Genomic DNA, 1,152,754 nt, shown 5'->3' on the forward strand with positions numbered 1-1,152,754 from the left:
AGTATACTACTATCTCTTTATCAACCAGTGTACAGTGCGGTAGTTCACGGCTGTGGCTACCTCTGTGTCGGCAGTCGGCAGGCAGTCCGTCCATCCATAATTGTATTATAATATATACCACCTAACCGTGGTTTTTTTTTCATTCTTTATACCGTCATAGTCAGTCATACTAGTTGTTACGAGTATACTACTATCTCTTTATCAACCAGTGTACAGTGCGGTAGTTCACGGCTGTGGCTACCTCTGTGTCGGAACTCGGCAGGCAGTCCGTCCATCCATAATTGTATTACAATATATACCACCTAACCGTGGTTTTTTTTTCATTCTTTATACCGTCATAGTCAGTCATACTAGTTGTTACGAGTATACTACTATCTCTTTATCAACCAGTGTACAGTGCGGTAGTTCACGGCTGTGGCTACCTCTGTGTCGGAACTCGGCAGGCAGTCCGTCCATCCATAATTGTATTACAATATATACCACCTAACCGTGGTTTTTTTTTCATTCTTTATACCGTCATAGTCAGTCATACTAGTTGTTACGAGTATACTACTATCTCTTTATCAACCAGTGTACAGTGCGGTAGTTCACGGCTGTGGCTACCTCTGTGTCGGAACTCGGCAGGCAGTCCGTCCATCCATAATTGTATTATTATAATATATACCACCTAACCGTGGTTTTTTTTTTCATTCTTTATACCGTCATAGTGTCATACTAGTTGTTACGAGTATACTACTATCTCTTTATCAACCAGTGTACAGTGCGGTAGTTCACGGCTGTGGCTACCTCTGTGTCGGCACTCGGCAGGCAGTCCGTCCATCCATAATTGTATTACAATATATACCACCTAACCGTGGTTTTTTTATACCACCTAACCGTGGCAGTCCGTCCATAATTGTATACTAGTATCCAATCCATCCATCTCCATTGTTTACCTGAGGTGCCTTTTAGTTCTGCCTATAAAATATGGAGAACAAAAAAGTTGAGGTTCCAAAATTAGGGAAAGATCAAGATCCACTTCCACCTCGTGCTGAAGCTGCTGCCACTAGTCATGGCCGAGACGATGAAATGCCAGCAACGTCGTCTGCCAAGGCCGATGCCCAATGTCATAGTACAGAGCATGTCAAATCCAAAACACCAAATATCAGAAAAAAAAGGACTCCAAAACCTAAAATAAAATTGTCGGAGGAGAAGCGTAAACTTGCCAATATGCCATTTACCACACGGAGTGGCAAGGAACGGCTGAGGCCCTGGCCTATGTTCATGGCTAGTGGTTCAGCTTCACATGAGGATGGAAGCACTCAGCCTCTCGCTAGAAAACTGAAAAGACTCAAGCTGGCAAAAGCACCGCAAAGAACTGTGCGTTCTTTGAAATCCCAAATCCACAAGGAGAGTCCAATTGTGTCGTTTGCGATGCCTGACCTTCCCAACACTGGACGTGAAGAGCATGCGCCTTCCACTATTTGCATGCCCCCTGCAAGTGCTGGAAGGAGCACCCGCAGTCCAGTTCCTGATAGTCAGATTGAAGATGTCAGTGTTGAAGTACACCAGGATGAGGAGGATATGGGTGTTGCTGGCGCTGGGGAGGAAATTGACCAGAAGGATTCTGATGGTGAGGTGGTTTGTTTAAGTCAGGCACCCGGGGAGACACCTGTTGTCCGTGGGAGGAATATGGCCGTTGACATGCCAGGTGAAAATACCAAAAAAATCAGCTCTTCGGTGTGGAGGTATTTCACCAGAAATGCGGACAACAGGTGTCAAGCCGTGTGTTCCCTTTGTCAAGCTGTAATAAGTAGGGGTAAGGACGTTAACCACCTCGGAACATCCTCCCTTATACGTCACCTGCAGCGCATTCATAATAAGTCAGTGACAAGTTCAAAAACTTTGGGTGACAGCGGAAGCAGTCCACTGACCAGTAAATCCCTTCCTCTTGTAACCAAGCTCACGCAAACCACCCCACCAACTCCCTCAGTGTCAATTTCCTCCTTCCCCAGGAATGCCAATAGTCCTGCAGGCCATGTCACTGGCAAGTCTGACGAGTCCTCTCCTGCCTGGGATTCCTCCGATGCATCCTTGCGTGTAACGCCTACTGCTGCTGGCGCTGCTGTTGTTGCCGCTGGGAGTCGATGGTCATCCCAGAGGGGAAGTCGTAAGCCCACTTGTACTACTTCCAGTAAGCAATTGACTGTTCAACAGTCCTTTGCGAGGAAGATGAAATATCACAGCAGTCATCCTACTGCAAAGGGGATAACTGAGTCCTTGACAACTATGTTGGTGTTAGACGTGCGTCCGGTATCCGCCGTTAGTTCACAGGGAACTAGACAATTTATTGAGGCAGTGTGCCCCCGTTACCAAATACCATCTAGGTTCCACTTCTCTAGGCAGGCGATACCGAGAATGTACACGGACGTCAGAAAAAGACTCACCAGTGTCCTAAAAAATGCAGTTGTACCCAATGTCCACTTAACCACGGACATGTGGACAAGTGGAGCAGGGCAGGGTCAGGACTATATGACTGTGACAGCCCACTGGGTAGATGTATGGACTCCCGCCGCAAGAACAGCAGCGGCGGCACCAGTAGCAGCATCTCGCAAACGCCAACTCTTTCCTAGGCAGGCTACGCTTTGTATCACCGCTTTCCAGAATACGCACACAGCTGAAAACCTCTTACGGCAACTGAGGAAGATCATCGCGGAATGGCTTACCCCAATTGGACTCTCCTGTGGATTTGTGGCATCGGACAACGCCAGCAATATTGTGTGTGCATTAAATATGGGCAAATTCCAGCACGTCCCATGTTTTGCACATACCTTGAATTTGGTGGTGCAGAATTTTTTAAAAAACGACAGGGGTGTGCAAGAGATGCTGTCGGTGGCCAGAAGAATTGCGGGACACTTTCGGCGTACAGGCACCACGTACAGAAGACTGGAGCACCACCAAAAACTACTGAACCTGCCCTGCCATCATCTGAAGCAAGAAGTGGTAACGAGGTGGAATTCAACCCTCTATATGCTTCAGAGGTTGGAGGAGCAGCAAAAGGCCATTCAAGCCTATACAATTGAGCACGATATAGGAGATGGAATGCACCTGTCTCAAGTGCAGTGGAGAATGATTTCAACGTTGTGCAAGGTTCTGATGCCCTTTGAACTTGCCACACGTGAAGTCAGTTCAGACACTGCCAGCCTGAGTCAGGTCATTCCCCTCATCAGGCTTTTGCAGAAGAAGCTGGAGGCATTGAAGAAGGAGCTAACACGGAGCGATTCCGCTAGGCATGTGGGACTTGTGGATGCAGCCCTTAATTCGCTTAACAAGGATTCACGGGTGGTCAATCTGTTGAAATCAGAGCACTACATTTTGGCCACCGTGCTCGATCCTAGATTTAAAGCCTACCTTGGATCTCTCTTTCCGGCAGACACAGGTCTGCTGGGGTTGAAAGACCTGCTGGTGACAAAATTGTCAAGTCAAGCGGAACGCGACCTGTCAACATCTCCTCCTTCACATTCTCCCGCAACTGGGGGTGCGAGGAAAAGGCTCAGAATTCCGAGCCCACCCGCTGGCGGTGATGCAGGGCAGTCTGGAGCGACTGCTGATGCTGACATCTGGTCCGGACTGAAGGACCTGACAACGATTACGGACATGTCGTCTACTGTCACTGCATATGATTCTCTCAACATTGATAGAATGGTGGAGGATTATATGAGTGACCGCATCCAAGTAGGCACGTCACACAGTCCGTACTTATACTGGCAGGAAAAAGAGGCAATTTGGAGGCCCTTGCACAAACTGGCTTTATTCTACCTAAGTTGCCCTCCCACAAGTGTGTACTCCGAAAGAGTGTTTAGTGCCGCCGCTCACCTTGTCAGCAATCGGCGTACGAGGTTACATCCAGAAAATGTGGAGAAGATGATGTTCATTAAAATGAATTATAATCAATTCCTCCGCGGAGACATTGACCAGCAGCAATTGCCTCCACAAAGTACACAGGGAGCTGAGATGGTGGATTCCAGTGGGGACGAATTGATAATCTGTGAGGAGGGGGATGTACACGGTGATATATCGGAGGGTGAAGATGAGGTGGACATCTTGCCTCTGTAGAGCCAGTTTGTGCAAGGAGAGATTAATTGCTTCTTTTTTTGGGGGGGTCCAAACCAACCCGTCATATCAGTCACAGTCGTGTGGCAGACCCTGTCACTGAAATGATGGGTTGGTTAAAGTGTGCATGTCCTGTTTTGTTTATACAACATAAGGGTGGGTGGGAGGGCCCAAGGATAATTCCATCTTGCACCTCTTTTTTCTTTTCTTTTTCTTTGCATCATGTGCTGATTGGGGAGGGTTTTTTGGAAGGGACATCCTGCGTGACACTGCAGTGCCACTCCTAGATGGGCCCGGTGTTTGTGTCGGCCACTAGGGTCGCTAATCTTACTCACACAGCTACCTCATTGCGCCTCTTTTTTTCTTTGCGTCATGTGCTGTTTGGGGAGGGTTTTTTGGAAGGGACATCCTGCGTGACACTGCAGTGCCACTCCTAGATGTGCCCGGTGTTTGTGTCGGCCACTAGGGTCGCTAATCTTACTCACACAGTCAGCTACCTCATTGCGCCTCTTTTTTTCTTTGCGTCATGTGCTGTTTGGGGAGGGTTTTTTGGAAGGGCCATCCTGCGTGACACTGCAGTGCCACTCCTAGATGGGCCCGGTGTTTGTGTCGGCCACTAGGGTCGCTAATCTTACTCACACAGCTACCTCATTGCGCCTCTTTTTTTCTTTGCGTCATGTGCTGTTTGGGGAGGGTTTTTTGGAAGGGACATCCTGCGTGACACTGCAGTGCCACTCCTAGATGGGCCCGGTGTTTGTGCCGGCCACTAGGGTCGCTTATCTTACTCACACAGCGACCTCGGTGCAAATTTTAGGACTAAAAATAATATTGTGAGGTGTGAGGTATTCAGAATAGACTGAAAATGAGTGTAAATTATGGTTTTTGAGGTTAATAATACTTTGGGATCAAAATGACCCCCAAATTCTATGATTTAAGCTGTTTTTTAGTGTTTTTGGAAAAAAACACCCGAATCCAAAACACACCCGAATCCGACAAAAATAATTCGGTGAGGTTTTGCCAAAACGCGTTCGAACCCAAAACACGGCCGCGGAACCGAACCCAAAACCAAAACACAAAACCCGAAAAATTTCAGGCGCTCATCTCTAGTATAAATACACTGTGCCTGAGCAAGGAAGGCGTCAGTGCTTTGGTTGTCAAACCTAGTTCCTGTTTGTCTCTCTCCTGTGATTGTCTTCCAGGTTCCAGCTCCTGTCTCAAGACTTCCACCATAGAGACCCGCACCAGCATTCCACCTGCGGTGTAGCCTGACTCTCCAATCCATTGTGGATTCATCTGTTTCCAGCTACAACATTACCTGCTTCCAGCTCAGCTTCCAGCAGAGTACAGCTTCCCTTAAAGGGCCGGTGTCCTTTCTACACTTTACCACTCTCCACCGGTATTATTATTTCTCCGCTCTCAAGTTCTACATTTCAGTTCATATTTCATCGCTCCCAAGTTCATTTATTATTTAACTGGTTCCAGCCAGTATCCACTCCGTGCTAACAACAGTCTGGTTCCAGCCAGTATCCACAGCAGCTGTTTTATCTTCAGCAACCCAGCTTTTCCTGGAACACCAGCTGGCACAATCCTGGGTTATCTCCATTGCTACAGTCGGGCCTGGTAAGGACTTTCCATCTAGAAGATCATAAGAACTATCTCACACTACCAGTGCCCTGTGGCTCCTGCCATCCTGTAGTACCCAGGAACTGTATTTATTCTTTGCTGACTTTTACGTTTTCTTTTACTGCTGCTGTGTTGCGGAGTTGTCATAATAAACATCATTGACTTTTATCCAAGTTGTCGTGGTCACGCCTTCGGGCAGTTATTATTCATGTTACTTACATGTCCAGGGGTCTGATACAACCTCCCAGGTTCCGGTACATCTCAGCCCCTACAACTGAGGCTGCCTCCCGTCAGCTCAGGCCCTCAGTTGTGACAGTACACACGCTACGTACTCTGTACGCTATTTGCGTACAGAGTCCCGTACCTTGTACGGACTTAGCGTACAAACGCCGCGCTGGGGGTACAAAGTACACACAGCGCGCACACACTCTTGATATACTTTAAACCTTATTAGTAATGCAATGCAATGATATTATTACACTCTAAACCTTATGCAGCAAAGCACTGCAATGATGTTACACCTTAAACCTTATGCAGCGCTGACGGTACAAAGTACCCGCAGCGCGTACACAACTTATCAATACACTCTTAAACCTTATACAGTTAGGTAATGTAATACGCTTTAAACTCTACCAGGGAAAAGAGGACACAACACAGATTTGTAGTTAAAACACTGGGCTCCGACACCTCAGCGTATATATCTGGAAGGGGATAACAATACAATTTATACACTACAATACAACAGAGTCAATGGCTACAGTCAATGTACATACGTGAGAATATTCGCTTGCGCAACCTGGTCCAGTCCTCCGCTAATCAGGTAGATAGCGTTAAGAGTCTTCTGTGACCAAGCCTGCTGCAGGCTCTCTTTATTCACTTCATCCAAAACATAACACAATGGATACTGTAATCTCTTTGTCCATTGGACACAGGGATGGTCATTTACAGTACAGGAGAGGTGGGCGATGTCTTTCTTAACTGCTCTTGTGGGTGGTCTCCTCTGGATTCCCCCCGCATACATAATATACAGTAAATACAGTTTATATCTATATTCTATTTCTGCACATAACTATCAGCAGGAACATGCGATCTTCCGCAGACCAACACCGGAATGTTTCCCTTAAAATACCCTACAGCTGGATACCAAACATCACCTTATAACCTTAGTCTGTCCCCTCTTATCCTGCAAAGGTGAATCCCTTTGTTCTGCAACCATTTAAACAGCTATAACTTTCTGATGTGGTGTAAGGAGACTATGGGGTATATTTACTAAGGTCCCGATTTTGACCGAGATGCCGTTTTTTCTTCAAAGTGTCATCTCGGTCATTTACTAAACTCAAATCACGGCAGTGATGAGGGCATTCGTATTTTTTTGGAAGTAGTTGTAAAAAAATACGAATGAATACACCATCGGTCAAAATACGACTGCAAATTAGTAGAACTCGGTCATTTACTAAAAAGTGCAAATCTCAAAAGAGGAAAACACTGCCGTGAAAAATTACAAATCGCAAAAAAGTGCTAAAAAAAAGCAGGCCTGCTTTTTTGAGCCGTGATTGTATAGGCATGCACGGATCCATGAGATCCGTGCATGTCTATCAGTGGGAAGGGGTGGGAAAGTGGTTATTTTCCAAAAAAAAAATGCGTGGGGTCCCCCCTCCTAAGCATAACCAGCCTCGGGCTCTTTGAGCCGATCCTGGTTGCAGAAATATGGGGAAAAAATTGACAGGGGTTCCCCCATATTTAAGCAACCAGCATCGGGCTCTGCGCCTGGTCCTGGTTCCAAAAATACGGGGGACAAAAAGAGTAGGGGTCCCCCGTATTTTTAAAACCAGCACCGGGCTCCACTAGCTGGACAGATAATGCCACAGCCGGGGGTCACTTTTATATAGTGCCCTGCGGCTGTGGCATCAAATATCCAACTAGTCACCCCTGGCCGGGGTACCCTGGGGGAGTGGGGACCCCTTCAATCAAGGGGTCCCCCCCCCAGCCACCCAAGGGCCAGGGGTGAAGCCCGAGGCTGTCCCCCCCCATCCAATGGGCTGCGGATGGGGGGCTGATAGCCTTTTGTGAAAATGAAAAGATATTGTTTTTAGTAGCAGTACTACAAGGCCCAGCAAGCCTCCCCCGCATGCTGGTACTTGGAGAACCACAAGTACCAGCATGCGGCGGAAAAACGGGCCCGCTGGTACCTGTAGTACTATTACTAAAAAAATACCCCAAAAAAGACAAGACACACACACCTTGAAAGTAAAGATTTATTACATACATCCACACAAACATACATACATACTTACCTATGGCCCCACGCAGGTCGGTCCTCTTGTCCAGTAGAATCCAAGGGGTACCTGTTGAATAAATTATACTCACCAGCTCCAGGGTCCCAGGCTCCTCGGGGAATCCATTTGTAATCCACGTACTTGATTAAAATTAAAAAAACGGACACCCGAGCCACGAACTGAAAGGGGACCCATGTTTTCACATGGGACCCCTTTCCCCGAATGCCAGAAACCCACTCTGACTTATGTCTAAGTGGGTTTCTTCAGCCAATCAGGGAGCGCCACGTTGTAGCACTCTCCTGATCGGCTGTGTGCTCCTGTACTGACTGACAGGCAGCACGCGACAGTGTTACAATGTAGCGCCTATGCGCTCCATTGTAACCAATGGTGGGAACTTTCTGCTCAGCGGTGAGGTCACTTTCGGTCAACCGCAGGGCAGAAAGTTCCCACCATTGGTTACAATGGAGCGCATAGGCGCTACATTGTAACACTGCCGTGTGCCGCCTGTCAGTCAGTACAGGAGCACACAGCCGATCAGGAGAGTGCTACAACGTGGCGCTCCCTGATTGGCTGAAAAAAACCCACTTAGACATAAGTCAGAGTGGGTTTCTGGCATTCGGGGAAAGGGGTCCCATGTGAAAACATGGGTCCCCTTTCAGTTCGTGGCTCGGGTGTCCGTTTTTTTATTTTAATCAAGTACGTGGATTACAAATGGATTCCCCGAGGAGCCTGGGACCCTGGAGCTGGTGAGTATAATTTATTCAACAGGTACCCCTTGGATTCTACTGGACAAGAGGACCGACCTGCGTGGGGCCATAGGTAAGTATGTATGTATGTTTGTGTGGATGTATGTAATAAATCTTTACTTTCAAGGTGTGTGTGTCTTGTCTTTTTTGGGGTATTTTTTTAGTAATAGTACTACAGGTACCAGCGGGCCCGTTTTTCCGCCGCTTGCTGGTACTTGTGGTTCTCCAAGTACCAGCATGCGGGGGAGGCTTGCTGGGACTTGTAGTACTGCTACTAAAAACAATATCTTTACATTTTCAACAAAGGCTATCAGCCCCCCATCCGCAGCCCATTGGATGGGGGGGGACAGCCTCGGGCTTCACCCCTGGCCCTTGGGCGGCTGGGGGGGGGACCCCTTGATTGAAGGGGTCCCCACTCCCCCAGGGTACCCCGGCCAGGGGTGACTAGTTGGATATTTGATGCCACGGCCGCAGGGCACTATATAAAAGTGACCCCCGGCTGTGGCATTATCTGTCCAGCTAGTGGAGCCCGGTGCTGGTTTTAAAAATACGGGGGACCCCTACTCTTTTTGTCCCCCGTATTTTTGGAACCAGGACCAGGCGCAGAGCCCGATGCTGGTTGCTTAAATATGGGGGAACCCCTGTCATTTTTCCCCCCATATTTCTGCAACCAGGATCGGCTCAAAGAGCCCGAGGCTGGTTATGCTTAGGAGGGGGGACCCCACGCAATTTTTTTTTGTGATTTTACAGTGTTTAATAAAAATAAAAAAATGAACCCCAGCACGGATCACACAGATCCGGCCGAGATTCATTTTTAAAAAGTCGGCAGTGTTTTGCTAATCACTGCCGTAAAAAAAAAAAAAAAAAACACGAATGACATCGACATCGGAACAAAAGAAAAAGCCGAATACGACAGCTTAGTAAATTAGTCGTAATCAATTCAAAAAGTTGCAGTTTTACACTTTCGATGTCATTCGTGATTGAACTTTGACCTTTTTCCGAAAATTACGAATGTTAGTAAATATACCCCTATGTGTACATTGTGCACTATTTGGATTAAATATGTAATGTGTTTTGATAGCTCTCCATGCGTTCACAAACTCCGCAGTAAATACCCATACCACGCGCAGGACCGCGGGAGCGACCATATGCAAATTGCGAGTATGTGCACGCACGGGAGAACAAGTACACGCGCAGAGGCCATCTGTGTGTGGTTTGTACGTGATGTGTGTACTGCAATATTTTTCGACTTTGACTGAACGGATTGCAGTTTTGAAGTTTGCTGAAATTAATTTAAGCGCATATATCAAACTACAGTACACCGCCACTGTCTACATTAGCATCTTTTCTATGGCCTTTCTGACCACATCATTTAGAAAGGACTTCTTTATAAAGTGCAAGCTGAGACTGGACTACATGTTGGATGGTGGGTGTCTACATACAAACGTATGGAAGGCTAGCATCAAGCCATATATATATATATATATATATATATATATATATATATTTATATTACCAATATGATGATGGATAAATGTTGGAGTGCGCGGAAATCACTTGATCAGTAAAGCATTTGTTTCCAATAACATGGGAAGCATCTTATCAGCGTTCATACTGAAGTAGATTTTAAAAAGTCAGCAACATTTGGTCTTTGCACATACAATCTAATATAATCTGAATACATATGGAAAAAAGCTGCTTTACAGACTGCAACGAAGGGGTATATTCAATTGGGGTCAGATCCATTCCGACATGCATTTGTCAGAATGGATCCGACAACCCCTATTCAAATCTCATCTCAATTCGACTTTTAAAAAGCCGTGGGGAGACCAGCGAGGACAGCCGCGGGCAGACGGAGAGAGCAGCGCCGCTGCAGGAGGATGTCACACAGCCGCCCGACCTCACAGCAGTGTCCACCCGGCTCCAGCAAGCGTGACCTCACTTGCTGGAGCCGGGTGGACGCTGGCGTGAGCGGCGCGGCTGTGAGACATCCTACTGCAGCGTGTGCTGTAGCGCTTATCTCCCGTCTGCCCGCGGCTCTCCTCCTCTGGGTCCCACATCTCAGTCCGACATTTTTTTATGTCGGACTGAGATGGTCGGAAACTGGGCCAAATTCGACAGGATTTGGCCCCGTTTCACTCAAAAGTATGTGAATCGGCAGCTATACTGCCGATTCACATACTATTCGACAAGTCGAATTCCACGACTTGTCGAATAAAAACTGCTGGGACTGAATAGGTTGAATCACGATTCGACATTAAAAAGTTGAAAACTGCCATCTTTTCAACAGACGGCAGTTTTCGACCCTAATTGAATATACCCCTAAGAATTTATACAAATGTAAACCAGTAATGGCATCAGAGTCAAGCCTTGAGAGTCTCCACATGTATCATCTAGGTCAGTGGGAGAGGATCCAGGACATAATTAGGCAAATGGTCAAAGCAGTGTCCTAGGGATCTGTACCCACATGTATCATAGCAGGGACCTCAAAGACGGTGACATCATCAATACTACACGTGTCTTTGTACACTATTGCTGCATTGACACCAAACATCCCATCTCGGCGCACCAGATCCCATGCAACTCAACTTGTGCTGTCTTTTTTGTCTGTATATGCATCTTAATCACAATGTGTTGCGTCAAAACCGCTTCACGAGACTGCACTGATTAATTTGGCTGAGTCTGAATCTGTATATGAAGTTCAGTAGCACACAGCTATACAAGTGTTGCAAATCCACAGAATTAGTCCAGTTTCGTGAAGAGTTTTTGTCGTATCCGATTGTAACTAAGATGCACATTCCAGCAAAAAAGACGCTATAGTACTTGGCGCGGCTAACTCTCGCCACAGGGCGCATTGAGGCTAGGTGTGTGAGGTCATCACTGTATTTCTTTTATAAAAGACATTATATTGATTTAGCGAAATATCAGATACAGTAATTTCTAAGACAGCAACCTTAATGTCAGAACTCATGATTAGGACATCAGCCTATAGTACAGAATAATATAGATTTTACCGGTTTCTAGTGGCTTCAAAATCATGGTGATAATAATAATAATAATAATAATAATAAAAAAAAATATATATATCCCTGTAATTGTTAGAACAGAAGATACAGTAGCTTTAATAAATACTAAGAAAGTATATGCGGACTATAGTTTAATGGTCCGTTTTACATTTTCCAATATTACAATTGTAATATGAGAGAAATATACTGTATGTGCAATTTTTTTTTTTATAACCTAGCCTACATCACATTTATTGATTCTATACATAGGTGCCCGTAAAACATTTTATCTAATAGCAATATTATTAATTACAAATGTATTGCTTTGCAAATATATTTGGCAGTTAGGGTGCCACGAACGTACTCGAGGAAATTACTATGAACCACTGATCTACGAGGTGGCGTTAGATAGAGACTGATGCAACACAATGGATACTGTAATCTCTTTGTCCATTGGACACAGGGATGGTCATTTACAGTACAGGAGAGGTCATAGGCCTGTTTGAATAAGTGGGCGATGTCTTTCTTAACTGCTCTTGTGGGTGGTCTCCTCTGGATTCCCCCCGCATACATAATATACAGTAAATACAGTTTATATCTATATTCTATTTCTGCACATAACTATCAGCAGGAACATGCGATCTTCTGCAGACCAACACCGGAATGTTTCCCATAAAATACCCTACAGCTGGATACCAAACATCACCATATAACCTTAGACTGTCCCCTCTTATCCTGCAAAGGTGAATCCCTTTGTTCTGCAACCATTTAAATAGCTATAACTTTCTGATGTGGTGTAAGGAGACTATGTGTACATTGTGCACTATTTGGATTAAATATGTAATGTGTTTTGATAGCTCTCCATGCGTTCACAAACTCCGCCGTAAATACCAATACCACGCGCAGGACCGCGGGAGTGACCATATGCAAATTGCGAGTATGTGCACGCACGGGAGAACAAGTACACGCGCAGAGGCCATCTGTGTGTGGTTTGTACGTGATGTGTGTACTGCAATATTTTTCGACTTTGACAGTCCACCCTTTGGCAGTCAACAATAACTACATAAATTAGAAGGTGATATCACACGGCGCTACCATTCAGAAAATGCATATAAATATAAATATACAACCATTCACATAGATATAATCATATCTTTAGGCCTCCAAGGTCTGAAATTCAGAAGGAGAGCAAATAATGGTGTAGTACAATAAACAGAGTAAGAAATAATGAGTTTTATTGGTTGCACTCACAATTGAGCAAAAGATTATTTGCATATCATCCTCATATGGCATGTATCTTCAATCTTTAGATCGTCCTCTTTAGAACTGAAACTTTAAACGAATAATATAGTGCAATACTGTTTTTTATAAAACCACGTATTTAATATCAAAATTCACTCACATAGATAAAAACAGTTCAGACATATCACCAATATGGGGCACCAAACGATCCAAGTCGACACTAGATGTATAAGGTCACGTGAAAGTCCCTCTAAGGTTCTGGACACCATAGAAAGAAAGTCCCACTGGATACCGCTGGTGCTGCCACTGGATAAGTCCAAAGAAAAGTCCCTGCTGCTTTAACGCGTTTTCGGACACCAATGTCCTTCCTCAGAAGCATGAGGGACATCCTGTAGTTGTCTCTATTTATACCCGGTCTCATTTTCCAAATTAGCGCCTCCTGACGCTGGTTCAACTAAGGTCTGTAAAATCTGGATTTCTTTGCCCAATTTATACAGATCTTTCTTTCTTTCTTTAAGAATGAGATCGATCAGGCGATGCGAGCATTGATCCAGTATCAGATCCCATTCTTTCAGAAAATCTTTATTTGGTTGAAAAGAAGGTATTTTGGCTACTTTCAACCCTTTTGGAATTAAATTATCAGCCTGATACCTTTCAAGTGTGCTAACCTCCCACCACATATAGGCGATGGAACGCAAACAGGAAGAAGTTGAATGCGTATGGAACGCATAGACGTCACTTCCGGTGACGCACTTCCGGTCATGGCGGTGATGCCGGTAGAAGTGTCAGGAGGCGCTAATTTTGAAAATGAGACAGGGTATAAATAGAGACAACTACAGGATGTCCCTCATGCTTCTGAGGAAGGACATTGGTGTCCGAAAACGCGTTAAAGCAGCAGGGACTTTTCTTTGGACTTATCCAGTGGCAGCACCAGCGGTATCCAGTGGGACTTTCTTTCTATGGTGTCCAGAACCTTAGAGGGACTTTCACGTGACCTTATACATCTAGTGTCGACTTGGATCGTTTGGTGCCCCATATTGGTGATATGTCTGAACTGTTTTTATCTATGTGAGTGCATTTTGATATTAAATACGTGGTTTTATAAAAAACAGTATTGCACTATATTATTCGTTTAAAGTTTCAGTTCTAAAGAGGACGATCTAAAGATTGAAGATACATGCCATATGAGGATGATATGCAAATAATCTTTTGCTCAATTGTGAGTGGGACCAATAAAACTCATTATTTCTTACTCTGTTTATTGTACTACACCATTATTTGCTCTCCTTCTGAATTTCAGACCTTGGAGGCCTAAAGATATGATTATATCTATGTGAATGGTTGTATATTTATATTTATATGCATTTTCTGAATGGTAGCGCCGTGTGATATCACCTTCTAATTTATGTATGTATTTTGAGCTCTTTGGTGAAGGCTCCGTATTGATATCACTGGCAGTCACTGTTTTATTGTAAGCGCAAGCTGAGATCACCTGTTTCTATACAGTCAACAATAACTGCCACTATCTAATCACTAAACAGAAAAATATCAATACAATATCTACAGACGATTGGATGATCGGGGGAGAGTGGTAGGTAGGAAATGTATGACCTAGTGGGATAGTGAAAAGCATGTATGTATGAATCCATGTCTGAGGGGCATGTATCATCGTGCCGAATATGTTCTAGATAAGCTTTGAGGTATTGCAAAGTATACATTAAATCCTTCTTATCCCGTATTAAGGGTCTGTAAGTGGGCCAACAAACACTACCGAGCTCTTTTCGGCTTCTTGTTCCAACAAATGGGGTGCACATTTAGTTGATGATACATGGAGGGGGAACATAAGTGAGTGCTAGTATATGTGGATATCACCTGTCGACTATGTGTGTCATTAACTGAAGGTTGTAGAGATGAAGATAAGACACATATCAAATACATTCACATAACATTTTCATAAACATTCTTGGGTATGGTCGATGTCTTTTCCGGATCGGTGCATCTTTGCTCGAGTGATGTGTTGTTCTTGGAATTCTACAAATCCGTCCTCGCCATCAGAACCCATTCCAGATCCTTTCTCGACCTCTCTGGGACCCTCACCGAAACGGACTGTTCTGGTCAACATCAGGGTTAACAGGAAAATCCGGAATGCAGTCTCTTGGGGTAAGTCCATCTTGTTAAGGGGAGAGAAAGGAAACAAGAAGGGGGAGGAAAAGGGAAGGTGAGAAGGAGGGTAGTGGGAGAAACTAATAAAAAAGAAAAACTGGTACGACAACCGCCTCTTGGTCTTGTTGTTCTCCGCGCTCAGGTGCCGTGACAACAGTCCTGCCTCTCAACCTTCCCGGAACAGACACTCCAGTGATACGATGTTCTCTCCGAGTCAGCGACCTTTCTGTAAAGAACATAAATCTTGTATTTCAATGTGTTTAACTGTTGTATGAAGTAAACCATCTTTGGAAAGTGAAAATAAGAATTTACTTACCGATAATTCTATTTCTCGTAGTCCGTAGTGGATGCTGGGGACTCCGTAAGGACCATGGGGAATAGCGGCTCCACAGGAGACTGGGCACAAAAGTAAAGCTTTAGAACTACCTGGTGTGCACTGGCTCCTCCCCCCATGACCCTCCTCCAAGCCTCAGTTAGGATACTGTGCCCGGACGAGCGTACACAATAAGGAAGGATTTTAAATCCCGGGTAAGACTCATACCAGCCACACCAATCACACCGTATAACTTGTGATCTAAACCCATTTAACAGCATGATAACAGAGGAGCCTCTACAAAAGATGGCTCACTACAGCAATAACCCGATTTTTGGTAACAATAACTATGTACCAGTATTGCAGACAATCCGCACTTGGGATGGGCGCCCAGCATCCACTACGGACTACAAGAAATAGAATTATCGGTAAGTAAATTCTTATTTTCTCTGACGTCCTAGTGGATGCTGGGGACTCCGTAAGGACCATGGGGATTATACCAAAGCTCCCAAACGGGCGGGAGAGTGCGGATGACTCTGCAGCACCAAATGAGAGAACTCCAGGTCCTCCTCAGCCAGGGTATCAAATTTGTAGAATTTTTACAAACGTATTTGCTCCTGACCAAGTAGCTGCTCGGCAAAGTTGTAAAGCCGAGACCCCTCGGGCAGCCGCCCAAGATGAGCCCACCTTCCTTGTGGAGTGGGCATTTACAGATTTTTGGCTGTGGCAGGCCTGCCACAGAATGTGCAAGCTGAATTGTACTACAAATACAACGAGCAATAGGCTTGTTGGGTGCATACAGGATAAACAGCGAGTCAGATTTTCTGACTCCAGCCGTCCTGGAAACATATATTTTCAGGGCCCTGACAACGTCTAGCAACTTGGAGTCCTCCAAGTCCCTAGTAGCCGCAGGCACCACCATAGGTTGGTTCAGGTGAAACGCTGAAACCACCTTAGGGAGAAACTGGGGACGAGTCCTCAATTCTGCCCTGTCCGAATGGAAAATCAGATAAGGGCTTTTACAGGATAAAGCCGCCAATTCTGACGCGCGCCTGGCCCAGGCCAGGGCCAACAGCATGACCACTTTCCATGTGAGATATTTTAACTCCACAGATTTAAGTGGTTCAACCCAATGTGACTTTTGGAACCCAAAAAACTACATTGAGATCCCAAGGTGCCACTGGAGGCACAAAAGGAGGCTGTATATGCAGTACCCCTTTTACAAACGTCTGAACTTCAGGGACTGAAGCTAGTTCCTTTTGGAAGAAAATTGACAGGGCCGAAATTTGAACCTTAATGGACCCCAATTTCAGGCCCATAGACACTCCTGTTTGCAGGAAATGTAGTAATCGACCCAGTTGAATTTCCTCCGTCGGGCCTTACTGGACTTGCACCACGCAACATATTTTCGCCAAATGCGGTGATAATGTTTTGCGGTTACATCCTTCCTGGCTTTGATCAGGATAGGGATGACTTCATCCGGAATGCCTTTTTCCTTCAGGATCCGGCGTTCAACCGCCATGCCGTCAAACGCAGCCGCGGTAAGTCTTGGAACAGACAGGGTCCTTGCTGGAGCAGGTCCCTTCTTAGAGGTAGAGGCCACGGATCTTCCGTGAGCATCTCTTGAAGTTCCGGTTACCAAGTCCTTCTTGGCCAATCCGGAGCCACTAATATAGTGCTTACTCCTCTCCAACTTATAATTCTCAGTACCTTGGGTATGAGAGGCAGAGGAGGGAACACATACACTGACTGGTACACCCATGGTGTTACCAGAGCGTCTACAGCTATTGCCTGAGGGTCCCTTGACCTGGCGCAATACCTGTTGAGTTTTTCCCAACGGTTTATAATCATGTGGAAGACTTCTGGGTGAAGTCCCCACTCTCCCGGGTGGAGGTCGTATCTGCTGAGGAAGTCTGCTTCCCAGTTGTCCACTCCCGGAATGAATACTGCTGACAGTGCTATCACATGATTTTCCACCCAGCGAAGAATCCTTGCAGCTTCTGCCATTGCCCTCCTGCTTCTTGTGCCACCCTGTCTGTTTACGTGGGTGCCTGCCGTGATGTTGTCCGACTGGATCAACCCCGGCTGACCTTGAAGCAGAGGTCTTGCTAAGCTTAGAGCATTGTAAATGGCCCTTAGCTTCAGGATATTTATGTGAAGTGATGTCTCCAGGCTTGACCATAAGCCCTGGAAATTCCTTCCCTGTGTGACTGCCCCCCAGCCTCGCAGGCTGGCATCCGTGGTCACCAGGACCCAGTCCTGAATGCCGAATCTGCGGCCCTCTAGAAGATGAGCACTCTGCAACCACCACAGGAGAGACACCCTTGTCCTTGGTGACAGGGTTATCCGCTGATGCATCTGAAGATGCGACCCGGACCATTTGTCCAGCAGGTCCCACTGGAAAGTTCTTGCGTGGAATCTGCCGAATGGGATTGCTTCGTAGGAAGCCACCATTTTTCCCAGAACCCTTTCATTGATGCACTGAGACTTGGCTCGGTTATAGGAGGTTCCCGACTAGCTCGGATAACTCCCTGACTTTCTCCTCCGGGAGAAACACCTTTTTCTGGACTGTGTCCAGGATCATCCCCTAGGAACAGAAGACGAGTCGTCGGAATCAGCTGCGATTTTGGAATATTGAGAATCCAATCGTGCTGCCGCAACACTACCTGAGATAGTGCTACACCGACCTCCAACTGTTCCCTGGATCTTACCCTTATCAGGGAATCGTCCAAGTAAGGGATAACTAAAATTCCCTTCCTTCGAAGGAGTATCATCATTTCGGCCATTACCTTGGTAAAGACCCGGGGTGCCGTGGACCATCCATACGGCAGCGTCTGAACTGATAGTGACAGTTCTGTACCACAAACCTGAGGTACCCTTGGTGAGAAAGGTAAATTGGGACATGAAGGTAAGCATCCTTGATGTCCCGAGACATCATGTAGTCCCCTTCTTCCAGGTTCGCAATCACTGCTCTGAGTGACTCAATCTTGAATTTGAACCTCCGTATGTAAGTGTTCAAGATTTTAGATTTAGAATCGGTCTCACCGAGCCGTCCGGCTTTGGTACCACAACAGTGTGGAATAATACCCCGTTCCCTGTTGCAGGAGGGGTACCTTGATTATCACCTGCTGGGAATACAGCTTGTGAATGGCTTCCAAAACTGCCTCCCTGTCAGAGGGAGACATCGGTAAAGCCGACTTTAGGAAACGGCGAGGGGGAGACGTCTCGAATTCCAATTTGTACCCCTGAGATATCCCTTGAAGGATCCAGGGGTCTACTTGCGAGTGAGCCCACTGCGCGCTGAAATTCATTGAGACGGGCCCCCACCGTGCCTGATTCTGCTTGTAAAGCCCCAGCGTCATATTGAGGGCTTGGCAGAGGCGGGAGAGGGCTTCTGTTCCTGGGAACTGGCTGATTTCTGCAGCCTTTTTCCTCTCCCTCTGTCACAGGGCAGAAATGAGGAACCTTTTGCCCGTTTGCCCACGAAAAGACTGCGCCTGATAATACGGCGTCTTCTTATGTTGAGAGGCGACCTGGGGTACAAACGTGGATTTCCCAGCTGTTGTCGTGGCCACCAGGTCTGAAAGACCGACCCCAAATAACTCCTCCCTTTAATAAGGCAATACCTCCAATTGCCGTTTTGAATCCGCATCACCTGACCACTGTCGTGTCCATAACCCTCTACTGGCAGAAATTAACAACGCACTTAGACTTGATGCCAGTCGGCAAATATTCCGCTGTGCATCACGCATATATAGAAATGCATCTTTTAAATGCTCTATAGGCAATAATATACTGTCCCTATCTAGGGTATCAATATTTTCAGTCAGGGAATCCGACCACACCAACCCAGCACTGCACATCCAGGCTGAGGCGATTGCTGGTCGCAGTATAACACCAGTGTGTGTGTAAATACATTTTAGGATACCCTCCTGCTTTCTATCAGCAGGATCCTTAAGGGCGGCCATCTCAGGAGAGGGTAGAGCCCTTGTTCTTACAAGCGTGTGAGCGCTTTATCCACCCTAGGGGATGTTTCCCAACGCACCCTAACCTCTGGCGGGAAAGGATATAATGCCAATAACATTTTAGAAATTATCAGTTGTTATCGGGGGAAACCCACGCATCATCACACACCTCATTTAATTTCTCAGATTCAAGAAAACTACAGGTAGTTTTTCCTCACCGAACATAATACCCCTTTTTGGTGGTACTCGTATTATCAGAAATGTGTAAAACATTTTTCATTGCCTCAATCATGTAACGTGTGGCCCTACTGGAAGTCACATTTGTCTCTTCACCGTCGACACTGGAGTCAGTATCCGTGTCGGCGTCTATATCTGCCATCTGAGGTAACGGGCGCTTTAGAGCCCCTGACGGCCTATGAGACGTCTGGACAGGCACAAGCTGAGTAGCCGGCTGTCTCATGTCAACCACTGTCTTTTATACAGAGCTGACACTGTCACGTAATTCCTTCCAACAGTTCATCCACTCAGGTGTCGACCCCCTAGGGGGTGACATCACTATTACAGGCAATCTGCTCCGTCTCCACATCATTTTTCTCCTCATACATGTCGACACAAACGTACCGACACACAGCACACACACAGGGAATGCTCTGATAGAGGACAGGACCCCACTAGCCCTTTGGGGAGACAGAGGGAGAGTTTGCCAGCACACACCAGAGCGCTATATATATACAGGGATAACCTTATATAAGTGTTTTTCCCCTTATAGCTGCTGTATCTTTAATACTGCGCCTAATTAGTGCCCCCCTCTCTTTTTTAACCCTTTCTGTAGTGTAGTGACTGCAGGGGAGAGCCAGGGAGCTTCCCTCCAACGGAGCTGTGAGGGAAAATGGCGCCAGTGTGCTGAGGAGATAGGCTCCGCCCCCTTCTCGGCGGCCTTATCTCCCGTTTTTCTGTGAATTCTGGCAGGGGTTAAATTCATCCATATAGCCCAGGAGCTATATGTGATGCATTTTTTGCCATCCAAGGTGTTTTTATTGCGTCTCAGGGCGCCCCCCCCCCCCCCAGCGCCCTGCACCCTCAGTGACCGGAGTGTGAAGTGTGCTGAGAGCAATGGCGCACAGCTGCAGTGCTGTGCGCTACCTTGTTGAAGACAGGACGTCTTCTGCCGCCGATTTTCCGGACCTTTTCTGTCTTCTGGCTCTGTAAGGGGGCCGGCGGCGCGGCTCTGGGACCTATCCATGGCTGGGCCTGTGATCGGTCCCTCTGGAGCTAATGTCCAGTAGCCTAAGAAGCCCAATCCACTCTGCACGCAGGTGAGTTCGCTTCTTCTCCCCTTAGTCCCTCGATGCAGTGAGCCTGATGCCAGCAGGTCTCACTGAACATAAAAAAACTAAAACTAAACTTTTCACTAAGCAGCTCAGGAGAGCCACCTAGTCTGCACCCTTCTCGTTCGGGCACAAAAATCTAACTGAGGCTTGGAGGAGGGTCATGGGGGGAGGAGCCAGTGCACACCAGGTAGTTCTAAAGCTTTACTTTTGTGCCCAGTCTCCTGCGGAGCCGCTATTCCCCATGGTCCTTACGGAGTCCCCAGCATCCACTAGGACGTCAGAGAAAAGAGAGGGGAAATAATAAAAAGAAAATTTGTCAGATTTGCGTTCACCATCAGGCTGTCACACCATCATGTATATCGGTATCTATGCACAGTTTATCTTCACCAGTATTGCCATTCTCCACCCTTTGTGCATGACCAGGCACACTGATACTGGTGTCCTTATGCTAGTGAGATATACTGGATTTAGGCAGAGCTCTGGCAGACCGCATGTGGCGTCTGAACTGTAATCCTGTCGGTGAACGTAAGAAATGAAGAGGAAACTTTGAAGACAAATCACAGGGTTTAGTAACAGGTAAGTTTGTAAAGGCAAAGAAGATTTTACAAAGTTTGACATCTGGATTGGGCACTACGGAGAATGATTCCCTAATCGGTCTGTTCCCCTAAAAAAAAATTCTGTGTGTGTTATATCTCTACTGGGACTATCCCAGCCATCAATCCAGTGTCTTGTCCATTCTAAGTTCATAGGGAACCCGGTATCCTTGAGATAATTTCCTCTACCTGTGATGGACATGCATCTAAAACAGTGGAATGCAATATTAGTCTTCGTGGGTATCTAACATATTTTGTGCTTCCTGGGTGGGAGCACTCTATATGTATACCATCTCTAACAAAACTCCTGTTAAGTTACTTAGAGGTCACTTCTGCTAGAGAGAGATGCAGAAGTTTAGAGGCCTCCTCCTAACCCCAGTAAGTTCTGTCAAAAGGGTAAAGTTGCATTTATTCTGTTCTTCCCATTAACCGAATTTGTGTTTTATATATGTGGCTTGTTATTCCTTAATATATGTCCCTTGATCCCGTCTATGTGTTTAATAACGTGGCTTGTTTACTCTGTCTAGGGGTCTATATTGGCTATGTGCTGTACTACTCGTACAATTTCTAGCAAAATGTCCTTTATTTTTACAAATGTAACATATTCTCGGTCTTTTGTTACTACTAGGGTTTTGGGGATTGGGCTGATGAGACTTTGGTGTAAGAGCCTGCATACTTTCAATCCTCAGCCTCTCCTCATGTAGTTTCCTACGCCTAGCAATATTCTTATCAGGGCCGGCTCCAGGCCTACTAGCACCCTGAGCGAGAAAATTTAAAAGTGCCCCCCCCCCTCCCCCATGCGCGCGCCGAAGGCGCGCGCTCCTGAAAAAGTGGGTGTGGCCTCCTGAAAAAGTGGGCGTGGTCTCGCCCCCCAGCAGTGCCAGCTACACATGACATGCCCTCCGGCAGTGCCAGCTACACGTGACATGACTCCCAGCAGTGCCAGCTACACATGATAGTGTTCACTTTTTAGGGCAGGTTGCTGATCACAGGGAGGGCACATTTTTAAGTTAGGTGGGCAAAATGATGTACATATTGTAATGCTTGTTGTACCCATTTCCACACGCTAAAGCATGGACAGTGCGCGCCGAAGGCGCGCAGCAAAAATTTAGGGGAGTTACTTCGTGGGGAAGGTGCGTAGCCACATTATAGTGGCAATTCACATTACACCACACAGTAGTGCAGCTAATACACATTGCACCAGGTAGAACCTCCTATAAGAGCACGTTAGACACATTGCGCCAGGTAGAGCACTGAGACACACTGCCCAGCCACAGACGCCTAGCGGGAACACTACATGATATGCCCCCCAGCAGTGCCAGCTACACATGACATGCCCCCCAGCAGTGGCAGCTACACGTGACATGCCCCCCATCAGTGCCAGCTACATAAATGGCCACACAGTTCCAGATGGATAAATGCCCCCACAGCGCAGATATGCCCCCACAGTGCCAGATACATTAATGCCCTCACAGTGCAAGATATGCCCCCACAGTGCAAGAAATGCCCCCACAGTGCAAGAAATGCCCCCACAGTGCCAGATACATAAATGCCCCCACGGTGCCAGATACATAATTGCCCCCACGGTGCCAGATACATAAATGCCCCCACGGTGCCAGATACATAAATGCCCCCACGGTGCCAGATACATAAATGCCCCCACGGTGCCAGATACATAAATGCCCCCACGGTGCCAGATACATAAATGCCCCCACAGTGCCTGATACATAAATGCCCCCACAGAGCCAGATATGCCCCCACAGAGCCAGATAAATGCCCCCACAGTGCCAGATAAATGCCCCCACAGTGCCAGATAAATGCCCCCACAGTGCCAGATAAATGCCCCCACAGTGCCAGATATGCCCCCACAGTGCCAGATATGCCCCCACAGTGCCAGAAATGCCCCCACAGTGCCAGATATGCCCCCCACAGTGCCAGATATGCCACCCACAGTGCCAGAAATGCCCCCCACAGTGCCAGATATGCCACCCACAGTGCCAGATATGCCACCCACAGTGCCAGATATGCCCCCACAGAACCAGATATGCCCCCACAGTGCCAGGTATGCCCCCACAGTGCCAGATATGCCCCCACAGTGCCAGAAATGCCCCCCACAGTGCCAGATATGCCACCCACAGAGCCAGATATGCCCCCACAGTGCCAGATATGCCCGCACAGTGCCAGAAATGCCCCCCACAGTGCCAGATATGCCACCCACAGTGCCAGATATGCCACCCACAGTGCCAGATATGCCACCCACAGTGCCAGATATGCCCCCACAGAGCCAGATATGCCCCCACAGTGCCAGAAATGCCCCCCACAGTGCCAGATATGCCACCCACAGAGCCAGATATGCCCCCACAGTGCCAGATATGCCCGCACAGTGCCAGAAATGCCCCCCACAGTGCCAGATATGCCACCCACAGTGCCAGATATGCCCCCACAGAGCCAGATATGCAATGCCCCCCACAGTGCCAGAAATGCCCCCCCCATAGCCAGAAATGCCCCCACAGTGCGGATCCCCCCAATACCTGCGGCGCTGCTGGGGAGGAGTACTGCTGCTGTCCGCCTGTCCGAGTGTGCTGGCGAGCGGGCGGGAGTGCTGGCGGGCGGGCGGGCGGCGAGTCAGAGTGAGCCTGGGTCCGGGTGGCCACTTGTGTGCACTATGGCGCCGGCGTCTGACGTCAGACACCGGCGCCGCGCAGCGCGCATAGCGCACAGTGCACACGGGCCAATGCTGCACACACAGGGCCGGCTCCAGCATCGAATATGGCGGCGCCAGCGCGCGGCGCCCATTAAGGGTGGCGCCCTGTGCGGCCGCTCTATTCGAACATGCCTAGAGCCGGCCCTGATTCTTATGGTGTTCAATTGCGCACTCTCTAAGGCAAGCTACTGTGACCCCTCTCCAACCAGGCAAAGAGGTTTGTACTCTGTCCCTCACTGTCTTATCGAGTCCGTCCATCAGCACAGAGACAGCCACCTCTCTGTAATTTTCATTTTCATCGTTCCCTGCATCCGATACCCCTATGTATCTATCCATTATGTGCAGGGCCCGATGGAAATATTCAGATGCCATTTCATTTTCCCTCTGCTTTATGGAGAAAATTTTCTCCACTTAGCAGTTGTGGGGAAATACAACTCTAGTTGTCTGTTAATTTGCTCTAAGTTCTCCTGATTGAGTTTGTCAGTCATACGACTATACGACTCTAATCTACAATCAGTGATGAATTATTTTTTTTGGGTGTCAATATTAGGGGGTAGGCACGCTTTTAAAAATATCCGCCAGTGTTTGTTTGTTGGTTCATACGCATTACCCAGATCTCTGAGTTTCCTGCAAGGTGACTGCTTGGAGGAGAGCTGCGATTTGGCTGAATCCTTCATCTTCCTGTGACCTAAAACCTTGGAGAGACTTCAAAACAGGATACATTTTGCAAAAATTAGGGTTAATACATTGCTCTTTCATATTACTATCATTTACGGACGTATCATTGACTGTAGCCTTCTGTTCCCCTTCGACCTGTGTCGACAATGGTGTGTTTGTGTTCTCATTCCCGCTAGGTTTGGAACCGGCTGCATATGTTAATTTCACTTGCATATCGCCCTCTTGCTGCCATAAATTTAAACAATCTATGTCTAATACTTTGTTTTCTGGATTTTATTAGACATATCCTACTCTTTACATTGTGTAGTACCTCTGGATCAAAACTACCTATCCCAGGAAATGATGCTTTATCCCCCACAGTCATTCGTGTCCATTCATCACAAAAGGTCTCAGTGTGGGGACCATACTTCCCCGACATTACCAACCGAGCTGACCCCCTGGGTCTCAATTCTGCTGTCTGAACCCTGACTGAGGAACGTCCCTGTGTTGTGCACTTGGCTCCCATTGTGGTCCCTTTTAACACGGGAAAACTTCCTAAAATGCTCCAAACACAGTAGTCTAACGGTGGAAGTCCTCAAAGTTCTTCCACTAACTTCTTCTGCTCCGAGTACCACGGATCCGCCCTATTTAGCAGACACGTGTAGCCAATGCAGGCCCTACTTCGGCCTATATCCCCTGGGCCTTTAGGAGTAACTTACCGTACCCAGTGAATATCTGCCTAAAAGACAATTTTTACACAAATCACGCTTGCATGTGCTCTACACAACGCGTATGATGACGAGATTTACGCACAAATATGCAAAACTTCGTATCACGTTGCGCCACGTATTGCTCACACAACCGTGCGGTCCAATCGTACCGCTTATAGACACTTGCTATCTATAAGTTGTAGGATCACTGGAATCTTCACACTGTGCTCCAAAACAGCCGGAGTGTAATACCAAGAAAACAACACCTTTAAAAGCTTTATCATACTCCGTTGCACGTGTTCACCTAGACCGTGCTCACCAAGTTCACCGAGTTTCATCGAGTTCACCAAGCGGGGTTCAATACATTCACACCTTTTTCAGCCCACACTAACACTCTATAGTTTTCTGATCAGAAAAATATCCTTTCCTGTTAACTGATAGGTTTCCCCAGAGGTAATACAGTAGAAAAGGTTTTATTTAAACTAAATTTTGGAAACCGAGCAATTTGTGCTATTGTAGCGTGGCTATTGTTCCGCCCCTAAACTAAACAATGCTATTGTGTAATTTGTACTTAGCGGTCGTACCCTTACGCACGTTGCGTAAACACGCGACCATGCGTATGCTTTTACGTTGCGTACGCAGTCCCGTACTTTGTCCGAGACACGTGTACAAAAACCGTACGTCCGCAATAGTACAAATCCCACACTTCTATAAATGTAAGCGATATTACCTATAATCGCTCACTTAACACAACACAGTGTCTTTCTGTATAAACCTTTTTAACTAGGCCAGACTGTGTTTGTGTTTTACGTTTACTTCCTTAATATTTATTTTATATATTTTTTAAGTAAATAGCAACAAATTTCTCCATCTTTTAGACAGGTCTAAATGAATCTAGTAATAATCAATAATTCAAATGGTATAATTCAGATTGGATAGCTATCTTGCAGAACATACACTGATATAAATATACACATAATTATAATAATATTATATATAATATATATCACTTGACTCTCATAGAACCCCCACACAGTACACACCTACTGAAATTAATGCATTTCCTTTAAAGTCTCTAATTTGCATATCAATGCTGTGTGCTTTTTGACTGCCTGTTCAAGAGGGTTGTTCACTGCTAAGAAAAAGCAGTTACACAGGTTAATTTGCATTTCAATGGCTATCTTATAGTAAGCAGAGTTAGCTAAATCTTAGAGGTAAAAGAAAAAAAACTTTGTTTATATCTGTGTGTCGTTCTTACATCAAGTATTCATCTCTCTATTAACTTTCATTAAGCCCCATCTGAAACTATTTGTGATTGACTATGGCATGGGTTAAATAAATGCATTGGTAACTCATAAATGGTGATTGATTGTGACCAGGGAGAGCTGATTATTCTTGAGCAGACAGAAAATCAGCCATTTAGAAAAAATGACCTTCCCAAAATGGCCGCTGCTCCTCCCCCTTCCACATCCATGAGGGTTACACAAAATGGTGGACAGGCCATGTGGTTTGTCCAAAATGGAGGACAGACCATGCGGCTTCCTTTGTCACAAAGAAATCACACACCATGCAAGCACCTGAAGTTATTTTAGGCCTGAGTTAAAAAATAAAACTATATCAAAGCTATGCAAACTTTTAAATATACTTTTAAACCTACTTAAACAGATAAACAATCCAATCTGAATCAAACACAATATGACCTATTTGAACCTTGTTTTGCAACAATAAAAATAATTTTTTTAGCATCTTAAATATTATGAGAAACGCCTTGTCCCTTAAAATTTCATATCAGCGTCTTACTGATACCACAACAATACATTAACGTGGATGTTTTTTCATCAGCTTCTCAATGCGTCCATTGGAGCCGGTCAATTACAGCCGCGTTTGTAATGTACAGTGCATCACTAAGAACGTGATATCCCGTGAGAGCCCCCAATTGATAATTTTGATATTATCTTAAACCATAAAGCTATACCTTTAAACACACTTTTACCATGGAGCCGCTGCGGCCGCTAGACTTAGTACACACGCTACGTACTCTGTACGCTATTTGCGTACAGAGTCCCGTACCTTGTACGGACTTAGCGTACAAACGCCGCGCTGGGGGTACAAAGTACACACAGCGCGCACACACTCTTGATATACTTTAAACCTTATTAGTAATGCAATGCAATGATATTATTACACTCTAAAGGGGGGTACTCACGGGAGAGATGTGTGCTGAGCGATCTTAACACAGACCGCTCAGCACACATCTCTCTCCCCGCTCAGCACAGCGCGATGTGCTGAGCGAGGGGGAAAGCCAACGGGGAGCCGCTCACTTAACACAACGGTGAAGTGAACGACCCGCTAGATTGAGCCTGCATGCAGGCTCAATCTAGCACCGGCGATAGCGATGCGCGGGGCCGCGCATCGCTATCGCTGGGGGGCATACACACGGCAGATCCGTGCTTAAAATCTAAGCAATCTAGCAAGATTGCTTAGATTTTAAGCACGGATCTCTCCGTGTGTACCCCCCTTAAACCTTATGCAGCAAAGCACTGCAATGATGTTACACCTTAAACCTTATGCAGCGCTGACGGTACAAAGTACCCGCAGCGCGTACACAACTTATCAATACACTCTTAAACCTTATACAGTTAGGTAATGTAATACGCTTTAAACCCTAGCAGGGAAAAGAGGACACAACACAGATTTGTAGTTAAAACACTGGGCTCCGACACCTCAGCATATATATCTGGAAGGGGATAACAATACAATTTATACACTACAATACAACAGAGTAAATGGCTACAGTCAATGTACATACGTGAGAATATTCGCTTGCGCAACCTGGTCCAGTCCTCCGCTAATCAGGTAGATAGCGTTAAGAGTCTTCTGTGACCAAGCCTGCTGCAGGCTCTCTTTATTCACTTCATCCAAAACATAACACAATGGATACTGTAATCTCTTTGTCCATTGGACACAGGGATGGTCATTTACAGTACAGGAGAGGTGGGCGATGTCTTTCTTAACTGCTCTTGTGGGTGGTCTCCTCTGGATTCCCCCCGCATACATAATATACAGTAAATACAGTTTATATCTATATTCTATTTCTGCACATAACTATCAGCAGGAACATGCGATCTTCCGCAGACCAACACCGGAATGTTTCCCTTAAAATACCCTACAGCTGGATACCAAACATCACCTTATAACTTTAGTCTGTCCCCTCTTATCCTGCAGAGGTGAATCCCTTTGTTCTGCAACCATTTAAACAGCTATAACCAGGGGCGGATTGGGAACAAAAAGTGGCCCTGGAAAAATTTGTACTAGTGGCCCCACATGGGCAGCACCAGAGGTGTAAGGTCTAGCCATGGGCCATGGCAGCAGCACCCTCCCCCCAAGACTTTCCAGATAGTGGGCATGTCCAGCATCAAGGGGGAAGTTAAAAAGAAATAAAATTAAATATTATGAGCACATTATATGATACATCTTCAGAATTTAGGAAACTATATAATTCTTTAGAAAGATATTTTCTTGCTTATTACACCAACCGTATCCCAATCACTATTCACTCAATCTTATATGTCAGCCAAGCAGGCAGACAGAGCATACACTAGATCATCTGCAATCACAGGCTAAGTGGCAAAGTAATATTCATTATGTCTATAAAAAGGACCACATGTCCTCAAACAAAACAGGCCCCACGGGTGCGTCGGCCCACCGGGAATCTTCCCTGTAAATCCTATGGCCAGTCCGCCTCTGGCTATAACTTTCTGATGTGGTGCAAGGAGACTATGTGTACATTGTGCACTATTTGGATTAAATATGTAATGTGTTTTGATAGCTCTCCATGTGTTCACAAACTCCGCCGTAAATACCCATACCACGCGCAGGACCGCGGGAGCGACCATATGCAAATTGCGAGTATGTGCACGCACGGGAGAACAAGTACACGCGCAGAGGCCATCTGTGTGTGGTTTGTACGTGATGTGTGTACTGCAATATTTTTCGACTTTGACAGAATGGATTGCACTTTTGAAGTTTGCTGAAATTAATTTAAGCGCATATATCAAACTACAGTACACCGCCACTGTCTACATTAGCATCTTTTCTATGGCCTTTCTGACCACATCATTTAGAAAGGACTTCTTTATAAAGTGCAAGCTGAGACTGGACTACATGTTGGATGGTGGGTGTCTACATACAAACGTATGGAAGGCTAGCATCAAGCCATATACATATATATATATATATATATATATATATATATATATATTTATATTACCAATATGATGATGGATAAATGTTGGAGTGCGCGGAAATCACTTGATCAGTAAAGGATTTGTTTCCAATAACATGGGAAGCATCTTATCAGCGTTCATACTGAAGTAGATTTTAAAAAGTCAGCAACATTTGGTCTTTGCACATACAATCTAATATAATCTGAATACATATGGAAAAAAGCTGCTTTATAGACTGCAACTAAGGGGTATATTCAATTGGGGTCGGATCCATTCCGACATGCATTTGTCAGAATGGATCCGACAACCCCTATTCAAATCTCATCTCAATTCGACTTTTAAAAAGTCGAATTGAGATGAGGGACCCAGAGGAGGAGGGGGGGTGAAGCAGTGGGGAGACCAGCGGGGACAGCCACGGGCAGACGGAGAGAGCAGCGCCACTACAGTAGCGCTGCAGGAGGATGTCACACAGCCGCCCGACCTCACAGCAGTGTCCACCCGGCTCCAGCAAGCGTGACCTCACTTGCTGGAGCCGGGTGGACGCTGGCGTGAGCGGCGCGGCTGTGAGACATCCTACTGCAGCGTGCGGCTGTAGCGCTGATCTCCCCTGTCTGCCCGCGGCTCTCCCCCTCTCCTCCTCTGGGTCCCACATCTCAGTCCGACATTTTTTTATGTCGGACTGAGATGGTTGGAAACGGGGCCAAATTCGACAGGATTTGGCCCCGTTTCACTCAAAAGTATGTGAATCGGCAGCTATACTGCCGATTCACATACTATTCGACAAGTCGAATTCCACGACTTGTCGAATAAAAACTGCTGGGACTGAATAGGTTGAATCACGATTCGACATTAAAAAGTCGAAAACTGCCGTCTTTTCAACAGACGGCAGTTTTCGACCCTAATTGAATATACCCCTAAGAATTTATAAAAATGTAAACCAGTAATGGCATCAGAGTCAAGCCTTGAGAGTCTCCACATGTATCATCTAGGTCAGTGGGAGAGGATCCAGGACATAATTAGGCAAATGGTCAAAGCAGTGTCCTAGGGATCTGTACCCACATGTATCATAGCAGGGACCTCAAAGACGGTGACATCATCAATACTACACGTGTCCTTGTACACTATTGCTGCATTGACACCAAACATCCCATCTCGGCGCACCAGATCCCATGCAACTCAACTTGTGCTGTCTTTTTTGTCTGTATATGCATCTTAATCACAATGTGTTGCGTCAAAACCGCTTCACGAGACTGCACTGATTAATTTGGCTGAGTCTGAATCTGTATATGAAGTTCAGTAGCACACAGCTATACAAGTGTTGCAAATCCACAGAATTAGTCCAGTTTGGTGAAGAGTTTTTGTCGTATCCGATTGTAACTAAGATGCACATTCCAGCAAAAAAGACGCTATAGTACTTGGCGCGGCTAACTCTCGCCACAGGGCGCATTGAGGCTAGGTGTGTGAGGTCACCACTGTATTTATTTTATAAGACATTATATTGATTTAGCGAAATATCAGATACAGTAATTTCTAAGACAGCAACCTTAATGTCAGAACTCATGATTAGGACATCAGCCTATAGTACAGAATAAATAAGAATTTACTTACCGATAATTGTATTTCTCATAGTCCGTAGTGGATGCTGGGAACTCCGTAAGGACCATGGGGAATAGCGGCTCCGCAGGAGACTGGGCACAAAAGTAAAAGCTTTTAGGTCACCTGGTGTGCACTGGCTCCTCCCCCCATGACCCTCCTCCAAGCCTCAGTTAGGATACTGTGCCCGGACGAGCGTACATAGGCCCTCATTCCGAGTTGATCGGTCGCAAGGCGAATTTAGCAGAGTTACACACGCTAAGCCGCCGCCTACTGGGAGTGAATCTTAGCTTCTTAAAATTGCGACCGATGTATTCGCAATATTGCGATTACTAACTACTTAGCAGTTTCAGAGTAGCTCCAGACTTACTCTGCCTGTGCGATCAGTTCAGTGCTTGTCGTTCCTGGTTGACGTCACAAACACACCCAGCGTTCGCCCAGGCACTCCCACCGTTTCCCCGGCCACTCCTGCGTTTTTTCCGGAAACGGTAGCGTTTTCAGCCACACGCCCCTGAAACGCCGTGTTTCCGCCCAGTAACACCCATTTCCTGTCAATCACATTACGATCGCCGGAGCGAAGAAAAAGCCGTGAGTAAAATTACTTTCATCATAGTAAAGTTACTTGGCGCAGTCGCAGTGCGAACATTGCGCATGCGTACTAAGCGGATTTTCACTGCGATGCGATGAAAAATACCGAGCGAACAACTCGGAATGAGGGCCATAATAAGGAAGGATCTTGAATCCCGGGTAAGACTCATACCAGCCACACCAATCACACCGTACAACTTGTGATCTGAACCCAGTTAACAGTATGATAAACGTAGGAGCCTCTGAAAAGATGGCTCACAACAATAAACAACCCGATTTTTGTAACAATAACTATATACAAGTATTGCAGACAATCCGCACTTGGGATGGGCGCCCAGCATCCACTACGGACTATGAGAAATAGAATTACCGGTGAGTAAATTCTTATTTTCTCTGACGTCCTAGTGGATGCTGGGAACTCCGTAAGGACCATGGGGATTATACCAAAGCTCCCAAACGGGCGGGAGAGTGCGGATGACTCTGCAGCACCGATTTAGAGAACTCCAGGTCCTCCTCAGCCAGGGTATCGAATTTGTAAAATTTAGCAAACGTGTTTGCCCCTGACCAAGTAGCTGCTCGGCAAAGTTGTAAAGCCGAGACCCCTCGGGCAGCCGCCCAAGATGAGCCCACTTTCCTTGTGGAATGGGCTTTTACAGATTTTGGCTGTGGCAGGCCTGCCACAGAATGTGCAAGCTGAATTGTACTACAAATCCAACGAGCAATCGTCTGCTTAGAAGCAGGAGCACCCAGCTTGTTGGGTGCATACAGGATAAACAGCGAGTCAGATTTTCTGACTCCAGCCGTCCTGGAAACATATATTTTCAGGGCCCTGACTACGTCCAGCAACTTGGAGTCCTCCAAGTCCATAGTAGCCGCAGGTACCACAATAGGCTGGTTCATGTGAAACGCTGAAACCACCTTAGGGAGAAATTGAGGGCGAGTCCTCAGTTCTGCCCTGTCTGAATGAAAAATTAGGTAAGGGCTTTTATATGATAAAGCCGCCAATTCAGAGACACGCCTGGCTGAAGCCAGGGCTAACAGCATGACCACTTTCCATGTGAGATATTTCAATTCCACAGTGGTGAGTGGTTCAAACCAATGTGATTTTAGGAGACTCAACCCTACATTGAGATCCCAAGGTGCCACTGGAGGCACAAAAGGAGGCTGTATATGCAGTACCCCTTTGACAAACGTCTGAACTTCAGGCACTGAAGCCAGTTCTTTTTGGAAGAAGATTGACAGGGCCGAAATTTGAACCTTAATGGACCCTAATTTTAGGCCCATAGATAGTCCTGTTTGCAGGAAATGCAGGAAACGACCCAGTTGAAATTCCTCTGTAGGGGCCTTCTTGGCCTCACACCACGCAACATATTTCCGCCAAATGCGGTGATAATGTTTTGCGGTTACATCCTTTCTGGCCTTGACCAGGGTAGGGATGACTTCATCTGGAATGCCTTTTTCCTTCAGGATCCGGCGTTCAACCTCCATGCCGTCAAACGCAGCCGCGGTAAGTCTTGGAACAGACAAGGTCCCTGCTGGAGCAGGTCCTTTCTGAGAGGTAGAGGCCACGGGTCCTCCGTGAGCATCTCTTGAAGTTCCGGGTACCAAGTCCTTCTTGGCCAATCCGGAGCCACGAGTATAGTTCTTACTCCTCTCCTTCTTATGATTCTCAGTACTTTGGGTATGAGAGGCAGAGGAGGGAACACATACACTGACTGGTACACCCACGGTGTTACCAGAGCGTCCACCGCTATTGCCTGAGGGTCCCTTGACCTGGCGCAATATCTGTCTAGTTTCTTGTTGAGACGAGACGCCATCATGTCCACCTTTGGTTTTTCCCAACGGTTTACAATCACGTGGAAGACTTCTGGGTGAAGTCCCCACTCCCCCGGGTGGAGGTCGTGTCTGCTGAGGAAGTCTGCTTCCCAGTTGTCCACTCCCGGAATGAACACCGCTGACAGTGCTGTCACATGATTTTCCGCCCAGCGAAGAATTCTTGCAGCTTCTGCCATTGCCCTCCTGCTTCTTGTGCCGCCCTGTCTGTTTACGTGGGCGACTGCCGTGATGTTGTCCGATTGGATCAAAACCGACTGACCCTGAAGCAGAGGCCTTGCTTGACTTAGGGCATTGAAATTGCCCTTAGTTCCAGGATATTTATGTGAAGAGACGTTTCCATGCTTGACCACAAGCCCTGGAGGTTTCTTCCCTGTGTGACTGCTCCCCAGCCTCTCAGGCTGGCATCCGTGGTCACCAGAATCCAGTCCTGAATGCCGAATCTGCGGCCCTCTAGAAGATGAGCACTCTGCAACCACCACAGGAGAGACACCCTTGTCCTTTGAGATAGGGTTATCCGCTGATGCATCTGAAGATGCGATCCGGACCATTTGTCCAGCAGATCCCACTGAAACGTTCTTGCATGGAATCTTCCGAATGGAATCGCTTCGTAAGAAGCCACCATCTTTCCCAGGACCCTTGTGCATTGATGCACTGACACTTGTCCTGGTTTCAGGAGGTTCCTGACTAGCTCGGATAACTCCCTGGCCTTCTCCTCCGGGAGAAACACCTTTTTCTGGACTGTGTCCAGAATCATCCCTAGGAACAGCAGACGTGTTGTTGGAATCAGCTGCGATTTTGGAATATTTAGAATCCACCCGTGCTGACGTAGCACCACCTGAGATAGTGCTACTCCGACCTCTAACTGTTCCCTGGACCTTGCCCTTATCAGGAGATCGTCCAAGTAAGGGATAATGAAGATGCCTTTTCTTCGAAGAAGAATCATCATTTCGGCCATTACCTTGGTAAAGACCCGTGGTGCCGTGGACAACCCAAACGGCAGCGTCTGAAACTGATAATGACAGTTCTGTACCACAAACCTGAGGTACCCTTGGTGAGAAGGGTAGATTGGGACATGGAGATAAGCATCTTTGATGTCCAGAGACACCATATAGTCCCCTTCTTCCAGGTTCGCTATCACTGCTCTGAGTGATTCCATCTTGAATTTGAACCTTTTTATGTAAGTGTTCAATGATTTCAGATTTAAAATCGGTCTCACCGAGCCGTCCGGCTTCGGTACCACAAACAGCGTGGAATAATACCCCTTTCCCTGTTGTAGGAGGGGTACCTTGATTATCACCTGCTGGGAATACAGCTTGTGAATAGCTTCCAATACTGCCTCCCTGTCGGAGGGAGACGTTGGTAGAGCAGACTTCAGGAACCGGCGAGGGGGAGACGTCTCGAATTCCAGTTTGTACCCCTGTGATACTACCTGCAGGATCCAGGGGTCCACTTGCGAGTGAGCCCACTGCGCGTTGAAATTTTTGAGACGGTCCCCCACCGTGCCTGAGTCCGCTTGTAAAGCCCCAGCGTCATGCTGAAGACTTGGCAGAAGCGGGGGAGGGCTTCTGATCCTGGGAAGAGGCTGCTTGCTGCAGTCTTTTTCCCCTTCCTCTGCCCCCGGGGCAGAAATGAGTGGCCTTTTGCCCGCTTGCCCTTATGGGGACGAAAGGACTGAGTTTGAAAAGACGGTGTCTTTTTCTGCTGAGAGGTGACCTGGGGTAAAAAGGTGGATTTCCCAGCCGTCGCCGTGGCCACCAGGTCTGATAGACCGACCCCAAATAACTCCTCCCCTTTATACGGCAAAACTTCCATATGCCGTTTTGAATCCGCATCACCTGACCACTGTCGTGTCCATAAACTTCTTCTGGCAGAAATGGACAACGCACTTACTCTTGATGCCAGGGTGCAAATATCCCTCTGTGCATCTCGCATATATAGTAATGCATCCTTTAAATGCTCTATAGTCAATAATATACTGTCCCTATCCAGGGTATCAATATTTTCAGTCAGGGAATCCGACCAAGCCACTCCAGCACTGCACATCCAGGCTGAGGCGATTGCTGGTCGTAGTATAACACCAGTATGTGTGTATATACCTTTTAGGATATTTTCCAGCTTTCTATCAGCTGGTTCCTTGAGGGCGGCCGTATCAGGAAACGGTAACGCCACTTGTTTTGATAAGCGTGTGAGCGCCTTATCTACCCTAGGGGGTGTTTCCCAACGCGCCCTAACCTCTGGCGGGAAAGGGTATAATGCCAATAATTTATTAGAAATCAGCAGTTTTTTATCGGGGGAAACCCACGCTTTGTCACACACCTCATTTAATTCATCTGATTCAGGAAAAACTATGGGTAGTTTTTTCACACCCCACATAATACCCTTTTTTGTGGTACTTGTAGTATCAGAAATGTTCAAAGCCTCCTTCATTGCCGTGATCATGTAACGTGTGGCCCTACTGGACATTACGTTTGTCTCGTCACCGTCGACACTGGAGTTAGTATCCGTGTCTGTCGACCATCTGAGGTAACGGGCGCTTTAGAGCCCCTGACGGTGTTTGAGACGCCTGGACAGGCACTAACTGATTTGCCGGCTGTCTCATGTCGTCAACAGTTTTTTGCAAAGTGCTGACACTGTCACGTAATTCCTTCCATACGACCATCCAGTCAGGTGTCGACTCCCTAGGGGGTGACATCACTATTACAGGCAATTGCTCCGCCTCCACATCATTTTCCTCCTCATACATGTCGACACAATCGTACCGACACACAGCACACACACAGGGAATGCTCTGATAGAGGACAGGACCCCACGAGCCCTTTGGGGAGACAGAGGGAGAGTTTGCCAGCACACACCAGAGCGCTATATATATGCAGGGATAACCTTATATAAGTGTTTCTCCCTTCTATAGCTGCTGTATATGTATTTTCTGCCAATTAGTGCCCCCCCTCTCTTGTTTTACCCTGATTCTGTAGCAGGACTGCAGGGGAGAGTCAGGGAGCCTTCCTTCCAGCGGAACTGTGAGGGAAAATGGCGCTTGTGTGCTGAGGAGATAGGCTCCGCCCCCTTCACGGCGGCCTTTTCTCCCGCTTTTTTTAGGAAAACTGGCAGGGGTGAAATGCATCCATATAGCCCAGGAGCTATATGTGATGTATTTCTTTAGCCATATAAGGTTTAAACATGTTTTATTGCGTCTCAGGGCGCTCCCCCCCAGCGCCCTGCACCCTCAGTGACCGGAGTGTGAAGTGTGCTGAGAGCAATGGCGCACAGCTGCAGTGCTGTGCGCTACCTTATTGAAGACAGGAACGTCTTCTGCCGCCGATTTTTCCGGACCTCTTCGCTCTTCTGGCTCTGTAAGGGGGCCGGCGGCGCGGCTCCGGGACCCATCCAGGCTGAACCTGTGATCGTCCCTCTGGAGCTAATGTCCAGTAGCCAAGAAGCCCAATCCACTCTGCAGTCAGGTGAGTTCGCTTCTTCTCCCCTTAGTCCCACGATGCAGTGAGCCTGTTGCCAGCAGGTCTCACTGAAAATAAAAAACCTATTTAAAACTTTTACTCTAAGCAGCTCTGGAGAGCTACCTAGCATGCACCCTTCTCGGCCGGGCACAAAAATCTAACTGAGGCTTGGAGGAGGGTCATGGGGGGAGGAGCCAGTGCACACCAGGTGACCTAAAAGCTTTTACTTTTGTGCCCAGTCTCCTGCGGAGCCGCTATTCCCCATGGTCCTTACGGAGTTCCCAGCATCCACTAGGACGTCAGAGAAATATAGATTTTACCTGTTTCTAGTGGCTTCAAAATCATGGTGATAATAATAATAATAATAATAAAAAATATATATCCCTGTAATTGTTAGAACAGAAGATACAGTAGCTTTAATAAATACTAAGAAAGTATATGCGGACTATAGTTTAATGGTCCGTTTTACATTTTCCAATATTACAATTGTAATATGAGAGAAATATACTGTATGTGCAATTTTTTTTTTATAACCTAGCCTACATCACATTTATTGATTCTATACATAGGTGCCCGTAAACCATTTTATCTAATAGCAATATTATTAATTACAAATGTATTGCTTTGCAAATATATTTGGCAGTTAGGGTGCCACGAACGTACTCGAGGAAATTACTATGAACCACTGATCTACGAGGTGGCGTTAGATAGAGACTGATGCAAACTGCAATCTCCCTGATGAGCAGAGGTGACACTACATGTACTTCTATATCTGAGATCTGAAGTGTGTTTTAGTATACCGTATTCCAGAATGTAGGTATAATGTTTTGTAAATACTGCTCTATTTGGGAATGAACATTTTTCCACGATTTTGGATAATGTAAGCAGTAAAGAGATAGGTCTGAAGCCTGAAATTATGCTTATGTTACTGTTTTGTTGACAGTGAAGACGCTAGCTGTTTTCCATACCTTGTTCTTGCCTACTATATAACCATCTGATCCAGTATTCTTCCTCCAACCGTTATCCTCTCTCCCCATACCCCTTCTGATTCCGCCTTCCCTATTAGAATGTAAGCTATTGTGAGCAGGGCCCTCCGCCTACTGTAACTCAGGCAATACGTATACACTGTTACTATGCCTGTTACTATGCCTCCACCTGTAAATATGAGAGTTTTTGTACTTTTTTTTTTTACGTCTATCTTTTGCTATTCACAATGCTGGGAAAATTTGTGACACCTTTTAAATAAATAAATAATAAGAATATCTTGGAAATTGTACAAATTGACAAAACAGAGTTCAGTTAGGAAGCAGTTGGCCTAGCAATGAACAAGGCAAAAAAAGGAGGCATACAGTACATGTATGGGCCTTTTAGATGTAACAGATTATGATGTGCTGGATACTCTCAAATGTCACCATTACAACAATTCCATGCCCATAAGCATTCTGGGAACTTTTGTTTAAATAAATCAATTAAGTCAACTAATATTAAGAAAAAAAGAATTTGGCATGTTAATATGGTGCAAGATGCCAATACTAAAAGAGGATTTCAACAGTCAAACATGCCTATGAAAAATGATATAACCACCGGTTCAGTAACTATATTTTATGGAATCCTAATAAATAAATAAGTAAATAAACTGTGGAGCGATATGGGCCCATTTTATGTAAACAAATGGACTTTAATTAAACATTTTCATAAATGAGGAATAACAACTAGTACACACTGAGAAAGAATGATACAACTTTTATTTTCCACGGATCTTATAGAATTTTGCTACATAGTTTATGTATATTTTTACGTGATTACATCCCCCCCCCCTTTTCATGAAGGTCGACATTGTAGAATTGATATGTTTGGTAGTGTACCTGTAAGATTTTAAAAAGTTTAGCGTTTTTTTTTTCTTTTTGGAATGTACAGTGTATGAGGTAAAATTAAGGTTACCTTAAAAATTGTTTTTTGTTTTTTAAAATTTTTTTAAATTACCTTTTCACTGCAGAAATCTGCATCAAGACTCAGTGGCAAATACGCTATTAAATGACATTTACTATCAAAAATAGGAATTCATCTTGAATTTTGCTATGAAAAAACAGGTCACTTACGGATTATCTCCGGCGTGACGCTAACTTTAAACATTCAACCGTGTGGAAATTTCTGGGCAAATACACACAAACTCATTTATACTGGGCGAACATGGCACATACAGAAGGCTCTAGAAAAAAATATATTCATATCATATCATAGAATTTTTCTGTCAGAACATATTAACTGATACATAAAAAGACAAAGAATAATAAAGTAAAAAAAAAAAAAGTAAACACGTCACAATTCAAAAGGACAGAGCATTGTTACCACTAAGACGACCTAAGTTTAAACATCTGCTGTAACAAAAAACAAAAAGAAAATCTACAAATACATTATTTGACACAAACAATTACAATACATGCCCATTACTACTGTAGAAAGATTTCTTGAAAAGACCTTCATAGCACTACACAACCGCTTTGTTAAACTGATAGAAGTGCTTTTTGTAATTAAAATGCTAATCCCAAAAAAAATAGAACATTAGTGATTGACTACGTTTTGACAAATGTATTAAATAAAATGAAAGAAAACTATGAAAATGTGTGCAGGAACATAGTAAGCACAAGAAGATTCTGTTTTCCTAAAATAGAGAATACGTTTTGTGTAAGCTGGCAGTTCATTGCTCCCTGCATAGACGCATTCAATGCCATACTCAATCTGGTCGTTCAAGAACTGACATACGTGAGCTCACAGAACAGGCGAGAACTGCAAAGTGCTTCAATGCAACACTGACTACATGCAATTTGGTACAGATCCTGGACAAACATCACATTAAACATTAATTTTTATCTCCAGGAAATAAAGCAGCTTAAAAAAAAAGATTTCTGGTGCAAAGTACAACATTTTGCCTTTAGATTTTGGTGACAGATATAACAAAAAATACAATACAAAAAAGTAAAAGAAACCAGAAAGACAAGGCAAAAGGTTATGCTAAATGATTAGCAGTGATAAGTAGAGCAGGACAGCCATCAAGGCAGAACGACTGTTAGACTAGTGGTAACCAGTCTATTTATATATTATTTAGAGGAAAGTGCTGAGACATACCTGAATTTCTAAAGAATAATCTGAAGTGTTAACCCTCAAACCCCCCCAAGGAGACCATAAGACTATGTGCCATAGGGAGCCCAGGCGCAGAAGTGATGTGGAACGTTTTTGAAATTAAAGAAAAAAAACAAACAAGTTTAGTCGGGTCTTTCTGCTTCCCTTTATTGGCTGGTGAATCTGTATTTTCCTTGGAGGCATGCAATATCTCCTTGCAGCCTGTAGGTGTCGCCTGTCATGCCACAAGAGAACATAGGGTTTGTTACATAAAACACAATTGTAAACATTTCTGAAAACTGGTCTGCAGGGAAAACCAGCTGTACCCCTAGCAACCAGATGTTTGCATTTATTTTGTAAACTAAATAAATGGCAGTTAGCATCGAATTGGCTGGTGAAATTCACCCTTTTGCCCTCTCTGCACCAGTTACCGTAAATGTTATCAATGATTAAATAGGACCAATGAACTAAGTGGACAGGGACTTGAAAAAAATAATTATATATATATATATATATATATATATATAATTATTATTATTAGCTAGATACAGCTAAATCCTGTTAATGGCCTGGAAGGTAGATCAGCAATGCTTTAGTTTTGAACCACCCTTTGCTCTATGGCAGAACTCTACACCACCAGTGAGAATGCCAACCTACAGCGGGGAAGTCAGATGGGAGAGGCAGAGCGCTGTCCACCAGAGTTTTATTATAGGCTCCCTAGCTACCTGGTGATCTCCTTAGTGAAATCCAACAGTCCAAAAACAAGCTCCCTGTTCTCCTTGGTGGCAGGTCATCTTCCAACAATACCAAAGAAATTACATTTATCCCAAACTTTTCACTAATGCCTCTCCCTGTTATAGGAGTACCTAATTCACTCAGCAGAAAGTCCCTACAACACTTTTGTTCAAAAAAGGTGCCTCTTCCTCTTGCTGGCACCTCAAACTAAAAAGCAAGTAAACATAAACCTGCTTAATATTAAAAAGGACAACTCCTATATCACATCTGCAAGGCATATACATATCTATATATCTCTCTACTGAAGGTTTTTATTAGGTAAATTCAACCAGTTGTGCCATCCTTTATATCTATAATAAATCTTTCAAAAATTAAAAGCTTTTTTTCCTATTTTTTCTCTCACAATTTATTGAGGAGTCTGATATACTATTCTATAAATTCCAGTTTAATTTACTGCCTGAGTTGAACCTCCAAAGACGAATGACCGTATTCAGATTAGTTATTACCCTGCTACCCCAGGAAGGGCTGCAGCAGGGTAGAATTAAGACACAGTGGAGGTAGAAGTATAACGAAAAGATCAACTTTCCTAACACCCCCTTTCAATATTTTATTATTTTGCAGCACTTAAGGTCACCCTTAGATATATCTCCACCTGTGTATCACCCTTGCACAAATTCAATCATTTAATCGCGGAACAATGGAGGAGCGTTGGATGTGTGCAAGCATCCCACACCAGACAGCATTAGAAAGAGTCGAGGTCTGTCTAGCTTGTGCCTTCATTATTTAGGACCATATAATGGTACAAGCATTGTGGGTGACAGAGGAGACAACACATCGTACTACTGTTGTCTTGATGTTGTACTAGATGCCACCACATTCTTTAAAAGCAAGACAATTTGGGAACCGAAAAAAAGTTATTCTTCTGTATAAGATGTAAAGTAAAAAAATAAAGTATGGGGTTTAGGGTAAAGCTACATGATTTTCTTTCACTTTATGACAAAGTATTGGATAATGAAGGCAATTAGGATGGAGAAGGTAGCGAAGAGCACAAGGATGACAGCAGCGCACTGCTCGTCACTGAGCGTCCGTGTTGTCCTTGTGGGTTCAGTAATGTCTTTGCTGGTGTTGGTCTGTGACTCAATCCTATGTGAGATGAAGAGGACTGTGGCACTGTAAGGACCCGTTAAGTCTTGAGGTCCGGCAGCATCTTGGCACTGGCGAATGGCACATACACGGAATCGATATTCACAGTTTAAATGGAGGGCAGAGCATCGGTGCAAAGTATTGGGTCCCTTGTATGCCTAGAATGGGAGAAGGTAAAACCATTACTGTCTAAATCACAATTCATTTAGTCTTTAAAGTAATAAAAACAAGTTAGGACATATTTTGCTCACTCATTAAAGATTTAGGTGTAAACATTACCATAACATTTTCTCATGCATAAATATGTATTAAAATGGGCAATTATTAAGCTGAATAATTGTTGCAGACTTCGTTTTGTCAATGTCTATGATATGTGTGACTAGTTACAAGGACCCTTTTTATTACCAGTCATCATTTACTTATCGTCTACATATATAGAAAGATCAGCAGCCAAAAAATCATTGGAATGGTCACAGCAGATGGAGAGGAATGTGTTCATCTGTGTACTGTGATTATAGAACTGAGAAGTGCAAAAATGAGAGAAAGATATCAACTTCCTACCAGCTGCACTGTTTCCCTATCCACATAAAGAAATATCATTGTTCTTATTAGTTACACCATGAATACTTTATTGATAAACCTTGTAAAATCTAAGAAGAAATTCAATACCCATATGTGATATGTATTAATTTATTATTATCACATACAATGTATTATATATATGTACCCCTGAGGTATGGGGTCATGCAAAGTGAAGTATAAAAGTTGATAGAAATAGAATAACGTGTAGAAAACAAATAAATTATTTGGTGTAAAACTAAAAATGTGATTTCAAAGAAAATGTTTGTGCGCTGTCTTTATTCTGTATAATAATTTATGCCTGTGATGTTTTAGAATTACTGTTCTGCTTTTGAGTAGCAACTAGATCAGTGGTGGCCAACGTGTGGCTCTTGAGCCACATGCGGCTCTTTCTTTATTCAAATGTGGCTCCTAACACTCAAAGTCACGTGACCACAAGAGATCTGTAAACCGCTGCACTCCAGCCAGAAATGCAGCAGCACTATGTAGACTGAGAACTGAGGGAGCCAAATACACATGGGGGAGCTGGCTGGAGTGACACAGGCGGGTGCTGGCTGGAGTGACACAGGCGGGTGCTGGCTGGAGTGACACAGGCGGGTGCTGGCTGGAGTGACACAGGCGGGTGCTGGCTGGAGTGACACATGGGGGAAGTGAAGTGTATTATGTGAATCTGGCTTTTCAATATATTTTATGCGGATCTGGCTTTTTCAATTATTTGATGTAGAATTGGCTTTTTCATTGTATTTTATGTTGGATCTGGCTTTTTCAATGTATTTTATACCAGGGGCGTGGCCTAGCAGGCACAAGGTCACACCCCATTTTTGAAAGTGCGCTTCGGTTCGAAGTTGGCTCTTTGATGTACCTAACAAAATTTCTTGGCTCTTTGTCTCTGACTGGTTGGCCACCCCTGAACTAGATTGTTTCTAGCAGTGGTATCTAGTGGTGGCAACAAATGTAACAATGTTATAGCTGATATTTATGGATTCCTATTTGAGTTTCAGTAGTTAGAAACGTTACATTTGTTGCTTTCCTGTAGTACGATGGAGATGTTTCTAACAACATTGCAATATTCTGTATGTTCCTGGCATCTTTGTGTAGGATAATTAAATATATAACGGATTTCAAAGTACTGGAAAATTTCAGCTATTAATTCAGTTATTGAATATGCTGGATAATAACAGCTTTATTTAAAAGTTATAAACAATGCCTGGAACTGTGCAAACATATATGCCTCTTTTCCTTATATATAAAGCAGAATAAATTCCTGCTGTATTAATTCGTCCTCCTGTACCCAGTGACTTCTACTGCGTGTTCCTATATAAAACCCATGCTCATATAATGTTAGGTAACATGGGTGTGTATTCATTATTCAAGTACCTCTTTCTGATTTATTGTTCACATTAAGACTTTAATATTTGTTCACCAGTGTTTTATTCATAAATAGCTATATTGCTAGCAGGTCCATACGGCACCTCAATTTCCTAGATACAAAGTAGCTTTATACAATCCCTGTTCTACAAGAGGACTTCTAATTATAGGTTATATGGTTATGTAGGAATCATGACATTGCACGTGGAGATTTAGGGGGTCATTCTGAGTTGATCGCTCGCTAGCAGTTTTTAGCAGTCGTGCAATCGCTAAGCCGCTGCCCTCTGGGAGTGTATTTTAGCTTAGCAGAAGTGCGAACGAAAGGATCGCAGAGCGGCTACAAAAAAAATTGTACAGTTTTAGAGTAGCTCCAGACCTACTCAGCGCTTGCGATCACTTTCAGACCATTCAGTTCCGTATTTGACGTCACAAACACGCCCTGCGTTCGGCCAGCCACGCTTGCGTTTTTCCTGGCACGCCTGCGTTTTTTCGAGCACTCCCTGAAAACGGTCAGTTGACACCCAGAAACGCCCCCATCATGTCAATCACTGTGCGGCTGCCAATGCAACTGAAAAGCTTCGTTAGACCTTGTGTAAAGATACTTCGGACGTTGTGAAAACACGCTGCGTGTGCGAATTGCGCCGCATGTGTAGAAGTGCCGGATTTTTACTTAATCGCAGCGCACATTTTCAGCTAGCGATCAACTTGGAATGACCCCCTTAAACTCCTAGTTAGTACATCTATGTTGTCAGCGTTGATCTCACTTGTTACATTATTATCATCACATTAATACATTGTTATAACTGAGAGCACAGGATTAAACATTTCTAATTGTAACAGTTCAGACAGCGCACAGTGAGGCCTATGCGCATTTCACTTCTATTAAGCTTCGTCATATAATTAGAAGTCCTCTTGTAGAACAGTGATTGTATAAAGCTACTTTGTATCTATCCATTTATAGGTGAAACATTGACAAATTTGGGTGCATAGTTCTCTGACCAAATGAGAAGAATGAGGTACCATATGGACCTGCTAGCAATATAGCTATTTATGAATAAAACACTGGTGAACAAATATTAAAGTCTTAATGTAAACAATAAATCAGAAAGAGGTACTTGAATACACACCCATGTCACCTAACATTATATGAGCATGGGTTTTATATATATATATATATATATATATATATCTGTCAATAAAACATATAGAGGGGGCGCTCCATAGTGCATAAACTTTTTTTATTTTAAAAACAAACACGAAGGTGCTTAAAACAAATGTAGCTATTACACTCGTACCGGAAGGCAACCAGGGTGGGCTGGTTACCACATGATTCCACAGAAAATCACCAAACAGAACTGGAACAAAGATTGGACCAAATCGTGAAGGAATCCTCCACCCGCCGGCGGCGATTTCCCCTGAGGCTTACGGGCAGGATTACACACGTCCGTGACCACTCGCTCAGTCTAGATACCACACCCACCATTCAGCAGTTCATTCATGTAGAATAGACTGGGTGTCGGCTGTGGATGCTCCCAGCTCTGTTACTTACTATGCAGCTGGACAGACGTGTATTCATTTAAGGATTGATGCAAGTTTGAGGAGGATTGATAAATACTGATCCTAGCGTCACAGACTCCAGCCTTCTGACGAAGTCGATGACAAAACGCGTTAAGGCGGAGTCGAGTGACGTATCGAAATCCCTGCAGTTGACTGAGCGAGTGGTCACGGACGTGTGTAATCCTGCCCGTAAACCTCAGGGGAAATCGCCGCCGGCGGGTGGAGGATTCCTTCACGATTTGGTGCAATCTTTGTTCCAGTTCTGTTTGGTGATTTTCTGTGGAATCATGTGGTAACCAGCCCACCATGGTTGCCTTCCGGTACGAGTGTAATAGCTACATTTGTTTTAAGCACCTTCGTGTTTGTTTTTAAAATAAAAAAAGTTTATGCACTATGGAGCGCTCCCTCTATATGTTTTATTGACAGATATCTATCTTCGTGGGAGTTCGGATTGATTAAGGGGAGCAGCGATCCTGAATTATCCAAGGAGGATCTAGTGCTTTGAACACTTATATAGTGACTTGTGATTCCACTTACATATCCATATATAAAAATCTTGTGTTCCATGCTAAATAACCAGCGCTGTATCTATAGATATATATTGGGACTATATATATATATATATATATATATATATATATATATATATATATATATCTTTTCTAGGAAAGGTTGTTGAGAAAGTGGTTGAAACTCAACTGGAATCGCATCTCTAAACCCATGATATTTATGATTTAGTTCAGTCAGGATTCAGGAGAAGTCACAGCACTGAAACTGTTTAATCATCTTCTGATGGCAAGAGACAGAAGTGATTGTTCATCCTTAATCCTTCTGGATGTCTCTGCAGCATTTGATACAATGAACCATGGGATTCTAATAGTGCTTTTGAAAAATTTCTGTTGGCTGGATGGCAGCAGTCCTTAGCTGGTTTAAATGGTTTCTCACCGGCAAGTCACAAAGTGTCTTCAGGAGCACAGTATACTCATCATCACCAGTGCCACTGCAACGCTGTGCTCCACAGGGTTCTATCCCATTTCCTAAGCTATCTGCAATGTACATGCTACTACTGAGTGAAATAATCGCATGTCAGTGTAATTCAGCCAGCGCTGGTATACCTATTTGTTTTTTCATGGCCTGGTCTACCACTGATATGCAGAGAATACTAATCTGTACCTGTCATTTGCTCCAGGTACAGAGAACCCAATTCCAATCTTAAACGGCTGTCTAGAAGAGCTGCAGGAGTGGATAAGTGGCAGTTGGTAGTGACTTAAGGTCCATACACACTTAACGATAAAATGAGCGACGTCGCTCATTTTCCCCCTCCTTGAGCGACGTCGCTCATTTTATCGGCAAGTGTGTATGCCGCCAGCGACGACCGATGCGCGGCCCCGCGGGTCGGCAACGATCGTCGCTGTCGGTAGGGCATGCATGAAGGATGTGGACTGTCGTCCACGACCTTCATGCAGGGCTGGTGGGGGCGTGACGTCACTGAGCGATATGAGCGGTCATATCGCTCAGTGCGTACAGGCGGCCGCCGACGGCCCGGCCCGGGGAAACGTTAGACGATGTCGCACACAGAGCGACCGTCTAATGTGTATGGGCCTTTACTCCTTAGAAAACAAAGGTTTTTTTATGATAGGAGCTCTGCATTAAAGCATTAAGACTGCAACACAGCCAACCAACTGGACTGCCTCTTGAGGGTTTGGAGTTGCAATACACTGAACATGTGCAGAATCTTGGTGTTGTCCTGGATTGCAGCTTGACACTTAAATAGTAAGTGTCAGCCATGATCAAATCCTTATTCTTTAATGGGAAGGATATAGCCAGAATCAAGGACTTCATTCCCTCAGAAAATCTGCCTACACTCATACATACATTTGCATCATACAAACTTGGACTACCGCAATGCCCTCTACCCCAGCAGAATCATGCTGCCACGCCACAGCATAATTTAACATCAACTATATCCTGCTGGGGGTTGCAGCATTGTTGCTCTATTTGGGAATATGAAGATCAACAAAAGTAAACAGTTATATGGTGGAAAGGTGCAAAGGAATGCATAGGAGAGACAGTTTGGCAGGACTGATTACAGGGGCGAGGAAAGGGAGAACAATACCTTGCATGGGCACCATAGGCTATTAATCTGGTTCTGGTCAAGTGTAACTTGGATTCAATTCTATCACACTGAATCTATTAGTGTGGGCAATAAGGGACACAGATTTTTATGTGGTCAGCTCGTACTGGAGGCCGAGTACATAGACTACTAGAGACTGGGAGCTTTATTGTTTGGGCTCTTTCTTTAGACTTTTATCAGCTACAAAGAGCAATAACACGAACTAATGTCAGTAAATACCATCACAGATATCCACTGACTACAGTTCTGCCACATTTATTCCTTGTCTCGAAGTTCTGAATAAGTACGTTAGCCATTTAAAACTTTCTTGTATGTTAAGTACCTATTTATTAAGATTCATTTGCAGGAAGTCATACATTTTAATTTAATACACTGTTGTTTGCTTTATTACATTAATATGGTCAGCAGTGTGATATTTATAAAACTTTAATACAATAAACAAAAAAGAAGACCCCCAAAAATCTATTATCTGCTTTCCAAGACTATCAGTCTTAGATTGGAAAAGTCTGATTATGTATTAAATCTAATTACAACCTACAAAAGAAAAAACATCTTTGCAAGCAAACACAAAGCAGAAACATTTCGGTAAGATATAACATCATGAGCGTGATCTTTAATAAAAGTCTAATTAATACATCAATATCAATTTCAAGAAAGGAAGTCAATGCTTGCGTCTTAATTATGTTAGTTACGTTTTTTTTCCCTTTCCAAATTGAATGAGGTTTACCTTTTGAACACTGATGTTACTCGATATTCATGCACAGGACATTACACGGTGCAACTAACATATATAACAATTTTGTTGTTGTGCATGCCTCTATTTTTTAACTCCTCAGTTTCTCCTTTAAATATAGTAACTTTTATGCATGTATTGGAGGGTTACGGTCGTTAGGTCGACACAAATTAGGTAGACACTCATTAGGTCGGCCACTGAAGATCGACATTGCCGTTAGGTCGACATGTAATAGGTCGACAGGTCAAAATGTCGACATGAGTTTTTAAAAAAAATTACAAATTTTTGGATTTTTTCATACTTAACGATCCACGTGGACTACGATTGGAACGGTAATCTGTGTCAAGCGAAGCATGGCGAGCGAAGCGAGCCATGCGAGGGGACACGGTGCACTAATTTGGGTTCCCCCTCACTTTACAGAGAAAACTACATGAAAAACAGACAAAAACCTCATGTCAACCTTTTGACCTGTCGACCTTTCGCCCATGTCGACCTAATGGCAATGTCGACCTTCAGTGGTTGACCTAATGAGGGTCGACCCAACGACCCATACCCATATTGGATAGTCACTGTTCTTAGCTATCTTCATACAGATCATTATCTCCTTTACAAAATCTCTCTGGACAGTAAACAAGTAAGGCTGCCTCAGTATCATCAGTCCCAGCATGTTATGTGCTGGCAGAGGGGAGAGAAGGAGTGGGAGGATGTCACAGTTCAAAACACAAAACACGTTGTGTAACTGACAAGACATAATTAGTCTGAAACATAGAAAGAGGATTACAGTTCTGTCATGTACTAGCAGAGGAAAGGTCAGAATGCCAAAATGAAAACAGTTTAGACAGGTCCTCCAAAGCCTCTCTGCTCTCTACATCATATGGCATGCGACTCTTGTTGCATGGTAATCACATAGACTATGGAAAACATAAATTAGTAATAGCAGTGAGAAGAAATATCCAAAGAAAGAGGGTAATCACCAAGCTGCTTCTTATAACTTGGCAATGATTTACATTAAAATAAAAAGCCAAAAAACAAAACAAAACATTCATCAGGAGAGGAGGAGGAACGTGCAGATAGGAACACAGTAAGAGGTAGAAGGTACAGTGGATGGGGCATTACGGAGCAGGGAGCTAGAGAGGGATATAGGGGTGAGCAGTAAATAATTATAAATCTATTGGCACAACTAACTGTTGGCACAAGTAATACCCCTTTTACACTCGCATGAAAATCCCGGGATATTGCACGTGAACGCGCATCATCCCGGGATTTCTGTCAGTGTAAAAGGGTACAGGGACAATTTCCCGGGTCGAGCATCCCGGGATTTCATCCCAGGTCTAAAGCAGGGTTGGTCCCGGGACCGTCCCGGGAAGCTGGGTAGTGTGAAAGGGTCCGTCCCGGGATTCACTATCCCGGGACTGTTAAAAGGACTCGGATTGGGGCTTTCTTGGGCTCAGAAAAGCTGATGTCATCTTTTCTGAGCCCAAGGCCATTTCTAATGACATACTTATGCATTTGCAGGGATATCCCGGGATCAGTGTAAATGGGGCTGTCCCGGGTCGATCCCAGGTCTTAGTGCAGTGTGAAAGGGGCCAGTCCCGGGAATGCATCCCGGGAAGCATCCCGGGAGTGACCCGGGAGTGCGAGTGTAAAAGGGGTATAAGTTGTGCCAAACAACTATTGGCTCAACTTATTTGTGTTGTGTATAAGCACTTGAAATAAATCATTTACACACACATTCACAGACACAGAAGCGCACACACGAGTAACGTAGTTTGCTATGCATTGCTGAAGTAGTGATACAATTGTGCCCGTGTTCATAGCACATGGTTACATTAGTGGTAAAATGAAGCTAGCTTAATGGAATGTAACAGCACATGGTATAATACTGTGCTGTGATCTTGTTAGACTGTATGAAGAGTAAAGTTGTCTGAGTAAACTAGGGACTAAAAATGGTGAACATGCTGGTCCTGCAGTCTGAGACACTCTATATGCACATGCTGGCACAAACATACACATGATTACAGTATGCAAGCGGCTGATGTTGTAAGTCTGCACATGTGACAACTGACTGCTCAGAGATGCAGTACAGATACAGACACAGGGCCAGTGATTTCCGGTGGGCATACCTGGGAGATAACAGGAGGGTGACTAAGCAGATGCGGGTATGTCGCTGAAAGCAGTTGCCTCCAAGGACACAGAAGGCCATACTCAGATGCAGAAACTGTGTCTGCCATAAGGTTGGTGCAAGTTTTGGTGGTGCTTCTAATGACGCCCTGAGACGGAAAAGTTACTAGTGGGTGTATCGGTATTGAGAACGCAGCACTGGCATACGATGCAGAATGTGTAAATAAAATAAGATTTTACTCACCGGTAAATCTATTTCTCGTAGTCCGTAGTGGATGCTGGGGACTCCGTAAGGACCATGGGGAATAGACGGGCTCCGCAGGAGACTGGGCACTCTAAAGAAAGATTTAGTACTATCTGGTGTGCACTGGCTCCTCCCTCTATGCCCCTCCTCCAGACCTCAGTTAAGGAAACTGTGGCCGGAAGAGCAGACAAAATAAGGAAAGGATTTTGGAATCCCGGGTAAGACTCATACCAGCCACACCAATCACACCGTATAACTTGTGATACACTTATCCAGTCAACAGTATGAACAACAACAGGGCATCAACAATGGATGCCAACATAACATAACCCATTATTAAGCAATAACTATATACACGTATTGCAGAAAATCCGCACTAGAGACGGGCGCCCAGCATCCACTACGGACTACGAGAAATAGATTTACCGGTGAGTAAAATCTTATTTTCTCTAACGTCCTAGTGGATGCTGGGGACTCCGTAAGGACCATGGGGATTATACCAAAGCTCCCAAACGGGCGGGAGAGTGCGGATGACTCTGCAGCACCGAATGGGCAAACACCAGGTCCTCCTCAGCCAGGGTATCAAACTTGTAGAACTTTGCAAATGTGTTTGAACCCGACCAAGTAGCCGCTCGGCAAAGCTGTAAAGCCGAGACCCCTCGGGCATCCGCCCAAGAAGAGCCCACCTTCCTTGTGGAATGGGTTTTCACAGATTTTGGATGCGGCAATCCAGCCGCAGAATGAGCCTGCTGAATCGTTACAGATCCAGCGGGCAACGGTTTGCTTTGAAGCAGGAGCACCCAACTTGTTGGGGGCATACAGGATAAACAGCGAGTCAGTTTTCCTGACTCCAGCCGTTCTGGCTACATAAATCTTCAAAGCCCTGACTACATCTAGTAACCTGGAATCCTCCAAGTCACGAGTAGCCGCAGCCACTACAATAGGTTGGTTCAAATGAAAAGATGACACCACCTTTGGCAGAAATTGGGGACGAGTCCGCAATTCTGCCCCGTCCATATGAAAAACCAGATAGGGGCTTTTACATGACAAAGCCACCAATTCTGACAAACGCCTAGCCGAAGCTAATGCCAATAGCATGACCACCTTCCACGTGAGATACTTTAGCTCCACGGTCTTAAGTGGTTCAAACCAGTGGGATTTTAGGAAACCCAACACCACGTTGAGATCCCAAGATGCCACTGGTGGCACAAAAGGGGGCTGAATATGCAGCACTCCCTTAACAAACGTCTGAACTTCAGGAAGAGACGCCAGTTCCTTTTGAAAGAAAATGAATAGGGCCGAAATCTGGACCTTTATGGATCCCAACTTCAAGCCCATAGTCACTCCAGACTGTAGAAAGTGCAGAAATCTGCCCAGTTGGAATTCCTCTGTAGGGGCCTTCCTGGCCTCACACCAAGCAACATATTTTCGCCATATGCGGTGATAATGCTTTGCTGTCACGTCCTTCCTAGCCTTTATCAGCGTAGGAATAACTTCCTCCGGAATGCCTTTTTCTGCTAGGATCCGGCGTTCAACCGCCATGCCGTCAAACGCAGCCGTGGTAAGTCTTGGAACAGGCAGGGCCCCTGTTGCAACAGGTCCTGTCTGAGAGGCAGAGGCCATGGGTCCTCTGTGAGCATTTCTTGCAGTTCCGGGTACCAAGGCCTTCTTGGCCAATCCGGAACAATGAGTATTGTTCTCACTCCTCTTCTTCTTACGATTCTCAGCACCTTGGGTATGAGAGGAAGAGGAGGAAACACATAGGCCGACTGGAACACCCACGGTGTTACCAGGGTGTCCACAGCTATCGCCTGAGGGTCTCTTGACCTGGCGCAATACCGTTGTAGCTTTTTGTTGAGATGGGACGCCATCATGTCTACCTGTGGCAGTTCCCATCGATTTGTAATCTGAATGAAGACTTCGTGATGAAGTCCCCACTCTCCCGGGTGAAGGTCGTGCCTGCTGAGGAAGTCTGCTTCCCAGTTGTCCACCCGCGGAATGAACACTGCTGACAGTGCTTGCACGTGATTCTCCGCCCACCGAATAATCCTGGTGGCTTCCACCATCGCGACTCTGCTTCTTGTGCCGCCCTGGCGGTTTACATGAGCCACCGCTGTAATGTTGCCTGACTGAATCAACACCGGTTGGTTGCGAAGCAGGGGGTCCGCTTGACTCAGGGCGTTGAATATGGCCCTTAGTTCCAGGATATTTATGTGCAGACAAGCCTCCTGACTTGACCACAACCCTTGGAAGTTTCTTCCCTGAGTGACTGCCCCCCACCCTCGGAGGCTCGCATCCGTGGTGACCAGGACCCAGTCCTGTATGCCGAACCTGCGGCCCTCGAGAAGGTGAGCACTCTGTAGCCACCACAGAAGAGACACCCTGGCCCTGGGGGACAGGGTGATCAGCCGATGCATCTGAAGATGCGATCCGGACCATTTGTCCAACAGATCCCATTGAAAGATCCCCGCATGGAACCTTCGTACGATGCCACCATCTTTCCCAGGACACGCGTGCAGTGATGCACCGACACCTGTTTCGGTTTTAAGAGGTCTCTGACTAGAGTCACAAGCTCTTGAGCCTTCTCCGTCGGGAGAAACACCTTCTTCTGGTCTGTGTCCAGAATCATGCCCAGAAAGGGCAGACGCGTCGTAGGAATCAGCTGCGACTTTGGGATATTCAGAATCCAGCCATGCTGTTGCAACACTTCCTGAGAGTGCGCTACGCTGATCTGCAACTGCTCCCTGGACCTCGCCTTTATGAGGAGATTGTCCAAGTATGGGATAACTGTGACTCCTTGCTTTCTCAGGATCACCATCATTTCTGCCATTACCTTGGTAAATATTCTCGGTGCCGTGGAGAGCCGAAACGGCGTCTGGAATTGGTAATGACAGTCCTGTACCACAAACCTGAGGTACTTATGATGAGGCGGATAAATGGGGACATGCAAGTAAGCATCCTTGATGTCCAGAGACACCATAAAATCCCCTTCCTCCAGGCTTGCAATGACCGCTCTGAGCGATTCCATTTTGAACTTGAATCTTTTCAGATAAATGTTCAGGGACTTTAAATTTAATATAGGTCTGACCGAACCGTCCGGTTTCGGTACCACAAACATTGTGGAATAGTATCCCTTTCTCTGTTGAAGAAGGGGAACCTTTACCACCACCTGCTGGAGAAATAGCTTGTGAATTGCCGCTACCACTACTTCCCTTTCTATGGGGGAAGCAGGCAGGGCCAATTTTAGGTAACGTTGAGGGGCATCACCTCGAATTCCAGCTTGTATCCCTGAGACACAATCTGTATAGCCCAGGAATCCACCTGTGAGCGAACCCACTGCTGGCTGAAATGTCGGAGATGCGCCCCCACCGCTCCTGGCTCCACCCGTGGAGCCCCAGCGTCATGCGGTGGATTTAGTGGAAGCCGGGGAGGACTTCTGTTCCTGGGAACTAGCTGTAAGGTGCAACTTTTTTCCTCTACCCCTGCCTCTAGCAAGAAAGGAAGCACCTCTGACCTTCTTGCTTCTTTGTGCGCGAAAGGACTGCATTTGGTAATACGGTGCTTTCTTAGGTTGTGAGGGAATATATGGCAAAAAGTTTGACTTCCCAGCAGCAGCTGTGGAAACCAGGTCCGAGAGACCGTCCCCAAACAATTCCTCACCCTTGTAAGGTAACACCTCCATGTGTTTTTTGGAGTCGGCATCACCTGTCCACTGCCGAGTCCACAGGACCCTCCTGGCAGAAATTGACATTGCATTAATTCTAGAGCCCAGTAGGCAAATGTCCCTCTGGGCATCCCTCATATATAGGACAGTGCCTTTTATATGCCCCAGGGTCAGCATAATGGTATCCCTGTCCAAGGTATCCATTTCCTCAGACAGATTATCTGTCCACGCTGCTACAGCACTACACATCCACGCCGACGCAATTGCCGGCCTCAGTAGAGTCCCTGAATGTGTATAAACAGATTTCAGGATACTTTCCTGCTTTCTATCTGCAGGATCCTTTAGGGTGGCCGTATCCTGCGACGGCAGGGCAACCTTCTTAGATAAGCGAGTGAGAGCTTTATCTACCCTAGGGGAGGATTCCCAGCGCACCCTGTCCTCTGGCGGGAAAGGGTATGCCATAAGTAACCTTTTGGAAATCAGGACTTTCTTATCTGGGGAATCCCACGCTCTTTCACATAACTCATTTAACTCATGTGAAGGGGGAAAAGTCACCTCTTGCTTTTTCTCCCCATACATATAAACCCTCTTGTCAGGGACAGGGTTTACCTCTGATATGTGTAAAACATCCTTCATCGCTATAATCATGTAACGTATAGCTTTTGTCATTTTCGGTTGCAATTTTGCATCATCGTCGTCGACACTGGAGTCAGAATCCGTGTCGACATCTGTGTCAACCATTTTGGATAGTGGGCGCTTTTGAGACCCTGAGGGCCTCTGCGCTGTAGGATCAGGCATGGGTTGAGACCCTGACTGGCCCGAGGTATCATCTTTATCCAACCTTTTATGTAAGGAGTTTACATTATCATTTAACACCTTCCACATATCCTCCAGTCAGGTGTCGGCACCGTCGGCGGCGACACGTCAGTCAACTGCACTTGCTCTGCCTCCACATAGCCCTCTTCGTCAAACATGTCGACACACGCGTACCGACACACCACACACACAGGGGAAGCTCTAAATGAGGACAGGACCCCCACAAGGCCTTTTGGAGAGACAGAGAGAGAGTATGCAAGCACACACCCCAGCGCTATATAACCCAGGGATTACACAGTAGCTGCTGTATTATGATTAATGCGCCTAAATTTATGTGCCCCCCCTCTCTTTTTTACCCTTCTACCGTGATTCTGCAGGGGAGAGCCTGGGGAGCTACCTCTCAGCGGAGCTGTGGAAGGAAAATGGCGCTGGTGAGTGCTGAGAAAGAAGGCCCCGCCCCCTCAGCGGCGGGCTTCTGTCCCGTGATTTTTTGTAAAATAATGGCGGGGGCTCATACATATAACAGTGTCCCTTTGTCTATATGCAGCTTTTGCCAGGAGGTATCAATTGCTGCCCAGGGCGCCCCCCCCTGTGCCCTGCACCCTACAGTGACCGGAGTGTGTGGGTTAGTGTGGGCGCAATGGCGCACAGCTGCAGTGCTGTGCGCTACCTCATGTGAAGACAAGAGTCTTCTGCCGCCGATTTCAATGTCTTCTCCGCTTCTGCCGGCTTCTGTCTTCTGGCTCTGCGAGGGGGACGGCGGCGCGGCTCCGGGAATGGACGACAAGGTCAGGTCCTGTGTTCGATCCCTCTGGAGCTAATGGTGTCCAGTAGCCTAAGAAGCGCAACCTAGCCGCAGTTAGTAGGTTTGCTTCTCTCCCCTCAGTCCCACGTAGCAGAGAGTCTGTTGCCAGCAGAAGCTCTCTGAAAATAAAAAAACCTAACTAAAATACTTTCTTATTAGCAAGCTCAGAAGAGCTCACTAAAAGCACCCAGCTCTGTCCGGGCACAGATTCTAACTGAGGTCTGGAGGAGGGGCATAGAGGGAGGAGCCAGTGCACACCAGATAGTAATAAATCTTTCTTTAGAGTGCCCAGTCTCCTGCGGAGCCCGTCTATTTCCCATGGTCCTTACGGAGTCCCCAGCATCCACTAGGACGTTAGAGAAAATGGGTTATTTATGCTTTTAAATAATTTGGCAAAGTGGCCACATGGTCACCGTGGTTAGTCTACCATGATGCATCTCTTCCTCTTTCCCTGGGTCTATGACAATAGGCTCCTTTCACTCTATTTGCAGTTTTAACTGTTCTCTTATGTGGGACAGAGTTCTCTCAGATTTTTGTACATCTGACCCATTTGTTTTGAAGTGGTTTTATATCCGCTGAATGGTGCACATTAGTTCTTTTTGTTGTAGTTCAACATCACTAAAATGCTTGTATTGTGTCCCCCATTTTTCACCTTGCCCTACCACTCTTTTTCTCCTTTTACCCCTCCCTTCGTATCTCAAAAATTCTCAAATAAAAAGATATAAAAAAATAAAAAAAAATTAATAATAATAATTTGGCAAAGGTAAAAATCTTTATTTTATTAATTTACAGGTGGTCATGACAGACTGGGCTATTGCTATCAATAAAGTTGCAGAATATGTCTAATCAAACCATACCTGTTTAAAATCGGAATCTTTTCCAACCATCATCTGTAGAATGTAGATTACTGGATCGCCCTTCATCGGAGGCAAAGATTCCCAGGTGACTTCACAGGTGTGTTCATTTATCCGGTCTATTCGTGGAGCTTGGAAGAGAACAGGTGCGAAAGACACAACTTTTAGGTTTAAGATTACAAAAAAACATTGTTTTTTACTTTGCCATTATAAGAGAATGATGTTTTTGTTCTACAGTCACCAAAGTGCCATGTGGCCGGCATTATTGAGCGCATGCTCCAGGGAAGCACAATGCAGGAAGGGGAACTTTGGTCCTCCCCCTGCACAATTGAGCTGATCTCTGTATGAGCAGAGATCAACTGCAGCAGACAGGACTGATAAGCAGCCCCCCCCACTCTGCATTGGAAAGGGAGGAGAGGACCCTTCAATGAGTGGGGAGAGGGGAGGGGACAGCACGGACGGTGTTATGGTTAGCATTACTGCCTAACAGCACTGGGGTCATGGGTTCAATTCCCACCATGGCCCTAATTGTGTGGAGTTTGTATATTCTCCCCGTACTTGCATGGGTTTCCTCCGGGTACTCCGGATTCCTCCCACAATCCAAAAAATACTGGTAGGTTAATTGGCATCGAACAAAATGAACCTTAGAGTGAATATGTGTGCATGCACATGTAGATTGTAAGCTCCATTGGGGCAGAGACTGACGTGAATGGTCTCTGTAAAGCGCTGCAGAATATGTGTGCACTATATAAATAGCTGGTAATAATAAAAATAAATATTTCAATTATCCTGGAAAGGAGGGGAGGGGGGGGGCGAGGGGAGTAAAATAATAATGATAATAATAATACCTGGTGTGCACTGGCTCCTCCCCCTATGGCCCTCCTCCAAGCCTCAGTTAGGAACTGTGCCCGGAAGAGCTGACACAATAAGGAAGGATTTTTGAATCCCGGGTAAGACTCATACCAGCCACACCAATCACACCATATAACACGTGATAGGAACCCCGGTTAACAGTATGATAACAAATGGAGCCTCTGAAGAGATGGCTCACAACAAAACCCGATTTTTGTAACAATAACTATGTACAGGTATTGCAGACAATCCGCACTTGGGACGGGCGCCCAGCATCCACTACGGACTACGAGAAATAGAATTACCGGTGAGTAAATTCTTGTTTTCTCTGACGTCCTAGTGGATGCTGGGGACTCCATAAGGACCATGGGGATTATACCAAAGCTCCCAAACGGGCGAGAGAGTGCGGATGACTCTGCAGCACCGAATGAGAGAACTCCAGGTCCTCCTCAGCCAGGGTATCAATTTTGTAAAATTTTGCAAACGTGTTTGCCCCTGACCAAGTAGCTGCTCGGCAAAGTTGTAAAGCCGAGACCCCTCGGGCAGCCGCCCAAGATGAGCCCCCTTCCGTGTGGAATTGGCTTTTACAGATTTAGGCTGTGGTAAGCCTACCGCAGAATGCGCCAGCTGAATAGTGCTACAAATCCAGCGCGCAATAGACTGCTTAGAAGCAGGAGCACCCAGCTTGGTGGGTGCATACAGGATAAACAGCGAGTCAGTCTTTCTGACTCCAGCCGTCCCGGAAATATATATTTTTAGGGCCCTGACTACATCCAGCAACCTGGAATCCTCCAAGTCCCTAGTAGCCGCAGGCACCACAATAGGTTGGGTCAAGTGAAAAGCTGAGACCACCTTTGGGAGAAACTGAGGACGAGTCCTCAATTCTGCCCTATCCATATGGAAAATCAGATAAGGGCTTTTACAAGACAAAGCCGCCAATTCTGAAACCCGCCTGGCCGACGCCAGGGCCAACAGCATGACCACTTTTCACGTGAGATACTTTAAATACACAGTCTTAAGTGGTTCGAACCAATGTGATTTCAGGAATGCCAAAACCACATTGAGATCCCAAGGTGCCACTGGGGGCACAAAAGGAGGCTGAATATGCAGTACTCCTTTGACAAAAGTCTGAACTTCAGGCAGTGAAGCCAGTTGTTTTTGGAAGAAAATCGACAGAGCCGAAATCTGGACCTTTATGGACCCCAATATGAGGCCCAACGTCACCCCTGCTTTTATCAGGGTAGGGATGACTTCCTCCGGAATACCCTTTTCCTTCAGGATCCGGTGTTCAACCGCCATGCCGTCAAACGCAGCCGCGGTAAGTCTTGGAACAGACAGGGTCCCTGCTGCAGCAGGTCTTGTCTGAGCGGCAGAGGCCAAGGGTCCTCTGTAAGCATCTCTTGAAGTTCCGGGTACCAAGCTCTTCTTGGCCAATCCGGAACCACGAGTATGGTTCTCACTCCTCGCCTTCTTATTATTCTCAGTACCTTGGGTATGAGAGGTAGAGGAGGAAACACATAAACTGACTGGTACACCCATGGTGTCACTAGAGCGTCCACCGCTATCGCCTGAGGGTCTCTTGACCGGGCGCAATATCTTTTCAACTTTTTGTTGAGGCGGGACGCCATCATGTCTACCTGTGGCTTTTTCCCACCGGTTGACCAGCATTTGGAAAACTTCTGGATGAAGTCCCCATTCTCCCGGGTGGAGGTCGTACCTGCTGAGGAAGTCTGCTTCCCAGTTGTCCACTCCCGGAATGAACACTGCCGTCAGTGCTAACACATGATTCTCTGCCCATCTGAGAATCCTTGTGGCTTCTGCCATCGCCATCCTGCTTCTCGTGCCGCCCTGTCTGTTTACATGGGCGACCGCCGTGATGTTGTCTGACTGGATCAGTACCGGCTGGTTTTGAAGCAGGGGTCTTGCCTGGCTTAGGGCATAGTAAATGGCCCTTAGCTCCAGGATATTTATGTGAAGAGAAATCTCCTGATTTGACCACAGTCCTTGGAAATTTCTTCCCTTTGTGACTGCCCCCCAGCCCCGAAGGCTGGCATCCGTGGTCACCAGGACCCAGTCCTGTATTCCGAATCTGCGGCCCTCTAGTAGATGAGCCCTCTGCAGCCACCACAGCAGCGACACCCTGGTACTGGCCGATAGGGTTATCCGCTGTTGCATCTGGAGATGGGACCCGGACCATTTGTCCAACAGGTCCCACTGGAACGTCCTCGCGTGGAACCTTCCGAATGGAATTGCTTCGTATGAAGCTACCATTTTTCCCAGGACTCGTGTGCATTGATGTACCGACACTTTTCCTGGTTTTAGGATGTCTCTGCCCAGAGATGACAATTCCTCGGCTTTTTCCAGTGGAAGAAACACTCTTTTCTGGTCTGTGTCCAGAATCATTCCCAGGAACAGAAGACGTGTCGTCGGGACCAGCTGTGACTTTGGAATATTGAGAATCCAGCCGTGCTGTTGTAGCACTTCCTGAGAAAGTGCCACCCCCACTATCAACTGTTCTTTGGACCTCGTCTTTATCAGGAGATCGTCCAAGTACGGGATAATTAAAACTCCCTTCTTGCGAAGGAGTATCATCATTTCGGCCATTACCTTGGTAAAGACCCTCGGTGCCGTGGATAACCCAAACGGCAGCGTCTGGAACTGATAGTGACAGTCCTGTACCACAAATCTGAGGTACTCCTGGTGCGGAGGGTAAATGGGGACATGCAGGTACGCATCCTTGATGTCCAGGGATACCATGTAATCTCCCTCCTCCAGGCTCGCAATAACCGCCCTGAGCGATTCCATCTTGAACTTGAACCTTTTGATATAAGTGTTCAAGGCTTTTAAATTTAAGATGGGTCTAACCGAACCGTCCGGTTTCGGTACCACAAACATTGTGGAGTAGTAACCCTTTCCTTGCTGAAGGAGGGGTACCTTGACAATCACTTTCTGTGAATACAGTTTTTGAATAGCCACCAACACTGCCTCCCTGGCAGAGGGAGTTGCCGGCAAGGCAGATTTTAGGAAACGGCGGGGGGGAGACGTCTCGAATTCCAGCCTGTACCCCTGAGATACTACTTGAAGGACCCAGGGATCCACTTGTGAGAGAGCCCACTGTGTGCTGAAAAACCTGAGACGTGCCCCCACCGTTCCCGATTCCGCCTGAGCAGCCCCAGCGTCATGCTGTGGACTTACCGGACGCAGGGGAGGACTTCTGCTCCTGGGAACTAGCTGTGTGTTGCAGCTTTTTCCCCCTTCCTCTGTCCCTCGGCAGAAAGGATGAGCCTCTAGCCCGCTTATTTTTCTGGGGCCGAAAGGACTGTACCTGATAATACGGTGCTTTCTTTTGTTGTGGGGTAGCCAGTGGCAAAAAAGTCGATTTCCCAGCAGTAGCTGTGGAAACGAGGTCTGAAAGACCGTCCCCAAAAAGTTCCACCCCTTTATAGGGTAAAACTTCCATGTGCCGCTTGGAGTCGGCATCACCTGACCATTGCCTAGTCCATAACCCCCGTCTGGCGGCAATGGACATAGCGCTTATTTTTGATGCCAGCCGGCAAATATCCCTCTGTGCATCACGCATGTATAAGACCGCGTCTTTTATATGGTCAATCGTCAGCAAAATATTGTCCCTATCCATGGTATCAATGTTTTCCGACAGGGAGTCTGACCACGCAGCTGCGGCACTGCACATCCAAGCTGACGCAATAGCGGGTCTCAATATAATGCCAGTGTGTGTGTATATAGCTTTTAAGGTACTTTCCTGCTTTCTATCAGCAGGTTCTTTTAGGGCGGCCGTATCCGGAGACGGTAGTGCCACCTTCTTAAGCGTGTCAGCGCTTTATCTACCCTAGGGGGTGTTTCCCAGCGTGACCTATCCTCTGGCGGGAAAGGGTACGCAGCCATTAACCGTTTAGAAATGATCAATTTCTTATCTGGGGAAGTCCACGCTTCCTCACACACCTCATTTAATTCGTCAGATGCAGGAAAAACTACTGGTAGTTTTTTCTCACCAAACATATTACCCTTTTTTGTGGTACCTGGGGTATCATCAGAAATGTGTAATACATTTTTCATAGCCTCAATCATATAACGGGTGGATCCATTGGAGGGTACACTCGTCTCATCATCGTCGATACTGGAGTCGGTGTCCGTGTCGACATCTGTATCTGTCACCTGAGGTAGCGGGCGTTTTATAGCCCCTGATGACATTTGAGACGCTTGGACAGGCACAAGCTGAGTAGCCGGCTGTCCTATGTCGTCAAACCTTTTATGTAAGGAGCTGACACTGTCACGTAATTCCTTCCATAAGTCCATCCACACTGGTGTCGACCCCGCAGGGGGTGACATCACAATCACAGGCATTTGCTCCGCCTCCACATCATTATCCTCATCATACATGTCGACACAGCAGTACCGACACACAGCAGCCACACAGGGAATGCTCTTACAGAGGACAGGACCCCACAAAGCCCTTTGGGGAGACAGAGGGACAGTATGCCAGCACACACCAGGGCGTTATATAATACAGGGATATCACTATACAGAGTGTTTTCCCTTATAGCTGCCTATAATATGTATATACTGCGCCTAAATTGTGCCCCCCCTCTCTTTTTTACCCTTTCTGTAGTGCAGGACTGCAGGGGAGAGCCAGGGAGCTTCCTTCCAGCGGAACTGTGAAGGAAAAATGGCGCCAGTGTGCTGAGGGAGATGGCTCCGCCCCTTTTTCGGCGGGCTTTCTCTCGCTATTTTATCGTTTCTGGCAGGGGTTAATATACACCTATATAGCCTCTGGGACTATATATGGTGTTTGTTTTGCCAGCCAAGGTGTTAATATTGCTGCTCAGGGCGCCCCCCCCCCAGCGCCCTGCACCCATCAGTGACCGCAGTGTGTGGTGTGCATGAGGAGCAATGGCGCACAGCTGCAGTGCTGTGCGCTACCTTGGAGAAGACAGAAGTCTTCAGCCGCCGATTTTCCGGACCACCTTCTTGTTTTTGGCTCTGTAAGGGGGACAACGGCGCGGCTCCGGGAACGGACGACGAGGTCGGGTCCTGTGTTCGATCCCTCTGGAGCTAATGGTGTCCAGTAGCCTAAGAAGCCCAAGCTACCACCACTTAGGTAGGTTCGCTTCTTCTCCCCTTAGTCCCTTGTTGCAGTGAGCCTGTTGCCAGCAGGTCTCACTGAAAATAAAAAAACCTAAACTATACTTTCTGTCTAGGAGCTCAGGAGAGCCCCTAGTGTGCATCCAGCTCAGCCGGGCACAGAAATCTAACTGAGGCTTGGAGGAGGGTCATAGGGGGAGGAGCCAGTGCACACCAGATAGTCCTAAATCTTTCTATAGAGTGCCCAGTCTCCTGCGGAGCCGTCTATTCCCCATGGTCCTTACGGAGTCCCCAGCATCCACTAGGACGTCAGAGAAAAATGTGCTTTTAACAGTGTGGGTGGTGGGAGTTTAGAAGGCAAGTTTGTTTGTTTTTTTACTACTAGGGGACTGGGGATGGGGGGGACGGGACGGGGACTATTATTAAAATTTAAGACCACTGAGGGGTTTACTGCCAATGCGGTTGGGAAGTTATTTTATGATGGGGGCCTACTGTATTTTTGTAATAAAAATATTGTAATATTTTATTTTAAATATTTTTTCATTTAAAAAAAAAAAAAAAAACAATTTCTGGGCCTTTTTTAAGGGGAGAAATATTATCATGTTTGGGAACCACTGAGCTAGACACTAGTGGGCGGCCACATGCGGAAACATTTGCATACACCAGTGCTTCCAACCACATTTTCCACCATGTCAATTAAGATTAGGGGTTTGTAGTCATCTGATTTTAAGGTTTTATGTTATGGACATAACTGCTCAATACTTCATAATCCAGAAAATAGGATTTTAATTACCTACCGGTAAATCCTTTTTTCGTAGTCCGTCGGGGATACTTGGAATCCATTTAGTTCCATGGGGTATAGACGGGTCCACTTGGAGCCATGGGCACTATTAGAAGTTTGATAACGTGTGCTGGCTCCTCCTTCTATGCTCCTCCTACCAGACTCAGTCTAGGAAACTGTGCCCTACGAGACTGACATACTTTGAGAGAAGGATATAGAGAAGGAAAGTGGTGAGATTTCGAACCAGCACAACCAGAACAAGAGGAAAGCCATGCTAACCCAACTTGAAAACCAGAACAGCAACAGCTGAACCGAAAAACAGTAGTTAAACAAGTAACCGTGCAGGAAGAACGAAGCACCGGGCGGGCGCCCAGTTTCCCCTACGGACTATGAGAAAAGGATTTACCGGTAGGTAATTGAAATCCTATTTTCTCTTACATCCTAGAGGATACTGGGAATCCATTTAGTACCATGGTACTAACAAAGCTCCCAAACAAGGTGGGAGAGTGCTGAGGTTCCTGCAGAACTGACCGACCAAACTGAAGGTCCTCAGAGGCCAAGGTATCGAACTTGTAAAACTTGGCAAACGTGCTCGAACCCGACCAAGTAGCTGCTTGGCAGAGCTGTAATGCAGAGAAACCCCGGGCAGCTGCCCAAGAGGAACCCTCCGACCTAGTAGAGTGGGCCTGTACAGATTTTGGAATCGGCAAGCCTGCTGTGGAATAAGCATGCTGGATAGTGAGCCAGATCAAGCGAGCAATTGACTGCTTTGAAGCAGGACACTCAATATTGTCGGCATCATACAGAACGAACAGCGAGTCCGATTTCCTGTAACGAGTTCACTTTACACATAACTTCAAAGCCCTTACAACGTCCAAGGACTTTGAAGTAGCAGAGGTGTCAGTAACAACAGCGACCACAATTGGCTGGTTGATGTGAAACGCCGACACCACCTTAGAAAGGAATTGCTGACGAGTCCTGAGTTCAGCCCTGTCCTCATGGAAAATCAAGTAGGGGCTCTCGCGAGACAACGCCCCAAGCTCCGACACGCGCCTTGCCGAAGCCAAGGCCAACAGCGTGACAGTCTTCCACGTAAGATACTTTACGTCTACTTCCTGTAACGGTTCAAAGTCAAACCAGTCCGATTAGAGGAATGTCAGAACCAAATTGATATCCCAAGGTGCCGTGGGAGGCACAAAGGGAGGTTGGATGTGAAGAACACCTTTCAAGAACGTCTGGACCTCAGGGAGAGAAGCAGCTGTCTGTTTCTGAAAGAAAACAGACAAGGCCAAAATCTGAACTTTTATGGAGCCTAGGCGTAGGCCCACGTCAACTCCCGATTGCAGAAAAAGCAGGAAACGTCCCAGATGAAATTCCACAGCGGAATAATGTCTGCTCTCACACCAAGAGACATATTTTTTCTAGATATGATGGTAATGCTTTAACGTTACCCCCTTCCTGGCTTGAAACATAGGGGGTCATTCTGATCCGATCGCACGCTGCAGTTTATCGCAGCGGTGCAATCAGGTCAGAACTGCGCATGCGCCGAATGCCGTCGGTCCGCTACGAACACCTCTGCCTGATTGACAGGCAGAGGCGGTCGCTGGGCAGGGGGGGGCGGAACGGCGGTATTTGGCCGCCTTATCGTGGGCGCGGTCTGGCCAACGCAGGCGTGGCTGGACCAAATGGGGGGCGGGCCGCAGCGGCTGTGTGACGTCTCACACAGCCGCTGCGGGCCGTGGAGCGATGAGTAGCTCCCGGCCAGCACGCTAAAGCTGCGCTGTTCGGGAGCTACTCTTAAAGCGCAAAGGCATCGCCGCTGACATGTGGGGCGGACTAGCCCTGTGCTGGGCGTCCCCCCGCGTGTCAGTGTGAATGATTGTAGAGCTACGATCATCTCGGAATGACCCCCATAGTCGGGATGACCATGTCAGGAATCCCTCTCCTGGCTAGAATCAGCCATTCAACTTCCATGCCGTCAAACGTAGCTGTGGTAACTCTTGATAGACAAACGGGCCCAGTTGCAGAAGATCCTCTCGAAGAGGCAAAGGCCACGGATCTTTGATTAGCATCTCGAGAAGATCCACATACCAGGCCCTTCGCGGCCAGTCCGGAGCAATGAGAATTGCTTGAACTCTTTCCTTTTTATTCTTTTGAGAATATTTGGGATCAGAGGAAGGGGAGGAAACAAGTACACCAGCTGGTATACCCACGGAGTTGTCAGGGCATCGACCGCTATAGCTTGTGGGTCCCTCAACCTGGAACAATACCGCTTGAGCTTCATGTTACGTCGAGAGGCCATCATGTCGATTTGTGGATAACCCCAACCAACGTGTTAGCCACTGGTACACCTCCGGGTGGAGGCCCCATTCCCCCGGGTGCAGGTCATGTCTGCTGAGGAAATCTGCTTCCCAGTTGTCTACTCCCGGAATATAAATCGCCGACAATGCCACGGCGTGTTTTTCCGCCCAGAGGAGAATCCTTGATACCTCTGACACTGTGGCTCTGCTTTTTGTTCCACCCTGTCTGTTTATGTAAGTCACCACTGTCACATTGTCCGACTGGCCTGATTCTGAAGAAGAGATGATGCCTGCAGAAGGGCATTGTAGATAGCCCTGGGTTCCAGGATGTTTATTGTAAGAACGCTTTCCTGACTTGACCATCTTCCTTGAAACTGCACCCCCTGGGTGGCTGCACCCCAACCTCTGAGGCTTGCGTCTGTGGTCAGAAGAATCCAATTGTGAATCCCGAACCTTCAACCTTCCACTAGGTGAGAAGTTTATAGCCACCACAGGAGGGAGATCCTGGCTTTTGGCGACAGACGAATCCTCTGATGCATGTGAAGATGCGATCCGGACCATTTGTCCAACAGATCCAGCTGGAAGGTCCTCGCATGAAACCTTCCGTACTGAATTGCTTCGTAGGAAGCCACCATTTTCCAAAGAAGGTGGACGTACAGATGTACTGAGATTCGGGTCGGCTTCAAGACAGCCTGAACCATTGACTGGTTCACCATTGCCTTTTCCAAAGGGAAGGAACACTCTCTGAGACTCTGTGTCCAGTATCATTCCTGGGAAATGTAGCTTCTGCATTGGTTCTAGGTGAGATTTTGGTAGGTTCAGGATCCACCCATGATCCAGGAGTAATCCGGTCATTAGGCCAATGTTATCCATCTCTTATCAGAAGATCATTCAGGTAAGGAATTACGTTCACTCCCTGTCTGCGGAGTAGCATCATTATCTCTTCCATCACTTTGGTGAACACCCTCGGTGCCATGGAGAGACCAAATGGCAGGGCCTGGAATTGGTAGTGACAGTCCTGCAGTGCAAACCATAGATTAGCCTGACGAGGCAGTCAGATCGGAATGTGAAGGTACGCATCCTTGACATCCACAGACGCTAGGAATTCCCTCTCTTCCAGACCTGAGATCACCGCTCTCAGAGACTCCATCTTGAACTTGAACTCGTAAGTATGGGTTCAATGACTTGAGATTCAGACTCGATCTTACCGAACCCTCCGGTTTCGGAACTACAAACAAGCTGGAATAGTATCCCTTGTTTTGTAGATGATGCGGAACTGGAACAATGACCTGGGTCTGCAACAGTTTTTGAATGGCTTTTTGTAAAGTTGTTCTTGCTTCCTGTGAAAGTGGTAAGCCTGATTTAAAGAATCTGTGAGGTGGGAGATCCTGGAACTCCAGTCTGTAGCCCTGGGATATAAGGTCTATGACCCAGGGATACTGGCAAGATCTTGTCCAGATGTGACTGAAGAATTTTAGCCGGGCTCCCACCTGCCTGTCTCCCAGGCATTACGGTCCACCGTCATGCGGAAAGGTTTTGAGGAGGCAGAGCCTGAGCTCTGTTCCTGTGAACCAGCAGTTGCTGCTTTGCGTGGTTTACCTCTAGCCCCTCTGGCCGCGGTAGAAGAACCTCTGGCCTTGCCCCTAATCTTGGCAGTCCGAAAAGACTGTGAATTGGGCCCTGAGTAGGCCTTCCTAGCTGGGGGAGCTGCAGAAGGTAGATATGTGGATTTACCCGCAGTAGCTCGCGAAATCCACTTGTTGAGTTTGTCGCTAAATAAGGCCTCACCTGTGAAAAGCAGGCCTTCCACACCATTCTTGGAGTTTGCGTCAGCAGTCCACTGACGTAGCCGTAATCCCCTGCGTGCCGACACTGCCATAGCTGTAGTGCGTGCATTAAGCAAACCTATCTCTTTACTGGCTTCCACCATAAAGTTTGCAGAGTCTTGTATGTGTTGCAGGAGTAAAACAATTTCCTCTTGAGGCAAGGTGTCTAACCCCTCAATAAAATTACCAGACCATTTAGCAATGGCTCGAGTAATCCACCCACATGCTATAGTGGGTCTCTGAGCCACCCCTGCAGCTGTATACAAAGATTTGAGTGTAGTCTCAATCTTACGATCAGCTGTATCCTTCAGGGTGGCTGCACCAGGAACAGGTAACATTATTTTACGTGAGAGCCTGGAGACTGGTGAACCAGCACATGGCGCCCTTATCGCTAAAGCCAAGCTTAGCCGAGTCGCAGACTAAGTACCTAGATTAGGGACTTAGTACACTAGTATATAGCTCCCCCCTGCAATGACCCCCTGGTACCGCTGAGGTAATCTGGAGGCTCTCCGGAGGAGTTGCGCGTCCCTGTAGTCAGCGTCTGTGTAGCTACTGTAGGGTAAAATGGCGCCTGTGAGCTGCTGGATCCGCTCATAGTGAAGCCCCGCCCCTTCAATGGCGCGCAGTCTTCCCGCTCTTCTTTATACTGGCTTTATGTGTCTGAGTGCATAAAATGGAGTAAGACCCCTTTTAAGCCTGTATTGCCAGTCTGGGTACTGTGTACACACAGTGTACTAAGTCTGGAGACTCAGTCCACCCCGTGTAGAAGCCGTGTGTCTCCGTACCCTCATGCCGCCATAATGTCCGGCGACCCGCTAACCGGGACGCCGGCTTAGTACTCACCACTCTTCTTTCTTCTGGCTCTTTTAGGGGTGGCAGCGTGCTGCGGGAATGTACGCTCGCCATGGTGGGGCTTGTGAATAGTTCCCTCAGGAGCTAGCATCCTGTCAGCGGGGAACAGGACCATTAACCCTTAGTGGGGTTAGGCCGTTTCCCCCCCCCTAAGTTCCATGAAACATGCAAGCTGGTGCCATCCAGTCCTGCCTGAAAATAAACTTTGAAAATAAATGAAGAAAACTCTTCCGGAGCTTCCAGGGATGTGAAGGGCTTCTTCGGGCACATTTTCTAAACTGAGTCTGGTAGGAGGGGCATAGAGGGAGGAGCCAGCACACATTATCAAAATTCTATAGTGGCCATGGCTCCAAGTGGACCCGTCTATACCCCATGGTACTAAATGGATTCCCAGTATCCCCTAGGACGTAAGAGAAATTTATCTTAATGTAGATCGTAATGTATACAAATGGAAAACCTCATAAAATAGTATAAGCAATGTGTTGTAAAATAATATTCCCAAAATGTTTTTTTTCCCCTGCCATTTATTCTGGTATTACCACCAACAAAGAAACGTTTGCAAGTCAGGATTTATTGCACAAATTCCTATTCCCCAAATGCAGGGGAAATAAAACTGATCTGCTTACAACAGGGGGAAGCAATACTTCAGTGCTTGCAAATTTAGGTTATTTTGCAGAACATACAAATTTGCATTTTCACAAATCTAAAGTTCATTAGAAATGTGGTAGAATTTTTCTGCAGTAATTAACGGCAAACTTACCTTTCAGGGCAGAAGGAAGTGATCTGGGAGTTGTAAAAACATATTCTGGAGAAAAAGGTCCCTCTCCGGCTTCATTACATGCCTGAATGCGGAATTTATAAGACGTGGACTCGTTCAGTCTTTGCACTTTGTATGTATGACATGGTCCTCTGTATACGGATATAAACCTGAAAGAGACACAAACACCCATTTTTGCACATGATTGGTAAGGAATGGTAAATCAGACACAAAATCTGAATTTATAAAATATAAATATATTGCTTATTCAGTACTGAATGGTGTATGTATGTATGTATGTATGTATGTATGTATGTATGTACTGTGGTCCTCATTCCGAGTTGTTCGCTCGTTCTTTTCCTTCGCATCGGTGCGATTTTCCGCTAACTGCGCATGCGCAATGTTCGCACTGCGGCAAGTAAATTTGCTAAGAAGTTTGGTATTTTACTCACGGCATTACAAGGTTTTTTCTTCGTTCTGGTGATCGTAGTGTGATTGACAGGAAGTGGGTGTTTCTGGGCGGAAACTGGCCGTTTTATGGGAGTGTGTGAAAAAACGCTGCCGTTTCTGGTAAAAACGCAGGAGTGGCTGGAGAAACGGGGGAGTGTCTGGGCGAACGCTGGGTGTGTTTGTGACGTCAAACCAGGAACGACAAGCACTGAACTGATCGCACTGGAAGAGTAAGTCTGGAGCTACTCAGAAACTGCACAGAGAAGTCTTTTCGCAATATTGCGAATACTTCGTTCGCAATTCTGCTAAGCTAAAATTCACTCCCAGAGGGCGGCGGCTTAGCGTGTGCACTGCTGCGAAAAGCGGCTAGCGAGCGAACAACTCGGAATGAGGGCCTGTATGTGGTAATAATCACTGACAGGATTCGGGGACAGTACCTGTGCATCGTATAGCGCTGGCTGTGGAGAAGTGAGGCTGTTCATGTGTCTAGCACAGAGGTTCCCAAACTGTGTGCCGTGGCTCCCTGTGGTGCCTCGGGACACTTGCTGGGGTGCCCTGGGTTGGTGGTGCAGGACCAATTCAAATTATTCATGGTTAATATAATTGGCAAAACCAGTGCTGGTGGCTGCCAGTCATAAAATATGTAGCCATACAGAAGCAAATCTTGTCCCTCACCACACCTTGACCCTAAGGATGACATATAGATGTGTCCACTTGCATCTTTGCTTTTTTCCTCAATTTGGCACAGCATGCAAAATACGGCTGTTTTTCACGAGTAGCGAGTGGATGAATTTTACAATTTTTGTTTGCCATAACAGAATATGTATAAAGTAACATATTAAAGAAGCAAATTAAGTAAAATCACAAGGCATGGCTAAATCTCTGAGTCTATGGCATGCATTTCTGTGCCATACATGGCGGGATACAGCAAAGATGTATGTGGACACATCTGTATAAACGCGATCTACTCAATGTAATATTTCTTTCTAAGTTTCTCAATAAGAAATTTTTGGCCTAGGGGTGCTGTGAAAAAAATTCTGATATTCTAGGGCACCGTGATTCAAAAAAGTTTGGAAACCACTGGTCTAGCAGAGCTGTAAGGGGAAGGGGGCTGGGCCTCTCTGCAGCTCCATACTACGCAACTGTTAGACAAATGCCTTAAAACAGGATTTTAATACCTACCGGTAAATCCTTTTCTCCTAGTCCGTAGAGGATGCTGGGGTCCACTTCATGACCATGGGGTATAAACGGTTCCGCAGGAGACATGGGCACTCTAAGACTTTTCAAAGGGTGTGAACTGGCTCCTCCCTCTATACCCCTCCTCCAGACTTCAGTTATAGGAACTGTGCCCAGGGAAACGGACATTTAGAGGAAAGGATTTACTGTAATACTAATGGTGAGAATCATACCAGCTCCCACCTCAACCATGCCACACAACATGGCATTCAACAGAATTCACGCCAACAGGCATGAACCATTACAGCAACATGCTGAAAACTAATATAACACAACTTGTGTAATTCTAATAAACAAAACTGCAGGTAAAATACGCACTGGGTCGGGCGCCCAGCATCCTCTACGGACTAGGAGAAAAGGATTTACCGGTAGGTATTAAAATCCTGTTTTCTCATACGTCCTAGAGGATGCTGGGGTCCACCTCATGACCATGGGGTTTATACCAAAGCTTCAGTACGGGCAGGAGAGTGCGGATGACCCTGCAGCACCAATTGACCAAACTTGAGGTCCTCATCGGCCAAAGTGTCAAACTTATAAAATTTAGCAAATGTGTTTGACCCTGACCAAGTAGCTGCTCGGCAAAGTTGTAATGCCGAGACCCCCCGGGCAGCCACCCAGGATGAGCCCAACTTCCTAGTAGAATGGGCCTTCACCCTCGTCGGTAACGGCAATCCAGCCGTAGAATGAGCGTGCTAAATCGTACCTCTGATCCAGCGCGCAATAGTCTGCTTGGAAGCAGGACACCCAATCTTGTTGGGAGAATACAGGACAAACAGAGCCTCTGTTTTCCGTATCCGAGCTGTTCTAGCGACATAAATCTTCAAAGCCCTAACCACATCTAGAGACTTTGACTCAGTGAATGTGTCAGTAGCCACTGGCAACACAATAGGTTGGTTTATGTGGAAAGACGAAACCACCTTTGGAAGAAAATGTTAGCGAGTTCTCAACTCCGCCCTATCTTCATGGAAGATCAGGTAAGGACTCGTGAGACAAGGCCCCCAACTCAGACACCCGCCATGCGGATGCCAAGGCCAAAAGCATCACCACTTTCCAAGTGAGAAACTTCAACTCTATTTCCTGTAGAGGTTCAAACCAATCCGATTGAAGGAAATGCAACACCACATTAAGGTCCCATGGTGCCACTGGAGGCACAAATGGAGGCTGGATGTGCAGAACCCCTTTCACGAAGGTCTGAACTTCAGGAAGAGAGGCCAATTGTTTTTGGAAGAAAACCGATAAGGCCTAAATCTGGACCTTGATTGACCCCAATCTAAGGCCCACATCCACACCAGCCTGCAGAAAATGGAGACAACGTCCCAACTCAGACTATTCCATAGGAGCCTTCTTGGATTCACACCAAGACACATATTTTCTCCAAATACGGTGGTAATGTTTAGACGTTACTCCTTTCTTGGCCTGAATAAGAGTGGGAATGACTTCCTTGGGAATACCCTTTCGGGCTAGGATCCAGCGCTCAACAGTCATGCCGTCAAACGTAGCCGCAGTAAGTCTTGATACATGCACGGCCCCTGCTGTAGCAGGTCCTCTCGAGGAGGAAGAGGCCGAGGATCTTCTACGAGCAACTCCTGAAGATCTGGGTACCAAGCCCTCCTTGGCCAGTCTGGGGCAATGAATATTGCTCAAACTCTTGTTCTTCTTATTATCTTGAGAACTTTTGGGATCAGCGGAAGTGGAGGGAAGACATACACCGACCGGAATACCCACTGGGCCACCAGTGCATCCACTGCTATTGCTTGAGGGTCTCTCGACCTGGAACAATATCTCTGAAGACTCTTGTTGAGACGAGATGCCATCATGTCTACTTGAGGAACTCCCCAGAGACTTGTCACCTCTGTGAAGACTTCTTGGTGGAGGCCCCACTCTCCTGGATGGAGATCGTGTCTGCTGAGGAAGTCTGCTTCCCAGTTGTCCACTCCCGGAATGAAAATCGCCGACAGAGCTCTTAATGTCTTTCTGCCCAGAGGAGAATCCTTGACACCTCTGCTATTGCTGCTCTGCTTTTCATTCCGCCTTGCCTGTTTATGTACGCGGCTGCTGTTACATTGTCCGACTGGATCTGCACGGGATGATCTTGAAGAAGATGTACCGCTTGTAAAAGGCCGTTGTAAACGGCTCTCAATTCCAGCATGTTTATGTGAAGGCAGGCTTCCTGACTTGACCATTTTCCTTGGAAGCTATCCCCCTGAGTGACAGCTCCCCAGCCTCGGAGACTTGCATCCGTGGTTACCAGGACCCAGTCCTGAATCCCGAACCTGCGTCCCTCCAGTAGGTGAGAACTGTGTAGCCACTAAAGGAGCGAAATTCTGGCTTTGGATGACAGGATTATCTTCCGGTGCATGTGTAGGTGGGATCCGGACCACTTGTCCAACAGGTCCCACTCGAATACTCTGGCATGGAATCTGCCAAAATGCATGGCCTCGTAGGCCGCCACCATTTTTCCCAACAACCGAGTGCACTGATGGATCGACACACATGTTGGTTTCAGTATCTGTTTGACCATTCTCTGGATTTCCAGAGCCTTTTCCACTGAAAGAAATACTCTCTGAACTTCTGTGTCCAGTATCATCCCGAGAAAAGACAATCTTGTCGTCGGTTCCAACTGTGATTTTGGAAAATGTATGATCCAACCGTGTTGTTGGAGTATGGACAGGGAGAGTGTGATGTTCTGCAGCAACTGCTCCCTGGATCTCGCATTTATCAGGAGATCGTCCAGATAAGGAATTATATTGATTCCTCTTTGACGAAGGAGGACCATCATCTCCGCCATCACCTTGGTGAATACCCTCGGCGCCGTAGAGAGACCGAAAGGCAACGTCTGGAATTGGTAATGGCAATCCTGAACCGCGAACCTCAGATAAGCCTGGTGAGGAGGATAAATTGGAACCTGCAGGTAAGCATCCTTTATGTCTACTGACACCATGAAGTCCCTCTCTTCCAGACTGGAAATCACTGCTCTCAGTGATTCCATTTTGAACTTGAACCTTTTCAAGTAGAGATTAAGATTTTTTAGGTTTAAAATCGGTCTGACCGAGCCGTCTGGCTTCGGAACTACAAAGAGGCTTGAATAAAACCCCTCTCCTTGTAGTGACAAGGGTACCAGGACCAGGTACCAGAACTATGACCTGACATAATTTTTGAATTGCCGTTGTTACTGCCTCTCTTTCTGGAAGAGAAGCTGGCATGGTCGATTTAAAAAATAGGCATGGGGGGACGTCTTGAAACTCCAGCTTGTACCCCTGGGATACTATCTGTAAAACCCATGGGTCCAGGCCAGATTTAATCCAACCTTGACTGAACAGTTTCAGACATGCCCCCACCCGAGCGGCCTCCCGCAAGGGAGCCCCAGCGTCATGCTGTAGATTTGGCAGAAGTAGGGGTTGACTTCTGTTCCTGGGATCCTGGAGGCGCTGTGGACTTCTTTCCTTTTCCCCTTCCTCTACCTGCAAAGAAGGGGGAACCTTTGGCCTTTTTGTATTTGTTGGGCCGAAAGGACTGCATGTAAGCTTGATGTGTCTTTTTTGCCGGTGCAGGAGCATAAGCCAAAAATGTCGACTTACCTGCGATAGCCGCCGAGACTAACGCATCCAGCCCAACACCAAATAAGGCCTCACCTTTATATGGGAGAGCCTCCATATTCTTTTTGGAATCTGCATCCGCGTTCCACTGGTGAATCCACAACGCTCGCCGAGCTGATACTGCCATGGTAGCGGGTGTTAAACCCAAAAGTCCAATATCCTTCATCGCTTCTAGCATGTATGCGGCTACGTTTTTTATATTACCTAACTTTAGGAGTATCTCATCTTTATCAATCGTGTCAATTTCTGATGACAAGTTGTCTGACCATTTTTCAATCGCACGACTCACCCATGCGCAAGCAATCGTGGGCCTGAGCAGTGTACCATTGGCAACGTAAATGGATTTTAATGTAGTTTCCATTTTACGGTCTGCTGGCTCCTTTAGCGAAGTTGTCCCAGGTGCAGGGAGAATCACCTTCTTTGTCAATCTAGACAGTGCGCTGTCTAACACCGAGGGTGACTCCCATTTTTTTCTGTCCTCTAAAGGAAAAGGATAAGCCATCTGAATCCTTTTGGGAATACGAAATTTATTTTTCGGATTCACCCACACCCCTTCAAAAAGAGTATTTAGCTCGTGGGAAGGAGGGAAAGTAACCTTAGATTTCTTTTCTTTATAGAAATAGGCCTTCTCCTAAGGTACAGGAGGGGCTTCTGTAACTTCCAAAACTTCCCTTATAGCCACAATCATATATTGTATATTTTTCGACAATTTATGTTCTATTTCCCTGGAGTCACTATTGTCGACACAGGAATCAGAGTCCGTGTCGGTATCAGTATTTACAATATTTGCAAACGGTCTCTTATGTGACCCAGAGGGGTCACCTGCGGATGGGAGAACAGAACCCTGAAAAATCACATCTTCCACAGATTTTCTCCAGCTTTCTGCATGAGATTCAGACTTATCTAATCTCCTATTGATATGATGCACACTATCATGTATTTCTTTCACCGATGCAGGCTCTTGGTGTGCCGGCAGCGCCCCCACATTACAACTCTGTGTCCCTAAAATGGCTTCCTCAGGGGAAGAACTCCCTGCCTCAGACATGTGACACTCGTGCACAACTGTTAGGGTCTCCTGCTCTGTGCTGCCACGTTGTCATGGCAACCGGGAGACAAGTGCTAGCGGAGTAACCTGAGCGTAGCTGATACTCCGGTTTGGGTCTTTTGCTGTGCAGTGGTTACAGGCTCTGTGCACGGCAGGGGATCCGGTGCTGGTTTTTGTGCTCACAGTCTGTGAGGTCTGAGTGGGGCGTGGACAGCACCTGCTATATAAACCCTCTTCTCAGGTTAGGCAGATGCTGCTGAATCTTTGTTGGTTAGTCAGTTCCTGAAAGCTAGCTAGTATTGTGTAAACTTTGTATTTGTTTGTTGCTTACTGCAAATAGGCCTTGGGATTTGGTATTACACTCTGCCAATCCAGACCTAGCAGTAAGACTGGAGTCAGTCGTTTAACCTGCTGGGGTTCTTTTGCTACTCTGTGAACCTAGCAAGTTTGCGGCTGTATTCTCAGACTTGCCTGCCAAAATCCTTTCTCACTGTGCAAGGTGTTCAGGTGTCAGTTTAGTGGCAGTAAGCTGAACCAGTGCACTGCAAGTGAGGACTAGGATTGTGGAGACTCTCCTTGTGTCTATTATTCCATCTCTGACCAAGGAGTTCACTGCCACACCCGTTGGTAACCCTTTAGGGTTTTGCTGTTGCCCTTAGCAACAGCATTTCGGGTTCTCTACGTATTAAATCACAACATCTCGCTTCTTTCCATCTGAGCATTCCTAATACTAGGGAGACACCCAGTTTCTTAGCCTTTGGGCTTCTCTGTTCACTTTGTGTTTATTTTGTTACCCTATCACCTTCTGTGTATGTAATGTCATATTCCCCAGTCTGTCTGTGAGTTCATTTGTTTTGCATCCCTCACCGTTCAGACACCAGTACATTCCTGCTGGCACTGGTGTGCATAACATATTCAGCAGCCTAATACTCCTGTTGAAATTTTGTGGGAATATGGAGCATACCCCTCAAAATACTTTGCAACAGGTGGTCGATCAGGTGCAGGTCCTGACTCGACAATTTAATGATTTGTCCATTAAAATGCACACCTCGCAGGCCGCTGGCGGAGCTCCCGCAGCAGCAGTACCTTCAGGGGTTAAGGAGCCGAAAGTAAATCTCCCGGATCGTTTTTCTGGAGATCGCTCGCAGTTCTTTTGTTTCAAGGAGAGCTGCAAGCTATATTTCCAGCTTAGGCCTCAGTCTTCTGGGTCGGAGATTCAGCGGGTAGGCATAGTGATTTCCTTGCTACAAGGAGACCCACAGGTCTGGGCATATGGGTTGCAGCCTGACCGTCGCTTAAAAGTGTTGATGCTTTTTTTACGGCACTGGGCATGTTGTATGATGACCCTGACAAGACGGCCTCAGCCGAGGCTCAGATTTCGATCCTTAAGCAAGGGCGAAGGCCAGTTGAGGTTTATTGTACGGAGTTTCGGAGGTTGGCCCATGATACCCAGTGGAATGACCCAGCCCTGAGACACCAGTACCGAAGAGGTCTTTCTAACCAGTTAAAAGACCAACTGGTACAATATCCCCTGCCTGATAGCTTGGATCAGCTCATGCAGTTATCCATTCGGGTGGATAGACGGCTGAGAGAGCGCAGGCTTGAAAGGGAGACCGAGGTTTCCTTCTTTCCCAAGGGAACCTCAGACTCTGAGGAATTTTCCGAGGAGCCTATGCAGATTGGGGCTACCCGCCTCTCCTCGCATGAGAAGATGCGGAGGAGACAGCAGGGGTTATGTTTGTACTGTGGGCATAAAGGTCATGTGGTAGTATCATGCCCAGAAAAGCCGGAAAACTTCAGGGCCTGAGGGTGATGGGAAATATCCTGTCAGGCCAGAAGTCAGAATTTCCCAAGAAGACTTTTATCATTCCGGTGACCTTGAAGATCCTCGGTCAAACTGTCAAGACTGAGGCCTTTGTGGACAATGGGGCCGACGGGGTTTTTATGGACCGCCAATTCGCCCTGAAACACTCTGTTCCCTTAGTACCCTTGGCATCGGAAATTGAGATTTGTGGGTTAAACGGGGAACCATTATCCCAGGGTAAAATTACCTCTTGCACTAGCCAGATTTCTTTGTTTATTGGAGCCACACACTCTGAAAAATTGTCCTTTTATGTGACTGTCTGTACTTTTGCCCCATTGGTGTTGGGGTTACCCTGGTTAAGGGCCCACAATCCTCAATTTGACTGGGTCTCTGGGGAGATTCTTAGTTGGGGTACTGATTGTTTCAGGAGTTGCTTGAGCCTTCCAGTCAGGCTTTCGCAGCTAAGTTTGCCAGGATTGCCAGGATGTTATGCAGATTTTGCGGACGTGTTCTCCAAAAGAGTTGCAGAGGTACTACCTCCTCATCGCCCCTATGACTGTGCCATTGATTTGTTGCCGAATGCTAAGCTTCCCAAGAGCAGGTTGTACTCCCTGTCACGTCCTGAGACTCAGGCTATGGCAGAGTACATTCAGGAGAACTTGGCTAAGGGATTTATCAGACCTTCACAGTCTCCAGTTGGGTCGGGGTTCTTCTTCGTGGGTAAAAAGGACGGTTCGTTGCGACCCTGCATCGACTTCAGGGAATTGAACCGTATCACGATTAAAAACTCATACCCACTGCCTCTCATTTCGGTCTTGTTTGACCAGCTTCGTACTGCCACCATTTTTTCTAAGATTGACCTACGCGGTGCGTACAATCTAATCCGAATAAGAGAGGGGGATGAATGGAAGACTGCTTTTAATACCCACTCAGGGCATTATGAATATTTGGTGATGCCTTTTGTGCTCTGTAATGCCCCGGCAGTCTTTCAGGACTTCATGAACGATGTGCTCAGGGAATATTTGGATAGATTCTTAGTTGTATACTTAGATGACATCCTAATCTTCTCCCATTCCCTGGAGGAACATCGGAAGCATGTACGCTTAGTCCTCCAGAAACTCAGAGACCACCGGCTTGGGGCGAAGCTGGAGAAGTGCGAATTTGAAGTTCAGCAAATCGCATTTCTAGGATATATTATCTCCCCAGAAGGTTTCCAAATGGAGGGTTCCAAGGTACAGGCAGTCCTGGAATGGGTGCAGCCCACTAGTTTGAAGGCGCTTCAGCGTTTCCTGGGCTTTGCGAATTTTTATAGACGTTTTATCGCTGGATTTTCGTCTATAGTGGCGCCCTTGGTGGCACTCACTAAGAAAGGGGCGGATGTTGCTCACTGGTCTTGTGAGGCCAAAGTGGCTTTTGCCCGTCTCAAAAGGGCATTTGTCTCAGCCAAGGTGCTGCGACACCCAGATCCAGAGCGTCCTTTTGTGGCGGAGGTGGATGCCTCTGAGATGGGTATTGGGGCAGTGCTCTCTCAGATGGGGGTGTCTGATAATCGCCTTCATCCCTGTGCTTACTTTTCCCGTAAATTTTCGCCTGCCGAGATGAATTATGACGTGGGTAACCGGGAATTGTTGGCTATTAAGGATGCACTCGAGGAGTGGAGACACTGGCTTGAGGGGGCTAAGTTTGTGGTCTCAATTCTCACCGACCATAAGAATTTGGCATATTTAGAGTCAGCGAAGCGCCTCAATGCCAGGCAGGCACGATGGCCTTTGTTTTTTGCTCGCTTTAATTTTTTGATAACATATCGCCCTGGGTCAAAAAACATCAAGGCTGATGCGCTCTCGCAGAGTTTTGCTCCAATCCAGGAGACCACCGAGGAGCCATTGCCCATTGTGTCCCCATCATGTATTAAAGTGGGCATTACCCAGGACCTCTTGTCATTAGTCCTTAGAGCACAGGAGCAGGCTCCTCCAGACCTTCCGGTAGGTCTTTTGTTTGTGCTTCCTAGGTTAAGACAGCGAGTGTTCCTGGAATTCCATGCCAAGAAGTCGGCAGGTCACCCGGGTATTGCTAGAACTCGAGAGTTGCTATCTAGGGCGGTGTGGTGGCCCTCGGTGGCTAGGGATGTGGATCAGTGGGTTCGGGCATGTGACATCTGTGCCCGAAATAAGACTCCTAGAGGGGTTCCTGTTGGCCCATTACATCCACTCTCTATTCCATCTAAGCCATGGACCCACATTTCAATGGATTTTGTGGTGGACTTGCCCAAATCCTCGGGGATGACAGCCATCTGGGTTGTCGTTGACAGGTTTTCGAAGATGGCGCACTTCGTTCCATTGGTTGGGCTGCCATCGGCCAGACGCCTGTCTGAATTATTTATGCTGCATGTTGTGCGCCTCCACGGGTTGCCACTTGATGTGGTCTCTGACCGCGGATCCCAGTTTGTGGCCAAATTCTGGAGGGCATTTTGTTCCGATCTCCAGATTTCTGTCAGCTTGTCGTCAGGCTACCATCCGCAGTCTAATGGGCAGACTGAAGGGTGAACCAGTCCTTGGAGCAGTTCCTCAGGTGTTATGTCTCCAAGTGTCAGACTGACTGGGTTGCTCATCTGTCCATGGCGGAGTTTGCCTATAACAACGCGGCTCACTCTGCTACAGGGATCTCTCCCTTCCTTTGTGTGTATGGGCATCATCCTAAGGCCAATTCTTTTGACCCCCTGGACTCCACGCCTGGTGGTTCCTCTGTGGTTTCGGTCCTTAGAGGTATTTGGAGGAAAGTGAAGAAAGCCCTTGTGTCTGTGTCATTAGTGACCAAAAGGGTTTTTGATAAGCGGAAAAGACCCTGCAGCTTCAAATTAGGAGACTTCGTCTGGTTGTCTACCAAGAATTTGAAGTTGAGACAGCCATCTCATAAGTTAGGCCCCCGGTTCATCGGTCCTTATAAGATCACTAGGGTTATCAATCCGGTGGCATTTCAGTTAGATCTACCCCGTTCTTTGGGTATCAATAAAACATTTCATTGTTCCCTTTTAAAACGGGCGATTAGTAATCCTTCTTCCAGTGGAAGACCTTCCCCTCTTCTGATACGTGGCCAGAGGGAGTTTGTGGTTGAAAGGGTTCTTGACTCCAAGATGGTTCGGGGTCGGCTGTCATTTTTGGTGCACTGGAAGGGGTATGGCCCGGAGGAGCGGTCGTGGGTGCGCAGTTGTGATCTTCATGCCCCCAGACTGTTACGCTCTTTCTTCTCGCAGTTCCCCGATAAACCCGGTGGTAGGGGTTCTTTGACCCCTCGTCAGAGGGGGGGGTACTGTTAGGGTCTCCTGCTCTGTGCTGCCACGTCGTCATGGCAACCGGGAGACAAGTGCTAGCGGAGTAACCTGAGCGTAGCTGATACTCCGGTTTGGGTCTTTTGCTGTGCAGTGGTTACAGGCTCTGTGCACGGCAGGGGATCCGGTGCTGGTTTTTGTGCTCACAGTCTGTGAGGTCTGAGTGGGGCGTGGACAGCACCTGCTATATAAACCCTCTTCTCAGGTTAGGCAGATGCTGCTGAATCTTTGTTGGTTAGTCAGTTCCTGAAAGCTAGCTAGTATTGTGTAAACTTTGTATTTGTTTGTTGCTTACTGCAAATAGGCCTTGGGATTTGGTATTACACTCTGCCAATCCAGACCTAGCAGTAAGACTGGAGTCAGTCGTTTAACCTGCTGGGGTTCTTTTGCTACTCTGTGAACCTAGCAAGTTTGCGGCTGTATTCTCAGACTTGCCTGCCAAAATCCTTTCTCACTGTGCAAGGTGTTCAGGTGTCAGTTTAGTGGCAGTAAGCTGAACCAGTGCACTGCAAGTGAGGACTAGGATTGTGGAGACTCTCCTTGTGTCTATTATTCCATCTCTGACCAAGGAGTTCACTGCCGCACCCGTTGGTAACCCTTTAGGGTTTTGCTGTTGCCCTTAGCAACAGCATTTCGGGTTCTCTACGTATTAAATCACAACATCTCGCTTCTTTCCATCTGAGCATTCCTAATACTAGGGAGACACCCAGTTTCTTAGCCTTTGGGCTTCTCTGTTCACTTTGTGTTTATTTTGTTACCCTATCACCTTCTGTGTATGTAATGTCATATTCCCCAGTCTGTCTGTGAGTTCATTTGTTTTGCATCCCTCTCCGTTCAGACACCAGTACATTCCTGCTGGCACTGGTGTGCATAACAACAACACACACCACAGACACACTGGGACTTATAGGGGACAGAACCACAGTAAAATCTGTCAGAAGGACACAGTTAGGAGCAGCCAGTTCACAACCCCAGCGCCAGTACACAATGTCTGTGAACACAAAATGCCCACTGACACAAGCGCTTTTTATAATGTAAATACACCCTGTAAAGCACCAAATTCACTGTGCCCCCCCTTGTTTTGCACCCTGACACTTGTATTCAGTAGTGGAGGAGGACCAGCATTGTCTCTGCAGCCCGAGGATAGAGAGAAAATGGCGCTGAGCAGTGTGCTGGCTGACTGAGGAGGAAGCTCCGCCCCCGCAATGGCGCGTTTCTCCTCAGAGATTTTTCACATAATATTTATACTGGCGGGGGTAGGGCTGTGCCCTTTTAGCCAGTTTATAAGGTTTTATGCTGCCCAGGGCGTCCCCGCGCCCTGCAGTGCCTGTGTATGTGGGCAGCAATGGCGCGCTGCGCTCCCGCAAGCCGTGCGACACCTTTAGCCGTCACTGTCTTGATTGAAGATCCATCTTCTAACACTCACCTGTCTTCTGACTTCTGGCTCTGTGAGGGGGGTGACGGCGTGCTGTGGGAGTGAGCATCTAGACACGGCTAGCATTCAGTACCCTTCAGGAGCTAATGGTGTCCTGTCAGCCAGAAGCAGAGCCAGGAAACTCTTTAGGAAGTTGGTTCCTACTTCTGCCCCCTCAGTCCCACGAAGCAGGGAGACTGTTGCCAGCAGTTCTCCCTGAAAATAAAAAAACCTAACATAAGTCTTTTCAGAGAAACTCAGTAGAGCTCCCCTGGATCCAGTCTGCCTGGGCACATTTCTAAAACTGAAGTCTGGAGGAGGGGCATAGAGGGAGGAGCCAGTTCACACCCTTTGAAAAGTCTTAAAGTGCCCATGGCTCCTGCGGAACCGTCTATACCCCATGGTCATGAAGTGGACCCCAGCATCCTCTAGGACGTATGAGAAATTATGACAATAATAATAGATTATTGTCATTGTTTCCTATTTACCAAAAGGATTGCTCCGTGCATAGTATAGAACATACAATCCAATTTCATAATACGTAGTGATCCAGGAGGATTGTAATAGACAAGTTCACAACTTACATAATTACAATCTGTAGATTACATGTCACAGCAGATGGAATTGATTTGGAGGTGAAGTGGGTGGCAATAGCAAGTGTATGAACTACAATCTAATTATATTGTTATCATATTGTAAGCTCCACTGGGGCAGGGACTGATGTGAATGGCCGAATAATCTCTGTAAAAGCGCTGCAGAATGTGTGTACATTATATAAATAACAGGTAATAATAATAATCTTTGTGATTCTACAATATAGTGTAATGGTGTACAGATAAACAAATGCTATACCTGTACATCATTTATAAACAACTAAGTATCTAAACCAACACACAATGCAATAATTTGCATATGTTTATCACAATGATACTACTAACACTTACATATTTAACAACATTTATGAAATTACGCTTCACACCATGCAGCCTCAAGGTTGCTTTTCCAATTCTTAATACATATTCTAATATACTCCCAATGTGCTGCCCACCAAAGTAGACCTCTCCACAGCTGTCTGGTGAGATCAGAAAGGGGGTGTGACCGGTATGCAGAATGGAGGCACTTGATTAAATACCTGATGTATTTATCCAAATGTCTGCTGCTGCCTCAGAAACTTTTGTGGGCAGCACCATATTTTGTTCAGTTTATGGATGCAAACAATGATTTCATATATCCAGAAGTAAACCACATCTTAACCTCTTGCCTGACGTGGTCGCTTCAGATCAGACCACACCTGGTTGGGCTTTCCATGACATGGACGCATCTGATGCAACCAGTCAGAAACGCCCGCTGTGCGGCTGCTGGCTGAGAATTCTTCTAGCAGCTGCCACTCTCAGAGGGACCTCCAGTCTCCCCTGCTTCCTAGTTCCCTACCCCAGTGCCTGCCGGGCCCAGCAGCACCCCCCACTGTGTAGCCCTCTTACCTTGCTTGTGTACGACCCACGGTTGCAGAGAGAAGCTGACATTTGTTTATAATATATATATATATATATATATATATATATATATGTATACTGTATATAAAATTTATTTTTTTATTAAATGAAAATGTTTTAGATATGTTTTAAATAGATGTTGTTAACATTCGATAATTAAAAAAAAATGTAATTTCTGAGTGGTTTTTGGAAAATAATATTAGTACATGGTTAAAACATATTCTCAATCTTACTGAGCCAGTAAAATTGAACACGAGATCTAGAAATTGCAATGATCTTCTGTAGGTATGAGTGTGGTAGATTTTACTTCTTACCTTTCGCTCTTGTCCTCCATCTGAAGCTGATACTGAATGGAGTCTGTAGAAATAGCTCTGGGCGCACCATCTCCCCACTTCAGCTTAAGGCTCTGGTGACCGTACACAGCACATTCCAGACGGGGTGGTTCTGGGGGAAGGGGTTTGGTTTTCAGTTTTACAGAATGGTTGAAGGGACCAGCTCCCAGACTGTTAAGGGCTTGAACCCGTATTCTAGCAATAAACAAATGAACACACGTGTCAACAGAAGATTGTCAATCATTAAAATAAAGCCAACATTGGAAAAGGTTGTTGTAGCAAACCCTCAGTGGCGGTGTTTTGTGCTTTAACACCCAGACCATTTTGCAATACAATTAAGAGTTTAGCAAAGCTAGTGTTATATATTTTCTTCAGGATAAATAGATTTTTTCTTTTGGCAACATACAGAAACAGTCAGAATACAGAAAGAAAGAAAAAAAAGAAAAGAAACATCACTGCATAGTTGCTGCCTGTGTTTACTGTCATGTACTAAGCGTCTGATTCACTACAACTCTGACGGCGGGGATGGGGACTGCACATGCGCATGGCCGTTCTGCACATATACATGACCTGCAGTGCCCTCTAAGCCGCAGCAAGATTGACAGAGGGAGGAGAATGGGTGGCGCTTGGCTGCGTTTCCTTAAAACGGGGGGGGGGGGGGGGGGGGAGGGGGGGGGGCAAGGGGGGCTGGAATTTTGCACCTCTTTTTTTGGAGTGCTGAAGCCGGGATCTGCGTGTTCCTGCAAAGATTTAGGAGGAGACCCGTTTGCCATTCTGAGCAAGCTTGGATATACTGTTCTCAGATGGGCAATGACTGCGACCATTGCGACCAATGGTTTGCAATGGTGGGCTAGGTGCTGCGTCTTCGGATGGAGCACTCAGATCTGCAATGCCGACAGAAGGCGTTTGTTTTTATTCAAACTCCTTCTGTGGCATTAACATATTTGTGCATCACTGAGGCGTCCAAAGACCCAGCAGCAGTGCAAATAGTGTCCACCTGTATAACAGGTTCTAAGTGCAGCCCTGACATGTTATCAGATACTTCTCTCCTTTGGATAGGGAATATCCAAGGTCTGACACAATTATTGTCAGGAACGTTATAATAAAGGTGCAACATTTCCCCACTGACCGCCATTAGACTTCCCAGGAGAAGGACACTGCACCTACAGAGAGACAATATTTTGGCCCTCACATTTCATTCTTTGGCCACAAATAACTATTGGGACCATGTAAAAAAGCTTAGACCATAGGATTGCGTTATGTGACATTTACCTGTATGTAGTGTCTGGCTGTAAGTGTTCTATAATGTAGCTCACTGCCTTTCCCACCACGATGGTCTGCTTGTCTCCATAGTCTATACTGTAGCCAGTAATCTCTGAGCCATGGTCACATGGTTTCTCCCACTGTATAGCTAGGCAGGTGGAAGGAGAGTAATGTGGGCTGTCTACTTCATCTTCCTTCATTGCCCAGAGGTTTGTCACTGCTGCCGGTGCAGAAGCAGGAGTCAGACACGCCACAACGTCACTAAATAGGCCTGAACCGGCAACATTCACAGCCTGCAAGCAGTGGAATAGAGTACAAACAATATAAAACACACAATTAAGAGAAAAAAGGATCTCTTTGGGTGAAAGCATAAGAAAGAACCCATTGGTAAAACGTGGGGACTTACCTGAACCCTGCAGTAGTAGACAATGGCTGGCGAAAGGCCTTTCATTTCATAGGTAAAACCCGGTCCACAGTAGCAGATTTGCATACAGCCCTCCATGCCGCCCCACTCCACCCTGTATTCCGTTATCTCTGCACCGTTGTTGTTTGGAGCCTGTACGGTAAATAAAACAGAGAGCAATGACAAAAAAGAAACTAATAATAATAATAATAATAATAATAATGTAATTGTATAGAGTACTGAAAAGGCTATATAAGGCAACAAACTATACATACAGTACCCTACAAAATTATTTATATGTGAAATACTTTACTATTGCGTTCTTACATTGGCTGGTTAGCTCTTACAGGACAGTAGGAAAGCTTTATTTGTTCACCAATTCACTTGAGTCATGACATGATGGGGATTGTAAAACTCCATGCTCATCCAAGACAGTATTGCAGATGCCATGATTTGATGCACTGGATCAGCAGCTAAGCGTCCCTAAAGCTGAGCCTACACGCTATAATTATCTGGCCGATCCACCTGATATTGGCAGATCAACCAGATAATTGAGTGTATGTGGGCGACCGATCTGGCATGTTGGATCATCCAGCATGTCCATCTAGTGCGATAATTTCTTCGCTAAAATTCCGGTAGTACATGCAATGCCGCAGCCGCCCGACTGACAGTTCCCTATTCCTTCGCATGGGAATAACAGAAAAAGGTCTCCTCCCCAGTGGAGGAGCGCTGATATCAAGCACAATACACTGTGAGAGATCTGACGGTGTATGGCCACAATATCTGCAGGATGCCAGATAAAATGTCTGTCAGCAGGGCCAGATTAAGGTCTGTGGGGGCCCCTGGGCAACAAACTTGTGGGGCCTCCTATCAATAAAATTATCAAAGTGAAGGAATGCTACGGTAAGACCTCACTGGTATCAGTAATAAATAAGCCAATGATATATTAACAGCAGAGTAAATTCCATGCTTCCAAATAAGAAATGTAAAGTGTTTTATCTGAATAAACATTTTATTTGGAGAGACCATATGGTAAATACGTTTATGTTATCCTCTATATTTAAAATAGCTACTGTATATTAATGCCAGATTTATCATGCAGTGGCTCTCATCCAGAACTGAATTATGGATAAAACCCATTTACATCTTCCATATCACTTTCTCATACAAGTGATAGTAAGGAGAAAATGATGTAAGACAGTCAGATATGGGGTGTACAAAGGTGTTGATACTTTAACCTGTATTTCTAACAGAAAGGGTTTACAGTAGAGGCTATAGAGGCAGAGCTACGCAAAACTCACATTATAAATTTGTGCAGTGTGCATTGCCTGGTCCAGGCAGCACTGCACCAACGCTCTGTCAATGGCTGCAACACAGGAAAGGTGCAGTCCGGGTAACCCGACCAAGCAAAGCTGCCACCTGGCGCCGCTGATGTCGGAACTCACTGAGAAAAATGGCGCCTTGGCATCTTACTTAGTAATTACTCAGTCAGCTCCTTCAGCAGCATCGCAACAGCCGCGGGCAGTTCTGGAACAGTGTCTCGCAGGATTTTGCTTCAGTATACCGCGAGACTGACTGTGTAGGGAGAAGCTCCTCAGCGACCACTGTTAAGGAACAGCTGAGTCGCCCAAGAGGTGGGGAGACCGGAGACACAGCTAAATGCTGTGCTCCGGTTTTAATAGCAGTGCCACTGGATTTAATAGCAGTGCCAGGGGCGACCACCCCTGTTGTTCTTCCTATAATCCGTCCCTGCCTGTTGATCTGACATGCATTGTATCTGTACGTGTATGTCCAGCTTAAGTGATGGAGTAACTATTCCTAGGCAGCTAATGGAGTACAGAGGGGGAAGACCCTGGACTTTTATAAATACATTTGAAAGAGCTCAAGTTCCTATTACAGCACTTATAAAGGAATTAGACTATGAAGCAGTGTGTACCCTTCTTTTTAGGTCTGTGCGGGTATCACCAGTGATGATTAATGCCCTGATTCTTCCTATATGGTTTAAAACTGAAGGTTTTCAGAAACAGGTGGCACTATCTCGGTACTTATAAACATTTAGGGGTGTATTCAATACCTGTCGGGTCCTTTCCCGACACGTGAGTATTCAATGGGGCGGACAAATCCGACTGTCGGATCAGACCGCTCCCGACAACTGTCAGTGAGCTGCTGAGCACCGGTCCGTGCTGCTGCTGCCACTGCCAATACTCATCCGTCCCTGCTCCTCGCCTCACATGCTCGTCGTCCCCGGCTCCTCCGGCTGCACCTCCGGCCTTCTCACACGCTGCTTCCCCGGCCGCCTCACGCGTCTCATCTCCCCGGTTCCGACAATGTCAATCCGACTTTAAAAAAAAGATATCCGACTTGTCGGAAAAAAATAGCCAGTGCTGAATATGTCGGAACCCCTTCCGACCTAAACCTGTCGGAAGCTGCCGTCTTTCCAACAAGCCGGCAGCTTCCGAAACTTATTGAATACACCCCTATATATAACATATTACCAGAAATGAAGAACTGAATTAAGTAAAATAATAACTCCCAGTATCTTTTTTCACTGAAAAATCAGACTGTTGCGGCATATTAATAAGTACTATGGGGATACTTGTCGTTTAAATGCAATTAGTTTTACTGGTGGATACAAACACAAACATGAAAATATAGTATGTGAAATTAATAGCAGCTGTAAAGTAAACTACATGGGGCAGAATTAAGCGCAAGGTCCTGTCAGCCTTGTGGGACATGCTTCTGGCACTCACTTCAGGACACTACAGTAATGCTAACATTGCTTATTTTTGTTTGTCACATAAGCAATGTGTTAGCATGTTATAACATTCCACAAGGCTCCTATGGGACTTTGTGCTTAGTTGAATCTCCCTGCATGTGACTTATTTTGTTATCTCACACGGAGTACAAAAAGAATATTCTCAAGCTAGTAAGTGAAAACTTCTGATGCAATGTATTGTATTCCCACGAGTAAAAAAGCCAATTGAGGAAGCTGGTTTCACATTCTAAAAATGCTGCTCAACAAAAAGACCCGATCAGTAAAAACAAAACCGAACAAACCAGTGCAAGCAACAGGGCTTAGAGCTGAAAAGCTCATTTTAGCTACTACTAGAAATAGCTGGAAAAGGACAGCAGAGCTCATGGTTGTACACTTGTGCAAAACATAAAAAAAAAAAAAAAATTCATCCAAATAAGACTAGGAGGCAGATGTACTAAGGCTTGGAAGTGGAGAGAGATAAGTTACCAGACAATCAGCTCCTTACTGCCAAGTTACAGGCTGTGTTTGAAAAATAGCAGTTAGGAGCTGATTGGCTGGTACTTACCTCTCTCCATTTTATCACTTTTCAAGGCTTAGTACATCTCCCCCTAAAGGAGATGTCGGATGGGCACTTTACAATGTTGTGAGTTTAATACCAGGATAATGCATCTTTGTAAGACAACCACATGTTCAGTCAGTTTTACCATGAAAGAACACTAGAAACAGTGTACCTCTGTCATGCAGGTGGTGGATTTCCCACAAGTCATGTTGTGAGGCATGTGCCTAGGGGGACAACTCACTGGGGGTGGCATACAGGACCCCCTTCATCGATCTCCACAGTGCACCAATTCACCTGCTGCTATTTAGACACAGGATCCCCCATGATGCATCAGGGGAGTCTTTGGAGAGGGCACAAGTGCAGTCCAGAGCCCAGACGAGGAAGTAGCTGAAGAGGTGGAGTGTCACTAGAAGCCTCATGTAGGGAGAGCAGATTTAGCAGCCAATAATAATGTGCAGACGGGTTGGCCTGACCCCTTAATCTGCCCCTGGGTTATGCCCATTGTTTTTACAAAGTATACGTCCCTAAATATGGACAGTTGTTACACAGTTTCATGAGAGTTTTTATAGCCAAATATGGACTCAACAATTCTGATACAGTACAATAAAGCCAGCACACACTTTGTCAGGACTGTAGTGTCTCATCTTACCTCCCAGTGTATTAGGGCACATGTTGCAGATCTGCATGTTATCTGAGGGGGTCTGCACTGATCGGGTGCTCCTGGTGCCGTTGTGATTTCACACTTTTCAGAAAATGGTCCAAACTAAAATATAAAAACAAACTTTTTTATTTATTATTTATTAACAGTTTCTTATATAGCGCAGCATATTCCGTTGCGCTTTACAATTAGAGTAATAGTAATAGAACAAAACTGGGGAACAACAGTAATAGAACAAAACTGGGTAAAAAACAGACATAGAGGTAGGAAGGCCCTGCTCGCAAGCTTTCAATCTATAGGGAAATAGGCATTGATACACAGGATAGGTGCTACCTATTGCATAATGGTCCACCAGATTGCTAGGTTCTTAATGGTTTGTATGATATGATCACCCTGCAATGTTGACCAAGTATCAGGAGGGTGTGAGAGCAAAGAAAGTCAAGATATGTGATGTTATGTGGACTGTACAGAGAGGATGTAATTAGATAAGGAAGCATTGAAGGTTATGTGGGTGGGTCTGGAATTTGATAGGCTTGTCTGAAGAGGTGAGTTTTCAGGGAACGTTTATAGGTTTGGAGACTAGAGGTGAGTCTTACTGTGCGTGGGAGTGCATTCCACAGAGTGGGTGAAGCCCAGATAAAGTCTTGTAATTTTGAGTGTGAACAAGTAATGCGTGTGGATGAGAGACGCAGGTCTTGTGCAGAGCGGAGAGGTCGGGTAGGGAGATATTTTGAGATGAGTGAAGAGATGTATGTTGGTGCAGTTTGGTTAATGGCCTTGTATGAAAGTAAAAGTATTTTATATTTAATACGGTAGAATACCGGTAACCAATGGAGGGACTGACAGAACGGATCTGCAGACGAACGTCTAGCGAGGAAGATTAGCCTCGCAGCTGTATTCAAAATGGATTGTAGTGGTGAGAACCTATGTTTGGGAAGACCGGTCAGGAGACTATTACAATAATCATTATGGGATATAATGAGAGCATGGATTAGAGTTTTTGCTGTGTCTTGTGTAAGATATGGTCGTATTTTGGATATGTTCCTTAGATGAATGTAACATGGTCTTGAAACAGATTGAATGTGTGGAACAAAGGACAGTTCAGGGTCAAGAATGACACCTAGGCAGGGAGCTTGTGGGGTAGGGATGATTGCTGAGTTATCAACAGTGATAGAGATATCAGGTTGGTAACTACTATTGGCTGGAGGAAATATAATTAATTCTGTTTTGGAAATATTAAGTTTGAGGTCGCGAGATGTCATCCAAGATGAAATGGCAGAAAGGCATTCAGTGACACGGCCCAATACAGATGGTGACAAATCTGGGGAGGATAGGTAGATTTGGGTATCATCCGCATAGAGATGGTACTGAAATCCCAAAGAGCTGATTAGTTTACCAAGAGATGAGGTATAGATAGAAAAAAGCAGAGGACCTAAGACTGAGCCTTGCGGTACTCCAACTGAGAGAGGTAGCGAAGAGGAGGTGGAATCAGAGAAACGAACACTGAAGGAGCGATTAGATAGGTAGGATGCGAACCAAGAAAGTGCTGTGTCTTGAATACCTAGGGATTGTAGTGTTTGTATGAGAAGAGAGTGGTCAACAGTGTCAAAAGCAGCAGAGAGATCAAGGAGAATAAGTAGTGAGTAATGGCCTTTAGATTTAGCAGTGACCAAATCATTCACTACCTTAGTCAGTACTGTCTCTGTGGAGTGTTGGGCACAAAATCCTGACTGAAGTGGGTCCAGTAGGCTGTGTGAGTTAAGAAAGTGTGTGAGGTTAGAGTAGGCAAGTCTCTCAAGTAGCTTGGAGGGGCATGGGAGCTGAGAGATGGGACAGTAGTTTGAGTAAAAGTTAGGGTCAGAGTTTTGTTTTTCAGAATGGGAGTAATCACTGCTCTACTTGTACAGAGAAGAAAAGATATCAGTAGACAGAGAGAGATTACAGATTTTAGTTAAGGTTGGGATGAGCACAACAGAGAGAGCTTTACTAATTTGTGAGGGTATAGAGTCAAAGGGAGAGGTAGTAGAGTAGGCAGATGAAAAGAGTGCAGATACGTCATCTTAATTTGTAGGATCAAATGAAGAGAAGGTATTAGAGGGTTCAGGCAGGGAATTGAGCAGGTCACTGGCTGTGGAAGAACATGCCATTTAATTTCGGATCTTATCAATCTTGTCCTTGAAATAGGAAGCAAGATATTGCGCACTGACAGTGGCTGGTGGGTTGGGTGAGGGAGGAACAAGAAGTGATTTAAATGTATTAAAAAGTCGCTTGGGGTTATAGGCTTGAGCAGAGATGAGAGATTGGAAATATGTTTGGCCGTGTCCAGAGCATCACAATAAGAGTGGTACATGGTCGTATATGTGAGAAAGTCACTTGATGTACGAGATTTACACCACTGGCGTTCTACTTTACGTGACAGTTTTTGTAGATGTCTTGTGTATTTAGAGTGCCGTGGGTTGCTGGAGCCACTTCCACAAGTGCTGTTTCTAGAGTTTGGTTAAGGTGTGATACAGCAGTCTCTGGAGAGGTGAATGTAGAAATTGGTGAGAGCAGTGAGGTAGATAGTTGTTGAAAATTAATAGCGTTAATATTTCTGTGGGTTAGAGGCGGCTTGGTAGACTTCAGGGACATTGAGTTTGAAGTAATGGAGGAGAGCATGCAGGTGATAAGGCTGTGATCTGAGAGTGGGAAAGGAGTTAGTAAGTTCAGAAACAGAGGATAGTCTGGTGAATACAAGATCAAGGCAGTGACTCTCCTGATGAGTAGGGGAGTCAGTCCAATGGGAGAGGCCAAGAGAAGAGATTAGAGAGAGTAGTTTGGAGGCATGGGGAGATTGTGTACTGTCAATAGAGATATTGAAATCGCCCATATTGATGGTGGAGATGTCAGAGGATAAAAACTGAGGGAGCCAAGCAGAAAAATCTTCCAGAAACTTTTGGGTTGCCCAGGTGGGCGATAGATAGCTGCAACACGCAGAGAGAAAGGGGTGAAAATCCTAATAGAATGTACTTCAAATGATGTAAATGCGAGTGAGGGAACAGGTGGTAAAACAATGTGTGTGTAAGAATTGGACAGTAATATTCCAACCCCACCTCCTTTACTGTTACCAGGCCTGGGGGTGTGTGTGAAATGGAGGCCACCATGTGACAGTCTGATTGCGTGAGCCATGTTTCTGTTATAGCAAGTTGAGTTTTTTTGCAATGAAAAGGTCATGAATAGATGTTAATTTGTTGCAAACAGAGCGTGCATTCCAAAAAGCACATTTTAGTGACTTGGAGGGAGATGGGAGACATGTGATGTTGATAAGGTTTGTTGGATTTATATTCCATTGTGAATCAGCTGAATATGAGCGTGGTATGTGGATGGGACCTGGATTTGGGGATATGTCACCAGCTAGTAGAAGCAGAAGAAGAGAGAGATAGGTATAGTTGGGGGAGGTGTGTGATAGTTTCTTATGGTGACAGGTTGAGGATGTTATAGTTAGTGTACATAGGGGGTAATTCCAAGTTGATCGCAGCAGGAAATTTTTTAGCAGTTGGGCAAAACCATGTGCACTGCAGGGGGGGCAGATATAACATGTGCAGAGAGAGATAGATTTGGGTGTGGTGAGTTAAATCTGCAATCTAAATTGCAGTGTAAAAGTAAAGCAGCCAGTATTTACCCTGCACAGAAACAAAATAACCCACCCAAATTTAACTCTCTCTGCAAATGTTATATCTGCCTCCCCTGCAGTGCACATGGTTTTGGCCAACTGCTAAAAAATTTCCTGCTGCGATCAACTTGGAATTACCCCCATAGATAGGTTAAAAGTTCATGAGTGTTAGTAAGAGGGGAGTGGATTAATGAGGCTGCAATGTGTACAGAGCGATGAATAACAGGAATAGTGAAGGATGTTGCCATTTTAGAGAGGATACCATGAAGTGCTATTATGAAAAACTGTTTGTGGAACATGGCGTTTTTAAAAATAAAAGTATAGATAGGTAAGTGCTTAAGGAAAATGCAAGTTAAAATGGTAAAATTAGCTGGTTTCCAGTGTTTGTTCAACTGTTGGTTTAACTGTTCTTTTAAAAATTTCCTAACTTTGTAATTTCCAAACTTCGTATATTTCCTAACTCAGACAACTGCCCCATAACTGAATGTAAACATATACTAGGTCTAATTAACAAAGGCCACAGCTAAAGCCAATTGGACAGCTAATCAAAGGACTTAAATGACCCTGTGTTAAGTAAACACCAGTCCATGTATGCTAATAAACTACACTCCAATGAACATCTTCTGAAGAGATATCAGCTACAAGAAAGTACTAATATTATACATATGCATTTACATACGCTGCTAAATTATACATTAGTGTGAATTCAGATTAAGAGTTGTAGTTTGCAGGGTTCATCAATCAGAATTCACATACATTTAAAACTCTTTATAAGTAAATGTAAGCGCTTAAAGCTAAAGAAAACAAAGACGTACAAACTGACAAATGAAGACATATTTTACTACATTGCAAACTAAGCAGATGATTCGCTGAAAAGTAAAGTAGATAAAATCATACGTGCACCAGTCTCCTTAAGGGTTTGTACATATAGGATTTAAACCAGGAGTTTAAAACAAAGCCTAGAAATTGCAGGATTGGATCCTGCAATGTACATACACTTACAGTTTTGAAATACAGGACTCAAAAAATAGAACGCATTTCTAATCTGTATAGATTTTATTGTTGTTTAAGAAAATGTCTCCTAATCAAGTTGATATATCCAATTAAGGTGTGTACCTAGAAACCGTAGGCAATTTGTAGTATGCTTTAAAGGCATCTGTAAACCTCTGCCCCTCCAGAGATGAAGTCATACAGCCAATCTGAAACCATGCACCATACGCAGCTGGACATCAGCCCCGTCCCCACAGAACACCCGCCCACACAACCACCTCAAAAGAGAAAAGGGCCTTGTTTATTTTATTTTTTTGTAACTAGGACAAAGCTTCTTTTCTCTTGTTGGGATGTACCAGATTACTGTCAGAACTCACGGATGGATATAATGGATGCTAACCCGTACTTCGAGATTGACTGAGACCTAGAGCAAAGGTGCAGAGTCTAAGGTGCCGATGGTGTTCACTGGGGAACCCCGCAAGCAGGTTTGGGTTTTGCTGAATGCAACACGCAAGTCGCAGCCCTCTGTCTGGGTTCCCTAGAATGGGGCTGGTATGGACTGGCATTCACACAGATTATTTGCTGTGAGGCGTATGGATGCAGGGAAGACAGACTGGGTCGGAGCTGGGTGGGAGGTGAGGAACAGAAACAGAAGGCAGACATTAGGATGGCAGGAACAAGGAACAGAACACGGGGAAAACAGGAACGGATCACAGGGAAGACAGGAACCAGGAACAGAACCCACGGGTACAGCACTGGTAAGCACAAGGCTAAAAACACTGGAGTAAGGTAAAGGAGCCTATACTCTGGAACTGGTCACACAGGGTAATTTTTCTAGTCTTCTCCATTTTATTCCTGCCTTGTAAATATGTACTGACTTGAATGTTATTTTATATTTTGTTTCATATACGCAATGTGTGACTATAGTATATTATTTTAAGTTACATATAAAATGTAATACACTTTGTTGTGGAGATCTGATGTAGAACCTAACAAATTAACCTTGATCTCAAGTACAGTACAGTGCATCCGGAAAGGATTCACAGCGCTTCACTTTTTCCACATTTTGTTATGTTACAGCCTTATTCTAAAATGGAATATATTAATTTTTTCCCTCAAAATTCTACACACAATACCCCATAATGACAACGTGAAAAACGTTTTTGTTTTTTTAGATTTTTGCTAATTTATTAAAAATAAAAAACGAAGAAATCACATGTACAGAAGTATACACAGCCTTTGCTCAATACTTTGTTGACGCACCTTTGGCAGCAATTACAGCCTCAAGTCTTTTTGAATATGATGCCACAAGCTTGGCACACCTATGTTTGGGCAGTTTCACCCATTCCTCTTTGCAGCACCTCTCAAGCTCCATCAGGTTGGATGGGAAGCGTCGGTGCACAGCCATTTTCAGATCTCTCCACAAATGTTCAATCGGATTCAAGTCTGGGCTCTGGGTGGGCCACTAAAGGACATTCACAGAGTTGTCCTGGAGCCACACCTTTGATATCTTAGCTGTGTGCATAGGGTCGTTGTCCTGCTGAAAGATGAACCGTCGCCCCAGTCTGAGGTCAAGAGCGCTATGGAGCAAGTTTTCATCCAGGATGTCTCTGTACATTGCTGCATTCATCTTTCCCTCTATCCTGACTAGTCTCCCAGTTCCCACCGCTGAAAAACATCACCACAGCATGATGCTGCCACCACCATGCTTCACTGTAGGGATGGTATTGGCCTGGTGATGAGAGGTGCCTGTTTTCCTCCAAACATGACGACTGGCATTCACGCCAAAGAGTTTAATTTTTGTTTCATCAGACCAGAGAATTTTGTTTCTCATGGTCTGAAAGTCCTTCAGGTGCATTTTGGCAAACTCCAAGTGGGCTGCCATGTGCTTTTTACTAAGGAGTGGCTTCCGTCTGGCCACTCTACCATACAGAGGCCTGACTGGTGGATTGCTGCAGAGATGGTTGTCCTTCTGGAAGATTTTCCTCTCTCCACAGAGGAATGCTGTAGCTCTGACAGAGTGACCATCGGGTTCTTGGTCACCTCCATGACTAGGGCCCTTCTCCCCGAGTCGCTCAGTTTAGGCGGCCAGCCAGCTCTAGGAAGAGTCCTGGTGGTTTCCGAACTTCTTCCATTTACGGATGATGGAGGTCTCTGTGCTCAATGGGACCTTCAAAGCAGCAGATATTTTTCTGTACCCTTCCCCAGATTTGTGCATCGAGACAATCCTGTGTCGGAGGTCTACAGACAATTCCTTTGACTTGATGCTTCAGTGACGTGCGGTGCAGTCTTTGGCTGGGGAGGCACATATATATCTCCATCTGCCCCCTCTCTCACTTGAGATGCGTGTGCAGGACAGAGTGTAGGCGCCGCTCAGGGCCGCTGCAAGGGTGTTCGGCGCCCTCCTGCAAACTATAAAATTGCGCCCTCCCTCCCTTTACTCATAAAGGGAGAGCGTGCATCACAAAATAGGGGTGTGGTCTCACAAGGAAGGACACAATAGCACCTGAGAACAGTACCTCCAATTCAAATTACGCCACACTGTAGCGCAATCTTAGTCACATTACACTGTATGTAGTCCCCATGATTCATATTACACAACATAGTAGTTTCCCTTATACTTATGTCCAGCATTGCCTGGGTTTATTTTATTTTTTTAAGCTATTATCCCCTGCACTGCCTGAGGATATTTTTTCTTCTCTCTTTTTCCTCCTCTCTCTCAGCTCCCCTTTTCCCCATCTATTTCCCTCCCCTCTTTCCCTTTCTTACTCCCACTACTTTGAAAGTCACAGGGAGGGTGAGGGCAGGGACGCTGAGGGGGAGATACGGGGAGCGTGAGGGCAGGGACGCTGAGGGGGAGATACGGGGAGCGTGAGGGCAGGGATGCTGATGGGGAGGGTGAGGGTAGGGATGCTGAGGGGGAGATACAGGGAGGGTGAGGGCAGGGACGCTGAGGGGGAGATACAGGGAGGGCGAGGGGCAGGAATGCTGAGGCGGAGGGTGAGGGTAGGGACGCTGAGCGGGAGATACAGGGAGGGTGAGGGCAGGAATGCTGACGGGGAGGGTGAGGGCAGGGATGCTGAGGGGGAGATACAGGGTGGGTGAGGGCAGGGACGCTGAGGGAGAGATACAGGGATGGTGAGGTCTGGAAAGCTGACGGGGAGGGTGAGGGCAGGGACACTGACGGGGAGCTAGAGGGCAAGTGAGGGTAGGGATGCTGAAAAGGAGTTACAGGGAGGGCGTGGCCATGGACGCTCATGGGGTGTTATAGGGAGAGTGAGTGCATGGACGCTGACTGGGTGTTAGAGGAAGGGTGAGGGTAGGGACGCTGACAGGGAGTTAGAGGGATCATGAGGGGCGAGTTACAGGGAGGGTAAGGGCAGTAGTACTGAAGAGGGAGTTATAGGGAGGGTGAGGACAGGGGCCTAAAAAATAGGATTTTAATACTTACCGGTAAATCCTTTTCTTAGTCCTTAGAGGATGCTGGGGACACTTCATAGACCATGGGGTATAGACGGGATCCGCAGGAGACATGGGCACTCTCTAAGACTTTTACTGGGTGTGAACTGGCTCCTCCCTCTATGCCCCTCCTCCAGACCTCAGTTATAGGAACTGTTCCCAGGGAGACGGACATTTCGAGGAAAAGGATTTTTATTATTTTTAAAACTAAGGGTGAGATACATACCAGCTCACACCATAAACAAGCCGTACAACATGGCATTTGTAAGTAAACCCAGTCAACGGCATAAACAAAAAACCAGCAACAGGCCGATTATAACCAAACACAACCAAAATCTACAACCACTACTGCAGAAAGAGTCCGCACAGGGACGGGCGCCCAGCATCCTCTACGGACTAAGAGAAAAGGATTTACCGGTAGGTATTAAAATCCTGTTTTCTTCTACGTCCTAGAGGATGCTGGGGACACTTCATAGACCATGGGGATTACACCAAAGCTTCAGATCGGGCGGGAGAGTGCGGATGACTTTGCAGCACCGATTGACCAAACAAGAGGTCCTCATCAGCCAGTGTAACAAACTTGTAGAACTTTGCAAAAGTGTTTGAACCCGACCAAGTAGCCGCACGGCAAAGCTGTAACGCCGAGACCCCACGGGCAGCCGCCCAAGATGAGCCCACCTTCCTGGTAGAATGGGCCTTAACAGATTTCGGTAACTGCAATCGAGCCGTAGAATGAGCCTGTTGAATCGTATTACAGATCCAATGCGCAATAGTCTGCTTGGAAGCAGGCGTCCCAATCTTATTGGGAGCATATAGGACAAACAGAGCCTCCGTTTTCCTAATCTGAGCCGTTCTGGCTACATAGATTTTCAAAGCCCTGACCACATCCAGAGACTTTGAGTCCACGAGGGCGCCAGTAGCCACTGGTACCACAATAGGTTGGTTCATGTGAAAAGCTGAGACCACCTTTGGCAGAAACTGCTGCCGAGTTCTCAACTCCGCTCTATCTTCATGGAAGATTAAATAGGGGCTCTTGTGAGACAAGGCCGCCAACTCAGATACTCCAAAGAAAAAAGCGCCCGTACCTTTAAATCCTGGGGAATTCCCTAATGCTGCATATATTGGAAAGAAGGGGAAATTTCCAACCCCTCAATACAAGATACAAACAACAAGACAATTACCAATAAGTGCGCAAAAGGGATGGATGTATTAATATAGATTGTAGATTTATTACTTCGATTAATAACCATAAAACATATCCTTAGAATAACCACATTTTGTTTAGCATTTAATGAAACAATCAATTAAAATATACATCTACCAATGTCCATAACAATACCTCATTTCAAGAGGCTTGAATAATAATCAGAGATTATGTCATGCTCCTATATAGTAGCTTGATGATACTTTATATTAAAATGTCAAATATTTATTGTTTCAAACTGCAGAAACTAAATTGATATTTGATACAATTTCCAGGCTGGCCAGCCTATTTGATAATTAAAAACTGTTGCGCTCACTCTATTTCCAGAAATGTATAGATATCCAGCAGCCAGTGAAAATATATGGTCATAAATTGACCGATTAAAGTACCTGTTATGTTCAAAGGTGAATTAATAGCTGTGCCGCAGAACTGTGGGGCCCATAGAAATATCTCTTGCCGTGAGACTAGATGGTCCTGTACAGAGGACCAAGAGTACAAGATTAGAACCCTTGCATAATCTGAGGGCACCAGAAGTTTGAAAAGCCGCCGTCTAGATGCAGATGCTGCCGGACGCTGTGCCACTCTGAGCCGCCGTTTGTCTGGGCACCAGGAGCTCATATGCCGTCGTCCGGATACAAGCGCTGCCGGAAGCTGTGCCGCTGTGAGCCGCCGTGTGTTGCACTGTCTGGGCTTCCCAGGCAGTGCAGCTGGTGAATCCGTTGTGGGCTCAGATAGTGCACAGGTGTCTATTTCAGGCTGCTGGCAGCTAGGGTAGCCTTAAAGGAAGTCGTCCAATGATAATAGGTAGATGCTCTATAATGGAAGGTCACTCAAATAGACGTATCTAAGGCGTTTCTCGACCTTGGCACTGGTCGTTTCATCAGAGAAGAGTAAGATAAAAACTCAGATACTCGCCAAGGCCAACAACATGACCACTTTCCAAGTGAGGAATTTTAATTCAACCTTCCGTAAAGGTTCAAACCAAGTAGATTGCAGGAATCGTAACACCACGTTGAGATCCCACGGTGCCACCGGAGGCACAAAAGGAGGCTGGATATGGAGCACCCCCTTCACGAAAGTCTGGACCTCAGGGAGGGAAGCCAATTCCTTTTGAAAAGAATATTGATAAGGCCGAAATTTGTACCTTAATGGAGCCTAGCTTAAGGCCCGCATCCACACCAGCTTGTAGAAAATGGAGAAAACGCCCCAGCTGAAACTCCTCCGTAGGGGCCTTCTTGGATTTACACCAAGACACATATTTTCTCCAAATACGGTGGTAATGCTTCGCTGTTACGTCTTTTCTAGCCTGAAGTAAAGTGGGGATAACTTCACTGGGGATCCCCTTTCGGGCTAGAATACGGCGTTCAACCGCCATGCCGTCAAACGCAGCCGCGGTAAGTCCTGGAACACGCACGGACCTTGCTGCAACAGGTCCTCTCGCAGAGGAAGAGGCCACGGATCTCCTATGATCAACTCCTGAAGATCCGGATACCAGGGTCTCTTAGGCCAGTCTGGGACAATGAGTGTTGCCGGAACTCTTGTACTTCTTACGATCCTTATCACCTTCGGTATGAGTGGAAGCGGCGGGAACACGTAGACAGACAGAAACACCCACGTTGCCACCAGGGCGTCCACCGCTATTGCTTGAGGGTCCCTTGACCTGAACCAATACCTCCGAAGCTTCTTGTTGAGGCGAGACGCCATCATGTCTACATGAGGAATTCCCCAGTGACTTGTCACTTCTGCGAAGACCTCTTGATGAAGACCCCACTCCCCTGGATGGAGATCGTGTCTGCTGAGGAAGTCTGCTTCCCAGTTGTCCACTCCTGGAATAAAGACCGCCGCCAGGGCGCTTACATGTCTTTCCGCCCAGCGGAGAACTTTTGTGGCCTCTGCCATCGTCGCTCTGCTCTTTGTTCCGCCCTGACGGTTTATGTACGCCACTGCTGTTATGTTGTCCGACTGAATCAAGACCGGCAGATCTTGAAGAAGATTTTCCGCTTGTCGAAGGCCGTTGTAAATGGCCCTCAACTCCAGAATGTTTATGTGCAGACAAGCCTCCTGACTTGACCATTTTCCCTGGAAATTTTCCCCTTGTGTGACTGCTCCCCATCCCCGGAGACTTGCATCCGTGGTTACCAGGACCCAATTCTGGATCCCGAACCTGCGTCCCTCTAGAAGGTGAGGACTGTGCAGCCACCACAGGAGAGAGATTCTGGTCCTGGAAGATAGGACTATTTTCCAGTGCATGAGTAGGTGAGACCCGGACCACTTGTCCAGCAGGTCCCACTGAAACACCCTGGCATGAAACCTGCCAAACGGAATGGCCTCGTAAGCCGCCACCATCTTTCCCAGCAACCACGTGCACTGATGAATCAACACTCTCGCCGGTTTCAGAATCCCTTTTACCATGTTCTGGATTTCCAGAGTTTTCTCCACCGGTAGAAAAACTCTCTGTAACTCCGTGTCCAGAACCATGCCCAGGAACGACAGCCGCGTTGTCGGAACCAACTGTGATTTTTGCAAATTTAGGAGCCAACCATGTTGCTGTAGAATCTTCAGGGAGAGCGCGATGTGCTCTAGTAAATTCTCCCTTGATCTCGCCTTTATCAGGAGATCATCCAAGTACGGGATAATTGTGACTCCTTGCTTGCGCAAGAGGACCATCATTTCCGCCATCACTTTTGTGAAGATCCTTGGAGCTGTGGAAAGCCAAAACGGCAACGTCTGAAATTGGTAATGACAATCCTGAACCGCAAACCTCAGGTACGCCTGATGCGGAGGGTAAATGGGGACGTGTAAGTACGCGTCCTTTTTGTCTACTGATACCATAAATCTCCTCCCTCCAGACTGGATATCACTGCCCGAAGAGATTCCATTTTTAATTTGAATCTCTTCAGATAGAAATTGAGAGACTTCAGAATCGGTCTGACCGAGCCATCTGGCTTCGGTACCATGAACAGGCTTGAATAAAAGCCTTTTCCTTGTTGTGACGGTGGTACTATGACAATGACCTGATGTAGACACAGCTTTTGTATGGCCGCGCATACCACTTCCCTTTCCGGGAGAGAAGCTGGCAAGGCTGACTTGAAACTCCAGCCTGTAACCTTGGGTTACAATGTCTAAAACCCAAGGATCCAGGCCCGAGCGAACCCAGACCTGACAGAAGAGCTTGAGACGTGACCCCACTGGACTGGACTCCTGTAGAGGAGCCCCAGCGTCATGCGGAGGGTTTTGCAGTAGCCGTGGAGAGCTTCTGCTCCTGGGAACCTGCCACCGCAGGTGATCTTTTTCCCCTTCCCCTACCTCTAGTAGCAAGGAAGGAGCCCCCTCGCCCTCTTTTGTACTTATTGGGCCGACAGGACTGCATCTGATAGTGAGGCATTTTCTTCTGCTGTGCAGGGACATAAGGTAGAAATGATGACTTACCCGCAGTAGCCGTAGATACCAGGTCCGCGAGGCCGTCACCACAAGACACCACCTTTATACGGCAGAGTCTCCATATTTTTCTTCGAATCAGCATCAGTATTCCATTGTCGAATCCACAATGCCCTCCTAGCCGAGACTGACATGGCATTGGCCTTTGATCCCAAAATGCCAATATCCCTTGCAGCGTCTTTCAGATACCCTGCACCGTCCCTTATGTAACTTAAAGTTACGAGAATGCTATCCCTGTCCAGGGTATCAATTTCAGAGGATAAATTATCTGCCCATTTTTCAATAGCGCTACTCACCCATGCCGACGCCACGGTAGGTCTGAGCAGCGTACACGTAGCGACATAGATCGATTTCAATGTGCTTTCCTGTCGACGATCCACAGGATCCTTCAGGGCTGCCGTGTCCGGACTCGGAAGAGCCACCTTTTTGGACAGTCGGGATAAGGCTTTGCCCACAGAGGGGGTTGATTCCCACACTTTCCGGTCCCCCGAGGGAAAAGGATATGTCATCAGAATTCTCTTGGGAATCAAAAACTTTTTGTCAGGATTTTCCCAAGCCTTTTCAAAAAGAGTATTCAGTTCATGAGAGGGAGGGAACGTTACCTCAGGTTTCTTACCCTTATACATGCAGACCCTCGTATCAGGAACCTCAGGGTCCTCCGTAATATTCAACACGTCCTTTATCGCCACAATCATGTACTGAATATTTTTAGCCAGCTTAGGAGTCAATCTGGTATCATTATAGTCGACACAGGAATCAGAATCCGTGTCGGTATCTGTGCCCACTAACTCGGCAAATGAACGTTTCTGTGACCCCAAAGGGGTTTGTGACAATGCATCCTCCATGGACCTTCTCCATTCTCTGTGCTGTGACTCAGATTTATCAAATCTCTTATTTAACAAAGCCACATTAGCATTCAAAACACTCAACATATTCATCCAATCAGGAGTCAGCGGTGCCGACGGGGTCACACCCACAGCCTGTACTGTCTCCACTCCTACTTCCTCCTGGGAAGAGCATTCAGCCTCAGACATGCCAACACCCGTGCACCGACACCACCAAACACACTGGGCTATATGGAACAGACCCACACTAAGCCTGTCAGGGAGACAAAAAGGGAGTTTGCCAGCACCCACCCCAGCGCCAACTATGTTCTGAAGTGTGCAATACACAGCCCCAGAGATGTCAGCGCTTTTCTTATAAGAAATACAATAATAAGCACCAAATAAACTGTGCCCCCCGTTTTTCCAGTTACTTGTGACAGTGGAGAGGAAGGCTCAGCGTCTGCAGCTCTGTGAAGAGAAAAATGGCGCTGGTTAGTGCTGTGAGGGCTAAGCCATGCCCCCTCAATGGTGTGCTTCAGTCCCTCTTCCTGTAAAAATATATTTATACTGGCGGGGGTATAATATGTGCCCAGGCACCCATATGTCTTTTGCCAGTGCCAATCTGAGGTTTCCTGCTGCCCAGGGCTGCCCCCCCTGCACCCAACAGTGCCGCTGTGTATGAGCCAGGCGCGCAGCGCGACCGTCGCGCGGTACCTCAGTCAGCGTCTGCCGTCTCTGAAGTCTTCTTCACTTCTGTACTCACCCGGCTTCTTTCTTCTGGCTCTGCAGGGGGGGTAGACGGCGCGGCTCCGGGAACGAGCATCTAGCACGGCTAGCGATCAGACCCTCTGGAGCTAATGGTGTCCAGTAGCCTAAAAAGCAGATCCTTTGAACTCATTAGAAGTAGGTCTGCTTCTCTCCCCTCAGTCCCACGATGCAGGGAGCCTGTTGCCAGCAGTGCTCCCTGAAAATCAAAAACCTAACTAAGTCTTTCTCAGAGAAACTCAGGAGAGCTCCTCTGTTAGTGTCCAGTCTCTCTGGGCACAGAAATCTAACTGAGGTCTGGTGGAGGGGCATAGAGGAGCCAGTTCACACCCAGTAAAAGTCTTAGAGAGTGCCCATGTCTCCTGCGGATCCCGTCTATACCCCATGGTCTATGAAGTGTCCCCAGCATCCTCTAGGACGTAGGAGAAAATAGATTAGAATAAACAAATGCTCTAAATCCCCCCAACCGTCACTTACCAGATATGTGCAGTGCCTCCTCACTTCTTCAGGTCGAGGCAGCAGTCTGTCACACGTGGGTCTCTATCAGTGATTGTGCGGGACAGGACTCGGAGCTGATAGTGTGGTTTCCGCTCACCACCGTGCCTGCGCGTCTCCTTCCAGATCAGTCCTGTGTCCCGCCACTCAACTCAAATGGGCGTCGAGCTGTCACCATCTTGGGGGGACATGGTGATATACACACAGGGGCCTGAAAGGGACATAGTGACACATACTGGGCCCTGGGACGGTACAAGAGGAGACACACACTTTACCTTGGAGGTTTAAGGGGGAGACATGGCATACACACCCTTCAGCTTGGAGGGGGGGACATGGCATACACACACTTCAGCTTGGAGGGGGGGGGGGACATGGCATACACACACTACAGCTAGGAAGGGGAGGGGGGACATGACACACACTTTAGCTAGGAGGGGGTACATGGCACACACTTTAGCAAGGAGGGGGGACACGGCACACACTTTAGCTAGGAGGAGGAGGGGGGACACGGCACACACTTTAGCTAGGAGGGGGGGACATGGCATATACACACTTCAGCTTGGAGGGGGGGACATGACATACACACACTTAAGCTAGGAAGGGGCATGACACACACTTTAGCTAGGAGGGGGGGACATGGCACACACTTTAGCAAGGAGGGGGAGGGGGGACACGGCACACACTTAATACCCCTTTTCCACTAGCTTTTTAAACATGGGTAAATGCGCAGAGGCGCGCATTTACCCGTGTTTTTCCCTAGTGGAAAAGGGTCCCCCTGCAAATTCCCGGATCAAGTGATCCAGTAAGCTGTCTAGTGTGAACGGGAGCCGTGTCGAGGTGACATGGCTCCCGTTCACAGTGTATGTGAGGGCGGCGCTGGGAGATCATGTGATCTCCCAGTGCCGCCCCTGCCGCGTCACTAGCAGCATCACCAACCCGGCGACATGGCTGCACCCGTGATACACAGTGGAAAAGGGGTATTAGCTAGGAGGGGGGGGGGACACGGCACACACTTTAGCAAGGAGGGGGAGGGTGGACACGGCACACACTTTAGCTAGGAGGGGGGGGGACATGGCACACACTTTAGCTAGGAGGGGGAGGGGGGGGACACGGCACACACTTTAGCTAGGAGGGGGAGGGGGGGACATGGCACACACTTTAGTTAGGGGGGGGGGACACGGCACACACATTAGTTAGTAGGGGGTGGGGGGACACAGTAGACAGATCTGCCGTTCCACTCTTCCCCCTCCTCCCTGTACCGCTGCTAGTGCACTCCTGTCTTCCGCTCTCCCCACTCCTCCATGTACCGTTGCTGCTGTACTGTGTCTTCCGGCTCTGCCTGTGTGTGACAGGCGCCGGACTGGCAGCGGCAGCAAGGACAGTGCTGCACTAGTCGGCACCGTGAGTAAGGAGGCAGGGAGGGGGGAGCCGCTCTTAATCAAATCAGCGCCGCATCCTGGGCATCTCGGCGCCGCCGCAGCTGGAGCAGTACCTGACTGGTCCCACCGCTTCTCCCGGCCGCGTCTATGTGTTTGGACCAGCGGATTCAGCATTGGATCCGCTGTCCAATCACTGGTGCCTCGCTAGCAGGGGCGTGCTTTCCCTGCCAGCGAGGCACTTGTATAAGTGTCGCATTCCACTCTTTTTGTAATGGGCTTTTACAGCCCAGCGCATGGCCCCGCCCCCCGCTTTGTCCCCGTTCCCACTGGCTACGGGAGGCACTACTTACTAGTGCCTCCCAAACTTATTACATGGACTACAATAATTATAATAATATAAAGTGGATACATATGACACAGAATATGTGTCTTATGTATCTGCTTTGTTTTATTTTAATCATTGACAGGGGAGGCACTGCCTCCCCTGACTGCACATCCCTGTGATGCTTGCTATGTGCTCAGACATGCACTGTCAAGTGTGGGACCTTATATAGACAGGTGTGTGCCTTCCCAAATCACGTCCAATCAACTGAATTTACCACAGGTTGACTTCAATTAAGCTGTAGGAACATCTCAAGTATGATCAGTGGAAACAGGATGCACCTGGGCTCAATTTTGAGCTTCATGGCAAAGGCTGTGAATACTTATGTACACGTGATTTCTTAGTTTTTTATTTTTAATAAATTTGCAAAAATCACAAAAAAAATTACGTTGTCATTATGGAGTATTGTGCGTAGAATTTTGAGGGAAAAAATAAATGTATTCTATTTTGGAATAAGGCTGTAACATAACAAAATGTGGAAAAAGTGAAGCGCTGTAAATACTTTCCAGATGCACTGTATTTATCTATACTAATTTTACTTATTTATTAATAACTTGAGTTTTTTTTAAGTATTTATTTTATTACAAAGAACTAATTTAGCATTAGACTGATGTTTAGTGATGCTTCCTTGGTTATTTACAAAGTAGTGCTAGCAATGAACTAGAAGAGTTGTACTGATCTAATGGGTATATTTAGTCATTTTGTGCCCTGCAGATTACTGACAAATAAAGTGACATAACCTCTTCAAGCCTACCTGCATTAGATAGTGCGTAGCCATGACAGACACAAACATATGTACACACACACACACACACACACACACACACACACACACACACAATATAATGGAGCTTGCCAATGCACAGTGCAATTTATATAGGACACTTTGATATGCTTTGAGGCTAAATTAAATTGTTGTCATTTAACACTCAAGGGGTTTATTTGCTAAATGACACTTTAACAAATCCTCATTGTTTTGCAGCTATGCTACAGCATTAAAGGTGACATAATAGAAGGAAATATAAGCTTTAAATACCATATCAAAAACACTGAAGATCAGAAGTTTTTGAAAGCGATGTTTACTATATAAACCCTGAAGCATACTTGCCTACCTGACCCTCTCCATGAGGGAGAAAATGCTCTGTTCCTGGACTTTCCTGGTAATGTATGATTGCCATCACCAGTGGTGAAACACCTTTCTTATCAATTAACTAGCTCACCACAGGTGATGGCAATCATACATTACCAGGAAAGTCCAGGAACAGAGCATTTTCTCCATCATGGAGAGGGTCAGGTAGGCGAGTATGCCCTGAAGTCTCTCACTAGAAAATCAGGGCACATAAAGGCAAAGCATTACAGATGCTCAGTAAAAGTAAAAAAAACAACTTAAAAATAGGTGTTGACGTATTTTGCACTAATTTTTCTACATCAGTTCTCATGATGATGTAAAGGAGAGATAGCACCAACGCTGGCAGACACTGACTTACCCCAGTTTTGTTAGCTGCACGTATCCGGAAGCTGTACACCTTCCCTGGGAGAAGGCCGCACACAATGTGCTCTAATTCACTTCCTTGGTATACATCTCTCTGTTCACCTTCACAAGTAGTCATCTCCAGGTTATAGCAGGTGACTGAAGACCCCCCATCTGCCAGAGGGGGCGCTGTGAGTAACATATAAAATGCATAAGCGCATGTTGGGAGGAAACTACACGCCAATTTGTCTTTTAGATACTAGCGGCTTTAGAAAACTTCATCCTTTTCCCAGCTCATTTAGCAGTCATCTCTAGACAACAAATCAAGCTAATAGAAACCTACAGTTGTGTCCTCATACATCTAGCCTCAATACGCCGCGCAACGCGAGATGCCTGGTGCGAGTGAGATACCAGGTCCAGTGCAACCTGGCATGTTAGTCACAATGCCTGTGGCTGCTACACTGTAGCACTTCACATACCTATTCAGAGACTCAGTCATACAGATATGTAAGTGTCGCATATCAGTTTAATCAGTACAGTAACCTGGTGCGCCATAGCTGGCGACAGCAGTCTCATGGGGCATGGCGCACCAAGAGTAGTTGTTTGTTGCACGACTGCGGCAATGATGTATGAGGACACAGCTGTATACCTATTCATGGACTTTGAGATTCACAGATGTGTCTATAGATACCAAGCCTCAATACACCAAGCAGAACGAGACACCCAATGTGAGTGAGCCGCGCCGAGCAGTGTAGCGCAGCAGCTTTTTCTTTAAAATTGTGTCTTACTCGCACAACCAAAGATGCAGCAAAACTCCACTTAGTCTGTACGGAGGTGACACACAACGCAACTTGTCATGTAAAAAAGCCGCAGCAGCTGCATCGTAGCGCTTCGTATACAGATGCACTTCATACACAGATGTACAAATGTCACCTATCCAATCAATCTGCAGTTTTGCTGCATTTGAGTCATGCAAGACTTGGTGCATGAGAAGGGCTATTTTGCACTACTGCGACACATCTGTAGCCACACCATGGGAATTTTTCATAAAATATGCATACTGTGCCATACTAATAATGAGTACTTAGAATACTATTAATGAAGTAAGACGCAAAATTCAGGAAAAAGTACGTAATCTGAGTAAAAAAGCAAAAGACATTATGTGATGTGGATCTAGTTGCCATTGTGCAAACATTACCCCATCGTAATTGCACTTCTCTTGCCCGCGGTCTTCCTTGGAGTCTCGGTGGCTGGCAAGGGCCAGGGAATACAGCTGGGGTCTGCACCACCAGAGTGTCTGAAGACTGGAGAGTGAGAAAAGCAGAACACAGAAGATGACAAATGGAGATCTCCAACTACAGTACTTTGTACACTGGAACTAAAGGTGGCCACACACACACACACACACACACACACACACACACACACACACACACACACACACACACACACACACACACACACACACACACACACACACACACACACACACACACACACACACACAATGTGGTACAAATTAAACCCTAACCACACAGATCAGAGTAAGGATAGGCTGGAGTATCAGGGCAGCACACTTTTAGAAAAATGTAATAACCAATGCAAGCAATATGTGTCATTTCTGTGTTTGGTGGGAAATGTTGCAACACTAAACATCGCAGGCAATTCCAAAAGAAGCACTAGAGGTCTCCTTTAAACTAACCATTGTTCTCAGGCATAACATAGATGCCAAGGAAATTTAATAGATGTATGCAAATCCTTTACATGTTGCTGTTCATGTTTGACAGCTGCTAAGAGCAAATATGAACTAGTTTGCACTTCGCTTTTCCATTTCCTTATTAAATAAAGCTAGCAGACTGTGTAGCTCTGCATCTAGCTACATTACCAGACAGTGATTTTCACAGTTTAATAATCCAAATCAGAACATACACAATCCATGGGACCCCTACACACCAAATCAAGGATTGGACCCCTTAACATGATAATTCTGCAAGCAACCATACACCCCTTAACACCCCAGTGTCCACTATGGCATGCACTGTATGCCCCTAATAATCCTTGACTGCCTCAAGTTATGAATGTACCCTACAGAAATGTATACCAAGCTAAGCATTATGCTGGTGTCATATAAACTGATAAAATAAAATTAACTGTTAAGCATACCAGGAAAACATATCCAGGCTCTAAACCCTTCTCAAACTCGGTCCACATGGAACCCTAACAGTGCTTTACAGATCATCAAGCCGGAGCACAGGTGTGTTAACACAATAGATCTACAGGTGGCAGTAATTATTACTGTGGATACCATGAAAACACGCACTGTTAAGCTGGGTACACACTGGCTGACATATCGGCATTTCACAGACATATCGCATTGGCCCTGCAGCACAGCTGATGGGTGATATATCTGCAGATATATCGGCGCATCGTGCCACGTGTACAGCCGGTCGTACTGGGTGCCAATTTCATAGCTGGCAAGGCAAATTCAAATGCCTGCCCAGCTGCATGACAGTGACTGACAAATCGAGCGGCCTATCGGTGTGTACACTTACCTTGATTGGCCACTCGATTGGCAAGAAGGTGGGTCCACAGACATATCTATCAGGTGTGTACCCAGCCTTAGGGTTCCATGAGGGCTGAGTTACAGATTACAGTCCAATTAATTAAGAATGTATCAAATTCCCCTCTCTACAGCCTTCCTGAGGTATACTAAAACTTACTAAGTGCAGATGATGGGATTTGCAGTAGAGCCCAACTTATAGAAGAGAGACCAAAGAGTGTCCCATTGTACACATTTCTGCAGTCACAGAAGGAACATTTGGAAGTAAAGCAGATATTTCAGTGAAACTGTGAAAGCAGTGGATCTTTTAATACAACAAACCCCATACGGTAAATTGATGAACTTAGGAATCATTACCGGGCTCTGTCCGCTTTCATTGACACAGTAAACATGAAACCGGTAGGCGCAGCCTGGGTTCAGGTGGTCACACAGATGCTCCCGTGCTGTACCGCTGTACACAATGTCCCACTTGCTTTCTGTAAAGATTACATTGGTGTTTGTTATGAACCATTGTTCTGCGGATAGCTATGATGCTTTCCTAGAATGACTCAATTTGTCAATAACATAACAAAACATCAAAGCTTCCTGGAATCTATTTAATAAACTGAAAAGTGTAACGATAGACTAACTGAAAGGAAACCTCACATAATATGTACTGTACACATTAATTAACACAGGCAATCTAACAATGTGGTTAAAGTGTGGAATTTGAATTGATCATATGCAGTGAATAGCTTCAGACGAGCAGACAACAAATTACAATGATATGAGGTACAGAGATAGGTCATATACAACAAGCAGTACATAAAAGCACGGACGCCATACAAAGATAAAGTAAGGCACAAGAGTAAACCTAAATAATGATACCATACAAAGTACAAAAGGGGGAAAATAATAAGAATTTACTTACCGATAATTCTATTTCTCATAGTCCGTAGTGGATGCTGGGGACTCTGAAAGGACCATGGGGAATAGCGGCTCCGCAGGAGACTGGGCACAAAGTAAAAGCTTTAGGACTAGCTGGTGTGCACTGGCTCCTCCCCCTATGACCCTCCTCCAAGCCTCAGTTAGGATACTGTGCCCGGACGAGCGTACACAATAAGGAAGGATTTTGAATCCCGGGTAAGACTCATACCAGCCACACCAATCACACCGTACAACTTGTGATCTGAACCCAGTTAACAGCATGATAACAGAAGGAGCCTCTGAAAAGATGGCTCACAACAACAATAACCCGATTTTTGTAACAATAACTATGTACAAGTAATGCAGACAATCCGCACTTGGGATGGGCGCCCAGCATCCACTACGGACTATGAGAAATAGAATTATCGGTAAGTAAATTCTTATTTTCTCTAACGTCCTAGTGGATGCTGGGGACTCCGAAAGGACCATGGGGATTATACCAAAGCTCCCAAACGGGCGGGAGAGTGCGGATGACTCTGCAGCACCGAATGAGAGAACTCCAGGTCCTCCTCAGCCAGGGTATCAAATTTGTAGAATTTAGCAAACGTGTTTGCCCCTGACCAAGTAGCTGCTCGGCAAAGTTGTAAAGCCGAGACCCCTCGGGCAGCCGCCCAAGATGAGCCCACTTTCCGTGTGGAATGGGCTTTTATAGATTTTGGCTGTGGCAGGCCTGCCACAGAATGTGCAAGCTGAATTGTACTACAAATCCAACGAGCAATCGTCTGCTTAGAAGCAGGAGCACCCAGCTTGTTGGGTGCATACAGGATAAACAGCGAGTCAGATTTTCTGACTCCAGCCGTCCTGGAAACATATATTTTCAGGGCCCTGACTACGTCCAGCAACTTGGAATCCTCCAAGTCCCTAGTAGCCGCAGGCACCACGATAGGTTGGTTTAAGTGAAATGCTGAAACCACCTTAGGGAGAAATTGAGGACGAGTCCTCAATTCTGCCCTGTCCGTATGAAAAATTAGGTAAGGGCTTTTATAGGATAAAGCCGCCAATTCTGATACACGCCTGGCTGAAGCCAGGGCTAACAGCATTACCACTTTCCAAGTGAGATACTTCAAGTCCACAGTGGTGAGTGGTTCAAACCAATGTGATTTTAGGAATCCCAACACTACATTGAGATCCCAAGGTGCCACTGGAGGCACAAAAGGAGGCTGTATATGCAGTACTCCCTTGACAAACGTCTGAACTTCAGGTACAGAAGCTAGTTCTTTTTGGAAGAATATCGACAGGGCCGAAATTTGAACCTTAATGGACCCTAATTTGAGGCCCATAGACAGTCCTGTTTGCAGGAAATGCAGGAATCGACCCAGTTGAAATTCCTCCGTAGGGGCCTTCCTGGCCTCGCACCACGCAACATATTTACGCCAAATACGGTGATAATGTTGTACGGTTACATCCTTCCTGGCTTTGATCAGGGTAGGGATGACTTCATCCGGAATGCCTTTTTCCTTCAGGATCCGGCGTTCAACCGCCATGCCGTCAAACGCAGCCGCGGTAAGTCTTGGAACAGACATGGTCCCTGCTGGAGCAGGTCCTGTCTTAGAGGTAGAGGCCACGGGTCTTCCGTGAGCATCTCTTGAATTTCCGGGTACCAAGTCCTTCTTGGCCAATCCGGAGCCACGAGTATAGTCTTTACTCCTCTCCTTCTTATGATTCTCAGTACTTTTGGTATGAGAGGAAGAGGAGGGAACACATACACTGACCGGTACACCCACGGTGTTACCAGAGCGTCCACAGCTATTGCCTGAGGGTCCCTTGACCTGGAACAATATCTGTCCAGTTTTTTGTTGAGGCGAGACGCCATCATGTCCACCTTTGGTTTTTCCCAACGGTTTACAATCATGTGGAAGACTTCCGGGTGAAGTCCCCACTCCCCCGGGTGAAGATCGTGTCTGCTGAGGAAGTCTGCTTCCCAGTTGTCCACTCCCGGAATGAACACTGCTGACAGTGCTATCACATGATTTTCCGCCCAGCGAAGAATCCTTGCCACTTCCGTCATTGCCCTCCTGCTTCTTGTGCCGCCCTGTCTGTTTACGTGGGCGACTGCCGTGATGTTGTCCGACTGGATCAATACTGGCTGACCCTGAAGCAGAGGCCTTGCCTGACTTAGGGCATTGTAAATGGCCCTTAGTACCAGGATATTTATGTGAAGTGACGTTTCCATGCTTGACCACAAGCCCTGGAAATTTTTTCCCTGTGTGACTGCTCCCCAGCCTCTCAGGCTGGCATCCGTGGTCACCAGGACCCAATCCTGAATGCCGAATCTGCGGCCCTCTAGGAGATGAGCACTCTGTAACCACCACAGGAGAGACACCCTTGTCCTTGGAGACAGGGTTATCCGCTGATGCATTTGAAGATGCGATCCGGACCATTTGTCTAGCAGATCCAACTGAAAAGTTCTTGCGTGGAATCTGCCGAATGGAATCGCTTCGTAAGAAGCCACCATCTTTCCCAGGACCCTTGTGCACTGATGCACTGACACCTGGCCTGGTCTTAGGAGTTTCCTGACTAGGTCGGATAACTCCCTGGCTTTCTCTTCCGGGAGAAACACCTTTTTCTGTACTGTGTCCAGAATCATCCCTAGGAACAGCAGACGTGTCGTCGGAATCAGCTGCGATTTTGGAATATTTAGAATCCATCCGTGCTGTCGTAGTACTATTTGCGATAGTGCTACTCCGACCTCTAACTGTTCTCTGGACCGTGCCCTTATCAGGAGATCGTCCAAGTAAGGGATAATTAAGACGCCTTTTCTTCGAAGAAGAATCATCATTTCGGCCATTACCTTGGTAAAGACCCGGGGTGCCGTGGACAATCCAAACGGCAGCGTCTGAAACTGATAGTGACAGTTCTGTACCACAAACCTGAGGTACCCTTGGTGAGAAGGGCAAATTGGGACATGGAGGTAAGCATCCTTGATGTCCAGAGACACCATATAGTCCCCTTCTTCCAGGTTCGCTATCACTGCTCTGAGTGACTCCATCTTGAACTTGAACCTTTTTATGTAAGTGTTCAAGGTTTTCAGATTTAAAATTGGTCTCACCGAGCCGTCCGGCTTCGGTACCACAAACAGCGTGGAGTAATACCCCTTTCCCTGTTGTAGGAGGGGTACCTTGATTATCACTTGCTGGGAATACAGCTTGTGAATGGCTTCCAATACCGCCTCCCTGTCGGGGGTAGACGTTGGTAAAGCAGACTTCAAGAACCGGCGAGGGGGAGACGTCTCGAATTCCAATTTGTACCCCTGAGATACTACCTGCAGGATCCAGGGGTCCACTTGCGAGTGAGCCCACTGTGCGCTGAAATTCTTAAGACGGGCCCCCACCGTGCCTGAGTCCGCTTGTAAGGCCCCAGCGTCATGCTGAGGACTTGGCAGAAGCGAGGGGAGGGCTTCTGGTCGTGGGAAGAAGCTGTCTGTTGTAGTCTTTTTCCCCTTCCTCTGCCCCGGGGCAGATATGAGTGGCCTTTTGCCCGCTTGCCCTTATGGGGACGAAAGGACTGAGCCTAAAAAGGCGGTATCTTTTTCTGCTGCGAGGTGACTTGGGGTAAAAAGGTGGATTTCCCAGCCGTTGCCGTGGCCACCAGGTCCGATAGACCGCCCCCAAATAACTCCTCCCCTTTATACGGCAATACTTCCATATGCCGTTTGGAATCCGCATCCCCTGACCACTGTCGCGTCCATAATCCTCTTCTGGCAGAAATGGACATCGCACTTACTCTTGATGCCAGAGTGCAAATGTCTCTCTGTGCATCTCGCATATATAGGAATGCATCCTTTAAATGCTCTATAGTCAATAATATATTGTCCCTGTCCAGGGTATCAATATTTTCAGTCAGGGAATCCGACCAAGCCACCCCAGCACTGCACATCTAGGCTGAGGCGATTGCTGGTCGCAGTATAACACCAGTATGTGTGTATATACTTTTAAGGATATTTTCCAGCCTCCTATCTGCTGGCTCCTTAAGGGCGGCCGTTTCTGGAGACGGTAACGCCACTTGTTTTGATAAGCGTGTGAGCGCCTTATCCACCCTAGGGGGTGTTTCCCAACGAGCCCTAACCTCTGGTGGGAAGGGATATAGTGCCAATAATTTTTTAGAAATTAGCAGTTTTCTGTCGGGGGTAACCCACGCTTCATCACACACTTCATTCAATTCATCTGATTCAGGAAAAACTACGGGTAGTTTTTTCACACCCCACATAATACCCCTTTTTGTGGTACTTGCAGTATCAGAGATGTGCAAAACCTCCTTCATTGCCGTGATCATGTAACGTGTGGCCCTACTGGAAAATACGTTTGTTTCTTCACCGTCGACACTGGAGTCAGTGTCTGTGTCCGTGTCGACCCACTGAGGTAACGGGCGTTTAATAGCCCCCGACGGTGTTTGAGACGCCTGGACAGGCACTAACTGAGCTGCCGGCTGTCTCATGTCGTCAACAGTTTTCTGTAACGTGCCGACACTGTCACGTAATTCCTTAATTACGGCCATCCATTCAGGTGTCGACTCCCTAGGGGGTGACATCACCATTATAGGCAATTGCTCCGCCTCCACATCATTTTCCTCCTCATACATGTCGACACACACGTACCGACACCCAGCACACACACAGGGAATGCTCTGATAGAGGACAGGACCCACTTAGCCCTTTGGGGAGACAGAGGGAGAGTTTGCCAGCACACACCAGAGCGCTATATATGTATAGGGACAACCTTACAATAAGTGTCTATCCCTTATAGCTGCTTATATCTGTTATTTTGCCAAATAAGTGCCCCCCTCTCTTTTTTACCCTGTTTCTGTAGTTGCAGGATGCAGGGGAGATTCTGGGAGCCTTCCTACCAGCGGAGCTGTGTGGGAAAAATGGCGCTGTGTGCTGAGGAGATAGGCCCCGCCCCCTTCACGGCGGGCTCTTCTCCCGCTTTTTTCTGGAAAACTGGCAGGGGTTAAATACATCCATATAGCCCAGGAGCTATATGTGATGTATTTTTCGCCAACTAAGGTAAATTCATTGCTTCCCAGGACGACCCCCCCCAGCGTCCTGCACCCTCAGTGACCGGAGTGTTTAGTGTGCTGAGAGCAATGGCGCACAGCTGCAGTGCTGTGCGCTACCTTATGAAGACAGGAAAGTCTTCTGCCGCCGATTTATGGACCTCTTCTTGCTTCAGCATCTGTAAGGGGGCCGGCGGCGCGGCTCCGGGACCCATCCATGGCTGGGCCTGTGATCGTCCCTCTGGAGTTAATGTCCAGTAGCCTAAGAAACCCAATCCACTCTGCACGCAGGTGAGTTTGTTTCTCTCCCCTAAGTCCCTCGATGCAGTGAGCCTGTTGCCAGCAGGTCTCACTGAAAATAAAAAACCTATTTAAACTTTTACTCTAAGCAGCTCAGGAGAGCCACCTAGATTGCACCCTTCTCGTTCGGGCACAAAATCTAACTGAGGCTTGGAGGAGGGTCATAGGGGGAGGAGCCAGTGCACACCAGCTAGTCCTAAAGCTTTTACTTTGTGCCCAGTCTCCTGCGGAGCCGCTATTCCCCATGGTCCTTTCGGAGTCCCCAGCATCCACTAGGACGTTAGAGAAATTTTAATATTAATAAATGATTATGTTGTTATATTAATTAGATAATCTACATATACATACACACACAGATGAAGCAGTTATAGCATGGACTAGCAATGGAGTACTGAGGAGCAGCTACAGGTGATAATCCTGATTAACACAGCTTTATCTTAGTCTATGTATGAATATATACACTTAAAGGGGGGTACACACGGAGAGATCCGTGTTTAAAATCTAAGCAATCTGACTAGACTGCTTAGATTTTAAGCACGGATCTGTCATGTGTATGCCCCCCAGCGATAGTGGTGCTAGATTGAGCCTCTAGCGGGTCGTTCACTTCAGCGCTGTGTGAAGTGAGCGCCCCCCTCACTCAGAACACATCTCACATCTGTGCTGAGCGGGGGAAAGATGCGTGCTGAGCGGTCTGTGTTAAGATCACTCTGCACACATCTCTCCCGTCAGTACTGGCCTTTACAGTACCAACTCCCAAAATCTGATTAGGACTTGATCCACCTTACCCTGCACAAAAATGTGAAGACATAACTTATTTTGTAATGGTGTTTATACTGTCGGTACAGTGCGCCTTGTGTATATTATTGTGACTTTAAAAACAACAGTAAGGTGTTAATATTTCTAATGCAGACTGCTCACAGCATGTACTCTATGTGTAACGCTGCGACACACAGGAAATTGCATGTTATACTGTTGGAGTGTATAATGTGCATTCTAACGTGTGTATCATCACTATTTGCCAGTGATGTGTAATGGGCTTTTAAGAGTTACCACTGAGAAATAAGCAGAAGATCCTGCTCCTTTCCTGCAGATGCAAATACCTGCGGAAATCATCTGACCTGCAGGTAAGAGCTACTGTATAGTACCACTGTAATCTGTCCCTACATTATCTGTCCTGTGTTCAACACAACGCACAAGTCAATGCTTTGTCTGCTGCCTTGTAGTCCTGACCTAAGTTATCAGAATGTATTAGCTATATAAAAGGTACTGTGTGATTTAAGGGTATATCACATTAAACGTTAGTGGTCCAACAAACCACTATAATGAAACTGCCATGTACAAAATAAATACTACCAAATCTAAACTCCATGCTATTAATATTTCTAAAGCTGATTTTAAAAAATTACAGACTAAATTGAAATATGTGAGAAGGGAGTCTATATCCTATCTTGGTATGCAAGTCCTGGCTAAAATCAAGACATATCTGACACTAATCTATTACCTTTAAATCTCCACATTTACCAAATAATACATGGATAAATTACAAGGTCTGTTGGCTGGACTGATTAGCAATTTTAAAATGATGCTAATCCCTAGACTAATCCATACATAGCACCTAACAAATGTAGGGACAAAGGAGGTCATTCCGAGTTGAACGCTCGCTAGCAACTTTATGCTGTGCTGCGATCAGATAGTCGCCGCCTATGGGGGAGTGTATTTTCAGTTTGCAAGTGTGCAAACGCTTTTGCAGCAGATGGCACAAAAAAGTTTGTTGCAGTTTCTGAGTAGCTCTGGACCTACTCAGCCGCTGCAATCACTTAAGTCTCTTTGGTCCCGGAATTGACGTCAGATACCCGCCCTGCAAACCTTGCGATCGGCTGTGCGAATGGATTCTTCGTTAAATCCATCGCCCAGCACTGATCCTCTTTGCACCCGTACGAAGCGCCTGCACATTGCGGTGCATATGCAAGCGCAGTTTTGCCGAGTTTTAACCTGATCGCAGCGCTGCAAAAAGTTGCTAGAGAGCGATCAACTTGGAATGACCCCCAAAATTCACATAATAACATCCACTAGCATTTGGACACAGAAAACCCCCAAATGGTAATAGGATAGGTATCTTTAAATCTGATTAATAGAATGTAATCTATTTCTGCTGTGTTTGAAGTAGTCTCAGTATAATTGTGTGTTTTCCCTTCCTCTATACCGTTTAATTTCCCCCCTTCCGATCCATACTGTTCTGTAAACTTCATTTCTCAATACAAACTGCCAGGTATTAATGTTAAACAAAACAAAAACAAAGTAAGCATCAAAGAAGAACCAGTCATAGTCACATACTAAGAAGTGCTGCAATAGCCTCATAGCTAATCTGACGTAAAAGACAAACAAATGGGGAGAGATTTGGCCCTTACAACTGCATTCAGTCCTTGATGCTAATACAAACACGAATGCTCCAAATCAAACCGCAAAAGATTCTGCTTGTATATTCCAATGGAGAACTTCCTAACGATCAAATAATGGAACTGTCATTAGCATCACATATTTCACATTTCATGTGTTACGGATATGGAAGCAGTAAGGCTGGACTTACTATTGGTGAGTAAATCATGATCAAGTAAAAGCGATAATAGGGTTTTAATACCTACCGGTAAATCCTTTTCTCTTAGTCCATAGAGGATGCTGGGGTCACTTCAAGAACCATGGGGTATAGACGGGATCCGAAGGAGACATGGGCACTTTAAGACTTTCAAATGGTGTGACCTGGCTCTATGCCCCTCCTCCAGACTCCAGTTTAAGGAACTATGCCCAGGGAGACGGACATTTCGAGGAAAATAAGATTTTACTCACCTGTAAATCTATTTCTCGTAGTCCGTAGTGGATGCTGGGAACTCCGAAAGGACCATGGGGAATAGCGGCTCCGCAGGAGTCTGGGCACAACTAAAAGAAAGCTTTTAGACTACTTGGTGTGCACTGGCTCCTCCCACTATGACCCTCCTCCAAGCCTCAGTTAGGATACTGTGCCTGGAAGAGCTGACACAATAAGGAAGGATTTTGAATCCCGGGTAAGACTCATACCAGCCACACCAATCACACGTGATACCATATCCAGTTAACAGTATGAAACAAAACTGAGCCTCTCAACAGATGGCTCATAACAATAATCCGTTATTAAACAATAACTATGTACAATTATTGCAGACAATCCGCACTAGGGACGGGTGCCCAGCATCCACTACGGACTACGAGAAATAGATTTACCGGTGAGTAAAATCTTATTTTCTCTAACGTCCTAGTGGATGCTGGGAACTCCGAAAGGACCATGGGGATTATACCAAAGCTCCCAAACGGGCGGGAGAGTGCGGATGACTCTGCAGCACCGAATGAGAGAACTCAAGGTCCTCCTCAGCCAGGGTATCAAATTTGTAGAATTTTGCAAACGTGTTTGCCCCTGACCAAGTAGCAGCTCGGCAAAGTTGTAAAGCCGAGACCCCTCGGGCAGCCGCCCAAGATGAGCCCACCTTCCTTGTAGAATGGGCTTTAACTGATTTAGGACGCGCAGTCCAACCGCAGAATGCGCCAGCTGAATTGTGCTACAAATCCAGCGAGCAATAGTCTGCTTAGAAGCAGGAGCACCCAGTTTGTTGGATGCATACAGGATAAATAGCGAGTCAGTTTTCCTGACTCCAGCCGTCCTGGAAACATAAATTTTCAAGGCCCTGACTACGTCCAGCAACTTGGAATCCTCCACGTTACTAGTAGCCGCAGGCACTACAATAGGTTGGTTCAAGTGAAAAGCTAATACCACCTTAGGGAGAAACTGGGGACGAGTCCTCAATTCTGCCCTATCCATATGGAAAATCAGATAAGGGCTTTTGCATGACAAAGCCGCCATTTCTGAAACACGCCTGGCCGAAGCCAAGGCCAATAACATGACCACTTTCCACGTGAGATATTTAAGATCCACGGTCTTCAGTGGTTCAAACCAATGTGATTTTAGGAAATTCAACACCACGTTGAGATCCCAGGGTGCCACTGGAGGCACAAAAGGGGGCTGAATATGCAGCACTCATTTTACAAATGTCTGAACTTCAGGTAGTGAAGCTAGTTCATTTTGGAAGAAAATCGACAGAGCCGATATCTGCACCTTAATGGAGCCTAATTTTAGGCCCATAGACACTCCTGTCTGTAGGAAGTGCAGAAATCGACCCAGCTGAAATTCCTCTGTTGGGGCCTTATTGGCCTCACACCAAGCAACATATTTCCGCCATATGCGGTGATAATGTTTTACAGTTACATCTTTCCTGGCTTTAATCAGCGTAGGAATGACATCCTCCGGAATGCCTTTCTCCTTTAGGATCCGGTGTTCAACCGCCATGCCGTCAAACGCAGCCGCGGTAAGTCTTGGAACAGACAGGGCCCCTGCTGCAGCAGGTCCTGTCTGAGCGGCAGAGGCCATGGGTCCTCTGAGATCATCTCTTGAAGTTCCGGGTACCACGCTCTTCTTGGCCAATCCGGAACCACGAGAATTGTCCTTACTCCTCGTTTTCTTTTTATTCTCAGTACCTTTGGTATGAGAGGCAGAGGAGGGAACACATAAACCGACTGGTACACCTACGGTGTCACTAGAGCGTCCACCGCTATCGCCTGAGGGTCCCTTGACCTGGCGCAATATCTCTCTAGTTTTTTGTTTAGGCGGGACGCCATCATGTCCACCTGTGGCCGTTCCCAACGATTTACAATCAGTGTGAAGACTTCTGGATGAAGTCCCCACTCTCCCGGGTGGAGATCGTGTCTGCTGAGGAAGTCTGCTTCCCAGTTGTCCACTCCCGGAATGAACACTGCTGACAGTGCTAACACGTGATTTTCCGCCCATCGGAGAATCCTTGTGGCTTCTGCCATCGCCGTCCTGCTTCTTGTGCCGCCCTGTCGGTTTACATGGGCGACTGCCGTGATGTTGTCTGATTGGATCAGTACCGGCTGGTTTTGAAGCAGGGATTTTGCCTGACTTAGGGCATTGTAAATGGCCCTCAGTTCAAGAATATTTATGTGTAGGGAAGTCTCCTGACTCGACCATAGTCCTTGGAAGTTTCTTCCCTGTGTGACTGCCCCCCAGCCTCGAAGGCTGGCATCCGTGGTCACCAGGACCCAGTCCTGTATGCCGAATCTGCGGCCCTCTAGAAGATGAGCACTCTGCAGCCACCACAGTAGAGACACCCTGGTTCTTGGAGACAGGGTTATTAGCCGATGCATCTGAAGATGCGACCCGGACCATTGGTCCAACAGGTCCCACTGAAAGATTCTGGCATGGAACCTGCCGAAAGGAATTGCTTCGTAAGAAGCCACCATCTTTCCCAGGACTCGCGTGCAGTGATGCACCGACACCTGTTTTGGTTTCAGGAGGTTTCTGACTAGAGACGACAGCACCATGGCTTTTCCTCTGGGAGAAACACTTTTTTCTGGACTGTGTCCAGAATCATTCCCAGGAACAGTAGACGTGTCGTCGGAACCAGCTGTGACTTTGGAATATTTAGAATCCAACCGTGCTGGTGTAGCACCTCCTGAGATAGTGCTACTCCTACCAACAACTGCTCCTTGGATCTCGCCTTTATTAGGAGATCGTCCAAGTATGGGATAATTAAAAACTCCCTTTTTTCGAAGGAGTATCATCATTTCCGCCATTACCTTGGTAAACACCCTCGGTGCCGTGGACAGACCAAACGGCAGCGCCTGGAATTGGTAATGGCAATTCTGTACCGCAAATCTGAGGTACTCCTGGTGAGGATGGTAAATGGGGACATGCAGGTAAGCATCCTTGATGTCCAGGGATACCATGTAATCCCCCTCGTCTAGACTTGCAATAACCGCCCTGAGCGATTCCATCTTGAACTTGAATTTTTTTATGTATGTGTTCAAGGATTTCAAATTTAAAATGGGTCTCACCGAACTGTCCGGTTTCGGTACCACAAACAGTGTGGAATAGTAACCCCGTCCTTGTTGAAGTAGGGGCACCTTGACTATCACGCGCTGGGAATACAGCTTGTGAATTGCCTCTAGCACAGCCTCCCTGTCCGAGGGAGTTGCTGGCAAGGCTGATTTGAGGAAACGGCGGGGGGGAGACGCCTCGAATTCCAGCTTGTACCCCTGAGATACTACTTGAAAGATCCAGGGATCCACCTGTGAGCGAGCCCACTGATCGCTGAAATTTTTGAGGCGGCCCCCCACCGTACCTGGCTCCGCCTGTGGAGCCCCACCGTCATGCGGCGGACTTGGAAGAAGCGGGGGAGGACTTTTGCTCCTGGGAACTAGCTGTTTGTTGCAGCCTTTTTCCCCTACCTCTGCCTCTGGACAGAAAAGACCCGCCTTTTTCTCGCCTGTTATTCTGGGTCCGAAAGGACTGAACCTGATAAAACGGCGCTTTTTTAGGCTGTGAGGGAACATGGGGTAAAAATGCTGACTTCCCAGCTGTCGCTGTGGAAACGAGGTCCGAGAGACCATCCCCGAATAACTCCTCACCCTTATAAGGCAAAACTTCCATGTGCCTTTTGGAATCTGCATCCCCTGTCCACTGCCGGGTCCATAAGCCTCTCCTAGCAGAAATGGACAATGCACTTATTTTAGATGCCAGCCGGCAGATCTCCCTCTGTGCATCTCTCATGTATAAGACTGAGTCTTTTATATGCTCTATGGTTAGCAGAATAGTGTCCCTGTCTAGGGTGTCAATATTTTCTGACAGGGAATCTGACCACGCAGCGGCAGCACTGCACATCCATGCTGACGCAATAGCTGGTCTAAGTATAATGCCTGTGTGTGTATATATAGACTTCAGGATTGCCTCCTGTTTTCTATCCGCAGGCTCCTTCAGGGCGGCCGTATCCGGAGACGGAAGTGCCACCTTTTTAGACAAACGTGTGAGCGCTTTATCCACCCTAGGAGGTGTTTCCCAACGTGCCCTATCCTCTGGCGGGAAAGGGAACGCCATTAGTAATTTTTTTGAGATTATCAATCTTTTATCAGGGAAAGCCCACGCTTCTTCACACACTTCATTTAATTCTTCAGATGGGGGAAAAACTACGGGTAGTTTTTTCTCCCCAAACATAATACCCTTTTTTGTGGTACCTGGGTTTAAATCTGAAATGTGTAACACCTCTTTCATTGCCTCAATCATGCAGCGAATGGCCTTAGTGGACATTAGATTAGACTCATCGTCGTCGACACTGGTATCAGTATCGGTGTCGACATCTGGGTCTGCCATCTGAGGTAGCGGGCGTTTTAGAGCCCCTGATGGCCTTTGAGACACCTGGGCAGGCACAAGCTGAGAAGCCGGCTGTCCCGCATTTGGCATGTCGTCAAATTTTTTGTGTAAGGAGTCGACACTTGCACGTAATTCCTTCCATAAAACCATCCACTCAGGTGTCTGCCCCGCAGGGGGTGACATCACTTCTACAGGCATCTGCTCCGCCTCCACATAATTTTCCTCCTCAAACATGTCGACACAGCCGTACCGACACACCGCACACACACCGGGAATGCTCTAAACAGAGGACAGGACCCCACAGAAGCCCTTTGGGGAGACAGAGAGAGAGTATGCCAGCACACACCAGAGCGCTATATACTGCAGGGACTAACTGAATTATGTCCCCTATAGCTGCTATAATATTTACTGTGCCTAAATTTAGTGCCCCCCTCTCTTTTTTACCCTTTTTCTGTAGTGTAGACTGCAGGGGAGAGCCAGGGAGCTTCCTTCCAGCGGAACTGTGAGGGAAAAATGGCGCCAGTGTGCTGAGGGGGATAGCTCCGCACCTTTTTCGCGGACTATTCTCCCGCTTTTTTAAGGATTCTGGCAGGGGTAATTATCACATATATAGCCTCTGGGGCTATATATTGTGATTGTTTTGCCAGCCAAGGTGTTTTTATTGCTGCTCAGGGCGCCCCCCCCAGCGCCCTGCACCCTCAGTGACCGGAGTGTGAAGTGTGTATGAGAAGCAATGGCGCACAGCTGCAGTGCTGTGCGCTACCTTGGAGAAGACAGAAGTCTTCATGCCGCCGATTTTCTGGACTTCTTCTTGCTTCTGGCTCTGTAAGGGGGACGGCGGCGCGGCTCCGGGACCGAACACCAAGGCCAGTTCCATGCGGTCGGTCCCTCTGGAGCTAATGGTGTCCAGTAGCCTAAGAAGCCCAAGCTAGCTGCAAGCAGGTAGGTTCGCTTCTTCTCCCCTTAGTCCCTCGTTGCAGTGAGCCTGTTGCCAGCAGGTCTCACTGTAAAATAAAAAACCTAAAATATACTTTCTTCTAAGAGCTCAGGAGAGCCCCTAGTGTGCATCCAGCTCGGCCGGGCACAAAAATCTAACTGAGGCTTGGAGGAGGGTCATAGTGGGAGGAGCCAGTGCACACCAGGTAGTCTAAAAGCTTTCTTTTAGTTGTGCCCAGACTCCTGCGGAGCCGCTATTCCCCTTGGTCCTTTCGGAGTTCCCAGCATCCACTAGGACGTTAGAGAAAGGATTTATTGTTAAACCACGGTGAGCATCTTACCAGCTCACACCTCAAGCATGCCGCAGAACGTAGCCTTCAACAGAACCCAAGTCAAAGGCATGAAGAATGTGCAGCAATATGCTGACAAAAATCGTAACACAACCTGTGTGTAACCATAACCAATAACTGCAGATACAGTACGCACTGGGACGGACGCCCAGCATCCTCTACGGACTAAGAGAAAAGGATTTACCAGTAGGTATTAAAATCCTATTTTCTCATACATCCTAGAGGATGCTGGGGTGCTTCAAGAACCATGGGGTATATACCAAAGCTCTAGAACGGGCGGGAGAGTGCGGATGACTCTGCAGCACCGATTGACCAACTTAAGCTCCTCATCGGCCAAGGTGTCAAACTTGTAGAACTTTGCAAAATGTGTTTGACCCCGATCAAGTAGCTGCACGGCAAGTTGCTATGCCGAGACACCCCCCCCCCCCCCCCCGGACAGCCGTCCAGGATGAGCCCATCTATTTAGTAAACAGGGCTATCACGATATCGGTAACGGCAAACCAGCCGTGGAATGAGCGTGCTGAATGGTGTTCCGGATCCAGCATGCCATGATCTGCTTGGAAGCAGGACACCCAACCTTGTTGGGAGCATACAGGACCAACAGATCCTCTGTTTTCCAAATCTGAGCCGTTCTGGCGACATAAATCTTCAACGCTCTGACCACATCCAGAGATTTTTACTGAGCGAAGGCGTCAGTAGCCACAGGCACCACAATAGGTTGGTCTATGTGGACAGAGGAAACCACCTTCGGTAGAAATTGCTGACATGTCCTCAATTCAGCTCTATCTTCCAGGAAGATCAACTAAGGGCTCTTGAGAGACAAGACCGCTAACTCAGACATCTGCCGTGCAGATGCCAAGGCCAATAGGCTGACCACTTTCCAAGTGAAGAATTTCAACTCCACCTTCTGTAAAGGTTCAAACCAATGTGACTGAAGGAACTGCAACACCACATGACGATACCAAGGTGCCAACGAAGGCACAAATGAAAGTTGGACACGGCTTTCACGCAACTGAACTTCCGGAAGGGAAGCTAATAGTTTCAGAAAGAAAATTTCCAATGCTGAAAACTGGACCATAATGGAGTCCAACTGCAGTCTGCATTTGCCCCAGCCTGTAGGAAACGGAGAAAACGCCTAACTGAAAGATCTCCGTTGAAACTGTCTTGGATTTACACTAAGACCTATATTTTCTCCAAAAACGGTGGTAATGTCTAGACGTTACTCCTTTCCTGGCCTGAACAAGAGTGGGAATGACTTCCTTGGGAATACCCTTTCGGGGTAGGATTCGGCGCTGAACAGTCATGCCGTCAAATGTAGCCGCGGCAAGTCTAGGTACATGCCCGGTACCTACCGTAGTAGGTCCTTGCGAAGAGGAAAAAGGTCCAGGATCATTTAATAAGCAACTCCTGAATATCTGAGCACCAAGCCCTCCTTGGCCAGTCTGGGGTAGTGAAAATTGCCCGAACCCTTGTTCTTCCCATTATCCCGAGAACTTTTGAGATCAGTGGAAGTGGAGGGAATACACTGACTGGAATACTCACTGGGTTACCAGAGCATCTACTGCTACTGCCTGAGGGTCTCTTGACCTGGAACAAGTTTTCTGAAGTTTCTCGTTGAGACGAGAAGTCCTCCAGTCCACTGGTGGAACTCCCCAAAGACTTGTCACCTCTGCGAAGACTTCTTGGTGGAGGTCCCACTCTCCCGGATGGAGATGTCTGCTGAGGAACCATGCTTCCCCAGTTGTCCACCGAAATGAAAATTGCCGACAGATCCTTTACAGATTTTTCTGCCCAGAGGAGGATCTTCGTCACCTCAGCCATTTCCGCTCTGCTATTTTCTGTTACCTTATCCAACTGGATCTGCACGGGGTGATCTTGAAGAAGATGTACCGCCTGCTGAAGGCCGTCGTAAATGGCTCTCAATTCCAGCATATTCATGTGAAGGCAGGCTTCGCGACTTTTAGCATTTTTCTTGGAAGCTTTTACCTTGAATGACAGCTCCCCAGCATCAGAGACTTGCATCCGTGGATCCCAGGACCCAGTCCTGACCCCGAACCTACGTCCCTCTAGTAAGTGCGAGGTGTGGAGCCACCACAGGAGCGAAACCCTGGCTTTTGACAACATGGATTATCCCGTGTATGTGTAGGTGGGAACCGGACCCCTCGTACCACAGGAGCCACGAGAACACCTTGGCAAGGAACCTGCTAACTGAACGGCCTTGCAAGCCGCAACCATCTTTTCTAATGTATTGATGGATTGACACTCCAGCTGGTCTTGGAATTCGTATGACCAGACTCTGGATCTCCAGATCCTGTTCCACTGGAAGAAAATAAGAATTTACTCACCGGTAATTCTATTTCTCGTAGTCCGTAGTGGATGCTGGGAACTCCGTAAGGACCATGGGGAATAGACGGGCTCCGCAGGAGACTGGGCACTCTAAGAAAGAATTAGGACTACTGGTGTGCACTGGCTCCTCCCTCTATGCCCCTCCTCCAGACCTCAGTTAGGGAAACTGTGCCTGGAAGAGCTGACACAACAAGGAAAGGATTTGGAATCCCGGGTAAGACTCATACCAGCCATACCAATCACACCGTACAACTCGTGATACTATACCCAGTTAACAGTATGAATAACAACTGAGCCTCACTAACAGATGGCTCATAACAATAACCCTTTAGTTAGGCAATAACTATATACAAGTATTGCAGACAATCCGCACTTGGGATGGGCACCCAGCATCCACTACGGACTACGAGAAATAGAATTACCGGTGAGTAAATTCTTATTTTCTCTGACGTCCTAGTGGATGCTGGGGACTCCGTAAGGACCATGGGGATTATACCAAAGCTCCCAAACGGGCGGGAGAGTGCGGATGACTCTGCAGCACCGAATGAGCAAACTCAAGGTCCTCCTCAGCCAGGGTATCAAACTTGTAGAATTTTGCAAACGTGTTTGATCCCGACCAGGTAGCAGCTCGGCAAAGTTGTAAAGCCGAGACCCCTCGGGCAGCCGCCCAAGAAGAGCCCACCTTCCTCGTGGAATGGGCTTTTACTGATTTGGGATGCGGCAGTCCAGCTGCAGAATGTGCAAGTTGAATCGTGGAGCAGATCCAGCGAGCAATAGTCTGCTTAGAAGCAGGAGCACCCAGCTTGTTGGGTGCATGCAGGATAAACAGCGAGTCAGTCTTTCTGACTCTAGCCATCCTGGAAACATAGATTTTCAGGGCCCGGACTACGTCCAGCAACTTGGAGGCCTCCAAGTCCCGAGTAGCCGCAGGCACCACAATAGGTTGGTTCAAATGAAACGCTGATATACCACCTTAGGGAGGAATTGGGGACGCGTCCTCAATTCTGCTCTGTCCATATGGAAGATCAGATAGGGGCTTTTACAGGACAAAGCCGCCAATTCTGACACCCGCCTAGCCGAAGCCAAGGCCAAAAGCATGACCACTTTCCACGTGAGATATTTTAATTCCACGGTCTGAAGTGGCTCAAACCAATGTGATTTTAGGAAATCCAACACAACGTTGAGATCACAAGGTGCCACTGGGGGCACAAAAGGGGGCTGAATATGCAGCACTCCCTTAACAAACGTCTGAACTTCAGGCAGTGAAGCCAGTTCTTTTTGAAAGAAAATAGACAGGGCCGAAATCTGGACTTTAATGGAACCCAATTTTAGGCCCATAGTCACTCCTGACTGTAGGAAGTGCAGAAATCGACCCAGCTGAAATTCTTCTGTGGGGGCCTTCATAGCCTCACACCAAGCAACATATTTTCGCCATATGCGGTGATAATGCTTTGCTGTCACATCTTTCCTAGCTTTGATCAGCGTAGGAATGACTTCAACCGGAATGCCCTTTTCCATCAGGATCCGGCGTTCAACCGCCATGCCGTCAAACGCAGCCGCGGTAAGTCTTGGAACAGACAGGGCCCCTGCTGTAGCAGATCCTGTCTGAGAGGCAGAGGCCAAGGGTCCTCTGAGATCATTTCTTGTAGTTCCGGGTACCAAGTCCTTCTTGGCCATTCCGGAACGATGAGTATAGTTCTTACTCCTCTCTTTCTGATTATCCTCAGCACCTTTGGTATGAGAGGAAGATGAGGGAACACATAAACCGACTGGTACACCCACGGTGTCACTAGAGCGTCCACAGCTATTGCCTGAGGGTCCCTTGACCTGGCGCAATATCTTTTTAGCTTTTTGTTTAGGCGGGACGCCATCATGTCCACCTGTGGCCTTTCCCAACGGTTTACAATCAGTTGGAAGACTTCTGGATGAAGTCCCCACTCTCCCGGGTGGAGGTCGTGCCTGCTGAGGAAGTCTGCTTCCCAGTTGTCCACTCCCGGAATGAACACTGCTGACAGTGCTATCACGTGATTTTCCGCCCATCGGAGAATCCTTGTGGCTTCTGCCATCGCCATCCTGCTTCTTGTGCCGCCCTGTCGGTTTACCTGGGCGACCGCCGTGATGTTGTCTGACTGAATCAGCACCGGCTGGTTTTGAAGCAGGGGTCTTGCCTGACTTAGGGCATTGTAAATGGCCCTTAGTTCCAGAATATTTATGTGTAGGGAAGCCTCCTGACTCGACCATTGTCCTTGGAAGTTTCTTCCCTAAGTGACTGCCCCCCAACCTCGGAGGCTTGCATCCGTGGTCACCAGGACCCAGTCCTGTATGCCGAATCTGCGGCCTTCTAGAAGATGAGCACTCTGCAGCCACCACAGCAGAGACACCCTGGCCCTCGGGGACAGAGTGATCAGCCGATGCATCTGAAGATGCGATCCGGACCACTTGTCCAACAGATCCCACTGAAAGATCCTTGCATGGAACCTGCCGAATGGAATTGCCTCGTAAGAAGCTACCATCTTTCCCAGGACTCGCGTGCAGTGATGCACCGACACCTGTTTTGGTTTCAGGAGGTCTCTGACCAGAGATGACAACTCCTTGGCCTTCTCCTCCGGGAGAAACACCTTCTTCTGTTCTGTGTCCAGAATCATACCCAGGAACAGCAGACGCGTCGTAGGAACCAGCTGCGACTTTGGAATATTCAGAATCCAGCCGTGCTGTTGCAACACTTCCTGAGATAGTGATACTCCGACCAACAACTGCTCCCTGGACCTCGCCTTTATAAGGAGATCGTCCAAGTATGGGATAATTATAACTCCCTTCTTTCGAAGGAGTATCATCATTTCGGCCATTACCTTGGTAAATACCCTCGGTGCCGTGGACAGACCAAACGGCAACGTCTGGAATTGGTAATGGCAGTCTTGTACCACAAAACGGAGGTACCACTGGTGAGGTGGGTAAATGGGGACATGCAGGTAAGCATCCTTGATGTCCAGTGATACCATGTAATCCCCTTCTTCCAGGCTTGCAATAACCGCCCTGAGCGATTCCATTTTGAACTTGAACCTCCTTATATAAGTGTTCAAGGATTTCAAATTTAGAATGGGTCTCACCGAACCGTCTGGTTTCGGTACCACAAACATTGTGGAATAGTAACCCCGTCCCTGTTGAAGGAGGGGAACTTTTATTATCACCTGCTGGAGGTACAGCTTGTGAATTGCCGCCAGCACTACCTCCCTGTCCGGGGGAGTAGCTGGCAAGGCTGATTTGAGGTAACGGCGAGGGGGAGACGTCTCGAATTCCAGCATGTATCCCTAAGATACCACTTGTAGAACCCAGGGATCCACCTGTGAGCGAACCCACCGGTCGCTGAAGTTCCGGAGACGGGCCCCCACCGCACCTGGCTCCACCAGTGGAGCCCCAGCGTCATGCGGTGGATTTAGTGGAAGCAGGGGAGGATTTTTGTTCTTGGGAACTGGCTGTATGGTGCAGCTTTTTCCCTCTACCCCTGCCTCTGGGCAGAAAGGACGCGCCTTTAACACGCTTGCCTTTCTGGGGCCGAAAGGACTGTACCTGATAATACAGTGTTTTCTTAGGCTGTGAGGGAACCTGAGGTAAAAATGTCGACTTCCCAGCTGTCGCTGTGGAAACGAGGTCCGAGAGACCATCCCCAAACAATTCCTCACCCTTGTTAGGCAAAACCTCCATGTGCCTTTTAGAATCCGCATCACCTGTCCACTGCCGAGTCCATAATACTCTCCTGGCAGAAATGGACATTGCATTTATTCTAGATGCCAGCCGGCAAATATCCCTCTGTGCATCTCTCATATATAAGACTACGTCTTTAATATGCTCTATGGTTAGCAATATAGTGTCCCTGTCAAGGGAATCAATGTTATCAGACAGGGAATCAGACCACGCTGCTGCAGCACTGCACATCCATGCTGAAGCAATAGCAGGTCTCAGTATAGTACCTGAGTGTGTATATACAGACTTCAGGATAGCCTCCTGCTTTCTATCCGCAGGCTCCTTTAAGGCAGCCGTATCCTGAGACGGTAGTGCCACCTTTTTTTGACAAGCGTGTGAGCGCTTTATCCACCCTCGGGGATGTCTCCCAACGTACCCTGTCCTCTGGCGGGAAAGGGTACGCCATTAGTAACTTTTTAGAAATCACTAGTTTTTTATCAGGGGAAGCCCACGCTTCTTCACACACTTCATTTAACTCATCTGATGAGGGAAAAACCACTGGTTGCTTTTTCTCCCCAAACATAATACCCTTTTTAGTGGTACCTGGGTTAATGTCAGAAATGTGCAACACATTTTTCATTGCCGTAATCATGCAACGGATGGCCCTAGTGGAATGTACATTAGTCTTGTCCTCGTCGACACTGGAGTCAGACTCCGTGTCGACATCTGTGTCTGCCATCTGAGGTAGCGGGCGTTTTTGAGCCCCTGATGGCCTTTGAGACGCCTGGGCAGGCACTGGCTGAGAAGCCGGCTGTCCCACAGCTGTTATGTCATTGAACCTTTTATGTAAGGAGTTGACACTGTCGGTTAATACCTTCCACATATTCATCCACTCTGGTGTCGACCCCGCAGGGGGTGACATCACATTTATCGGCACCTGCTCCGCCTCCACATAAGCCTCCTCATCAAACATGTCGACACAGCCGTACCGACACACCACACACACACAGGGAATGCTCTGACTGAGGACAGGACCCCACAAAGTCCTTTGGGGAGACAGAGAGAGAGTACGCCAGCACACACCACAGCGCTATATAAACAGGGATTTACACTACACAAAGTGATTTTCCCTATAGCAGCTATACAATACAGTTTTGCGCCTAAATTTAGTGCCCCCCCTCTCTTTTTTACCCTTTGAGCCTGGAAACTGCAGGGGAGAGCCTGGGGAGCTGTCTTCCAGCGGAGCTGTGAAGAGGAAATGGCGCCAGTGTGCTGAGGGAGATAGCCCCGCCCCTTTTTCGGTGGGCTTCTCCCGCTCTTTTATTAATATTATGGCAGGGGATTTTTACACATATATAGTTTATTAGACTATATTATGTGTTGTTTTGCCAATTTAAGGTACTCTAATTGCAGCCCAGGGCGCCCCCCCCCCCCAGCGCCCTGCACCCATCAGTGACCGGAGTATGTGGTGTGCATAGGGAGCAATGGCGCACAGCTGCAGTGCTGTGCGCTACCTTAATGAAGACCGGAGTCTTCAGCCGCCGATTTCCAGGACGTTCTTCTTGCTTCTGGCTCTGCAAGGGGGACGGCGGCGCGGCTCCGGGACCGGACGACCGAGGCTGGGCCTGTGTTCGATCCCTCTGGAGCTAATGGTGTCCAGTAGCCTAGAAGCCCAAGCTAGCTGCAAGCAGGTAAGTTCGCTTCTCTCCCCTAAGTCCCTCGTAGCAGTGAGTCTGTTGCCAGCAGATCTCACTGAAAATAAAAAACCTAATAAATACTTTCTTTACTAGAAGCTCAGGAGAGCCCCTAGTGTGCAACCAGCTCGAGCCGGGGCATAGAGGGAGGAGCCAGTGCACACCAGTAGTCCTAATTCTTTCTTAGAGTGCCCAGTCTCCTGCAGAGCCCGTCTATTCCCCATGGTCCTTACGAAGTTCCCAGCATCCTCTAGGACGTCAGAGAAAATACTCTCTGTAGTATCTAGTATTATTCCCATACCGACAACCGCGTCGGTGGGCCATCAGTGATTCTGATAAGTTCAGGAGCCAACCCTGTTGTTGAAGAACTGTCAGGGAGAGTGCAGCGTTTTGCACCAACTGGTTTCTTGATCTCGCCGTTATCAGGAGATCGTCCCCGTACGGGATAAACGTGGCTCCATACTAGAGAAGGAGAGCCATCATTACTGCCATCACCCTGGTGAAACTGGTAATGACCATCCTGAATAGCAAACCTCAGGTAAACTAATGCGGAGGAAAATGTAATTAGACCTTCTTTATTCTTCTTTAGATTGGATTTGAATTTTTTTTAAATAGAAATTAAATTATGTCAGATTTTGGATTGGTCTGACCTAGCCGTCTGGCTACGGGAGCACGAAGAGGCTTTGAATTACAGTCTTCTCCCTATTGTGACAGGGGACACCAGGACCATGACTCGATCCTGACACAACTCTTGTGTTGCGTCGCATACTCCCTCCCCGTCCGGAGGAGAATCGGTAATAATGAAAAATTTATGAGGGAAAACGCCTGGAAACTCCAGTATGCACCCTTGGGACACTATTAGTAAACCCCACGGGTCCAAGTCCGTTCCAGGACCGACTGAAAAGTTTTAGACGTGACCTCAGCGGTGTGGGCTCCCGCAAGAGAGTCCCAGCGTCATGCGGTGGATCTGGCAGAAAACAGAGGATGATTTCTGCCCCTGTGACCTTGAAGAGGCTGCTGACCTCTTCCCTTTTCTCCTTCCTCTATCTGCAAAGAAAGAAGGGGAATCTATATCTATCGGGCTGACATGACTGCATCTGATAATTATGCGTCATCATACGTTGTGAGGGAACATAGGCCCAGAAGGTAGACCTACCCACGGCATCTGCCGAGATCAAATTAACTAGGTCGTCACCGAACCGGGCTTCACCTTCATCTGGAAGAGACTCCATATCTTCTCGGAGTCAACCTCAGCATTCCATTGGTGAATACACAACTCCCTCCTTATCCAAGTGCCTCGTTGACAAGGGAAACCTGCCCCCGTCAGCGAGGCAGATGCGATTGGACAGCGGATCCAGTGCTGGATCCGCTCGTCCAATCACCCGAAGAGGCAGCAGGACCCGGCGCTACTGTGGAGCTGTCACCACAGTTAAAGTAGCGCAGTGGGGTGAAGAGGCAGCGGGACCTGAAGTCGAAGCCAGGGCCGGCCGCGTAGACAGCAGACCGAGGACGGCGCTGCTGTGGACCGACATCGCCGCAGCCGCCCGCTGTGCCTGGATGCCGCTGGGTGTCCTCCTGCTCCCAGCCCTCCCGCGATGCTAGGGAACTGGGAGAGACAGTGGCGGATTGCCCCCCCCCCCCCCCCCCCCCCCTCCTGTCGTCTGGGAAATGTGCCCTCAACGGTGTGACCTCCTGCTCCCAGCCCTCCCGCGATGCCAGGGAACTGGTGGAGGCAGTGGTGGATTGCCCTCCCCCCCTGTCGTCTGGGAAGGGTCCCGCTGTGCCACCAGTGCATGAAATCCAGCCCGCTGCTGCACTACTGGAGCAGGTAAGCAACACACAGTGATTTCAAAGTGCTGCATGCCTCTCAACTATATATATATATATATATATATATATATATATAGACAAGATGTAGAATGCGGCACTCAGGAAAAGAATAAGTCGTGGATACGAATTTTGTCCACGACTTATTCTTTTCCTGAGTGCCGCATTCTACATCTTGTCTACATTTACCTTTATGAGGGCACCGGGAGCAGTCATTAATCAGAACAGGAGTGCCGGTCTCAAAATTATATATATATATATATACATACATACATACATACATACATACATACAGTGGTCGAAGTGGGGCGGTATGGTATACCGCCACTTCTTCCACTGACCCGGAAATTAAAGTGCAGCAGGAGGCGAGGGAAGTGGCCATCCTGCTGCACATGGTGCTCCCCTCCCTGCTCGCTGGCCGGCGGCTGTGTAGAGCGCTGTACTAGCTCACAGCCACCCGCCGCTCACCACCACCCGCTGCTCACCGCCACCAGCCGCCCACCGCCGCCACCCGCAACAAATGGCAGTCAAAGGGACCTCACCGCCGCTGCCCATTGGTGCCTCCGCCGACCACAGTCAGGTAATGTTCCCCTGCTGTCACCCTCTCTCTCTGTCGTTACTGTCCCTGTCCCTATTGTCACTCTCTCTCCCTGCTGTCACTGTCGTCAGTCTCTCTCTCCCTGCTGTCACTGTCGTCACTCTCTCTCTCCCTGTCGTCACTCTCTCCCTCTATCGTCACTCTCTCTCCCTGTCCCTGCTGTCACTCTGGCTGTCACAATTTCAGCTCATTCAATGTGCTACAATGTGAATTTCGGCTCATTCAGTGTGCTACATGGTGAATTTCGTCTCATTCAGTGTGCTACAATGTGAGTTTCGGCTCATTCAGTGTGCTGTAATGTGAATTTCGGCTCATTCAGTGTGCTACAATGTGAATTTCGGCTCATTCAGTGTGCTACAATGTGAATTTCGGCTCATTCAGTGTGCTACAATGTGAATTTCGGCTCATTCAGTGTGCTACAATGTGAATTTCGGCTCATTCAGTGTGCTACAATGTGAATTTCGGCTCATTCAGTGTGCTACAATGTGAATTTCGGCTCATTCAGTGTGCTGTAATGTGAATGTCGGCTCATTCAGTGTGCTGTAATGTGAATGTCGGCTCATTTAGTGTGCTACAATGTGAATTTCGGCTCATTCAGTGTGCTACAATGTGAATTTCAGCTCATTTAGTGTGATACAATGTGAATTTAGGCTCATTTAGTGTGCTACAATGTGAATTTCGGCTCATTTAGTGTGCTACAATGTGAATTTCGGCTCATTCAGTGTGCTACAATGTGAATTTCGGCTCATTCAGTGTGCTACAATGTGAATTTCAGCTCATTCAGTGTGCTACAAGGTGAATTTTGGCTCATTCAGTGTGCTACATGGTGAATTTCGTCTCATTCAGTGTGCTACAATGTGAGTTTCGGCTCATTCAGTGTGCTGTAATGTGAATTTCGGCTCATTCAGTGTGCTACAATGTGAATTTCGGCTCATTCAGTGTGCTACAATGTGAATTTCGGCTCATTCGGTGTGCTACAATGTGAATTTCGGCTCATTCATTGTGCTACAATGTGAATTTCGGCTCATTCATTGTGCTGTAATGTGAATGTCGGCTCATTCAGTGTGCTGTAATGTGAATGTCGGCTCATTTAGTGTGCTACAATGTGAATTTCGGCTCATTCAGTGTGCTACAATGTGAATTTCGGCTCATTCAGTGTGCTACAATGTGAATTTCAGCTCATTCAGTGTGCTACAAGGTGAATTTTGGCTCATTCAGTGTGCTACATGGTGAATTTCGTCTCATTCAGTGTGCTACAATGTGAGTTTCGGCTCATTCAGTGTGCTGTAATGTGAATTTCGGCTCATTCAGTGTGCTGTAATGTGAATTTCGGCTCATTCAGTGTGCTACAATGTGAATTTCGGCTCATTCAGTGTGCTACAATGTGAATTTCGGCTCATTCAGTGTGCTACAATGTGAATTTCGGCTCATTCAGTGTGCTACAATGTGAATTTCGGCTCATTCATTGTGCTACAATGTGAATTTCGGCTCATTCAGTGTGCTGTAATGTGAATGTCGGCTCATTCAGTGTGCTACAATGTGAATTTCTGCTCATTCAGTGTGCTACAATGTGAATTTCAGCTAATTTAGTGTGATACAATGTGAATTTCGGCTCATTTAGTGTGCTACAATGTGAATTTCGGCTCATTCAGTGTGCTACAATGTGAATTTCGGCTCATTCATTGTGCTACAATGTGAATTTCGGCTCATTCAGTGTGCTACAATGTGAATTTCAGCTCATTCATTGTGCTACAATGTGAATTTCGGCTCATTCATTGTGCTACAATGTGAATTTCGGCTCATTCAGTGTGCTGTAATGTGAATTTCGGCTCATTCAGTGTGCTACAATGTGAATTTCGGCTCATTCAGTGTGCTACAATGTGAGTTTCGGCTCATTCAGTGTGTGCTACAATGTGAGTTTCAGCTCATTCAGTGTGCTACAATGTGAGTTTTGGCTCATTCAGTGTGCTACAATGTGAGTTTTGGCTCATTCAGTGTGCTACAATGTGAGTTTCGGCTCATTCAGTGTGCTACAATGTGAGTTTCGGCTAATTTAGTGTGCTATAATGTAAATTTCGGCTCGTACCATGTGCTATAATGTGAATTTCAAATCGTACCGTGTGCTATAAAGTGAAAGGGACACGCCCCCTTTTCGGTGACCACGTCCCCTTTCCTGGAGCACGTGCGTGCCTTCGGCGTGCATAATTGCGTCCTTGTCTTTTCCATACCCCCACTTCGAAATTTCCACTTCGACCACTATATATATATATATATATATATATATATATATATATATATATATATATATATATATATATATATTCTCAGTGCCTCCCCAGCCAGTGACCTCACCGCACGCCACTGCCAAGAAGCAGAGCCTTTAAACTCCCTAGAAGTAGGTCTGACTTCTCTCCCCTAAGTCCCACGATGCAGGGAGACCGTTGCCAGCAGCCTCTCTGAAAATAAAAAACCTAACAAAGTCTTTTCCGAGAAACTCAGTAGAGCTCCTCAGTTGTGCATCCAGTCTGCCTGGGCACAGATCTAAACTGGAGTCTGGAGGAGGGACATAGAGGGAGGAGCCAGGTCACACCATTTGAAAGTCTTAAAGTGCCCATGTCTCCTGCGGATCCCGTCTATACCCCATGGTTCTTGAAGTGACCCTAGCATCCTCTAGGACGTATGAGAAAATGGATTTAGGCCCAAATGTATTAAGCCTTAACAAGATATAAAGTTGAGACGCATAAGCTCCTAACTGCCATGTGACCGAGGGGGAGATTTATTAAGCCTGGTGAAGTGATAAAGTTGAAGGTGATAAAACACCAGCCAATCAGCTCCTAACTTCCATGTTACAGACTGGGTTTGAAAAATGGCAGTTAAGGAAACCGACTTGCTGGTGCGTTACCACCTTCCACTTTATCACTTCTCAAGGCTTAATAAATCTGCCCGTGTTTAAAAAATGACAGTTAGGAGCTGGTTGGCTGGTGATTTATCACTCTTTATACATCTGAACTTTATCTCTTGTTTAGGCTTGATACATTTAGTCCTAAATTTATAACATTTTAAGATTTAGGAGATGTATCAAACCTTCAAGATAATTTCTGAGGAGTCCTCCAAATTCCTAGAAGAGTATGTGATCCTCCAGTATCCCTGCCCACTCCCAGGAGAAATGGATGGGATATGGAGCATAAAGTTGCAAAATGCAAGTCTATGAGCAGGGGGCGGGGTGAACATGATGCAATTCTATGAAAATGACATAATTTGGCCCCTCCCTACTTCAAAGGCATAGTCATGTGATTTGCGACATTCCTAAGTGAGTGGAGTCTAATGACATGAATGCCCCTCCCCGCCCCAAAAGCGACCAGCTGCATCGTCCCTTCAGGCACTCTCGGGAGGGAAGATGCACCCTGCCCTTATGGAATTGCCCCAGTGCCCTGTTACCTCAGAGTGCTGGTAGCACCCCACCCAGCTGACCTCCCGGTTAGATTTCTATGTTCCCTCCCACTATGTCACCTCTTTCTGGCTGCCGCCCTGCCCCTCACTTACCCCAGTTCTGCCAGGCTTCTCCCCCACTAACACCACTGTGTTTACAGCTTTCATCTTAAAGTCTCTGCCTCAGAGTCCAGACCCCTCCACCCTGGGTAGCAGCTGCCGCTGTATTTGCCTCCATGAGCCATCCGAAGCCCGAGACCAGCAGGGGCAACGTGGGTCTCCCTCTGTATACAGCTGCTGGGTATGTGTGTGTGTGTGTATGGAGCTGTGGCACCTGGTGGAGGAGATATGTACAGTGGCCTGCGTCCTGCCCTTCCTTCCCTGCAGTGTTACATGTCATCTGTGCCCGCTAGAGTGAACACTTTTGCGGTGTGAGAGACATTGATGAGGCATGTGGGGTGGTTAATTAGCAAAAGAGTTTAAACAGCACATTTAATATTATGCTATACTTTAGTGTCCCCTTTTGATAATATACCCCAACATGTGCACCCCCTCCTTCTCCCCTTGACCTTCTCTGGGAACAGTTATATATGTAGCCTGACTAATAGACTATAGTGTCTGTGTACCGGTTGTATAGAAAGATGAATTTCTCCAGTTTTACTCGAACATGCCTCACTAAGTCGCAACATCAGTTATCAGCCCTTGTAGTTTGCTTGTAAACGCTGTGGTGGAACTATAAGTTCCAGGATGTCCCACCAGCGTCTAGCTGTAAAGGCTTGCTGCAACTTTAAGTTTCACAACAAGGAAAGTCACAGACAGCTGCCTCAGTAATAAAACAAGTTTTATGGTAAGAACTTACTTTTGTTAAAACTCTTTCTGCGAGGTACACTGGGCTCCACAAGGAATGGACAATGGGGTGTAGAGTAGGATCTTGATCCGAGACACCAACAGGCTCAAAGCTTTGACTGTTCCCAGAATGCATATCGCCGCCTCCTATATCACCCCGCCTCCCTGCACAGGATCTCAGTTTTTAGTTAACCAGTCCAATGCAGTAGCAGGAAAAGAGACGACAACGGTTAGTAGCCACAACACCGCATTCTCACGACAGGAGACGTGTCAGCGGCTAATGCCATACCAACCCAAAGAAGCTAAGTGCGTCAGGGTGGGTGCCTTGTGGAGCCCAGTGTACCTCGCAGAAAGTTTTAACAAAGGTAAGTTCTTGCCATAAAACTCGTTTTCTGCTGCGGGGTACACTGGGCTCCACAAGGAATGGAAAATGGGGATGTCCTAAAGCAGTTCCTTATGGGAGGGGACGCACTGTAGCGGGCACAAGAACCCGGCGTCCAAAGGAAGCATCCTGGGAAGCGGCGGTATCGAAGGCATAGAACCTTATGAATGTGTTCACAGAGGACCACGTAGCCGCCTTGCACAATTGTTCAAGGGTCGCACCACGTTGGGCCGCCCAAGAAGGTCCAACAGACCGAGTAGAATGGGCCTTAATGTGATCGGGAGCAGAGAGACCAGCCTTCACATAAGCATGTGCAATCACCATTCTAATCCATCTGGCCAGAGTTTGCTTGTGAGCAGGCCAGCCCCGTTTGTGAAACCCAAACACAACAAAAAGAGAATCAGATTTCCTAATAGGAGCAGTTCTCTTCACATAGATACGGAGAGCCCGTACCACCTCCAAAGACCGCTCTTTGGGAGACAGATCAGGAGAAACAAGTGCCGGAACTACAATCTCCTGATTAAGGTGGAACGAAGAAACCACCTTAGGTAGATAGCCGGGACGAGTCCTAAGAACCGCCCGGTCACGGTGAAAATATCAGATATGGGGAATTACAGGACAAGGCACCCAAATCCGACACTCTTCTAGCTGAAGCAATAGCCAGCAGGAACACCACCTTAAGGGAAAGCCACTTAAGGTCAGCTGAACCAAGAGGTTCAAACGGAGACTCTTGTAACGCCTCCAAAACCACCGACAAGTCCCAAGAAGCCACAGGCGGGACATAGGGAGGTTGGATACGCAACACGACCTGAGTAAAGGTATGCACATCAGGTAAGGTCGCAATTTTTCTCTGAAACCACACCGACAAGGCAGATATTTGAACCTTGAGGGAGGCCAGACGCAGGCCTAAGTCCAGGCCCTGCTGAAGAAACGCCAACAACTTGGCTATACTAAACTTGGAAGCGTCATAATCGTTAGATGCGCACCAAACAAAGTAAGAATGCCAGACCCTATAGTAAATCCGAGCCGAAGCCGGTTTCCAGGCCCGCAACATAGTTTGAATGACCGCCTCAGAAAACCCTTTAGCCCTTAAGACGGAAGCTTCAAGAGCCACGCCGTCAAAGACAGCCGGGCTAGGTCCTGGTAGACACAGGGGCCCTGAACGAGGAGGTCTGGGCGTTGTGGAAGTAGAATTGGACGCTCTGACGATAGGCCTTGCAGGTCTGAGAACCAGTGCCGTTCTGGGCCACGCTGGAGCTATGAGAAGCAGAATTCCTTTTTCTTGCTTGAACTTCCAAATTACCCTGGGCAGGAGTGATACCGGAGGGAACACGTACGGCAGCCGAAACCTCCACGGTACCGCCAGCGCATCCACGAATGCTGCTTGAGGATCCCTTGTCCTTGCTCCGAAGACCGGAACCTTGTGATTGTGTCGAGACGCCATCAGATCTACGTCTGGAAGGTTCCACCTTTCCACTAGGAGTTGAAACACTTCTGGATGGAGGCCCCACTCGCCGGCATGCACGTCCTGACGACTGAGAAAGTCTGCTTCCCAATTCAGGACACCCGGAATGAATATTGCAGATATGGCCGGTAGATGGCATTCTGGCCACTGTAGAATCCGTGAGATTTCCTTCATTGCTAGGCGGCTTTGAGTGCCGCCTTGATGATTTATGTAAGCCACTGTGGTGGCGTTGTCCGACTGTACTTGAACAGGACGGTTCTGAAGTAAATGCTGGGCTAGGTTCAAGGCATTGAAGACCGCCCGCAACTCCAGAATATTGATCGAGAGGAGGGACTCCTCCTTGGTCCACCGCCCCTGAAGGGAGTGTTGCTCCAGCACCGCACCCCAACCTCTTACACTGGCATCTCTTGTCAACAGGACCCAGTCGGATATACAGAACGGACGGACCCTGCACAGTTGTTGGTCTCGGAGCCACCAGAGCAGCGACAGACGGACCTCCAGAGTCAATGAGATCATTTGAGACCTGATCCAGTGAGGCAGGCCGTCCCATTTGGCTAGAATCAGCCTCTGGAGAGGGCGAGAGTGAAATTGAGCGTACTCCACCATGTCGAATGCTGACACCATGAGGCCCAGCACCTGCATCGCCGAATGGATCGACACTTGCAGACGAGATAGGAAGCAACAAATCCTGTCCTGCAGTGTCAGGACTTTCTCCTGAGACAGGAACAACCGCTGGTTGTGAGTGTCCAATAGTGCTCCCAGATGCACCATGCTCTGAGCAGGGATCAGGGATGACTTCTTCCAGTTGATGAGCCACCCATGGGCTTGCAGAAACCGAACCGTCACAACTAGATGACGCAGGAGAAGTTCTGGGGAATTTGCCAGGATTAACAAGTCGTCTAAATACGGCAGTATCCTGACCCCTTGACGGCGGAGTACCACCGTCATCACCGCCATGACTTTTGTAAAGACTCGCGGAGCCATTGTTAAACCAAAAGGTAACGCCCAAAACTGATAATGGCAGTTGCCAATCGCAAATCTCAGGTATTGCTGATGAGACACTGCTATAGGAATATGCAGGTCAGCATCCTGTATATCCAGGGAGACCATGAAGTCCCCAGGTTCCAAGGCCAGAACTATAGAGCGAAGTGTTTCCATCTGGAACTTGGAAACCTTCACAAACCTGTTCAATGCCTTGAGGTTGAGAATGGGCCGGGAGGACCCACTCGGTTTCGGGACTAGAAACAGCGGAGAATAGTAGCCCCGGCCCCTCTGCGCAAGAGGCACCTGTACTACGACTCCTGTATCCAGGAGGGTCTGTACCACCGAATGTAGAGTGTTTGCCTTTGTCTTGTCCAACGGGACATCTGTCTGGCAAAATCGATGAGGGGGTCGGTTTTTTAAGGCTATGGCGTAACCTCGAGTGATGACTTCCTGTACCCAGGCATCTGAAGTGGTCTTCAACCATTCCTGGGTATACCCTAGAAGCCGGCCCCCCACCCTGGGATCCCGGTCATGCGGCAGGCTTATCTGTTTTGGAAGCTGGCTGACGGGACACCCAAGCTCTTTTGGGCTTAGGCTTACCAGGTTTGGAAGTGCGGGCCTGCCTGTTGTACGCCTGGCCTTTTGCTTTACCTGAAGGACGAAATGGGCGAAAGGAAGTACCTTTAGCCTTCGACACAGAAGGAGCAGTACTTGGCAGACAGGCAGTTTTGGCAGTAGCCAAGTCAGCCACAATCTTATTTAAATCCTCCCCAAACAGAATATCTCCCTTAAAAGGGAGTACCTCCAGGGTTTTTCTAGAGTCCAGATCCACAGACCAGGATCTCAGCCACAATATCCGGCGAGCCAGGACTGATGTAGTAGAGGCCTTGGCTGCCATGATACCGGCATCAGAAGCCGCCTCTTTAATATAACGAGAAGCTGTGACAATATAAGACAAGCATTGTCTAGCATGGTCAGAGGAGATTTCAGCATCTAACTCCAAGGCCCATGCTTCAATGGCCTCTGCAGCCCAAGTAGCTGCAATAGTGGGCCTTTGTGCAGCACCCGTGAGGGTGTAAATCGCTTTCAGACAACCCTCCACACGTTTAAGGCTCTTTTAGAGACGTGACAGTGGTGACCGGTAGAGCTGAGGAAACCACCATCCTAGCCACATGTGAGTCCACTGGAGGAGGCGTTTCCCAACTCTTAGCTCCGGCGCGAGGGGATAGCGAGCCAGCATCTTCTTTTGAGGCACAAACTTCGTACCCGGGTTTTCCCAGGGTTCCTGACGTATATCAATTAGGTGGTCAGAGTGAGGTAAAACTTGTTTAATCACCTTCTGACACTTGAACCTATCTGGTTTCTTAGGAGGAACGGATGGCTCGGGATCATCCGTAATCTGTAAAATTAACTTAATAGCCTCCAAAAGATCAGGAACATCCACATGTGAACCACCCTCCCCATCAGCCGTATCTGAGTCAGAACCTGTGGGGTCAGTGTAAGTGCCGTCTTCATCCGACGAGGTGTCAGTGACAGCAGTGGATTGTGAGGAGACAAGCGCTCGCTTAGAGGACCCCTTGGACGTAGGCGAGTGACGGTCAGACTTTTTAGTAGTCAGGGACTGGTTCAACTTCTTTATTTGAGCAGATAATCGTCTGCCCATGGCGGGTTAGCTGCAGGGACCACAAACGGTTGCACCGGCATTGGGGGTCCCATAGGGGGTGTTAGTTTATGAACTAGCGTATGCAGAAGCGTGTAAAAAGCGGCCCACGGCGGGTCATTATTTGCCCCCATTGCCACCGTCCCACTGGGGGGCAAGGAGCCCCCAGAACCAGAGCCCAAAGCTGCTATATTCTCCTCATAGGTATCTGCAGCTTCAGCAACACCGGCAGTGTGTTCAGCCCCAGAACCGTTACCCTCAGAAGCAGACATGATATAACTTGCAGTATCAGGTAACACAGTACAATTTGTCAGCAGCACAATACCTCTAGCCCAAACCCCTGCGCAGTGTAGTCAGCACCAGCAGAGATAAAGGAGAGATATGGTGACTAAATCACAGAGAAAAATACGTAATACAGTATATCTTTGTGAAAATCCTATATTAGATAAAACCTGACGCAACAAGCCCCCTCAGGTTATAGAATATAGGGATAGCAGGTTGAGTGACAGACACGAAATGGACACCACTCAGATATCAAATGCACACACAAATAGTCACAGTCTGTACAATGCAGAGGTTATTACTAACAATAATACTGCACTGGACTAGCTTACACAGCTATATAACAATAGATATAACAGTGCACAGTGAGAACTGGATGTATATCACAGGGTAATTGTACTAGGAAACCCTGACTAAGTGCACTCTTTCTTAACTAACACTGACTAAAAAAGGCAGGTAGAATACTTAAGTGTCTTGTGAAGTCACAGCACTGACAACCAGGCGGCTTTACATAGGAGGATTTGCCCAAGCATTCCCAGGAACAGTGAGCTGAGGGATAATGGCGCCGCAGACACTGCCAGGGAGTGAGGGAGAGACAGATATGCAGCTCCAGGGCGGGAACATTTGCAGAAAATGGCGCCCTGGGGCTGTGGGAGGGGCTTCAGGTCCAAGCTCAATCCCCCTGCTGGCAAAACCACTGGGTACTGCGGGCTCTGATAAAACGGTTTATAGAGAAAACCTGACCTGTCCCATACCCTGGTGATCTAGTAGGATCGCCTGTATCGCCACAATGTCCACCGCCAGCGCGCGCGGCCCGCCTCCCACTGACTGCGCCGGATCGCAATAAAGACTGGGTCCCGTAAGCGGGACCCACTTACCACCTCCTGAAGCGCGGCTACACGATCCCGGAGAGCCCTCGTCGTGTGTGCCTGACAAGAAGAAAACCGGAGCCTCCTGCTGTAGTTACCCGGCAAACAGGGCTCGGGAGTGTACAGCGTCGCTGGGGAGAGCTGGAGCTGCAGCAGTGAATGTCCACTGACATGTAACACTGCTGCTGCCCTTGAAGTCTTCACTTTTTTCCTCAGAAAAAAAGCTCTTCTTAGAGCTGCCCGGAGCAGCCCCTCTGTTAAGTGCCTGCTACTGCAGCACCAACTACAAAACTGAGATCCTGTGCAGGGAGGTGGGGTGATATAGGAGGCGGCCCTGTGCATTCTGGGAACAGTCAAAGCTTTGAGCCTGTTGGTGCCTCGGATCAAGATCCTACTCTACACCCCATTGTCCATTCCATGTGGAGCCCAGTGTACCCCGCAGCAGAAAGTAATGTGGCTCAATGTCAGGATTAACACACTAACATGAAATGTTTACTATAATGGTTGATGCTAAGATGTTAACCGTATTATTCATTTAGAGCAGTGAACATAACATGGAAAAATAAATGATAAAATTGTTATGAGATAAATACCATTGCGTCCTTCTGATATTTCAACAACGTATTTAGTAATTGTTGCTCCTCCGTTATCTTTTGGTGCATCTGAACAAAAAGAAGTACAGACATGGATCTCATGTGACATACAAATACAACATCATAGAACTGCACGGGATGCGTTCAATATGCCGGCTGTCTGGATCCCGGCAGCCGAAAAACAGACGCCGGCATCCCGACACCAGTTGGAGTCCTGACAACGGAATTCCGAAAGGGGCAGGAGATCGACGGCGGCATCCCGACCATTACACCAGCTGGCGGGCTAGGTTATGTTTAGGGATGGGAAGAGGGTGTTAGATTTAGATGTCACCCAGGGGTGTTACGGTTAGGCTGCAGGGAGGGAGGGTTAGCCACCCCTAGGAGAGGTTAGGGTGAGGTTGCGGGGGAGGTAGAGTTAGGTCTAGGCACCTTCGGGGGGTGAATAGGTTCAGGCACTAAAGGGGGAGGTTAGGTTTTGGCTATGGGACCAAAGGGTTAGGGGAGAGGGGGAAGTACCCTCTACTCAACCCTGTCGGGATTTTGAACATCTGGATCCTAGTGTCGGTATTATGAACACCGGATCCCGGAAGCCGGTCATACATACTGATTCCAACTGCACCTCCTATTCCTTCTGCCAGTGAGGTCATGTCTCTAATTACCAAACTTCCTTTCCATATAGTAGCTGAACTACACATATTTACTAATAGTTTTATTCATCCCACCGTCCCTTCTCTTTATTTTCAGTGCTTTCAGACATTCCATGCTCTACATACAATCACTGCAAAAGGTGGGGTTCCAACTGAATTCTCGCACATGAATATGGGAACATTTGCAAAGCATATAATATCAGAAACAAGGGAAGGTCCTGAAGCTAGATTTTGACCGTTTACTACTGAAAATAGGATTTTGGTACTTACCAGGTAAATCCTTTTCTTTGAATCCATAGGGGGCACTGGAGTACTCTTGGGATATGGACGGGCGGAGCCGAACAAAGGCACTGAATATTCAAATTTAGGACCCTCCCACCCCTCCATATCCCCGAGTACCTCAGTGTACTGTCTCAGTGTTTTTTACTGAGCGAACAGGAACGATATAGAGAGGTTGACAATGGAGAATACCTATAACATAACGGACAACAACAATGTTGACCCATAACCTTACTGTCAACTAAACAGTTGACACCATAACCGATAGAACTTTATAATTTGAACCAATCGGTGAAAATGTGTTACCATAAGCTCCTCTGAGCTTAATATCAATCAAGTAAAACTTGTTACCCTAAGCTCCCTTGAGCTTAAAACAACCCAGGTAAAACTGCTCTGGGTGGGCGTCCAGTGCCCCCTATGGATTCAAAGAAAAGGATTTACCTGGTAAGTACCAAAATCCTATTTTCTTTATCATCCACTAGGGGTCACTGGAGTACTCTTGGGACGTACCAAAGCTTCCCTCGTGGGCGGGAGAGCTGTTTGATACTTGTAACAGTAGGCAGCCCAAAGCTAGATGCTGATGGCGCCACCATTTATAACGTGTAAACGTGCACAAACATGGTGCACATGAAGGCTATATAGCCGCGTTTTAGACACTCCACGACCCACTGGGTCTGACATTCCCACAGACCTGTGGGATGAGCTATTACTGACGCAGGCGATTGTAACTTAGCCTTAAAGTAAACCTGACTTGTAGTCATTATTATTACCCAACTGGATAATGTCTGCTAAGAAACTGGCTAACCCCAGTTGGCAGTATCATAGAGAACAAACAACGTATTCATATCACGTACTGTTGACGTTCGGGACATATATAAACGCGTAATGCGTGTACCACATTCAGAATTCTAGAATGTGCTGTCCACACAGGAAACCCCTATTGGTATATTGATGTGAAGAATACGAAAGCGTGATTCGTCCGAAGATCTGCTTTGTCATGAGAAAACTCAAATACGGTGGCTTGGAATACAAGGCACCCAAATATGAAAACAAAACCCTTGCCGAAGCCAAGGCTATAAGAAAATTGTTTTCCAAAGTGAGAAACTTAATTCCCATTTGTTGAAAGGGTTCAAAATATGAAAACTGTAAGAAATCTGAACCCAACTTCAAGTCGCCTGGCGCTGTAGGTGGGATAAATAGAGTGTGAACTTTGATGACACCTTGTAGAAAGATGTGTACAGACGCCAATAGAGGCAAACGTCTTTGACAATAAGTTTATCACACAGATACCTGCACTCTTCGTGCAGATCAACGCAGTTTTCCATCCCACCCCGTTTAACAGAATACGGGTTACTTGAAGGATGAAGTTGGAAACTTCCGAGGTTTACCACCTATGTAAGCACACGAAATTTTGTAAAAATGAGCTGCCTTAAACGGCTTACTATTTCGTAACATGGTTAGTATAACCGATACTGTAATGCTCAATTTCTTAAGAGGGCGTTTGCACCCTCACCCCGTCAACCGCAGCTGCGGTACATAGATAATAGGTACATAGGTAACTATGGGTAAACTAACGTTCCCTGATGTAACAGGTTGGACGTATTATGAGCGGGCCAAGATCGTGTGCAAGTATTCCTTGAAAATTCGAGAAGCAAACTTCTCCGAAACCCATGAGCTACCACCAGTATGACTGTGACAAACTGTCTTATGAGCCGTTTTGACAACGGAGAGAGCAGCGGAAACTGGTGGAGCCAGATACACGATGCTGAATGACCACATGAATGTGAGCGACTCCACCGCCACTGCCCTTGTGATCTGTTTTGTACACATACTGAGCTTTTGTAATTGTGGCGAGATGCCATCATGTATACTTGAGGGTAACCCCCTTCTGTGGACTCACATATGAAACACCTCTGGATTTAATGTCCAGTTTTCAGGATCCAAATCCTGACGGGTGAGATCCTCTGTCTAACAGATGTCCACTCACGTAATGTGACATTTTCACATAATGGTGTTCTAAGCCATTGAGGATTTGAGTCACATGCCGCATTACCATGCGGCTTCTTGGTTCTCACTGGTTGTTGTGTATGCAACTGCCGTTGCCTTGTTTGACTGCTTAAGGCCAGCGTGAGACAGGCATCAAACATTTACCTGAAACTCATGGTTGTTCCTCTCCACAGAAATCTTTAGTAAAAGGCAAAAGATTTATTCGTTCTGAAGAGAAACCAGAGTATATACCTGGTCAGACTGAAAGCGAATCATGTATTGCATTGTAAAATGCACAGAGTTCTAGGACCTTTATCGACAGCAATCTGTCGTGTTTTAGAACCTTTGTTGCTGATTTTAACTACAAATCCTGACCCTCTGCGACTGTCGTCCAGAGTATATGCACCCTTTTCCCTCTGTGGGAAACGCGAGTGAAGGGTGGCGAACTAAATTGAAAACACATCTTTATTCTTAATAGGTGAATACACCAATGTACCGCTAGTGTGCGTGTTTTGCACTAATTACTAGACGTACATTTGTTATTGCTGGTGTAGTAGGTAAAAGTCTTTGATTTATAATCTTACCTAGGAATTGACATCGTTTAGACGGAATTAGATGCGATTGTTTTCGAACTTGATCTGCTACCGCAGTATACCTTAGTAGCGCAAGTTAGAGGAACTTTGTTGAGACAGAGTTCTTATGAGCAGATCATCTAAGGTAGAGAAACTCTGTTGAGACAGAGTTCTTATGTGAGATGAGCTATCATCCCCAACATAACTTTGGTAAATACCCGAGGCGATAAGCAACGGTAGACCCGAAATGGATAATGGTTGTGGCGATTTGCAAACGCTAGAACCCGTGAAGATCAAACCGGAATGGGTAAATACGCATTGTGAAGATCAAGTGCCATTATGCCACTTTGTGCTCCAATAAACAAATACTAACCGCAGAAAATTCATTTTCCCACTGCAGTAAGTGACCTGCTGATTGAGATTGCGACAGAGCCGTCTGGTTTTGCTCAAACAGAGGGAATATGTAACCCTGACTCTGTTGGTATACTACTGCTTGGATTATAAAGACAGCTGAAACCCAGCAGAGACTAAATGGCAACCTGCCAAACCGGTCGACAGAGCCAGTATTGTCCTTTAATCTGTAAATAGCTGAGACATCCATGAATTGAAGTCTGGAAACCCCTCAAAGTAACATGTAAAGACGCGCTTCCACAATTGGAAAAGAGGTCATCAAACCACTGGCTTGCTGACTGTAGCGTCCTGACGTTACAAGGCGTGACTGTTTTGTACACCCGCCTTTGAAAAACGGAAGTCTAAAGGGATTAAACGCCGGTACCAGTATTCCGTTTTGATACTGGATGCGGTAATGGCTGAATATCAAATTTAGGACCAACCAAGCTCTGTCCTAGTCGTGCTGAACTAGCTACGATGAAAAACAGGCGTTAGTAGAGGCTTTACAGATATACTCTGCAGCTTCTTTTAACAGTGATCTCATAGTTTCCATACCTAGAGACTAATGACCCAAATGTATCCTGGGTCTTTAAAATGTTTAACACAGACGCATTTGCCAATGGCGGATCGCGTTATTTTGAAACGATTAAATAGTGGTCAAAGTCCACTAATATTTTCTAAAAAACAAATGGAGGCCTTGACTCACTGGTTTTTAGCAATGTATGTTGCCCAAAACCCCCGCACTATATAAGTGCTGGTGTAATGCACCCTTCTCACTCGAAGTTTCTGCATCAACCCTGGTACCCAAAGGAACTTGGCCCTTTGAAAAGACTATCTTTAGTTATAGCAGGCGGAGTACTTCCGAGACTCCGATGTTACCGCTGTTTTAATTTGAATTGCCAATGCTTAACATAGGACCGTTAAAAATTATTTTTAGTCTGCGCTAGAGCCTTACTAGCTATGCAGACTGACACCACAATAGGCAACAGACAGACACTTGCACTACTTGTTGAAGTTCTTTTGTGTCATATATATATTTTTGTTGCTGAAAAGCATATTAAGGCCAGCCGTAGCCAGGCTATGAAACACATGGTTATTTCTCTCTACGGACATCTTTAGCAACAGGCGAAAGATTTATTAGATCTGAAGAGAAACCAGAGTATTCTTTATGTGAAAAGCAGTTCACATGTGCAATCCGAACTACATTCCCACTAACACCCCCTCTGCCTCTGGTGGCTTAGAGATGTAGGGCAGGAATGTTCTAGAATTATAAACTGGAAGAAACTGTAATGATTAAAAATGGCCCCCATGCCATGCATACACTGAAAAGCACAGGACCTGCTGCAGTGTTAATATATATAGACATAATAGCCTATTATACAGGTAATATAGGCTTAATAGCCTATTAAAGTGTGATAATCACATTCCAGTTAATAGAACACTTATGACATCAAATGGCAGCCTACAGAAACAGGAAGCATGCCATCCATACAATTAGAAACATATTTTAGGACATGCTCTGTGAAAACTATGTCTTATTAACCCATGCAGCCTTGGTGCTGTTGCTATGGGTATTTACTCCCCCTTACCCCCGGTAGTCTCCCCTATGTTACCTGCAGCGGGAACGGGTGCAGGGAGAGCAGGGGAGCGCTGTGTATAGCGCCGGGGAGCCGTCCGGAAGAGCGGGCGGCGCCATGTATCATCAGCGTGCGGTGTCAGCGCTGGAAGAGCGGCCGGCGTCTGTGAGTGACGTGCGGCCGCTCTGTGCATGTTAGAAAGCGGGTACTTACTGTGGCTCGGGCGGCGCCTGTCCTACCTCGGTGCCGGGTAATCAGCGCTGGGAGAGCGGCCGGCGTCTCTGAGTGACGTGCGGCCGCTCTGAGCTTCCAGCGTAGTTAAGCGGGGCATATCAGCGGCGGCTTCAGCGGCGGCAAACCCCCACACAGCAGGGCGGCAGCGTGAGCTGACCGCCCTGACACCCCACCATTAGGACATGTGCCGCACCTCCTGTACGCTCCGTCCAGCTTGTGACGGGGCTTTCATCCTGGCTGTGACGGGGCTTTCTGTAAGCTCCGTCCAGTGTCAGACTGACTTCCATAGCGGCTGGGCATAGTGCGTATGAGCTCCCCCTGCTGTGCAGCCGGACGGAGCTCCGTATGCGCAGGAGGCATTAACCCCTACATAGCGGGGCGGCAGCCTGCGCTGACCGCCCCGTTTCCCCCAGCCTACCTTTCTGATCATGGCTGACGACTGCCTGTAGTCTTGGCTGTGGCGGGGCTTTTTATGTGTAAGCTCCGTCCAGCTCCAGTCAGCTTCCAGTAATCTATGGCTGCGACGGCTTCTTTGTGCAAGCCCGTCCAGCTTTTCCTGGCTGCTCTTTGTAGAAGCAGTGGGCTGTCTGTGGCTGTGAGGGTGCTCTTCGTGAGGACCGACACGCCATGCTGTCTGTGGCTGTGAGGGTGCTCTTTGTGAGGACCGACACGCCATGCGCTGCCCGTGCAGCGGCACTATCCCGGACCCATGTTTTTCCAGAAACTGGGAAGGGATGTGCTAAGTGTAAAAATAAAAATTAAAAATAAAAATTAAAAATAAAAATCCAAGTGTGGCTATACCACAAGCCGATGTTCGTGCTGTGAGCACCGAAAAAACACTGAGACAGTACACTGAGGTACTCGGGGATATGGAGGGGTGGGAGGGTCCTAAATTTGAATATTCAGTGCCTTTGTTCGGCTCCGCCCGTCCATATCCCAAGAGTACTCCAGTGACCCCTAGTGGATGATAAAGAAACATTAGGCAGTTCCTGAGAGAACTGTAGTGAGGAGACAGGAACGTGTGCAGGGTTTATAGGGGCCTACGATCAGGCTGTAAAATCACTACAGGGAAAAAGTCACTATAAAGCAGCACTGTTCTATCAATGCAGAAGACGCAATATGAATATCACTGGCCGTTGCCATGTTATCCCTATGTACATAGCACCATTACCTGCACAGCAATGGAGGCTGCTTTCTTCTATTCAACAGACAAACATGGAACACTCACCCCAAACTATTCGGATGCTTTGCGCGTGGACCTTTCCTTTAACAGTAGGCTTTGACGGTGGACCTGGCTTATCTGGACAGGTCAAAAACTCCACAACCTCACTTGGACTGCTCTTTCCTTCTGAGTTATAAGCGATAACCTAAAATCATAGTACGAGATGGGAAACAGTAAGCTGTGACTGTGGTATGTGTATTATAGCTGACATTTAATATTTAGCACGTGTCCTGTAGCGTAAAACTGCTTAGGATGGTCTCTAGAACATGGGCCCTCATTCCGAGTTGTTCGCTCGTTGCCGAATTTTGCTATATTGCGATTAGTCACTTACTGTGCATGCGCAATGTTCGCAGAGCGCATGCGCTTAGTTATTTTACTCAAAAGTTAGGTATTTTACTCACGGCATTACGAGGATTTTTCTTCGTTCTGGTGATCGGAGTGTGATTGACAGGAAGTGGGTGTTTCTGGGCAGAAACTGGCCGTTTTATGGGTGTGTGTGAAAAAACGCTGCCGTTTCTGGGAAAAACGCGGGAGTGGCTGGAGAAACGGGGGAGTGCCTGGGCGAACGCTGGGTGTGTTTGTGACGTCAAACCAGGAACGAAACTGACTGAACTGATCGCAGTGGCAGAGTAAGTGTCGAGCTACTCAGAAACTGCTAAGAAATTTCTATTCGCAATTTTGCGAATCTTTCGTTCGCAATTCTGCTATGCTAAGATACACTCCCAGAGGGCGGTGGCTTAGCGTGTGCAATGCTGCTAAAAGCAGCTAGCGAGCGAACAACTCGGAATGAGGGCCCTTAAGAGGACTATGCCTACAAAGGCATCCAATATCTCCTCATCTGATGTCAGTCCAATGGTCCAGGTTTTACGTTTACCCATATTTCGCCACCGGTGACTTAATTAGCACCTCAGTCAATTTGATGTAACCATCTGTCCTGAGCCATGGATATATCTAAAACCTGGACCGTTGGAATACTGCCAACGGGCATGATAGGGGGCGGGAGAGAGGGGCGGAGATTTGAATCTTGCCCTATATGTTTTTTTTAGACTTCTTAAAATGCCTCTAAAGCACTAGAGAAATAAAGAAACCTTCCTGAGTTTGGAGCACAGTTACTTGGCTGTGGGAGGGAGGGATGGACTTACCCTGAACCTATATTTTGTGCTGCGCCTCAGGTTTCTCACTGTGAATGTGAGGTCATCTCCATTATATTTTGGCTTAAACCCATAGCCCTGTGAACATAAAACAACATTATTATGGATGGTGTAAATGTCTATTCATAACTAAAAGAAGCCAAATAGTCATTCTGCTGAATTTACAATACAAATTAAACAGACCGTAATGAGTCTTCCTAGCCTTTCCAAATGAATTCTGTTGTATTTAAACCAGCAGAATTGTGGACGGCTGTCCCCAAATTATATTATTATTATTATATTTGATGTATAAGGTGCCACAAGAGTTTTGCAGCGCTGTACATTCATTATGGAAAATAGCAAGTGCATTACCATTTACTACTGTAGATTACTACTAGCAGATGTTCATGTATACGCTACCTCTGCCCAAACCGGTCTTAAAAAGAACATACGTTACTGGCCGATATTAACATGTTACATTTGGCCATCAACATCTGATTTACTAATTAGCTCCACAGTGATTTGTTGCAAGGCAGAAGGTAATTAGCTCTGAACTCTGAATTAAATTGTTTTTGGGTGCGTGTAAGTAATGGGTGCCTGACCCATAGCTATGTGTTGTAAGTGCCCAGTGGTCCTTCTCCATCCATGATGTCACATAAAATGTCTAGCAGAAAATGTAACGTGATTGGTGGGGCCTATTTTACATGTACGCAGAGACTTACAGATGGTGTCAGTGACATGTCATAGATCCCGAGATACACTGAGTATGTTTAATGTTACAATGTAGCAGAGGACACAAATCAACACATTACAGGATACATGTCAGAGCATGAAAGAAATAATACATAATCTAATAATACTTAAAAATGTAACTGGTTGATATTCAGTTTGTTTATTTACTCTAGTCCATCAGCTTCTAGAATTTTGTGATATTTCATTTCATTCCTTCTACCCTGGCTGCAACCCAACCCTAGTACATATACCCCACTATTCTAAGTGGTTAACAAGTTATCTTATACTTCACATAAGTGACCTTTCTTTATAGAGATGCATCTTCTGGACAAAGGTAAAACTTTTTTAGTTTATTTCATCAGTTTACAACACTATGAGGTCTATTCATGAAGCAGTGAAAAGAGCAGAGAAGTGAGCCAGTGGAGAAGTTGTCCATGGCAACCAATCAGCACTGAAGTAACATTTATAATTTGCATACTATACAGTTGTACGGAGCAGCTGATTGTTTGCCATGGGCAACTTCTCTACAGGCTCACTTCTCCTCTCTTATCACTGCTTCATGAAAAGACCCTTGTGTTCCAAAACCTTTCTTACAGTCTAGTATTCTTTGATTAATGACACAAGTGGAAGACTTTTACACAAGTCGTGTCCACTGTATTTTTCTGACCTATATGATTTAAAACTCCAGGAAAATGTCTGTGATTGCAAAACAGACGGAATAGATGTAAAAGATGGTGAAGGGTTCCTGAGGTTCTGGATGGAGAGAGAGGGTGGGTTCCATCCATTAGGCCAATTACGGGTCTTCAGAATTTCAGCCCGAGATTAGGCTAATCAGTGCTTGTACTTGTAGATGCCAATAAAGGCGTGTCAGGGCTTTACTCAGGGTTTCACTACTTGGGGGAATAGGTGGCAGGCTTGTTCAGAGAAACTGTAATGTTTGTGGTGGGGGCATTAGGTCTTCCACTTAGAGAGGGAACCATTCTGTTTAGTTATTACCCAGGACTAGGATTTATTTAATGTTTTGTGTTTTTGTACTGCACAATAAACTGAGCTACAGCTAGACTGCACGGAAACCCTGGACTGGTCTGCTGTTTTCTGACTGCTGTGTGTTTGGAAGTGACCATCTACATTAGGAGAGGGTCCCCTACCTTGATCTCCTCAAAATACACAGACACACACACACACACACACACACACACACACACACACACACAAATATACATACATATACACACGAGGGGCATGCAATAAGTTTCCAGATGCAAAGAAGAGTATTTAACTGTATTCACAACTACTGTAAGTGAACATTAGATTTTTTCAAAGTGTTTGCCAGAGGAGTCTATGCAAAGCAGCATGCGCTCAAACCACTTGGTGAAGCAGTCGCAGCAGGTACTGTATGTCTTTCACATACTGGATGAAGGTCTCCACTTCAAGTTTCAGTGACTCAAAATGAATCCCAAGCATCACATGTATGATTTGTGCGGACACAAAGAAATTACAGGGTGCCAGAACTGGACTGTACAGCAGATGACCAAGCTTCTGGATGCGTTAACGAGCCAGAAAATTCACCACTTTCCTGGATTTGTGAGCAGGTGCATTGTCGTTATGTAAAAGGGCACCACAAGCGCGAGATCTTGGACAGTGCCTAGAAATGGCTTCCAGCACTTGTGGAAGGCACTGGGTTGATGTCGGAACGTCTGTGGCAGCACACCTCCAACTGCGATCCACTAGGCCACTGTTTAGTCTTGGGGTCAAAACTGTAGATCCAGTATTCATTACCAGTGATGATCTCTCAGACAGAGGGGGGTCATTCAGACCTGATCGCACGCTAGATTTTTTTTGCTGCGCTGCGATCAGGTCAAAACTGAGCTTGCACCGCAATGCGCAGGAGCGTCGTACGGGTGCATAGCGGATCGTTGCTGTGTGATGGATTTAACGAAGAATCCATTCGCACAGCCGATTGCAAGGAGATTGACAGGAAGAAGGCATTTGTGGGTGTCAACTGACCGTTTTCTGGGAGTGTTTGGAAAAACGCAGGCGTGTCCAAGTGTTTGCAGGGCGGGTGTCTGATGTCAATTCCGGGCCCGGACAGGCTGAAGTGATCGCAGCGGCTGAGTAAGTTCTGAGCAACTCAGAAACTGCACAAAACCTTTTTGTAGTGCTCGGCTGCAGATGCGATCGCACACTTGCAAAGCAAAAAAACACTCCCTTATAGGCGGCGACTAACTGATCACAGCGCTGCAAAAATTAGCCAGCGAGCGATCAGGTCTGAGTGACCCCCAGAGTTTGAGCAACCACCATAAACTCTGGCCTGCATATTGCAGTACCAAATCACCTGAGCCTCTTTCTGCTATCGAGTCAGCTGATGGGGCATCCAGCATGCAGAATCCTTACTCAGGCCAAGCTTTTCGTGAACTATCAAGGAGATGGATCCTGCTGATATGTCTATCTCCTTCCCTAACTGGGCCACGGTCACTCTAGCGTCCACCTCAACTATAGCCTGCAAAGCAACAACGTTGTCCTCAGTGTCCGCAGACACAAGTTGGCTGCAGTGCTCCTCGTCTTCCAGGGACCATCTCCAGCGCTCAAATTCTGGACAGTGCTACCTCTCCAAAAGCAGCTAGCAGACTGTAAAAACCCTCCTGCTGTCACAGACCACTCTTGTAGCCGTAGAAGATCATGGTTCTCCAGTGGTTTCTGTTGAACTCCATAATGAGTTTGTGAAGGTAATGAACATGCTGACTTCTTCGGTGTGCAGTGCTGCTTATATAAGGTTCTGTGCCTTCACAAATCATACCAAACAAGTGATAATGATCATTATTTTCATATGTAGGTTGAAAGACCGTAATTAACTGAAACAGAAACAGCTTTGTAGGAGGCTTAAAAGTCAGTGAGGAACAGCCAAACTCTGCTACAAAGGTAGGGTTGTGAAAGAACGTTTCATGTCACAGGTCATACACCATGGCAAGACTGATCACTGCAACAAGACACAAGGTAGTTAAACTGCATTAGCAAGGTCTCCCCCAGGCAAAGATTTCAAAGCACACTGGGGTTTGATGTGTTGTCCCAGCTCTTTTGAAGAAGCACAAAAAAACGTGCAATGTTAAGGGCCGAAGGCACAGTGGTCATCCAAGGAAACTTATTGCATCAGATGAAAGATACAAGCTCATTGCCTAGGTGTCATCCTCTATCTTTTTTTTGTTAAATATTACATTTTTATTGAAAGTTTATAAAGCATACAATGGGGAGGGAAGGGAAAGGTACAGACATAGAAAAAGGAAGGTGGGGACCAGGTGTGTTATCAATACACAGTTGTACAGCCATATACATACAGATTAAAATACTGCAGTTACCGAGGTTCGTCATCCTCTATTCTTAACTGTCCTTTGTTCCCCACATTTAATCTGTCTCTAAATCTTGCTACAGGCATCTAAAAATACATATCCAAAAAATGACCATACCTTACACAAGACACTGTAAAAACTCTAATCCATGCTCTCATTATCTCCCACATTGATTTTTGCAATAGTCTTCTTACTGGTCTTACCAAAAAGAGTCTTTCACCACTACAATCCATTCTGAATGCAGCTGTGAGGCTAATCTTCCTCACTAGACATTTATCGTCTGCCAGTCTGTAAGTCCCTCCATTAATTACCTGTATTCTACTGTATTAAATATAAAATACTTTTACATACATACATGGCCATTAACCAAACTACACCAACATACATGACTTCGCTGATCTCAAAATAACTCCCAACCCGACCTCTTTGCTCTTCACAAGAACTACGTCTCCCATCCACACTCATTATTCACTCCCACTGACTTTCTTCGGGCTGCAACTACTCTGTGGAATGCCCTTCTATGCACAATAAGATTCTCCTCTAGTCTCTAAACCAGGGGTGGAGAACCTCCGGCCGCGGGCTGTATAAGGCCCGCAAAGCCGTTTGTTCCGGCCCACCTGCTTGTGTCAGTGAGACACGCCACCACTCAGTCCAGCGGCGGCGTGTCTCAGCTGTCAGGGCAGGGAGGAGAGAGCAGCTACTATGTACGGCGGCAGGTAAGATCTCAAACCAGACGCTGGTTCGTGAGCCAATCAGAGCTCACGGACCGGCAGCCAATCAGGAGCCGCCGCTGCCGGTCCGTGAGCTCTGATTGGCTCACGAACCGGCGGCTGGTTTGAGGTCCTACACACCGCCACCGCCGCCCGACATAGCCGCGCTCTCCGCCCTGTCCTGACCCCCGAGATACGCTGTTGGATGGAGCAGGAGCAGCACAGTATGTGTGTGTGTGGGGGGGCACTGTGGGGGCATTTGTGGATCTGACACTGTGGGGGGATTTGTATACCTGGCACTGTGGGGGCATTTGTATACCTGACACTGTGGGGGCATTTGTATACCTGACACTGTGGGGGCATTTGTATACCTGACACTGTGGGGGCATTTGTATACCTGACACTGTGGGGACATTTGTATACCAGGCACTGTGGGGGCATTTGTATACCTGACACTGTGGGGGCATTTGTATACCTGGCACTGTGGGTGCATTTGTATACCTGGCACTGTGGGGGCATTTGTATACCTGACACTGTGGGAACATTTGTGGATCTGGCACTGTGGGGGCATTTGTATACCTGACACTGTGGGGACATTTGTATACCTGGCACTGTGGGGACATTTGTATACCTGGCACTGTGGGGGCATTTGTATACTTGGCACTGTGGGGGCATTTGTATACTTGGCACTGTGGGGGCATTTGTATACCTGACACTGTGGGGGCATTTGTATACCTGGCACTGTGGGGGCATTTGTGCATCTGGCACTGTGGGGGCATTTGTATACCTGGCACTGTGGGGGCATTTGTATACCTGCCACTGCGGGGGCAATTGTGGATCTGGCACTGTGGGGGCAATTGTGGATCTGGCACTGTGGAGGAATTTGTGTATCTGGCACTGCACTATTGGGGGCATATGTGTATCATGTCCTATTTTAATTGGCCACACCCTTTTTTGGGGGGCTCGCGCGCACTCAGTACCTCTAAGGGGCAGACCTACTGGGGGGCAGGGTAAGTTTTAAGTTGAGAATTTTTGTATGGCCCCCGAAGGATTTTTTAAATATCCAAATGGCCCTTGGTAGAAAAAAGGTTCCCCACCCCTGCTCTAAACCTTCAAGCGTTCCCTGAAAACTCACGTCTTCAAAGCAGGCTTATCAATTCCAAAAACCGCCCACATACTCTTCAGATACTTTCCTATCCAGTTACTTCCCCACTGTAGAGTCCACTGATATACTCAAGTATTTTCTAGTTCTTCACTTTCCCGTCCTCCTGACCCAAGGCCAACATTGATGTGTGACCATCTCATACAACCCACCAAGAAACTTTGCAATCCGGTAGACCTTTTTGAAATAGATAACACCTATCCTTGTGTATCAATGCCTACTTCCCTATAGATCAGAGGTTCCCAAACTGTGTGCCGTGGCTCCCTGGTGTGCCTCGGAACACTTGCAGGGGTGCCCTGGGTTGGTGGTCCAGGACCAATTCAAATTATTCATGGTCAATATAATAGGCAAAACTAATGCTGGTGGCTGCCAGTCATAAAATATGGGGCCAAACAGAAGCAAATCTTGTCCCTCACCACACAACTGACCCTAAGGATGACATATAAACGCGATCTACTTAATGTAATATTTCTTTCTAAATTTCTCAATAAGAAATTTTTGGCCTAGGGGTGCCGTGAAAAAAATTCTGATATTCTAGGGCGCCGTGATTCAAAAAAGTTTGGAAACCACTGCTATAGATTGTAAACTTGCAAGCAAAGCCTTCCTACCTCTATGACTGTATGTAATTACCCAGTCTTGTTCTTTCACTGTTGTTTCAAATTGTAAAGCGCAGTGGAAGTTGCTGCACTATATTTATTTATTTATAAATAAATAAATAAATACACATTATGCTTACTTCCCTTCGAAACCAGAACATGACCAGCAGTGCCATCAGCTCAGAACAGGCAGAAACTAGTGGGACCTAGGTAGACCCGTCTACTGTTTGGAAAAGTCTGGCCAGAAGTGGTCTTCATGCAAGAATTGTGGACAAAATGCTATATCTTCGACGTGGAAACAAGGCCAAGCGACTCAAAGTAAATTTCAAGTTTGGGTCTGCAGTTCAGCAGGATTAATGGTATCCTCAATGCAGAGAAATAATGGCAGGTACTTATCCAAACTGCAGTACCATCAGGGAGGCATCTGATTGGCTCCAAATTTATTCTGCAGAGGAACAATGACTCCAAACATACAGCCAAAGTCATTAAGAACTATCTTCAGCGTAAAGAAGAACAAGAAGTCCTAGTAGTGATGATATAGACCCAACAGAGCCCTGATCTCAACATGATCGAGTCTGGGATTACATGAAGAGACAGAAGGATTTGAGAAGATCTGTGGTTAGATCTCCAAGATGCTTGGAACAACCTCCCTGCAGAGTTCCTTCAAAAACTGTGTGCAAGTGTACCTAGAAGAATTGATGCAGTTTTGAAGGCAGAAGGTGGTCACACCAAATATTGATTTGATTTAGATTTATCTCCTGTTCATTCACTTGGCATTTTGTTAATTGATAAAATTAAACTATTAACCCTATTTTTGAAAGCATTCTTACTTTGCAGCATTTTATTTCTACACATTTTTTCCTAAACATTTGCACAGTGCTGTACAGTGCCTTGCTTAAGTATACACCCCCCTTGGCTTTTTACCTATTTTGTTACATTACAACCTGTAATTTTAATTTTTTTTTAATCTGAATTTTATGTGATGGATATGCACAAAAGTCTAAGTTGGTGAAGTTAAAGGAGAAAATTTAATATAAATTTAAAATTGTCATGTGCATATGTATTCACCCCCTTTGCTATGAAGCCCCTCAAAAGTTCTGGTTCAACCAATTACCTTCAGAAGTCACATAATTAGTGAAATGAAGTCCACCTGTGTGCAATCTAAGTGTCACATGATCGGTCAGTATAAACACACCTTTTCTGAAAGGCCCCAGAGGCTGCAACACCACTAAGCAAGAGGAATCACACCATGAAGTCCAAGAAGCTCTCCAAACAAGTCAGGGGCAAAGTTGTTGAGAAGCACAAGTCAGGGTTGGGTTATAAAAAAATATCCAAATCTTTGATGATTCCCCAGAGCACCATCAAATCCATAATCTTCAAATGGAAAGAACATGGTACCACAATAAACCTGCCAAGAGAAGACCGGTCACCAAAACTCACAGACCGGGCAAGGAGGGCATTAATCAGAGAGGCAGCACAGAGACCAAAGGTAACCCTGAAGGAGCTGCAGAGTTCCACAGCAGAGACTAGTGTATCTGCGCATGTAGAAATGAGAAGAACCAGCGCTGTTGTTTGTCCAATAACTTAAACTAAGATAAAATTTATATATAAGGAATAAAATGTCTATTAGAAATACTGAAAAAAGACGGATACGTTAAAAAGTTTACAAAATTTAATAGACTTAAAACATATATGAAAATGCTCCAAATATCACAGTCTCACTAGTTGTATCACCACTATCAGTAATAATGTGTTGGAATAGGACAAAAACGTTCTGGTAAGCAAACTCTCAATCAGTTAATTCAAGCAGGATGTTACCCAGTCAGGGTAGTTTGTTGGTAGTCCCTTGGCAGATATGCTGTATTGCCGTACAACAGGGTTTCCACATCTAGGTCCAGTGGGTGTCCATAAACTGAAAATGGAGTGTAGTAAAATCAGTCCCAAATGAGGAGTATGTCCATATTAAATCCAATTGGTGGCGACCGGAGACAGTGATGAGAGGCTTGACGCGTTTCTCCGGGCAGAACAGCACCCAGTTTCTTCAGAAGCATTACTTATCCGTCTTTTTTCAGTACTTCTAATAGACGTTTTATTCCTTTTATATAAATTTTATCTTAGTTTAAGTTATTGGACAAACAACAGCGCTGGTTCTTCTCATTTCTTTTGTATTTTTACTAACCAGGGTTTGACACCCCTTTACCAGTCGCTATAGGCAGCGCAGTGGTTATTTCCTTCTTTGTATCTGCGCATGTGACCACGATAAGCCATACACTCCATAGAGTTGGGCTTTATGCAAGAGTGGCCAGAAAAAAGCCATTACTTTGGGGTATATTCAATAAGAGTCGGATCCATTCTGACATGCAGTTGTCGGAATGGATCCGATAACCCCTATTCAATGGATGGCCAAATCCGCCTGTCGGATTTGGCCGTACACAGGGGCCAGGCACCTCTCTCCCTGCAGCGCCTCCCCCCGCCACCACAGACATGTTCCCCCGCAGCCAGCTCCTCCTGCCGGCCGCCGATCTCAGCTCCCCCACCACTGCTCGTATCCTCACCTCAATCCGACTTGTTTTCAAGTTGGATTGAGTTTGTCGGAAAGGGGGCCAAAATCTGTCGGATTTGGCCCCATTTCCGACAGAAGCACGGGGATCGGCGGCTATTCCGCCGACCCATGTGTTTTCCGACAAGTCGGGAATTCCTGACTTGTCGGAAAAAATCAGCCCCTATTGAATAGGTCGGAACCCCTTTCAACCTATTTCTGTCGGAAGCTGCCGTCTTTCCGACAAGAAGACAGCTTGCGACAGTTGTTGAATACACCCCTATGTGTTAAAAATAAGAAGGCACATTTTGAGTTTGCCAAAAGACATGTGGACGACTCCCCAAATGTATGGAGGAAGGTGCTCTGGTCAGATGAGACTAAAATTTAACTTTTCGGTCACCAAGGAAAACGCTCTGTCTGGCGCAAACCCAACACATCTCATCACCCCAAGAACACCATCCCCACAGTGAAACATGGTGGTGGCAGCATCATGCTGTGGGGATGTTTTTCAGCAGCAGGGACTGGGAAACTGTTTCGAGTCGAGGGAAAGATGGATGGTGCTAAATATTCTTGAGCAAAACCTGTTTCAGACTGCCTGTGATTTGAGACTGGGATGGCTGTTCACCTTCCAGCAGGACAATGACCCGAAGCATACTGCTAAAGCAACACTCGAGTGGTTTAAGGGGAAACATTTAAATGTGTTGGAATGGCCTAGTCAAAGCCCAGATCTCAATCCAATTGATAATCTGTGGTCAGACTTGAAGATTGCTGTTCACAAGTGGAAACCATCCAACATGAAGGAGCTGGTGCAGTTTTGCCTTGAGGAATGGGCAAAACGCCCACTGGCAAGATGTGGCAAACTCATAGAGACTTATCCAAAGCGACTTGCAGCTGTAATTGCCGCAAAAGATGGCTCTACAAAGTACTGACTTTAGGGGGGTGAATAGTTATGCACGCTGAAGTTTTCTGTTATTTTGTCCTATTTGTTGTTTGCTTCACAATTATAAAAAAAAACATCTTCAAAGTTGTAGCCATGTTCTGTGAATGAAATGATGCAAACCTTCAAACTATCCATTTTAATTCCAGGTTGTTAGGAAAGAAAACATGAGAAATGCAAAGGAGGTGAATACTTTAGCAAGGCACTGTATATCTATTTATTTATATATAACTATCTCTCTCTCATATATATATATATATATATATATATATATACACACACACACACACACACACACACACACACAGTGTCTACCACAGGATGTTGCATTATACTGACAAGGGCACGCAGGTGACTGTGATTCTTAAGGTGGAGTGCCAAACTAAAAACCGGATATATATACACACACATATACATTTTCTATATAATTATTTATACACACCCAATAGAAGGCTTTGAATATAACAATTGCAGAAATCAAATTTTCGAGGGAAAAAACCATTCTAGACGCTGCAGCTGTTTGGAAAGGTACTGGCCACATTACTAACTTTTGCATTTCCTAAGAATATCCACACTGTACTGTAATGTGCACTGGTATCGGCAAAATGATGGGAAGGATAAAGTAATCGATTACCGAGTATGTTAAATCAGTCTGTTTACAGCACATACCGAGGTTTCGTCTTCCATTTCCAAAATATAAGAAATCCCTTCATCGGACGGTGTACCTGAGGGTTTAGTCCACTGCACCGATAACCAACTAATTCCCGCTTTAATAAGTGTTGGACTTGCTGGAACAGTCGGAGCGCTGCCTGAGGTGTAAAACAGGACTTCTTCACTAAAACCACTGACAGAACACAACACAGAAAAGATCAGCCGTGCCTGTTGGTTTCCAAACATATGGTATCATGAGATGCAGGAGATACAAAATTATTTTTAGAAATGAAAACTTCTTACCTCATACCCATGTCATTTTTTGCAGCAAGTCTGAATGTGTACCCCATCGCTGGTGACAACTTGGTTACCCTAAACTGTTTCTGAAGCCCATAGTAACACTGGCAAAACTCATCACTTCCTTTTCCCTGAAGAAAATGGGAAAAATCTGTGTTATGAAAAGAGAACATCAGAAAAATAAGAATTTACTTACCGATAATTCTATTTCTCATAGTCCGTAGTGGATGCTGGGGACTCCGTAAGGACCATGGGGAATAGCGGCTCCGCAGGAGACTGGGCACATCTAAAGAAAGCTTTAGGACTAACTGGTGTGCACTGGCTCCTCCCCCTATGACCCTCCTCCAAGCCTCAGTTAGGATACTGTGCCCGGACGAGCGTACACAATAAGGAAGGATTTTGAATCCCGGGTAAGACTCATACCAGCCACACCAATCACACTGTACAACTTGTGATCTGAACCCAGTTAACAGTATGATAACAGAGGAGCCTCTGAAAAGATGGCTCCCAACAATAATAACCCGATTTTTGTAACAATAACTATGTACAAGAATTGCAGACAATCCGCACTTGGGATGGGCGCCCAGCATCCACTACGGACTATGAGAAATAGAATTATCGGTAAGTAAATTCTTATTTTCTCTAACGTCCTAAGTGGATGCTGGGGACTCCGTAAGGACCATGGGGATTATACCAAAGCTCCCAAACGGGCGGGAGAGTGCGGATGACTCTGCAGCACCGAATGAGAGAACTCCAGGTCCTCCTCAGCCAGGGTATAAAATTTGTAGAATTTAGCAAACGTGTTTGCCCCTGACCAAGTAGCAGCTCGGCAAAGTTGTAAAGCCGAGACCCCTCGGGCAGCCGCCCAAGATGAGCCCACTTTCCTTGTGGAACGGGCTTTTACAGATTTTAGCTGTGGCAGGCCTGCCACAGAATGTGCAAGCTGAATTGTACTACAAATCCAACGAGCAATAGTCTGCTTAGAAGCAGGAGCACCCAGCATGTTGGGTGCATACAGGATAAACAGCGAGTCAGATTTCCTGACTCCAGCCGTCCTGGAAACATATTTTCAGGGCCCTGACAACATCCAGCAACTTGGATTCCTCCAAGTCCCTAGTAGCCGCAGGCACCACAATAGGTTGGTTCAGGTGAAAACGCTGGAACCACCTTAGGGAGAAACTGAGGACGAGTCCTCAATTCCGCCCTGTCCGAATGGAAAATCAGTTAAGGGCTTTTACAGGATAAAGCCGCCAATTCTGACACGCGCCTGGCCCAGGCCAGGGCCAACAGCATGACCACTTTCCATGTGAGATATTTTAACTCCACAGATTTAAGTGGTTCAAACCAATGTGACTTTTGGAACCCAAACTACATTGAGATCCCAAATTGCCACTGGAGGCACAACAGGAGGCTGTGTATGCAGTACCCCTTTTACAAACGTCTAAACTTCAGGGACTGAAGCTAGTTCTTTTTTGGAAGAAAATTGACAGGGCCGAAATCTGAACCTTAATGGACCCCAATTTCAGGCCCATAGACTCTCCTGTTTGCAGGAATGTAGGAATCGACCCAGTTGAATTTCCTCCGTCGGGCCTTACTGGCCTCGCACTACGCAACATATTTTCGCCAATTGCGGTGATAATGTTTTTGCGGTTACATCCTTCCTGGCTTTTGATCAGGATAGGGATGACTTCATCCGGAATGCCTTTTTTTTTTTTTTCCCTTCAGGATCCGGTGTTCAACCGCCATGCCGTCAAACGCAGCCGCGGTAAGTCTTGGAACAGACAGGGTCCTTGCTGGAGCAGGTCCCTTCTTAGAGGTAGAGGCCACGGATCCTCCGTGAGCCTCTCTTGAAGTTCCGGTTACCAAGTCCTTCTTGGCCAATCCGGAGCCACGAATATAGTGCTTTCTCCTCTCCATCTTATCAATCTCAGTACCTTGAGTATAAGAGGCAGAGGAGGGAACACATACACTGACTGGTACACCCACGGTGTTACCAGAGCGTCTACAACTATTGCCTGAGGGTCTCTTGACCTGGCGCAATACCTGTCGAGTTTTTTAATCATGTGGACGACTTCTGGGTGAAGTCCCCACTCTCCCGGGTGGAGGTCGTGCTGAGGAAGTCTGCTTCCCAGTTGTCCACTCCCGGAATGAATACTGTTGACAGTGCTATCACATGATTTTCCGCCCAGCGAAGAATCCTTGCAGCTTCTGCCATTGCCCTCCTGCTTCTTGTGCCACCCTGTCTGTTTACGTGGGTGACTGCCATGATGTTGTCCGACTGGATCAACACCGGCTGACCTTGAAGCAGAGGTCTCGCTAAGCTTAGAGCATTGTAAATGGCCCTTAGCTTCAGGATATTTATGTGAAGTGATGTATCCAGGCTTGACCCTAAGCCCTGGATATTCCTTCCCTGTGTGACTGCTCCCCAGCCTCGCAGGCTGGCATCCGTGGTCATCAGGACCCAGTCCTGAATGCCGAATCTGCGGCCCTCTAGAAGATGAGCACTCTGCAACCACCACAGGATGGATACCCTTGTCCTTGGTGACAGGGTTATCCGCTGATGCATCTGAAAATGCGACCCGGACCATTTGTCCAGTAGGTTCCACTGGAAAGTTCTTGCGTGGAATCTAACGAATGGGATTGCTTCGTAGGAAGCCACCATTTTTACCCAGAACCCTTGTGCATTGATGCACTGAGACTTGGTTCGGTTTTAGGAGGTTCCTGATTAGCTCGGATAACTCCCTGGCTTTCTCTTCCGGGAGAAACACCTTTTTTCTGGACTGTGTCCAGGATCATCCCTAGGAAACAGAAGACAAGTCGTCGGAACCAGCTGCGATTTTGGAATATTGAGAATCCAATCGTGCTGCCGCAACACTACCTGAGATAGTGCTACACCGACCTCCAACTGTTCCCTGGATCTTACCCTTATCAGGGAATCGTCCAAGTAAGGGATAACTAAAATTCCCTTCCTTCGAAGGGATATCATTTCGGCCATTACCTTGGTAAAGACCCGGGGTGCCGTGGACCATCCCTACGGCAGCGTCTGAACTGATAGTGACAGTTCTGTACCATAACCTGAGGTACCCTTGGTGAGAAGGGTAAATTTTGACATGAAGGTAAGCATCCTTGATGTCCCGAGACATCATGTAGTCCCCTTCTTCCAGGTTCGCAATCACTGCTCTGAGTGACTCAATCTTGAATTTGAACCTCTGTATGTAAGTGTTCAAAGATTTTAGATTTTAGATTTAGAATCGGTCTCACCGAGCCGTCTGGCTTCGGTACCACAATAGTGTGGAATAATACCCCGTTCCCTGTTGCAGGAGGGGTACCTTGATTATCACCTGCTGGGAATACAGCTTGTGAATGGCTTCCAAAACTGCCTCCCTGTCAGAAGGAGACGTCGGTAAAGCCGACTTTTGGAAACGGCGAGGGGGAGACGTCTCGAATTCCAATATGTACCCCTGAGATATTACCTGAAGGATCCAGGGGTCTACTTGCGAGTGAGCCCACTGCGCACTGAAATTCATTGAGAACGGGCCCCCACCGTGCCTGAGCTTGTAAAGCCCTAGCGTCATACTGAGGGCTTGGCAGAGGCGGGAAAGGGTTTCTGTTCCTGGGAACTGGCTGATCTCTGCAGCCTTTTTCCTCTCCCTCTGTCACGAGCAGAAAAGAGGAACCTTTTGTCCGCTTGCCAACAAAGGACTGCGCCTGATAATACGGCGTCTTATTTTGAGAGGCGACCTGGGGTACAAACGTGGATTTCCCAGCTGTTGCTGTGGCCACCAGGTATAAAAGACCGACCCCAAATGTCCCCTTTCAAAGGCAATACTTCCAAATGCCGTTTGGAATCCGCATCACCTGACCATTTTACTGGTAGAATTGGACAACGCACTTATACTTGATGCCAGTCGGCAATTATTCCGCTGTGCATCATGCATATATAGAAATGCATCTTTTAAATGCTCTATAGGCAATAATATACTATCCTAATATTTCCAGTCAGGGAATCCGACCATGCCCACCCAGCACTGCACCTCCAGGCTGAGGCGATAGCTGGTCGCAGTATAACACCAGTATGTGTGTAAATACCTTTTTGGATACCCTCCTGCTTTCTATCAGCAGGATCCTTAAGGGCGGCCATCTCATGAGAGGGTAGAGCCCTTGTTCTTACAAGCGTGTGAGCGCCTTATCCCCCCTAGGGGGTGTTTCCCAACGCACCCTAACCTCTGGCGGGAAAGGGTATGCAGCCAATACTTTTTAAGAAATTATCAATTGTTATCGGGGGGAAACCCACGCATCATCACACACCTCATTTTATTTCTCAGATTCAAGAAAACTACAGGTAGTTTTTCCCTCACCGAACATAATACCCCTTTTTGGTGGTACTCGTATTATCAGAAATGTATAAAAACATTTGCCATTGTCTCAATCACGTAACGTGTGGCCCTACTGGAAATCACGGTTGTCTCTTCACCGTCGACACAGGAGTCAGTATCCGTGTCGGCGTCTGTATCTGCCATCTGAGGTAACGGCCGCTTTAGAGCCCCTGACGGCCTATGAGACGTCTGGACAGGCACAAGCTGAGTAGCCGGCTGTCTCATGTCAACCACTGTTTTTTTATATAGAGCTGACACTGTCACGTAATTTTTAACAGTACATCCACTCAGGTGTCGACCCCCTAGGGGGTGACATCACTGTTACAGACACTCTGCTCCGTCTCCACATCATTTTTCTCCTCATACATGTCGACACAAACGTACCGACACACAGCACACACACAGGGAATGCTCTGATAGAGGACAGGACCCCACTAGCCCTTTGGGGAGACAGAGGGAGAGTATGCCAGCACACACCAGAGCGCTATATATATACAGGGATAACCTTATATAAGTGTTTTTCCCCTTATAGCTGCTGTATGTTTTAATACTGCGCCTAAATAGTGCCCCCCTCTCTTTTTTAACCCTTTCTGTAGTGCAGGGAAGAGCCAGGGAGCTTCCCTCCAACTGAGCTGTGAGGGAAAATGGCGCCAGTGTGCTGAGGAGATAGGCTCCGCCCCCTTTTCGGCGGCCTTATCTCCCGGTTTTTTGTATATTCTGGCAGGGGTTAAATGCATCCATATAGCCCAGGAGCTATATGTGATGCATTTTTTGCCATGTAAGGTATTTCTGTCATGTTTTATTGCGTCTCAGGGCGCCCCCCCCAGCGCCCTGCACCCTCAGTGACCGGAGTATGAAGTATGCGGAGAGCAATGGCGCACAGCTGCAGTGCTGTGCGCTACCTTATTGAAGACAGGAACGTCTTCTGCCGCCGATTTTTCCGGACCTCTTCGCTCTTCTGGCTCTGTAAGGGGGCCGGCGGCGCGGCTCCGGGACCCATCCAGGCTGGACCTGTGATCGTCCCTCTGGAGCTAATGTCCAGTAGCCAAGAAGCCCAATCCACTCTGCACGCAGGTGAGTTCGCTTCTTCTCCCCTTAGTCCCTTGATGCAGTGAGCCTGTTGCCAGCAGGTCTCACTGAAAATAACAAACCTAAACTAAAACTTTCACTAAGAAGCTCAGGAGAGCCCCTAGTGTGCACCCTTCTCGTCGGGCACAGAAATCTAACTGGGGCTTGGAGGAGGGTCATATGGGGAGGAGCCAGTGCACACCAGGTAGTCCTAAAGCTTTCTTTAGATGTGCCCAGTCTCCTGCGGAGCCGCTATTCCCCATGGTCCTTACGGAGTCCCCAGCATCCACTTAGGACGTTAGAGAAATATGAAGTAACTTCCTGTTGAAGGGACAGAGACGACATCTCCACATTACACATTAAAGTATTCCGTGGATAGTATGACATAGATGTAAAAAGTAACTCTGTTGACTTGAAAGACAGGAAATGGACTAATAATGGAAGGTAGCCTATACAATGGAAATATTAGCAACAACTGCTTTACTCAGAGGGTAGTAGATAGTGCAACAGCTATCCAGTCAAGGTGGTAGGAATAAGCCCATCATAAGCAGAAAATCTAATGATCAAACAGGGCTTGAAGTTTTAGGAATAAATAATGGACAGACTAGGAGGTAATTCAGATCTGATCCCTGGGCTGCGGTTTTTGCTGTCCTGCGTTCAGATACTTGCCGCCTACAGGGGGAGTGTATTTTCGCTGTGCAAGTGTGCGCTCCTATGTGTTAGCAGAGCTGCTAATAATCAGTTTGTGCTGTCTCTGCACAGCCCAGGACTTACTCTTCCAGTACGATTGAATCCTGCTGATCGGGGCCGGAGCGGACGTCAGACACCCTCCCTCAAAACACTCCCTGTAAATGGTCAGTTGCTACCCACAAACGGCCTCTTCCTGTCAATCACCTTGCGTACGCCCGTGCAAATGCATCCTTCGCACCATCCCGTCGCTGACCGGCGATGCTCATTGTAGCTGTCCGACGCGCGTGCGCATTGCGGATCAGATGCATGCGCTGTTAGGACCTGATGGCCCGCTGTGCAAAAACGCACAGCAGCGATTAAATCTGAATGACCTCCTAGGTGGCCTGTGTGCTTCTTACCACCAAACTGTAAGGTTATACACAGTGATACACAAACTATTTTTTGCGGTGTTTTGTTTAATGAAAAAGACTCGTACACTTACATATTATTAATACTTAAGCCAGTATGCATTGAGCTGCGGTCATTTACCACAGCTAATTGGTTTGCCGGGGCTATCCAATTAGCCCCAATAAGATAGAGCTTATCCCAGATACTGCCATTTATTGGGGATTATGCTGTGTGCCTCACGCTCGCAAAGCATAATCCACGATATGTGCCCCTTAGACCCGCGATAAATGCTGTGAAAATACATAGGTCTGTTGCTTTTCGCGGGACATATGTATTTTCACATGACCTAATTGGATAGGTGTTTTTCGCACGTGGCAGAGGCACTATAGCGGGTAATTCGATACCCCCTTAATGTGAGCACAACTAGCTGCAATAACTTTTATACAAGTTTTCTTTATTTTAGATCTAAGGATTTGCTTATTTTACTGCAGTTCATCCAATTTCTAGAAATTTACGCAACGTTGAAGATGCATTAATCACCACTTGCTAAGGCACTTTGGAAGTCCTTGCAAGTTACATCTGGACAAACAACCCTCAATTGTTTGACAGTTCTGGGTCTTGTTTGAAGATTCTTTCCCCATTTTCCCTTCCTGACACATATCTAGATCCTCTGAGTTTTAAGCAGCATTGAAACACTAGATTTATGGTCTTCAACAGAGTCTGCAAAATCTTGGTCATTAATATTTGCTTTCTAACTATCCCCAACATTTAAAAACAAAAACTTTCTCTTTTGACAATTAATTTCCTGAATGTAAATGGAATAAACCACTTGAATATTACATAGTAACATAGTATCTAAGGATGAAAAAAGACAATTGTCCATCGAGTTCAACCTATTTGTGGTCTCCTATGCACGATTATTTTGTAGAAAATTTTGACTGAAGTTGATGACTGCCGTTACGTTTTACCCCTCTTTTTCATAATAACCATAGTGCGTGACTATGCCCCGTAACCCTGGATATCCTTATCCATTAGGAATTTATCTAACCCATTCTCAGGTGTTGACTGAGTCTGCCATTACAACTCCCTCAGGCAGGGAATTCCAAACACGTATCGTCCTTACCGTAAAAAAGCCTTTACGCCGTATTGTGCGGAATCTCCTCTCCTCTAACCTGAGCGAGTGTCCACGAGTTCTCTGTGTTGATCTAACCAAAAACAGGTCCTGCGCAAGATCTGTATAATGTCCCCTTATATATTTGTAAATGTTGATCATGTCCCCTATTAATCTCCTCTTTTCCAGTGTAACTATGCCTAGTCTTGCAAGCCTTTCCTCGTATTCCAGCGTCTCCATACCCTTAATTAGTTTGGTCGCCCGCCTTTGAACCTTTTCTAGCTCCAGGATATCCTTTTTGTAGTAAGGTGCCCAGAATTGTACACAGTATTCAAGGTGTGGCCTCACAAGTGATTTATATAACGGGAGTATAATACTCTCGTCCCTAGCATCAATTCCACGTTTTATGCATGCTAATATCTTATTAGCCTTCTTTGCTGCAGTCCTACTTTGGGTACTACTGCTTAGTTTTCTATCTATGAGGACACCTAAGCCCTTTTCCAGTACAGAATCCCCTAATTTTACCCCATTTAGTAGGTAGGTGTTATTTTTGTTATTTTTGAATTACCTTACACTTGTCTGTACTGAAGCGCATTCTCCATTTCGCTGCCCAAGCTTCTAATTTAACTAAGTCGTTCTGAAGCGACTCAGCATCCCCCTCCGCATTTATAACTTTACACAATTTGGTATTATCTGCAAAAATTGACACCATGCTCTCTAGACCTTCTGTTAGGTCGTTAATGAAAATATTGAACAATAGCGGTCCTAATACTGAGCCTTGCGGCACACCACTTAGCACTTCAGTCCAAGTTGAAAAAGATCCATTAACCACAACGTGCTGCTCCCTATTATTTAACCAATTTTTGACCCAAGTGCATATTGTGCTTCCTAGCCCTGATTCTTGTAGCTTGTAGATAAGTCTCATGTGTGGTACAGTGTCGAATGCTTTGGCAAAATCTAAAAAGATTACATCCACCTCTTTACCCTGATCTAGATTTGCGCTTACTGTTTCATAAAAGCCAAGTAAATTGGTTTGACAGGATCTGTCCTTCATAAACCCATGTTGATTCCTTTTAATGACCTTATTGACTTCAAGGAACTTTTGAATACTATCTCTTAGAATACCTTCCAATACTTTCCCCACTATAGATGTAAGACTAACTGGTCTATAATTACCTAGTTCAGCTTTATTTCCCTTTTTGAATATAGGCACTACTTCCGCTATACGCCAGTCTTTGGGAACAATACCTGATATTACTGAATCCTTAAAGATCAAAAATAGTGGTTTTGCAAGTTCAGAGTGAAGCTCCATTAGAACCCTTGGGTGAATACCATCGGGACCTGGTGACTTATTAATCTTTAAATGTTTTAATCGGTCACAGACTACTTCCTCGCATAAATAAGTACCTATCAGTGGGATATTCTCATTATTGAGATTATGTGTTAGTCCCTGAATTGGGTCCTCTCTAGTAAATACTGTTGAAAAAAAACTAATTTAGTGTGTCCGCTATGTCATTATCATTTTTGCTAAAGACTCCCAACTTGTCTTTTAAAGGGCCTATACTCTCCTTCTTTAATCTCTTGCTATTAATGTATTTAAAGAATTTTTTGGGATTCGCTTTGCTTTCCTTTGCTACTAGTTTTTCAGTGTCTACTTTAGCCGCTCTTATTTCCTTTTTGCATATTTTGTTACATTCCTTATAGTGCTGAAATGACTCTGCTTCCCCGTCAGATTTGTATTTTTTAAATGCTCTCCTTTTCTTGCCCATAAGTTCCTTTATCTTTTTGAATAGGTATTAATATGACTGAGGTATACCTAGCACATTTATCCCTCGCAAAAAGGCTAGGAAACTTGTGTGTGTGTGTGTGTGGGGGCGGGCGGTTGAATTTAAATGATCGCGTAAAAATTTTCAAGTGGGAAAAAAAAAAAACATGTGACTTTACCGCGATGGGGTTATCGGGCAATTCAATTGTGACCTGTTTATTTCATGTGAAAACTGAACTATTTTCGTGCTAAAAGCACAGGATCCAGAATAAGTTTCTGGATCCATTAGTTTTCACGAATGCATCCACAAAAACGAGTCAGTTTTCAGGGATTTTTTTTGTCTGCTGCTGAGCAGGTGAAAAAAAATCCAAGATGCTGCCGGCAACTGGGGCTAATTGAATAAGCCCCCAGGGATCAATTACTATTTGAATTCCCCCATGGTCTGATAAATGCAAGTCACCACAGTGTCCCTTTTTTATGCACCCAGAAACTAATACTTAATAGCACAGATTGAGCTAAAATTGTGATTCATGACATTTCATTCATAATCAGCAATAAGGGTGCAGACAACCAGTAAAAGATTTACCGCTATGCGACCAAAGCGTATGCTTAGGGCCTGGTGGGTCCCAGGAGGCTTGCCGACAGGGCTCATGCAAACCCTAACACTAACTAAGGAACACAAGTAAGCGGGGGTCACTTGTTCGCACTGTGTGGGCATACTGTCTTACTTACCGCCCCTGGCCTCTATACTATGCTGACTGTCCACAAACTTTATACTGTGCTCACTGATGCCCCCCCCCCCACACCTACACACACGTGACTCTAAACTGTGCTCAGTGACTGCCCACCTCCATAATGGGTTGCGTAAGGGACGGTGGCATAAACTGACTGTGTGTGTGGTGGAGGAGGGGGGTGGGATTTGGCATACACTGACTGACTTGGGTGTGTGTGGGGGGGATTTGGCAAACACTGGGGGGCGTTGTTTAAGGAAGGGGCCCCCAAATTGGTGTCTTTCTAAGGGCCCCATGATGTCTAAATCCGTCTCTGCACGCAACAGTATAAGTGCAGAGGGCTAACCTTATTACACCCAACACAAAATTATCCATTTTACATAACTCCTAAGGGGTGAATTCAATAACTGTCGGAAGCTGTCGTCTTGTCGGAAAGACGGCAGCTTCCGACAGTAATAGGTAGGAAGGGGTCCGCGTGCTTCTGTCAGAAATGTGGCCAAATCCGACAGGTTTTGGCCCCCTTTCTGACAAACTCAATCCGACTTGAAAACAAGTCAGATTGAGATGAGGAGACAAGCGGTGCTGCGGGCGACTGGGGGAGCCTCTCTCCCTGTGCCTCCCCCCGCCGCCGCAGACATGTCCCCTCTGCTGCCAGTTCCTCCGTCGGCCGCCGATCTCTGCTCCCCCCACCGCCGTCCCGCTCACGTCCGCCGCCGTTAATCCCACCGCCGCCCGCCGCCATCTGCACCCCTGGCCACTGCTGTCAGCGCATCCGCAGCGGCTGACAGCAGCGGCAGCACAGGACCCTGTGTACGGCCAAATCCGACAGTCGGATTTGGCCGTCCATTGAATAGGGGTTGTCGGGTCCATTCCGATAACTGCATGTCGGAATGGATCCGACTCTTATTGAATATACCCCTAAGTAGGTATCACTTACAACGTGCGTGATCAGTTTTTACTAATCTTTAGTAAGTGGACAACTAATTATTTTACCGACTTCATAATCCAGATCCCTCTGACCACCAAGTAATCTTGTTTACATTTATCATTCAGTATCAACATGGCGTTTAACTTACTTCATCCCACTCCAGGAGATAACTGTGTATCTTTGAACCATTATCACATGACACCTGCAATTAAAAATAGAATCGAATATTAAACAGGTAATTTAAAATTGTACTAACATTAAACACGGAAGTAAATAATTGTAATAATCCTGCAAAATGGCTAGAGGGGACAGTAAACTAAGTATATAACTTTCAGAGGTATTACTATTTACTGAAAACAAAGTCAGAGGATTTTTTTTGGGTCCTGATTACAAGCGGGCTGGTATCAATAGCAAACCTACTTTCCAAAGAATTTCAGGGATATTATTAAGATGTCCATGTTTACAAAAGATAATGTACATAATACATACATTTCTACAAGAAAATTCTATTGTTTTATAAAGTAGTAGCTATAAAATAAAGGCTCTGATACCAGGGGGAAGATTCAGTTAGGCGCGGGGGTTTTTCCCAATGCTGTCTGTGCTCTCTGATTCAGTTAGCATCAGGAACCCTGCACGCTAATCTCCAGAGGCAGGATTCTCTCTGGCAGCCTCAGGAGCTGCAAGGAAAAGTCTGTGTTATATAAACCCCTCTGCATTTAATGTGCAGGGAAACCCACTGGATTACGCATTTAACATCGAATCAGTGTATTCACTCGCGCATTCAGAGGTTTTACCGCACAGTGGAAAGGTTAAATAATTGAATAGCGCCAGGGATGAATTCTGAAGCTTTTCCCCATGAGGCACACCCTGGCACCTTATTGAATCTCTCTTCCTCACAACCCCTCCACCCTGAATGCAAATATTGATTTAAAAAAACGATAAAATAATAAAAGAAATATAAGAAACTGCTACCACACAGAAATTACATAATACACACGACTGCACAGCCTCTTCTCCTAAAATCACTGTGAGGAGTGCTTCAACGTATGGTGATAAGGATATAGCCAAGGGCTGTATAGAGACAGTGAAGGGTTAATATATGACTTTTGGCCTCTGTGATCCAAATAGTAGACAAAAAAACCAAAAAAAAAACACCCATATTAAAATAAATAAATAAATAGCCTAATGATACATATTCCTAATCCATAATAATAGTGGGAGGACCATCTAGTTTTTGCCTATTATTTTCCCAATTTTAGAAATAGACATATTTAACCAGTTTGGGCCCTTTTGCTCTCCCACCAAAACTAATCTTCACAAACATGTCACCAGAGCTATATTCCTACACCTTAGGTCCCCACATTCAATATTGGTTTACCCACATAATGCAACAGGAAAAGGCACATGGCTCTATTACTGAAAAATGTCTCTACTACATGCCGTAGTGCCAAAATGTAACTTCCCTTCCATCTGTCCTCCTTTACTCCTTCCCCACATCAAATACATTTTTTGCAAGATTTATTGTTGCAACAATAATAATGCATTATGCAATTGTATTTTATTAATATTTTGTATTTAAAAAACAAAAACAAACAAACACTAGTTACGTTTCAAGAAATAAAAAAAGCATTGTGACCTATAGTTAACATTTTAATTGTTTGCGGTTTTGATTTTGAAATTACCCGTAAAAGAATTATTCCCAAAAATTAATCAAATACAGTAAAATGTTAAATGATAGCGAAGGAGTGTTGAGTGCAGGATAACTGTTACATTTAGGCACAAACTTGGAACAACAACATGGTTGAAAATTAAATATGGCATGTGATTTATGCGGAGATGTATCAAACCTTGGAGAGCGATAAAGTGGAGACATAAAGTACCACCCAATCGGCTCCTAACCATGTTACAGGCTGTGCTTGAAAAATGATAGTTACTATTTGATTAGTTGGTACTTTATCTCTCCCCAAGATATGACACATCCCCCCCCCCCCCCCACACTGCTCCTAACTATCTAGAATCATATACAGCAGTTGAGCATTGAAAGGCCTCTAAGTGTGTGATATAAAATCTGACTCAGGACCCCACCCAATCCCACCTTTTCCATTCAGCTAAGACTGGTCAAGCACACCAGGCAGCCTAAGAGAAACTTACAACAAGCAGCTTACATTCAGGTGCATTACTTTGTAGGACTGGCATACCCCTTTAAACACCAGGATCAGTTTGTTTAAACACAGGACGAGGGTGATGAACTATACCGAATAGAATAACAGAGCCAGCTTGATTCTCATGCACACAGCAATAGTCGTCCATCGGAGTATAATACAGCATAGCGTGCTATTGTTAACACCGATAACAACCGCTGTTATAATTTACAGACAAGAACATAGCACTTCCACCTAATTGCATAAAAACAAAAACAATGCAAGCAGACTGTTTGAACATGTTGCCTGGCGTCCCGCATCCGTTACAGAGTAGGTGTGAAAAGAAAGAACTGAATTATCTGCATCTAGCCAGGGGTGCCTTGATAGGCATCACAGAGTGCAGGGAGAGAAAGGAAAAACGAGTCATTATTCACTATCATATGTACGTGCTCAGAGGAAATGGTAGAGAAGCGTTTCCTAGGGTCCAAATAACAAAACAAAACACAAAAACAAAAAAGAACAGGTGGCCAATAAAGGGGAGTTCCACTGCACTGATTACTGCAAATCTGCCATTAGTACAATTCACTTGTTTGACATCAACTTTCTCATTTATTTACGGTGCGTTTAATCTGTAATAATGCAGCAGGCTACATCATGCACCAGTCACCGGCTGCGGTAACTACATCCGCTTCATGATAAAGCAGCTAAGTCGATAACAGCCAAACAAGCATAACAAAAAACACATGAAATTAAAGTAATTTGCTTCAGAACTCATAGCTGCAGAAATATGGGTGAGCGCATCCTGGGCTCTGACCTCCGATGGGAAGACAGACAGGTAAATAAAAAATGGATTAGAGAGGCCTTATTTTTTTTAACTTTAAACCAGATTATGCGGTGGCATTTGTGGCTGTAAGTGAAAATGAAAAACCTGGGAAAAATCGTGAATTTGGCACAAAAAGATATTAAAACAAAAGATGGGGAAGCAGAAATGTACACTAAGTAAGGTGAAGCAGGATTCGGAAACTAATTAGAATCTATCATACAGAAGACAAGTGGAATGCAGGAGAAACAAGGGGGATTTTTTAATTAACGCTACATAAGCAGGGGGAACAGAGCCAAGTTTCCTTGGCACCAAAAATAAAACTGGCGGGCCCGGGGTATAGGGGACAGGGAAGCAAGACCTGCTAGGTTCTTAAAAGTAACCCTTTTGGTGCCTGCTTAGCTCCCAGCCAGCCTAGACCCAGCATAGCGTCTCCTGTGCCCCTACTGGACGACTAAGAAAAACCCTGCAGTGTCCAATGAGATTGTTAGGATAAACACACAATTCCGCTTAGCGTTTACATAGATACACCCAAGGAAATAATTTCAAAACTCACCTTCCATTGGAGGGAAAGTGAATTTTTGGTTCGGTTTGTTATCCGCGGAGCGTTGGGTGTTTCAGGTTCACAGCTCAGTGTGGTAAAGCTTACAGCCATTGAGGGGTCTCCTTTAACACAGTTTAATTCTGCTTGCACTCTACAGAGGAAAATAAATAAGCAAATAAACACAAAAAGGGGAATTCAGAAGATACTGCAACACTCACAGGAATTAGTCATCAACAATAATCAAAGGACATTAGCTACCCGTAGAACAGGTGTTATTCAGATGGTCTGTAGCCACATGTGCTGCGGAACACCTAGGGTATATAATATATATGCAGATATGCACATGCTGAGCTTTGCCACGATGCGTACACACGTGCGAATGCATTGCAGCAGAGACTACCTGCGATTGGGTGCGTATAGTCACACCTGCGATCGCACAATGCATTAGCTATAGATCGCGGGTGCAAATATTTTACAGTTCATTCTAGCACCCTGCACCTTTCACAACCTGTGTAGTTACTCTTTTCTGCCTGGGGTGTTGCTCTCCGCTTTGGTGCTTCTTGCACACTCTGATCTGTATCTCAGCACTGACTAGGTAGAGTATGCTAGACGCATCACAGCAGAGAGCAACATCCCAGGAAGGAGAGAGGAACTGCATGGATTGTGAAAGGTGCAGGGTGCTAGAATGAACGCTATGGACCTTATTCAGCTTCGGCTGCACTCCTGCGGACACAAGAGACTGCGATACCATGTGACCTGAATAAGGCTCTATATCCGCACATGACCATTCACAGGCACTCTATTCGCGGCAAACCAGTCGTACCTGTGAATAATCACAGGTGCAATAATGATGGGCACATCTGTCTAAATATATATATATATATATATATATATATATATATATATATATGTGTGTGTATATCTTAGCAATTGCATTTCAAAAGACTTCCATTGGATGAGAATTCTTTGACACTGCTCCATATCTAGTCACGGATACGGTGCATTTATAATAGTAATGTAAAGGATTTTTTTTTTGGAGCTGCATCATGTGTTAGCAAACCGAGCAATACTGGAGAGTATTAATAGGCTAAGTGAATGTGAGCACAGAGCTATGTACCGGGAGTAGGTGGAATTAGTCACAAACTGTGGGATGATTGTTATGTGTGTAAATAGGAATGAGCACGGTACTATTTGCAGCATGTGTGGGGTCACAATTGTTACTAAGAGATCTATTATGACATAGGATGGTATTTGAGACAATGCTGGTAGCTTCAATAAAAGACACCTTTTTGTGCAGAAGATGAAAGAAAAGTTCTCAAATTGTTTCTCAAAACACAAGTTGCCCACATATAGTATGCTGGTCTAATGATACCCAGCACAATGACAATCTTATCCTATATGATTAGCTATAGAAGCAGACCAAATACAGCAATGACTTCTGTGATGTCAGTGCAGGCAGCAAACCAACATGGTCTGATTCTCGGTCCAGCATATGAACTGAATCAATGAGAGAGAGCCATGCACACCTGTGGCTAAATTAATCACTGAACACCACAAATTTACTGAACTACATCATTTACAAATGTTATATATGAATGACCACAATTTGTGCAAAAAAAAAAAGACAGTTTGGTAATAAGAATCAACGACATAAAGAAATCTTTTAATGACCCCCTAGGAATGGTAAGCAATTAGCCAATCATTTCCAGGACAACAGAATCACATTTCACATTTACATGGCAGCCCCATGGGACACGGGGAATACCCCATACATTCTCTGCACCTTGTTATAACATTAAGTCATTTTCAGAACTTCCCTATTTTATGTGGGACCCAGATCAAGCAGATGACTTCTTTAAATACTGTCTGAACAATCAAATATGACATCTGCCTACTCCTAAGTGCCCTAAAATCTAAGACCAGCTGTTTCCTTACCATATTCAAGCTCCTGCATACGAACAGTGCTCTTTGTACATATTTGCAGATGCCAGCTTTAAATTAATGACAAAACAGTATACAGAAATGATAAGATACTAGTCATTAAGTCCCATAATTAAAGAACATAATACTGATGGTTATGGCTGTATATCAAACGAATATTCTGGGTTGCACAGTGTCTTGCAGTGAGCACACAGTTCTGTTGGTGTACACTAGTGCCATCTACAGTGTGCTAGTCAAATCGCAAGTAGCTGCAAGAAGGAAGAGCAGCTAAAAAAACACCTTAAGACTAAACTAATCTGCAGGGCTGACGATACCATTACGTGAAAGCAACCGCCTAGGGGCCAACATTAGGAGTTATTTAAAGTACTGACAGAGTGCCATAATGCCACTCACCCAGAGACCTTAATGCCCCTACGGAACCATACCACTGAGGACTCACATGAAGCAGAAGCAACTTACATGTAAAGTTTCCCTCAACTGCTCATTCACATTGGTATTAAACTCGTGGTGTAGTGCTTTTCTATCATGTCGCTCCATAGACTAAGAAACAGGGGAACCGCCTGGACACCTCACATGAGAAATTAAGGAGCAGTGGGGGACACATCTCTAAAGTATACCAAGTCATCCAACTACAGCATTTGTTCTGGCTGCATATCCAAATCTCTCTTACAAGGAATCTGTAATGTGACTGCATAACACAATGTTCTGTTTAAATACTCATGGCTGTTTGACCTAAACTGCTTTGATATGAAAACATTTGGACCGATTCCCTTCTCTGCGACCCTCTGAGAGATTTTGGCTTTTATTTTGCTAATAATAATCATCTGTATATATTACTAGGAGTGTAAGGCTTTGTGTAATCAGTACCCCTGTATACATCATTATTTCCTGGATGTGTGTACGCAAGTGTTTCTATACTTAGTATAGGAGCCATAGCGCAGCTGCTTACAATTTGAGGAGTTGAGTGGTCTGTGATTTCTGCTTTACACATCAATAACATCATCATCATTCAGTATTAGCATTTTAGAAAACTTGTGCTAGAAATCATAGACTGCATGTTCTCCGACATCTTCTTGACCACTGATTTGGAAAGCACTGGCGAACATTACTATGCTTAACGCTTAATAGTCTGAACATAAGTTGCACTTGTATGCATGCAACGGATTTTAAAATGCTCCCTTACACATCTGAATGAAAGGCCCAACACAACTTTACTATTGATCAAATAAACAGATTCCACAGTCGGATCTAACATGGCAGAGATCTGTCAAACCTTGGAGAGGGATGAAGTGGAGAAGTTGCCCGCAGCAATCAATCAACTGCTAACGGTCATTATTCTAGCAGTCTTAGGGGGAGATTAAATGTTTGAAAAGTCAGTTGGGAATCTGTTTTTTCCTATCTAATAGACAGGAAAAAACAGACACCCAACTGACTTTTCAAACTTTTGAATCTCCCCCTTAGAGCAGGATTCAATACTTTTCACCCCTTTCCACACCTGTTCTGTTTCTGCCCTCAGGGGCGTGGTATCATTATTTCAGCTCGCTACCCCCGGAGTAGGGAGGCACCCAACCCTTTACACAGCTAAACCTGATTACTATGGGCGCAATATGCGCAATAACGGAGATCATTTTAGAAAGGAAATTGGGCGTGATATATCATTTGAATCCCACCCTTAGGGGGAGATTCAAATGTTTGAAAAGTCAGTTGGGAGTCTGTTTTTTCCTATCTAACAGTCAGGAAAAAAATAAGACACCCAACTGACTTTTCACACATTTGAATCTCCCCCTTAGAATCTGATTGGTTACTTTGGACAACTTCTCCGTTTTATCTCTCTCCAAGATTTGATACATTTCCCCCTATAGAGTGAGATGCGGAGACACGTCACTGACCTGGCATGATAATCTGTAGCAGGTCTCAAATCATCCACAGTGACACTGGTCTTCTCTCCGCTAGAAGGAAAAGACGTGACAATTAGTGTTTCAGTCACTTGTATACAAAGCTCTTACATATCGTTATTGTGGCAGCTACAGTATAAGCAAACGGATACACTTCACATGTAATAAGTTGAAAATAATACAATAAGGATAAACAATACATTTAATTAATAGAGACCAATCTGTAATGATATCGGCAAGCATTTTAAACAAACATTACAAGCTACCGGTATAACAATTGTAGAAACAGAGCAGAAAGGAGCTGGGGGCCACAATTAAGGCTCAGGTGGTCACCTGTTTCCCATCATGGTATTATGGTCGCATTGGGGCAGCTAGGGTAAATGACATAATAGGCACTGGCACAGGTTTAAGGAATACAGTGCATGGGCTTATAAACAGTTATTGAACCAAATGTTAACAGATTACAAGGAAATATTATGAAATCCAAATGCGTGATAAACAGCAGACACTGTCCCAGCACATTGCAGCACCCTCAATCTAGAGGCACAATATTGATGACTTGGGATGCTCGCTTTTACATTTGCAGAGCACATTTTTATGGATGGTGTTATTAGAAATTAAAGAATTATTAGTGAAAATATGATCCAGTAAAGGCTGTGCCATAGCTCCCTCTACTGTTCAAGGCACGTGTTACACCACAGAGATCATGCACAATGTGATCATTGCTACGAGAAAGCTTTATTAACATTAGTATTATTATCATTAGGAACATTTATTTGTATAGCAACAGCACTCTGTATGACATCACAACTGAAATAGAATTACGGTGGGGATTTATATAGCTATTTATTTTCCACTTAGAAGTGAAAACAATGTAAGAGGTGATAACTAGTTAAGGCAACTCATAGTGTCCAGACTTATGGTTTCAAAATCCTGATTTTCCGGTGTTTAGCCATTATGGGAAAGGGGCATCTGACTGTTAGGACCCACCAATGAATGTTATAGTAATGGACTCTAAGTAACAATAATCAGGGCTGTCTTAACAGCAGTGTAGGCCCCTGGGCACAGCAATGCACTGGGCCCCCTACCCATCCTCCAGCAGTAGGGGTGGGGAGTGCTATCATCGTCAGCTTTGATGTCCCGCGGGCGGTAGGGGGTGTTCTATCTTCCGCTCAGCATGTAGGACCTGGAGCAGTAATTTCTGGTAATTAATCCTTTACTGCACAGATGGGGCTAAACTGTAGAGGGGGCATTGGGCTGAATGAAGAAGCCCTGGTATATGACTTCTAGGCTGATAGGGGGTGTTTAATACGTAGGGAAGGAGTGGATAGTGGAGTGAGCTTAATATTCATCATTTACCGGTGGGAGGGCAGATTGCTTGACTGCAGATATCTCAAGTTCCTGAAAATATATTTCTTAGATTTGAACGGGATAAAAAACTAGAGAGTCCCACCTTTCAGGAGGTTCTGGGGAATTGGGGATCAGAGTTCAGGAGCCAGAGCAATCCACCATTGAAAATATAAAACTGCATACCAGGCATGTGGGGACCACTGCTTTGAGGTCGGATATTTCTGGTTCCCCAGGGCCGATTTTCAAAAATCTGGTACCCCTGGAAAGAGGGGACTCTCAGCTATCAGTTTAGGGCCCTTATACTCCTGGGGCCCTTGGGCAAGAGCCCATTGAGCCCATACGAAAAGATGGCCCTGACAATAATGAACATTATCTCAGCTCTCAGAGAATTAGGGAGGTCGCCTTTGGGGAACAAATACTTAATGTTTTCAATTTCACGTGAGTTGCTTGAGTAAACGAAACCCAAGACACCTTGGCTCAGATACAGTAAAGGTCATGTAAATAACAAAAATTAAAAATAAAAATAACCTCCCACGTAACATTATAGTGTGAACCCTTAATACCAAACTCAATTTCTAAATATGTTCCATGTTTTAAAGATTAATTCCACTTTATTTAATATTAAATAGTACTTGGCTATATAATGTGAGACTCAGACTGCACTAAAGCCACTGGCTGGTCAGGGCAAAGGCCCAATTTCAGGGACAGCTGCATTCTTTCCATGTCTACATGGGTTCCAAAGGCCATCCAGCGACCCATACCAGACAGCTGTAGTAATGCCCACCCTCTTCTGCAGTGTCACTGGTGGACTGAAAGTCTTAGCAGCTAGAGGGTGCTTCGGCAAGTATTAGCTATTTAGTATTAAAGTCCAAATTCTAACTCCTCTCTTATCAGCTATCAAACTGTACACGTGTAAGGCTAAAAAAAAAAAACCTATATACACTATATATAACAAAGTGAATAACGATGTAATATGGTGTGCTTTTGGGGTAAAGGAGTAAACACCCCCTGCTGTTCTGAAGATGGGCAAGGCGTAAAGGGACATAAGTTTAATATTTGCCCTGAATGCAATTATATCTGAAAATTGCTGAAGAACCAAGTATAACTGACTGTACTAATAACAAAATAAAATAAAGTGATCGTAAGAATGACTTGCTCAGAACAGTGTGCACAAACCTATAAGCAACCTTGAATTTCCCATCCTTCCCACTGCTTGATAACAATATTTCATAGGTGTAAAGTTCCGGGGTGCTTCTCCCGTCACTGTCCTCACTGATCAGGCTGGAAGGTGGCGACCAGGTGAGTATCACCGATCTTGCTTGAATGTCTGATACCTGCAATGACACATACACAGTATATGTTCAACATTAGCAGGCTTGATAACACTGCTAAATCCCTAAAAACTGAGACCTCTATTTACTCATGTAGAACTGCACTAAAACATACGCACTTTATCCATACGGTTATAAACACCAATCTGCTCACAAAATCCCTTTGCTAATTTAAAGGTTAATGTATCAAGTGGTGAAAGCAACCAATCAGCCTCTACCTATAATGTTATAGAGTGCACGTGATAAATGCTTCCTGAAAGATGATTGGTTGGTATTGACAACTTCTCCCCTGGTCCACTTCACTGTTTGATACATCAACATCTTACTGTCTCCTTCACATAAAATCCACTGGCAGTATGGAATGTTATAATAGGATTTTGGTACCTACCGGTAAATCCTTTTCTTGTAGTCCGTAGAGGATGCTGGGGTCCACATTAGTACCATGGGGTATAGACGGGTCCACCAGGAGTCATTGGCACTTTAAGAGTTTGGGAGTGTGGGCTGGCTCCTCCCTCTATGCCCCTTCTACCAGACTCAGTCTAGAAACTGTGCCTGAGGAGACAACATACTTCGAGAGAAGGATTATACACAGATAGTGGTGAGATTCATACCAGCTCACACATACAAGGCACGCCAAGCCAACGTAGCTTGAACATTCAGCAACTGCTGAAACAGTACTTACCAAGTAACAATGCAGTACTCAACTAAAATGAAGCAGTAATGAACCAAATAACATTTGCAAGAAAACGAAGCGCTGGGCGGGCGCCCAGCATCCTCTACGGACTACGAGAAAAGGATTTACCGGTAGGTACCAAAATCCTATTTTTTCTCACGTCCTAGAGGATGCTGGGGTCCACATTAGTACCATGGGGATGTACCAAAGCTCCCAGAACGGGAGGGAGAGCGCGGAGGCTCCTGCAGAACCGACTGACTGAACTTCAGATCATCAGAGGCCAAAGTATCGAACTTGTAAAACTTTGCAAACGTGTTTGACCCAGACCAAGTTGCAGCTCGGCAAAGTTGGACTGCCGAGACACCCCGGGCAGCCGCCCAGGAAGACCCGAAGACCCCACCTTACGAGTGGGCCTTAACAGATTTTGGACACGGCAGTCCCGCCGTAGAATAAGCATGCTGGATAGTGAACCTGATCCAGTGAAAGATCGTCTGCTTAGAAGCAGGACACCCAATTTTCTTGGGATCATATAGGACAAACAGAGAGTCCGACTTTCTGTGTCGAGAAGTTCTCTTCACATATATCTTCAGAGCCCTTACGACATCCAAGGACTTTGATGTAATTGAGGAGTCAGTAGCGACTGGCACCACAAGAGGTTGGTTGATATGAAATACCGACACAACCTTCGGAAGAAACTGCTGACGTGTCCGGAGCTCAGCTCTATCTTCGTGGAAGATCAAGTATGGGCTTTTACAGGATAAAGCCCCCAGCTCGGACACACGTCTAGCAGAAACTAAGGCCAACAACGTGACCGCCTTCCATGTAAGAAATTTGACCTCTACCTCCTGTAGAGGTTCAAACCAATCCGACTGGAGGAACTGCAACACCACGTTAAGGTCCCAAGGCGCCGTATGCAGTACAAAGGGGGAGGTTGGATATGCAGAACTCCCTTCAAAAAGGTCTGAACCTCAGGGAGGGCAGCCAATTGTTTCTGAAAGAAAATGGATAAGGCCGAAATCTGGACCTTCACAGATTCCAACCTCAGTCCCATATCCACTTCTGCTTGCAGGAAGAGGAGGAAACGTCCCAGTTGAAACTCCACCGTAGGAAATTTCTTGCACTCACACCAAGAGACATATTTCTTCCAAATACGAGGGTAGGAATAACCTTCTTCGGAATGCCTTTCCGAGCAAGAATCAGGCGCTCAACTTCCATGCCATCAAACGTAGCCGCGGTAAGTCTTGATAGGCGAACGGCCTCTGCTGCAGCAGGTCCTCCCGAAGAGGAAGAGGCCTCGGCTCTTCTTGCAGTAGATTCATAAGGTCAGCGTACCAAGCACTTCTTGGCCAGTCTGGGACAATGAGGATCGCTTGAACCCCTGTTCTCCTTATGAGCTTTAGGATTCTTGGGATGAGTGGGAGTGGTGGAAACACGTACACTGACTGGAACACCCACGGAGACACCAGGGCGTCCACTGCCACAGCCTGTGGGTCCCTCAACGTGGAAAAATAACGCCGAAGCTTCTTGTTGAGACGAGAGGCCATCATGTCTCAAAGATCTGTTATTTCCTTGAACACCTCCGGATGGAGTCCCCACTCTCCTGGATGGAGATCGTGTCTGCTGAGGAAGTCTGCTTCCCAGTTGTATACTCCCGGAATGAAGATGGTTGATAGCGCTAACGCGTTCTTTTTCGGTCCAGAGTAGTATTCTTGTCACCTCTGACATTGCCGCTCTGCTCTTCGTTCCGCCTTGTCGGTTTATGTAAGCCACTGTTGCTACGTTGTCCGACTGCACTTGAATGGCCCGATTTCTCAGAAGAGGGACCGCCTGAAGAAGACCGTTGTAGACGGCTCTTAGTTCCAGGATGTTGATGGGCAGGCCGGCTTCCAGGCTTGACCACCGTCCTTGGAAGGTTACTCCTTGAGTGACTGCTCCCCAGCCCCGAAGGCTCGCAGCCGTGGTTAGAAGGACCCAGTCCTGATCCCGAACCTGCGTCCCTACAGAAGGTGAGGCAATTGGAGCCACCAGAGGAGTGAAATCCTGGCCTTTGGCGACAGACAAATTCTCTGGTGCATGTGGAGGTGAGATCCCGACCACTTGTCCAGGAGATTCAGTTGGAAGGTCTGAGCGCGGAACCTCCCGTACTGGAGAGCCTCGTAAGAGGCCACCATCTTTCCCAATAGGCGAATTCATTGATGAACCGACACCCGGGGTGGCTTCAGGACATCCCGGACCATAGTGTGTATCACCAACGCCTTTTCCTGCGGAAGAAACACCCTCTGCACTTCCGTATCCAGGATCATTCCCAGAAATGACAACCTCTGGGTTGGTTCCAAATGTGACTTTGGAAGGTTCAGAACCCAACCGTGACTCTGGAGCAGTCGCGTTGTGAGAACAATGGACTGCAGCAACTTCTCCTTGGACGATGCCTTTATCAGCAGATCGTCCAGATATGGAATGATGTTCACACCCTGCTTGCGGAGGAGAATCATCATTTCCGCCATCACCTTGGTAAACACCCTCGGTGCAGTGGAGAGGCCAAATGGCAGGGCCTGGAACTGAAAATGACAGTCCAGCAATGCGAAGCGGAGGTAAGCCTGATGCGGCAGCCAGATCGGAATGTGGAGGTACGCATCCTTGATATCCAGTGATACCAGAAATTCCACTTCTTCCAGACCTGATACCACCGCCCTGAGAGACTTCATCTTGAACTTGAACTCCTTTAGAAAGGGATTCAATGATTTTAGGTTCAGAATGGGCCTGACCGAACCATCCGGTTTTGGTACTACGAAAAGGTTTGAATAGTAGCCTTTGTTCAGCATGTGAGGTGGTACTGGCACAATGACCTGTGCCTCCACCAGCTTTTGGACAGCGTCTTGTAGTACAGTGCTGTCCTCCAACAGAGTTGGTAAGCCTGACTTGAAAAAGCGATGGGGAGACTTTGAAATCCCAGCCTGTATCCTTGAGACACAATATCTACCACCCAGGGATCCAGGCCAGACAATACCAAGACATGACTGAAGTGTCTGAGCCTCGCTCCCACTGGCCCCACCACCGGGGCATGCGGTCCACCGTCATGCAGAGGACTTTGGCGTACCCGAAGCAGGCTTGTGTTCCTGGGAACCTGCAGTGGCAGGTTTCTTGGACTTAACCCGACCTCCCCTAAAGAAGGTATTGGACGTTCTGGCCTTTCTAGGCTTGTTGGGCCGAAAGGACTGCGTTGCAGATGAAGAGAAAGATTTATTCGGAGCAGGTGCTGCTGACGGAAGAAAGGGAGACTTACCCGCTGTAGCGGTGGATATCCACACGTCTAGAGCTTCCCCAAAGAGAGCCTGACCTGTATAGGGTAGGGACTCCACACGTCTGGATTCCACGTCGGCCGACCAATGGTGCAGCCACAGTCCCCGACGAGCTGAAAAAGACATGGAAGAAATTCCCGCAGCCATGGAACCCAGGTCTTTCATGGATTCTACCATAAAACCTGCAGAATCATGTATGTTGCGTCAATACAATGCAACGTCATCCCTATACATCGTATCCAAATCCTCAAGTAAGGTAGCCGACCACTTTACTATTGCCTTTGCAATCCATGCAGTAGCAATAGTGGGACGTAATATGGCCCCTGACACGCTGTGTACATTGATTTAAGCGTGTTATCAATTTTCCTATCAACCGGCTCCTTTAAGGCGGTAGATCCTGTAACAGGTAAAACCACCTTCTTTGAGAGTCTGGACACAGAGGCGTCAACAATTGGTGGGTTTTCCCATTTTTTCTTATCCTCCTCAGGGAAAGGAAATGCCACCTGGACCCTTTTAGGGACCTGGAATTTTTTCTCTGGGTTTTCCCATGCTTTTTCAAAAATAGCATTCAATTCCTTTGACGCAGGGAAGGTTAGCGAGGCTTTTTTATTTTCAGTGAAAAAAAGCCTCTTCAACCTGCTCAGGTGTGATATCATTAACATTTCACACGTTCCCGATAGCCTCTATCAACAATTGCACCCCCTTTGCAAGAGATGCGGACCCCCACAACACATCCCCATTCCAATCTGTAGTTTCGTTTTGTGTGACATGCACAAGTGCACGTTTGTGGGGGTATATAGCGAGGCGTCCTGAGGTACCAGAAACAGGCCATACTGCCATAGAGCTCTGTAATACCTGGGTTGCAGATTCAGTATTTGCAATCCTGTCAGAAATCTGAGAAATCCAAGATTTGATAGAGGAAAACCACTCTCGTTCCCTTGCTGGTATCTGTGCTAAACCAGTGCTATCCTGATTACATGGAATGGGATCATCCTGGGAGGATAAATCCTCTGCAGCATATGACACAGTGTCCCTGGACATAGCTAAAGGAGACCACCAAACACTCCACACACACACACACACACACACACACACACACACACACACACACACACACACACACACGTGGGGGCAAACAGAGTTTCCCCCCCAAGAATGGCAAGAGAGACACAGAGATCGGAGCCAACCCACACCACAGTGCTTTCAGTAAAGGGAGACCCCTTATCAGCGCAGACTGTGTCCCTTAATAGGCAGGGACGTGAAGTCAGGGGAGGCAGTGCCATCCCTGTCTTTAATGATTAAAATAAGATTTTAAACCTACCGGTAAATCTTTTTCTCGTAGTCCGTAGAGGATGCTGGGGACTCCGTAAGGACCATGGGGATGAATCTGTAGATGTGACCCGGACCACTTGTCCAGTAGGTCCCATTGGAAGGTCCTCGCATGGAACCTGCCAAAAGGAATGGCCTCGTATGATGCCACCATCTTTCCCAGGACTCGAGTGCAGTGATGTACTGACACCTGTTTTGGCTTCAATAGGTCCCTGACCAGGGTCATGAGTTCCTGAGCCTTTTCTATCGGAAGATACACCCTTTTCTGGTCTGTATCCAGAATCATGCCCAAGAAGGTCAGACGAGTCGTAGGATTCAGCTGCGACTTCGAGATATTGAGAATCCAGCCGTGTTGCTGTAACACTTTCAGTGAAAGTGACACGCTGCTCAGCAACTGATCTCTTGATCTCGCTTTTATGAGGAGATCGTCCAAGTACGGGATAATTGTGACACCCTGCTTGCGCAGAAGCACCATCATTTCCGCCATTACCTTGGTGAAAATCTTCGGGGCCGTGGAAAGCCCAAACGGCAACGTCTGAAATTGGTAATGACAATCCTGTACCGCAAATCTCAGGTACGCCTGATAAGGTGGATATATGGGAACATGAAGGTATGCATCCTTTATGTCCAGGGATACCATAAAATCCCCCCCTTCCAGGCTGGCGATGACCGCTCTGAGCGATTCCATCTTGAACCTTTTCAAGTATAGGTTCAGGGATTTTAAATTTAAAATGGGTCTGACCGAACCGTCCGGTTTCGGGACTACAGACAGGGTTGAGTAATATCCCCTCCCTTGTTGAAGTAGGGGAACCTTGACCACCACCTGTTGAAGATACAATTTGTGGATTGCATTTAACACTAACTCCCTTTCTGGGGGAGAAGCCGGCAGGGCCGATTTGAAAAAGCGGCGAGGAGGCAACTCTTCGAATTCCAGCTTGTAACCCTGAGAAACAACTTCAATTGCCCAGGGATCCACCTGTGAGTGAACCCAGATGTGGCTGAAAAGTCGAAGACGTGCCCCCACTGGGGCGGAATCCCGTAGCGGAGCCTCAGGGTCATGCGGTGGATTTTGTAGAGGCTGGGGAGGACTTCTGTTCCTGGGAACTAGCTGTGTTGTGCAGCTTCTTTCCTCTGCCCTTACCTCTGCCAAGAAAGGACGCACCTCGTACTTTCTTGTTTCTCTGTGACCGAAAAGACTGCATTTGATAATGTGGCGCTTTCTTAGGCTGTGTGGGAATATAAGGCAAAAAATTGGATTTACCAGCTGTAGCCGTGGAGATCAGGTCCGAGAGACCTTCTCCAAACAATCCCTCACCCTTGTAAGGTAAAACCTCCATATGCCTTTTTGAGTCGGCATCACCTGTCCATTGCCGGGTCCATAGGACTCGTCTAGCAGAAATCGACATAGCGTTGACTCTAGAACCCAGCAAAGCAATGTCTCTTTGAGCATCTCTCATATATAAGACAGCATCTTTTATATGTCCTAGGGTCAATTAGATGGTATCCTTATCCAGGGTCTCAATCTCCGCTGATAAGGTATCTGTCCACGCTGCTACCGCGCTACAACCCCAAGCCGACGCAAAAGCCGGTCTGAGTGAAGTACCAGAATGTGTGTAAATGGACTTCAAAATAACCTCCTGCTTGCGATCCGCAGGATCCCTGAGGGTAGCCGTATCTTGGAATGGCAGCGCTACCTTTTTGGATAAGCGTGTCAACGCTTTGTCCACCCTAGGGGAGGATTCCCACTGTATCCTGTCCTTTGCCGGGACAGGATACGCCGTAAGAATCCTTTTGGGAATCTGCAGTTTTTTGTCTGGAGATTCCCACGCTTTTTCACATAATTCGTTCAACTCATGTGAGGAGGGAAAAGTTACCTCAGGTTTCTTCCTCTTATACATGTGTACCCTCGTGTCGGGGACAGGGGGTTCCTCTGTGATATGCAAAACATCTTTTATTGCAATAATCATATATCGAATACATTTTGGCTGTAACTTTGCATCATCGTAGTCGACACTGGAGTCAGAATCCGTGTCGGTATCAGTGTCTACTATTTGGGATAGTGGGCGCTTTTGAGACCCCGAAGGTCCCTGCGACATAGGGACAGACATGGGTTGACTCCCTGGCAGTTCCCTAGCCTCCGCTTTGTCTAATCTTTTGTGCAATAAATTCACATTAGCACTTAAAACATTCCACATATCCATCCAGTCAGGTGTCGGCGTTGTCGACGGAGACACCACATTCATTTGCTCCACCTCCTCCCTAGGAGAGCCTTCTACCTCAGACATGTCGACACACGCGTACCGACACACCACACGCACAGGGAATCCTCTTATCTGAAGACAGTTCCCCCACAAGGCCCTTTGGAGAGACAGAGAGAGAGTATGCCAGCACACACCCAGCGCTAATGACCCAGGAAAAAACACACAATATGTTCACCCAGATAGCGCTGTAATCTGTATATTGCGCCAATTATGTGCCCCCCCCCCTTTCTTTAAAACGCTCTTTCACCGTGGATAAGCAGGGGAGAGTCCGGGGAGCTTCCTCTCAGCGCTGTGCTGTGGAGAAAATGGCGCTGGTGAGTAATGAGGAAGAAGCCCCGCCCCCTCGGCGGCGGGCTTCTGTCCCGCTCAAACATCGAAAAAACCTGGCTGGGGCTCTTTATATATACAGTGCCCAGCCGTATATATACACATTTGCCAGATAAAATAAGATTTTACTCACCGATAAATCTATTTCTCGTAGTCCGTAGTGGATGCTGGGGACTCCGTCAGGACCATGGGGAATAGCGGCTCCGCAGGAGACAGGGCACAAAAAGTAAAAGCTTTTGGACCTAGGTGGTGTGCACTGGCTCCTCCCCCTATGACCCTCCTCCAAGCCTCAGTTAGGATACTGTGCCCGGACGAGCGTACACAATAAGGAAGGATTTTGAATCCCGGGTAAGACTCATACCAGCCACACCAATCACACCGTACAACTTGTGATCTGAACCCAGTTAACAGTATGATAACAGAGGAGCCTCTGAAAAGATGGCTCACTACAACAAAAACCCGATTTTGTTAACAATAACTATGTACAAGTATTTCAGACAATCCGCACTTGGGATGGGCGCCCAGCATCCACTACGGACTACGAGAAATAGATTTATCGGTGAGTAAAATCTTATTTTCTCTAACGTCCTAAGTGGATGCTGGGGACTCCGTCAGGACCATGGGGATTATACCAAAGCTCCCAAACGGGCGGGAGAGTGCGGATGACTCTGCAGCACCGAATGAGAGAACTCCAGGTCCTCCTCAGCCAGGGTATCAAATTTGTAGAATTTAGCAAACGTGTTTGCCCCTGACCAAGTAGCTGCTCGGCAAAGTTGTAAAGCCGAGACCCCTCGGGCAGCCGCCCAAGATGAGCCCACTTTCCTTGTGGAATGGGCTTTTACAGATTTTGGCTGTGGCAGGCCTGCCACAGAATGTGCAAGCTGAATTGTACTACAAATCCAACGCGCAATAGTCTGCTTAGAAGCAGGAGCACCCAGCTTGTTGGGTGCATACAGGATAAACAGCGAGTCAGATTTCCTGACTCCAGCCGTCCTGGAAACATATATTTTCAGGGCCCTGACTACGTCCAGCAACTTGGAGTCCTCCAAGTCCCTAGTAGCCGCAGGCACCACAATAGGTTGGTTTAGGTGAAACGCTGAAACCACCTTAGGAAGAAATTGAGGACGAGTCCTCAATTCCGCCCTATCCGAATGAAATATCAGGTAAGGGCTTTTATAGGATAAAGCCGCCAATTCAGATACTCGCCTGGCAGAAGCCAGGGCCAACAACATTACCACTTTCCATGTGAGATATTTTAATTCCACCGTGGCAAGTGGCTCAAACCAATGTGATTTTAGGAATCCCAAAACTACATTGAGATCCCAAGGTGCCACTGGGGGCACAAAGGGAGGCTGTATATGCAGTACCCCTTTTACAAAAGTCTGAACTTCAGGAAATAAAGCCAATTCTCTCTGAAAGAAAATCGACAAGGCCGAAATTTGAACCTTAATGGACCCTAACTTTAGGCCCATGGACAGTCCTGTTTGCAGGAAATGTAGGAAACGACCTAGTTGAAATTCCTCTGTCGGGGCCTTCTTGGTCTCGCACCACGCAACATATTTTCGCCAAATACGGTGATAATGCTGTGCGGTTACATCCTTCCTAGCTTTAATCAGGGTAGGAATAACTTCATCTGGAATGCCTTTTTCCTTCAGAATCCGGCGTTCAACCGCCATGCCGTCAAACGCAGCCGCGGTAAGTCTTGGAACAGACAGGGACCCTGCTGAAGCAGGTCCCTTCTTAGCGGCAGAGGCCACGGGTCCTCTGTGAGCATCTCTTGAAGTTCCGGGTACCAAGTCCTTCTTGGCCAATCCGGAGCCACTAGTATAGTTCTTACTCCTCTCCGTCTTATAATTCTCAGTACCTTGGGTAAGAGAGGCAGAGGAGGGAACACATACACCGACTGGAACACCCAAGGTGTTACCAGAGCATCCACAGCTATTGCCTGCGGGTCTCTTGACCTGGCGCAATACCTGTCTAGTTTTTTGTTGAGGCGTGACGCCATCATGTCCACCTTTGGTTTTTCCCAACGGTTCACAATCATGAGGAAGACTTCCGGATGAAGTCCCCACTCTCCCGGGTGTAGGTCGTGTCTGCTGAGGAAGTCTGCTTCCCAGTTGTCCACTCCCGGAATGAACACTGCTGACAGTGCTATCACATGATTTTCCGCCCATTGCAGAATCCTTGCAGCTTCTGTCATTGCCCTCCTGCTTCTTGTGCCGCCCTGCCTGTTTATGTGGGTGACTGCTGTGATGTTGTCCGACTGGATCAACACCGGCTGACCCTGAAGCAGAGGCTTTGCTAGGCTTAGAGCATTGTAAATTGCCCTTAGTTCCAGTATATTTATGTGAAGTGAAGTCTCCAGGCTTGACCACACTCCCTGGAAGTTTCTTCCTTGTGTGACTGCTCCCCAGCCTCTCAGGCTGGCATCCGTGGTCACCAGGATCCAGTCCTGAATGCCGAATCTGCGGCCCTCTAGGAGATGAGCACTTTGCAGCCACCACAGAAGAGATACCCTTGTCCTTGGACACAGGGTTATTTTCTGATGCATCTGAAGATGCGATCCGGACCATTTGTCCAGCAGATCCCACTGAAAAATTCTTGCGTGGAATCTGCCGAATGGAATCGCTTCGTAAGAAGCCACCATTTTTCCCAGGACCCTTGTGCATTGATGCACTGACACCTTTCCTGGTTTTAGGAGGTTCCTGACTAGCTCGGATAACTCCCTGGCTTTCTCCTCCGGTAGAAACACCTTTTTCTGGACTGTGTCCAGAATCATCCCTAGGAACAGCAGACGTGTCGTCGGAATCCGCTGCGATTTTGGAATATTTAAAATCCACCCGTGCTGTTGTAGTACTTCTTGAGATAGTGCTACTCCGACTTCTAACTGTTCTCTGGACCTTGCCCTTATTAGGAGATCGTCCAAGTAAGGGATAATTAATACGCCTTTTCTTCGAAGAAGAATCATCATTTCGGCCATTACCTTAGTAAAGACCCGGGGTGCCGTGGACAATCCAAACGGCAGCGTCTGAAACTGATAATGACAGTTCTGTATTACGAACCTGAGATACCCTTGGTGAGAAGGGCAAATCGGGACATGGAGATAGGCATCCTTGATGTCCAGAGACACCATATAGTCCCCTTCTTCCAGGTTCGCTATCACTGCTCTGAGTGATTCCATCTTGAATTTGAACCTTTTGATATAAGTGTTCAAAGATTTTAGATTTAAAATCGGTCTCACCGAACCGTCTGGTTTCGGTACCACAAACAGTGTGGAGTAATATCCCTTCCCTTGTTGTAGGAGGGGTACTTTTATTATCACCTGTTGGGAGTACAGCTTGTGAATGGCTCCCAATACCGCCTCCCTGTCGGAGGGAGCTATTGGTAAAGCAGACTTCAGGAACCGGCGAGGGGGAGACGTCTCGAATTCCAATTTGTACCCCTGAGATACTACTTGCAGGATCCAGGGGTTCACTTGCGAGTGAGCCCACTGCGCGCTGAAATTTCTGAGACGACCTCCCACCGTACCTGAGTCTGCTTGTAAGGACCCAGCGTCATGCTGAGGACTTGGCAGAAGCGGAAGAGGGCTTCTGTTCTTGGGAAGAAGCTGTCTGCTGCAGTCTTTTTCCCCTTCCTCTACCCCGGGGCAGATATGACTGTCCTTTTGTCCGCTTGCCTTTATGGGAACGAAAGGACTGATGCTGAAAAGACGGTGTCTTTTTCTGTTGAGAGGTGACTTGAGGTAAAAATGTGGATTTCCCAGCCGTTGCCGTGGTTACCAGGTCTGATAGACCGACCCCAAATAACTCCTCCCCTTTATACGGCAATACCTCCATGTGCCGTTTTGAATCCGCATCACCTGACCACTGTCGCGTCCATAACCCCCTTCTGGCAGAAATGGACAGCGCACTTACTCTTGATGCCAGAGTGCAAATATCTCTCTGTGCATCTCGCATATATAAAAATGCATCTTTTAATTGCTCAATAGTCAATAAAATACTGTCCCTATCCAGGGTATCAATATTCTCAGTCAGGGAGTCCGACCACGCCACCCCAGCACTGCACATCCAGGCTGAGGCGATTGCTGGTCGCAGTATAACACCAGTATGTGTGTATATACTTTTAAGGATATTTTCCAGCCTCCTATCTGCTGGCTCCTTAAGGGCGGCCGTTTCTGGAGACGGTAACGCCACTTGTTTTGATAAGCGTGTGAGCGCCTTATCTACCCTAGGGGGTGTTTCCCAACGCGCCCTAACCTCTGGTGGGAAGGGATATAGTGCCAATAATTTTTTAGAAATTAGCAGTTTTTTGTCGGGGGTAACCCACGCTTCATCACACACTTCATTCAATTCATCTGATTCAGGAAAAACTACGGGTAGTTTTTTCACAGCCCACATAATACCCCTTTTCGTGGTACTTGCAGTATCAGAGATGTGCAAAACCTACTTCATTGCCGTGATCATGTAACGTGTGGCCCTACTGGAAAATACGTTTGTTTCTTCACCGTCGACACTGGAGTCAGTGTCTGTGTCTGGGTCCGTGTCGACCCACTGAGGTAACGGGCGTTTTATAGCCCCTGACGGTGTTTGAGACACCTGGACAGGCACTAACTGAGCTGCCGGCTGTCTCATGTCGTCAACAGTTTTCTGTAACGTGCCGACACTGTCACGTAATTCCTTAATTACGGCCATCCATTCAGGTGTCGACTCCCTAGGGGGTGACATCACCATTATAGGCAATTGCTCCGCCTCCACATCATTTTCCTCCTCATACATGTCGACACACACGTACCGACACCCAGCACACACACAGGGAATGCTCTGATAGAGGACAGGACCCCACTTAGCCCCTTGGGGAGACAGAGGGAGAGTTTGCCAGCACACACCAGAGCGCTATATATGTATAGGGACAACCTTACAATAAGTGTCTATCCCTTGTCAAAGTCAGAAAAATATCTCTATGCACACTACCATATTTGCACCTCACACAGGTCCGTGCTGCGCATGCGTACGCTCTCCCGTACGTGCGCATACTCACAGTCGCGGGCACCCGCAGGCGCACGGTATGCGTATTTACGGTAGAGTTTATGTGATCGTAGCGTGCGACTCAATCGTTACATATTTTCACTATATAATGTATTTTGTAGATCATGGTCCCTTTGATAGATTCTGAAAGTTTGGTTAATATAGAATGTTCGTGAACAGAGAAATCCCTCTTTGTTTGATACGAAGGGTCAGACAGGAGTAATACAGTGGTGTTTAGTACCCATCGGAAGAGTATTTAATTAGCAATATTCCGGTGTTGGTTTGAAGCGGATTAATCGCTCGTGCGAATAGTTATGGACATAAGAAGTTTATGAACATTTACTGTATTTGCACTTACTTATCCATGCGGCGGGAAACCCAGTTTCCCTCCCACCTGAGCTGTTGGAAATAGTCACGGCCCACCTGTATGAATCAACCTATGACCTTTTGTTATAATGCGAGGAGGAATTCCTGTGTCCAATGAACAATGAGATTGTAGGGACCATTGAATTGTATTGTGTGTGGGGCATAAATAGACAAGCCGATCACATCCAGCTCTCACTCTTCAACGGTTATCATTGCTGAAAATCGGGAGCTGGATGTCCAGAGGCGCATGCGATCGTTTCCTTTGTGCGTAAGTTTTTCTCCGCAACTATATTGATCTTCTTGTTATTGTGGGCCAATTTCTCTCTCTCTCTCTCTTCTCCTCTTTCTCTCTTATTTTCCCTTAAATAGTAATTGTATTGTATTTCCTGTGTAGTTATCTGGTTAGGTAGTCTATGTTATATTGTAGTGTATGATTTGTATTTGTATTAATTCTTTTGCAAGTATATCATTCATAATATATATATTAGGCGTTGGACCCTAAGCCCAGGTATCTGTGTATTTCTTATAGTGTTAAGTATTCTCAGAGCGTCGGTGACGCTAGAACAGCTTTAAAGGTAATAAGGTTATACTGTGTTGCATTTACACTCTATCATTACACTAAGGTTTTATTGCACAATACACTGTTTATGGTTTAGATACAAAGGTTTAACATTGTGAGCGTCAAGCGCCGCTGGTGATCTCCTCGTGGTCCCGAGCGTCCGCTACGCTATAGCGAATCATTAAGTTAGTCAGCAGCCAATAGCGTGCCTGCCTGTGATCTCTTGGCCGTGAGCGAACGTGACGCTTGAGCGTCTCGACTACGGCTAAGCGATTGTTACGCAACGTGCGTACCCTTACGGTACTTCATACGTAGATAGCGTAGAGTGTTCTTAGACCTCATAAAGGGTATTATATAAGATAAATATTTAGCTTTATCACCCTTATAGCTGCTTATATCTGTTATTTTGCCAAATAAGTGCCCCCCTCTCTTTTTTACCCTGTTTCTGTAGTGCAGGATGCAGGGGAGATTCTGGGAGCCTTCCTACCAGCGGAGCTGTGTGGGAAAAATGGCGCTGTGTGCTAAGGAGATAGGCCCCGCCCCCTTCACCTTCTCCCGCTTTTTTCTGGAAAACTGGCAGGGGTTAAATACATCCATATAGCCCAGGAGCTATATGTGATGTATTTTTTGCCAAATAAGGTAAATTCATTGCTTCCCAGGGCGCCCCCCCCCAGCGCCCTGCACCCTCAGTGACCGAAGTGTGAAGTGTGCCGAGAGCAATGGCGCACAGCTGCAGTGCTGTGCGCTACCTTATGAAGACAGGAAAGTCTTCTGCCGCCGATTTATGGACCTCTTCTTGCTTCAGCATCTGTAAGGGGGCCGGCGGCGCGGCTCCGGGACCCATCCATGGCTGGGCCTGTGATCGTCCCTCTGGAGCTAATGTCCAGTAGCCAAGAAGCCCAATCCACTCTGCACGCAGGTGAGTTCGCTTCTTCTCCCCTTAGTCCCACGCTGCAGTGAGCCTGTTGCCAGCAGGACTCACTGAAAATAAAAAAACCTAAGTATACTTTTACTTCTAAGCAGCTCAGGAGAGCCACCTAGATTGCACCCTTCTCGGCCGGGCACAAAGATCTAACTGAGGCTTGGAGGAGGGTCATAGGGGGAGGAGCCAGTGCACACCACCTAGGTCCAAAAGCTTTTACTTTTTGTGCCCTGTCTCCTGCGGAGCCGCTATTCCCCATGGTCCTGACGGAGTCCCCAGCATCCACTTAGGACGTTAGAGAAAGAGGTTTTATTGCTGTCCAGGGCACCCCTCCTGCGCCCTGCACCCTTACAGTGACTGCCGTTTGTGTGTGCTATGTGGGAGCAATGGCGCACAGCTTTACTGCTGTGCGTTACCTCAGTGAAGATCTGAAGTCTTCTGCCGCCTTTGAAGTCTTCTTTCTTCTCATACTCACCCGGCTTCTATCTTCCGGCTCTGCGAGGAGGACGGCGGCGCGGCTCTGGTACGGACGGCGAGGGTGAGACCTGCGTACCGATCCCTCTGGAGCTAATGGTGTCCAGTAGCCTAAGAAACAGAGCCTAACATTAAAGCAGGTCTGTTTCTCTCCCCTCAGTCCCTCGATGCAGGGAGTCTGTTGCCAGCAGGCTCCCTGAAAATAAAAAACCTAACAAATATACTTTCTTTCAGGAAACTCAGGAGAGCTCCCTGTAATGCACCCAGTCTCCTCTGGGCACAGTAGTAAACTGATGTCTGGAGGAGGGGCATAGAGGGAGGAGCCAGTGCACACTCATACTTAAAGTTCTTTCTTAAAGTGCCCATGTCTCCTGCGGAGCCCGTCTATCCCCATGGTCCTTACGGAGTCCCCAGCATCCTCTAGGACGTAAGAGAAAATAATATAAAGAAAATACTTACGACACATATTCTGTGTCATAAGTCATTTCTTTATATTATCCTAACCATTTCAGTAATTACAAGTAGTTTGGGAGGCACTGATAGGAGTGCCTCCCGTGTACAATAGGGACAGGTTAAAGCGGGGAGCGGGGCAACGCGCGGGGCTGAAAAAGCCTATTAAAAACTGAGCGGAAAGCGGCACTTTTGCAAGTGCCTCGTTGACAGGGGAAACCCGCCCCTGTCAGCGAGGCAGATGTGATTGGACAGTGGATCCAGGCTGATCACTGTGTGCCGCCATCATTCGTAGGATAAATACAGAGGAGGATGCCGAGTCTCTTCAGAACGACTTAGTTAAATTAGAAGCATGGGCAGCCAAATGGAGAATGCGCTTCAACACAGACAAGTGTAAGGTAATGCACTGTGGTAACAAGAACAAAAATTACACCTACCTACTAAATGGGGTAAAATTAGGGGATTCTGTACTGGAAAAGGACTTGGGTGTCCTCATAGATAGCAAGCTAAGCAGTAGTACCCAAAGTAGGACTGCAGCAAAGAAGGCTAATAAGATATTAGCATGCATAAAACGGGGTATTGATGCTAGGGACGAGAGTATTATACTCCCGTTATATAAATCACTAGTGAGGCCACACCTTGAATACTGTGTACAATTCTGGGCACCGTACTACAAAAAGGATATCCTGGAGCTTGAAAAGGTACATAGGAGGGCGACCAAACTAATTAAGGGCATGGAGACGATGGAATACAAGGAAAGGCTTGAAAGACTAGGCATGTTTACATTGGAAAAGCGGAGACTAAGAGGGGATATGATCAACATCTACAAATATATAAGGGGACAATACACAGAGCTTGCGCGGGACCTGTTTTTGGTTAGATCAACACAGAGGACTCGTGGACACTCGCTCAGGTTAGAGGAGAGGAGATTCCGCACAATACGGCGTAAAGGCTTTTTCACGGTAAGGACAATACGTGTTTGGAATTCCCTGCCCGAGGGAGTTGTAATGGCGGAATCTGTCAACACCTTTAAGAATGGGTTAGATAAATTCCTAATGGATAAGGATATCCAGGGGTATGGTGCATAGTCATGCATTATAGTTACTATAAATAGGGATAAAATGCAACGGCTGACAGCAGCATCAGTCAGAAATTTTAGTCAAATCATCATGCATAGGAGACCACAAATAGGTTGAACTCGATGGACAATTGTATTTTTTCAACCTCAGATACTATGTTACTATGTTACTCCTCATAGCGATCGCAAGTTGTGCAGGAGCACTCACCCCCTGCACGCGCTGCACATCACTACGCGGCTGGCAGAAAGCACAGGACCCAGAGGAGAGGAGATAAAACGGTGATGCTGCCGCACACCATTTGAGAGAGTTCTGAGGTGCCGCTGAAGGAGATGGACTGCGTTACTGGAGTCCCGCCGATGGCTGCTGTGTAAAGCTGTGACTCAGAGACTCTGAGTCTGAGTCTCCGGGACTGATGGAGGCGGAACTATGTGCCAGACTGCGGCCTCTATGTGGTGCCCACAATTGGACAGAGGTGGGTCTGTGGTGCGGCTCCCTTATGTTAGATAGGCCGGGAGGTGGATTCGGACTCACAGTCACTGTGAGAGGAAAGCCAGGGGCTAGTGAAGATCTTTCCTCAGACTAATTGCCATTGAAAGCAATTAAATCTGCTAAAAGGGCAGGCAGTGGGCAGCTTGGACAGTCCCTCTGAGGGGAGCGAATGTGTGAAGGGAGGTGGTTTGTCCTCTGAAAGCCTCCCGGTCATGGAGAGTTGAGGGGGCCCCAGAGATGTTAGTGTACCGGGCCTCAATAATTCTGTTGGCGGCTGTCACTGTCGTCACTCTCTCTCTCACCCTGCTGTCACTGTCACTCTCTCTCTCTCTCCCTGCTGTCACTGTCGTCACTCTCTCTCCCTGTCGTCACTCTCTCCGTCGTTACTCTCTCTCCCTGTCGTCACTCTCTCCCTGTCGTCACTCTCTCTCTCCTGCTCTCCCTGTTGTTACTCTCTCTCCCTGTCGTCACTGTCATTACTCTCTCCCTGTCGTCACTCTCTCTCTCCCTGTCGTCACTCTCTCTCTCCCTGTCGTCACTCTCTCTCTCCCTGCTGTCACAATTTCAGCTCATTCAGTGTGCTACAATGTGAATTTCGGCTCATTCAGTGTGCTACAATGTGAATTTCGGCTCATTCAGTGTGCCATAATGCGAATTTCAGCTCGTACCGTGTGCTATAATGTGAAAGGGGCACCAGTACTAGATAGTATAAGGGGGTCTACTACACTGGACACGCCCCCTTTTGGGTGACCACGCTCCCTTTTCTGGGGCGCGCGCATAATTGCAGCCTTAACCTTTGCATGCCCCCACTTCAAAATTTCCACCTCGACCACTGTGTGTGTGTATATATATATATATATATATATATTATATATATATACATACATATATAGATCAAGTGGAAGGACTGCGGCACTCAAATTTAAAGATGAAAAAAAAGGCTGATTTATTGGAACAAAGCCATCATTAAAATGCCGTGTGATGGCTTTGTTCCAATAAATCAGCCTTTTTTTTCATCTTTAAATTTGAGTGCCGCAGTCCTTCCACTTGTTCTATTACATTCCTACTGAAGGCACCGCATCAGATTGATCACAGCTACGAGTGACGGTTCTTTTTTGCACATTATATATATAGATCTATATCTATCTCAGTGCCTCCCCAGCCAATGACCTCACCGCACGTCACTGTTAATAGGAGACACAGTCGTTTTACAGCCTCCCCTCCATTCTTCAACCCCCTGGTACCGTGTTGGAGTTGCTGTGGAGGGACCTGTTCTTTCATCCAGCACTATGCAGGCAGGAAAATGGCGCTGGAACGCTGCTGGGTCCGCTCTGAGAAGCTCCACCCCCTTAATGGCGCTGTCTTCCTGCTCTTCATAGATTATACTGGAGGAGAAATGTGCTGGCTGAGATCCGCGAACCCCGACAGACTTGCTGACCAGTGTGGGGGTAAGCGCTGACCCAGGGTGCCCCTCACAGTGCCGCACCATGTGCCTCTGGACCTTCACAGGAGCACAGTTAATACTACGCTCCCTCCCCGTTGCCGCCATCTTCACACCGGTCCTTCGCTTGCTAGGGGGGTCGGTGTCTCACTCCCCACTCTACAGCTCTGTAAGGGGTTGGCGGCATGCTGCTGGGGCGAGCGGTCCCCTGTGGCGGAGAACGATCCGACCCCTCTGAAGCTCAGTGTCCAGTCAGTGGAGTCAGTGGCTCAGACCCCGCAGGGCGGACACTCCTCCCCCCCTTAGTCCCTCGCTGCAGGCAGGCTGTTGCCAACAGCATCCTGTAAAAAACTCTAAACTAACTTTAACTAGAAAAGCTCAGTGGAGCTCCCCTAGCTGTGACTGGCACCTCCGGGCACATTTTCTAAACTGAGTCTGGTAGGAGGAGCATAGAGAGAGGAGCCAGCCCACACTCTCAAACCCTTAAAGTGCCAATGGCTCCTGGTGGACCCGTCTATACCCCATGGTACTAATGTGGACCCCAGCATCCTCTAGGACATAAAAGAAAATAATGTAGATACATTTTATTTCAAGGATAAAACAAGTAAAAAAGAAAAAACACTCCCCTGGCATAGGGGGAGATTTATCAAATCTTGGCAAGAGAGAAAGCACAAGCCAATGAGCTTCTGTTAGTTTACAGGCTGTGCTAGAAAACTACAGAAGCTAATTAGTTGGTGGCAAAATTACAATGTTTCAGAATAATTCTGTTAAAAATAAGATTTTACTTACCGATAAATCTATTTCTCATAGTCCGTAGTGGATGCTGGGGACTCCGTCAGGACCATGGGGAATAGCGGCTCCGCAGGAGACAGGGCACAAAAGCAAGCTTTTAGGATCACATGGTGTGTACTGGCTCCTCCCCCTATGACCCTCCTCCAAGCCTCAGTTAGGTACTGTGCCCGGACGAGCGTACACAATAAGGAAGGATCTTGAATCCCGGGTAAGACTCATACCAGCCACACCAATCACACCGTACAACTTGTGATTTGAACCCAGTTAACAGTATGATAACAATGAAGTAGCCTCTAAAAAAGATGGCTCACAACAATAATAACCCGATTTTTGTAACAATAACTATGTACAAGTAATGCAGACAATCCGCACTTGGGATGGGCGCCCAGCATCCACTACGGACTATGAGAAATAGATTTATCGGTAAGTAAAATCTTATTTTCTCTAACGTCCTAGTGGATGCTGGGGACTCCGTCAGGACCATGGGGATTATACCAAAGCTCCCAAACGGGCGGGAGAGTGCGGATGACTCTGCAGCACCGAATGAGAGAACTCCAGGTCCTCCTCAGCCAGGGTATAAAATTTGTAGAATTTTGCAAACGTGTTTGCCCCTGACCAAGTAGCTGCTCGGCAAAGTTGTAAAGCCGAGACCCCTCGGGCAGCCGCCCAAGATGAGCCCACCTTCCTTGTGGAATGGGCATTTACAGATTTTGGCTGTGGCAGGCCTGCCACAGAATGTGCAAGCTGAATTGTACTACAAATCCAACGAGCAATAGTCTGCTTAGAAGCAGGAGCACCCAGCTTTTTGGGTGCCTACAATATAAACAGCAAGTCAGACTTTCTGACTCCAGCCGTCCTGGAATTATATATATATATATATATATATATATATTTTCAGGGCCCTGACAACGTCTAGCAACTTGGAGTCCTCCAAGTCCCTAGTAGCCGCAGGCACCACAATAGGTTGTTTCAGGTGAAACGCTGACACCACCTTAGGAAGAAACTGGGGACGAGTCCGCAGTTCTGCCCTGTCCGAATGGAAAATCAAATATGGGCTTTTGTAAGACAAAGCCGCCAATTTTGACAATCGCCTGGCCGAGGCCAGGGCCAACAGCATGGTCACTTTCCATGTGAGATATTTCAAATCCACAGATTTGAGTGGTTCAAACCAATATGATTTGAGGAATCCCAACACTACGTTGAGATCCCACGGTGCCACTGGAGGCACACAAGGGCTGTATATGCAATACTCCCTTGACAAACGTCTGGACTTCAGGAACTGAAGCCAATTCTTTCTGGAAGAAAATCTATAGGGCCGAAACTTGAACCTTAATGGACCCCAATTTGAGGCTCATAGACACTCCTGTTTGCAGGAAGTGCAGAAATCGACCTAGTTGAAATTTTTTCGTGGGGCCTTCCTGGCCTCACCCACGCAACATATTTTTACCACATGTGGTGATAACGTTGTGCGGTCACCTCCTTCCTGGCTTTGACCAGGGTAGGTATGACCTCTTCCGGAATGCCTTTTCCCTTAGGATCCGGCGTTCAAACCGCCATGCCGTCAAACGCAGTCGCGGTAAGTCTTGGAACAGACAAGGTCCCTGCTGGAGCAGGTCCTTTCTTAAAGGCCGATGCCACGGTTCCTCTTGGAACAGACATGGTACTTGCTGAAAGCAAATCCCTTCTTAGCTCCCGAGGCCATTAGTCCTCTGTGAGCATCTCTTGAAGTTCCGGTCACCAAGTCCCTCTTGGCCAATCCGGAGCCACGAGTATAGTTCTTACTCCTCTATGTCTTATAATTCTCAATACCTTGGTTATGAGAAGCAGAGGAGGGAACACATACACCGACTGTTACACCCACGGTGTTACCAGGACGTCCACAGCTATCGCCTGAAGGTCTCGTGACCTGGCGCAATACCTGTCCCATTTTTTGTTCGGGCGGGACGCCATCATGTCCACCTTTGGTCTTTCCCAACGGTTCACAATCATGCGGAAAACTTCCCGATGAAGTTCCCACTCTCCCGGGTGGAGGTCGTGCCTGCTGAGGAAGTCTGCTTCCCAGTCGTCCACTCCCGGAATGAACACTGCTGACAGTGCTATCACATGATTTTCCGCCTAGCGAAAAATCCTTGCAGTTTTGCCACTGCCCTCCTGCTTCTTGTGCCGCCCTTTCTGTTTACGTGGGCGACTGCCGTGATGTTATCCCACTGGATCAATACCGGCTGACCTTGAAGCAGAGGTCTTGCTAAGCTTAGAGCATTATAAATTTGCTCTTAGCTCCAGTATATTTATGTGGAGAGAATTCTCCAGACTTGATCACACTCCTTGTGTGACTGCTCCCCAGCCTCTCAGGCTGACCTCCGTGGTCACCAGCATCCAATCCTGAATGCCGAATCTGCGGCCCTCTAGAAGATGAGCACTCTGTAATCACCACAGGAGAGACACCCTTGTCCTTGGATATAGGGTTATCCGCTGATGCATCTGAAGATGCGATCCGGACCATTTGTCCAGCAGATCCCACTGAAGAGTTCTTGCGTGAAATCTGCCGAATGGAAGCGCTTCGTAATAAGCCACCATTTTTACCAGGACTCTTGTGCAATGATGCACTGACACTTTTCCTGGTTTTAGGAGGATCCCGATTAGCTCGGATAACTCCCTGGCTTTCTCCTCTGGGAGAAACACCTTTTCCTGGACTGTGTCCAGAATCATCCCTAGGACCAGCAGACGTGTCGTCGGAACAACTGCGGTTTTGGAATATTTAAAATCCACCCGTGCTGTCGTAGAACTACTTGAGATAGTGCTACTCCGACCTCCAACTGTTCTCTGGACCTTGTTCTTATCAGGAGGTCGTCCATTTTCTTTGAAGACGAATCCTCCTTTCGGTCATTACCTTGGTAAGGACCCGGGGTGCCTTGGACAATCCAACGGCATCGTCTTGAAACTGATAGTGACAGTTCTGTACCACGAACCTGAGGTACCCTTGGTGAGAAAAGGCAAATTTTGGGACATGGAGGTAAGCATCCCTGATGTCCCGGGACACCATATAGTCCCCTTGTTCTTTGCTATCACTGCTCTGAGTGACTCCATCTGGATTTGAACCCTTGCAAGTGTTCAAATTTTTCAGATTTAGAATAGGTCTCACCTAGCCTTCAGTACCACCATATAGTGTGGAGTAATACCCCTTTCCTTGTTGTCGGAGGGGTAATTTTATTATCACCTGCTGGGAATACAGCTTGTGAATTGTTTTCAATACTGCCTCCCTGTCGGAGGGAGACATTGGTACAGCAGACTACAGGAACCTGCGAGGGGGGAAACCTCTCGACATTCCAATCTGTACCCCTTGGATACTACTTGTAGGATCCAGGGGTCCTGTACGGTCCCAGCGTCATGCTGAGAACTTGGTAGAAGCGGTGGAGGGCTTCTGTTCCTGGGAATGGGCTGCCTGCTGCAGTCTTCTTCCCTTTCCTCTATCCCTGGGCAGATATGACTCTTATAGGGACGAAAGGACTGAGGCTGAAAAGACGGTGTCTTTTTCTGCAGAGATGTGACTTAGGGTAAAAAACGGTGGATTTTCCAGCAGTTGCCCTGGCCACCAGGTCCCATGGACCGACCCCAAATAACTCCTCCCCTTTATACGGCAATACATCTTTGTGCCGTTTGGAATCTGCATCACCTGACCACTGTCGTGTCCATAAACATCTTCTTGCAGATATGGACATCGCATTTACTCTTGATGCCAGAGTGCAAATATCCCTCTGCGCATCTCGCATATATAGAAATGCATCCTTTAAATGCTCTATAGTCAATAAAATACTGTCCCTGTCAAAGGTATCAATATTTTTAGTCAGGGAATCCGACCAAGCCACCTCAGCTCTGCACATCCAGGCTGAGGCGATCGCTGGTCGCAGTATAACACCAGCATGTGTGTGTATACTTTTTAGGATATTTTTCAGCCTCCTATCAGCTGGCTCCTTAAGTACGGCCCTATCCGTAGATGGTACCGCCACTTGTTCTGATAAGCGTGTGAGCGCCTTATCCACCCTGAGGGGTGTTTCCCACCGCGCCTTAACTTCTGGCGGGAAAGGGTATACCGCCAATAATTTTCTATCGGGGGAAACCCACGCATCATCACACACTTCATTTAATTTATCTGATTCAGGAAAAACTACAGGTAGTTTTTTCACCTCACACATAATACCCTTTTTTGTGGTACTTGGAGTATCAGAAATATGTAACACCTCCTTCATTGCCCTTAACGTGTGGCCCTAAAAGAAAATAAGTTTGTTTCTTCACCGTCGACACTGAAATCAGTGTCCGTGTCTGGGTCTGTGTCGACCGACTGAGGTAAATGGGCATTTTACAGCCCCTGACGGTGTTTGAGACGCCTGGACAGATACTAATTTGTTCGCCGGCCCTCTCATGTCGTCAACCGGCTTGCAGCGTGTTGACATTGTCACGTAATTTCCATAAATAAGCCATCCATTCCGGTGTCGACTCCCTAGAGAGTGACATCACCATTACAGGCAATTTGCTCCGCCTCCTCACCAATATTTTCCTCATACATGTCGACACACACGTACCGACATATAGCACACACATAGGGAATGCTCTGATAGAGGACAGGACCCACTAGCCCTTTGGGGAGACAGAGGGAGAGTTTGCCAGCACACACCAAAACGCTATAATTATCCAGGGACAACCTTTATATAAGTGTTCCTTTTATAGCATTTTAATATATATACATATCGCCAAATCAGTGCCCCCCCTCTCTGTTTTAACCCTGTTTCTGTAGTGCAGTGCAGGGGAGATCATGGGAGCCTTCCCACCAGCCTTTCTGTGAGGGAAAATGGCGCTGTGTGCTGAGGAGAATAGGCCCCGCCCCCTTTTCGGCGGGCTTCTTCTCCGGAATTTTAGATATCTGGCAGGGGTTAAATACATCCATATAGCCTCAAGGGCTATATGTGATGTATTTTTCGCCATACAGGTATTATACATTGCTGTCCAGGGCGCCCCCCCCAGCGCCCTGCACCCTCCGTGACCGCTGTGTGAAGTGTGCTGACAACAATGGCGCACAGCTGCAGTGCTGTGCGCTACCTGATGAAGACTGAGAGTCTTCTGCCGCCTGGTTCCGGACCTCTTCATCTTCAGCATCTGCAAGGGGGGTCGGCGGCGCGGCTCCGGGACGAACCCCAGGGCGAGCCCTGTGTTCCGACTCCCTCTGGAGCTATGTCCAGTAGCCTAAGAATACAATCCATCCTGCACGCAGGTGAGTTGAAAATCTCTCCCCTAAGTCCCTCGATGCAGTGAGCCTGTTGCCAGCAGGACTCACTGAAAATAAAGAACCTAAAAACTTTTTCTAAGCAACTCTTTAAGAGAGCCACCTAGATTGCACCCTTCTCGGCCGGGCACAAAAACCTAACTGAGGCTTGGAGGAGGGTCATAGGGGGAGGAGCCAGTACACACCATGTGATCCTAAAAGCTTGCTTTTGTGCCCTGTCTCCTGCGGAGCCGCTATTCCCCATGGTCCTGACGGAGTCCCCAGCATCCACTAGGACGTTAGAGAAAATAAATAAGAATTATTAGGCATGTTGGTAAATGGGCAACATCAGTGATTAGGTCATCATAAAATTGCACAAGCAGGACACAATGACTATGGGTCATTAGGTCGACAGTCATTATGTCGACAGGGTCACTAGGTCGACATGGTCATTAGGTCCACATGTACTAGGTTGACATGGAAAAAGGTTGACATGAGTTTTTTTACTTTTTTTGGTGTTGTTTTCTTCGTAAAGTGACGGGGAACCCAAATTAGTGCACCGTGTCCCCTCGCGAACTACGGGCAAGGTGTCTTGCTCCGCTAGCACTGCGCTCGGCACAGGTTACTATCCCCAATCATAGTCCACGTGGATGGTAAAGTATGAAAAAGAAAAAAAATATATTTTTAAAAAACAAAAACTCATGTCTACCTTTTTCCATGTCGACCTTGCACATGTCGACCTAATGACCATGTCGACCAGTAGTGGTCGACCTAATGACTGTCGACCTAAGTCTTGTCAACCTAATGACCGTAAGCCCACGATGACATAGGAAGTTATCCAGCTACTGTACTTGGCTATTGGAGCAAACCCAATATGGCCTCACACAGTGAATGTGTAGTCCTCAGCATACCTGTATTAATTAAAGCAATATCCGACAGCTGCACATAAATTACAAATACCTCCAGTATTCCAGATTCAAAAATTTATGTCTCAAAACATCCTAACGTTCAGTAAATCTGCAGTGAAAACAGAAACTTATATATAAAATCAGTATCTATCTATACTCACACCTTTGCCATATTACAGTGTCAGTGATCCCAAACTCAGTCTTCAAGGCACCCATAGTCCACCTTTCAAGGCACCCAAAGACCATCTCTCACGTCGACCTGGTACATGTCGACCTAGACACTGTCGACTTAAGTGTGGTCGACCTTGCATATCACACCCAGCATGAATACCCTTAAAATCTGGACTGAGTTTCAGAACCACTGTATTATGTAGTACGTAGTGGTCACTGGGATGCTGTTTGTTATATTAACGAAGTAGACGGCAACCAAATTCTCTCCCCTTGCAAACGGATCTCGTCCCAGACTCTCTGATTTTTGTACGGTTTGAAGGGTTCAAACCAATATTTGCGTGTCCGGAACTACAGTAAGAGCGGCATATGGCCACATTTACTTGCTGCCGTGAGTAATTCGCAAGCAATTGAATCAACTCCCCATTATTGTTAGCGGTATTTAAGTAACGTTTGTGGTACTGTGCTTTTTTGACCCTGTACCTCTCCAATCACTACATCTAATATAATTTTACCCTGATGGTATTACACTATATGCTTATTACTTTTTTCTCACATATCCACCAAATATTGGAATTTGTTTGGTCACTTATGGATTAATTTCATGCATTAGAATAATTATACTTATTCACCATTGGGGGGCAGTCTTCTCCAACACTTTACCTGTAGCAGTGAGAGTACGCTTTGAAGACGTGCTGCCACCTCTATTGCTTTAGGGGTGTGTCACGCTCAGATAATTAGTGAAAATATTTCCTTTTCACAATCATATTTGTTTTTAATATTGTATAACGTTAAGCACTGAATCACACCATGCCTTTTGTAAATATTATTAGGTTTTCTTTTCTCTTTTTCTCCCTCTTACCCAGAAGTCTCAGCATGGATTTCCTGGGAAGAGTATTTGTACGAGAGATTTAAAGAAAATCCCGAATGGGTAACAAGGTGGAAGGGAACACCTCAACCTGGCAATATGTGGTGTGTAAGCACCCACCATTCATCTCACTGTTGCATGGGTGAACCTGGTCCAGGCTGATTTACGAGCAAGATAAGTAAATAACTTGGAAAGGGACTGGTCTACCCCCTGCTAACATGTGTGAAGTATATAAAGTGTATAAATGCTCCATGTAAAGTGTATGTACTAGATCTACATTCAAGTGGCTGTTGAGTGTAACAGCTCTTTCAAGAATGAAGGATGCTTAATAAACATTACTATTCCCAAAGGTTCTGTGCTATGCCTGCAAGAGGACTATACCTGCTGTAACCAAACATGACAGCTAACACTCTCATCCATCCTCATCCACGAATCAAAACTCTGCTCGCTATCCAGCAGTAAGGCTTAGCAGGATTCAGCAAAGAGGTGCTGCTGCAGCTGCATAAACCTCCCAAAGGAAGAGGTTCTAGGTGCTGGGGCAAACTCAGAGGTCATGCACATGGTAACCCAATGTCCTCGTAGGTGGCTTCCTATTGGTGTTACCATTTCTTTTGCCTACTGTATTAATGTAGATGCACGTCTATATGTATGTCATCGTTCATAATCAATGCATAAGTCTGGAACCAGCAGCCTTCCTCTGCATCACCACAATGATAATGTATAATAAGATGAACTTGTTGGACCTGTGTATTGTTTTGAAGCCTCAGTAACTATAGAAAAGCTCAGAATGAAGCGGAGGATGTCATCAGCTCTGTTCCTTATGAGTCAGAGTCACTTACAACCAAAGGAACTATGACAGCTAATAAAACTAAACCTTGAAATAAATGCTGGAGGCTATTATGCTTTTTTCAGTATATATTTTATGTATGCTATGAGATTGCCATTATATATTGGTATAAGTATTGTATATGTCATTGTGGGCATGAGTCAAAGATGGACACAAACCCAATTTTCACGCAGCAGAGAAACGTATCGGCCAAGTAAGCATGCGTCCAAGTCACACTGTGCGTTTGCTGCCATGGTCATGTGACGGCGCTCCTAGGGGGGCATTCAAATGTTTGAAAAGTCAGTTGGGTGTTTGTTTTTTCCTATCTAATAGGAAAAAAAAACGACCCCCAACCGACTTTTTAAACATTTGAATTTCCCCCTTAGAATTTATTTGGAAAGTGATTGACAGTCAGGGACCATTTGGGGACGGTTACAGGGAGTGGCGGCGAAATGCAGACCTATCGCAAACATTTTGGGGACGGTGTCTCAGCCAGGGACTGGGAACCCATAAGCAACTGCATTGGCTCCAGCATTTTACTTCCTACGCAACAATAAAGTCCCTTGGAAACCCGATAATCACCTGATCTGCGACCAACGCTGCATCTTTGTGCACAGGCCGCTGGGTCTCGCAAGCTGCGGCTTAGCCCCTCAATACAAATCCAGGCAGCTGCAGGATTTGTTTATTTTCAAACAGTTCCTGCGTACACATACACAGCTGCGGCAGCATTAGCATATATTACTGAATCAGGCCCTGCATACAGTATTTTGCATTAGTATTCAGATGCCAGAACCAAAGCTCTCATTTACTGAGTACCAAATCTTTCGGAAATTGTAGTCTCTGTTACTCAGAAAATGTGGCAAGTACTTTAAATATTCCCCACTGGAGGAAAAATGTTACGTTATTATGCCTCATTTAGCAATTTTCACTAGTGTAATCTTAGATTCACTACTAAATGTAAACAGAAAATACTGTCAATTGGTACTATTCTGTGGCCAAGCCTTTTCCCTATAAAGCCATGCCTCTATATTTTGGCACACACCTTCTGTGCGCACTGTTCCTGTTTTGAATATGGGGAGGAGAGGGGGCACCAAAATGTCTAGTCACAGCTCTGAGTGTAAGTATACGCATGTGTACATGTGACAGAAGTAATGCCATATATTGAGTATAGATCAAGCGACACAAGAACAATAACGCAACCTACAACTGTGAGCATATAAGTAAGGGTGCCTTTGTGTGCATCATTTTCTTTTTTAACCTATTTAGTAGAAGAGTTATAACATCGAATACACAGTGGCAAGCCTATGGGATATTCAATTAGAGTTTGTTTTTTTTACAATTTATTCTTTAAGGTTATTCAAATAGCTCCCGTTTTTATGCAATTGAATATCCCACCTTAGTGTCTATATGGGCACTCTTCCTCCTGCAGGAGAGTTCAGCCTACAACACACAGCAGTTACGTTTGGTTGAACACCACCGCACTGGACTCCTGACATGTTTGTCTTGTAGATTTGTACTAAATGGCTTTCATAACCTGAACTACTGTATAAGCCTATTTTTATATATCACTTTCCTATTGCCAGTGTTATTGTATCAGAGAGAGCTTCTTAGATAAAGGGATTTTGCTAGACCTCAGGCTCTCAGAGAAACCAGTGCAGATGTCATGGATTACAATAGTTCCCTTTCATCTCTGCAAAAAATGAGAAACAAGCAATTTGCCCTTCTCCCGTAATGAAGTGACATCTAGATCTTTCATCTGTGTGTCACAGCTTGCAGACTAATCATCAGAACTCTATATTATATAATAAGCAGCCTAAAGGAATGTATGGGCAGCATTCTTATGAACGTTAGTACAAACCACAAGATGGCTGCCATTGCTGTCTGTGAGGAATTGGCTGCTCTTAAAAGTGGACTGGTTAACAATAACTAACATTTTCTGTATTAATTCCAAGCAACCTGCAAATCATGCAAGCAATTTGTTCCACAAATACATAAGCCTTATTTAATTTCTAATGGCATTTTTCCTCTTTGCCAGTGGCTGTCTATGCAAATGACAGGAAGAAGTGAATGTGAACTTTTATTTTATAAAGGTGGGTCCTTTCACAACAGCGCCATACCAGGGCCTTACAGCGCCGTGTGCCAGCCATGCCCCCTGAACCCATTACATCATGACCTCATGCTGAGGAGGCAGGGCTGCCAGCTACTGGGAAGAACAGCAATGCTCAAAGCATTCTCAGGATGCGCTGGATATGACTGTACTGCTGCAGTGTGCATGTCTGAAATGACTAAAGGACGCTCCGTGAGGCACTACAGCAGCAATATAGGGACTGTGGAACTGCCCCTAGAGCCATGCATGATGGCACTGCCTGCACACTCCCTAGTTACAGCCCTGTTCACAAACATATTTGACATACCGACCTGATGGTAAATATTATCCTATAAAGAGTAGACTTCCCATCAGTAATCCCAATAAGGGAGACACAAACACATTGCAAGAACAACATGACACACTTCAAGTTAGGTATAGTGGCAAGCCAATCACATTCCTGTAATATGGTTATATGTTGAGATGACAGTCGTCACGGAATCAGTATGAAATACCTACAATCAAAATCCCAATGGTCAAAATCCCGACAACAATTGACCGACGGTCAAAATCCCAGGAAGGTCAAAATCCCGACAAGATCAAAATACCAACATTTAAAATATTGACAAGGTCAAAATATCGACATTTAAAATGTCGACAGGTCAAATAGTCGACAAGAATTTTTCATTGTTTTTTGTTGTGTTCCCGCGTCCCCTCGCATGGCTCGCCATGCTTCGGGCACACTATTATATTCATGCTTCGGGCACACTATTATATTCCCCCTCCATGTCCACTGGGAGGTAAAGTATGAACAAGTCGGTTTCAATGAAACAATCATGAAAACTCATGTTGACTTTTGACCTGTCGACATTTTAAATGTCGGTATTATGACCTTGACGGTAGTTTAAATGTCGGTATTTTGACCATGTCGGGATGTTGACCTTGTCGGTCAATGGTTGTCGGTATTTTGCCCATCGAGATTTTGATTGTAGGTAAATTGACCGCATCCTGTAGTCACTGTGCATATATATATATATATGTACTTACCACCGGCATGGAAATGTTGGAGAGTTGAGCTTCCAATGCTTTTGTTTCTTCATCCTTTTCTAAATTAAAAATACAGTTAGTTGTCAATGTTTAAGGGTGAAACAGATGACATTTAGTCATACCAAGGCTGCAATCATATGTATATTTAAAAAACAAACTGAACAATACATTTGATACCTCAACTATACTGTCACTTAATAAAACTGTTCAGAAGGTGAAAATGTATATTTTTTTACTATAGATACAGGCGGACCCAACTATTAAAGTTACCCCAATACTGATGCTAAATTATTTAAGAATTCCAATTTAATGTAGCTTTATACATTCAGTTGTAGTGGAATCCATACGTGAAATCCATTTAAATGCATACGTGAAATGAATGAATGCAGGAACTATATCTCCCTTTATAAAGCATTACGGCATAATTACAGTGCATCATGTCTACAATGCTCTACAACAAATAAATAGCATTTCACATATGCTAAAGCTTTAAGTTCTAATATTATAACATAGGTACCAGTGTCAAGACCACTGAAGGAATCCAAAAATAGGGCAAACAATACAGAGCCATGGAAATAATTGACTGCGGCTCTAAAATGCACATTACAGATAAACCCATTTATTAATTTAGTTATTAACAGTTTCTTATACAGCGCAGCAAATTCTGTTGCGCTTTACAACTGGAAACAATGAGAAGACAAAACTGGGTAATAACAAACAGTCAGAGGCAGGAGGGCCCTACTCGCAAGCTTACAATCTATGGGCAAATAGGCATTGATACACAAGGATAGGTGCTATCTATTGCATAGTTGTCCACTAGATTGCAAAGGTTCTTGGTGGGCTGCATGATATCACATCACAGCAGTGATGAACCATGGTCAGGAGGAAGAGAGAGTGAAGAATGAAAATATGTAGGGAATATGTGTGGACTGTACTGTGGGGATATAATTGGATAGAGCTATGAAGGTAATTGTGAGTAGTTCTGGAATTTGATAAGCTTGTCTGAATAGGTGAGTTTTCAGGGAACGCTTGAAGGTTTGAAGACTAGAGGAGTCTTAATGTACGTGGTAGGGCATTCCACAGAGCGGGTGCAGCCCGAAGAAAGTCCTGTAATCGTGCATGGGAGCAAGTAATGAATGTGGATGAGAGACGTAGATCTTGTGAAGAGCGAAGGGGCCGGGTTGGGAGATATTTTGAGATAAGTGAAGAGATGTATATTGATGTATGTTGGTGTAGTATGGTAAATGGCCTTGTGTGTAAGTAACAGTATTTTATTTTGAATACGGTAGAATACAGGTAACCAATGGAGGGACTGACATATTGGGTTTGCAGGCGAGAGGAAAAATAGTAATTTAATTACCTACCGGTAAATCCTTTTCTCGTAGTGCATAGAGGATACTGGGAATCCATTTAGTTCCATGGGGTATAAACGGGTACACTAGGAGCTTTGGGCACTTTAAGAATTTGATAGTGTGCACTGGCTCCTCACTCTATGCCCCTCCTATCAGATTCAGCCTAGGAAACTGTGCCCGAGGAGACGGACATACTTTGAGAAAAGTATAGATAATAAAACTGGTGAGATTACGAACCAGCACACCCAGAACAATAGGAAAGACATGCTAACCAAACTTGAAACATGAACAGCAACGGCTGAACAAACCAGAATACTTAACCAAGTAACAATGCAGGAAAAACGAAGCACTTGGCGGGCGCCCAATGGGGGTAATTCCAAGTTGATCGCAGCAGGAAATTTTTTAGCAATTGGGCAAAACCATGTGCACTGCAGGGGGGGCAGATATAACATTTGCAGAGAGAGTTAGATTTGGGTCTGGTGTGTTCAATCTGCAATCTAATTTGCAGTGTAAAAATAAAGCAGCCAGTATTGACCCTGCACAGAAATAAAATAACCCACCCAAATCTAACTCTCTCTGCAAATGTTATATCTGCCACACCTGCAGTGCACATGGTTTTGCCCAATTGCTAACTTTCTTGCTGCTGCGATCAACTCAGAATTACCCCCAATATCCTCTACGGACTACGAGAAAAGGATTTACCGGTAGGTAATTAAAATCCTATTTTCTCTTACATCCTAGAGGATACTGGGAATCCATTTAGTACCATGGGGAAATATTAAAGCTCCCAAACCGGGTGGGAGAGTGCTGAGGTTCCTGCAGAACTGATTGACCAAACTGAAGGTCCTCAGAGGCCAAAGTATCGAACTTGTAGTACTTTGCAAACGTGTTCAAACCTGACCAAGTAGCTGCTAGGCAGAGCTGTAAAGCTGAGACACCCCGGGCAGCCGCCCAAGACGAACCCACCAACCGAGTAGAGTGGGCCTGTACAGATTTTGGAACCGGCAATCCTGCTGTGGAACAAGCATGCTGGATCATGAGCTTGAGCCAGCATGCAATAGTCTGCAATGACCTCCATGCAGCCAAATCTAAGGGCCACTACTCTCTGCTTATTCTTCTTGACCTCTCTGCTGCTTGTGACACTGTGGACCACCCTCTCCTTCTGCAAATCCTTCACTCTCTTGGTCAACACGATACTGCCCTCTCCTGGCTGTCCTCCTACCTCCCTGATCGTTCCTTCTCTGTCTCCTCTCATGATGCTACCTCGCCCCCACTTCCACTAACTGTTGGTGTCCCCCAAGGTTCTGTTCTTGGTCCTCTCCTTTTCTTTTTCTACACGTCCTCTTTAGGTGAACTCATTAGTTCTTTTAACTTCCAGTATCACCTCTATGCTGATGACACTCAAATCTACCTCTCCTTCCCTGATCTCTCCACGGCTCTCCTCACTCGTACCTCTAACTGTCTTTCTGCTATCCCTTCCTGGATGTCCCAGCGCTTTCTTAAACTCAACATGTCGAAGACTGAGCTGATTATCTTCCCACCCTCCCGCACAACCTCACCTCCCACAATCTCATTATCCATTGATGGCACGACTATCTCCTCTAGCCTCTTGGTGTAATCCTTGACTCCTCCCTCTCCTTCAAACCACACATTCAGCACCTCTCACAAACCTGTCATTTTCATCTCAAAAACATTTCCAGGATCACACCTTTTCTCACCCAGGATGCCACTAAGATCATTATTCACTCACTGATTATTTCCAGACTGGACTACTGTAATCTCCTCCTAACTGGCCTCCCTGACAATTACCTCTCTCCACTCCAATCTATCCTCAATGTTGCTGCCGGCTCATCTTCCTCACCAAACGCACTACGTCCACCTCCCCTCTCCTACAAGCCCTTCACTGGCTTCCCTTCCCTTTCAGAATCCAATTCAAACTTCTCACACTCACTTACAAAGCACTCACCCACTCCTCTCCCATTTACATCTCTGACCTTATCTCCCTTTACTCTCCCACCCGTCCTCTTCACTCTGCTAATGCACGCCGACTCTCCTGTCTTTTGATTACTTCCTCCCACTCCTATCTCCAAGATTTTTCACGTGCTGCTCCCTTCCTCTGGAATTCTTTACCTCTCCCCCTCAGACTCTCCACCTCTCTACAAAACTTCAAACGGGCTCTTAAGACCCATTTCTTTACCAAACCCAGCCAAATCTCATCCTAACCCTCTGTTTCACGCTCTCTATGTACACCATCTGTGTCACCCCTGTCTGTCTACCCCTCCCCTTAGAATGTAAGCTCTCACGAGTAGGACCCTCTTGTGCTTATACTTTTCTTACTTTAATAATCCTCATGTGCTTCCCTCATGTGCTTATACTTTTCTTACTTTAATAATCCTCAACTGCCCAAATCACGCAGTTTTTTGGCCACCTGGAACTTATCTCTGTCATTTACTGGTGTAGTTATGCTTAGTTACCATGTACTTGTCTTATATTGTCTTCAACTGTAAGTCACTGTTTTCCTGTTTTGATTATGTGCATATGTACTCTGTAATTGGGCGCTGCAAAACCCTTGTGGCGCCATATAAAGGATAATAATAAAAAATAATAATAACAGACTGCATTGAAGCAGGACACTCAATTTTATTGGAATCATAGAGAACGAACAGCGAGTCTCTTTACATACACCTTCAAAGCCATCACAACATCCAAAGACTTTGAAGTAGCAGAGACGTCCATCACAGCTGAACCACAATAGGCTGGTTGATGTGAAAAGCGGACACCACCTTAGGAAGAAATTGCTGGAGAGTTCTGAGTTCAGCTCTGTCTTTATGGAAAATTAAGTAGGGACTCTTGTGAGACAACGCCCCTAGTTCCGACAAACGTCTCGCTGAGGCCAAGGCCAATTGTTTGACGGTCTTACGCCTAAGGTACTTTACGTCAACCTCCTGTAACAGTTCAAACTAGTCCAACTGGAGGAACTGCAGCACCAAATTGACACATCTGGACCTCAGGGAGAGAAGTCAATTGTTTCTGAAAGATAATAGACAAAGCCGAAATCTGAACTTTAATGGAACCTAGGCGTAGGCCCACATCCACTACCCACTGCAGAAAAAGCAGGAGACGTCCCAGATGAAATTCCACCACAGAATATTGTCTGTTCTTACACCAAGAAACATACTTCTTCCATGTACGGTGGTAATGTTTAGACGTTACCCCTTTCCTGGCTTGGATCATAGTCGGGATGACCTTGTCAGGAATACCTCTCCTAGCTAGGATCAGGCTAAGTCTTGACAGACGAACGGGCCCTGTTGCAGAAGATCTTCGCAAAGAGGTAGAGGCGACGGATCTTCGAGGAGCATCTCCAGAAGATCCGCGTACCAGGCCCTTCTTGGCCAGTCCGGAGCAATGAGTATTGCTTAAACCTTTTTCCTTATTATTCTTTTTAGTATTCTTGGGATTCGAGGAAGTGGAGGAAACACATACACCATCTGATAGACCAACGGAGTTGTCAGAGCATCTACAGCCACTGCTTGTGGGTCTCTCGACCTGGAACAATACCGCCTGGGCTTCTTGTTAAGACGAGAGGCCATTATTTCGATTTGTGGGTATCCCCACCGACGTGTCAAGCACCTGAACACTTCCAGGTGAAGGCTCCACTCCCCCGGGTGCAGGTCGTGTTTGCTGAAGAAGTCTGCTTCCCAGTTGTCTACTCCCGCAATGAAGACCACCGACAACGCTACGGCGTGTTTTTCCGCCCAGAGGAGAATTTTTGACACCTCTGACATTGCTGCTCTGCTTTTCTTTCCGCCCTGTCGGTTTATGTACGTTACCGCCATTACATTGTCCGACTGGACTTGAATGACCTGATTACGAAGTAGGGATGCAGAATGGCGTTGCAGATAGCCCCGAGTTCCAGGATGTTTACTGGAAGGACGACTTCCTGACTTGACCATTTTCCTTGAAACTGCACCCCACTGGGTGACTGCTCCCCAACCTCTGAGGCTTGCATCCGTGGTTAGCAGAATCCATTTCTGAATCCCGAACCTCCGATCCTCGACGAGGTGAGAAGCCTGTAGCCACCACAGAAGGGAGATCCTGGCTCTTGGCGACAGACGGATCCTCTGGTGATGTGATCCGGACGATTTGTCCAATAGATCTAGCTGGAAGGGCCTCGCATGAAACCTTCCGTACTGAAGTGCCTCGTAAGATGCCACAATTTTTCCCAGAAGGTGAATGCACAGATGCACCGAGGTCTGGGTTGGCTTCAGGACAGCCCGAACCATCGACTGGATTTCCATAGCCTTCTCCACAGGAAGGAACACTCTCTGAGATTCCGTGTCCAGTATCATTCCCAGAAAGGAAGGTCTCTGCGTCAGTTCCAGGTGAGATTTTGGTAAGTTCAGAATCCACCCGTGATCCAGGAGTAGTGTGATTGAGAGGCGAATACTGTCCATCAACCACTCTCTGGACGGTGTCTTTATCAAAAGATCGTCCAGGTATGGAATTATGTTCACTCCCTGTTTGCGGAGTAGAAACATCCTCTCTGCCATCACCTTGGTGAACACTCTCGGTGCCGTGGAGAGACCAAATTCCAGGGCCAGGAACTGGTAGTGACAGTCCTGCAGTGCAAACCGTAGATAAGCCTGATGAGGTGGCCAGATTGGAATGTGAAGGTACGCTTCCTTGATATCCAGAGACACTAGGAATTCCGCCTCCTTCAGAACCTTAGATCACCGCTCTCAGAGACTCCATCTTGAATTTGAACATTCGTATGTACGGGTTCAACGACTTGAGGTTCAAGATCGAATCGTCCGGTTTCGGTACTACAAACAGGTTGGAATAATGGGGGTCATTCTGAGTTGATCGCAGCCAGCAACTTTATGCTGCTGCTGCTATCAACTAATCCCCGCCTATGGGGAAGTGTATTTTAGCATAGCAGGGCTGCGATCGCTTGTGCAGCCCTGCTATGCTTAAAATTTTTCCTGCAAAACAAGACCTGCCCTGCAGCTACTTACCCTGTGCGACGGATCCAGCGACGAAGGTCCAGGTCCTGACGTCAGACATCCGCCATCCAAACGCCTGGACACGCCTGCGTTCTTCTTACCACTCCCCGAAAACGGCCTCCAACAGTGAGAATCCGCCCTGGACCGCCTCTCCACTGTCAATCTTCTTTCCATCCAGTGCTGTGTCTTTTCTTCACACTAGGCGCTCCGTTGCCTGGCGACGTCTGTCGCCGGGCAATGACACGCGTGCGCAATGCGCACTTCTGACCCGTTCGCACCGCAGCGAACAACCGCTGCATGCGAACGGGTCAGAATGACCCCCAATATCCCTTATTTTGCAGGTGAGGTGAAACTGGAACAATGACCTGAGTCTGTACCAGTTTTTGAATGGCGTCCTGTAAGGTTATACTTGCTTCCTGTGAAACTGGTAAGGCTAATTTGAAGAATCTGTGAGGTGGGCGCTCCTGTAACTCCAGTCTGTAGCCCTGGGAAATAAGATCTATAACCCAGGGATCCTGGCATGATGTTGTCCAGATGTGACTGAAAAATTTTAGTTGGGCTCCCACCTGCCGGTCTTCCAGGCATCTCGGTCCACCGTCATGCTGAAGGCTTTGAGGAAGCAGAACTCTAGCTCTGTTCCTGTGAACCTGCAGTTGCTGGTTTTCGTGGTTTAACTCTAGCGCCTCTGGTGGCTGTAGAAGAACCTCTGGTTTTGTCCTTGAACTTGGCAGTCCGAAAGGACTGTAGATTAGGTCCTGAGTAAGCCTTCCTGGCTGGGGGAGCTGCAGAAGGAAGATACGTGGACTTACCTGCAGTAGCTTTGGAGATCCATTTGTCTAGTTCATCTCCAAATAAGGCCTCTCCTTTGAAGGGTAAGCCTTCCATGCCTTCTCTGGAGTCCACGTCGGCAGCCAACTGGCGTAGCCGTAAGCCTCTGCGTGCTGACACTGCCATAGCAGTGGTGCGTGCATTAAGTAAGCCTATTTCCTTTACGGCTTCCACCATAAAATTTGTAGTCCTGTATATGTTGCAGGAGTAAAATAATCTCCCCCTTATGCAAGTTACCTAACCCCTCATTTAGGTTACTCGACCATTTTGCGATGGTCTTAGTAATCCACCCACATGCTATAGTGGGTGTCTGTGCCACCCCGGCAGCTGTATACAAAGATTTGAGTGTATTCTCAATTCTACAATTAGCTGTGTCTTTTAGGGAGGCTGCACCAGGGACAGACAGTACAATTTTCCGTGACAGCCTGGATAATGATGCATCCACTATCGGTGGATCTTCCCATTTATGTCTATCCTCAGGAGGAAAGGGAAAAGATGATATCAACCTTTTAGGGATTTGAAATTTTCTATCAGGATTAACCTACGGTTCTTCAAACAGGGTATTTAGTTCCTTTGACACAGGAAAAGTGGCTGAGGATTTCTTTTTTACATTAAAATACGATTCCTCAGTCTCCCCTATTAACTTATAAGGGATATGCAAAACCTCTAGAATATCTTCTATGAGAGCCTCTATTCCCTGTGACAGAGTAGCCTCCCCCACCTCTGAGTCCACCTCCCCCATCTCCATGGAATTCTTTTATCAAGTGATAAAAAGGATCAGGCGCTAGTAGGTGTTGTATTTCTAATGCTGCTGCTACAAATTTGGGGTAATCACACCCAAAATTACATACAAATACAAAAAACACAAGTAGCAGCGCTATCGGATTAATTAAACTGAAATAAGAAGGATTGAGTGAAATAAAATTAATCACAATTTAATTAGGCATAATAATTAAACACATTAAAAAACATATAAATTGGTCACTATTCAATGAACTTATGGTCAAATAGCTGCCTCTCTAGTGTAGTCCCTTCCTATTTGAATTGAACTGGTGGAGAAATGGGTGACTAAAAAATGGAGGTGGACCAAAGATAAAGTCCCACATGAATCGTTACCACATATATCCGCTGGAGGTGTAGTCCCTTGAGAATGTTTCTTTGATGTACTCAAACCCAAGCAAGGTTGTTAGGGGTCCTCACTGCAACGCGGTATCCTCCTATTATGGAGAAGATTGGTGGTACTCCAGAGTTGTTTGTTCACCTCAATTCCTCTACAGGATTTAGAGTCCAGTCCTGGTCCGGACACACAAGGCAGCAAAGATTCCAATAGACAGTGACCAGGCAAGCCACCTGACGCGTTTCGCTGCAGGCACTGCAGCCTCCTCCATGTCTGACCCGTCATCATCAGAGTCAGACTGCAGGATATGGGCCAAAGCACGCTTTTGCGGACAAATGGCAGGGGACGTAAACGCTGGTTTGGGTACTGAGTCTCGGTTCATAAACTCAGTCATCGATTGTCTTAAGTATTGCGTCTCTTTCTCATTGCGGGACAATTTAGTGGAAATATTGGAAATCATTCCCCTAATGGAGTCCAGCCAAGCTGGTTCTGCACCGCTAGACTGGGAGGGTGTACTGCATTGAGTACACTGTAGTGAACCCCCTGGAGAAGAGGAACACTGTGCATTACAAGAAACACACTTTGTGACAGTGACAGCACACACACACACACACACACACACACACACACACACACACACACACACACACAGGAACAGGTTAAAAGCACAATTAACCCACAAAGAGCCCTTCAAGAGAGACACAGAGATATCCTGGAGCCAGCACACAGCGCCCTTACTGCTAATGTCAAGCTTAGCCGGGTCACAGACTAAGTACCCAGATTGTGGACTTAGTACACTAGTAAGCGCTTTCCCCCTGCTATGAACCCTTGGTACCGCTGAGGTAATCTGGAGTCTCTCCGGAGGAGCTGTGCGTCCCTGTCAGTCACCGTCTGTGTCCACTGCAGAGGGAAAATGGCGCTGGATTCGCTCATAGTGAAACGCCGCCCCATCAATTGAGCGCGGTCTTCCCACTTTTTTATACTGGCTGAGGTCATTTTTATGCTTGAAATGGAATCAGTTGCCTTTTAAGTCTGTAATGCCAGTCTGGGTACTGTGTAGACTCGTTGTGTACTTAGACTCCGTTCGCTCCCTCAGAAGCGGTGCGTCCGCACTGTGGGGGTCGTTCCGAGTTGTTCGCTCGCAAGCTGCTTTTAGTAGCTTTGCACACGCTAAGCCGCCGCCTACTGGGAGTGAATCTTAGCATAGTGAAATTGCGAACGAAAGGTTCTCAAAATTGCGATTACACACCTCTTAGCAGTTTCTCAGTAGCTTCAAACTTACTCGGCATCTGCGATCAGTTCAGTGCTTGTCGTTCCTGGTTTGACGTCACAAACACACCCAGCGTTCGCCCAGACACTCCTCCGTTTCTTCAGCCACTCCCGCGTTTTTCCCAGAAACGGTAGCGTTTTTTCGCACACACCCATAAAACGGCCTGTTTCCGCCCAGAAACACCCACTTCCTGTCAATCACATTATGATCACCAGAACGAAGAAAAAACCGTGAGTAAAATTCCTAACTGCATAGCAAATTTACTTGGCGTAGTCGCACTGCGGACATTGCGCATGCGCATTCGCGACTAATCGCTCCGTTGCGGAAAAAAAATAATGAGCGAACAACTCGGAATGACCCCCAGTGTCCCGAGACTCCGCCGCCCCTGTAGAAGCCGTGCGTCTCTGTACCCTCATGCCGCCATAATGGCCGACGACCCGCTAAACAGGATGCCGGCTTAGTACTCACCACTCTTCTTTCTTATGGTTCTTTTAGAGGTGGCGGCGTGCTGCGGGAATGTACGCTTGCCGTGGTGGGGCGTGCGTATAGTTCCCTCAGGAGCTAGTGTTCTGTCAGCGGGGAACGGGACCACTAACCCTTCAAGAGGTTGGGCCATTCCCCCCCACCAGGGCTGGACTGGGACTAAAAATAGGCCCTGGCATTTTTGAAGCACACAGGCCCACCTCTGTGACTCCTCCCCTTACTATCCCTGACTCCTCCCACTTATTAGTCTATGCTCTTACAAATATAATTAATATTCTAACAACATACAAGCGTACATCATTCTCTATTAAAATACACACAACCAGTGGTTGAAGTGGAAATTTTTAAGTGGGGGTATGGAAATGTGAAGTTTGTAATTAAGCACGCGCCAAAGGTGCGCGCGCGCTCCGGAAAAGGGGGCATGGCCACCCAAAAGGGGCATGGCCTTCAGTGTAGTTTACCACACCATACACCCCTTATACGCATTATGCACCACAATAGTAGGACCCCTTATACTATCTAGTACTGGTGCCTCTTTCACATTATACCACACAGTATTAGCCAAAATTCACATTATAGCACCCGGTATGAGCCGAAATTTACATTATAGCACCCGGTATGAGCCGAAATTTACATTATATGCCCCCAATAGTGCAGTGCCAGATCAACAGTTGCCCCCACAGTGCCAGGTATACAAATGCCCCCACAGTGCCAGGTATACAAATGCCCCCACAGTGCCAGGTATACAAATGCCCCCACAGTGCCAGGTATACAAATGCCCCACAGTGCCAGGTATACAAATGCCCCCTACAGTGCCAGATCCACAAATGAACCCACAGTGCCAGATCCACAAATGCCCCCACAGTGCCAGATCCACAAATGCCCCCACAGTGCCAGATCCACAAATGCCCCCACAGTGCCAGGTTTACAAATGCCCCCACAGTGCCAGATCCACAATTGCCCCCACAGTGTCAGGTAATACCTGACACTGTGGGGGCAATTGTGGATCTGACACTGTGGGGGCAATTGTATACCTGACAGGTATACAAATGCCCCCACAGTGCCATGTAAACAATTGCCCCCACAGTGCCAGGTATACAAATGCCCCCACAGTGCCAGATCCACAAATGCCCTCACAGTGCCAGATGCACAAATGCCCCCACAGTGCCAGGTATACAAATGCCCCCACAGTGCCAGATCCGCAATTGCCCCCACAGTGTCAGATCCACAATTGCCCCCACAGTGTCAGGTAATACCTGACACTGTGCGGGCAATTGTGGATCTGACACTGTGGGGGCAATTGTATACCTGAAAGGGATACAAATGCCCCCACAGTGCCAGGTAAACAATTGCCCCCACAGTGCCAGGTATACAAATGCCCCACAGTGCCAGCCAATTGCCCCCACAGTGCCAGGTATACAATTGCCCCCACAGCAGCCAGTGCTGCAGCTGCTTACCGCTGCTGCACTGCTGCTGCTGCTCCTCCTCCGGGCTCCGGCTGTGAGGGACGGGTGAGTCAGGAGAGGAGAGCGCCCGCCAGCGCGGCGGCGTATAGCGGACTTCGTTCAAACCAGCCGCCGGTTCGTGAGCCAATCAGAGCTCGTGGACCGGTGGCTTCTGATTGGCTGCCGGTCCGCGAGCTCTGATTGGCTCACGAACCGGCGGCTGGTTTGAAGTCCGCTATACGCCGCCGCACCAGACACAGCCGCGCTGGCGGGCGCTCTCCTGACAGCTGAGACACGCTGCCGCCAGACTGAGCGGCAGCGTGCCTCAGTGAGCGCTGGACCGGCCCACGTGGCCATCGGCCCTTCTGGCATTTGCCAGAAGTGCCAGATGGCCAGTCCGGCCCTGCCCCCCACCCTAAGTCCCACGAAGCAGGCAGGCTGGTGCCATCCAGTCATGCCTGAAAATAACAAACAGAGAAAATAAATGCAGAAAACTCTTCAGGAGCTTCCATAAGCGTGACTGGCTCCTCCGGGCACATTTTCTAAACTGAGTCTGGTAGGAGGGGCATAGAGGGAGGAGCCAGTGCACACTATCAAATTCTTAAAGTGCCCAAGGCTCCTAGTGGACCCGTCTATACCCATGGTACTAAATGGATTCCCAGTATCCTCTAGGACGTAAGAGAAAATAGCCTTGCAACTGCATTCATAAAGGATTGTAATGGTGTGAGTCTTTTCTTGATAAGACCAGTAAGAAGACTATTGCAATAATCAATGCGGGAGATATGAGAGCATTGATTAGCGTTTTAGCAGTGTCTTGTGTAAGCTATGATCGGATTTTGGATATGTTTTTTAGATGCATTTAACATGATTTTGAGACAGATTGAATGTGGGGAGCAAAGGACAGTTCTGCGTCAAGTATGATACCTAGGCAGCGAGGTTGTGGTGTAGGGTTGAGTGTAGAGTTCTCAACAGTGATAGAAATATCAGAGTGGTAACTGCTATTGGCCGGTGGAAATATGATTAACTATGTTTTAGAAATATTACGTTTGAGGTGGCAAGATGACATCCAAGAAGAAACGGCACAGAGGCATTCAGTGACCCGACCCAATACAGATAGAGACAAATCAGGGGAGGATAGGTAGATTTGAGTATCATCTGTGTACAGATGACACTGAAATCCAAAAGAGCCGATTAGTTTCCCAAGAGATGAGGTATAGATTGAGAAAAGCAGAGGACACAAGACTGAGCCCTGCGGTACTCCAACTGAAAGAGGTAGCAAAGAGGAGGTGGATTCAGAGAAACAGACACTGAAAGAGCGATTAGATAGGTAGAATAGGAACCAAGAGAGGGTCGTGTCATGAAGACCTAGTGATTGCAGTGTTTGTATGAGAAGAGAGTGGTCAACAGTGTGAAAAGTAGCAGAGAGATCTAGAAGAATGAGAAGGGAGTAATGGCCTTGAGACTTTGCAGTGACCAGATCATTCACTACTTTAGTCAGTGCTGTCTCTGGAGTGTTGGGAGCAAAAGCCTACCTTGCGACTCTGCTTCTACATGGGGCGAAATCTTCCCTTTCTGTTTATTCTTGGACTGCCCCGTATTTAGAGCCAGACTATTCTGTCCTTTGATTATTCCATTAGATTCGTTGACTGGAGATGAGCTTTTCTTGGGTGAGAAAGGGGGACTGTTCAGCTTGTCCTTCTGAGCACCATGACGGTCTTTTAACTTTTTCTGCAGGCGTTCATGTATTTTACTGGACCTTTCATCTCTGAGACCAGACCTCCCATGTGTAGAAAGTGCATCTAAAATATAAGCAGAAGAAAGACATCGGCTAAACCACTGAATAAACCATTCTTCATGCTAAAGGTATACATTGTATAATATACGTAAAACTAGGAACAACTGTAAACTGTAACAATCTCCGTTCTGTACATTATGCGGGCTATACGTCAGTGCCACAATTACCCATTCGATCCGCAGATTGAAAGCACAAATCGGCAGGCATCGAAATTCCACAGAACCCTCATTTGCCAATCTCGATAATTTTTTGTTCGGAATCAGCAAATCAGAGAAATCCAACATGTTGGGTTTCCCTTAACCCCCGACACAGGCGTCAGGGGATCAGGGAAATGCGGCAATCAGTTGCAGATGTATAGGCCCATTTACACTAGTAAATCATATAGGCAGATTAATTTATTACATGGCGCAGCATACTCCATACACAAAACATAAGACTTTAACAAGTCACAAAACTTCCTGCCACGTAATATAGCACTTATACTGTATACTTCTGCTTTTTAAAATTTTTATCTTTATAATGCACATTGCAGCTATTCCTGTCTATACCACAACATGGATTCATTCCCAACACTTCAAAATAGAGGAGAAAATACAAGACAGCACACAATTATCAGTAAGTGTAGTCTCGCTGCTAAAAGCGTTATTATTATTACATTTTACTTATAAGGCGCCACAAGTGTTTTGCAGCGCCGTACAAAGGCCAGTACAGGGAGACAAAACTTATCATTACAGTAAATAAATAACAAAACAGAGCACAGATAAGAAAAATAGAGTACTTTTCGAGTTTGTCAGGTTATAAGCGAGGCCACCATTTGGACACCTTGTCTATTATTAGGAATCGCATACCCATGTTTTCTGTGGATTCAAGTGTTGCAAATAAAAGTTCATCCCCCATGTGTGATAGACATCATTTAATATTCAATATGTTTATGATCACCATAAAACTATCAATACATTGAATGGACTGTGTGCCAAGTCCCATTTGTTCATGGAGAAAACAGTCTTGAAATTGATTTCCCTTAAAATATCAGCATGAAAACTGAAAAAAAGGTCTTACACATGTAAGTAGTATAAAGGTGTTAAAGACATTCTCTCTTATCTCCGCTTTGGGTCATTATATGTGTGTTATGCACCAACTCATGGTTACTTCAACAGTAATGCTGTTAGGACATCTAATAGGACCCCGGGCAACCTGTCATCACAGCTCCCGCTTAACGGGCAGACTGACGCAGTTTGGCAGGGGGCTAGTTGGATATCCTCAGTGCAAGACTGCAGATAATACACCTTTCACACCACCGCTCCAACCCGGGTTATTGTTGGGTTAACACGGGTCGCGGTTCTGTGTCCCTGAAAATAACCCGGGTCCAGTGACCTGGGAATCCAACCCAGGTAGCTACCCGGATTAGTCCAGGAAAGACCCGGGTTACTGGGCAGTGTGAATTGGAAATCCGGGTTATCCAACCTGGGTCCTGTTCAAACCCTATGGAGAGAAGGCTCACTAGAGTTTGGAGATTACAGTATGTCATCTCCAAGCTCCGGCAGAGGAGAACCCCCGACAATAACTCGGGTCCAGCCTATGTGACGGGTTTCAACTCACTGGAACACAACTTGAATCCTGTGTCCAGTGACTCGGGCCGGACCTAGGATTGCGGTGTGAAAGGGGTACAAGCAAGCTTTGAGGTATGTCAGTTTAGTTAACTATAATCCCCAAATCCCCCACTGAATTGCAGCTTTAGCTGAAAATATCCTTTAATATAAGTTAATAAGGACGTGGTTAGTTAAAATTCTGCCAACTTAAGCTAGAATTATTCTTCGCTTAGCAGGTTCTATGCAGCAATGAAATTTCATTGTGGCAACACCGTTTCAACAAAGTACAAAAGTTAAATGAAAATATGTCTGGCTGTCAGTTTATGCTGTAATAATAAATAGTGAAAAATAGAGGACGTTAGAGGGCCATATATCAGCGTTGTGATTCCCCGGCGCTAATCCATCAACTCGCACTTTGATGATGGGGGGGGGGGGGGGGTATTCATCTGGGAATCAAAGGAATTCAACATGTTACAATTCCCTTACTCGCCGATCCTGACCAAGTTGGATTTCTCTGATCCCCCGAGCCAGCTGTGGGCAGAACGGGGAATTGCAGCAATCAGTTCCAGATGTATGGACCCAATTTTCACTGATTTCGGAAACTAATATGAACCATGTAATATGCAGTTCCCAAAAAAACAGGCAAGGTATTATTTTAGAATATGCCTATTTTCCTCCAGGCTGGAAAACAATTCAGAAATTATCTTATCAGTTTCATAACAAATGTTAGGAGTTCTTTCAATTCATCAAGCCTGTATTTTTCGTCAGGTGTGCTTGACATATATATTTATGTATAACTTCTTTGGCCACTGAATTTCGCAGTCATGAATTTCACTTTTATATGTATCCACCGCTTTCCATAGATTTCCTAGTTGACAAATATTATTTTAAAAACTTTACAATTCTCAGGTCACAGGGCAACCCCCTCCATTCTGTGCTATGTGGCCAGTGGTTTGCGTAATGGAACCAACATGTTGTTGCCTCATCTGTAATCTAGCTCTGGATCTCTGTGCCCACACACATCAGCCTCAGAAAACAAATATGACCATAAAGAAAAGCAATCTCAAGTAAGTAAGGCATCTATATGGGCTACAGTACTTACCCAGATCTCCATATACCTGTGAAGGGTGATACTGCGGGGTGTACTGAGAGGCCATGTCTCCTGCTGCACTGAGAGGAGAGTAAATGTGACGAGGAGGAGGAGGCATCATAGCAGGAAGGGGTATAAAACCTGGCAGTGGCGGAGGTGGCCGGTGTATGACAGCATGACCACTTGTGTGGAACTCTGGGGGCTGTGGAACCACTACAACCCTCCTCACACCATTGTCTTCAATCACCTGGAAAGAAGAGAAAGAAGGAAAATGTAGTAAAGCCCAGACCAGACCTTTCACCAGTTGCTAAATGTACAGTTACTGTACAGACAATGGGGGAGATGCATCAAAGTACAAACCAATCAGTTCCTGTCATTTTTCAAGCACAGCCTGTAAAATAGCAGTTACATGCTGATTAGTTGGTACTATCTCTCTTCAAGGTTTGACACACCTTGCCCCATTATAACCAATGGAGAGACAGTTTGTCCATTGTAATACTGTAGGTCAACTGAAAACCCTCTTATCTATGCCACCATTCTTTGTATTTTAGTAAAAGTAACTGCAAGGAGGGGAGTGAATGAGAAATTTGCTGTATATTCTAAATATGAACAGGTAATTTCAGTATTAAGTAGCACATTCCAACTCTTTCCTCCATATCTGCTTCCTCTCGTCTGCTTATTGCAGCTGTTCACCAGAGGAGTGACCTAAGGAGAGTGGAGGTGTAGCAAGTGTAATGAGATTAAAATTTACCCAGCAGCACTCTCTCACCTCCATGAGCTAAAATCTCTTTGCACCTCTGGGGTCAGCTCTCCTCAGTTACATATTTGAGCAGATCTGCACAGTATATAATAACTAAATACATCAAATACACGGAGACAACTCCAGCCCTCTGGGAACCTAACACTGCATATTTCCCATGTTTCCTGAATGAGTCGCAACTGAAATAATAACAATCACCTCTGGATCTTTTCAAATGCATCAGTCAGCAATGAATATACCTGTACCCCTGCAAAGAGAGATGGAAAACATGCACCGTTATGATGCCCTGAGGACTGGATTTAGTAAACATAGGTTATTTTTATCAGAGGCTCCCAAACTCGGTCCTCAAGGCTCCTTAACGGTTCAGATTTCAAGTATTACCATGCTTAAGCACAGGTGACTTAATCAGTACCTCAGTCAATTTGAAATAGTCACCTGTGTTCCAATAAGGATATTCTTAATACCTGGACTGTTAGGGTGCCTTGAGGACTGAGTTTGCGGAACAGTGATAGATAGATATATATAAAATTAGCCCATATACACTGCACGTGATTACTAACTTTTTGTGTGGCCAGCTAGAATATTACATTCTAAGTCCTTTAATGATAAATATATTTTATTATGTAAAATTTACCAAACTAAAATCTAAAAATAATGCCATCTGTACATATCCAAATGCAAATCCACAAATTATTATTCTTGCTCATTTCAAAGAAAAATGTTTGTATATAAGGAAATTACCATAAAAAACATTACAAAAACAAGTTATACTCTGGCTTGTTTATTAGCTTGTCTTTCATTACATTTTGCATTTGTGAAGACTGCTATATTGTGTGTCCGTGATGTACTTGCTCACATTTTACTGACCCACCCTTTACAAAACTGACATGTGTATAATAGTATGATATACCCTGTGGAATAGATCCACATGACCCTCTGGGGTGCACTGCGTAGGTTGCTGCTGGTAAGGTGTGCACCCAGTGGAGGTATAGCATACAGTGGGAACGGAAGTACAAGGTAAAAAAAAAAAAAAAAGAATGAAACCAGTGAACAACAAAGGTAAGTAATACATAACATTCAGTAACTCAGGGAGAGCTTGGTAACACTCCCTCAACATATCTGCAGGTTCGCCATTATGTTATGATCCTTACACACAGTGAAATTTCCCTCCCGGCTACAGATGTCCCAGAATCCCTGAAAGGCTTTGTTTGCAGTAATACGTTTCGGATATAATTATATACATATTTAATATACTGTACGCTGACCGGGATTCTCTTTGGTCCTGGATGTCAAGTGCTTGGCAAAATGGCATCCCCTACATGAGGAGTTCTACTATGCCAGAACCACCAGGGAGTCAGGGTGGAGATCCCCGTTGCAGGGTAGGTGAGACTTACAGTATGGGGGTTAAGGGTCAGAGATGGCAGATGGGGAAGTCCAGATGGGAGGATTTTGCTGTGAATTACCGCGAAAGTGCAATATGCTCTGTGATGTCACTGGGCCCTAGTAACATATTCTCCCCTTTATTCCTATGAGGAACATAGCCAGAATCAAGCACTTAATTCCCTCAGATGATCTGCCAAAAGTCATACATGCTTTTGTATCATCTTGATTAGACTACTGTCATGCCCTCTACCTTGGTCTCCCAGCAAAAGAATTGCACCGGTTACAGCTGGTACAAAAAACAGCCACCAGGCTGTTAACCAACCAGCCCGGTTCTAGCCACATAACACCCATCCTCTACTCCCTTCACTGGTTGCCTGCAAGATGGCGAATCATCTTCAAGATTGGCTTACTGAGTTTCAAAGCACTACATGACCAGGGCCCAAGGTACCTGAAGCAGCTTCTGATCCCATACTGCCCCACTCGATTACTGCGATCTATAGATGAAGGACTTTTAGCAGTACCTAGAATCTCCTGTAATTCATCTGGGGGTCGAGCTTTTATGCATGCGGCTCCGACTCTATGGAACTCACTTCCCCGCACAGTGCGAGAGGCCCCAACTATAGAATCCTTCAAAAGTAGACTCAAGACTTTCCTGTTTACGCAAGCATTTCCATGATGTCCCTTTAGTATCTAAATGCTTCTGTAATTTATGAAAATCTGTTCTGTACTTCATTGTTTCTGTACTATATTATGCTATGTATCTGTTAAGCACCTTGGGCGGTATTCAATTGTTTGAAAAGACAGTTGGGTGTCTGTTTTTTTCCTATCTAATAGACAGGAAAAAACAGACACCCAACTGACTTTTCAAACAATTGAATATCCCCCCTTGAGTCCTATTGGAGAAAGAGCGCTATATAAATAAACTATTAATTATTATTCCTCTCCAAGGTGTCAAAGTCAGAAAAATATCACTATGCACACTGCCATATTTGCACCTCATGCGAGCTCCCGCTGCGCGTGCAAGAGCTCTCCCGTGCGTGCGCATACTCGCCTTCGCGGGCACCCGCAGGCGCACGATATGCGGATTTACGGTAGAGTTTGTATGCGTCTAGCGGGCGATTCAATCGATATATATTTTAACCATATAATGTATTTTGTAGATCATGGTCCCTTTGATAGATTCTGAAAGTTTAGTTAATGTAGCATGTTCATGGACAGAGGGATCCCTCTTTGTCTGATACAAGGGGTCAGACAAGGATTATACAGTGGTGTTTAGTATCCATCGGAAGAGTATTTAATTAGCAATATTCCGGTGTTGGTTTGGAGCAGATTAATCGCTCGTGCGAATAGTTATGGACATAAGAAGTTTATGTCCATTTACTATTATTTGCACTTACTTATCCATGCGGCGGGAAACCTAGTTTCCCACCCACCTGAGCAGTTGGTAGTAGACACAGCCCACCTGTATGAATCAACCTATGACCTTTTGTTTTAGTGCGAAGACGAATTCCTGTGTCCAATGAACAATGAGATTGTAGGGACCATTGAATTGTATTGTGTGTGGGGCATAAATAGACAAGCCGATCACATCCAGCTCTCACTCTTCAACGGTTCTCATTGCTGATAATCGGGAGCTGGATGTCCAGAGGCGCATGCGATCGTTCCCCTTTGTGCGTAAGTTTTTCTCCGCAATCATATTGTCTTTCTTGTTATGCTGAGCCATATATCTCTCTCTCTTCTCTCTCTCTCTCTCTCGTTTCTCTTATATAGTTATTGTACTGATATTGTATTTCATGTGTAGTTATCTGGTTAGGTAGTCTATGTTATATTGGTAGTGTATGACTTGTATTGTATTATTCTTTTGAACGTTCATTCATTTCCTTAAAAGGCGTTAGACCCTTAGACCAGTATTGTGTGTTCATTATATTGCAGTGGATAATAGGAGCGTCTCTATCGCTCAAACAGCTTTAGTGTAAACCCGCTTACTAAGTGTTGCATTCTCATCTTATCACTACACCAGGGTTTACTGCATAATACACTGTTTTATGGTATAGTTATAAAGGTTTAACATTGTGAGCGTCTGCGCCGCTGGTGATCTCCTCGTGGTCCCGAGCGTCCGCTACGCTATAGCGAATAATTACGTTAGTCGGCAGCCAATAGCGGGCCTGCCTGTGATCTCTTGGCCGTGAGCGAACGTAACGCTTGAGCGTCTCGACTACGGCTAAGCGATTGTTACGCAACGTGCGTACCCTTACGGTATTCCATACGTTAATAGCGTACAGTGTTCTTAGACCTCTTAAAGGGTTTTAAGTAAGATAAATATTTAGCTTTATCAATTGGCGGCTCGTCCGTCCTTCACATATCTGCACTAGGTAATTTCAGCAGACATTATCCATCAGCAAAGGGCGGGAGGTCATATTCCTCGTAGTGCTGTCTGGATAAGCGTCTGCTTCGCTTAGTAAAGGGTGCTGAAGGAATCCGGAACCGGAGGTAAGAACAACACGCTAGTGTCTTTTAAAACTGTTTATTTCTGTCTTGCGTACGCACGCACATATCTGCATTTCTTTTCATTCGTGTATTTTCATATATCACTCTTCTGTTTGCCATTCTATAATTGATAAACGTGCTAAGAGAGATTTGCCGCTATTTCATAGTTAAAGTATAAAAGTAATACATTAAGAGATAAATTGCAAAGCACACACGCAGCTCTGCCTAAAGATACAAGGAGAGATTGGTGTGGTGTTCGGTAGATGATCGAGGATCATCTACATTGATAAACGTGTACATTGTGTTACGGTGGATATTTGCTTTGTGTACACGTGTCTCTAACAAAGGGTGAGACTCGCGTACGCAACTCAAAGGCCGACGCACGCAGCGTATATTACGCAACGGAGCGTCCGGGTACGCCCACGTAACTCAAATCACACGCTAGTGTTATTGTAACAGGCGAAAAGGTGGCAACGCGATAAATAGCGCAAATCTATTTTAGTGTCCGAAACTTAGATTAACAGATCCTTCTCCAAATTTACAACACATCTGGTCTAAAGGAAAGAAAATTTCTGCGCAGAAATAGAAATAAAAGTGTACATGTGGTGAGTGAGTGTTTGCATATATAAGTTTATACAATTTTTGAGGTTTGAACCACAGGAAGTTGAGTTCTCGCAGGGTACATACATGTAAGTGACGTGCATGGTGGCAAGGGAGGCATCCTTTGTTAAACATAAAAATCTGAGCATTAGAGTACAGCAGACCAGGAGGTCTATTGTAGCACAGACCAGGAGGTCCGGAATTGACCAGGAGGTCCAGATACAGCAGACTAGGAAGTCCGCTATAAATAGAGAAAAGAGCACAACCCAGGGGGTTGGTGCAGAACCCATATAGGCCAATAAAGCTCATGCTGAAGGAATTCGCAGCCGCAATTTTCGATTCCACTGGTCGCTCCGCACATAAGATTAGTTGCTTATGTGCTGAACGATTGTACCGCACGTAATTGTGTGCATTAGTAAATCTGACCAGTACCATTTGTGTACGAAACGGGTCACAAACACTATTTGTACATTCTGACGTGATTTGTGTAATTTTTTATTTTCTGAAGGGAAGTTCGCTGGTCACTCAGGAATTATCCAACAACCAACAGTTACTGGAAAGGGTCAATGCTCTGCGGAACACACTCACATGTTCCAGTAAACGAAGGTTCATAGGGGCCCTGGGTCGAGTACGCCAGCACTAGGGCAGTGTGTAGGTCGTATTGGTCGGCGTGGGCGAGTGAGTGGGGTACTCGGTAAACCGCCACCGTCAGCCTATCGTGAACATTTTGGTTTTTGTAAGGGTTCGCTGAAGACCCTGATTGAAGGTCAGAGGTGGTGAAAGCAACACCTGCAAGTTATGGGGGCCAATTGTTCAGGTAGGGGGCGATCAACCTCGGTTCGGGTTGATTCAGTAAACCGACCAATCGGGTCGGCAAGGTACGTAATGTGTGAAAAATACGGTTCACACACAGAGGTTTTATGTGATGAATGGGAGAGAATGACTGTGCATGACTTGGAGAAGTTCCCAAGAGTAGGCAGCTTTAGCCCAGAAGTGTTACAAAATCTAAGGAGGAGGATATGTCTCATTAAATCAACAAAGAGACGAATCAAACATTATGATTATTTGCAGTTATGGCAACAGGAGGGTGAAATACAGAGAGGATTGGCTCAGGCGGCGGTATCTAATCCTATCAAGAAACTGATAGCCACGGCCCCGCCGCCACCATACATATCAGGAGAGAAATTGGTTGCGGAGAATGACGCATTAGGGTGTAACAAACAAACACTTAGCAACTGTGTAAATGTTAATAAGTTAACCAATGCAAGTATTAACCCGTGCAAGTTGTACCCTGTTTTGAACTTTCCCCAGGAGTGTGATCAAGAGGACGAATCGGCAACAATATCGGCACTCTCTCTAGCAGCCACCATATCAGAAACAACAGTAGGCACGGCCCAACCCTTAAGATTAGTAACAAAGCCCCCTAGCGGAGGGACAGGTGAGGTCGTATCAACGGGTAAGTACGGCACCATACACTATGCTGAAACCATTTCACCACAGGCTGTAGAATCTACACAGAATGATGTTATTAAACTTGCTCCCGTGAGGGTAATAGCAGTTCCAAATGGGAAAACGGACACTACAGGAGTCACTCCTATCAGGAACATTGCCATGTACAGCCCGTTTTCCCGAATGGAATTAAGAACCATAGTGTCTGAATTCCCTGATCCTAGAAAAGATCTAGTTGCTAGCCAGAAATACATCAGAGACCTAGGGAACACTTTAGAGCCCAATAACAAAGACTGGCAGGTATTGCTGAGGGCTTGTTTACCCTCCAATGTCGACTCGGCTCAATTTTTAGCTGACTGTGGATTGGATCAGGATGTACCTCTTACAGATGTGTACAACAAAGACAATGTAAAAAGGATAAGTTTACAGTTAAAGGAGTATTTTCCAGCTGTAGTTAAATGGAACAAGATTTTCTCCATTAAACAAAAAGAGTCAGAAACTGCTGCAGAATATTTTCACAGGGCATTGCTAGATATGGCAAAATACACAGGCATAGAGGACATTAAAACAAACATAAACCATCGAGAAGTAGCAGTATCTGTACTAATGGATGGTTTAAAAGAGGCATTAAAGACCAGGGTACAGACCACGCAACCATGTTGGCGAGGTCTGTCGGTGGCTACTTTGAGAGAGGCAGCTGTGGATCACGATCGGAATATCACCAGACACAGGGAATTACAAGGTGATAAGTTAATGGCCGTAAGTATACAGGCCCTGACCACAAGGCAGCCTTTGTATAGATCACCAAACCCTGTGGGTAAGTCAAATGTGGTAACCTGTTATTTCTGTCATAGAGAGGGACACTTTGCACGAGACTGTAAATCGAGAAACATACAAAAGCCTTATCAACCCCCTAGACAACGACACGACACACGACATTGGGAGCAGGGTCCGCAGAAACGGAGTTATGAGCCACATGCAGGGGAAACAAAAAGATACCCCCCGAACAGAGACTGGCAAGCCTCTGGTAGTTCCCATTTAACCCCTTCACAAGTAGTTGCTGCCAGCGGGATTCAGGGAGGTCACCATACCCAATAGGGGTGTGGCCATACCTGTAATCTGCAGCCAGTAAAATTGATTGCAAGTCTTGGTAGTGAACCCGAAATTGCAATTAATGTAGCTGGTAAATCATTAAACTTTCTTGTAGATACGGGGGCGGCCAAATCAGTGATAAATTCGACAGTGGGCATGAGAACCACTGGTAAGACAATTCCAGCCATGGGAGTAACGGGAGTAGTCCAGCATTACCCTGTTAGCAAACCAGCCGAGATTACAATAGGGCCTTTACATACCAAGCATTCCTTTTTGCTGGCTGCATCGGCACCAACTAATCTCCTGGGAAGAGACTTATTGTGTAAAATGGGGTGCGTCATTTATTGTACTCCTGAAGGTGTATTCTTGGACATACCTGAGAATCACGCTCAGGAAGTGCGAGACATGTTAGACTCCCCATCAAAATTAATGTCACATACCATTATGACAAATAGGACTCCATCCCAAGTAGAAGAAATGACATCCCAGATACCAGAGTCACTGTGGACTAAAGACGGACAAGACACTGGATTGATGGCAAACGTAGCTCCAGTAGTTGTGCAAGTAAAAAATGGTAGGATAGCTCCAAAAATCCCACAGTACCCTCTGAAGCCAGAGGTGGAGTTAGGAGTGTATCCCGTAATAGAGCGCTTGCTACAACAGGGCATTCTGGTAAGAACGTCCAGCACTGCCAATAGTCCCATCTTCCCTGTGAAAAAGAGTGGGGGGAGGGGTTACCGGCTAGTGCAGGATCTAAGGGGGATTAACAAAATAGTTGAGAGTCAGTTCCCCGTAGTGCCAAATCCAGCTGTCATCCTTATGCAAATCCCTCCCACTGCGAAATTTTTCACTGTTATTGACCTCTGCTCCGCTTTCTTTTCGGTACCTCTGCACCCTGACAGCCAATATTTGTTTGCATTTACATACAGAGGAGTCCAATACACATGGACTCGATTACCACAAGGTTTCATAGACAGTCCAAGTATATTTTCCCAGGCTTTGCATGATTGTTTACAGTCTTTCCAACCAGAGAGTGGATCAGTATTAATACAGTACGTGGATGATCTACTACTGTGTTCTGATTCAGTGGAAGCATCCCTGAAGGATACGAAACAGCTCCTGTTTCATCTTTCAGACACAGGACACAAGGTTTCCAAAGACAAGTTACAATTATGCCAAACTAAAGTAAAATACTTGGGACACTGTCTAACACAAGGACTGAGACACCTGACCGCTGATAGAATTCAAGCAATTAGAGACATGACTCTGCCACAAACCCAGCAACAGATCAGAACATTTTTAGGAATGTGTGGGTATTGCCGTAACTGGATCCCAGGATTTTCCATTCTAGCATTACCTTTGCAGGAGATGGTTTCCTCAAACAAGCCTGATCGGATTTCGCACACAGACGAGTCCGAGATGGCATTTGAGATACTTAAACAGTGCCTAACGCAGGCGCCAGCATTAGGTATGCCAGACTATGGGAAACCCTTTGAGCTGTACGGAACAGAAAGTGCTGGTTGCGCGGCAGGCGTCCTAACCCAGAAGCACGGTGGACCAGCAGGCCAGTAGCATACTACAGCGCTCAGCTAGATACGGTAGCGCGATCCCTCCCCACATGCTTGCGAAGCGTTGCTGCGATAGCATTGCTAGTAACGAAAAGCGAAGATGTAGTGCTAGGTCACAACCTCACAATTCATACACCACATGCAGTGTCAGCCTTGCTAAATTCTGCCCAAACCAGGCACGTCTCATCAGCGCGGTTTACAAGATGGGAATTGGCACTAATGGCCCCCGTAAACATCACCATAAGGAGATGCAGTGCATTAAATCCTGCAACATATCTCCCAGGTGTGCCTGGACAGGCACAAAGGGTGGAGGATGAGAGTGGTGGGGAAGGAGAATTTAATACAAAGGAGGACACACATGATTGTATGGAATATTTGACCCAAAATTTCACGGCAAGGCCTGACATCAGTGACAACCCACTAGAAGATGTAGACTTTACTTTCTACACCGACGGTAGTTGTCACAGACAGTCAGACTCGGGAGACTTGTGTACTGGATACGCAGTCGTAGATGACCAAGGCACCATAGAAGCAGAACCGCTAGGCCCACCTCACTCAGCCCAGGTTGCTGAACTGGTCGCCCTAACCAGAGCATGTGAATTGGCTAAGGGCAAATCAGCCAATATCTACACCGACTCTAGATACGCATTCGGGGTAGTCCATGATTTCGGAGCCCTATGGCGCCTCAGAAATTTCATGACAGCAGCTGGTACACCGGTAGCGCATGCAGCTCACATAAAAAGGCTTCTAACAGCGATACAGGAACCCGACAGAGTGGCTGTTATCAAGTGTAAAGCACACACATATAGCCAAGACCCAGTATCACTTGGTAACAGCCGAGCAGATGAAGCTGCTAAGTTAGCAGCTGGTACCCCCAGACAGACAGACACCACACAACTGATGGTATTTAATACCATCAACACACAGAAGCTGTGTGAAATGCAAAATTTGTGTTCCACACAGGAAAAGGCAGTCTGGAAGGCAAAAGGATATGGCCAGGAGTCCTCAGGACTCTGGACGGATGGACAAGGTAAACCAGTGGCCCCCCAGAGCATATCTTCCATGTTTAGCGGAGGCAGCACACGGGCTGACTCATCTGGGCAAGGAAGGAATGTGTAAGTTGGTAAGAGCATATTGGTGCGCCCCAGGATTTTCATCTCATGCAGGTAAGAGAGCAATGTCATGCCTTACCTGTTTGAGAAAGAATATCGGAAAGGCAATACCAACAGAACCATCTCATATCCCACCTACAGGCGGCCCTTTTCAGGTAATACAGATTGACTTTATCCAATTACCCCCTTGTCGGAATTTGAAATATGTACTTGTTTGTATAGATGTGTTCTCAAATTGGGTCGAAGCATTTCCTGCGGCCACAAATACCGCTATGTTTACTGCTAAGAAAATTGTGCAGGAATTTGTGTGTAGATACGGTATCCCTAGAATAATTGAGAGTGATAGGGGTACCCATTTTACAGGTGATGTCTTTCAAGGAATGTGTAAGTTGATGGGAATTGATAGTAAACTGCACACTCCGTACCGCCCCCAGGCGAGTGCGAAAGTAGAAAGAGTGAACAGCACTATTAAAAATAAATTGAGCAAAGTTATGGCAGAAACAGGATTGACATGGCTAGAAGCTTTACCCATTGTACTATACAGCATCAGAACCACTCCCAGGTCCCCTCTTAATCTGTCTCCCTTTGAAATCTTGTTTGGTCGACAACCGCATGTTATGATTAACCCTCAGGATGATTTGAAGTGTAACAATGAAGTGACTGTAAAGTACCTGATTAACATGAGTAAACAGCTAAGGAATCAAAATGATAATTTGAAGTTGGTGATTCCTGATTTACCAGATAGTAATTGTCATGACATTGAACCTGGGGATTATGTAATGATACGGAATTTTCTACGCTCAGGTTGCCTTATTGACAGATGGGAAGGACCATACCAAGTCTTATTGACTAGCACTACAGCATTGAAGGTTGCCGAGAGAGAGACTTGGGTTCATTCGTCCCATTGTAAGAAGGTTGCTGATCCAGAGAGGTCCCGTGATAAGGAACAGACGGTAGAGGAAGTTGTATCACTGGAGTGTCTGTTCCAGGAGGACTGAGGCGGCACCTGAGCATTGAGAATCACAAGATCAAAAGCAGTTGTCGATTCCCTGTTTCCCTTTTATTGTTTTTCTCCACTTCCCATCCCCTCTCCCTCAAATAATTTTCCCCCCCTTCTCATTCGTCTTCGTTTCCTCCTAAGATGGACTTGCCTCAAGAGACTGTGATCCGGATTTTCCTGTTGACCATGATGTTGACCAGAGCAGTCTGTTCCGGCGAGAGTACCATGGAGGTCGAGAGAGGTTCTGGAATGGGTTCTGATGACAGAGATGGAGGCGTAGTTTTCCGAGAACAACATAATCAACAAGCAAAGGCGAGTATCAGAAAACGATCCGATAGCATAGACCATAGAAGGAATTGTGAAGGATTGTTAGCTGAAGAAAACTGTATCTGTAGGCTCTGTGACAATGTAGTTGAGGATGGGTGCATCAAGAAATGCCAATCCAGTTTTAATATCCACATGGACCGGCATCCCTTGAGTGACTATCACTCCTTAGTGGGTAGTGTGTTAAATCAAACAGATTGTTGGGTATGCTCTCAAGTACCTCAAGGTCATAGCAAATCAGGACTAGTACCATTTCCTTTAACGATAGGGGAGGTACTTGAGCTAAGTGGTGGGAGGCCGGTGGACAGGAGGTTTAATATCTCCAGTCCTCCTAGCTTGAAGCTCCACCAATATCATGTGGATAGATCCCTAATATGTTTTAACATTTCCAATCCCCGAAAGCCGGGAAATTGGGAAGTGTCATGGAGTAACCAAACCATGGCCTTTTCATATAGAGCAGATAGAATGCCGACAGATACAGAGCTTATACGCCACATAGCCAGTAGAGGAAAATCTTTCCGATATAGGTATACCCTAGGAAGTAGGATTACGAGAGTTGGAGAGGTATCACCAGGATACTGTGCACATATCGTACAAGCTGATACGTGTACTAGACAGATGGGAGAATTAGGGTTAGGAGATTTCACATGGAAGATGTGTAATATGGTTATGTCCTACTCCGTCCCATATGTTCTCCCCGATGATGCATATTTCATATGCGGGAGGAAGGCGTATAAGTGGCTTGCCCCAAACTCTGAAGGATTGTGTTATATTGGAAAAGTACTGCCTGAAGTAATGACTGTATCACATGCCAAAATGAAAGATATACACCGTGTTGCCCAAGCTCCTTATACTCACACCCACTACGAGCACGTAGTTAAACGGCACCTGAAAGAAAGAACAGAGCATCCGGCCTCTGACATGATCCATGAATCCACCGGGATTCAGTTTCTACTTGCGTTAGACATCACTCGCACCGCCAGAGGAGTGTTGAATTATAAATACATATCTGCGCTCGCAAATTTGTTAGACAATATCACAGAAATGTATGATGACACGTTTAGGTATACTGGAAGAGAACTTCAAGCTTATAAAACAGAACTGGTTCAGCATAGAATGATTCTCAATTATCTCACGGCAGTGACAGGTGGATATTGTGTCACACTGGCAACGCAGTACGGCGTGAAATGCTGCACATATATAACGAATAGTACCGAGGACCCGGTCGAGGTCATAGACCAAAAGATGGACGATATTCTCCAATTAAAGTGGGAATTTCGCAGGAGACACAATCTCACCTTTGCTGCTGTGGGTAATGAGCTGACTGGTTGGGTGTCATGGTTGAACCCGCGAAATTGGTTCTCTGGTTTAGGAGAATGGGCTCAAGGAGTCATAATGGATGTAGGGAAGTTTCTCCTATGTATCTTAGGTGTTGTCATAACGATTGGCTTGATATTTAGATGCGGTCAGGCTTTAATGAAGTGCAAACGAAGTACTAGGGTGATGAGTTTAAGGAGTGAGGAAATTGTAATTCCAATGGATTTGATTTATGACCCAACGGTAGAGACAATGATGTGATGAAAATGCGATTATACGGTCCGTTTCTTTCACCTGTTTTTCCGTTTTCTCCAAGGTAAAAAGACCCACTTGGACGAGGAATTTGACGAGCCTGTATACAGACAACTGATGGATTAAAGAAGAAGTTTTGACAACCTTATACACAGATATTTGATGAACTATGCCATAGACCCCCAGTTTCCCTAGAAATTTTAAAATTACGCTAGCCCAACACTTTTGTAAGTCTATGGACATTGACAAAGCTTTTGCCCACACCTATTGGCAAAAGCCCAAAGAAGACTGCATTCAACAGACACCGAACAAGACTTCAACCGACAAATGTTCATTAACCTGACATAGAATACCACTGCATTTACCATAATTGTGTCTTATCTTCATCCCTACAACCTTCAGGTAAAGCACACACATAGGCGATAGGGAATACCGGCACAGATATCAGCATTCACATATTCCCCCATTCATGTATCATCAACTAAAATGTGCTCCCCCATTTTGTTGCAACCAAAAGCCGAAGAGAGCTCGGTAAAGTTTGACAGCCCATCCACAGACCCGTACCACGGGATAAGAAGGAATTCAAATGTATACTTCGCAATACCTCGAAGCTTGATTTAAAACACGTACGGCACGATGATACATGACCCCCCAAACATGGATTCATACACACATGCTTCTGCTATCTCACTAGGTCATACCCTTTTCCTACCTTCTCCTCTCCTCCCCTACCCAATCATGGAAATGTATTTACACTTGACATATATTTTTCTCGTTTTGAAATGTTTTAGGAAGTGGCAGTTATTGTTGACTGCCAAAGGGTGGACTGTCAAAGTCAGAAAAATATCACTATGCACACTGCCATATTTGCACCTCATGCGAGCTCCCGCTGCGCGTGCAAGAGCTCTCCCGTCCGTGCGCATACTCGCCTTCGCGGGCACCCGCAGGCGCACGATATGCGGATTTACGGTAGAGTTTGTATGCGTCTAGCGGGCGATTCAATCGATATATATTTTAACCATATAATGTATTTTGTAGATCATGGTCCCTTTGATAGATTCTGAAAGTTTAGTTAATGTAGCATGTTCATGGACAGAGGGATCCCTCTTTGTCTGATACAAGGGGTCAGACAAGGATTATACAGTGGTGTTTAGTATCCATCGGAAGAGTATTTAATTAGCAATATTCCGGTGTTGGTTTGGAGCAGATTAATCGCTCGTGCGAATAGTTATGGACATAAGAAGTTTATGTCCATTTACTATTATTTGCACTTACTTATCCATGCGGCGGGAAACCTAGTTTCCCACCCACCTGAGCAGTTGGAAGTAGACACAGCCCACCTGTATGAATCAACCTATGACCTTTTGTTTTAGTGCGAAGACGAATTCCTGTGTCCAATGAACAATGAGATTGTAGGGACCATTGAATTGTATTGTGTGTGGGGCATAAATAGACAAGCCGATCACATCCAGCTCTCACTCTTCAACGGTTCTCATTGCTGATAATCGGGAGCTGGATGTCCAGAGGCGCATGCGATCGTTCCCCTTTGTGCGTAAGTTTTTCTCCGCAATCATATTGTCTTTCTTGTTATTCTGAGCCATATATCTCTCTCTCTTCTCTCTCTCTCTCTCTCGTTTCTCTTATATAGTTATTGTACTGATATTGTATTTCATGTGTAGTTATCTGGTTAGGTAGTCTATGTTATATTGGTAGTGTATGACTTGTATTGTATTATTCTTTTGAACGTTCATTCATTTCCTTAAAAGGCGTTAGACCCTTAGACCAGTATTGTGTGTTCATTATATTGCAGTGGGTAATAGGAGCGTCTCTATCGCTCAAACAGCTTTAGTGTAAACCCGCTTACTAAGTGTTGCATTCTCATCTTATCACTACACCAGGGTTTACTGCATAATACACTGTTTTATGGTATAGTTATAAAGGTTTAACATTGTGAGCGTCTGCGCCGCTGGTGATCTCCTCGTGGTCCCGAGCGTCCGCTACGCTATAGCGAATCATTACGTTAGTCGGCAGCCAATAGCGGGCCTGCCTGTGATCTCTTGGCCGTGAGCGAGCGTAACGCTTGAGCGTCTCGACTACGGCTAAGCGATTGTTACGCAACGTGCGTACCCTTACGGTATTCCATACGTTAATAGCGTACAGTGTTCTTAGACCTCTTAAAGGGTTTTAAGTAAGATAAATATTTAGCTTTATCAATGGCTATATGGTGAGAGAATCGGGTTCCAGTCAGAATGTTGACAGGTTCTAAATGTCAACCGGGACTTTATGTCGACATGTAAACTTTTCAACATATTCATAATTTAGACATTTAACATGTCTGCAACAGAATGTTTATTTTGCTTATTTTAGCCTAACCCTAAACATAAAAAAAATAAGATTTTACTTACCGATAAATCTATTTCTCGTAGTCCGTAGTGGATGCTGGGGACTCCGTCAGGACCATGGGGATTAGCGGCTCCGCAGGAGACAGGGCACAAAACTAAAGCTTTAGGATTAGGTGGTGTGTACTGGCTCCTCCCCCTATGACCCTCCTCCAAGCCTCAGTTAGGATACTGTGCCCGGACGAGCGTACACAATAAGGAAGGATATTGAATCCCGGGTAAGACTCATACCAGCCACACCAATCACACCGTATAACTTGTGATCTAAACCCAGTTAACAGTATGACAAACGTAGGAGCCTCTGAACAGACGGCTCACAACAATAACAACCCGATTTTTTTTTATCAATAACTATGTACAAGTATTGCAGACAATCCGCACTTGGGATGGGCGCCCAGCATCCACTACGGACTACGAGAAATAGATTTATCGGTAAGTAAAATCTTATTTTCTCTGACGTCCTAAGTGGATGCTGGGGACTCCGTCAGGACCATGGGGATTATACCAAAGCTCCCAAACGGGCGGGAGAGTGCGGATGACTCTGCAGCACCGAGTGAGAGAACTCCAGGTCCTCCTCAGCCAGGGTGTGCCCCTGACCAAGTAGCAGCTCGGCAAAGTTGTAAAGCCGAGACCCCTCGGGCAGTCGCCCAAGATGAGCCCACCTTCCTTGTGGAATGGGCATTTATATATTTTGGCTGTGGCAGTCCTGCCACAGAATGTGCAAGCTGAATTGTACTACACATTCAACTAGCAATCGTCTGCTTAGAAGCAAGAGCACCCAGTTTTTTGGGTGCATACAGGATAACAGCAAGTCAGTTTTCCTGACTCCAGCCGTCCTGGAAATCTATATTTTCAGGGCCCTGACAACATCTAGCAACTTGGAGTCCTCCAACTCTCTAGTAGCCGCAGGTACCACAATAAGCTGGTTCAGATGAAACGCTGACACCACCTTAGGGAGAAACTGGGGACGAGTCCGCAGCTCTGCCCTGTCCGAATGGACAATCAGATATGGGCTTTTGTGAGACAAAGCCGCCAATTCTGACACTCGCCTGGCCGAGGCCAGGGCCAACATCATGGTCACTTTCCATGTGAGATATTTCAAATCCACAGATTTGAGCGGTTTAAACCAACGTGATTTGAGGAATCCCAGGACTACGTTGAGATCCCACAGTGCCACTGGAGGCACAAAAGGGGGTTGTATATGCAGTACTCCCTTGTCAAATTTCTGGACTTCAGGAACTGAAGCCAATTCTTTCTGGAAGAAAATCGACAGGGCCGAAATTTGAACCTTAATGGACCCCAATTTGAGGCCCATAGACACTCCTGTTTTCAGGAAATGCAGGAATCGACCGAGTTGAAATTTCTTCGTGGGGCCTTCTGGCCTCACACCACGCAACATATTTTCGCCACATGTGGTGATAATGTTGTGCGGTCACCTCCTTCCTGGCTTTGACCAGGGTAGGAATGACCTCTTCCGGAATGCCTTTTTTTTTTTTCCTTAGGATCCGGCGTTCAACCGCCAAACGCACCCGCGGTAAGTCTTGGAACAGACATGGTACTTGCTGAAGCAAGTCCATTCTTATCGGCAGAGGCCCTGAGTCCTCTGTGAGCATCTCATGAAGTTCCGGGTACCAAGTCCTTCTTGGCCCATCTGGAGCCACGAGTATAGTTCTTACTCCTCTACGTCTTATAATTCTCAGTACCTTTGGTATGAGAAGCAGAGGAGGGAACACATACACCGACTGGTACACCCATGGTGTTACCAGAACGTCCACAGCTATTTCCTGAGGGTCTCTTGACCTGGCGCAATACCTGTCCAGTTTTTTGTTCAGGCGGGACGCCATCATGTCCACCTTTGGTCTTTCCCAACGGTGCACAATCATGTGGAAACAACTTCTCGATGAAGTCCCCACTCTCCCGGGTGGAGGTCGTGCTGAGGAAGTCTGCTTCCCAGTTGTCCACTCCCGGAATGAAAACTGCTGACAGTGCTATCACATGATTTTCCGCCCAGCGAAGAATCCTTGCAGTTTCTGCCATTGTCCTCCTGCTTCTTGTGCCGCCCTGTCTGTTTACGTGGGCGACTGCCGTGATGTTGTCCCACTGGATCAATACCGGCTGACCTTGAAGCAGAGGTCTTGCTAAGCTTAGAGCATTGTAAATTGCTCTTAGCTCCAGTATATTTATGCGGAGAGAAGTCCCCAGACTTGATCACACTCCCTGGAAATTTTTTCCCTGTGTGACTGCTCCCCAGCCTTTCAAGCTGGAATCCGTGGTCACCAGGACCCAGTCCTGAATGCATAACTGTGGCACTTTAGTAGATGAGCACTCTGCAGCCACCACAGAAGAGACACCCTTGTCCTTGGAGACAGGGTTATCCGCTGATGCATCTGAAGATGCGATCCGGACCATTTGTCCAGCAGATCCCACTGAAAAGTTCTTGCGTGAAATCTGCCGAATGGAATCGCTTCGTAAGAAGCCACCATTTTTCCCAGGACCCTTGTGCAATGATGCACTGACACTTTTCCTGGTTTTTGGAGGTTCCTGACTAGCTCGGATAACTCCCTGGCTTTCTCCTCCGGGAGAAACACCTTTTTCTGGACTGTGTCCAGAATCATCCCTAGGGACAGCAGACGTGTCGTCGGAGACAGCTGCGATTTTGGAATATTTAGAATCCACCCGTGCTGTCGTAGAACTACTTGAGATAGTGCTACTCCGACCTCCAACTGTTCTCTGGACCTTGCCCTTATCAGGAGATCGTCCAAGTAAGGGATAATTAAGACGCCTTTTCTTTGAAGAAGAATCATCATTTCGGCCATTACCTTGGTAAAGACCCGGGGTGCCGTGGACAATCCAAACGGCAGCGTCTGAAACTGATAGTGACAGTTTTGTACCACGAACCTGAGGTACCCTTTGTGAGAAGGGCAAATTTGGACATGGAGGTAAGCATCCTTGATGTCCAGGGACACCATATAGTCCCCTTCTTCCTGGTTCGCTATCACTGCTCTGAGTGACTCCATTTAGAATAGGTCTCACCGAGCCGTCTGGCTTCAGTACCACAATATAGTGTGGAATAATACCCCTTTACTTGTTGTAGGAGGGGTACTTTGATTATCACCTGCTGGGAATACAGCTTGTGAATTGTTTCCAATACTGCCTCCCTGTCGGAGGTAGACGTTGGTAAAGCAAACTTCAGGAACCTGCGAGGGGGAGACGTCTCGAATTTCCAATCTGTACCCCTGGGATACTACTTGTAGGATCCAGGGGTCCACTTGCGAGTGAGCCCACTGCGTGCTGAAACTCTTGAGACGACCCCCCACCGCACCTGTTTGTACGGCCCCAGCGTCATGCTGAGGACTTGGCAGAAGCGGTGGAAGGCTTCTGTTCCTGGGAATGGGCTGCCTGCTGCAGTCTTCTTCCCTTACCTCTATCCCTGAGCAGATATTATGGTCCCCATAGACTATAAATAAATAAATAAATAAAGGACTGAGGCTGAAAAGACTGTCTTTTTCTGCTGAGATGTGACTTGGGGTAAAAAAGGTGGATTTTCTAGCTGTTGCCGTGGCCACCAGGTCCGATGGACCGACCCCAAATAACTCCTCCCCTTTATACGGCAATACTTCCATGTGCCGTTTGGAATCTGCATCACCTGACCACTGTCGTGTCCAGAAACATCGTCTGGCAGATATGGACATCGCACTTACTCTTGATGCCAGAGTTTCGCATATATAGAAATGCATCTTTTAAATGCTCTATAGTCAATAAAATACTGTCCCTGTCAAGGGTATCAATATTTCCAGTCAGGGAATCCGACCAAGCCACCCCAGCGCTGCCCATCCAGGCTGAGGCGATCGCTGGTCGCAGTATAACACCAGTATGTGTGTATATACTTTTTAGGATATTTTCCAACCTCCTATCAGTTGGCTCCTTGAGGGCGTCCGTATCTGGAGACGGTAACGCCACTTGTTTTTATAAGCGTGTGAGCGCCTTATCCACCCTAAGGTGTGTTTCCCAACGCGCCATAACTTCTGGCGGGAAAAGGTATACCGCCAATAATTTTCTATCGGGGGAAACCCACGCATCATCACACACTTCATTTAATTTATCTGATTCAGGAAAAACCACATGTAGTTTTTTCACACTCCACATAATACCCTTTTTTGTGGTACTTGTAGTATCAGAAATATGTAACATCTCCTTCATTGCCCTTAACAAGTAACGTGTGGCCCTAAAGGAAAATACGTTTGTTTCTTCACCGTCGACACTGGAGTCAGTGTCCGTGTCTGTGTCTGTGTCGACCGACTGAGGTAAAAGGACGTTTTAACGCCCCTGACGGTGTTTTAGACGCCTGGACAGGTACTAATTGGTTTGCCGGCCGTCTCATGTCGTCAACCGACCTTGCAGCGTGTTGACATTATCACGTAATTCCTTAAATAAGCCATCCATTCCGGTGTCGACTCCCTAGAGAGTGACATCACCATTACAGGCAATTGCTCCGCCTCCTCACCAACATCGTCCTCATACATGTCGACACACAAGTACCGACACACAGCACACACACAGGGAATGCTCTGATAGAGGACAGGACCCCACTAGCCCTTTGGGGAGACAGAGGGAGAGTTTGCCAGCACACACCAAAAACGCTATATTATACAGGGACAACCTTTATATAAGTGTTTTTCCCTTATAGCATTTTAATATATATATACATATCGCCAAATAAGTGCCCCCCCTCTCTGTTTTAACCCTGTTTCTGTAGTGCAGTGCAGGGGAGAGCCTGGGAGCCTTCCCACCAGCCTTTCTGTGAGGGAAAATGGCGCTGTGTGCTGAGGAGAATAGGCCCCGCCCCCTTTTCGGCGGGCTTCTTCTCACGTTTTTCTGAGACCTGGCAGGGGTTAAATACATCCATATAGCCTCCAGGGGCTATATGTGATGTATTTTTAGCCAGAATAAGGTATTATACATTGCTGCCCAGGGCGCCCCCAGCAACGCCCTGCACCCTCCGTGACCGTTGGTGTGAAGTGTGTGACAACAATGGCGCACAGCTGCAGTGCTGTGCGCTACCTTCATGAAGACTGAAAAGCCTTCTGCCGCCGGTTTCTGGACCTTCAATCTTCAGCATCTGCAAGGGGGGTCGGCGGTGCGGCTCTGGGACGAACCCCAGGGTGAGACCTGTGTTCCGACTCCCTCTGGAGCTAATGGTGTCCAGTAGCCTAAGAAGCCAATCCATCCTGCACGCAGGTGAGTTGAACTTCTCTCCCCTAAGTCCCTCGATGCAGTGAGCCTGTTGCCAGCAGGACTCACTGAAAATAAGAAACCTAAAAACTTTTTCTAAGCAGCTCCTTAAGAGAGCCACCTAGATTGCACCCTGCTCGGACGGGCACAAAAACCTAACTGAGGCTTGGAGGAGGGTCATAGGGGGAGGAGCCAGTACACACCACCTAATCCTAAAGCTTTAGTTTTGTGCCCTGTCTCCTGCGGAGCCGCTAATCCCCATGGTCCTGACGGAGTCCCCAGCATCCACTTAGGACGTCAGAGAAACATATTAACCATGACGGCAGTTATGAATGTCGACCAAAAGGCCATGTTGATATTTAGGGGTATATTTATTAAATTGCGGGTTCATAGAAGTGGAGATGTTGCCGATAGCATCCAATGAGATTCTATTTATTTCTCTAACACCTTCTAGTAGATAATAGCTAGATTCTGGTTGCTATGGGCAACATCGCCAAGTCTATAAACCAGCATTTTAGTAAATACACTCCCTAGACTGTCAACATTCAGAACCTGTCGACTATGGTGTCAACATTCTGACAGCCGACTTTCCATACCAAAATAAACGGCCTAAACTATGGATGACAAGTGTTTTGTGGAGAAAAACAAGAAATGAATCACGGCATTGACCTAAAATAATATCATCTAAGTTCATCTGACTATGGAATGGAATATAAACTGGATTCTGCAGTGGGGCAGGGCTTGACGGACACGGTGTGAGTGTAAAGCGCTGCGTAATATGTAATTGCTAGACTGATCATATAACAACATATCTTTGTGTGACTGTAATGTGTAGCTTATGACTACATGAAGGCATACTTGCCAACATTTCAGAATGGAAATTGGAGATACAGAATAAACTCCATCCCTGATCCATCCATATCACAACAATTTCAGACAACGCTTTTGGGGTCTGCACTAGGAAAGTCAAGGTCGCTGGACAGTATGTTATTGAGATTCAGTGGAATATTACCAGAAAAACATTCTCTACATATTGAAATAACTTTTCTATAGATCTGTCTTTAAAAAAGTACGCTAAGTGTAGGATAATGTGCACATACAGTACAGAAATGTTACCCAAGCATACATCAGCGGTCTGGTGGATTACTAATAGGAACTGCTCTTTATTGGCATGGTGACTCTTATACTGGCGTACAGTATCATCCACGCTGTAATTAAAGATTAACTAACAGCCTTTCTAGTAGAGAGCAAAGGTTGGAGGTACAGGACGGCAGCCAGAATGGAGTGGAAATTACCATACATCATTATTCTCTGTTTCAGCACATATGTCAGAGGAATGACTCAAAACAGAATGTGACCTAATTTAATACAAGATGTAGAACGTCAGTGTGCATAATGGTGGTAGGATTTATTTTATTTGTAGCAATCGTTCTAGTGAAATTTACATTTTCCCCTCCAACCCCACAGGAACCGGTAGTTTAGAAAAGCCGCTGCTTTGTCTCACTGATGTTCATCTGGCAATACAAGGAACATTTACGCTTGGAGCTGGATTTTTCCCACTGGTTTAATAAAATAGGTGGACAACATTATTAAATTGTAATTTTAAAAATAAGGATTCATAACCAGCCAATAAAGTCTTTGATATGCGGCAATTCCTTCATATATATCTCACTTTTTCTCAATCGTTGCTACACTTACAGCACAAAACGGAGTTAGGTCGGAATATGTATGTATGGGTGTAGTATGGCTGACCGGCGGTCTTCTGACTGCCGGTCAGCTTACCGACGCCGGTATCCCGGCAGCATACCGACGCCGGGATCCCGGCAGGGAGGGGCGAGTGCAGCAAGCCCCTTGCGGGCTCGCTGCGCTCGCCACGCTGCGGGCTCGGTGGCGACCTGCGGTCGCCACGGGTTCTTTTCCCACTCTATGGGTGTCGTGGACACCCACGAGTGGAAATAGTCCCTGTTGGTCGGCATGCCGACCATCGGGATACTGAGCCGGCGGGATGGTGGAGGAGGTCATGTGACTGTCGGTCAGAAGACCGCCAGTCACATGAATACCACCCGTATGTATGTATCTTTTTCTTAAAACAGGTCTGTATATTTATGGCACAGGAGTTTCTGGTTTTCACGGTTGTAAATACAAAGGAGTGTTAAAAATTTGGTAAATCTATACTGTAGAGCTGTAAATTTGAGACGTCTTTATGTAAGTAAATATTAATCCATGGTTCTTGGTGTTACCTGAGGAGCACCCGTAGCAGATACGGTAAAAAGTGACAGGACCATTTTGTAGATTATTAAATTCTACACACTGGAGGTGCAATCCAAAGTTTGATCAGATTGTTCATTTGGGCGTTATCATTCACGCAACGCAAGCCACGCATCGGTAATGATGCCATTATGTCAACCCCCTATTCATCCCCTTAGGTGAGATTTATTAAAATTCTAATTACGTAGTTTTCTAATTCCCAACGGCAGAAAACCTATGTTACATTTCATCTTCCTAACATATCGGGAAGTAAGAGAATTAGTGATGAGTGAGTGAGTGAGGGCTTTCGCATTTTTGTTGTTTGTTAAATTCTAAACACCGGAGGTGCAATCCAAATTTTTATCCAATTGTCCATTTGGGCATTACCTTTCCGGCAACGCAAGCCACGCATTAGTATTGATGTCATTATGTCGACCCCCTTTTCACCACCTTAGGGGAGATTATTTAAAATTCTAATTACGTAGTTTTCCTATTTCCCACCTGCAGAATACCTATGTTACATTTCATCTTCCTAACATATCGGGAAGGAAGAGAATTAGTGATGAGTCAGTAAGTGAGTGAGTGAGGGCTTTCGCATTTATATATTGCCTGAAAGAGTCCTAGGGGAAATGTAATAGTCTGCGACTTGCAGGCATCAGCATGTATCCAGCGAGTCTGCTTAATGTTTTATCGTGGCAATCATCTAAAACGCAAAAACAACATGGTTTTGCCTTTTAAATGATTGCCACTTTAAGAATTGGACAGACTTGTCAGATTCTCACCGATACTTGTAGATCGCAGGCTATTACATTTCCCCCACATGTCTGATTTGCCCTCTTTACAGGCAGCTAGTAGTCTCCAACTCAGAATCTGCTTTCAGTGTCTTGCTCTGGATGTGGGTGCACACTGTAAATGCTAAAAAAAGAAGAAGAAAAAACCAAGCAAACAAAAAAAACAACCTATCACTACAGCCTTGTAAACAAAAGAATTGCTTCCCACTTATTATCAATGTAAAACACTACTTAAGTGATCTATGCATATACAATTGTGTAGCCAGCATTGCCAAAGAATGGTAGAAAAAAAAAAAAATAATGACAGAATTGGAGGAACAGACCATCAAGTTACTCAGATCCATAGCAGAGGCAAGTAAATCTGCATCAGAAGACACAGAAACTGGTCTCGGCACTCCCAAAAAAACTTGGCTGACAATCCCCCATTTAAAGGGACGCTGCCCAGTGCTTTCCCCTCCCGACCCCAACTAAGCAGTACTGCGTGCAACAAAGCAGAACGTGTCCTGCGCTCAGGGTTGTACTGGCCCAATAGGATCCCAACCCCTCCTCTAATATCCGGTTCCAGGCTGTGTACTCACATTATACACCGTTACTCTATTAGAGGTTCAGTTATCTGGCAGAGCAGGAACATAGATGAACATGGCTGCTTTGTTTGTTTCTATAGAAACTAGACCAACATCCACCCTCCGGCCAATCAAATTTAGTGGTTGCGTTAGCCTATTTATATGGTAGTAAGATGTGGTATCCATGTTTTCAGCAAGATGCATCCTCTGTAAAGGTTGGCCAAGTTTCTTAAGCATGGGCCCCTACTGCTGCATTTCCCCGGTGGACCCTTCATACTCCAATCTGACACTGCCCGCACCTGCGCAGTTGTCTCGGTATCGGTCTGCGTGCGACTGTGTAGCTGGCTTCCTGCAGTCATTTGCACTTCAGGTGGGTTTTTTGTTTTAAAACAAAAAGTTTTGAAGATTTTGTAAAACTGGCACAGCCCAAGTTACATACCTGCTGAGCATATCCTGGAGGCACGTAGATTGGGGGAACTGAACCATTTGGGGACATCATAGGGACCTGGGCAGGACCTGCAAAGAGAATTACAGATATGGTTTTACTTACATACAGTGGGCAGATCACATAATATATCTGACAAAGCTCTTGGCCGATTACAGGATGATGTAACCAACATGCATGATGCTGTATATAACTTTGCAGCAATACAATTACAATATATAAACTGTAACACAAGATTCTAAGCTAAGGAGGAGATTTATCAAACCTTGGACAGAAATAAGTGGAAAAGTCGCCCAATAAAACCAATCAGCTTCTGACTATCATTTTACAGGCTGTGCTAGATAAATGACAGAAGCTGACTGGGTGCTGCAAGTAAATTCTACACTTTGGCCCTCATTCCGAGTTGTTCGCACGCTAGCTGCTTTTAGCAGCAGTGCAAACGCTAAGCCGCCGCCCTCTGGGAGTGTATCTTAGCTTAGCAGAAGTGTGAACGAAAGGTTCTCAGTGCTGCTACAAAAAAAATCTGTGCAGTTTCAGAGTAGCTTGAGACCTACTCCTAGCTTGCGATCACTTCAGACTGTTTCGTTACTGTTTTGACGTCACAAACACGTCCTGCGTTCGGCCAGCCACGCCTCCGTTTCCCCAGCCACTCCTGCGTTTTTTCTTACACTCCCCGAAAACGGTCTGTTACCACCCAGAAACACCCACTTCCTGTCAATCACTCTGCGGTCAGCAGTGCGACTGAAAAGCGTCGCAAGACCCTGTGTAAAACTGCAATGGCTTTTGTGAAAGAATGACGCGCGTGCGCACTGCATACCAAACGCATGCGCAGAAGTGCCGATTTTTAGCCTGATCGCTGCGCTGCGAACAATGGCAGCTAGCGATCAACTCTGAATGACCCCCTTTGTCTCTCTCCAACACTTGATAAATCTCCCCCTAAGTGTCCTAACGCAGAATGGCTAGGACAGGCATGTCCAAACTGCGGCCCTCCAGCTGTTGTGAAACTACATATCCCAGCATGCCCTGACACCGTTTTGCTGTCAGAGAATGCTAAAGCTGTGTCACGGCATGCTGGGATGTGTAGTTTCTCAACAGCTGGAGGGCCGCAGTTTGGACATGCCTGGGCTAGAACAATCAGAAACAGAAGGAGGAAAATAAGGTACCAGGCATGATGACTTATTTACAGGAAGAGCAGCAGACAAGTGGAAGAGGCTCCCAGCAGACACTGTGGGCACCACTAGTACTACAAAATAACCTAAGACACCTTGCACATATATAAAGGTACTGAATTTAAAAAAAATAACTAACAACATTAATACTATGAGATAGGGAGACTAAAAATAAATGCAAACAAAATTATATTATCAAATACTGTAGGGAGACTAATCCGATTAACATCTGTTTTCTTATATTACTTGCACAGATTTAATAGGTACATAGATAAAATCCTGGATTGTCTACTAGTAACACATTAATATAAATGCATACAACAAAACGCATTCCCATATGGGCTAAACCGCTATATCAATCTAGAATCAAATGTGGGTTCTACATGACATATTTTCAACAGCAACCTGCTTGAGGATGAAGGCACTAAAAGGGTTACACAGGACCTGTCATAATGATGGCATAACAGCAGCCTTGCAGTGCCCAGGGGTGAGACCTGACATTTAGCTGAATTTGTTAACTCCATACTGCAGACCAGATGAAAACAATGTCATTTTTTTCTATTTAAATGCACATCAGTAAAGGGCTGAGTGATTCAGCATCGGATGAGTGAGTCAGAAGATTCAGTATAAAAATAAGCAGCACTCAGCAGCACATCCTGTACCAATAATGGCTCCTGATCACTGACTAACAGCTGGTGTCTGCTGCATTGTCATAGCACACCGGCAGAATGTGCAATATCTCCTTACCCACAGGTGCAGGTTCCTAGACAATATTAAGCTCACAGTCAAAAATAAATAAATAACAATAATAAAACAATACATAAAAATGACACATAACATACAAGACAGTACTGCATATATTCCTGCTAACATATGGTGCATGTAGATGTGTAGTGTTTTCCTAAATCAATCCCACACACGTGGTGGTTGCATATGTATTTGTCTATACATAGTCTGCAGTCCTTACCACTCATGTCTGTAGCTGTAAACAAGTGTGGCACATAAACAGGTCCAGGATATGCAGGACACACACGTTAGCAAGCAATTCTGGGTAAAGGAAAGCGAGCCTGTATACCACATGACCAGGTCACATGACATTCTGTAATAAGGGTGAGTCGTAGTACTGTGTACACAGGAACACACATGCAAATCAGTGTCTGCATTCATACTATGTAGCCTGCGCACATACTATACTATATATTTATTAAATATGCATACTAATAAAATCTGACTTAACACTATGTTACAGAACACGACACAACTAAACAGTTATAGCAATATAATGTTACATACTAGCATTCTCTGTAATTCCACTGTAATCATTACAGAAAGGATGTATCAATGTGACCAGACTGAATCAAATGAAAACTGCACTAGCTCATACATAATGTTACTAAAGGGCTCCAACAGTTCTTCTCACAGTTACGTCAAAATCCAGAAGGAGGGGGTCAGAGGTGTGACTGAGAGGACTAGTAACAAGCCATAATCAAGATACTGCAGCATCTGATTGGTCCTCCTGCTCACACCTCCTTGCCATTTAAAAGTTGTTTTTTCTTTAGACTGTGAAACTAAAAACAACAAAACGACATACTTAATAAATCCATGGTCCGTCCCGGGATTCGGAATACGTTTCAAAACCGGGTTAGACCCGAGACAGACGCTTTTCCTACCGCAGCACCAATCCAATTTATTCCTGGATCAGTGCCGTTCACACTGCACAACTGGTGCAGTACCGCTGCTTGGAGAAGATGTAATAATCCTTGCGCCGGAATGCGTCTTCCGTGTGCTGTAAACGGGTCCTTCCTGTGTAACTAAAAACCCTACTAGGTACCTAAATCCGAGTGAAGCTATTTCCCCTAATAAAAATCCTGGGTTGTTGAGCCACTGATGCCATTTATTGATGTCACTAACCCTTGATTCAGTATAGCTCTGGTACCAGGACAGCTACTCTCTCTTCGCATTCTAGATCTCCTTCCAATAGAAAGGAGAAGGATTCAGCAGGCTAATACCATCCCTAGAACTGGCTGGCATTAGTACCCGTAGTCAAGCTTTGAAAACTTTCATTTTCGGATGTTGATGAATTTACGTTCCCATATTCCCACAGTTTGCCACATAGGGACAGTGCTATCAGTGATATCTTCTGCTTTGCAGCAATGGTGAAAGTTTGTTACTTAAAATATAGGAATAGTAATGTTTCCGCACGTATAACACCCACTCACATTGATGAATAGGCTTATAAATAAATAAATCTTATTTATTGCCAGTTATTTATGTAGTGCATACATATTCTGCAGCGCTTACCAGGGAATATTTGGCCATTCACATCAGTCCCTGCCCCAGTGGAGCTTACAATCTATATTCCCCACCCACATCCACAGGTTTATTTTTGTCAGAATCCAATTAACCTACCAGTATATTTTTGGATTATGGGAGGAGACCCACACAAGCATGGGCAGAATATATAAACTCCACACAGTTAGGGAATCAAGCTCATGTCCTCAGTGCTGTGAAGCAGTAATGCCAACCATTACCCCAACCATGCTGTCCTTAGTTATAAAAACAGTCTCAATATGGTCAGTTATCACACCCTGGTCCTCAGCAAACTAGAGTGTGATCGAGTCATGATGTCATAAAATTATAACTACAGGTTAAGTCTCCCTTATCCAAAATGCTTGGGACCAGAGGTATTTTGGATATGGGATTTTTCCGTATTTTGGAATAATTGCATACCATAATGAGATATCATGGCGATGGGACCCAAGTCTAAGCACAGAATGCATTTATGTTTCATATACACCTTACACACACACAGCCTGAAGGTCATTTTAGCCAATATTTTTTATAACTTTGTGCATTAAACAAAGTGTGTGTACATTCACACAATTCATTTATGTTTCATATGCACCTTATAGACACAGCCTGAAGGTCATTTAATACAATATTTTTAATAACTTTGTGTATTAAACAAAGTTTGCGTACATTGAGCCATCAAAAAACAAAGGTTTTACTATCTCACTCTCACTCAAAAAAGTCCGTATTTCGGAATATTCCGTATTTCGGAATATTTGGATATGGGATACTCAACCTGTAGTTGTTTTACCATATGATGAGAATGGTCTTATATTAAAGAGCAGCCCTGGCATACAACGCACACCCAACTTAAAAAAAAAAAAAGGTTTTGCCCAGCCAAAGTATATTACCCAGAGCTCCATTATTCACTGTGCACTGTGTCTACTGGCAGCAGTTGTGCCAGAGCTCCTATCCGGGCAACTATGCTGCTATTTTTCCCCACAGAGCTATCTTCGGATCCCTCTCCAGTAGCTTATGCTTACACATGCATGGCTATCATAGTAGGCAAGTCACGTCAGAGACCGGATACACTATCAATTTATTATTTACTCTTCGCCGACACCAGCTCGTATTGGAACCATTGTTCTGGCAAGGAGCATTTAAACATCCTCGAAAATGAATTCCTTATTCCCACATATTGTGGGAATAACTTCAGGGACTCCAACGAGAGACTTAATAAATACAACCCTCAGTCATTCAGCACTTCCTGTAAGATGGCAAAGATTTTGGCTCCCCCTCTGCTTCTAATCAGACACATTGTCCACCAACCACTAATGGGCCCTACACACATACAGATCCACCACCGAGCTGCCCGACGGCGGATACGTCCGACGGGCAACCCGGCGGCGGGGGGAGTGAAGTTTCTTCACTCCCCCCGTCACCCAGCTGCATAGCACTGCACGCTAATATGGACAATCTCGTCCATATTGGCCTGCATGCATAAGCGACGGGGCACCAATGATTAACGAGCGCGGGGCCGCGCATCGTTAGTCGTTGGTGCCCACACACAGAACGATATGAACGAGTTCTCATTCATTTATGAACGAGAACGTTCATATTGTTCTGTTTTATCTGCCAGTGTGTAGGGCCCATAACACTTCTCCTGGGGAAAAAAAATAAACGTTTCTAGGTGCACTCTAACTACTGTAATAGGAACTCTCACATGTATTGTCATGGTGCCCAGAGAACTGTTGCCAGCTGCTTTCTAAGTCTGATTGGCTGACATGGGCAACACCACCACTTGTCTGTTTTGGAAGCTGTAGTAAATCTATCCCCTAGTCCCCAATCTGCAAGGAGAGGTACTGGAGGCTTAACAAGGAGAGGCCACTGATGACTGTGTAGTTATAAGGGCCCTCCTAAAGCAATACGTCATCACTCCTGAGTCCCACAGGTAAACTTCCAGGACTTGCCTAAGCGCCCTAACAGCACCAACGAGCAGTTTAACACAGAGCTGAAGTAGCATTTGTTAAAGTGGAGGCATCTGGTGCTACCCTCTGGGATGCAATGATCAACCTGATTTGCCAAGAGCAGTTCTACTGCAGCTGCACCCCAGAGGTAAAAGGAGTGGGTGCTAGACCAGAAGCAAATCTCCTCAAAGGTGGCGTCCCAGCTAGCCGACAAATATGTGTAAATATGACCACAACAGTAAAAGCGCCTGACCAGCAGCCAACCCCAACTGACTGTACAAACAAGGGTACACCTCTCTTCTGCTCATCGCTGCCTTAAGAAAACATCCTCCAACACAGGTGCTTTTGATTAGCAATGACACTGTCCTGTCCCTGCAAGTAATCAGAGGCTGCCGGAGCCCAGACTGGTCAAGAAGTTCAATGGCTGTGGGAAAATCACACATCTAAGAATGAAATGTCTGGAGCACCCTAGACTCTTGCAACCAAAAAACAAGTGCTAGAGCCCAGATTGCTTCCTTACATAACCCGTGGATGTAAGCACAAGGATGGATTCTCCTCCAGGCTGTACAATGGAGTGTGGTGACAAGCATGTGGACTCTGTGGAGAGAGTCACCTGCATGTGCAAGAGACCACCACAAAATATTTGGTGGCACCTGCAACCGGTCCAAGTGCGGCGCGTGCAGGGAGAAGGCCTAAGAGACTCTGTGGTCTCAATCACCAAAGTAAGCCCTCATATTGATCCTGCTATAATTTTGAAGAATTACACTGCCAAATTCACAGTGGCAGAGAGAGTGGGAGCGAGTGGTACCCATAGCAAGGGTCTACCTGGACTGGGCAACTGGTCAAGAGTTGCAAAATGTTGCAATCATGTATGGTCTCTCAACTGGGAATGATCTTAGGGGTGGATTTGATACTGCCTTGTCCAAAGCCATCTACTGGAACTAAGTTGCCCGACTTCAGTCTACATATCCTCACCAGTACAGCTAAATCCCACAAACATGTACTGACCTTAGACACTGTAGGGCCCTACAAATGAGTTGTCCCTTACTTTGGTTCTTTAATGACACTGCTTGCAGATTGGATTAGGAATGGTCTTCCTAAATCGGCGTACTGGACACCCAGTCATAAGCTGGCATTCCAGGCACTGAAGGAGGCCAATAGTACCAATTCCAATGCTGATGGCGCAAATTCATGACCAGGACAGGTGGTAACACTGCCCCAACTGGGAGAAGTACCGAGGGTTCAGGTGGGCTGGAGCACCCAATGGCCTATTTGAGCAGCATACTGCTAAGGTGGCAGGTAAGGTAACAATTAGAATGGAGTGGTTGGCAATTGTGTGTGTACTGTACCAACTTCTGCCCTGTTTGTGGAGCTGACACTCCAAAGTGGTATGTGGCTGCAACATACTGTGGGGATGGAACTGCCAAACTGTTATGGTGGAGCCTTGGACTTCAAGCTTACTATTCGTACACTGTTTACCAACAAAGAAAGTCCCATGGTAATATGGATGAACTGTCTCAGCTGGAGCCAAAACCACCCAGATAGCTACAATAATCTCCAAATGACCATGGGACAAGGAGCAGAATCGTTGTGTCACGGCCCACGTGGTCAAGATTATGGCCACAGCATTGATGACGTTAATCCCTTGTGCTGCAGTGCAATTTTGATATGAACTATTGTCACTAGGCACCATGTATTGTAAATGTATATTTAATAATGTGTTTTTACTCTTTGTTCAAGCGTGCGCTGCAGCACCAAACTAATTCGGCAACTGTAACGCTAGGTGTGTTAAACCCGGTACACTGTGACTGGGGAATGTAAATGTATTAGCCAAGGGCAAGGCGCATTACTGTAGCTGGAAGCGCTTAGTCCTAGGCTGCAGGATAAGGCTGCTGGGACACAGCACAGGCAAGTTCCAGAGCTGGGACTAGAATATTTAAGATGTGAAGGAATGTGTGTATGTTTTAAAGTATAAACTGATGCTTTAAGTTAATGTGCATCTCTGCATCCAGGACTGTTGGACAGCATTGGCAAAGCCCAGCAGATTGCTGATGAAAATGTTTTAATGTACTCTAACATAATACTTTTAACCCTGTACGCAGTATGTTTAAATGTACAGACTGTGCACTTTTATCACTTGTTTTGTATTTTACTTTATATTTCTTGTGACATGTTACTTATCTTAGCCCTAGAAAAAGGAAAAGGGGGAGAATTTAATTACGGACAAAAGGTGCGAATTGCCGTTGTTGCAGCATTTAAACACCATCAATGGCACCACATCTGCCACCCTTCGCTCGGCCAAATCCCAAATTCACAGAAAACCACTTGCAACCCTATGGGGGTGAAAGAAGTTTTGGTGCGACAGTGGGCTGCTGTAAAGTGGGACTACTGCCGCAATGATTTATCCAGGCGAAATCATCCACACTTAATTTTATTCCCCTTATGTAAACTGATCCAACCTTTCTTAACAGTCATGCACGTCAGGAGGTATGTATTGCGTTTTCTAAGAGGATGTTAAGAAAAGAGACCGTTAGGTGCTAAATCAGACTGTATTTAAGGCAAATTGGTTTTGCTCATAGTTATATCAAAGGAGCAATGCAACTGACCAGTTCATGTGTAAAAATAGGATTTTAATTACCTACCGGTAAATCCTTTTCTCATAGTCTGAGAGGATACTGGGGTTTCACTTAGTACCATGGGGTATAGACGGGTTCACTAGGAGCCATGGGCACTTTAAGAATTTGATAGTGTGTTCTGGCTCTTCCCTCTATGCCCTTCCTACCAGACTCAGTCTAGGAAACTGTGCCCGAGGAGACGGACATATTTTGAGTGAAAGATATAAAGGATAGTGGTGAGATTTCGAACCAGCACACAAAAACCAGAGGAAAGCTATGCTAACTCAACTTTAAACAGGAACAGCAACAGCTGAACCAACAATACTTAACCAAGTAACAGTGCAGGAAGAACGACGCACCAGGCAGGCGCCCAGTATCCTCTACGCACTACGAAAAAATAATTTACCGGTAGGTAATTAAAATCCTATTTTCTCTTACGTCCTAGAGGATACTGGGGTTCCATTTAGTACCATAGAGATGTACCAAAGCTCCCAAACCGGGTGGGAGAGTGCTGAGGTTCCTGCAGAACTGATTGACCAAACTGAAAGTCCTCAGAGGCCAAAGTATCAAACTTGTAGAACTTAGCAAACGTGTTCGAACCAAACCAAGTAGCCGCTCGGCAGAGCTGTAAAGCCGAGACACCCCGGGCAGCCGCCCAGGAAGAACCCACCGGCCTAGTGGAGTGGGCCTGTACCGATTTTGGAACTGGCAAACCTGCCGTGGAATAAGCATGCTGGATAGTGAGCCTGATCCAGAGTGCAATGGACTGCTTTGAAGCAGGACTCCCAATTTTATTGGGATCATAAAGACCAGCGAGTCTGATTTTCTATGATGAGCTGTTTGCTTTACATACACATTCAAAGCCCTCACAACATCCAAAGACTTTGAAGTAGGAGAGGTGTCGGTGACAACCGGAACCACAATAGGTTGGTTGATGTGAAACGCAGACACCACTTTAGAAAGAAATTGCTGACAAGTTCTGAGTTCAGCTCTGTCCTCACGGAAAATTAAATAGGGGCTTTTGGGAGACAAAGCCCCCAGCTACGACACGTCCTGGTTGAAGCCAAGGCCAACAGTGTGACGGTCTTCCACGTAAGATATTTTACATCCACCTCCTGTAACGATTCAAACCAGTCCAATTGGAAGAACTGCAGCACCAAATTAAGATCCCAAGGTGCCGTGGGAGGCACAAAGGGAGGTTGGATGTGCAGAACACCTTTCAAGAACGTCTAGACCTCAGGAAGAGAAGCCAATTGTTTCTGAAAGAAAATGGATAAGGCCAAAATCTTGACTTTTATGAAGCCCAGACGTAGGCCCACATCCACACCTGCCTGCAGGAAAAGCAGGAAACGTCCCAGATGAAAATCTGCCGCAGAAAAAATTCTGATCTCACACGTATTTCTTTCAAATACGGTGGTAATGTTTAGACGTTACCACCTTCCTGGCTTGGATCATAGTGGGATAACCTTGTTAGGGATCCCTCTTCTGGCTAGAATCAGCCATTGAACTTCCATGTCGTCAAACGTAGCCGCGGTAAGTCCTGATAGACGAACGGGCCATGTTGCAGAAGATCCTTGCGAAGAGGTAGAGGCAACGGATCTTCGAGGAGCATCTCCAGAAGATCCTTCTTGGCCAGTCCGGAGCAATTCTTGGGATCAGGGGAAGTGGAGGAAACACGTACACCATCTGATAGACCCATGGAGTCGTCAGAGCGTCTACCGCCACTGCCTGTGGGTCTTTCGACCTGGAACAATACCACTTGAGCTTCTTGTTGAGACGAGAGGCCATCATGTCAATTTGTGGATATCCCCATCAACGTGTCAAGCACCTGAACACTTCCGGGTGAAGGCATCACTCCCCCGGGTGCAGGTCATGTCTGCTGAGGAAGTCTGCTTCCCAGATGTCCATACCCGGAATGAAGACCGCTGACAACGCCACAGCGTTTCTTTCTGCCCAGAGGAGAATTCTTGACACCTCTGACATTGCTGCTCTGCTTTTCATTCCGCCCTGTCGGTTTATGTACGTCACTGCCTTCACATTGTCCGACTGGACCTGAATGGCCCGATCGTGAAGAAGATATGAGGCCTGCAGAAGGGCGTTGAATATGGCCCTGAGTTCCAGAATGTTGATTGGAAAGATGACTTCCTGACTTGACCATCTTCCTTGAAACTGCACCCCCTGGATGACTGCTCCCCAACCTCTGAGGCTTGCGTCCGTGGTTAAGAGAATCTAGTTCTGAATGCCGAACCTCCGACCCTCGACGAGGTGAGAAGTCTGTAGCCACCACAGAAGGTGGATCCTGGCCTTTGATGACAGACGGATCCTCTGGTGGTATATGAAGGTGCGATCCATACCATTTGTCCAACATATCGAGCTGGAAGGGTCTTGCGTGAAACCTTCCATATTGAAGTGCCTCGTAAGATGCCACCATTTTTCCCAGAAGGCGTATGCATAGATGCACCGATATCCGGGTTGGCTTCAGGACATCCTGAACCATCGACTGGATTACCGATGCCTTTTCCAACGGAAGGAACACCTTCTGCGACTCCATATCCAGTATCATTCCCAGGAATGGAAGCCTCCGTGTTGGCTCTAGGTGAGATTTCGGAAGGTTCAGAATCCACCCGTGATCCTGGAGAAAGTTTGGTTGAGAGACCAATGCTGTCCAGCAGCCTCTGCCTGGACGACGCCTTTATCAGAAGATCGTCCAGGTACGGAATTATGTTCACTTCCTGTTTGCGGAGGAGGAATATCATCTCTGCCATCATCTTGGTGAACACCCTCGGTGCCGTGGAGAGACCAAATGGTAGGTCCTGGAACTGGTAGTGACAGTCTTGCAGTGCAAACCGTAGATAAGCCTGATGATGCGGCCAGATCAGAATGTGAAGGTACGCATCATTGATATTCAGAGACACTAGGAATTCCCCTTCCTCCAGACCCGAGATCACCACTCTCTGAGACTCCATCTTGAACTTGAACACTCTTAAGAACGGGTTCAAGGACTTGAGGTTCAGAATCGGCCATACCGAACCATCCGTTTTCGGTACTACAAACAAGTTGGAATAGTACACCTTGTTTTGCAGATGAGGTGGAACTGGAACAATGACGCAAGTCTGTATCAGTTTTTGGATGGCATGCTATAAAGTTACACTTGCCTCTTGTGAAACTGGTAAGCCTGATTTGAAGAATCTGTGAGGTGGGAGCTCTTGGAACTCCAGTCTGTAGACCTGGAAAAATAAGAATTTACTTACCGATAATTCTATTTCTCGGAGTCCGTAGTGGATGCTGGGGTTCCTGAAAGGACCATGGGGAATAGCAGCTCCGCAGGAGACAGGGCACAAAAGTAAAGCTTTTACAGGTCAGGTGGTGTGTACTGGCTCCTCCCCCTATGACCCTCCTCCAGACTCCAGTTAGGTACTGTGCCCGGACGAGCGTACACAATAAGGGAGGATTTTGAATCCCGGGTAAGACTCATACCAGCCACACCAATCACACCGTACAACTTGTGATCTAAACCCAGTTAACAGTATGATAACAGAGGAGCCTCTGAAAGATGGCTTCCTAAACAATAACCCGAATTAGTTAACAATAACTATGTACAAGTATTGCAGATAATCCGCACTTGGGATGGGCGCCCAGCATCCACTACGGACTCCGAGAAATAGAATTATCGGTAAGTAAATTCTTATTTTCTCTATCGTCCTAAGTGGATGCTGGGGTTCCTGAAAGGACCATGGGGATTATACCAAAGCTCCCAAACGGGCGGGAGAGTGCGGATGACTCTGCAGCACCGAATGAGAGAACTCCAGGTCCTCCTTTGCCAGGGTATCAAATTTGTAAAAATTTACAAACGTGTTCTCCCCTGACCACGTAGCTGCTCGGCAGAGTTGTAATGCCGAGACCCCTCGGGCAGCCGCCCAAGATGAGCCCACCTTCCTTGCGGAATGGGCCTTAACAGATTTAGGCTGTGGCAGGCCTGCCACAGAATGTACAAGTTGAATTTTGTTACAAAACCAACGAGCAATCGACTGCTTAGAAGCAGGTGCACCCAACTTGTTGGGTGCATACAGTATAAACAGCGAGTCAGATTTTCTGACTCCAGCCGTCCTTTAAATGTATATTTTTAAGGCTCTGACAACGTCCAACAACTTGGAGTCCTTCAAGTCGTCTGTAGCCGCAGGCACTACAATAGGCTGGTTCAGGTGAAACGCTGATACCACCGTAGGGAGAAAATGCGGACGCGTCCGCAGCTCTGCCCTATGTCGAATGGAAAATTAAATAAGGGCTTTTATAAGACAAAGCCGCCAGTTCAGATACTCTCCCGGCCGAAGCCAGGGCCAGTAACATAGTCACTTTCCATGGGAGATATTTCAAATCCACATTCTTTAGTGGTTCAAACCAATTGGATTTGAGGAAATCTAAAACTACATTTAGATCCCACGGTGCCACCTTAGGCACCACAGGAGGCTGTATATGCAGTACTCCTTTGATAAAAATCTGGACCTCAGGGACTGAGGCCAATTCTTTGTGGAAGAATATTGATAGGGCCGAAATTTGAACCTTAATAGATCCCAATTTGAGACCCATAGACAATCCTGATTGCAGGAAATGTAGGAAAACGACCCAGTTGAAATTCCTCCATCGGAGCACTCCGCTGCTCGCACCACGCAACATATTTTCGCCAAATACGGCGATAATGCTTCGCGGTGACTTCCTTCCTTGCCTTTATCAAGGTAGGAATGACTTCTTCTGGAATGCCTTTTCCTTTTAGGATCTGGCATTCAACGCCATGCCGTCAAACGCAGCCGCGGTAAGTCTTGAAAAAGACAAGGACCCTGCTGAAGCAGGTCCCTTCTCAGAAGTAGAGGCCACGGATCGTCCGTGACCATCTCTTGAAGTTCCGGGTACCAAGTCCTTCTTGGCCAATCCGGAGCCACTAGTCTTACTCCTCTTTGCCGTATAATCCTCAATACCTTTGGTATGAGAGGCAGAGGAGGAAACACATATACCGACTGGTACACCCAAGGTGTTACCAGCGCGTCCACAGCTATTGCCTGCGGATCTCTTGACCTGGCGCAATACCTGTCCAGTGTTTTGTTGAGGCGAGACGCCATCATGTCCACCATTGGTTTTACCCAACGGTTTAATAGCATGTGGAAAACTTCTGGATGAAGTCCCCACTCTCCCGGGTGAAGGTCGTGTCTGCTGAGGAAGTCTGCTTCCCAGTTGTCCACGCCCGGGATGAATACTGCTGACAGTGCTATCACGTGATTCTCCGCCCAGCGAAGGATCCTGGCAGCTTCTGCCATTGCCCTCCTGCTTCTTGTGCCGCCCTGTCTGTTTACATGGGCGACTGCCGTGATGTTGTCCGACTGGATCAACACCGGTCTTCCTTGAAGCAGAGGTTCCGCCTGGCTTAGAGCATTGTAGATTGCTCTTAGTTCCAGAATGCTTATGTGAAGAGACTTTTTCAGGCTCGACCACACTCCCTGGAAATTTCTTCCCTGTGTGACTGCTCCCCAGCCTCTCAGGCTGGCATCCGTGGTCACCAGGATCCAATCCTGTATGCCGAATCTGCGGCCCTCCAATAGATGAGCCTCCTGCAACCACCACAGAAGGGATACCCTTGTCCTCGGCGACAGGTTTATCCGCAGGTGCATCTGAAGATGCGACCCTGACCATTTGTCCAACAGATCCCTTTGCATGGAATCTGCCGAAAGGGATTGCTTCGTAAGAAGCTACCATTTTTTCCCAGGACTCTTGTGCATTGATGTACAGACACCTTTCCTGGTTTTAGGAGGTTCCTGACCAGGTCAGATAACTCCTTGGCTTTTTCTTCGGGAAGAAAAACCTTTTTCTGAACTGTGTCCAGAATCATCCCCAGGAACAGCAGACGAGTTGTCGGCATTAATTGGGATTTTGGAATATTCAGAATCCATCCGTGCTGCTTTAGCACCTCTTGAGATAGTGCTAAACCCATCTCTAGCTGTTCTCTGGACCTTGCCCTTATTAGGAGATCGTCCAAGTATGGGATAATTAATACGCCTTTTCTTCGAAGAAGAAATATTATCTCGGCCATTACCTTTGTAAAGACCCGAGGTGCCGTGGACAAACCAAACGGCAGCGTCTGAAACTGATAGTGACAGTTTTGTACAACGAACCTGAGGTACCCCTGGTGTGAGGGGTAATTGGAACGTGGAGATACGCATCCTTGATGTCCAAGGATACCATAAAGTCCCCTTCTTCCAGGTTCGCTATCACTGCTCTGAGTGACTCCATCTTGAACTTGAACTTCTTTATGTATAGGTTCAAGGACTTCAGATTTAGAATAGGCCTTACCGAGCCATCCGGCTTCGGTACCACAAATAGAGTGGAATAATACCCCTTCCCTTGTTGTAGAAGAGGTACCTTGACTATCACCTGCTGAGAATACAGCTTGTGAATGGCTTCCAAAACCGTCTCCCTTTCTGAGGGGGACGTTGGTAAAGCAGACTTCAGGAAACGGCGAGGTGGCTCTGTCTCTAATTTCAACCTGTACCCCTGAGATATTATCTGCAGGATCCAGGGATTTACCTGCGAGTGAGCCCACTGCGCGCTGTAATTTTTGAGACGACCGCCTACCGCCCCCGAGTCCGCTTGCGAAGCCCCAGCGTCATGCTGAGGCTTTTGTAGAAGCCGGGGAGGGCTTCTGTTCCTGGGAAGGAGCTGCCTGTTGCTGTCTCTTCCCTCGTCCTCTGCCTCGTGGCAGATATGAATAGCCCTTTGCTCTCTTATTTTTAAAGGAACGAAAGGGCTGCGGTTGAAAGGTCGGTGCCTTTTTCTGTTGGGGAGTGACTTGAGGTAGAAAGGTGGATTTCCCGGCCGTAGCCGTGGCCACCAAATCCGATAGACCGACCTCAAATAACTCCTCTACGCATCGCCTGTCCACTGTCGTGTCCATAAAGCTCTTCTGGCCGAAATGGACATAGCACTTACCCGTGATGCCAGTGTGCAGATATCTCTCTGTGCATCACGCATATAAAGAAATGCATCCTTTATTTGTTCTAACGACAGTAAAATATTGTCCCTGTCCAGGGTATCAATATTTTCGATCAGGGACTCTGACCAAACTACCCCAGCACTGCACATCCAGGCAGTCGCAATAGCTGGTCGTAGTATAACACCTGCATGTGTGTATATACCTTTTTGGATATTTTCCATCCTCCTATCTGATGGATCTTTAAGTGCGGCCGTCTCAGGAGAGGGTAACGCCACTTGTTTTGATAAGCGTGTTAGCGCTTTGTCCACCCTAGGAGGTGTTTCCCAGCGCTCCCTAACCTCTGGCGGGAAAGGGTATAAAGCCAATAACTTCTTTGAAATTAGCAGTTTTTTATCGGGGCACCCCACGCTTCATCACACACGTCATTTAATTCTTCTGATTCGGTAAAAACTACTGGTAGTTTTTTCACACCCCACATAATACCCTGTTTAGTGGTACCTGTAGTATCAGCTAAATGTAACATCTCCTTTATTGCCAAAATCATATAACGTGTGGCCCTACTGGAAAATACGGTTGATTCGTCACCTTCACCACCGGAATCAGTGCCTGTGTCTGGGTCTGTGTCGACCGACTGAGGCAAGGGACGTTTTACAGCCCCTGACGGTGTTTGAGGCGCCTGGACAGACACTAATTGAGTGTCCGGCCGCCTCATGTCGGCAAACGACTGCTTAAGCGAGTTGACGCTATCCCGTAATTCCACAAATAAAGGCATCCATTCTGGTGTCGACCCCCTAGGAGGTGACATCCTCATATTTTGCCAGCAGGAATCACTGTAAAATAAAAAACCTAAGCTAAACTCTCTAAGCAGCTCTTTATGAGAGCCACCTAGAATTGCACCCTTCTCGGCCGGGCACAAAAATCTAACTGGAGTCTGGAGGAGGGTCATAGGGGGAGGAGCCAGTACACACCACCTGACCTGTAAAAGCTTTACTTTTGTGCCCTGTCTCCTGCGGAGCCGCTATTCCCCATGGTCCTTTCAGGAACCCCAGCATCCACTTAGGACGATAGAGAAATAAGATATATGACCCAGGGATCCAGGCATGAACCTGACCAGATGTGACTGAAGAATTTTAGTCGGGCTCCCACCTGACCGCCTTCCAGGCATAGCAGTCCACAGTCATGCTGACAGCTTTGAGGAAGCAGAGCCTGCGCTCTGTTCCTGAGCACCTGCAGGTGCTGGTTTGCGTGGTTTACCTTTTGCGCCTCTGGAGACTGTAGAAGCACCTCTGGATATGCCCTTAAACTTGGCCATCCGAAAGGACTGTAAATTTGAAACTGAATAAGCTTTCCTGGCTGGGGGAGCTGCGGAAGGAAGATACATAGACTTAACAGCAGTAGCTTTGGATATCCATTTGTCTAGTTCATCTCCAAACAAGCCTCTCCTGTGAATGGTAGGCCTTCCACGCCTTTCCTGTAGTCCACATCAGTAGTTCAAAAGCCCCTGCGTGCTGACACTGCCACAGAGGTTGTGCGTGCATTACGCAAGCCTCTCTCTTTTATGACTTCCACCATAAAGTTTGCAGAGTTCTGTATATGCTGCAGAAGTAAAACAACATCCCCCCTAGACAAGGAATCTAACCCCTCAATTAGGTTACCTGACCATTTAGCAATGGCTTTTGTGATCCACGGACATGCAATAGTGGGTCTTTGGGCCACCCCAGCAGCTGTGTACAATGATTTGAGTGTAGTTTCAATTTTACGATCAGCCGTGTCTTTTAGAGAGGCTGCACCAGGGACAGGCAATACAATTTTTCGTGCCAGAATAGAGAATGATGCGTCCACTATCGGTGGATTTTCCCAATTTTTTTGTATCCTCCAGAGGAAAAGGAAAAGATGAGAGCAACTTTTTAGGGATTTGAAATTTCTTATCAGGATTAACTCACGGTTCTTCAAACAGGGTATTCAATTCCTTTGACACAGGAAAAGTGACTGAGGACTTCTTTTTTACATTAAAATAAGATTCCTCTGACACCTTATCAGGAATTTGCAGAACATCTCTGATAGCCTCTATAAGAGCCTCTATTCCCTGTGACAGAGAAGCATCCCCCCCTCCAAATCCACATCACCCTCCTCCATGTCTGACACGTCAGCGTCAGAGTCAGACTGCAGGATATGGGCCAGGGATCATTTTTGCGGACAAATGGGGGGGGGGGGGGGGGGGCGATTGAGACGCTGGTTTGGGGACTGAGTCTCTATTCATAAACTCATCCACAGTCTGTCTTAAGTATTGCGTCTCTTTCTCATTTCAGGATAATATCGTAGAAATATTGGAGATCATTCCTTTAATGGAATTAACCCACTCCAGTTTAGCCCCGCTATTCTCGGAAGGTGCACTGCCCTGAGTACCGAGTAGTGAGCCCCCTGGTGAAGAGGAACACTCCGCTGTACATGAAACACACTCTTTGCCTGATATAATTTAAATGTGACAGCACACACACACACACACACACACACAGGAAAAGGGTAAGCACAATTAACCCACAAAGAGCCCTTCAGGGAGACAAAGAGTTATTTGGAGCCAGCCCCCACCGCGCCCTTATCGCTAATGCCAAGCTTAGCCAGGTCGCAGACTAAGTACCCTGATAGGGGACTTAGTACACTAATAATCGCTCCACCCCTGCTATGACCCCCTGGTACCGCTGAGGTAAACTGGAGTCACTCCGGAGGAGCTGCGCGTCCCTGTCAGTCAGCATCTGTGTCCACTGCAGAGGGAAAATGGCGCTGGTGAGCTGCTGGATCCTCTTGTGGTGAAGGCCCCGCCCCTTCAATGGCGCGTGGTCTTCCCGCTTTTTATACTGGCTGAGGTAATCTGGTGCTTAAAATGGAACGAAAACAGTTTTAAGGCTGTTTTTGCCAGTGTGGGTACTGTGTACAGTGTACTGAGACGCAGCTGTCTACTGTGTCAGGAGACGCATTCCGCCCCGTTAGAAGCCGTGCGTCTCCATACCCTCATACCAGCATAATGGCCTGCGCCACGCTAACCGGGACGCCGGCTTAGTACTCACCGCTCTTCATTCTTCTGGCTCTGTTAGGGGTGGCGGCATGCTGCGGGAATGTATGCTCGCCGTAGTGGGGCTTGCAAATAGTTCCTTCAGGAGCTCAGTGTCCTGTCAGTGGGAAACGGGAGCATTAATCCTTCAAGAGGTTGGGCCGTTCCTCCACCCTAAGTCCTACGAAGCAGGCAGGCTGGTGCCATCCAGCCCTGCCTGAAAATAACAAGCATATAAAATAAATGCAGAAAACTCTTCAGGAGCTTCCACAAGCGTGACCGGCTCCTCCGGGCACATTTTCTAAACTGAGTCTGGTAGGAGGGGCATAGAGGGAGCAGCCAGCCCACACTATCAAATTCTTAAAGTGCCCATGACTCCTAGTGGACCCGTCTACACCCCATGGTACTAAATGGAACCCAAGTATCCTCTAGGATGTAAGAGAAATAAAGTGTATGGATCTGGTAAGAAATACCGGCAGACGGGGATGATCAGTATAGTGACAGCAGCATCAAGTCTGCTCGTCACGCTTCAGGCACAAGTTCTATTGGACGGGCGTCAGGATTTCGGACGCCGGTATAATGTCGGCTGTCAGGATTCCAGCGTCAGTATCCTGAATGGCGCCATTTCAACTGCATCCGACCCGTATTTATATTTTGAGATAGTGTATCCTGTGAACACCAGGAATGGTTGTACTTTGGTGACATCTGAATGCTGTGATTGTACCAAGCACCTTTAAAATTTTGTTTTTAGACACCTGCATCTTCTTGTATTCTATGGCTACCGGAGTAAACGCCAAACACTACTCTGGTCTCTGGCTGTTCTAGATTGACCCGGGTCGCTAAGCCATAACCCTTTGCCAGCTAGTGATGGTCCAGTGGGAATTAGCCAACCACTTTTCAATCAGTGTCAAAAATCTGTGATGTCCTGGCGGACAGAGGTCATTCAGTCACACACAAACACAACACAGACACTTGCACTCTATGATTAATATAGAGAGTGAGTTCGAGTCAGCACACAGTGCTGCGGAACACACTCGGATGTAATAACAGAATGCTTCATTATAGTTTTAGAATTATTGGTGGTTATAAATTTCCAATCATGGAATATAAACTAGTCAGTATGGATAAAGTTCCTGTGCCAGTCTTCAGACAGTATATTTATGTCTGCAGCCCTATGGGCCTTCATACGAAAATCTGGGATGAAATCGGGGCAACCTGATAAGCCACTGCTGGCATTACCATGCAGCTGCAACACTACTACGCCGCCAACTGAATCAACCCCCTTAGGGTCAATTCAACTAGGGGTGAATTGTACACTGTGCCCGCAATGTGATGCCATGGGGCTGTAACGCCAGCAACCACACCCTAAATAGCGCCACTTTTGCCCTTAAACTGTGCAAGTTATTTGCCAGCCTCAAAGGGGTGAGGATTAAATTATGTGATTTAAGGCTTACTATCAGTGCTACATTTTATGTGTGCACTACATCAGCCAGCATCATACCTAAATGTTTTGCCCCATTACAGTGGATATAAAGGCAATTTTAGTTCTCTGCTTGATCCATGGGGTTACAGCTGTGGAAATACACCTGGTGGGAGGATTGACTCAGCACCATAATGTACTGAGGATCCCAGGGACTGACCTTGTTTGATGCTCATTCTAGTAAAACGTGAATCATCCCATTTTATTCACTTTCCAAACCATTTAGAAATAAAGATAAAGCCCTGTTTACTATACACCCATTCATCCTGCGCGAGAAGCGTTCTCCTCTCACCCGGCCGCTATATTTAGTCAGCGCAGACCGTGTTCCCTGCGGATGTGCGGGTCGTGAATAGCTCTATACTTAGCATCAGGCTCCTGTGTAAACAGCAATGAGTCATCTGCTGTACGTCGGCCCTATAGGGAGACAGCATCGGAGGAGCACCCGCCCACAGTGACAGCACCGCTGACGCAGACAGCCCGCCCGGCCGCCACTGCACACATATCGCTGCTGACGCAGACACACGGCACATCAGCGCTTGCAGAGTGCAGACAGAACGCAGTGGATGAATGCAATTACAGTGCTACTCCCCATACTCACAGATGTATAACACAAGTCATTCTCACTAGCCCAGGGGAAGGTGGCTTTATTACTAGGTCATATATTCCTCATATTTCACCTGTATTAGATACATATTACATACACATCTGACCATTCACGACTCTGCTTCCCCCTATAAATCACATTCATGAAAAAGGATTACTGTATATTACTATGAATAAAGGTGGCAGATGATTAGTTTGTGGTACGGTTACATAGGACCCATGCTTTGTTCCAGGCATGAAATCCATGAATATTAGATGAAAATTAAATAACAGTTGAGTCATGAGTTGTTACCCATTACTGAGGAGGATTGCATAATGTAACCAGTTCTCTTTATTGCACTCCCTTAAATCTCACTCCAGTAACTCAGTCACAAAATAAACATTTTTAGTCATCTTTCATATGTAATACTTTCAAAAACAAATAATTATTCTTCCCCAAGTTGTAGCCTACAAGTGCAGCCCTCACTAGGGTGGAGTGACGTCACAGCAATCCCCCAGGGGTGGCCTCCAGGTACATAGGCAGGCAATGAGAATGCTGTAAGATCACAATAGCAATATTATTATCTCCGGGGTAAATACACAGATATCAGGGTTCACGTGTTTCCTCCTGTTCGGTTTTCCTGTTTGATAATCAAATGTTTCTTCTAAGCTATGTATATTTACATTGTGCACATGTGAAACTAAATGTAAACAGATGTAAAAACCATTTGTTTAATTGACAAAACCGATTAAACATATTTTACTACATAATCACTTTTACAAGTGCATCACTAACATGTATTTGCTCATATTCACCCACAACCATTTCATGAATAACATCTACAACTACTGTTACACATACAGTAGTTTTTCAGGTACATCACTGGCAGACTATGCAAAAGTTCTGGGAGGCTTAAAATCATACTTGCCTACCTGACCCTCTCCATGAGGGAGAAAATGCTCTGCTCCTGGATATTCCTGGTAATGTACGATTGCCATCACCTGTGGTGAGCTAGTTAATTGATAAGAAAATAAGATTTTAAACCTACCGGTAAATCTATTTCTCCTAGTCCGTAGAGGATGCTGGGACTCCGTAAGGACCATAGGGTATAGACGGGCTCCGCAGGAGATAGGGCACCTAAAAAGAACTTTGACTATGGGTGTGCACTTGCTCCTCCCTCTATGCCCCTCCTCCAGACCTCAGTTAGAGAACTGTGCCCAGAGGAAATGGACAATACAAGGCAGGATTTAGCAATCCAAGGGCAAGATTCATACCAGCCCACACCAATCATACCATGTAACCTGGAACATACATAACCAGTTAACAGTATGAACAAACTACAGTAACGGTCCAAGACCGATGTCAACTGTAACATAATCCTTATGTAAGCAACAACTATATACAAGTCTTGCAGAGTTTCCGCACTGGGACGGGCGCCCAGCATCCTCTACGGACTAGGAGAAATAGATTTACCGGTAGGTTTAAAATCTTATTTTCTCTTACGTCCTAGAGGATGCTGGGGACTCCGTAAGGACCATGGGGTTTATACCAAAGCATCCAATCGGGCGGGAGAGTGCCTATGACTCTGCAGCACCGACTGAGCAAACGCTAGGTCCTCATCAGCCAGGGTATAAAACTTGTAGAATTTAGCAAAAGTGTTTGACCCCGACTAAGTCGCCGCTCGGCAAAGTTGTAAAGCCGAGACGCCTCGGGCAGCCGCCCAAGAAGAGCCCACCTTCCTAGTGGAATGGGCCTTAACCGAATTTGGTACCGGCAATCCAGCCGTAGAGTGAGCCTGCAGAATCGTATTACAGATTCAGCGAGCAATAGTCTGCTTCGAAGCAGGAGCGCCAATCTTATTGGCCGCATACAGGATAAACAAAGCCTCTGTTTTCCTAATTCTAGCCGTCCTGGCTACATACATTTTTAAGGCCCTGACTACGTCCAGGGATCTGGAATCCTCCAGGTCACTTGTAGCCACAGGCACCACAATAGGTTGATTCATATGGAACGAAGAAACCACTTTAGGCAAAAATTGCGGACGTGTCCTCAATTCAGCTCGATCCACATGAAAAATCAAGTAGGGGCTCTTGGGTGACAAAGCCGCCAATTCTGACACTCACCTTGCTGATGCTAAGGCCAACAACATCACCACCTTCCAGGTTAGAAATTTCAACTCAACCTTGTTAAGCGGTTCTACCAGTGTGATTTTAGGAATTGCAACACTACGTTCAGGTCCCATGGTGCCACTGGAGGCACAAAAGGGGGCTGGATGTGCAGCACTCCCTTTACAAATGTCTGGACTTCTGGAAGAGAAGCCAATTCCTTTTGAAAGAAAATCGAGAGGGCCGAAATCTGTACCTTAACAGAGCCTAATTTCAGGCCATTATCCACTCCTGTCTGTAGGAAGTGGAGAAGACGACCCAGATGAAAATCTTCTGTAGGTGCATTCTTGGTCTCACACCAAGACACATACTTTCGCCAGATACGGTGATAATGTTTTATCGTCACCTCCTTCCTAGCCTTTATTAACGTAGGGATGACCTCTTCCGGAATCCCCTTTTTCGCTAGGATTCGGCGTTCAACCGCCATGCCGTCAAACGTAACAGCGGTAAGTCTTGAAATACACAGGGCCCCTGCTGCAACAGGTCTTCCCTCAGAGGAAGAGGCCAGGGATCTCCTGTGAGTATCTCTTGTAGATCCGAGTACCAGGCCCTTCGAGGCCAGTCTGAGACAACGAGTATCGTTCGTACTCTTCTTCGTCTTATGATCCTCAACACTTTTGTGATGAGAGGAAGAGGAGGAAACACGTAGACCGATTTGAACACCCACGGTGTTACCAGAGCGTCCACTGCTATTGCCTGAGGGTCCCGAGACCTGGCGCAGTACCTCTGAAGTTTTTTGTTGAGGCGTGACGCCATCATGTCTATTTGAGGAGTTCCCCAAAGACGTGTTACGTCTGCAAAGACTTCTTGATGAAGTCCCCACTCTCCTGGATGGAGATCGTGTCTGCTGAGGAAGTCTGCTTCCCAGTTGTCCACTCCCGGAATGAAGACAGCTGACAGAGCGCTTACATGATTTTCCGCCCAGCGAAGGATCCTTGTGGCTTCCGCCATCGCGACTCTGCTTTTTGTCCCGCCTTGGCAGTTCACATGAGCCACTGCTGTGACATTGTCTGATTGAATCAGAACCGGTAGGTTTCGAAGAAAACTCTCCGCTTGTCGAAGGCCGTTGTAAATGGCCCTGAGTTCCAACACATTGATGTGTAGACAGGACTCCTGGTCTAACCAAAGACCCTGAAAATGTTTTCCCTGTGTGACCGCTCCCCATCCTCGGAGGCTCGCGTCCGTGGTGACCAGGATCCAATCCTGAATTCCGAACCTGAGACCCTCCAGGAGGTGAGCACTTTGCAACCACCACAGGAGGGACACTCTGGTCCCAGGGGACAGAGTTATTTTCCGATGTAAGTGCAGATGGGACCCGGACCACTTGTCCAGAAGGTCCCATTGAAAAGTCCTTGCATGGAACCTGCCGAAGGGAATGGCCTCGTAGGCCGCCACCATTTTCCCCAGAACTCGAGTGCATTGGTGAACTGACACCTTTTTCGGTTTTAGCAGGTCTCTGACCATGTTCTGTATGTCTTGGGCTTTCTCTATTGGGAGGAAGACCTTCATTTGTTCCGTATCCAGTATTATACCTAGGAACGGTAGTCGAGTTGTCGGAATCAACTGTGACTTCGGTAGATTTAGAATCCAACCGTGTTGCTGGAGCACTCTCAACGAGAGCGCCACACTGTTCAGCAATTTCTCCCTTGATCTCGCTTTTATCAGGAGATCGTCCAAGTATGGGATAATTGTGACTCCATGCTTGCGCAGGACCACCATCATTTCCGCCATTATCTTGGTGAAAATCCTCGGGGCCGTGGAGAGTCCAAACGTCAACGTCTGAAATTGGTAATGACAATCCTGTACAGCGAATCTCAGGTATTCCTGATGGGGGGCATATATGGGGACATGAAGGTACGCATCCTTTATGTCCAGAGACACCATAAACTCCCCCTTCTCCATGTTGGCTATTATCGCTCTGAGAGATTCCATTTTGAATTTGAATCTTCTTATGTACAGGTTTAGGGATTTCAGATTCAAAATAGGTCTGACCGAACCGTCCGGTTTCGGGACCACAAATAGGGTTGAATAGTAACCTCTTCCCTGCTGGTGCAGGGGAACCTTGATTATCACTTGCTGTATACACAGCGTTTGAATTGCAGCTAACACTACATCCCTTTCCGATGTGGAAGCTGGTAGGGCCGATTTGAAAAATCGGCGCGGGGGGCACCTCCTCGAATTCCAATTTGTAACCCTGGGAAACTATTTCCAACACCCAGGGATTCAGGTCCGAACTGACCCAGGCCTGACTGAAAAGTCGAAGACGTGCCCCCACCGGTGCGGACTCCCTCAGGGGAGCCCCAGCGTCATGCTGTGGGTTTTGGAGCAGCCGGGGAGGACTTTGGTTCCTGGGCACCTGCCGAAGCAGGTGCTCTCTTGCCTCTGCCCTTACCTCTGGCGAGTAAAGAGGATCCCCGACCTCTTTTGGACTTGTGCGACCGAAAGGACTGCATCTGATAGGGTGTTACTTTCTTTTGCTGTTGGGGAATATATGGAAAAAAATTGATTTACCTGCTGTGGCTGTGGAAACCAGGTCCGTCAGCCCATCCCCAAACAATACATCACCCTTATAGGGTAGTACTTCCATATGTTTCTTGGAATCCGCATCACCCGTCCATTGGCGAGTCCATAAGGATCTTCTCGCTGAGACAGACATGGCATTGGCCCTAGAATCTAGCAATCCAATGTCCCTTTGAGCATCCCTCATAAATAAGACTACTTCTTTAATATGGGCTAGAGTTAGGAATATAGTATCCTTATCCATATTATCAAATTGACCTGTCAGCTCATCTGTACAAGCTGCAATTGCGCTACACACCCATGCCGACGCAATTGTCGGTCTTAGCACAGCACCCGTATGAGAATAAATACACTTTAAGGTAGTTTCTTGCCTGCGATCTGCAGGGTCCTTAAGGGCTGCTGTGTCAGGCGACGGTAGCGCCACTTTCTTGGACAAGCGCGTCAGGGCTTTGTCCACAGTGGGGGGTGATTCCCAAATCTCCCTGTCCTGCTTAGGGAAAGGGTATGCCATAAAAATTATTTTGGGGATCTGCGGTCTCTTATCCGGAGTCTCCCAAGCTTTTCCAAAGAATTCATTTAATTCATGAGATGTGGGAAAGTAAATAATCTGTTTCTTTTCCTTAAACATGTGTACCCTTGTGTCGGGGACAGAGGGTTCATCCACAATATGCAACACATCCCTTATTGCCACAATCATACACTGAATGGTTTTAGTCACCCTAGGGTGCAATTTTACTTCGTCATAGTCGACACTAGAATCAGAATCTGTGTCGGTAGTAGTGTCTTGTGTTAAGGGACGCTTTTGAGACCCCAACGGGCCCTGTGAGTCGGTCCAATCTGAGGATTGACCCCCTGATGTCCCCCCTAAATCAGCCTTATCAAGCCTTTTATGTAAAGATGCCACACTTGCATTCAACACATGCCACATGTCCATCCAATCTGGAGTCGGCACAACCGACGGGGACACACCACTCATTTGCTCCACCTCCTCCTTGGAGAAGCCTTCCGCCTCAGACATGTCGACAGACACGTACCGACACCCCACACACACAGGGATTAACCTATAAGGGGACAAAACCCCAACCAGTCCTAAGGAGAGACAGAGAAAGAGTATGCCAGCACACAGCAGCGCTTAAAAACACTGGAAAAAATATGTCCAGATAGCGCTTTTTTATATATATAATATGCCAATTCCCACTCACTGCGTCGCTAATGTGCCCCCCTCCTCTCTCTTCCAGCCTGTGAGTTCAGCAGGGGAGAGACCAGGGAGCCAGCGTTTTTCATACAGCTTCTGTGGAGAAAATGGCGCTGGTTAGTGCTGAGGATCAAGCCCCGCCCACCCGACGGCGGGCTTCGGTCCCAGTTATTTTTACATAAAATGGCGGGGGATCATAGATTTACTGCCTCCGCAGTCTAATCCAACTGTATTTGTGCCAAAATGTGAGGTTTATTGCCCCCCCCCTGCGCCCTGCACCCTTCAGTGCTGCTCTGTGTGTGTGTGACTGGGAGCAATGAAGATCTGATTTCTTCTGCCGCCTAAGATGTCTTCTGCCTTCTCTATCCAGCTTCTATCTTCGGCATCTGTGAGGAGGACGGCGGCGCGGCTCCGGGACGAACCCCAGGTGAGACCTGTGTTCCGACTCCCTCTGGAGCTAATAGTGTCCAGTAGCCTTAGAAGCAGTGCCCAACTTGACAAGCCAGCTCTGCTTCTCTCTCCTCGGTCCCACGATGCAGGGAGCCTGTTGCCAACAGGACTCCCTGAAAATAAAAAACCTAACAAAATTATTTTTCCACAGAAAACTCTGGAGAGCTCTCTGCAGTGCACCCATTCTCCTCTTGGCACAAGATCTAACCGAGGTCTGGAGGAGGGGCATAGAGGGAGGAGCCAGTGCACACCCATAGTCAAAGTTCTTTTTAGGTGCCCTATCTCCTGCGGAGCCCGTCTATACCCCATGGTCTTTACGGAGTCCCCAGCATCCTCTATTATTATTATTATTATTATTATTATTATTACATTTTATTTATAAGGCGCCACATGTGTTTCGCAGCGCCGTACATCCTCTAGGACGTAAGAGAAAGGTGTTTCACCACAGGTGATGGCAATCATACATTACCAGGAAAGTCCAGGAACAGAGCATTTTCTCCCTCATGGAGAGGGTCAGGTAGGCAAGTATGCTTAAAATGAACATAAAGTTACATACCCTCCAACATGACCCATTCCGTTAAAATACTCTGTTCCTGGACTTCCTTGCCAGTGGCAGTTACAGAGGTGGGGCTGCAGCACAGTCCAAAATTCAAATAGGGGAGTCACACCAACTGCCAGTGAGTCCCAGCCAGCGACGACGTTTGTCAGTGTTTGAGGCAGCAGTTGGTGTGGCTCCCCTATTTGAATTTTGGATTGTGCTGCAGCCCCACCTCTGTAACTGCCACTGGCAAGTAAGTCCAGGAACAGAGCATTTTGTACCCAATGGAATGGGTCATGTTGGAGGGTATGAAGTTCTACAGAATAAGGGGGCAGATGTATTAACCTGCAGAAGGCATAAGGAAGTGATAAACCAGTGATATGTGCAAGGTGATAAAGGCACCAGCCAGAGCCGGCCCTAACCAATATGATGCCCTAGGCAAGATTTTGGCTGGTGCCCCCTAGCACCGCCGCTAGTTCTGCAGGAGATGCCTCGCATGAGTCAGCTGGCAGCTCTGCTAATGTCGGGCACCTTTTGTTTATGAAAATGCATATTATTTGCATTACTATATGGCTAGGATGCACAAGCAGCTTCTGCTGATTAAAATGATATGCAGCATGCCTGTGCGACTGCAGCTGTATCTGCATACAAAATGCAATATTACAGTGATTTCCAGGAAAACACGCAACGTAGCATTTCGTATGCAGATACAGCTGCAGTCACACACAGAATATAGGCATGCCGCATATCATTTTAATCAGCAGGAGCTGCTGGTGCCCCTAAGCATACCAAATGCCCTAGGCATTTGCCTAGTTTGCCTATGTCTAAGGCCGGCTCTGGCACCAGCCAATCAGTTCCAATATGGAAATTAACAGTTAGGATCTGATTGGCTGGTGCCTTTATCACCTTGCACATATCCCTGGTTTATCACTTCCTTATGCCTTCTCCAGGTTAATACATCTGCCCCAAACACTCATGTGAGCCATACTTGCCTACCTGACCCTCTCCATGAGGGAGAAAATGGTCTGCTCCTGGACTTTCCTGGTAATGTATGATTGCCATCACCTGTGGTGAGCTAGTTAATTGATAAGAAAGGTGTTTCACCACAGGTGATGGCAATCATACATTACCAGGAAAGTCCAGGAACAGAGCATTTTCTCCCTCATGGAGAGGGTCAGGTAGGCAAGTATGATGTGAGCGGTTCATGATTTCCCACTATCACATGGTGTCTAACATGTTTTCTGGGCCCCAAGGCAGATGTAACATGTAGTAAACATAACCATCAGAATCTATTATATAATGAGCTACAATGTCTTTCCCTGACATACTCTGTAGACCTGAATGGCACTTCAGGTACCCCTGCTGGCAGCTCCTTTCAACTGCTACTAATGAGAAAAAAAGTTGGAACGATTATAGAAGTTGCAATGCACCCAGGGCCGGTGCAAGGTTTCTTGGCACCCTAGGCAAAACTTCAGCTTACTGCTCCCAACAACCACCACCACCGATACCCACTTACCAGCCCTTCAGATGAAATTATGATTTATAAGGGCCTAATTAAGACCTGATTGCAGCAGCAAAATATTTCTCTAATTGGCAAAACCATGTGCACTGCAGGTGGGGCAGATGTAACGTGCAGAGAAAGTTATATTTGAGTTGATTATTTTGTTCCTGTGCAGGGTAAATACTGGCTGCTTTATTTTTACACTGCAATTTAGATTTCCATACCTCCCAACAGTCCCAATTTTCGTGGGATAGTCCCTTTTTTTGGGATTATCCCGCTGTCCCACCCGCGGGCCGAAGTGTCCCATGGCAGGGGAGGGGGTAGTTTGGAGGCTTCCTATCACTCGCTGCTCTGCTGTAGAGCAGCGGTGAATAGACGCTGTGCGCATGCGCACACAGCGTCTATTCAGGAGAGAGAGGAAACGGGGGCATGCCAGCAGCTCACTGAGTGCTAGCCATGCCCCCACAGTGACAGAGATTGGAGGCAGGGCTCACGATAGCGGCAATATCGTGAAGCCATGACCCCTTATTCTGGCGGGCATGGCTTTGCCGTGTAGGAATCCCTCTTCAAAGTTAGGAGGTATACATTTCAGTTTGAACACACCCTACCCAACTCTCTCTGCGCATGTTATATCAGCCCCACCTGCACTGCATATGGTTTTGCCCATTACAGAAAAATGTTGCTGCTGTGATCAGGTCTGAATTAGGCCCTGAGTTCCACAGCCACCACTTGCATGAAGTACAAGTATGTTTATTTCAGAAACATCCTTAATTTTGTGATAGGCAGACTCAATGCCCCCCCCCCCCCCCCCCCCCCCCGGCGCCCTAGGGAACTGCCTAATGGTACAGCTGGCCCTGGATGCACCAACCACTCCTTCTGTAACGCCCTACCCAGACACTCACCCAATTGCCTTGGTAGTCAATCTTTGGCTTCAACCTACTGAGAAAGACCCAAACTGGGCCGCTGTATGGACATACAGCACCAAACAGCTGTGGTCAGCAGGCGCTGCACTATGCCCTTAACCAGTAACCTGTACACTTACGCGTTGCCATGACCACCATCTGGGTGGCAACCTGGCAGAGATCAAGCATAAGGTGTGGTGTGAGAGACAGATGGAGAAGAGAAAGACATATAGAAGGCAAAACGTGAAGGGATAGTAATGGGGAAAAAGCAGTGGAAATTTTGAAGTGGGGGTATGGAAAAGTGAAGGTTGTAATTATGCACACGTCTTCGCACTCCAGAAAAGGGGGCATGGCTACTCAAAAGGGGCAGTGTCTTTCAGTGTAGTTTACCACATCATATACTCCTTATACACCCCAATAGTAGGACCATTTATACTATCTAGTACTGGTGCACCTTTCACATTATACCACACAGTATGAGCCGAAAATTCACATCATAGCACACGGTTTAAGCCGAAATTCATGTGATAGCACACGGAATGAGCACAAATCCGCATTATGCCACACAGAATGAGACAAAATTCAGGGAGAGTGACAGCAGGAACACAGGGACAGGGAGAGTGACAGCAGGAACACAGGGACAGGGAGAGTGACAGAGGGACAGGGAAAGTGACAGCAGGGACACAGGGACAGTGACAGAGGGACAGGGAAAGTGACAGCAGGGACAGGGAGCGTGACAGAAGGACAGGGAAACTGACAGCAGGGACCTAGGGACAGGGAGAGTGACAGAGAAAGGGACAGCAGGGGCATACAGTAGGGACTAGGGAGAGAGAAAGGCAGCAGGGTAAGATAACCTATTTAGCAGTGCGGTGCTGAAGATGCTGTAGTATGCAGTGCATGAGGAGGCTGTGGTCGGTGCAGGGCAGAGGAGGCTAAGGGTGGCGGCAGTGCAGCGGAGGAGGAGGAGGCAGAGGGCGGCGGCAGTGCAACGGAGGAGGAGGCTGTAGTAGGCGGCCTTTGGTGTGGCACTGGCTCCTATGGCGCTACTATTTCAAATCTGCCGTGGACCGGCAGCCAATCAGGAGCAGCCGCACCTGATTGGCTGCCGGTCCACAGTAGATTTGAAATAGTAGCGCCACGGTCAGTTCGATGCGACGGCGGGGGTCAGTGCTCATACCATACCGTTGCATACCGGCCCACTTCAAGCACTGGGAAAAAGGAAGACAATAAAAGCTGCTTCAGACATGGTGTGGCTCTTTATGTATTTATATTGTGATTATGTAGCTAAAGGGATTCCTAAACCACACCGCACAGATAACTGTTCTCACATGATGCCAGCAATTACTTTCAGCCAAGTATCGGTGTCCGGCTTTTACCTCTGCACTATAAAACTATTATATATATATATATATATATACACACATACATACATACATACATACATACATACATACAGCGACGGACTGGGGCCTCAATTCAGCCCTAGCATTTGTGAACGCACGCGTCACGGGGGGCGCGCCGCACGACGCATGCCATGAGTCATGGGGGCGTGTACTTGTGGCACGCACCCATTACCATGGCAAAGGTTGCTGGGGGGGGGGGCGGGATGCGCCGCGAGTCTAGGGGCGTGGAGTCGCGGCACGCCCCCATTTCCATGGAGAACAAGAGAGCCGGAGGCTGCGCTACGCACGGCCATCCCGGCTCTCTGAGCGACAGATTCGGTCCACCTGCCCTTCTGGCATGTGTCAGATGGCCAGTCCGGCCATGTATGTGTGTGTGTATATATATATATATATACGCTGCTCAAAAAAATAAAGGGAACACTAAAATAACACATCCTAGATCTGAATGAATGAAATATTCTTATTAAATACTTTGTTCTTTACATAGTTGAATGTTCCGACAACAAAATCACACAAAAATGATCAATGGAAATCAAAATAAGAATTTACTTACCGATAATTCTATTTCTCGGAGTCCGTAGTGGATGCTGGGGTTCCTGAAAGGACCATGGGGAATAGCGGCTCCGCAGGAGACAGGGCACAAAAAAGTAAAGCTTTTACCAGATCAGGTGGTGTGCACTGGCTCCTCCCCCTATGACCCTCCTCCAGACTCCAGTTAGGTACTGTGCCCGGACGAGCGTACACAATAAGGGAGGCAATTTGAATCCCGGGTAAGACTCATACCAGCCACACCAATCACACCGTACAACTTGTGATCTAAACCCAGTTAACAGTATGATAACAGAAAGAGCCTCTTAAAGATGGCTCCTTAACAATATAACCCGAATTTGTTAACAATAACTATGTACAGTATTGCAGATAATCCGCACTTGGGATGGGCGCCCAGCATCCACTACGGACTCCGAGAAATAGAATTATCGGTAAGTAAATTCTTATTTTCTCTATCGTCCTAAGTGGATGCTGGGGTTCCTGAAAGGACCATGGGGATTATACCAAAGCTCCCAAACGGGCGGGAGAGTGCGGATGACTCTGCAGCACCGAATGAGAGAATTCCAAGTCCTCTTTTGCCAGGGTATCAAATTTGTAGAATTTTACAAACGTGTTTTCCCCCGACCACGTAGCTGCTCGACAGAATTGTAATGCCGAGACCCCTCGGGCAGCCGCCCAAGATGAGCCCACCTTCCTTGTGGAATGGGCCTTAACAGATTTAGGCTGTGGCAGGCCTGCCACAGAATGAGCAAGTTGAATTGTGTTACAAATCCAACGAGCAATCGTCTGCTTAGAAGCAGGGGCACCCAACTTGTTGGGTGCATATAGTATCAACAGCGAGTCAGATTTTCTGACTTCAGCCGTCCTTGAAATGTATATTTTTAAGGCTCTGACAACGTCCAACAACTTGGAGTCCTCCAAGTCGCCAGTGGCCGCAGGCACCACAATAGGTTGGTTCAGGTGAAACGCTGATACCACCTTAGGGAGAAAATGCGGACGAGTCCTCAGTTCTGCCCTATCCGAATGGAAGATTAGATAAGGGCTTTTATAAGATAAAGCCGCCAATTCAGATACTCTCCTGGCGGAAGCCAGGGCCAGTAACATAGTCACTTTCCATGTGAGATATTTAAAATCCACCTTTTTCAATGGTTCAAACCAATGGGATTTGAGGAAATCTAAAACTACATTTAGATCCCACGGTGCCACCGGAGGCACCACAGGAGGCTGTATATGCAGTACTCCTTTAACAAAAGTCTGTACCTCAGGAACTGAGGCCAATTCTTTTTGGAAGAATATTGACAGGGCCGAAATTTGAACCTTAATAGATCTCAATTTGAGACCCATAGACAATCCTGATTGTAGGAAATGTAGGAAACGACCCAGTTGAAATTCCTCCGTCGGAACACTCCGATCCTCGCACCACGCGACATATTTTCGCCAAATGCGGTGATAATGTTTCGCGGTGACTTCCTTCCTTGCCTTAATCAAGGTAGGAATGACTTCTTCTGGAATGCCTTTCCCTTTTAGGATCTGGCGTTCAACCGCCATGCCGTCAAACGCAGCCGCGGTAAGTCTTGAAAGAGACAGGGACCCTGTTGTAGCAGGTCCCTTCTCAGAAGTAGAGGGCACGGGTCGTCCGTGACCAACTCTTGAAGTTCCGGGTACCAAGTCCTTCTTGGCCAATCCGGAGCCACTAGTATTGTTCTTACTCCTCCTCACCGTATAATCTTCAATACCTTTGGTATGAGAGGCAGAGGAGGAAACACATATACTGATTTGTACACCCAAGGTGTTACCAGTGCGTCCACAGCTATTGCCTGTGGATCTCTTGACCTGGCGCAATACTTGTCCAGTTTCTTGTTGAGGCGAGACGCCATCATGTCTACCATTGGTCTTTCCCAACAGTTTATTAGCATGTGGAAGACTTCTGGATGAAGACCCCCCTCTCCCGGGTGAATATCGTGTCTGCTGAGGAAGTCTGCTTCCCAGTTGTCCACGCCCGGGAAGAACACTGCTGACAGTGCTATTACGTGATTCTCCGCCCAGCGAAGAATCTTGGCAGCTTCTGCCATTGCACTCCTGCTTCTTGTGCCGCCCTGTCTGTTTACATGGGCGACCGCCGTGATGTTGTCCGACTGAATCAACACCGGTTTTCCTTGCAGGAGTGGTTCCGCCTGGCTTAGAGCATTTTAGATTGCTCTTAGTACCAGAATGTTTATGTGAAGAGACTTTTCCAGGTTCGTCCATACCCCCTGGAAGTTTCTTCCTTGTGTGACTGCTCCCCAACCTCTCAGGCTGGCGTCCGTGGTCACCAGGATCAAATCCTGTATGCCGAATCTGCGGCCCTCCAATAGATGAGCCTTTTGCAACCACCACAGAAGATATACCCTTGTCCTTGGCGACAGGGTTATTCGCAGGTGCATCTGAGGATGCGACCCTGACCATTTGTCCAACAGATCCCTTTGGAAAATTCTTGCATGGAATCTGCCGAATGGAATTGCTTCGTAAAAAGCCACCATTTTTCCCAGGACTCTTGTGCATTGATGTACAGACACCTTTCCTGGTTTTAGGAGGTTCCTGACAGGTCGGATAACTCCTTGGCTTTTTCCTCGGGAAGAAAAACCTTTTTCTGAACCGTGTCCAGAATCATCCCTAGGAACAGCAGACGTATCGTCGGAAAACAGCTGCGATTCTTGGAATATTTAGAATCCAGTCGTGCCGTCGAAGAACTACTTTAGATAGTGCTCTTCCGACCTCCAACTGTTCTCTGGAACTTGCCCTTTTTAGGTCGTGCAAGTAAGGGATAATTTAGATGCCTTTTTTCTTTTCGGCCATTACCTTGGTAAAAAGGCCCGGGGTGCCGTGGATAATTCAAACGGCATCGTCTGAAACTGATATTGACAGTTCTGTACCACGAACCAGAGGTACCCTTGATGAGAAGGACAAAATTTGGACATGGAGGTAATCCTTGATGTCCAGGGACACCATATAGTCCCCTTTTTTCCGGTTCGCTATCACTGCTCTGAGTGACTTTATCTCGATTTGAACCTTTTATGTAAGTGTTCAAAACATTTTAGATTTAGACTATGTGTCACCAAGCCGTCTGGCTTCAGTACCACAATATAGTGTGGAAAAATAATACCCTTTTCCTTGTCGTAGGAGGGGTACTTTGATTATCACCTGCTGGATATACAGCTTGTGAATTGTTTCCAATGCTGCCTCCCTGTCGGAGGGAGCCGTTGGTAAAGCAGACTTCAGGAACCTGCGAGGAGAAGATGTCTCGACTCTCCAATCTTTACCCCTGGGATAATACTCGTACGATCTAGGGGTCAACTTGCGAGTGATCCCACTGCGCCCTGAGACTCTTGAGACTACCCCCCCACCTTGAGTCCGCTTGCACGGCCCCAGCGTCATGCTGAGGACTTGGCAGACGCGGTGGAGGGCTTCTTTTCCTGGGAAAGGGCTGCCTGCTGCAGTCTACTTCCCTTACCTCTATGTCTGGGCAGATATGACTGGCCTTTTGCCTGCATGCCCTCATGGGAAAGGAAAGATTGAGGCTGAAAAGACGGTGTCTTTTTTAGCTGAGATGTAACTTGGGGTAAAAAAGGTTGGATTTCCCAGCTGTTGCTGTGGTCCCCAGGTCCGATGGACCGACCCCCAAATAACTCCTTCCCTTTATACAGCAATACTTCCATCTGCCGTATGGGATCTGTATCACCTGACCACTGTCGTGTCCCTGACATCTTCTGGGAGATATGGACAACGCACTTATCTTGATGCCAGAGAGCAAATATCCCTCTGTGCATCTCACATACATATATATAGAATGCATCCTATTAAATGCTCTACATGAATAAAATATTTTCAGTCAGGGAATCCGACCAAGCCAACCCAGCACTGCATCTCCAGGCTGATGGCGATCGCTGGTCGCAGTATAACCACCGTATGTGTGTATATACTTTTTAGGATATTTTTCCAGCTTCCTATCAGCTGGCTCCTTGAGGGCGGCCGTATCTGGAGACGGTAACGCCACTTGATAAGCGTGTGAGCGCCTTATCACCCTAAGGGGTGTTTCCCAACGTACCCTAATTTCTGGCGGGAAAGGGTATAACGCCAATATTTGCTATCGGGGTAACCCTACGCATCATCACACACTTCATTTTATTTTATCTGATTCAGGAAAAACTACAGGTAGTTTTTTCCACTCCCACATAATACCCTTTCTTGTGGTACTTGTAGTATCAGAAACACGTAACACCTCCTTCATTGCCCTTAACGTGTGGCCCTAATGAGAAATACGTTTGTTTATTCACCGTCGACACTGTATTCAGTGTCCGTGTCTGTGTCTGTGTCGACCGACTGAGGTAAATGGGCGTTTTTAAAACCCCTGACGGTGTTTCTGAGACGCCTGGACCGGTCCTAATAGATTGTCGGCCGTCTCATGTCGTCAACCGACCTTGCAGCGTGTTGACATTCTCACGTAATTCTCTAAATAAGCCATCCATTCCGGTGTCGACTCCCTAGAGAGTGACATCACCATTACAGGCAATTTCTCCGCCTCCTCACCAACATCGTCCTCATACATGTCGACACACACGTACCGACACACAGCACACACACCGGGAATGCTCTGACAGAGGACAGGACCCACTAGCCCTTTGGGGAGACAGAGGGAGAGTCTGCCAGCACACACCAAAAACGCTATAATTATATAGGGACAACCTTATATAAGTGTTTCTCCCTTATAGCATCTTTTATATATATACAATATCGCCAAAATCAGTGCCCCCCCTCTCTGTTTTAACCCTGTTTCTGTAGTGCAGTGCAGGGGAGAGCCTGGGAGCCTTCTCTCCAGCTTTTCTGTGAGAGAAAATGGCGCTGTGTGCTGAGGAGATAGGCCCCGCCCCTTTTACGGCGGGCTCGTCTCCCGCTATTTTTGAAGTTAGGCAGGGGTTAAATATCTCCATATAGCCTCTGTGGGCTATATGTGAGGTATTTTTTGCCTCTAATAAGGTTTTTATTTGCCTCTCAGAGCGCCCCCCCCAGTGCTCTGCACCCTCAGTGACTGTTGTGTGAAGTGTGCTGAGAGGAAAATGGCGCACAGCTGCAGTGCTGTGCGCTACCTTTATGAAGACTCAGGAGTCTTCAGCCGCCGATTTTGGACCTCTTCTCTCTTCAGCGTCTGCAAGGGGGCCGGCGGCGCGGCTCCGGTGACCATCCAGGCTGTACCTGTGATCGTCCCTCTGGAGCTAGTGTCCAGTAGCCAAGCAGCAAATCCACTCTGCACGCAGGTGAGTTCACTACTTCTCCCCTAAGTCCCTCGTTGCAGTGATCCTGTTGCCAGCAGGACTCACTGTAAAGTAAAAAACCTAAGCTAAACTTTCTCTAAGCAGCTCTTTAGGAGAGCCACCTAGATTGCACCCTTCTCGTTCGGGCACAAAATCTAACTGGAGTCTGGAGGAGGGTCATAGGGGGAGGAGCCAGTGCACACCACCTGATCTGGTAAAAGCTTTACTTTTTTGTGCCCTGTCTCCTGCGGAGCCGCTATTCCCCATGGTCCTTTCAGGAACCCCAGCATCCACTTAGGACGATAGAGAAATGTATTAACCCATGGAGGTCTGGATTTGGAGTCACACTCAAAATTAAAGTGGAAAAACACACTACAGGCTGATCCAACTTTGATGTAATGTCCTTAAAACAAGTCAAAATGAGGCTCAGTAGTGTGTGTGGCCTCCACGTGCCTGTATGACCTCCCTACAACGCCTGGGCATGCTCCTGATGAGGTGGCGGATGGTCTCCTGAGGGATCTCCTCCCAGACCTGGACTAAAGCATCCGCCAACTCCTGGACAGTCTGTGGTTGGTGGATGGAGCGAGACATGATGTCCCAGATGTGCTCAATTGGATTCAGGTCTGGGGAACGGGCGGGCCAGTCCATAGCATCAATGCTTTCGTCTTGCAGGAACTGCTGACACACTCAAGCCACATGAGGTCTAGCATTGTCTTGCATTAGGAGGAAGCCAGGACCAACCACACCAGCATATGGTCTCACAAGGGGTCTGAGGATCTCATCTCTGTACCTAATGGCAGTCAGGCTACCTCTGGCGAGCACATGGAGGGCTGTGCGGCCCCCCCAAAGAAATGCCACCCCACACCATTACTGACCCACTGCCAAACCGGTCATGCTGGAGGATGTTGCAGGCAGCAGAACGTTCTCCTTGGTGTCTCCAGACTCTGTCACGTGTCACATGTGCTCAGTGAGAATCTGCTTTCATCTGTGAAGAGCACAGGGCGCCAGTGGCGAATTTGCCAATCTTGGTGTTCTCTGGCAAATGCCAAACGTCCTGCACGGTGTTGGGCTGTAAGCACAACCCCCACCTGTGGACGTCGGGCCCTCATACCACCCTCATGGAGTCTGTTTCTGATCGTTTGAGTAGACACATGCACATTTGTGGCTTGCTGGAGGTCATTTTGCAGGGCTCTGGCAGTGCTACTCCTGTTCCTCCTTGCACAAAGGCGGAGGTAGCGGTCCTGCTGCTGGGTTGTTGCCCTCCTACGGCCTCCTCCACGTCTCCTGATGTACTGGCCTGTCTCCTGGTAGCGCCTCCATGCTCTGGACACTACGCTGACAGACACAGCAAACCTTCTTGCCACAGCTCGCATTGATGTGCCATCCTGGATGAGCTGCACTACCTGAGCCACTTGTGTGGGTTGTAGGGAGGTCATACAGGCACGTGGAGGCCACACACACTACTGAGCCTCATTTTGACTTGTTTTAAGGACATTACATCAAAGTTGGATCAGCCTGTAGTGTGTTTTTCCACTTTAATTTTGAGTGTGACTCCAAATCCAGACCTCCATGGGTTAATAAAATAAGAATTTACTTACCGATAATTCTATTTCTCGTAGTCCGTAGTGGATGCTGGGGACTCCGTAAGGACCATGGGGAATAGCGGCTCCGCAGGAGACTGGGCACAAAAGTAAAGCTTTAGAACTACCTGGTGTGCACTGGCTCCTCCCCCTATGACCCTCCTCCAAGCCTCAGTTAGGATACCGTGCCCGGACGAGCGTACACAATAAGGAAGGATTTTGAATCCCGGGTAAGACTCATACCAGCCACACCAATCACACCATATAACTTGTGATCTAAACCCAGTTAACAGCATGATAACAGAGGAGCCTCTAGAAAAGATGGCTCACTACAGCAATAACCCGATTTTTTTTTTTGTGGTAACAATAACTATGTACCAGTATTGCAGACAATCCGCACTTGGGATGGGCGCCCAGCATCCACTACGGACTACGAGAAATAGAATTATCGGTAAGTAAATTCTTATTTTCTCTAACGTCCTAAGTGGATGCTGGGGACTCCGTAAGGACCATGGGGATTATACCAAAGCTCCCAAACGGGCGGGAGAGTGCGGATGACTCTGCAGCACCAAATGAGAGAACTCCAGGTCCTCCTCAGCCAGGGTATCAAATTTGTAGAATTTTACAAACGTATTTGCTCCTGACCAAGTAGCTGCTCGGCAAAGTTGTAAAGCCGAGACCCCTCGGGCAGCTGCCCAAGATGAGCCCACCTTCCTTGTGGAATGGGCTTTGTCAAAGTCAAAAATATTACATAGAGAGAACATACAAACTGCACACATTTAAGTCGCTATACTTGCAAATATGCGCAGCGAGCACAGCAATATATAGTAACACACGCATTTGCTCGGACATGGCACGGAGATGCATTCGGCGCTTGTTTCATACAGTACATGGTTATAATAATGTCGGGCACCAGACATCATGGAGATTTAGAATTGGCTGATGAATTGATGTCATGAATGTGTATTATTTGAACAGAACCAGATGCGCCCGTCATGTTTGGTATTGAAGCAAGCAGAATGATGTGTGGGTTAGTTTGATGCTTGCTGTGAAGTTGTGGGACATTGCAGCGGATAGATATGATTATATGCATAAAAGCTAAGATCACTTAGTTAGAACAATGAATGATCAAGCCAACCATTTACTAAGTTTTCAGGGCTGAACCTGATCAGCATATACAAAGAGAATAGTGACTCAATCATAAAGGAGAGAGAGAGACCCCTCCCCCAGGAACAGACACACAGGAGAATAGTTCCTGTCGGGGGGGGGGGGGTCGGGGTCAGTTGTGGGGGCCTCTGAGGACAGATATACTGTAACTCACTCACACAGCTACCTTACACACAGCAAGCATGGCTGGATCATCACCAGGCTCCTTACGAAAGGCTAAGTATCATAATCCCAATATCTCATGGCTGATTGGCATAGATTAGTTAGTTTGGAGATACAAATGGCTTAAGGTTAACGAGGTTTGGGCAGTTGTGTGATTGTTGGGTGTTTCTGTTGATACTCTGTGAAGTCTGTGATGAATTGGAACAGTAGACAATCTGTAGCATAGTATTTGTGGTATTTGTTTGCCTATGGTGATTTAAAATAGATTGTGCTGGTTTGTTATAATATAGCTTGTTAATCATGAATAAGACCATGCAGTACTTTTGAATATGTGCTTGTAGCAATGGCAGGCTGATACTTGTGGGTACCTGGTGGTCTGGTCTTGTGATAGCTCATATGCTCTGGTTATTGAGATACTGTGTTTGCTTGAAATTGTGAAAGGTGATTTAGATGGTTTGGAATTGTAAAATCAGAACATATGCATTGTTTTGAGGCTTGGACATTTTGGAATAAAATGGAGTCTTGTGTCTTCTGCTATGTGATTGTGGTGTAGCAGAGAGTGCCATGTGTTTGGACCTGCAAATCTAAAATGGCTGCTGCCGGGTGTTTTCCCCTCCCCCTTTCAACCATGTCTTGCAGTCTTTGGAATCATGGGAGTTTTCTCAAAATGGAGTCTAGCTTCCATCCCATGCGGTATTCAGCATTGACTAACTGCGCAGCAATTGTCTCTCACATGTGTAGTTTTATCTGCAACCATATTGTTCTTACTGTTATTGTGAGCCATTTCTCTCTCTCTCTCTTCTCCTCTTTCTCACTTATTTTCCCTTAAAACGTAATTGTATTGTATTGTATTTCCTGTGTAGTTATCTGGTTAGGTAGTCTATGTTATATTGTAGTGTATGACTTGTATTGTATTAATTCTTTTGCAAGTATAACATTCATAATATATATATAAGGCGTTAGACCCTAAGCACGATATCTGTGTATTTCTTATAGTGTTAAGTATTCTCAGAGCGTCGGTGACGCTCGAACAGCATTCGAGTTAATAAGGTTATACTGTGTTGCATTTACACTCTATCACTACACTAAGGTTTTACTGCATAATATACTGTTTATGGTTTAGATATAAAGGTTTAACATTGTGAGCGTCAGCGCCGCTGGTGATCTCCTCGTGGTCCCGAGCGTCCGCTACGCTATAGCGAATCATTACGAAAGACGGCAGCCAATAGCGTGCCTGCCTGTGATCTCTTGGCCGTGAGCGAACGTGACGCTTGAGCGTCTCGACTACGGCTAAGCGATTGCTACGCAACGAGCGTACCCTTACGGTACTCCATACGTGAATAGCGTACAGTGTTCTTAGACCTCATAAAGGGTTTTATATAAGATAAATATTTAGCTTTATCAATTGGCGGCTCGCCCGTCCTTCACATATCTGCACTAGGTAATTTCAGCAGACATTATCCAGCAGCAAAGGGCGGGAGGTCATATTCCTCGTAGTGCTGTTTGGATAAGCGTCTGCTCCGCTTAGTAAAGGGTGCTGAAGGAATCCGGGACCGGAGGTAAGAACAAAACGATAGTGTCTTTTTAAAACTGTTTATTTCTGTCTTGCGTACACACGCACGCATATCTGCATTTCTTTTCATTCGTGTATTTTCATATATCACTCTCCTGTTTGCCATTGTATAATTGATAAACGTACTAAGAGAGATTTGCCGCTATTTCATAGTTAAAGAGTAAAGGTAATACAGTTAAGGTATAGAAATACACACAGCTCTACCTAAAGGTAAAAGGAGAGATTGGTGTGGTGTGCGGTAGATGATCGAGGATCATCTACATTGATAAACGTGTTAGTTGTGTTACGGTGGACATTGGTTTTGTGTACACGTGTCTCTAACAAAGGGCTGAGACTCGCGTACGCAAAGGCCGACGCACGCAGCGTAAATTACGCAACGGAGCGTCTGGGTACGCCCACGTAACTCAAGTCACACGATAGTGTTGATTTTTAAGTAACGCAACGGGCGATAAATAGCGCAACAAGCGATAAATAGCGCAAACAGGCGATAAGTAGCGCAAATCTATTTTAAATTCGAAATTTAAATTAACAGATCCTTCTCCTAATTTGTAACACATCTGGTCTAAAGAGAAATTTCTGCGCAGAAATAGAAATAGAAACAAAAGTGTATATGTGGTGAGTGAGTGTTTGTTTTTACAATTTTGAGGATTGAACCAAAAGAAATCATCGAGTTCTCGTGAAGGTACATACGTGTAAGTGACATGCACGGTGGCTAGGGAGGCATCCTTGGTTAAACAAAAAAATTTGAGCATTAGAGTATAGCAGACCAGGAGGTCATACTGTAGCAGACCAGGAGGTCATAACAGACCAGGAGGTCTAGGTACAGCAGACAAGGAAGTCCGCTATAGAGTCCACAGGCACAACACCAAAAAAAGGGTTGGTGCAACACCCATATAGGCCATACAAGCTCTTGCTGAAGGAATTCGCAGCCGCAATTTTCGATTCCGCTGGTCGCTCCGTACATAAGATTAGTTGCTTATGTGCTGAACGATTGTACCGCACGTAATTGTGTGCATTAGTAAACCTGACCGGTACTATTTGTGTACGAAGGTCATAAACGCTATTTGTACATTCTAACGTGATTTGTGTAATTTTTTATTTTTTCAAAAAGGGAAGTTCGCTGGTCACTCAGGAACTATCTGACAACCACACCTTTACTGGAAAGGGTTAATGCTCTGCGGATCACACTCACATGTTCCAGTAAACAAAGGTTAATAGGGGCCCTGGGTCGAGTACGCCAGCACTATATCAGTGTGATCAGGTCGTATTGGTCGGCGTGGGCGAGTGAGTGAGGTGCTCGGTAAACTTCACCGCCAACCTATCGTGAATATCTTGGTTTTTTGTAAGGGTCCGTAACACCTGCAAATTATGGGGGCCAGTTGTTCAGGAAGGGGGCGATCAACCTCGGTTCGGGTTGATTCTATAAACCGACCAGTCGGGTCGGCAAGGTACGTAATGTGTGAAAAATACGGAAGGCACACAGAAATTTTATGTGATGAATGGGAAAGAATGACAATGCATGACGGGGAGAAATTCCCAAGAATAGGTAGCTTCAGCCCAGAAGTGTTAATGAATTTAAGGAGAAGGATAGGTCTTATTAAACCAGCAAAGAGACGAATCAAACATTATGATTATTTGCAGTTATGGCAACAGGAAAGTGAATTGCAAAGAGATTTAATTGACTTATCTGACTCTTATCTTGAGAGGAGAGACTGTTATGAGCCACGGCTGTGGCTCATTCCTGTTTTGCATTTTTGTTATGTATTTTGTTATACTTCTGTTTATGTTCCCCGTGGGTGTCATGGGGTGCTCGGAGCTCACCCTTAAGGAGGGGATACTGTTATGAACCACAGGTAGTGGTTCATTTCTATTTTATGTTTATTTAGTTGTCTTGCATGCCAGGATTTCCCATTGCTCTGTTTTAGATTACTCTTGTCTGCTGCCGCTGGTGAGTCTGTGCAATTGCAGCTTGTTCCCATGTGTTCAGCCTCATCTGGCTGCTAATTGCATCTTGTCAGCTTGGAGTCCTGCAATAGGCCAGCTGCACTGGATTATTAATTAGGCCTCTCTGTTATATGCTGGCTGATTGCAGTTCGCAGATGCTGGTGATATTTCTGGGTTTTCAGTCTGCTTGAGTTCTGAGCTTGGTTCCTGCTAGTTCCTGAGCTTCCTGAATGCTGAATCTGTTTGCTGAAAGTGTTTCCAGTCCTGCTGTATCCGGTCGTTCCTGTTCTCAGTTGTCCTGTACTCGGAAGTCGTCATCTGTTCCTGGAGTCCTGACTGAGCACCTTTGAACATCCAGTGGTGTTCGTGAGTCACGGCGTAGCCGTGTGTTGCGGCTTGGGCCGCTTAATTATTTATCTTTTATTATTTGTGTTCCGGAGCTTTTGCGGAGGATTCCGCTCCCACAGATCCACTCTGGTATCCAGCGGTGCTGGGTAGGAGTACGGACTAGTGGATTTTGGTTGTCCTTTTCCCTGGCGGGTTACCGCACATACCTCAGGTTTAGTCAGTTAGCTTGTAGCCCCTGGCCTGGTTGTTTAGTCAGAGGGCCCCTTGTTATCACCCTGTCTCGGATTTCCCTTTGTCTCCCATTAAGACCTGAGGGGGCATCGGAGTTGGGCAGACATAATCCGCCCTTCAAACGCGGCTGCCATGGGCTCAAGCAACCATAGTCTCGCAGGGGATTTCTGACCACACGGGCGAGACAACGGAGTTAGGGCGCCAGGGGCTATTCCCTTTCCATTCCCCTTTCCCAGCATTACGTCCTGGTGCTCTGGACTCGCTTCATAACATCTCCCTTGTTCTGAGCACCAGGAACCTAACATTATCACCAGCCATACCACAAAAAAGAAATAAAACTTTTTTTTCTTTTTTGGCCCAGTCCAGTGTCTAGTCTAGAATCCAGTCCGGGGTTTTGAATCCAGTCCGGTGTTTTGAATCCAGTCCGGTGTTTTGAATCCAGTCCGGTGTTTTGAATCCAGTCCGGTGTTTTGAATCCAGTCCGGTGTTTTGAATCCAGTCCGGTGTTTTGAATCCAGTCCGGTGTTTAAAAAAAAAAAAAAAAAGTCTTGTTTTGTTTAGCAAAATTTAGTCTTGCCTTGTCTTGCCTTGCCTTGCCTTGTCTTGCCTTGCCTTGCCTTGCCTTGTCTTGTCTCGTCTAGTTTTAAATCCTCCTATGTCTACTATGCAAGCCCTGCAGGCATCTCTCGCAGCTCTGAACTCTGTATTCAGTGCTTTGAGACCAGAGCGACTAGAAGTTTTGCAGCAATCCCTAAAGCAACTGCAAAACCTTCTGACTAAAATCTTGCTCATTTTGCCAGAAGTCGTTGAGAGTACATCTATCTCTAAAGAGACTCTTGCTCACAGTATGGTGACAAGAGAATCCTCTGGTCTAATTGAAGAGAAAAGGTTTAAAAGTTTTCTGCGGCCCAGGCTCTCAGAAGAGGAGCGTCTGCGTCGCAGAAACTTAAACTTATGCCTATACTGTGGGGGTTTAGGCCATTATCTGCAGACCTGTGAGTTGCGCAAGCCAAAGTGTGGTGACGAGTCTTGCCCTCTGGCCAAGTTGAGTCATGATACAAGACCTACTCCTGTCTCTACTGTGGCAGAGGCACTTGTCACACAACCCACACAAAAAAGCTCTCTGTCCTATAATTGGGGTCCTTGGGCAAGGGAGCCCCATTATAGATTCAGGAATCAAAAGAGAATGTTTCTCTCCTCTCTTGAGGTTCCTGTGGAAGCGGAGTTGCAAGTCCCTGGAGTGGTGCCTGATGCCCAGGTTCCTGGAGTGGTGCCTGATGCCCAGGTTCCTGGAGTGGTGCCTGATGCCCAGGGTCCTGGAGCGGTGCCCGTAGCCCAGGGTCCTGGAGCGGTGCCCGTAGCCCAGGGTCCTGGAGCGGTGCCCGTAGCCCAGGGTCCTGGAGCGGTGCCCGTAGCCCAGGGTCCTGGAGCGGTGCCCGTAGCCCAGGGTCCTGGAGCGGTGCCCGTAGCCCAGGGTCCTGGAGCGGTGCCCGATGCCCAGGGTCCTGGAGCGGTGCCCGATGCCCAGAGTGCTGGAGCGGTGCCCAAAGTGCTGGAGCGGTACCCGATGCCCAAAGTGCTGGAGCGGTACCCGATGCCCAGAGTGCTGGAGCGGTACCCGATGCCCAGAGTGCTGGAGCGGTACCCGATGCCCAGAGTGCTGGAGCGGTACCCGATGCCCAGAGTGCTGGAGCGGTACCCGATGCCCAGAGTGCTGGAGCGGTACCCGATGCCCAGAGTGCTGGAGCGGTACCCGATGCCCAGAGTGCTGGAGCGGTACCCGATGCCCAGAGTGCTGGAGCGGTACCCGATGCCCAGAGTGCTGGAGCGGTACCTGATGCCCTAGCTTATAGAGGGACATCAAATATTATAGTTCAGGTGTCCATATCGGAAGGGGTCTCAGAAGCTGTTACCCCAGGTAGGGACTTGAAAAGCGCAACCCTAGAAAGGGTCTCTAAAACCATAGTTCTTGAGGGGAACTCGAGAAGCAAAACCCCAGAAGGGATCTTTGAAGTAATATCCCCAAGTGGGGTCTCGAGAGACGCAGCCCAAAAGAAGGGTCTAGAAGTCGCTTCCCCAGGAAAGAACTTAAGAAGCATAGCATTAGTGGAGGATCTGAACGTTATTGCTTCAGCAAAAGTCCCGGAAGTCATAGTCCCGGGAGAACTTTCGATAATTATCGACTCAGAGAGGGAGGCCGATGGCCCGATCCCAGTCAGGGAGGCCAACGGCCCGGTCCCAGTAAAAGAATCCGAGGTGCTGGCCCCAGCGGGGTTCTCGGAGGCCACTGCCCCAACGGGGTTCTCGGAGGCCACTGCCCCAGCAGGGTTCCCGGACGCCACTGTCCCAGCGGGGTTCTCGGAGGCCACTGTCCCAGCGGGGTTCTCGGAGGCCACTGTCCCAGCGGGGTTCTCGGAGGCCACTGTCCCAGCGGGGTTCTCGGAGGCCACTGTCCCAGCGGGGTTCTCGGAGGCCACTGTCCCAGCGGGGTTCTCGGAGGCCACTGTCCCAGCGGGGTTCCCGGAGGCCACTGCCCCAGCGGGGTTCCCGGAGGCCACTGCCCCAGCGGGGTCCCCGGAAGTCACTGCCCCGGGTGGGGTTCAGAAAGTCACTGCCCCGGGTGGGGTTCAGAAAGTCACTGCCCCGGGTGGGGTTCAGAAAGTCTCAGCCCCGGGTGGGGTTCAGAGAGTCTCAGCCTCGAGTAAGGTCAATAGTGACCAGGTCCTAGCAAAGCACTCCAGTCAGTCAGATGAGAAGGAAACAGATCCTGACTCTGATATCTCAACATCCATAACCTTTGATGGGGACTTCGCCCAATTTCTGGCGCTTTTCAAACACTATTACACTATTATGTTGTCTAGACCATTTCTGGGCATCACTTCAGAAAACCTTGGGCTCTATCTGATTTATTCTTTTAGAGGAGAGCCTTCTGAGTGGGCAACCAGCCTAATGAAAGCTGAAGATCCCATTCTTCAGGATCCCCTAGCATTCTGTGATGCAATTGTTAAAAGATACGGTTCCAAAGAAATTGGTTCAGGTTCCTCTAAGTCACCCGTCTTGTCTGCTGAGAGTCCACCAAATACTGTAAACTCTGCACAAGAGTCCCAGCCCGATGTTTTGACTGCAGGATGTGCTTTTTTGACTTCTTCTTCTTCTAATAATAGTACTTTACCAGAAAGTTCAGCTCCCAAGGGTAAGAAACCTGTCTCTGATTTGAACGCAGCCTTGCTGGGTGGTACCATCAGTTCAGACAATGTTTGGGGAATTACCTTGGTCAGACCTAAAGAGCTTTGTAAAAAGAAGAAGAAAAAGAAATAATTTTTTGACTCTTGCCTTGATTTAAAAAAAAAAAAAAAAAAAAAAAGAGATTTTTTTTCTCTCCTTGTCTTGTGTCCTGTGGCCACCGTTAGGGGGAGGGCACTGTTACAAGTTGTTGCTACAGCTTGTTTTTGTTTTCTTGTCTGTTAGACCAGTGTGTCAGGTTTTTTTTTTTTTGTATCCCTTGTTCTGGATAGTCTGAATTTTGGGGTCTTTTGACCCCTCCTCAAGGGGGGGGTAATGTTATGAGCCACGGCTGTGGCTCATTCCTGTTTTGCATTTTTGTTATGTATTTTGTTATACTTCTGTTTATGTTCCCCGTGGGTGTCATGGGGTGCTCGGAGCTCACCCTTAAGGAGGGGATACTGTTATGAACCACAGGTAGTGGTTCATTTCTATTTTATGTTTATTTAGTTGTCTTGCATGCCAGGATTTCCCATTGCTCTGTTTTAGATTACTCTTGTCTGCTGCCGCTGGTGAGTCTGTGCAATTGCAGCTTGTTCCCATGTGTTCAGCCTCATCTGGCTGCTAATTGCATCTTGTCAGCTTGGAGTCCTGCAATAGGCCAGCTGCACTGGATTATTAATTAGGCCTCTCTGTTATATGCTGGCTGATTGCAGTTCGCAGATGCTGGTGATATTTCTGGGTTTTCAGTCTGCTTGAGTTCTGAGCTTGGTTCCTGCTAGCTCCTGAGCTTCCTGAATGCTGAATCTGTTTGCTGAAAGTGTTTCCAGTCCTGCTGTATCCGGTCGTTCCTGTTCTCAGTTGTCCTGTACTCGGAAGTCGTCATCTGTTCCTGGAGTCCTGACTGAGCACCTTTGAACATCCAGTGGTGTTCGTGAATCACGGCGTAGCCGTGTGTTGCGGCTTGGGCCGCTTAATTATTTATCTTTTATTATTTGTGTTCCGGATCTTTTGCGGAGGATTCCGCTCCCACAGATCCACTCTGGTATCCAGCGGTGCTGGGTAGGAGTACGGACTAGTGGATTTTGGTTGTCCTTTTCCCTGGCGGGTTACCGCACATACCTCAGGTTTAGTCAGTTAGCTTGTAGCCCCTGGCCTGGTTGTTTAGTCAGAGGGCCCCTTGTTATCACCCTGTCTCGGATTTCCCTTTGTCTCCCATTAAGACCTGAGGGGGCATCGGAGTTGGGCAGACATAATCCGCCCTTCAAACGCGGCTGCCATGGGCTCAAGCAACCATAGTCTCGCAGGGGATTTCTGACCACACGGGCGAGACAACGGAGTTAGGGCGCCAGGGGCTATTCCCTTTCCATTCCCCTTTCCCAGCATTACGTCCTGGTGCTCTGGACTCGCTTCATAACATCTCCCTTGTTCTGAGCACCAGGAACCTAACAGAGACATGGCAATGGAGTGGATTATGGTTGCGGAGAAAAGCACAAGGTTGAACAATAAAAACGCTCTTAGCAACTGTAGTATAGATGATAAGAATAAGTGTAATAAATGTAACAATGATAATTGTAATACTGTTAAATGTACAACTATTAACCTATGCAAGTTGCACCCCATGTCAAACTTCCCTCAGGAATACAAACAAGAAAGTGAGCCCAGAACAATGTCGGCACCTCTTCCAGAAGCCATCCTACAAGACATCCAGGTGGACGCGACCAAATCGGTAAAGGCAATAATCAAACCCCCTAACGGAGGGTCAGGTGAGGTCGTGTCCACAGGTACGTACAATGTTTTCTATCACGCACAAACAGATGTACCCCATATTGTAAGATCAACACAAAATGATGTAGTTGAGTTTGATACGGTCAGGGTGATCACAGTCCCCAATGGGAAGACTGACGATCAGGGAATCATTCCCGTCAAGGACAGTGCAATGCGCTGTCTCTGGTCCCGGACCGAATTGAGATCAATTATGTCTGAATTTCCTGATCCTAGGAAAAATCTAGTAGCATGTCAAAGGTTTGTTAAAGAACTAGGAAACTCCACAGAACTCACCAACAAAGAGTGTCGAGCAGTGCTGAGGACATGTTTGCCCTCCAGTGTTGACCCTGAAAAGTTCATTGCTGATTGTAAATTAGACACGGAGGCACCTTGTACGGAGGAACGCAATCAGGAATGTATTAAGCAGATCAACCAACAGTTAGAAGTATATTTCCCAGCCATTGTCGAGTGGAACAAAATCTTCTCCATAAGACAAAACGAAGGGGAAAGTATTTCTGATTATTTCAATCGAGCACTGCAAATGATGGCTAGAAACACTGGGATCACGGATATCAAGACAAATGCGCAACATAAAGGAATAGCGGTTAAGGTATTAATGAATGGTTTAAAGGATGAATTAAGCACAAGGGTACAGACCACCAACCCAGACTGGAGAGATATCTCGGTGGCCGCATTAAGAGAGGCCGTCATTAATCATGATCAGAATATCACCAGATACAGAGAGTCACTGAGTGACAAGTTGATGACAACAAGTATACAGGCCCTAACCACAAGACCACTCCAACAAAAGCCCCACACCATTGCGAAAAATTCAAATATGGAAGTTTGTTATAATTGCCTGAAGGAAGGCCATTATGCAAGAGATTGCAGGTCTAGAAGCACACACAAGGTATATACACCCCCTAGACAACAACATAACCATGATATCCAATGAAGCAGGGAAGTACAGGGAAAGCGGTTGATGGCACTGAACATCCAAGCGGTTGAGGAGGCATCAAGTCGACCGGAACCCCAGGCCCCTAGCACATGGAGAAAGCCAAGGATTTGTTATCATTGTAGAAGAGAAGGGCATTATGCCAGCAACTGTAATAACCCACATAAAGTCAGACCCCCTAGACCAAGAAATGAGCAAAATTATAACACACACAATTATAATCAGGGATCTTATAGGAAAAATTTTGGGCCACACCCATAATATGTAGTCAAGAAAGGTGATCACTAGGACGGATGGTAAGCCTGAGGTAACAGTTAATAAATTGGAAGGTCATTCACTGAAGACACAGGAATGATCAGGTGAAACGTTGTAAATGTATTTGTGAAAAATGTTCTTTTCTTTTTCTCTCTCCCCACCTCTGACGATTATTGGTAGGATTCAAACATTGCATATATACTTGGTCTTTGCAGAAGTCTACCAAACCCCAGCATGACCTATCCGCACCAATGTATTCTGGCCAGATACAGAGGGTATGGAGGTGCTGGTGGGAGGGACTGCGCAAGGAAACCATTGGACATGTAGATATGACAGCCTGATGATCTGACAATGTTTTAAAATGTTTGAAAAATGTTTTTTTTCCTGTTATTGTTTAATGTTGTGTTATGTTATATATACATATATGAATTGTTCTCTCTCTCTTTTGTTTTTTTTGTTCTCTCGCTACTCACTCATGTTTTCATGTTTTAAAGATGGTATGTCACACATCAGTTAGACAAATGGTAATGCCAGATTTTTGCTCCTTACAGAAAGATCGCTGGTTGGGAAGGAATATTGTATCACCAGAATGTTCGTTTGGAAGACTGAGAGACAACACCTTTGAGATGACAGCAGAACAAGAAGAACAACAAGACTAGAGAACTAATTATCGTAACAAGTTTCTCTCCCCCTCAAACTGTTTTCCTGTACCCCCATTACAAATTTCTCCTTTTATCCTCCTGTAAGATGGACTCGCCTCAAGAGACTGTGATATGGATTTTCCTGTTGACCATGACGTTGACCCGAGCAGTCTGTTTCGGTGAGAGTACCAGTGAGGTCGAGAAAGAAGTTTTGACACCAGAAAGGTTCCAATGACTAAGACGGAGGTGTAAATTTCCAATAGCAACACAATCACCAAGCAAAGGCGAGTGCCGGAAACGATCTAGCAGCCATGTTATTTGTAAACATTTTTCTTTTAAGGATTGTTAGCTGAAGAAAACTGTATCTGTAGGCTCTGTGACCATGTAGTTGAGGATGGGTGCATTAAGAAATGCCAATCCAGTTTTAATATCCACATGGACCGGCATCCCTTGAGTGACTATCACTCTTTAGTGGGTAGCGTGTTAAATCAAACAGATTGTTGGGTATGCTCTCAAGTACCTCAAGGTCATAGCAAATCAGGACTAGTACCATTTCCTTTAACGATAGGGGAGGTACTTGAGCTAAAGGGTGGGAGATCGGTGGACAGGAGGTTTAATATCTCCAGCCCTCTTAGTTTGAAGCTCCACCAATACCATGTGGATAGGTCCCTATTATGTTTTAACATCTCCAATCCCCGAAAGCCGGGAAATTGGGAAGTGTCATGGAGTAACCAAACCATGACCTTTTCATATAGAGCAGATAGAATGCCAACAGATACAGAGCTTATACGCCACATAGCCGGTAAGGAAAAATCTTTCCGATATAGGTATACCCTAGGAAATAGGATCACGAGAGTTGGAGAGGTATCTCTAGGATACAGTGCACAGATCGTACAAACTGATAGGTGTACTAAACAGATGGGAGAATTAGGGTTAGGAGAGTTCACATGGAAGATGTGTAATATGGTAATGTCCTACTCCGTCCCATATGTACTCCCCGATGATGCATATTTCATATGCGGGAGGAAGGCGTATAAAGTGGCTTGCCCCAAACTCTGAAGGATTGTGTTATATTGGAAAAGTACTACCTGAGGTAATGAGTCTAAGGAGTGAGGAAATTGTAATTCCAATAGATTTGATTTATGACCCAACTGTAGAAACAATGATGTGATGAAAATGCGATTATACGGTCCGTTTCTTTCACCTGTTTTTCCGTTTCCTCCAAGGTAAAAAGACCCACTTGGACGAGGAATTTGATGAGCCGATATACAGACAACAGATGGATTAAAGAAGAAGTTTTGACAACCTGATACACAGATTTTTGATGAACTTTGCCATAGATCCCCAGTTTCCCTAGAAATTTTAAAATTACGCTAGCCCAACACTTTTGTAAATCTATGGACATTGACAAAGCTTTTGCTCGCACCTTATGGGCAAAAGCACAAAGAAGACTGCATTCAACAGACACCGAACAAGACTTCAACCGACAAATGTTCATTTACCTGACATAGAATACCACTGCATTTACCGTAATTATGTCTTTTCTTCATCTCTACAACCTTCAGGTAATTACACACATAGTATAGGGAATACAGGCACAGATATCAGCAATCACATATTCCCCCATTCATGTATCATCAACTAAAATGTGCTCCCCATTTTGTTACAACCAAAATCCGAAAAGAGCTCGGTAAAGTTTGACAGCCCATCCACAGACCCGTACCACGGGATAAGAAGGAATTCAAATGTATACTTCGCAATACCTCGAAGCTTGATGTACAACACGTACGGCACAATGATACATGACCCCCCAAACATGGATTCATACACACATGCTTCTGCTATCTCACTAGGTCATACCCTCTTCACACCTTCTCTTCTCTCCTCCCTTACCCAATCATAGAAATGTATTTACATATGACATATATTTTTCTCTTTTTGAAATGTTTTAGGAAGTGGCAGTTATTGGTGACTGCCAAAGGGTGGACTGTCAAAGTCAAAAATATTACATAGAGAGAACATACAAACTGCACACATTTAAGTCGCTATACTTGCAAATATGCGCAGCGAGCACAGCAATATATAGTAACACACGCATTTGCTCGGACATGGCACGGAGATGGATTCGGCGCTTGTTTCATACAGTACATGGTTATAATAATGTCGGGCACCAGACATCATGGAGATTTAGAATTGGCTGATGAATTGATGTCATGAATGTGTATTATTTGAACAGAACCAGATGCGCCCGTCATGTTTGGTATTGAAGCAAGCAGAATGATGTGTGGGTTAGTTTGATGCTTGTTGTGAAGTTGTGGGACATTGCAGCGGATAGATATGATTATATGCATAAAAGCTAAGATCACTTAGTTAGAACAATGAATGATCAAGCCAACCATTTACTAAGTTTTCAGGGCTGAACCTGATCAGCATATACAAAGAGAATAGTGACTCAATCATAAAGGAGAGAGAGAGACCCCTCCCCCAGGAACAGACACACAGGAGAATAGTTCCTGTCGGGGGGGGGGTCGGGGTCAGTTGTGGGGGCCTCTGAGGACAGATATACTGTAACTCACTCACACAGCTACCTTACACACAGCAAGCATGGCTGGATCATCACCAGGCTCCTTACGAAAGGCTAAGTATCATAATCCCAATATCTCATGGCTGATTGGCATAGATTAGTTAGTTTGGAGATACAAATGGCTTAAGGTTAACGAGGTTTGGGCAGTTGTGTGATTGTTGGGTGTTTCTGTTGATACTCTGTGAAGTCTGTGATGAATTGGAACAGTAGACAATCTGTAGCATAGTATTTGTGGTATTTGTTTGCCTATGGTGATTTAAAATAGATTGTGCTGGTTTGTTATAATATAGCTTGTTAATCATGAATAAGACCATGCAGTACTTTTGAATATGTGCTTGTAGCAATGGCAGGCTGATACTTGTGGGTACCTGGTGGTCTGGTCTTGTGATAGCTCATATGCTCTGGTTATTGAGATACTGTGTTTGCTTGAAATTGTGAAAGGTGATTTAGATGGTTTGGAATTGTAAAATCAGAACATATGCATTGTTTTGAGGCTTGGGCATTTTGGAATAAAATGGAGTCTTGTGTCTTCTGCTATGTGATTGTGGTGTAGCAGAGAGTGCCATGTGTTTGGACCTGCAAATCTAAAATGGCTGCTGCCGGGTGTTTTCCCCTCCCCCTTTCAACCATGTGTTGCAGTCTTTGGAATCATGGGAGTTTTCTCAAAATGGAGTCTAGCTTCCATCCCATGCGGTATTCAGCATTGACTAACTGCACAGCGATTGTCTCTCACATGTGTAGTTTTATCTGCAACCATATTGTTCTTACTGTTATTGTGAGCCATTTCTCTCTCTCTCTCTTCTCCTCTTTCTCACTTATTTTCCCTTAAAACGTAATTGTATTGTATTGTATTTCCTGTGTAGTTATCTGGTTAGGTAGTCTATGTTATATTGTAGTGTATGACTTGTATTGTATTAATTCTTTTGCAAGTATAACATTCATAATATATATATAAGGCGTTAGACCCTAAGCACGATATCTGTGTATTTCTTATAGTGTTAAGTATTCTCAGAGCGTCGGTGACGCTCGAACAGCATTCGAGTTAATAAGGTTATACTGTGTTGCATTTACACTCTATCACTACACTAAGGTTTTACTGCATAATATACTGTTTATGGTTTAGATATAAAGGTTTAACATTGTGAGCGTCAGCGCCGCTGGTGATCTCCTCGTGGTCCCGAGCGTCCGCTACGCTATAGCGAATCATTACGAAAGACGGCAGCCAATAGCGTGCCTGCCTGTGATCTCTTGGCCGTGAGCGAACGTGACGCTTGAGCGTCTCGACTACGGCTAAGCGATTGCTACGCAACGAGCGTACCCTTACGGTACTCCATACGTGAATAGCGTACAGTGTTCTTAGACCTCATAAAGGGTTTTATATAAGATAAATATTTAGCTTTATCAGCTTTTACAGATTTTGGCTGTGGCAGGCCTGCCACAGAATGTGCAAGCTGAATTGTACTACAAATCCAACGAGCAATAGTCTGCTTAGAAGCAGGAGCACCCAGCTTGTTGGGTGCATACAGAATAAACAACGAGTCAGATTTTCTGACTCCAGCCGTCCTGGAAACCTATATTTCCAGGGCTTCTGACAACGTCTAGCTACTTGGAGTCCTCCAAGTCCCTAGTAGCCGCAGGCACCACAATAGGTTGATTCAGGTGAAACGCTGAAAACCACCTTAGGGAGAAACTGAGGACAAGTCCTCAATTCCGCCCTGTCCGAATGGAAAATCAGATGAGGGCTTTTACAGGATAAAGCCGCCAATTCTGACACGCACCTGGCCCAGGCCAGGGCCAACAGCATGACCACTTTCCATGTGAGATATTTTAACTCCACATATTTAAGTGGTTCAAACCAATGTGACTTTTGGAACCCAAAAACTACATTTAGATCCCAAGGTGCCACTGGAGGCACAAAAGGAGGCTGTGTATACAGTACCCCTTTCACAAACGTCTGAACTTCAGGGACTGAAGCTAGTTCTTTTTGGAAGAAAATTGACAGGGCCGAAATTTGAACCTTAATGGACCCCCATTTCAGGCCCATAGACACTCCTGTTTGCAGGAAATGTAGGAATCGACCTAGTTGAAAATTCCTCCGTCGGGGCCTTACTGGCCTCGCACCACGCAACATATTTTCGCCAAATGCGGTGATAATGTTTTGCGGTTATATCTTTCCTGGCTTTGATCAGGATAGGAATGACTTCATTCGGAATGCCTTTCTCCTTCAGGATCCGGCGTTCAACCGCCATGCCGTCAAACGCAGCCGCGTTAAGTCTTGGAACAGACAGGGTCCTTGCTGGAGCAGGTCCCTTCTTAGAGGTAGAGGCCCCGGATCCTCCGTGAGCATCTCTTGAAGTTCCGGTTACCAAGTCCTTCTTGGCCAATCCGGAGCCACGAATATAGTGCTTACTCCTCTCCATCTTATAATTCTCAGTACCTTGGGTATGAGAGGCAGAGGGGGGAACACATACACTGACTGGTACACCCACTGTGTTACCAGAGCGTCTACAGCTATTGCCTGAGGGTCCCTTGACATGGCGCAATACTTGTCGAGTTTTATAAACATGTGGAAGACTTCTGGGTGAAGTCCCCACTCTCCCGGGTGGAGGTCGTGTCTGCTGAGGAAGTCTGCTTCCCAGTTGTCCACTCCCGGAATGAATACTGCTGACAGTGCTATCACATGATTTTCCGCCCAGCGAAGAATCCTTGCAGCTTCCGCCATTGCCCTCCTGCTTCTTATGTCACCCTGTCTGTTTACGTGGGTGACTGCCGTGATGTTGTCCGAATGGATCAACTCCGGGTGACCTTGAAGCAGAGGTCTTGCTGAGCTTAGAGCATTGTAAATGGCCCTTAGCTTCAGGATATTTATGTGAAGTGATGTCTCCAGGCTTGACCATAAGCTCTGGAAATTCCTTCCCTGTGTGACTGCTCCCCAGCCTCGCAGGCTGGCATCCGTGGTCACCAGGACCCAGTCCTGAAAGTGCGGCCCTCTAGAAGATGAGCACTCTGCAACCACCACAGGAGAGACACCCTTGTGCTTGGTGACAGGGTTATCCGCTGATGCATCTGAAGATGCGACCCGGACCATTTGTCCAGCAGGTCCCACTGGAAAGTTCTTGCGTGGAATCTGCCGAATGGGATTGCTTCGTAGGAAGCCACCATTTTTCCCAGAACCATTTCATTGATGTACTGAGACTTGGCTCGGTTATAGGAGATTCCCGACTAGCTCGGATAACTCCCTGACTTTCTCCTCCGGGAGAAACACCTTTTTCTGGACTGTGTCCAGGATCATCCCTAAGAACAGAAGACGAGTCGTCGGAATCAGCTGCGATTTTTGAATATTGAGAATCCAATCGTGCTGTCGCAACACTACCTGAGATAGTGCTACACCGACCTCCAACTGTTCCCTGGATCTTACCCTTATCAGGGAATCGTCCAAGTAAGGGATAACTAAAATTCCCTTCCTTCGAAGGAGTATCATCATTTCGGCCATTACCTTGGTAAAGACCCGGGGTGCCGTGGACCATCCATACGGCAGCGTCTGAAACTGATAGTGATAGTTCTGTACCATAAACCTGAGGTACCCTTGGTGAGAAGGGTAAATTGGGACATGAAGGTAAGCATCCTTGATGTCCCGAGACATCATGTAGTCCCCTTCTTCCAGGTTCGCAATCACTGCTCTGAGTGACTCAATCTTGAATTTGAACCTCCGTATGTAAGTGTTCAAGATTTTAGATTTAGAATCGGTCTCACCGAGCCGTCCGGCTTCGGTACCACAACAGTGTGGAATAATACCCCGTTCCCTGTAGCAGGAGGGGTACCTTGATTATCACCTGCTGGGAATACAGCTTGTGAATGGCTTCCAAAACTGCCTCCCTGTCAGAAGGAGACATCGTTAAAGCCGACTTTAGGAAACGGCGAGGGGGAGACGTCTCGAATTCCAATTTGTACCCCTGAGATATCACCTGAAGGATCCAGGGGTCTACTTGCGAGTGAGCCCACTGCGCGCTGAAATTCATTGAGACGGGCCCCCACCCTGCCTGATTCTGCTTGTAAAGCCCCAGCGTCATACTGAGGGCTTGGCAGAGGCGGGAGAGGGTTTCTGTTCCTGGGAACTGGCTGATTTCTGCAGCCTTTTTCCTCTCCCTCTGTCACGGGGCAGAAATGAGGAACCTTTTGCCCGCTTGCCTACGAAAAGACTGCGCCTGATAATACGGCGTCTTCTTATGTTGAGAGGCGACCTGGGGTACAAACGTGGATTTCCCAGCTGTTGCCGTGGCCACCAGGTCTGAAAGACCGACCCCAAATAACTCCTCCCCTTAATAAGGCAATACTTCCAAATGCCGTTTGGAATCCGCATCACCTGACCACTGTCGTGTCCATAACCCTCTACTGGCAGAAATGGACAACGCACTTAGACTTGATGTCAGTCGGCAAATATTCCGCTGTGCATCACGCATATATAGAAATGCATCTTTTAAATGCTCTATAGGCAATAATATACTGTCCCTATCTAGGGTATCAATATTTTCAGTCAGGGAATCCGACCACGCCAACCCAGCACTGCACATCCAGGCTGAGGCGATTGCTGGTCGCAGTATAACACCAGTATGTGTGTAAATACATTTTAGGATACCCTCCTGCTTTCTATCAGCAGGATCCTTAAGGGCGGCCATCTCAGGAGAGGGTAGAGCCCTTGTTCTTACAAGCGTGTGAGCGCTTTATCCACCCTAGGGGGTGTTTCCCAACGCACCCTAACCTCTGGCGGGAAAGGATATAATGCTAATAACATTTTAGAAATTATCAGTTGTTATCGGGGGAAACCCACGCATCATCACACACCTCATTTAATTTCTCAGATTCAGGAAAACTACAGGTAGTTTTTCCTCACCGAACATAATACCCCTTTTTGGTGGTACTCGTATTATCAGAAATGTGTAAAACATTTTTCATTGCCTCAAACATGTAACGTGTGGCCCTACTGGAAGTCACATTTGTCTCTTCACCGTCGACACTGGAGTCAGTATCCGTGTCGGCGTCTATATCTGCCATCTGAGGTAACGGGCGCTTTAGAGCCCCTGACGGCCTATGAGACGTCTGGACAGGCACAAACTGAGTAGCCGGCTGTCTCATGTCAACCACTGTCTTTTATACAGAGCTGACACTGTTACGTAATTCCTTCCAAGAGTTCATCCACTCAGGTGTCGACCCCCTAGGGGGTGACATCACTATTACAGGCAATCTGCTCCGTCTCCACATCATTTTTCTCCTCATACATGTCGACACAAACGTACCGACACACAGCACACACACAGGGAATGCTCTGATAGAGGACAGGACCCCACTAGCCCTTTGGGGAGACAGAGGGAGAGTTTGCCAGCACACACCAGAGCGCTATATATATACAGGGATAACCTTATATAAGTGTTTTTCCCCTTATAGCTGCTGTATTTTTAATACTGCGCGTAATTAGTGCCCCCCTCTCTTTTTTAACCCTTTCTGTAGTGTAGTGACTGCAGGGGAGAGCCAGGGAGCTTCCCTCCAACGGAGCTGTGAGGGAAAATGGCGCCAGTGTGCTGAGGAGATAGGCTCCGCCCCCTTCTCGGCGGCCTTATCTCCCGTTTTTCTGTGTATTCTGGCAGGGGTTAAATTCATCCATATAGCCCAGGAGCTATATGTGATGCATTTTTTTTTTTTTTTTTTTTTTGCCATCCAAGGTGTTTTTATTGCGTCTCAGGGCGCCCCCCCCTTTTTTAACCCTTTCTGTAGTGTAGTGACTGCAGGGGAGAGCCAGGGAGCTTCCCTCCAACGGAGCTGTGAGGGAAAATGGCGCCAGTGTGCTGAGGAGATAGGCTCCGCCCCCTTCTCGGCGGCCTTATCTCCCGTTTTTCTGTGTATTCTGGCAGGGGTTAAATTCATCCATATAGCCCAGGAGCTATATGTGATGCATTTTTTTTTTTTTTTTTTTTTTTGCCATCCAAGGTGTTTTTATTGCGTCTCAGGGCGCCCCCCCCTTTTTTAACCCTTTCTGTAGTGTAGTGACTGCAGGGGAGAGCCAGGGAGCTTCCCTCCAACGGAGCTGTGAGGGAAAATGGCGCCAGTGTGCTGAGGAGATAGGCTCCGCCCCCTTCTCGGCGGCCTTATCTCCCGTTTTTCTGTGTATTCTGGCAGGGGTTAAATTCATCCATATAGCCCAGGAGCTATATGTGATGCATTTTTTTTTTTTTTTTTTTTTTGCCATCCAAGGTGTTTTTATTGCGTCTCAGGGCGCCCCCCCCCCCCCCCCCCAGCGCCCTGCACCCTCAGTGACCGGAGTGTGAAGTGTGCTGAGAGCAGTGGCGCACAGCTGCAGTGCTGTGCGCTACCTTGTTGAAGACAGGACGTCTTCTGCCGCCGATTTTCCGGACCTCTTCTGTCTTCTGGCTCTGTAAGGGGGCCGGCGGCGCGGCTCTGGGACCTATCCATGGCTGGGCCTGTGATCGGTCCCTCTGGAGCTAATGTCCAGTAGCCTAAGAAGCCCAATCCACTCTGCACGCAGGTGAGTTCGCTTCTTCTCCCCTTAGTCCCTCAATGCAGTGAGCCTGTTGCCAGCAGGTCTCACTGAACATAAAAAACCTAAAACTAAACTTTTCACTAAGCAGCTCAGGAGAGCCACCTAGTGTGCACCCTTCTCGTTCGGGCACAAAAATCTAACTGAGGCTTGGAGGAGGGTCATAGGGGGAGGAGCCAGTGCACACCAGGTAGTTCTAAAGCTTTACTTTTGTGCCCAGTCTCCTGCGGAGCCGCTATTCCCCATGGTCCTTACGGAGTCCCCAGCATCCACCTAGGACGTTAGAGAAATTTGATTTCCATTGATCATTTTTGTGTGATTTTGTTGTCAGCACATTCAACTATGTAAAGAACAGAGTATTTAATAAGAATAGTTCATTCATTCAGATCTAGGATGTGTAACTTTAGTGTTCCCTTTATTTTTTTGAGCAGTGTGTGTATATATATATATATATATATATATATATAACCTGGGTTATCTTTAGGATTATTGCTCTCCTGTGCCAGTATATCTCTACATGACTGCTTTATCAGGTCAGGTACCTAGATTCAGTTTACAATCTGCTGTACAGTGGGACCCTTACTGTAAAAGGTATAACGGGTGGAGGGGTTAGAGAGAAAGAGAAACCGATGGTTACCAGGGAGAAAGAGACAATGAAAGGGTGGGTGACAGAGGAAAGGGGAATGGTAAAAAATAACATACATCTAAAGACATTAGTACTGGCTTGTGAAGATTATACACTTGGTAAAAAAAAAAAAAAAACATAGCAAGAAATAAATAACCTGTCTTTTATTATAAGCTTTGACAAGTTACAACTATTGATGACTGTTGCTATCTATTGCTTATAGATGAGGCTGATCATCAGGAGGGGTTACATACTATTTACTGGCGGGAGGGATGCTGGCGGTCAAGCTCCCGACAACGGCATCCGGCACCGCCAGAATGCTGGGAGCGGGGCAAGCGCTAAGAGGACACCCATGAGTGAGAATAGCCCCAGTGCGCTGGAATTCCGTCTGTCGGCATTGTTGGCTGTTGGGATTCCGGCGTCAGTATCCCGACAGCCGGCAAACTGATTGCATCCCATCAGGAGCTTGTTTTCACATGTACCAATTTCCCACTCCTTTCCTTTTTTTTTTTTTTTTTTTTTGGTTCTAAAGGACACACGCTGAGATTCATGCATGTGATCTCGTTGATTTGGTCTGAGTGGATGGATTACTTCCATAATTACAGGTGTCGTAATCGTGACAATATGACTGCGGCCAGACCAATAGTGCTCATTTCCAACCACTTTCACCAATATCCACAAAAGATGGATTTCTATAGGATCATTACAGCACCCTTGTAGCACAAATGCAGCCTATCGCAGTGAGGGCCCAGAGACATCATTTATGAAATAGTGAAATACCAAACAAATCTGGCACCATTGACGGCGGTATCCGGTCTTTAGGTCGACAACACTTAGGTCAACTCTCATTAGGTCGTCCACTATTGGTCGACGTGCATTATGTCGACATAATCAGTATGTCGACATGGTCACTAGGTCGACACATGAAAAGGTCGGCATGCGTTTTTCACTTTCTTTTTTTTTTACTTTTTCACATTTTACGATCCACGTGGACTACGATTGAGAATAGTAACCTTGCCTGAAGCATCGCGAGCCATGCGTGGGGACATGGTGCACTAATTGGGGTTCCCGGTCACTTTACGAAGAAAACAACACCATTTAAAAACCCCACCAAAAACACATGTCCACCTAATGACCTTGTCGACCTATTTCAGGTGTCGACCAATAGTGGTCCACCTAGTTATTGTCGACCCAACGATCCACACCCATTGACGCCATGTGTACTGCCATCGGGCTCTTACATACAGTACTTGTTTTGTCCACTCCTAAAAAGTCAAAATGAGACGATGTAGTGCTGCTTTCCATTTATACGGCGACACTAGATGTTAACGGAATGACTAAGAAAAAATTAAAAAAAGCGCTGCTTAAAAATGAGCGCATTAAACCTGCTTATCACTCCACTTGTGTAATTACTGCAGAACACGGCTGTCAAACCTTGACCCTGCAGCTGTTGGGAGGATTAAAAGTAAACATACAGCAGAACATAAAATGCACAAAAGCCTTTTACAGGGAAATAGAATGAAATATGTAACACATTTCATACCCAAATATAAAAAGCTAAAGTTAGCATTGGGAAGAATATTGTTGATTAGACAGATGTCAAGGTGGTTTAACAAATGCATGACTATATATTCCCTTCTCCTTTTTAATAGAGAGAGAGAGAGAGGGAGAGAAAAACAATGAAGACATATCCAAGCTCTGCTGAACAGCTGCTGCATCAATAGAATATATTTCTAAACAAAAATTGAAAGTGTTGGAACAGCTACGAAAGAAAAAAAAGAAGCTGGATTGAGGCTTTGGCGCAGTCGGCCACCTAAAAAAGAAGGGTCAGTCAAGAGCATAGTGACATCATTCACAACTGAGAAATAGTATAGTCCCTATCATTACAGTTCCATAAAAATTTTTTTTTACAAATGTACCATGGAGCAAAATAAATATATATATATATATATATATATATATATATATATATATAATATATATATTACACACACATATATATATATATATAATTCACCAAAGCAGCCAGCACTCCCTTTGCTTACGTCACATCTGCTCCAGGTGCCCTCCCTAGGAAAATTTTTCCAATTGCAGGCAGGAGAACAGGCGGCACCCCGGAGACTTGTTCAAACAGCTTTCTTTATTGAAATGACATCCAGCAATTGTTTCGGGCCTCATGCACTTAAGATATCGATGCTTTGCACTGATTACTAATATGATGCTTTTTGTATATGATCTTGTGTTTGTTTTTTGTTACCTAGGTAACCTAATCGTTCTTTGACACATCCCGCCTTGCGGGCGCCTTCCGATGACGTCACCCGCTACAAGGAAGTAACTACACAGTCTGTGTTAGCGGCGGCCAGCGTAGCGTGGTGATCGGAGGGCAGATGCAAAGGTGAGGTGAGTTAAACTTGATTATTGTTTGGGGGAAGGTCTTGTGAGGGTATATATTGTTTGTCATTTCTGTATTGTACATCCCTGACGACGGGCTGAGGCCCGAAACAATTGTTGGATGTCATTTCAATAAAGAAAGCTGTTTGAACAAGTCTCCGGAGTGCCGCCTGTTCTCCTACCTATATATATATATATATATATATATATATATATATATAGTAAAAGTGATGCAATTAGCGCTACAGCCTATCAAACAGGAAATGTGCCCACACTATATACAAGGTATAAAGTATAAAATACAGAATAATGGATGCCTATACACAGTGGCTATCCTATGAAAAGCACTCCAAACAGTTATATAGTGGCAGCAACCAGATCTTAGAAGTGCTCAATTTCCAATAAACACAGTAGTAAAAATGTTCATCAATAGTAGATCAATTGCGCCTTCAGTGCTTCATAAATAACAGTGACTGATTCATACAATCCTATAGTGACAATCGGATGTGCGTACCGGATGGGGGATTAGAGATGGCCTGTAGAAGTATCTTTGAGGATTCTTCCTTGGTGACCTCGTCCTCCCAGTGACATTCAGACGTCGTAAAATGATTTTTATAAAAAATGGATATTAGATGTATAAATAAAGGTGCACTTCACAATGATAAAGTGACTTTGTGCTTTCGTGCAGAAAAAAAGGGGATACGCACTAGACTTAGTGCTAAAGTGCTCTATGCAGTATTATAAAGTGCAAATGGTAGTGCAAAGAGCAAAGGGTTTTTATAAGTGCCACCTGCTGCAATTTTACCATCTAACAAGGTGAAAAATCAGCACTTCCCTTGAACCCAGGCAGGGCAATAAGATATTACTCACTTTTTTATAACATAGATACTGTTGTGGTCCCTATAGACTTCCCTCGCAATAGGAGCCCTTAAAACCTAAAAAATTTACAAGCGCCGCTCACAGGTTCTAATAACGTTGTTAGAACCTGTGAGCGGTGCTTGTAAATTTTTTGAGTCTATAGGGACTATACAGTATCTACGTTATAAAAAAGTGAGTAATATCTTATTGCCCTGCCTGGGTTCAAGGGAAGTGCAGATTTTTCACCTTGTTAGATGGTAAAATTGCACATTACCACCAGGTGGCACTTATAAAAACCCTTTGCTCTTTGCACTACCATTTGCACTTTATAATACTGCATAGAGCACTTTAGCACTAAGTCTAGTGCGTATTCCCTTTTTTTCTGCACGAAAGCACAAAGTCACTTTATCATTGTGAAGTGCACCTTTATTTATACATCTAATATCCATTTTTTATGAAAATCATTTTACGAAGTCTGAATGTCACTGGGAGGATGAGGTCACCAAGGAAGAATCCTCAAAGATACTTCTACAGGCCATCTCTAATCCCCCATCCGGTGCGCACATCCGATTGTCACTATAGGATTGTATGAATCAGTCACTGTTATTTATGAAGCACTGAAGGCGCAATTGATCTACTATTGATGAACATATATATATATATATATATATATATATATGTTCATACAAGAAATAGCAATAAGAAAATAAAATCAAGGGCATCACATGGGTGCCCGGATTGGAGTAGGACATGCCATCAGACTTGTTCAGATTCCAAAACCAATACTGTCTATAAAGATAAACAATTCAGAGAGCGCATGGATGCATAGAAAAGAATACAAATTTAATAGAGAATAGATCAATTAAAGTGCAATGTTACTATATATTAAAAACATATATCATAAAAACCGCACTAGTGGAGAACTCTGAAATAATGGTAGGAAATACTGTACTTATATAATTCCAGATCAATCCGATCAGGGAAGAAGTCCTCAATTGAAATAGTGAAACAAAGTTCAATGTCCCACCAATCAGGTGATAATGCTTATATGAAACAATAGAACCGTAGCAGGTCCACTTTATTCCTCTTAAACGGAGATGGTAAAGTTCCTTAGTTTGAACATGCAGAATGGAAGTAGTGCTTCCCACAGCCTGTGGTTTAGGCAGCAGCCCCCCACCGCTATCCGACAAAGATGGTATCTCAACGGAGCAGATGTAATGCCCTGCCGCTTCCAGAGCTCCTGGGCAATGCGGCTGTGTAGATGAGGCAGTCAGAAGCGGAGAAAGTCCCGATGGAGAAGGGAGGAGGGGGGGGGGGAACCTTGAACCACGGCCAGGTGCTGGGTGCTCCGTGTGTAGAAACCAGCGCTACGGCTGTCTGCTGAAGTTGTCAGGGCTCCAACAAGTGCGGTTAAAGTCCCTCAACCTTAACGCGTTTCTCTGACATAGGGCAAGTCGGTTTCATCAGAAGGTAAATTACAAGCTCAAATGTTGTACTATTTAAAGTGATTGGTAACCAATCAACATTCTCCACATCATAATTGTAATTAAGATAATAAGATTTAAACCTACCGGTAAATCTATTTCTCCTAGTCGGTAGAGGATGCTGGGGACTCCGTAAGGACCATGGGGTATAGACGGGCTCCGCAGGAGATAGGGCACTTAAAAAGAACTTTGACTATGGGTGTGCACTGGCTCCTCCCTCTATGCCCCTCCTCCAGACCTCAGTTAGAGAACTGTGCCCAGAGGAGATGGACAATACAAGGCAGGATTTAGCAATCCAAGGGCAAGATTCATACCAGCCCACACCAATCATACCATGTAACCTGGAACATACATAACCAGTTAACAGTATGAACAAACGACAGTAACGGTCCAAGACCGATGTCAACTGTAACATAACCCTTATGTAAGCAACAACTATATACAAGTCTTGCAGAGTTTCCGCACTGGGACGGGCGCCCAGCATCCTCTACGGACTAGGAGAAATAGATTTACCGGTAGGTTTAAAATCTTATTTTCTGTTACATCCTAGAGGATGCTGGGGACTCCGTAAGGACCATGGGGTTTATACCAAAGCATCCAATCGGGCGGGAGAGTGCGGATGACTCTGCAGCACCGACTGAGCAAACGCTAGGTCCTCATCAGCCAGGGTATCAAACTTGTAGAATTTAGCAAAAGTGTTTGACCCCGACCACGTCGCCGCTCGGCAAAGTTGTCAAGCCGAGACGCCTCGGGCAACCGCCCAAGAAGAGCCCACCTTCCTAGTGGAATGAGCCTTAACCGAATTTGGTACCGGCAATCCAGCCGTAGAGTGAGCCTGCTGAATCGTATTACAGATCCAGCGAGCAATAGTCTGCTTTGAAGCAGGAGCGCCAATCTTATTGGTCGCATACAGGACAAACAGAGCCTCTGTTTTCCTCATTTTAGCCGTCCTGGCTACATAAATTTTTAAGGCCCTGACTACGTCCAGGGATCTGGAATCCTCCAGGTCACTTGTAGCCACAGGCACCACAATAGGTTGATTCATATGGAACGACGAAACCACTCTAGGCAAAACTTGCGGACGTGTCCTCAATTCAGCTTGATCCATATGAAAAATCAAGTAGGGGCTCTTGTGTGATAGAGCCGCCAATTCTGACACTCGCCTTGCTGATGCTAAGGCCAACAACATTACCACCTTCCAGGTAAGAAATTTCAATTCAACCTTGTTAAGCGGTTCAAACCAGTGTGATTTTAGGAACTGCAACACCACGTTCAGGTCCCATGGTGCCACTGGAGGCACAAAAGGGGGCTGGAGGTGCAGCACTCCCTTTACAAACGTCTGGACTTCAGGAAGAGAAGCCAATTCCTTCTGAAAGAAAATCGAGAGGGCCGAAATCTGTACCTTAACCGAGCCTAATTTCAGGCCCATATCCACTCCTGTCTTTAGGAAGTGGAGAAGACGACCCAAATGAAAATCTTCCGTAGGTGCATTCTTGGTCTCACACCAAGACACATACTTTCGCCAGATACGGTGATAATGTTTTATCGTCACCTCCTTCCTAGCCTTTATTAAAGTAGGGATGACCTCCTTCCTTCCGGAATCCCCTTTTTTGCTAGGATTCGGCGTTCAACCGCCATGCCATCAAACGTAACCGCGGTAAGTCTTGAAATACACAGGGACCCTGCTGCAACAGGTCTTCCCTCAGAGGAAGAGGCCAGGGGTCTCCTGTGAGCATCTCTTGTAGATCCGAGTACCAAGCCCTTCGAGGCCAGTCTGGGACAACGAGTATCGTCTGTACTCTTCTTCGTCTTATGATCCTCAACACTTTCGTGATGAGAAGAAGAGGAGGGAACACGTAGACCGAGTCGAACACCCACGGTGTTACCAGTGCGTCTACTGCTACTGCCTGAGGGTCCCGAGACCTGGCGCAATACTTCTGAAGTTTTTTGTTGAGGCGTGACGCCATCATGTCTATTTGAGGAGTTCCCCAAAGACGTGTTACTTCTGCAAAGACTTCTTGATGAAGTCCCCACTCTCCTGGATGGAGATCGTGTCTGCTGAGGAAGTCTGCTTCCCAGTTGTCCACTCCCGGAATGAAGACAACCGACAGAGCGCTTACATGATTTTCCACCCAGCGAAGGATCCTTGTGGCTTCCGCCATTGCTACTCTGCTTCTTGTCCCGCCTTGGCGGTTCACATGAGCCACTGCTGTGACATTGTCTGATTGAATCAGAACCGGAAGGTATCGAAGAAAACTCTCCGCTTGTCGAAGGCTGTTGTAAATGGCCCTGAGTTCCAACACACTGATGTGTAGACAGGACTCCTGGTCTGACCAAAGACCCTGAAAAGTCTTTCCCTGTGTGACCGCTCCCCATCCTCGGAGGCTCGCGTCCGTGGTAACCAGGATCCAGTCCTGAATCCCGAACCGGTGACCCTCCAGCAGGTGAGCACTCTGCAACCACCACAGGAGGGACACTCTGGTTCCTGGGGACAGAGTTATTTTCCGATGTAAATGCAGATGGGACCCGGACCACTTGTCCAGAAGGTCCCATTGAAAAGTCCTTGCATGGAACCTTCCGAAGGGAATGGCCTCGTAGGCCGCCACCATTTTCCCCAGAACTCGAGTGCATTGGTGAACTGACACCCTTTTCGGTTTTAGCAGGTCTCTGACCAAGTTCTGGATGTCTTGGGCTTTTTCTATTGGGAGGAAAACCTTCATTTGTTCCGTATCCAGTATCATACCTAGGAACGGTAGACGAGTTGTCGGAATCAACTGTGACTTCGGTAGATTTAGAATCCAACCGTGTTGCTGGAGCACTCTCAGAGAGAGCGCCACACTGCTCAGTAATTTCTCTCTTGATCTCGCTTTTATCAGGAGATCGTCCAAGTATGGGATAATTGTGACTCCATGCTTGCGCAGGACCACCATCATTTCCGCCATTATCTTGGTGAAAATCCTCGGGGCCGTGGAAAGTCCAAACGGCAACGTCTGAAATTGGTAATGACAATCCTGTACAGCGAATCTCAGGTATTCCTGATGGGGGGCATATATGGGGACATGAAGGTACGCATCCTTTATGTCCAGAGACACCATAAACTCCCCCTCCTCCATGTTGGCTATTATCGCTCTGAGTGATTCCATTTTGAATTTAAATCTTTTTATATACAGGTTTAGGGATTTCAGATTCAAAATCGGTCTGACCGAACCGTCCGGTTTCGGGACCACAAATAGGGTTGAGTAGTAACCTCTTCCCTGCTGGTGCAGGGGAACCTTGATTATCACTTGCTGTATACACAGCGTTTGAATTGCAGCTAACACTACATCCCTTTCCGATGTGGAAGCTGGTAGGGCTGACTTGAAAAATCTGCGCGGGGGCACCTCCTCGAATTCCAGTTTGTAACCCTGTGAAACTATTTCCAACACCCTGGGATTCAGGTCCGATCTGACCCAGGCCTGACTGAAAAGTCGAAGACGTGCCCCAACCGGTGCGGACTCCCTCAGGGGAGCCCCAGCGTCATGCTGTGGGTTTTGGAGCAGCCGGGGAGGACTTTTGTTCCTGGGCACCTGCCGAAGCAGGTGCTCTCTTGCCTCTGCCCTTACCTCTGGCGAGGAAAGAGGATCCCCGACCTCTTTTGGACTTGTGCGACCGAAAGGACTGCATCTGATAAGGTGTTGCTTTCTTTTGCTGTTGGGAAATATATGGTAAAAAATGTGATTTACCTGCTGTAGCTGTGGAAACCAGGTCCGTCAGCCCATCCCCAAACAATACATCACCCTTATAGGGTAGTACTTCCATATGTTTTTTTTTAATCCGCATCACCCGTCCATTGGCGAGTCCATAAGGATCTTCTCGCGGAGATAGACATGGCATTGGCCCTAGAAGCTAGCAATCCAATGTCCCTTTAAGCATCCCTCATAAACAAGACTGCGTCTTTTATATGTGCTAGAGCTAGGAATATAGTATCCTTATCCATAGTATCAAATTGATCTGTCAGCTCATCTGTCCAAGCTGCAATTGCGCTACACACCCATGCCGACGCAATTATCGGTCTTAGCACAGCACCCGTATGAGAATAAATACCCTTTAAGGTAGTTTCTTGCCTGCGATCTGCAGGGTCCTTAAGGGCCGCTGTGTCAGGAGACGGTAGCGCCACTTTCTTGGACAAGCGCGTCAGGGCCTTTGGCCACAGTGGGGGGGTAATTCCCAAATCTCCCTGTCCTGCTTAGGGAAAGGGTATGCCATAAAAATTCTTTTGGGGATCTGCTGTCTTTTATCCGGAGTCTCCCAAGCTTTTCCAAAGAACTCATTTAATTCATGAGATGTGGGAAAATTAATAATCTGTTTCTTTTCCTTAAACATGTGTACCCTTGTGTCGGGGACCGAGGGTTCATCCACAATATGCAACACATCCCTTATTGCCACAATCATACACTGAATAGTTTTAGTCACCCTAGGGTGCAATTTCACTTCGTCATAGTCGACACTGGAATCAGAATCCGTGTCGGTAGTAGTGTCTTGTGTTAAGGGACGCTTTTGAGACCCCGACGGGCCCTGTGAGTCGGTCCAATCTGAGGATTGACCGCCTGATGTCCCCCCTAAACCAGCCTTATCAAGCCTTTTATGTAAAGATGTCACACTTGCATGCAACGTATGCTACATGTCCATCAAATCTGGAGTCGGCACAACCGACAGGGACACACCACTCATTTGCTCCACCTCCTCCTTGGAGAAGCCTTCCGCCTCAGACATGTCGACACACATGTACCGACACCCCACACACACAGGGAGTTACCTATAAGGGGACAAAACCCCAACCAGGCCCTTAGGAGAGACAGAGAGATAGAGTATGCCAGTACACACCCAGCGCTTAAAAACACTGGAATATATGACCAGATAGCGCTGTTATATGTTTATAATTGTAATCTCCACTCACTGCGTCGCCAAAGTGCCCCCCTCCTCCTTTTTCCAACCTGTAAAGCTCAGCAGGGGAGAGAACAGGGAGCCAGCGTTTTCTCATGCAGCCTCTGTGGAGAAAATGGCGCTGGTTAGTGCTGAGGATCAAGCCCCGCCCATCCGACGGCGGGCTTCGGTCCCATCATCATATACTAATAAAATGGCGGGGGTCCGCGGATTTACTGTCCCACAGCCTAATCCATCGTATTTATAGCCAAATTGAGGTTTATTGCTGCCCAGGGCGCCCCCCCCCCCCCTGCGCCCTGCACCCTTCAGTGCCTGCTTGTGTGTGTGTGTGTGTGTGTGTGTGTGTGTGTGTGTGTGTGACTGGGAGCAATGGCGCGCAGCTTACCGCTGCGCGCTTACCTCATGAAGATCTGATGTCTTCTGCCGCCTGAAGTCTTTTCCTCAATACTCACCCGGCTTCTATCTTCGGCATCTGTGAGGAGGACGGCGGCGCGGCTCCGGGACGAACCCCAGGTGAGATCTGTGTTCCGACTCCCTCTGGAGCTAATGGTGTCCAGTAGCCTAGAAACAGTGCCCAACTTTACAAGCCAGCTCTGCTTCTCTCTCCTCGGTCCCACGATGCAGGGAGCCTGTTGCCAACAGGACTCCCTGAAAATAAAAAACCTAACAAAATTCTTTTTCCACAGAAAACTCTGGAGAGCTCTCTACAGTGCACCCATTCTGCTCTGGGCACAAGATCTAACTGAGGTCTGGAGGAGGGGCATAGAGGGAGGAGCCAGTGCACACCCATAGTCAAAGTTCTTTTTAGGTGCCCTATCTCCTGCGGAGCCCGTCTATACCCCATGGTCCTTACGGAGTCCCCAGCATCCTCTAGGACGTAAGAGAAAACAGGTGTATAGGTGCACAGCACTTTTAAATTACTCCAAAGACACAAGGAAACATTTATAACTCAAACAGCTCAATTAGAGTCTCTGGCTATCCTATTAAATAATCACTTAAAACATAGCTAAATAGCTACCATAAATTAAAAATGAAATAAAATGAGGCATCACGGAGAGAGACAGTTTAAATTAACAAAACACAAAACAAAAATGGATGTGAAATATACCATCCAACTGACTACTAATAATGATAGATTGTGTGGCGCATCACACTAATACCAAGTACAGCAAAGAGCAGCGACCCGGGTTCGAGTCCCATTCAGCAACCAAATATTTTTCTAAAAATAGTTGAGAATAAAAATAAAATTAAAGATGATAATAAAAATGTATCAATATTTTATATATTCATAATGTGCTAGACACACATTAGAATCTAAAAAGAATAATGAGACGGAATATGAACCTGAACATATACACATGTATACGCATATATACATATATGCATTCACATACATACATACACACACACACACACACACACACACACACACACACACACACACCCACCCCCTAGATAGTGAAATCGTAGGTCTACAAAACAAGAAACAGTTATAAAGGACATTAATTAGATATGGATCACCAACTATAACCTAATTCGAGTGGCATTTATCAATAGTGCACCTATCTAGAATGTTAACATAAGCTTTAATAACTAGACATGTGAATGCATATAGGTCTAAAATATATAGATCTACGTACAGATATAGAAATACTAGACAGGAATCCTAATAAAGAGACAGAGGATACCACTAAATCCAAACCAAAATGAATGGAGTAAATTAGAATATATAAAGCACATGGGACCTAGTATCACCATAGATGGAAACCTTTGAAAAAGCAACTCCTGTATTTATAAAGTGTATTCCAGATGCTCACTAGCCATGATAAATCTGATAAAGTATAACAGAGGAATGATAGTCTAAATAAGGAAGTTAATACAGAATTCTGTATATATTCTAGATATTATTCCTCTCTATACAGTCATTAAGACCTCTAGGGAATAGGGTACCCAAGGTATATATCCAAAAAGCCTCCCGTTTACATAATTGGTTGTATCTATCTCCTCCTCTAATAGTAGGCTTAATTTGTTCTATGCCTTGTATTCTGATACATTTCATGTCCCCACCATGTTCTTGTCTCACATGCCTCACAAGACTATGTTGGCTTGTACCCCTCCGTATATTATTTTTGTGTTCTAAAAATCGAATGTGTAGCATATGTGTGGTACGTCCCATGTACTGAATGCCACACGTACAACTAATAGCATATATAACATAACTAGTGCGACAATCAATCGCACTCCGTAGATCAAAAAACATCCCATATGTTGATGAATAAACCTTAGTGGCTTTATCCATAATATAATCACATGTAATGCACCTCTTTTTTCTACATTTAAAACATCCCTTCATTCCTTCCCCCTTATTTTTAATATTCTCTAGCTTTTTCTGTGACGAGGAGAAATGACTGGGTGCTAGGAAGGTCTGTAAACTTGATGCTTTCTTAAAAATAACACACGGATCATCATCCAATACGGTGGATAGAATCCTATCCGTTTTTAAAATAGGAAAAAAATTTCGAATTATATTTTTAAGTTCACGGGAACTACTGTTAAATTTAGTAATGAACCTAGGCTGATGTACATTTTCAGAGAAAGGAGAGTCCTTATTACCCTTAGGAACTAACAGAGAGTCTCTATCTTTATAGCTTCTTCCAATGCTTCCTTGACAATTTTATCGGGATAACCTTGATCCTTGAATGACACAGTTAAATCTAAGGCTTGTGTCTCAAATTGTTCAATATGAGAACAATTACGCCGAATTCTATAATACTGACTTTTGGGGATATTATTTAGCCATGGGCGGAAGTGGCAACTTCCATAATTCAAAAAATTGTTGGTATCAACTTCTTTACGATATGTAGAGGTGACCACTTGTTGATTACAAATAGAAATATCAATATCTAAGAAATTAATGCGTGATTCATGAGTAGTGCTAGTGAAGTGTAAACCAAAATTATTAGAATTAAGGTGCTCCAAAAATAATGAGGTGGAATGTGCATCCCCGTCCCAAATAACGTCTAAGACAGAATGGTCTATTCAATCTATCGTCCCGCATACTCACTGAAAGTGAGGAAGCAATAATAGCAAAAGGCCTCAAATTTGCTCCTGCACAGCGCCCTGATTTATTTGGGCTCTTTATTGAGTTAAACAGATACACCAGGGACCTGTGTAGGAAACGGTATTTTACTCAGAAAAATCTTAAAAAACGTAATGAGTCAGGTACTCCTATTGTTTTGGATTCCACGGTTCAGTGGGTCTTAATATATAGTTAGAATTGGAGGAAGAGAATGGAGCTATGGGCCAATCAATTTCAAAAATGTATGACGCCAATAGAGTGCAAAAGAAAGATGCGTTGTTCAAAAATAAATTAGAATTCTATCCCACTCATTATATGAGTGTCAATATAGAGGCATTCTATAATCTTACATTAAATGACCTCCAAGCCCTCTGTGCTGCATCAAAATCTAAAAATTGTAAGAGGGACAATTTACATCCTAGGGAGAGAGCTGCCCTTAATAGTCTTATGAGAGATAAAAGTATTATCATAAAGACAGCCGACAAGGGGGGGGGGGGGGGACGGGGACTGTTATACAGGATCGGCAGGGGCGGAACTGCAGGAGACAACGGAGTCTTTTGCCGCCGGGCTCCAGCCCTGAAGAGGGCACTTTTACTCCGTTGTCCCCGCCAGCTTTCAGCCCAGGTCACTGGTGACGCTGTCCAGCACATCAATCATCTGATGCCTGCGACGGCTGCGGCTCTAATTAGCCGCAGCCAGCACTATTTCAATACTTCTGCCCTCCTGCTCCTCTTGTAATTGTGTGACTCACCAGCCGGCAGCCAGTGCCGAAGCTCCGCTCCGCCTTCTCCTGCTGCTGCTGCTCTGATCTCCCCACCCCTCACAACCAGGCACTCGTCTCATACAGGCAGAAGCTCCGCCTCCCAGACAACGAGGGGCAGCTGCTTGCTTGCACGGTATCTTGAGAATGATGGCTCACAGGGGGTCTCTGAGAGCATGTGTCCCCATCACCCACTCCTTCAAGGGACCATGCTCGATCAACAGAAGAAGGGGCAGGAGATGCAAGTGGCAGACTCCCAGCAAGGGGCGGAGCTACCAAGACCTGGTTCCTGCAGTGTAACATTGCCCAAGGATGGACATATTCTTCTGGCATGCATGCTTTTCTTTCTGTCTGTCATGCATGCTCTCCTACACAAAGTACCATGTATATTAACAGGTAAGCACTGTACATACATACTTCATGCTTCTTATGAGGCATGTAACAGTTTGAAACAATATAAGGAAATATGTATAGTTACACCCAGTGCAAGATAAGGCAAACCCCCCCTCCCCCACCACCACCAATTTGTGTCTTTCAGCCTCATACCCTTCACCTTCACTCAAACTGCCCCCCCCCCCCCCCCCTTTACTCTGTGTCTCTCAGTAACCCTCACCCGATCACTGGCACCCACTCTGTCTCACCTGTGTGTCTCTATGAGCTCCGGGCGCAGCAGTCAGTAATGTTGATGTCGTGCTTCCCGAGTCCCGCATTCCAGCAGCCCAGCAAAGTGGGTGACAGCGGTAGTGGCGGACTGGAACACAGGTGTAAAGTGTGCGGCAGGTGCCGCGGTGCCTGAGTGTACCCAGCTGCACACTTACACCACTGACGGCTCTAGTCTCTACATTAGGGTGTGCCTGTGCACACCAGGTACACCCTGTTTGCACACCTATGAGTACACTGCTTTCTCCGGTGGCTGCCCCTTCATGTGCCCCGCTCATAGGCAGCTGCCTAATGGAAGCACCGGCCCTGGTTATAACAGTAAATGAACCACCAGTTGTACTATATACGGCAATGGGGACAGTTCAGCTATATATAATTTGTTAATGCATTTAATCTGGTCTGTTAGACATCTCCTATGACCTTTTTGTGTACTCTGCCAATTATTTTAAGATAAAAATAAAGTGATATATAGACTCCTCACAGTGTACATAGACATAATGGACAACATTCAATTGTTATCATGCCGGCAGCCACTAGATGGCGCCCAACAAGTAATTCAATTGTTGCTCCGTTTGGGAGCGATGGCGGCCGGCATCAGCATTTCAGCTCGCACTCCCCGGGGTGGCAGGCTGAAATGCGCGAACAGTGACATGTTTGGGCACCCAAACAGTAATTTTTGCGTTGCGCCCAAGAGTTTGATTGGGTTTAGCTGCTTTAAGTGGATAAATCCAACCTCTATGGGCACGATAATCGAAATAAAAAAAAAAAGATCAATTGAATATTGCCTCGCAATCTCCCGACTATCGCCCAATGGAGGTAATTCCAAGTTGATCGCAGCAGGAATTTTTTTTAGCAGTTGGGCAAAACCATGTGCACTGCAGGAGAGGCAGATATAACATGTGACCAACTGCTAAAAAATTTCCTGCTGCGATCAACTTGGAATTACCCCCAATGTGTGTATTTGTACTGTCCCCTGTGCATAAGCTGTGTGTATACAGTTGTGCTCACCTGTTGCTGCCTTAAAACGTGCCAGTGTTCAGTAAAGGTGGATATGCACAAGCATGACAAGCTGTTGTACATGAACTACAGGCTGAGCTGATAGTATTCATTGAAATGTTATAATTTAGAAAATTTTGTGGTAACATTACCATTCATTGTTACAGCAGATAGTATTTACAAAAGCTTGGTGGACACAATGAGCGATTTGTTTTGGACTGTGTATGCGTCAGAGTCATACTGCCAACTCAGATTACTGGCGGCGGTTTCAGTGAGTACGGACGGTGTAATGGTTAGCATTACTGCCTCACAGCACTGAGGTCATGGGTTCAATTCCCACCATGGCCCTAACTGTGTGGAGTTTGTGTATTCTCCCCATGCTGCGTGGGTTTTCTCTGGGTACTCTGGTTTCTTCCCACAATCCAAATATATACTGGTAGGTTACTTGGTCCTTGACAAAAAAAATTACCCTAGTCCTGGATATCAGGAACACAATGAAGGTGTATCCAAAAAATAAAATTTTTATTCCACAGATTAATAAACACAATAAAATAAATAAAAATAAGCTAAAAACAGCTGTGGACCCCTGGTTATAACTGGGAGAGATGAAAATGCAAAAATGGGTAAGTGATATGAAAGTCCGGACTTTCTCACCTCAAAACTCGCAGCGCAAGTTATTCCAAAGTGGTCCGAGCCCTCACACCAACGCATTTCGACTGATGTATTTTTCAAGGTTGACACCTCCCAGTTATAACCAGGGCTCCACAGCTGTTTTTAGCTTATTTTTATTTCTTTTATTGTGTTTATTAATCTGTGGAATAAAATTTTTATTTTTTGGATACACCTTCATTGTGTTCCTGATATCCAATTTTTCTCCGCATACCTATTTCCACTTTATCTGAGGTACGGAACCACCGATTGGAGCTAAGAAGTTACGAGGACCCCTAAAGAAACCTTTATGAACGTGCTTCCACGCATTCAAGTGTGAGTTGGGTACGCCCCATATACACCCCATATATCATTGTCTTACTTATGTCTGGTGACCTTTGCTGGGGTATGCTGGATTAGAAGCATTCCCATAGAGGATAATTCTGTTGGATAAAAGAACCCACTTATATGTGTCCATTACCCTTTATGGATGTGAGTATGGTACGCACACCACCAGCCTAAGAAAGCCTATAGTAAGGAAACTTGCCTTCTGGACAAAAAAACCTACTACACTATTGGTCATCTGATTTCTCTCATGTTAATTGTATCAAATTAGCAGTCCAAATTCACATAGATTTGCATCCATGGGTGAACGTGAGCGATAACAGTTCGGCATTCGCGAGGGTGGGGGGCACCCAAGATCTACCTTGCCTCTGGGCGACAGGGATGAAGTTACACCACTGAGGATCGGGTTGATTATTTGAGGGAAGCACGTAGACAATTAACAAATACTTTACTTTATACACAATTAAAAACAGATCCTACTAAGGATTTCCAGTTGGAATGTAAAAATCTTCTGGATATCGCTGTTAAAGCTGGTACAATATCTAAGAAAGAATATGCTCTTTTGTTTAATAAATATCCCGTTATCCCCACATATTATCACCTTCCTAAGATACACAAATCCCTCCAAACACTTCCCGGTCGTCCAATTATTTCTGGTGTTGGGTCCCTCACATCTAATTTGTCTTTTTTTGTTGATTTCTTTTTACAGCCACATGTTAATGCACTTAGATCACACATCAGAGACACTACCCATTTTTTAAATTTGTTCAAAAATGTGAAGTGGAAAAAAAATTATAGGCTTATGACGTGTGATGTAGAATCTCTTTATAGCAATATACCCCATGACTTGGGGATATTGGCTACTAAACACTATTTAGAACAAGAGGAGTCTATGGAGAGCTCACTCCGTAAATTTATTATAGATGTTATTCAATTTATTTTATCCCACAACTACTTCACCTTTGATGATCACTTTTATTTACAGGTCCTCGGTGTGGCGATGGGTGCCAGGTTCGCACCGAGCTTTGCCAATTTATACTTGGGCCAGCTGGAGGAATCCCTTATTTGGGGCGGCCCATTCGGGGCGAACCTAGTACTCTATGGTCGCTACATCGAAGACCTGTTTTTTATTTGGGACGGGGATGCACATTCCACCTCATTATTTTTGGAGCACCTTAATTCTAATAATTTTGGTTTACACTTCACTAGCACTACTCATGAATTACGCATTAATTTCTTAGATATTGATATTTCTATTTGTAATCAACAAGTGGTCACCTCTACATATCGTAAAGAAGTTGATACCAACAATTTTTTGAATTATGGAAGTTGCCACTTCCGCCCATGGCTAAATAATATCCCCAAAAGTCAGTATTATAGAATTCGGCGTAATTGTTCTCATATTGAACAATTTGAGACACAAGCCTTAGATTTAACTGTGTCATTCAAGGATCAAGGTTATCCCGATAAAATTGTCAAGGAAGCATTGGAAGAAGCACGATATAAAGATAGAGACTCCCTGTTAGTTCCTAAGGGTAATAAGGACTCTCCTTTCTCTGAAAATGTACATCAGCCTAGGTTCATTACTAAATTTAACAGTAGTTCCCGTGAACTTAAAAATATAATTCAATTTTTTTTTCCTATTTTAAAAACGGATAGGAGTCTATCCACCGTATTGGATGATGATCCGTGTGTTATTTTTAAGAAAGCATCAAGTTTACAGACCTTCCTAGCACCCAGTCATTTCTCCTCGTCACAGAAAAAGCTAGAGAATATTAAAAATAAGGGGGAAGGAATGAAGGGATGTTTTAAATGTAGAAAAAAGAGGTGCATTACATGTGATTATATTATGGATAAAGCCACTAAGGTTTATTCATCAACATATGGGATGTTTTTTGATCTACGGAGTGCGATTGATTGTCGCACTAGTTATGTTATATATGCTATTAGTTGTACGTGTGGCATTCAGTACATGGGACGTACCACACGTATGCTACACATTCGATTTTTAGAACACAAAAATAATTTACGGAGGGGTACAAGCCAACATAGTCTTGTGAGGCATGCGAGACAAGAACATGGTGGGGACATGAAATGTATCAGAATACAAGGCATAGAACAAATTAAGCCTACTATTAGAGGAGGAGATAGATACAACCAATTATGTAAACGGGAGGCTTTTTGGATATATACCTTGGGTACCCTATTCCCTAGAGGTCTTAATGACTGTATAGAGATTAATAATATCTAGAATATATACAGAATTCTGTATTAACTTCCTTATTTAGACTATCATTCCTCTGTTATACTTTATCAGATTTATCATGGCTAGTGAGTATCTGGAATACACTTTATAAATACAGGAGTTGCTTTTTCTTTTTTTTTAAAGTTTGAATTTTTTATTGAGAATGAACAGTATCCAAAACAGTAACAATAGTTAGGTTGTACAGGTTGAGGACATAAACATGGATACAGGGTGTGTACATATCATAGCATCTTAATCAAGACAAATCTATGGAAATAAAGGTGAACCGGTATCATCAAACTGTGTCTTATATAAGTCCACATGTGAACCTAATCAATTCTCAATTTATTTTTTATTTATCGGATCGATTCTATATCCAAACAGAGTGTAAATCTATGGAGGATAGAAGCAAGAAAGAGAAGGAGGGGGAAGGGAGTGAAGAAGTGAGAAAACGGGTGTTAGTAGAGGAGGAGGATTAAGAAGGTTCCCTATAAGGAAGCAAGAGGTTGGGGATATTCTTCTGTTTTAATACCATAAGGAGGGACAATTGGTGAGCTAGAGGAAATAGTAATGCTAGCGGTATTAGCAGTATTAGCTATATTAGCAATATTAGCAGTATTAGCAGTATTAGCATTAGCAGAGTCCGGGCATCAATAGAGAGCGGGCGAGGTACCAAGGAGACCAGGTGTTGTGGAACTGCGCCACAGTGTTATTCCTTAGGCTTGTAATGTATTCCATATTGGCTATGTGATTAATCTTAGTCATCAGTACAGCCTTGGAGGGTGGCTTATGGTCTTTCCAGCATTTAGCGATCAGTGCTTTAGCCGCCATGCAAAGTTGCATGATTAGCTTGTCTTGGGTTTTGGGTATTGACGGTATGGGGGCGTGAAGCAAAGCAATGTCAGGGGAGAGGTCAAAGGTATGCCCGCAGGTTTGAGCAATAAGTGCTCCGACCATGTTCCAGAAGGGGCGGATAGAGGGGCAAGTCCACCATATGTGAAAAAAGGTTCCCTCCTCTCCACAGTGTCTCCAGCACAGATTTGATGTTGTGGGGAAAATGGAGTGAAGTCTGGAGGGGACCAGATACCACCTGGTGTAGACCTTATAACATGTTTCCTTAAGTGCTACACTGATAGAAGCCTTAGCGATACGCATTCTGATTTCCTCCCATTGATCGTCTTCCAACGGATGGGAGAGATCTGATTCCCAGGCTAATTCGTGGGGTTCACGGATTGGGGGGTCTGGTGCCAAGATTGAGTTGTATATTGTTGAGATATTCCCCTTTTTGCCAATTGAACGTAAACACATATATTCATAGGAGGTGGGTGTTTTCAGAGGGGTGGTTTTAAGCTGAGATTTGAGGAAGCTGAGAATTTGGATATAATGGTATTGACACGAGGATGGGATACCAAAGCGCTCTTGAATGTCTCCAAAAGTGGTCGGTGCTGAGTAGCCTTTAACATGGATGAATCTCGTGATACCCTGGGATTGCCATGGGGCCGCTATTCTTCGCTCGCATCCTGGGGGAAAGGCGGGGTGACCCCAGATGGGTGATAAGGGTGAGGGGTATGAAGATAGATTGTGGGTGCTGCGGAGTTTATCCCACATTCTGAGTGTGAATTTAATCGTGGGGACTGAGTAGGCCGAGGCTGGTCTGCAGGACCTGGGGAGCCAGGTAAGAGAGTCGAGGGGGACACCCTGATATAGTGAATTCTCGATATCTACCCATTTTCTGATCCGTATGGGGGAGTGCCAGGACACTATGTGGTTAAGGTGACATGCGTTAAAATAAGCCTGAAGGTCAGGGTATCCCAAACCCCCTGAGGTGGCACTCTTAGTCAACATAGCTCGTCGTAATCGGGATTTACGATGAGCCCAAACAAATTTGTTGCACAGTGATTGCAAGGACGCCAAAGTATTGGAATGGTCTGAAACAGGTAAAGAATACGGGGGAGGAGATTCATTTTTAGGGCATTGATCCGTCCGATCCATGAAATAAATAAACGGTCCCATTTATCTAGATCTTGTGTGAGAGTTTTAATTATGGGAACATAATTAGCCTGATATAGGCTAGTGTAGGATTTAGTAATAAATATGCCAAGGTATTTAATAGCCGAGGGTCTCCAAAGAAAAGGTAAAAAAAAAAACGTTAAAATCCTATGGGTATGGGATGGAACATTAAAGGTAAGGGCCTCGGATTTGGTGTGATTTATTTTGTAACCAGAGAGGGAACCATATAAAAGTAGTTCTCTCTGTAAGTTAGGGAGAGATATCAAAGGGTTAGTGAGAGTCAAGAATACGTCATCTGCAAATAAAGATATTTTATACGAATTCTGTCCCACTGTAACGCCCCCAATATCCGTATTAAGTCTGATTCGGGCTGCAAGAGGGTCAATGCATAGGGCAAAAAGTAGGGGTGAGAGAGGGCATCCCTGCCTAGTACCATTCTTCAGGTTGATTCGGTGTGAGCTCAAGCCATTGGTCAGGACCGCGGATGAGGGGGTAGAATAGAGAGCCGCTATTGCTGTGATAAAGTGTCCATGGAAGCCAAATGCGGATAAGGTAGAAAACAAAAAGGGCCAAGAGATGCGATCAAATGCCTTTTCGGCATCTAAAGCCAAAGCAATCGCTGGTATTTTTGTCGTGTTTATTTGGTGAATCAAGTTAACAATACGTCTGGTGTTGTCCGAGGCCTGGCGGCCGGGAACAAATCCCACTTGGTCAGGATCTATTAGTGACGGCAGCACAGCGTTTAGGCGCGATGCCAGTATTTTGGCAAAAAGTTTGAGATCGGTGTTTATCAAAGATATGGGTCTGTAGTTTGAGCAATACGAGGGATCCTTTCCGGGTTTTGGGATTACTATAATACGGGATGTCGTGGAGTCCGTGTGAAATGGTGTGCCCTGGAGTATTTTGTTAAACAAAGAAACCATATGAGGAATAAGTTGAGGGGCGAAGGTTTTATAGTACACCATCGGATATCCATCCGGGCCAGGTGCTTTAGAGGGTTTCTGGGTTTTTAATGCAGCCTCAATTTCCTCAGCAGAGATGTCGGCATTGAGAGCAGTGTTAGTCTCCTCGTCTAACCGGGGGAGAACGCATGTGTCTAGGTATTGTTGTGTCTGATCGGCTTGTGCTAAAGGGTCGGACGGAGGATCAAGATTATAGAGTGTCTTATAATAATCAAAAAAGACACTATTAATTTTTTTGGGGTCGTAAGTGATATTACCTGAGGGCTGTCTTATAGAGTGGATGCATTGGTTAGCCTTTTTGGCGCGCAAGCGATTGGCCAACAAGGTGTGTGCTTTATTACTTTTATCGTAAAACGATTGGTTAGCCCATCGGAGTGAGCGCTCGACGTTCTCCGCCAAAAGTGATTGTAGGCCCTCGCGTGCTTTAGAAAGTTCGGCTAGAGTTTTTTAGAGCGTGTACGTTTGTGTTCCTGATCCAATGTTGCTATGTTATTTGTTAATAAAGCAATTTGGTTTTCCAGAATTCTCTTACGGCGGGATGCAAATTGTATAACAGACCCCCTGATGACCGCCTTATGGGCTTCCCATATAGTGGCTATGGTGCAATCACTTTCCACATTAACCGCAAAATATTCCCGAAGCTCAGTTTTAATTGAGTCTTGGAATTTAGGAATCTTCAATAACGTCTCGTTAAGTCTCCACGTCGGTCTACCGTCGGGGATATCAAAAATGTCAAATGCCGCAGCTAATGCTGCGTGGTCAGTCCAGGTAAGTGGGATTATCGAGGAAGAGTGAGCGGTCCGGGAAAGGGGTGCACAACTCAAAAACATATCAATGCGAGAGTACACGTCATGTGGGTTGGAATAAAAAGTGTAGTCTCTAGTGGTCGGGTTAAGAAAACGCCATACATCGAACAAACCAGCCTCGGCCATGCACCTGTGTAATACTGAGGAGTTTAGGGTTTGACCGCTGCGCAAAGGGCCGGATCTGTCCATGTTTGCAAGAGCCATATTAAAGTCACCTCCGACAAGTGTTTTGCCTCGTCTATATGAGTAAAGGTCGTGAAAAAACTTACGGAAGAATTTAGATTGGGCAGTGTTTGGAGCGTATAAATTAGCCAATGTAACCTCCTCGTGTCCAATTTTTCCTCGCACCATTATATAGCATCCCTCATTGTCGTGTTTACAATCTAGAAATTGGAAAGGGACTGACCCTTTTACCAAGATGGCCACCCCATGTCTTTTTGCTGTGTGATTGGAGTACCAGGCCGTGGGAAATTGTTTAGATGTCAGGGAGGGATGGGAGTCAGCTTTCAAATGTGTCTCCTTTAAGAAAACCACGTCGCCTTTTAACATTTTAAGAGATCTGTGGAGATGAGAGCGTTTCTGGGGAGTATTCAGTCCCTTGACATTGATGGACAGGCATGTTAACGGCATGGTTAAAGCAAGAGTGGGAGTGGTTCGCTGGTAACCCCTAGGATCCCGGACTCTGCTAGGGTAGACGAGAAGAACAAAAGAGAAAAATAGAAAGAGGAGAATGAGAATGTATGTTACTGTACACGAACAGTACTTAATAACTAGGTCTGTCTGTCTGTAAACACAGATATGTCAACTCGCAACTGTCTAGTAACGGGGGTCTAAGGGAGGAAGAGAATAGAAGAAAGAGAAACAAAGAAGAAATAAGCAGGCGTAGTATCCAGTAGGCAGGATACTCGACTGCCAAGATTGAGCTCTAGAAAAGAGAAAGAGCTCACTTGCGGGATATAAATGCAGTATTGCAAAAGAGGGTATCAACCCACTATGTTTGAATCTACCTTTGATCCCTATGAGTCGGGGGAGGATGTGTCAAGACAGAGCCCCGACACCCCCCACCCGAGACCATTAATAAACCAAAAATAATAATAATGGACCTTCATATAGCTACCCAAGACTTAACTCTGGGGCGGAACAGTCTTGGATACCAAACGCTAACGAAAAAGTAATCCTGTTACAGCTAGTATCAATAGGATAATAACATAATAACATTAGAGCATACAGTAACGTCGCCGAACAGGTCGGCGCCCAGAGACAGGCTCCATGGCGTCAAAAATGGGGTCAATCCAGGACACCGACCACAGGGCCATGTCTCCGAGCCGCCGGCCAGACCGGCGAAACAATAACGCAGCAATACGCGGAGTATAAAAGTCCGCCAACAAAAGCATTGTGTGAAAACAGTAAAAGGGACGTTAGTATACTAATACGGTATCTAAAACATGGATTACATGGCATTTAAGCAAAGTTGAGAGCATAATCGATCATACTAAACGTTATAAAAACATAGAGTTTAAACATAAACGTAATGAGCGACATAACTATGAAGTAGCAACCGGGGTCAACTGCAGCTTTCGAAGAAGCTTGTCCCCTTCATCAGGAGAGCGGATGGTGTGAACTTTGCCATCAATCTCCACAATGTGGCGAAAAGGAAAACCCCAGCGGTATTTGTACCTATTGTCGCGCAGTGTAGAGGTGACGGCACGTAAATCACGCCGTTTGGCAATGGTCACCGGTGACAAGTCTTGGTAGATCTGAATCCGGGAGTCTTCAAATAAAATTGTGGTTGAATTCCTGCACGCCAGTGTGATACTATTTTTAATCTTGAAGGACAGAAACCGGAGGATGACGTCGCGAGGAGGGTCAGAATCCTTCGGTTTAGGTCTCAGGGCGCGGTGCGCTCTCTCTATCGAGATGGCTGAATCCGTAAGCGACGGGACCAAGTGAAGGAACAAGCGTCGAAGGTATGGTTCCAGTTCGGAAGTTGAGACAGATTCTGGAATATTGCGGACGCGTAAATTGTTCCTTCTTTCGCAATTTTCGCTATCCTCAACCTTATCCTTGAGAATTTCCAGCTCGCTGGATAGGTTGCTCATGTCTTCGCCCACTTGTTTACGGAAGTTCTGTTGGTGGTCTTCCCGTGATTCCAGCGCGGTTGTGCGGGAGTCTAGAGCCGCCATATCTGATTTTAATTCCCCGATCGCTGATTGAAGAGCTGTCGTGAAGGAGTTCTTAAGGTCTAAGATCATGTTTTGAAGGGATTGAATATCCGCCTTGGTTGAAGGTGCTTCTGTCTGATCCATGATGGGGGCAGGCATTGGTGGGGGTGGAGATGAGGTTTCAGACAGTTTTTCACGGCGTGAGAAATGTTGCGAGATATCTTGTGAAGCTCCCGTTTTTTTTGCTCTGGTGTTCGCTCTGCTCATAATATCTGGTAGGATAAAAACGTCCGTTTAAGGATTGGTATCGAGAAAGGTCTACTTGGATATTACGTGTTCAACAATTGGTCCGGGTGAGGGGGGAAGTCAGGCATCCGTAGTGCTACATCGTTTACAGGACCTAAGTCCTATTAATCTGTGAGATCAGTGAGAGGGATCCCCAGGAGAGCGTCCGGGTTTAACACACTTCTTTCTCTGGGTTTATGGAAAAGTATAGCAGCAGCTGCAGGGTGAAGGATCTGGGATATTAAATCACTTGAAATAAATCTGTGAGGACAAGGAGCGTGTTTCCATTTAGCTCCAGCGGGGGCAGCACAATTCAGGGAAAAGGGGCCTATCCTGCCACCTCCAAGATGGCCGCCGTCCGTAATGTGCAGTGTTTTTCTCCCACTTAATTACCCAGCTGTTTCTCCGTGGGGCCAGACCCTTCCTATGCTCCAGGTGTCCTCTGCGCCCTCCGCTAAGTCCCCTCTGCCACCGCCGCGGCCCGCCGGTTAGTTGTTTCAGTGCGGCGCCTGCTTTCCGGCAGACGCCACATCCAAGATGGCCGCCGCCACCGGACCTCCGCAGCGCCGCTCGTCTCCGGCCCTGCAGCTCCCGGGGCTCCCCGGCTCACCTCAGCCCCACGTCCAAGGCTCCCCAGGCAAGGGGCACCCAGCAGGACGGCGGGGTAGGTTCCCATTCAGTGTTTTAAGGCGGCCGGAAGTCGAACGCTCTCGGGCGGGGGTGGATGGAAATTGAGGTCCCGGCTTCACCTCGTAGGGAGGGCCGCAACCTGCAAGCACAGGGCAGGCCTGTGCTCCGGCTCCGCAGCTCGCTCCCAACGTGTCCCTAGGTGTAGATGGTAGTGTGGGACAGTATTTAGGATCTGTAGGCAGCGTGAGGGCAATTTTAAAGTGGTATAGGAGCTTGTACCAGCAGGATCTCTCCAGGGGCACGTCCTCTCAGTCAGGCCACAAGCCACACCAGGAGTTGCTTTTTCAAATGTCTCCATCTATGGTGATACTAGGTCCCATGTGCTTTATATATTCTAATTTACTCCATTCATTTTGGTTTGGATTTAGTGGTATCCTCTGTCTCTTTATTAGGATTCCTGTCTAGTATTTCTATATCTGTACGTAGATCTATATATTTTAGACCTATATGCATTCACATGTCTAGTTATTAAAGCTCATGTTAACATTCTAGATAGGTGCACTATTGATGAATGCCACTCGAATTAGGTTATAGTTGGTGATCCATATCTAATTAATGTCCTTTATAACTGTTACTTGTTTTGTAGACCTACGATTTACCTATCTAGGTTGTGTGTGTGTGTGTATGTATGTATGTATGTATGTATGTATGTATGTGTATGCATATATGTATATATGCGTATACATGTGTATATGTTCAGGTTCATATTCTGTCTCATTATTCTTTTTAGATTCTAATGTGTGTCTAGCATATAAAATATTGATACATTTTTATTATTATCTTTAATTTTATTTTTATTCTCAACAATTTTTTGAAAAATATTTGGTTGCTGAATGGGACTCGAACCCGGGTCGCTGCTCTTTGCCATACTTGGTATTAGTGTGGTGCGCCACACAATCTATCATTATTAGTAGTCAGTTGGATGGTATATTTCACATCCATTTTTGTTTTGTGTTTTGTTAATTTAAAACTGCGTCTCTCTCCGTGATGCCTCATTTTATTTAATTTTTAATTTATGGTAGCTATTTAGCTATGTTTTAAGTGATTATTTAATAGGATAGCCAGAGACTCTAATTGAGCTGTTTGAGTTATAAATGTTTCCTTGTGTCTTTGGAGTAATTTAAAAGTGCTGTGCACCTATACACCTGTTATCTTAATTACAATTATGATGTGGAGAATGTTGATTGGTTACCAATCACTTTAAATAGTGCAACATTTGAGCTTGTAATTTACCTTCTGATGAAACCGACTTGCCCTATGTCGGAGAAACGCGTTAAGGTTGAGCGATTTTAACCGCACTTGTTGGAGCCCTGACAACTTCAGCAGACAGCCGCAGCGCTGGTTTCTACACACAGAGAACCCAGCACCTGGCCGTGGTTAAAGGTTCCCCCCCCTCCTCCCTTCTCCATCGGCACCTTCTCCGCTTCTGACTGCCTCATCTACACAGCCGCATTGCCCAGGAGCTCTGGAAGCGGCAGGGCATTACATCTGCTCCGGTGAGATACCATCTTTGTCGGATAGCGGTGGGGGGTTGCCAGTGCCAGATTAAGGTCCACAAGGGCCTGGAGCTGAAATTGTTTACGGGCCTATTGTGTGCCATCACAGCGATGTGACCAGTGCTGTGGTCGTGTGACTTGTGATGCGTGGGTGTGACCAGTGCTGTGGTCGTGTGACTTGTGATGCGTGGGTGTGACCAGTGCTGTGGTCGTGTGACTTGTGATGTGTGGGTGTGACTAGTGCTGTGGTCGTGTGACTTGTGATGTGTGGGTGTGACTAGTGCTGTGGTCGTGTGACTTGTGATGCGTGGGTGTGACCAGTGCTGTGGTCGTGTGACTTGTGATGTGTGGGTGTGACCAGTGCTGTGGTCGTGTGACTTGTGATGCGTGGGTGTAACCAGTGCTGTGGTCGTGTGACTTGTGATGCATGGGTGTGACCAGTGCTGTGGTCGTGTGACTTGTGATGTGTGGGTGCTGTGGTCGTGTGACTTGTGATGTGTGGGTGTGACTAGTGCTGTGGTCGTGTGACTTGTGATGCGTGGGTGTGACCAGTGCTGTGGTCGTGTGACTTGTGATGCGTGGGTGTGACCAGTGCTGTGGTCGTGTGACTTGTGATGTGTGGGTGTGACCAGTGCTGTGGTCGTGTGACTTGTGATGCGTGGGTGTGACCAGTGCTGTGGTCGTGTGACTTGTGATGTGTGGGTGTGACCAGTGCTGTGGTCTTGTGAATAGTGACGTGAGGGTGTGTCCTGTGCTGTGGGTGTGTGTGACCTGTGCTGTGGGGCAGTATCTAGGGGTGTGTAATCATTCCAGTAACAAGTGGCCTGCAGTATACATATATGTGCTCCTCTGTCTTTATGTGCCTATGCCTGTATGTGCTCCTTTATGTCTGTATGTGCTCCTCTATGTCCATACGTGCCTATGTCTGTATCTATGTGCTCCTCTATGTCCATATGTGCCTATATGTGCATATGTCTGTATGTGCTCCTCTATGTCCATATGTGTCTTTATCTGTATGTACACTGTTCTCCACTATGTCTGTATGTGCTCCGCTATGTCTGTATGTGCCTATGTCTATATGTGCCCCCTCTATCAATTGGGTACAGGATTCCGAAAGTAATACTGACACTTTTGGTAAGTAAAGTAACCCTACCCCTTATCCTTTCCCTAACCCTCCCACAGTCTAACCCTCCCTCATGCAGCTTAACACTCCCCTCCAACAGCCTAATTCTAACCTCCCCTCCCACAGCCTAACACTAACCTTCACCCTAGTGCCTAACCCTAACACTCCCCTCCAACAGCCTAATTCTAACCTCCCCTCCCACAGCCTAACACTAACCTTCACCCTAGTGCCTAACCCTAACACTCCCCTCCAACAGCCTAATTCTAACCTCCCCTCCCACAGCCTAACACTAACCTTCACCCTAGTGCCCAACCCTAACACTCCCCTCCAACAGCCTAATTCTAACCTCCCCTCCCACAGCCTAACACTAACCTTCACCCCAGTGCCTAACCCTAACACTCCCCTCCAACAGCCTAATTCTAACCTCCCCTCCCACAGCCTAACACTAACCTTCACCCTAGTGCCTAACCCTAACACTCCCCTCCAACAGCCTAATTCTAACCTCCCCTCCCACAGCCTAACACTAACCTTCACCCTAGTGCCTAATCCTAACACTCCCCTCCAACAGCCTAATTCTAACCTCCCCTCCCACAGCCTAACACTAACCTTCACCCTACTGCCTAACCCTAACACTCCCCTCCAACAGCCTAATTCTAACCTCCCTTCCCACAGCCTAACACTAACCTTCACCCTAGTGCCTAACCCTAACACTCCCCTCCAACAGCCTAATTCTAACCTCCCCTCCCACAGCCTAACACTAACCTTCACCCTAGTGCCTAACCCTAACACTCCCCTCCAACAGCCTAATTCTAACCTCCCCTCCCACAGCCTAACACTAACCTTCACCCTAGTGCCTAACCCTAACACTCCCCTCCAACAGCCTAATTCTAACCTCCCCTCCCACAGCCTAACACTAACCTTCACCCTAGTGCCTAACCCTAACACTCCCCTCCAACAGCCTAATTCTAACCTCCCGTCCCACAGCCTAACACTAACCTTCACCCTAGTGCCTTACCCTAACACTCCCCTCCAACAGCCTAATTCTAACCTCCCGTCCCACAGCCTAACACTAACCTTCACCCTAGTGCCTAACCCTAACACTCCCCTCCAACAGCCTAATTCTAACCTCCCGTCCCACAGCCTAACACTAACTGCATACTTATATTAGGGAAGAGAGAGAGAGAGAGATAAGGGGGAGACACAGAGAGAGAAGGTGGGAGAGGTCAGAGAGGAGAGAGAAAGGGGAGGGGAAAGAAAGACAGAAAGAGGAGGGAGTGACAAAGAGAGAGAGAGAGAAGTTGGAGACAGATAGAGCGGGTGAGAAGTTGTAGAGGGAGAGAATGGGAAGAGAAAGAGAGAGAGAGAATGGGGAATATACAGAGAGAGGGGTGGGAGAAAGGTGAGAGGGGGAGAGAGAGGAGAGAGAAAAGAGAGAGGGGGGAGGGAGATGAGAGAGGGGGAGATATAGAGAGATAGACAAAAGGGGAGGAGTCAGAGAGAGAGTGTAGAGGAGACAGAGCGAGAAGGGGGAGACAGAGAGAGAGAGAGAGAGAGGGAGGGAGAAGAGGGGGAGGAGAGAGAGAGAGAGAGAGGGAGGGAGAAGAGGGGGAGGAGAGAGAGAGAGAGAGAGAGAGAGAGAGAGAGAGAAAGAAGGGTGGGGGACACACAGAGGGAAAGAGAGAAGGCGGGAAGATAAAAGGGAAGCACAGCAAGATAAAATGGATAAAGAGTGTGATACTGTGCTCTCTATGTGACAGTGGATATCCTTTGCGGGATGTGCTGCTGGGAGCGTGGCTGCACTATAACAGTCCACTATGGATAGAATATACAAATAAAAAAGGGTGGTTGCTCCCTGCGCACTTCCTTATAGGAAATAATAATATACATAACATCCAGTGATACTAAAAAATGGGGGTATTTATTAATTTACAATATTGCAATGTAGATTGCAGATGTTACTATTCACCGTAGCGATAGTTAGTATAAGTAATTATAAAAAGGTTAATGATAAAAACTGAACGAAGGGGTGGCCGAAATTCCTAATACCGGTATACACAGGACAAAAACATACATATACATACAAATTCACAACTAGTATCTATCGCACCAAAACGCATTCAATGCGTCTTACTCTTGTGTGCTTACTTCCTGTGGTAATATATATCCGTTTATCTGGATTGTAAATACAACTAATCCCTACTGGGTTTCCAGTATGCAGAGGTCCCGTGTACCAATATGCTCGTCCTATACAGACAAAGTCCCGTACTGCGCCCTGTAATGGTTGCCAGGTGGATTTGCAGTCCGTGTGCATATACCCCTGCGAGTGGTGTTTGAGTAAGGTGGAAACGAAATCCTTACCTCCTCTGGAGTTTGCTTTAAAAGGGCCGGTGAAGTCACCTGTGTACAGTGGTGGATGTCCGTTCCTGGGGATGGATGCGGTGTCTGCCGGCAGACTTCCCTCAGTTCAACTGGTAATCAGGAAGTAAGCATACAAGATTAAGATGCACTGAGCGCGTTTTGGTGCAATAGATACTTGTGTATTTGTATTTGTATGTATATGTATGTTTTTGTCTTGTGTATACCGATATTAGGAATTTCGGTCACCCCTTCCCCTTTATTCAGTTTTTAGCGTTAACCTTTTTATAATTACTTATACTAACTATCGCTACGGTGAATAGTAACATCTACAATCTACATTGCAATATTGTAAATTAATAAATACCCCCCATTTTTTACTATCACTGGATGTTATTTGTTTTATTACTTCCTGTAAGGAAGTGCGCAGGGAGCAACCACCCTTTTTTACAGCGAGAGAAGATGGTGGAGGACACAGAAAGAGAAGGGAGAGACAGAGAGAAGGGTGGGAGACAGAGAGAGAATGAGAAGGTGGACAGAGAGAGAAAGAGAGAAGGGTGGGAGACAGAGAGAGAGAGAGAGAGAAGGGGGAGTGAGAGAGAGAAGGGGGAGACAGAGAGAGAAGGGGGGAGAGAGAAAGAAGGGGGGAGAAGGAGAAGGGGGAGACAGAGAGCAAGAGGAGAGAGAGATGGGGGGGGAGATACAGAACGAGAGAAGGGGGGAGACAGTGAAAGGGTTGAGTCAGCCATCCCCTAACCCCCCCCCCCCCCCCACACACACACACACACACACACACACACACGCGGCATTGTGTACCTTTCCTACCCCCTCGCCCCCTCCCAGTGACAGGAAGGGGAGGAGCTGGACCATCTCAGCCAGCGCCGCGTCCGCGTCCGGCCTCCCTCTTAGCACTGGATCCGCACAGAGGCGCAGGGAGTGCGCACCACTGCGCTAGCAAGGTCACGGTTTACAAGTGCACGGTGGGTTGGAGGGGTGAGGGGAGTGAGTGGGCAGGTGTTCCGGCTGCCACTGGTGGTAACCAAAAAAAAATAAAAAAATTATTGTTGCCAAAGTTTGCTAAGCAACGTCTGGGCCTATTTTCATGGGGGGCCTGGAGCTGCAGCTCCATCCGCCCCATTGTTAATCCGGCCCTGGGGGTTGCTGCCTAAACCACAGGCTGTGGGAAGCACTACTTCCATTCTGCATGTTCAAACTAAGGAACTTTACCATCTCCGTTTAAGAGGAATAAAGTGGACCTGCTACAGTTCTATTGCTTCATATAAGCATTATCACCTGATTGGTGGGACATTGAACTTTGTTTCACTATTTCAATTGAGGACTTCTTCCCTGATCGGATTGATCTGGAATTAAAAGTATTTCCGACCATTATTTCAGAGATCTCCACTAGTGCGGTTTTTATGATATATGTTTTTAATATATAGTAACATTGCACTTTAATTGATCTATTCTATATTAAATTATTATTTTCTATGCATCCATGCGCTCTCTGAATTGTTTATCTTTATAGACAGTATTGGTTTGTGTTTTTTGGTGTTCAGAACACCTTATGAGAGCAGCTGTTACTAAAAATACAGGTATATTAGAAAATTTGTGTTGAATCAATTTTTAGGAGCGCCTGATACATCCTTTTTGATTGAGGATTTTTTGGTTTTTGTTCAGATTCCCGATTTCAGTTCCTAATCCATATATTTTAAGCAGTCCTATGCAACTACTTGGCATATTACAGACAGAACCAAAAGGCTCACGTGTTGACATAAAACATTACGGGCTGAATGTAACAGCCTGCGAGAAGCCGGAGGTGCGCAACTTTGTGCCGGTATTTTTAAAGCTGCAATCATTTACAAGGCTAAACCAATCTGGTGGTGAGCATGGTACTAAACGTTTCAACAAGTGAAAGAGTCAGGGAGGTTGACGTATCAAGCAGTGAAAAGAATGGAGATCTGGACTAGTGGAGAAATTGCCCGTAGCAATCAATCAGCTTTGAGTTACCATTTATCAAGCACATTCTATAAAATAATAGGTACAAGCTGAATGGTTGCTACTGGCAACTTCTCCGCTCTTTTCACTGATAGATACATCAAGACCATAGGCTCTACAAGAGGGGCCTCATTCATAAATGGATGGAGTTGCTATCGTTGCTACCAGCTTCCTATATAAATGCAGCAGGAGGAGTCTATTGCAAGTACACGCCTCCTGCTGCAGTAGTTATCCCACCTGTGTCCTTGTGACACCATCTGGCGACTTGTGGCACCCATGGGGTAGCACAAGCCTGCCGTGGCAGATTCTAGTAAAGGACCAGGATCCTGACCTCACCACTGCCCCTAAACGGCGGCGACATGCCTTTGTTTTCACAAACTGAGGCCGTCACCAATCCCTACCAGCCCCAAATAACATCAGACTGTCAATCACTGACATTCTGATGCCATCCTAGCCCTATGTTGCAGGATCCATTTGCGCAGATTCAACCACACCTGAATGAAGTCTGAGATTAGGACAGATTTTTAGAAAACATTCCCTCATGAGCTAGAAGGAGCAGTATATCCATATTAAAAAACAAACTGCTTAGGGGCGTGGCCTGGACGTTGCTTTGGAAGGTTGTGCTGCACCAGGGCTCTAGCTAATTGGGACTAAACCCACCTGTTGCTACGGGCCCCTACACCTGGAGCCACCCGGACTGACTCTCCCCACGGCTGTGGGCAGCACCCTGGGCTGAGGGATACCACCGGGTGCCCACTTTAACCTTTTGGCGACTGAGGCCTGCGCCCGAATCCAAAGCCGGGGCCTCGAGTTTGAGGTCTTCCCGAATCCGTACTCCGGGACCGGAGCGCGATCAGAACGTGACCCGTAGCGAGTTGCCTACCTGTCTAAGACCAGCCACATCATCCCTCAAGCCTGCCCCAGACCCTCGGACACGCACAAGTTAAGGTACATCTGCTCACTGACCCCAGGAGCCGCGGCTGCGGTGCGGGACCCTCTGCCTGTGCACCTGCCGGCGGCAATCTTGGAGCTCACAGTCGAGGAAGCAGATGCTGTTCTCCTTTGCTCCTGTTACACAGCTCACCACCCCCATCACCTGTATACATCCCCCCTCTCACCCCCCAGCGTGCCTGGGCGCATACCCCCTTGGGACCCACACGGCTGGGACTACGTCTCGAAGCATACGACCTGCGCACAGCCCACGCTCCCCAGCTCCATATACCCCTCCATTGTACCTGTGCATCTTCCCCCCTGCGGCCCTGCGCAGTCGGGAGTGCATCCTGCGGCTCGTCTGTCCTACGACTCCCCCGAGGCCCAGGGATTGCGGCCCTCAGGCACACAATCTGCCCGCCGGTAACGCACGGGTGGTGCGGGGTGCTGGCAACTATTCCCACCTACCTCCTGCCGCATAAATCCGAGGTGGTGCATGGCAACTAGCTCTCTCCCACATTCCAGCACTAAGAAGTCCTATGACATTATCTGTGACTGTATCTTTCATAAGTCCCTAAATCTCTGTCCCAACTAACTGCGGCCCTCTCTTGCATGAGAAGAGGGGGACTACACATTTTGCGACACTCTCTGGGGGGCTCTGTGAAGGGGAGCGCCTGCTTACATTGCTCCAGACATCAAAGCATACACTGGGGCTCCGAAGACGGAGTTCACCGGCCGTTTTTACCCTGCTGTTCCTGAAGTGTATATTCACACCTCTGCTGAGCTGTTGTTAAGTGTGCCGATTTATTCTGCTCCAATCTCTAATCATACTATCAAGCTGTCTCCTCTACGGCCCTGTCGCCTTATGCTTATGAAGACTCCATGATGTGAGTGCTCCTCACTCCTCCCACCGCCACTCATGTTTGCCTAATCAACATGTACATGTTATCACTGTGACTGAGTACTCCTGTTTCATACCTGTTATCTGATTGGACCCGGTCCTCAAGGTGCGCCTTTTATTGCTTTCTGGATACAATCCTGTCGACGAGAAATGCCTCCTAAAAAAAACAAAGACCCCATGCCTCCTAAAATCTCATTCCCCCTCCCAGAAACCCCTCCAGATCTCCCCATTGCAAAACATCTCCTCTCCTCCCACCATGCCAGATCCTGTGGGGTCTAGTGTCCTGTCCTCCGCTCTTTCAGTTTCGGGAGTAGATTGTGAGTCTGATGCTCCTCTGACCGTGAGATCCCTCTGCCAGATCCTGTCTGCCTTCAAGTCAGAACTTTCTAAAGATCTGACCTCTGCCGTACGCGAGGTCAAGACCGAGTTGGTGGCGTTGGGGGGCAGCACTGACCATTTAGAGCGCAAGATGGAAGAACTGGTCGCCTCCCATAACGACCTGATCTCTTCCCACGATCACCAACAACGAGATCTGGACCAGTTTAAGTCTAAGCTAGCGGATATGGAGGACAGATTGCGACGAAACAACATCAAGATCAGGGGCATCCCCGACTCAGTTACCAACTCTGAATTGGAGTCCTATGCCACTGAAACTCCTTCCCGCTGCGGATTCCACAGAGCTCCTAATAGACCGTATCAATCGCCTCCCTAGACCACGCACCGTTTCATCTGACCTTCCTAAAGACACCCTCCTTCGTGTGCGTATCTTTACTGTTAAGGAACGTATCATAAGGGCCGCCTGAGAATCCAAAAACTCAGATACCCTAGGAGGACTTCAAATATTCCAGGACTTCTCCGCTGCCACCATTGCAAAGAGACGTGCCTTCACACCTATCACTCTCGCTCTTCGGTCCCATGACATCCAGAATCGTTGGGGATTTCCAGGTAAATTAATAGTTACCTACGATGATTCAACCTACGTTATCTCCTCCCTAGATGTGGGAGTTAAATTGTTGTTAGATTGGGACATATCTGTTCAGAAGCCGTCTGCACCCTCCCGCGCTACTGCCGTCCGTCAGGAGTGGTCGAACACCTGAACCGCTAGATTGCTGTTTAAGGTCCTTTCAAGTTTTTTCTCTGGTTCTCTGAGGTTATGGACCTCTTCCCCTCTACTGAGAGGGGAAGGTTTTTCTGACAATGTTGTCCACCTAAATGGTTGATTCTTCTCCAGGTCTATATGTTACAGGCTTACTCTCTTTCACTTGTTACTCTATAAATGTTCTTTCATTATGCTAGTTAGTGGATGCATAGCTCTGTTTTCTCGTCTAGAGGCTCTAGCACCCTTCGCCGACACTCCTTGTTGGCTGTATGTTGTCGCCCCTATGCATTTACCTGCTAAATGGTGTGATTTACACTACACGTATGTGTTTTTACTGCTTTTTTTTATGTTGCATTAGAGTGGCGGTGTCTGCTCCGTCAGCCCGCCTCCACCTTTTCTTGTACTACTGCAAGTTCATCTATTTTTTCCCCTTCCCTGCAGTAGTCATGCAGGTCCAATATACCAGACCTTTTTTTGTTTCCCTCCACCACCCACGGTTTAAATCCTTCTCACCTATTTCCCGCATGCCCCCTCCTCCTCTCCGAGCTCCAGACATGGTTCACTCCTCCATTTATTGTTGCATCCAGTTTTTTGGTACATTAGCACTAATTCTGTTTTATATAGTCCTCTTCTTCTCATTTTTGATATGTATTTCCAATGCTGAACCTTCTATCTCTCAATGTCAAAGGACTGAACTCAACCAACAAACGTAGATTGGCCCTCACTTACTTCCACCAACAAAAAGCAGACGTTGTCGCACTGCAAGAAACCCATTTCTCTTCTGCTAACCCTCCCCTTTTTAAGAACAGTAACTTCCCTGTGGGATATTATGCAAATGGTCCTCTTTAGCAAGAATGTCTCTTTTGCCCTCCACTCCCAAGTCTCAGACAAAAGTGGCCGTTACCTGATCCTTACCGGTTTGTTAGATGACAAGCCTGTCACGTTTGCATGCCTGTATGCCCCTAACTCTAACCAAGTCCCATTTCTGCGTAAACTATTCCTTGTCACGATCTAGGTAATTCCTTATCAGTATTTACCTTCCAAATGCCTCCTGAGACTGTCCCAGTGTTCCAGGCCTGGATTACATCTGCACTGTCTGTGTGCAGCACACTGCATCTCATTGTCTCAAATCTCTTCACTGTGATTCTGGCAGCTTCATGGTTAAAGCTCACATTCAAGTTACAAACAATCTTTCCCTCCAAAAGCTACCATGGGCGCAGCCATGTTTTCCTAATCACATGTTACCTTTCAGCCTATCAGCTGCACTCTGCTCTCAGCCTGATTACATAGCAGCTGCACTCTGGTCTCTGGTTAATCAGCCAGCCAATCCCTGCTTCCCAGCAGGTATAAATATCCTGTTCCTGGGGTGGAAAGATGTCAGTGCTTCAATTGTCTTCAGTGATTCCAGTGTGCAGTTCTCCCATGGACTTTCTCTGCAGTACAGCCTGACTCCCTGGTGATTACACTCTGCAGTGTAACCCGACACTCCAGTGATTAACCCTCTACAGTCTACCCTGATTCACCTGTGTCTGAACTCCGGCTTCCCAGCAGCCATTCTCCAGCGATCCCCAGCATCACTTCATGCTTCACCTGTGCTTCTAAGTACAATAGTGCATTTCTATCTGCGAACCCCAGCTTCACTCAAAGCTTACCAACGATCCCAAAGTAACCATCGGTGTTCCGTCATCGATTCCAAGTCACCATCGGTGTTCCGTCATCGATCCCAAGTATTTATCTGAACTGTGTTTCCTATTACCAGTACCAAGTCATCAGTATTCCTCTGAACTGTGTTTAATAAAACCTTTGAACTTTCCCTTGTTGTCGTGGTCACACCTTCGGGCATTTGTTCTAAAGGTTCCCTGCATGTCCAAGAACCCTGTACTGCCTCCCAGGTACACATATACCTCAGCCCCTACAACTGAGGCTTCCCCCTGGTCAGCACCAGCCCTCAGTTGTGACATTCCTCACGATACGTAAAGCGCTTAAGGGCTCCCTAGTAGTCCTAGGAGACCATAACTTGGTTTTAGACCCAAAACTGGACAAATCTCACCAGCCCTCCCACCCCACCCCGTCTGCTCAATCCGGCCCCTCCCTAGCCTTCCGCAATCTACTCTCTGAATTCGATCTCTACGATGTATGGAGAACCTATAATCCCACGGGACGGGAATATACATTCCACTCCTCAGTCCACAATTCCTATTCCAGAATAGATTTCATTCTATGTGACAAATGGTCTCTCCAGAGAACTGGGGACGATGATATCCTGCCGATTACTTGGTCTGACCACGCTCCAGTTCTCTGGAAATGGAATCTCCATGACATCCGTAACCCCCCTCGACAGTGGCGCCTATATCCCTATCTTCTAAGTAACCCTTTGTCCAAAAAAATTATCCTTGAATCCATTAACTCTTACTTAGCTTCTAACTCCCCCCAGGACACCTCCACTATAAACCACTGGTGTGCCTTTAAGGCTGTTACCCGTGGAGCTGCCATCCAAGCAGGTGCCACCCTCTAGAAACAGGCCCTCCAATTACAGATGAAACTGGAAGCGGAATTGATAGATCTTGAATCCAAAAACCATAGACCCATCCCTCTAGAACTCTTAAAAAAGAAATCTCTGATGTTCGTAGCCAACTCCAAAAATTGCTTCTTGCACGTACCCAGGCGGCATTGAATAGGATGCGACACAAATTCTATCTCCTTGGTAATAAGTCTGGTAGAATGTCAGCCCGTAAACTGCGAGTTCAACAAGCCAGGAATAAGATTAAATCTATCTACTCTCCCTCCAAACAAAAGATCCTAAACCCTAGAGACATAACGAGCCGATTTGCGCAATATTACGCCGAACTCTACAATCTATCTACTGACCCCTTTTTCTATTTCTTCTTTTCTGAACGATCTTTCCTTCCCTACTCTCACCCAGGAGCAATTATCTACACTTAATGCCCCATGGTCTACGGCTGAAGTCTCCGCAGCTATTAAATCCTCACCTCACAACAAGGCTCCGGGTCCGAATGGGTTTGTTACTGACTTTTATGCCACATTCCATGATATTCTTTCTCCTCATCTGACTGTCCTCTTCAATGCATTCTCTGACCACGGCTCCCTTCCCTCAGAACTGCTTGAAGCACGGATAATTACTATTCCCAAACCCGGCAAGGATCCTGCATATGTACATAACTATCGCCCTATCGCACTGCTCAATTGTGACATCAAACTTTATGCCAAAATGATTGCAACACGTATCAATCAGTTCCTTCCATTGCTGGTACACCCGGACCAAACTGGCTTCGTGCCCGGAAGACAAGCGTCAGACAACACGCATAGGGTCTTCAACTTGATTGACTCACTCTCTAAAGATCAGGGTCTTCTCCTGCTATCCTTGGATGCTGAGAAGGCCTTCAATAGACTGAATTGGACGTAAATGCATGAAGTCCTTCTCCGATTTGGTTTTAGAGATCGTATTCTAGCCTCTATTTTAGCATTGTATAGCTCTCCCACGGCCCGAGTGTTCAGCAATGGCTTCCTATCCGACTCTTTTCCAATTACAAACGGTACAAGACAAGGTTGTCCTCTATCCCCTCTAAAATTCGTTCTATCAATCGAACCCCTCGCCATTACAATCCGTGATAATCCCCAATTTCCAGCTCTTCAGTTTGGTTCCTCACGTCATAACTTAAGTCTTTTTGCGGATGATGTTCTCCTTTTTATCTCTGACCCCTCTACTACTCTCCCTCTCTTGCACTCAATTCTAGACGCCTATAGCTTAGCTTCTTACTATAAACTCAACACCACCAAGACAGACGCCCTACCTATCAACCTCTCCTGCTCCCCTCCCAGCCCTCCAATCCTCCTTTCCATATAATTGGCGGAAACAGACGATAAAATACCTGGGTATCAACATCCCTATTTACACCTCAGATGTCTTCAATGTCAACTTTTCCCCTCTGATAGAGACGTAAGAGGCCCTAACCAAATCCTGGTCATCTTATGAGGTCTCCTGGCTTGGACGTATGTCCGCATTCAAAATGTCTCTACTACCCAAACTAATGTACCTGTTCCGCACGATCCCATACATCTTCCCAAAAAAGGCCCTCCAAACCTGTTCTTCTGTCATGTCTAGATATGTCTGGTCCTCAAAACCACCCTCGATGGCCTATTCCAAAATGGTTCTGCCAAGGGCGTTAGGAGGTCTATGCTTACCCAATATTTTCCTATATCAAGAAGCTTCTCTTCTGGCTTCCCTTAAAAATTATTTTGACGTCCACACTCACTTAAGTTGGGTGGAACTTGAACAAGTCCCTCTAGCAGATCTATTCCGCATCCCTAAGACGTTCCGACCCGCCCTTACAAATCTACTTTCCTCCACGCAAGCTGCACTGCAAACCTGGGACAAATTAACCGCCACTCTATCGTTCCCTACCTCTCACATTACGCAGATCTCCATCACTACACTCGCACTGATGATACCTCATCTCAATCTTTCTGAATGGAGACATGCAGGTATATTATGTCTAGGTGACCTACTCGACTGACTATCTCCGTTACCCTTCCTAACTCTTCAATTAAAGTTCTAACTACCCGCCTCAGAACTCTTCCACTATCTGCAAGTTGCACATTGGTGGAGATCAATCAAAACTGCCTCGCCTGTAGGGAGGCCAATCCCAGGATCGGGATCGGCGGGATCCCGGGATTTAGGCCCAAAAATGGCCGGGATTCAATCCCGGGATTGGAAGCTCCAATCCCGGGGATTGAGGGATCAGCATTGAGCGTCCTCAGGACGCTCAGACGCTGCCCGCTCCCTCCTCCTGTCTCCCTCTGCGCAGCGTGACCTGTGACTGTGAGGTCACGCTGCGCTTTCAGCAGCCGCCGAGCCGGAAAGTACGGCGGTCTTCACCCGCCGCCTCCTCCCGGCTCACCCTGTACTCACCCGCTGCCTCCTCCCGGCTCCCCTACACTCACCCGCCGGCTCCGCTGCACTCACCCGCCGGCTCCTCATCACCCGCTACCTGGCTGTGCAGGTACGTTTTTTTTTAATGTCTGTAGGGCGGGAGGGGAGGGGCGGGGCGTGGGGGGCGGCCGGACACAGTCTAAAGCCAATCCCGGGATTGACCATTTTTCAATCCCGATACCCGGGATTGAAAAAATGGCCCGGGATTGGCTTCCCTACTCGCCGGCATCAAACAATCCCACATTTGCTTTTCTCTCGTCTTTCCTCAGCTAAATCTAAAGGTGATATCACATTCTGGTATAAACTACTGATTACCCCTGTTTCCCCTTCCAAATCTAACACGCAATTAAAATGGGAATTAGATCTGGGAAGAACCTGGTCACCGACTGACTGGCGTCTTATTTTTTTAACTTCCTACTCCATGTCCAAGTGTTTAAATCACACTGAAATGCACATAAAACGGATTCATAGATTATACCTGACCCCCGACCGACTGCACAGATTTTGGCCCTCCTGTAGTAATAAGTGTTGGAGACTATGTGGATCTGTAGGTCATATTTACCATATATTTTGGACATGCACAGTGATTACCAAATACTGGTCCGAAGTGTTTGACTTGATCAATAAAGTTCTATCCACTCACCTCGCCCGGGACCCGATCCTGGAATTATTTCATGTTGTTCCCCCTTCTGTCCCCCCTCTAGCAGATATGTTTTAGGCCACATTTTAATATCTGCTCGCGCCAACCTGGCTCAGATGTGGAAACAGCCTTCAACCCCTACTTTGCTAAAAGTTATTTATAAAACGAACCACCACTTCCTTATGGAAACCGAATACATCCCCTCCTCCAACAACGCCCCCTCTCCCAAAACTTGTTGGTCCCTGTGGCATCAGTTTGTTACCACTGGCGAAGGATCCCAATACTTCCATAAACCATCTTCATCTAGTCCATCTCACTTTAGCTTAATCGAACAACCGGTCAATGAGTAATCCCTCAGAAAAATGGTCTCTTGGGTTACCCCCCCATAATAGTACAGTTATGTATCTCTCTTCTTTTAATCCGGGGCAATGCAAGGTTACATTTACATTTCTATCTTCTATCTCTCCATACCAAACTGTCTTGGCCTCTCGAGCTGGAATCTTGATTTCTCGTTGCAATGTGAATGAAACACATTTATAGCTCCTCGTACCAAAGTTTTATGATTCCTAATAATGTTCCTATGTTTACTGTATGATGCCTGTCCCCTTTTCTTCACCTTTCTATTGCTGGATATTTACTATGTCGTATGAGCTCGCTCTTATTAAACCTGTACCCATACCTGTTCTGGATGCTCCCTCCACCCCTTCCCCATGTACCACCCCTTCTACATCCATAATATGTTGTGTTACTATCCCCCCTTTTTTCTTTCTGTACCCCATAAAAACTGTTTCTCCCCCAATAAATACTATTGAAGTAAAAAAAAAAAAACTGCTTAGTTGGTAATAAAAATGATGGCACTGAAACACAGATCAAATGATGGAGTTAAATCCATGGAAATTATGGCCCATCAAGAGCTATACAAAGAACTAGAATACCTAGAAGTAAAAAAAAAGGGGATCCCAAAACCAATGCATCCTAGACAAGGTAACTTCAAATAATCTGCCCAATAAAGCACATGATCAACTGCTATTGCCCCTAAAATGACTGAAGGCCTGTTTATTGTGGAAAGAACACAGGGCACTTAAGCCATAATGGAAAGGCAAGGAATCCTTGAGAGATGTTATTGTAAGGTTTAATTCCATATACACAAAGGGGGGTATTCAATTAGCCACGGGGTTTACCCTGCGACTAATTGCCGTAAAAAAATCCTGTGGTCCGGGTAAAGACTATTTAATTGAATATCCTTTTTTCTGCAACCTAACATCGGGATTCACGCGCGGAAAACCACAGAATCACTGTGTGCTTCTCCCGCACGCGACTTGATTTTGGTGTTTTTTTTACGCTTACGTGCAGGGATAACCCTGCTAATTGAGTAAGTCTGGTGCAGCAATTAGCGGTGGGCTGGGCTGATTGAATCCCCCCCAAGAAGCAATAACTGAAGCCTCCCACATTGAAAACACAATCGCATGCAAGTATCTGTCTACAAATAATTTATGACATTACCCCAATGTCCTAAACATTTAATTTTACAAAGCAAAGACGCCTCAACCATGAAAGAAAATTGTTAGCAGACAAAAATATACAGTACAATTGGGGATTCCCATTTCTTCTGATGGTGTTGGCAGCAATCAATAAAATCTCTCTAAAAGTACCAAAAGAAGGACCTGTTTTCCTCTGCTAACTGGCGCCTCTGGGTTCTCAGGTAGGACGTTCCAGACACTATTAATTCCCTCTCAAATTATCCCACTCTGACCCCTCATTCAGGGATTTGAGCATCCTTACTTCTCTGCTCCATTATGCCTATTTGGTTACATAACCTGTAAGGAGATGTAGTCACCTTACCGGTGGTCGGAATCCCAGCGGTCAGTATACAGACGTCAGGATCCCGACTGCTTGAAATGCCAACCCACAGATACTATTCCCACTCTTGGGTGTCCATAGAGTGGGAATAGAACCTGTGATCGCCAGTCCCACGATCCCATCCCCCTGTAATGACACACTCAACTCTCCTCATATTTCAATCTTACAGGCAGTATGTAAAACCATACTAATCATTAAAGGCCTAAAACACCCCAAAATCAGTGGAGTAATAATGGTCTATAGATTGTGAGCTTGTGAGCAGGGCCCTCCTACCTCTCTGTATGTCTTTTGTTACTCAGACATGTGTTATTAGTGTTTTGATCCCATTTGTAGAGCGCAACAGAATATGCTGGCGCTATATAAATAAATGTTAATAAAATAATAAATAAATAACCAACCAAAAAATGCCTGTCACAAATCGATACATTGAGGAAGACACGTCATACTCACAGGCTCCTTAGGACAAACCCCAATTACACTAACTGTAGCCATTCATGTATGGAGGGATATAAGAAAAAACAGCTTTACATATCCATGGCAGCAGAAGTTAAGTTTCATTGCTGTAGGTAATTTTAATGTATCTGAATGAGGACGGTTATTAAAACTGAACTGTTATTTTAGGAAACTGTGTTTAAAAGTTTCATTTGTTTAAAGACACCTATGAGGAAATCACAATGACTATTATTTTGTTTGTCAATAGCTCAGAAATCATTTGTGAGAAAGACAAACTTGGTCTTTGCCCTTCCTGATAGTCAGCACTTGGAATTCGTACATACCCAATGGTTGTCTGGGGGTCTCTATGTGCGGATAACTGTGCTAGACTTTATCCACAATTTCTTCTCTGTTCTCGCTTTAGTCAATAGACCACTGGGAATGAACCCTTAGCTCAGCCTGGGAAGGACATTAAGTATTCAGATAACTGAGCGAAATTCCTTCATCTGCGGCGGTTTCATTCCACCATAACTTCTTTAAGCTTGTCTCGACCTTTCTGTGTCACCAGTCACAGCAGCACGATGACAGATCACAATTAACAATTAACTCACCCTTAAACAAGACTATATTTATTTATATATATATATATATATATATATATATATATATACATACACATACACACACACACACACACAGTATATATACACACACACACACACACACACACTGTGTATGTTTGTTTTTTTGTAGGACAGATGTGTCTTTCGTTTGGAAGCACATAATGGTAAATCTCTTTATTTTATGTAAACATATACAAAATAAGAAGCAAATGTTCGCCAGAGTTTACTTTCACACACACGCACACTTTCCATTACATTCTGAATGCGATATACTCAGAGGGAAACACTGCTTCGTCTTCACAGGCGGCAATGGAGAACAGAACAGTGCGGACTGTGAAAGAGAACAGCCCTGACGTAATCAGCTCACATTCACAATTAATATAAATGTTAGTTCCTGGACAAGCCCCTTACTATACATATGTAAACAAGCCCAGGACTGCCAGCCCTCTGTTACAGGTCGGCAATGGACTAATAACTGAGAAAGTCTGAACAATCTATGTACAGTATTTTTGTTTCAGTGCAAAATAAATAGCAATATACAGTAAAGTGCAAAAGATGGCAAAGACTGCGGCATAATCTGAATTACAGTCTGAGTATAACTTAATGAGCTCATTTTGCTAATTACACATAATACACAAGATTAATCAAGTAGAGCCCCCAAATTATCATATATATTGCCTATTTTTAACTTCCAGTGATACCGTACATGATTCAGCAGAGAAGTAACATTTCCTTAGATATTGCGATCTACATGAGATGATCCAGCTTGTGCTATTTTGTTCAATCATTCATCAAAGACATGTCTTATATACAGTACATGTACAAACATGTAAGCCGTGGCGTCGGTTGCAAATTACCCTGTCTGCCGATGGGTGCCCAGGTCCACTAACTCCCCCCCCCCAGTATATCTGTGCTGTTGTCTGCGGATCTCTTCAGGAAGATGGTGCCGCACATAGTAGGCAAAGACTGGTGCACTGTGCCAGTGTCTTTGCTCTTTAGTGGCCAGTGCCATCTTCCCAAATATCACTGGTAAAGAGGGCGCTGGACATGTAGGAGGGACCTGCTTCCTGTTCATGTAAGGTAGGAAGCGGGTGCCCCCCCGCCCCCATGTTATAATTAAGCAGACCCACAATTATTTTAATGTATAATTATTTTTATACTTACAGGTGTCCTCACGCCCCCTTTTTAAGCCAGGCCCCCATACCGGGCCCAGCATGGCTCTCTATGCTTCTGCATGTAAGAGACACCCGGACATACGTCATTAGGTGAAGTCTATACATCCTATTATACAAGAGATTATACAAGACATACATAGATCAATTATTAAATATTTAACTTCTAAAGATGATTAACCCAATTATAATAAATCAGCCTCAGTGCACAGAATTCCACTGCAAATTAAACCAAGGACAGACATTAATGTGTCTGTTAACAAGCCCGTGAGGTATTAATTATTATGTTATTTGCTCCCATACATTGCCACATTTTCATACAAACAACCATCTAGTTGGATGAAAGCTGGTCTAGTGTATGGCCAGTGTGACAGAGACAGCATAAACATGCTTGACATGGATGCGGAACAGCAGGGTGTGAAAACCAAAGTATTCAGTTTGACCAAGTCTGAGCAACAGCAAGCACGATTACAGACATCTGCTGTGAACTATTCCGTAACCTGTGACTTGCTGGTAACTGCTTATGTTCAATTGTGAATTGCCTACCTGTGCAAAAGAAGTGGAAAATAAACCAGCAGTGTAGAACTCTTATGCTGGCCATACACTTGTGCAATTGCATGCGACGCAATATCAGGCTCGATTTCCCTTGAAGCTCCCTGTGCGATAAATCACATTAAAAGTGCTTTTTTTGTGCATTCGATGCAAATACAATCATGCAATTTATCGCATGCCCCTTGCGACCAGAAATCGGGTGACCAGAAATGGGTGGAGGGGAGTGTCCAGGGGGTGGTCTTCAGTATGCCGACTGACGGGATCCCGGCGCACAGTATACCGGTGCCCGGATCCCGACAGCCGGCATACCGACACTTATTCTCCCTCGTGGGGGTCCATGACCCGCCTGGAGGGAGAATAAAATAGTGTGGCGCGCGTAGCGCGCCACCGTGCCCGTAGCGTGGCGAGCGCAGCGAGCCCGCAAGGGGCTCATTTGCGCTTGCCACACTGTCGGTAAGCCGGCGGTCGGGCTCCAGGCGCCGGTATGCTGGTCGCCGGGAGCCCGACCGCCGGCATACCGTAGTGAACCCGTGTCCAGGAAGTGAGCTAAATACTTCACAGATCGCACATCGCAGTGCGATAAATCGAATGTGGTGAAAACAGCATGCAATCGCACGTGCGATCCGATAAATATTAAGTGCAGCACATAAGATCTTGAGACGCGAAATTCGACCAGCGTGCCCACGCATCGCGTCGCATGGTACATAAGATGTGCATACAATCCTTCGATTTATCGCACAGATGCGGTCGAAATCGTAGGATTGTACCAGACATCTCACAAGTGTATGGGCACCACTTTACCCGGTGTATGTGATCCTTGTCACACAAGCTTTAGAGTAACCATTATAAACTTGCTTAGTTATAGCAAACAACCTTCCAGATCACACAACAGGCTAATTGGCTACCACGTGACATCAACTGTAGTAGCTTCTGAATAAAACTGTAGATGGCTTCTGAATAAAACAGCTGTTCTTTGAGTAGTGCTTGGCAATGCAAAAAATTTAATATGGCTGGAAAAGTTGTGGAAATGCAAAAGCTAGGAGGATAGAAGATTTCAAAGCCTTTTAATCTACCTCTGAGTTCTGCTCAAAGCATTATTAAGAAGTGGAATGAATAAGGCACCACCAACACCTTGCCTATATTGATCCATCCCTCCAAACTGGATGAAATTGCCAAAAGGATCTTGAGCAGGGAAGCTACCGAGAGGCCAATTTTGAAGGACTTAAAAGTCTTTGGTCGGTTTGTGCATGTGACACGCACAGCGCTGGCAGAGTGGCAAGAAAGAAGCCTCTCCTGAAAAAGTGCCACAGTCTTGTTTGGCTGTGTAGAAAAATCACTTGGAAGATTCGGATGCCGTGTGGCATCAGAAATATCCAAACATACTGTAATTGCAGCAAAAGATGGCTTTACAAAGTACTAAATCAAGGTACTGCTCAACTTTCCAACACTTTTATTCTAAAGGTGCATACACACTTGCCGAGAAAGTAAATGATGTCGCTCATTTTCACCTTCCTGAGCGACGTTGTTTACTTTCTCTGCAAGTGTGTATGCCGGCGACGACAAGTGATGCGCAGCCCCGCTGGGTATCAACGACCCTCGCTGTCGGACGTTCATGCAGCTCAATTTGGACTGTCGTCTAAGAGCTGCCTGCACAGCCCAGCCGTGGCGTGACGTCATTGAGTGATATGGTCGTCATATCGCTCAGTGTGTATGCACTGCCGCCGACCGCCCGGCCCGGGAGAGGAAAACAAGAGCACATCGCCTAGTGTGTACCCACCTTAATTCTTCATTATTTAATAGTTTTCAGAATGTGTAAAAAGTTTGAACTCATGACCTTTATCTGCCAAGCTGTAAAACTGTATATGTATATTCAGAAATGTGTATATACATTTCTTACACTAAAAAACACCAGATTATAACTGGGATATTTTTTTCTAGAGTCATTACCCAGATACAATGTTTGCTTACTTTGTGTGCTGACAGCTGAAAAGCTGACTCAGGCTGTCTGCACTATGCAATAAGCAAATAAAAAACAAATATTGAACCGGATACAGGTTCCCTTTAAAGATAAGTGCCAGTAGCCAGAGCAGATACAAACTTGCAGAAAATATTGGTTAGCCTTTTACAATAAAGAACAGTAAGATAATCTATAGCACCTTAGCTGTCGTACTACAAGTTTCAGCATGTCCTGTTATGTAATAGTACAACTAACTGACTCCTTTCTTTCAAACCGAGCTAGCACCAAAGGGAATAATAATCACTTAAAATTCAGTATCTATTCATATGATCACAACAGATCATTAGAGCATTATGAAGGTATCACAGCAGGAGGAACCGCACGCCTTTCATGGTCAAATTAACCATTTCATCTGAAAAGACTACATTAATACTGCATGTGTCCACACCCAGCTTATCACAGGGAAAATCAAATGAAATTAGTGTGCCTGTCTTATTTTATTGGTAGTACTGTGGTTAAAATATGTCACCTCCTATTCATATAAAAATGGTTTATTACTCTTTTTGTTCAGCCTTGGGCTTTAATTACAAATGACTCATCCTGATTTGCATGCATTATTTTCTTTCCTCCACTCCTCTAGACGTGTGGCAATTTCCTCCCAGCCAAACCATCTATAACATGGCTTTCCTTGTGATGTCAAGCAGCGCTTAATGGCTCATAGCTGAGGCTTGGTTCTGTGCCATGAATGAGTCATCCCCATTCATGATTTGTGCACAACACAGATTTTCATCAATGGATTATTCAGCTACAAATGGAGACCATTCATATGATTACGACTCAATTCGCTGTAATAGAGGGGATATTTCTATTTTAGTAACACATGAGGAATGGAGAAAATATTTTGCATATCTCTGACAGTGCACACACAAAAATATCAGCCTTAATCCATTTCCTGCATTGGGAGCTATAAAAAGATATTCAGACTACACAGGGAGTTATTTTCACACTGTAGGAATTATATGTTACTGTAGAGGATATGTAGATGGCATAATGTTCAGGGCAGCACACAGTTAACTGAATTATCCATAGCTTTACTTGAAATAACGGAGGGGGATAGGGGGGTGGGGGCACTCTGAGTTAAATTTTAATTGTTTTTTTGCACCCCTACATCCCAGACTATTAATGGGATTCTTAAACACGTTATTAATCGCTTAAAATGAATTGACACAATTAAAGGGCCTGATTATAGCGGATGCTGCTACCTCTTTTGCCGCTGTCGTGTCAGTGTCTTATGCCAATACCGTGACTGATTGTAACAAAACTGAGGCGCACCTTAAGAAAATGCTTTTCCGTGTCTGTGCATCTTTAGATGTGCCAGTCGCGCCATCAAAACTTACACCAGCCCTATGAGAGCTGCAGTTTCTCTAGCAGAGTGTGACCTCCTATCTGTGCCTAGTGTTCCTTCTAGGCTGTTTCAGCAGGGTGCTGCACCCTGCCCATTTTTGAAATGTGAAAAAGCACCCTGCCCTTTTTTAGTGCACCCTGTAGGACCATAAATCGCCCCCTTGTATACAGAATGCAACAATCAGAGTGCATGTTACAATGTTGTCGTCTACTCCTTGCCCATCTCTGAAATTGGAAACAATTTCTATCCTTAGCCACAGCACTCTGATAAAGAGGGAAAGAACAGGGTAAGCAGTGAGCATGTACTGCTTACAGTATTTCCCTAGTAGAACAGACTTATTTATTTCCGATATATTTTAACCCATTGTTTAAACTTTTCTGTTTTATAACACATACGGATTATAACTACTTCAGCACTGGAAAAGACATTTATAATTATCTACTTATGTATATGCTACAGCCGATCTTTCAAGAAGACTGGACATACAGTATACAGTATGTTTCTCAGTACAGATGTTAGGTGTCTTATATGTATGCATGGGTATATGATTTACTAAAGGCAAAATGTATGTACAAAAACTAAAATCATATGCACTATGCTTTGTGCGCAAAGTGTCACATCAAAAATGTGCCCTTCAAAATAAAAATGTGCCCTCTTCAGTGCTCAGCACCCTGCCCTAAAAAAATCCTAGAGTGAACACTATGTGCCCCATGGCAGCTGCAGCTTCTTCATCTGAGTGTGGCCTTCTATGCGAGCCCCATGGCAGCTGCAGCTTTCTCATCTGAGTGTGGCCTTCTATGTGAGCACTATGGCAGCTGCAGCTTCTTAAATCTGAGTGTGGACACCTACGTGAGCCACATGGCAGCTGCAGCTTCTTCATACGAGTGTGGCCTCCTATGCGAGTACCATTGCAGCTGCACCTTCTTCATCTGAGTATGGCCTCCTACATGAGCCCTATGGCAGCTGCAGCTTCTTCATCTGAGTGTGGCCTCCTATGTGAGCCCTATGGCAGGTGCAGATTCTTCATCTGAGTGTGGCCTCCTACGTGAGCCCCATGGCAGCTGCAGCTTCTTCATCTGAGTGTGGCCTCCTACGTGAGCCCCATGGCAGCTGCAGCTTCTTCATCTGAGTGCGGCCTCCTAAGTGAGCCCTATGACAGCTGCAGCTTCTTCATCTGAGTGTGGCTTCTACGTGGGCTCTATGGCAGGTGCAGCTTCTTCATCTGAGTGTGGCCTCCTACGTGAGCCCTATGACAGCTGCTGCTTCTCCATCTGAGTGTGGCCTTCTACATGGGCCCTATGGCAGGTGCAGCTTCTTCATCTGAGTGTGGCCTCCTACGTAAGCCCTATGGTAGCTGCAGCATCAACTGAGTATGGCCTCCTATGTGAGCCCTATGGTAGCTGCAGCTTCTCCATCTGAGAATGGCCTTCTTTGTTAGCAGTTTTTGAACACATCCGTTTTCCAAACCTGTACTGTGTTTGTGAGCGCTGCAAATCAGGATGCATGTGCTGCTCAAAATTGCATAAAATATTTTGCTACCAGAAAAACATACACTTTCCACTGAGCTCTATGGGTGATATTAATTGGCTGAAACATGTGCAAGGTAAAACACAATAAACAAGATCATTGCACTTCACAGCAATTAAAACTTGTGTGGAACTGGAATGGGTTGAATATGAAATGCCAGCTGTCAATATCTCGACTGTGGCATCCCGCCCGCCAGAATGCTGATAGCGGGGTGAGCGCATGGAGGCCCCTTGCGGGCTCGCTGCAGTCGCCATGTTGCGGGCACGGTGGCTCACTGCACTCAGGTTCTATTCCCACACTAGGGGTGTCGTGGACACCCACGAGTGGGAATAGCTCTGGCGAAGATGTCGGCATATTAACTTCATCCCATCTCTAGCTCTAACAGAGATATCTAGAATATGATATATTCACAAAACATAGCTGTTGAAATTTCTGATTAAAGGAGACACCTGTTTGCAGCACATTAGATAACCATGTTACACAATCTCCGTAATGTTTCCAGCATTACATCATGAACTACAGGTACAGTATGTCATTACTGCTATCCATTCAGTGCCACAATACTCACGCTATAATGATCTTTCCGCTTAAAAACAATGGGGGTAATTCAGAGTTGATCGCAGCAGCAAATTTGTTAGCAGTTGGGCAAAACCAACAGAGTTGTTCGCTCGGTAATTTTCTTCGCATCACAGCGATTTTCCGCTAATTGCGCATGCGCAATGTTCGCACTGCGACTGCGCCAAGTAAATTTGCTATGAAGTTTGGTATTTTACTCACGGCATTACGAGGTTTTTTCTTCGTTCTGGAGATCGGAGTGTGATTGACAGGAAGTGGGTGTTTCTGGGCGGAAACTGCCCGTTTTATAGGAGTGTGTGAAAAAACGCTACCGTTTCTGGGAAAAACGCGGGAGTGGCTGGAGAAACGGGGGAGTGTCTGGGCGAACGCTGGGTGTGTTTGTGACGTCAAACCAGGAACGACAAGCACTGAACTGATCGCACTGGAAGAGTAAGCCTCGAGCTACTCAGAAACTGCACAGAGAAGTCTTTTCGCAATATTGCGAATCTTTCGTTCGCAATTTTGCTAAGCTAAGATTCACACCCAGAGGGCGGCGGCTTAGCGTGTGCAATGCTGCTAAAAGCAGCTTGCGAGCGAACAACTCGGAATGAGGGCCCATGTGCACTGCAGGGGAGGCAGATATAACATGTGCAGAGAGAGTTAGATTTGGGTGGGGTGTGTTCAAACTGAAATCTAAATTGCAGTGTAAAAATAAAGCAGCCAATATTTACCCTGCACAGAAACAAAATAACCCACCCAAATCTAACTCCCTCTGCACGTTATATCTGCCTCCCTGCAGTGCACATGGGGGGTCATTCCGACCCGTTCGCACGCAGCGTTTCAACGCTGCGGTGCGAACAGGTCGGAAATGCGCATGCGCGGCTGCCGCAATGCGCACGCGCGTCGTTGCCGCAACAACCAGAAGAAAGAAGAAAGTGATCGCTAGCGCGATCGCAAGAAGATTGACAGCGGGGAGGCGTTCCGGAGCGGATACTCACCGTTTTTCGGGCGTGGAGATCCGAACGCAGGCGTGTCCAGGCGTTTGGAGGGCGGTTATCTGACGTCAATTCCGGGACCTTCATAACTGGATCCATCGCACAGGGTAAGTAACTGCAGAGCTGGTCTTGTTCTCCACAAAACTTTTTTAGCATAGTAGGGCTGCACAAGCAATCGCAGGCTTGCTATGCTAAAATACACGGCCCCCATAGGCGGCGTCTAGTTGACTGCACGAGCAGCAAAAAGTTGCTACGTGCGTTCAACTCGAAATGACCCCCATGGTTTTGCCCAACTGCTAACAAAATTGCTGCTGCGATCAACTCTGATTTACCCCCCATGAACGGTATAGAAAACCAACTCAGCAGGCCTCCTAATAGTTTAGCATTAACATGGCATTTATTCACCTTACTCTAATAGTAATGTGTGGAATGAAAACCTATGAACACTCACTTTTCACAGACATTCCCACATGTGTTTTCCGATTTTGTTTTTCATACTACAGATCAAAAATCACACTGCTGGCATCCAACACTGGTAACTGGATTGTGATTCAAGTATCAGGAATAAACTTTTACTAGTACTCAGATACTGTAGCACCAAACATGGACAACCCCGTCCTCAAGGCTAGCAGTCAGTGTGTCGTTAGGAAGGATGTTTCTTTACTCAAAATTAATAACGCTGTGTCTGATTTTTTTTTTTTTTTTACTTTTCTAACTTTTTTTTTTTAATCAACTGAAGATATTAAGAAGAAGGGAAGAAAGAGCCGGAGGACCATAAATCTGTAACAAAGAAAGAAGGCAAAGCACAAAACGCAGATAGTCAAACTGGCAGAGATCCATGTATAAAATGATAAATGATTCCAGAAAACTAGAAAGGTTATTTGATGCCAGGTGGTGTTGGTGGACACATACTGGCACCAGTAATGCCAGAAGAGTGCCCTGAATCCATGTATACATTTGTTTCATATACACAGAGAGAAATGTCTTTTTTTGTTAGCTTACTATAAGGATAATACCCCTGTCACACATACTCAGTGTCCGGGGTCCAAGCCGGGTTATAGGCGGGGTTGATGTGAGAAAGGGGTGTAAAAGAACTACAATGAGAAATGTACATATTTATTGCACTGTTAATGGGGCATGTGGATACCTCAAAGGTAGTGTGACGACATCATGGACTGAAAACCACATCACTGAAGGAAAAGTGCTAGGCCGCCCTTTATTCCCCTCCTACAACTCCGTTATCGTTGCAAGCACTGTAACCGCTCCCCAATTGCTGGTCCGATCAAGACAATTTTTTTTACAGTTTCTTCAGGCCCAGTCGTGGGGCAGAGCCATCAAATCGTAATAGTCACCCTGAAATCGAGACTGTTAGGAGGTATGCAACTGGCATGTAAATGCTATGACTAACTGAAAACAAGATCCCTTCTACTCTTTGTATACATAACATTTTGCTGCTTGGCCCATTTCAGTCCTTTCAAAGCATTTCAGTGCACTGGAAAAGGTCCAGTCCCCTCTATGGTATTGCACTGTGCACATACACACTAGGTGTTACGCTATTAACCATGCATTGCAGACCCATTCTTTTTAATGGCCTATTTGTTATTACTACTGTTTATTTATATAGGGCCTAATTCAGAAGTGGACGGAGTAGCGGCTCATGCAGTAAAGTACCGATGTTTGGCACTTTGTGCATGTGCCAGACCCATACTGCACATGCGGAGTATGGGTCTGCGACGTCGGTCGCACTACGACATCAGACTGTGAGTGATTGACAGTCTGATGCTGTTTAGTGGCAGCAATGGCCTTGGTTTTTCCAAACGAAGGCGTGTCGCTGCCATTACAGGAGAAGGACGAGGCCAGGATCTGTGTCAGAGAATGGAGACTTACTGATCTCTAGGCAGGACTTGCGGTGGCCCAATTGCGCAACCCCATGGGTCACACAGCTGCCCGATGGTGACGGGGAAGATCCGATACTGCGTTCCTGGGCACAATTCGGATCACTAATGCAACAGGAGGCGTAACTCCTGCTGCATTACCATACAAGCAGCTTCAATAGTCCCTCCAACCGCATCTGAATGAGGGCTATAGTGCCACCATATTATGTAGCACTGTACAGATATTTATCAATCACATCACTCTCCATCCAATTAGCATCAACACTCTAAGTCAAATTACCACATACAGGGGTCCATTTTTTTTATTACCAGAAGTCAATTAACCTTTCAATGTGATTTTGAACTGCGAGAAGAAACCTATGCAAACATGTGGAGAACAAATAAACTCCATAGTTGGAATGAAAACATCAGGGCCTCAGTGCTGTAAGGAAACAATGCTAACCACTGTGTCATCCCATTCAATGGGTCATTAATTTCAATGGTATTGTGAGCTTCATAATGAAACCCCATTGAAATAAATAGGCTATTTATAGGAGTGGGAATGTACAGTATTAATATATATTTTTTCCCCTCACATCTAGAGAGATTTGTTTAAGTGTTTGTTGATGTGTGAACAAAGCAGGGAGCCCATTCATAGGTGTCCAGCATGGGAAAACACCTGTAACTAAGGGCACTCCTAATCAGGCAATTCTTAAACCACTCGCAGCAGTTATCGGGGACTCATGTCTTATGGTTATTTAATTTCACGTAGATAACAAAAACAACATTTTCTATCAGATAACCAACAGAAGATCCCACTGTAATGCAAATAAAAAAGGCGAGTTATGGTAGACATACCATGGTTAACGCTCTTTCTGCGAAGTACACTGGGTTCCACAGGGAATACATCGGGGGTGTAGAGCGGGACCTTGGATCCAGAGGCACCATCAGGCAAAGCTTTGACTGTCGCAAAATGCATTAGGGCCTCCTCTATAACCCCGCCTCCAGGCACTGAGAGCTCAGTTTCGTTAACCGGTCCAATGCAGGAGCAGGTAAAAGAGAAGGCAGATGTTAGTCACATAGACCCACTGACAGGAGAGGGTACCAGCGGCTAATGCAATACAACCCAAAGAAGCTAGGTGCATCAGGGTGGGCGCCCTGTGGAACCCACTGTACCTCGCAGAAAGAGTTAACCATAGTAAGTCTACCATAAACTCTCCTTTTCTGTAGCGGGGTACACTGTGTTCCACAGGGAATACATCGGGGATCTCCTAAAGCAATTCCACAAGGGAGGGGATGCGCCTTAGCAGGTAAAAGAATCCGGCGTCCAAAGGAAGCATCCAAGGCATAGAACCTAATGAACATGTTCACTGAGGACCACGTAGTCACCTCACACAATTGTTCTAAAGACGCGCCACGACAGGCCGTCCAAGAAGGTCCAACAGACCGAGTAGAATGGGCTTTAACTGCAGCAGGAGCTGGGAGTCCAGCCTGTGCATAGGCTTGTGCAATCACCATTCTAATCCATCTGGCCAAGGTTTACTTGTTCGCAGGCCAGTCACATTTGTGAAAACCAAACAGCACAAAAAGGGCATCTGACCTCCTGATAGAGGCAGTCCTCTCCACATAGATACGGAGAGCCCTAACCACATCCAAAGAACATTCTTCGGGAGACAAAAAGTAACAAAGACCAAAACCACAATCTCTTGGTTAAGGTGAAAAGATGACACCACCTTAGGCAAATAACCTGGGCGAGTTCGTAGAACTGCCCAGTCCTGGTGGAATATGAGAGAGAGTGGACTACAGGACAAAGTGCCTAAGGGGGTAATTCCAAGTTGATCGCAGCAGGATTTTTTATATCAATTGGGCAAAACCATGTGCACTGCAGGGGAGGCAGATAGAACATGTGCAGAGAGAGTTAGATTTGGGTGGGTTATATTGTTTCTGTGCAGGGTAAATACTGGCTGCTTTATTTTTACACTGCAAATTAGATTGCAGATTGAACACACCACACCCAAATCTAACTCTCTCTGCACATGTTATATCTGCCTCCCCTGCAGTGCACATGGTTTTGCCCAATTGCTAACAAAAATCCTGCTGCGATCAACTTGGAATTACCCCCTAAGTCCGACACCCTTCTTGCAGAGGCAATAGCCAGCAAGAACAGGATCTTGGCTGTGAGCCATTTAAGGTCCACCGATTCAAGAGGTTCAAATGGAGACTCTTGCAGAGCATTCAGCACAACAGACAAATCCCATAGAGCCACAGAAGGGACAAAGGGAGGCTGAATCAGAAGTACGCCCTGAATGAACGTCTGAACATCAGGTATAGAGGCAATTTTTCTCTGAAACCAAACCGACTAGACAGATATATGAACCTTGAGGGAGGCCAGACGAAGACCTAAGTCCAGGCCTCTTTGCGGAAAAGCCAGTATCCCGGAATTTCTGAATCTATGGACATCGTAATTCTTCTCAGCACACCATACCCTGTAATAAATCCGGGCAGATCTTCGGTTTGGATTCGCGGTGGATCATCACTGACTGCCTTACCTCGCAGATCTTATGTACTGATGAGCTAAATGTTATCCTGAATGCTGCCTCTCCCTGACTGGTTACCCTGAGTATTCCGGTTCTCCCTTTTATGTGTCGAGCTCAGCTGTATCAGGTCGCAAGTATTTCTTGATATTCACTACCTGTTTTCCACTATATTTCCGTATACTTTATTTAGCCTGATACACTGATTGTGTCATGTTGATATACAGTGTTTTGTTTTTTGGGGGTTTTTTTTGCACATGTGTCTTGCTCTGTACAACTGAGATTTTTCTAATACGTCTCAGGCTTTTTGTCTTGTTTTGTGGCCTGTTTTTGCCTCTATGGTTGAAGCCACGCTATGTTAATATGGTATGTTCTCTCTCTCAAAGTATTACCTGCAATTACATGTTTTAGTCTCTTTTAGGTCTCATGGGTGTTGTATGTGTTTGCCCGCCCACACCAGTTTACCATGCTGCCGTTTTCTTTTTTTTACGGCAACTACTGAAACCCGATATACTGGGGTTTTTTGTTTGTTTTTTTGGTTTCCCTTCGTTTGGTCTCCTCCCTACCCATCCTGTCCCCCTCTCCTGTTCTGTGTGACAGGTATATCTCAGTCATATTCCCCATCTCTTTGTTTTATATTGCCCAATGGTTAAACTATTTTCCCTTAATGTTAAAGGGCTTAACTCTCCACATAAGAGATGGCTGACCCTCTCCACATTCCATCAACATAGGGCTAATATTGTGGCTTTACAGGAGACCCACTTCTCATCCAAAGCTCCCCCAATTTTCAAAGACCACAGGTACCCCTTGTGTTACACCACTAATGGCCCCGCCAAACGTAACGGAGTAGCCATACTGTTTCAAAAAGATACCTCTTTTACTCTCCGCAAGAAAATTGAGGATAAGAGTGGTAGATATCTTATCCTCACTGGTCTTGTAGAAGATATCCTAGTTACCATAGTTTCTTTGTACACCCCTAATACTCACCAAGTTCCTTTTCTTCTAAACACATTTGAAGAAATTCTTAAGGTTCGCCAAGGTGCACTCATTTTGTTGGGAGATTTCAACTTACTTATTGACCCTAAAATGGATAGATCCTCTCCTCGTTGTTCCACTACTTCCCACCAGGACTTAGGGCCCTCATTGGCCTTTAAAAGACATTGCTAGCCGAGTTTGACTTATATGATGCTTGGCGAACATTCTGAGGTAAAAGATTTTACTTATTACTCCCCGGTGCATAATAGCTATTCTGGGATCGATTTCATCTTTTTAGATAAATTAATCCTTCAGTCTACTAAGAGGGTTGAGATTCTTCCTATCACGTGGTCTGACCACGCCCCAATCCTTTGGGTTTGGGATTCGAAACGTTGCACCCCGATTACACGCCCTTGGCGACTGCCCGACTATCAACTTTCTGATCCTGAGACTCTGAAGGCTCTTACTGATACTCTTGCTATGTACCTACAGACTAACTCTCCAGCCGACACTTCTGTCTTTACACATTGGTGCGCATTGAAGGCGGTACTCCGTGGTACATCCATCCAGAAGGGGGCTCAGCTTAAAGCTCGATCCCATAAAAAACAGAACGATCTGGAGTTGTCTCTTCAAGTATTAGAGTCCTGGACTCAGACCCACCCCACTAGAGCTTTGCGTAAATAGCTGCAGGAGGTAAGATATCAATTACAGCAGCTTTTTATGCAACGTATGCAAACGGCCCTTGCTCGTCTTCGGTATAGATTTTACACAGCGGGTAATAAAGCCTCACGTTTATTGCACGTATGCTTCGTGGCCATCGAGCTTGTAACCGGATTAAATACCTCCTGACCTCTACTGGTTCAAAATGTCTCAACCCTCTTGGTATTGCTAATCTGTTCGCCAAGTATTGTGCTGGTCTTTATAACTTACATGATGACCCTTCCACTCCCCAGCCATCGTCAGCGACTATTTCCATGTTTTTCCATGTTCTAGACAGTGGAGCCCCTCCCTAGATAATGACAGCCTGGCGTCCCTGAATGCTCCCTGGTCTCTGGAGGAGATACAGAGAGTGATTCACCAGTTACCGAAAAGGAAGGCTCCTGGCCCATACAGTTTCATTAACTCCTTCTATTCTACATTTTGTGAGACCCTCTCCCCGGTTCTTTTGCAACTTTATTCAGAGGCTTCTAAAACTGGTGCACTCCAGCAGAAATGGTGGAGGCCCAGATTATTACTATCCCGAAACCTGGTAAAGACCCCTCTGACTGCATAAATTATCGTCCAATAGCACTCCTTAATACTGATATAAAAATGTATGCTAAACTGATTGCTAACCGTCTGAATCCTTTGCTTCCCCAGCTGATTCATTCTGATCAGGTGGGTTTTGTTCTTGGACGCCAGGCACCTGATAATACTCGTAGGGTTCTTGACTTAGTTGAATGGGTGTCCTACACCAAGTCGCCATTTCTTCTCCTCTCCCTCGATGCTGATAAGGCGTTTGACAGACTCCATTGGGGGTACATGTATAGGGTCCTTTCCAAGTTGGGTTTCAAGGTAATAAATAGTGCTCCATTTCTGCTCTTTTTGCTGGGCTGTCAGCTCGTGTTTTTAGCAATGGTTTTCTTTCCTCCCCTTTCCCCATTTCCAACGGAACTAGGCAGGGGTGTCCCCTTTCCCCACTGATCTTTGTATTGGCCATTGAGCCCCTTGCCCAAAAGATTTGCTCATCCTCACAATTCCCTGGGCTTTCTGTGTATGACACTTGTCACAAACTATGCCTGTTTGCTGATGATGTTTTGATGTTTGTAACCAACTCGGAGACCTCGTTGCCTTGCCTTCATACTATTCTCGATTTATACAGCGCTGCCTCCTACTATAAATTGAATGCTACCAAAACAGAAGCTCTTCCCATTAATATCCTCCATGGGAGTTTGCAGTTTCTGAAGACTCGATTCCCCTTCACTTGGAAAGATACTTCTATTTCTTACTTGGGTATTCACATCCCTGCTACCATTTCTGATGTTCATAAAGTTAACTATCTTCCACTGCTGACTCAGCTGACATCAGTGGCAGCAGCCTGGATGAATCACGAGGTCTCCTGGTTGGGCAGATTAGAGGCATTCAAAATTATGTTACTGCCAAAACTGATGTACCTTTTTCGTGCACTGCCTTATGCCATACCCTGTAATTTATTGCAACAAACGTGGAGATTGAAGCTCTCTTATATTTGGAAATGTAAGCCCCCTAGAATGGCGTACTCTCGTATGACCCGCACTAAACCGCAGGGGGGTCTCACCCTCCCTGACTTGACTAGGTACCATGAGGGCGCCCTACTATCTCAACTATCTGACTGGTTTCTCCCACCTGGCAATAAGCCCTGGGTGGACCTGGAACGCGCGCTTTTTCAAGGGTTTCCTCTCCCTGACCTCCTCTGGTTACCCCGAAAGTTTCACGCTCAACCCCCACTGTTCCTTCTGAATGTATGTGATGTCCTTAAAGTCTGGGATCTTCGACATCTCATTTTGAATTTTCTCTCCCCACTAGAAATGTCTCTCTCCAAGCACTGACTAAATCCTTGCCCCACCTTCATTTCTCCTATTTGGTACGTCTGGTTGTTGGAACTCTAAGAGATCTGCTCTCACCACCCTCCGTTCTCTCCTTCCCTGCCCTTTGTTCCAAATTTAATTTAGGACCCTCAGCGTGGTTTTATAATTTACAACTTAAACATTGGATTGATAGCTTATCTAAAGATACTGCACTATTGGGCCTACCCTTGGATTATGCATCGAGTAGATTCACCAACCCTTCTTCTTGGGGTGCCATATCACACTGGTATCGTTTATTATCTCCCCCTGATTTAACTGAAAAGTCCGCCGTTCATCTTACTTGGTAAAGGGATCTCCATAGAACATTTACTATGAAACAAGAAGGGACTGTAAATACTACTGAGGCGTTATGGGAAAAAATTGCATGCGGGGGTAAAGGAATAAAAAAGTTATTATTAGGGTTATGCTACAGGCCGCCTGGTATTAATGTGTCTGATGAGAAATTATTACTGAATCAAATTGAAATAGCAGCAGGAGTAGGAGACATAGTATTGATGGGAGACTTTAACTATCCCGAGATAAACTGGAAAATCAATTCATGTCATACTGCTAGGGGCAATATGTTTTTAAACACGCTAAATGATAATTACTTAGTTCAATTAATCGAGGAACCAACTAGGTACAATGCAATCTTAGACCTGGTATTAACTAACAATGGGGAATTGGTATCAAATATTGAAGTAGGAGAGCCCATAGGTTACAGCGACCACAATATGGTCACATTCAATATCAGTTTTCACAAGCAGTCCTATACTGGCTCAACTAGGACTCTAAACTTTAGCAAAACCAACTTTGACATGATGAAGGAAGCGTTAAGGGACATTGAATGGGAAATTCGGTTTCAAGGAAAAAATACTGCAGAGAAATGGGATGTATTAAAATCACTGCTAATTAATAATACTCGTAAATTTATTCCCACCAGCAGCAAAAAAAGGAATAAAAATCCCAAACCAATGTGGTTTAATAAAAATACAAAGGAATTAAATGACAAAAAAAGACGAGCATTTAAAAAATACAAATCTGAGGAGGATGTGGAGTCATTCCAGCACTATAAGGACTGTAACAAAATATGCAAAAAAGGAATAAGAGCGGCTAAAGTAGAAACTGAAAAACTAGTAGCAAAGGAAAGCAAAGTGAATCCCAAAAAATGTTTTAAGTACATCAACAGCAAGAGAGTATAGGCCCTTTAAAGGACAAGAGGGGAGTCTTAATCAAAAATGATAATGACATAGCAAACAAACTAAACAAGTTTTTTTCAACGGTATTTACCAGAGAGGACCAAATGCTGGGTCTAACAAAAAATCTCAACAAAGATAATGGCCCTCATTCCGAGTTGTTCGCTCGTTATTTTTTTTCGCAGCGGAGCGATTTGTCGCAAACTGCGCATGCGCAATGTTCGCAGTGCGTCTGCGCCAAGTAAATTTGGTAAACAGTTTGGTATTTTACTCACGGCTTAACGAAGAAATTTCTTCGTTCTGGTGATCGTAGTGTGATTGACAGGAAGTGGGTGTTTCTGGGCGGAAACTGCCCGTTTTATGGGTGTGTGTGAAAAACCGCTGCCGTTTCTGGGGAAAACGCAGGAGTGGCTGGAGAAACTGGGGAGTGTCTGGGCGATCGCTGGGTGTGTTTGTGACGTCAAACCAGGAACGAAACTGACTGAACTGATCGCAGTGGCAGAGTAAGTCTCGAGCTACTCAGAAACTGCAAAGAATTTTCTTTTCGCAATTCTGCGAATCTTTCGTTCGCAATTCTGCAAAGCTAAGATTCACTCCCAGTAGGCGGCGGCTTAGTGTGTGCAAAGCTGCTAAAAGCAGCTAGCGAGCGAACAACTCGGAATGAGGGCCAATGTCCCACTACTAAATGCTTATTTATGTGAGGAGGTAGTCTGTGACGACTAAAAAAGTTAAAAGATTAATAAGTCACCTGGTCCAGATAGAATTCACCTCAGAGTTCTTATTGAGGTGCAAGTTGAACTAGCAAGACCTCTATTTTTGATCTTCATGGATTCGGTTAAATCGGGTATGATTCCCAAAGACTGGCGTATAGCGGAGGTAGTGTCGATATTCAAAAAGGGGAGCAAGGCTGAGCCAGGTAATTATAGACCAGTTAGTCTTACATCTATAGTGGGGAAAGTATTGGAAGGTATTCTAAGGGACAGTATTCAAAAGTTCCTTGAAGCAAATAAGGTCATTAAAAGGAACCAACATGGATTTGTGAAGGACAGATCATGTCAAACCAACTTACTTGGCTTTTATGAAACAGTAAGTGCGAACCTTGATCAGGGTAAGGAGGTGGATGTAATCTTTTTAGACTTTGCCAAAGCTTTCGACACTGTACCACACATGCGTCTTATCTATAAGCTACAAGAAATAGGGCTAGGGAGCACAATATGCACTTGGGTCAGTAATTGGTTAGCTAAAAGGGAGCAGCGCGTCATTGATAATTTTCAAATTGGACTACAGTACTAAGTGGTGTGCCACAAGGGTCTGTACTTGGACCACTTTTGTTCAACATTTTCATCAACAACCTAACAGTACGTCTAGAGAGCATGGTGTCAATTTTCGCTGACGATACCAAATTGTGTAAGGTTATAAATACGGAGGGGGATGCTGAGTCTCTTCAGAACCACTTAACTAAACTGGAAGCATGGGCAGCAAAATGGAGAATGAGATTCAACACAGACAAGTGTAAAGTAATGCACTGTGGGGGCAAGACCAAAAATTACACCTACATACTAAATAGGGTAATACTAGGGGATTCTGTACTGGAAAATGACTTAGGGGTTCACATAGATAACAAATTAAGCAGCAGTACCCAAAGTAGGTGTGCAGCAAAGAAGGCTAATAAGATATTAGCATGCATAAGACGGGGAATTGATGCAAGGGACGAGAGTATTATACTCCCATTATATAAATCACTAGTGAGGCCACATCTTGAATACTGTGTGCAATTTTGGGCACCATATTACAAAAAGGATATCCTGGAGCTAGAAAAGGTTCAGAGGCGGGCGACCAAACTAATCAAGGGCATGGAGACGTTGGAATACTAGGAAAGGCTTGCAAGGCTAGGCATGTTTACATTAGAAAAGAGGAGACTAAGAGGGGACATGATCAACATCTACAAATATATAAGGGGTCAATACACAGAGCTCAGGAGGGACCTGTTTTCTATAAGATCAGCACAGAGGACACGTGGTCACTCGCTTAGGTTAGAGGAGAGGAGTTTCCGCACATTGAGGCGAAGAGGTTTTTTCACAGTAAGGACAATACGTGTTTGGAATTCCTTGCCTGAGAGAGTAGTAACAGCGAACTCAGTCAACACCTTTAAGAATGGGTTAGATAAATTCCTATTGGATAAAGATATTCAGGGTTATGGTGCGTAGGCACGCATTATAGTTAATATAACTAGTCCTAACATAAAAATAACTAGTCCTATAATAAGACTGCATAGGAGACCCCAAATAGGTTAAACTCGATGGACAATTGTCTTTTTTCAACCTTAGTTACTATGTTACTATGTAATGGCAGACTATTCATCTCTCCGCCTTCTCCCTCTCCAAATGCACTAACCACACAACCTCCAAATTTTGCTGGCGTCTCTGCCATGCAGAAGGTACCCTTTTCAATACTTTCTGGGATTTGCCCAGTCATACAGCCCTTCTGGACTGATGTGTTTTCCCTCATCTATGATGTCTTAGACATCCGTTTGACTCCAGACCCATCTCTAGCTCTTTTGCATTGGTACCCCCTGATTGTCCCTACATCTGCTCGCTATGTTTTAGGCCATATCCTATTATCAGCTAGGGCCACCATAGTGCAGCACTGGAAGTCCTCCTCCCCTCCCCCATTCCAGAAAGTTAAGTCCAAAACCCAATTCCATTTTGAAATAGAGATGTTGTATACTCTGCAGATCCCTCTTCTCCCCTCATGAAATGGCTTCCGTGGCATTTGTATATCTCAGGTGGAAAAGGGGCCAGCCCGACCTGCCCCGTGTTACAGGGCTCACCTCCCCCTTTCCCTCTGACGGAACTCCCTCATGATGACTCCGATGCCTAAATATGTTGGTTTTGTATTTCTTATTTTTGTTATGTGATTAATGTCTGTTGATGACCTGAACTCCCTATTCCCCTGTCCTTACCTTCCCCCCTTGCCACCCCTTCTCTGTTTTTCCCGTATTTTTCTTGTTTATGTACCCTATAATTGTTCTGCATATGTTCAATAAAAAATTTAATGAAGAAAAAAACATTAATCCGGGCAGAGGCTGGCTTGCGGGCTTTCAACATCGTTTGAATAACTGCCTATGAAAATCCTTTGGCTCTCAGGAGTGATGTTTCAAGAGCCATGCCGTCAATGCCAGTCTGGTCGTTGAGGAAGTACAAGTGGATGCTCCATCGATAGACCCTGCAGATCTGAGAACCAATGCCTTCTGGGCCACGCTGGAGCGACTAGAAGCAGCATTCCTCCTTCCTGTTTGAACTTCCGTAGAACTCTGGGCAGGAGTGACACTGGAGGGAACACGTAAGGCAGTAAAAAGTTCCATGGAATCGCCAGTGCATCCACGAACGCTGCTTGAGGATCCCATGTCCTTGATCCGAAGACCGGATCCTTGTGATTGTGTCGAGACGCCATTAGGTCTACGTCCAGTAGACCCCACCTGTCCACTAGGAGTTCAAAGACTTCCGGATGAAGACTCCACTCTCCGGCATGTACGTCCTGACGACTGAGGTAGTCCGCTTTCCAGTTCAGGACACCCGGAATGAACACTGCCGATATACTCGGCTGATGGCATTCTGCCCAACAAAGGATTTTTGACACTTCCTTCATAGCCATGCGGCTTTGAGTGCCGCCTTGATGGTTTATGTATGCCACTGTCGAGGTGTTGTTTGACCATACCTGAACCGGTCTGTTGCATAGCAGAGGCAGTACAAGTGATAATGCATTGAACACCACCCTCAGCTCTAGGATGTTTATCGGGAGGAGTGATTCTTCCTTGGTCCACCGACCCTGAAAAGAGTGTTGCTCTGACTCCGCTCCCCATCCCCTAAGACTGGCATCTGTTGTCAGGAGGACCCAGAAGGGACAGTCCCTGCTCAATTGCTGGTCCTGGAGCCACCAGGTCAGCGACAAACGAACCTCCAGAGTCATCAAGATCCTTTAGACTCTGATCCGATGAGGCAAGCCGTCCCACTTGGCAAGAATTAATCGTTGCAGAGGGCGGTAATGAAATGTAGCTTACTCCACCATGTTGAACGTCAACACCATCAGGCCAAGTACTTGCACCGCCGAGTGAATCGACACTCTGGGGTGACAGATGAAGTGTCTTATCCTTCTTGGATTTTCAGGACCTTGTTTGGGGAAAGGAACAGTCTCTGACCGTGTGTGCCCAGAAGCAACCCTAGGTGCACCATGCTCTGAGATGGGACCAGCAAGGACTTCTTCAAATTAATCAGACATCCGTGGGCTCATCAGCAACTCACCGTCAATTGTAGATGACTGAGGAGGGCATCGTGGGAACTCGCCAGAATCAGCAGGTCGTCCAAGTACGGCATGATTCTGACTCCATGGAGACAGAGGTGCGCCGTCATCACGGCCATAACCTTGGTGAAGATCTAAGGAGCTGTGGCCAGTTCGAACGGCAGAGCCTGGAATTGGTAGTGACTGTCGCCAATATCAAACTGCAGGAACTGCTAATGCGATATGGCAATAGGAATATGCAGATAAGCATCCTGTATTTCCAGGGATACCATGTAATCTCCGGGTTCCATCGCCAGCACAATAGAGCACAATGTTTCCATACAAAACTTGGCTACCCTCACAAATTTGTTCAGTGACTTGAGGTTGAGTATAGGCCGAAAAGACCCATTGGGTTTCTGCACTAGAAACGGGTCGAATAATAGCCTCTGCCATGCTGGGACTGAGGTACTGACACAACCACTCCTGTACTCAGGAGGGAATCTACCACCGTTTGTAGAGCCTGCGCCTCCAACGTATACGAAGGGAGTACCGTAGTGCAGAACTGGTGAGGGGGACGTCTCATGAAGGAGCCAGCGTACACGTAAGAGACAACTTCCAGTACCCAAGCGTCTGAAGTGGTCTTTAACCAGCCTGGAAGAACTGTAGAAGTCGGCCTCCCACCCTGGGGTACCCCAGGGAGAAGCCTGCTCCATCATGCAGCAGGCTTGTCTTGTTTTGAAGCAGGCTGACGGGCTGCCCAGAGCTGTTTTGACTTGGGCTTGATGGTTTTGGGGGCACGAGATTGTCTTGGGTAAGTCTGACCCTTGGCCTTCCCTTGACGTCGAAAGGAACGAAAAGTGTCTTCGCCTTCTGAGCAGAAGGATTAGTAGGAGGACGAAAAGCAGTCTTAGACACTATTTTATTCAGATCCTCTCCAAATAAAATGTCCCCGGTGAAGGGGAGTACCTCCAAGGTCTTCTTGGAGTCTAAATCCACTTTCCACAACCTTAACCACAGTATGCCGCGAGCCAGGACAGACGTGGATGACGCTTTAGCTGCCAGTACCCCCGACTCAGAGGACGCCTCCTGAATGTAGCAGGCGGTGGTACATATGTGAGACAGGTATTGTCTGGCATTGTCAGAAATATCCTAGAAGGGGGTTGGTGGAGTCTGCACAGGATCACTCGGTCTAAATGCTTGGTACTTTAAATTATATAAGTTAAAGCTATAGCTCTAAAATAAACCAACATATGGCCATATTGTGAATAAATAATTAGTGTTTGGCACTGGGTTGGCGGTGCTCCCAGAAATAGTTCAGTAAACTAGTCAAAGAAAAGTGTATGGTTCTTGTATAGTACAGGAGCCAAAGAAGAAAAAAAGAAAGACTATGTGTCTCTTCTGGGGCACACTTTTATTGAAAATTATGTGGTCTTGTAATACTTAAAATTTAACTTTTATTAGTAACCCTCTTAAAAAAATAGCTACAGTATGAGGAAAAGGACAAAATAATAGTAATAATGATAGCAACAATTGTCATAAAGTTTGTCTATCCAAATGGAAATTAAATTTAGTGATACAAATTAGACATGATAGCTCTTTGGGCGAAATTATGTACGTGTCTCTGATGTTAGAGAAAATAAATATATTGCCTTCTTCCGAATTTGTGACAAAATGAACTATACCTATAATGAAAATAGAAATATAGCGGAAGGAAGGGGTATTATTCAATCTGATAAAACGGGTTCCACACTGATAATTAATGAAATCTAAAATTCCAAAATTTGAATAGAAATAGAAAATAATACTTTGGTTCCAGGTCCTATGTCCTGGATTTGGATATAAATACCTGCAGTACCAAGTATTCTCTGGTGGTCTCCCAACCATGTACTGACCTGGCCCACAGTGCTTGGCTTCCAAGATCAGACGAGGTTGGGCATACTCAGTGTGGTTTGACCGCAGGTAGGTATATCCCACTTGATGACACCTGGAACCAAGTATTAGGCTCTGAGAAATCCCAAAGTTTTTTTTGATGAGATTACTAGATGCTCTTGAATCAAGATACTGGCGGTACCTGATATTCACTGATGGTCTCCAAAAAACAGGTGCTTCACCGGCCCCCTGGGCTGAACTTCAAAAATTAATTGTCATGATCCGGGTATCTGGACGCCATTTCTTACCCATCAGATGCCTCCTAAGGCTGGCTCAGCGCTCCAGGACCGGATCCCATCTGTTATCCTGATGTGCATATTCCCGCATCCTCTCCTGTCTCTCTGGACGCTGTCACAGTAACGCCTTATACATCTGGCATGGCGTCTCCCGCGGCCTCCGCCGCCGTTCCTGAGCTTCTGCATTCAGAGTGGCGATTACGTCAGCCGCGGCCTCCGCTGTGTCCGCGTGGTTGGATGTGCATCTGTCAGCCTGGCGTCTCCTGTCTCCGGTGGCCGGCGCCGCCATTACTGTTTTCCAGACCACATGGATTACAAACCAAACTTCCCTCCAAGTGTCTGCATGGGCGCAGCCATCTTGGATTCTGTCATCTGATCATATTCACCAATCTGCTGTCTGTATTATTAATTTGCATAATTGCCTAGCCAATGCCTTCCTTGCTGCAGGTATAAATAGGTTGTGCCTGAGCAAGGAAGGCGTCAGTGCTTTGGTTGTCAAACCTAGTTCCAGTTTGTCTCTCTTCTGTGAATGTCTTCCAGGTTCCAGCTCCTGTCTCCAGACTTCTGCTATAGAGACCCGCACCAGCATTCCATCTGCGGTGTAGCCTGACTCTCCGATCCATTCTGGACTCCCCTGTTTCCAGCTACAACATCACCTGCTTCCAGCTCAGCTTCCAGCAGTGTACAGCTTCTCTTAAAGGGACGGTGTCCTTTCTGCAGTTTACCACTCTCCACCGGTATTATTATTTCTCCGCTCTCAAATTCTACATTTCATCTATATTGCATCGCTCTCAAGCTTTATTTATTATTTAACTGGTTCCAACCAGTATCCACTCCGTGCCAACACCTGTCTGGTTCTAACCAGTACCCACAGCAGCATTTTATCTACAGCAGTCCAGCTTTCCCTGGAACACCAGCTGGTACGATCCTGGGCTTTCCTCATTGCTACAGTTGAGCCTGGTAAGGACTTTCCAACTTGCAGATAATAAGAACTGTCTCATACCACCAGAGCTCTGTGGCCCCTGCCACCCTGTAGTACCCAGGAACTGTATTATTATTTCTCTGCTGATTTTTATGTTACTTTTTACTGCTACTGTGATGCATGGAGTTTGTCATAAATAAATATCATTGACTTTTACTCAAGTTGTCGTGGTCACGCCTTCGGGCGGTTTCTCTTCATGTTACTTACATGTCCAGGGGTCTGATACAACCTCCCAGGTTCCGGTACATCTCAGCCCCTACAACTGAGGCTGCCTTCCGTCAGCTCAGGCCCTCAGTTGTGACAGTAAGCACTGACCAAATGAATCCAGCCGGAGACCAGGATCAAGCGGCCAGGCCGATGCAAGAACTGGCAGCCCGACTTGAACATCAGGAGGCTGCACAGGGCCACATCATCCGCTGTCTCCAGGATCTCTCTACTCGGCTGGATGGGATTCAGACAACTCTCCGTGGATCAGGCGCATCTGGGGCGTCAACCACAGTGACTCCAACTATAACCCCACCCACCTTACCCGTTTCTGCTCCACGTCTTCATCTTCCAACGCCAGCAAAATTTGACGGATCTCCAAGATTCTGCAGGGGATTTCTCAACCAGTGTGAGATTCAGTTTGAGCTACAACCTGGCAATTTTCCCAGTGACCGTACAAAAATTGCCTACATCATCTCTCTTCTCAGTGGCTCAGCCCTTGACTGGGCATCACCGTTATGGGAGAGGTCCGACACCCTGCTATCTTCTTACACTGCATTCGTGTCAACATTCAGGCGCATCTTCGACGAGCCAGGCCGGGTAACTTCAGCTTCGTCTGAGATTCTCCATTTACGCCAGGGATCACATACTGTAGGACAATATCTTATACAGTTCCAGATCCTGGCATCCGAACTGGCATGGAACGACGAGGCCCTGTATGCTGCATTCTGGCATGGTTTATCTGAGTGTATTAAAGACGAGTTAGCTACCAGAGACTTACCCTCCAAGTTAGATGAGCTAATCTCACTTTGTACAAAAGTTGACTTACGTTTCAGAGAGAGAGCAACTGAGCGTGGAAGATCATCTGCTCCAAAATCTTCTGCTCCTCCTCCTCGCCAACTGTCACCAACTAAAGATGAGCCCATGCAAATTGGCCGTTCCCGTTTAACTCCTGCTGAGCGCCGAAGACGTCTCTCCGAGTCTCTCTGTCTTTATTGTGCAGCTCCGTCTCACACCATTAATGCTTGTCCCAAACGTCCGGGACTCCAGACCCTAGCTCGCCAAGGAGAGGGCCGGCTAGGAGTAATGATCTCCTCTCCATCCCCTCAAGATTGTTATCTCCCAGTCTCGCTTCAAGTTGCTCAACGTTATCAGAACGTCATTGCCCTCCTTGATTCCGGAGCAGCTGGGAACTTTATTACCGAAGCCTATGTTAAACGGTGGTCCCTACCCACCGAGAGACTTCCTTCCTCCTTTTCCTTAACTGCCGTGGATGGCAGTAAAATTTTTGATACAGTTATTGCTCTAAGGACTCTACCAGTTCGTCTGAGAGTGGGAGTTCTTCATTTCGAACTTATTTCACTTTTAGTGATTCCAAGAGCCACACATCCTGTGGTCCTGGGCCTTCCATGGCTCCGTCTTCACAATCCTACAATTGATTGGACGACTACGCAAATCCTGGCATGGGGTCCCTCCTGTGCTGAGACATGTTTGTTTAAAGTGTTGCCTGTCTGTTCTTCCTCCCCCAGGTCGTCTGATGTTCCACCTCCTCCATATCAAGATTTCACGGATGTGTTCAGTAAGGCTTCTGCTGATATCCTTCCTCCTCATAGAGAATGGGACTGCCCGATTGATCTTGTTCCAGGGAAGGTTCCACCTCGAGGCCGAACTTATCCGTTGTCTCTGCCCGAGACGCATTCTATGGAGGAATACATTAAAGAGAACCTAGCAAAGGGGTTCATTCGACCTTCTTCTTCTCCAGCCGGCGCAGGCTTCTTTTTTGTAAAAAAGAAAGATGGTGGTCTGCGGCCGTGCATCGACTACAGAGGTTTGAACGACATTACCATCAAGAACCGCTATCCTTTACCCCTGATTACAGAGCTCTTTGACAGAGTTAGCGGAGCTACCATCTTTACAAAGCTGGACTTGAGAGGTGCATACAATCTCATCCGGATCCGTGAGGGTGACGAGTGGAAGACCGCATTTAACACCCGTGACGGACATTATGAGTACCTCGTCATGCCCTTCGGATTGAGCAATGCTCCAGCTGTCTTCCAGCATTTCGTCAATGAGATCTCCAGAGACATTCTATACCGTCATGTCGTGGTCTATCTAGATGATATCCTCATTTTTGCCAACAATTTAGAGGAACATCGTTTTTGGGTAAAGGAGGTTCTGTCCCGTCTCCGTGTCAATCATCTCTATTGCAAATTAGAGAAATGCGTCTTTGAAGTCAAGTCCATTCCGTTTCTAGGGTACATTGTGTCCGGTTCCGGACTAGAGATGGATCCTGAGAAACTACAAGCAATCCAGAATTGGCCGGTACCCTTAACCCTCAAAGGGGTCCAGAGGTTCTTAGGGTTCGCCAATTATTACCGAAAGTTTATACGAGACTTTTCCACCATTGTGGCGCCTATTACTGCTTTCACCAAGAAGGGTGCTAACCCGTCCAAGTGGTCTGAAGAAGCCATGCAAGCTTTTCATCTTTTAAAACAGAGGTTCATCTCTGCGCCTGTCCTGAAACAGCCTGACATCGACTCTCCTTTCATCCTAGAGGTGGATGCCTCCTCCGTTGGAGTAGGAGCGGTGTTATCTCAGAGGGCTAAAGATGGCCATTTACATCCTTGCAGTTTCTTCTCACGGAAGTTCTCCCCAGCGGAACGCAACTATGCCATTGGCGACCAGGAGTTGCTAGCCATCAAGCTCGCTCTAGAGGAGTGGAGGTATCTGTTGGAGGGAGCTTCTCATTCAATCACCATACTTACAGACCACAAGAACCTTCTATATCTGAAAGGCGCACAATGTCTCAATCCTCGTCAGGCCAGATGGGCACTTTTCTTTTCCAGGTTCGACTTTAAACTCCAGTTCTGTCCGGGCTCTCAGAATCGCAAGGCCGATGCCCTTTCCCGCTCATGGGAGCAAGAAAATGAGTCAGAGTCTTCAGACAAGCATCCTATTATAAATCCGTTGGCATTCTCCACGGTAGGGATGGACTCTACGCCCCCATCAGGGAAAAGTTTTGTGAAGCCGACACTAAGGAAGATGCTCATGCATTGGGCTCATGCTTCCCGCTTTGCCGGACATACAGGTATCCAAAAAACCCTGGAGTTTATCTCTAGGTCCTATTGGTGGCCAACTCTGAAAAAGGACGTTTTGGAGTTTATTGCATCTTGCCCAAAGTGTGCTCAACATAAAGTATCCCGCCAGTCGCCTGCGGGGCAACTGGTTCCACTATCTGTTCCCCATCGACCATGGACCCATTTGTCGATGGATTTTATTACAGATTTGCCCATGTGCAACAAGTTCAATACCATCTGGGTGGTAGTTGACCGGTTCACCAAGATGGCACACTTCATTCCTCTCACCGGTCTTCCGTCAGCTTCCAAGTTGGCTCAAGTATTCATACAAGAGATCTTCCGACTCCACGGTCTTCCAGAAGAAATTATCTCAATCGAGGAGTTCAATTCACAGCCAAATTCTGGCGAAGTTTATGTCAAGTCCTCCAAGTCAAGCTAAAGTTTTCCACGGCTTACCATCCTCAGACCAATGGTCAGACTGAGAGGGTGAATCAGGACTTGGAGTCCTTCCTCCGCATCTATGTGTCCTCCTCTCAAGATGACTGGGTTCAATTACTTCCCTGGGCCGAGTTCTGTCATAACAACCAGTATCATTCTTCATCTTCTTCAACACCATTCTTCACCAACTTTGGATTCCACCCTAAAGTCCCTGAGTTCCAACCGCTTCCAGCAACTTCTGTTCCCGCAGTGGATATCACCTTGCATCAGTTTGCCAATATCTGGAAGAGCGTACGATCAGCTCTGCTCAAGGCATCGTTCAGGTACAAGAAGTTTGCGGATAAGAAGCGTCGAGCAGTTCCTGCTCTCAAGGTGGGTGATCGGGTATGGTTATCCACGAAGAATTTGAGGTTGAGAGTTCCCAGTATGAAGTTTGCACCTCGCTTCATCGGTCCTTTTAAAATTGATCAAGTCATCAATCCTGTTGCTTACAGACTCCAGTTACCTCCTTTCTTAAAAATACCCAGGACATTCCATGTTTCCCTGTTGAAACCGTTAATCTTGAATCGGTTTCATTCCTCACTTCCTCCAACTCCGAAAGTCCAAACTCAACGAGGCATTGAGTATGAAGTGGCCAAGATCCTGGACTCACGTCACCGTTACGGTCGACTTCAGTATCTTATTGACAGGAAGGGTTATGGCCCTGAGGAACGTTCATGGACCAATGCTTCTGATGTCCATGCTCCTGCCTTGGTCCGGAGATTCCATTCCAAGTTTCCTCAAAAGCCAAAGAAGTGTCCTGGGGCCACTCCTAAAGGGGGGGGGTGCTGTCATGATCCGGGTATCTGGACGCCATTTCTTACCCATCAGATGCCTCCTAAGGCTGGCTCAGCGCTCCAGGACCGGATCCCATCTGTTATCCTGATGTGCATATTCCCGCATCCTCTCCTGTCTCTCTGGACGCTGTCACAGTAACGCCTTATACATCTGGCATGGCGTCTCCCGCGGCCTCCGCCGCCGTTCCTGAGCTTCTGCATTCAGAGTGGCGATTACGTCAGCCGCGGCCTCCGCTGTGTCCGCGTGGTTGGATGTGCATCTGTCAGCCTGGCGTCTCCTGTCTCCGGTGGCCGGCGCCGCCATTACTGTTTTCCAGACCACATGGATTACAAACCAAACTTCCCTCCAAGTGTCTGCATGGGCGCAGCCATCTTGGATTCTGTCATCTGATCATATTCACCAATCTGCTGTCTGTATTATTAATTTGCATAATTGCCTAGCCAATGCCTTCCTTGCTGCAGGTATAAATAGGTTGTGCCTGAGCAAGGAAGGCGTCAGTGCTTTGGTTGTCAAACCTAGTTCCAGTTTGTCTCTCTTCTGTGAATGTCTTCCAGGTTCCAGCTCCTGTCTCCAGACTTCTGCTATAGAGACCCGCACCAGCATTCCATCTGCGGTGTAGCCTGACTCTCCGATCCATTCTGGACTCCCCTGTTTCCAGCTGCAACATCACCTGCTTCCAGCTCAGCTTCCAGCAGTGTACAGCTTCTCTTAAAGGGCCGGTGTCCTTTCTGCAGTTTACCACTCTCCACCGGTATTACTATTTCTCCGCTCTCAAATTCTACATTTCATCTATATTGCATCGCTCTCAAGCTTTATTTATTATTTAACTGGTTCCAACCAGTATCCACTCCGTGCCAACACCTGTCTGGTTCTAACCAGTACCCACAGCAGCATTTTATCTACAGCAGTCCAGCTTTCCCTGGAACACCAGCTGGTACGATCTTGGGCTTTCCTCATTGCTACAGTTGAGCCTGGTAAGGACTTTCCAACTTGCAGATAATAAGAACTGTCTCATACCACCAGAGCTCTGTGGCCCCTGCCACCCTGTAGTACCCAGGAACTGTATTATTATTTCTCTGCTGATTTTTATGTTACTTTTTACTGCTACTGTGATGCATGGAGTTTGTCATAAATAAATATCATTGACTTTTACTCAAGTTGTCGTGGTCACGCCTTCGGGCGGTTTCTCTTCATGTTACTTACATGTCCAGGGGTCTGATACAACCTGTTCCGGTACATCTCAGCCCCTACAACTGAGGCTGCCTTCCGTCAGCTCAGGCCCTCAGTTGTGACATGAATGAGGTTGGGCCTCTTCTGTATTGTTGACCTTGGGTAAATAGATAGCACCTGTGGCTATTGGAGGTCAGTGGGGAAACAGAAATCAGCTGGGGGCTGATTGAGTCTGATCTGAGGTATGTATGTGGACTCCCCAGATTTTGCGAGGAGTACTGAGTAGATGATAGTGTGACACTGGTATGAAGAGATTGGAGTGTAGAAAAATGGGTATAGGAAAGAGACAGAGAATCAGGTCTGAGTTAAACACCACTTCTGCTTTTTTAACATCTGTCTGGGCATCGAATGAAAAAATGAGAGGGTGGTGAGAAACGACACTGAGACCGAAGAAAGGTAGAGGAACTCTTCTACTGTCCTGTCTTGTAGCAAAATGGTGCTCTGTTTACATACTGCATTGCAGAGCCACCCAGATTGTTTAGACAGAATGAGAGGGAGTACCAGAAATTTCATGTAAATGGGAATGTTACTAGAAATGTTGCTGCATGGATAAAGATTCCAATAATTGTGATGAGTCACGTATTTGATCCAAAAATTTGGAGCAAAACTGTGTAATTAATCGGGTAATAAATTCACGACTACTCAATACAGTCAGCAAAAAAGAGGGGAGGGGGGGTTTGTGGTGTTGGAAATTCGGTTTAAGTTATTACAGTATGTCAAAAAAGTCACAAGTCACTATCCAAGAGAGATATGTAATCAATGTTCTTGTAGGAATTATAATAACCAAAAAAACAAAAAAACAGGACTGAACCTTTAAGGAACCATGTATTGATTATAAATGGGTATATAAATAAATTGAAAATGAGTCCTGGACATAGGTGCGGCTTGCTAGTAAAACTGGTATATTCCCATTATTGCCATGTATCCCTGGTTGAAAATATATATATATGTGTGTCGCTCTTAGGTTACTTCACTTATCAAAATATATATGTATAATCACACAATGGTTGATGAAAAGTGAGAAACTTTGAGCAAAAAGGGTGGAGTTTACCAGAGATATTGCGTCCAATGGGGCGTCAAAAAAAGTCCTGTAACCTCAAAGTTTCTCACTTTTCATCAACCATTGTGTGATTATACATATATATTTTGATAAGTGAAGTAACCTAAGAGCGACACACATATATATATATTTTCAACCAGGGATACATGGCAATAATGGGAATATACCAGTTTTACTAGCAAGCCGCACCTATGTCCAGGACTCATTTTCAATTTATTTATATACCCATTTATAATCAATACATGGTTCCTTAAAGGTTCAGTCCTGTTTTTTTGTTTTTTTGGTTATTATAATTCCTACAAGAACATTGATTACATATCTCTCTTGGATAGTGACTTGTGACTTTTTTGACATACTGTAGTAACTTAAACCGAATTTCCAACACCACAAACCCCCCCTCCCCTCTTTTTTGCTGACTGTATTGAGTAGTCGTGAATTTATTACCCGATTAATTACACAGTTTTGCTCCAAATTTTTGGATCAAATACGTGACTCATCACAATTATTGGAATCTTTATCCATACAGCAACATTTCTAGTAACATTCCCATTTACATGAAATTTCTGGTACTCCCTCTCATTCTGTCTAAACAATCTGGGTGGCTCTGCAATGCAGTATGTAAACAGAGCACCATTTTGCTACAAGACAGGACAGTAGAAGAGTTCCTCTACCTTTCTTCGGTCTCAGTGTCGTTTCTCACCACCCTCTAATTTTTTCATTCGATGCCCAGACAGATGTTAAAAAAGCAGAAGTGGTGTTTAACTCAGACCTGATTCTCTGTCTCTTTCCTATACCCATTTTTCTACACTCCAATATCTTCATACCAGTGTCACACTATCATCTACTCAGTACTCCTCGCAAAATCTGGGGAGTCCACATACATACCTCAGATCAGACTCAATCAGCCCCCAGCTGATTTCTGTTTCCCCACTGACCTCCAATAGCCACAGGTGCTATCTATTTACCCAAGGTCAACAATACAGAAGAGGCCCAACCTCATTCATTTTTGAAGTTCAGCCCAGGGGGCCGGTGAAGCACCTGTTTTTTGGAGACCATCAGTGAATATCAGGTACCGCCAGTATCTTGATTGAAGAGCATCCAGTAATCTCATCAAAAAAACTTTGGGATTTCTCAGAGCCTAATACTTGGTTCCAGGTGTCATCAAGTGGGATATACCTACCTGCGGTCAAACCACACTGAGTATGCCCAACCTCGTCTGATCTTGGAAGCCAAGCACTGTGGGCCAGGTCAGTACATGGTTGGGAGACCACCAGAGAATACTTGGTACTGCAGGTATTTATATCCAAATCCAGGACATAGGACCTGGAACCAAAGTATTATTTTCTATTTCTATTCAAATTTTGGAATTTTATATATCATTAATTATCAGTGTGGAGCCCGTTTTATCAGATTGAATAATACCCCTTCCTTTCGCTATATTTCTATTTTCATTATAGGTATAGTTCATTTTGTCACAAATTCGGAAGAAGGCAATATATTTATTTTCTCTAACATCAGAGACACATACATAATTTCGCCCAAAGAGCTATCATGTCTAATTTGTATCTCTAAATTTAATTTCCATTTGGATAGACAAACTTTATGACAATTGTTGCTATCATTATTACTATTATTTTGTCCTTTGCCTCATAGCTATTTTTTTAAGAGGGTTACTAATAAAAGTTAAATTTTAAGTATTACAAGACCACATAATTTTTCAATAAAAGTGTGCCCCAGAAGAGACACATAGTCTTTCTTTTTTTCTTCTTTGGCTCCTGTACTATACAAGAACCATACACTTTTCATTGTCAGAAATATCCTCAGGCAGCTCATCCTCTAATGCCTGAACCCATGCTTCAATACCTTTTACAGTCCAGGAGGCAGAAATAGTGGTTCTATGTACAGTTCCTGTATGGGATAGACTTCAGGCATCCCTCCACATGCTTATCTGTTGGTTCCTTCAGTGAGGTGACAGTGGTGACAGGCAGAGTAACCGACACCACGAGACAGGTGACATGAGAATCCACCGGCTAGTTGATTGTGAGGATCCAGGGACACGGTAGTGACCTGGAGTAGATTTCTGTCTAACCAAAGACTGATTCAACTGTTGCAGCTGGGTAGACAAAGTTTCCGCCCAAGGCGGATTTACTATAGGGACAACTTGTGGTGGCAGTGACACCTGAGGTTCCATAGGCGGGGCTAAACGGTCCACCAGAGTCCCCCAGGAGGGTGGTGAACATAGCCCAGGGTGGCTCCATTGTAGTCACAGGAGCTGCAGGCTAACTGGGAGCTGCATAACATTTAGAACACAGCCCATCATACAATACTTCCCCCTCCGGTTAAACCTCTGGAGCGTGCCTTGCAAATTACCGGAGCGTCCAGAGTTTTTCTGCTCTTGTTGTTAGACATTGTAATAAAGCAACAATCAAGTTATTAGTACGATGAAACCAGACAGAGTACACAACTTGCGGACAAATTACACAAACAGTGTCAGAAAACACAAACTTGTGAACTAAATCCTGGTGTACGTGACTGTAACACAGTAAAATATCCGTACAGCGATAAGTACTGTGCACACTATATTAGAGGACTCTGACGCACCTAGTCCCTTCGGGTATAGAATATAGTGATAGCTACCTTTGATGGGATACACATGAGAGTGAAACCATACAGAAGGTACAGGCACACACAGTCAATACAGAGATTATTTTAAACACAATAAAACTGTACTGGACTAGTATGTATATATATATATATATATATATATATATATATAAAAACAAAATTACTGGCACTCAGTACCTCTGATGTAGAATGCCCTGGTGCCCTCCGTCACATGGCGGTGAACGTAGCTGGGTGTAGGGTGGCGGCACTAATCGGGACTTATACAGCGTCGTTAAAAGAAAGAGACTAGGCTCTGTTCTATAGTTCACTTCTTTGTTTGGTGTTCTGACGAAAGTTAGAAACTGAAACGTTAACTATAGAACAGAGCCTAGTCTCTTTCTTTTAACGACGCTGTATAAGTCCCGATTGAGTGCAGCAACCCTACACCCAGCTATATATATATACACACACACACAAACAAACAGAAAACCCATCACTCACCAAAGTAAGCTCACGTATCCTCAACACTTCATTAAATAAATGATGGGGGTTTAGTTAGTGGATTGCACAGAAGCCTGCAAACTGATCGCCAAGGTACCCCACCTTCATGCAGGTCCTACACTATCACAGAGTCTTAAAACCTGACTACTTAGCTACTGTTTCACACATCATCTGCCAGCTACATTTAATGTGCACCTGCCACACACTTTATGGCTTTTAAAGGTACACTAGTCACCCTACACTGGCTAATAGATTGTTAAGGAACAGCTGAGACAGGTTCAGGATAATAGAGTCCACACAGGGGTACATGAGAAAGCTAGTGGCCACGGTTAATAAGAGTTAACCATAGATTAGCCCCGTCATATACACAAATAGAAAACCACAGCACTCACCATCCCAGAAGCGGGGTGCACCAATGCACTTATCACTCACAGGGTGGGGTGCATGTAACCCAAGACCACATCACTCTAATACATACAAACAGAAAACCCAGCACTCACCAAAATAAGGTGACTAGTGTACCTTTAAAAGCCATAAAGTGTGTGGCAGGTGCACATTAAATCTAGCAGGCAGACGATGTGTGAAACAGTAGCTAAGTAGTCAGGTTTTAAGACTCTATGATAGTGTAGGACCTGCATGAAGGTGGGGTATCTTGGCGATCGGTTTGCAGGCTTCTGTGCATTGGCCAATCCACTAGCTAAACCCCCATAATTTATTTATTGAAGTGCGGAGGATAAGTGAGCTTACTTTGGTGAGTGCTGGGTTTTCTGTTTGTATGTATTTGAGTGATGTGGTCATGGGCTACATGCACCACACCCTATGAGTGGTAAGTGCAGCTGTGTACCCCGCTTCTGGGGTGGCGAGTGCTGTGTTACATGCACCCCACCCTGTGAGTGATAAGTGCATTGGTGCACCCCGCTTCTGGGGTGGTGAGTGCTGTGGTTTTCTATTTGTATGGATAGATAGATAGATAGATAGATAGATAGATAGATAGATAGATAGATAGATAGATAGATAGATAGATAGCTATATAAAGGTGCACGGTACTACTGTGCATACATAGAGCCAGGCGGCACTCCACAAGACCTTTTTATATATATATATATATATATATATATATATATAAAAACACAGCACGGTCCTAGACTGGAGGTATACAGTTGCAAAAGAAAATTGTGAACCCTTTGGAATTTCCTGGATTTGTGCATACATTGGTCATAAAATGTGTTCTGATCTTCATCTAATTCATAACAATAGACAAACATAGTCTGTTGAAACTAATACCACACAAACAATTATATGTTCTCATGTTTTTATTGAACACACCATGTAAACATTCACAGTGCAGGGTGGACAAAGTATGTGAACCCCTAGGATAACGACTTCTCCAAGAGCTAATTTGAGTCAGGATTCAGCCAACCTGGAGTCCAATCAATGAGACGAGATTGGAGGTGTTGGTTAAAGCTGCCCTGCCCTATAAAAAACACACACCAGTTTTGAGTTTGCAATTCTCAAGAAGCATTGCCTGACGTGAACCATGCCTAGCAGAAAAGAGCTCTCAGACGACCTACGATTAAGAATTGTTGACTTGCATAAAGCTGGAAAGGGTTTCAAAAGTATCTCTAAAAGCCTTGATGTTCATCAGTCCATGGTAAGACAAATTGTCTATAAACGGAGAAAGTTCAACACTGTTGCTACTCTCCCTAGGAGAGGGCGTCCTGTAAAGATGACTGCAAGAGCACAGCACAGAATGCTCAATGAGCTGAAGAAGAATCCTAGAGTGTCAGCTAAAGACTTACAGAAATCTCTGGCACATGCTAACATCTCAGTTGACGAATCTACCATACGTAAAACACTGAACAAGAATGGAGTTCATGGGAGGATACCACGGATGAAGCCACTGCTGTCCAAAAAAAACATTGCTGCATGTTTGAAGTTTGCAAAAGAGAACCTGAATGTTCCACAGCACTACTGGCAAAATATTCTGTGGACAGATGAAACCAAAGTTGAGTTGTTTGGAAGGAATACACAACACTATGTGTGGGGAAAAAAGGCACAGCACACCAAAATCAAAACCTCATCCCAACTGTGAAGTATGGTGGAGGGGGCATCATGGTTTGGGGCTGCTTTGCTGCCTCAGGTCCTGGACGGATTGCTATCATCGACAGAAAAATGAATTCCCAAGTTTATCAAGACATTTTGCAGTAGAACTTAAGGCCATCTGTCCACCAATTGAAGCTCAACAGAAGATGGGTGATGCAACAGGACAGCTACCCAAAGCACAGTAGTAGATCAACAACAGAATGGCTTCAACAGAAGAAAATACGCCTTCTGGAGTGGCCCAGTCAGAGTCCTGACCTCAACCCGATTGAGATGCTGTGGCATGACCTCAAGAGAGCGATTAACACCAGACAACCCAAGAATATTGCTGAACGGAAACCGTTTTGTAAAGAGGAATGGTCCAAAATTCCTCCTGACCGTTGTGCAGGTCTGACATGCAACTATAGGAAACATTTGGTTGAGGTTATTGCTGCCAAAGGCGGGTCAACCAGTTATTAAATGCAAGGGTTCACATACTTTGTCCACCATGCATTGTGAATGTTTACATGGTGTGTTCAATAAAAACATGAGAACATACAATTGTTTGTGTGGTATTAGTTTCAGCAGACTGTGTTTGTCTATTGTTTTGACTTAGATGAAGATCAGAACACATTTTATGACCAATTTATGCACAAATCCAGGAAATTTCAAAGGGTTTATTTTTTTCTTGCAACTGTATATCAGGATACTCGTACAATATATTCTGGAATAGGACACTCTTTCTTAACTAACGCTATCTGTAAAAAGACATGTAGAATACTCAAGTGTCTGTAAAGTCTCAGTGCTGTGGACAGATGGCTTTACATGGAAGACCTTGCCCTGCAATCCCAGAGACCAGTAGCAGCTATGCTCAGAAGATGGCGCCCAGCGTCTCTGTCAGGAACTGAGGGAAAGCGTGAGGCAGCTCCAGGGCGGGAAATCAGCAAGGAGATGGCGCCCTGGGCTGGCGGAGGGGCTACAGGTCAAGCGCCGACTCCCCTATGCTGGGCCTCACCGCCGGTACTACGGAGCCTTACCAACAGGGGCGTTAGTAAACCTGACCTGTACTCCTATGCCCTGGCGGATATAGTGGGGTCCCTGCTCAGTAGCAGTATCCACGCCAGCGTTGCAGTCCGTGTGCCTAAGCCGGAGCATCTCCGTGGCAAGTACCCGGGATCTGAGCTGCGGGAGTATGCGACACCGCTTGGGAGGTGATGGAGACGCAGCACTGAATGTCACCCTGACATAACAGTGCTGCGTCCCTTGAAGTCTTCTATAGCTTTTTCAGGGCTGGGCAGTGCAGCCCGTCTGTTAGGTGACCTGCTGCCTGCAGGCACCACTCGAAACTGAGCTCTCAGTGCCTGGAGGCGGGGTTATAGAGGAGGCATCAATGCATCCTGGGACAGTCAAAGCTTTGCCTGATGGTGCCTCTGGATCCAAGATCCCGCTCTACACACCCGATGTATTCCCTGTGGAACACAGTGTACCCGCTGCAGAAAGTTTTTATTAACAAAGTTTTAAATAAGGGTCTGATAAGTTTTTAATTTACTAAAGCTAATTATTTGTGTTTTAAATACATAATTGTATCATTTTAATGTGATGAAACAGGATCTTACCATAACACTGGGACCAGTGTGTAGCAGTGTGATCGTCTCTAGCAAGTGTAGGAGGCCAATCTTTTTTTCTGTATAGCTCCCACTCTAGAGGGGTTTTGTGTTGACAAAGCCTTATGATCATTGTCCACTCTGACAGAGGTACTGTGGGAACTAACCCACGCTGTCCAGTGTTTGGGCTGCACCACTGCTTGATTTTTTTTATTACTTTTTATGCTACCCACTGAAATTGGATATTTAAATCAATGGAAAAAGATCTGTAACACTGCACAAACATGTCCAGTACCAAAATGCAATGGCCGTGGTAAATGGCCCTAAATTATATACAAGAACATGCTCCTTGGAGCATTAAATTCTCCCGTGTCTATTTAACATTTGATAAACTAGAAAACATGATTCCTTTAATGACTCCAAAACATCTATTAAACATCTATTAAGACCATATTATTAAGCTGCGTGTGTGATTATCTCCTTAAACATCACCCCCTCCAGAAACCACACCAAAACACAGAAAATGAAGAGAGACCATTAAAAGGGCTTTACCTCCCTCCTTCTGTCAACCATGGACTCAGGGGTACCCTTATTTGAAAGAGAAGAGTCCTCTCTTTTAACTGATGAAAACTTTGAGAAAAGCTCTGCCCTACAGAAATCATCAGGTACAGCAATGCAAAAGTACACACATTATAGCTGGATGCAATTGGCACCCTGACATACGTGATGCCGGTGGTCAGGAGACCTGCAGTGAGAGGGTTAGGGTTAAGCTGCATGGGAGAGGGTTAGGGTTAGGCTGCAGGGGAGAGGGTTAGGGTTAAGCTGCAGGGGAGAGGGTTAGGGTTAAGCTGCAGGGGAGAGGGTTAGGGTTAAGCTGCAGGGGAGAGGGTTAGGGTTAGGCTGCAGGAAGGGAGGGTTAGGGGGCGGGTTAGGGTTAGCTTCTGTTCTCACCCCTGTTGGATTTTAACAGTCAGTATGCCAGGGTCAGTATTTTGACCTCAGACATCCTGACTGCCGGCCTCCCGAACCCAACCCATTTTATGAACTTAACTCAGCACATTATTAAGCAATTTTTTTTATTTATTTTTTTAAATCACATATTTTACAGTCTGTTTTAAAATAAGACATTAAAAGGCAGAACCTGGGATGGCCGGATGAGAGATATATACCAAGCACTTACATACATATACACTACACACGAAATAAATATATATATATATATATATATATATATATATATATATATATATATATACACACATACATACATACATACATACATACATATATATTGCATTGTAGAAGTCCGCACTCCCAGCTATATCACAGTCATCAGTGTCAAAGTCGAAAAATATTGTAGTACACACACCACGTACTAACAACACACACATGCCCGCTGCGCGTGCACTTGTTCCGCCGTGCGTGCACATATCCGCAATTTGCGTATGATCGCTCCCGCGGTCCTGCGCGTGGTATGGGTATTTACGGCGGAGTTTGTGAGCGCATAGAGGGTTATCAAAACATTACATATTTAATCCAAATAGTGCACATTGTACACATCAGCAAGTATCAACAGTTTAAATGATTCCAGGACTAAGATTCGCCTTTGCATGATAAGAAGGGACAGACTAAGGTTATAAGGTGATGTCTAGTATCCAGCTGTAGGGTATTTTAAGGGTAACATTCCGGTGTTGGTTAGAGGAAGATCGCATGTTCCTGCGTATAGTTATGTGCAGAAGTAGAATATAGATATAAACTGTATTTACTGTATATTATGTATGCGGCGGGAATCCAGAGGAGACCACCCACAAGAGCAGTTGAGAAAGACATCGCCCACCTTTTCAAATCAACCTATGACCTCTCCTGTAATGTAAAGATGCATCCCTGTGTCCAATGGACAAAGGGATTACAGTATCCATTGTATTGCTTTTGGAAGTAGTGTATAAAAAGCCTGTTGCTGCCTGGCCGGTCAGAAGACTCTTAACGCTATCTACCTGATTAGCGGAGGACTGGACCAGGAAGCTCATGCGAATATTCTCACGTATGTACATTGACTGTAGCCATTTACTCTGTTGTATTGTAGTGTATAAATTGTATTGTTATCCCCTTCCAGATATCTACGCTGAGGTGTCGGAGCCCAGTGTTTAACTACAAATCGGTGTTGTGTCCTCTTTTCCCTGCTAAGGTTTAAAGTGTATTACATTACCTAACTGTATAACGTTTAAAAGTGTATTGATAAGGTGTGTACGCGCTGCGAGTACTTTGTACCGTCAGCGCTGCATAAGGTTTAAGGTGTAACATCATTGCAGTGCTTTGCTGCATAAGGTTTAAAGTGTAATAATATCATTGCTTTGTATTACTAATAAGGTTTAAAGTATAACTCTGGGTGTGTGCGCGCTGTGTGTACTTTGTACCCCCAGCGCGGCGTTTGTACGCTAAGTCCGTACACGGTACGGAACGCTGTACGCAAATAGCATACAAAGTACAGAGACTGCATATTAAGTCTAGCGGCCGCAGCAGCTCCATGGTAAAAGTGTGTTTAAAGGTATAGCTTTATGGTTTAAGATAATATCGACATTATCAATATAAATAAAATATGTATCACACATATATATGTATACTACACACAATTAGGTATATATACACATATGCATGTTTTTATATATATATATATATATATATATATATATATATATACATACATACATACATATGTATATATATATATATATATATATACATACACACACATATATACACATATATCTCCAGCAAATTGAATCAGAGGGCGCTCTCAATCACTTTAACTGGTTACCAACTAAAAATTGACCAAATGATTATGGCTTTACAGAATTTATTAAAAGCAAAGTATTGCCCAATCTAGACAGAGGTAACCCTTTTACACAATTACAGATCACAACATATGTCAAATGTACCCTACACTATTGTACATTTGACATATATTGTGATCTGTTATTGTGTAAAAGGGTTACCTCTGTCTAGATTGGGCAATACTTTGCTTTTAATAAATTCTGTAAAGCCATAATCATTTGGTCAATTTTTAGTTGGTAACCAGTTAAAGTGATTGAGAGCGCCCTCTGATTCAATTTGCTGGAGGTGTTGTTTTGTATGGTCCTCACTAACAGGAGGATCGAATTAGAGGGCTGCCGCACCAGCGCAGTAATTAGGTATAATTGTGTTCTGATATATATATATATATATATATATATACACACACACACACACACACACACACACACACACACAGGTTGAGTATCCCATATACAAAATGCTTGGGACCAGAGCTATTTTGGATATCGGATTTTTCTGTATTTTGGAATAATTGCATACCATAATGAGATATCATGGCGATGGGACCCAAGTCTAAGCACAGAATGCATTTATGTTTCATATACACCTTATACACACAGCCTGAATGTAATTTTAGACAATATTTTTAATAACTTTGCGCATTAAACAAACTTTGTGTACATACACACAATTCATTTATGTTTCATACTCACCTTGTACACACAGCCTGAAGGTCATTTAATACAATATTTTTAATACTTTGTGTATTAAATTAAGTTTGTGTACATTGAGCCATCAGAAAACAAAGTTTTCACTATCTGAGCCTCACTCAAAAAATTTCGTATTTCGGAATATTTGGATATGGGACAGGTGGTCTTCTGTATGCCGGCGGTCGGGCTCCCGGCGCTCAGTATACCGGCGTCGGGAGCCAGACAGCTGGCATACCGACACTTATTTTCCCTCGTGGGGGTCCACGACCCCCATAGAGGGAGAATAAAATAGTGTGGCGCGCGTAGCGCGCCACTGTGCCAGTAGCGTGGCGAGCGCAGCGAGCCCGCAAGGGGCTCATTTGCACTCACCACGCTGTCGGTAAGCCGGCGGTCGGGCTCCCGGCGCCGGGATGCTGGTCGCCGGGAGCCCGACCGCCGGCCAGCCATAGTGAACCCTATGGGACACCCAACCTGTATATTTTATATATATATACTTCTGCCTTGAGCTGTGAATTTATCTGAGTGCCGCCATACCAGGTTGTATATATATATATATATATATATATATATATATATATATATATACATGTATATATATATATATATATATATATATATATGTGTATATATATATATATATATATATATACAAACGACTTTTGGCAGCACTCCCAGGTACAAATAACTCAGTCCCGGTGCCCTCCTAGACCCGCAGAGCCACGGGTCAATACAACAGTCCACTGTAGGCGGCACACTGCTTAAAAAAATAAAGGGAACACTAAAATAACACATCCTAGATCTGAATGAATGAAATATTCTTATTAAATACTTTGTTCTTTACATAGTTGAATGTGCTGACAACAAAATCACACAAAAATTATCAATAGAAATCAAATTTATTAACCCATGGAGGTCTGGATTTGGAGTCACACTCTAAATTAAAGTGGAAAAAACACACTACAGGCTGATCCAACTTTGATGTAATGTCCTTAAAACAAGTCAAAATGAGGCTCAGTAGTGTGTGTGGCATCCACGTGCCTGTATGACCTCCCTACAACGCCTGGGCATGCTCCTGATGAGGTGGTGGATGGTCTCCTGAGGGATCTCCTCCCAGACCTGGACTAAAGCATCCGCTGGTGGATGGAGCAAGACATGATGTCCCAGATGTGCTCAATTGGATTCAGGTCTGGGGAACGGGCGGGCCAGTCCATAGCATCAATGCCTTCGTCTAGCAGGAACTGCTGACACACTCCAGCCACATGAGGTCTAGCATTGTCTTGCATTAGGAGGAACCCAGGGCCAACCACACCAGCATATGGTCTCACAAGGGGTCTGAGGATCTTATCTCAGTACCTAATGGCAGTCAGGCTACCTCTGGCAAGCATATGGAGGGCTGTGCGGCCCCCCAAAGAAATGCCACCCCACACCATTACTGACCCACTGCCAAACCGGTCATGCTGGAGGATGTTGCAGGCAACAGAACGTTCTCCTTGGCGTCTCCAGACACTGTCACGTCTGTCACCTGTGCTCAATGAGAACCTGCTTTTATCTGTGAAGAGCACAGGGTGCCAGTGGCGAATTTGCCAATCTTGGTGCTCACTGGCAAATGCCAAACGTCCTCCACGGTGTTGGGCTGTAAGCACAACCCCCACCTGTGGACGTCGGGCCCTCATACCACCCTCATGGAGTCTGTTTCTGATCTTTTGAGTAGACACGTGCACATTTGTGGCTTGCTGGAGGTCATTTTGCAGGGCTCTGGCAGTGCTCCTCCTGTTCCTCCTTGCACAAAGGCGGAGGTAGCGGTCCTGCTGCTAGGTTGTTGCCCTCCTACGGCCTCCTCCACGTCTCCTGATGTACTGGCCTGTCTCCTGATGTACTGGCCTGTCTCCTGGTAGCGCCTCCATGCTCTGGACACTATGCTGACAGACACAGCAAACCTTCTTGCCACAGCTCGCATTGATGTGCCATCCTGGATGAGCTGCACTACCTGAGCCAATTGTGTGGGTTGTAGGGAGGTCATACAGGCACGTGGAGGCCACACACAGTACTGAGCCTCATTTTGACTTGTTTTAAGGACATTACATCAAAGTTGGATCAGCCTGTAGTGTGTTTTTCCACTTTAGTTTTGAGGGTGACTCCAAATCCAGACCTCCATGGGTTAATAAATTTGATTTCCATTGATCATTTTTGTGTGATTTTGTTGTCAGCACATTCAACTATATACAGAACAAAGTATTTAATAAGAATATTTCATTCATTCAGATCTAGGATGTGTTATTTTAGTGTTCCCTTTATTTTTTTGAGCAGTATATATATATATATATAGTACAGTCGGCGGCACTCACGGTAATGAAAATAAAAACAGCAGTCTGGTCTGCAGCGTCAACGTTTCAATGTTTTCAGTTACAACATTTTCATCAGGACAAACAAACATACACGATCTCTTATAGGCCCTACACACATGCCGATATCACTGCACGATATGAACGATCTCGTTCATTAATGAACGAGATAACGTTCATATCGTGCAGTGTGGAGTCACCAGCGATGAACGATGCGCGGCCCCGCGCTCGTTCATTGCTGGTGACATGTCGGCTGTGCATGCAGGCCAATATGGACGAGATCGTCCATATTTGCCTGCACGTCTATGGAGCCGGGTGGAGTGAAGAAACTTCACTCCCCCCGTCACTGCCCCCCCGCCGCCGGGTCGCCCGTCGGCTGTATCGGCCGTCGGGCACCTCGCCTAATGTGTAGGGCGCCTTACCTAAATACCCTCAGCCAACCATGGCGCTAGCAGCGGCATCATGGCAACAGACTGGAGCAATAACAAAAAACACCAAAACATGTGACACACAATACCACCATAGAGCAGTGGAATGTTGCAGATTAAACTGTTAAAAACAGAAATTCGTACATTAATTTCGGTGTGGCTGAGCGGGACGCAGCGGGTGGTTGGCGCCATAGTTGGCGGAGGGTATTTAGGTAAGAGATTGTGTATGTTTGTTTGTCCTGATGAAAATGTTGTAACTGAAAACATTGAAACGTTGACGCTGCAGACCAGACTGCTGTCTTTATTTTCATTACCGTGAGTGCCACCGACTGCACGATATACATTTGTCAGTTCCACACCTGGAGGGCACCGGAAAATAGTTGTGTATTTATTGGAGTAGAGTGCCGCTGACTGTTTGACTATATTCATGCCGGGTTTAAAAAAAAAATAAAAAAATGCATTTTTAAAGCCACTGGGAAATTTTTCAGTATGCCATGACAGCGTCTATATCTGTGCCAGATGCTGCTATTAAGTGCTTAAGATCTAACATCTATATATAAGGACAGAACCATTGGTAGTCCAGTCTGGAGTATTCAGATTTGTGATAACACCATGACATCTGCAATAATCTCAGTGAAGTACTTTCTGCTGCTCAGCCTGGAAATAATAAGGCCTTATCCAAACAATTTGAAGTCCGTCGTTCCTCAGTGAGGAAGATTTAGAAAGAGAGAATACTGACGATTGACAATCTTCTCAGGAGCGAGTTTCCCGCCAAATTCATTCAAAGGAAGACTTGGCTTAAATTCCTCAAATATGCTGTAAAAGGCTAAAGTACTAAATTATTGAGGTTTACATTTTCCCACATGGCTTATTTATATTGTCTCATTGTTTTGCTGAATAAACAAAGACCATAGAAAAACTAGTCATGGGATAAAGGTCAAACAATGAGATTTCAAAAATAAATAAATAATGCAGGACTTGGTTAGGACTAGATGATTGTGAATTATGTCCTGATATGTGAAAACACAGATTCCAAGGAGAGACTGTGCTTTCTTCTTTACATGACTGTATATAAATAGACTTCCCATACTGTCCCTTTTAACCGGGGTACATATACATATATTTCATATTTCCATCAGTACATGTACTTGGACTCTCCTGCATCAGTTGTTTGCTACAATGGCCCATACATTTTTAGGCTTTTTAATACAAATACTAAACTAAGGATCCTACCTGTAATGCACTGAAACTGCCCATCTTCTCGTCTTATTGTAAATGCTTCTCCTGGGTTGACCTGGACCAGAATAACCTGAAATAATAAACACAGACAAAAGAAATCACCAATCCATCCAGACTTTATGTGATACTGACAAGACAACACAGCAGAACTCTTTAACTCTACATGAGACATCTCTCTACAAAGTGTCCAGTCCGGTGCTCCAGCAGTACTACAACTCCTGTAGGCCTGGGTCTTACATAACTGCAAACCTCATCCGTACCGCCATCAGCACGTAGTAATGTGCAATGCATACATAATAGTTATATTGGTAATCAGAGCCAGCCCTAAGCATAGGCAAACTAAACAAATGCCTAGGGTATTTGGTATGCCTAGGTATGCAGCTTCTGCTGATTAAAATGATATGCGGCATGTCTATATTCTGTGAGTGACTGCGGCTGTATTCCTGGAAATCACTGTAACGTTGCATTTCGTATGCAGATACAGTCCCGCGCGTCGCTATTGCCGGTGCTAGATTGGCCTGCATGCAGGCACAGTCTAGCAGGTCGCTCTTTTTCGCCGCTGGATGAAATGAGTGCCCCCCTCGTGCTGTGCTGAGCGGGGGAGAGATGTCGGTCACTGATAGATCACTCAGCACACATCTCTCCCTGTGTGTAGGGGGCTTAAGGTGTGGGGGTTGCAACAAGATGATACAATAACGCACAGTGCAACTAACTGTTTTCAAATCTATTTATTTGCACAAAATAGAGCTATACCTGTAGCAGCGCAAAAGACTTGAATTTAAATATGTAAATGGATAAAGTCGCTCTACCAACAACACATACTGCACCACATCTGCCTCCCAATAGGTTTTCTTACATAGGGCAAAACACAATATGCTGAGATCTGAGCATTTCACTTATCATTCTTTGTGATAAATTTGTGTAGCTGTGGTATAAAAGGCATGTGCAATTATTACATAGACATAAGTATACAGTGTAATATCTGCAATGATTAGGGTATAAGGTTCCCCAGGATATAGATTTTTTTTTAACATTTGGATCACAGTTCCTAAAATATACAAAATTCCGTTTAAAGATCACTTCTGTCTTCCCACACTCAATCCTGCATTATATTTCTGACTATATAATGTAGCAGTTCTCCTCACAGTAACATGTATTACATAATCCCTGAGCAACAGTATATATTATTTTCTTCAGACGCTACAGTGCCTAGTATATGAAGTGGCTAGTTATATAGTGGCAGCTTAAAATCATTATCAGCGTTATACCTGCATTAAGTCGAAGGAAAACAGAAGGCAAACAAACAAACCAACATTACTACAGAAGGACTGCCTTACAACCACAAAGAGTCATTATGTGGCCTCCCCACACCTCTGCAATGAGAACTCCAGGACCAGGCTTACCACCCTTCCGGCTGAGAACATCAGGTCTGCCCCCAGGCCTAACCCTCAACATATGCAGGGAGCTATTGGGGAAGAGCACCAGGACCAGGCTCAGCAGGGACATTTCCGTCGGACTGTAGTGTGCTCCACACATTCTCACACCCACCCGTCCTGCTCCCATGAGAGCAGGACAAAATAATGTTATCCTAATTTTCCCCCTTCTATTGGTGATCTGCAAATGTTTTCTTAATGGTTTTTTTTTTTTCCACCCCACTGTGTGTCAAGATGGTTCCTCCTCGGACAGGATGTTCTTCATGTGGATCTTTCCATACAGGGTATATCATGCTACTACTACTACTGCTACTACTGCTGCTGCTACTACTATTGCTACTATGACTACTACTACACAAGTGTCAGTTTTCCCATGTATGCATTGGGCCCTTGTATGGCTCATCTCCCACAGTGTAACCTTCACAGTGCGCCAAACATGGCTGCCTCATCTGGTACACTTGTGAATGGGATGAAAAATTCATGGTCCTGGTTGTTTTCTTGGGACCTACTGAGCGTTAAGACATTACAATCTCCCCATTTTGTGTCATCTCTTCTAGGGGTAGACTATTCCACCCAGGTCAATCCTACGCAGTGCGCCCAAGATGGCTGCTTCATCTGGTACCTGTGAGGGTAGAATACACAACCCTTGGAAGTTGTTACCCAAAAATGCCTACACCAATCCTGCATTATGCTTACTGTGTGCTCAGTGTTTTCTTTGTATTTCTGTGTCGCTTGCCTATTGGCTGTATTACTTAAATCTTCTGTATTATGTGCATTCCTGTCGGAGAAAGCGTGCTATATAAATAAAATTATTATTATTAGTATTTAAACAGCTTTCTGTGTAACACATTTCTAGATAAATACATAAAAATCCCAGACTTGTAATATGCATTACTTATCTTTAAACCAACTGCCATAATGAAAAACAAACAAACAAACCAACATGACAAATTTACATTTCTAGTAATAAACAGCAAATATAACCTCTTCATAGAGAGTGAAACTGACACACATATTTTCTTTAGATATAGGGGGGTATCCAATTACCTACGAAGAAACGGGCGTGGAAAACAGACGTTTTCTGCTATTTTTCCCGATGTTTCACCCATATATATTTTTTTCTTTTTTCTTTTTTAACAGGTTATACAATTTGGTCACCTGAAAAAAATACATTTTCTCACAAAAAAACACAGGTTCAGTGAAACCTGTGTGTTTTTGGTAGAAACAGACCCGTTTTCGCTGTTTCCGGGGATTTGGTGAAACAAAATCCCAGATAAACCACGGCTCACACGGGCTTATCAGGGGTAATAAAATAGCCCTCGACAAGACAATTAGCCGTGGTAATTGACCGCGGCTCATTGGATACCCCCCATAGTGTAACTTAATATGCTAAGGAGTTTATAGGACTTGCCACAGTTGGAAGTAAATTAGGGGTCTGTGACACAAAAGAAGTGCGCATGGAAATAATGCATATATTTCCCATATGCAGCGTTATAAGCACCTTATTATGCGACTGCATTTGCACGCACACCTGGTTACTGCTAGCACTCATCCGTGCATCCTAGTACCTACCTTATACTGGATGAAAAAAAATGCGCCCCCAAACAGGCATCTTTTCGCTGCTTTGTATAAACACCTAGTAGTAACATAGTTCCGCCTCTTTGGTTGGAATTGTAGATCTAAATAACACGCTCTATCGCCCATACTGCATTTCTAAGCATGCTCGGTGGAAACTAGTTTGCAATAGGACACAAATGTTGACTCAAATTTATTTGAAATTAGACATACAGAAATTTGCAAGAAAAGTCTTAAAATATGTCCAGGTACACAAATGTCACAGCTATGCTTCACTAGAAGGCAACCAACTACCTTCACGGCTTGCAACGCTGCTACCCTTGAATAGGATGTGTGTGCTGCAGGTTGCTAGATGTCTGTATATGCAGTGCGGGTGTCGTAGCTACGTTCTTGCACGGCTATGACATCTGAATACATGTTGTAGGAGATCAGGGGATACGGAAATGTCAGGAGAGTCTGTACATGGTTCAGAAACAAAACCCACAACTAGTTCCACGCCAGAATGACACTTGTATACCTTATCTGTATGTGCTAAACTTTTATAATGAACATATGTTATTTCAATGGAACAAAGCCACAGAACAGCTGAGCGTGATGAATGTCAATTAGAAGTTAAGTTTGTGTCATGCTTTTGTCCAAAATTCACTGGAAGCGGATAAAGGGATTACAAAAAGGCTTTCAGCATGAGGAAAATAATTGGTAAACAGCTGCTAGGCAAGTATGATAAGTACTGTTATAGCATCTCCTAATTGAAATGTGACTAACTCGAGTAAACGAGTTGTGTGTGTTCTGACATCAGCACATCAGCTCAGATAGAAAGGAATAGAGCATCTGCCCTCACCTAAAACAATTAACTGTATTTAAAGTATCACAAAATGTAAACTACAAGTCGACTTATAGAAAAGATAATTCACAAATATAGAAGAAAAGAATTCAAGAAATGATCAGGACTTATTGGATACACAGATGTGACCGTCACCTCTGTCAGTAACCACATTAAAAAAAAAACCACTTTAAGCCACACCTCACAACACTCTCCCTTTGCAAATCAGGGCCCTACCTGAAATGGGGCTTGTCTACATCCAGCTTGGGTAATAATGAATCACAATAAGGACATACCACATACCCAAGTGTGGCAAGTGGTTCTGAAGTGCTATAGTGCTTCCCCACACTCATCACCTCCTGTAATGCTGCATACTTACCTATTTTTAAAAACCATTTGCAAGTGGTGGTAGAATGCGCGGCACCGTTGAGGGGGCGTGTCATGTTGTCTAGCTTCACCTATGGGTGTTTCTATTGACATTCGAGATGTGGCCTGCAGCTGAGCTGCTGGTTGCAGTATCTGTGTCATTCACAGCGCAAGGAGTACAAACAATATGGAAGGTTTGTGGGCAACGTGAGGTCACTTAATTTCATTTAAAAAGCGCCTTGGACCCTTTGCTCCCACCTGTATCTAACCTAGTAACAACAAATGGGAACTTACAGTACATATACAACTGTACAAATACCATTTATTCTTTTAAGTGAGGCCACTGCGAGATTGGCTTCCTTTTTACACTAACCCAAGACCCAAATGCTGACAGGAGAAAGGGAAGAACCTGGTGCAGAGTTCACAGGCATATCTGCCCCAGAGAGAGCACTCACTGGCAGTCATGGATGTCTGTCAGTGAGTGCCCTTTCAGAGTGCAGTTAATGCCTGTGACACTCAGAATCCAATTTGTTCCCTTTCTCCTGTCAGTGTTTGGGTCTTGGGACGCCAATCTCACAGAATAAATGTTATTTGTACAGTTGTATATGCCCGCCGGCATTGGCAGACTCACGAGTGCGCAGTCTGGGTTTTCCCAGAGGAACACTGAAAAACTGGACTAGCAAGGTTTGTGGGGCAGCGGGAGGCTCAATGAAAAAATGTGAGCCTCCCGCTGAATGTAGGAGGGTAGGCAAGCCTATGCTGCACACAACATTCCAACAGTCAGGATACAGGTCCTGACTGTCCCACTAAAACTGGACGAGTTGAGGGTATGCTTTTAGGCTTTTTCAGAAAAGACTGATAATAGGATTTTAATTACCTACCGATAAATCCTTTTCTCGTAGTCCGTAGAGGATGCTGGGGTCCACATTAGTACCATGGGGTATAGACGGGTCCACTAGGAGCCACTGGCACTTTAAGAGTTTGATAGTGTGGGCTGGCTCCTGCCTCTATGCCCCTCCTACCATACTCAATCTAGAAACTGTGCCCGAGGAGACGGACAACTTCGAGAGAAGGATTTTACACAGATAGTGGCGAGATTCACACCAGCTCACACATACAAGGCAAACCAAGCTAACTAGCTTGAAACTTCAGCAACGGCTGAACAAGATTACTTAATCAAGTAACAAACCAGTACTTAAACAAGAACAAAGCAGTACTGAACTAAGTAACCACTGCAGGATCACGAAGCGCTGGGCGGGCGCCCAGCATCCTCTATGGACTACGAGAAAAGGATTTACCGGTAGGTAATTAAAATCCTATTTTCTCTTACGTCCTAGAGCAGTGATTTTCAACCTTTTTTTACTCGCGGCACACCGAACAATATTTTACAATTGCCAAGGCACACCATCCGTTCCCCACAGAAAGCAAAAAAACAAAAACACTCATTAGCCCTCACAGTAATAAAAAATCCACACATACATTGGCCTACACAGAAAAAACAATCACATTGTTCCCCACATAAATCATGTTGCTCCTTACATAAATCCTAATGCTCCTCACATAAATCAATCACATTTCTCCCCACATAAATCATATTGCTCTCCACATGAATTATTCACATTGTTCCCCCCATAAATCTTATTGCTCCCCACAGGAGAAATAACATAACAAATATCAGCCCCTACCGGTCAGCTGTCCTCCTCCCTGTCCCTCAGTGGCGGGGGTTGTTAATAGTGGATTGCTGTGAATACTGAGCAGCAGGTGGTCGTGCAGGTGTGGATGTGGGTGGGCAAGGAAAGCTGTGGATGCAGGCGGGAACTGGAAGATGTGTATGCAGGCTGGTGGACTGGCTTGGTGGTGAGATGCGGCGGCCGTGACCTATGATATCACCCCGCCGCGTCATCAAGGCACAGGTCACAGCCGAAGCATGACTGATCCTCTAAGAAGAGCCCGGGCCAACAGATCACTCTGAAGGTGCAGGAAGCTGCTCTGGCTCCGCGGCACACCTTGCAACTGGTCGCGGCACACTGGTTGAAAAAGCCTGTCTTAGAGGATGCTGGGATCCACATTAGTACCATGGGAATGTACCAAAACACCCAGAACGGGAGGGAGAGCGCGGAGGCTCCTGCAGAACTGATTGACCAAACTTCAGGTCTTCAGCGGCCAAGGTATCGAACTTGTAGAACTTTGCAAACGTGTTCGACCCCGACCAAGTAGCTGCTCAACAAAGCTGTAAAGCCGAGACACCCCAGGCAGCCGGCCAGGAAGAACCCACCTTACAAATAGAGTGGGCCTTAACAGACGTAGGACACGGCAATCCTACCGTAGAATACGCATGCTGGATAGTGAACCTAATCCAGCGAGTGATCGTCTGCTTAGTAGGACACCCAAGTTTCTTGGGATCATATAGGACAAACAGAGCATCCGATTTTCTGTGACGAGTAGTCCTCTTCACATAGATTTTCAGAGCCCTTAGATAATCCAAGGACTGTGATGAAATTGAGGAGTCAGTAGCAACTGGCACCACAATAGGTTGGTTGATATGAAATGCCGACACAATCTTCGGAAGGAACTGCTGACGTGTCTGGAGATCAGCTCTATCTTCATGGAAGATCAAGTAGGGGCTCTTACAAAACAAAGCTCCCAGCTCCGACACACATCTAGCAGAACCTAAGGCCAACAAAGTGACAGCCTTCCATGTGAGAAACTTGACCTCAACCTCCTGTAGAGGCTGGAACCAATCCGATTGGAGAAACTGCAGCACCACGTTAAGATCCCATGGTGCCGTAGGCGGCACAAAGGGAGGCTGGATGTGCAGAACCCCTTTTAAAAAGGTCACAACCTCCGGGAGGAAAGCCAACTGTTTCTGGAAGAAAATGGATAGGGCCGAAATCTGGACCTTTACGTATCCCAACCTCAGGCCCATATCCACACCTGCTTGCAGGAAGAGGAGAAACCGTCCCAGTTGAAACTCCACCGTAGGAAACTTCTTGGAGTTACACCAAGATACGTATTTTTTCCAAATACGATGGTAATGTTTAGACGTTACTCCTTTCCTAGCCTGTATCAGGGTAGGAATAACCTTGTTCGGAATGCCCTTCCGAGCTAATATCTGGCGTTCAACCTCCATGCCGTCAAATGTAGCCGCGGTAAGTCTTGATAAGCGAATGGCCCCTGCTGCAGCAGGTCCTCCCGAAGAGGAAGAAGCCTCGGCTCTTCTAGCAGTAGATCCTCATACCAAGCCCTTCTTGGCCAGTCTGGAGCAACAAGGATCGCCTGAACTGTTGTTTTCCTTATGAGTTTTAGAACTCTTGGAATGAGTGGAAGTGGAGGAAACACGTACACTGACTGGAACACCCACGGAGTCACTAGGGCATCCACCGCCACGGTTGCGGGTCCCTCGACCTGGAACAATACCGCCGAAACTTCTAGTTGGGATGAGAGGCCATCATGTCTATTTGAGGTACACCCCAAATATCTGTTACCTCCGTGAACACCTCCAGATGGAGTCCCCACTATCCTGGATAAAGATCGTGTCTGCTGAGGAAGTCCACTTCCCAGTTGTCTACTCCCGAAATGAAGACTGACGAAAGCGCCAACGCGTGTTTTTCTGCCCAGAGGATGATTCTTGTTACCTCTGACATTGCAGATCTGCTCTTCGTTCCGCCCTGTCGGTTTATGTAAGCCACTGTCGTTACATTGTCCGACTACACTTGAATAGCTCGATCTCGCAGAAGATGGGCCGCTTGGAGAAGACCGTTGTAGACTGCTCTTAGTTCCAGAATGTTTATTGGTAGGCTGGATTCCAGGCTTGACCACCTTCCTTGGAAGGTTTCCCCTTGAGTGACTGCGGCCCAACCCCGGAGACTTGCATCCGTGGTTAAAAGGATCCAGTCCTGAATCCCGAACCTGCGGCCCTCCAGAAGGTGAGGTAGTTGTAGCCACCAGTGGAGTGAAATCCTGACATTTGGCGACAGACGTTATCTCTGGTGCATGTGTAGATGAGATCCCAACCACTTGTCCAGGAGTTTCAGTTGGAATGGCCGAGCATGAAACCTTCCGTAGTGTAGAGCCTCGTAAGAGGCCACCATCTTCCCAGAAGGCAAATGCACTGATGAACCAAAACCCGGGCTGGCTTCAGGACATCCCGGACCATTGTTTGTATCACCAACGCTTTCTCCTCCGGAAGAAACACCCTCTGCACTTCAGTGTCGAGGATCATTCCCACAAAAGGCAACCTCCTGGTCGGCTCCAAATGTGATTTTGGAAGAATCAGGATCCAACCGTGTTCCCTGAGCAGATGAGTCGTGAGAACAATGGACTGCAACAGCATCTCCCTGGACAATGCCTTTATTAGCAGATCGTCCAGATATGGGATTATGTTCACCCCCTGCCTGCGGAGAACCATCATCTCCGCCATCACCTTGGTGCCGTGAAGAGGCCGAATGGCAGTGCCTGGAACTGAAAAGCCTGATGCGGCGGCAAAATCGGAATGTGGAGGTACGCATCCTTGATATCCAGGGATACCAGGAATTCCCCCTCCTCCAGACCTGAGATAACCGCCCTCAGAGACTCAATTTTGAACTTGAACTCCCTCAAAAAAGGTTTTAATGATTTCAAGTTCAAAATGGGCCTGACCGAACCATCCGGTTTCGGTACCACGAAAAGGTTCGAATAATAACCTTTGTTTTGCAGATGAGGTGGAAATGGTACAATGACCTGTGACTATGCCAACTTTTGGATGGCTTCCTGTAGGACAGCCCTGTGTGCCAGCAAAGCTGGCAATCCTGATTTGAAGAATCGGTGAGGTGGGAGTTCTTGAAACTCCAGCCTGTATCCCTGGGACACAATATCCTGCCCCCAAGGGTCCAGGCCGGACGACACCCAGACGTGGTTGAACCGTCTGAGCCTCGCCCCCACCGGCCCGTCCTCCAGGCTGCGCGGTCCACCGTCATGTTGAGGATTTTGATGTACCTGAAGCAGGTTTCTGTTCCTGGGAACCCGCAGTAGCAGGTTTTTGGGATTTTGTCCGACCTCCTCTAAAGAAGGTGTTAGACGGCTTGGTCTTTCTGGATTTGGCAGTCCGAAAGGACTGTGACGTAGCTGAAGAAAAAGGTTTCTTCATAGCAGGCACAGCTGAGGGAAGAAAAGGTGATTTACCCACGGTTGCCGTGGAAATCCACGCATCCAACTCTTCCCCAAAGAGAGCCTGACCTGTGTTAGGGTAGGTTCTCCAAACCTCTCCTGGATTCCACGTCGGCAGACCACTGGCGCAGCCAAAGTCCTCTGCGAGCTGAGACAGACATGGAAGATATCCCTGCAGCCATCAAACCCAGGTCTCTCATGGATTCCACTATAAATCCTGCAGAATCCTGTATGTTACGTAAAAACAATTCAATGTCACTTTTATCTTTTATCCATTGTATCCGAATCTTCAAGTAACGTGCCTGACCACTTTACTATACAGTAGCTTTAGAAATCCATGCACAGGCAATAGTAGGACGTAATATCGCCCCTGAAGCCGTGTATATGGATTTGAGCGTAGTGTCAATCTTGCGATCAGCCGGTTCTTTTAACGCGGTAGATCCTTGAACAGGTAAAACCACCTTTTTTGAGAGTCTGGAAACAGATGCGTCAATTATGGGTGGGTTTTCCCATTTCTTCCAGAACCGTTCTAGGTATCTGGAATTTTTCTCCGGGTTTTCCCAGGATTTTTCAAATATATTGTTTAATTCTTTAGATGCAGGAAAGGATAGCGAGGCTTTCTTATCGTCAGTGAAGTAAGCCTCCTCAACCTGCTCAGGTGTTGTGTCAGCAATATTCAACACATCTCTAATGGCCTCAATCATCAACTGCACCCCTTTTGCAAGAAATGCCGCCGCCCCCCCAGCAAATCCCCATCTCCGTCTGCCGTGTCAGAATCGGTATCCGTGTCAGCTTGCATAATCTGGAAAAGAGCACGTTTTTGAGAGTGTACATTAGGGGGCCCTGGCGGAACAGAATCGGACCAAACTGCCACAGAGTTCTGTAAAACCTGAGTTGCAGTCTCATTCTGTCCAAACCTAGTAGAAATTTGAGAAATCATACCTTTAAGAGAGGCTAACCACCCAGGCTCCCTTGCAGGGACCTGCGCTAAAACAGTGCAATCCTAATTACATGGAATGATATCATCCTGAGAGGAATTATCCTCTGGAGCATATGACACAGAGTCCCTAGACATGGCTTTATGGAGTCAACAAACACTCCACACACACATAGGGAAAGGGCAGACAGAGTTTCCCTTCCAAGAATGCCAAGAGAGCCAGAGATTGGAGCCAACCCACACACAGCGCTTTAAGATATAGGGAAGCCCCTACCTAGCGCTTACTGTGCACCTTAATAGGCTACACAGTACACATATATAGCCTCCCCACCTTCTACAACCCCCTGGTACCGTACAAGATAGCTGTAGTTGACCTGGAGAGACAACTCTCCCTGTCAGCGCTTCTGCAGGCAGGAAAATGGCGCTGAATGCTGCTGGGTCCGCTCTGAGAAACTCCGCCCCCTTCCAAGGCACTGCTTTCCGCTCTCCTGTAGTTTATACTGGCCTGAGGAATTGTGCTGGCAGCGATCCTGGGACCCCGACAGGCTTGCTGGACAGTGTAGGGTGTAGGCGCTGGCTCAGGGTGCCCCTCACAGCGCCGCACCATGTACCACTGCGCTCCCTACCCTGTTGCCGCCATCTTCACACTGGCTCCCCACTTGCCAGGGGGGGCGGTGACTAACTCGCCACTGAAGTCTTCTGGTTCTGTAAGGGGGTGGCGGCATGCTGCTGGGGTGAGCGATCCACTGTGGCGGCGAACAATCAATCCCCTCAGGAGCTCAGTGTCCTGTCAGCGGAGATAGTGGCTCAGACCCCGCAGGGCGGACACTACTACCCCCCTTAGTCCCTCGAAGCAGGGAGGCTGTTGCCAGCAGCCTCCCTGTGCCTAAACTCTAAAAAAAAAAAAAAAAAAAAACTAAAAGAACTGCTATGGAGCTCCCCTAGCTGTGACAGACTCCTCCGGGCACATTTTCTAAACTGAGTCTGGTAGGAGGGGCATAGAGGGAGGAGCCAGCCCACACTCTCAGACTCTTAAATTGCCAGTGGCTTCTAGAGGACCCGTCTATACCCTATGGTACTAAGGTGGACCCCAGCATCCTCTAGGACGCAAGAGAAAATAGTATATACTGCATGCGCAGGCAGGGCTGGCATGAGAAACTGTGGGGCCCGGGACTGACAAAGTAGACTAGGAAATGGAATAGGGGCAGACAGGAGAGGGAGGAAAGGAATAGGGGCAGATGGAGAGAGAGAGAGAGAGAGAGAGAGAGAGAGAGAGGGAGGGGGTCAGAGATACACATTGAGTGTGGGAGGGTGTAAAACCCCAACACCAGCATCCCAACAATGAAAATGCCATCAGGGGATGGGGTTATTATTTCACTTCTCCCCTATCCCCTACCCTGGGGGTGGCGGCTAGGGTTAAAGGGCCCCATACACTAAAACGATAATGCCCAATTTCATCAGATTTCGACCGTTTGGGACGATAAATTGGATGAAAAGTGGAAAACCGGATGTGTTTTACATCCGATACGTGATACCGTGAGCATCGGATCGGAGCCCCTAGATCGTTAGTGCTGCACTCGTGATATGTCGGTTCCCGCATGCATGGCTGGAATCGCATAAGGGGCGTCTATTCACCGCTGCTCTGCTAAGCAGGGCGACTGCATGAGCCTCCCAACTGCCCCCCCCCCCAAACGCGGGACACTGCGGCCCGCGGGTGAGACAGCGGAACAGTCCCCAAAAACCGGGACTGTCCCGCGAAAATCGGGACAGTTGGGAGGTATGCACACTGCTCCATCAGCACTGGGAGTATATACTACTTCATCACTGGGCATTGCGTATATTATATATATTATACACACACAATGCCCAGTGATGAAGTAGTATATACAGAGAGTACTCCCAGTGCTGGAACAGTATATATAGACCACATGCAGCCTGCATTGTAAGTTAATAGCACTGAGCAGGTTGTCCCCATTGATGAGTGTAGAGAAGTACTGACCCCACCCCCTATCCCGCCTCTGATCCTGTCCGCAATCTCGCCTCCTGCCAACCGCGCTGCAGTGTTTTAGCACATGTGCAAGTCATATAAAAAGTTTTCACCAGCGAATACTTTTGATGCAATGGTTAGTAACCATCGCATCGAAAGTTTCAATAGCAGAAGCCTAGCCTAGATATGATGGTTGGCTTCCGATGTCCATCCCCAATTCCGTGTGGAATGGAATACAAACGGCATATAGTGGAGGGGAGGGGGAAAGAGGAACTCATGGGGAGTGCCTCACATCTCATGGAGGTGTGATACAGAATGTTAAGTTGAGGGGAAGGTGGCAGAGAAAGTCAGGGGGAGAGAGTAGGACAGACATACAAGCAGTTAGGGAGGGAACAAAGCTACAGACACAGGAAGTTAGATCCCTGTACTACTGTGTTTACGTGCTGGGTCTGACACTGCAGCATTATTCCTGGGCTGTTTGTGTCTGACCTCCAGGCTCCAGTGTTGATCCCAGAAGGTCTCTGTATCTGCATCTCACATGCTGCTAGCACTGGTTGGACAGTTAATTAATAAAGAATGACTCATCACACATAGCTTAGCAGTGTTATGAGTCATTCATGCACAGTAACTCTCCAGCCAGCATTAGCAGCCTGATCTGTGCTGTGGGAGTGTAATCATTTATCAACTAACTCTGCCATTGGTTTAGTCCCTCAGCTGTCTAAGCCCGATACTTGAGTACCCCCCCCCCCCTTCCCCTCAATGGCAGTCCGGTGCGCAGGACAGCCAAATACAACATCAGATCAGACATCTCACATTGGGGGCGATTCAGAGTTGGGGACTATATGCACTCTGGCAAAACCTTGTGGAGCTGTAGGATGGGCAGGTTTAAAATTTGCAGAGAGATTAAGATGTGAGAGGGACGTGTCCAAACTCAGATCTAAATTGCAGTGTAAAAAATAAAAACTGCCCAGTATTTGTGGGCTACATGCAAAAGCAGCCAGTATTTATCCTGCATCATACTCGTCTACTTTATGTGTCTGGTCTACGCTTTGAGGGCAGAGACAGTCCGCCAAAAAAACGCTGTTCTGTGTGGAAGGGGCGGGGCTACAATGATGCTATTTGCATAATTTTTGCTACGCATTCTTCATACAGACCCGTGATTCCCAGTATTATATCCCCATCCTGTCCACTTTACTAGTAAGTGCACAGGATACCGTAGATATAGCTACTCTTCTGGGTGTCTACCCAAAAATCGTGAGTGTCCCGCACCTTCGGAGAGAGTGTGGGTAGGTATACCCTGCATCTAAAAATAAATAAATGTATTTGCACCCCTTGCAGTGCAACACTGTTTGTTCCAGATACAAAGTTATACCCCTTTCAGACCGGCTTTTAAAATCTGTAAATTTTGCTGGACAGCCTAAGCGACCCAGCAGGGCCGGTTCCGTGGTCAGTTACGCCCCCTGTACTGTTGTAGGATGTGCGGTGCGCGATGACGTCATCACGCACCGCACAGCACAGGTCCTCTCCACGAAGGTAAACTAGACGCTAAGCGTCTAGTTCCCTTCGTGGAGAGGACCTTTGCTGTGCGGTGCGCGATGACGTCAACGCGCACCGCACATCATTACAATGAAGGTCCTCTCCAGGAAGGGAAATTAGACGCGTAGCGTCTAGTTTCCCTTCACAGCGGGCAGCCCACGAAGGGAAACTAGACGCGGACAGCGGGACGGGACAGCGGGGGGCACCACAGCAGCAGCGGATCTTGCCATGGTGCGGCGCCCTCCGGATGGCGCCGGCGCCCTCCGGAAGGCGGCGCCCCGGGCAAAAGTCCTGCTTGCCCGTGGCAAGATCCGCTACTGCGACCCAGGTCTAGTGGTAGTGTGAAAGCTACCTAACCTGGTCGGGAGCCTGCAATTTACCTGGGCTATTCCCAGGTCTGCACAGGGTGTTCCTGGGTTTACGCGGTGTAAAAGCTCTGGACCAAGGTTTCCACATCCGGGTCTGGGCAAAGTAGTCTGATTGGCTAGGCAGCCCATCATCAGTCAATCAGCAGCAGCAACTCAGCATCAGTATTTGCAGCCTGCCTTCCGCAGTGACGACTGCTCTGTGTCCCGCAATGATGGCTGCTGTGCCTCAAGTGACAGCTTCTCGTGGGTGTCTGGGTCCCAGGATGAAATGTATTTTATAATGGGGGCTAACGGACGCAGGGTGGTGCAAGACACCCCCTAAGAATATTTTACAAAAAAAAAATTAAATAGTTTTAAAAAAGCTTTTTAAACCATATTACTTTTTTTTTTTTTTAAAAACGACAATTTCTGACCGATTTTGGTGACAAAAAATCGTCAGTTAAGTGGTTAACATAATTATTTTACATAAAATATATATACAACCTGTATAAAACAAAGGTTTCACTATCTCACTCTCACTCAAATAATTCTGTATTTCGGAATATTTGGATATGGGATAACCTGAGTATCCCATATCCAAATATTCCGAAATAAGGAATTATTTGAGTGAGAGTGAGATAGTGAAACATTTGTTTTCTGATGGCTCAATGTACACAAACTTTGTTTAATACACAAAGTTATTAAAAATATTGTATTAAATTACCTTCAGGCTGTGTGTATAAGGTGTATATGAAACATAAATGAATTGTGTGAATGTACACACACTTTGTTAAATACACAAAGTTATTAAAAATATTGTATTAAATTACCTTCAGCCTGTGTGCATACGGTGTATATGAAACATAAATGAATTGTGTGTATGTACACACATTTTGTTTACTGCACAAAGTTATTAAAATATTGTATTAAATGACCTTCAGGCTGTGTATATAAGGTGTATATGATGCATAAATACATTATGTGCTTAGACTTGGGTCCCATCGCCATGATATCTCATTATGGTATGCAATTATTCCAAAATACGGAAAAATCCGATATCCAAAATAGCTCTGGTCCCAAGCATTTTGGATATGGGATACTCAACCTGTATATATTTATATAAACACACACACACACACACATATATATTACAGCTCTCTTTTCACGGCCAGTGCATATATACGAAATATTCCAGGATATAAATAAAATTCCAGGTTTATGTCGAGTTGTCAAACCTGGTTTGAGCTGGGAAAATCCCGATTCGTATGTGTAGGCACTGGCGTCAGAAGGGGGATACGTGGGGAGCGGCCCGCACCTGGGTAACACCCGCCGAGGGGTGACACCAAAGTGACAGCTCCTGCTCAGTGACAGGAGCCAGGTGCTGCATTGTAACATTACAGTGCAGCAACCCGGCTCCTGTCACTGAGCAGGAGCCGGCACTGCAGAAAGAGCACTCCCCGGGGCAGCCTGCTCCTCCCAGATCCCCGGCGTGATGAAAACGGGGGTCGGGACGGCTAGGCACGCCCCCATCCCGCGGAGCCACGCCACCATCCCCACAAAGCCACGTGAAGCCACGCCCCCTTTTTAACCCGCCGCATTGGGTGTAAATAGGCAGAGCGACGCCTCTGTGTGTAGGCAAGTGGTATTACATGCTTTTTCTGTTTTGTTTTCTTCCGTTGTGCTTCCAAGTCAAAATCAGAAACATCCTGCCGAGGTAAAGCAGCTTTAACAAATACAAGAATGCTATTAGCTCTTTTATATAAGGCATCATGTATTTCAGGTTTGGCTGCCCTTTTTCTTTTTGTCAGAACAGATTTGAGAAACTCTAGTACTTACTGTCTTATAGACCATACTGTCCACGGAGCTATACAATGTGCTGTACAATGTGTGCTAGTGATCAGGGCCGGTTCTAGGCCGTTTTGCGCCCAGGGCGGGAAATAGGGCGTGGCTTCATACAGGGGGCGTGGTCAGTTACGCCCCCTGTACAGTAATAGCGCCGCTGAAATGCTATGCGCGATGACGTCATCGCGCACCGCACAGCAAAGGTCCTCTCTACAAAGGGAAACTAGACGCTACGCGTCTATTTCCCTTCACAGCGGGACGCAGCGGGGGGCACAGCAGTAGCGGATCTTGCCATGGTGCGGCGCCCTCCGGATGGCGCCGGCGCCCTCCGGAAGGCGGCGCCCCGGGCAAAAGTCCTGCTTGTCCATGGCAAGATCAGCTACTGCTAGTGATGTCACTGTTCCTACGGGAATGTATAGGTAACATTCTCATGACTATTTGTTCCACCCCCAAATTGGCTATGCGCAAAGGGGAACAGTTTAATGAAGAAAGGGCAAGTATGTGTATTTTTGCTGGGGACAAAAATATGAGGAAAAGCTCACATGTATGGGTTATTGTTGAGTGTGAAGAAGTGAGCCAGTGGAGAAGTTGCCCTTGGCAACCAATCAGCGTTGAGGTAACATTTATAAAATGCATTCTATAAAATTATATGTAGCAGTAGATTGGTTGCCATGGGCAACTTCTCCACTGGCTCACTTCTCTACACTTTTCACTACTTCATGAATAGACCCCTTAGGCTGCTCCTCTGATGCATTGATGACAGACAACCAGTCTAGAAATTGGCTGTGCTGGATACTGTTATCCAGGTAACTCCAACAGCCTATCATAGTTTAATAAACGTATATCATCATTGATCGGCCATTGGTATTTACTATTAAACCAGCCAGCTGAGATAATTATGGGGGTGTCTGATTGTTCCAATAGCACTTCTCAACTGCGGCTTCTGAGTTTTATTGTGGATGCAATAAACTTCCTCTAGAGTGCTGTACTTACCCCAAAACATTCTTATATAATATGCAGTGAACTTTACACTTTAACTGTTCTAGAAAAGCCCTGTTTGCCTGGCGGATAATCTAGATTCAAGTTCTTGTCTAGACGCTTTACATTGAGCCTTATAACAAAAACAACTATTATGATTACGAAATGCAGGGTACACGATTTCCAACTTTCTAATAACAGAGTGCACCTTAGGTCCTATAAAAGTGAAGTATACATATATGCAATGTAATATATACCAATAAACCTGTTATGCCTTCTTACCGACTCCAAGCACTACTATAAAATGACAGTTTAAAACAAATAAAAATATAAAATCCACATTTTCTGATTGTAAAGTTAATGTAGCAGGATAAAACCTTTTTTTTTAAACTACTAGACTGACAGTTGAATCTGCCGTCTCTCTCATTTGTATGCAATGTTAAGGCAAACAAAAAAATAAAATATATGTAAAAAGTATTTATTTCTGGAATACAGTAAATGACAGTCTATAAAGCATTAATGGTGACAGGTGCACTTTAAATGTCATGTATCGTGTGTGATAACGTGAAATAAAGCAATACATCCATCTGTTTTTAATGTTGCACTGTTTGACCCTCATTACAGGAGAACAGTATTGTCATGGTGAGTATAGACGTACTCATACAAATAACTCTGGTACAATTACATGTCCTTGACATTCTTTTTTAAATGTGGTATTATAAATAGATATGTTCTTTAAATAGCAATACCTTGCTTTTTTAAATAAACTTCATAAACCTCCCAGAATGCCTTGCAGCTGGGAAGTCATGATTTTCAATACGGACATTTGTTGGCTCAATTTGAGAAGGATTTTCACTGGACTTTATTACTGGACAAATTTTATTTTATTTTGCATTAAAAAACCTGATGAATTAGTATCTATGAAAGTTGTTTATTCAGTCCTACTGTCAAAGTCGAAAAATATAGCGACCTATGATGCCTTGTATTAACCCCATGCGCTTGCCCGCTGCACGTGCACATTCTCTCCCGTGCGTGCGCATATTCGCAGTTGCGTGACGGCGCCTCCACGGTCGTGCGCTCAGGCGCGTGGTATGTGCATTTACGGTAGAGTTTGTGTGCGTCTGGCGGGCGACTCGTCGATCGTTACATAGTTAATCCAAATAGTATATTTGATAGGTTATGGTCCCTTAATAATATCTGTAAGTATGATTAGTGTAACTGGTTCAGGGACAAAGGAATTCCTCTTTGCATGATACGAAGGGTCAGACAGGGTCTGAACAGTGGTGTTTAGTACCTAACCGAAGAGTATTTTATTAGAAACATTCCGGTGTTGGTTAGGAAGAGATCGGTCGCTCCAGCGTATAGTTATGTTTAAAAGAAGTTTATGGACTTTAAAAGTATTTGCTGTTTTATTACACATGTGGTGTGAGTCCTGAGAATCCCTCCCAGCTGAGCATTTTGGAATAGTCAGAACCCACCTGTTCAAACTAACCTATGACCTTTGGTTATAATGCGAAGACAGATTCCTGTGTCCAATGAACAATAAGATTGTGGGGCCCTTTGTAGTGTACTGTACTTTGTGTATATAAGAAAAGCCAGCCTGGGCCAGCTCAGTCTACTCTCCACAAAAGGTTTTCATCATTGACTAACTAGAGAGCTGGTTCCAGGACTGCGCAGCGATCATTCCCCAGTGTGTAAGTTTTTCTCTGTGACCAACTTAATCTCTGTCTGTATTTGCCATACTCTCTCTCTCTCACTGTTATTGTTTAGGATTAAGACGCTATTGTATATTTATGTCTAGTATTCTGTGTAGGTGTTTTATGTTAGTGCTGTAGTGTATAAGCTGTTAACTGTATTTTTCCCTTTTTACATAGCTAAATCTCGTTAGTAAAGGTGTTGGAACCTCAGCAAGGTGTCTGTGTTTCTCTAGTTAGTACAAAGGGTTTCTGAGTATCTCAATCACTCAAACAGCTTGCTTAAATATCCAGGTTAACCAGTGTTATATCATTACAGTATCTCAATACTAAGACTTACAGTATAATCATACTCTGGGGGAGATGTACTAAGCCTGAAAAGTGATAAATATCACTGTGATAAAGCACCAGCCAATCGGCTCCTAACTGCCATGTCACAAGCTGTGTTTGAAAAATGACAGTTAGGAGCCGATTGGCTGGTACTTTATCACAGTGATATTTATCACTTTTCAAGCTTAGTACATCTGGCCCTCTGTGTTTAAGGTTTAAAAGGTTATTATCTGTGTGTACGCTCGCTGTGTGTATTCCGTACACTCAGCGCAGCGTTTGTACGTAACTTGCGTGCCACGTGCGAGGTCTTTGTACGCAAATAGCGTATGAAGTGCGTAGCACGTGCACGTGGTTTAGCGGCCATTACGGCTTGAAGGTATTAGTAAATAGCTTGTGTTAAAAGGTCGAAAACTGACTCTATCACTACGGACCACTGGGGAGGTGGGGGTGATGAGGTTAGTGGTGCGGGTGATGAGGTTAAAGTTTCTACTTAAGGAGTTCCAATCTAGTTAACTACCCTGTCCCCTGCACCTCCAATCAAGAGCAGACCAGTAAAGAGTGGGGTTAGTACTTTCAGGAAGAGGAACCAGCTTTGAGCTGGTATTTACTATAAAAGGAGGACACTATGCCGTGTTGCCTCTGTTAGACGGGAAAGAAGCCCAGGCTGTCAAGTTTATAGACATGTATGGTGCAAGTTTTTTTAATTACTTATTGTTTTATCATCTTGCACTGTAGATGGGACTGTGAGCCTTATTCAGTCATGATTGCAAATTACCAATGGTTTCGAAACTGCCAATGCAATGGAGCTGCAGTGCCATGTGACCTCAGTTGACTGAAAACCTGCAGCAGGAGAAGGGAGCCGCTGCTCAATACGGAGGTGTGTTGCCTCCATTATATAGATCTCTGGCCTCGGAAACCTGCTTGCTTGTTGCGGCGGACATTCTGAGTTACCTTGGGGATCCAATGCTGCATCTTCGGACACATGAAGCAGATCTGATGGTGTCTCATTTCAAAAGACAACACCTGCATCATTTACAGTACATACCTTCTCAGATCTGCTGCTACCGAAGAAGACAAAACTAGGATCACTCCTGTGTACACACCTGAATCAGGCCGGTAACTCTGGAATGTCTCACTATCGTTAACTATTGTGCATGCCATGCATCACTTTTTTAACTTGTATTACATTAGGTGAATTCATTATCTGAAATATAACATGCTGGGCATATGAACACTGTTACAGAGATGTGTTTAGCACCCAGATAGTGTAATGGTTAGCATTACTGTCTCACAGTTAGTGTTCAATTGCCACCATGGCCCCCAACTGTGTGGAGTTTGTATATTCTCCCTGTGCTTTCATGGGTTTCCTCCGAGTACTCCAGTTTCCTCCCACAATCCCAAAAAAAAATAATAATAATAAATTAACCCTAGTATACTTGTGCTTAGGGTAGACTAGATGGGCCAAGTGGTACTTATCTGCCATCAAAATTCTAGGATTCCATGAAATCCTCTTGCACCAAACTGGCTCACATGACTACTACAGCTGGTCACATTTAGATGCTCTCCAATTAGAATTAGGCACGCCCACAAAATGCTATGGGGCCGAATCAGCTATGCTCATTCTGCGCCTATATTGGGACACTAGGTTAATTCTGCTCACACCCCTATTGGCTGCGGGGAGAAATCAGCCTGTCACAAATGTCCTACAAAACCGCAAGAACACTTGCGCCAGCACTTACATATAACTGAATTCTACCCTCTGTATCTATGGAACATTATAATGTTCCGATTGGCTATAGCTTATGCTAACCACATTATAAAGAACAGATCAGGCATTCTGATACTAGTCAAAGCAACAGAAAACTCCCCCTTTCCAATAGCTCCCTTATATCACTAAAAGGATATTCTTATTAAGCAATAAGACTACTAATCTGTATTTAAAATATTCCGAAATAGTCTCGTCTGGACTCGTTCACACCTATCAGCCGTAAATACACTCTTACAACACGCATAACGCACTTAAAATCGGGTTAAAAATGTAGATTGCATGTAAAATGGGCTTGATTCAGAGATACAATGAAAAGGGATGGGAGCGCAAATGATTATATTTGATGACTTTAATATGGGGTGTCAAAAGATTAAACAAGTACCAGTATATGTAGTATAGAATAAAAATGCCAAAGAATTAAAACACAAATCTAGAATAAAAACACTGTATTTGATAACATAGTATATCGCCAGGGATCTTATGAAAAAATAAGATTTTACTCACCGGTAAATCTATTTCTCGTAGTCCGTAGTGGATGCTGGGGACTCCGTAAGGACCATGGGGAATAGACGGGCTCCGCAGGAGACTGGGCACTCTAAGAAAGATTTAGTACTACTGGTGTGCACTGGCTCCTCCCTCTATGCCCCTCCTCCAGACCTCAGTTAAGGAAACTGTGCCCGGAAGAGCTGACATTACAAGGAAAGGATTTTGGAATCCAGGGTAAGACTCATACCAGCCACACCAATCACACCGTATAACTGGTGATAAACTTACCCAGTTAACAGTATGAACAAACAACAGAGCATCAACCAATGGATGCCAACATAACATAACCCTTTATTAAGCAATAACTATATACACGTATTGCAGAAAGTCCGCACTTGGGACGGGCGCCCAGCATCCACAACGGACTACGAGAAATAGATTTACCGGTGAGTAAAATCTTATTTTCTCTAACGTCCTAGTGGATGCTGGGGACTCCGTAAGGACCATGGGGATTATACCAAATCACCCAAACGGGCGGGAGAGTGCGGATGACTCTGCAGCACCGAATGAGCAAACACAAGGTCCTCCTCAGCCAGGGTATCAAACTTGTAGAATTTTGCAAATGTGTTTGAACCCGACCAAGTAGCAGCTCGGCAAAGCTGTAATGCCGAGACCCCTCGGGCAGCCGCCCAAGAAGAGCCCACCTTCCTTGTGGAATGGGCTTTCACTGATTTTGGATGCGGCAATCCAGCCGCAGAATGAGCCTGCTCAATCGAGTTACAGATCCAGCGAGCAATAGTTTGCTTTGAAGCAGGAGCACCCAGCTTGTTGGATGCATACAGGATAAACAGCGAGTCAGTCTTCCTGACTCCAGCCGTTCTGGTTACATAAACCTTCAAAGCCCTGACTACGTCCAGCAACTTGGAGTCCTCCAAGTCACGAGTAGCCGCAGGCACCACAATAGGTTGGTTCAAATGAAAAGATGACACCACCTTTGGCAGAAATTGCGGACGAGTCCGCAATTCTGTCCTGTCCATATGGAAAACCAGATAGGGGCTTTTACATGACAAAGCCGCCAATTCTGACACCCGCCTAGCCGAAGCTAAGGCCAACAGCATGACCACTTTCCATGTGAGATACTTTAGCTCCACGGTCTTAAGTGGCTCAAACCAGTGGGATTTCAGGAAACCCAACACCACGTTAAGATCCCAAGGTGCCACTGGTGAATATGCAGCACTCCCTTAACAAACGTCTGAACCTCAGGAAGTGAAGCCAGTTCTTTTTGAAAGAAAATGGATAGGGCCGAAATCTGGACCTTTATGGACCCTAATTTTAGGCCCATAGTCACTCCTGACTGTAGGAAGTGCAGGAATCGGCCCAGCTGGAATTCCTCTGTAGGGGCCTTCCTGGCCTCACACCAAGCAACATATTTTCGCCATATACAGTGATAATGCTTTGCTGTCACGTCCTTCCTAGCCTTTATCAGCGTAGGAATAACTTCATCCGGAATGCCTTTTTCCGCTAGGATCCGGCGTTCAACCGCCATGCCGTCAAACGCAGCCGCAGTAAGTCTTGGAACAGACAGAGCCCTTGTTGCAACAGGTCCTGCCTGAGAGGCAGAGGCCATGGGTCCTCTGTGAGCATTTCTTGCAGTTCCGGGTACCAAGTCCTTCTTGGCCAATCCGGAACAATGAGTATTGTTCTCACTCCTCTTTTTCTTACGATTCTCAGCACCTTGGGTATGAGAGGAAGAGGAGGAAACACATAGACCGACTGGAACACCCACGGTGTTACTAGTGCGTCCACAGCTATCGCCTGAGGGTCCCTTGACCTGGCGCAATACCTTTTTAGCTTTTTGTTGAGGCGGGACGCCATCATGTCCACCTGTGGCAGTTCCCATCGATTTGCAATCTGCGTGAAGACTTCCTGATGAAGTCCCCACTCTCCCGGGTGGAGGTCGTGTCTGCTGAGGAAGTCTGCTTCCCAGTTGTCCACTCCCGGAATGAACACTGCTGACAGTGCTTGCACGTGATTCTCCGCCCACCGAAGAATCCTGGTGGCTTCCGCCACTGCCACCCTGCTTCTTGTGCCGCCCTGGCAGTTTACATGGGCCACTGCAGTGATGTTGTCTGACTGAATCAGCACCGGTTGGTTTCGAAGCAGAGGCTCCGCTTGACTCAGGGCGTTGTATATGGCCCTTAGTTCCAGGATACTGATGTGCAGACAAGCCTCCTGACTTGACCACAGCCCTTGGAAGTTTCTTCCCTGAGTGACTGCCCCCCATCCTCGGAGGCTTGCATCCGTGGTCACCAGGACCCAGTCCTGTATGCCGAACCTGCGGCCCTCGAGAAGGTGAGCACTCTGCAGCCACCACAGAAGAGACACCCTGGCTCTGGGGGATAGGGTGAGCAGCCGATGCATCTGAAGATGCGATCCGGACCACTTGTCCAACAGATCCCACTGAAAGATCCTCGCATGGAACCTGCCGAAGGGAATGGCTTCGTATGACGGCACCATCTTTCCCAGGACTCGCGTGCAGTGATGCACCGACACCTGTTTTGGTTTTAGGAGGTCTCTGACCAGAGTCACGAGCTCCTGAGCCTTCTCCGCCGGGAGAAACACCTTCTTCTGGTCTGTGTCCAGAATCATGCCCAGGAATCAGCTGCGACTTTGGAATATTCAGAATCCAGCCGTGCTGTTGCAACACTTCCTGAGAGTGTGCTACGCCGATCAGCAACTGCTCCCTGGACCTCGCCCTTATGAGGAGATCGTCCAAGTATGGGATAATTGTAACTCCTTGCTTTCGAAGGAGCACCATAATCTCCGCCATTACCTTGGTAAAAATCCTCGGTGCCGTGGACAGGCCAAACGGCAACGTCTGGAATTGGTAATGACAGTCCTGTACCACAAACCAGAGGTACTCCTGATGAGGTGGATAAATGTGGACATGCAAGTAAGCATCCTTGATGTCCAGAGACACCATAAAATCCCCCTCTTCCAGGCTTGCAATGACCGCTCTGAGCGATTCCATTTTGAACTTGAATTTTTTCAGATAAATGTTCAGGGATTTTAAATTCAAAATGGGTCTGACTGAACCGTCCGGTTTCGGTACCACAAACATAGTGGAATAGTAACCCCTTCCCTGTTGAAGGAGGGGAACCTTTACCACCACCTACTGGAGATATAAACTTGCGAATCGCCGCTAACACTACCTCCCTTTCCATGGGGGAAGCTGGCAGGGCCGATTTTAGGTAACGGTGAGGTGGCGTCACCTCGAATTCCAGCTTGTATCCCTGAGACACAATTTGTATAGCCCAAGGATCCACCCGTGAGCGAACCCACTGATGGCTGAAATTTCGGAGACGCGCCCCCACCGCTCCTGGTTCCGCCTGTGGAGCCCCAGCGTCATGCGGTGGATTTAGTGGAAGCCGGGGAGGACTTCTGTTCCTGGGAACTAGCTGCATGGTGCAGCTTCTTTCCTCTACCCCTGCCTCTGGCAAGAAAGGATGCACCTCTGACTTTCTTGCTTTTTTGTGAACGAAAGGACTGCATTTGGTAATACGGTGCTTTCTTAGGCTGTGAGGGAATATATGGTAAAAAATTTGACTTCCCAGCCGTAGCTGTGGAAACTAGGTCCGAGAGACCGTCCCCAAACAATTCCTCACCCTTGTAAGGTAAAACCTCCATGTGTTTTTTTAGAGTCGGCATCACCTGTCCATTGCCGAGTCCACAGGACCCTTCTGGCAGAAATCGACATTGCGTTTATTCTAGAGCCCAGCAGGCAAATGTCCCTCTGGGCATCCCTCATATATAGGACAGCGTCTTTGATATGTCCTAGGGTCAGTAAAACAGTCTCCCTGTCCAGTGTATCTATCTCCTCAGACAGAGTATCTGTCCATGCTGCTACAGCACTACACATCCAGGCCGCAGCAATTGCTGGCCTCAGTACAGTACCAGAATGTGTATAAACAGACTTCAGGATACCTTCCTGCTTTCTATCCGTAGGATCCTTTAGGGCGGCCGTATCCTGTGACGGCAGGGCCACCTTCTTAGATAAGCGTGTCAACGCTTTGTCTACCCTAGGGGAGGATTCCCAGCGTAACCTGTCCGATGGCGGGAAAGGATACGCCATAAGTAATCTTTTGGAAATCAGCACCTTCCTGTCAGGGGAATCCCACGCTTTTTCACATAATTCGTTTAATTCATGTGAAGGGGGAAAAGTCACTTCTTGCTTTTTCTCCCCAAACATATAAACCCTCTTGTCAGGGACAGGGTTTTCCTCCGATATGTGCAATACATCCTTCATTGCTATAATCATGTAGCGGATGGCTTTAGTCATTTTAGGCTGCAACTTTGCATCATCGCCATCGACACTGGAGTCAGAATCCGTGTCGATGTCTGTGTCAACAATCTGGGATAGTGGGCGCTTTTGAGACCCTGACGGCCTCTGAGCTGTAGGATCAGACATGGGTTGAGATCCTGACTGTCCCAATGTGTCAGCTTTATCCAACCTCTTATGCAAGGAGTTCACGTTATCATTTAACACCTTCCACATATCCATCCAATCAGGTGTCGGCACCGTCGGCGGCGACACCACATTCATTTAGTTAGTTAGTTAGTTTAGTTTATTATCATTAGATATTCACATGTGAACAAACAATGAGATTTCCGAATTTGCACCTGTTCTGCCTCCACGGATCCTTCGTCAAACATGTCGACAAACGTACCGACACACCGCACACACACAGGGGATGCTCTAAATGAGGACAGGACCCCCACAAGGTCTTTTGGGGAGACAGAGAGAGAGAGTATGCCAGCACACACCCCAGCGCTATATAACCCAGGGATTACACAGTAACTTAGTGTTTACCCAGTAGCTGCTGTATAATGATAAATGCGCCTAAATTTATGTGCCCCCCTCTCTTTTTTACCCTTTTTCTACCTTGAGACTGCAGGGGAGAGCCTGGGGAGCTGCCTCTCAGCGGAGCTGTAGAGAGAAAATGGCGCTGGTGAGTGCTGAGGAAGAAGGCCCCGCCCCCTCAGCGGCGGGCTTCTGTCCCGCTTCTGTGTAAAAATAATGGCGGGGGCTCGTACATATATACAGTGCCCAGCTGTATATATGTGCCTTTTTGCCAAGAGGTATCATAATTGCTGCCCAGGGCGCCCCCCCCCCTGCGCCCTGCACCCTACAGTGACCAGAGTGTGTGGGTAGTGTGGGAGCAATGGTGCACAGCTGCAGTGCTGTGCGCTACCTCATGTGAAGACAGAAGTCTTCAGCCGCCGATTTCGATGTCTTCTTGCTTCTGCCGGCTTCTGTCTTCTGGCTCTGCGAGGGAGACGGCGGCGCGGCCCCGGGAACGGACGACCAAGGTTAAGATCCTGTGTTCGAACCCTCTGGAGCTAATGGTGTCCAGTAGCCTAAGAAGCGCAACCTAGCCGCAGTTAGTAGGTTTGCTTCTCTCCCCTCAGTCCCACGTAGCAGAGAGTTTGTTGCCAGCAGAAGCTCTCTGAAAATAAAAAACCTAACTAAAATACTTTCTTATTAGCAAGCTCAGGAGAGCTCACTAAAAGCACCCAGCTCTGGCCGGGCACAGATTCTAACTGAGGTCTGGAGGAGGGGCATAGAGGGAGGAGCCAGTGCACACCAGTAGTACTAAATCTTTCTTATGGGCCCTACACACTTGTAGATAATACTGCACGATTTGAACGATCTCGTTCAGTAATGAACGAGAACTCGTTCAAATCGTGCAGTGTGTATATACCAGCGATGAACGATGCGCGACCCCGCGCTCGTTCATCGCTGGTCTATCATCGCTGATACATGCAAGTCAATCTGAACGATACCGACATATACAATGTGCGGTATCGTTCATTGTGTATGTATCAGCGATGAACGATACTCACGATCCTCACGATCCTCCGCCCCGCCGCCGGAACGCCACGCCTGTCCGTCCGTCATCAGAGGAACTCCTGGCCGTCAGTGAAGAGGAGCGCAGCCGCAGCACAGCCAGCCGCAGCATCGTGGAAGAGAGGAGCAGCGCGTCTTCGGTAAGTATAGGACAGTGTTCCCACTGGCCACCAATGTGTAAACCACTGGCCACCAATGACACACTGGCCACCAATGTATAAAACACTGGCCACCAATGAATTTGATAAAATCCACTGTCCACCAATGCATAATGTCCCCCGGCAGTGTGCATGCAGCATGTGTTCCTAGTACACAGCATGCATATTGACATGCTGTGTACTGAGAACACATGCTGCATGCACACTGCCGGGGGACAAACCGCTGCCCACCAATGTATATAATATATCCACTGTCCACCAATGCATAATGTCCCCCGGCAGTGTGCATGCAGCATGTGTTCCTAGTACACAGCATGCATATTGACATGCTGTGTACTGAGAACACATGCTGCATGCACACTGCCGGGGGACAAACCGCTGCCCACCAATGTATATAATATATCCACTGTCCACCAATGCATAATGTCCCCCGGCAGTGTGCATGCAGCATGTGTTCCTAGTACACAGCATGCATATTGACATGCTGTGTACTGAGAACACATGCTGCATGCACACTGCCGGGGGACAAACCGTTGCCCACCAATGTATATAATATATCCACTGTCCACCAATGCATAATGTCCCCCGGCAGTGTGCATGCAGCATGTGTTCCTAGTACACAGCATGCATATTGACATGCTGTGTACTGAGAACACATGCTGCATGCACACTGCCGGGGGACATAATGCATTGGTGGCCAGGGGATATATTATATACATTGGTGGGCAGAGGTTTTTTCCCCGGCAGTGTGCATGACGCACACCCATGGATTCTACGTGGACAAGGGGACCGAGCCTCGTGTCAACATAGGTAAGTATGTATGACTGTAAGTGTGCATGTATGTAATAAAGTTGTACTGTCACGGCGTGTGTGTACTGTTTTTATTTGGGTATTTTTTTTGTAGTAGAACTACAGGTACCAGCGGGCCCGTTCCCCCCCGCATGCTGGTACTTGTGGTTCTCCAAGTACCAGCATGCGGGGGAGGCTTGCTGGGACTTGTAGTACTGCTACTAAAAACAATATCTTTTAATTTTCAACAAAGGCTATCAGCCCCCCATCCGCAGCCCATTGGATGGGGGGGGACAGCCTCGGGCTTCACCCCTGGCCCTTGGGTGGCTGGGGGGGGGGACCCCTTGATTGAAGGGGTCCCCACTCCCCCAGGGTACCCCGGCCAGGGGTGACTAGTTGGATTTTTGATGCCACGGCCGAAGGGCACTATATAAAAGTGACCCCCGGCTGTGGCATTATCTGTCCAGCTAGTGGAGCCCGGTGCTGGTTTTAAAAATACGGGGGACCCCTACTCTTTTTGTCCCCCGTATTTTTGGAACCAGGACCAGGCGCAGAGCCCGATGCTGGTTGCTTAAATATGGGGGAACCCCTGTCAATTTTTTCCCCATATTTCTGCAACCAGGATCGGCTCAAAGAGCCCGAGGCTGGTTATGCTTAGGAGGGGGTACCCCACGCAATTTTTTTTTGAGATTTTACAGTGTTTAGTTTAAAATAAAATAAAAAATGAACCCCAGCACGGATCACACAGATCCGGCCGAGATTCATTTTTAAAAAGTCGGCAGTGTTTTGCTAATCACTGCCGTAAAAAATGTAAAAAAAACACGAATGACATCGACATCGGAACAAATGAAAATGCAGAATACGACAGCTTAGTAAATTAGTCGTAATCAATTCAAAAAGTTGCAAGTTTACACTTTCGATGTCATTCGTGATTGAACTTTGACCTTTTTCCGAAAATTACGAATGTTAGTAAATATACCCCAATGTCATTATGGGGTATTGTGTATAGAATTTTTAGGGAAAAAGTGTTTTTTTCCCCTTTTTTGAATAAGGTTGTAATATAACAAAATGTGCAAAAAGTGAAGCATATATAAATATATATTTACACAGGAGCAAAGGACTGCCACTCCAGGAAAGCAGAAATCAAATCACAGTTATATACACCTCACTGGGCTAATCTGCTTTAATAAGGTACGTTTTTGTATTATATATATATATATATATATATAACAAGTCAAAACTATATCACGCAAATTCACGTATCCTGTATTGTCAATTTTTAAACAGGCTTCTGATTATCATCCACTGAATGATTTCCCTGCAGCGTCCTCCCGATAGAGCCGTACCACAAGCTCAATGATGCACATTTAGAGAAAACAAATGGAGGGCGCAGGGAGTGAGTATACAACTAATAACTCTTTTAATACGAGTATATGTGTATACATACATCTAGTTTGAGTAACACAGCATAGAGGACTATCACTGGCGCCTCCGAACAGCACACACAGAAAGCTGCTAGCCGCCGCTTGTCAGATACTCCTGGTCTGAGACCGCACACCGTCAGGTAAGCCAAAGAGACGTAGTACGTCCAGTGTCCCACTATCATGCCAACATGTTTCGTCCCAAGGACTTCGTCAGGGGGTGTGACACTTCTTTTGGCTGACCCGACGGTGTGCGGTCTCAGACCAGGAGTATCTGATGAGCGGCAGGTAGCGGCTTTCTGTGTGTGCTGTCCGGAGGCGCCAGTGATAGCCCTCTGTGCTATGATACTGAAACTAGATGTATGTATACATATACTCATATTAAAAGAGTTATAAGTCGTGTACTCATTGCCTGCAGCCTCCATTTGTTTTCTCTACATATATATATATATATATATATATATATATATATATACATACACACACAAACATTTTTATTATATTATTTTGTGCATATATATATATATATATATATATATTTTTTTTTTTTTTGGTAACATGGGTATTGTAAATAAGGACTCGTAGACAGATTTTCAGGTTATAACCACAGTATCTTTAATGACATCAGACACTGTAGCACAGCATACACAGGCTTGGGCCTGGTCACAGAGGTACATAGAGAATATAAACAGACAAACATAAAAGGTCCTAGCAATTCCCGTACTGAAAAGTAACTCTGCTGCAGTGGCTTGCAGCTACACATACCATGGTCTCCTGGCACGGCCAATGTTATATTATATCTGATTACTGTGTTAAGTTATGATTTTAATATTTTAAAATTAAATCTCACCTTTCACAGAGACATGGATGCAAACCGTGAATTCTGGGCTGGATTCATCGATCTCTACCAGGCCAATGAGTGCTTGTGGCGTGTGGGAACAAGGGATTACGCCAACAGAGGAAAGAAAAATCTGGCATACCAGCAATTGGCCAGGTACAGCCTTGCCCAAGATAGTGGTGCCGACATCAAGTGGGTGAAGAGGAAGATCCAGAATCTGAGGACAGTATTTCTTAAGGAGCACAGGAAATACAAAGATTCCCAACGTTCAGGAGCGGGGTCAGATCAAGTCAAGAAGCCAACATTATGGTATTATGACTTGATGAAGTTCGTATTGGATGAGGAGCCTTCGAGGACAGCGCGGAGCACGGAGGAGCCGAACACGCCCGAGATGTTCGAGCCTGAGGAAGAGGAGAGTGTGGATCCGGTAAGTGTCCGCACAATACAGATGTCACTGTTTCTTGTTTAATTTGTTGCCTTATTATTTTCACATATTTTTCTTCATTTTGTTGGATAACTCAGCTGTCTTCGAGGGAGCTGGACGTGGAACCTGCAGTGGATGAGCCGGCAGACCAAGCCACTGTAAGGCCGGAGCTGGAGGAGAGTGAGGCGGCGATGGGAACACCCCAGCTTCCGGCTAGAAGGAGATGCCGGCCAGCTATCCCTAGAAGATCTGTCTCGTCCAGCAGGTCAGATACAATTCTGAGGCAGGCAGAGGAGGTCCTAAAAAACAGACCGGATAGATTTGAAGCTATTGGAGACCATTTAGCATGTGAGTTGCGGGAGATGAACCCCACTCAGCAAAAATACGCCCAGCATCTGGTATATGCCATTATATCACATGGCCAGGATGATGAATTGACCAACCACAGTGGCGTTGTGTTAGATACCAGACAGGTGCCTAGTACATCTTATGCCCCTCCCCCAACTCACCCTCCCATGTATTCTGCGCCGGTAATTCCTCCTCAACAATACCCCACATATCCTGCTCCGGGTTACCAAATGCCACAATCCCCCTTCCCTGGCACCTCTTCAGGTGGAGTGTTCACCACTCTGTTGAGTGCACACTCCACTGTTCAAGGCGACCTAAATTTTTAATAAAAATGTTTTTGAATTTTTGAATTTGCGTTTAGGTTTGCTGTCTTCAGATTTGTATTTGACCTTCCTCATCCAATATGTTTTTTCTTGAAGTCAATTGTACCATAATGTTGGTTTTCTACACTTCATTTGACCCTGTAATAGAACGTTGGGAATGCTTTTATTTCATGTGCACTTTTGAAATACTGTCCTCAGATTCTTTTACCTCTACTTCATCCCCAGTTATGTTGGCACCACTGTTTTTGCTGCACTGTATCTGGCTAATTGTTGGAATGCCTGATGCCTCTATTGGTGTAATCCCTGCTGTCATGGCACTCATTGGCACAAAAATCGATGAATCCAGCCCAGAATGTTTCTAATTTATTATTTTTCTAAAATTTATAATTACAAATTGTTACTAAAAATTGTGTGGAGTCTTTATTTATGGGTAGTGCTAAAAGGTTTACCAGGTATACACTGCACCAAACAAACTACAGAGTAGATATGCAGTGATTTTAAATGGATGCTGTTATTTATTGTACAAAGAAGACCTGCCCACATTCCTAAAACCATGCCCAGTATTTAAATGAGCTAGATCTTTCAAATCTTTCAAATCTTTCATCAGACATTGTTCAGTGTGTATGCACATAATCGTTCATGGGAAATCTTTCATCTATCATATCTTTCATCTTTTAAATCTTTCAAATCTACAAGTGTGTAGGGCCCATTAGAGTGCCCAGTCTCCTGCGGAGCCCGTCTATTCCCCATGGTCCTTACGGAGTCCCCAGCATCCACTAGGACGTTAGAGAAATCTGGTTTTACCACAAAGCGTGTGCAATTCACATGTGACACTCCCATAGCCATAATACAGACCATCTCGTGCATCTGTTTAGCCACCTCCCAATCTCCGCCAAGCCAGGAATGTCCAGCACTTTTCCTAGACATTTCTCATACCGTGGGGGATATTCTATTCAGGCCGGTAAAACATTGGGTGCGAAAAACGTATGTTTTTCGCGATTTTTTCGCCATTTTTTTTTTTTTTTTTTACAGGCCATCCAGATTGATCATCTGTAAAAAAAAAAAAAAATTCCTTTCTCCCGAAAACACACAGGTTCAGTGAAACCGGTGTGTTTTCGGTATAAACAGCCCCGTTTTCACACGGAAACAGGGCTGTTTCTGAGGATTTAGCAAAACCCCCGATGACCGGGACAACCTGCAGCTTCTCATGCCCGCTGCAGGAGCAGGCTGGCACTGCAGGCATCCGGAAGCTGCCCTAGGCGCAGTGACCCCCGGCGGAGATGCTGGGGCAGCACCGTGACCGCATCGACCCCTCTTACGCCCCCGGCAGCGGTCACATGATGGTGGAGCAGTCATGTGACCGAAGGAGCAACGCTGCACCGGGCGCTGTCAGCAGCCGGCACCCGGTGCAGCTTCAGGTAACCCCTGATAAGCCACCACCCGTGCTAATTGGATATCCCCCTGTGTGTCTCAACTACAATTACACCTTTGTGCATACACACAGTGGAGTACCATTAGAAAAAAATAAATGCTCAACTCCACAAACAGGTGCATTGTGTGTGATTATGGATCAGGCCCAATAGCGATCTTTTAGTTATGCATTAATGTGCACTGTCAGTACAGCAGCTTGTATTGGTAAAAGCACATGTAATACGGGTTCTATATTGCATCACTAAAAGCATGCCCACTTTTTAGTTACCATGCATTCTTACCCATTTCCCAGGGCCGGATTAAGCCATCGGGGGGCCCAAGGAACCCAAGACAGAGGGGCCCCCTGCCCCTCCCCTCCCGCCGACCACTAGCACCCCCCGGTTGCACGTACTGCTCACCTCCCCCGGTCACAGGCAACGGGAGCCGCGCTGCATCAGGGAGAGAAGACACCAAGCTACTGGGGCAGGAGGGATCCACGCTGCTGGGGGAGGTGTGCGGCTGTGCATGCGGCTTCCTCCCCTACGGCTCTGCCATTTCCCCAGCACTTATGTGTAAAAGAACCCTCAGGATTATAAACCTTCTATAGGATGAGGTGAGTCACGTGCACTTCACTTAACACAAATCTAATAATAACAAAGGTATTCACTCAACAATCTAACTTAACTACCCTCCCATTTGGGTGATGATGCTGCCCCTGTCAGGGTGGCATATTTCTAACTTATAAATAACATAATTCTATTATTCTAAACCATAGGTCTGCAAACTCGGTCCACACAGTGCATGTTTTGCAGGTAACCCAGCAGGTGCACAGGTGTATTAATTACTCACAGGCACATTTAAAAAAGGTCCACAGGTGGAGCGAATTATTTCACTTGTGATTCTGTGAGGAGACCTGCAAAACATGGTGCCACTGCTCCGAGCCATCACCTGCAGCCCAGTTCCTTTTTAGATTTATGTGTTCCAGCCTGCCTGTTGATATATTAATATAGACAGGTGCCTTTTTCTATCTGCTGTATTGTTTAAAGGTAATGGGCCTACTTCAGAAATGTACGTAAATCCGCTATTTATGTAAATCTCAGATGTTTTTCGAGATCTACGCATAAGCTGCAGTGCGTATGTGCAGGTCTGGGGATGCGATGCTGCCCGCAGTGCCCCAAATGCCGCAGCATCGGCCACATTTTCCGGCCATGCCGAAGCCAGTTACCGCATCCTTGCATGCAGCATTGGATCATAGGAGCCGGTAGTGGGCATCTTTTAACTCAAGATGCCTCCCACTTCATTTGCGTATTTTAGCATTGCTGCTGCGTACAAAGACACACTGACCCATGCCCAGTGTGTGGAAGGTTAGAGGGCTGCCCCCATGCTACCACCGAACCAGGAGCGTTTTAAGAGAGGAGGAGGCCCGTGTTCAGCCTCCTCCAATCGGGCCCCCTCCTCTCTGCCCGGAGCGCTGTAGAGTCTGAGCACTAGAGGGCTCAGACTCTAGTGCGCATGCGCAGATCTCCGGGAAAATGGCACGGCGGCCATTTTCCCTGAGATTTCTCTACTGCGCATGCGCAGACCTCCGTGAAAATGGCCGCTGAGCCATTTTCACAGTGTTCTAACAGCTCTGCGGGTGCCAACGCTGGACTTCGGAGGGGTCAGTATTTTAAAAATGGGTGCAATGTGTGCGGTGGGGGCCCCCTCTGGACTCAGGGGCCCATGTGCACCGCACACACTGCACCCATTAAAGAAACACGAGTGCACTGAAGTGTATCGGGTCGCACTGCATGATATTATCTGATCTTTTTTGTTACTCCTTTAATATTAAATATTTCTAAAAATACAGAATTTAATACTGTTTTCCCCTCATCACCTCCTTCGTTCTTGGTTCATATACAATCTTTTAATATTGGTGTCATTAATCTAAGACATGACCTTATAAGGCAGCTCCCGTCACGTACATAATGGTCTATTTCATTTCCATACATACAATGCACACTTGTCTTTAAAATCAAAACCATTTGTAAACTTAATATTTTTCAATGAAAATTGCCAACATTAACAGAACTAAGTCATTTTAATAGAACAAATGAATAATAATGCGAGGCTCTGTCCTCTGGAGAAACTGCAGCACAGATGTGTATTAAGAAAAGTGACTCATCGCTTAACCTTGAATTGCACACAACACATGATGTGGTCTGAGAATTCAATGGCCGGTATTAATAGCATCTACCATGCACGTACAATACGACTCCAAATACTGAATGAAACACCTTGCTAATATCAGTGAGAGAAATGGACATTTGTGGATGGGCGGGCTTATGGTTAGCAGAAGTTCAGGTGACAGAACAGACTGGAGTATTACCAATGTGTGATACCACGGGGACCCCTTCAAGGGACTCAACTTGATAATAAAAAATACAAAAACAAACATAAGTATATATAGCAGTATGTTCTGTATGATCCTTAGTTTGCACAATATACTTGTATTTTTTTAATTTCACGGTTATCAAAAATGAGATCTACTCAGTAAAGGAAAAATAAAATGCCCCGCATAAGTAATTATTTTCTCACGTGGTTAACAATGTGAAGAAATGTTAACGCGATATCAGACGCTTTGTAAATGATCCCCTCTGCTCCCCACACATCAACAAAAGAGATCAGTCAAACAAGTGACAAAAACATTGCATTACACCCAGTCCTGGCATCATTCATCAAGTAAACTTTCATTGCAGACCCCCCCAAAAAACACAGCATGGGAAAACCCCGCCCCCTCCAGCATGTCCGTCACTGTGGTCAAACAACAATGGAAGGGACATTCAGCTTTGCCTTTCTGTGACAAAATGATGAGAAGAAATTGTAATAGACACTGTTTATATTGTATTGCAACAACAAAAGGATAGTTTTTTTGGTTTTTAAAGTAACCACCCCACAAACCCTTAGTTGAATTACGGAGATCTACAACAGGTGGGGCAAAGACCTGCACTGTATGCAATCTTTCCAATGTATATTATAACAACAGTTCAGATTAAATGTTCCAGTTTCTGCTTACTAAGACCAGAAGGTGTTAGAATATTTACAGTGTACCTGTAGAGGAGGCAGCCAATCAGGAACAAGTGACATCACTGAGTAATGAGGAAGAAAGTGACATCACTAGTTATAAATTGATTGTTTCAGGCCCAAACGCGGCTGCCTCCATTGTGAAGGAGCCCACTTTATGTCCCAGTTCATAATAATTCAAATGAAAATGTCATCGGATTTAATAACCGAATATAGCGTAAAAGTTTTCTAAAAGCTCCAGAAACAAGTACATTGCACTACCTTATAAAGCACCATCAACTTATGTAAAATACAACTGAACATTATAATGTGCTACATTAAAGAGTTATTAATTTTCCATTTCCAAAGATTTTTAGCCCCCAGACACTGCTTTAACCCGTCCTCAGCCAAAACATCCTGCTCGTGTGGTGCAGACATCTCTAGCTGGTTACGGAGACAGCCGAAACTGGCATTTTAGAGATTCATTAAGACACATCACTTTACCATTTGTCAGACCCCATTGAAAGCGCTGCGGGGATGCATCGAGACACAATGGCTAAATTAATCCCACCCAAGACTCACTCTGGAAAACACATGCCTTGAACCAGACTGTGCCTTGGGATCGTCCACAAAGACTCCCCCTTCTTGTCCCTTTGTGCTGCACGTTAGCTAGCAGAACCCATCAGCCATGTAATCTGGCAAAATGCACGATCTAACAAAACATCTGCAAAACAAAAACCCCTTAACACTTCCACTTACTGTTGCTCGCATCCTTTGATGTTGCTCATTCAAGAGGCGTTAGCACGCTGACAAAGGCTGCAGGGAGGCTCTAGAGTCCAATCTGTTCCATTCACTATACAGTGAGATAAGCAGCACTGACGTCTAGGTCATCAGGCTCTTTTCTGCTGAACAAGGCAACCTAACCTACCTCCAGATTTTAGATAGCATCAGATTTTTGTGGACCCTTATCTTGCAGTCCATGGATAAATGCATGAGGAAGCTGAATGTTAAAAGGTATGACCAATTATCAGTGCAGTCATCAATACCTACCTCAGGACTCGCTTCCTATCAAATCAGCCAATGTGCAGGGAGCTTCCTACTGTAGACGAATGTATCAGGTTTCCATGGAAACTAAATCAACAAATAGCTGCGGCAGCATCTGTTTCTGGATTATCCAACGTCAGTCAGCAGAAGGTTAAGATTTAAGAGAAATCAAGCATTCAGATGCCCCCTTGTAATGCCACATTTTATATTTAGTGCAGATTCCAAAATAAAAGTCACATCTTTTCCCGTCTTCCTGCATCTAACTCAAAACGGGGCATAGGACGGCTGCCATGGCAACAGGAACTCAGCAATATCAGCTAGCAGCCAGAAAGGGATGCTGCTGTCCTGCACTCCTTAGCCGTGGAGGAACAGAAATCCTCCCCTACTATTCCAGCTGCATCGGTTCTGGACCAGCTCCATCAGTTCTGGACCAGCTCCATACCCTGGCAGGTGAGGGCTTAGTCATCATTTGGTGATGATGGAAATTTTTTTTACTTTGGCAGATTTGCTTGACAAGTTAAGAGTTTGCTCTATTAAAACTGTGAGACCTGGTGATGGACCAGGATCAAATCCTGACGCTAGCTGTTTCCAAGATACCATTAATTACCCTGCAATTCTATACATAGGAGATGGACATGCCTCCAGAGGCAAGTAAATAGAAGGTATGTCATTTTAATTTAGTGACAAATCACCACAGTATGTAAACCTATGGAAACATAAATAGCATCTGATAGCAGATCAAAACCACTCGGCCCATATAGTCTGTCCATCTTTATCGCTAACAACATTGGCAATCCCCATCTACCATCTCAGTTTTTGAAGGTATGTTTTGCGATGTAGATAATGCACCTATTTTATTCACACACCCATTTAATATTTTTTTTTGGGGGGTGGCCACACAAAATTAATACACGGCTTCTAAACCTGAAGGCTGTATTGTAGGGTGACAATTCAATTACCCTCGCGGCCCAACCTCGCCCCTGACTCATGGATTGTTGCACGCAGCCACACTCACCTTTGCCACGAGAGGACTTGCTGGTAATTGAATTGACCCCCTAGGTGTTTTCTGTTAGAAATAGACCTTCCTTTAAAACCTGTTATATGACTGGTCTTCCCTGCTGTTTTGCTACAGATGTGTCCTCATACATCTAGCTTTAATCCGTCATGCAGTGCGAGATGTCTGGCGTGAGTGAACCACCAGGTTCCATGCAATGCTGTAAACGCCGGGCATCCAACGCAATGCAACTAGGACGCACCAGGAGACTCTGCTGATTACTTTAATACATTACCCTTGTATATTATGTGCAGAACAGAACTAGTAATGGAATAAAGCTGCGGCTGCTACATTATAGGACTTTGTGTACAGATTCAGAGACTCAGCCGCACAGGGATATACAAAATGTCATGTATCAAATTAATCAGCACAGTCTTCAGATGCATCATAGTCACATTGCATTGCGACTAAGATGCATTTTATGCAAAAGAAAAAAAAAGAAGAAGAAAAAAAAAAAAGAGTCAGACAGACACTAGAAGATTCTAAAGTGACCTAAAATGCCAAGAGGGGCTGTTTGGTGTGACTGCAGGAAAGAGTAATGAGGACATATCTGAACATTGTTAGCCAACTTTAAAAAGTTATCACCCCAGTAGTTGTTAGTTTTGTGCCATTGATGTATACTGTATATTATGCTTTTGGATATCTGAGGCCCAATGCATGAAATTGTATTAAACTGAAATTGCCACAATCCACAAAATCTCAACCTTCTCTGTAACGAACCTAGATCAACAATCAACACTGAACCCTATTCAGTTACATATCTTTGTGTAACCTTATAAAACAAAACAAAAGAAAACATGTAGACTTCTCCTTCAATACCATCAGTGACAGCATCAATTAATAAATTAGGGAGAACTGGTTCAAGCAAGAAGCCTTGAGTTTATTCATGACAGTTAGGTATAACACTAACACCCCCCCCCCCCCCTTCCCCCTAACCCTCCCTTTTTCTGTAGCCTAAACTTAACCCTCTCCCCAACAGCCTAACCTTAACCCTCCCCGGTGGTGCCTAAACATAACACCCCTTGCCTAACCCTCCCTTGGGGGGTCCCTAAATCTAACCCCATCTCTCCCTGCAGCCTAAACCTAACCTCCCCTGTGGCTTACCTGTCTGGTGCTGTGGTGTGTGCTGTTCAAGAACCTGGCTGTCAGGATTCTGGTGCTGGGCTGGATACACTATGCGGGATGCCCGTGTCTAGATTCAGCAGGAATTCTGACTTGATCTCCTTTACGAGTAACCGCTCTCTTCTGATTGTATTCTATTTAAGAAACTAACATGTTTCTTACAAAAATGCTCACGCTCCGCGGAACGCTCCTGGAGAAAATCTCACTCTCTGCCGGACTTCCTCCATTTCAAGTTTATTCTCTCCTCCTACAGCTCTGCTCTTTCCCTCGCCAAGCAATCCTTTTTCCAAGCACTCATCTCTTCTCAGTCCTCCTGTCCATGCCGTCTCTTTGATGCTTTCAACACTCTCCTTCGCCCTTCTCCTCCTCCCCTCCCATCCTCCCTCACTGCCACTGACTTTGCCTCCTTCTTCATCTCCAAAATTGAGGACATACAACACGACATCTCCCGCCGTCACCCCTCTGCTACCCCCTGCCCCTTTATCCCTCCCCTCCATCGGGTGGTATTCATGTGACCGCCGGTCAGCTGACCGACAGTCACATGACCTCCTCCACCAGCCCGATGGCTCACTATCCCGATGGTTGGCATGCCGACCAACAGGGACTATTTCCACTCGTGGGTGTCCACGACACCCATAGAGTGGGAATAGAACCCGTGGCGACCGCAGGTCGCCACCGAGACGGCAGCGTGGCGAGCGCAGCGAGCCCACAAGGGGCTTGCTGCACTCGCCCCTCCCCGCCGGGATCCCGGCGTCGGTATGCTGCCGGGATCCCGGCGTTGGTAAGCTGACCGGCGGTCTCCTGACCGCCGGTCAGCAGTACTACACCCCCTCCATCTATCCCACCCTGTCCTCTTTCCATCCCACTTCAGAAAAGGAAGTCCACTCCCTCATCTTATCCTCCCCCCCTCCACCTGCCCCCTGGACCCCCTTCCCTCCCGTCTTCTCCGCTCCCTCTCCCCCACTGCCTGCTACCGGCATCTTCCCCTCGCCTCTGGTCTCACCTATTCTCAAAAAACCCAACCTCGACCCCTCATCACCCACTAACTGCCGCCCCATCTCTCTTCTCCCCTTCGCCTCCAAATTACTTGAACGACTAGTCTACAGCCGTCTCACAAGCTACCTCTCTGACAACTCCATCCTCGATCCACTACAATCTGGCTTTTGCCCACTCCACTCAACTGAGACTGCCCTGGTGAAAGTCACCAATGACCTGCTTTCGGCCAAATCCAGGGGCCACTTCTCTTTGCTTATCCTTCTGGACCTCTCTGCTGCCTTTGACACCGCAGATCATCCTCTACTCCTCCGCACACTCCAAAATGCTGGCCTCTCTAGCACTGTCCTTGACTGGTTTTCTTCTTACCTCACTAACCGCTCCTTCTCTGTGTCTGCCTCCAGCACCACCTCACACCCTTCCATCCTTCCTGTTGGTGTCCCTCAGGGTTCTGTCTTTGGACCCCTTCTGTTCTCCCTGTACACCTCTTCCCTGGGTGCGCTCATTAACTCATTTGGCCTTCAATACCACCTCTATGCTGATGACACACAACTCTACCTCTCCTCTCCTCATCTGTCCCCCTCTGTCCTCTCTCAGGTTTCCAGCTGCCTCTCCGCAATCTCCTCCTGGATGTCTGAACGCTCTCTGAAGCTCAACATGGACAAAACTGAACTCATCATCTTCCCCCCATCCAGAGCAACACCCCCGACATATATCTCCATCATTGTTGACAACACCACCATCTCCCCCGTTCCCCAACTCCGCTGCTTGGGTGTCACTCTTGACTCCTCCCTCTCCTTTGCACCCCACATCCAAGCTCTGGCACAATCCTGTCGTTTCCAGCTACGCAACATTGCTCGTATCAGGCCATACCTCTCCCAGAGTGCAACTAAACTCATCATCCACTCACTGGTCATCTCACGACTTGATTACTGCAATGTTCTCCTCACTGGCCTCGCTTACTCCCATCTTGCTCCCCTCCAATCTGTCCTGAACGCCGCAGCTAGGCTTATCTTCCTCTCCCGCCGCACCACATCTGCCACTCCCCTTCGACAAAATCTACACTGGCGCCATTCCCCTACAGAATCCTCTTCAAACTCCTCACATACAAGGCCATCTCTAATTCCACTACTCCCTACATCTCCAACCTCCTTTCCCTTCATACTCCCTCCCGCCCCCTACGGTCGACCAATGACCGTCGCCTCTCCACCGCCCTGGTCACTGCTTCCCATGCACGAGTTCAGGATTTTGCCCTTGCTGCACCCCTTCAGTGGAACGCACTCCCCCGCTCCATTAGACTCTCCCCGACCTTGCAAAGCTTCAAACGGGCACTAAAAACCCACCTATCCATCAAAGCATACCCTCCCGATGCATAACCCAGTGCTGAAGCCGCGCCTCCACCCCCCTGCCTCATGCTGTGAACATCTCAGCTTTGCTTGCATACTGCCATCAGGCTACCTCCCACTTGCCTGCACCTCTTGTCATCTGTCTGTCGCCCCTCCCCACTAGATTGTTAGCTCTTCAGAGCAGGGCCCTCTTTCCTCTTGTTATCTAAGCCCTCGTCTCGACACATTTCACTCGCAGCTCTCCCCTGCTCAACGACCATCTTTGTCCTGCTAGTAAAGGCTCATCTCTATCTATGGCCATCAGCCTCTAGTTGAACGATGAGCACTCCATCAATACTTACATCTTAGCTGTATTATGTCTTGAGAACGTGTGGTGCTCTATTTTACCTGTACTCTATTTCTGTTATTTATTTACTGTAATGATATGTTTGTCTCCCTGTACTGTCCTTTGTACGGCGCTGCGAAACACATGTGGCGCCTTATAAATAAAATATAATAATAATAATAATAATATTTACTACAGATCTATGTTATCTATTCTGAATCCAATCCCAAGCATCCCAAACTACTTCTCAGACTAATCATTGATACAGAGTCAGAGAAAGCTGGCTACTATCACTTGTGCCAATGGTAACACACACAGGAAAGAGGATGCCTCACTAACGCACTGAAATTAGCGGTAATACATTTCATCTTGTGATCACTAGACAGGAATAACCGTTCCAGGTTCTTGCAACAATCCAGTCAGTTAACAATTTATCCGGTATGAACAACATAACACCTATACAAGGGATTCCCATATATTATAGCAAAGATAAGAAAAGAGAGGCGCGAGTGTCTGACCTGGTAGTGACCGTTTTATGAGAGCCGTTAACATTGACATTACGAAGATGTTGACTTTCTTATGCCGACATAATAAAAGTAGATATATTGTACCCAACCCCAAGTCTAGGTATCTAGTGTTTGAATAGAGTTTAAAAAAATAGACAATTGATTAAAACCATACTTATGGCAAAACACACATTAAGCACTATAAAGAACCACTATAAATACTAATAACTTACACAAAGATATAGGTTTAAAAAGTACCAGGAACTTGTAAGACAGAAGATAACAGAGATACAATTTTGATTTTAGGAATGGGGGTTTCCATGAAACAGACACAGTTACAAATTAATGTTCTAACCAGTAATATTATCCTATTCAATAATGAAATTCCTTCAAAACACATTGTCTGCAGGCTCCAATAGGAAAGTTAAGATAGGGATGACCATCAGTCTGCCCTACATTGATGGTTGCCATCAATGGAATTTACGTCTGGAACCATCTATGGCATGACACTGTCCAATGGTGTACCATGTACTTCAGAGACCGGGCTCGGGGCAGACTCGTAGTGCGGCCTAGCTGCATTCATCATCATCAAACAGCTGGATGAGACATGGTTGCACACTCAAGCTAGGGAGAAGCGAGGCGCAGGCCAAGTCGTGCAGCTTGTAGCAGTTTATTTCAGTATTTTTTCATTTTTACGGTTTTATTAACTTTATTACAGTTTTCATATTGCTGTTACCATTGTTTTGATACTGCTATTTCATGCCTCTGTTTTCAGCTTCTCAATTTTTTTGTTGTTTTCCCTCTACCTGCCCTGAATGTTATATTTCTACTTATTGCATACCCTGCCAGATGTGACCTACGTAGTGCGCTCCAGATGGTTGCCTTGGATGGTTCTTCCTTGGACAGGGTGAACAACACGTGGATTTAGCCAGCATGTGTAGCGCCGCCCCGCGATGCGATCGAAATTCTATTGGCTGCGTATGCACTGCCACCATGTTTCCTATTGCAGAAACCGCTGGCGACGTCATCCAGCCTCCCGGAAACACTGCCTCGACTCACCTTGCGTTTCCCACACAACTCCCCTCCAACGCCGCTCCCCACCCGTCAATCACTGTGCGATCGCATCCTTCCGGGATGCGATCACATAGAGAAGGTCCGCGCATGCGCAATGCGGCCGCAGCACGAAAAATGGTAGTTTGCGATTTTCTTACTATTGCGTCTATCTCTGAACAGCAACTTAAGTTCTGTTGGAGAATAGCACTATATAAATAAAAGTATTTACCACTACCACCACCACCGAATGGTTATGCCGGTGGCTCGCAGCCTAGTACCTGCCTGTGCTCTGCAGTGCAAGCGCAAAAAAAAACCTTTAAAGGGCTCACAGCTACCATCGATGGTGGGAAACTGATTGCATCTCCGCTGTTTACGGGAAAACCATCTCTCATCGGTGGGCAGGGGCGGATTGGCCCACCAGGACAGATTCCGATGGGCCGGTTCCATATCCCCCTCAGCCAGGCTGATTCACACTCAGGCTGGGCTGGCTCACACTGCTTCCAGTACTTGCGGTTCATTGAAATACAATCCGGAAGTTAGGCTAGAAAGAACTTGTGGGTTCCGCTAGCCGTGAAAAGTGATGAAGCTGTTCTACCAACGGGGGACCTGGAGAAAGTTAACCAGCCCAGCAGCATCCTCTCCCTGGCCCCGGCCAAAGGTCTCTTCAATGAGCACGGAGCAGCAGCATAGCGATGGTCGGAGCCGGATTCACTACACCCGCCACCACCTTAGCTCCCGCACTCTCAATGAACTGACCAGAGCGGCGACTGAGCACTGAATGGGACCCGGCAGAGAGATTATTTTTAATTACATTATTTGCATTATCATGTTGGTTTAAGGGTTAGGGCATCTCCAGTCACAGTGTATGGTTTGGGAACTGGAAAGGAGCAGGACGTACCTTGTTCTCAGGATGCCAGCTGATCAGCAGCACACACAGCCAGCCCTGGGACAATCCCTATAGCTGCCCAATGTCTGTCCATGATGGTGGGCCTATTTATGTAATGCAGGGGCTATGTATGTAATGCGATGGCTACGTATGTAATGTGGTGCTATTTGTATAATGAGGTGCTCTACGTGTAATGTGGTGCTATTTGTGTAATGCAGTGCTACACGTGTAGTGCAATGCTATACATGTAATACAGTGCTATATGTGTGATGCGGTGCTATAAGTGTAATGTGGTGATATTCATGTAATAATGTGGGGGCTATGTATGTAATCAAGGGCGGATTGGCCACTGGGTCAGATTCTGCTACGCTGGTCCCCTGTGTCTGTGTTTCACTACTTGTGTGTGCTCCCTCCCTGTACTGTGCTGTATGTAGTGTGTGCTCCCTCCCTGTACTGTGCTGTATGTAGTGTGTACTCCCTCCCTGTACTGTGCTGTATGTAGTGTGTGTGATCCCTCCCTGTACTGTGCTGTATGTAGTGTGTGCTCCCTTCCTGTACTGTGCTGTATGTAGTGTGTGCTCCTCCTCCCTGTACTGTGCTGTATGTAGTGTGTGCTCCTCCTCCCTGTACTGTGCTGTATGTAGTGTGTGCTCCCTCCCTATACTGTGCTGTATGTATTGTGTGCTCCCTCCCTGTACTGTGCTGTATGTAGTGTGTGCTCCCTTCCTGTACTGTGCTGCATGTAGTGTGTGCTCCCTCCCTGTACTGTGCTGTATGTAGTGTGTGCTCCTCCTCCCTGTACTGTGCTGTATGTAGTGTGTGCTCCCTCCCTGTACTGTGCTGTATGTAGTGTGTGCTCCCTCCCTGTACTGTGCTGTATGTAGTGTGTGCTCCCTCCCTGTACTGTGCTGTATGTAGTGTGTGCTCCTCCTCCCTGTACTGTGCTGTATGTAGTGTGTGCTCCCTCCCTGTACTGTGCTGTATGTAGTGTGTGCTCCCTCCCTGTACTGTGCTGTATGTAGTGTGTGCTCCCTCCCTGTACTGTGCTGTATGTAGTGTGTGCTCCCTCCCTGTACTGTGCTGTATGTAGTGTGTGCTCCTCCTCCCTGTACTGTGCTGTATGTAGTGTGTGCTCCCTCCCTGTACTGTGCTGTATGTAGTGTGTGCTCCCTCCCTGTACTGTGCTGTATGTAGTGTGTGCTCCCCCTCCTTGTACTGTTCTGTATGTAGTGTGTGCTCCCCCTCCCTGTACTGTGCTGTATGTAGTGTGTGCTCCCTCCCTGTACTGTGCTGTATGTAGTGTGTGCTCCCTCCCTGTACTGTGCTGTATGTAGTGTGTGCTCCCTCCCTGTACTGTGCTGTATGTAGTGTGTGCTCCCTCCCTGTACTGTGCTGTATGTAGTGTGTGCTCCCTCCCTGTACTGTATGTAGTGTGTGCTCCCTCCCTATACTTGTGCTGTATGTAGTGTGTGTTCCCTCCCTGTACTGTGCTGTATGTAGTGTGTGCTCCCTCCCTGTACTGTGCTGTATGTAGTGAGTGCTTCCTCCCTGTACTGTGCTGTATGTAGTGTGTGCTCCCTCCCTGTACTGTGCTGTATGTAGTGTGTGCTCCCTCCATATTATACTGTGCTGTATGTAGTGTGTTCCCTCCCTGTACTGTGCTGTATGTAGTGTGTGCTCCCTCCGTGTACTGTGCTGTATGTAGTGTGTGCTCCCTCCCTGTACTGTGCTGTATGTAGTGTGTGTTCCCTCCCTGTACTGTGCTGCATGTAGTGTGTGCTCCCTCCCTGTACTGTGCTGTATGTAGTGTGTGCTCCCTCCTTGTACTATGAAACATATTAGGTTAAACAAAAAGGGGTTTGTAGAATGAAAAATCAATAAAATCAGAAGTAGACACTGAAAGTGGGCCTATCAGTCCTTGTATATTCAGACGTACAGATGTACATCAGGGAAGGGCATTGTAGCAGCATATGCATAAAGTCGCAGGTAAACAGTAACATAATGTAAAGCAAAGGTGGCCCCAACTGTGTCTATCTCAGAATCAGGACCTCTGAGGAGTGATCCCACCCTCTTAACAGACCCCTCCCCTTCAACAGACTCCGCCCCCATTAGGGCTGCTTCCATAAATTTCCCGGGCTGGATTTCGATCCCAATCTGCCCCTGTCGGCGGGTGACCATAGCTGGTTTCTAAACATCGATAGTCTTTGGCTACCCCTAAAATAAGATTCAATTCAAAAGTGAGCCTTTACCACTGACACCATTGTCCATGGAACACAAAAAAATAAATACAAAAATCTGCACAATCAGTTATGTGATCTTTGGACAAAGCATCTCAAACAAATATGATGAACTGTTACTACACACATGGAGAATGTTACCTTTAACACACTAGGAGAGTTCAATATGCAGGAAATGGCAGAAATATGGCCATCAGCACTACCTAGAGCGTGTATCTAGCTATGGTCACACTGACCTCGTACTGTTGCCTCTAGTCTGACAAGCATGTTAGTGTGTCCTGGCCTGTGGCAGAAACGTGACTAGCTAGGGAAGCCACAGCCTTATAACAAGTCTGTCTATTAAGCTGTTCCCAGGCCAATCAATTTTGACAGTGGAAAGCTAATTAAAAATGTTAATAAAGACACTTCCTGGTGAATATTAAGATGGATTTAAAAACACATAACAGATCCAAAAAGCTGCACAGATGTGACAGGCAGTGTCTGGCTGTGCTACTTTTTTCTTGATAAACTGCCCACTCTTCAATATGATAGCCGGCAAATTTGTAAGGGACAAGACAGCCCACATTTTTGTGAAGATAAACCATGACAATAGGATATTCCAAATACTAGCAAACACTGTCACAATAATAGCAGCTCATACCAAATATACCTAGGTAAAGTTTACATATTACAAGAGAAAAACAAAGCTCTTATAAATCACAAAGGGAAATCACAACAAATAGGGGGATATTCAACAAGCTGCGGTAAGTGCTGGGCACGCCCTCAAGAGTGACACAACCACGCCCCCAATTGTGATGCAAACGGGGCCACACCACCCCGAATAGTGATGCTGCCCAGTGCCTTTTATACAGGTGGGCGAGCCATGCAATTGCACGGGGCGCCCGCCACGACACCTGCTGGCAGAAATTACCTGCTCCCCCTCCTCCCACACATAGTACTCTGCGCAGGGGGTGGAAGTTCGCAAAATGACGCGGTTGCATTGTGAAGTCACAACGCAACCGCGTCATTTCACTAAACTCTGCCCCCCTAGCTGAGTAATATGGGCAGGAGGAGGAGCAGGTAATTGCAGTGCTAGCGCCAATGAGCATTACACTCCTGGCAACCATGACTCCCAGACCATGAAACCCCTTGCAATAGTATTACACCCCTGGCAACAAGCATGACACCCAGAGGATGAAACCCCTGGAAACTAGCATGGAGACCAGAGCATGAAACCCCTGGCAACGAGCATGGAAACCAGAGTATGAAACTCTTGACAACGAGCAGGTAATTTAAAAGTAATTAGAAGCCTTACTGTAGGGCATAATGTATCACGGGCAATGTGGTGTGTGGCATAAAATCTTGGAGAGGGCATAATATAATGCAAGGGGTATACTGTATGGGGATTAAAATGGTAGAATTTCTTTCTTTCCTGTTATGGCCGAGGTCTGTTGGTGCATAGTGAAAAAATAAGAATTTACTCACCGGTAATTCTATTTCTCGTAGTCCGTAGTGGATGCTGGGAACTCCGTAAGGACCATGGGGAATAGACGGCTCCGCAGGAGACTGGGCACATCTAAAGAAAGATTTAGGACTATCTGGTGTTCACTGGCTCCTCCCCCTATGACCCTCCTCCAAGCCTCAGTTAGGACACTGTGCCCGGAAGAGCTGACACAATAAGGAAGGATTTTGAATCCCGGGTAAGACTCATACCAGCCACACCAATCACACCGTATAACTCGTGATAGGAACCCCGGTTAACAGTATGATAACAAAAGGAGCCTCTGAACAGATGGCTCGCAATAACAACCCGATTTGTGTAACAATAACTATTTACAAGTATTGCAGACAATCCGCACTTGGGATGGGCGCCCAGCATCCACTTCGGACTACGAGAAAATAAGAATTTACTTACCGATAATTCTATTTCTCGGAGTCCGTAGTGGATGCTGGGGTTCCTGAAAGGACCATGGGGAATAGCGGCTCCGCAGGAGACAGGGCACAAAAAGTAAAGCTTTAGGATCAGGTGGTGTGCACTGGCTCCTCCCCCTATGACCCTCCTCCAAGCCTCAGTTAGGATACTGTGCCCGGACGAGCGTACACAATAAGGAAGGATTTATGAATCCCGGGTAAGACTCATACCAGCCACACCAATCACACTGTACAACCTGTGATCTGAACCCAGTTAACAGTATGATAACAGCGGAGCCTCTGAAAGATGGCTCACAACAATAATAACCCGATTTTTGTAACTATGTACAAGTATTGCAGATAATCCGCACTTGGGATGGGCGCCCAGCATCCACTACGGACTCCGAGAAATAGAATTATCGGTAAGTAAATTCTTATTTTCTCTATCGTCCTAGTGGATGCTGGGGTTCCTGAAAGGACCATGGGGATTATACCAAAGCTCCCAAACGGGCGGGAGAGTGCGGATGACTCTGCAGCACCGAATGAGAGAACTCCAGGTCCTCCTTAGCCAGGTTATCAAATTTGTAGGATTTTACAAACGTGTTTGCCCCTGACTAAATAGCCGCTCGGCAAAGTTGTAAAGCCGAGACCCCTCGGGCAGCCGCCCAAGATGAGCCCACCTTCCTTGTGGAATGGGCATTTACATATTTTGGCTGTGGCAGGCCTGCCACAGAATGTGCAAGCTGAATTGTATTACACATCCAACTAGCAAAAGTCTGCTTAGAAGCAAGAGCACCCAGTTTGTTGGGTGCATACAGGATAACAGCAAGTCAGTTTTCCTGACTCCAGCCGTCCTGGAACCTATATTTTCAGGGCCCTGACCACATCTAGCAACTTGGAGTCCTCCAAGTCCCTAGTAGGCGCAAGACACCACAATAAGCTGGTTCAGGTGAAACACTGACACCACCTTAGGGAGAGAACTGGGGACGAGTCCGCAGCTCTGCCCTGTCCGAATGGACAAACAGATATGGGCTTTTTTTGAGAAAAAAACCACCAATTTGACACTCGCCTGGTCCAGGCCAGGTCCAAGAGCATGTTCACTTTTCATGTGAGATGCTTCAAATCCACAGATTTGACTGGTTTTAAACCAATGTGTTTTGAGGAATCCCAGAACTACGTTGAGATCTCACAGTGCCACTGGAGGCACAAAAGGGGGTTGTATATGCAATACTCCCTTGACAAACTTCTGAACTTCAGGAACTGAAGCCAATTCTTTCTGGAAGAAAAATCGACAGGGCCGAAATTTGAACCTTAATGGACCCCAATTTGAGGCCCATAGACACTCCTGTTTGCAGGAAATGCAGGAATCGACCGAGTTGAAATTTCTTCGTGGGGCCTTCCTGGCCTCACACCACGCAACATATTTTCGCCACATGTGGTGATAATGTTGTGCGGTCACCTCCTTTCTGGCTTTGACCAGGGTAGGAATGACCTCTTCCTGAATGCCTTTTCCCTTAGGATCCGGCGTTCCACCGCCATGCCGTCTAACGCAGCTGCGGTAAGTCTTGGAACAGACATGGTACTTGCTGAAACAAGTCCCTTCTTAGCGGCAGAGGCCATAAGTCCTCTGTGAGCATCTCTTGAAGTTCCGGGTACCAAGTCCTTCTTGGCCAATCCGGAGCCATGAGTATAGTTCTTACTCCTCTACGTCTTATAATTCTCAGTACCTTAGGTATGAAAAGCAGAGGATGGAACACATACACCGACTGGTACACCCACGGTGTTACCAGAACGTCCACAGCTATTGCCTGAGGGTCTCTTAACCTGGCGCAATACCTGTCCCGTTTTTTGTTCAGACGGGACGCCATCATGTCCACCTTTGGTAATTCCCAACGGTTTACAATCATGTGGAAAACTTCCCCATGAAGTTCCCACTCTGCCGGGTGGAGGTCGTGCCTACTGAGGAAGTCTGCTTCCCAGTTTCCATTCCCGGAATGAAACACTGCTGACAGTGCTATCACATGATTTTCCGCCCAGCGAAAAGTCCTTGCAGTTTTTGCCACTGCCCTCCTGCTTCTTGTGCCGCCCTGTCTATTTACGTGGGCGACTGCCGTGATGTTTTATCCCACTGGATCAATACCGGCTGACCTTGAAGCAGAGGTCTTGCTAAGCTTAGAGCATTATAAATTTACCCTTAGCTATATTTATGTGGAGAAAAGTCTCCAGACTTGATCACACTCCCTGGAAATTTTTTCCTTGTGTGACTGCTCCCCAGCCTCTCGGGCTGGCCTCCGTGGTCACCAACATCCAAAACTGAATGCCGAATCTGCGGCCCTCTAGAAGATGAGCACTCTGTAACCACCACAGGAGAGACACCCTTGTCCTTGGATATAGGGTTATCCGCTGATGCATCTGAAGATGCGATCCGGACCATTTGTCCAGCAGATCCCACTGAAAAGTTCTTGCATGAAATCTGCCGACTGGAATTGCTTCGAAGGAAGTCACCATTTTTTTACCATGGCCCTTGTGCAATGATGCACTGATTTTTAGGAGGTTCCTGACTAGCTCGGATAACTCCCTGGCTTTCTCTTCCGGGAGAAACACCTTTTTCTGGACTGTGTCCAGAATCATCCCTAAGCACAGGAGACTTGTTGTCGGGATCAGCTGCGATTTTGGAATATTTAGAATCCACCCCTGCTGTTGTAACAGTATCCGAGATAGTGCTACTCCGACCTCCAACTGTTCCCTGGACTTTGCCCTTATCAGGAGATCGTCCAAGTAAAGGATAATTAAGACGCCTTTTCTTCGAAGAAGAACCATCATTTCGGCCATTACCTTGGTAAAGACCCGGGGTGCCGTGGACAATCCAAACGGCAGCGTCTGAAACTGATAGTGACAGTTCTGTACCACGAACCTGAGGTACCCTTAGTGATAAGGGCAAATTTGGGACATGGAGGTAAGCATCCCTGATGTCTCGGGACACCATATAGTCCCCTTCTTCCCGGTTCGTTATCACTGCTCTGAGTGACTCCATCTTGATTTGAACTTTTGTAAGTGTTCAAATTTTTTAGATTTAGAATAGGTCTCACCTAGCCTTCTGGCTTCAGTACCACAATATAGTGTGGAATAATACCCCTTTTCTTGTTGTAGGAGGGGTAATTTAATTATCACCTGCTGGGAATACAGCTCGTGAATTGTTTCCCATACTGCCTCCTTGTCGGAGGGAGACCTTGGTAAAGCAGACTTCAGGAGCCTGCGCAGGGGAAACGTCTCGACATTCCAATCTGTACCCCTGGGATACTACTTGTAGGATCCAGGGGTCCTGTACGGTCTCAGCGTCATGCTGAGAGCTTGTCAGAAGCGGTGGAACGCTTCTGTTCCTGGGAATGGGCTGCCTGCTGCAGTCTTCTTCCCTTTCCTCTATCCCTGGGCAGATATGACTCTTATAGGGACGAAAGGACTGAAGCTGAAAAGACGGTGTCTTTTTCTGCAGAGATGTGACTTAGGGTAAAAAACGGTGGATTTTCCAGCAGTTGCCGTGGCCACCAGGTCCGATGGACCGACCCCAAATAACTCCTCTTCCTTTATACGGCAATACACCTTTGTGCCGTTTGGAATCTGCATCACCTGACCACTGTCGTGTCCATAAACATCTTCTGGCAGATATGGACATCGCACTTACTCTTGATGCCAGAGTGCAAATATCCCTCTGTGCATCTCGCATATATAGAAATGCATCCTTTAAATGCTCTATAGTCAATAAAATACTGTCCCTGTCAAGGGTATCAATATTTTTAGTCAGGGAATCCGACCAAGCCACCCCAGCTCTGCACATCCAGGCTGAGGCGATCGCTGGTCGCAGTATAACACCAGTATGTGTGTATATACTTTTTATGATATTTTCCAGCCTCCTGTCAGCTGGCTCCTTGAGGACGGCCCTATCTATAGACGGTACCGCCACTTGTTCTGATAAGCGTGTGAGCGCCTTATCCACCCTAAGGGGTGTTTCCCAACGCGCCCTAACTTCTGGCGGGAAAGGGTATACCGCCCATATTTTCTATCGGGGGGAACCCACGCATCATCACACACTTCATTTAATTTATCTGATTCAGGAAAAACTACGGTAGTTTTTTCACATCCCACATAATACCCTCTTTTGTGGTACTTGTAGTATCAGAAATATGTAACACCTCCTTCATTGCCCTTAACGTGTGGCCCTAATAAGGAATACGTTTGTTTATTCACCGTCGACACTGGATTCAGTGTCCCTGTCTGTGTCTGTGTCGACCGACTAAAGTAAACGGGCGTTTTAAAAACCCCTGACGGTGTTTTTGAGACGTCTGGACCGGTACTAATTGTTTGTCGGCCGTCTCATGTCGTCAACCGACCTTGCCGCGTGTTGACATTATCACGTAATTCCCTAAATAAGCCATCCATTCCGGTGTCGACTCCCTAGAGAGTGACATCACCATTACAGGCAATTGCTCCGCCTCCTCACCAACATCGTCCTCATACATGTCGACACACACGTACCGACACACAGCACACACACAGGGAATGCTCTGATAGAGGACAGGACCTACTAGCCCTTTGGAGAGACAGAGGGAGAGTTTGCCAGCACACACCAAAAACGCTATAATTATATAGGGACAACCTTATATAAGTGTTTTCCCTTATAGCATCTTTTTTATATATTTCTAACGCCAAATTAGTGCCCCCCCTCTCTGTTTTAACCCTGTTTCTGTAGTGCAGTGCAGGGGAGAGCCTGGGAGCCTTCCCTCCAGCCTTTCTGTGAGGGAAAATGGCGCTGTGTGCTGAGGAGATAGGCCCCGCCCCTTTTTCGGCGGCCTCGTCTCCCGCTCTTAACGGATTCTGGCAGGGGTTAAATATCTCCATATAGCCCCCGGAGGCTATATGTGAGGTATTTTTAGCCAAAAATAGGTTTTCATTGCCTCCCAGGGCGCCCCCCTTCCAGCGCCCTGCACCCTCAGTGACTGCCGTGTGAAGTGTGCTGAGAGGAAATGGCGCACAGCTGCAGTGCTGTGCGCTACCTTAAGAAGACTGAGGAGTCTTCATGCCGCCGATTCTGGACCTTCTTCTTGTTTCAGCATCTGCAAGGGGGCCGGCGGCGAGGCTCCGGTGACCATCCAGGCTGTACCTGTGATCGTCCCTCTGGAACTAATGTCCAGTAGCCAAAGAAGCCAATCCATCCTGCACGCAGGTGAGTTCACTTCTTCTCCCCTAAGTCCCTCGTTGCAGTGATCCTGTTGCCAGCAGGACTCACTGTAAAATAAAAAACCTAAAACTAAACTTTTCTAAGCAGCTCTTTAGGAGAGCCACCTAGATTGCACCCTTCTCGGCCGGGCACAAAAATCTAACTGAGGCTTGGAGGAGGGTCATAGGGGGAGGAGCCAGTGCACACCACCTGATCCTAAAGCTTTACTTTTTGTGCCCTGTCTTCTGCGGAGCCGCTATTCCCCATGGTCCTTTCAGGAACCCCAGCATCCACTAGGACGATAGAGAAATAGAATTACCGGTGAGTAAATTCTTATTTTCTCTGACGTCCTAGTGGATGCTGGGAACTCCGTAAGGACCATGGGGATTATACCAAAGCTCCCAAACGGGCGGGAGAGTGCGGATGACTCTGCAGCACCGAATGAGAGAGCTCCAGGTCCTCCTCAGCCAGGGTATCAAATTTATAGAATTTTGCAAACGTGTTTGCCTCTGACCAAGTAGCAGCTCGGCAAAGTTGTAAAGCCGAGACCCCTCGGGCAGCCGCCCAAGATGAGCCCACCTTCCTTGTGGAATGGGCTTTTACAGATTTAGGCTGCGGTAGTCCCACCGCAGAATGCGCCAGCTGAATAGTGCTACAAATCCAGCGCGCGATAGTCTGCTTAGAAGCAGGAGCACCCAGTTTGTTGGGTGCATACAGGATAAACAGCGAGTCAGTTTTCCTGACTGCAGCCGTCCTGGAAACATAAATTTTCAGGGCCCTGACTACGTCCAGTAACTTGGAATCCTCCAAGTCCCTAGTAGCCGCAGGCACCACAATAGGCTGGTTCAAGTGAAACGCTGATACCACCTTCGGGAGAAACTGAGGACGAGTCCTCAACTCTGCATTATCCATATGGAAAATCAGATAAGGGCTTTTACAGGACAAAGCCGCCAATTCTGACACACGCCTGGCCGAAGCCAGGGCCAACAGCATGACCACTTTCCACGTGAGATATTTCAAATCCACAGTCTTAAGTGGTTCAAACCAATGTGATTTCAGGGACTCCAAAACCACATTGAGATCCCAAGGTGCCACTTGGGCACAAAAGGAGGCTGAATATGCAGAACTCCTTTGACAAATATCTGAACTTCAGGCAGTGAAGCCAGTTCTTTCTGGAAGAAAATCGACAGGGCCGAAATCTGGACCTTAATGGACCCCAATTTGAGGCCCAACGTCACCCCTGCTAGCAGGAAATGAAGGAATCGACCCAGTTGAAATTCCTCCGTTGGGGCCTTCCTGGCCTCACACCAAGCAACATATTTCCGCCAAATGCGGTGATAATGTTTTGCGGTGACATCCTTCCTGGCTTTGATCAGGGTAGGGATGACTTCCTCCGCAATGCCCTTTTCTCAGTACCCTGGGAATGAGAGGCAGAGGAGGAAACACATAAACCGACTGGTACACCCACGGTGTTACTAGAGCGTCCACAGCGATCGCCTGAGGGTCCCTTGACCTGGCGCAATATCTTTTTTGCTTTTTGTTGAGGCGGGACGCCATCATGTCCACCTGTGGTGAAGCGAAATCTCCTGATTTGACCACAGTCCTTGGAAATTTCTTCCCTGTGTGACTGCACCCCAGCCCCGAAGGCTGGCATCTGTGGTCACCAGGACCCAGTCCTGTATTCCGAATCTGCGGCCCTCTAGTAGATGAGCCCTCTGCAGCCACCACAGCAGCGACACCCTGGTCCTTGCCGACAGGGTTATCCGCTGTTGCATCTGGAGATGGGACCCGTACCATTTGTCCAACAGGTCCCACTGGAAAGTCCTTGCGTGAAACCTTCCGAAGCAACCATTTTTCCCAGGACTCGTGTGCATTGATGTACCGACACCTGTCCCGGTTTTAGGAGGTCTCTGACTAGAGATGACAACTCCTTGGCTTTTCCCACTGGAAGAAACACTTTTTTCTGGTCTGTGTCCAGAATCATTCCCAGGAACAGAAGACGTGTCGTCGGGACCAGCTGTGACTTTGGAATATTGAGAATCCAGCCGTGCTGTTGTAGCACTTCCCGAGAAAGTGCTACCCCCACTACCAACTGTTATCAGGAGATCGTCCAAGTACGGGATAATTAAAACTCCCTTCTTGCGAAGGAGTATCATCATTTCGGCCATTACCTTGGTAACGACCCTCGGTGCCGTGGATAACCCAAACGGCAGCATCTGGAACTGATAGTGACAGTCCTGTACCACAAATCTGAGGTACTCCTGGTGAGGAGGGTAAATGGGGACATGCAGGTACGCATCCTTGATGTCCAGGGAGACCATGTAATCCCCCTCGTCCAGGCTCGCAATAACCGCCCTGAGCGATTCCATCTTGAACTTGAACCTTTTGATATAAGTGTTCAAGGATTTTAAATTTAAGATGGGCCTCACCAAACCGTCCGGTTTCGGTACCACAAACATTGTGGAATAGTAACCCTTTCCTTGCTGAAGGAGGGGTACCTTGACAATCATTTGCTGTGAATACAGTTTGTTTTTTTTGGATAGCCACCAACACTGCCTCCCTGGCAGAGGGAGTTGCTGGTAAGGCAGATTTTAGAAAACGGCGGGGGGGGGGGGGGGGGGGACGTCTCGAATTCCAGCCTGTACCCCTGAGATACTACTTGAAGGATCCAGGGATCCACCTGTGAGAGAGCCCACTGTGTGCTGAAATTTCTGAGACGGGCCCCCACCGTACCCGGGTCCGCCTGTGAAGCCCCAGCGTCATGCTGTGGACTTACCGGACGCGGGGGAGGACGTTTGCTCTTGTGAACTGGCTGTATGCTGCAGCTTTTTCCCTCTACCTTTGCCTCTCGGCAGAAAGGATGCGCCTCGAGCCCTCTTGTGTTTATGGGGCCGAAAGGACTGTACTTGAAAATACGGTGCTTTCTTTTGCTGTGGGGTAGCCTGTGGCAAAAATGTCGATTTCCCAGCCGTAGCTGTGGAAACGAGGTCTGAAAGACCATCCCCAAACAGTTCCACCCCCCTATAAGGCAAAACTTCCATGTGCCTTTTTGAATCGGCATCACCTGACCACTGCCGAGTCCATAACCCCCTTCTGGCGGCAATGGACATTGCGCTTATTTTTGATGCCAGCCGGCAAATATCCCTCTGTGCATCACGCATGTATAAGACAGCGTCTTTTATATGCTCTACTGTCAGCAAAATATTGTCCCTATCCAGGGTATCAATATTATCCGACAGGGAATCTGACCACGCAGCAGCAGCACTGCACATCCATGCTGATGCAATCGCTGGTCGCAATATAATGCCCGTGTGTGTATATATAGCTTTTAGGGTAGCCTCCTGCTTTCTATCAGCAGGATCCTTTAGGGCGGCCGTATCCTGAGACGGTAGTGCCACCTGTTTTGATAAACGTGTAAGCGCTTTATCTACCCTAGGGGGTGTTTCCCAACGTGACCTATCCTCTGGCGGGAAAGGGTACGCTGCCAATAACCGTTTAGAAATTATAAATTTCTTATCGGGGGAAGTCCACGCTTCCTCACACACCTCATTTAATTCCTCAGATGCAGGAAAAACTACTGGTAGTTTTTTCTCACCGAACATAATACCCTTTTTTGTGGTACCTGGGGTACTATCAGAAATGTGTAATACATTTTTCATTGCCTCAATCATGTAACGGGTGGATCTATTGGAGGGTACACTAGTCTCATCGTCGTCGACACTGGAGTCGGTATCCGTGTCGACATCTGTGTCTGCCATCTGAGGTAGCGGGCGTTTTAAAGCCCCTGATGACATTTGAGACGCTGGAACAGTCACAAGCTGAGTAGCCGGCTGTCCTATGTCGTCAAACCTTTTATGTAAGGAGCTGACACTGTCACGTAATTCCTTCCATAAATCCATCCACACAGGTGTCGACCCCTCAGGGGGTGACAACACATTTACAGGCATTTGCTCTGCCTCCACATCATTTTCCTCATCATACATGTCGACACAGCGGTATCGGCACACAGCACACACACACAGGGAATGCTCTGACAGAGGACAGGACCCCACAAAGCCCTTTGGGGAGACAGAGGGAGATTATGCCAGCACACACCGGAGCGCTATATAACAGAGGGATATCACTATACAGAGTGTTTTCCCCTATAGCTGCTTGTATTATATATATATACTGCGCCTAAATTTAGTGCCCCCCCTCTCTTTTTTACCCTTTCTGTAGTGCAGGACTGCAGGGGAGAGCCAGGGAGCAATCTTTCCAGCGGAGCTGTGAGGGAAAATGGCGCCAGTGTGCTGAGGGAGATGGCTCCGCCCCTTTTTCGGTGGGCTTTCTCCCGCTTTTTGTGTTATTCTGGCAGGGTTAATTTACACCTATATAGCCTCTGGGGCTATATATGGTGTCAGTTTTGCCAGCCAAGGTGTTAATATTGCTGCTCAGGGCGCCTCCCCCCCCAGCGCCCTGCACCCATCAGTGACCGAAGTGTGTGGTGTGCATGAGGAGCAATGGCGCACAGCTGCAGTGCTGTGCGCTACCTTGGAGAAGTCAGAAGTCTTCAGCCGCCGATTTTCCGGACCTTCTTGCTTCTGGCTCTGTAAGGGGGACGGCGGCGCGGCTCCGGGAACGGACGACGAGGTCGGGTCCTGTGTGCGATCCCTCTGGAGCTAATGGTGTCCAGTAGCCTAAGAAGCCCAAGCTACCACCACTTAGGTAGGTTCGCTTCTTCTCCCCTTAGTCCCTCGCTGCAGTGAGCCTGTTGCCAGCAGGTCTCACTGTAAAATAAAAAACCTAAACTATACTTTCTTTCTAGGAGCTCAGGAGAGCCCCTAGTGTGCATCCAGCTCGGCCGGGCACAGAAATCTAACTGAGGCTTGGAGGAGGGTCATAGGGGGAGGAGCCAGTGCACACCAGATAGTCCTAAATCTTTCTTTAGATGTGCCCAGTCTCCTGCGGAGCCGTCTATTCCCCATGGTCCTTACGGAGTTCCCAGCATCCACTAGGACGTCAGAGAAACTGGGGTGTAAGGCAGTCTTTTATTGTGCGGCCACGCCCATTTTTGTGATGCCACGCCCCCTCACCTGGATATTTTTTCCCTGTCAGGGAGACGACATCTTGGAGTGTCTAACGGGAGGAAGGGGGGGGGACGGGGAGCCAAATTGTCTATTAACAGCCTTCATGCTGTCCCTCCCCTCGACAGCCACATCCCCTTTTCAAGCACTTACCAAGGGCACGTAATGGCACGTGCAACGATGCTGTGATCGCACCTCAGCGCCCTGCCCGCATTTTAGCGGGAAAACTAAAGTCAACTTGTCAAAGTGTCGACATTTCCTCCCCAGTGATCCAGTGGTGGCTTACCTGGATCCGATGGCTGCAGCGGCATCTTCCGGGACTCGGAGTTCATGTGAGGGTCACTTCCGGCAGTATAATCTGACAGAGTGGCGTTCTGGTAAGTACCGTCCCTCTGTCTCTAATGGCCCATACACACGGTGAGATTCTCACTATGCGACAGGGGCTAGTTCGGGACACAGTCAGTATCGCAAGCACATAATGAGTGTGCTTGCGATACTGACTATGTGCAATTTTGGCTAAGTGTCAATTTTGACTCTCTCTTCTACAGAGATAGTCAAAATTGACTTGCCTGCACAGTCTATCTATTCTTGCGATGCCGACCACGCGGGACCGCGCATCGGCATCGAATCGGGATCGCAAGGTGACTTTCACCTTGCGATCTGCACTAACTTCTCTTAAGATTTTGACTATATAGTCAAAATCGTAAAAAAAAATCTCACTGTGTGTACACACCATAAGGCTAATCTCTCCAAACCTCCCTCCACTAGCCTAACCAACCAACCCCCCCCCCCCCTAGTGCCTAACCCTAATGTCCCACAGCTTATCTTGAATGACAACATTCTGACAATGTCAGCATTTCACAATGTCAACAGTCTGAAAATATCCACATGTTGCCTGTTGACATTTTAACAATGTCGATATCATAACTGTCGATACTGTGGTAAAGACATTACAGTATGTCAACATTGTTATTTTCGACCTAATGGCTACATCCCACAGAATAAAAGAATTGCTAACAAATTGGGCAAATTTGACTAAGTGGTGGGTTTGGTGTCATTTAGAACGCGGGAAGCGCGATTGTATGAAAAAGTCTCTCCCAACCAATCAGTGCTTACCAATTCTTTTAATGGAGTGCGCTGTGAAGGGACAGTTTGTTGAATTTATTGTGCTGCAAAGATCGTAGATGCCACATGGAGTGAAGGGGACCAGCTTTATGGATTTTGTAAGTACTAAGTGGTGAACGAGGGCTGTGTGTGTGTGTGTTTTGTTTTTTTTAATGAAATTATGCAACAGTCAAGGTGTTTTGTATTTATTTTAATATTTTCTTTATAGAAAGAAGGCCCTTAGTGTCTGGATATGCTGGCACTTGTGGTCCTACAAGACAAGAGTACCATTCTAATACTCTTTGTGGTCGCAGCTTGAGAAAAACCCACGTCACCTCTGCCCCATGACCCCAACGCCCCCTTCATTTTCCAACACCAGATCAAGCTCAGAAGTCCGGGGCTGGTTATGGATTTGAGTGGACAGGTCATTGTGAGAAACAAAACATAAGGAGTTCAGAGGGCAATAGGATTGTCAGTGGGGAGCTTAAATCACTTAGAGGGAGCTGGCAGGTTAGGAGACAGCCAGGTATACAGTTATCAAGTAATTGGGAAAACTTGGCATTGGGAGAGAGAGGGTTAGTATGAATCTCAAAGGAGGAAAATAAGAATTTGAAAGGATGATTCAGAAAGCACAACAAGGGACAGTAGGAAGCTTACTCCACAAGTTTGTTGGCCACTGGCTGGAAGAGTGTAGTTGAAGGACAGTTTACCACAGGAGAGAGCCAGGTTTCAGTAATGGAGTACATAAAAATTGTAGAAGAACCAACTAGAATTGTAATATCTATACTGAACTTAACCCCAAATACTCTCCATCCAAATAATAGAAGCAAATATTCTCAAACCATTACTTTTGATTAATGCTCCACTATCTTGAACCACTCTATGGTGATACTGAATGCAAAAGTCTGACACCCTACTATCAAACCCATGTGTGCGGTTTCCCAACTGCCCTAATAAACCCCCAGTAACACTGGAAGTCATCATATAATTTGGCTAGCTGTATTTTGCTCAGCTCTTGGGTACAACAAAAGGATCGCGGTGTTCAGTTTAGGTGATCAGCTTGCAAGAGAAACTCTGTACAGACTGCAAATGGTCAGATTCATTCAAAAAAGTAAAAGTCAGAGATAGTGTAAAGCTGGGTACACACTAGACTGTGGATCGGACAGACATATTGGGCACGTCATCTAGAGTGTACCCACTATGTCGCAGACGATGCGCGTTCCCACGGTTCGTCAATGATATCCTTTGTCGGCCCTACATGCAGGGATGATGGGGATGTCATAAGTAAGATCTATGCTGCCAAATGCAGCATGGCCCCTGCCATCCCTCTGACCGCAGCGGTAAGTGTGTATGCACTAGCCGATACAGACACCCCCACCGGGTCCCGTCACTCCTAATGCCGGGCTAGGTACACACAGTGTGTACCCAGCTTTAGGGAAAACAAATGGCATGATTTCAGCTATTTGCTGACAGTCTTACCCGACAGTCGATTAATTTTGCCATCTTGTTGATCGCCATAAACAATGAACAGCCTTAGAAGACAGATCTGATTATTTGCAGAGTAGCCAGAATAATTGGGTAGAATAAATAAGAATTTACTCACCGGTAATTCTATTTCTCGTAGTCCGTAGTGGATGCTGGGGACTCCGTAAGGACCATGGGGAATAGACGGGCTCCGCAGGAGACTGGGCACTCTAAAAGAAAGATTAGGTACTATCTGCTGTGCACTGGCTCCTCCCTCTATGCCCCTCCTCCAGACCTCAGTTAGGGAAACTGTGCCCGGAAGAGCTGACACTACAAGGAAAGGATTTGGAATCCAGGGTAAGACTCATACCAGCCACACCAATCACACCGTATAACTTGTGATAACCATACCCAGTTAACAGTATGAACAACAACTGAGCCTCAATCAACGGATGGCTCATAACAATAACCCTTTAGTAAGCAATAACTATATACACGTATTGCAGAAGAAGTCCGCACTTGGGACGGGCGCCCAGCATCCACTACGGACTACGAGAAATAGAATTACCGGTGAGTAAATTCTTATTTTCTCGGACGTCCTAGTGGATGCTGGGGACTCCATAAGGACCATGGGGATTATACCAAAGCTCCCAAACGGGCGGGAGAGTGCGGACGACTCTGCAGCACCGAATGAGCAAACTCAAGGTCCTCCTCAGCCAGGGTATCAAACTTGTAGAACTTAGCAAATGTGTTTGAACCCGACCAAGTAGCAGCTCGGCAAAGCTGTAAAGCCGAGACCCCTCGGGCAGCCGCCCAAGAAGAGCCCACCTTCCTTGTGGAATGGGCTTTTACTGATTTTGGATGCGGCAATCCAGCCGCAGAGTGAGCCAGCTGAATCGTGCTACAGATCCAGCGAGCAATAGTCTGCTTCAAAGCAGGAGCGCCAACCTTGTTGGCTGCATACAGAATAAACAGCGAGTCAGACTTTCTGACTCCCGCCGTTCTGGAAACATAAATTTTCAAAGCCCGGACTACGTCCAGCAACTTGGAATCCTCCAAGTCCCTAGTAGCCGCAGGCACCACAATAGGTTGGTTCAAATGAAACGATGATACCACCTTAGGGAGAAATTGGGGACGAGTCCTCAATTCTGCCCTGTCCATATGGAAGATCAGATAGGGGCTTTTACATGACAAAGCCGCCAATTCTGACACACGCCTAGCCGAAGCTAAGGCCAATAGCATGACCACTTTCCACGTGAGATATTTTAGCTCCACGGTCTTAAGTGGCTCAAACCAGTGGGATTTCAGGAAATCCAACACAACGTTAAGATCCCAAGGTGCCACTGGTGGCACAAAAGGAGGCTGAATATGCTGCACTCCCTTTACAAACGTCTGAACCTCAGGCAGTGAAGCCAGTTCTTTTTGAAAGAAAATGGATAGGGCCGAGATCTGAACCTTTATGGACCCTAATTTGAGGCCCATAGTCACACCTGACTGTAGGAAATGCAGAAAACGATCCAACTGGAAGTCCTCTGTAGGGGCCTTCCTGGCCTCACACCAAGCAACATATTTCCGCCATATGCGGTGATAATGCTTTGCTGTCACATCCTTCCTAGCTCTTATCAGCGTAGGAATTACTTCATCCGGTATACCCTTTTCCGCTAGGATCCGGCGTTCAACCGCCATGCCGTCAAACGCAGCCGCGGTAAGTCTTGGAACAGACAGGGCCCCTGCTGCAACAGGTCCTGTCTGAGAGGCAGAGGCCATGGGTCCTCTGTGACCATTTCTTGAAGTTCTGGGTACCAAGTCCTTCTTGGCCAATCCGGAACAATGAGTATTGTTCTCACTCCTCTTTTTCTTACTATTCTCAGTACCTTGTGTATGAGAGGAAGAGGAGGAAACACATATACCGACTGGAACACCCACGGAGTTACCAGTGCGTCCACAGCTATCGCCTGAGGGTCCCTTGACCTGGCGCAATATTTTTTTAGCTTTTTGTTTAGGCGGGACGCCATCATGTCCACCTGTGGTCGTTCCCACCGATTTGCAATCTGCTCGAAGACTTCTTGATGAAGTCCCCACTCTCCCGGGTGGAGGTCGTGCCTGCTGAGGAAGTCTGCTTCCCAGTTGTCCACTCCCGGAATGAACACTGCTGACAGTGTTTGTACGTGATTCTCCGCCCAACGAAGAATCCTTGTGGCTTCCGCCATCGCCACCCTGCTTCTTGTGCCGCCCTGTCGGTTTACATGGGTGACTGCCGTGATGTTGTCTGACTGAATCAGCACTGGTTGGTCTCGAAGTAGGGGCTCCGCTTGACTCAGGGCGTTGTATATGGCCCTTAATTCCAGTATGTTTATGTGCAGACGAGTCTCCTGACTTGACCACAGCCCCTGGAAGTTTCTTCCCTGAGTGACTGCCCCCCATCCGCGGAGGCTTGCATCCGTGGTCACCAGGACCCAGTCCTGTATGCCGAACCTGCGGCCCTCGAGAAGATGAGCACTCTGCAGCCACCACAGAAGAGACACCCTGGCCCTCGGGGACAGGGCGATCAGCCGATGCATCTGAAGATGCCATCCGGACTACTTGTCCAACAGATCCCACTGAAAGATTCTGGCATGGAACCTGCCGAAAGGAATGGCTTCGTATGACGCTACCATCTTTCCCAGAACTCGCGTGCAGTGATGCACCGACACCTGTTTTGGTTTTAAGAGGTCTCTGACCAGAATCACGAGCTCCTGGGCCTTCTCCTCCGGGAGAAACACCTTCTTCTGGTCTGTGTCCAGAATCATGCCCAGGAAGGGCAGACTCGTCGTAGGAATCAGCTGCGACTTTGGAATATTCAGAATCCAGCCGTGCTGTTGTAACACCTACCGAGAGTGTGCTACGCTGATCAGCAACTGCTCTCTGGACCTCGCCTTTATGAGGAGATCGTCCAAGTATGGGATAATTGTAACTCCTTGCTTTCGCAGAAGCACCATCATTTCTGCCATTACCTTGGTAAATATTCTCGGTGCCATGGACAGACCAAACGACAACGTCTGGAATTGGTAATCTGAGGTACTCCTGATGAGGTGGATAAATGTGGACATGCAGGTAAGCATCCTTTATGTCCAGAGACACCATAAAATCCCCCTCTTCCAGGCTTGCAATGACCGCCCTGAGCGATTCCATCTTGAACTTGAACCTTTTCAGGTAAATGTTCAGGGATTTTAAATTCAATATGGGTCTGACCGAACCGTCCGGTTTCGGAACCACAAACATTGTGGAATAGTGACCCCTTCCCTGTTGAGGGAGGGGAACCTTTACCACCACCTGCTGGAGATATAATTTGTGAATTGCCGCTAACACTACTTCCCTTTCTATGGGGGAAGATGGCAGGGCCGATTTGAGGTAACGGTGAGGGGGCATCACTTCGAATTCCAGCTTGTATCCCTGAGACACAATCTGTATAGCCCAGGGATCCACCCGTGAGCGAACCCACTGGTGGCTGAAATTTCGGAGACGCGCCCCCACCGCTCCTGGCTCCACCTGTGGAGCCCCAGCGTCATGCGGTGGATTTAGTGGAAGCCGGGGAGGACTTCTGTTCCTGGGAACTAGCATTATTGTGCAGCTTCTTTCCTCTACCCCTGCCTCTGGCAAGAAAGGACGCACCTCTGACTTTCTTGCCTCTTTGTGATCGAAAGGACTGCATTTGGTAATACAGTGCTTTCTTAGGTTGTGAGGGAATATATGGCAAAAAATTTGACTTCCCAGCCGTAGCTGTGAAAACTAGGTCCGAGAGACCGTCCCCAAACAATTCCTCATCCTTATAAGGTAAAACCTCCATGTGCTTTTTTGAGTCGGCATCACCTGTCCATTGCCGCGTCCACAGGACCCTTCTGGCAGAAATTGACATTGCATTTATTCTAGAGCCCAGTAGGCAAATGTCTCTCTGGGCATCCCTCATGTATAGGACAGCGTCTTTTATATGCCCCAGGGTCAGCAATATAGTGTCCTTGTCCAAGGTATCAAGCTCCTCAGACAGAGTATCTGTCCATGCTGCTCCAGCACTACAAATCCAGGCCGACGTAATTGCTGGCCTTAGTAGGGTACCTGGATGTGTATAAACGGACTTCCGGATACCTTCCTGCTTTCTATCCGCAGGATCTTTTAGGGCGGCCGTATCCTGTGACGGCAGGGCTACCTTCTTAGATAAGCGTGTCAAAGCTTTGTCTACCCTAGGGGAGGATTCCCAGCGTAACCTGTCAGTTGGCTGGAAAGGATACGCCATAAGTAACCGTTTGGAAATCTGCATTTTCCTATCAGGAGAATCCCAAGCTTTTTCACATAACTCATTTAACTCATGTGAAGGGGGAAAAGTCACTTCTTGCCTTTTCTCCCCAAACATATAAACCCTCTTGGCAGGGACAGGGTTTTCCTCTGAGATGTGCAATACATCCTTCATTGCTATAATCATGTAGCGGATGGCTTTAGCCATTTTAGGCTGCAACTTTGCATCATCGCCATCGACACTGGAGTCAGAATCCGTGTCGGTATCTGTGTCAACAATTTGGGATAGTGGGCGCTTCTGAGACCCTGACGGCCTCTGCGACATAGGATCAGGCATGGGCTGAGACCCCGACTGTCCTAAGGTTTCAGCTTTATCCAACCTTTTATGCAAGGAATTAACATTATCATTTAACACTTCCACATATCCATCCAATCAGGTGTCGGCGCCGTCGGCGGAGACACCACATTCATCTGCACCTGCTCTGCTTCCACATAGCCTTCCTCGTCAAACATGTCGACACAAGCGTACCGACACACCACACACACAGGGGATGCTCTATTTGAGGACAGAACCCCCACAAGGCCTTTTGGAGAGACAGAGAGAGAGTATGCCAGCACACACCCCAGCGCTATATGACCCAGGAATTACACAGTAACTTAGTGTTTACCCAGTAGCTGCTGTATATACTGATATTGCGCTAAATTTATGTGCCCCCCCTCTCTTTTTACCCTCTTTCTACCGTGAACCTGCAGGGGAGAGCCTGGGGAGCTTCCTCTCAGCGGAGCTATGGAGAGAAAATGGCGCTGGTGAGTGCTGAGGAAGAAGCCCCGCCCCCTCAGCGGCGGGCTTCTGTCCCGCGATTTTGTGTAAAATAATGGCGGGGGCTCATGCATATAACAGTGCCCAACTGTATATATGCCCTTTTATGCCAAGAGGTACTTAATTGCTGCCTAGGGCGCCCCCCCCTGCGCCCTGCACCCTACAGTGACCGGAGTGTGTGGGTTTGATGTGGGAGCAATGGCGCACAGCTGCAGTGCTGTGCACTACCTCATATGAAGACTGGAGTCTTCTGCCGCCGCATTTGACGTCTTCTTGTTTCACACGCCGGCTTCTGGCTCTGCGAGGGGGACGGCGGCGCGGCTCCGGGATCGGACGACCAAGGGTGTGTTCCTGTGTTCGATCCCTCTGGAGCTAATGGTGTCCAGTAGCCTAAGAAGCATGACCTATCCGCAGTTAGTAGGTCTGCTTCTCTCCCCTCAGTCCCACGTAGCAGAGAGCCTGTTGCCAGCAGATTTCTCTGAAAACAAAAAATCCTAACAAAATACTTTCTTATTAGCAAGCTCAGGAGAGCTCACTAAAGTGCACCCAGCTCGGCCGGGCACAGATTCTAACTGAGGTCTGGAGGAGGGGCATAGAGGGAGGAGCCAGTGCACACCAGTAGTCCTAATTCTTTCTTAAAGTGCACTGTCTCCTGCGGAGCCCGTCTATTCCCCATGGTCCTTACGGAGTCCCCAGCATCCACTAGGACGATAGAGAAAAGCTGTTTAATCCACAAATATGGCTTTAAAAGTGTGCAATCAATCAATCAACATATGGCAGGAACTGCGACTAGTCATCAGCTCCAAGTATACTAGCTTCCACTGTCAGCAGCAATCATCAGCCAGTAATGTGATTTATAACCATTAATGATGATGCAACGTAACTTTCTATACTCCTAAAAATAGCTTTCTGTTAAGCAAACCTTGTCAGGTTTGGGATAAGTAAATAAGATTAATATGCTGGGGAAAAAAAGCTGTTGCTGCTTGTGTTAGTTCCCTTCATGGCAGGGGCGCTGGAATGTTTTGAGGTTGGGGGGGCTAGAAAAAAATAAATTTTGGCACTCCACCCACACCTTCCCACCCCCCCCAGTGCGGGTGGGCGGCGCTTACATCCGGGTGACTCCTGCTGTAAAATCAATGTGCTGCCGCTGCCTGCTGTGCCCCATGTCCTCCTAGCCGACTCTTTACTGATGCATTACTGGGAGGAGGCGGGGATGTCCCAGCAGGCTCAGCATGGCCACGCCTCCCTCCCAGTAATGCATCACTGAAGAGCCGGCTAGGAGGACATGGGGTAGAGCAGGCAGCGGCAGCACACTGATTCTACAGGAGGAGTCGCCCGCGGAGATCCAGGGGTAAGCGCTCCCCCTAACCCACACCTGCGCCTCCATCTCGTTTAGGGGGGGCATGTTGCCCCCCCTGTTCAGACGCCTATGCTTCATGAATATTACTTCATATTAAATAGTGATGAGCGGGTTCGGTTTCTCGGAAACCGAACCCCCCCGAACTTCACCCTTTTTACACGGGTCCGAGCCATACTTGGATTCTCCCGTATGGCTCAGTTAACCCGAGCTCGCCCGAACGTCATCATCCCGCTGTCGGATTCTCACGAGATTCGGATTCTATATAAGCAGCTACGCGTCGCCGCCATTTTCACTCGTGCATTGGAAATGTTAGGGAGAGGACGTGGCTGGCGTCCTCTCCGTTATTGTTGAACTTGATTGTGCACTATTGCTTAATTGTGGGGAGGGCTGGGGAGCAGCTGTATAATATAGGAGGAGTACAGTGCAGAGTTTTGCTGATCAGTGACCACCAGTTATCCGTTCTCTGCCTGAAAAAAACGCTCCATATCTGTGCTCAGTGTGCTGCATATATATGTGCTCACACTGCTTAATTGTGGGGACTGGGGAGCAGCTGTATTACATAGCAGGAGTACAGTGCAGAGTTTTGCTGACAGTGACCACCAGTATACGTTGTCTGCCTGAAAAACACTCCATATCTGTGCTCAGTGTGCTGCTTTATTGTGGGGACTGGGGACCACCAGTATAATATTATATAGGAGGAGTACAGTGCAGAGTTTTGCTGACACAGTGACCACCAGTATATATAGCAGTACGGTACGGAAGGCCACTGCTGTACCTACCTCTGTGTCGTCATTAAGTATACTATCCATCTACATTCTATACCTGTGGTGCATTTTAGTTTTGCAGTTTGCTGACACAGTGACCACCAGTATACTATATATAGCAGTACGGTACGGAAGGCCACTGCTGTACCTACCTCTGTGTCGTCATTAAGTATACTATCCATCTACATTCTATACCTGTGGTGTATTTAAGTTTTGCAGTTTGCTGACACAGTGACCACCAGTATACTATATATAGCAGTACGGTACGGAAGGCCACTGCTGTACCTACCTCTGTGTCATCATTAAGTATACTATCCATCTACATTCTATACCTGTGGTGCATTTTAGTTTTGCAGTTTGCTGACACAGTGACCACCAGTATACTATATATAGCAGTACGGTACGGAAGGCCACTTCTGTAACTACCTCTGTGTCGTCATTAAGTATACTATCCATCTACATTCTATACCTGTGGTGCATTTTAGTTTTGCAGTTTGCTGACACAGTGACCACCAGTATACTATATATAGCAGTACGGTACGGAAGGCCACTGCTGTACCTACCTCTGTGTCATCATTAAGTATACTATCCATCTACATTCTATACCTGTGGTGCATTTTAGTTTTGCAGTTTGCTGACACAGTGACCACCAGTATACTATATATAGCAGTACGGTACGGAAGGCCACTTCTGTAACTACCTCTGTGTCGTCATTAAGTATACTATCCATCTACATTCTATACCTGTGGTGCATTTTAGTTTTGCAGTTTGCTGACACAGTGACCACCAGTATACTATATATAGCAGTACGGTACGGAAGGCAACTGCTGTACCTACCTCTGTGTCGTCATTAAGTATACTATCCATCTACATTCTATACCTGTGGTGCATTTTAGTTTTGCAGTTTGCTGACACAGTGACCACCAGTATACTATATATAGCAGTACGGTACGGAAGGCCACTGCTGTACCTACCTCTGTGTCGTCATTAAGTATACTATCCATCTACATTCTATACCTGTGGTGCATTTTAGTTTTGCAGTTTGCTGACACAGTGACCACCAGTATACTATATATAGCAGTACGGTACGGAAGGCCACTGCTGTACCTACCTCTGTGTCGTCATTAAGTATACTATCCATCTACATTCTATACCTGTGGTGCATTTTAGTTTTGCAGTTTGCTGACACAGTGACCACCAGTATACTATATATAGCAGTACGGTACGGAAGGCCACTGCTGTACCTACCTCTGTGTCGTCATTAAGTATACTATCCATCTACATTCTATACCTGTGGTGTATTTAAGTTTTGCAGTTTGCTGACACAGTGACCACCAGTATACTATATATAGCAGTACGGTACGGAAGGCCACTGCTGTACCTACCTCTGTGTCATCATTAAGTATACTATCCATCTACATTCTATACCTGTGGTGCATTTTAGTTTTGCAGTTTGCTGACACAGTGACCACCAGTATACTATATATAGCAGTACGGTACGGAAGGCCACTTCTGTAACTACCTCTGTGTCGTCATTAAGTATACTATCCATCTACATTCTATACCTGTGGTGCATTTTAGTTTTGCAGTTTGCTGACACAGTGACCACCAGTATACTATATATAGCAGTACGGTACGGAAGGCCACTGCTGTACCTACCTCTGTGTCATCATTAAGTATACTATCCATCTACATTCTATACCTGTGGTGCATTTTAGTTTTGCAGTTTGCTGACACAGTGACCACCAGTATACTATATATAGCAGTACGGTACGGAAGGCCACTTCTGTAACTACCTCTGTGTCGTCATTAAGTATACTATCCATCTACATTCTATACCTGTGGTGCATTTTAGTTTTGCAGTTTGCTGACACAGTGACCACCAGTATACTATATATAGCAGTACGGTACGGAAGGCAACTGCTGTACCTACCTCTGTGTCGTCATTAAGTATACTATCCATCTACATTCTATACCTGTGGTGCATTTTAGTTTTGCAGTTTGCTGACACAGTGACCACCAGTATACTATATATAGCAGTACGGTACGGAAGGCCACTGCTGTACCTACCTCTGTGTCGTCATTAAGTATACTATCCATCTACATTCTATACCTGTGGTGCATTTTAGTTTTGCAGTTTGCTGACACAGTGACCACCAGTATACTATATATAGCAGTACGGTACGGAAGGCCACTGCTGTACCTACCTCTGTGTCGTCATTAAGTATACTATCCATCTACATTCTATACCTGTGGTGCATTTTAGTTTTGCAGTTTGCTGACACAGTGACCACCAGTATACTATATATAGCAGTACGGTACGGAAGGCCACTGCTGTACCTACCTCTGTGTCGTCATTAAGTATACTATCCATCTACATTCTATACCTGTGGTGCATTTTAGTTTTGCAGTTTGCTGACACAGTGACCACCAGTATACTATATATAGCAGTACGGTACGGAAGGCCACTGCTGTACCTACCTCTGTGTCATCATTAAGTATACTATCCATCTACATTCTATACCTGTGGTGCATTTTAGTTTTGCAGTTTGCTGACACAGTGACCACCAGTATACTATATATAGCAGTACGGTACGGAAGGCCACTTCTGTAACTACCTCTGTGTCGTCATTAAGTATACTATCCATCTACATTCTATACCTGTGGTGCATTTTAGTTTTGCAGTTTGCTGACACAGTGACCACCAGTATACTATATATAGCAGTACGGTACGGAAGGCCACTGCTGTACCTACCTCTGTGTCGTCATTAAGTATACTATCCATCTACATTCTATACCTGTGGTGCATTTTAGTTTTGCAGTTTGCTGACACAGTGACCACCAGTATACTATATATAGCAGTACGGTACGGAAGGCCACTGCTGTACCTACCTCTGTGTCGTCATTAAGTATACTATCCATCTACATTCTATACCTGTGGTGCATTTTAGTTTTGCAGTTTGCTGACACAGTGACCACCAGTATACTATATATAGCAGTACGGTACGGAAGGCCACTGCTGTACCTACCTCTGTGTCGTCATTAAGTATACTATCCATCTACATTCTATACCTGTGGTGCATTTTAGTTTTGCAGTTTGCTGACACAGTGACCACCAGTATACTATATATAGCAGTACGGTACGGAAGGCCACTGCTGTACCTACCTCTGTGTCGTCATTAAGTATACTATCCATCTACATTCTATACCTGTGGTGCATTTTAGTTTTGCAGTTTGCTGACACAGTGACCACCAGTATACTATATATAGCAGTACGGTACGGAAGGCCACTGCTGTACCTACCTCTGTGTCATCATTAAGTATACTATCCATCTACATTCTATACCTGTGGTGCATTTTAGTTTTGCAGTTTGCTGACACAGTGACCACCAGTATACTATATATAGCAGTACGGTACGGAAGGCCACTGCTGTACCTACCTCTGTGTCATCATTAAGTATACTATCCATCTACATTCTATACCTGTGGTGCATTTTAGTTTTGCAGTTTGCTGACACAGTGACCACCAGTATACTATATATAGCAGTACGGTACTGAAGGCCACTGCTGTACCTACCTCTGTGTCGTCATTAAGTATACTATCCATCTACATTCTATACCTGTGGTGCATTTTAGTTTTGCAGTTTGCTGACACAGTGACCACCAGTATACTATATATAGCAGTACGGTACGGAAGGCCACTTCTGTAACTACCTCTGTGTCGTCATTAAGTATACTATCCATCTACATTCTATACCTGTGGTGCATTTTAGTTTTGCAGTTTGCTGACACAGTGACCACCAGTATACTATATATAGCAGTACGGTACGGAAGGCCACTGCTGTACCTACCTCTGTGTCGTCATTAAGTATACTATCCATCTACATTCTATACCTGTGGTGCATTTTAGTTTTGCAGTTTGCTGACACAGTGACCACCAGTATACTATATATAGCAGTACGGTACGGAAGGCCACTGCTGTACCTACCTCTGTGTCGTCATTAAGTATACTATCCATCTACATTCTATACCTGTGGTGCATTTTAGTTTTGCAGTTTGCTGACACAGTGACCACCAGTATACTATATATAGCAGTACGGTACGGAAGGCCACTGCTGTACCTACCTCTGTGTCGTCATTAAGTATACTATCCATCTACATTCTATACCTGTGGTGCATTTTAGTTTTGCAGTTTGCTGACACAGTGACCACCAGTATACTATATATAGCAGTACGGTACGGAAGGCCACTGCTGTACCTACCTCTGTGTCGTCATTAAGTATACTATCCATCTACATTCTATACCTGTGGTGCATTTTAGTTTTGCAGTTTGCTGACACAGTGACCACCAGTATACTATATATAGCAGTACGGTACTGAAGGCCACTGCTGTACCTACCTCTGTGTCGTCATTAAGTATACTATCCATCTACATTCTATACCTGTGGTGCATTTTAGTTTTGCAGTTTGCTGACACAGTGACCACCAGTATACTATATATAGCAGTACGGTACGGAAGGCCACTTCTGTAACTACCTCTGTGTCGTCATTAAGTATACTATCCATCTACATTCTATACCTGTGGTGCATTTTAGTTTTGCAGTTTGCTGACACAGTGACCACCAGTATACTATATATAGCAGTACGGTACGGAAGGCCACTGCTGTACCTACCTCTGTGTCGTCATTAAGTATACTATCCATCTACATTCTATACCTGTGGTGCATTTTAGTTTTGCAGTTTGCTGACACAGTGACCACCAGTATACTATATATAGCAGTACGGTACGGAAGGCCACTGCTGTACCTACCTCTGTGTCGTCATTAAGTATACTATCCATCTACATTCTATACCTGTGGTGCATTTTAGTTTTGCAGTTTGCTGACACAGTGACCACCAGTATACTATATATAGCAGTACGGTACGGAAGGCCACTGCTGTACCTACCTCTGTGTCGTCATTAAGTATACTATCCATCTACATTCTATACCTGTGGTGCGCCTCTTTTTTTATTTGCATCATGTGCTGTTTGGGGACAATTTTTTTTGAAGTGCCATCCTGTCTGACACTGCAGTGCCACTCCTAGATGGGCCAGGTGTTTGTGTCGGCCACTTGTGTCGCTTAGCTTAGTCACACAGCGACCTTGGTGCGCCTCTTTTTTCCTTTGTATCATGTGCTGTTTGGGGACAATTTTGTTGAAGTGCCATCCTGTCTGACACTGCAGTGCCACTCCTAGATGGCCCAGGTGTTTGTGTCGGCCACTTGTGTCGCTTAGCTTAGTCACACAGCGACCTTGGTGCGCCTCTTTTTTTCTTTGCATCATGTGCTGTTTGGGGACAATTTTTTGGAAGTGCCATCCTGTCTGACACTGCAGTGCCACTCCTAGATGGGCCAGGTGTTTATGTCAGCCACTTGTGTCGCTTAGCTTAGCCATCCAGCGACCTCGGTGCAAATTTTAGGACTAAAAATAATATTGTGAGGTATGAGGTGTTCAGAATAGACTGGAAATGAGTGGAAATTATGGTTATTGAGGTTAATAATACTTGGGGTTCAAAATGACCCCCAAATTCTATGATTTAAGCTGTTTTTTAGGGTTTTTTGAAAAAAACACCCGAATCCAAAACACACCCGAATCCGACCAAAAATTTTCAGGGAGGTTTTGCCAAAACGCGTCCGAATCCAAAACACGGTCGCGGAACCGAATCCAAAACCAAAACACAAAACCCGAAAAATGTCCGGTGCACATCACTAATTAAACAAGCAGCCCCTTGTCTGTCCCCTGCACAGACATTGTCAGAATCTCCACTCATAAGCAGGAGGCAGACTTGCCGCTGTTACTAGTAAGGTGCCAAAGGGGACATGGAAATCAGGCCAGCAATAAGCAATTCTGCTTAACTTGCTCTACTGTGAACTCATGTGACACATTCTCATTAACCAAACAGGCGGGCAAAAGAGCAAAGACAGTGTAATGGCATGTGGAGGAATTTATGTCTCTTGCAAATAAGGCCTGTTTTGGGCGTGTGCGGTATGCATGCAAAGCACACTAACACGCAAAGCACGGACAACAAGGTGTCCTGATCACCCATTACACACGTGCAAAGTACTGTTCATTAAACTTTGCACCATTATCCTGCATGTACTCATAAGCAACATATTAGACAGACAGTCTAGTCTACAATAACATGTTATTCCATTGCCTGCGTAAAAGTGAACAATTAAAAAGTACAGGTGGATTCCCATTATAGACACATCAATCTTCCAAGCTATGAGCAGAGACTATTAGCCCACTGGTGTATTGTAAGAGGGTCCACACCACACACCCGGCACCATTTTTTCAATACTTACCCGCGATGGCAGCAACGCTGTAGAAATCATCAAGAAAATGTTGTGTCAGCCTGCTGTTTTGTTCATACGCAGTAAGGAAATAACTGGGAAAATGCCACCGCGCCACTTTCCCAGAGACCTGCGCATGCGCACTAGACTCTAGTGACCGTAGTGCCCAGAGCTGTGGCACTGCCGGCTAGAGTGGAGGGGGCCCAGACAGGGCCCCCCCCCCTCTCTAGATGCACCCCTGTATGGACCTGTTTCAGAGATGGGCGCAGCTACTGTATAATAGGCTAAAGTTGCAGGAGGTGTCCTGTGCCTATGGATGCATGCCTGTGTGATCCGCTGCTGCGTACGGAGACGCAGCATTGGATCAATCTGCATGAACATCTGTCATCTGAGTACCCCTCTTGTCACTCAGGAAGGCCGGGGAATTCAGGCTACAGGGCCAGTAAATCTGTATCGGTAGACGCAGATAGTGGCCCCGTCATGCCCACTTTCACAACGCTGGAAATAAACCAGGTTTTTAAATAAATAAACGGGGAAAAAAGACAAAATGCTTTTTTTTTTAGTTTAAAGCAGGTCTTTCTTTTATTGCATCAATGTCTTAATGGATAAAAAAAATTGAATCATGTATTAGAAACCTTGATCAACCATGTTTTAAGGCTTTTTTACATTTATAATGTTATTAGGCTTTGATTTGATTTATTTTATTTTACATCTTTCAATAAAGCCAATATTTTTCAGCTGATTATTCCTATTACATCTGAATGTATGTAGATAGACTGAACATTAATACATACAAAGTACATTCAGAGATAGATGACATAGAAAATAAGAACAAGTTAATGTTAAACATTAGTTCTACTTATTATTTATTAGAATTAAATAAATGTGAATAGTAATATAAAATGGAAAATGCAAAAGCACTTTTCAGAGAAACACACACACACACACACACACACACACACACACACAGTTAAGCATTCGCACTGGGCATGCCACTGGCATTAAACATTTTGAATAAAAAACATCCTGTCTTGTAGCCATAGCATTAAAAAAAAGAAAGAAAAACATTTGGTTTAAAGCAGCCAACCCTGCCACTTTGAGAAACTCTTTTTGTCACTGCCCCTCTCTCCGCCCCAAACGGCCGCAGAATAGCAAACAGACTACGGCTAAGGGGGCACTGCACCTGACGACGCAGGTCCCGTTCTGCAAATAAGCAATACAGAAAATATCAGAGATATTATCAGAGATGTAATATATCATGAATGAAAAGATCAGAGATGTACATAAACCATCGATCTGCGAACATCTCTGAAAACAGGACCTATTTCTTTAAAGATACATCAAACCTAGATTAAAAGTTGTTGCATATAAAAAAAAAAATAATAATAATAATAATATGACGTTATAAGTTTAAAGCACTTATTAGAATAAAATCAATTAAATGTTAAATATATATATATATATATATATATATATATATATATATATATACATATATATACACACATATACACACACACACACACACACACACACACACACACAGTCAGGTCCATAAATATTGGGACATCGACACAATTCTCATATTTTGGGCTCTATACACCACCACAATGGATTTGAAATAAAACAACCAAGATGTGCTTTAACTGCAGACTTTCCGCTTTAATTTGAGGGTATTTACATCCAAATCAGGTGAACGGTGTAGGAATTACAACGGTTTCTATATGTGCCTCCCACTTTTTAAGGTCTGACACAGCCTAGGTCTGACACCCTCCTAGCAGAGGCAATAGCCAGTAGGAACAGGACCTTGACCGTGAGCCATTTAAGGTCCACTGACTCAAGTGGTTCAAATGGAGACTCTTTCAGGGCATTCAGAACAACAGACAGATCCCATGGAGCCACAGGATGGACATAGGGGGTAATTCCAAATTTGATCGCAGCAGGACATTTTTTAGCAGTTGGGCAAAACCATGTGCACTGCAGGGGAGGCAGATATAACGTGCAGAGAGAGTTAGATTTGGGTGTGGTGAGTTCAATCTGCAATCTAAATTGCAGTGTAAAAATAAAGCAGCCAGTATTTACCCTGCACAGAAACAAAATAACCCACCCAAATCTAACTCTCTCTGCAAATGTTATATCTGCCCCTTCTCCAGTGCACATGGTTTTGCCCAACTGCTAAAAAATTTCCTGCTGCGATCAACTTGGAATTACCCCCATAGAAAGGCTAAATCCATAAAAGACCCTGAGTGAAAGTATGAACGTCAGGAATAGACACAATTTTTCTCGGAAACCACACAGACAAGGCAGATATATGTACCTTGAGGGAGGTCAGACAAAGGACTAAGTCCAGGCCTTGTTGCAGAAAGCCAGAAGTCTGGAAGTTCTGAATTTGTATGCATCGTAATTCTTTTTTTTTAAATTGTGTTTATTGAAGAGAAGAAAAGTAACACACATGTAACAGTATTAATACATATCAATAAAGGCGAACATAGAAATCCACTGTCCGTATATTATTGTGACATGTTAAATGTGGGAAATTGCGAAACAAAAAATAGTATAAACCCTAATGATCATGAAATACAGTACATCAAAATTAGTCAATTATACATATGTATGACTATATTTATAAGTGAAGTGTTAAAAGTCCAACGGCAAAAGACCTATCTAAAGAAGCTCAAAACGGTGGTGACCCATCGGTGAGGGTTGCCATATTATACCACGTCGTTAACCGTACCACTTTACGTATACTTTCTTTGGTGTTCACAGGTAATGTGATCAAAAAAGGCAGCCATATTGCAAAAAACTTAGGAGCACGAGATTCAACATCTAGAGAACATTCTGTCCAATCCATTTGGAATAGAAATATTAACCGTGGTAACACAAGAGACACAGGAATATGATCTTTTTGTATCCACTGAGATAGTATTGTTTTCTTTGCTGCTGCTGCAATGCGAGCCAGAAGCAGTCTTGTACCCTTGGAAAAAGCGGGAGTGTAAGGTTCTACATAATTCCAAAGGGCCCATGCCATTGTCATTGTAAATGGTATACCCAAGTTAACCCCGATGTACACCTGTATTAGTTCCCAGAATGATTGTATAATTGGGCAAGACCATAAACAGTGTATAATATCAGCATCGGGGGACTTGCATTTGAAACATTGAGAATTGTCTGCTGCCCCTGTAAGGAATCGCAGCCTAGGGGTATAGTAAGCTCTATGTAAAATTGTTAAATGCATCTCTGCATAAGAGGAAGATACCAATTGTTTATTAAGCAAATTAGACCATTTAATAATAGTGTGCAAATCCACTCCCGGAAAGACATCCTTCCATTTAGCTATGCCCGCAGTAAGTTTAGTATAGTCAATCTTCCGTCTGGTGTAAGAGTATATTAAAGATGTAGAATGGGGGGAGTCTAAACGTCGTCGTACAATGCCATCCAGTAGAAAAGTACGATCAATGGGCTGTAGGTGCGTCATAATGTGTGTAGCAAAACTACGCATCTGAAAATATGCAAAAAAGGGAAATTTTAAAGTCGGGTATCTAGTTTGTAATTGGGACAGCGATAATACCGCCGAACAGTCATCATTCAAAAATTGAAACAATGAACGGAGTCCCTGGAGGTGCCAACCACGTACAATCCTGCCCGCATCCCCTCCCTGAAAAGCCGGGTTCCCAAATAAAGGCTGGAACAAGGAATGAGTCAGAGTGAGTTTAGAACGTTTTCTAATTTAATGCCACGACTTGTAAGGAGCATATAATAATGGAATTGATTTTATATCCTGTAATATAGAGGAATTCGGAAAATGTAGTATCTGTAACAAATCATAACTGGGATACAAAGCTTGTTCCAGAGCCTTGTTAACAAAATTGTCTCCGTTACCTATCCAATCTAGGGCGCATCTATAATTAGCTGCTAAGGAGTAATCTTCCGGGCAGGGGAGATTAACTCCTCCAAGTGAGGGTGGTTGTTTTAATTTGAACAGCGCTATACGAGGACGCTTATTCGCCCATATAAATTTAGTAATGGCTTTATTTAGTGTATGTATATCTTTTTTTAATAGCAAAAACGGAAGCATCTGTATCGGGTAAAGTAGGCGAGGAAAAGACACCATTTTATACAAGTGACACCTACCCAAGTAAGAAATTGGCAGATGTTGCCATCTCGTAAAGTCCTCGATCATCCTATTAATATAATAAGAAAAGTTTAAAGAGTATAATTCCGAGGGATCAGATGATACACGTATACCAAGATATGTTATGTAGTTATGCGCCCATTTAAATGGGAACGCATCATCCCATCCCACCCTCGCGTCTCCACCCAGTGCCAGTGCCTCAGTCTTGTCAAAATTAATTAAAAATCCTGATATTAAGTTAAAATTCTCTAGTGCGGTCAATAGTGAGGGAAAGGATGTCATGGGGTCACTGAAATATAGTAGAAGATCATCCGCAAAAGCGGAGACCTTTATAGTGTGAGAGCCCACTTCGATACCTTTCCAAGATACATCACTTATGAACGTACGTATGAGCGGGTCTAAAGCCAGATTAAATAACAAGGGGGAGAGGGGGCACCCCTGTCTTGTACCCCTATATAACTGAAACGATTTTGTGTTTAATCCATTGATCGTGATATACGCTTGTGGAGTGGCATATAGTGTTTTAAAAACATCAATAAACTTAGTACCAAAATGTTGGGCATGTAGGACTCGCAATATATGAGCCCAGGAGACACGGTCAAATGCCTTGTCTGCATCACAACTGACTATAAGGGCTTTGTGAGACTTTGATTGTCTCGAGCTATGTATCGCTGCCATTAAAGTACTGATATTATGTACTGAAGTTCTGTTTCTAACAAACCCATTTTGAGCTGGGTGTAAAATTCGCTGTAAAATGGGCTGAAGTCTAAACGCTAGTAATTTGGTAAATAATTTCAAGTCCTGGTTTAGTAAGGAGATCGGCCTATAAGATTGGACATACTTGGGATCTTTTCCCGGTTTCGGAAAGACCACTATTCTAGCCTCATCAAACCCGGTCGGGGCTGAATTCCCTTGTAATATAGAATTAAAAAGAGCTAGCATATAAGGCATTAAGTGAGGAGCCAGCATTCGGTAATACTCCGCCCCAAAACCATCCGGCCCAGGGGACTTCCCCTTTTTCAACAATTTGATTAGAGATAATATTTCAGGTTCCTGAATTGGCGTCGTCAGAGATTCTCTCTCTTCCTCCGTCAACACCGGAAGTCCTGCCTTATCCAAAAATCTCTGGCCCTCCATTGGATGATCAGGGGGAGATTTATACAAAATTTGGTAGTAACGTAAGAATTCCTCCGAGATAGTGGGAGTATCCAAAACGTTAGAGGTGAGATCAGTTGACAGTTGAGTGATGCGTGAAGGAGCAGAGTACGACCGAACCAAATTTGCCAACAACCTGCCCGATTTATTGCCAGTTCTAAAAAACTTGTTTCTACGAATATCATGAGAAAAGCTTGCCCACTCAGTGCATAGGGCATCGTATTGTTGTTTAGCAGTAAGATAAGCCTGGCGGTTTTCAAGTGAATAATGTGAAGAGAGTATATCATAAGTTCTAGTTAAATTTTGACTAAGATCATTTAATTGATTATTCAGTGCCTTGCGTCTCCTGGAGGCATACTCCATGATCTGACCCCGTATTACCGGCTTCGAGGCGGACCAAAATAGGTTGATGTCCCCGATATGTTCCATATTATCAGTTTTATAATTTAGAAATGACTGTTCAAGATGTAGGCGGAAATCTGAAGATTTTTCCATATAAGCTGGAAACTTCCAATTATAAGAACGTGGTATTGGAGTGTTTAACTTTATAGTGAACCACACCGGAGCATGGTCAGAAAGGAGAATTGGATCTATCTGGGAGTGTACTACCTGTTGCAAAAGAGTATCCGTGATCAGCCAATAATCTAATCTGGACGAGGAATGATGAGGGTGTGAGTAAAACGTATACTCACGAGAATCTGGATGTTGGCACCTCCAGGGATCACACAATCCCATCGTATTAGTCAGCAACGAAAGCGATAGGGGAGCAGCTGAGCCATGGGTAGTGGCAGCTGTGGATCTGTCCAGTCCTTTCAATTGAACACAGTTAAAGTCCCCACCCAGAATAATAGCACCTTCTGCCCAGTCCTGCAACTTTGTATAAATATCCGTGAAAAAGAGGGCATTCGGTCCCGTGGGAGCATAAATATTAGCAATCGTGTAAGATATACCATGTATAGTCAGTTTTAAAAATAGATACCTTCCTTCAGGGTCTACCAAGCTGTCACTAATATTATACACAAGAAATTTGCTAAAAATAATCATAACCCCTCTTTGTTTTGATGTATAGGATGCTGTTTTGAAATCTCCTATCCAGGTATCTCTTACCACATTGGGATCAGAAATCTTCCAGTGTGTCTCTTGTAATAAAACTATATCCGGTCGTAAATGTTTTAGGTGGGTCAGAATCTTCTTCCTCTTTATAGGGGAATTTAAGCCCTCCACATTCCATGTTACTAATTTAAGGGCCGTTTTTATCGTTTTAGAAGGATTTACAGTCGCTGTCATTTAACCAATACCCACCCTAGGCCAAGTCATAACAGTATAAACTTCCTTTGGAAAATCCTTACCCGTCCCAGCGAGCGGACAAGGGGGAGGTGAATACCAGTCCAATGGGGGGAAATGTAAACATATCACATGTAGTAGGAAAAAATCATGTGTGTTAACCACAATTAAATTTTCAACAATCATCATAAACCATTTTAACCTTATAAGAACCCAGTAGTATGTCCGACTGAGCAGCAGCCCTGCAGAACATTGCAGGACACAATCATACTCGTGTGACAATACGGATTTCGAACTAGACGGACATTTAGTACTAGAGCATTTTAAAAGCTGAGAAAATAGGATAAGAACAAGAAAAAGAAGAAAAAAAAGAAGGGAAATCAGTGAGATGCAGAAAGAGAATAAGAAAAAGAGGGCGAGCGAGCAGAAGAAGAAAAAGGTAAAGGTAAAGGTACACCTAGATATGAGATTTTCAACAAGAAGTTTGGTCCTTGTAAGACTCCAGCAACACCCTTGAAAAATCACAGCATAGCTAAGCATTAAACAGCCTGCAAGAAACCAAAAACATTCCAAACTATAAACCGTCATCCATAACTTGAATGTTCAATGAATTTAAAGATGTCCACAAGATGAAATTCTGTAGTGTCAATCCGCATCATCCATCCTAGATGGACGTGAAGAAGCCAATGAGTCCACAAAGTTTTTTGCAGCTTGCGGAGTATCAAAGAAATAGGATTTTCCTGAGTATGTGACCCTCAGCTTAGCCGGATAAAGTAGAGCAAACCGGAGCTCCATCTCGAACATGCGTTTGCATATCGGGGAAAACTCTCGTCTCTTTGCAGCCACCATATATGAGAAGTCCTGAAAAAGTAGGATCTTGGACTCTTGGTACTTGAGAGTGGAACGTTTTCTATAAGCATCAAGCAGGCGGACCTTATCAGCGTAATTTAAAAACTTCATGATAACCGGTCTAGGCCTATCCTTGGTAGATTGTCGATCCGGACCGATACGGTGAACACGTTCAATCAGCAGTGATTCAGAATCAGATATACATCCCAATTCCCTTGGCAACCACTGAGAGACCAAGTTCATAAGTTCGTAAGGTTTCACCGTTTCCGGGAGTCCTATAAGGCGCACATTACTTCTTCTATTTCTGTTCTCTAAATCTTCAAGTTTCCCTTGCATGGACGTCACTATTTTATCCTGTTCAGTGAGCGCCGTTCTGGCCGTCGTTAAATCATCCTCAAGGTCTGAGATTCTTTGCTCCGCCTCAGATATACGTTGATCATGATGATTCAATTGGGTAAGAGCGGAGTCCAATGAATCCTTCAAGGGAGCCAATTTTTGATCCAGAAGCGAAGCCAGTATGTCAGTAATCTCATGCGTAGTAAAAGATTTGGTGGGATCCTTTGTTGTAGTAAGTGATGAGCGTTCCAAAGGACTATTGCTGAGACCAGATGCCAGTGACTGAGGGCTATCTGCAGGAATGTTGTCCCGACCCCGACCTTTATTCGCTTGTGAGCCTCAGGGGTTTCTAGGAGTTTTAGCCATGTACTTATCCATATTTAGGAACTTGTGGTGTTGAAATAACAATAGCGTATGACATGGTGTAAGAGACGTAGAGAGAGAAAATAAAATAAATAAACAAAAAATTAAAAAAAAATGTATATAGAAATAAATGCTCTGCAATATGATTTCTCACCAGCTGGGGGAGCTCCAAAGCTGTTCCTATGACATTACATATTATTTAATGTATAGAAATGTACTCCAAGAGAGCTGGCTTCACTGTGTATAGGTTAGGTGACCAATAATGTCGAGCACCCAGCAGTGACGGTTGCGTATATATGGAAACGGATTTTCCAGAGGAGAGACAAATATTAAGAAAAAATAAAAATAGCCAAATGGGTATAAAAAAACAAAACAATTAAAAGAAAAGAAAAGAAAAGAAAAGAAAGAAAAAAAATATATAAACAGAAATATAAATCAAAGAAAGGATTAGAATGGGGAGGTAGAGCACCTTTATGCCCTTTCCAGCATACCCCTATCACAAGGCATGTAAGGTTGTTGACAGGAGTGTTCAGTGTAACTTCCAAGACCAGGCCAGTCGATCAGCATGTAGGAGCCGCAGGAGCTGGCTGGAAGTGCAGGTTTGCCCACACTAAAGATGCCCGCCGGGAGGTGTACAGCCCGGGGAAGTGTCCAGGAGCATCCGGCCAGTGAGCTCCGTGTGAGGGGTGAGTGCCAGCGTGGATGCAGGGGGAGGCCAGGACCCGGACCACCAGGTCACAGTCTCCGGGGAGCAGGAGAGGCAGCGCTGTAGCCGCGGCAACGAGCGGAACGGGAGGCTCCGTTCCGTTGCCCTGGAGATCCGCGGCAGGCACCTAGTAAAATTGAGGTCCCGGCTCAGGGGGATGAAGTGGGCCGCAACCTGCAAGGGCGCTCTGAGCGTCCTCCGGCTCCGCAACCCGCTTCCTCCGACCCCCTTTCAGCAGCAGAGGTATAGTAGAGGGTATGGGGAGACCCGGTGGGCTATTTGGTGTTGTAGTTTTGTTTTTATTAGGACGCCGTGTGGGAGCAGTTCCAAGGCACGTCCTTCTCCCTAGCCCATCAGGCCTGCATCGTAATTCTTAACAGCACACCAAGTGCAGTAAGAATTCCAGACCCTTTAAAATATCCGTGCAGATGCCGGTATTCGGGCCTTTAGCATAGTTCGGATAACCGCCTCGGAGAATCCTTTGGCCCTCAGGAGTGATGCTTCAACAGCCATTCCGTCAAAGCCAGTCTGGCCAGGTCCGGGTAGACACAAGGGCCCTGAACGAGGAGGTCTGGGCGTTGAGGAAGTAGAAGAGGATGCTCCATCGATAGACCCTGCAGGTCTGAGAACCAAGGACGTCTGAGCTACACTGGAGCGACTAGAAGTAGTATTCCTCCTTCTTGTTTGAACTTCCTTAGTAACCTGGGCAGGAGTGACATTGGAGGGAACACATAGGGCAGCCGAAAATTCCATGGAATTGCCAGTGCATCCACGAACGTTGCTTGAGGATCCCTGGTTCTTTATCCGAAGACCGGAACTTTGTGATTGTGTCGAGACGCCATCAGGTCTACATCTGGTAGACCCCACTTGTCCACTAGGAATTGAAAGACTTCTGGATGAAGACTCCACTCTCTGGCATGCACGTCCTGATGACTGAGGAAATCCGCTTCCCAGTTGAGGACTCCCGGAATGAACACTGCCAATATTGCTGGCAGATGGTGTTCCGCCCAGTGAAGGATTTTTGACACTTCTGTCATTGCCATGCGGCTTCGAGTGCCGCCTTGATGGTTTATGTACGCCACCGCGGTGGCGTTTTCTGACCATACTTGAAAAGGCCTGTTCTGTATCAGAGGCAGGGCGAGAGACAAAGCATTGAACACTGCCCGCAATTCCAAAATGTTTATCGGGAGGAGTGATTCCTCCTTGGTCCACTGACCCTGAAAAGAGTGTTGCTCCAAAACCGCGCCCCAACCCCTCAGACTGGCGTCCGTAGTCAGTAAGACCCAATTGGGGATCCAGAAGGGACGGCCCCTGCTCAACTGCTGGTCATGTAGCCACCAGGACAGCGACAGACAAACCTCCGGAGTCAAGGAGATATATTAGAGAAATAATAAGAATTTACTTACCGATAATTCTATTTCTCGTAGTCCGTAGTGGATGCTGGGGACTCCGTCAGGACCATGGGGATTAGCGGCTCCGCAGGAGACAGGGCACAAAAGTAAAAGCTTTAGGATCAGGTGGTGTGCACTGGCTCCTCCCCCTATGACCCTCCTCCAAGCCTCAGTTAGGATACTGTGCCCGGACGAGCGTACACAATAAGGAAGGATTTTGAATCCCGGGTAAGACTCACACCAGCCACACCAATCACACTGTACAACCTGTGATCTGAACCCAGTTAACAGCATGATAACAGCGGAGCCTCTGAAAAGATGGCTCACAACAATAATAACCCGATTTTTGTAACAATAACTATGTACAAGTATTGCAGACAATCCGCACTTGGGATGGGCGCCCAGCATCCACTACGGACTACGAGAAATAGAATTATCGGTAAGTAAATTCTTATTTTCTCTGACGTCCTAAGTGGATGCTGGGGACTCCGTCAGGACCATGGGGATTATACCAAAGCTCCCAAACGGGCGGGAGAGTGCGGATGACTCTGCAGCACCGAATGAGAGAACTCACGGTCCTCCTCAGTCAGGGTGTGCCCCTGACCAAGTAGCTGCTCGGCAAAGTTGTAAAGCCGAGACCCCTCGGGCAGCCGCCCAAGATGAGCCCACCTTCTTTGTGGAATGGGCATTTACATATTTTGGCTGTGGCAGGCCTGCCACAGCATGTGCAAGCTGAATTGTACTACACATCCAACTAGCAAACGTCTGCTTAGAATCAAGAGCACCCAGTTTATTGGGTGCATACAGGATAACAGCAAGTCAGTTTTCCTGACTCCAGCCGTCCTGGAAACCTATATTTTCAGGGCCCTGACAACATCTAGCAACTTGGAGTCCTCCAAGTCCCTAGTAGCCGCAGGTACCACAATAAGCTGGTTCAGGTGAAACACTGACACCACCTTAGGGAGAAACTGGGGACGAGTCCGCAGCTCTGCCCTGTCCGAATGGACAATCAGATATGGGCTTTTGTGAGACAAAGTCGCCAATTCTGACACTCGCCTGGCCGAGGCCAGGGCCAACAGCATGGTCACTTTCCATGTGAGATATTTCAAATCCACAGATTTGAGCGGTTTAAACCAATGTGATTTGAGGAATCCCAGAACTACGTTGAGATCCCACAGTGCCACTGGAGGCACAAAAGGGGGTTGTATATGCAGTACTCCCTTGACAAACTTCTGGACTTCAGGAACTGAAGCCAATTCTTTCTGGAAGAAAATCGACAGGGCCGAAATTTGAACCTTAATGGACCCCAATTTGAGGCCCATAGACACTCCTGTTTTCAGGAAATGCAGGAATCGACCGAGTTGAAATTTCTTCGTGGGGCCTTCCTGGCCTCACACCACGCAACATATTTTCGCCACATGTGGTGATAATGTTGTGCGGTCACCTCCTTCCTGGCTTTGACCAGGGTAGGAATGACTTCTTCCGGAATGCCTTTTTCCCTTAGGATCCGGCGTTCAACCGCCATGCCGTCAAACGCAGCCGCGGTAAGTCTTGGAACAGACATGGTACTTGCTGAAGCAAGTCCCTTCTTAGCGGCAGAGGCCATGAGTCCTCTGTGAGCATCTCTTGAAGTTCCAGGTACCAAGTCCTTCTTGGCCAATCCGGAGCCACGAGTATAGTTCTTACTCCTCTACGTCTTATAATTCTCAGTACCTTGGGTATGAGAAGCAGAGGAGGGAACACATACACTGACTGGTACACCCACGGTGTTACCAGAGCGTCCACAGCTATTGCCTGAGGGTCTCTTGACCTGGCGCAATACCTGTCCAGTTTTTTGTTCAGGCGGGACGCCATCATGTCCACCTTTGGTCTTTCCCAATGGTTCACAATCATGTGGAAGACTTCCCGATGAAATCCCCACTCTCCCGGGCGTCGGAATGAACACTGCTGACAGTGCTATCACCTGATTTTCCGCCCAGCGAAGAATCCTTGCAGTTTCTGCTATTGCCCTTCTGCTTCTTGTGCCGCCCTGTCTGTTTACGTGGGCGACTGCCGTGATGTTGTCCCACTGGATCAATACCGGCTGACCTTGAAGCAGAGGTCTTGCTAAGCTTAGAGCATTGTAACTTGCCCTTAGCTCCAGTATATTTATGTGGAGAGAATTCTCCAGACTTGATCACACTCCCTGGAAATTTTTTCCCTGTGTGACTGCTCCCCAGCCTCTCAGGCTGGCATCCCTGGTCACCAGGACCCTTCCTGAATGCCGAATCTGCGGCCCATTAGTAGATGAGTACTTTGCAGCCACCGCAGAAGAAACACCCTTGTCCTTGGAGACAGGGTTATCCGCTGATGCATCTGAAGATGCGATCCGGACCATTTTTCCAGCAGATCCCACTGAAAAGTTCTTGCGTGAAAACTGCCGAATGGAATCGCTTCGTAAGAAGCCACCATTTTTCCCAGGACCCTTGTGCAATGATGCACTGACACTTTTCCTGGTTTTAGGAGGTTCCTGACTAGCTCGGATAAATCCCTGGCTTTCTTCTCCGGGAGAAACACCCTTTTCTGGACTGTGTCCAGAATCATCCCTAGGAACAGCCGATGTGTCGTCGGAAACAACTGCGGTTTTGGAATATTTAGAATCCACCCGTGCTGTCGTAGAACTACTTGAGATAGTGCTACTCCGACCTCCAACTGTTCTCTGGACCTTGCTCTTATCAGGAGGTCGTCCATTTTCTTTGAAGAAGAATCATCATTTCGGCCATTACCTTGGTAAAGACCCGGGGTGCCGTGGACAATCCAAACGGCAGCGTCTGAAACTGATAGTGACAGTTCTGTACCACGAACCTGAGGTACCCTTGGTGAGAAGGGCAAATTGGGACATGGAGGTAAGTATCCCTGATGTCCCGGGACACCCTATAGTCCCCTTCTTCCTGGTTCGCTATCACTGCTCTGAGTGACTCCATCTTGATTTGAACCTTTGTAAGTGTTCAAATATTTCAGATTTAGAATAGGTCTCACCGAGCCTTCTGGCTTCAGTACCACAACATAGTGTGGAATAATACCCCTTTCCTTGTTGTAGGAGGGGTACTTTGATTATCACCTGCTGGGAATACAGCTTGTGAATTGTTTCCAATACTGCCTCCCTGTCGGAGGGAGACGTTGGTAAAGCAGACTTCAGGAACCTGCGAGGGGGAAACGTCTCGACTTTCCAATCTGTACCCCTGGGATCCTACTTGTAGGATCCAGGGGTCCTGTACGGCCCCAGCGTCATGCTGAGAAACTTGGCAGAAGCGGTGGAGGCTTCTGTTCCTGGGAATGGGCTGCCTGCTGCAGTCTTCTTCCCTTTCCTCTATCCCTGGGCAGATATGACTCTTATGGGGACGAAAGGACTGAGGCTGAAAACACGGTGTCTTTTTCTGCAGAGATGTGACTTAGGGTAAAAACGGTGGATTTTCCAGCAGTTGCCGTGGCCACCAGGTCCGATGGACCGACCCCAAATAACTCCTCCCCTTTATACGGCAATACTTCTTTGTGCCGTTTGGAATCTGCATCACCTGACCACTGTCGTGTCCATAAACATCTTCTGGCAGATATGGACATCGCACTTACTCTTGATGCCAGAGTGCAAATATCCCTCTGTGCATCTCGTATATATAGAAATGCATCCTTTAAATGCTCTATAGTCAATAAAATACTGTCCCTGTCAAGGGTATCAATATTTTTAGTCAGGGAATCCGACCAAGCCACCCCAGCTCTGCACATCCAGGCTGAGGCGATCGCTGGTCGCAGTATAACACCAGTATGTGTGTATATACTTCTTAGGATATTTTCCAGCCTCCTATCAGTTGGCTCCTTGAGGACGGCCCTATCCGGAGACGGTACCGCCACTTGTTTTGATAAGCGTGTGAGCGCCTTATCCACCCTAAGGGGTGTTTCCCAACGCGCCCTAACTTCTGGCGGGAAAGGGTATACCGCCAATAATTTTCTATCGGGGGAAACCCACGCATCATCACACACTTCATTTAATTTATCTGATTCAGGAAAAACTACAGGTAGTTTTTTCACACCCCACATAATACCCTTTTTTGTGGTACTTGTAGTAACAGAAATATGTAACACCTCCTTCATTGCCCTTAACAAGTAACGTGTGGCCCTAAAGGAAAATACGTTTGTTTCTTCACCGTCGACACTGAAATCAGTGTCCGTGTCTGTGTCGACCGACTGAGGTAAATGGGCGTTTTAAAGCCCCTGACGGTGTTTGAGACGCCTGGACAGGTACTATTTTTTTGCCGGCCGTCTCTGTTGACATTATCACGTAATTCCTTGAATAAGCCATCCATTCCGGTGTCGACTCCCTAGAGAGTGACATCACCATTACAGGCAATTGCTCCGCCTCCTCACCAACATCGTCCTCATACATGTCGACACACACGTACCGACACACAGCACACACACAGGGAATGCTCTGATAGAGGACAGGACCCCACTAGCCCTTTGGGGAGACAGAGGGAGAGTTTGCCAGCACACACCAAAAACGCTATAATTATACAGGGACAACCTTTATATAAGTGTTTTTCCCTTATAGCATTTTAATATATATAGTCATATTGCCAAATAAGTGCCCCCCCTCTCTGTTTTAACCCTGTTTCTGTAGTGCAGTGCAGGGGAGAGCCTGGGAGCCTTCCCACCAGTATTTCTGTGAGGGAAAATGGCGCTGTGTGCTGAGGAGAATAGGCCCCGCCCCCTTTTCGGCGGGCTTCTTCTCCCGTTTTTCTGAGACCTGGCAGGGGTTAAATACATCCATAGCCCCCAGGGGCTATATGTGATGTATTTTTAGCCAGAATAAGGTACTATCATTGCTGCCCAGGGCGCCCCCCCCAGCGCCCTGCACCCTCAGTGACCGCTGCTATGAAGTGTGCTGACAACAATGGCGCACAGCTGCAGTGCTGTGCGCTACCTTATGAAGACTGAAAAGTCTTCTGCCGCCGGTTTCTGAACCTCTTCACTTTTCGGCATCTGCAAGGGGGTCGGCGGCGCGGCTCCGGGACGAACCCCAGGGTGAGACCTGTGTTCCGACTCCCTCTGGAGCTAATGGTGTCCAGTAGCCTAAGAAGCCAATCCATCCTGCACGCAGGTGAGTTCACTTCTCTCCCCTAAGTCCCTCGATGCAGTGAGCCTGTTGCCAGCAGGACTCACTGAAAATAAAAAACCTAACAAAACTTTTACTCTAAGCAGCTCTTTAGGAGAGCCACCTAGATTGCACCCTTCTCGGCCGGGCACAAAAATCTAACTGAGGCTTGGAGGAGGGTCATAGGGGGAGGAGCCAGTGCACACCACCTGATCCTAAAGCTTTTACTTTTGTGCCCTGTCTCCTGCGGAGCCGCTAATCCCCATGGTCCTGATGGAGTCCCCAGCATCCACTTAGGACGTCAGAGAAATAGGGGGTAGGAGCACCAAAATGTGGGACTGCTATGGGTGAGGGGTGATTGTGCTGGGAAAGGGGTACAGGGTCAGAGGCGGAACGAGTGTCTGTGCTAGGGGGCACCAGCCAAAATCTTGCCTAGGGCATCATATTGGTTAGGGCCAGCTCTGCACAGGTTTACACATGAACAATGAGGCCCAGTTCGTGCTGCACTATGGGGGTAATTCAGACTTGATCGCTAGCTGTTTTTTGCAGTCCTGCGTTTGCATAGTCGCCGCCCACCGGGGAGTGTATTTTAGCTGTGCAAGTGTGCGATCGCATGTGCAGCCAAGCGGTACAAAAAAATCTTGTGCAGTTTCTGAGTAGCCCAGGACTTACTCAGCCGCGGCGATCTGTCCGGGACCGGAATTGACGTCAGACACCCACCCTGCAAACGCTTGGGAACGCCTGCATTTTTCCAAACACTCCCTGAAAACGGTCAGTTGCCACCCACAAACACCTTCTTCCTGTCAATTACCTTGCGATTGCCCATGCGAATGGATTCTTCGCGCAAACCCATCACTGAGCGGCGATCCTCTTTGTACCCGTGCGACACGCCTGCGCATTGCAGTGCATGCGCAGTTGTGACATGATCGCAGCGCTGCAAAAAATGCTAGCGTGCGATCAGGTCTGAATTATCACCTATGTTCTAACATTAACTTCAAAAGTGAACTTTCTGATTAGTTATATCATAAAACTGAAACGACTAACTCCACCCTAATTAAAAAGTTTGGTGTTAGGTAATAAAAATTATACACATTGAAAACATTTACAAGATATTGTACAAATGACCTACCGTACAATGAAAACAAAAAATGGAACGCGCAGTTTTAAAAAAAGTTTGAAATTTAATAACACAGCTTTACTATAATAGTCTGTATAATAGTCTATGGATAACTCACACAATGCTAAGTACTTGTTTACTGTGACTGAACCAGCAATCATAGGTCAACGCTGTAATGAATGTATTAGATTACAATAATGATGGGAAATTATCAATTACACACAAGTGATTCACCTTCCATAATTCTAGGAGGAGTAGTGGTAATGGATTGGGGAGTAAATTTGTGTTATCATGGGAGCAAGACCACTGATACGAAGCTGCAACCAAAAATTTTCCTATCCTTTGCAAGCACTAATTCCAAGTGCTCAATCAGGAGAACAACTACTGTTACAAACACAACTGAGGGCAGCATTTTTCAAACTAATATTTATTCCATAGCAAGGCACCGTTCGCTACCTCCTCAGATCTTTGTGCATGTTCAAGAGATCTGAGGAGGCGACGAAAGACCCGCGGGTGTGCGCATGGCATCGTTTACATGACAACACACAAACCGTTTTTAAAAAATGCGTTGTTCCAATCGGTCAGAAACGTGTACATCTGTTAAAAAAATGCAACTTGTGTGGGCACCTTGAGCAACTGACTTCCCTTTCCCGAAGCTTCAGTTCCATCTATCTTTATACACTGGTTTCTCTCTCAACCAAATCCAAATTCCTCACCAGCCTCTAATATTTCAAATGCTACTTTAAAAACATTCTATTTACCAAAGACTACAAGTCACTCTCATTGACCTGCCTCTGACCATATTCTCACTCTGTGTTGATCCTTGTTTGGCCTACTTGATTGGCTTCACCCTTCAAAGGGGTGTAGTATGGTATGCCGGCGGCCGGGCTCCCGGCGACCAGCATACCGGCGCCGGGAGCCCAACCGCCGGCATACCGACACCATGGTGAGCGCAAAGGAGCCCCTTGCGGGCTCGCTGCGCTCGCCAAGCTGCGGGCACGGTGGCGCGCTACGCGCACCACGCTATTTTATTCTCCCTCCAGGGGGGCCGTGGACCCCCACGAGGGAGAATCTATGTCTGTATGCCGGGTGTCGGGATTCCGGCGCCGGTATAATGTGCGCCGGGATCCCGACATTCGGCATACTGAAGACCACCCCTTCAAAGTTATATTGTAAATACTTGCAAGTAGGTGGCTTTATTGTCATCTGTTTCCAACCATGTCACATTGTGCGGCAGTTTAAAGTCAATTCTTAAAACAAAGCCATCTATCATAGCCTACCAGTATACCGCCTAATTCCATCCTCGTTAGCACAGCTTGCCTCTGACTACATTGCCACGCTAGTTTGATGCCCGCCTAGTTCAGCCACACCTCTCATCTTTTGATTGTATATTCTCACAAGCAAAGCAAGATCTCCCACTTTCTTCTTCTGTGATCCCACATTACCCTTATATATATTCAGCACAAAGCTTCATGTTTGTTCTTTTTAAATGTTGTGTAACAAATTTATTTTCTTGATATTATCGCATTTATACTTCTGGAATGCTCTATAATTTTAATTTAAATACAAAAAAAGAAAAACGAGATTTATGGTAAGAATTTACCGTTGTTAAATCTCTTTCTGCGAGGTACACTGGGCTCCACAGGGAATGACATTTTTGTTAACCAGTCCAATGCAGTAGCAGGCAAAAGAGAAGACAACTATTAGTAGCCACATACACCACATTCTCACGACAGGAGAAAGTGTCAGCGGCTAATGCCATACCAACCCAAAGAAGCTAAGTGCGTCAGGGTGGGCGCCCTGTGGAGCCCAGTGTACCTCGCAGAAAGAGATTTAACAATGGTAAGTTCTTACCATAAATCTTGTTTTCTGCTGCGGGGTACACTGGGCTCCACAGGGAATGACATTGGGGATGTCCTAAAGCAGTTCCTTATAAGAGGGGACGCACTGTAGCGGGCACAAGAACCCGGCATCCAAAGGAAGCATCCTGGGAGGCGGAAGTATCGAAGGCATAGAACCTTATGAACGTATTCACTGAGGACCACGTAGCCACCTTGCACAATTGCTCAAGGGTCGCACCACGGCGGGCCACCCAAGAGGGTCCAACAGAATCAGACTTCCTGATAAGAGCTGTCCTCTTCACATAGATACGGACAGCCCGTACCACATCCAAAGACCGCTCTTTGGAAGACAATTCAGGAGAGGCAAAGGCTGGAACCACCATCTCCTGATTAAGGTGGAAAGAAGACACCACCTTAGGTAGGTACCCGGGACGTGTTCTAAGAACCGCCCGGTCACGGTGAAAAATTAGATATAGTGACTTACAGGACAAAGCACCCAAATCCAACACCCATCTAGCAGAGGCAATAGCCAGCAGAAACAACACCTTAAGAGAAAGCCACTTAAGGTCTGCCGATTCAAGAGGCTCAAACGGAGACCCTTGCAACGCCTCCAGAACCACCGACAAGTCCCAAGGAGCTACAGGCGGGACGTAAGGAGGTTGAATCCACAACACACCCTGAGTAAATGTATGAATATCAGGTAAAGTTGCAATTTTTCTCTGGAACCAAACCGACAAGGCAGAAATATGAACCTTGATGGAGGCCAGATGAAGGCCCAAGTCCAGGCCCTGTTGTAGAAAACTTGTAAGCGTCATGATTGTTAGATGCGCACCAACCAAAGTAAGAATTCCAGACCCTATGATAAATCCGAGCAGAAGTCGGTTTCCGGGCCTTCAACATGGTTTAAATGACCGCCTCAGAAAATCCTTTGGTCTTTAAGACGGAAGCTTCAAGAGCCTCGCCGTCAAAGCCAATCGGGCTAAATCCTGATAAACACAGGGGCCCTGAACGAGGAGATCTGGGTACTGTGGAAGTAGAAGGGGACGCTTTATCGAGAGACCCTAAAGATCTGAGAACAAATGCCGTCTGGGCCACGCTGGAGCGATCAGAAGTAGGATTCCTACTTCTAGCTTGAACTTCCTTATTACTCTGGGCAGGAGTGACACCAGAGGGAACACGTATGGCAGCCGAAAGTTCCATGGAATTGCCAATGCATCCACGAACGCTGCTTGAGGATCCCTTGTCCTTGCTCCGAAGACCGGAACCTTGTGATTGTGTCGAGATGCCATCAGGTCCACATCTGGAAGGCCCCTCTTGTCCACGAGGAGTTGAAACACTTCTGGATGGAGGCTCCATTCTCCGGCGTGTACGTACTGACGACTCAGAAAGTCCGCTTCCCAGTTTAGGACCCCCGCAATGAATACTGCCGATATGGCTGGCAGATGGCGTTCCGCACGCTGAAGAATCCGTGATACTTTCCTCAATGCCATGCGGCTTCGAGTGCCGCCTTGATGATTGATGTACGCCACCGTTGTGGCGTTGTCCGACTGTACTTGAACAGGTCTGTTCTGTATTAAATGCTGGGCCAAGTTCAATGAGTTGAACACCGCCTGCAATTCCAGAATGTTTATCGGGAGGAGAGACTCCTCCTTGGTCCACCGACCCTAAAGAGAGTGTTGCTCCAACACCGCGCCCCAACCTCTCAGACTGGAATCCGTCATCAGAAGGACCCAGTTGGAGATCCAGAAGGGACGACCCCATCTCTATCGTTGGTCCTGAAGCCACCAGCTCAGTGACAGATGGATCTCCGGAGACAAGGAGATCATTTGAGACCTGATCCTGTGAGGCAGGCCGTCCCACTTGGCAAGAATCAACTTCTGCAGAGGGCAGGAATGGAATTGAGCATATTCCACCATGTCGAAAGCCGACACCATGAGACGTAGCACTTGCACTGCCGAATGTATCGACACTTGCGGACGAGATAGGAAGCATCGAATCCTGTCCTGAAGCTTCAGGACCTTCTCCTGAGACAAGAACAACTGCTGGTTGTAAGTGTCCAACAACGCCCCCAGGTGCACAATGCTCTGAGCAGGGACAAGGGAAGATTTCTTCCAGTTGATGAGCCACACGTGGGCTTGCAGAAACTGGATAGTCAGATCCAGATGGCGTAGGAGAATTTCTGGGGAATTTGCTAGGATCAACAAGTCGTCCAGGTACGTTAGGATCCTGACCCCTTGACAGCGGAGTACAGCCACCATTACCGCCATGACCTTGGTGAAGACTCGCGGAGCCGAGGTCAACCCAAAAGGTAACGCCCGAAATTGGTAATGGAGGTTGCCAACCGCAAACCTCAGGTACTGCTGACGCGACACTGCAATGGGAATATGCAGGTAAGCATCCTGTATGTCCAGGGAGACCATATAATCCCCAGGTTCCAAGGCCTGAACAATAGAGTGAAGAGTTTCCATACGAAACTTGGAGACCCTCACAAATTTGTTCAAGGACTCGAGGTTGAGAATGGGCAGGGAGGACCCATTCGGTTTTGGGACTAGGAACAGTGGTGAATAGTACCCCTTGCCTCTAGGAGCCAGAGGCACCTGTACTACCACTCCTGTGTCCAGGAGGGACTGTACCACAGAATGAAGAGTTTTTGCCTTCACCTGATCCGAAGGGACGTCTGTAAGGCAAAATCGATGAGGGGGATGATTCTTGAAGAATACAGCGTGACCTTGAGTGACGACTTCCCGTACCCAGGCATTGGAAGTGGTCCTCAACCATTCATGGGTATACCCTAGAAGTTGGCCCCCCATCCTGGGATCCCCCAGAGGGAGGCCCGCCCCGTCATGCGGCAGGCTTGTCAGTTTTGGAAGCAGGCTGACGGACAGCCCAGGCCCGTTTGGGTTTGGGCTTATTGGGTTTGGCAGTGCAAACCTGTATCGGGTACTCCTGACCTTTTGCTTTCCCTGAAGGACAAAAGGAGCGAAATGGAGTACTCTTAGCCTTCGGCACCGAAGGAGCAGTACTAGGTAGACAAGCTTTTTTAGCAGAAGCTAAGTCAGCCACTATCTTGTTGAGGTCTTCTTCGAAAAGAATGTCTCCCTTAAAAGGGAGTACCTCCAGGGTTTTCTTAGAGTCCAGATTCACAGACCAGGACCGTAACCAGAGAATCCGGCGAGCCAAAATGGACGCAGTAGAAGCCTTGGCCGCCAGAATACTGGCATCAGAAGCCGCCTCCTTAATGTAATGAGAAGCTGTGACAATATAAGACAGACATTGTCTAGCATGATCAGAAGCGCTGGAAGACAACTCCGCCTCCAGCTCCTGAGCCCACGCTTCAACAGCCTCTGCATCCCATGTCGCTGCAATGGTGGACCTATGCGCAGCACCAGTTAGGGTGTAAATTGCCTTTAAACAACCCTCCATGAGCTTATCCGTCGGTTCTTTCAGAGACGTGACAGTAGTTACCGGCAGAGCTGAGGATACCAACAGCCGCGCCACCTGCGAATCCACTGGCGGGGGTGTTTCCCAATTTTTACTTAGCTCCGCTGCGAGGGGTAGTGAGATAGCATCTTCTTGTGAGGCGTGAATTTCTTTCCTGGATTTTCCCAGGACTCCTGATGTATGTAAACTAAATGGTCAGAATGAGGTAAAACTTGTTTAACCACTTTCTGACGTTTAAACCTGTCCGGTTTCTTAGGGGCAGCATCAGGCTCCGGGTCATCAGTAATTTGAAGAATGGTCCTGATAGCCTCCAACAAGTCAGGAACATCCACCTGTGAAACAGATTCCCCATCAGAAGCGTCAGTATCAAAATCTGTGGGGTCAGTATAAATGCCACCCTCATCAGACGAGGAATCTGGGACGTTGGTGGATTGTAAGGAAGTAATGGCCCGCTTAGAGGACTCCTTGGTCTTAGGCGGGCGAGGGTTAGACTTCTGAGTAGTCAGTGATTGGTTCAATTGCTGTAACTGAGCAGACAGTTGATCTGCCCATGGCGGGTTAACCACGGGAACCATAAGCGGTTGTACAGGCACAGGAGGTCCCATAGGGGACGTTAGTCTAGTTACCAGCGTATTTAATAGCGTGGAGAAGGTACCCCAAAGTGGGTCATTTTGAACCCCCGTTGCTACAGTCCCACATGGGGGTAAGGATCCCCCAGAACCTGAACCCTCAGCTGCTATGTTGTCCTCAAATGTGTCTGCAGAGTCACCACCACGCAATGTGGGATCAGCCCCAGCACCATTGCCCTTTGTAGCTGACATATCCGAAAGCTCAATGCAAGGCAACACAGTACAATATTAGCAGCACAATACCTGCAAAAACCCCATGTGTAGTGTATCAGCACAAACAGGGAATTCAAGAGGTATAGCGTGACTAAAAATCACAGAGAAAAATACACACTGAGTATATCCTGTGAACTACCTATATTAAATGATAAACCTGATGCACTTAGCCCCCTCAGGTTATAGGATAGCAATCTGAGTGAGATACACGAAATGGAGGTCACACAGCAGCTATATGCACACACACACAGAGTCACATTATACAATGCAGAAATTATGACATGCAATAAAACTGCACTGGACTAGCAATACAGAGTAGTACTATGTATAGCTATAAACTCAATAGATATAACAATGCACAGTAAAAACTGGATGTATATCACAGGGTACTTGTACTATATAACCGTGACTAAATGCACTCTTTGTTAACCAACACTGTCAGCAGACATGTAGAATACTTAAGTGTCCTGTAAAATGCACAGCGCTGACATGCAGGCGGCTTTACATAGGAGGATTTGCCCAAACAGTCCCAGGATCAGCTTAGCTTGTCCTAATGGCGCCCAAACGCTGACAGGGAGTGAGTGAGAGAAAGATATGCAGCTCCAGGGCGGGAACATTTACTCTAAATGGCTCCCTGGCGCTGGGGGAGGGGCTACAGGTCAAAGCCTTATCCCCCACTGGACTTCACCATCGGGTACTGTGGGCTTATATAAACGGTTTATGAGAGAAAACCGACCTGTGCCCTTGCCCTGGTGGTCTAATGGGGTCCCTGTACTACCACAGTGTCCACGCTAGCACGCGTGGCCTGCCACCCACTGGCCGCCCGGGATCGCGATTTACAGCAGGTCTCGCCGGGAGGACCCAATTACCTCCTGCCTGAGTGCGGCCACGCGATCCAGGAGAACAGCAGTCATGTGTGTGACTAGCTGGAAGAAAACTGGAGCCTCCGCTGTAAGTACCCGGCAACCAGGGCGCGGGAGTATACAGCGCCGCTGGGGGAGGTGATGGAGCTGCAGCAGGAGATGTCTGACTGACATCTAACACAGACAGTGCCTCTGCTGCAGCCCTTGAAGTCTTCATTTTTCTTTTAAAAGATTCTTCTCAGGGCTGCAGGAGCAGCCCCCCTGTTGTATGCCTGCTTACTGCATGGCACCAACTACAAAACGGAGTTCCTGAGCACGGAGGCAGGGTTATAGAGGAGGCAGCGCTTTGAATTCTGGGAAGAAGGTCAAAGCTTTGAGCCTGTTGGTGCCTCAGATCAAGATCTTACTCTACACCCCAATGTCATTCCCTGTGGAGCCTAGTGTACCCCGCAGCAGAAAAGAGAATAAAAACAAAAAAAAGAGCACAAACACATAGAACAATTAATGGATTTCTCTTTTTGACTATTTTTCTTCGTAATGCTTAATATCTGTATTTGAGATCTGCCTATTTGTCTTTTGGACGGGTAAGTAAAAGTGAGATTAAGAAAGTGATCCGATTGGTTGCTTTACATCACCCACGAATAGTACAAACATCATTATTAGTTTATATCAATGTGGGCAGCCTGGTGGAAAAGTGGTTAACATTGCTGGTTAATTTTAATTCCGACTAAGGTCCTATCGTTATGGAGTCTGGTGGAACCTATTTAACAAAACAGTGATAAATGTCCTGAAACCTAACAGTCCTATTCTCTTTCTTTAGTAAAGGCCCATACACACTGGGCGATTTTGAGCTGAAAGCAGCTCACTTTTGGTGTGTTGAGCTGCTTTCAGCTCAAAACCGCCCAGTGTGTATGAGCATGCGATGAGCGGTGAGCGCTGATGCGCGCTCCTGCTTCATGAACGGCGGGGTGAGCGGCTTTCCATAGCGTCCTGCTATGGAAAGCCGCTCACCCCCGCTGACATCGCTGGGCAGGGGGGAAAAGCGCTCAGTGTGTATGCACTGAGCGCTTTTCAGCCCAGCGATGTCAGTGATCATCGCTGTGCATACACGCTGGGCAAAAACGCCCAGGGTATATGCACCTGAACAGATTTCAGGGCTATTTATCATCACCTCTCTGATAACCATCTGTCCCATGGTAGCCTAACACACTTTAGTCACTTATACCACTTTCACACCGCTAAAACAGGTCGCACCTGGGAATTGTACACAGGTCCTTCCCTGGGTGCGACCAGCCATGAGACCGCTTTCAGACTGGCAACACGACCACCAGGTCAGGTTGCCATCGGGGCAGAGGTGGCATTGACAGCATTAGTGACGGGTGCGGAGGCGGTGCTTGCAGATGAGCAGTGACCTTAGGTCACACTTATGCACTGTGTGGGGCTGGAGGATCTAAATGTATCCCTCTTCCCTTCACACTCTGGATCCTCTCCCCATAGGTAGGAGCTGACTAATGCAATCAGTAGACTTGATTTCGGAGCATGATCTATATCAACAGTGGCCAACCCCCGGCTCTCGAGCCACATGCGGCTCTTTCATCCTCTGCATGTGGCTCGATCCACTCCCAGCCACTGCTGCCCGACACAGCCCGGAACACATACTTCTATTAAGGTCTATTCCGGCGGCGGTGATTATATTCAATTCAGCGCCGGCCCGTGAGCCAATCAGTGCTCACGGACCAGCAGCTAAGGGTCCTGATTGGCTGCCGGACCGGCGCCGAATTGAAGATAGTCACCGCCGCTGGAGAGTGAGACTGAGGGGCAGGAGAGGCGCACGCTGCGCTCTCCTCCCCTCATACGCAGCAGAGTGGTGAGCAGCTCTGGGTGGGGGGCGCAATGTGGGGCCATATGTAGCTGGCACTGGAGGCATATCTGGCACTGCGGGGACATATGTAGCTGCCACTAGGGGCATATCTGGCACTGTGGGAACATATGTAGCTGGCACTGGGGGCATATCTGGCACTGCAGGGCAGTGCCATTTCTTGGGGCGGGTCCTTTCTTACCCCTCCTCCCTCTTCCCTAGTAATCCGCTTGGGGAGCGGAGTTTCGAGGAATGACACCACGACGCAATCGCGTCATTCCACAAAACTCCACCCTCCGAGCGGAGTATTAGGAAAGAGGGAGGAGGGGGAGCCAAGCTACTAGAAGGACGAGGCGGCCAGCGTGAGGAGGGAGATGCGGGCCGAAGAGCGTGAAAAACCTCTGCAAATTTAAGTCTCTCTCTCCCTTCCTTCCCCCCCACTTGACACTTGCCTGCCTAATGTGTAAAATAGGGACTCTTGCTTGCGTAATGTGTAAAATGGGGACACTTGCCTGCCTAATGTGTAAAATGGGGACTCTTGCTTGCGTAATGTGTAAAATGGGGACGCTTGCATGCCTAATGTGTAAAATGGGGACACTTGCCTGCGTAATGTGTAAAATGGGGACACTTGCCTGCGTAATGTGTAAAATGGGGACACTTGATTGCCGTAATGTGTAAAATGGGGACACTTGCCTGTTGTAATGTGTAAAATGGGGATTTAATGTATTAAGGGCATTGCGGTGTATGGCAATGCCCATGGGGGTATAGACGGGATCCGCAGGAGACATGGGCACTTTAAAACTTTCAAATGGTGTGACCTGGCTCCTCCCTCTATGCCCCTCCTCCAGACTCCAGTTTAGAATTGTGCCCAGGCAGACTGGATGCACACTGAGGAGCTCTACTGAGTTTATCGAAAAAGACTTTTGTTAGGCTTTTTATTTTCAGGGAGACTGCTGGCAACAGTCTCCCTTCTTCGCAGGACTTAGGGGAGAGAAGTTAGACCTACTTCTAGTGAGTTTAAAGACTCTGCTTCTTGGCTACAGGACACCATTAGCTCCTGACGGTTTGGAACACTAGGTACGCCTAGGGGTTCATTCTCAGAGCCAGCAGTCACCCTCCTTACAGAGCCAGAAGTCAGAAGACAGGTGAGTAGAAGAAGCAAAGTAGACTTCAGTGACGGCTTCTGAGGTACCGCACAGCAATCGCACGCTGCGCGCCATGCTCCCACACACAGAGGCACTACAGGGTGCAGGGCGCGGGGAAGGGGGGGGCGCCCTGGGCAGCATATATACCTCATTTATGATACTGGCTATAGGGGACATAGGTGCTGGGGCACTGTCCTAACCCCCGCCAGGATAAAATTTTTAACTAAAATAGCGGGACTGAAGCGCGCCATTGCGGGGGCGGGGTTTAGCCCTCACAGCTCACACAGCCAGCGCCATTTTCTATTGCAGTACACTGGTCCTTCCTCGCACTGCTGAATGTATCAGGGTGCAAAACGGGGGGGGGGGGGGGCACAGTCAAATAGTGCAATATATGTGTAATATAAAAACGCTGCAGGTTTGGTGGCATTCTATAATGTTCAGAACTGTGGATTAAGCTCTGGGTTATGAGCTGGCAAACTCTATCTGTGTCTCTCTGACATGTTTGGTACACGTGTGTCGGCATGTCTGAGGCGGAGTGCTTCCCACAAACGGCTGTGGGAGTGACCCTGTCGGCACGACCGACTCCTGATGGTACTTGGTACATGTGTGTCAACATGTAGGTGGATGGATGTTTTTTTCCCAAGTGAAAACTATATTAGGGACACAGACGCGGGTGGGTGGCCCTGTCGGCACCACCGTTATATGACTGGGTAAAGAAATTGCATATTACTGTGATGCATATCAGAAAGGGCTATGTATATACGTATATATATAGTAAGGTTGAATAAATCGGTGTAAGAGACACAGGAATATCTATGGATGTCTTGTTCATACCTATGTTTCCCTCAGACCCCTCGGGGTCGCAAACAGGTTATTTTGCCCAGTTACTACTCCCTTATACCGACACAGATGCTAATTACTGTGTCGACCATAATGCTTCCTGATGTGATCCCCCCAAAAAAAAAAAAAAGAGCATTTAGTACATGATTAGCACATAATAAGGACGTATTAACGTCACTGTGGACCCTGCTGTTCCGAATAAAGGGGTCTATGTGCATATATGTATATATATTTGTATGTATGTGTTTATATATATTTTTATAATACGGCTGAAGTAACATTCTTCATTCTTATGTGCTAAACGCTCTGTTCGAGAAGGTCTGGGTCATCCCTGACAAGAGGATTTCAAATCCTCAAGAGGATTCCGTTTGTTTATTCTTTTCCCGCCGCGGATAGAATAAAGTGGGTGTCGCCCCCTGTTCTACACGGCGCCCTGTCACAAAGCCAGCGGATCTTATGTAGGAAGCTTTTGTTAGATTCTAGTTATGTGTCCACGCGTATGTCAGTTAGACCCGGCCATTACATGCGCATGGGGAGTAGTAGTATTCAAAAATGGTCGGCTGCCTGCTCATCTGTTATAGATACCCTGGGGAGAGATGGGATACTCCTTACGTTGGGTCGTATCAAGGACGCTGCAGCATGCTTTCGTGTGACTGCAAGGGATACAGGACTCCTGGGTTCGCGGGCCGATTCCATGGTGGTTTCGGCTAGGAGGGCGTTGTGGATTCACCAATGGAATGCTGAGGTTGACACAGAGAAGATATGGAGTCTCTTCCCGATGAAGGTGAAGCCCGGTTCGGTGACGACCTTGTTAATTTGATCTCGGCAGATTCCGAGGGTAAGTCTACCTTCTGGGCCTAGGTTCCCTCGAAACGGATGATGAAGCATAATTGTCAGATTCAGTCATGTCAGCCCGATAGATACGGATTCCCCCTTCTTTCTTTGCAGGTAGAGGAAGGAGAACTGGGAAGAGGTCAGCAGCCTCTTCAAGGTCACAGGAGCAGAAATCATCCTCTGTTTCTGCCAGATTCCCCGCTTGACGCTGGGACTCTCTTGCGGGAGCCCACACCGGTGAGGTCACGTCTAAAACTTTTCAGTCAGTCCTGGAACGGACTTGGACCCGTGGGTTTTACGAATAGTGTCCCATGGGTGCATACTGGAGTTTCAAGGAGTTTTTTTCCCTTACCAATTCTTCATTCTTACCGATACTCCTCCGGAAGGGGAGGGAGTATGCAACGCAACACAAGAGTTGTGTCAGGATCAGGTCATGGTCCTGGTGTCTCCTGTCACAATAGGGAGAAGGCTGTTATTCAAGCCTCTTCGTGCTCCCGAAGCCAGACGGCTAGGTCAGACCAATCCTAAATCTGACACCCCTTAATTTCTATTTAAAGAAATTCAAATCCAATCTAAAAAAGAATAAAGGAGGTCTAATTAAATTTTCCTCCGCATTAGATTTACCTGAGGTTTGCTGTTCAGGATGGTCATTACCAATTTCACCAGGGTGATGGCAGTAGTGTTGGTTCTCCTTCTCTAGTACGGAATCACGTTTATCCCGTAAGGGGACGTTCTCCTGATAACGGCGAGATCAAGAAACCAGTTGGTGCGAAACGTTGCACTCTCCCTGACGGTTCTTCAACAACAGGGTTGGCTCCTGAACTTGCCAGAATCACTGATGGCCCATCAACGCGATTGTCGGTTATGGGAATAATACTAGATGCTACAGAGAGTTTCTTCTTCCAGTGGAAAAGGATCTGGAGATCCAGAGTCTAGACATACGAATTCCAAGACCAGCTGGAGTGTCAATCCATCAATACATTAGAAAAGATGGTTGCGGCCTACAAGGCCGTTCAGTTGGCAGGTTCCTTGCCAAGGTGTTCTAGTGGGTCCTGTTGGACAAGGGGTCCGGTTCCCACCTACACATGCGCGGGAAGATAATCCTGTTGTCAAAACCCAGGATTTTGTTCCTGTGGGGGCTCCATACCTCGCACTTACTAGAGGGACGTAGGTTCAGGATTCAGGACTGGGTCCTGATAACCACGGAGGCAAGTCTCCGAGGCTGGGGAGTTGTCACTCAAGGGAAAAGCTTCCAAGAAAAATGCTAAGGTCGGGAAGCCTGCCTTCACATGAATATGCTGGAATTGAGAGCCATGTAGGACGGCCTTCAGCAGGCGGTACATCTTCTTCAAGATCACCCCGTGCAGATCCAGTTGGATAAGGTAACAGCAAGGCGGAACAAAAAGCAGAGCGGAGATGGCAGAGGTGATGAAGATCCTCCTCTGGGCAGAAAAATATGTAAGGGCTCTGTCGGCAATTTTCATTCCGGTGGACGACAGGGAAGCATGGTTCCTCAGCAGACACGATTTCCGTCCAGGAGAGTGGGACCTCCACCAAGAAGTCTTCGCAGAGGTGACAAGTATTTGGGGAGTTCCTCCAGTAGACAGGATGACTTCTCGTCTCAACGAGAAACTTCAAAAAAGTTGTTCCGGGTCAAGAGACCCTCAGGCAATAGCAGTAGATGCTATGGTAACCCAGTGTCTATTCCGGTCAGTGTATTCCTTCCACTTCCACTGATCCCAAGAGTTCTCGGGATAATAAGAACAACAAGGGTTAGGGCCAGATTGGCCAAGGAGGGTTTGGTGCTCAGATCTTCAGAAGTTGCTGACTGAAAGATCCTGGGCCTTTTTCCTCTTTGCGAGGACCTACTACGGTAGGTACCGGGCGTGTACCTAGACTTGCCGAGGCTACATTTGACGGCATGACTGTTGAGCGCCGAATTCTACCCTGAAAGGGTATTCCCAAGGAAGTCATCCCCACTCTTGTTCAGGCCAGGAAAGAGGTGAAGTCTAAATAGTACCATCGTTTTGGAGAAAATTTATGTCTTGGAGTAAATTCAAGACAGTTTCAACGGAAGTGTTTCAGTTAAGGCGTTTTCTCTGTTTCCTACAGGCTGGGGGAAATGCGGACTGCAGTTGGACTCCATTATGGTCCAGTTTTCGGCATTGGAGAGTTTCTTTATGAAACTATTAGCTTCCCTTCAGGAAGTTCAGTTTGCGTGAAAGCCCAACCTTCCTTTGTATCTCCAGTGGCACCTTGGGATCGTCATGGGGTGTTGCAGTTCCTTCAATCACATTGGTTTGAACCATTACAGAAGGTGGAGTTGAAATTCCTTACTTGGAAAGTGATCATCCTGTTGGCCTTGGCATCTACAAGGCAGATGTCTGAGTTAGCGGTCCTGTCTCTCAAGAGCCCTTAGTTGATCTTCCTGGAAGATAGAGCTGAATTGAGGACACGTCAGCAATTTCTACCGAAGGTGGTTTCCTCTGTCCACACGACCAACCTACGGTGGTGCCTGTGGCTACTGACGCCTTCACTCAGTCAAAATATCTGGATGTGGTCAGAGCGTTGAAGATTTGTGTCGCCAGAACAGCTCAGATTAGGAAAACAGAGGCTCTGTTTGTTCTCGATACTCACAACAGGGTTGGGTGTCCTGCTTCCAAGCAGATCATTGCATGCTGGATCTGGAACACCATTCAGCACGCTCATTCCATGGCTGGATTGCTGTTACCGGTATTGGTGAAAGCCCTTTCTACTAAATAGATGGACTCGTCCTGGGCGGCTGCCCGGGGGGTCTCGGCATTACACCTTTGCCGAGCAGCTACTTGGTCAGGTTCAAACACCTTTGTGAAGTTCTACAAGTTTGATACCGTGGCTAATGAGGACCTCATGTTTGGTCAATCGGTGTTGCAGAGTCATCCGCACTCTCCCGCCCGTTCTAGAGCTTTGGTATAAACCCCATGGTTCTTGAAGCATCCCCAGCATCCTCTAGGACGTATGAGAAAATAGGATTTTAATACCTACCGGTAAATCCTTTTCTCTTAGTCCGTAGAGGATGCTGGGCGCCCGTCCCAGTGCGTACTGTATCTGCAGTTGTTGGTTGCGGATACACACAGGTTGTGTTACGTTTTTTGTCAGCGTATTGCTGAAAATTCTTCATGCCGTTGGCTTGTGTTCTGTTGAATGAAACGTTCTGTGAGCTGGTAAGATGCTCACCGTGGTTTAACAATAAATCCTTTCCTCAAAATGTCCGTCTCCCTGGGCACAGTTCCTTAAACTGGAGTCTGGAGGAGGGGCATAGAGGGAGGGGCCAGGTCACACCATTTGAAAGTCTTAAAGTGCCTATGTCTCCTGCGGATCCCGTCTATACCCCCATGGTTCTTGAAGGGACCCCAGCATCCTCTACGGACTAAGAGAAAAGTATTTACCGGTAGGTATTAAAATCCTATTTTTTCCTGTGGTGGCCGTGATCTGTTGGTGCAAGGTCAAAAACTGGGGTGTAAGGTAGTCTTTTCAGATGAGGCCACGGCCATTTTAATGAGGTCACGCCCATTTTAATGAGGCCACTCCCCCTTGCGGGGAGCACGCGCATGCTTTTTCTTTCTATTTCTCTGGGGCGCATTTTTTTTATGTCAATGGGGGGGGGGGGCACATTTTTAAATCTATGTATAACTGGCACTGTGGGGCATATCTGGCACTGTGGGGACATGTGTATCTGGCACTGGGGGCATATCTGGCACTGTGGGAACATGTGTATCTGGCACTGGGGGCATATTTACCTGGCACTGTGGGGGCATATGTATCTGGTACTGTGGGGGTCTGTGTATCTGGTACTGTGGAGCATATATTTATCTGGCACTGGGGGCATATATGTATCTGGCACTGTGGAGCATATGTGTACCTGGCACTGTGGAGCATATGTGTACCTGGAACTGTGGGGCAGATGTGTATCTGGCACAGGGGGCACGTGTATCTGGCACTGTGGGCACATATGTATCTGGCACTGTGGGGGCATATATGTATCTGGCACTGCTGGGGCATATATGTATCTGGCACTGGGGGGTGACATATAAGTATCTGGCACTGTGGGGGCATATATTTATCTAGTACTGTGGGTGCATATATGTATCTGGCACTGAGGAGGCACCCGTTGTTTGGCATTTTTATATGTATGTGGCACTGTACTGGGGCATTATATGTATGTGACACTGTACCATATGACTAAAAACGGGGTTATGACGCAAGGTCATACTCCTACAAACGTCATACCGAAAGGTGTGCACACAAAAATAAGAATTTACTTACCGATAATTCTATTTCTCGTAGTCCGTAGTGGATGCTGGGGACTCCGTCAGGACCATGGGGAATAGCGGCTCCGCAGGAGACAGGGCACAAAAAGTAAGCTTTTAGGATCACATGGTGTGTACTGGCTCCTCCCCCTATGACCCTCCTCCAAGCCTCAGTTAGGTACTGTGCCCGGACGAGCGTACACAATAAGGAAGGATATTGAACCCCGGGTAAGACTCATACCAGCCACACCAATCACACCGTATAACTTGTGATCTGAACCCAGTTAACAGTATGACAAACGTAGGAGCCTCTGAACAGACGGCTCACAACAAATAACAACCCGATTTTTTTGTAACAATAACTATGTACAAGTATTGCAGACAATCCGCACTTGGGATGGGCGCCCAGCATCCACTACGGACTACGAGAAATAGAATTATCGGTAAGTAAATTCTTATTTTCTCTAACGTCCTAAGTGGATGCTGGGGACTCCATCAGGACCATGGGGATTATACCAAAGCTCCCAAACGGGCGGGAGAGTGCGGATGACTCTGCAGCACCGAATGAGAGAACTCAAGGTCCTCCTCAGCCAGGGTATCAAATTTGTAGAATTTTGCAAACGTGTTTGCCCCTGACCAAGTAGCAGCTCGGCAGAGTTGTAATGCCGAGACTCCCCGGGCAGCCGCCCAGGATGAGCCCACTTTCCTTGTGGAATGGGCCTTGACAGATTTAGGTTGTGGCAAGCCTGCCACAGAATGTGCAAGTTGAATTGTCCTACAAATCCAACGAGCAATCGTCTGCTTAAAAGCAGGAGCACCCATCTTGTTGGGTGCATACAATATAAGCAGTGAGTCAGACTTTCTGACTCCAGCCGTTCTTGAAATATATATTTTCAATGCCCGGACCACGTCCAACAACTTGGAATCCTCCAACTCGTTAGTAGCCGCAGGCACCACAATAGGCTGGTTCAGGTGAAACGCTGACACCACCTTAGGCAGAAAATGAGGACGCGTCCGCAGTTCTGCCCTGTCCGTATGGAAAATCAGATATGGGCTCTTATATTATAAAGCCGCCAATTCTGATACTCTCCTGGCTGAAGCCAGGGCCAGTAGCATGGTTACTTTCCATGTAAGATACTTCATCTCCACCGATTTGAGCGGCTCAAACCAATGGGATTTTAGAAAATCCAAGACTACATTAAGATCCCACGGTGCCACTGGGGGCACAACCGGGGGCTGTATATGTAGTACTCCTTTTACAAAAGTCTGGACTTCAGGAACTGAAGCCAATTCTTTCTGGAAGAAAATCGACAGGGCCGAAATTTGAACCTTTATGGACCCCAATTTGAGGCCCATAGACAATCCTGTTTGCAGGAAATGTAGGAATCGACCCAGTTGAAATTCCTCCGTGGGGGCCTTCCTGGCCTCACACCACGCAACATATTTCCTCCAAATGCGGTGATAATGTTGTGCAGTCACCTCCTTCCTGGCCTTTACCAGTGTAGGAATGACCTCTTCCGGAATGCCTTTTTCCTTTAGAATTCGGCGTTCAACCGCCATGCCGTCAAACGCAGCCGCGGTAAGTCTTGGAATAGACACGGTCCCTGCTGAAGCAGGTCCCGTCTTAGAGGTAGAGGCCACGGATCCTCCGTGAGCATCTCTTGAAGTTCCGGGTACCAAGTTCTTCTTGGCCAATCCGGAGCCACTAGTATCGTTCTTACTCCCTTTTGCCGTATAATTCTCAGTACTTTTGGTATGAGAGGCAGAGGAGGGAACACATACACTGACTGGAACACCCACGGTATTACCAGAGCGTCCACAGCTATTGCCTGAGGATCTCTTGACCTGGCGCAATACCTGTCCAGTTTTTTGTTGAGGCGGGACGCCATCATATCCACCATTGGTTTTTCCCAACGGTTCACAATCATGTGGAAGACTTCTGGATGAAGTCCCCACTCTCCCGGGTGTAGATCATGTCTGCTGAGGAAGTCTGCTTCCCAGTTGTCCACTCCCGGAATGAATACTGCTGACAGTGCTATCACATGATCTTCCGCCCAGCGAAGAATCCTTGCAGCTTCTGCCATTGCTGTCCTGCTTCTTGTGCCGCCCTGTCTGTTTACGTGGGCGACTGCCGTGATGTTGTCCGACTGGATCAACACCGGCTGACCCTGAAGCAGGGGTTTTGCCAGACTTAGAGCATTGTAAATCGCTCTTAGCTCCAGTATATTTATGTGAAGAGACATCTCCAGGCTTGACCATACTCCCTGGAAGTTTCTTCCTTGTGTGACCGCTCCCCAGCCTCTCAGACTGGCATCCGTGGTCACCAGGACCCAGTCCTGTATGCCGAATCTGCAGCCCTCTAACAGATGAGCACTCTGCAACCACCACAGAAGAGACACCCTTGTCCGTGGCGATAAGGTTATCCGCTGATGCATCTGCAGATGCGATCCGGACCATTTGTCCAGCAGATCCCACTGAAAAGTTCGTGCGTGGAATCTGCCGAATGGAATCGCTTCGTAAGAAGCCACCATCTTTCCCAAGTTCGGATAACTCCCTGGCTTTCTCCTCCGGAAGAAACACTTTTTTCTGAACCGTGTCCAGAATCATTCCCAGGAACAGCAGACGTGTCGTCGGGGTCAACTGAGATTTTGGAAAATTCAGAATCCACCCGTGTTGTTGCAGCACTAGTTGGGTTAGTGCTACTCCGTCTTCCAGCTGTTCTCTGGATCTTGCCCTTATCAGGAGATCGTCCAAGTAAGGGATAATTAATACGCCTCTTCTTCGTAGAAGGATCATCATTTCGGCCATTACCTTGGTAAAGACCCGAGGTGCCGTGGACAATCCAAACGGCAGCGTCTGAAACTGATAATGACAGTTTTGCACCACGAACCTGAGGTACCCTTGATGTGAAGGGCAAATTGGGACATGCAGGTAAGCGTCCTTTATGTCCAGGGACACCATAAAGTCCCCTTCTTCCAGATTCGCTATCACTGCTCTGAGTGACTCCATCTTGAACTTGAATTTTTGTATGTACAGGTTCAAAGATTTGAGATTTAGAATAGGTCTTACCGAGCCGTCCGGCTTCGGTACCACAAATAGCGTGGAGTAATACCCCTTTCCCTGTTGTAGGAGGGGTACCTTGACTATCACCTGCTGAGCAAACAGCTTGTGAATGGCTTCCAATACCGTCGCCCTGTCCGAGGGAGACGTTGGCAAAGCAGACTTTAGGAACCGGCGAGGGGGAGAATTCTCGAATTCCAACCTGTAACCCTGAGATACTACCTGTAGAATCCAGGGGTCCACCTGTGAGCAAGCCCACTGTGCGCTGAAATTCTTGAGTCGACCCCCCACCGTTCCTGAGTCCGCTTGTAAGGCCCCAGCGTCATGCTGAGGGCTTTGCAGAACCCTGGGAGGGCTTCTGTTCCTGGGCAGGGGCTGCTTGCTGCCCTCTCTTACCCCTTCCTCTGCCCCGAGGCAGATATGACTGTCCTTTTGTCCGCTTGTTCTTATAGGAACGAAAGGACTGCGGCTGAAAAGACGGTGTCTTTTTCTGTTGGGAGGGGGTCTGAGGTAAAAAAGTGGATTTTCCGGCAGTTGCCGTAGCCACCAGATCCGATAGACCGACGCCAAATAATTCCTCCCCTTTATACGGCAATACTTCCATATGTCGTTTGGAATCCGCATCACCTGACCACTGTCGCGTCCATAAACTCCTTCTGGCAGATATGGACATCGCATTTACTCTCGATGCCAGAGTGCAAATATCTCTCTGCGCATCTCGCATATAAAGGAAAGCATCCTTTAATTGCTCTATAGTCAATAAAATACTGTCCCTATCCAGGGTATCAATATTTTCAGTCAGGGAATCCAACCAGACGACCCCAGCACTGCACATCCAGGCTGAGGCGATGGCTGGTCGCAGTATAACACCAGTATGAGTGTATATACTTTTCAGGGTAGTTTCCAGCCTCCTATCAGCTGGATCCTTGAGGGCGGCCGTATCAGGAGACGGTAACGCCACTTGTTTCGATAAGCGTGTGAGCGCCTTATCCACCCTAGGGGGTGTTTCCCAGCGCGCCCTAACCTCTGGCGGGAAAGGGTATAATGCTAATAACTTTTTTGAAATTAGCATTTTTCTATCTGGGTTAACCCACGCTTCATCACATACATCATTTAATTCCTCTGATTCAGGAAAAACTACAGGTAGTTTTTTCACCCCCCACATAATACCCCTTTTTGTGGTACTTGTAGTATCAGAGATATGCAAAGCCTCCTTCATTGCCGTGATCATATAACGTGTGGCCCTACTTGAAAATACGTTTGTTTCATCACCGTCGACACTAGATTAAGTGTCTATGTCTGGGTCTGTGTCGACCGACTGAGGTAAAGGGCGCTTTACAGCCCCTGACGGTGTCTGAGACGCCTGGGCAGGTACTAACTGGTTTGCCGGCCGTCTCATGTCGTCAACTGATTTTTGTAATGTGCTGACATTATCACGTAATTCCATAAACAAAGCCATCCATTCCGGTGTCGACTCCCTGGGGGGTGACATCACCATTATCGGCAATTGCTCTGCCTCCACGCCAACATTGTCCTCATACATGTCGACACACACGTACCGACACACAGCAGACACACAGGGAATGCTCTTATCGAAGACAGGACCCCACTAGCCCTTTGGGGAGACAGAGGGAGAGTTTGCCAGCACACACCCAAGCGCTATAATATATATGGGAACAACCCTATATAAGTGTTGTTCCTTATAGCCGCTTAAATATATAAAAATATCGCCAAAATATGCCCCCCCTCTCTGTTTTACCCTGTTTCTGTAGTGCAGTGCAGGGGAGAGTCCTGGGAGCCTTCCTCACAGCGGAGCTGAGCAGGAAAATGGCGCTGTGTGCTGAGGAGAATAAGCCCCGCCCCCTATTCCGGCGGGCTTTTCTCCCGGAGTTTTAGACATTTGGCATGGGTTAAATACATACATATAGCCTTAATGGCTATATGTGATGTATTCTTTTGCCATAAAAGGTATTATATATTGCTGCCCAGGGCGCCCCCAGCAGCGCCCTGCACCCTCCGTGACCGTCTGGTGTGAAGTGTGTGACAACAATGGCGCACAGCTGCAGTGCTGTGCGCTACCTTCATGAAGACTGAAGAGCCTTCTGCCGCCTGTTTCCGGACCTTCAATCTTCAGCATCTGTAAGGGGGGACGGCGGCGCGGCTCCGGGACGAACCCCAGGGTGAGACCTGTGTTCCGACTCCCTCTGGAGCTAATGGTGTCCAGTAGCCTAAGAATCCAATCCATCCTGCACGCAGGTGAGTTGAAATTCTCTCCCCTACGTCCCTCGATGCAGTGAGCCTGTTGCCAGCAGGACTCACTGAAAATAAAAAACCTAAAAAACTTTTTCTAAGCAGCTCTTTAGGAGAGCCACCTAGATTGCACCCTGCTCGGACGGGCACAAAAACCTAACTGAGGCTTGGAGGAGGGTCATAGGGGGAGGAGCCAGTACACACCATGTGATCCTAAAAGCTTACTTTTTGTGCCCTGTCTCCTGCGGAGCCGCTATTCCCCATGGTCCTGACGGAGTCCCCAGCATCCACTTAGGACGTTAGAGAAAATGGGGTGTGGCTTTCTGACAACTAGGCCACGTCCCCATTTTTGCATGCACGCCTTTGGCGCGCGCATGATAGTGGCTCTTCCCCTTGACTACAGATCTTTTCTGGCTCTTTGCCTCTGACTGGATGGCCACCCCTGATCTAGATCTTAAATTCCACCACATACTGTACATTGTATGGGGACTGCAGTAGGCTCTGCTACTCACAGACTAAGAGGCTTAATAACTAGCCTTGTTAATTAATGTAGTGATAATCATGCAGAATCAGTCCTTTATATGTTTTTCCCATGTTTGCTTGTAACTCCGCTGGGTGCCCTGGTTTCCATCCACATACTTAGGTTAATTGGAGTTTGATTAATTTACCACCAGTGTGAATGTGCAACTGTGTAGCAGGTAATATAGACTGAACTCCACTGCGGCAGGGACTGGTGTAGAAGATTCAATATTCAATGTAAAACTGTGGAATAAGTAGGAGCTATATAAACATCTGTTCCATATACAGTTAGATTAGGTCCATATATATTATAACACTGACCCAAAATGTGTTAATTTATTTGTTTACCAAAACACATTCAAGTTCTATAATGAATATAGATTTGAATTGCAGACATACAGTTTTAATTTGAGAGTATTATTAACATCCAAATTGGAGGTAGGGTTTAGGAATTGCAGCTGTTGGCTCAAAAGCTTCCTTATGGATAGGCTATTCCTTTGTTATTTCTTTATCAATTAAGCAGGGAAAAGATCTGGAATCAATTCCAAATGTGGTATTTGCTATGGAAGCTGTTGCCGTGAACCCAAAACATGCGATCAATGGAGCTCTCAATCCAAGTGAACAGTGCCGTAACTAGGCATTTTAGCGCTGTGAGCAAGGAACGTAATTGGCGCCCCTGCCCCATGCAGGATAGGGGCAGTGCGCGCCGTAGGCGCGTGAAAAATAAATAGGGCGTGGCTTCGTGGGGAAGGGGCGTGGCCACAAAATAATACCAATTCATACTGCGGTGCACAGTAGTCTCCATTATTCAAATTACACTGCACAGTAGCGCCACTACACCAGGTAGAGCCCCTTTTACACATTACGGCAGACAGCGTCCCCTTTTTACACATTACGGCAGACAGCGTCCTCCTCTTTACACATTACGGCAGACAGCGTCCCCTCTTTACACATTACGGCAGACAGCGTCCCCTTTTTACACATTACGGCAGACAGCGTCCCCCCTTTTTACACATTACGGCAGACAGTGTCCCCCTTTTTACACATTACAGCAGACAGCGTCCTCCTCTTTACACATTACGGCAGACAGCGTCCCCTTTTTACACATTACGGCAGACAGCGTCCCCCTTTTTACACATTACGGCAGACAGCGTCCCCCTTTTTACACATTACAGCAGACAGCGTCCCCTTTTTACACATTACGGCGGACAACGTCCCCCTTTTTACACATTACAGCAGACAGCGTCCCCTTTTTACACATTGTGGCAGACAGCGTCCCCTGTTTACACATTACGGCAGACAGCGTCCCCTTTTTACACACTACGGCAGACAGCGTCCCCCTTTTTACACATTACAGCAGACAGCGCCCCCTTTTTACACATTAGGGCAGACAGCGTCCCCTTTTTACACATTACGGCAGACAGCGTCCCCCTTTTTACACATTACAGCAGACAGCGTAGAGCGCAGAGTAGGGAGCAATGTTGGTGGGTGAGTGAGGGTAACAGAGAGAGTGTGTGTAGGGATCAGTGAGGGTGAGAGTAGGGAGCAATGTTGGTGGGTGAGTGAAGGTAACAGAGAGAGTGGGTGTAGGGATCAGTGAGAGTAGGGAGTAGTGAGGGTTTTTTAATTCATAGATCCATTTAGTTTCAATTTTTTTCGATTCAATCACTATTACCTTTCCTCTCCAGTGGGGTTCTGGTAACTGTATGGGGCCATAGCCATATAGAGATGACCCTGTGGCGCTGACAGCAGTCTCATGCAGAACGGGCAGCCGGAGTGAGTGTGACTGGAAAGCTGCCATAGATAACCAGCTCCTCCGGCTCCCATCTACTCTACAGCCTCTCTCCTGACCGTACGGTGTGGAGGTGGTACCGTGGGGCTGCTGGAGTCAGAGAGCTAAGTGAGTAAACCGCGCGGTCAGGAGAGAGGCTGCTGTGTAGACGGGAGCCGGAGGAGAGGTGCAGATGAGACCAGCTCAGGGAGAAGTCTTCCGTCAGGCAGCATCGTGGGTGGCACAGGGCCATGCACCTCCACTGGCGGGGACAGGCACCTCCACGGGTGGGTATAGGCACTTCCGCCTGCGGTGAGAGAAACCTCCGCCAGCGGGGTCAGTAAGCATCGCGGGCGGCCACAGGGCCTTGCACCTCTCCTGGCGGGGACAGGCACCTCCGCTGGTAAGGACAGGTAACATTGTGGGCGGAGACCAGCATCATGGATGGGGACTCGGATGCGGCAGCGACGGGGGACGGCGGCGCCTACAGGGTAAATACTAGTACCCTGCTTGCCCGCTTCCTGTGTGTGCTAGCAGATGCGCCCCCAGTGCACATGCGCTGTGTGCAACGCACCGCTAGCACACACCTACTTACGGCACTGCAAGTGAAACAGGCCAACTTTATGCCAGGCAAACACAGCAAGATAAAGTGCCTGTCAGACTGACAGGCAATTTATCTGGAAGCCTTGGACAGTGGCGATATCACAGGCATCCACTGTGAGATCACTCACAGTGTATAGGCTGTGATATTGACGCCCCACCCCTTTGGAGGAGATATTTACCCATTCCCTTCCATGTGAAGGATCAGGGTAAACGTCCATTGGTCAGCCGAAGTAGGGCATACACTGCCTGATGTGGTCGGAAGGACATGCTGGACGATCTGGCATGTCCGAACAATCAATATTTTCGGATCGCTCGGCCGCATACATAGTACAACTATCTTGGCAATCCACCGGCTGCAAAAAAAAAAAAACCATCAGAGAGGTAACGGGAACCTTCACAATTGCCAAATCAATGGTTTGGTACATTCTGAGAAAAAAAGAATGCACTGGTATACGCGGCAACTTAAAAAGGCCTGGACATCTATGGAAGACAACATTGGTGAGTGATTGCAGGATCATTTTCATGGTAAACAAAACCCTCTTCACAGCATGCAGCCAAGTGAAGAACACTCTCCAGGAGGTAGGCATATTATTATTCACGTTTACCATAAAGAGAAGACTTAATAAGAGCAAATACAGATGGTTTACCAGGTCCAAACCATTCATAATCCTCAAAAATAGAAAGGCCAGATTAGACTTTGCCAAAAAAGCAAACAAAAAAACATCTAAAACATCCAGCCCAGTTCTGGAAGAGCATTCAATGGAAAGACGAAACTAAAAATAAGATTTTACTCACCGGTAAATCTATTTCTCGTAGTCCGTAGTGGATGCTGGGGACTCCTTAAGGACCATGGGGAATAGACGGGCTCCGCAGGAGACAGGGCACTTTAAGAAAGAATTTGGATTCTGGTGTGCTCTGGCTCCTCCCTCTATGTCCCTCCTCCAGACCTCAGTTAGAGAAACTGTGCCCGGAAGAGCTGACAGTACAAGGAAAGGATTTTGGAATCCAGGGCAAGACTCATACCAGTCACACCAATCACACCGTATAACTTGTGATAAACGTACCCAGTTAACAGTATGAACAACAATGGAGCATCAGATCAACCCTGATGCAACCATAACATAACCCTTATTTAAGCAATAACTATATACAAGTATTGCAGAAGAAGTCCGCACTTGGGACGGGCGCCCAGCATCCACTACGGACTACGAGAAATAGATTTACCGGTAAGTAAAATCTTATTTTCTCTAACGTCCTAGTGGATGCTGGGGACTCCGTAAGGACCATGGGGATTATACCAAAGCTCCCAAACGGGCGGGAGAGTGCGGATGACTCTGCAGCACCGAATGAGCAAACACAAGGTCCTCCTCAGCCAGGGTATCAAACTTGTAGAACTTTGCAAAAGTGTTCGAACCTGACCAAGTAGCTGCTCGGCAAAGCTGTAATACCGAGACCCCTCGGGCAGCCGCCCAAGAAGAGCCCACCTTCCTGGTGGAGTGGGCTTTTACTGATTTTGGCAGCGGCAATCCAGCCGCAGAATGAGCCTGCTGAATCGTGTTACAGTTTGCTTTGAAGCAGGAGCACCCACCTTGTTGGATGCATACAGGATAAACAGCGACTCAGTTTTCCTGACTCTAGCCGTTCTGGCTACATAAACCTTCAAAGCCCTGACCACATCTAGTAACTCGGAATCCTCCAAGTCACGAGTAGCCACAGGCACCACAATAGGTTGGTTCATATGAAAAGATGACACCACTTTTGGCAGAAATTGTGGACGGGTCCGCAATTCTGCCCTGTCCATATGGAAAACCAGATAGGGGCTTTTATGTGACAAAGCCGCTAATTCTGACACACGCCTAGCTGAAGCCAAGGCTAATAGCATGACCACCTTCCACGTGAGAAATTTAAACTCCACGGTTTTAAGTGGCTCAAACCAGTGTGACTTCAGGAAACTCAACACCACGTTAAGATCCCAAGGTGCCACTGGAGGCACAAAAGGGGGCTGAATATGCAGCACTCCCTTTACAAACGTCTGAACTTCAGGCAGAGAAGCCAGTTCTTTTTGAAAGAAAATAGACAGGGCCGAAATCTGGACCTTAATGGAACCCAATTTTAGGCCCAAAGTCACTCCCGCCTGTAGGAAGTGAAGGAAACGGCCCAGCTGGAATTCCTCCGTGGGGGCATTCCTGGCCTCACACCAAGCAACTTATTTTCGCCATATACGGTGATAATGTTTAGCCGTCACGTCCTTCCTAGCCTTTATCAGTGTTGGAATAACCTCATCCGGAATGCCTTTTTCTGCTAGAATCCGGCGTTCAACCGCCATGCCGTCAAACGCAGCCGCGGTAAGTCTTGGAACAGACAGGGCCCCTGTTGCAACAAGTCCTGTCTTAGAGGCAGAGGCCATGGGTCCTCTGTGAGCATTTCTTGCAGATCTGGATACCAAGTCCTTCTTGGCCAATCCGGAACAATGAGTATTGTTCTCACTCCTCTTTTTCTTATGATTCTCAGCACCTTGGGTATGAGAGGAAGAGGAGGAAATACATAAGCCGACTGGAACACCCACGGTGTCACTAGTGCGTCTACAGCTATCGCCTGAGGGTCTCTTGACCTGGCGCAATACCTCTGTAGCTTTTTGTTGAGGCGGGATGCCATCATGTCCACCTGTGGCAGTTCCCACCGACTTGCAATCTGCGCGAAGACTTCTTGATGAAGTCCCCACTCTCCCGGGTGGAGGTCGTGCCTGCTGAGGAAGTCTGCTTCCCAGTTGTCCACTCCTGGAATGAACACTGCTGACATGATTCTCCGCCCAGCGAAGAATTCTGGTGGCTTCTGCCATCGCCACCTTGCTCCTTGTGCCGCCTTGGCGGTTTACATGAGCCACTGCGGTGATGTTGTCTGACTGAATCAGAACTGATTGGTCGCGAAGCAGGGTCTCCGCTTGACGTAGGGCGTTGTATATGGCCCTTAGTTCCAGGATATTGATGTGAAGGCAAGTCTCCTGACTTGACCACAGACCTTGGAAATTTCTTCCCTGTGTGACTGCCCCCACCCTCGGAGGCTTGCATCCGTGGTCACCAGGACCCAGTCCTGAATGCCGAATCTGCGGCCCTCGAGAAGGTGAGTACGCTGCAGCCACCACAGGAGAGACACCCTGGCCCTGGGGGATAGGGTGATCAGCCGATGCATCTGAAGATGTGATCCGGACCACTTGTCCAACAGATCCCATTGAAAGGTCCTTGCATGGAACCTGCCGAAGGGAATGGCCTCGTATGATGCCACCATCTTTCCCAGGACTTGCGTGCAGTGATGCACCGACACCTGTTTTGGTTTTAATAGGTCTCTGACCAGTATCATGAGCTCCTGAGCCTTCTCCATCGGGAGATAAAAGCCTCTTCTAGTCTGTGTCCAGAATCATGCCCAGGAAGGGCAGACGAGTCGTAGGAATCAACTGCGACTTAGGAATATTTAGAATCCAGCCGTGCTGTTGTAACACTTCCCGAGAGCGTGCTACGCTGATCAGCAACTGCTCTCTGGACCTCGCCTTTATGAGGAGATCGTCCAAGTATGGGATAATTGTGACCCCTTGCTTTCGCAGGAGCACCATCATTTCCGCCATTACCTTGGTAAATATTCTCGGTGCCGTGGAGAGACCAAACGGCAATGTCTGGAATTGGTAATGACAATCCTGTACCACAAATCTGAGGTACGCCTGATGAGGTGGATAAATGGGGACATGAAGGTATGCATCCTTTATGTCCAGAGACACCAAAAAATCCCCCCCTTCCAGGCTTGCGATGACCGCTCTGAGCGATTCCATCTTGAACTTGAACCTTTTCAGGTATATGTTCAGGGATTTTAAATTCAATATGGGTCTGACCAAACCGTCCGGTTTCGGTACCAAAACATGGTCGAATAATAACCCTTTCCTTGTTGAAGGAGGGGAACCTTGACCACCACCTGCTGAAGATACAATTTCTGAATTGCAACACTATTTCCCTCTCTAAGGGGGAAGCTGGCAGGGCCGATTTGAGGTATCGTGAGGGGGCATCTCCTCGAATTCCAGCCTGTATCCCTGAGACACAATCTCTATTGCCCAGGGATCCACCTGGGAGTGAACCCACTTGTGGCTGAAATTTCGGAGACGCGCCCCCACCGGGCCTAGCTCCGCCTGTGGAGCCCCAGCGTCATGCGGTGGATTTAGTGGAAGCCGGGAAGGACTTCTGTTCCTGGGAACTAGCTGTGTTGTGCAGCTTCTTTCCTCTGCCCCTGCCTCTGGCAAGAAAGGACGCACCTCGGACTTTCTTGCCTTTTTGTGAACGAAAGGACTGCATTTGGTAATACGGTGCTCTTAGGTTGTGAGGGAACATATGGCAAAAAATGTGACTTTCCAGCAGTAGCTGTGGAGACCAGGTCCGAGAGACCCTCCCCAAACAATTCCTCACCCTTGTAAGGTAAAACCTCCATGTGCCTTTTTGAGTCGGCATCGCCTGTCCATTGCCGAGTCCACAGGACCCTTCTGGCAGAAATCGACATTGCATTTATTCTAGAGCCCAGTAGGCTAATGTCTCTTTGAGCATCTCTCATATATAGGACAGCGTCTTTTATATGCCCCAGGGTCATTAATATAGTATCCTTGTCCAAGGTATCAAGTTCCTCAGATAAGGTATCCGTCCATGCTGCTACAGCACTACACACCCAGGCCGACGCAATTGCCGGCCTTAGTAAGGTACCTGAATGTGTATAAATGGACTTCAGGGTACCCTCTTGCTTTCTATCCGCAGCATCTTTTAGGGTGGCCGTATCCTGTGACGGCAGGGCTACCCTATTGGATAAGCGTGTTAGAGCTTTGTCCACCCTAGGGGAGGATTCCCAGCGTAACCTGTCCGTTGGCGGGAAAGGATACGCCATAAGCATCCGTTTGGAAATCTGCAGTTTTTTATCTGGAGATTCCCAAGCCTTTTCACATAACTCATTTAGCTCATGTGAAGGGGGAAAGGTCACCACTTGCCTTTTTTCCCCATACATATGAACTCTCTTGTCAGGAACTGGGGTTTCCTCTGTGATGTGCAACACCTCCTTCATTGCTATAATCATATAACGGATGGCTTTAGCCAATTTAGGCTGTAACTTTGCATCATCGTAATCGACACTGGAGTCAGAATCCGTGTCGGTATCTGTGTCAACAATTTGGGATAGTGGGCGCTTCTGAGACCCTGACGGCCTCTGCGACATAAGATCAGGCATGGGCTGAGACCCCGACTGTCCTAAGGTTTCAGCTTTATCCAACCTTTTATGCAAGGAATTAACATTATCATTTAAAACCTTCCACATATCCATCCAATCAGGTGTCGGCGCCGTCGGCGGAGACACCACATTCATTTGCTCCCGCTCTGCTTCCACATAGCCTTCCTCGTCAAACATGTCGACACAAGCATACCGACACACCACACACACAGGGGATGCTCTTTTTGAAGACAGTTCCCCCACAAGGCCCTTTGGAGAGACAGAGAGAGAATATGCCAGACACACCCCAGCGCTATAATATCCCAGGAATAACACAGTAACTTAGTGTTAACCCAGTAGCTGCTGTATTATATGTTTTTGCGCCTAATTTATGTGCCCCCCCCTCTCTTTTTACCCTCTTCTACCGTGAATCTGCAGGGGAGAGCCTGGGGAGCTTCCTCTCAGCGGAGCTGTGGAGAAAAAATGGCGCTGGTGAGTGCTGAGGAAGAAGCCCCGCCCCCTCAGCGGCGGGCTTCTGTCCCGCGTTTGTGTACAATATAATGGCGGGGGCTCATGCATATATACAGTGCCCAACTGTATATATGCCCAACTTTTGCCAAGAGGTCCTAATTGCTGCCCAGGGCGTCTATTCCCCATGGTCCTTACGGAGTCCCCAGCATCCACTAGGACGTTAGAGAAATCAGCCTGTACCAGAATAATGGGAAGAAAAAAGTAATTCTGAAGTTTATAGGGAAGTTTGACTGCTCAGATTCATCCAAATTCAGCAAAGTTGTAGACTGGACAGTGCTTCACAGTATAAATGAGCAATTAACCAGAACATAGGCCCTCATTCAGAGTTGATCGCTCGCTAGCTATTTTTTGCAGCCGTGCAAACGCATAGTCGCCGCCCACACGGGAGTGTATTTTCGCTTTGCAAGTGTGCGAACGCCTTTGCAGCCGAGCTCTGCAAAAACATTTTGTGCAGTTTCTGAGTAGCTCTGGACTTACTCAGCCCTTGCAATCACTTCAGTCTTTGTGGTGCCGGAACTGACGTCAGACACCCGCCCAGCAAATGCTTGGACACGCCTGCGTTTTCCCAAACACTCCCAGAAAATGGTCAGTTGACACCCACAAACGCCTTCTTCCTGTCAATCTCCTTGCGATCCGCTGTGCGAAGAGATTCTTCGTTAAATCCATCGCCCAGCAACGATCCACTTTGTACCAATACGCATGCGCAGTAGTGACCTGATCGCTGCGCTGCGAAAAACGGCAGCGAGTGATCAACTCAGAATGACCCCCATACTGCGGAAGCGTGTATTAACGCAAAGAAGTGGAATATTCTTCAGTGGCTGAGTCAGTCGCCTGATTGAGCATACATTTCACTTGCTAAAGACAAAACTAAAGGCAGAAAAACCAAACAAACAACAACTGAAGACAACTGCAGTAAAGGCCTGACAAAGTATAACAAAGGAAGAAACCCAGCACTTGGTGATGTCCGTGGGTTTCAGACTTCAGACAGTCATTGCCTGCAAAGTATGAAAAATGAACATTTTACAGGTTGAGTATCCCATATCCAAATATTCCGAAATACGGACTTTTTTGAGTGAGACTGATAGTGAAACCTTTGTTTTCTGATGGCTCAATGTACACAAACTTTGTTTAATACACAGAGTTATTAAAAATATTGCACTAAATGACCTTCAGGCTGTGTGTATAAGGTGTAGATGAAACATAAATGAATTGTGTCAATATAGACACACTTTGTTTAATGCAAAAAATTATAAAAAATATTGGCTAAAATGACCTTCAGGCTGTGTGTATAAGATGTATATGAAACATAAATGCATTCTGTGCTTAGACTTGGGTCCAATCGCCTTGATATCTCATTATGGTATGCAATTATTCCAAAATACGGAAAAATCCGATATCCAAAATACTTCTGGTCCCAAGCATTTTGGATAAGGGATACTCAACCTGTATTTATAATTATATTAATTTGTCCCGTTACTTTGAGCCCATGATAATAGGGGACTGTATAAAAATGGTCGCAATTCCTAAACGTTTCACACAATCTTTTTGTTCAACCCCTTAAATGAAAGCTGAAATCTGCACTTACAACTAAATCACCATTGTTTCATTTCACATCCATTGAGGTGGCTTACGGAGCCAAAATTATGAAAATTATGTCAGCGTCCAAATATAAATGGACCTGACTGTATAATTCCCTGCTGAATGGCTGTATGTATGTGTGAAGATAAAGATTTGATACAAGAAGTGCAAAGAGAGCTTTTAGTATATTTACAATTACAGAATGGTCACAATTTCAGTTTTATTGTCAGTATCTTTTCAGTCTTTTGTCATAATACTATATGCAACTGCTACATTTCCTTGTTTGAAGCAGATTCTGAGCTTTCTTATTCTCTCTAAAACAGCTTTGTTAAACTCTTAGCCGATGTCTTGAAGTGAAATCTAAAGAAAGCTTAGAGGAAAATGTGCATACAGTAGATAAGATAGTGACATTTAGATTGCAATGCATACCAACAGTATCTTCAGGAAAAAAACGTCTTTACTGTCTGTAGAAAACCAAACTGAAAAGAAGAGAACCTGTCTAAATATCACTTACAGAAGCAGCAGACAATTGTAGCTTTTTAATTTTAAATTCTATTTCCTATACCTTCAAGTAAAGAGGTTCACTTAATGCTAAATATTCCATGACTTGGCACAAATTAAGAAAGGATCGAGCCGAACAATTCCATGTAATGAGATTAAATCATTAAACAGATTTTTCTTGTGAAAAAGTTTCAATATAAAGCTGGGTACACTATGACCACCGACCTACCAGTTGGTCCGATATTGGTAGATGCTCTCACATCCAATACTGGTCGTCCGGTCCTGTCAAAAGATTTTTAAACCTGCTCAAAAATCAAGAGACCTGATCGCCAATCACCTGACCAAAATAGAAGAGAGAAGGTACATGTGACTGGTTTGTCAAATTCTTCTCCCAGTTCATCCCTCAAGCAGCAGCACTGCACAGATCAGTGTCCGGTATAGGGGGAAACAGCATAGGGTCCTCCACTATTTTCATTAACCAGCACAAGGCTGAAGGGGGGATGAAGCTATAGGAGGGAGACATATAGTATATAGTCCCCTTGCCATAATGTTAAAGTTCCCCAACCTGTTCATGGAATCCCTTGGAAAGTACCCCCTGCCATCCTCCAGTTTGACCTGTCCTGGACTGAATGCCCAGGGCTCTTCCATGCACCCCAAGAGCTTTGGGTACAGGGGTAATAAATAATTAAAAAATCTTTAAAGGCAGCCTGCAAGTCCCAGCAAGCTTACCCCAGCATGATGCACTTGTAGAAACACAAGTGCCAGCATGCCCGGATGTTAAGTGCAAGCTGGTTTTTGTAGTCCACCTGTAAATGAAAAAAAAAAATTTGTAAACTTAGTGTTTCACTACTCATTTCTGTAAAGAGTGACCGCGAGTGAAACTGCCATTTTCAGAGGGTCAGTTTCCAATTCGGTCAACCTGGATTTAGCTCAAGAGAAGCTGCATGTAAACAAGGTATTCAGACCACCAAATGTATGGACTTCAGCATTCGAAGCAGATTCCCAAAGGAAAGGATCTGTAAGACTTGTCTATCCAGTACTTTCACAGTGGCCACAGATCACACTGGAGCACTTTTGCTGGTTGCATCTTTGATCGATGTAAAAAGTATGTGATAACTGAAGCTGCTTTGCCTAAGTTTGCAGTGCCAGGGCGGGTTTATTATAGGAAAGAGAAATAAGTTTAGTGAAAAAGATCTGGTCTAGAGCATTTGGATGCTGTAGTGTGATCGTAGACTAGGGTGCAGGTGAAAACAGCATGAGGTAAGTTGAAGCTCAAGTCAAGCAGGTTGTGGTTGGAGAGTGGGACAACTAAGTTGCAAAAACCAGCACGGACAAGACTAGGCTCCAGGAAGAGCCCCGGTGGGTCCCTGGTCTTGTAGCTGCTGTTCCATTAACTCATGCCAGTGGGCAGGGTTAAACCTTGTGCATGGCACCTGCAATCCATCCGGCAGCGGGCCCCTGGACTTGTAGCTGCCGTTCCACCAACTCCTGTGGCTAGGCAGGGCCAGGCAGCACACACATGGAGATGTAAACACCTTAAGATGGTGAGTAACAGTAATTAAAGTTTGTTTGCTAGAGGAAAAGAAACCAGTCCAGTAGAGCTGAATAAATCCCTCCAAAATGACTTGGGTATCTCAGAATACTGACAGTGCCCTTACGCCTCACACAGCATTCAAAATTGCTTTAATTGTGTTATACCTATAGATTGTAAGCTTGCGAGCAGGGCCTTCCTATCTCTATGACTATTTGTTATTACCCAGTTTTGTTATATCATTGTTATTTCCAATTGTTAGGCGCAAGGGAATTTGCTGCGCTATATAAGAAACTGTTAATAAATAGTTTTCTTTCTAATAACACAATTAAAGCAATTTTTAATGCTTTAATTGTGTTATTAGAGAGAAAACGATTAATATGTAAATTATTAACTAGTGACACAATTACAATAGCCTTGGTGGACCACTGCCTGGTAGTACAAACATGGAGCCACAAATTATGGACATGCATTTGGCCCGATTCAGAAGTGGACAATGCGGCATCCACACTTAAGTCTGTTGATGTGGATGCCGCATTGTCTACTACTTTCAGCCTACTCCTAGTATACAAGCGTGTGCCTAAATGTGGAGCAACTGAGACACCCACTCTCTGCATCTCTGCATGCTGTCACCATCGCATGCCTCATCGTCACTATTCCAGGTGCATTTTCTCAGTCTGAAGATGGCATCTGTGGAAGCAGTTATGTATCTGAGAACACAGCCAATCTCACCCTCCGACTTCATTGAAACTCCCATAACACGCTCACAAGATTTACTTGTTTTTCATTCACTCCAGGCCACCTCTCAGTCACCGCCCAGGAACGCTCATCACGTTGCAGCTCCATTTTGGATACCCAATCGCAATAGCATCTTTGTCGTACACTCAGGGTAATGCATGTGCCATGTTAACTTTTTGTGCATATGCAGTGGCAAAAACATTGCTCAACTACATGAACATTGGCATTGCGTGCAGTTTCTGTGCAACCCATAATCAAGCCCTTACTGCCTATCATTTGTCCACCACTAATAAAAAAAAAACCATACAGTAGTATATGTGAAACGGCCTGATTTGAAAGGTACATTTTTACTTTATATCATGTACCGTGATGATCCTATAATTCCTGCCCACTCCTTTCTGGTGATTATCCACACCCCTTAGTAGGCCCCTGTGATTACATTCCCTTGTTGGACCTTCATACCCCAGTCAGACACTGGAACAGTAGCAGGAGAAGACAACATTAAAGGGAGTGTCCTTCACAGCTGGTGGGAAGATGATTTGTGGACACAAGGTTATTTCTACTTGTGTAGATCAGCAAATAAGGATGGTTCAGGAAACAACGCAGTTCAAACGATGATGATGATAAAAAAATGTGTGCTGAAAAACAGAGACGGTGAATTGAGTAGGCCTATGGCGGAGTCATGTGAGATCCTGTAGGTGGAATAGTTGTGGTAGGTAGTGAGAGAATGGGGATGGACAATAAACAGAGTTTGTGCATGGCAGCGGAGGAGATGGAGGATAATTTGTGGCAGCTTCTTCAGCTCGGATACGTGGTCTGGGGAACTCACACTTGGGCTCAGTCAGTTCAGTGACCAAGCAGCTGAGCAGAGATGTTAATCCAGTAGATACTCGAAAAACAACCTCTTTATTGTGTAAATGTGTGGTTTCCACAAACTTCAGAGGCTGTAAAATAACATTATATGGTAGATAGGGCATAGAGTTTAACCAATGTGCAGCTATCACTAGCTACCATCTGCATGTGAATACAATGAAATGTATATTATTGTTCTCAATAACCAATTCATTTGTCATTTTTTAGCACACTTAACAAAATTAAAGGAAAGGTCTGTCTGAAAGGAAAGGTCTGCCTGGTTTGCTACGGGGGTCACCCAATTGTTCTTGTACATCTAACGCTCCCGAGTGTGTTGTGTAGTAACTGAATCAATCCCTGTCCACCCCATTTCTATCTGTATTGTGTGGTGAGGTAAATAAGAAGTAATGCAGGAGAAATCCCAGGAGACAGCCTTCTGCTAGCGCACACATTTTTAGTGTAACATCTAGAACTCAACGATGACACACTAAGCTACCAAGGGACACCCATGAATACGGGATCAGAGGAGGACAGTCTGCAGTGCAGTAGATAACAGTCTGACGTGTGAAATAGCGAATGTATTACATATACATTTATGGATGCTCAAAAATATATTTACATTGTCTGAAATGTGTATTCTATAACGACTAAGAAAGAAAAAACACATAATCTGGCTCTTTACCCTGAAATTATTTGTTGATCCCTATTTTTACATACCATTGTCCTCTACTTAGCCATCCTCACTAATGTATAATAACAGTGATCATGGGCCTAATATTTAAACCTGATCCCTACTATAGATGACAGGACACAGTAGCACAACGAGAAGAGATTGTAGTGAAGGCACTGGCGCCGACATTTACGCTAAATTAATTTTCTTACACAGATCAACCTTGCAAGTAAACCAATTGTGCATTACAAATAGACTGAGTCATAAACATGTTATTGAGCTAAGAGACATATGTGGGTGGGCATCTTATTAGCCCATTGGCAAGGGGAATGGACTAGGCAGCACTGTGATCTCACCATTTCCTGGAAGATAAACATAAGATACTGAGCCCCAGTGCTCAGTGCGGTGCTTTAGGATAAGAGTGAGAAATGTACAGCTCCTAACTTGTATCCCGGCATGAGAAGTGCCAGACTAGTTTATTGCATCACTTCATCAAATTTGGTCAGATCTTCATTAGTTATTAGACAGGATAATTACTAGAATGAGGGACTTAAAAGAGACAATTATATATTAACAGGCTACACAAAAAATAATAATGGGTTATTTAGTTAGGGATGTAGTGAAAATGTTGAGAATTACAATGCTGACATTCATAAAGTCGACACCACAACGTCAACATTGTTAAAATGTCATCAGGGTTAGGCTGCCTGTGGGAGGGGTATGGCTAGGAATAAAGGCCCTCATTCCGAGTTGATCGCTAGCTGCTTTCGTTCACAGCGCAGCGATTAGGCACAAAACCGCCAGAATACGCACGTGCGTCTTACTATTACAACGAACGATGTAGTTTCACACAAGGTCTAGCGACACTTTTCAGTCGCACTGCTGACCGCAGAGCGATTGACAGGAAGTGGGCATTTCTGGGTGTCAACTGACCGTTTTCAGGGAGTGAGTGAAAAACCGCAGGCGTGCCAGATAAAAACGCAGGCGTGACTGGTGAAACGTAGGCGTGGATGGCCGAACGCAGGGCGTGTTCGTGACGTCAAAACAGGAACTAAATAGTCTGCAGTGATCGCAAGCTAGGAGTAGGTCTGGAGCTACTCTGAAGCTGCTCAAAATTATTTTGTAGCCGCTGTGCGATCCTTTCGTTCGCACTTCTGCTAAGCTAAGATACACTCCCAGAGGGCGGCGGCTCAGCGTTTGCACGGCTGCTAAAAGCAGCTAGCGAGCGAACAACTCGGAATGAGGGCCAAACTGCGGAGAAGGAGGTTAGGATTAGGCTGCAGGTGGGAGGGTTATGGTTAGGATTAGGTTGTGGGGAGGGATGTTAGGATTAAACTGTGGGGAGGGAGGTAAAGATTACGCTGCGGGATGGAGGTTAAAAGTAGACTGCAGGGAGAGAGGTTAAAAGTAGACTGCGGGGAGGGAGGTTAGGATTACACGGCGGGGAGGGAAGTTAGGAATAGGCTGCGGGGAGCAAGGTTAGGATAAGGCTGTGGGGAGAGAGGTTAGGATTAGGCTGCGGGGAGGGAGGTTAGGATAAGGCTGCGGGGAGGGAGGTTAGCATAAGGCTGCGGGGAGGGAGGTTAGGATAAAGCTACGGAGAGGGAGGTTAGGGTTAGGCTGCGGGGAGGGAGGTTAGGGTTAGGCTGCGGGGAGGGAGGTTAGGGTTAGGCTGCGGGGATGGAGGTTAGCATTATGCTGCAGGGAGGGAGGTTAGGATTAGTCACCAGAGGGAGGGTCAGGGGTGGGGATCAGGGAACAAATACATGGCTCAACACCTGGATGTTTGGCCGCCTGGAAGTCAATCACATGCTAGGACCCAGAAGACGCCACTGGAGCTGCTGCAGCCACCAGGAGAAGGTAAATCACTGCTGGGCCACCGGGAGCAATATGTTTACATTCTAAGATGTTGACATGTCACCACTGTTTACAAGATTAACGTCAACATTACATCTATATTGACATAATACTGACATTATGGCCTTCGACATATCATACCCAACCCCTTAGTTGTTTATACTTTTCAATTTCTAGCTTATAGTGAAAGCTTGTTTTTTTTTTTATATATTATAAAAGCTTCAATAACTAATCATTCACAATTATAAATCAATAGTTTCATGACCGAAAGTAAAAATATTTGCGATAAGACTAGAGAAAGTGTTATTTCCTGCGATGACCATGTCAATCATTGCTCTCTGTGTGATGTTTTACTGCAAAAATCAATTGCATTCTATCCTGGGCTTTCACGTGTTATACTTATTTGGAACAAAGAGGATCAACAATGAGAGCCCTTGCAGAAAGACAAAATGTTTCTCTTTTTGCAAGGTTATACACTGGCATTATACATGGTAATTTCCTTCTAGGTTTAAGACAGTTTCCGCTAGGACACGCTATGGTCTACTGTAAATCCTAGGTTTAGCAAGGATAATGACAACTGCTTCTTATTATTATGGAAACCATCAAAATTAGTAGCAAAACGTCAAACATCTGTGAATGTTATTAGGTGTTGACATGTTATTTTAGTTTGGATCAATGTGGATTTTTGGAGTAGTGACCTCCTTAACAGAGAAGAAAGGAAAGAAAAGAGGGGAAAGGAAAGGGGAAAAAAAAAAAGAGGGGAAAGGAAAGGGGAAAGAAAGAGGGGAAAGGAAAGGGGTGAGGGGAAAGGGGTAATGAAAGGGAAAGGCAAAGAAAATAGAAAAGAAGAGGAGACTTACCCTCAAGAGAGTTCCCCCATGGTGGTGCCAAAAGCCCCATCCATACCTCAAGACAAAATAGGAGGATCACCTGCCACCTTGGAAGTATACAGTAAACTTTTATAAACGTGATCCTTAATTTCAGATGATAGGTGTCAATATATCTCTCCAATATATTCAAAAATAGGATTTTAATTACCTACCGGTAAATCATTTTCTCGTAGTACGTAGAGGATACTGGGAATCCATTTAATACCATGGGGTATAGACGGGTCCACTAGGAGCCTTGGGCACTTTAAGAATTTGATAGTGTGGGCTGGCTTCTCCCTCTATGCCCCTCCTACCAGACTCAAGTCTAGGAAACTGTGCCCGAGGAGACGGACATACTTTGAGAGTAGGATAGATAAGGAAAGTGGTGAGATTACGAACCAGCACATAGAACAATAGGAAAGCCATGCTAACCAAACTTGAAACACAAACAGCAACAGCTGAACAAACCAGAATACTTACCCAAGTAACAGTGCAGGAAGAACGAAGCACCAGGCGGGCGCCCAGTATCCTCTATGGACTACGATAAAAGGATTTACCGGTAGGTAATTAAAATCCTATTTTTTCTTACATCCTAGAGGATACTGGGAATCCATTTAGTACCATGGGGAAGTACCAAAGCTCCCAAACCAGGTGGGAGAATGCTGAGGTTCCTGCAGAAATGACTGACCAAACTGAAGGTCCTCAGATGCCAAAGTATCGAACTTGTAAAACTTTGCAAACATGTTCGAACCTGACCAAGCAGCTGCTCAGCAGAGCTGTAAAGCCGAGACACCCTGGGCAGCTGCCCAAGAAGAACCCACCGACCTAGTAGAGTGGGCCTGTACAGATTTTAGAACCGGCAATCCTGCCGTGGAATAAGCATGCTGGATAGTGAACCTCATCCAGCGTGCAATAGACTCCTTCGAAAGCAGGACACCGAATGTTATTGGGATCATAGAGAACGAACTGTGAGTCGGATTTTCTGTGACGAGCTGTTCTCTTTACATACACCTTCAAAGCCCTCACAACATCCAAAGACTTTGTAGTAGCAGAGGTGTCCATCACAGCCGGAACCACAATAGGTTGGTTGATGTGAAAAGTGGATACCACCTTAGGAAGAAATTGCTGACCAGTTCTGAGTTCAGCTCTGTCCTCATGGAAAATTAAGTAGATGCTCTTGTGAGACAACGCCCCTAGCTCCGACACACGTCTTGCTGAGGCCACGGCCAACAGTGTGACGGTCTTCCACGTAATATATTTTACGTCAACCTCCTGTAACGGTTCAAACCAGTCCGATTGGAGGAAATGCAGCACCAGATTGAGGTCCCAAGGTGCCGTGGGAGGCACAAAGGGAGGCTGGATGTGCAGAACACCTTTCAAAAAGTCTGGACCTCAGGGAGAGAAGCCAATTGTTTCTGAAAGTAAACAGACAAGGCCGAAATCTGGACTTTTAAAGAGCCTAGACGTAAGCCCACATCCACTCCTGAGTGCAGAAAAAGCAGGAAACGTCCCAGATGAAATTCCACCGCAGAATATTGTCTGCTCTCACACCAAGAGACATATTTCCTCCAGAAACGATGGTAATGTTTAGGCGTTACCCCCTTCCTGGCCTGGATCATAGTCGGGATGACCTTGTCAGGAATCCCTCTTCTGGCTAGAATCAGCCATTCAACTTCCATGCCGTTAAACATAGCGGCAGAGGAAGAGGTAGAGGCCATGGATCTTCGATCAGCATCTCGAGAAGATCCGTGTACCAGGCCCCTTCGAGGCCAGTCCAGAGCAATGAGGATTGCTGGAACCTTTTCCCTTTTTATTCTCTTTAGAATTCTTGGGATCAGATGAAGTGGAGGAAAAACGTACACTAGCTAGTAGACACATGGAGTTGTCAGAGTTGAGAGGCCATCATGTCGATCTGTAGCTATTCCCACCGACGTGTCAACCACCGGAACACCTCCGGATGGAGGCCCCACTCCCCCGGGTGTAGGTTGTGTTTGCTGAGGAAGTCTGCTTCCCAGTTGTCTACTCTTGGAATGAAGACCGCCGTCAATGCCACGGCATGTTTTTCCGCCCAGAGGAGAATTCTTGACACCTCTGACATTGCTACTCTGCTTTTCGTTCCGCCCTGTCGGTTAATGTACATTACCGTCGTTACATTGTCCGACTGGACTTGAATGGCCTGATTCCGAAGTAGAGATGAGGCCTGCAGAAGGGCGTTGTAGATAGCCCTGCGTTCCAAGATGTTTATTGGAAGGACGACTTCCTGACTTGACCATCTTCCTTGAAACTGCACCCAGGTGGGGTGACTGCTCCCCAACCTCTGAGGCTTGCGTCCGTGGTTAGCAGAATCCAATTCTGAATCCTGAACCTCCGACCCTCGACGAGGTGAGAAGTCTGTAGCCACCACAGAAGGGAGATTCTGGCTTCTGGCGACAGACAGATCCTCTGGTGCATGTGAAGATGCAATCCAGACCTTTTGTCAAAGAGATCCAGCTGGAAAAGCCTCGCATGAAACCTTCTGTACTGAAGTGCCTTGCAAGAGGCCACCATTTTCCCCAGAAGGCGAATGTACAGATGCACTGAGATCCGGGTTGGCTTCAGGACAGCCTGAACCATCGACTGAATTTCCTAAACTTCTCCAAGGGAAGGAACACTCTCTGATACTCTGTGTCCAGTATCATTTCCAAGAAAGGAAGCCTCTTTGTTGGTTTTAGGTGAGATTTTGGTAAGTTCAAAATCCACCCGTGATTCAGGAGTAGTCTGGTTGAGAGGCCAATGTTTCCAACAACCGCTCCCTGGACAGGGCCTTTATCAGAAGATCATCCAGGTACGGAATTGTGTTGGTGAACACTCTCGGTGTTGTGGCGAGACCAAATGGCAGGGCCTGGAACTGGTAGTGGCAGTCCTGCAGTGCAAACCGTAGATAAGCCTGATGAGGCGGCCAGATTGGAATGTGAAAGTACGCATACTTGAAATCCAGAGACACTAGGAATTCCCCTTCCTCCAGACCTGAGATCACCGCTCTCAGAGACTCCATCTTGAATTTGAACACTCGTAAGTACGGGATTAACGACTTGAGGGTCAAAATTGGTCTTACCGAACCATCCGGTTTTGCTACTACAAACAAGTTAGAATAATATCCCTTGTTTGTTTTGAAGATGAGGTGGAGCTGGAACAATTACCTGAGTCTGTACCAGTTTTTGAATGGCGTCCTGTAAGGTTACACTTGCTTCCTGTGAAATTGGTAAGCCTGATTTGAAGAATCTCTGAGGTGGGAGCTCTTGGAACTCCAGTCTGTAGCCCTGGGAAATCAGATCTATGACCCAGGGATCCTGACATGATGTGGTCCAGATGTGACTGAAAATTTTAGTCGGGCTACCACCTGCCAGTCTTCCAGGCATCGCGGTCCACAGTCATGCTGAAGGCTTTGAGAAAGTAGAGCTTGAGTTCTGTTCCTGTGAACCGGCAGTTGCTGGTTTTCGTGGTTTACCTCTAGTGCCTCTCGTGGCTGTAGAAGAACCTCTGATTCTGCCCTTAAACTTGGCAGTCCAAAAGGACTGTAGATTAGGTCCTGAGTAGGCCTTCCTGACTGGGGGAGCTGCAGAAGGAAGATACGCGGACTTACCCAGAGTAGCTTTGGAGATCCATTTGTCTAGTTCATCTCCAAATAAGGCCTCTCCTGTGAAGGGTAGCCTTCCACACCTTTTCTGGAGTCCGCGTCAGCAGTCCACTGGCGCAGCCATAAGCCTCTGCATGCTGACACTGCCATAGTAGTGGTGCGTGCATTAAGCAATCCTATTTCTTTTATGGCTTCCACCATAAAATTCGCAGAGTCCTGTATATGTTGCAGGAGAAAAATAATCTCCCCCTGAGGCAGGGTACCTAACCCCTCAATTAGGTTACTCGACCATTTGGCAATGAAGTAATCCACCCACATGCTATAGGGGGTCTCTGTGCCACCCCAGCAGCTGTATACAAAGATTTGAGTGTATTCTCAATTCTACGATCAGCCGTGTCTTTTAGGGAGGCTGCACCCAGGACTGGCAATACAATTTTCCGTGACAGCCTAGATACCGATGCATCCACTATCGGTGGATTTTCCCATTTCTTCCTATCCTCAGAAGGAAAGGGAAAAGATCATTTCAACCGTTTAGGGATTTGAAATTTCCTATCAGGATTAACCCACGGTTCTTCAAACAGGGTATTTAGTTCCTTTGACACAGGAAAAAATGGCTGAAGATTTATTTTTTATATTAAAATAAGATTCCTCAGTCTCCTCTGTTACCTTATCAGGGATATGTAGAAGTTATCTGATCGCTTCTATGGGAGCCTCCATTCCCTGTGACAGAGTAGCCTCCCCTACCTCTGAGTCCACCTCCCCCTCCTCCATGTCTGACCCCTCATCATCAGAGTCAGACTGCAGGATATGGCCAAAGGACGTTTTTACGGACAAATGGTAGGGGACTGAGATGCTGGTTTGTATACTGAGTCTCTGTTCTTAAACTCAGTCATCGATTTTTTAAAGTATTGCGTCTCTTTCTCATTGCAGGACAATTTAACAGAAATATTGGAAATCATTCCCCTAATGGAATCCAGCCAAGCTGGCTCCGCCCCGCCAGCCCGGGAAGGTACACTGCACTGAGTAATAGAATATGGGTGTAAAAACAGCGCTAAAAAAACTGGATATGGAAATTAATAATCACAATTTATTAAGAAAGGTTGTTGCAACAAATAAAACATTGAATTCATATATATGAATATATTAAAAATAAATTCAATAAAGGAATGTCAAGATAGGGCAGGCACAGCTAATTAGTTTGGTGTATTACCACACGAGGATGCCGGACATGATGTACTGAAGAGAGTCCTTGGAATTATGCCACAGTCCTGGGTGCACTTTGCAATGCTAGCAGGTGAATGTCCAATGTTTGTGCGAACCTTGTTTGCTTGGTTCCAACCAGAAGAAGACCTCTTTGTAGCTGGATCTCTGGTGCTAATTAAATAAATAAATATGCGTTCCACTGACAGGATGTCCGGGTATGCGGTCATGTGACCCATACATCTAAACAGGAAGTGTTTTATAAGGTTTTGATATATAAATCTTTTGATATTATTCAAAATTAAGTTTGAAGTTCATATACATTTGTCTCCTATATATATAAATGAATTATACTGGATATGGTCTTGTTTTATTATTTATTTTAAAATTTGTAAATGATCTCAGCTGTCAATGATGGGCAATTAGCACAGCCTACAAAAAGGGCACACACTCTATGAGCACACATACCTTGAAAAAGCTGTGGACACAGCGAAACGCGTTGGTCTGGAGGAGCTGCGTACTACTGAACCATTTAAACATACCTGGAACAAGCCTAGAAGTCCCCCTGCAATTGGGAATTAGCAGAAGTCCATACAAGCACCAGAGATCCAGCTACAAAGAGGTCTTCTTCTGGTTGGAACCAAGCAAACAAGGTTCGCACAAACATTGGACATTCACCTGCTAGCATTGCAAAGTGCACCCAGGACTGTGGCATAATTCCAAGGACTCTCTTCAGTACATCATGTCCGGCATCCTCGTGTGGTAATACACCAAACTAATTAGCTGTGCCTGCCCTATCTTGACATTCCTTTATTGAATTTATTTTTAATATATTCATATATATGAATTCAATGTTTTATTTGTTGCAACAACCTTTCTTAATAAATTGTGATTATTAATTTCCATATCCAGTTTTTTTAGCGCTGTTTTTACACCCATATTCTATTTGTCTTACCAGGGACTAACTATCCCTTTATACAGCAGCTTAAAAAGGTCCAGCAACCCTTCTTGACAGCGCCGGGCGAATTACCTTGGTATTTCTTCTCCTTTTACACTGCACTGAGTACACTGTAGTGAACTCCCTGGAGAAGAGGAACACTGTGCCTTACATGAAACACACTCTTTGTCTGCCATACAGTGACAGTGACAGCACACAGGAAAAGGTTAAATGCACAATTAACCCATAAAGAGCCCTTCAAGAGAGACACAGAGATAGCCTGGGGCCAGCACACAGTGCCCTTACTGCTAATGCCAGGCTTAGCCGGGTCGCAGACTAAGTACCCAGATTGGGGACTTAGGTGGTCATTCCGAGTTGTTCGCTCGCTAGCAGTTTTTAGCAGCCGTGCAAATGCTATGCCGCCTCCCACTGGGAGTGATTTTAGCTTAGCAGAAGTGAGAACGAAAGGTTCGCAGAGCTGCTACAAAGTTTTTTAGTGCAGTTTTAGAGTAGCTCAAAATCTACTCAGCGCATGCGATCACTGCAGACTGTTCAGTTCCTGTTTTGACGTCACAAACACGCCCAGCCACATCTGCATTTTTCCTGGCACGCCTGCGTTTTTCAAACACACCCTGAAAACGGTCAGTTGACACCCAGAAACGCCCACTTCATGTCAATCACACTGCGGCAAACAGTGCGACTGAAAAGCTTCGCTAGACCCTGTGTGAAACTACATCGTTCGTTGTAATAGTACAACGCGCATGCGCATTGCGCCGCATACGCATGTGCAGAAGTGCCTTTTTTTGCCTCATCGCTGCACAGCGAACGAATGTAGCTAGCGATCAACTCGGAATGACCACCTTAGTACACTAGTAAACGCTCCCCCTTCCTGCTATGATCCCCTGGTAGCGCTGAGGTAATCTGGAGTCTCTCCAGAGGAGCTGTGCATCCCTGTCAGTTAGCGTCTGTGTACATTGCAGAGGGAAAATGGCGCTGATGAGCTGCTGGATCCGCTCATAGTTAAGCCCCACCCTGTCAATGGCGTACGGTCTTCCTGCTTTTTTTATATGGGCTGAGGTCATTTTTAGTGCTTAAAATAGAGTCCGTCGCCTTTTAAGTCTGTAATGTCAGTCTGGGTACTGTGTACACCCATAGTGTACTTAGACTCAGTTCGCTCCCTCAGAAGCTGTGCGTCCACGCTGTGTACTGAGTCTGGAGACTCCGCCGCCCCCATAGAAGCCGTGCGTCTCTGTACCCTCATGCCGCCATAATGGCTGGCGACCCACTAACCGGGACGCCGGCTTAGTACTCAGCACTCTTCTATCTTCTGGCTCTGTTAGGGGTGGCAGCGTGCTGCGGGAATGTACGCTTGCTGTGGTGGGGCATGCGAATAGTTCCCTCAGGAGCTAGTGTCATCGGGGAACAGGACCATTAAACCTTCAAGAGGTTGGGCTGCGTCAGCTTAGTCATCAAATGAATTCTTTCTTTTTAAATGCTTTTGAAGAACTGTTAGGAGTGCTATATTTATGCACCTTAATAGGGTTGAGCTCCTTGACTTACAAATGCTTGTTCCTAAGCGCATAGTTTAAAATTAGTTACGCAGACATCACTGACATGAAAAACAATTTAAATAGACACCGGCATCCTAAGTGGATGCGCTTACAAAGACATCAAATAATACAGTAAACAACTCCGTATGCTTAATTTATTTAAAATATTCTGACACCTATAACTGGCAATCTCACTTTAATATTACCCACAAGATGATGATGATGATGATGATGAATTAATCCCATAGTGCATATATATTCTCAGAGGGTACCTGATATACAGTATGAATCGCAAGTAGCGATTCGTATGGAATTTTTGCCGAGGGGCCGCGGGCGCTTGCGCAGCAGGCCCTACTGCGCATGCGCCCGCAATTTCTGCGGGGGGCCGCAGAAATTACGATCGCCTCTGAGTGTCAATCAGGTGGTCGCGGGGCGGGAGGGGGTGCGGCAACGCTCCGTTTTCTGGGTGGAAACGGAGCGTTGCAGGGGCGTGCCAGCCCAAACAGTGGTCTGGTATGTGCGAACGGGTGCGGCCGCAGCAGCTGTGCGACGTCACACGCTGCAGCAACAAAAATTGTGCCGGGACTCCTGCGGCCGCAGCTAAGCTGCGCCGGCAGGAGTCCTCCTTAATTTCTGCTAACAAGCAGAAATTGCGTGCTGTTCGCAATTTCTGCTTGAAGCAGGGGGGGAGGCGCCAGTCAGCATGCTTCTATTTAAGATATTATATCCAGAACTACATCAGATCTACGCTGATTAGCAGAATTTGCTAACCTTACTGAATTGGCCCCATAATCTGAAGTACTCTAGTGAAAAGAATGAGAAGCACATGCTATTATTTATCACTGATGAAGTCTACCTTTCACGCAAACAAACCTTATAAAAAGCACAACACCTGAAGCACTGTGCGCTCAAAGCCATGGAAAGACAAAGCGCACCTAATAGAACTAGTGGGTGATTTCATGGATATCTGTTCCCATAGCAACAAAAGTTAACAACATCTGTACCATTCTTTTAAAAAACACTTCAAGTCAGTGCAACAAAAAATGAAATCTGAAACATTTTAACTGATTAATTGTTCATATAGATGCTGTAGTTATATCTCTATAGTTCTTCACCCTCAGGGTCAATGGTTTGTCACTTTTCACTGTGGTGCAAAGCAATAGCCAAGTGTATTATAGCTAAATAACAATCTGCAGTTTAAATAATCAGCGACAGAACCCTTGAGAAAATGAAGCAAGATATAATCCCGTACAAGAGCCAACTATGCAAATCTCTAAAGGTGCCCATACACTAGTGCGATTTTGCCTGATTCTGACTTTTGGGACAATAAATCGGATGAAACCGGGCAAATCGCATGTGCTTAACTTCCAATCTGATGCGCAGTCCCGTGAGCATCGAATCAGAGCCTGTTGATCGGAAGTGCTGCACTAAAGATATCTCAGATCTCACAGGCATGGCTGGGATCGCATATGATATATCGTATGCAAAAGGACCGCATACGATGTATCGTATGCGATCCTGCCGCCCGGGAAGCTGCCAGGTGGTTCAAGGGAAACTGCATCCGACTTGAGGGTCCGACATGTCGCTGTATTGTATGGGGCCCTTTACACTGAGTGACTGACACTACGAGAAATGCAGAAATATAAACTAAATAATAAATGTTCGCTTCTATTTAAGATATTATATCCAAACTACATCGGATCTACGTATCCTCAAAAGCTCCAGGATAAAACTTCATGTTTGCAAGGAGCACATGGATAGTGGAATGATGCTACAACCAGAGGTCCCCGTAAAGTGCTACACCTGCCTTACCCATCATAGCATAAACTCTAAACTCCATTATATAACAAAATAATGTGATGATAAATAATAATAATAATAATAATAATAATAATAATGTGCCTAGCTGATGTGCCTGATTTCAACAGGGCAAAGGTTTGCTGGGCGGAACATTTTACCTTTTTTCACCCTGCTTAGTGGGTGGCTGCAAATAACTGGTCACAGTTTCCAGACCACCCAGCAGGTCACATGTTCCAGGTCACCCAGCAGGTGGACAGGAGTTCACCAACTGTCACATTTTCCAGAGCACAATGGTGATGCATTGTAAATGGCAGGCTGACGTTTTGCCACATAACTCCGTAACAAAGTAACCAATTACAATATTTTTCTGCAAATCTATGGACTAAGACTTTTCATTTGGTATATGATGTGCCCTGCCCAGATAATGGCATCAATGAAATATGCACTCATAAAAGTCGTTCTGCTATTAATAAATAATATATATATTTATGAATTATTATTAGTATTATTATTATTTAAATAATAACTTCTGTCCACATGGTAATACAGCTCTGGTAAAATCACTTTTGTTCACTATTTTTAAATGGCAGCAGGGTGGGGGAGCAGTCAATACATGTGAAAATCCCTTATAGACAAAATACTTTAAAAATCAACTTTGTTTTAGTCAAAGGGGCTTAAACTATCTAACAATGTTTTAAAAATGTTTGGGCTATAGAGGTCAATTCATGAAGCAGTGAAAAGATGGAGAAGTGAGCCAATGGAGAAGTTGCCCATGGCAATCAATCAGCTGCTATGTATAATTACGTAGAATGCATTTTATAAAGGTTACCTAAACATTGATTAGTTGCCATGGGCAACTTCTCCACTGGCTCACTTCTCCATCTTTTCACTGCTTCATGAATAGACCCCTTATTGCTCTACATCATTTCTGTGCAACTGTTTCTATAAAGGTCCTTCTAGTTTAACCATTTTAACTAAATATATTTAGTTAAATCCAAACTAATTTAAAAAGAGGAAAACAAAACAGAAGCGCTGCTAACAGCCATTTATAGAAATAGGACAGAATAAGAGTAACTTCTAAATAAACACTATGGGGGCATACAATTACTTGCAAAACATTTTTTGGCTGATAAAAAAGGCCTGATATCGTGATTTTTGACTGATGGTCATTATCACGGTATCCAATTAAAGTGTGTTTTTATCATGCGATATCACATGGAATCTGGAATAAGTTCCTGATTGACCTCTAGTGTCTATGCTGTGCTATGGGAGAGATGTCATGACGTCTCTCCCATAAATCCGAGGAGAGGAGCGGCGCCTGCGGAGGTCTACAGCGGTCGGGAATCAGGAGCGGGGATAGTAAGTATTCATTTATGTATTTATTTTTTCTTTCAGCTGCGTTATTCTACAGGGGGCACAAATGGGGGCGTAACTGACCCTGCCCCCGTAGGAAGCCACGCCCCTATTTTTGCCCGGGGCGCCACAAGGGCTAGAACCAGCCCTGCTCCTACCCCCACTCCTTCTGTTGCTAATACTTATACAACATTAATTAACTCAATTTGAGATTTCATTGTTATTCAGTCACACTGTCCGTTATTACATTTCAAGAAGCTGACATACCTGGGATTCAATTCCATTGCCTGTGGCATTGCAGTCAATCTGTTAATTTAGCTATATGCCTTTAGCTAGAAAGGTAGATAATTCAAAGTTAGAAAATTTAAACTATTTGAAGCTCACCTTGTCCTCACTGAAAAAAATGATCAGCATTGTGTGACTGCAAGAGATTGGATGTGTGACTGCATACTACATAGATCTCCTCAATTGCAATGCTAATTTTTTTTATTTATTTTTTACAAAGTAAATATAGCTTCTTATAGTGTTCATAGATTTTATGCAGGATCAAATAGCTCAATGAGTAGAGTGCTTGCTTAGAATTTAACAAGTTGTAGGCTTGAATCCTGGGTATGGCAGTATATTGAATTATGTTATTTTATAAAGAGTATTGTAACGGAATAACAACGAGCTCTCAAGTGCATGAATGTGGTATAACGATTATTTGTGTCCAAATCCACTTTCTTGCAGTGGTCTGTAAATGTGTGTGTATTATTTATATAACATAAATAAATAAATATATATATATATATACACACATCCAACGCAGGCCCGGCACTCCTATATCCCCTTAAATTAATTGCTGCGGTGCCATCCAGGTGATGTTTAGTCACAAATGTAGTGCAAGAGAAGAACGGCGGCACTCGTCAGGCTTAATTTCAAAGTGAAGAAAAATCCATTTATTAGAGGCTTCACGGCACTAATAAATGGATTTTTCTTCACTTTGAAATTAAGCCTGACGAGTGCCGCCGTTCTTCTCTTGCACTATATATATATATATATATATATATATATATATATCAGGGACGTGCAGTCAGGGGAGGCTGTCCCTATTCTGTAAATTACATAGAAGATACTTACATAGAAGATATCTTATGACGCAGGTTCTGTGTCACAAGTATCTGTTATCCTGCTTTATATTATTTAAAACAAGTTAAAAAAAAGTTTTAAAAGTGTTCGGAGGCACCGCTCTTGGTGCCTCCTGCTTTCAATATATAAGGGCCGGAAACGGGGGGGGGGGGGGGGGGGGGGGGAGGGGGGGCAAACTACGGGCACTAGAAGCACATTAAAAAAAGTCAGATAACCGGCACCCATAGAAGTGCCTCTGTGACAGTCCATATGAAAGCACGCCCCTGTCACTAACACTGATGTGATTGGTCAGTGGGCAGTGCCGGACTGGCTGCCCGGCACCAGACCACCCCCCATTCCTGGGCTTGCTGACGCGAGCATCACCCCCCCCCCTGCCCCCCGATCTTATAACAGCAGCGGCCGATAAATAACTCCCACCCACGCTCCCCCTGCTGGATTTTACAGCCGATCATGTGTAAGGAGAGCAGGGCTGCAGCGGAGGTAGTGCCACCCTGCCAGGGCCGCCCGCCGCTGCCGACTTTCACATAGACAACGCCAGTGCTCAGGGCCGCGGACTCTGGGGCACTGGCAGCGGGCAGCGCTGCTGGCGTCGCTGCGCTGCCCGTGCCCTAGAGTCCGCAGCAATGTGGCCACTGTAGTGTTCGGGTTCCGGACAGGAGAGGGAGGAGGAGCCGCGTTCTCAGCTCCTCCCCCCAGAGTCAATAATGCAGTCTGTGTGGAACTGGCCAGCCCGAGGGGGAGGAGGGGCCTCTCAGCTGCTCCCCCATATTCCCTAATGCTGCACGTGTGGGACTCCCCAGCTAGAGGGGGGAGGAGGGGTCAATCTCCCAGCTTCTCCATGTCCCCTGACATCCCGAGCGCCAAAATGACCATGGGAGGGAAGCAAAGGCGCTGACCATTTCGATGTGCAGCAGCAGCACATGATTGTCCACGCCACAGAGGCCAGGTAGGAGAAACAAAATCCTGGAGTTATACAAGTGGCAAGTGCTGTTCAGCATCTGTCTGTCCATTGGACCCCCTCTTTCTCTTTCTATCTCCCCCTCAGCTCCCACTCTCTCTTGCCCCCTCTCTCTCCCTCCCTCTGCCCTCTCTCTCTCTTGTGCGCTCTCTCTTCCTTGGCCCCCCTATCTCTCTATCCACGCACCCCCCTCTCTCTCTCTCTTTCACTCTATTCTCCCCCCCCCCCCCCTCCATCTCCCACTTCACTGTCTCTCCCTCTTGCCTTATTCCCCCATTTGTAACTGCTTGTAGTCCCTTTTCCTTGCATTAAACTAATTCTGATTTGGGTGTAGTATGAGTTGCCGGCGGCTGGGTCCCCGGCGGCCAGCATACCGGTGCCGGGATCCCGACTGCCGGCTTACCGACAGCGGGGCGAACGCAAATGAGCCCCACTTTTCTCCCAAGAGGGAGGAAAGGTGTCGGTATGCCGGTTGTCAGGATTCCGGCGCCAGTATACTGTGCGCCGGGATCCCAACAACCAGTATACTGAATACCACCCTTCTGATTTTTACTTACATACTGGCTTATTGCTATATTTGGTGGTCTCCCCCTAGTCCTCCTCCCTCTCTCTCACATCTCTCAAGTCACCCCCTATTCCTACGCTCTACCATCTCCCTCTATTCCTCTCTCAATCCCATCTCCCCCATTTCCCCGCTATTTCTCCTCTTTACCGTATACCCCTATTCCTCCTCTCTCTCTCTCTCTGATCTCCCTCTATTCCTTCTCTCTTCCTTCTTCCCCTATTCCTCTCTCGCTGTCTGCCGTCTCCTCCATTCCTCCCCTCTCCCTCTATGTTGTCTCCCCCCTATTCCTCCTCTCTCTCTCTCTCTCCTGTCTCCCCCTACTCCTTCTCTCTCTCCCATCTTCCTCTATTCCTTCTCTCTTGCTTCTCTCTCTATTCCCTCTCTCTCTTCCTTCTCCCCCTATTCCTCTCTCTGTGTATGCCCTCTCCTCCATTCCTCCTCTATCCCTTTGTGTTGTCTCCCCCTATTCCTCCTCTCTCCTGTCTCCCCCTGTTCCTCACATCTCCATACTTCTCCTCTCTCTTCCATCTCCCCATATTCCTTCCTCTCTCTTTCCCATAAATGTATAAAAATTGACAATATATTAGCCTCCTGCTCATCACAAGTTTGATGAGCAGACAGGCTGCGGACATTGGCGGGGGCGTTGCCAGTATCTGGCATTGGCTCGGCGGTTGTAAGAGTCATCAGCGGTACTCGAAGGACATTATGGCTGCAGTGCCTCACCAGGCACTGACCTCACCGCACGCCACTGATATATATAGATGTGAGGTGGGCATCATAGCATGTGCTTTCTCAATCTTGTCATGCCCCTCCACCACGAGGCATGCACCTTATGTCCCTATTGAAAAAAATGGGGGGCGCACCAATTCTCTCTCTGGCACAGAACGCCAAAAAGTCTAGTTACAGCTCTGCTTATAGGTTAAATCCATCACGGAACAATATAAAACTTATAAAAGTATTTTATGTTCTGGGGGAGCCCACTAGTGTGTACATTATAAAAACATAACTTTTACTGGTTATACTGTATATTAAAATGGAGCAGGTGAACAAAAACAAGATTTATGGTAAGAGCTTACCTTTGGTAAATCTCTTTCTGCGAGGTACACTGGGCTCCACAAGGATAGACATTGGGGTGTAGAGTAGGATCTTGATCCGAAGCACCAACTGGCTCAAAAGCTTTGACTTTCTTCCCAAGATGCATAGCGCCGCCTCCTATATCACCCCGCCTCCGTGCACAGGAGCTTAGTTATGTTAACCAGCCCAATGCAGTAGCAAGGAAAAGAGACGACAACTACAAGTTGCCACAAACACCACACTCTCCAGAGAGGAGAAAGTGTCAGCGGCTATATCCACACCAACCCAAAGAAGCTAAGTGCGTCAGGGTGGGCGCCTTGTGGAGCCCAGTGTACCTCGCAGAAAGAGATTTAACAAAGGTAAGTTCTTACCATAAATCTCGTTTTCTGCAGCGGGGTACACTGGGCTCCACAAGGATAGACATTGGGGATGTCTTAAAGCAGTTCCTTATGGGAGGGGACGCACTGTAGCGGGCACAAGAACCCCGTGTCCAAAGGAAGCATCCTGGGAAGCGGCAATATCGAAGGCATAGAACCTTATAAACGTGGTCCGAGGACCACGTTGCCACCTTGCACAATTGTTCAAGGGTCGCACCACGGCGGGCCGCCCAAGAAGGTCCTACAGACAGAGTAGAATGGGCCGTAATGTGAGCAGGAGCTGATAGACCAGCCTTCACATAAGCATGTGAAATCACCATTCTAATCCATCTGGCCAAAGTTTGCATGTGAGCAGGCCAGCCACGTTTGTGAAAACCAAACAGAACAAAGAGAGAATCAGATTTCCTAATAGAAGCAATTCTCTCCACATAGATACGGAGAGCCCGTACCACATCCAAAGACCGCTATTTGGAAGACAAGTCAGGAGAGACCAGGGCCGGAACCACAATCTCCTGGTTAAGGTGGAACGAAGATACCACCTTAGGAAAATATCTGGGACGAGTTCGAAGAACCGCCCGGTCACGGTGAAAAATCAGATATGGGGAACTACAGGACAAGGCACCCAAATCCGACACTCTTCTAGCGGAGGCAATGGCCAGCAAAAAAAATCTGTATGCATTGACAAATTTGGAGAAATAAATATAACTTTAAAATGGTCAGTAAAAAAAAAAAAAATCTCTGTAAAAACTGGCAGTTCCAGAAAATCTGGCAGTAAAAACAACATAAAGCAGTTGCTGATGAACATTAATCTGTTAATGCATTTCAAGTTTAGGGGAATACTGGTCAGCACTTAAATATCTATAAAAAGGTACAGGAAATGCTGATTCTAAATGAAAAGGTACTCCACAATATGCACATATTCCAAGCGTCAGTCAAAATATAAGGGGGTCAAAGAGGCTAATGCTTATAATAATCTTTTCTTCAAGTATACCTCCTAAATACATGCAGAAAAATACAATTGTATTCACTGTCAGGTATTTGAAAAGCGCAGGTTAACTGTCAAATAGCATATCACAGGTAAAATAGTGTTAAAGATGGATAGCTGCTGCATATTGTGTGCCACTGGGCAGTGAACAATGGCCCTCATTCCGAGTTGATCACTAGCTGCTTTCGTTCGCAGCGCAGCGATCAGGCTCAAAATCGGCACTTCTGCGCATGCGTTTGCAGCTCAATGCGCACACGCGTCGTACTTTCACAAAAGCCGATGTAGTTTTACACAAGCTCTAGCGACGCTTTTCAGTCGCACTGCTGGCCGCAGAGTGATTGACAGAAAGTGGGTGTTTCTGGGTGGTAACTGACCGTTTTCGGGGAGTGTGTGAAAAAACGCAGGTGTGCCAGATAAAAACGCAGGAGTGGCTGGGAAAACGTAGGCGTGGCTGGGTGAACGCAGGGCGTGTTTGTGACATCAAAACAGGAACTAAATAGTCTGAAGTGATCGCAAGCTAGGAGTAGGTCTGGAGCTACTCTGAAACTGCACAATCTTTTTTTGTAGCAGCGCTGCGAACCTTTCCTTCGCACTTCTGCTAAGCTAAGATACACTCCCAGAGGGTGGCGGCTTAGCGTTTGCACGGCTGCTAAAAGCAGCTAGCGAGCGAACAACTCGGAATGAGGGCCAATATGTGAGCGTATTGCTTCCACAGCTTAATGTGAGAATAAGTGAAGGTGGTATCTGCTGTTCACAGTATAGAGATCCTGATGTAAATCAGTGAAGCATCTACTATGTGGTATTCCTGTCAATGAAAGTACCCCTAATCATCTGCATAGAAGCAATAAAGAATCCAGTATCAGCTTAAGAGAAAAAGTAGTTGAAGTGTCACATGTGTACATGGTATATGAGCAGCAGGGATCTATGCTCTTTCCTGCTAAGTGTAAGTGTATTTAATAGCCGGTGAGCGATATCGCTCTGTATGCAGTGAACAGAGGGGGTAATTCTGAATTGATCGTAGCAGGAACTTCGTTAGCAGTTGGGCAAAACCATGTGCACTGCAAGGGGGGCAGATATAACATGTGCAGAAAGAGTTAGATTTTGGTGTGGTGTGTTCAATGTGAAATCTAAATTGCAGTGTAAAAATAAAGCAGCCAGTATTTACCCTGCACAGAAACAAAATAACCCACCCAAATCTAACTCTCTCTGCACATGTTATATCTGCCCCCCCTGCAGTGCACATGGTTTTGCCCAACTGCTTAAAAATTTCCTGCTGCGATCAACATGGAATTACCCCCAGAGAGCGTATGCATGTGTGCACACTTAGGGCAGTGGATCTGGATGAACCCTGACGTCAGAAATCAGTTGAGGATCTCATAGCCAGATGACCATCCAGTGTGACAGAGTGGAGCGAAAAATACCTAATCGTAATTAGAATAGAAGTGCCAAATAGACTGGGCTAATCACTGTGCTGCTGTTGACTCTCGCTCATACACAGTGAGAGCATCCCTCCTCCAAAACGTGCGTTTCGCCTTGGGCATTGCCAGTTGGATGAACACAATTATGTGGTCACAGTTTCTCTTGCACCCCATTTTTACCATATGTAAGCCAACTCTCATCAGCTGATTCCCAAAGTGCTCGTTAATTGATATGCTTGGGGGATTTTCGTATTCTTTAAGCCTATGGGGGTCATTCCGAGTTGATCGTAGCTGTGCTAAATTTAGCACAGCTACGATCATCTTCCCTGACATGCGGGGGGATGCTCAGCACAGGCTAGTCCGCCCCACATGTCAGTCCGACCCCCCCCCCCCCTCCACCCGCAGAAGTGCAAAGGCATCGCACAGCGGCGATGCCTTTGCACTTCAAGAGTAGCTACTCATCGCTCCCCAGCGGCTGCGTGTGACGTCACGCAGCCGCTGCGGCCCGCCCCCGTTCGGTCCGGCCATGCCTGCGTTGGCCGGAAAGCACCCACGAAACGGAGGCCAAACGACGCCGTTCCGCCCTCTCCCGCCCAGCAATTGCCTCTGCCTGCAATCAGGCAGAGGCTATCGCATCCCTGCTACAGCCTTCGGCCGCCTGGCATGCGCAGTAGGGACCCGTTCACTGTGCTGCATAAAAAAAGCAGCGAGCGAACAGGTCAGAATGACCCCCTATGTGCTAGCAGACCTCAACCCATGAAAAAAGCAAAAGCATTTGTGCATAAAATCTGCGTGATACCTGGCGGCAGAGGATGTACAGCAATTCTCATGTTTGTGCGAGTCAGTGTAGGGACTGTCCAGAAGGGAAGAAGGGGAGACTATGACGGAGTTGGCCGGCTTGAGAAATGATTGCAATATTTCAGAACAAACATTCCCTGAATTTAAATGAAATATAGTTTGGAGTGAATTCGGCGAGTGCAGAGCATGTATGATTTTTATTTAAATTGCATGGTTACATACCTCAGGGACCACAGACAGTTTAGTGCAGTGGATTAAACCTATTGTATAGGTGCCACCATGTGCCCTGCTGGTAGTATGTGGCAGGCTGCTGGAGTGGGCATGGTGACAATGGTAAAAATGATGGCTTTACATTAGGCTGGCCCACTCCAAGAATGTAAGGGCCAACCTGCACGTGCACTAAAGCAATGACATTTTTATCAGTCTTCAGTTTTATAGAGTAGGTTTATTATGTATTTGTTTCTATTACTAGATATTGATACTATTACTAGAGACAGTGGATGTTTATTTTTAATATTACATAGTAAAGCAATGTGGTCATTCCTTTTCACGTTAATACATGTGCATAGGCCCATAAATTATATTTTCTATATAAAATGATTTAACGAGAATGTTTGTTTTGAATATGTGCAAATACACATAATTTCTAAGTGAGCTTTTCCTGAAAATCTGGATTGCCAGCGGTAGCTGTACTACCACAACTGGGCTGAGGAGGAATACAGCTGGCTCTGCTGGTTACATGTCAGTGACAGAGATTGGAAGTAACACACGCACACAGACAGATCTATTTAACTTTTAATATACAATAAGGAACTGAATCTGAATCGGGAAAACCAAATTTGATTCCACTGTACGCAGTTTGTGATCCCTTGCACGTCACCCTCTCAGTCACCAAATTAGATTGTGAAGTCAGCGGAACATAAACCAGAATACACTATCAGCACAATGAAGCGAGTGAAGAAATGTGTCCTCTCTGTTACAAGGGCAGAACCTTGCGGTCATCTGGCAAACTGCCACTCCGTGCTCTTCTGTGGCGTCATCGAGTGGACACAAAGTAACATACCCCAAGATAACCAATACTATTACACAGGGAGATGGGAATGCAGAGTAAAGCTGGGTATACACCATGCAAAAGTGCAGCCCGGCTGCGCAATTTACCGATACATTGCATCCAGTGCACACACTAAACAATCAGCTGTATGACAGCACAACATAACATCACACGCTGCATGTAACCTCGCGTCGCACGTGGAATTGTCCCATTCGATGTGCAGCACCATCCAAGGGGACAATTCAATGACGAATTGTGGGTACACCCAATGTAATGTGTACAATAGACTGTTCCGATCTGCAACGGAACAAAATATCGTATGATGTTTCTTATGCTGTGTACCCTGCTAGAGGCTACCTTGGTGAACCATGATCCAGAAATGCACTGAATATTCCTTCAGAGTTCTCTAAGAATCAGTGGGCTTGATTCAATTCTGTGCGGACTGAATAACGCCGGGATGGAGCTCCTGTAGCTATTCAATTCAGCGCACTGCAATCCCCGACTAGAGGATTTCTTCTCACACCCCTCCAGGGATGCGAGCAGAAACACGCCAAAATGTAGGTCGTGGACAAAATAGCATGCGGTGGGCACTTTAGATGGAGAATGCACGTTCTCGCACCTAAACACCCTGTTTAGTCCGCGAAACTAGCCTGCCACAACATGACAGCGCGCAGAATTGAATAGCACCGGGAGCTAAGTCCCGGCACTATTCATTCCGCGCTGAATTGAATCGAGCCAAGTGACATCACTGCCTAGGCCACTTATACTTAAATGGCTGAGATGATAGGTGATAGGTGCTAGGTGCTATTTAAACAACACTTTGATCAGTTATTGGATTGTCATCATGACTAATATTAGGATATCATATTCACGTATGACTTGACCATCTAATGTGTATTATGCCAAGCCCAATGTGTGACACTTGTACAGATCACCATTATAGATGGGAAGTGTAACTGCCATTGCACACTCACAACATAGAATCTCTAACCTGTTGGCCGCCTTCTCCATTAACCATAGGTGCTGGAAGTAGAGGGATCTCAGTTGTCAGCAGCTGAGTGCTGTCCAGTGGAAGAGGATGATGCTCTGCCATCATGGATAAAACATACATTTACAAGGTTGGCTTTAGTCCCTGCCCAGGAAGAGAAACAGAAAACAGTCATTAAAATTAAAAAAAAGCATCTATTATACTGTGTTTCATAAGTTTCTATACACATAAAGCTCTCATAGTATGACGTTAAAGCAGATTACACAAAGGTTGGCAGACATGGTATCACTCATACTTCAGCTATTTTACATCACCTGTAATAGTAATCTAAACAAAGTTGGCATGCCAGCAAGAAGTAGATCACTACAAGTGATCTCTGGATATGGGCACAAAGTCTACATGAACAGCAAAGGGAGACACACAGAGTATAAGAAACAGACACCGGACAAGCTGCCCACTTTAACATGCCAGCTATCTGCTGAAGCCAATCCTAAACATTAAATAAGAAGCTTATTTCAGCCATACAGGGTATTGTCCTGCATATTGCAAGTAAGTTACCAATTCGGAAGAGTTCTGGCTGCTTGGCACTCTGGTTGAGTAGCCAGGTTGCTTCCAGCATCACTGTGGCTTATTAGTGCAATGGGAAGACAACTGTACACACAAGCCCAATAGCAGTCACATGTGAAGCCTCATTTACCAATATGCCTGACAATGATGCTATTCAGTGACAGATTTTATGCAGGGGCTAAAGCGCACCCCCCCCCACCACCACCACCACCACTACCACTGTCTGTCAACCCAGTAAGTAACCCCCGCCAGTGTGTGTTATTGCAACTGTGAGTATTTACAAGAGCAGTACAGGCATAGCATACCCTCCAACATGACCCGCCCCACTAAGTACAGAATGCTCTGTTTCTGGACTTCCCTATTAATTTATGATTGCCATCACCTGTGATGAAACAACTTTCTTATCATTTAACTAGTTCAACACAGGTGATGGAAATCATAAATTAAGAGGGAAGTCCAGAAACAGAGCATTTTGTACCTAGTGGGGCGGGTCATGTTGGAGGGTCTGGCATAGTAGGGAAAAGGAGACAGTCACAGTCCAGTTCCCTGTGTGTAGACCTGTCATGCGTGTGCCACTGTGCAGTGGTTTCCTATTGGAAGCTGTGCATGTTCTTCTCACACAGCAGTCTAAGGGGGTGGAGACTCCTCCCCCTGTGTGGCACGGTCAGTCCAGGGTGCTAATAGCAATATGAGCTTCCAGCAGGAGGCCCATGCTGTATAGATCATTGCCCATAATGTGCTTCTAGGGACTGCAGATTGTGCAGCTCTAGAAGCTGTTACTGCAGTGACATCAAAGCAAAACTAAATTACATATCAATTGTACTATTATAAATGCATTTTTTTTGTATAATATTGGTTTAGTGTTCTAAAACTATTTTATAAAGGACATTATTTTACAACACAAAACCACTATTATAATTTTTTTTTTTTAAATGATGTATTTATAATCATCATAAATTATATTCAATTATGTCTGATGCAGCATACGAACACATTGGGCCTGATTCTGATTCAGAGCTATTGCTGATATTTGCGCAAATTATCAATTGTTTGACACCTGCGCAGTAGAAAAGTCACTAAAAAGTCACACAGCAAGTGTCCCATGGTGTGCACGCACAGAGGTGGTGAACTGAGCGGCCGCCCCCCCCCCCTCACCCCCTCGCTTAGCACACATCGCGCTGTGTGCTTAGCGGGAGAGAGATGTGTGCTGAGCGTTTGTGCTAGATAGCACGGCACACATCTCTCCCCGTGTGTACGGGGCTTAAAAGGTAGGAGTCGCCACTGATCCTATTAAGGGGTATATTCTATTGATGTCGGATCCTTTCCGACACATCACTATTCAATGCTGGCTGGAAATGGGCAGCATTCCGACAAATGCAGATTCGACTTGATTACAAGCCAAATCTGCATCAGCAGTAAATTGTCGAAAACAGACGCATTTTCGACAGAAACACGAGGATCAGCGAGTAACTCGCCTATCCACGTGATTTCCAACAAGTGACAGTTTTTTTGACAGTCGAAAAAAATGCACTTTCATTGAATAGGTCGAATGCAAATTCAACCTAAAACTGTTGAAAAGTGCTATATTTCTGACTGTCGGAAAAACCGGCACGAATTGAATATATCCCTAAATCCCTTTTAGGAATAGGTGTCAATCTGAAACCATACAAGCTTCATTATTAGGCAATGGCCTCATATTGCCCAATATATCATGGCATGTTTAGTGGGGCAGAGTATCAAATAATCAAATTAAGATTCATATGGCTCAATCAATTCAATTAATGTACAGCCTGAGTCTCGGACTTTTGTTTGCAGCCTCATAGATAATCCTCGTATCTGGGGTACAGTTTGGCCGCAAGTGTGTGTGTGTGTGTGTGTGTGTGTGTGTGTGTGTGTGTGTGTGTGTGTGTGTGTGTGTGTGTGTGTGTAGTGGGGAGGGTCTGTGGCCGTTGTCTGCATTTCTACGCTGTTGCAACAGCAGCTCACCCCTTTGCTCCTAATTTAATTGAGTCCATATAACATTACAGAAATTAGAGTCCCTTATACACTTTGGAGTGTGCACTTGCATTTTATCTTATTTTTCTGTGTGCATTACAAGTCTCAGCATGGTAGTATCTCTTATGTTTAAAATAAGGATGTGCAGTCCAGCCCACCCTCCCACTTGCCCTTGGGTGTTTTTAATGAATATAGGGGTATATGCAATTGCGGTCGAATTCCCGAAAATGTAGAAAAACGGGGCATTTTCGACACAAAAAAAAAAATCGACAATGTAATACAGTACTTTTCGACCAAAAAACTGACTTTTCAGATTCGACTTTTTGCAATTCGACATTTTGAAAATTCAACATGTCTGCAGTGGTAAAAATGCGGCAATTCGACAAAAGTATATTCAATTGAAGAATGTCGATTCGACTTTAGTGTTTTTCGACAGTAATATCGTCAATTTCCTTCCGCCTCACTTTGCTGGCAGAATCTAATAAAAAAAATAAAAAAAAAATGTTTTTTTTGTGTGTTTTTTTTATTGCTAATAGCATATCTATTTATATTAGAAGGGATTATGTACTTGGTTTGTCTATTAGAGGGACACAAGTATTATTTATATATTTTTTAAAAGAATATTTTTTTTTTTAACTGACTAAAATAGAGTGAGCATGGTTTTTAGTGGGAAGGGATGGGAATGGGTTAAAATCAAGAAAAAAAAATGCGTGGGGTCCCCCCTCCTAAGCATAACCAGCCTCGGGCTCTTCGAGCCAGTCCTGGTTGTAAAAATACGGGGGGGAAACGGACAGGGGATCCCCCGTATTTTTAGAACCAGCACCGGGCTCTGCGTCCGGTCCTGGTGCAAAAAATACGGGGGACAAAAAGCGTAGGGGTCCCCCGTATTTTTTGTACCAGCACCGGGCTCCACTAGCTGGGGAGATAATGCCACAGCCGTGGGACACTTTTATACCGGTCCCTGCGGCCGTGGCATTAAAACCCCAACTAGTGACCCCTGGCCGGGGTACCCTGGAGGAGTGGGGAACCCTTAAATCAAGGGGTGTCCCCCCCCTCCAGCCACCCAAGGGCCAGGGGTGAAGCCCGAGGCTGTCCCCCCCATCCAAGGGCTGCGGATGGGGGGCTGATAGCCTTGAGTAAAATGAAAGAATATTGTTTTTTTTGCAGAAGAACTACAAGTCCCAGCAAGCCTCCCCCGCAAGCTGGTACTTGGAGAACCACAAGTACCAGCATGCGGGGGGGAACGGGCCCGCTGGTACCTGTAGTTCTTCTGCAAAAAAAATACCCAAATAAAAACAGAACACGCATACCGTGAAAGTACAACTTTATTACACACATGCCGACACACACATACTTACCTATGTTCACATGCCGACCTCTGTCCACTTGTCCAAGTAGAATCTGGGGTACCTGAAAATAAAATTATACTCCCCTAAATCCAGTGTCCTGTTATTATTTGTAATCCTCGTACTTGGTAAAAAAAAAAAACGCATACCCGATCCACACGGACTGAAAGGGGTCCCATGTTTACACATGGGACCCCTTTCCCCGAATGCTGTGACCCCCCCCGTAACTCCTGTCAGTGAGGGTCCCTTCAGGCAATCAGGGAGCGCCACGTCGTGGCACTCTCCTGATTGGCTATGCGCGTCTGAGCTGTCAGACAGCGCATCGCAGTGCGTGTCCTGTTTTTTTTGGGTATTTTTTCTGCAGAAGAACTACAGGTACCAGCGGGCCCGTTTTTCCCTCGCATGATGGTACTTGTGGTTCTCCAAGTACCAGCTTGCGGGGAGGCTTGCTGGGACTTGTAGTTCTTCTGCAAATAACAATATTCTTTCATTTTCAACAAGGCTATCAGCCCCCCATCCGCAGCCCATGGATGGGGGGGACAGCCTCGGGCTTCACCCCTGGCCCTTGGGTGGCTGGGGGGACCCCTTGATTTAAGGGGTCCCCACTCCTCCAGGGTACCCCGGCCAGGGGTGACTAGTTGGGTATTTAATGCCACGGCCGCAGGGAGCGGTATAAAAGTGTCCCCCGGCTGTGGCATTATCTGTCCAGCTAGTGGAGCCCGGTGCTGGTACAAAAAATACGGGGGACCCCTACGCTTTTTGTCCCCCGTATTTTTTGCATCAGGACCAGGCGCAGAGCCCGGTGCTGGTTGCTAAAATACGGGGGATCCCCTGTCATTTCCCCCCCCGTATTTTTGCAACCAGGACCGGCTCAAAGAGCTCGAGGCTGGTTATGCTTAGGAGGGGGGACCCCACGCATTTTTTCCCGTGTTTTTTAACCATTTCTGCGCCGTCGGAAAAGTTGAATCCAGGACGCACTTATCCGTCAATTCCTCCGTTTTTCGACAGCGGGACTGTCGAATCCGTTTTGTATTGAATATGTCGAATTCCGGCACCCCCCCGGCCGGAATTCGACTGTCGAATTGTGTCGAATTTAAAAACGGTCGAATTCCAGCCGGAATTCGACCGCAATTACATATACCCCATATAGTCCTTGCATTTGCAGGCTACATATTGGAATAGGCACTATGAATGGTAAGTCCTGGATACATGTATATAATATGTCAGTATTAGGGAAAAGTTTGGGGCGTGGGGCCCCCTGGGTTGGTGTAGCCAGGCTGCATTTGGCCATCACTATTGTCACACTTAATCTACCAATTTTTAGTTCCTAAAACTGCTTTTCACTAATGCAACACTTTTCAACACCCTAGTTACTACTTCTCACCTATGTAATACTTTTAGAACCGAGTTGCTGCTTATTATTTTATCACTTATACTGCTACTTCTCACCAGTGTAAACCCTTAGAATGTTTGTGTTGTGCTGGCCCGGGGGGTCCCATGCTATGGAGTTGAACATTAGGAATGTTAGGGACCCACTCAGACCACCTGGCCGTGGTTAATGTGCTTATATTTTTTTGGAAAAAATGATGCTAAGAACCCCAATTTTACTCCATGTTCTCAGTGTTTAGAGTGTTAGCCTGCAATTTCTCTTTTGTTTTCTGTGTGGCACTACAAGTCTCAGCATGGTAGCACCTCTTATTATATTTAAAATCAGCGCGTGCAGTCCAGCCTATCCACCCTTACACATTTTGTAAGCAGAATTCCCTAATCTCACCATGTACTATAGTCAGCCAAAGCACCACTGGCAGAAAATAAAAAAATAAGATTTTACTTACCGGTAAATCTATTTCTCGTAGTCCGTAGAGGATGCTGGAACTCCGTAAGGACCATGGGGAATAGACGGGCTGCGCAGGAGATAGGGCACTTTAAGAAAGCTTTGGATTCTGGGTGTGCACTGGCTCCTCCCTCTATGCCCCTCCTCCAGACCTCAGTTAGGGAAACTGTGCCCAGAGGAGATGGACAGTACGAGGAAGGATTTTTGTAAATCTAAGGGCGAGATTCATACCAGCCCACACCATCCACACCGTATAACTTAAGATAAACTTACCCAGTTAACAGTATGAACAACAACATAGCCACGGTATCACCGAAAACTAACATAACCCTTATGTAAGCAATAACTATGGTGGTCATTCCGAGTTGTTCGCTCGGTCATTTTCTTCGCATCGCAGCGATTTTCCGCTAATTGCGCATGCGCAATGTTCGCACTGCGACTGCGCCAAGTAAATTTGCTATGAAGATTGGTATTTTACTCACGGCATTACGAGGTTTTTTCTTCGTTCTGGAAATCGTAGTGTGATTGACAGGAAGTGGGTGTTTCTGGGCGGAAACTGGCCGTTTTATGGGAGTGTGTGAAAAAACGCTACCGTTTCTGGGAAAAACGCGGGAGTGGCTGGAGAAACGGAGGAGTGTCTGGGCGAACGCTGGGTGTGTTTGTGACGTCAAACCAGGAACGACAAGCACTAAACTGATCGCACTGGAAGAGTAAGTCTCGAGCTACTCAGAAACTACACAGAGAAGTCTTTTCGCAATATTGTGAATCTTTCGTTCGCAATTTTGATAAGCTAAGATTCACGCCCAGTAGGCGGCGGCTTAGCGTGTGCAATGCTGCTAAAAGCAGCTTGCGAGCGAACAACTCGGAGTGAGGTCCTATATACAAGTCATGCAGAAGAAGTCCGCACAAACGGGCGGGAGAGTGCAGATGACTCAGCAGCACCGATTGAGCAAACAGGAGGTCCTCCTCAGCCAGGGTATCAAACTTATAGAACTTTGCAAAGGTGTTTGTCCTCGCCCAAGAAGAGCCCACTTTCCTAGTGGAGTTGGCCTTAACCGATTTCGGTAACGGCAATCCTGCCGTAGAATGCGCCTGCTGAATCATGTTACAGATCCAGCGAGCAATAGTCTGCTTTGAAGCAGGGGCGCCAACCTTGTTGGCCGCATACAGAACAAACAAAGCTTCAGTCTTCCTGATCCGAGCCGTTCTGGTCACATAAATCTTCAAAGCACTGACTACATCCAGGGACTCGGAATTCTCCAAGTCCCTTGTAGCCACAGGCACGACAATAGGTTGGTTCACATGAAAAGATGAGACCACTTTTGGCAGAAAGTGAGGACGAGTCCTCAACTCTGCCCTATCCACGTGAAAAACCAAGTATGGGCTTTTATGCGATAAAGCCGCCAATTCTGAAACACGTCTCGCCGAAGCTAACGCCAACAACATGACCACTTTCCACGTGAGGTATTTCAACTCCACAGTTTTAAGTGGTTCAAACCAAGGTGACTTGAGGAAACGTAACACCACGTTAAGATCCCAAGGCGCTACCGGAGGCACAAAGGGAGGCTGAATATGCAGCACCCCCTTCACAAAAGTCTGTCCCTCAGGAAGAGAGGCTAATTCTCTTTGAAAGAAAATGGATAAGGCCGAAATCTGGACCTATATGGACCCTAATTTTAGGCCCAAGGTCACTCCTGTTTGAAGGAAGTGAAGTAGACGGCCCAAATGGAACTCCTCCGTAGGAGCAGCTCTGGCCTCACACCAAGAAACATATTTCCACCATATACGGTGATAATGTTTCAACGTCACGTCTTTCCTAGCCTTGATCAGGGTAGGAATGACTTCCTCCGGAATTCCTTTTTCCGCTAGGATCCGGCGTTCAACCGCCATGCCGTCAAACACAGCCGCGGTAAGTCTTGGAACAGACAGGGCCCCTGCTGCAGCAGGTCCTGCCTTAGAGGAAGAGGCCACAGATCTTCTGTGATCAACTCTTGCAGTTCCGGATACCAAGTCCTCCGTGGCCAATCTGGAACAATGAGGATTGTTCTGACCCTGCTTATTCTTACAATTCTCAACACCTTGGGTATGAGAGGAAGAGGAGGAAACACATAGACCGATCTGAACACCCAAGGTGTCACCAGAGCGTCTACCGCTACCGCCTGAGGGTCCTTTGACCTGGCGCAATACCGCTTTAGCTCTTTGTTGAGACGGGACGCCATCATGTCTATTTGAGGCAGGCCCCACCGATCCGCGATCTGTGCAAAGACTTCTTGATGAAGTCCCCACTCCCCTGGATGCAGGTCGTGCCTGCTGAGGAAGTCCGCCTCCCAGTTGTCCACCCCCGGGATGAACACCTCTGACAGCGCGCTTACATGGCCTTCCGCCCAACGTAGAATCCTGGTCGCTTCTGCCATGGCCACTCTGCTCCTTGTTCTGCCTTGGCGGTTTATATGAGCCACTGCCGTGACATTGTCTGACTGAATCAGAACCGGTCTTCTCCGAAGTAAGTTCTCCGCTTGACGTAGGACGTTGTATATGACCCTCAACTCCAGGACGGTAATGTGGAGACAAGTCTCCAGGCTTGACCAGAGACCTTGGAAATTTCTTCCCAGTGCCACTGCTCCCCAGCCTCAGAGGCTTTGCGTCCGTGGTCACCAGGACCCAGTCATGAATGCCGAACCTGCGACCCTCTAGAAGGTGAGCACCGCTCAGCCACCACAGGAGAGATACCCTGTTCCTGGGAGACAGGGTGATCCTTTGATGCATTTGTAAACGGGACCCGGACCACTTGTCCAAGAGGTCCCATTGAAAAGTCCTCGCATGGAATCTGCCGAAAGGGATGGCCTCGTATGAAGCCACCATTTTCCCCAGGACCCGCGTGCACTGATGCACTGAAACCTTCTTTGGTTTCAATAGGTTCCTGACCATGGTCATGAGTTCCTGAACCTTTTCGATCGGAAGAAAAACCTTTTTCTGGTCTGTGTCTAGAATCAGGCCCAGAAAGGTCAGACGCGTTGTAGGAACTAGCTGGGACTTCGGTATATTGAGAATCCAGCCGTGTAGCTGCAACGTCTTCATGGACAGAGATACGCTGTCCAGCAACTTCTCCCGAGATCTCGCCTTTATTAGGAGATCGTCCAAGTATGGGATAATTGTGACCCCCTGCCTGCGAAGGAGCACCATCATTTCCGCCATTACCTTGGTGAAAACCCTCGGGGCCATGGAAAGCCCAAACGGCAACGTTGAAATTGGTAGTGACAGTCCTGCACTGCAAATCTCAGGAACGCCTGATGGGGGGGGAATATTGGAACATGAAGGTATGCATCCTTTATATCCAGGGACACCATCCAATCCCCCCCCTCCAGGCTGGCGATGACCGCCCACAGTGATTCCATTTTGAACTTGAACCTTTTCAAGTACAAGTTCAGAGATTTTAGGTTTAAAATGGGCCTGACCGAACCGTCCAGTTTCGGGACCACAAACAGGGTTGAATAATATCCCTATCCCTGCTGGAGATGAGGAACTGTGACAATCACCTGTTGAACATACAATTTTTGGATTGCTGTCAACACTGACTCCCTCTCTGACGGGGAAGTCGGCAGAGCCGATTTGAAAAACCGGCGAGGAGGCAAGTCTTCGAATTCTAGCCTGTATCCCTGAGCAACAATCTCTACTGCCCAGGGATCCACCTGCGATTGAACCCAGACGTGGCTGAAAAACCGAAGACGAGCCCCTACCAGATCTGCCTCCACCCGGGAAGCCCCAGCGTCATGCGGTGGACTTTGCAGACGCAGGGGAGGACCTCTGCTCTTGGGAACTAGCTGTGTGCAGCTTCTTTCCCCTGCCTTTCCCTCTGGTAACAAAGGACGATCCCCGCACCTTCTTGTTTTTCATTGGAACGAAAGGACTGCATTTGATAATGAGGTGCCTTCTTAGTATGCTGCGGGGGGACATAAGGTAAGAAATTCGACTTACCAGCCGTAGCGACAAGGCCCGAGAGGCCGTCTCCAAACAACTCCTCCCCCTTGTACGGCAAGGACTCCATGTGCCGCTTAGAATCGGCATCTCCCGTCCACTGCCGGGTCCACAGGAGTCGCCTAGCAGAAATACACATAGCATTTATTCTGGAGCTTAATAAACAAATGTCTCTCTGAGCATCTCTCATATACAAGGCAGCATCTCTGATATGCTCTAAGGTCATTTGAATGGCATCCCTATCTAAGGTGTCAATCTCCGTAGATAAGGAATCTGCCCATGCCACAACCGCACTACAAACCCAGGCCGACGCCATAGCCGGTCTAGCAATAGTACCGGAGTGAGTGTAAATGTGCTTCAAGGTAATTTCCTGCCTGCGATCTGCCGGCTCCTTGAGGGAAGCCGTATCCTGAGAAGGCAGTGCCACCTTTTTGGACAAGCGTGTCAGCGCCTTGTCCACTTTTGGTGAAGATTCCCAGCGTATCCTATCAGTTTGTGGAAAAGGATACGCCATAAGAATCCTTTTGGGAACTTGTGGTCTCCTATCTGGAGAGTCCCATGCCTTTTCGCACAATTCACTTAATTCAAATGATGATGGAAAAGTGACTTCAGGCTTTTTCTCTTTATACATGTGTACCCTCGTGTCAGGGACAGGGGGTTCCTCAGTAATATGCAAAACCTCTTTAATGGCCATAATCATGTACCGAATACCTTTTGCCACCTTCGGCTGTAATTTTGCATCTTCATAGTCGACACTAGAGTCAGAATCTGTGTCGGTATCTGTGTCATCGATCTGGGATATGGTGCGCTTCTGAGACCCCGACGGGCCTGGCGCCACAGGGACAGGCATGGACTGGGTACCTGACTGATCCCTAGCTTCTGCCTTGTCTAACCTTTTATGCAATAGATTGACATTTGCATGCAAGACATTCAGCATATCCACCCATTCCGGTGTCGGCGTTGCCGACGGCGACCTGACATTCAAACACTCCCCCTCGACAGTAAGCGAGCCTTCCTCATCAAACATGTCGACACACGCGTACCGACACACTTCACACACACACACAGGGAACCCCTTTTCTGAAGACAGTATCCCTGTCAAGGCCCTTTGGAGAGACAGAGAGAGATTATGCCAGCACACACCCCAGCGCAATAACCCTGGAGACCAACACAAAATGTTTTTCCCCAGCAGCGCTGTGTAATATGTAAACCGCCAATTATGTGCCCCCCCCCTCTCTTTTAAGCACCCTTTCACCGTGTGTAAGCAGGGGAGAGTCCGGGGAGCTTCCTCTCAGCAGTGCTGTGGAGAGAAAATGGCGCTGGTGAGTGCTGAGGGAGAAGCCCCGCCCCCTCGGCGGCGGGCTTCTGTCCCGCTCAAACTTAGTAAAATATGGCGGGGCTCTTTTATATACATGTACAGAGCCCACCTGTACATGTATATAGTCTTTTTGCCATGCAGAGGTTTATATTGCTGCCCAGGGCGCCCTCCCCCTGCGCCCTTACAGTGACCGGAGTGTGTGAGGTGTATGGGAGCAATGACGCACAGCTGCAGTGCTGTGCGTTACCTCAGTGAAGCTGAAGGCTTCTGCCGCCTGAGACATCTTCTGACTTCTGGCTCTGTGAGGAGAGCGGCGGCGCGGCTCCGGGGGTGGACGCCCAGTAAGAACCTGTGTTCACCACCTCTGGAGCTAATGGTGTCCAGTAGCCGAGGAAGCAGAGCCTATCTTTGACAAGAAGGTCTGGCTCCTCTCTCCTCAGTCCCTCGATGCAGGGAGCCTGTTGCCAGCAGTGCTCCCTGTGAAAAAGTAGTAAAAAGTAGAAAGAAAAATCCAAACAAAAATGCTTTCAGGCAGAGAACTCTGGAGAGCTCTCTGCAGTGCACCCATCTTGCTCTGGGCACAGTGTAAAACTGAGGTCTGGAGGAGGGGCATAGAGGGAGGACCCAGTGCACACCCAGTATCCAAAGCTTTCTTAAAGTGCCCTATCTCCTGTGGAGCCCGTCTATTCCCCATGGTCCTTACGGAGTCCCAGCAACCTCAAGGACGTTAGAGAAACACACAATATATCCCTATCACTGCTGACGGTGTGCCTAAATCTGGTTATCAGTTTAAAACCATACATTTCTATTTAATCTTGAAACAACTGTATTTGAGCACATCATTAACGTGCAGTTATGGAAAATCAATTAAGCTGCTGATAACAATGTTGGCATTTTTTTGCAAATCCGCAGATACAATATCTCAAAGACTATTCATAGAAAAAGTAAACTGCAGATAATTTAATTTTCCATTATTTACAGATAAACACCGATCATTACTGTAGAACATTGCACAGAGAATCTGATTTCAGGAGCATTAAGGGCATTTGCGCGAGTATAATTTTTTTGCTGTTAATTTGAAGCATTAAATAAATTGCTGGTTGAAACAATCACAAAAGACTTTTTTAAAAATATTAAAATTGATTTCACACTTGATGCGGACAGAAAATAATTTCAATTCCTTTCATGCTTCTTAATGGCTGCGTTTTGCTCTCACAAAGCGTGAATATGTCTGTTTGCGAGCTATTAACATATCAACAGAATGGAAGTTTATTCGCCAGCAGAACATTTTTACAAATGAGGGGACCTGTGTGCATTTGTGTGTGTGGGCCCCCTCCCTCGGAAAAATGTCCCCATTCCATAAACAGAAAATAGCAGTGTGTCCTTGCCATCTTCTGCGCAATTCCTAAATAAAAATGCAGTGATCAGACTTATTCTGTGGAGCACCTATTATACAGTAGTTGTGCCCTGTCACCCAGTATAATTTACGGGGCCCATAAATCTATGTGCACATATACAGTTCTGATACCGCCAATCGCCGGACATATATAATTGGCAATTCATCTGCAAATCGTCAAAGCACTGCATGTTAAAAATCTATGATTCACCAATTCCAACATGTTGGATTTCCCAATCCCCAGACAAAGGTCTCGAGGGATCAGGAATTGCCCCAATACTCCCCTGATGTATGGGACCCATTATATGGACATTACATCTGTAACCAGATATGGTCACATGGTCACAAATTTTTATACATGGCTTTTGCCTTTAAGGTGTATTCTTAAATTCCTACAGGCATACCTATTGAATTCTGAAAGAACATCTCTTAACCACACACAGTGTATGCCGCCATTTTGTGGGCAAAGCAGATAGTCATACATATTGAGGCAGTTTTATAGGAACCTTACTGTTGATAAGGCGCCTCAGTGAGGTCACTGGTTCTCGCAACAATTGGTTTAGCCCAACAAGCAACATCACAGAGTTGCTTCATGACCAAGGTGTGTGTGTGTGTGTGTGTGTGTGTGTGTGTGTGTGTGTGTGTGTGTGTGTGTGTGTGTGTGTGTGTATGTGTGTGTGTGTATGTGTGTGTGTGTGTGTGTGTGTGTGTCAACTTCCATTGTGTGTAGCTGTTGAGTACTCCTGAGGTGGTGACATTACTAGTCACAGTTTATGACGCTATTTGCAGGAATTTATACACCAGGGTGCTATAGCTAACATAGCTATAATTATAATTAATTTTTAAAGGACTAGGTATTAAACCAACCATCTAATTATATCTTACATGGAACCACTGACCCAAAATGGCTGCCTCACCTCTGTACTTTGTTCAGGATTTGTGTAAAGCATCTAGATGGCAATTCAATTGTTCTGCACACACACTCACGCCCAAACTCCCGTCACTTTAGATAAATTGATTTTCAACCGATTGTGCAAGTAACTAGGTGCCCATTACTTTTTGCATGTTGTGCCCAAATAGACCGGGTCTAGACATGGAAAGCAGCTAAGCCCATCTGAAGTATAGGACACGTTGCAGCAATGCGCCCAAAACCCGGACTTTTCACACATTTCTGCTTGCCACCTCAGGAGGGTAAAAGCAGAAAAAATAATGGGCACCTCCTCGGTACTCAAACTGAATGGGGCAACAATTGAATAAAAAAACTATTGAATTCCACCCCTAAAGAACTTTTGGAGAAAAGATTATATTATATTATATATATATATATATTTATTTATTTTGCGGGCGGCCGGAATCCCAGGCACCAGTATGCCGGCAGGGCAGCGGGGCGAGCGCTAGAAAGCAGGGTAAGTACTCGCTGCGCTCTCCACAAGATCCATTCTCCCTCAATGGGTGACATCCCGGCGGCGGGATGTCATCTGTGGACACGTTGTCTGACCGTACTTGAACAGGACTGTTCAGTATCAGAGGCAGGGCGAGAGACAAAGCATTGAACACTGCCCGCAATACCAGAATTTTTATCGGGAGGAGTGATTCCTCCATGTTCCACCGACCCTGGAAAGAGTGTTGCTCCAACACCGCGCCCCAATCCCTCAGACTGGCGTCTGTAGTCAGTAGGACCCAGTTGGGGATCCAGAAGTAACGGCCCCTGCTCAACTGCTGGTCCTGTAGCCACCAGCTCAGTGACTGACGAACCTCCGGAGTCAAGCAGATCATGTGAGACCTGATTCGATGAGGCAGGCCGTCCCACTTGGAAAGGATTAACCTCTGTAGAGGGCGGGAATGGAATTGAGAGTACTCTACCATGTCGAAAGCCGACACCATGAGGCCTAGTACTTGCATCGCTGAGTGTATCGACACTCTTGGGCGAGAAAGGAAGTATCTGATTTTGTCCTGAAGTTTCAGGGCCTTCTCTGGAGACAGAAAAAGCCGTTGACTGTGTGTGTGTCCGGTAGTGCCCCCAGGTGCACAATGCTCCGAGCAGGGACCAGCGAGGACTTCGTCCAGTTGATGAGCCACCTGTGGGCTTGTAGGAAGTTTACCGTCAGTTGTAGATGACTGAGGAGGACATCGTGGGAGTTTGCAAGTCATCCAGATACGGCAAGATCCTGACTCCCTGGCGACGGAGATGAGCCGTCATCACGGCCATAACCTTGGTGAAGATCCGAGGGACCGTGGCCAGTCCAAACGGCAGAGCCTGGAATTGATAGTGAAGGTTGCCAATAGCAAACCACAGACATTGCTGATGCAATATGGCAATAGGCATATGCAGGTAAGCATCTTGTATATCCAGGGATACTATATAGCCTCCGGGTTCCATGGCCAGTACAATTGAGCACAGGCTTTCCATACGGAACTTGGACACTCTCACAAACTTGTTCAGTGATCTGAGGTTGAGAATAGGCCGGAAAGACCCATCAGGTTTCGGGACTAGAAACAGGGTCGAGCAGTATCCACTGCCACTCTGGGACAGAGGTACCGGCACTACCACTCCTACATCCAGGAGGGAACGCACAACCAGCTGTAGAGCTTGCGCCTTTAACAGATCTGAAGGGATAACTGTTGTGTAGAACTGACAAGGGGGACGTCTCTTGAAAGAGACTGTGTACCCGTGAGAGACAACTTCTCGCACCCATGCGTCTGAAGTGGTTATTAACCAGACATGGATGAATCGTAGAAGTAGGCCCCCCACCCTGGGATCCCACAGGGGGAGGCCTGTCCCGTCATGCAGCAGGCTTGTCATGAGAAGCAGGCTGACAAGCAGCCCAGGATAGTTAGGCCTTGGGCTTAGTGGTTTTTCAGAGCACGAGACAATCTTGGGTATGCCTGACCTTCGCTTTCCCTTAAGGCCGAAAGCAGGGAAAAGTGGTACCTTATATGCCTTCTGTGCAGAAGGAGTAGCATTTGGGAGAAAGGCAGTCATAGTAGCCTCTGATTCAGACTCAATTCTTAATTAGGTCTTCCCCAAATAAGATGTCCCTAGTAAAGGGAAATACCTCCAATGACTTTTGGAGTCCAGAACCACCTTCCATGACCTCAACCACAGAATATGGCGAGCTAGGACAGACGTATTCGACGCCTTGGCAGCCAACATACCCGCCTCCGGGGACACCTCCTGGTGTAGAAAAAGGTGGCGGTGGTATTGTGAGACAGGGAATGTCTGGCATTAACAGATATATCCTCGGGCATCTCTTCCTCTAATGCCTGATCCAGTCATCAATCTATTTTGCAGCCCCAAGAGGATGCAATCGTGGTCTATGTACAACACCCGTAAGGGAGTAATAGACTTCAGGCATCCCTCCACACACTTATCTGTCGGTTCCTACACTGAGGGGACAGTGGTGAGAGGCACAGTGGACAACACCCGATGGGTGACACGAGTTCACTAGCAGTGAATTACCTACTTGTTATATAACTCTGATGGGGGAGGATATCGAGCTAATGCCCGTTGTAGACAGGGGGAATGTCTTCACTGGATTAGACCAGGGGTTTTGTCGGAGTTTTAATTACCCTCTGACGTGTGAACATATCAGTTTGCTTAACCACAGTAGGGGAATTCTCAAATCATCAGTGATTTGTAGGATTTGTTTCCCAGTAACCACAATGGCCCTGCGTTCGCCCAGCCACGCCTACGTTTCCCCAGCCACTGCTGCGTTTTTATCTGACACGCATGCGTTTTTTCACACACTCCCCGAAAACGGTCAGGTGACACCCAGAAACACCCACTTTCTGTCAATCACTCTGCGGCCAGCAGTGCGCCTGAAAAGCGTCGCTAGAGCTTGTGTAAAACTGCATCGCCTTTTGTGAAAGTACGTTGCGTGTGCGCATTGAACCGCATACGCATGCGCAGAAGTGCCGATTTTTAGCCCGATCGCTGCGCTGCGAACGAAAGCAGCTAGCGATCAACTCGGAATGAGGGCCATAAAGCGTTCGACTAGAGTACCCAAGTAGGTTTGAGAACGCAGCCCAGGTTGGCTCCAGATTGATTACAGGAGCTGCGGACTGACTGGTAGATGTATTAGACATAGTACACAGACCATCACATAAAACTTCCCCCTCAGGTAAATCCGTTGCGCATGCTCTGCAGGATGCAGGAGCGTCCCCAGATTTACTGCCCTACATGTTACACATTATACACAAATGCAACAGAGAACGGTTTAGTACGATGAAGCCAGACAGAGTTCAATACTTGTGAATAAATCCGTTAGCATGTGACTGAGTATCCAGTAGACAATACCTGCGAATAAATCCGGTATTATGTGACTGAGTACACAGTAGAATACTCGTAATCGGTAAATACTGTGATGCACTATATATTGACCTAGACGCACCTAGTCCCTAGGGTACAGTATACAGTGACAGATATATCTGGAATACACCGCAGTGAAATCACATAGCAGATACAGGCACACATGTGCAATGCAGATAATTATTTTCATGACAAAATTGCATTGGATTATAATATGAACACACACACACACATATACATATATATATATATATATACGGATGTATATATCAGAATGCTCGTACAATATATTCTGGCACAGGTACACTTGTTCTGAACATCGACATGTAGAATACTTAAGTGTTTGTAAAACCACAGCGCTGATGTACAGGCGGGTTTACAAAGGAGACCTTGCCCTGCAGTCCCGGAGACCAGTCGCATCTATTTTAGAAAATGGCGCCCAGCATCTCAGTCAGGGAGTGAGGGAGAGTGTGAGGTAGCTCCAGGGAGGTGAATGGCGCCCTGGGCCGGGGGATGGGCTACAGGTCAAGCACCGGCTCCCCTATGCTGGACTTCACCACCTGGTACTGAGGAGTCTTATTAAAAGTGGACATCAGTATATCCGACCTGTACTCCTATGCCCTGGTGGATATAGTGGGGTCCCTGCTCGGTCACAGTGTCCACGCCAGCGTCGCAATCCGTCTTCCTAGAGACTGCGATCGGAATGCGATTTAATGGTAGGTCATGCCTGGGGGACCCTCTTACCTCCCCCCCCCCGTAGCAGCCACGCGAACCAGGAGAGCATCTGCAATTGTGTGCCTAAGCCGGAGCGTCTCTGCCCCAAGTACCCAGGAACAGAGCCAGCGGGAGTATGCAACTGCAGTGCTGAAGTGTCACCATAGAATACAGCGCTGACAGCCCAGTTTTTAAGAAATTTTCTGTCAGAAAAAGCTTTTTCAGGGCTGCCCAGTATAGCACACATGTTAAGTGACCTGCTTCTACAGACACCAACTGAACTCTAACTACTACTACTACTACTACTACTACTACTACTACTACTACTACTACTACTACTACTACTACTACTACTACTACTACTACTACTACTACTACTACTACTACTACTACTACTACTACTACTACTACTACTACTACTACTACTACTACTACTACTACTACTACTACTACTACTACTACTACTACTACTACTACTACTACTACTACTACTACTACTACTACTACTACTACTACTACTACTACTACTACTACTACTACTACTACTACTACTACTACTACTACTACTACTACTACTACTACTACTACTACTACTACTACTACTACTACTACTACTACTACTACTACTACTACTACTACTACTACTACTACTACTACTACTACTACTACTACTACTACTACTACTACTACTACTACTACTACTACTACTACTACTACTACTACTACTACTACTACTACTACTACTACTACTACTACTACTACTACTACTACTACTACTACTACTACTACTACTACTACTACTACTACTACTACTACTACTACTACTACTACTACTACTACTACTACTACTACGCAAGTTGACTGTAATTGAGAATGTATTAGTGAGACTCTGCCATTTATTTGCCAGGAATCAATATTATTTACAGACGGCCGGGATGCTGGTCGTCAGGATCCGTGATTCCAGCTGTCGGCAACGTTGGCTGTCGGAATTCCGGTGTCTGTATCCTGACCACTGGGATCCCGACAGCCAGCAAATTAACTGCATCTCATTTGTCAGTCTGCTTATACACCTCTACCAAAAAAAACACAAAAACCTAAGAAACCTAAAAAGCGTATCTGGTTCGTGTAGGAAAATGGGACAGAAGGTGAGAGCAGAATGAGTCCTGCTCTACAGGATCTGTGTCTACACAAGACCGGTTTGTATGCGGCCGCTCAGCTACCGTAAGGAGATGGAAGTCAGGGATCGCTGCACTTACTTGCGATTGTTTCCGCCTGGAAAATATATTTCCCTTCACCGGTGACAGCAGTTGTGCACGATACCTCTGTTTAAATATTTACTCTCTTCCCACAGATGTCTGTGTGTAATGATCAGCATTAATCACTTTACAAAGAGGGTGGTATATAATTGCTTCACGTTTACATCATAGGGGACGTTTCAAGATTCATTTATTACAGTCATTTGTTTGAAGCCAAACTCTCCATCACCCATTTTCACATGTTCCATAGAGTGCACTTTACTCCATGGAACAAACATTAACCAATTAGGGGACATTGTACTATTACATGTCAAACAAACGCTCAGTTTACTAATGTTGTTCATTAAAAATGAAGTGAAAACGTGAATTTTTCAACTGTTCTCTGTCCTCTGTACCATTTACATTGTATTGTGATGTATAATAGCTACAGGGGAATCGGGAAATCATTGTCAAGCACATAAAAATATGAACAGTAATAGCAAGCACATAATTAAGCCGTGGACTGGTGTATCTATTAAGATTACCGTACATATTGGGAAACATGGATGTTCAGCAGACTACTGTAACAGCATCACAGCACTCTCTCCCTGCCATAATAGCACCATAATAAGGTTTTACATTACAGACATACATATGTATATATTGTGACAGGTTCGGGGGAACAGGTACCATACCCTGGTGTAGATGGCAGGATACAGCAGCTGAGATGGCCACTAGATGGCACCCAATGAAGTAATTCAATTGTTGCTCCGTTTGGACACACATGCAGCCGGAGAGACGCATTTCAGCTCGCAGCCTCCTGAGGTGCGAGCTGAAATGTGTGAAACTCCAAGGTTTGGGCACTCAAACGGGAGTTTTAACACCCTAACCTGTACTGTAGACGGATTTAGCCACTTTGCACAGCTAAACATGGTACTAATGGATGCACATACGCATGCCCAACGGTTGCAACAATTGAATAGCCCCAGTAGGCGGCCAATATGTTTGTGCGCCCACAAAACAATTGAATTGCGTCCCAGAGACTCTATAGTTTCTCTTTTGCCCCAGGAAGTATGAGAGAGAAATTATCAGACTGACAGCCTTTTTACACACCCATACATCTGAAAGCCTTAACTATCACTTCTGTGAAGCTAAATCCCAAAGACCCAAACTGGGCCTAAATGGATGGAGAACCCACCCTTTCTTCTCACATTCAACCCCAGAACCCTTATCCACCTCTTACCAAAAGCTCTCAGCAGAATTGACACAATATTCCTGGGGTTTTAAAACACATAGGTAAGAACCTATGGGGTAAATATACCTGCCTTCCACCACTATTCCAGCGATCTTGAAGATATATACTGTATGTGTAATAGGCCGCCTGCACACATATCACTCGTTGCCGTCATGGGTAAAAGGGGTGATTTATCAGAATTGCAAAAAGGGATAATTATCAGCTTTCGGGCCACGGGTGGCTGAAATAGTGCAGTTTGTGAACTGTTTGCGTGCTACTGTGATGAAGGTGTATCATGACTGGACAAATGGCACCATTGCTAATAACAGACATGGAAACTGCGGAGCACCACGGGCCATTGATGTGAGAAGTGAACGTCAGTTACGAAGGTGCGTGAGGAATGACCAACAGGCTACAGTGGATCAGCTCCACCTCATCGCCTCCCATCTAGGGCCTATCTTGAAAAAGACCAGAGTGAGATTGGGAACGCTTGGATGCCCTCAAGCTGATCCTTACATACTGCCGGGTGGAGAAGGAAAAGACGGAGCAGTGTGGTGAGGAGGAATCCCTGAGCTGCAGACTGGGGGAGCCTTTTTTCTCAAAACTGCTCATTAAGAACTGTCCGGTGCCAGCTCTTCTTGGACACTGGTCATTTGCTACCCGTTCGGTTAATATATGATCTCATGCTTGATGCTGAATGCCGATTTGTTTTAACTTTGTTGATGTACATTTTTATACATTTATTGGGTGGTGTTATTAAATGTTTTAATGAGCTACACTATGCATCTCCTTCTCTGTTTTCTCTGAGCCACACTGCTGCTTGTGTAAGGAAACAGGAGATCAATACCGAAGAAAGGAGCAGTGGTCTTATCACAAAAATCACCTGAGTATTATTTCAGCGCTGGTGATATTGATCTTTTCTTTCTTGTGTGAATATTCAATTAGTGTCGGATCCTCTCCAACACTAAAGATCCGACACTTCAGTATTCAATGCGGAACGTTTCCGCCCATTTCCCCATCCGATTCTGACCATTCATTTCCGTCCTCTCTTATGGGCGGAAATGAATGGTAGAAAACGGACACGTTTTCGAACGGGGCACGGTCCAAAACACACGGATGTGCAGAGATTCCACTCAACTACGTGTTTTTTGACTAGTCAGAATTTTTAAGAGGGTGGAAAAACTGCATTTCAATTGAATATTGAAGTGCCGAATAGTGGCAATTACCGTCGGAATATACCCCTTTGGGGTATATTCAATAAGTGTCGGAAAGCTGCTGTCTTATCGGAAAGACGGCAGCTTCCGACAGATTTTGGTCGGAAGCGGTTTCGACCTATTCATTAGAGGCTGTTTTTTTTCCGATAAGTTGGGAATTTCCGACTTGTTGGAAAACACGTGGATCGGTGGAATAGCCGTGAATCCACGTGCTTTTCTAAAAAAAAAAAAATTCGGATTGAGGTGAGGAGACAAGGGAGCGGGGCGAGGAACGGAGAAAGAGCGCTTACCGGCGGGGGCAGCTGGAGTCGTGGACGCTGGAAGACACGGCTCCTCTCTGACGTCCCCCCGGCAATGCACCTCTCTCCTGGCACCGCTCCCCGGCCGGTACGACACTGAATACGGCAGTGTGGCTGTCTACAGCATCTCCCTGTGATCGCACACACGGGGAGCTGCTGACAGCAGCAGCACAGACGGGAGGAACGGCCGAATCAGACAGTCGAATTTGGCTCAAATCAGACAGTCGGATTTGGCCACCCTATTGAAAATGGCTTGTTGGATCCATTCCGACAAATGCATGTCGGAATGGATCCGACTTTTATTGAATATACCCCTTTGTCTCAAAATCTGAATATTTAACAGTTAAGACGCACACTGGGGCTTCACCAAGATATTGATAATGATAAATTATTGGTTATTGTAGGTTATTTTAATAACGCACATGATTGTAATGCCCCACAACTAATCTTGTAAAGAAGCAAACATAAATCTAAGTGTTATTATAATAAATGGGATGTTTCAGTAAAAAAATTAACAGTACAACCGAGAAGGATGTTAGAACTAATGAAACAATCAATGTATTGCTAATTAACCTCTAGGCTTTCAGCAAATGATTTTAGAATTGTAAAATTTTGTAGTCATCTGAGATAATGATCTACTATTCTCCAGTCATTCTAAATGTAAATGTCATTGTCCAACACTTCCCACAGCCAGAACCAATGCTAGGCTAATAACCTAATTGCATAATAAAGACTCATAAATGCAAGAGGAAAAACAGGCTGTGTCTCACCACATGTTACTGCCGAGTACCTTCTCTATGTCTTTCTCTTATGTCACTCATGTACAATGGAAGTAATAATAAAACTGGTGCTTGGATGGGCAGCTTTACAATTGACAATAATATAATTTTTTTTTGTGTTGGGAGACACTTAACCTACCTGTATATTTCTGGATTGTGGGAGGAAATTGGAGTACCCAGAGGAAACCCACAAATGTATGGGGAGAATATACAAACTCCACACAATAAGAGCCATGGTGGGAATCGAACCCATGCCCTCAGTAATGTTAACTATTACACCATCCGTACTGCCTTGTGTGACACAAGTTGCTAATTTTGGAAAAATGCAAAATGTACAGTGAATCTGTATACAAATATAATGCAAACTCAGGAGACAGTAGGAAAATACAGGAATCGCTACATGTGGAGGAGCGTCTAAGTTGCGCCAAGCTTCTCACACCATATTGCGCAAAAACGCTAGGAGAATGAGACATCTGTACTGTTTAATGTGTAGGGTTTTTGCCATTAAACGCCCCTATGTCTAATAAACATTTTACATACTGGAACAAAACATTTTACAAAAGAAACTACTGTGATCAAGTCAAAATCATCTCATTTTAAAGACTCTTGTAAAACATTTAATGGGGATTTGATTGTACATAAAACTGTAAATTAACAAAGTAATTATGCACACACAGAAATTAAAAACTCACTGAAAGTTAAGCTATGCATCACAGTACCATGCATTTTAATGCAGAAGCTGTACGACAGCTACTGCCCATAGCAAACATTGGTGGTCATTCCGAGTTGTTCGCTCGTTGCCGATTTTCGCTATTTTGCGATTAGTCGCTTACTGCGCATGCGTAAGGTTCGCAGAGCGCACGCGCTTAGTTATTTTACACAAAAGTTAGGTATTTTACTCACGGCATAACAAGGATTTTTCATTGTTCTGGTGATCGTACTGTGATTGACAGGAAGTGGGTGTTTCTGGGCGGAAACTGGCCGTTTTATGGGAGTGTGCGGAAAAACGCAGGCGTTCCAGTTTCAAAACGCAGGAGTGGCTGGAGAAACGGGGGAGTGGTTGGGCAAACGCTGGGTGTGTTTGTGACGACAAACCAGGAACGAAACTGACTGAACTGATCGCAATGGCTGAGTAAGTCTGGAGCTACTCAGAAACTGCTAAGAAATTTCTATTCGCAATTCTGCTAATCTTTCGTTCGCAATTCTGCTATGCTAAGATACACTCCCAGAGGGAGGCGGCTTAGCATGTGCAATGCTGCTAAAAGCAGCTAGCGAGCGAACAACTCGGAATGAGGGCCATTGTCTGTTCTAATGCTCTCTAAGAACATGTATGCTAAGCATCATGGGTAGTTTTCATCAGCGCCAATTTGGATGTTACAAGACGCCACCCTCCCAGGAGCAGACTAAGATCAGTTGCCCTGCTCAACAGCTGCTCAACAGCAGTAACATAACACATGCTTACTGCACATCCAAGTTTTTAATATTCATTGTCGAATTTATCCCTCAAAAATGGGGATACTGTACAGACCTTAATTGCTCCATAAGCCACTGTTTCAGCAATGAGCAGGCATCCATATGGAACAGCTAAAGCCAGGTTTGTGTTCTTATCTCAATGCTCAGTTACCAGCTCTCGGCTGGTGTTTGTCTTGTACACAGACTGCCAGGCAGGAAGAGGAGAGGAAATAGAGATCAGACCATAACACCCATTTCACAGATTGCTGCGTGCACTCTTCCATCGATTAAATAACAATGTTGATAATGTGGCAAAGCACAAACCATGATTTTAGCATATTTATAAAATATTAGCATTAAAATGTAATTTTCCAGCAATCTGCAGAATTGGACGATGATAAATAGTCAAATAGAATAATTTCTGGTGAATGCTCAGAGTGTGAGTGAAGGAAGCTGAACAGCTGCACTTCTCAGCAATGGGAGTATCTTTGTTTAATTTGGAAGATTTATGTGTAGTGTTTGTACAGCTGCATTATAAGGTTAATGGAAATATTTGAAGGTTTGTAAAATGGTTCTGAAGCAAAAAAAAAAACCCAACAAGAATAAATTGCTTAGTTACTGTCATAGAAGTATCTAATTGTATTCTGAAACCGAGAAAAAAATTCCATTGCGCACTGAGCTCAGGAATCTAACCACAGAAAACAACTGGTAATCCATGTCATTTCATATTTAAAAAGGGAGAGAACTGGCCAGTACAGATAGACAGGGCCGGCAACAGGAATCTTGGAGCCCCATACAGTGATATCTCTGGGGCACCCTGACGATGAATATATAATATATTATATATATATATATATATATATATATATACACAAACGGATGTGTGGCGGCACTCACGCAGGCTGATTCAAATAGAAAAGTTTCTCTTTATTGCCAATAAAGAGAAACTTTTCTATTTGAATCAGCCTGCGTGAGTGCCGCCACACATCCGTTTGTATATTGTTGGCTTATGCTAAGCTGACTAGGAGGGCACCGCAGCACAGTTTATTGTTACCATTGGAGTGCCGGAAATTTCCTTTTATTATATATATATATATGTCCATTTGTTGGTAGTGTTGCTGTTAACTTGAGGAAAGGGCTGCTGCCCTGAAACAGCTGTTGTTGTTGCAATACATCTCATTTTCATATTCTTTGCGTCCAGTGCCGTTTTATCTTGGAGTACTATATATATATATATATATATATATATATATATATATATATATATATAAAGCGCAACAGAATTTGTGCTATATTAGAAACTGTTAAAATATATATATATATTTATATATACAATTATATAAATATGTATATCTCTTCTTCCTCCCCCACACACCACAGTCTGCGTCTCCCTCTATCCTTCCTCCCACACACCCCACAGTCTGTCTCTCCCCAATTACTCCATGCTCCATTCCCAGCTCCTCCATCCCAAAACCCTGAAGCCCACACCAATCCAATCTTATCCAGGGGATAGACTCACCTGTGCTGCACTCCAAAGACCCAAACACCGCACAGTAGACCCCACCAGAAGAGGCCGGTGCAGGACACGTGGAATTCTGGACAACGGAGCTGTTGCCATGTCCCATAACTGCCTGCAACACAGCAGAACCCTGTGTGTGAGAGGCTCCTATCACTCTGAGGCTGTGGCCACACCGCCTACAGCTTGCTGCCCTATTTGGACAAGACGGCTCATATCCCTGCCGGGTACTTATCATCATATACTTGGGGCCCCTCTGATCCTTGGGGCCCGGTACAGTTGTCCCCTTTGTACCCCCCCCCCCCCGACGCCAGCCCTGCAGATACATACAAGAAATACCTTTATCTTTGCTCAAGTGCACAGGAAAAATGTATTATTGGTGCCACAGAGATTTTCACCCACAGTAAACCCCAAATTAGTGCAATAGATACAAGAGGATGCTGGCCTGTGATTATATTATTGTGAGAATGATTAAAGCTCTATGGGTAGAATTGAACTGTTAATCGCACTGGCGACCACTAGATGGCGCCTGATGGAGCAATTAAATTATTGCTCAGTTCAGGCGCACGCGGCTGCCGGCGCTGACATTTCTGCACACAGCCCCCTGTGCTGGCGAGTAGAAATTAGTGAAAAGTGACCCATTTGGGTGCCCAAACGGAACTTTTCACATACAGTAGTGCCCGGCTCTTTTGTCGGATTTAGCCGTTTTATGTGGCTAAACCTGGCCTGTCTGGGTACGATCAGTGCGGGAAAATAAAATTGCATTGCACCCCGTGATCGCCCGTCACTTTAGACAAAAGATCAGGTGCACAAAACAATTGAATTCCTCCCTATTTGTCTGACTATACATAACAAGTAAATGGCAGAATCAAGGTAAAAAATTAGCTCTTACAGTGTAAAACAGATGAGCACTTTCCTTCCATATGAACCGATCCCTGAACCACAGATGGATGGAGAAGGGGTTACTGACCCGTCTTTTATTTTTAAACGGACAGCTAATTTAACATAACTTTGACTCTATATAAATATGGTACTTTTGCTCCATCCCAATCGTATATATAATAAAAGGCTAACGCTGCTCCTCACTTCTATGGGGGGAATTTAAGTGTACTGCGTGCTGGCGGCCACTAGATGGCGCCCAACAGAGCAATTCAAGTGTTGCTCCGTTTGGGAGTGCACAGCCGCCGGCGCTGACATTACTGTTATGATGTTCCATTATTCTGACGGTCTGTTAAGTAGTATATAGAATAATATCTAATATATGGGCAGCATCCAATTAGCAGCGATAATTTACCGCAGCTAATTGACTCGCCCGTGGCTATATTATTAGCTCCGATGACTGCACTAATTGGGGATTTGGTTTCGCCTGGCCCAGGCAGATGAAACCAAATCCTCGATAAGTAGGCTTCTTTTCCGCGATCGCGGCCACGGAAATACATAGATCTGTGGCTTTTCACGGATCCTACGCATTTTCTTGCAAAAAGGGTAATTTGTCTCGAGAAAAAAAAAATAGGCTATAATTGGAAAGCTCTCTAATGACCATCAAGCAAAAATCTTTAAAAAAAACATTACCGCGGCTAATAGGATACCTCCAGGGCCTTCTTTTCATATGGGCTCAATGGGCTCTTGCCCAAGGGCCCCAGGAGAAAAAGGGCACTAGGCTGATAGCTGAAGGTCCCCTCTTTCCATGGGCACCAGATTTTTGAAAATCGACCCAGGGGAACTGGAGATATCCGACTTCAAAGCAGTGGTCCCCATCCAAGCCTGTTAATTGTTCTTCCTAGCAAGATATATCAAGTTCTGTCTGACTTAGCGTTTTTCTGAGGGTATACTCCAAAAGCTGGGACTCTTCTCTTTCAGTGGACACTGGCAGCTTGTCTCTACTAAGCCCAGAACCAGAGATATCAGCCTTCAAGCAGCTGGTCCCTGCTCCAGCTCCACACACCTAATATGCAGTTTTATATATTTGTTGGTGGATTGTTCTGGTTCCTGAAGTCTGATCCCCAAGCAGGGGCGGATTGGGACGCCGGGACACCATGCCAGTTCCTGGTAGGCTGGCCCCTTTGTCCCCTCAGAGGGCTGACTTTCTCCTCCACCAGGCCGGCTACCGCGATCGGAGCTTAGCTCCGATCGGGTAGCGCTGAGAAACAGTCCCCTTTCACAGTCTGTTTAGCTGCAGGCTGTGTAGAGCTGCTCGTACTCGGTGGGCTGTCAGTGTGCAGCACTTCCTCACTGTAAGCCCCGCCCTCTTCATGACGTCGGGCGGGGCGGGATCAGCACTCTGCACAGCAATGTCTGCTTCCATTTAACTACACACTACAGAGACTTAGAGAACTATAGGAAGATGTGAGGCAGAAGAAGAAACTAGCAGTGAGTACAGTAAGCTGCAGTGCAGAAAGGTATAAGGATAAGTGAGAGTGAAGAGAGGAATGTGACTTAGGAATGACAGTGGAGGGAAAGAAAAGACTAGCCTGAGGCAGCAAAGAAAAGTAGGTGATAGAGAAAAGAAAGCTAGTGAGATGCTCTGTGTATAGTGAGATGCTCTGTGTGATGCTCTGTGTGTAGTGATATGCTCTGTTTGTAGTGAGATGCTCTGTGTGCAGTGATATGCTCTGTGTAAAGTGAGATGCTCTGTGTATAGTGAGATGCTCTGTGTGTAGTGAGATGCTCTGTGTGTAGTGAGATGCTCTGTGTAGTGAGATGCTCTGTGTGTAGTGAGATGCTCTGTGTGTAGTGAGATGCTCTGTGTATAGTGAGATGCTCTGTGTAAGAGGTTAGAAAAGAGTCAAGGTCAGTATGTTATGTGACAGATGAGAAAGGAAGAAAAGTGAGTGAGAGATGATCTAGAAAAGAAAGGGAGAGTAAATGAGAATAAAGACTAAAGAGAAAGGTGAGGCTTCAAAGAGCGTACCGAGTAAAGAAAAGGGGTATAGGCAGATTGGCATGCCGGGATGCTGGACCAGATGCCGTTTGACTGGTCCGGATGTCCCCTCAGTGACCGCCGTTATCACTCATGCTGGCCGGCTGCCGTGAGTGGTGTTTAGCTCCGATCGCGGCAGCGTTAACCTGAAGCTAACTGAGAGATGGCCGCCAGCTGAGCTGCTGCGCATGTGCATATATATAAACAAATCCAGAAGCCCGGCATTCCATATATCACCATTACTTAGCTGGTTTCCCGCAGTAGAAGGATATACAGTATGCGACAGACAGCGACACTCCACGCCGCAATAATGAACACCGCACAGGAGGTAAGTTTCAACGTTTCATTGGCTAAACATATATGATGTCCTGATGAAAATGCCATATATTATGTTAAGGCATTGAAACGTTGAAACATACCTCCTGTGTGGTGTTCATTATTGCGGTGTGGAGTGTCGCTGTCTGTCACATACTATATATATACTATATATATTTTATTATCAACGTTTCAAGGCCGAAAATAATGTGCTTTACCTGGGGCAATGTGTATAATGTGCTCTGCCTGGGGTAAAGTGTATACCATTCTCTACCTGGCACAAAGTGTAGACGTGCTCTATCTGGCGGAATATGTATAACTTGCTCTACCTGGCGCAGTGTGTATAGGAGGTTCTATCTGGTGCAATGTGTATAAGCGGCACTACTGTGTGGTGTAATGTGAATTGTCGGTATTATGTGGCCACGCCCCTTCCCCCACGAAGCCACACCCCTAAAATTTTGCAACGCTCCTGCGGCGCGCACTCTCCGTGCTTTCTATAGTCATGCTTTCTGAGCAGTAATCCCTCCCACTCGACAGACTCCACCCCCTCAACAGCCCCCCCTCCCTTTATGAGGGCTGCTTCCATAAATTTCCCTGGCTGGTTTTCAATCCCAATCCACCCCTGTCCCCAAGTCCCCAGTACCTCCTGAAAGGTGGGACTCCCTAGGGTTTTTTTTATCCCATTAAAGCTAAGAAATCTATTTCCAGGAACTGGAGATATCTGCAGTAAAGCAAGCTGTCCTGACCCCCGGAAAATGATGAATATTAAGCCCACTACACTATCCACCCCTCCCCTGTGCATTAAACACCCCCTACCACCCTGGAAGTCATGTACCGGGGCCCCTTCATTCAGCACAATGTCCCCTTCTACAGGTTAGTGTTCTCCTTCCCGCCCCATCTGTGCAGTAAAGGTGTAATTAGCAGAAATTATTTCTCCAGGTACTAAATGCTGAGCAAAAGATAGAACCCCCCTAACCCCCGCGGGACATCAAAGCTGCCGCTGATAGCACCCCCACCCCTACCAATGATGGGTGGGTAGGGGCCCCAGTGCATTGCTGTGCCCAGGGGCCTACACTGCTGTTAAGACAGCTCTGGATACCTCCCATAATATGTAATCTGTCCGTGCATTCAGAAAATGCATTAAACTCAAAAACTATTTTTGGAGATATATTAATGAAGTTAATTCAATTTAGCACAATATAATGCCCAGCTGAGCACATAATGGGCACTTGTGGTAGCGCTGAGATTACGTTTTTTTCATTGGCTTTCTATGGGGTGCGAGGGAAAACTTGAGATACCAGTAGGATGCAATGGGGGCAGATGTATTAACCTGGAGAAGGCATAAGGAAGTGATAAACCAGTGATATGTGCAAGGTGATAAAGGCACCAGCCAATCAGATCCTAACTGTCAATTTACATATTGGAGCTGATTGGCTGGTGCATTACCACCTTGCACATATCACTGGTTTATCACTTCCTTATGCCTTCTCCAGGTTAATACATCTGCCCCAATGTTCCATTTCCATTAATATCGGGAACTGAATTCCCCCTCTATGTGGGTACCAGAAGAATGCAATAAATGTTCTCATTAATTTAGTATGCTAATGTTCATCATTAATTTTATTAGCACATTTACCATGTTTTTCTGGTAAGCACATATACTGTAGATATATCTCCCAAAAAAGGGCAATTTATGTTTAATAAGCTATGGGGAGAAATATGAACACATCTAAAGAGGACAAGTGGAAAAGTTGTCCTAGCAACCAATCAGATTCTACTTTTATCTAGTACAATCCATAGAATGATAGGCAGAATCTGATTGGTTGCTATGGTATCACCTCCCTTTTAGAAGGTTTGATACATCTCCTCCAATGTTTGGTACCTCATATTTTGCTTTATACACCACTGGATCACACTATAGGCAGTTTGTTCACTAGCAGCATCTAAGGACTGACAGGGTGTATTTTCTTCAATATGGGTCACAAATCTTCAGCCATCCCTGTGTGTGTACATGATGGATGCACTTTACAGTAATTTTGTGGCTTGTTAGCTTAACAATGAAAATAAAAAAGGTACACTGTAAAAAGGTCATTAAGCAGTTGGAGTATATATAAAGGTTTATGAATGGACATCTCACGGATATGGCAGTAGGACTTTTACTGCCAGTGATGAGAACAGGTACAGGTGGAAAGAAAAAGAAGAGGGAGGAAGAGAATTTGACATTTAAAAAGATTAAAGTTCAACAAGGGAGTCCTGGAGAAACAGGATGCAAGATGTTTGTTTTGGCTGGAGCCAAGGTAATAAAAGTAGAACATGAAGCTCCATTGGTTCTGCCAGTTATACATTTAAGTAATTTAGGGATAAAAGTGTTTTAAATTGAACGTGATTTATAATTCTTTAGGCAGAATTGATGCAAATGTGAAAATTTCCAATACAACACTTTTGTTTGACCGTTAAGGAGACAACCAGCAGAAACCAATGACCGATGCATTCTGATAAGAGGAAACAACCAACTGGTGGCCACGAAGCCATCACCAGCAGCTCACGCCGCGCTGTCACACCTTGTATAGTCAGGAGGCGTTACTAATCACACTGCTTCACCTTCACAATATTACAGCCACTAAATGAAACTCCTGTGACTACCAAGGACAGCAGACACCCACTGTATGAAATAGTGGTCTTCCTCCTCACTAGCAGCGTGTCACCTCTGATTATGTGCAAAGATTACTAACCAATGGGCAGTGGCCCTCATTCCGAGTTGATCGCTCACTAGCTGCTTTTAGCAGCAGTGCAAACGCTAAGCCGCCGCCTTCTGGAAGTGTATCTTAGCTTAGCAGAAGTGCGAACGAAAGGTTAGCAGATCTGCTAATAAAAAATTTCATGCAGTTTCAGAGTGGCTCAAGACTTACTCCTAGCTTGCGATGACTGCAGTCTGTTTAGTTCCTGGTCTGACGTCACAAACACGCCCTGCGTTCGGCCAGCCACTCCCCCCGTTTCTCCAGCCACTCCTGCGTTTTTACCTGGCACGCCTGCGTTTTTTAGCACACTCCCTGAAAACGTTGAGTTGCCGCCCAAAAACACCCACTTCCTGTCAATCACACTACGATCACTCGAGTGACTGAAAAGCGTCGCTCAAGCTTGTGTAAAACGACAAAGTTGTGTGTAAAAGTACTTAGCGCATGCGCATAAATGCCGATTTTTCAACTGATCGCTGCCCTGTGAAAATCGGCAGCGATCGATCAACTCGGAATGAGGGCCATTGTAAGGTAGGTAGTTGTGATCCATGTAAGTCGCATGTGACAATACTATGCAATTGCAGACGACTACAGGATATGAGTAAACATGACACTTCTGCTTGCCATTGGGATATTCAAAAGAATATTTTATATTTTAAGCTATTTATTAAATAACCATGTCATCCCTTTGTAGAATTGCTCTTTGTAGACTATTCACACCGTTTTTACAGGACTTACTTTCAGAAAACGCAGCTTATTTCATTGCTACGCAAATGAGCCGCTCTTGTTGAAATAATTTCAGACATGAAGATACTATTAAAAAAAAAAAAAAAAAGTTACAAGAATCACTAATGGCCAGCAGGAAAAGTGCTGAAGCAAAGTCAGTGATTTCTATGAGTCTATGCTAGGTCTTTTGTATCGGTCATATGAGCAATAAATCACAGCATTAGAAGCCATGTAAAATAAGGAATTTAATTTCCCTGCTGAGTAAAACCAGCTTGTGTGACACAAACCTAATAAACTGTGACATGCCCAGTGATGTCAGAGCAGGCTGACAAGCAGTGCTACACTGTATAATCCACTTATGATAGTGTTCTAGAGATTTTCAGGGAAAACAGATTGGAAGGAGGTATACCTGTATTTAATGGTCCTTTTAACTTAATTTTCCCTGAATATTTAATTCAAAGCTTCCTGAGTGTCTGAGGAAGCCAACGGAGGACTGGTAACATATTTTAGCTCCATCCTCTGCCCCTTCATACTCCAAAAGCGTAGACAGATCAGATATAAACTGCAAATGATGAGGGGTTTTATAATAATGATCAAGACCTACTTCAGCAATGCTCCATCATCGACATGTTGAGAACATCGCTACCTACTGACCTGTAAAGGAGACTAAGGGGTATATTCAATTGCGGTCGAATTCCGGCGTGAATTCGACCGTTTTTGGAATCGACGCAATTTGACAGGCGAAACCCTTCAGCCGGGATCCGAATTCAACATATTCAATAAATAACGGATTCGACAGTCCCGCTGTCGAAAAACGGACCAATTGACGAATAGTGGGCAGCCTGGATTCGACTTCATGGACAGGACAAAAGTGTTAAATAAATCCTGAAAAAAATTGCGTGGAGTCCCCCCTCCTAAGCATAACCAGCCTCGGGCTCTTTGAGCCGGTCCTGGTTGTAAAAATACGGGCAAAAAACGACAGGGGTTTCCCCGTATTTTAACAACCAGCACCGGGCTCTGCGCCTGGTCCTGGTGCAAAAAATACGGGGGACTTTTATACAGGTCCCTGCGGCCGTGGCATTAAATCCCCAACTAGTCACCCCTGGCCGGGGTACCCTGGAGGAGTGGGGACCCCTTAAATCAAGAGGTCCCCCCCTCCAGCCACCCAAGGGCCAGGGGTGAAGCCCGAGGCTGTCGTCCCCGTCCCCCCCCCCATCCAAGGGCGGCGGATGGGGGGCTGATAGCCTTTTGTGACAAAAAAATAATATTGTTTTTTTTGTAGCAGAACTACAAGTCCCAGCAAGCCTCCCCCGCAAGCTGGTACTTGGAGAACCACATGTACCAGCATGCGGGGGGGAAACGGGTCCGCTGGTACCTGTAGTTCTACTACAAAAAAAATACCCAAATAAAAACAATACACAGATACCGTAATAGTACAACTTTATTACATACATGCACACCAACATACATACATACTTACCTACCTATGTTGACACGAAGCACTTGGTCCTCTTCACCAGTAGAATCCGGGGTACCTGTAAATAAAATTATACTCACAACAATCCAGTGTAGATCTGTCCTCTTCGGTTTGTAATCCACGTACTTGGCAAAATAAAAAAACGAAAAACATGAACCACGCACTGAAAGGGGTCCCATGTTTACACATGGGACCCCTTTCCCCGACTGGCGGGACCCTCCGTGACTGCTGTCAAAGAGGGTCCCTTCAGCCAATCAGGGAGCGCCACGTCATGGCACTCTGCTGATTGGTTGTGCGCACCTGAACTGTCAGTCAGGCGGCGCACTCGAGATACAATGTAGCGCATAGGCGCTCCATTGTAGCCAATGGGGGGAACTTTGCAGTCTGCGGTAGACCGTGAGGTTAAGTGGGGTCACTCTTGTGGTTGGAAAGCACTGTTGTCGAATCGACATTCTTCAATTGAATATACTTTTGTTGAAAAGCCGCATTTTTAACATTGCAGACATGTCGAATTGAAAAAATGTCGAATTGAAAAAAGTCAAAAATGAAATGGCAGGTTTTTTGTCGAAAAGTACTGTATTGAATTGTCGAATCCATTCGACAGGTTTTTTGTGTCGAAAATGCCCCGTTTTTCTACAATTGCGGCAATTCGACCGCAATTGAATATACCCCTAAATTAAGACTTGCATACATTTGTTTTCTGTTAAGTTCCACCGAAGGCTGAATATATATATGTAAGCACTGAGGTCATATTAAACCACAAGGGGTTTTGAGGGTTGCCACTTTAAGGATGTGTTATGATTGTTTTTGTTTGTTATGGCATGATTAGGGGTCAGCCAATGGTGGTCAAGTGGGGAGGAGAGTTTTGTTTGAAACTAGGCTGAGGCAGATTATCTGCCTCTTGGTTCCTGTTTTTCTGGACAGAGAAGTACTCCATTTTGGGCTCTCATAGTCACTGATAATTCTTTCCCTGTGCTGTTTTCCTAATCTTTGATTTTCTTTTGCATTTCTTACTACCTTCTGTTTCATCTCCTATTCTTCACTATATATATATATATCATCTCTATTCTTTCCCTGTTCCTCTCCCTCTCATGATGTCTCGCCCCCAGCGCTTCTCTCCCCCCCCCCGCCCGCTTTATGGATGCTTATACTATTGGGGGCCAGGCAGCTGCTGGCTCCCAAGCTGTTACCCGCAGCGGTCGCCAGGCGGCTCTGGTATCCGAGCTTGTGCGGCCTCGTCTGCCTACAGCCCCTGGCGCCAGTTCCTGTGAAGCGAGCAGCCTTCACCGGTACTTCTCCCGGCTACGGCTGCTGGCTTCGGCACTGCTCCCCGCCGCGCTCGCAGGTCTGAGCCCGGCGCTACTCCCTGGGCTCCCGAGTACATCAGTCATGGTGGATAGGGTCGAGCAGTCACCGCGGACCCAGGTTACGGGGGTCCGGGAGGGCTGCGTAGGCACAGCACCTTCTTTAGATCTGCCTCGGGTGCTGTCTCCATTGTGCAGGGCTAAGCGGGCATGGCTACAGCGCTCCCGTTTAATTCCTCAGAGGTGCTCCACCCCCGCGGTCACGCCAGCGCTCCCTGTCACCGTCACTACCGCATCGGCGAATGCTACCCCTGACCATTCCGAAGCGTTGGAGGCGGTCCAAAAGTTGGTGTCGCTGGCGGAAGTTTTGGCCCCATTGTTGGCAGGGTTACCTTCGCAGGCAACTGGTGCGGCAGCTGGGCAATCTGGTCTGGATACTACATCTTTGTAGATGGCGCATGGACAGGAACAGCTAGGTACCCTTGCTGGTCAGGTGCTTGCTGCGTTGGAGGTTCCTCTAGTTCCAGTTCGGATAGCTCAGAAGGGAAAGGCGCGAAACGGTCAAGGTGCAGCAGTCGCCGTTCTAGACGTAGGGCTAGGAGGTCCTGCTCCTCCAGTGAAAGCAGTTCTGGGTGTTCCCGCGAGGGGAGGTAGTCCATTGCGATAATACGGCGGTGCTTAGGGGTTTGCGCCGTAGTATTCGCGATAGAATTAAAAAGGGGAAGTACGTTAATTTGTTTGCGCTGATAGCTAAGAATAAGAAAGCGCTTAGGGCAGCAAAGCGGCGAGTTGGCGTGGGCGAAGATACTTATTGTTCATATCACAGATGGCAGGCTGGGTTTTTCATGTTCGCTGCATGTTATATGGAGACCAGGCCTCAGGAGCACATGAATGTCATTAAGTATCTCCATTTGATACATTCCATGTTCCGCTCCGATAGCGATAGTTCTTGGTGGACGTATGATGAGGAATTCCGGCGCAAGCAGTCGGGTACCTCTGTTATTGACTTTGGGTGTAAAGATGTTGAGGTGTGGCTGGAGCTCCCACGGTCAACTTCTGCCCAGGCAGTCCCCGCGCCACGGCGTCCACAACCTCCCTTTCGAGGGGCTCCTCCATCGCCAAACCCGGGTAGGTGTTATGCCTTTTAACAATTCCAGCTGTCCGGCAGGAACCCGTTCTAGATTTAGGCGTGCTTGCCTCCGCTGCGGAGGTTCGCACCGCGCTAAAGACTGCCTGCGCGCAAAAGCAGGGCCTGCCACCGCCCGACCGTCCGCAAGGGGCGGGTCTAAGTAAGGCCGCATCTCCAATCCGACTCAGCCGGATGGAGCGTTGGTTGAGGAGGTATCCCAACAGGGCTGAGGCTGAGTTTTTGTATTCAGGTTTTCGAGATGGTTTTCGTTAGCCAATTTTTGGGGCGGTCCCGGTGGGGTTACAAAAAAATTTGAAATCTGCAAGGGAATTGCCGCAGGTGGTGTTGGAGAGGGTGCGAAAGGAGGTCACGTTGGGCCGAATGGCTGGACCTTTTCCATCACCCCCTTTGGCGGACCTGGTTCTGTCTCCGGTGGGTGTTGTCACCAAGAAGGAACCAGGTAAATATCGGCTGATACAGCATTTGTCTTGCCCATGGGGATCCTCGGTAAACGATGCCATTCCTGCAGAATTGTGTCGGGTGCGATATCAGTCGTTCGATCTTCTGGTCAGGGATCCTTGTTGGCCAAGATTGATGTGGAATCTGCCTTTCGCCTGCTGCCGCTACATCCTGAGTCGTTTCGGTTCATGGGCTTTCGCTTGTCTAGCGGTTTCTACGTTGACAAGTGCTTGCCCATGGGCTGTTCTATTTTGTGCGCCTTTTTCAAACGTTTTAGCACTTTTCTACACTGGTGCGTGATGGCTGGCACCGGGGAACGCGGGGTGGCTCACTACCTTGATGATTTCCTGCCGGCATTGGGCCGGCAGATTCGCCCCATTGCGGTGAGCTCCTGTTTTCGGTACAGGCGCTCTTTGCATTTTTTGGGGTCCCGGTGGTGCGCGATAAGACCGAAGGGCTAGTGACGAGGCTGTCCTTTTTGGGTATAGAGATTGATACCCTAGCTGGCTGCTGTTGTCTTCCTCGTGAGAAGATAGATAAGTTGCGTGAGGCTATTACAGTGACGCTGTCAGTTGGTAAACTCAAGCTGTGTCAGATACAGTCCATGCTAGGCCTACTTCACTTCGCTTGCCAGGTGGTGCCCATGGGTAGGGTGTTTTGCAGGAAACTGGAGCGCTCCACATCCGGCATTGCGCTCCCGCACCATTTTGTAAGGTTGTCAGCTGAGGTAAAGCGAGATTTAAAGATTTGGGATGTCTTTCTTTCCCAGTTCAATGGCGTACTGATTTGGCCAGCTCCCGGCCTGCAGCAACTTGCAACTTCAACTCTTTACTGATGCTGCGGGGGCGACCGGCTTTGGGGCTTTTCTCAACGGTTCTTGGTGTGCCGCACCTTGGCCGGCGGACTGGATTCGGGAGGGGTTGACAAGGAATATGCTTGTGCTTGAACCATAGTGGTGGCATTGGAGTTGTGAGGGGACCGTTTGAGCAACTCTAGCATTGTTTTTGGTGTGACAACCTTGGAGTTGTGCAGGTGATCAATCGTCAGAGTTGCTCCTCTCTGCCAGTTGTTCGTTTGCTGTCCAGGCTGGTCCTTCGCTGCCTTATCCTTAACATTCAGTCTGTAGCAAAATATGTGCCTGGGGTTCAAAATGTAATTGCGGACGCGCTTTCTAGATTTGATTGGCCTAGGTTTCGTGCACTGGCTCCTCAGGCGGAGTTAGTGGGTGTCCCATGTCCTCTTTATGTTTGGCAGGTGATCAGGCCGGCATGGAGGAATTAGCAACCCGTGCGATTGCACCAAGAAAATTGCGCTGCTATCGAACGGGTTGGCTGGAATGGGAGCTTTTCCGTAAATCTGCGGCTCAGGCAGGTAAGGGCTTACGTAAGACTATGCTGGCTTTCGTATGGAGCCTTTACACTCAAGGGCGTTCGGTTGCCGTAGTGAGGCGTATTCTAGCATGCGTTTCTTATTTCTCATCACTGTACGATAGGCCAGATCCCTCAAGGTCCTTTCTGGTGTCAAGGGAATTGAGGGGTTGGTACTGGTCAATTCCCCCGTCGGTTGATTGCAGACGACCAATTGACAATTTGCTTTTGCCCTGTCTTTTGGATTCGGTTTCAGAGATATGTTACTCTTCATATGAAAGTTTATTGTTCCGTTTAAGTTTTTCCATGGCGTTCCATGGAGCATTCCGGGTTTGTGAGCTTGTTGCTCCTTTCAAACGGGTGGAATCTCCCCTCTCTTGTGGGGACGTAAATAGTTCAACCTGAGGTTCTTTTATGTCACCTGCGGCATTCCAAGACTGACTAGGCTGGTAGAGGGCGTTGGCTATCGCTTTGGCCGTACTCAGACGATAGGGTGTGTCCTGTGACGCTGGCTTAAGCCTTCCTGCAGGTGCGGCCTGACCTGTCTGGGGCATGGTTGATGCATGCAGATGGGATTCCGGTTACAAAATACCAGTTTTGTCATGTCTTGAAGCGTGGTCTGGCTGCATTGGGCCTATCCTCGGAAGAGTTCGGGACGCATTCATTTCATATCGGGGCTGCAACATCTGCGGCTGTCGCAGGCCATTCCGATGCTGAGATTCAGTCTCTGGGTCAGTGGCGCTCTAACGCGTTTCAGTCATATATACGTCCGAGTTTATCTGTTTTTTGTCAACAAACAGCTGACTGGAGGACTAACCACTCGCCAACATACTGCGGGAGTTTTTGAGGAATTTCACTTCCCCCGGGGGTCCAATTGGCACCCCAATTATGATTATATGGCGTTAGTAATGTTAGCTACTCTGGGGGTTGTGTTTTCGCCCTGTCAGCTACGTTTGTCTTCCCCTACTCGTTTGTTGCTGTGTTGTGTTGTATGGAGGTGGATCTTTGCTGGTTTCGTTGTTCTCATATATATCTGCCCTTCATGTGCTGTCTGAATTTTAACGTGTTTCAGGTGGACCTGATTGCAAGCCGGTGTGGGTGCTAGGGCATTCTTATGTTTTTTTGGGTGGCTCGTTGCCCAGCTGCTGTGGATGCCGATTATTTTCAACATGCTCCACCTATTCGGTGGTTAGGTTTTCGAAGGATGCGCTGGGGCTCGCTCCGGGCTCGCCTTGTGGAGGCTGTACGGTGTTTTGGATTGCCGAAGGTTTTGATGTTACACTTAGGGGGCAATGATATTGGTCAGCTGACAGCTCTGGAGTTGCGTTTGGTTATCATCAGGGACTTGCATGTGATCGCTGAAGCTTTGCCCTCTTGTAAACTTGTTTGGTCTTCTTTGGTCCCTAGGCGTGTTTGGCGAAATGCTAGGACTGGTGCTCGGTTGGATGTGGCTCGGAAAAAGGTAAATATCGCAGTGGCTTGTTATCTGTTGGAGAATGATGGCGGAGTGGTGGAGCATGGTTTGATTAGATTCCAGGATGCACACCTTTACCAGTCGGATGGGGTTCACCTTAGCCATTTTCGTGGAGGATTTGTTTTGCTGGTTAAGGGAGTTTCTTTAGAGATTGTTTGGTGGCGGTGCTGCAGCGTAGGCCTGGCTTTGGCGGTAAAGAACGGTTGGTTGTTAAGTTTTTAGGCTTTAGTGGGTGAACTCTCCTTGCAGTGGGGTATGGCGTAAACCAATTGTCCTGGATGGGAAATGGTTACACCACCTGAACGGGTGGGTTGTGGAGTGGAGAGTTGAACACCAACGCTTGGTTTTGTGTGTGTATTTGTTTTCCCTGTCTGTTCTTTAGTGCCACCACCATTTAAAGAAAAAATTAAAAATAGTACCTGTCAATAATACATTTGACAAAGATTTGAAACGCCAGCACTGTTGTCTGTGTCTTTATTTTAGTTGTTAAGTTATAATAGGTAGTTGTGATTAAATACAGGTAAAGGGGGGTAACATGAAAAATACCCCGATAGTGGGTTTAATGTAAAAGCCAGTGAATAACTCTGCAAACAACACGTGTAGCCAGTCTCATAAAGAGCAGTCATTGCGCAAATAGTAAGAGAGAAGAAAAATTGCATTCTTGCAACACCCAAAAGACGTCAGGGAAACTGTAGTGTGATGCAGCAGCTCCTTTGGGACAGAAGGTGCACAGTTACCCTACTGTACGTGTGTGGCACTCCACAGGGAACATTTCAGACTACCAGTGACTCCTCCGTTCTGTGGCCACACTGTGCTAGGAGCCTATGAGAAATCAACTGCAGCAAAAACAAACTCCTGTCAGTCTAGTTAGTGTCTAGAAAGTGTGTTGTTAATACCACAATGATGTGAATATTTTACTAAAAGTACATATTTAGAACAATTGTTTCTCATGCAATATTCACTTACATACATATTTATATTGATCTTGCAAAAGCAGCTGTATGGCTCCTAAATTGCCGATAGAATTATACACTGTTGTGCACAGGATGAGTGAAGGGTGCATACTAGGGGGGTAATTCAGACCTGATAGCTCGCTAGCGTTTTTTGCAGCGCTGCGATCACGTCAGAACTGCGCATGCGTATGCACCGCATTGCGCAGCAGCGTCGCACAGGTACAAAGCGGATCACCGCTCAGTGATGGGTTTGTGTGAAGAATCCATTCGCACGGCTGTTCACAAGGAGATTGACAGGAAGAAGGCATTTGTGGGTGGCAACTGACCGTTTTCAGGGAGTGGTTGGAAAAACGCAGGCGTGTCCAAACGTTTGCAGGGCGGGTGTCTAACGTCAATTCCGGTCCCGGACAGGCTGAAGTTATCGCAGCAGCTGAGTAAGTCCTGGGCTACTCAGAAACTGCACAAACTCTTTTTGTACTGCTCGGCTGCACATGCGATCGCACACTTGCAAAGCGAAAATACACTCCCCTATGGGCGGCGACCATCTGTTCGCAGCAGCGCAAAAAAAACCCTAGTGAGCGATCAGGTCTGAATTAGGCCCTAGGTCAGTAAATGCATGAAGAATTATGTAGACCGTATAGATGAATCTTGTATTCCCATTGACCATTTAAAATGGCAGGGATTGTGAGTACGGTATTTGGAATAAACACTCTCTCTAGCTATGTCAGGTTTCATCAATATCCCCTGCTGTACTACTTGAGGTTGAAAAATGACCTATTAACATCTGCGCCAAGGGGATCACGTACAGATGGACGCAAATGCAATTTGCGGTTTATTTTCCAGGCAACAGATGGTGTTTTATTCTACTGCACGTGTGCACCAAAAAGTCTTTGATGTGGTTTAAAGGCCCGCAAGCTATTGAAAGCGTGAAATCAAATATACCAACTTGCACTACATAGGTCCTTACACAATTTGTCTGCAAGAGGCGCAGTGCTGAATGTTACAAAAACAAGCAAATAATTCCATGATAATGGAAAATATTCTGTAAAGTCAATTTTATTTGTGAAAAAGAGTGAGAGAGAGAGAGAGAGAGAGAGAGAGAGAGAGAGAGAGAGAGAGAGAGAGAGAGAGATCCCTATACACTAACAAACGTGATATATGATTGGTCAGCTGAAGAGGCGTGACTGTGGGAGGGGGTGGGGCGTGCTTTGGCAGCTATGGTAAACACTGGCTTTTCAGGAACGTGTATAATATGTTCCTACAGTATGGTGCTATTGTTATGCAATAATGTTGGGAAAGGTTAATTTACTTTATACACATACTTGTATTTGTTTAGTGTGTGTCTCAGGTGTATTACTGTCCAAGCAAAGTCTGTCACCTAGAAGATTTATTAGACATCTAGCTTCCCATGTTTACTTCTACATTTACGATCCATACAATATTGTGGGAATGTAGGTCTATAAAGGCGACATATAAAATCAGGACTAGGCAAAAGGTTGGTTCTAAATCGGAGTGGGAGAAAAGACCTTCTGACGTCACTAGGGGAGGAGACACGTCACCAGGGGGAGGCGCTACGGCTGAACAGGGTACCCGAAAAGTACCCTTGCGGGCTTGCTTCGCTCGCCACCGGGTTACTAAAGGTAATAGTTGGTGGCGTGGATAGTAGAGGAACTATCCCGCTGGCCTAGCTCCTCCCCCTTATGTCATGGCTCCTCCCCCTGACATAAAAGGTCCCTTAGGCCACTTGGATCTAGCATCTACTCTGGACAAAATCTGGTTGCCAGGTTGCCTAGATACTACATCCTGGAGTAGATTTACAAAAGGTGGTCCCCAGGCCATCCAGGGACTTCCTGTATCACTTCCTACATGCCAGGGTATACTTTTCCTGGGTTAGAGACAGAGGGAATCGGCAGCATTTCAGGTTCACTGCCAGACTGCTGCTAACATACTGCACTACAGAACTTTTAGACGTCAATTTACAAAGCCTTGAAGAGAGATAAACTGGAGAGAGATAAAGTAACAACTAAACAGCTCCTGCCATTTTTCAACCCAGCCTGTAACATGGCAGTTAGGAGTTGATTGGCTGGTGCTTTATCTCTCTTTACAGCTTAGTAAATTGTCCCGTGAGACCAAGCTTACCACTGCAGCAGACCTGTGCTCTACAGGAATTACTGGAATAACAGATGATTAACCAGTGATCCCACATGAGGTTAGGTGATCCTGGAAACTCATCTGAAAACAGGGAATAATAGAAGTGTTGTTTTTTTTAAAACCTTGTTTTTTATTGAAGAAAACAGTATTTTCACATAAATGGGGGTACAGAACGAAGAGAAAAGGAAAAGAAAAAATAAGATTTTAAACCTACCGGTAAATCTTTTTCTCCTAGTCCGTAGAGGATGCTGGGGACTCCGTAAGGACCATGGGGTATAGACGGCTCCGCAGGAGACATGGGCACTGTAAAGACTTTAGAATGGGTGTGCACTGGCTCCTCCCTCTATGCCCCTCCTCCAGACCTCAGTTAGGACTGTGCCCAGAGGAGACTGACAGTACGAGGAAAGGATTTTTGTTAATCTAAGGGCAATATACATACCAGCCCACACCATCCACAACGTACAACATGGAATGAACCAAACCAATTAACAGTATGAACCAAACAGCATCAGCCAAAGACTGATCTCAACTGTAACATAACCCTTATGGCAGCAACAACTATATACAAGCCTTGCAGATTTAGTCCGCACTGGGACGGGCGCCCAGCATCCTCTACGGACTAGGAGAAAAAGATTTACCGGTAGGTTTAAAATCTTATTTTCTCTTACGTCCTAGAGGATGCTGGGGACTCCGTAAGGACCATGGGGATTATACCAAAGCTCCAAACCGGGCGGGAGAGTGCGGATGACTCTGCAACACCGATTGAGCAAACAGGAGGTCCTCATCAGCCAGGGTATCAAACTTGTAGAATTTTGCAAAAGTGTTTGAACCCGACGAAGTAGCTGCTCGGCAAAGCTGTAATGCCGAGACACCTCGGGCAGCTGCCCAAGAAGAGCCCACCTTCCTAGTGGAATGGGCCTTTTTCGAATTTGGTAACGGCAATCCAGCCGTAGCATGAGCCTGCTGAATCGTATTACAGATCCAGCGAGCAATAGTCTGCTTAGAAGCAGGAGCACCAACCTTGTTGGCTGCATACAGGACAAACAGTGCCTCTGTTGTCCTAACTCTAGCCGTCCCGGCTACATACATTTTCAAGGCCCTGACTACCTCAAGGGACTTAGAATCCTCCAAGTCACCCGTAGCCACAGGCACCACAATAGGTTGGTTCATATGAAACGACGAAACCACCTAAGGTAGAAACTGAGGGCGAGTTCTTAACTCCGCCCGATCCACATGGAAAATCAGATAGGGCTCTTGTGAGACAAAGCCGCCAATTCGGACACCTGCCTTGCAGATGCCAAGGTCAACAACATGACTACTTTCCAAGTGAGAAATTTTAAGTCAAACCAGTGTGATTTAAGGAACTGTAACACCACGTTAAGGTCCCACGGTGCCACGGGGGGCAAAAAATGTGGCTGGATGTGCAGCACTCCCTTTACAAAAATCTGGACTTCTGGGAGAGAAGCCAATTCCTTCTGAAAGAAAATAGATAAGGACGAAATCTGCACCTTGATGGAGCCTAACTTGAGGCCCATATCCACTCATGTCTGCAGAAAGTGGCGAAAACGACCCAGCTGAAAATCTTCCGTAGGAGCATTCTTGGCTTCACACCAATTTACATATTTTCCCCAGATACGGTGATAATGCTTCGCCGTTACTTCCTTCCTAGCCTTGATCAGAGTAGGGATGACTTCCCCCGGAATACCTTTCCTAGCTAGGATTTGGTGTTCAACTGCCATGCCGTCAAACGCAACCGCGGTAAGTCTTGGAACACACAGGGCCCCTGTTGCAACAGGTCCTCCCTGGGAGGAAGAGGCCACGGATCTACTGAGCATTTCCTGAAGATCTGAATACCAGGCCCTTTGAGGCCAATCTGGGACAATGAGAATTGTCTGCACTCTTGTTTTTCTCATGATTCTCAATACTTTTGAGATGAGTGAAAGTGGGGGAAACACATAGACCGACTGAAACACCAACGGTGTCACTAGGGCGTCCACCGCCACTGCCAGAGGGTCTCTCGACCTGGAACAATACGTCCGAAGCTTTTTGTTGAGGCGTGACACCATCATGTCTATTTGAGGAAGTCCCAATGACTTGTTACCTCTGCAAAGACCTCTTGATGAAGCCCCCACTCTCCTGGATGGAGATCTTGTCTGCTGAGGAAGTCTGCTTCCCAGTTGTCTACTCCCGGAAAGAAGACTGCTGAAAGAGAACTTGCATAATTTTCCGCCCAGCGAAGAATCCTGGTGGCTTCTGCCATTGCTGCTCTGCAGCTTGTCCCGCCCTGGCGGTTTACATGCGCCACGGCTGTGACGTTGTCTGACTGAATCAGAACGGGTAGGTTGCGAAGAACATTCCCCGCTAGTAGTAGGCCGTTGTATATGGTCCTTAACTCCAGCACATTGATCTGGAGCCACCACAAGAGAGATACCCTGGCCCTGGGGGACAGGCTTATCCTCCGATGCATTTGTAGATGGGACCCTGACCACTTGTCCAGAAGGTCCCACTGAAAAGTTCTCACATGGAACCTGCGGAACGGAACTGCCTCATAGGCCGCCACCATTTTTTCCAATACTCGAGTGCATTGATGAACTGACACTCTTTTTGGTTTTAGCAGGTCCTTGACCATGTTCTGGAGTTCCTGGGCTTTTTCCACTGGGAGAAAAACCCTCTTTTTTTCCCATGTCCAGAACCATGCCCAAAAATGACAGCCGAGTTGTCGGAACCAACTGCGACTTTGGTGGATTTAGAATCCAGCCGTGTTGTTGTATTACTCTCAGGGAGAGAGCCACGCTTTTTAGCAACTGATCTCTTGATCTTGCCTTTATCAGGAGATCGTCCAAGTATGGGATAATTGTGACTCCTTGCTTGCGCAGGAGCACCATCATTTCCGCCATTACCTTGGTGAAAATTCTCGGGGCCGTGGAAAGCCCAAATGGCAACGTCTGAAACTGGTAATGACAATCCTGTACAGCGAATCTCAGGTACGCCTGATGAGGCGGATATATGGGGACATGAAGGTATGTAACCTTTATGTCTAGTGACACCATAAAATCCCCCCCTTCCAGGCTGGAGATCACTGCCCGGAGAGATTCCATCTTGAATTTGAACCTTTTCCAATATAGGTCCAGGGATTTTAGATCCAGAATTGGTCTGACCGAACCATCCGGTTTCAGGACCACAAATAGGGTTGAATAAAACCCTTTCCCCTGTTGCACTAGGGGAACCTTGATAATCACCTGCTGTTGACACAGCTTTTGTATGGCAGCTGAAACTCTGGGGGGGAAGCTGGCCAGGCCGATTTGAAAATTCGGCGTGGAGGCACATCTTCGAACTCCAGTTTGTAGCCTTGGGATACTATATCGACTACCCAGGGATCCAAGTCCGACTGAACCCAGACTTGGCTGAAGAGCCGAAGACGTGCCCCCACCGGTGCGGACTCCCGCAGCGGAGCCCCAGCGTCATGCTGTGGATTTTGTAGAGACCGGGGAGGACTTTTGTTCCTGGGAACTAGCCGTAGCTGGAGTTCTTTTCCCTCTACCTCTGGCGAGGAAGGAAGAGCCCCGACCCCTTTTGAACTTATGCGCCCGAAAGGACCGCATCTGGTATTGATGTGTTTTCTTTTGCAGTGGGGGAACTTAAGGCAAAAAAGGAGACTTACCCGCGGTAGCCGTGGAAACCAGATCCGCGGGGCCGTCCCCAAATAACACTTCACCTTTGTAAGGCAAAGCCTCCATATGTCTCTTTGAATCCGCATCACCTGTCCATTGACGGGTCCACAGGGACCTTCTAGCAGAAACTGCCATGGCATTGGCTCTTGAACCCCACAGCCCAATATCTCTCGTAGCCTCTCTCATATATAAGGCTGTGTAGTTAATGTGATCCAAGGTCAACAAAATACTATCTTTATCTAGGGTGTCTATGTCAAATGACAAGTTATCTGCCCCCGCTGCAATAGCGGTACCCACCCATGCCTACGCCCCTGCCGGTCTGAGCAGGGCACCCGTAGTCGCATAAATTGATTTTAAGGTAGTTTCATGTCTGCGATCCGCCGGATCCTTAAGGGCTGCCGCGTCCGGGGATGGTAGTGCAACCTTCTCAAGGTCTTGTCCACCCTGGGCGAGGATTTTCACCGTAACCTGTCCTTTGCGAGAAAAGGATACGCTATAATAATTCACTTGGGAACCTGCAGTCTCTTGTCAGGAGTTTCCCAAAACTTTTCAAATAAAGCGTTCAGCTCATGAGATGGGGGAAACGTTACCTCAGGTTTCTTTTCCTTAAACATGCAGACCCTCGTGTCTGGGACAGAGGGGTCCTCCGTGATATGCAAAACATCTTTTATTGCAATAATCATACCTTGAACACTCTTGGCCACTCTTGGGTGCAACCGTGCATCATCATGGTCGACACTGGAGTCGGAATCCGTGTCGGTATCATTGTCTGCTATCTGGGAAAGGGGACGTTTATGTGACCCTGATGGGTCCTGTGACACAGTCAAAACCATGGACTGACTCCCTGCTCTATCCCTGGACACTGCTTAGTCCAATCTCTTCTGTAATAAATTCACATTAGCATTTAAAACATTCCACTTGTCCACCCAATCCGGTGTCGGCTGTGCCGACGGAGACACGATCACCATCTGCTCTGCATCCTCCCTAGACAAGCCTTCCGCCTCAGACATGTCGACACACACGTACTGACACTCCCACACACACTGGGATAACTGAAATATGGGGACTGACCCACAATAAGGCCCTTTGGAGAGACAGAGAGAGAGTATGCCAGCACACACCCAGCGCCACAATATACTGAAAACAACAGTCCCAGTCTAAATAGCGCTTATAACATATAATATTTGCACCAAATAATGTGCCCCCCTCGTTTTTGTCCCCCTGTTACTGTATGCAGCAGGGGAGAGTCCGGGAGCCGATTCTCTGCAGCATGCTGTGGAGAAAATGGCGCTGGTTAGTGCTGGAGGATCAAGCCCCGCCCCCTCGACGGCGAGCTTCGGTCCCGATCATATCTTTATACTGGCGGGGGTTTTATAACATACTGCCCCTGCAGTATCTAAACTTGCTGCCAGATTAAATTGAGGTGTTTATTGCTGCCCAGGGCGTCCCCCCTGCGCCCTGCACCCATGCTGTGCCTGTGTGTGTATGTGGGAGCTGAAGTCTTCTGCCGGCTTCTATCTTCCGGCTCTGTGAGGAGGACGGCGGTGCAGCTCCGGGACGAACAGCGAGGGTGAGACCTGCGATCCGACCCTCTGGAGCTAATGGTGTCCAGTAGCCTAAGAAGCAGAGCCTATCATTTAAGTAGGTCTGCTTCTCTCCCCTCAGTCCCACGATGCAGGGAGCCTGTTGCCAGCAGTGCTCCCTGAAAATAAAAAAACCTAACAAAAAAGTACTTTCAGAGAAACTCAGGAGAGCTCCCCTGCAGTGCATCCAGTCTCCACTGGGCACAGGAACTAACTGAGGTCTGGAGGAGGGGCATAGAGGGAGGAGCCAGTGCACACCCATTCTAAAGTCTTTACAGTGCCCATGTCTCCTGCGGAGCCGTCTATACCCCATGGTCCTTACGGAGTCCCCAGCATCCTCTAGGACGTAAGAGAAATAACATTAGGGGAGCCAGGCACAATATGACCAATGAAAAATAGCACCCAATTAACCAGTTACTAAATTAGCAACAGGAATACATCTAAAATTTCTAACACAAGAAATAGAGTAAGTTCACAAGGAATCACAGAGCAAGAGGAGGAGATGGAAGCATAGAGAGGTCTATGGGAGCATTGTAAATAGTACAGTGGCCCATCCTTTCCCTACAGAGGGTTCATTTGAACTACTTCATAAGTATAGAAGTCGCAGAGGGAGAATATTTGGCTTCAGGAAGGTGGTTTTTGAGTGGAAATTAAGAACACAAAAAGTTTTCCTAAGCAATTAATGCGCATGTGATTCAACTGAGTGACTAAAAATGTCTGGTGCAACCATGGCCTGAGTGACATAAGGAGAGCCCGGTACTACACAGTGATTAAAATCCCTCCGTATGGTCGACAAAAGGTTGACAGAGTGAAAAGGTCATCAGTGAAAAGGCAGACAGTTACAAAAGGTTGACACAGTAACAAGGGTGATATGGAAGCGGTCGACACAAAAAAGGTTGACAAGTTTTTTTTGCATTTTTGGGCGTCACTTTGTATGTGTAAATGTACTGCGTCCCCTCACCATGTTTCGGGCAAGGTGACTATTCCCAATCATAGTCCACGTGGATGATAAAGTATGAAAAAGTTGAAAGAAAACCCCTGACCTTATGTGGACCATATTATTATTATTATTATTACTACCAGTTATTTATATAGCGCACACATTTTCCACAGCGCTTTACAGAGAATATTTGCCCATTCACATCAGTCCCTGCCCCAGTGGAGCTTACAAGCAATTTTCCCTACCACATGTACACACACACATTCACGCAAGTGTTAATTTTGTTGGGAGCCAAGTAACCTACCAGTATATTTTTGGATTGTGGGAGGAAACCGGAGTACCCGGAGGGAACCCACGCAAGTACGGGGAGAATATACAATATATAAAGTCGAATTGAGATGGGATTGAATAGGGGTTGTCGGATCCATTCCGACAAATGCATGTCAGAATGGATCCGACCCTAATTGAATATACCACACAGTATAAAAAAACATTGTAAATAGCTGAATACCGGTGCCCCTGTGAACTTATAAATTTTTTTACAGTTTCCTATATAGTGTAGCACATTATGTATCTCTTGATATACTCTGTGCTGCTGGGGGACCATGCTACTTCCACTATATAACTTTCAGTGTGTGGGTTTGTGCTACCTCCATTACCCTCCTCACATCATGTCACTGGCCCTGTCACATGCAGCCCTGTCATCACTGACATATCATGCATATCCTGGTATAGTCTGTGCTGCTGGCCCACCCCTAGGGTTGCTAGTGTTGTGTTACCCCCACAGTGTTTGTTCCCAGAGTGTAAGTCATATGTGTAGCAAGTTTGGTGTAAATTGCTTCAGGCATTCCAGAGTTATGCTGTCTCCGGAAATACTCTGTGCTGCTGTCCCACCCCTAGAGATGTTAGGGGTGTCTAACCCCCACAGTGTTTTTTCCCGGAGTGTAAGTCATATGTGTACCAAGTTTGTTGAAAATTGCTGCAGGCATTCCAGAGTTATGCTAACTGCTGAAATACTCAGTGCTGCTGCCTCACCCCTAGGGGTGCTAGGAGTATCTCCCCCCCAGTGTTTGTTTCCAGATTGTAAGGCATGTGTGTATCAATTTTTTAGTACATTGCTCCAGCAATTCCAGAGTTATGCTGTCTCCTAATATACTCTGTGCTGCTGTCTGCCCCCCTAGGGGTGCTAGGGATTCCAAATTGTTTTAGTTGCCTCCGCTGTGTTTTAATACGCTCATATGTAAAATTTCACAATCTTCGCTTGTAAACTGTGGATTTGTATAGAAGGACAATTTTCATTTTTAGATATACACACACACACATACGCACACACATGTAATGTCATATATATATGTAAATATATATCTTTACTGAATATATTTGTTCAAACTAGTAACTTATAAAGATCAGATTTGTGCACTGTAACTTATACTACTAATACCACTAATCCGCATTCGTTCATCCACATCACACAAGGCCTGATGCCATATTTCTAGGAAATCCAGCTGCTTCAGAGCAACAATATACTGTATGTCATTCAATTTGTTTAGTACATTCTAGTGGGCAAAAGCATAGAACAGATACACTATTGACAGCTTTTGCTGATACAATACTTGCACCTTGCTTGTGTTGAGCGCTACATCTCACGTACAGTATGCCGCTAATGGTTCATGTGGCTGACCTGATGACTGCAGCATAGAAGAGATCCCTTGTAAGCAGTAAAGGCTGCCGGTCCCCTGACCACTTGTGAAGGTATGAGTGGCGGAACGGAGGATGGAACAGTAAACACTGCGTGTGCTATACTGAGCAAACACATGGAACCGTGTATTTGGACACCTGTGAAATGCTCCAAAGCCAGACAAAAACTGCCAAGGTCAAAGTAAATCATTTTTCCTTTTCATTTATAGGAACCTCTGCATTTATAATTGAAAAAAAAAAAAAAAAAAACATAAAATAATAATAATTCAAACTGCAAATATAGCGAATGAGTGCTACAGTATTCCGGAGATTCTAAATACAATCTCTGGAATACATAGACAAGAGAAATACATTTGCATCATTAAGAGACTTTAAGGGGTCAATTAATTTATGGTCAATGTCACTGTACATTATTATTATTATTACTACTACCAGTTATTTATATAGCGCACACATATTCCGCAACGCTGTAGAGAGGATATTTGCCCATTCACATCAGTCCCTGCCCCAGTGGAGCTTACAATCTATATTCCCTATCACATGTACACACACACACACACATTCACGCTAGGGTTAATTTTTTGTTGGGAGTTAATTAACCTACCAGTATATTTTTGGATTGTGGGAGGAAACCGGAGTACCCGGAGGAAACCCACGCAAGTACTGGGAGAATATACAAACTCCACACAGTTAGGGCCATGGTGGGAATCAAACCCATGACCTCAGTGCTGTGAGGCGGTAATGCTAATCATTACACCAGCCGTACTGCATCTCCATGATGTACAGCTTTCACCTGCAGCCCCCAGCCGGGACATGACAGCATGTGTAGGTATGAGTGGCATGTGGTGACATTTTGCGTCAAGTGAAAGTATGAGGGTATGTGGGGGTGTGGATGACATTTATTTCCATTTACAAAATATAATTTTGTAGCAGAGGAATATACAGAGGGGAGAGTGAGTAGGATGGGATCAGAGTAGGTGGATTATGTGGATGTATATAAAGCTGTACTTATTACTGAGATTTACTGTAGTGTGTGAGGGCTGCACACTTGAGTATATTACATTGTCCATCACTGATTTAGCTCTGTCATTTAACATGCAGATTTTCATAAAGCAACAGAATGTTGATGGATCACAATCATGTGACCCTTCAAGTCCCTGCATTTTCATCACTACAAATCCTACCACCAGTACTGGGAGTCTATTACATTACCTCTATCTACTACCCACAGCATGAAGTAATGTTGCCTCAAATGTCCCCTACACCTGGTACACCTCCAGTTTTAGTGCATGTCCTTCTAATTATGCCACGCCTGACGCCTCCTCTGGTTATTATTAAAGCCATTAATGTGTTTCAAATGAATGCCTCTGCTCCAAGCTATACATGTGGATAGTCCTTCCTGGTGAGATCAGCACCATAGATAGACCATTTAGTACGGGATGTAGTCATGTGACAGGCGGCCACACCCATTTAGTACAATAGTCCTTCTTTGCACACTTTTATCATTTCTGCGCTGTGGACCGAACACTGTATTCCAGCTGGAGTCCACAAATGACCTATATACACTGTAGCGGCCATCATTACATTGTTACAATATCATAATTCAGCCTCCACATGGATAATTTAGCATTTATTTATTTTTTGTCATTAAACTGTGATGAATCAGGAATTACATATACTGTAACAGACAATTTTCCATCCCAACTACCGCACATGCCCCAGAAAACATTGTGAGGGCTAATCTCAAAGTAGACTACCTATCTGAGAAACTGCTGCATGGAAGGACTTTTCTACAATTAGGAATATAATGTCCGCTTCAGCACTCTGTTATCTTGCCGGACAGTTAATAGATAACCGGCAGGATGTAAAAGATTTCAGTTTGCTGCTATTTTTTTTTTTTTTTTTGCTTTTTTAGATTACACTTCTGTTTTAAGCCTTGTTACTCTAGAATAATTTTGCTGATAAAAATATGAACTGTAATAACTGTATTGCAATCTAGGGCCCACGTACTCTGTATGTCACATCATAACAGAATAAGGTCCATAACGGGTGTACTACGAATTGCCGGCTGTCGGGATTCCGGCACCCAGCATACCGGCATAGCATACCGGTAGCAGGGTGAGCGCAAAAGAGCCCCTTGCGGGGTCACGCTGAGGGCACAGTATTATTCTCCCTCCAGGGGTGTCGTGGACACCCCGAGAGTGAGAATAGTTGCCAGTATACCGCCGGTCGGGATCTCGGCGCTGTTATGCAGAGTGCCGGGATACCGACAGCTGGTATAACGAGTGCCACCCGTCCAAAACCTGTGCATGGGCAGCTACAGGATGATCCTGTAAGTATGAAATTATTTTACCACAAATAGCCAATCACAGCAACTTATAATAAGAATTTACTTACCGATAATTCTATTTCTCGGAGTCCGTAGTGGATGCTGGGGTTCCTGAAAGGACCATGGGGAATAGCGGCTCCGCAGGAGACAGGGCACAAAAGTAAAGCTTTTACAGGTCAGGTGGTGTGTACTGGCTCCTCCCCCTATGACCCTCCTCCAGACTCCAGTTAGGTACTGTGCCCGGACGAGCGTACACAATAAGGGAGGATTTTGAATCCCGGGTAAGACTCATACCAGCCACACCAATCACACCGTACAACTTGTGATCTAAACCCAGTTAACAGTATGATAACAGAGGAGCCTCTGAAAGATGGCTTCCTGAACAATAACCCGAATTAGTTAACAATAACTATGTACAAGTATTGCAGATAATCCGCACTTGGGATGGGCGCCCAGCATCCACTACGGACTCCGAGAAATAGAATTATCGGTAAGTAAATTCTTATTTTCTCTATCGTCCTAAGTGGATGCTGGGGTTCCTGAAAGGACCATGGGGATTATACCAAAGCTCCCAAACGGGCGGGAGAGTGCGGATGACTCTGCAGCACCGAATGAGAGAACTCCAGGTCCTCCTTTGCCAGGGTATCAAATTTGTAAAAATTTACAAACGTGTTCTCCCCTGACCACGTAGCTGCTCGGCAGAGTAGTAATGCCGAGACCCCTCGGGCAGCCGCCCAAGATGAGCCCACCTTCCTTGCGGAATGGGCCTTAACAGATTTAGGCTGTGGCAGGCCTGCCACAGAATGTACAAGTTGAATTTTGTTACAAATCCAACGAGCAATCGACTGCTTAGAAGCAGGTGCACCCAACTTGTTGGGTGCATACAGTATAAACAGCGAGTCAGATTTTCTGACTCCAGCCGTCCTTTAAATGTATATTTTTAAGGCTCTGACAACGTCCAACAACTTGGAGTCCTTCAAGTCGTCTGTAGCCGCAGGCACTACAATAGGCTGGTTCAGGTGAAACGCTGATACCACCTTAGGGAGAAAATGCGGACGCGTCCGCAGCTCTGCCCTATGTCGAATGGAAAATTAAATAAGGGCTTTTATAAAACAAAGCCGCCAGTTCAGATACTCTCCCGGCCGAAGCCAGGGCCAGTAACATAGTCACTTTCCATGTGAGATATTTCAAATCCACCTTCTTTAGTGGTTCAAACCAATTTGATTTGAGGAAATCTAAAACTACATTTAGATCCCACGGTGCCACCTTAGGCACCACAGGAGGCTGTATATGCAGTACTCCTGTGATAAAAATCTGGACCTCAGGGACTGAGGCCAATTCTTTTTGGAAGAATATTGATAGGGCCGAAATTTGAACCTTAATAGATCCCAATTTGAGACCCATAGACAATCCTGATTGCAGGAAATGTAGGAAAACGACCCAGTTGAAATTCCTCCATCGGAGCACTCCGCTGCTCGCACCACGCAACATATTTTCGCCAAATACGGCGATAAAGCTTCGCGGTGACTTCCTTCCTTGCCTTTATCAAGGTAGGAATGACTTCTTCTGGAATGCCTTTTCCTTTTAGGATCTGGCATTCAAACGCCATGCCGTCAAACGCAGCCGCGGTAAGTCTTGAAAAAGACAAGTACCCTGCTGAAGCAGGTCCCTTCTCAGAAGTAGAGGCCACGGATCGTCCGTGACCATCTCTTGAAGTTCCGGGTACCAAGTCCTTCTTGGCCAATCCGGAGCCACTAGTCTTACTCCACTTTGCCGTATAATCCTCAATACCTTTGGTATGAGAGGCAGAGGAGGAAACACATATACCGACTGGTACACCCAAGGTGTTACCAGCGCGTCCACAGCTATTGCCTGCGGATCTCTTGACCTGGCGCAATACCTGTCCAGTGTTTTGTTGAGGCGAGACGCCATCATGTCCACCATTGGTTTTACCCAACGGTTTAATAGCATGTGGAAAACTTCTGGATGAAGTCTCCACTCTCCCGGGTGAAGGTCGTGTCTGCTGAGGAAGTCTGCTTCCCAGTTGTCCACGCCCGGGATGAATACTGCTGACAGTGCTATCACGTGATTCTCCGCCCAGCGAAGGATCCTGGCAGCTTCTGCCATTGCCCTCCTGCTTCTTGTGCCGCCCTGTCTGTTTACATGGGCGACTGCCGTGATGTTGTCCGACTGGATCAACACCGGTCTTCCTTGAAGCAGAGGTTCCGCCTGGCTTAGAGCATTGTAGATTGCTCTTAGTTCCAGAATGCTTATGTGAAGAGACTTTTTCAGGCTCGACCACACTCCCTGGAAATTTCTTCCCTGTGTGACTGCTCCCCAGCCTCTCTGGCTGGCACCCGTGGTCACCAGGATCCAATCCTGCATGCCGAATCTGCGGCCCTCCAATAGATGAGCCTCCTGCAACCACCACAGAAAGGATACCCTTGTCCTCGGCGACAGGGTTATCCGCAGGTGCATCTGAAGATGCGACCCTGACCATTTGTCCAACAGATCCCTTTGCATGGAATCTGCCGAAAGGGATTGCTTCGTAAGAAGCTACCATTTTTTCCCAGGACTCTTGTGCATTGATGTACAGACACCTTTCCTGGTTTTAGGAGGTTCCTGACCAGGTCAGATAACTCCTTGGCTTTTTCTTCGGGAAGAAAAACCTTTTCTGAACTGTGTCCAGAATCATCCCCAGGAACAGCAGACGAGTTGTCGGCATTAATTGGGATTTTGGAATATTCAGAATCCATCCGTGCTGCTTTAGCACCTCTTGAGATAGTGCTAAACCCATCTCTAGCTGTTCTCTGGACCTTGCCCTTATTAGGAGATCGTCCAAGTATGGGATAATTAATACGCCTTTTCTTCGAAGAAGAAATATTATCTCGGCCATTACCTTTGTAAAGACCCGAGGTGCCGTGGACAAACCAAACGGCAGCGTCTGAAACTGATAGTGACAGTTTTGTACAACGAACCTGAGGTACCCCTGGTGTGAGGGGTAATTGGAACGTGGAGATACGCATCCTTGATGTCCAAGGATACCATAAAGTCCCCTTCTTCCAGGTTCGCTTATCACTGCTCTGAGTGACTCCATCTTGAACTTGAACTTCTTTATGTACAGGTTCAAGGACTTCAGATTTAGAATAGGCCTTACCGAGCCATCCGGCTTCGGTACCACAAAAAGAGTGGAATAATACCCCTTCCCTTGTTGTAGAAGAGGTACCTTGACTATCACCTGCTGAGAATACAGCTTGTGAATGGCTTCCAAAACCGTCTCCCTTTCTGAGGGGGACGTTGGTAAAGCAGACTTCAGGAAACGGCGAGGTGGCTCTGTCTCTAATTTCAACCTGTACCCCTGAGATATTATCTGCAGGATCCAGGGATTTACCTGCGAGTGAGCCCACTGCGCGCTGTAATTCTTGAGACGACCGCCTACCGCCCCCGAGTCCGCTTGCGAAGCCCCAGCGTCATGCTGAGGCTTTTGTAGAAGCCGGGGAGGGCTTCTGTTCCTGGGAAGGAGCTGCCTGTTGCTGTCTCTTCCCTCGTCCTCTGCCTCGTGGCAGATATGAATAGCCCTTTGCTCTCTTATTTTTAAAGGAACGAAAAGGCTGCGGTTGAAAGGTCGGTGCCTTTTTCTGTTGGGGAGTGACTTGAGGTAGAAAGGTGGATTTCCCGGCCGTAGCCGTGGCCACCAAATCCGATAGACCGACCCCAAATAACTCCTCTACGCATCGCCTGTCCACTGTCGTGTCCATAAAGCTCTTCTGGCCGAAATGGACATAGCACTTACCCGTGATGCCAGTGTGCAGATATCTCTCTGTGCATCACGCATATAAAGAAATGCATCCTTTATTTGTTCTAACGACAGTAAAATATTGTCCCTGTCCAGGGTATCAATATTTTCGATCAGGGACTCTGACCAAACTACCCCAGCACTGCACATCCAGGCAGTCGCAATAGCTGGTCGTAGTATAACACCTGCATGTGTGTATATACCTTTTTGGATATTTTCCATCCTCCTATCTGATGGATCTTTAAGTGCGGCCGTCTCAGGAGAGGGTAACGCCACTTGTTTTGATAAGCGTGTTAGCGCTTTGTCCACCCTAGGAGGTGTTTCCCAGCGCTCCCTAACCTCTGGCGGGAAAGGGTATAAAGCCAATAACTTCTTTGAAATTAGCAGTTTTTTATCGGGGCACCCCACGCTTCATCACACACGTCATTTAATTCTTCTGATTCGGTAAAAACTACTGGTAGTTTTTTCACACCCCACATAATACCCTGTTTAGTGGTACCTGTAGTATCAGCTAAATGTAACATCTCCTTTATTGCCAAAATCATATAACGTGTGGCCCTTTTGGAAAATACGGTTGATTCGTCACCTTCACTACCGGAATCAGTGCCTGTGTCTGGGTCTGTGTCGACCGACTGAGGCAAGGGGCGTTTTACAGCCCCTGACGGTGTTTGAGGCGCCTGGACAGGCACTAAGTGAGTGTCCGGCCGCCTCATGTCGGCAAACGACTGCTTAAGCGAGTTGACGCTATCCCGTAATTCCACAAATAAGGCATCCATTCTGGTGTCGACCCCCTAGAAGGTGACATCCTCATATTTGGCAATTGCTCCGCCTCCACACCAATAACGTCCTCATACATGTCGACACACACGTACCGACACACAGCAGACACACAGGGAATGCTCTATACGAAGACAGGACCCACTAGCCCTTTGGGGAGACAGAGGGAGAGTCTGCCAGCACACACCAAAAAGCGCTATATATGACAGGGATAGCCTTATGATTAAGTGCTCCCTTATAGCTGCTTTTATATTAATATATTGCCATTTATTTTGCCCCCCCTCTCTGTTATACCCTGTTTCTGTAGTGCAGTGCAGGGGAGAGACCTGGGAGCCTTCCTGACCAGCGGAGCTGTGACAGAAAATGGCGCCGTGTGCTGAGGAGATAGGCCCCGCCCCTTTTCCGGCGGGCTCGTCTCCCGCTATTTAGTACATTTAGGCAGGGGTAAATATCTCCATATAGCCTCTGGGGCTATATGTGAGGTATTTTTAGCCTTTTTAAAGGTTTACATTTGCCTCCCAGGGCGCCCCCCCCCAGCGCCCTGCACCCTCAGTGACTGCCGTGTGAAGTGTGCTGAGAGGAAAATGGCGCACAGCTGCAGTGCTGTGCGCTACCTTAAGAAGACTGCAGGAGTCTTCAGCCGCCGATTCTGGACCTCTTCTTGCTTCAGCATCTGTGAGGGGGCCGGCGGCGTGGCTCCGGTGACCATCCAGGCTGTACCTGTGATCGTCCCTCTGGAGCTTCATGTCCAGTAGCCAAGAAGCCAATCCATCCTGCACGCAGGTGAGTTCACTTCTTCTCCCCTCTGTCCCTCGTTGCAGTGATCCTGTTGCCAGCAGGAATCACTGTAAAATAAAAAACCTAAGCTAAACTCTCTAAGCAGCTCTTTATGAGAGCCACCTAGAATTGCACCCTTCTCGGCCGGGCACAAAAATCTAACTGGAGTCTGGAGGAGGGTCATAGGGGGAGGAGCCAGTACACACCACCTGACCTGTAAAAGCTTTACTTTTGTGCCCTGTCTCCTGCGGAGCCGCTATTCCCCATGGTCCTTTCAGGAACCCCAGCATCCACTTAGGACGATAGAGAAATAAATGCTCCGATAAGACCCATGAAATGAATCTTTTGGGTTGTTTTTCAAGTAAAAATTATTTCTATTATTAATAATCAAATAATTTGTCTAAAAAGCATACCATCTTACTGAAGAGAGTGCCTGAGTTGAAGCTATGCTATAGGAAGACTGTTCTTGAACATGAAATTAAATGTCGTACTTTAGAAATAGTCATATCTAAATGATAAATTGGAGTCCGCTAGGAATTTGTGGCTGGATACTCAGGAAGAGTGGGCTGTTCATTTACAGGACCGGGAATATAGCCGATTGTTATTGACTTCCCATTCCCGTTATACTCCTGCTGATAGGACAGGTAGCTATCTGGCTCATGAAGTCAATGCTGAATGACCATCTAATACTATCGCAGAACTGATGATGGCTGATGGTTATTAAAACTCCCTATGTATTTATGACGTTTTTTCGGAGTATCTACTCCTCTGGTTTATCCTGCAGCCAGAATGACTTGCTAGTCACTGCCGCTGGTCTTCCCATTATCTTTGTAGACCAGAGATTATTTGGATGCTCCCCTCACGAAAGAGGAAACAGAATAAGCTACTAAATCGCTTCCGAGTGGTAAGGCCCCAGGGATAGACGGCATTCCCCTGGAAGTATATAAAAAGCATATGCATAACATGTGCAGTGCAAATGAGGCAGATGTAACACGTGCAGAGTTATATTTTTGTGGGGTGTGTTCAAAATGAAATCTAAAAATTGCAGTATAAAAATAAAGCAGCCAGTATTTACCCTGCACAGAAACAATATAACCCATTCTAATCTAACTCTCTGCACATGTTATATCCCCCCTCCCCCTGCACTGCACATGGTTTTGCCCATTAGAGAAAGATTTTGCTTTTGCACTCAGGTCTGAATTAGGCCCTATAGCACAATGCCGGTTAAATTACTTGTGTTCAACCCTATTGGATATGTAGAAAATGTGCTCCGAGACCAGAAACAACTTTAGCAAATATAGGGGCAGATGTATTAACCTGGAGAAGGCATAAGGAAGTGATAAACCAGTGAGATGTGCAAGGGGATAAAGGCACCAGCCAATCAGCTCCAATATGTAAATGAACAGTTAGGATCTGATTGGCTGGTGCCTTTATCACCTTGCACATCTCACTGGTTTATCACTTCCTTATGCCTTCTCCAGGTTAGTACATCTGCCCCATAGTGACATACAGTATTTTAAAAGCGCTGCAATGGAAGCATAATCCAAAAGACCTTTCCAAATACACACAGACAGAAAATGTAAGGCAAAGGCTACCTTATCCGAGGGATTACTTATAGACTAATGGGAAAGTTCCCTACTATCGGCCCGATTCTGAGCCAGACTCAGAAGTGTCAGCATATCTTGCCATTGTATACTAATGCAAGTACCCATCCATCACTATGCGTAATGTGTATGCATTGCTCTGTTCTGGCTATATGCCAGCGACATTCCCATGAGACATCACTTTTCTATGAGTCCACAAAGTAACCACTCAGAAATTCCCATTTAATGGATAGAACTAACCAGCCGCACTTGGAGCTAACCTAACACTCTCTTATCCTCTGTGAAGGTGTGTACGCATGGGGCATATGCAATCTGGTGATAATCAAGGGAAGCATCCACTCTTGGGCTTGGATTAAACACAGAATTGGGTCTTACATAAGCAACAAAAAGGGGGAGATTCAATTGTATGAGAGACTCAACTCCTGTCTAAAGCGGCTGGGAGCTCATGCAAATGTTTTGGGCGACCAGCCCTGAGGCTTCACTTATTGTGCTTGCATCCTCCAGAGGAGCGAGCAGAAGCCTGTATAAAAAAAAGAGCTGTGGGGCCGGATGCGTTAACTGCAGCACAGTTAAGAGACAGGATCCCGTGTATTAAGGCATGAGAACGTGGTCAGCGGAGGACTGATTGTGCAAACAACCGAATTAGCTCCTTTGGATACTGTAGGAGCCAATTCTCTCAAACAAGTGAATCGCCCCCAAGACTGCAGAAGGTCAGTTTATTAAAAACTGGTTCTCACTTCTTGTCACTATATATATTTCACTTTAACAATAACATTTTTGTGTATTCTTGTCCTGATGGAAGGAGTTGAACTTAATAAAGACTCAAGTTTTTAATCCAAGACTTACTTTACATGCTGTTAGCTATATCTTAACTAGTTACTTGGCCACTGAATTCACTTTCCGAGGGTCATATAGACGTACTAAAATAAATAAAAATAAAAATACTACTACCTAAAAATGCACAGTCAATACAATTAATGTCATTAATGGAGGCCATGCACCTCATCCTGACTGTCCCTCCCCTCTAACAGAGGCCCCACCCATTGTAAGGCACAGGCACGCCCAGGTCCCACATTTAGAACTTCTAACGTTGGGAAGTATGCAACAGGATTGACAAAGCCTGGAAATGTGCAATTAATGCAGAGGTCAGTGTCCTGCTCCACCATATTCCTTCATGGAGAAGACCTATCCGGCATGCTAGAGCTTCTTCATGCTGGAGAAGCCCAGCATGTCCTACACACCCAGGAAAGCCTGGGACAAAGAAAACATGATGTCCAAAGAAACCTTCGAAACACAAAATAAACAGCACCTTATGGATTCACCACTGCTTACTGCAAGAAATACAAGAACCTCTTAGCACCTGCTCCATTTCACAAAACACGACCCAGTCGTCGCTACCTCCAAACTGTTCCCTCTTTGGATGACACCCTCTTCACCCGCACCGCTTCCAAACTAGCTATGGGACATTCAGACATATGGGGGTCTATTCAGGTAGCGGCCAACAGAAACACCTCTCCAATCTCTCTCCGGACTTGCAGATTTTTGTACAAAGCCCTGTGAGGCATATAGTCACACTTACTCACACAAACTTGCAGGGGCGAGTTAACTGAATTGACCTCATAGTAGGGAATTTAACTGTACGCAATGGATGCGACATGCCCTATCGGAATGTCACATCATGCCCGTCAGCATGGCTGGTTTATGGGGTGTGAAGGAAAACTTACCAAGACGGCACTACCATAACTAGCCGATATGTGCACAGCCGGGCATCGCCGACGTAAATCATGTACAGTTGAATTTCCCACATAGCACGCTGCCTGGACATAACTTGCATCCATACTAGACGGCCCATATCTTAACTTTTCTCCAACCATCAAAAAATTGCTAGAAACAAAAACTTCACATTTACGTTTAATGCTGAAAAATAGACTAATCAAACATATGGAATATTTTACATGGAAAACAATATGCTGAAACATAACGGTACAGTGTGACAGACTCAGATCACTCCCTGGTAATTCTCTGCAAGCGTTCTTCACTTCACTGCTTGGAAGCAGAATCCCAGACTGAATGACTACTGAAACTACAGTATAGTGATGCCCTGAAAGGAGGTAGCTAGACAGAGAAGATCAGAAGACTCCTTAGAAAATAAATCAATAGGCCTCTAATGTAATGGCCGCCAGCATCTCATACCCAACCCAATAAAAGGGTAGAACACACAGGAGGGACCATTAAATACCACACGCAATGAACTGCCTGGATTAAACAGGGAATACAGCAAAGATTTTTTAGTTTATTTTTTGTTAATGGTTTTTAAATCAATAGTTTAATGTGTAAAATTCCAGGCTAAACTAAATTGTGTGTGCCAGGGTATCATTGCTATATATAATAAGAACGTAATTTTTACAGATTCAGTTTATTAACACTTGCTCAACACACTGCCAGATAAGGAACATTCCCAAAACTGATTGGTGTATGGTTGCCAAAAAGCTGCGTGGATCAAATTCAGCGAAGGTATGCAGCAATCAATCCAAAAAAAATGGCTTTCATCTGCAGAAAATCATAATAAAAAACTATCAATAGTGATCTGACTATTGTAGAAAGCTTTCGTTGGCAATTAAGAAGAGGATGGGACTCCTCCGGCAAGAATGCAAATGTTATTTGGTGTAATACAATCTCGTGCTCAGTGCTTGTGTTGGTCTTTTATATTTTGCTTTAGCTGCAGCGTACCAGAAAGTACAAAAACCTGGTCACTGCTGTATATTATGCTTGTATGCTCTCTATATATACCAGATGTTTGTTCGAGCTACATACAGACACCACCCAAAAGCCATAAAAAGATACCGTAAATATTATTTACTAAAACTTGCTGACGAGGACTTTTTGAGGAAATTTGTCAAGATCTGGCTTATATTATGCAATTTGTAGCCGGAAGCAAGTAGATAACAAACACAGCCTTCTACTGAAACCTCTAGCATCCAAGGTCTCTAATATGACAATGGAATTTGAAAGCATTCTCCAGGGCAGGCAGATATTATGAAGCTACAAGTTCCTGTATTTCCCACCAGACAGAGCATACTGCTACCTGTAGTGCACAACAGCTAGAGAACCACAGACTGCTAACTCCTTCTCTATGGAGCCAATGGGTGGGGGAGGGAATTCAAACTTTATCGCACCCCCTATATCCTGTCCAAAGTGGCGGGAGATAGAGGGACGATATTCAAAATGGCCCGTGTTATCGCGCTGATTGCGCCCATTACTGTTGGGGTTAGCAAAGCAACTAAAGTAAAACTAAGTAATAGACGCGATCGTGAAAAGACCAATTTGGGTGCTCAAACGGGACTCTTTTTTCGCGGCCGAGAGGGGGGGGGGGGGGCAGAACATTTTAATCCGGCCCTAGAAATCTTAGAAAGCCAACTGCAAATAGAAAATGCAACAGGTTTTACAGTGCAGCAGTAAATACATTCAGGGCCGGGGACTGGCCCACCGGGGTATAGGGGAAACCCCCGGTGGGCCCCATTGCCTGAGGGTGCACCCCCTCCTCTAGGGACCAGGATCCAGACTGTGTAAGCCATTAGAGCCGGACACACCCCCTTTGGAGGATGGCCACACCTCTAAGCATGGGTCCCTACCACTGCATCCCCCGGTGAGCCCTTCATGCCCCGACCGACACTGAAAACATGTGAGAATAATCAGAGCTCTAACTAGACGTTTTGGTACCCTGTGCCAGAGAGAAAATTGGCACCCCTCCCACCCATTTTTCCAATAGGGACATAAGGCGCATGCCTTGTGAGGACGGGACATGACAAGATTGATCCCAGATACACATACACAGACATATATATATATATATATATATATATATATACACACATACATATACATACATATAATGTGTGTGTAATACACATTTATAGACCACTGCTAGAAAATGGATTTTGACACAAATCTTTATGCCACATTCCTGCACTTGAGAGCTCGTTGTTATTCAGTTACAATACCCTAAATAACACGTTTCAATATACTGACATACCCAGGATTAAAACCTATGACCTGCTGAAATCTGATCAAACACCCTACTCATTGAGCCTGCATAAAAACTATGAACATTAAATGAAGCTACTGGTACTTTGTAAAAAAAAAATTCCAATCTCTTGCAGTCACACACCACATAGATCTGCTCAGCTGCAATACTGATTTTTCTTTTTCACAAAGTACAAGGTAAGCTTCAAATAGTTAGAATTATCTAGCTTAGAATTATCTAACTTTCTACAGTATGCAAGGGCAGATAGCTCAATGAATAGATTGTCCGACTGCAATGCCACAGGCAATGGGATTGAATCCCAGGTATGTCAGCATCTTGAAATGTAATAAGGGACAATATGACTGAATAACAATGAAATCTCAAGTTGAGTTCATGAATGTTGTATAGGTATTAGCGACAGAAGGGGTCAGGGTAGGAGACAGGGGCGGTCAGGAGATGCTGGGCTTTAAAAAGGGGGGAAGCTGCAAGTGAAAGTAATTAAAACAAATAATTGACAAGTGCCACCATCAGCTACCCTGCAGCGCCATGTGCGGTGCCCCCTTTGCACACACCTAGTTACGGATCTGAGAATGATTAATGCATTAGGCTAGGTACATATTATAAGATTTGCCAAACGATGGTAACGAGTAGATCCATTCTGACCTACCAAAACAGCTGATACACAGCGATAAACATTTAGTGTTACATGAACCCTTCGTTTCCAAACCGTCTCGCCAATAGTGACTCCGTACACTGGGACAGAATCGGTTTAGTACATAAACTAATCCGATAGTCTGCGTAGGTGCAGAACGAGTCCCGCATCTTCGCACACAGTGCAAGGAAGCTGCAGCATGACTGACATGCAGCGGCTGTTTGGGGCGGAGAGTGGGTGGGGTTTGTCTGCATTTCCAGAAACGTTGGCAAGTCGCCCCACTTTCTGGGAGTGTCGTGGCCAGGATCTCTATAGCAGGACACAAATTTCCTGACTTCGCAAGCGGCCCCAGCTAGTCTGAGTAAGCTTCGGCTTACGCAGATGGCAGATAATCGCGATGATTCAGCTGTTCTGCAATAACGGAAATATCGGAATCAGGCCCACTACACACTACACATCGGGCCTAGGTCCGTACACGCACTGCATTTTTTCTAATGATACAAAAAACAACATGAACGAGACAGATCACGCTACATTAGGAGGCAAGTCTGCGTGATTTGGACAGAGTCCGAACCTGGTGCAGCTTACACACTAAGCAATTATTGGGACAATGACCCAATATATGCCTACTCGGGCTAAAAATTGCATAGTATGTACCTAGCTTTACTCTGATATATTGATTGCCACAGTTACAGCATGTTAAATCCTGTCCCTTGCGAGGTACAATATCATTCTAGAAGGGGATACGTTCGTTAGGTCGACACAACTTAGGTCGACAGTCATTAGGTCGACATGCATTAAGGCGACATGGTCATTAGGTCAACATGTACTAGGTCGACAGGTCGACATGAGTTTTTCACATTTTTTATTTATTTTCATTTTTGGGATTTTTCCAAACTTGACGATCCACGTGGACTACAATTGGGAGCGGTAACCTGTGCCGAGCACAGCGGTAGCGACACGGTGCACTGATTGAGTTCCCTGTCACTTAACAAAAAAAACTACATAAAAAAAGTCCAAAAACTCACGTCGATTAAGTGCATGTCGACCTAAGTTGAGTCGACCCAATGACCCGTACCCTCTAGAAGGTATTTTTCTTTGTATCTAATATAGCATTAAGAAAAATAGTTTTCTGTGGGATGAACACAAACCTGTAGAGCCTGTATTCTACCATATATATCTCATGGGACAGGGGTGTGCAACCTGTGGCACTCCAGCTGCTGTGGAACTACACGTCCAAGCATACCCTAACAGTAAAACTGTGGCCTTTTAGGCTGGGATGTGTAGTTCCTCAGCAGCTGGAGTGCCAGATTACAATTCCTTGTTAAAGGATGCAATCTAGCATTGTGGTACTTACAATGAAAACATGCTGCAAGCTTACATAGAAAGTTCTTGTTGCAAGGCTGGTTCCAAGATTGATACACTGTGTGCTGCTGTCTAGCTAAAATATAAAGCATGCTGACCGACATTCTAAAAGCCTGAGGCGAAGTAGAACGTACTCCTGTTATCAGAGAGTATCATGCCTGTTATCACTCTGCACATGCTCCGCAACTAATCAAACACAAGTACAGGTGATGCTGAGGCATTTCGGGTGTGGTATAAAAGATCTACAGTTACTAGATAGAGAGTCAATAGGTCGACAGGTAAAAGGTAGACGGTACAATAGTTCAACAAAACTTTACAGTGTCTAACTGAATTGAAAGTACTGAGATACAGACTGGAGTGTTCTAGTAGCACCAGAGCAGAGAGCGACACCTCAGGCAGGAAAGCGGAACTTCATGGGTTGTGACAGGAGCAGGATGCTAGATTGAACAATAGATAAGGACGACAGCACCGCAAAGATGCATATGGGTGAATATACACAGTTATCTACATACACGCAATGCTGGAGCACATCCAGATGATGTGCACTGGACGCGGCTTCAGGCGGTAGACATATCCGTGCACTTTACTACAAGTATGCCATAGTCACAGGTCTGAGCATGAAGGCAGATGTGCTCAAGGATGACCTCACTGTGTTTAAATAATAAGAATCTTGTAGCATACTAAAGAACAATTATTTTATTATTGACTTATGCTATAGGGAGGAGGATTAGCCATGGCGCTTAAAGGAGGAGGATAGGTACAAATCTATTTGATTCTAAAACCATTTCCTCCTACAGCAAACCCTCAGCTAACACACGTTAACCCACAGATTCCAGGTTATGGGGGAGATTTATCAAGGCTTAGGGAGAGATAAAGTACCAATCAGATTCTGACACTTTTCAAACACAGCCTGCAACATGACAGAAGTGATTGGTTAGTATTTTCTCTCACCAAGCTTTTATAAATCTCCCCCTTAGAGCCCAGAATTATGGGTTGAAGTGCTCTCAGCAGTTAAGGGCAAATTGCAGATTTATGTTTGCATCTCAGGAGGGAATAACGCCAGGCACTGCTACAAGTGTGGCTAATCGAATATGCCAAATACTGTGAACTGATGTTTCCTAAGAACACTTTTGCCGGGGAGAAAAAAACTTCCAGTCAGCAAAACCATGAAATATATAACAAAGTGAACAATTCACAAAAACGGGGCTCAGCTTAACATCAAAACAGTAATCCAAGGACCAGTATATATAAAATGCGTGTGGTATTGAAGGTCAACCACACTTGGGTCGACAGTGTCTAGGTCGACCACTGTTGGTCGACAGTAACTAGGTCGACAGGGATTCTGGGTCGACAGGGTCTCTAAGTCGACCGGTCAAAAGGTCGACATGAGTTTTTAAATCTTTTTTGGTGTTGTTTTCACCGTACAGTGCCCGGGAACACCAATTAGTGCACCTCGCTTCGCTCGCCATTCTTCGGGCAAGGTGTCCCGCTGCGCTCGGCTCCCAATCGTAGTCCACGTGTATCGTAAAGTATGAAAAAGTTCAAATAAAATAATAAAAAATTAAAAACTCATGTCGACTTTGGACCTGTTCACCTAGAACATGTCGACCAAGATACCCTGTTGACCTAGTTACTGTCTACCAATAGTGGTCGAACTAGAAACTGTCGACCTAGAGACCGGAAACCATATAAAATATGCAAAATATGTAATTTGTACAAATAACTTTATTAGTCATGCAATATTTGACAAACTTCATTCAGGATAATGCTCTTTTTCCCTTATGCATGACATGCTTCCTGTCAGACATACCCCTTTCACACCAAAACCCGGGTCCAATCAGGTTAGTAAACACGGTTTAAGCTGTGTCATTTCCAAGTTCCAGTGATCCACTTCTCTGCACCATTCACACCACAGGGTGTAGTATGGCTGACCGGCGGTCAGGAGACCGCCAGTCAGCTTACCGACGCCGGGATCCCGGCGGGGAGGGGCGAGTGCAGCAAGCCCCTTGCGGGCTCGGTGGCGACCTGCGGTCGCCACGGGTTCTATTCCCACTCTATGGGCGTCGTGGACACCCACGAGTGGAAATAGTCCCTGTTGGTCGGCATGCAGACCATCGGGATAGTGAGGGGTCGGGATGGTGGAGGAGGTCATGTGACTGTCGGTCTCCCGACCGCCGGTCACATGAATACCACCCCACACCACAGTCTACCCAAGTTGGTGCTGGGTTCAAAAGTGGTCGCAACCAGGATCAAATTCCTGGGTAACACAACCCGGGCTGACCCTCTCACACCAAGTCAGCAACCGGGTTGCCCTGGTAATAACACGCGACAGAAGCTTGGTGTGAAAGAGGTATTAGCTAAATGAAGAGCACTGCAAGGAATACATGTGAGCTTAACACTACTATCACCCAGGAGATAGTTTGAGGTGATAGCGATTATACTTTGTCAAATATCTTAACTTACCGTACTTTAGGATCAGTACTAAATCCCGCTGGACGGGATCCCGGCGGTCAAAATACCGACGCCGGAATCCTGACCACACAGTCCCGACACGGGTGGCGAGCGGAACGCAGCCCCTTGCGAATGCTATAGGAATGTCACTTATACAGCTGAGGACATTTCAAGATGAGCTGATGAGATCTTCCTGGACAATTTGAAACCATAACCAGGACAGAACAAACCAGCTCTGAGAAAGTTCCTGTTAATTTAGCCAGGCAGTAATGCTATTAAACAAAACAATAACGATCATTTTAAAACAGGAAAGGAAAGTTAAACTTTGTATCGTAAATGAAACTGAAAGGAATAACATTCAAATAAACATGCTAAATGCTAAACAATGTTAAATAATGTAGAGGTGAGGAGCCAGTCAGTCAAATTTTGGGCTGGTAAAAGCAAGGCATCGCCAGTAATTATTTTCTCTCATTAGATATTGCTATCTGGCCCCAGGGACTGTCCAGACACAGGGGCAGATGTATTAAGCCTGGAGAAGTGATAAAGCAGTGATAAGTGTAAGGTGATAACACACCAGCCAATCATTACGGGTTTGAAAAATGACAATCAGGAGCTGATTGGCTGGTGCGTTAACACCTTCCACTTATCACTGCTTTATCACTTCTCCAGGCTTAAAGCCCCGTACACATGGGGAGATGTGTGCTGAGCGATCTAGCACACACCGCTCAGCACACATCTCTCCCCTGCTCAGCACACACCGCTCAGCACATCTCTCCCCTGCTCAGCACACACCGCTCAGCACACATCTCTCCCCCCACTCAGTACACAGCGTGATGAAATGAGCAATCATCTAGACATGGCAGAGTCAGCGAAAGCAACGCGCGGGGCCGCGCATCGCTATGGGCATACACACAGAGAGATCCGTGCTTAATTTCTAAGTAATCTAGTCAGATTGCTTAGAATTTAAGCACAGGTCTCTCCATGTGTACCCCCCTTAATACATCTGCCCCACTAAGCGATGTGGCACAGGCTGGCATGGTGCAGCAGCAGTGGCAAACGCAGGATTTCTAGAGGGGGCTTTCCAAATGCAGTCCATAATCTCCCACTCTGTAGAACATTGGAGCAAGTGTGGGAGTCTCGGGGAGCAGTAGAAGTACCTAGTACAGACCCTGGACATTAATGTTCACATTGATCTTTTTATACACTGGTTACTGTATGAAATACAGTAATAATATTTAACATTATAGATGGTCTACAGTATAGGCTGTATTTAAATAATATAAGTAAGTGGTCAGGAAAAGGAAAGAAAACGTAATAAATACACAAACATAATAGAACCAGTTCTGCACTTTCTAAGCACACATTCTCCCATATCATAAGGCTCCTGTCCAGTGGTGCAAGTATAAAAAAATATGTCTTACAGGTACTGTGTGCACGCGTCGAAGGCGCGCGCGCCAAAAAATGGGTGTGGCCAAATGCCACATGGGGCGTGGCCAATTGAAATGCACATATGGGGGGAGGGGCAGATACACATATGACCCCAATAGTGCCAGATACACGTTGCCCCACAGTGCCAGATATACATTGCCTCACTGTGCCAGATACACAAATGCCCCCAGAGTGCCAAATATACATTGCATCACAGTGCCAGATACATAAATGCCCCCAGAGTGCCAGATATACATTGCCCCCCAGTGCCAGATACACAAATTCCCCCATAGTGCCAGATATGCCCCCAATGCCAGATACAGAAATGCCCCCAGTGACAGATACACATGTCCCCGTAGTACCAGATATGCCCCAGTGCCAGATACACATGTCCCCCCCAGTGCCAGATATGCCCCCAGTGCCAGGTACACATGTCCCCCCAGTGCCAGATATGCCCCCAGTGCCAGGTACACGTCCCCCCAGTGCCAGGTACACATGTCCCCCCAGTGCCAGATATGCCCCCAGTGCCAGATATGCCCCCAGTGCCAGGTACACATGTCCCCCCAGTGCCAGATATGCCCCCAGTGCCAGATATGCCCCCAGTGCCAGGTACACATGTCCCCCCAGTGCCAGATATGCCCCCAGTGCCAGATATGCCCCCAGTGCCAGGTACACATGTCCCCCCAGTGCCAGGTACACATGTCCCCCCAGTGCCAGGTACACGTTCCCCCAGTGGCAGATAAGCCCCTAGTGCCAGGTACACGTCCCCCCAGTGCCAGATATGCTCCCAGTGCCAGCTATGCCCCCCAAGTGCCAGATATGCCCCCCAAGTGCCAGGTACACGTCCCCCCAGTGCCAGATAAGCCCCTAGTGCCAGGTACACATGTCCCCCCAGTGCCAGATATGCCCCCAGTGCCAGATATGCCCCCAGTGCCAGGTACACATGTCCCCCCAGTGCCAGATATGCCCCCAGTGCCAGGTACACGTCCCCCCAGTGCCAGGTACACATGTCCCCCCAGTGCCAGATATGCCCCCAGTGCCAGGTACACATGTCCCCCCAGTGCCAGATATGCCCCCAGTGCCAGATATGCCCCCAGTGCCAGGTACACATGTCCCCCCAGTGCCAGATATGCCCCCAGTGCCAGATATGCCCCCAGTGCCAGGTACACATGTCCCCCCAGTGCCAGGTACACATGTCCCCCCAGTGCCAGGTACACGTTCCCCCAGTGCCAGGTACACATGTCCCCCCAGTGCCAGATATGCTCCCAGTGCCAGCTATGCCCCCCAAGTGCCAGATATGCCCCCCAAGTGCCAGGTACACGTCCCCCCAGTGCCAGATAAGCCCCTAGTGCCAGGTACACATGTCCCCCCAGTGCCAGATGTCCCCCCAGTGCCAGGTACACGTCCCCCCAGTGCCAGGTACACATGTCCCCCCAGTGCCAGATATGCTCCCAGTGCCAGCTATGCCCCCCAAGTGCCAGATATGCCCCCAGTGCCAGGTACACATGTCCCTTCAGTGCCAGATATGCTCCCAGTGGCAGGTATACATGACCCCCCAGTGCCAGATATGCCCCCAGTGCCAGGTGTACATGAAGCCATTAAGCCGTGGGTACAGCATACCCACGGCTAAATTCTTAAGGGTACGCCGTACCCACCCGTACCCACATACTTGCACCACTGCTCCTGTCTCTTCTACCTGGTAGCTGCTCTCTGGTCCATTGCACCGATTGAGGACTCAGCTCCACTCACAGCAAACTTGGTAGATAAAGCTGCTACACTGGGCATGCGCAGCAGCTCTGCTTTGTACCTTAAACTGCATGATGTGACAGCACCTCTAGTATTTGAATTATATATCATTGCATCATTGCTATTGTCATAAATTAAGCCACTTGGCAAGAGGAGAGGGGTTTCGGGAACCAGACCCCCTCCCTCATACTTACAGGAATACAGTATATGGCAATTACCATAAATAAGCACAGTTATTTTCATACAATTTGCAGTAACGTCACACCATCTTTTCTATGATTTGTACACCGATGCAGGTGTAATATATCTAGTAGTTTACAACAACCTCTTACAACCCCATGCATTACTCAGATGTAACCGGGATCACTGGTGAAAACAGCAGCAGCCAGCCTATAGGGAGAACAGTCTCCAAGTGTAGTAAACAAGTGAAAGTGATCTATGCAGGTAAGGCTGACAGCACACAATAGACACAGCAACCATCACTGAAATACATAAGAGCCAGCTGTCAGTAAGAAACAAACAAGCTAGATTTCATAAGATAAAGAAGGAAGTGATCAGTGTATCTGTGCCAGATACACAAATGCCCCCAGAGTGCCAAATATACATTGCATCACAGTGCCAGATACATAAATGCCCCCAGAGTGCCAGATATACATTGCCCCCCAGTGCCAGATACACAAATTCCCCCATAGTGCCAGATATGCCCCCAATGCCAGATACAGAAATTCCCCCAGTGCCAGATACACATGTCCCCGTAGTACCAGATATGCCCCAGTGTCAGATACACATGTCCCCCCCAGTGCCAGATATGCCCCAGTGCCAGATACACATGTCCCCGTAGTACCAGATATGCCCCCAGTGCCAGATACACATGCCCCCCCCAGTGCCAGATATGCCCCCAGTGCCAGGTACACATGTCCCCCCAGTGCCAGATATGCCCCCAGTGCCAGATATGCCCCCAGTGCCAGGTACACGTCCCCCCAGTGCCAGATAAGCCCTTAGTGCCAGGTACACATGTCCCCCCAGTGCCAGATATGCCCCTAGTGCCAGGTACACATGTCCCCCCAGTGCCAGATATGCCCCCAGTGCCAAGTACACGTCCCCCCAGTGCCAGGTACACGTTCCCCCAGTGCCAGATAAGCCCCTAGTGCCAGGTACACATGTCCCCCCAGTGCCAGATATGCTCCCAGTGCCAGCTATGCCCCCAGTGCCAGGTACACATGTCCCTTCAGTGCCAGATATGCTCCCAGTGGCAGGTATACATGACCCCCCCAGTGCCAGGTGTACATGAAGCCATTAAGCCGTGGGTACAGCATACCCACGGCTAAATTCTTAAGGGTACGCCGTACCCACATACTTGCACCACTGCTCCTGTCTCTTCTACCTGGTAGCTGCTCTCTGGTCCATTGCACTGATTGAGGACTCAGCTCCACTCACAGCAAACTTGGTAGATAAAGCTGCTACACTGGGCATGCGCAGCAGCTCTGCTTTGTACCTTAAACTGCATGATGTGACAGCACCTCTAGTATTTGTATTATATATCATTGCATCATTGCTATTGTCATAAATTAAGCCACTTGGCAAGAGGAGAGGGGTTTCGGGAACCAGACCCCCTCCCTCATACTTACAGGAATACAGTATATGGCAATTACCATAAATAAGCACAGTTATTTTCATACAATTTGCAGTAACGTCATACCATCTTTTCTATGATTTGTACACCGATGCAGGTGTAATATCTCTAGTAGTTTACAACAACCTCTTACAACCCCATGCATTACTCAGATGTAACCGGGATCACTGGTGAAAACAGCAGCAGCCAGCCTATAGGGAGAACAGTCTCCAAGTGTAGTAAACAAGTGAAAGTGATCTATGCAGGTAAGGCTGACAGCACACAATAGACACAGCAACCATCACTAAAATACATAAGAGCCAGCTGTCAGTAAGAAACAAACAAGCTAGATTTCATAAGATAAAGAAGGAAGTGATCAGTAAGAATAATGCAGAGCACCAGTGACTGGGACCTGAGTCTCACTTACTGACATGTAGTTATTATATAATGTGTCAGTAAATATTAACCCTGGTGTATCACACGCACACTTCCTAGGGGCACTGAGCTCACAGCAGCAACAAGTGACACTCACCCTGCAGGCACCTGCGCACTGGCTCAGCTCCTCACACCTCCACATCCAGCATCTACACACAGCTCTCCCGCAGCTCCATCCCTGCCTGTCCCGGGAGAGGTCCTGAGATCCGGCACCGCGGTCTGACATGCATCCAGTGCGGGGAGCGGGGAGATGAAAAGGAGGCGGCGGCGGCAGCAGCAGATACCCAGCAGCAGGGACAACAACACACAGTCACAGACAGCGCTGGGCTCAGGGACTGGCTGCTGGGCGATCTCCCTACTGGTGACGTCAGTGCGCAGAGCGAAGAGGTTCCCCCTGACGCAGCGTCCTGGCTCAGTCCCAGCACAGCACAGACTGGGCGTGGCGCGGCGGGCCACACCCCCTTCTCATGCCAAGTGACCTTTTGACAGCAGCGGAGCCGGTTGCTAGGAGACAGGAGCTGGGTTCGAGTGTACTGTATGTGTACACAGTATGGACGGGGTGGGCTGCTCGCTTGGTAGAACCTCATTAAGGAGGTGGGGATGTGTTCTGTACCTCCAGCAGCAGCAGCAGCACTACAGATAACAAGCACTTCCTAACAATTTCTTTCCCAGCATAATAATCACTTTGCATAGTAACATGAGTGCTGTGTGGGGTAAAAGGGACATTTGTAGAGAAAGTAAACCAACACTGCAGCTGACAGCTATCACCACCCAGACAGGCTCTATGCTATTTGGGGCTCATGTGGAGTTTGACAAAACCACAATTTGCCTGTATTTTCCTATGCAAATTGTATTTTCTCTGACGTCCTAGTGGATGCTGGGAACTCCGTAAGGACCATGGGGAATAGACGGCTCCGCAGGAGACTGGGCACATCTAAAGAAAGATTTAGGACTATCTGGTGTGCACTGGCTCCTCCCCCTATGACCCTCCTCCAAGCCTCAGTTAGATTTCTGTGCCCGGCTGAGCTGGATGCACACTAGGGGCTCTCCTGAGCTCCTAGGAAGAAAGTATATGTTAGGTTTTTTATTTTCAGTGAGACCTGCTGGCAACAGGCTCACTGCACCGAGGGACTAAGGGGAGAAGAAGCGAACCTACCTAAGTGGTGGTAGCTTGGGTTTCTTAGGCTACTGGACACCATTAGCTCCAGAGGGATCGAACACAGGACCCGACCTCGTCGTCCGTTCCCGGAGCCGCGCCGCCGTCCCCCTTACAGAGCCAGAAGCAAGAAGGTGGTCCGGAAAATCGGCGGCTGAAGACTTCTGTCTTCTCCAAGGTAGCGCACAGCACTGCAGCTGTGCGCCATTGCTCCTCATGCACACCACACACTGCGGTCACTGATGGGTGCAGGGCGCTGGGGGGGCGCCCTGAGCAGCAATATTAACACCTTGGCTGGCGAACTGACACCATATATAGCCCCAGGGGCTATATAGGTGTTTATTAACCCCTGCCAGAACTTTTACAATAGAGGGAGAAAGCCCGCCGAAAAAGGGGCGGAGCCATCTCCCTCAGCACACTGGCACCATTTTCCCTCACAGCCCCGCTGGAGGGATCGCTCCCTGGCTCTCCCCTGCAGTCCTGCACTACAGAAAAGGGTTAAAAAGAGAGGGGGGGCACAAATTAGGCGCAGTATATATATATTATGCAGCTATAAGGGAAAAACACTCTGTATAGTGATATCCCTGTGGTATATAGCGCTCTGGTGTGTGCTGGCATACTCTCCCTCTGTCTCCCCAAAGGGCTTTGTGGGGTCCTGTCCTCTGTCAGAGCATTCCCTGTGTGTGTGCTGTGTGTCGGTACTGCTGTGTCGACATGTATGATGAGGATAATGATGTGGAGGCGGAGCAAATGCCTGTGAATGGGATGTCACCCCCTTGCGGGGTCGACACCGGTGTGGATGGACTTATGGAAGGAATTACGTGACAGTGTCAACTCCTTACATAAAAGGTTTGACGGCATAGGACAGCCGGCTGCTCAGCTTGTGCCTGTCCAAGCGTCTCAAATGTCATCAGGGGCTCTAAAACGCCCGCTACCTCAGATGGCAGACACAGATGTTGACACGGATACCGACTCCAGTGTCGACGACGATGAGACTAGTGTACCTTCCAATAGGGCCACCCGTTACATGATTGAGGCAATGAAAAATGTATTACACATTTCTCTGACGTCCTAGTGGATGCTGGGAACTCCGAAAGGACCATGGGGGATAGCGGCTCCGCAGGAGACTGGGCACAACTAAAGAAAGCTTTTAGGTCACCTGGTGTGCACTGGCCCCTCCCACCATGACCCTCCTCCAAGCCTCAGTTAGATTTTGTGCCCGGCCGAGGTTGGATGCACACTAGGGGCTCTCCTGAGCTTCTAAAAAGAAAGTATATAATTAGGTTTTTTATTTTACAGTGAGACCTGCTGGCAACAGGCTCACTGCAGCGAGGGACTAAGGGGAGAAAAAGCGAACCTACCTGCTTGCAGCTAGCTTGGGCTTCTTAGGCTACTGGACACCATTAGCTCCAGAGGGATCGACCGCATGGAACTGGCCTTTGTGTTCGGTCCCGGAGCCGCGCCGCCGTCCCCCTTACAGAGCCAGAAGCAAGAAGAGGTCCGGAAAATCGGCGGCAGAAGACATCAGTCTTCACCAAGGTAGCGCACAGCACTGCAGCTGTGCGCCATTGCTCCTCATACACACTTCACACTCCGGTCACTGAGGGTGCAGGGCGCTAGGGGGGGGCGCCCTGAGCAGCAATAAAAACACCTTGGCTGGCAAAAATACCACAATATATAGCCCCAGAGGCTATATATGTGATAATTACCCCTGCCAGAATCCATAAAAAAGCGGGAGAAAAGTCCGCGAAAAAGGGGCGGAGCTATCTCCCTCAGCACACTGGCGCCATTTCTCCCTCACAGCTCCGCTGGAAGGAAGCTCCCTGGCTCTCCCGTGCAGTCTACACTACAGAAAAGGGTAAAAAAAGAGAGGGGGGGCACTAAATTTAGGCGCAGTATATATAACAGCAGCTATAGGGGACATAATTCAGTTAGTCCCTGCATTATATAGCGCTCTGGTGTGTGCTGGCATACTCTCACTCTGTCTCCCAAAAGGGCTTTTGTGGGTCCTGTCCTCTGTTAGAGCATTCCCTGTGTGTGTGCGGTGTGTCGGTACGGCTGTGTCGACATGTTTGATGAGGATAATGATGTGGAGGCGGAGCAGATGCCTATAGAAGGGATGTCGCCCCCTGCGGGGCAGACACCTGAGTGGATGGACTTATGGAAGGAATTGCGTGCACGTGTCGACTCCTTACACAAAAAATTTGACGACATGCCAAATGCGGGACAGCCGGCTTCTCAGCTCGTGCCTGTCCAGGCGTCTCAAAGGCCATCGGGGGCTCTAAAACGCCCGCTACCTCAGATGGCAGACGCGGATGTCGACACGGATACTGACACCAGTGTTGACGACGATGAGTCTAGTCTAATGTCCACTAAGGCCATTCGTTGCATGATTGAAGCAATGAAAGAGGTGTTACAAATTTCTGATATAAACCCAGGTACCACTAAAAAGGGTATTATGTTGGGGAGAAAAAACTACCCGTAGTTTTTCCCCCATCAGAAGAATTAAATGAAGTGTGTGTGAAGAAGCGTGGGCTTTCCCTGATAAAAGATTGGTAATCTCTAAGAAGTTACTAATAGGGTGGATAAAGCGCTCACACGTTTGTCTAAAAAGGTGGCACTACCGTCTCCGGATACGGCCGCCCTCAAGGAACCTGCTGATAGAAAGCAGGAGGCGATCCTGAAGTCTGTATATACACACTCAGGCATTATACTTAGACCAGCTATTGCGTCAGCATGGATGTGCAGTGCTGCCGCTGCGTGGTCAGATTCCCGGTCAGAAAATATTGACACCCTAGACAGGGACACTATTCTGCTAACCATAGAGCATATAAAAGACTCAGTCTTATACATGAGAGATGCACAGAGGGAGATCTGCCGGCTGGCATCTAAAATAAGTGCATTGTCCATTTCTGCTAGGAGAGGCTTATGGACTCGCCAGTGGACAGGGGATGCAGATTCAAAAAGGCACATGGAAGTTTTGCCTTATAAGGGTGAGGAGTTATTTGGGGATGGTCTCTCGGACCTAGTTTCCACAGCAACTGCTGGGAAGTCAGCATTTTTACCCCATGTTCCCTCACAGCCTAAAAAGGCGATGTTTTATCAGGTACAGTCCTTTCGGACTCAGAAAAACAGGCGTGGAAAAGGCGGGTCCTTTCTGTCCAGAGGCAGAGGTAGGGGAAAAAGGCTGCAACAAACAGCAGGTTCCCAGGAGCAAAAGTCCTCCCCCGCTTCTTCCAAGTCCGCCGCATGACGGTGGGGCTCCACAGGCGGAGCCAGGTACGGTGGGGGGCCGCCTCAAAAATTTCAGCGATCAGTGGGCTCACTCACAGGTGGATACCTGGATCCTGCAAATAGTATCTCAAGGGTACAAACTGGAATTCGAGGCGTCTCCACCCCACCGGTTCCTAAAATCTGCCTTGCCGATTACTCCTTCAGACAGGGAGGCTGTGCTAGCGGCAATTCACAAGCTGTATTCCCAGCAGGTGATAATCAAGGTGCCCCTACTTCAACAAGGACGGGGTTACTATTCCACACTGTTTGTGGTACCGAAACCGGACGGTTCGGTGAGACCCATTTTAAATTTGAAATCCTTGAACACATACATAAAAAAATTCAAGTTCAAGATGGAATCGCTCAGGGCGGTTATTGCAAGCCTGGACGAGGGGGATTACATGGTATCCCTGGACATCAAGGATGCTTACCTGCATGTCCCCATTTACTATCCTCACCAGGAGTACCTCAGATTTGTGGTACAGGATTGCCATTACCAATTCCAGACGCTGCCGTTTGGACTCTCCACGGCACCGAGGGTGTTTACCAAGGTAATGGCGGAAATGATGATACTCCTTCGAAAAAAGGGAGTTTTAATTATCCCGTACTTGGACGATCTCCTAATAAAGGCGAGGTCCAAGGAGCAGTTGTTGGTGGGAGTAGCACTATCTCAGGAGGTGCTACACCAGCACGGTTGGATTCTGAATATTCCAAAATCACAGCTGGTTCCGACGACACGTCTACTGTTCCTGGGTATGATTCTGGATACAGTCCAGAAAAAAGTGTTTCTCCCGGAGGAGAAAGCCAAGGAGCTGTCATCTCTAGTCAGAGACCTCCTGAAACCAAAACAGGTATCGGTGCATCACTGCACGCGGGTCCTGGGAAAGATGGTGGCTTCTTACGAAGCAATTCCTTTCGGCAGGTTCCATGCCAGAATCTTTCAGTGGGACCTGTTGGACCAATGGTCCGGATCGCATCTTCAGATGCATCGCCTAATAACCCTGTCTCCAAGAACCAGGGTGTCTCTGCTGTGGTGGCTGCAGAGTGCTCATCTTCTAGAGGGCCGCAGATTCGGCATACAGGACTGGGTCCTGGTGACCACGGATGCCAGCCTTTGAGGCTGGGGGGCAGTCACACAGGGAAGAAACTTCCAAGGACTATGGTCGAGTCAGGAGACTTCCCTACACATAAATATTCTGGAACTAAGGGCCATTTACAATGCCCTAAGTCAGGCAAAATCCCTGATTCTACACCAGCCGGTACTGATCCAGTCAGACAACATCACGGCAGTCGCCCATGTAAATCGACAGGGCGGCACAAGAAGCAGGATGGCAATGGCAGAAGCCACAAGGATTCTCCGATGGGCGGAAAATCACGTACTAGCACTGTCAGCAGTGTTCATTCCGGGAGTGGACAACTGGGAAGCAGACTTTCTCAGCAGGCACGACCTCCACCCGGGAGAGTGGGGACTTCATCCAGAAGTCTTCACGCTGATTGTAAATCGATGGGAACGGCCACAGGTGGACATGATGGCGTCCCGCCTAAACAAAAAACTAGAGATATATTGCGCCAGGTCAAGGGACCCTCAGGCGATAGCTGTGGACGCTCTAGTGACACCGTGGGTGTACCAGTCAGTTTATGTGTTCCCTCCTCTGCCTCTCATACCAAGGGTACTGAGAATAATAAGAAAACGAGGAGTAAGAACAATACTCGTGGTTCCGGATGGGCCAAGACGAGCGTGGTACCCGGAACTTCAAGAGATGATCTCAGAGGACCCATGGCCTCTGCCGCTCAGACAGGACCTACTGCAGCAGGGGCCCTGTCTGTTCCAAGACTTACAGCGGCTGCATTTGACGGCATGGCGGTTGAACGCCGGATCCTGAAGGAAAAGGGCATTCCGGAGGAAGTCATTCCTACGCTGATTAAAGCCAGGAAAGATGTAACTGCAAAGCATTATCACCGCATATGGCGGAAATATGTTGCTTGGTGTGAGGCCAAAAAGGCCCCAACAGAGGAATTTCAACTAGGTCGATTTCTGCATTTCCTACAAGCAGGAGTGACTATGGGCCTGAAATTAGGCTCCATTAAGGTACAGATCTCGGCTCTGTCGATTTTCTTCCAGAAAGAACTAGCTTCACTACCTGAAGTTCAGACGTTTGTGAAAGGAGTGCTGCATATTCAGCCCCCGTTTGTGCCTCCAGTGGCACCTTGGGATCTCAACGTGGTGTTGAGTTTCTTAAAATCACATTGGTTTGAGCCACTTAAAACCGTGGATCTAAAATATCTCACGTGGAAAGTGGTCATGTTATTGGCCTTGGCTTCAGACAGGCGTGTGTCAGAATTGGCAGCTTTGTCATGTAAAAGCCCTTATCTGATTTTCCATATGGATAGGGCGGAATTGAGGACTCGTCCCCAGTTTCTCCCTAAGGTGGTATCAGCTTTTCACTTGAACCAACCTATTGTGGTGCCTGCGGCTACTAGGGACTTGAAAATTTATGTTTCCAGGACGGCCAGAGTCAGGAAAACTGACTCGCTATTTATCCTGTATGCACCCAACAAACTGGGTGCTCCTGCTTCTAAGCAGACTATTGCTCGCTGGATTTGTAGCACAATTTAGCTGGCGCATTCTGCGGCTGGACTGCCGCATCCTAAATCAGTAAAAGCCCATTCCACAAGGAAGGTGGGCTCATCTTGGGCGGCTGCCCGAGGGGTCTCGGCTTTACAACTTTGCCGAGCTGCTACTTGGTAAGGGGCAAACACGTTTGCAAAATTCTACAAATTTGATACCCTGGCTGAGGAGGACCTTGAGTTCTCTCATTCGGTGCTGCAGAGTCATCCGCACTCTCCCGCCCGTTTGGGAGCTTTGGTATAATCCCCATGGTCCTTTCGGAGTTCCCAGCATCCACTAGGACGTCAGAGAAAATAAGATTTTACTCACCGGTAAATCTATTTCTCGTAGTCCGTAGTGGATGCTGGGCGCCCATCCCAAGTGCGAATTGTCTGCAATACTTGTACATAGTTATTGTTAACTAAAGGGTTATTGTTGAGCCATCTGTTGAGAGGCTCAGTTGTTTTCATACTGTTAAACTGGGTATAGTATCACGAGTTATACGGTGTGATTGGTGTGACTGGTATGAGTCTTACCCGGGATTCAAAATCTTTCCTTATTATGTCAGCTCGTCCGGGCACAGTGTCCTAACTGAGGCTTGGAGGAGGGTCATGGTGGGAGGGGCCAGTGCACACCAGGTGACCTAAAAGCTTTCTTTAGTTGTGCCCAGTCTCCTGCGGAGCCGCTATCCCCCATGGTCCTTTCGGAGTTCCCAGCATCCACTACGGACTACGAGAAATAGATTTACCGGTGAGTAAAATCTTATTTTCTGATAATACCCCAGGTACCACAAAAAAGGGTATTATGTTTGGTGACAGAAAACTACCAGTAGTTTTCCTGCATCTAAGGAATTGATATGAGGTGTGTGAGGAAGCGTGGACTTCCCCCGATAAGAAATTGATCATTTCTAAGTAGCGTACCCTTTTCCGCCAGAGGATAGGTCACGTTGGGAAATACCCCCTAGGGTAGATAAAGCGGTTACACGCTTATTAAAAAAGGTGGCACTACCGTCTCCGGATACGGCCGCCCTGAAGTACCTGCTGATAGAAAGCAGAAAACTACCCTTAAAGCTATATACACACACACGGGCATTATATTGAGACCTGCTATTGCCTCGGCATGGATGTGCAGTGCGGCAGCTGCGTGGTCAGATTCCCTGTCGGGTAATATTTATACTATAGATAGGGACAATATTTTGCTGAAAATAGAGCATATAAAAGACGCTGTCTTATACATGCGTGATGCACAGAGGGATATTTGCCGACTGGCATCACTAATAAGCGATATGTAAAACCATTGCCGCCAGACGGGGGTTATGGACTCGGCAATGGTGGGGCGATGCCGATTCAAAACGGCACATGGCAGTTTGCCCTATAAGGGGGTGGAACTGTTTGGGGATGGTCTTTCAGACCTCGTTTCCACAGCTACGGCTGGGAAGTCAAAACTTTTGCCACAAGCTACCCCACAGCAAAAGTAAGCACTGTAGTATCAGGTACAGTCCCTTCGGCCCCAGAAAAGTAGAGGACTAGAGGCTCATCTTTTCTGCCAAGAGGAAAAGGTAGAGGGAAAAAGCTGCAGCACACAGCTAGTTCCCAAGAGCAGAAGTCCTCCCCTGCATCCGGTAAGTCCACAGCATGACGCTGGGGCTGCTCAGGCGGACTCGGGTACGGTGGGGGCCCCTCTCAGAGATTCAGCGCACAGTGGGCTCTCTCACAGGTGGATCCCTGGGTTCTTCAAACAGTGTCTCAGGGGTACAGGCTGAAATTCGAGACGTCTTCCCCCCACCGTTTCCTAAAATCTGCCTTACCGGCAACTCCCTCTGCCAGGGAGGCAGTGTTGGTGGCTATCCAAAAACGGTATTCACAGCAAGTAATTATCAAGGTACCCCTCCTTCAACAGGAAAAGGGTTACTTTTCCACAATGTTTGTGGCACCGAAACCGGACGGTTCGGTGAGACCCATCTTAAATTTGAAATCCTTGAACACATATAACAAAAGATTTGAGTTCAAGATGGAATCGCTCAGGGCGATTATTGCGAACCTGGACGAGGGGGATTACAGGGTCTCTCTGGACATCAAGGATACTTACCTGCATGTCCCCATTTGCCCTCCTCACCAGGAGTACCTCAAGGTTGTGGTACAGGACTGTCACGATCAGTTCCAGACGCTGCCGTTTGGATTATCCACGGCACCGAGGGTCTTTACCATGGTAATGACCGAAATGATGATACTCCTTCGCAAGAAGGGAGTTTAATTATCCCGTACTTGGACGATCTCCTGATAAAGGCGAGCTCCAAGGAACAGTTGGTAAGGGGGTAGCACTTTCTCGGGAAGTGCTGCAACAGCAGGGCTGAATTCTCAATTCCAAAGTCACAGCTGGTCCCGACGACACGTCTTCTGTTCCTGGGAATGATTCTGGAAACAGACCAAAAAAAAAAAAGTGTTTCTTCCAATGGAAAAAGCCGAGGAGTTGTCATCTCTAGTCAGAAACCTCCTAAGACCGGGACAGGTGTCGGTACATCAATGCACACGAGTCCTGGGAAAAATGGTAGCTTCGTACGAAGCAATTCCATTAGGAAAGTTCCACGCAAGGAATTTCCAGTGGGACCTGTTGGACAAATGGTCCGGGTCCCATCTCCAGATACAGCAGCGGATAACCCGGTCGGCAAGAACCAGGGTGTCGCTGCGGTGGTGGCTGCAGAGGGCTCATCTACTAGAGAGCCGCAGATTCGGAATACAGGACTGGGTCCTGGTGACCACGGATGCCAGCCTTCGGGGCTGGGGTGCAGTCACACAGGGAGTGAAATTCCAAGGACTGTGGTCAAAACAGGAGATTTCACTTCACATAAATTTTCTGGAGCTAAGAGCCATTTACAAGGCCCTAACCCAAACAAGGCCCCTGCTTCAAAACCAGCCGTACTGATCCAATCAGACAACATCACGGTGCTCGCCCATGTAAACAGGCAGGGCGGCACAAGAAGCAGGAGGACAATGGCAGAAGCCACAAGGATTCCCCGTTGGGCGGAAAATCATGGGGTAGCACTGGCAGCAGTGTTCATTCCGGGAGTGGACAACTGGGAAGCAGACTTCCGCAGCAGACTCCACCCGGGAGAATAGGGACTTCATCCAGTAGTCTTCCAAATGCTGGTAAACCGTTGGGAAAGACCACAGGTGGACATGATGGCGTCCCGCCTCAATAAAAAAGATATTGCGCCAGGTCAAGAGAACCTCAGGCAATCGCTGTGGACGCTCTAGTGACACCACGGGTGTACCAGTCGGTTTATGTGTTCCCTCCTCTCCCTCTCATACCCAAGGTACTGAGGATAATAAGAAAAAGAGGAGTAAGAACTATACTCATTGTTCCGGATTGGCCAAGAAGGGCTTGGTACCAGGAACTTCAAGAGATGATCTCAGAGGACCCATGGCCTCTGCCACTCAGACAGGATCTGCTGCAGCAGGGGCCCTGTCTGTTAAAAGACTTACCGTGGCTGCGTTGACGGCATGGCGGTTGAACGCCGGATCCTGAGTGAAAAAGGCATTCCGGAGGAAGTCATTCTTATCCTGATCAAAGCCAGGAAGGATGTCAGCCTGAAGTTCAGACGTTGTAAGGGAGTGCTGCATATTCAGCCCCTTTTTGTGCCCCAGTGGCACCTTGGGATCTCAATGTGGTTTTTGGAGTTCCTGGAATCACATTGGTTTGAGCCACTTAAAACCGTGGATTTGAAATATCTCACATGAAAAGTGGTCATGTGTTGGCTCTGGCTTCGGCCAGGCATGTGTCAGAATTGGCGGCTTTGTCATGAAAAAGCCCTTACCTGATTTTCCATATGGATAGGGCAGAGTTGAGGACTCGTCCTCACTTTCTCCCGAAGGTGGTATCAGTCTTTCACTTGAACCAACCTATTGTGGTGCCTGCGGCTACTAGGGACTTGGAGGATTCCAAGTTACTGGACGTAGTCAGGGCCCTGAAAATTTATATTTCCAGGACGGCTGGAGTCAGGAAAACTGACTCGCTGTTTATCCTGGATGCACCCAACAAGCTGGGTGCTCCTGCTTCTAAGCAGACTATAGCGCGCTGGATTTGTAGCACTATTCAGCTTGCGCATTCTGCGGTGGACTACCGCAGCCTAAATCTGTAGAAGACTATTCCACAAGGAAGGGGGCTCATCTTGGGCGGCTGCCCGAGGGGTCTCGGCTTTACAACTTGGCCGAGCAGCTACTTGGTCAGGGGCAAACACGTTTGCAAAATTCTACAAAATTGATACCCCGGCTGTGGAGGACCTTGAGTTCTCTCATTCGGTGCTGCAGAGTCATCAGAATCAGCTTTATTGGCCAGGTGTACTCACGTACACTAGGAATTCTTTGTGGTACAATGCATCGCCAAGCAGCAACATGAAGGGGAAATACATAGCATACGAAGGGGGAAGAACATAACATACATTACACGTATGAGTTGATACTGCACATTGCAACTGTACAATAGACTCAACATATTAGACATATTATACACGTAGGACTAAACACAAAGGCTGCTTGGCAGAGCAGCACTGAGGCAGCCATCCGCGGCGCCAACTAGAACTCAAACAATGCACATAATACAGAAGATTTAAGTATTACATCAAAAGATAAACCACACAGACAATAAAGACAGAAAGCATAATGCAGGGTTGGTGTAAGCATTTTGGGTAATAACCTCCAGGGGTTGTGTATTCCACCCTCACAAGGTACCAGGTGCGGCAGCCATCTTAGGCGCTCTGCGTAGGATTACCCAGGGTGGAATAGTCCACCCCCAGAAGAGAACACAAAACGGGGAGATTGCAGAGTCCTTAGGTTCAGAGTAGGGTTCCAGTAAAACCATCAGGTCCATGTATTTTTCATCCCATCCACAAGTTTACCAGATAAGGCAGCCATGTTGGGCGCACTACGAAGGTTACACAGTGGGAGATGAGCCATACAAGGGCCAAATGCATTTACGGGAAAACTGACACGAGTGTAGGAGTATGCTATACCCTGCATGGAAAGATCCAAATGAAGCACACCCTGCCCATGGAGGGACCATCTGAGGCAGCCATGTGAGGCGCACTGTGTAGGTTACTGCTGGCAGGGTGTGCAACCAATGGAGGTACACATTACAGGAATAGCACACAGTGGGGGGAAAGTACCCTGTAAGAAGAAAGAAGGGAAAGACACATTTGCAGGAAAACATTAATTTGTGAAAATGATAAATGTCCTGGTCTCATGAGAGCAGTGCGGGTGTGTGTGAGAGTGTGGGGAGCAGTGCGGGTGGGTGTAAGAATGTGGAGTGCACACTAATGTCCAATGGAACTGACCCAGCAAAATCTGGTCCTGATGCGCACGCCCCTCAGTTCCCTGCTCAGCTTGAGGGGTAGTCTTGGGGGCAGTCATGATGTTCTTGGACAGAGAAGTAGTAGGCATTGGTCCTGGTGTTCTCAAGGCAGAGGTGAGGAGAGGCCACATGATGGTCCCGAGTTGCAGTGTTTGGGGAAATTGTATTATTTGAGATTTTAGCGTAGTCCAAATCCAGTTCAAATTCCGGTTCTAACTCCATTCTTAAATCATATTCTTAACAATTGCATTCTTCACAATTGCAAGCAGGCCAAGTCCTGACTGCAGGCCTTGATAATATTGCTCTTAAATGCTCCAACTATATCAGCTGGCAAAGGGGGAGGTATGCAATCAGAAGTTCAGCTAATTAACAGAGGTTATTTTGCATTGAAGAAGGATCACAGACATTTGCAGACAAACTTCCTTGGGGTGTGAAAAGTGTAGCCAGAGAGAGATGAGAGACTCAGATATACAAGCATGAAGATGGTGTTTTTACCTGTGAAGAGAGGAGAAATGGTTTTCAGTTCCGGTTCTAACTCCATTCTTAAATCATATTCTTAACAATTGCATTCTTCACAATTGCAAGCAGGCCAAGTCCTGACCACTAGGACGTCAGAGAAAATAAGATTTTACTCACCGGTAAATCTATTTCTCGTAGTCCGTAGTGGATGCTGGGCGCCCATCCCTAGTACGGATTGTCTGCAATACTTGTACAAAGTTATTGTTACAAAAATCGGGTTGTTATGGCGAGCCATCTGTTCAGAGGCTCCATTTGTTATCATACTGTTAACCGGGGTTCCTATCACGAGTTATATGGTGTGATTGGTGTGGCTGGTATGAGTCTTACCCGGGATTCAAAATCCTTCCTTATTGTGTCAGCTCTTCCGGGCACAGTGTCCTAACTGAGGCTTGGAGGAGGGTCATAGGGGGAGGAGCCAGTGCACACCAGATAGTCCTAAATCTTTCTTTAGATGTGCCCAGTCTCCTGCGGAGCCGTCTATTCCCCATGGTCCTTACGGAGTTCCCAGCATCCACTACGGACTACGAGAAATAGATTTACCGGTGAGTAAAATCTTATTATTCTACTGCCAGAAACACTCATGCATTCTCACTTATGCAGGCTGAGGCGTATTTTGCGCTTACAGTCCCTTGCGCTTAGGGGGTGAGTGGCAGGTCAGGCTAATACAGGCAAAGTATAGTAAAGGTGTGTTTGCACAATGTGTATCATGCTGAGCACGAGAAAGGTGCATGCATACTAAGGATTACCATGCTTTCTCTTACGTCCTAGAGGATGCTGGGGACTCCGTAAGGACCATGGGGAATAGACGGGCTCCGCAGGAGACATGGGCACTCTAAGACTTTAGATGGGTGTTAACTGGCTCCTCCCTCTATGCCCCTCCTCCAGACCTCAGTTAGATCCTGTGCCCAGAGGAGACTGGATGCACTGCAGGGGAGCTCTACTGAGTTTCCCTGAAAAGACTTTTGTTAGGTTTTTTATTTTCAGGGAGCACTGCTGGCAACAGGCTCCCTGCCTCGTGGGACTGAGGGGAGAGAAGCAGACCCACTTTCCTGGACTGATGGGCTCTGCTTCCTAGGCTACTGGACACCATTAGCTCCAGAGGGTCGGAACACAGGTGTCATCCTCGCTGTTCGTCCCGGAGCCGCGCCGCCGTCCTCCTCCTCACAGAGCCGGAAGATAGAGGCCGGGTAAGTATATGAAGTAAGAAGACGTCAAAGGCGGCAGAAGACTTCAGTTCTTCAGAGAGGTACCGCGCAGCGGTCGTGCTGCGCGCCATTGCTCCCACACACACACAAGGCACAGCAAGGGTGCAGGGCGCAGGGGGGGCGCCCTGGGCAGCAAGAATTACCTCACATAAAACTGGCACCATTATTAGATACTGCGGAGGCCGTATATTATAAAACCCCCGCCAGTATAAAAAAATGAGCGGGACCGAAGCCCGCCGTCGAGGGGGCGGGGCTTGATCCTCCAGCACTAACCAGCGCCATTTTCTCCACAGCATGCTGCAGAGAAGCTGCTCCCGGACTCTTCCCTGCTGAACAAGTAACAGGGGACAAAAAACGAGGGGGGGGGGGGGCACATTTATTTGGTGCAAATTATATATATATATATATATATATATATATATGTATATAAAGCTCTGTACAGGCTGAGACTTTGTTTTCAGTATCTAGGGGCGCTGGATGTGTGCTGGCATACTCTCTCTCTCTGTCTCTCCAAAGGGCCTTATTGGGGGGCTGTCCCCATATTCATATATCCCAGTGTGTGTGGGGGTGTCAGTACGTGTGTGTCGACATGTCTGAAGCGGAAGGCTCGTCGAGGGAGGATACACAGCAGATGGTGGTGGTGTCTCCGTCGGCATAGCCGACACCTGATTGGTTGGATATGTGGAATGTTTTAAATGCTAATGTGACCTTATTACATAAGAGATAGGACAAAGCAGAGTCCAAGTAAAAAGCAGGGAGTCAATCCATGGCTTTGGCTGTGTCACAAGACCCCTCAGGGTCTCATAAACGTCCCTTTTCCCAGATTGCAGACACTGATACCGACACGGATTCCGACTCCAGTGTCGACTATGATGATGCAAGGTTACACCCAAGGGTGGCCAAGAGTATTCAATATATGATTATTGCAATAAAAGATGATTTGCATATCACAGAGGACCCCGCTGTCCCTGACACGAGGGTCTGCATGTTTAAGGAAAAGAAACCTGAGGTAACGTTTCCCCCATCTCATGAGCTGAATGCTTTATTTGAAAAGGCTTGGGAAACTCCAGACAAGAGACTGCAGGTTCCCAAGAGAATTATTATGACGTATCCTTTCCCCTCAAAGGATAGGTTACGGTGGGAATCCTCGCCCACGGTGGACAAGGCCTTAACCAAAAAGGTTGCACTACCGTCCCCGGACACGGCAGCCCTCAAAGATCCTGCGGATCGCAGGCAGGAAACTACATTAAAATCAATTTATACGCATACGGGTGCCCTGCTCAGACCGGCAGTAGCGGCGGCATGGGTGGGTAGCGCAATTGCAGCATGGACAGATAACTTGTCATCTGACATTGACACCCTAGATAAAGATAGTATTTTGTTGACCTTGGGTCACATTAAGGACGCAGCGTTGTATATGAGAGAGGCTGCGAGAGATATTGGGCTGTTGGGTTCAAGAGCCAATGCCATGGCAGTTTCTGCTAGAAGGTCCCTGTGGACCCGTCAATGGACAGGTGATGCTGATTCAAAGAGACATATGGAGGCTTTACCTTACAAAGGTGAAGTTTTATTTGGGGAGGGCCTCGCGGACCTGGTTTCCACAGCTACCGCGGGTAAGTCTTCTTTTTTACCTTACGTTCCCCCACAGCAAAAGAAAACACCTCAATACCAGATGCAGTCCTTTCGGTCGCATAAGTTCAGAAAGGGTCGGGGCTCTTCCTTCCTCGCCAGAGGTAGAGGTAGAGGGAAAAGAACACCAGCTACGGCTAGTTCCCAGGAACAGAAGTCCTCTCCGGCCGCTACAAAATCCACCGCATGACGCTGGGGCTCCGCTCAAGGAGTTCGCACCGGTGGGGGCCACGTCTTCGGCTCTTCAGCCAAGTCTGGGTTCAGTCGGATTTGGATCCTTGAGTGGTCGAAATTGTATCCCAAGGCTACAAACTGGAGTTCGAAGAAGTGCCTCCACGCCGATTTTTCAAATCGGCCTGGCCAGCTTCTCCCCCAGAGAGAGAAATAGTTTCAGCTGCCATACAAAAGCTGTGTCAACAGCAGGTGATTATAAAGGTTCCCCTAGTGCAACAGGGGAAAGGGTTTTATTCAACCCTATTTGTGGTCCCGAAGCCGGATGGCTCGGTCAGACCAATTCTGAATCTAAAATCCCTAAACCTATATTTGAAAAGGTTCAAATTCAAGATGGAATCTCTCCGGGCAGTGATCTCTAGCCTGGAAGGGGGGGATTTTATGGTGTCACTAGACATAAAGGATGCATACCTTCATGTCCCCATATATCCGCCTCATCAAGCGTACCTGAGATTCACTGTACAGGATTGTCATTACCAGTTTCAGACGTTGCCGTTTGGGCTTTCCACGGCCCCGAGAATTTTCACCAAGGTAATGGCAGAAATGATGGTGCTCCTGCGAAAGCAAGGAGTCACAATTATCCCATACTTGGACGATCTCCCGATAAAGGCAAGATCAAGAGATCAGTTACTGAAAAGCGTGTCTCTCTCCCTGAGAGTATTACAACAACACGGCTGGATTCTAAATCTGCCAAAGTCGCAGTTGGTCCAGACGACTCGGCTGGCATTTTTGGGCATGGTTCTGGACACGGAAAAAAGGAGGGTTTTTCTCCCAATGGAAAAAGCCCAGGAACTCCAGAACATGGTCAAGGACCTGCTAAAACCAAAAAGAGTGTCAATTCATCAATGCACTCGAGTATTGGGAAAGATGGTGGCAGCCTACAAGGCCATTCCGTTCTGCAGGTTCCATACTAGAACTTTTCAGTGGGACCTTCTGGAAAAGTGGTCAGGCTCCCATCTACAAATGCATCGGAGGATAAGCCTGTCCCCCAGGGCCAGGGTATCTCTCCTGTGGTGGCTTCAGAGTGCTCACCTTCTAGAGGGTCGCAGGTTCGGCATTCAAGATTGGGTTCTTGTGACCACGGACGCTAGCCTCCGAGGATGGGGAGCAGTCACGCAAGGGAGAAATTTTCAGGGAATATGGTCAAGCCAGGAGGCTTATCTACACATCAATGTGCTGGAATTAAGGGCCATATACAACGGCCTACAACAAGCGGAGAGTCTTCTTCACAACCTACCCATTCTGATTCAGTCAGACAACGTCACAGCAGTGGCGCATGTAAACCGCCAAGGCGGGACAAGGAGCAGAGCAGCAATGGCAGAAGCCACCAGGATTCTTCGCTGGGCGGAAAATCATGTAAGCTCTCTGTCAGCAGTCTTCATTCCGGGAGTAGACAACTGGGAAGCAGACTTCCTCAGCAGACACGATCTCCATCCAGGAGAGTGGGAACTTCATCAAGAAGTCTTTGCAGAGGTAACAAGTCGTTGGGGACTTCCTCAAATAGACATGATGGCGTCACGCCTTAACAAAAAGCTTTGGACGTATTGTTCCAGGTCGAGGGACCCTCAGGCAGTGGCGGTGGACGCCCTAGTGACACCGTGGATGTTTCAGTCGGTCTATGTGTTTCCTCCACTGCCGCTCATCTCAAAAATATTGAGAATCATAAGACGAACAAGAGTGCAGACAATACTCATTGTTCCAGATTGGCCTCGAATGGTCTGGTATTCAGATCTTCAGGAAATGATCACAGAAGATCTGTGGCCTCTTCCTCCCAGGGAGGACCTGTTACAACAGGGGCCCTGTGTGTTTCAAGACTTACCGTGGTTACGTTTGACGGCATGGCGGTTGAACACCAAATCCTAGCTAGGAAAGGTATTCCGGGGGAAGTCATCCCTACTCTAATCAGAGCTAGGAAGGAGGTAACGGCGAAGCATTATCACCGTATCTGGAGGAAATATGTATTTTGGTGTGAAGCCAAGAATGCTCCTACGGAAGATTTTCAACTGGGTCGTTTTCTCCACTTTCTACAGACAGGAGTGGACATGGGCCTTAAGTTAGGCTCCATTAAGGTGCAGATTTCGGCCTTATCTATATTCTTTTAGAAGGAATTGGCTTCTCTACCAGAAGTCCAGACTTTTGTAAAGGGAGTGCTGCACATCCAACCTCCTTTTGTGCCCACAGTGGCACCATGGGACCTTAACGTGGTGTTGCAGTTCCTTAAATCACACTGGTTTGTGTCACAATCCTGACTGTAGTTTTCATATTTGGTGACTTACCTCTGCCATCTCTGTCTTGGATCCTGCATCTTTCTGCTCACTGGGATAAACAGCTTGCCAATACCATGAGTTTCCTGAGTTCTCTGCCTGGAAGGTAATAGTTAACGAGCTCCACGTGTGGTGATCTCCTGTGTGAGTCTGAATTCAGCAATCTGAAGTTTAGGCCTAAAAGCCAGCATCCTATGTTTTGCAGAAGTTCAGGCTTCAGTGTTCTCTCGGCCTGCTAGGCCTCACTCCACATCACAGCCTATGCTAGAGTGCTCACATGACAGTGACTGTTCACCTGACCCAGAGCTGTCCAATCCTCTGCCAGCCTAAGATTCTCTGCATCACTTGACACTGCTCACCAATCACCAAGGACCAGGAAGTATAAGTCGGGAGACTGAGTTGGAAACTGGGCCAGTTCCTCGTGTCACACACAGCTCTGTGTGAGCTTTGAAGCTGAGCTCCCTAAAGGTAACCCTTGTACTTTGGTTCCTGTAAAAACTCTGTTTCTTTGTTACCCAGTTTGGATTACATTTGTGTTGCCATTGATATCCAGTATTTCTCTGACGTCCTAGTGGATGCTGGGGACTCCGTAAGGACCATGGGGAATAGACAGGCTCCGCAGGAGACTGGGCACTCTATAGAAAGATTTAGGACTATCTGGTGTGCACTGGCTCCTCCCCCTATGACCCTCCTCCAAGCCTCAGTTAGATTTCTGTGCCCGGCTGAGCTGGATGCACACTAGGGGCTCTCCTGAGCTCCTAGAAGAAAGTATAGTTTAGGTTTTTTATTTTCAGTGAGACCTGCTGACAACAGGCTCACTGCAACGAGGGACTAAGGGGAGAAGAAGCGAACCTACCTAAGTGGTGGTAGCTTGGGCTTCTTAGGCTACTGGACACCATTAGCTCCAGAGGGATCGAACACAGGACCCGACCTCGTCGTCCGTTCCCGGAGCCGCGCCGCCATCCCCCTTACAGAGCCAGAAACAAGAAGGTGGTCCGGAAAATCGGCGGCTGAAGACTTCTGTCTTCTCCAAGGTAGCACACAGCACTGCAGCTGTGCGCCATTGCTCCTCATGCACACCACACACTGCGGTCACTGATGGGTGCAGGGCGCTGGGGGGGGGGGGGGGGGGCGCCCTGAGCAGCAATAGTAACACCTTGGCTGGCAAAACTAACACCATATATAGCCCCAGAGGCTATATAGGTGTATATTAACCCCTGCCAGAAACGATAAAATAGCGGGAGAAAGCCCGCCGAAAAAGGGGCGGAGCCAACTCCCTCAGCACACTGGCGCCATTTTTCCCTCACAGCTCCGCTGGAAGGAAGCTCCCTGGCTCTCCCCTGCAGTCCTGCACTACAGAAAGGGTAAAAAAGAGAGGGGGGGCACAATTTAGGCGCAGTATATATATGTTATAGGCAGCTATAGGGGAAAACACTCTGTATAGTGATATCCCTGTGTTATATAGCGCCCTGGTGTGTGCTGGCATACTCTCCCTCTGTCTCCCCAAAGGGCTTTGTGGGGTCCTGTCCTCTGTAAGAGCATTCCCTGTGTGTCTGCTGTGTGTCGGTACTGCTGTGTCGACATGTATGATGAGGATAATGATGTGGAGGCGGAGCAAATGCCTGTGAATGTGATGTCACCCCCTGCGGGGTCGACACCAGTGTGGATGGACTTATGGAAGGAATTACGTGACAGTGTCAGCTCCTTACATAAAAGGTTTGACGACATAGGACAGCCGGCTACTCAGCTTGTGCCTGTCCAAGCGTCTCAAATGTCATCAGGGGCTATAAAACGCCCGCTACCTCAGATGACAGATACAGATGTCGACACGGATACCGACTCCAGTGTCGACGATGATGAGACGAGTGTACCCTCCAATAGATCCACCCGTTATATGATTGAGGCTATGAAAAATGTATTACACATTTCTGATGATACCCCAGGTACCACAAAAAAGCGTATTATGTTTGGTGAGAAAAAACTACCAGTAGTTTTTCCTGCATCTGACGAATTAAATGAGGTGTGTGAGGAAGCGTGGACTTCCCCAGATAAGAAATTTATCATTTCTAAATGGTTAATTGCTGCGTACCCTTTCCCGCCAGAGGATAGGTCACGCTGGGAAACACCCCCTAGGGTAAATAAAGCGCTGACACGCTTATCAAAGAAGGTGGCACTACCGTCTCCGGATACGGCCGCCCTAAAAGAACCTGCTGATAGAAAGCAGGAAAGTACCCTAAAAGCTATATACACACACACTGGCATTATATTGAGACCCGCTATTGCATCAGCTTGGATGTGCAGTGCTGCTGCTGCGTGGTCAGACTCCCTGTCGGAAAACATTGATACCATGGATAGGGACAATATTTTGCTAACGATTGACCATATAAAAGACGCAGTCTTATACATGCGTGATGCACAGAGGGATATTTGCCGGCTGGCATCAAAAATAAGCGCTATGTCCATTGCCGCCAGACGGGGGTTATGGACTAGGCAATGGTCAGGTGATGCCGACTCCAAGCGGCACATGGAAGTTTTACCCTATAAAGGGGTGGAACTTTTTGGGGAAGGTCTTTCAGACCTCGTTTCCACAGCTACTGCTGGGAAATCGACTTTTTTGCCACAGGCTACCCCACAGCAAAAGAAAGCACCGTATTATCAGGTACAGTCCTTTCGGCCCCAGAAAAATAAGCGGGCTAGAGGCTCATCCTTTCTGCCGAGGGGCAGAGGAAGGGGGAAAAATCTGCAGCACACAGCTAGTTCCCAGGAGCAGAAGTCCTCCCCTGCGTCCGGTAAGTCCACAGCATGACGCTGGGGCTGCTCAGGCGGAATCGGGAACGGTGGGGGCACGTCTCAGGTTTTTCAGCACACAGTGGGCTCTCTCACAAGTGGATCCCTGGGTCCTTCAAGTAGTATCTCAGGGGTACAGGCTGGAATTCGAGACGTCTCCCCCCCCCCGCCGTTTCCTAAAATCTGCCTTGCCGGCAACTCCCTCTGCCAGGGAGGCAGTGTTGGTGGCTATTCAAAAACTGTATTCACAGAAAGTGATTGTCAAGGTACCCCTCCTTCAGCAAGGAAAGGGTTACTACTCCACAATGTTTGTGGTACCGAAACCGGACGGTTCGGTGAGACCCATCTTAAATTTAAAAGCCTTGAACACTTATATCAAAAGGTTCAAGTTCAAGATGGAATCGCTCAGGGCGGTTATTGCGAGCCTGGAGGAGGGGGATTACATGGTATCCCTGGACATCAAGGATGCGTACCTGCATGTCCCCATTTACCCTCCGCACCAGGAGTACCTCAGATTTGTGGTACAGGACTGTCACTATCAGTTCCAGACGCTGCCGTTTGGGTTATCCACGGCACCGAGGGTCTTTACCAAGGTAATGGCCGAAATGATACTCCTTCGCAAGAAGGGAGTTTTATTTATCCCGTACTTGGACGATCTCCTGATAAAGGCGAGGTCCAAAGAACAGTTGATAGTGGGGGTGGCACTTTCTCAGGAAGTGCTACAACAGCACGGCTGGATTCTAAATATTCCAAAGTCACAGCTGGTTCCGACGACACGTCTTCTGTTCCTGGGAATGATTCTGGACACAGACCAGAAAAGAGTGTTTCTTCCACTGGAAAAAGCAGAGGAATTGTCATCTCTGGTCAGAGACATCCTAAAACCAGGAAAAGTGTCGGTACATCAATGCACACGAGTCCTGGGAAAAATGGTAGCTTCGTACGAAGCAATTCCATTCGGAAGGTTCCACGCAAGGACGTTCCAGTGGGTCTGTTGGACAAATGGTCCGGGTCCCATCTCCAGATGCAACAGCGGATAACCCTATCGGCCAGAACCAGGGTGTCGCTGCTGTGGTGGCTGCAGAGGGCTCATCTACTAGAGGGACGCAGATTCGGAATACAGGACTGGGTCCTGGTGACCACGGATGCCAGCCTTCGGGGCTGGGGGGCAGTCACAAAGGGAAGAAATTTCCAAGGACTGTGGTCAAATCAGGAGATTTCTCTTCACATAAATATCCTGGAGCTAAGGGCCATTTACAATGCCCTAAGCCAGGCAAGACCCCTGCTTCAAAACCAGCCGGTACTGATCCAGTCAGACAACATCACGGCGGTCGCCCATGTAAACAGACAGGGCGGCACGAGAAGCAGGATGGCGATGGCAGAAGCCACAAGGATTCTCAGATGGGCAGAGAATCATGTGTTAGCACTGACGGCAGTGTTCATTCCGGGAGTGGACAACTGGGAAGCAGACTTCCTCAGCAGGCACGACCTCCACCCGGGAGAATGGGGACTTCATCCAGAAGTCTTCCAAATGCTGGTCAACCGGTGGGAAAAACTACAGGTAGACATGATGGCGTCCCGCCTCAACAAGAAGTTGAAAAGATATTGCGCCCGGTCAAGAGACCCTCAGGCGATAGCGGTGGACGCTCTAGTGACACCATGGGTGTACCAGTCGGTTTATGTGTTTCCTCCTCTACCTCTCATACCCAAGGTACTGAGAATAATAAGAAGGCGAGGAGTGAAAACCATACTCGTGGTTCCGGATTGGCCAAGAAGAGCTTGGTACCCGGAACTTCAAGAGATGCTTACAGAGGACCCTTGGCCTCTGCCGCTCAGACAAGACCTGCTGCAGCAGGGACCCTGTCTGTTCCAAGACTTACCGCGGCTGCGTTTGACGGCATGGCGGTTGAACACCGGATCCTGAAGGAAAAGGGTATTCCGGAGGAAGTCATCCCTACCCTGATCAAAGCCAGGAAGGATGTCACCGCAAGACATTATCACCGCATTTGGCGAAAATATGTTGCTTGGTGTGAGGCCATGAAGGCCCCGACGGAGGAATTTCAACTGGGTCGATTCCTGCACTTCCTGCAAGCAGGGGTGACGTTGGGCCTCAAATTGGGGTCCATAAAGGTCCAGATTTCGGCTCTGTCAATTTTCTTCCAAAAAAGAACTGGCTTCACTGCCTGAAGTTCAGACTTTTGTCAAAGGAGTACTGCATATTCAGCCTCCTTTTGTGCCCCCAGTGGCACCTTGGGATCTCAATGTGGTTTTGGCATTCCTGAAATCACATTGGTTCGAACCACTTAAGACTGTGGATTTAAAATATCTCACGTGGAAAGTGGTCATGCTGTTGGCCCTGGCGTCGGCCAGGCGGGTTTCAGAATTGGCGGCTTTGTCTTGTAAAAGCCCTTATCTGATTTTCCATATGGATAGGGTAGAATTGAGGACTTGTCCTCCGTTTCTCCCAAAGGTGGTCTCAGCTTTTCACTTGAACCAACCTATTGTGGTGCCTGCGGCTACTAGGGACTTGGAGGATTCCAAGTTGCTGGACGTAGTCAGGGCCCTAAAAATTTATATTTCCAGGACGGCTGGAGTCAGAAAGACTGACTCGCTGTTTATCCTGTATGCACCCACCAAGCTGGGTGCTCCTGCTTCTAAGCAGTCTATTGCGCGCTGGATTTGTAGCACTATTCAGCTGGCGCATTCTGCGGTAGGCTTACCGCAGCCTAAATCTGTAAAAGCCCATTCCACACGGAAGGTGGGCTCATCTTGGGCGGCTGCCCGAGGGGTCTCGGCTTTACAACTTTGCCGAGCAGCTACTTGGTCGGGGGCAAACACGTTTGCAAAATTCTACAAATTTGATACCCTGGCTGAGGAGGACCTTGAGTTCTCTCATTCGGTGCTGCAGAGTCATCCGCACTCTCCCGCCCGTTTGGGAGCTTTGGTATAATCCCCATGGTCCTTACGGAGTCCCCAGCATCCACTAGGACGTCAGAGAAAATAAGAATTTACTCACCGGTAATTCTATTTCTCGTAGTCCGTAGTGGATGCTGGGCGCCCATCCCAAGTGCGGATTGTCTGCAATACCTGTACATAGTTATTGTTACAAATATCGGATTTTGTTGTGAGCCATCTCTTCAGAGGCTCCATTTGTTATCATACTGTTAACCGGGGTTCCTATCACGTGTTACATGGTGTGATTGGTGTGGCTGGTATGAGTCTTACCCGGGATTCAAAAATCCTTCCTTATTGTGTCAGCTCTTCCGGGCACAGTTCCTAACTGAGGCTTGGAGGAGGGTCATAGGGGGAGGAGCCAGTGCACACCAGATAGTCCTAAATCTTTCTATAGAGTGCCCAGTCTCCTGCGGAGCCCGTCTATTCCCCATGGTCCTTACGGAGTCCCCAGCATCCACTACGGACTACTAGAAATAGAATTACCGGTGAGTAAATTCTTATTTTCCACGAGTTTCAACTTAAAGGCACAGTACAGTATTCCACCATCTCCACTTAAAGGCACAGTTGCAGTGTTTCATCTTAAAGGCACAGTACAGTATTCCACCATCTCCACTTAAAGGCACAGTTGCAGTGTTTCATCTTAAAAGCACAGTACAGTATTCCACCATCTCCACTTAAAGGCACAGTTGCAGTGTTTCATCTTAAAAGCACAGTACAGTATTCCACCATCTCCACTTAAAGGCACAGTTGCAGTGTTTCATCTTAAAGGCACGGTGCAGTGTTCTACAGTCTCAACTGGAAACCACAGCTGCAGTGCTCTACCGTCACAGCCGCAGGTTTCTTCAGCCTCATATTAGAGTTATAGCCACAGTCATCGTCCTACTTTCAGTTGCGTTTCCAGTTATATCCGGTACCAGCACGCATTACAGTTGCATCCCAGTCTCACCAGTAACCAGTCCGTCTTACCATCTTGCCAGTAACCTCGAGTACATAAGCACCTACTCCTGTGACACTATATCCAGTACAGTCTCACCTATACATTCATCCTGCTATCAAAGTCCCTGGTGATCCAGTGGTCAGGATACGGCTTTCTCTGCCGAGGCCCGGGTTCGATCCCCGGTCAGGGATTGCTCCTTCTTCTCACTGATTCCTACAGACCAGCCTAATATTCACATAGTTCCCCAGTTGCCCGCACAGACTGCACTAACACCGGGTTCAGTCAATCACAGTCATGACAGTAGGAACTGGCCCCATGGACCCGGCCGAAAGTGTTTGTCTGACGCATGACCTCCTAAGCAATATTGCGGGACGATTGGAGGGTTTGGAGTCGACTCAGCATCAATTGGCACAGTGTCTGCAGCGGAATTCGTTCTCCAGAAATTCTCTGCACTAAGACTCCTGACCAACTGCAGATTTTCTACCAGATGTTATTACAGTTACAAGAACTTTTGTCTAGTATTCTTTCTGTGATGCCTGATCTCTTCAGGAATACTACCAACGTTGTTGATCCTGTTTTGTCCCATTCAGTTAATAGAGTCTCTTCCTCTGTGCAAGGAAAAGTTGTTAATCAGAGCTATCCACGGCCCAAGCTCACTGAAGCTGAACGTCAGCGGCGTAGGGAGCTACACCTCTGTCTTTACTGTGGAAATTCCGGTCATTTTGTTAAAGACTGCATTCTTCGCAAGCCAGGGAATGGTGACAAATCTCAGTATCATAGTGCTCATGTCTACAAGTCATCCACAAAAGCCGATCCTGCTACTGCTGACGGGGGTATCAAGAAGGCTACTCTGAAAGAGACTCAAATTTATGACTGGGGTCCGGTGATTAAAAGACCTTATCCCAAGTTGGGTGTCCAGAGAAGAATGTTCAAGCCATTTAGAGTCAGAGGAGTCCGTGTCTACAGCCCAAGGAGGGGCGTCCGTGTCTACAGCCCAAGGAGGGGCGTCCGTGTCTACAGCCCAAGGAGGGGCGTCCGTGTCTGCAGCCCAAGGAGGGGCGTCCGTGTCTACAGCCCAAGGAGGGGCGTCCATGTCTACAGCCCCAGTGAGGGGTTCAGAGCGTCCAGCCCCAGTGAGGGGTTCAGAGCGTCCAGCCCCAGTGAGGGGTTCAGAGGGTCCAACCCCAGGTAGTCTACAGAGTGCTGCCCAGCCAGAGAGTCTACAGAGTGCTGCCCAGCCAGAGAGTCTACAGAGTGCTGCCCAGCCAGAGAGTCTACAGAGTGCTGCCCAGCCAGAGAGTCACAGCCGCAGGTTTCTTCAGCCTCGTATTAGAGTTATAGCCACAGTCATTGTCCTACTTTCAGTTGCGTTTCCAGTTATATCCGGTACCAGCACGCATTACAGTTGCATCCCAGTCTCACCAGTAACCAGTCCGTCTTACCATCTTGCCAGTAACCTCGAGTACATAAACACCTACTCCTGTGACACTATATCCAGTACAGTCTCACCTATACATTCATCCTGCTATCAAAGTCCCTGGTGATCCAGTGGTCAGGATACGGCTTTCTCTGCCGAGGCCCGGGTTCAATCCCCGGTCAGGGATTGCTCCTTCTTCTCACTGATTACTACAGACCAGCCTAATATTCACATAGTTCCCCAGTTGCCCGCACAGACTGCACTAACACCGGGTTCACAAAATCACAGTCATGACAGTTTGAACCTCTTCAAACGGTTGAATTAAAATTTCTCACTTGGAAAGTGGTCATGTTGTTGGCCTTGGCATCTGCAAGGAGGGTGTCCGAATTGGCGGCTTTGTCTCACAAGAGCCCCTATCTGATTTTCCATGAGGATCGAGCAGAGTTGAGGACTCGTCCTCAATTTCTACCTAAGGTGGTGTCGTCGTTTCATATGAACCAACCTATTGTGGTGCCTGTGGCTACGGGTGACTTGGAAGATTCCAAGTCCCTTGATGTAGTCAGGGCCTTAAAAATTTATGTAGCCAGGACGGCTCGGGTTAGGACAACAGAGGCACTGTTTGTCCTGTATGCAGCCAACAAAGTTGGCGCTCCTGCGTCTAAGCAGACTATTGCTCGCTGGATCTGTAACACGATTCAGCAGGCTCATCCTACGGCTGGATTGCCGTTACCAAATTCTGTAAAGGCCCATTCCACTAGGAAGGTGGGCTCTTCTTGGGCGGCTGCCCGAGGCGTCTCGGCATTACAGCTTTGCCGAGCAGCTACTTGGTCGGGTTCAAACACTTTTACAAAATTCTACAAGTTTGATACCCTGGCTGATGAGGACCTCATGTTTGCTCAATCGGTGCTGCAGAGTCATCCGCACTCTCCCGCCCGGTCTGGAGCTTTGGTATAATCCCCATGGTCCTTACGGAGTCCTCAGCATCCTCTAGGACGTAAGAGAAAATAAGATTTTAAACCTACCGGTAAATCTTTTTCTCCTAATCCGTAGAGGATGCTGGGCGCCCGTCTCAGTGCGGACTATTTCTGCAAGGCTTGTATATAGTTGTTGCTTACATAAGGGTTATGTTACAGTTGAGATCAGTCTCTGGCTGATGCTGTTTTGTTCATGCTGTTAACTGGTTTGGTATCTACCAGGTTGTACGGTGTGTATGGTGTGGGCTGGTATGTATCTCGCCCTTAGATTAACAAAAATCCTTTCCTCGTACTGTCCGTCTCCTCTGGGCACAGTTCTTTAACTGAGGTCTGGAGGAGGGGCATAGAGGGAGGAGCCAGTTCACACCCATCTAAAGTCTTAGAGTGCCCATGTCTCCTGCAGAGCCCGTCTATACCCCATGGTCCTTACGGAGTCCCCAGCATCCTCTACGGACTAGGAGAAAAAGATTTACCGGTAGGTTTAAAATCTTATTATCCCTTTAAACCGGGGCACTCATGAGTTACACAGGTCATGTGGCTGTCTGACTTCAAGCCTGAATTTCACCTGCTTTTAATCAGCCACAGAACCTGTGTAATCCATGAATGTCCCGGTATAAAGGGATAGTATGGTAAGCCTATTACTAAGGGGCCCATATATCTATGGGCGGGAGGCAGTCAATTGACCGCCTGTCGGGATCCCGGTGGTCAGGATACCGACGCCGGGATCCTGACACCAGCTGAAATACCGGCAGTCGGAGTCCTGACCGCCGGCTGGTTACCCCTCTTGGGTGGTGGTCCACGCCACCACCCAGAGGGGAATAGAAACCTGTGGCGACCGAAGGTCGGCACTGGGCCCGAAATGTGGCGAGCCCGCGAGGGGGCACTCTGCGATCGCCGCCGGGATACCGGCTGTCGGGCGCCTGGCGTCTGTCTGCTGACCGCTGGGATCCCGACCGCCAGGATCTCGTACTGATCCCCTATGGGCTGATTCCCCATTCTGCCAACATCAAGGCAATCAGGGATCAAAACCACAAATTGGAAAAACCTTGATGATCAGTGATCGGTCGGGGGAATCTGCAAAATACATCATGTATCAAATCCCCATACTTGTTTAGTGGGCATCAGTGAATCGAGGATTTCCAACATGTTGGATTTCTTCGAAAGGGGGTAATCGCTGTGCAGTGGTGCGATCGGCTGTGCAGTGAGCTGCACAGCACAGCCCAGGACTTGCTCAGCCGCTGCGACGATCCGGGCCAATGCTGACGTCAGGAATACTCCTCTCGAATGGCTGGGCACGCCTGCGACAATCCGGCCCAATGCTGACGTCAGGAATCCTCCTCTCGAATGGCTGGGCACACCTGTGACGATCCGGGCCAATGCTGACGTCAGGAATCCTCCTCTCGAATGGCTGGGCACGCCTGCGACAATCCGGGCCAATGCTGACGTCAGGAATCCTCCTCTCGAATGGCTGGGCACGCCTGCGTTTTTCTGAACACTCCCTGAAAACGGTGAGTTGCCGCCCATGAACGCCTTCATCCTGTCAATCTTCTTGCGATCGCCAGTGCAAATGCTTTCTTCATAAGTTATGTCGCTTGCCGGCGATCCCCGGCGGCCGACGCGCCTGCACATTACGGTGCATGTGCTGTTCAGACCCAATCGCACGGCTGCGAAAAAAGGCAGCGTGCGAACAGATCTGAATGACCCCCTGAATCCCTCCAACTTATTGTAATAGGGATACATACTATATCCCACAGCGGCATCCCGTCTGCTGGAATCTCTTCAGCTCGCCACAGGTTCTATTCTCACCCAGTTGGTGGCGTGGACCCACCAACCAAGTGGGAATACCGGGCGGGTGTCGGGATTCACTTTGTCGGTAAAATGTCGGCTGTCGGTCTCTTGAACGCCGGTATATTGTCTGCATCCCTTGTAATACTGTAGTAATGTTGCTGCTGTAATCTTTTTGCTTTATTACAGTAAGATAAGCAATAAGTCCACAGCAATCCTCATCTGTTGAAGTGAGTGTGGTTTTAAACTTAATTAAAGCCTACATTTTGTCTTAGTGTCTCATCCTAATTTAATTTCTCTATCGTCCTAAGTGGATGCTGGGGTTCCTGAAAGGACCATGGGGAATAGCGGCTCCGCAGGAGACAGGGCACAAAAGTAAAGCTTTTACAGGTCAGGTGGTGTGTACTGGCTCCTCCCCCTATGACCCTCCTCCAGACTCCAGTTAGATTTTTGTGCCCGGCCGAGAAGGGTGCAATTCTAGGTGGCTCTCATAAAGAGCTGCTTAGAGAGTTTAGCTTAGGTTTTTTATTTTACAGTGATTCCTGCTGGCAACAGGATCACTGCAACGAGGGACAGAGGGGAGAAGAAGTGAACTCACCTGCGTGCAGGATGGATTGGCTTCTTGGCTACTGGACATGAAGCTCCAGAGGGACGATCACAGGTACAGCCTGGATGGTCACCGGAGCCACGCCGCCGGCCCCCTCACAGATGCTGAAGCAAGAAGAGGTCCAGAATCGGCGGCTGAAGACTCCTGCAGTCTTCTTAAGGTAGCGCACAGCACTGCAGCTGTGCGCCATTTTCCTCTCAGCACACTTCACACGGCAGTCACTGAGGGTGCAGGGCGCTGGGGGGGGGGCGCCCTGGGAGGCAAATGAAAACCTTTAAAAAGGCTAAAAATACCTCACATATAGCCCCAGAGGCTATATGGAGATATTTACCCCTGCCTAAATGTACTAAATAGCGGGAGACGAGCCCGCCGAAAAAGGGGCGGGGCCTATCTCCTCAGCACACGGCGCCATTTTCTGTCACAGCTCCGCTGGTCAGGAAGGCTCCCAGGTCTCTCCCCTGCACTGCACTACAGAAACAGGGTATAACAGAGAGGGGGGGCAAAATAAATGGCAATATATTAATATAAAAGCAGCTATAAGGGAGCACTTAATCATAAGGCTATCCCTGTCATATATAGCGCTTTTTGGTGTGTGCTGGCAGACTCTCCCTCTGTCTCCCCAAAGGGCTAGTGGGTCCTGTCTTCGTATAGAGCATTCCCTGTGTGTCTGCTGTGTGTCGGTACGTGTGTGTCGACATGTATGAGGACGTTATTGGTGTGGAGGCGGAGCAATTGCCAAATATGAGGATGTCACCTCCTAGGGGGTCGACACCAGAATGGATGCCTTTATTTGTGGAATTACGGGATAGCGTCAACTCGCTTAAGCAGTCGTTTGCCGACATGAGGCGGCCGGACACTCAATTAGTGCCTGTCCAGGCGCCTCAAACACCGTCAGGGGCTGTAAAACGCCTCTTGCCTCAGTCGGTCGACACAGACCCAGACACAGGCACTGATTCCGGTGGTGAAGGTGACGAATCAACCGTATTTTCCAGTAGGGCCACACGTTATATGATTTTGGCAATAAAGGAGATGTTACATTTAGCTGATACTACAGGTACCACTAAACAGGGTATTATGTGGGGTGTGAAAAAACTACCAGTAGTTTTTACCGAATCAGAAGAATTAAATGACGTGTGTGATGAAGCGTGGGGTGCCCCGATAAAAAACTGCTAATTTCAAAGAAGTTATTGGCTTTATACCCTTTCCCGCCAGAGGTTAGGGAGCGCTGGGAAACACCTCCTAGGGTGGACAAAGCGCTAACACGCTTATCAAAACAAGTGGCGTTACCCTCTCCTGAGACGGCCGCACTTAAAGATCCATCAGATAGGAGGATGGAAAATATCCAAAAAGGTATATACACACATGCAGGTGTTATACTACGACCAGCTATTGCGACTGCCTGGATGTGCAGTGCTGGGGTAGTTTGGTCAGAGTCCCTGATCGAAAATATTGATACCCTGGACAGGGACAATATTTTACTGTCGTTAGAACAAATAAAGGATGCATTTCTTTATATGCGTGATGCACAGAGAGATATCTGCACACTGGCATCACGGGTAAGTGCTATGTCCATTTCGGCCAGAGGATGCTTTATGGACACGACAGTGGACAGGCGATGCGTAGAGGAGTTATTTGGGGTCGGTCTATCGGATTTGGTGGCCACGGCTACGGCCGGGAAATCCACCTTTCTACCTCAAGTCACTCCCCAACAGAAAAAGGCACCGACCTTTCAACCGCAGCCCTTTCGTTCCTTTAAAAATAAGAGAGCAAAGGGCTATTCATATCTGCCACGAGGCAGAGGACGAGGGAAGAGACAGCAACAGGCAGCTCCTTCCCAGGAACAGAAGCCCTCCCCGGCTTCTACAAAAGCCTCAGCATGACGCTGGGGCTTCGCAAGCGGACTCGGGGGCGGTAGGCGGTCGTCTCAAGAATTACAGCGCGCAGTGGGCTCACTCGCAGGTAAATCCCTGGATCCTGCAGATAATATCTCAGGGGTACAGGTTGAAATTAGAGACAGAGCCACCTCGCCGTTTCCTGAAGTCTGCTTTACCAACGTCCCCCTCAGAAAGGGAGACGGTTTTGGAAGCCATTCACAAGCTGTATTCTCAGCAGGTGATAGTCAAGGTACCTCTTCTACAACAAGGGAAGGGGTATTATTCCACTCTTTTTGTGGTACCGAAGCCGGATGGCTCGGTAAGGCCTATTCTAAATCTGAAGTCCTTGAACCTGTACATAAAGAAGTTCAAGTTCAAGATGGAGTCACTCAGAGCAGTGATAGCGAACCTGGAAGAAGGGGACTTTATGGTATCCTTGGACATCAAGGATGCGTATCTCCACGTTCCAATTACCCCTCACACCAGGGGTACCTCAGGTTCGTTTTACAAAACTATCAGTTTCAGACGCTGCCGTTTGGTTTGTCCACGGCACCTCGGGTCTTTACAAAGGTAATGGCCGAGATAATATTTCTTCTTCGAAGAAAAGGCGTATTAATTATCCCATACTTGGACGATCTCCTAATAAGGGCAAGGTCCAGAGAACAGCTAGAGATGGGTTTAGCACTATCTCAAGAGGTGCTAAAGCAGCACGGATGGATTCTGAATATTCCAAAATCCCAATTAATGCCGACAACTCGTCTGCTGTTCCTGGGGATGATTCTGGACACAGTTCAGAAAAAGGTTTTTCTTCCCGAAGAAAAAGCCAAGGAGTTATCTGACCTGGTCAGGAACCTCCTAAAACCAGGAAAGGTGTCTGTACATCAATGCACAAGAGTCCTGGGAAAAAATGGTAGCTTCTTACGAAGCAATCCCTTTCGGCAGATTCCATGCAAAGGGATCTGTTGGACAAATGGTCAGGGTCGCATCTTCAGATGCACCTGCGGATAACCCTGTCGCCGAGGACAAGGGTATCCCTTCTGTGGTGGTTGCAGGAGGCTCATCTATTGGAGGGCCGCAGATTCGGCATGCAGGATTGGATCCTGGTGACCACGGATGCCAGCCTGAGAGGCTGGGGAGCAGTCACACAGGGAAGAAATTTCCAGGGAGTGTGGTCGAGCCTGAAAAAGTCTCTTCACATAAGCATTCTGGAACTAAGAGCAATCTACAATGCTCTAAGCCAGGCGGAACCTCTGCTTCAAGGAAGACCGGTGTTGATCCAGTCGGACAACATCACGGCAGTCGCCCATGTAAACAGACAGGGCGGCACAAGAAGCAGGAGGGCAATGGCAGAAGCTGCCAGGATCCTTCGCTGGGCGGAGAATCACGTGATAGCACTGTCAGCAGTATTCATCCCGGGCGTGGACAACTGGGAAGCAGACTTCCTCAGCAGACACGACCTTCACCCGGGAGAGTGGGGACTTCATCCAGAAGTTTTCCACATGCTATTAAACCGTTGGGTAAAACCAATGGTGGACAGGATGGCGTCTCGCCTCAACAATACACTGGACAGGTATTGCGCCAGGTCAAGAGATCCGCAGGCAATAGCTGTGGACGCGCTGGTAACACCTTGGGTGTACCAGTCGGTATATGTGTTTCCTCCTCTGCCTCTCATACCAAAGGTATTGAGGATTATACGGCAAAGAGGAGTAAGACTAGTGGCTCCGGATTGGCCAAGAAGGACTTGGTACCCGGAACTTCAAGAGATGGTCACGGACGATCCGTGGCCTCTACTTCTGAGAAGGGACCTGCTTCAGCAGGGTCCTTGTCTTTTTCAAGACTTACCGCGGCTGCGTTTGACGGCATGGCGTTTGAATGCCAGATCCTAAAAGGAAAAGGCATTCCAGAAGAAGTCATTCCTACCTTGATAAAGGCAAGGAAGGAAGTCACCGCGAAGCATTATCGCCGTATTTGGCGAAAATATGTTGCGTGGTGCGAGCAGCGGAGTGCTCCGATGGAGGAATTTCAACTGGGTCGTTTTCCTACATTTCCTGCAATCAGGATTGTCTAGGGGTCTCAAATTGGGATCTATTAAGGTTCAAATTTCGGCCCTATCAATATTCTTCCAAAAAGAATTGGCCTCAGTCTCTGAGGTCCAGATTTTTATCAAAGGAGTACTGCATATACAGCCTCCTGTGGTGCCTAAGGTGGCACCGTGGGATCTAAATGTAGTTTTAGATTTCCTCAAATCCAATTGGTTTGAACCACTAAAGAATGTGGATTTGAAATATCTCACATGGAAAGTGACTATGTTACTGGCTCTGGCTTCGGCCGGGAGAGTATCTGAACTGGCGGCTTTGTTTTATAAAAGCCCTTATTTAATTTCCATTCGACATAGGGCAGAGCTGCGGACGCGTCCGCATTTTCTCCCTAAGGTGGTATCAGCGTTTCACCTGAACCAGCCTATTGTAGTGCCTGCGGCTACAGACGACTTGAAGGACTCCAAGTTGTTGGACGTTGTCAGAGCCTTAAAAATATACATTTAAAGGACGGCTGGAGTCAGAAAATCTGACTCGCTGTGTATACTGTATGCACCCAACAAGTTGGGTGCACCTGCTTCTAAGCAGTCGATTGCTCGTTGGATTTGTAACAAAATTCAACTTGTACATTCTGTGGCAGGCCTGCCACAGCCTAAATCTGTTAAGGCCCATTCCGCAAGGAAGGTGGGCTTATCTTGGGCGGCTGCCCGAGGGGTCTCGGCATTACAACTCTGCCGAGCAGCTACGTGGTCAGGGGAGAACACGTTTGTAAATTTTTACAAATTTGATACCCTGGCAAAGGAGGACCTGGAGTTCTCTCATTCGGTGCTGCAGAGTCATCCGCACTCTCCCGCCCGTTTGGGAGCTTTGGTATAATCCCCATGGTCCTTTCAGGAACCCCAGCATCCACTTAGGACGATAGAGAAAATAAGAATTTACTTACCGATAATTCTATTTCTCGGAGTCCGTAGTGGATGCTGGGCGCCCATCCCAAGTGCGGATTATCTGCAATACTTGTACATAGTTATTGTTAACTAATTCGGGTTATTGTTTAGGAAGCCATCTTTCAGAGGCTCCTCTGTTATCATACTGTTAACTGGGTTTAGATCACAAGTTGTACGGTGTGATTGGTGTGGCTGGTATGAGTCTTACCCGGGATTCAAAATCCTCCCTTATTGTGTACGCTCGTCCGGGCACAGTACCTAACTGGAGTCTGGAGGAGGGTCATAGGGGGAGGAGCCAGTACACACCACCTGACCTGTAAAAGCTTTACTTTTGTGCCCTGTCTCCTGCGGAGCCGCTATTCCCCATGGTCCTTTCAGGAACCCCAGCATCCACTACGGACTCCGAGAAATAGAATTATCGGTAAGTAAATTCTTATTTTTTGCATGGTAAATGTGACTTAATTAGTTACTAATTGCTCTGTCTGCAGAGGATGCTGGGGACTCCGTAAGGACCATGGGGAATAGACGGGCTCCGCAGGAGACATGGGCACTAAAAAGAACTTTAGATATGGGTGTGCACTGGCTCCTCCCTCTATGCCCCTCCTCCAGACCTCAGTTTGATACTGTGCCCAGAGGAGACTGGGTGCATTACAGGGAGCTCTCCTGAGTTTCCTGAAAGAAAGTAATGTTGTTAGGTTTTTTATTTTCAGGGAGCCTGCTGGCAACAGACTCCCTGCATCGAGGGACTGAGGGGAGAGAAGCAGACCTACTTAACTGTTAGGCTCTGCTTCTTAGGCTACTGGACACCATTAGCTCCAGAGGGAGTCGGAACGCAGGTCTCTCCTAGCTGTTCGTCCCGGAGCCGCGCCCCCGTCCTCCTCACAGAGCCGGAAGATAGAAGCCAGGTGAGTATGAGTAGAAAGAAGACTTCAGAGGCGGCAGAAGACTTCGGATCTTCACTGAGGTAACGCGCAGCGGTAACGCTGCGCGCCATTGCTCCCGCACAACACACACACGGCAGGCACTGTAAGGGTGCAGGGCGCAGGGGGGGCGCCCTGGGCAGCAATTAAACCTCTGATCTGGCAAAATCTGGGCATATATGGGCTCTGCATTATATATGAGATCCCCCGCCAGTTTTTGAAAGTAATCGAGCGGGACCGAAGCCCGCCGCTGAGGGGGCGGAGCTTGATCCTCAGCACTCACCAGCGCCATTTTCTCCACAGCACACCGCTGAGAAGCTGGCTCCCCGGACTCTCCCCTGCTGAACACGGTGACAGAGGGTTTGAAAGAGGGGGGGGCACATAATTTGGCGCAGTGTTATATATATATATATTAAAAGCGCTATCTGGGTAATTTTTTCCTTGGGTCTTGGCGCTGGGTGTGTGCTGGCATACTCTCTCTCTGTCTCTCCAAAGGGCCTTGTGGGGGAACTGTCTCCAGATAGAGAATTCCCTGAGTGTGTGGTGTGTCGGTACCGTACCTCCCAACTGTCCCGCTTTCAGCGGGACAGTCCCGCTGTTCGGACCCTGTCCCGCTGTCCCACCCGCGGGCAGCAGTGTCCCACGGGTGGGGGTGGGGGGGCAGTTGGGGGGAGGCTTTGATCACCCGCTGCTCGTCTCCGCAGAGCAGCCGGTGATCACTGAATACATGCTGTGCGCACGCGCACGGCATGTATTCAGAGCTAGGAGGGGAGCGGGGGCTGCTTGGGGAGCGCTGGGCACGCCCCCAAAATGCAGAAAACCGGGCCGTTTGGTGAGGCCACGCCCACTCGAGCAAGGTCATGCCTATCACGAGCGAGGCCCTGCCCCGCTTTCAGACAGCCAAAAGTTGGGAGGTATGCGGTACGCGTGTGTCGGCATGTCTGAAGCGGAAGGCTCTTCTAAGGAGGAGGTGGAGCAAATGAGTGTGGTGTCTCTGTCGGCAACGCCGACACCTGACTGGTTGGATATGTGGAATGTTTTAAATGCAAATGTGAATTTATTGCACAAAAGGTTGGACAAAGCTGAGTCCAGGGAGTGTACAGGGTGTCAAACCCTGCCTTTCACTATGTCGCAGGGACCTTCTGGGTCTCAAAAGCGCCCACTATCCCAAATAGTAGACACTGATACCGACACGGATTCTGACTCCAGTGTCGACTACGATGATGCAAAGTTACAGCCAAAATTGGCTAAAAGTATTCATTATATGATCATTGCAATAAAAGAGATGTTGCATATCACAGATGACCCCTCTGTCCCTGACACAAGGGTGCGCATGTATAAGGAAAAGAAACCTGAGGTAACCTTTCCCCCATCTCACGAGCTGAACGAATTATTTGAAAAGGCTTGGGAACCTCCAGACAAAAAGCTGCAGATTCCCAAAAGGATTCTTATGGCGTATCCGTTCCCTACTAAGGACAGGTTACGGTGGGAATCCTCCCCGAGGGTGGATAAAGCGTTGACTCGCTTATCCATAAAGGTAGCGCTGCCATCTCAAGATACGGCAACCCTCAAGGATCCTGCTGATCGCAGGCAGGAGACTACCTTGAAGTCTATTTACACACATACTGGTACCTTACTCAGACCGGCGATAGCGTCGACTTGGGTTTGTAGCGCTGTAGCAGCGTGGACAGATACCTTATCTGCTGATATAGATACGCTGGATAAGGAAACCATTTTATTGACCCTGGGTCATATTAAAGATGCTGTCCTGTATATGAGAGATGCTCAGAGAGACATTGGCCTACTGGGTTCCAGGGCCAACGCTATGGCGATTTCGGCTAGACGAGCCCTATGGACCCGACAATGGACGGGCGATTCCGACTCGAAGAAGCATATGGAGGTTTTACCTTACAAGGGTGAGGAATTGTTTGGGGAAGGTCTCACAGACCTTGGGGTATATTTACTAAGGTCCCGATTTTGACCGAGATGATGTTTTTTCTTCAAAGTGTCATCTTGGGAATTTACTAAACTCAAATCACGGCAGTGATGAGGGTATTCGTATTTTTTGGGAAGTCCTAGGAAAAAATTACGAATCAATACACCATCGGTCAAATACGCCTGGAATTTGGTAGAAATCGGTCATTTACTAAAAAGTGCAAATCACAAACACTGCCGACAATAGCCAAACACTGCCGTGCTAAAATACAAATCGTGAAAAAGTGCTAAAAAAAAACAGACCTGCTTTTTTTTACCGTGTTCGGATAGGCATGCACGGATCCATGAGATCCGTGCATGTTTTTCAGTGGGAAGGGGTGGGAAATTGTTATTTTTGTTAAAAAAAAATGCGTGGGGTCCCCCCTCCTAAGCCAAACCAGCCTCGGGCTCTTTGAGCCGGCCCTAGTTGAAAAAATATGGGAAAAAAATGTCAGGGGTTCCCCCATATTTAAACAACCAGCACCGGGCTCTGCGCCTGGTCCTGGTTCCAAAAATACGGGGGACAAAAAGCGTAGGGGTCCCCCGTATTTTTGAAACCAGCACCGGGCTCCGCTAGCCAGATACATAATGCCACAGCCGGGGGACACTTTTATCTAGGTCCCTGCGGCCCTGGCATTACATACCCAACTAGTCACCCCTGGCCGGGGTACCCTGGAGGAGTGGGGACCCCTTCAATCAAGGGGTCCTCCCCCTCTAGCCACCCAAGGGCCAGGGGTGAAGCCCGAGGCTGACCCCCTTCCAAGGGCTGCGGATGGGGGGCTGATAGCCTTTTTGTCAAAAATTGAATATTGTTTTTAGTAGCAGTACTACAAGTCCCAGCAAGCCTCCCCCGCAAGCTGGTACTTGGAGAACCACAAGTACCAGCATGCGGTGGCAAACCGGGCCCGCTGGTACCTGTAGTACTACTACTAAAAAAATACCCCAATAAAAACAGAAGACACACACCTTGAAAGTAAAAGTTTAATACATACATCCACACCTCCATATACACATACTTACCTATGTTCACACGAGGGTCGGTCCTCTTCTCCATGTAGAATCCATGGTGTACCTGTTGAAAAAATTATACTCACAAAATCCAGTGTAGATGGCTCCTCTTTTTCTCAATTTGTAATCCTGGTACTTTGCAAAATAACAAAACGGACACCCGACCTCGCACTGAAAGGGGCCCCATGTTTTCACATGGGACCCCTTTCCCCGAATGCCAGGAACCCCCCCTGACTTCTGTCTAAGAGGGTTCCATCAGCCAATCAGGGAGCGCCACGTTGTGGCACCCTCCTGATTGGCTGTGTGCTCCTGTAGTGTATAACAGGCAGCACACGGCAGTGTTACAATGTAGCGCCTATGCGCTCCATTGTAACCAATGGTGGGAACTTTGTGGTCAGCGGTTGACCGAAAGTAACCTCACCGCTGACCACAAAGTTCCCACCATTGGTTACAATGGAGCGCATAGGCGCCAGGATTCTTCGCTGGGCGGAAAATCATGTAAGCGCTCTGACAGCAGTCTACACTTCAGAGTGGACAACTGGGAAGTAGACTTCCTCAGCAGACACGATCTACATCCAGGAGAGTGGGGACTTCATCAGGAAGTCTTCGCAGAGATTGCAAGTCAGTCGGGACTGCCTCAGATAGACATGATGGCGTCACGCCTCAGCAAAAAGCTTCCGAGGTATTGCCGAGGTATTGCGCCAGGTCGAGGGACCCTCAGGCGGTAGCAGTGGACGCCCTGGTGACACCGTGGGTGTTCCAGTTGGTCTATGTGTTTCCTCCTCTGCCCCTCATCTCCAAGATATTGAGAATCATAAGACGAAGAGGAGTACAGACAATTCTCATTGTTCCAGATTGGCCTCGAAGGGCCTGGTATCCGGATCTGCAGGAAATGCTCACAGAAGATCCGTGGCCTCTTCCTCTCATAGAGGACCTGTTACAACTGGGGCCCTGTCTGTTCCAAGACTTACCGGGGCTGCGTTTGACGGCATGGCGGTTGAACGCCGGATCCTAGCGTAAAAGGGCATTCCGTATGAGGTCATTCCTACTCTGATAAAGGCTAGGAAGGACGTGACAGCAAAACATTATCACCGTATTTGGAGGAAGTATGTCTCTTGGTGTGAGTCCAGGAATGCTCCTCTGGAAGAACTCCATCTGGGCCGTTTCCTTCACTTCCTACAGACTGGAGTGAATTTGGGCCTAAAATTAGGCTCCATTAAGGTTCACATTTTGGCCCTATCCATTTTCTTTCAGAAGGAATTGGCTTCTCTTCCGGAAGTACAGACTTTTGTGAAGGGAGTGCTGCATATCCAGCCTTCTTTTGTGCCTCCAGTGGCACCCTGGGACCTCAACGTGGTGTTACGTTTCCTTAAGTCTCACTGGTTTGAGCCTCTTAAAACGGTGGAATTTAAGTATCTCACTTGGAAAGTGGTCATGTTGTTGGCCTTGGCATCGGCAAGGCGAGTGTCGGAATTGGCGGCTTTATCTCACAAAAGCCCCTATCTGGTTTTCCATGTGGATAGAGCAGAGTTGCGGAATCGTCCTCAATTTTTGCCCAAGGTGGTTTCGTCTTTTCATATGAACCAACCTATTGTAGTGCCTGTGGCTACGCGGGACTTGGAGGATTCCGAGTCCCTTGATGTGGTCAGGGCATTGAAAATTTATGTAGCCAGAACGGCTAGGGTGAGGAAAACAGAGTCTCTGTTTGTCCTGTATGCAGCCAACAAGGTTGGCGCTCCTGCTTCTAAGCAGACTATTGCTCACTGGATCTGTAACACGATTCAGCAGGCTCATTCTACGGCTGGATTGCCGGTACCAAATTCGGTAAAGGCCCATTCCACTAGGAAGGTGGGCTCTTCTTGGGCGGCTGCCCGAGTGGTCTCGGCATTACAGCTTTGCCGAGCAGCGACTTGGTCGGGTTCAAACACCTTTGCAAAGTTCTACAAGTTTGATACCCTGGCTGATGAGGACCTCATGTTTGCTCAATCGGTGCTGCAGAGTCATCCGCACTCTCCCGCCCGTTTTGGAGCTTTGGTATAATCCCCATGGTCCTTACGGAGTCCCCAGCATCCTCTAGGACGTAAGAGAAAATAAGATTTTAAACCTACCGGTAAATCTTTTTCTCCTAGTCCGTAGAGGATGCTGGGCGCCCGTCCCAGTGCGGACTACATTCTGCAAGACTTGTATATAGTTATTGCTTACATAAGGGTTATGTAACAGTTTTGATCAGTCTCGGGCTGATGCTGTTTTGTTTCATACTGTTGACTGGTTCGTATATCCAGGTTATACGGTGTGGATGGTGTGGGCTGGTATGAATCTTGCCCTTAGATTAACAAAAATCCTTTCCTCGTACTGTCCGTCTCCTCTGTGCACAGTTTCTCTAACTGAGGTCTGGAGGAGGGGCATAGAGGGAGGAGCCAGTGCACACCCATATCTAAAGTTCTTTTAGTGCCCATGTCTCCTGCGGAGCCCGTCTATTCCCCATGGTCCTTACGGAGTCCCCAGCATCCTCTACGGACTAGGAGAAAAAGATTTACCGGTAGGTTTAAAATCTTATTTTTCTTAGCATCAGTTGCCTTTCATGTCAAACTTTTATAGTATGTATATTTAAGTAGTTTTTAAAAATTTTGTTTTCTTTTTACTTTATTGGAGTAAAATAAGAAAATATTAACAACAAACAAACAAACATGAAACATTAACAATCACATAACTTCCATACGTTCTTTCGGTACCAGAGGTAAGGGATGCATTTACAATGTATCCCTTACCTCTGCTCTTGACTCTGTCGCCCCACCAACAACTATTCACCCTCGCAGATCAACACCTCAACCCTGGCACACCAAATGCACCAGATATCTGCAAAAATGCTCACGTACCACTGAGCGACAGTGGAGGAAATCACGCAATAAGGCCGACTTTCTCCACTACAAATTTATGCTCTCATCCTACTTTGCTGCCCTTACCCTCTCTAAACAATCTTACTTCAAATACGTCAGGACATAACATCCCACCAGAACCTGAGCAACACCCATCCTCCATTTCTCAACACCCCCCCCCCCCCCTCCTTCCCTCCTACCAACTCCGACATCTTTCTTCCCTGTATCTGGAGAGGAAGTCATGGTCCTCGTCCGGTCCTCACCCCCCTCCACCTCCCCACTTGACCCTATTCCCTCCTGCCTTCTCCGCTTCCTCTCTTCTTCTGCCTGTTCCAATCTTGCCCATCTACTCAAGCTCTCACTCTAATCAGGCACTGTTATTTCTGCCTTCAAGCATGCACTTATCTCCCCTATTCTTAGAAAACATACCCTTGATCCAACCAATCTCTCCAACTATCAACCCATCTCTCTTCTCCCTTTTGCCTCGAAACTCCTTGAGCATATTGTCTACAATTGCCTAACTGTCTGTCTTTCTTTCTTTCTTCCCACTCACTGCTTGACCCTTTTCAGTCTGGTTTCCGTCCTCAGCACTCCACTGAAACTGCCCTCATTAAAGTCTGCAATGACCTCCTTGCTGCTAAATCCAGGGGCCACTACTCTCTGCTGCTTTTGACACTGTAGACCACCCTCTCCTCCTGCAAATCCTTTACTCCCTTGGTTTGCGTGATACTGCTCTCTCCTGGCTGTCCTCCTACCTTCCTGACCATTCCTTCTCTGTCTCCTCTCATGACTCCACCCCCCCCCACACCCCACTTCCTCTATCAGTAGGTATCCCCCAAGGTTCTGTTCTTGGGCCTCTCCTTTTCTCTCTCTACACATCCTCATTAGGTGAGCTCATTAGCTCTTTTGACGTAAAGGTGGAGATTCAAATGTTTGAAAAGTCAGTTGGGAATCTGTTTTTTCCTATCTATTAGACAGGAAAAAAACAGACACCCAACCAACTTTTCAAACATTTGAATCTCCCCCAAAATATAATCTCTACACTGACGATACTCAAATCTACCTTTCCTCCCCTGACCTCTCCCCTGCTCTCCTCCCTCATATCTCCAACTGTCTCTCTGTTATCTCTTCCTGGATGTCCCAGCGCTTTCTTAAACTTAACATGTCTAAGACTGAGCTGATCATCTTCCCTCCCTCCCGCATAACCTCACCTCCCACAATTTTATTATCCTTTGATGGCACAACTATCTCCTCTAGCCCCCAAATGCGATGTCTTGGTGTAATCCTTGACTCCTCCCTCTCCTTCAAACCACACATTTAGTACCTCTCACAAACCTGCCATTTCCATCTCAAAAACATCTCCTGGATCAGACCCTTTCTCACCTAGGATGCTACTAAGACCCTCATCCACTCACTGGTCATCTCCAGGTTGGACTACTGCAATCTCCTCCTATCTGGCCTCCCTCAAAAATGCCTCTCTCCACTTCAGTCTATCCTCAATGCTGCTGCCCGTCTCATATTCCTCACCAAACGTACTACATCCACACTCCATCTCTTACAGGACCTTCACTGGCTAACCTTCCCATTCAGAATCCAATTCAAGCTTCTCACACTCACCTACAAAGTCCTCACCCACTCTTTACATTCCCACCTGTCCTCTTCGCTCTGCTAATGCACGCCGTCTCTCCTGCCAACTGATTACCTCCTCCCACTCCTACCTACAAGATTTTGCACGTGCTGCTCCCTATCTTTGGAATGCTCTACCTCTGCCCATCCAACTCTCCACCTCTCTACAAAACTTCAAACGGGCTCTCAAGACCCACTTCTTCACCAAACCCAGTCAACTCTCCTCCTAACCCTCTGGTCTGTGCACACTGTCTAACCCTTCTGTGTCACTCTGGTCTGTTAGCCCCTCACCTTTTAGATTGTAAGCTCGCAAGAGCAGGGACTTCTTTCCTCATGTGCCTTTCCTTTTCTTACTTACACTATCTTATACTCCATACTCCCTTTGATGGCACCTAACCCCGGGTTTTCTATACCTGTCCTATATTGTCTTGTACTGTAAGTGCTGTTTTCTTGTTTGCTCATTTGATTATGTACTGTGTGATGGGCGCTGCGGATCCCTTGTGGCGCCATATAAATAAAGGATAATAATAATAATAATAATAATAATTAATAATAGGAGATACCTTTAATATGAACAAAAACACTGATAAAGGTGTAATATGGGTGTGGTATACAAGGTCGACAGTTATTAGGTCGACAGTTATTAGGCCAACAGGAGGACATGCACAATGTCGACATTGTCAAAAGTTTTACACAGGAAAGTCAACACATGAAAAGGTCGACATGGGTTTTATAGTTAATTTTGGTGTTATTTTCTCTGTATTAGCATGTGGAACCCCTATAAGTGTACCGCATCCCCTCACATGGCTCGCTATGCTTTACCGTTCCTAGTTGGAGTCCACGTGGCTGGTAAAGTATGTCTTGTTGACCTCTTGACAATGTTTTTTAAATGTGAGTCTCAGTAATACTGTAGTATAAATATTTAATCTTCAGGATTTGTTTCAAGGACACTAGGCATGGTGAAGCTTGGGTTTCACCATTCCATCCATCTGTCAGTTGCTAGATTCTCCATACTTTACTATGATCAGTTCATTTAGTTTATTGACTTTTTGTTTAACATTGCACTCATGCTTACAACATGCTTATCAATCACTTTTATTGGTTTGTTGATATAGCCTATTGAGATGGAGGTCACAATAGGTGCACAGCAGATGTGAAAGTGACTGTTAGGCCACACAGAGAGTCCTTAACCAGGATGCTGGGTTTATAGGTAAACAGCAGGTATGGGGTAATGCAGGAATACAGTGATAATGCAGGGGTTAACAGCAGTGATATCAAACACAAGGTATCGCAGTGAATAGGTGTCTTACCTCAGGAGCTAAGTACTGCACAGTGTATAGTACTGTGACACTCTTACACAGTAAAGTTGTCTGCGGTCGGCACATGTGTAGTAGCACATCAAGTTGGAGGTTTCAGACTCTAGGGGCTTAATTCTGGTGGTCATTCCGAGTTGATCGCTCGCTAGCAGTTTTTAGCAGCCGCGCAAACGCTATGCCGCCGTCCACTGGGAGTGTATTTTAGCTTAGCAGAAGTGCGAACTAAGGAATCGTAGAGCGGCTACAAAAAAAATCTGTGCAGTTTCAGAGTAGCTTCAAACCTACTCAGCGCTTGCGATCACTTCATACTATTCAGTTCAAGTTTTGACGTCACAAACACACCCTGCGTTTGCCCAGCCACACCTGCATTATTTCTGCCACGCCTGCGTTTTTCCGAACACTCCCTGAAAACGGTCAGTTGACACCCAGAAACGCCCTCTTCCTGTCAATCACTCTGCGGCTGCCTGTGCGACTGAAAAGCATCGCTAGACCCTGTGTAAAACTACATCGTTCGTTGTAATAGTACGCTGCGCGTGCACATTGCGACGCATACGCATGCGCAGAAGTGCCTTTTTTTGGCTTATCGCTACACAGTGAACTAATGCAGCTAGCGAACAACTCAGAAAGACCACCTCAGATCTGATCGCAGGAGCAAACTTGTTAGCAAATGGCCAAAACCATGTGGGTAATTCTGAGTTGATCGCAGCAGGAACTTTGGGGGTAATTCTGAGTTGATCGCAGCAGGAATTTTGTTAGCAGTTGGGCAAAACCATGTGCACTGCAGGGGAGGCAGATATAACATGTGCAGAGAGAGTTAGATTTGGGTGGGTTATTTTGTTTCTGTGCAGGGTAAATACTGGCTGCTTTATTTTTACACTGCAATTTAGATTGCAGATTGAACACACCCCACCCAAATCTAACGCTCTCTGCACGTGTTATATCTCCCCCCTCCCTTCAGTGCACACGGGCCCTCATTCCGAGTTGTTCGCAGCAGTTCATCGCATCGCAAACGGCAAAAAAATCTCAAACTGCGCATGCGCAAAAGCGGAAATGCGCAAAGCGAACGATACGACGTTTGTGCAGAATTACTAAACGAAAATCTGCTCGTAATACATAACCGAAAACAGGGCAGACAGAGGCGTGGCAGAGGCACGGCTTCGCAATCCAACGAAGTGGGCGGCTAGTGTGGGAGTATGCAACCAGTAGTAGGCGTGTTTTTGGCAAAAATGCGTATCCTATGTTAAAAGTACATAAGAAATGTTCACTATCTTGACGCAGCCGAAGAGTAAGGGGCCCTACTCACTGGCTGACCCGCCGCCGAGCTGCCCGACGGCGGATACGGCCGACGAGCGACCCGGCGGCGGGGGGGCAGTGACGGGGGGAGTGAAGTTTCTTCACTCCCCCCGTCACGCGGCTGCATTGAAGTGCAGGCAAATATGGACGAGATCGTCCATATTGGCCTGCATGCACAGCCGACGGGAGACCAGCGATGAACGAGCGCGGGGCCGCGCATCGTTCATCGCTGGAGTCTCCACACTGAAAGATATGAACGAGTTCTCGTTCATTTCTGAACGAGATCGTTCATATCTTTCTGAAAATCGGCCAGTGTGTAGGGCCTATAAGTCTGCAGCTACTCAGCACTTGCGAAGTACTGTTACAAGTGTGTCTGCTCCAATTAGCAATTAATTAGCAACTGAATTCACCTGTTGAGCAATTACTCGCCAAACACTGCTCTTACAAAATACTACAAACAGCAATTATATGGCCACTTAACATTTGTATTGTGACCACAAATAAATCTGACACATTCACAAATAATGCACTGTATTTTTGGGACAAATAAAAATTAACTGATGTTAAATGCATGTTTTAATTATTTGTTAAATAATATCAAATGTGACTAAACAAACTTATAAACTACATCAGCTAAATCTTCTCGACATAGACATATTCCTTTGTACATACCAAATAACATGAGCAACATAATACAGCCTACATTTAATGTGACTTAATCTGTTGTTTTTTTTTTTTTTTTTTGGTGTGAATATGTGTCCATATCTAATACTATGGCATGTTGCCCCTAGTAACCAAAGTTCCTTTTTTTTTTTTTTTTTTATATGGCCAGTTAAGTGTTGTGCAAGGCATACAGATTTAACATTACAATATGCAATGTTTGTCTTAATATTCTGATTGTTCCCTTGTTCCACAAATGTCAATATGCCATGTTCAAGTTTACAGGGCACAGTTTTCCTGAGACATAACCTTTAATAAAACACACAAACAATTGTAAAGTAATTTTTTTTTACTTATAAAAAAATTCGAAAACACCAACACAACATGGCTACAAATGAGCATCACATACAGAGATGGACATAGCAGCAAGCAGATGGCAGTGGCAAAATGCACATAGCAGAACCCAGTACTATGGTAACCCCATCTTCTGACAAAATATGATGTTTTAAATTAACTAAGTGAACCCCCAGCCAGACTAAACTTTTAGGGGAACTGAGGTAGATTCCGGAACCAACACACAAACACAAACATACACAGCACGCTAGGAAGAGGAAGATGGCTCAGGTGTAGGCACAAATAACTCACAGGCTACAATTTAAAGAAAACCTTTGACTTTGAGGGAGTTCTACATTCTGGCCACACAAGCCAAAAATAAAAAAAACATCGAGGCAACATGTAAAACATGGGTGCTGCCCATCTGGAGAGACATCACTTTCTCTTTTTCTCTGACGTCCTGAGTGGATGCTGGGACTCCGTAAGGACCATGGGGATTAGCGGCTCCGCAGGAGACTGGGCACAACTAAAGAAAGCTTTAGGACTACCTGGTGTGCACTGGCTCCTCTTACTAAGACCCTCCTCCAGACCTCAGTTAGATTCTTGTGCCCGGCTGAGCTGGATGCACACTAGGGGCTCTCCTGAGCTCCTAGAAAGAAAGTATATTTAGGTTTTTTATTTTACAGTGAGATCTGCTGGCAACAGACTCACTGCAGCGAGGGACTAAGGGGAGAAGAAGCGAACCTACCTAACAGGTGGTAGTTTGGGCTTCTTAGGCTACTGGACACCATTAGCTCCAGAGGGATCGACCGCAGGACCCGACCTTGGTGTTCGTTCCCGGAGCCGCGCCGCCGTCCCCCTTACAGAGCCAGAAGCATGAAGAGTCCGGAAAATCGGCGGCAGAAGACTTCGGTCTTCACCAAGGTAGCGCACAGCACTGCAGCTGTGCGCCATTGCTCCTCATGTACACCTCACACTCCGGTCACTGATGGGTGCAGGGCGCTGGGGGGGGCGCCCTGAGGGCAATATATGACACCTTGGCTGGCAAATCTACATCATATATAGTCCTAGAGGCTATATAGATGTAAAATTACCCCTGCCAGTATTCCAGAAAAAGCGGGAGAAAGTCAGTTGAAAAAGGGGCGGGGCTTCTCCCTCAGCACACTGGCGCCATTTTCTCTTCACAGTGCAGCTGGAAGACAGCTCCCCAGGCTCTCCCCTGTAGTTTTCAGGCTCAAAGGGTTAAAAAGAGAGGGGGGGCACTAAATTTAGGCGCAATATATGTATACAAGCAGCTATTTGGGGAAAAATCACTCAGTTATAGTGTTAATCCCTGCATTATATAGCGCTCTGGTGTGTGCTGGCATACTCTCTCTCTGTCTCCCCAAAGGACTTTGTGGGGTCCTGTCCTCAGTCAGAGCATTCCCTGTGTGTGTGCGGTGTGTCGGTACGGCTGTGTTGACATGTTGGATGAGGAAGGTTACGTGGAGGCGGAGCAGAGGCCGATAAATGGGATGTCGCCCCCTGTGGGGCCGACACCAGAGTGGATGGATAGGTGGAAGGTATTAACCGACAGTGTCAACTCCTTACATAAAAGGCTGGATGACGTAACAGCTGTGGGACAGCCGGCTTCTCAGCCCGCGCCTGCCCAGGCGTCTCAAAGGCCATCAGGGGCTCAAAAAACGCCCGTTACCTCAGATGGCAGACACAGATGTCGACACGGAGTCTGACTCCAGTGGCGACGAGGTTGAGACAGATACACAATCCACTAGGAACATCCGTTACATGATCTCGGCAATGAAAAATGTGTTACGCATTTTCTGACATGAACCCAAGTACCACATAAAAGGGGTTTTATTTTTGGGGAGAAAAAGCAGCCAGTGTTTTGTTCCCCCATCAGATGAATGAATGAAGTGTGTAAAGAAGCGTGGTTTCCCCCGATAAGAAACTGGTAATTTCTAAAAAGTTACTGATGGCGTACCCTTTCCCATCAGGGGATAGGTCACGTTGGGAGATATCCCTTAGGGTGGATAAGGCGCTCACACGTTTGTCAAAAGGTGGCACTGCCGTCTTCGGATACGGCCACCTTGAAGGAACCTGCTGATAAAAAGCAGGAGGCGATCCTGAAGTCTGTATTTACACACTCAGGTTATATACTGAGACCTGCAATTGCCTCAGCATAAATAGGGCTGCTGCAGCGTGGTCTGATAAGCTAAGACAGGGATAATATTTTGCTAACATTGAGCATATTTAAGACGTTGTCTTATATATAAAGGATGCACAGAGGGATATTTGCCGGCAGGCATCCAGAATTAATGCAATGTCCATTCTGCCAGGAGGGTATTAGAAACCCGGCAGTGGACAGGTGATGCTGCCTGTAAAAGGCACATGGAGATTCTGCCTTATAAGGGTGAGGAATTGTTTGGGGATGGTCTCTGGGACCTCGTATCCACAGCAACAGCTGGGAAGAAAATTTTTTACCTCAGGTTTCCTCACAGCCTAAGAAAGCACCGTATTTTCAGGTACAGTCCTTTCGGCTTCAGAAAAGCAAGCGGGTCAAAGGCGCTTCCTTTCTGCACAGAGACAAGGGAAGAAGGAAAAAAGCTGCACCAGCAGCCAGTTCCCATGATCAAAAATCTTCCCCCGCTTCCTTTGAGTCCACCGCATGACGCTGGGGCTCCACAGGTGGAGACAGGTGCGGTAGGGGCGCGTCTCGGGAACTTCAGGGACCAGTGGGCTTGCCCACAGGTGGACCTCTAGGTTCTGCAAATAGTATCACAGGGATACAGGCTGGAGTTCGAGGCGACTCCCCCTCGCCGTTACCTCACATCAGCCTTGCCGGCTGCCCTCGGAGAAAGGTAGTACTGGCGGCAATTCACAAGCTGTACTTCCAGCAGGTGAAATCAAGGTACCCCTCCTTCAACAAGGCCGGGGTTACTATTCCAAAATGTTGTGGTACCAAAACCAGACGGTTCGGTGAGACCCATTCTAAAATTGAAAGCCTTGAACACTTATATACGAAGGTTCAAGTTCAAAATGGAATCGCTCAGGGCGATTATTGCAAGCCTGGAGAATTTCATGGTATCACTGGACATCAAGGATGATTACCTGCATGTCCCTATTTACCCTCTTCACCAGGAGTACCTCAATATTGTGGTACAGGATTGTCATTACCAATTCCAGACGTTGCCGTTGGTCTGTCCCCGGCACCGAGGTATTTACCAAGGTAATGGCCGAAATAATTATCCCGTACTTGGACGATCTCCTTATAAAGGCGAGGTCCAGGGAGCAGTTGTTCGTCGGAGTAGCACTATCTCGGGAAGTGCTACAACAGCACGGCTGGATTCTGAATATTCCAAAGTCGCAGCTGGTTCCTACGACGCGTCTACTGTTCCTGGGTATGGTTCTGGACACAGAACAGGATAAAAAGGGTTTCTCCCGGAGGAGAAGTCCAAGGAGTTGTTGTCTCTAGACAGAGACCTCCTAATACGTATACAGGTGTCGGTGCATCAATGCACGTGAGCCCTGGGAAAGATGGTAGCTTCTTACGAAGAAATTCCATTCGCCAGGTCCCATGCAAGGATTTTCCAGTGGGATCTGTTGGACAAGTGGTCCGGGTCGCATCTTCAGATGCATCGGCGGATAACCTTGTCTCCAAGGGTCAGGGTGTCACTGTTGTGGTGGCTGCAGAGTGCTCATCTTCTAGGGGGCCGCAGATTCGGCATACAGGACTGGGTCCTGGTGACCACGGATGCCAGCCTTCGAGGCTGGGGGGCAGTCACACAGGGAAGGAACTTCCAAGGCTATGGAAAAGTCAGGAGACTTCCCTACACATAAATATTCTGGAACTGAGGGCCATTTACAATGCCCTAAGTCAGGCTATGTCACGAACCGGTCTCTCACCTTTGCGGGTTCTGGGGTTCATCCGTTGCCAGTGCGGTTGCTCGCGGTGCTGTGCGCCCGTGTGGGGACACGGCGTGATCAATGGCACAGGTAATGCAGAGTCTGGGAACTGTGAGTGCGGGGACCAAATGGCCTAAGGCACTGCGGTGTGTCTGCTGTATAGGAGGTGGCCATGTTGGAGACCAAATAGCTAATACTGAGCACTTGTGAAAACACCTGTGGGCAGGTGTAAGCCAATCCCGTGCTTGTGCTGCCTTTAAGTAGGCTGGGATTATGTCACTCTGGGCCAGTGCTTTGTTGTATCAAAGCTGTGCTCTAGCTCTGAACTCTCTCCGTGCATTCCTGTGTGATTCCCGTGGTCCAGATATCGCCTCCGTTCCCAGAGGTCCGTTTTGCAGCCTTCACTGCCAAAGATCTACCGGCTCTCCATTGTGCTATCAGTCAATTGCACACCTATTGGAAATACTTGGATTCCCAGTGTCCTGCATGAGGTTACCTTGTCTGTCTGCCTATCATACAAAGTCTGGAGGATTCCAATTCCCTCAGCTGTTCGTTTGTTCAACTCTGCATTTAACCCATTCATCACCTCACCATCTACTACAGTTTCACAGTGATCTCCGGAACCCGCAAGTAACCCAATTCAGTACTTTTTCTATGTTGTCATTACAAGGATAATTCTTCACAGTCTCTCAGTTAACTCTTAAAACTCCATTGCAAATTCTTACAGTTAATTCTCCATGTCTGCATTAACCAGTTAAACACAATCTGCAGTTCAGCATCAAAGCCTGTTTATATTTGGACAATTCAACATTTATTCTTCAGCTTGTTTTTGCATATGTTTCCATGAACATTTCTTTTATTTATTTCTGAGTTTTCTCTTGCATATTATTTCTGTCATTCCTGCAATACTTCAGTATAATGATGATTAACAACTAGTCATTTAACTCCTTACTGAATTGTTACTTTAATAAATATATGAAACGGAACTTCCTTCGTCCTCCCTGTTTTCTTCATACCCCAGCACCTACACCTGTGGTTGGTTCCAGGTTAACGGATTCACAAAAACACCCGGACCTGACACTAAGCACTGGCCACATGGATCCGTCAAGTGACCAATTCGCAGGAGGCGGTGCTACGTCAAATATCCTTTCCCGTCTGGAAAACCAGGAGTCTATACAGACACAAATAGTGCAGTTTATGCAAACTATGGCAGACCGTTTAGAGACTCTTCATACAGCAATTAAAACGTCTCAAGTCCAGATTCCAACTCCGGTTGTCCCAGTTACCACTACAGCTTCTCCTGTGATGCTGCCTACGTCCCGCTTGCAGTTACCCTCTCCGAGTAAGTTTGACGGAACTCCAAAACTTTGCAGGGGATTCCTGAATCAATGCGAGATCCAGTTCGAACTGATGTCCGCCAGTTTCCCATCAGCTCGTTCTAAGGTCGCATATATTATTGCCCTCCTCTCCGGTCAGGCTCTGGAGTGGGCATCACCATTATGGGAGAGAGGTGATCCTATCCTCTCTAATTACAAAGAGTTTGTATCTTCTTTCCGGAGAATCTTTGACGAACCCGGCAGGACCACCTCAGCATCTTTGGAGATTCTCCGTCTACGTCAAGGTTTACGTCCTGTCAATCAATATATTGTTCAGTTTCGCACGTTGTCTTCAGAGTTAAACTGGAATGAGGAGGCCCTGATCGCCGCGTTTTGGAATGGACTTTCTGAGAGAATCAAGGACGATTTAACTATCCGGGATGTGCCAACTAAACTGGATGAATTGGTTTCTCTCTGTAACAAACTTGACCTACGCTACAGGGAGCGATGTTTAGAGAAATCCAGGGCAGAGCGATCCAGTCCACGTTATCATCCTAGGCCTCGACAAGATTCTTCATCACAGTCTCCGGTAACGACAGACGAACCTATGCAGATTGGGCGCTCTCGCCTCACAGAAGAGGAACGACTTCGTCGTCGACAGGGTAACCTCTGCATGTACTGTGGGTCCTCTGAACACTTAGTTAAATTCTGCAAACTCCGACCGGGAAACTCTCGCTCCTAGCTTATTCAAGAGAGGTTAAGCTAGGAGTTACTCTAGAATCACGTTCTGGGAAAGAGCCGACCTTGTCTATTCAATTAGAAGTTCCAAGTTCTACAGTGAAAGTTTCAGCTCTCCTAGATTCTGGGGCAGCCGAGAACTTCATCTCCTCAGCCTTTGTCATGCGGTCTAAAGTTCAAACCATGCCTCTGGAAGCAGCAGTTGCCGTTACAGCAGTGGATGGAAGTCGAATTCCAGATGGTATAATTACTCATCGAACCGTATGTCTCAAGATGAAAGTTGGTGTGCTCCATTCCGAATACCTCTCCTTCTACGTGATTCCCAAAGCCTCTCAAGATGTGATACTTGGTTTACCTTGGCTGCAGAAACATAACCCTCAACTTAATTGGCAAACCATGGAAGTCCTTTCATGGGGTAAATCTTGTACCAAGGACTGTTTAGCCTCAATTGTACCTCTCCGGTCAATCAGCCTTCCCGACCTACCTCCGGTGTATCAATCCTTTGCGGATGTTTTCAGTAAACAAGCAGCGGACTCTCTACCTCCTCATCGCGAATGGGACTGCCCAATTGTCCTGGTTCCGGGTAAAACACCTCCTAGGGGACGAATTTATCCGCTATCCATCCCAGAGACGCAAGCTATGTCTGATTATATACAAGAAAATCTAACCAAAGGATTTATCAGACCATCTTCTTCACCTGCAGGAGCCGGATTCTTTTTCGTTAAGAAGAAGGACGGTGGGTTACGACCATGCATAGATTACCGTGGACTCAATGAGATCACTGTGAAAAACAAGTATCCATTACCCTTAATTCCAGAATTATTTGACCGGGTAAAAGGAGCTACTGTGTTTACAAAACTGGATCTCCGAGGGGCCTACAATTTAATCCGCATCCGAGAAGGGGACGAGTGGAAGACTGCTTTTAATACCCGGGATGGGCATTACGAATACCTTGTAATGCCTTTCGGTCTTTGTAATGCACCTGCAGTTTTTCAAAGCTATGTGAATGAACTTTTTCGTGATCTTCTCTACAAGTGTCTAGTAGTGTACCTGGATGATATCCTAATATTCTCTAGGGATATAAAGTCTCACCGTCACCAAGTTAAAGAGGTACTGACACGTCTGAGGAAAAATCAACTTTATTGTAAGTTAGAGAAGTGCACTTTTGAAGTATCTTCCATACCGTTCCTTGGTTACATCATTTCTGGATCAGAGCTATGTATGGATCCCGGTAAGGTACAAGCTATCCGAGATTGGTCCACTCCTACAACTCTCAAGGGGATTCAGCGATTTCTCGGCTTTGCTAATTTCTATAGGAGATTCATTAAGAATTATTCTACGTTAGCTGCTCCCATCACAGCCCTAACTCGTAAGGGAGCAAATCCTACGAACTGGTCTTCAGAAGCAATCAAAGCCTTCTCTGATTTAAAGCAAGCCTTTGTGTCAGCCCCCATTCTTCGACAGCCTGACCTGAATCGTCCCTTTCTACTAGAGGTGGATGCATCTACAGAAGCAGTAGGAGCTGTGTTGTCACAAGTCTTTGAAGATAAAAAGGTCCATCCCTGCGGATATTTCTCCCGTAAGTTCCTCCCGGCAGAACGTAATTATGCAATCGGTGAGCAAGAGTTACTTGCCATCAAGTTGGCATTTGAGGAGTGGAGATACCTTCTAGAAGGAGCTCAACATCGCATTACAGTTTATACTGATCATAAGAATCTTCTGTATCTGCAGTCAGCTCAGTGTTTGAATCCACGACAAGCTCGATGGGCGCTTTTCTTCTCACGATTTGATTTCAAACTCACCTATCGTCCAGGGTCTCAGAACAAAAAGGCAGATGCCCTTTCCCGGTCCTTTGCTTCTTCTGAATTAAATGATGCTACCACGAATCAAGCCATCGTGAATCCTAGGTCCTTTTTAATGACTCGAACCTCTCCAGTTCCTCCGCCTGGCAAGACCTTTGTCGCCACAAGTCTTCGAAAACGGCTGCTTACCTGGGCTCACTCCTCTTCCTTCATGGGTCATCCTGGGGTTCTAAAGACTCTCAAGTTTATTCAACAGTCTTATTGGTGGCCACGTCTCAAAGCCGATGTCCAAGAGTTTATAGCAGCATGTCCTAAATGTGCCCAACATAAGAGTCCAAGAAGGTCTCCACCAGGTTTGTTACATCCACTATCCATACCCAAACAACCATGGACTCATATCTCAATGGATTTCGTGACCGATCTACCTCCATCAAAAGGGCGAAATACCATTTGGGTGATAGTGGATCGATTTTCGAAAATGGCACATTTCATTCCATTAACTGGGTTACCATCAGCCCCTTTACTAGCCAGATTGTTCATCTCTGAAATCTTCAAGTTGCATGGCCTTCCTCGAGAAATTGTTTCTGATCGGGGAACACAGTTTGTGGCCAAGTTTTGGAGGTCGCTTTGTTCATCTTTAAATGTCAAGTTGAACTTTTCTTCTGCATATCATCCTCAGACAGATGGACAAACTGAGAGAGTCAACCAAGACCTTGAAACATTTCTCCGGCTATATATATCGTCCTCACAGGATGACTGGGTTGACTACCTACCATTGGCAGAATTTGCTCATAATAATCTCTTCCATTCATCTTCAGAATCTACGCCCTTTTATATTAACTTCGGCTTTCATCCTCGTGTGCCAGAGTTTCATCCATTGCCAGCCCTAGAGGTCCCAGCGGCAGATCAAGAGCTTCAACGTCTATCTAGCATCTGGAGTTGTGTACGTAAGTCCTTGGTCAAAACTTCCGCTCGTTATAAATCTTTTGCAGATAAAAAACGTAAAGCTGTACCGAATTACAAAGTGGGAGACCAAGTTTGGATTTCTACGCGCAATCTCAAGTTCAAAGTTCCTTCTAAGAAATTTGCTCCCAGGTTTATTGGTCCATTTCCCATTGTAAAGGTACTCAACCCTGTGTCATACAAAGTCAAGCTGCCACCGTCTTTGAGAATTCCTAACGCCTTTCATACATCTTTACTGAAGCCTTTGATTCTCAATAAGTTCCGTACTACCCAGTCCAAATCTCCTAAAGTTCACTCTTTGCAGAATGAGGAATTTGAAGTTAAAGAGATTGTGGACTCACGTTCCCGATATGGACGTTTACAGTTTCTGGTCGACTGGAAGGGTTACGGCCCGGAGGAGAGATCCTGGGTTTTCTCTGAAGATGTTCATGCTCCAAGACTGGTACAGAAATACTTCTCCAAAAATCCTGACAAGGTTCAAAGGTGTTCGGAGACCACCCGTAGAAGAGGGGGTACTGTCACGAACCGGTCTCTCACCTTTGCGGGTTCTGGGGTTCATCCGTTGCCAGTGCGGTTGCTCGCGGTGCTGTGCGCCCGTGTGGGGACACGGCGTGATCAATGGCACAGGTAATGCAGAGTCTGGGAACTGTGAGTGCGGGGACCAAATGGCCTAAGGCACTGCGGTGTGTCTGCTGTATAGGAGGTGGCCATGTTGGAGACCAAATAGCTAATACTGAGCACTTGTGAAAACACCTGTGGGCAGGTGTAAGCCAATCCCGTGCTTGTGCTGCCTTTAAGTAGGCTGGGATTATGTCACTCTGGGCCAGTGCTTTGTTGTATCAAAGCTGTGCTCTAGCTCTGAACTCTCTCCGTGCATTCCTGTGTGATTCCCGTGGTCCAGATATCGCCTCCGTTCCCAGAGGTCCGTTTTGCAGCCTTCACTGCCAAAGATCTACCGGCTCTCCATTGTGCTATCAGTCAATTGCACACCTATTGGAAATACTTGGATTCCCAGTGTCCTGCATGAGGTTACCTTGTCTGTCTGCCTATCATACAAAGTCTGGAGGATTCCAATTCCCTCAGCTGTTCGTTTGTTCAACTCTGCATTTAACCCATTCATCACCTCACCATCTACTACAGTTTCACAGTGATCTCCGGAACCCGCAAGTAACCCAATTCAGTACTTTTTCTATGTTGTCATTACAAGGATAATTCTTCACAGTCTCTCAGTTAACTCTTAAAACTCCATTGCAAATTCTTACAGTTAATTCTCCATGTCTGCATTAACCAGTTAAACACAATCTGCAGTTCAGCATCAAAGCCTGTTTATATTTGGACAATTCAACATTTATTCTTCAGCTTGTTTTTGCATATGTTTCCATGAACATTTCTTTTATTTATTTCTGAGTTTTCTCTTGCATATTATTTCTGTCATTCCTGCAATACTTCAGTATAATGATGATTAACAACTAGTCATTTAACTCCTTACTGAATTGTTACTTTAATAAATATATGAAACGGAACTTCCTTCGTCCTCCCTGTTTTCTTCATACCCCAGCACCTACACCTGTGGTTGGTTCCAGGTTAACGGATTCACAAAAACACCCGGACCTGACAGGCTAGACCCCTGCTTCAACACCGGCCAGTGCTGATCCAGTCAGACAACATCACGGCGGTCGCTCATGTAAACCGACAGGGCAGCACAAGAAGCAGGATGGCGATGGCAGAAGCCACAAGGATTCTCCGATGGGCGGAAAATCATGTGTTAGCACTGTCAGCAGTGTTCATTCCCGGAGTGGACAACTAAGAAACCTCCACCCGGGAGAGTGGGGACTTCATCCAGAAGTCTTCCAAATGATTGTACACCGTTGGGAAAGGCCACAGGTGGACATGATGGCGTCCCGCCTCAACTAAAAGTTACAAAGATATTGCGCCAGGTCAAGGACCCTCAGGCGATAGCTGTGGACGCTCTGGTAACACCGTGGGTGTACCAGTCGGTGTATGTGTTCCCTTCTCTGCCTCTCTTACCCAGGGTAATGAGAATAATAAGAAGGAGAGGAGTAAGAACTATACTCATTGTTCCGGGTTGGCCAAGAAGAGCTTGGTAACCAGAACTCCAAGAAATGATCTCAGAGGACCCATGGCCTCTGCTGCTCAGACAGGACCTGCTGCAGCAGGGGGCCTGTCTGTTCCAAGACGTACCGCGGCTGCGTTGACGGCATGGTGGTTGAACGCCGGATCCTGAAGGAAAAGGGAATTCCGGAGGAAGTTATCCCTACGCTATTTGAAGCTAGGAAAGAAGTGAACGCAAACCATTATCACCGCATATGGCGGAAATATGTTGCGTACTGTGAGGCCAGGAAGGCCCCAAAGGAGAAATTTCAGCTAGGTCGATTTCTGCACTTCCTACAGTCAGAGGTGACTATGGGCCTAAAATTGGGTTCCATTAAGGTCCAGATTTCGGCTGTATCGATTTTCTTCCAATTGAACTGGCTTCACTGCCTGAAGTTCAGACTTTTGTTAAGGGAGTGCTGCATAGTCAGCCCCCGTTTGTGCCTCCAGTGGCACCGTGGGATCTCAACGTGGTGTTGGATTTCCTGAAGTCACATTGGGTTGAGCCACTTAAGTCCGTGGAGCTATAATACCTCACGTGGAAAGTGGTCATTCTGTGGGCCTTGGCGTCAGCCAGGCGTGTATCAGAATTGGCGGCTTTGTCATACAAAAGCCCTTATCTGTATTTTATATGGATAAGGCGGAATTGAGGACTCGTTCCCAATTCCTTCCTAAGGTGGTATAATTTTTTAATGTGAACCAACCTATTGTGGTGCCTGCGGCTACTTGGGACTTGGCGGATTCCAAGTTACTGGATGTAGTCAGGGCCCTGAAAAGTATATGTTTCCAGGACAGCTGGAGTCAGGAAAACTGACTCGCTATTTCTCCTGTATGCACCCAACAAGCTGGGTACTCCTGCTTCTAAGCAGACGATTGCTCGCTGGATCTGTAGCACGATTCAACTTGCACATTCTGAGGCTGGACTGCCGCACCCTAATTCTGTAAAAGCCCATTCCACGAGAAAAGTGGGCTCTTCTTGGGTGGCTGCCCGAGGGGTCTCGGCTTTACAACTTTGCCGAGCTGTTACTTGGTCGGGTTAAAACATTTTTGTAAGAGTCTACAAGTTTGATACCCTGGCTGAGGAGGACCTAGAGTTTGCTAATTCGGTGCTGCAGAGTCATCCGCACTCTCTCGCCCGTTTGGGAGCTTTGGTATAATCCCCATGGTCCTTACGGAGTCCCAGCATCCACTTAGGACGTCAGAGAAAATAAGATTTTACTCACCGGTAAATCTATTTCTCGTAGTCCGTAGTGGATGCTGGGCGCCCATCCCAAGTGCGGATTGTCTGCAATACTTGTTTATAGTTATTGCCTAACTAAAGGGTTATTGTTGAGCCATCTGTTGAGAGGCTCAGTTATATTTCATACTGTTAACTGGGTATAGTATCACGAGTTATACGTGTGATTGGTGTGGCTGGTATGAGTCTTACCCGGGATTCAAAATCCTTCCTTATTGTGTCAGCTCTTCCGGGCACAGTATCCTAACTGAGGTCTGGAGGAGGGTCTTAGTGGGAGGAGCCAGTGCACACCAGGTAGTCCTAAAGCTTTCTTTAGTTGTGCCCAGTCTCCTGCGGAGCCGCTAATCCCCATGGTCCTTACGGAGTCCCAGCATCCACTACGGACTACGAGAAATAGATTTACCGGTGAGTAAAATCTTATTTTTTCCCACGCCTGATGTAGTTCTTCATTGCTCGGTCTGCGGAGCGACCTTCGAGGGCCCTGCCCAGTGGGATGTTCTTCCTGGGCAGGGGGAGGGGAGGGAGCCAATGTGGCTGGCTCTCTGCCACTGTGGGCAAGGGAGACAGCGATGTCCTGGAGCCCTTGCCGAATCGAATTGGCAAGTTGTTGGAAGGAGGAGGCAAGTTGATCTTGACCCTGCCTGATCTCTGCCAGACCTTGGCAGAGTTGAGCTACACCTTGCTCCACACTGGTTCTGTGCTCAGTGAGCCGGACAGGTATCTGGCTTACCTCCCGGAGCATCCTGTCCTGAAAAGCATTCAGGCTCTCACCATACCTGGCTATTTCAGTCAGGATTTCCGGGATAGCAGAGGGTTGGGTGGGGGGGCCAGTTGGTATCTGGACAGATGGAATGTGTGGTCCCACACTGGCACAGACACTAGGTCCCTCCACCTCAGCCTCAGCCACATAACCCTCCTGTGACTCTACCTGCTCACCCACCTGTGCTGTGTTATGTTCAAAGCAAATAGAAGAATGAGTGGAAAAAGAGTAGAAAAAAACAATATGAGACTTTTTGATCCCAAAAAAAAAATCTTAACAAATATGTGTGTAACCTTACCTGGCAAGTCATGTGCATGGAGTATTTCAGGCAGGTCCGTGTCCATATGAGACACCCCAACCCCCTCCTCGTAGCTCACACAGTCCATCGCCATCTCCTCAAGATCTGTGTATTCCACAGTGGCAGCAGGACCTCCCCCTGTTGCCCTCGAGGCATTCCACTCCGCAGCCCTCTTGCCCTTCAGGCGGGATTTGAAGTCGGCCCAACTACATATGTGGTGAAAAATAGGGGCAAGGTAGAGAAAAATTATGAATACCTGCTTTAATATATAGTACACATGTTATGCATTTGGTTGCTATAGGCAACATCACATCTAACTAACTTTTTAAGAATACTTGGCACATAAAATGGACTGGCAATATGCATTTACCGTCTTCGAACTTCCTGCGAGGGGCGGACTATTGAGCCGACTTCATTAACAGAATCAGTGATGTCCCTCCAAATTCTCTCTTTGGTTGCAGCACCCATGTTTTTGGGTCCTCAATGTATTTTTTGCATGGCCTGTGTGACCAAAACCCGTAACTCCCTCTTAGTGAAGGCGGGCTGTCTTTTCTTTTTTTTGGATGTAGCCTGTGAGCTATCGTCCTGTCCTTCCTCACCATCTTCCTCTTCACTAGCTGGTTGTGTAGTTTGTGTTTGAGCTGCTAGTCCGGAATCACCCTCAGTTTCCCCACTATCTATGCCTGGCAGGGGATTCACTCCTAACTCCTGGGTATCAGAAGATGGAGTTTGTCTAGTACTGGGTCCTGCTTTTTCTAACTCAGCATTGCCAAAGTCAAGCATCTGCCTCCGCAGTGCTAAGCTTCTATGTGCTAAAGCTGCCATCTGCTTCTGCACCTCGTCCATCTCTGCTGCCATCTGCTCACGAGTAGCCATGTTGCTGGTGGCATGTGTGTATGCATGAGTGTTTAGCTATTTATAGCTGCGTGTGTTTTCCGGTGCGGAATTCCGCGCAGGTGTATATTATGCAAATTGGGTCAGTAATTGTTGCACTGGCTATATAAACGCCCTGTGTGTGTGTGGGTGTATGCTGAAAATTACTGAAGCAAGGTGGACATTTCTGAGTGAGCACATTTCTGAGTGAGTTTTGCGAGTATTTTATATTGTTTCAGTACAGTTTTTTTATGTAATGTTCTCCTTATCATGTATGTTGTGTAAGATTGTTGTCTACAATGTTTTTAAAATAAAAAAATACTTTTGTAGTTTTGAATGTAAACATCGAAAATTTTAAATTTTCTTTTACATTTTCTGTTTGGCTTGTGCATCTGTTTACCCTAAAAAATCAACACCAAAAATAGGGCATCAAAAAATGTGTGTGTTGTTTTAAATATATATAAATATAAATATATATATGTATATATATATATATATATATATATATAGACTTATATGTTTATGATTTGCAGCCATATCTCAATGATATATGTGTGTGTGTGTGTGTGTGTGTGTGTGTGTGTGTGTGTGTGTGTGTGTGTGTGTGTGTGTCTCCGCGGGTGCGAATCTCCGCCCATGCGAACTGTACAGACTGTCCTGCACATTAATGTACACATATCAATAAAGTTTATTACAGATGACACCATGCAATTACAACCAATCACATGCCACCACACACTATAAATATAAGCCCATATATGGAAAACGCCATTGCCATCATGCGTGCAGCAGCTTTTTCCCGCCGCGAGCTGCGCGTCCTGGTAGCGGTAATGGACCGCCGCGTAGGCCGCGCAGGGCCCTTTATCCCAAATATCGTAAAGCGCGAGGCCTACGCGGAGGTCCACCGCTTATTGAGAACCCGCGTCCGCAGCAGGAGGACCATCATTCAATTGGAGAGGCGCTGGAGCGACCTCCGCAAGCGCACGCCGGACCTGTTGGCGGAACTCCGCCAACAAATCCGTGACATACATAGGCGCAGTAAGTAAAATAATACAGTAAATAACACTGAATTTTAGCCTAAACTGTGCCTATTTTCACTGAGTGATAGTGTGAAAATTTGCACACTGACAATAAACTATTGTAGAATAAACATGACACAGTGTGTGTGCTTAGGGCAAGCAGTACTGACTGTGTAGAAAGGTGCTTCTGAAAAAGTGAATGTTGTTGTACAGAGTTGCTACACAGGCTGTCAACTGAACCCAATAACTTGCTCAGTGGGCAAAAATTAATAAGGTGGGAGGTTTTAAGAACTGGTGATGTTGCCTATAGCAAACAATCAGATTTTATCTATTTTCTGATAGCAGCAGCTTAATAAATGTTACGTAGAATCTGATTGGTTGCTATGGGCAACATCACCAGTTTAATAACAAAAAACACGTATTAATGTTACCCCTGTGTCTTTAACATGGGACAGAACAGTGTGTTAGGAATATGCTGTGGACTAAATTTTTCATGCTACAACCTAAATATTACATATGTCATTCTAGGCCGAGCACAACGGGAAGCTGCTGCTGCTGGGAGCCCAGACCAACCCAGTTCTCAGCCCCCCTCCCCTTCTGTTGCCCAATCCCCCTCTTCTTCCCAGTCCCCTTCTCAGCCCCCCTCCCCTTCTGTTGCCCAATCCCCCTCTTCTTCCCAGTCCTCTTCTCAGCCCCCCTCCCCTTCTGTTGCCCAATCCCCCTCTTCTTCCCAGTCCCCTTCTCAGCCCCCCTCCCCTTCTGTTGCCCAATCCCCCTCTTCTTCCCAGTCCCCTTCTCAGCCCCCCTCCCCCTCTCTTTACCAATACCCCTCTCTGTCCCCCTCCCCCTCTGAAGGACAAACTACCACTCCGGCCCCCTCTCTTTCCTAGTCCCCCTCTCTGGCCCACTCCCGCTCTGTTGCCCAAACAGCCTCTCCGCCCCCCTCCCCCTCTCAATCTGACCCACCCTCTGAAAAAAGCACCCCAATCCCTCCTCCTTCACAATCCCTCCTTCTTCCCCAATCCTGCCTCCTTCCCCAATCCAACCTCCTTCCCCAATCCAACCTCCTTCCCCAATCAACCCTCCTACCCCCATCCAGCCTCCTTCCCCCATCCAGCCCCATTCCCCACCCAGTGAGTGGGCAGCAGAAGCCCCAGCGGAGATTCCGGGGAGTCCACATGTGGCAGATGATAGTAAGTTTATCAACATTTAAAAGGTATTGGTTACCTACTTAAACTTAAAATTAAAATACATGCAGTGTTGTACTGTGGCCAATCTTGGCCCAAGGAAAAATGTTTGTGTTCGTCTTCATGGTATAGATGTGGCATTAACATTTATGTGAGTATCATTAGATGTACAGTGTCTATGTGTGCAATGTTTAGGCTGTCCACTCTAGATCGACACTCATTAGGTCGACAGGGTTGCCAGGACAACAGGGTTTATATGTGCTAGGTTGTCAGTGAAACAGTTAGACCTGAGTGGAGTTTAGTATGTTGTAGGTCTTTTACACTTGTGCCTGGGTATTCCTAATATTTGCACATTCAACTCGCATGCTTCACTTTGTTAGCCAGGCTAAGGACACAATGATTTGTGTTGTGAAAGTTACACTCACAAAATGTTTTTGTAAAAATTTGCAATCTGTTTGACCTTAGGTAGTTAGGCAGCCTTTCAGGGAGTGTAGGCATGCTAGGATATGTTGTCCTTCTGAAGATGTTGATATGCAGTGTGATGATGCTGGGCAAACACCACAAAAGACAAGTCTGCTTCACTCCAGATGTGAATGAAGGGCAGCATGGGGTTACATGTACTAAGATGGGAATGTTATTCAAGATGGGATGTTGCCCATAGCAACCAATCAGAATCAACGTCTCAGTTATTTAGCACCTTCTAGAAGAGATGTGGAATGTGATTGGTTGCTATGGGCAACGTCCCATCTTAAATAGAACTCCCATCTTAGTAAATGTACATCATGGTGTGGTACACTCTTACACATTGTAATTTATCAATGACAAACATTGCTGAGCATGCTTGTGTGTTGGTATGCTAGTGTTTTTACATTCAAACATCCATGATGTATTTCCTTTGCTATGAAAGTGTGCTTTGTGGATTGCTGGTGTAGTAGGTAATGTGAGTTATGTTGTAAATTTTATTTATATTCTGCATTTCAGATGGTGCCGTTGGAGGTCCCACAAGCCTGGCAGGCATCGTGGCCAGCCTAAAGGGACATTTGCAGGCAATGCTGTCTGACCTTGAAAGGCTGGAAAATTTTTGATAATTTATTTTTAAAAAGTTTACACATATTACCAAAAAAAAAAAGTTTTACAAATAAAATACTATTTTTTCCAGTTAAGCGCTTGTTGTGTTTTTAATTGCAATAAAATAACAGCATATTGCCAAGCATAAATTGGTTACCTTACAAAAAACACACATAAAACTTACCATTATTAGTCTTATTAATTACATACAAATTAGGTCAGTTATTAGCTTATTGTTTTAAAAAACATGTAAACACATACATTCACACACTAAACTTCCACTCCAAATTATGCTATTTAACATTATGTCAGGCACAGTTTACACATCTATTACACTTATTTATAAACAAACATGGTAATGTCCAATTATGCCTACAAAGTGTTCTTGAGGTATTCTTTGCAGACTTAATTGGTCATGCACACAATCAATCATTACACTAATTGGATTTGTAATTGAGGTACGCTTGTTGAGTTAGAATTGCAAGGTGTAATATAAATTAGGGGGAAAAAAACCCATTACTGTGCGTTTTTCCGCAAAAACTTGAGCACATTTAAGAGGAATGTGTAAATCTACGATGAGTTCGGATTTTAACGATGATGGGGGTCATTCCGAGTTGTTCGCTCGGTATTTTTTTCTCGCAACGGAGCGATTAGTCGCTAATGCGCATGCGCAATGTCCGCAGTGCGACTGCGCCAAGTAAATTTGCTATGCAGTTAGGTATTTTACTCACGGCATTACAAGGTTTTTTCTTCGTTCTGGTGATCGTAATGTGATTGACAGGAAGTGGGTGTTTCTGGGCGGAAACTGGCCGTTTTATGGGTGTGTGCGAAAAAACGCTACCGTTTCTGGGAAAAACGCGGGAGTGGCTGGAGAAACGGAGGAGTGTCTGGGCGAACGCTGGGTGTGTTTGTGACGTCAAACCAGGAACGACAAACACTGAACTGATCGCAGATGCCGAGTAAGTGTGGAGCTACTCAGAAACTGCTAAGAAGTGTCTATTCGCTATTTTGCTAATCTTTCGTTCGCAATTTTGATAAGCTAAGATTCACTCCCAGTAGGCGGCGGCTTAGCGTGTGCAAAGCTGCTAAAAGCAGCTTGCGAGCGAACAACTCGGAATGACCCCCGATGTTTGTGCTTATGCGATGGGTTCGCATTAATGCATTGTCATTTGGCATACGCCTACTTTGTGTAGTACTGTGTACGACATTGCAAAATACCGTTGGGGGTGGATGTTCGCAATTTTACAACGTATTCGCAACTTTGCAAATATGTTGTGCAAACGAAAAAAATAGCGAACAACTCGGAATGAGGGCCATGGTTTTGCCCATTTGCTAACAAATTTACTGCTGCAATCAGATCTGAATTAGGCCCTAGTGCTGGTAGTGTATGCAGCATAGGAGACAGCGCAGTGCTGCTCTCCCAACATGATTAACAATGGTGTCAGCATACTAAATGGAGATCTGATGCTTTTAGGAATTTTAAGGTATATATAGGATCAGTGGTAGTCACTTGTGCAAAAATATAACTTGGGCCCCCCTCTCCACCCCAACCTAAGTTCATATTGGGTGGTCTTCAGTTTGCCAGCTGTTGGGATCCCGGCGCACAGTATACCGGCGCCGGAATCCCGACAGCCGGCATACCGACACCTTTTCTCCCTCTTGGAAGTCTATGACCCCCCTGGAGGGAGAATAGATAGCGTGGCGCATGTAGCACGCCACCGGGCCCTCAGTGTGGCGAGCTCAGCGCGGCGAGCCCGCAAGGGGCTCATTTGCACTCGCCGAGCTGTTGGTATGCCGGTGGTCGGGATTCCGGCGCTGGTATGCTGGCCGCCGGCATACCCTACTACACCCTTCATATTATGCCAGAAGGCAGTGGATGACAGGGAGAGGCAGATGGTGACAGCGTAAGGCAAGGGTAGGCAGAGATTGACAGAGAACCAGAGGGTGACAACGGAAGTAAGTGTGAGGCAGAGGATGACAGGGAGAGACAGTAGGTGACAGGGGTACAAGCACAATGCCCTGCGCAATGCAGAGAACAGGGACCATGAATATTGGTGTGTGCAGGAACACTGCACCCTCTGCTCTGCCTGTGACAGGGGTCCCCGTCCCTTGTGCTTTCCTCAGTTTGGTCAGGCAGTTACACTGGTTATGAGCTGCATTTAATTCACAGACAGCAGGGAATCAGAATAATTGTACAGCTGTCTCTTATTTAGAGGCAGTACATGGTTGTGATCATCAGCGCTGATGGTCTGTGCAGCACTGGGCCACTTAGTCCTCCGGGGCCCCAGTGCAATGCACCTGCCGCACCAATGGTAGTTCCGCTTCTGTACAGGGCCCATATTCTGATTTACTGTATTACGATATATGTTAATACAACCAACACCCGTAATTCTGTCAATACAACCACCACCCGTAACCATTTTATTATTACAGTTTTGAGAATTCTATTTTATTTCCTTTAGAAAGTGCATAATGTCCTGCTACCAGAATCAGTTGCCCATGTAACAGTAAAAGCGGTGACACTGCAATATCCAATACAGAATGTTTAGCACCTACAGGCAGAACATTTCTTAGCCAAGTTGCTGTTTTGACTTGGACAACTACATGGTAATTAGTTGTTAAGTGCAAGGTTATTAGATAAAGCACCATGTAATTACAAATCTTTAAGGTCACGTCATAGTGTTCTTGAGGAATTTACCAGATCTGGCTCATGTAAGTAATCTTATTCATGGCTTTGATATATTGTAGTCATTTTGAAGCCTATGAAGTAATGTGATTCACGCACAATCAGAATGTATGGATTCGCTATGATTTCCGACCCGGATGTATATGTAATGGCACTGTGCTGTTTAGACTGATATCCCTGCTATTAACATAGTGTCATTGGGGGTCATTCCGAGTTGTTCGCTCTGTAAATTTCTTCGCATCGCTGCGATTTTCTGCTTAGTGCGCATGTGCAATGTTCGCACTGTGACTGCGCCAAGTAAATTTGCTATGAAGTTAGGAATTTTACTCACGGCTTTTTCATCGTTCAGGCGATCGTAATGTGATTGACAGGAAGTGGGTGTTTCTGGGCGGAAACTGGCCGTTTTATGGGTGTGTGTGAAAAAACGCTACCGTTTCTGGGAAAAACGCGGGAGTGGCTGGAGAAACGGAGGAGTGTCTGGGCGAACGCTGGGTGTGTTTATGACGTCAAACCAGGAACGACAAGCACTGAACTGATCGCAGATGCCGAGTAAGTCTGGAGCTACTCTGAAACTGCTAAGACTTGTGTAATCGCAATATTGCGAATCTTTCGTTCGCAATTTTACTATGCTAAGATTCACTCCCAGTAGGCGGCGGCTTAGCGTGTGCAAAGCTACTAAAAACAGCTTGCGAGCGAACAACTCGGAATGACCACCAATGTTTTTAATGAGTGACGTTGCATTTATGAGGTCTAACTAATGACATTGTAATTGCTAAAGATTATTCCATTTAAAAGTGGGAACTTTGTGTTCCAAGTGACACCCTGGTGAGCGTTAAGTCTGACCTGTCTATCCTTTTTATATCAGAATGTAATTTGTCACGTATCAATGTAAGAAGTTGCAGCTGAACACCCTCCTTTTCCAGGGAGTATAAAAAAGAAAGATAACCCAGCGCAAGCTGATAATATTCCAATATCTGCAGCCTCTAAAGTGGGTATGCTCTTCCCACAAAATGACAAAAAGACTAGAAAATTTCTTTCCACAAGTGGAAAGAGGGTAGAGGCGCTGATATGAGAATATTATTGATACACACGTACTATGACAATATATATAATTAATAATATTTTATTTTAAGCAATAAAAACGATTATTTATATTAATACCGGCCGGTAAGTATATTGAAATGCATTACATGATTTATACAATCCTTAAAATATAAAACAAATGTATTCCTGTATAAAAAAGAATATTTATCAGAATGTCCTTTATAGCAGACAAATATCGAGGCACTTGGGATCTATTGCACCGATGTATATACCCAGCTCAATGATAATAGTCCCTCTTCCCATCTGCTGGTAGCAGTTCCTTTTAATGCGGACCTATCTGGAAATGAGGTGTATTCAGATAATGAGCTGTCTTGTGTGCAATACTCAAACTGAATATTAATATACCCAGTATAGTTCACTATAAGGCAGTCTCTTATTTGTTAAGGTGCAGGGGAGGCACAATTTTCCTTTTTTATGCAAGTGATGGTTTTACTAGAGATGAGCGCCTGAAATTTTTCGGGTTTTGTGTTTTGGTTTTGGGTTCGGTTCCGCGGCCGTGTTTTGGGTTCGAACGCGTTTTGGCAAAACCTCACCGAATTTTTTTTGTCGGATTCGGGTGTGTTTTGGATTCGGGTGTTTTTTTCCAAAAACACTAAAAAACAGCTTAAATCATAGAATTTGGGGGTCATTTTGATCCCAAAGTATTATTAACCTCAAAAACCATAATTTACACTCATTTTCAGTCTATTCTGAATACCTCACACCTCACAATATTATTTTTAGTCCTAAAATTTGCACAGAGGTCGCTGTGTGAGTAAGATAAGCGACCCTAGTGGCCGACACAAACACCGGGCCCATCTAGGAGTGGCACTGCAGTGTCACGCAGGATGTCCCTTCCAAAAAACCCTCCCCAAACAGCACATGACGCAAAGAAAAAAAGAGGCGCAATGAGGTAGCTGACTGTGTGAGTAAGATTAGCGACCCTAGTGGCCGACACAAACACCGGGCCCATCTAGGAGTGGCACTGCAGTGTCACGCAGGATGTCCCTTCCAAAAAACCCTCCCCAAACAGCACATGACGCAAAGAAAAAAAGAGGCGCAATGAGGTAGCTGACTGTGTGAGTAAGATTAGCGACCCTAGTGGCCGACACAAACACCGGGCCCATCTAGGAGTGGCACTGCAGTGTCACGCAGGATGTCCCTTCCAAAAAACCCTCCCCAATCAGCACATGATGCAAAGAAAAAGAAAAGAAAAAAGAGGTGCAAGATGGAATTGTCCTTGGGCCCTCCCACCCACCCTTATGTTGTATAAACAAAACAGGACATGCACACTTTAACCAACCCATCATTTCAGTGACAGGGTCTGCCACACGACTGTGACTGATATGACGGGTTGGTTTGGACCCCCCCCAAAAAAGAAGCAATTAATCTCTCCTTGCACAAACTGGCTCTACAGAGGCAAGATGTCCACCTCATCTTCACCCTCCGATATATCACCGTGTACATCCCCCTCCTCACAGATTATCAATTCGTCCCCACTGGAATCCACCATCTCAGCTCCCTGTGTACTTTGTGGAGGCAATTGCTGCTGGTCAATGTCTCCGCGGAGGAATTGATTATAATTCATTTTAATGAACATCATCTTCTCCACATTTTCTGGATGTAACCTCGTACGCCGATTGCTGACAAGGTGAGCGGCGGCACTAAACACTCTTTCGGAGTACACACTTGTGGGAGGGCAACTGAGGTAGAATAAAGCCAGTTTGTGCAAGGGCCTCCAAATTGCCTCTTTTTCCTGCCAGTATAAGTACGGACTGTGTGACGTGCCTACTTGGATGCGGTCACTCATATAATCCTCCACCATTCTATCAATGTTGAGAGAATCATATGCAGTGACAGTAGACGACATGTCCGTAATCGTTGTCAGGTCCTTCAGTCCGGACCAGATGTCAGCATCAGCAGTCGCTCCAGACTGCCCTGCATCACCGCCAGCGGGTGGGCTCGGAATTCTGAGCCTTTTCCTCGCACCCCCAGTTGCGGGAGAATGTGAAGGAGGAGATGTTGACAGGTCGCGTTCCGCTTGACTTGACAATTTTGTCACCAGCAGGTCTTTCAACCCCAGCAGACCTGTGTCTGCCGGAAAGAGAGATCCAAGGTAGGCTTTAAATCTAGGATCGAGCACGGTGGCCAAAATGTAGTGCTCTGATTTCAACAGATTGACCACCCGTGAATCCTTGTTAAGCGAATTAAGGGCTGCATCCACAAGTCCCACATGCCTAGCGGAATCGCTCCGTGTTAGCTCCTCCTTCAATGCCTCCAGCTTCTTCTGCAAAAGCCTGATGAGGGGAATGACCTGACTCAGGCTGGCAGTGTCTGAACTGACTTCACGTGTGGCAAGTTCAAAGGGCATCAGAACCTTGCACAACGTTGAAATCATTCTCCACTGCACTTGAGACAGGTGCATTCCACCTACTATATCGTGCTCAATTGTATAGGCTTGAATGGCCTTTTGCTGCTCCTCCAACCTCTGAAGCATATAGAGGGTTGAATTCCACCTCGTTACCACGTCTTGCTTCAGATGATGGCAGGGCAGGTTCAGTAGTTTTTGGTGGTGCTCCAGTTTTCTGTACGTGGTGCCTGTACGCCGAAAGTGTCCCGCAATTCTTCTGGCCACCGACAGCATCTCTTGCACGCCCCTGTCGTTTTTTAAAAAATTCTGCACCACCAAATTCAAGGTATGTGCAAAACATGGGACGTGCTGGAATTGGCCCAGATTTAATGCACACACAATATTGCTGGCGTTGTCCGATGCCACAAATCCACAGGAGAGTCCAATTGGGGTAAGCCATTCCGCGATGATCTTCCTCAGTTGCCGTAAGAGGTTTTCAGCTGTGTGCGTATTCTGGAAAGCGGTGATACAAAGCGTAGCCTGCCTAGGAAAGAGTTGGCGTTTGCGAGATGCTGCTACTGGTGCCGCCGCTGCTGTTCTTGCGGCGGGAGTCCATACATCTACCCAGTGGGCTGTCACAGTCATATAGTCCTGACCCTGCCCTGCTCCACTTGTCCACATGTCCGTGGTTAAGTGGACATTGGGTACAGCTGCATTTTTTAGGACACTGGTGACTCTTTTTCTGAGGTCTGTGTACATTTTCGGTATCGCCTGCCTAGAGAAATGGAACGTAGATGGTATTTGGTACCGGGGACACAGTACCTCCAACAAGTCTCTAGTTGGCTCTGCAGTAATGATGGATACCGGAACCACGTTTCTCACCACCCAGGATGCCAAGGCCTCAGTTATCCGCTTTGCAGTAGGATGACTGCTGTGATATTTCATCTTCCTCGCAAAGGACTGTTGAACAGTCAATTGCTTACTGGAAGTAGTACAAGTGGGCTTACGACTTCCCCTCTGGGATGACCATCGACTCCCAGCGGCAACAACAGCAGCGCCAGCAGCAGTAGGCGTTACACGCAAGGATGCATCGGAGGAATCCCAGGCAGGAGAGGACTCGTCAGAATTGCCAGTGACATGGCCTGCAGGACTATTGGCATTCCTGGGGAAGGAGGAAATTGACACTGAGGGAGTTGGTGGGGTGGTTTGCGTGAGCTTGGTTACAAGAGGAAGGGATTTACTGGTCAGTGGACTGCTTCCGCTGTCACCCAAAGTTTTTGAACTTGTCACTGACTTATTATGAATGCGCTGCAGGTGACGTATAAGGGAGGATGTTCCGAGGTGGTTAACGTCCTTACCCCTACTTATTACAGCTTGACAAAGGGAACACACGGCTTGACACCTGTTGTCCGCATTTCTGGTGAAATACCTCCACACCGAAGAGCTGATTTTTTTGGTATTTTCACCTGGCATGTCAACGGCCATATTCCTCCCACGGACAACAGGTGTCTCCCCGGGTGCCTGACTTAAACAAACCACCTCACCATCAGAATCCTCCTGGTCAATTTCCTCCCCAGCGCCAGCAACACCCATATCCTCCTCATCCTGGTGTACTTCAACACTGACATCTTCAATCTGACTATCAGGAACTGGACTGCGGGTGCTCCTTCCAGCACTTGCAGGGGGCGTGCAAATGGTGGAAGGCGCATGCTCTTCACGTCCAGTGTTGGGAAGGTCAGGCATCGCAACCGACACAATTGGACTCTCCTTGTGGATTTGGGATTTCAAAGAACGCACAGTTCTTTGCGGTGCTTTTGCCAGCTTGAGTCTTTTCAGTTTTCTAGCGAGAGGCTGAGTGCTTCCATCCTCATGTGAAGCTGAACCACTAGCCATGAACATAGGCCAGGGCCTCAGCCGTTCCTTGCCACTCCGTGTGGTAAATGGCATATTGGCAAGTTTACGCTTCTCCTCCGACAATTTTATTTTAGGTTTTGGAGTCCTTTTTTTACTGATATTTGGTGTTTTGGTTTTGACATGCTCTGTACTATGCCATTGGGCATCGGCCTTGGCAGACGACGTTGCTGGCATTTCATCGTCTCGGCCATGACTAGTGGCAGCAGCTTCAGCACGAGGTGGAAGTGGATCTTGATCTTTCCCTAATTTTGGAACCTCAACATTTTTGTTCTCCATATTTTAATAGGCACAACTAAAAGGCACCTCAGGTAAACAATGGAGATGGATGGATTGGATACTAGTATACAATTATGGACGGGCTGCCGAGTGCCGACACAGAGGTAGCCACAGCCGTGAACTACCGCACTGTACTGTGTCTGCTGCTAATATATAGACTGGTTGATAAAGAGATAGTATACTCGTAACTAGTATGTATGTATAAAGAAAGAAAAAAAACCACGGTTAGGTGGTATATACAATTATGGACGGGCTGCCGAGTGCCGACACAGAGGTAGCCACAGCCGTGAACTACCGCACTGTACTGTGTCTGCTGCTAATATATAGACTGGTTGATAAAGAGATAGTATACTCGTAACTAGTATGTATGTATAAAGAAAGAAAAAAAAACCACGGTTAGGTGGTATATACAATTATGGACGGGCTGCCGAGTGCCGACACAGAGGTAGCCACAGCCGTGAACTACCGCACTGTACTGTGTCTGCTGCTAATATATAGACTGGTTGATAAAGAGATAGTATACTCGTAACTAGTATGTATGTATAAAGAAAGAAAAAAAAAACACGGTTAGGTGGTATATACAATTATGGACGGGCTGCCGAGTGCCGACACAGAGGTAGCCACAGCCGTGAACTACCGCACTGTACTGTGTCTGCTGCTAATATATAGACTGGTTGATAAAGAGATAGTATTGTCAAAGTCAGAAAAATGTCTCAATGCACGTTGCCATATTTGCACCGCACACTGGTCCGCGCTGCGCGTGCGTACGCTCTCCCGTGGAGGCGCATACCCGCAATAGCGTGCACTCGCAGGCGCGGTATGCGTATTTACGGTAGAGTTTATATAGTCGTAGCGTGCGACTCATTCGTTACATATTTTCACAATTAATGTAGTTTATAGATCATGGTCCCTTTGATAGATTCTGAAAGTTTGGTTAAAATACAATGTCCCAGAGCTGAGGAATCCCTCTTTATATCGTACGAAGGGTCTAACAGGAATCATACAGCAGTGTTTGGTACCCATCGGAAGAGTATTTAATTAGCAATATTCCGGTGTTGGTTTGGAGCGTATTAATCGCTCGTGCGAATAGTTATGGACATAAGAAGTTTATGTCCATTTCTATTAATTACACATACTCAGGTATGCGGCGGGAAACCCAGTTTCCCACCCACCTGAGCTGTTGGAAATCGTCACAGCCCACCTGTATGAATCACCCTATGACCTTTTGTTATGATGCAGGGCCGAATTCCTTCGGCCAATGGACAATGGGATTGTAGGACCAGGAGATTGCATTGTGTGTGGGGCATAAATAGGCAGGCCGACCACATCCAGCTCTCACTCTCTCATCAACGGTTATCTGCTGATAGCCGGGAGCTGGATATCGAGGCGCAGGCGATCATACCCTTTGTGCGTAAGTTTCTCTCCGTTATCATTGTCTTTCTGTGAGCCAATCTCTCTCTCTCTCTCTCTCGCTCTCTCTCTCTCTCTGTCCTGTTCTCTCATATCTCCCCTAGACTAGGCTAGTATTGTATTGTATTAGATAGTATTGTATTGTATTGCATTTAGGTCAGTGTAGTATTGTCTTTTTGTATTTATTGTTTAGTTCTGTGGTTAGGAAGTCTCTGTTATATTGTAGTGTATCATTTGTACTGTTATCCCCTTTTACAAGTATATTAGATATAATACAGTTAATAGGCTTTGGAACCTAAACCAGCATCTGTGTATTTCCTATAGTGTTAAGTGTTCACTTGAGCGTCGGTGACGCTCAAGCAGCTTTGTAGTTAGTCAGGTTACACAAGGTTGCACTTACACCCTGTACTCACATTAAGGTATTCAGTGTATTTCATTGGTATAAGGTTTTATCATAAAGGTATAGTGTTGTGAGCGTCTGCATCGCTGGTGACCTCCTCGTGGTCTCGAGCGTAAGCTACGCCATAGCGAATCATTACCCTAGACATAACCAATAACGTGTCCTGTGATCGCTGGGCCGTGAGCGAACATGACGCTTGAGCGTCTCGCCTACGGCTGAGCGATCGTTACGCAACTAGCGTACCATTACGGTACTTCTTAAGTAAACAGCGTACAGTGTTCTTAGCTTCATAAAGGGTTGTTATACGACAAAGGAATTTAGCATTGTCAATTGGGGACTCGTCCTATCCTTCTCATATCTGCACTAGGTAGATCAGCAGACATTATCCCTCCAGCAAAGGGTGGGAGGTTGTCTCATAGTGCTGGCGGAATAAGCGTCTGCTTCGCTTAGATAAAGAGTGCTGAAGGAATCCGGGAACCGGAAGTAAGAACAAAACGCTTGTGTCTTTTTAAAACTGTTTATTTTTCTTTTGTCTTGCGTACGCACGCATATATCTGCATTTCTGTTTCATTTTCGTATATCACTATTCCTGTTTGCCAATTTTATAGTTGATAGAAAGTGCTAAAAAGAGATTTGCTGTTATTTAATAGTAGAGGTAATAGTTAAAGTATAGAACAACACACGGTTTGTCTGAGATACAAGGCAGTCAGTGTGGATTGCGGTAGATGATCAGGGATCATCTACATTGATAAAAGTATATATTGTGTTACGGTGGATCCTTTGCATTGCGTACACGTGTCGCTAACAAAGACTAGCGTACGCAATCCAAAAGGCAGACGCACGCAGCGTACATTACGCAACGTAGCGTCCGGTTACGCTCACGTAGCTCAAGTCACGATAAAGTGAAGTAACGCAAAGGCGATAATTAACGCGAAGCGGTAAATAACGCAAATCTATTTTTGGAAAATCTGAAATTTAGTTTAACAGATCCTGCTCCTAATTGGTAACACTTTTGGCCTAAAGACAATTTCTGCGCAGAAATAGATATAGAAACAAAAGTGTACATGTGTTGAGTGAGTGTGTTTTGTATACAAAAGTTTATATAACTTTAAGGTGGAACCAAAAGGAAAGCCGGGTACTCGTCAAGGGACATACGTGTAAGTGACATATACGGTGGCCAGGGAGGCATCCCTGGTTAAATAATATTTGAGCATTAGAGTATAGCGGACCATAAGGTAACAAGACCAGGAGGTCATAAGGTAACAAGACCAGGAGGTCGTAAGGTAAAAGGTCCGCTATAAAAGTCCAGTGGCACAACGCCTGGGGTGTTGGTGCAGAACCCATATAGGCCATATAAGCTCTTGCTGAAGGAATCGCGGCCGGAAACATCGATTCCATTGATCTTTCAGTACATGACAAGTAGTGCTCGTGTACTGAACGATTGGACCACACGTAATTGTGTGCAGTAGTTAGTAATCTGACCTAATACCATTAGAGTAAAGTGGTCACAAACGCTATCCGTACATTCTGACGTGATTTGTGTAATTTTTTATTTTTGGAAGGGAAGTTCGCTGGTCACTCAGGAACTATCTAACAACCCCAACTTTACTGGAAAGAGTAAGTGTCCTGCGGGTAACCCTCATATGTTCCAGTAAACTGAAGGTTCCATAGGGGCCCTGTATCGAGTACGCCAGCACCATATCGGTGTGATCAGGTCGTATTGGTCGAGGTGGGCGAGTGAGTGGGGTACTCGGTAAACCGCCACCGCCGGCCTACTGTGGAGTAATTTGGTTGTCTGTAAAGGCTTGCTGAAAACCTTGATACAGAGATCCAAGGAGGACTAAGCAACACCTGCAGACTATGGGGGCCAGTTGCTCAGGTAGGGGGCGATCAACCCTGGTTCAGGTTGATTCTGTGAACCGACCAATTGGGTCGGCACGATATGTAATGTGTGAAAAATATGGAATTCACACCGAATCTTTATGTGATGAATGGGAGAGAATGACTGTACAAGACAGGGACAAATTCCCAAGAATAGGTAGCTTCAGTCCAGAAGTGTTACAAAATTTAAGGAGGAGGATATGTCTCGTAAAATCAACAAAGAGACGAATTCAACATCATGATTGTTTACAGTTATGGCACCAGGAAGGTGAGATACAGAGAGGTTTGGCTCTGGCGGCAGGATCTGGGGCAGTCAGGAAGTTGATTGCCACAGCTCCTCCTCCACCATACATTGCAGGAGAGAGGTTGATTGCGGAGAGAAACGCACTGGGTTGTAAAACACAAACTCTTAGTAACACTGTAAATGTTAGTGATGTTAACCAAATAACTCATGCAAGTATTAACCCGTGCAAGATGTACCCTGTTTTGAACCTTCCTCAGGAGTGTGATCAAGAAGACGATTCAGCAACAATTTCAGCTCTCTCTCTTGCAGCCACCATAGCAGAGACCACAGTAGGCACAGCGACACCCACGAGATTAGTGAAAGCCCCTAGCGGAGGGATAGGTGAGGTCGTGTCAACGGGTAAGTACGGCACCATGCACTACACTGAAACAATTGTACCACAACAAGCTGTAGAATCTACACAGGAAGAGGCTGTTAGAATTGCTCCTGTAAGGGTAATAGCAGTTCCCAATGGAAAAACAGATGTGTCTGGAGCCACTCCCATAAGGAACATTGCCATGTACACTCCATTTTCCAGAATGGAATTAAGAACAATAGTGTCCGAATTTCCTGACCCCAGGAAGGATTTAGTTGCTAGCCAAAAATACATCAGGGATCTAGGTAACACTGTAGAACCCAACAACAAGGATTGGCAGATACTGCTAAGAGCTTGTTTACCTTCCAATGTTGATGCAACTCAGTTTTTAGCTGATTGTGCATTGGATAAAGATGTACCGCTTACAGACGTGTACAACAAGGATAATGTAAAAAGGATAAATTTACAGCTAAAAGAGTATTTCCCAGCCGTTGTTAAATGGAATAAAATATTTTCCATTAAGCAAAAGGAGTCCGAAACGGCAACAGAATATTTTCACCGGGCACTATTAGAAATGGCAAAGTACACTGGTATAGAAGACATTAAGACCAACCCAAACCATCGAGAAGTAGCAGTATCTGTACTGATGGATGGTTTGAAAGAAACATTAAAAGCTAGGGTACAGACCACGCAGCCATGTTGGCGAGGTCTGTCAGTGTCCACATTGAGAGAGGCTGCTATTGATCACGACAGAAACATCACTAGGCACAGGGAATCGCAAAGTGATAAGTTGATGTCCGTAAGTATACAGGCGCTGACCACAAGGCAGCCTGCGTATGTACCACCGAATCCTGTGGGTAAGGCAAGTGTAATAACATGTTTTTCTTGTAACAGACCGGGACACTTTGCACGAGAATGTAGAACAAAGAATGTACAAAGATCTTTTCAACCCCCTAGACAACAACACAACACACGACATTGGGAGCAGGGTCCACAGAGGCGGAGTTTTGAGCCACATACAGGGGAAACAAAAAGATATCCCCCGAACAGAGATTGGCATGCCTCTGGTAGTTCCCAGCTAACTCCCTCACAAGTAGTTGCTGCCAGCGGGATTCAGGGAGGTCAGCATACCCAATAGGGGTGTGGCCATACCTGTAATCTGCACCCAGTTAAGTTGATTGCTAGTCTTGGAAGCGAACCAGAAATTGCAATCAATGTGGCTGGTAAAACTTTAAACTTTCTTGTAGACACAGGGGCGGCCAAGTCAGTGATAAATTCGACAGTGGGCATGAGAACCACTGGTAGGACAATTCCAGCCATGGGAGTAACAGGAGTAGTCCAGCACTACCCTGTTAGCAAACCAGCCGAGATTACAATAGGGCCTTTGCATACCAAGCATTCCTTTTTGCTGGCTGCATCGGCACCAACTAATCTCCTGGGGAGAGACTTACTATGTAAAATGGGTTGCGTCATTTATTGTACTCCTGAAGGTGTATTCTTGGACATTCCTGAGAATCACGCTCAGGAAGTACGAGACATGTTAGACTCCCCATCAAAATTAATGTCACATTCCATTATGACAAATAGGAATCCATCCCAAGTAGAAGAGATGATATCTCAGATACCAGAGTCACTTTGGACAAAAGATGGACAGGACACTGGATTAATGGCAAACGTAGCTCCAGTAGTTGTACAAGTAAAAGATGGTAGGATAGCTCCAAAAATCCCACAGTATCCTCTGAAGCCAGAGGTGGAGTTAGGAGTTTTCCCAGTAATAGAGCGCTTGCTACAACAGGGCATTCTAGTAAGAACGTCCAGCACCGCAAATAGTCCCATCTTCCCTGTTAAAAAGAGTGGGGGGAGGGGTTACAGGCTAGTGCAGGATCTAAGGGGGATTAACAAAATAGTTGAGAGTCAGTTCCCCGTAGTGCCAAATCCAGCTGTCATCCTAATGCAAATTCCTCCCACTGCCAAATTTTTCACTGTTATTGACCTCTGCTCCGCTTTCTTTTCGGTACCTCTGCACCCTGACAGCCAATATTTGTTTGCATTCACATACAGAGGAGTCCAATACACGTGGACTCGGTTACCCCAAGGTTTCATAGATAGTCCAAGTATATTTTCTCAGGCTTTGCATGATTGTTTACAGTCTTTCCAACCAGACAGTGGATCAGTATTGATACAGTATGTGGACGATTTATTACTGTGTTCAGATTCACTGGAAGCATCTCTGAAGGATACGAAACAGCTCCTGTTTCATCTTTCAGACACAGGTCACAAGGTTTCCAAAGACAAGTTGCAATTATGCCAAGCTAAGGTAAAATATTTGGGACACTGTCTAACACAAGGACTGAGACACCTGACCGCTGATAGAATCCAAGCCATTAGAGACATGACACTGCCACAAACCCAGCAACAGATCAGGACGTTTTTAGGAATGTGTGGGTATTGCCGTAATTGGATCCCAGGGTTTTCCATATTGGCGCTACCTTTGCAGGAAATGGTCTCTTCAAACAAACCTGATCGGATTTCGCATACAGACGAATCCGAAACAGCATTTGAGAGACTCAAACAGTGCCTAACGCAGGCACCAGCACTAGGTATGCCAGACTATGGGAAACCCTTTGAACTATACGGAACAGAAAGTGCTGGGTGCGCAGCAGGTGTACTAACACAAAAACACGGTGATGCCAGCAGGCCAATTGCATACTACAGCGCTCAGCTAGATACGGTAGCGCGATCCCTCCCCACATGCTTGCGTAGCGTTGCGGCGATAGCATTGCTAGTGACGAAAAGCGAAGATGTCGTGCTAGGCCACAACCTCACAATCCATACACCGCATGCGGTATCTGCCTTATTGAATTCTGCCCAAACCAGACACGTCTCATCAGCAAGGTTTACAAGATGGGAATTGGCATTAATGGCCCCCGTAAACATCACCATAAGGAGATGCAGCGCATTAAATCCTGCAACATTTCTCCCAGGTGTGCCTGGTCAGACACAAAGGGTGGAAGGTGAGAGTGATGGGGAAGGAGGATTTAATGCAAAGGAAGATACACATGATTGTATGGAATATTTGACCCAAAATTTTACCGCAAGGCCTGACATCAGTGACAATCCACTGGAAGATGCAGAACTCACGTTCTACACGGACGGTAGTTGTCACAGACAGTCAGACTCGGGAGACTTGTGTACTGGATACGCAGTCGTAGATGACCAAGACACCATAGAAGCGGAACCGCTAGGCCCACCTCACTCAGCCCAGGTTGCTGAACTGGTCGCCCTAACCAGAGCATGTGAATTGGCTAAGGGTAAGTCTGCCAATATCTACACCGATTCTAGATACGCGTTCGGGGTAGTACATGATTTCGGAGCGCTATGGCGTCTCAGAAATTTCATGACGGCAGCTGGTACACCGATAGCGCATGCAGCTCACATAAAAAGGCTTCTAACAGCGATACAGGAACCCGACAGAGTGGCTGTTATCAAATGTAAAGCACATACATATAGCCAAGACCCAGTATCCCTTGGTAACAGCCGAGCAGACGAAGCCGCAAAGCTTGCAGCTGCTACCCCCATACAGACAAACACCACACAGTTGATGGTATTTAATACCATCAACACACAGAAGTTGTGTGAGATGCAGAATTTGTGTTCCACACAGGAAAGAGCAGTTTGGAAGGCAAAGGGATATGGCCAGGAGTCCTCAGGGCTCTGGACGGATGGACATGGTAAACCAGTGGCCCCCAGGGCATACCTTCCATGTCTGGCTGAAGCAGCTCACGGGCTGACTCATCTAGGCAAGGAGGGGATGTGCAAATTGGTAAGAGCATACTGGTGCGCCCCAGGATTCTCCTCTCATGCGAGTAAAAGAGCAATGTCATGCCTTACCTGTCTGAGAAAGAATATTGGAAAAGCAATACCTACAGAACCATCCCATATCCCACCTGCCGGCGGCCCTTTCCAGGTAATACAAATTGACTTCATTCAATTGCCCCCATGTCGAAATTTGAAATATGTACTTGTTTGTATAGATGTTTTCTCGAATTGGGTCGAGGCTTTTCCAGCAGCTACAAATACCGCTATGTTTACAGCTAAGAAAATTGTGCAGGAATTTGTATGTAGATGTGGTATCCCTAGAATCATTGAAAGTGATAGGGGTACCCATTTTACAGGTGATGTCTTTCAAGGAATGTGTAAATTGATGGGTATTGATAGCAAGCTGCACACTCCGTACCGTCCACAGGCGAGTGCGAAGGTCGAAAGAGTGAACAGCACTATTAAAAATAAATTGAGTAAAGTAATGGCAGAGACAGGATTGACGTGGCCAGAAGCTTTACCCATTGTTTTGTATAGCATCAGAACCACTCCCAGGTCCCCTCTTAATCTGTCCCCTTTTGAAATCTTGTTTGGTCGACAACCGCATGTCATGATTAACCCTCAGGATGATTTGAAATGTAACAATGAAGTAACTGTAAAATACTTAATTAACATGAGTAAGCAGTTGAGGAATCAAAATGATAATCTGAAGTTGATGATTCCTGATTTACCAGATAGTAATTGTCATGACATTGAACCTGGGGATTATGTAATGATACGAAATTTTCTACGCTCAGGTTGTCTTATTGATAGATGGGAAGGACCATACCAGGTCTTATTGACTAGCACCACAGCATTGAAGGTTGCTGAGAGAGAGACTTGGGTCCATTCATCCCACTGCAAAAAGGTTGCTGATCCAGAGAAGTCCCGTGATAAGGAACAGACGGTAGAGGTTGTATCACTGGAGTGTCTGTTCCAGGAGGACTGAGGCGGCACCTGAGCCTTGAAGACCGAAAGCAGTTGTCGACTCCCTTCTCCCTTTTATTGTTTTTCTCCACTTCCCAGCCCCTCTCCCTTAAAATTTCTTTTTCCCCCTTCTCATTCTTCTCTATTTCCTCCTCAAAGATGGACTTGCCCCAAGAGACTGTGATCCGGATTTTGATGTTAACCATGATGTTGACCAGAGCAGTCTGTTCCGGCGAGAGTACCATAGAGGTCGAAAGAGGTTCTGGAATGGGTTCCGATTATGATGATGGAGGTGTAGTTTTCCAAGATCAACCAAACCAACAAGCAAAGGCGAGTATCAGAAAACGATCCGATAGAAGAAATTGTGATGGATTGTTAGCTGAAGAAAATTGTATCTGTAGGCTCTGTGATAATCTGGTTGAAGATGGATGCATAAAGAAATGCCAATCTAGTTTTAATATCCATATAGACCGGCATCCATTGAGTGACTATCACTCCTTAGTGGGTAACGTGTTAAACCAAACAGATTGTTGGGTATGCTCTCAAGTACCTCAGGGTCACAGCAAATCAGGGCTAGTACCATTTCCTTTAACGTTAGGGGAGGTACTTGAGCTAAGTGGTGGGAGACCGGTGGACCGGAGGTTTAACATCTCCAGCCCTCCTAGTTTGAAGCTCCACCAATACCATGTGGATAGGTCCCTCATATGTTTTAACATCTCCAATCCCAGAAAACCGGGAAATTGGGAAGTGTCATGGAGCAACCTTACCATGACCTTTTCACACAGAGCAGATAGAATGCCTACAGATACAGAGCTCGTACGCCACATAGCTAGTAGAGGAAAATCTTTCCGGTATCGATATACCTTAGGAAATAGGATTACTAGAGTTGGAGAGGTATAACCAGGATACTGTGCACATATCGTACAAACCGATACGTGCATTAGGCAGATGGAAGAATTAGGGTCAGGAGATTTCACCTGGAAGGTTTGTAACATGGTCATGTCCTTCTCCGTCCCCTATGTTCTCCCCGATGATGCATATTTCATATGCGGGAGAAAGGCGTACAAGTGGCTTGCCCCAAACTCTGAAGGATTGTGTTATATTGGAAAAGTATTGCCTGAAGTGATGACTGTTACACATGACAAAATGAAGGACATACACCGTGGTGCCCAAGCTCCTTATACTCACACTCATTACGAGCACCGAGTTAAAAGACAACTGTCAGAAAGGTTAGAGCATCCGGCCTCTGATCTTATCCATGAATCCACCGGGATTCAGGTTCTGGTAGCGTTAGATTTCACTCGTACCGCTCGGGGAGTGATGAATTATAGATACATTTCCGCACTCGCCAATTTGTTAGATAATATCACTGAAATGTATGATGACACGTTTAGATACACTGGAAGAGAACTTCAAGCTTACAAAACAGAACTAGTTCAGCATAGGATGGTTCTTAATTATCTTACAGCAGTAACAGGCGGATATTGTGTTACATTGGCAACACAGTACGGCATAAAGTGTTGCACGTACATCACAAATAGCACCGAGGATCCGGTAGAGGTCATAGACCAAAAGATGGACGATATTCTCCAATTGAAGTGGGAATTTCGTCGAAAACACAATCTCACCCTTGCTGCTGTAGGTAATGAGCTGACTAGTTGGGTGTCATGGTTGAACCCGCGAAATTGGTTCTCCGGTTTGGGAGAGTGGGCTCAAGGAGTCATAATGGATGTTGGAAAGTTTCTACTATGTATCTTGGGTGTCGTTATATCGATTGGATTGATATTTAGATGCGGGCAGGCTTTAATGAGGTGCAAACAAAGTACAAAAGTGATGAGCTTGAGGAGTGAGGAAACCGTAATTAACCTGGATTTGATTTATGACCCAATGATAGAAACCAGGATGTGATGAAAATGCGATTATACGGTCCGTTTCTTTCACCTGTTTTTCTGCTTTTCTCCAAGATACAAAGACCCCCTTGGACGAGGAAGCTGACGAGACGAGATGTATACAGACAACGGATTGACCAAAGAAGAAGATTTGACAACTTTAAATATGGACACTTGATGAACTTTGCCATGGATCCCCAGTTTCCCTAGTATTTTTAAACTCACGCTAGCCCAACATTTTTGTAAATCTGATGGCACTGACAAAGCTTGTTGCTCATGCCTAAGGAGCAAAACAGCGCAAAGAAGACGACTCTCAACAGATACCGAACACAACTTCAACAACAGATGTACATTTCCCTGACATAGAATATCATTGCATTTTTCGTAAGTGTTCTTTATCTTCATCTCTACAACCCTCAGGTAACGACACACATAGACGATAGGGAATACAGGCACAGATATCAGCAACCACATACCTCCCCCATTCATGTATCATCAACTAAAATGTGCATCCCCATTTTGTTACAACCACAGCCGAAATGAGCTCGGTAAAGTTTGACAGCCCATCCACAGACCTGTACCACAGGATAAGAAGGAATTCAAATGTATACTTCGCAATACCTCGAAGCTTGATTTACAACACGTACGGCACGATGATACATGACCCCCCAAACATGGATTCATACACACATGCTTCTGCTATCTCACTAGGTCATACCCTCTTCACACCTTCTCCTCTCTCCTCCCCTACCCAACCATGGAAATCAATTAACCCCTGACTTACATTTTTCTCCTTAAATGTTTTGTGGCAGTTATTATTGACTGCCAAAGGGTGGACTGTCAAAGTCAGAAAAATGTCTCAATGCACGTTGCCATATTTGCACCGCACACTGGTCCGCGCTGCGCGTGCGTACGCTCTCCCGTGGAGGCGCATACCCGCAATAGCGTGCACTCGCAGGCGCGGTATGCGTATTTACGGTAGAGTTTATATAGTCGTAGCGTGCGACTCATTCGTTACATATTTTCACAATTAATGTAGTTTATAGATCATGGTCCCTTTGATAGATTCTGAAAGTTTGGTTAAAATACAATGTCCCAGAGCTGAGGAATCCCTCTTTATATCGTACGAAGGGTCTAACAGGAATCATACAGCAGTGTTTGGTACCCATCGGAAGAGTATTTAATTAGCAATATTCCGGTGTTGGTTTGGAGCGTATTAATCGCTCGTGCGAATAGTTATGGACATAAGAAGTTTATGTCCATTTCTATTAATTACACATACTCAGGTATGCGGCGGGAAACCCAGTTTCCCACCCACCTGAGCTGTTGGAAATCGTCACAGCCCACCTGTATGAATCACCCTATGACCTTTTGTTATGATGCAGGGCCGAATTCCTTCGGCCAATGGACAATGGGATTGTAGGACCAGGAGATTGCATTGTGTGTGGGGCATAAATAGGCAGGCCGACCACATCCAGCTCTCACTCTCTCATCAACGGTTATCTGCTGATAGCCGGGAGCTGGATATCGAGGCGCAGGCGATCATACCCTTTGTGCGTAAGTTTCTCTCCGTTATCATTGTCTTTCTGTGAGCCAATCTCTCTCTCTCTCTCTCTCGCTCTCTCTCTCTCTCTGTCCTGTTCTCTCATATCTCCCCTAGACTAGGCTAGTATTGTATTGTATTAGATAGTATTGTATTGTATTGCATTTAGGTCAGTGTAGTATTGTCTTTTTGTATTTATTGTTTAGTTCTGTGGTTAGGAAGTCTCTGTTATATTGTAGTGTATCATTTGTACTGTTATCCCCTTTTACAAGTATATTAGATATAATACAGTTAATAGGCTTTGGAACCTAAACCAGCATCTGTGTATTTCCTATAGTGTTAAGTGTTCACTTGAGCGTCGGTGACGCTCAAGCAGCTTTGTAGTTAGTCAGGTTACACAAGGTTGCACTTACACCCTGTACTCACATTAAGGTATTCAGTGTATTTCATTGGTATAAGGTTTTATCATAAAGGTATAGTGTTGTGAGCGTCTGCATCGCTGGTGACCTCCTCGTGGTCTCGAGCGTAAGCTACGCCATAGCGAATCATTACCCTAGACATAACCAATAACGTGTCCTGTGATCGCTGGGCCGTGAGCGAACATGACGCTTGAGCGTCTCGCCTACGGCTGAGCGATCGTTACGCAACTAGCGTACCATTACGGTACTTCTTAAGTAAACAGCGTACAGTGTTCTTAGCTTCATAAAGGGTTGTTATACGACAAAGGAATTTAGCATTGTCAATTGGGGACTCGTCCTATCCTTCTCATATCTGCACTAGGTAGATCAGCAGACATTATCCCTCCAGCAAAGGGTGGGAGGTTGTCTCATAGTGCTGGCGGAATAAGCGTCTGCTTCGCTTAGATAAAGAGTGCTGAAGGAATCCGGGAACCGGAAGTAAGAACAAAACGCTTGTGTCTTTTTAAAACTGTTTATTTTTCTTTTGTCTTGCGTACGCACGCATATATCTGCATTTCTGTTTCATTTTCGTATATCACTATTCCTGTTTGCCAATTTTATAGTTGATAGAAAGTGCTAAAAAGAGATTTGCTGTTATTTAATAGTAGAGGTAATAGTTAAAGTATAGAACAACACACGGTTTGTCTGAGATACAAGGCAGTCAGTGTGGATTGCGGTAGATGATCAGGGATCATCTACATTGATAAAAGTATATTTTGTGTTACGGTGGATCCTTTGCATTGCGTACACGTGTCGCTAACAAAGACTAGCGTACGCAATCCAAAAGGCAGACGCACGCAGCGTACATTACGCAACGTAGCGTCCGGTTACGCTCACGTAGCTCAAGTCACGATAAAGTGAAGTAACGCAAAGGCGATAATTAACGCGAAGCGGTAAATAACGCAAATCTATTTTTGGAAAATCTGAAATTTAGTTTAACAGATCCTGCTCCTAATTGGTAACACTTTTGGCCTAAAGACAATTTCTGCGCAGAAATAGATATAGAAACAAAAGTGTACATGTGTTGAGTGAGTGTGTTTTGTATACAAAAGTTTATATAACTTTAAGGTGGAACCAAAAGGAAAGCCGGGTACTCGTCAAGGGACATACGTGTAAGTGACATATACGGTGGCCAGGGAGGCATCCCTGGTTAAATAATATTTGAGCATTAGAGTATAGCGGACCATAAGGTAACAAGACCAGGAGGTCATAAGGTAACAAGACCAGGAGGTCGTAAGGTAAAAGGTCCGCTATAAAAGTCCAGTGGCACAACGCCTGGGGTGTTGGTGCAGAACCCATATAGGCCATATAAGCTCTTGCTGAAGGAATCGCGGCCGGAAACATCGATTCCATTGATCTTTCAGTACATGACAAGTAGTGCTCGTGTACTGAACGATTGGACCACACGTAATTGTGTGCAGTAGTTAGTAATCTGACCTAATACCATTAGAGTAAAGTGGTCACAAACGCTATCCGTACATTCTGACGTGATTTGTGTAATTTTTTATTTTTGGAAGGGAAGTTCGCTGGTCACTCAGGAACTATCTAACAACCCCAACTTTACTGGAAAGAGTAAGTGTCCTGCGGGTAACCCTCATATGTTCCAGTAAACTGAAGGTTCCATAGGGGCCCTGTATCGAGTACGCCAGCACCATATCGGTGTGATCAGGTCGTATTGGTCGAGGTGGGCGAGTGAGTGGGGTACTCGGTAAACCGCCACCGCCGGCCTACTGTGGAGTAATTTGGTTGTCTGTAAAGGCTTGCTGAAAACCTTGATACAGAGATCCAAGGAGGACTAAGCAACACCTGCAGACTATGGGGGCCAGTTGCTCAGGTAGGGGGCGATCAACCCTGGTTCAGGTTGATTCTGTGAACCGACCAATTGGGTCGGCACGATATGTAATGTGTGAAAAATATGGAATTCACACCGAATCTTTATGTGATGAATGGGAGAGAATGACTGTACAAGACAGGGACAAATTCCCAAGAATAGGTAGCTTCAGTCCAGAAGTGTTACAAAATTTAAGGAGGAGGATATGTCTCGTAAAATCAACAAAGAGACGAATTCAACATCATGATTGTTTACAGTTATGGCACCAGGAAGGTGAGATACAGAGAGGTTTGGCTCTGGCGGCAGGATCTGGGGCAGTCAGGAAGTTGATTGCCACAGCTCCTCCTCCACCATACATTGCAGGAGAGAGGTTGATTGCGGAGAGAAACGCACTGGGTTGTAAAACACAAACTCTTAGTAACACTGTAAATGTTAGTGATGTTAACCAAATAACTCATGCAAGTATTAACCCGTGCAAGATGTACCCTGTTTTGAACCTTCCTCAGGAGTGTGATCAAGAAGACGATTCAGCAACAATTTCAGCTCTCTCTCTTGCAGCCACCATAGCAGAGACCACAGTAGGCACAGCGACACCCACGAGATTAGTGAAAGCCCCTAGCGGAGGGATAGGTGAGGTCGTGTCAACGGGTAAGTACGGCACCATGCACTACACTGAAACAATTGTACCACAACAAGCTGTAGAATCTACACAGGAAGAGGCTGTTAGAATTGCTCCTGTAAGGGTAATAGCAGTTCCCAATGGAAAAACAGATGTGTCTGGAGCCACTCCCATAAGGAACATTGCCATGTACACTCCATTTTCCAGAATGGAATTAAGAACAATAGTGTCCGAATTTCCTGACCCCAGGAAGGATTTAGTTGCTAGCCAAAAATACATCAGGGATCTAGGTAACACTGTAGAACCCAACAACAAGGATTGGCAGATACTGCTAAGAGCTTGTTTACCTTCCAATGTTGATGCAACTCAGTTTTTAGCTGATTGTGCATTGGATAAAGATGTACCGCTTACAGACGTGTACAACAAGGATAATGTAAAAAGGATAAATTTACAGCTAAAAGAGTATTTCCCAGCCGTTGTTAAATGGAATAAAATATTTTCCATTAAGCAAAAGGAGTCCGAAACGGCAACAGAATATTTTCACCGGGCACTATTAGAAATGGCAAAGTACACTGGTATAGAAGACATTAAGACCAACCCAAACCATCGAGAAGTAGCAGTATCTGTACTGATGGATGGTTTGAAAGAAACATTAAAAGCTAGGGTACAGACCACGCAGCCATGTTGGCGAGGTCTGTCAGTGTCCACATTGAGAGAGGCTGCTATTGATCACGACAGAAACATCACTAGGCACAGGGAATCGCAAAGTGATAAGTTGATGTCCGTAAGTATACAGGCGCTGACCACAAGGCAGCCTGCGTATGTACCACCGAATCCTGTGGGTAAGGCAAGTGTAATAACATGTTTTTCTTGTAACAGACCGGGACACTTTGCACGAGAATGTAGAACAAAGAATGTACAAAGATCTTTTCAACCCCCTAGACAACAACACAACACACGACATTGGGAGCAGGGTCCACAGAGGCGGAGTTTTGAGCCACATACAGGGGAAACAAAAAGATATCCCCCGAACAGAGATTGGCATGCCTCTGGTAGTTCCCAGCTAACTCCCTCACAAGTAGTTGCTGCCAGCGGGATTCAGGGAGGTCAGCATACCCAATAGGGGTGTGGCCATACCTGTAATCTGCACCCAGTTAAGTTGATTGCTAGTCTTGGAAGCGAACCAGAAATTGCAATCAATGTGGCTGGTAAAACTTTAAACTTTCTTGTAGACACAGGGGCGGCCAAGTCAGTGATAAATTCGACAGTGGGCATGAGAACCGCTGGTAGGACAATTCCAGCCATGGGAGTAACAGGAGTAGTCCAGCACTACCCTGTTAGCAAACCAGCCGAGATTACAATAGGGCCTTTGCATACCAAGCATTCCTTTTTGCTGGCTGCATCGGCACCAACTAATCTCCTGGGGAGAGACTTACTATGTAAAATGGGTTGCGTCATTTATTGTACTCCTGAAGGTGTATTCTTGGACATTCCTGAGAATCACGCTCAGGAAGTACGAGACATGTTAGACTCCCCATCAAAATTAATGTCACATTCCATTATGACAAATAGGAATCCATCCCAAGTAGAAGAGATGATATCTCAGATACCAGAGTCACTTTGGACAAAAGATGGACAGGACACTGGATTAATGGCAAACGTAGCTCCAGTAGTTGTACAAGTAAAAGATGGTAGGATAGCTCCAAAAATCCCACAGTATCCTCTGAAGCCAGAGGTGGAGTTAGGAGTTTTCCCAGTAATAGAGCGCTTGCTACAACAGGGCATTCTAGTAAGAACGTCCAGCACCGCAAATAGTCCCATCTTCCCTGTTAAAAAGAGTGGGGGGAGGGGTTACAGGCTAGTGCAGGATCTAAGGGGGATTAACAAAATAGTTGAGAGTCAGTTCCCCGTAGTGCCAAATCCAGCTGTCATCCTAATGCAAATTCCTCCCACTGCCAAATTTTTCACTGTTATTGACCTCTGCTCCGCTTTCTTTTCGGTACCTCTGCACCCTGACAGACAATATTTGTTTGCATTCACATACAGAGGAGTCCAATACACGTGGACTCGGTTACCCCAAGGTTTCATAGATAGTCCAAGTATATTTTCTCAGGCTTTGCATGATTGTTTACAGTCTTTCCAACCAGACAGTGGATCAGTATTGATACAGTATGTGGACGATTTATTACTGTGTTCAGATTCACTGGAAGCATCTCTGAAGGATACGAAACAGCTCCTGTTTCATCTTTCAGACACAGGTCACAAGGTTTCCAAAGACAAGTTGCAATTATGCCAAGCTAAGGTAAAATATTTGGGACACTGTCTAACACAAGGACTGAGACACCTGACCGCTGATAGAATCCAAGCCATTAGAGACATGACACTGCCACAAACCCAGCAACAGATCAGGACGTTTTTAGGAATGTGTGGGTATTGCCGTAATTGGATCCCAGGGTTTTCCATATTGGCGCTACCTTTGCAGGAAATGGTCTCTTCAAACAAACCTGATCGGATTTCGCATACAGACGAATCCGAAACAGCATTTGAGAGACTCAAACAGTGCCTAACGCAGGCACCAGCACTAGGTATGCCAGACTATGGGAAACCCTTTGAACTATACGGAACAGAAAGTGCTGGGTGCGCAGCAGGTGTACTAACACAAAAACACGGTGATGCCAGCAGGCCAATTGCATACTACAGCGCTCAGCTAGATACGGTAGCGCGATCCCTCCCCACATGCTTGCGTAGCGTTGCGGCGATAGCATTGCTAGTGACGAAAAGCGAAGATGTCGTGCTAGGCCACAACCTCACAATCCATACACCGCATGCGGTATCTGCCTTATTGAATTCTGCCCAAACCAGACACGTCTCATCAGCAAGGTTTACAAGATGGGAATTGGCATTAATGGCCCCCGTAAACATCACCATAAGGAGATGCAGCGCATTAAATCCTGCAACATTTCTCCCAGGTGTGCCTGGTCAGACACAAAGGGTGGAAGGTGAGAGTGATGGGGAAGGAGGATTTAATGCAAAGGAAGATACACATGATTGTATGGAATATTTGACCCAAAATTTTACCGCAAGGCCTGACATCAGTGACAATCCACTGGAAGATGCAGAACTCACGTTCTACACGGACGGTAGTTGTCACAGACAGTCAGACTCGGGAGACTTGTGTACTGGATACGCAGTCGTAGATGACCAAGACACCATAGAAGCGGAACCGCTAGGCCCACCTCACTCAGCCCAGGTTGCTGAACTGGTCGCCCTAACCAGAGCATGTGAATTGGCTAAGGGTAAGTCTGCCAATATCTACACCGATTCTAGATACGCGTTCGGGGTAGTACATGATTTCGGAGCGCTATGGCGTCTCAGAAATTTCATGACGGCAGCTGGTACACCGATAGCGCATGCAGCTCACATAAAAAGGCTTCTAACAGCGATACAGGAACCCGACAGAGTGGCTGTTATCAAATGTAAAGCACATACATATAGCCAAGACCCAGTATCCCTTGGTAACAGCCGAGCAGACGAAGCCGCAAAGCTTGCAGCTGCTACCCCCATACAGACAAACACCACACAGTTGATGGTATTTAATACCATCAACACACAGAAGTTGTGTGAGATGCAGAATTTGTGTTCCACACAGGAAAGAGCAGTTTGGAAGGCAAAGGGATATGGCCAGGAGTCCTCAGGGCTCTGGACGGATGGACATGGTAAACCAGTGGCCCCCAGGGCATACCTTCCATGTCTGGCTGAAGCAGCTCACGGGCTGACTCATCTAGGCAAGGAGGGGATGTGCAAATTGGTAAGAGCATACTGGTGCGCCCCAGGATTCTCCTCTCATGCGAGTAAAAGAGCAATGTCATGCCTTACCTGTCTGAGAAAGAATATTGGAAAAGCAATACCTACAGAACCATCCCATATCCCACCTGCCGGCGGCCCTTTCCAGGTAATACAAATTGACTTCATTCAATTGCCCCCATGTCGAAATTTGAAATATGTACTTGTTTGTATAGATGTTTTCTCGAATTGGGTCGAGGCTTTTCCAGCAGCTACAAATACCGCTATGTTTACAGCTAAGAAAATTGTGCAGGAATTTGTATGTAGATATGGTATCCCTAGAATCATTGAAAGTGATAGGGGTACCCATTTTACAGGTGATGTCTTTCAAGGAATGTGTAAATTGATGGGTATTGATAGCAAGCTGCACACTCCGTACCGTCCACAGGCGAGTGCGAAGGTCGAAAGAGTGAACAGCACTATTAAAAATAAATTGAGTAAAGTAATGGCAGAGACAGGATTGACGTGGCCAGAAGCTTTACCCATTGTTTTGTATAGCATCAGAACCACTCCCAGGTCCCCTCTTAATCTGTCCCCTTTTGAAATCTTGTTTGGTCGACAACCGCATGTCATGATTAACCCTCAGGATGATTTGAAATGTAACAATGAAGTAACTGTAAAATACTTAATTAACATGAGTAAGCAGTTGAGGAATCAAAATGATAATCTGAAGTTGATGATTCCTGATTTACCAGATAGTAATTGTCATGACATTGAACCTGGGGATTATGTAATGATACGAAATTTTCTACGCTCAGGTTGTCTTATTGATAGATGGGAAGGACCATACCAGGTCTTATTGACTAGCACCACAGCATTGAAGGTTGCTGAGAGAGAGACTTGGGTCCATTCATCCCACTGCAAAAAGGTTGCTGATCCAGAGAAGTCCCGTGATAAGGAACAGACGGTAGAGGTTGTATCACTGGAGTGTCTGTTCCAGGAGGACTGAGGCGGCACCTGAGCCTTGAAGACCGAAAGCAGTTGTCGACTCCCTTCTCCCTTTTATTGTTTTTCTCCACTTCCCAGCCCCTCTCCCTTAAAATTTCTTTTTCCCCCTTCTCATTCTTCTCTATTTCCTCCTCAAAGATGGACTTGCCCCAAGAGACTGTGATCCGGATTTTGATGTTAACCATGATGTTGACCAGAGCAGTCTGTTCCGGCGAGAGTACCATAGAGGTCGAAAGAGGTTCTGGAATGGGTTCCGATTATGATGATGGAGGTGTAGTTTTCCAAGATCAACCAAACCAACAAGCAAAGGCGAGTATCAGAAAACGATCCGATAGAAGAAATTGTGATGGATTGTTAGCTGAAGAAAATTGTATCTGTAGGCTCTGTGATAATCTGGTTGAAGATGGATGCATAAAGAAATGCCAATCTAGTTTTAATATCCATATAGACCGGCATCCATTGAGTGACTATCACTCCTTAGTGGGTAACGTGTTAAACCAAACAGATTGTTGGGTATGCTCTCAAGTACCTCAGGGTCACAGCAAATCAGGGCTAGTACCATTTCCTTTAACGTTAGGGGAGGTACTTGAGCTAAGTGGTGGGAGACCGGTGGACCGGAGGTTTAACATCTCCAGCCCTCCTAGTTTGAAGCTCCACCAATACCATGTGGATAGGTCCCTCATATGTTTTAACATCTCCAATCCCAGAAAACCGGGAAATTGGGAAGTGTCATGGAGCAACCTTACCATGACCTTTTCACACAGAGCAGATAGAATGCCTACAGATACAGAGCTCGTACGCCACATAGCTAGTAGAGGAAAATCTTTCCGGTATCGATATACCTTAGGAAATAGGATTACTAGAGTTGGAGAGGTATAACCAGGATACTGTGCACATATCGTACAAACCGATACGTGCATTAGGCAGATGGAAGAATTAGGGTCAGGAGATTTCACCTGGAAGGTTTGTAACATGGTCATGTCCTTCTCCGTCCCCTATGTTCTCCCCGATGATGCATATTTCATATGCGGGAGAAAGGCGTACAAGTGGCTTGCCCCAAACTCTGAAGGATTGTGTTATATTGGAAAAGTATTGCCTGAAGTGATGACTGTTACACATGACAAAATGAAGGACATACACCGTGGTGCCCAAGCTCCTTATACTCACACTCATTACGAGCACCGAGTTAAAAGACAACTGTCAGAAAGGTTAGAGCATCCGGCCTCTGATCTTATCCATGAATCCACCGGGATTCAGGTTCTGGTAGCGTTAGATTTCACTCGTACCGCTCGGGGAGTGATGAATTATAGATACATTTCCGCACTCGCCAATTTGTTAGATAATATCACTGAAATGTATGATGACACGTTTAGATACACTGGAAGAGAACTTCAAGCTTACAAAACAGAACTAGTTCAGCATAGGATGGTTCTTAATTATCTTACAGCAGTAACAGGCGGATATTGTGTTACATTGGCAACACAGTACGGCATAAAGTGTTGCACGTACATCACAAATAGCACCGAGGATCCGGTAGAGGTCATAGACCAAAAGATGGACGATATTCTCCAATTGAAGTGGGAATTTCGTCGAAAACACAATCTCACCCTTGCTGCTGTAGGTAATGAGCTGACTAGTTGGGTGTCATGGTTGAACCCGCGAAATTGGTTCTCCGGTTTGGGAGAGTGGGCTCAAGGAGTCATAATGGATGTTGGAAAGTTTCTACTATGTATCTTGGGTGTCGTTATATCGATTGGATTGATATTTAGATGCGGGCAGGCTTTAATGAGGTGCAAACAAAGTACAAAAGTGATGAGCTTGAGGAGTGAGGAAACCGTAATTAACCTGGATTTGATTTATGACCCAATGATAGAAACCAGGATGTGATGAAAATGCGATTATACGGTCCGTTTCTTTCACCTGTTTTTCTGCTTTTCTCCAAGATACAAAGACCCCCTTGGACGAGGAAGCTGACGAGACGAGATGTATACAGACAACGGATTGACCAAAGAAGAAGATTTGACAACTTTAAATATGGACACTTGATGAACTTTGCCATGGATCCCCAGTTTCCCTAGTATTTTTAAACTCACGCTAGCCCAACATTTTTGTAAATCTGATGGCACTGACAAAGCTTGTTGCTCATGCCTAAGGAGCAAAACAGCGCAAAGAAGACGACTCTCAACAGATACCGAACACAACTTCAACAACAGATGTACATTTCCCTGACATAGAATATCATTGCATTTTTCGTAAGTGTTCTTTATCTTCATCTCTACAACCCTCAGGTAACGACACACATAGACGATAGGGAATACAGGCACAGATATCAGCAACCACATACCTCCCCCATTCATGTATCATCAACTAAAATGTGCATCCCCATTTTGTTACAACCACAGCCGAAATGAGCTCGGTAAAGTTTGACAGCCCATCCACAGACCTGTACCACAGGATAAGAAGGAATTCAAATGTATACTTCGCAATACCTCGAAGCTTGATTTACAACACGTACGGCACGATGATACATGACCCCCCAAACATGGATTCATACACACATGCTTCTGCTATCTCACTAGGTCATACCCTCTTCACACCTTCTCCTCTCTCCTCCCCTACCCAACCATGGAAATCAATTAACCCCTGACTTACATTTTTCTCCTTAAATGTTTTGTGGCAGTTATTATTGACTGCCAAAGGGTGGACTGTCAAAGTCAGAAAAATGTCTCAATGCACGTTGCCATATTTGCACCGCACACTGGTCCGCGCTGCGCGTGCGTACGCTCTCCCGTGGAGGCGCATACCCGCAATAGCGTGCACTCGCAGGCGCGGTATGCGTATTTACGGTAGAGTTTATATAGTCGTAGCGTGCGACTCATTCGTTACATATTTTCACAATTAATGTAGTTTATAGATCATGGTCCCTTTGATAGATTCTGAAAGTTTGGTTAAAATACAATGTCCCAGAGCTGAGGAATCCCTCTTTATATCGTACGAAGGGTCTAACAGGAATCATACAGCAGTGTTTGGTACCCATCGGAAGAGTATTTAATTAGCAATATTCCGGTGTTGGTTTGGAGCGTATTAATCGCTCGTGCGAATAGTTATGGACATAAGAAGTTTATGTCCATTTCTATTAATTACACATACTCAGGTATGCGGCGGGAAACCCAGTTTCCCACCCACCTGAGCTGTTGGAAATCGTCACAGCCCACCTGTATGAATCACCCTATGACCTTTTGTTATGATGCAGGGCCGAATTCCTTCGGCCAATGGACAATGGGATTGTAGGACCAGGAGATTGCATTGTGTGTGGGGCATAAATAGGCAGGCCGACCACATCCAGCTCTCACTCTCTCATCAACGGTTATCTGCTGATAGCCGGGAGCTGGATATCGAGGCGCAGGCGATCATACCCTTTGTGCGTAAGTTTCTCTCCGTTATCATTGTCTTTCTGTGAGCCAATCTCTCTCTCTCTCGCTCTCTCTCTCTCTCTGTCCTGTTCTCTCATATCTCCCCTAGACTAGGCTAGTATTGTATTGTATTAGATAGTATTGTATTGTATTGCATTTAGGTCAGTGTAGTATTGTCTTTTTGTATTTATTGTTTAGTTCTGTGGTTAGGAAGTCTCTGTTATATTGTAGTGTATCATTTGTACTGTTATCCCCTTTTACAAGTATATTAGATATAATACAGTTAATAGGCTTTGGAACCTAAACCAGCATCTGTGTATTTCCTATAGTGTTAAGTGTTCACTTGAGCGTCGGTGACGCTCAAGCAGCTTTGTAGTTAGTCAGGTTACACAAGGTTGCACTTACACCCTGTACTCACATTAAGGTATTCAGTGTATTTCATTGGTATAAGGTTTTATCATAAAGGTATAGTGTTGTGAGCGTCTGCATCGCTGGTGACCTCCTCGTGGTCTCGAGCGTAAGCTACGCCATAGCGAATCATTACCCTAGACATAACCAATAACGTGTCCTGTGATCGCTGGGCCGTGAGCGAACATGACGCTTGAGCGTCTCGCCTACGGCTGAGCGATCGTTACGCAACTAGCGTACCATTACGGTACTTCTTAAGTAAACAGCGTACAGTGTTCTTAGCTTCATAAAGGGTTGTTATACGACAAAGGAATTTAGCATTGTCAATTGGGGACTCGTCCTATCCTTCTCATATCTGCACTAGGTAGATCAGCAGACATTATCCCTCCAGCAAAGGGTGGGAGGTTGTCTCATAGTGCTGGCGGAATAAGCGTCTGCTTCGCTTAGATAAAGAGTGCTGAAGGAATCCGGGAACCGGAAGTAAGAACAAAACGCTTGTGTCTTTTTAAAACTGTTTATTTTTCTTTTGTCTTGCGTACGCACGCATATATCTGCATTTCTGTTTCATTTTCGTATATCACTATTCCTGTTTGCCAATTTTATAGTTGATAGAAAGTGCTAAAAAGAGATTTGCTGTTATTTAATAGTAGAGGTAATAGTTAAAGTATAGAACAACACACGGTTTGTCTGAGATACAAGGCAGTCAGTGTGGATTGCGGTAGATGATCAGGGATCATCTACATTGATAAAAGTATATATTGTGTTACGGTGGATCCTTTGCATTGCGTACACGTGTCGCTAACAAAGACTAGCGTACGCAATCCAAAAGGCAGACGCACGCAGCGTACATTACGCAACGTAGCGTCCGGTTACGCTCACGTAGCTCAAGTCACGATAAAGTGAAGTAACGCAAAGGCGATAATTAACGCGAAGCGGTAAATAACGCAAATCTATTTTTGGAAAATCTGAAATTTAGTTTAACAGATCCTGCTCCTAATTGGTAACACTTTTGGCCTAAAGACAATTTCTGCGCAGAAATAGATATAGAAACAAAAGTGTACATGTGTTGAGTGAGTGTGTTTTGTATACAAAAGTTTATATAACTTTAAGGTGGAACCAAAAGGAAAGCCGGGTACTCGTCAAGGGACATACGTGTAAGTGACATATACGGTGGCCAGGGAGGCATCCCTGGTTAAATAATATTTGAGCATTAGAGTATAGCGGACCATAAGGTAACAAGACCAGGAGGTCATAAGGTAACAAGACCAGGAGGTCGTAAGGTAAAAGGTCCGCTATAAAAGTCCAGTGGCACAACGCCTGGGGTGTTGGTGCAGAACCCATATAGGCCATATAAGCTCTTGCTGAAGGAATCGCGGCCGGAAACATCGATTCCATTGATCTTTCAGTACATGACAAGTAGTGCTCGTGTACTGAACGATTGGACCACACGTAATTGTGTGCAGTAGTTAGTAATCTGACCTAATACCATTAGAGTAAAGTGGTCACAAACGCTATCCGTACATTCTGACGTGATTTGTGTAATTTTTTATTTTTGGAAGGGAAGTTCGCTGGTCACTCAGGAACTATCTAACAACCCCAACTTTACTGGAAAGAGTAAGTGTCCTGCGGGTAACCCTCATATGTTCCAGTAAACTGAAGGTTCCATAGGGGCCCTGTATCGAGTACGCCAGCACCATATCGGTGTGATCAGGTCGTATTGGTCGAGGTGGGCGAGTGAGTGGGGTACTCGGTAAACCGCCACCGCCGGCCTACTGTGGAGTAATTTGGTTGTCTGTAAAGGCTTGCTGAAAACCTTGATACAGAGATCCAAGGAGGACTAAGCAACACCTGCAGACTATGGGGGCCAGTTGCTCAGGTAGGGGGCGATCAACCCTGGTTCAGGTTGATTCTGTGAACCGACCAATTGGGTCGGCACGATATGTAATGTGTGAAAAATATGGAATTCACACCGAATCTTTATGTGATGAATGGGAGAGAATGACTGTACAAGACAGGGACAAATTCCCAAGAATAGGTAGCTTCAGTCCAGAAGTGTTACAAAATTTAAGGAGGAGGATATGTCTCGTAAAATCAACAAAGAGACGAATTCAACATCATGATTGTTTACAGTTATGGCACCAGGAAGGTGAGATACAGAGAGGTTTGGCTCTGGCGGCAGGATCTGGGGCAGTCAGGAAGTTGATTGCCACAGCTCCTCCTCCACCATACATTGCAGGAGAGAGGTTGATTGCGGAGAGAAACGCACTGGGTTGTAAAACACAAACTCTTAGTAACACTGTAAATGTTAGTGATGTTAACCAAATAACTCATGCAAGTATTAACCCGTGCAAGATGTACCCTGTTTTGAACCTTCCTCAGGAGTGTGATCAAGAAGACGATTCAGCAACAATTTCAGCTCTCTCTCTTGCAGCCACCATAGCAGAGACCACAGTAGGCACAGCGACACCCACGAGATTAGTGAAAGCCCCTAGCGGAGGGATAGGTGAGGTCGTGTCAACGGGTAAGTACGGCACCATGCACTACACTGAAACAATTGTACCACAACAAGCTGTAGAATCTACACAGGAAGAGGCTGTTAGAATTGCTCCTGTAAGGGTAATAGCAGTTCCCAATGGAAAAACAGATGTGTCTGGAGCCACTCCCATAAGGAACATTGCCATGTACACTCCATTTTCCAGAATGGAATTAAGAACAATAGTGTCCGAATTTCCTGACCCCAGGAAGGATTTAGTTGCTAGCCAAAAATACATCAGGGATCTAGGTAACACTGTAGAACCCAACAACAAGGATTGGCAGATACTGCTAAGAGCTTGTTTACCTTCCAATGTTGATGCAACTCAGTTTTTAGCTGATTGTGCATTGGATAAAGATGTACCGCTTACAGACGTGTACAACAAGGATAATGTAAAAAGGATAAATTTACAGCTAAAAGAGTATTTCCCAGCCGTTGTTAAATGGAATAAAATATTTTCCATTAAGCAAAAGGAGTCCGAAACGGCAACAGAATATTTTCACCGGGCACTATTAGAAATGGCAAAGTACACTGGTATAGAAGACATTAAGACCAACCCAAACCATCGAGAAGTAGCAGTATCTGTACTGATGGATGGTTTGAAAGAAACATTAAAAGCTAGGGTACAGACCACGCAGCCATGTTGGCGAGGTCTGTCAGTGTCCACATTGAGAGAGGCTGCTATTGATCACGACAGAAACATCACTAGGCACAGGGAATCGCAAAGTGATAAGTTGATGTCCGTAAGTATACAGGCGCTGACCACAAGGCAGCCTGCGTATGTACCACCGAATCCTGTGGGTAAGGCAAGTGTAATAACATGTTTTTCTTGTAACAGACCGGGACACTTTGCACGAGAATGTAGAACAAAGAATGTACAAAGATCTTTTCAACCCCCTAGACAACAACACAACACACGACATTGGGAGCAGGGTCCACAGAGGCGGAGTTTTAAACCACATACAGGGGAAACAAAAAGATATCCCCCGAACAGAGATTGGCATGCCTCTGGTAGTTCCCAGCTAACTCCCTCACAAGTAGTTGCTGCCAGCGGGATTCAGGGAGGTCAGCATACCCAATAGGGGTGTGGCCATACCTGTAATCTGCACCCAGTTAAGTTGATTGCTAGTCTTGGAAGCGAACCAGAAATTGCAATCAATGTGGCTGGTAAAACTTTAAACTTTCTTGTAGACACAGGGGCGGCCAAGTCAGTGATAAATTCGACAGTGGGCATGAGAACCACTGGTAGGACAATTCCAGCCATGGGAGTAACAGGAGTAGTCCAGCACTACCCTGTTAGCAAACCAGCCGAGATTACAATAGGGCCTTTGCATACCAAGCATTCCTTTTTGCTGGCTGCATCAGCACCAACTAATCTCCTGGGGAGAGACTTACTATGTAAAATGGGTTGCGTCATTTATTGTACTCCTGAAGGTGTATTCTTGGACATTCCTGAGAATCACGCTCAGGAAGTACGAGACATGTTAGACTCCCCATCAAAATTAATGTCACATTCCATTATGACAAATAGGAATCCATCCCAAGTAGAAGAGATGATATCTCAGATACCAGAGTCACTTTGGACAAAAGATGGACAGGACACTGGATTAATGGCAAACGTAGCTCCAGTAGTTGTACAAGTAAAAGATGGTAGGATAGCTCCAAAAATCCCACAGTATCCTCTGAAGCCAGAGGTGGAGTTAGGAGTTTTCCCAGTAATAGAGCGCTTGCTACAACAGGGCATTCTAGTAAGAACGTCCAGCACCGCAAATAGTCCCATCTTCCCTGTTAAAAAGAGTGGGGGGAGGGGTTACAGGCTAGTGCAGGATCTAAGGGGGATTAACAAAATAGTTGAGAGTCAGTTCCCCGTAGTGCCAAATCCAGCTGTCATCCTAATGCAAATTCCTCCCACTGCCAAATTTTTCACTGTTATTGACCTCTGCTCCGCTTTCTTTTCGGTACCTCTGCACCCTGACAGCCAATATTTGTTTGCATTCACATACAGAGGAGTCCAATACACGTGGACTCGGTTACCCCAAGGTTTCATAGATAGTCCAAGTATATTTTCTCAGGCTTTGCATGATTGTTTACAGTCTTTCCAACCAGACAGTGGATCAGTATTGATACAGTATGTGGACGATTTATTACTGTGTTCAGATTCACTGGAAGCATCTCTGAAGGATACGAAACAGCTCCTGTTTCATCTTTCAGACACAGGTCACAAGGTTTCCAAAGACAAGTTGCAATTATGCCAAGCTAAGGTAAAATATTTGGGACACTGTCTAACACAAGGACTGAGACACCTGACCGCTGATAGAATCCAAGCCATTAGAGACATGACACTGCCACAAACCCAGCAACAGATCAGGACGTTTTTAGGAATGTGTGGGTATTGCCGTAATTGGATCCCAGGGTTTTCCATATTGGCGCTACCTTTGCAGGAAATGGTCTCTTCAAACAAACCTGATCGGATTTCGCATACAGACGAATCCGAAACAGCATTTGAGAGACTCAAACAGTGCCTAACGCAGGCACCAGCACTAGGTATGCCAGACTATGGGAAACCCTTTGAACTATACGGAACAGAAAGTGCTGGGTGCGCAGCAGGTGTACTAACACAAAAACACGGTGATGCCAGCAGGCCAATTGCATACTACAGCGCTCAGCTAGATACGGTAGCGCGATCCCTCCCCACATGCTTGCGTAGCGTTGCGGCGATAGCATTGCTAGTGACGAAAAGCGAAGATGTCGTGCTAGGCCACAACCTCACAATCCATACACCGCATGCGGTATCTGCCTTATTGAATTCTGCCCAAACCAGACACGTCTCATCAGCAAGGTTTACAAGATGGGAATTGGCATTAATGGCCCCCGTAAACATCACCATAAGGAGATGCAGCGCATTAAATCCTGCAACATTTCTCCCAGGTGTGCCTGGTCAGACACAAAGGGTGGAAGGTGAGAGTGATGGGGAAGGAGGATTTAATGCAAAGGAAGATACACATGATTGTATGGAATATTTGACCCAAAATTTTACCGCAAGGCCTGACATCAGTGACAATCCACTGGAAGATGCAGAACTCACGTTCTACACGGACGGTAGTTGTCACAGACAGTCAGACTCGGGAGACTTGTGTACTGGATACGCAGTCGTAGATGACCAAGACACCATAGAAGCGGAACCGCTAGGCCCACCTCACTCAGCCCAGGTTGCTGAACTGGTCGCCCTAACCAGAGCATGTGAATTGGCTAAGGGTAAGTCTGCCAATATCTACACCGATTCTAGATACGCGTTCGGGGTAGTACATGATTTCGGAGCGCTATGGCGTCTCAGAAATTTCATGACGGCAGCTGGTACACCGATAGCGCATGCAGCTCACATAAAAAGGCTTCTAACAGCGATACAGGAACCCGACAGAGTGGCTGTTATCAAATGTAAAGCACATACATATAGCCAAGACCCAGTATCCCTTGGTAACAGCCGAGCAGACGAAGCCGCAAAGCTTGCAGCTGCTACCCCCATACAGACAAACACCACACAGTTGATGGTATTTAATACCATCAACACACAGAAGTTGTGTGAGATGCAGAATTTGTGTTCCACACAGGAAAGAGCAGTCTGGAAGGCAAAGGGATATGGCCAGGAGTCCTCAGGGCTCTGGACGGATGGACATGGTAAACCAGTGGCCCCCAGGGCATACCTTCCATGTCTGGCTGAAGCAGCTCACGGGCTGACTCATCTAGGCAAGGAGGGGATGTGCAAATTGGTAAGAGCATACTGGTGCGCCCCAGGATTCTCCTCTCATGCGAGTAAAAGAGCAATGTCATGCCTTACCTGTCTGAGAAAGAATATTGGAAAAGCAATACCTACAGAACCATCCCATATCCCACCTGCCGGCGGCCCTTTCCAGGTAATACAAATTGACTTCATTCAATTGCCCCCATGTCGAAATTTGAAATATGTACTTGTTTGTATAGATGTTTTCTCGAATTGGGTCGAGGCTTTTCCAGCAGCTACAAATACCGCTATGTTTACAGCTAAGAAAATTGTGCAGGAATTTGTATGTAGATATGGTATCCCTAGAATCATTGAACGTGATAGGGGTACCCATTTTACAGGTGATGTCTTTCAAGGAATGTGTAAATTGATGGGTATTGATAGCAAGCTGCACACTCCGTACCGTCCACAGGCGAGTGCGAAGGTCGAAAGAGTGAACAGCACTATTAAAAATAAATTGAGTAAAGTAATGGCAGAGACAGGATTGACGTGGCCAGAAGCTTTACCCATTGTTTTGTATAGCATCAGAACCACTCCCAGGTCCCCTCTTAATCTGTCCCCTTTTGAAATCTTGTTTGGTCGACAACCGCATGTCATGATTAACCCTCAGGATGATTTGAAATGTAACAATGAAGTAACTGTAAAATACTTAATTAACATGAGTAAGCAGTTGAGGAATCAAAATGATAATCTGAAGTTGATGATTCCTGATTTACCAGATAGTAATTGTCATGACATTGAACCTGGGGATTATGTAATGATACGAAATTTTCTACGCTCAGGTTGTCTTATTGATAGATGGGAAGGACCATACCAGGTCTTATTGACTAGCACCACAGCATTGAAGGTTGCTGAGAGAGAGACTTGGGTCCATTCATCCCACTGCAAAAAGGTTGCTGATCCAGAGAAGTCCCGTGATAAGGAACAGACGGTAGAGGTTGTATCACTGGAGTGTCTGTTCCAGGAGGACTGAGGCGGCACCTGAGCCTTGAAGACCGAAAGCAGTTGTCGACTCCCTTCTCCCTTTTATTGTTTTTCTCCACTTCCCAGCCCCTCTCCCTTAAAATTTCTTTTTCCCCCTTCTCATTCTTCTCTATTTCCTCCTCAAAGATGGACTTGCCCCAAGAGACTGTGATCCGGATTTTGATGTTAACCATGATGTTGACCAGAGCAGTCTGTTCCGGCGAGAGTACCATAGAGGTCGAAAGAGGTTCTGGAATGGGTTCCGATTATGATGATGGAGGTGTAGTTTTCCAAGATCAACCAAACCAACAAGCAAAGGCGAGTATCAGAAAACGATCCGATAGAAGAAATTGTGATGGATTGTTAGCTGAAGAAAATTGTATCTGTAGGCTCTGTGATAATCTGGTTGAAGATGGATGCATAAAGAAATGCCAATCTAGTTTTAATATCCATATAGACCGGCATCCATTGAGTGACTATCACTCCTTAGTGGGTAACGTGTTAAACCAAACAGATTTTTGGGTATGCTCTCAAGTACCTCAGGGTCACAGCAAATCAGGGCTAGTACCATTTCCTTTAACGTTAGGGGAGGTACTTGAGCTAAGTGGTGGGAGACCGGTGGACCGGAGGTTTAACATCTCCAGCCCTCCTAGTTTGAAGCTCCACCAATACCATGTGGATAGGTCCCTCATATGTTTTAACATCTCCAATCCCAGAAAACCGGGAAATTGGGAAGTGTCATGGAGCAACCTTACCATGACCTTTTCACACAGAGCAGATAGAATGCCTACAGATACAGAGCTCGTACGCCACATAGCTAGTAGAGGAAAATCTTTCCGGTATCGATATACCTTAGGAAATAGGATTACTAGAGTTGGAGAGGTATCACCAGGATACTGTGCACATATCGTACAAACCGATACGTGCATTAGGCAGATGGAAGAATTAGGGTCAGGAGATTTCACCTGGAAGGTTTGTAACATGGTCATGTCCTTCTCCGTCCCCTATGTTCTCCCCGATGATGCATATTTCATATGCGGGAGAAAGGCGTACAAGTGGCTTGCCCCAAACTCTGAAGGATTGTGTTATATTGGAAAAGTATTGCCTGAAGTGATGACTGTTACACATGACAAAATGAAGGACATACACCGTGGTGCCCAAGCTCCTTATACTCACACTCATTACGAGCACCGAGTTAAAAGACAACTGTCAGAAAGGTTAGAGCATCCGGCCTCTGATCTTATCCATGAATCCACCGGGATTCAGGTTCTGGTAGCGTTAGATTTCACTCGTACCGCTCGGGGAGTGATGAATTATAGATACATTTCCGCACTCGCCAATTTGTTAGATAATATCACTGAAATGTATGATGACACGTTTAGATACACTGGAAGAGAACTTCAAGCTTACAAAACAGAACTAGTTCAGCATAGGATGGTTCTTAATTATCTTACAGCAGTAACAGGCGGATATTGTGTTACATTGGCAACACAGTACGGCATAAAGTGTTGCACGTACATCACAAATAGCACCGAGGATCCGGTAGAGGTCATAGACCAAAAGATGGACGATATTCTCCAATTGAAGTGGGAATTTCGTCGAAAACACAATCTCACCCTTGCTGCTGTAGGTAATGAGCTGACTAGTTGGGTGTCATGGTTGAACCCGCGAAATTGGTTCTCCGGTTTGGGAGAGTGGGCTCAAGGAGTCATAATGGATGTTGGAAAGTTTCTACTATGTATCTTGGGTGTCGTTATATCGATTGGATTGATATTTAGATGCGGGCAGGCTTTAATGAGGTGCAAACAAAGTACAAAAGTGATGAGCTTGAGGAGTGAGGAAACCGTAATTAACCTGGATTTGATTTATGACCCAATGATAGAAACCAGGATGTGATGAAAATGCGATTATACGGTCCGTTTCTTTCACCTGTTTTTCTGCTTTTCTCCAAGATACAAAGACCCCCTTGGACGAGGAAGCTGACGAGACGAGATGTATACAGACAACGGATTGACCAAAGAAGAAGATTTGACAACTTTAAATATGGACACTTGATGAACTTTGCCATGGATCCCCAGTTTCCCTAGTATTTTTAAACTCACGCTAGCCCAACATTTTTGTAAATCTGATGGCACTGACAAAGCTTGTTGCTCATGCCTAAGGAGCAAAACAGCGCAAAGAAGACGACTCTCAACAGATACCGAACACAACTTCAACAACAGATGTACATTTCCCTGACATAGAATATCATTGCATTTTTCGTAAGTGTTCTTTATCTTCATCTCTACAACCCTCAGGTAACGACACACATAGACGATAGGGAATACAGGCACAGATATCAGCAACCACATACCTCCCCCATTCATGTATCATCAACTAAAATGTGCATCCCCATTTTGTTACAACCACAGCCGAAATGAGCTCGGTAAAGTTTGACAGCCCATCCACAGACCTGTACCACAGGATAAGAAGGAATTCAAATGTATACTTCGCAATACCTCGAAGCTTGATTTACAACACGTACGGCACGATGATACATGACCCCCCAAACATGGATTCATACACACATGCTTCTGCTATCTCACTAGGTCATACCCTCTTCACACCTTCTCCTCTCTCCTCCCCTACCCAACCATGGAAATCAATTAACCCCTGACTTACATTTTTCTCCTTAAATGTTTTGTGGCAGTTATTATTGACTGCCAAAGGGTGGACTGTCAAAGTCAGAAAAATGTCTCAATGCACGTTGCCATATTTGCACCGCACACTGGTCCGCGCTGCGCGTGCGTACGCTCTCCCGTGGAGGCGCATACCCGCAATAGCGTGCACTCGCAGGCGCGGTATGCGTATTTACGGTAGAGTTTATATAGTCGTAGCGTGCGACTCATTCGTTACATATTTTCACAATTAATGTAGTTTATAGATCATGGTCCCTTTGATAGATTCTGAAAGTTTGGTTAAAATACAATGTCCCAGAGCTGAGGAATCCCTCTTTATATCGTACGAAGGGTCTAACAGGAATCATACAGCAGTGTTTGGTACCCATCGGAAGAGTATTTAATTAGCAATATTCCGGTGTTGGTTTGGAGCGTATTAATCGCTCGTGCGAATAGTTATGGACATAAGAAGTTTATGTCCATTTCTATTAATTACACATACTCAGGTATGCGGCGGGAAACCCAGTTTCCCACCCACCTGAGCTGTTGGAAATCGTCACAGCCCACCTGTATGAATCACCCTATGACCTTTTGTTATGATGCAGGGCCGAATTCCTTCGGCCAATGGACAATGGGATTGTAGGACCAGGAGATTGCATTGTGTGTGGGGCATAAATAGGCAGGCCGACCACATCCAGCTCTCACTCTCTCATCAACGGTTATCTGCTGATAGCCGGGAGCTGGATATCGAGGCGCAGGCGATCATACCCTTTGTGCGTAAGTTTCTCTCCGTTATCATTGTCTTTCTGTGAGCCAATCTCTCTCTCTCTCGCTCTCTCTCTCTCTCTGTCCTGTTCTCTCATATCTCCCCTAGACTAGGCTAGTATTGTATTGTATTAGATAGTATTGTATTGTATTGCATTTAGGTCAGTGTAGTATTGTCTTTTTGTATTTATTGTTTAGTTCTGTGGTTAGGAAGTCTCTGTTATATTGTAGTGTATCATTTGTACTGTTATCCCCTTTTACAAGTATATTAGATATAATACAGTTAATAGGCTTTGGAACCTAAACCAGCATCTGTGTATTTCCTATAGTGTTAAGTGTTCACTTGAGCGTCGGTGACGCTCAAGCAGCTTTGTAGTTAGTCAGGTTACACAAGGTTGCACTTACACCCTGTACTCACATTAAGGTATTCAGTGTATTTCATTGGTATAAGGTTTTATCATAAAGGTATAGTGTTGTGAGCGTCTGCATCGCTGGTGACCTCCTCGTGGTCTCGAGCGTAAGCTACGCCATAGCGAATCATTACCCTAGACATAACCAATAACGTGTCCTGTGATCGCTGGGCCGTGAGCGAACATGACGCTTGAGCGTCTCGCCTACGGCTGAGCGATCGTTACGCAACTAGCGTACCATTACGGTACTTCTTAAGTAAACAGCGTACAGTGTTCTTAGCTTCATAAAGGGTTGTTATACGACAAAGGAATTTAGCATTGTCAGTATACTCGTAACTAGTATGTATGTATAAAGAAAGAAAAAAAACCACGGTTAGGTGGTATATACAATTATGGACGGGCTGCCGAGTGCCGACACAGAGGTAGCCACAGCCGTGAACTACCGCACTGTACTGTGTCTGCTGCTAATATATAGACTGGTTGATAAAGAGATAGTATACTCGTAACTAGTATGTATGTATAAAGAAAGAAAAAAAAAACCACGGTTAGGTGGTATATACAATTATGGACGGGCTGCCGAGTGCCGACACAGAGGTAGCCACAGCCGTGAACTACCGCACTGTACTGTGTCTGCTGCTAATATATAGACTGGTTGATAAAGAGATAGTATACTCGTAACTAGTATGTATGTATAAAGAAAGAAAAAAAAACCACGGTTAGGTGGTATATACAATTATGGACGGGCTGCCGAGTGCCGACACAGAGGTAGCCACAGCCGTGAACTACCGCACTGTACTGTGTCTGCTGCTAATATATAGACTGGTTGATAAAGAGATAGTATACTCGTAACTAGTATGTATGTATAAAGAAAGAAAAAAAAACCACGGTTAGGTGGTATATACAATTATGGACGGGCTGCCGAGTGCCGACACAGAGGTAGCCACAGCCGTGAACTACCGCACTGTACTGTGTCTGCTGCTAATATATAGACTGGTTGATAAAGAGATAGTATACTCGTAACTAGTATGTATGTATAAAGAAAGAAAAAAAAACCACGGTTAGGTCACTGGTATATACAATTATGGACGGGCTGCCGAGTGCCGACACAGAGGTAGCCACAGCCGTGAACTACCGCACTGTACTGTGTCTGCTGCTAATATAGACTGGTTGATAAAGAGATAGTATACTACTAATATTATATACTGGTGGTCAGGTCACTGGTCACTAGTCACACTGGCAGTGGCACTCCTGCAGCAAAAGTGTGCACTGTTTAATTTTAATATAATATTATGTACTCCTGGCTCCTGCTATAACCTATAACTGGCACTGCAGTAGTGCTCCCCAGTCTCCCCCACAATTATAAGCTGTGTGAGCTGAGCAGTCAGACAGATATATAATATATATAGATGATGCAGCACACTGGCCTGAGCCTGAGCAGTGCACACAGATATGGTATGTGACTGAGTCACTGTGTGCTGTGTATCGCTTTTTTCAGGCAGAGAACGGATTATAAATAAAAGTGGTGGTCACTGGTCACTATCAGCAAAACTCTGCACTGTACACTACTGAGTACTCCTAATGCTCCCCAAAATTAGTAAATCAAGTGTCTCTCTAATCTATTCTAATTCTAAACGGAGAGGACGCCAGCCACGTCCTCTCCCTATCAATCTCAATGCACGTGTGAAAATGGCGGCGACGCGCGGCTCCTTATATAGAATCCGAGTCTCGCGATAGAATCCGAGCCTCGCGAGAATCCGACAGCGTCATGATGACGTTCGGGCGCGCTCGGGTTAACCGAGCAAGGCGGGAAGATCCGAGTCGCTCGGACCCGTGAAAAAAAACATGAAGTTCTGGCGGGTTCGGATTCAGAGAAACCGAACCCGCTCATCTCTAGGTTTTACTTGGTAATGGGAGAGCTGTGCGGCAATAATTCCATTTGTATGAGGTATATAATGAAGTGCTCACCTCATCCTCTCCCCCGGACCACACACCGCTTCCAAGCATAAATTCTCTACAAATATGACTGTCCCTATCGCATCATCACCTGTCCAACACCAGTAGCTTTCTACAATATGAGCTAATTGAGCAGGTTGGTAACACAAAAGTACAATAGTCACTTTCCCATATATCATGTGGATGGTGTGGTGACTAAGGTGACATGGAGGAGTCGGAAGTGCCGCTGCGGTTTCCTTATCGTATGGAGATATCGCTGGCCTGGGAGAGATCTGCCCGAACACCCTTGCACCGGCCCTGTCTGTGACCCTCATCCACTGAGGCATGATATGCTTCAAACCATTTGCCACCCAGTAAGCGGCTGATCTCTATTATCCACTTCCTGCATGTTACTTCTATTCTTAATCTTGCCTGCAGTGTTTGTAATAATGTATGAAGATTTAATACGAATCATGCACTATTCTTTACTTTTACCGGTTGACCCTTGGATAAGTGAATGTTGACAGTGCCAGATTAAGGATCACATGGGCCTAGAGCAGTCATTTATTAGGGCCTACTGTGTGCCGCCATAGGGTGTACCCCATTCTTGCTTACTCTCCCGGAAGCTGCGGGAGGCTCCCATTTTTGGGGTAGTCCCCCGCACCCCCGGAAGAGTAGGCAGGTCTCCCGCATCCTGCTCGCACCCTAGTGATGCGGGCAGGGTGGAGAGATAATCTCCCGTATTCGCATGTCCGTGGGGTGGGGAAGGGGTTAAAATGATACAAATCGCGTAATTTTAGCCCCACCCCCTTTCCGCGGACCCACGAATCACGGCGTTTTCCGATGTGGGGATAGGACTTGATGATGTCACAGCCCGACCCCGCCCCCCGAAGTCTCCTGCAGTGTCTCCTCTCCGGGCTTCTCCTGGAGAGGCGAAATCTAAAGTAGGCAAGTATGGTGTTCCCTATGCTGCGGGATGTGACTAGCGATGTTGGATGTGTGTCCATTGTTACGGGGTGTGGCATGTAGCACGGGGTGTGACTAGCACCACGGAGGGCGTATTGCATGGGTCTTCAACCTGCGGCCCTCCAGCTGCTGTGGAACTACACATCCCAGCAGTGCCGTAACTAGACATTTCAGTGCGGTGTGCAAGAAACAGCATCGGCGCCCCCCCCTATACAAAAACAGGGCCAGTGCGCTCAAAATATATGGGGCGTAGCTTCATGGGGAAGGAGCATGGCCATAGAGCTCCCTTTTACACATTACGGCAGGTATAGTACCCTTTTTACACATTACGGCTGCAGAGTCCCCCTTTTTTCACATTAGGCAGGCAGACAGTCCTCCTTTTACACATTACGGCAGCAGCGTCCCCGTTTTACACATTGAGGCAGCAGTTCCCCTTTTTACACATTACGGGAGATACAGGGAGGGTGTGGATAAGGGTGCAGAGGGGGAGGTACAGGGAGGGTGAGGATCAGGGTGTTGAGGGGGAGACACAGGGAGGGTGAGGACCAGGGTGCTGAGGGGGAGACACAGGGAGGGTGAGGATCAGGGTGCTGTGGGGGAGACACAGGGAGGGTGAGGATCAGGGTGCTGAGGGGCAGACACAGGGAGGGTGAGGATCAGGGTGCTGAGGGGGAGACACAGAGAGGGTGAGGATAAGGGTGCTGAGGGGGAGATGCAGGGAAATAGGAGGCAGGAGGAAACGGAGCGCAGCCTCAGCGGCTGTGTGTATGTGCTGTCAGTGGGGACTCGGACTTTACTAACCAGAGTCGACAGCAGCACACAGGCTCTTCCAAGTTCCACGTTCTATAGGCTCCAGGGCTCCTCGCTGTGCAGCAGGAGAGTCAGGCCGCAGGCCAGTGTGGGAGATACGTCTGACATCATCACGTGACGTCTCTCCCGAATTGCAGGGGAGGGGGGCCGGGCTGCCGCTGGGCCATCTGTTATACTGACGCCGCAGCGCTGCACTGAGCTTACAGCAGCAGCAGCGGCTTGAAAACCTCCTCTGAAATGAAGTTGAATCCGAAGCCGCCGCCGCCCGCCCGCTTGTGTCCAACTGAACTTCAACTAGACACGGGCGGGCAGGCGGACGGCGGCGGCTTCGGCTTCAACTTCAGTTCAGAGGAGTTTTTCAGAGGAAGTTGCGGGCGGGTGGGCGGGCAGCGGCTGCAGAGGGACACGGGCGGGCGGCGACGGCAACTTCAGCAGGATCATGCAGGCGGCGCCGCCGTCCGCGGGGCACAGGCGGCGCCGCCGCCATCAGCAGTCAGTCGGAGCTAGCGGGTGTGATGGCTGATGGTGCGCCCTCAGTGCATTTGCGCTGTGGGCAAGGCACCATCGGCACACACCTAGTTACGGCTCTGCATCCCAGTATGCCCTGCCTCGGTTTTAGCATACCTTAATAGCACAACTGTGGCAGGGCATGCTGGGATATGTAGTTTCATAGCAGTGGGAGGGCCACAGGTTGAAGACCCATGGCGTAGGGTAATGTGAGAGTCTACAAATTAACAAATCCAAACACCACTTCTAAATGACCCTAATATGAAAAAAAGAAAAACGGTACTTAGAAATTACATAATTAGAAGTACTGCTATTAAAGAGTGTAGGAAGCATTTTGTGACAGGCTATCTGGCCAGGGGCGATTTAAGAGAGGAGTGTGCAGACTCCTGGTGGACCCCATCCTCTCCACGGCGCCGTAGGCTCTGGCATTGTGCCGGAGTCTACGGCGCATGCCCCCATTGACCCAGGGGCCATGTGAGTGTACACATTGCACCCATGATAGAAACACCAATGCATCTGGCACTTACCAGAAAGGCTAATGGCCTGGTGGGCCGTTCCGGCTGCCTGTAGCCTTGGTCGAGCTGATTCCTGATCCAAGTCTGTCTCTGCATGAATGTGAAATCTGTCTAAATAAAAAAGAGAGACCTAACCTAATTAATAACTATACTAAGAATATTTCTCTTATGTCCTAGAGGATACTGGGGTTCCATTTAGTACCATGGGGTATAGATGGGTCCACTAGGAGCCATGGGCACTTTAAGAATTTGATAGTGTGGGTTGGCTCCTCCCTCTATGCCCCTCCTACCAGACTCAGTTTAGAAAATGTGCCCAGAGGAGCTGGTCACGCTTATGGAATCTCCTGGAGAGTTTTCTGCATTTATTTTATATATTTGTTATTTTCAGGCAGGCCTGGTTGGCACCAGCCTGCCTGCTTCGTGGAACTTAGGGGGTGGGGGGGACAGCCCAACCTCTTGAAGGGTTAATGGTCCCGTTCCCCGCTGACAGGATACTGAGCTCCTGAGGGAATTATTCGAAAGCCCCACCACGGCGAGTGTACATTCCCACAGCATGCCGCCTCCCCTGACAGAGCCAGAAGAATGAGGAGTGGTGAGTACTAAGCTGGCATCCCGGGTAGCAGGTCGTCGGACATTATGGTGGCATGTGGGTACGGAGACGCCCGGCTTCTAACCGGGGCAGAATGTGTCTCCAGACACAGTACACAGCTGCTCTCAGTACACTGTACACAGTACCCACACTGGCAAAAACAGCCTTAAAAAGGTTTTCTTTCCATTTTAATCACCGGATTACCTCAGCCAGTATAAAAAAGCGGGAAGACTGCGTGCCATTGAAGGGGCAGGGCCTTCACTAGGAGCAGATCCAGCAGCTCACCAGCACCATTTTCCCTTTGCTGTGGACACAGACACTGACTGACAGGGACGCGCAGCTCCTCCGGAGAGACTCCAGATTACCTCAGAGCTACCAGGGAGTCATAGCAGGGGGGAGCGATTATTAGTGTACTAAGGGGTCTATTTACTAAGCCTTGGATGGAGATAAAGTGGATGGAGATAAAGCACCAGCCAATCAGCTCCTAACTGTAATTTTTTCAAATGCAGCCTGTGACATGGCAGGAGCTGATTGGCTGGTACTTTATCTCCATCCAAGGTTTAGTAAGTAGACCTCTACGTCCCTTATCAGGGTACTTAGCGAGACATGTACTAAGCAGTGATAAGAGCGGAGAAGTGAGCCAGTGGAGAAGATGCCCATGGCAACCAATCAGCACTGAAGTAACATTTATAATTTGTATACTATAAAATGATACAGAGCTGCTGATTGGTTGATGGGGCAACTTCTTCACTGGCTCACTTCTCCGCTCTTATCACTGCTTAGTAAATGCCCCCCTAAATCTGCGACCTGGCTAAGCTTGGCATTAGCGATAAGGGCACGGTGGGGGCTGGCTCCAAATTACTCTGTGTCTCCCTGAAGGGCTCTTTGTGGGTTAATTGTGCTTAACCTTTTTGTGTGTGTGTGTGTGTGCGCACGCTGTCACATTTACATTATGTCAGGCAAAGAGTGTGTTTCTTGTAAACTCAGACCCCAAACCAGCGTCTCAATCCCCTCCCATTTGTCCACAAAAACGATCTCTGACCCATATCCTGCAGTCTGACTCTGACGCTGACGGGTCAGACATGGAGGAGGGTGAGGTGGGTTTGGAGGGGGAAGATGCTACTCTGTCACAGGGAATAGAGGCTCTTATAGAGTGTGAATTTCCATATTATTTTAAATAAACATTTCAATGCCAGCATAATTATATACTGCGGACGCAAGGTGCATCTTATTACCATATACGATAAAAGTGCGCTGACCGTCGCAGCACTATGTCCCTTAAGAGAAAGCAAGCAGTTGCACACATGGTATTACTGAGGTCCAGTTCTTAGAGATATATGTATTTGATATTAAGAGTTATGCATACACAATAACATATATAAATATGGGCCCTCATTCCGAGTTGATCGGTCGCAAGGCGAATTTAGCAGAGTTACACACGCTAAGCCTACGCCTACTGGGAGTGTATCTTAGCTTCTTAAAATTGCGACCGATGTATTCGCAATATTGCGATTACAAACTACTTTGCAGTTTCTGAGTAGCTTCAACCTTACTCTGCCTGTGCGATCAGTTCAGTGCTTGTCGTTCCTGGTTTGACGTCACAAACACACCCAGCGTTCGCTCAGACACTCCCCCGTTTCTCCAGCCACTCCTGCGTTTTTTCCGGAAACGGTAGCGTTTTCATCCACACGCCCATAAAACGCCGTGTTTCCGCCCAGTAACACCCATTTCCTGTCAATCACATTACGATCGCCGGAGCGATGAAAAAGCCGTGAGTAAAAATACTATCTTAATTGTTAAATTACTTGGCGCAGTCGCAGTGCGAATATTGCGCATGCGTACTAAGCGGATTTTCATTGCGATGCGATGAAAAATACCGAGCGAACGACTCGGAATGAGGGCCATGGTTACAGAGTTACAGTTACAAAAGAAGCAGTTGCAGTTACATAAGAATCAGTACAGCCAGTATACATATGCAAGTTTCACTGGTTCCAGGCAGCCAGTCATCAGGTAGGAGACTTCTGATAATTGTGTGTGTGTGTGTGAGAGAGAGAGAATGTATGAGAGAGCTGCCTGATTCTGGGTCCCTCTTTTTATACAGTAAAATAATGGGTGTATACAACAGTGGGTTTCATCTTCTTACACTGGTCCAGAGGCCAGACCTCTCAAGAACTCGACGGCTCATAGGTCAGTGTGAGGGCTTTTGTCCTATGTTGCAGGCACATGCTGTGAAGCCAGTTTCCGCTGACCAATAGCCGCACCTTGCTCTGCACATTATTCCATACATATCTTATATTACTCATATCTTGCAGTCTTGGTGTGCAACGGTTTATCCGTAATGACCAGATTACTGATGTAAAAACACTGATTAATATGAGACTAAACATGATATGATTGACTTGTTCTGTTCCAATAATACATATATATCTGGTTTTACACTCTATTATATAAATACAATTTAATACAAGTCTGGTGCAAAACATGTTTTGTCTATGTGTTGTATGAATATGTGTTAAAAATTAGGATTTTGGTTTCCTACCGGTAAATCCTTTTCTCGTAGTCCGTATAGGATGCTGGGGTCCACATTAGTACCATGGGGTATAGACGGGTCCACCAGGAGCCATTGGCACTTTAAGAGTTTGAGAGTGTGGGCTGGCTCCTCCCTCTATGCCACCTCCTACCAGACTCAATCTAGAAACTGTGCCCGAATAGACGGACATCTTCGAGAGAAGGATTTAACACAGATAGTGGCGAGATTCATACCAGCTCACACATACAAGGCACATCAAGCTAACTTAGCTTGAAAACTCAGCAACCGCTGAAACATTACTTACCAAATAACAATGCAGTACTCAACTAAAACAAAGTTGTACTGTACCAAATAACGCTAGCAAGAAGACAAAGCGCTGGGCAGGCGCCCAGCATCCTCTACGGACTACGAGAAAAGGATTTACCGGTAGGTAACCAAAATCCTATTTTCTCTTACGTCCTAGAGGATGCTGGGGTCCACATTAGTACCATGGGGATGTACCAAAGCTCCCAGAACGGGACAGAGAGCGCGGAGCCTCCTGCAGAACTGATTGACTGAACTTCAGATCATCAGTGGCCAAAGCATCGACCTTGTAGAACTTTGCAAACGTGTTCGACCCAGACCAAGTTGCAGCTCGGCAAAGTTGTAAAGCTGAAACACCCCGGGCAGCCGCCCAGGAAGAACACACCTTACCAATAGGGAGGGCCTTAACAGACGTAGGACACGGCAATCGTGCCGTAGAATACACATGCTGGATAGTGAACCTGATCCAGCGAGAGATAGTCTGCTTAGAAGCAGGACACTAAAGTTTCTTGGGATCATACAGAACAAACAAAGAGTCCGATTTTCTGTGACGAGCAGTCCTCTTCACATGGATTTTAAGAACCCTTACAACATCCAAGGACTTTGATGAAACTAAGGAGTCAGTAGCCACTGGCACCACAATAGGTTGTTTGATATGAAATGTCGACACAACCTTCGGAAGGAACTGCTGACGTGTCCGGAGCTCAGCTCTATCTTCATGAAAGATCAAGTATGGGCTTTTACATGACAAAGCTACTAGACAACAGAATAGAAAGATAGTTCCACCAGCGCAAACAATTATAAAAAAGGGATACTTATTCCAATATCGTTGAACGATATTGGAATAAGTATCCCTTTTTTATAATTGTTTGCGCTGGTGGAACTATCTTTCTATTCTGTTGTCTAGTAACTTTTGGTGGAGGGCTGGAAAAACCTCTTTTTGAGATTTAGTACCACTAGCAGCACAGTGCGCACAGAGATTCAGATGCTTTCTTTTTTTAGTTTTACATGAGAAAGCCCCCAACTCCGACAAACATCTAGCAGAAGTTAAGGACAACAAAGTGACAGCCTTCCACATGAGAACCTCAACCTCCTGTAGAGGCTCAAACCAGTTCGACTGGAGGAACTGCAACACCACGTTAAGATCCCAGGGTGCCGTAGGCGGTACAAAGGGAGGTTGGATGTGCAGAACTCCCTTCAAAAAAGTCTGAACCTCAGGGAGGGCAGCCAACTGTTTCTGGAAGAAAATGGATAGGGCCGAAATCTGGACCTTTACGGATCCCAACTTGAGGCCCATATCCACACCTGCTTGCAGGAAGAGGAGAAAACGTCCTAGTTGAAACTCCACCATAGGAAATTTCTTGGACTCACACCAAGATACATATTTTTTCCAAATACAGTGGTAATGTTTAGACGTTACTCCTTTCCTAGCCTGTATCAGGGTAGGAATAACCTTGTTCGGAATGCCCTTTCGAGCTAGTATCAGGTGTTCAACCTCCATGCCATCAAACGTAGCCGCGGTAAATCTTGATAGGCGAACGGCCCCTGCTGCAGCAGGTCTTCCCGAAGAGGAAGAGGCCTTGGCTCTTCTCGCAGTAGATCCAGAAGATCCGCGTACCAAGCCCTTCTTGGCCAGTCTGGAGCAATGAGGATCGCTTGAACCCTTGTTCTCCTTACGAGCTTTAGAACTCTTGGGCTGAGTGGAAGTGGAGGAAACACGTACACGGACTGGAACATCCACGGAGTCACTAGGACATCCACCGCCCCTGCTTGCAGGTCCCTCGACCTGGAACAATACCGCTGAAGCTTCTTGTTGAGATGAGAGGCCATAATGTCAATCTGGGGTACACCCCACAGATCTGTTATCTCCTTGAACACCTCCGGATGGAGACCCCTCTCCCCTGGATGGAGATCGTGTCCGCTGAGGAAGTCCGCTTCCCAGTTGTCTACTCCCAGAATGAAGATTGCTGACAACGCCAACGTGTGTTTTTCTGCCCAGAGGATGATTCTTGTTACCTCTGACATTGCAGCTCTGCTCTTCATTCCGCCCTGTCGGTTTATGTAAGCCACCGTTGTCACATTGTCCGACTGCACTTAATTTCTCAGAAGATGGGCCACTTGAAGAAGACCGTTGTAGACGGCTCTTAGTTCCAGAATGTTTATCAGCAGGCCGGCTTCCAGATTTGACCACCTTACTTGGAAGGTTTTCCCTTGAGTGACTGCGCCCCAGCCCCGGAAACTTGCATCCGTGGTTAGAAGGATCCAGTCCTGAATCCCGAACCTGCGGCCCTCCAGAAGGTGAGGCAGTTGGAGCCACCAGAGGAGTGAAATCCTGGCCTTTGGTGACAGATGTATACTCTGGTGCATGTGTAGATGGGATCCCGACCACTTGTCCAGGAGATCCAGTTGGAAGGACCAAGCGTGACACCTCCCGTACTGCAGGGCCTCGTAAGAGGCCACCATCTTTCCCAGAAGGCAAATGCACTGATGAACCGACACCCGGGTTGGCTTCAGGACATCCCGGACCATTGTTTGTATCACCAACGCTTTTTCCTCTGGCAGAAACACCCTCTGCACTTCCATGTCGAGGATCATTCCCAGAAAGGACAACCTCCTGGTTGGTTCCAAATGTGACTTTGGAAGATTTAGGATCCAGCCATGTTCCCTGAGAAGCTGGGTCGTGAGAGCTATGGACTGTAACAGCTTCTCCTTGGACGATGCTTTTATCAGCAGATCGTCCAGATATGGAATTATGTTCACTCCCTGTCTGCTGAGGAGAATCATCATTTCCGCCATCATCTTGGTGAATACCCTCGGTGCTGTGGAGAGGCCGAATGGCAGGACCTGGAACTGAAAATGACAGTCCAACAGTGCAAATTGAAGATAAGCTTGATGCGGCAGCCAAATCGGAATGTGGAGGTATGCATACTTGAAATCCAGGGATACCAGGAATTCCCCCTCCTCCAGACCCCGATATCACTGCCCTTAGAGACTCCATTTTGAAATTGAACTCCCTCAGAAAGGGGTTTAGTGATTTTAAGTTCAGAATGGGCCTGACCGAACCATCCGGTTTTGGTACCACGAAAAAGTTTGAATAGTAACCTTTGTTTTGTATATGAGGTGGTACTGGCACAATGACCTGTGCTTCCACCAACTTCTAGACGGCTTCTTGCACAACAGTCCTATCCGCCAGCAGAGCTGGCAAACCTGATTTGAAAAATCGGTGAGTAGGGAGATTTTGAAATTCCAGCCTATACCCCTGAGACACAATATCTTGCACCCAAAGGTCCAGGCTGGAAGACACTCAGACGTGACTGAAATGCCTGAGTCTCGCTCCCACCGACCACACCTCCGGGGCGTGCAATCCACTGTCATGTGGAGGACTTTGGTGTACCTGAAGCAGGTTTCTGTTTCTTGGACTTGGGCCGACCTCCCTGAAAGAAGGTGTTGGATGGCTTGGCCATTCTGGGCTTGGTAGACCGAAAGAAAAGGGTTTCTTCAGAGCAGGTGTAGCTGAGGGAAGAAAAGGTGACTTACCAGCCATAGCCGTGGAGATCCACGCATCTAACGCTTCCCCAAAGAGAGCCTGACCTGTGTAGGGTAGGGTCTACACACACTTCTCCTGGATTCCACGTCGGTAGACCACTGGCGAAACCACAGTCCTCGACGAGCTGATACAGACATGGAAGAAATTCCCGCAGCCATGGAACCCAGGTCTTCATGGATTCTACCAAAATCCTGAAAATACTGAATGTTACATAAAAACAATTCAACATCACATTTCTCCATAGTATCCAAGTCTTCAAGTAACGTGCCTGACCACTTTACTATAGCTTTGGCAATCCAAGCACTGGCAATAGTGGGATGCAGTATTGCCCCAGAAGCCGTGTACATGGATTTGAGCGTATTATACATTTTACGATCAACCGGCTCTTTCAAGGCGGTAGATCCTGGAACAGGTAAAACCACCTTTTTTGAGAGTCTAGATACTGACGCGTCAACAATAGGCGGGTTTTCCCATTTTTTTCTATCCTCTACCGGGAAAGCAAATGCCACCAGAACCCTTTTAGGTATCTGGAATTTTTTAGCCATGTTTTCCCAAGCCCTTTCAAAAATAGCATTTAATTCCTTTGACGCAGGGAAGGTTAGCGAGGCTTTCTTATTTTCAGTGAAGTAAGCCTCCTCAACCTGCTCAGGTGTTGTATCGGCAATATTCAACACATCTCATAGCCTCTATCATCAACTGCACCCCTTTAGCAAGAGATGCTCTTCCCCGCAACATATCCCCGTCACCGTCTGCAGTGTCAGAATCGGTATCTGTATCATCCTGCATGATCTGCGCAAGAGCACGTTTATGTGAATATACAGCGGGGAGCCCTGAGGTACCAGAACTGGGCCAGACTGCCATAAAGTTCTGTAAAGCCTGAATTGCACATTCATTTTGTGCAACCGTATTTGAAATCTGAGAAATCATAGATTTGATAGAGGATAACCACTCAGGCTCCCTTGCTGGTATCTGTGCTAAACCAGTGCAATCCTGATTACATGGAATGGGATCATCCTGAGAGTACATATCCTCTGCAGCATATGACACAGAGTCCCTGGACATTGCTTAATGGAGACCACAGACACTCCAAGAATAGCAAGAGAGACACAGAGATTGGAGCCAACCCCCACACAGCGCTTTTAATGTAATGGGAGACCCCTAATAGCGCTGACTGTGCACCTTAATAGGTTACAGAGTCTTAATGCAGCCTCCCCCCCCCTCCCCCCCCCCTTCTACAACCCCCTGGTACCGTGAGAGATAGCTGGAGTTGCTGTGGAGGGACTTGCTGTTCCTGGACAGCATTGTGCAGGCAGGAAAATGGCGCTGAAACGCTGCTGGGTCCGCTCTGAGGAGAAGCTCCGCCCCCAAAATGGCGCTGTCTTCCCGCTCTTCACAAGGACTATACTGGCCTGAGGTAAAATGCTGGCAGAGATCCACGGACCCCGAAAGGCTTGCTGACCAGTGCAGGGTTCAGGCGCTGGCTCAGGGCGCCCCTCACAGCGCCGCAATAAGTACCGCTGAGCCTCCGGAGCACAGTTAGTACTGCGCTCCTACCCTGTTGCCGCCATCTTCACACTGGCCCCCCGCTTGCTAGGGCGGTCGGTGACTCACTCGCCACTGATCTTCAGCTCTGTAAGAGGGTGGCGGCATGTTGCTGGGGTGAGCGATCCCCTGTGGCGGGGAACAATCTATGCTCTCAGTTGCTCAGTGTCCTGTCAGCGGAGATAGTGGCTCAGACCCCGCAGGGCGGACATTACTCCCCCCCTTAGTCCCCTGAAGCAGGGAGGCTGTTGTCAGCAGCCTCTCTGTAAAATAATAAACTCTATAAAAACAAACTTTACTAAAGAAGCTCTGTAGAGCTCCCCTAGCTGTGAGGGGCATAGAGGGAGGAGCCAGCCAACACTCTCAAACTCTTAAAGTGCCAATGGCTACTGGTGGACCCATCTATACCCCATGGTACTAATGTGGACCCCAGCATCCTCTAGGATGTAAGAGAAATATCTTTGTGGCTTCTCTGTGCGAATGCGCATACTACCGTATATCCTGCGCACACACGCCGGTAACGCACACGAACAGAGGCCACTCTGTTTGGAGTTTGTGTGTTGTGTGTATGTAATATTTTTGACTTTGACAAGAGGCTATCAGAGTGGTTCTGCAAATTCCTGATAAGGTTTCAGAGGAGTGTGAGAAATCTTATTTTAATGTAAAAAAGAAGTCCTCAGTCACTTTTCCTGTGTCAGAGGAATTGAATACCCTCTTTGAAGAACCGTGGGTTAATCTTGATAAGAAATTTCAAATCCCTAAAAGGTTGCTCTCATCTTTTCGTTTTCCTCTGAAGGATAGGAAAAAATGGGAAAATCCACCGATAGTGGACTTATCAGTCTCTAGGCTGTCACGAAAAATTGTATTGCCTGTCCCTGGTGCAGCCTCCCTAAAAGACACGGCTGATTGTAAAATTGAGACTACACTCAAATCATTGGGGGTCATTCCGAGTTGTTCGCTCGCAAGTGGATTTTAGCAGATTTGCTCATGCTAAGCCGCCGCCTACTGGGAGTGAATCTTAGCATCTTAAAATTGCGAGCGATGTATTCGCAATATTGCGATTACACACCTCGTAGCAGTTTCTGAGTAGCTCCAGACTTACTCGGCATCTGCGATCATTTCACTGCTTGTCGTTCCTGGTTTGACGTCACAAACACACCTAGCGTTCGCCCAGACACTCCCCCGTTTCTCCGGCCACTCCTGCGCTTTTTCCGGAAACGGTAGCGTTTTTTCCCACACGCTCATAAAACGGCCTGTTTCCGCCCAGTAACACCCATTTCCTGTCAATCACATTACGATCGCCAGAACGATGAAAATGCCGTGAGTAAAATTCCTAAGTGCATAGCAAATTTACTTGGCGCAGTCGCAGTGCGGACATTGCGCATGCGCATTAAGCGGAAAATCGCTGCGATGCGAAGATTTTTACAGAGCGAACAACTCGGAATGACCCCCATTGTACACAACTGCTGGGGTGGCCCAGAGAACCACTATTGCATGTGCGTGGATCACAAAAGCCATTGCTAAATGGTCAGGTAACCTAACTGAGGGGTTAGATTCCTTGTCTAGGGGGGATGTTGTTTTACTCCTGCAGCTTATACAGGATTCTGTGAACTTTATGGTGGAAGCCATAAAAGAGATAGGCTTGCTTAATGCGCACACCACCATTATGGCAGTGTCAGCACGCAGGGGCTTGTGGCTACGCCAGTGGACTGCTGATGCGGACTCCAGGAAAGGCGTGGAAGGCCTACCATTCACAGGAGAGGCCTTGTTTGGAGACGAACTAGACAAATGGATCTCCAAAGCTACTGCGGGTAAGTCTACGTATCTTCCATCCGCAGCTCCCCCAGCCAGGAAAGCTTATTCAGCTTCAAATTTACAGTCCTTTCGGTCGGCCAAGTTTAAGTGAAAATCCAGAGGTGCTTCTACGGCCTCCAGAGGCACAAGAGGTAAACCGTGCAAACCTGCAACTGCAGGTGCTCAGGAACAGAGCTCAGGCTCTGCTTCCTCAAAGCCTTCAGCATGACGGCGGACCGCGATGCCTGGAGGACTGTCAGGTGGGAGCCCAACTAAAATTCTTCAGTCACATCTGGTCAAGTTCATGCCGTGATCCCTGGGTCATAGATCTTATTTCCCAGGGCTACAGACTGGAGTTCCTAGAGCTCCCACTTCACAGATTCTTCAAATCAGGCTTACCAGCTTCACAAGAGGCAAGTCTAACTTTACTAAAACTGGTACAGACTCAAGTCATTCTTCCAGTTCCACCTCATCTGCAAAACAAAGGGTAGTATTCCGACTTGCTTGTAGTACTGAAACCGGACAGTTCGTTACAACCAATTCTGAACCTCAAGTCCTTGAACCCGTTCTTAAGAGGGTTCAAATTCAAGATGGAGTCTCTGAGAACGGTGATCTCAGGTCTGGAGGAAGGGAAATTCCTAGTGTCTCTGGATATCAAGGATGCGTACCTTCACATTTCGATCTTGCCACCTCATCAGGCTTATCTACGGTTTTCAATGCAGGCCTGTCACTACCAGTTCCAGGCCCTGCCATTTGGTCTCTCCACGGCACTGAGGGTATTCACCAAAGTGATGGCAGAGGTGATGTTTATACTCCGCAAGCAGGGAGTGAACATAATTCCGTACCTGGACGATCTTCTGATAAAGGCGCCGTCCAGGGAGAGGTTGCTGGACAGCATTGCTCTCTCAGCCAAACTTCTCCAGGATCACAGGTGGTTTCTGAACCTTCTGAAATCTCACCTAGAGACAACACGGAGGCTCTCATTCCTGGGAATGATACTGGACACGGAGTCGCAGAAAGTGTTCCTTCTGTTGGAAAAGACATTGGTAATCCAGTCGATGGTTCGGGATGTCCTGAAGCCAACCTGGATATCGGTGCACCTATGCATTCACCTTCTGGGGAAAATGGTGGCCTTGTACGAGGCGCTTCAATATTTAAGGTTTCATGCAAGACCCTTCCAGCTCGATCTTTTGGACGAATAATCTGGATCGCATCTTCACATGCACCAGAGGATCCGTCTGTCACCAAAACCCAGGATCTCCCTTCTATGGTGGCTACAGATTTCTCACCTCGTTGAGGTCCAGAGGTTCGGAATTCAGGACAAGATCCCGTTAACAACGGATGCAAGCCTCAGAGGTTGGGGAGCAGTCACCCAGGGGGTGCAGCTTCAAGGAAGATGGCTGTTACAATCACTGTACTTGGTACTCCTGAAACTGGGCTGATGAGCCCCAAGTACAGGAACGTAATGCTGGAGTGGGAACGGAGTTCAGCAGCAACCCCTACAGAACCCTGACTCCGTTGTCCCACCCGCGTAGTCAGTCTACGCCTGCGAAATAATGTTTGCTTGGGCCCACAGCAGCCACGTTTGAAGGGTGGATTATGTCTGCCCAACTCCGATGCCCCCCGGTCTTAGTTGGAGACAAGGCGTAAACTGAGACGGGGCGAGAACAAGGGGAACCTCTAACTAAACAGAAACCCGAGTTAGGGGCAACTACAGAACTCAAACAAAAGTATGGGCGGCTCAGCCGCCAAGACGAACTACAACAAAGGAAATGCTGACCACACGCTGACACAATACTGTTGTGTACCGGCGATGACAGCATACGCAGAACCCTCTGCAGGAAATACCAAAGGAAAATAACGGACAGATACGGCCAAGGCTGTAAGATGCGGCAAAGCCGCTACTCACAACACCGGAGCAAATACAGGCAGGAGAACGGGAACCCCGAGGCCGCAGACACAGGCTCACAGGAATGGAAAGCTAGAAGGATTCCAACAACAGGCTTCTGGACACCAGGACTCAGGACTACAGGATCAAAGGTTGACAGAATCACTGGGTTTCAGGACAGGAACGCTCCAGGGCAGGAAGCGGCTCACAAGATGCTCCAGACTCAGACAGAACCGAGTACACAGGATTCCAGTATCAGACAGGGCCAGGACACAGATGCAGTACTATCACCAGCCCAGAACTGCATAGCTAGCTAAGTAATAAGGGAACATGCCCCAATCAGGATGGCTGGAAGCCAGGCACAAGGTAATTGCACAAACACTTGCAGATGAGAATTAACCCATAGAAAACAGGCTGCAATTACACAGACTCACCACCGGCGGCCAACAAGAGTCTTCTAAACAAGTACAGGGGAAATCCTGGCATGTAAACAGAACTATAATACAAAATACATAAACGGAAAGCAAACAGGAATGAACCACTGGTTGTGGTTCATTACAGTACCCTCTCCTTAAGGGTGGACTCCGGAAACCCCACAAAAGCCAAGGGGGACAGAAACAGGAGAATAACATAAAATACATAACCAAAATACAAAACAGGAATGAGCCACTACCGTGGCTCATAACAATGGCCAAGTCAGGAAGTCATCCTTCCAATCAACATTCTGGAACCCAGGGCCATATACAATGCCCTTCTGCAGGCCTCTTATCGTCTTCACGATCGGGCCATTCAGGTCCAGTCGGACAATGTGACAGCAGTGACGTACATAAACTGACAGGGCGGAACGAAAAGCAGAGCAGCAATGTCAGAGGTGTCAAGAATTCTCCTCTGGGCAGAAAAAAACGCTGTGGCGTTGTTAGCGGTCTTCATTCCGGCAGTAGACAACTGGGAAGCAGACTTCCTCAGCAGACACGACCTGCACCCGGGGGAGTGGGACCTTCACCTGGAAGTGTTCAGGTGCTTGACTGTTATAAGCCACGGCTGTGGCTCATTCCTGTTTTGCATTTTGGTTATGTATTTTATGTTATACTTCTGAACTCTGCTTTCAGTGCTTTGAGACCTGAGCGACTGGAAGTTTTGCAACAATCCTTAAAGCAACTGCAAAACCTTCTGACTAAAATTTTGCTTATCTTGCCAGAAGTTATGGAGAGTTCATCTCATCTCATTCCTGTTTTGCATTTTGGTTATGTATTTTATGTTATACTTCTGTTTATGTTCCCCGTGGGTGTCATGGGGTGCTCGGAGCTCACCCTTAAGGAGAGGATACTGTTATGAACCACAGGTAGTGGTTCATTCCTATTTTATGTTTTTAGTTCTCTTGCAGGCCAGGATTTCCCTTTGCTCTGGTTTAGAAGATTATTGTTTCTGTCAGTGGTGAGTCTGTGTAATTGCAGCCTGTTTCCATGTGGTTGGCCTCACCTGTCTGCTAATTGCATCTTGTCAGTTTGGAGTCATGCAACAGGGCAGCTGCACGACATAATTAATTTGGCCTCTCTGTTATATGCTGGCTCAGTGCAATTCACAGACGCTGGTGATATTTCCTGGGTTCCAGAGTTCTTGAGTTCTGAGCTAGTCCCTGCCAGTGCCTGAGCTCCTGTCTAGCAGTGTCTGTCTAGCTGCTTCCGGTGTCGGTTCCTGTGTCGATTCCTGTGTCAGTTCCTGTGTCTGATTCCGTGTCCTGCCGTGAAGCATTCCTGTCCAGAAGTCCTGTGGCTTTGCCTGTGCCTGGTCGAGTTTCTGGCTTCTTGGTGTCCACCGGTCTGTCGTTTGGGATTCTGCCTGTCCTCCAGTTCTGAGAGTCTGTGTCTGCAGCATTGGGGGTTCCTGTCCGTTTGCCAGTATTTGTACCGGTTCTGTGAGTAGAGGCTTTGCCGCGTCCGTCGGCCTAGGCCGCTGTATTCCTTTGTTATATTTAGTTACTGGTGTTTTGCAGAGGGTTCTGCTTATGCTGTCACCGCCGGTACACAAAAGTATTGTGTCGGCGTGTGGACAGCATTTCCTTTGGTTGTCCTTTTCCTTTGGCGGCAAGCCGCACATACATTTAGTTTTAGGCTAGTCAGTAGCCCCTGGCTTTGGTTGTTTCAGTTAGAGGTCCCCTTGTTATTACCCTGTCTCAGTTCACGCTTTGTCTCCCTTTAAGACCTGCGGGGGCATCGGAGTTGGGCAGACCTAATACGCCCTTCAAACGCGGCTGCCATGGGCCCAAGAAACCATAGTCATGCAGGCGTGAACTGACCACACGGGTAAAACAACGGAGGTAGGGTGCTAGGGGCTATTTCCACACCACACCTTGTTTCAGCGTCACGTTCTGGTGCTCAGGACTCACTACGCAACATCTCCCTTGTTCTGAGCACCAGGAACCTAACATTATCACCAGCCCTACAACAACAAAAAAGAAATAAAACTTTTTCTTTTTTGGCCCAGTCCAGTGTCTTGTTTAGAATCCAGTCCTGTCTAGAGTTCAGTGTGCAGAATCCAGTCCGGTGTTTAGAATCCAGTCCTGTCTAGAATCCAGTCCGGTGTTTAAAAATCCAGTCCGGTGTTTAAAAATCCAGTCCGGTGTTTAAAAGTCCAGTCCTGTCTTGTCTTGTCTAGTTTAAAATCCTCCTATGCCAACTATGCAAGCCCTGCAGGCGTCTCTTTCAGCCCTGAACTCTGCTTTCAGTGCTTTGAGACCTGAGCGACTGGAAGTTTTGCAACAATCCTTAAAGCAACTGCAAAACCTTCTGACTAAAATTTTGCTTATCTTGCCAGAAGTTATGGAGAGTTCATCTACCTCTAAAGAGACTCTTGCTCACAATATGGTGACAAGAGAATCCTCTGGTTCAATTAGAGAGAAAAAGTTTGAAAGTTTTCTGCGGCCCAGGCTCTCAGAAGAGGAGCGTCTGCGTCACAGAAACTTAAACTTATGCCTATATTGTGGGGGTTTAGGCCACTATCTGCAGACCTGTGAGTTGCGCAAGCCAAAGTGTGGCGACAAGTCCTGCCCTCTGGCCAAGTTTGGTCAGGATACAAGACCTACTCCTGTCTCTACTGTGGCAGAGGTACTTGTCACACAACCCACAATAAAAAGCACTCTGTCCTATAATTGGGGTCCTTGGGCTAGGGAGCCCCATTATAGATTCAGGAACCAAAGGAGAATGTTTTTCTCCTCTCTTGATTTTCCTGTTGAAGCAGAGTTGCAAGCCCCTGGAGTGGTGCCCGATGCCCAGGGTCCTGGAGTGGTGCCCAATGCCCAGGGTCCTGGAGTGGTGCCCGATGCCCAGGGTCCTGGAGTGGTGCCCGATGCCCAGGGTCCTGGAGTGGTGCCCAGTGTTAAGGGTCCTGGAGCAGTGCCCGATGCCCAGAGTCCTGGAGCGGTGCCCGATGCCCAGAGTCCTGGAGCAGTACCCAATGCCCAGAGTCCTGAAGCGGTACCCGATGCCCAGAGTCCTGGAGCGGTACTTGATGCCCAGAGTCCTGGAGCGGTACCCGATGCCCAGAGTCCTGGAGCGGTACCCGATGCCCAGAGTCCTGGAGCGGTACCCGATGCCCAGAGTCCTGGAGCGGTACCCGATGCCCAGAGTCCTGGAGCGGTACCCGATGCTCTAGGTTATAGAGGGACATCGAATATTATAGCTCAGGTGTCAATACCAGAAGGGGTCTCAGAAGCTGTTACCCCAGGTAGAGACTTGAAAAGCACAACTCCAGAGAAGGTGTCTAAAACCATAGTTCTAGAAGGGAACTCGAGAAGCAAAACCCCAGAAGGGATCTTTGAAGTAATATCCCCAAGTGGGGTCTCGAGAGACAAAGCCCCAAAGAAGGGTCTAGAAGTCGCTTCCCCAGGAAAGGACTCAAGAGGCATAGCATTAGTGGAGGTTCTGAAGGTTATAGCTTCAGCAAAAGTCCCGGAAGTCATAGTCCCGGGAGAAGTTTCGATAATTATCGACTCAGAGAGGGAGGCCGACGGCTCGGTCCCAGTGAGGGAGGCCGACGGCTCGGTCCCAGTGAGGGAGGCTGATGGCCCGGTCCCAGTAAAAGAATCCGAGGTTCTGGCCCCAGCGGGGTTCCCGGAGGCCACTGCCCCAGCGGGGTTCCCGGAGGCCACTGCCCCAGCGGGGTTCCCGGAGGCCACTGCCCCGGGTGGGGTTCAGGAGGCCACTGCCCCGGGTGGGGTTCAGAAAGTCACTGCCCCGGGTGGGGTTCAGAAAGTCACTGCCCCGGGTGGGGTTCATAAAGTCACTGCCCCGGGTGGGGTTCATAAAGTCACTGCCCCGGGTGGTGTTCAGAAAGTCTCAGCCTCGAATAAGGTCAATAGTGACCAGGTCCTAGCAAAGCACTCTAGTCAGTCAGATGGGAAGGAAGCAGATCCTGACTCTGTTGATATCTCAACATCTATAATCTTTGATGGGGATTTAGTCCAGTTTCTGGCGCTTTACAAACACTATTACACCATTTTGTTGTCTAGACCATTTCTGGGCATCACTTCAGAGAACCTTGTGCTCTATCTGATATATTCTTTTAGAGGAGAGCCTTTTGAATGGGCGGCCAGCCTAATGAAAGCTGAAGATCCCATTCTTCAGGATCCCCAAGCATTCAGTGATGCAGTTATTAAAAGATATGGTTCCAAAGAAATTGGTTCAGGTTCCTCTAAGTCACCCGTCTTGTCTGCTGAGAGTCCACCAAATACTGTAAACTCGGCACAAGAGTCTCAGCCCGTTGTTTTGACTGCAGGATGTGCTTTTCTGTCTTCTTCTTATAGTAGTACTTTGCCTGAAAGTTTAGCTCCCAAGGTTAAGAAACCAATCTCTGATTTGAACCCAGCCTTGCTGGGAGGTACCATCAGTTGAGACAATGTTTGGGGAATTACCTTGGTCAGACCTCAAGAGCTTTGTAAAAAGAAGAAGAAGAAAAAGAAATAATTATTGACTCTTGCCTTGATATAAAAAAAAAAATATATCTTTTTTTTCCTTGTCTTGTGTCCAGTGGCCACCGTCAAGGGGGATGGGGGGCACCGTTACAAGCTGTTGCCACAGCTTGTTTCTGTTAGACCAGTGTGTCGGGTTTTTTTTTTGTATCCTTTGTTTTGGAAAGTCTGAATTTTGGGGTCCTTTGACCCCTCCTCAAGGGGGGGGGGTAATGTTATGAGCCACGGCTGTGGCTCATTCCTGTTTTGCATTTTGGTTATGTATTTTATGTTATACTTCTGTTTATGTTCCCCGTGGGTGTCATGGGGTGCTCGGAGCTCACCCTTAAGGAGAGGATACTGTTATGAACCACAGGTAGTGGTTCATTCCTATTTTATGTTTTTAGTTCTCTTGCAGGCCAGGATTTCCCTTTGCTCTGGTTTAGAAGATTATTGTTTTCTGTCAGTGGTGAGTCTGTGTAATTGCAGCCTGTTTCCATGTGGTTGGCCTCACCTGTCTGCTAATTGCATCTTGTCAGTTTGGAGTCATGCAACAGGGCAGCTGCACGACATAATTAATTTGGCCTCTCTGTTATATGCTGACTCAGTGCAATTCACAGACGCTGGTGATATTTCCTGGGTTCCAGAGTTCTTGAGTTCTGAGCTAGTCCCTGCCAGTGCCTGAGCTCCTGTCTAGCAGTGTCTGTCTAGCTGCTTCCGGTGTCGGTTCCTGTGTCGATTCCTGTGTCAGTTCCTGTGTCTGATTCCGTGTCCTGCCATGAAGCATTCCTGTCCAGAAGTCCTGTGGCTTTGCCTGTGCCTGGTCGAGTTTCTGGCTTCTTGGTGTCCACCGGTCTGTCGTTTGGGATTCTGCCTGTCCTCCAGTTCTGAGAGTCTGTGTCTGCAGCATTGGGGGTTCCTGTCCGTTTGCCAGTATTTGTACCGGTTCTGTGAGTAGAGGCTTTGCCGCGTCCGTCGGCCTAGGCTGCTGTATTCCTTTGTTATATTTAGTTACTGGTGTTTTGCAGAGGGTTCTGCTTATGCTGTCACCGCCGGTACACAAAAGTATTGTGTCGGCGTGTGGACAGCATTTCCTTTGGTTGTTCTTTTCCTTTGGCGGCAAGCCGCACATACATTTAGTTTTAGGCTAGTCAGTAGCCCCTGGCTTTGGTTGTTTCAGTTAGAGGTACCCTTGTTATTACCCTGTCTCAGTTCACGCTTTGTCTCCCTTTAAGACCTGCAGGGGCATCGGAGTTGGGCAGACCTAATCCGCCCTTCAAACGCTGCTGCCATGGGCCCAAGAAACCATAGTCATGCAGGCATGAACTGACCACACGGGTAAAACAACGGAGGTAGGGTGCTAGGGGCTATTTCCACACCACACCTTGTTTCAGCGTCACGTTCTGGTGCTCAGGACTCACTACGCAACATCTCCCTTGTTCTGAGCACCAGGAACCTAACATTGACACGTCGGTGGGGATATCCACAAATCAACATGATGGCCACTCGTCTCAACAAGAAGCTCAAGCAGTATTGTTCCAGGTCGAGAGACCCATAGGCAGTGGCGGTAGATGCTCTGACGACTCCATGGGTCTATCAGATGGTGTATGTGTTTCCTCCACTTCCTCTGATCCCAAGAATTCTCAAAAGAATTAAAAGGGAAAAAGTTCAAGCAATAGTCATTGCTCTGGACTGGCCAAGAAGGGCCTGGTATGCGGACCTTCTGGAGATGTTCTTCGAAGATCCGTGACCACTACCTCTTTGCAAGGATCTTCTGCAACAGGGCCCAATCGTCTATCAGGACTTACCGTGGCTACTTTTGATGGCATGGAAGTTGCACGGCTGATTCTAGACAGAAGAGGGATCCCGAACAAAGTTATCCCGACTATGAGCCAAGCCAGTAAGGGGGTAACGTCTAAACATTACCACCATATTTGGAAGAAATCCGTATCTTGGTGTGAGCAGAATTTATTCTGCGGTGGATTTCACCTTGGACGTTTCCTACTTTTTCTGCTGGCAGGTGTGGATGTGGGCATAAAAGGAATGGGGAAATGGGATAAGCTCTGCACCAGCTAAATAATTAGTAGTGTTAGATTAAAGGAGAAAAAGAGGACCCAGATTATTATCCATCAGTGAATCAATCGCTTATTACTGGATATTTGGGGTTGCAACCAGAGACAATTATATTGTACAGAGGAAAAAAGAGGGAAAGAATGTCTCTTTGTTGGCACACATGAGATATTGAAATTTAAAATTTTACTTTTATTAGATCCATTAAAAGTTAAATTTAAAATTTTCATAGAGGGAGGAGCCAGCCCACACTATCAAATTCTTAAAGTGCCCATGGTTCCTAGTGGACCCGTCTATACCCCATGGTACTAAATGGAACCCCGGTATCCTCTACGGACTATGAGAAAAGGATTTACCGGTAGGTAATTAAAATCCTATCATTAGATCTAGTGAGAACTAAAAACAGAGTAACTATGTGACACTTACTGTAGGTATATCATATATGTGTATCACGTACATATACACGCACATATATACACATTTACAGTTTACAGATACCCCTCACTAAACCTCACTTCCTGACGGGGACGGACTGGGACCACTTTTCGGCCCTGGTATCCCTCTGTGCTCACTGTGAAAGGGGGTGCGCACGAAGCAAAAGGTGCGCGTGGACACTGCAAATGGGGGCGTGCCGCGAGTGAGGGAGCATGGACTCGTGGCACACCCCCATATTGCTTAGCAACAGGGCACTACAGGCGGTGGCAGCGGGGGACAAACCAGAGTGCTGGAAGCTGGGCTGCGCGCGGCCTTCCCGGCTCGCTGTTGACCGGACCTCGTAAACTTGACTTTTTTGTGTTTTCTTTAATTGACAGATTTTGGAAATGGCACTTCTGTAGGCAAGGTATGGTGCCAGGGAATGTCAGCCATTTCCAAAATCTGTCAATTAAACAAAACACCAAGAAGTCAAATGTATAACATCTTAAATTTCCTAAATGAAATTGTCCTTCCTGTCACAGGATATTCATTCCTTTTCCCAGAAGCTGTATTACTAGAAAACATTTTCTTACAATGAAGTTGTTGTTGTAATCCAATGATAGCCAGGAGGGGAGTTCCAAACCTCCACAAGAAAACAAACAAACAAACAAAAAACAAAACAAAACAAAACACACAAACAAAAAAAGCCTCAAATACTGTATATAAATATAGGTACAAACTTAAATAGACTATACTGTATATTATGATTGCAATGGGAAAAGTTAGTATAAAGACTATTGAACTAAATATATAAAGTCTATAAACCTTAAAACATTATATTCACCATATATATGTATACTAATATTATAAGCTTGCGAGCAGGGCCTTCCTACCTCTATGACTGTTTGTTTATTACCCAGTTTTGTTTTATCATTGTGTCCAATTGTAAAGCGCAACAGAATTTGCTGCGCTATAAAAGAAACTGTTAATAAATAATAATAAATAAATAATATTTCTCTTACGTCCTAGAGGATGCTGGGGACTCCAAAAGGACCATGGGGTATAGACGGGATCCGCAGGAGACATGGGCACACTATAAGACTTTGAATGGGTGTGAACTGGCTCCTCCCTCTATGCCGCTCCTCCAGACCTTAGTTAGACTTTGTGCCCAGGAGAGACTGGACACACACTAGGGGAGCTCTACTGAGTTTCTCTAAAAGACTTTGTTAGGTTTTTTATTTTCAGGGAGACCTGCTGGCTACAGGCTCCCTGCATCATGGGAGTGAGGGGAGAGAAGTCAGACCTACTTCTTCTTAGTTCAAGGGCTCTGCTTCTTAGGCTACTGGACACCATTAGCTCCAGAGGGTTCGATCACTTGGTTCGCCTAGCTGCTTGTTCCCGGAGCCGCGCCGTCACCCCCCTCACAGAAGCCAGAAGAAAGAAGCCGGGTGAGTATGAGAAGAACAGAAGGCGGCAGACGGCAGAAGACTTCAGTAACGGAGGTATGCGCAGCGGTAGCGCTGCGCTCCATGCTCCCACACACCAACGGCACTCACAGGGTGCAGGGCGCTGGGGGCGCCCTGGGCAGCAGTTACTGAGTCTCTATTTTTCACTGGCACAAGTCATATTCGGGCCCCGGCACCTGCCGCGTTACCCCCGCCAGTATACTACAGCGATCCCGCTGCATGCCGTTGCTCCCACACATACCCGACGGTTACATGGGTGCAGGGCACAGAGGGGGGGCGCCCTGGACAGCATTATATATGTTAGTTGAGCAGGTATATAGTGTTTCGACACTATATACGGTCCCCTGTCCTGTTTATACACTTATATTACACTGGGGCTGAAGCGCGCTGAAGAGGGGGCGTGGCTTAGCCCTCACAGCAATGATCAGCGCCATTTTTCTCTATCCCCGCCAAAAAGGTTGTGTAAACAGGGGGGACACAGATTTTTAGTGTGATAATGAATTAAGCACTATTTTTCTTTGGAAATGAGGCATATAATCATTGCTGTGCATATTCTCTCTGTGTGTTCCTTGTCAGCATACCCACTAGAGTCCACATGTGTCTACTCTATCAGCTATGGGTATCACTGTCGCCATTGCCGACGCCTGTTGTTACTTGATGCTATAAATGTAGAGTCAGCAGGTCGGTAGTTGCATGCTTATCAAAAGTAAACACTGTATGGGAAACACACTAGTGGGGGGGGGGGGGTGACCCTGTCGGCACCAACTCCTGTTACTGGGTGTGAATTAACATGCTGTAGCCGCCTTATGGTCGTATATAGGTTTATTGGTATATATATATATATATATATATATATATATATATATATATGGTACGATTTCATGGGCCTGTAGCTCGTGCACAGACTCGGTGGTATATGTGGGGGAGTGTTATTAAAATTATTTACGTATACTCCCCTTGGACCCCTCAGGGTCGCATGATGGTTATTTTACCTGGTTGATACTCCCTGCTGTCGACGACTACTGTTTTTTTCTGTCGACCATAGGTTTCCTGTTAGATCCACAATTGGGGCATTCAGTACATGTCATACACATTCCGAACACACTAATGTCAATAGGAACCCGAGGGTTCTGGACCATCCGCTTATATGTATGTTATATATATATTTAGCATATGTGTGTAATTGTGTATTACATTATATATTCATTTTATGATTTATAATGAATGCTGAAGTAATAATATTCCTTCTCATGTGCTGTTCGCTCTGTTGATAAGCTCTAAGTTGGTCTCAGATCCTCTCAAGGAGTCCGAGCGTTTATTCTTTTCCCTCCGCGGATACAATACTGCAAAAGTCAACTCCTGGTCGACACGGGGCTCTCTCACAAAGGATCGTATACAGGAAGCTAAGTGATATTTTATTTCTATGCTTTGGGCTTATTTGCATTACATGCACACGAGGGAGTGTTTATATTCGGAAAGACATCCGATAGAATTAACCTACAGTGAGTGGGGGATGTTCCTTCTGTTGGTTATTCTCTATAACATTGCGGCAGGCAGTCGTACGTATACAGGGAGTATGCTGAGGCTGGCTCCGAGAGGTACTGGAGTTTTTTCCTGGGACGGTGTACCGCTGTTTGGGGATGCCTCAGTTCAGTCAATCCCGGCGGATACTGCTGTAATTCTAACTTCGTGTGTTAGTCTCCTTCACAAAGGTTGGTGACGCATTCTTTGGTGGGATGCAATCGCTTTACTTGGTTCGATACCGTTCTTTTTTCCTTTTCTGCGCAGGAAGGTGAAAAGGTAAGAGTTCTGCAGTCTTGTTAGGTTCGCAGAAGCGGATGTCGTTTTCTGTTTCTACCACATCCACCACATGGCGCTGAGTCTATCTGGATGGACCCCACTCCGGTGGGGACTCGTCTACTACTTCTCAGTTATTCCGGGAATAGACTAGGACCTGTGCGTTAATTATAGAATCCAAAGGGGGACATTCTGGAGTTACAGATGTTTCCCCTCACTGATTTTCTCACTGATTTTTCTAATAGATTTGGCCGTTTCCCCTCTGGATGGGGAGGTAGTACGCAACGCCATACCAGAGGTGCGTCAGGGTCAGGGCATTGTCCTGCTGTCCCTGTTAAAAAAACAAAAACATAAAAAGAAACTAAGAGGTTTAAATGCGTTGTGTTCCGCATTCAGATTATCTGGCTGGATATCCAGGTTTGTATTTGCCAATTCACCGGAGTGATGGCGGTATGATGGTTCTCTTTCAATAGTGAGAGCCATTATTATTCTGTACTGATACGCTCTCCTGATTAAGGCGAGGTCAAGAAACAACTGGTGCAAATCGTTGTTTCTCTCTGACTGTTCTTCAACACAGGGAATGGCTGTTGTTCCCACCCACGCAGATGTCGGAGGTGGGTATTAGAGTAGATACTGAACGGTTGAGGTTCTGTGGTTTTCCTGTGGAAAGAGGTCTCAGGATCCAGAGTCGGATCAGATTTGCAGTGACAATCCATCAATATGTTCCGTTCATGAAGCGGATGGGTGCGGCCTAAGAGGCCTTCTCGGTGAGCAAGTTAAATGCCAGAGTGGTTTTTAGGGGACCAGTTGGAAATGTAGTCCGGGTCTCACCTGCACATGCACCGGAATATAATCCTAATGGCCAGGATATCGCTCCGGTGGAGTCTTCTCGGTTCTCACCTCCTAGAGGGACGAAGGTTCGGGATCCAAGATTAGATCCTTTTGTCCATGCATGCAGATCTCCGAGGCTGGGGAGCAGTCCTTGCAAGGGAAGTATTTCCAGAGGAAAAGGTCAAGCTGGGAAAATTGCCTGCAATAAGCTTTCTTGAATTAAGAGCTATTTTCGACGAACATATTCTTCGTGATCTGCCCGTGTTGATAATGTCGATTTTATCTCAAAACATAAAGCTATACCTTAAACACACCTTAAATACACTTTAAACCTTTAGCAGCTGCGGCCGCTATACTTAATACACACTCTCTGTACTTTATACACTGTTTGCGTACGGAGTCCTGTATCACTGTACGGACTTAGCGTACAGACGCCGCGCTGGGGGTACAAAGTACACACAGCGCGCATGCACCCAGAGATTCACTTTAAACCTTATACAGCAATGCGATGCGTTACTAATACACTCTTAAACCTTAGCAGGAAAAGGAAGACACAACACCGATTTGTAGTTAATCACTGGGTTCCGACACCACAGAGTAATATTTCTGAAAGGGGGTTAACAATACAAATTATGCACTACAATACAACAGAGTAAATGGCTACAGTCAATGTACATACGTGAGAATATTCGCATGCGCCTCCCGGTCCGGTCCTCCGCTATCAGGTTGATAACGTTGAGAGTCTTGTGCCCGGCAAGGCTGCAACAGGCTTTTTATACAATACTTCCAAAAGCAATACAATGGATACTGTAATCCCTTTGTCCATTGGACACAGGAATGCACCTTTACAGTACAGGAGAGGTTGATTTGAAAAGGTGGGCTATGTCTTTCTCAACTGCTCTTGTAGGTGGTCTCCTCTGGATTCCCGCCGCATACATAATATACAGTAAATACAGTTTATATCTATATTCTGCTTCTGCGCCTAACTATCCGCAGGAACATGCGATCTTCCGCAAACCAACACCGGAATGTTACCCTTTAAATACCCTACAGCTGGATACCAAACACCACCTTATAACCTTAGTCTGTCCCCTCTTATCCTGTAAAGGTGAATCCCTTTGTTCTGGAATCATTTAAACTGTTGATACTTTCTGATGTGGTGCAGGGGGACTATGTGTACAATGTGCACTATTTGGATTAAATATGTAATGTTTTGATAGCTCTCCATGCGTTCACAAACTCCGCCGTAAATACCCATACCACGCGCAGGACCGCGGGAGCGACCATACGCAAATTGCGGATATGTGCACGCACGGCGGAACAAGTGCACGCGCAGTGGGCATGTGTGTGTATTTTGTACGTGCTGTGTGTTCTTCAATATTTTTCGACTTTGACAGTCCACCATTTGGCAGTCAACAATAACTGCCACTTATCTAATCACTAAACAGAAAAATATCAATACAATATCTACAGACGATTGGATGGTAGGAGGAGAGTTGTATGCGGGAAATGTATGACCTAGTGGGATAGTAAAAGCATGTATGTATGAGTCCATGTCTGAGGGGCATGTATCATCGTGCCGTATATGTTCTAGATAAGCTTCGAGGTATTGCGAAGTATACATTAAATCCTTCTTATCCCGTATTAAGGGTCTGTAAGTGGGCCAACAAACACTACCAAGCTCTTTTCGGCTTCTTGTTCCAACAAATGGGGTGCACATTTAGTTGATGATACATGGAGGGGGAACATATGTGAGTGCTAGTATATGTGGATATCACCTGTCGACTATGTGTGTCATTAACTGAAGTTTGTAGAGATGAAGATAAGACAAAAATACATTCACATAACATTTTCATAAACATTCTTGGGTATGGTCGATGTCTTTTCCGGATGGGTGTATCTGGGCAGAGGGGGAGACAAAGGAAAAACGGGTGAAAGAAACAGGCCATGGAATTCATTTGCAATCCTTATCACAACACTGTCTCTATGGATGGGTCGTAAATTAAATCTGCTGCTGTAACAGCGCCCCTGCTCCTTAGACTCATCAATTTTGTGCCATGCTTGCGCCGCGTTAGAATTCGAACACACCTAAATATCAAGCCAATAATTATGACGACTCCCAGGATACAAAGGAGAAACTTCCCTACACTCATAATAAAATTTTGAGCCCACTCTCCTAATCCTGAGAACCAATTTTGTGGGTTCAACCTTGAGACCCAGCCGGTCAGCTCATTACCCACAGCGGTCAGGGTAAGGTTGTGTCTCCTCCGGAACTCCCACTTCAACTGCAATATATCATCCATCTTTTGATCGATAATCTCTGTGGGGTCGTCAGTGCTGTTTGTAATATACGTGCAGCACTTCACACGATATTGAGTTGCCAAAGTGACACAGTACCCACCCGTCACGGCTGTGATATAATTGAGGACCATCCTGTGCTGGATCAGTTCTGTCTTGTAAGCTTGTAACTCCCTTCCCATATACCTGAAGGTGTCGTCATACATCTCAGTGATATTATCTATCAAGTACGATAGCGCATGGATATACCTATAATTTATAATTCCTCTGGCAGTACGGGTGATGTCTAATGCGAGGAGGAATTGAATCCCGGTGGATTCGTGGATCAAATCAGAGGCTACGTGCTCTATCCTATCTATGAGGTGTCTCTTGGCGATGTGTTCATAGTGAGTATGAGTATAAGGAGCCTGAGCACTGCGGTGAACATCTTTCATCTTATCATGGGTTATGGTCATGACCTCTGGCAACACTCTTCCAACATAACACAATCCCTCTGAGTTCGGGGCAATCCACTTATACGCCTTCCTCCCACATATGAAATAGGCATCATCGGGGAGAACATAGGGGACAGAATATGACATTACCATTGTTAGGCGCCGGGGTCCGCTCGTCGGTGCGGCCCGGCGCCTAGCAACCAGGGACGCCGTGCGCGTACAGCTGCCGGCTCCCTGGCAACGCTAGATGCCGGGCGCACGGAGCCGCACGGACCCTAGCAACGGGGACGCCACTGGCGGACCGCGTTCCCCGTTGCTGGGTCCATTTAAATTAGTAAGGGCACCTGTTTCCTGGCCGTGCAGCAAGGCAGCTGCACGGCATTCATGCAATCAGCACTGGCAGCAGTTGATTGGAGGGCTTCGGTTTATATGCTCTTGCAGTGCCTCACACAGACGCCGGTAATAGCTTCCTGCATGCTGTATCTGTTTGCTAAGAGTGTTTCCAGTCCTGCTGTATCCGGTCGTTCCTGTCCTCAGTTGTCCTGCACTCGGAAGTCGTCATCTGTTCCTAGAGTCCTGACTGAGCACCGTTAAACATCCAGTGGTGTTCGTGAGTCGCGGCGTAGCCGTGTGTTGCGGCTTGGCCGCTTTATTACTTATTATTTATTATTTGTGTTTCTGAGCTTTTGCGGAGGATTCCGCTCCCACAGATCCACTCTGGTATCCAGCGGTGCTGGGTAGGAGTAATGGACTAGTGGATTTTGGTTGTCCTTTTATCTGGCGGTTTTTCCGCGCATACTTTAAGTTTGGTTAGTTAGCTTGTTGCCCTTGGCCTGTTGTAGTCAGAGGTCCTCTTGTCATCATCCTGCCTCGGATTTCCCTTTGTCTCTCACTAAGACCGGGGGGCACCGGAGTTGGGCAGACATAATCCGCCTTTCAAACGTGGCTGCCAGGGGCTCAAGAAACCATAGTCTCGCAAGGGATTTCCGATAGCACGGGTGAGACAATAGAGTTAGGGCGCCAGGGGCAACTAGTCTTTCCTGCTCCCGTAACCAGCATTCCCTTCCAGTACTCTGGCCATTGTCATAAGATCTCCTCCGGTCAGGAGTACTGGAATCATAACATTATTACCGGCCAAACCAAAACTTAAAATTAAACAGGGTTTGATTTTTTCCTTATTCAGTTTTTGTAAGAGTTATCGGCCTCATGAATCCCACAGGTTTAGGGCCAAATCCTGGTCAGCTCCTAGTCAGCCAGATTCAAGAACTTACTCAGATGGTTCAGGATCTTTCCCTGCGGGTGAAGTCGCAGGAAGATCTTTTACGAACTTCCCCGAGGGTAGTCCCTGAACCAAAAATGCACTTGCCTGACCGTTTTTCTGGTGATAGGAAGGAGTTTTTTAATTTTAAAGAATCCTGTAAACTTTATTTTCGTTTAAGACCGATCTCCTCAGGTACTGAATCTCAGCGGGTTGGAATCATTATTTCTTTGATCTAGGGGGATCCTCAGACCTGGGCATTTGGTTTAAAAGCAGAGGATCCGGCATTGTTGTCAGTCGACGCTTTTTTGGGGTCTTTAGGGCTTTTGTATGATGACCCTGATAGAGAGGCATCCGCTGAGAGTCAGTTACGCGCTCTCAGACAGGGTAGAAATCCTGCAGAGGTTTATTGTACAGAGTTTCGCCGTTGGTCGAACGACTGTGGCTGGAATGACCCAGCCCTGCGCAGTCAGTTTCGCCTCGGCTTATCTGAGTCTATAAAAGACAGTCTCCTTCAGTATCCCGCTCCTGAGACTCTCGATAAACTCATGGAGCTTTCTATTAAGATTGATCGACGTCTCAGAGAGCGGAGGGCTGAAAAAGGAGCACCAGTCAGGACTACTCCATGTGTATTTTCCATTCCTGAGGACGTAGAGGAGCCCATGCAGATGGGTCTCTCCCGACTGTCTCCAGAAGAAAGAGCCAGAAGGCAAAACTCTGGTCTTTGTTTGTACTGTGGGGGTAAGGGACATTTTGCCCGTAATTGTCCGAACAAGTCGGGAAACGCCTCGACCAAGTGAATTGTGAGGGGGTTCACTTTGGTCTGCAGCTTATCTCCTCGAATAACTCCCTTTTAGTCCCAGCTAAAGTTTCCTTTGGCAGCCTCAGTTCTTCGGTGTCGGCTTTTGTCGACAGTGGAGCTGCAGAGAACTTTATGGACTTAACTTGGGCCAAGGCCTTAGGTATTCCTCAGTTAGCCTTGGGTAGGTGTATCACCATGCATGGTTTAGATGGGAGTCCCTTGTCCAATGGGGTTATTTCCCTCTGTACACCTCCTGTACTACTTACGGTAGGAGCTCTTCATTCCGAAAAGATCGAGTTCTTCCTTACCCATTGCCCAGCAGTTCCAGTGGTTCTGGGTCACCCTTGGCTGGCCTTTCATAATCCCACCATTGATTGGCAGTCGGGGGAGATTTCACAATGGGGTACCATCTGTAATAAGGAATGTATTACGTTTCCCGGTAGAATAGCTGCTGCCATTCCCGAACTCATTCCCGTGGAATACCAGGACTTTGTTGATGTGTTTTCCAAGGGCAATGCGGACCTTCTGCCTCCCCATCGGCCTTATGATTGTGCTATTGAGCTAATTCCCGGTGCCACATTGCCAAAGGGAAGGTTATATGCTTTATCCGGGCCAGAAACTGCGGCCATGAATGAGTATGTTAAGGAGAGTCTAGGGAAAGGATTTATCAGGCCATCTAAATCCCCTTTAAGTGCAGGCTTCTTCTTTGTGGAGAAAAAAGATGGATCACTCAGACCTTGCATTGACTTTAGAGCCCTGAATAAGATCTCAGTTAAAAATACCTGTCCTCTTTGATCAGCTGCGTTCGGCTGTGATTTTTTCTAAAATTGACCTGAGGGGAGCATATAACCTCATCCGAATCAAGTCTGGAGATGAGTGGAAGACGGCTTTCAGTACTCAGTCGGGTCACTACGAGTATCTGGTGATGCCGTTCGGCTTGTCTAACGCTCCGGCAGTTTTCCAGGATCTCATTAACGATGTGCTCCGTGACTTTCTAGGAAGATTCGTGGTCGTTTACTTAGATGACATCCTGATCTATTCTGACTCAATTGAACAACATGTTACCAAGGTGCGTCAGGTTCTTCAAAAATTACGTGAAAATCATCTATATGCCAAGCTGGAGAAGTGTGAGTTTCATGTCACGGAGGTATCCTTTTTAGGGTACATTATTTCCCCTCGGGGATTCTGCATGGAACCTAAGAAGCTCCAAGCCATCCTTAGTTGGGCGCAACCCATCAACTTAAAAGCAATTCAGCGCTTTTTAGGGTTTGCGAATTATTATAGAAGATTTATTCATTCTTTTTCCGACCTGGTTGCTCCCATGGTGGCACTGACTAAGAAGGGAGCGGATCCTACCAACTGGTCACGTGAAGCTGAGTTATCCTTTCAGGCCTTGAAACAAGCTTTTGTCTCAGCTCCAGTCCTCAGACATCCCAACCCAGAATTGCCCTTCATTGTTGAGGTTGATGCCTCGGAGGTTGGAGTGGGGGCTATCCTATCTCAAAAGGATCCGGAGTCTCTGGAACTACATCCTTGTGCCTTCATGTCCAGGAAATTCTCATCCGCTGAATCCAACTACGATGTTGGTAACCGGGAGTTACTGGCTATTAAATGGGCTTTCGAGGAGTGGAGACATTGGCTTGAGGGAGCAACGCATACCATTTCAGTATTGACTGACCACAAAAATCTTCAGTACATCGAATCAGCTAAGCGGCTGAATGCCCGGCAGGCTCGTTGGGCTTTATTTTTTACTCGTTTCAAGTTTATTATAACCTTTAGGCCAGGTTCCAAGAATACCAAGGCGGATGCCCTGTCACGCAGTTTTCTTCCAGTTCATAATAACAGTCCTGTTACTCCCATACTTCCGTCTTCAGTCATTTGGGCAGGCCTCACACAAGATTTATTTACCCAGTTAAAGCAGCTTCAACACCAAGCTCCTGGAAATACTCCTGCTGGTCGTCTTTACGTCCCTGAGTTTTTGAGAGCTACTGTTTTGACTGAATTTCATGATAGCAAAGTTGCCGGGCATCCGGGGATCTCTAAGACTTTGGAATTAGTCTCCCGCTCAGTATGGTGGCCTGGTCTTTCTAAAGACATTAAGGAGTTTGTTTTTTCTTGTCAGGTCTGTGCACAGCATAAGGTTCCCCGTTCCTTGCCTATCGGGCAACTTATGCCCTTAAATGTTCCTCTCAGGCCATGGTCTCATATTGCCATGGATTTTGTGGTAGACCTCCCTCTGTCAGCCGGATTCCGAGTCATATGGGTGGTAGTGGACCGTTTTAGCAAGATGGCTCATTTCATTGCTCTTCCCCGACTGCCATCTGCCCAGGGATTGGTTGTTTTGTTTCTCCGCCATGTTTTCAGACTTCATGGGTTGCCCACTGATATTGTTTCTGATCGGGGTCCACAATTCATTGCACAATTCTGGAAGTCCTTTTGTGCCTCATTAAAGATGAAATTGTCTTTAACATCCGGTTACCATCCCCAATCCAACGGGCAGACCGAGCGAGTTAATCAATCATTAAAACAGTATTTGCGTTTGTACTCAGCCAAACTCCAGAATGATTGGTCCGAGTTTCTTCCTTTGGCGGAGTTTGCTTACAATAATTCTTGTCATTCCTCCACTAATGTGTCTCCATTCTTTTCAGTTTTTGGTTTTCACCCCAGAGCTAATTATTTTTTTCAACATTCTTCTGTTTCCTCGCTAACCTTAACCTCTCATCTCAGAGTCATTTGGAAAAAAGTGCACCTTGCCCTCAGAAAAGCGGCATTTCGAGAGAAATTTTTTTCGGACAGGCTCCGACGTCCTTGCACTTTTAAGGTGGGAGACAGGGTATGGTTGTCGACTCGTAACATTAGACTTCGACAAACCTCAGCTAGATTGGGCCCCAAATTTATTGGACCATTTCATATTATTAAAAAAATCAACCCAGTTGCTTTCCGGTTACGTTTACCAAGAGCTCTCCGGATCGGAAATACGTTCCATTGCTCCCTGTTGAAACCATACGTTTCTTCCAGTAGATTTCCTCGGAAGATCTCTCAGGGGAAATCACCAGTAGATGTACAGGGACAACAGGAGTTCTTGGTGGAGAAGGTTCTCGATTCCAAATTGTCCCGGGGTCAGCTTTATTTTCTGGTGCACTGGAGAGGCTATGGTCCAGAGGAAAGGTCTTGGGTCCTGGATAAGGATCTCCATGCCCCGAGGCTCAAGAGGGCATTTTTTCGGGAATTTCCTCGGAAACCTGGTTTTAGGGGTTCCTTGACCCCTCCTCAAGGGGGGGGTACTGTTAGGCGCCGGGGTCCGCTCGTCGGTGCGGCCCGGCGCCTAGCAACCAGGGACGCCGTGCGCGTACAGCCGCCGGCTCCCTGGCAACGCTAGACGCCGGGCGCACAGAGCCACACGGACCCTAGCAACGGGGACGCCACTGGCGGACCGCGTTCCCCGTTGCTGGGTCCATTTAAATTAGTAAGGGCACCTGTTTCCTGGCCGTGCAGCAAGGCAGCTGCACGGCATTCATGCAATCAGCACTGGCAGCAGTTGATTGGAGGGCTTCGGTTTATATGCTCTTGCAGTGCCTCACACAGACGCCGGTAATAGCTTCCTGCATGCTGTATCTGTTTGCTGAGAGTGTTTCCAGTCCTGCTGTATCCGGTCGTTCCTGTCCTCAGTTGTCCTGCACTCGGAAGTCGTCATCTGTTCGTAGAGTCCTGACTGAGCACCGTTAAACATCCAGTGGTGTTCGTGAGTCGCGGCGTAGCCGTGTGTTGCGGCTTGGCCGCTTTATTACTTATTATTTATTATTTGTGTTTCGGAGCTTTTGCGGAGGATGCCGCTCCCAAAGATCCACTCTGGTATCCAGCGGTGCTGGGTAGGAGTAATGGACTAGTGGATTTTGGTTGTCCTTTTATCTGGCGGTTTTTCCGCGCATACTTCAAGTTTGGTTAGTTAGCTTGTTGCCCTTGGCCTGTTGTAGTCAGAGGTCCTCTTGTCATCATCCTGCCTCGGATTTCCCTTTGTCTCTCACTAAGACCGGGGGGCACCGGAGTTGGGCAGACATAATCCGCCTTTCAAACGTGGCTGCCAGGGGCTCAAGAAACCATAGTCTCGCAAGGGATTTCCGATAGCACGGGTGAGACAATAGAGTTAGGGCGCCAGGGGCAACTAGTCTTTCCTGCTCCCGTAACCAGCATTCCCTTCCAGTACTCTGGCCATTGTCATAAGATCTCCTCCAGTCAGGAGTACTGGAATCATAACAACCATATTACAAACTTTCCAAGTGAAAAACCCAATCCCTAGTTCCCCCATCTGCTCAGTACAAGTATCAGGCTGGATGATATGAGCACAGTACCCTGGTGATACTTCTCCAACCCACATGGTCTTGCTTCCTCGAGTATACCTGTACCGAAAATACCTTCCACTGTTGGCTATTTGGTGTACAAGTTCAGAGTCTATGGGTATCCTATCAGCTCTGTGCGAAAAGGCCATTGTCTGGTTATTCCATGTCACTTCCCAATTTCCCGGTTTTCGGTAATTGGAAATATTGAAACATAATAAGGATCTATCTACATGATACTGGTGGTACTTCAAGCTAGGGGGCCTAGAAATATTAAATTTCTTGTCCACCGGTCTCCCACCCCGTAATTCGAGTACCTCATCTATTGCTAAAGGGTACGGTACTAATCCTGACTTGCTCTGACCTTGAGGTACTTGTGAGCACACCCAGCATTCTGTCTGGTTTAAGACCTTACCCACTAGTGAGTGGTAATCACTCAATGGATGACGGTCCATGTTGATATTAAGGCTGGACTGACATCTCTAGATGCACCCATCCTCGACTATGTTCTCACAATTCCTACAAATGCAATTTTCCTCAGCCAATAACCCTTGACAGTGCCTCCGAGCTCCCTGACTACCAGATCGCTTTCTGATACTCGCCTTTGCTCGAGTGATGTGTTGCTCTTGAGATTCTACAAATCCATCCTCGCCATCAGAACCCATTCCAGATCCTTTCTCGACCTCTCTGGGACCCTCACCGAAACAGACTGTCCTGGTCAACAACAGGATTAACAGGAAAACCCGGAACGCAGTCTCTTGGGGTAAGTCCATCTTGTTAAGGGAAGAGAAAGGGAACAAGAAGGGGGGGGGGGGGGGGAAAGGAGAAGAGAAGGAGGGTAGTGGGGAATGGAAAAAATAAAAAAAACTGGTGTGACAACCGCCTCTGGTCTTGTTGTTCTCTGCGCTCAGGTGCCGTCTCAACAGTCCTGCCTCTCAACCTTACCGGAACAGACACTCCAGTGATACGATGTTCTCTACACTCTACTCTTTGTCACGGGTTCTCTCCGAGTCAGCGACCTTTTTACAGTGGGACGAGTGGACCCAAGTCTCTCTTTCGGCAACCTTTAATGCTGTCGTGCTGGTTAGCAAGACTTGGTACGGTCCTTCCCACCTGTCAATGAGGCAACCTGAGCGTAGAAAATTTAGAATCATTACATAATCCCCAGGTTCAATGTCATGACAATTACTGTTCGGTAGGTCAGGAATCACCAGCTTTAGATTCCTATTTTGATTCCTCAGCTGCTGGCTCATCTTAACCAAATATTTAACAGTCACTTCGTTATTGCATTTCAAATTATCCTGGGTGTCTATCGTTACATGGGGTTGTCGGCCAAAAAGAATCTCAAAGGGTGATAGGTTAAGGGGGGACCTGGGAGTGGTTCTGATGCTGTACACTACTAGTGGCAAAGCTTCTGGCCACAACAATCCAGTCTCAGCCATCACTTTGCTCAGCTTGTTCTTAATAGTGCTGTTCACTCTCTCCACCTTCGCACTCGCCTGTGGTCAGTACGGAGTATGCAGCTTGCTATTAATTCCCATCAGTTTGCACATAACCTGAAAGACTTCACCTGTAAAATGGGTACCCCTATCGCTTTCAATTATTCTAGGGATACCATATCTACACACAAATTCCTGCACAATTTTCTTTACAGTGAACGTAGCAGTATTTGTGGCAGCAGGGAACGCTTCTACCCAATTGGAAAACACATCAATACAGACTAACACATATTTTAAATTCCTACAGGTTGGTAACTGTATGAAATCAATTTGTATTACCTGAAAAGGGCCATCTGTCGGAGGGATATGGGATGGTTCTGTTGGTATTGACTTTCCAATATTCTTCCTCAAGCAAGTAAGACATGTCATTGCTCTTTTACCCGCATGAGAAGAGAATCCTGGTGCACACCAGTAGGCTCTCACCAGCTTACACATACCCTCTTTACCCAGATGAGTCAGACCGTGTGCCGCCTCAGCTAAGCTTGGCAGATGTGCTCTGGGGGCCACTGGCTTACCCTGTCCACCTGTCCAGAGTCCTGGGGACTCCTGGCCATACCCCTTTGACCTCCAGACCGCCTTTTCCTGTGGAGTACACAAATTTTGCATTTCAATTAATTTTTGTGTGTTGATTGTGTTGAATGTCATCAGTGATGTGATGTTCGTTTGTATGGGGGTGCTGGCTGCTGATTTAGCAGCTTCGTCTGCCCGGCTGTTACCAAGTGAGATTGGGTCTTGGTTGTAAGTGTGTGCTTTGCACTTGATAACAGCCACCCTGTCTGGTTCTTGTATCGCTGTTAGAAGCCTTTTTATGTGGGTTGCATGCGCTACAGGTGTGCCAGCTGTCGTCATAAAATTTCTGAGGCGCCATAGGGCCCCAAAATCATGCACTACTCCAAAGGCATACCTAGAATCTGTGTATATATTGGCTGACTTACCCTTGGCCAATTCACACGCTCTGGTTAGGGCGACAAGCTCAGCAACTTTTGCTGAGTGCGGTGGGCCCAGGGGCTCAGCTTCTATGATACCTCTGTCGTCTACAACTGCGTACCCAGTGCACAAGTCTCCCGAGTCCGTCTGTCTGTGGCAACTACCGTCAGTGTAAAAAGTAAAATTTACGCCTTCCAGTGGGTTGTCACTAATGTCAGGTCTTGCAGTGAAAGTCTGGTTCAGGTATTCCATACAATCATGCGTATCAGTGTCTGCACTAAATCCTCCTTCACCATAATTCTCATCCTCCACCCTTTGTGCCTGTCCAGGCACACTTGGCAGATAAGTTGCAGGATTTAGTGCGCTGCATCTCTTTATGGTGATGTTTACAGGGGCCATTAGTGCTAATTCCCACTTTGTAAACCGTGCCGATGAGACATGTCTGGTTTGGGCGGAGTTCAGTAAGGCTGACACTGCATGAGGTGTATGGATTGTCAGGTTGTGTCCTAACACTACGTCTTCGCTTTTACTTATTAGCAAAGCTATCGCTGCAACACTTCGCAAGCATGTGGGGAGAGACCGCGCTACGGTGTCCAACTGTGCACTGTAGTAAGCTACCGGCCTGCTGGCATCACCATGTCTCTGGGTTAGGACACCTGCCGCACACCCAGCACTTTCCGTACCGTACAATTCAAAGGGTTTCCCATAATCTGGCATGCCTAATGCAGGTGCCTGTGATAGGCACTGTTTGAGTCTCTCAAATGCCAGTTCGGACTCATCTGTGTGCGAGATCCGATCTGGTTTGTTCGAAGAGACCATCTCTTGCAAAGGTAAAGCCAGTATGGAGAACCCTGGGATCCAGTTTCGACAAGAAAGGTGTGGATCTGTTGCTGGGTTTGTGGCAGAGTCATGTCGCGAATCGCCTGTATTCTATCAGCGATGAGGTGTCTAAGTCCTTGCGTCAAGCAATGTCCCAAATATTTTACCCTGGTCTGGCACAGCTGCAACTTATCCTTTGAAACCTTGTGTCCCGTATTAGAAAAGTGAAACAGAAGCTGTTTCGTGTCTTTCAAGGACGATTCGAGTGAATCAGAACACAGCAATAAGTCATCTACATACTGTATTAACACTGATCTGCTCTCAGGTTGAAAGGATTGTAAACAGTCATGCAAAGCCTGGGAGAAAATACTTGGGCTGTCAATGAAACCTTGGGGTAGGCGAGTCCAGGTGTACTGTACTCCCCTGTATGTAAATGCAAACAGGTATTGGCTGTCAGGGTGCAGAGGGACAGAAAAGAAGGCAGAACAGAGGTCAATGACAGTGAAAAATTTTGCAGTAGGGGGAATTTGCATGAGGATGACAGCTGGATTTGGCACTACGGGGAATTGGCTCTCAACTATCTTGTTTATCCCCCTTAGATCCTGCACTAGCCTGTAACCCCTCCCCCCACTCTTTTTCACAGGGTAGATGGGACTATTGGCAGTGCTGGACGTCCTAACTAGGATGCCCTGTTGTAGCAAGCGCTCTATGACTGGGTAAACTCCTAATTCCACCTCTGGCTTCAGAGGATACTAAGGGATTTTTGGAGCTATCCTACCATCTCTTATTTGCTCTACTACCGGAGCTACATTCGCCATCAATCCAGTGTCTTGTCCATCTTTGGTCCACAGGGAACCCGGTATTCGTGAGATCATTTCCTCTACCTTTGATGGACACCTGTCTATAACAGCAGAGTGTGACATTAGCCTTTGTGGGGTGTCTAACATATCCTGCACTTCCTGAACGTGATTCTCATGTATATCCAAGAAGACACCCTCAGGAGTACAATATATGACACACCTCATTTTACACAATAAATCTCTACCGAGTAGATTAGTCAGAGCCGATGCAGCTAGCAAAATGGAATGCTTGGTCTGCAAGGGCCCTATTGTAATCTCTGCTGGTCTACTCACAGGGTATTGTTGCACTGTTCCTGTTACTCCCATTGCCAAAATTGTTTTACCCGTGGTTTTCATACCTACCGTCGAATTTAACACTGACCTGGCCGCCCCTGTATCTACAAGAAAAGGTAATGATCTACCAGCTACATCAACTGTGACCTCAGGTTCACTACCAAGGCTAGCAATCAACTTCACTGGCTGCAGACTACAGGTGTGGCCCAACCCCTATTGTATATTGTGACCCTCCCGCAGCGCACTGGCAGCTACAATATGTGAGGGGGGTAACTGAGAATTTCGGTGGTCTGCCAGTCCCTCCTAGGTGGGTACCTCCTTGTTTCCCCTGCATGTGGCTCATAACTTCTCCTATGCGGTTCCTGATCCCAATTACGTGTATTATAGCGTGGTTCATATCCTGGTCTAGGGGGTCGGTATACCTTATGTGTGTTTTTATACCTACAATTCCGTGCAAATTGTCCTTCCTTCTGACAGTTATAGCATACTACTACACGTGACTTACCATCAGGTGTCTGGGGTTTTGGCTGATGCGGTTTTGTTGTAAGAGCATTTATACTTACTGTCATCAGCTTGTCCCCCTGAGACTCCCTGTGCTTAATGACGTTCCGGTCGTGCTCGATAGCGGACTCTCTTAATGCAGCCACCGAGATACCTTTCCAGTTAGGTAGAGAGGTTTGTACCCTTGTTCTTAATGCCTCTTTTAACCCGTCCATTAATACTGACACGGCTACCTCCCTGTGATGTACATTGTCCTTAATGTCCTCGATCCCAGTGTATCTAGCCATTTCCTGCAGTGCTCGATGGAAATATTCAGATGCCATTTCACCTTCTTTTTGTCTTATGGAAATTTTTTTATTCCATTTGACAACAGTAGGGAAATATACTCCTAATTGCAGATTGATTTGTCGTACATTCTCCTGAGTGTACTCATCAGTGAGAAGTACTTCTGCGTCTAATCTACAATCAGTAATGAATTTCGCGGGATCAATATTGGAAGGTAAACATACTTGTAGCACTTTTCGCCAATCTTTGTTTGTGGGTTCGGTGGCGTTACCTAATTCTTTAATGAACCTCTGGCATGCGACTAGTTCCTTTCTGGGATCAGGAAATTCTGACATAATTGACCTCAATTCTGTCCGGGACCAGGGACAATGCATGGCAATGTTCCTGACGGGAGTTACTCCCTGAGCGTCAGTCTTTCCATTGGGGACTGCGATCACCCTGACAGGATTTAGTTCAACTACGTCATTCTGAGTTGACTCCACAATGTGAGGTGCTATTGTCTCTGCATAATGTATGGTGCCGTACTTACCTGTAGACACGACCTCACTTATCTCTCTGCTAGGAGGCCTTACTACTGCTCTTGCAGGTTGGGCCGTGCCCACCTGAGTATTCTGTATGGTGGCTGCTAGAGAGAGTGCCGATATCGTGCTGGGCTCATCTTCTTGCTCGCAGTCCTGAGGAAAATTTAAAATGGGATACAACTGGCAAGGGTTAGCGTTAGTACATTTATCATCTATACTCTTATCGGATACCAATATGCTATTGTCTGTAGCCACTTTCTCCCACACAATATACGGTGGTGGTGGTGGTGCGGTTGCTATCATTTTCCTGCTAGGTTTGGAACCTGCTAATTCTCTTTGCATATCACCCTCTTGCTGCCATAAGTTTAAACAATCTGTGTGTCTGACCCTTTGTTTTCGGGATTTTATCAGACATATCCTAATCCTTAAATTCTGCAATACCTCTGGTTCAAAAACTGCCTACCTTAGGGAATGGTTCCCTATCTTCCGCAGTCATACGTTCCCATTCATTGCATAAAACTTCTGTGTGTAAACCATACTTTTCACACATAATGAACCTCGCTGACCCCCTGGGCCGCGGTATGTCAACCTGAACCCTGGTTGAACGTCCCTTACTTGAGCAACTGTCCCCCATAATTTGCAGGTATTGCCCTTTCGGCTAATCCCACAAAAACCCAAAATACTCAATATAAGGCAACGGTGAAAGTTCTCCGAGTGCTTTCACCCACTCACCGCCCACGTTGGCCAGTACTACCATACACTGTCGATAGCGAAGGCAATGTACCCAACTTAGGGCCCTATTTAACCTCTATTTACTGGAAGTTTCTGGGAATAACTTACCCTTTCCAGTAAATATAAGCCGTTGGAGATTTCCTGAGAGAGGCCAGCGAAAACTCCCTAAACTTTTATTATACACAAATCACGCTTGCGTATGCTATATACAGCGCTAATGATACCGCGATTGTATGCAAAGCTCGTAAAAAGGGTATCACATTGCGCTAAATATTGCACCCACGAACGCGCGGTCCAATCGCACAGCGTATAGGTACTTGTTACTTATCCGCCGTACGACCACTGGAATCGAATCACAAGCTGCGAAACCTCAGCTGGAGCGTATTAAAAAAAAACTAAATGGGTAAACCTCGCTAACCCCCTGGGCCGCGGTACTCTAACACAATTGCCTACCTTGCTCCTTTGTACTTAAATCTATATTAACATGAGTCAGCTGCCTCACGCCACCAAGTCTCCACTCACTTGATGTACCACTCGACGGGATCCCGAATTCCTGGGGTCCACTACGTTCTCTGTTATGTTCTCTCACTCACGTTCGTTCACTCAAATACACTTTGGTTTTTCTGTACAGAAAATTATCTTTCATTCAGATAAACACCTTTACTCCCAGAGGCAATACAGTAAAAAAGGTTTTATTTAAACTAAATCTTGGAAACCGAACAATTTGTGCTAATGTAGCGTGACTACTGTCCCGCCCCTAAACTAAACGATACTATTGTGTAATTTGTACTTAGCGGTCGTACCCTTATGCACGTTGCGTAAACACGCGACCGTGCGTACGTCTTTACGTTGCGTACACAGTCCCGTACTTTGTCCGAGACACGTGTACAAAAACCGTACGTCCGCAATAGTACAAATCCCACACTTCTATAAATGTAAGCGATATTACCTATAATCGCTTACTTAACACAACACAGTTTCTTTCTGTATAAACCTTTTTAACTAGGCCAGACTATGTTTGTGTTTTACGTTTACTTCCTTAATATTTATTCTATATTTTAACTAAATAGCAACAAATTTCTCCGGCTTTTTGCACAGGTCTAAATGAATCTAGTAATCAGTACTTATGGCAACAATGTGAGCGGGTATACAAAGTACAGGTGTACGCTTGTGTTGTGTGCGCATTTGGCGCCAAACAAAAATTTGCAGACTTTTTAAATAGCTTTGCGTATTTACTTTACGGGTCCCACCAGCATCCCTACAAACCATGCAGAGCAGACGCCATCTAATCAGCAATAAAATAGGGTTTCCAGTGTATCCACCGGCCAGAAAAAGGTTTACGTAGGATACCTGTCCGCCCTTTGCTGATAGATAAAGTCTGCTTTAACCTGCTAGGCTGCTGGTATGTGGAAAAACCGGACGATGCCCCCAATTGATAATGTCGATTTTATCTTAAAACATAAAGCTATGGCCCTCATTCCGAGTTGATCGGTCGCAAGGCGAATTTAGCAGAGTTACACACGCTAAGCCTACGCCTACTGGGAGTGTATCTTAGCATCCTAAAATTGCGACCGATGTATTCGCATTATTGCGATCACAAACTACTTAGCAGTTTTAGAGTAGCTCCACACTTACTCTGCCTGTGCGATCAGTTCAGTGCTTGTCGTTCCTGGATTGACGTCAGAAACACACCCAGCGTTCGCTCAGACACTCCCCCGTTTCTCCGGCCACTCCTGCGTTTTTTCCGGAAACGGTAGCGTTTTCATCCACACGCCCCTAAAACGCCGTGTTTCCGCCCAGTAACACCCATTTCCTGTCAATCACACTACGATCGCCGGAGCGAAGAAAAAGCCGTGAGTAAAAATCCTATCTTCATAGCAAAGTTACTTGGCGCAGTCGCAGTGCGACTATTGCGCATGCGCACTAAGCGAAATTTCACTGCGATGCGATGAAAAATAACGAGCGATCAACTCGGAATGAGGGCCTATACCTTAAACACACCATAAAAACACTTTAAACCTTTAGCCGCTGCGGCCGCTATACTTAATACACACGCTCTGTACTTTATACACTGTTTGCGTACGGAGTCCTGTATCACTGTACGGACTTAGCGTACAAACGCCGCGCTGGGGGTACAAAGTACACACAGCGTGCACGCATCCAAAGATTCACTTTAAACCTTATACAGCAATGCGATGCGTTACTAATACACTCTTAAACCTTAGCAGGAAAAGGAAGACACAACACCGATTTGTAGTTAATCACTGGGTTCCGACACCACAGAGTAATATTTCTGAAAGGGGGTTAACAATACAAATTATGTGCTACAATACAACAGAGTAAATGGCTACAGTCAATGTACATACGTGAGAATATTCGCATGCGCCTCCCGGTCCGGTCCTCCGCTATCAGGTTGATAACGTTGAGAGTCTTGTGCCCGGCAAGGCTGCAACAGGCTTTTTATACAATACTTCCAAAAGCAATACAATGGATACTGTAATCCCTTTGTCCATTGGACACAGGAATGCACCTTTACAGTACAGGAGAGGTCATAGGTTGATTTGAAAAGGTGGGCAATGTCTTTCTCAACTGCTCTTGTAGGTGGTCTCCTCTGGATTCCCGCCGCATACATAATATACAGTAAATACAGTTTATATCTATATTATGCTTCTGCACCTAACTATCCGCAGGAACATGCGATCTTCCGCAAACCAACACCGGAATGTTACCCTTTAAATACCCTACAGCTGGATACCAAACACCACCTTATAACCTTAGTCTGTCCCCTCTTATCCTATAAAGGCGAATCCCTTTGTTCTGGAATCATTTAAACTGTTGATACTTTCTGATGTGGTGCAGGGGGACTATGTGTACAATATGCACTATTTGGATTAAATATGTAATGTTTTGATAGCTCTCCATGCGTTCACAAACTCCGCCGTAAATACCCATACCGCGCGCAGGACCGCGGAAGCGACCATACGCAAATTGCGGATATGTGCACGCACGGCGGAACAAGTGCACGCGCAGTGGGCATGTGTGTGTATTTTGTACGTGCTGTGTGTTCTTCAATATTTTTCGACTTTGACAGTGTTAGTTCTGTTGGACGACTTGACAGCATTGGCGTAAGTAAGCCGATAGGGCGGACCAAGGAGCAAAGCGGCAATGGCAGAAGATGCAAAAGTTTGCCGCTGGGTGGAAAGACTGGTAAACGCTGTATTAGCAGTCTTCGTTCCGGATGTAAATGACGGAGAAACAGATTTCCTCTGCAGACGCGATCACCATCCGGGAGAAATACAGTAGTCATCAAGAAGTTTTCACAAAAGTGACAAGTCTTTGAGGAGTGCTTCAATTGGATATGTTGGCGTCTCGCCTCAATGAGAGTCCTCATGGATATTGTTCCAGGTCAAGGGACACTCAAGCGATAGCAGTGGACGCCCTCGTGGCAACTTGGGTGTTTCAGGCGGTCTATGTGTCCCCTCCATTTTCACTCTTTCTGAAGATGATAAACGTAAGAAGAACAAAGGTTCAGGCGATCTTCATTGTTTCGGTCTAGCCAAGGAGGGCTTGGTATCCAGTTTTCATGATTTACTCATAGAAGATCCCTGGCCTCTTCCTCTACATGAGGAACTGCTACAGCAAGATCCGGGCGTGTATCAGGACTTACCGCGGCTGCGTTTGACGGCGTGGCGGTTGAATGCCATATCCTAGCCCGAAAGGGTAGTCCCAGTGAAGTCATTTACACACTTCTTCAAGCTAGAAAAGAAGTAACGGCAAAGCCTTACCACCATAGTTGGCGTAAATATGTGTCTTGGTGTGAATCCAAGAAGGCTCCTACGCTATTGTGCCTTTCACTCCCTTCATCCGTATGGCCTGCATTGTGTAGTCTCTCTCCCTCCCCATCTGCATGGCCTGTATTGTGCTGTTTGCCCTGGGATTGGTTCAATAGATCTACATTAAGGAGGTCTGCAGTCAGTAGGTCGACTCCAAATGGTTGACATGGAAAAGCTCGACGGTAAAAAGGTCGAAAGGATCAAAATGACGACAGGTAAAAGGTAAACATTAGAAAAGGTCAACAGGATCAAAAAGTCGACATGAAAATGGTCAACATAAAAAGGTTGACAATTTATTTATTTTTTTTTTCACTTTTGCCTCACTGAAAAAAAACATTAGTGTACTGCATCCTCGAGCTTGACGAGTGTCGAGAAGGTTACTTTTCCCAATTGTAGTCTTCGTGGATGGTAAAGTATGAAAAGTAAAAAAAAATAATACTAAAAAAAAACCTGTCGACCATTTTCATGTCTACCTTTTATACATGTGGTCCCTTTGACCATGTCGATCTTTTGTACCTATCGACCTAATGCATGTCGACCATTTGGGGTTGACTTATTGATCGACAGCGTATCATCCAGATACTTTTTGCCCCCACCCCATCTGTATGTCCTTCCCGATCTGTATGTCCTGCATTGTGCAAACCAAACCCATATGTATGAGCTGTATAAAATTCAACATCCCCCCTCTAATCTGTGCTTTTTCCCTTCCGTCATGTGTATGTCCTATAGCATGCACCCCCCCCCCCCCCACACACACACACTCTTTTATGTCTGGATTGTGATCCCCATCCCATCTGTATGGTTTAGACTATGTCCTCTTTGTGCTGACCACCCCCTCCTCATCTGTATGTCCTGCATTGTGCCGTCCGCCCCTTCCCCATCTGTATGTCCTGCATTGTGCTGTCCACACCTTCCCCATCTGTATATCCTGCATTGTACTGTCCGCCCCTTCCCCATCTGTATGTCCTGCATTGTGCTGACCACCCCCTCCTCATCTGTATGTCCTGCATTGTGCTGTCCGCCCCTTCCCCATCTGTATGTCCTGCATTGTGCTGTCCACACCTTCCCCATCTGTATGTCCTGCATTGTACTGTCCGCCCCTTCCCCATCTGTATGTCCTGCATTGTGCTGTCAACCCCCTCCTCATCAGTATGTCCTGCATTGTGCTGTCCGCCTCTTCCCTATCTGTATGTCCTGCATTGTGCTGTCCACACCTTCCCCATCTACATGTCCTGCATTGTACTGTCCACCCCTTCCCCATCTGTATGTCCTGCATTATGCTGTGCACACCTTCCCCATCTACATATCCTGCATTGTACTGTCCGCCCCTTCCCCATCTGAATGTCCTGCATTATGCTGTCCACCCCCTCCTCATCTGTATGTCCTGCATTGTGCTGTCCACCCCCTCCCCATCTGTATGTCCTGCATTGTGCAAACCAAACCCATATGTATGAGCTGTATAAAAATCAACATCCCCCCTCTAATCTGTGCTGTATTATGCATTTTCTCTTCCGTCATGTGTATGTCCTATAGCATGCACCCCCACTCTTTTATGTCTGGATTGTGATCCCCATCCCATCTGTATGGTTTAGTATATGTCCTCTTTGTGCTGACCACCCCCTCCTCATCTGTATGTCTTGCATTATGCTGACCACTCCCTCCTCATCTGTATGTCTGAATTGTGCTGTCCACACCCTCCTCATCTGTATGTCCTGCATTGTGCTGTCCACCTCTTCCCCATCTGTATGTCCTGCATTGTGCTGTCCACCTCTTCCCCATCTGTATGTCCTGCATTGTGCTGTCCACCTCTTCCCCATCTGTATGTCCTGCATTGTGCTGTCCACCCCCTCCTCATCTGTATGTCCTGCGTTGTGCTGTCTGCCTCTTCCCCATCTGAATGTTCTGCATTGTGCTGTCCACACCTTCCCCATCTGTATGTCCTGCATTGTACTGTCCGCCCCTTCCCCATCTGTATGTCCTGCATTGTGCTGTCCGCCCCCTCCTCATCTGTATGTCCTGCATTGCGCAAACCAAACCCATATGTATGATCTGTATAATAATCAACATCCCCCCTCTAATCTCTGCTGTATTATGCATTTTCCCTTCCGTCATGTGTATGTCCGGGTGCATACCGACGCCGGGATCCCGGCGGGGAGGGGCGAGCGCAGCAAGCTCCTTGCGGGCTCGCTGCACTCGCCACCCTGCGGGCTCGGTGGCGACCTGCGGTCGCCACGGGTTCTATTCCCACTCTATGGGTGTCGTGGACACCCACGAGTGGAAATAGTCCCTGTTGGTCGGCATGCCGACCATCGGGATAGTGAGCCGTCGGGCTCACGGAGGAGGTCATGTGACTGTCGGTCAGCTGACCGGCGGTCACATGAATACCACAAATATGTCCTATAGCTCTCTTTTAGGTCTGGATTGTGATCCCCATCCCATCTGTATGGTTTAGACTATGTCCTCTTCAACCCATCTGCATGTTTTAGATTGTACTCACTACTCCATCTGTTTTATATTGTCTCCCCCCCACATGTTTTGTATTGTCCCCCCCATCCCCATGTTTTGTACTATGCCCCCAGATGATAACTTACCTCTGCATGCCTCAGTCATCTTGTGCTCCTCTGCTGCTCCAGGTTCTCTGTATGCCATAGTAGAGTCTATCATGACATGATATGACATTGACATCCACACCACTGCCTGTATCTGGGTGTCGCTGTAGTTGACTCGACACACTGTGGGAGGCGGAATGGAATAGCGGATTAGCCCGATGGCTCACCTCTTAGTGTTACTGACATCACTCAGTGCCATTTTTTTTTATTTTTTGTCAAATTAGGATCATGTAAATAAGGGGCTTCTGAATTTGTTCATTTGTGGACTCTGCCATTATACTGTTGAAGAGTGGAATGAGATTAAGGTGGTTGGAGGCAGGCTAGCTATACCTCCATGGTGCTCTCCACACCTCGTGGTACAGGCCACACCCCCTCAGCACTGACCACGGCTACAACCTCATAAGACCCCCCCCCCCCTTCCCCCCTTATGGCACACAGTAAGCCGTTAATACATTTCAGCTCCAGGCCCATGTAGACATTAATCTGGCACTGGGTATGAGACACCATGCCTACACAGAATAACAACACACCTTTCAGTGCAGAAGAAAATACAGATAACACCTCTCTTCTAAAAGCTTTCAAAAGTCATTGATGAGTTTGGTGATTTTGGTGAAAGTCCTTAATTTTACCGACTGATTCACAGTCTTATAAAACACATGCAGATCTGCAAGACTTGTTCTAATTGTTCTACATTTGGGGCTATAACATTAGATGGATTTCTTTAAGTAACTTTGCTTGTAATTTAAACATATTATAATTGAATTGTTCTTTTACTTGGTGATTGTATTATTCACTACTATACAGAGCACGATAATTTGAAGGCTGGTTGTATTGTCATACCTCAGCGAGTGAAGATTTCTTATCTTCCTGCATCCTTAGATTCCACCCCAGTTTATTGTGTAATGTAATATCCCTTTTACACCGCTAGCATATAACACGGGTTATTGCACATGAACGTGCATAACCCGTGTTGCTGGTTGGTGTAAAAGGGCCGAGTTGGAATAATCCGGGTCGAGTGACCCAGTATTCCAACTTGGGTAGTTTGCAAGGTTGAACACGTGTTCAACCCGGCAAACTCTGCTGTGTAAGCGGGAGCCGGGTCACATCAACCCGGCTTCCCGTTTACAGTGGATGTACAGGCGGCGCTTAGAGATCATGTGATATTCAAGCGCTGCCCCCGCTGCGTCATCAGCAATAATCCGGGTTGGCAAATGCGGTGTGAAAGGGGCCTGACACGGGTCGCAGCCGGGTAGCACCCGTGACAGGCTTCCGTCTGCGACCCGCGATATTTGGTCTAAAAGAGGTATAATTTAGAAAATGTCTTTGGGTGGTATGTTGTTATTATGTTGACAATTACAATATTACAGTTATTATGTCGACATTGCTGACATTGAACATGTCAGCATATGCAGATTGTCAACATGTTCATAATGTTGACATCTGAAATGTTAGCATTCTGCACAGACTGGACAGTTATGGCCCATACACACGGTGAAATTTGGGCTATGCCCGATTCTCACTATGCGACAGGGGCTAGGTTGGCACATAGTATCGCAAGCACACTTATTATGTGCTTGCGTTACTGACTATGTGCGATTTTGGTTATCTCTTCTATAGAGATAGTCAAAATTGACTTGCCTGCACAGTCTATCTATTCTTGCAATGCCGACCGCGCGGGACCGCGCATCGGCATCGAATCGGGATCGCAAGGTGACTTTCACCTTGCAATCTGCACTAACTTTTCTTATGATTTTGACTATATAGTCGTAAGAAAAAAAACACGTGTGTACACACACCATTAGTGTTAGGCTGTGGCAGTGGAGGGTTAGGTATAGGCTACAGGAGGGGAGGATTAGGGTTAGGCACTAAGGGAGGGTTAGGGTTATGCTGCGGGAGAGAAGGATAGGGTTAGGAACAAAGGGGGATAGTTAGGGTTAGGCTGTGGGAGGGAAGGATTAGAATTAGGTACTAGGGAGATAGATAGGGTTAGGCTGCAGAGGAAAGGACAGGGTTAGGTACTAGGGGGAGAGTTAAGAATAGGTTATGGAGGGGAGGATTAGGATTAGGCACTAGGGCGAACATTAGGTATAAACTGTTGGAGGGGAGGATTAGGGTTAGGCACTAGGGGAACATTAGGGTTAGGCTGTTGGAGGGGAGGATTAGGGTTAGGCACTAGGCAGAACATTAGGGTTAGGCTGTGGGAGGGGAGGATTAGGGTTAGGCACTAGGGGGAACATAAGGGTTAAACTGTTGGAGGGGAGGATTAGGGTTAGGCACTAGGGGGAACATAAGGGTTAAACTGTTGAAGGGGAGGATTAGGGTTAGGCACTAGGGGAACATTAGGGTTAGGCTGTGGGAGGGGAGGATTAGTGTTAGGCACTAGGGGGAACATAAGGGTTAAACGGTTAGAGGGGAGGATTAGGGTTAGGCACTAGGGGGAACATTAGGGTTAAACTGTTGGAGGGGAGGATTAGGATTAGGCACTAGGCAGAACATTAGGGTTAGACTGTGGGAGGGGAGGATTAGGGTTAGGCACTAGGGGGAACATTAGGGTTAGGCTGTGGGAGGGGAGGATTAGGGTTAGGCACTAGGGGGAACATAAGGGTTAAACTGTTGGAGGGGAGGATTAGGGTTAGGCACTAGGGGAACGTTAGGGTTAGGCTGTGGGAGGGGAGGATTAGGGTTAGGCACTAGGGGAACATTAGGGTTAAACTGTTGGAGGGGAGGATTAGGGTTAGGCACTAGGGGGAACATTAGGGTTAGGCTGTGGGAGGGGAGGATTAGGGTTAGGCACTAGGGGGAACATAAGGGTTAAACGGTTGGAGGGGAGGATTAGGGTTAGGCACTAGGGGAACATTAGGGTTAGACTGTTGGAGGGGAGGATTAGGGTTAGGCACTAGGGGGAACATTAGGGTTAGGCTGTGGGAGGGGAGGATTAGGGTTAGGCACTAGGGGGAACATTAGGGTTAGGCTGTGGGAGGGGAGGATTAGGGTTAGGCACTAGGGGAACATTAGGGTTAGACTGTTGGAGGGGAGGATTAGGGTTAGGCACTAGGCAGAACGTTAGGGTTAGGCTGTGGGAGGGGAGGATTAGGGTTAGGCACTAGGCAGAATGTTAGGGTTAGGCTGTGGGAGGGGAGGATTAGGGTTAGGCACTAGGGGGAACATAAGGGTTAAACTGTTGGAGGGGAGGATTAGGGTTAGGCACTAGGGGGAACATAAGGGTTAAACTGTTGAAGGGGAGGATTAGGGTTAGGCACTAGGGGAACATTAGGGTTAGGCTGTGGGAGGGGAGGATTAGGGTTAGGCACTAGGGGGAACATTAGGGTTAAACTGTTGGAGGGGAGGATTAGGATTAGGCACTAGGCAGAACATTAGGGTTAGACTGTGGGAGGGGAGGATTAGGGTTAGGCACTAGGGGGAACATTAGGGTTAGGCTGTGGGAGGGGAGGATTAGGGTTAGGCACTAGGGGGAACATAAGGGTTAAACTGTTGGAGGGGAGGATTAGGGTTAGGCACTAGGGGAACGTTAGGGTTAGGCTGTGGGAGGGGAGGATTAGGGTTAGGCACTAGGGGAACATTAGGGTTAGACTGTGGGAAGGGAGGATTAGGGTTAGGCACTAGGGGAACATTAGGGTTAGACTGTGGGAGGGGAGGATTAGGGTTAGGCACTAGGGGAACATTAGGGTTAAACTGTTGGAGGGGAGGATTAGGATTAGGCACTAGGCAGAACATTAGGGTTAGACTGTGGGAGGGGAGGATTAGGGTTAGGCACTAGGGGAACATTAGGGTTAGGCTGTGGGAGGGGAGGATTAGGGTTAGGCACTAGGGGGAACATTAGGGTTAGGCTGTGGGAGGGGAGGATTAGGGTTAGGCACTAGGGGAACATTAGGGTTAGACTGTTGGAGGGGAGGATTAGGGTTAGGCACTAGGGGAACATTAGGGTTAGGCTGTTGGAGGGGAGGATTAGGATTAGGCACTAGGGGAACATTAGGGTTAGACTGTGGGAGGGGAGGGTTAGGATTAGGCACTAGGCAGAACATTAGGGTTAGGCTGTGGGAGGGGAGGATTAGGGTTAGGCACTAGGGGGAACATTAGGGTTAGGCTGTGGGAGGGGAGGATTAGGGTTAGGCACTAGGGGAACATTAGGGTTAGACTGTTGGAGGGGAGGATTAGGGTTAGGCACTAGGCAGAACGTTAGGGTTAGGCTGTGGGAGGGGAGGATTAGGGTTAGGCACTAGGGGGAACATAAGGGTTAAACGGTTGGAGGGGAGGATTAGGGTTAGGCACTAGGGGAACATTAGGGTTAGACTGTTGGAGGGGAGGATTAGGGTTAGGCACTAGGGGGAACATTAGGGTTAGGCTGTGGGAGGGGAGGATTAGGGTTAGGCACTAGGGGGAACACTAGGGTTAGGCTGTGGGAGGGGAGGATTAGGGTTAGGCACTAGGGGAACATTAGGGTTAGACTGTTGGAGGGGAGGATTAGGGTTAGGCACTAGGCAGAACGTTAGGGTTAGGCTGTGGGAGGGGAGGATTAGGGTTAGGCACTAGGCAGAACGTTAGGGTTAGGCTGTGGGAGGGGAGCATTAGGGTTAGGCACTAGGGGGAACATTAGGGTTAAACTGTTGGAGAGGAGGATTAGGGTTAGGCACTAGGGGAACATTAGGGTTAGACTGTTGGAGGGGAGGATTAGGGTTAGGCACTAGGGGAACATTAGGGTTAGACTGTGGGAGGGGAGGATTAGGGTTAGGCACTAGGTGGAACATTAGGGTTAAACTGTTGGAGGGGAGGATTAGGGTTAGGCACTAGGCAGAACGTTAGGGTTAGGCTGTGGGAGGGGAGGATTAGGGCTAGGCACTAGGCGGAACATTAGGGTTAGGCTGTGGGAGGGGAGGATTAGGGTTAGGCACTAGGCGGAACATTAGGGTTAAGCTTTGGGAGGATTAGGGTTAGGCTGCAGGAGGGAAGGATAGGGTTAAGCACTAAGGAGAGAGTTAGGGTTAGGCTGTGGGAGGGGAGCTGAGGGTTTGGCACTAGTGAGAGGTTTAGGGATTAGAGATCCACGCCACCAGAAGTGTTGCAGGATGATCCCTATGTCCTCATGACGTCACTGCCAGACCTGCCGTACCAGGTGAGTCACCGCTAGACTCCCAGGAATGTTTTGTTGACATTCTAAACATGTCAACATTTAATCAGTATCAACATTCTGAATGTCGGCGTCAATAATGTTGACATACTGCTTGGCGAATTATGCCCATGTCGACATTCTCATGTCGACATGATGAATATGCCACACCGCTTTGGAGGACTAAATGCTCCATAATTCAAGGACAACACAGGTGTGGTAATATACTTTTATTTATAGCCACAAGACAGCAATTGTCATATCACAATTACCCTGCAATACTTAGAGGTCTTACCAAAAGAAAGAAACACGCTAAAGTGTTTTTCACTCTACATCCTGTATACTTCTCTTTGTTGTGTACAAACCTCTTCAGTGAACAACAAAACAATTATAGGAGCGGACACAACTCTCTGATGATAAGAGAGAAAAACATGATAATAACACCCCTTCAACATGCTAAAAATGTTCTACCTTTAGGACATAGTTTAAAGTGTAGAATTGTGTAAATGGCAACAATGTTGTGTTTGACGTTTTAACTGCGTAATACATTTACGTAAAATCCCCCCTTCCCTCAGGTCAAATTGCAACAAATTTCTAAGTAAAAATATAAGCCAATAAAACCTTTTTAGCGTACAACTTAACATTTGACACATTTCTGAACATTTTAATGCAGTTTCTATTTTCTTAATTTACAATAGGCTAAGTAGAGTGTCATGGGTGGGATATGTGTATGCACTACAGAGAGCCATCTGATTTCAAGCGGATCTCTTGCACTAAGAACTGTGTTGGTGCAATTGTGCACTGACATTGATGAAGACTACCTTGACAAGCGGATGGATAGGGGCGGTGCAGCTGCATTAATGTAGACAACTCTGAACACAGGTAAATGTACCCCTTTATTTCTGACACACAATATGGATGCAGATACAGCTGAACTGAGTGCAGCACGTGGGGGGTTCCCCATTGTTTCTTAGCACTTATTTTTTTCATTATGTAGTTCTGGTCCCCACTTCGGAAGGTGATATGTGTCTGCACACTGCACAGCTTGATCGCTAGCTCCGCTTCCCATTGCTAGTCTCTCTAGGCCTTGGAAGGTGCACATATGATTGTGATGTCATTACATCACTTTAGTCTCTGCATCACTGCAAGTGACCCAGCTGGGTAAATTTACGTGAAAATATTAATCTTCACATTGCAAATTTAGGCAAAAAATATTTATCACATCCACATTAAAAATGCAGATTGTGATAAATATGCACCTAAATTATTGGGAGTGAAAGAGTTAAGGTGAGTGGACATGGGCTGATAACCCAGGATATGGCACCTATTGTATATCCTGGCTGGGTGGGGATCATTGGGTCGACTTGAGAAAGTTCAACAGTGTCTAGGTCGACCCCAAAAGGTCAACATGCACATGGAAAAAGGTTGACATGGTAAAAAGGTTGACACAGAAATGGCTGACACAGGAAAAGGTCAACATGAGGGTTATTTTTTGGGTGTTGTTTACGCCGTACAATGACTGGGAACCCCAATTACTGCACCGCATCTCCTTGCATGGCTTATTTTGCTCGCCATGCTGCAGGCAGGTCACTATACCCAATAGTAGTCCACATGGATGGTAAAGTATGAATAAGTTGAAAATTAAAAAAATTGTAAATATCTTATGTCGACCTTTTCCTGTGCGACCATTGCCATGTTGACATTTTGACAGTGTCAACCAATAGTGGTCGACCTATTGACTGTCAACCTTATTACTGTCGACCTATCATCCGGCTACCATCCTGGTCTATCAGACCAATTGCCAATTTATTAATCATATTTACCTATTCTTCTGATCTGTTCACACAGAGGTGGTCGTTCCGAGTTGTTAGCTCGTTGCAGATTTTCTCTATATTGCGATTAGTCGCTTACTGCGCATGCGCAAGGTTCGCAGAGCGATGCGCTTAGTTATTTTACTCAAAAGTTAGGTATTTTAATCACGGCATAACGAGGATTTTTCATCGTTCTGGTGATCGGAGTGTGATTGACAGGAAGTGGGTGTTTCTGGGCGGAAACTGGCCGTTTTATGGGTGTGTGCTGAAAAACGCTGCAGTTTCTGGGAAAAACGCGGGAGTGGCTGGAGAAACGGGGGAGTGTTTAGGCGAACGCTGGGTGTGTTTGTGACGTCAAACCAGAAACGAAACTGACTGAACTGATCGCAATGGCAGAGTAACTGTCGAGCTACTCAGAAACTGCTAAGAAATTTCTATTCGCAAATCTGCTAATCTTTCGTTCGCAATTCTGCTAAGCTAAGATACACTCCCAGAGGGCGGCGGCTTAGCGTGTGCAATGCTGCTAAAAGCAGCTAGCGAGCGAACAACTCGGAATGAGGGCCAGAGTCTTCGGAACATTCAGGGAGAATAAGTAACTCTTTATAAACCTACCACGGAAGTATGCTTTGATCCAATGCTTATGTGTCAACAAGGAATGACTGCTAATTTAGTACATATATGGAATAGAATAAAATACATTTATAAAATTACTACAATCATAACAGTCTTTCTTTCCTTGCTGTAGAAATTGTTTCCCACTCTCTCCCTCGCAGAACTCTTCTTGCTCAGAGGTCCTATTTCTCCTTTGCATTCACCGTATGTTTTCAGATCTCCTCACAGATTTTCAATTATCTGGAGTGCATTCCAAAACCTTCATCTTTTCCTCTTGTACCTTATGATTGATTTTGAAGTGTTGGATCGTTGTCTTGCTGTAAAAACTGACATCTTTTCAGATTCAATTTCTCATATTTCTCGTGGACAGTTTCTAGGAATTGTTAATTCCATTAAACTAGTGGTTTCAAATCTGGCTGAGGTGGCACCCTGGGGTACAGACAAGGCACTTGCTGGTACGGGACCAAATCAAATTATTTATGGTCCATGTGATAATCAAAACCAGTGCTGGTGGCTGCCAATTAAAATATGAACAATGTGAACAAATGGTAGCACAACTAGGTCCACCACCACATAACTGAGCCTAAGTTTGACAGGTAAGCACAATTTACTTAATTTAATCATGGAAGAGGTGTGTGGATGAAGGTTGGATTAGGCATGTGTCTAGGGGTGGCACTTATTTGGGGATGGTACTTGGATGCTTGTGTTGGTACTGTGAGCCCAAAATGTACCAATAACTGCAAAATAGTTCCATATATTCCATCTTTAAAGAAGTGTAAATGGGTAGAACATGCACAAATGATAAAATCCACTGCCACCACTTGAAATAAGTACAACACAGAAGATTCTTTCAGAGAAATCCTTAATTTTGTGTTGGGCAGTCTCAGTGGCATACACCCCCTTCCCCAGATACCGGCACCCTAGGCAGTTGCCTAAAGTTGCCTAATGGTAGAACCGGCCTTGTTTGAGACCTAATATGGATGTGTCTTTTAATTAGGTTGAAGGCATTACATTTTGGTAAAAGCCATCTAAATGATAAATATTTCCTTGCAGTCCAGTTAGAGCAGGGATGACCATCGGTGGGTGAAACCATCAATAGTTCACCTGTGAATGATTTTATACCATCAAGGTTAATCCCCATTGGTACCATCAATGATGGTTAACCCGCCGATGGCCATCCCACTGAAGCTTCTAAAAATGAAAAGTGGTGGTGTTGCCAATACAACCAATCAGATTCTACCTATCATTTATCTGTTGCATCCTAGAAAATGTTTTTGTCTAGTTGCTATGGGAAACACCTCCACTTGTCTGTTTTAGAAGCTTTAGTATATCTACCCCCAGGGCTACAGTGTATATTGCTCAATAAACATATACAGGGCTCCCAATGACCAAATGGTTACCATGTACTCTGACACAATCTATGGTTCCACTGGCTCCACTCTACCCATTAGGGGCATGAGTCTGAGTCGGGCGCACTGCTGATATTCACGCAAATTGTGAATGTTTTCCAACTGTGCATATGTCAAAGTCCAGATCCAAATCATCACTAAACAAATAATAAGAATTTACTCACCGGTAATTCTATTTCTCGTAGTCCGTAGTGGATGCTGGGAACTCCGTAAGGACCATGGGGAATAGCGGGCTCCGAAGGAGACTGGGCACTCTAAGAAAGAAATAGGACTACCTGGTGTGCACTGGCTCCTCCCTCTATGCCCCTCCTCCAGACCTCAGTTAGGAAACTGTGCCCGGAAGAGCTGACACAATAAGGAAAGGATTTGGAATCCCAGGTAAGACTCATACCAGCCACACCAATCACACCGTACAACTCGTGATACCATACCCAGTTAACAGTATGAATAACAACTGAGCCTCACGAACAGATGGCTCATAACAATAACCCTTTAGTTAGGCAATAACTATATACAAGTATTGCAGACAATCCGCACTTGGGATGGGCGCCCAGCATCCACTACGGACTACGAGAAATAGAATTACCGGTGAGTAAATTCTTATTTTCTCTGACGTCCTAGTGGATGCTGGGAACTCCGTAAGGACCATGAGGATTATACCAAAGCTCCCAAACGGGAGGGAGAGTGCAGATGACTCTGCAGCACCGAATGAGCAAACTCAAGGTCCTCCACAGCCAGGGTATCAAACTTGTAGAATTTTGCAAATGTGTTTGAACCCGACCAAGTAGCAGCTCGGCAAAGTTGTAAAGCCGAGACCCCTCGGGCAGCCGCCCAAGAAGAGCCCACTTTCCTCGTGGAATGGGCTTTTACAGATTTAGGATGCGGCAGTCCAGCCGCAGAATGTGCAAGTTGAATCGTGCTACAGATCCAGCGAGCAATAGTCTGCGTAGAAGCAGGAGCACCCAGCTTGTTGGGTGCATACAGGATAAATAGCGAGTCAGTTTTCCTGACTCCAGCCGTCCTGGAAATATATATTTTCAGGGCCCTGACTACGTCCAGCAACTTGGAATCCTCCAAGTCCCGAGTATCCGCAGGCACCACAATAGGTTGGTTCACATGAAAAGCTGAAACCACCTTAGGAAGGAATTGGGAACAAGTCCTCAATTCCGACTTATCCATATGAAAAATCAGATAAGGGCTTTTACAAGACAAAGCCGCCAATTCTGATACACGCCTGGCCGACGCCAAGGCCAATAACATGACCACTTTCCACGTGAGGTATTGTAGCTCCACGGTTTTAAGTGGCTCAAACCAATGCGACTTTAGGAAATCCAACACCACGTTGAGATCCCACGGTGCCACTGGAGGCACAAAAGGGGGCTGAATATGCAGCACTCCTTTAACAAAAGTCTGAACTTCAGGCAGTGAAGCCAGTTCTTTTTGGAAGAAAATCGACAGAGCCGAGATCTGGACCTTAATGGAACCCAATTTTAGGCCCATAGTCACTCCTGACTGTAGGAAGTGCAGAAATCGACCGAGCTGAAATTCCTCCGTTGGGGCCTTCCTGGCCTCACACCAAGCAACATATTTTCGCCATATGCGGTGATAATGTCTTACGGTCACATCTTTCCTAGCTTTAATCAGCGTAGGAATGACTTCCTCCGGAATGCCCTTTTCTTTTAGGATCCGGTGTTCAACCGCCATGCCGTCAAACGCAGCCGCGGTAAGTCTTGGAACAGACAGGGCCCCTGCTGCAGCAGGTCCTGTCTGAGCGGCAGAGGCCATGGGTCCTCTGAGATCATTTCTTGAAGTTCTGGGTACCAAGCTCTTCTTGGCCAATCCGGAACCACAAGTATAGTTCTTACTCCTCTCCTTCTTATTATTCTCAGTACCTTGGGTATGAGAGGCAGAGGAGGGAACACATAAACCGACTGGTACACCCACGGTGTCACTAGAGCGTCCACAGCTATCGCCTGAGGGTCCCTTGACCTGGCGCAATATCTTTTTAGCTTTTTGTTGAGGCGGGACGCCATCATGTCCACCTGTGGCCTTTCCCAACGGTGTACAATCATTTGGAAGACTTCTGGATGAAGTCCCCACTCTCCCGGGTGGAGGTCGTGCCTGCTGAGGAAGTCTGCTTCCCAGTTGTCCACTCCGGGAATGAACACTGCTGACAGTGCTAACACATGATTTTCCGCCCATCGGAGAATCCTTGTGGCTTCTGCCATCGCCATCCTGCTTCTTGTGCCGCCCTGACGGTTTACATGGGCGACCGCCGTGATGTTGTCTGACTGGATCAGCACCGGCTGGTGTTGAAGCAGGGGTCCTGCCTGACTTAGAGCATTGTAAATGGCCCTTAGTTCCAGAATATTTATGTGTAGGGAAGTCTCCTGACTTGTCCATAGTCCTTAGAAGTTTCTTCCCTGTATGACTGCCCCCCAACCTCGAAGGCTGGCATCCGTGGTCACCAGGACCCAGTCCTGTATGCCGAATCTGCGGCCCTCTAGAAGATGAGCACTCTGCAGCCACCACAACAGCGACACCCTGGTCCTTGGAGACAGGGTTATCAGCCGATGCATCTGAAGATGCGATCCGGACCACTTGTCCAACAGATCCCACTGAAATATCCTTGCATGGAACCTTCTGAATGGAATTGCTTCATAAGAAGCTACCATATTTCCCAGGACTCGCGTGCAGTGGTGCACCGACACCTGTTTTGGTTTTAGAAGGTCTCTGACTAGAGATGACAATTCCTTGGCCTTCTCCTCCGGGAAAAACACCTTTTTCTGTTCTGTGTCCAGAACCATCCCCAGGAACAGTAGACGCGTTGTAGGAACCAGCTGCGACTTTGGAATATTCAGGATCCAGCCGTGCTCTTGTAGCACTTCCCGAGCTAGTGCTACTCCGATCAACAACTGTTCCCTGGACCTCGCCTTTATAAGGAGATCGTCCAAGTACGGGATAATTATAACTCCCTTTTTTCGAAGGAGTATCATCATTTCGGCCATTACCTTGGTAAATACCCTCGGTGCCGTGGACAGACCAAACGGCAACGTCTGGAATTGGTAATGACAGTCCTGTTGTCACAACTGAGGGTTTAGGCTGACGGGAGGAAGCCTCAGTTGTAGGGGCTGAGTTGAAATTAAACCTGGGAGGTTTAATCAGACCCCTGGACATGTAAGTGCAGAATGATTACCCGAAGGTGTGACCATGACAACCAGTTTAAAATTCAAAATAAAAGTTTATTAACAAACTCCGTGTGATAACAAGCAGTATTCAAGTTTAGCAAAGACAGTGGCAAATAACACAGTTCCTGGAATACATAACCATAGGAGGTATCTCAGAGCACTGGTAGGTTTAGAACAGATGTAAAAGTCCTTTGATGGAATCACCTTACCAGGCCTGGTTGTAGTTGTAGAAATAGCCGAGGAACATGCCAGTAGTTGTAGCAGGTGAATCTGTAACTTGAGTATGCTGCTGTATCAGCTGGATGGAACCAGCCAGGTGGTAAGACACGGAGTGGATGCTGAATGGAATCAGCCAGGTGATGAAATGCAGAGTGGATGCTGAATGGAATCAGCCAGGTACTAAAGTCACGGAGTGGGTGCTGGATGGAACCAGCCAGGTGATAAAACACAGAGTGAATGATGTGAGATGCTAGGGAGCGTAGAAACAGAATAGCTGAAAGATGATTACCGGTGGTAGTGGATACTGCTGGTAAGATAGGATCCGCTGGATCAGCACCGGTGTTTGGTAGAAGCTGGAATCAGTTGAAAGCTGGCTGCTTGGAAGCAGATAGTAGATAGCTGGAAACTGGACAGCCACGGAAGGCTGTAGAGTCAGGCTGCACTGCAAGATGGAAAGCAGGTGCGGGTCTCTTTGTGGATGCTGGAGACAGGAACTGGAACCTGGAAAAACAAGCCACAGGAGAGAGAGACTGGAACAAGGTATGACATTCAAAGCACTGACATCTATCTGGCTCAGACACAGGATACTTATACCTGCTGCTATGCAGGCATTGGCTGGGCAATTATGCAGATTCCAGAGATGGTGGATTGGAGGAATTGGAGCATGTGGTCAAATCCAATATGGCTGCGCCCATGCTGGAAACTGGAGGGAAAACCTGGTTTGGAATGAAATGTGCAAACATAGTGATAATGGCGGCGCCGGCCGCGGAGGACAGGAGATGCCAGATGACAGTTATATGCTGAGACACTTGGAGGGCAGCAGAGGCCGCGGCAGGCATGATACATGATTCTGAGAACCTGCAGCAATAACACAGTAACGGCGGCGGAGGCCGCGGAGGACGGGAGACGCCATGTTGGATTCAAACATGGCGCCGCTGTGGTAGTGTCTCAGAATGACAGGAGGGATGTGCAGAGTGTTAACACAGATGAGATCCGGATTTGGAACGCTGGGCCAGTCTCAGAAGACACCTAAACGGCAGGTAATGGCGTCCAGATACCCGGATCGTGACAGCACCCCCCCCCTTTAGGAGTGGCCCCAGGACACTTCTTAGGCTTTAAAGGAAACTTTGAGTGGAAATTTCGGACCAAGGCAGGAGCATGGACGTCTGAGGCATTGGTCCAAGAGCGTTCTTCAGGACCATAGCCCTTCCAGTCAATGAGATACTGTAACTGACCGTAACGGAAACGTGAGTCCAAAATCTTGGCCACCTCGTACTCGACTCCCCGTTGAGTCTGAACTTTGGGAGCTGGAGGAAGTGCGGAATGAAACCGATTCAGGATCAGCGGTTTCAACAAGGAAACATGAAATGTCCTGGGTATTTTCAAGAAGGGTGGTAACTGTAATCTGTAGGCAACAGAATTGATGACTTGTTCAATCTTGAAGGGACCGATGTAGCGAGGTGCAAATTTCATGCTGGGAACCCTCAACCTCAAATTCTTCGTGGACAACCACACACGATCACCCACCTTGAGAGCAGGAACCGCTCTACGCTTCCTATCGGCAAACTTCTTATACCTGGATGAGGCTTTAAGCAGGGCTGCGCGGACGTTCTTCCAGTTATTTGAAAACTGATGCAAGGTGACATCCACTGCTGGAACAGAAGTTGCGGGAAGCGGTTGAAATTCTGGGACTTTAGGGTGGAATCCATAATTAATGGAGAATGGTGTCGAAGAAGATGAGGAATGGTATTGATTGTTGTGGCTGAACTCGGCCCAAGGAAGGAGTTGAACCCAGTCATCTTGAGAGGAAGACACATATATACGGAGGAAGGCCTCCAAGTCCTGATTCACCCTCTCGGTTTGACCATTGGTCTGAGGATGGTAAGCTGTGGAAAACGTTAACTTGACTTGGAGGGCTTGACACAAACTTCGCCATAATTTGGCTACAAATTGTACTCCACGATCCGAGATAATCTCTTCAGGAAGACCGTGAAGTCGGAAGATCTCTTGTATAAACACTTGAGCCAACTTGGAAGCTGACGGAAGACCGGTGAGAGGGATGAAATGTGCCATCTTGGTGAACCGGTCAACTACCACCCAGATGGTATTAAACTTGTTGCAGATAGGTAGATCGGTAACAAAGTCCATATATAGTCTTAATGGCTATATTATGTGTATTTTTTGCCAATGTAAGGTAATCTTATTGCAGCCCAGGGCGCCCCCCCTTCCCAGCGCCCTGCACCCATCAGTGACCGGAGTGTGAGGTGTGCATGGGGAGCAATGGTGCACAGCTGCAATGCTGTGCGCTACCTTAATGAAGACCGGAGTCTTCAGCCGCTGATTTCCTGGACGTTCTTCTTGCTTCTGGCTCTGCAAGGGGGACGGCGGCGCGGCTTCGGGACCGGACGACCGAGGCTGGGCCTGTGTTCGATCCCTCTGGAGCTAATGGTGTCCAGTAGCCTAGAAGCCCAAGCTAGCTGCAAGCAGGTAGGTTCGCTTCTTTCCTCTAAGTCCCTCGTAGCAGTGAGTCTGTTGCCAGCAGATCTCACTGAAAATAAAAAAAACTAAATATACTTTCTTTTCTAGAAGCTCAGGAGAGCCCCTAGTGTGCATCCAGCTCGAGCCGGGCACAGATTCTAACTGAGGTCTGGAGGAGGGGCATAGAGGGAGGAGCCAGTGCACACCAGGTAGTCCTATTTCTTTCTTAGAGTGCCCAGTCTCCTTCGGAGCCCGCTATTCCCTATGGTCCTTACGGAGTTCCCAGCATCCACTAGGACGTCAGAGAAAGAGAGTGACATCAACTAAATTGATCTGTTGTCCGCGAGAGGGGAAAGCACAATGGGTGGATCTAAGTGGATCTAATTAAGCCCAAATGCCAATAATATTCAGCATCAAAAATAAGATTTTACTTACCGATAAATCTATTTCTCGGAGTCCGTAGTGGATGCTGGGGTTCCTGAAAGGACCATGGGGAATAGCGGCTCCGCAGGAGACAGGGCACAAAAAGTAAAGCTTTTTCCGATCAGGTGGTGTGCACTGGCTCCTCCCCCTATGACCCTCCTCCAGACTCCAGTTAGGTACTGTGCCCGGACGAGCGTACACAATAAGGGAGGATTTTGAATCCCGGGTAAGACTCATACCAGCCACACCAATCACACCGTACAACTTGTGATCTAAACCCAGTTAACAGTATGATAACAGCGGAGCCTCTGAAAGATGGCTTCCTACAACAATAACCCGAATAAGTTAACAATAACTATGTACAATTTATGCAGATAATCCGCACTTGGGATGGGCGCCCAGCATCCACTACGGACTCCGAGAAATAGATTTATCGGTAAGTAAAATCTTATTTTCTCTATCGTCCTAGTGGATGCTGGGGTTCCTGAAAGGACCATGGGGATTATACCAAAGCTCCCAAACGGGCGGGAGAGTGCGGATGACTCTGCAGCACCGAATGAGAGAACTCCAGGTCCTCCTTAGCCAGAGTATCAAATTTGTAAAATTGTACAAACGTGTTCTCCCCTGACCACGTAGCTGCTCGGCAAAGTTGTAATGCCGAGACCCCTCGGGCAGCCGCCCAAGATGAGCCCACCTTCCTTGTGGAGTGGGCCTTTACAGATTTAGGCTGTGGCAGGCCTGCCACAGAATGTGCCAGTTGGATTGTGCTACAGATCCAACGAGCAATCGTCTGCTTAGACGCAGGAGCACCCATCTTGTTGGGTGCATACAATATAAACAACGAGTCAGATTTTCTGACTCCAGCTGTTCTTGCAATAATAAGAATTTACTTACCGATAATTCTATTTCTCGGAGTCCGTAGTGGATGCTGGGGTTCCTGAAAGGACCATGGGGAATAGCGGCTCCGCAGGAGACAGGGCACAAAAGTAAAGCTTTTACAGGTCAGGTGGTGTGTACTGGCTCCTCCCCCTATGACCCTCCTCCAGACTCCAGTTAGGTACTGTGCCCGGACGAGCGTACACAATAAGGGAGGATTTTGAATCCCGGGTAAGACTCATACCAGCCACACCAATCACACCGTACAACTTGTGATCTAAACCCAGTTAACAGTATGATAACACAGGAGCCTCTGAAAGATGGCTTCCTAAACAATAACCCGAATTAGTTAACAATAACTATGTACAAGTATTGCAGATAATCCGCACTTGGGATGGGCGCCCAGCATCCACTACGGACTCCGAGAAATAGAATTATCGGTAAGTAAATTCTTATTTTCTCTATCGTCCTAAGTGGATGCTGGGGTTCCTGAAAGGACCATGGGGATTATACCAAAGCTCCCAAACGGGCGGGAGAGTGCGGATGACTCTGCAGCACCGAATGAGAGAACTCCAGGTCCTCCTTTGCCAGGGTATCAAATTTGTAAAAATTTACAAACGTGTTCTCCCCTGACCACGTAGCTGCTCGGCAGAGTTGTAATGCCGAGACCCCTCGGGCAGCCGCCCAAGATGAGCCCACCTTCCTTGCGGAATGGGCCTTAACAGATTTAGGCTGTGGCAGGCCTGCCACAGAATGTACAAGTTGAATTTTGTTACAAATCCAACGAGCAATCGACTGCTTAGAAGCAGGTGCACCCAACTTGTTGGGTGCATACAGTATAAACAGCGAGTCAGATTTTCTGACTCCAGCCGTCCTTTAAATGTATATTTTTAAGGCTCTGACAACGTCCAACAACTTGGAGTCCTTCAAGTCGTCTGTAGCCGCAGGCACTACAATAGGCTGGTTCAGGTGAAACGCTGATACCACCTTAGGGAGAAAATGCGGACGCGTCCGCAGCTCTGCCCTATGTCGAATGGAAAATTAAATAAGGGCTTTTATAAAACAAAGCCGCCAGTTCAGATACTCTCCCGGCCGAAGCCAGGGCCAGTAACATAGTCACTTTCCATGTGAGATATTTCAAATCCACATTCTTTAGTGGTTCAAACCAATTGGATTTGAGGAAATCTAAAACTACATTTAGATCCCACGGTGCCACCTTAGGCACCACAGGAGGCTGTATATGCAGTACTCCTTTGATAAAAATCTGGACCTCAGGGACTGAGGCCAATTCTTTTTGGAAGAATATTGATAGGGCCGAAATTTGAACCTTAATAGATCCCAATTTGAGACCCATAGACAATCCTGATTGCAGGAAATGTAGGAAAACGACCCAGTTGAAATTCCTCCATCGGAGCACTCCGCTGCTCGCACCACGCAACATATTTTCGCCAAATACGGCGATAATGCTTCGCGGTGACTTCCTTCCTTGCCTTTATCAAGGTAGGAATGACTTCTTCTGGAATGCCTTTTCCTTTTAGGATCTGGCATTCAAACGCCATGCCGTCAAACGCAGCCGCGGTAAGTCTTGAAAAAGACAAGGACCCTGCTGAAGCAGGTCCCTTCTCAGAAGTAGAGGCCACGGATCGTCCGTGACCATCTCTTGAAGTTCCGGGTACCAAGTCCTTCTTGGCCAATCCGGAGCCACTAGTCTTACTCCTCTTTGCCGTATAATCCTCAATACCTTTGGTATGAGAGGCAGAGGAGGAAACACATATACCGACTGGTACACCCAAGGTGTTACCAGCGCGTCCACAGCTATTGCCTGCGGATCTCTTGACCTGGCGCAATACCTGTCCAGTGTTTTGTTGAGGCGAGACGCCATCATGTCCACCATTGGTTTTACCCAACGGTTTAATAGCATGTGGAAAACTTCTGGATGAAGTCCCCACTCTCCCGGGTGAAGGTCGTGTCTGCTGAGGAAGTCTGCTTCCCAGTTGTCCACGCCCGGGATGAATACTGCTGACAGTGCTATCACGTGATTCTCCGCCCAGCGAAGGATCCTGGCAGCTTCTGCCATTGCCCTCCTGCTTCTTGTGCCGCCCTGTCTGTTTACATGGGCGACTGCCGTGATGTTGTCCGACTGGATCAACACCGGTCTTCCTTGAAGCAGAGGTTCCGCCTGGCTTAGAGCATTGTAGATTGCTCTTAGTTCCAGAATGCTTATGTGAAGAGACTTTTTCAGGCTCGACCACACTCCCTGGAAATTTCTTCCCTGTGTGACTGCTCCCCAGCCTCTCAGGCTGGCATCCGTGGTCACCAGGATCCAATCCTGCATGCCGAATCTGCGGCCCTCCAATAGATGAGCCTCCTGCAACCACCACAGAAGGGATACCCTTGTCCTCGGCGACAGGGTTATCCGCAGGTGCATCTGAAGATGCGACCCTGACCATTTGTCCAACAGATCCCTTTGCATGGAATCTGCCGAAAGGGATTGCTTCGTAAGAAGCTACCATTTTTTCCCAGGACTCTTGTGCATTGATGTACAGACACCTTTCCTGGTTTTAGGAGGTTCCTGACCAGGTCAGATAACTCCTTGGCTTTTTCTTCGGGAAGAAAAACCTTTTTCTGAACTGTGTCCAGAATCATCCCCAGGAACAGCAGACGAGTTGTCGGCATTAATTGGGATTTTGGAATATTCAGAATCCATCCGTGCTGCTTTAGCACCTCTTGAGATAGTGCTAAACCCATCTCTAGCTGTTCTCTGGACCTTGCCCTTATTAGGAGATCGTCCAAGTATGGGATAATTAATACGCCTTTTCTTCGAAGAAGAAATATTATCTCGGCCATTACCTTTGTAAAGACCCGAGGTGCCGTGGACAAACCAAACGGCAGCGTCTGAAACTGATAGTGACAGTTTTGTACAACGAACCTGAGGTACCCCTGGTGTGAGGGGTAATTGGAACGTGGAGATACGCATCCTTGATGTCCAAGGATACCATAAAGTCCCCTTCTTCCAGGTTCGCTATCACTGCTCTGAGTGACTCCATCTTGAACTTGAACTTCTTTATGTACAGGTTCAAGGACTTCAGATTTAGAATAGGCCTTACCGAGCCATCCGGCTTCGGTACCACAAAAAGAGTGGAATAATACCCCTTCCCTTGTTGTAGAAGAGGTACCTTGACTATCACCTGCTGAGAATACAGCTTGTGAATGGCTTCCAAAACCGTCTCCCTTTCTGAGGGGGACGTTGGTAAAGCAGACTTCAGGAAACGGCGAGGTGGCTCTGTCTCTAATTTCAACCTGTACCCCTGAGATATTATCTGCAGGATCCAGGGATTTACCTGCGAGTGAGCCCACTGCGCGCTGTAATTCTTGAGACGACCGCCTACCGCCCCCGAGTCCGCTTGCGAAGCCCCAGCGTCATGCTGAGGCTTTTGTAGAAGCCGGGGAGGGCTTCTGTTCCTGGGAAGGAGCTGCCTGTTGCTGTCTCTTCCCTCGTCCTCTGCCTCGTGGCAGATATGAATAGCCCTTTGCTCTCTTATTTTTAAAGGAACGAAAGGGCTGCGGTTGAAAGGTCGGTGCCTTTTTCTGTTGGGGAGTGACTTGAGGTAGAAAGGTGGATTTCCCGGCCGTAGCCGTGGCCACCAAATCCGATAGACCGACCCCAAATAACTCCTCTACGCATCGCCTGTCCACTGTCGTGTCCATAAAGCTCTTCTGGCCGAAATGGACATAGCACTTACCCGTGATGCCAGTGTGCAGATATCTCTCTGTGCATCACGCATATAAAGAAATGCATCCTTTATTTGTTCTAACGACAGTAAAATATTGTCCCTGTCCAGGGTATCAATATTTTCGATCAGGGACTCTGACCAAACTACCCCAGCACTGCACATCCAGGCAGTCGCAATAGCTGGTCGTAGTATAACACCTGCATGTGTGTATATACCTTTTTGGATATTTTCCATCCTCCTATCTGATGGATCTTTAAGTGCGGCCGTCTCAGGAGAGGGTAACGCCACTTGTTTTGATAAGCGTGTTAGCGCTTTGTCCACCCTAGGAGGTGTTTCCCAGCGCTCCCTAACCTCTGTCGGGAAAGGGTATAAAGCCAATAACTTCTTTGAAATTAGCAGTTTTTTATCGGGGCACCCCACGCTTCATCACACACGTCATTTAATTCTTCTGATTCGGTAAAAACTACTGGTAGTTTTTTCACACCCCACATAATACCCTGTTTAGTGGTACCTGTAGTATCAGCTAAATGTAACATCTCCTTTATTGCCAAAATCATATAACGTGTGGCCCTACTGGAAAATACGGTTGATTCGTCACCTTCACCACCGGAATCAGTGCCTGTGTCTGGGTCTGTGTCGACCGACTGAGGCAAGGGGCGTTTTACAGCCCCTGACGGTGTTTGAGGCGCCTGGACAGGCACTAATTGAGTGTCCGGCCGCCTCATGTCGGCAAACGACTGCTTAAGCGAGTTGACGCTATCCCGTAATTCCACAAATAAAGGCATCCATTCTGGTGTCGACCCCCTAGGAGGTGACATCCTCATATTTGGCAATTGCTCCGCCTCCACACCAATAACGTCCTCATACATGTCGACACACACGTACCGACACACAGCAGACACACAGGGAATGCTCTATACGAAGACAGGACCCACTAGCCCTTTGGGGAGACAGAGGGAGAGTCTGCCAGCACACACCAAAAAGCGCTATATATGACAGGGATAGCCTTATGATTAAGTGCTCCCTTATAGCTGCTTTTATATTAATATATTGCCATTTATTTTGCCCCCCCTCTCTGTTATACCCTGTTTCTGTAGTGCAGTGCAGGGGAGAGACCTGGGAGCCTTCCTGACCAGCGGAGCTGTGACAGAAAATGGCGCCGTGTGCTGAGGAGATAGGCCCCGCCCCTTTTTCGGCGGGCTCGTCTCCCGCTATTTAGTACATTTAGGCAGGGGTAAATATCTCCATATAGCCTCTGGGGCTATATGTGAGGTATTTTTAGCCTTTTTAAAGGTTTTCATTTGCCTCCCAGGGCGCCCCCCCCCCCCAGCGCCCTGCACCCTCAGTGACTGCCGTGTGAAGTGTGCTGAGAGGAAAATGGCGCACAGCTGCAGTGCTGTGCGCTACCTTAAGAAGACTGCAGGAGTCTTCAGCCGCCGATTCTGGACCTCTTCTTGCTTCAGCATCTGTGAGGGGGCCGGCGGCGTGGCTCCGGTGACCATCCAGGCTGTACCTGTGATCGTCCCTCTGGAGCTTCATGTCCAGTAGCCAAGAAGCCAATCCATCCTGCACGCAGGTGAGTTCACTTCTTCTCCCCTCTGTCCCTCGTTGCAGTGATCCTGTTGCCAGCAGGAATCACTGTAAAATAAAAAACCTAAGCTAAACTCTCTAAGCAGCTCTTTATGAGAGCCACCTAGAATTGCACCCTTCTCGGCCGGGCACAAAAATCTAACTGGAGTCTGGAGGAGGGTCATAGGGGGAGGAGCCAGTACACACCACCTGACCTGTAAAAGCTTTACTTTTGTGCCCTGTCTCCTGCGGAGCCGCTATTCCCCATGGTCCTTTCAGGAACCCCAGCATCCACTTAGGACGATAGAGAAATATATTTTTAATGCTCTGACAACGTCCAGGAACTTGGAGTCCTCCAAGTCACTTGTAGCCGCAGGCACTACAATAGGCTGGTTCAGATGAAATGCTGACACCACCTTAGGGAGAAAATGCGGACGAGTCCGCAGTTCTGCCCTGTCCGAATGGAAAATCAGATATGGGCTTTTGTAAGATAAAGCTGCCAATTCTGACACTCTCCTGGCAGAAGCCAGGGCTAGAAGCATGGTCACTTTCCAAGTGAGATATTTCAAATCCACCTTATTTAGTGGTTCAAACCAATGAGATTTTAGAAAATCCAAAACTACATTGAGATCCCACGGTGCCACTGGAGGCACCACAGGAGGCTGTATATGCAGCACTCCCTTCACAAAGGTCTGGACTTCAGGGACTGAAGCCAATTCTTTTTGAAAGAAAATCGACAGGGCCGAAATTTGAACCTTAATAGATCCCAATTTGAGACCCATAGACAATCCTGATTGCAGGAAATGTAGGAATCGACCCAGTTGAAATTCCTCCGTCGGAGCACTCCGATCTTCGCACCACGCAACATATTTTCGCCAAATTCGGTGATAATGTTGCACGGTTACTTCTTTCCTTGCTTTAATCAAAGTAGGAATGACTTCTTCCGGCATGCCTTTTTCCATTAGGATCCGGCGTTCAACCGCCATGCCGTCAAACGCAGCCGCGGTAAGTCTTGAAACAGACAGGGACCCTGCTGAAGCAAGTCCCTCCTTAGAGGTAGAGGCCACGGATCTTCCGTGATCATCTCTTGAAGTTCCGGGTACCAAGTCCTTCTTGGCCAATCCGGAACCACTAGTATCGTTCTTACGCCTCTTTGCCGTATAATTCTCAATACTTTTGGTATGAGAGGCAGAGGAGGAAACACATACACCGACTGGTACACCCAAGGCGTTACCAGCGCGTCCACAGCTATTGCCTGCGGATCTCTTGACCTGGCGCAATACCTGTCCAGTTTTTTGTTGAGGCGAGACGCCATCATGTCCACCATTGGTCTTTCCCAACGGGTTACCAGCATGTGGAAGACTTCTGGATGAAGTCCCCACTCTCCCGGGTGAAGATCGTGTCTGCTGAGGAAGTCTGCTTCCCAGTTGTCCACTCCCGGGATGAACACTGCTGATAGCGCTATCACATGATTCTCTGCCCAGCGAAGAATCCTTGCAGCTTCTGCCATTGCACTCCTGCTTCTTGTGCCGCCCTGTCTGTTCACATGGGCGACTGCCGTGATGTTGTCCGACTGGATCAACACCGGTTTTCCCTGAAGCAGAGGTTCTGCCTGGCTTAGAGCATTGTATATTGCTCTTAGTTCCAGAATGTTTATGTGAAGAGACGTTTCCAGGCTCGTCCATACTCCCTGGAAGTTTCTTCCTTGTGTGACTGCTCCCCAGCCTCTCAGGCTGGCGTCCGTGGTCACCAGGATCCAATCCTGTATGCCGAATCTGCGGCCCTCCAATAGATGAGGACTCTGCAACCACCACAGAAGAGACACCCTTGTCCTTGGAGACAGGGTTATCCGTAGGTGCATCTGAAGATGCGACCCTGACCATTTGTCCAACAGATCCCTTTGGAAAATTCTTGCGTGGAATCTGCCGAATGGAATTGCTTCGTAAGAAGCTACCATTTTTCCCAGGACTCTTGTGCATTGATGTACAGACACCTTTCCTGGTTTTAGGAGGTTCCTGACAAGCTCGGATAACTCCTTGGCTTTTTCCTCCGGGAGAAAAACCTTTTTCTGAACCGTGTCCAGAATCATCCCTAGGAACAGCAGACGAGTTGTCGGCATTAACTGGGATTTTGGAATATTCAGAATCCACCCGTGCTGTTTTAGCACTTCTTGAGACAGTGCTAATCCCATCTCTAGCTGTTCTCTGGACGTCGCCCTTATTAGGAGATCGTCCAAGTATGGGATAATTAATACGCCTTTTCTTCGAAGAAGAATCATCATCTCGGCCATTACCTTTGTAAAGATCCGAGGTGCCGTGGACAATCCGAACGGCAGCGTCTGAAACTGATAGTGACAGTTTTGTACAACGAACCTGAGGTACCCCTGGTGTGAGGGGTAAATTGGAACGTGGAGATACGCATCCTTGATGTCCAAGGATACCATAAAGTCCCCCTCTTCCAGGTTCGCTATCACTGCTCTGAGTGACTCCATTTTGAACTTGAACTTCTTTATGTACAGGTTCAAGGACTTCAGATTTAGAATAGGCCTTACCGAGCCATCCGGCTTCGGTACCACAAAAAGAGTGGAATAATACCCCTTCCCTTGTTGTAGAAGAGGTACCTTGACTATCACCTGCTGAGAGTACAGCTTGTGAATGGCTTCCAAAACCGTCTCCCTTTCGGAGGGGGACGTTGGTAAAGCAGACTTCAGGAAACGGCGAGGTGGATCCGTCTCTAATTCCAACCTGTACCCTTGAGATATTATCTGCAGGATCCAGGGATCTACCTGCGAGTGAGCCCACTGCGCGCTGTAATTTTTGAGACGACCGCCCACCATCCCCGAGTCCGCTTGAGGAGCCCCAGCGTCATGCTGAGGCTTTTGTAGAAGCCGGGGAGGGCTTCTGTTCCTGGGAAGGAGCTGCGTGTTGCTGTCTCTTCCCTCGACCTTTGCCTCGTGGCAGATATGAATAGCCCTTTGCTCTCTTATTTTTAAAGGAACGAAAGGGCTGCGGTTGAAAAGTCGGTGCCTTTTTCTGTGGGGGAGTGACTTGAGGTAGAAAGGTGGATTTCCCGGCTGTAGCCGTGGCCACCAAATCTGATAGACCGACTCCAAATAACTCCTCCCCTTTATACGGCAAAACTTCCATATGCCGTTTTGAATCCGCATCACCTGACCACTGTCGCGTCCATAAAGCTCTTCTGGCCGAAATGGACATAGCACTTACCCGTGATGCCAGTGTGCAGATATCCCTCTGTGCATCACGCATATAAAGAAATGCATCCTTTATTTGTTCTAACGACAGTAAAATATTGTCCCTGTCCAGGGTATCAATATTTTCAATCAGGGACTCTGACCAAACTACCCCAGCACTGCCCATCCAGGCAGTCGCTACAGCTGGTCGTAGTATAACACCTGCATGTGTGTATATACTTTTTTGGATATTTTCCATCCTCCTATCTGATGGATCTTTAAGTGCGGCCGTCTCAGGAGAGGGTAACGCCACTTGTTTAGATAAGCGTGTTAGCGCCTTGTCCACCCTAGGAGGTGTTTCCCAGCGCTCCCTAACCTCTGGCGGGAAAGGGTATAATGCCAATAATTTCTTTGAAATTATCAGTTTTTTATCAGGGGCAACCCACGCTTCATTACACACGTCATTTAATTCTTCTGATTCAGGAAAAACTATAGGTAGTTTTTTCATACCCCACATAATACCCTGTTTAGTGGTACCTGTAGTATCAGCTAAATGTAACGCCTCCTTCATTGCCAAAATCATATAACGTGTGGCCCTACTGGAAAATACGGTTGATTCGTCACCGTCACCACTGGAGTCATCGCCTGTGTCTGGGTCTGTGTCGACCGACTGAGGCAAAGGGCGTTTCACAGCCCCTGACGGTGTTTGAGTCGCCTGGACAGGCACTAATTGATTGTCCGGCCGCCTCATGTCGTCAAACGACTGCTTTAGCGTGTTGACACTATCCCGTAGTTCCATAAATAAAGGCATCCATTCCGGTGTCGACTCCCTAGGGGGTGACATCCTCATATTTGGCAATTGCTCCGCCTCCACACCAATATCGTCCTCATACATGTCGACACACACGTACCGACACACAGCAGACACACAGGGAATGCTCCTAACGAAGACAGGACCCACTAGCCCTTTGGGGAGACAGAGGGAGAGTTTGCCAGCACACACCAAAAGCGCTATATATATATCAGGGATAGCCTTATAATAAGTGCTCCCTTATAGCTGCTTTGTTATATCAAATTATCGCCATAAATGTGCCCCCCCCCTCTCTGTTTTACCCTGTTTCTGTAGTGCAGTGCAGGGGAGAGACTTGGGAGCCGTCCTGACCAGCGGAACTGTGAGAGGAAATGGCGCCGTGTGCTGAGGAGATAGGCCCCGCCCCTTTTCTGGCGGGCTCGTCTCCCGCTATTTAGAGAAATTAGGCAGGGGTTAAATATCTCCATATAGCCTCTAGGGCTATATGTGAGGTATTTTTAGCCTTTATAGGTAATCATTTTGCCTCCCAGGGCGCCCCCCTCCCAGCGCCCTGCACCCTCAGTGACTGCCGTGTGAAGTGTGCTGAGAGGAAAATGGCGCACAGCTGCAGTGCTGTGCGCTACCTTTTGAAGACTGCAGGAGTCTTCAGCCGCCGATTCTGGACCTCTTCTGTCTTCAGCATCTGCAAGGGGGCCGGCGGCGTGGCTCCGGTGACCATCCAGGCTGTACCCGTGATCGTCCCTCTGGAGCTTGATGTCCAGTAGCCAAGAAGCCAATCCATCCTGCACGCAGGTGAGTTGACTCCTTCTCCCCTCAGTCCCTCGCTGCAGTGATCCTGTTGCCAGCAGGAATCACTGTAAAATAAAAAACCTAGCTAAACTTTTTCTAAGCAGCTCTTTAGGAGAGCCACCTAGATTGCACCCTTCTCGGCCGGGCACAAAAATCTAACTGGAGTCTGGAGGAGGGTCATAGGGGGAGGAGCCAGTGCACACCACCTGATCGGAAAAAGCTTTACTTTTTGTGCCCTGTCTCCTGCGGAGCCGCTATTCCCCATGGTCCTTTCAGGAACCCCAGCATCCACTAGGACGATAGAGAAATGTATATATGTATAGGTATGCACAATAATATGTATGGTGTACATAACCATCAGTAAATATCGCTCGGCGTATGGGCAGAAGTCACCTACCTAGGGTGCAAGTGTGCACACTGGCAATCAGAGCATCAGGAAATAGTCACTATGGGGTACCCATTATAAATGCTGGACTATGAAACAGTTGCTGATGCAGTGTTACATTATATTAATGTATTTGGTCACAAGGCTATAATGCTTTAATTGGTGCAACCGTGCAAGTCGTCTAGGATGTTTTTAAACATCAAGTTAATAAAATGAAATACTCTTAAACAATCCAGGGATGTCTCAGTGACTCTTTCTCTATGTGCTTGCTCTGACAGCATGCAGCTGCTGGGGGCAGGTGAACTTGGCAATTTTACAGTTGCTACAATGATTTCTAGTGAGTTTGGTGCTGGGGCGGTCACACGGAACGCTGTATCGGTGATCGTTGCTGCATTACAGTCCCGATCTTAATATATACTCTGAGCCAGGCTAATGTATTTCTTTCCATTTTCATCACCCCATGTCAGTAAATACACACTTTTAAAGTAATAACATATACAATGAGATGTGAAAACAATACAGAGGATAAGAAGGACATTGCCCAGTAAGGACATTTCAGGGACAAATCTTTCCAAACACTGAAAGGATATAAACTTTATCACATGGGAACAGGCAGCTGGAAGTTGATATACAGTATTTAATTGTAGTCAGATGAGTTCATAGTACAACAGAGGCCTCAGAGTTTACAATGGGATCCTGCAATGGTGACTCTCTAGTTATATACAGTCATTCTGTCTTATGCGGCTTAAGCAACGTTTTGGGTCCATACAATTTTTAAGGGTATTGCTTGAAAAAGGATTTTGTGGACCTGAAATATTGCATCTTCCTAATAAACCACCTGGTTCATGTATCAATTTAGGCTGGAGTGCTGTTTCCTATGCCCTTAATGTATGTATGTTAGTACTGTATGTATGTATGTATGTATGTATGTATGTATGTATGTATGTATGTATGTGCATATCAGTGATGTGTGGTCAGGGTAGACAGGGCAGGCACATCCTCACCTGTCGTACTCCAGTTTACTCCCAAATTATTACTATAAAATTGATTATAATAATACAAAGAGGATATTTACAACATATATATATATATATATATATATATAAAAATAAATAGTTACAAAGGAAATATTGCTGCACCCTGAATAATGCCCACATGGACCATTATGCTGCAAAGTAGGAATGCTTTCAAAAATAGTGTTAATAGTTTATTTTTATCAGTTAACAAAATGCAAAGTGAATGAACAGAATCTAAATCAAATCAGCATTTAATGTGACCAGCCTTTGCCTTCAAAACAGCATCAATTCTTCTAGGTACACTTGCACACAGTTTTTGAAGGAACTTGGCAGGGAGATAGATCCAAATAGCTTGGAAAACTAACCACAGATCTTCTGTGGATGTAGGCTTACTGAAATCCTTCTGTTTCTTCATGTAATACAAGACAGACTGGATGATGTTGAGATCAGGGCTCTGTGGGGGTCATATTATCCCTTCCAGGACTCCTTGTTCTTCTTTACGCTGAAGATAGTTTTTAATGACATTGGCTGTATGTTTGGGGTCACTGTCCTGCTGCAGAATAAATGTGGAGCCAATCAGACGCCTCAATGATGGTATTGCATAATAGATATAGCATGATGGATAAGTACCTGCTGTATTAGCATTAATGCACAAAGAAACAGGTACCGTTGAGGACCGCAGATGCAGTGGTCGGCCTAAGAAACTTAGTGCATCAGATGAAAGACATAGGGGGTCATTCCGAGTTGTTCGCTCTGTATTTTTCTTCGCATCGCAGCGATTTTCCGCTAACTGCGCATGCGCAATGTTTGCACTGCGACTGCGCCAAGTAAATTTGCTATGCAGTTAGGTATTTTACTCACGGCATTACGAGGTTTTTTCTTCGTTCTGGTGATCGTAGTGTGATTGACAGGAAGTGGGTGTTTGTGGGCGGAAACAGGCCGTTTTATGGGAGTGTGTGAAAAAACGCTACCGTTTCTGGGAAAAATGCGGGAGTGGCTGGAGAAACGGAGGAGTGTCTGGCCGAACGCTGGGTGTGTTTATGATGTCAAACCAGGAACGACAAGCACTGAACTGATCGCAGATGCCGAGTAAGTTTGAAGCTACTCAGAAACTGCTAAGAAGTGTCTATTCGCAATTTTGCTAATCTTTCGCTCGCAAATTTGATAAGCTAAGATTCACTCCCAGTAGGCGGCGGCTTAGCGTGTGCAAAGCTGCTAAAAGCAGCTTGCGAGCGAACAACTCGGAATGACCACCATAGTAAGGGTGAGCATTTATATTTCTGAAATACTGTATGTACAAATCAGAGCATTAGTCAACATAATTTCATGGTAAAATACACGTACTATAGTGCAAAAATGGTTAATAAAAGAGCCTGTATTGAATGGATATTTAAAAACTGTCCAATCTGCCTGGTTAGATATACATATCATAAAAGGTCCATAGGATAACAGTAGTTTCATCCGTGACTGCCTAATTCATTTAACAGCTACATGCAGAGCCACCCCTAGACACGATATTGGGGGCCCTCCCCTCGAGCAATGATATTGGCAGTCCTACCACCACCGCCCCGACTGTTTACAGTATGCAGCAGCAGACAGGGCTTAATAACTCACCAGCCATTTTTTGGCTTGGGCGCTTGGTGTCACTTCAGCCATCCCTCCCATCCCACCTGTCTGGAAACTACCGTGCCGCTGCTCTGATATACACAGTTGGAACCTGCTGTGTTGCTGCTCTGATGCAAGAAGGGGGTGACTGCCGTGCCACTGCTCTGATGCATGAGGGGGGGACTGGGACTGCCATGCCACTGCTCTGATGCAGGGGGGGGGGGGGGGTAGGGGGGACTGTTGTGCCGCTGCTCTCATGCAGGTGGGGGTAAATGCCTTGCTGCTGCTCTGATGCGGGGGTGGGGGAACTGCCGTGCCACCCCCAGCAGGTGCAGCCCCTGGGCACATGTCTCTCATGCCTGGCAGGAAATCCACCACTAGCTATATGCAGAGATAAGAGTGATTCAACATCCAGGTAGGAAAATGGAAAAGTGAATAATAAATCTTAGATGTGTTTGGAAGGAACAATCCTGTATGAAACTATATCTTATATTTTGGGTGAAATAGCACAAATTTACCTTATGGATCTGGTGACTATGGGTCAGATTCAGATGTGTCTGGAGGTGCGTCGCATGCAGCAAAGTACAGATGTTCAGTACTTTGCCAATGCACCGAACCCATGCTGTGCATGTGCAGTGCAGATCTGCAATGTCAGACGGTTTGGGGGTGGGCAACGGCCTCCGTTTCCCAAAATGATGGCGTGTTACCTCCGTTTTGGGGGAGTGGCGAGGACAGGATCTCTGTCTACAGACACAGCAAGCAGGATTTCAGAATCTGATGACACTCAATATGGACGTATCAGTCCCTCCATATTCAGATGCATGCTTGTATGCCAGGGGGTGGCTGATAATAGGATTTTAATTATCTACTGGTAAATTCTTCTCTCATTGTCCGTAGAGGATACTGGGGTCCATTTAGTACCATGGGGTATAGACGAGTCCACTAGGAGCCATGGGCACTTTAAGAACTTGATAGTGTGAGTTGGCTCCTCCCTCTATGTCCCTCTTACCAGCCTCAGTCTAGGAACCTGTGCCCGAGGAGACAGACATACTTTGAGAGAAGGATAGATAAGGATAGTGGTGAGATTCTGAACCAGCACACATTACAAGAGGAAAGCTAAGCTAACCAAACTTGAAAACAGGAACAGCAACGGCTGAACCAACATTACTTATCAAGTAATAGTGCAGTATCCTCTACGGACTACAAGAAAAGGATTTACCGGTAGGTAATTAAAATCCTATTTTCTCTTATGTCCTAGAGCAGTGGTTCCCAAACTATTTTGAATCACAGCGCTCTAGAGTATCAGAATTTTTTTCATGGCACCCCTGGGCCAAAAGTTTTTTATTGAGAGATTTAGAATAAATATAAAATGAAGTAAATTGTGTTTATATGTCATCCTTAGGGTCAGTTGTGTGGTGAGGGACAGGATTTGCTTTTGTTTGCCTACATATGTTATGATTGGCAGCCACCAGCACTGGTTTTGCCTATTACATTGATCATAAATAATTTTAATTGATTCTGGGTCACCAATCCAAGGCACCCCTGCAAGTGTCTTGAGGCACCTCAGGGTGCCACGGCACACAGTTTGGAAACCACTGTCCTAGAGGATACTGGGGTCCATTTAGTACCATGGGAATGTACCAAAGCTCCCAAACCGGGTGGGAGAGTGCTGAGGTTCCTGCAGAACTGATTGACCAAACTGAAGGTCCTCAGAGGCCAAAGTATCGAACTTGTAGAACTTAGCAAACGTGTTCGAACCTGACCAAGTAGCTGCTCGGCAGAGCTGTAAAGCCGAGACACCCCGGGCAGCCGCCCAGGAAGAACCCACCGACCTAGTAGAGTGGGCCTGTACAGATTTTCAACATGGCAAACCTGCCGTGGAATAAGCATGCTGGATAGTAAGCCTGACCCAGCGTGCAATAGACTGCTTTGAAGCAGGGCACCCAATCTTATTGGGATCATAAAGAACAAACAGCGAGTCCGTTTTTTTGTGACGAGCTGTTCTCTTCACATACACCTGCAAAGCCCTCACAACATCCAAAGACTTTGAAGTAGCAGAAGTGTCGATGACAACCGGAACCATAATAAGTTGGTTGATGTGAAACACAGATACCACTTTAGGAAGAAATTGCTGACGAGTTCTGAGTTCGGCTCTGTCCTCATGGAAAAGTAAATAGGGACTATTATGAGACAAAGCACCCAATTCCAACACACGTCTTGCTGAAGCCAAGACCAACAGTGTGACAGTCTTCCATGTAAGATATTTTACGTCCACCACCTGTAACAGTTCAAACCAGTCCAATTGGAGGAACTGCAGCACCACATTGATATCCCAAGGTGCCGTGGGAGGAACAAAGGGAGGTTGGATGTGCAGAACACCTTATAAGAATGTCTGGACCTCAGGGAGAGAAGCCAATTGTTTTTGAAAGAAAATGGACAAGGCTGAAATCTGGACTTTTATGGAGCCCTGACGTAGGCCCACATCCACACCTACCTGCCGAAAAAGCAGAAAACATACCAGATGAAAATCGACCGCAGAACAATTTCTGCTCTCACACCAAGAGACGGATTTTTTCCAAATACGATGGTAATGCTTTTACGTTACCCCCTTCCCGGCTTGGATTATAGTCGGGATTGAGTTTCTTGTTAAACCGAAAGGCCATCATGTCGATCTGTGGATATTCCCATCGACTTGTCAAACACCTGAACACCTCCAGGTGATGGCCCCACTTCCCCGGGTGCAGGTTGTGTGTCTGCTGAGGAAGTCTGCTTCCCAGTTGTCTACACCCGGAATGAAGACCGCCGACAATGCCAAAGCGTTTCTTTCTGCCCAGAGGCTGCTCTGCTCTTCGTTCCGCCCCATCAGTTTATGTACGTCACTGCTCTCACATTGTCCGACTGGACCTGAATAGCCCGATCTTGAAGAAGATGTGAGGCCTGCAGAAGGGCATTGTAAATGGCCCTGAGTTCCAGAATGTTGATTGGAAGGATGACTTCCTGACTTGACCATCTTTCTTGAAGCTGCACCCCCTGAGTGACTGCTCCCCAACCTCTGGGGCTTGCGTCAGTGGTTAACAGAATCTAGTTCTAAATTCCAAACTTCCGACCCTCGATGAAGTCAGAAGTCTGTAGCCTCCACAGAAGGGAGATCCTGGCTTTTGGCGACAGACGGATCCACTGGTGCATGTGAAGATGCAATCCGGACCATTTGTCCAACAGAACTAGCTGGAAGGGTCTTGCGTGAAACCTTCCATATTGAAGAGCCTCGTAAGAGGCCACCATGTTCCCCAGAAGGCGAATGCCTAGATGCACCAACACCCAGGTTGGCTTCAGGGCGTCTCAAACCATTGACTGGATCACCAATGCCTTTTCCAACGGAAGGAACACTTTCTGTGACTCCGTGTCCAGTATCATTCCCAGGAATGGGAGCCTCTTTGTTGACTCTAGGTGAGATTTCAGAAGGTTCAGAATCCACCCGTGATCCTGAAGGAGTTTGGTTGAGAGAGCAATGCTGTCCAGCAACCTCTCCCCGGACGGTGCCTTTTTCTGAAGATCGTCCAGGTTCAGAATTATGTTCACTCCCTGCTTGTGGAGTATAAACATCATCTCTGCCATCACCTTAGTGAACACCCTCGGTGCCGTGGACAGACCAAAGGCAGGGCCTGGAACTGGTAGTGACAGTCCTGCAGTACAAACCGTAGATAGGCCTGATGAGGCGGCCAGATCGGAATGTGAAGGTACGCATCCTTGATATCCAGAGACACTAGGAATTCCCACTCCTCCAGACCTTAGATCACCACTCTCAGAGACTCCATCTTGAATTTGAACACTCGTAAGTACGGGTCCAAAGACTTGAGGTTCAGAATCGGTCTTACCGAACAGTCTGGTTTCGGTACTACTAACAAGTTGGAATAGTACCCCTTGTTGAGCAGATGAGGTGGAACTGGAACAATGACCAAAGTCTGTACCAGTTTTTGGATGGCATACTGTAAATGTATACTTGCCTTTTGTGAAACTGGCAAGCTTGGTTTGAAGAATATGTGAGGTGGGAGCTTTTGGAACTCCAGTCTGTAGCCCTGGGAAATAAGATCCATGACCCAGGGATCCCATCAAGAAATTGACCAGATCTAACTGAAGAATTGTAGTGGGGCTCCCACCTGACAGCCTTCCAGGCATTGTGGTCTACCATCATGCTAAAGTCTTTGAGGAATCAGAGCCTGGGCTCTGGTCCTGAGCACCTGCAGTTGCTGGCTTGCGTGGTTTACCTCCTGCTCTGCTGGAGGATGTAGAAGCACCTCTGGATTTGCTCTTAAAGTTGGCCGTCCGAAAGGTGATCTACGCACACATGCAGCAGTGGGTCTTTGGGCCACCCCAGCAGCTGTGTACAATTATTTGAGTGTAGTCTCAATTCTATGATCAGCTGTGTCTTTAAAGGAGGCTGCACCAGGAACAGGCAATACAATTTTTCGTGACAGCCTGGAGACTGATGCGTCCACTATCGGTGGATTTTCACAGTTTTTCCTATCCTCCAGAGCAAAGGAAAAACAGGAGAGCAACCTTTCAGGGATCTGAAATTTCTTATCAGGATTAACCCACGGCCCTTCAAAAAGGGGATTCAATTCCTTTGACACAGGAAAAGTGACTGAGGACTTCTTTTTTTTACTTTAAAATAAGATTCCTCACACTCCTTTGACACCTTATCAGGAATATGCAGAACATCTCTGAAAGCCTCTATAAGAGCCTCTATTCCCTGTGCCCCTCCCCCCCCCCTCCTCCAAATCCACCTCACCCTCCTCTTTGTCTAACCTGTCAGTGCCAGAGTCAGACTGCAGGATATGGGCCAGAGATCGCTTTTGCAGACAAATGGGAGGGGATCGAGACACATAAACTCATCCACAGTCTGTTTCAAGTATTGTGTTTCTTTCTCATTGCGGGACAATTTTGTAGAAAAAGTGGAGATAATTCCTTTCAGAGAATTAACCCACTCTGGTTCAGCCCCGCCATTCTGTGAACCCCGAGTACCCAGCAGTGAGCCCCCTGGTGAAGAGGAACACTCCGCTGTACAAGAAACACACTCTTTGCCTGACATAATGTAAATGTGACAGCACACACACGCAGGAAAAGGTTAAGCACAATTAACCCACAAAGAGCCCTTCAGGGAGACACATAGTTGTTTGGAGCCAGCCCCCACCGCGCCCTTACAGCTAATGCGAAGTTTAGCCGGTTTGCAGACCAAGTACCCTGATAGAGGACTTAGTACACTAGTAATCGTGGGATCAGTACGTAATCCCGCTGGACGGGATCCCGGCGGTCGAAATACCGACGCCGGAATCCCGACCACACAATCCCGACAGGGGTGGCGAGCGGAACGCAGCCCCTTACGGGCTCGCTTCGCTCGCTACGCTCGGCACACTATTATATTCTCCCTCTATGGGTGTCGTGGACACCCACGGAGGGAGATTATGTCGGGATTGTGGCGGTCGGGATTCCGGCGTCGGTATTTCGACCGCCGGGATCCCGTCCAGTGGGATGTTGACCGCATCCCGTAATCGTTCCTCCCCCCTATGACACCCTGGTACCGCTGAGGTAATTTGGAGTCACACTGGAGGAGCTGCGTGTCCCTGTCACTCAGCGTCTGTGTCCACTGCAGAGAGAAAATGGCACTGGTGAGCTGCTGGATCCTCTCATAGTGAAAGCCCCGCACCTTCAATGGCGCGCGGTCTTCCTGCTTTTTTTATACTGGCTGAGGAATTTGGTGCTTAAAATGGACAGAACCGTTTTAAGGCTGTGTTGCCAGTGTGGGTACCGTGTACAGTGTACTGAGACGCAGTTGTGTACTGTGTCTGGAGACACATTCCACCCCGTTTAGAAGCCGTGCGTCTCCGTACTCTTGTGCCGCCATAATGGCCGGCGCCCCGCTAACCGGAACGCCGGCTCAGTACTCACCACTCTTCAGTCATCTGGCTCTGTTAGGGGTGGCGGTGTGCTGCCGTAATGTACACTCGCCGTGGTGGGGCTTGCGAATAGTTCCCTCAGGAGCTCAGTGTCCTGTCAGCGGGGAACGGGACCGTTAACCCTTCAAGAGGTTGGGCCGTTCCCCCCTCTAAGTCCCACGAAGCAGGCAACACTGGTGCCATCCAGCTCTGCCTGAAAATAACAAACATATAAAATAAATGCAGAAAACTCTTCAGGAGCTTCCCTCAGCGTGGCCGGCTCCTCCGGGCACATTTTCTAAACTGAGTCTGGTAGGAAGGGCATAGAGGGAGGAGCCAGACCACACTATCAAATTCCTAAAGTGCCCATGGCTCCTAGTGGACCCGTCTATACCCCATGGTACTAAATGGAACCCCAGTATCCTCTGGGACGTAAGAGAAAATAGTATTCGCATTAAGTTGCAGACACAACTGCGCCACAAGATGCTAAAACGGCCGCTGCAGCATGAAACTCTGTATCAACCCAATGTCAGAAAGAAATAAGTACTATGAGTTACAAAAAACAACTGGAGATTTATATTGCAACATATAATACCCCCTTTTCCATCAAAATCTAAGGTTCGAACCAGGATTTGGAACACTGTTCAAAACCAGGTCAGACACAGCGGCTCCGGCCCAGGTTTTTCCCTAGTCTGCACCGTTCACACTGCACACGGTACTTGGAGATGGCATTATCTCCTCGCGCTGTAAACGGGACCCCAATTGGACGACACGGGTTACCCATTTCCACTGCAGCTCTCCTGGGTCCTTGCCATGTAAAACCCTTCTAGGTACCCGGGAAGGATTCCTGATGGCTGGACCCGGGTGGATCCGTCTCCACTGAGAAATATCCCGTGTTGTTGAGCGTTCATGTGCAATATCCCAAGATTTTCAAGTCAGTGTAAAAGGGGTATTTTTAAGCATTCAGTATCTACATTGCAATTATTACACAGCTAAAAGACAAATTGGATGCTGTAATGATTAGATCATAAAATAAGAATGAAATGAAATAACAGAAATGTAATGTAAGCTTGTTAGATACAATTTGATAAGACTAAGAAAGAAATAGATACAAGTACACTGAAATCACCTTAGGTTATGCTGGCATTCTGAAACCTCCCTGACAGCTGTCTTATTTGCTTATGCTGCAACAAAGCTAAATTGAGATGATCACCTGGGCAAAGCATTGATGGAATGATACAAACACATACTGCTCACTCGTCACCCAGGAGCCCCAGATAGCTCTACCATGGCCTCATCCTTCACTGTCTCTCCCCTGTAACTATCATAGATCAAAGCAGTAACGGATTGCGGCTCATTGTGTGTGGCACATTGATAAAGCAGCTCTTCTAGATGAAAGCATATCCTCATACGTAACTATCAGAAACTGCACCAATGCTTAGATTCTAAATAAAGGAATATCCAGTAAATAATGACGTTCATCATAATTGTCTTTTTAGCCAGATTAACTAAAACGTAAACTTGTTATATTAATATATTTTCTCTGACGTCCTAGTGGATGTTGGGTACTCCGTAAGGACCATGGGGTATAGACGGGCTCCGCAGGAGACTGGGCACTCTTAAAAGAAAGATTAGGTACTATATCTGGTGTGCACTGGCTCCTCCCTCTATGCCCCTCCTCCAGACCTCAGTTAGTATCTGTGCCCGGCCAGAGCTGGATGCACCCTAGGGGCTCTCCTGAGCTTCCTAGAAAAGAAAGTATTTGTTAGGTTTTTTATTTTCAGTGAGATCTGCTGGCAACAGACTCACTGCTACGTGGGACTGAGGGGAGAGAAGCGAACCTACCTGCTTGCAGCTAGCTTGGGCTTCTAAGGCTACTGGACACCATTAGCTCCAGAGGGATCGAACACAGGCCCAGTCCTCGGTCGTCCGGTCCCGGAGCCGCGCCGCCGTCCCCCTTGCAGAGCCAGAAGAACGAAGAGAAGTTGAAAATCGGCGGCTGAAGACTCCGGTCTTCATTAAGGTAGCGCACAGCACTGCAGCTGTGCGCCATTGCTCCCTTAGCACACCACACACTCCGGTCACTGATGGGTGCAGGGCGCTGGGGGGGGGGGGGGGGCGCCCTGGGCAGCAATTAGATTACCTTACTTGGCGAAAAGCACATAATACAGTCTGATAAACTGTATATGTGCATTAACCCCCGCCATTAAAGTACATAAAAGGACAGAAGCCCGCCGCTGAGGGGGCCGGGCCTTCTTCCTCAGCACACCGGCGCCATTTTCTCTTCACAGCTCAGCTGGAAGGAAGCTCCCCAGGCTCTCCCCTGCAGTATCCTGGTACACTAAGGGTAAAAAAGAGAGGGGGGGGCACATAAATTTAGGCGCAAAACTGTGTATATAAGCTGCTATAGGGGAAAAATCACTCAGTATAGTGTACATCCCTGTATTATATAGCGCTGTGGTGTGTGCTGGCATACTCTCTCTCTGTCTCTCCAAAGGGCCTTGTGGGGGAACTGTCTTCAAATAGAGCATCCCCTGTGTGTGTGGTGTGTCGGTATGCGTGTGTCGACATGTCTGAGGTAAAAGGCTCCTCTAAGGAGGTGATAGAGCGGATATGTGTGTGGGAGGGTGTCTCCGTCGACAACGCCGACACCTGTTTGGATATGTGTAAGTGCTGAGGTAAAATTATTGCACAAAAGGTTAGGGAACAGAAAGGAAATCTACCCTGGTCTGTCCCTATGTCACAGAGTCCTTCAGAGTCTCTCTATGTTCACTATCCAAAATAACAAAGTATCGACACAGAGTTTAACTCCACTGTCGACTACGATAATGCAAAGTTACAGCCAAGAGGGCTAAAAGATATTCAATATATGATTATTGGAATAAAAGATGATTTGCATATCACTGATGACTCATCTGTCCCTGACACGAGAGTACACATGTTAAGGGGAAGAATGCTGAGGTAAATTTTCCTCCTCTCATGAGGAAAAAGAGCGGGAATCTCCAGACAAGAGACGGCAGCTTCCCACAAGAGAATTCTCAGGCTGTATCCTTTTCCCACTAGGGCCAGGATGTGTTGAGAATCTTCCCCTAGGGCAGGCATTCCCAACCACGGTCCTCAAGGCACACTAACAGTCCTGGTATTAGTGATATCCAGGCTTCAGCACAGGTGACTTAATTAGTAGCTCAGTTGTTTTGATTTAACCATCTGTGCTGCAGCCTGGATATCACTAAAACCTGCACTGTTGGTGTGCCTTGAGGACCGTGGTTGGGAATGCCTGCCCTAGGGTGTCCTGTTTGCACAGACGGTAGCACTTGCTATTCTCAGGGATCCTGCAGATAGTGTGCACATTCTAGTATACTACCCAGACTGGCGATTGTGTCGGCATGGGTTTATAGCGCTGTGGCAGCGTGGACAGGTACCTTATCAGCAGAGATTGAGACCCTAGTATGCATATAAATATTTTAAGATGCTGTCTTAAGTGATAGATATATAATTATAAAGCATGCCCAAAGGGTCATGAGTATACTGGGTCCTAGAGAAAAAGCTATGTCGATTTCTGCTTGACGTGTCCTGTAGAATATACATTGGACAGATGATGCCGACTTAAGAGGCATATGGAAGGCTGAGGATTGTGTGGAGAAAGGTTCTCGGGCCTGGTCTCCACAGCTATAGCTGGTGATTTTGATATTTTGCCTTATATTCCTGCACAGCCTAGGAAAGCACGACATTATTAAATGCAGCTTTTCGAATAAAGAAACAAGAAAGTCTGAGGTGCGTCCTTTCTTGTCAGAGCCGGGGGCAGAGGAAAGAAGCTGTACAACACAGCTAGTCCCCAGGAACAGAAGTCCTCCCCGGCCTCTACAAAAATCCACCGCATGTCGCTGGGGCTCCACAGGCGGAGCTAGGCCCGGTGGGGACACGCCTTCGTAAGTTCAGCCACAAGTGGGTTCACTCCCTGTTAGATCCCTGGGCAATAGAAATTGTATCGCAGGGATACAGGCTGGACTGTGAGAAGATGCCCCCTCACCGAGGACCCGGCGGGCTTCCCCTCAAGAGAGGGAGCCAGTGTTAACTGCAATTCGTAAATTGTATCTTCAACAGGTGGTGGTCAAGGGTCCCCTCCTTCAACAAGAGGGTGTTATTATTCGACCATGTTATAATCCCGAAACCAGACGGTTCGGTTAGACCCATATTGTATTAAAATCCCTGAACATATACCTGAAAAGGTTCAGGTTCAAGATGGAATCGCTAAGAGCGGTCATTGCAAGCCTGAAATGAATCGGGACATAAGGGATGCATACCTTCGCGTCCCCATTTATCCACCTCATCAGGCGTACCTCAGAATTGCGGTACGGGATTGTCATTACCAATTTCACCAAGGTAATGGCGGATATGATGGTGCTCCTGCGGAAGCAAGGTGTCACTATTATCACATACTTGGATGATCTCCTCATAAAAGCGAGATCAAGAGAGCAGTTGCTGGACAGCGTATCACCTTCTCTGGAAGTGAAACGGCAACACGACTGGATTCTATATATTCCGAAGTCGCAGTTGGTTCCTACAGCTCATCTGCCTCACCTAGGCATGATCCTAGACACAGACCAGAAGAGGGTTTATCTCCCGATAGAGAGAGCTCAGGAGCTCATGACAGTGGTCAGGAATCCATTGAAAACCAAAACAGGTGTCAGTGCATCACTGCACTCGAGTCCTGGGAAGGATGATGGCATCATACGAGGCCATCCCCTTCGGCTGGTTCCATGCAAGGACAATGGAACTTACTGGACAAGTGGTCCGGATCACATCTTCAGATGCATCGGTTGATCGCCCTGTCCCCCAGGGCCAGGGTGTCTCTCCTGTGGTGGCTGCGGAGTGCTCACCTTCTCGAGGGCCGCAGATTCGGCATTCAGGTCTTGGGTCCTGGTGACCACGGATGCAAGCCTCCGAGGGTGGGGGGCAGTTACACAGGGAAGTAAATTCCAAGGTTTGTGGTCAAGCCAACAGACTTGCCTTCACGTCAATATCCTGTAACTAAGGGCCATATACAACGCCCTAAGTCAAGCGGAGTTCCTGCTTCGCGACCAACCGGTTCTGATCCAGTCAGACCGCAGGGGCTCATGTAAACCGCCAGGGCGGCACAAGGAGCAGGGTGGCGAGGGTAGAAGCCACCAGAATTCTTCGCTGGGCGGAGAATCAAGTAAGCGCACTGTCAGCAGTGTTCATTCCGGGAGTGGACACGACTTCCACCCGGGAAAGTGGTGACTTCATCAGGAAGTCTTCACGCAGTTTTGCAAATTGATGGAAACTGCCTCAGGTGGACTACATGGCGCCCCACCTCAATAAAAAGATAAAAAAGGTTTTACGCTGGGTCAAGGGACTCTCAGGCGATAGCTGTGGTCGCACTAGTAACACCGTGGGTGTTCCAGTCGGTCTATATATTCCCTCCTCTTCCTCTCAGACCCAAGGGCTGAGAATTGTAATAAACGGAGGAGTGTGAACAATATTCTTTGCTCCGGATTGGCCAAGAAGGACTCGGTACCCGGAACTGCAAGAAATGCTCTCAGAGGACCCATGGCCTCTGCCTCTCAGTCAGGACATGTTGCAACAGGGACCCTGTCTGATCCAAGACTTACCGCGGCTGCGTTGGACGGCATGGCGGTTGAACGCCGGATCCTAGCGGAAAAGGGCATTCCGGATGCAGTTATTCCTACAGATAAAGGCTAGGAAAGACGTGACAGCAAGACTTTTTCACTGTATATGGCGAAAATAGGTTGCTTGGTGTGTGGCCGGGAAGGCCCTACAGAGGGGGTCGATTCCTGCACTTCCTACAGTCAGGAGTGACTATGGGCCTAAAATTAGGATCCATAAAGGCCAAGATTTCGGCCCTATCCCTTTTTCTCTCAAAAAGAACTGGCTTCACTGCCTGAAGTTCGGACGTTGTTACAGGGGTGCTGCATATTCAGTCCCTTTTGTGCCTCCAGTGGCACCTTGGGATCTTAACGTGTGTTGGATTCCTAAAATCCCACTGGTTTGAGCCACTTAAGACCGTGGAGCTAAAATATCTCACGTGGAAAGTGGTCATGCTTTTGGCCTTAGCTTGGACTAGGCGTGTGTCAGAATTGGCGTCTTTGTCATGTAAAAGCCCATATCTGATCTTCCATATGGAAAGGGCAGAATGGAGGACTCGTCCCCAATTTCTCCCTAAGGTGGTATCATCGTTTCATTTGAACCAACCTATTGTGGTGCCTGCGGCTACTAGGGACTTGGAGGATTCCAAGTTGCTGGACGTAGTCCGGGCCCTGAAACTTTATGTTTCCAGGACGGCTAGAGTCAGAAAAACTGACTCGCTATTTATCCTGCATGCACCCAACAAGCTGGGTGCTCCTGCTTCAAAGCAGACTATTGCTCGCTGGATCTGTAGCACGATTCAGCTTGCACATTCTGCGGCTGGACTGCCGCATCCTAAATTAGTAAAAGCCCATTCCACGAGGAAGGTGGGCTCTTCTTGGGCGGCTGCCCGAGGGGTCTCGGCTTTACAACTTTGCCGAGCTGCTACTTGGTCGGGTTCAAACACTTTTGCAAAATTCTACAAGTTTGATACCCTGGCTGAGGAGGACCTTGAGTTTGCTCATTCGGTGCTGCAGAGTCATCCGCACTCTCCCGCCCGTTTGGGGGCTTTGGTATAATCCCCATGGTCCTTACGGAGTACCCAGCATCCACTAGGACGTCAGAGAAAATAAGAATTTACTCACCGGTAATTCTATTTCTCGTAGTCCGTAGTGGATGCTGGGAGCCCGTCCCAAGTGCGGACTCTCTGCAATACATGTATATAGTTATTGCTTAACTAAAGGGTTATTGTATGAGCCATCTGTTGAGAGAGGCTCAGTTATATTCATACTGTTAACTGGGTGTAGTTATCACGAGTTGTACGGTGTGATTGGTGTGGCTGGTATGAGTCTTACCCTGGATTCCAAATCCTTTCCTAGTAATGTCAGCTCTTCCGGGCACAGTTTCCCTAACTGAGGTCTGGAGGAGGGGCATAGAAGGAGGAGCCAGTGCACACCAGATATAGTACCTAATCTTTCTTTTAAGAGTGCCCAGTCTCCTGCGGAGCCCGTCTATACCCCATGGTCCTTACGGAGTACCCAGCATCCACTACGGACTACGAGAAATAGAATTACCGGTGAGTAAATTCTTATTAATTGTTAGAAGCTTCTTTTTTTTATAGTTAGTATACAGCAGCTTACTACACCGCAAATTGTATACAATGCATATGATGCATAAGAAGGTACACTTGATTATATTACTGAAGTATTTATTAATAATAATTTATATGCTGCCGTCATATCAAGCAGTACATTAGAGAGAATATTTAGTCATTCACATCAGTCCCTATATACAATCTATATTCCCTGCCACACGGGCACACACACTCGCATGCAAGTTAACTTATCAGTATGACTTTGTAGTGTGGGCTGAAATGCCCATTCTACATCAACAAAATGGGACTAATAGAAGGTATGTAATAATTAATGTAATCTTTGCATATAATAAAACTGTAAGGGTTGTGTCTGTACATAGCAATTTTTTTTGAGAAATATACTTCTTGGAACTTTTTATGAACTATGGAGATGAAAAAAAATTCAGAATTTTTGTCAGTTTGTTCGTTCCGGCATCACACAAAACTACTGGATGAATTTGAATCGCGTTTTCACTATTGTATAGCTTAGTGATCTAGAAAGAAACTGAGGTATGTACAGGGATGGACTGGGGTCTGAATTCAGCCCTGGCATGTGCGTGTCGAAGGCACTAAAGTCGGGGGCGTGCCGTGAGTCGAGGGGCATGGACTCGCGGCACGTGCCCATTTCCATGGAGACGCGGTGGGCTGCATGGACCAGCACGTGGGGCCGTGCTGCAAGTCATGGGGGTGTGGACTCGCGGCACGCCTACATTTCTATGGAGATGGGAGGGGAGGCAGGGGAGCTGCCAGAGCAGAGATCCGGAGGCTGTGCTGCGCACGGCCTTCCCAGCTCTCTACCTGACAGGACCGGCCCACACACCCATCGGCCCTTCTGGCATTTGCCAGAAGGGCCAGATGGGCAGTCCGGCCTTGGGTATGTATGATCTAGATGTGACATCAGGGAGAGGAGCAATAAAGGAAAACTAGAAGCGTGACACTCGGCGGGTGCAGTGACCAGGCAAGTCTAAAATTACTTTGGGCCTAATTCAGACCTGATCGCTGGGCAGCGATTTTTGCAGCCCTGTGATCAGATAGTGCCGCCTACAGGAGGAGTGAATTTTTGCTGTGCAAGTATGCGATCGCATGTGTAGCAGAGCTGCACAAACTGATTTTGTGCAGTCTCTGCGCAGCCCAGGACTTACTCAGTCGCTGCGATCACTTCAGCCTGTCCGGGACTGGATTTGACATCAGACACTCTCCCTTCCAATGCTGGACACGCCTGCGTTTTTCCTTGAAAATGGTAATTTGTCACCCACAAACGCCCTCTTCCTGTCAATTTCCTTGCGAACGCCCCGTGCGTCCGGATCCTTCACACAAACCCGGCGCTGACCGGCGTTCCCCGTTGCTGCGGTCCGTCGCACCTGCGCATTGCAATGCAAAAACGCACAGCAACGATCAGGTCTGAATTACCTCCTATATGTATTTATTCTCTATAAATAAGTACATCATATATATTGTCATTCTAATGTGAATACTGAAAATTAGATAGAATCTAACAGAGGATCCTCCATGAGTTGCTGCTTATAGGCACGGGACAAGGGTATTTGTTCTGTGGAATAAATAAATATATATATATATATATATATATATATATATATATATATGACTTTTCAAGACCGGCACTCCAATACAGGCATTGCTTACCCCGGTGCACGTCTAAGATCCACGGCAGGATCCCAATATATACTCCACACCAACGGCACACAGGGGCTAAATAATAGTCCACTCCAACAGCAGTTTTGCCAACGTTTCAAAGTTTATACTTTTTCGTCAGTAGCCCTGACGAAAAAGTATAAACTTTGAAACGTTGGCAAAACTGCTGTTGGAGTGGACTATTATTTAGCCCCTTATTATTCAGCCCCTGTGTGCCGTTGGTGTGGAGTATATATATATATATATATATATATATAGAGAGTATATATTCCACACGACAAATATATATATATATATATATATATATATATATATATAATTATTATTTTTTTTGCACACCCCGAAAACTGCTCAGGGCTGCAGGAATAGATCTCATCGACCAGCTACTTCTCCCATGAGCAGCTTTACGTGGCTTGCTCAGGATCTAGAAGCCCCAAGTATCTTTTTGTGTTAATCCCTGAAGGAAAACATGCAAATATTGTTTACAAAGACATTTTGTGTTCAGTGTGTACAATATAAAATATACATCACAATATTAGATGGCACTACTGTCTTTGTAACGTTAGTTCCACTGAGCAATAACAGACATCCACGTGAGCAAAGCCGCTTGCAAATGCTAGTGATAGCCAAACTAGCAGGCCATGCCCATTTATTCTATCAGCTAGACATTTTGGGTGTGATTTGCACAGAGCGGTCATTTGGCAAACGTGTTCTAATTTTCCAATTAGTATGTTGGAAGGTATGTTATTGTCCATGTAATACAAATTCATTGCTAACAGCAGACCCATCTGTTTATTATGCATAGAGCCTATCTTACCCCTGACCAGAGGCGTCACTTACATACAATACACTCGGTGTGGCTACGGCCGTAAAAGGGGCGTGGCTTATAGGGAAGGGTGTGGTTAAGAGTCCCACTCCCAACCCCCGTTTTCTTCACACTGCATTCCGGGAGATATGCGGGCTGTCCCCGGAGACTGGCATATCTGCAGTGCTGGCTTCTACAGGGTGACAGGAGCCGAGTTGCTGCATGTAAAGTTACATTGCAGCACCAGGCTCCTGTCACTGAGCAGGAGCCGGCACTTTATTGTCACCCATCGGCCGGTGACACCTGGGTGCGGGCTGCACCTGACGTATCTGTAGATTTGTAGGAAGGCTTGCCTCTCACTGTCCTAAATGTTTGGTTCCCAGGGTACTATGTGGCATCTTCATTGCCCTTACTCTTAGTGCATATTGATTGTGAGTTGTGCAAATAATGTCCTCGTCAGGTGTGCTGCTTTATTTTTATACTACAATTTTGATATAATTTTGAACACACCACACCCAAATCTAAATCTCTGCCCCAACTGCAGTGCACATGGGTGGTCATTCCAAGTTGTTCGCTCGTAAGCTGCTTTTAGCAGCTTTGCACACGCTAAGCCGCCGCCTACTGGGAGTGAATCTTAGCTTATCAAAATTGCGAACGAAAGATTTGCAATATTGCGATAAGACATCTCTGTGCAGTTTCTGAGTAGCTCCACACTTACTCTGCGAGTGCGATCAGTTTAGTGCTTGTCGTTCCTGGTTTGACGTCACAAACACACCCAGCGTTCGCCCAGACACTCCCCCGTTTCTCCAGCCACTCCCGCGTTTTTCCCAGAAACTGTAGCGTTTTTTCACACACACCCATAAAACGCCCAGTTTCCACCCAGAAACACCCACTTCCTGTCAATCACACAACGATCACCAGAACGAAGAAAAAACCTCGTAATGCCGTGAGTAAAATACCAAACTTCTTAGCAAATTTACTTGGCGCAGTCGCAGCGCGAACATTGCGCATGCGCATTAGCGACTAATCGCTCCGTTGCGAGAAAAAAATAACGAGCTTACAACTCGGAATGACCCCCATGGTTTTGCCCAGTTGCTTGATTTTTGGTTTGCTAACAAACCTGAATAAGGCCCTTAAGGGTCTATTTACTAAGCCTTGGATGGAGATAAAGTCGCTGGAGATAAAGCAGCAGCCAATCGGCTCCTAACTGTCACTGTGTTTGAAAAATGACAGTTAGGAGCCGATTGGCTTGTACTTTATCTCCAGCTACTTTATCTCCATCCAAGGCTTAGTAAATAGACCCTTAATTCCCTAATTTAGCCTATGGTCTGTATCACCGCTTTCAGATCGCAATGCCGGGTACCACCCAGGAATTGTAAAACGGGTCCTTCCCAGGTGGGACCCGGCATTGGACACTACACACTGCAATCCCAACCCAGCAATATGCTGGGTCGGGTTGCCATCCGGGGGTGTGGATGGAGCCGGCATCGGGGGCTGGTGTGGAGGCGGCGATGGGGATGACATCATCTTCGGACCACCTCTTCCTATGCAGTGAATGGGTACCGAGTCGCATCGACCCGGGTAACTTGTTCACACTGCGCCTGACCCAGTAATTACCCGGGAATAACCCTTCTTATAACCCGGGTTGAATTACAGGGTCATGCAACCCGGTGATTCAGCCATGACCCCTTTCACACCGCACAGCGACCCACGTTCACCTGGCAATATACCGGGTTGAAACCGGGTTATTTGTGCGGTGTGAAAGTGGTATATAGCGTAGTGCTGGATGGCACCTTTGGGCCCTTTTATTTATTTTTAACAAATGGTGAACGTCATTCACAGAAATATGTCTATACAGCTACAACTAACCATATATGCACCAAGGGGCTGGAATCTTGTGCGGACGTTTGTTCTGTAATCTTGGAACCTATTACATAACCCATTCAGACTTGTTATTGTGAGTATCTTCACTTTTTCTGTATAATTTTTTTAATGTTTTAATGTAAGAATTACCTTTTTAAAAATAAACTCAATTTAATGATTATTGGAGAAAATTAGGCTACTATTAAAAAAATACAAAACAAAAAACAAATGGAAGCACACAAATTAGTGGGACCTGCTGAGTTGTTTTGGTTTGTGAGGACATCTAGTGGACCTTTAAGAACTGTACACCCTGATAATAGAATGCTCAGAAAAATGTAGTATAGCTAAACATTTATTGAAACAATATGAAAGGATCATCATAGCATTGTTTAAAATCATTGCTATTGTTATTTGCACCCACCCCTTCATCCACACCTTCCTTCAGACACGAGTCTCCAGTGTTAGAATCTTATCATACAATGGGAAAAATAATAACATATTACCCAACTAGGATGACAATATTAGGCCAAATCAGAAAACACGAGGAAGTGCGTGTTGCTGTGCACATTAGACCTCCTGGGGTTTATGTAATAGAGCCTAAGTTTGCTGGAGGTGCAGAATGACCGAATTTTTAAAGCAGCAATCATTTACCGCGCAAAACCAGATTGGTTTTGCCTGGTAAATGATTGCCACTTCACAAATACAGTCATTCTCGGCCGACATCCTGCACCTCCAGCAAACTTGGACCCTATTGCATACTTACCGATATTCAGGCTGCCTCCTCCGGGAGGAGGCAGCCAGCTCGGCATGGCGGGGCGTGGCTTGGCATACTGAGAGCATTACAGAGGAGGGGTGATGCTGGATAGGAGTGGAGCGGGGGACGTGTGTAAAATTGCGTCATCGTGGGCCCAGCCCCGCTAAACAATGCTGACAATACAAGCATGTGAGGCAGGAGGTGGGGCCACGATGACGCAATTTACATCAAATCACGTCTTCGACTCCCCCCTGTCTGCGGGAGCTCATGTGCGGCTGTGGGGGAAGTACAGGCAGGTGCTGTTGGCCAGGAAACTTGCCCTCTCTTCCACCGCTCGATTTACGGGAGCCTCCCAGCCATTCTGGGAGAGTAGGTAAGTATGCCCTATTGCAAATACCCCCTTGTCTGTAACTGCATTGAAGGGCATTACAGTTTGCTGGGTAGAGCCAAAAAGGACTTTTAACCAAGCTTAATAAATCCAGTGAGTGTTGGGTTTAAAACCTGTATGTCTTCGCACGGCATCTATTGCAAATTCTATTGCCTTGCGAATTCACACAACAGTGATCAGGTCTGAATTACCCATTATGAACAGACACATTAGTTGACCAGTAGTGTTGGTTTATTGAAATCTAACAGGTACAACCATACTTACTATTGTATACACACTGGTGATGGAGAAGTTTGTACCAAGTGGGGTTCTATACAGCTCACCAGCCGGTGAGTGTATTATACTGTTTGCAGGTAGCGATGCAGGAATGCTGGGACATTATCAAAACAAATCAGAACTCCTGGATTTTTCAAATTCTTCACTACAGCTAAACTCAGCCTGCTGGTGGCCATCAAGGAGTTTCTGGGCAAGGTCAGTGATTTGCTGTAGTTGCACAGGAGTCCTTGCTGATGACTCTCATTAGACCCCTGTAATGCTGATTGAGAAGAAATATCACTGAATAGTTACAAAGGATTGCCTCATGTAGCAACTATAATTTCCCTGAAACTAGTTTTCAAAAGTAGGTAAATATGCCTAAAAGGCCTGTCAGCACTTGGGAAGTCTTCAGAGTGGAAGGGAGATTGTCTAGCTGTAAGAAATGATAGACCCGGTGAGCAGCTGGAGAGCATCGATGGGAAGTAATGCACTACCAGTGAATAAAATAAGTCATGCTACAGTAGGTGCCACTTTGTGACAGTGAGGGAGATAACATTAAAGGCAATCCCTCTAAAATATATATATATATATATATATATTCCCCACGGACCGGCACTCCCTCCTCCGTTTGCTACAATGGCTCCGGTGCCCTCCAAGAAAATCCTCATAAACAATGAAAAAGAGGCGGCACTCGGAGACTTAAAAGTTCAAATAGTGTATTCAGCAAAACAACCAACGTTTCGGGGTCAGATGCACCCCTTTGTCAAGGTGAATAACAATGTGCAATGTGTTTAACATACCTTAAATAGAGAGACAACCCTCCGTGAATCACGCCCGCCCGGCCACGCTGTTTCTCGAATCATTTCCGGCTGTCCAAATGTGACGTCAGCGCTGTCGCGTATGGTCGCCGTAGCAACCAAAGAGACAGCCCGTCCTCTCTGCTGGCTTCCGGCTGGTGTGTCTTGCGTGGTGGCGTCTGGTTGTTATGGTAACCAGGCTTCCTGAGCGGCCGGGCTGCGGCGCTATGTGATAAAAAGGAAGTAGATAAAGTGAATAGTGCATGGATTAAATAAAACAGTACCCTATTACCACTATGAAGCTAGTCATAAGAGGAATCTCCACAAGTATTAAAACAGCTATATTTAGCAGTAACGCTGCCGGCCCTGCTGTAAAACTTAAAAGGGCTGGAGTGACATAAATATGCTTAGGGGGAAGAATGAGGGGGCGGATCAAGGCCACCAAGTCTCTACTAATACCCCAGGGGACTATCCATGAGTAATCCCCAAAGGGGAACAATGGATCACATAGTAACTACTCCTTCGATGCAGTATGTATACTGCCTATGGCCACTTGTGGAGATGACTCTAGACTAAAAGATGAAGACATGTAGTAGGCAACTTATAGTGACTAAAGAAAGAGGTGTTAACCACAATGTTCCTAAAAGATGTTAAAGCTCAATTTCTCGTTGAGGCCATTTGGATTAGTGGTCCCCAACTCAAAGATCCATCGGGTTTCCAACTGTAGCAGTCTACCATCCCTGTCTCCTCCCCTCACATGTTTGGGGACATGGTCAATAATAAGATAACGTAGATCTTTCATGGTGTGTCCAGCTGTTGCGAAGTGCCTCGCCACCGGTTGTTCCGATTCTTTACCCTGTAGCGCTTGCTTAATGGCTGAACGGTGAAGGGCCATTCTTTCCCGAAAGGATCTGATAGATTTCCCCACATAATGGAGATTACAGGGGCATTTAATAATATAAATAATGTGGGTGGTGGTGCATGTTAATACATATTTAATACTAAAGATCCTTTCACTATGGGGGTGTTTAAAATTGGAGCCTGTGATCAGGTACTCGCATGTCGTGCATTTGATGCATTTGTAGCAGCCAGGTTTCTTTTCTAGAAAGGCACCCTGAGGTCAGCGATGCCTGTTTGCCTCAGCTTGAAAACCGGTGACGTCCGAGTGGACCACTCTGTCTTTGATATTCCTGCCCCGTTGGTAGCAAATCATAGGTCTTTTATTGCGAAGTGAATGGAGGGCTTGATCTGAGGCCACTATTGGCCACAAGGCTTTAGTGGCCCTCTGTACCACCGGGCTGGAAGTGTTGTATTTGGTCGGGAAAATGATGACTGGTTTCTGTACTGGATTCTTGGGGGATAATAACATTTCCCTGGGGATCTGCATAACCTCTTCTTTATGTTTCAGTAGCAATTGATGGTCATATCCCCTCTCCAAGAATTTTGCGACCATATAGTTTAATTCTTGTTCCAGATTGCGGCGGTCACTTGTGATACGTGAAACCCTAATCATCTGTGATCGGGGTAACCCCTCTTTCAGTGCCCTCGGGTGGTGACTGCTTGCTTTGAGCAGGGTGTTTCTATCGGTGGGCTTACAGAATAAACTCGTGTGCAGGGTTCCATCCCGGATGGTAACTTGAACATCCAGATAATTCAAGGTGCTTGTACTTGTCTGGTAGGTATACTTGATGCTAGAAGCCCTGGCATTGATAGTAGACATCAGTGACTTAAAGAGATCCAACCCCCCTGTCCACAAGATGAAGAGATCATCTGTAAATCGTGTGAACAGGAGGATACGGGCTGCTGTGGACTTGTTCTTGAAAAATGACTCAAATTCCTCCTTAAACATGAAGATATTGGCGAACGAAGGGGAGACATTGCTCCCCATCGCGCACCCGGTTTTCTGTCGATAGTACTTGCCGTTAAACAGAAAGTAGTTCTTCTCCAGAGTCATACGTAATAGGGTCAGGAATAGAGTATGATCAAGTGATTCCATCCTCTCTTTTATTAAGAATTCCTCCATGGCTATTAAACCCGCCTCATGTGGAATACTGGTGTATAAACTCACCACGTCAACCACACAAATCAAAGTATCATCTAGAACATTTTTGATTTCACCCAGCCGGTTGATAAAACTTGTTGTGTCCTTGATAAAGTGCTGGTGCTTGAGGATTAAGGGTTGCAAAATACTGTCTAAAAAGACAGACACAGGTTGGAAGATGGAATCCCGGGCTGCTATTATAGGCCTTCCGGGCGGGAACTGGAGGTTTTTATGTACTTTAGGCACCGTGAAGAATATGGGTACAAGTGGATGTTCTTGCTTAAGTGCTGAATAAATCTTAGAGGTAATCTTGCCAGATGATTTGGCTTGGTCTAAAACAGCAAAGAGTTCTTTTTGGTACTCGACGGTGGGATCGTAAGGTAGTTCCTCATAGGTGGCTGTGTCAGCTAATTGGCTGTAGCTCTCTTTCAGATAATACTCCAGGTCGAGCACCACCACTCCTCCCCCTTTATCCGCTGGGCGGATCACAATGTCTCGATAGTCCCCCAACGTTTTCAAAGCACCCCATTCTGCTTTTGACAAGTTACAGTGAGTCTTAGGTAGTTCTGGAGCTTCATTGTACCTTTTAACTGAATCTCCCAGCAGTCTTGTGAACGATCTAATGGATGCATTTGTAGAAACCGGGTCGAAAGAAGATTTTGAACGTTGGTTCAGGAATTTCTGGTGAGTGGTGTCTAATGAGGAGGGGGAGGGGGGCTCTTTCATGGTGGACTGGAAGTATTCCTGGCGTCTGAGTTTGCGAGAGAATTGATGTAACTCAATATGCCAGTTGAAGTCGTTAAAAGGGTTCGTAGGAACAAAAGACAGCCCTTTTTCCAACACCGCTTGTTCCACCTCTGAGAGGCTCCTGTGGGACAGATTGTAGACTAAGGTTTTTTGTTTGCTGAGGCTCCTCTGGTTCCGTGAGTTTTGGCCACCCCTGCGGGTGGTCGTCCTCTTCTTCCTTTTTCTGTCGATGTGCTCGACGCCGTCCCTAAAGGGACCAACATTCGTTGGGACGATCCTTCTGAATCTACCGGACCAAAGTCACTGTCGCTATTCGATGTACCAGGTGCACTCTGCTGTATTTCCCTCCTTTTCCGCCAACTGTGCTTGCTCCGAAAATTGTATGGTTTTGAGTTAGCTGAGTTGTCTCCCATTAGCCATCTATATACACGATTGGTATCATAGTCCTCCTTAACAATTAGTTGTTTGTTACGCTTAAATTTAACCAAGTCGCTTCTATATTTGTCGACTTGCTGTTGGAGTTTGACCATCCATTCTTGGTTGAGGTCACTTTGTAATGCAGTTTTAACGACTTTAACGACTTCAACTGGCATATTGAGTTACATCAATTCTCTCGCAAACTCAGACGCCAGGAATACTTCCAGTCCACCATGAAAGAGCCCCCCTCCCCCTCCTCATTAGACACCACTCACCAGAAATTCCTGAACCAACGTTCAAAATCTTCTTTCGACCCGGTTTCTACAAATGCATCCATTAGATCGTTCACAAGACTGCTGGGAGATTCAGTTAAAAGGTACAATGAAGCTCCAGAACTACCTAAGACTCACTGTAACTTGTCAAAAGCAGAATGGGGTGCTTTGAAAACGTTGGGGGACTATCGAGACATTGTGATCCGCCCAGCGGATAAAGGGGGAGGAGTGGTGGTGCTCGACCTGGAGTATTATCTGAAAGAGAGCTACAGCCAATTAGCTGACACAGCCACCTATGAGGAACTACCTTACGATCCCACCGTCGAGTACCAAAAAGAACTCTTTGCTGTTTTAGACCAAGCCAAATCATCTGGCAAGATTACCTCTAAGATTTATTCAGCACTTAAGCAAGAACATCCACTTGTACCCATATTCTTCACGGTGCCTAAAGTACATAAAAACCTCCAGTTCCCGCCCGGAAGGCCTATAATAGCAGCCCGGGATTCCATCTTCCAACCTGTGTCTGTCTTTTTAGACAGTATTTTGCAACCCTTAATCCTCAAGCACCAGCACTTTATCAAGGACACAACAAGTTTTATCAACCGGCTGGGTGAAATCAAAAATGTTCCAGATGATACTTTGATTTGTGTGGTTGACGTGGTGAGTTTATACACCAGTATTCCACATGAGGCGGGTTTAATAGCCATGGAGGAATTCTTAATAAAAGAGAGGATGGAATCACTTGATCATACTCTATTCCTGACCCTATTACGTATGACTCTGGAGAAGAACTACTTTCTGTTTAACGGCAAGTACTATCGACAGAAAACCGGGTGCGCGATGGGGAGCAATGTCTCCCCTTCGTTCGCCAATATCTTCATGTTTAAGGAGGAATTTGAGTCATTTTTCAAGAACAAGTCCACAGCAGCCCGTATCCTCCTGTTCACACGATTTACAGATGATCTCTTCATCTTGTGGACAGGGGGGTTGGATCTCTTTAAGTCACTGATGTCTACTATCAATGCCAGGGCTTCTAGCATCAAGTATACCTACCAGACAAGTACAAGCACCTTGAATTATCTGGATGTTCAAGTTACCATCCGGGATGGAACCCTGCACACGAGTTTATTCTGTAAGCCCACCGATAGAAACACCCTGCTCAAAGCAAGCAGTCACCACCCGAGGGCACTGAAAGAGGGGTTACCCCGATCACAGATGATTAGGGTTTCACGTATCACAAGTGACCGCCGCAATCTGGAACAAGAATTAAACTATATGGTCGCAAAATTCTTGGAGAGGGGATATGACCATCAATTGCTACTGAAACATAAAGAAGAGGTTATGCAGATCCCCAGGGAAATGTTATTATCCCCCAAGAATCCAGTACAGAAACCAGTCATCATTTTCCCGACCAAATACAACACTTCCAGCCCGGTGGTACAGAGGGCCACTAAAGCCTTGTGGCCAATAGTGGCCTCAGATCAAGCCCTCCATTCACTTCGCAATAAAAGACCTATGATTTGCTACCAACGGGGCAGGAATATCAAAGACAGAGTGGTCCACTCGGACGTCACCGGTTTTCAAGCTGAGGCAAACAGGCATCGCCGACCTCAGGGTGCCTTTCTAGAAAAGAAACCTGGCTGCTACAAATGCATCAAATGCACGACATGCGAGTACCTGATCACAGGCTCCAATTTTAAACACCCCCATAGTGAAAGGATCTTTAGTATTAAATATGTATTAACATGCACCACCACCCACATTATTTATATTATTAAATGCCCCTGTAATCTCCATTATGTGGGGAAATCTATCAGATCCTTTCGGGAAAGAATGGCCCTTCACCGTTCAGCCATTAAGCAAGCGCTACAGGGTAAAGAATCGGAACAACCGGTGGCGAGGCACTTCGCAACAGCTGGACACACCATGAAAGATCTACGTTATCTTATTATTGACCATGTCCCCAAACATGTGAGGGGAGGAGACAGGGATGGTAGACTGCTACAGTTGGAAACCCGATGGATCTTTGAGTTGGGGACCACTAATCCAAATGGCCTCAACGAGAAATTGAGCTTTAACATCTTTTAGGAACATTGTGGTTAACACCTCTTTCTTTAGTCACTATAAGTTGCCTACTACATGTCTTCATCTTTTAGTCTAGAGTCATCTCCACAAGTGGCCATAGGCAGTATACATACTGCATCGAAGGAGTAGTTACTATGTGATCCATTGTTCCCCTTTGGGGATTACTCATGGATAGTCCCCTGGGGCATTAGTAGAGACTTGGTGGCCTTGATCCGCCCCCTCATTCTTCCCCCTAAGCATATTTATGTCACTCCAGCCCTTTTAAGTTTTACAGCAGGGCCGGCAGCGTTACTGCTAAATATAGCTGTTTTAATACTTGTGGAGATTCCTCTTATGACTAGCTTCATAGTGGTAATAGGGTACTGTTTTATTTAATCCATGCACTATTCACTTTATCTACTTCCTTTTTATCACATAGCGCCGCAGCCCGGCCGCTCAGGAAGCCTGGTTACCATAACAACCAGACGCCACCACGCAAGACACACCAGCCGGAAGCCAGCAGAGAGGACGGGCTGTCTCTTTGGTTGCTACGGCGACCATACGCGACAGCGCTGACGTCACATTTGGACAGCCGGAAATGATTCGAGAAACAGCGTGGCCGGGCGGGCGTGATTCACGGAGGGTTGTCTCTCTATTTAACGTATGTTAAACACATTGCACATTGTTATTCACCTTGACAAAGGGGTGCATCTGACCCCGAAACGTTGGTTGTTTTGCTGAATACACTATTTGAACTTTTAAGTCTCCGAGTGCCGCCTCTTTTTCATTGTTTATATATATATATATATAAAATGTATTTATTTTTTCTTTCAATTGCCGCACATGCACTTTGTGGCTAAGCCACATACACAGTCAGCCGATAATCGCTCAGCTGCATAAGTATAGAAATAGCTCCCTGTCATGACCTGGTCCCTGGTGTTCTTAGCTAGTGAGCTGAGAGAAGGAGTTAGGAAGGCGGCAGCAGACAAGAAAAATGTATGTAGGACTTCTTCATGCATCAGCTAACCCTGGATGTTGGCAAGACATGCCCAGAGGTGTGGATTCTAACCCACCGGTGGTATTCATCAGTGACCTCCTCCCCAAGAGATTTGGGCTTCACAGCACCCAGCAGGCTGGTTGCAGACCCCTGGACAAGTATCTGGTTGTTAGAAGAAGTACTACAGATAACAATTGAAATTCATTGGTGCTGGAAATCTCTGAATATATCCGTTGGTAGTTGGAACTGTAAGCGCTTAAAGATAATCAATGTTTATTTGATGTTGGTGATCACTGGTGATAGCCGATGGTACACAATACTGGAAACACATAGAAGGATCAATCGATAGTGAGCAACGCTGGAGATAAGATCAAGAAAAAACACAGATAACCCAGCGCCTATTAGCAGCCAGATACCGGCTGCTTTTCAGCGGGTATACTCAACCCGACAAAGAAAATCCAAAGAAAATAGTATATGAAAAGGGGTGTAGTATGTTAACGCAGCGCTTGGGACCCCGGTGTCCAGCATCCCAGCGCTGGGATCCTGACTGCCGGCATGCAGGCAGCGGGGTGAGCGCAAAAGAGCCCCTTGCGCGCCACGCTATTTATTCTCCCTCCAGACGTGTCGTGGACACCTCAAGAGGAAGAATACTTGTTGGTATGCCACCTGACGGGATTCCAGCGTCGGTATAGTGAGCGCCGGGATCCCGACAGCCGGCATATCAAATGCCTCCCTATGAAAAGCGCTGGTATTTAGCACAACAATAGTATTACTTGGGTATTTCAGTTTTATTTAAAACAAACTATTATAGCAATGCATATATAACATGTATAAAAAAAAAATCACCGGCCAGTGATTTTTATATAATTAAAACAGTACAAAGATTATTATTTAAGCATTTCCCCAATCCAGAGATACATAGTAACAATCAAATCCTGAGTGGCAGCTGAAAGTAATGTTGCTTATTAAATTGTTACTTTGTGACCTGCTGGTGCAATAATATAGCCAGTTACTTTGGCCCAAAAAAGTTCCAATACTCTGCAACATTTACTCCACCATATGTGGGAATGCCACAATTAGCTCTTTAGTAGCATGCAGCAAATTAATAGGCAAGCAATGGAGTTTTTAATGGGAGTGTGTTTCCGCACTGGCTTTTTAAGAGAAATTCTGGAAATAGTTTATAACCAACATTCTCGATTTGTGCTTACTTTGGCCCTCATTCCGAGTTGTTCGCTCGGTAATTTTCTTCGCATCGCAGCGATTTTCCGCTAATTGCGCATGCGCAATGTTCGCACTGCGACTGCGCCAAGTAAATTTGCTAAGAAGTTTGGTATTTTACTCACGGCATTACGAGGTTTTTTCTTCGTTCTGGTGATCGTAATATGATTGACAGGAAGTGGGTGTTTCTGGGCGGAAACTGGCCATTTTATGGGAGTGTGTGAAAAAACGCTGCCGTTTCTGGGAAAAACGCGGGAGTGGCTGGAGAAACGGGGGAGTGTCTGGGCGAACGCTGGGTGTGTTTGTGACGTCAAACCAGGAACGAAACGGGCTGAACTGATCTCAGTGGCAGAGTAAGCCCCGAGCTACTCAGAAACTGCTAAGATATTTCTATTCGCAATTTTGAGAATCTTTCGTTCGCAATTTTGCTAAGCTAAGATTCACTCCCAGTAGGCGGCGGCTTAGCGTGTGCAATGCTGCTAAAAGCAGCTTGTGAGCGAACAACTCAGAATGAGGGCCTATATTGTCACATTACAGATTGTTGGCGGTGCACCAAGGGTATCAGTAGTGTCCTACTGGTAGGTCCATATGCAAACAAAAAAAGAAAAGACCCTTGTCTGGTGCACTCCTTAATTAGTAAAACTAAATTGTTATATTCTGTAGTAATTTGTATTCTTTAAAACATAACTTTTATTACAGTTTAGTTAAAATATGATTTTCCCTGTGGTGTGTACAGTTTAGTGTGTACAAGGAGAGCAATAAGTAACAATATGTGTAATATTATGTCAATAATTGTATTAATTATGCAGGCCAAGATGCCTTATATGCAGCAGGAACAATATAGTAGTCCTGAAAAGGACTTTTTACACAGCGCACTCTGGTGGAAAAAATGGTAAAGTGAACAATGGGCCTAATTTAGAGTTGATCAAAGCAGCAAATTTATTATTCCTAAAAGCATCAGATCTCCATTTAGTATGCTGACACCATTGTTAATCATGTTGGGAGAGCAGCACTCTATGCTGTCTCCTATGCTGCATACACTACCAGCACTAGGACCTGGGGCCTAATTAAGATCTGATCGCAGCAGCAAATTTGTTAGCAATTGGGCAAAACCATGTGCACTGCAGGGGAGGCAGATATAACATGTGCAGAGAGAGAGAGATTTGGGTGGGGTGTGTTCAATCTGCAATCTAAATTGCAGTGTAAAAATAAAGCAGCCAGTATTTACCCTGCACAGAAACAAAATAACCCACCCAAATGTAACTCTCTCTGCAAATGTTATATCTGCCCCCCCCCCCCCCCTGCAGTGCACATGGTTTTGCCCAACTGCTAAAAAAATTCCTGCTGCAATCAACTCAGAATTACCCCCCATGTGCACTGCAGCGGGGCAAATATAACATGTGCAGAGAGAGTTAGATTTGGGTGTGGTATGTTCAAAATGAAATCTAAATTGCAGTGTAAAAATAAAGCAGCCAGTATTCACCCTGCACAGAAACAATATAACCCACCGAAATCAAACTCTCTCTGTACATATTATATCTGGCCCCCCCTGCAGTGCACATGGTTTTGCCCAACTGCTAACAAATTTGCTGCTGCGATCAGGTCTGAATTACCCCCAATATCCTTTATTGGATTATACAGCAGTGAAATTCACCCCGCACTCAGATTGATACAAAAATTACTGGGAACAAATTTCATTATTGTACTGGCTTAGTCATTCATTGTGTCCGTCTGTGGGTTTCCTATAAGCACAAACCATATTTAAAGACAAAAGTCTCCTGTAATAGGACTAGAAAAGGCAGGAAGCAAGAGTAGATGTGAATCTGCTTTCAGCGTTAGACTGGATTTATTACCCAGAACTTACTACACCAAGCATTCTCTGGGGGTCTCCCTCCAGATACTTGCCTGGCCCAACACTTTATCGCTTCCGAGATCGGACGAGATTGGGCTATTTAAGTGTGGTTTGGTAGTAAATTGGAATGATCCTCCTCCCGAATCGTTGATGAGAGTTCACAGATGTAGAAAATAATAATGATAGGTATGGTATTAACAAAGATTGTATTGGTAAACGAGACGGATCTGCTGTTGGCGTAAAGGGCCGTACTGCTGGGGAGATTTCCCCAGAGATGTGTGCTGAACGGTATAGCACAGACCACTCAGCACACATCTCTCCCCCCTCTCAGCACTGCGCGATGTGCTGAGCAAGGGGGGGACAGACACGGGGGGCCGCTCATTTCACCCAGTGGTAAAATGAGCGACCTGCTAGATTGTGCCTGCATTAAGGCCAATCTAGCACCGGTGCTGTCAGGAATCAGCGTTCAGCAGCATCTCACTTACCAGCGCGCTGGTGTGCAGGCCTCCGGAGGTCACAGCCCCAGTTGCCCATCGTGGCTAATGTCGCTGAGTACCTCTGAACCCCATCTCTTGATTCCCGTTTCTGCTGGTCAGTCTCCTGCAGCCCATGGCTCACTGTGCTCCACTCAACCAGTACTATATTTTGGTAAACTACTGGTTTCAGCTAGCAGCCTGGAGTACACAAGTGCTTCTAGTTAATAGCATTAACTCCATGTGCACTACTGGGCCCAGCCAGCAACCAGCAATGCATTGCAGTAACTGTCTACAGCATTACTCTCCTGGTGAATCATTAGCTCCAGCTAACTCTCAGCTGATCTGGACACCCAATCCAGCAGGGTGTGTTCTCACAGAGTTCAAACATCCAATCATCACAGAGCAAGGGGTATAAACTCCAGTTCCTTACTCATTCTCATTGCCTCAGACAACGAGTCACATTCACTGTGTTAGTGTTAGGTTCCTGGTGCTCAGAACAAGGGAGATGTTGTGTAGTGAGTCCTGAGCACCAGAACGTGACGCTGAAATGAGGTGTGGTGTAGAAATAGCCCCTAGCACGCTACCTCCGTTGTTTCACCCGTGTGGTCCGTTCACGCCTGAGTGACTATGGTTTCTTGGGCCCACGGCAGCCGCGTTTGAAGGGCGGATTAGGTCTGCCCAACTCCGATGCCCCCAGGTCTTAGATTGAGACAAGGCGTGAACCGAGACAGGATAATAACAAGCGGACCTCTAGCTAAAACAAACAGAAGGCTAGGGGCTAATAACAACCCTAAACCTAAATATATGTGCGGCACGCCGCCAAAGGAAAAGAACAACAAAGGAAATGCTGTCCACTCGCCGACACAATACCGTTGTGTACCGGCGGTGACAGCACAAGCAGAACCCTCTGCAAAACACCAGAAACAAATTATAACCAAAGAATACTGCGGCCTGAGCCGACGGACGCGGCAAAGCTGCTACTCACGGAACCGGTACAAATACTGGCAAATGGACAGGAACCCCCAATGTAGCCGACACAGACTCTCAGAACTGGAGGACAGGCAGAATCCCAAACGACAGACCGGTGGACACCAAGAAGCCAGATATTCGACCAGGCACAGACAAAGCCACAGGACTCCTGGACAGGAACGCTTCACGGCAGGACACAGGGTCAGACACTGGAATCGACACTGGAATCGACACAGGAACCGACACTCAAAGCAGCTAGACAGACACTGCTAGACAGGAGCTCAGGAACTGGCAGGGACTAGCTCAGAACTCAAGAACTCTGGAACCCAGGAAACCTGGAAATCTGGAAATATCACCAGCGTCTGTGAATTGCACTGAGCCAGCATATAACAGAGAGTCTTAATTAATTATGTCATGCAGCTGCCCTGTTGCACAACTGAGAGGTGCAATCAACAGACAGGTGAGGCTGAACACATGGGAACAAGCTGCAATCACACAGACTCACCACAATCAGAGATTGGTTTCTTAACCTTGGGAGCTGAACTTTCAGGCAAAGTACTACTATTAGAAGAGAGAAAAGCACATCCTGCAGTCAAAACAACGGGCTGAGACTCTTGTGCCGAATTTACAGAATACGGTGAACTCTCAGCAGATAAGACGGGTGACCTAGAGGAACCTGAACCAATTTCTTTGGAACCATATCTCTTAATAACTGCATCACTGAATGCCGGGGGGTCCTGAAGAATGGGATCTTCAGCTTTCATTAGGCTGGTTGCCCACTCAAAAGGCTCTCCTCTAAAGGAATATATCAGATAGAGCACAAGGTTCTCTGAAGTGATGCCCAGAAATGGTCTAAACAACAAAATGGTGTAATAGTGTTTGTAAAGCGCCAGAAATTGGACTAAGTCCCCATCGAAGATTATAGATGTTGAGATATCAACAGAGTCAGGATCTGCTTCCTTCCCATCTGACTGACTAGAGTGCTTTGCTAGGACCTGGTCACTATTGACCTTACTCGAGGCTAAGACTTTCTGAACCCCACCTGGGGCAGTGACTTTCTGAACCCCACCTGGGGCAGTGACCCTCGGAACCCCACCTGGGGCAGTGGCCCTCGAAACCCCACCTGGTGTAGTGACTTTCTGAACCCCACCTGGGGTAGTGACTTTCTGAACCCCACCCGGGGCAGTGACTTTCTGAACCCCACCCGGGGCAGTGACTCTCTGAACCCCACCCGGGGCAGTGACTTTCTGAACCCCACCCGGGGCAGTGGCCTCCGTGAACCCCGCTGGGGCAGTAACCTCCGTGAACCCCGCTGGGGCTGTGGCCTCCGGGAACCCCGCTGGGGCAGTGGCCTCCGGGAACCCCGCTGGGGCAGTGGCCTCCAGGAACCCCGCTGGGGCCAGCACCTCGGATTCTTTTACTGGGACAGGGCCGTTGGCCTCCCTCACTGGGACCGGGCCGTCGGCCTCCTTCTCTGGGACAGAGCCGTCGGCCTCCCTCTCTGGGACCGAGCCGTCGGCCTCCCTCTCTGGGACCGAGCAGTCGGCCTCCCTCTCTGGGACCGAGCCGTCGGCCTCCCTCTCTGGGACCGAGCCGTCGGCCTCCCTCTCTGGGACCGAGCCGTCGGCCTCCCTCTCTGGGACCAAGCCGTCGGCCTCCCTCTCTAAGTCGATAATTATCGAAACTTCTCCCAGGACTAAGACTTCCGGGACCTTTGCTGAAGCTATAACCTTCAGAACCTCCACTAACGCTATGCCTCTTGAGTCCTTTCCTGGGGAAGCGACCTCTAGACCCTTCTTTGGGGCTGCGTCTCTCGAGACCCCACTTGGGGATATTACTTCAAAGATCCCTTCTGGGGTTTTGCTTCTCGAGTTCCCTTCTAGAACTATGGTTTTAGACACCTTCTCTGGAGTTGCGCTTTTCAAGTCTCTACCTGGGGTAACAGCTTCTGAGACCCCTTCTGGTATTGACACCTGAGTAATAATATTCGATGTCCCTCTATAACCTAGAGCATCGGGTACCGCTCCAGGACTCTGGGCATCGGGTACCGCTCCAGGACTCTGGGCATCGGGCACCGCTCCAGGACTCTGGGCATCGGGCACCGCTCCAGGACTATGGGCATCGGGCACCGCTCCAGGACTATGGGCATCGGGCACCGCTCCAGGACTATGGGCATCGGGCACCGCTCCAGGACTATGGGCATCGGGCACCGCTCCAGGACCCTGGGCATCGGGCACCGCTCCAGGACCCTGGGCATTGGGCACCACTCCAGGACCCTGGGCATCGGGCACCACTCCAGGGGTTTGCAACTCTGCTTCCACAGGAAAATCAAGAGAGGAGAGAAACATTCTCCTTTGGTTCCTGAATCTATAATGGGGCTCCCTAGCCCAAGGACCCCAATTATAGGACAGAGTGCTTTTTAGTGTGGGTTGTGTGACAAGTACCTCTGCCACAGTAGAGACAGGAGTAGGTCTTGTATCCTGACTCAACTTGGCCAGAGGGCAGGACTTGTCGCCACACTTTGGCTTGCGCAACTCACAGGTCTGCAGATAGTGGCCTAAACCCCCACAATATAGGCATAAATCTAAGTTTCTGCGACGCAGACGCTCCTCTTCTGAGAGCCTGGGCCGCAGAAAACTTTCAAACTTTTTCTCTCTAATTAAACCTGAGGATTCACTTGTCACCATACTGTGAACAAGAGTCTCTTTAGAGAATGAACTCTCAAGAACTTCTGGCAAAATAAGCAAAATTTTGGTCAGAAGGTTTTGCAGTTGCTTTAAGGATTGCTGCAAAACTTCCAGCCGCTCAGGTTTCAAAGCACTGAAAGCAGAGTTCAGGGCTGAGAGAGACGCCTGCAGGGCTTGCATAGTTGGCATAGGAGGATTTTAAACTAGACAAGACAAGACTAGACTAGACAAGACTGGACTGGATTTCTAAACTAGACAAGACAAGACTGGATTTTTAAACACCGGACTGGATTCTGCACACTGAATTCTAGACAGGACTGGATTCTAAACACCGGACTGGCTTCTGCACACTGAGTTCTAAACAGGACTGGATTCTAAACACCGGACTGGATTCTGCACACTGAATTCTAGACAGGACTGGATTCTAGACAAGACACTGGACTGGGCCAAAAAAGAAAAAGTTTTATTTCTTTTTTGTTGTATGGCTGGTGATAATGTTAGGTTCCTGGTGCTCAGAACAAGGGATAAGTTGCGTAGTGAGTCCTGAGCACCAGAACGTGACGCTGAAACGAGGTGTGGTGTGGAAATAGCCCCTAGCACCCTACCTCCGTTGTTTCACCAGTGTGGTCCGTTCACGCCTGAGTGACTATGGTTTCTTGGGCCCACGGCAGCCGCGTTTGAAGGGCGGATTAGGTCTGCCCAACTCAGATGCCCCCAGGTCTTAGATTGAGACAAGGCGTGAACCGAGACAGGATAATAACAAGGGGACCTCTAGCTAAAACAAACAGAAGGCTAGGGGCTAATAACAACCCTAAACCTAAATATATGTGCGGCACGCCGCCAAAGGAAAAGAACAACAAAGGAAATGCTGTCCACTCGCCGGCACAATACCGTTGTGTACCGGCGGTGACAGCACAAGCAGAACCCTCTGCAAAACACCAGAAACAAATTATAACCAAAGAATACTGCGGCCTGAGCAGACGGACGTGGCAAAGCCGCTACTCACGGAACCGGTACAAATACTGGCAAACGGACAGGAACCCCCAATGTAGCCGACACAGACTCTCAGAACTGGAGGACAGGCAGAATCCCAAACGACAGACCAGTGGACACCAAGAAGCCAGATATTCGACCAGGCACAGACAAAGCCACAGGACTCCTGGACAGGAACGTTTCACGGCAGGACACAGGATCAGACACTGGAATCGACACTGGAATCGACACAGGAACCGACACTCAAAGCAGCTAGACAGACACTGCTAGACAGGAGCTCAGGAACTGGCAGGGACTAGCTCAGAACTCAAGAACTCTGGAACCCAGGAAACCTGGAAATCTGGAAATATCACCAGCGTCTGTGAATTGCACTGAGCCAGCATATAACAGAGAGTCTTAATTAATTATGTTGTGCAGCTGCCCAGTTGCACAACTGAGAGGTGCAATCAACAGACAGGTGAGGCTGAACACATGGGAACAAGCTGCAATCACACAGACTCACCACTGGCAGCAAACAAGAATCTTCTTAAACCAGAGCAACGGGAAATCCTGGCCTGCAAGACTACTTATAAACATAAAATAGGAATGAACCACTACCTGTGGTTCATAACAGTTAGTGCGCCTGGTTCCTGTGTTCCTGTCTCCTATTGTTCCCTGTGGAAACTCTCATCACCTCATTCTCCAGTCTTCAGTACTTCTGCCTGCTTCAGAGTCCAGCCACAGCCTGCTACTATTCATCTGCAGTAAGAGACTCTCCTCAGGTGTTATTCATTGCACCTTATTACCAGCATTCCATTCTGTGCATTGCATCCAGCATTTAACAAACATGCTGAGTTAGGACTGTCTCCTGCCTGGGCCTTGCTTGGCTAAAGAACTTTTATGTTACAGAGACTGTATGCTTTTTACAATTACCGGAGTTCTGTTTGCCACAGTCATAATTACCAGTACTGTTTGCATCCAGTTTGCAAGTTATTGTTATTACATATTTCTGTTACCAGTGACTTTTGAATATACATTTCCTTTGGACTCAGTTACTGTTCATTATTCCTATTATCAGTTGTACCAGTTATTATCCTTGCTTCAGTTTGTGTTATTATTGGCTTTCAAGTTACCATCCATTGTATATCATCCCATCTGTTTTCCAACTACTCTATGACCTCTGTGACACAATAAATATCAGCGCATATGCGCAGGACTTTTATTCGGTCTCCTTGTGTAATACATTACACCTACACTGGCCCACTAGTCCCCCCTCCGGGGACAGACAAACCCAGAGACCTGACAGGCGCTAGCGATGTGCGGTACCACGCTTTGCTGTCGCCAGCACCCCTACACACGGAGCGATGTTCTAAGCAGTCTAGTCAGATTGCTTAGAAATTAGCTGAACATCGCTCTGTGTGTACCCTCCTTTAGACAGCTGTAACCTGTCAGTTGGAAAACTGCCCCAGGGAAACGGATATCTGTGCTGAACCACCAATGAGAGTCCTTGGAATGCAGAGGTGTGAAAATGAGGAAAGACGATAGTAAGAGGTATAGAGACCCTTTGTGGGTCAACCTTTCAATTGCAAAGTTGTTACTAGGGACAGTTGTGAAATTATACTAAATCCACATGTGCATGAGTCAAGTTTTAATTAATAATATATTCACAGTGGCAATGCTGCCAAATTGGCACTGTCTGCTAGTTAACAGGTAGGCAGTAAATACAGAGGTGGCATAAAACTTCATGGGTAAATACGGAAGTACTGTGGAGTTCATGTTTGCGGTAAGAAAACACTGCTGCAGACGCAGCAGATTAAAAATGGCTGCAGACACAGATTAGTATTCCTACCAAAGGAACAAGTAACCAACCAACTTAAAGCTTCTAAATGTAAGTATACACTATAGGATTCAGTTTTCTGTTGAAGCATTGAGGTTAAGAAGTTGCAGTCAAAAAAATAACATGTGGTTAATGGGAAGTACAGTGGGTTTAGAAACCTGTTACTGCTGTCAGTATGAGGCTGGGGTCGGATATGGTTTCTGGAGGTGATGGCTAGTGGTGAGCCGGGGTGAAAGGGCTGCTGCTCGTGGTGGGGCCGGAGGGCGCTGTGTGCTTCCTGCTGCCAGTGCAGTGAGAAAATGCATTTCACCCGACTGCGGCCTTGGTCACTTCTCGCTCTCATGCTTGGGAGCCCATGTCATATATTAATTTTTCCACACTTATAGAAATCCAACACGGCACGGACATAATGGTGCAGGTGGTATACTCTCATCAACGATTCGGGAGGAAGAGCATTCAAATTTACTACCAAACCACACTTAAATTGCCCAATCTTGTCCGATCTCGTAAGCGATAAAGTGTTGGGCCGGGCAAGTATCTGGAGGGAGACCCCCAGAGAATGCTTGGTGTAGTAAGTTCTGGGTAATAAATTCAGTCTAACGCTGAAAGCAGATTCACATCTACTCTTGCTTCCTGCCTTTTCCAGAGCTATTACAGGAGACTTTTGTCTTCAAATATTCTTGGTGTTTATAGGAAACCCATGGACAGACACGATGAATGACTAAGCCAGTACAATAATGAAATTTGTTCTCAGTCATTTTTGTATCAATCTAAGTGCGGGGTGAATTTCAATCCAATATAGGATTCAATCCAACTAGATATTGTCTAGTTTACCATCTTTTCCACCAGAATGCGCTGTGTAAAAAGTCATTTTTCAGGACAATATTGTTCCTGCTGCATATAAGGCATCTTAGCCTATATAATTCAATTGTTTACATATTACACATCTTGTTACTTATTGCTCTCCTAGTACACACTAAACTGTACACACCACAGGGAAAATCATATTTTAACTAAACTGTAATAAGTTATGTTTTAAAGAATACAAATAACTGCTACATAATATAAAAATTTACTAATTAAGGAGTGCTCCAGACAAGGGTCTTTTATTTTTTGTTTGCATAAGAAATGGAGTTTAGCAAGCCAACAGTTGATGTATTTAATAGTCAGCAGCACCAGTGTGCTTATTGATATAGGGGGTCATTCTGACCCGATCGCATACTGCAGTTTTTCGCAGCAGTGAGATCGGGTCTGAACTGCGCATGTGCCGCGACCGCAATGCGCAGGCGCGATGGGAAATGCCAGGCAGCATGGGTCCTTATGAAGAAAGCGATCGCAAGGTGATTGACATCAAGAAGGCGTTTCTGGGTGGCAACTGACCATTTTCTTGGAGTGCTGTAGAAAACACAGGTGTCCAGGCGTTTGCAGGGTGGGTTTCTGACGTCAATTCTGGGACCTGACAGGCTGAAGTGATCGCAGCGGCTGAGTAAGTTCAGAGCTACTCAGAAACTGCACAAAAACTTTTTGCACAGCTCCCCTGCACAAGCGATTGTACACTTGCTATGCTAAAATACACTCCCCCATAGGTGGTGACTATCTGATTGCACGGCTGCAAAAAACTGCTACCGTGCGATCAATTCGGAATGACCCCCATAATTGGGTAGCAGGCTGTGGGTTTGTTAATATTACCCTTGTTCACGAGTTGCTCCAAAGTTTCCTGGCCACTGGTATTGCAATGCAAGGTGGCCTTATCCGGAATAGGATGTAAGGTCCTGAGGTGCTTTCCTCTGGTTGAATGAGGATGTTTGCCAACCCTCAGTGTGGAGCCATCAACAGCAGCCGCTAATATGATAAGCTCGTCTCCTCCACAGAAATTAGACTCCCAAGGTGTTTTGTATTCCCAGCTCATGGCTGTGCAATGCTGGCCAAGTTACCTCCATCTCTGGAGTACACGGCAGGTTGACTCCGCTCTCCACTCTGTGTGTGGCAGGTTACCTCCGCTCTGCAGCGCGCACAGCGAGTACCTGCAGAGTGCACACTGGCCGGCTCCCGATTGTATGGTGTATAGATGATGCGTTTCCCCGCCTACAACATCAGCAGCTTCCTCAGATCAATTCTGTTTGAGTCCCTCCATTCCTTTTATTGCCCCAGGTCTCAGCACACATATGTTACAAATTGGATAATCACAACTCCTCTCTCAGCTGTATAGATCACAGAAGGAGAATATCTCCTTTCAAGTCACATTTAAACAGCTTTTCTATTTATCTCATACAAAACATATAATATACACATAAGATGACCACATAGACAAAAAATGAATACACATAACTACTCTGTAATCTTTAACTGATTGTATCAGTCCTAGATGTTAACTCCCAAACTAGTAACTTTATACAGTCTACTTCCATTTTACTAAGATTTTTAGAATTTAGAAGGAACGGATATGCATATAGGGGACATTATCGAAATATTACCCAGTCGTGCAGTCTCAGCAGTAATATATCCCCCATATACAAGACATTCCTATTTAATTGCAACCTATAGGATGGCTACAAATGCAAATATAAACATGGTAGAGAAGGAGAATTCATAATCTCTTTATGTAAAGATTGGGGAAGGGGGTCACTGTAACCGATTGACATTGTACAGATATACATTCCCCCAATGCTGGAGATAACTGATAGCACACAACACTGGAAATATGTGGAAGGTTCAATGTTCTAATTAATGGTGAGCAGCACTGGCGATAGCTGATAGCTCACAACACTGGAGACACATGGAGATACACTGGTGAATACTTAGAGCACTGGAGAGCACTCAGAAATGCTGGGAATATAGAGTAGCACCGGAGATCCAAATGAGGACACAGCACTGAGCCTGAGAACAGTTAATAGGAACATGTAATCACTGAAATAAGAAATTGTTCAGACAACTTCCTGTTCTGCAGACCTGCTTTATACCCTTAGGTAAGCTGTCACTGGTGGAAGGAGTCAGCTGAGAGCAACCAGCACTCCTACTGGTGAACAGTCCGGTCAGCTGACCAACTAACATGGCTGCTCCTATAACTTTGCACACATGGAGCCCCTACCTCAGCGTGACTTGCAGGGGCCCCTAGAGTCCAGACAGAGGAGGCCGCGCCATGCCCTGCTGCTGCACCCGGCGTCTAATTGCCCACTTGACCAGAGGAAGCTGACACAGCAGTGAGTGACTGCTGGAGCTGTCCTGATTCCTGACACCACCACATGTGAATCAAGCCCTTTGTAGCTGAGATATTCCCGAAGGTATGCATCTTCAGCATTTCTGGAAAAAGTACTTTCAAGCACATCTCCTAGACTGTCGCATCAGCAACTTTCTTAATTACACAGCTCACAGCATGTGCTACTGTCTATGGGCCCAGTTCATAATTTGACTCAAAGGATGTGCGAAAATATTCTAATGTAACAGCCGCTGGGATTTGTCTAGAGATTCCCACCTGAGTATTTGCAGTTGCCTGTAAAATGGCAGACACATTTGCAGGATTGATCGGGAAAACATCAAACTCCTGAATGTCTTTGGTCACTCAGAATTGTTGCCACAACTGAGACATCGAAGACCAGTTTCCTGTGTATGGATTGATATTGGCGGCTGGTACAGGGCTCAAAAATGGTCCCAACAAACCCGAGTTTTTGCCGCAACTCCCCATTACCTCCCACAAAATGGTTGCTTCCTGTCACATGCAAATCTCAGTGCAACTGTAATTGCAATTCGATCACCACATGTGCGCACTGCGCCAGTGACATGTGCAGACCACCAATAATCACTCAACTGCGTGAACATAGAAATAGTGTACAATTGTGATCAGGCCCTATGACCCATTTCTGCTTTTTAATAGAGTTTAAAGATGGACTTGGTTGCTGATAATATTGCCCTACAAATACACTATTTGCAATTTTTATTTTTTTTTAGCTTTCAATACTATTTTATTATGGCACACCCATCTTGAGATAACCATAAAACATGTTTCCAGTTTATTGGTTCCTTCCTGTGAATATATCCTTATCAAGGATGTTATCCAAGACACCCGAGGACCTTGGTAATACCTTTCTCTGTGTTGGTAGTTTTTAGAGCTTCTATTTTACCTACTGTTACCACATTAATCTGCATTACTCATCTCCCCCATACCCCTACACTTTGTTTGCTACTAGTTATCATCATCAATGTGCTCTTGCACCATCATATACTAGGTGCATCATAAAAAATAGGTGTATTTACGCTGGAGGAGCACTCCTTGTTCCTTGGCAGCCAATGGACACTGCAATTCAGGAGGTTGCCACTCAGTGGAGTCACTACATGTCGAAACAGAGACAAACCAGCAATGGAACAAAGAGTTTCTGGTTGCACATGTGCAGTTGAGACCAGGAGATGAGACCAGGAGATGCCAAAGAGCGGAGTGCAAAGAAGGGTGAGGTGCTGCAGGTCTGCTAAGAGAGACAAGAGACTGTGCAAAGTATTATCGCTGAAGTGGTAAGGGTGATAAAGTACCCACTGATGGTGCGCTGAGAGACCACTGCAGAGACCCCAGCAGAGAGTGTGGCCGAGAGCTGGAGACAGTGTGTCAGCCCTGGGAGTTGCAGCTGAGATCTGTGAAGGCTGTTAGTGAGTAACAGAACTAAAGGGGGATGTCCTGCAGAGCTACTGAGAATTGTTTAAAAGCTACCAGAGCTGTGACAGAGCTTACCAGTGCCTTGTGCAGGCCATGTCCCTCAAGTGCATGACGTCATGTGGAAGGAGCAGGACCGCCAGCGTCGATAAGCACAGAACTGCCCGGAGACATCTTCATGATGTTATCATATATCTGTGCTAGTAGTGTTGCAGCCAGAGCATTGCACCAGGGCCCTCCACTATTTAGGGGCCCACAGCCATCAGATTTATTATTCTGTGTAAGCTGGCCTATTGAGACAAAGCCAGACAGAGCTCATTGTACTACTGAGCCATTGAGGGCCAGGATGCCTGAGCCTAAACCTATAAGAGACTGAGAAGGCCATGGAACTCTGGGACTGAGCTACACTTTATTGGGAAGAAGTCAGGTGAGGAGACTTCAGTGTGAGTAGGCTGGAACCTGTGTTAGGCCTACAGGAAACAGGACTTAAGGGCCCCATACACTAGAACAATAATGTCCAATTTCATCCAATTTAGGGCATTCGGGCCGATATATCAGGTGAAATCGGGCATTTTGGATGTGTTTCAAATCCGATCCAATGCGCGTTCCCATGAGGGTCGGATCGGCTCCCCTAGATCGTTAGTGCTGCACTCGTGATATGTCAGTTCCCGCAGGCATGGCTGGGATCGCATACAATATATCGCATGCAAAATGTACCAAATCGTATGGAATCATTTGGAACCACTCCAGGGAAGCTCCCGGGAGAGTTCAAGGGAAATAGCCTCCGACTTCAGCCTCAGACATATCGTTGTAGTCTATGGGGGCCTTAAGACAGGACTGAGACTTTTCATTTAAGAGACTGTATGTTTGCAGATTTGCTGCCCAAGGTTTGTCAGGGGCAAAGAAGTGAGACAGTGCCCTGAATGAGGGCTAGGTGTTTGTTATTTTCTGTTCACTTTGTTCTATTTATGCTGAAATGAAAACACTATTCTGTTCATTTACCTAAAAAGCTGTATTGAATCCTGTTTGAGCATCTAGACACTGCACAAATTCAACCCTCTACCGAGCTAATCACCCTATATTCTCTCTCTCTCTCTCTCTCTCTCTCTCTCTCTCTCTATGGGGGAGATTCAAATGATATACAACATCCCTGAGGGCAGAAACAAAACAGGTGTGGAAAGGGGTGAAAAGAATTGAATCCCCCGCTATATATCTATATGTTGATGCAGATGGGTGATAGACCCCCAAAATATGCGCAAAGCAGACTTTATTTGTATTTAATCTCTACTGATGTGTATCACCACACCCAAACAAGGGGCCTAATTCAGACTTGGTCGCAGGCTGAAGCCCAGTGAGGTGTGCACATGCGCAGCTGCCACACTGCACGTCCGCACACAGTGAGATGCAAAGGCATCTCACTGGTGCAATCTCCTGTGCCTGATTGAGAGGCGGGGATGGGAGGGGGCATGTCGTCGGCGTTTGGACGGCTTGGGGGGGGGGGGGGGGGGGGGGGCGCGGTCCGACAATGCTGGCCTGTCCGGACCATTTGCATAGGCAGGGAGCTACTCTTCAGGTGTTGAAACCATTGCCGCTGTGCGATGCTTTTGCACATCTGTGGGTAAGGATGGGGGGGTAGGGCTAGGCATGCAGGGCAGACTAGCCCTATGATGGGTGCCCCTCCTCATGTCAGAGATTTGGATCGTAGATGTGCGTTTTTTCGCACATCTACGATCAGCTCTGAATTAGACCCAAGATTCACAAATATACAAACAATAGAGAATTTCACATGTGTATGGGCACCGAGTGGCATAAAATTCAAATAATACAGACACACAGTATGAATAAAAATACTGTACATCACTTGTATGGTTGAGGTATGTCCTTGCTTTATCCTTCCTTGGTATTGAGGGGATCACTTCACCATTTTATTCCATGCAGCATTAAAATAATTACAATTATCGATGTGTTGTATTAACATAACAGAACATAAGCAGAAAGGGGGTCATTCCGACCCGATTGCTTGCTGCAGTTTGTCGCAGCGCAGCGATCGGGTCGGAACTGCGCATGGCAGCTTTCATTACCTAGCGATCGCCTCTGAGTCAGAGGCAGTCGCAAGGCGGGAGGGGGCTGAACAGCAGCGTTAAGCCACCGTTTAGGGGGAGCGGTCCGTCCAACGCAGGTGTGGCCGGACTGTTGGGGGGGCGGGCCGCGGCGGCTGCGTGATGTGTCACGCAGCCGCTGCGGCCAGCGGGAGCAACTCCCGGCCAGCCGCAGGAGCTGCGCTGGCCGGGAGTTACTCCTCAAATAAAAGGCATGTGCAATGCTTTTGTATTTGTGCGGGGGAGGGGGTGGGCGGCACTGACATGCGGGGAGGACTAGCCCTGTGCTGGGTGTCCCCCTGAATGTCTGAGTTGACGATCGTAGCTGTGCTAAATTTAGCACAGCTACGATCAACTCGGAATGACCCCCATAGGCAATATAGTGTCAAAAGTGGAAGATCTGTGAAAATGGAATCCTGCTGAACTGAGATTTTCAACCCAGCTGAAAATATGGTAGTGTACCCCATTCACAATTGTACAGCAATCTTTGCGGGGAATTCAAAAAGGACTTTACCACAATTTTGTTCCCAATCTATTTTCAGACAATTCAATTGCTGTATGTATTCATGTGACCGGCGGTCAGGAGACCGACGGTCACATAACCTCCCCCTACATCACAAGCCATGCCGACCAACAGGGACTATTCCCACTCGTGGGTGTCCACGACACCCATAGAGTGGGAATAGAACCCATGGCGAACGCGGGCCACTACCAAACAAGGGGCTTGCTGCAATCCCCCCCCCCCCCCTGCCGGGATGCCGGCGTCGGTATGCTGACCGCTAGTCAAGCATACCACATCCTTTAATTGCAGCCCGTTTTTTGGCCTGAAAAGAAGCAAACCGGAACCTGTATAAATTCCCAGGTCAATATGTTTTTCATATCTATGATCGCGAAAATGGGTAATTTATCAGTGATTTTTTAGTGCTGTTTAATTGAATTCCCCTTTTTGTGTTCATAAAGGTTTCTTTATTGTCAACTCGTGTACTTTTCCTCTTCCAAATATACAGAAGACTATAACCTACCCTACTCACCTTTAAAAGAATAAAGATAGGTACATAAAGGTTTCTTTAGTACATAGGTCTAAAATTCCATTCAAATATTATATAGGGAAATTAACATCTTGGCTATAATGTACATTAGTAAATCATTTCATCCAGCAGTGTAGACAATGTCATGTAACATTCCAGTTTTCTATTTGTCCCTCTAGAACAAGACCTTAAGCTGGGTACACACAATACAATTATCTGGCAGATCATTTGCCAGATCTGGCAAGTAGGAATGAAAATCTAGTAATGGATGAGAGCAAATTACAATCGACCATTACCAGATTTTCATTGCAACCAGCAGCCTCTGGCAGATAATCTGCCAGATGATTGTATAGTGTATGACCAGTTAGAAGCAAGTACTTGAAGCTGTGATTGGAAGGCTGAATTTCTGGCATCCGGGCTATAAGGTACTGGAGTGGGAATAATATTGAGTGCAAAGTGTTGGTGTGCTACCCATGCATACCTCCCAACATTAGTGGCCAGTGGAGCCTTCTTGAAAAGAGGTGTGGCCTTGAGGGTATGGGGGCGTCACCTTACGGCACCCCTATTTCGTGCTTAGCACTCCCAGAGATGCTGGGCTGCCGCCCAAGGTCTGCCCCCATATTGTGTAGTTGCCATGCGCATGGCATCTATTTACATGCTGCTCGCCCAGCAAACACCACTGCACGGAGCACTGATGACATGGAGTTTGCTAGAGAAGAACAAGGGGGAGGAAGGCCCTGGTCATATGAGCTTACATACCAAGGGTATATACCGAGGGCTTAAAGTGGTTCCTGAAGAGGTGATGGAACTCATCCCATCCTCCGCCACCCTACTCTGAGATGGTGTCTTGCCAATGCTTGGGGCACAACTGGGGCTGATGATGTTCAGAGCAAAAACAAAATGTTGCCCCTTGAAAACCTTTAAATTTTGGATATATTGTTATATTGGTACTAAAATACACATTGGCAACACAAATAAGAGAAGTGCAAGACCAAGGGGTAAAACCCCAATATAACTGGGATGAATATCATGTGCGCACATAAACACACTGTTGTATATAAGAAAATTTAATGTGAATGGAAGGGGACCGCTTAGGCCCTCAGAAGCTTTATGGGCTATGATAGTTGAAATACATTCTAGATGCTTTTTAACACTCCTGCCAACAGCTGTGACTACAAATGTTCTATGTCATCAGTGTCAGTTTTAATTATTTTCTTCCACCCCTCTGAGTTTTTTTTATGGGGTCCCAAAGTGTTTGTCACTTGGGTGCCCTACGTTTTTATAACCAGCAATAGCATTAGAGTAGCAGACAGGTGAAGAAATAACAAGCTGGCTTTGGCTTTTACAAACACAGGGCCTAATTCAGACCTGATCGCTGCTGTGCAAAATCGCAAGGCGACCGATTATCGATCAACTGCGCATGCATACGGATCGTAATGCATATGCGCAAGGCCAAACTGTGAAAGAAACCAGCATCTTTTTTGATCGCTAGGCGAACGCAGGTTGATTGACAGGAAGCGGACATTTTGGGATGGTAACTGCCCATTTCCTGGGAGTGTCAGGAAAAGCTTTCCCAAGCGTTTTCATGGAAGGTGTGTGCAGAGCCGGCCCTAACCAATATGATGCCCTAGGCAAGATTTTGGCTGGTGCCCCCTAGCACCACCGCTGGTTCCACCTCTGACCGTGCACTTCTTTCCCAACACCATCACCCCTCACCCATAGAAGTCCTTATTTTGGGGTTTGTACCCCCTATATTTTAAATAGGAACAGTTCGCACATTTGGCGCACAGCCCAAAAAGGAGTATGTTTTTGCTGGCAAGGGGCATGGCCAAACAATAGTAACCCCAATTCCAATTACGCCTCACAGTACTGCAACTTTATTCACATTTTATCATGCGATAGTGTCTATAATTCACGTTACATCACACAGTAGTACCACTTTACCTTATAAACGTTACTCCCAGTCCTCACAGTAGAGCCCCTTATTCACATTACATTACACTGAATTGCTCCTTATGCACATTACACCACACCTTATTGCTCTTTATTCACATTAGGCGACACAGTAGTGTCTTTTCTATACGCAACGCCACATAGTAGAGCACCTTATACACATAATTCCACACAGTAATGCCCCTTACACATATGAGATACACAATTAATGTCCTTATAAACATTATGACAACCTTTATTAATGTCCTTTTACATATAATATCCCTTACACATATGCCGCACATTATTGACGCCCTTATACACCTAATGACACACATAGTGCCCCTTACACATATGTTGCACATTATTAATGCATTTTTACAAGACACACATAATGCTCCTTACACATATTCCGAACAATACTGCACAACCAACCCACTCACATGCACACACCACTCACACTGCCACTAACACTGTGACCTCTGCCTCTGCTTGGAAACAGATGTGTCCTCATAAATCTTACTTTAATGCTAACGTCGGGCACCTTTTTTATGAAAATGCATCTTATTTGCATTGCTATGTGGCTAGGATGCACAAGCAGCTTCTGCTGATTAAAATGATATGCAGCATGCCTATATTCTGTGTGAGACTGTGGCTGTGTCTGCATATGAAATACTACACAAAGAATATAGGCATGCTGCATATCATTTTAATCAGCAGAAGCTGCTGATGCTCCTAGGCATATCAAATGCCCTAGGCAATTGCCTAGTTTGCATATGCCTATGGCCGGCTCTGGGTGTGTGGCATCAGCTCCGGCCCAATTAGCCTGTTTTTCGCACTGTAGGAGTAACTCCTGGGCTATGCACAGACTGTAAAAACAATTTGACGGTGAGTGAGTTGCGAACGGATTTGCAGATGGCCGGCATTTGCAAAGCTTTTCGCATTGCGTACGCATCCTTGCATGGGGCGGATTTTTACTCTGTCTGGGCAGCGACTATCCGATTGCAAACCTCTGCAAATGCGCAGCGGAGCGATCGGGTGTGAATTAGGTCCACAGTCTCATATATCCAGTAGTAGCAGTAAGGTAGCAGACTGGTGAAATAATGAAACAGATGAGCAGGCTGGTTTTGGCTATATAAACACAGTATTGAATAACCCGCAGTTGCAGTAAGGTAGCAGACAGGTGAATAAATAACAAGCCCCACCCCCTAGCACACCATTGCGACACCCCGGTAGAAACTCCAGCTCACTGTGAGACACCACTTGAGTATAATCCAACTAAACCTGACCTAGGTAGGCTTGAGAAATGGTCAAGAACGTGGCAACTACAGTTTAATGCTAAAAAATGCAAAATCATGCACTTGGGTCTCAAAAACCCAAAGGCTAAGTATATTATCAAGGGTACTATAATGGAAACTACTGAGGAGGAAAGAGATTTAGGAGTCCGACTTGAAGGCAGGAAAGCAATGCAACAAAGCAATGAGAAAGGCAAGTCAGATGCTTGGTTGCATAGGGAGAGGAATCAGTAGCAGGAAAAAAGAAGTGATAATGCCACTGTATAGGTCATTGGTACGGCCCCATCTGGAATACTGTGTCCAGTTCTGGAGACCCTATCTCCAGAAGGATATAAATACATTAGAGAGTGTACAAAGAAGGGCAACTAAAATGGTGCATGGCCTACATCACAAAACTTACCCGGAAAGGCTAAAAGATCTTAACATGTATAGTTTGGAGGAGAGAAGGGAAAGGGGGGACATGATAGAAACTTTCAAATATATCAAGGGTCTTAACAAAGTTCAGGAGGGAAACATTCTTCAAAGGAAAAGAAGTATTAGAACTCGAGGGCATACATTGAGACTGGAGGGGGGGAGGTTCAGGGGAAATTTAAGGAAAAATTACTTCACAGAAAGGGTAGTGGATAAGTGGAATAGCCTCCCATCAGAGGTGGTAGAGGCTAAGACTGTAGGGCAATTTAAACATGCTTGGGACAGGCATATGAATATCCTTACAAAGAATTAAGGTTAAAAAAGGGTTGAGATTGCCTAAAGGATAAAATAAAAAAGGGGCAGACTAGAACCAAGTGGTTCTTATCTGCCGTCAAATTCTATGTTTCTATGTTAAACACAACTCTCTGCAATAGCTCATCAACCACTGAAGGTGGTTCCCAAAAAGAACACCTTCTCCGCCTAATCCCCGCCATTCCGCTTTAGATGGTCCTGTAGTCGTGGAAGCGCGCAGGCACCGTCGCAGACAGCTCCTCGGGTCCATGCTTGTCTTCTTGCCATGGCGCAGATCTCCAATCCCGATCCGGGCTCCGGCATCTTCCAGCACGACTCTCCAACAGGGAAGTCCAGTCTCGGAGTCTGCGGACGATACTATCTTCTCCTGTGAGAAGTCCAGATGATTTGGTCTCCGTCCAGGAGTACTGCTCCTCTCCCCAGGGACACTCTCTTTCTCTCTCTCCTGCGCTGTGTCAGCTTTTTATGGGTTTCGGCGCTCCTGTTCTTCCCGTCTCCTCCATGGTCACTGGCTCCTGGGGCCCCAGCAACAGCCCTCCCCTAGCCTACTCTACCCTGCAGATAAAAATATATAGGTGGGTATATTTTGTGCTTCCCAACTGCACTTAACCAACTCACACCAATCCTCAATAGTACATAGGTATGAAAGATAGAGAGTGGTCCACGGGCACTGTTGGATATTAGTCTTCAAAGTATGTTTCTTGACTCTATCCTGAATGTCCTATATTCTCAACCACATTGAGAGAGCAGGAAAACTTAATCAGGTATCAGAGTTTAAAACAACTATTGTCAAATTTCTTTCTGGGAGCCTTAGACTCACCTAGCATCAATAAGATGCGTTCATCAAAAGGTATCTTTGATTTTCATTCATTCACCACGTCAGAGTACATAACTCCCCATTTGATTGACACTCACCAGTCCCTATGTTCATCAAAAGGTTTCTTTAAACACGCTCATTCCCAACTGGTGTGTCTTCCAGAAGCAGCAATACCAGGCGGATATTCTTCATATAGGTATTTCTTTACAAAAGCAGATCACTTCAAACAGTCCATTGAAAAATCGATTTAAGAACAAATAAAAAATATAAATAAAAGGATTGGCTTGTTCTACTCTACGCCACAAGGTACCAGAAACACAATCCTCTCACCATTTGATCCTGGGAAAACAATGAGAGATAGAAAAGTTTTGGTTATATGACTATATTACCAAATGGTCAGCAGAAGTGGACATCCAAATCCTAGAATTACTCAATCATCAACACGTTTCGGAAAACTGTTTACTTCCTCAGGGTGAAACCTTCCTCAGGGAGGAGAATGGACAAAACCAAGAGGGCAATTTAACCAGGGGCCCCCTAAGCAAAACAACAACAACAAAATATAGTATGCGCGGGTAGTACAGAAGTAACCTAGTAATCTATTTGTTTAGTGAAAACGGACTGGCTAGGATTTATTTTTTTATTTTATTTTTTTCTCTACAGAACAATAAAACTAGCTGCCACTATATTGCAAACCCCCCCCCCCCCAAAAAAAAAAAAAAAAAAAACAACAACAAAAACCCTGGACTGGTGTGCTGTTTCTTGGCTGCTGTGTTTGGAAGTGTCCATCTACCCCAGGAGTGGGACCGCTACCTAGATCTCATAAAATCATAGCATTTTTTCAGCAGTTAAGAAACTAGGCCCATCTATTCTGCCCATACTCACATACACACACTTACACACTAGGGTTAATTATTGTCTGGAGTCAATTAACCTACCAGTATATTTCTTGAATTGTGGGAGGAAACTGGAGTACCCAGAGCAAACCCCCACAAGTATGGGGAGAATATACTGTACAAACTCCACACAGTCAGGGCCATAGTGGAAATCAAACCCATGACCTCAGTTCTGTGAGGCAGTAATGTTAACCATTACACCATTCATACTGCTCACAATATATTTTGTATAAGTGCTTACTCTTTGTAGATTGCTTCATGCTCACATCAACACTACTCGGCTTCCAGATGTCCAGTGCATCCAAGTGCCGTTCTCGTGGGGCTTCGGTGATCCACCCGGTCGAAATCTCATTCTGGTGTCGATCTACTGCGCACATGCCCTCAGTCTTAACCAAAATGTCTAACTACACTATGTAGACAAAAACGAGATTTATGGTAAGAACTTACCATTGTTAAATCTCTTTCTGCGAGGTACACTGGGCTCCACACGGAATAACATTGGGGTGTAGAGTAGGATCTTGATCTGAGGCACCAACAGGCTAAAAGCTTTGACCTTCTTCCCAGAATGCATAGCGCCTTGTGAATGCTGATTATTTTACAGGACAGAAAGCTATACCTTAATACACTTTAATTCGAGCCGCTGCGTCCGCTGTACGTAATCCTTACCCTACATACTTTTTACACAGTTAGCGTACAAAGGCCCGTACCCTGTATGCACTTTGCGTACTCACGACGCGACGGACGTACAAAGTACACGCAGTGCATACACACACACACACGAACACGCTGAGAGCACAATGCAGCTACACGTGTGATAGAAATATACCTTAAACCTTAGCAGGAAATGGGACACGACACCAAATTGTATTTCAAAACTATGTTGGGGTCCAACCCACCAACGGTTATTTTACTAGCAGGGGGTTACAAGAATAATACAATACAATAAGAGAAAAAGGCTACAGTCAATGGTACATACGTTTGTTCGCCTGTGCTTCCCGGTCCGGTCCTCAATCATCAAGGTAGATGATCTTCAGAGATTGTGTGTGACTGGGCGTGCAGCTGGCTTTTTATACATTTGTCCAAAACCTAACACAATGGAAACTGTAATCTCTTTGTCTATTGGTCACTGGGATGGTCATTTACAGTACAGGAGAGGTCATAGGTCAGTTTGAATAGGTGGGCGATGTCTGGTCCAGGTGTACTTGCAGATGTTCTCCACTGGGTTCCCGCCGAATATCAGGAGTACAGTAAATACAGTTGATATTAATATTCTGCTCCTGTGCATAACTATTCACAGGAGCGTGCGATCTTCCGCAAACCAACACCGGAATATTGCTCTAATAATACCCTACAGCTGGATACCAAACACCACCTCTTAACCTAATTCTGTCCCCTCCTATCCTGTAAAGGTGAATCCCTTTGTTATTATACCGTTTAAGCAAGTGTAACTCGCTGGTGTGGTGCATGCTGACTATGTGTAAATCGTGCACTATGTGGATTAAATATGTAATGTGTTTTTATGGCTTTTCCATGCGATTACAAACACTACCGTAATTACTCATACCACGTGCTAATACGCAGGACCGCGGGAGCGATCATACGCAAATTGTGAATATGTGCACGCACGGCAGAACAAGTACGCGCACGGAGGCCATCTGTGTGTAGTTTGTACGTGATGTGTGTACTGAAATATTTTCGACTACGACAGTCCACCCTTTGGCAGTCATCAATAACTGCCACACTTTACTACTAAACAGAAAATATTATCTACACAATATATAAAAGTTTGGATGATCGGGGGGAGAGTTGTTGGTGGGAAATGTATAGCCTAGTGGGATAGTAAAAAGCATGTATGTATGAATCAATGTCTGAGGGACATGTATCATTGTGCCGTATATGTTCTAAATAAGCTTTGAGGTATTGTGAAGCATACATTAAATCCTTCTTATCCCGTATTAAGGGTCTGTACTTGGGCAAACAAACTCTACCGAGCTTCGTTCGGGCAAGGGCTTTTAATCCCTCGCCTCTTCGGCTTCTAGTACCAACAAATGGGGAGCACATTTAGTTAATGATACATGAAGGAAGAACATATGTGAGTGCTAGTATATGTGGATAACACCTGTCGACTATGTGTGCCATTAACTGGAGGTTGCAGAGATGAAGATAAGACACATATATAAAAATGCATTCACATAAACATTGGGTAGGGCTGACGTCTTTTCCGGTTGGATGTTTCTGGGTAAAGAGGGAAACAGAGAAAAATGGTGAAAGAAACAGGCCATGAAATTCATTTGCAATCCTTATCATAACACTGTCTCTATGGATGGATCATAAATCAAATCTGCTGCTGTAACAACGCCCTCGCTCCTTAGACTCATCAAATTTGTGCTGCGCTTGCGCCGCATCAGAATTCAAACACACCTAAATAGCAAACCAATAATTATGACGACACCTAGGATACACAGGAGAAACTTTCCTACACTTGCAATTACATTCTGCACCAACTCTCCTAATCCAGAAAACCATTTGAGTGGGTTTAACCATGAGACCCAGCCGGTCAATTCATTACACACAGCCGTCAAGGTAAGATTGTGTCTCCTCCTGAACTCCCACTTCAACTGCAAGATCTCATCCATCCTTTGATCGATGATCTCCGTGGGGTCGTCAGTGCTGTTCGTAATGTACGTACAGCACTTCACACCATATTGAGTTGCCAAAGTGACACAGTACCCACCTGTCACAGCCGTGACATAATTCAGGACCGTCCTGTGCTGGACCAACTCCGTCTTGTATGCTTGTAACTCCCTGCCCGTATACCTGAAGGTGTCATCATACATCTCAGTGATATTATCTATCAAGTTCGCAAGCGCATGGATGTACTTAAAATTTATAATTCTTCTGGCAGTACGGGTGATGTCTAATGCGAGAAGAATTTGAATCCCGGTGGATTCATGGATCAAATCAGAGGCTGCGTGCTCTGCCCTATCTATGATGTGTCTCTTGATGATGTGTTCATAGTGGGTATGAGTATAAGGAGTCTGAGCGTAGCGGTGAATGTCTTTCATTTTATCGTGCTCTAAGGTCATGACCTCTGGTAGTACACTTCCAATGTAACACAATCCCTCAGAGCTCGGAGTGAGACACTTGTACGCTTTCCTCCCACATATGAAATAGGCATCATCTGGGAGAACATAGGGGACAGAATGTAACAACACCATATTGCAAATTTTACAGGTAAAGAAACCAATCCCCAGTTCTCTCACCTGCTCAGTACAAGTATCAGGCTGGATGATGTGGGCACAATACCCTTGTGATACCTTTCAAACCCACATGGTTTTGCTCCCACGTGTATACCTATACCGAAAATACCTCCCACTGTTGGCTATCTTGCGTACAAGTTCAGAGTCAATAGGTATCCTATCAGCTCTGTGTGAGAAGGTCATTGTCTCGTTATTCCAGGTTACTTCCCAATTTCCGGGTTTTCGGATATTGGAGACATTAAAGCATATTAGTGATCTATCTACATGATACTGGTGGAGCTTCAAGCTAGGGGGCCTAGATATATTGAATTTCTTGTCCACCGGTCTCCCACCCCGTAATTCGAGTACCTCATCTAACGTTAAAGGATATGGCACTAATCCCGACTTACTCTGTCCTTGAGGTACTTGGGAGCACACCCAACATTCTGTCTGGTTTAAGACCTTACCCACTAATAAGTGGTAATCACTCAACGGATGTCGGTCCATATTGATATTACTGTTGGACTGACATCTCTGGATGCACCCATCTTCGACTATGTTCTCGCAGTATCTACAAATACAATATTCATCAGACAATAACCCCTTACATTGCCTCCGAGCTCCATGACTACCAGAGAGCTTACTGATACCAGCCTTTACTCGAGTGATGTGCTGCTCCTGAGATCCTACAAATTCGTACTCGCCATCAGAACCCATTCCAGATCCTTGCTCGACCTCTCTGGGACCCTCGCCAAAACAAATTGTCCTGATCAAAAACAAAATTATTATTATTATTATCTCTTGTGACAGATCCATTTCGTTAGGGGAAAGAAGGAAAATAAGGAGGAGAAAAGAAAGGAAAATGCAGTGTGGGGGTGAAAAAAGAAAATGGTGCGACAACCATCCTTGATCTTGTTGCTCTCCGCGCTCAGGTGCCGTTCAACAGTCCTGCCTCTCAGCTTTCCCGGAACAAAAACTCTAGTGATACGAGGTTCTCTTCACCTTGCTCTTTGTCACGAGTTTTCTCCGGGTCAGTGACCTTCTTGCAGTGGGACGAGTGGACCCAAGTCTCTCTTTCGGCGACCTTTAATGCTGTTGTGCTGGTTAACAAGACTTGGTACGATCCTTTCCACCTGTCTATGAGGCAACTTGAGCGCAGAAAATTTCGTATCATCACATAGTCCCCAGGCTCAATGTCATGACAATTACTGTTCTGTAGGTCAGGAATCACCAGCTTTAGATTTCTTTGTTGATTTCTCAGCTGCTGGCTCATCCTAACCAAATATTTCACAGTTATTTCATTATTGCATTTCAAATCATCCTGGGGGTCTAAGACTATCATTACATGTGGTTGTCGACCAAAAAGAATTTCAAAGGGTGATAAGTTAAGCGGTGACCTGGGAGTGGTTCTGATGCTGTACAACACTAGTGGCAAAGCTTCTGGCCACAACAATCCAGTTTCAGCCATCACTTTGCTCAGCTTGTTCTTAATAGTGCTATTCATTTTCTCCACCTTTGCACTTGCCTGTGGCCAGTACGGAGTATGTAGCTTGCTATTAATTCCCATCAGTTTGCACATGACCTGAAAGACTTCACCTGTAAAATGGTTACCCCTATCACTTTCAATCATTCTAGGGATACCATATCTCCACACAAATTCCTGCACGATTTTCTTTGCAGTGAACGTAGCAGTATTTGTGGCAGCAGGGAACGCTTCTACCCAGTTGGAAAACACATCAGTACATACTAACACATATTTCAAATTCCTACAGGGTGGTAACTGTATGAAGTCGATTTGTATTACCTGAAAAGGTACGTCTGTAGGAGGGATATGGGATGGCTCCGTTGGTATTGTCTTACCAATATTTTTCCTCAAGCAAATAAGACATGTCATTGCTTTCTTACCCGCATGAGAAGAGAATCCTGGTGCACTCCAGTAGGCTCTTACCAGCTTGCACATACCCTCCTTCGCCCTAGGTGAGTCAGACCATATGCCACCTCAGCTAGGTTTGGAAGATATGCTCTGGGGGCCACTGGCTTACCTTGTCCATCTCTCTAGAGTCCTGGGGAATCCTAACCATACCCCTTCAACTTCCAGACCTACTTTTCCTGTAGGAAACACAAATTTTCATTCCAATTTACTGTCGGGTGTTATCAGTTGTGTGAAGTAAACCGTCTCTGGATGAGAGAAGAGAGGGGAATAATAATAATAAAAAAAAGAAAAATGTCAGGTTTGGCATTCACCAACAGGCTGTCACACTATCATGCATATCTGTGTCTTTACACAGTCTCCCTTCACCAGTATTCTCATTATCCACCCTTTGTGCATGACCAGGCACACTGCAATAATACTGGTGTCCTTGTGCTGGTGAGATATACTGGATTTGGGCAGAACTCTGAAGTACCGAGTAGGCATGTGACGTTTTAACTGTAATCGGGTCCATGTATTGTACCCTCCTGTCGGTGAACGTAAGATGAAGAGGAAACTTGTGAAGAAAGAAAAATCACATAGAAGTTAGTGACAGATTAGTTTGTAGAGATAAAGAGAATATGACACCTGGATTGGGCACTATGGGGAATGACTTCTCTACTTGGTCTACTCCCCTTAAAACTTGTGCATGCTGTGTCACTACTGGGACTATCCTAGCCATCAATCCAGTGTCCTGTCCATCCTAAGTTCATAGGGAACCCGGTATCTGTGAGATAATTTCCTCTACCTGTGATGGACATGCGTCTAGAAAAGTGAAATGTAACATTAGTCTTCGTGGGTGTCTAACATACTTTGTACTTCCTGAGCGGGAGCACATCATATGTATATCATCTTAACAAAGCTCCTGTTAAGTTTAATCAGGGGCCGTTTCTGCTAGAGAAAGAAGCAAAAGTTTAGAGGCCCCATTTTAACCCCAGCAAGTTTTGTCAAAGGGTAATGTTGCATATATTCCGTTCTTCCCATTAACCGAATCTGTGTTTTCTATATGGCTCGTGATTCCTTACTATATGTCCCTTGGTCCCGTCCAGGGCCGGCGCTATCACTAGGCAGCTTTAGGCAGCTGCCTATGAGCGCCGGCCACTGGAGGGCGGCAGAACACACTGATGAGAAAATGCTGTCTCTACAAATCTGTCGCCCCCCACGTCCGTGATAGCGCCTCACATATTCACTTGAGGGCTCAGGCATGTTGCCTGCACCCTTACCACCCCCCCATCCCCCCACCTCCAGGGCACTTTTATTTTCCCTTTGCAGCCACATGCTGCAGTGTGCTCATACAGAAGCCGACGCTCTGCTGAGTTTGCTTCCTGCATGGACAGGAACAGGAAGTCACGTGGTGCACATGTGACTGTGAGAGAGGAGAGGAGCCTTCAGACGTGAGGAGCAGCAGCCCAGCAGGTCTATCAGAAAGCCATACCATACGGGGGAGCACAGACTCAGGTACATTCTGCTGCTAATGAGGGAAACTGGTAATTTTAGTGTGTGCAGGGGAGGGGGGGAGGGGGGGGGGTTGTATATTTGTGTGTGCAGGGGAGGTGGGGGTGTATATTAGTGTGTGCAGGGGAGGGGGGTTGTATATTAGTGTGTGCAGGGGAGGAGGGGTGGTATATTAGTGTGTGCAGGGGGGTATATTAGTGTGTGCTGGGGAGGGGGGGTATATTAGTGTGTGCAGGGGGGTATATTAGTGTGTGCAGGGTAGGGGTGGTGGTATTTTAATGTGTGCAGGTGAGGGGGGGTGGTATATTAGTGTGTGCAGGGGGGTATATTAGTGTGTGCAGGGGAGGGGGAGGGGTATATTAATGTGTGCAGGGGAGGGGGGGTGGTATATTAGTGTGTGCAGGGGGGTATATTAGTGTGTGCAGGGGAGGGGGGGGTGGTATATTAGTGTGTGCAGGGGGGTATATTAGTGTGTGCAGGGTGGGGGGGTGGTATTTTAATGTGTGCAGGTGAGGGGGGGTGGTATATTAGTGTGTGCAGGGGGGTATATTAGTGTGTGCAGGGTAGGGGGGGTGGTATTTTAATGTGTGCAGGGGAGGGGGGTGGTATATTAGTGTGTGCAGGGGGGTATATTAGTGTGTGCAGGGGAGGGGGGTGGTATATTAGTGTGTGCAGGGGAGGGGGGTGGTATATTAGTGTGTGCAGGGGGTATATTAGTGTGTGCTGGGGAGGGGGGGTATATTAGTGTGTGCAGGGGGGTATATTAGTGTGTGCAGGGTAGGGGGGGTGGTATTTTAATGTGTGCAGGTGAGGGGGGGTGGTATATTAGTGTGTGCAGGGGGTATATTAGTGTGTGCAGGGGAGGGGGGCTGGTATATTAATGTGTGCAGGGGAGGGGGGTATATTAATGTGTGCAGGGGAAGGGGGGTATATTAGTATGTGCAGGGGGGTATATTAGTGTGTGCAGGGGAGGGGGGTGGTATATTAGTGTGTGCAGCGGAGGGGGGTATATTAATGTGTGCAGGGGAGGGGTGGTGGTATATTAGTGTGTGCAGCGGAGGGGGGTATATTAATGTGTGCAGGGGAGGGGTGGTGGTATATTAGTGTGTGCAGCGGAGGGGGGGTATATTAATGTGTGCAGGGGAGGGGGTTATATTAGTGTGTGCAGGGGAGGGGGGTATATTAATGTGTGCAGGGAAGGTGGGGTGGTATATTAATGTGTGCAGGGGAGGTGGGGTGGTATATTAGTGTGTGCAGGGGGGTATATTAATGTGTGCAGGGGAGGGGGGGTATATTAATGTGTGCAGGGGAGGGGGGTGGTATGGTGGTATATTAATGTATGCAGGGGAGGGGGTGGTGGTATATTAATGTGTGCAGGGGAGGGGGGGACGGTATATTAAAAATTTGTATGGGGGAGTGGCATATTAATGTGTTTTTGTTTTTTAATTAATGCAGTTTCCCACTGCCTATCACCCACTGCCTCTCCCCGCCCGTCACCTCTCTCCTGAGACCCTCTCCCTATCACTCACTGACTCTTATACCGCTTTTAGACCAACAGCGCGGGTCGCAGCCGGGAGCCTGACACGGGTGCTACCCGGCTGCGCCCTGCGTCAGCTCCCTTTCCCACTGCACTCGCCAACCCGGCATATTGCCAGTGACGCGGCGGGGGTGGCACTTGGAGATCACATGATCTCCAAGCGCCACCCGCACATTCACTGTACACTGCAAAGTTTGCCGAGTTGAACACGTGTTCAACCCTGCAAACCACCCGAGTTGGAATACCGGGTCACTCGACCCGGATTATTCCAACTCGAACCTTTTACACCAGCCAGCAACACGGGTTATGCACCTTCATGTGCAATAACCCGTGTTATATGCTGGTGGTGTAAAAGGGGTATTGCCCTCACTCCGTCACCTCTCTTCTATTACACTCTTCCTGTTGTTCACCATTTCCCCATCACCTCTCTCGCTTGTTACCCAGTGACTCTCACCCTCTCAATGTCACCCTCTGTTTTCACCCTCTACTTGTCACCTTCCTCCACTCACTGGTCACTGCCTGTCCCTAGCTTCACTCTCTACCCTTCTCTCCCTGCTGTTACCCTTTTCCCGTCCGCTCTCTCTCCTGCCACCCTCTCCCTGTCACCTACTGACTTTCCTGTCACCCACCGTCTCTAACACTCACCCGATCACCCTCTCTCTCTTTTCACATTTCTGTGGGGTCTATTCATGAAGCAGTGAAAAGTGTGGAGAAGTAAGTCAGTGAAGAAGTTGCCCATGGCAACCAATCAGCTTATATAATTGTATAGAATACACTTTATAAATGTTACCTCAACACTGATTGGTTGCCATAGGCAACTTCTCCACTGTTTACACTGCATCATGAATAGACCCCTATGAAACATAGTAAAGAGACATGTCAAGCAGACATACAGCTGTGTCCCTTCTCAGCTTAAAGGCTAATTGTGGCAAATGCAACTTGTTTTCTGCAATAAGCGTGCCTGCGGGTGTGCATGAATGCGCTATCATTAGGATCGCATGGTGGCCCTCATTCCGAGTTGTTCGCTCGCTAGCTGCTTCTAGCAGCATTGCACACGCTAAGCCGCCGCCCTCTGGGAGTGAATCTTAGCATAGCAGAATTGCAAACGAAAGATTTGCAGATTTGCGAATAGAAATTTCTTAGCAGTTTCTGAGTAGCTCGAGACTTACTCCTACACTGCGATCAGTTCAGTCTTTTTCGTTCCTGGTTTGACGTCACAAACACACCCAGCGTTCGCCCAGACACCCCCCCCGTTTCTTCAGACACTCCCGCGTTTTTCCCAGAAATGCCAGCGTTTTTCCGCACACTCCCATAAAACGGGCAGTTTCCGCCCAGAAACACCCACTTCCTGTCAATCACACTCCGATCACCAAAACGATGAAAAATCTTCGTTAGGCCGTGAGTAAAATAGCAAACTTTTGTGCTAAAAATTTGCGAAAAAATTTAACGAGCGAACAACTCGGAATCACCCCCGGTGTGTACACTCCTGCGAATGGGACGCAGCTTGCCGTGGCTAGTCATCAGCGCAATGTGGCTGCTTGCTGGTAGGATGAGAGTGGCCACATCTGTATTTGTAGGAGGGCGCAAAATGTATAGTTTGCAGGAAGGCGCTGATCACCTTAGCACCGGCCCTGCCTGCAACCCCCGCATGATGCCCGCACCCGTGCCCTGCAAATTGTGGACTCGGGCACGATGCCCGCACCCCTTCTCCCCCGCAATTGTGGACTCTGTAATGATGCCCGCACACCGACTACTATATACATGATGTATATTATATCTATATCCCACGGAAACCCTTCCACACAAATCCTGCATTTGCCCCTGGATGCCCACACAACCCATCCCCCCCACGAATTGCGGACACTTGGGGATGAAGCCCACACCCCTCCACGAATTGCAGGCTCAGGCATGATGCCTGCATCCCCCCATGATTGTGGAGACGGGCATGATACCCGCACAACATACACACCCCCCTTGCACGAATTGCGGACTCGGGCATGATGCCTGCACCCCCCCACGATTGCGGACCCGGGCGTGATTCTCTCCCCCACCCCCCTGCAAATTGCGTTCTCGGGCATGATGTCCGATCGCCACTAATCCTCCGCCCCCTGATTGCAGACTCCAGCTTGTTGCCCGCAACACACTCACGATTGCAGAGTCGGGGGCATGTAGCACACACCACCAAATCCGCCCCCCACATCCCAGCGCGACTGCAGATTCTGGGATGTTTCAGTCTCCCCCCTCCCCTGGATGGCAGACTCAGGTACCCCTCCCTCGCGATTGCAGACTCCCACATGTTGCCCGCAAACACCCCCCTCCCCACACTGCGTAGAATCAGGCATGTTGCTCACAACCCTCCCTTCTATTGCAGACTCGGTGATGTTTCCTTTTCCTTCCCGCGCGATTGCAAACTCCCGCTTGTTGCCCGCACCCCCCCTCCCAACATACTGCGATTGTAGAATTGGTCATGTTGCCCGCAAAACACAAACCCCCCCCCCCCCCCTATTGCAGACTCCGTTATGTTCCCCCCCCCCCCTCGCGATTGCAAATTCCCGCCTGTTGCCTGCATCCCCCGCCCAAGCGATTGCAGAATCGGGTATAGTGTCCGCATCTCGCCCATTCGCAGACTCTGGCATGTTGTCCACATCCTCCCCCCCCACAAACACACACCTTGCGATTTCAGTCTCAGGCGTGTTTTTGACTACCACCCCATCAGCGATTGCAGACTCCCGCATGTTGCCCGCTAGCCCCCACCCCCACAATTGCAGACTCCTGCATGTACGGCATCCACCACGTACCACTATGTAAGCATGCAGAGGGGGGGGGGGGAGCAGGCTAAAGTTTTGCCTAGGGTGTCAAGAAACCTTGCACCGGCCCTGGTCCCGTCTATGTGTTTAATAATGTGGCTTGTGTTTTCTGTCTAGGGAGTCTATATTGACTATGTGTCCTACTACTCCTACAATCTCTGGCAAAATGTCCTTCCTTCCTACAAGTGTAACATATTATTGACCTTGACTTACCATTAGGGGTCTGAGGTTTAGGCAGATGGGTCTTTCCTGTATATGCCTGTATACTTACCGTCCTCACCTTCTCCTCCTGTTGTTCTCTACATATAGCGATATTCTTGTAATGTTCCATAATGCACTCTATGAGACTATCTACTGTGACCTCTCTCCAATTAGGCAAATATGTTTGCACCCTGTCCCTTAATGCCTTATTGAGCCCGTCCATTAGCACAGAGACAGCCACCTCCCTGTAATTCTCATCGTTCCCTATATCCGATACCCCAGTGTATCTAGCCATTATTTGCAAAGCCCTATGGAAATATTCAGATGTCATTTCACTGTCCTTCTGTCTTATGGGGAAAATTTTGCTCCACTTAACAGCAGTGGGGAAATACAATCCTAGTTGCATGTTAATTCGTTCCACGTTCTCCTGATTGTGTTTGTCAGTCATAGGACTATCCAACTCTAATTTACAATCCTTTATAAATTTGTGGGTGTCAATATTAGGGGGTAGGCATGCTTTCAAAAGTATCCGCCAATCTTTGTTTGCAGGTTCATAGGCATTACCCAGATCCTTTACATACTTCTGACATCTGGCTAAATGTTTCTGGGGATCGGGGAATTCTGAAACGATTGACCGCAGCTCTGATATGGTCCACAGGCAATACATTGCATTATTCCTGGTGAGGGTTACTCCCTGACTATCGGTTCTCCTACTGGGAGTTACTATTTCCAAGACAGGATGTAACCCAACCATTCCATTCTTGATCTGCTCACTGTGAGGTGTTAAAGTCTCTGTGTAATGAACAGTCTCACACTTACCAATATCTGTGATCTCACCAGTCCTTTCAGTGGGGGATACTGTTACTGCTCTTACTGGTTGGACATGGCCCACCTGAATTTCCTGTAAGGCGATTGCCTGGATGAGGGCTGAGAGTGGGATCGATGCATCATTTTCCTCTGACCTATGACCTTGGAGAGAGTTCAAAACAGGATACAACTTGCAAAGGTTAAGGTTAACACACTGATTCTGCATTTTTCTATCATTTACAGATATACCATTGAATTGATTGTAGCCATTTTCTCCCCTTCGACCTGTGTCGGTAATGGTGTGTTCGTGCCCACACTCCTGCCATGTTTGGAATTTGCTGTTAGAGCCAATTCCCTCTGCACATTCCCCTCCTGCTGCCACAAGTTTAAACAATAATTGTGTCTAATCCTTTGTTTTCTAGATTTTATCACACATATTCTAATCTTCATAGGTGTGCGCAGGGGGGGTGCCTGGTGCGCACAGGCACCCCCTAATGTCTGGCACCCCGATCTCACATGCCTGATGCAGCGATTGCCGAGCAGGCTGATTACTGTCCCCTCTGCGCTGCACCCTGCAGGACTGCATTACTGACCGGACGCCTGGGTTAATCAAGGGTGCCACTGCCACCGGCTTTCAAATTCCCAGCTCCACCTCCATGTACAAAAACAGTGTGATGTGATGTGATTACGTCATGCTGCTCGCACGCCCATCCGTCACACGCCCACCTCTCTCCTTCTATGCTATGCCAACGCCAGCCACTGATGAGGAGCAGCATGCAGTCAGTGTTCCTCTTAGGAAGACAAATTCAATACTGGTAGACGGCCGGCAGCAGCATTGACAGGTCACTTGTTTTTCCAGTAGCAGCAGTAACTAGTCTGCGACTGTCAGTGTCAGTGAGTGACTGACTTGTAAGTAAGCTGCTGCAGCTTGCAGGGGAAAGAGAGGGGGAGCCAGACCAGGCTGAGGAGGAGCAGTGTAATTGCATGAGTGCCATCAGGGGTGTTTGGTGCACACCACAACATCTGACAATGTATCTGCTTTATTAGGATTGGTACAAAGGTGGATATTTTATATGCGTTGACCATCAATAGATGGTGCTAGACACGCCCAAAAGGCGGTGCTAGACACACCCCTCCGACGGTGCACCCCCTAATAAAATGTGCTGCGCACGCCAGTGCTAATCTTTACGTTCTGCAGTACCTCTGGTTCAAAGCTGCCCATCCTAGGGAATGATACCCTATCTTCCGCAGTCATACGTACCCATTCAGAACAAAAAGTCTCCGCGTGTGGACCATATTTCCCACACATAGTAAACCTCGCTGACCCCTTGGGCTGCAGCTCCTCAACCTGAACCCTGGCTACCATACGTCCGCTTGTGAAATTGGATCCCATCGCGGACTTTTTCCTTTTACGCAATCACCAATGTATGACATGAATAGACGGTGAAAGTTCTCAGAGCGCTTTCACCCACTCCTTCAACGCTGATGTACCACGACTCACTCCAATAGTGACCACCGCGTACCCAGTGAGTTGCCCTAACTGGCTTCTATTCACTGAAAGTTTTAGGAGTGACTTACCTTTTCCAGTAAATATCCACCGATATAGATTTTCCTGAGAGAGACCAGCGAAAACACCCTATGCACGTATACACAAATCACGCTTGTGTATGCTTTACACGGCGCTAATGATACCGCGGTTTTGTGCAAAAAGTTCGCACAAGGGTATCAAGTTGCGTCACGTATCGCACCAACAACCGCGCGGTCCAATCGCACAGCGTATAGGTACTTGTCACCTATCTGCTCTACGACCACTGGAGTCGAATTCACAAGCTGCGATCCTCAGCCGAGCGTAACAAAAAACCTTTACTTCAATACTACACAATGCACAATTCCCTATTACGCTCCTTTTCAAATCTCCTCATGATTTGCGTACTTTACTATCTATACTAACGTGAGTCAGCCGCCTCACGCCGCCAAGCCTCCACTTACTTGGTGTACCACCGACGGGATCCCGAATTCATGGGATTCAAATACACTCACTCTTACTTTCAGCTTACACAAATACACAGTGTTTTTCTGTACAGAAAATTTCCACTCTTTCTGATCGGCAGCTTTACCCCAGAGGCAGTACAGTTTAGACAAAAGTCTTATAATAATCTGCTTTTGAAATCAGATAGTTATGTGCTATTTGTATTTAAGGCATACTATCCCACCTTAATTGAACAACTATCGTGTGATTTGTACTTAGCGTCCGCACTTCTACGCAACCTTGTGTAAACACGCGACCGTGCGTGCCTATTACGCCGCGTGCGCGCTCATGTACTTTGTCCGGGCCACGTGTACAAAACGTGCGTCCGCAATAAAACATACCACACAATCTCTATAAATGTGAGCAATACAAACTATAATCGCTCACAAACACAACCCACACTTGTTCTGTGTAACCCTTTACAACTGGGCCAGAACTGCATTTTGTGTGTTTTTTATAATTTCTCCCTTAATACACTAATTCAAATTTATCTATATAGCAACCAAATGTATCCGATTTCACACAGATCTAAACTGATCTAAAAATCTATACCTTGTGGCAACAATATGTGAGAGGGTATGCAAAGTATCGGTGCCCTTTGTGTACGCTTTTGGCGCCAAAAAATTACACAGATTTTTTAAATAGCTTTTTTCCTGTTTACCCCCGGATTCTATCAGCACCTCTGCAGACTAGACAGAGCAGACGCAATCTAACAGCACACAAAATAGGGTTTTAAAACATCTAGCAACCAGAAAAAGGTTTAACGTAAAGATGTATTTCCACCCTTTGCTGATAGATTAAAGTCTGCTATGATCTGCTAGCCCTTGAGTGTGTAAAAAACCAGATCGAGCCCCCAATTGTGAATGCTGATTATTTTACAGGACAGAAAGCTATACCTTAATGCACTTTAATTTGAGCCGCTGCGGCTGCTGTATGTAATCCTTACCCTACGTACTTTTTACACAGTTAGCGTACAAAGGCCCGTACCCTGTATGCACTTTGCGTACTCACGCCGCGATGGATGTACAAAGTACACGCAGTGCATACACACACACGGACATGCTGAGAGCACAATGCAGCTACACGTGTGATAGAAATATACCTTAAACCTTAGCAGGAAATGGGACACGACACCAAATTGTATTTCAAAACTATGTTGGGGTCCAACCCACCAACCGTTATTTTACTAGCAGGGGGTTACAAGAATAATACAATACAATAAGAGAAAAAGGCTACAGTCAATGGTACATACGTTTGTTCGCTTGCGCTTCCCGGTCCGGTCCTCAATCATCAAGATAGATGATCTTCAGAGATTGTGTGTGACCGGGCCTGCAGCTGGCTTTTTATACATTTGTCCAAAACCTAACACAATGGAAACTGTAATCTCTTTGTCTATTGGTCACTGGGATGGTCATTTACAGTACAGGAGAGGTCATAGGTCAGTTTGAATAGGTGGGCGATGTCTGGTCCAGGTGTACTTGCAGATGTTCTCCACTGGGTTCCAGCCGAATATCAGGAGTACAGTAATACAGTTGATATTAATATTCTGCTCCTGCGCATAACTATTCGCAGGAGCGTGCGATCTTCCGCAAACCAACACCGGAATATTGCTCTAATAATACCCTACAGCTGGATACCAAACACCACCTCTTAACCTAATTCTGTCCCCTCCTATCCTGTAAAGCTGAATCCCTTTGTTATTATACCGTTTAAGAAAGTGTAACTCGCTGGTGTGGTGCATGCTGACTATGTGTAAATCGTGCACTATGTGGATTAAATATGTAATGTGTTTTTATGGCTTTTCCATGCAATTACAAACACCACCGTAATTACTCATACCACACGCTAATATGCAGGACCGCGGGAGCGATCATACGCAAATTGCGAATATGTGCACGCACGGCAGAACAAGTACGCGCACGGAGGCCATCTGTGTGTAGTTTTTATGTGATGTGTGTGCTGAAATATTTTCGACTTCGACAGCCGCCTCCTCTATAACCCCACCTCTGTGCACAGGAGCTCAGTTTTTGTTAATCAGTCCAATGCAGTAGCAGGTAAAAGAGACGACAACCGTTAGTAGCCACATACACCACATTCTCACAACAGGAGAAGGTGTCAGCGGCTAATGCCTTACCAACCCAAAGAAGCTAAGTGCGTCAGGCTGGGCGCCCTGTGGAGCCCAGTGGAGCCCAGTGTACCTCGCAGAAAGAGATTTAACAACTGTAAGTTCTTACCATAAATCTCGTTTTCTGCTGCGGGGTACACAGGGCTCCACAGGGAATTACATTGGGGATGTCCTAAAGCAGTTCCTTATGGGAGGAGACGCACTGTAATGGGCACAAGAACCCGGCGTCCAAAGGAAGCATCCTGGGAGGCAAAAGTATCGAAGGCATAGAACCTTATGAAAGTGTTCACTGAGGACCACATAGCCGCCTTGCACAATTGTTCAAGGGTCGCACCACGGTGGGCCGCCCAAGAGGGTCCAACAGACCGAGTAGAATGGGCCTTAATGGTAGCAGGAGCTGGAAGGCCAGCCTGTACATAAGCATGTGCAATCACCATTCTAATCCATCTGGCCAGGGTCTGCTTGTGAGCAGGCCAGCCACGTTTGTGAAAACCAAACAGTACAAAGAGAGAATCAGACTTCGGAAGGGAAGCAGTTCTCTTCACATAGATACGGAGAGCCCGTACCACATCCAAAGACCGCTCTTTGGAAGACAATTCAGGTGAGGCAAAGGCCAGAACCACAATCTCCTGATTAAGGTGGAAAGAAGACACCACCTTAGGTAAATACGTGGGACGTGTTACAAGACCAGCCCGATCACAGTGAAAAATCAGATATGGTGACCTACAAGACAAGGCACCCAAATCCGACACCTGTCTGGCAGAGGCAATAGCCAGTAGAAACACTACCTTAAGAGAAAGCCACTTAAGGTCTGCAGATTGAAGAGGCTTAAACGGAGACCCTTGCAACGCCTCTAGAACCATCGACAAGTCCCAAGGAGCCACAGGCAGGACATAAGGAGGTTGAATCCGCAACACAACCTGAGTGAACGTATGTACATCAGGTAAGGTCGCAATTTTTCTCTGAAACCAAACAGACAAGGCAGAAATATGAACCTTGATGGAGGCCAGACAAAGGCCCAAGTCCAGGCCCTGTTGTAGAAAGGCCAAACGTTTGGCCGTACTAAACTTGTAAGCATTATAATTGATAGATGCGCACTAAGCAAAGTAAGAATTCCAGACCCTATGGTAAATCTGAGCAGAAGTCGCTTTCCGGGCCTTCAACATGGTTTGAATGACCGCCTCAGAAAATCCTTTGGCCCTCAAGACGGAAGCTTCAAGAGCCACACCATCAAAGCCGACCAGACTAAATCCTGATATACACAGGGGCCCTGAATGAGGAGATCTGGGCGCTGCGGAAGTAGAAGGGGACGCTCTATCGAGAGACCCTGAAGGTCTGAGAACCAATGCCGTCTGGGCCATGCGGGAGCGATCAGAAGTAGGAGTCCTCCTTCTTGCTTGAACTTCCTTATTACTCTGGGCAGAAGTGACACCGGAGGAAACACGTATGGCAGCTGAAAGTTCCATGGAATTGCCAGTGCATCCACGAACGCTGCTAGAGGATCCCTTGTCCTTGCTCCGAAGACCGGAACCTTATGATTGTGCTGAGACGCCATCAGGTCCACATCAGGAAGGCCCCACCTGTCCACGAGGAGTTGAAACACTGCTGGATGGAGGCTCCACTCTCCGGTGTGTACGTCCTGACAACTGAGAAAGTCCGCTGCCCAGTTTAGGACCCCCGGAATGAATACTGCCGATATGGCTGGCAGCAGAGGTGTATCTAGGGGTCCGAGCGCCCCTGGCAAAGTAAGGGACTGTGCCCCCCCCCCATATTTGTAATGGCGAAGGCTGAAAAAGGTGCGTGACCACACAATAGTACCTCCAATACAAATTACACAACACAGTAGTGCCCCTTACTCACATTACACTGCATTACATTCATCTAAGTGTGAAGAAATTATGGCCCTCATTCCGAGTTGTTCGCTTGCAATCGCTATGCCGCTGCCCTCTGGGGGTGTATTTTAGCTTAGCAGAAGTGCGCTGCTACAAAAAAAAGATTGTGCAGTTTCTGAACAGCTCCAGACCTACTCAGCACTGGCGAACACTTCAGACTATTTAGTTCCTGTTTTGACGTCACGAACACGCCCTGCGTTCGGCAAGCCACGCCTGCGTTTCCCCAGGCATGCCTGCATTTGTATCTGACACACCTGCGTTTTTCCACACACTCCCAGAAAACGGTCCGTTACCTCCTACCCTACCCCTCTCTCCCTTGCGCCTGCACTCTCTCCCCTGCGCCTGCACTCCCTCCCCCGTGCCTGCACTCCCTCCCCCGTGCCTACACTCCCTCCCCTGCGCCTGCACTCTCTCCCCTGCGCCTGCACTCCCTCCCCCGTGCCTGCACTCCCTCCCCTGCGCCTGCACTCTCTCCCCTGCGCCTGCACTCCCTCCCCCGTGCCTGCACTCCCTCCCCTGCGCCTGCAATCTCTCCCCCGTGCCTGCACTCCCTCCCCTGCGCCTGCACTCTCTCCTTTGCGCCTGCACTCCCTCCCCCGTGCCTGCACTCCCTCCCCTGCGCCTGCACTCTCTTCCCTGCGCCTGCACTACCTCCCCCGTGCCTGCACTCCCTCCCCTGCGCCTGCACTCTCTTCCCTGCGCTTGCACTCTCTCCCCTTCACCTCATCAGACCTGGCGCTCTATGCAGCAGCGTTCTCTGGCTAATGGTAGAACTGGCCTTTGATACTGTATTGCTGTCAGAAAGCCGGGACAGAGACATGACTAATAAAGATGTGATTGCATAGAAGCAGGTAATACAGAAAGGGACTTGCCTGGGCTGTGCAATGGTCAGTGTATAGTACACTGTGTAAACCAGGTGTCTCAGGCTTGGAACTCCCACTCCACCCATCATTATCCCCCCTCTCCAATTCCCTCCAACCCTCACTTGATGCATTTACCATCACCAGCAACAACATCCTGTCCTGACAGAGCACACTGCACCCGCCACCCGTGACCAGATCATGCCTCCGGCCAGAACGATTACAGTTTTCCTGTAACCCCTTCCCTGCAAGGCAGCACAGACTGTGTGCTCGCCTCCTAAGTAATACAGCACAGCATTCCCTACACACCCGCTGCTGCTCGCCTCTCACCATCTATCACTCGTGCCTGTGCTGACATGCAGGCTGTGAGAGGAGGGACGGGGGGGGGGGGGGGGGGGTAACAGCTGCCAGACGATTAACCCTGCCACTGCCACATTATGTTTTTACCACCACCGCTGTACTCACACGTCTCAGCGGGTCACTCACTCACTGTCCACAGCACACGCACAGCTGCCTTGAACATCCCACGGCTGCTGACGAATACAGGACACGCCTACTCTGAACATACAGCCAATAGACATGCAGCTGTGCCAGGCAAGGTGGTTTGTGGGAGTTGTAGTTGGTTTAGTTTCTTCCCTTAGTGGGGCCGCGGATGGCACCGCTGGGTGGCGCCCCTCTTCTGCCAGCGCCCCTGGCGAGTGCCATCCTGGCCAAAGCGTGAATACGCCCCTGGCTGGCAGATGGCGTTCCACCCACTGAAGAATCCGTGATACTTCCCTCATTGTCATGCGGCTTCGAGTGCCGCCTTGATGATTGATGTATGCCACCGTGGTGGTGTTGTCCGACTGTACTTGAACAGGTCTGTTGTGTATAAAATGCTGGGCCAAGTTCAATGAATTGAACACCGTCCGTAATTCCAGGATGTTTATCGGGAGGAGAGACTCCTCCTTGGTCCACCGACCCTGAAGGGAGTGTTGCTCCAACACCGCTCCCCAACCTCTCAGACTGGCGTCCGTCGTCAGAAGGACCCAGCTGGAGATCCAGAAAGGACGACCCCTGCTCAATCGTTGGTCCTGAAGCCACCAGCTCAGTGACAGACGGACCTCCAGAGATAAGGAGATCATTTGGGACCTGATCCAGTGAAGCAGGCCGTCCCACTTGGCAAGAATCAGCTTCTGCAGAGGCCGGAAATGGAATTGCGCGTACTCCACCATGTCGAAAGACGACACCATGAGACGTAGCACTTGCATTGCCGAATGTATCGACACTTGCGGACGAGATAGGAAGCATCGAATCCTGTCCTGAAGCTTCAGGACTTTCTCCTGAGACAAGAACAATCGCTGGTTGTGAGTGTCCAACAATGCCCCCAGGTGCACCATGCTCTGAGCAGGGACCAGGGAAGATTTCTTCCAGTTGATTGAGCCACCCGTGGGCTTGCAGAAACTGGATAGTCAGATCCAGATGGTGTAGGGAAATTTCTGGGGAATTTGCCAGGCTCAACAAGTCGTCCAGGTTCGGCAGTATCCTGACCCCTTGACGGCGGAGCACAGCCACCATTACCGCCATGACCTTGGTGAAGACTTGCGGAGCCATGGTCAAACCAAACGGTAACACCTGAAATTGGTAATGGAGGTTGTCAACCACAAACCTCCGATATTGCTGATGCGACATTGCAATGGGAATATGCAGGTAAGCATCCTGTATGTCCAGGGAAACCATATAATCCCCAGGTTCCAATGCCAGAACAATAGAGCGAAGAGTTTCCATACGAAACTTGGAGACCTTTACAAATTTGTTCAAGGACTTGAGGTTGAGAATGGACTGGGAGGACCCATTCGGTTTCGGGACTAGGAACAGCGGTGAATAGTACCCCTTGCCTCTCTGAGCCAGAGGCACCTGTGCTACCACTCCTGCGTCCAGGAGGGACTGTACCACCGAATGAAGAGTTTTTGCCTTCACCTGATCCGAAGGGACGTCTGTCAGGCAAAATCGATGAGGGGACGATTTTTGAAGGATACGGCGTAACCTCGAGTGACGACTTCCCGTACCCAGGCATCTGAAGTGGTATTCAACCATTCCTGGGTATACCCTAGAAGTCGGCCCCCCACCCTGGGAACCCCCAGAGGAAGGCCTGCCCCGTCATGCGGCAGGCTTGTCAGTCTTGGAAGCAGGCTGACGGGCAGCCCAGGCCCGTTTGGTTTTGGGCTTATTGGGTTTGGAAGTGCGAGCCTGTTTCGGGTAAGCCTGACCCTTTGCTTTCCCTGAAGGACGAAAGGAAAGAAAGGAAGTACTCTTACCCTTCGGTACTGAAGGAGCAGTACTAGGTAGACAAGCTGTTTTAGCCGAAGCCAAGTCAGCCACTATCTTGTTGAGGTCTTCTCCGAAAAGGATGTCTCCCTTAAAAGGGAGTACCTCCAGGGTTTTCTTAGAGTCCAGATCCACGGACCAGGACCGCAACCATAGAATCCAGCGAGCCAGTATGGACGTAATAGAAGCCTTGGCCGGCAGAATACCGGCATCAGAAGCCGTCTCTTTAATGTAATGAGAAGCTGTGACAATATACGATAAGCATTGTCTAGCATGATCAGAAGCGTTGGAAGACATCTCAGCTTCCAACTCCTGAGCCCACGATTCAATAGCCTCTGCAGCCCATGTCACTGCAATGGTGGGCCGATGCACAGCACCTGCTACGGTGTATATCGTCTTTAAACAACCCTCCACACACTTATCCGTAGGTTCTTTCAGAGACATGACGGTAGTTACTGGCAGAGCTGAGGATACCACCAGCCGCGCCACCTGCGAATCCACTGGCGGGGGTGTTTCCCAATTTATTCTTGGCTCCGCAGCGAGGGGATAGCGAGCCAGTTTTTTCTTGTGAGGCGTGAATTTCTTTCTTGGATTTTCCCAGGACTCCTGAAGTATGTCAACTAAATGATCAGAATGAGGTAAAACTTGTTTAACCACTTTCTGACGTTTAAATCTGTTCGGTTTCTTATGGGCAGCATCAGGCTCCGGGTCATCTGTAATTTGAAGAATGAGCCTGATAGCCTCCAAAAAGTCAGGAACATCCACCTGTGAAACAGATTCCCCATCAGAAGTGTCAGGATCAGAATCTGTGGGGTCAGTATAAACACCATTCTCATCAGACGAGGTGTCTGGGACGTTGGTGGATTGTGAGGAAGTAATGGCCCGCTTAGAGGACCCCTTGGTCTTAGGCGGGCGAGGGTTAGACTTCTGAGTAGTCAGTGATTGGTTCAATTGCTGTAACTGAGCAGACAGTTGACCTGCCCATGGTGGGTTAACCGCGGGGACCATAAGCGGTTGTACCGGCTCAGAAGGTCCCATAGGGGCGTTAGTCTAGATACCAGCGTATTCAATAGCGTGGAGAAAGTAGCCCAAGGCGGGTCATTTTGAACCCCCGTTGCTTCGATCCCACTGGGGGGTAAGGAACCCCCAGAACCTGAACCCTCAGATGCTATATTTTCCTCAAATGTGTCTGCAGCGTCACCACCACACAATGTGGGATTAGCCCCAGCACCATTGTCCTTTGTAGTGGACATATCCGTAAACTCAATGCAGGGCAACCCAGTACAATATCAGCAGCACAATACCTGACAAGAACCCCCTGTGCAGTGTAACAGCACAAACAGGGAATTCAAGAGGTATATGGTGACTAAAAATCACAGAGAAAAATACACACTGAGTATATCTTGTGAAATACCTATATTAAATGATAAACCTGACGCACCTAGCTCCCTCAGGTTATAGAATATAGTGATAGCAATCTGAGTGAGATACACGAAATGGAGGTCACACAGCAGCTATATGCACACACACATAGTCACATTGTACAATGCAGAAATTATGACATGCAATAAAACTGCACTGGACTAGTAATACAAAGTAGTACTAAGTATAGCTATACACTCAATAGATATAACAATGCACATTAAAGACTGGATGCACTCTTTCTTAACTAATACTGTCAGCAAACATGTAGAATACTTAAGTGTCCTGTAAAATGCACAGTGCTGACATGCAGGCGGCTTTACAGAGGAGGATTTGCCCAAACAGTCCCAGGATCAGCTCAGCTTGACCTAATGGCACCCAAACGCTGACAGGGAGTGAGGGAGAGAGAGATATGCAGTTCCAGGGTGGGAACATTTACTCTAAATGGCGCCCTGGGGCTGGGGGAGGAGCTACAGGTCAAAGCCTTATCCCCCTGCTGGACTTCACCACCGGGTACTGTGGGCTATATAATAAACGCTTTTTTATCAAAACCGACCTGTGCCCTTGCCCTGGTGATCTAGTGGGGTCCCTGTACTGTCACAGTGTCCACGCCAGCGCATGCGGCCCGCCTCCCACCGGCCGCGCAGGATTGTGATTTTCAGTGGGTGCAGTACGGGGATGTGCGGTGAGTTAAATGGCTGAGGAGCTACCAGAGCCAGATTTACACACACACATATATAAGCCCAAGGGGGCATGTGGGCATTACACAGGTGCAGCAGTATATACTGCTGGTAATTTGTTGAGTTTTGATCAGAGATGTGCAGAAAAGATAGGCAGTGCCTCATCTGCCATACAGAGGTGGATTAAGGCTGTGGAGATCCAGGGCACTTCTAACAGTGGGGCCCTAATAAAGAGGCAGGAGGCACATTAATTATCTGGAAAAACATTTTTTTCATATAAAATATATACATATATACACACATATATATCTATATATACACCTATATATATAAAAACATACATACACATGCACATATGTGTATATATAAATATATACACGCACACATGTACGTACGTACGTACATACATAAATGTATATGAGTGCGTAAAATTCTAATTTCATTGACAGCAGCAGTTTAACTCAGCCGGCCTTACTTTTTGCTCTGCCCCTTACACAGCAGGAGAGAGATAGAGCTTCTCTCTGCATGTCTTCCAAGCTCCACGCAACCTTGGACCTCCGCTGGCGCTGGCTCCACACGTCGCCAGGGATCCCTTCTTCTTGCAGCCTGCGCACCCAGCTAATGACTGAACTCAGGGGCATAACTAGAACTTTGAAGGCCCCATAGCAAAATCTTGAAAGAGAGAGGGAGAGACAGTGACAGGGAGTCAGGGAGAGAGAGTGTAGCAAGAGAGAAAGTGTCAGGGGGAGAGCGAGGGTAGAGGGGGGGGGGCAGGCAGGAGACACATTACCTGCTACAGCAGAGGTCTCTGGTGGGGGCGGAGTTTCACTGCTTTAGGTCCCACACCATAAATACCTGCTTATCGTGGCACTGCACTACTCTGCTGCTGGTGCTCGGAGCCTGCCAGGTAGGGCCCCCCACCCTCATGCCACGTCCTCCACGGCTGCAGGGTGGTGCTATCAGCATCGTTCGTTTATCCCGTGGGCGGGGGATGAAGGGGGAGCGATGGGCCTCAAATGTACCCAGTGGTAGGGTGCAGTGGGGGGGGGTGCAGTGGGCCCTGGTAGCAGCCCGGGCTCCATAGCACTTGCACCCCCTGCACCCTTGGTAGTTACACCACTGACTGAGCCGCAGGCTGCCTGTTTCACACGCTATTGGACAGCAGAGCTGTTGCTCAGCTGTCCTGTACTGAAATTCGGCGTCAGCGCAGCGGCTGGCAAGGTAATGGGGAGCTGGGAGTGGGTGGGTTCTTTTAAAACTTACCCCCAGGGCCTCCCCTTAATCCGACTCTGCTGCCATATACTTTTTACTCCAGAAATTTGTCTATAAAAAGGAGTAGAATAATACAAAAAAGTAGAGATATGCACCGGAAATTTTTCGGGTTTTGTGTTTTGGTTTCGGTTCCGCGGCCGTGTTTTGGATTCGGACGCGTTTTGGCAAAACCTCCCTGAAAATTTTTTGTTGGATTCGGGTGTGTTTTGGATTCGTTTTTTTTTTTTTTTCAAAAACAGCTTAAATCATAGAATTTGGGGCTAATTTTGATCCTATAGTATTATTAACCTCAATAACCTCAATTTCCACTCATTATTACCAGTCTATTCTGAACACCTCACACCTCACAATACTATATTTAGTCCTAAAATTTGCTCAGAGGTCGCTGGATGACTAAGCTAAGCGACCCAAGAGGGCGGCATAAACACCTGGCCCATCTAGGAGTGACACTGCAGTGTCAGACAGGATGGCACTTAAAAAAATTGGCCTCAAACAGCACATGATACAAAGAAATGAGAAAAAGAGGTGCACTGTGGTCGCTGGACGGCTAAGCTAAGTGACACAAACACCTCAATATCACAGGAATTATTCATTCTAATCAATGGTATTATTGGTCCAAATCACTGGAAGAAAATTACAAAATCACAGGAATTATTTGTTCTAATCAATGGTATTATTGGTCCAAATCTCTGGAAGAAAATTACAAAATCACTGGAATTATATGGCAGTAATGTCGGGAATTATATCAAATGGCAGTACCGCTGGACATATACGGAAGTGTCAGACAGGATGGCACTTTGGATGTGAATGTTGGTGTGGGCATGGATCGGGGCTCACTCTGTTTGTCTTCAATACTTGAAAAAAACTTTATTGTGACTCTAATATGTATACTGGTTCTCATACTGGTTCACACTGCTGCTTTACTTTTATTGTCTGATAGACAAACGATTATGCTATAACTTCTACTGATTGTATACTTTGATGTACTTTATTGTACTTATGTTATGATTCTATTGAAATAAAAAAAAGGAAAAAAAAAAAAATAGTCCCCAAACAGCACATGATGCAAAGAAAAGAGAAAAAGAGGTGCACTGTGGTCGCTGGATGGCTAAGCTAAGCGACACAAACACCTTAATATCACAGGAATTATTCATTCTAATCAATGGTATTATTGGTCCAAATCACTGGAAGAAAATGACAAAATCACTGGAATTATATGGCAGTAATGTCAGGAATTATATCAAATGGCAGTACCACTGGACATATACTGTCAAAGTCAGAAACGATTGTACCGCACGTAATTGTATGCATTAGTTAGTAACTTGACCCAGTACCATTTGCGTACGCTAGAGGGGTCATAAACGCTATTTGTACATTCTAACGTGATTTGTGTAATTTTTTTATTTTAAGGGAAGTTCGCTAGTCACTTGGGAACTATCCAACAACCAATAGTTACTGGAAAGGGTTAAGTGCTCTTCGGATCACACCCACATGTTCCAGTAAATAGAGGTTCAGGTCGCAGGGGCCCTAGGTCGAGTATGCCAGCGCTAGAGCAGTGTGTGGGCATATTGGTCGACGTGGGCGAGTGAGTGGAGTACTCGGTAAACTGCCACCGCCGGCCTACCCCGGACATCTTGGTTTTTGTAAGGGTTCGCTGAAGACCCTGATTTGAAGGTCAGAGGTAGTGAAAGCAACACCTGCAAAGATGGGGGCCAGTTGTTCAGGTAGGGGGCGATCAACCTCGGTTCGGGTTGACTTAGTAAACCGACCAATCGGGTCGGCAAGGATAACGTGTGATACAGACCGAGAAGTCCGAAATGGATCACACACAAAGGTATTGTGCAATGAATGGGAAAGAATGACTGTGCACGATGGGGAAAAGTTCCCACGGGTAGGTAGTTTTAGTCACGAGGTGTTACAGAATCTAAGGAGAAGGATATGTCTCATTAAATCTGCAAAGAGACGGATCAAACATTATGATTATTTACAGTTATGGCAACAGGAAGGTGAAATACAAGGAGGATTAGCTTACACAGCTGACTCTCACTGTGGTAACAAAAATATGGCAGCGAGAGAGAAGGTGGTTACAGAGAATGGCACACTGGTGTTTGATAAACATGCACTTAGAAACTGTATTATAGATGATAAGAACAATTGTAATAAATGTAACAAGAATAATTGTAATACTGTTAAATGTACAACTATTAACCCATGCAAGTTGCACCCCATGTTAAACTTCCCTCAGGATTACCAGCAAGAAAGTGAACCTAGCACGATGTCGGCATCTTTTCCAGCAGCCATCACACAAGACATCCAGGTGGACACGACCAATTCGGTAAAGGCAATAATCAAACCCCCTAACGGAGGGTCAGGTGAGGTCGTGTCAACAGGTAAGTACGGTATTGTATGTTACTCACAGACAAATGCATCTTACACCGAAGAGTTAACACAAAATAGCTTAATGGAACAAAATCCTATCAGGGTGAACACAATCCCCAATGAAAGGACAAATAGTCACAAGGTCACTCCCATCAGAGACATTGCTATGCAATGTCCCTGGTCCAGGATGGAATTGATGACAATTATGTCTGAATTCCCTGATCCCAGGAGAAATCTAGCCGCATGTCAGAAGTACATTAGAGAGTTAGGTAATTCTGCAGAACCCACCAACAAAGGTTGGCGGGCAGTGCTGAGGGCATGTCTGCCCTCCAATGTTGACTCTGCGAAATTTATTACTGATTGTGAATTAGACACAGAAGTACCTCAAACGGAGGAACACAATCAGGAATGTATTAAGCAGATCAACCGACAGTTATGAGTATATTTCCCAGCCGTTGTCGAGTGGAACGAAATCTTCTCCATAAGACAAAATGAAGGGGAAAGTACTTCTAATTACTTTCATCGGGCACTGCAGGAAATGGCTAGATACACTGGTATAGAAGATATTAAAACAAATGTACACTACAGGAAGGTAGCAGTTTATGTGTTAATAAATGGTTTAAAGGAAGTATTAAGAACGAGTATACAAACCTCTCTACCTAACTGGAGAGATATCTCAGTGGCCGATTTGAAAGAGTCCGCTATTAATCATGACCGGAACATTAAAAGCAAGCCACAAACCCCTGTGAATAGGTCAAAAGTAAGAAGGTGTTACAACTGCTTAAGGGAAGGTCATGTTGCACGAGATTGTAGGTCTAAAAACACACACAAGAGATATACACCCCCTAGACAACGACATGACCATAATAGTCAAAGAACCAGGGAAACACAGGAAGAGCGGTTGATGGTGATGAGCATCCAAGCGTTTGAGGAGGCATCAAATCAACCAAGACCTCAGGTCACTGGCACTTGGAGGAAACCAAGGATTTGTTCTCTTTGTAAAAGAGAAGGGCATTATGCCAGTAACTGCAACAGCCCACATAAAGTCACACCCCCTAGACAAGAACACGAGCAGAGTTACGACACTCGGAAGTATAATCAGGTATCACACATGTCAAATTCTGTTCCACACATATAATTTATGATTAGGAAAGTTGATCATTAATCTTGATAAAGCCTGAGGTAACAGTTAATAAATTGTGAGGTCATTCCTTGAAGACACAGGAATGACCGGGTAATAATTGTAATGTGTCTGTAAAATGTTTCTTTTTCCCCATCTCTGACGTTCACCACAACAGCTCCAACATCACCTGACTACCTGACCTTTTCAGAAGTCTACCAAACCCCAGTATGACCTACCAGCATCGATGTATCCTGGCCAGATACAAAGGGTGGAGTATGGAAATACTGGTGGGAGAGACTATGCAAAGATACCATTGGACATGTAGATGTGACAGCCTGATGGTGAACGGAAGATCTGACAATGTTTTTTTTCTGTTGTTGTTTATTGTTGGTTTATGTAACATATATATATATATATATATATATATATATGAATTGTTCTCTCTCTCTCTTTTGTTTTTTTTTTCCTTCTTTCTCATGTTCTCATACTTTACAGATGGTATGTCACACATCAGTTGGATAAATGGTAATGCAAGATTTATTCTCCTTACAGAAAGAGCACTGAGCTAGAATGAATATTGTATCACCAGAATGTTTAGAAGACTGAGAGACAGCACCTTTGAGATGACAGCAGAGCAAGAAGAACAACAAGACTAAAGGACAAAAGCATCATAACATTTTTTTCTTTCCCCTCAAAGTATTTTTTGTACCCCCATTACAAATTTCTCTTTCTCCTCCTGTAAGATGGACTCGCCCCAAGAGACTGCAGTCCGTGTTTTCCTGTTGACCATGATGTTGACCAGAGCAGTCTGTCTCGGTGAGAGTACCAGTGAGGTCGAGAAAGGATCCGGAATGGGTTTCTGATGACAGAGACGGAGGTGTAAATTTCCAATAGCAACACAATCACCAAGCAAAGGCGAGTACCAGAAAACGATCTAGCAGCCATGTTATTTGTAGACATTGTGAAGGATTGTTAGCTGAAGAGAACTGCATCTGTAGGCATTGTGACAATATAGTCGAGGATGGGTGCATAAAGAAATGTCAGTCCAGTTTTAATGTCCACATGGACCGGCATCCATTGAGTGACTATCACTCCTTAGTGGGTAAAGTGTTAAATCAGACAGACTGTTGGGTATGCTCTCAAGTACCTCAAGGCCATAGCAAATCAGGACTAGTACCATTCCCTTTAACTGTAGGAGAGGTACTTGAGCTAAGTGGTGGGAGGCCGGTGGACAAGAGGTTTAATATCTCTTGTCCTCCTAGTTTGAAGCTCCACCAATATCATGTGGATAGGTCCTTAGTGTGCTTTAACATTTCCAATCCCCGAAAGCCGGGAAATTGGGAAGTGTCATGGAGTAATCAAACCATGACATTCTCACATAGAGCCGACAGATTGCCCATAGACACAGAACTTATACGCCAGATAGCCGACCATAGAAAATTCTTTCGGTATAGGTACACCTTAGGAAGTAGGATAATGAGAGTTGGAGAAGTATCACCAGGATACTGTGCACATATCATACAACCGGATACGTGTACTAGACAGATGGGAGAATTAGGGTTAGGAGAGTTCACATGGAAAATGTGTAACATGGTTTTGACATATTCAGTCCCATATGTTCTCCCCGATGATGCATATTTCATATGTGGGAGGAAGGCGTATAAGTGGCTTGCCCCAAACTCAGAAGGGTTATGTTATATTGGAAAAGTACTGCCTGAGGTAATGACTGTGTCCCACACTAAAATGAAAGATATTCACCGCAGTGCCCAAGCTCCTTATACTCACACTCATTACGAGCACATCGTTAAAAGGCAACTGATAGAAAGAACAGAGCATCCGGCCTCTGATTTGATCCATGAATCCACCGGGATTCAATTCCTAATCGCGTTAGATATCACTCGCACCGCCAGAGGAGTGATAAATTACAAATATATATCTGCGCTTGCAAATTTATTAGACAATATCACCGAAATGTATGACGACACATTCAGGTACACTGGGAAAGAGTTACAAGCCTACAAAACAGAACTGGTTCAGCATAGGATGATTCTCAATTACCTCACAGCTGTGACAGGCGGGTATTGTGTTACCCTGGCAACTCAATATGGAATCAAGTGCTGCACGTACATTACAAACAGCACGGAGGACCCAGCCGAGGTCATAGACCAAAAGATGGATGACATTTTACAATTAAAGTGGGCGTTTCGAAGGAAACACAATCTCACATTCGCTGCTGTGGGTAATGAGCTGACCAGTTGGGTGTCATGGTTGAACCCACGAAATTGGTTCTCTGGTTTAGGAGAATGGGCCCAAGGTATTATTATGGATGTAGGGAAATTTCTTTTGTGTATTCTGGGAGTCGCCATATTGGTTGGCCTGATATTTAGATGCGTTCGAGTTTTAGCGAAGCGTAAAAGTAATACCAGGGTGATGAGTCTAAGGAGCGAGGACACTGTACTAACAACAACTAATTTGATGTATGACCCAACGATAGAGACAATGTTGTGATGAAAATGTGATTCCACGGTCCGTTTCTTTCACCCGTTTCTCCTTTGTTTTCCTCCAAGGTACAAAGACATCCGCTTGGAAGAAGAATTTGACAACCTTTTACACAGACCACTGATGGACAATGCCATAGACCCCCCAATATCCCTAGTGACTTTAAAATTTTACGATAGCCCAACACTTTAAAGATTGTAAGTCTATGGACATTGAGAAAGCTTTTTGCTCAAGCAATTATAGCAAAAGCATCGGGAGACTACAGTCAACATGTACATCGAGACAAGACACAAGACAAGGCCTCAATCAACAAATGTATATTAAACTCACATAGTTTATGACTGCATTTACCATAATTGCTTCTTATCTTCATTTCTACAACCTTCAGGTAATGACACACATAGTCGATAGGGAATATAGGCACAGATATCAGCACTCACATATCCCCCCATTCATATATCATCAACTAAAATGTGCTCCCCCATTTTGTTGCAACCAAAAGCCGAAAAGAGCTCGGTAAAGTTTGACAGCCCATCCACAGGCCCGTAATACGGGATAAGAAGGAATTCAAATGTATACTTCGCAATACCTCAAAGCTTGATTTAAAACACGTACGGCACGATGATACATGACCCCTCAAACATGGATTCATACACACATGCTTCTACTATCTCACTAGGTCATACCTTTTTCCCACCTTCCTCTCTTCTCCCTTACCCAATCATAGAAATGTATTTATACATGACATATATTTTTCTCTTTTTAAACTGTTTTAGGAAGTGGCAGTTATTGGTGACTGCCAAAGGGTGGACTGTCAAAGTCAGAAAAATATCACGCTGCACGTTGCCATATATTCACCTCATGTGCGTGCCTGCTGCACGTGCACATTCTCTCCCGTGCGTGCGGATACTCGCAGCCGCGTGATGGCGCCTCGGCCATGCGCTCGAGCGCGTGGTATGTGCATTTACGGTAGAGTTTGTGTGCGTCTAGCGGGCGACTCAATCGTTAAATAATAACACCAAATAGTATGTTTTATAGATAATGTTCCCCTTAATAATGACTGTAAGTTTGTTTAATGTAAATGGTCGCTGGACAGAGGAATTCCTCTTTGTATGGTACGAAGGGTCAGACAGGGTTTGAACAGCTGTGTCTGGTACCTAACTAAAGAACATTTTAATAGCAACAATCCGGTGTTGGTTAGGTAAAGATTAATCGCTCCTGCGTATAGTTATGGCCATTAGTAGATTCTGGACATTTCATATATTTGCGATTCATTACACATGCGGCGGGAATCTTCAGATTCCCTCCCACTTGAGCAGTTTGATATAGTCACAGCCCACCTGTTCAAACTAACCTATGACCTTTTGTTATGATGCGAGGAGACATTCCTGTGTCCAATGAACAATGAGATTATAGGTCCCTTTGTAGTATACTGTACTCAGTGTATATAAGATCAGCCAGCCTGGGCAGCTCCCTCACTCTCCACAAACGGTTTTCATATTGACTAACTCGGAGCTGGTACCAGGCTGCGCAGCGATCATTCCCAGTGTGTGTAAGTAATTCTCTGTAATCATCTCGCTCTTTGCTTGTATTGGCCATATTCTCTCTCTCTCTGTTTAGTATAAGATTGTAACGTTATTGTATATTTTCTGTCTAGATATTCTGTTAGAATTATATGTTAGCTTGTAGTGTATGACTTGTAACTGTTTCCCCTTTTCAATATAACTAAAAGCTTGTTAGTAAAGGTGTTGGAACCTTAGCACGGTATCGTGTGTTCATTACATTGCAGTGGGTAATAGGAGCGTCTCGATCGCTCAAACAGCTTTAGTATTAACAAGGTTAAGCAGCGTTATATCGCTACAGTGTTTCAGTACAAGGTTTACAGTATAAGAGTATCCTTTCTGTGTGTTACATTCAAGGTTTACTGATTGTCATCTTGTGAGCGTCTGCGCCGCTCGTGATCTCCTCGTGGTCTCGAGCGTCCGCTACGCTGGTAGCGTAGCATTACGGTAGTCGCTCGCCTATAGCGTGCTCGACACCGCGCATTAAGCTGTGAGCGAGAGTGCCACATGTGCGTCTCGATCACGGCCGAGCGTATGCTACGCTAAGTGCGTACTTTTACGGTACCCCATACGCCAATTGCGTACTTAGTCTCTTACCCAAATAATGAAGGTTATAAGGTAATCAAAATCAGCATTATCAATACGGAAGTGTCAGACAGGATGTCACTTAAAAAAATAGCCCCCAAACAGCACATGATGCAAAGAAAAGAGAAAAAGAGGTGCACTATGGTCGCTGGATGGCTAAGCTAAGCGACACAAACACCTCAATATCACAGGAATTATTTGTTTTAATCAATGGTATTATTGGTCCAAATCACCGGAAGAAAATGACAAAATCACAGGAATTATTAATTCTAATCAATGGTATTAGTGGTCCAAATCACTGGAAGAAAATGACAAAATCACTGGAATTATATGGCAGTAATGTCGGGAATTATATCAAATGGCAGTACCGCTGGACATATACGGAAGTGTCAGACAGGATGGCACTTTGGATGTGAATGTTGGTGTGGGCATGGATCCGGGCTCACTCTGTTTGTCTTCAATACTTGAAAAAAACTTTATTGTGACTCTAATATGTATACTGGTTCTCATATTGGTTCACACTGCTGCTTTACTTTTATTGTCTGATAGACAAACGATTATGCTATAACTTCTACTGATTGTATACTTTGATGTACTTTATTGTGACCTTTTGTTATGAGTCTATTGAAATAAAAAAAAAGTAAAAAAAAAAAAAAAAAGTCCCCAAACAGCACATGATGCAAAGAAAAGAGAAAAAGAGGTGCACTGTGGTCGCTGGATGGCTAAACTAAGCGACACAAACACCTTAATATCACAGGAATTATTCATTCTAATCAATGGTATTATTGGTCCAAATCACTGGAAGAAAATGACAAAATCACTGGAATTATATGGCAGTAATGTCAGGAATTATATCAAATGGCAGTACCACTGGACATATACGGAAGTGTCAGACAGGATGTCACTTAAAAAAAATAGTCCCCAAACAGCACATGATGCAAAGAAAAGAGAAAAAGAGGTGCACTGTGGTCGCTGGATGGCTAAGCTAAGCGACACAAACACCTCAATATCACAGGAATTATTAGTTCTAATCAATGGTATTATTGGTCCAAATCACTGGAAGAAAATGACAAAATCACAGGAATTATTCGTTCTAATCAATGGTATTATTGGTCCAAATCACTGGAAGAAAATTACAAAATCACAGGAATTATTTGTTCTAATCAATGGTATTATTGGTCCAAATCACTGGAAGAAAATGACAAAATCACTGAAATTATTCATTCTAATCAATGGTATTATTGGTCCAAATCACTGGAAGAAAATGACAAAATCACTGGAATTATATGGCAGTAATGTCGGGAATTATATCAAATGGCAGTACCACTGGACATATACGGAAGTGTCAGACAGGATGGCACTTTGGATGTGAATGTTGGTGTGGGCATGGATCCGGGCTCACTCTGTTTGTCTTCAATACTTGAAAAAACCTTTATTGTGACTCTAATATGTATACTGGTTCTCATATTGGTTCACACTGCTGCTTTACTTTTATTGCCTGATAGACAAACGATTATGCTATAACTTCTACTGATTGTATACTTTGATGTACTTTATTGTGACCTTTTGTTATGCTTCTATTGAAATAAAAAAAAGGAAATAAAAAAAAAAAAATAGTCCCCAAACAGCACATGATGCAAAGAAAAGAGAAAAAGAGGTGCACTGTGGTCGCTGGATGGCTAAACTAAGCGACACAAACACCTCAATATCACAGGAATTATTCGTTCTAATCAATGGTATTATTGGTCCAAATCACTGGAAGAAAATGACAAAATCACTGGAATTATATGGCAGTCAGGAATTATATCAAATGGCAGTACCACTGGACATATATGGAAGTGTCAGACAGGATGTCACTTAAAAAAATAGTCCCCAAACAGCACATGATGCAAAGGAAAGAGAAAAAGAGGTGCACTGTGGTCGCTGGATGGCTAAGCTAAGCGACACAAACACCTCAATATCACAGGAATTATTCGTTCTAATCAATGGTATTATTGGTCCAAATCACTGGAAGAAAATGACAAAATCACAGGAATTATTCTTTCTAATCAATGGTATTATTAGTCCAAATCACTGGAAGAAAATGACAAAATCACTGGAATCATTTGGCAAGATCACTGTAATTAATAATTAATTATAAATCACTGATATTAATTGGTAAAATCTCGCTATCGCCTGCCTAGTGAAGTGAAATCTAGATGGGATTTTGTAACGGGGACACAATAACTTCATCAATTGTCTAAATCCCAATGCACTAATGGCGGAAAACGGGCGCACATCTAACAGCGCACTGATTATACTGAGAACTGATTATACTGATCAATCACTGATTATACTGAGCACTGATTTTACTGAGCACTGATGATACTACGGAGAGCTGACACTGAGCAGCGAGAACAGCACTGGACTATTGTACTGTAGTATACTGGTCACCACAATGCTGCACTGTACTACTATATACTGCTCACAACAATGCAGCACAGATATGGATACTTGAAGTGACACGGAGCTGCAAGATACAGCAATGGCCTACTGTACTGTACAACTATATACTGTTGGTCACCAAAATGCAACACACTGAGCACAGATATTTGCAGCACACCGAGCACAGATATTTGCAGCACACTGAGCACAGATATGGAGCTTTTCAGGCAGAGCACGTAGCCACGTCCTCTCCGTTCAATCTCCAATGCACGAGTGAAAATTACGGCGACGCGCGGCTCTTTATATAGAATACGAATCTCGCGACAATCCAACAGCGGGATGATGATGTTCGGCCGCGTTCGGGTTAACCGAGCAAGGCGGGAAGATCCAAGGCTGCCTCGGAACCGGGTAAAATAGGTGAAGTTCGGGGGGGGGGGTTCGGATCTCAACGAACCGAACCCGCTCATCTATACAAAAAAGATATTTCTAATATATTCTTTGTATTTGTCATATACTTTATATAGTAAAAACTCTGATGTATACGTTAGTATGACAGGAAAGGCTCTGTCTCACCTGCCTCGCCCCACCTCACGTCACTGGTGCAGTATTGTGGGGGCCTTTGTAGATGGGAACCACAATTTTCTTCAGATAATAAATGAAGTTTAGTCAACCCCAAAATCCTGGATTTGACAGATGGGAGACAAAAATGATTTATCCTCCTTGCTTCTGTATGACACAATCGCTGTAGTTTCCAATCCAGTTCCTGTGGGATTGTATTATTTTTCTATTAAATACATGTTAAAAAACAAGCTAAGTTAAAGAAAATGTCATGCTAACAAGATCACAAGATAAATGCCTCACACTGCGCATTACAGCATGAGGACAGCAAAAACCCTTTTTATGGAAAAATGTGCACATGGAAGTCCTCTCAGTCCTCTCACCAGGGTGAGAAGGCTACAAGGCATTCATATTGGAATGTGTCAGGTGACTGGTCACATGGAGCACAGCTGATGCAAGGATTCTTATGATTAAAATCTTTAATGAGCACAAGACTTACACTGTAATTCTTCTGTATTGCGTATATTGGGCCTTATTCAGCTTGGATCGCTATTGAGACAGAACTGCTTCTGCTAAAAAAACGAATGTGAAGAGCTACCCAGAAATGCAAAAGTCTGAATAGAGTGACCATATTATTCCTTTTAACGGGGACGCTTATGGATTACACAGGTCACCCTACAAAAGACGCCCACAGATGCATTCGTATAATCGAGTACCATCGACAATTCTGGTTGACGCATGCATATGCAGGATATATGCAGCTGCAGTCGCAGCAGCACCGTGTTTTTAATTGCAACAACATGCCTCGAAATGGCCATGACACACCTGCATTTTCCCAACCACTCCCCACAAACGCCATGTAACTTTCCACAAATGATCACTTCATGGCAACTGCTATGCAATCACACGTTGCTGGGCCTGCGATCACATTGCAGATGCATTTCGGCCTTTGTGCATGCATGATGCAGTTGCAGTGCATGCACAGTCATCCGATAATCAAACGATTTGCAAATTTACAATTTGCAACTGAAGCTAGGGGCCTAATTCAGACCTGATCGCAAAAGCAAAATCTTTCTCTAATGGGCAAAACCATGTGCACTGCAGGGGAGGCAGAGATAACATGTGCAGAGAGAGTTAGATTTGGGTGGGTTATTTTGTTTCTGTGCAGGGTAAATACTGGCTGCTTTATTTTTACACTGCAATTTAGATTTCAGATTGAATACACCCCACCCAAATCTAACTCTCTCTGCACATGTTGGACCTAATTCAGACCTGATTGCTGTGCTGCAAATTTGCAGAGGTCTGCAGATAGTCGCCGCCTAGGGAGAGTGAAAACCCACCCCTGTGTAAGTGTGCGAATGGATGTGTACACGTGCGAAAAGTTCCCCAGGCAGCAAACATCTGCAAATCCATTAGCAACTCACTCAACATCAAATGATTTTTCCATACTGTGCAATCTGTGCGGAGCCCAGGACTTATAGGCCCTACACACTGGCCGATTTTTTGAAAGATATGAACGATCTCGTTCATAAATGAATGAGAACTCGTTCATATCTTTCAGTGTGGAGACTCCAGCGATGAACGATGCGCGGCCCCGCGCTCGTTCATCGCTGGTCTCCCGTCGGCTGTGCATGCAGGCCAATATGGACGATCTCGTCCATATTTGCCTGCACTTCAATGCAGCCGCGTGACGGGGGGAGTGAAGAAACTTCACTCCCCCCGTCACTGCCCCCCCGCCGCCGGGTCGCTCGTCGGCCGTATCCGCCGTCGGGCAGCTCGGCGGTGGATCGGCTAGTGTATAGGGCCCCTTACTCCTACAGTGATATAGAAACAGGCTGATCGGGGCCGGAGCTGACATCACACACCCTCCCAGAAAACGTTTGGGCACGCCTGCGTTTTTCCTGACACTCCAAAAAATGGGCAGTTACCCCCCCGCCCAAATGGGTGGTCTTCAGTATGCCGACTGACGGGATCCCGGCGCACAGTATACCGGCGCTGGAATCCCTACAGCCGGCATACTGACACTTATTCTCTCTCATGAGGGTCCACGACCCCCCTGGAGGGACAATAAAATAGCTTGGCGCGCCACCGTGCCCGTGGCGTGGTGAGCGCAGCAAGCCCGCAAGGGGCTCATTTGCGCTTGCCACACTGTCGGTAAGCCGGCGGTCGGGCTCCCGGCGCTGGTATGCTGGTCGCCGGGAGCCCGGCCGCCGGCATACCATACTGAACCCCCCCAAACGTCCTCTTCCTATCAATCATCTTGCGAATGCCTTGCGATCTAAATTTTCGCACCATCCTGTCACTGTTTGGTGTCGCGCCTGCGCGTTGCGGTGTATACGCATGCATAGTCATTTGATAATCGTCCGCTGTGCGATTTCGCACAACAACGATCAGGTCTGAATCGGGCCCATTATATCTGCCCTACCTGCACTGCACATGGTTTTGCCCATTATAGAAAAATTTTGCTGTTGCGATCAGGTCTGAATTAGGCCCCAAAGTCCATTATGTGCAAATGTATGTGTTTCACTCTACATGAGAGGGATTTCTTTATATTTAAAAGTCATAGTAAAACCAAATTTCAGCAGTCACTCATACAATAGATACTGGACCCAGTGGCGGACCTTCTGAGTGGTGGGCCTAGGTGTAAAAATATGCTTTGGGCCTCCTCCTTTGCCCCACCCCAATAAGCTGCACTGCAGTGGGTAACAGGTAAAGGCAGCAGGTGATAGGGAGAGGCAGAGTGACAGAGAGAGACAGCGGGAGAGGCAGTGGGTGACAGGGAGAGGGTGACAGCGCTGGGCCAGTCATCAGACATTGCTCATAATGGTCAAACAGCAGGATAGGGAAAAACTCATTGCTGATCTGGGCAGTACCCAGGAGTCCCGGTGCAGTGCAGTGGTAGTTCTGCCTCTGACTGGACCCCCAGAGCCAGCCCTAACCAATATGATGCCCTAGGCAAGATTTTGGCTGCCCTAGGCAAGATTTTGGCTGGTGCCCCCTAGCACTGCTGCTAGTTCCGCCTCTGACCCTGCACCCTTTTCCCAGCACCATTACCCCTCACCCACAGCAGTCCTCATTTTGATGTTCACACCCCCTACAGTATATTTTAAATAGGAACAGTGTGCACATTCAGCACACAGCCCAAAAAGGGGTGTGTTCTTGCTAAGAAGGGGCATGGCCACACAATAGTACCCCCAATTAAAATTACACCACACAGTAGTGCAATTTTATTCACATTTTATCAGGCGATAGTGTCTCTAATTCACATTACATCACACAGTAGTAGCACTTTACCTTACATAGAGATGGAGCCGCACTCATCTAGTGCGGCTTCATCACACACAGGCACTCCCGGCGTGACTAGGCGATCCGTCCGCCTAGCCCCGCCGGAGTGCACAGAGATGCTCTCCCATTCCAGACGGAGATGCTCTTGGCGATAGGCGCGCCGGGGCGGGCCCGCCCAGCCACAGACGGAGCCACGATTAGCGTGGCTCCATCTGTATGTTACACCTCACTGTAGTGCCTCTTATTCACATTACATCACATTGAATTGCTCCTTATTCACATTACACCACACCATATTGCTCTTTATTCACATTAGACCACACAGTAGTGCCCTTTCTATACATTACGCCACACAGTAGAGCACCTTATACAATAATGCCACACATTAGTAATGCATTTATACACATAATACCACACAGTAATGTCACTTTCACATGACACACATTATTAATGACCTCATAAACATAATGCGCCTTACACATTATGCCAACCTTTATTAATGCCCTTATACGCATAATGTGCCTTACACATATGCCACACATTATTAATGCCCTTATACACACAATGACACACATAATGTCCCTTTCACATATGCCGCACATTATAATACATTTATACACATGACACATATAATGCCCCTTACATATATGCCGAACACTACTGCACAACCTGCTTGGTTACAGATGTGTCCTCACATCTTGCCTCAATACGCCATGCAGCAGGAGATGCCTGGCATGAGTCAGCTGGCAGCTCTGCTAACGTCGGGCGTCCTTTTTTGGATGAAAATGAGTTTTATTTGCACTACTATGTGACTAGGATGAACAAGCAGCTTCTGCCGATTAAAATAATATGCGGCATGCCTCTATTCTGTGTGCGACTGTGACTGTATCTGTATACGAAATGCTACATTACAGTGATTTCCAGGAATACCCTGTAACATAGCATTTCGTATGCAGATACAGCCACAGTCACACACAGAACATAGGCATGCTGCATATCATTTTAATCAGCAGAACCTGCTTGATTCCCATGGCATACCAAATGCCATAGGCATTTGCCTAGTTTACCTATGCCCAGGGCCGGCTCTGTGGACCCCAATTGCAATGTGCCACTTTAAAGTCCTAACTGGGGCAGCGGTTGGACAACTCACTGAAGGTAGCAGGGGGTGGTAATCATGTCTGAACTTGGTGATCCTGTAGCCAATGTATAGGTGAGCGGACAGAGGGGGTCATTTAGACATGATCGCTGGGCTGCAAATTTTGCTAACCTGCGTTCACATAGTCACCACCTCCAGGGGGAGTGTATATTCTCCGTGCAAGTGTGCAATCCTATGTGTATGCCGAGCTGCTAAAATTAATTTTGTACAGGATGTGCGCAGCCCAGGACTTACTCCACCAGTGCGATAGATTCAGGCTGATCGGGGCCGGAGCTGACGTCAGACACCTTCCCTGGAAACGCTTGGACACGCCTGCGTTTCTCTGGACACTCCCTGTAAATGCTCAGTTGCCACCCACAAATGGCCTCTTCCTGTTAATCACGATGCGATCGGATTTTTTGCACCATCCCGTCACTGACCGGCAGTTCCTGTTGTTGTTGTTGTCCTATGCGTGTGTGCATTGCAGTGCATATGCATGCGCAGTAAGGACCTGATCGGCCGCTGTGCGAAACGCACAGGAAGCGATCAGGTCTGAATGACCCCCAGAGTCAGAGTTGTACTTTTACCAAAGTACAGGTTTATAGAAGTGGGGATGTTACCCATAGCAACCAATCAATTCTACTTATCATTTATCTAGCACCTACTAGAAGATAATAGCTAGTGATGAGCGGGTTCGGTTCCTCGGAAACTGAACCCCCCCGAACTTCACCCATTTTACACGGGTCCGAGGCATACTCGGATTCTCCCGTATGGCTCGGTTAATCCGAGCGCGCCCGAACGTCATCATCCCGCTGTCGGATTCTCGCGAGATTCGGATTCTATATAAGCAGCCGCGCGTCACCACCATTTTCACTCGTGCATTGGAAATGTTAGGGAGAGGACGTGGCTGGCGTCCTCTCCGTTTATTAATAATATTTGTGCATATTGCTTAATTGTGGGGACTGGGGAGCAGCTGTATTATATAGGAGGAGTACAGTGCAGAGTTTTGCTGACAGTGACCACCAGTATACGTTGTCTGTCTGAAAAACACTCCATATCTGTGCTCAGTGTGCTGCATATATCTGTGCTCACACTGCTTAATTGTGGGGACTGGGGAGCAGCTGTATTATATAGAAGGAGTACAGTGCAGAGTTTTGCTGACAGTGACCACCAGTATACGTTGTCTGCCTGAAAAACACTCCATATCTGTGCTCAGTGTGCTGCATATATCTGTGCTCACACTGCTTTATTGTGGGCACTGGGGACCACCAGTATATTATATAGGAGGAGTACAGTGCAGAGTTTTGCTGACCAGTGACCACCAGTATACGTTGTCTGCCTGAAAAACACTCCATATCTGTGCTCAGTGTGCTGCATATATCTGTGCTCACACCGCTTAATTGTGGGGACTGGGGAGCAGCTGTATTATATAGGAGGAGTACAGTGCAGAGTTTTGCTGACAGTGACCACCAGTATACGTTGTCTGCCTGAAAAACACTCCATATCTGTGCTCAGTGTGCTGCATATATCGGTGCTCACACTGCTTAATTGTGGGGACTGGGGAGCAGCTGTATTATATAGGAGGAGTACAGTGCAGAGTTTTGCTGACCAGTGACCACCAGTATACGTTGTCTGCCTGAAAAACACTCCATATCTGTGCTCAGTGTGCTGCATATATCTGTGCTCATACTGCTTAATTGTGGGGACTGGGGAGCAGCTGTATTATATAGGAGGAGTACAGTGCAGAGTTTTGCTGACAGTGACCACCAGTATACGTTGTCTGCCTGAAAAACACTCCATATCTGTGCTCAGTGTTCTGCATATATCTGTGTTCACACTGCTTTATTGTGGGCACTGGGGACCACCAGTATATTATATAGGAGGAGTACAGTGCAGAGTTTTGCCGACAGTGACCACCAGTATACGTTGTCTGCCTGAAAAACACTCCATATCTGTGCTCAGTGTGCTGCATATATCTGTGCTCACACTGCTTAATTGTGGGGACTGGGGAGCAGCTGTATTATATAGGAGGAGTACAGTGCAGAGTTTTGCCGACAGTGACCACCAGTATACGTTGTCTGCCTGAAAAACACTCCATATCTGTGCTCAGTGTGCTGCATATATCTGTGCTCACACTGCTTTATTGTGGGCACTGGGGACCACCAGTATATTATATAGGAGGAGTACAGTGCAGAGTTTTGCTGACCAGTGACCACCAGTATACGTTGTCTGCCTGAAAAACACTCCATATCTGTGCTCAGTGTGCTGCATATGTCTGTGCTCACACTGCTTAATTGTGGGGACTGGGGAGCAGCTGTATTATATAGGAGGAGTACAGTGCAGAGTTTTGCTGACAGTGACCACCAGTATACGTTGTCTGCCTGAAAAACACTCCATATCTGTGCTCAGTGTGCTGCATATATCTGTGCTCACACTGCTTTATTGTGGGCACTGGGGACCACCAGTATATTATATAGGAGGAGTACAGTGCAGAGTTTTGCTGACAGTGACCACCAGTATATATAGCAGTATGGTACGGAAGGCCACTGCTCTACCTACCTCTGTGTCGTCAAGTATACTATCCATCCATACCTGTGGTGCATTTCAGTTGTGCGCAGTATATATAGTAGTAGGCCATTGCTATTGATACTGGCATATAATTCCACACATTAAAAAATGGAGAACAAAAATGTGGAGGTTAAAATAGGGAAAGATCAAGATCCACTTCCACCTCGTGCTGAAGCTGCTGCCACTAGTCATGGCCGAGACGATGAAATGCCATCAACGTCGTCTGCCAAGGCCGATGCCCAATGTCATAGTAGAGAGCATGTAAAATCCAAAAAACAAAAGTTCAGTAAAATGACCCAAAAATCAAAATTGAAAGCATCTGATGAGAAGCGTAAACTTGCCAATATGCCATTTACGACACGGAGTGGCAAGGAACGGCTGAGGCCCTGGCCTATGTTCATGGCTAGTGGTTCAGATTCACATGAGGATGGAAGCACTCATCCTTTCACTAGAAAACTGCAGTGCCACTTAGAGATGAGCGGGTTCGGTTTCTCTGAATCCGAACCCGCCAGAACTTCATGTTTTTTTTCACGGGTCCGAGCGACTCGGATCTTCCCGCCTTGCTCGGTTAACCCGAGCGCGCCCGAACGTCATCATGACGCTGTCGGATTCTCGCGAGGCTCGGATTCTATCGCGAGACTCGGATTCTATATAAGGAGCCGCGCGTCGCCGCCATTTTCACACGTGCATTGAGATTGATAGGGAGAGGACGTGGCTGGCGTCCTCTCCGTTTAGAATAGATTAGAGAGACACTTGATTTACTAATTTTGGGGAGCATTAGGAGTACTCAGTACAGTGCAGAGTTTTGCTGATAGTGACCACCAGTTTTATTTATAATCCGTTCTCTGCCTGAAAAAAGCGATACACAGCACACAGTGACTCAGTCACAACACATACCATATCTGTGTGCACTGCTCAGGCTCAGGCCAGTGTGCTGCATCATCTATTATCTATATATAATATTATATATATCTGTCTGACTGCTCAGCTCACACAGCTTATAATTGTGGGGGAGACTGGGGAGCACTACTGCAGTGCCAGTTATAGGTTATAGCAGGAGCCAGGAGTACATAATATATTATATAGTGAGTGACCACCAGACACACAGTGCAGTTTATTTAATATATCCGTTCTCTGCCTGAAAAAAGCGATACACACAGTGACTCAGTCAGTCACATACCATATCTGTGTGCACTGCTCAGGCTCAGGCCAGTGTGCTGCATCATCTATATATATTATATATCTGTCTGACTGCTCAGCTCACACAGCTTATAATTGTGGGGGAGACTGGGGAGCACTACTGCAGTGCCAGTTATAGGTTATAGCAGGAGCCAGGAGTACATAATATTATATTAAAATTAAACAGTGCACACTTTTGCTGCAGGAGTGCCACTGCCAGTGTGACTAGTGACCAGTGACCTGACCACCAGTATATATAATATTAGTAGTATACTATCTCTTTATCAACCAGTCTATATTAGCAGCAGACACAGTACAGTGCGGTAGTTCACGGCTGTGGCTACCTCTGTGTCGGCACTCGGCAGCCCGTCCATAATTGTATATACCACCTAACCGTGGTTTTTTTTTCTTTCTTTATACATACATACTAGTTACGAGTATACTATCTCTTTATCAACCAGTCTATATATTAGCAGCAGACACAGTACAGTGTGGTAGTTCACGGCTGTGGCTACCTCTGTGTCGGCACTCGGCAGCCCGTCCATAATTGTATATACCACCTAACCGTGGTTTTTTTTTCTTTCTTTATACATACATACTAGTTACGAGTATACTATCTCTTTATCAACCAGTCTATATTAGCAGCAGACACAGTACAGTGCGGTAGTTCACGGCTGTGGCTACCTCTGTGTCGGCACTCGGCAGCCCGTCCATAATTGTATATACCACCTAACCGTGGTTTTTTTTTCTTTCTTTATACATACATACTAGTTACGAGTATACTATCTCTTTATCAACCAGTCTATATATTAGCAGCAGACACAGTACAGTGCGGTAGTTCACGGCTGTGGCTACCTCTGTGTCGGCACTCGGCAGCCCGTCCATAATTGTATATACCACCTAACCGTGGTTTTTTTTTCTTTCTTTATACATACATACTAGTTACGAGTATACTATCTCTTTATCAACCAGTCTATATATTAGCAGCAGACACAGTACAGTGCGGTAGTTCACGGCTGTGGCTACCTCTGTGTCGGCACTCGGCAGCCCGTCCATAATTGTATACTAGTATCCAATCCATCCATCTCCATTGTTTACCTGAGGTGCCTTTTAGTTGTGCCTATTAAAATATGGAGAACAAAAATGTTGAGGTTCCAAAATTAGGGAAAGATCAAGATCCACTTCCACCTCGTGCTGAAGCTGCTGCCACTAGTCATGGCCGAGACGATGAAATGCCAGCAACGTCGTCTGCCAAGGCCGATGCCCAATGTCATAGTACAGAGCATGTCAAATCCAAAACACCAAATATCAGTAAAAAAAGGACTCCAAAACCTAAAATAAAATTGTCGGAGGAGAAGCGTAAACTTGCCAATATGCCATTTACCACACGGAGTGGCAAGGAACGGCTGAGGCCCTGGCCTATGTTCATGGCTAGTGGTTCAGCTTCACATGAGGATGGAAGCACTCAGCCTCTCGCTAGAAAAATGAAAAGACTCAAGCTGGCAAAAGCAGCACAGCAAAGAACTGTGCATTCTTCGAAATCCCAAATCCACAAGGAGAGTCCAATTGTGTCGGTTGCGATGCCTGACCTTCCCAACACTGGACGTGAAGAGCATGCGCCTTCCACCATTTGCACGCCCCCTGCAAGTGCTGGAAGGAGCACCCGCAGTCCAGTTCCTGATAGTCAGATTGAAGATGTCAGTGTTGAAGTACACCAGGATGAGGAGGATATGGGTGTTGCTGGCGCTGGGGAGGAAATTGACCAGGAGGATTCTGATGGTGAGGTGGTTTGTTTAAGTCAGGCACCCGGGGAGACACCTGTTGTCCGTGGGAGGAATATGGCCGTTGACATGCCAGGTGAAAATACCAAAAAAATCAGCTCTTCGGTGTGGAGGTATTTCACCAGAAATGCGGACAACAGGTGTCAAGCCGTGTGTTCCCTTTGTCAAGCTGTAATAAGTAGGGGTAAGGACGTTAACCACCTCGGAACATCCTCCCTTATACGTCATCTGCAGCGCATTCATAATAAGTCAGTGACAAGTTCAAAAACTTTGGGTGACAGCGGAAGCAGTCCACTGACCAGTAAATCCCTTCCTCTTGTAACCAAGCTCACGCAAACCACCCCACCAACTCCCTCAGTGTCAATTTCCTCCTTCCCCAGGAATGCCAATAGTCCTGCAGGCCATGTCACTGGCAATTCTGACGAGTCCTCTCCTGCCTGGGATTCCTCCGATGCATCCTTGCGTGTAACGCCTACTGCTGCTGGCGCTGCTGTTGTTGCCGCTGGGAGTCGATGGTCATCCCAGAGGGGAAGTCGTAAGCCCACTTGTACTACTTCCAGTAAGCAATTGACTGTTCAACAGTCCTTTGCGAGGAAGATGAAATATCACAGCAGTCATCCTACTGCAAAGCGGATAACTGAGTCCTTGACAACTATGTTGGTGTTAGACGTGCGTCCGGTATCCGCCGTTAGTTCACAGGGAACTAGACAATTTATTGAGGCAGTGTGCCCCCGTTACCAAATACCATCTAGGTTCCACTTCTCTAGGCAGGCGATACCGAGAATGTACACGGACGTCAGAAAAAGACTCACCAGTGTCCTAAAAAATGCAGTTGTACCCAATGTCCACTTAACCACGGACATGTGGACAAGTGGAGCAGGGCAGGGTCAGGACTATATGACTGTGACAGCCCACTGGGTAGATGTATGGACTCCCGCCGCAAGAACAGCAGCGGCGGCACCAGCAGCAGCATCTCGCAAACGCCAACTCTTTCCTAGGCAGGCTACGCTTTGTATCACCGCTTTCCAGAATACGCACACAGCTGAAAACCTCTTACGGCAACTGAGGAAGATCATCGCGGAATGGCTTACCCCAATTGGACTCTCCTGTGGATTTGTGGCATCGGACAACGCCAGCAATATTGTGTGTGCATTAAATATGGGCAAATTCCAGCACGTCCCATGTTTTGCACATACCTTGAATTTGGTGGTGCAGAATTTTTAAAAAAACGACAGGGGCGTGCAAGAGATGCTGTCGGTGGCCAGAAAAATTGCGGGACACTTTCGGCGTACAGGCACCACGTACAGAAGACTGGAGCACCACCAAAAACTACTGAACCTGCCCTGCCATCATCTGAAGCAAGAAGTGGTAACGAGGTGGAATTCAACCCTCTATATGCTTCAGAGGTTGGAGGAGCAGCAAAAGGCCATTCAAGCCTATACAATTGAGCACGATATAGTAGGTGGAATGCACCTGTCTCAAGTGCAGTGGAGAATGATTTCAACGTTGTGCAAGGTTCTGATGCCCTTTGAACTTGCCACACGTGAAGTCAGTTCAGACACTGCCAGCCTGAGTCAGGTCATTCCCCTCATCAGGCTTTTGCAGAAGAAGCTGGAGGCATTGAAGAAGGAGCTAAAAGGGAGCGATTCCGCTAGGCATGTGGGACTTGTGGATGCAGCCCTTAATTCGCTTAACAAGGATTCACGGGTGGTCAATCTGTTGAAATCAGAGCACTACATTTTGGCCACCGTGCTCGATCCTAGATTTAAAGCCTACCTTGGATCTCTCTTTCCGGCAGACACAGGTCTGCTGGGGTTGAAAGACCTGCTGGTGACAAAATTGTCAAGTCAAGCGGAACGCGACCTGTCAACATCTCCTCCTTCACATTCTCCCGCAACTGGGGGTGCGAGGAAAAGGCTCAGAATTCCGAGCCCACCCACTGGCGGTGATGCAGGGCAGTCTGGAGCGACTGCTGATGCTGACATCTGGTCCGGACTGAAGGACCTGACAACGATTACGGACATGTCGTCTACTGTCACTGCATATGATTCTCTCAACATTGATAGAATGGTGGAGGATTATATGAGTGACCGCATCCAAGTAGGCACGTCACACAGTCCGTACTTATACTGGCAGGAAAAAGAGGCAATTTGGAGGCCCTTGCACAAACTGGCTTTATTCTACCTAAGTTGCCCTCCCACAAGTGTGTACTCCGAAAGAGTGTTTAGTGCCGCCGCTCACCTTGTCAGCAATCGGCGTACGAGGTTACATCCAGAAAATGTGGAGAAGATGATGTTCATTAAAATGAATTATAATCAATTCCTCCGCGGAGACATTGACCAGCAGCAATTGCCTCCACAAAGTACACAGGGAGCTGAGATGGTGGATTCCAGTGGGGACGAATTGATAATCTGTGAGGAGGGGGATGTACACGGTGATATATCGGAGGGTGAAGATGAGGTGGACATCTTGCCTCTGTAGAGCCAGTTTGTGCAAGGAGAGATTAATTGCTTCTTTTTTGGGGGGGGTCCAAACCAACCCGTCATATCAGTCACAGTCGTGTGGCAGACCCTGTCACTGAAATGATGGGTTGGTTAAAGTGTGCATGTCCTGTTTTGTTTATACAACATAAGGGTGGGTGGGACTGGGAGGGCCCAAGGACAATTCCATCTTGCACCTCTTTTTTCTTTTCTTTTTCTTTGCATCATGTGCTGATTGGGGAGGGTTTTTTGGAAGGGACATCCTGCGTGACACTGCAGTGCCACTCCTAGATGGGCCCGGTGTTTGTGTCGGCCACTAGGGTCGCTAATCTTACTCACACAGTCAGCTACCTCATTGCGCCTCTTTTTTTCTTTGCGTCATGTGCTGTTTGGGGAGGGTTTTTTGGAAGGGACATCCTGCGTGACACTGCAGTGCCACTCCTAGATGGGCCCGGTGTTTGTGTCGGCCACTAGGGTCGCTAATCTTACTCACACAGCTACCTCATTGCGCCTCTTTTTTTCTTTGCGTCATGTGCTGTTTGGGGAGGGTTTTTTGGAAGGGACATCCTGCGTGACACTGCAGTGCCACTCCTAGATGGGCCCGGTGTTTGTGTCGGCCACTAGGGTCGCTTATCTTACTCACACAGCGACCTCGGTGCAAATTTTAGGACTAAAAATAATATTGTGAGGTGTGAGGTATTCAGAATAGACTGAAAATGAGTGGAAATTATGGTTTTTGAGGTTAATAATACTTTGGGATCAAAATGACCCCCAAATTCTATGATTTAAGCTGTTTTTTAGTGTTTTTTGAAAAAAACACCCGAATCCAAAACACACCCGAATCCGACAAAAAAAATTCGGTGAGGTTTTGCCAAAACGCGTTCGAACCCAAAACACGGCCGCGGAACCGAACCCAAAACCAAAACACAAAACCCGAAAAATTTCAGGCGCTCATCTCTAGTGCCACTCCTAGATGGGCCAGGTGTTTGTGTCGGCCACTTGTGTCGCTTAGCTTAGTCACACAGCGACCTTGGTGCGCCTCTTTTTTTCTTTGCATCATGTGATGTTTGGGGACTATTTTTTTGAAGTGCCATCCTGCCTGACACTGCAGTGCCACTCCTAGATGGGCCAGGTGTTTGTATCGGCCACTTGTGTCGCTTAGCTTAGCCATCCAGCGACCTCGGTGCAAATTTTAGGACTAAAAATAATATTGTGAGGTGTGAGGTGTTCAGAATAGACTGAAAATGAGTGGAAATTATGGTTATTGAGGTTAATAATACTATGGGATCAAAATGACCCCCAAATTCTATGATTTAAGCTGTTTTTGAGGTTTTTTTGTAAAAAAAAAAAACGAATCCAAAACACACCCGAATCCGACAAAAAATTTTCAGGGAGGTTTTGCCAAAACGCGTCCGAATCCAAAACACGGCCGCGGAACCGAATCCAAAACCAAAACACAAAACCCGTAAAATTTCCGGTGCACATCACTAATAATAGCTAGAATCTGCAAACTAAAAGTGAAATTTATACATACTTGCCTACTTTAGAAAAAGCATTTCATGGGTGTTTGTGAAAGCAACAACTATGAGTGAGGTGTTAAAGTGGGCATATACTGCTACACCTGAGAGGTGTGTCATAAAACTGACTTACATCCAAATGTGAATAAGCTGTAAAATAGTTGGTAAGATCTACTTGTTGATGAAAAGACACTGATACATTTCAGGGCTTCTTCATGTATTGTGTTTTACAAGTGGTTCCATATAAGTGGCCACAAGAAACCTTATTTAAAAAAGCATGTAGCCATAGGGATCATTAATATTGTGCCTTATAATAACCAATGCAGAGAAATGGCACTGATGATTCCATTTGAATATGTATATCTCTGATTTCTTTTTATTCCTCCCAAGTATATAACATCTACATAATGGGGATAAGGTGCAATCAGGGAGATCCCTAGGCTCTTCAGGGAGTCAGGGAGATTGTTTCCATTTCAGGGAGTCTCCCTGACAATCAGGGAGAGTTGTCATTGGCAAGGATGTATTTTTGTTCACTTTTCTCCACAGTACAAGACTTCTGATTGCCAAAAGATGGATCAAACCCATAAACCTTCTATCATCTGATGTCGGACCGCATGACATCATTACACAATAACCTTACAAATACAGATGTATCCTCATACACCGTTGCTCATAGCGCGCTATTTAGGGTCCTGAATCGCGAGTTGTAATAACGTTATGGCGTGCGTTGTGTCCCACGCCATGTAATACACATTTTCACCGCTAGGTGGCGAATGCTCCATGTTAAGCTCGGTGCCGCGCGTTCACTAAGAGTAGAACACATCATAACACATCATATATTTACCTGGAGTGCCTACTCATATTGTGGTCAGCAGTGGTATAACGGTTACAGTGTCCGCCTGCAATGCGTGCATCCCGTGTTCGAATCCTGTCGACACCAGAGATTTTTTTTTTTTTTGGTGAATTTATTTTTATATATATTTTTTTTAAAGAAATACACTTGTTTGGTCTTTTAATGGAATGGGAAAAGTCAGAAAAAAAATGCGTGGGGTCCCCCCTCCTAAGCATAACCAGCCTCGGGCTCTTCGAGCCGGTCCTGGTTCTAAAAATCCGGGGGGGAAACGGACAGGGGATCCCCCGTATTTTTAAAACCAGCACCGGGCTCTGCGCCTGGTGCTGGAGCAAAAAATACGGGGGACAAAAAGAGTAGGGGTCCCCCGTATTTTTTACACCAGCATCGGGCTCCACTAGCTGGACAGATAATGCCACAGCCGGGGGTCACTTTTATACAGTGCCCAGCGGCCGTGGCATTAAATATCCAACTAGTCACCCCTGGCCGGGGTACCCTGGGGGAGTGGGGACCCCTTCAATCAAGGGGTCCCCCCCCCAGCCACCCAAGGGCCAGGGGTGAAGCCCGAGGCTGTCCCCCCCCATCCAAGGGCTGCGGATGGGAGGCTGATAGCCTTTGGAAAAATGAAAGAATATTGTTTTTTTCCAGTAGTACTACAAGTCCCAGCAAGCCTCCCCCGCAAGCTGGTACTCGGAGAACCACAAGTACCAGCATGCGGGAGAAAAACGGGCCCGCTGGTACCTGTAGTTCTACTGGGAAAAAAATACCCAAATAAAAACAGGAGACACACACCGTGACAGTAGAAGTTTATTTCACACATGTCGACACACACATACTTACCTATGTTGACACGCCGACTGGCACGTCTTGTCTCCGACGATCCGGGATACCTGTGAAAAAAATTATACTCACCTCAATCCAGTGTCCGGGAGATAATCCACGTACTTGGCAAAAAAATAAAACGAACACCCAGACCAGCGGACTGAAAGGGGTCCCATGTTTACACATGGGACTCCTTTCCCCGAATGCCGGGACCCCACGTGACTGCTGTCACAGTAGGTCCCTTCAGCCAATCAGGTAGCGCTACTTTGTGGCACTCACCTGATTGGCTGTATGCGAGTCTGCTGTCAGACAGCGCATCGCAAAGCCTCTCCATTATATTCAATGGTGGGAACTTTGCATCAGCGGTGAGGTCACCCGCGGTCAGCGGCTGACCGCGGGTAACCCCACCGCTACCCGCAATAGCCACTGTAACTGCCGTTCTTTCCCGCCACACACCGGCCTGTAAGGAGCCGGTGCCGCCACCATACCCTGACTAACAACGAACTAACTAAAACTGACCTATAAAGAACTCGGAAACTACCTTCCAACCTAAACAAATGCCCTCATCAGACAAAAAAGAGACGCCATCAGATCTACTGAAATGAGTGTCCTAAAAACGAGTAAGGGGCGGGGAGGGGAGGGGAACGACCTGTCCCGAAGTGAAAACCTGCAAAACCTGCCGCAGAGGGTGCAGGCCAATAGCACCCTCTGGGATCTCAGGAGAAAAGCAGGGCAAAATCCAACGGGACCCCCACCGTACAAACGGTGACAAGTGGCCAAAAAAGGCTACAGGTCGAGTCCAGTCGAGGAGAGACGAAAAGACGGGTCAACGAGTCAGAGCCAAGGCACTCCCGCAGCCCGCCAAAAATGTAGCGGCTGGCGAGGGCACCCCAACACCGTCCCGCCGGCACGCCATCTCGTCGTCCCACGAGTGAACTGAAAAAAAACCAAGGAGAAAAAAAAAAGAAAAATTTGAGGCAAACCAGAAGAAGGCCTGCCGTAAACTGGACAATGGAATCACCTGACATAGCGCTTGTAGGCATTGGATTTCCATCGACCAAGCGCTTTAATCTCAGTCCAAGCACCAATACGAAAGGAATGTGTGCCATACAGTGATGGCGACAATCCCAACGCAAGGATGCATTGCTTAAATACCCACCGGAATTGGTACAATGTCAAAGGTGACCCATCGAGGTGGACAAGCCACGCTCCGCCACAACGTGGCCGGGAGTCACCATACACGCGTGCCAAGGTTACGGGGCAGATGCTAGTGTTAGGGCAGGCAGGCAAGGTAATCCAATGCCCACGCCCCAACTGATCCGTCTTAGAACGGCTTAATTTGCACAGTAACGCATCCACCAGCAACACATGGGACTCAAGCAAAGGAGGGGCCGCGGACCTGGAGGGGGCCACCAACTCGCCGATCCGAAAGGCTCCGTAAAAAGCCATAGCAAAGGCAAGCCTGAAAAGCAACACCTCATACTGAGAATCGCAAACGGATGGTAAGACCTCCATCAGGCGACCCAGCAGCGCAACCGATATAGGACGCCTGTTGTCCACTGACACAGGAGTGCCACGAGCCCAGCCCTGCAAACAGCGTCTCACCAAAAAGCTTTTAGTGAAATCATGGCTACCCTGTAAGCGCAGAAAAAAGGAGATACCTGCCAGCATCTGGCTGACAACTGCGCGCGACCTCCCAGCTTCGTACATACGCCAGACAAAAGCCAACAGTAGTCGAAAGGAAGGCTTACCTTCGTTTCGCCTGTGCGCAATGAATGCCTCCCATCGATGGAACGCCGCCGATATTTCACCAGCGTGGCTGGAGCCACCGACTGGCTGGCCAAAGCAGTTATCCCAGCCATATAACCTGCCAGCAATGAGAAGGACATACGTCACCTGTAAGCGCGCGAAACCGAGCCCACTGTTGTCTAGAGAGAGCATCGGCAATGCTGTTGTCAACCCCTGGGACGTGCCGCGCAACGAAGTGAACATTCAGACGCAAACAGAGCAAGACCAGGCGGGCCAACAAGCGAAGAACTGGAAGCGAGGAAGATCGCTGCCCATTGATCGCCTGAACTACGCCCAGATTGTCACACCAGAAGACCATGTGCTGGTCTTTGATCCGCTCCCCCCACAGCTCCAATGCAACGACAATGGGAAACAGTTCAAGCAACAAAAGGTTGCGGGTTAAGCCCTGCCGGAACCAGGAGACCGGCCAAGGGGCAGCGGACCATGCACCATCGAGGTACGCACCGTATCCCCAGGAACCCGACGCGTCGGTGAACAACTGGATACCTGGGCTGTGGACCGCCTCAGACAGCCAAATGGCTACGCCATTAAACTCATGCAGAAAGGCATCCCAAACTCGCAGGTCCCTGCAAATCTTGGATGACAATCTAATGAAGTGATGCGGCCTACGAGCGCCAGCCGTCGCCCGCTCCAATTTGCGACAAAATATTCTACCCATGGGAATGACCCTGCATGCAAAATTTAAAAGACCGAGAAGGGATTGGCACTGGCGCAAGGTAACCTTGCCACCTGCCAATGCCCTCTCAATACACACACGCAACTTGGCAACTTTGTCTAAGGGCAATCGGCAGCATCCCGCCTCAGTATCCAGTTCGATGCCTAGATACGAGAGGCGGGTGCAAGGACCCTCACATTTATCCGGAGCGATTGGTACCCCGAACTCGGAAAAAAGTGCTTTCAAGGAGAAGAACAGCCGAGCACACCTGTCCGAGCCGCAAGTCCCGATGCACAGGAAATCGTACAGATAATGTGCAACTATCGGTTCCCCCGTCCCAGCGCAAACGCACCAATGAAAAATGAACTAAAAGCCTCGAAAAAAGCACAGGAGACTGAGCAACCCATGGGCAGGCATTTGTCGATGTAAAAACCGTCGTCCAGCCTAAAGCCCATGAAACGAAACGAATCAGGGTGCAATGGCAAAAGACGAAATGCAGATTCCACATCAACTTTACCAAATAACGCATGGGGGCCTGCCGCTCTGACTAATTTCAAAGCGTCATCAAACGATTGATACGTAACCGAGGATAGCGCCTCGGGGATCGCATCGTTAACAGACGCGCCATGAGGGTAAGACAGGTGCTGGATTAGCCTAAATTTGCCAGGAGTTTTCTTAGGGACCACTCCAACTGGGGATAAAACCAAATTTGGCAAAGGGGGTGCAGCGAAGGGGCCGGCCATGCGTCCCAGCTGCACTTCCTTGGCCACTTTACCTTGCAGAACGAGGGGAAGCTCTCTGGCCGAGCGCAAGTTCCGAGGAGCTGAGTAAGGGACCTCGCCGCTAATGGGGAAGCGAAATCCCTCGGTAAAACCTTCCAGCAAAAATTGGGCCTGAGGGCGAAGTGGGTACCAAGTAAGCCATTTGCGCATGGCGTCCAGCCGGACAGGGGAGGGGGCTTTACTTAGCACTTGTAACACCGGGGGATCTGCCACCCGGACCCGCACCGGCAGGCTTAGGACATTCCTTAGCCGGGTGGGAAGCTCCGCAGCGCAGGCAGCTGTGCCGGAAACGACATTTGGACCCAGATCCGCAATTGCCGTTGTTAAAGGCAAAACAACGACCTTTGGACCCTCGTCCCGCGGTGGCCTGAAAGGAGCACCTAGCGGACGTGCTAACGGGCTGGGCCGTAGAGGCTTCCGGAAGCTCGAGGGAGCCCTCCGTAACCTCAAGCCATACTTCCACATCCTTGACACCGAAAGCCAGGAAATGGAGACCGTGCTGTTTACGCCTGAACTCCGTGTCGTACCGAAGCCAGGCGAGGGGCCTGTTAGAAAGGAATAGACCATGAATCATGTGCAGGTAGCGCACGATGTTCATGGCCTCTTCCGGGCGAGTCTCCAGGTAACAGGCTGCGAATGTGTAGAACCCCTTGAGCCAGTTAACATAGGACCTATATGCGTCCTCACCTATCCCGCTCTTTTTCTTGGCCGCCACCAAAGCCTTGCGGGACTTGGATGTTAATGTGAAGACATCCACGTAAGATCCGCTATTGATACGATCCCGTATCCGTGGGCGAAGACCCCACATAACCTTGGTGTATGGGCAACGCACGACGTCGCTGGGGCTGCCCTCTTCCGGACTGCTGCTACTGCTACCATGCCTCCGGCGGCGCGATCGCTTACTACGCTTGTGGGAACGCCCGTGCCTATGGCGTTTACCCTTGACAACCTTCGCCTGGTCTTTGCCCTTGGCAGTCTCGGCCCCGGCACCCTGCTGACCCAAAACGCCATTACCATTAGTCTCACCGGATGGGGATGCCTGGGAGGCCCGTCTCGTGGCAGCCGATGCAGAAGACTGGTCGCTGTCGCTGGAATCACTCTCGGCATGTCCACCGGCTCTGCAACAGGAGAGGGAACAGAAAGTGCCAGCGAAGAGCCTGGCAAGTGGTTAAGTGCAGGCGCCTGTGCACCGGACCCAGTGGAAACAAGCGGCTGCTGACCTGCCGCAGAAGGGGGAGCAGCGCATAACGACGTCAGCTGAGCGACCAGTGGGGTGAGTGCAGACCGCAAGTCACCGAACTGGCCCGCCGAGCCACTTGAAGATGACCGCGCCGTCAACAGGGGAGTGAAAATTCCTATAACAGAGACCAGCAGTGCAGAAACAGCCGCCGTGTCCCCGTCCGCAGGAGCGGCCAGTGTCGCAGGAGCAATAGGGAGGACCACGCTGCTGGTCGCAGGTGCGCTGGCGGCCAAAGGCCCCGCAGCACCAGCCGGATGCGCAGTACCTGAAGCTGTGCGTCTTGTCCTGCGCCCAGTGCCCGCCCGGGACCGGCCAACAACCGCGAGGGGGCTGCCGACCGGACGGGGGCACCTAATGCAGGGCGAGCATAAAACACTGCGGTCTCCCCCAGGCTGGGCACAGCAGCACTGCGCCTCTCGGCACGCCGTGCCCGGGGGCCATGTGGCGAGAAGAGTGCACGTGCCGCTGCCCCCGGATGCACCACGCGATACCGTAGGGGCCTATCAGCTGGAATGGGTTGAATAGTATTGGGGGGAGACGAGCCCCTGGAGGCTGACAAATTATTCCCCCCAGTGGACCCGCCTTGCCCCCCACCTGTGGCCAGTGTCCGGGTGGTGCTGCGTGTGCCCCTGCGCCTGGAGGCTGCCGCAGCACCCCCAGGGGTAATGTCCCCCTGTGTCCGCCCGCGCGCCCCCGCCACCAGCATTTCCCGCGTCGGCGGACCTCCGGCGGAAGTAGCCCCCAGACCATCAGGGGAAGCACCCGCGGGTGCGCCCGCAGCAGCAGGTAGCCGGGCAGGGCTGAGGGACTGGCGGTGGCCCAGCGCGGAAGATACCGCTGAAGCCGCACCAGACCCGGTGACTAGGTAGCGAGCAGGGGGGTGCGCCCGTCTGCGGGGGCGAGCGGCCATTAGGAGAAGAATGAAAAAGGGGATAGTGAGGGAATAAGAGAAAGAAGGGAGAATAAAGAGGCTATAGAATAGATAGGAATTAGTGAAAGAATAAAGCAGAGTGGAGAAAGAGGATTTTGGAGATACAAAATTAATCAAAGAGCTACTCACAGGAGCAGAGGTCCTTCTGCTGGAAAATCCTGAGAGAAAGAGGCAGAAAGCATATCCTGTTTCGCACAAAATGTCTGCTAGCTCCTCCCTACACTCCCACTATTCTAATTAAGACCAACCCCCCAAGCCTATTAACTGTTAAGTAACCTGAACATTGTGTAAAGCCCATGCAATCCTAACAGCCTAGAATTTTACGCTCGCTTGCGCTATTCGCACGCGCTCTTCAATCTGTGTGCACTTCATACTTGCCTACCCTCCTGGAATGGCCGGGAGGCTCCCGAAAAACGGGTGACCCTCCCGGCCCCCCGGAAGAGCAGGCAAGTCTCCCGATATCCGCGGGTCACCCCCTGCCCGCCGCCCACTTAACGAGTAAAGTGGGCGGTCCGGGCAGGCGATGACGCGATTCTTGTTGAATCGCGTCATCGTAACCACGCCCCCTGCTGTATAATGCCGGTAATCGCGGCATTACACAGCGGGGGCGTGGCTTAAATGGCGCTGCCCAGAAGCCACACCGCGTTCCGCCTCTGGCCCACCTCCGTTTCGCCTCTGGCCCACCTCCGTTCCGCCTCTGGTCCGCCCCCCTGTCACGGCACCTCACTGCCCGCCCCCCCTGCTGAGCCGACGGGCTGCTCTCTCCCGGAGAGAGCAGCCCAGAAGTCGGCAACTATGGTGCACTTACCAATCAGAAATAGTAGACAGTAAGAAGTGAATTTATGGATATTGATGCTTGCAATTCACAAACAGTTCTAAGACAATGTAAACTGACAAAGAATGTGAAAGGCCTCCCCGGTTTTGCACGTCCACAGATATTAGCTAATTCATGGATATGGAGATAGGGCTAGGTGCTAATAGATGGGAATGCAGGAGGCTTGTAGGGAATGTGAATTCTTTGCATAAACCTGTATATTCTGCATTTCACTTCTTTACATTGATGACAGTAACCAGACACAGCTGCATATTTATTACAATCCACATTTTTAATGCGGATGTCAAACATATTTTGTTTAAATTAGCATCAGTGTAAATCAGTAGTTTCATGCAAATTTACTAAAAAGCTCTTGCCAGGAGACGGGTTTCTATAAGAGCCAGCCCTGGCTAAGAGCTGGAAGCAGTGTGACAGTGTAACTGCTGCAAATTTCTGTTTTCAGGGAATATGCTGCAAATAATATATGAGAAATGGACACCACAGTATTGTTTGTATTTGCACTGGTTATACAGATGTGTCTTCCTACATCTAGCCTCATTCAGCAGGAGATGCCTGGTGTGAGTGAGCTGACAGGTCCTGTCCCACTCATCTAGGATGCACCAGGAGACTGTGCTGATTAATTTGATATGCAACACTATTCGCAGCACAAAGGAACTTGGCATGGAATATAGCCACAGCCTTTGCATCGTAGCACTTCTTATACAGATTCAGAGACTCAGTTGCACACAGATTAGGGGATGTAGTTATGTGACTGGCAGTCACAATACCTCCCCCTACATCCCGCCCCCTTAGAATCTCTACAGTCAGCATGCTGACTAGCAGGGACTATTCCCACTCGTGGGTGTCCATGACACCCATATAGTGGGAATAGAAGCCGTGGCAAGCTCAGCTCGCCACCGAGCCCGCAAGGGGCTTGTTGCGATTGCCCTTTCCTCCCCCCCACGCTGGCCATCTCGATGTCGGGATCCTGGCATTGGTATAGTGACCGGCAGCCTTCTGACCGCCGGTCACATATACCCAACCCTAGCTTACTAGTGTCATATATCAAATTAATCAGCACAGTCTACTGCTGCAGCCTAGTCACATCACATTGCAACTAAGAAGCATTTCTGGGGGAAAAAAAGACTCCCGACACTAGCAGAGTCTCATGGGAGCTGTGCACCAAGAGGGGCTGTTTGGGAGGACTGCAGCAATGATTTATCAGGACACATCTGTAAAATAACTTTTCATGTACTATAAGATGTAGAGAAGAAATACAAAAACGAGATTTATGGTAAGAACTTACCTTTGTTAAATCTCTTTCTGTGAGGTACACTGGGCTCCACAAGGATTGGACAATGGGGTGTACAGTAGGATCTTGATCCGAGGCACCAACAGGCTCAAAGCTTTGACTGTTCCCAGAATGCATAGCGCCGCCTCCTCTATAACCCCGCCTCCATGCACAGGAGCTCAGTTTTTAGTTAACCAGCCCAATGCAGTAGCAGGAAAAGAGACGACAACAGTTAGTAGCCACATACACCACACTCTCACGATAGGAGAAAGTGTCAGCGGCTAATGCCATACCAACCCAAAGAAGCTAAGTGCATCAGGGTGGGTGCCTTGTGGAGCCCAGTGTACCTCGCAGAAAGAGATTTAACAAAGGTAAGTTCTTACCATAAATCTCGTTTTCTGCTGCTGGGTACACTGGGCTCCACAAGTCTGGACAATGGGGATGTCCTAAAGCAGTTCCTTATGGGAGGGGACGCACTGTAGCGGGCACAAGAACCTGGCGTCCAAAGGAAGCATCCTGGGAAGCGGCAGTATCGAAGGCATAGAACCTTATGAACGTGCTCCCGGAGGACCACGTAGCCACCTTGCACAATTGTTCAAGGGTCGCACCACGTTGTGCTGCCCAAGAAGGTCCAACAGACCGAGTAGAATGGGCCTTATAATGTCGATTATCTTACAGGAAAGAAAGCTATACCTTATACACACTTAGAATACACTTTACCATGGAGCCGCTGCGGCCGCTATACTTAGTACACACGCTACGTACTTTATACACTGTTTGCGTACGGAGTCCCGTATCACTGTACGGACTTAGCGTACAAATTCCGCACTGGGGGTACAAAGTACACACAGCGCGCACACACCCAGAGATACACTTTAAACCTTTACAGTAATGTAATGCAATGCTATTACACTTTAAACCTTATGCAGCAATGCAGTGTGATGCTATTACACTTTAAACCTTCACAGTAATGCAATGCAATGATAAAACACTTTAAACCTTATGCAGCAATGCAGTGTGATGCTATTACACTTTAAACCTTCACAGTAATGCAATGCAATGATAAAACACTTTAAACCTTAGTAGGGCAATGAAGACACGACACCAATTGTGATTTAACCGCTGGATTCCGATACCACAGTGGATTATTGCTGAAAGGGGGTTACAATACAAATAATACAATACAATATAACAGAGTAAATGGCTACAGTCAATGTTACATACGTGAGTGGATTCGCTTGCGCTACCCGGTCCGGTCCTCCGCCATCTGATAGATAACATTGTGAGCCTTGTATCTCACCAGGCCAGAAGCAGGCTCTCTTTATACACTTCTTCCAAAAGCAATACAATAGATACTGTAATCCCTTTCTCCATTGGACACAGGAATGCACTTTTACAGTACAGGAGAGGTCATAGGTCTGTTTGAATAGGTGGGCGATGTCTATTTTCACTGCTCTTGTGGGTGGTCTCCTCTGGATTCCCGCCGCATACATAATGTACAGTAAATACAGTTTATATCTATATTCTGCTCCTGCACATAACTATCCGCAGGAACATGCGATCTTCCTCAAACCAACACCGGAATGTTTCCCTTAAAATACCCTACAGCTGGATACCAAACACCACCTTGTAACCTTGTTCTGTCCCCTCCTATCCTGTAAAGGTGAATCTCTTTGTTCTGTTACCATTTAAACTGATGTTAATTTCTGATGTGGTGCAAGGAGACTATGTGTACATTGTGCACTATTTGGATTAAAATATTTAATGTGTTTTGATAGCTCTCCATGCGTTCACAAACTCTACCATAAATACCCATACCACGCACTGACGTGCATGACCGCGGGAGCGACCATACGCAAATTGCGAATATGTGCATGCACAGCAGAACAAGTACACGCGCGGAGGCCATCTGTGTGTTGTTTGTACGTGATGTATGTACTGCAATATTTTTCGACTTTGACAGTCCACCCTTTGGCAGTCATCAATAACTGCCACTATCTAATCACTAAACAGAAAAATATCTACACAATATCTACAGAAGTTTTGGATGGTCGGGGGAGAGTGGTAGGTAGGAAATGTATGACCTAGTGGGATAGTAAAAAGCATGTATGTATGACTCCATGTCTGAGGGGCATGTATCATCGTGCCGTATATGTTCTAAATAAGCTTTGAGGTATTGCGAAGTATACATTAAATCCTTCTCATCCCGTATTAAGGGTCTGTAAATGGGCCAACAAACACTACCGAGCTCTTTTCGGCTTCTTGTTCCAACAAATGAGGTGCACATTTAGTTGATGATACATGGAGGGGGAACATATGTGAGTGCTAGTATATGTAGATATCACCTGTCGACTATGTGTGTCGTTAACTGAAGGTTGTAGAGATGAAGATAAAACACATATCTAAAATACATTCACATAAACATTTACATAAACATTCTTGGGTAGGGCTGATGTCTTTTCCGGATGGGTGTATCTGCGCAGAGGGGGAGACAAAAGAAAAACAGGTGAACGAAACAGGCCATGAAATTCATTTGCAGTCCTTATCATATCACTGTCTCTATGGAAGGGTCATGAATTAAATCTGCTGCTGTAACAGTACCCTTGCTCCTGAGACTCATCAACTTTGTGCCGTGCTTGCGCCGCGTCAGAATTTGAACACACCTAAATATCAAGCCAATAATTATGACGACTCCCAGGATACAAAGGAGAAACTTCCCTACACTCATAATAACATTTTGAGCCCACTCTCCTAAACCTGAGAACCAATTTCGTGGGTTCAACCATGAGACCCAGCCGGTCAGTTCATTACTCACAGTAGCCAAGGTAAGGCTGTGTTTCCTCCTGAACTCCCACTTCAACTGCAATATATCATCCATCTTTTGATCGATAATCTCCGTGGGGTCATCAGTGCTGTTTGTAATATACGTACAGCACTTCACACCATATTGAGTTGCCAAAGTGACACAGTACCCACCCGTCACGGCTGTGATATAATTAAGGACCATCCTGTGCTGGATCAATTCCTTCTTGTAAGCTTGTAACTCCCTTCCCGTATACCTGAAGGTGTCGTCATACATCTCAGTGATATTATCTATTAAGTTAGCTAGCGCATGGATATACCTATAATTTATAATTCCTCTGGCAGTACGGGTGATGTCTAATGCGAGAAGGAATTGAATCCCGGTGGATTCGTGGATTAAATCAGAGGCTGCGTGCTCTGTCCTATCTATGAGGTGTCTCTTGACGATGTGTTCATAGTGAGTATGAGTATAAGGAGCCTGAGCACTGCGGTGAACATCTCTCATCTTATCATGGGTTATGGTCATGACCTCTGGCAGTACTCTCCCAATATAACACAATCCCTCTGAGCTCGAGGCAAGCCACTTGTACGCCTTCCTCCCACATATGAAATAGGCATCATCTGGGAGAACATAGGGGACAAAATATAACATCACCATATTCCAAACTTTCCAAGTGAAAAACCCAATCCCTAGTTCTCCCATCTGCTCAGTACAAGTATCAGGATGGATGATATGAGCACAATACCCTGGCGATACTTTTCCAACCCACATGGTCTTGCTTCCACGAGTATACCTATACCGAAAATACCTCCCACTGTTGGCTATTTGGCGTACAAGTTCAGAGTCCATGGGTATCCTATCAGCTCTGTGTGAAAAGGTCATTGTCTGGTTATTCCACGTCACTTCCCAATTTCCCAGTTTTCGGTAATTGGAAATATTAAAACACAATAAGGATCTATCTACATGATACTGGTGGAGCTTCAAACTAGGGGGCCTAGAAATATTGAATTTCTTGTCCACCGGTCTCCCACCCCGCAATTCAAGTACCTCATCTATTGCTAAAGGGTACGGTACAAATCCTGACTTGCTCTGACCTTGAGGTACCTGTGAGCACACCCAGCATTCTGTCTGGTTTTAGACCTTACCCACTAGTGAGTGGTAATCACTCAACGGATGACGGTCCATGTCGATATTAAGGTTGGACTGACATCTCTGGATGCACCCATCCTCAACTATATTCTCATAATTCCTACAAATACAATATTCATCAGACAATAACCCCTCACAGTGCCTCCGAGCTCCCTGACTACCAGAGCGCTTACTGATGCCAGCCTTTACTAAAGTGATGTGCTGATCCTGAGATCCTACAAATTCATACTTACCATCAGAACCCATTCCAGATCCCTGCTCGACCTCTCTGGGACCCTCACAAAAACAGACTGTCCTTATCAAAACCAGAGTTACTAATAGAACCCAAAACGCAGTCTCTTGTGATCGATCCATTTCGTTTAGGGAAAGGAGGAAAATTAGAAGGGGAAAAGACAGGAAAATGCAGGGGGAGGTGAAAAAAAAATGATACTACAACCGTTTTAGATCAGTGCTTGGATGCCCTTCAACAGTCCTGCCTCTCAACCTTCCCGGAACAGACACTCCAGTGATACGAGGTTCTCTACACTCTGCTCTTTGTCACGAGTTCTCTCCGGGTCAGCGGCCTTTCTGTAGGGAACATAAATCTTGTATTTCAATGTGTTTAACTGTTGTGTATTATCAGTTGTGTGAAGTAAACCATCCGTGGAAAGTGAAAAGAGAAAGGAAATAATAAAAATAAAATTTTTCAGATTTGCGTTCACCATCAGGCTGTCACGCCATCATGCATATCGGTGTCTATGCACAGTCTCCCTTCACCAGTATTCTCATTCTCCACCCTTTGTGCATGACCAGGCACACTGCATTAATACTGGTGTCCCTATGCTGGTGAGATATACTGGATTTGGGCAGAACTCTGAAAGACCGAGTAGGCCTGTGGCGTCTGAACTGTAACCCTGCTGGTGGACATAAGAGATGAAGAGGAAGCTTTGAAGACAAATCACATAGAGTTTAGTAACAGATAAGTTGGTAGAGGCAAAGAAGATTTTACAAAGTTTGACATCTGGATTGGGCACTAAGGAGAATGCTCCCCAAAAAAAATAAAAATCTATGTGTGTTATATCTCTACTGGGACTATCCCAGCCATCAATCCAGTGTCCTGTCCATTCTAAATTCATAGGGAACCCGGTATCTTTGAGATAATTTCCTCTACCTGTGATGGACATGTATCTAGAACAGCGAAATGCAACCTTAGTCTTCGTGGGTATCCAACATAATTTGTACTTCCTGGGCGGGAGCACGCTATATGTATACCATCTCTAACAAAACTTCTGTTAAATTAATTAGAGGTCACTTCTGCTAGAGAAAGAAGCAGAAGTTTAGGGACCTCCTCCTAACCCCAGTAAGTTCTGTCAAAAGGGTAAAGTTGCATTTATTCCATTCCTCCCATTAACCGAATCTGTGTTTTCTATATGGCTCGTGACTCCTTGATCCCTTCTATGGCCCTCATTCCGAGTTGTTCGCTCGCAAGCTGCTTTTAGCAGCTTTGCACACGCTAAGCCGCCGCCTACTGGGAGTGAATCTTAGCTTATCAAAATTGCGAACGAAAGATTAGCAGAATTGCGAATAGACACTTCTTAGCAGTTTCTGAGTTGCTCCACACTTACTCAGCAACTGCGATCAGTTCAGTCAGTTTCGTTCCTGGTTTGACGTCACAAACACTTCCAGCGTTCGGCCAGACACTCCTCCGTTTCTCCAGCCACTCCCGTGTTTTTCCCAGAAACGGTAGCGTTTTTTCGCACACACCCATAAAACGGCCAGCTTTCGCCCAGAAACACCCACTTCCTGTCAATCACATTACGATCACCAGAACGAAGAAAAACCTCGTAATGCCATGAGTAAAATACCTAACTGCATAGCAAATTTACTTGGCGCAGTCGCACTGCGGACATTGCGCATGCGCATTAGTGACTAATCGCTCCGTTGCGAGAAAAATATAACGTGCGAACAACTCGGAATGACCCCCAAGGTGTTTAATAACGTGGCTTGTTTTCTCTGTCTAGGGGTCTATATTGGCTATGTGCTCTACTACTCTTGCAATCTCTAGCAAAATGTTCTTTATTTTTTTTTACAAATGTAACAATTTCTCGGTCTTTTCTTACCACCAGGGTTTTTGGGGTTTAGGCTGATGAGACTCTGGTGTAAGAGCCTGTATACTTTCAATCCCCAGCCACTCCTCCTGCAGTTCTCTACGCCTAGCAATATTCTTATGGTGTTCAATCGCGTGGTCTCTACGACAAGCTGTACAATCAGGCAAAAAATGTTTGTACCCTGTCCCTTACTGTCTGATTGAGTCCGTCCATTAATACAGAAACAGCTAACTTCCTGTAATTCGCATCGTTCCCTGTATCTGATACCCCCATGTATCTATCTATTATTTGCAGGTCCTGATGGAAGTATTCAGATGTTATTTCATTTTCCCTCTGTTTTATGGAGAAAATTTTTCTCCACTTAACAGTTGTGGGGAAATACAACTCTAGTTGCATGTTAATTTGCTCTAAGTTCTCCTGATTGTGTTTTGTCAGTCATAAGACTATCCGACTCTAATCTACAATCAGTGATACATTTTTGGGTGTCAATATTAGGAGGTAGTGTTATGCACACCAGTGCCTGCAGAAATGTACTGGTGTTTGAACTGTTATGCACACCAGTGCCTGCAGGAATGTACTGGTGTCTGAACAGAGAGGGATGCAAAACAAATTAACTCACAGACAGACTGGGAAATATGACATAACGTACACAGAAGGTGATAGGGTAACAAAACCAACACAGAGTGAACAGAGAAGCCCAGAGGCTAAGAAACTGGGTGTCTCCCTAGTATTAGAAATGCTCAGATGGAAAAAGCAAGATGTTGTGTTTTAATACGTAGAGAACCCGAAATGCTGTTGCTAAGGGCAACAGCAAAACCCTAAAGGGTTACCAATGGGTGTGGCAGTAAACTCCTTGGTCAGAGATGGAATAATAGACACAAGGAGAGTCTCCACAATCCTAATTCTCACTTGCAGGGCCCAGGTTCAGCTTACTGCCACTAAACTGACACATGGACGCCCTGCACAGTGAGAGAGGATTATGCAGGCAGGTCTGAAAGTACAGCCACAAACCTGCTGGGTTCACAGAATAGCAAAAGAACCTCAGCAGGCTAAATGACTGACTCCAGTCTTACTGCTAGGTCTGGATTGGCAGAGTGTAGTACCAAATCCCCAGGCCTATTTGCAGTAAGCAACAACAAATACAAAGCTACACAGTACTGGCTAACTTTCAGGAACTGACTAACCAACAAAGATTCAGCAGCATCTGCTTAACCTGAGAAGAGGCCTTATAAAGCAGGTGCTGTCCACGCCCCCCTCAGACCTCACAGACTGAGCACAAAAACCAGCACCGGATCCCCTGCCTGTAACCACTGCATAGCAAAAGACCCGAACCGGAGTATCAGCTGCGCTCAGGTTACTCCGCTAGCACTTGTCTCCCGGTTGCCATGACGACGTGGCAGCACAGGGCAGGAGACCCTAACAGTACCCCCCCTCTGACGAGGGGTCAAAGAACCCCTACCACCGGGTTTATCGGGGAACTGCGAGAAGAAAGAGCGTATCAGTCTGGGGGCATGAAGATCACAACTGCGCACCCACGACCGCTCCTCCGGGCCATACCCCTTCCAGTGCACCAAAAATGACAGCCGACCCCGAACCATCTTGGAGTTAAGAATCCTTTCAACAACAAACTCCCTCTGGCCACGTATCAGAAGAGGGGAAGGTCTTCCTCTGGAAGAAGGATTACTAATCGCCCGTTTTAAAAGGGAACAATGAAATGTATTTTCTCTAACGTCCTAGTGGATGCTGGGGACTCCGTCAGGACCATGGGGATTAGCGGCTCCGCAGGAGACAGGGCACAAAAGCAAGCTTTTAGGATCACATGGTGTGTACTGGCTCCTCCCCCTATGACCCTCCTCCAAGCCTCAGTTAGGTTTTTGTGCCCGGCCGAGAAGGGTGCAATCTAGGTGGCTCTCTTAAAGAGTTGCTTAGAAAAAGTTTTTAGGTTCTTTATTTTCAGTGAGTCCTGCTGGCAACAGGCTCACTGCATCGAGGGACTTAGGGGAGAGATTTTCAACTCACCTGCGTGCAGGATGGATTGGATTCTTAGGCTACTGGACATAGCTCCAGAGGGAGTCGGAACACAGGGCTCGCCCTGGGGTTCGTCCCGGAGCCGCGCCGCCGACCCCCCTTGCAGATGCTGAAGATGAAGAGGTCCGGAACCAGGCGGCAGAAGACTCTCAGTCTTCATCAGGTAGCGCACAGCACTGCAGCTGTGCGCCATTGTTGTCAGCACACTTCACACAGCGGTCACGGAGGGTGCAGGGCGCTGGGGGGGGGGCGCCCTGGGCAGCAATGTATAATACCTGTATGGCGAAAAATACATCACATATAGCCCTTGAGGCTATATGGATGTATTTAACCCCTGCCAGATATCTAAAACTCCAGAGAAGAAGCCCGCCGAAAAGGGGGCGGGGCCTATTCTCCTCAGCACACAGCGCCATTTTCCCTCACAGAAAGGCTGGTGGGAAGGCTCCCATGATCTCCCCTGCACTGCACTACAGAAACAGGGTTAAAACAGAGAGGGGGGGCACTGATTTGGCGATATGTATATATATTAAAATGCTATAAAAGGAACACTTATATAAAGGTTGTCCCTGGATAATTATAGCGTTTTGGTGTGTGCTGGCAAACTCTCCCTCTGTCTCCCCAAAGGGCTAGTGGGTCCTGTCCTCTATCAGAGCATTCCCTATGTGTGTGCTGTATGTCGGTACGTGTGTGTCGACATGTATGAGGAAAATATTGGTGAGGAGGCGGAGCAAATTGCCTGTAATGGTGATGTCACTCTCTAGGGAGTCGACACCGGAATGGATGGCTTATTTATGGAAATTACGTGACAATGTCAACACGCTGCAAGCCGGTTGACGACATGAGAGGGCCGGCGAACAAATTAGTATCTGTCCAGGCGTCTCAAACACCGTCAGGGGCTGTAAAATGCCCATTTACCTCAGTCGGTCGACACAGACCCAGACACGGACACTGATTTCAGTGTCGACGGTGAAGAAACAAACGTATTTTCTTTTAGGGCCACACGTTAAGGGCAATGAAGGAGGTGTTACATATTTCTGATACTCCAAGTACCACAAAAAAGGGTATTATGTGTGAGGTGAAAAAACTACCTGTAGTTTTTCCTGAATCAGATAAATTAAATGAAGTGTGTGATGATGCGTGGGTTTCCCCCGATAGAAAATTATTGGCGGTATACCCTTTCCCGCCAGAAGTTAAGGCGCGGTGGAAAACACCCCTCAGGGTGGATAAGGCGCTCACACGCTTATCAGAACAAGTGGCGGTACCATCTACGGATAGGGCCGTACTTAAGGAGCCAGCTGATAGGAGGCTGAAAAATATCCTAAAAAGTATACACACACATGCTGGTGTTATACTGCGACCAGCGATCGCCTCAGCCTGGATGTGCAGAGCTGAGGTGGCTTGGTCGGATTCCCTGACTAAAAATATTGATACCTTTGACAGGGACAGTATTTTATTGACTATAGAGCATTTAAAGGATGCATTTCTATATATGCGAGATGCGCAGAGGGATATTTGCACTCTGGCATCAAGAGTAAATGCGATGTCCATATCTGCAAGAAGATGTTTATGGACACGACAGTGGTCAGGTGATGCAGATTCCAAACGGCACAAAGATGTATTGCCGTATAAAGGGGAGGAGTTATTTGGGGTCGGTCCATGGGACCTGGTGGCCAGGGCAACTGCTGGAAAATCCACCGTTTTTTACCCTAAGTCACATCTCTGCAGAAAAAGACACCGTCTTTTCAGCCTCAGTCCTTTCGTCCCTATAAGAGTCATATCTGCCCAGGGATAGAGGAAAGGGAAGAAGACTGCAGCAGGCAGCCCATTCCCAGGAACAGAAGCCCTCCACCGCTTCTACCAAGTTCTCAGCATGACGCTGGGACCGTACAGGACCCCTGGATCCTACAAGTAGTATCCAAGGGGTACAGATTGGAATGTCGAGAGGTTTCCCCCCTCGCAGGTTCCTGTAGTCTGCTGTACCAATGTCTCCCTCCGACAGGGAGGCAGTATTGAAAACAATTCACAAGCTGTATTCCCAGCAGGTGATAATAAAATTACCCCTCCGACAACAAGGAAAGGGGTATTACTCCACACTATATGGTGGTACTGAAGGCTAGGTGAGACCTATTCTAAATCTGAAAAATTTGAACACTTGCAAGGGTTCAAATCCAGATGGAGTCACTCAGAGCAGTGATAGCAAAGAACAAGGGGACTATATGGTGTCCCGGGACATCAGGGATGCTTACCTCCATGTCCCAAAATTTGCCTTTTCTCACCAAGGGTACCTCAGGTTCGTGGTACAGAACTGTCACTATCAGTTTCAAGACGATGCCGTTGGATTGTCCAAGGCACCCCGGGTCCTTACCAAGGTAATGACCGAAAGGAGGATTCGTCTTCAAAGAAAATGGACGACCTCCTGATAAGAACAAGGTCCAGAGAACAGTTGGAGGTCGGAGTAGCACTATGTCAAGTAGTTCTACGACAGCACGGGTGGATTCTAAATATTCCAAAACCGCAGTTGTTCCGACGACACGTCTGCTGGTCCTAGGTATGATTCTGGACACAGTCCAGGAAAAGGTGTTTCTCCCAGAGGAGAAAGCCAGGGAGTTATCCGAGCTAATCGGGATCCTCCTAAAACCAGGAAAAGTGTCAGTGCATCATTGCACAAGAGTCCTGGTAAAAATGGTGGCTTATTACGAAGCGCTTCCATTCGGCAGATTTCACGCAAGAACTCTTCAGTGGGATCTGCTGGACAAATGGTCCGGATCGCATCTTCAGATGCATCAGCGGATAACCCTATATCCAAGGACAAGGGTGTCTCTCCTGTGGTGATTACAGAGTGCTCATCTTCTAGAGGGCCGCAGATTCGGCATTCAGGATTGGATGCTGGTGACCACGGAGGCCAGCCTGAGAGGCTGGGGAGCAGTCACACAAGGAGTGTGATCAAGTCTGGAGAATTCTCTCCACATAAATATACTGGAGCTAAGAGCAAATTTATAATGCTCTAAGCTTAGCAAGACCTCTGCTTCAAGGTCAGCCGGTATTGATCCAGTGGGATAACATCACGGCAGTCGCCCACGTAAACAGAAAGGGCGGCACAAGAAGCAGGAGGGCAGTGGCAAAACTGCAAGGATTTTTCGCTAGGCGGAAAATCATGTGATAGCACTGTCAGCAGTGTTCATTCCGGGAGTGGACGACTGGGAAGCAGACTTCCTCAGCAGGCACGACCTCCACCCGGGAGAGTGGGAACTTCATCGGGAAGTTTTCCGCATGATTGTGAACCGTTGGGAAAGACCAAAGGTGGACATGATGGCGTCCCGCCCGAACAAAAAATGGGACAGGTATTGCGCCAGGTCACGAGACCTTCAGGCGATAGCTGTGGACGTCCTGGTAACACCGTGGGTGTAACAGTCGGTGTATGTGTTCCCTCCTCTGCTTCTCATAACCAAGGTATTGAGAATTATAAGACATAGAGGAGTAAGAACTATACTCGTGGCTCCGGATTGGCCAAGAGGGACTTGGTAACCGGAACTTCAAGAGATGCTCACAGAGGACTAATGGCCTCGGGAGCTAAGAAGGGATTTGCTTTCAGCAAGTACCATGTCTGTTCCAAGAGGAACCGTGGCATCGGCCTTTAAGAAAGGACCTGCTCCAGCAGGGACCTTGTCTGTTCCAAGACTTACCGCGACTGCGTTTGACGGCATGGCGGTTGAACGCCGGATCCTAAGGGAAAAGGCATTCCGGAAGAGGTCATACCTACCCTAGTCAAAGCCAGGAAGGAGGTGACCGCACAACGTTATCACCACATGTGGTAAAAATATGTTGCGTGGGTGAGGCCAGGAAGGCCCCACGAAAAAATTTCAACTAGGTCGATTTCTGCACTTCCTGCAAACAGGAGTGTCTATGAGCCTCAAATTGGGGTCCATTAAGGTTCAAGTTTCGGCCCTATAGATTTTCTTCCAGAAAGAATTGGCTTCAGTTCCTGAAGTCCAGACGTTTGTCAAGGGAGTATTGCATATACAGCCCTTGTGTGCCTCCAGTGGCACCGTGGGATCTCAACGTAGTGTTGGGATTCCTCAAATCATATTGGTTTGAACCACTCAAATCTGTGGATTTGAAATATCTCACATGGAAAGTGACCATGCTGTTGGCCCTGGCCTCGGCCAGGCGATTGTCAAAATTGGCGGCTTTGTCTTACAAAAGCCCATATTTGATTTTCCATTCGGACAGGGCAGAACTGCGGACTCGTCCCCAGTTTCTTCCTAAGGTGGTGTCAGCGTTTCACCTGAAACAACCTATTGTGGTGCCTGCGGCTACTAGGGACTTGGAGGACTCCAAGTTGCTAGACGTTGTCAGGGCCCTGAAAATATATATATATATATATATATAATTCCAGGACGGCTGGAGTCAGAAAGTCTGACTTGCTGTTTATATTGTAGGCACCCAAAAAGCTGGGTGCTCCTGCTTCTAAGCAGACTATTGCTCGTTGGATTTGTAGTACAATTCAGCTTGCCCATTCTGTGGCAGGCCTGCCACAGCCAAAATCTGTAAATGCCCATTCCACAAGGAAGGTGGGCTCATCTTGGGCGGCTGCCCGAGGGGTCTCGGCTTTACAACTTTGCCGAGCAGCTACTTGGTCAGGGGCAAACACGTTTGCAAAATTCTACAAATTTGATACCCTGGCTGAGGAGGACCTGGAGTTCTCTCATTCGGTGCTGCAGAGTCATCCGCACTCTCCCGCCCGTTTGGGAGCTTTGGTATAATCCCCATGGTCCTGACGGAGTCCCCAGCATCCACTAGGACGTTAGAGAAAATAAGATTTTACTTACCGATAAATCTATTTCTCATAGTCCGTAGTGGATGCTGGGCGCCCATCCCAAGTGCGGATTGTCTGCATTACTTGTACATAGTTATTGTTACAAAAAATCGGGTTATTATTGTTGTGAGCCATCTTTTTTAGAGGCTACTTCATTGTTATCATACTGTTAATTGGGTTCAAATCACAAGTTGTACGGTGTGATTGGTGTGGCTGGTATGAGTCTTACCCGGGATTCAAGATCCTTCCTTATTGTGTACGCTCGTCCGGGCACAGTACCTAACTGAGGCTTGGAGGAGGGTCATAGGGGGAGGAGCCAGTACACACCATGTGATCCTAAAAGCTTGCTTTTGTGCCCTGTCTCCTGCGGAGCCGCTAATCCCCATGGTCCTGACGGAGTCCCCAGCATCCACTACGGACTATGAGAAATAGATTTATCGGTAAGTAAAATCTTATTATTGATACCCAAAGAACGGGGCAGATCTAACTGAAATGCCACCGGATTGATAACCCTGGTGATCTTATAAGGGCCGATGAACCGGGGGCCTAACTTATGAGATGGCTGTCTCAACTTCAAATTCTTGGTAGACAACCAGACGAAGTCTCCTAATTTGAAGCTGCAGGGTCTTTTCCGCTTATCAAAAACCCTTTTGGTCACTAATGACACAGACACAAGGGCTTTCTTCACTTTCCTCCAAATACCTCTAAGGACCGAAACGACAGAGGAACCACCAGGCGTGGAGTCCAGGGGGTCAAAAGAATTGGCCTTAGGATGATGCCCATACACACAAAGGAAGGGAGAGATCCCTGTAGCAGAGTGAGCCGCGTTGTTATAGGCAAACTCCGCCATTGACAGATGAGCAACCCAGTCAGTCTGACACTTGGAGACATAACACCTGAGGAACTGCTCCAAGGACTGGTTCACCCTTTCAGTCTGCCCATTAGACTGCGGATGGTAGCCTGACGACAAGCTGACAGAAATCTGGAGATCGGAACAAAATGCCCTCCAGAATTTGGCCACAAACTGGGATCCGCGGTCAGAGACCACATCAAGTGGCAACCCGTGGAGACGCACAACATGCAGCATAAATAATTCAGACAGGCGTCTGGCCGATGGCAGCCCAACCAGTGGAACGAAGTGCGCCATCTTCGAAAACCTGTCAACGACAACCCAGATGGCTGTCATCCCCGAGGATTTGGGCAAGTCCACAACAAAATCCATTGAAATGTGGGTCCATGGCTTAGATGGAATAGAGAGTGGATGTAATGGGCCAACAGGAACCCCTCTAGGAGTCTTATTTCGGGCACAGATGTCACATGCCCGAACCCACTGATCCACATCCTTAGCCACCGAGGGCCACCACACCGCCCTAGATAGCAACTCCCGAGTTCTGGCAATACCCGGGTGACCTGCCGACTTCTTGGCATGGAATTCCAGGAACACTCGCTGTCTTAACCTAGGAGGCACAAACAAAAGACCTACCGGAAGGTCTGGAGGAGCCTGCTCCTGTGCTCTAAGGACTAATGACAAGAGGTCCTGGGTAATGCCCACTTTAATACATGATGGGGACACAATGGGCAACGGCTCCTCGGTGGTCTCCTGGATTGGAGCAAAACTCCGCGAGAGCGCATCAGCCTTGATGTTTTTTGACCCAGGGCGATATGTTATCAAAAAATTAAAGCGAGCAAAAAACAAAGCCCATCGTGCCTGCCTGGCATTGAGACGCTTCGCTGACTCTAAATATGCCAAATTCTTATGGTCGGTGAGAATTGAGACCACAAACTTAGCCCCCTCAAGCCAGTGTCTCCACTCCTCGAGTGCATCCTTAATAGCCAACAATTCCCGGTTACCCACATCATGATTCATCTCGGCAGGCGAAAATTTACGGGAAAAGTAAGCACAGGGATGAAGGCGATTATCAGACACTCCCATCTGAGAGAGCACTGCCCCAATACCCATCTCAGAGGCATCCACCTCCACCACAAAAGGACGCTCTGGATCTGGGTGTCGCAGCACCTTGGCCGAGACAAATGCCCTTTTGAGACGGGCAAAAGCCGCTTTGGCCTCACGAGACCAGTGAGCAACATCCGCCCCTTTCTTAGTGAGTGCCACCAAGGGCGCCACTATAGACGAAAATCCAGCGAAAAATCGTCTATAAAAATTTGCAAAGCCCAGGAAACGCTGAAGCGCCTTCAAACTAGTGGGCTGCACCCAATCCAGGACTGCCTGTACCTTGGAACCCTCCATTTGGAAACCTTCTGGGGAGATAATATATCCTAGAAATGCGATTTGCTGAACTTCAAATTCGCACTTCTCCAGCTTCGCCCCAAGCCGGTGGTCTCTGAGTTTCTGGAGGACTAAGCGTACATGCTTCCGATGTTCCTCCAGGGAATGGGAGAAGATTAGGATGTCATCTAAGTATACAACTAAGAATCTATCCAAATATTCCCTGAGCACATCGTTCATGAAATCCTGGAAGACTGCCGGGGCATTACAGAGCCCAAAAGGCATCACCAAATATTCATAATGCCCTGAGTGGGTATTAAAGGCAGTCTTCCATTCATCCCCCTCTCTTATTCGGATTAGATTGTACGCACCGCGTAGGTCAATCTTAGAAAAAATGGTGGCAGTACGAAGCTGGTCAAACAAGACCGAAATGAGAGGCAGTGGGTATGAGTTTTTAATCGTGATACGGTTCAATTCCCTGAAGTCGATGCAGGGTCGCAATGAACCGTCCTTTTTACCCACGAAGAAGAACCCTGACCCAACTGGAGACTGTGAAGGTCTGATAAATCCTTTAGCCAAGTTCTCCTGAATGTACTCTGCCATAGCCTGAGTCTCAGGACGTGACAGGGAGTACAACCTGCTCTTGGGAAGCTTAGCATTCGGCAACAAATCAATGGCACAGTCATAGGGGCGATGGGGAGGTAGTACCTCTGCAACTGTTTTGGAGAACACGTCCGCAAAATCTGCATAACACCCTGGCAATCCTGGCAAACTTAGCTGCGAGAGCCTGACTGGAAGGCTCAAGCAACTCCTGAAACAATCAGTACCCCAACTAAGAATCTCCCCAGAGACCCAGTCAAATTGAGGATTGTGGGCCCTTAACCAGGGTAACCCCAACACCAATGGGGCAAAAGTACAGACAGTCACATAAAAGGACAATTTTTCAGAGTGTGTGGCTCCAATAAACAAAGAAATCTGGCTAGTGCAAGAGGTAATTTTACCCTGGGATAATGGTTCCCCGTTTAACCCACAAATCTCAATTTCCGACGCCAAGGGTACTAAGGAAACAGAGTGTTTCAGGGCGAATTGGCGGTCCATAAAAACCCCGTCGGCCCCACTGTCCACAAAGGCCTCAGTCTTGACAGTTTGACCGAGGATCTTCAAGGTCACCGGAATGATAAAAGTCTTCTTGGGAAATTCTGACTTCTGGCCTGACAGGATATTTCCCATCACCCTCAGGCCCTGAAGTTTTCCGGCTTTTCTGGGCATGATACTACCACATGACCCTTATTCCCACAGTACAAACACAACCCCTGCTGTCTCCTCCGCGTCTTCTCACGCGAGGAGAGGCGGGTAGCCCCAATCTGCATAGGCTCCTCGGAAAATTCCTCAGAGTCTGAGGTTCCCTTGGGAAAGAAGGAAACCTCGGTCTCCCTTTCAAGCCTACGCTCTCTCAGCCGTCTATCCACCCGGATGGATAACTGCATGAGCTGATCCAAGCTATCAGGCAAGGGATATTGTACCAGTTGGTCTTTTATCTGGTTAGAAAGACCTCTTCGGTACTGGTGTCTCAGGGCTGGGTCATTCCACTGGGTATCATGGGCCAACCTCCGAAACTCCGTACAGTAAACCTCAACTGGCCTTCGCCCTTGCTTAAGGATCGAAATCTGAGCCTCGGCTGAGGCCGTCTAGTCAGGGTCATCATACAACATGCCCAGTGCCGTAAAAAATGCATCAACACTTTTAAGCGACGGACAGTTCGGCTGCAACCCATATGCCCAGACCTGTGGGTCTCCTTGTAGCAAGGAAATCACTATACCCACCCGCTGAATCTCTGACCCAGAAGACTGAGGCCTAAGCTGGAAATATAACTTGCAGCTCTCCTTGAAACAAAAGAACTGCGAGCGATCTCCAGAAAAACGATCCGGAAGATTTACTTTCGGCTCCTTAACCCCTGAAGGTGCTGCTGCTGCGGGAGCTCCGCCAGCGGCCTGGGAGGTGTGCATTTTAATGGACAAATCATTAAATTGACGAGTCAGGACCTGCACCTGATCGACCACCTGTTGCAACGTATTTTGAGGGGTATGCTCCATATTCCCACAAAATTTCAACAGGAGTATTGGGCTGCTGAATATGTTATGCACACCAGTGCCTGCAGGAATGTACTGGTGTTTGAACTGTTATGCACACCAGTGCCTGCAGGAATGTACTGGTGTCTGAACAGAGAGGGATGCAAAACAAATGAACTCACAGACAGACTGGGAAATATGACATAACGTACACAGAAGGTGATAGGGTAACAAAACCAACACAGAGTGAACAGAGAAGCCCAGAGGCTAAGAAACTGGGTGTCTCCCTAGTATTAGAAATGCTCAGATGGAAAAAGCAAGATGTTGTGTTTTAATACGTAGAGAACCCGAAATGCTGTTGCTAACGGCAAAAGCAAAACCCTAAAGGGTTACCAACGGGTGTGGCAGTAAACTCCTTGATCAGAGATGGAATAATAGACACAAGGAGAGTCTCCACAATCCTAATTCTCACTTGCAGGGCCCAGGTTCAGCTTACTGCCACTAAACTGACACATGGACGCCCTGCACAGTGAGAGAGGATTATGCAGGCAGGTCTGAAAGTACAGCCACAAACCTGCTGGGTTCACAGAATAGATAAAGAACCTCAGCAGGCTAAATGACTGACTCCAGTCTTACTGCTAGGTCTGGATTGGCAGAGTGTGGTACCAAATCCCCAGGCCTATTTGCAGTAAGCAAAAACAAATACAAAGCTACACAGTACTGGCTAACTTTCAGGAACTGACTAACCAACAAAGATTCAGCAGCATCTGCTTAACCTGAGAAGAGGCCTTATAAAGCAGGTGCTGTCCACGCCCCCCTCAGACCTCACAGACTGTGAGCACAAAAACCAGCACCGGATCCCCTGCCTGTAACCACTGCATAGCAAAAGACCCGAACCGGAGTATCAGCTGCGCTCAGGTTACTCCGCTAGCACTTGTCTCCCGGTTGCCATGACGACGTGGCAGCACAGGGCAGGAGACCCTAACAGGTAGGCACGCTTTGAAAAATATCCGCCAGTGTTTGTTTGTCGGTTCATACGTATTACCCAGATCTCTGAAAAATTTCTGACATCTGGCTAAATGCTTCCGGGGGGTCGGGGAATTCTGAAATGATTGATCGCAGCTCATCTCTGGGCCACGGGCAATACATTGCATTATTCCTGGTGAGGATTATTCCCTGACTATCGGTTCCCCCATTGGGGGTTACTATTTCCAAGACAGGGTGTAATCCTACCATTCCGTTCCTAATCTGTTTACTGTGAGGTGTTGTTGTTTCTGTGCAATGAACTGTCTCACACTTACCGGTAGCTGTGACCTCACCAGTTCTTTCATTGGGGAATATTGTTACTGCTCTACCTGGTTGGACAGGCCCCACCTGAGTTTCCTGCAGCGAGGTGACTGCTTGGAGGAGAGCTGCGATTTGGCTGGATATATTTGTTATTAAAAAAAAAGATATAGATTCAATATATATATTACAAAGTACAGTATACCTATAGTTACAACTCATACAGTAAGCAGTTAAAACATACAGTTACATAGAATTACAGTTACAGGCCAGCGATACAATTACCATTCCCTCCAATGCATCTTATGTCTCTCTCTCTCTGTAAATAAATACAGGAACTGATCTGTCAGCAAGTCCATCATCCTCTAGTGACCTATAACCTTGAAAAGACTTTAAAAAAAAAACAGGATACATCTTGCAAAAAAAATAATTAGGGTTAATACATTGTTTTTACATACTACTATATTTTACGGATATACCATTGACTGTAGCCATCTTCTCCCCCGCAATATACGGTAGTGGTGGTGCGGTCGCCATTGTTTTCCCGCTAGGTTTGGAACCTGCTGCACGAGCTAATTTCCTTTGCATATCCCCCTCTTGATGCCATAATTTTAAACAATTATTATGTCTAATCCTTTGTTTTCTGGATTTAATTAGACATATCTTTAACCTTAAGTTCTGTAATACCTCTGGTTCAAAGCTGCTCACCTTAGGGAATGGTTCCCTATCTTTGTCAGTCATACGTACCCATTCAGACAAAAAGTCTTCAGTGTGTGATCCATATTTACCACACATAACAAACCTCGCTGACCCCTTAGGCCGCGGCACCTCAACCTGAACCCTGGTTAAACGTCCACCGCTTGTGCAATTGGATCCCATTGCGGACTTTTTCCTTATTACGCAATCCCCAATGCACAATACGAATAGACGCTGAAAGTTCTTAAAGCGCTTTCACCCACTCCTTCTCCGCCGGGTACCACGACTCACTCCAAGAATGACCACCGCGTACCCAGTGAGGTCCCTACCTGATTTCTATTCACTGGAAGTGTTTAGGAGTGACTTACCTATTTCCAGTGACTCCCCCGCAATATACGGTAGTGGTGGTGCGGTCGCCATTGTTTTCCCGCTAGGTTTGGAACCTGCTGCACGAGCTAATTTCCTTTGCATATCCCCCTCTTGATGCCATAATTTTAAACAATCATTATGTCTAATCCTTTGTTTTCTGGATTTAATTAGACATATCTTTAACCTTAAGTTCTGTAATACCTCTGGTTCAAAGCTGCTCACCTTAGGGAATGGTTCCCTATCTTTGTCAGTCATACGTACCCATTCAGACAAAAAGTCTTCAGTGTGTGATCCATATTTACCACACATAACAAACCTCGCTGACCCCTTAGGCCGCGGCACCTCAACCTGAACCCTGGTTAAACGTCCACCGCTTGTGCAATTGGATCCCATCGCGGACTTTTTCCTTATTACGCAATCCCCAATGCACAATACGAATAGACGCTGAAAGTTCTTAAAGCGCTTTCACCCACTCCTTCTCCGCCGGGTACCACGACTCACTCCAAGAATGACCACCGCGTACCCAGTGAGGTCCCTACCTGATTTCTATTCACTGGAAGTGTTTAGGAGTGACTTACCTATTTCCAGTGACTATACACCGTTGGAGATTTTCCTGAGAGAGACCAGCGAAAACTCCCTATACACTTATACACAAATCACACTTGCGTATGCTCGATACAGTGCTAATGGTACCGCGATTTTACGCAAAGCACGTAAAGGGGTATCCAGTCGCGCTATATATATCGCATCCACAAATGCGCGGTCCAATCACACAGCATATATAGGTACTTGTTACTTATCTGCCGTACGACCACGGGTTGTTATACAAACTGGGACCCTCAGTCTGGAGCGTAATACAAAAAATAAGAATTTACTCACCGGTAATTCTATTTCTCGTAGTCCGTAGTGGATGCTGGGTACTCCGTAAGGACCATGGGGTATAGACGGGCTCCGCAGGAGACTGGGCACTCTTAAAAGAAAGATTAGGTACTATATCTGGTGTGCACTGGCTCCTCCCTCTATGCCCCTCCTCCAGACCTCAGTTAGGGAAACTGTGCCCGGAAGAGCTGACATTACTAGGAAAGGATTTGGAATCCAGGGTAAGACTCATACCAGCCACACCAATCACACCGTACAACTCGTGATAACTATACCCAGTTAACAGTATGAACAATAACTGAGCCTCTCTCAACAGATGGCTCATACAATAACCCTTTAGTTAAGCAATAACTATATACATGTATTGCAGAGAGTCCGCACTTGGGACGGGCTCCCAGCATCCACTACGGACTACGAGAAATAGAATTACCGGTGAGTAAATTCTTATTTTCTCTGACGTCCTAGTGGATGCTGGGTACTCCGTAAGGACCATGGGGATTATACCAAAGCTCCCAAACGGGCGGGAGAGTGCGGATGACTCTGCAGCACCGAATGAGCAAACTCAAGGTCCTCCTCAGCCAGGGTATCAAACTTGTAGAATTTTGCAACAGTGTTTAAACCCGACCAAGTAGCATCTCGGCAAAGTTGTAAAGCAGAGACCCCTCGGGCAGCCGCTCAAGAAGAGCCCACCTTCCTCGTGGAATGGGCTTTTACTGATTTAGGATGCGGCAGTCCAGCCGCAGAATGTGCAAGCTGAATCGTGCTACAGATCCAGCGAGCAATAGTCTGCTTTTAAGCAGGAGCACCCAGCTTGTTGGGTGCATGCAGGATAAATAGCGAGTCAGTTTTTCTGACTCTAGCCGTCCTGGAAACATAAAGTTTCAGGGCCCGGACTACGTCCAGCAACTTGGAATCCTCTAAGTCCCTAGTAGCCGCAGGCACCACAATAGGTTGGTTCAAATGAAACGATGATACCACCTTAGGGAGAAATTGGGGACGAGTCTTCCATTCTGCCCTTTCCATATGGAAGATCAGATATGGGCTTTTACATGACAAAGCCGCCAATTCTGACACACGCCTAGTCCAAGCTAAGGCCAAAAGCATGACCACTTTCCACGTGAGATATTTTAGCTCCACGGTCTTAAGTGGCTCAAACCAGTGGGATTTTAGGAATCCAACACACGTTAAGATTCCCAAGGTGCCACTGGAGGCACAAAAGGGGCTGAATATGCAGCACCCCTGTAACAACGTCCGAACTTCAGGCAGTGAAGCCAGTTCTTTTTTGAGAGAAAAAGGGATAGGGCCGAAATCTTGGCCTTTATGGATCCTAATTTCTCTATCGTCCTAAGTGGATGCTGGGGTTCCTGAAAGGACCATGGGGAATAGCGGCTCCGCAGGAGACAGGGCACAAAAGTAAAGCTTTTACAGGTCAGGTGGTGTGTACTGGCTCCTCCCCCTATGACCCTCCTCCAGACTCCAGTTAGATTTTTGTGCCCGGCCGAGAAGGGTGCAATTCTAGGTGGCTCTCATAAAGAGCTGCTTAGAGAGTTTAGCTTAGGTTTTTTATTTTACAGTGATTCCTGCTGGCAACAGGATCACTGCAACGAGGGACAGAGGGGAGAAGAAGTGAACTCACCTGCGTGCAGGATGGATTGGCTTCTTGGCTACTGGACATGAAGCTCCAGAGGGACGATCACAGGTACAGCCTGGATGGTCACCGGAGCCACGCCGCCGGCCCCCTCACAGATGCTGAAGCAAGAAGAGGTCCAGAATCGGCGGCTGAAGACTCCTGCAGTCTTCTTAAGGTAGCGCACAGCACTGCAGCTGTGCGCCATTTTCCTCTCAGCACACTTCACACGGCAGTCACTGAGGGTGCAGGGCGCTGGGAGGGGGGCGCCCTGGGAGGCAAATGAAAACCTTTAAAAAGGCTAAAAATACCTCACATATAGCCCCAGAGGCTATATGGAGATATTTACCCCTGCCTAAATGTACTAAATAGCGGGAGACGAGCCCGCCGAAAAAGGGGCGGGGCCTATCTCCTCAGCACACGGCGCCATTTTCTGTCACAGCTCCGCTGGTCAGGAAGGCTCCCAGGTCTCTCCCCTGCACTGCACTACAGAAACAGGGTATAACAGAGAGGGGGGGCAAAATAAATGGCAATATATATTAATATAAAAGCAGCTATAAGGGAGCACTTAATCATAAGGCTATCCCTGTCATATATAGCGCTTTTTGGTGTGTGCTGGCAGACTCTCCCTCTGTCTCCCCAAAGGGCTAGTGGGTCCTGTCTTCGTATAGAGCATTCCCTGTGTGTCTGCTGTGTGTCGGTACGTGTGTGTCGACATGTATGAGGACGTTATTGGTGTGGAGGCGGAGCAATTGCCAAATATGAGGATGTCACCTCCTAGGGGGTCGACACCAGAATGGATGCCTTTATTTGTGGAATTACGGGATAGCGTCAACTCGCTTAAGCAGTCGTTTGCCGACATGAGGCGGCCGGACACTCAATTAGTGCCTGTCCAGGCGCCTCAAACACCGTCAGGGGCTGTAAAACGCCCCTTGCCTCAGTCGGTCGACACAGACCCAGACACAGGCACTGATTCCGGTGGTGAAGGTGACGAATCAACCGTATTTTCCAGTAGGGCCACACGTTATATGATTTTGGCAATAAAGGAGATGTTACATTTAGCTGATACTACAGGTACCACTAAACAGGGTATTATGTGGGGTGTGAAAAAACTACCAGTAGTTTTTACCGAATCAGAAGAATTAAATGACGTGTGTGATGAAGCGTGGGGTGCCCCGATAAAAAACTGCTAATTTCAAAGAAGTTATTGGCTTTATACCCTTTCCCGCCAGAGGTTAGGGAGCGCTGGGAAACACCTCCTAGGGTGGACAAAGCGCTAACACGCTTATCAAAACAAGTGGCGTTACCCTCTCCTGAGACGGCCGCACTTAAAGATCCATCAGATAGGAGGATGGAAAATATCCAAAAAGGTATATACACACATGCAGGTGTTATACTACGACCAGCTATTGCGACTGCCTGGATGTGCAGTGCTGGGGTAGTTTGGTCAGAGTCCCTGATCGAAAATATTGATACCCTGGACAGGGACAATATTTTACTGTCGTTAGAACAAATAAAGGATGCATTTCTTTATATGCGTGATGCACAGGGAGATATCTGCACACTGGCATCACGGGTAAGTGCTATGTCCATTTCGGCCAGAAGAGCTTTATGGACACGACAGTGGACAGGCGATGCGTAGAGGAGTTATTTGGGGTCGGTCTATCGGATTTGGTGGCCACGGCTACGGCCGGGAAATCCACCTTTCTACCTCAAGTCACTCCCCAACAGAAAAAGGCACCGACCTTTCAACCGCAGCCCTTTCGTTCCTTTAAAAATAAGAGAGCAAAGGGCTATTCATATCTGCCACGAGGCAGAGGACGAGGGAAGAGACAGCAACAGGCAGCTCCTTCCCAGGAACAGAAGCCCTCCCCGGCTTCTACAAAAGCCTCAGCATGACGCTGGGGCTTCGCAAGCGGACTCGGGGGCGGTAGGCGGTCGTCTCAAGAATTACAGCGCGCAGTGGGCTCACTCGCAGGTAAATCCCTGGATCCTGCAGATAATATCTCAGGGGTACAGGTTGAAATTAGAGACAGAGCCACCTCGCCGTTTCCTGAAGTCTGCTTTACCAACGTCCCCCTCAGAAAGGGAGACGGTTTTGGAAGCCATTCACAAGCTGTATTCTCAGCAGGTGATAGTCAAGGTACCTCTTCTACAACAAGGGAAGGGGTATTATTCCACTCTTTTTGTGGTACCGAAGCCGGATGGCTCGGTAAGGCCTATTCTAAATCTGAAGTCCTTGAACCTGTACATAAAGAAGTTCAAGTTCAAGATGGAGTCACTCAGAGCAGTGATAGCGAACCTGGAAGAAGGGGACTTTATGGTATCCTTGGACATCAAGGATGCGTATCTCCACGTTCCAATTACCCCTCACACCAGGGGTACCTCAGGTTCGTTGTACAAAACTGTCACTATCAGTTTCAGACGCTGCCGTTTGGTTTGTCCACGGCACCTCGGGTCTTTGCAAAGGTAATGGCCGAGATAATATTTCTTCTTCGAAGAAAAGGCGTATTAATTATCCCATACTTGGACGATCTCCTAATAAGGGCAAGGTCCAGAGAACAGCTAGAGATGGGTTTAGCACTATCTCAAGAGGTGCTAAAGCAGCACGGATGGATTCTGAATATTCCAAAATCCCAATTAATGCCGACAACTCGTCTGCTGTTCCTGGGGATGATTCTGGACACAGTTCAGAAAAAGGTTTTTCTTCCCGAAGAAAAAGCCAAGGAGTTATCTGACCTGGTCAGGAACCTCCTAAAACCAGGAAAGGTGTCTGTACATCAATGCACAAGAGTCCTGGGAAAAAAAAAAAAAAAAAATGGTAGCTTCTTACGAAGAAATCCCTTTCGGCAGATTCCATGCAAAGGGATCTGTTGGACAAATGGTCAGGGTCGCATCTTCAGATGCACCTGCGGATAACCCTGTCGCCGAGGACAAGGGTATCCCTTCTGTGGTGGTTGCAGGAGGCTCATCTATTGGAGGGCCGCAGATTCGGCATGCAGGATTGGATCCTGGTGACCACGGATGCCAGCCTGAGAGGCTGGGGAGCAGTCACACAGGGAAGAAATTTCCAGGGAGTGTGGTCGAGCCTGAAAAAGTCTCTTCACATAAGCATTCTGGAACTAAGAGCAATCTACAATGCTCTAAGCCAGGCGGAACCTCTGCTTCAAGGAAGACCGGTGTTGATCCAGTCGGACAACATCACGGCAGTCGCCCATGTAAACAGACAGGGCGGCACAAGAAGCAGGAGGGCAATGGCAGAAGCTGCCAGGATCCTTCGCTGGGCGGAGAATCACGTGATAGCACTGTCAGCAGTATTCATCCCGGGCGTGGACAACTGGGAAGCAGACTTCCTCAGCAGACACGACCTTCACCCGGGAGAGTGGGGACTTCATCCAGAAGTTTTCCACATGCTATTAAACCGTTGGGTAAAACCAATGGTGGACATGATGGCGTCTCGCCTCAACAAAACACTGGACAGATATTGCGCCAGGTCAAGAGATCCGCAGGCAATAGCTGTGGACGCGCTGGTAACACCTTGGGTGTACCAGTCGGTATATGTGTTTCCTCCTCTGCCTCTCATACCAAAGGTATTGAGGATTATACGGCAAAGAGGAGTAAGACTAGTGGCTCCGGATTGGCCAAGAAGGACTTGGTACCCGGAACTTCAAGAGATGGTCACGGACGATCCGTGGCCTCTACTTCTGAGAAGGGACCTGCTTCAGCAGGGTCCTTGTCTTTTTCAAGACTTACCGCGGCTGCGTTTGACGGCATGGCGTTTGAATGCCAGATCCTAAAAGGAAAAGGCATTCCGGAAGAAGTCATTCCTACCTTGATAAAGGCAAGGAAGGAAGTCACCGCGAAGCATTATCGCCGTATTTGGCGAAAATATGTTGCGTGGTGCGAGCAGCGGAGTGCTCCGATGGAGGAATTTCAACTGGGTCGTTTTCCTACATTTCCTGCAATCAGGATTGTCTATGGGTCTCAAATTGGGATCTATTAAGGTTCAAATTTCGGCCATATCAATATTCTTCCAAAAAGAATTGGCCTCAGTCCCTGAGGTCCAGATTTTTATCAAAGGAGTACTGCATATACAGCCTCCTGTGGTGCCTAAGGTGGCACCGTGGGATCTAAATGTAGTTTTAGATTTCCTCAAATCCAATTGGTTTGAACCACTAAAGAATGTGGATTTGAAATATCTCACATGGAAAGTGACTATGTTACTGGCCCTGGCTTCGGCCGGGAGAGTATCTGAACTGGCGGCTTTGTTTTATAAAAGCCCTTATTTAATTTTCCATTCGACATAGGGCAGAGCGGCGGACGCGTCCGCATTTTCTCCCTAAGGTGGTATCAGCGTTTCACCTGAACCAGCCTATTGTAGTGCCTGCGGCTACAGACGACTTGAAGGACTCCAAGTTGTTGGACGTTGTCAGAGCCTTAAAAATATACATTTAAAGGACGGCTGGAGTCAGAAAATCTGACTCGCTGTTTATACTGTATGCACCCAACAAGTTGGGTGCACCTGCTTCTAAGCAGTCGATTGCTCGTTGGATTTGTAACAAAATTCAACTTGTACATTCTGTGGCAGGCCTGCCACAGCCTAAATCTGTTAAGGCCCATTCCGCAAGGAAGGTGGGCTCATCTTGGGCGCCTGCCCGAGGGGTCTCGGCATTACAACTCTGCCGAGCAGCTACGTGGTCAGGGGAGAACACGTTTGTAAATTTTTACAAATTTGATACCCTGGCAAAGGAGGACCTGGAGTTCTCTCATTCGGTGCTGCAGAGTCATCCGCACTCTCCCGCCCGTTTGGGAGCTTTGGTATAATCCCCATGGTCCTTTCAGGAACCCCAGCATCCACTTAGGACGATAGAGAAAATAAGAATTTACTTACCGATAATTCTATTTCTCGGAGTCCGTAGTGGATGCTGGGCGCCCATCCCAAGTGCGGATTATCTGCAATACTTGTACATAGTTATTGTTAACTAATTCGGGTTATTGTTTAGGAAGCCATCTTTCAGAGGCTCCTCTGTTATCATACTGTTAACTGGGTTTAGATCACAAGTTGTACGGTGTGATTGGTGTGGCTGGTATGAGTCTTACCCGGGATTCAAAATCCTCCCTTATTGTGTACGCTCGTCCGGGCACAGTACCTAACTGGAGTCTGGAGGAGGGTCATAGGGGGAGGAGCCAGTACACACCACCTGACCTGTAAAAGCTTTACTTTTGTGCCCTGTCTCCTGCGGAGCCGCTATTCCCCATGGTCCTTTCAGGAACCCCAGCATCCACTACGGACTCCGAGAAATAGAATTATCGGTAAGTAAATTCTTATTTTTAGGCCCATAGTCACTCCTGACTGTAGGAAGTGCAGGAATCGACCCCCCTGGAATTCCTCTGTAGGGCCTTCCCGGCCACACACCAAGCAACCTATTTTCGCCATATACAGTGAAAAAGTCTTGCTGTCACGTCTTTCCTAGCCTTTATCAGCGTAGGAATAACTGCATCCGGAATGCCCTTTTCCGCTAGGATCCGGCGTTCAACCGCCATGCCGTCCAACGCAGCCGCGGTAAGTCTTGGATCAGACAGGGTCCCTGTTGCAACATGTCCTGACTGAGAGGCAGAGGCCATGGGTCCTCTGAGAGCATTTCTTGCAGTTCCGGGTACCGAGTCCTTCTTGGCCAATCCGGAGCAAAGAATATTGTTCACACTCCTCCGTTTATTACAATTCTCAGCCCTTGGGTCTGAGAGGAAGAGGAGGGAATATATAGACCGACTGGAACACCCACGGTGTTACTTGTGCGACCACAGCTATCGCCTGAGAGTCCCTTGACCCAGCGTAAAACCTTTTTTATCTTTTTATTGAGGTGGGACGCCATGTAGTCCACCTGAGGCAGTTTCCATCAATTTTCAAAACTGCGTGAAGACTTCCTGATGAAGTCACCACTTTCCCGGGTGGAGGTCGTGTCCACTCCCGGAATGAACACTGCTGACAGTGCGCTTACTTGATTCTCCGCCCAGCGAAGAATTCTGGTGGCTTCTACCCTCGCCACCCTGCTCCTTGTGCCGCCCTGGCGGTTTACATGAGCCCCTGCGGTCTGACTGGATCAGAACCGGTTGGTCGCGAAGCAGGAACTCCGCTTGACTTAGGGCGTTGTATATGGCCCTTAGTTCCCGGATATTGATGTGAAGGCAAGTCTGTTGACTTGACCACAAACCTTGGAATTTTATTCCCTGTGTAACTGCCCCCCACCCTCGGAGGCTTGCATCCGTGGTCACCAGGACCCAGTCCTGAATGCCGAATCTGCGGCCCTCGAGAAGGTGAGCACTCCGCAGCCACCACAGGAGAGACACCTTGGCCCTGGGGGATAGGGTGATTAACTGATGCATCTGAAGATGTGATCCCGGACCACTTGTCCAGTAAGTTCCATTGTCCTTGCATGGAACCAGCCGAAGGGGATGGCCTCGTATGATGCCCTCATCTTTCCCAGGACTCGAGTGCAGTGATGCACTGACACCTGTTTTGGTTTTCAATAGATTCCTGACCAGTGTCATGAGCTCCTGAGCTCTCTCTATCAGGAGATAAACCCTCTTCTGGTCTGTGTCTAGGATCATGCCTAGGCGAGGCAGATGAGCTGTAGGAACCAACTGCGACTTCGGAATATATAGAATCCAGTCGTGTTGCCGTTTCACTTCCAGAGAAGGTGATACGCTGTCCAGCAACTGCTCTCTTGATCTCGCTTTTATGAGGAGATCATCCAAGTATGTGATAATAGTGACACCTTGCTTCCGCAGGAGCACCATCATATCCGCCATTACCTTGGTGAAATTGGTAATGACAATCCCGTACCGCAATTCTGAGGTACGCCTGATGAGGTGGATAAATGGGGACACGAAGGTATGCATCCCTTATGTCCCGATTCATTTCAGGCTTGCAATGACCGCTCTTAGCGATTCCATCTTGAACCTGAACCTTTTCATGTATATGTTCAGGGATTTTAATTCAATATGGGTCTAACCGAACCGTCTGGTTTCAGGATTATAACATGGTCGAATAATAACACCCTCTTGTTGAAGGAGGGGACCCTTGACCACCACCTGTTGAAGATACAATTTACGAATTGCAGTTAACACTGGCTCCCTCTCTTGGGGGGAAGCCCGCCGGGTCCTCGGTGAGGGGGCATCTTCTCACAGTCCAGCCTGTATCCCTGCGATACAATTTCTATTGCCCAGGGATCTAACAGGGAGTGAACCCACTTGTGGCTGAACTTACGAAGGCGTGTCCCCACCGGGCCTAGCTCCGCCTGTGGAGCCCCAGCGACATGCGGTGGATTTTTGTAGAGGCCGGGGAGGACTTCTGTTCCTGGGGACTAGCTGTGTTGTACAGCATCTTTCCTCTGCCCCCGGCTCTGACAAGAAAGGACGCACCTCAGACTTTCTTGTTTCTTTATTCGAAAAGCTGCATTTAATAATGTCGTGCTTTCCTAGGCTGTGCAGGAATATAAGGCAAAATATCAGAATTACCAGCTATAGCTGTGGAGACCAGGCCCGAGAACCTTTTTCCACACAATCCTCAGCCTTCCATATGCCTCTTAAGTCGGCATCATCTGTCCAATGTATATTCTACAGGACACGTCAAGCAGAAATCGACATAGCTTTTGTCTCTAGGACCCAGTATACTCATGTCCCTTTGGGCATGCTTTATAATTATATATCTATCACTTAAGACAGCATCTTAAAATATTTATATGCATACTAGGGTCTCAATCTCTGCTGATAAGGTACCTGTCCACGCTGCCACAGCGCTATAAACCCATGCCGACACAATCGCCGGTCTGGGTAGTATACTAGAATGTGCACACTATCTGCAGGATCCCTGAGAATAGCTAGTGCAAACAGGACACCCAAGGGGAAGATTCTCAACACATCCTGGCCCTAGTGGGGAAAGGATACAGCCTGAGCATTCTCTTGTGGGAAGCTGCTGTCTCTTGTCTTGAGATTCCCGCTCTTTTTCCTCATGAGAGGAGGGAAATTTACCTCAGCATTCTCCCCTTAACATGTGTACTCTCGTGTCAGGGACAGATGAGTCATCAGTGATATGCAAATCAATTTTTATTCCAATAATCATATATTGAATATCTTTTAGCCCTCTTGGCTGTAACTTTGCATTATCGTAGTCGACAGTGGAGTTAAACTCCGTGTCGATACTTTGTTATTTTGGATAGTGAGCATAGAGAGACTCTGAAGGACTCTGTGACATAGGGACAGACCAGGGTAGATTTCCTTTCTGTTCCCTAACCTTTTGTGCAATAATTTTACCTCAGCACTTACACATATCCAAACAGGTGTCGGCGTTGTTGACGGAGACACCCTCCCACACACTTATCTGCTCTATCACCTCCTTAGAGGAGCCTTTTACCTCAGACATGTCGACACACGCGTACCGACACACCACACACACAGGGGATGCTCTATTTGAAGACAGTTCCCCCACCAGGCCCTTTGGAGAGACAGAGAGAGAGTATGCCAGCACACACCACAGCGCTATATAATACAGGGATGTACACTATACTGAGTGATTTTTCCCCTATAGCAGCTTATATACACAGTTTTGCGCCTAAATTTATGTGCCCCCCCTCTCTTTTTTACCCTTTGTGTACCAGGATACTGCAGGGGAGAGCCTGGGGAGCTTCCTTCCAGCTGAGCTGTGAAGAGAAAATGGCGCCGGTGTGCTGAGGAAGAAGGCCCGGCCCCCTCAGCGGCGGGCTTCTGTCCTTTTATGTACTTTAATGGTGGGGGTTAATGCACATATACAGTTTATCAGACTGTATTATGTGCTTTTCGCCAAGTAAGGTAATCTAATTGCTGCCCAGGGCTTGCAATGACCGCTCTTAGCGATTCCATCTTGAACCTGAACCTTTTCATGTATATGTTCAGGGATTTTAATTCAATATGGGTCTAACCGAACCGTCTGGTTTCAGGATTATAACATGGTCGAATAATAACACCCTCTTGTTGAAGGAGGGGACCCTTGACCACCACCTGTTGAAGATACAATTTACGAATTGCAGTTAACACTGGCTCCCTCTCTTGGGGGGAAGCCCGCCGGGTCCTCGGTGAGGGGGCATCTTCTCACAGTCCAGCCTGTATCCCTGCGATACAATTTCTATTGCCCAGGGATCTAACAGGGAGTGAACCCACTTGTGGCTGAACTTACGAAGGCGTGTCCCCACCGGGACAGAGAGAGAGTATGCCAGCACACACCACAGCGCTATATAATACAGGGATGTACACTATACTGAGTGATTTTTCCCCTATAGCAGCTTATATACACAGTTTTGCGCCTAAATTTATGTGCCCCCTGTTGCCATATAGACCATTACATAACAATATAATTTAGTAGGTACCAAAGTTAGAACAAATTATGTAAATTAAATAATATGATTTATTACCCAATATGATTTTAACCAGTTAAGAGTGTGTGTATATATATATTATTGTAAGGTATAACTTAAATAGGTTTGAATGTATTAGTCTTATGTTTTGAGAATTTAGTAGCATGTATTTCTGTGTGTTTTACTGCAAGATTATGGGTCATTATGTAAGAGACAGGTTTTCTCTGTGTAAGCCATATAGCCAGAATACACAATATATTGAGCATTACACAAATTCATCCCTTCCATTCCATTATTCATATCTGTATTAATCAAAGGATTAACGTCTGATCTGCGCTATACCAAGTACAATTAAATCAAAGTTTACATGATATGTAGATATATGTATACTGTATACTTGATTCACACACAGCAAATAAATAATCATAACTTGGTGGATAAAGTCAATAGGTCACCTAGCTCAGGTCTCATAATATGCAAACAGTTACTGGTATGAACAGGGTACATTGGAATTCACAATCAAAGATCTTCATACCTTTAGAGAGTACATCAACCAGCTGGCCTATTGTCCAGTTATACTGCTGGCCAGAGGCAATGATAATATAGGATCAAACGCACTATAAACAGGTCACAATCATTTATGCTAACACCCTAGGGCCTAGGCGAAATAGATCGTTTACACATCCATACAAAGGTAGATCTCTGATGGATAAAGGAATACCAAACTTTATGATCCCAAAATTCTCTACATGCTCACCACCGTGGGACGGAGTTAGCAGAGAACGTTTTATTACACTTTGGAATCTGTCAAAACCTATAATTATGTACTCCATTGGAAACTGTGGGCATATACTAGTTTTGAATTGGTAGAATATAGGATATAAGGGGCAGTCTGATAGATAGAGAGTTAGAAGGAGAGGAGGAAGGAACAAAGTCCAGAGGGAGTCAGGATCCTAAGACGGTAGCTATGAATTATGCCCTCACATATTCTTGCAAGTGTATAGTATGTGTATTAATTGTTTAAGTTTGTAAAACTGTTTGTGTTTTATGTATGTACCATGGTTAAGGAAGTTTAGATAAATTATAAGATTTATTATCATTGTGTTATCTTATCTTGTAATTTGTATCACCTATAATAAATGTACTAGACAAAATAGAGCTGGTATTCCAAGTCTTGAACTCATTTTCGGAATCACTAAAGTTATACATGAAATCTGCATATATTATATAAGGCTCTGCAAGTTGGGACAACTGACTTGTAGTCAAAGTATAGTACTTATATGTTCAATGAGCCAGGATTATATATCTCTGTAAAGTATATTTAGGCTTTGCCTGGAAATATTTCCTGGACAGTAGAGATATAGCTCCTTTAATCTGAGCCAATCACAGGTATGAAAATAGGAACGTCCACGCATTACATATTGTGTGATTGGACCAGTACTAAACATCACCCCTTTTGTTATGAGCCCACCTATTTGTAAGCCTATTATAATATATTTGCAGATATAAAATACATAAACCATTATATCAATATATGATATAATAAATATATGTTATATAAGATTCCATAAATCAACATTGGCGACCACGGAAGGGACTTGGAATTATTCAGTATCAATTTTGACTAAATACAATATTTAGGGGCAGCGCAAGGGCTATAAGCCCGCTGGGCAAAATACAAGATCACAGTGGAATAAGTTGCAAATGACTAGAGAATTTTATTTTCTAAAAAAGGCCTAAAGTAAGAAATTAAAAAACACGGGTGTTAGAGTTTAACTTATCAGGCTAGCGAACAGATAAGGGAGGATACCACGTGCAAAATATAGGAAATATTGTTCCCAAATACTAAAAGTTTGTAATTCTCAGTGATAGAATACATATAACGAAAGGGAATAAATCTGTAAAATGGCTACAATGTCAAATATAGACAGCATTGTAGTGAAATACATCACAAAGCAAAAGTGTACAGACTTTGCTTGTGATGCCAAATTAAAAGAAAACCCATGGAGCTATGTCCAGGGTTTGTTTGATGATGAAATTAAATCATCAAAGAAAAGGAAACAGAAAGGAATAGCCATTGCAGGCTTGTATGCAGCCTGTTTGGCTATGGATGCTAAATTAAGCAGTTTAGCTAAAACCCTACAAAAATGTAGAGAAGAATCTAATTTAAAAGAAACAGAAAGCAAGGAAAAAATAGATCAGCTAAATATCCAAATTAAAACTTTAACAACACTTAATGACATGGGTAAAATCTCCCAGGATGAAGTGTTACAGAAACATAAAAATGCTCAGAGGGAATCCACAGAATGTAGGAGAGCTCTAACAGAGGTTACAACAGAGAGAGATGAGATAATAAGTGCATATAAAGTTATGCAGGGACAGCTCACAGAATGTATGAAAGGGAAAGCAATTGACCATACCCCTTGTGTGGACAGGGAGATGCAGCTTATGCAAGAGATATCTGTTCTGAAAGGACATATTGCTGCAAACATTAGGATAGGAACTGCAGCCACTGCCCCATATCCTATCTATGCATATGAAAGAGAACAATGGGACACAAATCATGAGGACAGAGAGGACTGCTGGGGAGAGGGGAATTCTACTGAATCTACCCTCAGGGTACCCATAGCAATGGGAGAGTTTGCAGAATCAGCAGCGAATAGGGAGTGCTCTATATTAATAGGCACAGATAGTAGTGATGAAGAAGTACAGACAGAAATTGAGGCACACAGGGCTCATAAACAGCCAGCATTCCTCACTGAGAGTAGGAACACCCTATTGGGATTCAATAGTGAAGGAGAGGCCATTCACTCAAGGGCCCCTAGTGCCAATCATCCCCCACAACCCATAAAAACACTTATGGGAGTGGCAGATATGATTGGAAAAATGAGTTCAGGAGAACACATCACCTCCCATGCAGCTAATGTCCAGCAGAGGTGTGAACTTCTAGGAATTAGAAATCTCACTGATCAGGTTAAGGTACTGCAATTAACAATTCCATTAGCTGCTTGGAGTGCTTTGACAGATTTGATTAAAGAAGGTAAAGGTACATATGAAGAAACTGTAGAGGAGCTACAAAAGATAATTAACCCTTCAGTAGCAGGCACAATGGTTGCATATGAAATCAAACAGCAAAGTGAGGAGAACCCATTAATATATGCAAACAGATTGTGGGCAGCATATAGTGCAGGAAACAGCAAAAATGACAACAGTCAGAAAAACAGCAAAGATTTCAAAAACTTGTTGGTGCATAACTCGCACCCCACAATTAAAGCTAAGTGTGAACACTTGATAGATACCGTAAAGCATAGCTATGATAAAATAATGGGATTAATGCAGCGGTCCTTTCAAGCAGTACAGGCCAGTAAGCAACGTAAGATGGCAGAAAGGAATGAGAAATGTGTTATAAAGAGGGTTGCAGCATTAGAGTCAGAAGGTAAACCAATGGTGGTTGAAGGGCCCCACATTCCAGGGGAGGTAAACACACCATTTAACCCACAATGGAACACAGGGTCACAAAGGAGAGGGGGACTTTTTAAAGAGAGATCCATTTTTAGAGGTGGAGGTAGAGGATACCAAGGACATTCAAATGATGGAGCTTGGAATAGACACATGGGTTACTCACAACATTTTGGGAACAGAGGAAAGGACACAGAGTTTAAACACCAGGGTCCCACTTACACAGAGCTAAGACACCAGCTACAGGCCATAAAAGAGAAGTATGAGAATTTAGAAAAAGCAAACAAAGTGCAGCAAGCTGACACACAAAAGGAGAAAAATTGACAGTCAGTGGCCCCAAGGATAGTTGCACCAATCACTTTAGATAGGTGCGGGCGCCCTCAAGTCTCGGTTCTGGTCAGGGGCCACCAGCACACAATGTTACTAGACACCGGTGCCGCCATATCAATCCTACATGATGATCAGCCACATCACTCTCCTCTGTCAGCAGGAAAAACAATACATCTCCAAAGCTTTGCAGGGAATAAGGTAGATACAGTGCTGTCAAACCCTCTCCAAATACAAATAGGAGATGTATCTGCAATTCACACATTTGCATTAGCCTCACTGCCAAGTGAAACTAATTTATTAGGGTCTGACTTTATGATCCCTAATGGGTGTATATTGGATCTGACTAACCTTTTACTTCTGCAGAGTTCTCCTAATGTAACACCTGAGGTTGTAATTATACCAGATTCCCATGTAATTGCTGCTGTAAAACCCAATAATGCGAAATATGATGTGCTTAAGGCTAATGTTGATCATCCTGACAAAGATTTGGTATTACCATTACTTGAACAGTTTCAGGATGCTTTTGCTAAACACAAACATGACTGTGGGAAGGTAAACAAGGTGATTGAAGTCAGTGGTCTTGACCCTCCCCCACAGAAGCAGTACAATTTCCCACAGGAGGCCATAAGCTTCATTCAAGAAACAATTGACTCTCTGTTAGAGCAGCGTGTAATCAGACCATGTGTATCCACTAACAATGCGCCAATATGGCCAGTACGGAAACCGGATGGTTCCTGGCGGCTCACAATTGACTACCGCAAACTTAATGGCCTTACGCTTAGCTGCGCACCCACTGTTGCGTCAATGCCAGACATTCTAAAAATGTTAAGCCCAGAGCATAAATGGTTCACAGTTTTAGATATTTCAAATGGGTTTTGGTCTCTGCCTCTATCTGAAGAGTGTCAATACAAATTTGCCTTCACATTTCTGGGAAAGCAATACACGTTTACATGTCTTCCACAGGGCTTCCATAATTCTCCATCATTTTTCCATACTACGATGAGAGAAATTTTAACTGATTTTTCTTCCCACAAGAATTTATTGCAGTATGTAGATGATCTCTTACTAGCAACAGAGACAAAGGAAGAGCATCTTCAGCTACTGGGAGAACTCCTTGGCATCCTCAAAGACGCAGGTTTGAAGTGTAACCCATCTAAAGCTCAGATTTTACGGGAATCTGTTTCCTTCCTGGGGATCAGTGTTACGGCTGATGGGAGAACAATATCGGCAGATAAGGTAAAAACCATCCTTCGTTTACCCCTTCCTGTCAGCATACCTACACTGAGATCCTTCCTGGGGTTGGTAAATTACTCTAGGTCCTTCATTTCTGATTTTTCACAAATATCTGCACCTCTCTATTCTCTCCTCAAAAAGGATATAAAATGGGAATGGACCCCCAGTCACACAAAGGCAGTAGAAACATTAAAAGAAGCACTAGCTAATGCCCCTGCCCTTGCAAATCCAGACCCACAGTTACCCTTTCACTTAGAGACAGCAGCAACAGAAACAGCCATGTCTGCAGTCCTGTCACAGGAAATACATGCACAGCAAAGGCCCATAGCTTATGCATCAAAGTTACTGACACCAGTGGAATTAAAATACTCTGTGTGTGAAAAACACCTTCTTGCCACATTTTGGGCAGTAAAACAGTTCACATACATGATAGGCCTGAACCCTATCATCTTACATTCCACGCACACACCAACAAGGTTCCTCCTCACAGACAGAATCAAAGATGGGAATGTCTCTAATGCCAGGTTAGCACATTGGGCCCTTTTGTTGCAGGATCGAGATATAACAGTGAAGGCAACTAACAGTCCATCCACCTGTGCATATGGACTAATATACCAGGGACTGACACACACATGTGACTTACTCCCAGCTGACCATTCAAAACATTTGTTTAGAGCAATGCCACAGGAGGCTACAGCCCCTGAACAAACCACCCAGATCTTTACAGATGGTTCATGTTTTTATGTACATGGGTCATCCCATGCAGGTTTTGGTCTGTACATAATGCATCCCCAAACCACACCACAATCTGTTTTTCGATCTTGTGATGTAAAGTCTGCACAGTACGCTGAGCTGGCAGCAGTAGCACATGCCCTTGAATTATTCCAAGACCACAAACATGAAATCACATTGTACTCGGACTCAGCATGGGTGTGTAATGCCCTTACTGAATTTTTGCCCTTTTGGCAAACTCATCAGTATACCTCATCTGATGGAAGCCCTCTTAAATATGCAGACCTTCTCCAGTACATAGTTTCCCTGGCACAGAGTCTAACACATGTCCCCTGGGTCTGTAAAGTCAAAGGGCATTCACCTGCATCACCACACCATGAACAGAATGAAATGTCTGACCTTTTAGCCAAACAAGGGGCACAAGAGGGGGAGCTGTGGCAGATACCGAAAGCAAGCCCAGAGCCAAAAGTGTGCCCTCTTGTATGTGCAGTGGCAAAAAGGCCAGAGATGATAAATGCACCAGACATTTCAGAGATCCAAATGCAGGACCCTGAAATTAAAGAAATCATACAAAAGTTGAGGAATGAGGAGTTGGACTTAACAGAGGGAAATACATTGGCAAAACACACACCAAATCTAACACTAACAGAGGACAAGGAAATGCTTATCCACAATGGGGAAGATACAACATGGGTAGTCCCAAAAGAGTACAGGAATGAAATGATATATCTTGTACACGACCTCCCCACAGGTGGACACCAGGGTGTAGAAAAGACACAGCAGAGACTAAAAACAATAGGTTGGTGGCCAGATATGGTAAAAGATGTACAGCAATACTGTGACAACTGTGTGGTATGTGCCCAAGTTAACCCAGCACCTAGAAAGATAAATGCTCCACTGAGAATCCAGAGAAGAGAAGGTCCCTGGAATGCCTTACAAATTGATTACATGGGCCCTCTGCCTGCCACAGCTAAAAATAACAAATACGTGTTGGTTGTGACTGACCTATTTTCAAAATGGGTAGAAATTTTTCCCTCTAAAAGTAACACAGCCCTGAGCACAGCAAAAATTCTGGTTGATCAGATATTCACACGGTGGGGCCTTCCAACATCGGTTGAATCAGACCAAGGTTCACATTTCACAGGTAATGTGATGCAAACATGCCTGGAAATGCTGGGAATAAAACAAAGCTTCCATGTCCCTTTTCATCCTGAATCTTCTGGACAGGTGGAACGTGCCAACAGACAGATCAAAACTATGTTGAGAAAGTTTGTTGGCATAAATGGTAAGAACTGGGATAATTTGCTACCCCTAGTGGCAATGGCAATAAGGGCCACACCTTCATCAGCGACCCGATTGACCCCCTTTGAATTAATGACAGGCAGGCAAATGAGATTGCCAGAGCACCTTTGGATAGATCTACACACCCCTACTATTGATAGACTATCAATGGATCAGTACCTTACAAAACTGCAAAAAGCACTCACAGAGGTTCATCTGTTTGCAGCACAGCAGTTAGGGAAAGCACAGAGAAAAGCAAAGGCTTATTTTGACAAAGGTGTAAGAGAAAATTGTTGGGAAGTTGGAGAAAGGGTCATGTTTCTAGAACTCCGACCCACAGACCATGGTCTGGGCAAGAAATGGAGAGGACCATTTTCAATAGTGGACAGACTGAGTCCCTCAGTATACAAATTAAGAATCAACGATGCAAAGAAAGTGCAGGACAAATGGGTACATGCCAATCAGATTAAACTGTACAAAGGAGAAGGGTCAACTGAGTAGCGCATCTCTCTTTCTTTCTTATAATTTTATTTTGTTTTGTTTTGGTTTTACAGAAAAATGAGAATCCCGACTTTGGTCCTGTCCTTCGTGGTGAGCCTCCAGATCCAGTGTACCAGTGAGGTCAACATTTCAATTAGAGTGGAAGCCAATCCGATTCACTGTAAAGAGGGAGAATCCATCCTCCTTCCAGTGTCAGTACAAGGCACAACAGGGAAACAGGTATCCTGGTGGGGCCCAGCAGACAAAGAAATTAAAGCCTGGGATAATGGAAACGCAGGAAACTCACCACATTACATGGGTAGAATACATGTTTTTCCAAATGGATCACTATTGCTTAGCCATGCAAACCCTACAGACACAGGAACCTGGATATATGGTTTTATCATCCCCATTCCCATGTATGGGAATCCACCCACAGTAAAGAGGACTTATGTTCCTGGGAGCATCACACTGAATGTGTCCCAGAAAAGAGACCCTACTCCCCCAAGTACCACAACAAAGGCTAAATCACTGCCATCTACTAAAACAGCTGAGTGCCCACCAACAAGTGAAGGACCCACAAGTGGCCTTACTGCCACCTCCATTCCTGGTTCCTTGATAAACAATGTACAATATATACATGTACCAGTAGTCCTAAATCTATCAAAATGGAATATGGCAGAATTTGGTTATTGTGTAAATAGTAATGTTTCTTTATTCTATGCTTCATTACTAGTAGATATTGTTGCTTCTCACCAGAGCAGAACTCAAGACCCATACACAGGACAGGCAACCCCTAACCAAAAAGGTATTTTTAGATCCAGGAAATTACAAAGCTTAGATGGGATCATTGGATCCATCCCTGGACTGTTTGGTTCCGGGATGTCAATTTGGAATAGGGCGGATTTGGAAGTCATCCGCAGACACATAGGCAATTTTGAGCAGAAAGAGGGGCAATATGTTTTGAAGCCTGTCCTGCAGGGCATTGAGGGTCTGGCCAGTGAAGAAAAATTTACTGTTTATAACATGCATGATATAGCAAGATTGTTTTCAGAGACCCAAGCCAAGATAAACGAAATCATTGAACTGAACAATAGAGAAGCCAGACAAAATCAGGTGGGGAAAGAAATAATATGCACTGCATATGGTAATTATGTCCTCAACGCAATCACACATGTAATTAGAGACCTACAATCTGGTAGAATACCTGACATTTTAAGAGATAATGACCTGACCAATTGGTATTGCTCGCAATCTGACATTGGGCATGGGGAAAATACCCCAAGAGATGGTTGCAGACCTCTGCCCATCTCCACAATTAGGAATTTAGGCACTGTGACCCCCCACCCAAATAGAGGTTCACCCCGTTGTTACAACAAGCAGCAACCTTGTGCAGTCAGCGATATCCTATATGTCTCCTTTACCATTTCTCTACCTGTGTTCGACCCAAGCAAGTCTTTATTTGACAAACTGTCTACAGTTCACTCCATTGGATATTTGGAAAAGGACATTTACAAAGAGCGGCTGGACCTACCAGAACTACTGGTCCGAGTCGACGACATCTGGAAAGTTCCACATACTGCTTGCTGTGCAGTCAAGGGAAACCAATACTTGTGTCGCTGCAATGTTTTCGAAATTGAGACGCCAATCTGCGGCCTAGAATCAAGTAAACCAAGTACCCTAATCACAGATATAAATGAACTTGCCACCATTCCCAGCAAAGATATGGATATGGGAGGACCTGAACACAGTGCAAAGCCAAATACATCAACCAGCTATACAGCCAGAGACATTGCTTGTCCAGTGCAGCTAACAAAATGGAGAACTCCAGCGGTGAAGGTTACATACAACATGAATGGACAGTACTGCATAGTCACAAATCACGGAGAGTTCTTGTATGGGGAAAAGTCATGTCCAGTGCCAAACCCAAATTTCTGCTTTAGCCCACATGAGTATACCACCATTGGTCAGACGGTTATCACCCCAATCCCCGTTTATGAAGAGGACATAAATATAGATAGTGAACCAGAAATCTCAAACCTTGGAGAATATATACCTGTGTTCAACATACACATAGATAGTTTAACCTTAGATTTACAGAAACTCCTGGATAGGAAAGACACACACATAGTTCAAATTAATAACATGGTTGAGAAGGCAGATGCCACACTAAATAAATTACTGCATGATGGAGATTTTGAAATAACCATGACAAACACCTGGCTGGAGATTGGTTTAAAGGGCTTGCTGATCGGTCAAACAATCTTGCTAATCATTTTAATTTCACTGATATTGTGGCTTAAGCGCCTTATAAGGCAGGAACGCAGTAAGCTAGAAAAACTGGTAGATGCAAGATATAAGCAATTATTATGTTAATGTATGTGTGGCCATCATCATCAATTCTCACGGCCACAAGGGGGCGACTGTTGCCATATAGACCATTACATAACAATATAATTTAGTAGGTACCAAAGTTAGAACAAATTATGTAAATTAAATAATATGATTTATTACCCAATATGATTTTAACCAGTTAAGAGTGTGTGTATATATATATTATTGTAAGGTATAACTTAAATAGGTTTGAATGTATTAGTCTTATGTTTTGAGAATTTAGTAGCATGTATTTCTGTGTGTTTTACTGCAAGATTATGGGTCATTATGTAAGAGACAGGTTTTCTCTGTGTAAGCCATATAGCCAGAATACACAATATATTGAGCATTACACAAATTCATCCCTTCCATTCCATTATTCATATCTGTATTAATCAAAGGATTAACGTCTGATCTGCGCTATACCAAGTACAATTAAATCAAAGTTTACATGATATGTAGATATATGTATACTGTATACTTGATTCACACACAGCAAATAAATAATCATAACTTGGTGGATAAAGTCAATAGGTCACCTAGCTCAGGTCTCATAATATGCAAACAGTTACTGGTATGAACAGGGTACATTGGAATTCACAATCAAAGATCTTCATACCTTTAGAGAGTACATCAACCAGCTGGCCTATTGTCCAGTTATACTGCTGGCCAGAGGCAATGATAATATAGGATCAAACGCACTATAAACAGGTCACAATCATTTATGCTAACACCCTAGGGCCTAGGCGAAATAGATCGTTTACACATCCATACAAAGGTAGATCTCTGATGGATAAAGGAATACCAAACTTTATGATCCCAAAATTCTCTACATGCTCACCACCGTGGGACGGAGTTAGCAGAGAACGTTTTATTACACTTTGGAATCTGTCAAAACCTATAATTATGTACTCCATTGGAAACTGTGGGCATATACTAGTTTTGAATTGGTAGAATATAGGATATAAGGGGCAGTCTGATAGATAGAGAGTTAGAAGGAGAGGAGGAAGGAACAAAGTCCAGAGGGAGTCAGGATCCTAAGACGGTAGCTATGAATTATGCCCTCACATATTCTTGCAAGTGTATAGTATGTGTATTAATTGTTTAAGTTTGTAAAACTGTTTGTGTTTTATGTATGTACCATGGTTAAGGAAGTTTAGATAAATTATAAGATTTATTATCATTGTGTTATCTTATCTTGTAATTTGTATCACCTATAATAAATGTACTAGACAAAATAGAGCTGGTATTCCAAGTCTTGAACTCATTTTCGGAATCACTAAAGTTATACATGAAATCTGCATATATTATATAAGGCTCTGCAAGTTGGGACAACTGACTTGTAGTCAAAGTATAGTACTTATATGTTCAATGAGCCAGGATTATATATCTCTGTAAAGTATATTTAGGCTTTGCCTGGAAATATTTCCTGGACAGTAGAGATATAGCTCCTTTAATCTGAGCCAATCACAGGTATGAAAATAGGAACGTCCACGCATTACATATTGTGTGATTGGACCAGTACTAAACATCACCCCTTTTGTTATGAGCCCACCTATTTGTAAGCCTATTATAATATATTTGCAGATATAAAATACATAAACCATTATATCAATATATGATATAATAAATATATGTTATATAAGATTCCATAAATCAACACCCCCCTCTCTTTTTTACCCTTTGTGTACCAGGATACTGCAGGGGAGAGCCTGGGGAGCCTCCTTCCAGCTGAGCTGTGAAGAGAAAATGGCGCCGGTGTGCTGAGGAAGAAGGCCCGGCCCCCTCAGCGGCGGGCTTCTGTCCTTTTATGTACTTTAATGGTGGGGGTTAATGCACATATACAGTTTATCAGACTGTATTATGTGCTTTTCGCCAAGTAAGGTAATCTAATTGCTGCCCAGGGCGCCCCCCCCCCCCCCCCTCCCCAGCGCCCTGCACCCATCAGTGACCGGAGTGTGTGGTGTGCTAAGGGAGCAATGGCGCACAGCTGCAGTGCTGTGCGCTACCTTAATGAAGACCGGAGTCTTCAGCCGCCGATTTTCAACTTCTCTTCGTTCTTCTGGCTCTGCAAGGGGGACGGCGGCGCGGCTCCGGGACCGGACGACCGAGGACTGGGCCTGTGTTCGATCCCTCTGGAGCTAATGGTGTCCAGTAGCCTAAGAAGCCCAAGCTAGCTGCAAGCAGGTAGGTTCGCTTCTCTCCCCTCAGTCCCACGTAGCAGTGAGTCTGTTGCCAGCAGATCTCACTGAAAATAAAAAAACCTAACAAATACTTTCTTTTCTAGGAAGCTCAGGAGAGCCCCTAGTGTGCAACCAGCTCTGGCCGGGCACAGATACTAACTGAGGTCTGGAGGAGGGGCATAGAGGGAGGAGCCAGTGCACACCAGATATAGTACCTAATCTTTCTTTTAAGAGTGCCCAGTCTCCTGCGGAGCCCGTCTATACCCCATGGTCCTTACGGAGTACCCAGCATCCACTAGGACGTCAGAGAAACCTTTTAACTTCAATACTTCGCAATACAATGCACTATCACGCTCCTTTACAAATCACCTCACGATTTGCGTTTTAAACCTTATACTAACGTGAGTCAGCCACCTCACGCCACCAAGTCTCCACTCACTTGATGTACCAAACGACGGGATCCCGAATTCCGGGGTTCAAATTTCACTCACTCTGATGTTCGCTCATTCAGGTATACTTGGTTTTTCTGTACAGAAAATTATCATTCATTCAGACAAGCAGTCTTACTCCCAGAGGCAATACAGTAAATAAGAGTTTTATACTAAACTTTGGAAACTGGGCAATCTTGTGCTATTGTAGCGTGGCTACTGTCCCACCTTTAAACTAAACGACACTATTGTATAATTTGTACCGAGCGCCCGCATTCCTACGCACTTTGCGCAAACACGCGACCGTGCGTGTCCCTTACTTTGTCCGAGACACGTGTACCAATGTGCGTACGCAATAAAACAACTCACACACTTTCTATAAATGTGAGCAATATTAACTATAATCGCTCACTTAACATGCCACACAGTTTCTTTCTGTATAAACCTTTATACAGAACTGTGTTTGTGTCTTTACGCTTACTTCCTTAAAATACTGTTATTTCAAATTTACCTATATAATTTCTATATAGCAACAAATGTATCCTATTTCACACAGATCTATAATGACTCTAGCAATAATCAATAATTTAAATGATATGATTCAGATTGGATAGCTATCTTGCAGAACATACACTGATATAAATATACACATAATTATAATAATTATATATATGTACCATTCACTGAGCCGACGGACGCGGCAAAGCCGCTACTCACGGAACCGGTACAGATACTGGCAAACGGACAGGAACCCCCAATGTAGCCGACACAGACTCTCAGAACTGGAGGACAGGCAGAATCCCAAACGACAGACCGGTGGACACCAAGAAGCCAGATATTCGACCAGGCACAGACAAAGCCACAGGACTCCTGGACAGGAATGCTTCACGGCAGGACACAGGATCAGACACTGGAATCGACACTGGAATCGACACAGGAACCGACACTCAAAGCAGCTAGACAGACACTGCTAGACAGGAGCTCAAGAACTGGCTAGCTCAGAACTCAAGAACTCTGGAACCCAGGAAATCTGGAAATATCACCAGCGTCTGTGAATTGCACTGAGCCAGCATATAACAGAGAGTCTTAATTAATTATGTTGTGCAGCTGCCCTGCTGCACAACTGAGAGGTGCAATCAACAGACAGGTGAGGCTGAACACATGGGAACAAGCTGCAATTACACAGACTCACCACCGGCAGCAAACAAGAATCTTCTTAAACCAGAGCAACGGGAAATCCTGGCCTGCAAGACAACTTATAAACATAGAATAGGAATGAACCACTACCTGTGGTTCATAACAGTCCGACGGGACGTCTGTCTGGCAAAATCGATGAGGGGGTCGGTTTTTGAAGGCTATGGCGTAACCTCGAGTGACGACTTCCCATACCCAGGCATCTGAAGTGGTCTTCAACCATTCCTGGGTATACCCTAAAAGCCGGCCCCCCACCCTGGGATCCCCCAGGGGGAGGCCCGCCCCGTCATGCGGCAGGCTTATCGGTCTTGGAAGCTGGGTGACGGGCAGCCCAGGCTCTTTTGGGCTTCGGCTTACCAGGTTTGGAAGTGCGGGCCTGTTTGTGGTACGCCTGACCTTTTGCTTTACCTGAAGGGCGAAAGGACGTACCTTTAGCCTTCGACACAGCGGTATTTGGTAGACAGGCAGTTTTGACAGTAGCCAAGTCAGCCACTATCTTATTTAAGTCCTCCCCAAACAGAATATCTCCCTTGAAAGGGAGTACTTCCAGGGTTTTTCTAGAGTCCAGATCCACAGACCAGGATCTCAGCCACAATATCCGGCAAGCCAGGACTGACGTAGTAGAGGCCTTGGCTGCTAGGATACCGGCATCCGAAGCCGCCTCTTTAATATAGCGAGAAGCTGTGACAATATATGACAAGCATTGTCTAGCATGGTCAGAGGAGATTTCAGTATCTAACTCCAAGGCCCACGCTTCAATAGCCTCGGCAGCCCATGTAGCTGCAATAGTGGGCCTTTGCGCAGCCCCCGTGAGGTTGTAAATCGCTTTCAGACAACCCTCCACACGCTTATCCGTAGGCTCTTTTAGAGACGTGACGGTAGTGATAGGCAGAGCTGAGGAAACCACCATCCTAGCCACATGTGAGTCCACTGGAGGAGGCGTTTCCCAATTCTTAGACAGCTCTGGCGCGAGGGGATAGCGAGCCAGCATTTTCTTGTGAGGCACAAACTTCGTACCCGGGTTTTCCCAGGGTTCCTGACGTATATCCACTAGGTGGCCAGAGTGAGGTAAAACTTGTTTAACCACCTTCTGACGCTTGAACCTATCTGGTTTCTTAGGAGGGATGGATGGCTCGGGATCATCCGTAATCTGTAGAATTAATTTAATAGCCTCCACAAGATCATAAACATCTACATGTGAACTACCCTCCCCATCAGCCGTATCTGAGTCAGAACCTGTGGGGTCAGTATACGTGCCGTCTTCATCAGACGAGGTGTCAGTGACAGCAGTGGATTGTGAGGAGACAAGCGCTCGCTTAGAGGACCCCTTGGACTTAGGCGAGCGATGGTCAGACTTTTTAGTAGTCAGGGACTGGTTCAACTTCTTTAACTGAGCAGATAAATCGTCCGCCCACGGCGGGTTAGCTGCAGGGACCACATACGGTTGTACCGGCATTGGGGGTCCCATAGGGGGTGTTAGTTTATGAACTAGCGTATGCAGAAGCGTGGAAAAAACGGCCCACGGTGGGTCAGTATGTGCCTCCGTTGCCACAGTCCCACTGGGGGGCAAGGAGCCCCCAGAACCAGAGCCCACAGCTGCTATATTCTCCTCATATAGATCTGTGGCTTCAGCAACACCGGCAGTGTGTTCAGCCCCAGAACCGTTACCCTCAGAAGCAGACATGATATACTTGCAGTATGAGGTAACACAGTACAATTATCAGCAGCACTATACCTCTAAACCCAAACCCCTGCGCAGTGTAGTCAGCACCAGCAGAGATAAAGGAGAGATATGGTGACTAAATCACAGAGAAAAATACGTAATACAGTATATCTTTGTGAAAATCCTATATTAGATAAAACCTGACGCACCAAGCCCCCTCAGGTTATAGAATATAGGGATAGCAAGTTGAGTGAAAGACACGAAATGGACACCACTCAGCTATCAAATGCACACACAGATAGTCACAGTTTATACAATGAATGCAGAGGTTATTACTGACAATAATACTGCACTGGACTAGCTTACACAGCTATATAACAATAGATATAACAGTACACAGTAAGAACTGGATGTATATCAGAGGGTAATTGTACTATAAAACTCTGACTAAGTGCACTCTTTCTTACTAACACTGACTAAAAAAGGCAGGTAGAATACTTAAGTGTCATGTAAAGTCACAGCACTGACAACCAGGCGGCTTTACATAGGATGATTTGCCCAAGCAGTCCCAGGAACAGCGAGCTGAGGGATAATGGCACCGCAGACACTGACAGGGAGTGTGGAAAAGACAGAGATGCAGCTCCAGGGCGGGAACACTTGCTAGAAATGGCGCCCTGGGGCTGGGGGAGGGGCTTCAGGTCTAAGCCTTATCCCCTCTGCTGGCAAAACCACCGGGTACTGTGGGCGATATAAGAATTGGTTTAGAGAGAAAACCTGACCTGCTCCCATGCCCTGGTGATCTAGTGGGATCGACTGTATCCACAGTGTCCACCGCCAGCGCGCGCGGCTCGCCTCCCACTGACCGCGCCGGATCGCGATAAAGACCAGGTCCCGCAAGTGGGACCACTTACCACCTCCCGAAACGCGGCCACGCGATCCTGGAGAGCCCCAGCCGTGTGTGTCTAACGTGAAGAAAATCGGAGCCTCCGCTGTAGGTACCCGGCAACCAGGGCTCGGGAGTGTACAGCGCCGCTGGGGAGAGCTGGAGCTGCAGCCGTGAATGTCACAAGACATTTACCACCACTGCTGCCCTTGAAGTCTTCACTTTTTACCTCATAAAAAGCTTTTCTTAGGGCTGCTTGGAGCAGCCCCTCTGTTAAGTGCCTGCTTACTGCAGCACCAGCTTACAAAACTGAGCTCCTGTGCAGGGAGGCGGGGTTATAGAGGATGCGGCGCTGTGCATTCTGGGAACAGTCAAAGCTTTGAGCCTGTTGGTGCCTCGGATCAAGATCCTACTCTACACCCCATTGTCCAATCCTTGTGGAGCCCAATGTACCCCGCAGCAGAAATTACAGATCATAATAGCAGTCGTTTTCGGAGCGGCTACTCACCCAAGAATGTAGCATTGCAATTATCCTCCCAGTGCCAGCCCCATGTGACATCATGACAACACTACAAGGAGGCAGGCTGCCAGGAGATGGAAGTAGTTGACTGCCCAGAGCATCCTCAGAGTGGTGGAACCTGTTGTACGCCATTGGTCGCAGTACTGTTCGCCCGACCCTAGTTACGGCCTTGGCTGTACCACCTCCCAGCAATTTGTTCTGTCATTACAGTCTAACTCATTGTGTGCCATAGCAAAGCTCACCTCAAGCTACGCCCCGAACTCGGGTGTGGTATTGAAAGTCGACAGTAACTAGGTCGGCAGGGTGTCTAGGTCGTCAGGGTCTGTAGGTCGACATGTTCTAGGTCGACAGGTCAAAAGGTCGACATGAGTTTTTAATGTTATTTTGGTGTCGTTTTCTTCGTAGAGTGACCGGGAACCCCAATTAGTGCACCGCGTCCCCTCGCATGGCTCGCTTCGCTCGCCATGCTTCGGGCATGATGCCTTCGCTCTGTTACCGCTTCGCTCGGCACAGATTACCGTTCCAATCGTAGTTCACGTGGATCGTTAAGTATGAAAAGGTTCAAAAATAGAAAAAAATTGTGAAAACCTCATGTCAACCTTTTGACCTGTCGACCTAGAACATGTCGACCTAAAGACCCTGTCGACCTAGTTACTGTCGACCAATAGTGGTCGACCTAGACATTGTCGACCTAGACATTGTCGACCTAGTTACTGTCGACTTTCAATCCGTATCCCCCCGAACTCACCAATCAAAATCTGCTTTATCATAAGTCAGCTCCTAGCACAGTAGAATGAAATTATGTCCTCAGCAATTTGACTTACAGTGGGTCACAAAGGGAGGCCGTGGGAGACGGCATATGGAAATCCTGTCTGGGATCATTACACCACAGAAGCCCCACTGCAAGTTAAAGTAGGCTAGGGAGTCACTGGCAATTGAAGGGCATAATCAGGTAGTGAGAGCCCTCACTGAGAGGAGTCTTTGGCCAGGACTGCAGGCACTCGGGAGAATGGGACCCTTCCACCAGCTCATGATGCAAACTTGATCCCGAGGGCATAGCAGGGCGGAGAGGCCACAACCCCTCAACCTGCAGGGACACAGGTGGGACACCCTGGCTACGTGGATCTAATGCCCCAGTAGCACTAGTCTAGAGGTTAGCAACAGGGGCCCTCATTCCGAGTTGTACGCTCTGTAATTTTCTTCGCATCGCAGCGATTTTCCGCTAACTGCGCATGCGCAATGTTCGCACTGCGACTGCGCCAAGTAAATTTGCTATGAAGATTGGTATTTTACTCACAGCATTACGAGGTTTTTTCTTCGTACTGGAGATCGGAGTGTGATTGACAGGAAGTGGGTGTTTCTGGGCGGAAACTGGCCGTTTTATGGGAGTGTGTGAAAAAACGCTACCGTTTCTGGGAAAAACGCGGGAGTGGCTGGAGAAACGGAGGAGTGTCTAGGCGAACGCTGGGTGTGTTTGTGACGTCAAACCAGGAACGACAAGCACTGAACTGATCGCACTGGAAGAGTAAGTATCGAGCTACTCAGAAACTGCACAGAGAAGTCTTTTCGCAATATTGCGAATCTTTAGTTCGCAATTTTGATAAGCTAAGATTCACTCCCAGTAGGCGGCGGCTTAGCGTGTGCAATGCTGCTAAAAGCAGCTTGCGAGCGAACAACTCGGAATGAGGGCCCGGGTACGGTAGAAGGGGAGCCTCCAGGGCCAGAGAAAGGGTAACAAATCCAGTCTAATGCTGAAAGCCGATTCACATCTACTCTTGTTTCCTGCTTCTCCTGTCCTATTATAGGACCTTCTTATCTCTCAAAATTCTTGGTATCCATAGGAAACCGAAGGACGGACATGACAAACAACTAATACCACTTTTACACTCGCACTCCCGGGTCACTCCCGGGATGCTTCCCGGGATGCGTCCCGGGATGCCTTCCCGGGACTGACCCCTTTCACACTGCACTAAGACCTGGGATCGACCCGGGACAGCCCCATTTACACTGATCCCGGGATATCCCTGCAAATGCACATGTGTGTCATTAGAAATGGCCTTTTCTGGCTCACATTGATGAGGTCACACTAGTCAACAAAGGGAGGGGTGGTGCCTGCTCACACCATTGCTGCAGTCATGGCCGACGGAGTACCAGTGTGTATGCCTGAGCTCATGATTCTTTCTGCTTTGCAGATGTTTCATACAGCCACTGACAGCATGATGCAGCTTATCACACTGTGCAGTATACTGCACATATATTTTATGAGGAGGAGGAGGGCGCAATTTATGCTGGATAGGGCTGCTAGTCGCCGCCAATATTTGCGCAGGAGGAGAGCCTTCATATCATCCAGGATGAGTATCATACTGAGCGTGAGTATGGGCCCTAACCGCTCATTTTGGTCCAGAGATCGCCGGCACGGAGAAGCCTTTATGAGGACCGTGGAAGCTTACCAGGATGAGGAGTGGATGGCTAACTTCCGTGTGTCTCGTGCAACCTTTAACTACATCCTGGAATTACTTACCCCAGCACTTGACATGCAGACCACCAGGCTTAGGAGACCCATCGAGGCACGCAGGAGATTAGCTATTGCATTGTGGTGGTATGCTACCCCAGGAGAGTACCGCTCAGTCTCATGCTTGTTCGGTGTTGCAATCTCCACCTGCTGTGTCATAGTCCACCAGGTGACTAAAGCAATTGTATCTACCTTATACAAGCGCTTCATATCTCTACCACAAGGACAGCGCTTACAGGATACCATCATTGGATTTGTGAAGCGAGGCTATCCGCAGTGTGGAGGAGCGATTGATGGGACACACATCCCCATTATTGCCCCACGTGACAACCATGCTGACTATTTTAATAGGAAGGGCTGGCACTCCATCATATTACAGGCTGTTGTGGACCACAAATATTGGTAAGTGTTTATTTTTGGGGTGGTGGGATGAGTTGCATGTGTGAGTTTTACATTCTAATTGTTTTCAATTTTACTGTTCTTTAGTTTCCTAGATGTGTTTATTGGCTGGCCAGGCCGATCTCATGACTCCCGAGTTCTTGCCAATTCTGACCTGTACAACATCGTAGAGGAGAAGCAGGGAGGCTGGCTGTACCCCAAAGAGTGTGCAAAGATTGTGAATGGGGTGGAGATCCCTGTCCACATCATCGGGGATGCTGCATACCCTTTACGCCCCTGGATTATGAAAGGCTACACCCAACAGGTCCAGTTAACCCCAGAGCAACAAACCTATACTCACACCCTGAGTTCAGCAAGGATGGTGGTTGAGAACGCCTTTGGCAGGTTAAAAGGAAGATGGCGTTGTTTGATGAAGCGCAATGATGTGGACCTTATGAATATGCCTAATGTAGTAGCTGCGTGCTGTATACTGCACAACATCTGTGAACTGCAAAATGAGCTATTCCTTCCTGAGTGGACTGTGCAGGACCCTGAGGTTATAAACCCACATGTGGAAGGTGCTTTGTTTGGGACTGCCTCAAACTCCGCTGCAGAACAAATACGCCACACTATTACGTCCAACCTTGCAGCACTGGTACAATAGTGTTTAAGAATCAGCACAACATGTTTGGTGAATGAAAATGTTTTTATTTTGTATTCCACCTTTGATCTTTGGGTTCATTATTTATGTTTTTCCAAAAAAAACACATTGCCAGCAACTGTGTATATATGCATAAACAATGTAGAAAACACTGTAAACATGGTCTACTTTACGCACAAATGGGAATGTTATGCCTAGATTTGCAAACAAGTTTTTATTGGCATAAAAAAAAAAAAAACACTGGTAGGTTTGTAGATACAACACCATAAACCACAGTGTCCCTGCAGTATATTATCACTGTGTAAAAAATAAATAAAAAGTGCTTTAATGTAGACACTATACAAAACAGAACATAGAAAAAAATGAAGGAAGGCACAAACAGTTGTGCATAAACAATGACCACACTGTGGTTATTTAACAACAAATAACAACCAAAAAAAGCAATTCACTGTGTTTCACGGCAAATTGCGCAATACAGTAAACTCTGGGCTTGGCGCACTAGATGGTGCAGTATTTGGGGCATAGTATGGACCAGGATTAAATGATGAAAAACCCTGCTCAGGGGGGTATTGTGAGTTGTGGTGTTGGTTTGGTGCTCTTGAGGTATTGGTCATACGCTCATAGAACGCCATGTTCATTTGGTGCAATTCCCTGTGGCGGTCATACTGCTCTCTACTCATGCGTTCCTGCATTGTCATGACTTGGGAAAGGAATGCATCATGCATTTGGCGTTCTGCCTCTAGAAACCTGTCGAGCCTTGCATCCTCCTGTGCGGACATTGTAGCGTCCATCTCTCAGAGTTGGTCGACAAGGACATTTGACATGGCTTTAGCCACTTGCTCCGCTCTGTTCAATTTCTTCCTTCTAGGCGGTACGGTGTAAACTGTGAAGAGAAATACAAAATGAGCGTATATAAAAATAGCAGCGTTAGCAAACATGTGTTTGTGGCATTAATCCACCTATACACTAGCTACTCTGCAACATTGAACTTTTTTAAAAAATGCAAAGCCCCCCTGCGTGGGGGCAGAAAATGCAAAGTGTGCCACCGTGCCAGCAGCGTGTTGAGCGCAGTGATCCTGCAAGGGGCTCATTAGCGCTCGCCACGCTGCCGCCACACTGGCCACTCATACTACGCACATAACCGGATGATTAACAATTGTGGATTTGTGCTATGAGTGTTAATTTCTAAACATGTACTTACTGTTTTTCTGTAAAGTTGGGGTGACGGCACTTTGTACAGTCCCACTGTCACTGGTCTGAGCATCCACGACGTCTTCAATGGTTGCAGTTATGCTGTCGTCGTTTCTGGATGTGTTTATGGACGGCTGGGATGATGTGTCGCTGTCCTCAGGTGTGTCGTCAATTAACAACGGTGATGATGGACAGACGTCACTGCTTGTCTGTGTCTCTTCTGGAGTGCCTTCTGTAGCAGTGTACTGTGAACTGGAAGACAGACTCACCGGACTGCATATAGCTGTGTTTCCAAAGATATTGGCGCACATGTCATAGTACTGCCAGTTGATACGGCCAACACCGCTCTTTTTCCTGTTGTTGTCATGCACCTTAAGGAAATGCTTTTTAAGAGTTTTCATTTTGTTTAACACTTGCTGCTGTGTGCGGATGATTCCCCTGGCTTGCAGCATCTTGGAGATGTTTTTATAAATGACTGCATCTTTGACTGTGCCTGTGATCTGCCTCATAATTTCCTCCTCTCCCCTAATGCTCAGCAACTCTCTCACCTCCTGGTCTGTCCAGGTCGCCATGCTGCCTTCCTCACACGCATCAAGGACGCTCCCCAGGGCTCTGAATGATGACATCATCTTTTCTGAGCCCATGAAAGCTCCAATCGGAGGCCTTTTAACAGTCCCGGGTAGTGAATCCCGGGACGGGCCCTTTCACACTACCCAGCTTCCCGGGACGGTCCCGGGTTCAACCCTGCTTTTGACCTGGGATGAAATCCCGGGATGCTCGTCCCGGGAAATTGTCCCTGTACCCATTTACACTGAGAAGAATCCCGGGATGATGCGCGTTCACGTGCAATATCCCGGGATTTTTCTGCGAGTGTAAAAGGGGTATAAGCTAATACATTAATGAAATTTGTTCCCAGTAATTCTTGTATTAATCTGAGTGCGGGGTGAATTTCACAGCTGTTAAATCCAATACAGGTTGAGTATCCCATATCCAAATATTCCGAAATACTGACTTTTTTGAGTGAGTGAGATAGTGAAATCTTTGTTTTCTGTAGCTCAATGTACTCAAACTTTGTTTAATACACAAAGTTATTAAAAATATTGTATTAAATGACCTTCAGGCTGTGTGTATAAGGTGTATATGAAACATAAATGAATGGTGTGAATGTACACACACTTTGTTTAATGCACAAAGTTATTAAAAATATTGGCTAAAATGACCTTCAGGCTGTGTGTATAAGGTGTATATGAACCATAAATGCATTCTGTGCTTAGACTTAGGTCCCATCGCCATGATATCTCCTTATGGTATGCAATTATTTCCAAAATACGGAAAAATCCGATATCCAAAATACCTCTGGTCCCAAGCGTTTTGGATAAGGGATACTCAACCTGTATAGGATATTATTTAGTTACCATTCTTTCCACCAGAGTGCGCTGTGTAATAAGTCCTTTTCAGGCCTACTATACTGTTCCTGCTGCATATAAGGCACCGCCTAGCCTATAAAATTATTACCAATTGATATAATGAATTATTGATATATTATCGGATATTTTGCTACTTATTGTTCTCCTTGTACACACCTAAAAGTGTACACATCATAAGGGGAATCACATTTTAACTTAAACGAATAAAAGTTATGTTTTAATAAATTACAAAGTACCACTACACAATACTGATTTTTCTAACTAATGAGAGCGCCAGACAAGGGTCTTATCATTCTCTCTTGTTTGTATACTCCAGTATACACCAGAATTGTTACTATAAAAATATTTAGAATAATGGTGGTCATTCCGAGTTGATCGCTCGCTGACGTTTTTCGCAGCGCAGCGATCAAGTGAAAAAATGGCAATTCTGCGCATGCGCATGGTACGCAGCGCGCATGCGCTAAGTACTTTCACACAAAACTTTGTAGTTTTACCGAAGCTCGAGCAACGTTTTTCAGTCGCTCGAGTGTTTGTAGTATGATTGACAGGAAGTGGGTGTTTCTGGGCGGCAACTCTGCGTTTTCAGGGAGTGTGCTAAAAAAACGCAGGCGTGCCAGGCAAAAAGGCAGGAGTGGCTGGAGAAACGGGGGAGTGGCTGGCCGAACGCAGGGCGTGTTTGTGATGTCAAACCAGGAACTAAACAGACTGCAGTCATCGCAAGATAGGAGTAGGTCTGGAGCTACTCAGAAACGGCATGAATTTTTTAGTAGCAATTCTGCTACTCTTTCGTTCGCACTTCTGCTAAGTTAAGATACACTCCCAGAGGGCGGCGGCCTAGCGTTTGCACGGCTGCTAAAAGCAGCTAGCGAGCGATCAACTCGGAATAAGGGCCAATATAAAGAAATTATTTATAATTAATAAATATCATCTTTGTATTCTAATTATTTTTATAGTCAAAAACTCACTAAATGTGCAGTGCTCGTTTGGAAATACAGGGACTTTCAGGGAGAAACCAGAGGTGAGGCAGCTATAAGCTTAGCTTTCCCTTTGTCATAGTCAGAAATCGACTGGAGCTGGGGGTAGGGCTGCACTCTCTCTCTCTCTATACACACACACACACACACACACACACACACACACACACACACACACACACACACGGCCTAATTCAGACCTGATCGCTCGTCTGCAAATTTGAAGAGGGCTGCGACCAGATAGTCGCCACCCATAGAGAGTGGAAACCCGCCCTGTGAAAGTGTGCAAATGCATGTGATCACCGTGTGAAAACTTTGCCAGACAGCGGACAGCTGCAAATCCATTCTCACCGTCAAATTATTTTTCCTGTCTGTGCAGCGGCGCAAAGCCCAGGACTTACTCCTGCAGTGCGATAGAATCAGGCAGTTCAGGCCGGAGCTGACGTCACACACCCTCCCTGGAACGCTTGCAATTTTCCTGACACTCCCAGAAAACGGCCAGTTATCACCCACAAAGGTCCGCTTCCTGTCAATCACCTTGTGTACACCTAGCGATTGAAATTTTTGCTCCATTCTGTTGCTGTTTGGGCTCGTGCATGCGCATTGAGGTGCATACACATGCGCAGTCATTCGATGATCGCCTGCTGTGCGATTTCGCACAACAGTGATCTGGCCTGAATTAGCCCCTATGTACATACACACAATCCGCAATGTGGCATTCAGGACTGAATAGAACTATTGTGATACATGAATGTGTATATAATAAATGAAATGTGCTTTATTTTGCTATTACTTTAATTATCTTTTACTTAATATATTTAAGTGAAAAGATGCTTACTTTTTAATAGCTGATGCAGGAGTTCTGTGTACACCTGCTGCTCCTCATGCAGCTCCCTGTATTCACACAGTCAGCAGTACACAGCAGCTCCTGTCCTTGTCCCTTGTGGAAGGGGCCAGAGCTTTACATACTCTAAGGGACAGTGCTGCTGTTGACTGGCTGACTGGCTTCTAGTGAAGTAAGGGGCGTGGGCACAGCGGCATACAGCATCAATGATTAATAGTCACTCAGTAATAAGGATGGCCAGGGGCCCCTCTAAATAAGGGGGCCCAGGGGTACTCACCGCCTGAGCACCCCCTTAATCCGGCTCTGCCATGGGGCTGGGCACGGGGTAAACAGGGGCTGGCCCACTCACCTTCTATTGGCAACATATCCCTTGTCACCAGAAGGAAGCGGATAGTGCCCTGGGGCTGGCATGCTTAAAAATAGAGATTTGTTCTCGAGGGCAAGTGTGAGATTTCAAGGATTGGACCAGGAGTAAAAACCTAGAGGACAAAAGTGTTAGTGCAATATAGTGACTTTTAAAAAGTTTTCAGTGCTCTTTTCCTGTCCTTTTGTGGTCCAGCTTATTTTTACACACACAGACATATATATATATATATATATATATATACATACATACACACACACACACACACACACACACACACACACACACACACACAATATATATATATATATATATATACTGTAACACTGTAAGGGTGCAAGGTGCCGTTTCCTGGGGTATATGGCAGCACGCAGCAGCTGAGGAACAACACAAGTCCAGTTTCTGGTACAACTGGCCCCAGCCAGTTTTATTGTACAGAAAATAAAACAAACACCAAAAGAAAATACCTTGCCTGTTCGGCATTAACTAAACACAAGATGTTCCTAACTATCACTAAAACAAAAAAACACAGAGTTCTCCAGCAAACACTGTATAGCTCACTTGTATCAGGAAGCGTGTTTCTCTCACAGAGATCCTGCAGTCTTCCCAGGCAGTCTGCACACCCTAAGCAGGCCAGCAGCTCTATAACACTCTTACACAGCTGAAAGCCTGATTAGCCTTCTGTGAGGCCAAAGACCCGAACTGGGCCCAATGTCTGGAACTTGCCCCATCTCTCTTTCAGGGCCCTTACCCAGCTTTTCCAACAAACTGAAAAGGTTCTAACAAAACAAAACATATTCCTAGAAGTTTTCATTTTTCTAATACATGTAAGACAAGAACCTGGGACAAACATACCTGCCCTCAAACACTATCCCAGTGTTCTTGTCACAATATATATATATATATATATATATACCCACTCCAATTGGCGGCACTCCCAAGGCTTGATATGAAGAAATAAACAGACGAACTGCGTCTTGGTGTTCAACGTTTCAGTCCTACGACTTTTATCAAGAACATGTGAGACAATAATACAACATACCTTAAATAGTGTGCTCCATGTGGTCTCCCTGCAGCGCTTCCGGACGCCGTCTGTCTCAACCGGATGACGTCACACGGTGCGCTCCCATTCCCCGTCCTTGCGTCCCCGCACACGTGGTTTCGGAATGACGCAACCACGTCACGTTGCTCGCCGGCGGGTGGAACGCAGCGCCTAGTCATATAGTATAGTAACATAGTATCCAAGGTTGAAAAAAGACAATTTGTGGTCTCCTGATGCTGATGTCAGCCGTTGTGTTTTATTCCTCTTTTTTTAATAACTATAGGGGGTAATTCCAAGTTGATCGTAGCAGGAAATTTTTTAGCAGTTGGGCAAAACCATGTGCACTGCATAGGAGGCAAATATAACATGTGCGGAGAGAGTTAGATTTGGGTGGGGTGTGTTCAATCTGCAATCTAAATTGCAGTGTAAAAATAAAGCAGCCAGTATTTACCCTGCACAGAAACAAAATAACCCACCCAAATCTAACTCTTTCTGCACATGTTATATCTGCCTCCCCTGCAGTGCACATGGTTTTGCTCAACTACTAAAAAATTTCCTGCTGCGATCAACTTGGAATTACCCCCATAGTGCGTGACTACGTACCATAACCCTGGATATCCTTATCCATTAGGAATTTATCTAACCCATTCTTAACGGTGTTGACTGAGTCCGCCATTACAACTCTCTCAGGCAGGGAATTCCAAACACGTATTGTCCTTACTGTGAAAAAGTATTTTTGACGCTTTGTGCGGAATCTCCTCTCCTCTAACCTAAGCGAGTGTCCACGTGTCCTCTGTGCTGATATTACCAAAAACAGGTCCCGCGCAAGCTCTCCATTCCAGCATCTCCATGCCCTTAATTAGTTTGGTCACCCGCCTCTGAACCTTTTCTAGCTCCAGGATATCCTTTTTGTAGTATGGTGCCCAAAATTGTACACAGTATTCAAGATGTGGCCTCACTAGTGATTTATATAAAAAAAAAATTCTTTGCACTATGAAAAGTATGATTTTCATAGTGCAAAGAATTTTTTTTATATACAGGTTAAGTATCCCTTATCCAAAACGCTTGGGATCAGAGGTATTTTGGATATCGGATTTTTCTGTATTTTGGAATAATTGCATACCATAATGAGATATCATGGCGATGGGACCCAAGTCTAAGCACAGAATGCATTTATGTTTCATATACACCTGTATAACACAGCCTGAAGGTCATTTTAGCCAATATTTTTAATAACTTTGTGCATAAAACAAAGTGTGTGTATATTCACACAATTCATTTATGTTTCATATACACCTTATACACACAGCCTGAAGGTCATTTAATACAATATTTTTAATAACTTTGTGTATTAAATAAAGTTTGAGTACATTGAGCCACAGAAAACAAAGATTTCACTATCTCACTCTCACTCAAAAAAGTCCGTATTTCGGAATATTCCGTAATTCGGAGTATTTGGATATGGGATACTCAACCTGTATATAAATCACTAGTCCAAGGCCGGCACTCCCATTAAACGTTAATACTTGTCCTGGTGCCTCCCTGCAACAAATGTCCACCACAATATAGCAGAGAATGTTGGCGGCACGCTACCCCATCGCAGTGCCTCCGTCAGTGGTACTCCTAGCTTCCATCTACATGGTGCAGCCTCCCCCCCACCGTGCTGCTGCCTCCTTTTCGTTGCCATTGTATTACCTTCTCCTCCCCAGTAGCTCCGCCCCCAAGGGCACCAAACTGAGGCTCTATCTTGCCCTTCCAACTTTTAAATGTTCTGACGCCCCTGGTACTGTTAGTTAAGTAATGATCCATTTGCTACACTCAGTCAAAATTAGTGGCCTTTAAAAAGCACATTCCTTAGAACCAGAATTCTCATTTAACAGGAAACCTCTCCAAACAACAATCATTATAATAAATGAATTTAACAGTATAATTAGGGTCAGGAAACAGTTAAGAAGCTGCTATGTAGTGGCAGGATAAAGGTCAGTCATGGTTGGACTCTGGATTGTTATGTGTCCCTAGCAACATACAAAGACTTGACTGATTGAAACCTAGGATTCTACACCTAGGTGGTGCTGCAAGTACCTTGTTCCACACCCTTGGGTGGGATGCATCGGTGATTGGGACTAAAGTTAGTACACAGATCATTAAAGCTCACATACTAACATTATTTTCTGTGATAAAAGGGACAGGTACTCAGGGAAAAAATAATAGTACTCACTTAAAATTACAAGTCAATCAAAGGTTTCTAGTTGCTTCCACATTTTTTTTAATTATTATTTTGTCCTGTTTTTGGAACTAGCTACAAGAATTATATAATACACCAAATTAAAGGTACCGGTAGTATGTACTGCTAAGTACCTGAAAAAAAGCACTGGTATGACGATTGCACTGAGCCACAGTAATTGCAAAATGTTTTTATTAAGCTTAGCATAGTATATGGACATCTCCTACCACTGTGTCATTCACCCAGACATTACTGGGTTTCAAAACCCCACCAGTATTATCACTAAATAACATGGTGGCTGTGGTGTCACTATTGTGGCTGCAGGGGGTGCTGTTGCTATGGGGTCTGGAGATACAGGGGGCCCATCTTTCCAAATATAACATATGAAAGGTGGAGCTGCAGGTAGGAGAGGAGGAATGGACCCACTACAGGCAGACCGTGTGGGCTTTTCTGGGTGCAGAAAAGTAGAGTGGGGTGCAGACTGTACTAAGAGCACCTCCTGGGCAACATTAGGTTTACACATTTCTGTGGAGATCTGCAAATAGCTCTACAATCTCCTTATCAGTCTGTCTTAACACAGCCTTTTCCTTATCAAATAGCTGTGATTCCAGCATGTAAATCAGTCTACCTTTATCAATATTACTTTGATCTTTGTCTGCAAATTGCTCTCTCTTGGTGTAAACCCTCCTAACCTTAGGAAAGCAATACTGTGAGTGTCAATAATCAGTAACCCATGTGTTCCTGGCCCACACGTGCATCTCTCTAGGGGCCTGGCAGAACAAGAAGGATTCCAACGCCCTCTCACAGTGGCACGCAACAGCCCCCACTAACACCCCCCACCACCCTCCCTTGTGCCAGCACATCTTCCTCATTTGCCTCGACCAGCCTTGTGACTTGCGAGTATCTGTAACACTTGGCATATTCATAAATGATCAATTGCTTAGAAATACACACTCGTACGAATACAGAGCGATCCTAAATCAGACACTTCCTGGGCGAATTTCAGTACAGCGGTGGCAGCCTCTTACTAGTTTCTGATAATGCAGGAATCCAACTTCTTATACTTAAACTCTATGCAATCGCAGCTGGAAGCCTATCCTGCCCACTGTGCTTGCATCCGCAGCCATTATAATTGGTACCGGGACTTACACTTAGCCCATGCTGGGTGCAAAAGATCCGGCTGACCTCACACTAGAAAGGAACAAGGAGTCAGCTAACAGGCCATGACACACCACCATTGGCATATTTATAATGGGTGCAGTGTGCGCGGTGCACACGGGCCGTCCAGGGGGGCCCACACCGCAAACCCTGCACCCATTAATAGAAATACTTACCCTTCGGAGTCCCGCGGCGCAGCAGCAGCGCTGCCGAAATCACTGGGAAAATGGCGCGGTGTTTTGCGCATGCACAGTAGGTAAATCACTGGGGAATTGGCCGACCTAGTGCCCAGAGTCTACACATCGCTGCCGGCTAGAGAGGAGGGGGCCCAGCCGGAGCCTGCACACGGGCCTCCTCCTCTCTAGAAACACCCCTGCACACCACTGACATAGAAACATAGAATTTGACGGCCCGACACTCCCATGGAACAGAAGGGCTCCGTGTGATTACATGGTTGCCGCCCAGTTACCTCCCAGAAGCTGATTTATGTCTATGGTGCAAGCGCAGTGATCTGAATTCCACAAGATCGGTGCATATTGCAACTTGTGTGCAACTCAGCATCTACTCCTATGTGCACAATTAATGAACAATTGAGTATCCTGCCAATTGGGGCACACACACTGGATCTAATTCATGTTTGGATGGAATTGCACTGTCGCAAGGATGCGGCTGTGCAATTCCGTGTAATTAACATTCAAATGCAGCAGGAGGCGCCTGTAGGAGATAGACGCCTCGTGTATGCATTTGCCAGTGGAGTGCTGCGTCTGTGGATACAGCCTTGGATTGCCCCTCATGACCATCAGTCACAATTCGAGATGTTTCCAGGCAGCGGTTAACCTACATAAGCTGAAGCTTACTCAGGCTGGTTGTCGGATCCGGACACCTAGATCCAATAAGTCTGTGTCTGATGACACAGTCCCTGGACCCATCACGCTTTCAAAGCAGGAGCTACACGTCCCCGCTACAGACCCCACAACATCAGATTTCTACATAAACCATTGGACTTGAGTAGAAATCTGAATTAGGCCCATAGTGCGGCAAATCATACAGATCTGTGTGTTGGGGGGAACGATCACATGACATGAGCCCAAGCAATATGATTAATGCACACTTAAGCCAATGCAGTCATCAGTCATTTAGAATTTAGGAAAAAAAGTAGGGGAAAAATTATTGTGATTATATTCTTGTGATAAACTTCCAAACAGCTGGTAGATTCAGGGAGGGAGAGCACTAGCCGTCGGTGTCAGGCTGATGCGGTGCTCGACCTCCTTTATATTCGTTGATTCAAAGTCACGATCAGTAAGCAAACTGGGAGGTGAGAGAGGGTGTAGTAGGGTATGCCAGCGGCCAGGCTCCCGGCGGCCAGCATACTGGTGCCGGAATTCCTACCGCCGGCATACTGACAGCTGGGCGAGCGCAAATGAGCCCCTTGCAGGCTCGCTGTGCTCAGCACACTGCGGGCACGGTGGCGTGCTACGCGCGCCACGCTATCTATTCTCCCTCCCGGGGGGTCGTGGACCCCCAAGAGGGAGAAAAGGTGTCAGTATGCCGGCTGTCGGTATTCCGGCGTCGGTATACTTGCGCCGGGATCCCGACAGTCGGCAAACTGAAGACCACCCGGTGAGACACACAGAATTGTTGTAATGCTTCCAGGCAGCTAGTCAGTGCAAAGAGGGAGGACCCTCACTTAAGTAATGTGAACGAGCGCTAAACTTAAGCTCCTGCTCACTTCTGAAGCCACGCTTACAGTCAGCATGCTTGGGGGTATGGTGTATGATTTCCGTACCCCTGCTGATTCTTCATGTTTGGGATGTTTGCGTAAATAGCGATCTGTGGTTTCAGATGTCAGACACCTCTTGTAGCTGCAGCAAATGACGCCCGCTGGTCACAATGTTGTCAGCACCATGGAACACGGAACCAGAAGGGCAGAGCCGGCCTTAGCTATAGGCAGGCTAGGCATTTGCCTAGGGCATCCAAGCATGTCTAGGGGCTTCCAAGCATGTCCCTGCAGTATCTCATGCTGGGAGAGACAGACTGCAAACAAACTGTTACTTTCCAAATGTATTCAATCAGTACTTGCATACACTGCTGTTTACATTTGTCAAAAATGCACACTCTCCCTTAAAGTTCTTTAAACTCCCTCTGACATGCTTGAATGCCCCTGACTTGTGAGACCTCAGACAGACAGCAGAAGCCCAGTAACTGCAATTCCTGGACCTGTGACACTTTCACTGACTATATAACGTTATTACTATATAGCTCCTTATGATACCACATGTGTATTTGGAAGACTGCTTCACATAAATCTGACATCACCTATACTGCTTGTGCACATGGGGGAGGGGGCCCCTGCCATCCTGTGTGTGTCCCTTATCCCTGTGCAAACCCCAGGTGTCTGCAGGGACATAACATGGGCAGTGTTCTCCCCACACTTTATTTTCTAGTCAGTCCATGCCGTAAAATTCCCCTGCCAGGATGGTATACCCTATGAGGTCACATCCCTTGTATGGGTGCCCCTTTAACAGGTGCGAGCCCAAACACGCACCCACCCACCCATCCTGCCACCCCCTATCTCACAAAACGCAGTCACGGATCCAGGGAGCTGCATGGGCGCACACACTGACTGCAAGCACGCCAGCAAGCAAAAGTAAGTTTTATAAAAAAAGCTAGTAGTATTACTAATGTGGGCCATATGTGTAAGGTGCATTACTGTGTGGCATTATGTGTATTATGGGCATTACTAATGTATGGCATATGTGTAAGGTGCATTACTGTGTGGAATTATGTGTATTATGGGCATTACTAATGTATGGCATATGTGTAAGGTGCATTAGTGGAATTATGGGCATTACTAATGTATGGCATATGTGTAAAGTGCATTACTGTGTGGAATTATGGGCATTACTAATGTGGGGCATATGTGTAAGGTGCATTACTGTGTGGAATTATGTGTATTATGGGCATTACTAATGTATGGCATATGTGTAAGGTGCATTACTGTGTGGAATTATGTGAATTATGGGCATTACTAATGTATGGCATATGTGTAAAGTGCATTACTGTGTGGAATTATGTGTATTATGGGCATTATTGTGTGCCATTATGCAGGGTTGAACAGGCCCACAGGGTAACCCCCCCGGTGGGCTCCACTGCCTAAGTGTTGCTGGGTCAGATGCAGAACTAGCGGTGGTGCTAGGGGGCATCAGACAAAATTTTTGCCTAGGGCATCAAATTGGCTAGGGCCGGCTCTGCAGAAGGGTTTTCTTTCAGGATGCAGTCTGTATACCGGCTGTCGGGTATTCTGACTAAGCATCAGAGTTGTTTAACATGCCATCAATGGGCTTAATCAGAGAGGTATACTTTAGCACAAATGCTGCTTCTTTGTATGCAGCGGCTGTGCTAAAATATGTAAACACAGCAGGATACATCTTAAGTAAAAAAATATTTGTATAGTTCTACATAAAAACACATTTTTGTTCACAATAATCACCAAAAAATTATAAATATATAAAAATAGTTAATATAAATGACACAATTAGATTCACTTCTGGTAACATGGGAGGTAATTCAGACCTGATCGCTCGCTAGCTGTTTTTTGCAGTCCTGCGTTCGCATAGTCGCCGTCCACCGGGGAGTTTATTTTAGCTGTGCAAGTATGCGATCGCATGTGCAGCCGAGTGGTTCTGACGGTCAGAATCCCAATGGATCCCGAAGATAAGTTCAGGGGTTAGGGCGATAGGGGGAGGGTTAGGCTGCGGAGGTACAGTAGGGGGAGGTTAGGATTAGGATGTTAGGGGTGGGGTTTAGGGTTAGGCTTGCGGGAGGGGACTGGGATAGGGGTAGGAGTTAAAATACTTGCCGGGATCTGTCGAGATTTTGACCATCGGGATGATACTGTATATACTGTTCCTATTGTGGTCATAATTTGAGCCACTAGCCAAGAGGAGGGGGGTTTCCATGCAACCGGAAACACCCCCTGCGTTTGCCTATGGTGACTGCCGGGATTTCATACACAACCACCCCAAACCACCGGTGATGCCCACTGGTTTCTAAATGACTAGCAACCCGTCGGTTACTCCCATGTGTGCCTTGTATTAAGTGCGCTCATTCTTAGAGCCACAGCCATGTGAAATAAATCCAGATCACAGCATGACATGTGATCCATAAATAGAACACTGGAAAGATCTGAACAAACCAAACCATTATTTAATGCTTTCGTAGAATACATGTGTATCTGTTTATAGACACAAGCAAATATTCACATTACAAAGGCAGACAATGTTTGCACAGATTATTTATCATCCATAGTTAGTCTCTGTTATACATCTGCATTTAATTTTTTCATTGTTAGTAAATAATGATCACAACTCAGAGTAAACAATATAGTTTATCTGCATATCAGGCGAGGAAGAGATTGAGCAGGACAACAGTTGACTCAGTTGAACTGGCAATGATGTACGATGGAGTCTTCATAGGCTGTAATATGGGCGGCTGTCCAGACTCCAGAGCGAGGGATTAATAAAATATTGTATACTCAGTAGTCAAGATAAATATTTAGTAAACATGCACATCCAAGAGATGTCATCCATCCAGATGACAGAACAATGCTAAGCTTATTGTGCTCGACTGGGGTGTGCAGCAAAAGAAGGCCCACCAATGGCGGATTTATAATGAGTGCAGTGTGTGCAGTGCACACGAGCCCCTGGGGTCCACGGGGGCCCACACTGCACACCCTGCACCCATTATTTTTAATACTTACCCTCTGGAGTCCCGTGTCGCAGCAGCAGCAGCGCTACAGAAACCACTAGGAAAATTGTGCTGCGCCAGTAGGAAAATCACTGGGAAAATGGCTGTGCCTCCATTTTTCCAGTGATCTGCGCATGCGCTGTAGACTCTGGGACATCACTAGGGTCCATTAGGGACTCTGGTGCCCAGAAATACAGCGCTACCGGCTAGAGAGGAGGGGGCCCAGGTGGAGCTGGCACATGGGCCGCCTCTCCTCTAGAAATGCCCCTGAGGCTCACTCTGGGATGCTGAGCCGGGAAAATACTGACACTTCCACAGTGTAGCTGACAGGTACAAGTGACTTCGTACTACCATCGCGTTACTCAGCCAGCGAGCGGCTTTCTCAAGATGCGGGTACACTGTTATTCTCAGCAGTGTGGTTAAATGCCTCACACTTACTGGTTACTGCTTCTAATGTCAGGGCTGTTGTAGAACCCCAGTCCATTCCTGGATGCAGATGTACATTCAGAGAGCTGACCAGGCTGACTCACTGGGCCTGCTGCAGAGCTAGAAGCAAATCAGGCATATATTGTTTCAAAAGAACACGGACAGAAAAAAGACCTATATTCCCCCCATTGCAGAGTTGTAGGCATCTAGAGATACAAATAAATTACAAATCTAGATTGTGCTTATACACAAACTGACACATAACATATTCCAATAAAAAAATTTTTTATTTAATTATCACAATAAAAACTCCCAGGAGTGGGTCAATAAAAAGCAAGACTGCATAAAGTGCACAACATTAAACTCAAGTCTTGCCTGTAATATTTCTCAGTCTCGCTTAGTATCAGACCCGTGACTAGACATTGTGGTGACCTGTGCCAGAAAGAGCATTGGTGCTCCCCCCTATATTAAATAGGGACAGCTGCGGCGAAGGAGCACACATCAAAAAGGGGGTAGTCTGTGGAAAGGGGCATGGGCACACAGTATTAGGCACACAATATGCCACATAATAATAGTGCCCCTTACACATTAAGCCACACAGGAGTAGTGCCCCTTCCACATTATGGCACAGAGTAGTAGTGCCCCTTACACAATGCACCACACAGTAATAGTGCCCCTTACACATTACAACACACAGTAGTAGTGCCCCTTACACATTATGGCACAGAGTAGTAGTGCCTCTTACACAATGCACCACACAGTAATAGTGCCACTTACACATTACAACACACAGTAATAGTGCCCCTTACACATTACAACACACAGTAATAGTGCCCCTTACACATTACAACACACAGTAATAGTGCCCCTTACACATTACAACACACAGTAATAGTGCCCCTTACACATTACAACACACAGTAATAGTGCCCCTTACACATTACAACACACAGTAATAGTGCCCCTTACACATTACAACACACAGTAATAGTGCCCCTTACACATTACAACACACAGTAATAGTGCCCCTTACACATTACAACACACAGTAATAGTGCCCCTTACACATTAAGCCACACAGGAGTAGTGCCCCTTACACATTACAACACACAGTAGTAGTGCCCCTTACACAATGCACCACACAGTAATAGTGCCCCTTACACATTAAGCCACACAGGAGTAGTGCCCCTTCCACATTATGGCACAGAGTAGTAGTGCCCCTTACACAATGCACCACAGAGTAATAGTGCCCCTTACACATTACAACACACAGGAGTAGTGCCCCTTACACATTATGGCACAGAGTAGTAGTGCCCCTTACACAATGCACCACACAGTAGTAGTGCCCCTTACACATTACAACACACAGTAGTAGTGCCCCTTACACATTATGACCGCACAGTTATAGTACTGCCCCTTATACATTATGGCCCTCACAGTAACAGTAGAGTCCCTTACACATTATGCACACAGTAGTAGAGTCCCTTATACATTATTCCCGCACAGTAATAGCAGTGCCCCTTACACCTTATGCCAGCACAGTAATAATAGTGCCCCTTACACATTATGCCTACTCATTAATAGTAGTTCCCCTTACACATTATGCCCGTGCAGTAATAATAGTGCTTCTTACACTTTATGCCCACAGTATATTATTAGTGTCCCTTACACATTATGCCACACAGTAGTAGTAGAACTGCATTCACCCCATCCAATATTAATCTGTGGCTGAGGGCACTCCAGGCTTTCTCTCAAGAATAAAGGTCCCACTTCTAGACTGTCTCGTCTGCTGCAGGGCATTGTGGGTGGACTCTGAAGAGATGCCCTCTGTCTCTCCCTGCAGGCACTGTGAGAAATGGGGTGCAGGATTGTCACGGTCTGCTCCCACGGCCAGAGGTCCCACTTCCAGAATGGCTCCTCTGCTGCAAGGCATTGTGGGTGGACTCTGAAAAGACGTCCTCCGTCCCTCCCTGCAGGCACTGTGAAAGACAGAGTGCAGGACAGTCACTGCCTGCCCTCACTGCCAAAGGTCCCACTTTCAGAACAGCTCCTCTGCTTCATGGCATTGTAGGTGGACTCTGAAGAGTTATCCCGTGCCTCTCCCTGCAGGCACTATGGTAGACGAGCACAGGACAGTTGCCTGAAAGAGCCAGGGCACTGCTACTAATATACACTGCAGCGGGTGTTAAGCAGTTACAAATCCTGGCATTTATAATCGCAATGGTAGGGGCCGGTTCCATCCACAGGGCATTTGCACCACCCTAGTTACAGCCCCTGTTTAGTATAATCAATCTTCACAGGTAATATAGAGATGAATTATGTAGCAATCAACATTGATATACTGGGGTGAATAAAATAACTCTCTAATGTGCTCCAGTGTGCTCCGAAGAGAGCGATATTAATATGCACACAAATTCTCAGTGTCCACTTATAGAATTGGCTGCAGAGACTCTCAAATCTAGTCAGTCAGTCTCAATGCAGCCAACACAGTAAATCCTGTGATGAAAATATAAAGACTTCACCAGCAGCGCAAATATTGTCATGGCCGGAATCCTTACCCCAATGATAGTGGAGATGATAGTCCTCTGTGCTGTTATATATCTGGCCTTTCAGGGGCACCAGGACTAGCAGAGCAGTGAGGGCAGTATTATTGCGGGCACAGGAGGGGTATATGTGACGTTTCCCAAATGCTTATTACAGGTGATCCGTGAGCTCTTCAAGCATTATGTAAAGACCAATACTATATGCAGTGTTAGTGGCGATGCTTCAGGCCTCCTCCTCTCTAGAAACGCCCCTGAGGCCCGCGCCGGGATGCTGAGTCGGGCAAATACCGGCACTTCCACAGTGTAACTGGCAGGTGCAAGTGACTCTGTACCATCAATGCGTTTCTCAGCCAGCGGGCAGCTTTCTCAAGATGCGGATACACTGTTATTCTCATTGCTGCTTCTGATGCCAGGGCTGTTTTAGAGTCCCTGTACGCAGATGTATATTCAGGGAGCTAACTAGGTTGACACCCTGGGCCTGCTGCAGAGCTGTGTTATGAACCACAAGTAGTGGTTCATTCCTATTCTATGTTTATAGTTGTCTTGCAGGCCAGGATTTCCCATTGCTCTGGTATGAGTAGACTCTTGTTTGCTGCCGGTGGTGAGTCTGTGTGATTGCAGCTTGTTCCCATGTGTTCAGCCTCACCTGTCTGTTGATTGCACCTCTCAGTTGTGCAGCAGGGCAGCTGCACGACATAATTGATTAAGACTCTGTTATATTCTGGCTCAGTGCAATTCACAGACGCTGGTGATATTTCCAGAGTTCTTGAGTTCTGAGCTGGTCCCTGCCAGTTCCTGAGCTCCTGTCTAGCAGTGTCTGTCTAGCTGCTTCGAGTGTCGGTTCCAGTGTCGGTTCCAGTGTCTGATCCCGTGTCCTGCCATGAAGCGTTCCTGTCCAGAAGTCCTGTGGCTTTGTCTGTGCCTGGTCGAGTATCTGGCTTCTTGATGTCCACCGGTCTGTCGTTTGGGATTCTGCCTGTCCTCCGGTTCTGAGAGTCTGTGTCAGCTACGTTGGGGGTTCCTGTCCGTTTGCCAGTATTGGTACCGGTTCCGTGAGTAGCGGCTTTGCCGCGTCCGTCGGCCTAGGCCGCAGTATTCTTTGGTTATATTTTGTTACTGGTGTTTTGCAGAGGGTTCTGCTTATTCTGTCACCGCCGGTACACAACAGTATTGTGTCGGCGAGTGGAGAGCATTTCCTTTGTTGTTCTTCTCCTTTGGCGGCGTGCCACACATATATTTAGTTTTAGGGTTGTTAGTAGCCCCTAGCCTTCTGTTTGCTTTAGTTAGAGGTCCCCTTGTTATTATCCTGTCTCGGTTCATGCCTTGTCTCACTCTAAGACCTGGGGGCATCGGAGTTGGGCAGACCTAATCCGCCCTTCAAACGCGGCTGCCATGGGCCCAAGAAACTATAGTCACTCAGGCGTGAACTGACCACACGGGTGAAACAATGGAGGTAGGGTGCTAGGGGCTATTTCCACACCACACCTTATTTCAGCATCACGTTCTGGTGCTCTGGACTCACTACGCAACATCTCCCTTGTTCTAAGCACCAGGAACCTAACAAGCTGGAAGCAGTGTCGGACTGGGACATGAAGGGCCACCGGAGGAATGCAGTTATAGGAACCCATACTTAGGGGTGTGGCCAGCCTCCAAATGGGGTGTGGCCAGCCTCCACAGAGGCTTGAAATACACAATAGTTTAGTGCAGTGTAATGCAACATATCTACCATGTATAATACAAGTGCATAGTCTGGAACCTGATACCTAGAGGAAGGAGTGGCCCTCAGGCAGTGGGGCCTACTGGTGGTTTCCCTGGTACCCCTGTGGGCCAGTCCAACCCTGGCTGGAAGGAAATCAGGCGTATTTTGCTCCACAGGAACACGGACAGAAAAAAAACATTATTCCCTCTTTGAAAACCTGTAGGCATCTAGAGACACAACCTCATCTGTACGCATAATTTCCTACTAGTCACCAGTATAGTGGGTACCTGCTCCTACCCTATACTCTTCCCTTACATACGCAGAGTAGCCCGCAGTGGTGTTCACAGGCATTCTCTTAATATTGCCTACCTAAAGAAAACGACATCACAGGGCCGTGATTAAAAAAGGGGTGACAGGGGCGGTCGTCCCGGGGCCCACACACACTCTTCCCCCTAATCGGACACCACTGGCACTGAAAACGGGGCACAGCGTTCAGCTGTGAGACACCTGTGAGTTCCTCAGTATACAGGTGCTGAGGTGCAGCTGCAGTCTTGTAGAATTTAAATCGCTGTCACCGCCACGGCCGCTGAGAATATTATGACGTACAGGTAGGGTTGCCACCTCTCCCTGATTTCTCCAGGATTTGGTGGCAACCCTCCAGAAGGCTTTTCCCTCCACCTGGATTCCTGGATTCTCCAGGAATAAGGGGACCCTTGTTAGCACCAGCAGTGCTCCTTGGCAGCTGAGGAACTCAGTGAACTACAGTGACTGTCTCGCGAGATGATGACATCAAATCTCGCGAGACTTGTGTTCATCCCAGACTGAGCCGAAGCTGCCGTGATGCTGCCATCGGCAGCTCTTCCTCAGCGTTTCCCCGGGCTGCGCCTGCGGACTGCAGATTGAGCTGAAGCTGCCGTGACGCTGCCACCGGCAGCTCTTCCTCAGCGTTTCCCCAGGCTGCGCCTCTGGACCGCAGGCTGAGCCAAAGCTGCTGTGACGCTGCCACCAGCAGCTCTTCCTCTGCGTTTCCCCGGGCTGAGGTGGTGAAGTAACGCCGGCCCGGCTCATGTGAGAAGAGCAATGAGAGCTGACAGGCATGTCACACATATTTATAATATAATGAGCATGCATGAAGCTGAGAGTGAGGCGGCGCCATTTTACTCTGAGCACCGTCTTCAGCTCAGTGGCTTCAGCTGTGTGATTGTGGTGGGCAGCTTTGTCTTCGTAGGGTTTCCTGGCAGGACCGTCCTACCACTACCCTACTTATGCAGCAGCATTGAGGCAGCACGCTGGTGTCTGGACCTGCAGCACTCAGGGCACACTGCAGACAGTGCTCATATAGTATATTAATAATGTGAGTTGTTTTGTGAATTATTATCTCAGCTGCCTCTGAGACTGTAATACATTATTATATTTATAAACTAGAAATTACATTTTACCTATCCATTTAGACAGACAGTGAAGTTGTGCCACCCTACAAAGGGTTTATGGTGTTGTTGACAAAACCTCTCCCAGCTAAATTATATATTTTAAATAATACTTTTTTTAATAACACCGCCATTATATCACTTTTATTGATAGGGCCCCCACAAGTTTGTTGCCCAGGGGCCCCCACAGACCTTAATCCGGCCCTGCTCTATCACACTATATGCCATAATACATATTTGGTGGGCATGTCCGAATATGAAAGCCTTTTTGAAAATAAAATCTAGTCACTTCTAAACACATTGTTGGGATTTCCTGTACCCTAAGATCCCTGGACCCACAGTATCTATTCTTACCCAAAATGTTGATAAACATTCGACCGTTATACACTTTTACTGCCAGTGACGACTTCATAGTGAAAGTATGGAGGCTACAGGAACTGCTGTCCGTAACTCGGATTGGGGGAAAAAACATATCAGCTCCAAAATAGAGAAAGACAACCCCCAAATCTGTAATGGTACTTTCAGGAAGTCCAGGATCTAATGATTAGAGAATAAATCATATGTGTGTTATTGTTATTACATCCTTACCTTATTGTCATAAGACCGAACACTACACAACTTTACATATACTGACACTTCCCCCATAATATTTATTCCTAATTCCCTTCTTCACATCTCTCTCTCTCTCTCTCTCTCTCTCTCTCTCCTTCTCTCCCTCTCTCTCATTACAAAACAGTAAGAACCATCTGCTAATATGTTCTCAATTAATGTTCTTTGAGATTTAACTCTTTCAAAATGCTGTGACCATAAATTCATCTGGGTGTACTCTTATCCTCTGGATTGTCTCATCTTTTATTAGGTAATCATTAAGAGTCATATAAAAAGGAACAGAAGCAAAGTGTGATGCCTGAGGTGGGGGGAACGCCTATCTTCATGGCATGAACATCCCTGCCAAGGAAATAAATAAAAGTTCAGCATTTGTTACAATTTAGTAACTGCTGCTATAGATTGACTGAACTGTGGCTCTCCTGTCTGGTCTGTTAGACAGAGGATCACTCTGCGGTCTGTCTCCGTTCCCAGCACTAGAGGCAGCTTCCCTGCTCTAGTGTTTTCCCTCCTAGTGTCAGCTCAGTGCAGGAGGAGGTGCTTAGTGCACAGTCTGAGAGAATTCTTCCTGGAGAGACAACTGCACTGACGTGCAGCTTCTGCTCTCCTGAGTGTGTGACCTTGTCTACCCCGCAGCCACACCCTGTGTGTATACAGCCGCATCCTGTGTGTGCTGAAACGCTGTGTTACCGCTGTACTGTTTCACATGTATACTGCGAGTTGCTGCAGAACATCTTCTATATACTACAACCTGTTATCTCTGTTATCTGAATAAACCAATCATCCTGGTTAAGTGCCGTTGTGTGGACTAACATCCCTATCCAACACCGCAACACTCTGCCAACATGGTCACCATATCTAACATCCTGGAAAGCTTCATTTGTACTCAGGTTTTCAGTTGAACGTTTCAAAAGTTCCAGCCACCCGTTTCTTTGTTACAAAACTTCCCCACCATGCTGGGAACCTTTTATCTGCCCCCTATTAGGTCTGAGCTACTGCAGCCCAGCAGCTGATCAGTTGACTTCTTTGTTAAGTTACTAGCATTTCAGTAATAGTTCAGTAGTAGGGCTCATCATTATGCTCCCAGACCATTACATAAGCAAGTACCACATAGGGTTCTGTTTTTCAAGCAACTTTTCAAGCATTTACCTACGAAAAAGGCACTATTTAGCAAAAGGGATACCACAGAAAAACACTGATTTCTCCTGCAGTCCCTTTCATTTCCGCCAGCATTGAGTCCCTCTAGCCTGCTATGTGGACTGGGATGTCTGAGAAATTTGTCAAACCTCTGAGGCATAATACCATGTGGTTCAGAGTTTGAAGTTCTCTTCAGATGTTCTGTGCATTCACAGTACAAATACCGACACAAAAGCCACGGGGCGTGCAACGCCTTATCGGCCCATTCATGCTCAGTATGGCACTAAGGCTCTTTGTCCCAATTTCATTACTCAAAGAAACATTTAGCCAGCTTGCTTAACTACTGACAAATGTTGTATAATTCTTTGGTATGGAGGAGGCGTAGCTATTGTGGGTGCAAGAGGTGCCATTGCACTGTGGCCCAGAGGATTAGGGGTCCTCCAGTACATGCCACATTTTAGTGCTACCAGTACGCATTATGTCACACAATGTCCCAGTCCACATTATGGGGTAAATGTAACACTTCCTGCTTTGCCTCACTACCGAGGCGAAGCAGGAAAGGACATCGACACAATGTACTAACATCTTCCGGCGATGTCCCCCAAGCACACAGCACTTCAGTTCAGTGCTGTAGCGCGGTGTCTCCCTGTCTCGGACGGCTTCAGTGCACCTGCGCGGGATCTCACCACTCACGCGAGATCCCCTGCGCACTCCGGAGCCGGCACTCGCCACAGCCTGGGACTGTTGTGTCCCTGCTGTGGTCTATGGGCATTGCCACTTGAAGCTGTCGAAACGACAACTGCAGGTGTCGGAATGGTCAGCGGTGCTGACTGTTTATACATTGCTCACGCTTATCGGCCTGCCATCTTTAGATAGCAGCACCGATAAAAACAGGCATAGCTCCCCTGTCACCCTGCAGACACCGCTGCCTTCATACATGGGGGAGAAGCAGTATAGCACACATAACGTGCGCTGATACTGCTTTTTCTCCCCTATAACAACGGGTAACGATGGGTAACACTTTACCCATATGTCACTTAGTGTACCCAGTACATATTATGATATAATGTAGTGCGCCTAGTTAATTTTACTACAATGTGTTATAATATAAATTGGGGGCACTGAGTGGTATGAAATGAACCTAGGACATGACTATGGGGCATAAAATTACCTACGGCAATACTATGGGGTAAAAATTAATAACCGCTACAGAGACAGATATCTTTCTAGAAGCATTTTGGGCAGGAGCCCCTTCAAAATGTTGCTATGGGGCATACTTGCCCACTCACCCGGAATGGCCGGGAGGCTCCCGAAAATTGGGTGAAGCTCTCGGCTTCCCAGAAGAAATAGGCAAGACTTCTAGATCTGCCCGTATCCCGCCACCCAGCCGCCCACTTACCAAGTAAAGTGGACAGACCTTGTGAAGGATGACGCAATTTGCGCTGAATAACATCATTGTAGCCCCACGCTGTATTATGCCGGTAATCTCTGCATTACATGGTGGGGGTGGGGGGGTGGCTGTGATGATGGAATAGCATAGCCATGCCCCCACAAATAGCATTTTCCGTCATGTCATGGCCCCTCTGCCACCCCCTATTTGAAGCCTATGTTATGTACCTCTGTGTACAAGTGCTCATTGACAAATTGAGTCACAAATGTCAGTTTTCAGACAATATTTGAAAAAGTTAACAAAAAAAAAACACCTAGTCATTTCTAAGTAGCACTGTTCTACAACTTGTGGTCCAAGTTTTCCCTGAGACAGAACTAATGACATCATCGCAAGGACAGAATATGATTTGACACAGGTTCCACACAAGAAACAGTTAACCTGGTGGAAGAAACATGGACCGCACAGTGAGGCCCCAGGAACGTATCTAGCTCCGCTTGTGGTTGCAACATTAAATATAAATAAGACATGAGTAATCCCGAAATGACATCACGCAACCAGCTGGAAGTGCCTCCGGTTGTAAAGCACATTTTACGCAAGCTGGAGGATGAACAACTTGTCCGTGCAAGGAAAGTGAGTAAGCCAAATAAACAGTGTTAGTAATATAGTCAGTGCATACCAATACAAATAAAATAACAAGTAATCTCACATACCCTACACAGGCAGCTCATGTGATACACATAAACCTTATTACAGTTCCCAGCTGATTCAAAGCAAAGAATGAAAGGGAGGACAGGACACCACTATGTCAGGACATTTTCCCCAGTGATATCAGAAGATTGCTGTATAAAACCAGGCAATTTAGAAAAGTCATGAACTTTGCTTTATATAATTGCATGTTACGCACATGTGACTGTATTATAGTATCTGCAACGCAGTGCATACACGTGAATAGAGCTGGTTGTGAGCATTTTATTGGGCTGCACTGAGCGCAGGAAAAAAGCTGTTGCTTAGATTTTCATGCACTTTGCAAGACTCTGCTGTCCTGCATTTTAAATAAAGTGAACTTTGTAAACTTTGACAAGACAGCAGCAGTTCAGACACTATGGGGGGGGGGGGATTCAATAAACCCCGCCCGCTAATTGCTGTGCCTGACCTATTCAGTTAGCTGGATTCACCCTGCGTGTGAGTCCCCGCAGTCCAGCGTGAGTCCACAGAGAAAAACACAAAATCCGGTTGCATGCCGGAAAGTTTGCGTGAAATCAGTGGGTTTCCACACGTGAATCACGATTTTTCGACATTGGAAAGAGGCTGTTTAATGAAATAGCCTTTTCCTGCGGGGAAAGGGGGAGGGGGGAGGGGGGTGGGGGGGGGAGTGAAGTTTCTTCACTCCCCCCGTCACCCGGCCCCATAGACCTGCTTGCTAATATAGACGATATTGTCCATATTGACTTGCAGGCATAAACGAGCCGGCACCAACGATGAACAGGCACGGGGCCGCGCATTGTTCATTGTCGGTACATACACACTGAAAGATATGATCGATATCTCGTTCATTAATGAACGAGATCGTTCATATCTTTCAGTGTAATCTGTAAATGTGTAGGGCCCATTAGTCACAAGCAAGCAAGTCCGAGGAAATCCGCATCTACGGATTATTAGCAAACACTGTATCATACTTACCTACTTTTCTTCTCTCCTCTCCGGGAGATACTCGGAGAGGAGAAGCAGGTGGGCGGCGACGGAGGCGGGGCTGGGTAAATGACGTCATCAGGCCCGCCCACTACACAAGCAACTACCGCGATTGGACGGTATTTGCATATGGGCGGAGCTTCAATGACGCGATTAGCATATAATCGCGTCATTAAGCCCCGCCCCCTCCGTCGGGTCCTTGATTCAGCACAGTTTAGCTCCCCATTCTGCCCACTTTCCTAGTAAGTGGGCAGAATGCGGGAGGGGTGCCCACTCTTCCGGGGCTGCGGGGGACTACCCGAGAAACCGGGTGTCTCCCGCAGAATCCGGGAGAGTAGGCAAGTCTGCACTGTATACGCATCTGTGCAAACTTGTGAATGAGTTGTACGCAACTCAGTCATTCCTTTGAGACAGGTGAATGGTCATTACTGGATGGAAACGTGGCATATGCATTTAAGAGAGCTGTTCTGTGGGTATGCCACGGGCATGTAGTCAGGGTTACTACCTATTCAGAGTTACTACCTACACGAATTGGACACAAAAAAGTACTTGATTTAAATTTTGCACTGTGCTGCAGCCCCAGCTCTGGAGCCTCTACTGGATAAGCATCCTTGTTGTGAGCTAAAGGGCATTTCAAATTTTTGTGGACTTTATGAGGGTGATTTAATAAGCTATGATCGGCAGCGGCTCCTACCTGTTTGGAGGAGGGGTACTGCTGCTGCACGTGCTGCCTGCAGTCTTAAGAGGAGGATAGAAGATAGCCCCAGGCCGGCCAGGTCCCAGCACTTGCGCAATGGATCTGACAGGCATCGGGACCTGCACATGTGCACAAGTGGGGGTGGGACTGTGCATGCGCAAACAATAGCTTCTATTGACTGCATCGGCTGCTGCCCATGAAAGCTGGGTATGGCTGCCCAAAAGGCAGGGAGTGGCTACCATCAGCAAGCACGCTCTCTGTTAATCGCAGCCCAAAATGTCAGTCCCAGAGGATGTGCCAGTCCAGTGTGTGATTGGCAGGTAGCACTTCCAATGGAAAGTCACTGCCAGTCACAGTGTGTAGACAGTGTAGTCACGGACTTCAACTTGCTCACTAAGATGGCATATTTTACTGGGGTAAGGGCCTGCAGATCCAAGGTAATATCAACCTTTGGCTACGATGTTCTGAAATTTTGTGCACTAACACTAGGTGGACATCTGGCCAGGAAAAACTTGCTAATTTTTGTGCGTTATATATGCTTTACAGTTATGTGTATCTATCAATTATCTTATACTGAAATTATCTATTATTACTTATTCTGTTTTCTTAAGTGGGGATTTCAATTATCTGTAATGTAGGTCTGTAATGGTCACAAAATCACTCTCTTCCCTTACTTTTCCTTGTACCCCGTAGAAGATTGCTTACTGCTTCTTCCAGCTCTTCATCAGGATGGGCTTTTATCAGAGCCCGTCTTTTGGTAAGAGTAAGTTAGTAATTTTGTGGGAAAATATTGATTTTTCACTTTGTGAATTTCCACAAAAAAAATCTGTAACATCTGCATTAAAAAAGTGTATTGTGATAAATATGTGGCTAAATTCTATCGATGTATAAAGCATACATCCCAACATCTAGAAATACAGAGTCGGGACTTCTTGTGTGCCGAAGGCAAAAAGGAGAGTTATGTTAGGCTTACCATTGTTAACTCTCTTTCTGCGAGGTACATTGGGTTCCACAGGGAAACATCTGGGTGTAGAGTGGATCTTGATCCAGAGGCACCAACAGGCTAAAGCTTTAAGCTGTCCCAGGATGCATTGGGGCCTCCTCTATAATCCCACCTCCAGGCACTATGAGCTCAGTTTCGTTAAACAGTGCAGTGCAGGAGCAGGTAAGAGAGAAGGTAGATGTTAGTCACATAAAACCACATTCTCACGACAGGGAAAGGGACCGGCGGCTAATGCCATACAAACCCATAGAAGCTAGCAGAAAGAGAGTTAACAATGGTAAGTCTACCATAAGTCTCCTTTTCCACAGCAGGTTACATTGGTTTCCACAAGGAAACATCAGGGATGTCCTAAAGCATTCCTCAAGAGCGGGTATGAGGACCCGACGTCCAAAGGAAGCATCCTGGGAGGCGGAAGTATCAAAGGCATAGAACCTAATAATCGTGTTCACAGAGAACCATGTAACCACCTTGAACAACTGTTCTGCAGACGCGCCATGGCGGGCTGTTCAAGAAGGTCCAACAGACCGAGTAGAATGGGCATTAACAGCAGCAGGAGCTGGGAGACCAGCCTTGTACAATCACCATAAGCCATCAGCTTGTACAATCAGCATTCTAATCCATCTGGCAAAGGTTTGCTTATTCGCAAGCCAGCCACGATTGTGAAAACCAAACAGAACAAAAAGGGAATCTGACCTCCTGATAGAGGCAGTCCTCTCCACATATATACGGAGAGCCCGTACCACATCCAAAGACCACTCTTTGGAGGACAAATCAGAAGAGATAAAGGGGGTCATTCCGAGTTGATCGCTCGCTAGCAGTTTTTAGCAGCCGTGCAAACGCATAGTCGCTGCCCATGGGGGAGTATATTTTTGCTTTGCATGAGTGCGAACCCCTGTGCAGCAGAGCGATTGCAAACACATTTTGTGCAAAACAAGACCAGCCCTGTAGTTACTTATCCTGTGCGATGATTTCTACGACGAGTGACACGGTAATGACGTTAGATACCTGCCCAGCAAACGACCCGGCCACGCCTGCGTTTTTCCAAACACACAGTTGCCACCCACAAACGCCTTCTTCCTGTCAATCTCTTTGCGTTCGGCTGTGCAATTGGAATCATTGTTAGAACCAGTGCAAAACCACAAAGGACTTCGTACCTGTACGATGCGCATGTGCATTGCGGTGCATATGCAGGCGCAGATTAGACTTTTTTTCACTGATCGCTATGCAGCGAACAATGGCAGCTAGCGATCAACTCGGAATGACCCCCAAAGGCCGAAACCACAATCTCTTGGTTAAGGTGAAAAGATGACACTACCTTGGATAAATAACCTGGGCCCTCATTCCGAGTTGTTCGCATCGCAGCGATTTTCCGCTAATTGCGCATGCGCAATGTTCGCACTGCGACTGCGCCAAGTAAATTTGCTAAGAAGTTTGGTATTTTACTCACGGCATTACAAGGTTTTTTCTTCGTTCTGGTGATCGTAGTGTGATTGACAGGAAGTGGGTGTTTCTGGGCGGAAACTGGCCGTTTTATGGAAGTGTGTGAAAAAACGCTGCCGTTTCTGGGAAAAACGCGGGAGTGGCTGAAGAAACGGGGGAGTGTCTGGGCGAACGCTGGGTGTGTTTGTGACGTCAAACCAGGAACGACAAGCACTGAACTGATCGCACTGGAAGAGTAAGTCTCGAGCTACTCAGAAACTGCACAGAAAAATCTTTTCGCAATATTGCGAATACTTCGTTCGCAATTCTGCTAAGCTAAGATACACTCCCAGAGGGCGGCGGCTTAGCGTGTGTACTGCTGCGAAAAGCGGCTAGCGAGCGAACAACTCGGAATGAGGGCCCTGAGGCGTTCCAAGAACTGCCAGGTCTCGATGAAATATTAGAAAGGGTGGATGACAGGACAATGCGCCTAAGTCCGACACTCTTCTTGCAGAGGCAATAGCCAGTAAAAACAAGACCTTGGTCGTGAGCCATTTAAGGTCCACCGTCTCAAGAGGTTCAAATGGAGACTCTTGCAGGGCATTCAGGACAACAGACAGATCCCATGGAGCAACAGGAGGGACATAGGGAGGCTGAATCCGTAAGACACCCTGAGTGAATGTATGAACATCAGGAATAGACGCAATTTTTCTCTGAAACCATACCGACAATGCTGATATGTGAACCTCTTCTGAATCCGTATGTATCATAATTCTTATCAGCACACCAAGGGGTAGATTTACTAAGATGGGAGTTCTATTTAAGATGGAATGTTGCCCATAGTAACCAATCAGATTCCAGGTATTATCTTCTAGAAGGTGCTAGATAAATGGGGAGTAGAAGCTGATTGGTTGCTATGGGTAACATCCCATCTTAAATAGAACTCCCATCTTAGTAAATTTGCCCCAGGTGAAGTAAGAATTCCAGACCCTGTCATAAATCCGAGCAGATGCCGATTTGCGGGCTTTTAACATAGTTTGGATGACCTCCTCAGAGAATCCTTTGGCTCTCAGGAGTGATGCCTCAAGAACCACGCCGTCAAATCCAGCCTGGCCAGGTCTGGATAAAGACAAGGGCCCTGTACGAGGAGGTCTGGGCACTGAGGAAGCAGAAGAGGATGCTCTGTCGATAGACCCTGCAGGTCTGAGAACCAATGCCGTCTGGGCCACACTGGAGCGACTAGAAGTAGAAATCCACCTTCTAGTTTGAGCTTCCGCATGACCCTGGGCAGGAGTGACATTGGAGGGAACACGTAGGGCAGCTGAAAGTTCCATGGAATTGCCAGCGCGTCCACGAACGCTGGTTGAGGATTCCTGGTCCTTGATCGGAACCTTGTGATTGTGTCGAGGCGCCATCAGGTCTACATCTGGTAGGCCCCACTTGTCCACTAGGAGTTGAAAGACTTCTGGATGAAGACTCCACTCTCCAGTGTCCACGTCCTGGCGACTGAGGAAGTCCGCTTCCCAGTTTAGGACACTCGGAATGAACACTTCCGATATTACTGGCAGATGGCGTTCCGCCCAACGAAGGATTTTTGACATTTCCATCATAGCCATGCGGCTTCAAGTGCTGCCTTGATGGTTTATGTATGCCACAGTAGTGGCATTGTCTGACCGTTCTTGAATCGGCCTGTTCTGCACCAGAGGCAGGGCGAGAGTCAATACATTAAACACTGCCCGCAACTCCAGAATGTTTATTGGGAGGAGTGACTCCTCCTTGGTCCAGCGACCCTGAAAAGAGTGTTGCTCCAACACCACACCCCAACCCTCAGACTGGCGTCCGTTGTCAGCAGGACCCAGTCGGGGATCCAGAAGAGACGGCCCCTGCTCAATTGCTGGCCCTGTAGCCACCAGGTCAGTGACAGACGAACCTCCGGAGTCAAAGTGATCATGTGAGATCTGATCCGATCCGATGAGGTAGGATGTCCCACTTTGAAAGGTTTAACCTCTGCAAAGGGCGAGAATGAAATTGAACGTACTCTACCATGTCGAATGTCGACACCATCAGGCCAGGTACTTGCATCGCTGAGTGTATCGAAACTCTGTGGTGACAAAGGAAGCATCTTATCCCTTCTTCAAGTCTCTGGACTTTTTCTGGAGACAGAAACAGTCGTTGACTTTGTGTGTCCAGGAGTGCCCCCAGGTGCACCATGCTCTGAGCTGGGACCAGCGAGGATGTCTTCCAATTGATGAGCCACCAGTGGGCTTGTAGGAAGCTTACCGTCAGTTGTAGATGACTGAGGAGGACTTCGTGTGAATTTTACAGAATCAGCAAGTCGTCCAGATACGGTAGGATCCTTACTCCTGGCTACGGAGATGGGCCGTCATTACGGCCATGACCTTGGTGAAGATCCGAGGAGCCGTAGCCGGTCTAAATGACAGAGCCTGGAACTGATAGTGGAGGTTGCCAATAGCAAACTGCAGATACTGCTGATGCGACATGGCAATAGGTATATGCAGGTACGCATCCTGTATATCCAGGGATACCATATAGTCTCTGGGTTCCATAGCCAGTATAATTTAGCGCAGTGTTTCCATACGGAACTTGGACACTCTCACAAACTTGTTCAGTGATTTGAGGTTGAGTATAGGCCGGAAAGACCCATTGGGTTTCAGAACTAGAAACAGGGTCAAGTCGTAAGCTCTGCCTCTCTGGGCCAGAGGAACCGGCACTACCACCCCTGTATTCAGGAGAGAACTCACAACCTTTTGTAAAGATTGCACCTTTAACGGATCTGAAGGGATAACCATGGTGCAAAACTGATGAGGGCGACATCTCTTGAAGGAGACTGCGACTGCGTACCCATGAGAGACAACTTCTCGCACCCATGCATCTGAATTGTTCATTAACCAGACCTGGGTGAATTGCAGAAGCCAAGGTGAAGCCCGCCCCGTCATGCGGCAGGCTTGTCTTGTTTAGAAGCAGGCTGATGGGCTGCCCAGGACTGCTTTGACTTGGGCTTAGTGGTTTTGGGAACACGAGATTGTCTCGGGTATGTCTGACCTCTTGCTTTCCCTTAAGGCCAAAAGGAACGAAAAGTGGAACCTTTAGCCTTCTGTGCAGAAGGATTAGTATTTGGGAGAAAGGCAGTCTTAGCAGCTGCCAATTCAGACACAATTCTATTTAGGTCTTCCCCAAACAAAATGTCCCCCTTAAAGGGGAGTACCTCCAAGGTCTTTTTGGAGGCTAGGTCCACTTTCCATGACCTCAACCACAGAATACGGCGAGCCAGGACAGACGTAGTCGACGCCTTGGCTGCCAACACACCCGCCTCAGATGACGACTCCTGAATGTAATAGGCAGCGGTGGTAATTGTCTGGCATTGTCAGATATATCCTCGGGCCACTCTTCCTCTTAAGCCAGAACCCATGCTTCAATTCCTTTTGCAAACCCAAGAGGCCACAATAGTGGGTCTATGTACAGCACCTGTAAGGGAGTAAATAGATTTCAGGCATCCCTCCACACACTTATCTGTCGGTTCCTTTAGTGAAGTGACAGTGGTGACAGGCCGAGTGGACGGCACCACTAGGTGGTGACATGAGAATCCACCGGCGATGAATTTTCCCACTTGTTACCAGTGGCGTGCGGTGAGGTCGATGGCTGGTGAGGCACTGCAGCCATAATGTCCGTCGAGTCCCGCCAAAGATGCCTACTGCTGCTGAGCCAATGTCCGCTACTGCCGCTGCTAATGGCCGCCGCCCCCCCATTGTGGGTGGGTACTGTGTCTAGGGGGCCAGTGGGCATGGTGGGGAACGTGTGTCCCTGAGGCCAGGGAAGGGGAGGTACTGTATGTTCAGGAGGACAGGAGTAGGGTGTATTACGAGTATGTTCCAGAAGCAGGGGCGTTAGTTAGGATGGGTACTGTACTGTAAGGCATGGAGCACAAGCTCCATACATTCCGCCACTGCTGGGGGCAGAGTGGGTGTAATAGTGGGAAGCAGGGGCAGGATGGGAGCAGTAGAAGTGCAGAGCAGGGTATAGGATAAGAGTAGTCATGGTGGAGAGCGGGGGCAGGCTTAGAGTAGTAGTAGTAGTGAGGATCAGTGGGTGCAGACTAGGACTAATAGTTGTGGGGAGCAGGGGGCAGCAGTGGGGGCAGACTGGGAGTAGTAGTGTTGGGCAGCATGGAAGTAGGTGTGGTGGAGAGCAGGGGGCAGGCTGGAAGTAGTAGTGGGGAGCAGGGGCCAGACAGAATAGTAGTGGTAAGGAGCAGAGGGTAGGATGGAAAAAGTAGTGGGGAGCAGGGGCCAGACAGAATAGTAGTGGTAAGGAGCAGAGGGTAGGATGGAAAAAGTAGTGGGGAGCAGGGGCCAGACAGAATAGTAGTGGTAAGGAGCAGAGGGTAGGATGGAAGAAGTAGTGGGGAGCAGGGACCAGACAGAATAGTAGTGGTAAGGAGCAGAGGGTAGGATGGAAGAAGTAGTGGGGAGCAGGGGCCAGACAGAATAGTAGTGGTAAGGAGCAGAGGGTAGGATGGAAGAAGTAGTGGGGAGCAGGGGCCAGACAGAATAGTAGTGGTAAGGAGCAGAGGGTAGGATGGAAAAAGTAGTGGGGAGCAGGGGCCAGACAGAATAGTAGTGGTAAGGAGCAGAGGGTAGGATGGAAGAAGTAGTGGGGAGCAGGGGCCAGACAGAATAGTAGTGGTAAGGAGCAGAGGGTAGGATGGAATAAGTAGTGGGGAGCAGGGGCCAGACAGAATAGTAGTGGTAAGGAGCAGAGGGTAGGATGGAAGAAGTAGTGGAAAGTTGGGGACAGGATTGAAGTAACAGTAGTGCAGAGTAGGGGTCAGGCAGGGAGTTATAGAAGGGGGGCAGGATGAGAGTAGTGGTGGGAAGAAATGGGCAGGATGGCAGTGGAAGGGACTCGGCGAGCATAAGTTATAAGTTGAACAATGATTTCACCTTCTCTTTGCAGTTCCTGGGTCCCAGCCATTGTTGCTCCATCCATACTGACAGCATGCTCACACAGGACTGACGGAAACTCGGACAGCCAGAGTTGACGCGATGGGTTCCGCTCCTCCGGTTGCTCACACCCGTCTCTTCCCTGCGTGGTCCTGGGACTCTCAGATTTGGGGATGAACACAGCCTGCGATCGGGTTGGGAAGGAAGGGGAGGGTGGCTCCACATCTCCGCACTAGCTTTACGTCTTCAGGGCCAGATGTACAAAGTCTTGAAAAGTGATAAAATGGACAGATACAAACTACCAACAAATCAGCACCTAACTCTCATTTTTGAAACACATACTGTAACATGGCAGTTAGGGGCTGATTGGCTGGTACTTTACCACTCTCCACTTTATCACTGTTCATGACTTAGTACATCTGGCCCTAAATGCCTACATGCCTGCCTCATCACTGGGGCCGGCCAATGTCTGTAGTAAAGGCTGCACTGGCTGCAGCCCACAGACATTTTCCTGAGCGGTGCCGTAACTAGACATTTTAGCGCTATGTGCTAGAAACAGCATTACAGCAGGCGAGTCCCCCATTTTACACATTACAGCAGGCGAGTCCACCTTTTTACACATTACAGCAGGCGAGCCCACCTTTTTACACATTACAGCAGGCGAATCCCCCTATTTTACACATTACAGCAGGCGAGTCCCCCCTATTTTACACATTACAGCAGGCGAGTCCCCCATTTTACACATTACAGCAGGCGAGTCCACCTTTTTACACATTACAGCAGGCGAGTCCACCTTTTTACACATTACAGCAGGCGAATCCCCCTATTTTACACATTACAGCAGGCGAATCCCCCTATTTTACACATTACAGCAGGCGAGCCCACCTTTTTACACATTACAGCAGACGAATCCCCCTATTTTACACTTACAGCAGGCGAGTCCACCTTTTTACACATTACAGCAGGCGAGTCCACCTTTTTACACATTACAGCAGGCGAGTCCCCCCTATTTTACACATTACAGCAGGCGAGTCCACCTTTTTACACATTACAGCAGGCGAGTCCACCTTTTTACACATTACAGCAGGCGAGTCCACCTTTTTACACATTACAGCAGGCGAGTCCCCCCTATTTTACACATTACAGCAGGCGAGTCAACCTTTTTACACATTACAGCAGGCGAGTCCACCTTTTTACACATTACAGCAGGCGAGTCCACCTTTTTACACATTACAGCAGGCGAATCCCCCTATTTTACACATTACAGCAGGCGAATCCCCCTATTTTACACATTACAGCAGGCGAGCCCACCTTTTTACACATTACAGCAGGCGAATCCCTCTATTTTACACATTACAGCAGGCGAGTCCACCTTTTTACACATTACAGCAGGCGAGTCCACCTTTTTACACATTACAGCAGGCGAGTCCCCCCTATTTTACACATTACAGCAGGCGAGTCCACCTTTTTACACATTACAGCAGGCGAGTCCACCTTTTTACACATTACAGCAGGCGAGTCCACCTTTTTACACATTACAGCAGGCGAGTCCCCCCTATTTTACACATTACAGCAGGCGAGTCCACCTTTTTACACATTACAGCAGGCGAGTCCACCTTTTTACACATTACAGCAGGCGAGTCCCCCCTATTTTACACATTACAGCAGGCGAGTCCACCTTTTTACACATTACAGCAGGCGAGTCCCCCCTATTTTACACATTACAGCAGGCGAGTCCCCCCTATTTTACACATTACAGCAGGCGAGTCCACCTTTTTACACATTACAGCAGGCGAGTCCACCTTTTTACACATTACAGCAGGCGAGTCCCCCCTATTTTACACATTACAGCAGGCGAATCCCCCCTATTTTACACATTACAGCAGGCGAGTCCCCCATTTTACACATTACAGCAGGCGAGTCCCCCCTATTTTACACATTACAGCAGGCGAGTCCCCCCTATTTTACACATTACAGCAGGCGAGTCCACCTTTTTACACATTACAGCAGGCGAGTCCCCCCTATTTTACACATTACAGCAGGCGAGTCCCCCCTATTTTACACATTACAGCAGGCGAGTCCCCCCTATTTTACACATTACAGCAGGCGAGTCCCCCCTATTTTACACATTACAGCAGGCGAGTCCCCCCTATTTTACACATTACAGCAGGCGAGTCCACCTTTTTACACGTTTATGGTCTCCTCACCTGTCCCCGCTCCTGGCCACCGTCCAACGAATCCTCTTGTCAGCTTCTCCATCCTCATCCGTCTGGGAGACAGCTGGGGCTGGCCGAGTCCTAGAAGAGACACTGCATGGGGGGCGCAGGCAAAGCTGGCGGTGCAGGCTTCTGTGCTAGTGTGCTGCAGTTCGCGTAAATATAACGTGGGTGCGCTCAGCAGCAGAGGAGCTGAGCGCACACCACCCTACAAGGCAGCACTGCAGCGGAAGTCTCCGGGGAAAGAGAGCGGCCGTGACAGTCGGCGGTGGGCGGCCCGGGAGGGTCAGGCCCGCGGCTGCAGCCCTACTCTTCTTGATACGGCTAATGCCGCTGCCACCGCCGCCTCTGATGTACTCCAGCACGGGATGGCAGGGGGGGGGGGGGGGGGGTCACGCTTGACCACCGCAAGTGTAAGCTGACGTTTGCGGTGTCCGGCATCTTCCCAGGCCATTCCGCCCTGCCGCCGAGCATCTGATGAGCAGAACGGGCAGTCCAGCACTGCCCAATCACATCTGCTCTAGTCACAGGGGTGTGCTTTCATATGAGCTGAAAGCACACCCCTGTCTAAGAGGCACTTCTAGAGGTGCCGCTTCATGTGCAGTTTTCAATGGGCTTTTACTGCCCAATGCCATGGCCCCGCCCCCCGCATCTGGCACTTTCTCAGTGACAGCGGGAGGCACCGAAAGCGATGCCTCCAAAATACTTTTTAAACAGTTTTATAAACAACAAAAATAGTTAAAATAATATAAACGTTAAAGCAGATACTTATGACACAGTAGCTGTGTCATAAGTATCTTCTTTATATTATTTTAATTATTAATGGCAGGGGAGGCACTGCCTCCCCTGCCTCCCCTGACTGCACGTCCCTGCTTGTTACATAACTCTGCAGGGAGAGGATAGCGAGCCAAGGCACATTTAGACAGAGGAATTTCTTACCTGGATTAGACCAGGGCTCCTGCCTGATGTCCACCAAATGGTCAGAATGGGGTAATAGATTTTTAACCACCTTCTGCCGTTTAAACATATCAGTTTTCTTAGCCACAGTAGTGGAATCCTCATCATCAGTGATTTGTAGGATTTGCTTAATAGCAATCACAAGGGTAGGGACATCAATTTGCAATGGAGAATCCTGGTCAGAAACACCTGATTCAGTGTCTGAGAGGACAGTATGCTCCCCCTCCTCTTCAGATGAAACATCTGAGAGATTTGTGGATTGTGAGGAGGAAGCAGCCATCTTAGATGACCCAGAGACACTAGAGTGACCTGGAGAAGATTTTTGTCTGACCAAGGAATAATTTAATTGCTGCAACTGGTTAGACAAATTTTCCGCCCAAGGCGGATTAACCATAGGGACAATTTGTGGCTGTAATGGCACAGGTGGTGCCATAGGGGGCGTAAGGCATTCCACAAGAGTACCCAGTAGATTTGTGAATGCAGCCCAGGGTGGCTACTGATTAGTTACAGGAGCTGCGGACTGACTGGGAGATGTATGACACATAGTACACAGACCATCATACACAGCTTCCCCCTCTGTTAAATTTTTGGCTCCGCATGCTCTGCATGATGCAGGAGCTTCCACAGACTTGCTGCCCTTCTTGTTAGGCATTGTACACAAATGCAACAACAGAGTACAATACCTGCGAATAAATCCGTTAGTATGTGACTGTAGACACAGTACACAATACCAGTGAATACTGTAAATCCAGTGTTATGTGACTGAGTACACAGGAGAATACACGTAATAGGTAAATACTGTGACTGTTAGGTTCCTGGTGCTCAGAACAAGGGAGATGTTGCGTAGTGAGTCCTGAGCACCAGAACGTGATGCTGAAACGAGGTGTGGTGTGGAAATAGCCCCTAGCACCCTGTCACAATCCATGTAGTTTCTCCTCCATGCCTGGGGTGGCGCTCTCTGCTCTGGTGCTCAGCGTTCTGCTCTGTATCTGCAGCTTGATTAGTAGCTGTTACCACAGCTGTGAGCAGCACCTGAACTCACTACTTAGGCCAGCCACACAGGCTCCCTGTTGCCAGTTCATTGAGTCAAGATTGTTACAGCTCCTGGTCCTGGTCATGCTGGTCTCTGCTGCTAAATCGACCAAAGAACTGCCAGTGCTCTTGTTCCCGGCGAGTTTCTCCGCAGTCTACCCCAGTGTCTCCGGTGCTTCCAGCGTTAACTGCTGCACAGCTTCCAGCGTTCTCAAGCAGCTTCTGGACTTTAATGTGTCTTGGTCATCAGCGTGCTGGGAGTCAGTGTCTGCATCAGAGTCTTTAAGTATTATTTTCAAGTTCCTAGAATCATCAGTGTCTCCAGTCACCGTGTACTACTCTGCAAACCACCAGTTTCTTTAATTGTTATTTTCAAGTTCCTAGAATCATCAGTGTCTCCAGTCACCGTGTACTACTCTGCAAACCACCAGTTTCTTTAATTGTTATTCTCGAGTTCCTGGAATCATCAGCGTCTTCAGTCACCGTTTTCTACTCTGCAAACCACCAGTGTCTTTAATTATTATTCTCAAGTTCCTGGAATCATCAGTGTCTTCAGTCACCGTTTACTACTCTGCAAACCACCAGTGTCTTTAATTATCATTCTCAAGTTCCTGGAATCATCAGCGTCTCCAGTCACCATTTACTACTCTGTAAACCACCAGTGTCTTTAACCATTATTCTCAAGTTCCTTGAATCATCAGCGTCTTCAGTCATCGCTTACAACTTTGCAAATCATCTGTGTTTTCAATCATCATTCACAAGTTCCTTAACTCATCAGCATCTTCAGTCACCATTTACAAGTCTGCAAATCACCAGTGTCTTAAATCATCATTCACAAGTTCCTTAACTCATCAGCACCTTTAGTCACCGTTCACAAGTTTACAAATCATCAGTGCCATCCTGTGATCCAGCTACAGTGCAATCCTGCAGTCCAGCTACAGTGCAATCCTGCAGTCCAGCTACAGTGCAACCCTGGTACGTGCATACTCTACCACAGTCTACATCATTTTCATGTACTCACAGTCTCCTGGCATCCCATGTCCCCTCAGTTTTCCCTTTGTGTTCTCTAGTTATTCCTGCTTTATATTTATTGTTTACAGTTGTACATTGCTTTAATAAACTTGCTATTATACCGTGAACATCAGTCCCTGCTAATATGTTCTCACAATGGGAGATCCAAACGAATTCTGACAGTATGAACTGGCCAAAAACAAACAGCAGGGGAGATAATTGCAGTCTGCCTGAGGGAGTTTTCTCACAGCTCGTTAACCCCTCAGCTCCCGGGACATCACCTTATTTAGATTTGTTACAACTGGGGGTTTTAAAGGAGAAGTTAGACTAGCTACAGACTTTAGTGTCCGGTATTCTATGCGTTCTTCCTGAATTCCTGGGGAAACTGGTGGACCCCAGTAAAATAGCTCCAGAAAAGGAGTTTTCTTCTGACCCATGGACTAGGCATGCTAGGGGCACCTCTCCTCCTCAGACAAGAGGCAAGTTCCAAAGTTTCCCTCGACCTAGCCTCTCTGAAACAGAACGCCAGTATCGTAGAGACTATAAACTTTGCCTGTATTGTGGGGGTCAAGGACATTTTATTTTAACCTGTCCCATTCGAAAACCAAGAAATGGGGGCAGAGTGTATCTCCAATCTTTAAATACCATCTGTCACAAAACTGGTCTTCCACCTAGAGTTTCCAAGCCTGTCGCCCCAGGAGGGGGTTCTTCAGAGTGTCCAGCCCCAAGAAGGGGTTCTTCAGAGTATCTTGCCCCAAGAAGGGGTTCTTCAGAGTGTCCAGCCCCAGTGAGGGGTTCAGAGCGTCCAGCCCCAGTGAGGGGTTCTTCAGAGTGTCCAGCCCCAGTGAGGGGGTTCTTCAGACCGTCCAGCCCCAGTGAGGGGTTCAGAGCGTCCAGCCCCAGTGAGGGGTTCAGAGGGTCCAGCCAGAGAGACTACAGAGCGCTGCCCAGCCAGAGAGACTACAGAGCGCTGCCCAGCCAGAGAGACTACAGAGCGCTGCCCAGCCAAAGAGACTACAGAGCGCTGCCCAGTCAGAGAGACTACAGAGCGCTGCCTCTGCCCAGCCAGAGAGACTACAGAGCGCTGCCCAGCCAGGGAGACTACAGAGCGCTGCCCAGCCAGGGAGTCTACAGAGTGCTGCCCAGCCAGGGAGTCTACAGAGTGCTGCCCAGCCAGGGAGTCTACAGAGTGCTGCCCAGCCAGGGAGTCTACAGAGTGCTGCCCAGCCAGGGAGTCTACAGAGTGCTGCCCAGCCAGGGAGTCTACAGAGTGCTGCCCAGCCAGGGAGTCTACAGAGTGCTGCCCAGCCAGGGAGTCTACAGAGTGCTGCCCAGCCAGGGAGTCTACAGAGTGCTGCCCAGCCAGGGAGTCTACAGAGTGCTGCCCAGCCAGGGAGTCTACAGAGTGCTGCCCAGCCAGGGAGTCTACAGAGTGCTGCCCAGCCAGGGAGTCTACAGAGTGCTGCCCAGCCAGGGAGTCTACAGAGTGCTGCCCAGCCCGGGAGTCTACAGAGTGCTGCCCAGCCCGAGAGTCTACAGAGTGCTGCCCAGCCCGAGAGTCTACAGAGTGCTGCCCAGCCCGAGAGTCTACAGAGTGCTGCCCAGCCCGAGAGTCTACAGAGTGCTGCCCAGCCCGAGAGTCTACAGAGTGCTGCCCAGCCCGAGAGTCTACAGAGTGCTGCCCAGCCCGAGAGTCTACAGAGTGCTGCCCAGCCCGAGAGTCTACAGAGTGCTGCCCAGCCCGAGAGTCTACAGAGTGCTGCCCAGCCCGAGAGTCTACAGAGTGCTGCCCAGCCCGAGAGTCTACAGAGTGCTGCCCAGCCCGAGAGTCTACAGAGTGCTGCCCAGCCCGAGAGTCTACAGAGTGCTGCCCAGCCCAGCCCAGTGAAGTGGGGGCTCTTGCCTCAGGCCAGCCCAGTGAAGTGGGGGCTCTTGCCTCAGGCCAGCCCAGTGAAGTGGGGGCTCTTGCCTCAGGCCAGCCCAGTGAAGTGGGGGCTCTTGCCTCAGGCCAGCCCAGTGAAGTGGGGGCTCTTGCCTCAGGCCAGCCCAGTGAAGTGGGGGCTCTTGCCTCAGGCCAGCCCAGTGAAGTGGGGGCTCTTGCCTCAGGCCAGCCCCGTGAAGTGGGGGCTCTTGCCTCAGGCCAGCCCCGTGAAGTGGGGGCTCTTGCCTCAGGCCAGCCCCGTGAAGTGGGGGCTCTTGCCTCAGGCCAGCCCCGTGAAGTGGGGGCTCTTGCCTCAGGCCAGCCCAGTGAAGAGGGGGCTCTTGCCTCAGGCCCAGCCCCGTGAAGAGGGGGCTCTTGCCTCAGCCCAGCCCCGTGAAGAGGGGGCTCTTGCCTCAGCCCAGCCCCGTGAAGAGGGGGCTCTTGCCTCAGCCCAGCCCCGTGAAGAGGGGGCTCCTGCCTCAGTTCAGCCCCGTGAAGAGGGGGCTCCTGCCTCAGTTCAGCCCCGTGAAGAGGGGGCTCCTGCCTCAGTTCAGCCCCGTGAAGAGGGGGCTCCTGCCTCAGTTCAGCCCCGTGAAGAGGGGGCTCCTGCCTCAGTTCAGCCCCGTGAAGAGGGGGCTCCTGCCTCAGTTCAGCCCCGTGAAGAGGGGGTTTCTGCCTCAGTTCAGCCCCGTGAAGAGGGGGCTTCTGCCTTAGTTCAGCCCCGTGACGAGGGGGCTTTGAGCATTATGTCAATCTCAGAAGAAGAATCTAGCACTCTCGTTTCTCACAACACAGGCCTTATATCTAGACACATGTTGTAGTCCTGGGTTCCAATCTTACTACTAACTTGTTGGCTCACGATTTGGGTACAGCCCAGTCCCCCAGGACTTCCGGGAAGGACCAAATCCAAAAAGTACCATCCAAGTCTCTAGTCAAAGTTCGGTTAGGATCATCATATATTTCTGACCAGTCTCCTGAAAGTCTGTCCCCTCCTCAATGTCCTGATGATCCATCTCCAGTGTTTCCAGAAAATCAAGTTTCCACTTCACAGAATTCTTCCAACGCTCCATCTTTGGATTACTTTGATGAAGATTTAACGCAATACTTCGCACTAGTTAATCGATATGTTTCTATGATGGAGACAGATCCTTCCCTCGGAATTACTCCATCCAACATAGTTACATTTTTATTCCTGACCTTCAGAGGAGAAGCCGCGGCTTGGGCTAGTCCACTAATTGAGACCAATGACCCAGTTCTTCTCAATCTTGTGGCCTTCAGTGAAATGGTAATTAAGAAATTCAATTCATGGTCTTACCAGTCTTCAGTCCCAATTGAGGTTCCTGCCCAGCCGGGGTCATCTAAGGTTCCTATCTATCTTGGTTCATCCGAGAATCCTATTGCCAGCTTAGAGACTCCAGCAATCAGCTTACCTGTTGGTTTTCTTCTGCTCCAGTCTACTGTTCCTACTGGGAAATCCACAAAAAGAAGAAAAAGGGAAAATCTAAGTTGAAAGCCTCTGTTGGACTTCCTTGGCAGCATGAGGATACCCTGATATGCACTCTACCTTTTGATTCAGACTCTGACATGTGTTGAGCATCTGGAATCCGCTCCTTAGGGAGGGGGTACTGTCACAATCCATGTAGTTTCTCCTCCATGCCTGGGGTGGCGCTCTCTGCTCTGGTGCTCAGCGTTCTGCTCTGTATCTGCAGCTTGATTAGTAGCTGTTACCACAGCTGTGAGCAGCACCTGAACTCACTACTTAGGCCAGCCACACAGGCTCCCTGTTGCCAGTTCATTGAGTCAAGATTGTTACAGCTCCTGGTCCTGGTCATGCTGGTCTCTGCTGCTAAATCGACCAAAGAACTGCCAGTGCTCTTGTTCCCGGCGATTTTCTCCGCAGTCTACCCCAGTGTCTCCGGTGCTTCCAGCATTAACTGCTGCACAGCTTCCAGCGTTCTCAAGCAGCTTCTGGACTTTAATGTGTCTCGGTCATCAGCGTGCTGGGAGTCAGTGTCTGCATCAGAGTCTAAGTATTATTCTCAAGTTCCTGGAATCATCAGCGTCTTCAGTCACCGTTTACTACTCTGCAAACCACCAGTGTCTTTAATTATTATTCTCAAGTTCCTGGAATCATGAGCGTCTTCAGTTACCGTTTACTACTCTGCAAACCACCAGTGTCTTTAATTATTATTCTCAAGTTCCTGGAATCATCAGCGTCTTCAGTAACCGTTTACTACTCTGCAAACCACCAGTGTCTTTAATTATCATTCTCAAGTTCCTGGAATCATCAGCGTCTTCAGTCACCGTTTACTACTCTGCAAACCACCAGTGTCTTTAATTATCATTCTCAAGTTCCTGGAATCATCAGCGTCTTCAGTCATCGCTTACAACTTTGCAAATCACCAGTGTCTTAAATCATCATTCACAAGTTCCTTAACTCATCAGCACCTTTAGTCACCATTCACAAGTTTACAAATCATCAGTGCCATCCTGTGATCCAGCTACAGTGCAATCCTGCAGTCCTGTTACAGTGCAATCCTGCAGTCCAGCTACAGTGCAATCCTGCAACCCTGGTACGTGCATACTCTACCACAGTCTACATCATTTTCATGTACTCACAGTCTCCTGGCATCCCATGTCCCCTCAGTTTTCCCTTTGTGTTCTCTAGTTATTCCTGCTTTATATTTATTGTTTACAGTTGTACATTGCTTTAATAAACTTGCTATTATACCGTGAACATCAGTCCCTGCTAATATGTTCTCACAATGGGAGATCCAAACGAATTCTGACACACCCTACCTCCGTTGTTTCACCCGTGTGGTCCGTTCACGCCTGAGTGACTATGGTTTCTTGGGCGCACGGCAGCCGCGTTTGAAGGGCGGATTAGGTCTGTCCAACTCCGATGCCCCCAGGTCTTAGATTGAGACAAGGCGTGAACCGAGACAGGATAATAACAAGGGGACCTCTAGCTAAAACAAACAGAAGGCTAGGGGCTACTAACAACCCTAAACCTAAATATATGTGCGGCACGTCGCCAAAGGAAAAGAACAACAAAGGAAATGCTGTCCACTCGCCAACACAATACCGTTGTGTACCGGCGGTGACAGCACAAGCAGAACCCTCGGCAAAACACCAGAAACAAATTATAACCAAAGAATACTGCAGCCTGAGCCGACGGACGCAGCAAAGCCGCTACTCACGGAACCGGTACCAATACTGGCAAACGGATAGGAACCCCCAATGTAGCCGACACAGACTCTCAGAACTGGAGGACAGGCAGAATCCCAAACGACAGACCGGTGGACACCAAGAAGCAAGATATTCGACCAGGCACAGACAAAGCCACAGGACTCCTGGACAGGAACGCTTCACGGCAGGACACAGGATCAGACACTGGAATCGACACTGGAATTGACACAGGAACCGACACTCAAAGCAGCTAGACAGACACTGCTAGACAGGAGCTCAGGAACTGGAAGGGACTAGCTCAGAACTCAAGAACTCCAGAACCCAGGAAACCTGGAAATATCACCAGCATCTGTGAATTGCACTGAGCCAGCATATAACAGAGAGTCTTAATTAATGATGTCGTGCAGCTGCCCTGCTGCACAACTGAGAGGTGCAATCAACAGACAGGTGAGGCTGAACACATGGGAACAAGCTGCAATCACACAGACTCACCACTGGCAGCAAACAAGAATCTTCTTAAACCAGAGCAACGGGAAATCCTGGCCTGCAAGACTACTTATAAACATAAAATAGGAATTAACCACTACCTGTGGTTCATAACAGTACCCTCTCTTTAGGGTGGGCTCCGAACACCCCATGACACCCACGGGGAACAGAAACAGAAGTATAACATAAAATACATAACCAAAAATGCAAAACAGGAATGAGCCACAGCCGTGGCTCATAAGATTTAACCCCCCCCCCTTGAGGAGGGGTCAAAGGACCCCAAAATTCAGACTTTCCAAAACAAGGGATACAAAAAAAAACCTGACACACTGGTCTAACAGAAACAAGCTGTGACAACAGCTTGTAACGGTGCCCCCCCCTTGACGGTGGCCACTGGTCACAAGACAAGGAAAGAATCAATAACTTCTCCTCCTCCTCCTTCCTCCTTCCTCCTCCTCCTCCCTGAACCAATTTCTTTGGAACCATATCTCTTAATAACTGCATCACTGAATGCCGGGGGATCCTGAAGAATGGGATCTTCAGCTTTCATTAGGCTGGTTGCCCACTCAAAAGGCTCTCCTCTAAAGGAATATATCAGATAGAGCACAAGGTTCTCTGAAGTGATGCCCAGAAATGGTCTAAACAACAAAATGGTGTAATAGTGTTTGTAAAGCGCCAGAAATTGGACTAAGTCCCCATCAAAGATTATAGATGTTGAGATATCAACAGAGTCAGGATCTGCTTCCTTCCCATCTGACTGACTAGAGTGCTTTGCTAGGACCTGGTCACTATTGACCTTACTCGAGGCTAAGACTTTCTGAACCCCACCTGGGGCAGTGACTTTCTTAACCCCACGGGGCAGTGACCCTCGGAACCCCACCTGGGGCAGTGGCCCTCGGAACCCCACCTGGGGTAGTGACTTTCTGAACCCCACCCGGGGCAGTGACTTTCTGAACCCCACCCGGGGCAGTGACTTTCTGAACCCCACCCGGGGCAGTGACTTTCTGAACCCCACCTGGGGCAGTGACTTTCTGAACCCCACCTGGGGCAGTGACTTTCTGAACCCCACCCGGGGCAGTGGCCTCCGGGAACCCCGCTGGGGCAGTTGCCTCCGGGAACCCCGCTGGGGCAGTGGCCTCCGGGAACCCCGCTGGGGCAGTGGCCTCCGGGAACCCCGCTGGGGCAAGCACCTCGGATTCTTTTACTGGGACCGGGCCGTTGGCCTCCCTCTCTGGGACCGAGCCGTCGGCCTCCCTCTCTGGGATCGAGCCGTCGGCCTCCCTCTCTGAGTCGATAATTATCGAAACTTCTCCCGGGACTAAGACTTCCGGAACCTTTGCTGAAGCTATAACCTTCAGAACCTCCACTAACGCTATGCCTCTTGAGTCCTTTCCTGGGGAAGCGACCTCTAGACCCTTCTTTGGGGCTGCGTCTCTCGAGACCCCACTTGGGGATATTACTTCAAAGATCCCTTCTGGGGTTTTGCTTCTCGAGTTCCCTTCTAAAACTATGGTTTTAGACACCTTCTCTGGAGTTGCGCTTTTCAAGTCTCTACCTGGGGTAACAGCTTCTGAGACCCCTTCTGGTATTGACACCTGAGCAATAATATTCGATGTCCCTCTATAACCTAGAGCATCGGGCACCGCTCCAGGACCCTGGCCATCGGGCACCGCTCCAGGACCCTGGCCATCGGGCACCGCTCCAGGACCCTGGCCATCGGGCACCGCTCCAGGACCCTGGCCATCGGGCACCGCTCCAGGACCCTGGCCATCGGGCACCGCTCCAAGACCCTGGCCATCGGGCACCGCTCCAGGACCCTGGCCATCGGGCACCGCTCCAGGACCCTGGCCATCGGGCACCGCTCCAGGGGTTTGCAACTCTGCTTCCACAGGAAAATCAAGAGAGGAGAGAAACATTCTCCTTTGGTTCCTGAATCTATAATGGGGCTCCCTAGCCCAAGGACCCCAATTATAGGACAGAGTGCTTTTTAGTGTGGGTTGTGTGACAAGTACCTCTGCCACAGTAGAGACAGGAGTAGGTCTTGTATCCTGACTAAACTTGGCCAGAGGGCAGGACTTGTCGCCACACTTTGGCTTGCGCAACTCACAGGTCTGCAGATAGTGGCCTAAACCCCCACAATATAGGCATACATCTAAGTTTCTGCGACGCAGACGCTCCTCTCCTGAGAGCCTGGGCCGCAGAAAACTTTCAAACTTTTTCTCTCTAATTAAACCTGAGGATTCACTTGTCACCATACTGTGAACAAGAGTCTCTTTAGAGAATGAACTCTCAACAACTTCTGGCAAAATAAGCAAAATTTTGGTCAGAAGGTTTTGCAGTTGCTTTAAGGATTGCTGCAAAACTTCCAGCCGCTCAGGTTTCAAAGCACTGAAAGCAGAGTTCAGGGCTGAGAGAGACCACTGCAGGCCTTGCATAGTAGGCATAGGAGGATTTCACACTAGACAAGACAAGAGACGATTCTAAGACAAGATTCTAGACAAGATTCCAGACATGGTTCTAAGACAAGATTCTTAGATAAGATTCTAGACAAGACAAGACTGGACTGGATTTTTAAACTAGACAAGACATGACTGGACTGGATTTTTAAACACCGGACTGGACTCAGCACACTGAATTCTAGACAGGACTGGATTCTAAACACCGGACTGGATTCTGCACACTGAGTTCTAGACAGGACTGGATTTTTGACAGGACTGGATTCTGCACACTGAATTCTAGACAGGACTGGATTTTAAACACCGGACTGGATTCTGCACACTGAATTCTAGACAGGACACTGGACCAAAAAAGAAAAAACTACTATTTAGCTTTGTTTCTTTTTTGTTGTATGGCTGGTGATATTGTTAGGTTCCTGGTGCTCAGAACAAGGGAGATGTTGCGTAGTGAGTCCTGAGCACCAGAACGTGACGCTGAAACGAGGTGTGGTGTGGAAATAGCCCCTAGCACCCTACCTCCGTTGTTTCACCCGTGTGGTCCGTTCACGCCTGAGTGACTATGGTTTCTTGGGCCCACGGCAGCCGTGTTTGAAGGGCGGATTAGGTCTGTCCAACTCCGATGCCCCCAGGTCTTAGATTGAGACAAGGTGTGAACCGAGACAGGATAATAACAAGGGGACCTCTAGCTAAAACAAACAGAAGGCTAGGGGCTACTAACAACCCTAAACCTAAATATATGTGCGGCACGCCGCCAAAGGAAAAGAACAACAAAGGAAATGCTGTCCACTCGCTGACACAATACCGTTGTGTACCGGCGGTGACAGCACAAGCAGATCCCTCTGCAAAACACCAGAAACAAATTATAACCAAAGAATACTGCGGCCTGAGCCGACGGACGCGGCAAAGCCGCTACTCACGGAACCGGTACCAATACTGGCAAATGGACAGGAACCCCCAATGTAGCCGACACAGACTCTCAGAACTGGAGGACAGGCAGAATCCCAAACGACAGACCGGTGGACACCAAGAAGCCAGATATTCGACCAGGCACAGACAAAGCCACAGGACTCCTGGACAGGAACGCTTCACGGCAGGACACAGAATCAGACACTGGAATCGACACAGGAACCGACACTCAAAGCAGCTAGACAGACACTGCTAGACAGGAGCTCAGGAACTGGCAGGGACTAGCTGAGAACTCAAGAACTCTAGAACCCAGGAAACCTGGAAATCTGGAAATATCACCAGCGTCTGTGAATTGCACTGAGCCAGCATATAACAGAGAGTCTCAATTAATTATGTCGTGCAGCTGCCCTGCTGCACAACTGAGAGGTGCAATCAACAGACAGGTGAGGCTGAACACATGGGAACAAGCTGCAATCACAGACTCGCCACTGGCAGCAAACAAGAATCTTCTTAAACCAGAGCAACGGGAAATCCTGGCCTGCAAGATTACTTATAAACATAAAATAGGAATTAACCACTACCTGTGGTTCATAACAGTACCCTCTCTTTAAGGGTGGGCTCCGAACACCCCATGACACCCACGGGGAACAGAAACAGAAGTATAACATAAAATACATAACCAAAAATGCAAAACAGGAATGAGCCACAGCCGTGGCTCATAACAGTGACGCACTATATATATATGGCCCTGACGCACCTAGTCCCTTAGGGTACAGAATATAGTGATAGATATATTTGGGACACACTGAAAGTGAAACCACACAGCAGACACAGGCACACACAGTCACATGCAATGCAGATAATTATTCTGACAAAACTGCACTGGACTAGTATATGTACAGATATATATAATATATATATATATATATATATATATATATATAAAACACAGCATGGTCCTAGACCGGAGGTATATACTGTATCAGAATACTCGTACAACATATCCTGTATTAGGTACACTTTTTCTTAACTAACGCTGTATGCATAAAGACATGTAGAATACTCAAGTGTTTGTAAAGTCACAGCGCTGTATACAGGCGGCTTTACAGGGGAGACCTTACCCTGCAGTCCCAGAGACTAGCCGCAACCTTAGAAAATGACGCCCAGTCAGGGAGTGAGGGAGAGTGTGAGGCAACTCCAGGGTGGGAAAATCTGCAGTAGATGCAGTGGTGCAAGAGGGTGGGTACGGCGTACCCGTAAGAATTTAGCCGTGGGTACGCCGTACCCACACCGACGGGCCGCCGCTCCTCTTCCCTCCCTCCCTCTGCTGCTCCCCGCCGTCCCCGCCGCCCCCGCCGCACCGCCGCTGATGTGAGGGAAGGAGAGCGCAGCCTGCGCCTCTCCTTCCCCTCAGTCTCCGGCGGGTGTCTCAGTTTAATTCAGCGCCAATCCGTTAGCCAATTAGAGCTCATGGTGCGAGCTCTGATTGGCTCACGGATCGGCGCTGAATTAAACTGAGACACCCGCCGGAGACTGAGGGGTAGGAGAGGTGCAGGCTGCACTCTCCTCCCCTCACACAGACAAGACGGCAGCGGTGAGCAGAGGAGGGGAGACATGTATTCCTGACACTGGGGGATATCTGGCACTGGGGGGGTCATGTTATACCTGGCACTGGGGGATATCTGGCACTGGGGGGGCATGTATACCTGGCACTGGGAGCATATCTGGCACTGGGGGGGGACTTGTGTACCTGGCACTGGGAGCATATCTGGCACTGGGGGACTTGTGTACCTGGCACTGGGGGATATCTGGCACTGGAGGGGCATGTATACCTGGCACTGGGAGCATATCTGGCACTGGGGGGGACTTGTGTACCTGGCACTGGGGGATATCTGGCACTGGGGGCATATCTGGCACTGGAAGGACATGTGTATCTGGCACTGGGGGCATATCTGACACTGGGGGCATATCTGGCACTGGGGGGACATGTGTATCTGGCACTGGGGGGACATGTGTATCTGGCACTGTGGCCATATCTGGCACTGCGGAGACATGTGTATCTGGCACTGGGGCATATCTGACACTGAGGGCATATCTGGCAATGGGGGCATACTTGTGTATCTGGCACTGGGGGCATATCTGGCACTGGGGGCATATCTGGCACTGTGGGCATATCTGGCACTGGGGGCATACTTGTGTATCTGGCACTGGGGTCATATCTGGCACTGTGGGGGCATTTCTGTATCTGGCACTGGGGGCAATGTATATCTGACACAGTGGGGGCATTTGTGTATCTGGCACTGTGGGGCAATGTGTATCTGACACTGTGAAGCAATGTATATCTGGCACTCTGGGGACATTTGTGTATCTGGCACAGTGAGGCAATGTGTATCTGGCACTGTGGGGCAACGTGTATCTGGCACTATTGGGGTCATACGTGTATCACGCCCCCATTTTCTTTGGCCACGCCCCATGTGACATTTGGCCACACCCATTTTTTACGCGCGCACCTTCGGCGCGCGCACACAGTACCCGTAACACATTTTTTCTACTTGCACCACTGAGTAGATGTCACCCTGGGCTGGGGAGAGGCTACAGGTCAAGTGCCAGCTCCCCTATGCTGGACTTCCATCCCACGTACTAGAGAGCCTAATTAAATGGGGCGTTAGTACACCCGACCTGTGCTCTATTGCCCTGGTGGTCAAGTGGGGTCCCTGCTCGGTGACAATGTCCACGCCAGCGCCGCGACCAGTCTCCCTCGGTCGTGAACAAAACACGATTAAATGGCGGGTCCCACCTTGGGGACCCTCTTACCTCCTCCCCGTAGCAGCGACGCAAACCAGGAGAGTGACTGCGACCGTGTGCCTAAAGCCAGAGCATCTCCACCGCAAGTATCCGGGAACAGGCCGCAGGAGTATGCGACGCCGCTTGGGAGGTGATGGAGCTGCAGCGCTGAAGTGTCACCATGACATACAGCACTGAAAGCCCAGTTTTGAAGAAATTTTCTGTCAGAAAAAACTTTTTCAGGGCTGCCCAGTGGAGCACTCCTGTTAAGTGGCCTGCTGCTGCAGATACCAACTGAAACTGAGCTCACAGTGCCTGGAGGTGGGGTTATAGAGGAGGCCCCAATGCATCCTGGGACAGCCCATAAGTTTTAGCCTGTTGGTACCTCTGGATCAAGATTCACTCTACAACCCGATGTTTCCCTGTGGAAACCAATGTAACCTGCTGCAAAAAGGGGGTGTGGCTTCATGGGAATACTGCGATCGCGAGCCACAACCCCATTTTCCATCATCGCGGGGACATGCTTAGCACTCTATGAGCCGCTGGCATGCCCCCAGTCCCTCTGTCTCACGTGTATAGACCAGGGACGTGCAGTCAGGGGAGGCAGGGGAGGCAGTGCCTCCCCTGTCATAATGATTAAAATAATAGAAAGAAGATTCTTATGACACATATTCTGTGTCATAATTAACTGCTTTAGCCTTAATATTATTTTAATCATAATTATCTTTATAAAAAAACTTTTAAAGTGTTTTGGAGGCACCTTTCTTGGTGCCTCCCGATGTCAGCGTGACAGGGCCAGAAGCATGGGGCGGGGCCAGGCGATGGACAGCAAAAACCCATTGAAAAAATCCCTGTAAGCGGCACCTAGTACAAGTGCCTCTTTGACAGGGGCGTGCTTCAGCTCATATAAAAGCACGCCCCTGTCACTTTAGTCAGAATCGATTGGCCAGTGGTTGAATCGGGAGGGGGGCACCAAGGAACATGCCCCGCCATCCCCGCCCGCCCGTCCCCCAGCCCATCCCCCTGTATAGTGACAGACCTGAGAGGGGGGTTCCCGGTGCCGTCAGAAGTGTCTTTCCGTTAGCCGGAGCCAACGCAGTGCCCGCACCACGGCTGGCCACAGCAATGCGGAGCACCCGGCAGCAGTTCCCCGCTCTGGGCAACTTGGAGGCCATCCACGCGGCTCGGAGCAGTGGAACTCCAGGGCGGTGGTGCCCCCTTCTCCCTCTACACCCACTTCAAGCAGCCTGCCGTAATGTGTAAAAAGGGGACAATGCCTGCCGTAATGTGTAAAAAGGGGACAATGCCTGCCGTAATGTGTAAAAAGGGGACAATGCTTGCCGTACTGTGTAAAAAGGGGACAATGCCTGCCGTAATGTGTAAAAAGGGGACAATGCTTGCCGTACTGTGTAAAGGGGACAATGCCTGCAGTACTGTGTAAAGGGGACAATGCTTGTCGTACTGTGTAAAAAGGGGACAATGCCTGCCGTACTGTATAAAAGTGAGCTCTACCTGGCGTAATATGTGACAGGGGTTCTACCTGGTGTAATGTGTGTGAGTGGCGCTACTGTGCGGCGTAATTTGAATAATGGAAACTATTGTACAGCTTAATATGCATTGGTATTATTTTGTGGCCACGCCTCTATCCCATGAAGCCATGCCCCTATATTTTTGTTGCACGCACTGGCCCTATTTTAAATACGAGGAGGGGGTGCCAAGGCTGTTTCTTATACACTTATACTACATGACGGTCCGTCATGTCATATAAGATTTCCTGCATCCTCCCCGTTGGTAAGATAGTATTAGATATATCGTATGCAGTTTTTTTTGCATACGATGTATCTTTTACTTTCCCATCCATTAACTGCGGGATCCGACATATAACGAGTTCAGCACTCGTTATATGTCGGTTCTAGGGGGATCCGATCCAATACACATGGGAACGCGCATCGGATCGTGAGGAAAGCACACCAAAAATGCCCGATTTCACCCAATATATCGGGCCGAATGCCCGAATTGGGCTGAAAGCGGGCATTATCAGTCTAGTGTATGGGGCCCTTAAGCGCCACACTGCAGTTCTGGTCCCAGGACCAGGTAAGTAGATAGCACTATAATGTAATTCACTGCCTATCCCCATTACCCTTTATTTCTCTCTCTCATACTCTCACCCACTGCTACTGCTGTTACCCTTTCCCTGGCATCACTCCCTGTCTCCCGCTGCTGTTATCCTTTCCCTGGCGTCACTCCCTGTCACCCGCTGCTGTCACCTTTTCCCTGGCGTCACTCCCTGTCACCCGCTGCTGTCACCTTTTCCCTGGCGTCACTCCCTGTCACCCGCTGCTGTCACCTTGTCCCTGGCGTCACTCCCTGTCACCCGCTGCTGTCACCATCTCCCTGGCATCACACTCTCCCTGTCACTTTCTCGCTGGTGTCACCCTCTCCTTGTCATCCACTGCTGTCACCGTCTCCCGGGCATCACACTCTCCCTGTCACTTTCTCGCTGGTGTCACCCTCTCCTTGTCATCCACTGCTGCCACCGTCTCCCTGGCATCACACTCTCCCTGTCACCTTCTCGCTGGTGTCACCCTCTCCCTGTCAGCGACTGCTGTCACCCTCTCTGTCGTCACCATCTAGCTGTCACCCTCTCCCTCTCACCCACTGCTGTCAACTACCTGGCGACACCGTCTCCCTGTCTCCCTCTCCCTCTCACCCACTGCTGTCAACTACCTGGCATCACCGTCTCCCTGTCACCCTCTCCCTCTCACCCACTGCTGTCAACTACCTGGCGTCACCGTCTCCCTGTCACCCTCTCCCTCTCACCCACCGCTGTCAACTACCTGGCGTCACCGTCTTCCTGTCACCCACTGCTGGCTATTTTGTTGTCCAGGCTTCCATTAAATTAATAGTGCCGCACCCACGGCGCTATTAAGTTAATGGAAGCCCTGGACAGCAAAATTGCATTCATGTACTCCACCCACTCCCTCCCCAGTCCTAAACACTAATATTTATTTTATAAAAATGTACAATATATTAGCCGCCTGCTCATCACAAGTCTTCTGAGCAGGCTGGCTGCAGGCATTGACAGCGACGGTATTAGACTGAGATGCGAACTAGTGGCAGGGGGCCTGGGCAGTTGATGGTGGGTGATTTTGTAAGCCATCGGTGGGGGCAGTGGCCATTAGTGGTGGGGGTAGCGGGCATCAGGGATGGCGACGGTAGCGGGCATTGGTTCCGCGGTGGTAGGTTTCGTTGGCAGGAGTCGGCGGACTGATAAAGCTAAATATTTATCTTACTTAAAACCCTTTAAGAGGTCAAAGAACACAGTACGCTATTGGCGTACGGAATACCGTAAGGGTACGCACGTTGCGTAACAATCGCTTAGCCGTAGTCGAGCCGCTCAAGCGTCACGTTCGCTCACGGCCAAGAGATCACAGGCAGGCACGCTATTGGCTGCCGACTAACGTAATGATACGCTATTAGAGTAGCGGACGCTCGGGACCACGAGGAGATCACAAGCGGCGCTGACGCTCACAGTGTAAAACCTTTATATCTATACCATAATACAATGTATTATGCAGTAAACCTTGGTGTAGTGATAAAGTGTAAATGTAACACAGTGTAACCTTATTAACTTAAAAGCTGTTCGAGCGTCTCCGATGCTCTGAGAATATTTAGAAATATAAGAAATACACAGATACCGATCTTAGGTTCTAACACCTTCTATGAACGTTCTATTTGCAAAAGAATAATACAATACAAGTCATACACTACCAATATAACATAGACTAACTAACCAGATAACTACACATGAAATACAATACAATACAATTACGTTTAAGGGAAAATGAGAGAGAAAGAGGAGAGGAGAGAGAGAGATATGGCTCACAATAACAATAAAGACAATATGATTGCGGAAAAAACTTACGCACAAAGGGAACGATCGCATGCGCCTTTCTGAATATCCAGCTCCCGATTATCAGTGATGAGAACCGTTGAAGAGAGTGAGCTGGATCAGATCGGCTTGTCTATTTATGCCCCACACACAATACAATACAATGGTCCCTACAATCTCATTGTTCATTGGACACAGGAATTCGTCTTCGCATTATAACAAAAGGTCATAGGTTGATTCATACAGGTGGGCTGTGACTATTTCCAACTGCTCAGGTGGGTGGGAAACTAGGTTTCCCGCCGCATGGATAAGTGAGTGCAAATAATAGTAAAAGTACATAAACTTCTTATGTCCATAACTATTCGCACGAGCGATTAATCCGCTTCAAACCAACACCGGAATATTGCTAATTAAATACTCTTCCGATGGATACTAAACACCACTGTATAACCCTTGTCTGACCCTTCGTATCAAACAAAGAGGGATCTCTTTGTTTATGAACATGCTACATTAACTAAACTTTCAGATTCTATCAAAGGGACCATAATCTACAAAATACATTATATGATTAAAATATGTAACGATTGAGTCGCACGCTAGGCACACATAAACTCTACCGTAAATGCGCATACCGTGCGCCTGCGGGTGCACGTAACAGCGGGTATGCGTACGCACGGGAGAGCGCACGCATGCGCAGCGCGGACCTATATGAGGTGCAAATATGGCAGTGTGCATCATGATATTTTTCTGACTTTGACAGTCCACCCTTTGGCAGTCACCAATAACTGCCACTTCCTAAAACATTTCAAAAAGAGAAAAATATATGTCATGTGTAAATACATTTCTATGGTTGGGTAGGGGAGGAGAGAAGAAGGTGTGAAAAGGGTATGAACTAGTGAGATAGCAGAAGCATGTGTGTATGAATCCATGTTTGGGGGGTCATGTATCATCGTGCCGTACGTGTCTTAAATCAAGCTTCGAGGTATTGCGAAGTATACATTTGAATTCCTTCTTATCCCGCGGTACGGGTCTGTGGATGGGCTGTCAAACGTTACCGAGCTCTTTTCGGCTTTTGGTTGCAACAAAATGGGGGAGCACATTTTAGTTGATGATACATGAATGGGGGGGAATATGTGATTGCTGATATCTGTGCCTGTATTCCCTATCGACTATGTGTGTCATTACCTGAAGGTTGTAGAGATGAAGATAAAGAACAATTATGGTAAATGCAGTGGTATTCTATGTCAGGTTAATGAACATTTGTTGGTTGAAGTCTTGTCTGGTGTCTGTTGAATGCAGTCTTCTTTGGGCTTTTGCCAAAAAGTGTGGGCAAAAAGCTTTGTCAATGTCCATAGACTTACAAAAGTGTTGGGCTAGCGTAAATTTAAAATTTCTAGGGAAACTGGGGGTCTATGGCATAGTTCATCAATTATCTGTGTATAAGGTTGTCAAAACTTCTTCTTTAATCCATCTGTTGTCTGTGTACAGGATCATCAAATTCCTCGTCCAAGTGGGTCTTTTTACCTTGGAGAAAACGGAGAAACAGGTGAAAGAAACGGACCGTATAATCGCATTTTCATCACATCATTGTCTCTACCGTTGGGTCATAAATCAAATCCATTGGAATTACAATTTCCTCACTCCTTAGACTCATTACCCTGGTACTACGTTTGCACTTCGTTAAAGCCTGAACGCATCTAAATATCAAGCCAATCGTTATGACGACACCCAAGATACATAGGAGAAACTTCCCTACATCCATTATGACTCCTTGAGCCCATTCTCCTAAACCAGAGAACCAATTTCGCGGGTTCAACCATGACACCCAACCAGTCAGCTCATTACCCACAGCAGCAAGGGTGAGATTGTGTCTCCTGCGAAATTCCCACTTTAATTGGAGAATATCGTCCATCTTTTGGTCTATGACCTCGACCGGATCCTCGGTACTATTCGTAATATATGTGCAGCATTTCACGCCGTATTGCGTTGCCAGTGTGACACAATATCCACCTGTCACTGCTGTGAGATAATTAAGAACCATTCTATGCTGAACCAGTTCTGTTTTATAAGCTTGAAGCTCTCTTCCAGTATACCTAAAAGTGTCATCATACATTTCTGTGATATTGTCTAATAAATTTGCAAGCGCAGAGATATACCTATAGTTCAGCACTCCTCTAGCGGTGCGAGTGATATCTAACACGATTAGGAATTGAATCCCGGTGGATTCATGGATCAGATCAGAGGCCGGGTGCTCTGTCCTTTCTGTCAGTTGCCTTTTAACGACGTGCTCGTAATGAGTGTGAGTGTAAGGAGCTTGGGCACCACGGTGTATATCTTTCATTTTGGCATGTGATACAGTCATTACTTCAGGCAGTACTTTTCCAATATAACACAATCCTTCAGAGTTTGGGGCAAGCCACTTATACGCCTTCCTCCAGCATATGAAATATGCATCATCGGGGAGAACATATGGGACGGAGTAGGACATAACCATATTACACATCTTCCATGTGAAATCTCCTAACCCTAATTCTCCCATCTGTCTAGTACACGTATCAGTTTGTATGATATGTGCACAGTATCCTGGTGATACCTCTCCAACTCTCGTAATCCTACTTCCTAGGGTATACCTATATCGGAAAGATTTTTCTCTACTGGCTATGTGGCGTATAAGCTCTGTATCTGTAGGCATTCTATCTGCTCTATATGAAAAGGTCATGGTTTGGTTACTCCATGACACTTCCCAATTTCCCGGCTTTCGGGGATTGGAAATGTTAAAACATATTAGGGACTTATCCACATGATATTGGTGGAGCTTCAAACTAGGAGGACTGGAGATATTAAACCTCCTGTCCACCGGTCTCCCACCCTTTAGCTCAAGTACCTCTCCTACCGTTAAAGGGAATGGTACTAGCCCTGATTTGCTATGGCCTTGAGGTACTTGAGAGCATACCCAACAATCTGTCTGATTTAACACTTTACCCACTAAGGAGTGATAGTCACTCAATGGATGCCGGTCCATGTGGATATTAAAACTGGATTGGCATTTCTTGATGCACCCATCCTCAACTACATTGTCACAGAGCCTACAGACACAGTTTTCTTCAGCTAACAATCCTTCACAATTCCTTCTATTGTCAATGCTATCGGATCGTTTTCTGATACTCGCCTTTACTTGTTGATTAAGTTGTTCTTGGAAAACTACGCCTCCATCTTTGTCATCAGAACCCATTCCAGAACCTCTCTCGACCTCCATGGTACTCTCGCCGGAACAGACTGCTCTGGTCAACATCATGGTCAACAGGAAAATCCGGATCACAGTCTCTTGAGGCAAGTCCATCTTATAGGAGGAAACGGAGAAGAATGAGAAGGGGGAAAGAAATAATTTGAGGGAGATGGGATGGGAAGTTTGGAGAAAAACAATAAAAGGGAACAGGGAATCGACAACTGCTTTTGGTCTTATGATTTTCAGTGCTCAGGTGCCGCCTCAGTCCTCCTGAAACAGACACTCCAGTGATACAACTTCCTCTACCGTCTGTTCTTTATCACGGGACCTCTCTGGATCAGCAACCTTCTTACAATGGGACGAATGAACCCAAGTCTCTCTCTCGGCAACCTTTAATGCTGTAGTGCTAGTCAATAAGACTTGGTATGGTCCTTCCCATCTGTCAATAAGGCAACCTGAGCGTAGAAAATTCCGTATCATTACATAATCCCCAGGTTCAATGTCATGACAATTACTATCTGGTAAATCAGGAATCACTAACTTCAAATTATCATTTTGATTCCTTAGCTGTTTACTCATGTTAACCAGGTACTTTACAGTCACTTCATTGTTACACTTCAAATCCTCCTGAGGGTTAATCATAACATGCGGTTGTCGACCAAATAAGATCTCAAAGGGAGACAGATTAAGAGGGGACCTGGGAGTGGTTCTGATGCTGTATAGTACAATGGGTAAAGCTTCTGGCCATGTCAATCCTGTCTCTGCCATAACTTTGCTCAGTTTATTTTTAATAGTGCTGTTCACTCTTTCCACCTTCGCACTCGCCTGGGGGCGGTATGGAGTGTGCAGCTTACTATCAATTCCCATTAACTTACACATTCCTTGAAAGACATCACCTGTAAAATGGGTACCCCTATCACTTTCAATTATTCTAGGGATACCGTATCTACATACAAATTCCTGCACAATTTTCTTAGCTGTAAACATAGCGGTATTTGTGGCCGCAGGAAATGCTTCGACCCAATTTGAGAATACATCTATACAAACAAGTACATATTTCAAATTTCGACAAGGGGGTAATTGTATAAAGTCAATCTGTATTACCTGAAAAGGGCCGCCTGTAGGTGGGATATGAGATGGTTCTGTTGGTATTGCCTTTCCGATATTATTCCTCAAACAGGTAAGGCATGACATTGCTCTTTTACCTGCATGAGATGAAAATCCTGGGGTGCACCAATATGCTCTTACCAACTTACACATTCCCTCCTTGCCCAGATGAGTCAGCCCGTGTGCTGCCTCAGCCAAACATGGAAGGTATGCTCTGGGGGCCACTGGTTTACCTTGTCCATCCGTCCAGAGTCCTGAGGACTCCTGGCCATATCCTTTTGCCTTCCAGACTGCCTTTTCCTGTGTGGAACACAAATTTTGCATTTCACACAACTTTTGTGTGTTGATGGTATTAAATACCATCAGTTGTGTGGTGTCTGTCTGTCTGGGGGTACCAGCTGCTAACTTAGCAGCTTCGTCTGCTCGGCTGTTACCAAGTGATACTGGGTCCTGGCTATATGTGTGTGCTTTACACTTGATAACAACCACTCTGTCGGGTTCCTGTATTGCTGTTAGAAGCCTTTTGATGTGAGCTGCATGCGCTACCGGTGTACCAGCTGCCGTCATGAGATTTCTGAGGTGCCATAGGGCTCCGAAATCATGGACTACCCCGAATGCGTATCTAGAGTCGGTGTAGATATTGGCTGACTTGCCCTTAGCCAATTCACATGCTCTGGTTAGGGCGACCAGTTCAGCAACCTGGGCTGAGTGAGGTGGGCCTAGCGGTTCTGCTTCTATGGTGCCTTGGTCATCTACGACTGCGTATCCAGTACACAAGTCTCCCGAGTCTGACTGTCTGTGACAACTACCGTCAGTGTAGAAAGTAAGATCTACATCTTCCAGTGGGTTGTCACTGATGTCAGGCCTTGCCGTGAAATTTTGGGTCAAATATTCCATACAATCATGCATGTCATCTTTTGTATTAAATCCTCCTTCCCCACCACTCTCATCCTCCACCCTTTGTGCCTGTCCAGGCACACCTGGGAGATATGTTGCAGGATTTAATGCACTGCATCTCCTTATGGTGATGTTTACGGGGGCCATTAGTGCCAATTCCTATCTTGTAAACCGCGCTGATGAGACGTGTCTGGTTTGGGCAGAATTTAGCAAGGCTGACACTGCATGTGGTGTATGAATTGTGAGGTTGTGACCTAGCACTACATCTTCGCTTTTTGTTACTAGCAATGCTATCGCAGAAACGCTTCGCAAGCATGTGGGGAGGGATCGCGCTACCGTATCTAGCTGAGCGCTGTAGTATGCTACCGGCCTGCTGGCATCACCGTGCTTTTGGGTTAGGACGCCTGCCGCGCAACCAGCACTTTCTGTTCCGTACAGCTCAAAGGGTTTCCCATAGTCTGGCATACCTAATGCTGGCGCCTGCGTTAGGCACTGTTTAAGTCTCTCAAATGCCATCTCGGACTCCTCTGTATGCGAAATCCGATCAGGTTTGTTTGATGAGACCATCTCCTGCAAAGGTAATGCTAGAATGGAAAATCCTGGGATCCAGTTACGGCAATACCCACACATTCCTAAAAACGTTCTGATCTGTTGCTGGGTTTGTGGCAGAGTCATGTCTCTAATTGCTTGGATTCTATCAGCGGTCAGGTGTCTCAGTCCTTGTGTTAGACAGTGTCCTAGATATTTTACTTTAGTTTGGCATAATTGCATTTTGTCTTTGGAAACCTTGTGTCCTGTGTCTGAAAGATGAAACAGGAGCTGTTTCGTATCCTTCAGGGACGCTTCCAATGAATCTGAACACAGTAGTAAATCATCCACGTACTGTATCAATATTGATCCACTCTCTGGTTGGAAAGACTGCAAACCATCATGCAAAGCCTGGGAAAATATACTTGGACTGTCTATGAAACCTTGTGGTAATCGAGTCCATGTGTATTGGACTCCTCTGTATGTAAATGCAAACAAATATTGGCTGTCAGGATGTAGGGGTACCGAAAAGAAAGCGGAGCAGAGGTCAATAACAGTGAAAAATTTCGCAGTGGGAGGGATCTGCATAAGGATGACAGCTGGATTTGGCACTACGGGGAACTGACTCTCAACTATTTTGTTAATCCCCCTTAGATCCTGCACTAGCCTGTAACCCCTCCCCCCACTCTTTTTTACAGGGAAGATGGGACTATTGGCAGTGCTGGATGTTCTTACCAGAATGCTCTGTTGTAGCAAGCGCTCTATTACGGGATACACTCCTAACTCCACCTCTGGCTTCAGAGGGTATTGTGGGATTTTTGGAGCTATCCTACCATCTTTTACTTGCACAACTACTGGAGCTACGTTTGCCATTAATCCAGTGTCTTGTCCATCTTTAGTCCAAAGTGACTCTGGTATCTGGGATGTCATTTCTTCTACTTGGGATGGAGTCCTATTTGTCATAACGGTATGTGTCATTAATTTTGATGGGGAGTCTAACATGTCTCGCACTTCCTGAGCGTGATTCTCAGGTATGTCCAAGAATACACCTTCAGGAGTACAATAAATGACGCACCCCATTTTACACAATAAGTCTCTTCCCAGGAGATTAGTCGGTGCCGATGCAGCCAGCAAAAAGGAATGCTTGGTATGTAAAGGCCCTATTGTAATCTCTGCTGGTTTGCTAACAGGGTAATGCTGGACTACTCCCGTTACTCCCATGGCTGGAATTGTCTTACCAGTGGTTCTCATGCCCACTGTCGAATTTATCACTGATTTGGCCGCCCCCGTATCTACAAGAAAGTTTAATGTTTTACCAGCTACATCAATTGCAATTTCGGGTTCACTTCCAAGACTTGCAATCAATTTTACTGGCTGCAGGTTACAGGTATGGCCACACCCCTATTGGGTATGGTGACCTCCCTGAATCCCGCTGGCAGCAACTACTTGTGAAGGGGTTAACTGGGAACTGCCAGAAGCTTGCCAGTCTCCTTTTGGGGGATATCTTTTTGTTTCCCCTGCATGTGGCTCATAACTCCGTCTCTGCGGGCCCTGATCCCAATGTCGTGTGTTATGTCGTGGTCTAGGGGGTTGGTATGATTTTTGTGAATTTTTCACTCTACAGTCTCGTGCCATGTGTCCCTGTTTATGACAAGAATAACAAGTTACCACATTTGACTTACCCACAGGGTTTGGTGATTTATACAAAGGCTGCCTTGTGGTCAGGGCCTGTATACTTACGGCCATTAACTTATCACCTTGTAATTCCCTGTGTCTGGTGATATTCCGATCGTGATCAATAGCTGCCTCTCTCAAAGTAGCCACCGACAGACCTCGCCAACATGGTTGCGTGGTCTGTACCCTTGTCTTTAATGCTTATTTTAAACCATCCATTAGCACAGATACTGCTACTTCTCTATGATTTATGTTGGTTTTAATGTCCTCTATGCCTGTGTATTTAGCCATATCTAGTAATGCCCTGTGAAAATATTCTGCAGCTGTTTCTGACTCCTTTTGTTTAATGGAGAAAATTTTGTTCCATTTAACTACAGCTGGAAAATACTCTTTTAACTGTAAATTTATTCTTTTTACATTGTCTTTGTTGTACACATCTGTAAGGGGTACATCCTGATCCAATCCACAGTCAGCTAAAAATTGAACTGAGTCGACATTGGAGGGTAAACATGCCCTCAGCAATATCTGCCAGTCTTTGTTATTGGGCTCTACAGTGTTCCCTAGGTCTCTGATGTATTTCTGGCTAGCAACTAGATCTTTTCTAGGATCAGGGAATTCAGACACTATGGTTCTTAATTCCATTCGGGAAAATGGGCTGTACATGGCAATGTTTCTGATAGGAGTGACTCCTGTAGTGTCAGTTTTCCCATTTGGCACAGCTATTACCCTAACGGGATTAAGCCTAACAACATCATTCTGAGTAGATTCTACAGCCTGTGGTGAAATGGTTTCAGCATAGTGTAAGGTGCCGTACTTACCCGTTGATACGACCTCACCTGTCCCTCCGCTAGGGGCCTTTGCTACTAATCTTAAGGGTTGGGCCGTGCCTACTGTTGTTTCTGATAAGGTGGCTGCTAGAGAGAGCGCCGATATTGTTGCCGATTCGTCCTCTTGATCACACTCCTGGGGAAAGTTTAAAACAGGGTACAACTTGCACGGGTTAATATTTGCATTGGTTAACTTATTAACATTATCTTTAACATTTATACAGTTGCAAAGTGTTTGTTTGTTACACCCTAGTGCGTAATTCTCCGCAACCAATTTCTCTCCTGATATATATGGTGGCGGCGGTGCCGTGGCTATCAGTTTCCTGATAGGGTTGGATCCCGCCGCCTGAGCCAATCCTCTCTGTATTTCACCCTCCTGTTGCCATAACTGCAAATAATCATAATGTTTGATCCGTCTCTTTGTTGATTTAATGAGACATATCCTCCTCCTTAGATTCAGTAACACATCTGGGCTAAAGCTGCCTACTCTTGGGAACTTCTCCCCGTCATGTACCGTCATTCTCTCCCATTCATCACATAAAACCTCTGTGTGTGAACCGTATTTTTCACACATTACATACCTTGCCGACCCGACTGGTCGGTTTACTGAATCAACCCGAACCGAGGTTGATCGCCCCCTACCTGAACAATTGGCCCCCATACCTGCAGGTGTTGCTTTCACTACCTCTGACCTTAATCAGGGTCTTTCAGCGAACCCTTACAAAAACCAAAATGTTCAAGATAGGCTGACGGTGGCGGTTTACCGAGTACCCCACTCACTCGCCCACGCCGACCAATACGACCTACACACTGCCCTAGTGCTGGCGTACTCGACCCAGGGCCCCTGCGACCTGAACCTCTATTTACTGGAACATGTGAGGGTGATCCGCAGAGCACTTACTCTTTCCAGTAACTATTGGTTGCTGGATAGTTCCTTAGTGACCAGCGAACTTCCCTTAAAATAAAAAAATTACACAAATCACGTTAGAATGTACAAATAGCGTTTATGACCCCTTTCGTACACAAATGGCACTAGGTCAGATTACTAACTAATGCACACAATTACGTGCGGTACAATCGTTCAGCACATAAGCAACTAATCTTATGTGCGGAGCGACCAGTGGAATCGAAAATTACGGCTGCGAATTCCTTCAGCCAGAGCTTTATGGCCTATATGGGTTCCGCACCAACCCTTCTTGGTGTTGTGCTACTTTTCTCTATAGCGGACTTCTTAGTCTGCTGTACCTAGACCTCCTGGTCTGTTCCGGACCTCCTGGTCTGTGCTACAGTAGACCTCCTGGTCTGCTATACTCTAATGCTCAAATTTTATGTTTAACAAGGGATGCCTCCCTAGCTACCATGTACGTCACTTACATGTATGTACCTCACGAGAACTCGACTTCTTGTGGTTCAACCTCAAAAATTGTAGAACTTATATAATTGCAAACACTCACTCACCACATGTACACTTTTGTTTCTATTTCTATTTCTGCGCAGAAATTTCTTTCCTTTAGACCAGATGAGTTGTAAATTGGAGAAGGATCTATTAGCTTAAATTTCGGACACTAAAATCGACTTGCGCTATTTATCGCGTTGCCACCTTTTCGCCTATTAAAAATAACACTATCGTGTGATTTGAGTTACGTGGGCGTACCCGGACGCTCCGTTGCGTAATATACGCTGCGTGCGTCGGCCTTTGGGTTGCGTACGCGAGTCTCAGCCTTATGTTAGAGACACGTGTACGCAAAGCAGATATCCACCGTAACACAATTTACACGTTTATCAATGTAGACGATCCTCGATCATCTACCAAGCACCACACAGGTCTCTCCTTGTATCCTTAGGCAGAGCTGTGTGCGTGCTTTGCAATTACCACCTTAATGTATTACTTTTACTCTTTAACTATTAAATAGCGGCAAATCTCTCTTAGCACGTTTATCAATTTATAAAATGGCAAACAGGAGAGTGATATGAAAATACACGAATGAAAAAGAAATGCAGATATATGCGTGCGTGCGTACGCAAGACAGAAATAAACAGTTTTAAAAGACACTAGCGTGTTGTTCTTACCTCCGGTTCCGGATTCCTTCAGCACCCTTTACTAAGTGAAGCAGACGCTTATCCAGGCAGCACTACGAGGAATATGATCTCCCGCCCTTTGCTGATGGATAATGTCTGCTGAAATTACCTAGTGCAGATATGTGAAGGACGGACAAGCCGCCAATTGATAAAGCTAAATATTTATCTTACTTAAAACCCTTTAAGAGGTCAAAGAACACAGTACGCTATTGGCGTACGGAATACCGTAAGGGTACGCACGTTGCGTAACAATCGCTTAGCCGTAGTCGAGCCGCTCAAGCGTCACGTTCGCTCACGGCCAAGAGATCACAGGCAGGCACGCTATTGGCTGCCGACTAATGTAATGATACGCTATTAGCGTAGCGGACGCTCGGGACCACGAGGAGATCACAAGCGGCGCTGACGCTCACAGTGTAAAACCTTTATATCTATACCATAAAACAATGTATTATGCAGTAAACCTTGGTGTAGTGATAAAGTGTAAATGTAACACAGTGTAACCTTATTAACTTAAAAGCTGTTCGAGCGTCTCCGACGCTCTGAGAATATTTAGAAATATAAGAAATACACAGATACCGATCTTAGGTTCTAACACCTTCTATGAACGTTCTATTTGCAAAAGAATAATACAATACAAGTCATACACTACCAATATAACATAGACTAACTAACCAGATAACTACACATGAAATACAATACAATACAATTACGTTTAAGGGAAAATGAGAGAGAAAGAGGAGAGGAGAGAGAGAGAGAGAGATATGGCTCACAATAACAATAAAGACAATATGATTGCGGAGAAAACTTACGCACAAAGGGAACGATCGCATGCGCCTTTCTGAATATCCAGCTCCCGATTATCAGTGATGAGAACCGTTGAAGAGAGTGAGCTGGATCAGATCGGCTTGTCTATTTATGCCCCACACACAATACAATACAATGGTCCCTACAATCTCATTGTTCATTGGACACAGGAATTCGTCTTCGCATTATAACAAAAGGTCATAGGTTGATTCATACAGGTGGGCTGTGACTATTTCCAACTGCTCAGGTGGGTGGGAAACTAGGTTTCCCGCCGCATGGATAAGTGAGTGCAAATAATAGTAAAAGTACATAAACGTCTTATGTCCACACTATTCGCACGAGCGATTAATCCGCTTCAAACCAACACCGGAATATTGCTAATTAAATACTCTTCCGATGGATACTAAACACCACTGTATAACCCTTGTCTGACCCTTCGTATCAAACAAAGAGGGATCTCTTTGTTTATGAACATGCTACATTAACTAAACTTTCAGATTCTATCAAAGGGACCATAATCTACAAAATACATTATATAATTAAAATATGTAACGATTGAGTCGCACGCTAGGCACACATAAACTCTACCGTAAATGCGCATACCGTGCGCCTGCGGGTGCACGTAACAGCGGGTATGCGTACGCACGGGAGAGCGAACGCATGCGCAGCGCGGACCTATATGAGGTGCAAATATGGCAGTGTGCATCATGATATTTTTCTGACTTTGACAGGACATTATGGCTGCAGTGCCTCACCAGCCACTGACCTCACCGCAAGCCACTGGTATAGACAAGTGACAGGAGCTGCAAGTGACAGGAGCCTCCCAACTGCCCTCTCCCCCACGGCCGGACACTGTGGCCTGTTGGTGGGAAAACGGGACAGTCCCTACAAAATGGGACTGTCCCGTGAAAATCGGGACAGTTGGGAGGTATGTATAAAGCCTTAAACAGGGTAATCTGTACCAGTGTATCTGTTTGTTTTTCTTATTTGCTTAAACTGTCTTCTAGTGGAAAATCTGATACATCTGATAGAATTAATAATGTTGATTTGTAATACAAATGCTTTAACTGTACACATAAACATCTAAAGTGTAAATCTCAATCACCTCAAGATTTAACGGCAGAATTTGTGACCAAGGTGTATGTAGGCCGGACTTTACAATGTTTTTTTAATGCATTAACCTTACATTTTTCTTTATGATAAAATTCTCATTATTTTAAGGTTATTTGCAGCATTTCTCAGTTTAGCTACAAAATTGCCATTTTTATAATGTCATTTTTAGACAAATTATACACTATTACTTTGCAGTCAGTCTCATGAAGTAAATGAGGCAGAAATGCAACAGCTAAATTGAAAGATGAGCGTAATTATATTGTTTTTGCACTGAGCTTTTCACATAATCCTTGGGTTATTACAAGCGTTTGTGGAACAGTAGAATGAAAACTCCCAAACTGACAGTGCAAAGATCAATGAGACAGCGATTACATGGCCAGGGTCCAGGAGACACTAATTCCCATGCTCTACAAATATATATCACATGATAGGGACAGGAAATACAAATGAGCCTAGAGAGAGGCCATTATACCCTGCAGCATACAGAAGTCTATTGCTAAAATTTTACCCGAACATACTTAGGGCTTTCTGAAACTATTTATTACAATTGTTATTTTACATTAATGGGGTTCGGTAGAGCGGTAAATCTGAATGTCAGTTTTCATTTCCTGCATCCCTGTGATGTGCTGTGAACATAAGTAGAGCTTATGATTGGGACCCAACAGTTTTAGTTTTTCAAACAATTGAGCAGAACGTGCAAACAGGGACGGATCTAGACTTTTCTTTAGGGGGGCGGTTTACTGTTTAATCTTGACTCCTCCCTCAACAGTTCCAACTCCTCCCATCTGCAATCCTAACTCCTCCTCTCAATTCTGACTGAACTTTTTGAGTGAGACTGAGATAGAGCTTTGTGATTGTTCTATGTATATGTGACTGTGCTATGGGGTAATTGTATTTATTAGCCCTAGTACCCACACACCAGCAAGTGAGTGGCAAATGCTCTGTAACCCTTGCTCTCCTGGCTCCTCTATGCTGCTGTGGTATAAGCTGCAGCACATCGTTCTGCCTCAGACTCCCCCCGGAGAGCTCTCTTCTGCTCAAAAGTGGGCATGGCTAGGATTGTGTTAGGGGGGGCGGTCGCCCCCTTCACCCCCCCCCCCCCTAGATCCGGCCATGCGTGCAAAGGACCAGACCATGGGGATAGTTTTTTTTTTTGGTGCGGGCAGAGCCGACCCTAACCAATATGATGCCCTAGGCAAGATTTTGGCTGGTGCCCACTTGCACAGACGTTAGTTCCGCCTCTGACCCTGTACCCCTTTCCCATCACCATCACCACTCACCCATAGCAGTCCTCATTTTGGTGCTCCTACTCCCTATATTTTAAATAGGAACAGTGTGCACATTCGGTGCGCAGCCCAAAACGGTGCGTGTTCTTGCTGGGAAGGGGCATGGTCACACAATAATACCGCCTGTTGAAATTATGTCACACAGTACTGCAACTTTATTCACATTATATCATGCAATAGTGTCTCTTATTCACGTTACATCACACAGTAGTACCACGTTACTCCTCACAGTAGTGCCCCTTATTCACATTTAGAGATGAGCAGGTTCGGTTCCTCGAGATCCGAACCCCCCCGAACTTCACCCATTTTACGCGGTTCCGAGGCAGCCTCAGATCTTCCCGCCTTGCTCGGTTAACACGAACGCGCCCGAACGTCATCATCCCGCTGTTGTATTCTCGCGAGATTCGTATTGCATATAAAGAGCCGCGCGTCGCCGCCATTTTCACTCATGCATTGGAGATGATAGCGAGAGGACGTGGCTGTGTTCTCTCAGTTTCTGTGTTCAGTGTGCTGCAAATATCTGTGCTCAGTGTGCTGCAAATATCTGTGCTCAGTGTGCTGCAAATATCTACGTTCTCTGCCTGAAAACACTCCATATCTGTGCTGCATTGTAGTATATAGTAGGAGGACAGTGCAGAATTTTGTTGACCACCAGTATATATATAGCAGTACAGTAGTCCATTGCTCTACCTCTGTGTCGTCAAGTATACTATCCATCCATACCTGTGCTGCATTTTAGTTGTGCGCAGTATATAGTAGGAGGACAGTGCAGAATTTTGCTGACCACCAGTATATATATATAGCAGTACGGTACAGTAGTCCATTGCTCTACCTCTGTGTCGTCAAGTATACTATCCATCCATATCTGTGCTGCATTGTAGTTGTGCGCAGTATATAGTAGGAGGACAGTGCAGAATTTTGCTGACCACCAGTATATATATAGCAGTGCGGTACAGTAGTCCACTGCTCTACCTCTATGTCGTCAAGTATACTATCCATCCATACCTCTGCTGCATTGTAGTTGTGCGCAGTATATAGTAGGAGGACAGTGCAGAATTTTTCTGACCACCAGCATATATATAGCAGTACGGTACAGTAGTCCATTGCTCTACCTCTGTGTCATCAAGTATACTATCCATCCATATCTGTGCTGCATTGTAGTTGAGCGCAGTATATAGTAGGAGGACAGTGCAGAATTTTGCTGACCACCAGTATATATATAGCAGTACGGTACAGTAGTCCATTGTTCTACCTCTGTGTCGTCAAGTATACTATCCATCCATATCTGTGCTGCATTGTAGTTGTGCGCAGTATATAGTAGGAGAACAGTGCAGAATTTTGATGACCACCAGTATATATATAGCAGTACGGTACAGTAGTCCATTGCTCTACCTCTGTGTCGTCAAGTATACTATCCATATCTGTGCTGCATTGTAGTTGTGCACAGTATATAGTAGGAGGACAGTGCAGAATTTTGCTGACCACCAGTATATATATAGCAGTACGGTACAGTAGTCCATTGCTCTACCTTTGTGTCGTCAAGTATACTATCCATATCTGTGCTGCATTGTAGTTGTGCGCAGTATATAGTAGGAGGACAGTGCAGAATTTTGCTGACCACCAGTATATAATAAGAATTTACTTACCGATAATTCTATTTCTCGTAGTCCGTAGTGGATGCTGGGGACTCCGTCAGGACCATGGGGAATAGCGGCTCCGCAGGAGACAGGGCACAAAAATAAAGCTTTAGGATTAGGTGGTGTGTACTGGCTCCTCCCCCTATGACCCTCCTCCAAGCCTCAGTTAGGATACTGTGCCCGGACGAGCGTACACAATAAGGAAGGATATTGAATCCCGGGTAAGACTCATACCAGCCACACCAATCACACCGTATAACTTGTGATCTGAACCCAGTTAACAGTATGACAAACGTAGGAGCCTCTGAACAGACGGCTTACAACAATAACAACCCGAATTTGTTTGTAACAATAACTATGTACAAGTATTGCAGACAATCCGCACTTGGGATGGGCGCCCAGCATCCACTACGGACTACGAGAAATAGAATTATCGGTAAGTAAATTCTTATTTTCTCTAACGTCCTAAGTGGATGCTGGGGACTCCGTCAGGACCATGGGGATTATACCAAAGCTCCCAAACGGGCGGGAGAGTGCGGATGACTCTGCAGCACCGAATGAGAGAACTCAAGGTCCTCCTCAGCCAGGGTATCAAATTTGTAGAATTTTGCAAACGTGTTTGCCCCTGACCAAGTAGCAGCTCGGCAGAGTTGTAATGCCGAGACCCCCCGGGCAGCCGCCCAGGATGAGCCCACTTTCCTTGTGGAATGGGCCTTGACAGATTTAGGTTGTGGCAAGCCTGCCACAGAATGTGCAAGTTGAATTGTGCTACAAATCCAACGAGCAATCGTCTGCTTAGAAGCAGGAGCACCCATCTTGTTGGGTGCATACAATATAAACAGTGAGTCAGACTTTCTGACTCCCGCCGTTCTTGAAATATATATTTTCAATGCCCGGACCACGTCCAACAACTTGGAATCCTCCAAATCGTTAGTAGCCGCAGGCACCACAATAGGCTGGTTCAGGTGAAACGCTGACACCACCTTAGGCAGAAAATGAGGACGCGTCCGCAGTTCTGCCCTGTCCGTATGGAAAATCAGATATGGGCTCTTATATGATAAAGCCGCCAATTCTGATACTCTCCTGGCTGAAGCCAGGGCCAGTAGCATGGTTACTTTCCATGTAAGATACTTCAACTCCACCGATTTGAGCGGCTCAAACCAATGGGATTTGAGAAATCCAAGACTACATTAAGATCCCACGGTGCCACTGGGGGCACAACCGGGGGCTGTATATGTAGTACTCCTTTTACAAAAGTCTGGACTTCAGGAACTGAAGCCAATTCTTTCTGGAAGAAAATCGACAGGGCCGAAATTTGAACCTTAATGGACCCCAATTTGAGGCCCATAGACAATCCTGTTTGCAGGAAATGTAGGAATCGACCCAGTTGAAATTCCTCCGTGGGGGCCTTCCTGGCCTCACACCACGCAACATATTTTCTGCAAATGCGGTGATAATGTTGTGCAGTCACCTCCTTCCTGGCTTTTACCAGTGTAGGAATGACCTCTTCCGGAATGCCTTTTTCCCTTAGAATTCGGCGTTCAACCGCCATGCCGTCAAACGCAGCCGCGGTAAGTCTTGGAATAGACACGGTCCCTGCTGAAGCAGGTCCCGTCTTAGAGGTAGAGGCCACGGATCCTCCGTGAGCATCTCTTGAAGTTCCGGGTACCAAGTTCTTCTTGGCCAATCCGGAGCCACTAGTATCTTTCTTACTCCCCTTTGCCGTATAATTCTCAGTACTTTTGGTATGAGAGGCAGAGGAGGGAACACATACACTGACTGGAACACCCACGGTGTTACCAGAGCGTCCACAGCTATTGCCTGAGGGTCTCTTGACCTGGCGCAATACCTGTCCAGTTTTTTGTTGAGGCGGGACGCCATCATATCCACCATTGGTTTTTCCCAACGGTTCACAATCATGTGGAAGACTTCTGGATGAAGTCCCCACTCTCCCGGGTGTAGATCGTGTCTGCTGAGGAAGTCTGCTTCCCAGTTGTCCACTCCCAGAATGAATACTGCTGACAGTGCTATCACATGATCTTCCGCCCAGCGAAGAATCCTTGCAGCTTCTGCCATTGCTGTCCTGCTTCTTGTGCCGCCCTGTCTGTTTACGTGGGCGACTGCCGTGATGTTGTCCGACTGGATCAACACCGGCTGACCCTGAAGCAGGGGTTTTGCCAGACTTAGAGCATTGTAAATCGCTCTTAGCTCCAGTATATTTATGTGAAGAGACATCTCCAGGCTTGACCATACTCCCTGGAAGTTTCTTCCCTGTGTGACCGCTTCCCAGCCTCTCAGACTGGCATCCGTGGTCACCAGGACCCAGTCCTGTGTGCCGAATCTGCGGCCCTCTAACAGATGAGCACTCTGCAACCACCACAGAAGAGACACCCTTGTCCGTGGCGATAAGGTTATCCGCTGATGCATCTGCAGATGTGATCCGGACCATTTGTCCAGCAGATCCCACTGAAAAGTTCGTGCGTGGAATCTGCCGAATGGAATCGCTTCGTAAGAAGCACCATCTTTCCCAGGACTCTTGTGCATTGATGCACAGACACTTTCCCTGGTTTTAGGAGGTTCCTGACAAGTTCGGATAACTCCCTGGCTTTCTCCTCCGGAAGAAACACCTTTTTCTGAACCGTGTCCAGAATCATTCCCAGGAACAGCAGACGTGTCGTCGGGGTCAACTGAGATTTTGGAAAATTCAGAATCCACCCGTGTTGTTGCAGCACTAGTCGGGTTAGTGCTACTCCGTCCTCCAGCTGTTCTCTGGACCTTGCCCTTATCAGGAGATCGTCCAAGTAAGGGATAATTAATACGCCTCTTCTTCGCAGAAGAATCATCATTTCGGCCATTACCTTGGTAAAGACCCGAGGTGCCGTGGACAATCCAAACGGCAGCGTCTGAAACTGATAATGACAGTTTTGCACCACGAACCTGAGGTACCCTTGATGTGAAGGGCAAATTGGGACATGCAGGTAAGCATCCTTTATGTCCATGGACACCATAAAGTCCCCTTCTTCCAGATTCGCTATCACTGCTCTGAGTGACTCCATCTTGAACTTGAATTTTTGTATGTACAGGTTCAAAGATTTCAGATTTAGAATAGGTCTTACCGAGCCGTCCGGCTTCGGTACCACAAATAGCGTCGAGTAATACCCCTTTCCCTGTTGTAGGAGGGGTACCTTGACTATCACCTGCTGAGAAAACAGCTTGTGAATGGCTTCCAATACCGTCGCCCTGTCTGAGGGAGACGTTGGCAAAGCAGACTTTAGGAACCTGCGAGGGGGAGACTTCTCGAATTCCAACCTGTAACCCTGAGATACTACCTGCAGGATCCAGGGGTCCACCTGTGAGCAAGCCCACTGTGCGCTGAAATTCTTGAGTCGACCCCCCACCGCTCCTGAGTCCGCTTGTAAGGCCCCAGCGTCATGCTGAGGGCTTTGCAGAACCCTGAGAGGGCTTCTGTTCCTGGGCAGGGGCTGCTTGCTGCCCTCTCTTACCCCTTCCTCTGCCCCGAGGCAGATATGACTGTCCTTTTGTCCGCTTGTTCTTATAGGACCGAAAGGACTGCGGCTGAAAAGACGGTGTCTTTTTCTGTTGGGAGGGGGTCTGAGGTAAAAAGGTGGATTTTCCGGCAGTTGCCGTGGCCACCAGATCCGATAGACCGACGCCAAATAATTCCTCCCCTTTATACGGCAATACTTCCATATGTCGTTTGGAATCCGCATCACCTGACCACTGTCGCGTCCATAAACTCCTTCTGGCAGATATGGACATCGCATTTACTCTCGATGCCAGAGTGCAAATATCTCTCTGAGCATCTCGCATATAAAGGAAAGCATCCTTTAATTGCTCTATAGTCAATAAAATACTGTCCCTATCCAGGGTATCAATATTTTCAGTCAGGGAATCCAACCAGACGACCCCAGCACTGCACATCCAGGCTGAGGCGATGGCTGGTCGCAGTATAACACCAGTATGTGTGTATATACTTTTTAGGGTAGTTTCCAGTCTCCTATCAGCTGGATCTTTCTAAGCAGCTCTTTAGGAGAGCCACCTAGATTGCACCCTGCTCGGACGGGCACAAAAACCTAACTGAGGCTTGGAGGAGGGTCATAGGGGGAGGAGCCAGTACACACCACCTAATCCTAAAGCTTTATTTTTGTGCCCTGTCTCCTGCGGAGCCGCTATTCCCCATGGTCCTGACGGAGTCCCCAGCATCCACTTAGGACGTTAGAGAAATATATATATATATATATATATATATAGCAGTACGGTACAGTAGGCCATTGCTATTGATATATTACTGGCATATAATTCCACACATTAAAAAATGGAGAACAAAAATGTGGAGGGTAAAATAGGGAAAGATCAAGATCCACTTCCACCTCGTGCTGAAGCTGCTGCCACTAGTCATGGCCGAGACGATGAAATGCCATCAACGTCGTCTGCCAAGGCCGATGCCCAATGTCATAGTAGAGAGCATGTAAAATCCAAAAAACAAAAGTTCAGTAAAATGACCCAAAAAGCAAAATTAAAAGCATCTGATGAGAAGCGTAAACTTGCCAATATGCCATTTACGACACGGAGTGGCAAGGAACGGCTGAGGCCCTGGCCTATGTTCATGGCTAGTGGTTCAGCTTCACATGAGGATGGGAGCACTCATCCTCCCGCTAGAAAAATGAAAAGACTTAAGCTGGCAAAAGCACAGCAAAGAACTGTGCGTTCTTCGAAATCCCAAATCCACAAGGAGAGTCCAATTGTGTCGGTTGCGATGCCTGACCTTCCCAACACTGGACGTGAAGAGCATGCGCCTTCCACCATTTGCACGCCCCCTGCAAGTGCTGGAAGGAGCACCCGCAGTCCAGTTCCTGATAGTCAGATTGAAGATGTCAGTGTTGAAGTACACCAGGATGAGGAGGATATGGGTGTTGCTGGCGCTGGGGAGGAAATTGACAAGGAGGATTCTGATGGTGAGGTGGTTTGTTTAAGTCAGGCACCCGGGGAGACACCTGTTGTCCGTGGGAGGAATATGGCCGTTGACATGCCTGGTGAAAATACCAAAAAAATCAGCTCTTCGGTGTGGAAGTATTTCAACAGAAATGCGGACAACAGGTGTCAAGCTGTGTGCTGCCTTTGTCAAGCTGTAATAAGTAGGGGTAAGGACGTTAACCACCTAGGAACATCCTCCCTTATACGTCACCTGGAGCGCATTCATCAGAAGTCATCGACAAGTACAAAAACTTTGGGTGACAGCGAAAGCAGTCCACTGACAACTAAATCCCTTCCTCTTGTAACCAAGCTCCTGCAAACCACACCACCAACTCCCTCAGTGTCAATTTCCTCCTTAGACAGGAAAGCCAATAGTCCTACAGGCCATGTCATTGGCAAGTCTGACGAGTCCTCTCCTGCCTGGGATTCCTCCGATGCATCCTTAAGTGTAACGCCTTCTGCTGCTGGCACTGCTGTTGTTGCTGCTGGGAGTCGATCGTCATCCCAGAGGGGAAGTCGGAAGACCACTTGTACTACTTCCAGTAAGCAATTGACTGTCCAACAGTCCTTTGCGAGGAAGATGAAATATCACAGCAGTCATCCTGCTGCAAAGCAGATAACTCAGGTCTTGGCAGCTGCGGTGGTGTTAAACGTGTGTCCGGTATCCACTGTTAATTCACAGGGAATTAGAGAATTGATTGAGGTACTGTGTCCCCGGTACCAAATACCATCTAGGTTCTATTTTTCTAGGCAGGCGATACCGAGAATGTACACAGACCTCAGAAAGAGTCACCAGTGTCCTAAAAAATGCAGTTGTACCCAATGTCCACTTATCCACGGACATGTGGACAAGTGGAGCAGGGCAGACTCAGGACTATATGACTGTGACAGCCCACTGGGTAGATGTTTTGCCTCCCGCAGCAAGAACAGCAGCGGCGGCACCAGTAGCAGCATCTCGCAAACGCCAACTCGTTCCTAGGCAGGCTACGCTTTGTATCACCACTTTCCATAAGAGGCAAACAGCTGACAACCTCTTACGGAAACTGAGGAACATCATCGCAGAATGGCTTACCCCAATTGGACTCTCCTGGGGATTTGTGACATCAGACAACGCCACCAATATTGTGCGTGCATTACATGTGGGCAAATTCCAGCACGTCCCATGTTTTGCACATACATTGAATTTGGTGGTGCAGAATTTTTTTAAAAACGGCAGGGGCATGCAAGAGATGCTGTCGGTGGCCCGAAGAATTGCGGGCCACTTTCGACATTCAGCCACCACGTGCCGAAGACTGGAGCACCAGCAAACACTCCTGAACCTGCCCCGCCATCATCTGAAGCAAGAGGTGGTAACGAGGTGGAATTCAAGTCTCTATATGCTTCAGAGGATGGAGGAGCAGCAAAAGGCCATTCAAGCCTATACATCTGCCTACGATATAGGCAAAGGAGGGGGAATGCACCTGACTCAAGCGCAGTGGAGAATGATTTCAACGTTGTGCAAGGTTCTGCAACCCTTTGAACTTGCCACACGTGAAGTCAGTTCAGACACTGCCAGCCTGAGTCAGGTCATTCCCCTCATCAGGCTTTTGCAGAAGAAGCTGTAGACATTGAAGGAGGAGCTAAAACAGAGCGATTCCGCTAGGCATGTGGGACTTGTGGATGGAGACCTTAATTCGCTTAACCAGGATTCACGGGTGGTCAATCTGTTGAAATCAGAGCACTACATTTTGGCCACCGTGCTCGATCCTAGGTTTAAAGCCTACGTTGTATCTCTCTTTCCGGCAGACACAAGTCTGCAGAGGTGCAAAGACCTGCTGGTGAGACACTTGTCAAGTCAAGCGGAACGTGACCCGTCAACAGCTCCTCCTTCACATTCTCCCGCAACTGGGGCTGCGAGGAAAAGGCTAAGAATTCTGAGCCCACCCGCTGGCGGTGATGCAGGGCAGTCTGGAGCGAGTGCTGACATCTGGTCCGGACTGAAGGACCTGCCAACGATTACTGACATGTCGTCTACCGTCACTGCATATGATTCTGTCACCATTGAAAGAATGGTGGAGGATTATATGAGTGACCGCATTCAAGTAGGCACGTCAGACAGTCCGTACGTATACTGGCAGGAAAAAGGGGCAATTTGGAGGCCCTTGCACAAACTGGCTATATTTTACCTAAGTTGCCCCCCCTCCAGTGTGTACTCCGAAAGAGTGTTTAGTGCAGCCGCTCACCTTGTCAGCAATTGGCGTACGAGGTTACTTCCAGAAAATGTGGAGAAGATGATGTTCATCAAAATGAATTATAATCAATTCCTCCGTGGAGACATTCACCAGCAATTGCCTCCAGAAAGTACACAGGGACCTGAGATGGTGGATTCCAGTGGGGACGAATTAATAATCTGTGAGTAGGGGGATGTACACAGGGCCAGTGCAAGGTTTCTCGGCACCCTAGGCAAAACTTCTGCCCACTGCCCCTTCCCCCTACCCACCCTTCAGATGAAAGGCATGCTGCGGCTCTCCCCCACCCCCAGTTTGTTGCATGGCTGCTCTCTTCTCCCCATCTCCCCAGTCTGTGTGGGTGCCTGCTACTCTCACCCCCCCCCCACTCTGTTAAAAGTCTGCTGTCCTATCCCCCCCACCATCTGTATGCATGCTGCTGCTCATCCCCCCCAAACTGTGTGCATGCCTGCTGCTCATCTCCTCCCCCCCCCCCTCAGTGGACTCAAATGCAGAGAGTACACTGTGCAGCCACTACCTGCAGGCTGCGATGCAGAGTTGGGACTGAGTAGTCTGTGAAAGAGCCTGGAATGTAGAGCAGTGCTCCATGTCACCCCCAGCCAGGACTCCAGGAGCTGTCACAGTTACTGCCTGTGCCTTGTGGAGGTGGAGCTGGAGACTGCAATACAGGAGCTTAGCAGTCACGGCTACTGTAATATACGAGTCCTGGGAGGATTGCAGCGGCTGTGAAAGATAGGACCACGCTACCTTTTTCAGGCAGCTGTAGCAGGCCGCCCCCTCAGGTCCCGGCGCCCCTAGGCAGCTGCCTAAAGCTGCCTAGTGGAAGATCCGGCCCTGGATGTACACAGTGAAAGGGGTGATGAATCGGATGATGAGGAGGAGGTGGACATCTTGCCTCTGTAGAGCCAGTTTGTGCAAGGAGAGATTGATTGCTTCTTTTTTGGAGGGGGCCCAAACCAACCAGTCATTTCAGTCACAGTCGTGTGGCAGACCCTGTCGCTGAAATGATGGGTTTGTTAAAGTCTGCATGTCAGTGATGTGCACCGGAAATTTTTCGGGTTTTGTGTTTTGGTTTTGGATTCGGTTCCACGGCCGTGTTTTGGATTCGGACGCGTTTTGGCCAAACCTCCCTGAAATTTTTTTGTCGGATTCGGGTGTGTTTTGGATTCGTTATTTTTTTTTTTACAAAAAACCCTCAAAAACAGCTTAAATCATAGAATTTGGGGGTCATTTTGATCCCATAGTATTATTAACCTCAATAACCATAAAAAATAGTCCCCAAACAGCACATGATGCAAAGAAAAAAAGAGGTGCACCAAGTTCGCTGGATGGCTAAGCTAAGCGACCCAAGTGGCCGACACAAACACCTGGCCCACCTAGGAGTGGCACTGCAGTTTTCTAGCGAGAGGATGAGTGCTTCCATCTTCATGTGAAGCTGAACCACTAGCCATGAACATAGGCCAGGGCCTCAGCCGTTCCTTGCCACTCCGTGTCGTAAATGGCATATTGGCAAGTTTACGCTTCTCATCAGATGCTTTTAATTTAGATTTTTGGGTCATTTTACTGAACTTTTGTAGTATACTTGACGACACAGAGGTGGAGCAATGGACTACTGTACCGTACTGCTATATATATACTGGTGGTCAGCAAAATTCTGCACTGTCCTCCTACTATATAATACTGCGCACAACTAAAATGCACCACAGGTATGTATGGATAGTATACTTGACGACACAGAGGTAGGTAGAGCAGTGGACTACTGTACCGTACTGCTATATATCATATACTGGTGGTCAGCAAAATTCTGCACTGTCCTCCTACTATATAATACTGCGCACATCTAAAATGCACCACAGGTATGGATGGATAGTATACTTGACGACACAGAGGTAGGTAGAGCAGTGGACTACTGTACCGTACTGCTATATATCATATACTGGTGGTCAGCAAAATTCTGCACTGTCCTCCTACTATATATACTGCGCACAACTAAAATGCACCACAGGTATGGATGGATAGTATACTTGACGACACAGAGGTAGGTAGAGCAGTGGACAACTGTACCGTACTGCTATATAATACTGGTGGTCACTGGTCAGCAAAATTCTGCACTGTCCTCCTATACTACAATGCAGCACAGATATGGAGCGTTTTTCAGGCAGAGAACGTAGATATTTTCAGCACACTGAGTACAGATATTTGCAGCACACTGAACACAGAAACTGAGAGAACGCTGCACGTCCTCTCCCTATCATCTCCAATGCACGAGTGAAATTGGCGGCGACGCGCGGCTCCTTATATAGAATACGAATCTCGCGAGAATCCGACTGCGGGATGATGACATTCGGGCGTGCTCGGGTTAACCGAGCAAGGCGGGAGGATCCGAGTCTGCCTCGGAACCGTGTAAAATGGGTGAAGTTCGGGGGGGTTCGGATTCCGAGAAACCGAACCCGCTCATCACTACTGTTTATACAACATAAGGGTGGGTGGGAGTTTCCAAGGACAATTCCATCTTGCACCTCTTTTTTCTTTAATTTATCTTTGCATCATGTGATGTTTGGGGCCAATTTTTTTTAAGTGCCATCCTGTCTGAGACTGCAGTGCCACTCCTAGATGGGCCAGGTGTTTGTGCCGGCCACTTGGGTCTCTTAGCTTAGTCATCCAGCGACCTCGGTGCAAATTTTAGGACTAAAAATAATATTGTGAGGTGTGAGGTGTTCAGAATAGACTGGAAATGAGTGGAAATTATGGTTATTGAGGTTAATAATACTATGGGATCAAAATGACCCCCACATTCTATGATTTAAGCTGTTTTTGAGGGGCTTTTGAAAAAAACACCCGAATCCAAAACACACCCGAATCCGACAAAAAAATTTCAGGGAGGTTTAGCCAAAACGCGTCCGAATCCAAAACACGGCCGCGGAACCGAATCCAAAACCAAAACCCGAAAAATGTCCGGTGCACATCACTACACATTACACCACACCATATTCCTCTTTATTCACATTAGACCACGCAGTAGTGCCCTTTCTATACATTACGCCACAAATTACTGTAGTACACCTTATACACATAGGCCCTCATTCCGAGTTGTTCGCTCGGTATTTTTCATCGCATCGCAGTGAAAATCCGCTTAGTACGCATGCGCAATGTTCGCACTGCGACTGCGCCAAGTAACTTTACTATGAAGAAAGTAATTTTACTCACGGCTTTTTCATCGCTCCGGCGATCGTAATGTGATTGACAGGAAATGGGTGTTACTGGGCGGAAACACGGCGTTTCAGGGGCGTGTGGCTGAAAACGCTACCGTTTCCGGAAAAAACGCAGGAGTGGCCGGGGAAACGGTGGGAGTGCCTGGGCGAACGCTGGGTGTGTTTGTGACGTCAACCAGGAACGACAAGCACTGAAATGATCGCACAGGCAGAGTAAGTCTGAAGCTACTCTGAAACTGCTAAGTAGTTAGTAATCGCAATATTGCGAATACATCGGTCGCAATTTTAAGAAGCTAAGATTCACTCCCAGTAGGCGGCGGCTTAGCGTGTGTAACTCTGCTAAATTCGCCTTGCGACCGATCAACTCGGAATGAGGGCCATAATGCCTAGCATTAGTAAGGCATTTCATATGCAGATAGAGCCGCAATCACACACAGAATATAGGCATGCTGCATATCATTTTAATCAGCAGAAGCTGCTTGTGCCCCTAGGCATTTGCCTAGTTTGCCCATGCCTAGGGCTGGTTATGGGTGCAGGTTTTGTAGATTAAGCATATTTGTCCATTTGCCAGAGATCATCACATCTAACTGAGAAAGCAACACCAATATGCGAGGCATCAAAGTGGAGTATACCTCTCTGTCTGAGCACTGTTACTCAGTAAGATATACTTGTTACATAAACACTGATACTTTTCAGATCTTGTACATGTATTGTGTTCTACTAACAAGTGGTTCCAGATAAGAGAAAGGGGAAGTGGTTAAAAAACCGGTAGTCGGGATCCCGGTGGTCAAAATGCAGATGCCGAAATCCCGACTAGCGGTGAAATGCCACCGCCGGAATACCGGCGACACTGGCTATTTTCCCTCTGGGGGAGATGTACTGAGCCTTGAAAAGTGATACATTTCACGGAGATAATGTACCAACCAACCAGCTCCTGTTATTTTTCAAACCCACCCTGTGACAGGAGCTTATTGGCTGGTACTTTATCACTATGAAATGTATCACTTTTCAAGGCTTAGTACATCTGGCCCTCTGTGCATGTCCACGACACCATAGAAGGAGATTAGAACCTGTGGCAAGCCGCCGTGTTCGCAGTGAGCCCGCAAGTGGCTTTTTAGTGCTTGCCTCGCTGCCGGCATTATGGCGGACGGGATCCCGCTGTCAAGATCATGACAGCCGCGATCCCATACACCGGCATTTTATACTGAAACCAAGAGAAAGACATGTAGAACTCTGCAACATCGAGTACTTACTAGAGATGAGCGGGTTCGGTTTCTCTGAATCCGAACCCGCCCGAACTTCATGTTTTTTTACACGGGTCCGAGCGACTCGGATCTTCCCGCCTTGCTCGGTTAACCCGAGCGCGCCCGAACATCATCATCACGCTGTCGGATTCTCGCGACGCTCGGATTCTATCGCGAGACTCGGATTCTATATAAGGAGCCGCGCGTCGCGGCCATTTTCACACGTGCATTGAGATTGATAGGGAGAGGACGTGGTTGGCGTCCTCTCCGTTTAGAAATTAAAGTAGATAGGAGAGTGAGACACTTCATTTACTTACTGGAGCTTAGGAGGAGTTATACTAGTGACTGATGACCAGTGACCTGACCACCAGTGCAGTTTTATAATTTATTATTATTTAATAATCCGTTCTGTTCTTGTTCTCTGCCTGAAAAAAACGATACACAGTGACTCAGTCACACTCACATACCATATCTGTGCTCAGCCCAGTGTGCTGCATCATCTATGTATAATATCTGACTGTGCTCACACAGCTTAATTGTGGGGGAGACTGGGGAGCAGTTATAGGTTATAGCAGGAGCCAGGAGTACATATTAAACAGTGCACACTTTTGCTGCCAGAGTGCCACTGCCAGTGTGACTGACCACTGACCACTGTGACCAGTGACCTGACCACACTGACCACCAGTATAGTATATTGTGATTGAATGTCTGCCTGAAAAAGTACACTCGTCGTGTGACTTGTGTGGTGTTTTTTTATTCTATAAAAATTAAAAAACTCATTCTGCTGACAGACAGTGTCCACTCCAGCAGGTCCGTCATTATATAATATATACCTGTCCGGCTGCAGTAGTGATATATATATATTTTTTATATCATTATTTATCATCCAGTCTACTAGCAGCAGACACAGTACGGTAGTTCACGGCTGTAGCTACCTCTGTGTCGGCACTCGGCAGTCCATCCATAATTGTATACCACCTACCCGTGGTTTTTTTTTTCTTTCTTCTTTATACATACTACATCTCATTATCATCCAGTCTATATTAGCAGCAGACACAGTACAGTACGGTAGTCCACGGCTGTAGCTACCTCTGTGTCGGCACTCGGCAGTCCATCCATAATTGTATACCACCTACCCGTGTTTTTTTTTTTCTTTCTTCTTTATACATACTACATCTCATTATCAACCAGTCTATATTAGCAGCAGACACAGTACGGTAGTTCACGGCTGTAGCTACCTCTGTGTCGGCACTCGGCAGTCCATCCATAATTGTATACCACCTACCCGTGGTTTTTTTTTTCTTTCTTCTTTATACATACATACTACATCTCATTATCATCCAGTCTATATTAGCAGCAGACACAGTACAGTACGGTAGTCCACGGCTGTAGCTACCTCTGTGTCGGCACTCGGCAGTCCATCCATAATTGTATACCACCTACCCGTGGTTTTTTTTTTCTTTCTTCTTTATACATACTACATCTCATTATCATCCAGTCTATATTAGCAGCAGACACAGTACAGTACGGTAGTCCACGGCTGTAGCTACCTCTGTGTTGGCACTCGGCACTCGGCAGTCCATCCATAATTGTATACCACCTACCCGTGGTTTTTTTTTTCTTTCTTCTTTATACATACTACATCTCATTATCAACCAGTCTATATTAGCAGCAGACACAGTACAGTACGGTAGTCCACGGCTGTAGCTACCTCTGTGTCGGCACTCGGCAGTCCATCCATAATTGTATACCACCTACCCGTGGTTTTTTTTTTCTTTCTTCTTTATACATACTACATCTCATTATCATCCAGTCTATATTAGCAGCAGACACAGTACAGTACGGTAGTCCACGGCTGTAGCTACCTCTGTGTCGGCACTCGGCAGTCCATCCATAATTGTATACCACCTACCCGTGGTTTTTTTTTTCTTTCTTCTTTATACATACTACATCTCATTATCATCCAGTCTATATTAGCAGCAGACACAGTACAGTACGGTAGTCCACGGCTGTAGCTACCTCTGTGTCGGCACTCGGCAGTCCATCCATAATTGTATACCACCTACCCGTGGGTTTTTTTTTTCTTTCTTCTTTATACATACTACATCTCATTATCATCCAGTCTATATTAGCAGCAGACACAGTACAGTACGGTAGTCCACGGCTGTAGCTACCTCTGTGTCGGCACTCGGCAGTCCATCCATAATTGTATACCACCTACCCGTGGTTTTTTTTTTTTCTTTCTTCTTTATACATACTACATCTCATTATCAACCAGTCTATATTAGCAGCAGACACAGTACGGTAGTTCACGGCTGTAGCTACCTCTGTGTCGGCACTCGGCAGTCCATCCATAATTGTATACCACCTACCCGTGGTTTTTTTTTTCTTTCTTCTTTATACATACATACTACATCTCATTATCATCCAGTCTATATTAGCAGCAGACACAGTACAGTACGGTAGTCCACGGCTGTAGCTACCTCTGTGTCGGCACTCGGCAGTCCATCCATAATTGTATACCACCTACCCGTGGTTTTTTTTTTCTTTCTTCTTTATACATACTACATCTCATTATCATCCAGTCTATATTAGCAGCAGACACAGTACAGTACGGTAGTCCACGGCTGTAGCTACCTCTGTGTCGGCACTCGGCAGTCCATCCATAAGTATACTAGTATCCATCCATCTCCATTGTTTACCTGAGGTGCCTTTTAGTTGTGCCTATTAAAATATGGAGAACAAAAATGTTGAGGTTCCAAAATTAGGGAAAGATCAAGATCCACTTCCACCTCGTGCTGAAGCTGCTGCCACTAGTCATGGCCGAGACGATGAAATGCCAGCAACGTCGTCTGCCAAGGCCGATGCCCAATGTCATAGTACAGAGCATGTCAAATCCAAAACACCAAATATCAGTAAAAAAAGGACTCCAAAACCTAAAATAAAATTGTCGGAGGAGAAGCGTAAACTTGCCAATATGCCATTTACCACACGGAGTGGCAAGGAACGGCTGAGGCCCTGGCCTATGTTCATGGCTAGTGGTTCAGCTTCACATGAGGATGGAAGCACTCAGCCTCTCGCTAGAAAACTGAAAAGACTCAAGCTGGCAAAAGCACCGCAAAGAACTGTGCGTTCTTCGAAATCCCAAATCCACAAGGAGAGTCCAATTGTGTCGGTTGCGATGCCTGACCTTCCCAACACTGGACGTGAAGAGCATGCGCCTTCCACCATTTGCACGCCCCCTGCAAGTGCTGGAAGGAGCACCCGCAGTCCAGTTCCTGATAGTCAGATTGAAGATGTCAGTGTTGAAGTACACCAGGATGAGGAGGATATGGGTGTTGCTGGCGCTGGGGAGGAAATTGACCAGGAGGATTCTGATGGTGAGGTGGTTTGTTTAAGTCAGGCACCCGGGGAGACACCTGTTGTCCGTGGGAGGAATATGGCCATTGACATGCCTGGTGAAAATACCAAAAAAATCAGCTCTTCAGTGTGGAGGTATTTCAACAGAAAAGCGGACAACAGGTGTCAAGCCGTGTGTTGCCTTTGTCAAGCTGTAATAAGTAGGGGTAAGGACGTTAACCACCTCGGAACATCCTCCCTTATACGTCACCTGCAGCGCATTCATAATAAGTCAGTGACAAGTTCAAAAACTTTGGGCGACAGCGGAAGCAGTCCACTGACCAGTAAATCCCTTCCTCTTGTAACCAAGCTCACGCAAACCACCCCACCAACTCCCTCAGTGTCAATTTCCTCCTTCCCCAGGAATGCCAATAGTCCTGCAGGCCATGTCACTGGCAATTCTGACGAGTCCTCTCCTGCCTGGGATTCCTCCGATGCATCCTTGCGTGTAACGCCTACTGCTGCTGGCGCTGCTGTTGTTGCTGCTGGGAGTCGATGGTCATCCCAGAGGGGAAGTCGTAAGCCCACTTGTACTACTTCCAGTAAGCAATTGACTGTCCAACAGTCCTTTGCGAGGAAGATGAAATATCACAGCAGTCATCCTGCTGCAAAGCGGATAACTGAGGCCTTGACAACTATGTTGGTGTTAGACGTGCGTCCGGTATCCTCCGTTAGTTCACAGGGAACTAGACAATTTTATTGAGGCAGTGTGCCCCCGTTACCAAATACCATCTAGGTTCCACTTCTCTAGGCAGGCGATACCGAGAATGTACACGGACGTCAGAAAAAGACTCACCAGTGTCCTAAAAAATGCAGTTGTACCCAATGTCCACTTAACCACGGACATGTGGACAAGTGGAGCAGGGCAGGGTCAGGACTATATGACTGTGACAGCCCACTGGGTAGATGTATGGACTCCCGCCGCAAGAACAGCAGCGGCGGCACCAGTAGCAGCATCTCGCAAACGCCAACTCTTTCCTAGGCAGGCTACGCTTTGTATCACCGCTTTCCAGAATACGCACACAGCTGAAAACCTCTTACGGCAACTGAGGAAGATCATCGCGGAATGGCTTACCCCAATTGGACTCTCCTGTGGATTTGTGGCATCGGACAACGCCAGCAATATTGTGTGTGCATTAAATATGGGCAAATTCCAGCACGTCCCATGTTTTGCACATACCTTGAATTTGGTGGTGCAGAATTTTTTAAAAAACGACAGGGGCGTGCAAGAGATGCTGTCGGTGGCCAGAAGAATTGCGGGACACTTTCGGCGTACAGGCACCACGTACAGAAGACTGGAGCACCACCAAAAACTACTGAACCTGCCCTGCCATCATCTGAAGCAAGAAGTGGTAACAAGGTGGAATTCAACCCTCTATATGCTTCAGAGGTTGGAGGAGCAGCAAAAGGCCATTCAAGCCTATACAATTGAGCACGATATAGGAGGTGGAATGCACCTGTCTCAAGTGCAGTGGAGAATGATTTCAACGTTGTGCAAGGTTCTGATGCCCTTTGAACTTGCCACACGTGAAGTCAGTTCAGACACTGCCAGCCTGAGTCAGGTCATTCCCCTCATCAGGCTTTTGCAGAAGAAGCTGGAGACATTGAAGGAGGAGCTAACACGGAGCGATTCCGCTAGGCATGTGGGACTTGTGGATGGAGCCCTTAATTCGCTTAACAAGGATTCACGGGTGGTCAATCTGTTGAAATCAGAGCACTACATTTTGGCCACCGTGCTCGATCCTAGATTTAAAGCCTACCTTGGATCTCTCTTTCCGGCAGACACAAGTCTGCTGGGGTTGAAAGACCTGCTGGTGAGAAAATTGTCAAGTCAAGCGGAACGCGACCTGTCAACATCTCCTCCTTCACATTCTCCCGCAACTGGGGGTGCGAGGAAAAGGCTCAGAATTCCGAGCCCACCCGCTGGCGGTGATGCAGGGCAGTCTGGAGCGACTGCTGATGCTGACATCTGGTCCGGACTGAAGGACCTGACAACGATTACGGACATGTCGTCTACTGTCACTGCATATGATTCTCTCACCATTGAAAGAATGGTGGAGGATTATATGAGTGACCGCATCCAAGTAGGCACGTCACACAGTCCGTACTTATACTGGCAGGAAAAAGAGGCAATTTGGAGGCCCTTGCACAAACTGGCTTTATTCTACCTAAGTTGCCCTCCCACAAGTGTGTACTCCGAAAGAGTGTTTAGTGCCGCCGCTCACCTTGTCAGCAATCGGCGTACGAGGTTACATCCAGAAAATGTGGAGAAGATGATGTTCATTAAAATGAATTATAATCAATTCCTCCGTGGAGACATTGACCAGCAGCAATTGCCTCCACAAAGTACACAGGGAGCTGAGATGGTGGATTCCAGTGGGGACGAATTGATAATCTGTGAGGAGGGGGATGTACACGGTGATATATCGGAGGATGATGATGAGGTGGACATCTTGCCTCTGTAGAGCCAGTTTGTGCAAGGAGAGATTAATTGCTTCTTTTTTGGTGGGGGTCCAAACCAACCCGTCATTTCAGTCACAGTCGTGTGGCAGACCCTGTCACTGAAATGATGGGTTGGTTAAAGTGTGCATGTCCTGTTTATACAACATAAGGGTGAGTGGGAGGGCCCAAGGACAATTCCATCTTGCACCTCTTTTTTCTTTAATTTTTCTTTGCGTCATGTGCTGTTTGGGGAGGGTTTTTTGGAAGGGACATCCTGCGTGACACTGCAGTGCCACTCCTAGATGGGCCCGGTGTTTGTGTCAGCCACTAGGGTCGCTTAGCTTAGTCATCCAGCGACCTAGGTGCAAATTTTAGGACTAAAAATAATATTGTGAGGTGTGAGGTATTCAGAATAGACTGAAAATGAGTGTAAATTATGGTTTTTGAGGTTAATAATACTTTGGGATCAAAATGACCCCCAAATTCTATGATTTAAGCTGTTTTTTAGTGTTTTTTTAAAAAAAACACCCGAATCCAAAACACACCCGAATCCGACAAAAAAAATTCGGTGAGGTTTTGCCAAAACGCGGTCGAACCCAAAACACGGCCGCGGAACCGAACCCAAAACCAAAACACAAAACCCGAAAAATTTCCGGCGCTCATCTCTAGTACTTACCACAGTGGAAAGCAGGAAATATTAGAGATATCTTTCCATCCACCGGCCCTTACTTCCAGGGTTGCCGTAAGACATTATGGGGCTCGGGACTGACAAAATGGACAGGGACCTCCACCCAGCCCCCCCCCTCCCCCCCCCCCAAAAAAAAAAAAAAATGGGCAGAGCTGTATATATTGTTGGAGGATCTACAGCAGGTGTGAGGCATCAACCGGTTGTGTAAACCATTTTTTTTTCTTTGGGGAGGGCACAGGACAGGGAAAGCTAGGGCAAGGGGAACTGCAGGACAAGAGGGCTGGACCTATTGAGGGTATATGGATGGCTAGTGGAGGGGGTGACACAGGACAGGGAAGGCTTGACCTGGGGTCAGTGTCAGATTAAACTCTGGAGGCCCCTAGGCAGTAGAATTCCCCCTCGGAGTCCTTAATGTAAAGTTTTCATTTCTTTGAGTTGATTCATTTTTTTCTATCTTGTGTATACAATTTAAGTAAGCTTGATTGTAATTTTCTTTCAAGATCAAACCAATATTATTTTACTCCGTTGTCGCGGGGCCCCTAAAAGGCGCTGGGCCTATAGTGCTGTATTTAGCCATGGAAGAAGGTGTAAAAATATCCAGTATTAAATGAAAATATCTGAAAATAATTCAATTTAAAAGCAGATCTGTCACCTAGGGGCATGTTCATAATTTTTTATTTGGCACAATTTTTACACTCTCCATACTAAAGTATGGGGATGTAGAAATTATGACATTCATCAAACTCCAAAATGCTTTATTTTCAGTTTGAAAGTGAAACTGTTTTCCATCCGGAGATGGGTTGGGATCGTGTGGGTAGGACTATGACCTCTGCAGCCATGTAGCCAGAGGGGAAAATTATCACTTCCCGAAAAACTTACTTCGCAACATTTTTTTCCCCCTAGTAGTTTTAACAAACAAACAAAAAACATGGTATTTTACCCCCAGGAAGGTGAATAGAATAATACTGTTCTACAGGGTAACACTGATACAGAAAAAAATATTGACTCTTATGCGTAAAGCTACTACAGTGACACAACAGGATCTAAAACAGGTTCTGCAATGACTGCCTGACGTGGGCAAGTGATAATATTTTTGCAATGATGACAACGATGCAAGCTTTTACTATCTCTTAATACAAGAGATGTAGTCTAATAATGAATATATGCACTAAACCTAAAAGCAAATCAAACATCATACTTGCCAACTCTCCCTGAATGTCAGGGAGACTCCCTGAAATAGTTGCAATCTTCCTGAATCCCTGACTCCCTGAAGAGTGCTGCAATCTCCCTGATTGCAACTTTCCCCCATTATATAGCTGTTATATACTTGAAAACAAAATCAGAGACTTAAATATTAAAATGGGATAATTTCCCTCCATTGGGGATTAGGCACAATGATCCCTACTGCTACATGTCTTTTCAAATAAAATTTCTCATTGCCACTTGAGAGTCAAAGTATAACTGATTACAGCTTGTTTACATTTGGATGCAAGTCAATTTTATGCATAGTTACCTACTTTTCAAGTCTCCACTCCAGGAAAAGCTAGGAGAGGAGACACTGCACGCCACTTTGGGGGCGGGCTGGACTGTTGCGTCATTAGGCCCCGCCCTGATACAGTGAAATGCCAGAGATTTGCGGGTCTGCTGCGAGGGGGTGGAGCTACAGGCTCCGCCCCAACACAGAAAACACCCGTGATTCGTAGGTCTGTGACAAGGGGTGGTGCTACATGATGTAATTATGCCCCATTTAGCCCGGCTTCCTTCCAGCTCCCCGCGGCCCGCAGCTGCTGGAGGCAATTATCATACCATCCTGCCCGCATCACTAGGAAGCAGGCAGGATGCGGGAGAGCCGCCTACTCTTCTGGAGCTGCGGGGGAGAACCCCAAAAAAACGGTTGTCTCTCATAGCTTCCAGGAGGGTAGGCAAGTATGATTTTATGACACGCCTCTTACAGTGTACGTCCACTTTAATGCTGGGCTAATTGGTATTGTTTTCACAATCTCCCTGAAATGCTTTTTCAAATGTAGGCAAGTATGTAAAACACTAATAGTAACACTCACAAATAGACAACGCAGGTTTCGGGAACGCCATGTTAGAGAAGGCAGTAATCATGGTGGAAACATTTTAGTCTGCGGGTAGACACAGTACATCAAAAATGTAAAAAAGAAAAAATACAGATGACGAGCCCTTGTCATCAGGTAACTCAGAATGTAAAAAATCCTTGTCATGGTGAGGGAGTGGCAATTTTATTCCATGTAGCTTACTGCTCAGTCAGTGACAGTACAATGGCACTGATGTAAAGATGAATGGATTAGTGCGCCACACGTAATCAGGAAAACGCACATGCATGAGAAGAGCATGTATGTTCAGTTGGATGCAGGTCAAGGTGCGTCCTGCTGTATATAAGGAGCCGTTACTGAAAGATGCAACAAAATCTGCAATACGGACATACAGGTACACATTTGTGATGTGCATATACGCACAACAATAAATATTTAATGCACACATAAATAAAACCAAACACATACCTCCCAACATGAGCCTCTCCAGGAGGGACAGAATGCTCTGCTTCTGGACTTTCCCCTTAATTTATGATTGCCATCACCTGTGCTATAACACCTTTCTTAACCAGTAACCTGTTCAACACAGGTGCTGGTAATCATAAATTAAGGAAAAGACCAGAAGCAGAGCATTGTGTCCCTCCTGGAGAGTGTCATGTTGGGAGGTATGGGGGAGGGGGTATAGAAGATACTAGGTCAGAGTTTCTGAACTCCGCCATTACAGTCCAGGTTTTAAGGATAGCCATGCTTGTGTCCATATGGTTAAATCAAATTGACTGAGGTACTAATTAAGTCACCTGGGCTCAAGTATGGTTATCCTTAAAATCTGGACTGCAATGGCAGAGTTTAGGAAATTCTGTGTTAGGTAATAGTAAGAAGGTAAGTGGTTAATGGTTTAATGGGGATAATTAAGATTGAGGGGCATATGTATTAACATTATTTTTACAATAAAAAATAAGAAAAATAGTGTATTCACTCCCTTTTTTTTTTTTTTTTTTACATTATTTTAGTATCACTTAAATGTATTAAATAGCTTTTGGAGCAGTTGTTCTGCATGCCCAAAATAAGGCAGCTTTGTAAATAACCTGTATCAGATTGTATATTGTTACAGATCGTTCTCAAATAACAGAAGCAGCTGTTCAAACTGACAGTACTCTCCGTATATCCAGCACTGTATGCAATGTGTGCACATCTCTCTTCAGCATGCAGGCACTGCAAGGGCCGCTTGATGTCTGATGGTAAAGGCTCTCTGACAAATATTGACAATGGGACACAGACAGGGAAATTCAGCTGAGTCACCGGCTAGACTTCATTCAGTAGTGCCTATCGAAACTGGATGATGTCTTCTCCCTGATGTCTGATTATAAGGAAGTTCCCACAATACAAAACAAGAAGAAAGGTTATTTTGAAAATCTTCATATGGGGGGGTTTGAGCGGATCCCTCCGCCACCGCCGAACTGCGTGACTTTTGGCTGTACACATGCGTGACCTCAGGTCACACATGTACAGAAGGCCAGCTCAGGGGTGGCAAGTATCACTGCTATAATACTGATTATAGGAACAGCTGCTTTTTGGATCAGCAGTCTTTGCACTGGAACAATGCTAAATCATACCTCCCAACATGACCCTCTCCAGGAGGGACGGAATGCCCTGCTTCTGGACTTTTCTCTTAATGTATGATTGCTGGCACCTGTTTTGAACAGGTGAATGGATAAGAAAGGTGTTTCACCAGAGCTGGCCCTAACCAATATGATGCCCTAGGCAAGATTTTGGCTAGTGCCCCCTAGCACCACCGCTGGTTCCGCCTCTGACCTTGCACCTCTTTCCCAGCACCATTACCCCTCACCCATAGCAGTCATTATTTTGGTGTTTGTAGCCCCTATATTTTAAATAGGAACAGTTCACACATTCGGCGCACAGCCCAAAAAGGGGTGTGTTTTTGCTGGCAAGGGGCATGGCCACACAATAGTAACCCCAATTTCAATTACACCACACAGTACTGCAACTTTATTCACATTTTATCATGTGGTAGTGTCCATAATTCATATTTCATCCCACAGTATTATCACTTTACCTTATAAACGTTACTCCTCACAGTAGAGCCTCTTATTCACATTACATCACACTGAATTGCTCCTTATTCACATTACACCACACCCTATTGCTCTTTATTCACATTAGATGACACAGTAGTGCCCTTTCTATACGCAATGCCACATAGTAGAGCACCTTATACACATAATGCCACACACTAGTAATGCAATTCCACACAGTAATGCCCCTTACACATATGAGACACATTAATGTCCTTATAAACATAATGTGCCTTACACATTATGGCAACCTTTATTAATGCTCTTTTACACATAATGTCCCTTACACATATGCCGCACATGAATGCCCTTATACACATAATGACACACATAGTGCCCCCTACACATTTGCTGCACATTATTAGTGCCCCTATACACATAATGACACACATACAGTAGTACCCTGTTACACATATGCCGCACATTATTAATGCCCTTATACACATAATGACACACATAGTGCCCTTTACAAATGTTGCACATTATTAATGCATTTTTACATGACACACATAATGCTCCTTATACACATTCCAAACACTACTGCACAACCAACCCACTCACATGCACACAGCACTCACACTGCCACTAACACTGTGATCTCTGCCTCTGCTTGGATACAGATGTGTCCTCATACATCTTGCCTCAATGCTAATGTCGGGCACCTTTTTTTATGAAAATGCATCTTATTTGCATTGCTATGTGGCTAGGATGCACAAGCAGCTTCTGCTGATTAAAATGATATGCAGCATGCCTATATTCTGTGTGAGACTGTGGCTGTATCTGCATATGAAATGCTACATACAGAATATAGGCATGCCGCATATCATTTTAATCAGCAGAAGCTGATTGTGCCCCTAGGCATATCAAATGCCCTAGGCAATTGCCTAATTTGCCTATACCTATGGCCGGCTCTGTGTTTCACCACAGATGATAGCAATCAAAAATTAAGAGAGAAGCCCAGGAGCAGAGCATGCTGTCCCTCCCGGAGAGGGTCATGTTGGGAGGTATGGCTAAATTGCTCAAGTACTAAGTATCCCAGGCTGCAACTAGAGGTGAGTTGGATACTCAGGGGGATAGCCAATTGCCTGCAGTACATGACCGCGAGCAGAGACGGATTGGCCATAGGGTCTACAGGGAAGATTCCCGGTGGGCCGACGCACCAGTGGGGCCTGTTTTGTTTGAGGACATGTGGTCCTATTTATAGACATAATGAATAAGATGCCAAACAATTTGCATATATGAAAATGACTTTGCCCCTTAGCCTGTGATTGCAGATGATCTAGTGTATGCTCTGTCTGCCTGCTTGGCTGACATATAAGATTGAGTGAATAGTGATTGGGATACGGTTGGTGTAATAAGCAAGAAAATATATCTTTCTAAAGAATTATATAGTTTCCTAAATTCTAAAGGTGTATCATATAATGTGCTCATAACATTCAATTTTATTTCCTTTTAATTTCCCCTTGATGCTGGACATCCCCACTATCTGGAAAGTCTTGGGGGGAGGGTGCTGCTGCCACGGCCCATGGCTAGACCTTACACCTCTGGTGCTGCCCAAGTGGGGCCACTAGTACAAATTTTTTCCAGGGCCGCTTTTTGTTCCCAATCCGCCCCTGACCGCGGGTAATGATATCGCCCTGGAGCTATCCTATTAGCCCCGATAAGCCGGCACCAGCTGCGGCTTATTGGGGATGCCATTACCTGCTGCAGCACCGGGTTCTGGCTCCTGGCAGCTCCGGCTCCCAGTCACCTGACTCAGGCAGGTGAAACAAAATCCCAGATAAGCGCCGGCTTTTTGGATCCCTGGTGGTGAAAACACACAGGTTTCACTGAACCTTTTATGTTTTCACACAAAAAACTATTTTTTATGGTCGATCTAATTGGATACCCTGTAAAAAAAGATAGGTGAAATATCGCGAAAAACTCCAGTTTGTTGGCTCCCGATGCTTCATTGCAAATAATAGGATACCGCCCATAATCATTGGGGGCCAATAATGAATAGGCCTTTTAGGGCTCTATCTAAATATAGGGCTAGATGCATCATCGCTTGGAAAGTAATAAAATGGAGAGTGAAAAAGTACCAGCCAATCAACTCCTAACTGACATTTTTCAAACACAGCTTGTGAGATGGCAGTTAGGAGCTGATTGGCTGGTACTTTTTCACTCTCCATTTTATCACTTTCCAAGCAATGATGCATCTAGCCCAAAATGATTTGTGGAGCTATTCTCAAATTTGATCAAATTTCACTCATTCTATGACCCAAAACATATACATTTACAATTGGGAAGCAGTTAGCTTCCCGAGAACGGGATCCCAGTGGTCGATATACCGACGCCGGGATCCTGAGGGTGGACACAAATCCGGCATTGTAATACCGACAGCCAGCATCCCGATTGTTCGGACAGCGGGATGCACTGCCGCCTGGCTGCGGGGGAGGGGGGGGGGGGACAGTAGGTTTAGGCAGCAGAAGGGGGGGTTAGGGTGCAGCGGGTGTATTATGGTATGCCGGCGGCTCGGCAAGCGCAAATGAGCCCCTTGCGGTGCACGGTGGTGCGCGTTGCTATTTATTCTCCCTCTAGGGGGATCGTAGAATAGTTGTCGGTATGCCGGGTGTCGGGATTCCGGCACCGGTATACTGAGCGCCGGGATCATAACAGCCGGCATACTGAATACCACCCGGCTGCAGCTATGGGAAGGTTAGGCACATTGAAGGGGAGGTTAGGGTTAGGCACCCAGTGGAGAAGGTTAGGCACCCACAAGAGAGGGTTAGGGGGTTTAATGGGAGCTGTCGGGATTCTGATGGACGGGCTGCAGCTGTCAGTATACTGACCGTCGGCGTCCCGTCCATCGGTAACTCTTACTGAACCCATAGCATTAGCTATAGACTTCCATATATTAGAATTTGCAGTTCGAAATTTGCATTCTAGATTCTAAATTTTATAACCGATTCTTGAACCACATTGAGACTCTAACCACAATCACTTCGATTAAATTATAATTTAATGTTTGACTTATAATTGATGCTTTTTATACTGTTTTGACAGCTGCTGTTTGATTTAGCAAATAGCTTCACAGTTACAGTGCCATATACTATGTCATTCATTCTCGTCATGTGCTTATTGCCTGTAATGGAAATACATACAGATTTACAGAATGGTTCTAAGATCATATGTTTATTTAAGTTATAATAAAAACAAAATTTTATGTCTAGTGATTTATGGTTGACCCACTATGTAAAAGGCAAACCATTTTTAAAATTAGCTACAGGATCTGTCACTTCTTATAGACAGAACCCAACGTTACATCACTCCAGAACAACTCAGCTTTAGAAGGAGATGAAGAACTAGTCTGCGTTCTTGGATAAACGTGATGATGACACAGAAACCATCGCAAAAATGAACATACAAATGTCTGAGTGAAATGTTTTTGTTTTTTGGAAAAGGTATTTTTCTATCATATACTTCAGTTTAATATTTCAGATGTATCTAATTGAAAACTATATGAGAAATGTAATATGGGGCATATATGTGTTCCAATTCTCACTTTGGGGTAGATGTATGATACTGGCACATATCGTGCCAATATCACTCTACGCACTTTGCCTGTTTAACGAGGGCAAGCACTGGCGCCGAGATGTATTACTATCTCGGTTGCCGGGGAGAGGCGGAGGGAACTTCCCCCTCTGGCCATGCCTGTCAGCTCATGCAGCGTATCAGCCTAGTGCTGAAGCGCTGTATCTCTTCTACCCTTCCAGCACACTGGGCATGTGTGAGATCTCGCAAGTCTTGTGAGATTTCCCAGCAGCCCGGAGCCCTGCACCCACCAAAGCCAGGCATAACACTGTCCTTGTTGTGATGTATAGACACCTGTAGCTGTCGAAATCAATAGCTGCAAGTGTCGGTAGGGTCAGCGCTGCTGACTGTTCATACATTGCCAGTCACATCGGCGTGCTATCTTGTAGCTAGCAGCGCCGATATGCGCCCCTGTCACCCTGCACGCACCACCGCTGTCATACATGGGGGAGAAGCGGTATCAGTGCACATAAAGCGTGCTGATACCACTTCTCCTCCATATCAACATTAATACAGCTACCCATTTATTACATATATCCAGCATTCCTGAGATTAGGGAGATATTTTCATTCTGACTACCGTTCCACATCGCATCACCCCATTCAAATTAATGACATTGGTTGTATTCTAACATGTGTTAGCAAAAAGATGGCAGGGTCCGTGGGCAACACTAAAATAGTTTATGGACCACTGAGGACCTTTTTCTATCACATTTTTGATATTATGGTTTCCCAATGGGCAGATAAAAGGGGTGGTATTCATGTGACCGCCGGTCTGCTGACCGACAGTCACATGACCACCTCCACCATCCCGCCGGCTCAGTATCCCGATGGTCGGCATGCCGACCAACAGGGACTATTTCCACTCGTGGGTGTCCACGACACCCATAGAGTGGGAATAGAACCCGTGGCGACCGCCCCTCCCCGCCGGGACCCCGGCGTCGGTATGCTGCCGGAATCCCGGCGTCGGTAAGCTGACCGGCGGTCAGGAGACCGCCGGTCACCCATACTACACCCGATAAAAGGGTGGAATCAACTAAAGACAAACCACACTGAGCAGAGGCAGAACTCTGGGAGGCAACGGAGTCAGCTGCCGCCGGGCTCCTGCTTTGAAGGGGCACCTCTCCTCCTGTTCCGTGTGTTCAGCGATATTAATCAATTAAGTTAATTGACAGCAGCCGGTATCTCTTCCGAAGCCGACTTCCCCACTAGTCACTGCACCTTACAAGTCACACTCTCTTTATTATAGATATACTGGAAGCAGACACCTTACTGATGAAGCTATTTGTTCCTATAAAGGAAACATGAGAATTCTAACTATATGAAGTTATTTCTCTGACGATTACAAGTAACTTCATATAGTTAGAATTCTCATACTTCCTATACAAGAGCAAATATCTCCATCAGTAAGGTGCGTGTAAAATATTGTGGGTTCTAATCCTGGACATGACTAGTGATGAGCGGGTTCGGTTCCTCGGAAACCGAACCCCCCCCGAACTTCACCCATTTTACACAGGTCCAAGGCATACTCGGATTCTCCCGTATGGCTCGGTTAATCCGAGCGCGCCTGAACGTCATCATCCCGCTGTCGGATTCTCGCGAGATTCGGATTCTATATAAGGAGCCGCACGTCGCCATCATTTTCACTCGTGCATTGGAAATGTTAGGGAGCGGACGTGGCTGGCGTCCTCTCCGTTTATTAATGTTGCTGCAAATATTTGTGCTTATTGCTTAATTGTGGGGACTGGGGAGCAGCTGTATTATATAGGAGGAGTACAGTGCAGAGTTTTGCTGATCAGTGACCACCAGTTTTATCCGTTCTCTGCCTGAAAAACGCTCCATATCTGTGCTCAGTGTGCTGCATATATCTGTGCTCACACTGCTTTATTGTGGGGACTGAGGACCAGCAGTATTATATAGGAGGAGTACAGTGCAGAGTTTTGCTGACCAGTGACTACCAGTATTATACGTTGTCTGCCTGAAAAACGCTCCATATCTGTGCTCAGTGTGCTGCATATATCTGTGCTCACACTGCTTTATTGTGGAGACTGGGGACCAGCAGTATTATATAGGAGGAGTACAGTGCAGAGTTTTGCTGACCAGTGACCACCAGTATTATACGTTGTCTGCCTGAAAAGCGCTCCATATCTGTGCTCAGTGTGCTGCATATATCTGTGCTCACACTGCTTTATTGTGGGGACCAGCAGTATTATATAGGAGGAGTACAGTGCAGAGTTTTGCTGACCAGTGACCACCAGTATTATACGTTGTCTGCCTGAAAAACGCTCCATATCTGTGCTCAGTGTGCTGCATATATCTGTGCTCACACTGCTTTATTGTGGGGACTGGGGACCAGCAGTATTATATAGGAGGAGTACAGTGCAGAGTTTTGCTGACCAGTGACCACCAGTATTATACGTTGTCTACCTGAAAAACGCTCCATATCTGTGCTCAGTGTGCTGTATATATCTGTGCTCACACTGCTTTATTGTGGGGACTGGAGACCAGCAGTATTATATAGGAGGAGTACAGTGCAGAGTTTTGCTGACAATGACCACCAGTATATATAGCAGTACGGTACGGAAGGCCACTGCTCTACCTACCTCTGTGTCGTCAAGTATACTATCCATCTAGATTCTATACCTGTGGTGCATTTTAGTTTTGCAGTTTGCTGACAGTGACCACCAGTATATATAGCAGTACGGTACGGAAGGCCACTGCTCTACCTACCTCTGTGTCGTCAAGTATACTATCCATCTAGATTCTATACCTGTGGTGCATTTTAGTTTTGCAGTTTGCTGACAGTGACCACCAGTATATATAGCAGTACGGTACGGAAGGCCACTGCTCTACCTACCTCTGTGTCGTCAAGTATACTATCCATCTAGATTCTATACCTGTGGTGCATTTTAGTTTTGCAGTTTGCTGACAGTGACCACCAGTATATATAGCAGTACGATACGGAAGGCCACTGCTCTACCTACCTCTGTGTCGTCAAGTGTACTAGTATCCATCTAGATTCTATACCTGTGGTGCATTTTAGTTTTGCAGTTTGCTGACAGTGACCACCAGTATATATAGTAGTATGGTACGGAAGGCCACTGCTCTACCTACCTCTGTGTCGTCAAGTATACTATCCATCTAGATTCTATACCTGTGGTGCATTTTAGTTTTGCAGTTTGCTGACAGTGACCACCAGTGTATATATAGCAGTACGGTACGGAAGGCCACTGCTCTACCTACCTCTGTGTCGTCATGTATACTATCCATCTAGATTCTATACCTGTGGTGCATTTTATTTATTTATTTATTTTATTTATTAACAGTTTCTTATATAGCGCAGCATATTCCGTTGCGCTTTACAATTAGAACAACAGTAATAGAACAAAACTGGGTAAAAACAGACAGACATAGAGGTAGGAAGGCCCTGCTCGCAAGCTTACAATCTATAGGGAAATAGGCATAGATACACAAGGATAGATGCTACCTATTGCATAATGGTCCACCAGATTGCTAGGTTCTTAATGGGTTGTATGATGATACCCCACAAAGTTATCCAAGTGTCAGGAGGGTGTGAGACTAAAGAAAGACAAGACATGTGATGTTATGAATACTCTACAGAGGATGTAATTAGATAGGGAAGCACTGAAGGTTATGTGGGTGGGTCTGGAATTTGATAGGCTTGTCTGAAGAGGTGAGTTTTCAGGGAACATTTAAAGGTTTGGAGACTAGAGGCGAGTCTTACTGTGCGTGGGAGGGCATTCCACAGAGTGGGTGAAGCCCGGATAAAGTCCTGTAATTTTGAGTGTGAACAAGTAATGCGTGTGGATGAGAGACGTAGATCTTGTGCAGAGCGGAGAGGTCGGGTAGGGAGATATTTTGAGATGAGTGAAGAGATGTATGTTGGTGCAGTTTGGTTAATAGCCTTGTATGTGAGTAAAAGTATTTTATATTTAATACGGTAGAATACCGGTAACCAATGGAGGGACTGACAGAGCGGATCTGCAGACGATGAACGTCTGGCAAGGAAGATTAGCCTCGCAGCTAGTTTGCTGACAGTGACCACCAGTATATATAGCAGTACGGTACGGAAGGCCACTGCTCTACCTACCTCTGTGTCGTCAAGTATACTATCCATCCATACCTGTGGTGCATTTCAGTTGTGCGCAGTATATATAGTAGTAGGCCATTGCTATTGATACTGGCATATAATTCCACACATTAAAAAATGGAGAACAAAAATGTGGAGGGTAAAATAGGGAAAGATCAAGATCCACTTCCACCTCGTGCTGAAGCTGCTGCCACTAGTCATGGCCGAGACGATGAAATGCCATCAACGTCGTCTGCCAAGGCCGATGCCCAATGTCATAGTAGAGAGCATGTAAAATCAAAAAAACAAAAGTTCAGTAAAATGACCCAAAAATCAAAATTAAAAGCGTCTGAGGAGAAGCGTAAACTTGCCAATATGCCATTTACGACACGGAGTGGCAAGGAACGGCTGAGGCCCTGGCCTATGTTCATGGCTAGTGGTTCAACTTCACATGAGGATGGAAGCACTCATCCTCTCGCTAAAAAACTGCAGTGCCACTCCTAGATGGGCCAGGTGTTTGTGTCGGCCACTTGTGTCGCTTAGCTTAGTCACACAGCGACCTTGGTGCGCCTCTTTTTTTCTTTGCATCATGTGCTGTTTAGGGACTATTTTTTGGAAGTGCCATCCTGCCTGACACTGCAGTGCCACTCCTAGATGGGCCAGGTGTTTGTGTCGGCCACTTGTGTCGCTTAGCTTAGTCACACAGCGACCTTGGTGCGCCTCTTTTTTTCTTTGCATCATGTGCTGCTTGGGGACAATTTTTTTGAAGTGCCATCCTGTCTGACACTGCAGTGCCACTCCTAGATGGGCCAGGTGTTTGTGTCGGCCACTTGTGTCGCTTAGCTTAGTCACACAGCGACCTTGGTGCGCCTCTTTTTTTCTTTGCATCATGTGCTGTTTGGGGACTATTTTTTTGAAGTGCCATCCTGTCTGACACTGCAGTGCCACTCCTAGATGGGCCAGGTGTTTGTGTCGGCCACTTGTGTCGCTTAGCTTAGTCACACAGCGACCTTGGTGCGCCTCTTTTTTACTTTGCATCATGTGCTGTTTGGGGACAATTTTTTGGAAGTGCCATCCTGTCTGACACTGCAGTGCCACTCTTAGATGGGCCAGGTGTTTGTGTCGGCCACTTGTGTTGCTTAGCTTAGTCACACAGCGACCTTGGTGCGCCTCTTTTTTTCTTTGCATCATGTGCTGTTTGGGGATTTTTTTTTGAAGTGCCATCCTGTCTGACACTACAGTGCCACTCCTAGATGGGCCAGGTGTTTGTGTCGGCCACTTGTGTCGCTTAGCTTAGTCACACAGCGACCTTGGTGCGCCTCTTTTTTTCTTTGCATCATGTGCTGTTTGGGGACTATTTTTTTGAAGTGCCATCCTGCCTGACATTGCAGTGCCACTCCTAGATGGGCCAGGTGTTTGTGTCGGCCACTAGTATCGCTTAGCTTAGCCATCCAGCGACCTCGGTGAAAATTTTAGGACTAAAAATAATATTGTGAGGTGTGAGGTGTTCAGAATAGACTGAAAATGAGTGTAAATTATGGTTATTGAGGTTAATAATACTATGGGATCAAAATGACCCCCAAATTCTATGATTTAAGCTGTTTTTGAGGGTTTTTTGTAAAAAAAAACACCCGAATCCGACAAAAAAATTTCAGGGAGGTTTTGGCAAAACGCCTCCGAATCCAAAACACGGCCGCGGAACCGAATCCAAAACCAAAACACAAAACCCGAAAAATTTCCGGTGCACATCTTTAGATATGACACTTGCAAATTAATTGTCAGAGAAATAATCAGCAATGTGAGTGACTGAGCAGATCTATGTAGTGTGTGGTTGGACCCCTACATAGATCTGCCTAGTTGCAACGGGTTTTGTAGTAGCTTCATATAGTTAGAATTAGAGATGAGCGGGTTCGGTTTTACTCGGTTTTCAAAGCGGCATCTTAGTTGCTCATGGATGATATATGGGTGGGGGGTGGGGGGGGGGGGGGAAAGCACCAAGATTTTTCTTGCCTCCGGGCAACTGGGACAAACTTACCCCACTGACACTGAGGACTTCTTTCCCAGGCAACTTGTTCATGACCCTAGTGTTAACTAAAAAGTCTCTTTACACATGAAATTAAAAACAGCTGCGTGATTGTCCCCTTAGGGATCACTGCTTCATTTTTCTACGGTATATGGCATATGCGTAAGCAATGTTAAGTAGTCCTTAGGGAGGTGGATACATTGCGTAAACAGCCTGATACTTTTTATTTGAAGAGTGATTATAGAAGTTTCTGGCAATATCTACACATTGATGAGAATCCAATGTCAACAACAGGAACTACACTGAAATGAGTTTGATGAGGTAACTAGCAGCAGCTCCTACCTGCTTTGATGAGTGGGGCTGCCAGAGAGGAGGAGAGAAGAAGACAGCACTGGAATGTCCAGGTCCTGGGAACTGTACATTGTATCTGCCAAGTGCACGGACCGGCGCATGCGCACTTGCGGGTTGGAACCGAGCACGTGAAAAACACAGGCAGCTAGGGACTGCATCAGCAGCAGCCCCTAGAAGCCAGGTAGTGTTGATGATAAGGCAGGGGGCATCTTACCACTGGAAGCATGCTCTCTGTTAACCGCAGCCCAGACTGGCAGTGCCAGAGGGAGAAAACACCTCCTCTTGGGACTACCTGTCCCAGGTGTGGTTGGCAGGTAGCATTTCCAATGGGAAGCCACTGCCAGTAACAGTGTACCCAGTGCAATCACAGACTGCAACTGGTTCGCTGAGGTGGTGGATTTTACGGGGGGGGGGGGGGGGGGGTTGCAGCCAAGCAGCATATAGGCAAATGCCAAATAGTGATTTCCACACTTCTACGATTCATGCTGAATTGGCCCCTATATACACAATTCTACACAATAACAGTTTTCTACATACTGTGGGGCATATGTCATAGGGTCGAGGAGGTGGAGGATACCAGCTACTATCGGACGTTTTTTAAAGGGGCAATCATTTACAAGGAAAAACCATGCCTTGTAAATGATTGCCGCTTTAACAAAAAAGCAAAAACCCATCCTAGATCGTAGCTAAAATGAGATCTAGCCTTCCCATCTCCTGTCCATACCAAATGTCACAAAAGGGGTATAGGATGAAGAGCATTGTCAATATTCAGTTCCTGACCTGTTCATTACCTGGACTTCTCTCTGGCGAAGACAGATGATGTCTAAATATCCTTCAGAAACCATCACAAAAACGTCTAAACCTGTAGCGTTAGCAGACTCTAATACTTTATTACTTCTTCCCTTTGTATTTGAATAAAGTAAATATTTGGCAATAAATGTAATAAGATATTCTTGTTACAGAGGCTATTTTTTTGATGGCGATAATAAGTCCTCTTGACCACTCAGTAAAGTTGATATTGCCATTGTTTGACTCCTCTTCCCTTTTATGCTTTTATCACTGCATATAGGACCTGATTCAGACGTGAACACTAATGCATGTCGGCTGTGACTTTTTTTTGGAGTCGCAGCAGTTCTAATATGCAAATATACTTGTATACTAGCGTGTGCTGGATTGTGCACGCCCTAAGATGTCGACTTTCTATGCACGTGGACGGTGCAACTCTGCCGGTGGTTTTGAACACTCTATTGGCGCTCCATCGCATGAGCCATCAACAAATGCACCTGCCTCTGGCAGCCACAGTGTCTCCTTCTGAAATACCGCTAAACATGGCTAATGTGGCTACGTATCTGTTTGGGAACAAAGCTGTGTTCACTGATATGCCCGTGAAACTCCCAAAACACGCCCATGAGATGCCCTTTTTTGTGTTCACTTCAGACCACATCCCACTCACCACCCTCAAATGTGCATGGTACATGCCCACGGTCAGACTTGCCCACAGTGGTGCAGGGGAAACCCCTGGTGTATTCCATTGCCTTAGGGTCCACCCCCTCCTCTTGGGATCAGGTTGCAGAATGTGCATTTGAATTATACATATGCTACCTTATGCTGCACAAGAATATGGGGTCTATTTACTAAGCTTTGGATGGAGATAAAGTGGACGGAGATAAAGAACCAGCCAATAAGCTCCTAACTGTCATTTCTCATACGTCCTAGAGGATGCTGGGGACACCATAAGAACCATGGGGTATAGACGGGATCCGCAGAAGACATGGACACTTTAAGACTTTGAAAGGGGTGTGAACTGGCTCCTCCCTCTATGCCCCTCCTCCAGACTCCAGTTTTAGAATTTTGCCCAGGCAGACTGGATGCACTCTGAGGAGCTCTACTGAGTTTCTCTGGAAATACTTTATGTTAGGTTATTTATTTTCAGGGAGATCTGATGGCAACAGTCTCCCTGCATCGTGGGATTTAGGGGAGAGAAGTCAGACCTACTTCTAATGAGTTTAAAGGCTCTGTTTCTTGGCTACAGGACACCATTAGCTCCTGAGGGTTTGGAACACTAGGTACGCCTAGGGGTTCATTCCCAGAGCCCGCTATCACCCCCCTTGCAGAGCCAGAAGTCGGAAGACAGGTGAGTAGAAGAAGATAGAAGACTTCAGTGACGGCTTCTGAGGTACCGCACAGCGATTGCGCTGCGCGCCATGCTCCCACACACAGCGGCACTACAGGGTGCAGGGCGCTGGGGGGCGCCCTGGGCAGCATAAACCTCATCATTTAAGGCTGGCAAAGTGGATTATAAGTGCCTAGGCACTGGATTTTAACCCCCGCCAGCATATGTATCTTAAAAAATAGCGGGGCTGAAGCGCGCCATTAAGGGGGCGGGGCGTAGCCCTCACAGCTCTCATCAGCGCCATTTTCTGTTCACAGAGCTTCAGAGACGCTGGTCCTTCCTCAACACTGCTGTACAAGTAACAGGGTGCACGGGGGGGCACAGTTAATTTGGTGCAAATATAAGTTATTATACAAGAGCTACAGGTCTGAGGCTTTATATTAACATTTCAGAACCGGGATTGAGCGCTAGGTTGTGAGCTGCCAAACTCCCTCTGTGTTTCTCTGATAGGCTTTACTGTGGGTCTGTCCCCTATTTGCCCAGTGTGTCTGTGGGTGTCGGTACAGGTGTGTCGGCATGTCTGAGGCTGAGTGCTCTTCCCAGGAGGAGACTGTGTTAGGGACAGAAACGGCTGTGGGAGTGACCCTGTCGGCACCGCCGACTCCTGATTGGGTAAATGGGTTGAATGCCTTGAATGCTAATGTGGCTCTTATTAATAAGAGATTAGATAAATCTGAATTGCAGAACCAGGCATGGAAGAAATCTGTGGAGGATGTGTTATCACAAGTCCAGACCCCCTCGGGGGCACATAAACGTTCGTTTGCTCAGTTGGCAGACACAGATACCGACACGGACACTAACTCCAGTGTCGACTATAGTGATACCAGATTAGACCCAAAATTGGTGAAGAACATTCAGTACATGATTATGGCGATAAAAGACGTGTTACATATCACTGAGGACCCGCCTGTTCCTGATACTAGGGTCTGTATGTATAAGGGAAAGAAACCTGAGGTAACATTTGCTCCCTCTCATGAACTGAATACTCTTTTTGAAAAAATGTGGGAAAATCCTGACAAAAAGTTTCTGATTCCCAAAAGGATTCAGGTGGCGTATCCGTTCCCCTCTGGGGATAGAGAAAAGTGGGAGTCACCCCCCATTGTGGACAAGGCTCTATCACGATTGTCTAAAAAGGTGGCTTTACTGTCTCCTGACACGGCTGCCCTTAAGGATCCTGCGGATCGTAGACAGGAAAATACGTTAAAATCCATTTACGTCACCACAGGTACACTGCTCAGACCAACCATTGCATCTGCGTGGGTGAGTAGTGCTATTGAAAAGAGGGCAGATACCTTGTCATCTGATATAGATACCCTAGATAGGGATAGTATCCTTTTAACGCTGGGTTATATCAAGGACGCTGCAGCCTACCTAAAGAAAGCGGCGAGAGATATTGGCATTTTGGGTTCAAAAGCCAATGCCATGGCAGTCTCAGCTAGAAGGGCATTGTGGATTCATCAATGGAATGCTGATGCTGACTCTAAGAAAGCTATGGAGTCTCTTCCATATAAAGGTAGTGTCTTATTTGGTGACAGTCTCGCTGATTTGGTATCTACGGCTACCGCGGGTAAGTCGTCATTTTTGCCTTATGTTCCTCCACAACAAAAGAAAGCTCACCACTTGCAGATGCAGTCCTTTCGTCCAAATAAATACAAAAAAGGCCGAGGTTATTCCTTCCTTGCCAATAGAGGAAGAGGAAAAGGTAAAAGATCTCAGACCGTGGCAGGTTACCAGGAGCAGAAGTCCTCCACGGCTTCTGCCAAATCCACTGCATGATGCTGGGGCTCCTCTGCGGGAGTCCGCACCGGTGGGGGCACGTCTCAAGCTCTTCAGTCAATTCTGAGCTCGTTCGGCCCTAGACATATGGATTTTAGAAATAGTGTCCCAGGGGTACAAACTGGAGTTTCAAGACGTTCCCCCTCGACGTTTTTTCAAATCAGCCTTACCAGCTTCGCTTCCGAACAGGGAGATAGCATGCGATGCAATACAAAAGTTGTGTTTGAATCAAGTCATTGTCAGGGTTTCCCCGTCACAACAGGGAGAAGGCTTTTATTCAAGCCTGTTTGTGGTAACGAAACCGGATGGCTCGGTGAGACCGATTCTGAACCTAAAGTCCCTCAATCTTTACCTAAGAGAATTCAAATTCAAGATGGAATCTCTCCGAGCAGTGAACTCCAGTCTAGAGGAAGGGGATTTCATGGTGTCGGTCGACATAAAGGATGCCTACTTACACGTCCCCATATATCCTCCGCATCAGGCTTACCTGAGGTTTGCTATTCAGGATTGTCATTACCAATTTCAGACGTTGCCATTTGGTCTGTCCACGGCTCCAAGGATTTTCACCAAGGTAATGGCGGAAATTATGGTCCTCCTTCGCAAGCAAGGAGTCACAATTATTCCTTACCTGGACGATCTCCTGATAAAGGCGAGATCCAAAGACAAGCTGGAACAGGACATTGCGCTCTCCCTGACAGTTCTGCAACAACATGGTTGGCTCCTAAACTTGCCGAAGTCACAGTTGAATCCGACAAAGCGGCTGTTGTTTTTGGGAATGATTCTGGACACGGAATTACAGAGAGTTTTTCTTCCAGAAGAGAAGGTTCTGGAAATTCAGAGTTTGGTCAAACAAATTCTGATACCAGCGAGAGTATCAATTCATCAATGCACTCGATTGCTGGGGAAGATGGTGGCGGCATACGAGGCCATTCCATGCCAGAGTGTTTCAGTGGGACCTATTGGACAAGTGGTCCGGATCCCATCTGCACATGCACCGGAAAATAATCCTGTCCTCAAAGACCAGAATCTCACTCCTGTGGTGGCTGCACAGCTCTCACCTTCTAGAGGGACGCAGGTTCGGGATCCAGGACTGGATCCTAGTAACCACGGATGCGAGTCTCCGAGGCTGGGTGTCACTGACCTAGGTTGGGGGTGTTGTGAACTCGGGGGTTCTTCTGATGGTAGGGGAGAGGAACCACAGTTGGGTCGGAACAGGGATGGCTTGATATAGGTCTTCCTCATACAGGACTCTGACAGTTAAGCTTGGTGAAAATATTAAAGGACTTTATTGCAGGAAGAGAGCAACACAATGTCACATAACAGAGAAGGAGCGTATGGAGAAATGTCCAGGAAGTACTTGTGAGTGATGGCAAAAGACACTGGTGACTGAAGAACTTGAGAGCGGTGGTTAAAAGACACTGATGATTTGAAGAACTTGAGAGCGGTGGTTAAGACTCTGATAATTTGAAGAACTTGAAAGCGGTGGTTAAAGACACCGATGATTTGAAGAACTTGAGAGCGATGGTTAAAGACACTGATGATTTGAAGAACTTGAGAGCGATGGTTAAAGACACTGATGATTTGAAGAACTTGAGAGCGGTGGTTAAAGACACTGATGATTTGAAGAACTTGAGAGCGATGGTTAAAGACACTGATGATTTGAAGAACTTGAGAGCGGTGGTTAAAGACACTGATGATTTGAAGAACTTGAGAGCGGTGGTTAAAGACACTGATGATTTGAAGAACTTGAGAGCGGAGGCTAAAGACACTGAGGATTTGTATAACTGGAGAGCGAGGGTTAAAGACACTGAGGACTTGTATAACTTGAGAGCGAGGGTTAAAGACACTGAGGACTTGTATAACTTGAAAGAGAGGGTTAAAGACACTGAGGACTTGTATAACTTGAGAGCGACGTTTAACCTGCAGCCCACGCTGACTCCAAGAAGCACTGGTGACTAGAGCGCAGTGGAACCCAGCAGCGGCTGGGAACGCTGGAAGCTGTGCAACAGCTGACACCTGGAAATGCCGGAGACACTGGGGTATGCTGCAGAGAGATCCGCCGAGGACAGAAGCACTGGCATCCACTTCAGGGGAAAAGACGATACTCAGGCGCCGAGGCGCTGCCCGGCGTCTGCCTTTGAATCTCCCGCCTCCGCTGGATTGGCGGAACAGTCTGATGACGTCACCTGCTCCCCGCCCACGTGATGCCGGGTGTCATGGCGGTGCCCCTGCCCCGGGGAACTGCCAGGGGCCGCGCCAGCCAGGCGCCAGAGCCCGTGGACTACCGAAGGTGGAGGCCGCAACACAGACCAGCAGGTACGCAGGGGTAAGCGCGGTGAACGCCGCCTATGGCGTGTGACACTGGGGAGCAGTCACACAGGGGGAAACCTTCCGGGGAAAATGGTCAAGCCAGGAAGTTTGTCTACACATAAACGTTCTGGAGTTAAGGGCCATTTACAACGGCCTTCTTTAAGCGGAACGTCTTCTTCGCAACCTGCCCATCCTAATACAGTCAGACAATATAACAGCAGTAGTGCACATAAACCGCCAGGGCAGAACAAAGAGCAGGACGGCAATGGCAGAGACCGCAAAAGTTCTCCGCTGGGCAGAAAGACATACAAGCACTTTGTCAGCGATCTTCATTCCAGGAGTGGACAACTGGGAAGCAGACTTCCTCAGCAGACACGATCTCCATCCAGGAGAGTGGGGTCTTCATCAAGAGGTCTTCACAGAAGTGACAAGTCTTTGGGGAATTCCTCAAATAGACATGATGGCATCTCGCCTCAACAAGAAACTTCAGAGATATTGTTCCAGGTCGAGGGACTCTCCAGCAATAGCAGTGGACGAGCTGGTGACACCATGGGTGTTTCAGTCGGTGTACGTGTTCCCTACACTTCCACTCATTCCAAAGGTGCTAAAGATGATAAGAAGAACAAAGGTTCAGGCGATCCTCATTGTTCCGGACTGGCCAAGGAGGGCTTGGTATCCAGATCTTCAGGAATTACTCATAAGAGATCCCTGGCCTCTTCCTCTACAAGAGGATCTGTTACAGCAGGGGCCGTGCGTGTATCATGACTTACAGCGGCTACGTTTGACAGCTTGGCGGTTGAATGCCGGATCCTAGCCCGAAAGGGTATTCCCAGTGAAGTCATTCCCACACTACTTCAGGCTAGAAAAGGAGTAACGTCTAAACATTATCACCGTATTTGGAGAAAATATGTGTCTTGGTGTGAATCCAAGAAGGCTCAGACGGAAGAATTTTTCAGCTAGTGCGTTTTCTCCATTTCCTGCAAGCAGGTGTGGATGCGGGCCTAAAGTTAGGCTCGATTAAAGTACAAATTTCGGCCTTATCGGTTTTCTTTAAAAAACAATTGGCCTCCCTTCCAGAAGTTCAGACTTTCGTGAAAGGAGTTTTGCACATCCAACCTCCATTTGTGCCCCCAGTGGCACCATGGGATCTTAATGTGGTGTTGCATTTCTTTCAATCACATTGGTTTGAACCTTTACAGAAGGTAGAGTTAAAATTTCTCACTTGGAAAGTGGTCATGCTATTGGCCTTAGCATCCGCAAGGCGGGTGTCGGAGTTAGCGGCCTTGTCTCACAAGAGTGCTTATTTAGTCTTCCATGAAGATAGAGCAGAGTTGAGGACTCGTCAAAAATTTCTGCCGAAGGTGGTTTCATCGTTCCACATGAACCAGCCTATTGTGGTACCGGTGGCTTCTGACGCCTTCGCGGAGTCAAAATCTCTCGATGTTGTCAGGGCCTTAAAGATTTATGTCACCAGAACTGCTCAACTTAGGAAAACGGAAGCTCTGTTTGTCCTGTATGCTGCCAACAAGATTGGGACGCCTGCTTTCAAGAAGACTTTTGCGAGCTGGATCTGTAATACGATTCATCATGCTCATTCTACGGCTGGATTGCCGTTACCAAAATCAGTGAAGGCCCACTCTACCAGGAAGGTGGGCTCGTCCTGGGCGGCTGCCCGGGGGGTCTCGGCATTACAACTCTGCCGAGCAGCTACTTGATCGGGTTCAAACACTTTTGCGAAATTTTACAAATTTGATACCCTGGCTGATGAGGACCTCGTGTTTGGTCAATCGGTGCTGCAGAGTCATCTGCACTCTCCCGCCCGTTTTAGAGCTTTGGTATAAACCCCATGGTTCTTATGGTGTCCCCAGCATCATCTAGGACGTATGAGAAAATAGGATTTTAATACCTACCGGTAAATCCTTTTCTCTTAGTCCGTAGAGGATGCTGGACGCCCGTCCCAGTGCGGACTCTATCTGCAGTTATTAGTTATATTTACACACGGGTTGTGTTATGTTATAGTCAGCCTGTTGCTGACGTTGTTCATGCCGTTGACTGGAGTTCTGTTAAATGCCATGTCGGATGGCGTGTTTGAGGTGTGAGCTGGTATGTGTCTCACCTTAGTTAACAATAAATCCTTTTCCTCTAAATGTCCGTCTCCCTGGGCACAGTTCCTATAACTGGAGTCTGAAGGAGGGGCATAGAGGGAGGAGCCAGTTCACACCCCTTTCAAAGTCTTAAAGTGCTCATGTCTCCTGCGAATCCCGTCTATACCCCATGGTTCTTATGGTGTCCCCAGCATCATCTACGGACTAAGAGAAAAAGATTTACCTGTAGGTATTAAAATCCTATTTTTTCAAACCCAGCCTGTAACATGGCAGTTATGAGCTGATTGGCTGGGACTTTATCTCTGTCCACTTTACCTCCATCCAAGGTTTATTAAATAGACCCCTATATAGTGTATTTTCTACAGTGCATTGCTGCTATTAATCTGGTACATTATCATGCATGCACACTAGCAGTATTTACCGTATACATTTATCTTGGGGCCCAGACATGCACTCTCTAATGGTTAGCCAAGCTGTTCACACTACATCTGGAGACTGGCCGCACCCCTAAGCATGGGTCCCTAACACTGCATACCCTGGTGGGCCGGGTGGTCTTCAGTATGCTGACTGTCGGGATCCCGGCGCACAGTATACCGGCGCCGGAATCCCGACAGCCGGCATACCGACACATTTTGCTCCCTCGTGGGGGTCCACGACCCCCCTGGAGGGAGAATAAAATAGCGTGGTGCGCGCAGCAAGCCCGCAAGGGGCTCATTTGCGCTCGCCGCGCTGTCGGTATGCCGGCGGTCGGGCTCCCGGCGCCGGTATGCTGGTCGCCGGGAGCCCGGCCGCCGGCATACCATACTACACCCGGTGGGCCCTTCATACCCCAGTCTGACACTGTATGTGTCACCAGTTCTAATGCCAAGGTCTCCGTATCATGTAACAGCGGTCTCAGTGTAACATATGCGCCATAGGGGTGTTTAGGACTTTTTGCGCAAGTGCAGTAGCAATTATAACTGAACTGCGCAATCACCGTCATTGCTTCCACCACTGAATCAGGCCTATAGAGTTGGGAATATCCTATGATACTTAGTGTTACTGGTTATGTGAAACATTAGTGGCTGTATGACCAAGTCTGGAATGTACACAAGATATGATAGAGAGCAGACAGGTAGATGACACAAACAGCCCTCCACATTAGCTGGCTACAGAAGAGAAGCGTACAGCTACGTCTAGTAGACACACCCACCCAGACATAATCCAGCAAACAAATGTGTGAGGTCACGTCCTGTTTTACTGACACTAAAGAATCGCTGTTTTACAAGACTAGGCATTAGTGCCCAGGGGCGACAAGGACTGTGAGACAAGTCTTTTATTGCTCTCATGACTAACAAAGCATTTTCAAGTTTTTATTACTAAAGTCAATGAACTGTGGAATAAAAAAGTCAGCTGATGTGGTTTAAAACAATCTAATTAATTGAGGAGGATAAATGATTGTGAACTATACTTTGCTGTGTGGCATGACTAGGTTTTTGGGATATGCAGTCTTATGTAAAATATATTGTTTAGATATAGAAAAGAACCTTAATAAATCTGCCCTGCAATGGTAATCGCTGTCTCCCTGCCACACTAGAGCAAGTTCACTGCTGTATGCAATGAGAAGAATGGTAGGAGGGGTAACATCGACGTCATGTAATCAGAGCAGGGACGTGCAGGCAGGGGAGGCAGTGCCTCCCCCGTCATTAATGATTAAAATAATACAAAGAAGATACTTATGACACATATTCTGTTTCATAAGTATCTCCTCTATGTTAATTTCATCATTTTTACTATTAAAATGGGATGGGGAGGCACCGACTGTGGTGCCTCCTGTTGTCAATGGGAAAAGGGTTGTAGCAGGGGGCAGAGCCGTGCCCGCACCCACACAGTGATGACAGCAGATCCAGTGGCAAATCCGCTGGCCAATCACATCTGGCCTCACTGACAGGGGCCTAATTCAGACCTGATCGCAGCAGCAATTTGTTCTCTAATGGGCAAAACCATGTGCACTGCAGGGGAGGCAGATATAACATGTGCAGAGAGAGTTAGATTTGGGTGTGGTGTGTTCAAACTGAAATCTAAATTGCAGTGTAAAAATAAAGCAGCCAGTATTTACCCTGCACAGAAACAATATAACCCACCCAAATCTAAAGGTGCATACAGTGCATACACACGGTGAGATCCTTGCTATGCCGATTTTGGCAATGCGATTTCCCTTGAACTCCCCCAGAGCCCAGATAGCACAGATAGGACAGATTTTGACTATCTGTGCTTGAGATTTTGTCTGTACGATTTTGACTAAGTGCCAATTTTGACTATACTTTGTACTAGATAGTACACTATATAGTCAAGATTGACTTGCCTGCACAGTCTGTTTAGCCTTGCGATACCGACCCCACGGGAGTGCGCATTGGGATCTAATCGGTATCACAAACTGTCTAACACCTTGAGATGTGTACTAACTTTCCTTAAGATTTTGACTATATAGTCAAAATCTTACATTCACTGTGTGTACACACCTTTACTCTCTCTGCACATGTTACATCTGCCCCCCCCCCCCCCCGCAATGCACATGGTTTTGCCCATTAGTCTGAGAACAAATTTGCTGCTGTGATAAGGTCTGAATTAGGCCCTGTGTGCCCCGCAGGTGGGGCAAATGTAACATGTGCAGAGAGGTTTAGATTTGAGTGGGTTATATTGTTTCTGTGAAGGGTAAATAATACTGGCTGCTTTATTTTTACACTGCAAATTAGATTTCAGTTTGAACACACCCCACCCAAATCTAACTCTCTCTGCACATGTTATATCTGCCCCATCTGCAGTGCACATAGGTGGTCATTCCGAGTTGTTCGCTCGCTAGCTGCTTTTAGCAGCATTGCACACGCTTGGCCGCCGCCCTCTGGGAGTGTATCTTAACTTAGCAGAATTGCGAATGAAAGATTAACAGAATTGCTACTACAAATTTTCAAGCAGTTTCTGAGTAGCTCCAGACCTACTCCTAGATTGCGATCACCTCAGTCCATTTAGTTCCTGCTTTGACGTCACAAACACGCCCTGCGTTCGGCCAGCCACTCCTGCGTTTTCGTCTGGCACGCCTGTGTTTTTTTAGCACACTCCCAGAAAACGGCCAGTTACCACCCAGAAACACCCACATCCTGTCAATCACACTACGATCACTCGAGCGCAGAAAAAAACGTTGCTCGAGCTTGTGCAAATCTCCAAAGTTTTGTGTTAAATTACTGAACGCATGCGCGCTGCGTACCGTGCGCATGCGCATTTTCCACCTAATCGCTCCGTTGCGAAAAACGGCAACGAGCGAACAACTCGAAATGACCACCATTGTTTTGTCCATTAAAGAAAAAGTTTGCTGTGGCAATCAGGTCTGAATTAGATAGATATTTAAAACATCGCGCTGTGTGTTACTGTTTTTTTTTGTTTGTTTTTTTACTTTAATAAATATAAGCAGTAATAAATTATATATATAAAAATAAATATAAATATAAGAAGAGATATATACTGTAGAAAAGTGGCTCTGTATGAATCAGTGATGAGATCGGGAGACGTTCGCAAATATCTCAAATAACATTTATTACATATACATAAAAACAAACATCTAAAATCTACAATATTAGTCACCTATACGAGCATGCATAAATTATTTGTAACTTGAATAAGGGAATAATCCTTAATTGGCATAGAATATGTATAATTATTTAAATAGCTGCATTGGCAACACTTTATAAGAATAAATGCTGAAGTCAGTGTTTATAGTTACCACTAATTCTCCCTGCAGACTCTCAGCCAAGGTGCGCTCACTGTTTTTAGGAGTGCGGTATCAACGCGTTTCGTCCCACAATGCCTTGGGACTTCCTCAAGATCTTGAGGAAGTCCCAAGGCATTGTGGGACGAAACGCGTTGATACCGCACTCCTAAAAACACATACTGGTGTACCATCACGGGAAGCCGAAAGCACAGATCACCGTCCACTACCCACCCTGCTATTACATTTATCCGGGAGAGGTGGTGAGCTTCTGCAGCCACAGGCAATCCAGCATCGCAGCTATCTGGCCGATCAGTAAATATCGGACCTCGCGTTGAGCGCACCTTGGCTGAGAGTCTGCAGTTCCACCCATCTGGATATCCCATCCCGGCGCACATCACACGGGGCGGTGACGGCCTCACCACCGGGTGAAAAAGGGACGGATACGTCATCCTAGCAGGGAGAATTAGTGGTAACTATAAACACTGCCTTCAGTTTCTCACTGAACTGTTCTTATTGCAGCCGGGACGCCGGCATACAAAGTAGCAATTCCGTGTGTGGACCCAGTATCAAAGACTGCATATTACAGTGTTACACACTGTCTATTCAGGACTTCAGCATTTATTCTTATAAAGTGTTGCCAATGCAGCTATTTAAATAATTATACATATTCTATGCCAATTAGGGATTATTCAAGTTACAAATAATTTATGCATGCTCGTATAGGTGACTAATATTTTAGATTTTAGATGTTTGTTTTTATGATATGTAATAAATGTTATTTGAGATATTTGCGGACGTCTCCCGATCTCATCACTGATTCATACAGAGCCACTTTTCTACAGTATATATCTCTTCTTATATTTATATTTATTTTTATATATATAATTTATTACTGCTTATATTTATTAAAGTAAAAAAAAAAAAAACAGTAACACACAGCGCGATGTTTTAAATATCTATGCATGTATCTTTATGCTTAAGACTCTAACTAAGTCTTGAAAACATACGCTGCAGTGTGTTGAATTTTTCTTTTTGTATACTTATTCATTTGTGAAATAGTAGCAAATTATACTTACCGATAATTTCATTTCTTCGAGATACTCCATGGCAGCCATTACTCTGGGATTTATCCCTACTCCTAGATTTTAGACAGGAAGTTTTTTCCTATTTTAGGCTCCGCCCCTCTGGGACTATAGGTCCGACCACCCCTGGCTTCCCCAGTCTTTTGAGTGTCTCCTTGACGGAGCCTAAGAAAAAACAAAGATATATCGAGGTGGGAAAACTAGGCTGCCATGGAGTATCTCGAAGAAATGAAATTATCGGTAAATATAATTTGCTACTTTCTTCTACGCTACTCCATGGCAGCCATTACTCTGGGATATACCAAAGCATCCTAGTAGGGAGGGAAATAAACCACACAAAGCCCAAATGATGCTTAAAGAAAAATTTTTTATGCTATTGCTTCCTTCAGTACTGCTTCTCCAAAGTGACCACCAGAGACATCTAAGCCATAGTGTCTGATGAATGTATGGATGGACGACCATGTCGCTGCCGTACATATATCTTTAATCGACACCTGCGCTCTTCTCGCCCAGGATGTAGCCACAGCCCTCGTAGAGTGTGCCTTAATGTGGTCTGGAACTGGTCGGCCATTTTCTTGATAGGCGAATGCAATCAATTCCGTAATCCATCTAGCAATCGTGTTTTTAGAAGGCGATTCACCTCTTTTGACTCCAGAGTGTAAAACAAACAGATTTTTAACCTTCCGGAAGTCTTTCACTCTCTCTAAGTATATGGAGACTGCCCGTAAGACATCCAACATATGCAATCTTTCTTCGTAATCATCTGTTGGGTATGGAAAGAAAGATGGAAGAATGATCTCTTGGCTCATATGGAAGTTTGAAACTACCTTTGGCAGAAACTCTGGATTATTTTTTAATATTATTCTATCTGGAAGAATATTCAAGTAGGGCTCCTCCGCCCAGAGAGCCTGTAGTTCTCCAACCCTTCTCGCTGAAGTTATTGCTGTGAGGAAAACTACCTTCCAGGTAAGCATTTTTAAAGAGATTTCCCGCAGAGGTTCGAAAGGCGAATCCATCAGCGTATTCAGAACAAGATTCAGATCCCAGGTTGGTATAACTGATCTGACTCTAGGACGTTCCCTCTTGATGGCTTGACAGAATCTCTGCACCAGGTTATCCTCCGACAACTTTCTATCCAGCAATATACTTAAGGCTGATATTTGCACCTTGATGGTTGATACTGCAAGACCCATCTGAAAACCTTCGCTTAGAAACTGCAGTACCTGCGGGACTTCAACCTTAGAGATTTCGGCGTCATCTCCTAACCAATCGCCAAACTTTCTCCATACTCTATAATAGGACTTTGAATAGATATTCTTCCTTGCTTTCATAAGTAAGGTAACAACCTGTTCTGAAAGGCCTTTACTTCTCAGGATTGACCGCTCAACTTCCACGCCGTCAAGTGGAGACTCTGTGGGTTCGGATGGCAAATTGGTCCTTGTCGCAGTAACTCTGGTTCTATTGGTAAGGTCCATGGACCCTGTATCGCCATTCTGAGGACTGTGGGAAACCACACTCTGTTTGGCCAATGGGGTAAAACTAATATAACTACCGCTTTCTCCTCTCTGATTTTTCGTAGAACTCGAGGTATCATTGGTAGTGGAGGGAACACATAACTGAGGCTGAAGTTCCATCTCTGGGAGAGAGCATCTGTCCCACTGGAATTTGGGGACTGGTACCTTGAAAAGAAATGTTTCACTTTCGCATTCTGAGACGTGGCCATCAAGTCTATCTGAGGGCACCCAAACCTCTGTGTTATCAAGTGGAACACCTGAGGATTTAGCTCCCATTCTCCCGGTAATACATCGTGTCTGCTCAGGTAATCCGCCACTAAGTTGGATTCTCCTGGGACATGAAGGGCTGTTATGGACTTTAGGTTTTGTTCTGCCCAATCCAAAATCTTAGCTACTTCCACCCATAGATCTCGACTCCTGGTGCCTCCTTGCCGGTTTAAATATGCCACAACTGTCACATTGTCCGAGAATACTCTCAGAGGAGACTGCACCAGCAGTGTCTGAAAGCAACATATCGAGTTCCACACTGCCCTCATTTCTCGTTTGTTGGAAGACATGAGTTTTTCTTGGGTGGACCATGACCCCTGGCAGGTGTGACTTAACAGATGACCTCCCCAACCTGTGGCACTTGCATCTGTTGTCAAGACAGCGTACTTGGGCTGCACTAAGGACACTGACCTTTGGCTTAAGCTCTGGTCTATCCACCAATCCAGGGACTTCTTTGCTCCTTGAGTAAGGATTATCTTGTGGTCTAGGTCTCTGCCTATACGGACCGCTCTGATTATGTCCCACTGGAACGTTCTCATTTTCCACCTGGCCCAGGGTACTACTTCTATCGTAGAAGACAACATCCCCACAAGACGTAGGCCTAGGCGGAGTGAAATGCTGTCCTCTACCTGAACCAGGGATGATAGATCTTGAATTTTTTTGCATCGGTCTTCCGCCAATGCCACCGTGTACTTCTTTGAATCTATCCAAACTCCTAGGAACTGTAGGCCTTGTGTTGGATCTAGCTTGCTCTTCTTCCAGTTCACTAGCCAACCATGAGCCTGAAGAATCTGAAGAGTCTTCTCTACCGCTGCTATTAGAGTCGCTTTCGTACTCGCACAGATCAACAAGTCATCCAGGTACGGCCACAATGCTATGCCCATCACTCTCATGTGTGCCACTAGAGCTAGGAGGACTTTCGTGAAAACTCTTGGTGAGGAAGACAGGCCGAACGGCAGACAGGTGAATTGAAGATGTTTCCCGAGGACGTAAAACCTTAGGAATCTCCGGTCGTCTCTGTGAATTGGCATGTGAAAGTAGGCGTCTTTCAGATCTATAGAGGCCATAAAGTCTCCCTGCTTTATTCCTAATAGTATGGTCTTCAGCGTCTCCATATGAAACTGTTTCTTTATAAGGAATCTGTTTAATCTTCTTAAATCCAGAATTGCTCTGAATTCTCCCGATGGTTACTGAATCAGGAACATCCTGGAATAAAAACCTCTTCTCTCCTCTGCCACCGGTACCTTTTCGACTGCACGTGCTTTGAGAAGATTTTTTATAATATCCTGAAAAGCTGTTATCTGTTCTTCTGACGTTGGAATCTTTGATTTTACAAAATTCCTTCCCGTCGGTTTCTTTACCTTTAATATCCAGGCTTCCTTGGTTGACTGTTGCCATTGATCTGCAAATTTCATTAATCTGCCTCCTACTGGCGCAGCATTCTGGGGCATCATATAGTCAGAATTTTCTATTACCTCTTCTACCAGACTGACGAAAGGACTGCCTGGTAGTTGTTGGAGTATATCTACTATACTGTCTACCTGGCCTGTATGACCTGGCCTCCTTAAACTGTTGCTTGGGTGAAGAAGCTCTAAACCTCGATTTTCTATCATATGGCAGCTTCACGGACTTACCGCCTGATATGACATTGATTATCGATTCCAGCTTGCTTCCGAACAGGCGAGAGCCTTCATAAGGAAGAGCTATCAATCTGTTTTTTGAATGGACGTCTGCTGTCCAGGTACGCAGCCACAGCGACCTTCTAGCTGCTACACCTGCTGCTAATGATTTTGCTGCATATTCGACTACCTCAAGAGAGGCCTCACACAGGTATTCCACCGCCTTCATCATCACAGCCAGGTCTTTCTGCAAGTGATATCTGGATACCTGATCTTCCAAATCATGATTCAGGTTGTTCCCCCACAACCTCAGGGTTCTGGTTGTTGACGCCATTGCTACCCCAGCCTTTAGCGTCACCGCTGATGCTTTATGGACTTTCTTCAAGGAACTTTCAACCTTCTTATCCATTGTATCTTTAAGTACCGCACCATCTTCCAACAGGATAGTGGTTTTAGAAACAACTTCTGCTACTGCAGCATCCACTTTAGGCAATTCACACCACTTAATGAATTCTTCATCCTGCACCGGAAACATGCGATCCAACCTTTTCATATAATTGAGACGCTTGTCCGCACTCTGCCACTGCACTGACATAACCTCCTTCAGTACCTTATGCACCGGAAAACATCGGTTTTTCTTAATCCTATCTTCAAATAAAGGATCCTGAGCATCATCCTCCTGCTTCATCCTTAATATTTAAAGCTCTATACATATGCTATCAACTATATCCAAATTAAATGATCTATCTGGCTCCTGAGCCTCCTCAGATTCTGCCGGAGAGGGACTATCAGCATAATCTAACACCACAAGACTATCCGAATCCTCTGCCGCGTCCAGACTTGTCTGTGGCCTGGACCTCTTAGCCCCCTGAAGTTCCTTTAATTCATCCTTTGTTACGAATAATTTTTTCATCCATTCCATAAGATCCTGAATTTGCCTAGATTGGCCCTGGGATGCTTCACAATCCTCACACAACTTGCTATGTTTATCTCCAGAAAAACTTTTTTTACATCCAGAACAAGCCAAATGATGCTTCTTTTTACATGTTCTTTTCCTAGGAATTTCAGACACACTGCAACCAAAGGAAAATAGTATCCTAAACACCCTAACTACATAACATAATAAGTGCCCTAAATGAGACTGCTTACCATTCCTGGGCACATGTAGGCGTGGAGGGAGACATCTCTTTATCCATCTTGTAAAATTCTTCAACAGCCCACCTGCAGTAGTGTTTTATTCCCTTATACTTGGGAACACTGCTGCTTCTCCTCTCACTCTCAGCGGTGGACCGCGCCATCTTTATCACCCTTGACTCTCAGCCGCCGGGCGACGCATGCGCAGATCGATCCTCGCCACTTCTGGGATTCGGCCGCGCACTTCCGCCCGCCGCGTCTTGCGCTGCCCTCCAGGCTCAGCGCTACTTCCGCCCTCCAGGCTCCAGCGTCCCGGCGGTCACCAGCGGCAACGGGAGCGGAGGCAACTCTTCACAGGGTAATCTTCAATATCCCACCGACGTTTGTACCTTACAGGCATCTCCAAACAGGTACACACTTCCATAAATCAAGCAGTGGCATTCAACATTTATACTGCCACAGGCAGCAATTATAATGGTGCCATTCCGCTTTATACTGCCACAGGCAGTAATTATAATGCTCCTCATGAGTCCCGGGTGCCAAACCCCCTCCAGCCGCGGCTCACAGAGGCGCATTAGGCCGGGAAATCCTGGTAAGCCTCATATTTGAAAAACAACAAACGACTACACTGTCACTATCTAAGGAGACAGGAAAAAGACTGGGGAAGCCAGGGGCGGTCGGAGCTATATTCCCAGAGGGGCGGAGCCTAAAATAGGAAAAAACTTCCTGTCTAAAATCTAGGAGTAGGGATAAATCCCAGAGTAATGGCTGCCATGGAGTAGCGTAGAAGAAATATATTTTATTATTAGCGTCAGGAGGGTGGAATTGGCATACCACCAAGAGACAGTTCTCTTTATCTTTTCTATAGGTCTGAATTAGGCCCGATGTGTGCTACATAAATAACTGGTCACAAATAAATAAATATTGAACATAGAGGATATATTTGAAGAAATTTCAGCAATGTCAATATCAGCACATGGAAATGACATGAAGACTAGGAATGGCCCCAACAATCACTTCTGATTCTTGCCAAAAATGTTGCATTTCAGTACAGAATGTGCTGCTGCTTTCCGGATTCTCTTGTATCACTTTCTCAAAATTAAGGAACTTCCTTAAAATACCCTCTGCAAGCTGTGACTTTATAAACTGCAATTTTATATGAAGCATTTATGGAACTTACTAATTGGATAATGGTTTTATCATTGCCTTCAAGTTCAAGGTTGAATGCCTTGCAGTGACCTGTGAAATCTGTTATAAGAGCGAACTGTAGTAACCATGATGCATCATACAGCTGAGATGGACTTTCTCCAAGTGATTCCAAGAACTCTGTTATTTCAGGCAGCAGGGATTGCAATCATTCTAAGAACCACCCCTGACCAGTGCTTAAAGTGGCCCTAGAGAGGTGGTGGAACTCACCCCTCCCAGCACCTATGTAATAAAGGGATTGCCTGTGGCGCGCCGCAAAAAAGAGCGTGGTCTCAAAAAGGGTTGTGGTCACGCAATAGTATCCCCAATTTTAAATTATGCTGCACAGTAGCACAATCTTATGCCCCTTATACGCAAAGCCCACAGTAGTAGCACCCCTAATACACATAATGCCCACAGCGCCCACACTCACCCACAGCAGTAGTGCCCCTTATACAATGCTCACAGTAGTAGTGCCCCTTATGCAATGTCCACTGTAGTGGTAGTTCCCCTTATGTAGAGCCCATAGTAGTGGTGCCCCTTAAGCACTGCTCCCAGCAGTACTGCCCCTTATGTCATAGGAGTGATGCCCCTTATGACATTTTCCCTATACAATGCCCTCATTAGTAGTGCCCCCAGTAATAGTGCCCCAAGTGGTAATGCCGCTGTGTAGTATTGACCCCAGTAATAATTCCCCTGTGTAGTATTGCCCCCAGTAGTAATGCAGCTATGTAGTATTGCCCCCTGTAGTAGTTCACCCAGTAGTAATGGCCCCTGAAGTATTCCACCGTGTAGTAGTGCCTCAAGTAGTAATGCCCTATGGTTATGCCCATATGTAGTACGCCCCCAGTAGTTATGCCCCCATGTTTTATTGCCCCCAGTAGTTATGCCCCCAGTAGTTATGTCCCTTGTAGGTTAGCCCCCAGTACTTAGCCCCCATGTAGTTAGCCCACATGTTGTTCAGCCCTCTGTAGTTTAGCTCCCAGTAAAAGCACAACTTACACTCACACATAAAAAATAAACACAATACTCACCAAGGCCCACTCCTGCGTCCTACCGCTGCAGTCCTTCTGGCTTCTGCTCCTCGGAACTATGAGAGAGACGTCCTGATGTCTCTCCCATAGCGCACACTGCCAGAGCCGGATGCCGGAGCTCGGGAGTGAGCTCCTGCCTCCGGCTGCCGCTGTGGAGAGGGAGCTGGGTGCCCGCAGGTAACATAATCTCAGTGGCGCCCGGCAATTCCGGCCCCGGACAGGCTGAAGTGATCGCAGCGGCTGCGTAAGTCCTGGGCAACTCAGAAACTGCACAAAGTTTTTTTGTACTGCTCTGCTGCACATGCGATCGCACGCTTGCACAGCTAAAATACACTCCCCGGTGGGCGGCGACTATGTGAATGCAGGACTGCAAAAACCAGCTTGCGAGCAATCAGGTCTGAATGACCCCCCTGGGTTTGCCCAACTGCTAACAAATTTGCTGCTGCGATCAACTCTGAATTACCCCCATTCTCCGCATATACTGTACATTTCTTCTTTGCAAGACAACTGGTGAAATTTGATACCATGGGCTGAATTTGCCCACAATAATCAATATCATGTCTCCATTAGAGATGAGCGGGTTCGGTTCCCTGAGAACCGAACCCCCCAAACGTCACGCTTCCGAGCCAGGACTTCCTGCCAGACTCGAAAACCAGAACGAGGCAAACCTCATCATGCCACTGTCGGATTCTCGCGGGATTTGGATCCCATATATACAACCGCGTGTCGCCGCCATTTTCACTCCGGACTTGGAGAGTGAGGGAGACAGACCCCTGTCTCTCTGTGGGTGGTGGCATCAGGTGGGGTTAGTGTGTGCTCTGTAAGGGTACTGCTGCAGTCACTGTGGTGTACCTGTGCTGTGTTAGGGGTGCTGTCCTGGCTGTCCTGTATGTCACTGGTATTTCATGTGCTGCAGCTGTACATGGGTGTTGCTGTCCTGGCTGTCACTGTGTTGTACAGAGGGCAGGGGCACTGTGAAATATAGGGGTGTTGATGTCTTAATAACATTACACTGGCCCTGTCTGCTATAAAAATTCAGGGGTGCAGTTCTTACAAATTAAAAGCACACTGCTCCTGTATGCTGTAAGAATACAGGAGCACTGTGAAAATAAAGGGGCACTGTTCTGTGTACTGTAATAATAAAGGGGTGCTGTCCTGTGAAATGGAGAACAACAATTTGGAGGAAAAAATAGTGGAAGATCAGGAACCATTTCCAGTTCCTAGTACTAGTGCTGAAGCTGCTGCTGCTGCCACCAGTCATGACATTGATGATGCAATTCTATCAACGTCACCTTGCAATCTGCACTAACTTTTTTTACGATTTTGACTATATAGTCAAAATCATTAAAAAAAATCTCACCGTGTGTACACACCTTCAGTGTCCTGAAAAATGCGATTGTGCCTACTGTCCACTTAACCACGGACATGTGGACAAGTGGAGCAGGGTAAACTAAGGACTACATGACTGTGACAGCCCACTGGGTAGATGTATTGACTCCCGCAGCAACAACAGCAGCGGCACCAGTAGCAGCATCTCACAAACGCCAACTCGTTCCTAGGCAGGCTAAGCTGTGTATCACCGGTTTCTATAAGAGGCACACCGCTGACAACCTCTTACGGAAACTGAGGGACATCATCGCACAATGGCTTACCCCACTTAGACTCTCCTGGAGATTTGTGATATTGGACAACGCCACCAATATTGTGCGTGCATTACATCTGGGCAAATTCCAGCACATCCCATGTTTTGCACATACAATTAATTTGGTGGTGCAGATTTTTTTTTTAAATGACAGGGGCGTGCAAGAGATGCTGTCGGCGAGCCGAAAAATTGCGGGCCACTTTCAACATTCAGCCACTGCGTGCCGAAGACTGGAGCGCCAGCAAACACTTCTGAACCTGCCCTGCCATCACCTGAAGCAAGAAGTGGTAACAAAGTGGAATTCAACACTCTATGGCCCTCATTCCGAGTTGTTCACTTGCTAGCTGCTTTTAGCAGCATTGCACACGCTAAGCCGCCGCCCTCTGGGAGTGTATCTTAGCATAGCAGAATTGCGAACGAAAGATTAGCAGAATTTCGAATAGAAAATTCTTAGCAGTTTCTGAGTAGCTCCAGACTTACTCAGCCATTGCGATCAGTTCAGTCAGTTTCGTTCCTGGTTTGACATCACAAACACACCCAGCGTTCGCCCAGACACTCCCCCGTTTCTTCAGACACTCCCGCGTTTTTCCCAGAAACGCCAGCGTTTTTTCGCACACGCCCAGAAAACGGCCAGTTTCCGCCCAGAAACACCCACTTCCTGTCAATCACACTCCGATCACCAGAACGATGAAAAATCCTTGTTATGCCGTGAGTAAAATACCTTACTTTTGTGTAAAATAACTAAGCGCATGCGCTCTGCGAACCTTGCGCATGCCCAGTAAGCGACTAATCGCAATATAGAGAAAATCGGCAATGAGCGAACAACTCGGAATGACCACCTATATGCTTCAGAGGATGGAGGAGCAGCAAAAGGCCATTCAAGCCTATACATCCACCTACGATATAGGCAAAGGAGGGGGAATGCACCTGACTCAAGTGCAGTGGAGAATGATTTCCGTGTAGTGCAAGGTTCTCCAACCCTTCGATCTTGCCACACGTGAAGTCAGTTCAGACGCTGCCAGCTTGAGTCAGGTGATTCCCCTCATCAGGCTTTTGCAGAAGCAGCTGGAGAAATTGAAGGAGGAGCTAAGATGGAGCGATTCCGCTGAGTATGTGGGAATTGTGGATGGAGCCCTTCATTCGCTTTGCCAGGATTCAAGGGTGGTCAATCTGATGAAATCAGAGCACTACATTTTGGCCACCGTGCTCGATTCTAGGTTTAAAGCCTACGTTGTATCTCTCTTTCTGGCAGACACAAGTCTGCAGAGGTGCAAAGACCTGCTGGTGAGGAAATTATCAACTCAAGCGGAACGAGACCCATCAACAGCTCCTCCTTCATTTTCTCCTGCAACTGGGGCTTCGAGGAAAAGGATTCTGAGCACACCCGCTGGTGGTGATGCAGGGCAATCAGGAGCAAGTGTTGACATCTGGTCTGGACTGAAGGACCTGCCAACGATTACTGACATGTCTACTGTCACTGCATATCACCACTGAAAGAATGGTGGAGGATTATATCGGTGACAGCATCCAAGTAGACATGTCAGACAGTCTGTATGCATACTGGCAGGGAAAAGAGGCCATTTGGAGAACCTTGCACAAACTGGATTTATTTTTCCTAAGTTACCCCCCCTCCAGTGTGTACTCCGAAAGAGTTTTTAGTGCAGCCGGTAACCTTGTCAGCGATCGGCGTAGGAGGTTACTTCCACAAAATGTGGACAAGATGATGTTCATCAAAATGAATTATAAATTCCTCCAGGAAGACCTTTACCAGCAATTGCCTCTAGAAAGTACACAGGGACCTGTGATGGTGGATTCCAGTGGGGACGAATTAATACTCTGTGAGGAGGAGGATGTACACACTGAAAGATGTGAGGAATCGGAGATTGAGGATGAGGATGACATCTTGTCTCTATAGAGCCAGTTTGTGCAAGGAAAGATTATTTGCTTCTTTTTTGGTGGGGGGATTAATTGCTTCTTTTTTGTGGGGGCCTAAACAAACCAATCATTTCAGCCACAGTCATGTGGCAGACCCTGTCGATTAAATGATTGGTTTGTTAAAGTGTGCATGTCTTGTACTATACAACATAAGGGTTGGTGGGAGGGCCTAAGGACAATTCCATCTTGCATCTCTTTTATTTTCTTTGCATTATGTGCTCTTTGTTTTTAAAACTGCCAACATGTCTACTACTGCAGTGCCACTCCTAGATGGGCCAGGTGTTTGTGATGCCCACTTGTGTCGATTAGCTTAGTCATACAGCGACCTCGGTGCAACCTTTTGGCCTAAAAACAATATTGTGAGGTGTGAGGTGTTCAGAATAGACTGGAAATGAGTGGAAATGAATGTTATTGAAGTTAATAATACCGTGGGATCAAAATTACCACCAAATTATGTGATTTTAGCTGTTTTTGTGTGTTTTTTAAAAAATCATCCAGATCCAAAACCAAAACCCAAAAGGGTGGTTTTGGAAAAACCAATCCAGATCCAAAACATGAGCAGGGACCCAGATCCAAAACCAAGACACAAAACACGAAAAGTGCCCGCCGCACATCTATAGTCTCCATGACTTTTACTCCATTTTATACAGTCTGCATCTTCGATTTCTAGAATTCACATTGCTTCCTGCAGTATCAGTTCTTGCATCAGAAGTGTTCCTACATAGCTTTACTAAGATTTGTAAAAAAAAGTTTGGGGTTCTTTACAGGTGCTAGAAAGATTGCATCCCATCCCAGACCACTGTTGTCTGTTTCTGTGATCGCAAGATCACCTTTCAACCACATTTTTCACATGGTGGGCTCCAATAGTTTCAAAATTAGAAACCAGGACATCCTTGTTACCTGCAGTTTCTCAGACCACAATATGTACCCCATACAGGCTTGGACTGGCCCACAGGGGTACAGGGGAAACCACCGGTGGGCCCCACTGCCTGGGGACCCACCTCCTTCTCTAAGGATCAGGTTCATTTTAATTATACATTATACATATGTTACCTTATACTGGACAATAGTGTATTTTCTACAGTGCATTACTGTTATTAATCTGTTATTAATCTGGTACATTATCATGCATTCAGCAGCTGAATTTATATATAAATTTTATATATATATATATATTATTTTTTTTGAAGAGGCCCAGACGTTGCACTCTCTAATGGTTAGTCAAACCAAAGAGGTGGCAGGCCACACCACCTCTGCAGACTGACCACACCCCTAACATGGGCCCCTACCACTGCATCCCCACGGTGGGCCCTGCATGCCCCAGTCCGACACTAACCCCATACTACATTTTTAGGCCCCTAATAAAGCATACTAATTATATCCTGTTTATCATGATTTCCTGCCCATGTGAATTAAAAAAATTGATGTGGAAAGAAAGGAGACTGGTTCAGGTAAAACAGGGACATGAGACATGGAAGCACTAGCCGTGCTGAATAATAATTGAATATTATCTGTCACTGCAGTCATTTTGGTGTAAAGTAAGGACCATCTTGTGGCTTCAGTACCATTGGACTATCATCTACCATCTGCTGTATCAGATATTGTATCACTTGGGACATATTCCAATGCTGCATACAGCTACTGATATTGCATCCCATCTAAGGTACCTTTGATATCGATTCACAGTACTGTAAGGTATCACACCTGGCATTACGGGTGTGATACCTTTTACCGGCGGTCAGGATTCCGGCAGTCATATGACCATCAACCCCATCCCGAGGGTGAAAATGCCGACAGAGGTCGGGTATGTATTCTTAGCTTCCCCTCCAGCCCCCCAAACACTAACCCTCCCTCCCCGCAGTCTAACCCTAACCCTCCCCCCCCAAGGCCGGTGCTAGGGTGTTCGGCGCCCCCCTGCAAACTATAAATTTGCGTCCTCCCGTACTTACAATGGGACAGCGCACATAGGGGCATATGTATTAACCTGGAGAAGGCATAAGGAATTGATAAACCAGTGATATGTGCAAGGTGATAAAGGCACCAGCCAATCAGCTCCTAACTGTTCATTTACATATTGGAGCTGATTGGCTGGTGCCTTTATCACCTTGCACATATCACTGGTTTATCACTTCCTTATGCCTTCTCCAGGTTAGTACATCTGCCCCACTATGCTTATACACATAATGCTCCCTGTAGTAGTGGGACTTACACACGTAACGCCCCCCTGCAGTAGTGATGCTTACACACGTAACGTCCCCTGTACCAGTGACGCTTACACAAGACGTAGTGACACTTAAACACGTAATGCCCCCTGCAGCATTGATGCTTACACATGTAACGCCCCCTGTACCAATGACGCTTATACAAGACGCAGTGATGCTTACATGCGTAACGCTCCCTGTAGCAGTGACGCTTACACACATAACGCATCCTGTAGCATTGACGCTTACACACGTAATGCCCCCCTGTACCAGTGACGCTTACACACGTAACGCACCCTGTAGCATTGACACACGTAACGCCCCCTGTACCAGTGATGCTTACACACGTAATGCCCCCCTGTACCAGTGACGCTTATACAAGACGCAACGCCCCCTGAAGCAGTAACGCTTACACACATTATACTGCACAGTCACACATACACCACATACACATATACATACACACATATGTACATACTGGGGGTCATTCCGAGTTGATCGCCGTAGCAACTTTTGCTGCCCGTGCAATCAACTCGACGCCGCCTATGGAGGAGGAGTTTTTTGCATAGCAAGGCTGCGAACGCTTGTGCATCCCTGCTATGCAATAAAAAGTTTTGTGTAGAACTAGACCTGGGTAATAGTTACTTACCCTGTGCAATGAATCCAGCGATGCAGGTCCCGGAATTGACGTCAGACATTCACCCTCCAAACGCCTGGACACGCCTGCGTTCGCCAAACAACTCCCAGAAAACGGTCAGCTGACAGCCCAGAATGCCTTCCCCTGTCAATCTTCTTGCGGTCGCCGCTGCGACCGCTTTCTTCATTCGCAGCGTCACTGCCCAGCAACGGCTGTCACCGGGCAACGACGCGCCTGTGCAATGCAGCCGCCGTGCATGCACAGTTCTGACCCAATTGTGCAGCTGCGAAGAAGTGCAGTGTGCGATCGGGTCAGAATGACCCCCACTGTACATACACACACACACTCTTTCCAGCAAACTTACATCAAAAAGTCTGGAAACTCGTCCTCCTGTGATGCAGGCTGCAACCTGGTCCCGTTTAGCTCCGCCCCTTATTCCCATGAAGCTCCCAGCACACTGTGGAGATAGAGGGGGCGCAGAAGGGGGAGATAAGCAATCGTGAGGCACTATGGAAGGCTGTTTCCAAGTCCAGCAGGCAGGAGCGCACCGAGCACACAGCCGCCTTGTTTGCCAGCCAGGCCACGCCCCCCGCCCAGCACACTGTGAGTCTGACAGGGGAGGAGGAGAGGAGGCTTCATGATGCCGGTGCGGCTGCCTGTCATAGAGTTTGACAGCTGCAGCAGTCGGCATCAGCAGGGCAGGGGAACTCAGCACAGGGATGCAGAGCAGGAGAGTGCCTCTACCCCATGGTGCCTTCCTGCACTGCATCCCTTTGCTGAGCGGTATGCACTGGGCCTGCTCCCCCCCCCCCCCCCCGCAGCCTAACCCTTCCCCCGCTTGAGTCTAACACTAACCCTCCCCAGTTGTGCCTAAACCCAACCCCCTGTTCCCGCAGCCTACATCTAACCCTCCCTCTCCTCCGCAGCCTAACTCTCCCCAGTGGTGCCTAAACTTAACCCTCCCCCTCCTTGCAACCGAACCCTAACCCTCACTTCCCCACAGCCTAACCCTAAGAGTCTCCAGCATACTTACGGTTGGAATGCCGGTGGTCAGGATTCTTGCGTCAGCATTTCGACTCATGTTGGAGTTCCAACGCCAGTATTTTGGCCACGTTTCATGGTTCCAGCACTGGGATTTTGACCGCTGACATCCCAACAGCCTTCATGCCGGCATGCTGAAAATATCCCGGCATTACGCATCAGTTGTCTGATTATGTTTTTTATTGGATTTACCTTTTTGAATGTGTTTATTGACACCATTTAGTGTTTTATGGTACCTTTATTAAAATATTCTCCTTTACTGTATGTTATGTTCCACTCTCAATTTCTTTTTAATCAATTTCTTTTTATGGTTACCTCTCAATTATATTACAGTCTTCGCTCTCTTGTCCACTTCTCTCCTGCTTGCTTGGCTAGGGTTAGTGACCGCGAGGTATAAGCAGCTTTTTGTAGTTTTTCTCATTGGTTATATTTTATTGCTTACTGTTGCATTATGCATTACTCTATGTGACGGCATCTTCTTTCTATACTGCACGGAGAACCTGCACTGAAGCTGGTCAATACAAAGCACGTGCATGAACGATGCCTAAAACATCCATGTCTGTTCATCTTGTGGACACCTACTGTATGTTATTTTTTTTTACTGTAAACATGCAAAAGCTTTTGTAACTGATCCAAAATTTACTTTACACAGAACACCTTGTACTTAAAAATAAATGTAGGAGAATATAAGAAGGGAATATGAGCCATATTTGGCAAAACTGTATATGAAGTAATTAATGCCTGACGCATTAATTATTTTCAACTCCCGCTACTGATGTCATTATGTTCATAATGGCACAAATGAAATCTTAATGACTTCAAAAATAGATATGTCAAGTGCAGCTCAAAGCCTGACGCTTTGAGCTGCGCTTGCTGTAGACATATCTATCTTTGAAGTCATTAAGATTTCTTGTGCCATTATGAACATAATGACATCAGTAGCGGGAGTTGAAAATAACATTTACAACATAATTCTATTTGCGTGACATACCAATAGTAATTTCTTGTGTTGTTGTTTTCTTCATTCAAAGACCGGTTCAGTCCAACTCTTCTATGGGATTGGTTACCTAACAATGGGGGTCATTCCGAGTTGTTCGCTTGTTGCTGATTTTCGCTATGTTGCGATTTGTTGCAAATTGTGCATGCGCAAGGCACGCAGGGCGCATGCGCTTAGCTATTTAACACAAAACTTAGCAGTTTTGCTGTGGCTTCTGCGGCGCTTTTCAGTCGCACTGCTGTTCGTTAAATGATTGACAGGAAAGGGGCGTTTCTGGGCGGCAACTCAGCGTTTTCCCGGCGTTTGCAAAGAAACGCAGGTGTGTCAGGGAAAAACGCGGGAGTGTCTGGTGAAACGGGGAAGTGGCTGGCCAAACACAGGGCGTGTTTGTGACGTCAAACCAGGAACTAAACGGACTGAGCTGATCGCAATCTGTGAGTAGGTCTGGAGCTACTCAGAAACTGCAAAGAATTATTTAGTAGCAGTTTTGCTAATTTTTCGTTCGCTATTCTGCTGTGCTAAGATACACTCCCAGAGGGCGGCGGCCTAGCGTGTGCAATGCTGCTAAAAGCAGCTAGCGAGTGAACAACTCGGAATGAGGGCCAATATGCGGTGCCATTATGAAATAATGATACTTGTGCTATAATAGCTCATTATCTGTCAGCATTCTCAACAGCTCCGTTCTTCACCTCAGTAACTGATGCAAAACGGGTTTGTTTGACTTTAGGGAAAATAAAGAAGTCACACAATGTTAGGTCTGGTGAGTATGTAGGGTGTTCTAGCACTGCAATCTGTTTCTCAGCCAAAAACTGATTCATAGAGAGAGCTGTGTGGGCTGGTGCATTGTCCTGTCGGAGGCTGAAACAATTTATCCCACTACTCTGGCTTCTTTCTTCTGATTCTTTCCCACAAAGTTTCTAGAACGTTTTTGCAGTAGTGTTGATTCACTGTTGCGCCTTCTGGTCCTCAGTGTGCCAAATATAACACCCTTGATATTAAAGAAAACAATTAACCTGGCTTTGAATTTGGATTTGTTTTGACGTGCTTTTTCATTCTTGGTGAGGATGGTATTTTTCCAGTGCATGGACTGGCATTTTGTCTCACGATCGTACTGGATGATCCATGTTTCATCACAAGTAATAACTTTATCTAAAAATATGAATCCACTTGAATTTGTTCCAAAATGTCTGTACATATTTGCTTTCAATTTTCTTTCTGCTCAGTAGTGAGAAGCTTTAGAACCATCTTAGCACAAACGTTTGTCAAGTTAAGAACTTGGGGGGTAATTCTGAGTTGATCGCAGCAGGAACTTTGTTAGCAGTTGGGCAAAACCATGTGCACTACAGGGGGGGCAGATATAACATGTGCAGAGAGAGATAGATTTGGGTGTGGGGTGTTCAATCTGCAATCTAAATTGCAGTGTAAAAATAAAGCAGCCAGTATTTACCCTGCACAGAAACAAAATAACCCACCAAATCTAACTCTCTCTGCACATGTTATATCTGCCTCTCCTGCAGTGCACATGGTTTTGCCCAACTGCTAACAAATTTCCTGCTGCGATCAACTTGGAATTACCCCCCTGATGCAAAACTTGCCTAACAGTTTCTTTGACTGTGTTTACCATTTATGCTATCATTCGGATGCTGAATCTAAGGTCAATTCAAACTATTTTTTTAATTTTTTCCACATTTTCATTTGTTTTTGATGTGCAAGGCCTTCTGGGATGTTCGTCATCCACGTCATCCTCACGACCGCCATTAAATATTTTGTGCCACTCAAACACACGTGTACAGTCTGCCCCATAAGCCTAGGTTATCATATGGAGAGATTCTTTTGTTCAATTTAACTAAAAATTTTAAGTTAACACATTTCTCTACTTTTGAACCAAGTATTTTTATAACGCATGGGAAAAACACAACTTCTTAGAAAGCTATCTGTGCGAGAGGAGTGAAACCTAAGGGATAGTCAAACGTCAGTGTTACACTACTCCCTTTTACTGACACAGTAGGGTTTATTTTTTACATGTACAGTCTCATTTATTAATAAGCCCCTTGAATTAGCACCACTGCAAGCGTTTGCAGTAAATAGAGTATGTATGTATTTATCCACTTATGGTCATGTCCTTTTCCAATGCGCTTCCTGCTCCCTGTACCTGTACAATAAAGGCCCTCCCCGACCAAACACTTGTACTGTGCCAGTAGGTTCCTGAAAGTAATTCATTAATTGTTCATTGTGCCAGGACTTGGCTGCAGTTGTGCCCAATGATAACCCCCCCCCGCCTCATACACGCACACAGACTGCACCACCCTGCTACATCATAACAGTTAAGAACATGTAGAATAATGGACATTTATTATGTCAGAAATGGAATGGGCAGAGCTATGTTTAGTTTAAAAGATCTTCCATGCTTATGTTCCCCTCTAATTGAATAACATATTGGCCCTGTACACCTGGAAAACAAATGATGCCAGCGCAACACTGGTGCAATACTTCTGGTGGTTATTTTAGAAATATGAAGCAAGTGCTATATTTCCACATCAACAGAATGACTGCACAGGTAGGTGCAGAGCCGTAACTAGGTGTGTGCCGGCGGTGCCTCGCACACAGCACAAATGCTCTGTGGGCGGAGTACAGGCCGGCACTAAGCAGAGGTGGTATGTATTGCAGGACTGCGCTGGGCTTGAGAAGCGCAGTCCCCGCTTGTTTGCGCCATCCTCATGTTATGCCTGCAGATCTGTCACTGAGTTACAGGCACTGCCGCGGATCAGCGGATGGATGAGAGCCGTGGAAAAGAAACAGATGTGCTGAGACCGGAAGGAAAGGTAGCTGTGCTGCATGTACACTGGACCACCCGCAGACACAGATTCTTTTTTCTTTGACGAGGTGGCCTGGACGAGGCTCAGAACAGCTAATCTGCTGGCGCCTGGTGATCAGGCTGCTTGGTGGGCCGGGGCGGGCAGCTTTGTGTATGTCACGCCGCCCATACTGTGAGCAGTTTGTGACGAAATAGGTGCTGAGGGAGCTGACCAGTTCCATCAATTCCATTGCCTGTGCTGCTGCTGATTAAGCACGCTGTGATGAAAAGTAGACTTTCACCATAGGTGAGTGGCCTGGGGTACACAGGGGGGTAAAAGGGAGTTACATTGGAGTGGTGAGGGCAGTTAGAGGGGAGCACCTGCAACAGAGAGTGTGCTGCACGAACAGACCCAGCAGCACAATCAAATAATTAGTAAAGGAAACAAGTGGTGCTGCTATTATCAAGGGCGTAGCTACCATAGGTGCAGGTAGTGCAGCTGCTATGGGGCCTAGAGCTGAGAGGGGCCCACTTTCCCTGTCAAAGTTACATGTGTTATATACATTTTTTTGCCATTGAGTGGTATGTAGGAGTCCTTTCAAACTTTTTCCTTGGGGCCTGCAATATATCTAGGTATGCCCCTGGACCTGCTCATTGTTGTGTGGTATAAAATGAGCTAGAGGGCATTTTAATGTTAAATAATATGAACCATGGCACTGTAATGTGGCACAATATGAACATGGAGCACTATATATCATAATGTGAATTGGGGATACTGTGCGGCATAATGTGTACTGGCAGCTCTGAAATGTAACATAGTGTGAACTTAAGCACCACTGTGATTCATAAAAGAAACTAGGGCACCACTATGGGGCATAACATTAAATATGGCTGTGCTATGGTTCAGAAAATGAACTAGGGCACTATTATATGGCATAAAATTTACTGCTGCTGCAGAGAAGTGTCTCTCTAGAAGCATTGGGAAGGGGGCCCCTTCAAAATGTTGTTATGGGGCCCACAAAGATCTGGCTACACTCCTGGCTGTTATATATGGTGTGTGTAGTCTGTGGGGAAGTTAGCTATGGACACATAATGGTCTAGTCTAAATGCTATGCTTAGGAGATTCATCCTGTTAAACATAATTACTGTATACAGTATGTGTGAACCTACCATCATGGTATCATCTGAACTAGTATGGTCACATGGTAACTCTATATTTATAACTAGTCCGCACACAAAAGCCACAGCATTTGGCCCAGGACACGTCCAGCAGCAGAGTCAGGTCACCCCGGGTTGGAGTTGGACAGCAGCAGTGACACCAGTCAGTCACATCTATATCTTGGTCAAATCAACACTGTCCTGGTTCTCAGTTCTGTTCGTACTCTCTCCATCTCTGCCTGCCTAATTTGTAAAAAAGAGGGACTCTGCTGATGTAATGTGTAAAAGAAAAAAGAAAAAGGGGGACTCTGCTGCCTAATGTGTAAAAAGGCGACTCTGCTTGCTTAATGTGTAAAAAGGGGACTCTGCTATTGTAATGTGTAAAAAAGGGGGACTCTGCCTGCCTAATGTGTAAAAAAGGGGGACTCTGCCTGCCTAATGTGTAAAAAAGGGGGACTCTGCTGCCGTAATATGTAAAAGGGGAGACTGTGCTGCCGAACTGTATTTATAATGGAGCTTTGCCTAATGTAATGTGTAAAAGGGACCTTTGTGGCCACGCCCCTTCTCCATGAAGCCACGCCCCTATATTTTTGGCATGCACATTGACTTGTTTTGTATATGGAGGAGCGCCGATGCTGTTTCTTGCACACAGCGCTAAAATGTCTAGTTACGGCACTGGGTAGGAGGCTGAAATAGGTGCAGGATTATTGATACGCCAATAGATATACAGTATGTGTCACCAGTGCACAATGCCTTCAAAAAGAGAACAGTCTCTTTATTTCCCCAGGACTATGTAGCTATTTATATAGCAAGTATCATATTGAATTGCAGTCATGTACAGGGAATATGGATATCATGTATATCATGCCTGTCCAACTGGACTCTGGGAGGAAGCTTGGAAACCTTTAGAAAACAAACATTGTTAAGACATACAAACTCCACACATATTGCGCCCCAAAGGCTGTATCTACTATTTATGTATATAGCAGCTTGCAAAAGTCTTCAACCACCACAGAAAGTCATCAGATTTGTCTAAATTATAAATGACTCTTAAAAAGTTTGTTCCGGACAGTGGGGTCTATTCATAAAGAAAATAAAAAGCAAATTGATATTTATCACTATATATCGCACTGGTTCGATGCGATGTATAGCTGTTATAAGTAGCAATTCACGTATACTCACCCTTCTAGCGAGGCAATGCAGTATCCGGGGCTCCTTCGGCGCTGTCCAACGGTCCCCTTCTGCAGTGTCCATGGTGGTCCCCCTGCGCATGCGCTGTCTGTTGACCTCCCGGCAGGCTGCGATGGCTACTGGAAGGTCAGGCTGGCGGAGCCAGCATGGATGCCAGATAGAGATGAGCGGGTTCGGTTTCTCTGAATCCGAACCCGCACGAACTTCATGTTTTTTTTCACGGGTCCGAGCGACTCGGATCTTCCCGCCTTGCTCGGTTAACCCGAGCGCGCCCGAACGTCATCATGACGCTGTCGGATTCTCGCGAGACTCGGATTCTATATAAGGAGCCGCGCGTCGCCGCCATTTTCACACGTGCATTGAGATTGATAGGGAGAGGACGTGGCTGGCGTCCTCTCCGTTATAGTAGAAAAGAGTAAAGACTGAGTGACTTAGTTATAATTGTGGGGAGGATTGGGGACGGGGAGCAGCTGTTAGGGAGTACAGTGATTTAGATTAGGAGAGAGAGAGAGAGAGAGATTGACCTGATTTACTGGAGCTTAGGAGTACTGTAGAAGAGAGTGCAGAGTTTACTAGTGACTGACCACAGTGACCACCAGACAGTGCAGTTTTATTTAATATATCCGTTCTCTGCCTGAAAAAAACGATACACACAGTGACTCAGTCACATACCATATCTGTGTGCACTGCTCAGCCCAGTGTGCTGCATCATCTATGTATATATTATATATCTGACTGTGCTCAGCTCACACAGCTTATAATTGTGGGGGAGACTGGGGAGCACTGCAGTGCCAGTTATAGGTTATAGCAGGAGCCAGGAGTACAAGACAGTCACATACCATATCTGTGTGCACTGCTCAGCCCAGTGTGCTGCATCATCTATGTATATATTATATATCTGACTGTGCTCAGCTCACACAGCTTATAATTGTGGGGGAGACTGGGGAGCACTGCAGTGCCAGTTATAGGTTATAGCAGGAGCCAGGAGTACATATTATATTAAAATTAAACAGTGCACACTTTTGCTGCAGGAGTGCCACTGCCAGTGTGACTGACCAGTGACCTGACCACACTGACCACCAGTATAGTTAGTAGTATACTATATTGTGATTGCCTGAAAAAGTTAAACACTCGTCGTGTGACTTCACTTGTGTGGTGTGTTTTTTTTTATTCTATAAAAAACTCATTCTGCTGACAGACAGTGTCCAGCAGGTCCGTCATTATATAATATATATACCTGTCCGGCTGCAGTAGTGATATATATATATTTTTTATATCATTATTTATCATCCAGTCGCAGCAGACACAGTACGGTAGTTCACGGCTGTAGCTACCTCTGTGTCGGCACTCGGCAGTCCGTCCATAATTGTATACCACCTAACCGTGGTTTTTTTTTTCTTTCTTCTTTATACATACATACTACGACATCTCTTTATCAACCAGTCTATATTAGCAGCAGACACAGTACAGTACGGTAGTTCACGGCTGTGGCTACCTCTGTGTCGGCACTCGGCAGTCCGTCCATAATTGTATACCACCTACCCGTGGTTTTTTTTTCTTTCTTCTTTATACGTACATACTACGACATCTCTTTATCAACCAGTCTATATTAGCAGCAGACACAGTACAGTACGGTAGTTCACGGCTGTGGCTACCTCTGTGTCGGCACTCGGCAGTCCGTCCATAATTGGTTACCACCTAACCGTGGTTTTTTTTTCTTTCTTCTTTATACATACATACTACGACATCTCTTTATCAACCAGTCTATATTAGCAGCAGACACAGTACAGTACGGTAGTTCACGGCTGTGGCTACCTCTGTGTCGGCACTCGGCAGTCCGTCCATAATTGTATACCACCTACCCGTGGTTTTTTTTTCTTTCTTCTTTATACGTACATACTACGACATCTCTTTATCAACCAGTCTATATTAGCAGCAGACACAGTACAGTACGGTAGTTCACGGCTGTGGCTACCTCTGTGTCGGCACTCGGCAGTCCGTCCATAATTGTATACCACCTAACCGTGTTTTTTTTTTCTTTCTTCTTTATACATACATACTACGACATCTCTTTATCAACCAGTCTATATTAGCAGCAGACACAGTACAGTACGGTAGTTCACGGCTGTGGCTACCTCTGTGTCGGCACTCGGCAGTCCGTCCATAATTGTATACCACCTACCCGTGGTTTTTTTTTCTTTCTTCTTTATACATACATACTACGACATCTCTTTATCAACCAGTCTATATTAGCAGCAGACACAGTACAGTACGGTAGTTCACGGCTGTGGCTACCTCTGTGTCGGCACTCGGCAGTCCATCCATAATTGTATACCACCTACCCGTGGTTTTTTTTTCTTTCTTCTTTATACATACATACTACGACATCTCTTTATCAACCAGTCTATATTAGCAGCAGACACAGTACAGTACGGTAGTTCATGGCTGTGGCTACCTCTGTGTCGGCACTCGGCAGTCCGTCCATAATTGTATACCACCTAACCGTGGTTTTTTTTTCTTTCTTCTTTATACATACATACTACGACATCTCTTTATCAACCAGTCTATATTAGCAGCAGACACAGTACAGTACGGTAGTTCACGGCTGTGGCTACCTCTGTGTCGGCACTCGGCAGTCCATCCATAATTGTATACCACCTACCCGTGGTTTTTTTTTCTTTCTTCTTTATACATACATACTACGACATCTCTTTATCAACCAGTCTATATTAGCAGCAGACACAGTACAGTACGGTAGTTCACGGCTGTGGCTACCTCTGTGTCGGCACTCGGCAGTCCGTCCATAATTGTATACCACCTAACCGTGGTTTTTTTTTCTTTCTTCTTTATACATACATACTACGACATCTCTTTATCAACCAGTCTATATTAGCAGCAGACACAGTACAGTACGGTAGTTCACGGCTGTGGCTACCTCTGTGTCGGCACTCGGCAGTCCGTCCATAATTGTATACTAGTATCCATCCATCTCCATTGTTTACCTGAGGTGCCTTTTAGTTGTGCCTATTAAAATATGGAGAACAAAAATGTTGAGGTTCCAAAATTAGGGAAAGATCAAGATCCACTTCCACCTCGTGCTGAAGCTGCTGCCACTAGTCATGGCCGAGACGATGAAATGCCAGCAACGTCGTCTGCCAAGGCCGATGCCCAATGTCATAGTACAGAGCATGTCAAATCCAAAACACCAAATATCAGTAAAAAAAGGACTCCAAAACCTAAAATAAAATTGTCGGAGGAGAAGCGTAAACTTGCCAATATGCCATTTACCACACGGAGTGGCAAGGAACGGCTGAGGCCCTGGCCTATGTTCATGGCTAGTGGTTCAGCTTCACATGAGGATGGAAGCAATCAGCCTCTCGCTAGAAAAATGAAAAGACTCAAGCTGGCAAAAGCACAGCAAAGAACTGTGCATTCTTCGAAATCCCAAATCCACAAGGAGAGTCCAATTGTGTCGGTTGCGATGCCTGACCTTCCCAACACTGGACGTGAAGAGCATGCGCCTTCCACCATTTGCACGCCCCCTGCAAGTGCTGGAAGGAGCACCCGCAGTCCAGTTCCTGATAGTCAGATTGAAGATGTCAGTGTTGAAGTACACCAGGATGAGGAGGATATGGGTGTTGCTGGCGCTGGGGAGGAAATTGACCAGGAGGATTCTGATGGTGAGGTGGTTTGTTTGAGTCAGGCACCCGGGGAGACACCTGTTGTCCGTGGGAGGAATATGGCCGTTGACATGCCAGGTGAAAATACCCAAAAAATCAGCTCTTCGGTGTGGAGGTATTTCAACAGAAATGCGGACAACAGGTGTCAAGCCGTGTGTTCCCTTTGTCAAGCTGTAATAAGTAGGGGTAAGGACGTTAACCACCTCGGAACATCCTCCCTTATACGTCACCTGCAGCGCATTCATAATAAGTCAGTGACAAGTTCAAAAACTTTGGGTGACAGCGGAAGCAGTCCACTGACCAGTAAATACCTTCCTCTTGTAACCAAGCTCACGCAAACCACCCCACCAACTCCCTCAGTGTCAATTTCCTCCTTCCCCAGGAATGCCAATAGTCCTGCAGGCCATGTCACTGGCAATTCTGACGATTCCTCTCCTGCCTGGGATTCCTCCGATGCATCCTTGCGTGTAACGCCTACTGCTGCTGGCGCTGCTGTTGTTGCTGCTGGGAGTCGATGGTCATCCCAGAGGGGAAGTCGTAAGACCACTTTTACTACTTCCACCAAGCAATTGACTGTCCAACAGTCCTTTGCGAGGAAGATGAAATATCACAGCAGTCATCCTACTGCAAAGCGGATAACTGAGGCCTTGGCATCCTGGGTGGTGAGAACCGTGGTTCCGGTATCCATCATTACTGCAGAGCCAACTAGAGACTTGTTGGAGGTACTGTGTCCCCGGTACCAAATACCATCTAGGTTCCATTTCTCTAGGCAGGCGATACCGAAAATTTACACAGACCTCAGAAAAAGAGTCACCAGTGTCCTAAAAAATGCAGCTGTACCCAATGTCCACTTAACCACGGACATGTGGACAAGTGGAGCAGGGCAGGGTCAGGACTATATGACTGTGACAGCCCACTGGGTAGATGTATGGACTCCCGCCGCAAGAACAGCAGCGGCGGCACCAGTAGCAGCATCTCGCAAACGCCAACTCTTTCCTAGGCAGGCTACGCTTTGTATCACCGGTTTCCAGAATACGCACACAGCTGAAAACCTCTTACGGCAACTGAGGAAGATCATCGCGGAATGGCTTACCCCAATTGGACTCTCCTGTGGATTTGTGGCATCGGACAACGCCAGCAATATTGTGTGTGCATTAAATATGGGCAAATTCCAGCACGTCCCATGTTTTGCACATACCTTGAATTTGGTGGTGCAGAATTATTTAAAAAACGACAGGGGCGTGCAAGAGATGCTGTCGGTGGCCAGAAGAATTGCGGGACACTTTCGGCGTACAGGCACCACGTACAGAAGACTGGAGCACCACCAAAAACTACTGAACCTGCCCTGCCATCATCTGAAGCAAGAAGTGGTAACGAGGTGGAATTCAACCCTCTATATGCTTCAGAGGTTGGAGGAGCAGCAAAAGGCCATTCAAGCCTATACAATTGAGCACGATATAGGAGGTGGAATGCACCTGTCTCAAGCGCAGTGGAGAATGATTTCAACGTTGTGCAAGGTTCTGATGCCCTTTGAACTTGCCACACGTGAAGTCAGTTCAGACACTGCCAGCCTGAGTCAGGTCATTCCCCTCATCAGGCTTTTGCAGAAGAAGCTGGAGACATTGAAGGAGGAGCTAACACGGAGCGATTCCGCTAGGCATGTGGGACTTGTGGATGGAGCCCTTAATTCGCTTAACAAGGATTCACGGGTGGTCAATCTGTTGAAATCAGAGCACTACATTTTGGCCACCGTGCTCAATCCTAGATTTAAAGCCTACCTTGGATCTCTCTTTCCGGCAGACACAAGTCTGCTGGGGTTGAAAGACCTGCTGGTGAGAAAATTGTCAAGTCAAGCGGAACGCGACCTGTCAACATCTCCTCCTTCACATTCTCCCGCAACTGGGGGTGCGAGGAAAAGGCTCAGAATTTCCGAGCCCACCCGCTGGCGGTGATGCAGGGCAGTCTGGAGCGACTGCTGATGCTGACATCTGGTCCGGACTGAAGGACCTGACAACGATTACGGATACGGACATGTCGTCTAAAGGCACTGCATATGATTCTCTCCCCATTGAAAGAATGGTGGAGGATTATATGAGTGACCGCATCCAAGTAGGCACGTCACACAGTCCGTACTTATACTGGCAGGAAAAAGAGGCAATTTGGAGGCCCTTGCACAAACTGGCTTTATTCTACCTAAGTTGCCCTCCCACAAGTGTGTACTCCGAAAGAGTGTTTAGTGCCGCCGCTCACCTTGTCAGCAATCGGCGTACGAGGTTACATCCAGAAAATGTGGAGAAGATGATGTTCATTAAAATGAATTATAATCAATTCCTCCGCGGAGACATTGACCAGCAGCAATTGCCTCCACAAAGTACACAGGGAGCTGAGATGGTGGATTCCAGTGGGGACGAATTGATAATCTGTGAGGAGGGGGATGTACACGGTGATATATCGGAGGATGATGATGAGGTGGACATCTTGCCTCTGTAGAGCCAGTTTGTGCAAGGAGAGATTAATTGCTTCTTTTTTGGGGGGGGGGTCCAAACCATCCCGTCATTTCAGTCACAGTCGTGTGGCAGACCCTGTCACTGAAATGATGGGTTGGTTAAAGTGTGCATGTCCTGTTTATACAACATAAGGGTGGGTGGGAGGGCCCAAGGACAATTCCATCTTGCACCTCTTTTTTCTTTTATTTTTCTTTGCGTCATGTGCTGTTTGGGGAGGGTTTTTTGGAAGGGACATCCTGCGTGACACTGCAGTGCCACTCCTAAATGGGCCCGGTGTTTGTGTCGGCCACTAGGGTCGCTTATCTTACTCACACAGTCAGCTACCTCATTGCGCCACTTTTTTTCTTTGCGTCATGTGCTGTTTGGGGAGGGTTTTTTGGAAGGGACATCCTGCGTGACACTGCAGTGCCACACCTAAATGGGCCCGGTGTTTGTGTCGGCCACTAGGGTCGCTTATCTTACTCACACAGTCAGCTACCTCATTGCGCCTCTTTTTTTCTTTGCGTCATGTGCTGTTTGGGGAGGGTTTTTTGGAAGGGACATCCTGCGTGACACTGCAGTGCCACTCCTAAATGGGCCCGGTGTTTGTGTCGGCCACTAGGGTCGCTTATCTTACTCACACAGTCAGCTACCTCATTGCGCCTCTTTTTTTCTTTGCGTCATGTGCTGTTTGGGGAGGGTTTTTTGGAAGGGACATCCTGCGTGACACTGCAGTGCCACTCCTAAATGGGCCCGGTGTTTGTGTCGGCCACTAGGGTCGCTTATCTTACTCACACAGTCAGCTACCTCATTGCGCCTCTTTTTTTCTTTGCGTCATGTGCTGTTTGGGGAGGGTTTTTTGGAAGGGACATCCTGCGTGACACTGCAGTGCCACTCCTAGATGGGCCAGGTGTTTGTGTCGGCCACTAGGGTCGCTTAGCTTAGTCATCCAGCGACCTCGGTGCAAATTTTAGGACTAAAAATAATATTGTGAGGTGTGAGGTATTCAGAATAGACTGAAAATGAGTGGAAATTATGTTTTTTGAGGTTAATAATAATATGGGATCAAAATGACCCCCAAATGCTATGATTTAAGCTGTTTTTTAGGGTTTTTTGAAAAAAACACCCGAATCCAAAACACACCCGAATCCGACAAAAAAAATTCGGTGAGGTTTTGCCAAAACGCGGTCGAACCCAAAACACGGCCGCGGAACCGAACCCAAAACCAAAACACAAAACCCGAAAAATTTCAGGCGCTCATCTCTAATGCCAGACAGAGAGCAGGGAAGCACTGGGCTTCCCTGCAGTAACTGCACCACAGTTCAGGTTGCGCCATCCTGAGCGGAAATCTGGGCTTTCTGCTCCTTCGTGAATTGCACTTACCACACTAAAGTATGGTGATGCAATTCAGGCACGGAGCAGGGGGCTGCTGGAGAAGTCACGGACTTCTCCATGGTAACCCACTCTGTGAATTGCAAGAAGCAGAGAAAAGCCCTGTTTAAAGCAAAACAGGGATTTTTTTCTACTTTATGAATAGACCCCAATATTCCTGTTGTGTACCAGTACTACAGTACCACAGCTTTCCTTCAGATTCAGAGTATGACCCTTCTTATTGATTTAAATATAGAGGCTAATTGAAAGCCAATGATTAGGGCAGTGGTTCCCAAACTAGGTGCTGTGGTACCCTGGGCTGCGTTGGGATAATTATAGAGATGCCCTGGATTGGTGGTCCAAAGCCATTTTAATTTATTTTATGGTCATTTAAAAAACACAAAACACGTGCTGGTGGCTTCCTAACATAAAATATGTAGACAAGCAGAAGCAAATTCTGCCCCTCCCCACATAACTGACCCAAAGGATGACAGATTATTTCATTTAATAATTTTTTTCTGAATTTCTCTGTAACAAGCTTAGCTGTGAAAATAATTCTGATGCTCTATGGCGTTGTGATTCAAAAACGTTTGGGAACCACTGGATTAGGGCAATATAATTAATATGTGTGAACTAGGACTTCCACAGCACAGAGGTGGAATGGGGTGCAGTCAATTTACCTACAATCAAATTCCTGATGCTCAAAATACCGACATGGTCAAAATACCGACATTAAAAATGCTGACACTGTCAAAATGCCGAAATTTAAAATGTTGACAGGTCAAAAAATCAACATGAGTTTTTCATGATTTTTTATTGAAACTGACCTGTTCATACTTTACCATCCCAGTGGACCTGGAGGGGGAATATAATAGTGTGCCGAGCGCAGCAAGGCATCGTGCCCGAAGCATCGCGAGCGCAGCGAGCTATGCGAGGGGACGCAGTACACTTATACGGTGTCCATGTCGACATACACACCAACATTTTTTTTTTAAAACCTCATGTCTAAATTTTGACCTGTCAATATTGAAAATGTCAGTATTTTGACCGTGTCGGCATTTTAAATGACGTTATTTTGACCATGTCCGTATTTTGACCTTGTCTGTATTTTGACCATCAGTCAATTGTTAACGGTATTTTGACCAGCGGGATTTTGATTGTAGGCACATCATACTGATCCCGGTGGAATACATATGTAAGAAGCATTTTTTTTTTTTATATATTTATTTTTAAATCTGCAGACAAATCATTATTATTATTATTATTATTATTATTATTATTATTATTATCCTTTATTTATATGGCGCCACAAGGGATCCGCAGCGCCCATTACACAGTACATAATCAAATGAGCAAACAAGAAAACAGCACTTACAGTACAAGACAATATAGGACAGGTATAGAAAACCCAGGGTTAGGTGCCATCAAAGGGAGTATGGAGTATAAGATAGTGTAAGTAAGAAAAGGAAAGGCACATGAGGATAGACGTCCCTGCTCTTGAATAATAAGCTTGAAAATGTACTTTAAAAGCCTACTGATGTGCAATAAAAATTCTGTATGGAACAATTTTTGAATGTTTCCTCTGTAGTACAGACAAATCTGTTGACTTTTTAAATGGTTGAATGCTTTTGCAAGCCACTATAAGCATATATATGTAATTCTGGAAGCAGTCATGGCAGATGTGTTGTGCTTTATGCCGGGTACACACCAGATGATAATTTGAACTATGTGCTCGGTTCTTACGGATCGGAACAACACATCATTCAAATTGTCCAGTGTGTATGCACTGAGGGGTGATTCAGTCCTGCGTTCAGATAGTCGCCGCCTCCAGGAGGAGTGTATATTCACTGCGCAATTGTGCTATCCTATGTGTACGCCGAGCTGCTAAAATCCACTTTGTGCAGTCTCTGCGCAGCCCAGGACTGACTCCTCCAGTGCGATCACATCAGAATGATCGGGTCCGGAGCTGAAAACGCTTGGGCACGCCTGCGTCTTTCCCTGAAAACGCTTGGGCACGCCTGCGTCTTTCTGGACACTCCCAATAACACTTAGTTACCACCCACAAATGGCTTCCTCCGGTAAATCACCTTGCGAACGCCCGTGCGATTGGATTCTTCATACCATCCCGTTACTGACCGGCGATGCCCTTTGTTGCTGTCCGACGCGCGTGCGCATTGCGGTGCATACGCAGTTAGTACCTGATCGCCTGCTGTGTGAAAACACACAGCAACGACCAGGTCTGAATCACCCCCTATGTCACTGACGATGTGCGCTCCTCCAGTGACATCCTCCGCTGGACCTGCATGCAGGTCCAATGGGTGACATCACCAGCGAAGGTCATGCTGCCAAATGGCCCAGCAGTTGCTCTGTCACTGCCGGCATCCGCAAGTGAGTATACACTTGTCGATGGTGGTACCAACACCGCCGATATTGCTAGGCACACATCGTCTAGTTTGTACCCAGCTTTAGGATTTATCTAACCTGATTATTGCAACATAAATGATAATATAATAATTACACTGTTTCCTTTCATCACACAACAGAAAAGTTTAGCCAGAACAGAATAGGATCAGTAAATACATATTAACCTTAGAGATTAACAATGTCTGGTCAAGTAAATCATACATAAATTAAGTTAAAATGATTGTCTTTGATTTTTCCCTGTGTGGAGATTAGATTAGGAAATTGATATTACTCTTTAATAAAGAATATTTATGTTCCCTGTGTATGGGAAATCATTTTTTGTTTACGTCATTTAGTTCCATGTAATATGTGCTTATGATTATTTGATTACTAGATATAAACTAATTTAATAAAGTGGAATTTTATATATTAAAGTGTTTTGTTTTGTTTTGTTTTGTTTTGTTTTGTTTTGTCAGACATAATCTTTGGGGACTGCACCAACAATATAACATTTATTATGGAACAAGAAAAAACACACATTTTACCCCAGCAGCACACTGCAATGAGCCAAGAATAAAGGCCAACACTCTACATGATAATACAATACAGAAGACTCAGCTACACACGTGCAAATAGATGATAAACTCATACTTGTCAACTCTCCTTGACTGTCAGGGAGACTCCCTGAAATAGCAGCAATCTCCCTGACTCCATGAAGAGTTTATCGATCTCCCTGATTGCACCTTACCCCCATTATGTAGCTGTACTTAAATCAGAGATATATGCAGTGACGCGCGCAGGTGGGGTTTACGAGTACCCAGAAACCCCCCCTGATGGATGAAGTGTTTTTTGTTTTGTTTTTAGATGGAGACAGCTCTGTCTCCATCTCTACAGTGACAGCTTTGCGCAGCATAGAAGATACAGGCAGCGACGGGCATCCAGGCGGCCGAGGGGAGCTGCGGGACAGCACTCATCAGCAGTTGCCCGTCAAGGGGAGCTACGGGCAGACTTCCGGGGGCGGCGGCCAGTTGAATGAACAGCACTCTGGAGCGGGAGGCACCAGTTCAGCATCAGGTGGCATGATTCTTTTATGTATGTATTTATTTGTGTGCAACTGTGTGTGTATACATATGTATATGTACACACACACATATATATAAATATATATATATATATATATAGTTCCCAATAAAAAGCAGCGGCACTCGAGGATTTGTGCAATCACAAACGTGTATTCAAGGTACACATAAAGCCTGGCTTTATGTGTACCTTGAATACACGTGTGTGATTGCACAAATCCTCGAGTGCCGCTGCTTTTTATTGGGAACTGTACGGATTATCACCAGAGGGCACCGGGGTATGTTACTCACATTGGAATGAGTGCCGGTCTACAAAGACAATATATATATTTGTCCTGAAGAAGGGGTCACGATCCCCGAAACGTTGACTAAAGCACCTGTTGGTTTCACCACGTTTAAGTCTCCTGAGTGCCGCCTTATTTCAACTCTTCCGTATATATATATATATATATATATATATACATACATCCTTTGTGCAATGGGTGGCACTCCTAAGGGGCTTTGAATAGCATAAAAAAATGACAGAGACTGCGCAGTCTCTGTAATTTTTTGATGCTATTCAAAGCCCCTTAGGAGTGCCACCCATTGCACAAAGGATATTGTGGCTTGCAGCCAGGGAGGGCACCGGGGCAGGTGGAGTTGAATACTGAGTGCCGGTCACTTGGAAGTTTATATATATACATACATACATTTCTGGAAACCCCCATTTGCAAATCCTGCGTTTGCCCCTGATATGCATTCAAATGGGATCATCAGTGCCATTTCCGCGGAATTGGTTATAGAGATGTGCGGAGGACACTTTTCGGATTTTGTGTTTTGGTTTTGGATCTGGATCCCCGCTCGTGTTTTGGATTTGGATTCGTTTTGCCAAAACCACCCTTTCAGGTTTTGGATCTGGATGATTTTTGAAAAAAACACATAACTAACAGCTAACATCACAGAATTTGGGGGTAATTTTAATCCTACTGTATTATTAACCTCAATAACATTCATTTCTACTCATTTCCAGTCTATTCTGAACACCTCACACCTCACAATGGCCCTCATTCCGAGTTGATCGGTCGGTATTTTTCATCGCATCGCAATGAAAATCCGCTTAGTACGCATGCGCAATATTCGCACTGCGACTGCGCCAAGTAATTTAACAATGAAGATAGTATTTTTACTCACGGCTTTTTCATCGCTCCGGCGATCGTAATGTGATTGACAGGAAATGGGTGTTACTGGGCGGAAACACGGCGTTTTATGGGCGTGTGGTTGAAAACGCTACCGTTTCCGGAAAAAACGCAGGAGTGGCTGGAGAAACGGAGGAGTGGCTGGGCGAACGCTGGGTGTGTTTGTGACGTCAAACCAGGAACGACAAGCACTGAACTGATCGCACAGGCAGAGTAAGGTTGAAGTTACTCAGAAACTGCTAAGTAGTTTGTAATCGCAATATTGCGAATACATCGGTCGCAATTTTAAGAAGCTAAGATACACTCCCAGTAGGCGTAGGCTTAGCGTGTGTAACTCTGCTAAATTCGCCTTGCGACCGATCAACTCGGAATGAGGGCCAATATTGTTTTTAGGCCAAAAGGTTGTACCGAGGTAGCTGGATGACTAAGTGTGCGGCACAAATACCTGGCCCATCTAAAAGTGGCACTGCAGTGGCAGGCAGGATGTCAGTTTTAAAATCTAGGCCCCAAAGAGCACATCATGCAAAGGAAAAAAAGATGTGCAACGAGGTCGCTGGATGACTAAGCTAAGCGACACAAGTGGGCGGCACAAACACCTGGCCCATCTAGGAGTGGCACTGCAGTGGCAGACAGGATGGCATTCCCCCTCCGTTGCCTACATCGTAGGTGGATGTATAGGCTTGAATGGCCTTTTGATGCTCCTCCATCCTCTGAAGCATATAGAGAGTTGAATTCCACCTTGTTACCACCTCTAGCTTCAGGTGATGGCAGGTCAGATTCAGAAGTGTTTGCTGGTGCTCTAGTCTTCGGCACGCAGTGGCTGAATGTCGAAAGTGGCTCCCAATTTTTCGGGCCACCGACAGCATCTCCTGCAAGCCACTGTCATTTTTCATAAAATTCTGCACTACCATATTAATTGTATGTGCAAAACATGAGACGTGCTGGAATTTGCCCAGATTTAATGCACACACAACAGACGCTGTCACCGATATAATCCTCCACCATTCTTTTAATGGTGACAACATCATATGCAGTGATAGTAGACATGTCAGTAATCGTTGGCAGGTCCTTCAGTCCGAACCAGATGTCAACACTTGCTCCTGATTGCCCTGCATCACCGCCAGCGGGTGGGCTCAGAAATGTTATCCTTTTCCTTGCAGCCCCAGTTGCGGGAGAAAATGAAGGAGGAGTTGTTGACGGGTCACGTTCTGCTTGAGTTGACAATTTCCTCACCAGCAGGTCTTTGCACCTCTGCAGACTTGTGTCTGCCGGAAATAGAGATACAACGTAGGCGTTAAACCTAGAATCGAGCACGGTGGCCAAAATGTAGTGCTCTGATTTCATCAGATTGACCACCCTTGAATCCTGGCAAAGCGAATGAAGGGCTCCATCCACAATTCCCACATACTCAGCGGAATCGCTCCGTCTTAGCTCCTCCTTCAATTTCTCCAGCTGCTTCTGCAAAAGCCTGATGAGGGGAATGACCTGACTCAAGCTGGCAGCGTCTGAACGGACTTCACGTGTGGCAGGTTCGAAGCGTTGGAGAGCCTTGCACCAGACGGAAATCATTCTCCACTGCGCTTGAGTCAGGTGCATTCCCCTTCCGTTGCCTATATCGTAGGTGGATGTATAGGCTTGAATGGCCTTTTGCTGCTCCTCCATCCTCTGAAGCATATAGAGTGTTGAATTCCACCTTGTTACTACCTCTTGCTTCAGATGATAGCAGGGCAGATTCAGAAGTGTTTGCTGGTGCTCCAGTCTTTGTCACGCAGTGGCTGAATGTCGAAAGTGGCTCGCAATTTTTTGGGCCGCCGTCAGCATCTCATGCAAGCCCCTGTCATTTTTAAAAAAATTCTGCACTACCAAATTAATTGTATGTGCAAAACATGGGACGTGCTGCAATTTGCCCAGATGTAATGCACACACAATATTGGTGGTGTTGTCCGATATCACAAATCCCCAGGAGAGTCTAATTGTGGTAAACCATTGTGCAATGATGTCCCTCAGTTTCCGTAAGAGGTTGTCAGCGTTGTGCCTCTTGTAGAAACCGGTGATACACAGCGCAGCCTGCCAAGGAACGAGTTGGCGTTTGTGAGATGCTGCTACCGCTGCTGTTGTTGCTGCGGAAGGCAATACATCTACCCAGTGGTTTGTCACAGTCATGTAGTCCTTAGTTTGCCCTGCTCAACTTGTCCACATGTCCGTGGTTAAGTGCACAGTGGGTACAATCGCATTTTTCAGGACACTGAAGGTGTGTACACACGGTGAGATTTGTTCTTACGATTTTTACTATATAATCAAAATCGTAAGAAAAGTTAGTGCAGATCGCAAGGTGAAAGTCACCTTGCGATCCCAAGGCGATGCCGATGCGCGGTCCCACGCGGTTGGCATCGCAAGCCTAGACCGACTGTGCAGGCAAGTCAATTTTTACTATCTCGTAGAAAAGATAGGTAAAACTGACACTTAGCCAAAATCGTACATAGTCAGTATCGCAAGCACAGTCATTATGTGCTTGCGATACCGACCTTGGGGGTAATTCCTAGTTGACCGCTAGCTGCCGTTGTTTGCTGCATAGCGATCATTTAAAAAACTGAAAAACTACGCATGCGTATGGGCCGCAATGCGCATGCACGGCGTATGGGTACAAAGAACATTGTTGTTTTGCACTGCTTCTAGTGACGATTCCATTCGCACAGCCGATCGCAAGGAGATTGACAGGAAGTGGGAGTTTATGGGTATTAACTGACCGTTTTCTGGGTGTGTTTGGAAAAACGCAGGCGTGTCCAGGCGTTTGCAGGGCAGGTATCTGATGTCAATTCCGGGACCTTCGTCGCAGCAATCATCGCACAGAGTAAGTAACTACAGGGCTGGTCTTGTTTTGCACAGAATGTTTTTATACCGCTCGGCTGCACAGGCGTTCGCACTCTTGCAAAGCGAAAATACACTCCCTCGTGGGCGGCGACTATGCATTTGCACGGCTGCTAAAAGTAGCCAGCTAGCGATCAACCCGGAATGAGGGCCCTAGCCCCTATCGAATAGTGAGAATCGGGGTTAGCCCAAATCTCACCGTGTGTATGCACCTTAAGGACATTTTTCTTAATGTCCCTGTACAGTCCAGGAATCGCTTTCCTAGTGAAATGGAATCTAGACGGGATTTGGTACCAGGGACACAGTACGTCCATCAACTGTCTAAATCCCACTGCACTAATGGCGGATACCAGACGCACTTCTAACACCAGCATAGTTGTTATGGCCTCAGTAATCCGCTTTCCAAAAGGGTGACTGCTGTCATATTTAATCTTCCTCGCAAAGGACTGTTGGACAGTCAATTGTTTAGTTGAAGTAGTACAAGTGGTCTTCCGACTTCCCCTCTGGGATGATGATCGACTCCCAGCAGCAACAACAGCAGCGGCAGCAGTAGGCGTACCACTCAAGTATCCTCCGGAGGAATCCCGGTTAGGAGAGGACTCGTCAGTCATGCCAGTGACATGGACTGCAGGACTACTTACGTTCCTGACTGAAATGGAAATTGACGTTGAGGGAGTTGGTTGTGTGGCGTGCAGGAGCTTGGGTACAAGAGGAAGGAGGGATTTTGGTGTCAGTGGACTGCTTACGCTCTTACTCAAAGTTTCTGAACTTGACAATGACTTCTGATGAATGCGCTGCAGGTGACGTATAAGGGAGGCTGTTCCTAGGTGGTTAACGTCCTTATCCCTACTTGTTACGGATTGACAAAGGCAACACATGGCTTGACACCTGTTGTCCAGATTTGTGAAGACATAATTCCACACCAAAGAGGTGTTTTTTTTGGTATTTTGCCCAGGCATGACAATGGGCTTTCTCATCCCATGGACAACAACTGTCTCCACTGATGCCTTGTTCAAACAAACCACATTACCAGCAGAATCCTCATCGTCAACTTTCTCCTCAGCGCCAGCTACACCTACATCCTCCTTATCCTGGTGTACGTCTACAGTGACATCCTCAATCTCAATATCAGCAACTGGACTGGCGGTGCTCTTCCCAGCACTTGCAGGGGGCGTGCAAACGGTGGTAGGAGCCTCCTCTTTCCATACAGTCTTGGGAAGGTCAGGCCTAGACATCGCTACCACGGACATACTTGGACTCTCCTTGGGGATTTGTGATATCGCTGAATGCACAGTTGTTTTTTCCTGTGCTTTAACAAGCTTAATTTATTACATTTTTCAAGAGAGAGGAGGGCTTTCATTCGTATGAGAAGCTGAACCACAAGTCATGAACACAGGCCAAGGCCTTAGCCTTTCCTTGTCACTGAATGGCATATTATCAAATTTACATTTCTTGTCATATAAAAAAAAAAAATTCTAATCAATAATTTTTGCTTCTTGGATTTTACATGCCCTCTATGACATTGGGCATCCGCCTTAGCAGACGACGTTGATGGAATTGCATCGTCAATGTCATGACTGATGGCAGCAGCAGCTTCAGCACTAGTACTAGGAACTGGAAGTGGTTCCTGATCTTCCACTATTTTTTCCTCAAAACTGTTGTTCTCCATTTCACAGGACAGCACCAATTTATTACTACAGCACACAGAACAGTGCCCCTTTATTTTCACAGCAACCCTGTATTCTTACAGCACACAGGACCAGTGTTATGTTATTTGAACAACAGCACCCCTATATTTTACAGCATACAGGAGCAGTGTGCTTGTAATTTTTAACAACAACATACAGGGCCAGTGTAATGTTATTTGAACAGCAGCACCCCTATATTCTACAGCATACAGGAGCAGTGTGCTTGTAATTTTTAACAACTGCACCCCTGAATGTTTACAACATACAGGGCCAGTGTAATGTTATTTGAACAGCAGCACCCCTATATTTTACAGCATACAGGAGCAGTGTGCTTGTAATTTTTAACAACTGCACCCCTGAATTTTTACAACATACAGGGCCAGTGTAATGCAAGAAATATGAGATCCCTGTGGCGCAACATAGAGTTACATGTGATAAAATGACAAAGAAACCAATATATTCCTTTTGATGTCAAGTCCTTCAAATTAAAAAGCCGTCTTTGTAGTTCCAATCGATGTACCTCAAAATAGGAAAAATAACTTAGTGCAACACCGTTTGTTACTAAAGAGGGAGATTTGATGTTTGATACATTACACTCACATTTGCTTAGTGTAACAATAGCTCATCATCCTCCAATAAAAGATAATTCCTGAGATATCTTCCTCCAATTGAGATATATAAAACTCAAAAAGAGAAGAATTTTAGTGCAACACTGTTTTCATAAAAACATTAATTTAATGATAAAGTTACACTTACAATGTATAAGAAACAAATTCACATATAAACCTCCATAGGGGCAAACAGCTCACACTCGGATAGAGTTCCAAACCTGACGAAGGACCAGTGAGTCCGAAACGCGTTAAGGAGGTGGTTCTTCAGACGACTCCTTGGACCAGTATGCAGCTTCTCCACTAACACCTTCCAAGACGAGGACTTTTTTGGCTGTTTCCACCCGGATCTTTGGTTTGGAACTCTATCCGAGTGTGAGCTGTTTGCCCCTATGGAGGTTTATATGTGAATTTGTTTCTTATACATTGTGAGTGTAACTTTATCATTAAATTAATGTTTTTATGAAAACAGTGTTGCACTAAAATTCTTCTCTTTTGAGTTTTATATATCTCAATTGGAGGAAGATATCTCAGGAATTATCTTTTATTGGAGGATGATGAGCTATTGTTACACTAAGCAAATGTGAGTGTAATGTATGAAACATCAAATCTCCCTCTTTAGTAACAAACGGTGTTGCACTGAGTTATTTTTCCTATTTTGAGGTACATCGATTGGAACTACAAAGACGGCTTTTTAATTTGAAGGACTTGACATCAAAAGGAATATATTGGTTTCTTTCTCATTTTATCACAGGTAGCTCTATGTTGCGCCACAGGGATCTCATATTTCTTGCATTTTATTGTATGGTTTGGTGAACCTAGAGTGAACTGGGCTGCATTTTAGAGCTAATTGTGCAATTTTTTAAGGTGTTTCATCTTTATATCAGGGCCAGTGTAATGTTATTTGAACAGCAGCACCCCTATATTTTACAGCCTACAGGAGCAGTGTGCTTGTAATTTTTAACAACTGCACCCCTGAATTTTTACAACATACAGGGCCAGCAGCACCCCTATATTTTACAGCATACAGGAGGACAGTGCCCCTGCACCCTGTACAACACAGTGACAGCCAGGACAGCAACACCCATGTACAGCTGCAGCACCCGGCTGTAACAGCACATAAAACACCAGTGACAGCCAGGACAGCACCCCTAACACAGCACAGGTACACCACAGTGACTGCAGCAGCACCCCTACAGAGCACACACTAATCCCACCCGACGCCACCACCCACAGAGAAAGACAGAGGTCTGTCTGTCTCACTCTCCAAGTCTGGAGTGAAAATGGCAACGACGCGCATCTACTTATATGGAATCCAAAACCCGCGAGAATCCGACAGTGGGATGATGACGTTTTGCTTCGTTCTGGTTTCTGAGTCTGGCGGGAAGTCCCGAGACAGACTCGTATCCGGGCTCGGAGAGTGAAGTTTGGGGGGGTTTGGTTCTCTGGGAACCGAACCCGCTCATCAATAGTTATAAGGCACATAATCCCTATTGCTACATGCACTTTCAAATAAGGGGGTAGATATATTAAGCCTGTAGAAGTGATAAAGCAGTGTTAAGTGGGAGGTCATAACACACCAGCCAATCATTACGGGTTTAAAAAATTACAGAAGCTGATTGGCTGGTGCGTTATCACCTTCCACTGATCCCTGCTTTATCACTTCCCCAGGCTTAATACATGTGTCCCAATGTCCCAAGGTTTCTTGGGGGTACTTATATTGAACCACATTTGAGAACACAATACATGAACAAGCCCAAAAAACATATCAGTGTCTTTTCAACAACAAGTAGATCTTACTGAGCAACAATGCAACAATGCTCAGGCGTACCAGTATATGTCCGCTTTAACACCACGCACACAGGTGTTGCGTTCACAATCTCCCTGAAATGCTTTTTCAAAATAATTAAGTATGGATAAGCCACTGGCCACTACATTGGATCATACATTCATGTGTATTTAAATTGTGAGCTTACCTCAAAATCCTCCAATATGGCTCCATAAGGACCAGCAGTCCATCCAGCTTCTGATTCCATACATACCTCTGAAAATGGTGCCATATTAGAGAATTTTGGGGAACCTCTGGTAAGTTATTTATCAATTTACAAACAAATGAAAGTGTGTCCGCCTGTAGGGGCTAATATTATTTTCGTGATAGGGCCACCTTAGTAGAGGCTCCTTAATGTTGCAGATGACTTATATATTTGTAAACTTGCTGAAGTACCTGGTGTTGCCTGTGTTTAATTCTTCAAGTTATTAAGTTATCAATGAGTTGAATGTAACGGTCAACATTTAAAAAATAGTTAGCAGCTTAGCAGCTCTTCCAACACACCCGTGAGGTGGCTGCCCAGTGTCTTTTTTTTTGGGGGGGGGAGGGGGGGGGGGGAGTGTCGACAGTACCCCTAATCCCCAGATTTCCTTTCTGTTGAGTTATATAATCACTGCAAGATGAGTCTAAAGTTTTCCTTCTGTTATCAATGTTGCTACTCTGAGGCTTTTGGGTACACAATATTTTTTGGTGTTCCCACCTCCATTTCTGTCAGGTATTTTAGTTTTCATCCAAATCCATCCATTGGAACGCCCAGAACAGGCTCCCCAAGTAAAGTTCGGCCCAGCGTACACCAACGGGAGGTCCAACCGGGACCTCAACCCCCTAGTATGTCTTCTGGGATCCAGTGTTACCACTCTGTGAAGTTTATATCCAAATTCATCCAGTGCAAGGTTCAGAACAGGCTCCCCAGGTCAAAGTTCTGCCCAGCATACACCAACTGGAGTTCCAACCAGGACCCTAACCCCCCTAAAACCTGGCCAGGATCCACTGAATCACCTCACGTTGGTTTCATCCCAGTCGGTGAAGGGGTGTCTGAATGCATAACCAGACAGATAAAAAAACAAATAAACAGTTAATGAATTTTATATTATAAAATGTGTGTAACTAAGTCTTCTGCATTTTACTGTTATGTAGAATGAAGGTCTTTTTTTCTAGTTTATTGTGTTGGGGGGAAGTCTAATCATCATATATATTTATATGTGTAAATATAAACCAAAGGCTGATCCTCCTATGTTATCATGAGGCGATGTTCTCTCTGGGTTTGTGAATTTGGACTAAAGGGACTGTTGGGAGGAAAGAACTCATGTTTTAAAGGACAAATAACAAGGCAAAAACGTGGAAAGTGTTATGATCTGTGGTGGACCCCGTGGCACTTGTGCCTTTTGCCTGACAACAGGGTCCAGGATTAGGGCAGCCCAGCGCTGCAGCTCTTCTGGCTCTCATTGGTGGCTGGTGAGAGATAGCAGTCAACTCTGTTTTCCTCTTTCTTCTCATGAAATCTCTCAAAGGTGCCAATGCGTATTACTGAGGGGGCTTGCTCTTTCTGCATCATGTAATCATCAGGCTGGTCTTTGGACTTCTACCCATTGACTCCTCAGACATTATTAGGCTTCCTGTCCGGCACACATGTGTTGGTTACTAGCTGAAGTACCCAGCGTTTCCAGTCACAATGAGTTAGATGTAACTGTCAACATTTTAAAAATAATTAACATAGGGTCGGACATTAACCCTAGTATGTCTTCTGGGTACCAATCTTACCACTCTGTGAAGTTTTCATCAAAATCCATCCAGTGGAGGGCCCAGAACAGGCTCCCGTGGTCAAAGTTCTGCCCGGCGTACACCAATGGGAGGTCCGACTGGGACCCTAACCTCCCTATATCCTAGCCAGTAACCAACTGGACCACCTTGTGTTGGTTTTATCCCAATCGGTGCAGGGGTGACCGAATGCATAGCCTGACAGATAAACAAACAAACAAACAAACAAACAAACAAACAAACAGATCAATAAATTTAATATATAAGATAATTTAGTCTGAAGCAGTGTGCTGATCCTAAATTCCTGGAAATCTTGCTGTTGTCTCACCCAGATACTGCTTCTGTTTTCTGCCCTGGCCTTGGATTGTTTACTGGACCTTACAACACCTGCTGCCGGTGTCTGATCTTGAATAGTTTACTGAATCTTGACTTGTTAACTGCCTGCCTTGACCTTAGTAAATTAATAGGACCGTACCTTACCTGCTGCCTGCCCTGACCTCAGATCGCTTACTAAACTTGTTCTGTATCTCTATTGCTACATAGAAACCTAAACAAAACTATGGGTTGGACTTTCTGTCATGAGCAAGCTTTGGTTACATGGGTGTCCTGGTTTTTAATAAAAAAATGATGTGATCCATAAATATGTTGGTCACTGCTGGATATAGTGTACAAGACAAATACAGTATGCTGTGTAGAACATTCTGAAATGGATAGTTTGGTAAACATACTACAGAGACATGTCCATCAATGATATCACATGTTTAGCCAAGTGAAATTAGACCAAATTACTGTCATGTTTATTAGGTATGTCACAAACGTCACTCATTTCACAAACTTTCACATTTTCTTACCATATCCGTTGTATTAATCTGCTATGCTTATTCTCTACTCCTATAGCCTGGTGAGCGCTTTTGCCATTTGATCACTCTCAGTCTGGAAGAAAAAGAAGAATGAAGAGAAGGCTTAATTAGTCACTAGTTTTGTCATATAAATTGCAGGTTATATGGGAGTCAGTACTGATATTAATTAAAATATTAATTTGGCAACTACTGTAGAGTTAAACATCACTTACACCTTTTATTAGTAGCTATCAGCAATAGTGAGAGCATGTCGCAACAATCTTAAACCTGTTGTTTACATGATGTCATTATCCTCTGGGGAATGTAGCTGACCTAACCTGGTTGCTCAATTTCAGTAGAACTAAGCCTCCTAAACATTCTGTGAAATCACTGTACACAAAAGACTTAAGGTGGGTACACACTAATAGATATATCTGCAGATCAATTGATCTGCAGATATATCTATGGACGGATCGGGCAGTGTGCTGTGCATACACACTGCCCGATCCGTCGGGGACTGACGTCATGAACTGGGCGGGCGTGTACACCCGCCCGCCCAGTTCAGCTGTCAATCACCGCCGGCCGCCGCAGCATGTGTACGGGCGGTCGGCCGACCGCCCCGTACACACTCAGCGACGCGCCAATATATTGGCAGATATATTGGCCGTCGGCTGTGCGGCCGACACGATACGTCTGTGAACGACGGTCCTGCGATATATCGGCCGTTCAAGAGAACGGCCGATATATCGACCAGTGTGTACGGGCCTTTAGGGGGACATGTACTAAGCAGTGATAAAAGTGGAGAAGTGAGCCAGTGGTGAAGCTGCCCATGGCAACCAATCAGCTGCTCGTCAATTCTGATTGGTTGCCATGGGCAACTTCTCCACTGGCTCACTTCTCCACTTTTATCACTGCTTAGTACATGTTCCCCTTAGCCATACTGTAGATACTGAAATTTGTGTAGATAAATAAAATAATTGAGCATTGCGACTGGCACTGTACAACTCAGCCACTGCTGAGCGAACAATATGACTGTCACAGTGATTAATAGTCATGAAACAGCATATTGCTTAATAAATACATATGGGCAGGGCCGGATTAAGGGCCACATGGGCCTGGGGCTGCAGATATTCAAGGGCCTATTGTGAGAATTGGGGAGGTGTGACAATTGCTGTGTGGGTGTGGCCAAAACCATATGGGCATGTACACCCCTACAATATAAGCCCCAATGTAACCCTAATTATGTAAAAATATAAATATTGCATCATTTTGTGAGAAAAATAGAAATATTATCTTAATAATTATGATTTATGGCTAAATATGTGGCCAGCTGGGTGGCTGGTCATCATGCTGCCATGATGATGAGCCTATTTTTATGTGGAGGCCTGGAGCTGGAGCTCCCTCCGCCCCATTGTTAATCTGGCCCTGCATATGGGGGGACGTAATAGGGTGAATCAGGAAGTGAGAGATTGTGGGAGAGTTATTTTTTTTTTTTAAAGTGGCAATCATTTACATGGCAAAACCAAGTTGATTTTGACATGTAAATGATTGGCACTTTAAAAAAAAAAACAAAAAAAAAAACAAGAGAACTCTCACAAAATCTCACACTTCCTGATCCTGATTCTCACACCCTAATACATTCCCCCCACAGTGACCGCAGTCAGTCAAAAATCACAATGAAGAGAATTATATTAGCTCAGTGATAGCAAGAGGATCTTCTCCAAAAACTTGTCATGATGTAGTGGCTTGTCGTCAGACAATTTGTGCTCCACGTCAGGCATCCTGTGATGAACAGATCAGTGTACAGATGTCAAGCTAAATTCAATCCTCTAATTTCCATGGTGAGTTCCACAGATAACATGAATGGTGCCCTACTAGGTGTAGTGACGCACACTACTGGGGGAAAAGTTCCTTGGAAAGCACCTGGTGGTCAGGCTATGTAACTGAAAGGGGCTTATCCTTAAATTGACTATGAGGAAACATCATGAGGGGCAACCTGCTGCAAGTTGAAGGCAAAGGGCATGAGAGTGATTTATGTAGATGCACCAGACCCCGAGAGAGAGTGGGAAGGAAACTGAGCTAGTGTGGGAGATGGAAAGGTACTAGATGTTGTATGCCTTACCTCCCCAGACAGTTTGGACTCTGGAAACTAAACTTTTTGTCCAATAGTGGTTTGTTTTATAGAGCTCTAGGGCCTAATTCAGGTTGGATCGCAGAATCGCGATCCAACCCCGAATTTTTACGATCGGCCCGCAGGGGGAAGGCGTAGCAAACCGCTCTGCACATGTGCTTGCACTTTCTGCAGGGGGGGGGGCGCAGAAAATGTGATCGCCTCTGCCTGTCAATCAGACAGAGACGGTCTGTTTTCAGGGGGCGGTGCGGCGCGAACGGGTGGTGGAAGCGGCCAAATGTGGGCATGTCAGGCGTGATCACGGTGGTTGCGTGACATCACACGCAGCCGCCGTGATCAAGAACATGGCGGCGGGACTCCTGCGGGCACAGCTAGCTGAAGCCGTCCTTTGTTTCTGCCAACAAGCAGAAATTGCGATATGATTTGCTTGTTGAAGAGGGAAGGCAGAATTTTCTATCCTTACTGAATTAAGCCCTTAGTCCCAGAGTGAGGGATTTGCAGTTGGAGTTTTTTCAGGTAGACAAGAAGACTACCACTGTGGCTGCATACTGACTGTTGTGTGAGCGTATGTAGCCTTATCTACATCTGCAAATGTATCTACTTACATAGACACACCCACGACATACCCATAAGACGCCCAATGAACAGTCCATATTTTTGTGCACTAGTATCCACCTCCCAGACACTGACAGGAACTCTCATCACCGATTCTGCTTTGATTACTTAGTTACCGCAGCAATTCAGTATTGCAGCGGTGCGGGGACAGCTGTCACTGTGATCCCTAACACTGCTATGAAGTATCAGTGAAACTTACCAGAGATGACCAGGCTGAGGTCACCCATCTACACAGCCAAAGGTCACAGAGGCAGCGGTGGGATCCGCACGAATTCCTCTTTACAACCCTGGGCTTCTTTCCTATAGGAAGGAGCAGGGCTCCAGGAACCAGTGCCATCTGAGGATGGTGTTGGTTCTCACAAGCAATCTCCTAAAACTTACATTTTTCAGAGTTTGCTGAATACTAGAAAGCCCTATTGGTCCCCTAATAATAAATGGGCCTGTTATATAAAAAATGTAGAAACTAGCGGGCCCATGAGTGATTACTAGAGATGTGCACTTGAAATTTTTCGGGTTTTGTGTTTTGGTTTTGGGTTCGGTTCCGCGGCCGTGTTTTGGGTTCGACCTCGTTTTGGCAAAACCTCACCGAATTTTTTTTGTCGGATTCGGGTGTGTTTTGGATTCGGGTGTTTTTTTCAAAAAACCCTAAAAAACAGCTTAAATCATAGAATTTGGGGGTCATTTTGATCCCAAAGTATTATTAACCTCAATGACCATAATTTCCACTCATTTTCAGTCTATTCTGAACACCTCACACCTCACAATATTATTTTTAGTCCTAAAATTTGCACCGAGGTCGCTGGATGACTAAGCTAAGCGACCCTAGTGGCCGACACAAACACCTGGCCCATCTAGGAGTGGCACTGCAGTGTCACGCAGGATGGCCCTTCCAAAAAACACTCCCCAAACAGCACATGACGCAAAGAAGAAAAAAAGAGGCGCAATGAGGTAGCTGTGTGAGTAAGCTAAGCGACCCTAGTGGCCGACACAAACACCTGGCCCATCTAGGAGTGGCACTGCAGTGTCACGCAGGATGGCCCTTCCAAAAAACACTCCCCAAACAGCACATGACGCAAAGAAGAAAAAAAGAGGCGCAATGAGGTAGCTGTGTGAGTAAGCTAAGCGACCCTAGTGGCCGACACAAACACCTGGCCCATCTAGGAGTAGCACTGCAGTGTCACGCAGGATGGCCCTTCCAAAAAACACTCCCCAAACAGCACATGATGCAAAGAAGAAAAAAAGAGGCGCAATGAGGTAGCTGTGTGAGTAAGCTAAGCGACCCTAGTGGCCGACACAAACACCTGGCCCATCTAGGAGTGGCACTGCAGTGTCACGCAGGATGGCCCTTCCAAAAAACACTCCCCAAACAGCACATGACGCAAAGAAAAATGAAAGAAAAAAGAGGTGCAAGATGGAATTGTCCTTGGGCCCTCCCACTCATCCTTATGTTGTATAAACAGGACATGCACACTTTAACCAACCCATCATTTCAGTGACAGGGTCTGCCACATGACTGTGACTGAAATGACGGGTTGGTTTGGACCCCCACCGAAAAAGAAGCAATTAATCTCTCCTTGCACAAACTGGCTCTACAGAGGCAAGATGTCCACCTCATCATCATCCTCCGATATATCACTGTGTACATCCCGCTCCTCACAGATTATCAATTCGTCCCCACTGGAATCCACCATCTCAGCTCCCTGTGTACTTTGTGGAGGCAATTGCTGCTGGTCAATGTCTCCACGGAGGAATTGATTATAATTCATTTTAATGAACATCATCTTCTCCACATTTTCTGGAAGTAACCTCGTACGCCGATTGCTGACAAGGTGAGCGGCGGCACTAAACACTCTTTCGGAGTACACACTTGTGGGAGGGCAACTTAGGTAGAATAAAGCCAGTTTGTGCAAGGGCCTCCAAATTGCCTCTTTTTCCTGCCAGTATAAGTACGGACTGTCTGACGTGCCTACTTGGATGCGGTCACTCATATAATCCTCCACCATTCTTTCAATGGGGAGAGAATCATATGCAGTGACAGTAGACGACATGTCCGTAATCGTTGTCAGGTCCTTCAGTCCGGACCAGATGTCAGCATCAGCAGTCGCTCCAGACTGCCCTGCATCACCGCCAGCGGGTGGGCTCGGAATTCTGAGCCTTTTCCTCGCACCCCCAGATGCGGGAGAATGTGAAGGAGGAGATGTTGACAGGTCGCGTTCCGCTTGACTTGACAATTTTCTCACCAGCAGTTCTTTGAACCCCAGCAGACTTGTGTCTGCCGGAAAGAGAGATCCAAGGTAGGTTTTAAATCTAGGATCGAGCACGGTGGCCAAAATGTAGTGCTCTGATTTCAACAGATTGACCACCCGTGAATCCTTGTTAAGCGAATTAAGGGCTCCATCCACAAGTCCCACATGCCTAGCGGAATCGCTCCCTTTTAGCTCCTCCTTCAATGCCTCCAGCTTCTTCTGCAAAAGCCTGATGAGGGGAATGACCTGACTCAGGCTGGCAGTGTCTGAACTGACTTCACGTGTGGCAAGTTCAAAAGGTTGCAGAACCTTGCACAACGTTGAAATCATTCTCCACTGCGCTTGAGACAGGTACATTCCACCTCCTATATCGTGCTCAATTGTATAGGCTTGAATGGCCTTTTGCTGCTCCTCCAACCTCTGAAGCATATATAGGGTTGAATTCCACCTCGTTACCACTTCTTGCTTCAGATGATGGCAGGGCAGGTTCAGGCGTTTTTGGTGGTGCTCCAGTCTTCTGTACGTGGTGCCTGTACGCCGAAAGTGTCCCGCAATTCTTCTGGCCACCGACAGCATCTCTTGCACGCCCCTGTCGTTTTTTAAAAAATTCTGCACCACCAAATTCAAGGTATGTGCAAAACATGGGACGTGCTGGAATTTGCCCATATTTAATGCACACACAATATTGCTGGCGTTGTCCGATGCCACAAATCCACAGGAGAGTCCAATTGGGGTAAGCCATTCCGCGATGATCTTCCTCAGTTGCCGTAAGAGGTTTTCAGCTGTGTGCGTATTCTGGAAACCGGTGATACAAAGCGTAGCCTGCCTAGGAAAGAGTTGGCGTTTGCGAGATGCTGCTACTGGTGCCGCCGCTGCTGTTCTTGCGGCGGGAGTCCATACATCTACCCAGTGGGCTGTCACAGTCATATAGTCCTGACCCTCCCCTGCTCCACTTGTCCACATGTCCGTGGTTAAGTGGACATTGGGTACAGCTGCATTTTTTAGGACACTGGTGAGTCTTTTTCTGACGTCCGTGTACATTCTCGGTATCGTCTGCCTAGAGAAGTGGAACCTAGATGGTATTTGGTAACGGGGGCACACTACCTCAAGAAATTGTCTAGTTCCCTGTGAACTAACGGCGGATACCGGACGCACGTCTAACACCAACATAGTTGTCAAGGCCTCAGTTATCCGCTTTGCAACAGGATGACTGCTGTGATATTTCATCTTCCTCGCAAAGGACTGTTGGACAGTCAATTGCTTGGTGGAAGTAGTAAAAGTGGGCTTACGACTTCCCCTCTGGGATGACCATCGACTCCCAGCAGCAACAACAGCAGCGCCAGCAGCAGTAGGCGTTACACGCAAGGATGCATCGGAGGAATCCCAGGCAGGAGAGGACTCGTCAGAATTGCCAGTGACATGGCCTGCAGGACTATTGGCATTCCTGGGGAAGGAGGAAATTGACACTGAGGGAGTTGGTGGGGTGGTTTGCGTGAGCTTGGTTACAAGAGGAAGGGATTTACTGGTCAGTGGACTGCTTCCGCTGTCGCCCAAAGTTTTTGAACTTGTCACTGACTTATGATGAATGCGCTGCAGGTGACGTATAAGGGAGGATGTTCCGAGGTGGTTAACGTCCTTACCCCTACTTATTACAGCTTGACAAAGGCAACACACGGCTTGACAAATGTTGTCCGCATTTCTGTTGAAATACTTCCACACCGAAGAGCTGATTTTTTTGGTACTTTCACCAGGCATGTCAACGGCCATATTCCTCCCACGGACAACAGGTGTCTCCCCGGGTGCCTGACTTAAACAAACCACCTCACCATCAGAATCCTCCTTGTCAATTTCCTCCCCAGCGCCAGCAACACCCATATCCTCCTCATCCTGGTGTACTTCAACACTGACATCTTCAATCTGACTATCAGGAACTGGACTGCGGGTGCTCCTTCCAGCACTTGCAGGGGGCGTGCAAATGGTGGAAGGCGCATGCTCTTCACGTCCAGTGTTGGGAAGGTCAGGCATCGCAACCGACACAATTGGACTCTCCTTGTGGATTTGGGATTTCGAAGAACGCACAGTTCTTTGCGGTGCTTTTGCCAGCTTGAGTCTTTTCATTTTTCTAGCGAGAGGCTGAGTGCTTCCATCCTCATGTGAAGCTGAACCACTAGCCATGAACATAGGCCAGGGCCTCAGCCGTTCCTTGCCACTCCGTGTGGTAAATGGCATATTGGCAAGTTTACGCTTCTCCTCCGACAATTTTATTTTAGATTTTTGAGTCCTTTTTTTACTGATATTTGGTGTTTTGGATTTTACATGCTCTGTACTATGACATTGGGCATCGGCCTTGGCAGACGACGTTGCTGGCATTTCATCGTCTCGGCCATGACTAGTGGCAGCAGCTTCAGCACGAGGTGGAAGTCGATCTTGATCTTTCCCTAATTTTGGAACCTCAACATTTTTGTTCTCCATATTTTAATAGGCACAACTAAAAGGCACCTCAGGTAAACAATGGAGATGGATGGATACTAGTATACTTATGGATGGACGAGCGACTGCCGACACAGAGGTAGCTACAGCCGTGGACTACCGTACTGTGTCTGCTGCTAATATAGACTGGATGATAATGAGATAAAATTAAAATATATATATATATCACACTAGTACTGCAGCCGGACAGGTATATATTATGTAATGACGGACCTGCTGGACACTGTCTGTCAGACTCAGCACTGCAGACTCCTAAAGTAAGCTACTAGTATCAAGAAGATAGAAAAAAAAAATAAACCACGGGTAGGTGGTATACAATTATGGATGGACGAGCGACTGCCGACACAGAGGTAGCTACAGCCGTGGACTACCGTACTGTGTCTGCTGCTAATATAGACTGGATGATAATGAGATAAAATTAAAATATATATATATATCACACTAGTACTGCAGCCAGACAGGTATATATTATGTAATGACGGACCTGCTGGACACTGTCTGTCAGCACTGCAGACTCCTAAAGTAAGCTACTAGTATCAAGAAGATAGAAAAAAAAATAAACCACGGGTAGGTGGTATACAATTATGGATGGACGAGCGACTGCCGACACAGAGGTAGCTACAGCCGTGGACTACCGTACTGTGTCTGCTGCTAATATAGACTGGATGATAATGAGATAAAATTTAAATATATATATATATATATATCACACTAGTACTGCAGCCGGACAGGTATATATTATGTAATGACGGACCTGCTGGACACTGTCTGTCAGACTCAGCACTGCAGACTCCTAAAGTAAGCTACTAGTATCAAGAAGATAGAAAAAAAAAATAAACCACGGGTAGGTGGTATACAATTATGGATGGACGAGCGACTGCCGACACAGAGGTAGCTACAGCCGTGAACTACCGTACTGTGTCTGCTGCTAATATAGACTGGATGATAATGAGATAAAATTAAAATATATATATATATATCACACTAGTACTGCAGCCGGACAGGTATATATTATGTAATGACGGACCTGCTGGACACTGTCTGTCAGCACTGCAGACTCCTAAAGTAAGCTACTAGTATCAAGAAGATAGAAAAAAAAAAAACCACGGGTAGGTGGTATACAATTATGGATGGACGAGCGACTGCCGACACAGAGGTAGCTACAGCCGTGGAATACCGTACTGTGTCTGCTGCTAATATAGACTGGATGATAATGAGATAAAATTAAAATATATATATATATCACACTAGTACTGCAGCCGGACAGGTATATATTATGTAATGACGGACCTGCTGGACACTGTCTGTCAGCACTGCAGACTCCTAAAGTAAGCTACTAGTATCAAGAAGATAGAAAAAAAAAATAAACCACGGGTAGGTGGTATACAATTATGGATGGACGAGCGACTGCCGACACAGAGGTAGCTACAGCCGTGGACTACCGTACTGTGTCTGTTGCTAATATAGACTGGATGATAATGAGATAAAATTAAAATATATATATATATCACACTAGTACTGCAGCCGGACAGGTATGTATTATGTAATGACGGACCTGCTGGACACTGTCTGCAGAATGCGTTTATAAAAACACCACACGACGAGTGTTTAACTTTTTCAGGCAGACAATCACAATATACTGGTGGTCAGCAGACAATCACAATACTGGTGGTCAGTGGTCACTGGTCAGTCACACTGGCAGTGGCACTCTGGCAGCAAAAGTGTGCACTGTACTTAAAATATGTACTCCTGCTATAACTGCTCCCCAGTCTCCCCCACAATTAAGCTGTGTGAGCAGTGAGCACTCAGCACAGTCAGATAATGATATACAGTATATGATGCAGCACACTGGGCTGAGCACAGATATGGTATGTGTGACTGTGTCACACTGTGTATCGTTTTTTTTCAGGCAGAGAACGGATTAATTAAACTGGTGGCACTGGTCACTGGTCACACTATCAGCAGCAAGTAGTACTCCTCCTATATGCTCCCCAAAATTTGTGTCTCTCTCTAGTACTAGTCACTCTAAACGGAGAGGACGCCAGCCACGTCCTCTCCCTATCAATCTCAATGCACGTGTGAAAATGGCGGCGACGCGCGGCTCCTTATATAGAATCCGAGTCTCGCGATAGAATCCGAGCCTCGCGTGAATCCGACAGCGGGATGATGACGTTCGGGCGCGCTCGGGTTAACCGAGCAAGGCGGGAAGATCCGAGTCGCTCGGCCCCGTGTAAAAAAACCTGAAGTTCGGGCGGGTTCGGATTCCGAGGAACCGAACCCGCTCATCTCTAGTGATTACTAGGCCCTTTAATAAGTTAACATAAAAATTAAACTGCCCTTGTTGTGAATGCACTTTTGGGATGCGGTCAAGATCCATCCCGCACTTTTCACTGAATCCCCTTCAAAGGAGAATGGGTAGTTCAAAGGAATGGTCTGGTCACTGGCTCTGAGTGAGCGGTAAGAGGAGAGAGGAGTGTTACAGCCATAGGGCATAACCTCTGTAGATTTTAAACAGTTTATTATTACTATTATTATTATTATTATTATTATTAATAATAATAATAATAATAATAACCTATATTTATATGGCCTCACAAGGGATCTGCAGCACCTAGTTAAAGAATACATAAACAAATAAGCATCAGGGTGGCAGAAAACCAAGGGATTTGGTGCTGTCAAAGGGAGTATGGAGTAGAAGATAGTTTAAGTAAGAGAAGGAAAATCACATGAGGGAAGAGGGCCCTGCTCGTCAGAGCTTACATTCTAAAAGGAATGGGCAGACGGGTTACACAGATGGGGTAGACAGTGAACATGGAACAGTGGGTTAGGATGAGAGATGTCTGGGTTTGGTGAAGAAGCACATGTAAAATCCTGTAGGTAGGAGTGGGAGGAGGTAATAAGTAGGCAGGAGAGGCAGCATGCATTAGTGGAGTGAAGGGACGTTTGAGAGTGTATGGGGTATATGCAATTGCGGTCGAATTCCCGAAAATGTCGAAAAACGGGACATTTTCGCCAAAAAAAAATAATTCGACAATGCAATTCAGTACTTTTCGTCAAAAAAACGGACTTTCAAAATTCGACTTTTTGAAATTCGACATTTGTCAAATTCGACATTTCTGCAATGGTACAAATGCGGCAATTCGACAAAAGTATATTCAATTGAAGATTGTAAATTCGACAACAGTGCTTTTAGACAGTAAATTCGTCATTTTCAATCCGCCACACTTTGCTGACGGAATCTAATAAAAAATTTTAAAAACATGTTTTTTTTGTGTTTTTTTATTGGTAATAGCATATCTATTTATATTAGAAGGGATTAGGTACTTGGTTTGTCTATTTTGGAGGCACAAGTATTATTTATATATTTTTAAAAATATTATTATTTTTATTTTATTTTTTAAATGGAATGGTAAAAATCAGAAAAAAAAATGCGTGGGGGTCCCCCCTCGGGCTCTTCGAGCCGGTCCTGGTTCTAAAAATCCGGGGGGAAAACTGACATGGGATCCCCCGTATTTTTAAAACCAGCACCGGGCTCTGCGCCTGGTGCTGGTGCAAAAAATACGGGGGACAAAAAGTGTAGGGGTCCCCCATATTTTTTACACCAGCATTGGGCTCCACTAGCTGGGTAGATAATGCCACAGCCGGGGGTCACTTTTATACAGCGCTCTGCGGCCGTGGCATTAAATACGCAACTAGTCACCCCTGGCCGGGGTACCCTGGAGGAGTGGGGACCCCTTCAATCAAGGGGTCCCCCCCCTCCAGCCACCCAAGGGCGCGGGGTGAAGCCCGAGGCTGTCCCCCCATCCAAGGGCTGCGGATGGGGGGCTGATAGCCTTGTGAAAATTGAAAGAATATTGTTTTTTCCAGTAGTACTACAAGTCCCAGCAAGCCTCCCCGCAAGCTGGTACTTGGAGAACCACAAGTACCAGCATGCGGGAGAAAAACGGGCCCGCTGGTACCTGTAGTTCTACTGGAAAAAAAATACCCAAATAAAAACAGGACACGCACACCGTGAGAATAAAACTTTATTTCACACATGTCGACACACACATACTTACCTATGTTCACACGCCGACCTCTGTCCACTTGTCCAAGTAGAATCCACGGTGTACCTGAAAATAAAATTATACTCACCTGATCCAGTGTCCTGTGGTCTTTTATTATAATCCACGTACTTGGCAAAAAAAACCCGAACACCCGGACCAGGCGGACTGAAAGGGGTCCCATGTTTACACATGGGACCCCTTTCCCCGAATGCAGAGACCCCCCCCCCCCCCCGTGACTGCTGTCACAGAAAGGTCTCTTCAGCCAATCGTGGCACTCTCCTGATTGGCTGTATGCGCGTCTGCTGGCAGACAGCGCATCGCACAGCTCCCTCCATTAGTTTCAATGGTGGGAACTGTGCGGTCAGTGGTGGGGTTACCCGCGGTCAGCCGCTGACCGCGGGTGACCCCACCGCTGACCGCAAAGTTCCCATCATTGAATATAATGGTAAGGCTTTGCGATGCGCTGTCTGACAGCTCAGACGCGCATAGCCAATCAGCAGAGTGCCACGACGTTGCGCTCGCTGATTGGCTGAAGGGACCTTTCTGTGACAGGAGTCACGTGGGGTCCCGGCATTCGTGGAAAGGGGTCCCATGTGTAAACATGGGACCCCTTTCAGTCCGTTTGGTCCGGGTTGCCGTTTTGTTGTTTTGCCAAGTACGAGGATTATTTTAAAAGATCCGGACACTGGATCAGGTGAGTATAATTTTATTCACAGGTACCCCGGATTCTTCAGTGACGAGGGGGGTGTGGCAGTCGGCGGGTCAACATAGGTAAGTATGTATGTGTCGGCATGTATGAAATAAACTTTTACTTTCACGGTGTGTGTCTCCTGTTTTTATTTGGGTATTTTTTTCCCAGTAGAACTACAGGTACCAGCGGGCCCATTTTTCCACCCGCATGCTGGTACTTGTGGTTCTCCGAGTACCAGCTTGCGGGGGAGGCTTGCTGGGACTTGTAGTTCTTCTGGAAAAAAACAATATTCTATCATTTTACTCAAGGCTATCAGCCCCCCATCCCCAGCCCTTGGATGGGGGGGACAGCCTCGGGCTTCACCCCTGGCCCTTGGGTGGCTGGGGGGGGGACCCCTTGATTGAAGGGGTCCCCACTCCCCCAGGGTACCCCGGCACAGGGGTGACTAGTTGGATATTTAATGCCACGGCCGCAGGGCGCTGTATAAAAGTGACCCCCGGCTGTGGCATTATCTGTCCAGCTAGTGGAGCCCGATGCTGGTGTAAAAAATACGGGGGACCCCTACTCTTTTTGTCCCCCGTATTTTTTGCACCAGCACCAGGCGCAGAGCCCGGTGCTGGTTTTAAAAATACGGGGGATCCCCTGTCAGTTTCCCCCCCGGATTTTTAGAACCAGGACCGGCTCGAAGAGCCCGAGGCTGGTTATGCTTAGGAGGGGGGACCCCACGCAATTTTTTTTCGTGGTTTTTCCCGTTTTTCCCGTTTTTTTTACATTTTTACAAAATCCGTCAAATCGGCCGTTTTTCGACAGCGGGACTGTCGAATCCGTTTTTTATTGAATATGTTGAATTCCGGCACCCACTTGCCGGAATTCGACGGTCGAATTGTGTCGAATTAAAAAACGGGCGAAAAATTGCCGCGATTCGCCGGCAATTGCATATACCCCTAAAAGAGAAATAAGGTCACAGATGTAAATGGGAGAGGAGTGGATGAGAACTTTGTAAGTGAGTGTGAGAAGTTTGAATTGGATTCTGAAGGGGAGCCAGTGAAGGGTTTGTAGGAGAGGGGAGGTGGATGTAGTATGTTAAGTGAGGAAGATGAGCTAGGTAGCAGCATTGAGGATAGATTGGAGTGGAGAGAGGCATTTGTCAGGGATGCCAGATAGGAGAATATTACAGTAGTCAGGTCTGGAGATGACCAGTGAGTGGATAAGGGTCCAAGTGGCATTAAGAAAGGGTCTGATTCTGGAAATATTTTTGAGATGAAACAGCAGGTTTCAGAGAGGTGCTGAATATGTGGTATGAAAGAGAGGGGGGGTCAAGGATTACTCCAAGAGAGTGCACTGCCGCACATGGGTGGGACAGCGGGACAGTCCCCAAAAAAGGGACTGTCACGTGAGAAAATCATGACAATTGGGAGGTATAAGGAGGGGTGGTCTACAGTATGCCGGCGGTCGGGCTCCCGGCGACCAGCATACCGGCGCCGGGATCCCGACAGCCGGCATACCGACACTTATTCTCCCTCGTGGGGGTCCACGACCCCCCTGGAGGGAGAATAAAATAGTGTGGCGCGCGTGGCGAGCGCAGTGAGCCCGCAAGGGGCTCATTTGCGCTCGCCACACTGTCGGTAAGCCTGCGGCCGGCCTCCCGGCGCCGGTATGCTGGTCGCCGGGAGGCCGGCCGCCGGCAGATCGTAGTGAACCCATAAGGAGGTGTGAGTTTGTGGGACAGATGCAAATCAGATTATCAGGGCTGCTGCAGCGTTGAGGTGAGATTAATTTGGAAGGCAGGGATAAAGCGGGTTTAGTGTTGGTGCAGACTCCTAAACTAGGGGGGGAAACTGCAGGAGGAGGGCAGGGAGGGAGTACAGTGTGATGCGAAAAGAAGGTGAGGCGAGGTTACAGGGAAAGGAGGGAGGAAGCGGGGCTGAGTGGTGGGGTAGAGGTCACTGAAAGTGGATTAACAGGAGAGGAGGGAAAGGGAATCAGAGGGATGGACGGGAGAGAGTAATGCTGCTTTCACATCGCAAAACCTACTTTTGAAACGGTTCTTAAAACGGGTCTGAGCAGTTAAACCCCCTTCACATCGCATGTTGTAACCAGTATACAGGTTGAGTATCCCATATCCAAATATTCCGAAATACGGAATATTCCGAAATATGGACTTTTTTGAGTGAGATTGAGAAAGTGAAACCTTTGTTTTCTGATGGCTCAATGTACCCAAACTTTGTTTAATGCACAAAATTATTAATTATATTGTATTATAAGACCTTCAGGCTGTGTGTATAAGGTGTATATGAAACATAAATGAATTGTGTGAATGTACACACACTTTGTTTAATGTACAAAGTTATAAAAAATATTGGCTAAAATTGCCTTCAGGCTGTGTGTATAAGGTGTATATGAAACATAAATGCATTCTGTGCTTAGACTTAGGTCCCATCACCATGATCTCTCATTATGGTATGCAATTATTCCAAAATACGGAAAAATCACATATCCAAAATACCTCTGGTCCCAAGCATTTTGGATAAGGGAGACTCAACCTGTATTACCATTTCATTACCGTTTTGGTACCTTTCACACTGAACCCGTTTCACCCATACAAAACAGTGGTTGTCATTTTAAATGTTTATTTCCTGCTTCTGCCTGGTGAGATCACACATGGAGACAGCCTATCACCTTCTGGGGCTTGCAAATACCGTTTCAGACCCTTTCACACTGCACAATTAAACGGGTCTGAAACGGGTAGGACCCTGCTTTTTTACCGTTTCAAAATACCGGTATTTTGTAAACGGTAAATTGAAGGTGACCCTTTCACATCGCAGCTCGAACCGTTTAGGAAGCCAGTAAAAACGGCAAATTACCGGGTACAAGCTGCGGTGTGAAAGGGGTATAAGAGATGTAGGAGACTAGGGGGGAAGGATAGAGGTGGAAGTTTATGATAGACAGAAATTAAATCTATCAAATCTAATTGACGGTAGAGGCTAATTTAAAGGTTTATGGTACATACAATATGATCACCCATTTAAATCAATATTGACATTTGCTCAATTGAGTTAATAATTCTTTATCTGCTGTCATATCCTGACCGTATACAATACCTGCTAGAGACAGTATTGTGTGAAAGCTACACTCACAAACAGTAGCCATTGTGTGCGATAATAATGCGTACTTAACAGTACAACCGGGAATTGTTTCACTAGTATAGATCTAAACATGCCAGCTACACAATGCTTCCCTCATTCAAATCAGCACCAGAATAAAATGTAGTTACATTTTGCCAATGCTTTATGAATGTATGGGGATTGCATCGCTTTAACCTTACATACATAACAGTGTATTAAAAGATTTCATTATGAGTAAAGCTTAATTATGTCATATAAATGTTTGAGCGTTGTGCGTTCTTGCATCATATCTTTTTATCGCTGTATTTACTTACATACTAATTAGGAACACTTGTGTATTATATTGGATGACATGCTGGGGTAGATGTATGATCACCTCCTCACCGATCGTTGCAGTCGCTGTGTCTCTTCGCCGCTTTATATCGGTGATCCGCCTGCTCAGATCACCGGAATGTATGACCCCCTGGCCTGGCATCATAGCAATGCGCTATCTCTCTGGTCCGGTGATGTGTCTGTTCGCGTTCGTTCTGGTTCCGCGCATGCGCAGTCAACCTTCCTGCCCTGCACGTCTTCCTGCGCATGCACGATTCATCTAAGTACTCCGGGGATCTGAGGCCAGCATGGCAGCACGCATGCGTCGTCTCCCCTGCTACCAGCGACCTGTGCAACGTGACCCGGCGCATTTGCAGAGAAGTCCTAAGGACGCTGAGGGCTGCCAATAAAGTTTTATTTAAAAAAAAAACACATGAAAGCAGCTACAGAGCTGCAGCGCCAGTCCTGACCTGGCGAAGTGGCAGAGGGGACTTAACAAGCGGTGAGTGACAGTCCTGCCGTTAATACATCAAGGGGGCAGCAAATAGGTATAGGCACAGCGCCCCAGACGAAGCGGCACCATGCGCATTGCGATTGCCTAAAAATCCCGCTGTGAGCCGCATCATACATAGCGGTGATGCGGTAACGGCAGGAGTTAGCGTGCGCTACGTGCAAAAAGCACATAGCGCAAGTTCTTACATCTGCCCCTTTGTGTCTTATCTGCTTTGTAGCCACATACGAAGTCGCTTATAGGGGTCTATTCATGAATCAGTAAAATGTGTGGAGAAGTGAGCCAGTGGAGAAGTTGCCCATGGCAACCAATCAACATTGACGGAACATTTATAATTTTCATACTATACAGTTGTACGGAGCAGCTGATTGGTTGCCATGGGCAACTTCTCCACAGGCTTACTTCTCCACTCTTTTCACTGCTTCATGAATAGACCCCATAGTCACTTACTAGACTCTTAGGATTAGTGGTTTTTACTAAACTGCAGGTTTATAGCAGTGGGAGATCTTGCCCGTAGCAACCAATCAGATTCTAGCAGAGCCGTAACTAGACCTTTTGGTGCCCTGTGCCAGAGAAAGAATTGGCGCCCCCCCACCCCCTTCTCCCACCACCACCATTATTTTGAATATGGACATAAGGCACATGCCCCATAGGGAAGGGGTGTGACAAGACTGGTCACAGAGAAAGCACATACTATGATGCCCCTTTCCACATTTTTAATATATATTATAGAAATATAAATAATACACACACATTTATAGACCACTGCAAGAAAGTGGATTTGGACACAAATCCTCTTTATACCAAATTCATGCACTTAACTTGAGAGCTCGTTGTTATTCAGTTACAATAACCTTTATTAAATAACATATTTCAATATACTGCCATACCCAGGAGTCAAACCTATAACCTGTTGACTTCTAATCAAACACCCTACTCATTGAGCTATTTGATCCTGCATAAAACCTATGAACACTATATGAAGATACTGGTACTTTGTAAAAAAAATTATCATCATTGCAAATGAGCAGATCTACATAGTGTGCAGCCACACATCCAATCTCTTGCAGTCACAAACTACATAGATCTGCTTAGCTGCAATGCTGATGATTTTTTCAAAAAGTTCAAGGTAAGCTTCAAATAGTTAGAATTATCTAGCTTAGAATTGTCTACCTTTCTATGCAAGGGCAGATAGCTCAATGAATAGATTGTCTGACTGCAATGCCAAAGGCAATGGGTTTGAATCCCGGGTATGTCAGCATCTTGAAATGTAATAAAGGAGAGTATGACTTAATAACAAAAAAAATCTCAAGTTGAGTTCATGAATGTTGTATAGGTATTAGTGACAGAAGGGGTCAGTGTAGGAGACAGGGGCGGTCAGGAGATGCTGGGCTTTAAAAAGGGGGGAAGCTGCAAGTGAAAGTAATTAAAACAGATAATTAACAAGTGACACCAACAGCGCCCCCTACATTGCAGTGCTATGTACGGTGCCCCCTCCGTACACACCTAGTTACGGCCCTGGATTCTAGCTATTATCTTCCAGAAGCCGCTAGATAAGTGATAAGTAGACTCTGATTGGTTGCTATGGGCAACATCCCCACTTCTATAATCCTGCACTTTAGTAAATATACCCCTTGGGGTTAGTGCTTTTGTCACAAAAGAATTGGTATAATGCAGCAGATTATGCACAAAGCAACATGGTGTGACGAATAGCGCCGCTCACTTGCATCACATCTGTCTTCTGACACACGGGAATCCCAATTAGTGCACCGTGTCACACACCGGGAACCCCAATTAGTGCACCATGTCCCCTTGCATGGGCAAGGTGCGTCGCTCCGCTACCTCTTCGCTCGGCACAGATTACCGTTCCAATCGTAGTCCATGTGGATCGTTAAGTATGAAAAGGTTCAAAAAAAGAAAAAAAATTGTGAAAAACTCATGTCGACCTTTTGACCTGTCGACCTAGAACATGTCGACCTAGAGACCCTGTCGACCTAGTTACTGTCGACAAATAGTGGTCGACCTAGATAGTATCAACCTAGTTACTGTCGACCTAGAGACTGGATCCCGTCACACACAACAGCTGCCTGCAATACCAGCACCAGTGCCCCACGCATTGTAAATTTATTGCAGTAACGATGCTGCACATTTTGTGAAAATGTCTGTGGAGACACGTATGGTGCTGCTTATTGCAAAACCGTGGCACAGCAATTGGGGATATTTGGTGCACTCTCAGGCAGAGGCGGACTGGCCATAGGGTTTACAGGGAAGATTCCCGGTGGTCCGACGCCCCCTGTTTTGTTTGAGGACATGTGGTCCTTTTTATAGACATAATGAATAAGATGCAAAATAATTTGCATATATGAAAATGACTTTGCCACTTAGCCTGTGATTGCAGATGATCTAGTGTATGCTCTGTCTGCCTGCTTGGCTGACATATAAGATTGAGTGAATAGTGATTGGGATACGGTTGGTGTAATAAGCAAGAAAATATAACTTTCTACAGAATTAGTTTCCTAAATTCTGAAGATGTATCACATAATGTGCTCATAATATTTAATTTTATTTCTTTTTAAATTCCCCCTTGATGCTGGACATGCCCACGCACT

General features: G+C 46.6%; 2 protein-coding genes, 1 long non-coding RNA gene, 3 other non-coding genes and 3 pseudogenes across 10 annotated transcripts; 5 read left to right on the forward strand and 4 right to left on the reverse strand.

The window, feature by feature from the left end:
- Positions 1-38,843: 38,843 nt before the first annotated feature.
- On the reverse strand, positions 38,844-630,243 carry FNDC3A (fibronectin type III domain containing 3A). 5 transcript variants are annotated; one of them, XM_063952008.1, is made up of 26 exons: positions 630,155-630,243; positions 556,980-557,120; positions 407,447-407,522; positions 257,573-257,649; positions 232,570-232,804; positions 229,616-229,882; positions 216,586-216,644; positions 185,786-185,943; positions 183,254-183,313; positions 179,436-179,574; positions 176,067-176,120; positions 164,869-164,993; positions 164,584-164,758; positions 153,907-153,993; positions 152,771-152,909; positions 145,858-145,926; positions 110,766-110,884; positions 109,047-109,152; positions 107,865-108,037; positions 89,781-89,894; positions 85,821-85,970; positions 85,424-85,707; positions 84,134-84,346; positions 69,460-69,626; positions 56,992-57,119; positions 38,844-42,271 (listed from the first exon to the last, which is right to left on the reverse strand). In XM_063952008.1, exons 2-26 carry the CDS (start codon positions 557,097-557,099, stop codon positions 41,957-41,959), a joined length of 3,609 nt encoding a protein of 1,202 aa, XP_063808078.1. In that variant the 5' UTR covers positions 557,100-557,120; positions 630,155-630,243; the 3' UTR covers positions 38,844-41,956. The 5 variants fall into 5 exon arrangements, with proteins under 5 accessions (XP_063808078.1, XP_063808079.1, XP_063808080.1 ...); XM_063952009.1 differs by lacking the exons at positions 556,980-557,120; positions 630,155-630,243 and adding an exon at positions 444,120-444,318; XM_063952010.1 differs by lacking the exons at positions 407,447-407,522; positions 556,980-557,120; positions 630,155-630,243 and adding an exon at positions 277,287-277,374.
- On the reverse strand, positions 148,903-149,017 carry LOC135054112 (U5 spliceosomal RNA). Its single transcript, XR_010243363.1, has one exon. It is a non-coding gene; the product is annotated as a U5 spliceosomal RNA (small nuclear RNA).
- LOC135054191 (U5 spliceosomal RNA) lies at positions 150,809-150,894 on the reverse strand (annotated as a pseudogene).
- LOC135052165 (5S ribosomal RNA) lies at positions 384,985-385,102 on the reverse strand (annotated as a pseudogene).
- On the forward strand, positions 394,313-394,430 carry LOC135052166 (5S ribosomal RNA; annotated as a pseudogene).
- Positions 437,560-439,459, forward strand: LOC135050610 (uncharacterized). Its single transcript, XM_063957052.1, has 2 exons — positions 437,560-438,240; positions 438,336-439,459. Exons 1-2 carry the CDS (start codon positions 437,839-437,841, stop codon positions 438,909-438,911), a joined length of 978 nt encoding a protein of 325 aa, XP_063813122.1. The 5' UTR covers positions 437,560-437,838; the 3' UTR covers positions 438,912-439,459.
- Positions 630,244-630,405: 162 nt separating the features above from the next.
- LOC135006307 (uncharacterized) lies at positions 630,406-693,925 on the forward strand. The gene is made up of 3 exons (XR_010206545.1): positions 630,406-630,651; positions 692,157-692,821; positions 693,797-693,925. It is a non-coding gene; the product is annotated as an uncharacterized LOC135006307 (long non-coding RNA).
- TRNAR-UCU (transfer RNA arginine (anticodon UCU)) lies at positions 655,086-655,155 on the forward strand. The gene has a single exon. It is a non-coding gene; the product is annotated as a tRNA-Arg (tRNA).
- Positions 656,499-656,568, forward strand: TRNAR-UCU (transfer RNA arginine (anticodon UCU)). The gene has a single exon. It is a non-coding gene; the product is annotated as a tRNA-Arg (tRNA).
- Positions 693,926-1,152,754: the final 458,829 nt, after the last annotated feature.

The sequence above is a fragment of the Pseudophryne corroboree genome, chromosome 2, assembly GCF_028390025.1.
Source record: "Pseudophryne corroboree isolate aPseCor3 chromosome 2, aPseCor3.hap2, whole genome shotgun sequence".
NCBI lineage: Eukaryota > Metazoa > Chordata > Amphibia > Anura > Myobatrachidae > Pseudophryne > Pseudophryne corroboree.

What these genes read in the sequence shown, in the direction of transcription:
- FNDC3A (XM_063952008.1), bottom strand. Translation starts at nt 557,099, where the DNA reads ATGTATGTTTTATCCATGATGGCAGAGCATCATCCTCTTCCACTGGAC. An exon ending in GCAGTTTCAGTGCATTACAG is followed by an intron (nt 257,650 to 407,446) that starts GTAGGATCCTTA and finishes TTCTCTTTGCAG; the next exon opens with GTCCTGCCCAGGTCCCTATG. An exon ending in GCTACAGATTATCATGCCAG is followed by an intron (nt 179,575 to 183,253) that starts GTCAGTGACGTG and finishes TTTCCTCTGTAG; the next exon opens with AGTGCAAGCAGAATTAAACT.
- LOC135050610 (XM_063957052.1), top strand. Translation starts at nt 437,839, where the DNA reads ATGGATGCAAACCGTGAATTCTGGGCTGGATTCATCGATCTCTACCAG. An exon ending in AAGAGGAGAGTGTGGATCCG is followed by an intron (nt 438,241 to 438,335) that starts GTAAGTGTCCGC and finishes TGGATAACTCAG; the next exon opens with CTGTCTTCGAGGGAGCTGGA.